Source organism: Rana temporaria, chromosome 2 (genome assembly GCF_905171775.1).
Source record: "Rana temporaria chromosome 2, aRanTem1.1, whole genome shotgun sequence".
NCBI lineage: Eukaryota > Metazoa > Chordata > Amphibia > Anura > Ranidae > Rana > Rana temporaria.
This window is the reverse complement of record NC_053490.1, coordinates 91,967,839-93,062,838: the sequence shown is the minus strand read 5'-3', so window position 1 is coordinate 93,062,838 and position 1,095,000 is coordinate 91,967,839. Positions and strand designations below refer to the sequence as shown.

Genomic DNA, 1,095,000 nt, shown 5'->3' with positions numbered 1-1,095,000 from the left:
CCTGGTCCGGTGACTGGCTCACAGGGATCCGTAGTTGAACAGTGCCTCCTTTACATCATTAGGTTACAAGTTAAAGCCCAACTTCAGGCTATTTTGTTATAGTCCCAACAAGTAGTAAAAAAAAAAAAAATGCAGTTCTCACTACAACAGGGTTTGACAAATTTGCTTGGAATCTAGGAGCCAGCTAACGCACCCCGTCCCGACGAGCTTGCGCGCAGAAGCGAACACATACGTGAGCAGCGCCCGCATATGTAAACAGTGTTTAAACCACACATGTGAGGTGTCGCCGCGATTGGTAGAGCGAGAGCAATAATTCTAGCCCTAGACCTCCTCTAACTCAAAACATGCAACCTGTAGATTTTTTAAACGTCGCCTATGAAGATTTTAAAGGGTAAAAGTTTGTCGGCATTCCACGAGCGGACGCAATTTTGAAGCGTGACATGTTGGGTATGAATTTACTCGGTGTAACATTATCTTTCATAATATAAAAAAAATGGGGATAACCTTACTGTTGTCTTATTTTTTAATTAAAAAAAGTGTAATTTTTTCCCAAAAAAGTGCGCTTGTAAGACCGCTGCGCAAATACGGCGTGACAGAAAGTATTGCAACGATCGCCATTTTATTCTCTAGGGTGTTGGGATAAAAAATATATATAATGTTTGGGGGTTCTAATTAGAGGGAAGAAGATGGCAGTGAAAAATTACATTAGAATTGCCGTTTAAAGCGGTGGTTCACCCTCCTTAACATCATTATAGCATTACATTCGGCATCGTAGCGCGAGCTACAGTATGCCGGTCTTACATTTTTTATCCCCGTACTCACTGTGCTATTGATCATTGAAGATTCCGACTCCCGCGGGGAATGGGCGTCCCTATGGAGAGGGAGGATGATTGACGGCCGGCTCTGGCACGTCACGCTCCCCGAAGACAGCCGGAGTAGGTCTCGGCTCTTCACGGCGCCTGCGCACAGGCTATGCGCAGGCGCCGTGAAGAGCCAAGCCTATTTCGGCTATTTCCGGAGAAGCGTGACGTGCCAGGGCCGGCAATCACCTTCTCTCACCATAGGAACGCCCATTCCCCGGAATCTTCAATGTGGAATAGCACAGTGAGTACGGGGATAAAAAATGTAAGACCGGCATACTGTAGCTCGCGCTACGATGCCGAATGTAATGCTAGAATAATTTTTTTTTTTTTTTTTTAATAGGGTGAACCCCCGCTTTAACTTGTAATGCTTAACTTGTAATACCAACGGCCACCACCAGATGGCGCCAGCTCACACATCTGGTGGTAATAACTTGTAATACCAACGGCTCACCACCAGATGGCGTCAGCTCACCTTCCAAGCCAAGTCGCCAGGACGCCATGGCGACCTGGTGACCGGGATTTGTCGAGCCCTGCACTACAATATTGATCTTCTCTCTGGCACTGTCCCACACAGTAATTCCTTTTCATCACTACATGTGTTTAGACATACCATGAAGGCTCACCCCATGATGCCCTGCACATATAGTGTAACAATGCACATAGTGGTGGTAACAATGACAGAGTCAATGTCTACATCACTGAGGATTACCCACCACTGGATGGGAGGCGAGGAGGTGTTGGGTCCTGTATATCAAGTGTACGGCCAGAAAACATCTGGAAAGAGTTAAAAAAAAAAAAAAAATCCTAGATGGACAAGGCACTTCAGGGGGGAAAGGAGCCTGGAGTTGGGCTTTTCAGCTTAACTGAAGTCTTTCATCTTTTCATCACTTTATGGTCCTGTACCTCTGTATATCATGATTTGTGACTCTTTTTTGCCCCGCACACACGGGCAGAATGTTGGGAGACATATGCCAGTACTTTTACTGACACTCTGCCCATGTGCATATCGGTCTGTCTGTCCGACAGAAGCCGGCCGAGTGTGCATGCTGGAAAACAAGCAGCCGACTGACTCCCGATCAGCGCTCTCAGCCGATGGAAGAAAAAATAAAAAATTCCAAATTTACAACAAACAGATATAGTGAAAATGGTGCAGCTCTATATTCGGTTAAGTCCATAATAACAAAAATCCATATACAAGAGGTGTTTGTTTTAGCAAAAAACATGTGTCATAGGCGAAAGGAAACCATCACCAGCACCCAAACACACTGCCTCTTACTCTCTAATGGGATAAATTGCGCAATGGATATCACTCAAATGATGGCTCCAACAGCAATCCACCTCAGGGATATTCTCCAGCGTTTCCACCATGCCATCCGGAGTCTCAAATAAACATAAAGAGAGACACTCCTCATAGTGCAGACAACCCAACAAAGGTTTATTGCAAAATTCCCAAAGAATAAAAACCTCACATTTCAAGAGATTGAAATTTGCATATCAGAAACGTCCGGTGTTTCTAACTTACAAGATGGGCGCTGCGTCCCAAGGTTGTAGTCGCATCACACGTCTGATTCCTCCCTATGCGTTTCGTTATCAAATGACGTCATCATGGGCATGGCTAGACGGGTGCTGCAGCTCTATATAAACGAGACGGCTTATGCGAAAAGGCAGGCAATAATTGCATTCCAAAAACCGGAAGAGGAACTAAAGATTATTCCAATCAAGGCTAGCCCTAAAAGCACCTATGCGCTCCAAAGAGTGTAAGTACTTGAAATCCATAGCTCCAATCAAGGGACGAACAGTCTTTGTTGTATTTTTTGTTTCAAGATGTGCCAAATGTTGAAAGGCCTGGACAGCAGGCAGGCCAGTTTAGCAACCCGGAATCTTCTACTACAAAGCCATGCTGTTGTCAGATGCAGTATGCCGTTTAGCCTTGTCCTGCTAAAATAGGCAAGGCCTTGCCTATTCATTCTTAACCCCCCCCCCCCCCCATCTGCTTTATAAATCAATATTGTTTTTCGTAATAATCACAAAATTAAACAAATCTTATTAATGACTAGAACAGAGACACAGGGGGTCAAAACTGCAGTGCCACTTTTACAGTAGAAAAATACCCCTTTATTGGTTGTCATTATATTGCCCCCTTACATTGGTGGTCACTGCAGTATACACCTACATTGGCAGTCAGTGCACCATTAATGTCCCTTTATATGGGTGGTTGGTGCAAAAATTACCCCATTGCATTGGTGGTCAGTGAAAGAAGAGCCCCCCTTGCACTGATAGTAGAAGGGCCTTTTCTACTGGTGGCAAGTGAAAGCAATGCCCTGGTTTGGTTGTCGATGGGAAGAATGACCCTTACAATGGTAGTTATGGGAAGAATGACCCTTACAATGGTAGTTATGGGAAGAATGACCCTTATATTGCAGTTCAGTGGAAAGGACACTACTTACATTGGTGGTGATTGTAAAGAATTTCCCTTTCATTAGTAGCCAGTTGGAAGATCTTTATACATTTTCCTGTGGGAGACTAAACAGATCCCTGAAAACAGATGCCACGGCCATTTGCATGTAATCAGACAAGCAGCAGTTACCCCTGGATGATGGGTTCTATACAGTTTGTGTCCTGGCCAATCAGAAACTACATCAGATACACCCCCAGGTCTCCTAACTATACTGGTGCATCCATGAGGCAGAGGACACACTCCATCACATATTCTGGGACTGTCCCAAAGTGCAAAAGTAAAAATTACCACTGAAATCCTGACATGCGTGTGTCTTGCAGACAAACCATTGGCTTACCTACTTCACGATACGACTTGTTGATAAAGAATTACATAGAAGCATATTTGGGGGGGGGGGGGGGACCATACTGAGACACAGTGATACCCCAGATCAATGAAATCCAGCAAATAGAGAAGCTCATCTTATCTTGAGAAATACTTCATACGTGGACCGCCTAGTTCCTTTTAAAAGAATACAACAACCTGAAAATGACCAGAAAACCATAACCAGAACTCCTGAATAGCGACACCTCCAGGCAGTTGGGATGCACTGTAGAGTCTTGAGAGAGGATGGGACCTGGACCCCCCCCCCCCCTTTTGCTCCCAATGTCCCCCTCACGTGACTATCCCATATATTGTCCTCTCGTTCCTTCCTCTATTCCCAGCCATATGTGCATTGATAAACAGCGGCCCTGAACCTCCTCCTATAGGGCCCTCCACCAGCACTCTACTCTCCTCCTCTACTGTGTATGACCCCATAGCAAGTTGCTTGCTGTGAGGACAGACATGTTGGCTTGCTCCCCCTTCTAGGCTGTGTACGTCCATAGACGCACACGGTGTGGCTCCGGCCCAGCCTCTCTCCCATAAAGTCCCATGGTGGCTTCTCCCGTTTTATGTATATATGTTAAATTGTAGGGGATAATGGTACTTCCCATTAGGGGTGAGGGCTTTGCCATATTTAGATATTGAATATAGGGGAATGGACCATTTAATATGCTATAAAATAAACAGTTTTGGCTTTAGACAACAAACATGAACAGGCAGCCAAGTGTGCTCGAGTACGCTTTCACAGAGTTCCCTGATGTCTAGGGAGCCCAGAGTGTGAGGATCTTAGAAATGGTCATGGAACAATCTGTACAAAAGTATTTTGTAACCTGGACTAGAAAATGGAGGTTAGGGTTAGATTGGTTGAAACTGAAAACCCTCCTCAAGGAAACATAGTAAAAATATTAACCACTTCAGGACCGCCTCCTGCACATATATACGTCGGCAGAATGGCACGGCTGGGCACATGTACGTACAGATACGTCCTGTACTAGTACCCAGCCGTGGGCGCGCTCCGGGACCGCGGGTCCCGCGGGCCCGATCGCTGCTGGAGTGCGGCGATCGGTCCCCGGAGCTGAAAAACGGGGAGAGCCGCGTGTAAACACGGCTTCCCCGTGCTTCACTGTGGTGGCTGCATCGATCGAGTGATCCCTTTTATAGGGAGACTCGATCGATGACGTCACACCTACAGCCACACCCCCCTACAGTTGTAAACACACACTAGGTGAAACGAAACTCCTACAGCGCCACCTGTGGTTAACTCCCAAACTGCAACTGTCATTTTCACAATAAACAATGCAATTTAAATGCATTTTTTGCTGTGAAAATGACAATGGTCCCAAAAATGTGTCAAAATTGTCCGCCATAATGTCGCAGTCACGAAAAAAATCGCTGATCGCCGCCATAAGTAGTACATTTTGCGCAAACCAACCGATAAACGCTTATTGTCAATTTTTTTTACCAAAAATAGGTAGAAGAATACGTATCGGCCTAAACTGAGGAAAAAAATTTTTTTTTTATATATTTTTGGGGGATATTTATTATAGCAAAAAGTAAAAAATATTGCATGTTTTTCAAAATTGTCGCTCTATTTTTGTTTATAGCGCAAAAAATAAAAACCGCAGAGGTGATCAAATACCACCAAAAGAAAGCTCTATTTGTGGGGGAAAAAGGACGCCAATTTTGTTTGGGAGCCACATCGCACGACCGCGCAATTGTCTGTTAAAGCGACGCAGTGCCGAATTGTAAAAACCCCTTGGGTCATTTAGCGCTATACGGCGCCTGCGCACAGACATCGGAGCTGACTGCGCAGGCGCCGTGAAGGGCAAACACCTATTTCGGCTATTTCCGTGAAGCGTGACGTGCCATAGCCGGCCGTCAATCACGAGTCCTTTGCATAGGAATGCCCATTCCCTGGAAACTTTACAACCCGATTAAACAGTGAGTACGGCGCTAAAAAAAATATATAAATGCATACTGTAGCTCATGCTACTATGCTGAATGACATTCTAGAAAAAAAAAATTTTTTAGGGAGAACCCCCGCTTTAAGTGGTTAAAGTGATTGTAAACCTCAGACATAAAAAGATATGAACAAAGCAACTCCGTAAATAGTGTGTACTTGATTCAATCTAAAGCATTTCTGTCCGCTGCCTCGTTCCTCTGCTATCAGCTTGAATCACTTCTGACAGGCTTTCCTGACACCAAAAGAAAAATGGTGACAGGGGAGGGAACAGCTTATGACCTACAACAGGGATATGCAATTAGCGGACCTCCAGCTGTTGCAGAACTACAAGTCCCAAGAGGCATAGCAAGACTGATAGCCACAAGCATGACACCCAGAGGCAGAGGCATGATGGGACTTGTAGTTTTGCAACAGCTGGAGGTCTGCTAATTGCATATCCCTGATCTACAACCTCATCTCTGTTCATGTGAGCTGTGTGAAGGGGGAGGGCTCTAACTTCAGCTTCCCCCCCCCTTGCTTTTCAGGGTGGAGAGTTCCTGTGTAAATTCTGCACTTTGAATTAGATTTAAGGGAAACACCCTGCAGATAAACAGGTACAACTTATGTAAGGTTATTTGTCTCCTCTCTATGCATCACCTGAGGGCAGTCACTTTACTTGGTATATATGAGGGTTTACATCCGCTGTAAGCATCCCTGTGAACAACAGAAGCCACAAACATACCCATTTGACTTCACAATTATAGACACTTTCACATTTAAATTGTAATGTATATTGCTTTAATTTGTAACTGTAATTACAATTTGGGTGTGACATTTACTGGTGCATAAGATACTCTAGTGTTTTAATGACTTGGGATCGGTTTCACCAAAAGGAAGATTTAGCACCAATCTAGAGGCAGGGAAGAGGAATCCCGATTGAGAACATGTGTGCCAGGCAGGCAGGGGGCGGAATTCATGCATGTGGAACGCGCTCACAGGAACTCATCATTCTTGCCATTTTTGTCATTCTCTTGTGAGAATGTAAACATTTCATACCTGCTTATTAAAGACAGATTTTCAAGAAATGCTGCGGGTGAAAACGGTTTAACATTTGCTTTACTGCCTGGAAATACAAAACTTGCATTCTGCCTTTTAGTTTCCCCATTTTGGAACTTGCACGCCAGTTCTCAATCATGTATGTAAGCCTTAAATCAGTTTTTCAGTGTCTTTCATGTCTCAAGGTGTATGTTTTTCCTCAATTTTTTGTGAAGAGGTTGAAAAGCTTCTTTCCACGAGAGTCTTCCAGTAAATCCCGTAGCCCATTGGGCTGCCTCTGCAGTCAGCATGTGCAACATAAAAATGATTTGCTTAAAGTCTGGTTCTGGACTACGGATTATCTATGGTAGAAGTATAGCCCCCTTCCCTCACCACCTCATCCCCCCTCCCCCTTCCTTGTGATCCCATGCTGGTTGTACTTTATGGGCCAGATCCACATAGAAATGGATAGGCGCAGCGTATCAGAGATACGCTACACCGCTGTATCTTACCTGGCTTTAAATCAAATCCTGGAAGAATTCGCGCCATAAGTTACGGCGGTGTAGTGCATTTCTGGCAGCGGAATTCAAATCTGCGATTAGGGGGCGTGATTCATTTAAATGAAGCGCGTCCCCGCGCCGAATGAACTGCGCATGCTCCGTTTTGAAATTTCCCGCCGTGCATTGCGAGAAATGACGTCGCAACGACGTCATTTTTTAAACTTAGACGTGACTTACGTCCATCCCGATTCACGGACAACTTACGCAAAAAAAATATTGAAATTTCGACTCGGGAACGACGGCCATACTTAACATGGCAAGTCTATCTTTACGCCGCAAAATACCAGCTTTAACTATACGCCAGAAAAAGCCGACTAGAGACGACGTAAGAGAATGCGATGGCCGCGCGTACTTTCGTGGATCGTCGGAAAAAGCTAATTTGCATACCTGACGCGGAAACGACGCGAACTCCACCCAGCGGACGCCGAAGTATTGCATCTACGATCCGAAGGCGTACAAAGCCGTACGCCTGTCGGATCAAACCCAGACGCCGTTGTATCGGTTTGAGGATTCAAACTAAAGATACGACGCGGGACATTTAAAAGTACGCCGGCGTATCAGTAGATACGCCGGCGTACTCTCTCTCTGGATCTGGCCCTATGTTCTTATACATACCTTTTTACTAAACCTTCAAGTTACAAGATGCTACAGGGTCCTCTTCAGCTTTGTCTCTTCTCTGGGTTGGGTGGGCCTTACTGATGCCCAGGGCAATGACCTAAGCACCACTCACTGCACAAGTACACGGTTTATGATGGGTACTGTGATGATGCCCCCTTCAGTGGCAGGGTTATGATGGCCTGCATTCACAGTAGAGTCTTCTGGGACTCAACCCAACTTGGAAAACTAAGGATATATTGTGGCCAAGATTAGATATAACTCCATCTTCTTATACTTACATTTACCAATTCTTCAGGGTATTCACATGATGCTATAGAGTCCTCTTCAGCTTTGTCTATACTCCAGACTGGATGGTCCTTAGTACTGATACACAGGCCAATGACATAAGCACCACTCACTGCACCAGTACACCGTTTATAAAGGGTGCTGTGGTGAAGCCCCCTCAGGTGGCAGGGCTGTGATGGCCTGCATTCACAGCAGTCTTCAATCTTCTGAGTTAAGTTACCGAGGACTCAACCTAACTTGGAAGACTGAGCATATATTGTGGCCAACAATAGATAAAACTCCATATTCAAGTGAGTTTTGCAGCTACAGTTGGTTTCAGAGTACCCCAGGGTACAACCTAAATGTTAGCAACTTTAACCGATTCTGGACCGCCCTATGTACATATACTGCACCAATGTGGTCCGTCAGTGTGAAATCATGTAATAGAAGAAGGAAAATCACCGCTCAAGGTGGGTCTGCTATAGGGTCATACACAGGTGTAGGATTCCAAGGGTGCTGGCAGTGCACTAGGCAAGCATGGGCGTAAAATGAAGGATGGATGGCCGCACTCCAAACCAAACAGGTTGTCTTTATTTAAACGAACAGCAAAACATACCAGATCACAGCAACAGAAACAGGAGGATAACCGACGTTTCGCACTGACTTAGTGCTTATTCATGGCACATGAATAAGCACTAAGTCAGTGCGAAACGTCGGTTATCCTCCTGTTTCTGTTGCTGTGATCTGGTATGTTTTGCTGTTCGGTGAAATCATGTACCTGTAGGTCTTTTTCCGCTGGCGACCCGCTTTCGCTGTGATTGGACACAGCGGGAGCCGATCAGTGGGTTTACAGACCCGATGTTAGCCAGCACCCAGCGATCATTTCCGAGAGAGGCAGTCTGCCCATGTAAACAAAGCAGATCGCCGTTCTGTCAAGAGGTGAAGATAGAGAGCTTGTGTTTCTGCTAAGCATGGTCACATATCTCTGTCTTCTCCCAGTCAAAGCACCCCCCACACAGCACTTCCAGGAAACACATTTAACCCTTTGATCGCCCCTGTTAACCCCTTTCCTGCCAGTGCCATTAGTACCTTTTTTTATAGCTCCCTCAATAACACAAATTTCTGTCTGCTTTTATCTCATGTGTCAGAGCAGGAGACAGCTATGGGACACAGTGCTTTGAAGAGAGATAAGAAAACACTGCAGATATATGTGCCCAGCTCAAATTTCATGAATCGGGTTTTACATCCACTTGGTGTGGAAATGTTAGCGCTTTTGTACTGTGTGCAAACACCACACTGGAGTAACCTTTAGGCCCCTTTGACACGGTCGGACCGTTCAGGTCCTCCTGTCAGTATTTTTTGGCAGACCTGAACGGCCGCTCCATACAGGTCTATGGAGCATCGGATGTCAGCGGTGACATCCGATCAAATCAGACGGATCGTCACCATCCGTCCATGGCAGATCGGATCGGGTAAGGTCTGATGAAAACGGACATGCTGATCTCTCCATAGGAGACAGCGGCTCTCGACAAACCCCTCCCCGCTCAGTGAGCAGAGAGGGACCCGTCATCCACCGGCTCAGCGGAGATCAACAGAGAGATCTCCCGCTGAGCTGGCGGACCGCTGCAAGCGGATCCCCACAGTGTGGAAGGGGTCTTCAATGCACATCACTTTCAACCTCTTACAGCAATAGTTACAAGAGAATAAGACTTTTTGTAGGAGGTATCAAAGTAAGAGTGACAATCTTGTCATGGACAAATACAGAAACCTATTTGTAAGTTATACTCAACAAAGAGCAGCTAGAACAAAAATAACTCAAATGCTGGAGAACTTCCTGGAAAGAAGCTACGGAATCCTATGGTACACATCCCAATAATTCCATTCTATTTTGTTCTGTCATTAGAAATCCACCTGTTTTTAGTCATTCTAAAAACATCATCTATTAGAAGAGGAATGTCTTTCTTGCAGTTGGGCCTTACAAATTTGCCCAGGTTTAGTTCTCCAGCTATGTGGAGTATGTGACAAATCAGCAACATGTATAACTAATTCTGCAAAAGCATCCAGGAGCAAAAATAATGTGTCTCGCCTGCGTAAAAAATAGGCAGCCCAAGATGATAGATGGCTTAGCAGGCATGTATCAGTGTCAAAGAAAGCTTTGAAAATAAGAGAACAGAGTCCGGACCAGAGCTAAAAAATATACTAGAGCTGCATCAAAATTTCAGGGCGGCCAAAACATAAATCTGTCAAAATTGTGTTTTTTGCCAACAAAGAAAAAAGGTGCCAATAAATGGTGCTGAAAACGCACGCCATTTTGCCAAGATTTTACTGTGCTTAGGGTGTGTTTTTCATAGGTCATGTGACGCAAATACGTAGCATATTGCGTTCTGGCTGCGTTTCAATACATTTCAATGGGGAGGTGCGTCTTTTTTTTTAACTGACCAAAAATACAGCAAGCAAGATTTTTACTACCAAAATGGTAGCGCAACAGACCAGTGTAAAGACATACATCGAATTTAAAGGGATGCATTTTTCTTGCGCTAAAGGTGCCGATAATGGCCAACAATAAATTTATATTCATGATATTATTCAAAAAGTTGAATACAATTATATATAAATAATAAATAGAAGATAACTTGTCAAAACCAGACATTTTCCAGCTGTAGATGCTGCCAGATGTCCACACTGATAGATCATGGAGGAAATAATGATCATACTTAAAGACCTTATAGCAGGCATGTCCAAAGTCCAGCCCACGTTCCAGTTTCGGACGGCCCGCCTGGTGATCTTGACATAATATATATTATCTTTTGTGGCCCCCAACGAAACCCAGAGCACCGGGGCCACAAAATATAGTATGCCAACTGCCTTAGAGGAGAGGGACGAGTCACGTGCATACAGGAAAGTATTTCCTGTTTACACGGCACCTGTGTAAAAGGAAGTCCTGTCTCCTGCCCTGCTATTGGACAACTGTTCTGTCCATCACAGGAGGCGGGACTTTCAATTAAAGAGGCCAGTTGAGAAAACAGGAGTTTCTCCTGTTTGTCTGTTGTCGCTTGTCCCGCCTCCTCCCTGTCTCCTCTGCAGGCTGCACTGACGATAATGGTGAGTCTGCATTCATGGCAATACAATGGGTGCTGCCTTCATGGCAATACAATGGGTGCTGCCTTCATGGCAATACAATGGGTGCTGCCTTCATGGCAATACGATGGGTGCTGCCTTCATGGCAATACGATGGGTGCTGCCTTCATGGCAATACGATGGGTGCTGCCTTCATGGCAATACGATGGGTGCTGCCTTCATGGCAATACGATGGGTGCTGCCTTCATGGCAATACGATGGGTGCTGCCTTCATGGCAATACGATGGGTGCTGCCTTCATGGCAATACGATGGGTGCTGCATTCATGGCAATACAATGGGTGCTGCATTCATGGCAATACAATGGGTGCTGCATTCATGGCAATACAATGGGTGCTGCATTCATGGCAATACAATGGGTGCTGCATTCATGGCAATACAATGGGTGCTGCATTCATGGCAATACAATGGGTGCTGCATTCATGGCAATACAATGGGTGCTGCATTCATGGCAATACAATGGGTGCTGCATTCATGGCAATACAATGGGTGCTGCATTCATGGCAATACAATGGGTGCTGCATTCATGGCAATACAATGGGTGCTGCATTCATGGCAATACAATGGGTGCTGCATTCATGGCAATACAATGGGTGCTGCATTCATGGCAATACAATGGGTGCTGCCTTCATGGCAATACGGAGGGTGCTGCCTTCATGGCAATACGGAGGGTGCTGCCTTCATGGCAATACGGAGGGTGCTGCCTTCATGGCAATACAATGGGTGCTGCATTCATGGCAATACGAAGAGTGCTGCATTCATGGCAATACGAAGGGTGCTGCATTCATGGCAACGGTGAGGCTGCAGATGGGCATTAATTAGGCTGCATTGATGGGCCCTGACCCTTATTTTGCTTCACAGTTCTTTTTTTAAAATGTAAGATTTTTTTTTTCCTGAAATGTCCTTTTTTAAATTGAAGGTGCGTGTTATAAGCCGATAAACACGATATATCCAAATAATACGCCCAAGCTCACCTCTTCACAACACACAGCCACAAAGGCAAGAGAATTCTTGTTGGGCAGTGCATCGGTGCTCGGAGGAACACACTTAGACCGAATTTTAATGGTTTAAAGAACGTCAGGCAAAATGGTCGGCCATCAAGCATGTTCACTTCATTAAATCTGGCCCTCTTTGGAAAAAAGTTTGGACACCCCTGCCTTATAGGAAAGTAGTTCTGTAGGCACCTGTCTGGAAGGACATGACAGGAGGGGCATACCATGGTTCCTCTTCTGTACCTTTTTACAGGCCAATTCAAGTGCGTAAGTAGACGTAAGTGCGCGCACATGTGCACATACAGTGGGTATAAGAAAATAATCACCCCCCTTTAAAATAATCAAATTTAGCTGCTTTGCAGCCTGAAATGAAGACAGAAACTGCTTTTGTTTTATCCAGCTGTATTTATTAGTGTAATTTATAACATCCAAGTGAAATATATAACACCAAGATGTCAGAAAAAATCTAAGAAAATTCAAAAACAGAATCACCAAGTTGGAGAAAAGGGTCACCCCCCTCATGTCAGTATTTTGTTGGACCACCTTTTGCTTTAATTACAGACTTTAGTCTGTTAGGATTTGTCTCTGCTAACTCTGCACATCTAGACTTTGCTATATTTGCCCACTTTTCTTTGCATTAGAGAACTGCTCAAGTCCAGTTACATTTGATTGTGACCGTTTGTGCACTGCAGTCTTCTAGTCATTCCACAGATTTTCAATGGGGTTCAAGTCTGGGCTCTGACTAAGCCATGCAAAGACGTTCTCCTTTTTCTCCTTCAACCACCATTTTTTCTGTGTACTTTGGGTCACTGTCCTGAGGAAAAGGTAAACTTTCTTCTCAATGACAACTTTGTGGCAGAGGGTAGCAGATTTTCCTCAAGCATTTGATGGCATTTTCCCCCATCCATTTCTCTTCTATCCTGACAAGTGCTCCAGTCCCTGTTGCAGACAAACACCCCCATAACAGGATATTGCCTCCTCCATGCTTTGCAGCATTAACACCATTCCTACAGTAAAGTCTAGATGTGCAAAGTTAGTAGAGACGTATTCCAACAGACTAAAGGCTGCAATTAAAGCAAAAGGTGGTCCAACAAAAAGGGGTGATCCTTTTTCCAACTCAGTGATTCCGTTTTTGAATGTTATATTTTTTTCTGACATGTTGGGGTTATATCTTTTAATTGGACGTTATAAGTTGCACTAATAAAAAAAAGCTGGAAAAAAACAAAAACTGTGTGTCTTTATTTCAGGCTGCAAAGCAGCAAAATGTGATTATTTTAAAAGGGGCGATTCTTTTCTATACCCGCATACATGTGCGCATTAGCATGCTCACGTGCACTTGTGACAGATGTTGGGGTCAAATGGGCTATTTAAACTGTGTCAGTGCTGCTTTGTCTTTCAGCCTTCCCTGTATCCTGCGATTCTGTATCCGGATTCCAGTTGGTGACCCGGCTTGTCTGACTGCCCTCTGAACTCCGCCTGCACCGCCCCGGCCTGTACTTCACCTCCGCTTCTGTCTGCTCCATTTGATTCTCTTCCACCAATTGGCTCCTGACCCAGTCTGTACTCAGATCACTTTCTTGCCTGCTCCTTTGGACCAGATCCAACCTGCCAGTGTTTGACCCAGCCTGCCTGACTCTGCTAATCTTCCTGATGCTTCCTGCTGTGTCTGCCATTCTACAGTCTGCTACCAGTGCATGCCTCACCCGCCCATTGTTGCCAGTGCCATGCTGCTTCAGTCTGCCATCCACCAGCCTGGCTGCTTCAATGAAGACTACTGACAACATCTCTGCTACTGGCAAGACCTAAAGGCACTCGTGCCAATCTGCACTTCTGCTCACACTACCAGGTGACCCGAGTCAGAGGTGTAAGAGGTCTTCCTCATCATTTCAGGCTCTGCTACCAAGTACATGACAGTTCCCTTTCTACAGGCTTCATAGTATAGATGTGCACTCAGCTGAGATATGACTGCCCGATTCTGCAGCCACCATATGACTGCTCTTTTCTATATCTATAGCTGACCTAGGTAGTCATTTAGAATATACTGTACACCTAGAAACACAGAATTATTTGTAAAACTTCTCTCCTCAAAGGTTCTAAATTGTCCCTCAAGTTTCCTTATATGCCTGAGATAGTCACATATCGGTAAGGACAAAAAGTGCTCTACCAATTCTATACAAGGCACAATTACCAAAGAAGATCCATTTCAAGATATTAAACTAGAAGCAAGAGAAATATATACAGGGCTGGAAAAAACTCATTATTTGCTGTTGGAACATTACAAAATAAAAAGTTATGTATGGTCAGAGCTAGCGCACTAAAAATTCTATACGCAGGAATGTGTTGCGTAAGCTTTAAATACTGGGCATACTGTTCATACTTATACCAGAGATAACTGTATGCCAAGTATTTCACATGTTCCAGCCACCAACATTGAACTTTACATTGACTAACCATAGCGATGTGTCCTTAGTAGACTCTAATCTTCATACCACTTCTTCCTCACATACATGGACCGTTTATCCACCAAGCTTACTAAGAGACAGACCGTGGCAAATATTCACATTCCACCAATCATTTTTTTTAAAGCAAAATTCTGGACAGGTTCACACACACAATAGCTCTGGTGAAGGTTAAATAGTAGTAAGTCCAGCACATTTTATCATTTGTTTACAGGCGTATAGAACATTGAAAATGCATGCAGTGCTTTGCATACTGTACATTTACACGAGTATCTGAACAGCACATCTTTACAACTGATAACCTTCCTAAAGGGCAAGGTGTTCAGTCATTTCTTAGGAGTATAGCAGTGTGCCTATGGTTTGTGAATGTCTGCTTGTCAGAGAATAATTTTAATGGTTGCATTGTTTAACAAATATGCAAATGTTAAAGTTAAAGTGGAGGTTCACCCTATAAAAAATTTCTAACACTGCATCCAGCACAATCCTGCATATAAAATGTCACTGACCTTTATTTTTTTTCCCCCGTAGATATCTTTTAGCCGTGGAATTCACCGCGGCTTCTAGGTAGGGAATCCCGCGGGAGTGGGCGTTCTTATTGACATGCCAATCAATTGGCATTCTAAACGACGGCGCACACAGCGCGTCACGACTTCCCGAAAGAAGCTTGGGTCGGCTCGGCTCTATTCGGCGCCGGTGCGCAGGCGCCGAATAGAGCCGAGCCGACCCGAGCTTCCTCATACATACATACATACATACAGACACGCACATACATTTTTTATTTATTATGGTCATGGCTAAGAAAAAAAGAAATCGAAGGAAAATCTAAAATACTGCATACAAATTTTTATGCTTTTCCAATTTCTGCCAGCAGGAGGAGCCTAAAGTATATGTAAACCCTCTTCTTGCAAAACATCTCATTTACTTTAAAATAGAAACAAAAGACAAAAAAAATTTGTGTATAAATATTAAACAATTATTATAAATACTTTTTTTCCTTGCTTTATAAATGATCAGATATCCTCTAAGCTCCTTATGCAACGGAGAACAGAGAGTGGGGGGGAGGAGAAACAGCGCAACACTGAACTTCCCAGTGAATGGCAGTGTGGGGGAGGGTGCCAGGATCATTGGTGGAGAGCAGACTGAGTTCCCAGCATAGCTAGAGAACTGACCACAGTGTGTTCTGATAGCGTGGTCAGTTTTTAATAGGAAAGCAGAGGGACTGGCAGGAACATCAGGGATATCACACAAAGGAAGCAATACAAAGAGACCAGGAGACTTTCATACAAGTACATGGCACAGCCGGCACATATCAGGAATATGAAATGTTGGGTTTACTAACTCTTTGCGGTTCCTTATTACGTGTTCTAGTTTCCCCACACCTCCCGCTTCCCCAGTATTACCAGCTTTCCCCGTTTTGGATGATCATTGAAATGGCCTCCACATTACAGGACAAGTCCAGCTGAATGTGACCAACTACTAGCAGCTAGAAGAATAAATAACCTTCACTCTTAGAAATTTGTATTTGTATGAATAAGATCACATTTTTCTATCTTTCCAAGTCCTGCCATTGTCGGGTCTATACTGTGCATGTGAAAAGCAAATTGCAAATTGAAAACATTTAGAATGTGAAATTTGACATGAGCGGGGAAAGTCTGTCTGGATGTGTATACAGTAAGAGATGAAGAGCATGCAGGCTTTTCTGAGGAAGTACTTGTGAAGAAATGTATGAATAAGAAATCTAAACATACTTAACATCAGAATGTACACAGATAGTTGTCATGTAGATAACAAAGACATCCAGCAGGAAGTTAATGCTTTGATACCAGAATGTGTGACAACTCCGGGTTTTTCCCATAAACCCCTGATAATACAGAATTGGCTCACGTTCTCATACTGCCGTTTACAATGAGCTGGATACGCAAACTGTCAAGTTTGATGAAAATATGTTGGCGAAAGTTGTGTACTTATCTAGATTTAATCAGGTCCGTCATGTGTTCCCGCAGCTCCAGCTCTCCTATATCAGGGAGCGGGTGCTACAGGGGAGAGGAGGGAGTGCCAACAACAATTGGCTCATGGAAGCCTTCCCTAAATACTTACCTGAGCCCAATCTCGATCCAGCGGTGTGCCCTGAGAGCAGAGGCTCTCTGTCCCCTCTCTCCTCAGTGGGCATGGAGGCAGCAGCAGCTCTTGGCTCCTGCCGCTGTCAATCACAGCTTGAAAGGAGAGAGCAGGGGGTGGGGCCAAGCCCCACGGTGTGTGTCAATGGACACACAGAGCACAGCTCGGGAGCGAGCTCGCATTAGTGTCTTCATACCAAGTGGGAGCAGTCAGAGGCAAGGGAGGAGCCAGGAGTACCAGCAGGGGACCACAGAAGAGGAGGATGGGGGCTGCTCTGTGCGAGAAAATCAAGTTTGTTATTTTACAATCACTTTGAAGTGACAGATCTTTTATTACACAGGATACATAGGAAGGGGGGAGGAAACCTTTTTATAAAAAGTTAGACTTAAGGGCTGTACACACCGGCCGAATATCAGGCAGCATCGGCTGGTTCAATGGAAACCGGCCAACATTCTGTCAAAGGAAAAAGGTCTGCCGATCAGCCATTGGCTGTGTATCGACGGGTGTGTTCTGGCGGAGGGACCATCCCACTGTCAGAAAACAATAGCTCAGCAGAGGAGATCGCTGTACTAACATTGGATTCTTAGTTACAGCGGCTCCCCCTGAGCTCTTCAGGTTTTTTTTTATTCAGCCCGCTGGGTTAAAAAATTTTTTTAAAAAAACCAACACTTATGCCCTGTACACAGGATCAGTTCATCCGATGAAAACGGTCTGATGGATTTTTTCATCAGACATCCGATGAAGCTGACTTTCATCCGTCGTGCCTACAGACCATCAGTTAAAAAAAATCCGATCGTGTCAGAACGCGGTGACGTAAAACACTATGACGTGCTGAGAAAAATGAAGTTCAATGCTTCCAAGCATGCGTCGACATGATTCTGAGCATGCGTGGATTTTTAACCGATGGATTTCCCCACAGACGATCATTTTTTTCTTTCGTTTTTTTTAACCATCAGATCATTTTAAAACAGGTTCTAAGTTTTTTCACCGATGGGAAAAAAAACGATGGGGCCCACACACGATCGGTTCGTTCGATGAAAACGGTCCCATCAGACGAACCGATCGTGTGTACACAGCATTAGTGTGTATACGGCATTAGTGTGTACCAAGCAAATATCCCACCACTAGACTACCTTCAGTTGTTTTGTCACCAACACATATATTTAGAGTTTTTATTTCAGTGTTCACCTTATGGCTGAACTTTTGACAGATATAAATATAAAATAATCTGTGTATTCAGAACTGCAAAATAAATTGTCATTCTTTTAAAGGCTGAATTGGGGGCGCTTTGCCATAGTTTTTTGAGGCACTTTTAAACCCTGCTAACGGTCGAAAAGGGGTTAAAAACGCCACTGTGGCAGCATTTTGCCGGTTCTTTGGCCGTTGCTCCTCTCCATTCATAAACTGAAGCATCGTAAACACAGGTTACGATGCTCAGTTATGTGAATGGACAGAGTCAGTGATCACTGACTCTGTCTATTCGGAAAAGGTAGGAGCCGGGTTTAGTAGCTCCTACCTCCACTCTCCATCCTGACAAATTAAAGGGGGGAGAGCGGCACGGACAGGGGGGAGAGAAGAGCGGCATGGACAGGGGGGGGGGGGAGAGAAGAGCGGCACGGACGGGGGGGGGGGGAGAGAAGATCGACACGGACGGGGGGGGGGGGGAGAGAAGATCGACACGGACGGGGGGGGGGGGGGAGAAGAGCGGCACGGGCAGGGGGAGAGAAGAGGAAGCGGCAGGGAGCAGGGGGGGAGACTGCACGGAGCATGGGAGGGGAGGGGAGGAAAGACTGCACGGAGCACGGGAGGGGAGGAAAGACTGCACGTAGCACGGGAGGAAAGACTGCACGGAGCATGGGAGGGGAGGAAAGACTGCACGGAGCACGGGAGGGGAGCGGAGGAAAGACTGCACGGAGCACGGGAGGGGAGCGGAGGAAAGACTGCACGGAGCACGGGAGGGGTGGAAAGACTGCACGGAGCACGGGAGGGGTGGAAAGACTGCACGGAGCACTGGAGGGGTGGAAAGACTGCACGGAGCACTGGAGGGGTGGAAAGACTGCACGGAGCACGGGAGGGGTGGAAAGACTGCACGGAGCACGGGAGGGGTGGAAAGACTGCACGGAGCACTGGAGGGGTGGAAAGACTGCACGGAGCACTGGAGGGGTGGAAAGACTGCACGGAGCACGGGAGGGGTGGAAAGACTGCACGGAGCACGGGAGGGGTGGAAAGACTGCACGGAGCACGGGAGGGGTGGAAAGACTGCACGGAGCACTGGAGGGGTGGAAAGACTGCACGGAGCACTGGAGGGGTGGAAAGACTGCACGGAGCACTGGAGGGGTGGAAAGACTGCACGGAGCACTGGAGGGGTGGAAAGACTGCACGGAGCACGGGAGGGGAGGAAAGACTGCACGGAGCACGGGAGGGGAGGAAAGACTGCACAGAGCACGGGAGGGGAGGAAAGACTGCACGGAGCACGGGAGGGGAGGAGAGGAAAGACTGCACGGAGCACGGGAGGGGAGGAGAGGAAAGACTGCACAGAGCACGGGAGGGGAGGAGAGGAAAGACTGCACGGAGCACGGGAGGGGAGGAGAGGAAAGACTGCACGGAGCACGGGAGAGGAGGAAAGACTGCACGGAGCACGGGAGAGGAGGAAAGACTGCACGGAGCACGGGAGAGGAGGAAAGACTGCACGGAGCACGGGAGAGGAGGAAAGACTGCACGGAGCACGGGAGAGGAGGAAAGACTGCACGGAGCACGGGAGAGGAGGAAAGACTGCACGGAGCACGGGAGAGGAGGAAAGACTGCACGGAGCACGGGAGAGGAGGAAAGACTGCACGGAGCACGGGAGAGGAGGAAAGACTGCACGGAGCACGGGAGAGGAGGAAAGACTGCACGGAGCACGGGAGAGGAGGAAAGACTGCACGGAGCACGGGAGAGGAGGAAAGACTGCACGGAGCACGGGAGAGGAGGAAAGACTGCACGGAGCACGGGAGAGGAGGAAAGACTGCACGGAGCACGGGGGAGAAGACTTGCAACTCCCCTGCCTGCCCAGGTATCGGCTGAGGCATCGGAGCATTTCCCCCGAGTACAAGTACTCGGGGAAATGCTCGGTACCGATACCGATACTAGTATCGGTATCGGGACATCCCTAGTGGAAACTTTTAAAGGGGTGTGAATACTTTTTCAGGGCACTGTATAACCTAAAATATAGAGGCATCTATCAAACATGAATACAGCCGTTTTGGCTTTCATGATTGGATGGGTTGCTCATCAGTGCAATCATAAAACTCTGACTGCACTGATGAGCAATGTCATGTAACAGATGTATCGTTCCAAGCTATGGATCTCTAATGTAACAGATGTAACGTACCCAGACGGATACAGAATACAGCAGGATACAGGATCTGGCAGTCCACCCTCCCTTGGATGAACACACTGCACAATCATGTGAGTAAGACTACTTCTTATAGAAATATTCATATTGCTGGCTGAAATGTCTCACTGTAGAAGACAAGGCACAGGCAATATTATGCAAAAACTATTTTACACAGATATCTGCTCCCTCTTCCCCCCTGAAAGATGGCAAATGTGACACCGGGGGGGGGGGGGGGGGGGGGTGTCGATTCCAAAAAGCAGAAGTTCCCTTTTTGGGTGGAACTCCACTTTAATGCGGCATTTCCACGATTCATGTAAACAAGTGTAGAGATGCTCCCTGCTCACAGCTGTCAAAAAACAAACAAAAAAAAAAAAAAACAGCTGGTAGTGTTTATCAACAACATGCACTGAAAGAGATAAAATGAAACATTGTATCCTTTTTTTTTTTAGAGATCAAGGTATGAACTTCGGTCTGCAAATGAAGTCAGTTCAACCACTTAAAGTGGATGTAAACGCTCACATATACCCAGTGAAGTGAACAGCCTCAGATGATACACAGAGATAAAACAAAATCTCCCTACATACGTTTTACGTGTATATCAGCCATCTTCACTTGCTATATTCTTGGGAATTCTATCATGCTGATAACAGAGCAACGAAGCCGCAGAAAGACATGGGACGTAATGCTTTGGAAAGCGATAAGTAAACACTACAGCTATATGTGCCCAGGTCAGATTTCATGAAATCGGTGTACATCCACTTTAAAGACTAATGCCGCATACACGCGATCGGACATTCCGACAACAAATGTTCGATGTGAGCTTGTTGTCGACATTATATATATATATATATATATATATATATATATATATATATATATATATATATATATATATATATATATATATATATATATATATATATATATATATATATATATACACACCATTTTTTTAAAGATGGATATCTCGGTAACAGCAGCAGCTGCTGCCACAACCGAGATGTCCATCTAAACCAGGGGTCTCCAAACTTTCTAAACAAAGGGCCAGTTTATTATCCTTAAGACTTTAGAAGGGCCAGACTGTGGCCATTGGAAGTAGAAAAGGCCCTGACATCAGTGGTAAAAAAAACAATGCCCCATCTTTAGTTTCAGTGGGAGAAATTGTGCCCCATCATTGGGAGAAATTGTGCCCCATCATTGGTGTCATTGGGCCCCATTGTTGGCATCATTGGGGGAAATCGTGACCCTTTATTGGTGTCATTGGGAGGAATTGTGCCTCGAGGGCCAGATAAAAGCAGGCAAAGGGCCACATCTGGCCCCCGGGCCACCGTTTGGAGACCACTGATCTAAACGATAACTAAATGGAGAGTATTAGATATGAAGCATGTCCAACAGTTTGTTCGCAGTGTTGGACATGCTTCATATCTAATACTCTTTATTTCTCCGTTTTGTCGTAAAAATGTTGGAATGCATATGACGGCGTCGCGAATGCGCACTCCAGTGGGTAGCCAAATGTGATGGGTCGCCATATGTGCCGAAACACCCGCAGTGGCCTTTTTGTGTGGGTGGTTGCAGCTGCGGGATAGGTGCGATCCCCCAGCAGCAATCACACGCACAGGTGTGAACCTAACCTTAGTGCGGTCCACATTCCTGTGCGACTCCTGTGTGATTCAGCGCACTGCTACTTTTAAAAAACGCACTACAACCAGGCCTACATTTAGGGGTGTCGTAAGGAACACAGCGACACCGGCAGCAGATCTCACACCCAGTGCGAAAGGGAAACGCACACGGAACCACACTGCATTCAGGCCCTAGATAAACGGAACCCATATGCCCATAAATGCGGGGCCTTACAACAACGCCAAAGAAAATGCGTCTGTTTAGTAAGAAGTCTGACAGCACTTTGTTTTACACCGTCATCGCAGCTTATTAAGCTTCTTGGCCTTCTCATGATATAAAATGAATGAATGAATATCGTCTGATCGGATTAGGAGAGACATGCATTCATTCTAATCTACCCTATCTGAACGTTTCCATACTTTGCCGTTTTCTGTTGCAATGATTTTTTCTAGACAGTTAAAATTTGCTTTGCATGCTTTGTTCTGACGAGCCAATTCAAAGTGAAGGAAGAGACAACGCCCCCCCTGGAAAAAGCCTGGAATGCTGGTAATTAGCCTGACACATTTCCTCTTACAGCTATAGGCTGGAGGAGCTGTAAGGAAATTCAGGCCCCCCCACCCAGGACCACACTTCACCAGAGCGGCAGCGCTGGAATGTGCCACCTCCTTAACTCCTTCCATGCAGAGCACTGCTCCAAATCAACGTATTTATCAACTACAAGGATACCGAGCTGTGATCATTCTGCCAAAAGCAACAAGGAAATTAAACAAATACAGTAGTCGATTGATAAAAGAAAAAAAGAACAAAAAAACGTAGAACCAACGTGCCTCTATGTCATGTACTATTAGCTAGATTCAGAGAGACTTAGGCTGGCGTATCAGTAGATACGCCAGCCTAAATCTGAATTTGCGTTGGCGCCAATTTAAGCGTATTCTGGTAACCAGATACGCTTAAATTAGGCTCAGATACGAGCGGCGCAAGTGTCTTACACCCTCGTATCCTAAAGTGTAATTTTTAGGCTGACCGCTAGGTGGCGCTTCCATTGCGGTCTGCGTAGAATATGTAAATCAGTAGATACGCCTATTCACGAACGTACGCCTGGCCAACGCCGTTTACGTAACGCATTAGCAGGCCTAAAGTTATTCCATCAAATAGATGGAATAGTAATGTTAAGTATGGCCGCCGTCCCCGCATCGAAATTGGAAAATTTTATGTCGTTTGCGTAAGTCGTCCGTGAATAGGGATTTACGTCATTTATGTCCACGTCGAAATCAATAGGCCCGTGCGGCGTACGTTGCCGCAATGCACACTGGGAAATGTAGGCGGACGGCGCATGCGCCGTTCAAAAAAAACGTCAATCACGTCAGGTCAAGCCCCATTACCATAAAGCACGCCCCCTCAGCTAAATTTGAATTAGGCGCCATTACGCCCGCCCGAATTACGCTACGCCGCCGTAACTTAGCAGGCAAGTACTTTGAGAATCATGTACTTGCCTCGCTAACTTACGGCGGCGTAGTGTAAACAAGCTACGCTACGCCGCCGCAAAGTTAGGGCGGGCTATGTGAATCTAGCTATATATGTCCAAATCTGAACTACAGGCACAAATTCATGCTGGTATGTGTTCATTGAAACATTAGCCAGTGTAAATATCTGATTTTGACTTGCAATACCCTATACAGCAGAGCCTAAACTGGGAGAAGGAAGGGCAGCACTAGAGTAAAAAAATCTGTCAATCCAAGCAAAAATGGCAGCTAAATGCATAGTACACACGTGTGTTTTTTCCGTTGGATAAAAATCTGACGGTTTTCCCGACAGAATTCCTCTCAGGCTGCGTTGCATACACACGCTCAGACAAAAGTCCGCCCGTCCAAAGCGCGGTGACGTACAACACGTACGACGGCACTATAAAGGGGAAGTTTAATTCAAACGGCGCCACCCATTGGGCTGCTTTTGCTGATCCTCGCGTTAGTAAAAGTTTGGCGAGAGACGATTAACGCTTTTCAGTCTGTTACAGCGTGACGAATGTGCTATCTCTATTACGAACGCTAATTTTACCAGAAAGAGCGCTCCCGTCTCATAACTTGCTTCTGAGCATGCACAGTTTTCTGCCCGTCGGAAAACCATACAGACGGACGGACGGATTTCCCGCTCAGATTTTTGGCCTGACAGGGAAATAAAAAAAAAAAAAAAGGAGATCCTGATCTTTTTTTTGTCCAGCAGTTTTCCCGTCGGAAAAAACTGCGATGGAGCATACACACGGCCGAGATTCCCGACCAAAAGCGCTCATAGCAGTTTTCCTGTCGGAAAAAACGTCTGTGTGTACAAGGCATCAGGGTTTTGAAAAACCATTAAACACTGGCAGGGGGCGCTCATTAGGGTCACCTTTCATTAAAATTTATTAAAAGGATATGCAAAGGTTTGTTTAAAATAATAAAAAATAAAAAAAAACACACTACATACAGTTTACACCGCACATCCAGCGGCCTCGCGTGTTGCCAAGGGACAAAGTGCGTTTGTGACAAGCTGTCCTAACAAACTATGTAAAGCACAGGTGTCAAACACAAGGCCCGCGGGCCGAATCCGGCCCTCCAGGCCATTTCATGTGGCCCTCGCACCTCCAGTCCTCCTCCAGACTCTTACTTTCTGCTTTCAAGAAATGCATCCAGCTTGGTCCCAGCAGCAGCATAAGGAAATGGGGTACACAAGCTTAATGTATTCTAGTAAAGTTAGTCTGTAAACTAAGGTCCGTTTTGTTAGGTTGTTACAGCATTTAGACACTTTATAAAATAGAAATTGACTGGGGCCATCTCAAGTGTGGGCATCATGAAGCCAGACTGTATGACTTCCTGGATTTCAGCCTTGCAGATCTCGCACATGCTCAGTGCTGCACAAGCAGTGTAATAGGTTTCAGATCAGGTGTCCAAGTCACATGATTCTTTGAGACTGGGGAGTGCACAGACTCCTGGAAAGTTACACCCACTACATTCCCAGGAGTCTGTGCGGTGTAGGTTAGGAAGCATTAAGCACCTAGGTGCAGGAAGATTAACTATTCTGCCTAGCAACAACACTTTGAAGGCATCTAAAAAAAAAATGTTTTTTTCGTAAAAGGACTAATGACATTTTTTTTAAAACTACTGATGTAATGTTATATTTATGGGTGGAACTCCACTTGATGCTGATGCGGCCCACAATGAAATTGAGTTTGACACCCCTGATGTAAAGTATATCAAAAGCTGGAGTTTAGCTTTAAATATGCAAGTTTATCGAACCCCCCCTCCCCCCAGACTGACAATGCTGCTGTCCAAAAGGTGCCCCCTGTGCCCCTTCATCCAGAGTGGGAGCACTCCAATACAGGGGGTGTGTGACTGGCCAGAGCACCAGATGAAAAAAAAAGCAAAAGAAAAAACGAATGCAGCCACTACATCTATTGATTGGTAAAGTGCAATATATAACATTTTTGGTTTGGTTTAAAGGCTTTTCAAAGTATATGTTTTCGAATAGTAGCACTGGATCTGTAAACCTCTATGGGACTCCGCTTATATTGCACAATATTCAGAGAATAAAAGTCATCAATACGGACAGTTTGGAATGTTGAGCGAGTGAAGAATTTTCTGAAACGAAGAGGTTTTATACGGAGACAATCCCACAGAGGAACTGGTCCACCCTTACCCTATTGTGAGTGCGTTTCCTGTGACGCCGCACACATTGCTGAAACTTTTGTCATCAGCATTCAACTACACTTCATCCATCACAATGGGATCTTTTACTGAATTCCACTAACTTCACAAGGCTGTACTGCCATGGGTACTGACCTTCAGTGGCCGGTAAAAAAACGGAAAGTTAGGAGGGCAAATGTAACAATTAGAATGAAAATTAACCACTTAAGACCCGAACCAATATGCAGGTTAAGGACCTTGTCCCTTTTTTTGCGTTCTTACTGTGGGGGGGCGTGGCTGTGCGTGTGACGTCACCGATCGTCGTTCCTTAACACAGACCATCACTGACAGCCGCACTAGGAAGAACGGGGAAGGTTTGTTTAGACTCACTCACCTCTCCCCGTTCTTCCTCTCTGTTACACGATCGGGGGACACCGGCGGCGATTGGGTCCACGGATCCCACGGTCACGGAGGACAGGACCGGGCACTTGCGCCCACACGGCTGGCGCACCTTAAAAGGGGACGTACCTGTACGTCCATGTGCCCAGCCGTGCCATTCTGCCGACGTAAATAGTCATGAGGCGGTCCTTAAAAAGGGGTTTTCCACCTTTTTTTTAAGTTTATTAAAAGTCAGCAGCTACAAAAAGTGTAGCTGCTGGCTTTTAATAAACTGACACTTACCTGCTCCACGGCTCCAGCGACGCGCCGGCCAGGGCTCTGCTCCTCGCCCACCGGCGTCTTCGTTCTTAGTGTGGGCACCTGGCAGCGACAGCTTTCGGCTTCACGGCCGGGCACCCACTGCGCATGCGCGAGCGGCAGTGCGCATGCGCGAGCAGCGTGGCGCCGTTCGATTGGACAGGCGCTCGCCTACAGGGAGGGGCTGTGAAAAGGCGATTAAGCTAATCGCCTTTCCAGCCCCTCGGCGGAAGGAGGAAGTGGGACAGGAAGTCCCCTTCTCCTGAAGCCCCCACTCCCCCCCAAAAAAAATTACATGCCAAATGTGGCATGTAAGGGGGCGAGGAGTGGGTTAAGAGGAAGTTCCATTTTTAGGTGGAACTCCTCTTTAAGCGGTTAAAAAGCACAAAGCATGGCAAAAAAAAATACAAAAATACCTTATATGTAGAGACTGGTCTAGCACTGGGGAGGATCGGGTAAGTAAATCTGCCTTTTCTCTGTGCCCTGGACCTAAATGGGCAATTAAACCTTGTAGTACAGAAACAGCCAAGGAGAATTTTATAGTTTCTAGAAGTTGGGCTTCAAAGCTAGATTTTGCTTTAGGTCTTCATCACATGCCCTATTTTATACCCAGTGATATCATCACATTGTGCTTTTCTATTCAAAGCAAGCAGCTCATATACCTCCGTATTCGATTGCTGCAAGTGGGCTGGTTATGCAAATATCAAAAAGCCCTAAAAAAGATGCCTGGGTTTGTTTTTTTAGATTCATACTTAACTAGGTGGATGCAGCATCGGTCTGATACTGAACTGTCCCCGCCGGCTCTAACACTGAGCAAAGCAGGAACAAAGATTTCTCTGGAAAGCCGCACTCTGAACAAATTGTAGCCTTTTATTAAAAGGACAGCACTACAAGTCACAGCAAAATAAAATAAAACCTGACAGCTGACGCATTTCGCACTGAAACTAGTGCTTAGTCGACTAATCACTAGTTTCAGTGCGAAACGCGTCAGGGGTCAGGGTTTATTTTATTTTGCTGCGACTACTGAAAAGTAGTGCTGTCCTTCTTTTAATAAAAGGCTACAATTTGTTCAGAGTGCGGCTGTCCAGAGACAATCTTTGTTCCTGCTTTGCCAAGTGCATTGCCTGCACCTGAGAGCTGAGTGATCAAACATCGCAGATCACTCAGTTCTAACAGCTCCCGAACAGAGAGCTGGTGACTGTCAGCCAGCAGCTCTCTGCTCTGTCCCCTCCTCGCTCCCTGGAGCGCTGGGCTGTGGAGGGGGCAGAAGCAGCAGGCTCAGGCTCCCAGCAGCTCGCTGAGAGGCTGAGCCGGTTCCAACTCCATTATCGCAATCTTGCGGATCCCGACTCCAAAGGCGTAATCTTGCCCAAGCCTGGACCAGCTCTGTGATGTCAGCAGTCAGCAGAGTTCAGCCCGTTGTCTGCTAATATTGGGTCACAGGAGTGCATAATAAACTGCATCCCTGTGATCTACATCAGAAATATAGCCAAGCGAGCTTTAGCTGTCTTTAATGGGTAGATGTCAGTCTAAAGGAGTGCACGTTCCTAGGCAGGCTAAACTTGCATGCAGACTGCCCTAGGTAAAACCCAAATGTGATACCAAGTTTCCATAATACTTGAAAAAAACTGAAATCCAATTAATAAAAGGGGAGGGACAGACACAGGAAATCTGGGGAGGAAGGGGCTAGATCAGGGATATGCAATTAGCGGACCTCCAGCTGTTGCAAATCTACAAGTCCCATCATGCTTCTGCCTGTGGGTGTCATGCTTGTGGCTGTCAGTCTTGCTATACCTCATGGGACTTGTAGTTCTGCAACAGCCGAGGTCTACCAATTGCATATCCCTGGGCTAGATGATGATAGACTGACATCCCCCCTAAGTTTAGTACTTCTCCTGCGGTCTGTTCTGCTAGGAAACGAGGCTCTAAGGCTGCTTTCACATTGCAGCGTGGAGCCGCGGTGACGGTATAGCCGCGCTATTTGTAGCGCGGCTATACCGTCGTATTTACCGCGATATTCGGGCACTAGCGGTGAGGTTTTAACCCCGGCTAGCGGCCGAAAAAGGGTTAATACCGCGCTTTCCCATTGGGAAGGCGCGGTATAGGAGCGCTGAACACACCGCTCCTATACCGCGGTAAAGATGCGGCTAGCAGGACTTTTGGTGCGCTCCTGCTAGCGCACCGCTTCAATGTGAAAGCCTTCAGGCTTTCACATTGAACACTGCAGGGCATGATTTTTCATGCGGTATAGCAGCGCTATTTTTAGCGCTGTACCGCATGAAAAACGCCCCAGTGTGCAAGGGGCCTAAATGACTTGCTACAGCTTCTAATGTATGAGAAGCTCACAATGTGCATTGAATCAGAGTAAGAAATTTCACTACAACAAGGAGAGCCTACACAGCTGTGAAAGGCTGGAAATGTATTATTATTATGTAGCCTGGACACAGATATTGTGGGTGCCGAGTAACCTCATGAGGATCCAATTGGACTACGCAAGTAACTGAATGGTCTGTATACTCCAGACTACTTTGGGGTTTACTAATTAACTCAGAAATGCATTTGGAGACTCCAACCAAGTGAAAAACCTCTAAAAATGTAACCCATGATGCAAGGATCAAAGGGAACATGGAATGCAATCAATAAAAATAAAGATAAGCCAATACTTGAATTCCGAGACCAACATGTAATGCACATGACAAGATCTACTAGGTGAAGAGCAGCTTAGCATGAAAACATCTCGTCTATTCCCAAAGCAGCTTGAAGACAAGTGTGGAGACCTCAGACTTGAAATCCACTGAACTCAGGAATGCAGAGGATTAGCCTGGCTAGGAGGGAGACCAATGTATCTTTAGAAGAGAATCTGTACAATCCAGTAAATATGTATTTATACTCTCACAAGCTGAATTTAGCAGTTAGTTAGCGACAGTTTTATTGGAAACCATTGCCCTGTGACCTGCAGTCTGCTCCTATGTTCTGGGCTCTTGTTTCAAGTCCTGTGTGGTGTCTGGGTGATCTTATCACATGGACTTTGTCACTGCAAACTATGTACATCAGGGGTTGACAAATTTGCTTGGAATCTAGGAGCCAGGTAAAAAAGTTAGGAGCCAGAAAACGCACCCCGTCCCGACGAGCTTGCGCGCAGAAAGCGAACACATACATGAGCAGCGCCCGCATATGTAAACGGTGTTCAAACCACACATGTGAGGTATCGCCGCGATTGGTAGAGTGAGAGCAATAATTCTAGCCCTAGACCTCCTCTGTAACTCAAAACATGCAACCTGTAGATTTTTTTTAAACGTTGCCTATGAAGATTTTAAAGGGTAAAAGTTTGTCTGCATTCCACGAGCGGACGCAATTTTGAAGCGTGACATGTTGGGTATGAATTTACTCGGCGTAACATTATCTTTCATAATATTAAAAAAAAAATGGGGATAACTTTACTATGGTCTTATTTTTTAATTCAAAAAAGTGTAATTTTTTCACCAAAAAAGTGCGCTTGTAAGACCGCTGCGCAAATACGGCATGACAGAAAGTATTGCAACATTTGCCATTTTATTCTCTAGGGTGTTAGGATAAAAAATATATATAATGTTTGGGGGTTCTAATTAGAGGGAAGAAGATGGCAGTGAAAATAGTGAAAAATGACATTAGAATTGCTGTTTAACTTGTAATGCTTAACTTGTAATACCAACGGCCACCACCAGATGGCGCCAGCTCACATCTGGTGGTAATAACTTGTAATACCAACGGCTCACCACCAGATGGCCCCAGCTCAAAAAAAAAAAAAAAAAAAAAATTTTTTTTTTTTTTTTTTTTTTGCCCCCCCTTCCAAGCCAAGTCGCCAGGGCCCCATTTCTAGTCGCCATGGCGACCTGGCGCCCGGGATTTGTCGAGCCCTGATGTACATCACCAAGGTGCTTCCCGACAAGCGCACGGACTTGGACCTACACCTAAGTGTTAGCGTGGTGCATTGCAGTCACTTTTAGTGGCACCAAATCAGGGCTCAAGTCCTGCGGGAACGCGTGGGAACGGAGTTCCTGCACTTTTTTCACAGCAGGAACTCCGTTCCCTTTGCAGGACTAAAGCAGCAGAGCCGAGCCGCCCGAGCCAATCCTTCACTAAGCGGCAATGCCCAGCTCGAGTCACTGTCAGGGGCAGGCAAACCTTAGTCATCCTTTATGTTACTGGCCGCTTCCTGTATATGGATTAATCGGGTAGTGTGCGGGTATTCCGTCACTTCCTCGATGCCGCAATGTCTCCTGGGAGCTTTTGTCATTGTTCCCAGGAGACATTGCGGAGGTCTGCAGCGAGTTATCGCGGGATTTAGAACTTGCGGCATCGAGGAAGTGACGGAATACCCGCACACTACCCGATGAATCCATATACAGGAAGCGGCCAGTAACATAAAGGATTACTAAAGTACAGTGGATTGAAAAAAAAAAACATGCGGTTTAGTAATTATGCATAGGAGTGTATCATTTTTTTTTTTTTTTTCGTGGGGGAGTGGATCTTGGGTGGGAGTTCCCACAATTTTTCCCCAGGACTTGACCCCTGCACCAAATGTACTAAAAGCCTTACCGTATATGCTTTTCAGTTTATGGCACCATACTACCATGTGTTGGGGTGCATTGCACTGCTAAAAAAAGTTTATCTTTATCATCATGGCTCATTTTAACCACTGCATGCCAAATCACGTACCTGTATGTCATTTGGTTGAAGTGGTTGTACCAGGGCTTCACCCCCGGTACCGTTTTCTAGAGCTAGCGGTTGGCTCTCTCATGATAACACCCAATGTGGCTAAATTAGCCATTATAAGCAGCAGGAGTGGACATCCCTCCCGCCGCTTCAGTCCGGGTCTCCCGTCCCACCAGGAGACCATCCGGCGCATCCACCGGCTTTGTGGAGACCCGAACCAAGCCGGAATCAGCTTTGATCGGGTCTCCAATGTAAAAAACACAGAAGCAACGTCACAAAGTCACTTCAGGTTTAACTTGGCTGCCAATGGCTTTGATTTAAATAAATAAATATCAGTATTCCAAAGCACAGATTTGAACACTTTGAAGTATAAAGGAGTGATTTGGAGTCTTTTAGACCACGTTCCCTTCATAAAGGGTACTTGTCACTGCCTATTACTGTCACAAGGGATGTTTACATTCCTTGTGACAGCAATAAAAAGGGATCAGATTTTTTGTTTTTTAAAGCGGGGTTCACCCAAAAAAATAATTCTAAACATTACATTGAGCTCACTACCGACATTGACAGTATGCAGATTTTATTTATTTATTTTTTGTCGTACAAACTGTTTTTTTTTTCGTTATTTTCCCCCCGGCTTCCGGGTAGTGAATCCCGCGGGAGTGGGCGTTCCTATGCACAGGCTAAGTGATTGACGTATGACAAAAGCTTCCCCTCGGCGCATACGGCCGCGTCACGAGTTGCCGAAAGAAGCCGGACTGCGAGTCGGCTCTATACAGCGCCTGCGCACCAACGTTCGGCTTCTATCGGCAACTCGTGACGTGCCCGTATGCGTCGAGGGGAAGCTTTTGTCATACGTCAATACGTCAATCACTTAGCCTGTGAATAGGAATGCCCACTCCCGCGGGATTCACTACCCAGAAGTCGGGGGGAAAATAATGAAAAAAACGGTATGTACGGCAAAAAAATATAAAAAAATCTGCATACTGTCAATGTCGGTAGTGAGCTCAATGTAATGTTAGAATTTTTTTTAGGGTGAACCCCCGCTTTAAAAAAAAAAGAAGGGAGTGTTAAATGAACAAATAAAAAAAAAAATATTTTTTAAAGCGCCCCGTCCACAGGCACCAAAGAAAATCCATACACAAGTCGCGCCCGCAAATGTAAACGGTGTTTAAATCACACACGTGTGGTATCGCCACGATCCTCAGAGCGAGAGAAATAATTCTAGCACTAGATCGCCTCTGTAACTCTAAACAGGTAACTGTTAAACATTTTTAAACGTCGCCTTTGGATATTTTTAAGTACCGTAGTTTGTCGCCATTCCACAAGTGTGCCTAATTTTAAAGTGTAACACGTTAGGGGTCTATTTACTCGGCGTAACATCATCTTTCACAATATGCAAAAAATTGGGCTAACTTTACAGTTTTCTTATTAAAAAAAGTTTTTTTTTCTTCCCCCCCAAAAAAATTGCGTTTGAAAGATCGCTGTGGAAATACCGTGTGACATAAAATATTGCAACAACTGCCATTTGTTATTCTCTAGGGTGTTTGCTAATACCGATTTTAACTTGTAAGCAACGAGTGTCAGAAATAGGCTTGGTCCAGAAGTGGTTAAACTGATAAGTGGCAGTTAGAACTGCAGTTAGGTCACCCGTAGCTTACTATCAGCAAGAAAACAGAAGCTTGTGTAAGAATACTGGGGTGGGGGTGAGTAACAGTCACAATTTTTTTTGCTGAACTTGTCGTATTCAACCTACCTGATCACAGCCCACTTTCACCAGGTCCTGCAACATTTGCCGGTTCACTTCTACTGCAGCCACATTGCCAGATTCATTGGCGAAAGGCAGCAAGGAGTAACGGATCTCCCGTAATGCTTTTTGATAAGGGCCAAATTTGGGAGGGTGTCGTAGCTGCTGCTGCTGCTGTTGCTGCTGTCTTGCTGCGTCTTTGCTATGCAGAACCTGCAGAGAATCATTGCTGTGCCCAACAGATAAACCCTGAGCCACCGGCTTTGGTGGCTGCTTCAAGCCTTCCCGGATCTCCTGCAGTCTCTGCCTGCTGTTTCCAGAATAGGTGGTGGCAGGAAAAGTTTTTGGCCTCATGGTTAATCCAGGTTAATATGCTCAGCATACAATCGCTCTATTCCACCAGGTCACCATAGGCTGTTCAGTCGTGTTTATCAATCACACATTGTCCAGGTACAGGATCCAGGGTTGTGTAAGAATAGCTCCTATACCATCCAAATAAGGAGGAGTTCCACATTCTCAACCTGAAGAAAAAGAAAATAAAAAAATAATTATATCATAGTGCTATAAGCCATACATTTCACCTAAACATTTTATTGGATACATATGATTTACTTTAAGAGTAACTCCACTTTTGTTGAGAAAGAAACACTCCCCTCTGGGTGATCTATGTACATTACAAGGATTTTACCAAACGTTACTGTAGATTTCTACCTTTTGTTTTTCTGAAGAAGTCCCTGTGTGTTTGTCTGTGTCCATGTGCACAAGTGAGTCTAATGGGAGTGGTTTCAGAATTATCAATCAGCTGTGCACTTGCAGGGCTCTAGTGAGAAAAATTGCAGGGTCTGCATCACTTTACACGTGATTTCCTATTGGGAGTATCTCACTAAAATGACATTTTTGTTGCAGGGGATGCCTGAAATTTGACTTGTATCTGACTAGTGCAGACTTCTGGGAAAACCAGGAAGCCACTTACACAAGAAATTATGGCCCAGATTCACAAAAGAGATACGACGGCGTATCTCCTGATACGCCGTCGTATCTCTGTTTTAGGGTCTTCCTAACTACGCGACTGATTCATACTTTCATAGAATCAGTTACGCATAGTTAGCCCTAAGATCCGACAGGTGTAATTGAATTACACTGTCGGATCTTAGGATGCAATACCTCGGTCGCCGCTGGGGGGAGTTTGCGCCGTAAACCAGCGTCGGGTATGCAAATTAGTAGTTACGTCGATCCACAACGGTTTTTCGCGTTCGCTACGTCGCTGCTAGTCTAGTTTCCTGTCGCAAAGTTAGACATCGTTTTAGCTGCCCTAACTTTACACAGTCCACGTATGTGCTGTATAAAGTATGGCCGTCGTTCCCGCGTCAAAATTTAAAAATGTTTTGTTCTTGCGTAAAACGTCCGGGAATACGAAAGTACGCTACGCACGTCGCCCTTTGAAAAAATTACGTCACTTCGCGCAAAGCACGGCGGGAATTTCAAAACGGAGCATGCGCAGTAGGTCCGGCGCGGGAGCGCGCCTAATTTAAATGGCACGCGCCCCTTTGAATTACGCGGGCTTACGCCGGAGGCCGCCGGCGTAAGTTTTCATGCAAGTGCTTGGCCCTTGCGATGAAAACTTGCGGTGGTGTAACGTATCTACGATACGTTACGCCGCCGCAGTTCTATGTGAATCTGGGCCTATGTTTCTGGGGACATTCCATATACATTCTGTGTACAGAACACCTCCAGGTAGCCATATTGCATTGCAGGCGCACTGAGAATGGCAGTTTTCTCAATGGCTAATGCCGGCTCCCGCATGCATGCGAGGAGTGGCGTCATCGCCGCTCCGGCCAATCACAGCGCTAGAGCGGCGATACCCGGAAGTAACCTTTCCGGAGAGATGTCTGCGGCCGGAGGGGGAGACGAGGGCGGCTTTGATCTGAGGAAGTAATTCATAATGAGCTAGTATGCTAGTCATACTAGCTCATTATGCCTTTGTATTGCATTTTTTTTTTTTTATTATTATTATTTATGGGTTTACAGCCGCTTTAATGCATTTAACATATTTCCAATCTCCCATTGCAAAAGAGGAGGATAGCGTTCGATCCTTCATCACTGCAGGGCAATAGACAGAATACTCAGGGAAATTCCCCCATTGTATACGGTAGAAAACAAGCATTCTAACATTCCACAATCTGTTTGCACTACAGAGACAGATCATTGTTAGTCACTGTACAAAGGGAATTCATTACCAAAAGGTAACGAACACATCATCGCCTGCCAGACACTTTATTACACAGTTCTACAATAGATGTGTGACTTTTATTGTTACAGGAGGAGAAATAGCGATCCTTATGTTACAAAGAGGGAACTATCAGCTTCCCCACCTCGTTAGCTGAAAGAAAATGAAAGCTGGAGTCGTGTTGCTTGCTGCAGATTATAGACAACTCTTCAGCCAGGTAAACTAATGCCGGCCATACACGCTTCGAATTTCGAAAGAATTTTCTTTCGAAAATCGTTTAAGAATTCTTGTGTGAATTTCGCACCATTAGTGGGCTGCAGCAACGGCCGATTTTTGTGCGACAATCAAATTTGAGGAATCGGGACATGTTGGATTTTTTTTTAAAAACTAACGATTTTCTAATTAAAGCGGAGGTTCACCCTCAGAGAGCACATTTTCCCCTTAGCTTCATGCTCGTTTTGTCTAGGGGAATCGGCTAGTTGTTCTAAAATATGATCCGTACTTACCCGTTTACGAGATGCATCCTCTCCGTCGCTTCCGGGTATGGGCTGCGGGAATGGGCGTTCCTTCTTGATTGACAGTCTTCCGAGAGGCTTCCGACGGTCGCATCCATCACGTCACGATTTTCCGAAAGAAGCCGAACGTCGGTGCGCAGGCGCAGTATAGAGCCGCACCGACGTTCGGCTTCTTTCGGCTACTAGTGACGCGATGGATGCGACAGTCGGAAGCCTCTCGGAAGACTGTCAATCAAGAAGGAACGCCCGCTCCCGAAGACCCATACCCGGAAGCGACGGAAGAAGATGCATCTCGAAAACGGGTAAGTACTGCTCATATTTTAAAACAAATAGCCGATTCCCCTAGACACAACGAGCAGGAATATAAGGGGAAAAGAGGAAAAATTAAATAAATGGGTGAACTCCCGCTTTAATGATGGGAGAATCGGGCGAAAAATGTAATAGAAAAAAAAAAATGTGCATGTGCAAGAAGAGAAAAGAAGATTACCGGCCACAATTTTTTTTTTCTGTAGCAACATGATGGCCTGCTTAAAAAATGAGCGTTCTGCATCCATTACTTTAAAGGAGTTGTAAAAGGAAAATGTTTTTTCACCTTAATGCAATCTAAGCATCAAGGTGAAAAAAACATCTGCTGCTGCTGCCGGCCAACTCCCCCCCCCCCCCCCCCCCCGAGCCCCCGTTATACTTACCCGACCCCTTGAAAGTCCTGCGCGGTCCCGATATCCTCTTCGCCGCTCAGCCTGGCTGCCGATTGGCTAGAGCGGATGGATTGAGAGCAGCGCAGCCATTGGCAGGTGCTGCTGTCAATCACATCCAGTGACGCAGCGCGCCGAGGGACGGGGCCGAGTGATACAGTGAGTGGCTATGGCCGCTCGCTGTATCACAGGAGCGCGCCCGCAGTTAGTGACCACCATGCGAGCTCTCGCATGACTGTGGTGACTAATTGCGGGGAGGACCAGAGACAGCCGCCGATGGACCCCAGAAGACGTGGATCGGGGGCACTCTGTGCAAAACAAACTGCAAAGTGGAGGTACGGTAAGTATAACATGTTTGTTATTTAAAAAAAAAAAAAAAAAAAAAAAAAAAAAAAAATACTTTAGTAACCCTTTAATCCTATTGGTGGTTAAGAGTCATTACTTCCAGCAATTGGAATATATTTACATTTAGGGCTTATTCACACTAGGCGGTGTGTCCGAGGTTTTCTGTGTGTTCCTGCGCATCACATTATAGAACAGCCCCTTATATTTCAATGGGCTGCCCAAGAAAATAGCAAAAAATTGGTTGTCACCAGTTTTAAAATCCAGCCGCACCCAAAACACATGGAATTGTGGTACCAGCCGTTATGATGGGCACATACTCACACGTTAGCTAAAAATGAATTATTTTCATAAATCGATTAGTTTGCCGATTATTGTTTCAATTAAATCGGATAATAACCTTTAAAAAAAAAACTAACTGCGGTGTATAATTTAGTTAATATATAAAGTAAAAAAAAAGGCAATTTATTCTTAAATATCTATATGCAATGGTAAATAAAAATAACCAACTATATGAGAGCAAAATCTTTTATCCAATCTGAGAATAAGAGACAGAAGTGCATAGCTATACATTGCGTGCTTAAAGACAACTAGGAGACACGCTCGCGCCCGCAGAGCCGATGCGTGTGCCCGTACGACCACGATGTCTGCCGGGTACCCACGCTCGCTCCTGAAAGATACTGAACTGTTTACATTGACAGATCTCCGTTCTGTCAGGGGTGAGGAGACTGATCTGTTGTTCATAATAAGTATGAACAGCGATTGGTCTCCTCCTTCAGGCAGTCCCCCCCCCAGCTAGAATCACTCCCTAGGACACACATTTACCCCTTAAATGTCCTCTAGTGTTAACCCCTTCCCTGACAGTGACATTTATATAGTAATCAGCGGCTATTTTTAGCTCTGATTGCTGTATTTTTTCCAAAATCTTTTATTCATTTTTTTTATACAAAACAGTACAATTAATACAACATAAAATCAATATACAGACTAACATATATGGTCTCCAAATGTACCCTTTCCAATGAAAATTGAAAATATATTAAAGGCTCTATCTTCTTCTACCGATATTATGTACTACTCCTGGATTTCTCCATCCTTCCGCCCCAGTGCCTATCCCTCCATTTCCACTCTTCAAGGGAGATACCCAGGGATAGGACCCCACTACCTATACCTACAGTAAGTGGATGGGGGGAGGACGTATATAAAAAGAATAAAAAAGGGAGATATGAGAGCGAGAGAAAGAGAGGGTAGGAGGGAGATATGGAGAGAGAAAGAGAGAGAGAGAAAAAAAAAAAAAAAAAAAAAAAACACCACGTCCTACTAGAATATAGTGAAAAGTATCGGGGTTATTCCCCTTATTGTGTATTTACATAAGTGTAGAAAACCACAAAGAAGTTGAATAAAAAAAAAAAAAAAAAAAAAAACACACTGAATCCAACTAGGATATAGTGAGAGGTATAGGGGTTAACCCCCTTATTGTATATTTACATGAGTGTGCAAAAAAAAAAGAAGGAAGAAGAATAACTCTAAGTCTCTCTAAAATACAGTGGAAAATATAGGGGTTAATTCCCCTAATTGTGTATTTACTTAAGTATAATAACAAAAAAGAAAGACACTACATCCTACTAGAATGTAGTGAGTATTGTGTATTTACATAAGTGTACAACACCAGACAGGAGTTGTAATTAAAAAAAAAAAAAAAAAAAAAAAAAAAAAGAAAAGGACACTAAGTCCTACTAGAATATAGTGAAAGGTATCGGGGTAATTCCCCTTATTGTGTATTTACATAAGTGTACAAAACCACAAAGAAGTTGAAAAAAAAAAGAGAGAAAAAAAAAAAAAAAAAATTATATAAAAAGAAGAGAGACACTACGTCCCTCTAAAATATCGTGAAAAATCTAGGGGCTAATTCCCCTTATTGTGTATTTACTTAAATATACAAAGAGCTAGAAAGAGTTGTAAAAAGAAGAAGGAAAAAAAAAAAACAGAGGAAAAACCACAAAAAAGAAAAGAAGGACTCTAAGTCCGTCTAGAATATAGTGAAGGGTGTAGGGGTTGATTCCCTTATTGTGTATTCACATTAAGTGTCAAAGGTAGGAGGGCAGAGGAAAAAAAAAAAAAAAAACGAGACGCGAGGGAAGGAGGGGGCCCCATAATGGTTCCCCCCCACGGTCTCTCTATTCCCCTCCACTCTCTCCCCCCCCACAACCCCCCTCCCTCCCCCTAGCCCTAAAATCCCTCCATCCCTTCCAAGTCCTTTCATATCTTGGCCCAGACTCTACCTGAAAGGACCATAACTCCTCCATCACTTGCATTTTATCAATTTCTTGGAGCCATTCCCCTATCGAGGGTACTCTTTTTTCCCTCCAGTTCCTAGGTATTAGTGCCTTGGCTCCGTTCAGTAGGAACGGGACCAAGGAGCCTCTGTATTTTTTCCTGGACATACTTGTAGTGTGGAACAAACATTCCCATGGGTCATATCTTATCTCATATCCACTGATTTTTTTAATCAGACCTAGTATCTCCCGCCAATATACCTGGATGAGGGGGCATTGCCACCATATGTGGGCATGAGTTCCCTCCATCCCACACTCCCTCCAGCATAGGGGGGACGCCTCACTGTTAATTCTGTGCAGTTTAGTTGGTACATAGTACCATTTAGTAAGTAACTTATAGTTGGTTTCTTTTACTTTTGCATCCATCGTTGTGGCCTGCACGTATTCTAGCACCTGCCTCTTCTTCTTATTGGATATAGTTTGATTAAGTTCTATTTCCCATCTTTCTATCATTTTCAATTTTCCTACCTCTATCTTGGTTGTTAACATCTTGTAGAGACTTGATATTCCCCTTTTCCCAGGTTCCTCTTGGGTCATAAGTTTTTCCCATTGATTTAGTTCATTCGTAGTTCGCAGGGGCTTCGACAAAGTGCCGACAAAATGTTGGACTTGTCTGTGTCTCCACCTATCTCCTGGGTACTGACCGTATTTCTCTTGAAGTTCCCCCACCGGGCGCACTTCATTTCCTTTTATTATATCCTTTAATCTTGGAGTGTCTGAAGTTGCCCACTTCCGGAATAATCCCCCCTCCTTGCCAGGAGGAAAGAAATCCGTACCTGTAAGCGGCAACAGCGGGCTATTATAGGGCAATTTATTTTTCTTATAGACCTTATCCCATATTCTAAAAGTTTCTTTTGTTATTACTGGAGTGTCCAGGGGTAGTCCTCTATATTGCCTCGGTACCCATATTATATTTCCCAGCTCTTTCTTACTTAAACTTTCTTCGACTTCTACCCACTTTTTTTTACTTCCCCCCTCCCCCTGCGCCCAATCTGTAATCCTCCTCAGTACTGCCGCCTCATAGTACCTTCTGAAGTCTGGCAGCTGTATTCCTCCTTCCTCATCAGAGTCTCCACTGCTATACGCGGCTTTTTCCCCCTCCATATGAAACCTCCTATTATCCTATCCAGGATTTTAAAATATATTTCTGGGATTTTTATCGGGAGTGTTTGAAAAATATAAAGAATTTTAGGCAAAATCATCATTTTTATAGTATTCACCCTTCCCCACCATGATACTCTATCTATCCTATATCCTTTTAAGTCTGATTTTACCTTATTCAGTAGTAGTATATAATTGTCTTCATAGAAGCACTTTTCCTTGCAGGACAAGTATATACCTAAATATTTCACCCTCCTTTGCTTCCATTTAAATGGATAGAGCCCCTCCAATTCCCTACGATCCTTTGGACTTAATGATATACTTAGTATCTCCGTTTTGTCTCTATTAATTTTGAGATTCGAGATCTCCCCATACTGTTCATATTCCGCCATTATTTTAGGCAGTGTCTCCCTAGGGTTAGATACAAATAGCATCATGTCATCCGCAAAGGCGGATATCTTGTGCTCTCTTCTCTCTAGTTTTATCCCTTCTATGTCCTGATTCTTCCGTATTGTTTCCAATAAAGGCTCCAATGACAGGACGAATAGGATAGGCGAAAGCGGGCAACCTTGCCGGGTTCCATTACAAAGTGAAAAGCTATCAGAAAGGGTGCCATTCACCCTCACCCTAGCCGAGGGATCCGAATACAGAGCCCCTATCCACCTCAGCATACTTGGACCAAATCCTATATGGGATAAGTTTGCAAGCATAAATTCCCATTCTAGCCTGTCAAATGCCTTTTCGGCGTCTAGAGACAGGAATACTACTGGTTCTTTGTTCTTTTTAGCTTTTTGCAACAGAAATATTACTCTTAAGATGTTTTCTCTCGTTTCTCTCCCGGGTACAAACCCTGCTTGATCGTTATCTATCAGGCCTGTCAAGAGCGGCCTAATTCTCTCGGCAAGAATTTTAGAATAAATTTTTATGTCCACATTTATTAAAGATATCGGCCTATAGCTGGCACACAAGGAGGGGTCCTTATCTTCCTTCCCTATCAAAGTTATGTGAGCGTTCAGAGATTCCTTACGTATTGCCAAGCCCCCCCCTATTGAGTTCATGTACTTCTGAAAAAAAAGGCACTAGTATCTCCCCAAACCTTTTATAATATAGTGACGTAAACCCATCGGGGCCGGGACTTTTCCCCATTTTGATGCTCCTAATCACTTGACTTATTTCTTCTTTTGTTATTTCTTTCTCTAAGTCACTTATTACTTCCTCTGCTAGGCCTGGGGTCTTCACCTTTTCTAAGTATTGTTTAATTTTTTCCCTTCTATTCTGAATTTCTATTTCCCCTTGCCCCTTGTTGACATTATATAGGTTTTGGTAGTAATCACAAAATGTTTTAGTTATCTCACTAGTGGAGTGTCTCATTTCCCCGTTTCTATCTTTTATTTTCAGAATAGAGTTCAGTGTGTTTCTTGGTTTTAGGGTCCTTGCTAGCAGACTCCCTGGTTTATTACCTAGAGCATAGAATTTATTATTCACATTATTAAAGATCCATTTCGTTTCCTGCTCCAGGAGGTCCCGGAGCTCTTCTCTCTTGCTAGTTAGGGCCCTTAGAACCTGCTCTGCCTGTATTTTTTTATGCTTCCATTCGAGGACCTGGATTTCTTCTAATAATGTTTGTTTCCGTACCTGTCTAATCTTCCTCCTCTTGACTTTCTCTGCTATCAACCGCCCTCTCACATATGCCTTGTGTGTTTCCCAGAGCGTGGCTGGATCGATGTTTTCTATATCATTTTCTTTGAAGAATGTACTCATATCCCTACCTAGATCATCGGCTGTCTTGGTGTTATTTATTAGGGACTCGTCTAATCTCCACACTGGACACCCATCCGGGATCTCCCCTACGTCTAAGGATAGTACCACTGGGGCATGATCTGACAGTGTTATAGACTTTATTTCTATCCTTGTCAGTCCTTCAAGCAGCCGATGATCTAGGAGGACATGGTCTATTCTTGAATAAGACCCATGGACCCCTGAAAAATATGTGTAGTCCTTATCTTTTGGATGGAAGATTCTCCAGGCGTCCACCATTTGCATCTGATATAATTTATGTTTAACCATTCTGAGATATTTCCCCTCCGATCTCAATGAGATCGGTTGAGTGTCTAATAGAGGATCAAATACAAAGTTTAGGTCGCCTGCCAGAATCACCATACCTTCTCTGAAACCTTCTAATTTATTTAAAATCTTTCTCAGATAGACGGCTGGCCTTACATTAGGACAATACACATTTACCAATGTGTACCTCCTATTCATAATTGTACCCTTGGCAAACAGGTATCTTCCATCGGGATCAACCTCTGTGGCTTCTAGAGAGAACCCTGTGTTTCTATCGAGCCCTATTGCGACTCCCTTTGCCCTTTTATTCGGGGAATAGCTATGAATCCAAATGGGGAAATCCTTTGAATTTAATCTAGTTTTTGATGTTATTTTTAGGTGGGTTTCCTGAAGGAACACTATTTTGGCCGAGAGTCTCTTCATCTCCTGTAGTATTTGATACCGCTTACTTGGGCTGTTTAACCCTCGTACATTGTACGTGACAATCTTTAATGCCGCCATTTATTATATTTCTCCCTTTTATTTTTTCCACCCTTTTTTCCAAATAGGAAGCACCTATTGTTCCCCCACAGGATATGAGAGACTCCACGCCCTTTCTCAATATATAAGACACCTAGGCCATACTCCTTACTCAACATCACACTAATAGCCTTCAAAAAAAGAGTCTTAATCAAAATATCTTGAGACCACATACACAACATATACCCCCCTCCCTCTCCCAACCCACCCCCAACGCATTGTACTTCAATGCTAAAACTCACTTGGTCTGTGCCCCTCCAGGCCCCTTGCCAAGTGAGCTTTTCCTCGGGATGTCTACTATGACCCCCCATTTCCCAGGCCCCGTCACCTAAAAAAAAAAGGGACGGCCCCTGGTCCAAGGACGGCACAGCAGCTCCATGTTTTCCCCCTTCCCCAGTGACTTCCGTTTATTCTTCCTCTGGGCGCTACACTTACTGAGATCTTTTAACACACCAGAAAGAAATAAGGGAATGGGAGATGAGGAGGAGAGATGCGGGAGTTAGTCCCCACAGATACCGGGAGACCCAAAAACCCGCCCTCTCTGTCCTCAGTCATCCCACCCCCCCTTCCCCACACCCCCAGAGAGAGCCCCCCTCATAAAAAAAAAATTAGGCTTGATAGTCTATGCCCTATTCCAGTCCTGTTCTCTCCATCTTCTCCAGGCCGGGGGTCTCTTTTCCCAATTCTCTATCTGCATATGCTGGATATTCAGCCTGTTACAAAATTCTTTTATATCTTCAGGAAAGCGGATAACCGCTGATACCCCCTGGCTCTTAACCGACAGACAGGCTGGGAACCCCCATCTATACGGAATGTCCTTTGTCTGCAGGTAACTGGTTAATGGCTTCAATGCCCTTTTCCGTACTAATGTCTCTTGGGACAGATCCGAAAACACAAGTAGTTTAACCCCTTTGTATTCCATAGCAGCAGAGTTCCTTGTACTTTGAGATACCAGTTCTTTTTGGTTATATTCTAGAAATCTTACAATAGTATCCCTTGGTAGGTCCCTATGCGTATTGTATGATTTTTGTATTCTGTGGACCCGTTCGAAATGCATAGGGGCTGTCTCCTCCCTTTTTAAGGCTGTATTAAATATCCCTCGGAGCACCTCCCCCAGTTCTTTGTCTTTAACTTCTTCTGAGAGGCCTCTTATCCGTAAATTTTTTCTTCTACTGCGGTTCTCTTGGTCCTCTAGTTTATATCGGATATTTCTTATTTCTACCCAGTCCATATCAGCTCTATCTCTCAATTCTGTTATCGCATTTTTTTGTTCCTCCAGTTGTTCCTCTATCCCTTCCACTCTCTGTAACACACTCTGTATATCTTTTCTAGTTGCTCCCATTTCCCCCTTAATGGTTCTTTCTAAACGTAATATCATTTCTGTCATGTCCATCATGTCCTGTTTAGTTGGTGGGGCTTGAGTATCTTCAGGGGAGGTATCAAAAAATAAACTGGGTTGTTTTACACTCTCGGGGGTCTTTGGGACTTTACTCTGGTCTTTTACTCCTGTAGATTGATCTTTATCTTTATTTTTCTCCTTTTTCCCTAGGACCTCACCTTCAGTATGTCCTTTACTCTTTGTAGGTGTCCCCGCTATGCCCTTCTCCCCGTCTCCTTTAGGGCTCTCCGGTGTCTGGTCCAGTCCTTCAGACACGAGATATGACCTTATTGTGCTGCGGCCTGGGCCCCCTCCCTGTGTGTTTTTTGGGGCCTTTCGCACCATCTTTACCCTTTTATCCAACCCCTAAGTATAGGGCCTAATAAAAGACGTGTACTAATGGGTTGTCTACCCCTCACACAGCGATAGGGTGTGTGACAGAGACTGACAGAGACAGATACTGACGTAAGCTGGCAGAGTGTGTGTCAGAGGTGTCAAAAAGCTTTATGCGATTGTAGCAATTCAAGCCAACCTTTTTCCTTTAGCGCGGTGGCAGCCAGATATCCCTTCAGTACTACATTTCTATACAATCATGACCTGCATTTTCCTGTAATGAAGTAGCAGTACGATATCAGTTGAATAATACGATTCTATGCGATTATAGCCAGCATTTTTTTTTTTTTTTTCCCTACAACAAGATATCCGTTTACAGATGCAATTCTATGTGATTAAAGCCACCATTTTTCCTTTAAATAGGTAAAAGCAGGATATAAGTTCAAAACTGAGTACTGGCTGCAATGCAATACCCCGATAGCAGTCTCATTCAGTAATACGAAACTATGCAATTTCAGCCAACTTTTTTCCTTTCGCCAGGTAACAGCAAGATATAACTTCAGGAATATGTTTCTATGCGTTTATAACCAGCACTTTTCCCTCAGCAGGATAACTGCCAGATCTCACTTCAATAATACAGTCTTATGTGATTGTACCCAACATTTTTCCTCTAGTAAGGTAACAGAGATGATCGAAGCTTTATGCAGTTGTAAAAATTCTATGCGATTATAGCCAACATTTTTCCTTTAATAGGATAACAGCAGAATATCACTTCAGAAATGCAGAAATGCAGTTCTATGTGATTATACCCAGCTTGTTTTCTCTTAGCAAAATAACAGCAGGGTATCAATTCAGTAATGCAATTCTATGCCGTTGTAGCCACAAAGCAAAGAAACGAGGTAACAGCAGGATATCAGTTCACCAATACTATTCTTATGCGATTATACCCAGCATTTTTCCTTTAACAGGAGACCGCAAGACATCAGTTCAATAGTGCAGTTTTATGTAGTTATAGCCAGCATTTTCCTTCAACCTGAGAGCAGCCAGATGCCCCTTCAGTAAAGCAGTTCTATGCGATTATACCCAGCGTTTTTCCTTTAACCGAGTGACAGAGGTGAAATAGGCTTTATGCGGTTATAACAATTCTATGAGATTGTATCCATCATTATTCTTTTGGCAGGATAATAGTAAAATATCACTCCAGTAATACAATTCTATGTGGTTATAACCGGCATTTCTCCTTTGGCAAAATAACAGCAGGACATCAGTTTTCTATGCAATTGTAGCCAGCGTTTTTCCCTTTACCAAGGTAGGACAAAGTATCAGTTCAATGCCATAGCCAAAAGACAGTCTCATTCCCCTTACTACCCCCACACTTTCAACTTTCCAGGACAGACCTAGTAAGGACGGACTTTTGTGGAGACAGATGGGGCTTGGATACAGTTCGCTCACTTGGTCTAGCTGGCCCTTTTCTATGGCCCCGGGTGCCTCACCCCCCACAGTGTCTCGTCTGAGGCAAGGTCGAGGCCAGCGTCGGCGTCTGGAGCGGCACCCACCGAGACCTCGTGTGGTGCTTGCGGACTCCCAGCGGCTCCCTCCTCCTCCTCCGTCACTCCCCCCGATAGCCGATCACCTCACCTCATCAGCTGGCACTACACCCGAGGACATCCAGGGGTCCGGATACCGACCACCGCACACCAGAGGCACGGACACACCCCCTAGCGCGGCGCACGCTCTCCGTAGACCTCCCCGGCCAAACTCCGACACTTTGCACGGATGGTGCCCGAAGCACCTCTCCCCCTTCAGCCGAACTCCTCGCCGCCAAACATCCAGGCACACCAAGCAGACCAGCAGGCAGTAACAGGGCAGGAATCCAGCAGCAGATCGGGGTAAGTTTCGCTTCAAAATCCTTTTATCAAGTCACTCAGCGGGAGCATGGAGCTGCTGCTGCTGCCGTCCTAACTGCTCACGGCGCCATGTTGTTCTGCGCACGTGGGACCAGCTCTGATTGCTGTATAAATGTCAATGGTCCCAAAAAAGTGTCAAGAGTCCGACCTGTCTGCAATGTCGCAGTCCCAATAAAATAAATAATCGCAGATCACTGCCATTACTAGTAAAAAAAAAAATTATAGAAAAAAAAAAAATGCCATAAATACGTCCCCTATTTTCTAGATGCTATAACTTTTGTGTAAACCAATCAATATATACGCCTATTGTGATTTTTACCAAAAATATGTAGAAGAATACACGTAGGCCTAAGCTGAGGAACAAATGTTTTTTTTTTAATATTTCTTAGGGGGGATATTTATTATAGCAAAAAAAAAAAAAAAGAAAAAAAAAATATATATATATATATATATATATATATATATATATATATATATATATATATATATATATATATATATATATATATATATACACACACACACACACACACACACACACACACACACACACACACACACACACACACACACACACACACACACACACACACACACACACACACACAATTTATTTTGTTTATAGCAAGAAGATAAAAACCGCAGGAGGTGATCAAATACCATCAAAAAAAAGCTCTATTTGTGCGGGGGAAAAAAAAGGATGTACATTTTGGGTACAGGATTGCACGACCGTGCAATTGTCAGATAGAGCGACGCAGTGTCGCAGCGGCAAAAAATGGCATGGTCATTAAGGGGGCAAATCCTTTCGGGGCTTAAGTGATTAATTCACTTGTGGTTGTAAACCCACTCTGACAACTTGCACCTACAGGTAAGCCTAGATTAAGGCTTACCTGTAGGTGCAAGAAATATCTCCATAACCTACACGGTTAAGGAGATATTTGCAGAAAACACTGCACCGATGTCTATGGCGCAGGCGCACTGAGCGTTTTCTGAATGGAAAAATGCCAGGACAGCGTACATGCGTGGGAGTGACGTCATCGCCGCTCCGGCCGGAGTGGCGATACACAGAAGACAATCGGAGGGGAACGAGGAGCACTTCGGGGGCTTCGATCTCAGGTAGTATGCTATGCATACTAGCTCATTATGCTTTTCTCTTACAGGGTTTTTTTCTTTCCAGGAAAAATAAAAAAGAGGGTTTACCTCCTCTTTAAATATTCAAACCAGACTCCCCCATCCATCCAGGTCTCCATGTTTTATTTTGTTGAGAAATCACTTTGAAAAACAACCCCCTAGCATTTCTGGCTGTGGCCATCTTGGGTAAGGGCAGATGATTGATGTAGCATTTACTTCCTAGAATCCATCTGCACTTAGCGCAGGTATGAAGGCAGGAGGCTGTGCTCAGCTAAGAAAGCTCCTCCTGGGATGTATGACGTAATGTGACTAGGCATGGAAGCCAGGAAATAACTGAATAAAACGTAAACAAAATAAATATGATATACTTTCCTATGTATTTACCAATGTTAGCAGAATGAGGCTTAGAAATGGTCAAAGTTGATTGAGACAGTAAAGTTCCTCTTTAACTGTACGTTTAGGTTTGTCCTCATATTACACTAAAGCCCGGGAATCTCGTCAAGAAAAAAACGTCAGTTTTCCTGACGGGATTCCTGGCAAGCTTGCCGTGCATACAGACAGCCATTCAAAAAAAAGTTCTTTTGAATGGCAAGAACGCGGTGACATCATCGACTACGACGAGCCGGCACCCGTCACATTCAAGGCCGTCGCCGCCATCTTGCTACACCCTACACTTCCCTTGTATGCTACCGTGCATGCTTCGAAGTGTCATCAAGCATGCGCGGGTTTACCTGGGGACAGGTAAGCATACTGACGAACCCGTTTTAATCGGCAGGAAACACTCTGCCGAGAATCCCAACGAGAAATTAGAGGAGCAGGCTCTCTATTTTTCTCGTCGGGATTTCTGGCAGTTTTTTTGACGAGAAAGCATACACATGCACGGTTTTCACTGCAAAAGGCTCTGCCAGCAGCTTTCTTGCCGAGAAAACCGGTCGTGTGTACGGAGCTTAATTCATGAGGATGGAGGAATCTCCCCATCTGACAGCCTGCACCCATGCAGTGATTCGACGCATGCGTGGAAGCATTGACCTTCCAGGGCCGCGTCATCGTCGCGGCGCGGCCACGTCACCGCGTATCCTGTCCGCGGGGAATTTGGGCTGATGGTGTGTACAGCCATCAGACCAAATGATCCCAGCGGACATGTCCGATGAAAACTGTCTGGCAGACCGTTTTCATCGGACCGTCCGACCGTGTGTACAAGGCCTAAGGGAGAATGTGCAATATCTGATGTTGGGTCAGCAGACCAGCTACAACACAAAGCCGCTATACACTGGGTATAGGGTCATTCCAGTATATTTGATCTTCACCCGATATCACCTACTGAGTGTGGACTGCACCTCTCCTATAATACAGCACTGACCCATAGAAAACCCTCAGACATTCTTTCCATATTGTTTACTGTAAATAATAAAAGAACTTCCAAAGCGCGCGCCAGTTTAACCAGATGCTTCTCTGCCAGGAAGCATTTAATTGATGTTTGGATATGAAATATCAAGAACGTATGCTGGCGAATGCCTAGCGTTACAGAACGCTGCAGATAAGCCTCAGGCACATCTTCTTCCAATTACCTCCATACAAGGCTTTTTATAAAGGTCACAGAGACAGGTTAAAAGCACATCTGGGCAAGAAAATGATGTAAACTGGATTACATCCCCCGCAGCGTACCACAACCATCAGAAAGGAACCGTCCTGCTTGTAGGCCGTGTGATCTCCACCAATCAAAAGGATTAATCAGATCTGCAGCGTCCAGCAGGGTCAGGCGCAGTCCACATACCTGTGGTTGTGCTGGGATCGCCACACTCCTAATAGATGGGTGATTAAAGTCTTACTGCTGTGAGTCAGAGGGTACAGTAAGCTTTTTTCAGCAAAATTAAAAAAAATAAAAAATTAAATCTGTCTTATGTATAAAAAATTAAATCTGTCTTATGTATAAAAAATTAAATCTGTCTTATGTATGGAAAAAAATAATTTGAATACGCTACCAAAGCTGTTCATTTATTCTTAGAATCGCATATCCTGCCAACTCTAAACTTACTGTTCCTTACAGTGCTGTACATGCGAGATGAAGATTACCTGGGTGTGCTAATCACCAAAAATATGGAAGTTAGACATTGAGAGGCAAGGCAGTGAAACAACCAAATGGTATTTCTTTCTACTTCTACTATAGCTGTGCAAGCTCTTGAAGTATCCATTCTGTCCATAGAATGAGGCAATTGCTGCCATAGCAAATCCAATGAACCCTCTGCAGCGATTGTCTACAGAATGGCAGCGTACGCAGCGTTCCTTGCGTTTTTCCTTTCCCAGTGGCTGTCAGCAAATTTGTATTTTATATTGGCCAAAATGGGCAGGATATAAGTCTGTAATAGGAAAATGGGGTAAAACAGGTAATACATACAGAATGTATTGTTGTGCTTCCCTGTCAATCGCGGTCCACCTGACGACTTCCGGCAGGTGGTCCACTAACAGGTTCCTGCGCCGCCGACCCCCGCCTTCTATGTGTCGTCCTCGTCTCCCCTTTCAGCCTCCCACCTTCTCTGCGGCTGCGCCATCTATGTCCCAGTGTCTCTCCCCTCCCGCCTCCATCCTCCCCCGCCGCTGCGATCAGTGGAGATCAGTGTTCTGTCAGTTTCTCCAACCCATCAGAAACTCCAACCACATCACTTCCGGTTTATGTAAACCCTTAGTAATTGGAGATTTTGATAAACTGGTGTTTGACCACAACACCGACAACTGAATAGAGTCCGGTACAGGAAGATTGAGACGTTTTGACAGCACAGTGGCTAACGGAGGACAAAGTTGTCGCCGCTTCAGAGGCAGACTTTTTGGCTAGTATCGGAGCGGAGTAAGAATCTCCACTTATAATATTCTGTACCGGACTCTATTCGGTTGCCGGTGTTGTGTCCAACCACCAATTCGTCACAAACTCCAATTACTGCTGGTTTAAAAAAACAGGAATTACATGTTTGGAGTTTCTGATGGGTTGGAGAATTTGACAGAACACTGGGATGAAGTACAGCTCAGGTGGAGGAGCTGGCCAAACAATCTTTTTATGTTAAATCGCTGGCGATTGGTTGCTGGCACACAGGGTGGTCCTAAGCAACCAATCACCAGCTTGCTAATACGAAAATTCACTCTGCCAGCTCCTGTCCCTCTGTCCAGAACTATGCTGCCTCCCGGTCCCTGCTGTAGAAACAGGCAAGACACTGTGCTATGGGAGAGGAGAGAAGGGGTTATTGCTATGGGGGGGCAGAAGAAACCAATGTGTGTGATGTGAAGGGGGCAGAGGACATGGTTATGGGCAGGGTCACCCCTATAGCAGTGTCCTTTACCACCCTTCACATCACACCCCATCCCTGCATTCTAAACGTAATGCCCTGGTGAGCCCTGGTGAACCCTGCATTCTGAGCGTAATGCCCTGGTGAACCCTGCATTCTGAGCGTAATGCACTGGTGAACCCTGCATTCTCTGCATAACGCACTCCTAAACCCTGCACTCTCTTATAATACTTTCTTTCCAGGAAAAAAAAAGTCGGTCGGTCTTACTGACAAGTTTTCCTGACACCAAGAGAAAAATGGTGACAGAAAAGGGCACATCCTGTGACTGACAGTCTCAGCTCTTTTCCTGTGTGCTGTGTAAAGGAGGGTGTGTGCCTTCCCTCCAATCAGCTCTCAGAGCTCTCCTTCCAGCTGTAACTTCAGCTCTCTGCCCCCTGCTTTTCAGAGCTTGTGTATATTCTGCACTTTGAATGGATTTAAAGGGAAATACCGCAGCAGATGAACAGGTACGACTTATGCAATAGGATTTGTTTTATCTCTGTGTCTCACCTGAGGCCAGCCACTTCACTGAGTATATGTGGGGGTGTACAACCACTTTAACGTAACAATAAACTCAATGCAACTACTACTACACCATATTTACCATAAGCCAATACTGTAATAACTATATAACCAGCAGTGTATAGATAGATAAAAATGTATAATTGCCACATACATCATGTGCCTCTTCATACTGTGATCCTGTGACAAAGTTGTACTTGCTCTGCCCTGCATGGTGATATTGATGGTCAGAGTAGGCAGGAGATGTCTGGCGAAAAACTGCGTCCCTGCAGCAACAGGATCGCCTGCTATCCCAGAGGCGATTCAGTTTGCATGTGTTGCGCTATATACGTTTTTCACTCACTCATAGCGTTGTCACCGACAATAGGGAAGTGCACTAAATCAGCAAGATTAGATTGTAAGCTCTAGAGAGCAGGGCGCTCTGATTCCTACTGTAACGGTACTGTCTGCCCTTATGTTGTAAAACGCTCCGTAAAGTGTTGGCGCTGTATAAATCCTGTATAATAAAATTAAACCAGGTAAATAATAAAAACCCAAATCATGGAAAGGTTAGGCACCCATAGAGAGGTCATACTTTGAAACAAAATGACACAAAAGAAATGGGGGGTTTATTTTCTCTTTAATCCCTTGTGTTCCAAGAGGCTTGGCACACGACTGTAAAATGACATGACCAGCCTTAACCACTTAACGACCGCCTCCTGCATATATACGTCAGCAGAATGGCACGGCTGGGCAGATCCACGTACAGGTACGTCCTGTACATCTACCTAGCCGTGGGTCGCGGGCGCGCGCCCCGGTCCGAAGCTCCAGGACCGCGGACCCGATCGCCGCTGGGGTCCCGCGATCGGTCCCTGGAGCTGAAGAACGGGGAGAGCCGCGTGTAAACACGGCTTCCCCGCGCTTCACTGTGGCAGCTGGATCGATGGTGTCATGCTCTTTATAGGGAGACACAATCAATGACATCACTCCTACAGCCACACCCCCCTACAGTTGTAAACACACACTAGGTGAAACATAACTCCTCCAGCGCCCCCTGTGGTTAACTCCCAAACTGCAACTGTCATTTCCACAATAAACAATGCATTTTAAATGCATTTTTTGCTTTGAAAATGACAATGGTCCCAAAAATGTGTCAAAATTGTCCGAAGTGTTCGCCATAATGTCGCAGTCACGAAATAAATAAATAAAATCGCTGATCGCCGCCATTAGTAGTAAAAAAAAATGGGGATCCCGCTAGGAAAGGGACAAATAGTATTATTTCAAAGAAGGTGTTATCAGATCAAAGAACGGCCCTCAAATAACAGATAGAGGGGAAGGGAATTAGGATAAGATAAGAATACCTAAAATGTATGGCGATTGTTTTCTTCCTTGTGTATTCATGGGAATGATATGTTGGGGAAATGTTTCTTTGAGTTCTATTTTTTTTGTTTTGACGAATTGTATGTTGATATCCCTGACTTATGTAAATGAGAGGGTTAAACCAGAGGAATGCCTCTCGGGTCTTTGTGAATTTCTGTTTTTCGCTGTTTAAAATCAAATAAAAGATGATTAAAAGAAAAAAAAAAAAGGGGAAAAAAAAAATAAAAAAAAAATAAAACATTTTTTTAATAAAAATGCAATAAAACGATCCCCTATTTTGTAAACTCTATAAATTTTGCGCAAACCAACCGATAAACGCTTATTGCGATTTTTTTTAACAAAAATATGTAGAAGAATACGTATCGGCCTAAACTGAGGAAAAAAACTATTTTTTTATATATTTTTGGGGGATATTTATTATGGCAAAAAGTAAAAAATATTGAATTTTTTTCAAAATTGTCGCTCTATTTTTGTTTATAGCGCAAAAAATAAAAACCGCAGAAGTGATCAAATACCACCAAAAGAAAGCGCTATTTGTGGGGAAAAAAAGGACGCCAATTTTGTTTGGGAGCCACATCGCACAACCGCGCAATTGTCAGTTAAAGCGACGCAGTGCCGAAATGCAAAAAGGGGCCTGGTCCTTTACCTTAATTTTGGTCCGGGGCTTAAGTGGTTAAAGGGGTTGTAAAGGTAAAAAACAAATTCCCCTAAATAGCTTCCTTTACCTTAGTGCAGTCCTCCTTCACTTACCTCATCCTTCCATTTTGCTTTCAAATGTCATTTCTTCTGAGAAATCCTCACTTCCTGTTCTTCTGTCTGTAACTCACCACTGTAATGCAAGGCTTTCTCCCTGGTGTGGAGAAAGCCTCTTGAGGGGGCGAGCAGGAGTGTCAGGACGCCCACTAACACACAGCTACTTTCTCTATCTGCAAAGTAGAGAGTGTCCTGACACTCCTGCTCGCCCCCTCAAGAGGCTTTCTTAACACCAGGGAGAAAGCCTTGCATTACGGTGTGTAGTTACAGACAGAAGAACAGGAAGTGAGGATTTCTCAGAAGAAATAAGGACATTTAAAAGCAAAATGGAAGGATGAGGTAAGTGAAGGAAGACTGCACTAAGGTAAAGGGAGCTATTTAGGGAAAAAAATTACTTTACAACCCCTTTAAACTCCTCCAACATGTTTACTTTCCACCTAATAAAAGTGGCCTCATGACACTCCTCTGTTAAAGAGCCTGGAGGACATGTCCAGCAAGTTGGCAACTTGGTTTCAAACACAACTCCAAACAATCATCAACACAAGAGAGAGCAAACTGCCCTGTACGTTACCTTGGCGAGTGTCCCAGTCCTGGCAGTGCCACCTTTCAGTTAATCGCATAGTAGTTTCCTTTACAGAGGCACGGAGTTTAATGTAACAGAAGGGGGGGGAAAAAAATCCAAGGAATAGGACGTCTCCTTTCTCTTTGGGAAGTTGCTGAAAGTTCCTCCTTCACCTCCTCCTCTTTCCTTTTGGCGTCAACTCCTCAGCAGTCACAGAGGCACATTCCAAGCTGGGGAGAATTTACAGTCCGATCAGCATACAGAGAAAAAGAAAGAGCGAGAGAGAGAGGGAAAAAAATCCCCATGTGCCTCTCATGCAACAGGAATGCTCTAGGCAAGGCCAGCCCAGCTCCTTGCTACTTTGCTTTATAGGCATGCTGTGCACAGATGACAACGGGGCAAATATGTCAATAGAAATATCTCACCAACAGATCTCAAGAGCCTTGTCTAAATTAGTGGGGAAGAGAATGTTAATAGGCCACATGTGAACTTATTGATTTGATGGGGGTACAAGCCATCACTAATATTATTCTACAGGATTTCTATAGTGCCAACACTTTACACATGAGGGCAGGCAGTACAATTACAATTCAATACAGGAGGAACCAGGGGGCGTTAGATATTTATTGACTCAAAAATAACAGATATAGAAAATCAGCACAAGTCTTATTTACGCAGAATTTAACCCCTACATGTGGTCCAGCATTAGCGTCAAATAATTGTTCTAAGTGGTATCAATTCCGTCCTTCTCCAAATAGGAATTCTGATATGTGTAATCTAATAATAAATGTCAGTAGTAGTAATTCTAGCTGTATTGCCAACGTGAATTGTCTTCACAGAAGCTATACAGTTACATTCAGGACAGTATGACCTACAGCATGGGTGCGCAACCTGTGGACAGAACTACAAGTCCCATAATGCATTGAAAGGCTGACAGTTCCAAACATGACTCCCAAAGGCAGAGGCATGATGGGATTTGTTGTTTCCAACAGCTTGGGGGCCACACGTTGAGCACCCATGACCTACAGTTTACCTGGATGCCCTCAGTAAAGCATGCCACCTGCATCATGTTCACATACATACATACAACATCTAGTGGCCTTACCTCCCTAAACAGAACAGAATGTCTTCTCTACGCTCCTCACTGCATTATCATATACCAGCCTCGTCAGAGGTATCACTTCAGAAAGTCGTGTCCATTCCATAAGTGGTAACTGTCCACTTTTCAGGGCACTATGCTGCCTCTACATTGCCACAATACACTGGATCACTTTATACCACCCCTAGATACAGGGCATGCCCTTTTCCAGGTGTAGCTACCACCCCCTAGATACAGGGCATGCCCTTTTCCAGATGTAGCTACCACCCCTAAATACAGTGCATGCCCTTTTCCAGATGTAGCTACCACCCCTAGATACAGGACATGCCCTTTTCCAGATGTAGCTACCACCCCTAGATACAGGACATGCCCTTTTCCAGATGTAGCTACCACCCCTAGATACAGTACATGCGCTTTTCCAGATGTAGCTACCACCCCTAGATACAGGGCATGCCCTTTTCCAGGTGTAGCTACCACCCCTAGATACAGGGCATCCCACTTTTACAGAACTATATACCACCCCTACATTACAGTACATCCCACTTTTCCAAAAGTACTGTGCCTTTCAACACTGCATGCCACCTCTTTGGAACTGTGTATCCACTACAGAGTGTCCTGTCTAGAACTACAGGTCTTCTTCTCATGGTAGAATGGCACACACCCTGTCCACAAAACCCACAGTCCGGCTACATTGTCACACTGCATTCCAGACCTACCTACAACCAATCAACAACTCCCATTCACCACTACATAGCGCCACTACAGTGTCCAGTACAACGCTATTCTAGAGATCCATGCCACCACTACCATAATGGGTATGCTGAATACCATGCTTCAAGGGCTCCATTCCTCCTATCTCTCTAGAACACCTTGTCCTCCTTTCAGCACTGCATGGCATCAATAGATCTACAAGCCCATCTCTTCACATACCCACTCTAGTACCACATGCCATCTCTCTAGAACTACTTGTGGTTTTCCAGTGCTGCATGCCCCCTCCCTAGAACTCCAAGCCTTCTCTTTAATGACACATGCCACCGCTCTAGAACTTTGTGCCTTTTTGGCTAGTGCCACATGCAACTTCTCTAGAACTCTATTCCCTCTCTATCCAGCACCATATGCCATTTCACTTGAAAATAATGCCATCTTTCCAGTGCCACATGCCACTTCTCTAGAACTTCCTCTATATCTACATGCCCACTCTCTAGAATTCCATTGCCCCTTTCTGGAACTCCATACTTGAACTCTGGTGCCATATGCCACCTTCCTAGAAAAACCGGGCCACATGTCATATCCCCAGAACATGCTCACTCTCTAGTGCCACATACCAACTCTTTAAAACTACATGCCTACTTCTGGGTACCATATGCCCCTCTCTAGATCTACATACCCCCTCCCTAAATCCTACATGACTCCTTTCTCCTCTCTAGATCCTACATGGCCCCCCTCTCTATAGATCCTACATGCCCCCCCTCTCTATAGATCCTACATGGCCCCTTCTCTATAAATCCTACATGCCCCCTCCTCTCTATAGATCCTACATGCCCCCTCCTCTCTATAGATCCTACATGGACCCCCTCTCTATAGATCCTACATGGCCCCCTCTCTATAGATCCTACATGGCCCCCCTCTCTATAGATCCTACATGGCCCCCCTCTCTATAGATCCTACATGGCCCCCCTCTCTATAGATCCTACATGGCCCCCCTCTCTATAGATCCTACATGGCCCCCCTCTCTATAGATCCTACATGGCCCCTTCTCTATAAATCCTACATGCCCCCTCCTCTCTATAGATCCTACATGCCCCCTCCTCTCTATAGATCCTACATGGACCCCCTCTCTATAGATCCTACATGGCCCCCCTCTCTATAGATCCTACATGGCCCCCCTCTCTATAGATCCTACATGGCCCCCCTCTCTATAGATCCTACATGGCCCCCCTCTCTATAGATCCTACATGGCCCCCCTCTCTATAGATCCTACATGGCCCCCCTCTCTATAGATCCTACATGGCCCCCCTCTCTATAGATCCTACATGGCCCCCCTCTCTATAGATCCTACATGGCCCCCCTCTCTATAGATCCTACATGGCCCCCCTCTCTATAGATCCTACATGGCCCCCCTCTCTATAGATTCTACATGGCCCCCCTCTCTATAGATCCTACATGGCCCCCCTCTCTATAGATCCTACATGGCCCCCCTCTCTATAGATCCTGTATGTCCCCCCTCTCTATAGATCCTACATGGCCCCCCTCTCTATAGATCCTACATGTCCCCCCTCTCTATAGATCCTACATGGCCCCCCTCTCTATAGATCCTACATAGCCCCCCTCTCTATAGATCCTACATGGCCCCCCTCTCTATAGATCCTACATGTCCCCCCTCTCTATAGATCCTACATGGCCCCCCTCTCTATAGATCCTACATGGCCCCCCTCTCTATAGATCCTACATGGCCCCCCTCTCTATAGATCCTACATGGCCCCCCTCTCTATAGATCCTACATGGACCCTCTCTCTATAGATCCTACATGGCCCCCCTCTCTATAGATCCTACATGGCCCCCCTCTCTATAGATCCTACATGGCCCCCGTCTCTATAGATCCTACACGGCCCCCCTCTCTATAGATCCTACACGGCCCCCCTCTCTATAGATCCTACACGGCCCCCCTCTCTATAGATCCTACACGGCCCCCCTCTCTATAGATCCTACATGGCCCCCCTCTCTATAGATCCTACATGGCCCCCCTCTCTATAGATCCTACATGGCCCCCCTCTCTATAGATCCTACATGGCCCCCCTCTCTATAGATCCTACATGGACCCTCCCTATATACACATACCTCCTTTCAGCATTCCCATGCCCCCCCCTCTAGTACTTTATACCCAGTGCCCAGCTTGCATTCCGTCCTCCCGGATCCCCCCGGTGTACAGTAGTACTCTGTCCCCCCAGAATGCCCCGGACAAGCCGTACAGCGGAGCTCCTGTGCCCGGTATGGGGCGCTCTATGTGTGCACACGTGTGCCCGGGGAGAGGGGGAAGGGAAGCGCCATTACCTGTGTACGGCCTTGTCTCTGCTCAGCTCTCGGGCCAGGCTCGGCTCCCCCGGTCTCCGCTCTCCCCCACAAGCGGTACATACAGCAGGACGGACTTGGACGTTCACCACATTGTTTGCATTCCATTGTGGTCACGTGTTCCGGGCTGCCTGCGTCATCTCTACGCCAGTCAACAATTGGATGGGGCTGCCGGGGGGCGTGACTAAAGGAGAGCTGAGTTTGTTCTCGTTCTGAGCATCACGGAAACCAGAGACTGGGCATACAGGGCGAGATATTGTACTGGGAGAGAGACTGTACTGGGAGGGAGACTATACTGGGAGGGAGACTATACTGGGAGGGAGACTGTACTGGGAGAGAGACTATACTGGGAGAGAGACTGTACTGGGAGAGAGACTATACTGGGAGAGAGACTGTACTGGGAGAGAGACTGTACTGGGAGAGAGGCTGTACTGGGGGAGACTGTACTGGGAGAGAGACTGTACTGGGAGAGAGACTATACTGGGAGGAGGGAGGCTGTACTGGGAGAGAGACTATACTGGGAGAGAGGCTGTACTGGGAGAGAGGCTGTACTGGGAGAGAGACTGTACTGGGAGAGAGGCTGTACTGGGAGAGAGACTGTACTGGGAGAGAGACTGTACTGGGAGAGAGACTATACTGGGAGAGAGACTATACTGGGAGAGAGACTGTACTGGGAGAGATATTGTACTGGGAGAGAGACTATACTGGGAGAGAGACTGTACTGGGAGAGAGACTGTACTGGGAGAGAGCCTGTACTGGGAGAGATATTGTACTGGGAGAGAGACTATACTGGGAGAGAGACTATACTGGGAGAGAGACCGTACTGGGAGGGAGGCCGTACTGGGAGAGAGACTGTACTGGGAGAGAGACTGTACTGGGAGAGAGACTGTACTGGGAGGGAGGCTGTACTGGGAGAGAGACTATACTGGGAGAGAGACTGTACTGGGAGGGAGACTGTACTGGGAGAGAGACTGTACTGGGAGAGAGACTGTACTGGGAGAGAGACTGTACTGGGAGGGAGGCTGTACTGGGAGAGAGACTATACTGGGAGAGAGACTGTACTGGGAGGGAGACTGTACTGGGAGAGAGACTGTACTGGGAGAGAGACTGTACTGGGAGAGAGACTATACTGGGAGAGAGACTATACTGGGAGAGAGGCTGTACTGGGAGAGAGACTGTACTGTCTTTTGCCTGAGGAAGAGGTCCTGCGTGACCTCGAAACGTTGCTTTTTGGATCGCTATTATGCATTAAATTTTTGGACGTTTTTTCAATGATCCTTGGTGTGCTGGCGAATATGTATACATGATTTGCTTTCCGGTTCCCAGCTGGTGATCGTTTCAGCACCCTTTTACTTATTGGCCATTTTCCTGGAAGGTGTGCAGTTGGAATATTTTGTGACTGTGTACATGTACTGGGAGAGAGGCTGTAGTGGGAGGGAGGCTGTACTGGGAGAGAGACTGTACCGGGAGGGTGGCTGTACCGGGAGGGAGGCTGTACCGGGAGGGTGGCTGTACCGGGAGGGTGGCTGTACCGGGAGAGAGGCTGTACCGGGAGGGTGGCTGTACCGGGAGGGTGGCTGTACCGGGAGAGAGGCTGTACCGGGAGGGTGGCTGTACCGGGAGAGAGGCTGTACCGGGAGGGTGGCTGTACCGGGAGAGAGGCTGTACCGGGAGGGTGGCTGTACCGGGAGGGTGGCTGTACCGAGAGGGAGGCTGTACCGGGAGGGTGGCTGTACCGGGAGGGAGGCTGTGCCGGGAGGGTGGCTGTGCCGGGAGGGTGGCTGTACCGGGAGGGAGGCTGTGCCGGGAGGGAGGCTGTGCCGGGAGAGTGGTTGTCCCGGGAGGGAGGCTGTGCCGGGAGGGAGGCTGTACCGGGAGGGTGGCTGTACCGAGAGGGAGGCTGTACCGAGAGGGAGGCTGTACCGGGAGGGTGGCTGTACCGGGAAGGTGGCTGTACCGGGAGGGAGGCTGTACCGGGAGGGTGGCTGTACCGGGAGGGAGGCTGTACCGGGAGAGTGGTTGTCCCGGGAGGGAGGCTGTGCCGGGAGGGTGGCTGTGCCGGGAGGGTGGCTGTGCCGGGAGGGTGGCTGTCAGGCCAGAGGGGTATTACCTTTGTTGGGGTGTGGAAGAGTTAATGCTGCCCAAATCACTTCATAAGAGAGCCCATCGCCTGGTGAACAAATATAAACTTTGCTTTCTACCCGCCGCTGGTTGTAAACAAAGTTGGTAGACAAGTGTTCCAGCTCAACAATACATTTGAGGTGTGCTTTGTTTTTTACTCACTGCTGCAATTCAGACAAGTTTTATTATTATTATTATTATTATTTGCTCTCTGAGCTCCGCCCAGATACAGTGCAGACATCATGCCTTTCTTCCTGTGCCTAAAATGAAGGCTGAATGGCCTCTAATGCGCTTTACACATCCACTACTGGCCCTGTAATGATATTTTTTATGAACATATTATATTACAATGATTTTCTGCTTCTTTGTATAATCCTCCTTGAGCTCCCAAACCTCTCATTTTCCCTCACAGTTCTGTTTATGTGGAACAAGCAGTGCGCATTAGTTTTGGTCACATGCACTGCATACCTCCCAACTTTCGGGGATGAGACAAAGGGACACTTTTTAGCACAATGATGTTAGACAATGGACACCCCAATGCCATGCCCCCAATTATGCAGACCATTACGATTGTATATCCCAAAAATAAATGGTTATAACCAGATACACTATATATACACACGCACGTGAAGTTTAATGGCATCCCAGTCTTAGTCCATAGGGTTCAATATTGGGTTGGCCCACCCTTTGCCGCTAGAACAGCTTCAAGTCTTCTAGGAAGGCTGTCCTCAAGGTTTAGGAGTGTGTCTATGGGAATGTTTGACCATTCTTCCAGAAGCACATTTGTGAGCGCAGGCACTGATGTGGACGAGAAGGCCTGTCTCACAGTCTCCACTTTAATTCATCCCAAAGGTGTTATATCATCTTGAGGTCAGGACTCTGTGCATGCCAGTCAAGTTTCTCCACCCCAAACTCACTCATCCGTGTCTTTATGGACCTTGCTTTGTGTGCACTGGTGCGCAGTCATGTTGGAACAGGAAGGGGTCGTCCCCAAACTGTTCCCACAAAGTTGGGAGCATGAAATTGTCCAAAATGTCTTGGTATGCTGACGCCTTCACTGGAACTAAGAGGCCATCCCAACCCCTGTAAAAAAAAAAAAAACCCACACCATAATCCCCCCTCCACCAAATGATTTGGACCCGTGCACAAAGCAAGGTCCATAAAGACATGGATGAGCGAGTATGGGATTGGAGGAACTTGACTGCCTGCACAGAGTCCTGACCGCAACCCGATAGAACACCTTTGGGATGAATTAGAGTGGAGACTGTGAGCCAGGCCTTCTAACATCAGTGGCTGACCTCACAAATGTGCTTCTGGAAGAATGGTCAAACATTCCCACAGACACACTCCTAAACCTTGTGGACAGCCTTCCCAGAAGATTTTTATAGCTGCAAAGGGTGAGCCAACTTAATATTGAACCCTACAGACTAAGATCGGGAAGCCATTAAAGTTCATGTGCGTGTAAAGCAGGGGTGCCCAACCTTTTGAAGAGCGAGGGCCACTGAAGCGTCTTGGTAACCGGCCGTGGGCCAAAATGAGTGGAATGGGCAGATGACAGGTCTGTGTCCACCCTGCATATGCTGAACAGACACGGACACAGCCCACTCTACACTATGGGCCCTTCAATTCAATCAGCAAAGGACAGAATGGGACGGATCCCCTTCTGTTTTTGTTTTTAGCGGATCAGTTTGGAGGTAAGTGGGGGTAAATGGACATAGAGGTGAATGGAGGGTCTGATTGGGTTCTAAGGCTGCTTTCACACTCATGCAGCTGTGACTTTCCGGCAAATTAGCTGCAATTTGCCATAGACTTCTATTATATCCTGCATGTGTGGTGCATTGTCTGAAAGCCCACCAAACCCACAGGTAACAGAAGTCTATGGCTCAGTGCAGGTAACCTTCAGGTCCACTGTGCTTCAGAAAGAAGCCCAGTAACCACTGCAAAACAGATCTACCCAGATTCAGAAAGCAATTGCGCCCATGTAACCATAGGTTACACGGCGCAATTGCTGACTTGCTCCGGTGTAACGAGTGCTCCTGATTCAGGAACCTCGTTACACCGGCTGCAGCCTAAAATCTGCGCGGCATAAGGCTCTTATGCCTCGCAGATTTTAGGCTGCATTCTTGCGGGGGCCGCTAGGGGGCGCTCCCATTGTGTATCAGCGTGTAGTATGCAAATTGCATACTACCACTGATTCACAAGCTTGCGCGGGCCCCGCGCAAGCCAGGTACGGAGTTTCCGTACGGGTACTTTAGCGCAGAGCTGCCCCTTCTAATAGTAGGGGCAGCCAATGCTAAAGTATAGCCGGCGCTCCCGCGCCGTGAAATTTGAATTTCACGGCGTTTGCGTAAGTGCTTCGTGAATGGCGCTGGACGCCATTCACGTTCACTTTGAAGCAAATGACGTCCTTGCGACGTCATTTGCCGCAATGCACGTCGGGAAAGTTTCCCGACGGAGCATGCGCTGTACGCTCGGCGCGGGCGCGCGCCTAATTTAAATTTTTCCCGCCCCCGGCGGGATCATTTAACTTGCGCGCGCTTACGCCGGGCAAATTTGCCGGCGCGCCCTCGCAGTTCACGGAGCTACTGCTCCGTGAATCGAGGGCAGCGCAAAATATTTGCGTGGGCGCAGGGCAAAATCGTTGCCCTGTGCCCACGCAAATAAAGCGCAAGCTATGCTGAATCTGGGCCACTGTGATTTCCGTAAGGCCCCGGCTGTTGCGGTCCCAGGCAGAGTGCATTTGGTAATGATTGTGACAGAAGTTGGCGCTATACAGGAAGCATTGGCTTATGTGGCTCTGCAGCTGCTTGCTTTCTCTACCCCCGGCTTCATTCACAACACTGAAGCTCTGGGATGACGGGTCAGCAACCTGCGATCTGGGCTTGTCAAACCACCACCCCAGAGCAGGAGGTCGCGGGCCACATCAGAGGGCTCCGTGGGCCACTAATTGGGCACCCTTGGTGTAAAGAAAGGTGTCCCAATACTTTTGACAACATAGTGTATATTTTTTTCCACCATTACTTTTCTCTTATACAGCCTTTCAAAATAGCAGGATAATGAAGAGATAGGGTTTAGTGCAGAATAACACTTTTAGTAGTTGAATAGTACATTTTCATAGCTATCAGAACAAATAGAGGGACAACTGAGGCTGTACGAGGGATTTTGTTCTTAAAGAATGGCAGTTCCTTCAAATGGGTAACAGTTGGGAGATATGGCACCATGGGCATCCGCTCCATAGGGCAAGGGGGGTCGTTTGCCCCCCTGAAATTGCCAGGGAGAGCCAGGAGCAGGGCCGAACTGGCCCTGGGGACGATTTAAGCGGTGACTGCAACGCTCCGCCCTCTAATTAGGAGTGCCTGTCCTCTTTTAGACCTGAAATAAATATACTGTCAATATAGTTTAGTGTTTCAGTCAAGGGAAAGAGGTGCTGTGTAATGTGAAGGGGTCCAGTGATGCAGGGTGCTGTGTAATGTGAAGGGGTCCAGTGATGCAGGGTGCTGTGTAATGTAAAGGGGTCCAGTGATGCAGGGTGCTGTGTAATGTAAAGGGGACAAGAGCTGTGGGGTGCTGTGTAATGTGAAGGGGTCCAGTGATGCAGGGTGCTGTGTAATGTAAAGGGGTCCAGTGATGCAGGGTGCTGTGTAATGTAAAGGGGACAAGAGCTGTGGGGTGCTGTGTAATGTAAAGGGGTCCAGAGCTGTGGGGTGCTGTGTAATGTGAAGGGGTCCAGAGCTGTGGGGTGCTGTGTAATGTAAAGGGGTCCAGAGGTGCAGTTGTGGAGAGGGTACATAGTAGTGACAAAGAGATATTGAAAGATGCAGGGGGCACAGTGGGGAGTTTTTACATTTTACCGTGGGGGGGGGTACGCTTTTAACCCCCGCTAGCGGTCGAAGAAAGGGTAAAATGCGACTGTATCGCCGCTGCCGAAGCGCCCCCCTCTGAAAAAATTTCAGCAGATGCCCATGTATGGCACTGCTCTAGGCACACTACAAATCTCATAGTTCCAAGTCCACCTTGGGAGCGAGCAAAAGAGGGTGACAACGTTCCTGCATACAATGGAACCACGGAGGACGAATGTAGCCACCCTCTAACAGGGAGTCAGATCACAGCAGCAAACAAAGGAATCTGAAGGAGGATGATGGCAATAGAATGTGCTTTTTGAAATGAAAGTGGAGTTCCACTCGGTTTTGTGTTTATTAAGTCAGCAGCTACAAAAAGTGTAGCTGCTGACTTTTAATAAACACACGCTCACCTGTCCCAGGATCCAACAATATGGCCGCCCTAACCCCCGGTTCCCCCCCTCAGTTCTCTTTGGAGCCGGCATCACAAGTGTGGGCACCCGACTGTGACAGTGTGCTCTGCATGAGTCACGCTGCGCCTTCTCAATGGCCGGGCAATCTTCTGGGACCTACCAAAAGATTGCAGGGAGGGAGGAGGAGAGGAGAACTTCCGCTTGAGTCGTCTAGGTGGCTCGAGCGGAAGTGGGAGCTGGGTACCTGTCAAAAATAGGTACCCCCCCCCCCAAAAAAATGACATGCCAAATTTGGCATGTCAGGGGGTTAGGAGTCCTTAAAGCAGAAGTTCCACTTCTGGGTGCCACTCTGCTTTAACCACTTCCGGACCACTGCATGTACATTTACGTCGGCAGAATGGCACGGACAGGCACATGTACGTACCTGTACGTGCTCTGCTTGACGTGGGTCGGGGGTCCGATCAGGACCCCCCCCCCCAGTACATGCGGCGGTTCCCGTGGCTTCAGGAGCAATCCGGGACGAGGGCGTGGCTATTCGTTTCTAGCCGCCCCCTCGCGATCGCTCCCCGGAGCTAAAGAACGGGGAGAGCCATATGTAAACACGGCTTCCCCGTGCTTCACTGTGGCGGCTGCATCGATCGAGTGATCCCTTTTTATAGGGAGACTCGATTGATGACGTCAGACCTACAGCCACACCCCCCTACAGTTGTAAACACACACTAGGTGAACCCTAACTCCTACAGCGCCCCCTGTGGTTAACTCCCAAACTGCAACTGTCATTTTCACAATAAACAATGCAATTTAAATGCATTTTTTGCTGTGAAAAAGTGTCCGAAGTGTCCGCCATAATGTCGCAGTCACGAAAAAAATCGCTGATCGCCGCCATTAGTAGTAAAAAAAAAAATAATAATAAAACTATCCCCTATTTTGTAAACGCTATAAATTTTGCGCAAACCAATCGATAAACGATTATTGCGATTTTTTTTTTACCAAAAATAGGTAGAAGAATACGTATCGGCCTAAACTGAGGGAAAAAAAATTGTATATATGTTTTTGGGGGATATTTATTATAGCAAAAAGTAAAAAATATTGCATTTTTTTCAAAATTGTCGCTCTATTTTTGTTTATAGCGCAAAAAATAAAAACCGCAGAGGTGATCAATTACCACCAAAAGAAAGCTCTATTTGTGGGGAAAAAAGGACGCCAATTTTGTTTGGGAGCCACGTCGCACGACCGCGCAATTGTCTGTTAAAGCGACGCAGTGCCGAATTGTAAAAACCCCTTGGGTCATTTAGCAACATATTGGTCCGGTCCTTAAGTGGTTAAGAATACCTACCTGATTCGCTTTTTATTAAACCAGAGTTCAGTATCACTTAATATTATGTAAGTGACTGGGTTTAGCGCCCTGGATTGTCATTAGTCTGTTTTTCACTTCTAGCTAAGCCGTTACGATCGCCCACAGAGCAGGTTCCATTATTTGTATTTTGTTACTAACGGCCAGCACCACTGTTACCTCATTCCGAGGAACAAAAATCCAAAAGCGCCAAGGCATTTCAGTTCTCAATTTAAGTCATTTTACAGATCTTTTTAAGCTGGAGAAGAAGGATTTGCCAAAGTCAGAAAATATTTATGAAACACCAGTGTTTTATAGTCCTATGAGTTCTCGTGCAAATTTCTGAGTAATGTTTCAGTCATGCAAATTACTTTGACATGGTTTATCATAATGATTTTTCTGGTTGAAAAGTTATGCTCATCCATAGGGATATTTATAAAGCTAATTGACACTATCAAGCAAGAAAATTGTAAACAGCTGTTTCAATCGTTTTTATTAATTAAAAAAAAAAGTAACAAAGAGTCCTGGTAGAAGACAGACTTATGCCCCATACACACGATCGGAATTTCCGATGGAAAAAGTCAGATGGAATTTTTTCATCTGATATTCCGATCATGTGTGTGCCCCATCTGAGTTATTCCTTCGAAAATTCCAATGGAATTAGAAAGAGAATATGTTCTCTTTTTTTTATGACGAAAACAATTTCTATTGGAAATTCCGTTCATCTTTATGGAACTCCGACGGAGAAAAAAAACACGCATGCTCGGAATCAAGTCGACGCATGCTCGGAAGCATTGAACTTAATTTTTCTCGGCTCGTCGTAGTGTTGTACGTCACCGCGTTCTTGACAGTCGGAATTTGGTGTGACAGTGTGTATAGCAGGCAAAGTCAAGCTACAGCAAGCAAAGCCAGCAGACTATTGGCTTGTGTAAAAAGGGGAATTTACTTCAGGGATAAAATGATTTATTGCCACTTTATATATCTCTGGTCCAGGCATATCTGGAGTATTCCATCCAGTTCTGGTCACCAGTCCTCAGGAGGGACATGGTGGAGCTGGAGAGAGTCCAGAGAAGGTCAACTAAATTGGTAGGCAGATTGGAGGACCTCAATTACGAGGAACGACTTCAAGAACTGAATGTGTTCTCCCTGGAGAAGAAACGCTTGAGAGGAGATATGATAGCAGTATACAGATACCTCAATGGGGATCCCAGAGTTGGTGGTGTCAGTGGGGAGTATGGATATTTTTAAAAGACTCTAGGACGTACATCTTAGTGAACACAATATACAGGGATATGGGAAATGATTATCAACATTGACTAGAGCCAGGGGAGGGCTGGTAGCCATTGGCCTGGGGGGCAAGTCCAGTCAAGTGGCCCATTGAACCGCTGAATCAGCTCACCGTCCATTGGCCATCTCGTTTTTTTATGCAGCCTCATCAGTGCCCATTAGGGCAGCCAACTCCAGTGCCCATCAATGCAGCCTGATCTCTGGGGAAGGTTACATGGGGTGTATGGGGGGGAGATGGGGTGTCATCTAGGGGTGTCAGGGTCTCTCACCACAGTGATCTCAGCTCAGCAGGTCCTTGCACGCCACGGCCTCCTGGGGGGGGGTAACGCTTCTGGTCCTGGGGTCAAGTTGCAGCGAGCACCCAGCCCTGCAGCCCTGTGTCCCGACTCCCTGGCATGGCCTGCCTCTGCCTACTTCCAAGAATGCAGTCCCAGGGAGTTGTAGTTTCCTCTGCCCTGCTCTATTTTCCACCCACCGGGAGCTTGAGGACTACAACTCCCTGGAATGCAACAGCTAGTGGTCGGCCCGACTTCCAAGACCAGAATAAAAAATAAAATGGTAGCGGGCATTTTAAACAAAAGTTAGGTCGGCCTGGGAGGCAATTGCCACCCTGCCCCCTGGCCCAGCCCTCCCCTGACTAGAGCTGCACGATTCTGGCTAAAATGAGAATCACAATTTTTTTGCTTCGAAGATAGATCACGATTCTCTCATGATTCTCGCGGCGTAACATCATCTTTCACATTAAAACAAAAACATTTTGCTAACTTTACTGTTTTTTTTTTTTTTTCATTGAAGTGTATTTTTCCCCACAATATTGCATTTGAAAGACCGCTGGGCAAATACAATGTGACATAAAATATTGCAGCTATTGCCATTTTATTCCCTAGGGTCTCTGCTAAAATATATATAATGTTTGGGGGTTCCAAGTAATTTTCTAGCAAAAAAAAATTAAATGGCGGCTGCAGCTTTTCGTGGCTGCCCACGCAGCCACTGATTACCTGCAGTCTTAGCCTGGAAATCATTCACTTTTTCTGAGGTTTAATCATCAGATCAAAAAGAGGGATACATTAAATTAACACTAAACAATATCCTTATTCTCCAAAAATTACACATCCACTACTTAATGGCCCTGTAAATTTTTTTTAATGAAATCATTTTTAACTGTGTTTTTCTGTCTCCATGTAATATCCTCCAGCCTCTGAAGTCTGAACCTTTCCTTTTGCCCCCTCACTTCCACTTTTTTGGAATGAGCAGTGTACATCAATTGCAGTCATGTGCACTGCTCTATGTACAATACAAATCCCACGGTCCATAGCCCATTTTGGGTGCGAACAAGAGAGGGCCATCACATCCCTACCTACAGTCAGCAGTTTGGAAAAAAAATTACATAGATTTCTCCATTCACTCAAACGAGGTGGAGGGAAGAATCCCTGTAGCTAGATTCATAAAGAGTTAGGCTGGCGTATCAGTAGATACGCCGACCAAACTCGGAATCTGCGCCGAGTTTAAGTGTATTCTCAAACTGAGATACACTTAAACCTATCCAAGATACGATGGCTTGCGCCGTCGTATCTTAGGGTGCAATATTTAGGCTGGCCGCTAGGTGGCGCTTCCATTGCGTTCGGCGTAGAATATGTAAATCACTAGATACGCCTATTCACGAACGTACCTGCGCCCTTCGCAGTAAAGGTATTTTCAGGCGTAAAGTTATTCCATCAAATAGCTGGACTAGTAATGTTAAGTATGGCCATCGTTCCCGCGTCGAAATTTGAAAATTTTACTTTGTTTGCGTAAGTCGTCCGTGAATAGGGCTGGACGTAATTTACGTCCACGTCGAAACCAATACGTCCTTGCAGCGTACTTTGCCGCAATGCACACTGGGATATGTACACGGACGTCGCATGCGCCGTTCGTAAAAAACGTCAATCACGTCAGGTCACAGTTAATCTACATAAAACACGCCCCCACATCCTCATTTGAATTCGGCACGCTTACGCCGGCCTATTCACGCTACGCCGCCGTAACTTAGCAGGCAAGTACTTTGTGAATACAGTACTTGCCTAGCTAACTTACGGCGGCGTAGTGTAAATACGATACGCTACGCCGCCGCAAAGATGCGGCGGTCTATTTGAATCCAGCTACTGGTGTTGTATTCTGACAGCAGTACCCACAGCTGTCAGACTCAGAATGCACCGATTGAGAAAAGTTTTCCCAACATGTCCCTTTGACTAAAGTTGATCAAACAATTGACTTCTGTTGACCTGAGATGGCCACACGTTGATGGAAGTTCGGCCAGTCCCAATCGAACTGGCCAGATATCGATCCATCTATGGCCAGCTTTACACTGTTACAGCACTGTCATTCCACAATTCCAGTATAATTGTGAGAAGTTGAAAAACTCCTCCCAAGCTATTGCAAAATAACCGCGTTGTACCGTAACCTACTTGGACCAATAGATCATATCTGCATGATTGTAATTATTGTATAATTACCCATTGCATTCCTGTGAAAGACAAACACAAAGCACAATGAGCAGAGCAATTGGGTAATATACTGGGAAGGTTAAAATCATTTCCTGGGATGATAAGACGGCCATATAACATAGCTCCAATTTATTTTTCAAAGAAAAACACCTGTGAAAAAAGAATTGAGATATATATATTTACACAGTGTTTATAAACTAATCTGGGCAAAAAAAATAATAATTCAAGTTTGTGCTTGTTTTGTCCAGGGGAGAGGAGAAGGCTGTATACAGGCAGTCCCTTGGTTACGAACAAGACAGGGGCCCGGATTCAGATACAAGATACGACGGCGTATCCCCAGATACGCCGTTGTATCTCTGAGTGCGGGCCGTCGTATCTATGCGCCTGATTCAGAGAATCAGTTACGCATAGATTTCCCTAACTCGAAAAGTTCTGAGGACATAGTTGACTGGCTAACACAGGACACCCAATCTTCTACAGCTTCTGCTCATAACCTTGACACACCATCCTCCTCCAGCTCAGCTTCGGGCACCTCTCAAGTTTTGCATAGAAAAAACATTAATTTTCTTTGTGATAAGGTGATCATTAAAGCCTACTAGGCCAACAATGGGCCCACACTGCAGAATCATTGTTTTCTGGGTCACTTAATTGTCACTGAACGACCATAGGCTTTGAAAACCCCCCATCACCTGCAATCTCCAAAACGTTCATTGACGTCAGTGAGGACAAGGAAGGGGACATGGCTAGCTTGGTATCCAACCTTGTGTAAATGGGGAGTTTGCGGTTGTGCAAATGGACTGTTTGCATGTGTTTGCGGTGCGTTAAACAGGGAGTTTGATCTGTCAGAGTTTGGTCTGTCACTGTGAACCCTAACCCTATTACAGACAGGGTTAGGTTTAGGGTAGGGTTAGAGTTACAGATAGGGTTAGGGTTACAGATAGGGTTAGGGTTAACCCTAACCCTATCTGTTACCCTAACCCTATCTGTTACCCTAACCCTATCTGTAACCCTAACCCTAACCCTTACACTACCTGATCGATATAACATCATACTTGATGTTTTAAAGCACGTTATTCCAAACAATTTATGAATGTTAGGTGATTTATGCCCTTTATGGATTAAAAACGGACTCTGCGACAACTACATAATTTTCCATGGGAGTTTTGCCATGGATCCCCCTCCGGCATGCCACAGTCCAGGTGTTAGTCCCCTTGAAACAACTTTTCCATCATTATTGTGGCCGGAAAGAGTCCCTGTGGGTTTTAAAATTCGCCTGCCCATTGAAGTCTATGGCGGTTCGCCTGGTTCGCGCATTCGCGAACATATGCGCAAGTTCGCAATCGCCGTTCGCGAACGCAAAATTTTAGGTTCGCGACATCACTAACTGTCACATGAGATTTAAAAAAAGTTTCGGTAATCGGTATCGGCGAGTACTTGATAAAAAGTATCGTTACTTGTCCTAAAAAAGTGGTATCGGGGCAACCCTACTTTTAACATTTGATTTTAGAAAGGATTTTATCAAATGAAAACTACATCCGCTGTTAGAAATTAGTTTGAGAAAAAGCTTCCAAGCTGCTCCTTTCGAAGGCTATCATGACTGCGATTGAAAACGAACATCAATTTGAACCAATAATGAAAAATTTACATAATTTCTTAACTTTTTTTTCCTAAGGTTTTTTGTTCGAAATTCTGCCCATCTATGGGCAGCTTTAATGGCTGATCTCTGCTTACTATGCATACTGCTTTTTTTTTTTGTGTTTAGCAAGATGTAAGTCTTAACTAGTGTACTAAGGCTTAGCCAGCCAAGTGATCATCAACAAAAGGAATTGTAATAGTGGAATCTCCTTTCTTATACATGCTCTGACTACCAACCAGCCGCCACCCCATCTCTCCATTTCTGACTCTTTAATTTGGCATTTGTTTTTTTTAAAGGATTAAAGTAAACTACAGTAACCCATTGAGGTCTGGAGGGACCCACAGTGCATTTCAAGGAATGTAGAGAATGTGAGCCGCTTACATTCCAGAAGAGAACAGCACCTTAGGCAATTATGCTCATCCAGTATTAACAATTCGGGGATTTGTTTCCTCTTGGTTAGAGGCTATCTAACATTCTTACCCACTATTGATACAGCTATTCATTAAAGTTCATACAAAAAGAGCCCTTATCCTAGCCATACACTTGTAGATTTCTCTCGTACAGCCCAGCGGGCTAAACAAGAGATGTTACTCAATTCCCTCATCCAAGCAAAAAAGCGTAAATCAGTCTCAACCTTTTTACCCCAGAGGAACCCTTGAAATATTTTCCAGGTCTCGGGGAGCCCAAACTAAAACAAATTAATCAGGCAGTTGATAGAATTGGTAGTCAGTGAAATGAATGCTCCCCTTCGGATGTCACGCTTACAGGGAGCTAAAAAGATCACTGGTGTCATGCTGCTGACTCTGCAGAGGGGCGGTGAACTCAGAATTATGTAGGCGCTATCAGGTCAGAGGCCAATCGGCCACAGCTCAAAGAATCCCTAGTAACCTCTGGGGGAACCCAACTTGAGAATGGCTGGTATAGATGGACGAGTCTATAGTGCTGGCTGTTGTATTCACACATCTGCAGCATCTGCAGAATATCCAGACAGTTGCTGCACCTGAATGGATGCTGTCACTTTTCTGCGGATACTATTTCACCTATTTTCGCCTTTTTTTGTATTTAAAGTAATACTAAAGTCTTGTTTTTTTCTATTATTAAAAATAACAGACATGTTATACTTACCTGCTCGGTGCAGTGGTTTTGCACAGAGCCTTTCAGATCCTCCTCTTCTCGGGTCCCTCGCTGACACTCCCTCCTGTTGAGTGTCACCACTGCATGCAGCTTGCTATGGGTCACCTGAGCCAAGCCGCAGCTCTGTGGATCCATTCAGACACGGAGCCGTGGCCCCCTCTCTCTCCTGATTGGCTCACTGACTTTGACAGCAGCGGGAGCCAATGGTGCTTCACTGCTATCTCAGCCAATGAGGAGGGAGAGTCCTCGGTAGCCGAGTCTCTCATCCAACTGCGCTGGATCGAGATGGGACTCAGGTAAGTATTAGGGGGGCTGATGCACACAGAAGGCTTTTTATCTTAATGCATAGAATGCATTAAGATAAAAAACCTTCTGACTTTACAACCACATTAAGTTTGTACCAGTTGGTGACAATAGGGCCATCCAAGCACACATTTTGGACAATTCCTGCTTAATCGGCTGAAGTTTTAGCGATGTATAGATAGCGTTAAAGTCTAAATAGGCCACTGCTCTATTTTCTCTTGTTCAGCCCACAGGAATGAATGTTAAAAACATACCCAAGCATTTATGGCTTCATGGCTAATAACTCAATCACCATGGAATGTTTGAAGGCAGGGGTTGATTGTAAGAAAAACAAGTGGGAAGTGTAAAAGTGCCATGTAGTCTGGGACATGTGATAATTGTTGAAGTTACATGGCTGAAGGTGTGAATTGTTGGGAGATCATCAGGGTAGGGATATTAAAGCAGGTGACAGATGATGTTGAAGGCCTTACCCCTGTATAGGGATGAATGTTCCAGTTTAACATAGATGCTCTCTTTCATATACTGTATCTTGTGATCCAATTTATTTCTCTATCCAAAATGTGTGCCTTGTTGACTTAAATGTCTTAGAATGTCCATTTTACATTAGTTGTGGGAAGACTACTGAATTCTGACCTACAGAGTTTACCCTCCTTTATAGGACTATGAGTTTGTGTGATAGCTTCTTGTTTCCCCACCATCCATGGCCTATTTATCACAAACTCCTTAAACCTACTTAAACTACTCTACAGAGACCTGGCTTCAAGGATCTGACTTTCCTTCTCCTGCTGCCCTCACCCATGGTGGCTTCCTTTGGACTTACTCCCAGGCCTAGTGGATGGAAAGGAGGTGGTGTTGGAATTCCCCTGTCCCTTTAAAGCACTTTTCAGGTTCTTCATCCACCCCCTCTCTGTCACTCTCCTCATTTGAAGCTCAATTTATTTGTCTATTTTTTTCCAGTTTCGTTGAAAATTGCTGTGATCTATCGACCTCCTGGACCGGTATCACGCTTCCTTGATGACCTCTCTGCCTGGTTACCCTACTTACTCTATTCCAAAATTCCAACAATTATTCTTGGTGACAAAATTTCTGAACCTTACCTCCTCTTTTGACCTAAAACAATGAACACATGCGTCTACTTACTCTGATGGCAACTGCCTTGACCTATCTATGCACTACGCGTAACCTCTCCAACACTCCTTTTCCTCTCTCTGATCACCACCTTATTGGTTTCACTCTCTCCTCGTCTTCCTCCTCCTTGCCTTCCAACTACCAGACAATTACCCATAGAAACCTTTGCCATCTTAACCCTTCTTTTCTTTTTTCTGGTACAGATTGTCTCTACAACAAAATCTCATCCTTTTCCTGTTCCAACTTGGCCACTTCTATCTACAACAGTTTACTGTCATCCACTCTGGATACCTTGGCACCCCTCACTACACACAAAATCTGACCCCAACAGCTACAACCCTGGCAGACAGACAATACCAGAAGCCTCAAAAAACAAGCCGCACTCTTGAGCATCTGTGGCATAAGACTAAATCACAGCAAGATTTCAGCTAATATAAATCTGCCCTCCAAAAATACCAATCCTGCCTCCACACTGCCAAACAGACCTATTTTATCACTCTTATTAACACCCTCACACGCAATCAACTCTTTTCTTCAACGCTTTATTTCGTCCTCCATTACCTCCACCCACTAACTTACTCACTGCCCAGGAGATTGCTAATCACTTCAAAAATAAGATTGATACAATTCATCTCGAGATCCCCGCTCTACAGATATCTCCCTCACTTTACACTCTTTGTCCTCCTGCACAATCAATACTCTTGTTTAACATAGCTACTATAGAGGAAGTCACTAAACTCTTTTCTAACGCCCACCTAACTTACTGCCCCTGGACCCTGTTCCTTCTCAATTAATTTGGTTACCCTCTGTCTCTATTCTACACTCTTTAACTCATATCTTCAACCTCTCCCTCTCTACTGGCATCTTCCCCAACCTTCCAAAAAATGCCTCGCTGGACCCCACCAATTTTTTCTATTGAAAAGCCTATGGCGTGCAAAACACACCCAAAAACTCCACCCGGTGAAAAAATAAAATTGTGCACAACATCAAGAGGTGCGACAAAAAACGTGCAGACGGGTGCTTACGTCAATTGGTCCTCCATAAAGAAGGACCCAACCCTGATCCCCCGGGGCGTTAGGCTCCTGACAGGGACTAAGGTACTCACATGGTCCGTCCAGCCGAAGCCGACACAGACCCCATTCCTTGGAGGGTCTGCCGAAACAGAACCCTTCCAGTACTGGGTGGGGCTCCCCCGAAGGGAGACCCCATGAGAGCAGGCAAACTAAGCCAGAAGGCCATGTCCACCCACTCCCAAGACTTTCAGGGCTGGCCCGAGGACCGGCACCCTTACATCACACTGTGACAGACGTGACACCAAACAAAAATAAAACATAAAAGTGACAAACAGAGGGTAAAAATAAAAAATTAAATGGGGGAGAAGGAAGATGAGGAGAGTGAAAAAGTTACCATTGTGTAATACAATGGCCGGCCCTCTGGCCAGGAATCAAAAATTCCTCTGGTCCTAGTCAAAAGGCCCGGCCCTAGAGGCAGGTGTTAAAAAGTGTGACATGGTGACGTGACCAAGGTGCCAAAAACCAAATGTGCCGGTAAAACACAAGTGCGATTACGGCACCCCTGGACTGCCACTCCAGGGGCACATGACCATAGGCTTTTCAACAGACCCTGACCCCCGGTCCAAACCGGCACAGCCCACCCCAGTCAGGAAGGTATCAGAACAAGTAGGAACCAATGGAGAGGGTAAAATGGCAAGCCTCAACAGCTCCCATTGCTCCCACCTAATTACATTTGGCGGTACCGGCCAATTCCCCTCAATAACAACGAAAAGGGGCAGGCTTTCCCAACCGAAAAACTGAAAGGGGCGTATACTGCACCAATCCAGAGGCCAGGGGCCCAGCCCTCCAGCTTCGACCGCATGCCTCTCTCCGTCCAAATCAGAAGGCCTCCGCCTCCACGCCAGCAGGCTTAGCATCTGCCGACCGCCATCCCTTTCCACCTCGCTGTGTACTCAGGACAGTCAGCAGAGCACCACCTACTGGCAACTGATAAGAACAGTTACTACACTTGATCTTAGCCAAAAGGCCGAGAAGCGATCGCTGGACCCCACCAATCCTAGTAATAACCTAAGACCCATCTACTTACTCCCTTTTGCCTCCAAATTCCTTGAACGTTTAGTCTACAGCCAACTGAGTGACCACCTCACTGAGAATAACCTTCTTGATCCCCTTCAGTCTAGATTTCATCCACAGCACTCCAGAGAAGCTGCTCTCCTAAAACTCACAAATGACTTACTTTTTTTTCCCCCACTTCAGACTTCGCCAACAAAGGACCTCGCCAACAGAGGACAAGGAGACTTGCTCACGGTACAACCGCCCATAGCATCTCTTTTATGGCTTTGCATCATATGTGGTTATTTCTTCGTAAAAAAAAAAAAATCTCTCTCTTTGATATATTTATGTTCTTTCCTGGTGCAAATACAATGTTTATCATTTTTTTTTCCGCAGGCATTTATGATCGTACACTTCTTCCCCTCGGGGAGATATAAGCTTAATATAGTTACTAGCCTCGTCTTATTTTTTTATTTTTATTTTTATTCCCGCCCCTCCCTCCTACCCGGATCTGTGTGCCTTATTACTGTTATTGTTTCTTTTTATTTTCTCGCCTGTCAATATCTGTCATACCTTGAACAATTTTTTCAGATGATTTAAAAACTTTCCATTTCTCCCACAAATGACTTACTAACAGCTAAAACCAAAAGTCATTATTCAGTACTCTTACTCTTGAACCTCTACGCTGCCTTTGATACAGTTGATCACCCCCTCTTTCTCAAAAAACTAAATTAGCTTGGTCTCCATGGCTGTGCTCTCCGTTGGTTTGAATCTTACAAAAATTGGAGGTAATATTATCTGTTTTTGTAAGCCAACATCCCTATATATGGAACCAATGTTTCCCCCTTGAGAAATGGGACTTTAAAGGCACAGAAACATAGACAAAAATTATAAGATTTTTAAGTTTAATTGTATCAAAATTAAACAATTGAAAAAAACTCAAAAGGAGTTGGGATTTTAAAGGCAACAAATAGTAAAATTTACCAAAAATATACAAATTTATTACAAAAAAAATATATTACAAAATTCACAATACAGAATAGAAATTATAAATGATATAAGATTAGACAAGAAATGTGACATAGATACTGTCCGTCATGGAATACCATCACCAGAAGACTGATGGCATATGGGGGTGGATAAACATTTCTTGTCTAATCTTATATCATTTATAATTTTTCATCTATTCTGTATTGTGAATTTTGGAATATTTATATATTTTTTTTGTAATAAATTTGTATATTTTTTGTACATTTTTGAGTTAACTATTTGTTGCCTTTAAAATCCCAACTCCTTTTGAGTTTTTTTCAATTGTTTAGTAATTAAGGGATGATGGTACCCACATGCCGCCCTGCAGGAGTTGATTCTTTTCTACAATTGTATCAAAATTTGCATAAAAATTTCAAATATATATACGATAAAGATATATAAAATAGAATATAGGGCTTCAAGGAATAAAGTACAAATTACCACACCATGTTAAACATAGCATAACAGCATTGTAAATAGAGTTACATGAAAAATTGCATTGACAGTACCAACGTGTTTCGCAGTAGCCTTGACTCCTTCTTCAGGAATAGTCCTTTTTGCAATCAATGTAAGTACAATCTGTGAGGTAAAGAGCCAATTACAAACATATTCTTCAAGTTACATTGCAATTAGTTGCGACAGTGAATGGAATGGTTGATGTAATAATCACAATGCCATGAACCCATGACTCAACATCAGTCAGCCCATAAAAAAAAAAGAATGATGTAGGATACCACCAAGCAGTAAACAGACAAAAGCACTGAAGTGATGAAAGTAAGGAAATAAGAAGGTCTCTGGATGCCAGACGAGGAGCTGGAGTTGTATGTGCTGGGATCCAATGGCGTCACTAGGGGGAGCGTGAAAGAATTAACCCAGTGTATATATGATACATCCAAAGTGTGGGTAAAAATCCACTCAAGCCACATTAAGCAGCCATACAGACACATACCTAGAATGTGTTGGATGATAACAAAGAGCCCAGCTCTATATTGAATAGAACGTTAAATAATGATCTGTAGCTGATCATTGTTGGTGAGTCGCATAACAGCCAGCTGAGGCGTGCAACAAGGTCCATGGTGAGTACAGAGAGTATTAGAAAAAATATGTATTAGATCATTTGATCTCCATATCATGGTTCTGCAATAGCATTATATCAACAGATGCTAACATAACCACCTACCTAGATGATCTAAGTCCCAGGTATAGTCATAGGCACACAACAAGAATGCAAGATGGTCTGGTAGATTCACAGTGCTGCTAGAGCAGTGGATCTCAGAGTAGCTAAAATTGGAGTAAAAGGACAATATGTCAATATCGCTCACAGGATAGTAAAGTAGGCCATGTATATGATAGGGCTCAAGTTCAAAGAAGCACCCAAACAGAACATACGTGACTGGGTCAGTTTTCAAAGACAGTATGTCGTCTCAGTATGTAGAGGGGCTGGTGGCCACAAGTGCTGATATCTTCTCTCCTGTATGAGGTGCAAAAGCGTGGATGCAAAAGCTCTGGACTAGACATTGTCTGCTGGTGACAGGATGGGGAGCAAAGGTGATTGGAGAAAAACTCCAAGTCCATCCCAACCATAGGGGACCAGCACAAATGGGGTGCCGATTAGCCGAAGATCTAGGTGCAGATGGAGGGCACCAGCTACCCCGGGACCAAGGGCCAAACGTGCAAGGTGCACACATCATCAAGCCCCCACCGGAAAAGTGGCTCCAGAGAGAAGGTGCAGAAGATAAAAAGGAAAAATATTAATTGCACAATTACCAAGATTACTGGCCGGTGGGAACACGGGGTACAGACATTGCAATCGGACACACAAATGGACACAAGAGCTAAAGCTAGGGTTCGAATCAGTTTGAATCTTACCTATCTCAGCGCACCTTCAGTATCACTTACAACTCCACTTCCTCCTCTCAATGTTGGGGCCCCCCCCCCAAGGTTCTGTCCCTGGACCTCAACTATTCTCGATCTACATGTTCTTCCTGGGTCAGCTGATAGCCTCCCATGGCTTCCGCTACCATTTATTTGCCGATGACACCCCAATCTATCTCTCTACCCCTCAGCTCACCCCATCAGTCTCCTCACACATCACTGATTTACTAACAGACATATCAGCCTGGATGTCACGCCACTTCCTCAAACTGAATCTATCTAAAACCAAGCTCATAATACTTCCTCCCCCACAAGCCTCTTTCCCTGACTTCTCAGTCAAGATGTTAGCGAACTAACCTAGCTGGACGCTGAATACCGCACATGCGCGGTAGAACAGTGCTGCGCTGCACGGGCGCGCACGCACGCTGTCATCCCGGAACCAATCAGAGGCCTGACCGGCCTATTTAAACCAGCTCCTGTCCTTTGACAGGTTGCTGGTTTGTCATCAGCTCCTGTTATGATTCCTGTTGCTGTACCTGCCTTGTTTGACTCAGATTTCCTCACGACTCTGCTCTCTCTCCTGAACCTGACCCCTGGCTTACGTCCCTGGATTGCTGCTGTCTCCTGCCCCTGACCTCTGGCCTGCATCTTTGGATTCTCTGACCTTCGGCTTGCACCCCGGACCTGCCTCCTGTCTTTGTCCCTGGCTTCCTGCTCTCTGCACCCGGACTGTTGTTGCCTGATCCACTGTTGACTCCAGTGAACAACCGTCAGCTCAAACTACTGAACATATCCAATCTTCAGCTTCACTGACAGTACCGGTGCCTCCTTGCGCCTTCCCCCCTCTGTCCCAACTCCAGGGGGCGGATTGCGCCAGGTCGCAAAGGTGAGCCGCCCTCAGCATCTCGGCCTCGGTAAGTACACCCGTGACACAAGATCATTAGCACAACTATCTGTCCATCCCCAAATGCCAGGATGCTAGGGGTAACCCTAGACTCTGAACTGTCCTTTCAGGCTCACAGCAAATCATGCCGCCTTAGCCTCTGCAACATCTCTAGAATATTCCCCTTTTTAACCAATAACACCACCAAGCTTCTAATTCTCTCCCTGGTTATCTCTCGCCTCGACCACTGCAGCTCCCTACTCATTGAATTACTCTTACATACACTACCCCCACTGCAGTCCATAATAAGTGCTGCTGCAAGACTCATCCACCTTACCATCTGTTCAATGTCCTCCACCAATCCCTCCACTGGCTTCCACTCACCCAACAAATAAAATTCAAAGTACTAACAATAATTTACAAAGCCATTCACAACACTGCCCCAGCTACATCACTAACCCAGTCTCAAAATACCAACCAAGCCGCCCTCTTAGGTCCTTCCAAGACCTCCTGCTCTCTAGCTCCCTTGTCACCTCCTCCCATGCTCGACTCCAGGATTCCCCCACATCTTTTCCCATCCTTTGGAACTCCCTACCTAATCTGTCCAACTGTCCCCTAATCTATCCATCTTTAGAAGATTCCTGAAAACTCTTCTCTTTAAAGATGCCTATACTGCTTCTAACTAATACACTGTTTTACTTTCTCCATCAGCTCATCCCCCACAGCTATTACCTTTTGTATCAATTGACCCTCCCTCTTAGATTGTAAGCTCTAACGAGCAGGCCCTTCTCATTCCCCTCGTACCAAATTGTAACCTAACTGTAATGTCTGCCTTTTCTTAAGCCCTGCGCAAACTGTTGGCGCTTTATAAATCCTATTATTATAATAATAATAATATTAATAATAATGTACATATTTTTGCATTCCTCAGGAAACTGAACTGCATAAAATGTTACTTTTCTTGTGTTTGGGTCTTTTGTATTATTTTATCTCTGATGCAAGTCTATTTTAAATCATTACCTGTACTGAGGCAACTGTCCCTGTGGGATTTCTAACAAGGTTTTTTTCTTGCCACTGAGTAGAGAAAGCCAAGCTTTATACTAGCTGACTCTGATTAGCTATGCAGAGAAGGAGTGGACAGGCACAAGAGCAAGGGTCAAATTGCTGCTCATATTTCCTTCAGTTAGGCCTGGTTCATAACTATGCATATTTTAGTGCGTTTTCAGTTTGGCAGAAACACACTACAGTCCATTTAACATGGTTTTCTATGGGTCACGTTCACTTCTGTGCATTTTATGGAAAGGGCCAGGGACCAGAAGATTGTATTCAACAGATTAAAAACGTGTATTGAAAAGCGCAAAAATGCACCTGGAATATGCATTACCTGTAACCTGCATAGGTGTGAACCAGGCCTTAGGGCTCGTACAGATGACCGGACAGTCCACTGAAAACGGTCCGCCGGACCGTTTTCAGCAGACATGTCCGGCCGGAGATTTCTGTATAATGGTTGTACACACCATCATACAGAAATCCGCGCGTACACGATACGCGGGGACGAGGCCGCGCCGTCGCCGCGATGATGACTCAGCGACGTGCGCGGCCCTGGAAGTTCAATGCTTCCACGCATGCGTCAAAGTGATTCGACGCATGCGAGGGATGGCGGCCGCTCGGACATGTACGGTGAGTCTGTACAGACGACCGAACATGTCCGACGGACAGGATTCCAGCGGACATGTTTCTTAGCATGCTAAGAAACATTTGTCCGCTGCAAAACGGTCGGCTGGACAAATGTCCGCTGGAAACCTGTCCGCTCGGCTGTACACACGACCGAACATGTCTGCTGAAACTGGTCCGCGGACCAGTTTCAGCAGACATGTTCGGTCGTGTGTACAAGGCCTTAGGGTACAAGTAGTGGGCCATTTAAGAGGCAATCTAAGTCCTGTTTCTATTAGGCTGTTCTCACTGAGCACAATGCAAAATACAGTGGAACCTTGGTTTAAGAGTAACTTGGTTTGAGAGCGTTTTGATTTGCGAGCAACTTTTTTTTCTAAATTTTGACTTGGTTTGCGAGTGTTGACTCGCAAGACGAGCAGAATTCAAGCTAAATAGGCCTGCAGTACCTCATTTGACCTGAGGTATGGGGCGCAGGAAACTAGTCAAAGTGTCTTTTGGGCCTTTTCAGACGTTTTCGACGCTCTCTGGCACCCCTCCACCTTTGGCCGCATTTGGTATTGCATCCCATTGAAGTCAATGCGGAACAAATTATTTTAGTTTCCATTGACTTCAATGAGAAAACTCGCTTTGATATGCGAGTACTTTGGATTATGAGCATACTCCTGGAACGGATTATGCTCATAATCCGAGGTTCAACTGTATCTCAAAAGGAACATACAGTATATTGTTTAGCTGGTTTCCACCATTCTTTAAAAAAAGCTGAGTTCAAGAAGCTACAACTGAGGCTCAGATGGTCTTCTAAAGAAATCCTGTCACCAGACCAATAATTTCAACAAATATCTTCTCATATTATATGTGAAGTATTATATACTCACCTTGGTGGATGCAGCATTGAACCAATGCTATATCTGTCCCCCACCTCCTCTAATTCTGAGAACTGAGAAAAACTAACTGTGCTCAGAGGTGATTTATGGCATTATGTGCTAGCATGCACCGCATATTAGCACAATATGAAAGACTTACATATCATAATGGGGTTTATTCACTAAAGCCGGAGAGTGCAAAATCATGCCAGCAGCTTCAGCAGACTCAAAACTGTTACTTAACCCCTGTAGTATTCTCCTATACTTCTTCCCTGACAGCTACATAAAAGGTTGTATATGGAGGTGAAAAGGATGGATGGAGGAGCTGGGCCATCATAGAGAATAATTAGACACTTCCAGAGGAGAAGAAGACTATGATGTGCAACGAGGAAGAAGGCTGAGGAGGAGAAGACTATGATGTGCAAGGAGGGAGAAGGCTGAGAGGAAGAAGACTATGATGTGCAAGGAGGGAGAAGGCTGAGGAGCAGAAGATTATGATGTGCAAGGAGGGATGAGGCTGAGGAGGAGAAGACTATGATGTGCAAGGAGGGATGAGGCTGAGGAGGAGAAGACTATAATGTGCAAGGAGGGGGGAGGCTGGAGAGGAGATGACTATGATGTGCAAGGAGGGAGAAGGCTGAGGAACAGAAGATTATGATTTGCAAGGAGGGATGTGGCTGAGGAGGAGAAGACTATGATGTACAAGGAGGGATGAGGCTGAGGAGGAGAAGACTATGATGTGCAAGGAGAGAGGAGGCTGAGGAGGAGAAGACTATGATGTGCAAGGAGGGGGGAGGCTGGAGAGGAGATGACTATGATGTGCAAGGAGGGAGAAGCCTGAGGAGCAGAAGACTATGATGTGCAAGGAGAGAGGAGGCTGGAGATGAGAAGACTATGATGTGCAAGGAGGGAGGAGGATGGAGATGAGAAGACTATGATGTGCAAGGAGAGAGGAGGCTGGAGAGGAGAAGACTATGATGTGCAAGGAGGGAGGAGGCTGGAGAGAAGAAGACTATGATGTGCAAGGAGGGAGGAGGCTGAGGAGGAGAAGACTATGATGTGCAAGGAGGGAGAAGGCTGAGGAACAGAAGAATATGATGTGCAAGAAGAGAGAAGGCTGAGGCGCAGAAGATTATGATTTGCAAGGAGGGATGTGGCTGAGGAGGAGAAGACTATGATGTACAAGGATGGATGAGGCTGAGGAGGAGAAGACTATAATGTGCAAGGAGGGGGAGGCTGGAGAGGAGATGACTATGATGTGCAAGGAGGGAGAAGCCTGAGGAGCAGAAGACTATGATGTGCAAGGAGGGAGGAGGCTGGAGAGGAGAAGACTATGCTGTGCAAGGAGGGAGGAGGCTGAGGAGGAGAAGACTATGATGTGCAAGGAGGGAGGAGGCTGAGGAGGAGAAGACTATGATGTGCAAGGAGGGAGGAGGCTGAGGAGGAGAAGACTATGATGTGCAAGGAGGCTGAGGAGGAGAAGACTATGATGTGCAAGGAGGGATGAGGCTGAGGAGGAGAAGACTATGATGTGCAAGGAGGGATGAGGCTGATGTTTAAGGAGGGAGGAGACTGAGGAGGAGAAAACTGTGATGCAAGGAGGGAGGAGGCAGTGCTAAGAAATTCACTGGTCAGATTTTCTAGCATTTCGAAGGGCACATTGCATTGCATTAATGAACAATGCAATCCCTAAACACTGCCAAGTATGTATGTAAAATACTTTACGCTTTTACCTGAAATTTAAAGGGAATGAAAATAGCAACAATTTAAAAAATCTTGTTTTCAAAGGATTCTAGATGCTTGAAATTACTTTGAGATACAAATAGTGCTTAGATAATCTCTTCTTTAAAAGAGAAAAAAAAGAAAGAATTGTGCTTGTAAACCTTGGTATGCAAAGCTACAATGATTTGTGGATGTCTCATTACATAAGAGCCTTGAAACAGAATGTACTGCAGAGCATGTGATAATTAGCTGTTATCTCACTATTTAACAACGGCTAACACATGGAATGTAGTATGCAGTCACTAAAGAGATGGCAGTTGGCAGCCAGGTTGGGATAAGATTATCAATGCTCTATAGAATGTAATTAAAATGAAAGGAAACTGAGCTTGATAAGGGATATTATTGGCAGATACAGTGCAGTAAAAACTGCTCAATAACTAATAAAGTTTGATAAGAGTTAGTCAATAGATCATAAAGTACCATGAAACACATGTCATTTTATTAGAGTGAGTGTAAAGGCAAAAAAAGTACAGAAACAAAAGTGTATATCTGTCAGAAATCCAGCGTGTGTCTAACTTACTGTCTGAGCTGATAACACAATGGGGTTGATTTATTAAAGGCAAATAAACTGTGCATTTTGCAAAGTGCAGTTGCTACAGAGCTTAGTAAATAAGGTAAAACTTTACTTTGCAAAGAGTACCCAGACATGTGCAAGGAAAATAAAAAAAACTGCAATTCAAATAAAAGCTGTTATAGGGGGCAATCCCCGCTCTGTGATATGCCTGTCCGTTTTCCTCTTCCTCCACTCTCTCTTCCTCTGCACAGGCCATGCTGCATTGGTGAGCACAGGTGAGTTGCATTGGTGGGCACAGGTGAGTTGCATTGATGGACACAGGTCATGCTGCATTGGTGGGCACAGGTGAGTTGCATTGATGGGCACAGGTGGGTTGCATTGGTGGGCACAGGTCATGCTGCATTGGTGGGCACAGGTGAGTTGCATTGGTGGGCACAGGTCATGCTGCATTGGTGGGCACAGGTGAGTTGCATTGGTGAGCACAGGTCATGCTACATTGGTGGGCACATGTGAGTTGCATTGATGGGCACAGGTCATGCTGCATTGGTGGGCACAGGTCAGTTGCATTGCTGGGTACAGGTCATGCTGTATTTCTGGGCACAGGTCATGCCTCTTCTTCATCGTGCACTTAGCAGGCTGGGGATAGGGAGTAGGTGGGAATCAGTCCTTCCCATCCCATTAAACAATAGCTTGCCTAGTAGGTCTACAAATTTACAGAATCTGCCCCATAGACTTCAATTGCAATTTACCTTACTTTACCTTACCTTAAGTTCAGATTCTCTGAATTTGAAGCAGGATAGGCCAACCCCCCTCTGAATCAAACCCGGGCAAGTTCACTTATCACTAGCCTAGAGAAAACAATACTGTGGGTGAGATTTACTAAAACTGGAGTGTGCAAGCCAATGTGAGCTTCCAGGTTTTAGCCCTGGTTCACACTGGTGCGTTTTGACATGCGATTTGACATGTCAAATCGCATGTCAAAACTGCGGCATTTGCCGAAAATGGCACCGTCCGAATCGGTGCGTCGCCGCACCAATTTTAAAAAGTAGTTTCTGTACTACTGTTTGCGGTTTCGGTCCGCGATTTACATTGATATCTGTGCAGAAACCTGTACAGATGTCTCTGTAATCGCGGCCGAAATCGGGACTGACAGGCGGAAGTGAAATCGTGTGAGTTCAGCTGAACTCGCACAACTTCACTTCCGCAGCCCAGTGTGAACCTGGGCTCTTCTTGTCAAAGCTTAAAGGGGTTGTAAAGGTAAACGTTTTTTCACCTTAATGCATTCTATGCATTAAGGTGAAAACTTCCGGCATAACCGGGCCTCCCCAGCCCCCCGTTTATTTACCTGACCCCTCGAAAGTCCCGTGCCATGAACGCGCTGGCATCTTGGCCGGCTTCCCGGCTCATTCATTGGTCGATTGAAGCAGCGCAGCCATAGGCTCGCGCTGCTGTCAATCACACCCAACGATGCAGTGCCCCGGGGGGGGGGGCGGGGACGAGTGATACAGTCGGTGGCTATGGCCGTCGGCTGTATCATGGGAGCGCGCCCGCAAAGGAATCCACACAATGAGAGCTCCCTCGCATTAATGTGTGGAGTTCTTGCGGGGAGGACCAGAGACAGCCGCCGAGGGACCCCAGAAGATGTGGATCGGGGCCACTCGAACATTTGCCCAATGAAAATTCGAAAAACAATTGTCCAATGAAGCATACACGCGGTTGGATTGTACGATCAAACACGTCCGTCAGACCGCTGTTGTCAAAAAGTCTGATGGGCCTTAAATCTGAGGACTGGATGGACAGAAGGACAAATGCTTTGGCAGGTAAAACAGCTCCCTTTTATATACCGTATTTATCGGGGTATAGCGCGCTCCCGCGTATAGCGCGCACCCCTAAAGTTGCCCCGAATTCCTGTGGAAAAAAGTTTTTTTGTACTTACAGTTTTGGTGTCTTGCGCGGTGTCCATCGGCGGCCTCGTCGGGTCCGGCGTCTGTCTGCGGCTTCGGGTGTCCTCTTCGTCGGGTCCGGCGTCCTTCTGCGGCGTCCTCCCCGCTCGTTTCCCGCGCCGAGTTTAAATACTGCGCCGACATATACAGAGCGCAGTACACTCGTGTATCGTCGGGCAGGCTCGGCAACTCTCGCGCTGACGTCCTGTACGTCCAGGACGTCAGCGCGAGAGTACCCGAGACTGCCCGACAATACACGAGTGTACTGCGCTCGGTATATGTCGGCGCAGTATTCAAACTCGACGCGGGAAAGCGGGTATCGCCGTATACCGCGCACCCACGATTTTGCCCCGATTTTCAGGGCAAAAAAGTGCGCGGTATACGCCGATAAATACGGTATTTCATTTGCTTAGTTAGATATTTGCCGAAAGTTCACCTTTTAATAGATTTAAAAGAGATTATGCTATATGACTATTAAAGCCCCCCCACCCCCCCCCCCTTTATTTTAAGGACAAGTTGTATAAACTTTCCCTATTTGTGCCTTTAAAAATGTGAGATAATTCTTACATAATAGCAATGTGTTGAGATTTCACAACATTTATTACCTATTCCCCAACAGAAGTTTTGAGCGATGATTCCACTTCTCTGGTTAAGCAGAATTTTCCTGGCTCTCATGCAGGCAGCTTGGAAAGAATAATGTAAGAAGGGGACATAATGAGTTTCAGGCCTGTTTTCTGGCATGTCTTCTCGGTTTCTCTGAACTGGCTACTTCTTGGGGATGCAATCAAATGGTATTTCAGCAGTCAGGAACACATGACGGTAATACTGTATAGTTCAGCTCATCTTATCAAATGTTTGCTAGCTAGAAATCAAGTGCGGCTGTGTAGAGGCACGCCTGTTACACCGTGACCAATTAATTCATATTTTTCCCGCTGCAAGTATTGTTTGAAGAGCAGTATGGCAGACATATGAATGGAATGCATTTCAAGGTTTCGGCATGAAGACATATACTATATTACCAAAAGTATTGGGACGCCTGCCTTCTTTACACCAACATGAACTTTAATGACATACCAGTCTTAAGGCCCGTACACACGGTCGGACTTTTTGCCAACAAACTTCAAAATCTGCACGTTTTCAAATTTGTCCGATCGTGTGTACGCTCCATCGGACCAACGTTTTCGGGTTTCATTGGACAAAAAGTTCGGTCTGCAAACGGACAAACTTTTTGTCAACAAAAGTCCGATGGTGCCTAGTCCAACTGTGTGTACAGCAAGCAATCGGACTTTTGTACAAAGTACAAACGCGAAAAAAAGGAGAAAAAAAAACGGAAAATTGTATCATACTTACCAGTAATTTTCCTTTCCTGGTGCCTATCCATGGCAGCATACTTGTGATAGAGCTCCGCCTCGACTCCTCCTTCAGGGCTAGTGAATAGAATAAATTAAAGGCATAGCCCCTCCCCCAACATTCTCCGTAATATAGAATACCGAGGGTGGGAGCGTATGCTGCCATGGATAGGCACCAGGAAAGGAAAATTACTGGTAAGTATGATACAATTTTCTGTTTTCCTGGTGCCTCCATGGCAGCATACTTGTGATAAATAACTAGCTGATATGGGTGGGATAATGCTTAACAATAAACGTTTAATTAGAAGAAGACATAGCAGCCTGAACTGCCCTTCTTCCAAACTCAACAGTCGTGAGAGCTCCTAGACCAATACGGTAGTGTCTGAGGAACGTAAGGTGAGAAGAACAGGTGGCGGCCCTGCACACCGTCTTCAACAAAACATTAGCCCTTGCTGCCCAGGAAGCCGAGACTGCCCTTGTAGAATGAGCATTTACTCAGGATGAAGAATATTCTTTACCCTGTAAGCCTTCTGGATTAACTTTACAACCCAAGATGCCAGAGTTCTGATGGAAGCTTCTTTGCCCCTGTATTTACTGAACAGTACAATGAAAAGTCTCTCAGAGTTTTTGAAGGGGTCGTGGCTGCTAGGTAGGCCCTGAGCACTCTGGATACATCCAGCTCACGACAAGACCTGTGTCTGTAAACACTGGTAGTGCCCAGGTTCCAACAGGTGGTTTGGAGTAGCGACCTTAGGTGTGAACCCTCGAAGGGGCGAAGTTCCACCCTGTTCGGGAAGAAGGAGATGTGGCCGTCACCCATCCCTAAGGTGTGAAGTTCCGAGATCCTTCTGCCAGATGTAATGGCTAGCAGGAAAGCCGTCTTTAGTGTCAGGTTCCATCTTGCTACTTGTTCCACTGGAGCAAAGGGATGGTCAGATAGAATTTCAAGGACCAGGGACAATCCCACTTAGGAAATGATCGTCTGACAGGTGTCGCCGAATCTTCAATACTCCTCTGAGGAAAGTGACTACCAAGAGATCCTCCACCCATCTCTTACTTGTTGCGGCAGAGACTGCTTCTACCTGCACTTTGAGGGAGCTCAGACCAAGCCCCAGATCAAGTCCTGTCTGAATGAAACCTAAAATATTGGACGTAGAGGGAAGGATTGGATCAAATCCATTTCCGGTAGCAGATGACAAGAACTTGTCCCAGATTTTTGATTATATGGCATTAGTTGCTGGTTTTTCTGGCTTTTAGAAGGGTTGTTATGACTCCTGGGGAACACCCTAGGGACTCGAACCCTCGCCTCTCAACCTCCAGATTTGAAGATTCAACTTCTGGAGGGTTTGGATGAACTAGACTGCCCTGCGACAGAAGTTGAGGGACAGGAGGGATCCTGATTGGAGAGCTCACACTGAGGCGCATGGCTAGAGGGAACCAGGGTCTCTTCAGCCAATACGGAAGTACTGCCACCACCTGGACTGACTCCCTGAGGAGCCTCAGGAGGAATTTGAATATTAATGGCCTGGGAGGAAAGGCATATGCTGTGGTGAACCTTCAGGGGCATGACAGGGCATCCACTGCCTCGGCTTGTGGATGCTGCATTCGAGAGAAGAATCTGTCCAGCTTGGTATCCTTTGGGGAGACGAACAGGTCTACCTGAGGGGGATCCCACATGCTGGCAATCTGATGGAAGACGAGGGGGTGGAAAGCCCATTCGTTGTTGTCCAGGAAGTTTCTGGGCAACGTGTCTGCTTCCGTGTTCAACCTGCCCGGCAGATACATTGCTCTGGGGTCCAGGAGGTTCTTCTCTGCCCAGAGTGTGATCAGCATCACCACCTTGAGGAACGACCTGCTGCGAGTGCCTCCTTGCTTCTGCAGATAAGCGACAGCTGCCATGTTGTCTAGATGTAGAAGTATTCTCTGGCCTCTGATTTGGGACGCCAAAGTTAGTGCCAAGAAGGCTGTCCTCATCTCCAAGATGTTGGATACCACTCCCTGGGTAGAACATGACCATCTACCCTGTATTCTGGTTTCCCCGGAATGGGCTCCCCAGCCCTGTCCGCTTGCATCGGACATAATTGTGATCCAAGGATGGGGGACCAGGTGACTAGGTTTGGAGAGGTTTTCTGGAACTGTCCACCAGTGAAGATTCCTGTGCATTACTCCCGTCAGCAGTATCGTCTGGGATAGTCGTCGTTTCTTCCACTGCGCCAAGAAACCTGTCTGGAACTACCTTAAGTGCCAATGGGCCCAAGGAACCATGGGTATACAAGGAGACACTGTGCAAATGAGGCTCAGACATTGTGAAGCTGTCAGATACGGGCTCCGGATGACCTTGATCATTCTCTGGGTGACAATCCTTGCCTTTGGCGGTGGTAATGACACTGTCCCCTCCTGAGTGTTGAACATTGCACCCAGGTAGATTATCTGCTGTGTGGGTGCTACTTGACTCCTTTCAGAATTTATTAGCCACCCTAGCTCTTTTAGGGACTGTAGAAGAATTCCCGGTGACATACCAACTGATCCGGATTGCTTGCTAGGAGGAGGATGTCGTCCGAGTAGTGGAATATCCTCAAGCCCCTTTCCCGCAGGGGAACCAAAGCGGATATTAGTATCTTGGTGAACACCCTGGGAGAGGTGCACAGACCGAAAGGCAGGGCTTGAAACTGTAGGTGGGTCCATCCCACTGCAAATCTCAGACATTTTTGAAATGCAGATAGAATTAGAACGTGTAGGTACGCATCCTGCAGAAATCATCCAATCTTATGGCTGGACTGCCTGAATAATCCTTTGCAGGGACTCCATTTTGAAGCTTTTGGGGCAGATATACCGGCTGAGCCTCTGAAGGCCTGTCACAGGCCTCCACCCACCTGTCCTCTTTGGGACCAGAAATAGGGTGGAGTAGACGCCTGCGAAGCGCTCTGCCAAGGGAACCAGAACAGCCGCCCCCTGAGGCTGAAGTGACGTTAGGAAGTTTTACAGAGCTTGAGCCCTTGGCGGAGAGGATGGAATCTGTTCCTTTGAAAGAATCCCGAGGTGGGGGGATGAGAGAAATTCCAAAGGTGCCCCCATTGAATTGTAGACAGAACCCAGGGGTCATGACAGCATGTGGTCCAGACTGGGACAAAGAACTTTAGCCTGGCTCCCACCGGGAGTGCCTGGGCTACTCTGGCGTCAAAAAGACTGCTTCTGCTCCTGTGGAGCCGGAAAGGTCCTTCCTCTTCCTGTTCAAAAGAATGTCTGAGTACCTTTCAAAGGTCTTTTGTTGTCTCTGGGCTGTCTTGACTGCCTAAATCTATTGGATTTGTCTGGCGGAATCTAGAGGACCTGCCTCTGAATCTTCGCATCCTTCTGTCCTGGGGAAGCACACCGGACTTCCCTCCTGACAGCCTGGAGATGGCTTTAACCGTTTTGTCTCTGAATAGTGCTTTTCCACTGAATGGGATTTTGCACCAATTTTGTTTGGAGAATAAGTCAGCCAGCCAATCTTCCAGCCAGAAGACCCTCTTCACCATTACTGAATGCAACATGGATCTTGCAGAGCATCTGATCCTGTCAATGGCCGCCACCCTGACAAAGTCTGGTGACAATCTAAGTTCTTCCAAGGCTTTAATTATATCCTCCTTGGGGACATCCTGACGCAAAGCCGTCTCAATATTATATGTCCAAGATCTTATGGCATTTGATATCGATGTGAGGGCGATAGCTGGCTTACATGCTGCTCCCGCGGCTAAATAGCTCCTCTTCAGCTCCAGGTTGGTTCGCATGCCTAGAGGGTCTTTTAAAGGAAGCGGAATCCTCCATTGGTAAAGCGCGCTCTTTTTTTTTTTTTTTTTACGAGTCGCACCACCGATGCGTCTACCACTGGCATGGATTCTGTTAATGGGTATAGTTTATTGAACCAGCCCCATGAAAGTTTTCCATCAGTCTTTGCCCATTCATTCTGAATGACCTGGCTAATGTCGCCTCAACAAGAAGAGAACCTGCCTCCCTTTGAGGATGGGAAGGAACTCGTAGACTCTTGGGGAGGCTCTTCTGCGTCTTTTCAGGGGACTGCAGTTTTGACTGCCTGGAAGAACAGCTTTACCAAGGAGAGACTGAAGCCAGAAGGTTGACTCCTCTGAAGAGTCTACAGGTGGTGAATCTCTAGCTGGTCAGCCTGACAGTGGCAGAGGTGTACTGACTGCTGCAGGACCAGGGAGATTAGGTTCTGTATCCTGAACCTGGGACAACTGCTGAAGTGGTTGAGCGGGGACCCAAGTCGCAAGCTTGGAGAAGGAGTCCTTCATTGTTCACTTGAGCAGGTCTACAGCGTGCTGATTTTCTAGCTCGCAGCCGGACTCATAGTCCATAAAACAGTCCTTACAGACCACTCTGTCTGGTAGTGGTGTGGCCCCACCTGTCCAGCATTTCTTCTTTGTATAGGTCCTAGGAGAGGGGGAAGGATCTTGTCCTCTGGATCTTGATCTCTCTGATCTATGACGTGAAGAATGAGACCTGCGGTCTGATCTGTCGTCATCACGTTGTCTTGAAGATTTTCTGGACCTCTTGGAGTGGGCAGGGCCACGGTGTAAGGAACTCACATTAGACAGTGAGCGCACTTTTTTTTCTTTTTTTCAATACTCACATATAGTTGGTCACATACCTAATAGGGGTGCGAGGATCTTTGTTTGCAAGATAAATGACTAATTGCGAAGTTAGGCAAAAGGATCAGCTGCAGAAATTTAGTAAGAAAGGAAAAAAAAAAAAAAGAAACTATGGAGTTTCTTTTTTTTTTTTTTTTTTTAATAACATACATTTATTTTAATTATTTTATCTAGCACCATTTTTTTTTTTTTGAGAATAAACACAAAAAGGTAGCTACCACAGAGCAGCATCAGTGAAACCTAGCAGGGCACAGCTGAGGAGACTCTGACAGCTAACCCTGAATCTGAACTTAACTAGGCTCAGGTGGATGGGCTAATAATCCCATAAACCACCATTGCAAAGTGACTCTGGAAGAAAAAGGGCAAATCTGGCCCCTCTTCCAGAATCCAAGATGGCCGCAGTGATGTCGAGTGATATACAAAACAAAAACTGTAGCCCACCTCTGATTTCGGGGGAAACAATCAACAACTGCAAGCCTGTCAGGATAAAAGGCACCTGCCCCATCAAACTGACCGGACTTAAAGGGAGCATCACAAAAAATAAAACAACAAGCACACCCTTTTTTTTTTTTTTTTTAAAGGAAGGAAGGGATGGGAGAGGGGAGAGACAAAAAAAAACAACAATATATGCCTAAAAATAAAATGGAAACCACCAGCCTGGAAAGATGTGAGCTGATCCTTTTGCGACTCCACTGCATTCATCATGGATGCGATAGCAGACTTCGTTCCTAAGCGGAAACTCTGCGAAATGACCCCAACAGATCCACAGAGGGGTCTCCCAGACTTATTAGCGCTAAGAGCGGCCCAAGAACAGGGACTGCGCACGGGAAAGGCTAAACCCGGCGGACGCTGCCGACTGCAGAGGTATGGACATACATCTACTCTTCACCAGCACAAGAAGGTATGAGGGAAAAAAGGAGAATGTTGGGGGAGGGGCTATGCCTTTAATTTATTCTATTCACTAGCCCTGAAGGAGGAGTTGAGGCGGAGCTCTATCACAAGTATGCTGCCATGGAGGCACCAGGAAAGCTGTGCTAATAAAACAACGGACAAACCCGAAAGTCAAACGGGTACAAAGGTGATTGCTAGTGAAGCAAATTGTGAAGCTGCAACTTACTGTGTAACATTAAACAGTGGTAGAAATTTAGGAAGAAAACAAGTTGCGCTAAACATTATAAACAACTGATGTGAACAAATATAAAAAACGTGAATTATAATAATCAATTGAAACGTATCAATCACTTTTTATACATGGACTCTTGCTGAAGGTTTTATGTACCGTATTTATCGGCGTATACCGCGCACTTTTTTGCCCTGAAAATCAGGACGTGAGCGCGAGAGGAGCCAAACCTGCCCGACTATACACGAGTGTACTGCGCCGGCATATACCGAGCGCAGTACATTTGTGTATAGTCGGGCAGGCTCGGCTCCTCTCGCGCTCATGTCCTGGACGTACAGGACATGAGCGCGAGAGTAGCCGAGCCTGCCCGACTATACACGAGTGTACTGCGCTCGGTATATGCCGGCGCAGTATTCAAACTCGGCGCGGGAAAGCGGGAAACAAATGGGGAGGACACGTTTATGCTTCACCTGTGGTGTTTATATTGGTCCATCAGTGCACCAACACCTTTGCAGCCATTGTGCTACATGCTGGGTGCTTGGTGTGCTCTTGTACCTTTAAAGGAGGGGTGGCTTCCCTTCAGTTCACCTGCCCCTGTCTATCCATTAAAATGCATGTGCCTCCACTGTGGGGACGCTCATTGTTTAGTGTTAGGACCACAGATATTGCAGGGTGCCTTGGCGCGGCTCTGTGGCTCACGCATGCGTTTGCAAATGCGTGCGGACCGAACCCCTGTTTTTAACGCATACTGTAGACAGGTTAATTGGTTTTCTGCAAGCTGGTCGGTAAGTAGGCTTGGTTTTTCCCTGGGCATTCCCCAGGTTTTTGTTGTTATGTGCTTTAGCCTTCCAATGCTACTTACTGTTATGGCTAACTCTCAATTAGCAGAAGGAGCCCAAAGGGTGACGCCGGAGAATTGAACTTCCTCTTTTAAACTCTCGTCAGTACGTTAAAATGTCACTACGTTCGTGTTTGTTGACGAAAAAGTCCTAGCGTGTGTATGCTATGGGTGTGACTGGACAACTCCCTTCGGACAAAAATCCAAGGGAAAGTTTGTTGGATGTCCGACCGTGTGTACGAGGCTTTAGTCGTCAGTTTCAATAGTGAGTTGGCCCACCCTTTGCAGCTATAACAGCTTCAACTCTTCTGGGAAGGCTGTCCTCAAGGTTTAGGAGTGTGTCTATGGGAATGTTTGACCATTCTTCCAGAAGCGCATTTGTGAGGTCAGTCATGTTCCTCCACCCCAAACTCGCTCATCCTTGTCTTTATGGACCTTGCTTTGTGCACTAGTCCAAATCATTTTGTGGAGGGGGGATTATGGTGTGGGGTCTGAGTAAACCTAGCCTGAGGCTAAGTTCACACTGCTTCAAATTCAAAATCACGCAATTTTGCAGCGAATTTGCCGTGATTCGCGGCCGCGATTTCAGGGAATGCCAGTCTATAGAGCTGAATTTGCATCACACACAGATCAAACTCGCACAGGACCCGTTTTTCCGCAGCTTAGATTCGCATCGCACTGATGTGAACTGCACTAATGGAAAACAATGTTATTTTAATGGCTTGCAATTGACAATCGACAAATCAGCTGTTGTGCTGTGACGTACAGTGCATGTGGGGGCACTTCTCGACAGAACACCAGCAGTGATTGCACAAAAACAAACAAACAGGCTGGTCACACCGAGGTTGATCGATAGATCAACTTCACAACAAGCCTGCCGAAAGGTGGATAGATATTAAGCTGGTTGCTGCTAAACAGGATTCATTTCGATCTGTGTATGGCCGGCCTTAGTAAAACATTTTTTTGCTTTTGTTTATAAAAACTGGTTGAGTGAGGCACTGGTGATGTAACCAGTGTCTCACATATGCAACCTGGGAAGGCTACATCAGCATTGCCGTCCCCCTCAGATGATATACACTGTCGCTTGTTCCAGGAGGCAGAGCCAGAGTTCCAGAAAGTAAAGGAAGATGGCTCCATCTGCTAAAAATGGCAAACCTGAAAAGAAAAATAAGATATGCAAAGCAAAAAAAAGCCTGCAAGTAATGGCAAAAGATTGCCATTACTAAATATCTGTAAAGGTGACATTGTTTTATTTATTTTTAATTAAGGGTGACGTTTCTTTATATATCTTTATACATTTCTATTTTACTAAGTGCAGGGAGATTGGTGACACGACAGGGATCCATCGATTATTTTCCCTTTCTGCTGTATACTTAAATAAACCCTTACACAGCTTAAATGAAATATACATTTGTTGTCAATGAATATTTCCTTGCTGTGACTGTCAGTATGATATAAAACTGTGCTTGAGCTGCATGCTCACTCACATGCAGTAACAATGTAAATAATAAAGTGGGGGGTAGCTGGGCTGAACATTGACAGGCAGATATCTCAATGAGATTGACAAGCAGTGAGATATCAGTTTTTGCTTGTATCACCAGGGCAGCGGGACTCAATGTAATTATCTCCATGGCTAAGATGATGTGTCTGTGCTGCACACACAGCAAAATCTTTGAATGCATTTTATATGGCCTGGTTCACTCTGGTTTCTGGTTCACTCTGGTTTCACATCTGATTCATCAAGGTGTGGTTTCACATCTGATTCATCAAGGTGCCCCATCGCACATTTTCTGTCGGAATTTCCGAAAACAAAAATTTGAGAGCTGGTTCTTAAATTTTCCGACAACAAAATCCGTTCTCGTAAATTCCAATTTACGAGATTATTCCGATGCACAAAATTCCACGCATGCTCTGAATCAAGTACGAGACGGAAGTGCTCGGTCTGGTAAAACTAGCGTTCGTAATGGAGATAGCACATTCGTCACGCTGTAACGGACTGAAAAGCACAAGGCTGAAAAGCACGAATCGTCTCTCACCAAACTTCTACTAACATGACTGGTATTGAACTTCCCTTTAATAGTGCCGTCGTACATGTTGTACGTCACTGCGTTCTTGGCGAATTGGAATTTCCAACAACATTTGTGTGACCGTTTGTATGCAAGACAAGTTTGAGCAAACATCCGTCGGAAAAAAAATCCACGGTTTTGTTGTCGGAATGTCCCACTGTCTGTACGCGGCATTAGACTTGTTCCCTTGTGTGTTACATTACTACTTGAGCTACAGTAACTTTTTTCAGCTTGAGGTGAGAAAAAATATAAAAAAATATGAACCTAAGGCTTCCATTGCTGCCTTGATTTGAGCATACTAAATAATTTAATGTAATATTAGAGTTTCCTGAAAGTAAAAAAAAAAAAAATATATATATATATATATATATATATATATATACACACATAATACATACATATATATACATTCACAGCCATATATATATATATACATAAGTGTGAGCAGACTATTGCATTAGGGTGTGCACCCCAAAGCTGAAAAACACCCTACTGATCACTCTTAGGCCCGGATTCAGAGACGAGTTACGACGGCGTATCTCCGGATACGCCGTCGTAACTCTGAGTGTGCGGGGTCGTATCTATGCGCCTGATTCTTAGAATCAGTTACGCATAGATTTCCCTAAGATCCGACCGGCGTAAGTCTCTTACGCCGTCGTATCTTAGTTGCATATTTACGCTGGACGCTAGGTGGCGCTTCCGTAGATTTACAAGAGGAATATGCAAATTAGGTAGATATGCCGATTCAGAAATGTACGTCCGCCCGGCGCATTTTTTTACGTTGTTTACGTAAGGCTTTTTCCGCCGTAAAGTTACCCCTCATAAAGCAGGGGTAAGTCATGTTAGGTATGGACGTCGGAAACGAACGAACAGCGTCGTATTTTACGTTGTTTGCGTAAGTCGTTTGCGAATAGGGCTGTACGTAAGTTACGTTCACGTCGAAAGCATTGACAGTTTGCGGCGTAATTTGGAGCATGCGCACTTGGAAACGTTCACGGACGGCGCATGCGCCGTTCGTAAGAAACGTCAATTACGTGGGATCACAATTAATTTAAATAAAACACGCCCACGTCATCCAAATTTGAATTAGGCAGGCTTACGCCGACACATTTACACTACGCCGCCGTAACTTAGGGCGCAAGTTCTTTCTGAATACGGAACTTGTGCCCTAAGTTACGGCGGCGTAGTGTATCTGAGATACGCTACGCCCGCCGATAGATACGATAATGTATCTGAATCCGGGCCTTAATGTTTATTTAGAAAGGAAAGGGACCAGTAAATTACATATTTAATGGCCCTTTCCCCTATTCACCCTAAAACATCCCGGCAGCTACAGCCAGCAGGAAAGGAGAAGAGGGAAGCCATCAGTGCTGTGGGGGGAGCCAAGTCCATAGGGCGAATCTGTGCTGCACAGGGTGATTAGGGTGTGCTTGGGCACACCTGGCACACTCTGTGCGCACGCCTATGTGTGTGTATATATATATATATATATATACAGGGCTCAAAATTTCAAGTCCTGAGCTACTAGCCAGGCCTCAAGAGTTACTCGCCACCAGTTGCCCCACCTAATTCATACACTGCCCTGCGCCTAATTGCACCCGTAAACACGCCCTCATAGATTATCTCATGGAATGACAATGTTTTATGCAGAATCAAGTTACAAAATTAAATATTACCAACAACAACTTTAACAAAATGGTACAGGGCACTGGGGGCAGACCAGAGGGACAGGGCACTGGGGGCAGACCAGAGGGACAGGGCACTGGGGGCAGACCAGAGGGACAGGGCGCTGGGGGCAGACCAGAGGGACAGGGCACTAGAACTGTGTCTCTTCCCCATTCTCTTGCTGTCTCCTCTGCAACTCCCATCCATCCTCTCTCTCTCTCCCATTCATCTCATCATCAGCTTGCATGTCCCCACTTCCCCCTTTTATTCAGGCTGGCAGAGAGGAGAGGAGCTGCAGCACAGCGGGAGGGAGTACAATCCAGCGCTGAGATCCACACAACTGCACAGCCATTGACACCATAGCACAGCGCACACTGACAGCGCACAGCACACATTGAGACCAGTCTGTTCACAGTGCTCAGGCTAAACTGTTGGACACTTACATAGAGCACAAGGAGAAGAAAACTGCACAAACTAGAAGGCTGCCGCTCTCATGTCAGGGCAACTTTCAGTGAGCGCTGCACCGGAGTGGTAATTTTTGCAATCCTCCACCTCACTCATTACTTTCTGCTCTCCAGCTACATTGGTCGGGGCCCGGGGGAGGGGGGCAGGCTCAGAGAGGTCATACTGTTAGGTCCCATGGCTTAATGAGAATTGTAAGGAGAGCACCTGTGTACTGCTCTGCCTGTGCGCGGCTCACCAGACTACTTTTCCCGAACATGCACCTTTCCTCTTCGGCCGCCAATCTCATCGGGACTCTAAGTGTAGGCACAGATTGGAGGGAGATTGGTCATGCAGCCCTGTCATCACTCGCCCCCAGCTTAAATCCACTCGCCAAATGCTAGTAGGCGAGTGGAAATTTTGAGGGCTGTATATATATAATTTATAGTTTGTAACTACCATATGAGCATGGAGCAGTCATACTGTTCATTATATACAGGCTCTCCTGGATGTGCTTTCCTAGTCATCTTATCACACTGCAAAGTCTACAAGACTGTGTCTATGGGCTGTAAGTAATAAACTCCCTGCAGCCTCTAACGATATAAAAAAAAAAAAAAGAAGAAAATGTATTCTTCAGCTCTTTTAACCCGATACATAAAATAAATGCAGAGTGCCTGGTATTCAGAGAGTTAAAAGCACAAGATATGTATTGCATTCCCCTTTGCTGCATTGCGTGGCTTCTAAAGTATGCAGTAGCCATTAAAACCAAATCCTAATGGGGCACACTTTTACCTACAGCCCGACTGTAAATATCCGTATTTACTATAACATTTTTAGCTCTCCCCAATGGAAAGAAATAAAAAAAAAAAAGTATACCTTGGTATGTATGTCTGTCAGTTCTCATATTACTCATAATCTGAAACAATGTAACCTCCAAGACATGGAAGTATTTCTTCTGTGAGTGTGGGGCATAACTACGATTCATGGGTCCTTGTAGCAACATTTTGATGTTCAACAATAAAGTAACTAATCTTAAAGTGTGCAGCCAAACAAAACTTTTTTTCTCCGTTTTGAAGAGTGGGAAAGGATTAGAACCCCTGTCTGCTTTTTTTACTGCTATCTTGGGCTTCACTGGGGAGATTTCCCCTCAATTCCTGTCTTGCTGACCAGACAAGAAATTAGAGAAACTCTCCAACAACAACATAGACAGAAATAATAATAATATAAAAAAAATTCTTTAATAGGGTAGGGGAAGGCAAGAACCAGGATCAGATTTTTATTTCCAAAAATGTTTTATTTTTAAATGGTGGGGAACAGAGGGCCAGATTCACGTAGATCCGCGTATCTTAGCGCGGGCGTAACGTATCCGATTTACGTTACGCCTCCGCAACTTAGAAGGGCAAGTGCTGTATTCTCAAAGCACTTGCTCCGTAAGTTGCGGCGGCGTAGCGTAAATCAGACGGCGTAAGCCCGCCTAATTCAAATTTGGAACAGGGGGGGCGTGTTTTATGTTAATAACTTGTGACCCGACGTGATTGACGTTTTTCACGAACGGCGCATGCGCCGTCCGTGGAAATCTCCCAGTGTGCATTGCTCCTAATACGCCACAAGGACGTATTGGTTTTGACGTGAACGTAAATTACGTCCAGCCCCATTCACGGACGAGTTATGCAAAAGACGTAAAAAATTAAAAATTCAACGCGGGAACGACGGCCATACTTAACATTGGTACGCCGCACTTACGCCACCATATAGCAGGGGTAACTTTACGCCGGGAAAAGCCTAACGTAAACGGCATATCTGTACTGCGATGGCCTGCGCGTACGTTCGTGAATTCGCGTATCTAGCTGATTTACATATTTCGATAAGTAAATCAGCGTACACGCCCCTAGCGGCCAGCGTAAATATGCAGTTACGATCTGACGGCGTAAGAGACTTACGCCAGTCGGATCTAAGGGAAATCTATGCGTAACTGATTCTAAGAATCAGGCGCATAGATACGACCGGCCAGACTCAGAGATACGACGGCGTATCTGGAGATACGCCGTCGTATCTCTTTTGAGAATATGGCCCAGAGTGTACAAACATTACAGAATTCCAGAAGAGATATAAAATAATGAATGAATGAAATAAATGAATGACTGACTTGTATAGCGCTAAACATGCAAACTGAATCACCTTTAGGCGCTTTTTGAAAATAGACCAGACATTTCTAAAAATTGTATACAGAAGCATAGCAAGCATTCCCGAGATACGGTTGTACAAAGGTAGTATATAACGACTCCAGTTGGGTGGCATTATGTTAAATGTGCATGGGTGGGCAGGGTGGCATAGGTGGTCAGGCTAAGGCTAGTACCAGAGGGTGAGGAGGGAAAACAGTAGCCATTTCATGGGCAAGGAGTGGCTCAGTGAATGATTAGCAAGAGCTTGGTTGCCAAGGAATGATTGATTCTGTTGGAGATGGGTTTGCTAGTAGCAAATAGCAATATAAAGGGATGCATGATTTGGGTTCATGGGGTTAGGGGGGTAGCAGGAAAGGGTAGGTGAAGGGAAGAGAAAGGTGGGAGCGGGGTCACTGGAAAATGTCCACCAAGGGACCCAGAGAGCAAAAATTCTCTGTAATTGCAAATCATGTAGGAGGGCATTAGGAGCTATGTTCATTGGCAGAGTGAGGCTCCTCAAGCCCATGACTGACATTCAGGGAGGGGGATGGGGGTTTGCAGTCTTAGTTGAGTACATCGTGTGTTTACAGGCGTTGTCCACCCTGCATATGTAGAGGAATCATATTGACATTGCTAAAATGCTACTTATTCTATACATCAAAACCAATCTTTTCCCACTAGGCGTGTTTCCAAAGCCTTGGGATGATATTTATTGTGGTGTTAAATAGATGGATCGCTGTGACCTATCACGGCATCACAAAATGTATAAAGTGACTGCGCTCAGAAGCCTTAAGGAGTGACGACATGACACAATGGATGATCCAAAGAATTAAAGTGGCTGTAAACCCTTACAATCCACTTTTTGCTACATGTAAGCCTATAATAAAGCTTACCTGTAGATACCCCGGATATCTCCCAAACCTGCATGTATAGGAGATATCCCCTGTATCTGCATGTGCCTACGTCATCGGCACATGCGCACTGAAGCAACGGCACGTATGTGCCGTTGCTTCAGTAAGTGTACCGTTACTGGCGGCTCCTTCGCGCATGCGTGGGAGTGACGTCATCGCGGCTCTGGCCAATCACAGCCCCGGAGCCCGCGTTACCTGGAAGTTACATAGTTAGTCAAGTTGAAAAAAGACACAAGTCCATCCAGTTCAACCATAAAAAAAAAAATATATATATATCGTCCAATCCAATATACCCAATTCTATAATCACAGTTGATCCAGAGGAAGGCAACAAAAAAAACACAGCAGAGCATGATCCAATTTGCTACAGCAGGGAAAAAAAATCCTTCCTGATCCCCCGAGAGGCAATCAAATTTTTCCCGGATCAACTTTACTTATAAATGTCAGTACTCAGTTATATTATGTACATTTAGGAAAGAATCCAGGCCTTTCTTAAAGCCATCTACTGAGCTGACCAGAACCACCTCTGGAGGGAGTCTGTTCCACATTTTCACAGCTCTTACTGTGAAGAAACCTTTCCGTATTTGGAGATGAAATCTCTTTTCCTCTAGACGTAAAGAGTGCCCCCTTGTCCTCAGTGATGACCGTAAAGTGAATAACTCAACACCAAGTTCACTGTATGGACCTCTTATATATTTGTACATGTTGATCATATCCCCGCTTATTCTTCTCTTCTCAAGAGTGAATAAATGTAGTTCCTCTAATCTTTCCTCATAGCTGAGCTCCTCCATGCCTCTTATCAGTTTGGTTGCCCTTCTCTGCACTTTCTCCAGTTCCTGATGTCCTTTTTGAGAACTGGAGCCCAAAACTGAACTGCATATTCCAGATGAGGTCTTACTAATGATTTGTACAGGGGCAAAATTATATCTCTGTCTCTGGAGTCCATACCTCTCTTAATACAAGAAAGGACTTTGCTCGCTTTGGAAACCGCAGCTTGGCATTGCATGCCATTATTGAGCTTATGATCTACCAAAACCCCCAGATCCTTCTCCACTACACATCGCCCCAGTTGTACTCCCCCTAGTATGTATGATGCATGCATATTCTTAGCCCCCAAGTGCGATGTCGCTGGCCGGTTCTGTGTATGAGCACTGCAGTGGGGACTTCAATTTTAGGTGAGTATTACATAATGGGCTAGTATGCTATGCATGCTAGCTCATTATGCCTTTGTCTTGCAGTTCTATTTTTTTTTCTATGTGGGTTTACAACCACTTTAACTCCGGACAAATGGGAGAAAAGTATTGTTTTTAGTTTTGTTACATCCTTTTGTCTATAATAGATTGCATACAAAAGCAAATAATTTTGGCAAGGCATTATAATTTTATAAAATACTTATTTGTCCCCTTCCAAAAAAAACTAAAAAACATACAGTATATGTGTTAATTTGTCTTTCTTCTAAACCTCCAAGCCTGGTCACACTTTTTCTGTAACTTGGGTAATCTCTCTGAAACTCTATGCACTCTCTATGTAATGGGCACATATTGGCACCCACCCAACAAGTAGCTCAAACCATAGAAATCTAGAAAGGAGCACTAGGCATTTTCTTGAATTGTGAATCTGTCATTGTGACAGTTCTCTTTTGCAAATCAGTAGCATGCTCTCTTTAGGCACGCATCAGTGCCATCTAGTGTCTTAAACTGAGAATTTAAAAGAGTAATGTTTGATGATACAGGAACAGCGTGATTCCTGCTGATAGCAGAGGAAGAAAGCAGCAGACAGAAACGACACTTATCACTCTTAATTTTGATAGGCACACACTTTAGAGGGATATGTATTGTTTATATTTCATGTCTGAGGTATACATCCACTTTAGCTCCTCCCCTGCCCCCCTCAAATACTGAAATAACCACCATTATATTTTCTAGGGCCTTTGATTTGGGGTTCTAAGTAATTTTCTAGTAAAAATGCAGATTTTAACCACTTCAGCCCCCGAAGGATTTACCCCTTTAATGACCAGGCCATTTTTGCGATGCGGCACTGCGTCAATTTAACTGACAATTGCGTAGTCACGCGACATTATACTCATGTTCTTTTTTTTCCCCACAAATGGAGCTTTTTTGATCACATCTGTGGTTTTTAATTTTTGCGCTATAAAGAAACAAAAAAAAAATAGCGACAATTTTGAAAAAAAAATTTTTTTACTATAATAAATACAAAAAAAAAATACAAAAAAAAAATGTACACCATTACTCCTTCTAAGGACTTTGGGCCAGATCCAGAGAGAGAGTACGCCGGCATATCTACTGATACGCCGGCGTACTTTCAAATTTTCCGCGTCGTATCTTTAGTTTGAATCCTCAAACCAAGATACAACGGTATCTGGGTTCGATCCGACAGGCATACGGCTTTGTACGCCTTCGGATCGTAGAAGAAGTTTTGAGCACAAACAATGGTCCAAGATGCACAAACCCCTCCTTCAGCACAGACGGACCCCCCCCCATCTTATTTATTCCCTTAGATCAGCCATCAGCACGGCATGGGCACAGCAGGTTCCCTGTGTACAGAAACACTGGAGGGAGAGGTGGCTTCACTCTGTGCTCGCTGTGTCTGTGTGACATCCGACCCGGGAATGCTCAGACAGCCCACAGCCGTGAGACTCTTCAACACCTTCTCGATTTTTCAGGGGGGGTCAAATGCCCCCCCTTGCCCTATGGAGCGGATGCCCATGCAACCAGGTATATCATAAAGTAAGAACATGCATGGACGTAAGTCACTGGAGAAATGGTGAAAGTCTAACATCAAAAAGTTGGATACTATTAAAGTTGAACTATAGCCAAAATGGGAAGTGAGAAAATCTCTGCAAATAAAGGGAATTCCTTGAGGACCTCCAGATCACCAGAACTAGTGTCCCCATTGGAAAATTTCCCTTCTATTACTTTTCTGGGGAAAAAAAACGAATTTGGTGTTTCTTTTACTTTCACTTTCAATGATAATGGTAAACAGAAAAAAGGTGGAATCTCCCTAACAGGAGCACAGAAAGTAATAAAAACCTAAAACAAAAAAAAAAAGTTTTGCCTTTAGTTATACTTTACATCAGGGGTGCCCAACCTTTTGAAGAGCAAGGGCCACCTAAGCGACATGGTAACCGGTCGCGGGCCACAATGAGCGGAGCGGGTGGATGGCAGCCCACTCTACTCTATAGAGCCCACGCTATTTTATTTTTAATTGTTTTTGCTGATCGAATTGGAGGTAGGCGTTTGTAAACGGACACAAGTCCATTTACATCTGCTACTCCTTAGAGGTGAATAGAGGGTCCAATTAGGTCGGACTGGCTGTGTCAAAGGGGCCCAAGGCTCAGTGCAGGTAATCTGCAGGTGCAATGCTCTGCACCTGTGGATCAGTTTGACAGCAGCCCAGTAACCACTGCAAAACAGATATGCCCACATATACACTGTGATTTTAGTAATAAACGTACCTTTAACAGTATTCCATAGGTCGCGTGCCACATCAGAGGGCTCATCGGGCCACATGTGGCCACCCCTGCTTTACATGTAAGTTTGATCTTAAGTGGATAAAGGGTTCAGCAGAAAGGACGATGGAGAAGAATGACTCAGTTTACAACTATGGAAAGGAAAATTTGGAATGAAGGAACAAGTCAGCAGCAAACTTTAGCCTTCTGTCCCTAAATCCCATCATCAGCAGGAAATACGTCAATATGTTAAAAAAATACAATAAAAAAATAAAATAAAAAGGAACTGCAGAAGAATGGAAAAAACTGTGGAAAAAGAAGCAGAGTAAGAACAAAATTTTACAAAGATCCCTTTGAATTGTAAAAAGCATTTTCACAAGAGAGAACAGGGACTTCTTGAAACACCCTAGAACACACTGAGGAGCAAGAAGAAGATACTTCTCATTCCTCCCAAGTTGTGTGAGGTGAAATACCTGTAAGTAGTGAAGAAGGCAAGACTGTCATTAGATTGGGTTCTAATCCTTTTATATATTGTGTATACAAAAATGCCCCAATGTCTTGCAATTACTCTGGAAAAGCACAAGGGTTGTATGGTCTATGATTAAGCACTAATTTATAGTGCGAAACGCGTCAGCTGTTTTACTCCTGTGTAGCGTGCTGTGACTTGTAGTGCATTTTTCCTTTTTTAAATAAAGACAACCATCAAGGTTTTTTGGAGTGCGGCTGTCCATATTTTCTTTTTCCATGTGTTACTCTGGAGAAGCACGAGGGTTGTATTGCAAAAGAAAGTAATAAATAAACCCTTTGCATACAGCAGGTAAGGTCTTTTTTCAGTGTGTTGGTACAAAGACTGACAGTATCTGAAACAAAATCTTTTTAATGATACATCAGTCAGTCTAAGAGACTGGCATAGCAGACGCCTCAGGTTTCAATATAGCAATAAAGTTGAATTAAAAAAAAAGTGGTCACGCGCAAATGCAAACATACAGGTAGGTCCTGCACTCATATGTAAACGGTGATTGCACTACACATGTGGGGTATTGCTATCAGCAACAGAGTAAAGGCAATAATTCTAACACCAGTGCTCACGTTTAATTCCAAGCTGGTAACCTGCAAGGCTCCTAAAGATTTGCCTATGGATAATACTACTGTAGTCTGTATGTTTTGTATCTACTGGGGTGGATTCAGTAAGCAATTGCGTCTGCGTATCCATAGATACGCAGCGTAATTGCTTAGTTGCGCCGGCGTATCGACTTTTCTGTATTTAGAAAGCTCGATACGCCGACTGCAGCCTAAGATATGACTGGCATAAGGCTCCTGTGCCGTCGTATCGTAGGTTGCATTCTTACAATGGCCGCTAGGTGGCGTTCCCGTAGTGGTCAGCGTAGATTATGCAAATTGCATACTCACGCCGATTCACAACCGTACGCGCGCCCGGCGTTCGCATTTTACGTCGTTTGCGTTCGTCGGTTTCTGCGTAAGGCTGCTCATGCTATTAGCAGGAGCAGCCAATGCTAAGTATACCCGTCGTTCCCGCGTCGCGATGTTTGAAAATTACGTTGTTTGCGTAAATGAATCGTGAATGGCGCTGGACGCCATTTACGTTCACATTAAAGCAAATGACGTCCTTGCGACGTCATTTGCCGCAATGCACGTCGGGAAAGTTTCCCGACGGAGCATGCGCACTACGTTCGGCGCGGGAACGCGCCTAATTTAAATGATCCACGCCCCCTACGGGATCATTAAAATTACGCGCGCTTACGCCGGACAGTTTTACGGAGCGCCCCCACAAATTACGGGGCTACTGCTTCGTGAATGAAGCGTAGCGCACGTAATTTACGGAGGCGTAGCGTAAAAACGGTATGCTGCGCCTCCGTAAGAGGGCGCAAATGTACCTGAATCTAGGCCACTGTATTTACTTGACACAACCCCATCTTTGATATTTTACAAAAAATGCGTATTATATATATTTTGCACTAAAACTCATACTGATGTAGCACCCTGCTATTTAGGCAGGGTTGCTATCAAATTTAGTTGCCTTGGCCAATTGTTAGGAGATCCATTGACTCCTCTCTAAATCTAGACTTGTTGCACCCTATCTCTTCTGTCACTGGGTGGCACTATGCTAATGACATTAGATAAGACAGGGGCTTTGCAGGCTCAGACATGAATGGATGGGGTGTCCCAGCCAATGGGCAGGGATTTCCTTGGCCTGCTGGGAGAACCTATTTATTGGGGTGGAGTCAGGTGATCAGGGTTTCTGTGCCACCTGGACGGCTGTCTGGATGGACGTTTGTTATGCTACCCCAGGCTGCTAGGCCGGAAGCCTGAGGCCTATCCTGGGGACACCTGGCTGCTAGGCTGCCTGTGGTCTATCCAGGAGCAGGAGAAGCACTGTAGGGTTGGGACTACTGGCTTGTAGTTCAACCAGAAGTAGCGGTTCAGCCAGACGGGGAATCAGCTGTGGTCGGAGGTAGAAGGGGAAGCTGTCGCAACTAAGGCACCATCCACCTTGTTACCAGAGACCACTATGAGTAAGCTGAAGCCAGTACCAGAGCAGTCTTCTCACCAGCCGGGGATGGTGAAGAGTGGGAAAACTTCAACAAGTGCCAATCCAAGGACCCAGCGGGACAGCAGAGGTGACGCTTGCGGAGCATCAATGGGTGCCAAGCCATGGACCTAGCGGGTCAGCAGGGGTGATGCTTGAAGAGTATCTGTGAGTGCTAAGCCAGGGACCCAGCAGGGAAGCGGGGGTGATGCTTGAGGAAGATACTGAGTGTCTATTGGATCCGAAATCTAGTGAAAGAATGGGCGTTTATTGAGTGTAGATCCACAGTGAGTGATTGTGGAGTGAGCGGAGAACTGTTTGTGTTGCCAATATTTGAATACAACCACTGTTACTGTTAGTAACTGCTACAAGATTGTTGCCATAGGAGACAGTGGTCCTAGCTATACAGAAGTGGTGTCCGGCTGGAGGCCTTCACCTGTGTAGCTGTCTTTCTATAGAATTCTCGGAGTCTGACAATTATCATTGCATCTACTTAAGGGTGTCCTGGCCCTAACCCTTTCTCCCACAGTTCTGTTCAAGAGACAATAAATCTTTTTGCATTCAAAAAGTGTCTGGCGTCCACCATTTCATCTTGCATTACACCCACCTTGCAACCCACACTACACAGAAGGATGTTATCTGTGCCTAACTCTGGAGGTCACCATTAGGCCTCAGGGGACCCGGGACCTTGCTACACTAGTATATTTTATTCCTGAAAATATGCATTTCATAAACAGTTGCATGCATATCATGAAAAAAATTAATTGCAACTACTATCTTTTTTTCCACTACAAGGCCTCTGCTTCATAAAATGAATATTATTCTGGGGGTTTATGTAATTTTATAAGCAAAAAGTACAGATTTTAACCAACAAGTGCTGCCCGATGTCCCGGGTGCGAAGCTAATCCCGGAAGGTCCCCTGGTTCACTGCCAGGGATGATCAGTGCAGCAGGAGGGACAGCTGTGAACACCGATCTCCCTGTATAGCTGACATCAGCTTCTCCTTCTTTTCCTCCCGCGGCTTTCGGCTAAAAAGCTATACAGGGAGATCACAGCTGTCCCTCCTGCTGCACCGATCACCCCCTGGCTGTTCTCTGTATCCTCCTCCTCCAGTCCCCCTCAGTGTCCTTCTCCTCCGTTCTTCTACGCCTCCCCTCCGTGTCCTTCTCCCCCATTCCTCTACGGCTCCCCTCCGTGTCCTTCTCCCCCATTCCTCTACGGCTCCCCTCCGTGTCCTTCTCCCCCATTCCTCTATGGTTCCCCTCCGTGTCCTTCTCCCCCATTCCTCTACGGCTCCCCTCCGTGTCCTTCTCCCCATTCCTCTACGGCTCCCCTCCGTGTCCTTCTCCCCATTCCTCTACGGCTCCCCTCCGTGTCCTTCTCCCCATTCCTCTACGGCTCCCCTCCGTGTCCTTCTCCCCATTCCTCTACGGCTCCCCTCCGTGTCCTTCTCCCCATTCCTCTACGGCTCCCCTCCGTGTCCTTCTCCCCATTCCTCTACGGCTCCCCTCCGTGTCCTTCTCCCCCATTCCTCTACGGCTCCCCTCCGTGTCCTTCTCCCCCATTCCTCTACGGCTCCCCTCCGTGTCCTTCTAACCATTCCTCTACGGCTCCCCTCCGTGTCCTTCTCCCCCATTCCTCTATGGCTCCACTCCGTGTCCTTCTCCCCCATTCCTCTACGGCTCCCCTCCGTGTCCTTCTCCCCCATTCCTCTACAGGTCCCCTCTGTGTCCTTCTCCCCATTCCTCTATGGCTCCCCTCCGTGTCCTTCTCCCCCATTCCTCTACGGCTCCCCTCCGTGTCCTTCTCCCCCATTCCTCTACGGCTCCCCTCCGTGTCCTTCTCCCCATTCCTCTACGGCTCCCCTCCGTGTCCTTCTCCCCCATTCCTCTACGGCTCCCCTCCGTGTCCTTCTCCCCCATTCCTCTACGGCTCCCCTTTGTGTCCTTCTCCCCATTCCTCTATGGCTCCCCTCCGTGTCCTTCTCTCCATTCCTCTATGGCTCCCCTCCGTGTCCTTCTCCCCATTCCTCTACGGCTCCCCTCCGTGTCCTTCTCCCCCATTCCTCTACGGCTCCCCTCCGTGTCCTTCTCCCCCATTCCTCTACGGCTCCCCTCCGTGTCCTTCTCCCCCATTCCTCTACGGCTCCCCTCCGTGTCCTTCTCCCCCATTCCTCTACGGCTCCCCTCCGTGTCCTTCTCCCCCATTCCTCTACGGCTCCCCTCCGTGTCCTTCTCCCCCATTCCTCTACGGCTCCCCTCCGTGTCCTTCTCCCCATTCCTCTACGGCTCCCCTCTGTGTCCTTCTCCCCCATTCCTCTACGGCTCCCCTCCGTGTCCTTCTCCCCCATTCCTCTACGGCTCCCCTTTGTGTCCTTCTCCCCATTCCTCTATGGCTCCCCTCCGTGTCCTTCTCCCCATTCCTCTATGGCTCCCCTCCGTGTCCTTCTCCCCATTCCTCTATGGCTCCCCTCTGTGTCCTTCTCCCCATTCCTCTATGGCTCCCCTCCGTGTCCTTCTCTCCATTCCTCTATGGCTCCCCTCCGTGTCCTTCTCCCCATTCCTCTACGGCTCCCCTCCGTGTCCTTCTCCCCCATTCCTCTACGGCTCCCCTCCGTGTCCTTCTCCCCCATTCCTCTACGGCTCCCCTCCGTGTCCTTCTCCCCCATTCCTCTACGGCTCCCCTCTGTGTCCTTCTCCCCCATTCCTCTACGGCTCCCCTCCGTGTCCTTCTCCCCCATTCCTCTACGGCTCCCCTCCGTGTCCTTCTCCCCCATTGCTCTACGGCTCCCCTCCGTGTCCTTCTCCCCCATTCCTCTACGGTTCCCCTCCGTGTCCTTCTCCCCCATTCCTCTACGGCTCCCCTCCGTGTCCTTCTCCCCATTCCTCTACGGCTCCCCTCCGTGTCCTTCTCCCCCATTCCTCTACGGCTCCCCTCCGTGTCCTTCTCCCCCATTCCTCTACGGCTCCCCTTTGTGTCCTTCTCCCCATTCCTCTATGGCTCCCCTCCGTGTCCTTCTCCCCATTCCTCTATGGCTCCCCTCCGTGTCCTTCTCCCCATTCCTCTATGGCTCCCCTCTGTGTCCTTCTCCCCATTCCTCTACGGCTCCCCTCCGTGTCCTTCTCCCCCATTCCTCTACGGCTCCCGACGTGGCCTTCTCCCCCATTCCTCTACGGCTCCCCTCCGTGTCCTTCACCCCCCCTAAAAAAAAATCACCCTTTATAAAAAAATATATAAAATACAAAACTATTGCCGCCACCTACCTGCCCTACCAACACTATCCACTGCCCCTACTCCCCTTCCCCTCCCCCCAAAAAGCATTGTGAAAAAAAAAAAAAAAAAAACAATATGTAAAAATAAAAACTACTGACACCATCCACTGCCCTGCTGACACCATCACCGCCACATACTGTCCACCTCTTCCCCAGAAGCACTGTGAAAAAAAATATAAAAAAAAAAATATTTAAAGAAAACAATAAACAGCAACATTTTAAAAAATAGAGAAAATAATAAAAACAAAAAACTACTGCTCTACTGACACAGCTTTTGCAGGTTGGGATGTCTGGGGGTCGGTCCGGCTGATTCAGCAGGGAAGGAGGGGGTGGGCAGAGGCAGAGAGAAGACTGTGATCTGCAGGCTGTAGCAATTAAAAGAAAAAAAAAACTTTCCCCTGTCAAGCGGTCTCTTTCTCCACTTTCGGGTGCCACTGCGCAGTGATCTCCTGTGGGACAAGTACATGACAGTCCTGGTCTGCCCTGCGGATTGATATAGAAGAGACCAGATCTGTCATGTACTTGTAGCCCAGGAGATCACTGGACAGTGTCACCCAAAAGTGGAGAAAAAGTCCGCTTGACGGGTAAAAAAATGTTTTCTTCTAATTGCTACAGCCTGCAGATCACAGTCTTCTTTCTGCCTCAGCCCACCCCTTTCCTTCTGGGGAATTCTCTGACTGGGATGGCTCACCAGCCCCATTGCAGCCAGACCCCAGGACCAGCAGCCCAGCTCCAGCAGCTGGACCCTTGGCCACAACCCCAGCAGCAAGGGCCTAGCAGCCACACCCTTGGCCCCAGTAGACAGACTCCAGGACCAGCAGCCAGACTCCAGGACCAGCAGCCAGACTCCAGCTCCAGCAGGCAGACCATTGGCCCCAGCAGCCAGACTCCAGGACCAGCTACAGCAGCCATACATCTGGCCCCAGCAGCCAGACCCTTGGCCCCAGCAGCCAGATTCCAGGGCCAGCAGCCCAGCTCCAGCAGCCAGACCCTTGGCCCCAGCAGCCAGACTCCAAGGCCAGCAGCCCAGTTCCAGCAGCCAGACCATTGGCCCCAGCAGCCAGACTCCAGGACCAGCAGCCCAGCTCCAGCAGCCAGATTCCAGGACCAGCAGCCAGACACTTGGCCCTAGCAGCCGGACCCCAGGACCAGCAGCCAGACCCTTGGCCCCAGCAGCCAGATTCCAGGGCCAGCAGCCCAGCTCCAGCAGCCAGACCCTTGGCCCCAGCAGCCAGACTCCAAGGCCAGCAGCCAAGCTCCAGCAGCCAGACCATTGGCCCCAGCAGCCAGACTCCAGGACCAGCAGCCCAGCTCCAGCAGCCAGACTCCAGGACCAGCAGCCAGACCCTTGGCCCCAGTAGCTAGATTCCAGGACCTGCAGCCCAGCTCCAGCAGCCAGACTACTGGACCCAGCAGCCAGACTCCAGGACCAGCAGTCCAGCTCCAGCAGCCAGACCCTTGGTGCCAGCTGCCAGATTCTAGGGCCAGCAGCCCGGCTCCAGCAGCCAGACCCTTGGCCCCAGTAGCTAGACTCCAGGGTCAGCAGCCCAGCTCCAGTAGCCAGACCCTTGGCCCCAGCAGCCAGACATCAGCGCCAGCAGCCCAGCAGTAAGACCCTCGGCCCCAGCAGCCAGACCCCAGGACCAGCAGCCCAGCTCCAGCAGCCGGACCCTTGGCCCCAGCCCTAGCAGCAAGGGCCTAGCAGCCAGACCCCTGGCCCCAGCAGCCAGACTCCAGGACCAGCAGCCCAGCTCCAGCAGCCAGACCCTTGGCCCCAGCAGCCAGACATCAGCGCCAGCAGCCCAGCAGTAAGACCCTCGGCCCCAGCAGCCAGACCCCAGGACCAGCAGCCCAGCTCCAGCAGCCGGACCCTTGGCCCCAGCCCTAGCAGCAAGGGCCTAGCAGCCAGACCCCTGGCCCCAGCAGCCAGACTCCAGGACCAGCAGCCCAGCTCCAGCAGCCAGACCCTTGGCCCCAGCAGCCAGACATCAGCGCCAGCAGCCCAGCAGTTAGACCCTCGCCCCAGCAGCCAGACCCCAGGACCAGCAGCCCAGCTCCAGCAGCCAGACACTTGGCCCTAGCAGCCGGACCCCAGGACCAGCAGCCGGACCCTTGGCCCCAGCCCCAGCAGCATAGGCCTAGCAGCCAAAACCCTGGCTCCAGCAGCCAAACTCCAGGACAAGCAGCCCAGCTCCAGCACCAGCAGCCAGACCCCAGGACCAGTAGCCCAGCCCCAGCATCTGTGTGATCAGGCCACATTTCATTGGGCACTGGTATAGCTGCATTTAATTGGTGTATTGTCACATTCTGCTGCCTATCGTACAATGCTGCGGAAGTCACGTGGCGGCCAACTGTGCATGCGCGATGCGTTCCAAACACAAGTGCGATGCGTTCCAATGGATTCACAACAGTACACACCAGTGAAACCTCGGTCGGCATCCAGGCTCTTTCCTTAACATCCCCGTGGATTGGAGGATGTTAAAAAAAGAGCCAGGAGGCCGAGCGAGCGGAGCGAGCCGTCCGAGTGAAGCGAGGACGTGAGGCCGACTGGCCACTTTCCTCTAAATCCACGTTGTCCTGAATGCCTGGTTTGCTGGTGTGTACTGTCGTAAATCTAATGGAACGCATCGCACTTGCGTTTGGAACGCATTGCGCATGCGCAGTTGACCACCACGTGACTTCCGCAGCATTCTACGATAGGCAGCAGACTGTGACACTACATTGGCACTGATCAGGCTGCATTTAATTGCCACTGGTAAGGCTGCATTTTATTGGGGGGGGGGGGGGGGGGCGGAGCAAGGCGTCGCTTTCTTGAAATGAGTTTGGAACATCCCTAACATGAGTTTTTGCAGGTTGGAATGTCTGTGTAATTCAGATTTTTTTTTTTTTTAACTCTGCACTGACTGTCTTTAAAATTGTCCGGGCCCCTGTTCAGATGCAATCTGGGGACAGAACCGGGGACAGATTTGGTCTGGGGACAGTGTCCTCAGTCCGGGGTCTGTGCCCCAGAAACTGGTGATGTCTGGTCACCCGGGCCTATCCTAAGGGCAATAAACTGGCCCTCTGAAAAGTTTGGAGACCCCTGTTCTAGAGCAGAGCTGGTTCCAGTGATGTAGGAAGAAGGACTGGACAGAGAGTTGAGAAACGAATGGATATAACAGAACAAATCCATGTAATGGATACAGTAATAACACAACGTCGGTCTTGTGGCGTTTCCAGCCACTAGGGGTGCTGTTGTAGAGTTTTGCCGCTTTCAATGTAAACCTACATCAGTTACACACAGGACACCTAGCTAATACGCATGCGCGTTATCCCTCGACAAGGCGGCTCGCCTTACATGACGTCGCAACACGCCCCACGTGGTCAGACGTACATCGTTGGGTTGAGAAGGCGCGTAGCGTGCACCGTGAAGACGTAGAGGGAAGCGGGTCGGTGCGAACGGTTTTCTTGCTTAGGGTGGTCTCTGTTTAGTTTAGAAACTGGAGAAAATGGCGGTAGAGTCGCGGGTGACGCAGGAGGAGATTAAGAAAGAACCGGAGAAGCCGATAGACCGGGAGAAGGTGAGGAGGGGGTTGTGTGCTGCAGCCGGGAGAAGAGCCGGACATGGAGGCCCGGGCGGGCCGTGTGTGGAGCGCCTATGAAGTGAGGCACAGGGCGGTCCTCCTATGGGAGGGGAGCTAGTAGTATAGACATGTATTGATAGTTCCATCTATATACCTCTGACTGACAAAGGAGCTTCACCCCAAAAATACCCCCCCCCCTCACATTTGTCCTTGTCTCATGAAGTCATTTCCCCACATGAAGCTCGGTACAGACATGCTCTGGATGTAGGAGGCCTGGCAGAGATCCCACATCATGTGTGTGAGCTTCCCCCGTCTACCTAAACACTCCCCGGTGTCCCCATACACAAGATCTCACCTACTTCCTTCTGGGGTGACTACGTCACTCTGTTGGAGGCATGTGGGGTCTCGGCTGAGGGACACCCTTGGTGTGGAGGTCAGTGATGTCCTCTCCAAGGTGAGGTTTTTTAATCTTTCCAATGTACATATTAATGTGGCCTCTCAGTGGAAGGCCTTTAACGCTGGGAGGCCACAAATGTTTCTGTTCTGAGTGTGTGCCCTGCTCACTCCCCGCACAGTCACTGGCGGGGACCGGAAAGCATGCATACTTGCAATTGGGTGCTTTCTGATCATGTGATAGCCTTTCATGGTGGTCACATGACCCGAATGCTCATCCCCCCCCATCTAGGTGGGGAAGGGGTTAAAATGTTGCTTCAACAGGTTTCAAATTAAAGCAGTTGTAAAGGCAAAGTACTTTTTGTTTTTATCTTGCTGCGATCTACAGATAACCTTGTGTGTGTAGCAGACTCCCCAGCATCCCCTAATTACCTACCTGAGCCCCATCTCTCTGTAGTGGTGTCTTAGCTGGCTGGGACACTCCTGATTGGTTGACACAGCGGCGCCATTGACCCCTTTAAGTGTGTGTTTGGGCAAAAAATGCCATACATGTCCCTGTGTTTTTCCTTTCTCCAGGGAGAGGTAAAATCCTCCCATGTGGTGGGACTGCCTGCACTGTAAGGCCCCTTGCACACTGGGGTGTTTTTCATGCGGTACAGCGCTAAAAATAGCGCTGCTATACCGCATGAAAAATCATGCCCTGTAGTGTTCAATGTGAAAGCCCGAAGGCTTTCACATTGAAGCGGTGCGCTAGCAGGAGCGCACCAAAAGTCCTGCTAGCCGCATCTTTACCGCGGTATAGGAGCGGTGTGTTCACCGCTCCTATACCGCGCCTTCCCATTGAAATCAATGGGAAAGCGCGGTAATACTGCCCGCAACGCGGACGGTATTAACCCTTTTTCGGCCGCTAGCGGGGGTAAAACCTCACCGCTAGCGCCCGAAAATCGCGATAAATACGACGGTATAGCCGCGCTACAAATAGCGCGGCTATACCGTCACCGTGGCTGCACGCCTCAGTGTGAAAGCAGCCTAAGGGTTAATTGTTCTTTAAGATCTAGGGTGGTGGTCAACTTTGTTGGTAATGGGGCCCTCAAGTGTGACCCATAACATCACCAAAGGGCCCCACATACAATTCAGTATCAGACAGCTTAATGACATGATGCAAGAGACGCCTGGCGTGCTGCTGAGAATTGTCCCCCGGTGGATTTTGCCCGCTCTGTCCTGCGCATGCGTAGCGGACCTCCGAAAATACCTGAAGCTCAACACAGCTGTGAATCACCTGGACACGGCTCATGCGCAATGAGCCCAATATTGTACCACACGCTGACGCATGCTCACGATGCTCGCTCCACTCTGCAAGGGGCGTGTATATTACTATTATATCGTCAACAGGGGGAGCGTGGCGTGTATTACTATATGGCCTGCAAGGGGGGCGGGAGTATGAAAAGGGCGAGTTTTGCACTGTTAATGGGCGAGTTTGCCATCCGCCCCCTTACACGATATAGTAATACATTTGCCCCCTTGCAGAATGGAGCGTGCGGCAAAGACTGTCACAATGTGCAGTCTACAGCTCATGCACAGCTTTCATCTTCGTAAATTTTCAGAGATAAAGCGCTGCGCCTGCACAGTCCAGGGCGGGCATTATCCGCCAGGGGGACACAACTCGGCAGAACACCGGCCAGGGGCTGCGGGTGGGCTGAGAGAGACGGATAGCCGGGGGCAGGGTGTGAGACAATGGGTGTGTTCCATGGGCTGCAGGTCCTCTGATATCATCTAGTACTATGCAGAGCTCATAGCCCTGCACTGGAGGTAAGTACACTGAGGGACAGTATTGCTGGAGTAATGGAGAGCACCATCTGCCAGGGGCGCAGAGAATAGAGCTTTAGGTCTCGTTCACACCATGGTGCAGACATGTCAGTTGTGGTTTGCACAGGGCACACAAGATGTGCATGAAAACTGATGTCCAATCATGTGTCTGCAGGTAAAATCTGCGCTGTTTTTTCCATCAGTTTTTATGCAAGTATGGTGTGAACACCCTTGAGCCCAAGTTTGCACTTCTGCGATGAAGCACAGAAATCGCACCATATTCCTGTGCAAATTACATACAATGTCTGTGTGATTTGAGCCATTTATTTTGTACCAAAATGGCGCAGGACCCCCCCCCCCCCCCCCACCAGAATCCGATTGGATTGGTGTGAACATTCCCATTCAGGCAACCGCAGTGTTTTGCGAGCTGTTTTGGTGTGTTAACTTAACATTGACACCAGCAGCAGATCCCATGAATGCCGTGCAATTTCAATGCGGTGCAGGAAACGCACAGGATTCCCTGCACCGCACATGTGAACCGAGGCTGAAGGGTAGGTTCATCTTTGGGAACATGTTACTCGACGCTCGCTGTCGCCATTTAAAAAATATGCTGTTGTGCGGGGCATGCATCAAGCATTCAAAAACGCTGATCTTGGTGTTTTGAATGCTTTTAAGGGCAGAGGAGGGATTTGGGGTTTTATAGACCCCAGATCTCTCAAAGTGTACCTGTCACAAGGATGTTTTACTTTTATTGTGACAAAAACGAAGAAAAAAAAACAAACCGTGTAAAAATTCATAATTCAAGTAAATTGCCTCCACCTGGAGTAGCGGTGCCTACTTGAGTGATTATCCACCTTCCAGGGGCATTGGCCAGGCTTTATATACATATTTACGTTGGTCCAGGCTACATCAATGTATCAATATATAATTCTCTAAGCAGCTGCTCTGGTTTATGGCAGCAGTGGTCCTCTTCATTGTCACACCTATGGCTTTCCATATGAAAGGAAGTATTGATTACATATTGGAGATCTGCAGCTCTGACTCTATGGGGTTGTGTGGGGCACGCATACTGTTTACCTTAAATGTTTCCTATGTTGGGACACTACTATAGCTAATCTTTTACCTGTTGCATGTCTTTCCAGACGTGTCCCCTACTTCTAAGGGTGTTCACTACAACCAATGGGAGGCACCACAGACCGGATGAGTTCGCACGAGGAAATGTCCCATCCAGCGAATTGCAGATTTATACATGGTAGGCTTATCTTCATTTCAGTATAGATGAGCTGCACACAATGTTTTTTTTTTAAGTGGTTGCAAACATTTAGTGTTTTCTATATTCTTTACAAGCAGTGAAAGAGCTTTAACCACCTGCCGACCGCTCACAGTAAATATGCTGCGAGAGGGTGGCAGGCACAGTCATATGTAACCGGCCTTTGTCTGGATTTGGGGTACAATTTCACCCACTGCTGACCCATGCTGTGCTTGGACACTGCATGAGTTTGACAGCAGATCTCAGCTAGGCCAGAAAGATGAAGCAGCACATATTATACATTGTTGGGCACACAGTTAACCCATTGATTGCCCCTACATGTTAACCTCTTCCCAGCCAATGTATAGCTTTACTAATCAGTTGCTTATAACTGCCATTACAGTATACCTTTTTTTTTTATAGCTGTATAATTTCCAGATAGTGCAAAAAAAATAAAAATAAACCTTGAAAGCTCTTTATTAGTGGGGAGCTAAGATATAAATTTCATTTCCCTACATTTTATTTTTAAAGGTAAGTTTCATTTCCCTACATTGATGAATGATTGTGCAATTGCCGGTTAAAGTAGAGACGTTTTGAATAGCAAAAAATGCTCTGGTCATGAAGGGGGTCAAACCTTCCGGAGGTCAAGTGGTTAAAACAAGCCATCGTTGACTTGTATGTACTGTAAAGTAATTCATCCTTTAGGATTACAGCAGACACTCTAAAGTTAGACTTCCTGCACCCCATATTTACATTGGCAGGGAGCCAAGATTCTGCTCTCATTAGACAGTAGTCTGTGATTTTAGTGCCACTTGTGACTTTTGAAAATTTATTTCTCACCAATTCCCATAGCCACAGAGGTGGATGAGAGCTTAGTGTCTAATGCTTAATCCCTTTCTGCCCGTTTGTTGTGGCATTTGACTGGGTATTAAAAGCAGTGCTTGCAGGATGGGCTTCTGACCACTGTGATTGGATGTGGCATTTGATTGGAAGCCTGTTCCACAGGTTCCCGATCATAACTAGTAGCAGAAATCTGTGTGTGACAGCTCAATCACTGTGCTCGGAGGGTTCAGTGAGTGTGTGCTTGGCACAGAGTCAACTTTAATGTGCAAAGTTGGGGTACAGGTTCACTTTAATGCCCTTACAATTACTAAACACTTCCTCACCAAGGTAACAATAGTGTAGGAATGCTTGCCGTCAAGTGCTTAGTGTTATAGGCACCTTAACACAAACAGTGACCAACTTTGCAGGATCGATCCAACTGCTGGATTGTGGTTGTGCAGACATGCAAGGTGGTTACATCATGTAATTTAGTATTCAGATACTCGTTCTGATTAGGTGGTGGTTGCTCCAAGATTAGACAATTTCTTTGCCTAAACGTCACATCATTTATGCCTGAATTTGGGTACTGGTAACAGTTGCAACCTAAAGTATGTATCCTGTTGGATGACATTTTTCTTGTCTTTGTTTTCAATAGGATGGATGCTACTTTGAAAGAGTTAACCAGTTTAGTAAAAGAAGTTTACGGAGATGCCCGTAAGAAAGGCACACATTTCAGCTTTGCTATTGTTTATCCAGATCTGAAGCGACCCAGCTACAGGTATGTGTGGATTTTCTGTTTGTGAAACACATGTTTAAGTTTGTTATTGAATACATCATATCTGAATTAGAAATCTCAATATTTGTAATGCAGAATGTAAAGATGGGGAGGGGACAATTGATCATGAGGGCTTTTGTTACATGATTCAAATCGAAATGCAAGTGATAAGTTGGCTATCCATATTCCATAGAAAGAAGGACCTGTTGGTCCTCTGTTCCCAGTGACTGCTGCATAAGATAGTCAGTGTTGTATAATCTCTTCTTTATTACATTTTTTTTCTTTACATATAACATTTAACATGCCTTGACACTTAAAAGGCAGCTCGATACTACCTTCCTTTACTATATGGTGGTTTCTCCGAATCCCCCCCCCCCCCCCAAAAAAAAAAGGGGGGGGGGGAAGAACGTAGAAAAGTGTTCTACATTTTCGTAGAAAGCGACTGCTTTCTACAGCTAACACTAGTGGTGTTTTTATAACATCTAGTGTGCATGAGGCCTTATGTCAAGGGAGAACAGACTCGCCTTACACCCTGCTCCAGCACTCTCCTCCGCCTGAAGCTCCGGTCTTTTTTCATGAAATTGTGCTCTAAGTTTTTGTATTTTACAACATATTCAAAAAGTTGGCTACTGCCCCACCTATAACTGGCCTTTACAGCAAGGAGCATTGGAGGACAAAATATGTAAAAAAAAAAAAAAGCCAAGGAAAATTCCAAGCTCAATTTACCGACCAGCCTGCGAACAGACAAATTGACCTGTCTAACAGTATGCGTTAAAAACGGGTTTAGTTGGCACACATTTGCAAATACATGCATATGCTATATGCTCCGTCAAGGCACCCTATTACCTGTTGTCCCTACCGCCTGACTTTTAAGAGGATCTGCAGTGGAAGCACATGCATTCTACTGGAAGGAGCCCACCCCTCCTTAAACGTACAGGGGCACACCGAACACCCAGCACAGCCCTATGGGCGCAAAGGTGTCAGTGCGTTGCTTGTCCATTATGTCAACAGTAGAAATAGTTAACCACTGGCCTTTGCAGCAAAGAGCATTGGAGGGCAACATATGTAAAAAAAAAATGTTACTATATTGGTCGGGCAACCATGTGCTAGAAGATGGTCAACAGATTTTATGAACACCTGACCATCCTACCCATATGGCCAAAAGTTTGTTACCCCCCTATATGAATTGGGTTCAGACTTTTGCAATAAAGGGTACTGCTAACTCAGGTATGGGGGGGGGGGGGGGGGTAAATGTCTGTGCTGGTCACTAGGCAGCTGCCTCTTTGCCATTGAAAGCCTGACATTGCAGATCACTGGGAGGAGTAGCCTTGAGAATAAAGTAATGGATCTTCCACTAGGAACAACCCTAAATTCCTGTCATGTCATTGGCTGCATATAATGAAATTAATAGAATATTGTGGCTGGAAGAAAGGAACAATATAACCTCAGGAAATCATTTCTAGTTGGTGCAGGTGGGATCTCTTCCAGTCTCTGCCTTTTTTAAAATGCTTCACCCTTCCTGTTGTACTTATGTGAAATCCGTATAAAATAATCGGTCTACCTGCTGCTTGTACTGTACTGATGTATTTTCTGTTTCTAGGATAAAGGAGATTGGAAGCACAATTTCTGGAAGGAAGGGATCAGAGGATTCACTCTCATTACATTCACAGAGGTTCCAGATTGGAGATTATTTAGACATTGCAATAACGCCTCCCAACAGAGTCCCACCCCAAGCTGGGCGTATGAGACCATACTGATCTAAAATTGTGGGATTGTTTTTATGGACTTTTTCCCTTTTTATTACATTTCCCATTGTTTTGTTAGTTAATTTGCTGCTGAATAGCAGCTCTGTAAAAAAAATTATTTTCCCCCTTTATAAAGTTTTTTTGTTAATAACAAACAGTACCTTGTTTCTGTTGTCGCATCATACTGGTACATGTTGACACATCATAATCCCAGGTATTGAGCAAGCAGGGCTGCTAAGGCAGAACAGCCAGCCCTTTTGTACTGGACCCAGGCCCCATCAGTTCAAAAGGGGGGGCCCGGGCACCTACTGAGCAGGTGGGCCGGCTGTACTGTCTTATTGCAGTCACGAATCCACTCCTGCTTCCCCCCTGCAGCGCTGCCAGCTTATTTCTCCCTCTGACTGCACTGCAGGGCAATTTTTGGTCCTAGCACATGGCCCCCCACAGCTTTTTGGCTTTCCCTCTTGCCGGCAGTTGTATGTCTAAAAGGAGTCTGTCCCAAAAGATGCATCACCAACCACTGCCAAGAAGCATAGCCGGTAAATGGGGAGGGGAGGGTATAGGGAAAAGTGGAGCTTACATTCAACAGGGGGATAGTAAAAGGGGACAATGAGACTGTGTACCCAATGATACATACAAAGTTTCAAACAGAAATGGATGGTACTCCTGTTGAACACAGGAACCACTCCAATTACATTTAGGCCCCTTTCACGTGTGGTCGGCGGTAAAGCGCCGCCATTTTTTTTAGTTAATTTCGTGGCCGTTAGGTCGCTTTTACCCCCACTAGCGGCCGAGAAGCGCTCTGCTGGCTGTATAGCCATGGTGCCCATTGATTTCAATAGGCAGGAGCGGTATACACACTGCTCCATCACAGCTCTAAATATGCTGCTAGCAGGACTTTTTTTTTTCTTCGTCCTGCTAGCGCACCGCTCCAGTGTAAAAGCCCTCGGGCTTTCACACTGGAGAGACATTGATGGGTCCCTTGTGGTAGAACATTGGTAGCCTTATGTGGTACATAATGGCTAGAGGTGAGTTGTTTCCTTAACGTGCTTGCTTGTCTGAAAATGAGTTCCAGGGTAGGTCTAATGTATTTGCAATCAATGTATGTAGGTGTGATTCATGAGAGGAAAACCTTGTGACCAAGCCAATGGTTTTGGTGTTCACGTTTTTGGGGGGTATTATAGAGTAAGGCACCTCTGGTATTCCATGTTTTTTATTGAAATGTTTTAGGAGAGTGCGTGAATACCCCTGTGCAAGAAGTCTCGCACGCAGAGAATCTGCCTGTTTCCTGAAGTCTACATCTAAAGTACAGTTTCCCTGGAGGCAGAGATGTTGGGCATATGGTATGCTGCGTATCAAGGAGTCTGGATGTAAACTTTTAGCGCGGAGTAAGGTATTTCCAGTGCTAGGTTTACCATAGACACGCCTTTATTTTATTTTTTTGACACCCAAAGAATAAAATGGTGGTAGTTGCAATTCTTTACGGTCTTACAAACGCAATATTTTTTTGGGGACAACTTTTTTTAATAAAAAGAAAAAAAAGCCCAGTTCATTTTTTTTTTTTTTTTTGTGAAAGATATTGTTACGCTGAGTAAAGTGATACCCAACATATGCTACAAATTGTGCCCGCTCATGGAATGGCGACAAACTTTGACACAAAATCTCCATAGGTGACGTTTAACAATTTCAATAACAAGTTACCAGTTTTGAGTTTGAGGTCCTTTGCTGAAAATATTGCTCTCACTCTAATGATCGCAGCAAAACTTCACGTGTGGTTTGAACATAGTTTACATATGTGGGCGTGACTTGCGTATGCATTCGCTTTTGCACGTGAGCATGGAGGGATGGGGCGCTTAAAAAAAAAAAAAAAGGATTTTATTTTTACACCGTGCTTTAAAAAAATAAAAAAAAATTGGATCACTTTTATTCCTATTACAAGGAATGTAAACATCCCTTGTAATAAAGCAAAAGCATGACAGGACCTCTTTAATGTGAGATCTGGGGTCAAATTTAAATGCAATAAAAAAAAATTGTCTGTTGGGCGGAAGTGATTGTTTGTTTGTCGCTCATGGCATAGTTGAGGCCATCATTCCCTCACTCGACTTCTTACCTCTCAGGGGACAGCATCGGACCGGGAGGGGGGTGGGCACCTCACCTGCCACCAATAAAAAAAGTGATCTTGTGGCGAATCTGCCGCAGAGACCACTTTTATCTTAAAGCAGACCACCCGCTGTTGAAGAAAATGAAAGCGATCTGCTGCCATAACAATGGTGTTTACTGTCAAAGTAGCGATTTAAATACACAGTGGGGGGTCTGGAAGTGGTTAATATAGCATTACAATATTTACTAACAAGGAAGTAATGTGTACAGTGCTATTAGGCAATCACATTTTATCCTTATTTTTTTTATTAGTCAAGTCAATGAAATATGGCGCAACCTTGTCTCTTAACTTTTACCCACAAAATTGTGTAATCTATTGCGTATATTTGTGCTCTTAAAAATTCACTTTTTGTTTTTAACAGAAATTGTTTCCCAAACCCATGCAATAATATCATGTTACAAAAAATTGGAACTATTGCTGTTTTATTGTATACGATCTCTGCTTTCAGAAAATATGTTTGGGGGCTTTTTATAATTGGCAGGCGTAAAATTACTTTTTCAAAAAACTGCTTTGACTCTAAAAGGGTTAAAGAATAAGTTCACTTTTGGGAACAAGTTTGGTCCATGCATATTTGGACATGGGCACAATTTTTATGCTTTTGGCTGTGTATGCCACAAATAAAATGAAACAATCCAAATGAATTTGAAGTGCAGACTTTCAGCTTTAATTCAAGGGGTTGGACATAAAAATCAAGTACAGATTTTAGGAACGGCAACTATTTTTATACACAGTCCCCCCCCCCTTATTTTCAGGGGCTCAACTGTAATTGGACAAATCTAATCATAAAATGCTAATTTCTTTCTCGTACATCACGGGACACAGAGCGGCATATTCATTACTATACGGGTTATATGGAGTACCTTTAGGTGATGGCAATCTCAAACAGGAAGTCCCCTCCCTATATAACCCCCTCCCATAGAGGGAGTACCTCAGTTTTTTTGCCAGTGTCTTAGGTGTTGGCCATGGAATAGCTTTGCCTCCACATCCTTGGGATCAAGGCAGGCTAACCGGATCTGTCCAAGGTGCCTCAGAGCCAAAGTGGACAGTACCCGGGCCCCAAACCGTGGGGTTTTGCCTATAATGCTTCTCTTTTTAGAGGGCTGGGCCCAGGACTTGGAGCCTTTTTTTAGAGCCAAAAGAAGCCTGTTTGCCAGGGTGCTGTATAGGTCCAGGACAGAGGGTTCCTTCCAGGACCCCAGGGCCTGAAGGTCTAGTACGCTACCCACGGAGATGGGGGAAGATTGGACCACTTGCTATGCAAACGTCCTGCGGCATGGAGCAGGTAAGAGGGGAGCCTGCGGGACTTGGTTCGACAGCAGGCTCTCCAGGGGAAATCTTTGGGGAGTTAGCCTGAGTATGCTCCTGCATTGGCAGCCTTGGTCCACTATGTCTGTGTAAGACAGGATGGTCTATTTTTTCTTCCCCAGCACTAGATCTCCCTGGTCAATTCTTGTTTTGCTGCTATCTATTTTGCTTCGCGCAGGTTGGGAAGGGGCTTGTTGTCTAGATCCTGTCCCAGAACTAAGAGGTTCCTTAGGGGCCTAAAAGATGTTCTTACCTGGCCGGGGGCCGTGCAGGATGTGCTGCTCTGTGTCCCATGGAGCTGCAGCATGTCTCCTCGGCGTGTGTTCCCCTCCCTGCGTGCACGTTATATGGCAAATAGATTCGCGCCGGGCGGGGAGTGTCACGCAGGGTCGGGAGGAAGGGGCGTTGCTTCCTCATCGCTAGACCTAGCTCAGTCTGAAGCTGAGCTGTGAGGAGAAGGACACAGAGCGGCGGCAACAGCTGTTTACAGTGGCGCAAGGGAGTATTGCAATTCTGGAGCTAGCTCCAAACTAGCTATTTTTCAAGCCTAAATCCCCTTTGCAGCAGGTGGATACTGGCAAAAATTGGTGGGGCAGTATTGTTAAAAAAAAAACATATAAACCTACTGTTTTTTTTTTTTCTCCCCACCGGTTTTGGACATTAGTAGTACTTTTGTTCCCTAAACCCTATATTGTATCTCCTGGCTACAACAGTCAGTTGTTGTATGCGGAGTGCCTCGGTATTGTATCATGGCTCCCAAAGGCTTGGGATCAAAGGGTGCAAAAAATGCCAAGAAACAAAAGGGGTTCCCCCTCGGATTCTGAGGATATTGGTCAGGCTATGCCAGTACTCTCCTCACCTATTAATCCAGTGGTGGTCGCCTTGGATGAGCCATTAGGGGGGTCTGGTGCTGAGGCTGGCCCAGATCCGCCCAACCCTGTTTGTCACAGAGGAGATGCTAGCTGTCACTCTAGGGGGGGGCGCTAGAAAAAAAGATTAGCAGCTATGATCGCTAATTCTATTCCAGGCAAGAAGCGGACTAGATCCCCATTGCCTAAGTATGTATCCTCGGATGCTGAGATTCTCTCTCCGGAGGAAGTAGAGTTTCAGGAGGATCGGTTGGACCAGAACCTAGAGGGTTCAGAGATTGAAGAATCTACTATTGAGGAACCGTTCTCCGCCTCCCAAGCGGAGAGTCTGTGGGTCCAGTCTTTGACAGACATGGTCCGCTCGGCATTTAAGTTGCCCTTACCAGAGCCTCAGGTTCCTGCTGTATCCTCTTTGGGCTCTTTGAAAGCGCCTTTGAGTAACACAGTTTTTCCGGTCCATCCTCTGTTAGAGGATTTGATCTTCCAGGATTGGGTACGACCGGACAGAATTTTTCTGCCGCCTAAGAGATTTTCTGTTATCTACCCTATGGAAGAGAAATTTTCAAAGAAGTGGGTGCTCCCAGCTGTGGACGCAGCCATCTCCTGTGTAAATAAGTCATTAACTTGCCCGGTGGAAAACATACAAATGTTTAAGGACCCGGTTGATAAATGTTTAGAGACACTTTTAAAGGCATCTTTTTCTACGGCAGGAGCAGTGGTGCAGCCAGCAGTAGCTGCAATTGGTGTTTGTCAGGCGTTAAAAGACCAGACAAAACAAATGCTTAAGGAAATTCCCGCCTAGCAGGCAGAGGACTTAGCCGACATACCCAGAGCTCTGTGTTTTGCGGTGATGCTATAAAGCAGTGATATGCAATTAGCGGACCTCCAGATGTTGCAGAACTACAAATCCCATGAGGCATAGCAAGACTCTGACAGCCACAAGCATAACACTCAGAGGCAGAAGCATGATGGGACTTGTAGTTTTGCAACAGCTGGAGGTCCGCTAATTGCATATCCCTGCAAAGGATTCCATCCAACAGGCGTCTCGTTTGTCACTATTTTTAGTGCATATGAGAAGGCTCTTATGGTTGAAGAACTGGTCCCCCGACAAATGGGTCCGGTCCTCTGTGGCCACAGGCTACAGATTAGAATTTCAGGAGTTTCCCCTTCCTCATTTTCAGGAATCGAAGGTACCAAACGATCCGATAAAAAGGGCCTCGTTGCTGGCGGCTTTAGATCATCTGCTTTGCAAGGGCTTGATAGTAGAGGTACCCGCCCAAGAGCAAGGGCTAGGTTTCTACTCCAATCTGTTTATCATACCAAAACCCAACGGCGATGTCAGACCAATTTTGGACCTAAAGGGTTTAAACGTTTACCTAAAGGTTCACTCGTTCCGGATGGAATCCGTTCGGTCAGCATCCGCCGCCCTCCAGAAGAACGATTTTCTGGCCTCTATAGACATAAAGGATGCTTACCTTCATGTACCGAACTTTCAGCTACATCAAAGATTTTTGCGCTTCGCGGTGGCTCAGCGTCACTTCCAATTTGTAGCTCTCCCTTTCGGGCTAGCTACAGCCCCCCATGTCCACGAAGGTCCTAGCTCCAGTTCTAGCCAATCTAAGGATCCAAGGGGTCACTGTCCTAGCATACTTGGACGACCTCTTAATCATAGATCACTCGCCTCCTTGCCTGGAGCGGGCAGTAGCCTTCACGGTTCAGTACCTCGAAGATTCGGCTGGGTCCTAAACCGAGAAAAATCGGCATTTCAACCCACAAAGCAGTTGGAATATCTCGGCATGAGGTTGGATACGGAACGGCAAAAGGTGTTCCTGCCCCTGGTAATGGTCGAGGCGATCAAAGAATTGATTCATGTGGTTCTAAGAAAAAGAGAACCAACTATTCGCCTATGTATGCGACTACTAGGCAAGTTAGTGGCCACGTTCGAGGCGGTACCATACGCACAGAGCCACACTCGCATCCTACAGGCAGCCATTCTGGCAGCTTGGAGCAGGAGAGCACAGGCCTTGGATTTTCCTTTGACACTGTCATCAAAGGTCCGGCAGAGTCTGTGCTGGTGGTTAAACCCTCAGAATCTTCTGAAGGGAAAGTCTTTCAGCCCCGTAGCCTGGAAGGTAGTGACCACAGACGCCAGTCTGAAAGGCTGGGGCGCGGTCTTGGATGGGTACACTCGCCAGGGAACTTGGGCAGAGGAGGAGAGACAGCTGCCCATCAATGTCTTGGAGATCAGAGCTGCTCGGCTAGCCCTCCTGGCATGGACATCCAAATTGCAGGGGTCCCCGGTGAGAATACAGTCAGACAATGCCACAGCGGTGGCATATATAAACCACCAAGGGGGAACCAAGAGTCAAGCCGCTCAGAGAGGTGAGCTTGATTTTTCTATGGGCAGAGGCTCATGTACCCTGCATATCGGCAATATTTATTCCCGGAGTGGACAACCTGCAGGCAGACTTCCTAAGTCGCCAAACTCTGTCGCCAGGGGAATGGTCTCTACATCCCCAAGTTTTTCAGACAATCTGCCAGAGGTGGGGAGTTCCAGACGTGGACGTCATGGCATCGAGATTCAACAAGAAGCTAGACAGGTTCATGTCCCGGACAAGGGACCCGATGGCCTGCGGAACCGATGCGTTGGTTTGCCCTTGGCATCAGTTCAAACTTCTATATGCCTTTACCCCGCTACAATTACTACCCCGCCTGTTGCGCAGGATCAGAGTGGAGCACAGGCCAGTCATCTTGGTAGCTCCAGCTTGGCCCCGGAGGTCATGGTACTCACTAGTCATAAAGATGGCAGCGGGGGACCCTTGGACTCTTCCTCTATGACCAGACCTACTCTCGCAAGGCCCGATCCTCCACCCTGCATTACGGCGTCTAAATTTGACGACCTGGCGGCTGAATCCCTGATTCTCAGGGGTAGAGGTCGGTCTAGTCAGGTAATCTCTACCCTGATTAAGGCTAGAAAGCCAGTCTCCAGAGTAATTTATTACAGGGTTTGGAGGGCCTACGTAGGCTGGTGTGAGTCCAAAAAATGGCACTCCCGCAAGTATACCATTGATAGAGTGTTAATTTTTCTCCAGCTAGGAGTGGATAAAAACCTGGCATTAAGCACAATCAAATGACAGATTTCAGCTTTGTCAGTTTGGTTTCAAAGGCCGCTGGCCACCCACTCTCTGGTTAAAACCTTCATGCAGGGGGTCTTACGTATTAATCCCCCGGTTAAGTCACCACTTTGTCCGTGGGACTTAAATCTTGTTCTGTCAACTCTACAGAAACAGCCCTTTGAGCCGTTGGCTGAAATTCTTTTGGTTTTACTGACAAGGAAGTTGGTATTTCTGGTCGCCATGGTCTCTGCTAGAAGAGTGTCAGAGTTGGCAGCCTTATCTTGTAAGGAACCATATCTCATTCTGCATAAAGACAGGGTGGTTCTCCGTCCTCACCCATCCTTCCTACCAAAGGTTATATCCAGTTTTCACCTAAACCAGGATTTGGTACTACCATCCTTCTTTTCGAAACCCACTTCTAGAAAGGAAGGGTTGCTGCATACCTTGGATATTGTCAGGGCCTTGAAGGCCTATCTCAAAGCTACAGAGAAGATTCGGAAAACAGATGTGTTGTTCATTTTACCGGATGGGCCCAAGAAGGGACAGGCAGCCGCAAAATCCACCATCTCGAGATGGATTAAACAGTTAATCACTCAGGCCTACGGCTTGAAGAGGTTGCCTCCTCCTTTTGTCAATAAAGGCTCATTCTACCAGGGCCATGGGCGCCTCCTGGGCAGCACACCATCAGATCTCTATGGCTCAAGTATGCAAGGTGGCAACCTGGTCGTCAGTCCACACGTTTACAACATTTTACCAGTTGGACGTGAGAAGGAGTGCAGATGCAGCCTTTGGGCAGGCAGTACTACAGGCTGCGATTCAAGACCCTCGGGACCAGGGGCACCCTTGATTTGAATTTAAATTTATTTTCTTGACTAAGTTGGATTTATTATTATTTGAGTTTACCTCTGAATTAAATCCTTTTGTCTGGTGGAGATGTCTCCCTCCCCTCAATAAAGCATTGCTTTCGGACATCCCGTATTGTAATGAATATGCCGCTCTGTGTCCCGTGATGTACGAGAAAGAAAAAGGGATTTTTAATACAGCTTACCTGTAAAATCCTTTTCTTGGAGTACATCACGGGACACAGAGCTCCCACCCCTCTTATGGGGAACATTTTGGGAGGCATACTGCTTGCTACAAAACTGAGGTACTCCCTTTATGAGAGGGGGTTATATAGGTAGGGGATTGCCTGTTTGAGATTGCCAGTGTCCATCACCTGAAGGTACTCCATATAACCCGTATAGTAATGAATATGCCGCTCTGTGTCCCGTGATGTACTCCAAGAAAAGGATTTTACAGGTAAGCTGTATTAAAAATCCCTTTATTTTGCTGAGAATTCTTTACTGGCAATGACTGCCTCAAGTCTGGAACCCATGGACATTACCAAAGACTGGGTTTCCTCCTTTCTGATGCTTTGCCAGGCTCTAACTGCAGCTGTCTTCAGTTGTTCTTTGTGGGTCGTTATGCCTTCAGCAATTGCAGAATAATTCAATTATTTTCCTTCAAAACCTCCTGGGTTGCTTTTGCAGTGTTTTAGATCATTGTCCATCTGTATTGTGAAGCGCCATCCAATCAACTTCGCTGCATTTGGCTAAATCTGGGCTGAGAGCAGTGGCGGCTGGTGCTCAAAATTTTTGGGGGGGCGCAAAGGAAAAAAAAAATTGCAGTCTCACTGTGCCCAAACGCAGCCACTGTTACATGCCATCAAATGCAGCCACTGTGCCATCAATTCACACCACTGTGCCATGCCATTAAACGCAGTCACTGTGCCATGCCATTGTCACCACTGTGCCATGCCATTAAACGCAGCCACTGTGCCATCCATTGTCACCACTGTGCCATCCATTGTCACCACTGTGCCATGCCATTAAACGCAGCCACTGTGCCATACATTGTCACCACTGTGCCATGCCAATAAACGCAGCCACTGTGCCCTTTAATGGTCGCCGCTGTGCCAATTGTCCCCACTGTGCCCTGTAAATTGCGTTATCTCCCCCCCCGGCACTTACCTTTACTGGAGTCAGGCATCCACGTCCCACGATGTCTTCTCCCGCCCTCGATGACTGACAGGCGTCTCAGCCAATCAGGTTACAGGTAGCCAGAACCGGCCAACGTGATTGGCTGAGACGCCTGTCATCTTATTCAAGGGGCGTACAGTCTGTGCGCTCCGAGAATAAGCTTCCGGGACCCGAGGGCTGTATTGGGAAAGCCTATCAGAGCCGTTGGCTTTGATAGACATTTCCCTACAGCCAACCAGCTGGCGTTATTCAGATGGCCGGACATTGAGCGCCGACCATCTGAATAACAGCGGCAGCGGCGAAAATAACATAGATTCGTGCAATGCATGAATCTGTTATTTCACTCAGTGGCGGTGAGAGCCAGAGGGGGCGGCGCTCCAGCGCCCTCTATGGACGAACCGCCACTGGCTGAGAGTATATCTCTAAACACCAATGACCCAGTGCCACTGGAAGCCATGCATGCCCATGTCATCACACTGTATCCACAATGTTTTACAGGTGAGGTGTGCTTTGGATCATGAGCTGTTCCAAGCCTTCTCTACACTTGTTTTCTTTCTGCCATTCTGGTACAGATTAATCTTAGTTTCATCCGTCCAAAGAATGCTTTTCCAGAACTGGTCTGGCTTTTTTAGATGTTTATTTTTTTTTGTTGCAAAGTCTAATCTGGCTTTTCTATTCTTCAGGCTTATGAATGGTTTGCACCTTGTGGCAAACCCTTTGTATTTGCTCTTTTGAAGTCTTCTCTTGATTGTAGACTGACAATGATACTCCCACCTCTAGAGGTCGACCGATATGGGTTTTTCTCTGGCCGATGCCGATATTTAGTTGTTTTTTTTAAACTCGCCCACTCCACTCCCCCCTGCTTGCTCCTGTCACTCTACCACACACTTGATGTCCTCAGTACAGGTGGCACTGATTAGTACTGGCAGGTGTGAAACTAACAACTGAATGTAGAGCGAGGAGCTGTCAAATGTTGGGGGTGGGTGGGACCCAGCAGCTATCAAACTCCAGCCAATTATTGGGCTGCTTAAGAAAGTGGGCTGGGCCACATACACATAGCAGCCTGCCCAGATCCCATCCCATTGGCTGTTGCTTGACAGGTGCGGTCCCACCCACCCCTGACATCAATGCTCAATTTTGACAGCTCCACTCTCTGCATTCAGTTAGGTGTCAGTTTCACACACTCAGTGGCTCTGGCAGCGTCAAGCGCCGCTCTGCCAACGGAGTGTGGAGAAGAGAGGAACACTTGTGGGCACGGTGTTAAGATATCGGCATGATCTGTATAATAATCAGCCGATGCCGATTTATCAAAAATGGCCAAATATCGGTCGACTTCTACCCACCTCCTGGAGAGTGTCCTTCACTTGTCTGGTTGCTGTGAATGGGGTTTTCTTTACCATAGAGAGGATTCTGTGATCATCCACCACTGTCTTCCGTGGATGTCAGGCCACCCCCCCCCCCCCCCAGAATGTACCAAACAGTTTTGGCCACTCCTAATGTTGCTGCTATCTGACGGATTGCTTTAATTTTTGCATGGACAGCTCCTTTGAATGCATGATGTACCTTGTTTCCCCCTGAAAATAACCCTGAGTCTTATATTAATGTTGGCAACAAAAGACCCAGTAGGGCTTATTTTTTGGGGTAGGTTTTAACATATTCTTCCCTGCCTGTCGGGAATCCCTAGTTTGAACAAACTTAAAATGCCAAAAATCTAATTTGCATTACGAGCTATCAGTACCAGCTTTTACTACTGTGCTGGGAGTGCGCACTCAGAACATGAAAGTGTTTACTTAGGGATGCCTATATGTGCCAGGAAAAGGTTAAACTCAGGCCCAGGTGTGGACAGCACTACATCCCTGGACTGGTAAGTGAATGTTTATTAACTACTTAACCCCCGGACCATATTGCTGCCCAAAGACCAGAGTACTTTTTGCGATTCGGGACTGCGTCGCTTTAACAGACAATTGTGCGGTCGTGCGACGTGGCTCCCAAACAAAATTGGCGTGCTTTTTTCCCCCACAAATAGAGCTTTCTTTTGGTGGTATTTGATCACCTCTGCGGTTTTTAGTTTTTGGCTATAAACAAAAATAGAGCGACAATTTTGAAAAAAATTTATATTTTTTACATTTTGCTATAATAAATATCCCCCAAAAATATATAAAAAAACATTTTTTCCCCCTTTTTTTTTTTTACTAGTAATGGCGGCGATCAGCGATTTTTTTTTCGGTATTGCAACATTATGGCGGACACATTTTTGGGACCATTGGCATTTTTATAGCGATCAGTGCTATAAAAATGCATTGGATTACTATAAAAATGCCACTGGCAGTGAAGGGGTTAACACTAGGGGGCGGGGAAGGGGTTAAGTATGTCCCTGGGTGTGTTCTTACTGTGGGGGGGGGGGGGGGGCCTCACTAGGGGAAAACACTGATCCTCGGTTCATACATTGTATGAACCGAAGATCAGCATTTCCCCTGCTGACAGGACCGGGAGCTGTGTGTTTGTAGTATTTGTAGCTAGGATTGTGTCTAGGAACTGGCCACAAGGATGCTAGCAATACTAAGTGTGCAGGACTAAAGTTTGTTGTCTTCTAGTATTCCTGTAGGTGGCAGTATAACACACTTGGTTTTCACAATCCTGTGTCCCCACCAATGAAGAGGCGCTGTATTCCTGCTGCCCCACACCAGGGAGAGCTGGATTACACAGCAGGACAAGATTATCAGTGAACATTAGAAATGTCACTTCCAGCCCAGAAACCCTTTCATACATTGCCTTGGTAGCTTCATCTCGCCACTTTTTTTTTTTGCTTTTCATGGACAAGACACCATCTTGATAAACGTCAGCATGTTAAATATTTATTAAATACAAAAGTACAATTATTATTTTATTAATTAAATCTTCTAAAACTTTACATTCAGCACTATAATAAGGTATCTGAGGAGGAATCAAACAAAAATGAATATGGTATACAGTATTATGTCAGTGTTTATAGGAACAGAAAATAATGAAAAGAACCAATAGATGGAAGCAGGGCTCTGTTCTCTCCATTTGGAAGGGCCATGGACATAGGGCAGCCCTTTAGCCGTTGAGGAAGCAGAACTGCATTCATAAAACAGTTACTCTTTTGGTCCTCTTGAATTCCTAAGGACGGTGTGTTTATATCAAAGTCATAAAATGGTTTTGGTCAAGACATGCAAGATGGGATAAATCTTCAGAAGGTTCATAGCTTCTCCACTGCAGGATATCCAAACTCATGGTCTACAAAACAAGTCAAAGAATCACATTGTATGTGCTCTCCATAAAATAATTCCAGTGTCTCCATCAACTTTCATACACTTCCTTCCGCCTTGCACATATGCTACAGGCACATATATAAATTTAATTATGTTTTATAAGGCAAATACACAGATAAAATACATAAAAGGAACAAAGGTGCTTTTACCTGCCAAAAGGATTTGTATTACTGTCCAAACAATGCTGAGATTTACACAGCGTTGCAATACAGAACAACCCTATCAGCAGTAGACTCAGAATTCTCTCTGCTGTAGTTGAGCAACACACACACACACACACACACTGGTCTTGTTGTAGACCCCGCCCTACTGTAAAAATATATGTAACCTGTAAAACCTTGTGTAGACATCCAAAAGCATATCATAGTCACCATGTATTTCCTCCTTAAAGTGGTTCTAAAGCATTAAAGGGTTTGTAAACCCTTGTTTAAAAAAAAAAATGTCATACTTGCCTTCACTGTGCAATTAGTTTTGCACAGAGTGGCCCCGATATTCCTCTTCTGGGGTCCCTCAGCGGCGCTGGTGGCTCCTCCCTGCACCGAGTGTCCACGTTGGAGAAGCGATCTCCTTGGTGGAAACCCGTGAGGGCGCACTCCCGAGTCCCGCATCTGTGTCCATTTATAGAGAATGCAGGACTTGGCCCCGCTCCCTGGCGCTATGTCATTGGATTTGATTGACAGCAGCGGGAGCCAATGGCTGCGCTGCTATCAATCTATCCAATCAGGACATGAGACACCAGCTACAGATGGTGTGCTCATCCTCGGACGGAGGATTACAGCGACTAGGTAAGTACTAAGAAAGCTTTTCCCATGAGGGTTTACAACCCCTTTAAGTTTTCTTACCCTAATGCATTCAAGAGCCTGATTTTGGTCCAGCGCTGTGAATGAGATCAGTGTCTCTCTCTCCTCCCATGGCAGACTGATAGCAGCGTGAGCCATTGGCTTCTGCTGCTGTCAATCAAATCCTGTGATGAGGGAGTTGGGGGCAGGACACTGTGCCTATGAATGCAGACAGGGCTCAGGAGCAAGCCTGCACGAGTACCCCCCCCCCCCCCTTAAAGGTTTAGAATCACTTTCATTTTCCACCTTCACTGGTCCAGACAATATTGGCGAAAACTCATAGCATAGCAAGATTGTAGAAAATCACTTTATTCTAAAAAGAATTCTGCTTCATGCAGCTTCAATGTACAGTGCCTAGAAAAAGTATTCATACCCCTTGACATTTTCCACGTTTTGTCATGTTTCAACCAAAAATGTAAATGTATTTTATTGGGATTTTATGTGATAGACCAACACAAAGTGGCACGTAATTGTGAAGTGGAAGGAAAATGATAAAGGGTTTCCAATTTAATTTTTTTTTTTTTTTACAAAAAAAAATCTAAAAAGGGTGGTGTGCATTTGTATTCAGCCCCCTTTACTCTGATACCCCCAACTAAAATCTAATGGAACCAATTGTCTTCAGAAGTCACCCAATTAGTAAATAGAGCCCATCTGTGTGTAATATAAAGCTGCCTTCATGAGGCATGTGTCAGAACCTGGTCGGCCATGCTGCATAAAAGCAGATGTAATTTTCTTTATCTTTAATAAATGTTATACTTCTAGGTTATTTGTACGATTTCTCTTTGCACATATTGAATACAACTCCAGAAAAAAATAAAAAGTAAAACTATCACGTGAGCGCGATACAACAGTGGTGCGCGTTTTTACCCATCAGCCAAGAAAGGAAAGTCTGCAAAGGTTATTTGTACTATGCTAGTAGGTTCCAGGAGAAGAGGTCTTAGTAGTTGGCTGTTCTTGGTGAGAAATCCGATGATCTCTCATTTCTGATTGATGGCATCTCACAGGATCCATATCTATAGCATGAGCCCCAATCTCACCTGTTCTCTTTATTCCCTGCATCTCTTGGATCTCTGTTCCTAGTATACATGCCTTGTGGATCTTGCCATGATGGTTTGGTTTTATTTTCACAATAGCGAGATAATAGCTGCAACAGAAAAAATAAATACAATTATAAAATTAAAGTCCCCTAAAGCAGTACCAGCTTCAGCAATAGATTTTATAATAAGCAGGAACCTGTGAAATGTCCTCAGTTATACAGGTTGTCATCTCAGGTTTTGTGGGTGTCCAGAGCAGATTCTCGTACCCGGAGACCTTGGGAGGAGACGCTGGTTTTATACTGTTCTGTGGAGAAAGAGCACATTTATCACTGCCCGAGGAGCTCACTACTAGCACAATGTGAACTGGATGCGAGTGCCAGGATCAAACCCCGCGACACCTAAAACTCAAGGCATAAAAAAAGTGTGCAGTATTTTTAATGGCGTTTTAACCAGTTGAATTTGTCCTTTCACTAAAAGGCATTACCGCACTGTGAACTTGCAGCACATACTGTACATTCGTTTATAAATTTGAGGTGTCGTGACTGTAAATCCACACACATTATTGCTCTAATTATTAGGGCTTTCACAATTGTAGTGCAATGCATTGGTTAGCTTGGACAAAGAAAAGGTCCCCAGCTTGATTTAAAAAAACAAAAAAGCAGTTTTAAACACTAATTCACCAATACCGAGTGTCATTTACCCAATTCCTGTGAGCCCCGAGGGTCAAGGCTCCTCCCCCACCCTGAACTCACAGGAGAATGATGCAGAGAACAGTACCACGTTAGTACATGACACAGCTCTATGTAGCATTAAAGATGCGTCCTACACTGGAGGAAAAAGAGATTGAGGCAGACCTCACGCTACCGAACCAAGGACACTGGAGAAGCAAAATTATGTGTAAACAGTTTTTTTATTTAATTAAAAAGGGTCAGTGACTCCTCCTATGGAGGTAGGGTGGCTGGCAAGCCTGGAACTTGACTTTAACTGCTTGCCGATCGCCGCACGAACATTTACGTTAGCAGAATGGCACGGTTGTGCAAAGGGACATACCTGTACGTCCCTTTGAATTTGCCGCCGTGTCACGAAGCTGCAGGATGCCTGTGACAGGACACTGATCGACTGCTCCCCATCATCGGGAGCAGCGGTCAATGTTGTGTCACTGGTAGCCCAGCCCCCACACAGTTAGAATCACTCCTTAGGACACGCTTAACCCCTTCCTCGCCCCCTAGTGGATAACCCTTTTTCTGCCAGTGTAATTTACACAGTAATCAGTGCATTTTTATAGCCCCAATTGTTGTATAAATGACAATGGTTCCAAAATGGCATAAAAAAAATGCCCGATGTGTCCGACATAATGTCGCAGTCACGATGAAAAAAAAATTAAAAATAAAGTAGATCGCCACCAATTCTAATAAAAATTCCATAAATCTATCCCCTATTTCGGGTGGGAGCTATAACTTTTGCGCAAACCAATCAACATACGCTTATTTTTTTTTATTTTTTTACCAAAAATATGTAGACCACCACATATCGGCCTAAACTGAGAAAAAACTTTTATACACACACACACACACACACACACACACATATATATATATATAATAGATATTTATAGCAAAAGGCATCTTCAAAATTGTCACTTTTTTTGTTCATAGCACAAAAAATAAAAACCACAGAGGTGATCAAAAGAAAGCTCTATTTGTGGGGGTAAAAAAGGACGTAAATTTTGTTGAGGGGCCACGTCGCACAATTGTCCGTTAAAGCGACGCAGTGCCGTCTCGCCAAAAATGGCACGGTCATTGGGCAGCCAAATCCTCTGGGGGCTGAAGTGATTAAAAGATCACTAAATAAAACCAAATGTGCCCAAGCAGCTCAATGAGTAAATCTGAAAGTCAAGATAAATTGGTAACATGGTTGAAATAAGTTTGCTAATCCCCACTAATCAATAGTTCTAAATATTGCTAGGATCAGGATTTAAAAACTGATTTTCAGTTGGGAAAACTTAATTTTCAGTTGGGTGTTTATTGGCAAAAAGGAGAAAATAGGATAGATTTGAGGTGGAAATACCATATCATTTTTTAGCCTTTAAAGCAGATAAAAAAAATAAATAAAGGACCTTTTTACTGGGTAACCTCTGGGGTTGAAAGTAAAAAATAGTGAATATGTCCAAATCTGTGTTCTCTCTTGCTGTATCCATACACCATCTTGTAGAGTCTGTTCAGTTATAGCCCCTCAGCATTAATTAAGATGCTGCTACAATCTGAAGGAACACATCCACTTTCTTTTTTTCTTCCACCCAAATCCTCCCCCTTGCCCAGTCTCATTAGTCACTTTTTACTTGTTTTACTAAATGTTGCCGTCTATCAAAAGAGAAGGCAGGACACAGGACAGGACTTGGAGGGGCCACACTGTTGCTGCCACTTATGCAAACGTAGGAGAGAGAACAATGATATACTAGGAGGAAGGTGTGGAACACCCATGACATTTGGGCTGTGCAGCTTGCAGAGCTTACATCAAGACAAACACACATTTGGGAGCATGCATGCAACATTTCTATTTAAACTTAAAGGATAAAGTTAAACTTTGGAAACATGTTACATGTCCCACCTGTCCTCTTTAGGGTGAAACATGTTCAAAATGCTGCAGTCACTGCCTGCTGCTCCTCCCAGTGGCAGCAGTACTGTGTGTGAGAATGAACTACAAGCCCCAGCATCCTTTGCAGTTGTCAGCTTTTAGTTCTCAATGAACTACCATGGCACTGTGGTAGTTCATCGATTTCTTCCGGTCAGTGTATCTGGCTACCCATATGGGATGCACGGTACACAGATATACTGACAGATCTAAAGGAGACCTGCATGGCACCATTGTTCTGCTGATCACTGGTGCAATGCTTTACAGGCTCAAAAATAAATGCACATTTTTTTACCTGCAAAAAAAAAAAAAAAATTAATTTATTTATTTTTTCCTAAAAAGGTGAAACTTATCCTTTAACATTTTAGGAGAAAATTGCAAGAGATAAAAACTAGTGGAATTAGGAGAACTTGTTCATAATGAATAGAACCTATACCAAGTAAGAATCTTATTACATCTATTAAAGTGGAACGTCAGTCATTTTTTCAACTTTCCATCTATTAAATCTTCTGCCCTTGTTGTTTTAACTTTGGATAGCAAAACCTTTTTTTCTGCCAGTAAATACCTTATGCAGCCCACTTCCTGTTTCTTGCCTGGTAAAAAGCTTATGACATCATTCACAGTTCTCTCTCACTCTTGTGAAAATTTGCCAGGAGTGGGGGAAGTCATAAGAGGGCCAATGAGAGCTGGAGGTGTGCCTCTGGGTGTCTGTGTAAATCCAGGAAGTGAACAGACAGAAGCTTCAGCTGCCCACAGTTAAAATGTTGGCAGCCAGACTCGGTGGAGGGAGATTTCTGCAGCATATTTGGCCAGTACAGAATTACAGTGTATATATATATAAAACAATATGCAAAGTGGTTGGAGGGAAACTTGAGAATGGCAAAGATGTTTTATTACAAATTATGTGAGCAGACTGCAGTTCCTCTTTAACAAGCAACAGAGACTACATTACACATAGCACATCCTTACAGCTCTACAACTTTACATCCCAAAGAATAGTGAAGTGGTTCATTTGGAAAATGAAAAAGTTAGTACAGCATGGACTTGCATATAAAATAATAAAAACCTTAAAGAGACATTAAGTGCCATGACACTGAGGTATACTCACCGAGGTCCGAGGTCTGCTCCCTCACCACTGCTCTGCTGTATAAGCCCACCCTGACAGTTCAAAAAAGGCAGAAGCATCAAAGCTCAGAGTTTTTTTTTAATGTTATAATTCCCCTTTAATTTGGGCAACTGGAGATGTGGTTGCCTGAGCACATAAAGCCATCCAAGAAGTATTGTCAGTCAGTACGCATGTTTCGTGTGGACACAAGGAAGGATAAATAAATAGAACACATTAAATAGAGATGAATAAAGTGGTACCTTGAATACATCCTCAGTTAAACGTGCAGCCAGCTCTGGTCTTGGAGGTGTTCCTATAGTGAAATCTCTCATCTTGGGTGGAGACATTGGCTTAGCTGGGTTTCCATATTTATCAGAGTTTATTCCCAATGGTGCAGCCTGCTCCAAGTATACAGTATGAGACATCTCTGGCCTCGGGATTGGCCCTGTGATGTCATGTGAACTTGTCTATTAAAAGAGAGTCAAAGTGGTTTTTAGGAGTGCAAGGATTTCCTTATAGAAAATAAGAATGATTGAAAGAATTACACTTAGTGTGGGATGTATGAAAATGGGATAAAATCAGGTGCGTCTATTACCAGAACAACCAGTTGATTTCACCTTTTTATTCCTAGTTGCATATCAGCACTGCACTTCCTGCAGCCCCTTTGCAAATTGGTCCTTTAAAGCCTCGTACACACGGTCGGACATCAAACAAACTTTCCCTTGGATTTTTGTCCGAAGGGAGTCGTCGAGTCACACCCATAGCATACACACGCTCAGACTTTTCTGCAAACTTTTCTAAAACTTTCCCAACATCATGTGGTTTTTCTGCTCTTTACCGCCACCCTTTGGTTAACTTCTGCTATTGTTGGTTGATTTTAACATTGGTTCTGAGCATGCGTATTTGCACTTTGTACAAAAGTCCGATGGCTTGCTGTACACACGGTCGGACTAGGCACCATCAGACTTTTGTTGACGTAAAGTTTGTCCGTTTGCAGACCAAACTTTTTGTCCGATGAAACCCGAAAAAGTTGGTCCGATGGAGCGTACAACGATCGGACAAATCTGAAAACTTGCAGATTTTGAAGTTTGTTGGCAAAAAGTCTGACCGTGTGTACGGGCCTTAAGAAGCCTATTTCAGCCAGTGTCATGGTGCCCCTCTCCCACTAACCACCAAAGTAAGGGTGCCCTTCTCGATTGAACACCAATCGGCAGGACCAAGCTGTATTGTGTGTGCGTCAATGGACACACACAAGCCCAAATGTCTGCCCCCATAGCAAGCTGTTTGTTATGGAGGAAGACACAGAAAAGGAAAAGCCAAGATTGTCGGCAGGGGACCCCCAGAAGAAGAGGCAAGGAGCAGCTCTGTGCACCACCATTGCACAGAGCAGGCAAGTATAACATTTTACTATTTTTATAAAAACAAAGAAAATAGACTTTACAATCACTTTAGGGGAACCCCTACATATTAGGATATTGACCAAAGGGTTATATTGTCACCTGTAGGTGGTAGATAGATAGATAGATAGATAGATAGATAGATAGAACATTTAAAATTAAAAGTCAGCAGCTGCAAATACTGTACAGTGAAGGCACTACACATGTGAGGTATAGTCGCAAACGTCAGAGTGAGAATAATAATTCTAGTGCCAGTGCATTTCTAAACTGGTAGCCTGTAAAGGCTTTTAAGTGTCACCGTTGGAGATTTTTAGGTACCATAGTTTGTCACTGTTCCACGGGCGTATGCAGTTTTAAAGCGTTACATGTTCGGTATCTATTTACTCGTGCAACATCTTTTATATTTTAACAAACAAATTGGGTATTGTGTTTATGTGCACTAACATTTATTAAAGTGGACTCTTTTCCTGAAAATCTGCATTTGATAAACTGCACTAATAGTGTGACATAAAAATGTCAACGTCCACGATTTTATTCTCCAGGGACTTGGCTTTCAGAAAATATTTATTGTTTGGGGGTTCCAAGTACGGTAATTTTCTAGCAAAAAAAAATAAAAAATGCAGATTTTAAAATGTGAGAAATATCAGAAAATCCTCCGGAAAAGAGAAATAGCTCTCTTTATGATGTCAGAAATAAAAATTCCAGTCTGGAAAAATGCTACTCCTACACACATGGACTCAATAATTATAGTTTGGAAAAAAAAAAAAAAACAACAACTGTTGACACTTGAGATCCTGTATTCAAAAAACCTCATTGTTCGGCTTTGGAACTGTAAAAAGGTTTAAGCACAACCTTGAAACCTTTGTTTTCTAGACTTGGTCTGATTGCTCCCTGAAAAGGAGTTATTAAGCCTGTAACAGCATATTCATAGAACCATTAGAAAGTATGAAAACGCAGAGGGCACCCCGAGGCTCTGGCAGAAATCCACTTTAGTGAATTCCTTCCCTCATAGGGTATTGCAGTTTTAACCCACTTGATGGAACAAGACTGGGGATCTAATGGCAACCGCTATCTTCTGAGGTAACCCCTAATGTAGAGCTTCGATCATTGAGCCAACTTCAGCGAGAAAAAATATTTCGAAGGTCTTCCGAGTCAAACTCAGATCCTGGGTACCAAGCATAGGAGTTCACCAAAGAGGATTATTCCACCTCCTATCAAGCCCACCATCAGCTTCTCCACCAAATCTTCCTCCGCTAATAAGAAGGGGGATGCCTCTGGTTGAGATCAAACCATGCAGATGCAGATATCAGAAAGAACCGTTATTTGTATACCCGCTAAGCAGATGACAAATCCTCCTTGCCCCATAGGAGAACCGGAGGCAGGTGTGCATGAGGTGGCCACAATACTGGATAAGGTGAAAAAAAAAAAAAGGATCAGAGTTACTTAGGCTCTGAGCATCTGATAGCATTTGTGCAGCACAACCCATCAGTTACCTTCAGACACTGGGTCACAAACTGAGGCAATTCCTGCGAGGGAGGTTTTATATTGGGGAGATCTTCCTGCCTTTGACAGTTGTGTTTCCGTCTTTTGTAGGAGGTGCATAACCCATCAAGTAAGGATTAAAATGGCTGCTCTGTGTCCTATTTGTTCTACTGTTCATTGATTAATACCACTAGATCTTAAAGCAGTGGACCCCCCCCCCCCCCAAAAAAAAGGGATTTTTAAATACAGCTTACCTGTAAAATCCTTTTCTTGGAGTACATCACGGGACACAGAGCGGCATATTCATTACTATGTGGGTTATATGGAGTACCTTCAGGTGATGGACACTGGCAATCTCAAGCAGGAAGTCCCCTCCCTATATAACCCCCTCCCATAGGAGGAGTACCTCAGTTTTGTAGCAAGCAGTATGCCTCCCAAAATGGTCCCCATAAGAGGGGTGGGAGCTCTGTGTCCCGTGATGTACTCCAAGAAAAGGATTTTACAGGTAAGCTGTATTTAAAAATCCCTTTTTCTTTATCGTACATCACGGGACACAGAGCGGCATATATATTACTATGTGGGATGTCCCAAAGCAATGCTTTAATGAGGGGAGGGAGACATCTTCCCAAGGATTTAATTCTGAGATAACTCAAATAATAATAATAAATCCAACTTAGTCGAGAAATAAAATTTAAATTTTTTAACTCAAGGGTGCCCCCGATTCTGAGGGTCTTAAAAATGCAGCCTGCAGCAGTTCTTGCCAAAACGGCTGTATCAGTATTCCTTCTTACGTCCAACCGGTCTGATTTAGAACACTTGTGGACTCAAGACCAGGTTGCCGCCTTGCATATTTGAGCCCCAGGGAACTGATGGTGTGCTGTCCAAGGAGGCGCCCATGGCTCTGGCAGAAAGAGCCCTTACTGGCAACGGAAGAGGCAGTCTTTCAAGCTGTAGGCCTGAGTAAATAATAGCTTCCTCTCTCACGAGAGGATGGCTTTTGCAGCTGCCTGCCCCTTCTTGGCTCATCTGGAAAAAATGAACAACACATCTGTTTTCCGGAACTTCTCTGTAGCTCTAAGATAGGCCTTTATGGCCGTGACCATACCCAAGGTATGTAGCAACCCTTCCTTTTGGAAGTAGGTTTCGGAGAAGGATGATAGTACCAAATCCTGGTTAGGAAAGAACTGGATATAACCTTTGGTAGGCAGGGAGGATGAGGATGGAGAACCACCTCGTCCTTGTGAGAAAATTTAAGATATAGCTTCTTATAAGATAAGGCTGCTATTTCTGCTCTCTTTGGCCAAACTATGGCAACCAGAAATCCCAGCTTCCTTGATAGCCAATCACAGGAATTTCAGCCAACGACTCACAAGGTTGTTCCTGTAGAGTTGACCGAGTCCCACGGCAAGTGGGGACATACCCGGAGGATTAATGCGCAAGACCCTCTGTAAGAAGGTGTCAACCGCGAGTGGGAGTCCACCACTCCTAGCTGGAGAAACTTAACATTTGATCAATGTATACTTGCGGCAAACTATTCCTTCGACACATACCAGTCTACATAGGCTTCCCGGACCCTGTAACAAATCACCCTGGAGACCGGCCCTCTAATCCTGATCAGGGTAGAGATTATCTGCCTAAAACGGCCTCTACTACTGAGAATCAGGGATTCAGCCGCCAGGCCGTCAAATTTAGACGCCGTAATGCAGGGTGTAGGATCGGGCCTTGTGAGAGTAGGTCTGGCCGTAGAGGAAGTGCCCAAGGTTCTCCCACTGCCATCCTCAGGATTAGTGAGTACCATGCCCTCCTGGGCCATGCTGGAGCTACCAGGATGACTGGTTTGTGCTCCACCCTGATCCTGCGTAACAGGCGGGGTAGCAACTGTAGCGGGGGAAAGGCATATAGCAGTTTGAACTGATGCCACGGACAAACCAATGCATCGGTTCCGCAGGCCATAGGGTCCCGAGTACGGGACATGAACCTGTCTAGTTTCTTGTTGAATCTTGATGCCATGACGTCCACGTCCGGTATTCCCCACCTCTGGCAGATTAACTGAAAAACTTTAGGGTGCAGAGACCACTCCCCTGGCGACAGAGACTGACGACTCAAGAAGTCCGCTTGCACGTTGTCCACCCCGGGAATGAAAATTGCCGATATACAGGGCACATGAGCCTCTGCCCACAGGAAAATCAAGCTCACTTCTCTCTGAGCTGATTGACTTTTGGTTCCCCCTTGGTGATTTATATATGCTACAGCCGTTGCATTATCCGACTGAATCCTCACCGGGAACCCCTGTAATTTGGATGTCCAAGCCTCGAGGGCCAGCCGAGCAGCTCTAAGCTCCAAGATGTTGATGGGCAACTGCCTCTCCGCATGTGCCCAAGTGCCTTGGCGAGTGCAACCATCCAAGACCGCTCCCCAGCCCTTTAGGCTGGCATCTGTGGTTACTATCTTCCAGGCTATGGGGCTGAACGATTTTCCCTTTAGCAGGTTCTGAGGGTTTAACCACCAACACAGACTTTGCCGGACTCTTGCTGACAGAGGCAACGGAAACTCCAAGGCCTGCGCCTTCTTGCTCCAAGCTGCCAGAATGGCTGCCTGTAGGATGCGAGTGTGGCTCTGAGCGTAAGGTACCGCCTCGAACGTGGCCACTAGCTTGCCTAGTAAACGCATACATAGGCGAATAGTTGGTTCTCTTTTACTCAGAACCAGCTGAATCAATTCTTTGATAGCCCTGACCTTTACCAGGGGTAGAAAAACCTTTTGCTGAGCTGTGTCTAACCTCATGCCGAGATAATCCAACTGTTTTGCGGGTTGGAATACTGATTTTTCTCGGTTTATGACCCAGCCGAACCTCTCGAGGATCTGAACCGTGAGGGCAACCGCTCGCTCCAAACAAGGAGAGGAGTGGTCTATGATCAAGAGGTCGTCCAAATATGCCAGGACCGTGACACCCTGGATTCTTAGACTGGCTAATATTGGAGCTAGAACCTTCGTGAACACCCGGGGGGCCGTAGCCAGCCCGAAAGGAAGCGCCACAAATTGGAAGTGACGCTGAGCCACTGAGAAACGTAAAAATCTCTGATGTGGCTGAAAGATCGGTATATGAAGGTAAGCATCCTTTATGTCTATGGAGGCCAGAAAATCGTCCTTCTGGAGCACGGCGGCTGCTGACCGAACAGACTCCATCCGGAATGACTGAACCTTTAGATAAATGTTTAAATTTTTTAGGTCCAAAATTGGCCTGACCTCGCCGTTGGGCTTTGGCACGACAAATAGATTGGAGTAGAAACCTAGCCCTTGTTCTTGGACTGGTACCTCTACTATCACGCCTTGATAAATCAGACGATCCAATGCCGCCAAAAAGGAGGACCTCTTTGCTGGATCGTTTGGAATTCTTGATTCCTGATAATGAGGAGGAGGAAACTTTAAAAACTCTAATCTGTAGCCTGTGGCCACAGAAGATCGGACCCATCTGTCGGGGATGTTGGCTTCCCAGATCTTTGAAAAGAAACGAAGCCTTCCCCCTATCCTCGTGGTTGGGGGCATCTCTTCATAAGGCAGACTTAGGGGCAGGCTTTGCTGGCTTGCGATACCAAGGCTTTTTGCCTCCCCGGGCCTGTCCCTGCGATTTAAAATTTGATCGCGCAGGAGGCCGTCGTCGATACTGCCTGGCATTAGAGGGCCCTGGCACAGGGGAAAGTTGCCTCTTAAATGTAGGACCCCGAGATCTCTTCTTGACTGGCAAAAGGGTACTCTTGCCACTTGAGATAGTCTGAATGTATTTATCCAGATCTTCTCCGAAGAGTCGACCTCCATGGAAAGGGAAACCTGCCAAAAGCTTTTTGCATGGGGGCTCGGCCGCCCAGTTCTTTAACCATAAGAGCCTTCTCATATGCACTAAAAATAGAGATAAGCGAGATGCCTGCTGAATGGAATCTTTTATAGCATCCACCGCAAAGCAAAGAGCTCTGGGTATATCGGACAGCTCTTCTGCCTGTTGGGCAGGGATGTCCTTAAGCATCTGTTTAGTCTGGTCCTTTAAAGCCTGACAGACTCCTATAGCAGCCACCGCTGGCTGTACCACTGCCCCTGCCGTGGAAAAAGAAGCTTTTAAGAGAGTTTCCAACCGTTTATCAACCGGGTCCTTAAACATCTGAATGTTTTCTACCGGGCAAGTTAGTGATTTATTTACACAAGAGATGGCAGCATCCACAGCTGGGAGCGCCCATTTTTTGGCAAACTTCTCCTCTAACGGGTAGATAACAGAAAATTTTTTAGGCGGCAAAAAAATTCTGTCTGGTCGTACCCAATCTTGGAAAATTAGCTCCTCTAATAACGGATGGACTGGAAAAACTGCGTTATTCAGGGGCGCCTTTAAGGAGCCCAAAGAGGAAACTGCCGGACTCCGGAGCTCCGGTAAAGGCAGGTTAAATGCTGAGTGTACCATGTCCGTCAAAGACTGGACCCACAGGCTCTCTGCTTGGGAGGCTGAGAATGGTTCCTCAATAGTAGATTCCTCAATTTCTGAACCCTCTGGGTTCTCGTCCAATAGATCCTCCTGAAATTCTGATTCCTCCAGTGAAATCACTTCAGCATCCGAGGATACACATTTTGGCGAAGGGGACCTAGCCCGCTTTTTGCCTGGAAAAGATTTAGTGATCATAGCTGCCAATCTTTTCTCTAGCCCTTCTAATGCGGTAGCTAGCTTTTCCTCTGTGACGAACACAGGGTTGGGTGGATCTGGGCCAGCCACTGCACCAGATCCCCCTATTGGCTCAACCAAGGCGGCCACAACTGGGTCAGGTGGGGAGAGTACCGGCATAGCCTGACTCGTATCCTCAGAATCCGAGGGGGAACCCTTTTGCTTTTTTACATTTTTAGACCCCCTTGATCCTGAGCCTTTGGGTGCCATGGTACAAAACCGAGGTTCTTAGCCTGCAACAACTAACTGTACGCAGCTAGGAAATAATTTTGAAAGGTTTAGGGAGCAATAGGATTACTAGTGTCCAAAAACCCTGGTGAGGCCGTAATCAAATATAAAGGAAAATTTTTTTTTTTTTTTTTTAATATGCTATTATGTTCCTTTAAATTTAGGAGTAATTATATTTACTTTCCTTTTTTTTTTTTTTTTTTTTTACGGCCCCACCAATATCTTTTTTCCAGCCCTTCAACCTGCTGACAAAGGGGAATTTTGGCTTAATAAGAAAAAATAGGCCAAGCCTATGATGTACTACCCCTTTCTTGCCACCGGGGGTCGCAGGAGTGCCGCTCTGTGTCCTCTCTCCTCCAGATCAGCTTCAGACTGATCTATGCGCGCAGCCTGTCACTCTTAACAGAGGCGGGACACGCCTCTTCCTGCGTGCTCCCGCCCTCCCCCTCCTCCCGATGGCGCGAAATTCATCTATTTCCTGCGTGCCCGTGCGCGCGCGCGCGACAGGGAGAGGAGAGAGAGACACATGGAGACGCCAGACGCCGACAGAGCTGGGAGAAAGGACGCGCTGCAGGGCGGCAAATTTGAATCCCCCGGACAGGTAGGCTGCAATAGAGACTCTAAGGAATCAGTTGCTTAGCCCAAGGGTCTCTTCCTAGTAGGGGTGCGCATCTTCAGTGGCCTCACGATTCGATTCGATTACGATTATCATGTCAGCGATTCGATTCGATTCGATTCCGCGATGCATCACGATGCATCACGATTAGAAAGATGGAGGAGTCTGGAGATAGGGAAGAATGAATTCAAGAATAGGAAAAGAAGGATGGAGTAGTCCGGAGTTGGGAACTAAAGGATGGAAGAGTCCAGGGATAGAACTGAAGGATTGAGGGGTCAAGGGATAAGAACTGAAAGATGGTGAAATCCATGGAGATAGAATGGAAGAATCCGGTGATAGGGAAATAGGAATCCATGAATAAGGAAAAAAGGATGGAAGAATCAGAGGATAGGAATGGAAGGCTGGAAGAGTCCAAGAATATTATTAGATGAAAGAGTCTGGGGGGGGGGGGGGGGGGGGGGGTGATAGGAACTGAAGGATGGAGGGGTAGGTCCAGAGATCATTTTGTTATTATAGAATTATTGTTTAGGGTTTAGGGTGTGGGTTGGAGCCTGTGAATGGAGGTGAGTTGGGTGAGGGCTATGCGGTGGCCATTGGTTTGAATAGGGAGGTGGAGGAGGAATGGGCTGGGAGCCATATCCGTCTGATGTGTAGTTTGAGTGATCAGGAGTAGTTTGTGACATATATAAAAGGTGGGGGGGGGGGGAAGTTGGGTGAAAGATAGTGGGACCTGCGGGGGGAGGAAGGGGCTGTGAAGGACATAAGGCAGTTTGGCAGCCAGCTAGGGAACATGCTGTCATATCTGCATTAAAGACAAAATAAAGTTGCCGCTGTATGATTAGTTGGCAGCTAGCACAAGGTAGTGAATATACAACTTTAAATAGACCATAAAACAAAAAAAGTGTGCAGTGCTTTGCGGTGATAAATGTACAAAAGAGTCTTATTAAGTAGTGAACAAATATAGTCCTGAAATATATTTATATATAAATCTGATCTGATTGAAAGAAATCTTCTGTGTATTCAAAGTAATTCCAGTGCTGAGTGTGCTCTGCTGTGTTTAAATCATTCCTGATTTCTGGTGAATGATTTAAACACAGCAGAGCACACTCAGCACTGGATTTACTTTGAATACACAGAAGATTTCTTTCAATCAGATCAGATTTATATATAAATATATTTCAGGACTATATTTGTTCACTACTTAATAAGACTCTTTTGTACATTTATCACCGCAAAGCACTGCTCACTTTTTGTTTGTATTGCCCTATCTACATTATGGATGCAGTCTGCCTCCCCTCTTACCATGTCAGTCCTTTCAGTGTCCTCCTCACGGCCCCCTCACCTGGCTCTACTGCTGTTCTGGCTCTACCACTGTTCTGGCTCTCCTGCAGCTCCGCTTCATCCTCCTCCATCACACCTCCGGCTGGATACGCCGCGACCGGGACCAAAAGCACTGATGGCTCGGCTCGGCTCCACTCTCCTCCTCGGAGCTCCGTGCTCCATAAGCTGGCCGCCGGCACTCTTGTCAGCAGCAGGGACAGCTCCAGCCACAGCACTCCATGTTCCAGCCAACCTGCACACCGCGTGGGCTCCTCACTTCCGCATTACGCTGCCTGGAATCACTTGCTATTGGCTGATGAGAGGAGAGGGAAGGGGATTGATAGAAGGCCTCCTCTCCTCGCAGCACAGGGGGATAACGTCATCGGGAGGCGGGAAAAAACGGCATGTAACCTTCGGCTCCGCAGGGCATGGTGCGGCTGCACGGCGCGAGGATGACGTCATCCTCCATAATCAATTACTTAGTGACAGCATCGATGCAGCATCGTGGCCCATCTAATCTCGATGCATCGATGCAACGATTAAATTCAACACCCCTACTTCCTAGACCCTGTATACCCAGCAGAACAGCAGGTAGCCAGAAGAAGATTGTTTGGACAGGGGGCCAGAAAATGGGGAGGAACAAAACAAATCATCCTGTCCACTAACGGACATAGTGACCCTGGTGCCCATGCAGAGCATACTTAGGCTGCCCCCCCTTGTGGTCCCCCTTGGGAAGCTCGCAGTCGAACCAAGTTCCGCAGGCTCCCCACTTACCTGCTCCATGCTGCAGGACATTTGTAACAAACACAGTCCAATCTTCTCCCATCTCCGTGGGAAGTGTAGTAGACCTTCAGGCACTGGGGTCCTAAAAGGAACCGCTGTCCTGGACCTATACAGCACCTCTGGCAAACAGGGAACTCTTGGCTTAGAAAAGCTGTGAGCCCTGGGCCCAGGGTCCAGCCCTCCAGAGAGGGCATTATAGGCAAAAACCCCCTGGATTTGGGGGCCCGGGTACTGTCCACTTCGGCACTGAGGCACTCTGGACAGATCCGGTTAGCCCGCCTTGATCCCAAGGATATGGAGGCAAGCTATTCCGTGACCAACACCTAAGACACTGGCGAAAAAACTGAGGTACTCCTCCTATGGGAGGGGGTTATATAGGGAGGGGACTTCCTGTTTGAGATTGCCAGTGTCCATCACCTGAAGGTACTCCATATAACCCACATAGTAATGAATATGCCGCTCTGTGTCCCGTGATGTACGATAAAGAAAAAGAGCCCCTGCAGGATTATGTCAAAATATGATAGTATGCGCCGCAAACTAGCACCTTATAGCAGACTTGCCTTAAAATGTCACCGCTGCCATCTTCCTTCTGGGTTTGCAGGCTTCGGATGTTCGAATGTCAATGACATCACTCTCACTCATGTGCACCGAAGTCAAGGCTGCGGCACAGCCCTCTCAGTGGATAGCACCGGTAACGTCACCGGCTGCAACTAAATATCTCCTAACTGGTACATGTTTAGTAGATATTTGCTGTACCTACAGGTAAGCCTTATTATAGACTTACCTGTAGGTATAACCAAAAATCCAGACTTTACTACCACTTTAAGATCTTGACCAACGTGATGTCCCCAAGTGTTGGCAAAAGAGGGGTGGACACAAAAAAAAAAAAAAAAAAAAAATTAATTCAACAGGAACAAAAAAATAAAAAATAACATCTAGGTCCTATCTACGCGAACAAAAACTGTTTGTGCAGATAGGGGTTCTGGTCACCAGCAGAGGCTGCTCTCTTGGGCTTTTGTTTTATTTATACCTAGTGTCCTACCCCTTGCAGGTGGCAAAATAACCCATCAATAAAGATCGCAAGATCTAGCTGTATTCTTCAATGATTGGAGGAGAAATGCATTCGTTTATTGCCAGACTAGAATAGACATGAAGAGGTCTACTGACATAATCCCATTTCAGGGTGACAGAGGGAAGAGATGGCCAAACATCTGGTGCTTACTTTTTATTCATATATTATGAAAAAAGTGGCCACTGAGCCATTGCTTGGAATGCTGGAAAAAGAAAACAGCAGTACCCATTTCTGGTAATGTAGAGATCACATACAGCGCTATATTATCGGTGTAAGCCACTTACCGTGTCAGTCTTCAGCCATCTTGTCTCAAAACTTGGGATTGGTGGAGTGTCCAGATTCCCAATTACATTCACCTCTTTATACTCTACAGGTTTCTCAACTCCATACATTATTTCTTTCTTCTGGGCCTTCAGACCAGGTGTACAGAATGTAGGGACTTGAGGAGAATTCACACCATTTCTATCTGAAGACACAACACCTCCATTACGCACTGTTACAAAGCTCAGATGTCAATACAGCTTTGCTAAAAGTACATTAAAGAACACATAGCTCAATTTAAAAGTAGACTGACTTCCAAAATGAAGATTTGCTATATTGGGTGCAATTACATTTCTAAATGTTCCCCTAAGTAGCCAGTGCTTCCCATTGTTCTCCTTACTGAGAGCTGTACCATGAGGAAGCACAATCTGTTTTACCTACATGGCTAGTGTCTAATATGCCGCTGGGGTGCAGTGCCTTGTGTTTTTACAATGCAAAGCACCATTTACCCCTTTTTTTAATTTTCTTTTGAAACATTTCATGCGGTGCGAGAACGAATGGCGACATGAGGTGAGCTTCAGTGTGTTGCGGAAAAATGCAATACATACATCTCTCAATAATATATACATATATCCAATTGTACTGGCCCTCCCATAAAAGGGAGGGTCTTAAATTACATGGGACAATTCCGTGACCGTGGTCATCCTATAAAGACCATCTACCTGCATTCCAAACCCAGCTCTGAAGAAGAGGGGATACCCCTTGAAACGTGTCAAATTTCTTTGGACTCCACATCCCACAACTGTTACTGGCCAGCAGACCTTGCTGGATGGGACAAATGGTAGACTTTATAGTGGTTTGATTTTATCACTAGTTTGCGAGTAGATTTTTAAACCTATAAAGAGATAAAGATTGCCGCTCCAGGCAGGTGTTGTTGGGTGCAATCTTCTTCTCAGGAACTGAGGGTGCTAGCAATGCACATGGCAAATAAGAAAAAAAGATGATCAGGACAGCCGCACTCCAATCCAACGTAACTAATGTAAAAAACTGGAAACAGGCACTACAAGTCACAGCAACGGAACCTAGGACAGCTGACGCGTTTCACACTAACTTCAATGTTTACTCATAGCTGATAAACACTGAAGTTAGTGTGAAACGCGTCAGCTGTCCTAGGTTCCGTTGCTGTGACTTGTAGTGCCTGTTTCCAGTTTTTTTTACATTAAAGTTACGTTGGATTGGAGTGCGGCTGTCCTGATCATCTTTTGTTCTTAGATTTTTAAACCTGTTACAGCATTAAAGTGTCGCAAAGGTAATGCGCGAGGCTGGTGTACCCTCTTTTCCCTTTTCTTTTTTTTAGAGTTTGCCCTGACATTTTGAGTGGCAGCACAGCTGATATGGAGGCTTGATTAGCGAAGATTCACGCCTTCAATCAGCCGCACAGTAATCTCTTGCGCGCAGGAGCATTTGTTTTCTTTTATGTAAAACACAATTTAGCCACTCCTACATGCCTCCTCATAAGGGCCCATTCACACAGCAATGGACAGCTGCTGCACACTAAACTGCAGCGGTTCAGTGTCCGTCAGCCGTCAGTTCTGGCTGTAGTGAACCGTGGTAGGAGGTGGTGTGGTGCGTGTTTTAGCACATCACGCAGCACCCTTTTGTTGTGCTTCTGTACAGTGACATGGTAATGAGGAACTCGCAATTCACCCAAATTTGCAATATATGATAATATACAGGATAATAGAATACACTTGACATGCGTAAGCATCATTTACTAGCTGATGGGGGGGAAACATACAGAGATATGCAGAGAGACAGGAAAATAATGCATTATATTCTTCTGTATCTCAGAGACTGCTGGAGCCATGCGGACCAAAAAAATATGTTTTTATAGAGGGGGATGTTTAAATTAATATGGGATTTATTTAAGAAATAGCTTAGATATAAGAAGTAGTGCTTCCTGTTTAATTTCATAAAATAAAAAAAGTACAAGTCTAAGTCTATATACACACAATTGTATATACTGGTTAGCCTCAGATGTGCCTCTGTTCTAACCATGGTACCATTATTTTAATAATGTGAGGTGCAACAATAGGACCATACCTCTCTCCAGTGCTTGGACTGAATGCACGGCTTGTGAAGAGCTACATTCTTCAGAACTGTCCGAGCCACTAAAAAAACAAAAACAAAAAAAACCCACACACCACAATTTATTGAGTGCAATACACAAACATAGGCATTATATTACAGATTAACAAGTGTTAGCAATACAATAAATGTGGGCTTCTGTTTGGGTCCTACCCATTTCGGTGCCAACCACTAGCATTATGTCAGTCTAAAAAAGAATGAAAAGATTTTTATATTGCCAATGATCAGGGACACCAAATGACAGCCTGATCACCAGGTTCTAAAATGGTCCTTGGAAAAAGTCATGTTTTCTGGCACTATTTTTATACTGTCATAGGGCAACAAGGTTTTAATAATGAAAAACACTCACCCTCTTATACTTTCAGGTTGGTTCGAGTCAAAAGTCTCTTTCTTGTGAACTTTTAGTCCAGGGGTGCAGAACATTGGGGGCAAGGGAGAGTCCGAGTAGAAATCTAATAAAAAATAAAATAAAAAAATATCAGTGTTACATAGCAATGCAGTTTAAGCAATATTTACTACTTGGATTTTAGAAATGTTAAGGTTTAGGGGTTAAGTTTAAAGTGTTACCCCAAAATGTCCCTGTAGATGTTTGAAAATGCAGCCTGCTTTCTCTTTATCCAATCATTTGCTTAAAACACCTGGTGATTTTGTCAGTCCCCCTCCTTTGCTGTTGCAATGCGACTGTGCCAATCACAGAAGCAGGTCTCTGGCAGCTGGCATGGTCAGCGAGCGGATCAGTGAATCCTTTTTAGATACCGACACTGCTGATGTATGGCATGCCAGTATCTCTAGTAGTTTATTTAGCTGCCATATCCACCACCAGTTGATTGTAGCCACTCAGTACAGCAGCAAAGTTGCCTGCAAATACACAACCTGACCACACAAACATAACTCTCCAGCCGTGGCGAAGAGGACTATAAATAAGGATGTGGATTCAACTTTACATATACCGTATTTATCGCGGTATAACGCGCTCCCGCGTATACCGCGCACCCCTAATGTTGCCCCGAATCCTGTGGAGAAAAAAAAAGTTGTTTTGGTGTCTTGCGCGGCGGCCTCGTCGTGTCCGTCTGCGGCTTCGGGTGTCCTCTTCGTCGGGTACGGGTCCTTCTACGGCTTCGGGTGTGCTCTTCGTCGGGTCCGGCGTCCTTCTGCGCCGTCCTCCCCGCTCGTTTCCCGCGCAGAGTTTGAATACTGCGCCGACATATACCGAGCGCAGTACACTCGTGTATCGTCGGGCAGGCTCGGCAACTCTCGCGCTGACGTCCTGTATGCTCAGGACGTCAGCGCGAGAAGTGCCGAGACTGCCCGAAGATACACGAGTGTACTGCGCTCGGTATATGCCGGCGCAGTATTCCACGATTTTCAGGGCAAAATAGTGCGCGGTATACGCCGATAAATACGGTACTTTATGAGGAAGCTGAAGTTTAGTGACTTATCCCTTATTCTGCTGCAGATCATTAAAAGTACATTAAACTGATGCTGTATGCCCAAAACTTTATTATCAAAATTCAGGTTTAATTTGAGGCAAATAGTTACACTGAGGCTGATTGACCAAAAGGGAGCTGAGAATGTTCACGCAAAGTAAGAATTTTAATTTGGTTTTCTTCAATTATCGAATCATTAAAAAAAAAATAAAAAAAATCCTGTTTAACTTATTCCACCTACACAGTATTGAAAGTGAAAAGGAATTTGATTTTTTACATAATAAATTGAGTGAATAATCACTTTACTCATCTAGTCGAGTGAAGGGTTTAATTTTTTTTTTAGCAAATCAGCCTTACTGTGTTAAAACACAGTTATCTAACCATAATCACAGTACTGCATAGCATACTAGCTCATTATGTGAGCACTTACCTGAAATTGAAGCCCCCGAAGTCCTCCTCGCTCCCCGCCGCCATGTCCCCTTGCATCTTCTTCCTGTTATCGCCGCTCAGGCGCTGTGATTGGCTGGAGCGGCAATGACGTCACTCCGGCGCATGTGCGGAATACGGCATTAACCCCAATAATGCCATTCACAAAAACGGCACGCTCAGTGCGCCTATTATTGTAAATATCTCCTGAACCGTACAGGTTTAGGAGATATTTCTTGCACCTACAGGTAAGCCTTAGGCCTCGTACACACGATAGGTTAAACAGAGGACAAAGCAAACTTGCTCTAAATTTAACCGATAGGCCAAAACCGATCGTTAGTAGGCACGGCCATCGGTTAAAAATCCACACATGCTCAGAATCAAGACGACGCATGCTTGGAAGCATTGAACTTCATGTTTTTCAGCACGTCGTTGTGTTTTACATCACCGCGTTCTGACACGATCGGTTATTTAACTGATGTGTGTGTAGGCACGACGGACCATCAGTCAGCTTCATCGGTTAACCGATGACAACGGTCCATCAGACCGTTCTCATCGGATGGACTGATCGTGTGTACGCGGCTTTAATCTAGGCTTACCTGTAGGTGCAAGTTGTGTGGTTGGGTTTACAACCACTTTAAATGTACTGGCAGCCAGATTCTAAGACCAGTATATCTAACCCTGCAAAGCTAAAATTGCTATACATACCTTTTCTGCAGCTGATCCATTCTGGTCCCACGCTGAGCTGTCAGCAGTCATTTCTCTGCATAGGCGTGTTCAGGAGAGGCAGTCAACAACGGAAGCCCCATAGTAAATCTGCTGTAGAAGCGCCATGTACAGCGTTTTTTGCTTTACAGGTTTAGACAGATTAGTCTTAGAATGTGGCTGTCGCAGATTTAGAGTTAGTTTTAGGCTGAACTTCTACTTTAAATAATAAAAGGTAATTTTTTTTGAGAAAATTAGCCCATAGTTGTATATTGTGTCACAAAAGGAATATATTCAGCAGTTACTGAAAAGTCCACTTTAAAAGCGGTTGTATAGTCATTTTTTGGACTTTTGCCCTACAGGTAAGCCTTAATATAAAAAGACTGGCCCAGATTCAGAGAGCATTTGCGTCTGCGTAACCATAGTTATATATCAGACAGGAGGCTCATATCTTTGCATTAACTTTCTTTATTTAAATGCCCATAGCAGAATATTTACTTTACAATTATCAAAAAACCTTTTTCCTCTAAAATGGTGGAAAAAGGAAACTACATTTCCCAGCAGTCCCAGCGGCCCTGGTAGCCACGCCTCCAGACGGCCTGTATATATATGCCCTCTTCAGTGTACCTCCTCCTCTTTCTTTCTGCTCGTGGCAGAGATAAGTATTGATCTATATTTTCTTACTGTATTTCTGACTAGAGCAGCGCTGCAGTTTTAACTCTACTGCAGCGCTGAATTACAGGATTTTATGTGATTGTTTTCTTATGCTAATATTGCTTTAATATTGTTTGATTTTATTTATCAACAGCGCTGCAGTTAATTCCTCTGCAGCGCTGTTCCTTTGGTATTCCTGTACTCGTTTTCTCATTAGTAGTGTTTCCCTCCGTCGGATCGTTCCCTGCTATTGGGCTTTCCTCCCCCCTCTCTTCTGTCACTGTCTCCCCTCACAGCGCGGATTCGCGCCTTCTCTGTGGAGGAGGGGGCGTGTCGAGAGGCGCGTCCTCCCCTCCTTCCTCTGCAGTCATCTCTCGGCCAATCGCGAGTCTCCCTCGAGATCTCGCGAGATTTCGGCTGCCTGTCACAGCCAAATCTCTCTCCTCCTCACCGCATCGCCACTCGGCTGTGGAGCGGTGAGGAAGGAGGGTGATTGTGCTTGATAGCTAGAGGGAGATACTTTTCATAGCTATTTTCATAGATTTAATTTATTAAATCCATTCTTACAGATTGCTAGATAAACGGAGCACTCATTGGTAGAGTGGTCCGTTTTCTCTCTTCTAGGTGAGCTGACTGATATTGTCTGTGTAGCTCACAGGGGGAGATTATTGATCTTTTTTGTCAGCATTATTGCCAGTGCTTGTTGAAACAAGGGGGAAGATTGCCAGTTTGTCTGACAATAACTTTGAGATGGCAGGAGAACCTGGTTCCTCATATAAAGCTCTAACAGGTCCAAGATTAACCCCTGAGACACCGCAACTCCTATCTGTCACCCAGATTCAGGAGCTCATTAGCAGCTCTATCCAGGCTGCTTTGGCATCTGCCACTAACCCCCCCACAACCTATCCTGAGGTGATTAAGATAGGCAAAGCCACTTGTAAAAGAAAAAACATGTGACTGTTCATCACGACTCCCCGGCAGGGGAAGTACAATTAATGCACGAGGCAGGACCATCCTCGGCCTGCCGACCCAGCCATCCCGATAAGGAGCGACCCTTGGTAATCATGGAGTTTCCACGGAAAAAATGTATAACCGCCCGCAGATCCAAGCCTGATTCATTTAACGATGACTCTGGGAAGGAATCATCGGAGGGATCGCTGTTGTCAGCATCCGAGGACTCCGAGGCGGAAATAGAGGAGGCTGGGCAGATGGCTAATGATAACATAGCCAACGCGGATTTGCCATCAGAAGCAATCCTGGATTCCCTAGGGGAACCATTCTTTAACCCCGAGACTATATCTCACCCCAGATCCGGGGATTGGGCACCCCTTCCACAAGTGTCCCAATACGTGGAGCACTGGACGAGAAAGATACTGGATAGGACCAATCGAAATAAATTGAGAGCCGAATGCCCCAGACCGTCCATCCCAAAGAAGGTGGCAACAACACCTGAGATCGACCCGGTTCTTCTCAAATACCTGACTAAATCGGGCAAATACGCAAAGAAGGGAATAGAACGTTCCTTCAAGGACGATCCAGGATCGTGTCTTAGACCTCTTAGGTCCTCTGACAAAAATCTTGAACCTGTCGGAACAGGCTGCCTCCTCTGAGGAACCGGTAGACCTGATGCAACTGAGAGGATGGGCACAACGTGCCATCTGTCTATTGGGCTCAGCTAATACGACCTGCGCCATTGAAAGACGCAGGTCGATTCTGATGAGATTAGACCCGCAATTATCTCACTTGGCGGAGTCAGAGCCAGGCCCATCTGCCGAGGGCCTCCTATTTGGGGAAGACCTCATGAAGAACATTAATAGGTTTGTAGGCCTATTCAATAGCCTGGACAAAGCCCAACACTCCCTCAAAAGATCGGGTTCCGGGACTAAGGTTTTTAATAGGGCCGGCAGAGGAAGAGGCCGATCTGCCGGCCGTAGTAACTACTTCAGGGCCTACCCTAGGGCACCCGCTCCACACTACGCTCCAATACAACAGCTATACCATGCCCCGGTGGCACAACCTGCGCCATTCTTCCCGACTAGAGGACGCCCATGGAGAGGGCGAGGCGGCAGAGGCTTCCCGAGATCCAGACCGCCCACCGGTGAGTACGCCAACAAATTTCCTTCCTCATATACCGGTAGGGGGCAGACTGAAACATTTTACCCACGTCTGGTGCACGATTACAGCAGACGTTTGGATATTGTCCGCAAAATAGCGGGCTACAACATAGAATTCACATCACAACCGGTCATGCTTTTTCCGCCACACCCCATACACTTTTCACAACAAAACATTCGTCTTATAGACGTGGAGCTTCAAGGGCTCATTTCGAAACAGGCGGTAGTAGAGGTAGATCCGTTAGCCCCCGGCTTTGTACACAACCTCTTCTTGGTAAAGAAGAAAGAAGAGGGATTCCGACCGGTGATAAATTTGAGAGATCTGAATCAATACGTGACTTACCGTCACTTCAAGATGGAGGGAATTCATCTTCTGAGAGATCTTCTAACCCAGGGAGATTGGCTGGTCAAAATAGACCTCAAGGATGCCTACCTAATGGTCCCGATGCATCATTCCTCCCAGACATTTCTAAAATTTCAATGGCGGGCCGTACATGGCAGTTTACTTGCCTGCCTTTCGGCCTGTCATCAGCCCCATGGTGTTTCACCAAAATAATGAAACCCGTCGTGGCTGCACTTCGCCGCAGGGGAGTACGTCTGATAATCTATCTGGACGATCTCCTAATTATGGCCCGCTCGAAAGCTCAAGCCGATCTGCACAAACACTGGACCGTGTCGCTCTTAGAGGAACTAGGTTTCCTCATCAATCACAAGAAGTCTGTTCTATCTCCCGTTCAAGAACTGGAGTTTTTAGGATTCTCTGTGGACACCAAACAAGCAATATTACGCTTACCCAAGTCCAAATTGTCCCTGATCAGGAAGGAGATCAGAGTGGTTTTGCGCAAACGTCAAATCTCACTCAGGGTTCTTTCACGCATTGTCGGACTTCTGTCTGCATCCATTCAGGCGATCTTCCCAGCCCCACTACACTATCGGGCCTTACAGCGACTGAAGACGCTGCACCTCCGACGAGGTCTCCGCTATTCGGACAAAGTGGAACTATGTCCGGATTTGGAGGAGGAATTGCGATGGTGGCTGCATCATGCCGTCGAGTGGAACGGCAGGACAATATTCAATTCACACCCGGACCTCATCCTAGAATCGGATGCGAGCCGACGAGGCTGGGGGGCCCGTTGCGGCCAAGACTCCACAGGAGGGTCGTGGTCCGTACACGAGACCTCCCTCCACATCAACGCGTTGGAACTAATGGTGACGCTTTTCGCCGTCAAGAGTTTCCTCTTGCAGAGGTCCAACTGTTGCGTTCTCTTACGCATGGACAACGTGGCGGCGTTTCAATATATCAACCGGCTGGGGGGCACGAGATCCAAAATGCTAGCGGACATTGCGTCCGAATTCTGGGAATTTTGTCTTTCCCGCGACATTACCCCGGTAGCAGAATACATCCCAGGGGTGTCCAACTGGGTTGCAGACTGGAACTCACGGTACCTGACCGACTCCAGCGATTGGACGTTGGACAGATCGGTTTTCCTAGCGATACAAGCCCTTTGGGGTCCGCTTCACACGCACCTTTTCGCCTCAAGGCTCAACCGGCAACTACACAGCTTTTACAGCTGGAGACCGGATCCAGAAGCCACGGCGGTGGACGCATTCCTCCAAACATGGCCCGAGGGGTTGCACTACGCCTTCCCTCCCTTCACAATGATCACCAGACTACTCCTCCACATAGTCAATCAGAGGGCGAGTGTTGTGCTGATCACCCCCTGGTGGCCGTCACAACCATGGTTTCCTCTGGCCCTGGGAATGTCGATCGACTACCCCAGACTTCTTCCCCACTCGACGCACCTGTTGACCAACCCGTCCAAGGGTCTACACCCATTGCTCAGGGAGAGCAAACTGCCTCTCCTCGCATGGCTGGTCTCGGGACGCCAGGATCTGGTTCTGGACTTTCACAATCAGCTAGAGACCTCATCGCCTTGGCCTGGGCCCCAGGGACTAGATCGGCATATAGATCTGCCTGGGGGTCATGGGTTCGTTGGTGTGATCCACAACAGATTAGTCCCATTCAGGCTCCTGTCGCTTCAGTGGTAAACTACCTAGCGGACGCTTACAGCAAGGGAAAATCATATAGTTCCCTTAATGTTTATAGATCGGCCATCTCGGCCTATCACGGCCCGGTAGATTCTTTACCCATCGGCAAACATCCACTGGTTTGTCGCTTACTCCGGGGCGTTAGATTTAACCGTCCTCCGCGTCCTCGATATCACTCGACCTGGGACGTCTCCAAGGTCCTTCAGTTGTTCTCGTCTTGGGAGGACAACGAACACCTATCTCTGAAGATCCTATCCCTGAAACTCACTACACTGTTATGCTTGGTTTCCATAAAAAGGGTCTCAGATGTGAGAGCCCTGGATATTTCCAGGCGACAATTTTCACCTGATGGGGTTAGATTCTCTATAGTGCGCAGAACCAAGACACAACTGCACTCGGTTTTCTACCCTTTCTTCCTCTCTCACCCGCGACTTTGCGTCGTCCGCTGTTTACAGGCTTATGAATCTCGCACAATGACCCTTCGTTCCCAAAGTCTCTCACAACTGCTGGTATCTTATGTACAACCGCATCTCCCTGTGTCGTCAGCCACCTTGGCGAGATGGGTGAGACTGGTGATGGACATGGCCGGCATAGACGTATCCCTTTTTGGCGCACATTCGACCAGGGGGGCGATGGCCACGAAGGTGGTTACTTCAGGGGGTTCTCTTCTGGACCTCTTACTAGCTGCCGACTGGTCCTCGGAAACGACTTTTCGCCAGTTTTTACTTCAGACCTGAGAACCATGTCTCTTTCTCCGTTTTTAACTCTTAATCGTTAAGCTCTGTATGTTTTGTTAGACCAAGTATTATGCACTTGTATGACAGGAAACTGTTTAGATGTTAAGATAAGCTTTGAACGTGCAAAGATATGAGCCTCCTGTCTGATATATAAATCAAGATTTTCCTAGTGTGTGACGGAAAATATTAGTTATATGAAGACAGGAGGCGAGTATCTTCCCACCCTGCCCACCCTATCACGGTTGTTTATTTTCTTTTTTTCCAGGATACTGAACGTCCACGCCAGATGGCTGTTGGTGCCTAACCAGTTCACTTTGTGGTCCCCTGTTGGGACGAATTTTCCATTTACTCCCGGTTGGAGTTTCCGACAGCAGGTTTGCAGTCCGTTGGTCGCCTTGAGACAACTTCAAGTCAGGATTGTCCGGATGGCCGAGAAGCCCAGTTGGAGTTCTGCCTACGGTTACCAGTTTACTTCACTCGCTTCAAGAAAGAGGAGGAGGTACACTGAAGAGGGCATATATATACAGGCCGTCTGGAGGCGTGGCTACCAGGGCCGCTGGGACTGCTGGGAAATGTAGTTTCCTTTTTCCACCATTTTAGAGGAAAAAGGTTTTTTGATAATTGTAAAGTAAATATTCTGCTATGGGCATTAAATAAAGAAAGTTAATGCAAAGATACTCGCCTCCTGTCTTCATATAACTAATATTTTCCGTCACACACTAGGAAAATCTTGATTTACGCAGCGCAATTGCTTACTTGCGCCAGCGTATCGAGTGCTCCTGATTCAGGAACCTCGATACGCCGACTGCAGCCTAAGATATGCCTGGCATAAGGCTCTTATGCCGTCATATCTTAGGCTGCATTCTTACGCAGGCCGCTAGGTGGCGTTCCCGTAGTGGTCAGCGTAGAGTATGCAAATTGCATACTAACGCCAATTCACAACCGTACGCGCGCCCTGCGTACGCAGTTTACGTCGTTTGCGTACGTCGTTTGCGTACGTCGGTTTTTGCGTAAGGCTGCCCCTGCTATTAGCAGGGGCAGCCAATGCTACGTATAACCGTCGTTCCCGCGTTGCGTTTTTGAAAAATTACGTCGTTTGCGTAAGTGAATCGTGAATGGCGCTGGACGCCATTCACGTTCACTTTGAAGCAAATGACGTCCTTGCGACGTCATTTACCGCAATGCACGTCGAGAAAGTTTCCAGACGGAGCATGCGCACTACGTTCGGCACGGGAACGCGCCTAATTTAAATGATCCACGCCCCCTATGGGATCATTTAAATTGCGCGCTCTTACGCCGGACATTTTTCAGGAGCGCCCACGCAATTTACGGAGCTACTGCTCCGTGAATCAAGCGTAGCGCAGGTAATTTACGGAGGCGCAGCGGCAAAACGGTACGCTGCGCCTCCGTAAAAAAAGCGCAAAGCTACCTGAATCTGGCCCAATATCTCCTAAACCTGTATGGTTTAGGAGATATTGCCCTTGTAATGCGCCGCTGACTGCAGCAGCGCATTGGGGATTCTCGGCTGAAAGCCCGGCAGACAGTGGACCTTGCCGGAAAGAAGTCCCCCGCACGCATGTGCGGGAGTGATGATATCGCGAGCTCCTGACACTCACAGCACTGGAGCCACGATACCCGGAAGACACGCGAGGCAAAATGTCATCTCCCTCGGCGTGGACCGGGTGGGATACCAACACCTCATTCTAAAGCAAGTATTTCATAATGAGCTAGTATGCGGTGCAGCGGGTGATGTTAAAGTGGATGTAAACCCCCACATATACTCAGTGAAGTGGACAGCCTCAGATGATACACAGATGAAACAAATTTCCCTACATACGTTTTACATGCATATCTGCTGTCTTCAGCTTTCTAGACTCTTTAGAAAGTGCACATCCTGTTCGAAAATGTTCTTCCTGTTTCAGCATTGGGACAGGAGTCTGGGCATACACTGTGTGTGAGCTGATTGGAGGAAAGGCACACACCCCTCCCTCCACATAGACAGAGGAACAAAGAAACTTGCAGAGCTGTGCTTGAATAGACAAGCTCTCTGGTTATCTGCCTCCAAGTTCTCTCCCCGACACAAATTTTCAGCTGCTTTTATCTCATGTGTCGGAGAACTTGTCAGAAGTTATCATACTGATAACAGAGGAACGAAGCAGCAGAAAGACACAGGGCTCAGTGCTTTGAAGAGAGATAAGTAAACACTAGATATATGTGCCCAGGTCAGATTTCATGAATGAGGTTTACAACCACTTTCAATTTCAGTGCTAGGGGAAGTAAAAATGGTTAGGTTAAGTTTTAGAACTGGAGGGAATGGAACTAGTTGCGTTTTCTATAGCGTGTTGTAACTAGTTTGTTTTCATCTTCTCTGACCCTAGTTACATAGTTAGTCAGGTTGAAAAAAGACAAGTCCATCAAGTTCAACCATAAGAAATAAAATAGTACTAATAATAATAATAATAATAATATACAATCACATATACCCAATTCTATACCCACAGTTGATCCAGAAAAGTCTGCTAGAGATTGTAAGTGCCTGTAATTGGACGGACATTTTTTATTTTTCCAGTGCAATTATCTAACTATGTAGCCTTGTTAGATTTTCTGAGTGTTGGTTTAGAGCGGGGATATGCAATTAGCGGACCTCCAGATGTTGCAGAACTACAATTCCCATGAGGCATAGCAAGACTCTGACAGCCACAAGCATGAACCCAGAGGCAGAGGCATGATGGGACTTGTAGTTTTGCAACAGCTGGAGGTCCGCTAATTGCTTATCCCTGGTTTAGAGAGTAAGATCTTGCTGGTTCCTATGGACAACATCCTTATTGTTTTTTCTCACATTTACATATATCATTCCTAAAGTTTGTGTTTTATTTTCCATTACATTTCTTTATTAACCTCTTGGGATCTGCGCTATAGTCAAATGACAACTACAGCGCGGATCCGAAAATCCAAGTGGACGTCAATTGACGTCCGCCCCTTTGCGCGCTCCAGAGCGCGCAGCGGGGAAACTCTGTGTTGACCGTTTGCGATGCGATCTGTGCGGCCAATGAGAGATGATCTCATATGTAAACATATGAGATCATCTCTCATTGCCGTTTTACACAGAGACAGCGATGCTGTCTCTGGAGAGGAGACCGATCTGTGTCCCTTGTACATAGGGACATCGATCGGTCACCCCCCCAGTCACCCCCTCCACCTACAGTTAGAACACAATGCAGGGAATACATTTAACCCCTTCCTCACCCCCTAGTGTTAACCCCTTCAATGCCAGTCACATTTATACTGTAATTAGTGCATATTTATAGCACTGATCGCAGTATAAATGTGAATGGCGCCAAAAATGTGTCAAAAGTGTCCGATGTGTCCGCCATAACGTCGCAGTCCCAATAAAAAAAAAAAAAAATCGCAGATCGCCGCCATTTCTAGTAAAAACAATAATAAAAAATAATAATTCTGTCCCCCATTTTGTAGGCGCTATAACTTTTGCGCAAACCAGTCGCTTATTGCGATTTTTTTTTTTACCAAAAATATGTAGAAGAATACGTATCGGCCTAAACTGAGAAAAAAAAATTGTTTTTGTTTTTTTAAATTGGGATATTTATTATAGCAACAAGTAAAAAATATTGTATTTTTTTCAAAATTGTCGCTCTTTTTTGTTTATAGCGCAAAAAATAAAAACCGCATAGGCGATCAAATACCACCAAAAGAAAGCTCTACTTGTGGGGAAAAAAGGACGTCAATTTTGTTTGGGAGTCACGTCGCAAGACCGCGCAATTGTTAGTTAAAGCGACGCAGTGCCGAAAGCTGAAATTTCAGCTGGGCAGGAGGGGGGTATATTTGCCCAGTAAGCAAGTGGTTAAACCGATAATAAACCCTCTGTGTGAAGTACTTATAGCAGATGATTTAATCACTTACTGAGTATGCAGCTTGCAGTCTCTATATTTTAATCCTTACCTATGCTTCAATTTAGGCTGGTGCCACGATTGCTGCTCCCGGTTCTCCCTTTCGGTAAATTTTTCTTGTAGCATCTTATGAAGCCACCATTTAATGCAGGGAATAGAGTAATGCCTCCCCACACTGTGTACATTGTATTTAAAAAAAAAAAAAAAAAAAAGCACACAGCCCCCATATAGCCTAGGATGGCAAAGCACTCCCCTGCTCCTTCCTCCTGTATTCTCCAGAGACTGACTCTAGACTGCACTGTTAACACTTTCCTGTGAAGACTGAAAGTTTTCTTGTAAGCAGCATTAGAAGAGAGCCAGCAGCACTGAAAGTTTTAAACTGCAAATGCATGGATAAGAATTTTAACAGTTTACTGTGCTCAATATGTGAAGCTTAAAAAAAAAAATTAATAAATAAAACTGGGGGCTTAATACATTAACCACATCAATACCAGGCAATTTTACCCCCCTCCTGCTCAGGACAAATTTTCAGCTTTCAGCGCTGTTGCACTTTGAATGACAATTATACGGCCATGCAACCCATATGAACCCATTTTGTGCCAAATAAATTTTAAAAAAAGGACAAAAATTTAGAGAATAAAACAAGTGTTTTCTACGTAACGTTTATAAAATTTTGCAAATAAATTATTCTTTATAAATTCAGGCCAAAATATATTCTGCTACATTTCTTTGTTTAAAATAAACCAAATCAGTGTGTATTATTTAGTCTGTAGGAAAGTTATAGAGTCCACAAACTATGTTATATATCTGAAGAAAAAATAAATAAAAAGGGAAGAAGATCAGTCCTGATGTACTAACGGCCTATCTCATTTCTAGAGATCCGAAAACACCAGGACAGTACAAAAACCCCCTAAATTACCTTTGTGGAAAGTAGACAGTCTGAAGGAATTTAGTAATAGGCATGGCACATTTTTTGAAGTTTTAATTTGTCACAATTTTTGGGAAAATTAAGAAAAAATTATACATATTATATAGTGTTAGCAACACAATTGTATACAATGAATGGCATGAAAGGAAGCCATTCATTGTCTACAACGGTCATGTGATTGGTCACAGCGATCATATGGTATTGGCAGCAGGCCAGTACATTGATTAGTCATCCCCTGTGTTCGTGTGACAGATCGCGCTGGAGCATGTCCCGGAGTGGATGCAGGTTCTCGGGAGAACGCCATATGAGGTCTTCCCAGAACACGTTTTACAATGACATGGGCGTGAAGCAGTTAAATAAATGTTTAAATGCAACTTACCATTTTTGTATTTCTGGTGAGCAGGTGTAGTTAACATACTTTTCAGGTTTTGTGATGTTTCCTTAGTACAATAATCAGCAACACTGTGTAATGGGAAAAAGTTATAGGACAATTAAATTATCTGGAGGGCCATGCTAAGCTTTACTGAACCCCCCCCCAAAAAAAACAAACAAACAGATATGCATATAAAAATAAAAGCATGGGGGGGGGGGGGGGGGGGGGAAATAAATATAAAAGAAAGAATACTATATTAACCAATCAGATCTCAGTTTACTGAAGTCAAATAATGCTATGTTTCCACTGAGCGGATCGGTTCGGTACGGTACGCTATTTTGGGTGTTTCCATTATGAAAGCGTGCCATAAAACCGAACCGTACCGCACCATTCAGGGTCCTGCTTCTCATGTGGGTCCATAGAAAATGGAACGGTACGGTTAGGGCGGAGCTACTGGCGTCACACAGTACTTTCCACTGATTGGTGGTCAGAAAACATCAATGCTGACGTCAAAGCAAAGCGCCAAACAATCACCACGTCGCCTTATTAGTCCATATAAAGGAGAAGGATGCCAGCAAACAACAGCAGGGTCTGGTTATCTGAGGAACTATCTACGTTCTTAGCAATCATCGGCGATGGCGTTATTCAGAGTGAGCTTGATGGATCAGTGAGAAATGAAAAGGTCTATAAAGATATTTCTCAGCGGATGGCAGCCGAGGGATTTGAACGGACGTCGGGCCAGTGTAGGGCAAAGCTTAAAAAGCTTAAAGCACAATATAAAAAAATTAAGGACGCCAACAGCCGTAGTGGAAACTGTCCAACTGCTTGGAGGTGGTACGACGCCATGGACGCCATTTACGGTCATCGGCCAGCAAACCAAGGCAGGGAGGGAGGTCTGGACTCTGCAACTGTAATTCTCGAATCTATGGTAGACCCCTTTGGTAAGTTTTTTTTTTAAAAAACTTGGCATAGGATATCGCTCTGCTTACCATTTAAAATATAATATCTAACCATATGTTTATTTTCAGAAACAGTTGATGGACTCTCCACTGATGCATCAAACTTATCAGAAGATGGACCTTCAATGTCTTTCAGCAGCAACAGCAGCAGTATTTCCTCAAGCCAACCACAGAGTAGCCAACCACAGAGTAGCCAACTACAGAGTACTCCCAATGCACCAAGGCACAATGGTAAGACATGATGATAATAAAGTAATTTTTAACTGCATTTTCTTAAACTAAAACAGCAGTGGGGCAGATGTGCAGGAGGTACAGTGTTGGAATAGATAAGAAGGGGGAGATCGGCTGTGGGGGAGATGTGCAGGAGGTACAGTGTTGGAATAGATAAGAAGGGGGAGATCAGCTGTGGGGGAGATGTGCATGAGGTACAGTGGTTGAATAGATGAGGAGGGGGAGATCAGCTGTGGGGGAGATGTGCAGGAGGTACAGTGGTGGAAGAGATGAGAAGGGGGTTCAGCAGTGGGCAGATGAGCAGTGCTGTGTATTGGTGTAGCAGATGAGCGGGGGGAACAGAGGTGTGGCAGTGAATCAGTGTGGTACAGTCTAGTGGGGCAGATGAGAAAGGAGCTTACAGTATTGGTTTGGCAGATGTTACCAAAAGCAATATTTAGGTCTTTTGTATATTACAGGTGAAAGGAGAAGGTTCCAGTTGGATCTGCGCACAGTCATGGAGGATATGCGGGCAGCAGAAGAAAGGCAGCTGGAAAGAATGGATAACCTTTCTGAGAGGCGGTTTCAAGCACTACGTCAGGATGCACAGGAAGCTATGCGCCAGGAGGCAGAAATTGCCCGGCAGCAGATGGAGCAGTTGGCTACCTTCAACCAGGCCTTCCTCGGTGTCCTTGGTCAGCTTGTTCAAGTGATTGGAGCCAATCGTCAACCCAGGTCACCACCCAGACAGTAGTGCCTTTCATGCAGCACAGGACCTGTACCCATGTTTACGTTTAAAAATATATAATTAGAGTGGGTTTTAAAGGTTAGATTTTTTTTTTTAATAGGCTCCTTTGAGCCATCAGCGATCACACAAGATTGGACACATTTGCTCCTTGCTGCACATGGCTTTCTTTGTGCTGCTGCTCTGATTCCCTTCTGCCTCCTTTGCGTTATCACCCCCCTTGGACGGTGGAGCCTGGATTTCAACAAAGGGCACCCCCGATCGCTTAATTTCTTCTCATTTTTGCATTGTAGATGTAATTGCGAATATACTTGGCATTTTTGGTTTACCTTTTCCTTTAATTTCCTTTTTAGATGTTTTTTTTCTTGGTCTGAATTTCTCACTTCCTGTTCCTTCTCAGTAAACCTGACACCTGACACCTGACAACATCATCTGAGCTGTGTTTAGTCAGTCAGCACAGCTTATTGAACAGCTTACTAAGGAGGAACAGGAAGTGAGAAATTCATACAAAGAAAACAAAAAAAAAAACATTTATTGGAAGTGAAATTGAAGAAAAAAACTACAATGCAATAGCTTAGGGATATGCAATTAGTGGATATCCAACTGTTTCAGAACTACAATTCCCATGTGGCATAGCAAGACTCTGACAGTCACAAGCATGACACCCAGAGGCAAAAGCATGATGGGACTTGTAGTTCTGCAAAACAGCTGGATTTCCGCTAATTGCGTATCCCTGCACTAGCTTAATAAAAAACAAACCTTTACAAGCTCTTTATTGTAAACAATGTTTCTACATTTTTTTTTCTTGGTCTGAATTTCTCACTTCCTGTTCCTTCTCAGTAAACCTGACAACATCATCTGAGCTGTGTTTAGTCAGTCAGCACAGCTTATTGAACAGCTTACTAAGGAGGAACAGGAAGTGAGAAATTCATACAAAGAAAACAAAAAAAAAACATTTATTGGAAGTGAAATTGAAGAAAAAAACTACAATGCAATAGCTTAGGGATATGCAATTAGTGGATATCCAACTGTTTCAGAACTACAATTCCCATGTGGCATAGCAAGACTCTGACAGTCACAAGCATGACACCCAGAGGCAAAAGCATGATGGGACTTGTAGTTCTGCAAAACAGCTGGATTTCCGCTAATTGCGTATCCCTGCACTAGCTTAATAAAAAACAAACCTTTACAAGCTCTTTATTGTAAACAATGTTTCTACATTATCAAAATTTTGCCTTTACAAAATATGTATGAAGATGATTTTTTTTGTGGAATAAAAAACAAGAACGACTTCTCTGAGTATGTCTGATTTTATTTAGCATTTAGCAAAAAGTAATTAAAGATTTTAATTATTCACGGTAACAACGTTAACGTTAAGGTGCCTCATCAGAGCCTGACGTATTTCACTGCACTCTTCTTCCATATCCTGTGCTGCTATTACTGGTACTGGCTCTTCTGGAGATGTATTCCAATCCTGGTCAAAGTCTTCTCCATGGCTTTCACAAAGATTGTGAAGAGTACAGCACGTTAGGACCATGGATTTTGTAAGTTGAATGTCACTGTCATTCCTCTTCATAAGACACCTCCATCTACCCTTTAGTCTTCCAAACGCATTTTCCACTACAACACGTGCCCTGGATGTTTTCTTGTTGTAGATTTGCTGCTGTTGTTAGGCGCCCATTGTCAGGAAATGGTTTCAGGAGCCAATTTTGTAAAGGATAGGCAGAGTCCCCAAGCACATAATAGCCAACATTCACCCCACAAATGTTCTTAGTGCTAACAGGATACAGGCCTCCCTGGCCAACCCAATCCCAAAATGTTGACAATCGGAGAACCCGAGCATCATGCAAACTCCCAGGCTTTCCTACATTCACATTCCAGAATAGTCCCTTGCCATCCACTACTCCCTGGAGGATGATGGAATGCCAGCCTTTTCGGTTGAAGTAGTCAGTGTGGTATTCTTGTGGTGCTATTATTGGTATGTGTGAGCCATCAATAGCACCAACACACTGTGGAAGGCCCCACCTGTTCTCAAAGTACTCAGCCATGTCTTTGAGCTTTTCCCTGTTAGGAAAATGAACAATTTCAGGAGCTAGCAATGTGCACACAGCCTTACAGAAGTCCTGCACACACCGGCACACTGATGATTTGCTGACACCAAAAAGATGACCTATACTCCTGTATTCACTGTTGGTAGCCAGCTTCCACAGTGCAATGGCAATTCTTTTCCTTACAGGCAAACAGGCTCTGAAGTTGGTGCTTTTCTTTTCCATCACTGGACGTAGCTTTGCACAAAGGAATGAGAAGGTTTCCTCTGACATCCTTAAATTCTGCACCCACTGTCTGTGGGTGAATCCTGGGACGGTCACATTCCACCACTCATTGGCACGAGGGAAAGCCCAAATCACTGGTCGGCGGCGCTGCTTTGCCAAAAGGAGAAGCATCTGTAAAAAATGCAGTGTGTCAGTGTGTATAGGTCAGTGTGTGTGTCAGTGTGTGTATAGGTCAGGGTGTGTGGGTCAGTGAGTGTGTCAGTGTGTGTATAGGTCAGGGTGTGTGGGTCAGTGAGTGTGTCAGTGTGTGTATAGGTCAGGGTGTGTGGGTCAGTGTGTGTGTCAGTGTGTGTATAGGTCAGTGTGTGTGTCTGTGTGTGTATAGGTCAGTGTGTGTCAGTGTGTGTGTGTATAGGTCAGTGTGTGTCAGTGTGTGTGTGTCAGTGTGTGTATAGGTCAGGGTTTGTCAGTGTGTGTGTGTCAGTGTGTGTATAGGTCAGTGTGTGTCAGTGTGTGTATAGGTCAGTGTGTGTGTGTGTGTCAGTGTGTGTATAGGTCAGTGTGTGTGTCTGTGTGTCAGTGTGTGTATAGGTCAGTGTGTGTCAGTGTGTGTGTGTATAGGTCAGTGTGTGTCAGTGTGTGTGTGTCAGTGTGTGTATAGGTCAGTGTGTGTGTGTGTGTGTCAGTGTGTGTATAGGTCAGTGTGTGTGTCTGTGTGTCAGTGTGTGTATAGGTCAGTGTGTGTGTGTCAGTGTGTGTGTGTGTGTAGGTCAGTGTGTGTTTCAGTGTGTCAGTGTATGTGTGTGTGTGTGTTTCAGGTAAGTCAGTCAGTTGTGCTTACCCTATAGCGCTGCCGTCTTTGTCTTAGCAGCACAAATGTATACTTCTCCTCCCGGCTACACATCCAAGCTAAAAGTTTTCTTCTCTTTTCGGCTGTGTTTCTCATTGCCGCTCGCAACCTTCTCTCATACAGTGCGGTATGAATTTTGCCTATAAAGAACCAAAAGGCTAGCAGAGAAAAGACGAGCTGCTGAATGACCTCCATTGTTGTTGTTGTTGTTTGGCTGATGCTGAGTGACGCTGCATCACGTTTCTCGTCGCACTAGTGTGACATCATGAGAGGCATTTTTTCTAAAACCTGTATGGCCCTGGCGGTCCGATTTGCAGTGGAAACGCTCACCAGAATAGACCGGACCATTCAAACCCGTTCCATTCTAAACGACCCGAACCGATCCGCTCAGTGGAAACGTAGCATAAGTGAAGGTACAGGAAGCCTTTAACCTTCAGGTTGTACTGCCACCTACAGGGAGGCGGAAGTATAGACCAGCCCAGGATAACACCCTCCTACTTCCAGCATGCTTAATTTTTTGTAGAAAATTGTGAAAAACAGAGGGGGTGGACTTAAAGTAGGGCCGAAACAACTAATCAATTAATCGACAACTAATCAATTATGAAAATAGTTGTCAACTATTGTCATAATCGATTAATCGGCCAGTTGATTAGTTGGCCTGCATATAGTATGCATTGTTTACATATCAGGAAATACAGTGCAGCACACATACAGCTCCGTACACATGCATGTCACTAAGTGCCTGAGAATTTGTGAATGTGAAAGTGTGAGGAGCAATGCCTCATGGGACATGTAGTCCTGGGCAGGAAGTGAGTGGTTCTAAAGGCAACATTTTTTTTTACCTTGCTATAGCAGGCGCTCTATACTATACTTTGCAGCTTGCTATTGAGGCACTCTGAAGGCAGGAGGAGCCAGAAGAATCGGTGAGGGACCCCAGAAGTGGAGGATCTGGGCTGCAATGTGCAAAACTATTACACAGAGCAGGCAAGTATAACAAGTTTGTTGAAAAAAAAAAAATCACTTTAAAAGACACTGTGCAGGGAAGATCAGCATCTGACACCCAGAGAAAGTGGAGGTGATAGAAGGCATTACAATTACTGTAGTTGGTTATTTATATTTACTACTGCGTATGGATATTTAAGAATAATTTGCCCTTTTTTTAATTTACATATTAACTAAATTGTACACCACACTTTTTTTTTAAGATTATCCGATTAGTCGATTAATCGAAACAATAATTGGCCAACTAATCGATCATGAAAATAATCGTTAGTTGCAGCCCTAACTCAAAGAATTTTTTTGTATGATAAATACAAAAATCCAAATTTTTTTTCTCATCCACTGAGGGACACGCAACGTAATTTACCTTCAGAACATCTAGAAACAGTCCAGCTGTAGGGTGAACAACAGCAAACAGGCTCAACATGAACAGTATTAAAACTGGAGCATAGTCCAACTGGATCCAGATAAGCTGGCCTGGCAACGGGATAAAGAAAAAACTTCCCCCAACCTCAGAACTTGAAAACCAGCTCACCAGGCCACAAACTACACTGCTCAAGAAAATTAAAGGAACATTTTGAAAACATATCAGAATGGGGAAAAAAAATTCATGCTGGATATCTATACTGATATGGACTGGGTAATGTGTTAGGAATGAAAGGATGGCACATCATTTGATGGAAATGAAAATTATCCACCTACAGGGCTGAATTCAAAGACACCCCGAAAATCAAAGTGAAAAAATTATGCAGCAAGCTAGTCCATTTTGAAGAAATTTCATTGCAAAAACTCAAAATGGTCCTCATTAGTTTGTATGGTCCCCAAGTGCTTGTATGCATGCCTGACAACATCAGGACATGAGAGATAATACCGCTCTAAAAAATTCTGATCACTTGGCTTAGCTTCCGTCCCACTAAACCGAAAGGGTGCTGGCTATGCACAGGTGCATTGGATAGAAGATCCTGGGACTGCCGCACTCCTTAAAAAACGATGACTTTGTTGTACAAATTAAATCCAAAAAACAACCAAAGCAATACAGTCAAAATAAGAATAAAGTGGATGATGAGCGCAAAAAATTAATGAATGGTGCACATAGAAAAAATAAATAAATATATATGTGAAACGTCCACTGTGAAAAAGATCTCTTATATAAAGAGAAAAATACACCAAGGTGATGCATTCATCAATACCACTGTGAAAAAATTACAGTGGCTGATGAGCGCAATGAATACATAAGCAGTCCAGTGTGTAAACAAAATCTGAAAATAAAGTATGGAGACAGGAGGAGTGTGATTGTACAGACTGTGTACAGTGCTGTGTCTGTACAATCACACTCCTCCTGTCTCCATACTAGGTCATCTCGAGTGCTTTTGCACACGGAGCCTCCATTTTTGTGAAGACCGTAGCCGCATATACAGTGAGAAGGACGCTGTTTCTGAAATCTACAGGACCGCAGCTGTTGACATAGCAGGGAGAAAGTTGAGGAGGAATTGTTTCCCGGGACATACCCCATCTAAGGAGATACCATGCTGTTTTTACATGTTGGTGAGGTAAGCGCTCTGTGAGCTCAGCTGCATATGAGGATTGCCCCATCACTTATACACGGACACCTAGTCACCATTTGGGATATTTCATCACTCCTTTTCCATTTGACATAGGAATTGTCACATATGAACTTTTGTCACAACTGTTTTGTATATATTGTTTATTTTCAGATTTTGTTTACACACTGGACTGCTTATGTATTCATTGCGCTCATCAGCCACTGTAATTTTTTCACAGTGGTATTGATGAATGCATCACCTTGGTGTATTTTTCTCTTTATATAAGAGATCTTTTTCACAGTGGACGTTTCACATATATATTTATTTATTTTTTCTATGTGCACCATTCATTAATTTTTTGCGCTCATCATCCACTTTATTCTTATCATTTATTTGTCGTTATTGCAATTTAGATTTGAGCAGCATTAATATTTCATTCTAATTTTATTGTTTAATTTTCCACCCCTCACTTTGGAGTATTGGCTAACGCTTCAGTTTCCCACTTTATATTAATACAGTCAAAATGTAGTGGTTGTTTTTTGGATTTTATTTGTACAATAAAGACATCGTTTTAAGGAGAGCGGCAGTCCAGGATCTTCTTCTATCCAAAACATCAGGGCATGCTCCTAATGAGACGACGGATGGTGTCCTGGTGTATTTCCTCCCAGATCTGGACCAGAGCATCACTGAGCTCCTGAACAGACTGAGGTGCAAACTGGCAGTGGCGGATGGACCGAAACAATGTCCCAGAGGTGTTCTTTTGGATTTAGGTCAGGTGAGCGTGGGGGCCATTCAATGGTATCAATTTCTTCATCCTCCAGGAACTGGCTGCACGCTCTCGCCATGTGGCGAGAGCATGGTCATGCACCAGGAGAAACCCAGGACCCACTGCACCAGCGTAGGGTGTGACAATGGGTCCAAGGATTTCATCCCAATACCTAATGGCAGTCAGGGTGCCATTGTGTAGCCTGTAGAGATATGTGCGTCCCTCCATGGATATGCCTCTCCAGACCATCAATTACCCACCACCAAACCGGTCATGCTGAACGATGTTACAGGCAGCATAAAGTTCTCCGCGGCTTCTCCAGACCCTTTCACGTCTGTCACATACGCTCAGGGTGAACCTGCTCTCATCTGAAAAGCATGGGGCACCAGTGGCAGACCTGCCAATTCTGGTGTTCAATGGAAAATGCCAATTGAGCTCCACAGTGTCCGGCAGTGTGCACAGAGCACACTAGAGGACGTCGGGCCCTCAGGCCACCCTCATGAAGTCTGTTTATGATTGTTTGGTCAGACATTCAAACCAGTGGCCTGCTGGAGGTCATTTTGTAGGGCTCTGGCAGTGCTTATCCTGTTCCTCCTTGCACAAAGGAGCAGATACCGGTCCTGCTGATGGGTTAAGGACCTTCTACGGCTCTGTCCAGCTCTCCTAGGGTAACTGCCTGTCTCCTGGAATCTCCTCCATGCTCTTGAGACTGTGTTGGGAGACACGGCAAACCTTCTGGCAATGACTCGTATTGATGTGCCATCCTGGAGGAGTTGGACTGCCTGCGCAACCTTTATAGGGTCCAAGTATCGCCTCGTTCTACCAATAGTGACACTGACCCTAGCCAAATGCAAAACTAGTGAAAAACAGTCAGAAAAGATGAGTAGGGAAAAAAAAAATGTCTGACGCCTCCACCTGAAAAACCATTCCTGTTTTGGAGGTCGTCTCATTGTTGCCCATCTAGTGCACCTGTTGTTAATTTCAATTATAATATATATTATAATAAGCAGCTGAAACTGATTAACAACTCCCTCTGTATACACTCCTCCCTCTCTGCTACTTAACTGACCAGATCAATATCCTAGTAGTTCCAATTCAAAAGTGTTCCTTTAATTTTTTTGAGCAGTGTATATGGGCAGACAACTTGGGTCTGCTCAAAAACTCGACCACCTTGCCCATAACAGAGGGAAGAGCCGAGACAGTCTGGGAACAGAATGTAGAAAAGTGGGTGCCTTGAAAAGGGTCACAAACCAACACATGACTCTCCTGCAACAGAGAGATTTGAAAAAAGTTTAGGCACCGATTTCTGATGACACAGGAGCCAACTGAAATGTGGAAACATATGTACAATCAGGGTCCCACCACAGGAGGTTGTCCAAGTATCCCACAATGAGGATGCCACAAGATGGCACTAAAGCTAAAACCTGGGTCAGCACCCTGGCAAGAGGCAAGACTGAAAAGTCTGAGGATCTAATCAGTGACCGCTTGGTCCGGGAGACTCCAAAAGAGAAAGAAGTTGGCTACTCTGTACAGTAAAACACAGTAAGGTTGAGGTTGATGAGGGCGCAAATCAGTCTCTAATCCTGACAAATCACTCTATACCTAAATGTATGAAGGGAAAAATTCTCCCGAATGTATAATGTGGAAGCGCACCTTCACAATGATAAATGCTTCTCTAAGAGATTAGCAGGCTTCTTACCCCAGATCTTGCGGGTGGCCAGAGAAACAAGTTAGAGAGGCCTATACATGCATTTTTCAGGAGTAGCGGAAAAAGACAGCAGACTTAGTAGACCTGTCTTTAGACTTTTTAGCTGGGGCAGGTGGGTGGTCTGGTCTCCAGTGAAAACCGAAATTAGATGAACTGGCCCATAAAGTCTTGCATGAAGGTAGTAGACCTCAATGAGGAGTTCTATAACCCTATAATCATAGGATAGGATTCCAGACATTAGCACCTTCAGAAGGCATGGAACAAAGGTCCCTGAACAATTAGAGGAGCTGAGCTGGGTCACCTGTTGCAGCAGGATTGTCCTCTTGGTCAAGAAACAAATGTTTCACCACATTGTGTAAACCAGTTAAGGCTCAGAGTAAAAGGCAAGGCCTTTAGGTACTGGTAGCCGGGTGGATGGCCATAGCAGAGCAAAGTTACTATAAGTGCGTAAAAGAAATGGATAGGAGATGAGCGTAGCTTGTTGAGTTGCAGAGGCAGCAGTGGGAAGATGATTACTCAATGCTGATGGGTAGGAGCAAGAGCATGGACAGCACAACACCCAGCAAATAATGTCAGTTCCTAAGCGTTATCCCCTTATTGTGGTAGAAACTGAAATTATGAAACTGCCCCTTGATTCAAATGAATCCCGGTGACTCCCAGTGCTTTGCCTGATCGGCCTACTCACTAAGTTAATCATACAACATAGGGAAAGTGCTAAGGCAATGCCAATGGCTCTGGAAAGCTAGCTTTTTACCAGAATGGGGTTCAAAAAGAGCCTTACAACAATAAACCCAGCTCCCGAAAGTAACTTCCAAGATAGCCCCACAATGTTCAGTCCAGTCAAAGCACTCCAAAAGCCAGCCTTTTAATAGTCTATGTCAGATAGCTACAATGGTATAAACCAGCTCTAGTATTTGTGAAGGGTCTTGTATTAGGAGGAGGAGTTATTCTGGACTAGCCTTGTTTTTTTGCCAGTATCCAGTCCTCCTGTCGGTGGCAGTACAACCCAAAAGGTTTAAGACTTCCTATGTCCTACAATGAAACGAGAAAGAAAAGCATATTTATTTCATTTGTCTGTGTTGCTGTTAAAAGAGCTGCCATCACTTCCTGTCTGGTAAAACATTAGCAGAAGCACAGAAAGTGAAATTAGGGATGCGCCAATATATTGGGCAAAAATAGGGTTATCAGAGTATTTTTAAATTGGGGGTACATAGAGGCGCTTGCCAATTAAAATACATATGTCTTCTGGTGCGTGAGCACTATTTTAGTAGTGGCTGCTGCTTTTATATAGTTTAGTTGATATTTTTAATTATTTACAGTTAGGCTGGTTTTGCGCATTGGTTCCCCCATACACATTATCAGAGTATTGCCAATATATATTCAGTTGCCGATAATGGCATGCTGCGTCTTATGGACTTCAATGCAAAAATCACGTCCCGTTAACTTCAATGCATAAATCGCCAGTAACATTAATTATGTTTAAAAACATATATATTATTTTCAATTTCGGTGCACCACTAAGTGAAATTAAAAAATTCCTCTAATGGGGCCCCAGATAGCATTAAAAATACTAAAAGAGGTTCTAAGCATTTATGTAAAGTGGACCTATACACAAATATTAAAGATATGTTAAAAATAAAGAAAAATAATAGAGCATATATAATTGTTACACAAGCCGAGTTGTAATTTAACCACTTAAGGACCAAGCCTGTTTTTCAGATTTGGCGTTTACAAGATTAAAACATATTTTTTTTTGCTAGAAAATTACTTAAAACCCCCAAACATTATATATATATTTTTTCTAACACCCTAGGGAATAAAATGGCGGTCATTGCAATACTTTTTGTCACACCGTATTTGGCAGCGGTCTTACAAGCGCACTTTTTATGGAAAAAATTCACTTTTTTGTATTAAAAAATAAAACAGTAAAGTTAGCCCAATTTTTTTTATATATTGTGAAAGATAATGTTACGCCGAGTAAAATGATACCCAACATATCGTGGAATGGCGTCAAACTTTTATCCTTAAAAATCTCCATAGGCGATCTCTATAGGTTGCATCTTTTGAGTTAGAGGAATTCTAAGGCTAGAATTATTGCTCTCGCTTTAACAATCGCGGCGATACCTCACTTGTGTGGTTTGAACACCGTTTTCATATGCGGGCGCTACTCACGTATGCATTCGCTTCTACGCGCAAAATCGTCGGGGATGGGGCGCTTTAAAAAAAAAAAATGTTTTTGTTTTCTTATTTATTTTATTAATTTTTACAAAAAAAAATGGATCACTTTTATTCCTATTACAAGGAATGTAAACATCACTTGTTATAGAAAAAAGCATGACAGGTCCTCTTAAATATGAGATGTGGGGTCAAAAAGACCTTGGATCTCATATTTAGACTAAAATGCAAAAAATAAAATAAAAAATTTGTCATTTGAAAAAAATGACAAGAAAATATTGCTTTAAGAAGCATGGGCGGAAGCGACGTTTTGACATCACTTCCGCCCTGCTATGCTATGGGGATGGGTGGGGGCCATCTTGCCCTCACTCGTATCCCAGCCGAGCAGGGGAGAGGACCCAATCGCCTCCGCCGACGGCTCCGGTAACCGGCGGAGGGAGGCCCTCTTCCGCCGCCGATAACGGTGATCTCGCTGCAAATCCGCCACGGAAACCACGGTCATCGTTGACAGGACCGCTCACTGAAGAGATGGATATCTCGGTTGTGGCAGCAGCTGGTCCTTAGGTGGTAAATTTTCAATCTGTAACCGCTATAATTTTCTGTAAAATTCAATACAATATGGCAACCTGGAGGCACTTTTGCACACAGTTGGTGTACGGAACACAGGAATTAAATTTCCTGCTTGCGTGACACACTCACCGATTTTCCCAGAAGTCTGAACCCACTGCAATAGGAATTTCAGTTTTGGCAAGATATTCCTCATGGGTTAAATTCTTCTAAAGGGATGCAGACAAAGCAGCTTTTCTCATTAGAACAAATGAAATGTATCAGCTGATTATAATGAACCAGTCCCACCCATTGAGAATCGGTATCCCAAGGACTCAATGAAACACAGAGCAACAAAAAGTAAAAATAGTCTATTAAGCGTGTTCAAATTCCTGAAATATTCATTGATCACCCAGAGGGGATTGTCTCCCCCCCACCACCATCAAAATCAGTGTTATCCAACTAAATTGAATGGATAAACAAAGAAACCTAGTACTCTTCCTGGGGAAAATCCAAGACCCCTCTCTATACTGGTCATGTGACTGAAAGCCTGTGCATTTAGTTATGTGATAGAGAGAAAGAGACATTCTGAGCCGCCCTGCCCTCACTTTCAGCAGAGATCAGGTGACTAAAAGGGAGGGCATGGTAACGAATTCTGAGGAACACTCCTAGATTTAGCAATTACTTCCCCAAAACAGAGTATACCTACCTTCCCTTTTTCTTGTTGAAAAGTGCAATGGTGTAATCATCGTTCAGATTGTTGCTATAGTCACTGATTCCAAAGTGCTGTATTTGTGAAAAGTCTTCCTCCCTTGTCAGGGCACATTTAGGGGTTTTAGCCACATTTAGTGTACGAATATCTTTATATAAGGGCTTGGGCTTTTCTTCTGGCACTTTATCATGCCACTTATCATTCTTTGGTTCCCGCACTATGGGCAGCGGGTAATAAGACAGACCGAAGTCTGATAACTGAGGAGCTCGCAGATCCGATATGGTCAGCTTCTGCATTGCTGGAAGATCAGGAGGAAGGTCTGCTGGACCTGTGCTGTGGTTGTTCTCAGCAGCACCATCAGGTTTGGAATCTTCATTAAATATCTCATTTTCTGGAGGAAAGAAAAAAGGAAGCAACAAACCTTGTATTAGAATAGTATTAAAAAAATAAGTATTTTTGAAAGTTTTTAGCGCTCATTGGGGGGCCCAATGAAGAGTGAAAACCAAGTTTTACGACTGCCTATAGAAGAAATGGACATTGGCAAGCAAACAAGTTGCAGGCCAACCCAGAATAACCGACCCTATTACCAGCGTGCTTTAATTTTGTAAAAACACAGGGACATGACCCTGTGTTACTAACCAGAGCCTTAAGATCTGGTTAGTAAAAATCCTATATACTACAGTTGTAACTTGGAATATTCAGTATCGTCTCAGAGCTTGCAATCATGTATTCTTGTTATATTTCCTAATATCGGTCATTACTTTTATTAAATTTTATACTTATAAGTATTTTGTGTGATCTCTTTTTGCACATATCGAATACATTTCCAAAAAACAAACTATCACGGATCTAGGGCTGTGATGAACGATTATTTTCATAATCGAAAAGCTGTCTGATTATTGTTTTGATTAATTGGATACAAAAATAAAATATATAAGTTGGTGTATAAAAAGTTAATATGTAAAGTAACAAAAAAAAAAAAAAAAAAACACGGCAATTTATTTTTAAATATCACTATGCAGTGCTAAATATCTGCCAATAATAACCAGCTATGTGGATGGGGAACAAAAACTCTAATCCACTCTGAGAATAACAGAAGAGATATATACAGTATACACCATTAGGGGTTGAATCAGGTACAAATCATCAGGCACCAAGATCAAAATGTTTATTTTAAAAGACCTAAAGCGCTGTTTTGCAGACAATATTACAATATTATGCAGACACTCTTGTCATAGACAGGTAGCTTGATACAACCTGCGCCTGCCGTTACTTATGCCGACCACACAAACATTTTTTTCCTTAGAAAATCTTAAATTTTAGAACATTTGCTTGATTATCTAATCATTAGTGGGGTCAAATCGACATTCGTTTTTAATCACAGTGATGGGAGAATTCAAAGGAGCAGAAAACAGACAGTGCATGTGGTTTTCGTTCAGAAATTACATTCATTTAAAAATTCAACGTTACAAGCATGTGAAATTTTCGAATGTACAAAGAATATTCGTACAAATATTCTTGTCTGGAAATCGATATGTGTATGGCCAGCAAAAGACGTTTAGTAGCGGCAGCATGCTTTTTTATTGCAAAAAGTCCATGATAAAAGAAAAACACCCCTTATACACGATCGGAAATTCCGACAGCAAAAGTCCGATGTGAGCTTTTGAACGGAAATTCCGTGTGTAGGCTCCATCTGACTTTTGCTGTCGGAATTTCCTCCAACAAAAGATTGAGAGCTGATTCTCAAATTTTCCTCCGGAAAAAAAATCCTATCGGAAAATCCGATCGCCCGTAGCAATTCCGACGCGCAAAATTCCGATGCATGTGCGGAAAAAATTCAACGCATGCTCGGAAGCATTGAACTTCATTTTCTCGGCTCGTCATAGTGTTGTACGTCACCGCATTCTTGACGGTCAAAAGTTCTGAGAACTTGTGTGACCGTGTGTATGCAAACCAAGCTTGACCGGAATTGCGTTTGAAAAACCATCTAAAAGTTTTTCCGACAGAAAATCCGATCGTGTGTACGCGGCATTAGAAGAAATCTGACAAAATATCTATTCTCTGCGTCAAAGGGCTGCTTTCTACTTGCAGTACTTTCCTGTTCGATTCTGTAACTTACAGCACAGCAATCTAACAGTTCTGTTAATGATAAATAACCGTTCAAAGATTACCTGATGTGTCAAGTTCAGAGGGTTTATATCCGTACTTCTGAAATGTATCTTTAATCTGATGGATATCTGAACAGTTTCTTGCCTGCAGCACTCTGCAAATCTTTAAAAATGCATTCAGTTCATCGCCTCTCTCGACGTTTCTGTTAATGGTACCTTGAATATCAGTCTGTTAGATATAAAGGAAGCAATATTAAAAATACAGAAAATAAACTAATAGTTAATCAATCATATCAGCACTGGATAATAAGGACTATTCCTAGGAATGGTGAAAGGCTTCCTTGCTGTGTGCACATCAAACTACATATAGTAAAGTGTGTCTGCACCGAAGATGCAATGTGAAAATTGATATTTTGTAGCAAAGGGAATTTTGAGGCATTTACAGGCCACAGTCTCCATCACTTCAAGCTACTGATCTGCACAATTTGGATATGTGTCTAATAAACGTTTGTCAGAAAACAGAGACAGTCTTATCTGGCTGAAACAAAAACTTGACTATGTATGGGCTTCTACTGTCAGAGCAGTTTAGAGCTCCAAAAGTGTCGGCTGTTTCTGAATCTAGAAGAGCTGCTGCAACACAAAACAGCTGATCTACTAAACTAGGCACCAAAAATCTGTGGCCATCATAAAAGGTGTATGGAATCCATAATATATATATATATATATATATATATTTTTTTTTTTATGGGAGTAGTAGAATTATTAGGACCCTTTTAAGGTTTTGGATTTCCTATCATTTTCAATCACAGTGTCATGGTCAACTTGTTCCAAAGACATAGTTGTCCATCAAGTAAGAAGATAATCCAATGTGGCTTCACAGCCATCAGTCAGATTTGTATTTCAAGTGCTTGAATCCGATTGGTGGATTCCGGACAAAACAAGGCTTCTTAATTCAGCAATAAGTGAGGCCTAATACTTGAACATATTCCCTTCGATTATTTTTTCCTTGCCATTTGTTGAGAACATCACCTAACCTTAAGTCCTATGATTTCTGAGCGTAGATCATGCAGCACTCTCATGGGAGATTCATCTTCATAGTCTGCACAAAGGAGAAAATTGCTGTTACAAACAGAAACTTGACTTGATTTTTCATCGTAAATGGTTTGCAAAAGTATACATTAACATTTGCGCTTCAAGACAATAGTAAACAACTAAATCAAAAGTAGAAGCCATGATGATCCTTAGGTTAAGTAGAGTGGACATTTTAGAATGCTACAAATTATGTCTTGAAGACCATCAGGCATTGAACAGGCATTTAGTAAGAATTTACTAAACATCGCCAGAGCTTGTCCAGTAGTTTCCCAGTTCTTGCTAAATTTCATAAGTGTGCTGTAGAGCAGGCCCAAAATGAAATAATCCCTTTTTCCTATACTCATGCACACGCAGCACACCGCAGTGTCTCAGTGCTCCTTCATAACGGAATCGCACAGAAACACACTGTTTCTGTACGATGCAATTTTCAGCCCATTCATTTGATCCCGTGCAGGCAAACACTGCATATGGGGTGTTAGGATTACATTGACACCCGCAGCAGATCACACACACCCAGGGTGTTTTGAATACGGTGTGGAACATTTGCACGAAATGCGGGTTCCCGCACCACATTCTGGTGTGAACGGGCCCTTAAAGTGGAAGTAAACGCTCTTATCGTTTTCATCCATTGAAGCTGCCATCTTGGCCTCTGATCTTCAACTGCCATTGTGCTGCACATGTGATCAGTTATGACACCAGCCATTGGATGGTTTGACAGTTCGGTTGAGAGCACAACCAATGTGACAATTACATTTCCAGCATGTGTGGGAATGTAACTTTTGTGAAACTTAAATCAATAGGTTTAATTTCGCTTTAAAGTAAACTTGTACTTTGCTTATACAGGGAACCCAGCAGGCACCCTCTGTAGAGTACTTCAAGTTGAACTCTGGCAATTACTCAAAGGACGTAAAGCTGAAATAATGATTTTTTCCCCTTTATATTGCAAACCCTCCCTTAAAAACTGCAAGTTAAAAATCATGCATGTACCTAAAAAAAAAAAAAAAAAAATCACAAATCCGTATACACTTTTGCATACTATACATATGCCATCTGACCTAGCCTTTTCATCAGCATTAGTGGGAGGTGATGAAGGGGTGATACTATCTGGAGGGAAAGAGTGAAATTATTCCCTCACCACAGGTTCTCTGTAGAACAATTATTTTATTCTTTGCCAGAAATTGGACATGTAACAGGGCAGTTCCATGCCCACCCAAATGTTTGTTTTTAAAAAAATATGGGACGATCGATATGCCGACAAAATTTGAAGTTTCCCTTTCAAAAAATAGATAACAACTTAACTGTATATCTGCAATTCAGTCTCACCTCTCCCTCTGGGCACCCAATACTATCCTGCAGTAACCTCCTCCTATCCTCAACCATCTTCTTTCCATTTCCTTTCCTTTTTATGTTCATTGCTCTTCTTCGTTTCCCTTTTGCGCTCTCTCTGTTTCTTACTTTCAGTTCAGCCTGTCGCTTTGATGAGATGACAGCACTACTGTATCTACCTCAATGCCCTTTCCTTCAACATAGATTGTTAAAATACAGTCCTGATCAAAAGTTTAAGACCACTTGAAAACTGGCAAAAAAAAAAAAAATCATATTTTACATTGTTGGATCTTAACAAGGTTCCAAGTAGAGCTTCAACATGCAACAAGAAGAAATGAGTGAGACAAAACATTTTTTGAGCATCCAATTAATTGAAAATAATGAATAAACTGAAACAGGCTGTTTTTCAGCTGATCAAAAGTTTAGGACCACACCTCCAAAAAAAAAACTAAACCCCCCCAAAACAGAAATCCAACTTTCAAACATGAACTCAGTAATGAGTAGCTCCGCCGTTATTGTTGATCACTTCAAAAATTGGTTTCGGCATGCTTGATGCAAGCGTTTCCATGAGGTGAGTGGGAACATTTCTCCAAGTGGTGAAGACAGCTGCACAACGGCCATCTACTGTCTGGAACTGTTGTCCATTTTTGTAAACTTCCCTTGCCATCCATCCCCAAAGGTTCTCAATTGGATTTAGATGAGGGGAACACGCAAGATGGGCCAAAAGAGTGATGTTATTCTCCTGGAAGAAGTCCCTTGTCCTGCGGGCATTGTGTACTGTAGCGTTGTCCTGTTGAAAAACCCAGTCGTTACCACACAGACGAGGGCCCTCAGTCATGAGGAATGCTCTCTGCAACATCTGGACATAGCCAGCAGCCGTTTGACACCCCTGCACTTCCTGAAGCTCCATTGTTCCACTGAAGGAAAAAGCACCACAGACCATTATAGCGCCCCCTCCACTGTGGCGCGTAGAAAACATCTCAGGTGGGATCTGCTTGTCATGCCAGTAACGTTGGAAACCATCAGGACCATCAAGGTAAAAAAAAAACTCATCAGAGAATAAAACTTTCTTCCACCTTTGAATGTCCCATGTTTGGTGCTCTCTTGCAAAGTCCAAACGAGCAGTTCTGTGGCGTTCAAGGAGACAAGGTTTTTGAAGAAGTTTTTTGTTTTTGAAGCCCTTCAGTCTCAGATGCCGTCTGATGGTTATGGGGCTGCAGTCAGCACCAGTAAGGGCCTTAAAGCGGAGTTCCGGCCACAATTTCACTTTTTAAATATAAATACCCCTGTAATACACAAGCTTAATGTATTCTAGTAAAGTTAGTCTGTAAACTAAGGTCTGTTTTGTTAGGTTGTTACAGCATTTAGACACTTTATAAAATAGAAATTGACTGGGGCCATCTTAAGTGTGGGCATCATGAAGCCAGACTGTATGACTTCCTGGATCTCGCACATGCTCAGTGCTGCACAAGCAGTGTCAGATCAGGTTTCAGTACCTGTGCTGTCCAAGTCACATGATTCTTTGAGACTGGGGAGTGCACAGACTCCTGGAAAGTTACACCCACTACATTCCCAGGAGTCTGTGCGGTGTAGGTTAGGAAGCATTAAGCACCTAGGTGCAGGAAGTGGGAAGATTAACTATTCTGCCTAGCAACAACACTTTGAAGGCATCTAAAAAAATAAAAAAAATTTGTAAAGGACTAATGACATTTTTTTAAAACTACTGATGTAATGTTATATTTATGGGTGGAACTCCACTTTAATTTGGGTCGAGGATCGTCCAGTGTCTTGATGAGAGACCCTGCTTATGCAGTTCAGCAACCCGACCACGTTCAAAAAGGGAGAGTTTTTTTTGCCTTTGCCATCACAACGTGTGACTACCTGACAGAGAACGACAATGAATCCACATCTTTGCACAGATTTGGCCTTTTAAAGGCATGTGGTCCTAAACTTTTGATCAGCTGAAAAACAGCCTGTTTCAGTTTAATCGTTATTTTCAATTAATTGAATGCTCAAAAAATGTTTTGTCTCACTCTCATTTCTTCTTGTTGCCTGTTGAAGCTCTACTTGGAACCTTGTTAAGATCCAACATTGTAAAATAAGATTTTTTGCCATTTTTCAAGTGGTCTTAAACTTTTGATTAGGACTGTATAAGGCACAGACAAAAGACATTTCACGGATACTTTCAGCATGTTATTGTAATTTTCTACCTTTCGCTTGTGTATCAAATAGGAACTGTGTCTCTCTCTTTCTAATGGCTGTTGCTGTATCCCATTTTATTTTACCCAATAAACCTATTTGTACTTTAAAAGATGCAACAAATGAGATAGGAGAACGCAGGGCAGGACTGGAAGGAGCCACACTGTTCTGTGGTCTGAAGGACTCTGCTTCCTATGGAAATTTGGGAACAAAAGAGGTGTGGAAAGCCTATGACCTCTTAGCTGTTCAGCTAGCAAAACAACGTAATGCTACACAGGGGCAGTGAAATGTATTGGGAGACAGATTTAAAACAAGGTGACAGCCCAAGTCATCAATTCCTCTTTTGTCTGCTCGAAAGACCACACAATTGTGGCTGCATTGAACTTACCCTGATCACTGCCTATTTATGCATCTACCTGGAGTCAAAACCTTTTTAATCTATTTTCAAACTTCGCAAACTGTTGCCCATGGCTGCCCGGGAATACAGAGACACAAACCTGTCGGATTTTGCTGAAGGCAAACAAAATCACTAAATTTCTACATAAGCTTTAACATATTAGTGTGTTTTTAAAACATGTTTTCAGTCTTTTACAATTTGTACTTTTTGTTAAAATACCTGGTGACCCTGCCATAAAAGTCTTTCTTCAGACATGTCTTGTTATGAGGTGAGAATTCCCTCCCAGCTATGCTTGTGCTTTTTCACTCTGTCAGACAAGCTTAGGATGGAGGCTATAAGCCTCCCGTGTCATTTATTAACAGAATATTAAATTATTCATAATTATGATGCTGGTGCAGGGTAGTGATACAGCAGGCCACTTACAGCTCTTACACCCCACCCCTTGACACCCTCAATGTAATCCAGTAAATAGAAGTGGGAGGGGTATGCCCATTAAACTCGTGGAAGGCTGGAAGAACAGTGGGCCTGGGCACTGTCATATGTCAGGACCTGACCTGCTACTCCTAATCAGAAATTATATGCTAAAAGCTATATATTTTTTTAATAGTTTACTGATGGCTTTGTCTCATTAAAGCAGAGGTCCGCCTAAAAAATATATAGAATTATAAAATTATATCTATAAAAAGCCAACAGCTACAAACACTGCAGCTGCTGACTTTTAATAAATGGACACTTACCTGTCCAGGGTTCCCGCGATGTTGGCAGCCGAAGGCGCGGGGGGAAAGGGGCGAAAGTCTATGGAGGCAGCCAAAGGCGCGGGGGGAAAGGGGCGCGAGTCTATGAAGGTATCTGCACTGCCAACCCCCTCCCCCTGAATGGAGCCAAATGTGACACCGGAAGGGGGGGGGGAGTGAATGTTCCGAAACAAGCGGAGGTTCACTTTTTGTGTGCACCTTCTGCTTTAACCACTGGAAGATTTACTCCTCTGACCAGGTAATGTTTTGCAATACTACACTGCGTTACTTTAACTGATAATTGCGCGGTTGTGCGACGCTGTACCAAAATACAATTTATGTTCTTTTTTTTCCCCCCACAAACATGGCTTTCTTTTGGTGGTATTTGATCACCTCTGCAGTTTTTATTATTTTTTGTGATAGAGATATATAGATAGATGGAGAGAGAAAGAGAGATATATAGATAGATGGAGAGAGAGAGAGAGATATATAGATAGATGGAGAGAGAAAGAAAGAAAGAAAGAGACAGAGATATTATCTCTCTCTATCTGCTATAAAACAGCCACACCAAATTCAAAAACCAGATTCAAAAACCAGCAGGAGCTTGCGGGACTGGGAAACCCCAAGATTCAGTAAGGAAGGGGTTGCTGTGGATTCTGACCACATTTCATGTCACACCCTAAAAATGGGTGTAATAAGAAACATGACCAGGAAGGAGGCCGTCAATTTTAAAGCGGAGTTCCGGCCACAATTTCACTTTTTAAATATAAATACCCCTGTAATACACAAGCTTAATGTATTCTAGTAAAGTTAGTCTGTAAACTAAGGTCCGTTTTGTTAGGTTGTTACAGCATTTAGACACTTTATAAAATAGAAATTGACAGGGGCCATCTTAAGTGTAGGCATCATGAAGCCAGACTGTATGACTTCCTGGATTTCAGCCTTGCAAATCTCGCACATGCTCAGTGCTGCACAAGCAGTGTCAGATCAGGTTTCAGCACCTGTGCTGTCCAAGTCACATGATTCTTTGAGACTGGGGAGTGCACAGACTTCTGGAAAGTTACACCCACTACATTCCCAGGAGTCTGTGCGGTGTAGGTTAGGAAGCATTAAGCACCTAGGTGCAGGAAGTGGGAAGATTAACTATTCTGTCTAGCAACAACACTTTGAAGGCATCTAAAAAAAAAAAAAAAAAATTCGTAAAGGACTAATGACATTTTTTTAAAACAACTGATGTAATGTTATATTTATGGGTGGAACTCCACTTTAAGTATAGTTGTTACACACAGTTGAGACCTCCGATTTAAAAAAAATAAAAAATAAATAGATGATTAAATATCAGTTAAAATGATGTCCCCTTTGCCATTTATTTTACAAACTTTGAGACAGAATCTAATTACCACTCTCTTCTTGATTGAATACTTGGTCTAGATGAGTCGTCTCCTTCTCCAAAGTGATTGCCAAGGACCTCAGTTTACAAAAGAAGTTCCCAGTCACAGACATGGCTGCACTGATCGTTTGCTTTAGCTTTTGTCACTTTTTGCTGGACAGCTTGGTCTACATGTAAATGTGAAGAAAAAAAATAAGGGATTGTGAAATAAACAAGAATTAAATATACTGAATGCCATCATTACATGTTTTAAATGCATACATTCATCAGTATTTACTGCACATATTTGTCAAGATAGTTGTAATTGAACGTAAAGAGGAACTTCCCCAAACCTGCGTTCAACCACCTCTTATTTTGGGTTGTGCCCAATTAACATACTCGCTGACTGCAAATCTTGAGCTGTCCTGCAGCATGCTGAAATGCACTAGAACGCGTTCTCGAAAATGGTTAGGTGCGGTTTGGACTGCGCTGGGTACCTAATAAGCTTATTTACCATATTTTGTGGCGCATAAGACAACTTTTTGCATCTAAAATCATGCCCCAAAAGTCAGGGGTCGTCTTATACGCCGGGTACCTGTCTGTCAGGCGGCGGCCATCCATTATTCAAAAGCCGCACCTCCTCCTCTAACTGTTCTGTGATAGGCAGAACACTAATTTTCCCAGCAGAGCCTCTGTTCAGTGTTCCGCCTATCACGGATGCCTTCTCATCCTCCGCCTCGGGCGAGAGGACATCCGTGATAGGCGGAACACTGAACAGAGGCTCTGCTGGGAAAATTAGTGTTCCGCCTATCACGGAGCAGCCTGAGGAGGAGGCACGGCTTTTGAATAATGGATGGCCGCCGTCTGACTGACTCTGCAAACAGGAGAAGGTAGGGAGATCATCGAGGCAGGGAATGGAATGGCACAGTGAGGCATGTATAGATGGCACAGTGAGGCATGTATAGATGGCACAGTGAGGCATGTATAGATGGCACAGTGAGGCATGTATAGATGGCACAGTGAGGGGTCGTCTTATACAGTGAGTATATCCCAAAACCAACATTTTAGCTGGAAAATTAGTGGGTCGTCTTATACGCTGGCAAATACGGTAAACTTAATGGTCTTATCATAATGTACGATGATGCACCAGAGAAGTGTGAACAAGACCATAAAAGTTGTTTTCAGTCTTCAATAAATACCTGGTGATCCTGCCAAGAAATCCTTGTTCAACACTTCCTGTTAGAGGGTAACCAGCAGTTTATTATGGGATAAAATGGTAACTGCTTACAAAAGCACACTGCTTCAACAAACTAAGGCCAGATTTACATCTTTGCAAGGTGCGGTGTCATTTATTTTGAATGGCACCCTAACAAATTATTGCAGTATTAGGTAGCAACCTGCAATGTAGACCACAACATACATGAAATGATGCACTATATTAGAAAAAAAGGGCCAGTTATCTCTTCTAGTGATCATATAATCGCTCCCTCTTTTCCAAGATGTTAAATCTGCAAAGATGTTGGTGGAGCTTCTTATCAGTGCTTCTGCTGATACAACACCACGCCACAAAACAGGACACAGCAGCCATTATGGTTGGACTTGGCGCGGGAGGGGGTACAACGGGGGGGCGCGGAGGGAGGGGGCAGTGGCGGTGCGTCCATTAAGGCCACCCCCTCTGTGTAGAATGGATAGATTCATTGCATGATTCATTAAATACCTGGTTACCTGGTGATCCTGCCAAGAAGTCCTTGGATAGATTCAAAAGCACGCTGCCTTCTTTCTGCAGTGTGGAATCTATCCATGGCCGTTGTAGCAACTCCCTATTCAGGCGTCCGGCCCCTTTTCAGACACCAGGCGCCTGAACTCCAGTGGCTTGGGTGTCCTTTTGAAGCACCTGATTCGAGGTAGACTTGGAGGGCAGAGCATTTCGCTCGCAGTCTACAGGTGTGTTGGAAAATAAAATGAAAATTTGCTTTACCAACACTGAACCGCCTCTCAGCCAATCAGGAAGCATGGGTCTAATACCCGTCACCTGATTGGCTGAAAGCACAGGCACTCCGATTGGATGCCTAATGGAAAGGAAGAATAGACGCACAAAGGATGCAGGAGCTGTCGCCTAACCCACTGCATGTCCCACAGCTCGCATGGAGAAAGTGGCGGTCAGGGGGGTTCACAGAGGCTGCATATTACGACCAAAGTGAGGCTGCAATTGATGTTTTTTTTTTTCAGTTTGTTTGCGCCCCCTAAAAAAAAAAAAAAAAAAAAATTGAGCACCACCCGCCACCACTGGGAGGGGGTACAGGGGATGCGGAAATAGGGAGTAGAAGGGGGATGGGGGACAGAGAAGGGGGACAGAAGAGCGAGGGGGGTACAGAGGGCTCAGAACAGAGAATCCAATGACAGTCCTGTGTGGTATAATGTACAGTGAGGAGAATACAATGTAGGGTGGTCAGATCACACACAGGGAGGAATGGAAGGCACAGACAGGAGAAGAGGGACGGCAGGGGTACAAGGGACAGCAGAGAGAAGGGGGGGACAGCAGATACAGGGGACAGCAGAGAGAAGGGGTACAGGGGGAGCAGATACAGTGGACAACAGAGAGGGGGTACAGAGGACAGCAGAGAGAAGGGGGACAGGGGACAGCAGAGAGAAGGGGGACAGCAAAGAGAGGGGGGACAGCAGAGAGAGGGGGGACAGCAGGTGGAGCAGAGTGGGGGTACAGGGAGCACAGAACAGAGAATCCGATGGCAGTCCTGTGTGTGTGGTATATGTTCAGTGAGGAAAATACAGTGTAGGGTAGTCAGATCACACACAGGGAGGAATGGACGTCACAGACAGGAGAAGAGGGCGCCAGTCAGAGTCTAGTCTGCTAGATTCAGACACATTGTCGGGGGAAGGTGGCAGTACAGAAGACAGGGAAAGCAGATACAGGGGACAGCAGAGAGCGGGGGGGACAGAGAGAGGGGGTACAGGGGACAGCAGAGAGAAGGGGGTACAGGGGGAGCAGATACAGAGGACAGCAGAGAGAGGGGGTACAGGGGACAGCAGAGAGAGGGGGGACAGCAGAGAGAGGGGGGACAGGAGGTGGAGCAGAGAGGGGGTACAGGGGGCGCAGAACAGAGAATCCGATGACAGTCCTGTGTGTGTGTGTGTGTGTGTGTGTGTGTGGGGTATATGTACAGTGAGGAGAATACAGTGTAGAGTGGTCAGATCACACACAGGGAGGAATGGACGTCACAGACAGGAGAAGAGGGCGCCAGTCAGAGTCTAGTCTGCTAGATTCAGACACATTGTCGGGGGAAGGTGGCAGTACAGGAGACAGGGAAAGCAGATACAGGGGACAGCAGAGAGCGGGGGGACAGAGAGAGGGGGTACAGGGGACAGCAGAGAGAAGGGGGTACAGGGGGAGCAGATACAGAGGACAGCAGAGAGAGGGGGTACAGGGGACAGCAGGGAGAGGGGGTACAGGGGACAGCAGGGAGAGGGGGTACAGGGGACAGCAGAGAGAAGGGGTACAGGGGCAGCAGAGAGAGGGGGAGCAGACGGAGGGGGTACAGGGGGCGCAGAACAGAGAATCCGATGACAGTCCTGTGTGTGTGGTATATGTATAGTGAGGAGAATACAATGTAGGGTGGCCAGATCAAACACAGGGAGGAATGGACGGCACAGACAGGAGAAGGAGGGACAGCAGGGGTTCAAGGGACAGCAGAGAGAAGGGGTACAGGTGACAGCAGAGAGAAGGGGTACAGGGGACAGCAGAGAGAAGGGGTACAGGTGACAGCAGAGAGAAGGGGTACAGGTGACAGCAGAGAGAAGGGGTACAGGGGACAGCAGAGAGAAGGGGTACAGGGGACAGCAGAGAGAAGGGGTACAGGGGACAGCAGAGAGAAGGGGTACAGGGGACAGCAGAGAGAGGGGGTACAGGGGGCACAGAACAGAGAATCTGATGGCAGTCCTGTGTGTGTGGTATATGTACAGTGAGGAGAATACAGTGTAGGGTAGTCAGATCACACACAGGGAGGAATGGACGGCACAGACAGGAGAAGAGGGCGCCAGTCAGAGTCTAGTCTGCTAGAAGACACATTGTCGGGGGAAGGTGGCAGTACAGGGGACAGCAGAGAGAAGGGGTACAGGGAAAGCAGATACAGGGGACAGCAGAGAGAGGGGGGACAGGGGACAGCAGAGAGAGGGGGGACAGGGGACAGCAGAGAGAAGGGGTACAGAGGCGAGCAGATACAGAGGACAGCAGAGAGAGGGGGTACAGGGGATAGCAGGGGGAGCAGGGAGAGGGTGTACAGGGGACAGCAGAGAGAAGGGGAGCATAGAGAGGGGGTACAGGGGACAGCAGGTGGAGCAGAGAGAGGGGGTAAAGGGGGGCAGAGAGAGGGGGTACAGGAGGCGCAGAACAGAGAATCCGATGGCAGTCCTGTGTGTGTGGTATATGTACAGTGAGGAGAATACAGTGTAGGGTAGTCAGATCACACACAGGGAGGAATGGACGGCACAGACAGGAGAAGAGGGCGCCAGTCAGAGTCTAGTCTGCTAGAAGACACATTGTCGGGGAAAGGTGGCAGTACGCCGATACACCGGGCCCTGTGGACGGGGGAGGGGAGCCCCGGGAACCCACCTGTCACGTACACCGATCTCTCCTCCGCCCCGCTGCCGCCAACAACTTGAAATTTTTTCCTCTCAATATTCCACCTCAAACTTTATTGACTACTTTGTTCGCATGCAAAATTAGAGGAGAGACGCTTTGGTAACAGCCTGCCACCTTGTGGTTGGCTGCAGATCTACCGCATCGAGCTATTTTCCTTTCAACTCTATGCTACATACATGGACAGTTTGAAAATGCAGAAAGCCAGCAGTGTGTGAGGGAGAGCTGTGCTTAGTGACCGCACTGGGCTTGTAGTGTGCTGCATAGCTCTCTAGTGTCCCTGATTTCGAGCAATGTCCCTCCGTCCCTCATTCCTCCTCATTTGTCCCTCATTTTGGTCTGATCTATATAGTTGTATATAAAATTCACCTTTTCTCTATCAAAAAGTGTTTTCCAGTGCTAAACCTTTCATCTGATTTCTAAATCGCTGCATTTTCAAAGTCCAGAAGCCAATATAAAGAAATAGTAGTGGTTAAAAAAGTCCCTTGTGGATTTAATTAACCTTTTTTTGGGGGTCAATTCTCCTTTAAGGGTGTGTGACAGGGGGCGTGTCCTATGCTTACATACATTTGCTAGTAGGTGTCCTTCATTTCCCTCTCAAAATGTTGGGAGGTATGGGAAGAGATCAAAGATCATCCAACTAGATTTAGACTGGACGGGATCTGGACTGTCTGGCTGGCAGCATTCCTATTAGAGCAGTGCCGGCATCAGGAGTGCCGCAGAGTGCCGGCATCAGGAGTGCCGCAGAGTGCCGGCATCAGGAGTGCCGCAGAGTGCCGGCATCAGGAGTGCCGCAGAGTGCCGGCATCAGGAGTGCCGCAGAGTGCCGGCATCAGGAGTGCCGCAGAGTGCCGGCATCAGGAGTGCCGCAGAGTGCCGGCATCAGGAGTGCCGCAGAGTGCCGGCATCAGGAGTGCCGCAGAGTGCCGGCATCAGGAGTGCCGCAGAGTGCCGGCATCAGGAGTACCGCAGAGTGCCGGCATCAGGAGTACCGCAGAGTGCCGGCATCAGGAGTACCGCAGAGTGCCGGCATCAGGAGTACCGCAGAGTGCCGGCATCAGGAGTACCGCAGAGTGCCGGAATCAGGAGTAACGCAGAGTGCAGGGATCAGGAGTAACGCAGAGTGCAGGGATCAGGAGTAACGCAGAGTGCAGGGATCAGGAGTAACGCAGAGTGCAGGGATCAGGAGTAACGCAGAGTGCAGGGAACAGGAGTAACGCAGAGTGCAGGGAACAGGAGTACCGCAGAGTGCAGGGATCAGGAGTAACGCAGAGTGCCGGGATCAGGCGTAACGCAGAGTGCAGGGAACAGGAGTAACGCAGAGTGCAGGGATCAGGAGTAACGCAGAGTGCAGGGATCAGGAGTAACGCAGAGTGCAGGGAACAGGAGTACCGCAGAGTGCAGGGATCAGGAGTAACGCAGAGTGCCGGGATCAGGAGTAACGCAGAGTGCAGGGATCAGGAGTAACGCAGAGTGCCGGGATCAGGAGTAACGCAGAGTGCAGGGAACAGGAGTAACGCAGAGTGCAGGGAACAGGAGTAACGCAGAGTGCAGGGAACAGGAGTAACGCAGAGTGCAGGGAACAGGAGTAACGCAGAGTGCAGGGAACAGGAGTACCGCAGAGTGCAGGGAACAGGAGTACCGCAGAGTGCAGGGATCAGGAGTAACGCAGAGTGCAGGGAACAGGAGTAACGCAGAGTGCAGGGAACAGGAGTAACGCAGAGTGCAGGGATCAGGAGTAATGCAGAGTGCCGGGATCAGGAGTAGGGAAGGGCAAACAGATGGGCCCGCGCATGAGTTCGGGCCAAACATTTGCTGTTCGCAAGTTCGACAAACACCCAAATTATCGGGTGCCGTGCACTGTTAAAGTCCTGATTGGGTGAAGCAATGATAGTTTTGCCCAATCAGGGCACAGAGCACTTTTAGAGCCATGATTGAACGCTGTCATCATGAATTATGACTCATTTCTCTTAGTCCCGCCCCACACTATAAAAGTATTCTTTCAATAGCAGCCATTTTTAGTGTGATATCAGCATGGAGGGAGATAGAACAGGGATCTGTTCAGTGCTACTAGACAGTGTTCTTTTCTGATTCTATTGTCAGTGTAGATAATGTGGTCACGACGCAACTTGGGTGCCAGATAGAGCAGAGGAGGAAAGTGAGGATGAGGCACAACCCCAACATAGAAGAGTAGAGAGCAACCACCCTATTCCATCACAATGTGGAGCTGTTATCTCCCGGCCCACTTCCCACAGCTCAGACAGCTTTTTTTTAGCACATGTGCAGCCGATCGCACTGTTGCAATTTGCAAACTTTGTCTCAAGCATAACAAAAAACACCAGCCATTTGGGTACCACATGCTTGACAAGGCATTTAACCTCCCACCACTCAGTCCGTTGGCAAGAGCACCTGAAAGCCACACAAAAGGGGCGCAATTCTGTTCCTCCTCCTTACTCACCTCAGTCTGCCCTGACTATACCTCATGACCTTTCTGCAGCCTCCACTGACAGGGGTGATGGTATAGCGCAGGGTGTCCCAGGTCCTTGCAGCACACCACCTGCTGTTTACTATAGCTGGCAAATTTCTCTTTACCATCTGCTGCAGCAAAAAAAAAAATACAGTCACTGCCACCCACTGCCCAGCATCTACTGTAAATGCAAGCTTGTCAAAGCTGCTTACTCTACAACTTCTGCCTTTCCGTATGGTGGATTCTGCCCCCTTCCATGAATTTGCAGAATGTGCTCTGCCACAATGGCAGGTTCTCAGTCGCCATTTCTTTTCACGCAAGGCCATTCCAGCTCTGTACCATCACGTGGTATGCAATGTTGTGGCATCGTTGGGCAAGGCATTTAGTCGCAAGGTCCACATTACTGCTGACACGTCCAGCAAGCATGGTCAGGGGCAATATATTTTGTTCACAGCACATTGGGTAACTCTGCTTGCAACTAGGAAAGATGCAGGACAGGGCTCTGTGTTGCATCTTGTTGTGCCCCCATGTCTCCATACAAGCTAGTGGTGATGATACCAGATTTGTCAGCTCTACGCCCTCCTCCGCTGAACTTTCCTATGAATCACAGGTACCCCATAAGCATTCAAGGGGCTATTCAATGAGTTAGGCTAAAAGGTGCCATGCAGTGCTTCAGCTGGTATGTCTAGGGGACAGGAACCCTCACCGGAGCAGAGATTCTTGCAGCTCTGCAGGGGCAGGCCCAAAGGTGGTTTACGCTATGCCAGATGGAGCCTGGAATGGTGGTGTGCGTTAATGGCACAAACTTCCTGTCCAACCTTAGACAGGGAAAGTTGACACGTGCCATCCCTGGCACATGTCCTTAATTTGTTGGTGCAACTTTTCCTAAATAGGTACCCAGGATTGGAAGATCTGCTAAAGTAGGCCAGAAGAGTCTGTAGCCATTTCAGGCAGTCATAATGAATGATTATCTAGGGGGGTGAAAACAGAGATAGAGAGCTTTCCAGTCGAAGATCCACTGGCTTACTGGGTCATGAGAATAGACAACTGGCCAGAACTTGGCCAGTATACCATTGTGCTCCTGGGCTGCCCTGCATCCAGCGTGCTTTCAGAATGGGGATTCAGTCCTGCTGCAGGTTTTTACAGACTCGGTCAACCGTCTGACATTTATCAATATGAATCAATTCTGGATTACCAGCAGCTATGAAGCCCCTGATGCCAATGTCGCTGATTAAAGTTTATGGGATGTGGAGCAGAGCTATGTGCACCAACATCTCCCCTTGTGCCAAGCTCCCTTGTATATAGCATGCCCTCTCTATACGGAGTCGGTTTTCTATTATTATGTCCCTCTTCTTCCTCACCCTTATGCAGAATGACACAGGGAATAAGCAGCAAGATATTACAGCACCGGGCCCCCATGGATCCACCTCTCGCACCCATCCCAGGCACTTACATGTGACATCACATACAAGCATCTGGAATGGATATGAAAGGAGGATGGTGGGGACCAGAGGGACAGAAAAGATAGGTGCGTCCTGCTGCCACTTCTCTGCCCCACTCTGCATATGGAAGTAAAGCACTTTACAACTCTACAAGTTGTCCAGAACACGGCAGCCAGACTGGTAACAGGTAAAAAGCCGTGGGAATCAGTCTCCCCAGTCTTGAGGTCCCTCCACTGGCTGTCCGTACAGGACCGGGTGACATTCAAGACGCTCTGCCTCACCCACAAATGTACACAGGGAAAAGCTCCTCAATACTTATGCGAGAAAATAAAACCGTACGTCACCAAGCGCATGCTCCGGTCTACCAACCAAAACCTTCTCCAAATTCCTAAATCCCGCTACAAATCGAAAGGAGAACGAAGATTCTCGGTCCAAGGACCACGGCTCTGGAATGCTCTACCCACGACCATCCGCTTGGAAGAAAACCATCGGGCATTCAGGAAAAAGCTAAAAACCCACCTCTTCTGAAAAATCTGTACTACTCTGGATGTCAAGCGCCTTGAGGCGATTAAGTTCGCATTTGCTGCGCTATACAAGTTACTCACTCACTCACTCACTTCTGACAGAGGGTCGGCATGACAGGGACATGATTTACCTATCACATGGTCATGATCAACCTGTTGCTGACCCTCGTTTAAAAGTAATGATGTAATTTCTGGACACCATTTTTTGGGCATGGAGTTCACCAGAGCTTCACAGGTTACCACTGGAGTCCTCTTCCGCTCCTCCATCACGGAGCTGGTGGATGTTAGAGACCTTGCACTTCTCCACCTTCCTATTGAGGATGCCCCACAGATGCTCAATAGGGTTTAGGTCAGGAGACATGCTTGGCCAGTCCATCACCTTTACGCTCAGCTTCTTTTGCAGCCCAGTCTCTAAAGGTAGGGGATCATGCTCTGCTTCAGTATGTCACAGTACATGTTGTCATTCATGGTTTCCCCCCCCCTTAATGAACTGTAGCTCCCCAGTGCCGTCAGCACTCATGCAAACCCAGACCATGACACTACTACCACCATCTTGTAGGCAAGACACACTCGTCTTTGTACTCCTCACCTGGTTGCCATCACACACAGTTGACACCATCTGAACCAAATACGTTTATCTTGGTCTCATCAGACCACAGGGCATGCTTCTAGTAATCCATGTCCTTAATCTGCTTGTCTTCAGCAAACTGTTTGCAGGATTTCTCGTGCATCATGTTTAGAAGAGGCTTCCTTCTGGGACGACAGCCATGCAGACCAATTTTATGCATTGTGCGGCATATGGTCTGAGCACTGACAGGCTGACCCACCCCCCCACCCCTTCCCATCAACTTCTGCAGCAATCCTAGCAGCACTCATACGTCTATTTCCCAAAGACAACCTCTGGCTATGACACAGAGCATGTGTACTCAACTTCTTTGGTCTACCATGGTGAGGCCTGTTCTGAGTGGAACCTATCCTGTTAAACTGCTGTATGGTCTTGGCCACAGTGCTGCAGCTCAGTTTCAGGGTCTTGGCAATCTTCTTATAGCTTAGGCCAGTGATGGCGAACTTTGGCACCTCTGCAGTGTAGTTGAGCATCATGGGAAATGAAGTTCCAAAACATCTGGGGTGCCAAGGTTTGCCATCACTGGCCTAGGCCATCTTAATGAAGAAAACAAAAATGCAATATAGCGCCAAAGATTCCTAAACAGAAAGTTATAGTGATTAACAACTTATGGATCGCAGCTGCTCTAATTAATGTCAGGACCAAAAACTAGTATTAGGGGTTGTAAACCTTTGTGTTTTTTCACCTTAACCACTTCACCCCCGGAGGATTTGGCTGCCAAATGACTGGGCCACTTTTTGCGATTCGGTACTGCGTCGCTTTAACTGACAATTGCGCGGTCATGCGTTGTGGCCTCCAAACAAAATTGACCTTTTGTCAGACCCGACACTAGGGATTACAATATAAAAAGAGTGATGAGTGCAGTCTCAAACACACCTGATGTGCATATATATATACTAGCTGAATACCCGGCGTTGCCCGGTCTTCCTATCTTAACCTTTTGGGGAGGAAAATCATAGTAATAAAAAACCCCGACCCTCACAAATGGGGGTAGTTAAGGGATAAATTAACTATCCTATAGTTTAAGTGGACATATAAGTAACATGTGACCAAGTGTTATCGAAATATCTACAGCCGTTGTATTTCCCATAGAGTTGAATGGGACTTTAAAGAAAAACCCCGACCATGGCAAATTGGGGTGGGTAAGGGTTAAACCACCTATCCTATGTTTGTTGCTGACATATAAGTAACATGTGTGCCAAGTTTCATGTTAATATCTTTAGCCGTTTGGACGTGATGCCGGAACATACATACATACATACACACACACGTTGAGTTTATATATATATATATATATATATATATATATATATATATATATATATATATATATATATATATTATACACACACACACACACACACACCTAATATGTATACATAATAACACTGCTGCGGTGAGCAGTGTGTGCACCTATTAACGTGTCTCAAACAACAATGCAGGTGATAAGTACAAGGATATGGAGCTAAACCAGAAAACAGCTCTCAACCAATAATACAAAGTGCAATTGCAAGAGTATGGAGCTAATCAGAAAACAGCTCCGGGCAGCAATAACTTTGTGATAAAAAGTGCAAAAGGAAAAAACAAAGTCAATAATCAAAAAACTATAGAAGTCCAAAATGAAAAGTGCAATAGATGCAAAATCTTCATATGTATAAAAGAGGCTCCTGCGCTATCGGGAAAGGTGGCTAGGGGGCACTGCTGCAAACACCTGGTAGTCTGTCCTTGCCAGAAAAAAGTGTGAGTAAAAAAAAAAGGGGGGTGGTGTCTGCGCTGTGGATGGATGTGAATGGGGATGGTGCAGAAAATTAATAAACTGGACCAAGGGGTGAGGATGGATGGGTATGGGGGGCAGGTATGTACAATAGACCAATATGAACTGTGCTAGAAAAATGTTTAAGGCAGGCACGTGATAAATTGAACCTATACTGTGAACCGCCAAAAGATATAGAGATGGCAAAAAAATGTCAAATGACCATAAACAACCAAACATGTAAAAGTGCTGCAAAAAATAAATATATATATATATATATATATATATATATATATGAAATAAATGGTACACAATCTATATGACAGTGTATATAAATATAAATAAAGTCTTAAAGTGTATATAGAGTCTCTAGACGGTGATCCCAGAAAATGAGCACTATGTAGAGACTCTATATACACTTTAAGACTTTATATATATTTATATACACTGTCATATAGATTGTGTACCATTTATTTCACTTTTATATATATAGACATATATATTTTTTTGCAGCACTTTTACGTGTTTGGTTGTTTATGGTCATTTGACATTTTTTTGCCATCTCTATATCTTTTGATGGTTCACAGTATAGGTTCAATTTATCACGTGCCTGCCTTGAGCAGTTTTCTAGCACAGTTCATATTGGTCTGTTGTACACCTGCCCCCCCATACCCATCCATCCTCACCCCTTGGTCCAGTTACTCACTCTGTGAATTTTCTGCACCATCCCCATTCACATCCATCCACAGCGCAGACACCACCCCCCTTCTTTTTTACTCAAAATCTTCATATGCTTCAGCCCACAGTATATAAAGCAGTGGTCTCAAAGTACCGGCCCGCGGACCAGTTATAAATGGCCCGCAGGCAGGGCGGAAGTGGGGGGAGCAAAGAGGGGAATTTTGTTTTTTTTTTGTGAGCTGGCGCTATCTGGTGGTGAGCCGTTGGTATTACAAGTTATTACCACCAGATGTGAGCTAGCAGTCTGGTGGTGGCCGTTGGTATTACAAGTTAAGCATTACTAGTTAAACAGCAATTCTAATGTCATTTTACACTATTTTCACTGCCATCTTCTTCCCTCTAATTAGAACCCCAAACATTATATATATTTTTTATCCTAACACCCTAGAGAATAAAATGGCGATCGTTGCAATATTTTCTGTTACGCCGTATTTGCGCAGCGGTCTTACAAGCGCACTTTTTTGGGAAAAAATGACACTTTTTTTAATTAAAAAATAAAACAGTAAAGTTATCCCCATTGTTTTTAATATTATGAAAGATAATGTTACGCCAAGTAAATTCATACCCAACATGTCACGCTTCAAAATTGCGTCCGCTTGTGGAATGCCAACAAACTTTTTTACCCTTTAAAATCTTCATAGGCGACGTTTAAAAAAATCTACAGGTTGCATGTTTTAAGTTACAGAGGAGGTCTAGTGCTAGAATTATTGCTCTAGCTCTACCAATCGCGGCGATACCTCACATGTGTGGTTTGAACACCGTTTACATATGCGGGCGCTGCTCGCGTATGTATTCGCTTCTGCGCGCAAGCTCGTCGGGACGGGGTGTGTTTTCTGGCTCCTAACTTTTTTAGCTGGCTCCTAGATTCCAAGCAAATTTGGCAAACCCTGACTTACACCAGTGCTGGTGGTAATAATGCGCTTGCTGACACCAGTGCTGGGGGTTAATAATGTGTTCGCTGACACCAGTACTGTTGTTTTTGAAGTTTGAAAGTTTGCATGCGGCCCCCCGCGGCATATGAAAACTTGTCTTGTGGCCCTCAGGTAATTTGAGTTTGAGACCCCTGATATAAAGTGCTTCAGATGCAGGTCTTCCTGATAAATGAGCTCACAGAGCGCTTACCTCAATGAATGAATCAATGGGCATTGAATGGTTATGCACCAGCTGCCTGAGCAGATGGTATCCTCAATGTGCGTCTTCCTGATACTGACAATATCTGTGATGGTCTTCAAGAAAATGGAGGCCATAAAATTGTCAGTTAAAGCGACGCAGTGCCGAATCGCAAAAAGTGGCCCGATCATTTGGCAGCCAAATCCTCCGGGGCTGAAGTGGTTAAGGTGAAAAAACACAAACGTTTACAACCCCATATACTAGTTTTTGGTCCTGACATTAATTAGAGCAGCTGTGATCCATAAGTTGTTAATCACTATAACTTTGTTTAGGAATCTTTGGCGCTATATTGCATTTTTGTTTTTTACATTAAGATGGCAAACCTTGGCACCCCAGATGTTTTGGAAGCCAACAGCCAACAAAAGATGAAAGAAAAGAATCCAGACAATGAGTAAGTAAAAGCTATTTATACATAAAAACATACAGCATGGATATGATACATAGAACACAGCATGATGTACAATATACAAGAACCGAAGAGGAATGTTACAGTATTGCACCTGGTCAGAGTAAAATAATTTGTTGCGGACTGCAGCACTGGCTGTAAAACCACCATACTGTCATAGCCCAGAACATTACCTTATATTATATGACACTTTTTCTGGTGTGACATATTGTCAGTGGATGTAAAAAGAACATGTATGATCATAGTGGCTGACCCATGCTTGAACTGGTCTTAGACTTCTTTTCAGAATAAAAGAAATTCTACTGGAATGAGGTGTACAATTTTTTTTTTACGAAGTGTAGTTGTAAATATTTAGTAGACTAAGTTGGCATACACATGGTTGGTGGCAGCTTCACTCCTGTACCCAGCTACATCATTAACACGTTTCCTGTTCCAGCAGGTGCCGCCACACAAGTAAGAATACTGATGGGGCAGATAAAAAAAAAAGAAACTGAGCAAAGTACATTTTGCTTATTCATACAAGAACCAGTGTTCTAAAAATCCCACTTGAGACTGGATGGTTCACCAACACTAGTGGAGGTCCATGATGGATATCCTTAAAAACGGTGCATTAAAAAGGTGTCTCTTAAACCCATTTTCAATTCAACAAGGGGGCATAGTTGCCAACGTAATATTTTTCTTCATTCCATCTGTCCCATTATTTTGGGATGCCAAATAATGCTGCCAAACAAATCAATCAGAACGTGATAATTAGAGGACCCCAAAACATTTTTATAGGATCCCATTTGGTGTTCTGATCCACAAGTTACACACCCCTGCCCTTAAAGTGGTTGTAAACCCTTGCATATACCCAGTGAAGTGACTGGCCTCAGGGGATAAACATAGAGGAAACACATCCTCCTACATAGGTTGTACCTGTCCATCTGCAGCCCTTTCTTCTCTACATCCATTCAAAGTGCTGAATGTTAAAGCTTGTCTGAGAGTTCAGAAAAAAAGGGGGGTAGAGAGCTGAAGTTACACTCTGCAGAGATTAGTAAGGAGAGCTCCAACAGCTGATTGGAAGCAAGGGACACACCTCCTTCACACAGCTCACAGGAACAGAGCTGAGGCTGTTAAATCAGCTGGAGGTCCCTCCTCGGTCACCATTTTTCTCTTGGTGTCAGGGAAACTTGTCAGAAGTGACTCATGCTGATAGCAGAGGAACAAAGCAGCAGTCAGAAATGACACTTTGTTCTTTAATTGAAACAAGTACACACTATAGAGGGATATGCTTTTATCCTGAGGTCACAACCACTTTAACGCAAAACCTCCAGTTGCTATAAAAGCATCCACTTAATTAGAAAGAGTATAATTGTGTGCGTGCGCATATGTATATATATATATATATATATATATATATATATATATATACATATACATACATACACATATACATATATATATATACACACACATACACACACACACACACACATTTAAAGCGGAGTTCCACCCAAAAAGGCTTCACTTCCTCATGCCCTTACCAAAGATGGCGGCGGCAGCCGAGAAACAGATCGGCTTTGGGTGCCGACATCGCAGGCGCCCAGGACAGGTGAGTGTCCATATATTAAAAGTCAGCTGCTGCTGTATTCGTAGCTGCTGGCTCTTAATATAAAAAAATTTCGGCGGAACTCTGCTTTAAATACACCACACACATATTGGTATTAGACAAGACCTCCTTACCTAAAGAGCAAGCTACATTCTTGTGAGTAGCCAACAAACAGCAGCTCCAAAGCAAGAACCTCCTCCATAATAGATAAAAAAACAAAACACAAAAGCAACAATGTACTTCTTTTTCCAGATTTAGCAATCAAGGTCTCTGACCTTTCTACTACCGGTAGCATCCCAGGATTGGAAATAAGAGACGCCTTTGCACTCAGTTGTTCTCAAAGTTGTATATAAAGGTTTACAGTCTCATCAATATCTTAGTAAAGGATTACCATATTTTGCTCCTTGGTGAACAAATTGCACCTTTTATTAAATGGCAAATACAAACAGGGATTACTCAGTCTTGGATGAACATTGATGAGATTGTTTTGTAGCCAATGTTTTGTAGTAAACCGCAGTTGAAAAAATAAAATTCCCTGCAAGGCAATGTCATAATGTGCTAGTATGCATAGCATACTAGCACATTATGCAAGACTTATGCAAGATTTACCTTAGAACGAAGCCCTCCAGTACTCCGCTGAGATGGCTAACATGTTCTTCTGGGTTTGCGTCCTCTGGCAACATAAATGGCCGGGGGCGCAATGACGTCACTCCCACGCATGCGTGCGGGAGCCGCCGTTTACTGCTCTTGAGGTCTGGCACTGTATATGCTGAACTTTCAGAGCGCATGCGTCGTTAATGTGCAAGTTTAGAAGATATTAGCACCTACAGGTTAGCCTTACCATAGGCTTGCCTGTAGCTACAAGTGGTAGAACTGAGGTTAATACCACTTTAAGCTTTAAAAAAGAAGCTGGTTATTTGCCAGGAACAGCTGTGCCAGAATATGTCTGCTCCAGTTTGAAAAATTCCTAGACATTGCTATCGAGTAAAGTTTACCACACTGGGGCTAAGCAAAGAAATTTGGAGGGGACCACTCTGGATCCTTAATATCCCAAACCATGAAATGGTGTATTTTCTGCACGATTTGATTTGTATCATTTACTGTAAACCACCTTAGATCCAGTTGTAAAATAAAGTGGTTGTTAAAAATCTGAAGTTCTAGTATAAAGCCATAGTTTATACTATACACCATAATACACCATATAATGGTAGTGATTTTGCCCACAGCAACATGGCTTGTCATTTTTATAAACCTAAAACTTGTTAGGCAGGCCATACATTACCCAATTCTCTTTACTTCAGCCATGGTCTGAAGGGAAGAAAATTGCTAGATTCCCTGATCAACACTGAATGCGTTGATCAGGGAATCCCTCCCGCGGAGCTATTGTATTCTGACAGTGGGATGTTTCCCAGCTTTTAGAATACAATGATCACTACTGGCTGATAAAAGCATTTGCAGAGATCGTATGAAAACAGGCTGACAGGCTGGTTGTACTGAAGGCAATCAATGCATCAAATTCATTGACGGATCGAAATTAGTCCGGTTCAGCGAGAACTTTGATCCGCCTATGGCTGCCTTTAGTCCTCCTAAAACAGTCAATGTGTGGGTGCCAGTGGGCTTATTCAACACCCATAGTTACATACTTGTTTGTAATAATTTCTTCACACATATTTATATTTCTACAGGGCACCAAGTCAATCTCCCCACCATAGCTCACAGTATTACTCCTATCCATACACACGAACCCCAGAGTCTAATTTCTCCTGCTACATTTATATTAATGTTAAAAACGTTATTAAAAATTAGGAAGAGACTCATTTGTAATAGCCACAGGTAGATCACTCTTTGAAGCTATGTATAAAGATCTTTCTATATAGTAACTGCTGGAAATAACCCAAAACAAAGATGATATCTGGTAAAACTAATATTTAAAACATCAAAATAAGATCGGGAGATGAGGATTATCATCAACAGCCAACCTCATTCAAGACGGCAAAGTGCAGCAGTCCCTAGTTACAGGTCGAAACTGAACTTTGTATGGGCGGAATACAATAAACTGAAATGTGATTGGTATCCAACGGCTCCCGTACTTTACACACCACCACTGCCTTTATTATATGCTCTATAGAGAGTTGACCAGCATGGTTTCCTATGACAAAGATAGACTCTGTAATCCAGTGACCTATAAACTATTCTGCATCAACACATTAAGAGCCCTTTAGACCCCTTTCACACAGGGTCGATTTGCAGGCACTATAACGCTAAAAATAGCGCCTGCAAAGCGATCTGAAACAGCCGCTGGTGTCTCTCCAGGGTGAAAGCCCCAAGGGCTTTCACACTGGAGCGGTGCGCTAGCAGGACGGTAAAAAAGTCCTTCTAGCAGCATCTTTGGAGCGGTGTGTATACCGCTCCTCCCCATTAAAATCAATGGGGCACCACGGCTATACAGCTGGCACAGCGCCTCTGCAGTGGTGCTTTGCGGTGGTCTTAACCCTTTCTCGGCCACTAGCCGTGGGTAAAAGCGATCCGTTAACAGCCAAATAGTGCCGCAAAATTAACGGTAAAGCACCGCTTTACCGCCCCCCCCCCCCCCCCCCTGTGTAAAAGGGGCCTTAGAGTTTTATAAACTTCAGGTTTCTTCCTCATTTAAATGATTAACACTTGGACATCAAATTGATTACGTTCTAAACACCAGAAACAGTTATAAAAATGTAAAAGTATAATGGAAAACTGCTCGTAAAAAATGTAATGCTTTGTTGGACTAATTATGTAAAATCTTGTGGCATAATACAATTTATAAAACAATATAAAAAGCAGTATAAATAAGCGCTGCCGATAAAAAATACTTATGAGGATCTGTGCATTTTCCCTTGTTTGGAAATAATTAGATTGACCTGCAGTCATTTATATCAAGATTTAACCAGTCTTTGAATGGTATACTGTATGGCGTGTGCTTTTCCTATGTATACACACTTTTCAGTGGACTGTGGCAACAGACATATAAACGTATAACATTTATTGTTGCAAGGAGTTGTGCCATAACTCACTTGGCACCAGTGACAGCCGGTCCACCCCCCTAGTTTGCATAATCGATTCATAGAACGATTTTTAAATAACCGATAATATGACTAACATTTTTTAACATCTTGAAGTTAAAAAATGTTAGTCATATTATCATTTATTTTAAAATAAATTGTTCCATCTGTGTAGCTGTGCGGTGCGCGCCAGACTAATAGGTTTCTATTAGGTCTGTTATTTAGTTTGTCCCAAACCCTCCCACTTGTGATGTTAGCAAATCAATATTCGCCATCAGTTTACAGCTTCTGGTCCCGGCCAATCAGAACAGGAGGCCGAAGAATTGGAACCCAGAAAGAAGACACAGAAACGCAGAAGCTGTGGCACCGGGAATTGGGGAGGGCTCAGCTTGTAGGGCGAGTGCCACCTGGAGAAGCTTCTTTGCAGCCCCCCAATTTTTTTTAGCACCAGTTGCCACTTTAAAGGATCACTACATACAGAGTTTCTAATAACATTCACAAATAAGAACATTTTGGCAGACGCACATCTAAAAAGCCAGAGAGCCCTGGGGCTAAAGCTGGACCTGATACAATCTTACTTCATATAAAAGTCTTTTAGTCTGGATTCACACCTATGTGTTGCAGTAATGTGTGATCAGTGTTAGTTTCGTCTACGAAAGGATTTGTCAATTTTCATCAGCGTCATGTTTTTAGCTACACAATAAACCCGAAAAAAACAATTGAATTTGGTCAATTGACGAAAACTGAAAGAAAATGCAAGGGAGGGACGTTTACCCACCTTAAAAAAATCAGTTTTCCTCAGAGCTCCCCTATCTGTTAAAGCCCCAGTCCCCTGACTATCAGCAAGCTGGATTGGCTGAGAGACACAGGCTTCCATCAATCTTTTCCATTTTCTATGCAGTTCCACAAAATACACTCATTCACAGCTCTTTGGCGCCCTCTACTGGCCTTTTATAAACAGCAGAACCCCTAGTCTAAATTAATAGCACATTAAAGTTTAAACATGTATTGCACTTCTGCACTACCACATAAGAAGAAATAGGGGGCATCTTACAAAGCTGCTGAAAGAAAACATAAAAATAAAAATGTTTTTTTTTTTCTTTCTTGATATTTAATGTTGGTGACAATATGTGCAATGGCATTCCAGCCAATATAGTTTATAGTTTTTTTCTTTTATATTTTAAAGTTGCATTTCTGTTTGTCAAAAAGCAATATTTTTTGGTTATGAAACTTGTTTTATATATAAAGACGTTAAATATCACAACAGCTGAATCTGTGTCTGTAGTGCACGTTAAAGGGTCACTAACGGAATTTAGCTAGCTTCCTTTACCTTACTGCAGTCCTGGTTTCATGTCCCCATTGTTCGTTTTTGCTTTGATGTTGCTGTAATTCCTCTCTGTTCTGGATACTTCCTGGTTGTCTGTTTCCTGATCACCACAGTACTGGGAGATTTCTCACTGTGGTGACTAATCAAGGAGGTGCAATTACTGTGTGTCAGCACCAATCCAGTTTCGTTTTACAAAGCATCACTGCCCTCTATTGGCTCTTTGTCTCTGTACATCAGAGAACCAGGAAACAACAGCAAAAACAAAACTAAACTGCAGGTACATTATATGATTGTTTTTTTTTATCTATTTTTAATCATTTTTAAAAGGAATCAGTTAACTATTATGTCTCTATACCCTGTAAACCGTAATTTCAGCAAAAATTATTTCTTCCTTTAGTGACCCTTTAACACCATAAATGACATGTTATTAGATTTTTTTACTCCAGGAGTATATAAGAAGTTTGGCAATTCTAGAGAAATGATTAAATATTGCATTACAATTTAACTTAACTAAGTTTTAGTCAACTATAATATACTGGAGATTTTTGTCAACTGAAATATGAATAAAACAATTCAGATGACTACAATACGACTAAAACTAAATTGAAATTTTACATAAAAATTAGAAGTGTGTGTGATAAAATGCGTTTTATTGCATGTTACCACAATGTGCAGCATTTGTGAGATGTAACGCCATACCATTCATTTACAGTGGGAGTCTAATGCAGAAGTACATGCACCCATGCTTCAGTGCAACACAATGCACGCACCACGTGTTGTATTAACACAATGCTGCAGTGGCTTGTCATTTATCTATTACCATGCATTTGGCAGCCCATCCTCAACTATTGGGCTGCCCCAATACAATGCATATTAACGTGCATGCCGAAAAAATACTGTTCCATTTTACAAAGCTGATAGGGGACAGAGCCATTATGTTTGGGCGTTTTTTTCCCCCACAAATGTAGATAAATTCTAGTATTTGAGGAAGTTCCTGCCCCCTTATCATAAGTGTATCAGACAGCTATACCACATACCACCAATTCACACACAAGCAAAAAGGGTATGGACAGATGTTCCTCCACACAGAATGGAGGAAAAACAGTTCACACATGACCCCCACTTAGTTTGGCACACAACTGCACCAGGAGACCAGTGTATTACTGAGCTACTACTCCCTAAGGGGGTTCTAAAAGCCAAGACTTTTTTTTACCTTAATGCATTCCTTGCATTAGAGTAACAAAGTGTTTTAGTAGCCGTATTGCCCCTCCTCCCTAAATACTAAAGTCCTCACTCGATCCAGTGCTATGCCCGTCTGTAGCTGCTCTCTCAGGTTTTGGCCAAGGCAGCAGAAGCTTTTGGCTTATGCTGCTGTAAATCAAATTCCAAGCTGCTGAAAAGTGGAGGGCAGGGACGGTGCTGAGCGGTGTCCATCTATGGACACACACAGCCCAGCTGAGGGGCTAGCCCACACGACTGGCCCTTATTGTAAGCGGCTTGCTGTGGTGGCAGACACAGAAGAGGATGAGCCAAGAGTGCCAGTGTGGGACCCTAGAAGAAGAGGGTTTGAGCAGGTGAATCTAACATGGCCTTTATAACGGCTTTAATCTGAAATGGGTAATCATCTGATGTCCAAGGGAAAGAGTGGAAGGGTGCATGTCAAGTGCACAGGAAAATGTCTAAAGACCTGATTTATTTTTTTTTATTCTAAAATAAGTATGCGGTGAGCTTTAAAGGGGATCCTTCATTACTGCCGTTACCCTCCACAGACAAGGCTCCCAGTTATTGCTGGAGGGTACTGAAACCTAAATACAGAAGGGGTGCTGGGACAGACAAGTCACCGCACACAAGGCGGCTCAGGAGCTGGGTAATTGGAGCCTCCAGCGCTAGAACCTCGTCTGCGACAGACAACTGACAGGTTCTCTTTAAAATGAAGGTGGAATATAGCAGAATAATTGACTTCCTCACCACAAATAGTCAATGTTAGGCCTCATTTACTCTAAAATGGCAGTGGATTTAGAGCAATAAGCTGTACAGCAAAACTACAGAAATGTCCAACATCTAATTTCCTGTGCAGATATAATTACGTAAACGTGTACATAGATGTTATTAGCAACTCATTTATATAAACATTTTAATAATACTGGCCCTTTAAAGGGGTTTTTCAATTAGTCTAACAGATATGGTTCTGCTTATCCTGCTGCTGGTTTTATTTTTTTGGTGACACAATCCAACCCTGGTCTCAGGAATCCATTTGTTTTTAAAGAATTTCCAATGCAAGGCTTTGAAACGCACAGAAAAGCCTATCAATTCCAAGCGTAGCTATGGTCTGAGCTAATTAGAGATTCAGGGAGATTCTATTGGTCATTGTCATGGGTTTTCCCAAAACGCTGCAACCTTGTATAGGTCTGTATAGGTAATGGTTCCTCAGCCAAACTGCAACAAAACATATTACAACTTCTGCCGAAGCATTTAGCGCACACATTACAAAATGTTTACAGAAACATAAAATCATGCAGAAAAATAGAGGCACTGCCTGTACCAGCAGCTTTCTAGATAGCATTTTTCTAACCCAAACCTACAGAAAACGTCTGATCAGCTGCTACAGGCAACACCCCGTCACTACAGTTTTATAAATAGCCCTCCCAGGACGTCATGTAGTAAAGAGAAATGCTATGTGTTGTCCGTAGCAACCAGACTCTCCATTTCCTAACCTGGACTAAAACCTTAAAAAGAAAATATCTGGCCACTAAAGCAACTTTTTCTTCGTTATGAACTTGTAAAAGTTAGGCCCACCATGAGGCGATACCGATCATGTCAATGGTTCTGTAGGAAGCAAGGACAGCATAGTCCTAAATACTGGTCGAGTCCACAAAATGAATGTCTTAACTTCATGCATATGAACTTTGTACCAGTTATCCACTTGCAAGGCTGTCAGGACCTTTCAGAACTAGCACAGGTTAGCGATATCCTTTGGGTTCTGACCAGTGATGGTGCTGGTACAAAAGCCAGGCCTCGGCATAGCCCCATGCAGCCTGGTCTCCCGTATAACAAAGTCTTGGCAATAACTGCTTCAAACAGGACGATGTAGACATACCATACTTGGAAAGGGGGTTATTGCATTGTAAAAGTTGGATGCAGACTAAAACACTGAAGTCGATAGGACAAAATAAGGTTAAAGTAAAAAATTGCTATGCAATAAAAGTCATTGTGTAAAAGGGTGATTATGTTGCATTAATGCACTATGAGGATATTAAGGCAACAGTTATCTTTTGATGGTGCTTCTGAGGCAATCTCAGCAGTGCTGGGAAACACTGCTCTCTGGACGTTTTGCATGAAGGTTTCGTGGCACCAGGATACATGGTATTCCAGCACATTGTGTGCAGCTGGCTGCCTGTATGGAGGAAGGAAAGGGCAGTTTAAGTTCAAGAAATCAAAGTGTATCTAAGAGACATGTTTTCTACTACTAGAGTGGAAGAAGTGTTAAATCCCCTCTCAGGTTTTTATTGCTCTCCGCATCACAGAATGACCCCCTCAATTGGTCCTTTGAACACTTTCATCTGGATGGAAAGTTATGTAAAATCCAAAATTCTACTATAGTCAGTGCTCATATCCATTTTATTTGTACATACAATTGCTTGCCTGGAGGTCAGCTTTAAAAATGTGTATTACAGTTACTGAGAGGTTAAGCAGAGTGGGAAAGGCAGGTGTGATTGGGACAGCCACAAAAACCTGACAGATACCCAGAAAAAAAGGGATTTTTAAATACAGCTTACCTGTAAAATCCTTTTCTTGGAGTACATCACGGGACACAGAGCGGCATATTCATTACTATGTGTGTGGGTTATATGGAGTACCTTCAGGTGATGGACACTGGCAATCTCAAACAGGAAGTCCCCTCCCTATATAACCCCCTCCCATAGGAGGAGTACCTCAGTTTTGTAGCAAGCAGTATGCCTCCCAAAATGGTCCCCATAAGAGGGGTGGGAGCTCTGTGTCCCGTGATGTACTCCAAGAAAAGGATTTTACAGGTAAGCTGTATTTAAAAATCCCTTTTTCTTTATCGTACATCACGGGACACAGAGCGGCATATTCATTACTATGTGGGATGTCCCAAAGCAATGCTTTAATGAGGGGAGGGAGACATCTTCCCAAGGATTTAATTCTGAGATAACTCAAATAATAATAATAAATCCAACTTAGTCGAGAAATAAAATTTAAATTTTTTAACTCAAGGGTGCCCCCGATTCTGAGGGTCTTAAAAATGCGGCCTGCAGCAGTTCCTGCCAAAACGGCTGTATCAGTATTCCTTCTTACGTCCAACCGGTCTGATTTAGAACACTTGCGGACTCAGGACCAGGTTGCCGCCTTGCATATTTGAGCCCCAGGGAACTGATGGTGTGCTGTCCAAGGAGGCGCCCATGGCTCTGGCAGAAAGAGCCCTTACTGGCAACGGAAGAGGCAGTCCTTCAAGCTGTAGGCCTGAGTAAATAATAGCTTCCTCTCTCACGAGAGGATGGCTTTTGCAGCTGCCTGCCCCTTCTTGGCTCATCTGGAAAAAATGAACAACACATCTGTTTTCCGGAACTTCTCTGTAGCTCTAAGATAGGCCTTTATGGCCTTGACCATACCCAAGGTATATAGCAACCCTTCCTTTTGGAAGTAGGTTTCGGAGAAGGATGATAGTACCAAATCCTGGTTAGGAAAGAACTGGATATAACCTTTGGTGGGCAGGGAGGATGCGGATGGAGAACCACCTCGTCCTTGTGAGAAAAATTAAGATATAACTTCTTATAAGATAAGGCTGCTATTTCTGCTCTCTTTGGCCAAACTATGGCAACCAGAAATCCCAGCTTCCTTGATAGCCAATCACAGGAATTTCAGCCAACGACTCACAAGGTTGTTCCTGTAGAGTTGACCGAGTCCCACGGCAAGTGGGGACATACCCGGAGGATTAATGCGCAAGACCCTCTGAAAGAAGGTGTCAACCGCGAGTGGGAGTCCACCACTCCTAACTGGAGAAACTTAACATTTGATCAATGTATACTTGCGGCAAACTATTCCTTCGACACATACCAGTCTACATAGGCTTCCCGGACCCTGTAACAAATCACCCTGGAGACCGGCCCTCTAATCCTGATCAGGGTAGAGATTATCTGCCTAAAACGGCCTCTACTACTGAGAATCAGGGATTCAGCCGCCAGGCCGTCAAATTTAGACGCCGTAATGCAGGGTGTAGGATCGGGCCTTGTGAGAGTAGGTCTGGCCGTAGAGGAAGTGCCCAAGGTTCTCCCACTGCCATCCTCAGGATTAGTGAGTACCATGCCCTCCTGGGCCATGCTGGAGCTACCAGGATGACTGGTTTGTGCTCCACCCTGATCCTGCGTAACAGGCGGGGTAGCAACTGTAGCGGGGGAAAGGCATATAGCAGTTTGAACTGATGCCACGGACAAACCAATGCATCGGTTCCGCAGGCCATAGGGTCCCGAGTACGGGACATGAACCTGTCTAGTTTCTTGTTGAATCTAGATGCCATGACGTCCACGTCCGGTATTCCCCACCTCTGGCAGATTAACTGAAAAACTTTAGGGTGCAGAGACCACTCCCCTGGCGACAGAGACTGACGACTCAAGAAGTCCGCTTGCACGTTGTCCACCCCGGGAATGAAAATTGCCGATATACAGGGCACATGAGCCTCTGCCCACAGGAAAATCAAGCTCACTTCTCTCTGAGCTGATTGACTTTTGGTTCCCCCTTGGTGATTTATATATGCTACAGCCGTTGCATTATCCGACTGAATCCTCACCGGGAACCCCTGTAATTTGGATGTCCAAGCCTCGAGGGCCAGCCGAGCAGCTCTAAGCTCCAAGATGTTGATGGGCAACTGCCTCTCCGCATGTGCCCAAGTGCCTTGGCGAGTGCAACCATCCAAGACCGCTCCCCAGCCCTTTAGGCTGGCATCTGTGGTTACTATCTTCCAGGCTATGGGGCTGAACGATTTTCCCTTTAGCAGGTTCTGAGGGTTTAACCACCAACACAGACTTTGCCGGACTCTTGCTGACAGAGGCAACGGAAACTCCAAGGCCTGCGCCTTCTTGCTCCAAGCTGCCAGAATGGCTGCCTGTAGGATGCGAGTGTGGCTCTGAGCGTAAGGTACCGCCTCGAACGTGGCCACCAGCTTGCCTAGTAAACGCATACATAGGCGAATAGTTGGTTCTCTTTTACTCAGAACCAGCTGAATCAATTCTTTGATAGCCCTGACCTTTACCAGGGGTAGAAAAACCTTTTGCTGAGCTGTGTCTAACCTCATGCCGAGATAATCCAACTGTTTTGCGGGTTGGAATACTGATTTTTCTCGGTTTATGACCCAGCCGAACCTCTCGAGGATCTGAACCGTGAGGGCAACCGCTCGCTCCAAACAAGGAGAGGAGTGGTCTATGATCAAGAGGTCGTCCAAATATGCCAGGACCGTGACACCCTGGATTCTTAGACTGGCTAATATTGGAGCTAGAACCTTCGTGAACACCCGGGGGGCCGTAGCCAGCCCGAAAGGAAGCGCCACAAATTGGAAGTGACGCTGAGCCACTGAGAAACGTAAAAATCTCTGATGTGGCTGAAAGATCGGTATATGAAGGTAAGCATCCTTTATGTCTATGGAGGCCAGAAAATCGTCCTTCTGGAGCACGGCGGCTGCTGACCGAACAGACTCCATCCGGAATGACTGAACCTTTAGATAAATGTTTAAATTTTTTAGGTCCAAAATTGGCCTGACCTCGCCGTTGGGCTTTGGCACGACAAATAGATTGGAGTAGAAACCTAGCCCTTGTTCTTGGACTGGTACCTCTACTATCACGCCTTGATAAATCAGACGATCCAATGCCGCCAAAAAGGGGGACCTCTTTGCTGGATCGTTTGGAATTCTTGATTCCTGATAATGAGGAGGAGGAAACTTTAAAAACTCTAATCTGTAGCCTGTGGCCACAGAAGATCGGACCCATCTGTCGGGGATGTTGGCTTCCCAGATCTTTGAAAAGAAACGAAGCCTTCCCCCTATCCTCGTGGGTGGGGGCATCTCTTCATAAGGCAGACTTAGGGGCAGGCTTTGCTGGCTTGCGATACCAAGGCTTTTTGCCTCCCGGGGCCTGTCCCTGCGATTTAAAATTTGATCGCGCAGGAGGCCGTCGATACTGCCTGGCATTAGAGGGCCCTGGCACAGGGGAAAGTTGCCTCTTAAATGTAGGACCCCGAGATCTCTTCTTGACTGGCAAAAGGGTACTCTTGCCACTTGAGATAGTCTGAATGTATTTATCCAGATCTTCTCCGAAGAGTCGACCTCCATGGAAAGGGAAACCTGCCAAAAGCTTTTTGCATGGGGGCTCGGCCGCCCAGTTCTTTAACCATAAGAGCCTTCTCATATGCACTAAAAATAGAGATAAGCGAGATGCCTGCTGAATGGAATCTTTTATAGCATCCACCGCAAAGCAAAGAGCTCTGGGTATATCGGACAGCTCTTCTGCCTGTTGGGCAGGGATGTCCTTAAGCATCTGTTTAGTCTGGTCCTTTAAAGCCTGACAGACTCCTATAGCAGCCACCGCTGGCTGTACCACTGCCCCTGCCGTGGAAAAAGAAGCTTTTAAGAGAGTTTCCAACCGTTTATCAACCGGGTCCTTAAACATCTGAATGTTTTCTACCGGACAAGTTAGTGATTTATTTACACAAGAGATGGCAGCATCCACAGCTGGGAGCGCCCATTTTTTGGCAAACTTCTCCTCTAACGGGTAGATAACAGAAAATTTTTTAGGCGGCAAAAAAATTCTGTCTGGTCGTACCCAATCTTGGAAAATTAGCTCCTCTAATAACGGATGGACTGGAAAAACTGCGTTATTCAGGGGCGCCTTTAAGGAGCCCAAAGAGGAAACTGCCGGACTCCGGAGCTCCGGTAAAGGCAGGTTAAATGCTGAGTGTACCATGTCCGTCAAAGACTGGACCCACAGGCTCTCTGCTTGGGAGGCTGAGAATGGTTCCTCAATAGTAGATTCCTCAATTTCTGAACCCTCTGGGTTCTCGTCCAATAGATCCTCCTGAAATTCTGATTCCTCCAGTGAAATCACTTCAGCATCCGAGGATACACACTTTGGCGAAGGGGACCTAGCCCGCTTTTTGCCTGGAAAAGATTTAGTGAGCATAGCTGCCAATCTTTTCTCTAGCCCTTCTAATGCGGTAGCTAGCTTTTCCTCTGTGACGAACACAGGGTTGGGTGGATCTGGGCCAGCCACTGCACCAGATCCCCCTATTGGCTCAACCAAGGCGGCCACAACTGGGTCAGGTGGGGAGAGTACCGGCATAGCCTGACTCGTATCCTCAGAATCCGAGGGGGAACCCTTTTGCTTTTTTACATTTTTAGACCCCCTTGATCCTGAGCCTTTGGGTGCCATGGTACAAAACCGAGGTTCTTAGCCTGCAACAACTAACTGTACGCAGCTAGGAAATAATTTTGAAAGGTTTAGGGAGCAATAGGATTACTAGTGTCCAAAAACCCTGGTGAGGCCGAAATCAAATATAAAGGAAAAAAAATTTTTTTTTTTTTTTTTTAATATGCTATTATGTTCCTTTAACCACTTCCCGCCCGGCCTATGGCCGATTTACGTCCGGGAAGTGGTTATGAAATCCTGACAGGACGTTCCAGAACGTCCTGCAGGATTTCATGCCGCGCGCGCCCGTGGGGGCGCGCATCGCGGCGATCGGTGATGCGGGGTGTCAGTCTGACACCCTGCATCTCCGATCTCGGTAAAGAGCCTCCGGCGGAGACTCTTTACCACGTGATCAGCCGTGTCCAACCACGGCTGATCACGATGTAAACAGGAAGAGCCGCCGATGGCTCTTCCTCCTCGCGTCTGACAGACGCGAGTAGAGGATAGCCGATCGGCGGCTCTCCTGACAGGGGGGGTTCGCGCTGATTGGTTATCAGCGCAGCCCCCCCTCGGATCGCCACCCTGGACCACCAGGGATGCCCACCCTGGACCACCAGGGTGGGCAAAAAAAAAAAAAACAGAAAAAAAAAAAAGTTAAAAAAAAAAAAAAAAAAAAAGCATAAAGAAAAAAGATGCCAGTCAGTGCCCACAAATGGGCACTGACTGGCAACAATCAGTGCTGCCACCCCAGTGTCCATCAGCGCCACCCCAGTGTCCATCAGCGCCACCCCAGTGTCCATCAGCGCCACCCCAGTGTCCATCAGCGCCACCCCACAGTGCCCATCCATGCCCAGTGCCCACCTAGCAGTGCCCATCTGTGCCACCCATAAGTATACATCAGTGCCGCCCATGAGTGCCCATCTGTGCCGCCTATGTGTGCCCATCAGTGCCGCCTATGTGTGCCCATCAGTGCTGCCTATGTGTGCCCATCAGTGCCGCCTATGTGTGCCCATCAGTGCCGCCTGTGTGCCCATCAGTGCCGCCTATGTGTGCCCATCAGTGCCGCCTATGTGTGCCCATCAGTGTCGCATACCAGCGCCGCCAATCAGTGCCACCTCATCTGTGCCCGTCAGTACTACCTCATCGATGTCCATCAGTGCCATCTCATCGGTGCCCATTAGTGCCGCCATATCAGTGCCCGTAATTGAAAGAGAAAACTTATTTACAAAAAAATTAACAGAAAAAAATAAAAACGTATTTTTTTTTCCAAATTTTCAGCCTTTTTTTAGTTGTTGCGCAAAAAAAAAAAATCGCAGAGGTGATCAAATACCACCAAAAGAAAGCTCTATTTGTGGAAAAAAAAGGACGCCAATTTTGTTTGGGTACAGTGTAGCATGACCGCGCAATTGCCATTCAAAGTGCGACAGTGCTGAAAGCTGAAAATTGGCTTGGGCGGGAAGCTGCGTAAGTACCTGGTATGGAAGTGGTTAAATTAGAAGTAATTATATTTACTTTCCTTTTTTTTTTTTTTTTTACGGCCCCACCAATATCTTTTTTCCAGCCCTTCAACCTGCTGACAAAGGGGAATTTTTGGCTAAATAAGAAAAAATAGGCCAAGCCTATGATGTACTACCCCTTTCTTGCCACCGGGGGTCGCAGGAGTGCCGCTCTGTGTCCTCTCTCCTCCAGATCAGCTTCAGACTGATCTATGCGCGCAGCCTGTCACTCTTAACAGAGGCGGGACACGCCTCTTCCTGCGTGCTCCCGCCCTCCCCCCTCTCCCGATGGCGCGAAATTCATCTATTTCCTGCGTGCCCGCGCGCGCGCGCGTGACAGGGAGAGGAGAGAGAGACACATGGAGACGCCAGACGCCGACAGAGCTGGGAGAAAGGACGCGCTGCAGGGCGGCAAATTTGAATCCCCCGGACAGGTAGGCTGCAATAGAGACTCTAAGGAATCAGTTGCTTAGCCCCAAGGGTCTCTCCCTAGACCCTGTATACCCAGCAGAACAGCAGGTAGCCAGAAGAAGATTGTTTGGACAGGGGGCCAGAGAATGGGGAGGAACAAAACAAATCATCCTGTCCACTAACGGACATAGTGACCTTGGTGCCCATGCAGAGCATACTTAGGCTGCCCCCCCTTGTGGTCCCCCTTGGGAAGCTCGCAGTCGAACCAAGTTCCGCAGGCTCCCCACTTACCTGCTCCATGCCGCAGGACATTTGTAACAAACACAGTCCAATCTTCTCCCATCTCCGTGGGAAGTGTAGTAGACCTTCAGGCACTGGGGTCCTAAAAGGAACCGCTGTCCTGGACCTATACAGCACCTCTGGCAAACAGGGAACTCCTGGCTTAGAAAAGCTGTGAGCCCTGGGCCCAGGGTCCAGCCCTCCAGAGAGGGCATTATAGGCAAAAACCCCCTGGATTTGGGGGCCCGGGTACTGTCCACTTCGGCACTGAGGCACTCTGGACAGATCCGGTTAGCCCGCCTTGATCCCAAGGATATGGAGGCAAGCTATTCCGTGACCAACACCTAAGACACTGGCGAAAAAACTGAGGTACTCCTCCTATGGGAGGGGGTTATATAGGGAGGGGACTTCCTGTTTGAGATTGCCAGTGTCCATCACCTGAAGGTACTCCATATAACCCACACACATAGTAATGAATATGCCGCTCTGTGTCCCGTGATGTACGATAAAGAAACAAACACACTCTCATGCTTAAAAAATGGTTTTGGCAGGAGGTGAGCTTTAACAAACCAAAAAAATAAAAAGATACCGGCCATAACCTGACCAGATTTATTTTTGTAAGCAACCCAAAAAAGCTTTAACAGATTTAGTAAAGTGTCATATTATAAAACCATATAACCAATTCTTGCATCCATGGCTAGAGGACTATCCCTATAGGGTTTATTTACTAAAGCTAGAGGGCCAGATTCTCAAAAGAGTTACGCCGGTGTATCTACTGATACACTGGCGTAATTCGAAATTCCCGCCGGCGTATCATTGTTTTGTATTCGCAAAACAAGATACGCCGGAATTAGGCTAGGATCAGACTGGTGTAAGTCACTTACACCGTCGGATCCTAAATGCAATACAACGCTTACCGCTAGGTGGCGTTTACGTTCAGGTCTCATTTGACTATGCAAATGAGCCTGATACGCCGATTCCCGAACGAATTTGCATCGCGTACTCGTCATTTACGTTGTTTCCATAAGCGTAAGGTTACCCCTGCTATATGAGGGGTAACCTTACGCCAGTCCGCCGTATGCCATGTTAAGTATGGCGTCGGGTCCGTGTCGTCTTTTTCCGTCGTTTTCCCAAGTCGTTCTTGAATACGACTTTACGTCAATGACGCTCACGTCGGCGTCATTGACATTTTCCGTCGTGAGCTGGAGCATGCGCACTGGGCTATTTTTCAGCCCGGCGCATGCGCAGTTCAATCGGCGCGGGAGCGTGCTTAATTTGAATACAAGCCGCCCCCTTTGAATTACGCGGCCATACGCCGGGCCATTTACACTACGCCGCCGCAAATTACGGAGCAAGTGCTTGGAGAATACGGCACTTGCTCCAGTAAGTTGCGGTGGCGTAGTGTAAATGACTTACACTACGCCAACGCGGGATCTTGGAGAATCTGGCCCAGAGAGAGTGCAAAATCAGGCTCACTTCTAACCTCAGCTTGTTCAATTAAGCCTTGGCATTAAAAGCTGAAAGGATTGTCAGACCTCGTTTCATTTTCGTTGACTAAAACATTTTAGTAGACTAAAACAATTGAGATGACTAAAATACGACTAAAACTAAAATATCATTTTAGTCAAAAGACTAAAATGGGACTAAAATGCCATTTTAGTCAAAAGACTAAAACTAAATTGAAATTTGACTTCAAAATTAACACTGGTCTGTATTGCATGTTCATACCTCAATACCATAAATAATAACATTAGATTTTTCACTCCAGCAGTATATAACGAGTTTGGAAATGGTAGAGAAAGGTTAACTAATGCATTACAATTTAATTACACCCATTCGATTTTAGTAGACTAAAATGTACTGAAGATTTTAGTCGACCGAAACGTAGGACATTTTAGTCAACTAAAATGTACTGGAGATTTAGTCGACTAAATACGAATAAAACAATTGCAGAAGACTAAAAAGGGACTAAAACTAAAATGCCATTTTAGTCCTGAAACTAAATCGAAATTTGCTCTCAAAATTAACACTGCCCACAAGTCAACAATATCCTGCTATTCCCAAGAAAAGAATTACAAGATTCTGTCCCGGTGGTAAAGGCATCCCTCACATTACACACATTTTTCCCATCCACTTCAACCTCCTGTTGGCGCATTTTTCTACAGGGACCGATCTACATGTCTGGTGGGAATGTGAGAGGATCCGCCCCTTGTGGACTCGGGTATTTGAATGTTATAATAACATTTATGAAGAAACGCCATCGCCTTCCCCAAAGACTGCCCTCCGCTCGATACTCCCTGGGTCTATAACGTCGCAGAAACTGAACCTCCTCAATTTTTTTCTCTCTCATCCCGGACACAACCTGTCCCAACTTGTTGTAGAACTTAGAATTTAGTATATCTACCTGCAGAGTTCCCCCTGACACTATTCTATATCTGGAATATGCACTGGCAATAGAGAAAGCACTTATGGTGCTGTCCCAGACAGAATGTGGTTCACCTTCCTGAGCTGCATGACTCCTGGTGCCGCCCTGCTGGTTGATATGTACCCCCCTGCAGAGGAATTTCCGGATTGGACCTACAACTGGTTTGTCCCATAATCCAGAGCAAGGTGTACTGCCAAAAGTTTTAAGATATTGATGGGCAGTATTCTCTCCTGTGCAGACCAAGTCAACTGAACTGTAGCCACCTTCAAACCAACTGGAGGTCATCTTCCAAACCCTTGAAGAATTTCACCTTTTCTAGATTCCGAACCATCAACCACCAATTTTAGCTCTGCAATACCCTGGGAATAGAACCCTCCCGGCAATCCAATGCCTGGATCTTCAAGTTTCAGAGAGAGAATGATCCTTTACAAAAGACCTGGAGTAGGACTATACATAGGGAATGTGCTTCGACCTAGATACAACTTCCTCTTGCAGAAATGTATCAAAGGAAAGCCTGGAATCAGCTGCTTCCTGAGCAAAGATTATGGAGGTATTCTGAGATTGACACCCCCTGTATCTTCAGCAAGTCCAGCACCGGGGCCAAGAGCTTATGAACCTATAGGAGCTGTGGCCAGCCCGAAGGGCAGATTCACAAAAAAAAAAAACGACTTTCCACTGCAATTGCAGAAATCTTCGATAAGCCTGGAAACAAGCTGGCACATGCGTTTACTGATGATTATGGACCCCTAAATCTACCTCTTGCAAAGAGTTCATCTCTGAACAGATCGATCCCTATCTGAAACAGAAGGATGCCCAGCTGCTTGGGATCTTAAGATAGACCCAATTTTCACAATTGGTTTTGGAATCACTTGATTGTTTTACAATAATGAGCCCATAACTTCTGCTCCAGAAGCCAATGCAAGGCTGTGGCAGACCCAGACAGTCCCAAGAGGTGTACTTAACCTACCAGGTTTCTGTCAGCTAAAAGATGGAGCGAACTAGAGGTCGACTGATATATCGGCCGATATCTGGCCTTTTTTAAGAAATTAGCATTGGCCGATTATTATGCAAATTTGTCCGATTACTGACCCAACTGTGCCCTTTTGACCCACGAGTGTTCCTCCTCCCTTCCCCACACTCCATTGGCAGAGCGGCGCTTGATGCTTGCCAGAGCCACTCAGTGTGTGAAACTGACGTATTTAACTGTATGCAGAGAGGGAGAGGAGCTGTCAGAATTCAGCGTTGATGTCGGTGGAGGGCGGGACCCAGCAGATATCAAACACCAGCCAATAGCATGGGTTCTGGGTGGGCCGCTACATGTGGCCCGCCCCTTTCTCAGGCAGCCCAATCATTGGCTGGTGTTTGATAGCTGCAGGGCCCCCCCAGGTTCCGCCCACATCCAACATCAATGCTGAATTATGACAGGTCCTCTCTCTGCATTCAGTTACATACATCAGCTTCACACAGTTATACTATATGGGCTCAGTGTGAAACCTGCCAGTGCCAACTGCCAGTGCTATCCAGTGCCACCTGCCAGAAAAAAAATCGGCTTAAAATATCGGTCACAAAAAATCGGCATCAAATATCTGCCATTGGACGGCCCGATTTCTAAATATCGGCATCGGCCAGAGAAAAACCCAAAACGGTGGACCTCTAGAGCGACCACCTCAGAGACTGCCTTAAAATCTTCTGGTCTGAGATACTCTCAAAAGGAGCCTCAGGTGCCTTCCTCACTTAGGAAGAGGAAAAGCTTACAGCCCCTGGGTATTCCTGGGCAGTCTCCCATCAAAGTACTAACCAGGTTTGATCCAAGATAAGGGGCCACAGTGGCTCAGATACTGATGCCATTGCTCCAAAAGGAGACGTAAACAACCTCTGAGGGCGGTGTACCTGCCTCACCCGACCGCCTCTCCCTTCTGGAGTCATTTAGCTGGTCTAACAGGTAAATAATGTACCGACTATATTAGCCAAAAACTAATATGCAGTTCCCCAAGGATTCAGGCCTAAAACAATGTTGGTCTACTGCTATACAACCTAGTAGGTATGCAAGCATGCCGTTACCCAGGTATGCCGTTATGTAGGTACCTAGGTATGCAAACATGCAGGTATATAAGTATTCTTGCTGTTCATGCATTTATTTATGGCGTTTAATGCAAATAAGCACATATTTATGCAGTTCAATGCAAAAAATAAAAACACATATGTACGGAGTTCAAGTTATGTAAACATGAGTTTGTAGAATATGCATTTATGCAATCATGTGCTCATGCAAACATGTTTATGCTAGTAAGCATGCATGCATATGTTTATTCAACAAGTGTTTATGCAAGTAAGCAAGCATGAGTTTATCTTAAAACATGCGTCTATGCAAACATGCAACATGCGTCTATGCAAACATGCAACATGCATCTATGCAACACGCAACATGCATCTATGCAACACGCAACATGCATCTATGCAACACGCAACATGCATCTATGCAACACGCAACATGCATCTATGCAACACGCAACATGCATCTATGCAACACACAACATGTATCTATGCAACACGCACCTATGCAAACCGCCAACACGCACCTATGCAACATGCACCTATGCAAACATCACGTCATCGTCACTCCGGCCAGTCACAGAGCCAGAGCGGCGATACAAGGAAGACGCTCTGAGGGGATATGGTGCCAGCGGCGGAGGGGAACAAGGAGCGCTTCGATCTCAGGTAAGTGCCACATAATGAGCTAGTATGCTATGCATGCTAGCTCATTATGCCTTTTTCTTGCAGGGTTTATTTTTTACAGGAATTTTTTTGGGGGGTTTACTTCCTCTTTAAGCCAGTTTGCAAGCATGCACCTGCCCAACTGCACCAGGCCCCATACTAGTTTTGCAGGATTAGCCAAGCACATATGCATTTAAATGCGGCCTCTATGCTGATTCAGAACAGCAAAAAAAATAAATAAATAAGCCCCTGCAGATCAAACACACATGATACTGGACACACAACTCTTTAAAGTGCACTGATGCTCTTACAGGGGTGCATTGTATTGACAAACATGCCCCCCGGATTAAGCAGTAAGTATACAAGAATATCTTTATGCAGTCTATAATTATGACTTATCTGGTCACATAGCTCTCCCATAGGAAGTACTCATTATGTAGCCATGGGCTGAGGTCATGTCTCAGAGGCCTTGCTGATCCTTCAGCCCACATGATCCACCAAAAAATGGCCGCCCTTCTACTTCCTGTTTATACAGAAGTAGGCCATATTAAGCGGACCTGTGCCCTTTAGTGGCTGGAGGAGAAACTGCAGCCTAATACTCCTGAGAAGTACACAGAGCATGACCAACAGCACGCTGCCCCCCAGTGGCCACCGGGAGAAAAAACAGACAGTCAGATCTTTCTTTTTTACAAGGAACTGCAACATGCAGACACCATTGTTGCCGCAGGACTCTAACAGGAGTGCAACCGTCATCCATCATGACGGCCTCTGTCATAAAAGACCTTCAGGGACTGGGTCCCCTTTAATCTGGGGGCCACTCCCCTAGACCTGTAAAGCACCCTGCAGGAGAACACCTTGGTGAGAACAAACACTGAACAGGGTTCCATTACGCAGGGTCCAGCACCTTAAGCCTGCATTACATGCAAACCTCTAGGAATCTTCTCTCCTATCCAATTAGGCTTGGGTACCATCCATTTTATCTGACAGCTCTTTCGAATGGATCTGAATGAAGTCCATGATTCTAAATAGAACCGTCCAGACCTTCGAGTATGCTCCCAGAGCACATGTATCACATCAGTGATCACCACCTTACAGACACTGGCAAAAATACGAGGTACGTTCTGTGTAGGAGGGGTTATATAGGGGAGGACTTCCGGTTTGAGTGTTCTGATTGATTTACAAGTGTCCATTCACCTATAGTTGGCGTATAACCCAAATAGTTATAGTCCTAATAACCAGCTCTGTGTCCTGTGATGTACGATAAAGAAAGAGGATTTACCCAGATCTAAACCATGCTGATACTTCCGCTGTATTGAATAGCTAGCTACACAGATCTCAAACTGGAACCTTTACTTTTTTTTGTTCCTATGACATTTTTTTTTCTCTCTTAACCACTATTATATCTAGTAGTTTACCATTTCTAATTGTAATAATCCTATACCAATAAGCACCACTTCATCTATGAAACTGTAACTTTGTAAATTTAACAGGTCTTAGACATTGGGATTGTTGAATCCCCTAATACATACAGGATTTGTAATATTCTTTATTTTTTACTATAATAAAAATGTAAAATTAAAAAAAAAATCTGTTACCTCTTACCCAGTTTGAGGACTGGCTGCAGCAACGATCAGCTCTCCACACACACGGATACATGGCTCCTAGTTTCTTCTAAAGAACAGACACAGGAAAACATTTAAAAAAAAATCACCAATACACTACAGAAACCAGACACTCGCTGCAATTATGTATGAATTATATTACAAAACAGTATGTCACCATTGTCAGACCCTAACAAAATCCTGGGAAGGCATCATACACATATCAACTATATTTTGCCTTCCTTAGGATTCTGGGAAATAAATTTGTGAGAAAGAAGATATGGATGAATCTTCCTACCAATCTACCACCTATTAATAATTGTAGCTTTCAAGCAATTCTGAACTTTAACTGAATTTATTGTAAAGAATATCAGATTTGTTAAATGCATTTCTGTGGTTTTAGGAAATTATGTCTGATTCAGTGTGAAGGGTCGTACCAGCGCTTGTTGTCAACCATTGGTACCACTGTCCTCCAGTCCAGGTCCCAATACCTGGATACTTTAATATAGGGGAAACTGTCAAAACAAATCCTGTGCAGTAATTAGGCAATACATAACACGGGCCATGTATGAAGTCTGGAGAAAGACAAAGCACTTATGTAATAAAAGCAGAGCACATGTGAAGAGTACAGCCTGGAACCTTGATCAGTTTTCAGTAATCTCACTTTAGTAAACTGAAATCTGGTTATAGGATATTACATTTTGTACTGGTTGTTAAGTAGGGCTCGTGGTGTTTGTCTAGCTTATATTAACTAGATTTAAAGTGTTATTTTGAAGTAGAAAATTACAGGAATGTTTTTCATTCCTCCAGCCTATATGCACAAATCCTATTATTGTCTTTCAGTAAATCCAATTAATCTGGCACAGCCAGCATGCCTATATTTAAAGGGAATCTCTCATCATGTTAAAGTGACTGTAAAGTCTTGTTTTTTTTCTTTTAAAATAACAAGCATGTTATACTTACCTGCTCAGTGCAGTGGATTTGCACAGAGCAGCCCGGATCCTCCTCCTCTTGGGTCCCTCCTCTGTGCTCTTGGCCCCCTCCCTCTGGTCAAGTGCCCCCACAGCAAGCAGCTTGCTATGGGGGCACCCGAGCCCAGTCACAGCTCCCTGTGTCCATTCAGACATGGAGCCATGACCTGGCCCTGCCCCCTCTCTCTCCTAAGTGGCTAACTGACTTTGATTGACAGCAGCGGGAGCCAATGGCACCACTGCTGTGTCTCAGCCAGTCAGGAAGGAGAGTCTTGGACGCCAGAGGCACTCATTGACATCAATGGACAGAGATGGGAATCAGATAAGTATTAGGTGGTGCTGGGGTGGCTGCTGCCAGGGCGATCCACCCTATAGGCTCACTATGCAAGCCGCTTAGGGCCCCCGTAAAGCTGCAGGGGGCCCCCCAAATTACTAGAGGTCCTGCCTGGTGAGAAGTCATTTTCTGCCCCTCACCCCGCTTCTCAACTCGCTGGCTGCATGGGAGAAGAGGTAAGAAGTCAGCACCCCCACCTTCTCACTTTAATGTAAGATGTCAGTTCCGATAGCAGAACACCCCCTCCCCCTGCTTCTCAACTTTAATATTTAATGTGACATGTCACTGTCGGCAGTGCCCCCCCCCCCCCCCACTTCTCAACAACTTTTAATGTGACATGTCATTTTCGGGCAGCCCCCCCCCCCTCCGTGTCATTTTGCTTAGGGCCCCAGGGAGGTCAGGATCGGCACTGGCTGCTGCACACGGAAGGCTTTTCATCTTAATGCATACATAGAATGCATTAAGAATAAAAAAAAATTCTGACGTAACAACCACTGGAAAAGCCATTTGAACAGTCTTTGATGGAAGTAGCAATTGCACTACTATGGAACTAAACAGTCTAGTTCTGGGCAGTGAAGCAGTTCTTCAACTATGCTGGAGAGCTGACTGCCTTGGAACCAGTATACAGCACTCAAAGGTAACCAGTCATGGAAAAATAGACCTGGACTGTCACTGCCAACCTACATGCTGATGCTCTGGCTAAACTATTTAGAGTGTGGCCAATAATAAGTATGGAAACAGAGTTCTGATTTCAATGAAAGAATAAGAACTTATGGCTGAATCACACCAGCTTCTGCACTGCAGCTCAGTGGTATGCAGTGCGACCCTCCTGAGATCAACACAGTGATGATACACTGAGTTTGATGAATCACACCACCCCCCCCCCTTTTTCTTTTAAGAACTTTATTGAGATGCCACACAGACATCTTATAAAGTTCAACTTAAGGTTAGCAGTGTGAGACAGTGAATTTCCTGCATGCAGTGTTTTCTTTCAGCCCATTATGCCCACACACCACTGCAATGCGGTGCATTTTGCATTGTCCATGTGGTGGGACTACACTTGACTAGCTGCCCAAAATTGGTGGGACTGCGCTGAAATAGCCGCACAACGCAGTCGCACCGCATCTGGTGGGAAGTAGCCCTTAGGCTGAAGGTTCAAAAGGAGAACCAGACAACACTAATGTGCGTTTAAAAAAAAAGAAAAAAACAACTCTGGTTGAACTGGAAGTAACCAGCAGATGCTTTTCTTCCTGAGTTGAACGTCTCGTGTCTAACATGAACTGCTGGTAACGCTGATCTTTGTATATTTGTACACTTACATCAATTCCAAACCTGGAACCTTGGATATTGTTACTTTAAGAAGTTGGAAATTTCAATAAAAGGTAAACGGAATTACGCTATGTGGAGTTTATTTACCATTAATCCGAGTACCTGCAGAGGAGTAATGCGGTTGTGATCAACTCAGAATGTGGATGACGTTTATCTAACCATTTCAAGGCTTGAATTATGCTTATATCTGTTGAGTGAGAACCCCTGAGGGGAGTGTGATACACGGTTTGAGGATCTTGGTGTGAGGTCATTCACCCTTTTCTCACCCTTTTCTCATGTGCTTAAAATCATGGTCATATTAGGAGACGACAGTAGCGCTGCTTTAGTATTTATAGGTGCTTATACAAGTGCCTGTGGACTTTATACCACCTGTTTATACAATTTTATTATTATAAGCAGTTGCTGATTAATGAACTGTATGTGATTTATATTTATGTGGATTATCAACATTTAAGCTCCATAGTGCCGAGATAGTGGAAGCAGGCTCGTTTTTCACTGTTTTTATATATACATGTAACAAATATAATTTGTTAAAAAAAATATCCGTTTTGAGATATGTTGACTGATTATTATCGAACATCCCCCAAATTAAAAAACTGGCTTCCCAGTTCACCTTTTTGTGTGTGATCTTCTCCAGCGCTCCCGTCAGCCCAATGAGTGTCACTTCCCAAGAGCCTGTTCTGCGACTCACTCAGCGGCCTGGCTGGAAAAGGTTGACTTGGCCCTGCACTGCAAATTAAACAGAAAATATATGTAGATTTAGATTCATAAAACAATTAAACATACGTCAATGCAATGGTAAAGTCCATATAAGGCTCAATTCATGCCCATACGACATTTGTTGGCATTAAGGACAAACTCTGAGTCTAACACCAAAACGTTTCACTTCAGGAGTTGATCATCGGAAACATTTCCAACATGTCCCTTCAACAGAAGGTGATTAAATAATCGACTTCTACCGAGCACATGAGGCCACACACTGATTAAATTTTATCTGGTCTCTGCTGGACTGGTTGAATTTTATTCTGTGTATGGCCAGCTTAAAGCAGAATGTCACCAAAAACAGCAAGTTACACTAGTTTTGATAGATACCCATTCCCACTTTCACTTGGATTGCCTTCTCTGCCCATGGCCCTTTGGGAGACATCACAGGTCCCAGAATGCTGTGGGACCATTCACAAACTGCAGCGCGGCTTGAGCATATAATAGTGAGCAGCAGGCTGTGAAGCTGCAAGGAGTCACAGCCGGCTGGTCACAGTTAAAATGCTGGCATCAGTGACCAAAGACCAGTGAAGAAACCTGCTTGGGTGAGCACATCGCTGGATCCCTGGGCGGGTGAGTGTCTTTTGATTAAAAGTCAGCAGATACCATTTTTGTAGCTGCAGACTTTTACATTTTGACATACCTGACTCTTCTTTAAGTCTAGGGGGTAGAGGAAAAAGCTGTATTACCTACCTTACTTCTCACTCCAGCAGGTGTTGGCGCTTATAAATTATATACGTTCCAATTTAGATAGCATAATTTAGAAAGAAATACATTTCTGCTCATCTTTTTACTTACAATCCTACCTAGCTTTCCCCTTCAATGCAATGGTAATAGTATCATTGCAATGGTAAGGAGGAAACTGATGAGTTATGTTTACCATAACTGACCCTGTCTTTACTGTGCTGGCAGATCTTCTCTATTAGCTGTAAACTAGATGCCTGTCCTAACAAACAACAATCTTAAGGCTTGGGTGGCACATTGTATGTAAATGTACATAAAAAAAAAAAAAGAGATTTTTAATACAGCTTACCTGTAAAATCTTTTTCTTGGAGTACATCACGGGACACAGAGCGGCATTCATTACTATATGGGTTATATGGAGTACCTTCAGGTGTAGACACTGGCAATCTCAAACAGGAAATGCCCCTCCCTATATAACCCCCTCCCATAGGAGGAGTACCTCAGTTTTGTAGCAAGCAGTATGCCTCCCAAAATGGTCCTCAAAAAAGAGGGGTGGGAGCTCTGTGTCCCGTGATGTACTCCAAGAAAAAGATTTTACAGGTAAGCTGTATTAAAAATCTCTTTTTCTTTATCGTTACATCACGGGACACAGAGCGGCATTCATTACTATATGGGATGTCCCAAAGCAATGCTTACAATGAGGGGAGGGAGAACATCTCCAAGACAAAAGGATTTAATTTAGAGATATACTCAAATCATAATAAATCCAACTTAGTTGAGAAAAATAAAATTTTTAAATTTAACTCGAACAAGAGGAGCCCCCGGAATCCGAGGGTCTCAAACTGCAGCCTGCAGCACTGCCTGCCCGAAGGCAGTATCAGTATTCCTTCTTACGTCCAACTTGTAGAATTTTGTAAACGTGTGGACAGAAGACCAGGTTGCCGCCTTGCAAACTTGAGCCATAGAGATCTGGTGGTGTGCTGCCCAGGAGGCGCCCATGGCTCTAGTAGAATGAGCCTTTAATGATACTGGAGGAGGCAACCCTTTCAAGCCGTAGGCCTGAGTGATTAATTGCTTAATCCACCTAGAAATGGTGGACTTTGCAGCTGCCTGCCCCTTCTTGGGCCCATCCGGTAGAATGAACAGCACATCTGTCTTCCGGATCTTCTTTGTAGCTTTAAGATAGGCCTTCATGGCCCTAACAATATCCAAGGTATGCAGCAACCCTTCCTTTCTGGAAGTAGGTTTAGGGAAGAAGGATGGTAATACCAAATCCTGGTTCAAATGAAAACTGGATATGACCTTCGGAAGGAAGGAAGGATGAGGGCGGAGAACGACCCTGTCCTTATGAAAAACAAGATATGGTTCCTTACAGGATAAGGCTGCCAGCTCCGAAACTCTTCTTGCGGAAACTATGGCAACCAAAAATACTAACTTCCTTGTCAGTAGAACCAAAGGAATATCAGCCAACGGCTCAAACGGTTGTTTCTGTAAACTTGACAGAACAAGATTTAAATCCCACGGACAAAGCGGGGATTTAACTGGAGGTCTAATACGTAAGACCCCTTGAAGGAAGGTCTTAACCAGCGAGTGGGTGGCCAGCGGCCGCTGAAACCACACTGACAGAGCAGAAATCTGTCCTTTGATTGTGCTTAATGCCAATCCTTTATCCACTCCTAGCTGGAGAAAACTTAATACTCTATCGATGGTAAATTTGCGAGAAAGCCATCGCTTGGACTCACACCAGCCTACATAGGCCTTCCAGACCCTGTAATAAATCACCCTAGAGACCGGTTTCCTGGCTCTGATTAGGGTAGAGATTACTTTCTGAGACAGACCTCTACCCCTGAGAATCAGGGATTCAGCTTCCAGGCCGTCAAATTTAGATGCCGTAAGGCAGGGTGGAGGATCGGACCTTGCGATAGCAGGTCTGGCCGTAGAGGAAGAGTCCAAGGGTCTCCCACTACCATCCTTAAGATTAGTGAGTACCATGCCCTTCTGGGCCATGCTGGAGCTACCAGGATGACTGGTATGTGCTCCACCCGGATCCTGCGCAGCAGGCGGGGTAGTAACTGGAGCGGGGGAAACGCATAAAGAAGTTTGAACTGATGCCAAGGGCAAACCAACGCATCGGTTCCGCAGGCCATCGGATCCCTTGAGCGGGACATGAACCTGTCTAGTTTCTTGTTGAGTCTCGATGCCATGATATCCACGTCCGGCACTCCCCATCTTTGGCAGAGTGCTTGAAAGACTAGTGGATGCAGAGACCATTCCCCCGGCCATAGAGTCTGGCGGCTTAAGAAGTCCGCCTGAAAGTTGTCCACTCCTGGAATGAATATTGCCGATATGCAGGGCACATGAGCCTCTGCCCATAGAAGAATCAAGCTCACCTCTCTCTGAGCGGCTTGACTCCTGGTTCCCCCTTGGTGATTTATGTGTGCCACGGCCGTGGCATTGTCTGATTGAATTCTCACCGGGAACCCCTGCAATTTTGACGTCCAAGCCCTGAGGGCTAGTCGAGCAGCTCTGAGCTCCAAGATGTTGATGGGCAACTGCTTCTCTGGCTTTGCCCAAGTACCTTGGCGAGTGCAACCATCCAAAATTGCTCCCCAGCCCGTCAGGCTGGCGTCTGTGGTCACTATCTTCCAAGCCACTGGGCTGAAAGACCTCCCCTTCAGTAGATTCTGAGGGTCTAACCACCAACACAGACTTTGTCGGACTCTTGATGAGAGCGGCAACGGGATATCCAAGGCCTGTGGCCTTCTGCTCCATGCTGACAGGATGGCTGCCTGTAGGATGCGAGTGTGGCTCTGGGCGTATGGTACCGCCTCGAATGTGGCCACCATCTTGCCTAGTAACCTCATACATAGGCGAATAGTCGGTTCTTTCTTGCTTAGAACCAGTAGGATTAATTCCTTGATGGCTTTTACCTTCCTCAGAGGTAGGAACACTCCTTGTTGTTCTGTGTCTAATCTCATGCCGAGATATTCCAACTGCTTTGTGGGCTGGAAAGCTGACTTTTCTCGATTTAGGACCCAGCCGAACCTCTCGAGGTATTGGACCGTGAGGGCCACTGCTCGCTCCAAGCCGGGAGACGAGTGATCTATGACTAGGAGGTCGTCCAGGTATGCTAGGATCGTGACCCCTTGGATCCTTAGTTTGGCTAGGATTGGAGCTAGGACCTTCGTGAACACCCGGGGGGCCGTAGCCAACCCGAAGGGAAGCGCCACGAATTGGAAGTGACGCGAAGCCACCATGAAGCGTAGATATCTTTGATGTGGCTGATAAATTGGAACATGAAGGTAGGCATCCTTTATGTCTATGGACGCCATGAAGTCGTCCTTCTGGAGTGTGGCAGCTGCTGACCGCACGGATTCCATCCGAAATGAGCGGATCTTTAGATATGCATTTACCATCTTTAGGTCCAAAATTGGCCTGACATCTCCATTGGATTTTGGGATGATGAATAGGTTGGAGTAGAAACCCAGCCCCTGTTCCAGGACTGGTACCTCTACTATTACTTCCTGGGAAAGTAGATGATCTAATGCCGATCTTAATGCGGCTCCCTTTTCCGGATCGTTTGGAATCCTCGACTTCTGGAAATGAGGAGGAGGAAACCTTAGGAAATCTAATTTGTAGCCTGTGGCCACGGAAGACCGTACCCACTCGTCGGGAATGCTGGCTTCCCAAATCTCTGAAAAGAGTCGCAGCCTTCCCCCCACCTTCGTGGGTGGGGGCGCCCCTTCATAAGGTTGGCTTGGGGGCTGGTTTTGCTGGTTTGCGAAACCACTGCCTTTTGCCTCTAACAGCCTGTCCTTGTGATCTGCTGTTGAAGCCGAAGTTTGCTTTTGCAGGAGGCCGTCGATACTGCTTGGCATTAGAGGGCCCCTGCCCAGGGGAATACTGTCGTTTAAACGCAGGTCCCTGAACCTTCTTCTTAGTTGGCAAGAGAGTACTCTTGCCGTTTGAAATGGTCTGAATGTATTTATCTAGGTCTTCTCCGAAGAGTCGTCCTCCATGGAAGGGGAACCCTACCAGGAGCTTCTTGCATGGGGGCTCAGCCTCCCAGCTTTTTAACCATAAGAGTCTTCTCATATGGATAAGGGATAACGATAAACGTGACGCTTGCTGGATAGAATCCTTGATTGCGTCTACCGTAAAACATATGGCCTTAGGGACATCCGAAAATTTTTCTGCCTGCTGGGCCGGAATAAGTTTAAGCATCTGCTTAAATTGATCCGATAATGCTTGAGCGACCCCAATCGCAGCCACAGCTGGCTGTACTACTGCCCCTGCAGTAGTGAAGGAGTTCTTAAGTAGTGCTTCCAAGCGCTTATCAACTGGATCCTTGAACACCTGTATGTTTTCTACAGGGCATGTTAACGATCTGTTAACACATGAGATGGCTGCGTCCACTGCAGGAGTAGCCCATCTTTTGGAAAAATTTTCTTCCATAGGATATAGGACAGAGAACCTTTTAGGTGGTAAGAAGATCTTATCTGGCTTGTTCCAATCTTGGAACAAAATTCCCTCTAATAGAGGATGGATCGGAAACACAGCATTGCTTTGAGGCGCCCTCAGTGAGCCCAAAGCTGAAACCGTCGATACCTGGAGATCTGGTACTGGCAAGTTGAATGTCCTATGGACCAAGTCCGACAATCCTTGAATCCACCAGCTCTCCCTCAGGGAGACTGCCCCAGACTCCTCTGTATCCGGGTCTTCGATCCCTGAACCTACTTGGTCCGTGTCCAAGAGGTCGTCCAATTCCCCTGAGGAAAGGACCTCCTCTTCTGAGGGTCCGCGCTCGGGCGACGGAGATCTATTCCGCTTACTGCCCCGCATAGCTGCGGATATCATTTTTCCCATGCTTTTCTGCATCTCTTTTAAAGAGGTGAGTAATACCTCCTCCGTGACCATCTTAGGGTTGGACTGACCCGCGTCAGCTCCAGCCCCAGATCCCGATGGCCCCAAGGCTCCCTGTAGGGAAAACAGCGGCATACCATGGTACAATACCGAGGTACACCTGCTACCTATTGGTATTTGGAACTATAAAAGTTAATTGTCCAAACACCTGTTTGGGGGATAAAAAAATGCTTCCTCTCCCCTAGATGACTTTTTTTTTTTTTTTTTTTTTTTTTCGTTTTTGTTTCAAATCCAGGAAAGAAAAAACATTCTGTCCCCCTGAGTAGTATTGCAAAGAAAAACTATGAGATGGAAAAGAAACAGCCTATTTCTAGGCTTGACAAAACAGTCCTCTGAAGACTGCAATATCCTTTCTGGCCACTGTGTGTCCTCGGCGCCCCGTGCTGCCGCTCTGGTCTTTCTCCTCAGTTCCAAAGTATTGATGGAACAAACAAGGAAGGGCCGCCCCTTCCTTTAAGCCACTGACCCGCCCTTCCCCCCCAGCAACCTCAAACAGGAAATGCCCCTCCCGACAGGGGGAGGGGGGGGGGGATTTTGGGAGGAAGGGACCTCTCTGTTCCAGCAAACTGCAGCCTGCAACCATGAGGAGGTCAGCGTTTTGCCTGCTTGCAGGCTCTGAGGAGGAAGACTGAATGGAGCATCGCCTGGAGGCCTGCAGGTAAGCAAAGCTCTCTGACACACACATATATTTTTATATAACACAGGCCCCACTCAATGCTTTTCCAACACTACAAGGGAGGTCACATCTTATGGGGAATAATACATAGAGAGCCATCCTATCTTTATGATATGTGACTAGTTTGCCAGATGCAGTGCATAACTTTAGGCATGTCCCCTGTGACCCCCCAGAAAAAAACCTGCTAAGAACCAAGTTCCGCAAGTTTTCCCCTCACTTACCTGCTCCATGCCGCAGGACTTTGCCAAGCAAGAGGCCCAATCTTCCCCCATCTCCGTGGGGATGTCTAGACCTTCAGGCCCTGGGTTCCTATGAAGGATCCACTGTCCTGGGCCCATATAGCACCCTGGCAACAGAAAACTTTAGGTACCCAAAGGTTTCTAAGTTCTGGGCCCAGGGTCCAGCTCTCTAAAAAGAAAAGCATTATGGGCTATACCCCAAGGGTTTGGGGTCCGGTTACTGACCACTTTAGCGCTGAGGCTTTTTTGGACAGAACCGGTAGCTCACCTAATCCCAAGGATGCGGAGGCAAGCTAAACCATGACTAACACCTAAGACACTGGCGTAAAAACTGAGGTACTCCTCCTATGGGAGGGGGTTATATAGGGAGGGGCATTTCCTGTTTGAGATTGCCAGTGTCTACACCTGAAGGTACTCCATATAACCCATATAGTAATGAATGCCGCTCTGTGTCCCGTGATGTAACGATCAAGAAAGTGGCTAGAAGGAAGTTACCCATGACATGTATAATATGTTTTATTCACTGTGCTGCTGGTATTCGTTATATGTCCAGTTTGCATCATTGCCTGCTTTTGACTATGAAAAAATGAACTTTTGATTTTGGCTATGGAAGCTGATCTGCTCTAGAACTGATGTGTTTTAGTGGGATTTATTAAATACGATTGCAAAAGGTGGAAATATATTTTAAAGCAGCCCATGCACTAAAAGGTATTCTCATTACATCAGGCCTCCTATTCCTATATTGCATAGCTATTGAGAAAAGTTAAACATGTACAAATCTTACATCTACTTCCACTCTGTTGAGGGTGACTCTACGATCCTTCAATCAAGAACCTGGGAACACTGAAAATCCCAAATCTCATGAAAATATCTTCCTGTGTTGTACAAAGGAATCATCTCACTAAATTTGGGACCCTGCATTAAACCTGTCCATTGTTGTGTACAAAAAGGTGGGAAGACTTTATACTGTATATATGTGCCAGAGTGCCATTTAGAATCACAGCCATTTCCCCAACAAGAACAGTGAGCATAGTAGTAACATCTCTAAATTCAAATCTTGCAAGACTAAGTCAGAAAAAGCAGTAACTTGGATTATTTCACATTGCAGATTTACCACTATTGGGCTCAAGCCATAGAAGTGCCTAGACACAAAACATGCACATGAAGTTCGAGCCTCAAGACTTTACGGGGAAGCCGGACCTCTCTGTTTCTGTGGTGTTCATCACCGTCTAAGTGTGTAGAAACATGTTGAGAACCCAAGAATTGGCATATTGAGCATTCCACATCTGACATTTCCTATCAATCAACCTTGACCACTGGGGTCCTGGAGTTCCCCCCGCGCATAAGGAGACTTATTATGCACATTTGACCATACTGTATGATGGTCCATATGAACCGGTAAGAGGCCTGAGCACTTGGTGTCAACCTGGTGGTGGAAGCATAGTGAATTCATGGATGTGGGGATAACCTGTCCTCCCCCTTCTTTTGAACTTTTTGTGGTGTATATATATATATATATATATATATATATATATATATATATATATATATATACACACACACACACACACACACACACACACACACACACACACACACACACACACACACACACTCTATATATTTTTACCTAGCTCTTTTCTCTATGGGGTTTGATGGACTTTTGGACTATATATATATATATATATATATATATATATATATATATACACACACACACACACACACACACACACACACACACACACACACACTCTATATATTTTTACCTAGCTCTTTTCTCTATGGGGTTTGATGGACTTTTGGTTTATTCAGTGAAGTTTTTTAACTCACTTTTTCACTTTATAAGTTTGATAATATGTTTATTGACTTATGCAAAATGTTATCTATGTTTTCACAACACTGATTTTTATTTATTAGCGCTGCTTTATACATTTATTAGAAAACATGCACTGCTGTTTCAATTGGGGTTTAAGACAAAATTAAGCTTTTTCAGTGTATTGTATTAGGCACAATTAACATTTCTACATGTCATCTATATGAGAGCAAATCCTGAGTTTAGGTCAGCTAAAGTGGCTACTCCATCAATATTATAATGTCAACTTAGTATGCCTTATGCACCATTGCAGCGTATTGAAATATTAGACAACACACTCTCAGATCCATATCATTGTTACCCATTTTTCTTTCCTCTATCTTTTATATCCTGCATAGCCAACATTTTTAAATGATAAAGTAGCAAATAAAAATGTTACTTGTTAAAAAAATGGTAAAGTATCAGAAAATACCTACTGCTTAGCAATGTCAGCTTGAACTGCTGCAACATTTTGCTCTGGGTCTCCAAACACAAGGCGTGTGGGGAAAGAACATCCATCTCCCAGGCTGGAAGGAGAGACAGAAGACAGACTAAAAAAACAGTAGTAGTATACTCCTGGACATATCACATTGTCTATTTCAAATCACATTATTTTATTTTTACTGCTTATATTTTTTTTTGATGAATGTTACATCGTCACCAGTTTGTAGCCTCATCGGAGTGGCTTACCTTGTAAATACAGGCAGTAGCCAGTATTTCTTTTCATCCCCAAACACTTCTCTCAAATTCTTGCTGAAGCCGAGAGAAAAGCCATCTTTTTCTGGTCCTGTTCGGAAAAATGGAGCACGGAAAGCCTCTGCAACAGAAGAAAATGGAAACACATTAGGGACAAAAAAAATTGTACTAGAATCCAATAATATTTTTTTAAAAGTGTTAAAAACATTCCGGAATATAATCACAGTATAAACTTTTTTTCAGTCTGAATATCTTGTTGCATGTCCTTATGTTTGGCGTATGTTTGGCATTTTCTTTGCTTAAAGAACTGAGGGGAGGTGTTTACACCCAGCTCTACAAAAAATTAAGTCAGCAAAGCATTTAAAGGCGATCTCTACCAAGTCTGAACTGAACAACATACTCAGGGGTTTCCCAAGACTAAGCCCCATAGGCAGGGCGAAACATGTTGAAAGTGTAACCGGAGGCTGCTTCCACTATTTACATACAGTGATGAAAATAAGTATTTGAACACCCTGCTATTTTGCAAGTTCTCCCACTTGGAAATCATGGAGGGGTCTGAAATTGTTATCGTAGGTGCATGTCCACTGTGAGAGACATAATCAAAAAAAAAAATCCAGAAATCACAATGTATGATTTTTTTAACTATTTATTTGTATGATACAGCTGCAAATAAGTATTTGAACACCTGAGAAAATCAATGTTAATATTTGGTACAGTAGCCTTTGTTTGCAATTACAGAGGTCAAACGTTTCTTGTAGTTTTTCACCAGGTTTGCACACACTGGAGGAGGGATTTTGGCCCACTCCTCCACACAGATCTTCTCTAGATCAGTCAGGTTTCTGGGCTGTCGCTGAGAAACACAGAGTTTGAGCTCCCTCCAAAGATTCTCTATTGGGTTTAGATCTGGAGACTGGCTAGGCCACGCCAGAACCTTGATATGCTTCTTACAGAGCCACTCCTTGGTTATCCTGGCTGTGTGCTTCGGGTCATTGTCATGTTGGAAGACCCAGCCTCGACCCATCTTCAAAGCTCTAACTGAGGGAAGGAGGTTGTTGCCCAAAATCTCGCAATACATGGCCCCGGTCATCCTCTCCTTAATACAGTGCAGTCGCCCTGTCCCATGTGCAGAAAAACACCCCCAAAGCATGATGCTACCACCCCCATGCTTCACAGTAGGGATGGTGTTCTTGGGATGGTACTCATCATTCTTCTTCCTCCAAACACGGTTAGTGGAATTATGACCAAAAAGTTCTATTTTGGTCTCATCTGACCACATGACTTTCTCCCATGACTCCTCTGGATCATCCAAATGGTCATTGGCAAACTTAAGACGGGCCTTGACATGTGCTGGTTTAAGCAGGGGAACCTTCCGTGCCATGCATGATTTCAAACCATGACGTCTTAGTGTATTACCAACAGTAACCTTGGAAACGGTGGTCCCAGCTCTTTTCAGGTCATTGACCAGCTCCTCCCGTGTAGTCCTGGGCTGATTTCTCACCTTTCTTAGGATCATTGAGACCCCACGAGGTGAGATTTTGCATGGAGCCCCAGTCCGAGGGAGATTGACAGTCATGTTTAGCTTCTTCCATTTTCTAATGATTGCTCCAACAGTGGACCTTTTTTCACCAAGCTGCTTGGCAATTTCCCCGTAGCCCTTTCCAGCCTTGTGGAGGTGTACAATTTTGTCTCTAGTATCTTTGGACAGCTCTTTGGTCTTGGCCATGTTAGTAGTTGGATTCTTACTGATTGTATGGGGTGGACAGGTGTCTTTATGCAGCTAATGACCTCAAACAGGTGCATCTAATTTAGGATAATAAATGGAGTGGAGGTGGACATTTTAAAGGCAGACTAACAGGTCTTTGAGGGTCAGAATTCTAGCTGATAGACAGGTGTTCAAATACTTATTTGCAGCTGTATCATACAAATAAATAGTTAAAAAATCATAAATTGTGATTTCTGGAAAAAAAAAATTGATTATGTCTCTCACAGTGGACATGCACCTACGATGACAATTTCAGACCCCTCCATGATTTCCAAGTGGGAGAACTTGCAAAATAGCAGGGTGTTCAAATACTTATTTTCCTCACTGTAAGGGTTTTGTGTGATGTGTGCCTCCAGAGACTTTTCCTTCCTCATTAACATACTCAGGGGCACATGCAGAGATACATTTAGCATAATGCCACCCACAAGCCAGTGCATAGGGCAGCAGTGTTAGTACCAAGCTTCAATATTTGCATTTTATCCCATTTTAGCAACTGAACTGTAGGGGAAAAGGGTACAGGGGAGGTTAATAAGAGTAATGTTAAAGTACTGACTGGTGTGCAAGAGGTATAGGATATTATAGGTATATATTAAAAAAACAGTGTTGGCACTAGCTACTATGTTTACTCTAATAAGAGAAATGTTTATGAACCAAGTCCAAAAAAATGTAAAATGAAAAGTCTGATGTGATCAATAGGAGTGAAAAGCAATTATTTTAGTATCAGTTCCTGGTTAAAGCTTGTAAGAGGATTTGTTATACTGCACTGGGCTTTCCTATCAGGATCCAGGACCCCTGATCCTGTCTGTACAGTGCTGATATGTGCTGATCACATGCACTCTCCCAGTAAAAAGAAAAAAACTCTCTAGAAATACACACCAAACTGAGCATGTGCAGCCTGACTCCAGTAACACGGTCTTATCCAGACCTGTTCTGGAGTTAGTGGAAGAATACATATGGGATTAAACAGCCTTTTTACACAATGCAGAGTATTAACCCCTTGGGTTCCACCGCGAGTATAACAAACATGCTTTACTGCATATACATACAGATTTCACTGTTGTGGGTTTAGTAACACTTTAGCTTGCTCTCTTCCTTACTTCTATGGCTCCTGCACACTCTCCTTCCAGTTTCCTGCCCATAACTTCGTACGAGTGTTTTATGTAGAAAACTGGAAGAAGTGTGAATAGACTACGAGTGCGCTCATCAGCACACTCATAATTAGCGACACACAGAAATTTCGGCTGAAACATATCGGCCGAAAAAAGTGTTATCAGCATTTTTCCATAACAGAAAAAGGTGCCGATAATAGCACCAAAAACACACACTATTTTTCCGTGATTTTACTTTTCCTTTTGATGTGTTTATCATAGGTCATGCAACTCGAAAACCGCATTAAACTGAACATAATCAGCAAGATTATTAACACCACAACGGAAGCGTAACGGACCAGTGTGAAGACATACATAGAATTTAAAGTGATACCTTTTTCTTGCGCTAAAGGTGCAGATAATGGCTGACAAATTCATATTCATTCATTTAACGTCATGATATTATTTATGAAGTCAAATATAATACAATTATATATAAAAACACACACACACACACACACTTATATATATATATATATATATATATATATACACACACACACACACACACACATTTCTCCATTCGTTGCACCTCTACTTGTAATAGATTGAGAAGAACCTCACCCACTGATATTGTGGGGAAGGGAACGGCTCCGGGGGTGAGGAAGGGGTGTTGCTACATGTTGCATCCTATTATCATGCGATTGTTTACCAATAGTGGCTTGTCGCAAATACTGAGTAAGGCTGGGTTCACACTGCTCCGACATGAAAGTTTTACAACTTCTAATCTGAATTTACCCTGCAACATCAGTCAGACTTTAATGAACAGGGTCTGACTTGAGATGGTCCGCTATAGATTAGTTTTTTTTTTTTAATACATTTGCAGTGCTAACATTGCCTCTGATCACAAGTTGCATGTCACAAGTCGAATCAGTTAAGAATGCGGATCCAACGTATACGATTTCAATGATATTTAATGGGCTGAAATCGGAGTAAAGTCGGACCAAAGTAGTGCAGGACCCTTTTCGCAAGTCGGACCAGTTAAGTTGGTCAAAAAAATCACGGATGTGCTCTCAAAGTTGGAGCGTATGTCACACCAGTGTGAACCGGGCCTAACTGTGCTATCCCTCAGATATTGCATAAATAACAAATTATTAAAAATAATAATAATATAGAGCATTAAACGCATTACCTATAGTTGACCTGTTTTTTGATACCAGCCAGCAGTGATAGCTGAACAAGGACAGTATGCTGATGAAGAACATAGCCGATACGAAGAACAGGAAAAGGACGTGGAACTTTGCACGCGTGTCTGGTAACTCATTCTATAAAAAAAGAAGGTAGAATTATTAAAAAAGCCATACTGAGTTTGCTCAGTATGGCTTTCACACACACACTATATATATATATAATATAATATAATATAATATATATAATATATAATACTTTAAAGGGGCAGTTTTTTACATGTACACAATCATATTCCTTAATCTGCTTCCTTTAAAATGTAATAGCTCACAAACAACAAATCGTGACCCAAGAAGATAAGCACCCATTTGGATACATTCATTTTTTGCCAGATTGCTAAAGTGGGGTATGAGTAAAAATATTTAGGAATTTACATTTCTAATTTCTTAAAAATGTACCACTTAAGACAAACTCTGGTTTATAGGGGAAACAAAACCTGTTAAAATAATGAAATATAACAATATATTACAGTGTATGCATTTTCGCAGGAAAGGGGAAAATTTAGTGCAAATTTATCAGACATCCTGAAAATGTATGAGTGTCGTCCTCTCCACTATATCAGTGCAGTGTCACCAATGTAAAACTGGAGAAAGCTACTTTTTCTTGCCTTGCGCAAACCTGCTTAACCTGACAAGTTCATGCTTCAAACCTGCTCAAGCTGCGGAGAAGGCAAGAGCTCATAGAGGTCCTGTATTTTCCCACATATCTCTCTAATGGGCCCACTCAGACCTTTTGGATTTTATTATACAGTCCCTGACAAAAGTCTTGTCGCTTGTGTACAAATTGACCTGAAGTGCCGCTAAAATATATTCCTAATCAAGATTTTGGTACAAGAAATGGGTCATTTTAATCCCAACAGCTTTTGTAATAATGTTTCAGTGCAAAACGAAACTGACAAAACGTATTCTAATATTCACAGCTTGGTAAAGCCCATTGAGTCAATTATCAGTTATATGAGCTTAACCTGTGACTAATAATGGATCAATTAGGTCTCAGTTGTGTATAAAAAGAACACCAGTACACTAGACCACCTCAACTGCAACTAGACCTCTGCAAACATGCCTAAGATTCACCCGGAGACTAAAGTGTTGATAATAAAGAGGCTGAAGACCAGATCCACTGCTGATGTGGCAGACACCTTCAATGTGTCTCAGCGTCAAGTTCAGAGGATAAAAAAAAGATTTGAAGAGACTGGAGACGTTTTGGACAAGGCCAGGTCAGGCCGTCCCCGCAAGACAACTGCTCGAGAGGACCGTTTGTTGGCTTGAAAATCCAAGGCCAGCCCATTTTCCACTGCAGCAGAGCTCCACGAGACCTGGTCACCTGAAGTCCCTGTGTCAACCAGAACAGTTTGCCGGATTCTGTCCTGAAATGGCCTCCATGGTCAAATCAGTCCCCATAAGCCAGCACTAAACAAAAGATAATTGAAAAACCGTGTGGCATTTGCCAAGGGCCACAGCCTGCTAAAAGGATGGACTCTGGAAAAGTGGCAAAAGGTGGATTTTTCAGATGAATCTTCTGGTGAATTACACAACAGTCGCCGCAAATATTGCAAGAGACCTACTGGAACCCGCATGGAGCCGAGATTTACCCAGAAAACAGTGAAGTTTGGTGGAGGCAAAATCATTGTCTGGGGTTACATCCAGAATGGGGGTGTGCGAGGGATCTGCAGGGTGGAAGGCAACATCAATAGTCTAAAATACCAAGACATCTTAGCTACCTCTTATATTCCCAACCATAAAAAAGGCCAAATTTTGCAGGATGGTGCTCCATCGCATCCTTCCATCTCCACATCAAAGTTCCTTAAGGCAAAGAAGATCAAGATGCTCCAAGATTGGCCAGCCCAGTCACCAGACATGAACATCATTGAGCATATGTGGTGTAGGTTGAAAGAGGAAGCATGGAAGACGAAACCAAAGAATATTGATGAACTCTGGGAGGCATACAAGACTGTTTTCGTTGCTATTCCTGATGACCTCATCAATAAATTGTATGAATCCTTGCCAAACCGCATGGATGCTGTCCTTCAAGCTCATGGAAGTCATACAAGATATTAAATTTGCATCTCACAGCACCACTACATAATTTGCTGACATATTTTTGGATTTTCAGTAAAGTTGTTCAATTTCTGTATAGGCGACAAAACTTTTGTCTTGCCAAAATTTGACCTGTCTTGATTAAATGATAAATCTTTTTTCAGTGAAACTAATTTATTTCAGTGCATTAAACATCACTTAGGAGGGCTTTAGCTTTTCATATTAGGTTTTTCTAACACCAATTGATTAATTAAAAGTCAGGTTAATAGCAGGAAAAAAAAAAAAAAACATGTACAATTGTTTTTTTTTTACAGTATTAAAAAATAATTACACAATAAAAGCAACTATATGACTTTGTAACCAATGGTATATATCTTAATGAACAATGCACAGAATATTATGGTTAATCCATATCCTCTCCATCACATTGAAAAGGCCTCTAAAGGGCCCAGTGAGCAGAGGCGTATCCAACATATTTCAGACTTTTTCTTTCTTCAGTTGTGTAGTGCGGAAAAGCATAAAGAGCATATTCGTGGAAACCATATGTAAAGCCGAAACACATGAAGAATATAATAGATGGTGTCACTTGGCAGGTTAGCTGGGTATAGAAACCTATGCCAGAGGGTCATGAAGGACAGGACAACAATCGTGCCCAGCTCCAAACAGAGGAAAAATTACAACAAAATGCCTGAAATAACTAGTTTATAGAAAAAAAAACACAAGTCTAGCTCCTCTAAAAAAAAATTATCACTAAATGGGAATCAAAGTATAAAAGCAAGGAGGAAACAAAGATCTCCCCAACTGGAGCCTATAGCATAAAAATGCCAACTGCAGCTGCTTCTGACTTCACTCTGACTTTCTAATCTACATGCTCTTTTCTGGTTAGTGTCTAAAGCTGGTCATACATATCATAACAACCTCACGGGCAGAATCAGACAAATCACTTAATTTCTCCCTCCACTATAAACAGCATGGATGGACGAATATGCGGTGACGGTTATTGTATTCTGCCGACAACCACATCCGTCAGAATACCCAAACAATGACTGTATCCAATTTGAGATGTTAAATGGAGAATTTTTGGTCTGGCTCATTTGAGTCATATGGTGCAGACAAGACCATCCATGGAATTAATTTTGGCCAATTCAGCAGGAAACCAGAGACGGCCAAGGCAAATCGTATTTTTAGAATAGTCTTTGCAATGGCAACTTTTGTATTTCTAGCACTTTAAACTTCTTCATGAATTGGTCTGAATAAGTATGATAAAAGGACTCTATTCTAATTCACCAGATCACTGACCCTTTAAATGGACAATTTGACATGTAAAACATTGATTATAAATGCATTGTCATTGTCATATGGGTTACACTCCTTGCATTGGAATAGCTGCCTGTGTGCAGTCTTGTGAAACACCACAGTACAAAATGCTCTTTAGAATGCTATGGTTCAAGTACAAGCACCTTTCCCCTGAGTATAAGAGATCAATCACAAATTTAGGAGACGTATGTATGTGTTGAACCTTGAGTTTGGCTTAGGTTAACAAAAACCATGGCTAATCATATGCTTTCTTCAAAAAAGTCGGATATTTGCTTGCCAACATACTTCGGGTACTTCAAAAACGTACTTCAATTATAATTTCCAACATTATGTCACAGTGGTGCAGCTTTTGTACCCAGTCTGACAATTTGAGGAAAGAGGAATGGCCTGCTCGATGATAAAATGTTACTACTATGTGTTTCATATGTGCACAAGTATTAAATGTTATTACATGTACCAGGGGATTGCTATTGTAAGGCTGGAATGAGTACATATGGAAACATCCAATTCCAAGTTAGTGTAGAAGTTTAAGCAGTAGGACCCAATTTCCTTTTTTGAGTGACACTTGTCAAATAGACAGGAAATAAGGAGCCATGGGGAAAAACAAAAATTTGACAGAGGTTCAAATACTTTCTTTTCATGTCCAGGAAAATATAAATAAAATGTTGACTTAAGTTTAATTCTGAAAGATACAAATTATGTATATGCAAAAATATATAGATATATTTGGTCTACAAACTGCAGACACAGGAGGAACCCCCAGATACAGTGAGGAAAATAAGTATTTGAACACCCTGCTATTTTGCAAGTTCTCCCACTTGGAAATCATGGAGGGGTCTGAAATTGTCATCGTAGGTGCATGTCCACTGTGAGAGACATAATCAAAAAAAAAAAATCCTGAAATCACAATTTATGATTTTTTAACTATTTATTTGTATGATACAGCTGCAAATAAGTATTTGAACACCTGTCTATCAGCTAGAATTCTGACCCTCAAAGACCTGTTAGTCTGCCTTTAAAATGTCCACCTCCACTCCATTTATTATCCTAAATTAGATGCACCTGTTTGAGATCATTAGCTGCATAAAGACACCTGTCCACCCCATACAATCAGTAAGAATCCAACTACTAACATGGCCAAGACCAAAGAGCTGTCCAAAGACACTAGAGACAAAATTGTACACCTCCACAAGGCTGGAAAGGGCTACGGGGAAATTGCCAAGCAGCTTGGTGAAAAAAGGTCCACTGTTGGAGCAATCATTAGAAAATGGAAGAAGCTAAACATGACTGTCAATCTCTCTCGGACTGGGGCTCCATGCAAAATCTCACCTCGTGGGGTCTCAATGATCCTAAGAAAGGTGAGAAATCAGCCCAGGACTACACGGGAGGAGCTGGTCAATGACCTAAAAAGAGCTGGGACCACCGTTTCCAAGGTTACTGTTGGTAATACACTAAGACGTCATGGTTTGAAATCATGCATGGCACGGAAGGTTCCCCTGCTTAAACCAGCACATGTCAAGGCCCGTCTTAAGTTTGCCAATGACCATTTGGATGATCCAGAGGAGTCATGGGAGAAAGTCATGTGGTCAGATGAGACCAAAATAGAACTTTTTGGTCATAATTCCACTAACCGTGTTTGGAGGAAGAAGAATGATGAGTACTATCCCAAGAACACCATCCATACTGTGAAGCATGGGGGTGGTAGCATCATGCTTTGGGGGTGTTTTTCTGCACATGGGACAGGGCGACTGCACTGTATTAAGGAGAGGATGACCGGGGCCATGTATTGCAAGATTTTGGGCAACAACCTCCTTCCCTCAGTTAGAGCTTTGAAGATGGGTCGAGGCTGGGTCTTCCAACATGACAATGACCTGAAGCACACAGCCAGGATAACCAAGGAGTGGCTCTGTAAGAAGCATATCAAGGTTCTGGCGTGGCCTAGCCAGTCTCCAGACCTAAACCCAATAGAGAATCTTTGGAGGGAGCTCAAACTCCGTGTTTCTCAGCGACAGCCCAGAAACCTGACTGATGTAGAGAAGATCTGTGTGGAGAAGTGGGCCAAAATCCCTCCTCCAGTGTGTGCAAACCTGGTGAAAAACTACAAGAAACGTTTGACCTCTGTAATTGCAAACAAAGGCTACTGTACCAAATATTAACATTGATTTTCTCAGGTGTTCAAATACTTATTTGCAGCTGTATCATACAAATAAATAGTTAAAAAAATCATACATTGTGATTTCTGGATTTTTTTTTTTGATTATGTCTCTCACAGTGGACATGCACCTACGATAACAATTTCAGACCCCTCCATGATTTCCAAGTGGGAGAACTTGCAAAATAGCAGGGTGTTCAAATACTTATTTTCATCACTGTATATGCACAATGCCCATCAATGCTGCAAATTGCAGTTTATCACATCGACTATATATTCACATAAACTTATCAAGTGCATAGAACAAATTCTATGACAACTTCCCGTTTTCAAATACCCCCCAAGTTGTCTGCTTGATACTCCCAAAAAGAGGGAATAGCCTTTGAAGTAGCTTGACTAACTCAAGTGAATAAAGATGGTACACTGTCTGTGGGGGTATTTGAGAAAGGAATTCATGGATCCAGCTAGGCAGAGTATCATCCATCAGCATTGAATTGAGTAACTCCAAAAAAACGACAGAATGTTATGGAAAGGTTTTTAACCACTTGCCGCCCGCCCTATTACAAATTGACAGCGGCAAAGTGGTTTCAATATCCTGACTGGATGTCATATGACGTCCTCAGGATATTAGGGCGCGCATCGTGGCTATCGTTGTTGCAGGGTGTCAGTCTGACACCCCGCAACACCGATCTAGGTAAAGAGTCTCTAACGGAGACTCTTTACCACGTGATCAGCCGTGTCCAATCACGGCTGATCACGATGTAAACAAGGAAAGTCGGTTATTGGCTTTTCCTCACTCGCGTCTGTCAGATCGGCTGCTCCTCTGACAGGGGGGGGTTGTGCTGATCGATTATCAGCACAGCCCCCCCGAGGATGCCCCACACTAGACCACCAGGGATGCCACCAGACCACCACCAGGGATGCCACCAGACCACCACCAGGGATGCCACCAGACCACCAGGGATGCCCACCACCATGCCAATCAGTGCCCACAATGGATGCCAATCAATGCCCACAATGGGCATCACTGATTGGCAGGCATTGTTTGGCATTGATTGGCATCCATAAGTAAAATATAATACAGTACATCCGTGCCACCTATCAGTGCCCATCCATGCCCATCCGTGCCACCTATCGTTGCCCATCCATGCCGCCTATCTGTTCCCATCCGCGCCGCCTATCAGTGCCCATCCGCGCCGCCTATCGGTGCCCATCCACGCCGCCTATCGGTGCCCATCCGCGCCGCCTATCGGTGCCCATCCGCGCCGCCTATCGGTGCCCATCCGCGCCGCCTATCGGTGCCCATCCGCGCCGCCTATCGGTGCCCATCAGCGCCGCCCATCGGTGCCCGTCAGTGCCGCCCCATCGGTGCCCGTCAGTGCAGCCCCATCGGTGCCCGTCAGTGCAGCCCCATCGGTGCCCGTCAGTGAAAGAGAAAATGTACTTATTTACAAAGTTTTGTAGCGGAAACAAAAAAAAAGCATTTGTTTTTCAAAATTTTCAGTCTTTTTAAAAAAAAATTGCAGAAAAATACCAAATACCATATCAAATACCACCAAAAGAAAGCTCTATTTGTGGGAACAAAATGATACAAATTTCGTTAGGGTAAAATGTAGCATGACATCGCAATTGTCATTCAAAGTGCAACAGCGCTGAAAGCTGAAAATTGGTCTGGGCAGGTGTATAAGTGCCCTGTATGAAAGTGGTTAAAGGGAATTGCTGCCCAAATACAGTGGCAGCTATTAAGTAGTCTGAGCCATCAATACAGTTTGCACATTATCACTGTTTTTTAGACTGTCCCATTTATAAAGACATTTAGTAAGACAATAAATGACAATAGCTTCTACTTAACTTACAAATGTATTCAGCCCCAAAATGGCCTGCCACCACAGCAAATGAGTATGGCTGCCCATACATTATACACTTTTCTTTAGATTCACCAAAAAGCATATAATATGAGGTCAAACCTAAACACTTTAAATTTGTATGCAGCCAGCAGTGCCTTGCACTACATGGTTGAAGGTAAAAGTAAAGGGAATGGAATAAGAAAATTGTATAATGTATGGCCACCTTAAAGTAGAACTGTAGGCAAAACCTTTTTTTTAATTTTGGATAGCACAAGGGAAGGTCAGTTTTTTTTTCTGTCATGTGGCCAATTTTGGAGATTTTGCTTCACTCCCTGCCCATAGGCAAACAGGAAGTGGAAAAAAATCCCTGCAAATTAAGGGGACCCCCCCCCCCCAGAACTAGTGTCCCCATTGGAAGATTAACCCTCTATAACTTTTCCGGTGACAGCACAAAATGTGGTATTTTACAATAAAAACTGACAGGTGTCCTAGCTTCTCTGTATTCTACCCAAAAACGAAGAAAAAAAAAAGTTTTGCCTTTAGTTATACTTTAACATATACACTTTAAGAACTACTTGTAGGATCTTGGATGGACATTCATAAATCACTGGCTGAATATTTTACCTGGGGACAAGACTCTTCAGATTTGCTGCGGCAAAGCTTTACGCAAACAGAGAGAATTCATTAGACATTTTAATGGTTTGATCAGCAGATGGCAGTATGATGATGTATGAGAGACGTAAATGTGATACAAGATTTAATTCCACATCTGCTGCTAGGGGCTTCCAGCACACGTTGCAGATGCAGCCATTAGAATTCCCCACTATCCTAAAAGTAGGGAATAATTCCTTTATTTTTTGGATTTGCGAAGGAAGGACATATTGGGATGAACACAATTTCCAAATCCCTGTTTTTCCAGTTGAATAAAATTGTGAAAAAAATGGAAAGATCACAAGGAAACCAACAAAGCTGATATAGGTCACTATGCAATTCTTTTCTATAAGATTAAGCTGAATTATGACTGGCCATTTTTTTTTAAGCAACTTGGTTCTGTTAAAATGAGCTGTGCCATGTTATACAGAGTGGTTCATCTATTGTGCCCGGCAGGAAAATATACATCTGTAAGGTCAGATAGGCGATGAGAGATGGTGTGAAAGCACAAAACATCAGCCTTTACTAAAATACACAACACGTAAAAGACAAAGCATGATATATAGAATTATAAGCAAGTTATTATTAATCAAAATAGGTGAAAACAAATGTAGCGTCAATCTACAAATTCACAGTAGCGCAATGATAAAATGTGTATAGACATAAAAATACCAATAGTGTCCATATTCAAAAAATGAATAAATCAAAAGTCCATTGTGAAAAACTGTTGCAAATTTAAACTACCAAGAATCACCATAAATCCTTCACCAAAGTGATCAAGTGCCATTTCCACACCCTTATAGAATGAAGCTAACCAGATTGTATAGATTTAAATCACATATGCAATGAATCTTGCTTAAACAGATGACAGTCCAAAGCTCCGCTCAGATCTTTCCGGAATGAAAACAGATGATAGCTCCCTCCACATATAGAGATAAAATCAATACAGAGCCTCCAATAGTGAAAAAACCTCTAAGGTAACAATTTTAATTAAAAAAGTAATGATCTTACATCATAGTTAAAAATAATTAGCTTTTTGTTACATGCCGGGTGCCTAGGTGCTGCATCTAACGTCTCCTTGCCCGCACTCGCAGATCACACTCTCAGTGTAAAGATCCAGTTGCCGTGTAGCCACGTCTCCAACGTGATTTCTCACTTCCGACTTCCTCACAGGGGGTCAAGTCCGAAGTGACAAAAAACGTTGGAGACGTGGCTACATAGCAACTGGATCTTTACGATGAGAGTGCGATATTGAGTGTGGGCAAGGAGAAGTTTGAGATGCAGCACCTAGGCACCCGGCATTTAATAAAAAGCTATTTTTTTTAAACTGTGATGCAAGATCATTACTTTTTTTCATTATAATTGTTATCTTAGCGGTTTTTACACTATTGGAGGCTCTGTGTTGATTTTATCTCCACATGTGGAGAGAGCCATTTTCAGTCTGGAAAGATCTGAGCGGGCTGTCATCTGTTTAAGCAAGATTCATTGCATATGCGATTGAAATCTATACAATCTGGTGAGCCTCATTCTATAAGGGTGTGGAACTGGCACTTGATCACTTTGGTCAAGGATTTATGGTGATTCTTAGTAGTTTAAATTTGCAACAGTTTTTCACAATGGATTTTTGATTTATTCATTTTTTTGATGTGGACATTTTTTGAATATGGACACTATTTTATTTATTGATATTTTTATGTCTATACACATTTTTTCATTGCACTACTGTGAATTTGTAGACTGACACTACATTTGTTTTTACCTATTTTGCATATTATTTTATTTTAAGTAGCAGCACTTTATATTGTATTGATTTTTATTGTTCTTTATTGTGCAGTGCTTATTTGATATGTTATTATTATAATAGTAACGGTATGCCTTATTTAAAAAAAAAAAAAAAAGATCCCTCTTTAGATGGAGAGTAATAGCAATGGAATTCCATCCCTTAAAGCCCGAAACAGAGCGCTATTCACTTTTCTGCAACTAGGAAAATACAACTCCAATTCCAAAAAAGATTGAAAGGTGTGTAAAATCTACATACAGAAATAGAAGGGACAATGTAAATTAAACAGTGTGGGTTTAGTATCACTTTAAATATATCATCTTCGACAGTGGGGAAAATTATTTGATCCCCTGCAGATTTTAGAAGTTTGCCCAGTTACAAAGAAATGGAGGGTCTATCATTTATATCATAGGTGTATTTTAAATGATAGAGACAGAATATTATGATATGAATGTTATAAATTGAGTTTTAGTTCAGTGAGTAATATAAGTAATTGATCCCCAAGCAAAACATGACATAGTACTTGGTGGAGAAAGCAAGCACAGAGGTAAAACGTTTCTTGTAGTTGGTGACCAGGTTTTCACACATCTCAGGAGCGATTTTGGTCCTCTCTTCTTTACAGATCTTCTCTAAATCGTTAGGGTTCTTAGGTGTCCCTTGACAATTCAAATTTTCAACTTCCTCCATACATTTTCTATAGGAAACTGGCGAGGTCACTGCATGATCTTAATGTGCTCTTCTTGAGCCACTTTGTTGCCTTGGTGGTATGTTTTGGGTCATTGTCATGCTGGAAAACCCATTCACGACCCATCTTCAGTGTTTTGGCTGAGGGAAGAAGGTTCCCATTCAAGATTTTACAATATATGGCCCTGTATATTGGCCTTAATGTCAAGGAGCTCAATTATGGTCTCATCTGGCCACAGCACTTTCTCTCAATCATATAGACAGCCCTCAAAATTTCCACTCGCCTACTAGCATTTGGCGAGTGGATTTAAGCTGGGGGCGAGTGATGACAGGGCTGCATGACCAATCTCCCTCCAATCTGTGCCTACACTTAGAGCCCCGATGAGATTGGCGGCCGAAGAGGAAAGGTGCATGCTTGGGAAAAGTAGTCTGGTGAGCCGTGCACAGCAGAGCAGTACACAGGTGCTCTCCTTACAATTCTCATTAAGCCATGGGACCTAACAGTATGACCTCTCTGAGCCTGCCCCCCTCCCCCAGACCCCGACCAATGTAGCTGGAGAGCAGAAAGTAATGAGTGAGGTGGAGGATTGCAAAAATTACCACTCCGGTGCAGCGCTCACTGAAAGTTGCCCTGACATGAGAGCGGCAGCCGTCCTGTTTGTGCAGTTTTCTTCTCCTTGTGCTCTATGTAAGTGTCCAACAGTTTAGCCTGAGCACTGTGAGCAGACTGGTCTCAATGTGTTCTGTGCGCTGTCAGTGTGCGCTGTGCTATGGTGTCAATGGATGTGCAGTTGTGTGGATCTCAGCGCTGGATTGTACTCCCTCCCGCTGTGCTGCAGCTCCTCTCCTCTCTGCCAGCCTGAATAAAAGGGGGAAGTGGGGACATGCAAACGTGGAGCCGCACACACAGGCTCCTGATGATGAGATGAATGGGAGAGAGAGAGAGGATGGATGGGAGTTGCAGAGGAGACAGCAAGACAATGGGGAAGAGACCCAGTTCTAGTGCCCTGTCCTTCTGGTCTGCCCCCAGTGCCCTGTCCCTCTGGTCTGCCCCCAGTGCCCTGTCCCTCTGGTCTGCCTCCAGTGCCCTGTCCCATTTTGTTAAAGTTGTTGTTGGTAATATTTAATTTTGTAACTTGATTCTGCATAAAACATTGTCATTCCATGAGATAATCTACGAGGGCGCGTTTACGGGTGCAATTGGGCGCAGGGCAGTGTATGAATTAGGTGGGGCAACTGGTGGCGAGTAACTCTTGAGGCCTGGCTAGTAGCTCAGGACTTGAAATTTTGAGCCCTGATATAGATGTTCATTGGCAAACATCAGACGGCCTATACATGTGGCTTCTTGAGGGGGGACCATGCAGGCACTGCAAGATTTCAATCCATGGCAGGGTATTGTGTTACCAGAGGTTTGTATGGTAACTGTTGTCCCGACTGACGTGAGATCATTCACAAGCTCCTTCCGTGTAGTTCTGGGCTAAACCCTCATTTTTCTCATGATCATCCTTACCCCATAAGGCAAAATCTTGCTTGGAGCTCCAGGACAAAGGTGATTGATGGCTATTTTGTATTTCTTCCATTTGCAAATAATCGCTCCAACAGTTGTCTCCTTCTCACTAAGCTTCTTGCTGATGGTCTTGTATCCCATTTCAGCCTTGTGTAGGTCTACAATCTTGTTCCTAATGTCCTTGGACAGCTCTGTTGTCTTGTCCATGATGGTTAGGTTTAATTGGGAGAAAGATTCTGTGGCCAAGTTTCTTTTATACACATAATGAGTTTTCGTTTGGAACACCTTCTTAAAATTGATAGGACTTATCTGTGTACCACATGAGCACATACTGTAGCCAGTCTGTGGGAGCCAGAATAATTGTTGGCTGGTAGGGGACCAAATATTTATTTTTACTCACGGAACTGCAACTCAATTTTTAACATTTATATCTTATTTTTTTATTTTTTAAGAATTTTGTCTTTATTATTTAAAATACACCTATGATAAAAAAAATTATAGAACCTTAATTTCTTTAAAAGTGGGCAAATTTACCAAATCTGCAGGGGATTAAAAAAAAATCCTCACTGTACAGCACAGAATATCATCAAAAGATTCAGAGAATCTGGAGAATTTGTTGTGCGCAAGGGACAAAACTGAAACACAATATTGAATACCCGTGATCTTTGGGCCCTCAGATGACACTGCATTAAAACCAGGCATGCTTCTGTGATGGACATTATACTAAATGGGCTCAGGAATACTTCCAAAATTCACTGTATCATAAGCTCAGGCGAGAATGGAACAAAAGTCCTCCCCAAAACTGCAGCAACTGGTCTCTTTAGTTCCCAGACAATTACAGAGTGTTATTAAAAGAAGAACGGATGCTATGCTGTGGTAAACATGGCCCCGTTCCAACTTTATAGGAATTGGGGTTCTACGGACAGCTTTTTCTTGCCCTGTTCCAACTCTTTTGAAACTTGTTGCTGCCATCAATTTCAAAATTACATATTTTTTCTCAAAATTGTACATCTTCTCAGTTTAAACATTTAATATGTTTTCTATTTTCAATTATGAATAAAATATAGGTTTATGAGATTTGCAAATCAGTGTTTTTGGTTTTTATGTAGATTTTACACAGCGTTCTAACATTTTGGAATTGGGGTTGTACAAAAGATTTCAAAGCAAAAGCAATTCTCTTTTTTCTGTCAGTGAATATTCATGAAAATTCCCTGGAACATTAAGCAACATTGGGAGTTAACCCCTTACCGTCCAAAAGCGAATGAAATACTGCAGCACTGTGGCAGCAATAAATAAGCAGTAGAACAAGGAGTACATGAGAAACAGCAGGAAGAATTTGTAATTCGAAAATCCCACACAGGTATTCACCCTGCATTAAAAAAAAGAACAAGTAAAACCAGTGCACAGCATATAAAGCACACATAAAAAAAAGTAAATCGACTGTACCTACCAAGGGCAATGATGATCCATCTTCAGCACACACCTGAAAGACACATTTCAAAGTAAGATACCAGAGACAAAATGCATGCCTTCCCTGATAATAAACTTTGTGATGGAACATTTTGTTGTTTAGGAACTAAAAGCTACTGAAGAAGTGAAAAGGAAAAAAAAAGTTCTGTATTATCTAGGCTTATTGTTAAAGTGGAGGTTTTTCAGAGTATGTGTGGCTTGTATAAGATTTTTGGGTTGTGGGATAACCGCAGGTACAGACAAATAACACTGGACTCTACCGGCTGCTGAACCGATATCAGACTTCCATAAAACCCGTTGTCAAGGCTCACAACTAGTTCATGTCCTGTGGATATCTGCCAGGGCAGCAATGCTGAGACACCAAATTATTTCACCTGCACATATGTGAGGTTACCTGCAATACATGTACTGTTTTTCAAGGGGCTTCAAGGGGTCCAACTCCCCTTTTACCCGAATTTTGGGATTATCCTCAAAACACACTCCCACATGTCCAATGAACCCAGTGTTGCCCTTCTGTAAACCGCCATTGCACGTTGGGTCTGGTGCCACCTTCTTTTTTGCCGACGCTATGGGGAGCCAGCTGTCTCTTTCAGGTTCCTGCATTTGGTCCCCTGATGATGTACAAAATATGAGCAGGGTGTTTATAGCTCAGAAGCTTCCTGGAATACATAAAGTGAGTATCCCAGGAGGCTTTGGGCAGCTACGACATCCTTATTGCCTAAAGGATAAAACTGGAAGCGTGGTCTGAGTACTGCAAAAAAGGCATTTCCACCCCCACCTCCACAAAAAAAAATTAATCTGCAATTTATTTTAATGAAGGGGAAAAATACATATTTTTGACAGACAAAAACGGTCAAAACGGACAATGATCTATCTTAATGTCCCCTTCAGTCCCGCGTATTTTCCAGTCAATTCTGTCAGTCCTTCTGTTGCGACGTCATTTACTGTACTGGCCCAGCAACACCACAGCTTCTGCGTGGTTGTGGCCCTCGGATTTGTTTCTTCCCATTCAGTTTAGGGATTAGGTGATTACTGCATGCCTCATAATACAGGGACACACAGGATTTCCCTTTTGTGTCTCCCAACCTAGATATAATCCCACACCTTAGATACATGACAACGCGGCATAGGAATGTCTTTAGAGCCCACCCACTGTCGGGACAGGATATAGAGCTTGTAAGGGAATGACAGCCACATGACCCAAAATAACAATAACATTGAAACAATGTGATTACAGACTTGCCTTATTCTTTAAAGCCAGGTTAAAAAACAGTGACGTAGAAAGCACAGACACCCTGACAGAGCTAATGAAAGAAATTATAACGGCTTGAAATCCTTTTACTTTAAGGGCTCTTTCACACAGAGCGGACCGTTTCTGGGTCCGCTCTGTGTGTCTGTTGGCTCAGCGGGGATCCCCGCTGAGCTGTCGGCGGATAGGGCGGTCCCCGCACACAGTGCAGAGACCGCCCTGTCTCAGCTCCGCTCTGCCCTATGGGGAACCGGATGCAGACGGAGCGTCTGTCCGTCTGCATCAGTTCCGTTCCGCCGGACGGAAGAAAAATAGGGTTTTCTTCCGTCCGAAAACCGGATCCCCGACGGACGCGGACGTTAGCGGATGCTCCATCCGCTAACGGACGCGATCCCATAGGGATGTATTACAAGTCCGTTAACGGACTTGTAATAACGGACAGGCGGAGCGGACGTCTGAAAGGGGCCTTACTTAACAAGCAGTAGATTTGACTGCTCAATCACACCATGTATAGAGACCTGGGTTTTCTGCACCTGTAACATGCAGGTCTCAGCACTGCACTGCTCCTTCACTGCCCAGCAAAACCGACAACGGCCCGCACATGAAAAAGGGGTGTTTTAGCGTGTGGACAGGGTAAACGGGCCCCTAAAGCCTTGTACACACAAGAAAATCGGATGACAAATACAACTTTCAGATCGAACATAGAATAATCTGATTGCTGGTACACAGCTTTCGAGAGCCAAAATTATCCGAAGGGACAAACACGAACATGTTTCTAGTACAATATCAAAACTAATGATTTTCATTTATTCAGTACAATATTCGTCAGAGGAAAAAAAAATTTAGTGAACAAGACTGCTCGAAAATTAAAAAATACATTAAAATACAACACAACACATTACATCACTTCTGAAATTGCTTTCTAACAAGAATTTTCGTAACTTTAGTATCCTCTTCATTTTCGATATGAGACTAGCATGCAAAATAAAATAAAAAAGATCATTTGGCCGATATTCTCATTGAGTGTAAGAGGCTTAAAATCCATCTTTATATCAGAGGTCCTTAGCATCCCTGCTGAACAACTGCTGATATGAAATCAAAACTATGAGACAAGCCACACAGAAACTGTATTGTTTTTTTCAGCAGACTGATAAAGTGTACTGAAGGACAGCAACAGTAAGACCCCTTTTCACACTAAGGCGCTAGAAAACTGCCCATAAAACGCCAGGCGCTTTTGCAGCGTGTGTTTTTTTCTTTAAGGTCATGTGACTCAAAAGAACCATTTTGAGGCAATTTTGAATCGCTTCCTAATTGTTTCAATGGAGAGGGGGGGGCGATTTTGAGGCGCTTTAAGCGCTGCAAACATGCTTGCAGGACTTTTTTTTACCTATCCGCCAGCGTACCGCCCCAGTGTGAAAGAATCCATTGAAATTAATTGGAAGCAATTTTCAGGAGCTTTTCAGGTGCTTTTTGTAGCGCAAAAACGCCTCAGTGTGAAAGGGGTCTAAGAACCACTATGCAACACTGCAATGAGGGAAGAGTCATCTGAATAAGTAACCAGCAAACATAACTAAAGCCCCTTTCACACTGGGGTGGTGGGCATGTTGGCCGCTAGCGGGGCGCTTTTACAACCCGCTAGCGGCCAAGAAAGGGTTAAAACCACCACAAAGCGCCGCTGCAGTGGTGCTTTACCGGCGGTATAGCCGCGGTGCCCATTCATTTCAATAGGCAGGAGTGGTGGAGGAACGGTATATACACACCGCTCCAAAGATGCTGCTATCAGGACTTTCTTTTAATATCCTGCTAGCACACCGCTCCAGTGTGAAAGCCCTCGGAGCTTTCACACTGGAGAGACAGCAGCGGCTCTTTCAGGGCGCTTTTCAGGCGCCATTTTTAGCGTTATAGCACCTGCAAAGTGCCTCAGTGTGAAAGGGATCTAACCCCACTATGTACATATAGTGTGTGTGTATATACACACACACACACACACACACACACACACACTGTATGTGTATATGTATATAATTTTTTGTAACCTATTAACTGCTTGCCGACCAGCCGCCGCAGTTTTAAGGCGGCAGGTCGGTTCTGCTGGTAGCTATACGTCACCTCGCCCAGCAGCCAATAGAGGCGTGCGCGCCCCCGCTCGTCCCTGACTCCCGTGCGCGTGACCGGCGGTTGCGATTGCGCATTACAGAGCGAGGACCAGGAGCCGTGTGTGTAAACACACAGCTCCTGGTCCTGTCAGGGGAGAAGTGCCTGACCAAGTGCAATGTATGAACAGCGATCAGTCATTTCCCCTAGTGAGGCCATCCCCCTACAGTTAGAACACACCCAGGGAACATACTTAACCCCTTCCCTGCCAGTGGCATTTTTATAGTAATCAATACATTTTTATAGCACTGATCGCTATAAAAATGCCAATGGTCTCAAAAATGTGTCAAAAGTGTCCGCCATAATGTCGCAGTACCGGGGAAAAAAAAAAATCGCTGATCGCCGCCATTACTAGTAAAAAAATATATATTAATAAAAATGCCATAAAACTACCCCCTATTTTGTAAACGCTATAACTTTTGGGCAAACCAACCAATAAACGCTTATTGCAAATTTTTTTACAAAAAATATGTAGAAGAATACTTATCGGCCTAAACTGAGGAAAACATTTTTTTTTATATATTTTTGGGAGGATATTTATTATGATAAAAAGTAAAAAACCGTCTGCGTGTAGCACCTACTTTGTTAAAATCCACTATAGCAAGTGCAGGCTCAGCTTGTTCTCTCAATTGCCCCAGTGAAACAACGTCACTTCCTGTAGCTCTGCCTTTACGTACTTTTTGTTATGGCATCATCAGGGGGTGTACATCGAGGCATAGCTACTGGAAAACCCACACTGTATGTATGTATGTATGTATGTATGTATGTATATATATATATATATATATATATATATATATATATATATATATATATATACACACACATACACATACACACACACACATTTTTTATACATAAATTGCTTTTAGAATACAATTGTGCTTGATAATAATTTACTTTAAAACAAATTGCATCACATATGCATGAATATAAAAAATAAAAAAAAAGGAAAATCTCAGCAAGAATTATTTTACTGAGCTAACATTTGACAGCGAAATGTAGACAAGATCAAAAACAATTGCACAGAAAAGTGATCTTTCAGTATTTTATGATGTACTCTATACTGCCCTCAATAGTTATCAACAAATTAGCAATTGCAAAGATAAAAGTGCAGAAGAGGCGGCCGTATCATAGACAACAGTGTAACATACGTGCATCTAAAGCCAAAACCTAATAGATAAACTATCTAAGAGGAGATATCCATCACTTTCAGAAAATTTTCTCTACATAAAACACAGTTGACAAAAAGCAAAAACAGTTTTAAACATTTTGTAATCCATCCAAAAAATAAGAATAATTGAATCTCTTTGTCTAACAACTTCATCAGTTGCTACATGTGTATTTTGAGAGAATATTTGAAAAGTATAAATACTTACACATCGCAGGTTGAACAATGGTGGCATCGGTCAGGTTTAATCAGTTGACATCTGTCGCAATACCTGATTGCTATATGAAAAGAAAACAGTAATTCATTAATATACATCTGGGTATCAAGATAACCTTGATTGCTTTCTATGAGCCGATTATTAAATTGAACTTGTGGGGGAAGTGATCAAGTGAACTAGCGGCTTTAGAAGAGTTGTATTATGGTTCCCTCCCCTTTTACCTGAAAGCGCCTATGCTAATGTTAACTTTCTCATATGTGGAATTTTGACTGCCAATCCACCATGCAGCAATGACCACATTTGTCCACAAGTCGCTAAGGCCAGGCATTGCATTTGTGCCGAGGGGATGGGGGACAGGTATCGATGTCCAATACCTTAGAAAGCTATTGCCAGACCTGGGCATTACTACATTCCATTGTAGAGGTGCTTAAATTGTAGAAAAATTAAAATTAAAACGGCTGTGTACCCATTAATACATCATTAATTGCATTTTGAAATGGAAGCAGTGCAAGTACCTCAATTTGATCTGGCATCAGTCTCATGTAGTCTCTGCATAGGAGGGTAGCAGTGCAAGTGGAAGAATCAGCACAAGGAACCAATCAGTTCATGTGCTGACAGGGAGCATGGTGACAGGAAGAGAATCCAGAGTGACAGAGACATGAGCTGTATTTCTTTTCACTGTCCAGTCACCGGCTTGAAAATTCAAGGACAACCTGGGCTCAGATGCAATAGGTTGAACGATGCTGGCCATCAGACTGAAGGCAAATGCTTGCAGAATAAAAGTACTGCAGGGGGAAACTTTGGAATGAAGTGAATATTGCAGCAATTGCTTGTTGTGTTATTTTATTTTTTGAAGGGTGGACACATAAGGCAAAAGGTAGAACAACATAGGTTGAAAGCTAAAGCTGCTAGCTTACTCCCCCCCCCCCCATTACTGTGCCATAATAAACAAGTATTTATTGTACATTCTAATCACACAGGAAAATATTTTAGATAAATTAATTCCTATCATTTGGGCAGCTTCCATCATGTAATTTATCTTAAAAAAAATAAAAATCACCCATGAACAGGCCCCGAGACCAGCCTGCAAAACTACATTCCAGTGTACATCTGGTTCCGTGTTGACTACACGTCAAAGCTGTGCCGACATACATTGATTCACAAGGAAAAAGCCAGAGTCATACGGCGATTAGGGATAAATACTAGTCATGAGAAGACCCTGGAGGCTATAAAACTCCACACACTTACTCAATTGTAAAATACAGTCCAAAAACAAATGGAAAATGAGGGTAAGGAAAAGTGATGTTCAGCAATGGACTCCAAGAAAACGATTTTTTATGATAAGTACAAAACCCCTTCAACCTAATCTAGCATCTGCCAATACAGACACATTAAAGCGGAGTTCCACCCAGAAATGGAACTTCCGCTTATCCGGTTCCTCCCCCTGTCTGGTGTCACAATTGCCACCTTGCAGGGGGAGTCTTTGACAGGTATCCTTTCCCACTTCCGGGAGTCCGGGCTACGGACCGTGACATCAGCGCGGGGCTGCCTCCTCCTCCTCCCGTCCCCGGGCCAGTAGGAGAGAGGAGTGGGCCTCGCGAATGCGCAGTAGGGTTCCCGGCGTGAAGCCGAAAGGCTACACTGCCGGGTACACTTACCCAAAATTTGTAGTGCAGGGGCCTGCCTGATTGCATACAAATTAAAAGTGTTTAGGCTTGACATCATATTATATGGTTTTGATAAAACTAAAAGAAAATTGTACAAGCAGATTGAATAATGTACGGCCAGCCTTATTGAACATATCCACAGAAGACCAGGTTGCAGATTTGAAAGACTGAGGAGATTTGATTACGGACATCCAAAGAAGCACTTAAAGGGGTTGTAAAGTCTCACGGTTTTTCACCTTAACGCATTCTATGCATTAAGGTGGAAAACCTTCTGTGCTGCAGTTGCATGCCCAGCGTACCCCTTTTTCTTACCTCAGCCAATCCGTTCCAACGCTGTGCACGAGCCTAGCAACTCCAGCTGCTGTCTCGGTCCTCATTGGATAGATTGATAGCAGCAGGAGCCTTTGGCTCCAGCTTATGTCAATTAAATCCAGTGACACAGGGGCAGGTCTGACACGGGAGCGCGCCCACACGGGTGCCCCCAAGGAAAGTGGCTCTTCGTGGGGGCACTCAATGAAGAGGAGTCAGGAGAGCCACCGGGGTACACCAGAAGAGGAGGATTGTGGTGCTCTGTGCAAACCCTTGCACAGAGCAGGCAAGTATAACATGTTTGTTATTTAAAAAAAAAAAAAAAAAACACAAAAAACTTTTACAATCACTTTAAACAAGAAAAGGAAACACAATCTCACAATTCATAGGCCCACACAGCAGCAATTTGAATCCACTTTGAAATTGTTTATCTGTAAGATACAGAGCATCTACTGGGACCTTATAGAATAGAACAGACAGAGAATACCTCTAATTTAAAGGAACAGTGGGGAAAAGGGTAAACTTATTACATCGTGGCAATGTATATAGATCCCACCCGAGTCAACTAGTGTCAGACACATGGAACATAACCCCTTATATTCACAAAGGTGGGAAGCAGAGACAACTTGGGTGAAAAAGAAAGTCCTTGGTCTCACAAGAACCTTGCCTTATGTATGGTCAACAGGACAACAGTGATAAATCTTCTGACAGAAGTGATGATCACAAGGAAGTTTATCTTGTAAAAGTAACTGTTTGCGGGCGTTCTTGTGCATCATCTTTAGAAGAGGCTTCCTTCTGGGACGACAACCATGCAGACCAATTTGATGCAGTGTGCGGAGTATGGTCTGAGCACTGACAGGCTGACCCCCCACCCTTTCAACCTCTGCAGCAATGCTGGCAGCACTCATACGTCCATTTCCCAAAGATAAGCTCAGGATATGACACTGAGCGCGTGCACTTAACTTCTTTGGTCGACCATGGGGAGGCCTGTTCCGAGGGGAACCTGTCCTGTTAAATGGCTGTATTGTCTTGGCTGCCGCGACTGTGACATTGCGGCGGACAGATTGGACACTTTTGACACTATTTTGGGACCACTGACATTTATACAGCGATCTGTGCTATAAATATGCACCGATTACTGTATAAATGTCACTGGCAGGGAAGGAGTTAACACTAGGGGGCGATCAAGTGGTTAAATGTGTTACCTAGGGAGTGATTCTAACTGTGTGGGGGGGGGGGAGGGGACAAGCCTTTTTACTAGTGATTTTTCCCCCTCGGAAGTATAATACTGGCAATTTATGTAACCAGCAAATGTCATGTTTCCTTCACAATAAATGATACAAAAATAAGAAAAAACAATGAATGCATATATGTATAGCCACCACCTGGAAATGTTCACCTGATGGTCACAGCATGCCGTCTACATCCACCTTTTGTAGCATTTGTCAAATAGTTAACCCTGATGCCTGGCATATATAACACTATAATTTTACCTTTCTATATATCAAATAAATATTAATAGCACAGACAGCGAGGCAGTCAGACAATGCTTGATAGACGGCACAGAAATATAAATGGTTGTGTGTGTTTATGAGGTCAGTGACATCACAAAGTGTCATGAACCTCCAAACTGCAGCTGTGATCCTGGCACAGTCATCTCTCTGTTCTGCTCTCACTTGATGTGATGCCATATTCTCCAGCCTGCTCAGCTCTACAGCGAACAGTATATGTCTGCCAGTCTCTGTTAATTATATGGATAAAACTAAAAATCACAAAGTCAGCATCCATAAATCAGAAACAAAGCAGCTAATCATCATTAACAGACCACTAAAGCCAAAAAACAAAAGTCCATTTATGTATTACTACTAGCACTCATACAATATTATCAAAAAGTATTGGGATGCCTGCCTTTATACACACACACATTATATATATATATATATATATATATATATATATATATATATATATATATATATATATATATATATATATATATATATATATATATATATATATATATATGAACTCTAGTGGTTACTACAGGTAAGCCTATATTAAGGCCAACCTGTAGCTACCCCGGATATCTCCTAAACCTGCACATGCGTAGTGAAGCAATGGGGCGTGTGTGCCGTTACCAGCGGCGTCATCGCGGCTCTGGCTGATCACACTGCCAGGGCCCCGCGATACCTGGAAGTAACTCCGGGAGACATGTTGCAGGCCAAAGCAGTGTGCTGGGACTGCTGCGGGGGCTTCAAGCTAAGGTAAGTATATCATAATGAGCTAGTATGCTATGCATACTAGCTCGTTATGCATTTGTCTTGCAGGTTTTTTTTTTTGTTTGTTTGTTTTTCTGCCTGGGTTCACAACCACTTTAATGGCATCCCAGTCTTAGTCCGTAGGGTTCAATATTGAGTTGGCCCATCCTTTGCAGCTATCATTTTCTGGAGGGGGGATTATGGTGTGGGGTTGGGCTTGGCCCCTTATTTCCAGTAAAGGGAACTCCAAGACATTTGGACAATTTGATGCTTTCAACTTTTCGGGAACAGTTTGGGGATGGCCCCTTCGTGTTCAAACATGACTGCGCACCAGTGCACAAACAAGTTCCATAAAGACATGGATGAGCGAGTTTGGGGTGGAGGAACTTGACTGGCCTGCCTCAACCATACAGAACACTTTTGGGATGAGCCAGACCTTCTCTTCCACACCAGTGCCTGACCTCACAAATTAGCTTATGGAAGAATGGTCAAACATTCCCATAGACACACTCTTAAACCTTATGGACAGCCTTCCTAGAAGAGTTGAAGCCGTTGATAGCTGCAAAGGGTGGATCAACTCAATATTGAACCCTACAGACTAAGACTGGGATGCCATTAAAGTTTATGTGCATGTTAAGGCAGGTGTCCCAATACTTTTGGTAATATAGTGTATATTTAACTAAAAGGTTACAACATGTAAAAAAAAGGGATTAAAATATTTGATTTTACTGTGTTATCTACTGCTCTAGGTACAGGTGGATATAGGCACAGGTATCTGTGTCTGCAGCCAGGTCCCCCCCAAAGAAGATTAATCACCTAGGGCAAACATTTGCGCTTAATCTACAAAAAGAGGCTGGGAAGGCATGCTGTATAGTGGTCTTTTGAAGTTAGAGAAACAATACAATGCCTAATAACATACTATATTTATTTTAAAAAGGCACAGACATCATTTTATACATGCAATCAAGACACTACAACCCAGACCTTCCTCCTACATCCCTCAAACTGGACAGCTAATTCTCAATACCATCTCCTCTACTTTACAGCTAGCCTTTGCTTTCTCCACTGTATGGTTATTTTCATACATCCCATGATGTACAGCCAAAACAATGTCAAAACGCCTCAACTATAGAGCACCCATATACCTCCCATCTTTTATTGTGTAGCCAGGACCCTACTACCACCTTTACTGGGCAGTCAAAACCTTCCTACCTTCTCTACTTTGCAGTTAGGCCCAACCTACCTTCCCCATTGTAACACTCAATCTGTCTACTCTACTGTACAGTTAGACTCCACTTACCCCCCATGATCATTGTACAGATTGACCCATGCAAAGGAAGAAACGTATATGGACAGCCGCACTCCAGTAAGTCTAAAAAAGACGTGCCCTTTATTGGTTAAAAAGAAAATGCACTACAAAAATGTTTCATTTATAGCTATGACTAAGAATTGAGGTTCAATGTGAAACGCGTCAGCTGTTTATTTCCCACTGTATGCTGTTTTTTGTAAGGGAATTTTTTTTTTACCCAAAAAAGGGCACGTCTTTTTTAGACTTACTGGAGTGCGGCTGTCCATATACGTTTCTTCCTTTGCATGCTCTGTGCATTGCCAGCACCCGTTGGTTCCTGAGTGGACAGTGATTGCCTTAGATGCGCTCACCTGGAGCGGCAGTTTTCCCTATCTTACAGATTGACCCATCTATAAGTAAAACCGTGCCCATCCACCTTCTCTATTATACAATTGATCCTATGCACCACCTCTAGTGTACAGCTTAATCTTACCTACCTTCTATACTCTACGGCCAGGTCCCAACTACCTCCTTCACAGTACAGCTCGTCATACCTCCTACTTCCACTATAAAGTAAGGTCCCCACCCTTCATTCTCTAGTGCACAGCTTAGCACTACCTACCACCTTTACTGTAAATCTTGGCCCCAGCTATCTCTTCCTGTTGTGTTGCCCGTGTTCTGTCAAAAGAGCCAACTCGTCAAAATCTCCAATTACATCACTTCCTGTGATGCTCCAGCAGCAGTAATTGCAGATTTCGACAACTTGGCTGTTTTCACAGTACCCCAGCAGTGTATACACTATATAATGAAAGAACATTGTTAGTTTGCCCGCTACTAATGAACAACATGGCCACCTCCGAGGCGACAACTTCTTTACTCCTTAGCTGCTGTTCTGTCAGCACAGACAAGTCGTTGTGTACCATAGTGTATATGCTGCCGGTGTTCTGTGAAAAGAGCCATTGAAATCTGCAGGCGACACCTACCTCTTCTGTACCACCAGACCACACCTACTTCCTCAACTGTACCACCAGACTCCAGCTACTGCATCTACTGTGCCAACGACCTTCTTTACTGTACAGCTAGACCACAACCACTGCATAAAAGGACAGACAGTCCCCACTAACTTCTTCCTTTACACCCCTCCTACGTCTTACATGTTGCTAAATACCATACTGCACAACATGATCATCCGACCTACTTTTCCCACTCTGCCCAACCACACACCTCTTGGATATATATATCCTCCTCCTTCCTTTACTATAAAACCATAACCACCTTTCTAAATCACCCACACTAAGCAGCTCAGTTCCTTATTCTACTATCCCCATTACTATAAAGCCAAGATGATTGCTTATGTGATTTACTATACTGACAGACCCCTCCACTCTACTGCCCGCCCCCCTTGCATCATTCTACCTCCTATACTGTACAGCCAATACCGTCTCTTATAAATGTACAAGCAACGCCATTCTACTACATTGAAAGGCTAGATTTGCCCTACATTCAATATTATACAGACAAATTCATCTCATCTTCCCCAATACAGTGCTATGAACTCGTCTTACTGCAGCACAAAATCTTACAATGCAGCCTGCAAAGCATATGACCTTTACTGCAGTGCTATAACCAACCTACTGTAGACTCCCAATGCTGCTCCATTAAACGCAGCTGCAGATTTCCGAGTAACTGGTTTATTTATGTAAGGCCCTGCTCCACCCTGCACATGGTTACTGGCCAAATAGGATGACGTATTTGGCTAGAGGGGAATCCACAGATAGTAGAGCGCAGGGTCCGCGTAAAACATTTTTAGAGCCTGACAGATCGCACTCAGCGGTTATTACTGTCAGTGTATTGAATCTGGCTGAGGAGTTAGAGTTTAATGACTGTAATTAGCACACACATCGTCAGGCCTCACTGCTTGATGTCAGTTCCATTCATAGGCCTTCACGTACGGTGTAAGAACTATGCTCATCAGACTAGGATGTTTAGGAAACCCTGACAGACTTTGTCTTTTCTCAACCCATGCAGCTGAGGAATGCAAACAAACCTGCACCACCACGCCTGCCAAGTATATATTAGGCTTCTACGGTATTTTCTACCTATAGCTTATTTACGTCACATTTATAGTCCTTTTATATATTGTGTCAACTCCATGCTGAATATTACTTAGAAAATTGCAAACATAGGGCGCTGATCAACAAATTATCCAAATAAAAGTCATCAGATGTAATAAACAGAAAATTGATGCACTATATTATAATCCAACACAATAATTCCTCTATTATTACAGTGAAGAAAATTAAATACCGTTATTCAAACTAGTGAAAATAACACCAAAATAGGGAAAGTCCACAACATAAATGGCGATAAAAATCTTAATGAACATCGAATAAAATGATTCTCTATCGAGTGTGAGACTCTTGCCGAATGGACATGACCCCTAAAGTCATGCGCACTTGTACAACAACGAGTCATCATATACGTGATGGTAAGCAACCTTTACAACAATCTATCAAAATGAGTAATAAAGTATGTGGATATGCCATAAATTGGACCTTACAAGAGGTAGAAAAGGGACTCCACAGTGTAAATCCGCGAAGTAATATAAATGTATTATTAAAAGGTTACTCAAGCACAGAAAAGGATCCGAGCATGAAAAGCATTACAATCGTGCCACTCGCTCCAGCGGACGTGAGGACATCAGTTTTAAACAAATCACCAGGTTTCTTGTCAAATAGTTTGCTTAGACCAAGCTGGTCCAAACAAACTATTTCCTCCACTGAGTGCTCCATTGGCTCCAAGTGCTGTATGAACTAAATGTAGCTTCAGCTATTTACATTACACAGTGGTGGGTTCCAGCTGTGAGACAGACTCCCCGTCTCACACCTGTAACAAAACAAATCGGTCTGAGCGGCGCTCAGCCATTCATAGGCAGCTTTGTGATTCTGTGAATAAATTCAAAGCTTCCTCAGATTGGCCGAGTTACAGATCGTGACGTCATCAAACTGCCTCAGCCAATCAGAGGAAGCTTTGTATTTATTCACAAAATACAAGGCAGAGTTTTAAGTCAGCAGTGGCAGCCTCCATATTCACAAGAGAGACTAACAGCAATCTTGTAGTGAGGTGGGAGTGGGGAGCATGGTCGAACCCCACTGTGTGCATATATGGACGCACACACAACCTGGCTTAGAGGTGCAGCAGCACGGGTGCCCCCTCATTACCATGCTTCTGAGGGGGCATGTGGAAGAGAAAGGACAGCGTCGGCAGGGGACTCCAGTGGCAGTAGAAGAATCACTTTAAGTTTCTGTTAATAACCATTATGATTCCCCCCCCCCCCCTACTGCTTCATCCCCACACAGGAGCAGTAGGACGCACCTTTTGTAGCTGTTGAGGTATAGACTGGTAAATCTTTAGCAGCTTTTCTGAGGATCTCCTGTTGGATTTCCTGCCTCTCTTCCCTCTCATACAGCTCCTTGTCAGATTTGGATAAGCAGAACTGAAATAAAGACATGGGATAACATTAGGTTGGCCTCTGTAGAAAGCAAACATTATACTGTGTGACTAACACAGATTAAATAAAGTCAATAGTGATAAGTCAACACCTGCTCACAAGGGGTACATCAAGGTAGACGCAATCATCTACTGACCAGGAAGCAGGCACAGCTAGTAAGCACGGTCTTCTTAAAGAATGTATTGCCCTGTATGATATGTCATCAGAGAACACTACCTAGTGTTACATGTCACACATGAATGCTTTACCCAGGGAAAGGGTGTTGACAGCAGTCTTATGGTTGCTTTTCAGGCTTTCAGATGATTAGCTGAACGTTCTACCTTTGTAATTGCTGATCAAAAGTGTTTAGCTAAAATGTGTTTAGCCCCATCCATCACCTAAAAAAACCTGGCTGATCCTGCCTGGCTAAACCCTCCTCCCTGTAAACTGACCACGGCTTATCATGGCTGCTGAGCCCTGACACCGTTGTCAGTTTACGTGACTCCATCATCCGCAGCTCTCCTCTCTTCCCCCCTGCTCGTGTCAGTGCCAGCCCCCCTCCCCTCCTGCTCTTATAACTAAAACAAAATCCTCCCATCCCCTCTGTAACATAACAATATGTGTCCCTGTGCTATATAAAAAACCAAAAAGTTGATCTATACATATATATCAGAGCAGCTCTCACGTGACTCCTCGTCTCTCCCTCTTTCTCCCCCGGCTGACGTCATTGGAAGTGCTTGCCCCCCCCCATCACAGCTGTCAGATGTGCAGAGGAGAGAGCCGAGGAGTTACGTGACCGATGGGAGCCGCTCTCATATAGGTACAAATCGGCATATTTATATTTATATATATATATATATATATTTATATTTATATATATATATATATATATATATATATATATATATATATATATATATATATATATATATATATATATATATATATATATATATATATATATATATATATATATATATAAAAACACAGGGACACATTATGTTACAGGGGGGATGGGAGGTTTTTATAGTAGCGGCTTAAAGAAGAAGTAAACTCCAATGGGGTTTACTTCCTCTTTTTGCTTGCCGCAAAGCCTGCAAATGAAAAGCATAATGGGCTAGTATGCATTGCATACTAGCCCATTATGTGACACTTACCTGCAAAAGAACCCAACGATGTCCCCTGTGTACGCAGTATCCATCTTCTGGCCCCTCTTCCTTCTGAGCCGCGGACTCTGACTCTGTGATTCGCTGGAGCCGTGTGACATCACTCCCACGCATGCGCACGGGAGCCGCCATTAACAGGACAGGCTAGGGAAGAAACGGCACGCAGTTTCGTTTCTTCCCCGCGCATGAGCCGTTAGCATTTTCGGTTGATATGTCATGACACCTGAAGGTTAGGGAATAAGGCGCTCTGAGAGACTAAAGCGTAAATATTCCTTTATCCTTTTACAAAAATACAGCGGTGTCAACTTCCGGCCCACTGACTAGTTAATAACAGCAAAACACAGATAAGTCATCGCCTCTTTTCAAATGATATCAGAATCTGATAATTAAATTTACTGTATTACATACAAGTAACGTAAGTAAGTCATTCATCCCTGCATTATATGGCGTTTTAATTTCTACCTGGTGTTACGCTTTAAGAGTTATAGAGAGGTATTGATATCAAGTGTGTTAAAGTTGCCATACACATTACAAGATATTTGTTTCCTATATAACATACCATTCGTAATTTATGTAATATACAGTATCTCACAAAAGTGAGTACACCCCTCACATTTTTGTAAATCTTTTCATGTGACAACACTGAAGAAATTACACTTTGCTACAATGTAAAGTAGTGAGTGTACAGCTTGTATAACAGTGTAAATTTGCTGTCTAAACTGCTGGCAACAAAAATGAGTACACGCCTAAGTAAAAATGTCCCAATTAGCAAAGGTGTGTTAAATTTGGTGTCCCTCGCTCTCACTCTCTCATATTGGTCACTTGAAGTTCACCATGGAAATTGATGGCAAAGAACTCTCTGAGGATCTGAAAAAAAAAAAGAATTGTTGCTCTACATAAAGATGGCCTAGGCTATAAGAAGATTTCCAAGACCCTGAAATTGAGCTGCAGCACGGTGGCGAAGATCATACACAGCGGTTTAACAAGACAGGTTCCACTCATAACAGGCCTCACCATGGTCGACCAAAGAAGTTCAGTGCACGTGCTCAGCGTCATGTCCAGAGGTTGTCTTTGGGAAATACACGTATATTGCTCGCCAGAATTTCTGCAGAAGTTGAAGATAGGGGGGGGGGGGGGTCAGACTGTCAGTGCTCAGACAATACGCGCAATACGTGCATCAAATTGGTCTGCATAGCTGTTGTCCCAGAAGGAAGCCTCTTCTAAAGATGATGCACAAGAAAGCCTGCAAACAGTTTGCTGAAGACAAGCAGACTAAAGACATGGATTACTGGAACCATGTCCTGTGGTCTGATGAGACCAAGATAAACTTATTTGGTTCAGATGGTGTCAAATGTGTGTGTGATGGCAACCAGGTGAGAAGTACAAATACAAGTGTGTCTTGCCTACAGTCAAGCATGGTGGTGAGAGTGTCATGGTCTGGGGCTGCATGAGTGATGCCGGCACTGGGGAGCTAAAGTTCATTGAGGGAACCATGAATGCCAACATGTACTGTGACATACTGAAGCCGAGCATGATCCCCTCCCTTCGGAGACTGGGCCGCAGGGCAGTATTGCAGCATAACGACCCCAAACACACCTTCAAGACCAATGACTTGCTAAAGAAGCTGAGGGTAAAAGGTGATGGACTGGCCAAGCATGTCTCCAGACCTAACCCCTATTGAGCATCTGTGGGACATCCTCTATCTAACGGAAGGTGAAGGAGTGCAAGGTCTCTAACATCCACCAGCTCTGTGATGTTGTCATGTAGGAGTGGAAGAGTACTCCAGTAGCAACCTGTGAAGCTCTGGTGAACTCCATGCCCAAGAGGATTAAGGCAGTGCTGAAAAATAATGATGGCCACACAAAATAATGACACTTTGGGCCCAATTTGGACATTTTCACTTAGGGGTGTACTCACATTTGTTGCCAGCGTGTGTTGAGTTATTTTAAGAGGACAGCAAATTGACTCTGTTATAATAATAATAATGTTAACACTTATATAGCGCCAATTACAGCGGTGCCGCTGTGTCTAAGCGCTGATAATGGTTGTCATTATTACCCAACTCAATGGTACTCATTTTACCGACCTTGGAAGGATGAAAGGCTGAGTGGACCCCGCCGTGATCGAACCTGCAACCCTTGGGACACAGGCAATCACAGACTGCTGCAAAGGAGCATTAGCACCCTGCGCTGTCTTACCAGCTATACAAGCTGTACACTTACTACTTTGAATTGTAGTAAACTGTAATTTCTTCAGTGTTGTCACATGAAACTGATATAATAAAATATTAACAAAAATGTGAGGGGTGTACGCACTTCTGTGAGATACTTTAAATAATCCCACTGAATGACCCCTGGAGACTGGCAACACAGGAACTTTTTTTTAGTGTTTAATTCATCTGATAAACCAGAGGCTCTTTAGTACTAAATAGTAGATGGTGAGCGAAGAATGCGCCAAGTACCTGATTGGTCTTTACCAAATGATCAGATCAGTTTATGTATGACAAACGTTATGGCTTTACTACATAGATAAATTCTCAACTGGCCTATTGCTTGAACTGACATTTATTATTTTGTGACATATCACAGGTTTTGTAGCCGGAAGAGTATGTGACAGTTACTCTCAAAAATGTTGATATGCCAGCATCAAGTTACACATGTATTGTCTGTTTGCTAATAATAATAATTGTGTCCCTACCTCACTCCGTAGCTAGAGGACGCACTATGTTGTTAGTCCCACCCTTATTTTATGATCTGCACAAGTTTTTGGATTAAAGCTTTCTATGCTCTGCAAGGTGTAATTTAGTTTGAGTCACTGTCTGTCAATCTACTGAGAAAGTAAGCTAAAGCTATCTCACCACAACCGAATCATACAGAGATCACATTTTCAGTACTTGGAGGGCAGAAGCAGAACAGTCGGGTCAAATTAACTTTTTTTTTTTTTTCCCCAGTGCACTTACCTCTTTTTTTTTTATTGTTTTTATTAAGTTTATGAACAATACATCGACATGACAGAAGACAGTACATACACACACAGCTCATATGCATCTAACACGAATCAAAATATATGTCATCATACGTTGTTACATAGTGCTTCCTGAGAGGTGAAAATTTACAGATATGAACAGACATGAACATGGACAGGGGGGGGGCTGAGGTGCCCCCCCCCCCTCAGCAGCGTGCTCCCTCGGCGCGCCGGCCAACCAATCAAAAAAAAGATTATTCTCTACGCCCTCGCGGCCAAACATGTCATCTACTGCAAGTGTTCAGCCAGCAGTTTCAGCTTCAGCTAGCCAAGCTCGCCATATTTTGTCGTATTTCTGCGGGCACCCCCGATTTACGTATGTATCCTTATACAGGGGAAGGCTGGCGTTCACCAAGCCCCTCCACTGCATCAGGGAGGGGGAAGTAGGCTTCTTCCAATGCATGGCAATGTTCTTGCGTGCATAGAAGAGTAGTAGACTCACTAATGTACGTTTGGCAGAGGATCGGACTACATTCTCAACAACACCCAGGACACACACCTCCATCGCCAGTGGCAGCTGGACTGCCGCAATTTTGTTAACCATTTCCAATACCTCTTCCCAATATTGTTTTATCACAGGGCACCTCCAAAAAGTGTGGGAGAAGTCGCCCGGGGAGGCACTACACCTCCAACACTCGGGGGAATGCGCCAGGTTCATCTTGTGGAGTCTATGTGGGGTAAAGTATGCCCTGTGGACAATTTTAAACTGCACCAACCTGTCTCGAATGGAGACCAAAGTGCGGAAGGGAAGATCCCACACATCATCCCAGTCATCAACATCTAACGTAGGGATGTCGCGCTGCCATCGGGACCGCAGCCCATCCAGAGGAGGAAGAGACACAAAAATCAGATAGGAGTACAAATGTGAGGTAGGCTTTGTCTCGCAGCAAAACCGAAGTGTTCTCTCCAACTCCGACTGGGCCACGATACAGGACGACAGCGGGAACTGCGCCGAAAATGCATGTGCCACCTGGTGGTATCTAAAGAGGTAGTGCCGGGGCAAATTAAACGTGGACTCAAGCTCGTCAAAGGATAGTAGCTTATTTTGCGAGACTAAATGTGAAATCAATTTAACGGCGCACTTCGACCACGCCACCGGATCCGGGAGCCTGTAGAAGTGCGCTAGGGTTGGGTTTCCCCAGATAGGGGCATTAGGGGAGATTTCGATGGGCTTGCACTTTTCAATGGCCAGTCCCGTCCTCCATGCCCGCATAGTGGTGAGCATGGAAGGAGTCAAGGGGTACGGTGTGCGGGGGCCACGGAACAGCAAAAGCTGGAGTGCCTCCAGCGAACCGACCACCGAGGCCTCTAGGGCTGTGGCGGTGTTGGTCCCGTCCGGCCGCAACCACCAGGCCGCAGTCACCAATTGTGTTGCAAGGAAGTACTTGTGACAGTCGGGGAACGCCATTCCCCCTTGTGTTCGCGGCCTCATCAGAGTCGCGAGTTTGTACCTGGGCGGGGATGGGCCCCAAATAAAGGAAGAGAAAATCTGGTTCAGTTTGTTGAAAAATGACTTAAGTATCCACTGTGGGGAATGGCGGAAGAGGTAAATCAGCTTGGGGACTATCTTCATTTTAATAAGGTTTACCCTCCCCCACACAGACAGCGGGAGATTACTCCATGCCTTGAGCTTGGACTGAGTGTCTAGCAGGACCGGGGTCACATTTAATAGGATAAATTCAGAAGCTAATGCAGAGACCTGTACACCCAGATATTTAAATGAGGTAACCCAGCATAGCGGGCTATCAGGTTGGGAGGTAGATCTGGCCGCCTGGTCTATCGTGAAAAGCAGCGATTTGGACCAATTTACCCTGAGTCCAGTGACCGAGGCAAATGTGTCCAAGACTGTCAGTGCACCCTGCAAAGAAGGACCCGCATCATTCAGGAACAGTAGCATATCGTCCGCGTACAGGGCCACCCTCTCCTCCAGCAAGCCCACTCGAAGACCTCTAATAAGCGCTGTGGAGCGTAAAGCCTCCGCCACCGGTTCAATGGCAAGGGCAAACAGGGCTGGAGAAAGAGGACAACCCTGCCGCGTTCCCCGGAAGAGCCTGAAGGGGGCGGAGAGGCCCCCACCCAAGCGCACCGAGGAAGTAGGGGACTTATAGATCACCTGAAGCCATTTGATGAACAGCAGCGGAAAGCCCATCCGACGCAGTGTTTCCCACAGAAAAGGCCACTCGACTGTGTCGAAGGCCTTTTCAACGTCTAATGAGGCCACCGTCCTCGTCCCTACATTGTTGTGTTTGGCGTGTATGTTGGTGAAGAGTCTCCTGAGGTTAACGTCCGTAGACCTACGGGGCATGAAACCGGTCTGGTCTGAGTCGATCACCGTGGGCAGCATGGGATACAACCTAAGGGCAAGCAATTTAGTCAAGATCTTGAAGTCAGTATTGAGCAGGGCAATAGGTCTGTAAGAGGCACAGGAGGTTGGGTCCTTGGGAGGCTTATATATCAGCGTTAAGTGGGCATGGTACATGGAAGCGGGGAGACTGCCGTCCGTCAGGGAAGATGTATAAAGCTGGGCCAACAGGGGGGCCAAGAGGCCCACGTGTGCACGGTAGAAATCAAGCGAGAGTCCATCCGGCCCAGGCGCTTTGCCCGGTGGGAAGGACTGGATAGCCCTTTGCACCTCTAGAGCTGTAAACGGTTGAGTCAATGCCTCTCTTTCTCCGTCGGATAGCCAGCCTAGCGCCAAGGAATCCATCAAAGTGGTTAGAGTCTCAGGTCGGAAGTCTGCGGGGAGTCCCGAGGAATATAGCGTCCTATAAAAGTCACTAAAGGTCTGCAGGATCTCCTGGGGAGAGGATACCGTATCACCCCCAGCCGTTCGAAGAAGAGAAATCGTGGTGAGAGGATGATCATGTTGGGCCATCATGGCCAACAGGCGGCCATTCCGGTCCCCCTGCTCAAAGGCACGTTGTCTGCTCTTGTGAATCTCTAGGCGAGTCGCCTCTGCCATGTGGAGATGTAGGTCCCGTTGGGCTGCCATCATACGATCAAAATGATCCGAGGTGGGGTCTAAATTGTACCTGTCCGTGTTGTCAATAATCAGTTGTTCTAATTCCCGGGTCTGGGCTGAATGTTTTTTCTTAACACTAGCTATGGAGGAGATGTATTGCCCTCTAGAGTAAGCCTTAAACGCGTCCCATACAACCTCCGGGGAGGCAGTACCCACATTCCGTTCCCAAAATTCAGTCAGTAAGGGGGTTATAGTGTCCAGTATGTCAGGGTGAGTGACCCATTGCGCGCCCAACCGCCAAAGCGCAGCGCTGCGCAGTGCCGGAGAGCGAAGCTTCACCACCAAGGGGCTGTGATCCGAGAGACCGCTCGGGAGATAGTCCGCCCCCAACACATCCGCTAACAGTGCGGGGTTGGAGAAGGCCAAATCAATCCGAGATGCGGTCTTGTGGGAAGATGAGAAGCATGAGTATGCCCTCACCCCCGGATGCTTCCACCTCCAGACCTCTTCAAGACCTACCGCCTGAGCCCAGGCAGGTAGGTCCATGCATCTATGTTTAGGAAGCGTTGGTCTGTCCAGGTCATGGGACAGGATGGCATTGAAATCCCCCATTATGATCACCTTCCCGGGGCAGAAGGGCGTAATTTTGTCTACAACCGCATATAACAAGTCTGGCGAAAAGGGAGGGGGAATGTATAAGTTCACAATAATGTACCTCTGAGCCCAGAGCGTAAAGACCAGTATCACATATTTACCCTGGGGGTCTAACCTGACCTCCTCAATTACACAGGGGAAGTTTTTATGAATAAGGATCGACACTCCTCTGGCATACGTGGAATACGTGGCATGCAGTGCCCTCTGTATCCAAGGTTTCTTGAGAGTCAGGATCTGTGCACTTACCTCTTTGGTTGGGTTAGCTGGACTTGCAAATATTGTCTTCCAATACGACCACACAAACATTATAAAAAACAGGTGAAAGAACACCAGGTATAGAGCTAGAATAATGCAAAAAAAAAAAAAATTCTGTTAAAAAGGCAACATGTTAAATTTGTATCTTGAACTGTAAACAATCAAACTTTAAACTCATGTTATACATGGGCCTTTAAGAGCATTTGGTTCCCATGTGTCGCCTGCAGTTGTGTGCACATCGCAGGTTGAGTAGCCCATTCATTTCGATGGACTGTCCTACCCAGGAGTAACGCAAAGAAAGAAGTCGCCAAACTCTTTTTTTAAATGCCACGGCACAATGTGAATTGATATGCATGAAAACATGCCGCAGGTGACAAATGCCTTGAGGTGCCATAATGAATTCATGGCACCCCCACACATCTGCGAAAGTGCAGAATGCTTTTCCGTGTTCCTGACATGCAGAGATGTGAACCTAGCCTTAAAGGAATTTTCAAAAACCCTGGGGGTAGTTGAGGGAACTATTTTGGGCCAAGTATTCTGCTAAACCCAAATGACTTCCCATCAAATAATCTTACCTAACAATAGCCATTTCTCTCCTGAGATGATTCACATAATTAAGCTGCATTCAGGTACAGAGACAGTGCAAAAAGCTACAGAAAAGAGGAAATTCCAATCGTTGTGAAACATTACTCAACAAGAAACATTACCATTATAAGTAAGAGGCAAAAAAGGTTTATCCCAAATCAATATTAAATGTAGAAACTTTTTTTTAACTGCTTGCCGACCAGCCGCCGCAGTTATACGGTGGCAGGTCGGCTCTGCTGGGCGAGATCACTTAGCTATACGTCATCTCTCCCAGCAGCCAATAGGGGCGCGCGTGCGCCATCCGCTCGCTCCTGTAAACACACAGCTCCCGGTCCTGTCAGGGGAGAAATGTCTGACCGTCTGTTCATACAATGTATGAACAGCGATCAGACATTTCCCTCAGTCAGTCCACCCCCCGCTTTAGTTAGAACACACCCAGGGAACATACTTAACCCCTTCTCCGCCCCCTAGTGTTAACCCCTTCCCTGCCAGTGGCATTTTTATAGAAATCAATGCATTTTTATAGCACTGATCGCTATAAAAATGCCAATGGTCCCAAAAATGTGTCAAAAGTGTCCGAAGTATCCGCCATAATGTCGCAGTACTGAAAAAAATCGCTGATCGCCGCCATTACTAGTAAAAAAAATATTAATAAAAATGCCATAAAACTATGCCCTATTTTGTAGACGCTACAACTTTTGCGCTAACCAAACGCTTATTGCGATTATTTTTTTTACGGAAAATATGTCGAAGAATACGTATCGGCCTTAACTGGAGGAAAATATTTTTTTAAATATTTTTGGGGGATATTTATTATAGCAAAAAATATTCCTTTTTTTTTTAATTGTCGCTTTATTTTTGTTTATAGCGCAAAAAATAAAAAAATCGCAGAGGTGATCAAATACCACCAAAAGAAAGCTCTATTTGTGGGAATAAAGGACGCCAATTTTGTTTGGGAGCCACGTCGCACGACCGCGCAATTGTCAGTTAAAGCGACGCAGTGCCGAATCGCAAAAAGGGGCCCGGTCATTGAGCAGCAATATGGTCCGGGGCTGAAGTGGTTAAATATTGTACCTGCTGGGTGTCTATAGTATGCCTGTGAAAACGTCTTCGAGAACCCGGGGAACATGTATCAATGGAAAAAAAGTTTTAAAAACAGTTGTTTTTTCAGGAGCAGTGATTTTAATGATGCTTAAATAAAAAAAATAAAAAAAAATGAAAAATTCCTTTAACCACTTAAGCCCCGGACCTTTAGGCAGCTAAATGCCCAGGCCAGGTTTTGCGATTCGGCACTGCGTCGCTTTAACAGACAATTGCGCGGTCGTGCGACGTGGCTCCCAAACAAAATTGGTGTCCTTTTTTCCCCACAAATAGAGCTTTCTTTTGGTGGTATTTGATCACCTCTGCGGTTTTTATTTTTTGCGCTATAAACAAAAATAGAGCGACAATTTTGAAAAAAAAAAACAATATTTTTTACTTTTTGCTATAATAAATATCCCCCAAAAACATATATAAAATGTTTTTTTTTCCTCAGTTTAGGCCGATACGTATTTTTCTACCTATTTTTGGTAAAAAAAATTGCAATAGGCGTTTATCGATTGGTTTGCGCAAAATTTATAGCGTTTACAAAATAGGGGATAGTTTTATTGCATTTTTATAAAAAAAATTTTTTTTACTACTAATGGCGGCGATCAGCGATTTTTTTCATGACTGCGACATTATGGCGGACACTTCGGACAACTGTAGGGGGGTGTGGCTGTAGGTCTGACGTCATCGATCGAGTCTCCCTATATAAGGGATCACTCGATCGATGCAGCGCCATAGTGAAGCACGGGGAAGCCGTGTTTACATACGGCTCTCCCCGTTCTTCAGCTCCGGGGAGCGGCTATAAACGAATAGCCGCGCCGTCGTCCCGGATCGCTCCCCGTGGGAATCCGACCGCCGCATGTAGCGGGGGGGTCCCGATCGGACCCCCCACCCGCTAGAAGGCAAGGACGTACATGTACGCCCATTTGCCTGTACGTGAAATTCTGTGGACGTACATTTACATGTGGCAGTCGGGAAGTGGTTAAATATTGTACCTGCTGGGTGTCTATAGTATGCCTGTGAGGTGGCACGTGTTTAGAACTGTCCCTGCACAAAATGAGATTACTATAAGAAAAAAGTAATTTAAAACTGCTTGCTTTAATGTAATGTCTGGTCCTTGCAATATGGATGAAAATCATTGAGAAAAATAGCACAGACACAGACAGTACACACACCACGTAGCTTTAGTTGCACACTGCAGAGGACACGGGCAGTACACATTAGGTAGCTTTTAGTGCAATCTGCAGAGGACACGGGCAGTACACATACCAAGTAGCTTTAGGTGCACACTGCAGAGGACAAAGGCAGTACAAACACTACGTAGCTTTAGGTGAAAATTGCAGAGGACAAAGGCAGTACACACACCACGTAGCTTTATGGTGCACACTGCAGAGAACACAAGCAACACACCACGTGAGAATACTGCAGCTAGCACAATCACCTGCCTGCCAGTAAATTAGGAAGAGCTGATCTAGCTAAACTGTACAGTGTATAAATATATATACACAACACATGGGATGCATATATACAGTGTTTCTCTCCACACACTGTAACTTTAACTGACTAGCCTGCCTGCTCTATCTACCTGCAAAAAATGACACTCTCTCTGTTCTCTCTTAACCACCGCAACACAATACACAAGGCCGACCTGCAAGCTGCCTTTTATAGTGTGGGGCGTGTACTAAACCCCCTGAGCCAAAACTTTGTAATTCGACGAACGATCGAACATGAGTTTGACTCGAATACAAAGCTCATCCCTAGTAGAAACAGGTTCAGAGTTTGCAAACCAGAAAGGATAACATATTATTAGGCCTCTTGCACACAATACTCCTGTTTGAGCAGCTACTTTTTCAGACTTTTTCTATTTATGTATTTGCGCATATGTTTGGATTTTTTGCATAAAACTTATGCTAATGTTTTTGTTCTGTAGTATGTAAATGGCAATTTCTGCACATTTGTGCACAATAGCACATTTTTGCATGCATGAGGCGTAAATTACTCACCAAAAAGCAGCATAAAACAATAAAAACAGCAGTCTATCAGCGGTGTAATGACTGAGTAAGAAGATGGGACGCGGGTGATGTCACGTAAGGTAACTCCTCCCCTGTACGCACATTACATCCAGTACGGACTTCGTCAGCAGACTTCACCCACCGCTGACTAAGTCCGTACTGGACGCAACGTGCGTACGGGGGAGGAGTTACCTTGTGTGACGTCACCCGCATCATCTGCTTACTTGCGGTCATTACACAGCTGATACACTGATGTTTTTATTGTTTTATGCTGCTTTTTACCAGGCCATGGTGCCTTCTTTGGATTGCACCCCCCTCCTTTTTTGGTCTACCCTTAGATTGTGTTTTGCTTTTTATTCCTCACATGGTCTATTTTTGATTGATGCCCGTTTGCCACCTCGTTGGACTCCATAAAACACCATTTGTTCACTGAATGGTCCACCTCATCCGGTAAGGGTGCTCATTTCTAATGGTGGAGGATTTGTCACTTTGAACAATCATTTTTCGTTTGAAGATTTCCACAACACTGGGTGTTGTCTTCATTTTTTCACCATTTATATTATACTCAGTACAAGGCCTCTATTAATTACATATTTTGCGCTGCACTATTTATTTTCTCGTATTTATTATTGAGTTTTTTTGTGTGATTAACCATTTTTGTGTTCAGCTTGCATATTTTTTCCATTTTATTATTGTGTGTATGCTGATTGTCCTTTAGATCACATTAAAATGAATTGGCTGTATTTTACCTCAGTAAAAAATAAAATTTTTAATTTAATAAAATAAATAAAAACATGTACTGAGCTTTTTCAAGCTGCAGTGTACAAGAGGCCTTATTACATGTCAGCTCTTTTAATATATCCAGATATAGCAAGCAACTTTTAAACTCTTTAATCTGCCTTTTTCCCAATTGTGCTTTCATGAGCTGCCATCACTGGCCAACACTAGTGTAATCATTGCTCTGTTTACTATCAGCTTTTACGTATCTGCACTATTACTGCAGACAACGAGTGAGAACAAAGAATCATCTGCTATGCATGCTGCCAATTTATTTATTATAGGTACTTATATAGCGCTGCCAATTTACGCAGCGCTTTACATACATATTTTACATTCACAATCAGTCTCTGCCCTAAAGGAGCTTACAATCTAAGGTCCCTAAAATTCATATATACACATACTAGGGCTAATTTAGACAGGATGTAATTAACCTGTGTGTACCAGGCATAAAGAAAACATGGGCACAAAGCTAGTGGAAGACTGCTGATCACAGGTGTAATGCTGTGCAGGCTCCAGCGAATAAAAACAAAAACATTTATGATTGCACATTCTTTTTATCTGCATAAATATGTGCATTCGTTATTTTTGTTTTGAAAAGTGAAATTAGCCTTTAAAAATTGAAAAAGTCTATTATGCAAGGGTTTATATTTACAATGCAATAACGTTATTGCAACCATTACACAATAGTCTTAGTGATATCATGTGGAAGCCCTTAAAGTGATTGTGAAGTCTTGTGTTTTTTCCCTATAAAAAATAAACATGTCATACTTACCTGCTCTATTGCAGTGGATTTGCTCAGAGCAGCCCAGATCCTCCTCATTTCAGGTCCCTCTTCTGTGCTCCTGGCCCCTTCCTCCTGTCGAGTTCCCCCACAGCAAGCAGCCCGCTATGGGGGCACCTGAGCCGAGTCACAGCTCCTTGTGTCCATTCAGACACAGAGCCCTGACCCGGTCCCACCCCCTCTCCCCTCTGATTGACTATCTGACTTTGATTGACAGCAGCGGGAGCCAATGTCGCCTCTGCTGTGTCTCAGCCAAACAGGAAGGAGAATCTCGGATGGCTGAGACACTTGTGGACATCGCTGGATAAAGATGGGCTCAGGTAAGTGTGAGGGGGCTACTGAACACAGAAGGCTTATCATCTTAATGTATAGAATGCATCAAGATAAAAAACCTTCTGCCTTTACAATCCTTTTAAGCCCTGTACACAGAGGCAGAATGTCGGGAGACATTTCCAGGTACAAAAAATACCAGCTGACTTTCTGCCTGTGTGTATGTCGGTCTGTTCGGCCAGCTTCTGTCGGACGTGCATGCTGGAAAACCAGTAGCCGCCCGACTACCGATCAGCGCTCTCAGCCAATGGCAGAGAGTACTGATTGGAGTGTTCTGACCGTGGGGGGGGGGGGGATCACTCTGTCAGAGCACAACAGCTCAGTGTGGGAGATCGCTGTATTAACCTTTTTAAGGGTTAGTACAGCATATCCGAGGGGACCAGACAGGTTTTTTTCGTAAAATCAACTGGGGTTCACAAAATAAAAAATAAAAAGAATAGCGTGTACCCAGCTTTAGAAGAAGTGAGGGTTGTCTGCATTTTGTTATATCGCATGTTTGTAGACTGCATTAGGTTGTAAAAAAAGAGATTTTTAATACAGCTTACCTGTAAAATCTTTTTCTTGGAGTACATCACGGGACACAGAGCGACATTCATTACTATATGGGTTATATGGAGTACCTTCAGGTGATGGACACTGGCAATCTCAAACAGGAAATGCCCCTCCCTATATAACCCCCTCCCATAGGAGGAGTACCTCAGTTTTGTAGCAAGCAGTATGTCTCCCAAAATGGTCCCCATAAGAGGGGTGGGAGCTCTGTGTCCCGTGATGTACTCCAAGAAAAAGATTTTACAGGTAAGCTGTATTAAAAATCTCTTTTTCTTTATCGTTACATCACGGGACACAGAGCGACATTCATTACTATATGGGATGTCCCAAAGCAATGCTTACAATGAGGGGAGGGAGAACATCTCCAAGACAAAAGGATTTAATTTAGAGAATACTCAAATCATAATAAATCCAACTTAGTTGAGAAAAATAATCTTAAATTTTAAATTTAACTCAAAAAAGAGGAGCCCCCGGAATCCGAGGGTCTCAAACTGCAGCCTGCAGCACTGCCTGCCCAAAGGCTGTATCAGAATTCCTTCTTACGTCCAACTGGTAGAATTTTGTAAACGTGTGGACAGAAGACCAGGTTGCCGCCTTGCAAACCTGAGCCATAGAGATCCGGTGGTGTGCTGCCCAGGAGGCGCCCATGGCCCTAGTAGAATGAGCCTTTAATGATACTGGAGGAGGCAACCCTTTCAAGCCGTAGGCCCGAGTGATTAATTGCTTAATCCACCTAGAAATGGTGGACTTTGCAGCTGCCTGCCCCTTCTTGGGCCCATCCGGTAATATGAACAGCACATCTGTTTTCCGGATCTTCTTTGTAGCTTTAAGATAGGCCTTCATGGCCCTGACGATATCCAAGGTATGCAGCAACCCTTCCTTTCTGGAAGTAGGTTTAGGGAAGAAGGATGGTAATACCAAATCCTGGTTCAAATGAAAACTGGATATAACCTTCGGTAGGAAGGAAGGATGAGGGCGGAGAACGACCCTGTCCTTATGAAAAATAAGATATGGTTCCTTACAGGATAAGGCCGCCAGTTCCGATACTCTTCTTGCGGAAACTATGGCGACCAAAAATACTAACTTCCTTGTCAGTAAAACCAAAGGAATTTCAGCCAACGGCTCAAACGGTTGTTTCTGTAAACTTGACAGAACAAGGTTTAAATCCCACGGGCAAAGTGGGGATTTAACTGGAGGTTTAATACGTAAGACCCCTTGAAGGAAGGTCTTAACCAGCGAGTGGGTGGCCAGCGGCCGCTGAAACCACACTGACAGAGCAGAAATCTGTCCCTTGATTGTGCTTAATGCCAATCCTTTATCCACTCCTAGCTGGAGAAAACTTAAAACTCTATCAATGGTGAATTTGCGAGGAAGCCATAGCTTGGACTCACACCAACCTACATAGGCCTTCCAGACCCTGTGATAAATCACCCTAGAGACCGGTTTCCTGGCTCTGATTAGGGTAGAGATTACTTTCTGAGACAGACCTCTACCCCTGAGAATCAGGGATTCAGCTTCCAGGCCGTCAAATTTAGATGCCGTAAGGCAGGGTGGAGGATCGGACCTTGCGATAGCAGGTCTGGCCGTAGAGGAAGAGTCCAAGGGTCTCCCACTACCATCCTTAAGATTAGTGAGTACCATGCCCTTCTGGGCCATGCTGGAGCTACCAGGATGACTGGTATGTGCTCCACCCTGATCCTGCGCAGCAGGCGGGGTAGTAACTGAAGCGGGGGAAACGCATAAAGAAGTTTGAACTGATGCCAAGGGCAAACCAGCGCATCGGTTCCGCAGGCCATCGGATCCCTTGAGCGGGACATGAACCTGTCTAGCTTCTTGTTGAGTCTCGATGCCATGACATCCACGTCCGGCACTCCCCATCTTTGGCAGAGTGCTTGAAAGATTTGTGGATGCAGAGACCATTCCCCCGGCCATAGAGTCTGGCGGCTTAAGAAGTCCGCCTGAAAGTTGTCCACTCCGGGAATGAATATTGCCGATATGCAGGGCACATGAGCCTCTGCCCATAGGAGAATCAAGCTCACCTCTCTCTGAGCGGCTTGACACCTGGTTCCCCCTTGGTGATTTATGTATGCAACAGCCGTGGCATTGTCTGATTGAATTCTCACCGGGAACCCCTGCAATTTTGACGTCCAAGCCCTGAGGGCTAGTCGAGCAGCTCTGAGCTCCAAGATGTTGATGGGCAACTGCTCCTCTAGCTTTGCCCAAGTACCTTGGCGAGTGCAACCATCCAAAATTGCTCCCCAGCCTGTCAGGCTGGCGTCTGTGGTCACTATCTTCCAAGCCACTGGGCTGAAAGATCTCCCCTTCAGTAGGTTCTGAGGGTCTAACCACCAACACAGACTTTGTCGGACTCTTGATGAGAGCGGCAACGGGATATCCAAGGCCTGTGGCCTTCTGCTCCATGCTGACAGGATGGCTGCCTGCAGGATGCGAGTGTGACTCTGGGCGTATGGTACCGCCTCGAATGTGGCCACCATCTTGCCTAGTAACCTCATACATAGGCGAATAGTCGGTTCCTTTTTGCTTAAAACCAGTAGGATTAATTCCTTGATGGCTTTGACCTTCCTCAGAGGTAGAAACACTTTGTTGTTCTGTGTCTAATCTCATGCCGAGATATTCCAACTGCCTTGTGGGCAGGAAAGCTGACTTTTCTCGATTTAGGACCCAGCCGAACTTCTCGAGGTATTGGACCGTGAGGGCCACTGCTCGCTCCAAGCCGGGAGACGAGTGATCTATGACTAGGAGGTCGTCCAGGTATGCTAGGATCGTGACCCCTTGGATCCTTAGTTTGGCTAGGATTGGAGCTAGGACCTTCGTGAACACCCGGGGGGCCGTAGCCAACCCGAAGGGAAGCGCCACGAATTGGAAGTGACGCGAAGCCACCATGAAGCGTAGATATTTTTGATGTGGCTGATAAATTGGAACATGAAGGTAGGCATCCTTTATGTCTATGGACGCCATGAAGTCGTCCTTTTGGAGTGTGGCAGCTGCTGACCGCACGGATTCCATCCGAAATGAGCGGATCTTTAGGTATGCATTTACCATCTTTAGGTCCAAAATTGGCCTGACATCTCCATTGGACTTCGGGATGATGAATAGGTTGGAGTAGAAACCTAGTCCCTGTTCCAGGACTGGTACCTCTACTATTACTTCCTGGGAAAGTAGATGATTTAATGCCGACATTAATGCGGCTCCTTTCTCCGGATCGTTTGGAATCCTCGACTCCTGGAAATGAGGAGGAGGAAACTTTAGGAAATCTAATTTGTAGCCCGTGGCCACGGAAGACCGTACCCACTCGTCGGGAATGCTGGCTTCCCAAACCTCTGAAAAGAGTCGCAGCCTTCCCCCCACCTTCGTGGGTGGGGGCGCCCCTTCATAAGGTTGGCTTGGGTGCTGGTTTTGCTGGTTTGCGAAACCACTGCTTTCTGCCTCTAGCAGCCTGTCCTTGAGACTTGCTGTTGAAGCCGAAGTTTGCTTTCGCAGGAGGCCGTCGATACTGTTCGGCATTAAAGGGCCCCTGCCCAGGGGAGTACTGTCGTTTAAACGCAGGCCCCTGAAACTTCTTAGTTGGCAAGAGAGTACTTTTGCCGTTTGAAATGGTCTGAATGTATTTATCTAGGTCTTCTCCGAAGAGTCGTCCTCCATAGAAGGGAAACCCTACCAGGAGCTTCTTGCATGGGGGCTCGGCCTCCCAGCTCTTTAACCATAAGAGTCTTCTCATATGGATAAGGGATAACGATAAACGTGACGCTTGCTGGATAGAATCCTTAATTGCGTCTACCGTAAAACATATGGCCCTAGGGACATCCGAAAATTCTTCTGCCTGCTGGGCAGGAATAAGTTTAAGCATCTGCTTAATTTGATCCGATAATGCTTGAGCAACCCCAATCGCAGCCACAGCTGGCTGTACTACTGCCCCTGCAGTAGTGAAGGAGTTCTTAAGTAGTGCTTCCAAGCGTTTATCAACTGGATCCTTGAATACCTGTATGTTTTCTACAGGGCATGTTAACGACTTGTTAACACATGAGATGGCTGCGTCCACTACAGGAGTAGCCCATTTCTTGGAAAATTTATCTTCCATAGGATATAGGGCAGAGAATCTTTTAGGTGGTAAGAAGATTTTATCTGGCTTGTTCCAATCTTGGAACAAAACTCCCTCTAATAGAGGGTGGATCGGAAACACTGCATTGCTTTGAGGCGCCCTCAGTGAGCCCAAAGCTGAAACCGTCGATACCTGGAGATCTGGTACTGGCAAGTTGAATGCATTATGGACCAAGTCCGTTAAGGCTTGAATCCACCAGCCCTCCCCTTGGGAGACTGCTCCAGACTCCACTGTATCCGGATCTTCGATCCCTGAACCTACTTGGTCCTTGTCCAAGAGATCGTCCAATTCCCCTGAGGAAAGGACCTCCTCTTCTGAGGGTCCACGCTCGGGCGACGGAGATCTAATCCGTTTACTGCCCCGCATAGCTGTGGCTATCATTTTTCCCATTCTTTTCTCCATCTCTCTTAAAGAGGTGAGTAATACCTCGTCCGTGACCATCTTAGGGTTGGACTGACCCGCGCCAGCTCCAGCCCCAGATCCCGATGGCCCCAAGGCTCCCTGTGGGGAAAGCAGCGGCATAGCTTTGTCCGAGACCTCAGACTCTCTGGGGGAATCCCCACCTCTTGTACAGTCTGACCCGGATGCCATGGTACAATACCGAGGTACACCTGCTACTTATTTGTACTTGGAACTATAAAAGTTAATTGCCCAAACACCTGTTTGGGGGATAAAAAAAATGCTTCCTCTCCCCTAGATGACTTTTTTTTTTTTTTTTTTTGTTTTTGTTTCAAATCCAGGAAAGAAAAAACATTCTGTCCCCCTGAGTAGTATTGCAAGAAAAACTATGAGATGGAAAGAAACAGCCTATTTCTAGGCTTGAAAACAGTCTTCTGAAGACTGCAATATTCTTTTTGGCCACTGTGTGTCCTCGGCGCCCCGTGCTGCCGCTCTGGTCTTTCCTCCCCAGTTCCAATGTATCGAATGAGCTGTTTGGAACGAAAAGGAAGGGCCGCCCCTTCCTTAAACCACTGACCCGCCCTTCCCCCCTCAGCTAAACGGCGCGAATAGCGCCTATAACACGTGAACGCGCGCGCGCCCGCCGATAGGGGGGGGGTGGGGGGAAGGGAGCCTCTCTGCTCCAGCTGGAACCACGAGGAGGTCAGCGTTTTGCCTGAGGAGGAAGACTGATGGAGCATCGCCTGGAGGCTTGCAGGTAAGCATAGCTCTCTGACACACACATACACTTTATATTACACAGGCCCTACTCAAATGCTTTTCCAACACTACAAGGGAGGTCACTTCTTATGGGGAAAAAATACACATAGAGCCATCCTATCATTAAGATATGTGACTAGCTTGCCAGATGCAGCGCATAACTTTAGGCATGTCCCCTGTGACCCCCCAGAAAAAACCTGCTAAGAACCAAGTTCCGCAAGTTTTCCCCTCACTTACCTGCTCCATGCCGCAGGACTTTGCCAAGCAAGAGGCCCAATCTTCCCCCATCTCCGTGGGGATGTCTAGACCTTCAGGCCCTGGGTTCCTATGAAGGATCCACTGTCCTGGGCCCATATAGCACTCTGGCAACAGAAACATTAGGCACCCAAAGGTTTCTAAGTTCTGGGCCCAGGGTCCAGCTCTCTAAAAAGAAAAGCATTATGGGCTATACCCCAAGGGTTTGGGGTCCGGTTACTGACCACTTTAGCGCTGAGGCCTTTGGACAGAACCGGTTAGCTCACCTAATCCCAAGGATGCGGAGGCAAGCTAAACCATGACCAACACCTAAGACACTGGCGTAAAAACTGAGGTACTCCTCCTATGGGAGGGGGTTATATAGGGAGGGGCATTTCCTGTTTGAGATTGCCAGTGTCCATCACCTGAAGGTACTCCATATAACCCATATAGTAATGAATGCCGCTCTGTGTCCCGTGATGTAACGATAAAGAAATATCCATTTTAAATGCCATCTGCTGAATAACTGCACTCAAGTGAATCCTTAATTCATAGGTACCATTTTAACGATGAGTGCTATGCAAATAACTTAAGAGGAGCTGCAGTCTGCTCACATGCAATAAAAACATCTTTGCCATTCTGAAGCTTCCCTCCAACCACTTTGCATATTATTTTATATATACTTTGATTCTGTACTTGCCAAATATGCTGCAGAAATCTCCCTCTACCAAGTCTGGCTGCAGCCATTTTAAATGTGGGCAGCTGAAGCTGCTGCCTGTTCACTTCCTGGATTTACACAGAGGCACACCTCATTTGCCCTCTTATGATTCATCCCCCCTCCCTTCCTGGCAAACTCTCACAAGAGTGAGAGAGATCTGTGCATGATGTCATAAGCCTAGGCTTTTTACCAGACAAGAAACAGGAAGTGGGCTGTATAAGGTATTTACTGGCAGCAAAAAAAATGTTTTACTATCCAAAGTTAAAAACAAGGGCAGAAGATTTAATAGATGGAAAGATGAAAAATGACTGAAGGTATACTTTAAAATAGATGCAGCTTAAAGGAAATAAAATGCACTTACCCTTTTCAGTGTCTGACTTTATTGTAACTAAAGGAGAAAGAAAACAAAAAATAATTAGATTTGTCTTGCCAATATTGGGGTAAAACATTGAAATTTCAACCAAATAATCCAACAGCTGTAATAGTCAATTACACACTGCCAGCTCATATCCTTTGTGTCACAGTGATGAGAATCCCCTGCCCACCATGCACAGACGGGATCCTGAATAACAAATCAGCAAAACCTTGGCAGTGCCAAGGGAAATGGCAGGAAGCACAGTAAATGCAACTCTGAAAGCCTCAGTTGATATTTGCAAAACTCTTCTAGGCTGTGCTACAGTAAAATGGCCAGATTTTTTAAATGAAATCCGGACATATTTTTTTTTTTTTACTAGTAATTGCGCCAATCAGTGACTCTCTGCCTGGTCACCTGCCTCACAGCCTGTTAAGTCATACTCTCCAGGCCCCGGCTACTACTGGGTGGGGAGCGGAGGAAGATCACTCCGTCAGGGAAGGCAAGGAGATAAGCAGGCAGGCAGCTTGGCCTGGGACTTGAGTTAAGGCAGAACATCATGCAAGCAGAGCTGAATGGGCATGCAACCGAAACTGAAGAAATAGTCCCTCCGCTCCGACCAGCACATGATCATCAGAAAGGGGCACAGATAATGGAAACAAATAAACCCCCTACGCTAGTAGGAGCGGCGGAGCGTAATTCAGAATGTATTTTTAATTCTGCACTGACTGTCTTTGAAATTGTCCTAGCCCTTGTTCAAATCCAATCTGGGGACAAAACCGGGGACAGACTTGGTCCGGGGACAGTGTCCTCAATCCGGAGACTGTCCCCGGAAACCGGGGCTGTCTGGTCCCCCTATGCTACAGTGACACAAAGAAGTATGACCAACAGCTTCCAGTTATCTGCTACATAATCCATAGCTTGATCAGATTTTTTTCACAAGTTCACTTAAATTTTCAAACATACACTTACACTTACTAAAGACTAGAGAAAAGCATGCAGGTTAACGTACACAAGCATACATGTGCATTACACTGGGGGCACTTTAATGCCTATGCCAATCCTATACAATATGCAGTGTGACAGGAAGTCAGGTAAATCTGTGGGTGTTGTCACAAACGGGACATACATTTCTGCCTTGCTTAGACAATACACTAATCATTATTAGGCGTCGGCCGCGAGACGAGCCAGACAAGATCTAAGGGCGTTGAAAGACTCCAGCTGTTCAGAGTGAGGCAATTAAGGCCTCTATAAGAAGTCCAGAGAGTTACCACTAATTGGCTTCATCACTCCTAAAGCTGTGTGAGTAGGAGAGCAGTGCCAGAAAGTCTCCTGATGAGGTGAGGAGACCATTGACTTTTTCCTGTGTTATAAATATCAAAGGACTACTGTTTGTGCTGTATGTCCAGCATTGTCTGCCCAACGCTAGGCTGAGCCAGACTCCTTAGATAGGTTCCTGTGTGGAAGGTAGACGCCCAGAGTGGCTAGGATTTATTTTATGTTTGATTTTGTTTATGCTGTTTGGATGCTTGCAATTATTTTCCAGCAAGATGGAAAAATAAACCAAAAACTTTATTTTTCAACTGTCTTCGACTGCCAGTCTGTATAAAATCAGTGTGTGGTGAACCCAAGCAAGGGGTCACACACCCTGCTACCGAGCTAACCCCTCACAGCAGTTAATAAAACACCTCCACACTGAACATGTTCAAGTTTGATTTATATACTCAATGTGCTGCTACATAAGAGCCTCTGGGAGGTCTGCACTGGTTTTTAGCAAGTCTAGTCAGTTCACGGGTCAAATCACCTTCTTGGAGGGTGGGGTAATGTTCTAGTAAGTGCTTAGTGTGTATACTAAATATACATGCACTGTATATAGGTCTAGGTTTCCATATTCACAGGCTTGTAGGAAGTGGTGTACAGCTTTAATGACATATTTTGGCTAACCTTCAAAGCTGAATGATATACTTGTCATAGAGGATAATACTATGGGAAATCCCCATGTACACCAAACACTGCCAGATTCCCACCCGCTGCATACACTATGTAAGAAGTAGCAAAATTTACTTCTGTCTGCTGCTCAGTAAGATTAAGTCAGGCCATTCATATGAAATGTTTTTCACAGAGTACTACAGTAAATATAGGATTTGCAGTCCAAATACAATAGGCAATTACAGCTGCAGGAAGACCAGCCCCGCAGTCGGGTTGGCTGTGCACAGAGGAGATGGAGGAACATCCGTTCCCCCATCCCCTCTTTGTAGAACGAGGCTGCAAGCGTAAAGGATTTTGTCACTTTCAGTTTTGGCATGTGCTTCCTTGGCTGGTACCGGAGGAGGGATCAGGGGTGCAACAGACCCATGATCTCTTAGAAAAGAGTATCTGATTCTGCACACAGTTATCACAAGGGATTTTGTTCATCCCTTGTAAAAGCAATAAAGATGAATGAAAAAAAAAAAAAAAAAAAAAAAAAAAGGTAAAAAAATGTGTTAAAAATGTAAATTAAGTAAATAAAACGTTTTTTATAAAGCACCTGTTCTCAAGTGAAAATGAATACATGCACATAGGACCCACACGCATGTGAGGTATCACCGTATAGGTCAGATTGAGAGTAATGAATCTAGCGCCAGAGCTCACGTTGAACACGAAACTAATAACCTATAAAGGCTTTTAAAGCATTACCCAAGGACAATTTTAGGCAACGCAGCTTGTCGAAAAGTTCCGAAATTCAAACGTGCGTTCAAATTTTGATCTTGACACTTTTGGTATCCATTTCCTTGATGCAACAGCATCTTTTATATTATACCAAATAACTGGGTATTGTATACAGTAGTGTTTGTGTGCACAAAATTAAAGTGTATTTTTTTCTTAAAATTTTAATTTGATAAATAGCTGTGCAAATATCGTGCATGTACCAAATCGCCATTTTCGCCACAACACCACCATTTTATTCTCCAGAGCCTTTGCTTTCAGAAAATATATAATGGTTGGAGGTTCAGAGTAATTTTGTAGCAAAAAATTGCCGATTATATCATACATATGCAAAATCTATCAGCAAGCGGTTAAGGTTTTTTAAAGTGGTTGTAAAGGCACAGGTCTTACCTTCCTGTATTTTATGCAAGAAGGAAAAAACCCTGTGTGCAGCAGCCCACCTCAGGCCCGCCCCCCCAATACATACCTTTGCCCCATCTCTATCCAGCAATTTTGCAGGAGTATCTCAGCTGTCCAGGACTTCCCTCCTCATTGGCCGAGACGGCAGCATGGCGCCAATGGCTACCACTGCTGTCAGAGTCAGTCAGCCAGCCAATGAGAAGAGAAAGGGGGCTGGGCTGCAGCCCTGTGTCTGAATGGACACAGGGAGCTGTGGCTCAGCTCAGCTGCCCCCATAGCAAGCTGCTTGCTGTGGGGGCACTTAACAGGAGGGAGGGGCCAGCAGCACCAAAGAGGAGGATCTGAGCTGCTTTGTGGGAAACCACTACACAGAAGCAGGCAAGTAAGGCTTGTTATTTTTAACAAAAAAACAGATGAGACTTTCCAATCACTTTTATTAAAGCTGGATTGAACATAAGTGACAACATATTTCTGCGGGTTTGTGTATACACTGTAGAAACGGAAAGTCATCTTCACTAAATGACTTGCACAATACTTAGTTTCTACCAATATGCTACACTAACAGCAGTTAGCTGTGAAGCTCTCCAGTACTTCGTAACTTCCTGAGCACAGTTATAAATCACAAGCCCACAGTAGCAAGACCTATTGTTTGCAATTCATAAAGCTAATGCAATAAGCCATTATAATGTATTTTAAGATACTTATGTTAAATCTGAGGTTTAGTATCGAAAGAAAAAAACAAAACAGCACAAGGGACATTACTTATCATGAATGAAGAGTGCCCCACAAGTTGGTTGTCCCAGTACTAGGTAAAAATCTAAAGTCCTCGATCCCCTGGATACCCCAACAGTGCTGATCTTAAATAGTATGAGCGGCTGCAGCTGTCATAGACAAGTGTCCAATGGCGACTATGCCCATCCCTTTAAGTCCGCCCAACCCCTTGGCTCCATCCATAGAAGCCATTAAAGCACTCTATGGAGGACAGGTGGATGAATGAAAGGTCTGCCTCCTCCATACAGTGATTATTTTTGTGGGAAGAGACAGTACGGCTTCTGTGCATAGGTGTGCGCACAGGGTGTGCCAGGGCACACCCTAATCACCCTGTGTGGCACATATTCCCCCTGTTTAAACCCCCGATGGTTTAGCAAAGCCCCCTAATGTGGCTTCTAAAAAAACGTTTAAAACTAAAAAAATTCTAAGAAATAATAAAAAACAAAATAAAAATAAAACTGACGTCACCATCCACTGCTCTACTGACACCAATGTATATACACATGCATGTGTTTGAGCTTAAAAGGTGCACACCCTAATGTAATGGGTCAGGGCTCGACAAAATCCGGGCGCCCAATCGCAATTGCGACAATAAATAGTGACCTGGCGCCCATGAAAGCTCAGGCCTGTAGAAGGCCGCAAAGCCGCGGGCCCGCACGGAGACACAGGATCCTTCTGTGATCTTGTGGTGCGCCATCTTGTGGTGGCCGTTGGCATTACAAGTAAAACAGCAATCCAGCAATTCTAATGTGTTTTTCACTGTTTTCACTGCCATCTCCTTCCCTCTAATTAGAGCCCCCAAACATTATATATATTTTTTTATTCTAACACCCTAGAGGATAAAATGGCGGTCGTTGCAATACTTTGTCACACCATATTTGCGCAGCGGCCTTACAATCGCACTTTTTTGGGGGGAAAAGAATATTTTTTTTTAATTAAAAAATAAGACACCTGTAAAGTCAGCCCAATTTTTTTTATATTGTGAAAGATAATGTTACGCCAAGTAAATTGATACCCAACATGTCACGCTTCAAAATTGCGTCCGCTCGTGGAATGGCGACAAACTTTTACCCTTTAAAATCTCCATAGGCAACGTTTAGAAAATTCTACAGGTTGCATGTTTTGAGTTACAGAGAAGGTCTAGGGCTAGAATTATTGCTCTCGCTCTATCGATTGCGGCCATACCTTACATGTGTGGTTTGAATACCGTTTACATAAGCAGGCGCTACTCACGAATGCGTTCTCTTCTGCGTGCGAGCTCGGCGGGACGGGGCGCGTTTTCTGGCTCCTAACTTTTTTAGCTGGCTCCTAGATTCCAAGCAAATTTGTCAAACCCTATAATAGGCTGTGCACACCTATGGTTCTGTGAATGGAGCACGGGGGTGGAAAGGGTGGGTATAGTCAGCACTTGACATCATCATTGCCACCAGGTCCTACTAGGTACCGGTATAAACTAAAAATAGGTCAATAGGACTTGGTTTACCTTTTTTTTTTCCACAAGAAAAGACTTGGTTTACCTTTACATGTTATATAGATAGGTAGGATGCGAACAGCTGAAACCATATGTATTTGATCATATTTAAATATCTAAAAAAGGCAAAATCACAAATACAAGCTACCTACAACTACAGAGATTGTTGCAGCTTTTGTGCAATCAGAACAAAGAATCAAGGTAGTGATACTGCCAAGGTTACTTGTGTGCTCTATTTGAATGTGATTTCAGGTTCAATAATGGAAAAATCTGGTTTACTTTTTTAATCATCTTAGTCTCATACCCCAATAATCTAGTTCCCTTTCCCCCATGTGGTGACAATATTTCTTGTTATTGTTTTGCTATACCGCTGTATGCACTTGTCATTGAAACATGTTATGTATTGTATTATCTGAATCCCCTACCTTGTAATATCTGTTACTTTGTATAGCACCACAGGAGATTACAGTGCTATGGAAATCAATAATAATAATTATAATGTTCTGAGAAGAAGGAAAAGGTGCTTCCTGGCCAAACGCTTTCGGCATGATAGCAGCATCAATCTTCACCAGATCATTAGTGTGTATACAGACATCATCCTGCATCTTCCTGACTTCCTGTGTCAGCAGATCTGACAGTTCTTTCTACTTGACTCCTGGCTGAGACACCTGTCACCCGTCCGAACGCATCACTTTCACATCAGCGCCTTTTCCTATTAGAGATCATGTTCGACATCCTCAAAGATGAAAGAATGAGATCGCTAATCAAGAGGAACATATACCGATTTGACAACAATATCAGCATTCAGTACATTATCATTAGTCATCAATACCTGCTAATACCACTAATCTGACTCACTGAGCCTTAGAATGAAATGAAAAAATGCCATTGATGCAAGAGAGAAGTTATTTTGCATTTCAGTGCAAAATGTACATAACAGGTGGTTAGGTGCAGATTGTTCCCAGTTAACTGTGTGTATATAATAATAAAAAATAATAATAATAATAATAATAATAATAATGTGTCTATGCCAGTATCGTTTTTTTTTTTTTTATATAAATGTTATTATATTGTATTTCCACTTTCTCTTATACTTCCTCCAAGTTGTCCTTAAGGTAATAAAGCCCTGGAAGCCGACAGGCCTGAAAATTTCATCCTGGGGGAACATGGTACCCCTGTGCTCGGAAGCTCCGGGTATTTTCAATGGATGAATGGAGCTGCAGGGGAGTGCAAACAAAGGCAAGTATCAATGGGTGAAGGTGGGCTTTCAAGAGAGCCTGTCACTCTGCCTAAAATGGGAGAAGTGTCACATGCCCTTTAACCACTTAAGGACCGGACCAATATGCTGCCCAAAGACCCAAGGGGTTTTTACAGTTCGGGACTGCGTCGCTTTAACAGACAATTGCGTGGTCGTGCGACGTGGCTCCCAAACAAAATTGGCGTCCTTTTTTCCCCACAAATAGAGCTTTCTTTTGATGGTATTTGATCACCTCTGCGGTTTTTATTTTTTGCGCTATAAACAAAAATAGAGCGACAATTTTGAAAAAAATGCAATATTTTTTACTTTTTGCTATAATAAATATCCCCCAAACACATATATAATTTTTTTTTTCCTCAGTTTAGGCCGATACGTATTCTTCTACCTATTTTTGGTAAAAAAAAAAAATCGCAATAATCGTTTATCGGTTGGTTTGCGCAAAATTTATAGTGTTTACACATTAGGGGATAGTTTTATTGCATTTTTTTTTTTTTACTACTAATGGCGGCGATCAACATTTTTTTTTTCGTGACTGCGACATTATGGCGGACACTTCGGACAATTTTGACACATTTTTGGGACCATTGTCATTTTCACAGCAAAAAATGCATTTAAATTGCATTCTTTATTGTGAAAATGACAGTTGCAGTTTGGGAGTTAAACACAGGGGGCGCTGTAACATTTAGGGTTCACTTTGTGTGTGTTTACAACTGTAGGGGGGTGTGGCTGTAGGACTGACATCATCGATCGAGTCTCCCTAATAAAAGGGATCACTCGATCGATGCGCCGCCATAGTGAAGCACGGGGAAGCTGTGTTTACATACGGCTCTCCCCGTTCTTCAGCTCTCCCCGATCGGACCCCCGACCCACGTCAAGCAGAGGACGTACCGGTACGTACATGTGCCTGTCCATGCCATTCTGCTGACGTATATGTACATGAGGAGGTCGGCAAGTGGTTAAAAACCAAAGCAGCTATTGGGGCTTCTTCGTTTTCCATAAGGGTAAAGGGGTTGTAAAGGTAAAAAAAAATCTCCCTAAATAGCTTTCTTTACCTTAGTGCAGTCCTCCTTCACTTACCTAATTTTTCCATTTTGCTTTTAAATGTCCTTATTTCTTCTGAGAAATCCTCTGTGGCAAAGTCGCTTGGTTTTTAGCAGAAATAGCGAAAAATGCAGCGCAGCAAAGTCACCAAAATAGCAATAAATACGTCTTTATTGCATCCAAAAATACATACAAACAAAAAGGCCTACTCCAGCTTAGGAGGCGAACTAAACAGTAGTGTCCCTCACTACGGGTTACTGGAGCGGCTATTCCGGCCTCCAGTATAAACAAACAAAATGATAGTTCGATATAAACAATAAGTTCTGACAGACCTTGTTCCTCAGATATACAGACAACCTCCAGTCTGTCCATCCAGCGCAGCCTGGATCTCACACTGAGCTCTCCCTCTCTCCAGTCTCTATCAGGTGCAGGCTAATTAAAGCGGTTGTAAACCCGCATCAAAATTTTTATTTATTTTTTCTCCTGCAAGGCAAAAGTCAAATGAGCTAGTATGCACCGCATATTAGCTCATTATGAAATACTTACCTCGGAACGAGGTGTGTAGAACTTACCTGGTCCACGCCGAGCGAGATGTCCTCTTGCCTGGCGTGTTTTTTCCGGGTATCGCCGCTCCAGCGCTGTGATTGGCTGGAGCGGCGATGAAGTCACTCCTGCGCGTGCGCGCGGGAGATTTAAATTCGGCAAGGTCCGGCGGCTGCCGGTCCTTTCGCCGTAGATCGCCACGGCGCATTGCGAGGGGAATATCTCCTAAACCGTGCAGGTTTAGGAGATATTCTCCTTACCTACAGGTAAGCCTTATTATAGGCTTACCTGTAGGTAAAAGTAAAAAAAGTGGGTTTACAACCACTTTAATAGGGAGAGAGAGGAGGTTTACCTGTTGGGCCAGGCTTAACCCTCTCCAAGACAGGGAAAGCTGACCTTTCCAACCTCTCACTGACATACCTAGAATCATGTACCCTGTCACAGCTCACTTCCTGTTCTTCTGTCTAACTCCACACAGTAGTGCAAGGCTTTCTCCCTGGTGTGGAGTGCTGTGCTCGCCCCCTCCCTTGGACTACAGGAGAGTTAGGACGCTCTCTACGTTGCAGATAGAGAAAGGAGCTGTGTGTTAGTGGGCGTCCTGACTAGGGTTGCCAACTCATCCCTTTAAAAACAGAACACATATTAATTACACAGGTTCTGAGGCTAATTTAATGCAAATAAGGCACCAAGTGAGTTTAATTACCTCCTTAATCAGCCACAGAACCTGTGTAATTAAAATGTGTTCTGTTGTAAAGGGATGAGTTGGCAACCCTAGTCCTGACTCTCCTGTAGTCCAAGGGAGGGGGCGAGCATGACACTCCACACCAGGGAGAAAGCCTCACATTACTGTGTGTAGTTACAGACAGAAGAGCAGGAAGTGAGGATTTCTCAGAAGAAATAAGGACATTTAAAAGCAAAATGGAAGGATGAGGTAAGTGAAGGGGGACTGCACTAGGGTAAAGGAAGCTATTTCGGGAATTTTTTTTTTACCTTTACAACCCCTTTAACAAAGAAATAAAAAAATACTTCTATATAAATTTAGTACACAATATTTCAGGTAGACATAAAATGGGTTTCCATCTGATAAGGTCTGATGTCTCCCTATCCCTGAGCCGCATCAGACAAGGGTGGGGGAAAGACAACTGCTGCTAAAAACAGTCTGCTCTTCAGTATGACTATGTGAGAGAAGAATAATTTAAAATTAAAAAGTAACTTACAATGCAGAACAATCCCTATTAAACAATGACTTACAGTGGACAACAATCTCCATTTCACCATTAAAGAATAACTTACAACGTAGAATTACCATTAGAGAATAGCATATCAATATTAACTAAATAACAACTTAATAGTGTGAATCCTTTAATGACATAAATTCTGAAATGTGTGGGTTTGGAAGTCCACAAGCTATATCCACCAGTTCAGCTGCCAAATTCCTTTCCTGAACAGGAATCTGCTCCCACCCTCCAGTAGGGGGCGAAGGCAAAAGATGGGTCAGGGGTTTTACGATGGGTTGCATGGGCAGCCTGTCTTTTAGGATACACTGGAAGTAGGCGTCTGTTCAAGCAAGGACGTTGGAAGCCCAATAGAAGATGAAGGCTATAGTCTCAAAGTCTCTCAGACCCCCACAGGGAAGGAACATAATGCTGGAACAGGTGCATTTGAGCCACTACCTCCTGTGTAATGCCTGGTAAGCCTCAAGATAACGGCACGCAGCCTGGGAAGTCTCTGCAAACGCCATGTATAATCCATGCGAAAAAGAGAGAAAGGCTGGTGCCATGGAAGTTGGCTAAAACATTGTTTTGTTATTGCAGGTGAACAACAGTCAAAAAATCCAACGTGTTTCGGCCATCAGGCCTTAATCAGGCCATGATCCACCTGCGATGACAAAACAATGTTTTAGCTGACTTCCATGGCACCAGCCTTTCTCTCTTTTTTGCAAGGAACATCATGTTACTTGCTACTGAAAGCATCTGCACTTTTCTCTAGTTAAATAAAATCAGCTGTCAGATAACTCATCTGATATAATCCTAACAGTATATAAATTATAATGTGGTATCTAAATTGTAAATGATTCTTTATTGGTGTAAAAAAAATAAAAAAAAAAAAAAGGTGGATACCCTGTGCTGCCAATAATAAGTGAATGGGAGCTGCCAACATGGCTCATTTGAAGAAAAAGCAAAAAGTAAAAGGAAAATAAATGTGTAGCGCTCAAACTGACTGTCAATAATGAAAATCAATTACCAAAAAATGTGAAACACATAGCAATTATAAACAGAATGTGCATCAACAACATACAAGTCCCATATTGCAGGAAGTAAATATTGTGACGCTGGGCACGTGGTGCAGTTTGAACTGTTGCGCCTATGATTCTTTAATGGTGAAATGGAGATTGTTGTCCACTGTAAGGTATTATATATAATCCAAACAGTCCCAATCAAGGGAATTTAGGGAAAGCCAACTGGAGGGCTAGAGCTTGTGTCTTCTATGCATAAAAAACGTAATGATACGCAACTAGTGCTTGGAAGCAAGTAAACCCATAAATACCCTAAAAGGTTAGAAAAGTAGAAAGAACATCAATATAGAGAGGCATGAAAATGCCAGAGTACCTTGTTCTGAGAAGAAAAAAGAAAAAGCAAAGCATGGAAGGTTGTGCGTAGAAGAGAACAGTAATTAAGAAGGATTTTATTAACCTGCCGGATCAATGTTGGCACAGACGTGTCAGCTGAAAGCAGTGTGGCTGACCCCGCAGACATGAAATCATTGGCTAACCCAGGAAAAAATATAATATTGGGCAACTCTCATCTCACATGTATGAGAAGCATTACTCTGAACTGATCCAAGTGTGCCTTTCCATGGTCTCTAAACCTCAGTAGAACAGCTGGGCAGCTTTATTTCCAATGAACGGCCCCCCTGAGTGGGAGGGTATCAGCACAATGTTACTCCAACATACTGATGAGTCCGTGACACTGAGAGCAAAGCTTATTTCTATCAATGTTCTACCAAACTTTTTTATTTATTAACACTGAGATGTGCAGGAATGCAAAGTATAATATTTTTCGCAGATCAAAAATTCACTTCTTCATACAGAAACAGAAAAGGTCTTCTAAGACCTTCAAGACATCATCCGTTGCAAGTTACACACAATGTAATTGAAAGAAAAACACTCACAAAACACATTTATCAGCTCTTTTGCCACATCCTTGGATACTAAGCAACATCAAAATGTAACAACCTCTTATCTCTCTGCCTTTTCTTTCCCTGTGCTCTGACAGCTGTCATCACGTTTCCAAACCAAAGTCAACATTGCTTTCTCCATGTTAAAGCCGTCTATGCCGGCACGGTAAATAACGACAATGACTACGTACAATGAAGAAAACTGCTTTGTAGAGTTTTTGGGAGCATTTTTCTGGCAAGGCTTTTTTCAAGTGCTTTCTTTTTCCTTTCTTCGTGTAATGTAAAAACACTAATCAAATGCCAACGTTCCTAAACTGTACTAAAATGCTAATAGAAGCCGGCACAAAAACACGATCAACATTTTTCATCTAGTGTTTTTTTCTTTATTGAGCTTAAAAAACAGTGTGTATGGAGCCTTAAGTTGTTAGCTTGCTAACTAAATAAACCAGTGTGTCATAACTGCTTAAGGACCGCCGCATGACTATTTACGTTGGCAGATTGGCACGGCTGGGCATCTTAAAGGTACATGGATGTACCTGTACATCCATGTGCCCAGCCGTGCCAATCTGCTGAGGTAAATAGTCATGCGGCGGCGCGCGACCCGGTCCTGTCCTCCAGGACGGCGCGACCCGATCACCGCCGGTGTCCCGCGTTCGGGTCACAGAGGAAGAACGGGGAGAGGCGAGTGTAAACAAACCTTCCCTGTTCTTCCTAGTGTGGCTGTCCGTGATCATCTGTTCCCTGTGTTAGGGAACGACGATCAGTGACGTCACACGCACAGCCACGCCCCCCCCACAATAAGAACACTCCCTTAGAACACACTTAACCCCTACAGCGCCCCCTCCTGGTTAACCCCTTCACTGCCAGTGTCATTTTCACAGTAATCAGATGTGTCCGCCATAATGTCGCAGTCAAAAAAAAAAAAAAAAAAAAAATCGCTGATCGCCGCCATTAGTAGTACAAATAAAAAAAAATTAATAAAAATGCCATAAAACTATCCCCTATTTTGTAAACACTATAAATTTTGCGCAAACCAATCAATAAACGCTTATAGGTAGAAGAATACGTCAGTCTAAACAGAGGGGAAAAAAAGTTTTTTATATATTGTTTGGGGATATTTATTATAGCAAAAAGTAAAAGATATTGAATATTTTTTTAAATTGATGCTCTATTTTTGTTTATAGCGCAAAAAAAAAAAACACCAAAAGAAAGCTCTATTTGTGGGAAAAAAAGGACGCTAATTTTGTTTGGGAGCCACGTGGCACGACTGCGCAATTGTCAGTTAAAGCGACGCAGTGCCGAATCGCAAAAAGGGGCCAGGTCCTTTACCTGCATATTGGTCCGGGTCTTAAGTGGTTAAATAACAAATGCATGAACTCGGCAAAAACATTGCTCTAGCGAGGATAGGTTCCAGCCTTGACAGCTTAGGAAGACCCTAGTGCAGTGGTTCTCAACCTGGGGTCGGGACCCTCTCGGGGGTCAAATGATGATTTGCCAGGGGTCACTGGATCTTGGGCTGTTCTTGAAACTTGCACCGCCATCCTTTTTGCGGCCACCCAGCAGGGCTTTCCCTGGAGCCTGTGCCACCCACTCAGCCTCTTTGCAGCCGCCGGCCCATTCAGTTCACAGCATGGCTGGGGGCAGAGACTAGAGGTCAGCTGACTGGTGAGGAATCTGAAGTGGGAGGGGCTGGAGGAGACCCTATCCCCTGATTTTGGAATAGGTGTCACCACAAAGTCGGAGACACAGTTATTAACATGAGTAACGTGATTATAGTTGCCATTAAAAGTCCCTACTACAGTTCTCAGATCAGCAGATGACCTTCATCAAGAGCACCCAAGTTGGCCGATCAGAACTCCCCCTCTGCATTGCCACTTATCCCACCCCCCAGCACTGCCACTCATCCCATTCCCCCCACCCACCATGGAGTAAGAGAAGGAATAAAAATAGAGAATACATGGATTGGCGAGGAAAAGAAGGGAAGGAACAAAGAAAAAGGGAGAGAAAGAACAAAAAAGACGGCTAGAGAGGGGGATGGGGGGAAAAAAAACAAGAAATTAGGATAGAGAGGGATAAAAGGGAAAGAAAGGAGAACAAAGAGAAAGATACATCCTAAAATGTACCATAAGGGGTTAGAATATTGTGCAAGTGGAAGGGACTAGGGCAGCGCTAAATGTCTACGGGTTAGGGGGCACAAATTACTGGTCTTGGGTGCTGACACTGTTAGGGGTCCCTACAACTTTTCAAGGGGTCACGGCACTAAAAGGTTGAGAACCCCTGCCCTAGTGACCTCTGCATCATATAACTATTGTGTTAGGCCTCCTGTACACTGCTGCTGGTAAACGGGCGTTTAGGAGCAGTTGGGCATTTTTTTCAACTGCCCCTGAACTCTCCTCTATGTTATCTTATCAGTACATGTACACAGGGTCGTTTATAGTCGTATAGTTGAGTTTAGAAGCATTTTTTTGGAAAGCAAAAACATGCGTTCAACACGGAGTCATTTAAACGGCAAATGCCTGTAACAGCTTGTAAACGCGGTAACTTTTTTCCTAATGGTCAAAAATTAAAAACGCTTCTAAAATGCAAGTTTGGCTAAACATGGCGTTTAAACGCGGCAAAACTGACATTTTTAAACGTCGGTTACTATCTGTCAATTTAAAACGTTCAGTAGAGGTTGTAAAACATCCCGTGTACATTAAGCCTTACCGTTACTGCAAAGCTTGTGCAGCAGATGTAAAGAAAGAATGGCCAAGAGTTCTTGTATTTGAACATACAATTGCAGTATTTCTACACTGCTAGTTATTGCTAGTGTAACTGTTAGAAAATTAAGACTATAAGACCATGTCATGAGAAATTATATATATATATATATATATATATATATATATATATATATACACATACATATATACATACATATACATATATATATATATATATATATATATACACACACACACACACACACACACACACACACATATATACACACAAATGGCAGAAATAAATTGCACTGTATTGCTAGAATATATTTGCGTTTTTTTTTTTTTTTTTGTAAGCTGCAAAAGGTGAAAGAAAAAATGATTTGAAAGCTGCAACTTGTATTTTAGGTTTAGCGTTCTTTTGATCACTAATTAAATGAGCAGCCGCAGTGTTTATCCTCCAATAAATCCTCTATTCCACCCACTTGCAGCCATCCCTTGGCTTCCCTTCAAACACTGCAGACCCACAAAGCTGATCCCACATGCTCCCCGCCACACATGCCCTGTTATAACACCCCAGCGTCTGACTCTCAGAACCTGATCCAAGCAAAAAGTCTGTACTCTACCAAGTGATCTCTCCCAGTCTCCAGTGACAACATATGCTCCCTGCATTTTAAGATTTAAAGAGCCTGAGGTTTAAAAAAAGATTTCATTTTGTAAATGTTAAGAGAAACCTCTGTAATTATATTCTTTTTATATACAGCCCACAGGAATTGGGTAAACTGGTTAACCACCCAATGACCAGAGTGATGCCGATCAGAAGAATGTAACTGACTCTTTTCCTATTTGTTTCTCAGCTACAACATGCTTGGGCACAGTGTAGCACTCGGTCCCTCTCTGCCCCTTGAGAGTGCCCATGGTCATAGAAGTGTGTGCTTCTGAGGGTAAACATGCATATACAGCCTGTGCTACATACTATCTCAGAAACTCAACACCAGATAAGCCATTGATCTATGCCAGCTGGTCATTGCAGGGTTAATAACCCAATACATTTTATAGTCAGGACTGCTTACACATTAAGTGAGTTTCCTTGAAAAGGCTGCTGTGTGCTTGTGCATTCCCCAGCGGTCGTTTCTAATCAGGACTGTTCTCCAGAGGCAATTGCTGAATACTCTCTCTGGAGCCCTCCACTGGTGCAGAATGCTTTCTCTGTAGTAAAATCATATTCATGGGCATATTTCAAGGAAAAGTGCAAACAATTATGGTGTGGATTCTAAAAAAAAATAACCCATAGCAACTTCTGCAAGCGGATAATAATCCCAATCCGCCCAATGACTGTGTAGATTTAGTTCAACACTTTTTGCTTTGCCTCCCTGTACCAGGGAAACAAGTGTCACAAGCCTTGGGGGCATCAACACACAAGTTCCCAGCATTGTTGGTCTGCAGGGTGCAAACATGAGCTGCCGCTATCCCCCTCCCCCCCAAAAAAATAATAAAATCATACCACAGTCCTAATATCCCAGATGCAGGGACACAAGCACGATTTGGCTCCCATATTGGGACCAGTGGCTGCCTCCATGCCGATGCTACATCTCAACAGATATGAATGGGACTGCATGCACACAGATGTATGCAACTCCTTTGCAGACTAAGACGGCCTTTTGCATGGGAATACGCATGATAACATTATATATATATATATATATATATATATATATATATATATATATATATATATATATATATATATATATATATATATAGTGACAGTAGGAGCTGCTGTCACCGTAAAATGGACAGTTTGCTGGACACAGGGTATGCACATTTGCAAGGTGCAAGACTACAGAGCGTAGATGTGGACTGGAGAAGACTGCTTTTGCAGCTTTCTCTGGGTTTTGGTAATTTGACATGAGGCTCTGTAGTTTGGAGATTCCACAGTGTCTGGGGTGGGACGGAATCTCCAACCCTGTATCCAGATTTTGTGAATGATCAGCAGGGTGTGTGTTCAGGTGAGCACAGCCTTTATAATGAGAGTGTGGGAAGACCTCATGGCTCCCAGTTGGAGACAGCTCCACCCTCCCGAGGAGTCCAGGCTTGGAAGGGAGAACCCAGAGAGTGCAGGTGTGCACTGAAGTAGCTAGAGAAGCTGGAGAGTGCAGGCTGCACTGTGAAACCCAGAGACCTAAATCTGAGGATGCTGACAGGAGGCAGGAGGGCTTCATGCGGGAGCCTGAGCAGTGGTGCTGCTGCTGAAGAGAGCCAGGTGGCTCGGTATTTTATTTTGCATGTGTGAGCCAGGAGGATGAAGTTATTATTTTGGTTGGACTTTTATTTTTGCCTTTTTAATAAAAATGGGCTACCATGCCCTTAATTATAGTTCCTGACTGGCGTGAATCACTTAAAAACGCATATACCACGAGAGCCATCAACCACCAACTTTACAATATATATATATTAGTCTTTTTTTATATCTATACACAAATGTTTTGCCTTTCATTTCTATTTTAAGCTGAATAGATTGTTTTACAAGGTGATCGTTTACAATCACTAACTTCCAAAGGAAGAGTGGTAACGTCCATCCAAGTTAGTGATGATTTCCAAAGTGTAGGAGGTCTGTACATTTTAAACAGAGCGGACAACTTTATTTCCTAAACTTACAGAGTCAGACAACATGCTACAATTAGGCCAAAAAACCCAGTGGTGAATCAAATGTTATGTTATAGAGCATACTAATCTCAGAAACATCCACTTAATATAACAATGAATAGCGCTGCAAGCTCGGATAAGGGTCTGGAATGGATTTTTATTTTGTTTTTTGGAGTGGGGTCCCCATCCCCGCCGTCAAATACATACCAGGCCCTTTGAGTCTGGTATCGATCTTGAAGAGGAACCCCATGCCAAGACCATACCAGACCCTTTTGGACCATACCAGGTCTCATACCCTCAACATGGGGGGTGGGTGCTTTGGTGCAGGGGGACTCTGCGCCCCCCCCACCCCAAAGCACCTTGTCCCCATGGTGATGCAGCAAGGGCCTCTACCTGACAACCCTGTGCAGTGGTTGTGTGGTCTGTGGGCAGGGGGCTTATCGAAATCTGGATGCCCCCTTTAATAAGGGGTCCCCCAGATCCCAACCCCCCATGTGAGAATGGGGTACATTGTACCGCTAATAATGAAAAAAGGAAGTGTAGTGTGTACTAACACTGTGACGTCACACAAGCGGGCAGGGTCTCCTTGTGATGTCATTAGATGGCCACGCCCCATAGCTATGTAAAAACTGTCCGACAACAGAGCTGACAATGGCGGGAGCCAGCGTGGGAGGAAGGCTGGTTTTATTTTTAGCGGGGAGGCAGAAGACATCTGCGGGGGGAGAAGACCGGAGGAAGAAGACATCGGTGTTGGAACCAGAGTAAGAAGACACGTTGGAGCTACAATGGGGGACATTCTTCATTTTTAAGAAAGGACTTGTCTAAAACCGTCTCTTGTCTTTTGTAATACTACACTTTTTTTGGTGAATGGGTAGGGATACAATGTACCTAATTCTCATTCACATAGGGTGTGGGGGGGGCGGAATCTAGGGGGCTTCCAGATTTAAAAAAGCCCCCTGCCTGCAGACCCCCACAACTACAGCCCATGATTGATGGGAGGCGGCCCCTGTCCCCATCCACATAGGGAAAAGGTGCTTTAAAGTGGGGGGCACAGAACCCCCCCGCTCCACTGCACCCACCGCCATGTTGAGGGGGCATGTGGCCTGTATGGTCCAAGAAAGGGGGGGGGACTCGCTTGTCCCCTCCCCTTACCTAACAGGCTGCATGCTTGGATAAAAATCTGATATGGATTTTAAGGGGGGTGGGGGCATTTTAATTTTTTGTTTGGAATGGGGTTTTCCCTTAAATATCATACCACACCAAAGGGTCTGGTATGGGTCTAATATGGTCCTAGGGGGAGGGCACACTGTTTTTTTTTAAATTTTGGCATTGGGGTTACCCTTTAAGATCCATACCAAGACTTAAAGGGCCTGGGATGTATCTGTGGGGACCACAACCCAATTTTTTTTAGTTATGGCGTAGGGCTTCCCTTCAAGATCTTTAGAGCACAAGTCACATGCGACAAGTCAGATCAGTTAAGACGATGATCCGACTTGCATGCAAATCAATTGGTTGAAATCATGCCCAAGTCGGACCAAAGTAATGCAGGAACCTTTTCAAAGTTGGGCTAACACAAGTCGGACCAGTTGAGACGGCTCCCATAGGTAACCATTGATTTTGACATGCCATGAAACTTGTGCTCTCAAATTCAGAACGCATGTCAGACCAGTGTGAACTAGCCCTCAAAGTTAGGCAGCCCATAGACGATTTTGTTTTTTCATTCAACAAGAGGGTTGGGTCAAAAAACTGACCCCATTTCCTGTCCACACAATCGAGGTGGATAGAGGAATCCTTCCTGCTGAACAATTGTGATCTTAAAGGGGAGTTCCAGCCAATATTTATGTTTATTAAAAGTCAGCAGCTACAAAAAGTGTAGCTGCTGGCTTTTAATAAACAAGACACTTACCTGCTCCAGCGTTCCAGCGACGCGCCGGCCGGGGCTCCGCTCCTCTCCCACCCTCCCCGGCCGGCGTCTTCATTGTCACTGTGGGCACCCGGCCATGACAGCTTTCGGCTTCACGGCCGGGCACCCACTGCGCATGCGCGAGCGGCACTGCGCATGCGCACGCTGCGCTGTTTGATTGGACAGGCGATTGCCTAGGACCTGTCACGTGTCCTAGGCGATCGCCTACAGGGAGGGGCTGCCAAAAGGCGATTAAGCTTAATCGCCTTTGCAGCCCCTCGATGGAAGGAGGAAGTGGGACTGGAAGTCCCCTTCTCCTGAAGCCCCCACTCCCCCCCCAAAAAATGATGTGGCATGTAAGGGGGTGAGGAGTGGGATAAGCGGAAGTTCCATTTTTGGGTGGAACTCCGCTTTAAGGCAAGAAGACCTCCCTGCAGTCAGAATACACTGATCAGTGCTGCCGGCTGACCAAAACGGCATTTACTCAACAGACTGATTGTACAAAAGTTGATCTGTAGATTGACTTCTGTACAACCACTTTCTTTAAACATGGATCCAAATTAGGCCGATGCCTGCTGGATCAGCTGAATTCCAGTCAGTGGCTTGCGCATGAAAGCCACACAAAATAATTACAGTGCCATCATCCACATACAGAAAGTGAAGGGACGATGTAAAAATAAACAAACAGTGTGTGTTTATTATTACTTTAATAAGACTAGGACAGAAAACTTGTAGAGTAACCAGTCCCAGTTGAAAAATTCCACCCTTGTAGGTGTGCCTGTCACTGCAACAGAGATCACCTTTGACATTGTGCTTCCTATACACAACACAAACAAAACATTGTGCACCAGGATTCAGATGGCCTAAATTCTGTACTGTATATGCACAAATGACAAGGATATTCACTCTGTCCCCATCCTGAATATAGACAGTGTGTGCAACTGTGCATAGAGCCATACATCTTCCATTTACAGCAGGAGGCCCAGGAGTCTTGAGAACGACAGCTTCCATCAGAGGCTTCTTAAAGGGGTATTTTGCATCAAAGAGATTCCTTTGAAGTGAATCTGTGTGAGACCTAAATCAGTTAAACTACTCCTCACATTTTATTATAGGCAATATAATGTCTTCCCTTTATTACACATTTTGTGTCCACTTTAAAAGGGGAAGTAAAGGGTTTTAGTTAACAAGCACATTGTTGTTAATTTAGTATATACTTAAAAGCTGGAATCCAGGCAGATATGAAAATAAAAAAGTGTAATTGCAAAAAAAAAAATAGTTTTGGATACGGTGGGAATGGTTAGAAATGGTCATGTTTTATAGCTGCCGAGTCCTCAATGAAGATTTCCCTGAACTTCCTTTACCCAGAGATACAAGATACAACAGACATTAAAACAAAAATGTAATATAATGCAGCTTATCAATTCCTTAATATGGCGTCTATATTTTTAGGGTCCTTTCACACCAGCGGACCGTTCGTCCGTTCATTACAAGTCCGTAAATCTGCATTGTTGGGGCTCATTCACAAAAGAGGGTTCTCAGTCGGTCTTTAGCACTGCTACACACAATGTAAGGCTTTGTTTTGACACTATTAAATAAGAGCCTTAAAATGACGACACATGTCAGTCTGATCATTTCAATAACCCACTGAAGAAATCCCAGCACAGAACAATGCTGCAGCACAGCTTGAAGGCTGACAGCTGTATAAATCCTAATCCTTTAGTATTAATCTTACTAGGATTGGAATCATCACTAGACTTCTTAGTTACAAGGACAACCATCAGTATCACTTGCATTAAGAAAACTGTAAATGGACCAGAGCTTTTTTTCTCAGAAAATAGGTGCAGGAACTCAACCACGACCCCGTTCAGATTTCACAAACAGTAGAAGGGTCTTAAAGGGGCATTAAATACCAGGATTGAATTTCATACAGAGTGCAGAGTTCAGGGGGTTACACACAGAGTGCAGAGGTGTTGCTTGTAAACACAGAAACCAGACTTCTGTGTTTACAAGTGATTGTGGTGAGCAGGCACCAAAGGGTCTGAGCCAGAGGTTGTGGAACTGAGTTCCCCCAAGTTCCCCCTGAAAAAAAGCCCTGAAATGGACATATACCCAGGGACTAACTAAGCTTCATTCAATGCACTTTTTTTGTGCTAGAGAAGCCACTGCTTAAAAATATGTAACAGCCCATACTGAAAATATGAGCATTGAGACACATGTAGAGGACAGACTACCTGCTTAGTAACAAAGTCTTCCATTCAGCCACAGCTGCAAAGGACTAGTCCACCACACACCAAAGAAAGAGAATCTGAGAACACATGCTAGAGATGAGCTGGAGAAAAGAGATGAACTCGGGTGTCCTCTGAACTTGTGCTCTTTGTTTACTCCAAGGAGCTGTAGGCCAGGTCATTCCAGCCTCCTTGTTTATGTGAATTACGGTGGAAAGCTTTAGCGAGGAGGAGCCGAGACAGCCGTCGAGGGACCCCAGAAGACAGGGTTAGGGGACACTGTGCAAAACGAGCTGCACAGTAGAGGTAAGTATAACATGTTTGTTATTAAAAAAAAAAAAAAAAAAAACCTTTGCCTTTAGTGTTTCTTTAACCACTTCCATACCAGGTACTTACGCAGCTTCCCGCCCAAGCCAATTTTCAGCTTTCAGCACTGTCGCACTTTGAATGGCAATTGCGCGGTCATGCTACACTGTACCCAAACAAAATTGGCGTCCTTTTTTTCCCACAAATAGAGCTTTCTTTTGGTGGTATTTGATCACCTCTGCGATTTTTTTTTTTTGCGCAACAACTAAAAAAAGGCTGAAAATTTGGAAAAAAAAATACGTTTTTATTTTTTTCTGTTAATTTTTTTGTAAATAAGTTTTCTCTTTCAATTACGGGCACTGATATGGCGGCACTAATGGGCACCGATGAGATGGCACTGATGGACATCGATGAGGTAGTACTGACGGGCACAGATGAGGTGGCACTGATTGGCGGCGCTGGTATGCGACACTGATGGGCACACATAGGCGGCACTGATGGGCACACATAGGCGGCACTGATGGGCACACAGGCGGCACTGATGGGCACACATAGGCGGCACTGATGGGCACACATAGGCAGCACTGATGGGCACACATAGGCGGCACTGATGGGCACACATAGGCGGCACAGATGGGCACTCATGGGCGGCACTGATGTATACTTATGGGTGGCACAGATGGGCACTGCTAGGTGGGCACTGGGCATGGATGGGCACTGTGGGGTGGCGCTGATGGACACTGGGGTGGCGCTGATGGACACTGGGGTGGCGCTGATGGACACTGGGGTGGCAGCACTGATTGTTGCCAGTCAGTGCCCATTTGTGGGCACTGACTGGCATCTTTTTTCTTTATGCTTTTTTTTTTTTTTTTTTTTTAACTTTTTTTTTTTTCTGTTTTTTTTTTTTTTTTTTTGCCCACCCTGGTGGTCCAGGGTGGGCATCCCTGGTGGTCCAGGGTGGCGATCCGAGGGGGGGCTGCGCTGATAACCAATCAGCGCGAACCCCCCCTGTCAGGAGAGCCGCCGATCGGCTATCCTCTACTCGCGTCTGTCAGACGCGAGGAGGAAGAGCCATCGGCGGCTCTTCCTGTTTACATCGTGATCAGCCGTGGTTGGACACGGCTGATCACGTGGTAAAGAGTCTCCGCCGGAGGCTCTTTACCGAGATCGGAGATGCAGGGTGTCAGACTGACACCCCGCATCACCGATCGCCGCGATGCGCGCCCCCACGGGCGCGCGCGGCATGAAATCCTGCAGGACGTTCTGGAACGTCCTGTCAGGATTTCATAACCACTTCCCGGACGTAAATCGGCCATAGGCCGGGCGGGAAGTGGTTAAGAATGGGGCAGAGGTTCACCTTCCAGCAGGTCAACGACCCAAAACATGCAGTCAGAGCTACAATGGAATGGTTTAGATCAAAGCATATTCATGCGTTAGAATGGCCCAGTCACAGTCCAGACCTAAATCCAATTGAGAATCTGTGGCAAGACTTGAAAATTGCTGTTCACAGATGCTCCCCATCCAATCTGACAGAGCTTGAGCTATTTTGCATAGAAAATGGGCAAAAATATCACCATCTAGATGTGCAAAACTGGTAAAGACATCCCCAAAAAGACTTGCAGCTGTAATTGCAGTGAAAGAAGGTTCTACAAAGTATTGACTCAGAGGGGCCGATTACAAATGCACACCACACTTTTCACATATTTATTTGTAAAACAAATTGAAAATATTATTTATTATTTTCCTTCCACTTCACAATTATGTGCCACTTTGTGCTGGTCTACTGCAGGGATCCTCAAACTACGGCCCCCCAGCTGTTGCGGAACCACACATCCCATGAGGCATTGTAAAACTCTGACATTCACAGACATGATTAGGCATGATGGGGAATTGTAGTTCCTGAACAACTGGAGGGTCATAGTTTGAAGACCCATGGTCTACTCTATAACATAAGATCCCAATAAAATACATTTACATTTTTGGTTGTAACATGACAAAAATTTGAAAAATGTCAAGGGGTATGAATACTTTTTCAAGGCACTGTATATACGATATTTTTTTTGTATTGACTATTTTTTTCCATGACAGTGGAATTACCCTAATGTTTGTAGTAGACATTTAGCTTTTTATTTATCAGTGTTAGAGTATTTTTCAGCCATTTGCTATGATCAACCAATTGCATGTGACTTAGGGAAAGTTCAGTGACAAGTATAGGTATTGAACATCTACAGTAATAGGCAAGCAACATCACTCCTCTAAGCACTAGACATTTATTACAAGAGACAGACAAAGCAAGAATCAGCTTATTACATTTAGGGCAGAGTTCATTCAGAACAAAGTGACAGAATCTCCTGTTAGTCTGATGCCGCCTACACGCAATCGTTTTTCGGGTTCTAAAATATGACGTTTTTTTTCTAATGTCATTAAAAGCGATCGTTTTTCGGGTTCTAAAAAATGGGCAAAAAAAAAAATTCGAACATGCTCTATTTTTTCACAACGTTTTTAAGGTTGTAAAAAATGGTCGTGTGTGGGCTTTAATGACGTGAAAAATCCGCGCATGCTCAGAAGCAAGTTTTGAGATGGGAGCGCTCGCTCTGGTAAAACTACCGTTCATAATGGAGTAAGCACATTCATCACGCTGTAACAGACCGAAAAGCGGGAATCGTCTTTTACACGGAAAAAAAACACGAAATCAGCTAAAGCAGCCCAAAGGGTGGCGTCATCCGCATGGAACTTCCCCTTTATAGTGCCGTTGTACGTGTTGCACGTCACTGCGCTTTGCTAGAGCATTTTTTTCTTTCACGATCGTGTGTAGGCAAGACCGTTTTAATGATCGGGTTGAAAAAAACATACTTTTTTCTAGACCATTAAAAACTTCATTTTTTAGAACCCGAAAAACGATCGTGTGTACGCGGCATTAGCCTCACTAACTGATCTTTACCTTTGCTGCGCTCCTCTAGCACTTTGAGTTGAAAATGCCTAGTACTTCCAGGTATGGGGACCAGGTGACGGTCTCCCGCTACGCACAGGATGCAGTACTCAGACCTGAGCACCTAAGCCTGCATTCACACCTACGCAGAGCGTATTTGCTGATTTTGAAGCATCTTTTTCAGGTGTTTTTGCACAAGTATCGAGCTTCCTGGGCTGGGCAAGGAGAGAAGTGTGGTTCTATAGGAGGCAAGATTTAGGCTCCATTCACACCTAGGCAGACAAATTCGCGGCGTTTTGTCGCCGCAAATCGCGGTACAAATAGCAGCGTTTTGTACCGCGATTTGCGGCGACAAAATGCCGGTATTGTCCGCCTAGATGTGCCCCAGATTGACCCCCTCTATAGAGATGCTTCCCATCTCCTAGCCGAACGCCGAAAGCCGCCTGAAAAAAAGGTCCGGGACCTTTTTTCAGGCGGCAGGCGTTCAGCGTGGAGATGTGAACCATCTCCATAGAGGGACATGTGTTTTCATCCCTCTGGCGGCAGCGGCGTAGCACTACAGGCGTAAAAACGCCTAGATGTGAATGGGGGCTTATTCTAAAATGACAGATTTCGGGCAAAGTGACAGATTTTCTTAAAGTGGAGGTCCACCCAAAAAAAAAAATTGATAAAAAGGCTGTTACTAGGCAGATCGTCCTAATTTGACTCTTCCGCTGTGAGGTTCTGTGTTCTCCTCTTCGCCGTTGCCTCCTGGGAAATTGAGGTGCGCTTCTTTCTGGGACACACAGGACAGGGTTCCCATTCACAAAGTGCTGCGCGACTCGCAGATGCGCAGTAGGAAAGGGCAGTAAAGCCGTAAGGCCTGCCTGTTTCCCTTAGTGAGGATGGCGGCACCGGGACCCATTTCGAGGGATGGATCTGCCTCGGGTGACCGACATCACGGACAACCTGGACAGGTAAGTGTGCTTATTAAAAAAGTCAGCAGCTACAGTGTTTGTAGCTGCTGACTTTTATTTTTATTTTTTTGTACCGCCGGACCTCCGCTTTAACCATTTCCCGCCCTCGCTATGGCCAAAAGACGGCTACAGCACGGGCTTACTTTGCTGAGAGGGTGTCCATGGGCCCCTTCCCTGTGATCCTTTAGATACAGCTGATCACAGATTAAGGTAAAGGGCCAATCACAGTAGCCCTTTACCATGTGATAAGCGGTGTCCAATAACAGCTGATCATGATGTAAACACCCAACCTTTTATCGGCATTCCTTTTCTCACGCTTACAGTGTGATGAAAGGAGAGACAATAACTGGCTTGTGTAAAATAGACATCTACACTGATAATCAGGGCACGAAGTGCCCTAAATATCAGTGCAGTCCCAACAGTGCCCACCAGTTCTGCCAATCAGTGCAGCTCAGTGTTAAGTGCGGCTCAATGCAGGCATTCTGTTCAAATCAACAAGAACAAACCTGCATTTACAAGCACACCCAGAAGTGTACATCCCTGCGGGTCCGATGCACGGATCAGAACGCAGTCTGAAAACGAAGACCTACAGTATGTCTGCCTTGACCCCGCAACCTTCCCCAACCCTGGAGAACGGGGTTCTCCAACAGTCAAATCATGACAGCTGAGAATTTTTTTTAATGAAAATACTAGACAGGAAGCTTGGTGTGTCACTAAACTCCCATCATAGAAACCGATCAATAAATGGTGTATTACATGCTGTTCATACTCATTCAGTCCCTATAAGATTAGTTTTCTTTAGTCCGGGAAAAAAAAAAAAAAAAAATGTTAATCCTGTTGTTCTCTATCTTCATCCTCTGTCCAAATCCCCAATGCAGTTGGGAATTTTGCAGAGCAGTGTTGGAAGCTCTGCACATGCTCAGTTTTCAGTCTATTTTGTAGCCTAAACATTTCCTCCTCATCACATCTGAACAGCCTATGTGACTATAGAGTCTTCCTGTTTTCTCCATGCCCACCAACTAGTGAAACACAATGGGGGTGGAATACTACATGTAGATTGTTGGAGGCTTCACCTCCTTATTCTAAGACATGGGCTGGAGGGGCGGGACAGCCTGTGGATGGCAGAAATGAGCCCACACCATGTTATTAGCAAGTATATATCTGTACAACAATTTAAAACAGTTTATTGATATTATTTATTTTTACTCTCTATTCCAAAAGAGAACTATAATCTCCCCCAGCTTATGTTTCCCTGCAGCCAGGCTGAGGAAGAGCTGGGTCATGTGACAGTTGTATATCAGTTAGCAAAAAGGTGCTTCTGTTTTTTTATATTAAAATAATTACAGGCCATCATCCATATACAAAAATAGAAGGGATAATGCAAATAAACCACTTTGCGCCCAGGCCAATTCTGACACTTCGTTCCTACATGTAAAAATCATATTTTTTTGCTAGAAAATTACTTGGAACCCCCAAACACTATATATGTTTTTTTAGCAGAGACCCTAGAGAATACAATGGCGGTCATTGCAACTTTTTATCTTGCACGGTATTTGCGCAGCAATTTGTCAAACGCGTTTTTTTGGGGGGGGGAAAAAGTTTCATGCTTTAATTAAAAAAACCTGTAAAGTTAGCCCAATTTTATTGCATAATGCGAAAGATGAAAGTTACGCAGAGTAAAAAGATACCCAACATGTCACACTTCAAAATTGCACACGCTCATGGAATGGTTCCAAACTTTGGTACTTCAAAATCCCCATAGGCGACGCTTTAATTTTTTTTTTACTGGTTACATGTTTTGAGTTACAGAGGAGGTCTAGGGCTAGAATTATTGCTCTCGCTCCAACGTTCGTGGCGACACCTCACGTGTGTTGGATAAAGAGAAATCCTGGACTGCCGCACCCCGTAAAATGACATCTTTATTGAGTGAATGATATCCAAATACAACCACAACGATAGTCAAAATGAAGTGAACAACAGGAAAAAAATAGCTGACATGTTTCACATTGTGTGATGCTTACTCAGCTATGAGTAAGCATCACACAATGTGAAACATGTCAGCTATTTTTTTCCTGTTGTTCACTTCATTTTGACTGTATTGTTTTGGATTCTGGATTTCATTCACTCAATAAAGACGTTGTTTTACGGAGTGCGGCAGTCCAAGATTTCTCTTTATCGAATGCACCTGTGCATAGCCAGCACCTTTTTGTTCAGTGGGACGGAAGCCAAGTCAGTGGATTAGCAGTTTTTGGAGCGGTATCATCTCTCACCTCACATGTGTGGTTTGAACACCATTATATATGTGGGTGGGACTTACGTATGCAGTCGCTTCTGAGTGAGAGCACACAGGGACAGGGGCACTTTAAAAAAAAAAGAAAAAATGTATTGTAAAATTAAAAAATATATATATATTTTGAAACTTTAAAAAAAAAAAAATTAATCACTTTTATTCCTATTACAAGGAATGTAAACATCCCTTGTAATAGAAATATGACATGACAGGACCTCTTTACAGTGAGATATGAGGTCAATAAGACCCCACATCTCACCACTAGGCTGGAAATACAAAAAAAAAATAATACAAAAAAAAAAAGATCATCGCTTCCCAGCCAAAGTGGTGCAGTTTTTTTTTTAATGCAGAGGCCGGGCGTGGTGTCATAACATCGCGCCCAGCCTCCGACGATCCAAGAGAGTCCGGCGACCATCTTGTCCGCTGGAAATCTCTACGATCAGCATCTGGGGCCGGCGGATTCGTTCTCCGACTCACCGATCGCAGCGGTGAGTCGGTAGAAGCACCGGAGGGCGGCTTTCGCCTTTCGTAAGAACTATCAAGCCGCAGAACAGCCGATATGATCATTCTTATGGTGTAGGGAATCGCCGGCTGAAAATGCTGATATCTGAATGATGCCTGTAGCTGCAGGCATCATTCAGATATACCACCACAAAGCCCAGGACGTCATATGATGGCTTCTGGGCACGAAGTGGTTAAACAGTGTGTGTTTAGAATCACTTTAACCATTTGCCAACCAGCCACTGTATATATACGGCGGCAGGTCAGCTCGATAGTGCATGGCAGTACGTGCATGCAACAAAGCGGGTGTGCGCACGCTGCAGGAGTGTGGACTTGATGTCCGCCAGCGACCCGCGATCACGCTACACAGAGGCAGCATGGGAATCTGCCTATGTAAATAAGGCAGATCCTCCCCGTTCTGACAGGAGACATCACGGAGATCCGCTGTTCCCAGTGATCAGGAACAGCGATCTCTGTGGTGTTCCAGTGAGCCCAGCCCCCACACAGTTAGAACACACCCAGGGAACACAGTTGAGGGCATGCAGCCTGGTATGGTTCAGGAGTGCTAGCTCGTCCCCTCCCTTTCCTGACCTGCTGGGCTGCATGCTCGAATAAGGGTCTGGTGTGGATTTTGAATCCATACTAGACCCAAAGGGCCTGGTATGGACCTGGAGGGACCCCACGCCGTTTTTTTCACGTTTTTTTGTTGTTGTTGGCTGACAGTTGATTACTCATCGGTTGTTAAAGGAAGCGACGGACGGTTTTCGGGCCCCCTCCTTAGCAACCAGCTATATACAGTGTGCTTAATGAGGGGAAAAAAAGGGTTTAAAAATGGATGTAAGCGGACCAATATAGAGGAGTGCATTTCTCCCATGGTTCAGAGAAGCAGGATTTTCCATTCTATGGATAGCTTAAGACCCACCGATATTGTGGTACTTTGACGTAGTAGTGGGCTTAGCACTATATGGCCATATGGTGTAACCAAATCCCCATATTTCCTGAATATGCTCAGGTGTTTTTAAATAGCCTTGCAGGAGTTAAATGTCATTTTTTTATGTGTGTGCTGTAATCTTTTTTTCCCGCTATCCCATAGAGATACATGCATGTCTGTTTTTCATTAATCAATGGATGGATGAATAACGGACATACGGGACAGCCGAAAGGTGTCTAACAGCAATTGTTTAAACTGTCATGAATGGCTTTAATTCATGACCCATTGCTTACTATTGTGATGCTGTGCTTGGCCACAGCCATCACATGGTACAGGGTGCTGACTGGCCCAGGCACTGTGTTATCACTGGTGACAAATCACAGATCACACACAGTAGTAAACAATTATGGATTTCATTCATGACTGTTGCTTACTAGGTGACACGTGATCACACAGCAATCACGTGGTATCTGGGCCAATCACAGCAGTCTGATACTGAGCACTGTAATCTCCAGTGAAGATTGTGGGGCACGCACAGTGCGCATGAGCGGGCCAAAGCACTGGTATGTTGTGAGGCCTGCTCAAGCCGCTGTAAAATTACAGTTGACCAGTCAGCAAGTGATTACTTCTTTCCAGAATTTACAGAAAGTTGCCATGTTGCTATAGTCCAATTGACTTTATGGCTCTGCCACACGGGCTAAAAAATAAATAAATAAAAATGGAAATGGAGCATTTGTATAGCTTCTTTTTTTTCTGGATCTAACTACAGGTATATTGTTATAGGACAATGCATACAGTAGTGTAAAGATCCATAATGCAGTGATGTAGTCAATGCCGCAAACATAAAAAAAATGTATGCATATATACAAGTACATACTAGTGTATCTACGTAAATTGCAAGATATTTAAGAAACATAACGTGCGTTTTTTACCTGCAAGATCCTGCATATAAACATCAGTAAATTATGTCCATGTGCAAAAGGCCTATTGACCAACCACATCCCAACATTTATATTTCTAGTTTAGCTCTCAAAAGCAACATTCCAACGGGCTGCTTGTTAGCAACATCTGTAAACTTCATTCCTCCAGGATCCAGCAGTAGGTAGAGAAACAACAAAACCCATTACTATGAGCATACTCCATGTGGATGCCAGTGTAGCCGGATGCATACATCTTCTCTATGCTCTCAGAGATGTTTATGACTATTGGCAAAGTCTACTATGTAATATCAAGTACCGTTACAACATGACAGGAAGTGTGCACTTCTGAAGGTCTAATAAACACAGGCAACAACAAAAGCAAATTACAAGTTTGCAATAATAAAGTACAAGTACCTGCTTATACTAACATAAAAGGTTTCTATGTCCAAATGGTTGTAAAACATGTAAATTAAAGCAGGTACCTAGGTTTGACGGGTACCCAGCTCCCACTTCTGCTTGACCCACCTAGGCGACTCGAGCGGAAGTTTTTGTCTCCCCCTCCCTCCCTGCAATCTCCTGGGACACGTCACAAGTCCCAAAAGATTGCCCGGCCATTCGGGAGGCGCAGCGCGAATCGTGCAAGCTGTCACAGCCGGGTGCCCACACTTGTGATGCCGGCACCGGGAAGAGCCGGGGGAGATAACCGAGGCTGTACCGTAGAACAGGCGAGAGTGTGTTTATTAAAGTCAGCAGCTACACTTTTTGTAGCCTAATTAAAGGGTCACTAATGGATTTTTTTTTTTTAGCTAAATATAGCTAAATATTCCTTTACCTTACTGCAGTACTGGTTTCATGTCCTCATTGCTCGTTTTTGCTTTGATGTAGCTGTAAAACTGCTGTGATCTCCACACTTCCTGGTTGCCTGTTTCCTTATAACCACAGTACTGGGAGCTTTTCACGGTGGTCTAAGCTGTCATTACTGTGTGTCTAAAACTTAACAGAACCAATCAGATTCATTTTAAAAACAAAACACTGCCCTGGATTTGTTTGTTTTTGTTCTGTGTGTCTCTTTACTTCACATAAACATGAAACCAGTTTAAAAACGAAAGTGAAACTACAGGCACATTATATGGTTGATTTTTATCTATTTTTAAAAGGAATCAGTTAACTTTTATGTCTCTATACCCTGTAAACAGTCATTTCAGCAAAAAAAAAAAAAAAAATTCCTTTAGTGATCCTTTAATAAACACAGAAATGGCTGGAACTCTGCTTTAAGCTGGGTGTACAGAACGTACATTTTTGCTCAGCCTTTGGCCTGAACAAAAATAATCAAACGCATATCTACATCCACGCACGCGTGGGAGAATCTCCATGCAGCTATTGTATTACAACAACCACAGCCAGTGCCTGTCAGAACACCAGGACAAGGGCTGCATCCTATTGGATGCAGCCACTGTTCAGCTAACAATTTTCTGCCCTACTCCTTCAATTCTGAATTTAAGGGATGTCAGGCGGGAGGTGGCCGAAGGGTAACACCCACATAGCAAATTTAGGCTGGTTGCTCAGGAACCGGACAAAATTAGCATAGTGCACACACAGTTTTATTCCTCAAAAATAACCCATACACATCCACTATAGAGCTGCACGATTCTAGCTAAAATGAGAATACAAATGTTTGGCTTAGAATAAAGATCACGATTCTCGCGGTGTTATCTTTTTTTCCAAATCTTTCACATTACAGAAAAAATAATTGGGCTAACTTTACTGTACATTTTTTAATTAACCACTTGAGACCCGGACCTTTAGGCAGGTAAAGGACCTGGCCAGTTTTTGCGATTCGGCACTGCGTCGCTTTAACTGACAATTGTGCGGTCGTGCGAAGTGGCTCCCAAACAAAATTGGCGTCCTTTTTTCCCCACAAATAGAGCTTTCTTTTGGTGGTATTTGATCACCTCTGCAGGTTTTATTTTACGACTGGGCACTTTAAGAGGATGTACAGGTACGTGCTTGTGCCCAGCCGCGCCATTCTGCCAACGTATATCTGCAGGAGGCGGTCCTTAAGTGGTTAAAGTAAATTTTTTTAATTAATAAAAACGCTGTGCAAATACGGTGTGACATAAAATATAAACAACCACCATTTTATTCTCTAGGGTCTGTCCAAGGTGTGTCCAAACTTTTGGTCTGTACTGTACATACACACACTTACACTGTAAGACCCCTTTTCAAACTGAGGAAGAACTGCCAGTAAAACACTGAGCGCTTTTGAAGAGTTTTTGAGGCTGTTTTGAAAAGCTTTTCAGGCTTTTGAGGTGCTTTTTTAAACTCTCCAAACATGCTCTTAGGCCACTTTCACACTTAGGCCACTTTCACACTGGGCATTTTTCAGGCGATTTAGCGTTAAAAAAAGCGCCTGAAAGAAGCTGCATCTGCAATCCCAATGTGAAAGCCCGAGCGCTTTCCCACCGAGGCGCGGCGCTGGCAGGGAGTAAAAAAAAGTCCTGCAAGCAGCTTCTTTGCAGCGCTTTAGGAGCGTTGAATACACCACTCCTAAAGCCCCCTTTCCATTGAGGGAGATTTTTTTTTTTTTTTACACCAAAGCGCCTGAAAAACTCCAGTGTGAAAGGGGTCTTGGCTGCGCTTTACCAGCGTTTTTCAGGCGCTGGCAGTGTGAAAGGGCTCTGAAAGCACTCAGGCTTTCACATTGAGATTGCAGATGAGGCTTCTTTCAGGCGCTTTACCGGCTTTTTTTTTATGCCAAAGCACCTGAAAAACGCCCGGAAATGCCCCAGTGTGAAAGGGGCCTAAGGCACCTTACAGGCATTTTAGCAATAAAAATAGCGTCTGCAAAGCGCCTCTCCTGTCACTCCATTGTGAAAGCCTGAATGCTTACACACTGGAGCCATGGTGCTTGCAGGACACTAGACAAAGTCCTACAAAAAGCACGCATTGTGCATTTTTCCGATACTGTAACGCCCCTCCCACCCCCCGCGCTGTCTTCTGGGAAACACACAGGTCCCAGAAGACAGCAGGGACCAGTTAGGACGCGCAGTACGACTTGCGCATGCGCAGTAGGGAACCGGGAAGTGAAGCCGCAACGTTTCACTTCCCGATTCCCTCACCGAGGATGATGGCGGGGGGCAGCCGAGAGACGAGAGATTGATCGGCATCGGCTGCCAACATCGCAGGCACCCTGGACAGGTAAGTGTCCGTTAATTAAAAGTCAGAAGCTGCAGTATTTGTAGCTGCTGGCTTTTAATTTATTTTTTTAGGCGGACCTTCGCTTTAACTCTTCCGAGACCTCCAGAATCCCTCCTGTCCGCTGAACTCACTAGTTGCCTCCGCACTCTGAGTTCTGTAGACATGCTCAGCTGTCCCAACTCTTCCAGTCCTACGAGTGGGTGGTCAATCTCTGCAATATGGATCACCTCTCCAAACAAGGGCACACACCTATCTCCACCCTGAGCTATGGCCGGCTCCCGCCTTATAACGAATATGCACACTTGTGCACCCACATGCAGTGCAGGTCTCTAGTAAGACCTGGACACAGAATTGGAGACTTTTCAAATTTCTTCCAAGTCCAGGCTCTGATTTGGGATTAGAAAACCTGGAGAAAGCTGTAAACAGTTTTCTCTGCTCACAATAAACACTCCAGAGCCATGGAACTTCGCATAGATGTGAATCCTGTGTGCCTTTTTCCTAAACGCAGTCCGTGGATATATACAAACACACACAGAATACACACTCTATATATTTAACAGACATAGTAACATCAACAAAGTTATAAAAATAATAAATAGTAGCAGAGAATGGGCTCAATTCACAAAGCAAACACACCAGGCTAAATCATCCTATTTTCAAAACATGTTCAATTAAAGGGTAACTGTACTTTTGTAGGAAAAAAAATCTGCAGCTCTATCATTGTCTGTAAAATGCAATGCAAAAATTTCATTTTTAGTGAGATTTTAAAAATAGGAATTCATGTCTAAAGGGGTGCAGACCCTGCATTTTTCCTCAGAGCCCTGCAGGTGCAGCAGCTGGTTAATACTTATGAAAAAACTCCCATTAGATTCACTTACCAATGGACACAAACACACAGGTATTGTGTGTTTTTTATTTTTTGCGGCAGGTCGGCACAATCCCGTGAACCGTCGTAGCTGTATGTTGGTCCCTTTAAGCGGGATAGCAGGCAAGTCACGGGGGTGCCAATGCTCGGGACCAGCGGTCACGATGAATGCCGGCCGTGAGCGATCGCGGGCACAAGAGGCAGAACAGGGACGTGTGTGTGTGTAAACACACAAATCCCTGTTCTGTTAAGGAGGGACATATTGTGAGTTCTTAATAGTTGGAATCATGATCTGTCATTTCCTCTAGGTCAGTCCCCTCCCCCCACAGTTAGAAACACACTAGGGAACACAATTAACCCCTTGATCATCCCCCAGTGTTAACCTCTGCCCCGCCAGTGAAATTTTTACAGTAATCAGTGCATGTTTTTGGACTGATCGCTGTATAAATGCCACTGGTTCCAAAAATGTGTCAAAAGTGTCCGATATGGCCGCCATAATGTCGTAGTCCCGGTAAAAATCGCAGATCGCCGCCATTACTAGTAAAACAACAATAAATTTCTATAAATCTATCCCCTATACTGTAGACGCTATAACTTTTGGGCAAACCAATCAATAGACGCTCATTGCGATTTTTATTACCAAAAATATGCAGAAAACATATCGTCATAAACTGAGAAAAATAAATAATCGGTTTAAAAAAAAAAAAAAAATGGAGATATAGCAAAAGTACAAAATATTGCATTTTTTTTCAAAATTTACGCTCTTCGTTTATAGCACACAAAATTTAAATCGCAGAGATGATCAAATACCACCAAAAGAAAGCTCTATTTGTGGGGGGGGGGGTGGTGGTCAATTGTGTTTGGGTACAGCATTGTATAATTGTCAGTTAAAGCGAGGCAGTGCAGAATAGCAAATAATGGCCCAATTCTTCCGGGGCTGAAGTGGTTAATTGACAGTTATTTATTTTAGGCCCAATGAGATTGGAAAAATTACAGTCACATGGCTAAGAGAGCCTTACCCTCAGGCTAAAGCTTTGTTCATAACTTTCCAGCACTTCGCCACTAGTCTGCTGTTTCAGCACCCTGAGAAGCCAATACAAATACCTTCTGACAGCCAGTCTCTGCATACAGCTGGACAAGCAAATATATATGTGTATGTAAAACAAAGATGTGAATTAGAAATAAACTGACTTTTTAATTTATTAAATACTACTATTCCAGGTTAATTGCATAGTAGACACTAGAAGCTCTCTGTACTTGCCTTGAAAAAGGAAAAAAAGCATGAAAGGACCTCTTAAATATGAGATCTGGGGCCAAAAAGACCTCCGATCTCATATTTATTATTATTTACAGTAAGATGCAATAATAAAAATTAAATAAAAAATTAAATGCCATTTAAAAATTAAAAAAAAAGTTACTTTAAGAGCTGTAGGCGGAAGTGACATTTTGACGTTGCTTCAGCCCTGCAATGGTATGGAGACGGGTGGGGGCCATCTTCCCCTCACTTAGCTCCATACCTAACAGAGGACGCAATCGCCTCCGGTAAGACCACTTTAATCTGAAAGTGGACCGCCCGCTGAAGAAGTGGATACCGGGGGTTATGGTAGCTAGCAGCTGCCATAACAACGATATCCCTATTCAAAGTAGCGACGTACGGCGACGGCGGGCGGTCCGTAAGTGGTTAACCACTTGAAGACCAGACCTTTTCTGGTAGTTTTTTGTTTGCATGAAACAATGTTTTTTTTTTTGCTAGAAAACCCCCAAACATACACACACACTATATATATATATACACACACATACACATACATTATATATATATATACACACACATACACACACTATATATATATATACACACACATACACATACATTATATATATATATATATATATATATATATATATATATATAATTTATTTAAAGCAGAGGCCCTAGAGAGCAGTGTTTCTCAACTCCAGTCCTCAAGGCGCCCCAACAGGTCATGCTTTCAGGATTTCCCTCAGATGAAACGGCTGTGGTAATTACCAAGGCAGTAAAACTGATCAAATCAACTGTGCAAAATAATGGAAAGCCTGAAAACATGACCCGTTAGGGTGCCTTGAGGATTGGAGTTGATGACGACTGCCCTAGAGAATATATTGATGGGTTTTCTCAATTTTTTTTTATGTCGCATTTTTCAAACGCAACTTTTGGGGTGGGAAAATACACTTTTTTGAATTTTAATGCCAAAAAAACTAATACATAACCCAATTTCTTAGTAAAACATAAACGATGATATAACGCCGAGTGAACAGATCCCAAACACGTCACGCTTTAAAAATTCCACACACCCGTGCACCGGCGACAAACGACTTCCATTTTACTATCCATAGGCGACACTTTAAAATTATCACTTTAGATACCCAGAGGAGGTCTAGGGCTAGAATTACTGCCCATGACCTGACGTTAGAGGCGATGCCTCACATGTGTTGGGTGACCCTTGTTTTTTTTAATCACTGTTATTGCTGTCACAAGGAATGTAAACATCCCCCCCCCCCCCACTATCTTCACTCTCTGTTTTTCCAGTTGCTCTTTCCTTCCCCCGAGGGTGGAAAACCTGAGCTCTGCTCCTGGTCCCCTCCCTATATCTTTTATTGTATGATCACTGATCTTCTTTGCAGGTTGTGTGGAGCACTAGGTTTGTTGGTTATAATTTCTGTATAACCTGTTTATCACATGCTGACATTTATGGTTGTAAACATGTGTGTCGCAGGTGTTTTCGGTTCTTAAATGTTTTTTTTTTTTTGCGAAATTCAATACACTTTACTGTTAAAAAATAAAAAAAACACAAAAAATAAAAAAACACAACACATCCCTTATGACAGCAATAGGCACATGACGGGCACTCTTTATGAGGGATCTTAAGGCCCCTTTCACACTGGGGCGTTATTCGAGCGAAGCCCCATCTGCAATCCCAATGTACTGGTAAAGCACCTCTAAGACCCTAATGTTTTAGGGAGTTTTTGCAGTGCCTCAGTGTGAAAGGGTAAGGCATTTTTGCAGCGCTTTCAATTAATTTCAATGGAGAGGGGCGTTTTCGGAGCGTTTTTTTCAGCACCCAAAAGCTGCTCCAAAGATGCTGCTTGCAGGACTCAGTGTGAAAGGGTCCACTGAGATGCATGGAGAGCGTTTTATGAGCGATATTTTTAACGCTAAAATGCTGTAAAAACACTTCAGTGTGAAAGGGGTCTAAGTCAATTAGACCCCAAATCTCTCCTCTGCTCTTAAAAGCATGAAAAAAAAAAAAAAAAAAAAAAACAAGATCGGATTGTTGAATGTATTTCATTATTTGAAACATCCGGGTAAAGCGGAAGTGATGTCATGTCATTGCTTCCAGGTTACTATTATGGACAGCCCATCAAAGCCGATCTGGCTCTGTTGGGCTGTCCGGTGGATGTGCCGGCTGGTCGTTTGAGCCTCCCAGTGGGACGGGAGAGCCTGAGAGCACCACGGAAGGTGGCGGGAGGGGGAACGTCCCCTCCTGCTGCTTGTGATAGCAATCAAACAGCTAGTTAGTTGCTCCAATTGCTATTACAAGAGGGCCGACCGTCAGCTCTAAAGAACAAACTGTACTGGGGTGATGCTTGCAGCTGCACTTGAAGTCAATGATGTACGAGGTATATGATTTGGTGGCAAGTGGTTAACCTAAATATATCTTGTTTTTTTCTATGTGTGTGTTCACATATGTGTATTTTATAAATCATAGTCTATCATTTTCATGTACTTCTCCATCTGAAGTTCTAAACTGACCACACAAAGCACAAACCTGATCTGTTCTTGCATGGTCAGTTTTCATCCTGCCATTCAGAGGTACAGGACACTGCAGACACACAGCATGCCTTTATTGGGCAGACTTTTCAATTGCCATGCCCCCCAACCAATCACAGCCTGTCTCTTGAACACATCCCTTGCCCAAGCACAGGCTACATCTTGCAGCAAGAGGAACAGACTATGGAATACAGTAGAGCTGCACGATTTTGGCTAAAATGAGAATCACAATTTTTTTGCTTAGAAGACAGATCACGATTCTCGCGGCGTAACATCATCTTTCACATTAAAACAAAAAAATGACCAGTTACACTTACCGGTAGCTGGATTTCTACGATGTCTTACAGGACGGCACGCTGAGAGTAGACTGGCCACCTGACAGGAAACACAATCAAAAAAGAGGTTAAAAGGCCCCACCCTTCCCATGTGCCTCAGTTTGTAGATAAGTAACCGCTATTAGAACACGGTCCTAGGACCTAATAAAAAAATAACTCCGAATAGCAGTAAATAACAGGGAGGGAAGTAGGCCTGCCGTCCTGTAAGACATCGTAGAAATCCAGCTACCGGTAAGTGTAACTGGTCATTTCTCCCTCGTCTTCCAGGACGGCACGCTGAGAGAAAAGCAAGCAATCTTTGGGCCTACCTTAGGGCGGGACCACCGTCTGTAGGACCTTCCTACCAAACATCAGATCTTGCGGTGACAGCAGTTCGACTCTGTAATGTCTGACGAACGTATTCTGGCTTGACCAGGTCGCCGCTTTACATATTTGTTCTATGGAAGCTCCTGCTCTTTCTGCCCAGGAGGCTGCCAGTGATCGGGTGGAATGGGCCTTGATAACAGGAACTGGTCTACCCGCTAAGGTGTAGGATAAAGAAATAGCCTGCCTGATCCATCTGGATATAGAAGCCTTTGTTGCCTGCTGACCCTTTTTCTGACCAGAAAAATTAACCAAAAGATGAGGGGAATTCCTAAACTCACTTACCCTCTCTAAATAAATCAAAAGACAACGTCTTACGTCCAAGCAATGAAAAGTAGCCTCCTTCTCATTCTTGGGATCTGCGCAAAACGAAGGGAGGACTACCTCCTGGGATCTGTGGAATTTAGTTGCCACTTTGGGCAGGTACAGAGGATCCTGACTCAGTACCACCCTGTCTTCAAAAACCCGAAGAAAGGGTTCCTTAATGGAAAAAGCATGCATGTCTCCAACTCTTTTGGCAGACGTGATAGCCAACAAAAAAGTAAATTTAAAGGAAAGTAATTTAATTGGAATACTATCTATAGGTTCGAATGGTGCCTTAGATAGCTGATTTAAGACTAGGGAGAGGTCCCAAGGGGGAACTCTAGAGACTTTTATAGGGGAAAGTCTGTCCCTGGCTGTCAGAAACCTCCTAATAAGAGGATCCCCAGAAAGGCTCCTGTCCAAAAAATAGGACAAGGCCGTAACTTGGACTCTCAAGGTCTTAGTGGCTAAGCCTAGTTCCACCCCATCCTGGAGGAAATCCAGGATGACGGGGATGTCAGGGTAGGAGATCTGTTTCGCGGAGCACCAGCGCGAAAAGACCCCCCAGATTCTTGCATAGATGAGTCTGGTGACTTTCTTGCGACTAGCCAACAGGGTTCCTATCACCTTTTCCGAACAGCCTCTCTGCTGCAGGTTCCACCTCTCAAGAGCCATGCCGTCAGGCTGAAGAATTCTGGGTTCGGATGAGAGACCGGCCCCTGCCGCAGAAGACCCGCCCGGGGAGGGAGAGGAAGCGGGGGAGCTAGAGCCCAATGTTTCAGGGTGGGGAACCAGGACCTCTTGGGCCACCAAGGAGCGATTAAAATCAGGTTGGTGTCTGAGGCGTTCAATTTTTGCAGAACCCTTGGGATGAGATTCAAGGGAGGAAAGGCGTAGGCCAACCGGAATCTCCAGGGTTGAGCCAACGCATCCACCCCCAGTGAACCCTGCTCTCGGGAGAGGGAAAAGAACCTGCTCACCTTTTTGTTCCCCTTGCACGCAAAGAGGTCTACTTCTGGGCGACCGAGCTGTTGGCAAATCCAGCTGAAGGTCTCCGGGCATAATTCCCATTCCCCCTGAAGGATGGGCTGGCGGCTCAGAAAATCGGCCTCCAGATTGAGGGACCCTCTTATATGGACCGCTAGAAGAGAGGGCACCCTCTGTTCTACCCAAGTTAGGATCCTCAGGGAGAGGGCTAGGAGAGAGTGTGACCCGGTGCCCCCCTGCCGGTTGAGAAAGGCGATCGTAGTCGCGTTGTCGGAGAGGACTAGGACCTCTCGGCCCTGAATTCTCTCCTCGAAGGCTTCCAGAGCCTCCCCAACCGCCAATAACTCCCGGTAGTTGGAAGAAGCCCGCCTTTGCTGGGGATTCCAAGAACCCTGGGCTCGAAGTTCCTCCGTATGGGCTCCCCACCCCCAGCTGCTGGCATCTGTGGTGACTTTGATCGGGTTGACCTGACTCCACAGACGACCCTTTAAAAGGTTCTGGGGCAATAGCCACCATTGTAAGGTGTCTTTTACTGGAACCGGGATACTGACCCTGGTATCCAACGTCTCTTCCGTTCCCCCCCAAGATGAGAGAAGGAAGGCCTGCAGGGGCCTTGAGTGGAGTTGTGCCCAGGGAACTGCCGGGATGCATGAAGTCATCCGTCCCAACAACCTCATGATTTCTCTGAACGAGGAATCTACAGCCGCCACTAGGGACCTGACCGCTGTCATAAGACCCTGTGCTTTGTCTTGGGATAAGACAAGCTTCCTTTCTAGGGAGTCTATAAGAAAACCTAGGTACATCTTCCTTTGTTCTGGAAGGAGAGAAGACTTCTCCTTGTTCACGATCCAACCAAGGGTTTCCAGGGTGGTTATGACAGAGGCCAGGTCCAGAAGGAGCTGATCCCGACTCAGGTTGAAGAGCAAAAGGTCGTCCAAGTAAGGGACGAGGGAGATCCCCTTTAAATGTAGAAAAGCCATCACCTCTGCCAGGACCTTCGTAAACACCCTCGGACTGGAAGCCAGTCCGAAGGGGAGGGCCGAGAACTGCCAGTGCTGAACTCCTTGGGCAGAGGTGAGGGCGAATCTGAGGAATCTCTGGTGATCCGGACAAATAGGAACGTGAAGGTAAGCATCCCTCAAGTCTATTGTCACCATGAACACGCCTTCTAACAAGAGGCCCCTGAGACTGTACACATTCTCCATACGAAATTTCTTGTATTGAAGATGAACATTTAGGGGTCTGAGATTGATGATCAATCTGAATTTCCCGAGTGGTTTGGGAACGACAAAAATATGGGAGTATACTCCCTGGCCCTCTTGATTTGGAGGGACTGGGACTATGACTCCCTGTTCGGCCAGGCTGGCAACGTTCTGGGAAAGTCCAGCGGCTTTGCGAGGATCGCTTGGTAGGTGTGTGAGGAGAAAAATGGGGGGAGGAAACTGGCGGAATTCTAGCCTGTAACCTTCCCTGATGATCTGAAGGACGTGAGGACTCCTGGTTATTTCCTCCCAAGCGGGAAGGAACCTGGAGAGCCTGCCCCCTACCCTCTCGTCACTTGGGATCCTTTTCACCAGGCTTGGGGCTGGAAAAAAGAATCCCACTCTTTGGCTTATCCTTTCCAAACCCCCAGCGCCTGCCGGGTGCCGATTTCTTCCCTGGGGGGGGGGTTTTTCTCTGGTTGGGACGAAAAAACTTCCCCCTATTTGCTCTAGGTTTGGAGGGAAATTTATTTCCTTTTTCAGAGGATCTCGCTAGGGCCTGATCTAATGCGGTGCCGAACAAGAGGGAACCCTCAAACGGAATCGCACACAAGCGGTTTTTTTTTTTTTTTTTTTTTTTTTTTGACGCAAGGTCGCCCCTCCAAGTTTTCAGCCAGACAGCTCTCCTAGAAGCATTAATAAGTGCTCCAGTCTTGGCTGAAGCGCGAACCGTCTCAATAGCTGCGTCTGCCAAATAGGCTACCGCACTGCCGATCACCTGGAGGGACTCTTGAGTTTCTCTAGACTTGGAAGAACTTGCTAGATGATCTAACAGCCTGGAAGTCCAAGCGGCAGTGTTCCTTGCGACGCATGCTGAAGCTAACGCAGGACCCAAAGCGGCTGCATTGGCTTCCCAGGCTCTACGGAGGGAGGTATCCGCACGCCTATCCATGGCATCCCTTAAACTCCCAGCATCCTCAAAAGAGAGATCGGATTGTCTAGAGACCTGAGCTAAAGATGCGTCAAGACGAGGAACTTTAAAAAAGGTATCCTCCACCTCATCTTTAAAGGGGCAGCGGCGTTTCCAGGTTTTAAACTTGGGAAGTTTCTTTTCTGGCTCAGCCCATTCCCTCCGGATAATATCCTTGAGGGATTGATGCACTGGGATAGTCTTAGACTGAGGCTTAATTAAACCCAAATACATCCTGTCCTGGGCTGAAACCTGCTCTGCTGGATGTTGGATCTGCTCAGAGGCGTAAATGGCTGCGAGAAGACCCTCCATATCATCTGCGGAAAATATATATTTCCCAGACCTGGCATCCTCGTCCTCTTCCTCCGCCTGGCTTTCCACCAGGCCCTCTTCTTGGAGAGTGACCTCAGAATCCTCGGAGTCAGAGGAAGGAGCCTTCCTAGTTCGCTGGCGGGAACTCAGCCGCGCAGAAGTGGATCCCTCCTGAGACGAAGGACCAGGTACAGGGGGATCAGACTCCCTACTTTTCAAGGAAGATTTAAAATCCTTGAGAGTGGCGAGCATTTCTGACTGCACAGAGAGAAAATCCTTCATGATTTGCGAGGTCTCTTTCCCAGCTAGTTTAAGGATACACTTGGAGCAAAAGGGTTTGTTATAGTCTGTCGGGAGCTTATCATTACAATTCCCACATTTCTTAATTTTTTTAAGGGGTTTAGTGGATCTACTGGCTTCCCCCTGGGCAGAAGGGTCCTCTCCTAAAACACAATGTAAAATGGAAAGGCCCATTAGCAACATACTCTCACAGCTGAGGTTCTACAACAAGAGGGGGGGGGTAGTGCAGCCATTCCCCCCCCCGAACACAAGGAGGACTCACCCCGGGTGGACTCCTCAGCAGCCATGTCTGTCAGACGGTCCTCCATGATGAGGGCGCCCGGCCCTTCTCTCTCCCCGGCTGCGCGTTGCTCTGCCTCTGCTGTGCTCTGCAGCGAAATGTGGCATCCGTCGGTGGAGGCCGCCATCTTGTAGGGGCGGAGTGACGTCACGCCGTCGGACGGCGTGCGCGTCATCAATACGTGCCCAGCAAGTGACGGCGCCGCTCGGAGCGGCGCCCAGCCCAGCCGACACCACGCTGCAGAGGGGAAGTCTCCCTGTAAGGTAGGAGGGAAGACGGGGGGGGGAGAGAGGTACGGCCGCCTCAGAGCACTAGGGAAGCCCTGCTAGCTAGGAGGCTCTGGCGTCCAGGGAGGCACTCTTCTTAGATAGCTTTCAGCCTCCCTAGACCATAAAGAAGGGATACCCCCCCGGGAAAGTGCAAGCACCTTGACCGGACCCAAAAGCACCCAGTACCTGAGGTCTAGACTCCGGGGGGGGGACCACCAGCCCCAGGCCTTAGGTCAGCTTGAAAATAAAAAACTGTTTCGCTGTAGGGGAAACACAATCAGAAACTGAGGCACATGGGAAGGGTGGGGCCTTTTAACCTCTTTTTTGATTGTGTTTCCTGTCAGGTGGCCAGTCTACTCTCAGCGTGCCGTCCTGGAAGACGAGGGAGAAAATTGGGCTAACTTTACTGTTTTTTTTTTTTTATTATTCATTGAAGTGTATTTTTCCACAAAAAAATGCATTTGAAAGACCGCTGGGCAAATACAGTGCGACATAAAATATTGCAGCAATTGTCATTTTATTCCCTAGGGCAGTGATGCCGAACCTTGGCACCCCAGATGTTTTAGAACTACATTTCCCATGATGCTCATGCACTTTGCAGTATAGGTGAGCATCATGGGAAATGTAGTTCCAAAACATCTGGGGTCCCAAGGTTCGCCATCACTGCCCTAGGGACTCTGCTAAAATATATATAATGTTTGGGGGTTCCAAGTAATTATCTAGAAAATAATATTGATTTTAACTTAAGAGACAAGTGTCAGAAAAAGATTTGGACTTTATGTGGTTAAACTTCCTGCATTTACACACAGACTTTGCAATAAGAAGGAAGTTAGGTACAATGTTTCATGTTGTTACAAACTTGGCAGACTGCCCAGATTTTTTCTTTACACAACACAGAAGTTTATCCCTTTGATCTAAGAAGGAAGCATTAGTTACAATGTTTCCTGTTAAGAACTTGGCAGACTGCCCAGATTTTTTCTTTACACACACACAGAAGTTTATCCCTTTGATCTAAGAAGGAAGTTACAATGTTTCCTGTTAAGAACTTGGGTTCGAATCGAGATGACGATTTTTTAACGATTAATTGTGCAGCTCTAGAATACAGGCACCCCGGGTGTCTGCACGGTCTCCTGTGAACCCCCATATCAGGAAGAAGAGATAAATGGTCACGTGACAGAGCTCTTTGACCTTGTAAAATAGGTAAGGAAGATCATTTCTGAAGCTAAGCAAAAGCATTTGTGGTGCCTGCTGCGTTATGACCTTATTAGAAAGTGTCTAACATTGGATGTTCACAGCTACTATAAAGCCTCCCTCAGCTCCATTCTGGGAGTACTCAGTACAGATCTTACCGGGGGTGCTGGATGTAACTTTAACCACTTGCCACCCACCCATCGTCAAATGACGGAGCAGCTCTTGTTCTGGGTGGACATCATGTGACGACGTACCCAAACGGGCGCGCAACGCGACCGTGCCGTATTGCTAGGTCACAACGCGACCCCCATCTCTTTTAACCATCTGATCACAGTCCAATCACAGCCGGTCACATGTAAATTCAGGAAGTGCTGATAATAAGCTCTCATCGCCTCACACTGACAGAGTGTGAGGAGAGCCAATCAGCGGCATCTCCTCACAGGGGACAGCAAAACAGGTAATCAGGGCACTGATCATAAGTGCCCTAAATACAATAAAGTGCCAGACATCAGTGCCCATTAGTGATGCCAGTCAATGCTGGCTTTCAGTGCCCACCAGTGCCACCTAATCAGTGGAGAAAAATTACATATTTATTAAATTTACTGACAGAAACTAAGAAAACATTTTTTTTTTTTTTTTTTTTGCTAGTAAAAAATAAAAAAAACACAGCAGTGAATAAATCACCAAAAGAAAGCTCTATTGGCGTGAAGAAAATTGTCAAAGTGTGACAGCGCTGAAAGCTGAACAATGGCCTGGGCAGGAAGGGGGTGACAGTGCCTGGCATTGAAGTGGTTAAACAAGTTTATCAAAAGCAAACTAAAGCCCATCAGAGAGAGGAAACCAATATGGAATTTGTCAGGATGTGAATGTGCCACCCACACTGCCCATTGTTTTGGAAGGTGCACAGTGAGGGGATGTCCTTATCCTTCATTATGGGGGATCCCAGCACTGTGTACACAACACAGATCCCAGTAACTTCCTGTACACTCTGAGTCATGTGCACACGGCTGGATAACTGAAGAGAACATTTACAGATTTGGTGTGAAGAATCTCAACTCCTTTATCCTAAGGCCACATTCACATCTGGCGTTTCGTGATCTCGGGCAGAATCGCAGCAAGGATCCCAAATCGCACTGCAATAATGGCAAAATGCACCACACGTTCCCGTGCCATTCATTTTCAATGGCACCTAAATGTGATGCAGCTCCGCCGCAAAAAATTGTGCCGCAATCGCCACAAGACGCAACACGCGAAGCTGGTCACCCAAAAAGGAGCTTCTGTTACACGCGGTGCACTTTGTCTGGATTGCAGAGATTCGGCCCAAGATCACAAAACGCTGGATGGGAACGGGATCTTAATGTAAGTATTTGTAACAGACAGAGATAGAGAGACAACATCACCAGGCTGAGCAGTCACATGAAATCCACACAACATCCTCACCCACAAATCTCAGAGGAAGCATTGTGTGCACACACAGGACGTGACACTACGCATTACACACACCACTCTACTGTACACACACACACACGCACCACTCTACTGTACACACACCACTCTACTGTACACACACCACTCTACTGTACACACACACACACACACCACTCTACTGTACACACACCACTCTACTGTACACACACACACACACCACTCTACTGTACACACACACACACCACTCTACTGTACACACACCACTCTACTGTACACACACCACTCTACTGTACACACACACACACCACTCTACTGTACACACACACACACCACTCTACTGTACACACACACACGCCACTCTACTGTACACACACACACGCCACTCTACTGTACACACACACGCCACTCTACTGTACACACACACACGCCACTCTACTGTACACACACACACGCCACTCTACTGTACACACACACACGCCACTCTACTGTACACACACACACGCCACTCTACTGTACACACACACACACCACTCTACTGTACACACACACACCACTCTACTGTACACACACACACCACTCTACTGTACACACACACACCACTCTACTGTACACACACACACCACTCTACTGTACACACACACACACACCACTCTACTGTACACACACACACACACCACTCTACTGTACACACACACACGCCACTCTACTGTACACACACACACGCCACTCTACTGTACACACACACACGCCACTCTACTGTACACACACACACGCCACTCTACTGTACACACACGCCACTCTACTGTACACACACGCCACTCTACTGTACACACACGCCACTCTACTGTACACACACACACGCCACTCTACTGTACACACACACACGCCACTCTACTGTACACACACACACGCCACTCTACTGTACACACACACGCCACTCTACTGTACACACACACACACCACTCTACTGTACACACACACACCACTCTACTGTACACACACACACGCCACTCTACTGTACACACACACACACACCACTCTACTGTACACACACACACCACTCTACTGTACACACACACACACACACCACTCTACTGTACACACACACACGCCACTCTACTGTACACACACACACCACTCTACTGTACACACACACACACACACACACCACTACTGTACACACACCACTCTACTGTACACACACACACACCACTCTACTGTACACACACACACACACCACTCTACTGTACACACACACACACACACCACTCTACTGTACACACACACCACTCTACTGTACACACACACCACTCTACTGTACACACACACACACCACTCTACTGTACACACACACACACACACCACTCTACTGTACACACACACACCACTCTACTGTACACACACACACACACCACTCTACTGTACACACACACACACCACTCTACTGTACACACACACACACCACTCTACTGTACACACACACACCACTCTACTGTACACACACACACACACCACTCTACTGTACACACACACACCACTCTACTGTACACACACACACACACACCACTCTACTGTACACACACACACACACCACTCTACTGTACACACACACCACTCTACTGTACACACACACACACCACTCTACTGTACACACACACACCACTCTACTGTACACACACACACCACTCTACTGTACACACACACACACCACTCTACTGTACACACACACACACACCACTCTACTGTACACACACACACCACTCTACTGTACACACACACACACACCACTCTACTGTACACACACACACACACCACTCTACTGTACACACACACCACTCTACTGTACACACACACCACTCTACTGTACACACACGCCACTCTACTGTACACACACACACACACCACTCTACTGTACACACACACACACCACTCTACTGTACACACACACACACCACTCTACTGTACACACACACACACACCACTCTACTGTACACACACACACACCACTCTACTGTACACACACACACACACCACTCTACTGTACACACACACACCACTCTACTGTACACACACACACCACTCTACTGTACACACACACACCACTCTACTGTACACACACACACACACCACTCTACTGTACACACACACACACACCACTCTACTGTACACACACACACACACCACTCTACTGTACACACACACACACCACTCTACTGTACACACACACACACACCACTCTACTGTACACACACACACACACCCCACTCTACTGTACACACACACACCACTCTACTGTACACACACCACTCTACTGTACACACACCACTCTACTGTACACACACACACACCACTCTACTGTACACACACCACTCTACTGTACACACACCACTCTACTGTACACACACCACTCTACTGCACACACACCACTCTACTGCACACACACACACTCTACTGTACACACACACACACACACTCTACTGTACACACACACACACACTCTACTGTACACACACACACGCCACTCTACTGTACACACACACACGCCACTCTACTGTACACACACGCCACTCTACTGTACACACACGCCACTCTACTGTACACACACGCCACTCTACTGTACACACACGCCACTCTACTGTACACACACGCCACTCTACTGTACACACACACCACTCTACTGTACACACACACCACTCTACTGTACACACACACAGCACTCACAGGGTCCGCACCGCGCACACACACACACACCGGACCCTCATAGGGGGCGCTCCGCACACACACACCGGACCCTCAGAGGGGGAGCACCGCACGCACGCACACACACCGGACCCTCACCGGACCCTCAGAGGGGGCGCTCCGCACGCACACCGGACCCTCAGAGGGGGCAAACCGCGCACACACACACCTGACCCTTAGAGGCGTTTACCACACACCGGACCCTCAGAGGGGGCGCATCGCACACACACACCGGACTCTTAGAGGGGGCAAACCGCGCACACGCACCGGACCCTTAGAGGGAGCAAACTGCGCACACACACACCGGACTCTTAGAGGGGGCAAACCGCGCACACACACCGGACCCTTAGAGGGAGCAAACTGCGCACACACACACCGGACTCTTAGAGGGGGCAAACCGCGCACACACACCGGACTCTTAGAGGGGGCAAACCGCGCACACACCGGACTCTTAGAGGGGGCAAACCGCGCACACACCGGACTCTTAGAGGGGGCAAACCGCGCACACACACCGGACTCTTAGAGGGGGCAAACCGCGCACACACACACCGGACTCTTAGAGGGGGCAAACCGCGCACACACACCGGACTCTTAGAGGGGGCAAACCGCGCACACACACCGGACCCTTAGAGGGGGCAAACCGCGCACACACCGGACTCTTAGAGGCGTTTACCACACACACCGGACCCTTAGAGGGGGAGCACCGTACACACCGGACCCTTAGAGGCGTTTACCACACACATATATATATAAAAGCAGATGTGTATTGTACACAGAGGAGGACTCATACACTGTATACACAGGACACTTGGTATACAGACACATAGAGCGGTGTGTACTCACATATACACAGCTCCAGCACGTAGGCGTAGTAGGACCAGCACACCACCAGCGTGATGAACAGCACCGGGATCCAACCGACCACTCGCTGGCAACAGCGCAGGACGTGAGACGGAGCCATGACCTCCCGCCGCTGCCGGTGCCGAGCAGCTACTGTCACTGGAGGGGGCGGGGCCCGGGAATAAGTGATTTCCCGGACCACTCCCGCCGGGCGACGTCACTGCCCACGCCACGTCACGGGGGAAGTGGGCGTGTGGAGGAGGTCAGGCTGGCCGGGCTATCCTCCTGTGTAGAGGGAGGAGGGGTCATTGTAGGATGAGGGGCGGGGCTCTTTTCTCATGCTGTAAGAAGTTCTGGATAATGTACAGAGTGTGTATGTAAGGAGCTCTACGGGGAGGAGGGGCGTCAGGTGTTCCCTGCTCCTGAGGACACCGCAGAGAAATGTTTTCATACCTTTACCTTCATTCTCCTTATGTGCCTCATGTCAGCTCCTCCCTTCCACCCCTGTAAGACACACCCTCACTGGATGATAAATTGGGAGCGCTCCATGAGGAATAGGGAGCATTCCACCATGTAGAATACAGAATAGGAAGCCTTCTGTGTACAAGGGTTCCATGACAGAATAGGGAGCCCTCTGTGCAGAAGGGTTCTATGACAGAATAGGGAGCCCTCTGTGCAGAAGGGTTCTATGACAGAATAGGGAGCCCTCTGTGTAGAAGGGTTCCATGACAGAATAGGGAGCCCTCTGTGCAGAAGGGTTCTATGACAGAATAGGGAGCCCTCTGTGTAGAAGGGTTCCATGACAGAATAGGGAGCCCTCTGTGTAGAAGGGTTCCATGACAGAATAGGGAGCTCTCTGCGTAGAAGGGTTCCATGACAGAATAGGGAGCCCTCTATGTAGAAGGGTTCCATGACAGAATAGGGAGCCCTCTGTGTATAAGGGTTCCATGACAGAATAGGGAGCCCTCTGTGTAGAGGGGTTCTATGACAGAATAGGGAGCCCTCTGTGTAGAAGGGTTCCATGACAGAATAGGGAGCCCTCTGTGTAGAAGGGTTCCATGACAGAATAGGGAGCCCTCTATGTAGAAGGGTTCCATGACAGAATAGGGAGCCCTCTGTGTAGAAGGGTTCCATGACAGAATAGGGAGCCCTCTGTGTAGAAGGGTTCTATGACAGAATAGGGAGCCCTCTGTGTATAAGGGTTCCATGACAGAATAGGGAGCCCTCTGTGTAGAGGGGTTCTATGACAGAATAGGGAGCCCTCTGTGTAGAAGGGTTCCATGACAGAATAGGGAGCCCTCTGTGTAGAAGGGTTCCATGACAGAATAGGGAGCCCTCTGTGCAAAAGGGTTCCATGACAGAATAGGGAGCCCTCTGTGCAGAAGGGTTCCATGACAGAATAGGGAGCCCTCTGTGTAGAAGGGTTCCATGACAGAATAGGGAGCCCTCTGTGTATAAGGGTTCCATGACAGAATAGGGAGCCCTCTGTGTAGAGGGGTTCTATGACAGAATAGGGAGCCCTCTGTGTAGAAGGGTTCCATGACAGAATAGGGAGCCCTCTGTGTAGAAGGGTTCTATGACAGAATAGGGAGCCCTCTGTGTAGAAGGGTTCCATGACAGAATAGGGAGCCCTCTGTGTAGAAGGGTTCTATGACAGAATAGGGAGCCCTCTGTGTAGAAGGGTTCCATGACAGAATAGGGAGCCCTCTGTGCAGAAGGGTTCCATGACAGAATAGGGAGCCCTCTGTGCAGAAGGGTTCCATGACAGAATAGGGAGCCCTCTGTGTAGAAGGGTTCCATGACAGAATAGGGAGCCCTCTGTGTATAAGGGTTCCATGACAGAATAGGGAGCCCTCTGTGTAGAGGGGTTCTATGACAGAATAGGGAGCCCTCTGTGTAGAAGGGTTCCATGACAGAATAGGGAGCCCTCTGTGTAGAAGGGTTCCATGACAGAATAGGGAGCCCTCTGTGTAGAAGGGTTCCATGACAGAATAGGGAGCCCTCTGTGTATAAGGGTTCCATGACAGAATAGGGAGCCCTCTGTGTAGAGGGGTTCTATGACAGAATAGGGAGCCCTCTGTGTAGAAGGGTTCCATGACAGAATAGGGAGCCCTCTGTGTAGAAGGGTTCCATGACAGAATAGGGAGCCCTCTATGTAGAAGGGTTCTATGACAGAATAGGGAGCCCTCTGTGCAGAAGGGTTCTATGACAGAATAGGGAGCTCTCTATGTAGAAGGGTTCCATGACAGAATAGGGAGCCCTCTGTGCAGAAGGGTTCTATGACAGAATAGGGAGCTCTCTATGTAGAAGGGTTCCATGACAGAATAGGGAGCACTGAAGAAGAAGGTAGATCTTTCATCATATAGATATGTTGTATACTGTAGTTTTGGCAACCCATGAGGCGGTAACTCTTGTGGATGCTGTCATGGCCTGGTATCAGGCACGGAGGCCAGTGGCTGTGGCAGTAGAGAGATTAATGCAGTAGTTAGCTGGATAAATACATAAGCATATACCCCTAGCGGATGATGCAGGTCTATCCGAGGTGCTGCGTCTAAGCGCTAACCAATCTTCACCAGAGCTCCTGCTAGTGGAGATGGGTTTCACTGCATGCTAATGCCAGGTCATGGCCCTGTGGATTGCCCCAGTAAAAAGAGAGTAAGCATGGGTCAGAACGTGGATGAAGCAGATTCGAAACAAGAAGAAGTTTAGTTGATGAACAAGCCAAAAGGTCAGTAACGAGTAGTAGCTGCATAGGTGTGCACAGCCTATTGCATTAGGGTGTATACCCCAAAGCTCAAACACATATGCGTTCGTGTGCATGTATATATACTGACGGTGTAAGTAGAGTAGAGATTGGTGGCAGTAGAGCAGTGGACGATGTTAGTATTTTTTCATTTTTATTATTTTGTTTTTTATTATTTTATAGCCTCATTAAGGGACTTTGGTGAAATATCATGGGTTCAAACAGAGGGATAAAGAGATAGAGATTGCCGCTCCAGGCAGGTCTTGTTGGGTGCAATCTTCTGCTCAGGAACTGAGGGTGCTAGCAATGCACATGGCAAATAAGAACAAAAGATGATCAGGACAGCCGCACTCCAATCCAACGTAACTTTAATGTAAAAAGCTGGAAACAGGCACTACAAATCACAGAAACGGAACCTAGGACAGCTGACGTGTTTCACACTAACTTCAGTGTTTACTCTACGCGTCAGCTGTCCTAGGTTTCATCGCTGTGATTTGTAGTGCCTGTTTCCATTTTTTTACATTAAAGTTACGTTGGATTGGAGTGCGGCTGTCCTGATCATCTTTTGATCAAACAGAGGGAATCTGTGCCACACAGGGTGATTAGGGTGTGCCTAGGCACACCTGGCACACCCTGTGAGCACACCTATGAGTAGCTGGATGGGATTAGGCGCAAGTGTGCTTGATGAACAAGCCAAGGGTCGATAACAAGTGATATCGAACATAAGGACAGCAGCAGGTATGGAAAGGAGCAGGATATTGACTGGAGAGAGCACAATAATCTGGCAAACGGGAAGTGCATATACATAATTTAAATAGGAACTTCATGGGAGGCGCAACGAGTTCAAGGTTCACCAAAAACAAGATTCAAAGTAAGGTTATGCAAGGAATTAGGGAGAAAGCTGTCCAGCATCTCAAATGGCACAATGAGAAAAGCTGCAGCCAGACACAGCAGAGGTCCCAGGTTCAGATCCAGATCCTGGGAGATGCAGAGTAACTCATCCTTTGGTAGAATGCACAAACTCTCTGACTGATGGAATTGCTATATTCTCAGAATGGAAGTCTGTCATAAAACCTTCAAGTCCAGATTGTTCCAACACGGCCCTTCTACTACCAAAGTCAAGGGGGGAGACATTGTAGAAAAGGTTCTACACCTGAGAAAACCCCTAAATCTGAGACTCGCCTTGCCAATAGTACAGCCGTGAGAAACATAGTGAGATTCTGGATGTAACATTCCGTGTCAAGAGAGACAGGAGGATGTAATCTCATGCAGATGTAATATACGTGCCCAGAGTGTCTCAGTGCTGCCAATCAGCACTGAGCACCAGACAACCTGGGGCCCTAAGCAAAAAGCGGGGGGGGGGGGCTTTGGGGGGGCCGTCAAAAATGACATGTCAGATTAAGGTTGAGAAGCAGGTGGGGGGTGTTCTGCTGTCGGAAATGACATCTTACATTAAAGTGAGAAGCAAGGGGTGCTGACTTCTTACCTCTTCTCCCATGCAGCCAGCGACTTGAGGAGCGGGGTGAGGGGCCTAAAATGACCACCAGACGGGGTCTCTAGTAATTTGGGTGGCCCTCCGCAGCTTTGCGGGGCCCTAAGTGGCTTGCATAGTGAGCCTATAGGACGGATCGGCCCTGCTGCCAATCAATGCAAACAATAAATAATCTTCCACCCTCAGTGAAGGAAATAGCTTGTTTGAGCCAACTTAACTATTTAAAGTGATAGCAAAGCCAGAGTTGGGATTTAAGGAGGCAATTGGGGGGTCCCCCCCCCCTCAAGTGAAAGTCTAAATGAGCTCTTAGAGACCCTCAATTCTTAGTGGAATGTTGGTATACCCCGAGCCTGATGAACATGGACCCCCTATAGTCATACCTTGTGTGACATGTGTTCAGGTAATACCAGAAACATACACATGGTTCCACTACTATTCAGATTTACACCATACTCCCTCTATTATTACACAACAAGTCGTGTGAAGGTGGACAAATGCACACATAGGGGCAGATTCACAGAAGAAATACGCTGGAGTATCTACTGATACTCCGGCGTATTTTCAAATTTGCCGCGTTGTATCTTTAGTTTGAATCCTCAAACCAAGATACGACGGCTTTTGGCTAGGATCCAACAGGCGTACGGCTTTGTACGCCTTCGGATCCTAGGTTTAATACTTCGGCGCCCGCTGGGTGGAGTTTGCGTCGTTTTCCGCGTCGGGTATGCTAATTCGCTGTTTACGGCGATCCACGAAGGTACGCGCGTTTGTCGCATTCTCTTACGTCGTCGCTAGTCGGCTTTTTCCGGCGTAAAGTTAAAGCTGCTATTTGTTGGCCTATCTTTAGACGTCCCATGTTAAAGTATGGCCATCGTTTTTGTGTAAGTCGTCCGGGAATACGAAAGGACGTAACGCACGTCGCCGTTCAAAAAACACGTTGGGGCGCCGTAATTTTGCGCAAAGCACGGTGGGAAATTTCCAAACGGAGCATGCGCAGAACGTTCGGCGCGGGAACGCGCCTAATTTAAATGATACACGCCCCATTTGAATTAGGCGGGCTTGCGATTTACGATACGCCGCCGCAAGTTTACAGGCAAGTGCTTTGTGAATCAAGCACTTGCCCGTAAAACTTGCGGCGGTGTAACGTAAATGAGATACAATACGTTACGCCGCCGCAGATCTACGTGAATTTGCCCCATACTGTCTGGGAACCTTCTTACAAATACAGTATATTTGTCTCTATACTTGTGATGTGTTTACACCTGTCTTTCTTCTTTTTTTTGTGTGCTCTGTCATTTTGTTTTTTAAAAGCTAATAATTAAAAATAAATAACTTTACCACGTGTTGTACCCGAAATATAATGTTAGTGCCTTTATAAAAGTGACAAATCACAGAATAAAATTGTCACTTGTTAATGAGTTTTAATCAGCCTTGGTTCCCAGATGGAAGAAGAAATTGTGGTTATAATAAAAACCTAGCTCTGTTTTCTCATAGTCATTATAAATAAATTGCACTGGCTTTACCACATTGAAAGCCCCTCCACCCATCTATTCCCAGAAAGGCAGCAGCTCGATGGCTGGGATTTCTGTGCCGGCCTGATCACCATGATGTTCAAGTATGATCTGTCTCAGATTGCGTAAAATGGGTTCGCTTCACTTGAAATAAAATCACTCCAAAGTAAGGGAATATTTGATTGTCACCAGGATCAGCAGAACGAGTGTCCCCATTGTTCCCTCTCTCTACTCTACAAAAACTATATGCCTTTAGTTTTACTTTAAATCAGCTCTCCAGACTCTCCATCTTCCCATTTTTTTAAAATCCCCCGCCCAGGGATCCAGATGTGTTTTGCAGAATCCTGCCCTTGCTTTGTCCTGTGCTGCCATCTTGCCGTGTGACATCCTCCAGAGGCCCCTCGGCTCTTCCAGGTTTAGCCGACGGGCCCGGGATGATGCACCGTTAAGCCTGCTCCTTCCTCCTTTCTCTAAGAAGCAATATGCCCCCTGGGATATGTGACCTGCATAATCCAGGAGCCATAGCAGGCATAATACCCTTCTTTTGCCTAGGCAAATGATGGGCATTAGGGGGCGAGACAGAACTTTTTTATGAAAAATAAATTGAGCAAACAAAAAAAAGATTATGCATTACATGGGGAGGTGGGGTGGAGAGGGGGAAACATCACAATAAGGGTGAAGAATAACTTTAACCGCTTGCCGACCACCTCCTGCAGAATGGCACAGGTACGTTGCTTTGAATTTGCCGCCATAAGGGCGGCACGCGCGCGCCCCTGCTGCAAACTTTGTGACCGCGCCCGCGGGACCCGTGAACTTGATGTCCGCTGATGTCCCGTGCTTGTGTCACAGAGCTGCAGAACAGGGAAATGCCTGTGTAAACAAGGCATTTCCCTGTTCTGCCTTGTGACAGGACACTGATCTTCTGCTCCCTGTCATCAAAAGCAGTGATCAATGCCGTGTCACTGGTAGCCTAGCCCCCACACAGTTAGAATCACTCCCTAGGACACACTTAACCCCTTCCCCACCCCCTAGTATTTAACCCCTTCCCTGCCAGTGTAATTTACACAGTAATCAGTGCATTTTTATAGCACTGATCGCTATATAAATGATAATGGTCCCAAAATAGCATCAAAAGTGTTCGATGTGTCCGCCATAATGTCGCAGTCACGATAAAAATCGCTGATCGCCGCCATTACCAGTAAAAAAAAATATATAATAAAAATGCCATAAAACTATCCCCTATTTTGTATACGTTTTGCGCAGACCAATCAATATACGCTTATTGTGATTTTTTTTTTACCAAAAATATGTAGAATACATATCAGCCTAAACTGAGAAATATATATTTTTTTATATATATATTTTATGGGGATAGTTGTTATAACAAAAAGTAAAAAATATTTTTTTTTACAAAATTGTCGCTCTTTTTTTATTTATAGCACAAAAAATAAAAACCGCAGAGGTGATCAAATACCACCAAAAGAAAGCTCTATTTGTGGAAAAAAAAAGGGCGTCAATTTTGTTTGGGAACCATGTCGCACTACCGCGCAATTGTCAGTTAAAGTGACGCAGTGCCGAATCGCAAAAAATGGCCCGGTCATTGGGCAGCCAAATCCTCCGGGGCTGAAGTGGTTAAGTTGCAGTTGTCACTCTGATCCTGAAATGACTACCTAATAAGTCAATATTGCGGAATAAGCGTGTAGCCAGTGTGGTCCTATGTGCAGTTATACCTATACTGAGTATAATCGCACGTAAGACTGCAAGTGTGGAAGGCACGCTGATCTGGAGGAGACACAGAACTGCGCCCTGAGGTGATGAGCCCCCCGGAGATTCGGCTCATGCAGGGAAAGCGGCCACACTGATGGCTTATTTTTGGAGCAAGAAAACCATGAGATATGTGTGGAGGTGTCATTAACCATTTCAGCTCTCCATGCCGATCGTCATAGATGTTGAGGCATTGAGTTTTGGCGAGTCATTGAATTCACATTGAGGGCGTGGTGGTCACGAGCACTGCATGAAGAAGGAAATGATTTGAATGTATGTGGACACTATGAGTGATTCGTAATACTGTTGTGTAAGATTCTATGGGACTTTCATTTGCTTCTACTTGTTACGCTCTTATAAAAGGTTGTTAATTGGGTATAGTTTGATTCAGTTTTATATGTATTTATATTGGAGGGATGAGGATTTGCAGCGCCACCTAATGTCTGTTTATTGGACTTTTTTTCCAGACACTGATTTGATTTGTTTGATATTTAAAGGGGCAGCAGCACTATGCGCTATTTTTGTTTAATATTGATTTTTGTGTGACTAATATTTACACATAGTAAGTTTTTTTTCTTGTAAACATGATATTTTTACAAATTTAAGTGCTTAGTCTGTGGTGTGGTGTAAGTGTGATTTATATATATATATATATATATATATATATATATATATATATGTAGGCACATTTGCGCAGTGCAGGTGTTGTTCACACTTATAATATTATAGTACAAGTTATATTAAGGCTCGTTTCATGGCACCTAAGCCTGGTGCCAGAGCAACAAGGGTCTGCTAGCTATGTGAACAGAGTCAGAAAATGGTCTGTGGAAAACAGACGATGGCCTAAGCAGAACTGCTGTATGTGTAATGCAGGAGACTGAGGGCCAGATTCAGGTACATCTGCGGCGGCGTAACGTATCGCATTTACATTACACCGCCGCAAGTTTTACGGGCAAGTGCTTGATTCACAAAGCACTTGCCTGTAAAGTTGCGGCGGTGTAGCGTAAATCCCTCCGGCGCAAGCCCGCCTAATTCAAATGATCCGGGTAGGGGGCGTGGATCATTTAAATTAGGCGCGTTCCCGCGCCGAACGTACTGTGCATGCTCCGTTTTGAATTTTCCCGCCGTGCTTTGCGCGAAATTACGTCGCACCAACGTCATTTTTTGAACTTCGACGTGCGTTACGTCCTTTCCTATTCACGGACGACTTACGCTGGCGTACTTCTTCTGTGAATCTGGCCCTGAATATCAATTTCTGTGCTAAAGTGAGCCAGGAGGCTGAATATTTCATTTATTTGGTAATGGTGGAATCTCCTGTGTGGAAAATCTACATTGTATGGACTTTTTTCTTTCTCTTTAAAAAAAGTGGGCCAACAAGCATTTAAACGGCAGAACAGGTGTGGACTCTACTCATGGGTGAGCTCTACACCTAAAGGGGTTGTAAACCCTCACGGTTTTCATTCTATGCATAAAGGTGAAAAACCTTTTGTGCTGCAGCTCCCCCACAAACCCCCATTTTTTTTACCTGAACCTGATCTTTCCAGCAACGGGGACGAGCACACCAGCTCCAGCCGCCATCTCTGGTCCTCATTGGATAGATTGATAGCAGTAGGAGCTATTGGCTCCAGCTGCTGTCAATCAAATCCAGTGACATGGTAGCCACGGGTGGGGCCGAGTCCTGCTGTCTGTGTCAATGGATGCAGCAGCAGGACTCGGAAGTGAGCTTGCATGGGGGCGTTCGAAATAAGGAGGAGCCATGAGGGACCCCAAAAGAGGAGGATCGGGCCCCGCTCTGTGGAAAAAACCCTTGCACAGAAGAGGTAAGTATGACATGTTTTTTATTAAAAAGAAGAAGCATAACAATCACTTTAAGCTTAACAACCCCCAACATTAAACTGTATACATTACTTTTTTACAGTGATGGACACTGGGGAGGTACACTAACTGGAAAGAATTTATTTAAAAAATAGTGCATACATCACCATAAAGCACATAAGTAAAAACAAAGAATGAAAATGGTTCAATTGATAATATTTCTCCTGTTATCTTTACGACGCATTTCAGGATCTCGCAGGAAACCCTTTTTCTTTTTGCACCTGAAGAATGGATTCCTGCGAGATCCTGAAATGCGTTGGGTGAGATAACAGGAGAAATAGTATCAATTGATTTGCACTTTGTTTTTACTTATGTGCTTTATGGTGATGCATGCACCATTTTTTTTAACATTTGCAAATAAATTTGTTCTACTTTATTACATATATTTATTATTTAAGATAGTTGCACCTAAAGTCCCCTGTGAACTCTATCGGGGGGCACCTCTTCTTTTTTGGCTTCTTCTCTGAAGAGGACAAGACATTGCCAGTGCTCCTTCCACACATCTGTCATTTCAGTTTCATGTTATTGCTTATTTATTACTCATCAAGCCTGTAAACAAAGGTGTCAAAATGGAGCACTTGGCACACTTCCCTAATTCCCCCAGAAGCATGGCACTTAAAGGATCAATGCCACTGAGAATACGGCAGAAGCCACTACTGTCTAAGGCAGTGTAAGCTATGCAAGCTGAGCCACTGCACAGCACCAACAATCTGCTGCTGCTAATTTGTAGAAGCTGTAGGCTTGCCAAATGTCTCTTATTTTAAAAAATAAACGTAATTTCCTGATTTTTTTTTTTCTATCTGAACCTGGAAAAAAAAAAAAATCAGGAATGGAGTGTTTTTTTCTTTTATATCCAAACCCCACCTGTCCCTTCACTCTATACCGCCTACATTTCTTCCTATCGGATCCTGGGAGGTCTGGTGACATCAGGGATTATTACTCAGTGGTGGCAAAGACTAGTACTTCCTCCTGGACAGCCTGGCCCTCACATACTGTGACTACTGAGAGCCCAGGCCTATGTAATGATGTATCCCAGAGGTTGTGTCCATAATGACCTGGACTGACAGGAAGTGGATTGAATGATGCTGTCATTTAACCCATTTAATATAATGGAAAATTATGTACTTGTGTCAAACATCTACTCCACCTCACATCTCAAGCTCCCGATCTGTGTCGACTTGATAATTTGCAGAACAGGAGCTTGAGATGTGAGGTGTGAGTAGAGGTTAGACCCAAGTACATCATCATGTGCCATGGATGGATAAGTAGGGGGATATACTGGAGTGGAGCACATCTGGCACCCGGGGCTGGTAAATGGCACCCCCCCCCAAGAAAAATGTTGGCAATATAGGGGCGCTGGGCCAAAACTGTGGGTGTGTTCAGATTACATCAACAGTGGGAGGGGCTTAAAGGGCCATATGCTTTATTGACTGTGCACTAAGCGAGTATGTAACAGTACAAACCTCAGTAAACTCATAAAAATAAATAAAATTGTTCTATTGCTTATCCTTTACTACAAGCAGCTAACAAAGTGATATTAAAGTTTTTTTTTTTTTTAACAAACATGTTATTCTTCCAAGCAGGCACACTCCCAAGCCGCTGCTCTGTGTGTCCATGATTGGCTCACTGGCTGTGATTGGCAGCAGTGGGAACCAATGGCTTCTGCGGCTGCCAAAAGAAAATCCGGAGTGCGAGTCCCCAGAGAGCCAAGGCTCCCGTGGACATCACTGGATCAAGAGGGGACTCAGGTAAGTGTTGGGCTGCACGCAAAAGCTTTTTTACCTTCATGCATAGAATATAACCTTGTGCCTTTGCAACCACTTAAAAAAAAGCACGTGCTGTACTGAGAATGCAGTAGTCAGGATCAGGGAAATGCGGTGAGGTCCATGGCTGGTGAGGCACTGGCTAGTATCAGAGTCAGATACACACAGGTTACATACACCGCGAACGTTAGAGCGACAGCAGTAATTCTAGCACTAGACCTCCTCTGTAACTTTAAACATGTAGCCTATAAAAAAATGTAAAGCGTTGCCCAAGAGTTTTTTTAAATACTGAAATTTGGCGCCATTCCACAAGTGTTAGGTATCTATTTACTCAGTGTAACATCATGTTTCATAGTATACAAAAAAAGGGCTAACTTTAGAGTTTTTTTTTCATGAAACAGATACTTTAAAAAAAAAAAACACATTTGAAAAATTGCAATGACTACCATTTTATTCCATAGGGCGTCTGCTAAAACAAGATATATAACGTTTGCGGGTTCAAAATTATGATTTTTACATGTAGAAGTATACAAATTGGCCTGGGTGGCAAGGGGTTAATTACCATAAGTAATATACAAATTATTATATATTGTTTCTAAGGTAATTTACTATATTTTCAAAATCTGTACTCAAGCAGGTGGCTTAACGGACAAATTACTGAAGTCTGAAGTTATAACTTCTAACCAGTGATTTCACAGTAAATAGATAAATAATAAATTATGTTATAACATATAGCATACTAATTTATGATTTAGCTTGATTAAAGCAATACCTTTTCAGAAGTAGAAGATTCTCATTCTCCCTCTTAACCGTGTCAATGACAACATGGGATTATGGGTAAATCTTACACCCATAAACCCATGCTTTTTACTTGTAGTTAAGAGGGCTGGGCTGGTAGGGAGTGTGTGTCTTTTAGACACCTTCCCCATTCTATGACACTGCAGTGAGAGGAGAGCCTCCACTGCAGAATTGTTATTGGACAGCTGGGGCCAATGGTACTTTACCATTGGTCCAAGGCTCCAAGCTGTCCATTGAGCTCAGTGTCTCTGACAAGAAACGAGAGGCACTGTGAGCTCAACCTCTCAGTCTGCTGCAAACAGAGTGTGCCAGCTTGTATTTAAACAGACTCGTCCGTCTGTAGCTTCTGACAGGTTACTCAAGGAGCCCCATATCTCCAGAACCATAGGTCCCAGTAGCCCCAAATGACCAGTGGTGGGGTAAGACTTTGGGTACCTACCCCCCAAATTTGGGGTCTCTGTGACCCCAGGTCGCCGAGCTACAACCCTCGAAGTTCAATCGTTTAAAAAATAAATGTATGTTCATGGCAGGTGAGGCTCTGCCTCACCTGCCTCTCCTGACTGCACGTCACTCACTGGTCAGGAGTAAGACATGTAAAACACAGTGAGGGAAATTTATCAAAACTGGTGCAGTCAGAATCTGGAACAGCGGCACATGGCAACCAACCACCTTATATCTTCAGCTTTTTTAGCTTTTAAAATGAAAGCTTTGAGCCGATTGGTTGCCATGCACAGCTGCCCCAGATTCTGTCTGCTCTAGCTTTGATAAGTTTCACTCTGGGCTTATTCAGACAGGCGCTGATACAGGTCCTATATTAAGGTGACCAGATTTTTAAAATGAAATCCAGGGACATATTTTTTATTTTTTTTTACTAGTAATGGCAGCAATCAGCGACTCTCTGCCCATCGCCCGCCCGCCTCACAGCCTGTCAAGTCTTACTTTCTGGGCTCATGGCTACTACTGGGTGGGGAGCAGAGGAAGATCATTCCACCAGGGAAGGCAAGGAGATAAGCAGGCAGGCGGCTAGCCGGGACTTGAGCCAAGGCAGAAGAACGTGAGAGCGGAGCTGAATGGGCATGCACCCAAAAAAAAAAATACACCTCCTAAGCTAGTAGGAGTGGCGAAACGGGGGAGTGTAATTCAGATTTCTTTTTTTTTATTCTGCACTGACTGTCTTTGAAATTGCCCCAGCCCCTGTTAAAATCCAATCTGGGGACAAAACTGGGGACAGACTTGGCCCGGGGACAGTGTCCTCAATCCGGGGACTGTCCCCAGAAACTGGGGATGTCTGGTCACCCTATCCTATATGTTAAGTCACTTTTTGCTGCATCTGAATTCACCAGAGAGCTTCACCTATAGAAGTGGGTGAATTTAAAATGTTGACAGTCGACTATGTCCATGCAGCTGCTGTGTCCCAATTGACTTTTACTGCACTGGAATGCACAGAACTCAGAACACCATGCATCCCCATGCGGTACACGGCCATCACACTAGGCATGGATGCATATGCTCCATGTGAATAAGCCCTAATTGTCATGTGGGCCAGATAGCAGGAAAGAAGAGATGTTGGGTAATTAAAAGAGAAGTATGGGAATTTTTTTTAAAGCGCCGTTCTACCTAAAAGTGAAACTTCCGCTCATTTGTCCCCTCTCCTTCCAGTGCCACAATTGGCACCTTTTGGGACGGGACGACGACAGGATACCTGTCTTTAACAGGTATCCTGTTCCTACTTCCGGGAGTCAGCGCCATGGTCCATGACATCACCGCGGGGTTCCCTCCTCCACCCCTTCACTGGGCCAGTAGGAGAGAGGAGCAGGGCCTCACGCATGCGCAGTAGGGTTTCCTGCATGAAGCCATAATACTACACTGCCGGGTTCCCTTATCCGCAATGGCGACGGCATCAGCTGCGGTGCTGACATTGCTGGACTCCAGGGCAGTTAAGTGTCCTTTTATTATCCACATCCATACCAGCCCCTTGTAAAATGACGTCCACAAAGGACCTCTAACGATCCGGGTGGACGTCATATGACGTCCTGGGCTTTGTGGGTGGATATCTGAATGATACCTGCAGCTAGAGGCATCATTCAGATATCCTTCTCTTCTGCCGGCGATTCTGCACAACGTAAGAATGATCATAGCGGCGGTTCCGCCGCTAGATCATTCTTACAGGCGGCGGGAGGGGACATCCCCCCCTCCTGCCGCCATTCGGTGCTTCTCCGGGCTCTCCCGTGCCATCGGGGCCCGGAGAACGAATCGTCCGGCGCTCGCAGGAAGCATAGAGATGACTGGTGACCAGATGGTCACCAGTCATCTCTATGACCGTCGGAGGACCCGGGCGCAATGTGATGACGTCACACCCGGGTCCCCGTAAGTAAACAAAGCCGCAATTGCGGCTGCTAAGCAACACTGATCACCGATTTCATGCTTTCCAGCCTGGAGGAGAGATGTGGGGTCTTATTGACCCTGCATCTCTCCATAAAGAGTACCTGTCACACACATTCAAGGGATGTTTTTTTTTTTCAAAATTTTTATTTGTGAAGAAGCAGAAGGGTCGGCTCAGGCCGGTCCACAGCATATCCATACATTCCAGCAGAGTCAACAATATCACTACATAGATATGAACATGTACATAAACAGAGGTTGATAACAGGGGGACACGCCTGTCAGGTGTCGTATTTGGTGTTCATCAGCAAATGGTCTCTGTCAGGCTCACGTCCCCTAACAAGGGACCAGGGGCCTAAACCTGAGGGCCGTCATAGGTCTCCTATATTCCATTTGGGCTAAGCCCTTCAGGTCTCTGCTGTCTTTCACTGTCCAGTGGATGTGGCTACACATCTATGAATGTGGAGCAAGAATCAGGGCCCAGGGGAGCCGACTCCCTCCTCCATTTTCCGCTTTTTAATCAAGAGAGTGGGGTAGGTACCCAGTAGGTATAGAGGGGGAAAGAGAGAGAGAGTTAGGGGGGATGGGGGGGGGGAGGGAGGGGGGGGATGCTGCGCAGGCATGGGCATCCCAAGGCGCCCTTCACGGGCGTTAGTTATCTCGTGAGTGCCCGAGGTTCGATGTTTCATCAGTGTTTCTAGTTTGACCGAGGTCAGACCGTCCCTCTGAGGGACTGTCCTTCCTCCGAATATTTAAATACATTCCAAATCTGCCAGGTCTTGGTGTAAGCTTCCTGTCTCTGTTGGCCAGTAAGGACCAGGTCCTCCATGTAACTGATCTCGTCCACCTTCTTAAGCCAAAGCGCCATCGTTGGCGGATGAGTGGATTTCCAGTGGAGGGGTACGCACGCCCTTGCCGCATCCAGGAGATGGCGAATAATTGATTTTTTATATGCTCCGGCTGGCATGTCCGTCGCATGGAGCAAAAAGTAAGCCGGGTCATCCGGTACTGTGCTCTCTGTGAATTTCTGGATTATGCGGCGCACCCCTTCCCAGAACTCCCTAATCCGTGGACAGGACCAGAAGACATGAAGGATGGTACCCCTGTCTTGTTTGCATCTCCAACAGGTGGGGTCAGAGGTTGGGAAAATTTTACTCAGTAGGTCTGGGGTTTTATACCACCGCATGAGGATCTTATAATTCGTCTCCTGTGTTCTGGAGCAGATGGAGGATTTGTGGGTGAATCTGAGTATGTTTTGTTTTTTGGGAGGTGAGAATTGAACATTTAGATCTCTTTCCCACTTAGCGAGGGCTGGGACCTGGTAGCCATCAGGGGGGGTGTTTAGCAGGGAGTATAGCAAAGACAGAGTGTGTGGGAGCGGTCCAGTCTCAGTGCAAAGGTCTTCTAGGACCGTTTGGGTGGCCTGTGAGTCTTCGCGAGGGGAGGTAAGGCTGCCTAAGAAATGGTTCAGTTGATTCGCTCTTAGAAAGTCAAGTTTAAACTGCCCGACGGGGTCTGCGAGCTCTACCGCCGTCTTCCATTTTCCCCGATCACTGAAGTGTGACGCCTGGAAGAGTCCGGTTTTGCTAAGGTCTAGAAATTTACGGTCTCGAAGACCCGGATCAAACTTGGGATGTCCGATCACCGGGCGCAGAGGGGAGTCTTGGCTGGATAGGGAGAATTGTGTGAAGAGACGTGCACATGTACTAGTCGTATGCCCTATCAACGGGTGTTTAGTGAGTTGTGAGGGCAGGTCTGCCATGCACCAAGGGGCTCTGCGTAGCGGTATCACGGATTGTTCCTGTTCCACCTGGACCCATAGTTTGGAGCTCTCGTGTCGGCACCAGTCCAGGAGACGCACCAACCGTGTGGCTTGGTAGTAAGTCCTTACGTCCGGGAGTGCCAGCCCACCATGGATTTTCGGCAGGGAGAGTATTTTCCTCTGTATGCGTGGCTTCCCTCCCGCCCACAAGTAGTGAGTGAATGCCGCGTGTATTTGTTTAAAGTAGCTCCCCGGTATAAAAATCGGGAGTGCTTGCAGCAGGTATAAGAACTTGGGTAGCACGGTCATTTTGAGTATATTGCACCGTCCCACCCAGGAGTGAAGGCCACCCGACCATTGTTGAAGTAGCTTTTGGACTCCCCTCAGGAGGGGGGGGAAGTTTAGCCTGTACACCTGGGGGAGGGAGGGTGGAATGAGCGTTCCCAAGTATTTCAGCGCTACTGCTGTCCAGCTAAAGTGAAAGTTGTCTTTAAGGTGTGACAGCGATCTCTGCGGGATCCCTACCCCCATGGCTTCAGACTTGGTTAGATTTATTTTTAGGTTAGATAGGCGGCCGTAGGTTTCAAATTCTTTCATTAGGTTTGGGAGGGAAATGTCAGGTTTAGTGAGGGTGAACAACAAGTCATCCGCGTATGCGGAGACTTTGTACTGAGCGTCTTTAATTCGTATGCCCGTGATGTCCGGGTTCAGGCGTATATGGCATAGAAAGGGTTCTAAAGTGAGTGCGAATAGCAGGGGGGATAGCGGGCACCCTTGTCTCGTCCCGTTGTTGATGTTGAATGGTTCGGAAGTCACCCCATTGGCCCTCACCGTCGCTGTTGGGTTCCTGTAGATGGCCGAGACCCAGTTCTGTATTCTCTCCCCAGCCCCTACATAGTGCAGCGTTGACCGCATAAATTGCCAATCCACGCGGTCAAACGCCTTCTCAGCGTCAGTCCCCAAAAATAGAGAGGGAGTTCCTCTATTATTCACCACGTGCAGCAAGTTAAGGACCTTCGTCGTGTTGTCTCGGGCTTCCCTGGAAGGCACGAACCCCACCTGGTCCAAATGTATCAGGTGTGGGAGGTGTTGTTGTAACCTACTCGCCAGTATCTTCGTGAACAACTTCAAGTCTGTGTTCAAAAGAGAGATCGGGCGGTAGCTCCCGCAAAGGGACGGGTCCTTGCCCTCCTTGGGAATCACCGAGATTTGGGCCTGGAGTGTGGTGGCGTGGAATGACCCTCCTGAGCCTATTTCATTAAATAATTTCACCATGTGATGGCCCAAGGAAGGCAGCAGGGTCCTCAAGGGATGTTTACATTCCTTGTAATAGGAATAAAAGTGATAATAAAAGAAATAAAATTTAAAAAAAAGTGTAAAAAAAGAAATAAATATGTAAAAAAAAAAAAAAAAAAAGAAGGGTATGGAAGGCAATGACGCTACCACTGAGCTATAAGCTCTATGGATAAAAAAAAAAAAAAAAAAAAAAAAAAAAGTTTTTAACGCCCCTGTCCCCAGTAGCTCGCGCGCAGAAGCGAACGCACATGCAAGTCCCGCCGACATATGTAAACGCTGTTTAAACCACATATGTGAGGTATCACCACGTGCGTTAGAGTGCCAGCAACAATGCACTAGATCTCCTCTGTAAATCTAAACTGGTAACCTGTAAAAGATTTCAAAGCGTTGCCTATGGAGATTTTTAAGTACCGAAGTTTGGCGCCATTCCATGAGTGTGCGCAATTTTAAAGCGTGACATGTTAGGTATCTATTTACTCGGTGTAACATCATCTTTCATATTTAAAAAAAATATTGGGCTAACTTTACTGTTTTGTTATTTTTTTAATTCATGAAACAATTTTTTTCCCAAAAAAAGGCGTTTGAAAAATTATTGCGCAAATACCGTGCAAGATAAAACGTTTCAATGACCGTCGTTTTATTCCCTAGGGTGTCTGCTAAAAAAACATATATAATGTTTGGGGGTTCTGCGTAATTTTCTAGCAAAAAAATTATGATTTGTACATGTAGGAGAGAAGTGCCAGAATAGGCCCGGTATGGAGGTGGGTAAAAAGCCCTGTATTGAAGTGGTTAAAAGCCAGCATCTGCAGTATATGTAGCTGCTGGCTTTTCATTTTCTTTTTTTTGGGGGGCAGACCTCCGCTTTAAATCATACTTGTCTAGATGGATGCTGCAATTGTTCTCCGCCGGCTCCAAGGCCACTGATCACTCAGTTGTCAGTGCCCCCTGAGCAGAGAGATAGTGACTGTCAGTCTCTTGCTCTCTGCTTTGCCCCTCCCCCGCGCTCACTGAAACACTAGGCTGTGGAGGGGCCCGGAGCGGCCGGTTTAGGCTCTCAGCGGCTCGCTGAGATCTTGAGCTTGGTGCTGGTCCAGGCATGTGGGCGTATCCCGACCATATGGTTGTGATCTTTCCCCAGCCTGGACTGGCTCGCTGTCAGCTGAAAATGTCAAGTCAGAACTCTTGGTGCATACCTGATCTGGCTCAGTAACTAAGCATTGAAGCCAGTGGATTGCCATAACAGCTAGGTAACTAGCATTTTCTCAAGGCTTTTCTTTAAAAGCGGCCTGAGGTAAGTTTTCTATATGCACTGTCTTGCTGTGTGTTAAAATTCATAAACCTTCCTTTAAATGCTGAACTTTCCAACACAGAATGTCATACTAGTAAAGGGCACCCTCTAGTGGTGCATATGGACTATGACATGTAGAGTGTTTTATGATGAAATTATAATTCAGGGCATTTGGGTCAGGAACAGGGGGCGGACTGACAACTCATGGGGCCCCTGGGCAATAGGAGATTATGGGGCCCCCGGGCAATAGGAGATTATGGGGCCCCCGGGCAATAGATTATGGTGCCACACAGTATACACACACACAGTAGATTATCTCTTCTCAGTGCAGTCTGCCAGTCCTGAAGGCTGTACTGACATCAGCATGGTGGGGAACCACATACATTGCCTTGTCCACTATAAAAGGGCTGATTATGTGTTGTCTCCACAGACAAGTATAGTTTTTTTTTCCATTGTAAAGTGTATTAACTTGTCACATTAAAGAATATCTAGTGTAAAAATGTAAAATCATATCTGCTGCCCTCTACTGTCTGTAATTGTGAATACCTGTGCTTTTAACATTCACAGCTAAAACAGTATTACACCCAAATGCAAACATTTATGATATTGCAGCTTACCAATTCTCAGAGGGTATGACTGCATCATTTTCTTTTTTAGGCCTTTTTTCTTTTCTGTATTTTCATCTGGTAATGCAGACAGTAAGTCTGTTGTGTTTTCAACAGAACAATCTACAAGTGTAACAGTTGGAGAGTTGAGACAAACCATTTACCACTGACAGGGGTGCTTACAATAGTCCGATTTTATTTATATAAAACATTTATTTCCCCACCCCACCCAAAAACAAAAAAACTGTACATTTTGGTAAATAGACCTAAAGGCACAGCTAACCATAAACTTAAAGAGGAAGTAAACCCTCTCTTAAAATAAATAAATACACCCTTCAATTCAAAGGCATAATGAGCTAGTATGCTATGCATACTAGCTCATTATGAATTACTTACCTGAGATCGAAGCCCCCGCAGCAGCCTTTGTTCACCTCCTCCGACGCCATCTCTCCCGGAGTGACTTTCGGGTATCAGGGGACCGGCGATGTGACTGGCGGGAGCCACGATGACGTCACTCCCGCGCATGTGGCATGATCGCCATTAGAAACAGCACGCTCAGTGCGCATGCACCATAGACATTGGTGCCGCTATTTCTGCAAATATCTCCTAAACCTTTTAGGTTTGGGAGTTATTTCTTGCACCTACAGGTAAGCCTTAATCTAGGCTTACCTGTAGGTTAAAGTGGTTGTAATGGGGTTACAACCACTTTAATGGGATTAGGTATCTCATGACAGCTAAAGGAGTGGAACTGGGCTGCTGCGAGTAACAGCCAGAGGTAGTGATAAAAGTAGTGGCAGGCATGGACTCCAAAAGAACATTCTTGTAGAACTGGGGTGGAAGAGAGGGTAAAGTAGGAGAAGGGTAAGCAGGAGATCCTGGGTGGAGCAGCTACCCATTTAATGGGATATTTATTCAGGGTTCCAGGAGATACTTGTCAAAACCTGGGGGGTAGGAAACGGGGTATCCATGAATGCCATAATTTTGTATATTTGGGTCGCGGCCTGTTATCCAATTTTTGGTGTCTGCTAGACAAAGCTTTGGGGTCTTCCAGGCCTTTATGACTGTTTGTTTAGCAGCCATGATAATCTGCAAGAGTAGGTTTAATTGTGGTTTTTGTTGAAGAGTGCTACAGTAGGGCCAAACAGTATTGACAGCATCCCAAGCACTTCTGACCAATACGTTTCAATTTACTTCACCAGTTGTGAAAAAAGGCTGAGCAATGAGGTCCAAATTTGGATATATGAGCTGGAACTAAGCACCAGACATGACTTTAAATGAGGTCTCCAATCAGGGCTCAAGTCCTGCGGGAACGCGTGGGAACGGAGTCCCTGCACTTTTTTCACAGCAGGAACGCAGTTCCCTTTTCAGGACTAGAGCAGCCTCGAGCAGCCCGAGCCAATCCTTCTACTAAGCGGCGATGCCCAGCTCGAGTCACTGTCAGGGAGACCTTATAGAAAGAACTAAATCCCGCGATAACTCGTGGCAGACCTCCGCAATGTCTCCTGGGAACAATGACAAAAGCTCCCAGGAGACATTGCGGCATCGAGGAAGTGACGGAATACCCGCACACTACCTGATGAATCCATATACAGGTAACGGCCAGTAACAAAGGATTACTAAGGTACAGTGGATCGAAAAAAAAAAACTAAAAACATGCGGTTTAGTAATTATGCATATGAGCGTATCATTTTGATTTTTTTGGTGGTGTAGTGGATCTTGGGTGGGAGTTCCCACACTTTTTTCCCCAATGCTATGTTCTGCAGTTCTATCATGACACTGGGGGGGTCAGATGGCCACTTGTGCGTGGAGGGTGTGGCAATGTGGCTGGTAACAGTATAAATAGGAAATAAGGGCCATCAAATTAAATTTTTTGTCACACATGCATTTCTACGTGGTCATTTGGTCTAAGGAAGACCTTATGTTGATGCATAAAAAGGTTTAACATGCAGATATCTGAAAACCTTCATTCTGGGGAGGTGGGAGGACTCGTTCAGCATAGTAAAGATTAAAAAACCCTTTGGGATCTGAGAGGTGAAGATGTGTAAGGCAAGGGTTAACCAGGCTACCAGGGATTATGGAGAGACCTTGGCTGGGTATAAGTGTAGCACCATCCTAGTTCAGAATAGGCTGCTAGGTAAGTTTAGTTAGCTCCTCTGTAAGTAGTGGAGCAGGGGTTGATTATTTAGTTGTGTGTCTCACAGGCTGCTGTTCTGCTACTTCCCCTTCTTCTAGAAGTATAGTGGGAAGGAGAGCAGAACAAGCAGTCTAAATATTTATGGAGCTCTGGCCAATCCTTGGGGAGGTGTGCCCAGAAGTCGGAGGGAGGGCCCACAAATATTCTGAGGCCTGACAACAGGGTCCAGAGCTTTAGAAAGGGGCTCTGCCCCTGGCACAGATAGAGAGAGAGACAGGAAGGAAGCTGTGGAGTCTTAGAAGACATTGAGGTCCTAGCTATGCGTAGCTGGGGATCTACCAAAGAGGGTCTAGGATAGAGTCTGAGAAAAGCCAGAAGAGAGTTGGTGGAAGGGAGTCAAACCATTCTGGGACTGAGTGAGTAGTGATGCCGCTATACAGAGGAAATGTGACTATGAGGTAGTTTGATTTCACAAGCCAGTGCAGCCAAGAGCTCTTCAAGACAGCCAGGAGCATGAAATACTACTGAAAGTGTGCTCAGTACAGCCAGGCATGGGCGTAGCATAAGGGGTTGCAGGGGTCACAATCGCAACCCCACCCCTAGCTCCAGGGGGCCCCTGCAGCCTCCCTGTTAAATTATCATATCCTCCACAAAGTCCAGGTCTAAACTGCCATAGGGCCCCAAAGCCACGCTCCAGTACTGGGCTTCCACAATCCACACCCCTCCGTTCTCATTAGCTGGGAGGAAGCTGTGAGCCATTTCCTGAATGGAGAGGAGCACAGGGTGAGAACCGCCCAGGATGGGGAAGTCTCTGTGCTGTGTGCTGGCAACATAGAATGGTGACCGAGTCCTGTAGCCACAATGGAACCGATGTCACTAGTGAGGTAACACACCGCTCAGTGACTCCTAGTCACCAGCTGGAGTTTTCTGTACCCCCCACCCGGAGATGTCTGCTTACCCCACTCGCCCTTACAACTGGGGAAAAGACACACACCTCTGGAGGTGACCCCCCCCCCCCAACCAAAACTGACAGAAACGTTCAGAAATTGCTAAAACTAATACTCTAACACCTCCTGAGGGGCTTTATTCTCCAGATTTTGTGTGACATGGTCTTGCCCCCCCAGATCAAAGTTGTGCCCCCCTCCCAAAGCCCCCTGACCGACACCCTCTGCCCGGTTGCTGAGCTTCTTTCCCATTACAGAACTCTATACTGCTCCTTCCTTTACAACACAGTCAGTCACGATCTGCACAGGGTGTATCTGCCTACTGCAACTACACAGCCATTCCGACCAGAGGATTTCACAGGTCAGAGCGGCAACATACAAGCTGACAGACTGTGTGTAAAGGAATGTAATTTGAGCTATGTGTAGTGTGTGTGTGGGGGGGGCATGCAATTTGACATGTCAAATCGGAGCCTATTGCCGGCAACGGCCGAATCAGTGTGATGTCCACTTTGCGGTGCCGCACCAATTCCCAAAAGTAGTTTCTGCACTACTTTTGGAGACTTCAGGGGTGATTTCAATAGACATCTGTGCAGGAACCTGCACAGATGTTCGTCACATCGTCCCCGAAGTGGGACTGAAATCGTGCAAGTTCAGCTGAATTTGCACGATTTCAAACCCACCCTTGGTGTGAACATGGGCTAAAAGAAGAATACAACAACAAAAGTGGAGAGCCTTGCTGTTGCTCATCAGAACTCATAAATTAAAATTCTGGTTATTCTTATATCTCCAGTTCCGTTTTTATTAAAGCATGCTTCATCCCGATACCGGTTTTGGGTCAGTGTCTTGTAAAGTCTTGAAACCAAAGCACCAGCATGACATCAAAGCAACCAGCATTTTTTTTAATGACAGTCCAGCAATAGTAGCTTAAAAATAGGTCTTTTCCAAAAGTGTGCAACAGTTTGGTATCACTGAATGTGAAAATCAACAGTATATGGTGAGGGGAAAAAAATATTTGATTCCCTGCTGATTTTGTACATTTGCCCACTGACAAAGAAATGATCAGTCTATAATTTTAATGGTTGGTTTATTTTAACAGTGAGAAACAGAATACCAAAAAAAATCCAGAAAAATGCATTTAAAAAAAGGTATAAATTGATTTGCATTTTAATGAGTGAAAGAAGTAGAAGCAATATAAGCAAATATACAAAATCAGCAGGGGATCAAATACTTTTTTTCCCTCACCAAGAAGCCAAGGGTTTAGCATTTATGAGTGGTACCTCTTAGCGAAAAAATACCCCGACTCTAGTGACAGTCACCGAAGAGAGTATGCCGATTCTAAAATGTCAACGTTGATAAAGATGCAAGAATATTTTCATATAAGAGGCAACTAGAAATAATGTAAGAAAATATAATGACCTATGACCATCAGGCCTGGAATGCAGTGGTGCAGTTCTTCCAACAGCTGCCAAAGGTGCCTTTAATTGGAATGTCACTCTGTGTGTGTATATTATACACATATACATATATATACATATATACACACACACACACACACACACACATTTTCAGGCCTATTGCATTCAAGCCCTGGTGAAGTGGGATTTCAGAACCTCCAAAATGCATTGGCAATATTTATTGAAGGAAATAAAGTAAATTTATCTGGACACACACCAGTGGGTTGACGTTCCCATCCTTTAACTCTTCTGGGTTTCTAGAGAGCAGACTGTGGAATTATGCCCAACATGCAAATATATCCTGTTAGTTGGGACTCCGATTGCACTTAGAAGTCCAGTGCTTTTATTCACCTTTATAATATAATGAAAATAAAATACAGATTTGAAATTTTATCTTTATTTTAATTTATGAAAATAGTTTCAAGTAGATACATTAACATGATTATATTTTCCAGTTGCATCCAATACCTTTGATTTATATAAAATAAAAACACCAAACATCACCACAGAATTCCATTTCTAAACAGTTTAAATATAAATGTATTTTTTTTTTTTTATATAAAAAAAAGAATGAGTATGAAAAAAACTATTTTGGTAAACTATTTTACCTGTAAATCCAAACAAGTAAAAAAAACATATATGTAAAAATGGCCTTCTCCACTTTATTTCCCCAGTCCACTATAATATAATAATAAAATATAATCATTCTTAAGTATTTGGCACAATCATATTGCTCGTCAGTGATTGACAGTAATGTATTACTATCAAACATATGAATGCTTGGACCACAGAATAACAATGAATACAACCTTAGAAGTTATAGTGTAAACAATTTATGGAAACAATGGGACAAAATTTGAAAAATGCTGAAAAGCACAAAAGCATATGCAATTCTATATATTTTTTTCTATTAAAGCCCAGAAAATGTAGGCCCTTTTACACTATTAGGCATATTTGTGAAGCAGTGAATGTTACATCCACCAAACATTCACTGCAGATAAATTAAAACTCATGCGCCAGAAAGATTTACCTGCAGTAAATATTTGGTGAATGTTACGTTCACTGCTCTACAAATATACTGTACCCCTTTGGGTTGTGTTACTCAGCACATTTTCATGGATCAAGGCATGTTGTCTTGAGGTAGCACATTCATTTTCAATGCATCCAGGTGTACTCCCAGCCTATTTACAAAGACAAATACCAAATTTTCATCAAACCAGTGCACTACAATGAACGCCATTGTGTATTGTGGTGCCCTGTACTGCAGGCGAGTTTGCAGCTTGTGCTTTGGGGAACAATTCTAAATGAATGGCATTACAATGCACATGGTAGAATGGGCCTTTAACTAATTGCATAGGTTATTGAGTACTTGGGGTATATGAACAGCCACACACATTAGCATAGACAGAAGGGCAAGAATTTTTTCTAAAATGTAATAATGGACAGCTCAGGATTTCATAGCCATTTGTTTTTACCCACAGCTTTGTCCTGGTTTTGTAATAAAGTTGTGTCTGAGTAAAACCATGGACAGAGATATTGGTATGTCTGTACCCTTTCACCACGCTTGCTTACCCACTAGCATTCTTGGTGTCTCATTCCATACTCATAGAATACCATAAAACAACCTGCATATAGTGAAAGTAGTTGGATGAATCCGCGCAACAGAACCAGGAATATAAATATATGTCCAGCGAAAAATATGTATATAGAAACAGAGATAGAAATCCTGTGTGTATATATATATATATATATATATATATATATATATATATATATATATATATATATATATATATATATATATATATATATATATATATATATATAGTTCAATTGTGAGTGAATAAGTTAAAGGAATAGGAAGTGTGTAGGTACAGCAGTCTGTTTGCTCGACCGGTTTCGTCATCCGACGTCATCTGGAGCGCTCCAGATGACGAAACCGGTCGAGCAAGCAGACGGCTGTCACTACACACTTCCGCAAAACGATCGTTTATATCGCTTGTTTAAACTGCCTAAAATGTGAGTACCTAGTTTTATCAATAAAGGCAAAACGTTTGTTAAATGGTATCATACTATTGGGATTCCTCTCTTTTGTATAAGAGCTAACATTGGAAACCTCAACAGAAAGTAGGGGGACGAGAAATTGCCAGAGTGGCGCATAGGGCATACACTGTGAAAGTGTTTCACCCCAAGAGGGGGTGGAGGATCTGGTGAGTGCGGGCCACATAAGAGCACAGCAGGAGGGGTCACTGTGTGGAACACATAAACAGCGTTTAATTTGGCACAAAGCACTTTTACTATGCAAACTCCAGCACTTCTTTAAAGAGAACACAGTTGCACATGGAATGTTTTTATTTATAGCACAATTCACGTGCACTTTTTGTATTTAATTTTATTTAATTTTTCATTACTTTTTATTTATATTCATACATTTTTCCATATTTATGGTTATTTTAGAGTATGTATTTGGTAAGCACACTCACACTATAAGAATGTATTAGGCTGATGCCAACTCTACTAGCTTTTTCAATTCCAATTTGCATATAATAAATGCTCTAACTACAAAACTACCCAGCAGCAAAATAGTAAAAGCTGGGAAATCGAGGGTTCCTGTAGTCAGAGTCAGCAGTTAACTGCCTCTTATTATTGCCATTATTATTCCTGCACGTATTCTCACTGCTGCCCCATTTTCTGCTCCCTCTCAGGTAAGAGCAATTATCAGTGATGTGTTTGAGAATAAACTGGCCTTTCTGGTGAGGCGTTATCAAGTAAGAGTTCTATGTGCTGGGAAGGTTGTAATCTTGAGTGATTGTTTAAATACATACTTAAACGTCTTATATTTGCTCTCTACTGGTCTGTTAAATATACTACTGAAAAGCATTTTGTTATAATCGGCTTTATTAGTACATAAAAAGCCATCAGAAATTCAGGACGGCTTTGTGCGGTCTGCCTGTGTTATCCTGTGTACAGGGACATCTGCCCCAATGCAAAAATTCCATGTTTGGGGCATACAGCCCTGAACACGAGTGCTCCATGATGGAATGCTGCTAGAAAAGCAAAAACATCTACAGACTATGGGCCAGATCCACAACCAGCAGGCTTAAATTAAATGTTCCGATTTAAGTTACACCGCCGCAAAATTTCTACCTAAGTGCCTGATCCACAAAGCACTTACCTAGAAATTTGCAGCTGTGTAACTTAAATCTGTCCGGCGCAAGGCGGGCCCAATCTAATGGGGCGAGTCCCATTTAAATTAGGCGCGCTCCCGCGCCGGACATACTGCGCATGCTCCCGACGCTATTTTCCCGACGTGCTTTGCGTTGCGCCTTGTTTTGTGAATCGCGACGGGTAAAAAAGAGATGCGGCGGGAAAAAAAACATTTAAAAAAAAAAATTGACAGCGACGCGGGAAAGAAGGGTATACTTTTACATGGTGTACTAAGTTTACACTTTGTAAAAGCAGCCCTAATTTTGCGATGGCAAACTAACACTTACGGAGAATTAACGAAGGGAAAAACCTTTGTGGATCTCCGTAAGTGCTAATTTGCATACCCGACACGGAATTTCGACGAGAAATGCCCCCAGCGGCGGCCGCGGTACTGCATCCTAAGATCCGACAGTGTAAAACTATTACACCTGCCAGATCTTAGGAATATCTATTATCTATGCGTAACTGATTCTATGAATCAGCCGCATAGATAGAAACAGGGATACGACGGCGTATCAGTAGATACGCCTGCGTATCCCTTTTGTGGATCTGGCCCTATATACCTTTACAGAAGGAACCAAGTTTCTGGATTGTATGCATGAATAAATGCGTGTCCCAAGAGTACATTCACACTTTATATATAAAAAAAAGTCTGTGGTTTTCAAATTCAATTTAAAAACAAAGAATGGTGTGGTATGAGGTCTAAAGTTGCACCAAATGCATGCAACGGTTTATCATTGCACAGCCAAGGGCACCAAAGTTCCTGTATTGCAATGAGAATTTACTGCACGGTTGACATTGACCAGGAGTGCAACAACACAGGAAACGTTAGCTGTAAATTTGCACACATTGGAGACATTACATTCTGTGAAATTCAGCTCTATATGGTCATTGTACTGCTTTGTATTATTGTACAACTGGAAGTACGGTACCGGCATAAATTATTGAGAGCAGAGGCGTGAACACTCTGTGGTGCCGAGCACAACAAATCCCTTAAATAATTTGTGTGTGAGTGTTCTGATTTAAAACATAAATATATTTCTAAATGTGCAAAATGCTTTCAGATAATTATTTCCTCTGCCTTAAACCTAATCCAGGATAAGGATGAGCTCTGGCGTGTTCGCACAGTCCATGTGCAGAGCCCACCAGGAAGTCGGCACCGCGCTGCGCTAATCACAGGCAGGGAGACATTTCCCGATGCTTGGCTGCAGAGATCAGGAAATGTCTCCCTGCCTGTGATTAGCGCAGCACCGTGCCAACTTCCTGGTGGTCTCTGCACATGGACTGTGCGAACACGCCAGAGCTCATCCTTATTCCTGGACACCATAAGATGGTAACATCTAGGTAGTGTTCCCCACTGAAAGACCTGCTGACTAAGTAGGTAACTGCCCTACCACATGCCAGGGTTCTATGCCCAAGCAATTTATCACTAGACCGAGCATTGAGAATGTGAGGTTGTGCTTTAGTCTATGCAAATATTGACTTTCAGCCAGTATTGCATTGGTGTACAGTATACATGGGAACACTTTACCTAAAGATACCTACTGCAATCTTGCAGGAGGGGTTACCATAGATAGGGTTCACTTTAGAAGGACGGTTTTAGAAATATGAACATAAAATGTGAATGTCAAAAAGAACAACTATTGGAGTTCCTAATTTATTTCTCCCATCTGCATTCTTTTAGTTGTCATCTTTCTAAATTGACCCACGTATTCGTATACTTTTATATAATGAATCAAATGAGTCCACTTACAACAAACACTTGCTGTTTACCAGATATAAGCAACGTCATATTTCAGCTTATGCTATACATATAAAATAATTGATGGATGAAAATGTATTGAAACAATTCCCAGCAGAGAATGACTTCAGTGTCTTAGTGAACTCCATTAGTAGTGTGTCCATTATGGAGAGTATCATTTAGTGTAGGACAATATGGCTGAGTCTATTGTGTGTAAAACACAAAACAAAAAACCAACTTTGGCTCCCCAAGGTGCATTTCAATGTAAGCTCTTGACCCGAAAAAATGTATCTGACCACCTTTTATAAATAATTTCCAGTGCGGTTAGGACATGCTGTCCTCTGACTCATCCAAAACACATTAGACTCTGGAACAGCAATAGGTTGTCATGCTGCTGACACTTATCTCACTGCCTAGAACATTGTCAACTTTTGTCACAAAAAAAAAGTATGCTTTGTTCGGGAAAAATGCATGGTTACACAAATAAAAGACTGCACACACAGAGGTTTAAAAAGGAAGCTGAAGGTGCCGTAAGTAACCCATGCCATCTAATGAGAAAATAAGATTTTTATACTCAAGTAAAAGTGTTTTCTTGGAGTCAACTGAGGGACACAGTAGTTCAGAAACAGCTAGATTATACTGTTGCCTACAAGACATCTGGGCACTGGCAAACATAAAAGTCATAAACCAGCCTCTGTATAACCCCTTCTCTTGTCAGCATGTAAACAAGCAGTACCAAAAGGCAAGGCAGAAAGCCCAATAGACTCAATTTTTTTTTTTTTACTGTAAATCTTTTCTTTATTGTCTATTGTGGGATACTAGAATTCAGATACAACCGAGACATCCAAAAGCAGTCCAACTGAGAGATGGGCAACACTCACTGACAATTTCTTGGAACGGAATAATCAACACCCGAATCTGAACTAGATGAGATGAAGTGTCCTGAAAGTCCCCTGACACAACCCCTGTAAACCTGAGGCGATGGCAGGAGACTGCAGTGCCTGAAACACAGTGTCTTCAGAAATAGACTGCTGGGCTTTGAATCAGAGAGGGTAACAAGTGTAAGGAATCTGAAGTGCCATGGGGGTCAATGGAAAATTGCTAAGGTTTGCGATTTGCAACAGCTATATTGATTTGGATTGGTTGATTTGTAATAGCATATCATTGCTTTTTATTGCAGACTATATATGTATGACTGTATATATTGATGTCCAGCCAATTTGGTATGGAATAGAACGTGCTAAAAAATACTATGCCAGTCTTTGGTCAAAACATTGATGCAGTGGCATTTAGCCTATACGGTAATTTAGCTTAGTACAGATAAATATATCAACATAGGAGCGCTTATGACTTCAGTATTCCATTCTCTGCAGGCCTAAGAGAGCTCAATTCCCCTCAGGTACATGTGTACTTTGTGGGTTAGTGTACATATACATTAGGAGCCAGGTTGTGTACAGCACCTGGATTTCTCCCTGGAGGTTCTTCATGTGCATCTGTGGAGAAGTTTGTTCAACTTCGTAGCGAGTGGAGTACAGGTACATAGGAAGCAAATAAGAGACAGTCACCGAGAACACAAATAAGGATACCCCACTGGAACAATGAATGAAGAAGGCACAGTTTAAATACATGGCACATTGCTGTATACAAGTAAATAAACCAAACAAAAAAGAAATCATTTCATCAGGACACAGAAACACAAATGCTTTAAAAAGGGCTTTTTCCAGTTTGTTTCCAGGCTTCATTAGCTCCTTTAATGCTCTCTCGCTTGACACATTTCAAGTAACCCTGAAAGCCTTGTTGTTGGGGGGCATGCTGTAGAAACAAGAAACATAGTGTAAACTGAGTGACATCCAATACTTAACCACTTCAATACCGGGCATTTTCACCCCCTTCCTGCCCAGCCCAATATTCAGCGCTGTCATGCAACACTGTACCCAAACAAATTTTTTTATAATTTTTTTTTCCACACAAATAGAACTTTCTTTTGGTGGTATTTTATCACCACTGGGAGTATTTTTTTTGCGATAAGTGAAAAAAAAGAGCAAAATTTTTGAAAAAAAAAATCACTTAAGTTTCTATTATAAAATGTAATTTTTGTTCATTAATTTGGGCAAACATTTATACTGCTACATATCTTTGGTAAAACCAAACACACAGCTCCTTTCTCTATCTGAAAAGTAGAGAGAGTGTCCTGACTTGCCTGCTTGCCCCCCCCCCCCCCCCTCTCAAGAGGCAGTCACTTTAAAGCATAACTCTGGACAAGCCTGCAGATATATGTGATTTGATTAACCTGCCAAAGCGTGTGTAGTTCTGCTCAGTCAATGTTCTGATCCAGACATCCATGGCAGACAACACAGCCAGTTCCATGACTTTCTTGCACTGCAAAAAGGCAATGCAGCCTACTTGGGGACCTGACCCAGCCTGAGACTGAACAATGAGCACCATATCAAGCCTGAGACTGGACAATGAGCTACCAAATGATCAACTTGGGTACATTCGGCCTTCCCATACATGGTCTGAATTAGGGATGCGCCAATGCCATTTTTTAACACCGAGTACGAGTACCGATACTTTTTTGCAGGTACTCGCCGATACCAATACCTATCGCTAGGAAGAAGGGTGGTTTGGGAGGTGGCAGGGGGTTGTTGTTCGGGAGTTGGGTGACAGCAGAGAGGAAGAGGAGGGGTAAGTGAGGGCAAGGTTAGTTAAGCGTGGGGTGAAATAGGGATTGTAGGGTGGGAGCGGTGGGATGGAAAAGGCTGTGGTTGCTGGGGGAAAGAGCATGGGGATAGGAGAGTTATAGGAGAGGCAACATGCAGAAGTGACTGCAGGCATGGTACAGAGACAGCCAGAGGCTGCAGGCATGGTGCAGGGAGACAACCAGAGACTGCAGGCATGGTGCAGGGAGACAACCCGAGACTGCAGGCATGGTACAGGGAGAGAGCCCGAGACTGCAGGCATGGTACAGAGAGAGAGAGACAGAGACTGCAGGCATGGTACAGGGAGAGAGCCAGAGACTGCAGGCATGGTACAGGAAGAGAGCCAGAGACTGCAGGCATGGTACAGGGAGAGAGCCAGAGACTGCAGGCATGGTACAGGGAGAGAGCCAGAGACTGCAGGCATGGTACAGGGAGAGAGCCAGAGACTGCAGGCATGGTACAGGGAGAGAGACAGAGACTGCAGGAATGGTACAGGGAGAGAGCCAGAGACTGCAGGAATGGTACAGGGAGAGAGCCAGAGACTGCAGGAATGGTACAGGGAGAGAGCCAGAGACTGCAGGAATGGTACAGGGAGAGAGCCAGAGACTGCAGGAATGGTACAGGGAGAGCGCCAGAGACTGCAGGCATGGTACAGGGGGAGAGACTGAGACTGCAGAAATAGTACAGGGAGAGAGCCCAGATCCAGTGCTTTGCGTGGATGGTCAGAGCTGGAGGAAGGAGGAGTGCAGCGAGGAGACAGGGCTTGCGGGTTGTTAAGCTGGGCGGGCCTGCACCTTGCAATGCCACTGGGAGGAGGCCGGGATGGCACTGTATGGAGGGGAGGAGGAGGTGGTCCTCTTTCAAGTGAAGTCACTTCCGGTATCGGTTTCCGGAATCTGAGAATTTTCGCGAGTACCGATACTCGGCGCCGATACGATATATCGGTATATCCCTAGTTTGAATCATCTCTGCTGAACCGGCCGAGATTCTAACTGTCTATGGCTGGCTTTAGACTGACTGCACTGTGCAAAGCAGTAGAGCTTTGACTGTCTCAGCATGCTGTCCTTACCTTTACTAATCAGAGTGCTGCTGTGCAGGGGATTACAAGAGATGGATATCGAGAAAAATTCTGGGACTTTGGTACATTTAAAACATTTTTAATGAATTACTAACTGGATTAAATGGTGTTTTAACATCTACCCAGAGCGAAGCCTTACATTTTATATTATCGTCTCAAAATGTGATATAGGCACTTCATAATTGTACGTTCCTTTCATTCCCTCCAAATGAGTAAATGCACAAAACCTATATGATTCTCTTACCTTTAAGCCTCTGTGGAGCCTGTTCTTCAGAACACCCAGGAATTCTCCGTGGCTCAAGCAGTTGTCCCCATCCAGGTCAAAGATCTTAAAAACGGTGTCTAGCACATTTTCTGATAGTTCCTGGCCTGTTGCCACTTTAACAGCTCTCTTGAATTCAGCTAGTAAAAATAAATGATAATTATTTTGTATTACAAAATGTCAAGAAACACAGGTAGTAATGTCAATAATAAAAAAAAATCCAGATTGCCCCCCACCCCCGGAGAAGTACAGTGTCCCTAGCTGAACAAGCAGCCTACTATTTCTACTGAATACAGATGTTGGGTGTTGAAGAGCTGCTGTGAACCAGAAGGAAGTATCCAGGAAGGGGCGAACTCTAGCCCCTCTGTACCGCAGCGGACCACATGGAAGTGACCAGAGTGGGCAGGGCAACACGTTTTGAGGCGGAGAACCCCTATAATCCATCAATTTAATCCCCCGACACCAACAGCCTAGAATATAATTCACTAATATACATTTTCCCCCCTCTTTTTGTTATATGAATGCACTGCCCAAAACGCATCAACTTATTGTCGTTGTCCCTTCCCCCCTAATTTAGTTTTATGTATGCACTGACTTTATGTTATTACATGCAATACTATCTGACACTGTAATTATTAGTATTATGCACATCAAATCTCTGTTGCTATTGGTATCTATTTATTCCAGCACTTCCTGGTGTTGGGCAGCCTTAAGAAGTGTTGCCACGCCCATACTTCAGTGTATGACATCACGGTAGCCCAGACCTTCCATGATGCTTCCTTGAGGTTTACAGCGGCTCCCAAACAACAGAGCAGCTTTAACATCTTAACAAACCACCCAAATGCGGGAAGGCTGCCATCTAATGGAATTGTGTATATGCTTTCATCACAAACATCATTTATCTTTTATGGTTATTTAATATAAAGAACATTCAAATAAGATTCCATCATGGTTCGTGTGGATGCAAAATATCAGGAGAAGATATTATCTCCTCATTATAGAATCTTATAAGGAGGTTAATGACTGACAAAGCCAGTTGCATCCACCAGACAATTAATTATCAGTTATGTGCTGACTGTAGCTAGCCATGCACTAAATTCTCAAATTTCACAATCTGACTCAAGAGGAGACCACACATGAATTTGGCAGTGTAAGTATTTGACTCTGTTGTCCAATTTATTTACTGGTATAGGTGGAATTCTGGCATATAGACTGTGGTGATGAGCACCCTTGTGTAGGTAGGCTTAGCCTTTTGAAACAGCATCCTGCAGTGAAGTGTGTTGTGTAACATAGATGTAAACTCCAGCTGAAGGATATTTTGTTTGCTAAAACATGGCGTACCATCTGCTTTTTTTTAAATGAGTACTTTTATCTTCCCTTGTTTCAGTGTTGCAGATCTCCTGCAGTCTCTTTGCTGCCGTCTGCCTACTGTAAATCCAGCAAGGGCTGCATGTTATTCCTCAGGGAGGGTTTCCTGATAGTGTCAACAGTGGACTATGAGGTTGATATACTAAAACTGGAGTGTGCAAAATTTGGTGTAGGTCTGCATAGAAACCAATCCGCTTCCAGGTTTTATTGTCAAAGCTTAATTGAACAAGCTGAAGCTAGAAACTGATTGTTTACCATGAACAGCGGCAGCGGATTTTACACTCTCCAGTTTTAGTAAATCAACCCCATGTCTACATAGTGTGCATTGAAACAGTCGTTTGTAGTCTTCAGCAGAAGATGTGACAGGGTGAAAATACAGCCGCACAATTGGGAGAAACTGTCACCTTATAAAATAAGTGCTTAAACAATCTTCATAGCAGAATCACCAGTTATTATTTCAATTAAAGCTAAAGATTTAAAAATTTAAATTTCTTTTGAAATTACATCAACACGTTAGTAATTAGGTTTGCATCCATTTTAATATGTTTCTATTGTATACATTTGTAAATAAATGAATACTACATCCACATAATAGAAAAAAAAGAAAAGAAAAGACACCTTAAAACATGTTTAATTGCATTGTAATGGGCAGTTTTGGCATGATACAGTGTTTTTGATGTTCTCACCTAATTTCACCGCCCGGTTGGCCACACTAAACATCTTCACCGTGATGGAGAAATCCTCCAAGTTGTTCATAAAATGATAAAAGCTCTTAAATTCCTCCAAGCTGATGTTCTGGAATTGCAAAGTGTTACAATCAGTATAAAAAGCACAATTTATGCATTGAGTATTTTCTGAGTGCGCAAAGAGAGGCTGTATAACTTTATATGTATGTTACAACAGCACGGTGATACCAACATGCAAGACAAAAAATGATGGCCAGTCCAAAGCAAAGCCCATCCACTTGACTACAGCTTGCATACTGCCAGACACTAGAGGTAAGGCAACACAGAGCATAACAGTATTGTAATAAAAGGTAGTCATTTATAAAGCATGTGTGCTAGAGAACTGCCCATCTAAAATTCTAATTAAGGGCAAGTTCACACCAGATGCAGTTCCGTGTGCATTTTTTCTGCACTAAAAATGCATGCACAGTGTTTTCCATGTATTCCAATGGCTCTAGTTGGCTCTGGTTCACACCATGCAGTCAGTTTCCGATCAGTTTTCGGTGCAGAAACTGACGGCATGGTGTGAAATAAAGCCAACTAGAGCCATTGGAATACATGAAAAACATTGTGCATGCATTTTGTGCAGAAAAAAAAGCACACAGAACTGCGTCTGGTGTGAACTGGCCCTTAAAACACAACCAAACTTTCAGAGTAGAATTGCTAAATACATTACAGGCACATGAAAAACAAAAAGGTTTTCAAAGTCTTATAGTATTTTTTCTATTTTAGAAAACAGCCACAGTCTAAGACAGGGGTCTCCAAACTTTACAAACAAAGGGCCACTTTATTGCCCTTCAGACTTTAGGAGACCCGGATTGGGGCCAGCAAGGGAAGAAAAAGTCACGGCCCGGCATCAGTGAGAACATATATGGCCTCAGGGTTGGTGGTCAATAGGAAGAGGAGTATTCCCCCTATTAGTAGGAGGAATAGTATGCCATCATTGGTATGAGTGGATAATATAGTGCCCCATTGTTTGTGTCAGTGGGAGGAATTGTGCCTCAAAGCCCGGATAAAGGCTAGCAAAGGCCTCGGGCCGCAGTTTGGAGACCTCTGGTCTAAGAAATACAGCCCCGCCAGCATGCTGTAGAGAAGAACCCTTGCTTTCTGTGTGAAAGCAGTAGGTTCTCTTAGAGGTCTGATGTGCCCCCTGCCAAGTCAGAGCCAGAAGAATACAGTTGTTCATTAACATTTTCCACACCAAAGCTGCCATTTCTACCACACATGGCCCATATTGTTGTGCAGAATTATTTTCTAGAGCTGCCACATTTGATTATGCTCCTAAAGCAGAGAAATCATGGCGGTCACACAGTCACGAGCCCTGCCCGCCTCCCAGAATGCCAAACCCCTTAAATTGCTAGCAGGAGTCGGCGCCAAGGGGTTAAATAATCAAATGCATTGTATTTAGGAAAGGCTGTGGTCATAGAAAAGTCACCTGTAATGGTTAAATACCAGAACATGTCCTTTGGATCAACAGTGGGTATTGGATTGTGTATATGGAAGTTTTCTGTGTTTTTTTTTCTATTGGTTGAACTAGATGGACTTGTGTCTTTTTTCAACATATGTAACTATGTCCACGTTGTAAAGTATGCATTAAAGAAAAAAAAAAAATCTTAACTTGCAGAGCTTATAGTTATTATGGTAACGACAGCATGAGTGAGACACCTGGCAGAAAACAGAATGCTAGGAGGGTGATCAGAGGCAAACATTGCAATGTTATTTTTATTGGCTCTCATAGTAATAGTTGCTGAACACACTTCGCCTGGAGGAATCCTGGATTTCACATTCTGCCAGTAGATGTCATTGTTCTCCTCGTCAGTGAAGAAAAGCAGCCACTCTGCAAAATCCTCCTTTCTCATGAAGTTCAATCCCTTTGAGAACTGGGCAAACTCCATTTCTTGAACTTCTGTCTGTAAATTCTCCATAAATCTAAAATAATAAAGGATACAGACATATTAAGAAAACAAAATATATCCCTCAATCACTGGTACATATAAGCCAGAACAGGCAAAAACAGAGCCCTTGTAATACATGTACAAAGAGTGATCTCATTAAAGTGCATCTGTAGCCTTGAAGCAATCCGTATGCTGTAAAGAAGGTGGGGTATGGGAGGTAGGCACTAGATGTGTTTTCCTTAAAGTGAATGCAAACTCACATATACCCAGTGAATTGAACAGCCTCAGATGATACACAGACATAAAAAAATCATTAGACTTACCGGTAACTCTGTTTCCAGGACAGCCCTTGAGAGATGGAGCTCCTCCCTGGACAGGAAACACATCACCTCCAGCTATTTAAAAAGGCAGTCCCTCAGGCATCTGGTCAGTTTTTAATCCAAGAACCGAAGGACGGAGCTGAAATACAGTTAATACCGTACATGCAATTTATTTCATCTATGTACATATACCTACTTAACAAATAGGTTGGGAACGTGCTGTCCTGGAAGACTCCTGGAAACAGAGTTACTGGTAAGTCTAACTCTGATTTTCCCAAGGCGTCTTCCAGGACAGCCCTTGTGAGGATGAGCAAGTACTCACCAGTTTAGGGTGGGACAACTGCTTGGAGGACTTTCCTCCCAAAGGCTTGATCTTGATAACTTAAGACGTCCAATCGATAGTGTCGAATGAACGTGGACATGCTTGACCATGTGGCGGCCTTGCATATCTGCTCCGGGGGAGCGCCGGCTCTTTCTGCCCAGGACGTTGCCAACGCCCTTGTAGAGTGTGCCTTCAAGCCTTATGGAGGGTCCAAGTGCAGAGTTTTGTACCCTTCCATGATGGGCATCTTAATCCACCTGGCTATTGTTCCTTTGGAAGCCTGTTTTCCCTTCCGATTTCCTAAAAAAAGAACAAACAGGGCCTCCGATATTCTAAATTTTTTAGTTGCTTCCAGATAGACTAGGAGGCATCTTCTGACGTCTAGCCACAGAAGTTGTTCCTCTTTGCTATTTGCAGGTTTATTGCAAAAGGAAGGTAGTATGATGTTCTGATTCTTGTGAAAGGAAGAAGCAACTTTTCGAATAAATGACTGGTCAGTCTTTAAAATAATTCTATCCTCCAGTATTTGCATATAAGGTTCTCCGATTGACAGAGCTTGGAGTTTGCTGACTCTGCGAGCAGAAGTCACAGCGACTAAAAAGACTGTTTTTAAAGTAATCAGTTTTAAGGATGCCTCTGATATTGTCTCAAAGGTATCCCTAAAGACTGCTTTTAAAATAATAGACAGGTCCCATGCCGGAACTTTACAGCATAGGGCCGGGCGTTGCTTTGCAACTGCTTTGCAAAACCTATTAATAAGCAGGTCCTGCTGTAAGGATCGCTGTACATAGACCGATAGCGCAGCGATTTGTACTTTAATTGTGTTTAAAGATAACTTTGTCAATACCCTCTTGTAGAAACTCCAATATTGTTGGAGAATCGTATTCTCTTTTGCCATTTTCTGTTAGCCAGAGATAAAATTTCTTCCAGTGTTTAAAGCGGAGGTTCACCCTCAAAATGAACTTTCCAGCATCCTTAAAGCGGAAGTAAACCCATCAATTTAACAGTTTGAAACAGCAGTTACATTCCTGGCATGCCGGGAATGCTAACTGTCACATTGGTTGTGCTCTCAACCAAACTGTCAAACCATCCAATGGCTGGTGTCATAACTGATCACATATGCAGCACATGGCAGTTGAAGATTAAACAGAGAATAAGACGCACCTTAGCAGCCGTCAATCAACTCCTCTTCGCTTAGAAACGCCCATTCCCCGCAGGATTCCCCGCTCGGAGCCGGAAAACAAGGGCTCATATAACGATAAGTACAAGTAAAAAAAAAAAAAACAGCATACTGCAGATGTTGGCAGTATGCTACAGCTAATGTCAAAAAGTGGATTTTTGGGTGAACCTCCGCTTTAAGATAAATTGCTCTGGTATTTGGTTTGTGACTTTATTACAGAGTTTTAATCACTCGGTCCGATAGACCCTTGGATTTCAGGATGTCTATTTCAGATACCAGGCTGCTAGTTTTAGCATGGCTGGATTGGGGTGCCGTACTGGACCTTGAGATAGCAGGTCCTGACTGCACGGTAACATCCAAGGTGGTCGTTCTACTAATGATAGCAAAAGCAAAAACCACGCCCTTTTCGGCCAAAAAGGGGCTATTAGGATAAGAGAAGTCTTCTCCATCCTGAACTTGGAGAGGACTCTTGGTAAAAGATGTAGAGGGGGGAAGGCATAAGTTAGGGTGAACGTCCATGCGTTCTGGAGGGCATCGACTGCCACTGGTTGATCCCTGGTAGTTTCTTCTCTAGGCGACTCCATGTGCCCTGTGCCCACTGTCCATCCAGATGGGCTCCCCATCCTTAACTGCTGGTGTTCGTAGTCAGGACGTGCATAGTCAGGGGGTTCCATAGCAGACCTTTTTGTAGGTTGTTTTGGTTTCTCCACCACCAGATGGCCTGTTTTGTTTTCTCGGGTAGGTACACCTTGTCTTCCAAGTCCTTTCCTGCCAAATTTTGTAGGAGGAATGACTGGAGTGGTCTTTGGTGGAACCTGGCCCATTTGACTGCTGCAATGGAGGCTGTCATGAGGCCTAAGGCTGACATTATTTCCCTTATTGTGACAGGGAGATTTGTCTGTATTTGCGCTACCCGCTGACTCAGATGATCAATTTTGTCTTGTGGGAGAATGTTTTTTGTTCTGTTGAACTGATTATGTAGCCCAAGAACAGGATCTCCTGTGAGGGAATGAGGTTTGATTTTTCCCTGTTGACGATCCAGTCCAACGGAGTCAACCACTGTTGGGCGACCACTAGAAAAAAACTTTGTGGGAAATTACTTTTTCTTTTCTGGAAAAGTCTTCTTTTTATCCGCTGTATGTTCTAATGCCCTGTACACACGGTCGTTTTTCCAACTTCATCATTAAAAACGATGTTGCCCACACGCCATCGTTTTTGAAAAATTATGAACAAAGCACGGCGACGTACAACACGTACGACGGCAATCTGCTTTTAGCCGATTTCTTGTTAGTAAAAGATGATTCACGCTTTTTTGTCTGTTACAGCGTGATGAATGTGCTTACTCCATTATGAATGGTAGTTTTACCAGAACGAGCGCTCCCGTCTCATAACTTGCTTCAGGGCATGCGCGGGTTTAAAACGTCATTTTTGCCCACACACGATAATTTTTTAAAACACGAAAAACGACATTTTGAAAGAAGCCGAAAAACGATGTGAAGCCCACACACGATCATTTTAAATGACGTTTTAAAGAATGTTTTTTTCATGCCGAAAAACGGCCGTGTATGCGGCATAACGCTTCGTCTAGCGGGGTGCCAAACAAGAATTTACCTGAAAATGGAACGCTACATAAGCGCAATTTAGAGGCGGTATCCCCCGGCCAGATTTTGAGCCAAAGAGTTCTCCTGGCTGCTACCGACAGTGAAGCCGCCCTGGCTGAAAGTTTTACAGATTCAGTCGCGGCATCTGCGATAAAACCTACTGCTTTAAAAAGCATGGGAAAGGATTCTAGTAACTCTGCTCTAGGGGTACCTGCCGTCAGGTGTTCCTGTAATTGTTTAAGCCAAAATTCAAAATTACGGGCTACACTCGTAGTTGCTAGGGCAGGTTTAAGGTTGGCCATAGCCGTGTCCCAGGATGTTTTGAGGATCACATCCCCTCTTTTATCCATGGGATCTCCTAAGTGTCCCATGTCATGGAAAACTAAGTCCGAGTGTTTTGACACTGGGGCATCCAGTTTTGGAGACTGGTTCCAAACTGCACTGGGGTCCTCGTCAAAGGGAAATCTTCTTTTCAATCCCCCTGAAAAGATTGGCCTTTTATCGGGTTCTTCCCATTCCCCAAGTACCAAATCTGACATCAGTTTATGTACTGGGAATACTTAAGGTTTTCTTTTCTCTAAACCCTGATACATTTTATCATGTCGTGAGAGTGAGGTTTTTTCTTCCTTCAACTCCAACTCCAACGTTTCATGAATAGCCCCTACCAATTCGTCTACTTCCTCTTGGGAGAGTTTGAATCGGATGGGTGTGCGGGAGTCATCCTGACCCTTCTCCTGCCCAGAATCTGACTGGGAGGAATCCGGGTCAGTATTTCTAAGGGAAATCTCCTCATTCTCCACAGGTTCACCTGATCCTGATGCTACCGGAGTAGGAGAGGTGGGCACCTCTGGTTGTCTAACCGTTAAAGGAATTTGCGTATCTGCAATAAGTTTCCTGAAGGACTGAAAGGTGGACTGCATCTCATCCTTGAAAGATCCTAAAAATTTGGTAAGAGGGGAATCCTCCTTACTGTTTAGTACTGCTGTAGTGCAAGGGGCACATAGGGTTTTAGTGAAGGTAGATGACAGATTTGTATTGCATGTGGGGCACTTTCTCTTGTATCTGGAAGTGGACCTTGTGCCAAGTTCTTTTGGGTCCTTCTGAGCAGTGTAAACAAAAAAGATAGAGAGAGCTTTAGTGCCTATGCAGTAAACCTCCCCCATTCTAAGGTGCCCACAGAGCTCTAGGTAGTTCCCTGATCTCTCTGAGAGAAGTCAGAGTGGATGCATCTTTGCAGAAGGCAGATGTCATGAAGGACTGGAGGAAGCAAGGTTTGAGCTTGACTCCAGGAAACTGTTCCGAGGGACAGAAATTGCGCAGCAAGACGCTAACAGAAGAAGCTAGGTGTGTGCTTACCATTGAGAAATGGGTAGTTCTGCGGAACTAAACTTGGGCCTAAGCTAAAGGCCTGAAATAGCCGGATGGCAGGAATAAGCTAGGTGTGTGCTTAAAGTGAGATTTGGAAGATACAGAAATGGTGGAACCCCCCTGCGAGGGCTGCTATTTGTATTTGTGAACTTTTAAATAAAAGTGGACTACCAGGCCATTAAAAACTCAGTTCTGGATTGGCGTACTCACTGGAAAACGCATCTATCACTGGAGTCTAATAACCCCAATCTTACAGTATATATATATATATATATATATATATATATATATATATATATATATATATATATATATATATATATATATATATACACACACATTTTCTTTTTTAAGAGGTGGTACTTGGGTCCACAACACATTAAAAAGACTCACTAGAGGGACAAACTGCTGCAGGCATCCAGTGCAAGTTGTTCTAACAGGTGAAGCTTCAGCGAACTGCTAAAGTTATACAGAAAATATTGCAACAGTGCTAAAATGGGGTTATTCACTAAAGTTTGGTATAAATGTACAGAACATCGGCAGGTTCAGCAGAATGACTGGCTTCTGTCTAACAGTCCAGCGCTTGATCAGTGTATGCAGCTAATGGCTGCAGTGCTGATCTGTGTTCTGTTTCAGAATGTTGGTTGAATAAAAAAAAAAAAAGTGTATATCATGCTGAAGTTTAGATTTACCTGCTCACTCTTGATACATGACATAATATATTCAGTCTTCCAAGCCTTGGCTTTAACTGGGGGCTATGAGAAACTTTTTAGGGCAGACCATATGATTTACCAGGTTTTTGGGAAAGTCAATTAATAGCCAGGAGAATGCTTCACCACTGGGTGGCTCTGTGGACACTGGGCCACGTCCCATCAAGATCCAGAGAGAAATTTACAAGGAGAAAATTTACAAATCAGGTACAAGCATTTAGATCAATAAATGGGTACATTTTTATTTGGGAAATGAATATAAAAAGACAACATTTAAAACTGAGTCATATTACAGTGCATATACACTGTTTCTTTACAAAGATATACCAATTTAACACATAGGGTTGGCTTGATTTCCTGATACAGAATATGGTACTATGTCATGTGACACCTATAGACAATCTGTATGGTGACAATTACTCGGGCACTGCTGTAACCATGGCTAATTGCTTCCTACTCAACAAGTTTTGCGCTAAAAAGCACTTTCTCAGGAGTTTAAGCGGATGTACAAGTTGATATAGAAGTGTAAAAAGTAGGTAAGTGGAAGTGAAAATCTTAGACACGGACATGGACCAAAAAGCATATATGGGGGCAACAAGGTGCATAAAGTTATTTGTCCTTCCTGAGATCACTCTGGTAAACTCCCTTGTTCTCATTGGGTTGGACACCATATCCATCTGGGCAGAGTGGCATTTAAAGGCTTACCATATTAATTAGATTGCCGATACCCTGGCTATATCTGTGGCCCCCACATTTGATTCTGTGGGACACTATACTACATTCTCTAGCACCAACGTGGGTGGTTTAGAGAAACTTGATAATGCAACATATGCTGTATGGGGGAATCCAGCCAACCTATTGGTTAAATTGGTATAGCTTTGTAAAGAAACAGTGTATATGCAATTTGATGGCTCCATTTTAAATAATGTCTTTATACATGTATTTTCAAATACATTTTTGTGTCTGAAAAATCTATTTTATCCTTGCAAATTTGCTTTTTGGGATATATAGGAGGTTGTAGTGGGTGTACTCAGGGATATCTCTCTTACAATAAACATAAGGTAACAGTGTTCCCAGATCAATGCTTAAATCAATACAGTAAAACCTTGGTTTGCAAGCATAATTCGTTCCAGAAACATGCTTGTAATCCAAAGCACTTGTATATCAAAGCATTTTTTTTACAGGATATAAAGGAGAAGAGAGGCACCTCTAAGTGTAGCAATACGTTGCTAAATGTTGTACCTTCATTAAATGTAACCATATTGCTACACTTAGAGGCTCCTCTCTTCTTTTTTTTAAACTCTGTTGTGACAGGACGCTACTCTTATATAAAGACATTGCTTGTATATCAAGGCAAAATTTATTAAAACATTTTGCTTGTCTTGCAAAACGCTCTCAAACCAAGGTTTTACTGTACATGCCAGAGAGATGGACTGTGCTATAAAATAAAAACGCCTAAATGACATATCCATATCCTGGGCAGATAAACCGTGTTCCTTTCATATAATTTAAGGCTTAATTCCGCCCCCCCCAGTTCCAAGTTAAAAATAGGATTTAATGGTCCAAATAAGAACACAGGGTACACATTATTTGGTTGTTTAGAGGAACATAATGTTTTGGAAGTTGAACTGAAATTTGTTACGGAGAAATGCACAATTGAATGATTACTTTTATTCCAGGATTACTTAACCACTGTGCCTCCCATACCTGTTCACCCCTATGGACCAGAGCAATTTCTGCATTTCTGCTAGGGACCTATTTATTCAGCGATATCTTTATCATTACTAAAGATAACAGGATATTGTTTTTTGTTTTGTTTTTTTTAAGGAGAAAGCTTTTTTTTCATCATATTGTCTTGCAAATCACCCCCTATCCTTAGACAATAAAAAACACAACAAACCACACTTTTTTTTGCAGGTTTCGTTTAAAAGTAAATAGGTGTTACTGCATATAAACATTCACATTTTTTGCACATTTAATTGGGAATTTGTTCCCTTTTAAAATAAGGCAAAAATTATGATTCTGGTACAAAATATTGCAAAGTTATTTACAAATGAAATAGTGTTTTTTTCTTCTTAAATTTTGCGCTTTTTTTAAATGGGAAATGTTTCAATATATCGGTATGTTAAATATGTAAAAATATTAAACAAAACAAAAAAAAAAAAGTTAAAATATTAATGGTTAAAAAAATGGAAACAAAAAGGAGATGGAGAATGAGGATTTAATTAGGGCCTGATTAGAGTTTATTAAGGGGTTAGAATTAGGAACTTTCTTTAAAATGCCATGTTGCTTTTTTTTGTACCGACTTCTGCAGAGAAGTTCATTCCTTTGATCTGCGGATGAATGAACAAAAGCATACAAAAAGTATGACGTTACTTTGCATCTTTCCATATCTGAAGTAGTGTGGTTTATATACACCGATTCAAACTGCTTTTTTGACACCTTATATACAGTGATCCTGGCTTTGATTTATCAATCACAGCTGAGAATTGCTGTATATTGGGAGAGGGAGTCCCAGCAGCAAGCCAGACACTGGACATGCTACACACATCCTGTGTACAATGATGACTTTTTTTGGGTGTGTCTGTGTCCATTTTCCCATGCAGGTACAGCATTTGCTGGTTGTATGCCCCACGTATGCACACTATTACGTCTGCTGACATGCATGGGGTGCCACTGCCTGTGCAATGTTGCTGGCAATGTGATAGTGAGATCCAATGTATGCGTGGTAGTGACTGGTCTTCAAGGTATTTACTAAACACATAGGCATGCACACAGGTGTGCGGCTTTCTGCCTCGCCGCCGGCTTCTCTTCGCTCCCACCAGTTGCTGTGGGGGATGTTTCAGTGAGTGATTGGTACAGATAACTTATTGTGTTCATTCATAACTGAGACTTGGTAAACTGTGTTTTTGCATGAACAGGAAGCCGCTTAGAATTTCCCATTCATTCACTGTCCAGTGCAGCAGAGGCTTCAGTTAAAAGGACTGGGGAATCTCTATCCTCTGTTCCCTTCTCTGTCTCCCTTTTTTTTTTACAATTTACAATTTTTCCTTTTGTTTTTTTAGGAGCTCCATTGGGGGAGCGCCACTGACTGACACCACCCACTGTCCTACTAGCACCAATCTCTGCTCTACCTACACCGTCCAGGTTATAATACATTTTAAAATGTTTGTTTACATTTATTCATAAAAGAGTGTGTGTGTGAGAATATACATACTGTACATACAAACACAGATGTGTTTGAGCTTTGGGATGCACACCCTAATGAAATAGACTGCGCACACCCATGAATGCACATGTAGCTGGCGGCAGTCAAATGGCAGTGATGATCTGTACATTCGCAGTAGCAACATGAAAGGCTGCTTGCTATTGCACATGCATGGGTTACTGCCACCATAATTTACTGACTACACACTGCTGTGCATGCAGTAATGGTCACTGCGATGAATTCCTGAAAAATTTGATCTGCAGAACATTACATGAGGAGAGAGCTCAGGATTATCATACAGGCTGCAGTTGAAGGGCTTCAGTATGATTTGGCTCGCCGTGCACCTCTCTGTGGTGGTACATTCCTATAGATAGGTCACATGCCATCTAATTGCATCTGCCTCACCCCTGCTCCATGTGCTTCCCAGAGGGCCATACTACCGCTGCTCTATGTGCTCCCCCTCCTGGCCACTTGACCCTGCTTCATGCCACTGCACCAACCTGAAAATCCCAACTGTCTCCACTGCCATTATGCACAATAACCCACTCATTGTCACGCAAAAATGTACTGACAGTCACTGCATTAATGTGCAATACCCCACTCTATGCCACTGCACCAAAAAGCAATATAGCACTTACAGCCCTTGCACCAACGTGCACATCTGTACTTGCCATCACTGCACCAACATTCACGCTCCACTCACTGCCTAATGTTTACTTGCCAACCTCTGCAGTTGCCACAACAGAAATGTGTATCTTTGCACTTGTGGCTACTGCACCATCACGCTCTTCTGCACTTGCAGCCGTTGTGCCGACAGAGCTCTGCACTTGCATTCACCGTTTTAACCCACACACACACTCGCCACAACATTTGACTCTCATCTTCTCCCCCTCAACCTTACCACCTCTTCTGCACACCCCCACTTTACTGCACTGACACACAACTCAGCACTTGCTACCATTCTGCCAATGTTCCCATTTATATTCATATGGGTGGCATGGGGTCGACAGCGTCTGCTGGAGTCTGACATTGCACCTGTGATTCACTGATCGAGGGTGCAATGCTTTGCATACTGCAGTGTAAAAAAAAAAAAAAATGCTATTTTTTGCATGCAAAAACATGTGTAATTTTTTTTTTTTAGCCTTTACATTTTCTCCTGAGACAGTTTTACGAATAAAACCCACTGTACTTATGCCATCTAGAAAAAAGTCTTGGATCTATTTAACAAAATTACCACTAGGGTGTGCTGCTGTTCAATTTAAACATAAGATATTTTCACACTTTACTGCACTGACACGCAACTCAGCACTTGCTGCCACTCTGCCAATGTTCCCATGCATATTCAACATGTTTGAGAAAATGGCACATTTTTGCTAGTTCTATACACAAGGATATTTTTTTTATGTATTTACATTTTAAATTTTTAGTACATTTTTGTTGTGTAAGCATCCCCCTCACCCCTCGTCCCATGACAGCGGGCAGTGGTTCTTCACATTTTTCATCTTAAATGTGCACCCTCACAGGGTGACACTGTGGATGCACTAGTATGCATGTGCCAACGTCCCGATATATTTGAAATGGACACCAATTTGAACTAGGAGATTGGACTTTAACCACTTGCTTACTGGGCACATAAACCCCCTTCGTTCCCAGGCGAAATTTCAGCTTCCGGCACTGCGTCGCTTTAACTGACATTTACGCGTTCGTGCGACGTGGCTCCCAAACAAAATTGACGTCTTTTTTTTCCCCCACAAATAAAGCTTTATTTTGGTGGTATTTGATCACCTCTGTGGTTTTTATTTTTTGCGCTATAAACAAAAAAAGAGCGACAATTTAAAAAAAATAATCGCAAAAAGCGACTGGTTTGTGCAAAAGTTATAGCGCCTACAAAATGGGGAACAGAATTATGATTTTTTTTTTTTTTTTACCAAGAATGGCGGCGATCTGCGATTTTTATTGGGACTGCGATATTGCAGCGGACGTATCGGACACTTTTGACACAAATTTCGGACCACATTTATACAGCGATCAGTGCTATAAAAATGCACAAGTTACTGTATAAACGTGACTGGCAGTGAAGGGGTTAACACTAGGGGGTGAGGAAGGGGGTAAATGTGTATCCTGGGTGTGTTCTAACTGTGTGGGGGGAGGGGGGTGACTGGGGGAGGTGACCGATGCTGTGTCCCTATGTACAAGGGACACAGATCGGTCTCCTCTCCTCTGACAGCACGTGGAGCTCTGTGTTTACACACAGAGCTCCACGTCCCTGCTGTATTACCGACGATCGCGTGTACCCGGCGGACATCGCGGCCGCCAGGTACACGCATCGGCTTCCCAGCGATGCGCCGGGACAGTGTTTACCCGCTGCGTGCCCCCCAGAAGCGCGCGCGGGTAATGCACTTTAAAAGACGTCCAAAGACGTCCACTTGGCACCTGAGAGCCGCGCTGTTGACGTCTTTTGTCAATAGCGCGGGTCTCAAGTGGTTAAATGGCACACAGGTAGTCAATGTAAAAATATAAGGGTTTTTAATTTAGAAATCTATATAAAAGTACATTCATAGGTAACAGTATAGTACTCATCGATATATGGCCCAGAGTAATGCTATATCATCACTTCCAAAGGGTTACAATTATATAAGTAAACTTAAATTGTAGGAGGTACATATCCAACAAACAATAATGGTATATGAAGTGTATAGCCTTAATCATGGGTCCAGTATGCTAATTTTTTCCTTGCTCTGCTCTACATGTTTTGCGTGTCGAAACGCTTCTTCAGGAGCATGATGGTAAACAGGTCATATTGAGTAGAATAACACGAACCTGGATACCAACACACTGGCCTATATCTAAACCAGATAGCCAGTTGGGTTTGTATAAATCATAATAAAAGACAGCAGGGTATTGAACAAAACACAGTCTGCTGATAAGCAGAAAAAAAAGAGGATTCCTTCCAGGTATATTCAACTCTGAACGCCACAGGTAATACACTGATATGAATCTGGTGTGTGGGCTGGGCAGGGATAATCTGTCCAAAAGACTAGCCCAAAGAAAGTAACGTAGCCAGGCTCTAGAGGTCTGGCGAAGTTGGCGTGGTGGAGAATCCTGTACATCTGTGCAGTGCTCCACTGCGGCAGATGGCGTGCTGTTCTCAATAAACTACGAGAGTGCTGATGAGCACCTTTGCAGATCGACTCTTCCTGTACTTAGTACAGTAACTGTCTGCCCATATGGGCGGGATGGGGTAGACAGCTGTATCGAGTGTCTGCAGGAGTCTGACATTGCACCTGTGATTCACTGATCGAGGGTGCAATGCTTTTCAGACTGCAGCATAAAAAAAGTACAATTCTAATTTTTTACATGCAAAATCATGTGCATGTTTTGTCTTTTTTTTTTTACAAAAGGTGAACTTGGCCTTTTCCCCTGAGACAGTTTTACAAATAAAACACACTGTAATTATGCCATGTAGGAAAAATTCTTGGATCCATTTAACAAAATTACCACTAGGGTGTGCTGCTGTTCCATTTAAACATGAGACATTTTCACAGAGTACACACGGCATTAGTAGCTGTAGATATCTGCTTTCCTGCAGTAAAACATGCATTTTACAGCAGGAGAATGCATTTTAGGTAAAAATCCTATTCAGTAGTATGTATCTAGTTCACATTGATACACTGCATCTTAGTGCGTTTTTAAAATATATGCAATGCTGAAAGTTGTTTTTACAGTTTTCAATGCTTTTATCTTCAAACTGTATTTCATACAGAGATTTGCAAATTCTCCATGTAGAGACTAGATGAATATCAAGGATTATAATCCGCATCCTCACTGTCAGTTAGCTATATAAAGGAACTGTAAAGTACAAACACTGTGCAGTAATACAAAGCAAGAAGCACTGTCTTTAATAACTAAATGTATAGCAAAAATGTGTTCCATGTATTTTCTGACATCAGATATCAGGATTGTGAATGGTGTGTGTGTTTACCCTAGATTTCTCGCATACACATAGTAAGGGGTTCCAGGGTATATAGCCAATTTGTAGAAAACAAATGTATGGTTTTCTCTGAATCGGAATAAGTTCCGTTCTTGGTCCCGGAGTCCAGAGGCTTTGTAGAGATTTGGGTGGGATGAAGCCTGCATTCCTTGGTCTACATCTTACTTGGTAGCCAGACCTCGTTATTAGTCTCAGCTGTCCACAAGCCTTTTTATACAGTAGGTGAGTTGACTGATGCTTGTGGCTCGCTTGCTCGCTAGGATGTGGCTCTCTGCTTTGGGAGCCTGCTGCTGGGTGAAACCCTGAGTGCTGACAGAATGCTAAATAGGTATAAGTTCTGCCTGTTTCTTTTGAGGAACCACCTTAGGTGGCACCCGGTTAGTTAGAAACCGATGAGATGTTTTGTTTTTATGCAATGGACTTGCTGTACAAAGCCCTCCTGCATTGAAACTATTTGTTTGCAGTCTTGTTGAAAAAATACAAATTGCAAGACAAACCAACTTGGACTGTTCCTTGGTGTGTCGGTGTCATGCATGGTTTACCGCTGACACTACCATTTGAACCAGTCGCCTTACACTATGTGTATACAGTATATTTGCAGACTATACAAAAAGGATTTTAAAAACAAACGCTCCTTGATTAACTTATTTACCATGAGATTTTGTAAAGATTCCCTATTCATCTTTCTAAAACACTCTTCAAACTAACATGTTCTTTACAAATGTACATAAAGGAAAAGTGCTGAAGCTGCCTGTAACAGCCAACTACAGTTACTTCTGTAGCAAAAGCACATGCATAGCCTCAGCATCAAACAGAGGAAGTCTTGTGGTTGTAAACCTTTACATATTTATCCAGTTAAGTGGCTTTGAGTGATACACAGGGATGAAACAAATTCTGCAGTCTTCTCTAAATCTGTTCAAAGTCCGGAAAAAAAGGGGGCAGAGAGCCGACTTTACACTCTGCAGAGCTCAGAGAATAGCTCTGAGGGCTGATTGGAGGGAAGGGACACACCCCCTTTCACACAACACACAAGAACAGAGCTGTGTCTGTCAATCAGCTGGAGGTCCCTCCCCTGTCATCTTTTTACTCTTGGTGTCAGAAAAACATCTCAGAAGTGATTCATGCTGATGGAGGAACAAAGCAGCAGACTGAAATCACACTTAGTGCTCTAAATTGAGACAAGTACACACTATAGAGGGATATGCTTTGTTCATATTCCATATCTGAGGTTTACAACCACCTTAACCTAACAGAAGCATGCTAGGACACTTACAACAGAATGTTGCAGAAATCGGGACTGGAAAACTGCCTCAGCTCTGAACCAATAACTTTACAGGGAATCCCCCGACCTGAATAGTAGAGTCCTGTGTAAACTGAAACAGACAGGTAGTTACACCTGACTACTAGAGGTGCGCATCTTCACTGGTCTCACGATTCGATTTTGATTATCTGGTCAACAATTCGATTCTGCGATGCATCACGATTACGGACACGCTCCCACTTCCTCTTGGGCCGCTTAGACGGCCCTTCCTCCCTGAAATTTTCTGGGACACATCACAGGTCCCAGAAGATTGCCCGAGTATACAGGACAGCGCAGTGAGAAATGCGCACCCGGCTGTGAAGCTGCAACCAATAGGTGGTAACAGGTACTCTTTATGGGGGGGGTCTAAAAGACCCCAAATCCCTTCTTTGCACTTCAAAGTATTCAGATTGCCAAAAGCGGCGATTCTGAATACTGAATATTTTTATAAAACTGGAGCCATTGGCAGCAGAGTAAACTGGAAGTGATGTTGCTTCCGTGTTTACATACAGGAGATTGAAACTAAGCCGTTTCAGACTTTGTGCCAGTCTGTGGCTAGATGCCGGAACAGGCAGATGGAGGATAGGGTTTCCTGGTGGGATGGGAGGCCTGGTAAGAGCGGAAGAAGGGGGGGGGGGAATGGCTCCTCCGGGATAACAACCACAAGAAAAGCACTTGTATATCTAAGCGAACTCCCCATAAGAAATAATGGAAACTCAAATGATTTGTTCCACAACCATTTATTCATACGTCCTTAAGTATATAGTCCATATAAAAAGATTATAGCAATGTGATAGGTTGTGTAACCATAAAATATCCATCCAGAGATGGAAGCCTCCACAAGGGGCTTAGAAGGAAAATCCAGCAGGAGCTACAGAGTATAAAAGAGAAGAAAGGCGCCCAAGTGTAGCAATATGTTGCACCTTCATTAAATGTAACCATATTGCTACACTCAGGCCTCGTACAGACGAGCGGACCGTTTTCATCGGACATGTCTGCTAGCAGATTTTGGTCTGATGGTTGTACACACCATCAAACTAAAATCCCCGCGGACAGAATACGCGGTGACGTGACGGCGACGTGGCGACATTCGCGAACCCGGAAGTTCAATGCTTCCACGCATGCGTCGAATCACTTCGACGTCATGCGCGGGTTCTCGGGCCAGCGGACATGTCCGATGAGTCGTACTGACCATCGGACATGTCCGGCGGACAGGCTTCCAGCGGACATGTTTCTTAGCATGCTAAGAAACATTTGTCCGCTGGAAACCTGTCCGGTCGGCCCGAAAATTGTCCGATCAGCCCTACACACGACCGAACATGTCTGCTGAAACTGGTCCGACGAACCAGTTTCAGCGGACATGTTCGGTCATGTGTACGAGGCCTCAGAGTCGCCTCTCTTCTCTTTTATACTCGTTAGACAGGGTCAGTCTGGGATTTTTTCAGGCTAGCTGGTAAGTGTGCTGGAAATTTTGTATTTGTTTGTGTGTCCCATGCCTTCCTACCCCCGCCCCCCACACTTTTTTTGTCATACATTTTTAATGGTGTGAAAGATCAATACAAATTATTATTAAAAGTTAATCACACTCTACTAGACTTGTTCTGTAAGAAGCCTTGCAGCGTATCCAAGCCTTTTCTGGAGTTCAAAACTTTCATAACTTTCTCATCCTGTTCTTGGACAATCAACATCTACCTTGACACACTCCATTGTAATTAAATTAGGGTGATCAAGTTAACCATCTGGGAATAAATGCTGAGGAAATATTTGTGACACTCATTTTACCTGAAGAAGCAGTTTTGAAGAACAAGTCTGAATACATTAGGAAATGTCCTTCATTTTTTATTCCTGTGACAACATGATAAGAAATGAAGGCAGGTGTCTACAAAATAAGAAGGTACCTCACAGAGCCATAGAAGGCAAATAATGTTCTTCAAAGCATCACTATCTGACTGCACAGTAATTTAACCCAGTAAAATAGCAAATGTAAATACTTTTGGATAAACCAAATGCATGTATAGCTTGGACAACTCTATAAAGAATATTTACCCTTTAAAAAAAACGCCACAAAAGCAAAGTATTCTGTAGATCTAGAGCAGTGGTTCTCAACCTTTTAGTACCGTAAACCCCTTGATAAAATTTTCCAAGTTGTGGGGACCCCTAACAGTAAAATTCTTTTCGTAGCATGGGTTGTCAGCACCCAAGGCAAGACAAGTAATTTGTGCCCCTAACCCATTTAGCGCTCCCTGAGTACCCTCCACTCGTACAGTATTAAAACCTCATATGGTACATTTTAGGATGTACCACTCACTCTTTGTTCTCTTTTCCCTTTTATCTCTATCTATCCTAATTTCTTATTTTTTCCCCCATCCCTCTCTCTAGCCGTCTTTCTTGTTTTTTCTTATTCTTTCTCTCCCTTTTTCTTTCTTCCTCCCCCTCTTTTCCTCTCCCTTCCATGTATTCTCTATTTTTATTCCTTCTCTTACTCCTTGGTGGGGGGAATGGGATGAGTGCTGGGGGGAGTTCTGATCAGCCAACTTAGGTGCTCTTGATCAAGGTCATCTGCTGATCTGAGAACTGTAGTGGGGACTTTTAAAGGCAACTATAATCGCAGGTAGTGTTACCCACTGTCTCCCCGACTTTGTGGTGTCTCGTAGCAGTGACACCTATGCTGAAATCAAGAGCTGGGGTCTCCTCCAACCCCTCCCACCTCACAATCCTCAGAAGTCAGCTGACCTTTAGTCTCTTCCCCCCAGAAATGCCGTGAACTGAATTGGCAGCTGCGAAAAGGCTGAGTGGGCGGCCATTGTCTTTAGGAACAGCCCAGCTGGGTGGCCACAGGCATCAGAGACAGCCCTGTTGGGTAGCCGCAAATAGTCTGGAAGAGTGGTGAGGGCTTCAGGAACAGCCCAGGATTTAATGACCCCTGGCAAATCATTATTTGACCCCGGAGGGGGTCCTGACCCTAGGTTGAGAACTACTGATCTAGAGGAACTGACTTTAAGATGCAGGGTATGCAAGCGGTCCCTTTATGCTATGGAGCCTCTTCACACAGTGTGCATTTTGTACAGACAATAACAAAAACCTGAGAGAGGTTCTAAACTTAGTGTGTTCTGTGTGTTAGTGTCCTGTGGTCTGCAGTACGTAGGCAGGACCAAACGCCCCCTCCATGTGCGGCTAAATGAACATATTGCGAATATCAGGAGTGGCTTTACGGAACATTCTGTGTCTAAGCACTACCTGATTGCTCACGATCGAAACCCCAAGGGCACAGTGTTTTTGGGGATCGACAAGTTCACCGCACATTGGAGGGGGAGTGATTTGGTGAGGAGTATTTCCAGGACCGAGATGTCCTGGATACATAAAATGAAATGTTACACCCCCTTCGGGTTGAACATTGAGGTAGACCTGAACTGTTTTTTAGATAACTCATAACGGGTCAGTGTTACATGTGATTTGTTTGATCATTTTGTCTGAATAGAAGGTCTCAACCCCTTTTTGAAATGAGGGGCGGATACCAAGGAGGTTTCATATACTGTCAATATGTATTGCTAATGTCTCTTATGCCAAATGTGTTCTTTCACTTTGAGGGAGATGATTGTTAATATTGTGTATTTATGTCACTATGTGGATTTATGACTGGGAATGACCCGGGATGGATCCAGTCAGCCGCAGCTTTTTTAGTTTTGTATTTTTACCTTTAAATATTGATCAATGATTTTGGATAATTTTAAGGATTACACTGTCCCGTCGCATTTAAATATGCTGCAGGACTGAGACTGTTGGATCGAGGTTCTGTTATTCTCCCTCGCTCCGTTTTTTAGGCTTTACTTTCACCGGCTGTTTAAATACAGATGCCGTGTCTAGGTAAGCTGAGCTAGACCGTCTAGCAATTTCTTAATGTCCTGTGTTTCCCTTACCCCGTTCAGTGATTACTATGGGTGTTTACTGCGGGTTTCCAGGAACTAAGATGGAGGCTGTGTGGCTATCATTGGATCCTTCCTGAGGTTAGCCCCGCCTCTTTTCTATATTACGCTGTGATTCAGAGCGTCTCCTTACCCCGTGACCAAGTCCCTGTTGAGGCAAAACGTCGGGAGGAGTCGCTCTGACGTCACGAGTTTGCACGTGTAAGGACCCGGAAGTCCGGGACGCACGCTTCTATACAGGCCGGCCGGCTGTGTGTTTTTATGCTCGATACATGCTCATTTTTATAGGATTGATGTAAGTACGCAATCTGCTGTTTTTTTTTACAATAAACCTACATACAGTATTACGCTATTGTGCTCTCCTTGGTTTCTTCATATGTTTTGGAGATCTACATCGGGCTACTACTGAGTGGGGATATACATCATTGAGGCTTCATTATGAGATGAAAGGATCGAATTTGGCCCTGCAGTGGAAATTGGATATCTTTGTCATGCTGATTTTAATTTGACTTGCGGTAAGAGTCAGTGTTACCCATGGGTGGAGGTCTCCTGTCTGTACTGATCACTACGCTGTGGACGTATTTTGCACCTTGGGATCTACTGCTGTTTTCATCACTATATTTTGGGACTGTGTTCAAATCTTTTTGCGCCGTTTTTTTTTTTTTTCTATTTTTTCTTCATTGCACTATGGATAACCATGTCATATTGATATGGTCATGAACATGTATGTTATCACATAATCTCACTGAATAATTGCCATTTATTCCATTGCCACCTATCCAGTGTCTTTTCACATCTTTAGAAGCGCGACTCCCTTTTGTTCCAGGTTCTAAACTTAACTTGCTGTGCCGAAACAAGTGTTTTGTTGCCATCTCAGTACACACAAGATATATTTTCTATCCGTTCTTGTCCCTCTGGTCCCAATCCCCAGCATGGGAAGGGAAGGAAAAGCCAAAAGGATGGTCTAATGCTTCCACAAAAAAAAAACACCACACAACTTGCACCTACAGGTAAGCCTAGATTAAGGCTTACCTATAGGTGCAAGAAATATCTCCTAAACCTGCACGGTTTAGGAGATATTTACAATAATGACAGGCGGTGATGTCAATGGCGCAAGCGTGCTGTTTTTGTAAATGGCATTATTGGGGTTAATGCCGTATTTCTGCACATGCGTGGGGTCCCGCGTGCATGAGTGGGAGTGACGTCATCGCCGCTCCGGAGCGGCGATAGCAGGAAGAAGATGCGAGGGGATATGGCGGCGGAGAGGAACGAGGACATTGATCTCAGGTAAGTGCAACATAATGAGCTAGTATGCTATGCATACTAGCTCATTATGCCTTTCTCTTGCAGGTTCCCCCCCCCCATTTTCCAGGGGGGGGGAGGTGTTTACTTCCTCTTTAAAGGGGTTGTAAAGGTTTGTTTTTTATTTTCTAAATAGGTTCCTTTAAGCTAGTGCATTGTTGGTTCACTTAACTTTTCCTTTAAATTCCCTTCTAAATGTTTTTTTTCTTTGTCTGAATTTCTCACTTCCTGTTCCTCCTCAGTAAGCTGTTCTGGCTGACTAACCCGCAGCCAGAACAGCTCGGATGATGGGGGCAAGTTTACTGAGGAGAAACAGGAAGTGAGAAATTCAGACAAAGAAAAAAACATTTAGAAGGGAAATTGAAGGAAAAGGTAAGTGAACCAACAATGCACTAGCTTAAAGAAACCTATTTAGAAAAAAAAAAAAAAAAAAACTTTACAACCCCTTTAACTCATGGGTCACATCCAATCTCCATAGTAGTACAGCTGAACCTTTTTTCAGATTTGCTGTGAATTCACGTTCCCAGACCCATTATACAACTCAGAAGTCAAAGGTATAATTTCCATCATAGGTGTCTGGTGTAGATATTCTGCTTTGTGTAGCTACTTAAAAAAGAAAAAGAAAAGTAAAACTTTGTTTGAGGGCGCTTTGCTTCACTCATGACAACAAGTGCGTTACCTAACTAGAACAGACTCTGCAATAATAGAAAGGGAATGCAGTGTAATATAATATAACACCAGAGGAATTAGAGGCTCTTTTGTCAAGAATGCTGGGTAATGACTGCTGACATTTTATAAATAATGAGAAATGACAAGAGTCAAATATTTATTGAATATGACTAAAACTGGCCTGCACGCATAGCAATATTGGCCTGAAATAGCTGATTAAATGAATTATTCATAGGCGCGCCACAAGCTCGGCTGATAAACTCCATGCTCACAGCTTGTGATGTATGAGGTCCTGCGCCCTGCAGGCAGCTGTGTGCCAACACCCTCACAAGTCAAAAGGAGTTCTGCAGGAACAAAGAACCCCAATCTGTCAGAGAGATGCAATTAAATATTTCTCGGGTCCGCAGCTTTTTGGTATTAACTAAACTATGCCTAGCATTTAAGGCCCAACTTCTGGACCTGATCAGGATAAGTGAACGTTAGCTGGAAACTGGAAAATGCTAATTTCTCTTTTTGAAGAGCAAATCCAAGCAACAAGTATAATCAGCCAGAAATTATTTAAACCACTGTCACTAGGATACTTTTAAAAGTTTCATTTATTTATTATTATATACACTCACCGGACACTTTATTAGGTACACCTGTTCAATTGCTTGGTAACACAAATTGCTAATCGGCCAATCACATGGCAGCATAGGGATATTTCCTTGGCACACTATGGGGCCCCTTAGTACCAACTGAGCATAGTTTCAATGCCACGGCCTATCTGAGTATTGTTGCTGACCATGTCCATCCCTTTTTGACTGCAGTGTACCCATCTTCTGATGACTACTTCAGCAGGATAATGATCCATGTCACAAAGCTCAAATCATCTCACCACTGGTCAAGGCTGGACTGGGACAAAGATTTGGCCCTGGACTTCATCCAGACAGGCCTAACTTGACAGGTCTCTCCTATGGCGGCCGGACAACTCGCGCTGCCCCCCCCCCCCCAAGCCCCCTCTCCCCCTTTACTAGCCGTTCTACTTTATTAGAGTAGAACGGCTGGTACTGGTACTTTTATAGGCAGTACCAGTGGGGAAGCTAGACATTATTTGAACTGAAAGAATCAGTTCGGTGCCCCCCCTTATGGGACAAGATTAGGCAGAAGTGAGAAACCCCCAGGCCATAGCTGTTGAGTCAGCTGTCGTCCCCCCTGCTTTTCTGTTCTCGCCAGGTGAGCGCTGTGGGAAGGCAGAGGAGAGGAGGGGGCGGCGGTCTGCTGTCACTGAAGCCGGCCCACTGAGCCATCGGCCCACCGGGAAACTCCCTGTAGTCCCAATGGCCAGTCCATCCCTGCCACTGGTTTCTTGAACATGACAACGAGGTCACTGTACTCCAATGGCCTCCACAGTCACCAGATCTCATCCAATAGAACACCATTGGGATGTGATGGAACGGGGGAGATTCACATCGTGGATGTGCAGCCAACAAATCTGCAGCAACTGTGTGAGGCTATTATGTCAATATGGACCAAAATCTCGAAGGAATGTTTCCAACACCTTGATGAATCTATGACATGAAGATTAAGGGAAGTTCTGAAGGCAAAAGGGGTCCAACCCGGTACTAGCAATGTATATCTAATAAAGTGGTCTGGTGAGTCTATAATCCAATGCTGCCACCATTTATCAGCCTTCTCACACAACTTCTAGCTGGAACTATGGCCTCTTTCTACATAATTCTGTGTAGTATGACCTCCCTCCCATGATCTAAGTGTGGTCAAAGCGGCAGTGGGTTCATTTGTATAAACATAATAATATTGTTAGGAATGTAATCTTGGCAATGGAATGATACCACCAGGTTATATATCCCTTCCAACATCAGACATTGAGAAAGGGGGAGAAGCTGTAAAAATCCAGATAAAACATGTGGCACACTCATTGGCGATAAGTGGGAGTGGCTGCAATATGCTGGAAATTGGGAGTGGCCTTAAGAGTTAAATATAATCTAAGCCAATTGTTGTTTCATGTTGTAGTCATTACTGTTCTTATTGTGTTACACATTGGTAGGAGTCCCGCTGTGGGCGATAGCCATTTGTTTGTTTCATTTGTTAAAATACCAATAAACATATTTTCAACTCTAAATATAATCTAAGCCTACTCACTGTACACATATGCCACAGACCTTGAACCTAAAAAATACTCCTAAACCACAAGAGTTTTACAGCCACACATAAACCTAAAGGATGGTCTTAAAAAAAATAAAAACAATAATATATATATATGTCTGTGTACAAGGGTCAGCATGGACGCCCTTATTGGGAGGCGACTATACAGCCTCATACGCAACAAACTGCATGCCCTTTTTTTTTCACTTGCTGTCTGAAATATCCCACTAAATTTGAAATGCCATTGTAACGAGATAATCAATTGTTATTCACTTAACCCGTCAGTGGTCATAAAGTTATGGCTTATGGGTGTATATACTGTGGTCTTTTAGGCTGAAATCATACTAGAGCACCGCGCGGCTCACAGCATCACCATTCACCGTTTCAGGTCCGATTTCATCCCAAATTTTTGGCCGAATTCAGACCTGAAATCGACCAGAAGACGCACAGTGCTCCTGTGCAATTTGCACCGGAGCCGCCGCGGAGATATGTGAACCGGGTCCATAGAGAGCTGGTCACAATGTCCTGTCATGCAAATTAGATTTGGGAAAACCCAATTTGCACTAGTGTGAACTCAGCCTTAAAGTTTTAAGTGGTGGTGTGGTGTAACCCTTAGACATGAAATATAAAAAAAGCATATCCCTCTAGAGTGTGTACCTGTTTCAATTAAGAGCACCAAGTGTAATTTCTGTCTGTTGCCATCTGCATGAATCGCTTCTGATAATTTTTCCAGACACCAAGAAAAAAATGGCCACAGGAGAAGGACCTCAGTTCTGTTCCTGCGAGCTGTGGGGAAGGGTGTGTGCCCTTTCCCTCCAATCAGCTGTCAAAACTTTCCTCATTAAGCTCTGAAGAGTGTAATTTCAGCTCCCTGCCCCTTTTCCGAACGCTCAGACAACCTTGATAAATTCTGACTTTTGAACAGAAGTAGAGGAAAGAAGACTGCAAATAAACAGGCACAACTTATGTAGGAGGATTGTTTCATCTCTATCACCTGAGGCCAATCACTTTAGTGGGTATATATGCAAGGGTTTATAACCACTTTAAAGAGTCACTAAAGGAAAAAAATTTTTTTTAAAATAACAAACATGTTATACTTGCCTCCACTGTGCAGTTCGTTTTGCACAGAGTGGCCCTGATCAATGTCTTCTGGGGTCCCTCGGCAGCTGTCTCTGGTCCTCCCCGCACAAACTACACACGTTCATGCGAGAGAGCTTGCATTGTGTGTAGTCCTTGCATACGCGCTCCCGTGATACAGCGAGCGGCCATAGCCGCTCACTATCACTTGGCCCCCGCCCCTCGGGGCGCCGCGTCACTGGATGTGATTGACAGCAGCGCCAGCCAATGGCTGCACTGCTTTCGATCCATCTGCTCTAGCCAATCAGCGGCCAGGCTGAGCAACGAAGAGGATCTCAGGACCGAGCGCGGGACTTTCGAGGGATCAGGCAAGTATAACGGGGGGCCGGGGCGGTATACTCTGAAGTTTTTTTCACCCTAATGCATAGAATGCATTAAGGTGAAAAAACTTTTTCCCTTACAACTCCTTTAAGTCTTGGAAACCCATATAGACATGGAAGAAAGATACACAGGCTGTGCAAATAAGTTCTGGTGGGATTTAAAATCAACTGGTGCTTCAGGCTCATCATATAGATTCATCAGCTGAGTATGCCTGGCACTGGGTAGAGAGATTATAGTGTACAGGCCGAAAAAGTTGGGACGTTGTGTAAAATGTAGATAAAAACTGATTAATGGTTATAATTCTTAAAGTGTTCTGCAATTTCTGTAAGTAAAATGTCTTCTCTAAATAGTACAAATGAAGGAAATGATGGCCTTCATGTATAAAGGTATTTGCCAAGTGTCTGAAAGGAAAGTGGTCCTCCCTTAGCAGCCAGATACCTGGAATCTGATTGGCTGCTACAGACTCTTAGATGAGGCCATCTGTCTAACAGATTAAAGCAAATAGGAAAGAACTACCTTACCTAAACCTGGCCAGTCTTTCCTCACAAAGTGTGTGCTATGTCTGACAGGTGTCTCCTTCATGTGTAAAGAGGTTTTCCCTGTACAGCAGACAGGTGTCATCTGACTGTGTATAGAGCTCTCCAGACCTGTCAGCGTATGTTATCTCAACTGGTAAGAGCTCTCATGTGGGTCCACTCAAACAGCTCTATAAAAATGACAGCTCCATCTAAAAGCAAACAGATATCAGTCCAAGAGTGTTCTCGATCTTTACAGAACAGAGAAGACTTCTGAGTAAACACATGTGACAGATCTGGATGACTTCTGTCTTTCCCACCAAGGTAGAGATTTCTTTTTGTGAAATAATGTGTGCCTCTAAAAATCCAATCCATCATCTCCAGCACAAACAGCGGGGAGGGGCAGATCAAACACCCACACCGATTCTGTGTGAGGCGCGGGATGGCGGCTGGAAAGCTCTCTTTGAGAGATCCAGATGTACATGTATGAGATGGGACACGCTGGCTTTCCACTCCTAGGAAATCCATGAATAGAGTCCTCTTCACTGCATGGCTACGCCATCTCTGATCTGTCCTTCATGGAAAACTCCTCTGTCAGCCTGCAGTATAGGCAAAGACAGAAAGCCCTTTACAGTTCATGAGGGAGGCAATATTAGTGTCACATTAGACATGAAACAGAACTTATGCCGCGTACACACGACCGTTTTTCATGAAGAGAAAAATGCAATTTTTTAAATTGGTCATGAAAAACGACCGTGTGTAGGCTCTAGAGCATTTTTCTTAAAGTGAAAAATGGGCATAAAAAATTTAGACCATGCTCTATTTTTTCTCGTCGTTTTTCACGTCGTGAAAAATGGTCGTGTGTTGGCTTTAACAATGGGGAAAAAAACGTGCATGCTCAGAAGCAAGTTATGAGAAGGGAAATTTGCATAATCAGCCCAAAGGGTGGCATCAATCGAATTTAACTTCTCCTTTATAGTGCCGTTGTACGTCACCGCGCTTTGCTCGAACATTTTTTTTCACGATCGTGTGTATGCGCAAGGCAGGCTTAACAAGAATCATGTCGAGAAAAACTTGTTTTTCCATGACATTAAAAACGGTCGTGTGTACGCAGCATTACACTTTAGCCAGCAAATATGGGAGAGATCTGTGAAAGTGATGCAGTACGAGCACTGCGCTCTTTCATAACATACTGTATTTGTTATGTTACCTTTGGTCACTTAGAGAAGGCTTCCAGTTACATTGTGGCTTCTTAACCACTTGACCACTGGGCACTTAAACCCCCTTCCTAACCAGACCAATTTTCAGCTTTCGGTGCTCTCACAATTTGAATGACAATTACTCATACATACAGTCATACAACATTGTACCCGTATGAAATTTTTGTCCTTTTTTTCACACAAATAGAGCTTTCTTTTGGTGGTATTTGATTACCTCTGGGTTTTTAATTTTTTGCGCTATAAAAGAAAAAAAGACTGAAAATTCTGTAAAAATAAAAAAATGATTTTCGTTTGTCATATTAGCAGGTTATTTCTCACACACAGCATATGCATACCACAAATTACACCCCAAAACACATTCTGCTATTCCTCCTGAGTATGGCAATACCACATGTGTGAGACTTTTACACAGCGTGGCCACATACAGAGGCCCAACATGCAAGGAGCACCATCAAGCGTTCTGGAGCACCCAAGCCAATTCTGACATTCCTCTCCTACATGTAAAAATCATCATTTATTTGCTAGAAAATTACATAGAAACCCAAAACATTATATATGCTTCTTTAGCAAAGACCCTAGAGAATACAATGGCGGCCATTACAACTTTTTATCTTGCACGGTATTTTCGCAGCAATTTTTTGAACATGTGTTTTTTTTTTAAAAAACAGTTTGGTGCTTAAAAAAAAAAACAGTAAAGTTAGCCCAATGTTTTTGCATAATATGAAAGATGAAGTTACGCCGAGTAAATAGATATCCAACATGTCACCCTTCAAAATTGCACACGCTCGTGGAATGGCGCCAAACTTTGCTACTAAAAATCCCCATAGGTGACGTTTTAATTATTTTTATTAGTTACGGAGGAGGTCTAGGGCCAAGATGATTGGTCTCGCTCTAACATTCGCAGCGATACCTCAAATGTGTAGCTTGAACACCGGTTTCATATGTGGGCGGGACTACGTGTGCGTTCGCTTCTGTGTGCGAGCACACAGGGACAGGGGCGCTTTAAAAAAAAATATATATTTTATTTTACTTTATTTATTTTAGTTTGACACTTTTTTCCCCAAAAATAATTTTTTTGAGCACTTTTATTCCTATTATAAGGAATGTAAACATCCCTTGTAATAGGAATATAACATGACAGGTCCTCTTTACAGTGATATATGGGGTCAATAAGACCCCACATCTCACCTCTAGGCTGGGAAGCCTGAAATAAAAAATAAAATATCCTGGCTTCGATCGTAGCGGTGAGTGGTGAGTATTGGCAAGGTATTGGAGAATTGCAGGGTATTGCAGAGTATTGGAGTATTGCAGAGTATTGTGCAGGGTATTGCAGAGTATTGTGCAGGGTATTGCAGAGTATTATGCAGGGTATTGTAGAGTATTATGCAGGGTATTGCAGAGTATTATGCAGGGTATCGCAGAGTATTGTGCAGGGTATTGCAGAGTATTGTGCAGGTAATTGCAGAGTATTGCCCAGGGAATTGCAGGGTACTGCAGAGTATTGCGCAGGGATGGATGGCTGGATCTGTGACTGCAATTGTCACAGATCCAGCCCACAGTGCTGCTGCTGCCACTCGCTCTCCCCCCTCTCCTTTCACACTGTACCGATCGGTACAGAGAGGAGAGGGAGGAACTGGCGGTGTGGGGCGCGCGAGAGCAGGATTCTGGGAGGACATCCCAGGGACGTCCTCCCAGAATAACTCGACCGCCCTGTAGACGTCTTTTGTCTATAGCGCGGTCGGCAATAGGTTAAGTCGGCTTCACAACATTCTTTTTTTAATCAAAAAGGTGATTATTGAGCAAGTAAATAAACAACAATTTCCAATGTACAAGTACAAAAAATAACTGTTCAACTACACATTATTGTTATGAAGACATTTGCCTCTCAAGCATCACATAACCACGTCAGATATCACTCAAACCCCACACTGACACCGAGCGAATCATTCTAGGTAGAGATATGGTACACATTACATTACCTCTTATATACATTGCAAAATTCAGGACATCACAAGCTTTTTCGGGCTTAGACCAGGCGTATCCAGCCATCTTGACCATATACGTTCAAACCTGCCCGGGCACCCCATGTGCTGGTAAATATATTTTTCCATAATAAGGGTGTTCCCCATATGAGTTATCCATTAAGAGTGAGTGGGTGGTGAGGAGGACTTAAAAGCAATTTCCTGGCTTGAAACAGCGCCCTAGAGATTGCCACCCAGATCAATTCCTCCGGTATCACATCCTCCAGAACCCCCAATATACAACACATAGGGTCAATAGGAACTTTAGTCTGAAACACCAGATTGAGTGTGCCTACCACCTCACTCCAGTTTCTGAGTAACTTCGGGCAGCGCCACAGAAGATGTACAAGATCCCCGTCATGCCGCTGACATCTGCAGCATACCGGATCTGCCACTCTACCCATCCTATGAAGTTTTACTGGAGTGTAATGTACTTCACAACAATCTTAAACATTTTTTTTTGTTTTAGATACCAAAATTTAAATCCCCATTAGTTTATTGTTTGTGAAGAGCTGGGTGGCACCAATACTGTTCATCCAAATCCAATTGTAATCAATCAGAAAAATTTGTTGTATGCAAAAACCTTACAAAATAAAATACATATGGGCCCAAAAACCATAAAGCAGTGGTTCTCAACCTGGGGGTCGGGACCCCCTCAGGGGTCAAATGATGATTTGCCAGGGGTCACCAAATCCTGGGCTGTTCCTGAAGCCCGCACCACTCTCCCAGCCTTTTGCAACCGCCCAGCAGGGCTGTCCCTGGAGCCTGTGACTGCCCAGCCGGCTGTTCCTGGAGCCTGTGGCATGGCTGGAGGGCAGAGACTAGAGGTCAGCTGACTGGTGAGGAATATGAAGTGGGAGAGGCTGGAGGAGACCCTATCTCCTGATTTCGGCATGCTACAAGACACCACAAAGTCAGAGACACGGTGTAGCCAGAGATACAGTGAGTAACACTACCTGTGATTATTTTTGCCATTAGAAGTCCCCACTACAATTCTCAGATCAGAAGATGACTTTGACAAGAGCACTTAAGTTGGCTGATCAGGACTCCCCCCAGCATTGCCACTTATCCCAACTCCCCGCCAGCACTGACACTCATCCCATTCCCCCCACCAAGGAGTAAGAGAAGGAATAACATTTGAGAATACATGGAAGGGAGAGGAAAAGAGGGGGAGGAACCAAGAAAAAGGGAGAAAAAGAATATGAGAAATAACAAAGACGGCTAGAGAGAAGGATGGGGAAAGAAAACAAGAAATTAGGATAGAGAGAGAGATCCAAGGGAAAGAAAGGAGAACAAAGAAAGAGTGGTACATCCTAAAATGTACCATAAGGGGTTTTAACACTGTACAGTACGAGTGGAAGGGACTCAGGGATCGCTAAATGTCCATGGGTTAGGGGTGCAAATTACTTGTCTTGGGTGCTGACAACCCACGCTATGAAAATAATTTTACTGTTAGGGGTCCCCACAACTTGGAAACTTTTATCAAGGGGTCAGGGCACTAGAAGGATTGAGAACCCCTGCCATAAAGGCTTAATATTTGCACACAGGATGACGATAAATATCAAAAAGACATAAACTAGAGCACTTATGATCCCCTCTGTAGACTCGCAGAATATAAAAGCATTTAAAATAACACAGACTAGCATCTAGAGAAAGTGAGCAACAAATCAAAACCAAAGCAAAAAAGTCAGAAACCATAAAAGGAATTCCATCATAGGACTTCATTCAAGAATTTTACATTTAAAGTTGAAGTTTCAGATCACTTTTTATAGAGCCAAAGCAGTCACCATGTTATATAATGATGACATCTCTCCAAAAACAGTCATTAGTTTATTTTTGTCTGTGGCCCATTAGTGAGATTTCCATTCACTTCTTGTCCATCAATGAGGAGCTCCGGCTTGTACGAACCTAATTCGAACCCACCTCAGCTGTCTTGCCAGGAAGCAGTCACTGAACAGCACCAATCATAGGCATTCACATGCATATTTACACTATATTACCAAAAGTATTGGGCCACCTGCCTTTACAACTTTAATGGCATTGTAAATCACATAAGTGCAGTAATCTTTGATTGAACTTTAATGGCAACCCAGTCTTCGTCCGTAGGGTTCAATATTGCATTGGCTCACCCTTTAACAGCTTCGGCTCTTCTGGGAAGAGTTCACGAGTTTAGGAGTGTGTCTATGGGAATGTTTGACCATTCTTCCAGAAGCGTATTTGTGAGGTCAGGCACTGATGTGGACGGGAAGGCCTGGTTCTAAGTCTCCACTCTAATTCATCCTAAAGGTGTTCTATCGGGTTGAGGTCAGGACTCTGTGCAGGCCAATCGTGTTCCTCCACTACAAACTGGCTCATCCATGCCTTTATAGAACTTGCTTTGTGCACTGGTGCACAGTCATGTTGGAACAGGAAGGGGCCATCCCCAAATTGTTCCCACAAAGTTGGGAGCATTAAATTGTCCAAAATTTCTTAGTGTGCTGATGCCTTAAGAGTTCCCTGATGATTTGGACCAGTGCACACAGCAAGGGCCATAAAGACATGGATGAGCGAGTTTAAGGTGGAGGAACTTGACTGGTCTGCAGAGAGTTCTGACCTCAACCCGATAGAACATCTCTGAAATTAATTAGAGCCGAGACTACGAGCCAGGCCTTCTCATCCACATCAATGCCTGACATTACAAATGCGCTTCTGGAAGAATGGTCAAACATTCCCATACACACTCTTAATCCTTGTGGATAGCCTTTCCAGAAAAGGGTGGGCCAACTTAATATTGAACCCTACAGATTAAGACTGGGATGCCATAAAAGTTCATGTGTGTATAAAGGCAGGAGTCCCAATACTTTTGGTAATAATTGTTTATAAACACACCCTTTGTATACAAGCAGCTGCAGGGCAGGGAATACCTCAGCTGCTTATGATTGGCAGTGTGAAGTGACAGCCTCCTGGCGGGATAACGGAGGTATGTGTAAAAAAGGATCTGAACGTGCCTGAGCTCATTCCTACTGTCCACAAGCCAACAGGAAGGGAGTAGGAATCTCTACACGAGACAATTTTTGTTGTCATTTGAACACATTGGAAGAACTCTTCTCACCTCTTGCTTCTGTTTCAACTCTAAATTTTTGGATTTGCCATTATTCTCTTTCTCTGCAACATTTGTCACGCTCCTCACATGCCCGCTGTATTGAATTGGTGGATGGTGCCACCATGTAAATCATAAGAAAATAAGGTCTTCACCAACACACCTGGATACAGTTATAATCTGGTCTTTTATTCACATAAAGCAAAAGGCATCACAGGCCGATGATTTAGGATCTCTTTTTCAAGGCACAAAAAGAGATCCGGCAAGGTCCCAAAACATTGGCCCCAGATGCCTGTTGCTTTGTTTAAATAAAGAATAGCATAAACAACATGGCTGTGGTTCTAATCTTCCCCTACTTTTTGTGAAACTAAAACAAAATGTTTGGGCATTACATATAATTTGATTAGGTAGCTAACTGCAGAATTTATTTCATGAAAGCAATCTACGAAAACCTTGTTTTACAATTTATTTCTGATCTCCGACAACCACTCAAGGCCCACATTGATAAATAGAGTATTAATGTTTAAAAGGAGAAGTCCAGCCTGAGCTTTTTTGGCTGGGCTTCTCCTCTGGGTCACAGAAGTGCAATTTTGTTTTGGACTCCTATGACCTGTTTTCAGCGGAGAGCGGTCTGAAGTCCGCTCTCCGCTGACGTCACTGCCATCAGTCGAGGCAGCGCATCATCCCGACTTCCAAGTCTGGATCCGCCAGCTGCCTTGATTGATGGCAGTCTCAGCGAGCTGCTGAGACGGACGCTCCCTGCCCCTCCAAAGCTTAGCGCTCTAATGAGCGCAGAGAAGAAAAGCAGAAGCGATGCTGACAGTTCTGCTCAGGGAGGAGTGAGAACCGAGCCATTGGCGGTGTTCAGTGGCTCAGTTCTTAGTGCAGAGGCGCCGGGGGACAGATTCAACATCGGTCTGATGCTGCATCCATCGAGGTAAGAATGAATAGAAAAAAAAAAAAAAAAAAACCAGACTTCTCTTTTAATTCTCTTCTATTCCTGTATCTCACCTCTCCATCTTTAAATCTAATTGAGCATACAGTAAGTCCACTACATGAACGAGTTCCGTTCCAGGAGTTAATTCATAAGTCCAACTTGCAAAGATCAGTGCTTGCAGACAGAGGCTGAGAGTGCTGATAAGTGTGTTTTGGCGGTGGGCGTCCCCCTGTTAGAATACAAAGACACAGCATGGGAGATCGCTGCACCAACATTGTTTTTGTTGGTATGGCATTTTTTTTTGTTCAGCCCACTAAGTTGAACGAAAGGGAACTGTGTGTGTGTGTGTGTACACCCATCCTAACAGGATTGGACACATGAACACGTTTTCATTTTTTTAAATTCGGAAATTGAATGTTCACATGTAGGGAACTTCCTGCACTGTGATTTAGCCTTGGATTGCATGTACAATCATACCAGCAAATACAAACAATAATGTAAACTGTCAGCGCAAAAGACTAGTGCATAAGACATATAAATAAATATGGACAGAGGATAGATCTAAAAAACAGTCACAATTCTTTAGTCCATATTCTAATATGTAGTGATAACCAATCTTTTAAAAAAAAAAAAAGGGGAGGAAGGGGATGAGGATGATGAGAGGATGGTAGGCGGCAGCTGTCCTCAGAGAAAGCCGGCTCTGCAGGGGGAAGACAGGGAAACAAAACAGGAAGCGCCACCTAAGTGCAATATATTAGACACATTTTATTGAGTTTAAAAGGAAAAGCACTTACAAACATTAAGTCTGTCTCCAGCCTACCTGTGAGCCTGGATGCACCTGAGACCGGACCACACCGCGATTACACACAGACGAGCCCATTTTTTTATACATGTTTGTAAGTGCATTTCCTTTAAAACTCAATAAATTGTGACTAATATATTGCACTTAGGTGGCGCTTCCTGTTTTGTTTCCCTACAATCATACCAGCGATCTGGGTTGACCCTCATCTTCCCCCTTATTATTGGTCTTTCTCCCTGCACTGTGCAAATTTTGTGGACTTTCTTTATGAACTCATTGAATGTCACAGTTTTACCACAGTAACAATGGTGGAACATGGCAGCATACTGTGTGTTGGCATGGCTTCTTGTGATTCAACTTGGGTGTTTGCAGTAAGGGGGAACTACACCACAGATGGGGAATTGTGCCTGAAAATATACTGCTCATTTTTCCCAAACATACACGTTAAGGGGCTTATTTAGCACTGAATGCGACTCTCAAGCATTCACTGTTAGTGAATTGATCACACTCATTTAAAAACACATGCACCAAGCATATTCCCATGTGGTAAATTTTGGTTGAATCTGGAATTCAATGCTTTATAAATATGCCCATAGGGCTTGTACACACATAGCATGGCGACTGGTGTTTTTTCCGCACTGGATAATGGCCAGTCACCACTAGGGCACATGGAAAAATGGTTTTCCATTATCACTGTTCACACTGCAATGCAGCTCAGAGGTATGGTGCAGTACGCTGCTCTGAACTACAGACATGTAGCATTTTAACACAATGCCCAGGAAGGCACCGCAGTGTCATAACACCACAAAACACACTCTCCTAACGTGTAGAGACGTGAATGAAAAGTCACTTTGTGCACTTCAAATAAAGGTTAAAAAAAACTGAAAAAAAATAATTAAACAGTGTCATGCTGTGAAATGCACATCAAACTGCCCCCTCACCGTGACTCGCCGCCGCCAAAATCGTGCAGGTGCCAGCACATTAAAACAGAGTACTTTAGTGTGCGGGCAGTGTAAATGAGCCTCTAGGTGTTTATGGATTACATACAATTTAACCACTTCCATACTGGGCACTTACGCCCCTTCCTGCCCAAGCCAATTTTCAGCTTTCAGCACTGTCGCACTTTGAATGACAATTGCGCGGTCGTGCTACACTGTACCCAAACAATTTTTTTATCATTTTGTTCCCACAAATAGAGCTTTCTTTTGGTGGTATTTGATCACCTCTGCGGTTTTTATTTTTTGCGCTATAAACAAAAGAAGAGTGACAATTTAAAAAAAAAACACTATTTTTTACTTTTTTATTTAATAAATATCACAATTTAAAAAAAAAAAAACATTTTTTTTCCTCAGTTTAGGCCGATATGTATTCTTCTACATATTTTTGGTAAAAAAAAATCGCAATGATCATATATTGATTGGTTTGCGCAAAAGTTATAGCGTTTACAAAATAGCTGATAGATTTATGGCATTTTTATTTTATTAATTTTTTTACTAGTATTGGCGGCGATTTGCGATTTTTTTACTGTCACCGTGTCATTGCGGCGAACACATCGGACACTTTTGACACGTTTTTGGCGCCATTCACATTTATACAGCGATTAATGCGATAAATATGCACTAATTACTGTATAAATGTGACTGGCATTCAAGGGGTTAACACTAGGGGGTGAGGGAGGGGTTAATATGTATCCCTAAATTGTGTTCTAACTGTGGGGAAAGGGGGGTGACTGGGGGAGGTGACCGATGCTGTGTCCCTATGTACAAGGGACACAGATCGGTCTCCTCTCTCCCCTGACAGGACGTGGAGCTCTGTGTTTACACACAGAGCTCCACGTCTTGTCCCTGTAGCCGCCGATTCCGAGTGCCTGGCGGACATCGCGACCGCCAGGCACGCGCATCGGCATCTCGGGGACGCGCCGGACGCGCGCGCGCGCCCCCCAGTGGCCGCAAGAATACAGGACGCCAAATGACGTCCTGTTGAATTTTCAGAGTAACCGTGGAGCCGTCATTTGACGATGGCCCGGTACTCTAGTGGTTAAAGTAATTGTAAAGGCTTTTTTTTTTTTAAAGATAAAAAAATAACAAACATGCTATACTTACCTCCTCTGTGCAGTTGGTTTTGCACAGAGCAGCCCGGCTCCTCCTCTTCTCTGGTACCTCTTTGCTGCTCTTGGCCCCTCCCTCCTATAGCATGCCCCCACAGTCAGCAGCTTCCTATGGGGGCACTGTACCCAAGTCACAGCCTTGTGTGCCCATTCAGACACGGGCCCCTGACCCGGCTCTGCCCCTCTCTCCCCTGATCATCTGACTGTCTTTGATTGACAACTGTGGGAGCCAATGTCACTGCTGCTGTGTCTCAGACTATCAGGAGTGTCCCGGATGGCTCAGACATTTGTGGACATCGCTGGAGAGAGATGGGGCTCAGGTAATTAATTAGGGGGTGCTGGGGAGGCTGCTACACACATAAGGCTTTGTATCTTAATGCATACAATTTAAAACTCCTTTAAATGATTATATCCATAGCAGGAAAAATAATTGATGGCCAGGTTTTCTGCCAAATAAGACTATATATCACAGTTCCATTCGTCTTCCAGCTTATCTCCTGTGCCTTATAACTCTAAAACCTAAAACGTGTTCCGCAGTTGTTTGGATTAAAGACAATAAAAAAACTGCTCACTGTAACGAAGTATATTAAACTTTGAAATCAACATACCTGTAGAAATTTGAATATTGCATTTTGTCCCGTCCTCCTCGTCCAAAGAAATGAACTAGTAATGTAGTATTGATATCATCATCATCTGACAAGGTCTCCTACAAAGAACAACATAACTTTGGCATAAATAATCTTCTAACATTTTATAGGACGGATATTTTCAGTCATTAAAACATGGTTATAGCTGGGGCCTACAACATTTTGAGAGCCACATCCAGCCTATGGGATGCTTGTTGGACATCACTACAATACATCACTTTCTGGCTTGTCCTTGTCACTCAGTATATGTATACACTAATTTTAGCCTTTTTCAAAAGTGTAGTCCTTTCTTAGACCCTACAGGTGTCAATCTTGCAGCACTAGCTGGCAAATAGGATGTATATGTAGTTTCCTAACCCTTTTACCCCCGAGGAACCTATGGTTCTTGGAGAACCCTTGCTAAAAAAAGATTCTAAGATTCTACCTACAGCTCACAGTACACTGGCATGATCAAACTGAAGAATGTTCTAAATCAAAAAAGTAATGTAGAGTAATGTGGCGTACCTCTTTAAAATTATTCTTCTGTGCTGTCTGGATCACAAACAGAATTTCAAAGTATTTACAAAGTAAACCAGCTAGATGACTATGGTCTGTGACTACAGAACATGCCTGTGTAATGTGAGGCAGCATAACACTTCTAGTCTCCACCAGAAATGAACGTGACAGGGTGCCAAAGTAGGGGAGCAACCGGGAGACAAAGGAAGAGAGTTGTCACCCTATAACAGAAAAATGCCTAAACAAGAACCTTTATGACAGTATAATCGGGTATATTTTGGGAAATGCTATAGGTTTAAAAAGACCGAACATCACTTTTGAAATAATATTAACATGTAAAAGCTTACTTGCGATCTAACTGATTGCGTTTACATACAATTTCAGTATTTGTAAACCAAAACAATGAACTTCTATCTGCTCCTTTTTGGCCAGTTCCTCTTCAAGATCAGGCCAATTCTAACTTGTCTCACATACATGTAAAATCTTTATTAATTAGAACCTTTAAACAGTAAATATTTAACGAAGAGAGTTAAATTGGTGATTGTTGCAATTTTTGAGGTCACACGATATTTGTGCCGCGGTTCATTAAAACATGAATTTTCAGGAAAAAAATGCACCTTAACAACTTCCTGGGCACTTTTACCCTCTTTCTGCCCAGACCAATTTTCAGCTTTCAGTGCTGTTGTACTTTGAAAGACAATTGCACGGTCATGCAACACTGTGAATATATTAATTATTTTTTTTAGACAAATAGAGCTTTCTTTTGGTGGTATTTAATCACCACTGGGTTTTTATTTTTAGCTAAACAAATGGAAATAAGACAAAACATTTTGCAAATAAGTAATTTTTCTCCTTCACTGATATGCGCTGATGAAGCTACACTGACTGGCACTGATGAGGCAGCACTGACTGGCAGTGATGGGGCCATACTGATAATCAGGGCACTGATGATCAGTGCCTTGATTATCTGTGTAAATGTCCTCCGTCACACTTGCTGGTTACTGGCTCTCCTTACGCTGTAATAACGCGCAAGGTAATTAATGCCTTTAACAGGCAAGTGCGTTCACATGTGATCAGCTGTGATTGGATACAGCTGATCACAGAGTAAAGGGCAGCTGCGATTGGCCCTTTAACATGATTTGTGATCAGTTGTTTCTGAAGGACACATCGATCACAGAGTGCGTCCCAGGGGGTGAACAGGGAGCGTGGTTCTGGAAGGATGTGCATGGACGTCTTCCCTGAACAAGAGTGTCACCCTGCAGCTGTCTTTCGGCTATAACATGGGTCTGAGGTGGTTAATGACCTTTAGTGCACACAAACGCAATATGATACCCAATGTTTGGTAAAATATAAAAGATAATGTTAATGTTTCAGTGAGTAAATAGATAACCAACATGTCATCCTTTACAATTACACACGCCAGTGGAATTGGTAACAAACTGAGGTACATTAAAATTATCCATAGGCAACATCAAATATCTCCTTACTCCGTGTTGCAAATCAAAATACATTTATATACATTTCCCGAATACAACGTGTAAATATGAATCATAAATGCATAGATATATAAAAAAAAAAAAGGCAATAATAAAAAAAATAGAAAATATCACTGCTGCTGCTGCTTTAACAATTCCACAAAATATATCAAAAAGTATGGAATCACAAAGTGCAGTACCATACATATACCATAATCTAAAAAGTGAAAACATACACTGTGTTCACCTGCAGCTCTGTGATAAAGAAATAAATCAAAAATAAAAGTGTCCAACTGTGAATCCTCAATGAATCCAAAGTATCTTCATAGCCAAATAAACTGTGCCTCACTATCTTGCACCGATACACCAGTGCACCCAGTGATTATCCTCTCCCAGTGGCTAGAAAACTCACCATATATATATATGCTTTTGTAATTAACAGACAAGCTTTAAGCCAAGATTCCCAATGAATGTGGGTTTGAAATTTCAAATTGACCCAATGTGAACGTAGTCTAAATGCAGGTTATGAGATAACGCCGGCCACCAAAACGTTTATAGTCCTCCTTTCCTCACTCACGCTTTAGGCTCTGATTTTAACATAAAAGATGTGCATAAATAATCCAATATGTAGTTCAAACCAGGTAATTTTAATAAAAAAATGCTAAAAAAATGCTACTTACAAAGGGTCATCAATCATGAAACATATTGCAACGGGTAGACTAAGGGTTCATGCACATCGCAGCTCAAAGAATTGGCTCCTACAGGCTTTTGAGCGGTTATTTTTTTCTGCCTGGAAACTCCCTTCCATGTTAGCTAATGTGTCCAGGTAAACCATGGAGTTTTCAAACATATGCTCCTACAAGCAGAACCCAACCAAACTTGTGTTTTTGAGAGGAGCTAATGCCCCCCGAAGAGCTCAAAGTAGCTCCAAAATGTTCAAAAAAATTTACAATTTAGTATCTAGAATAGTTTGTGAGAAAAAAAAATTCAATCTAGGATGGTCTGTGAAAAAAAAAATGCTTAGGGCTCATGCACACTGCAGCTCAAAAGAAAAGCTGCTTTTACAGGCATTTAAACTTTTTATTTATTGTGCATGTTTTTATTAAGCTTCTTCAAGCTCCTTTGAGCTTTTTGAGCATAGGCATTTTTTTTCCACAGACCCTCCCCTAGATAATATTTTCTTAACCACTGTATAAGTAAAACAAAAAGCTGGAACAAAGGTTTTTGTGCATTTTAAATCAACTTCACTGATATCATGGGAATGAAAAACATCCATTGCAAAATAAGCAGTGACCATTAGAACTCAGATCTCTCCTCTGCCCTTAAAAGCATTTGATCAAACAGATTGGTTTGATCAGATGCTTTACAAGCCGGTAATAGCTTGTAAACAACAAATGGAAACCAGAAGTGGCAAAATTCTCGTGGCTTCCGACTTCATTCATTAAAATAGGTGGGAAACCCTTACTGTCTGTAAACGGCCACACATGATGCAACAGTCCTGGGCTACCATATCACACCAGCGAGCCCAGGAACGGCAGCGAGAGGGGGGCCTGCTTCCGTGTCCTGTAAAAATGATCAGACGGCTATAGAACAACTCAATCACTTTTACAGGAAAGCCCATCGCCAGTTTAAAATTTCAATACCAAGATCATGGCTGCAACTGCAGCCATGATCCTGGTATCATCCCTTCCCGATGAGGAGGTATATATTCATACGGTGGTCAGGAACCATACAATTGAAATCATTTTTTGTATATCTGTTTAATAAGCTTCCTAGCTGCTGTTTTCAGCACTGCCTAATTCACATCGAAACTACACAAAACCTCCTCCCCATAATATGAAGAGGTGGGAGTGTTCTGTAGTACCAACACACTTCATATGCTAAGCTGGCAAAGCTGCTCCTCTCTTCATTAGCAAAGAACAATGAGCAAGTGTTGTCATCCTAGCACAGGACAGGGTCTGAGGTCAAAATCAAGAGAAACAATAGCCTGAGAAAAAAAAAAAACTACCATCACATATAAGTACTGGTAAGATGTTAATTTTGTTAGAAGGTTTGGATCCATTTTAAGGCTGGTCATATATTAGTAGAATATTGTTTGAACGTTTCTACAGACAGTCTGAAGAATCCTTTGTTAGCGCATTTGACCTGGTCATCACTACGTAAACCAATTTTGCCCCGAAAAAAATTGTCAAGACCGGCTACTTGAATGGAATACCAGTTTGTATTTTCTGCCTAGAACATGTGCTTCACAATATGTACAATTTTCCCAAACACAAACCACATTCGCTGTTAGAATTTGGTTAATTTGAGGGAAAAAAAATTCTGTCCTCCTTTGGTTGATTTGACCCAAACAACAATCAGAAAATGGAACAAACGATACAAAAAATTCTAACACTGTTTTACTTGTGTACAGCCAGCATTAGTCTACAGGGAGAGTAGAAAACTCCTTTGATTTGGTAAATTTAGTGATCTGAGCAGCTCCCGGTTTTAAAATAATATCCTGTTTTTAAATGAGGTCTTTGATTTGTGTTCTGCTCATTTTCTGGGGAGAGAGTTTATGTAACTGAACACCTAGTCACACTAGACAGAGCTGCTGATGGGCAGAACATATTACAGTCTGAGGTGAGGTCTGCGGACAGATTGCATGTCAGGCTTCTTAGAGAGCAGAAGAGTCATGGTAAAGGAATGTTAAAGCAGAAGCCTTCCTGAATGACTTCACAGGACTCTGCAGTTTGGAAACAACGACAGGGTCTAAGTGCGCTCTCTCTGCGGATGCATACTTGTGTTTATTCTGCTTGAGCGTAGAAGATGAGTCCGTGCAGACACCTTTGTAGTAGAATTTGCACCATCAAAAAGATTTGGAATAAGTCTAGTGGGTTGGAAAATGTCTGTGACCAAATACAGGCATGAGTGAGTGCTATACATGCCGTACATTGCTTCAGACTCTTCAGCCATAATAAGCAATATGTAATGCTTGAAGTGCACATATGAAGACCAATCGTACAACACCATCCAGCACTTAAAATAGGTCAGTTGAACAAAGACTTCTATTTCAGTAATGTGTGATCACTGATAGAGTAACCAAAAAACATAAGCCATTGGGTGACTTTAACAGGTGAGTTCTCAGCTTCATCCACATGCTCAAGCCATTCAATGAGAATCTCTTTCGCACTGCTGGAGCTTTACTTTATATTAGAGAAAAGAGACATCATCAGTCACAGTGTTAGAATTGCAAATCCATGAAGTAGAGAAAGCTCAGGCTGGCAGCTTAGAAAATAAGCTGCAACTGCTTATCAACAAAAAGTTTTCTACACTATATTACAAAAAGTATTGAGACACCTGCCTTTACATGCACATAAACTTTAATGGCATCCCAGTCTTAGTCCGTAGGGTTCAGTATTGAGTTGGCCCATCCTTTGCAGCTATAACAGCTTAAAGGGGTTGTAAACCTTCTTGTTATTTCACCTTAATGCATTAAGGTGAAAAAAACGTCCGATACTTACAGGCCCCCCAGCCCCCCGGTTTACTTACCTGAGCCCTCGAAAGTCCCGCATCGAGAACATGCTGGCTTCTTGGCTCGGACTTCTCGGCTCTTCATTGGATAGATTGATGGCAGCGCAGCCATTCGCACGCTCTGCTGTCAATCAACTTCAATGACGTGGGCGCCGGGGCAGAGTCCTGTATTTAGCGTCTATGTACGCCAAAATACAGCACCCGAGAGCGCGCCTGCAAGGTAACACCCTTGGGAGAGTGCTTCCCAGATGGTGTTATCAGAAGCGGGGAGGAGGCAAGACAGCCGCCATTGGAACCCGGAAGAGGATGTTCGGGGCCACTCTGTGCAAAACGAGCTGCACCGTGGAGGCAAGTATGACATGTTTTTTTTTATATTTGAACCTTTAATACCACTTTAAACTCTTCTGAGAAGGCTGTCCAGAAGGTTTAGAAGTGTGTCTATCGGAATGTTTGACCATTCTTCCAGAAGCGCATTTGTGAAATCAGGCACTGACGTGGACGAGAAGCCTCTGTTCTACTTCATCCCAAAGTTGTTCTATTGGGTTGTGCAAGCCAGTCACATGCCTTCACCCCAAACTGGCTCATCCATGTTTTATGGACCTTGTTTTGTGCTCTGGTGAACGGTCATGTTGAAATAGAAAGGGGCCGTTCCAAAACTTTTCCCACAAAGTTGGCAGCATGAAATTGTCCAAAATGTCTTGGTATGCTGACGCCTTAACAGTTCCCCTCACTGGATTTAAGGGGCCCAGCCCAACCCCTGAAATGCAACCCTGCCTCCAGCTAACAACCAAATCCTCTACTCCCCTCAACGGTTCATCCCTACCTTTCGTTGCATCAGCTCCTCCCTCTTCGACTGCAAGCTCACAGGAGCAGGGCTCCTCTAACCCTCTTGTTTTGAATTACATGGTTAGTGTAGTGTCCCCCTTTACATTGTAAAGCACTGAACAAACTGTTGGTGCTATATAAATCCACATGCATGTACATTGTGTTAAGAAAGCACATTCATTTAAATAGCGCACCAATGAAATGCATGCACCATTTATACCAATGCAACACACACCACAATGCATGTTAGTGTGTTACTGTTCACAGCTGGGAACTGAGAATCTCACTGAGAATGCGCAGTGGGGTTGCTATTCAGAATGAATGGCACCACAGCTTATAACATACAATGTGGTAATGCAATGCAACCAAGTGAATCCAATCTAAACGTTTAAATTATTTAAAGCTGAACTGCAGGAATTAGCCTTAAGAATACCTTGTATTGAAGGGGCGTGGCCTGACACAGCATGGAGTAGGACGTGTGCACCCTAGGCTCAGTCCATTACTCCTGTTCTATCGTTAATCCTGGACTCTGCTGATCCTCCCATCCACATCTGCCACCTGCCTGGGGTCCCCCTTCACACCTTGCCTGGCTTCTCCTGCCCTCCAGCCATCCGGCGGCCCGAGCGGAGCAGCGACCCTCCCGCACGGTGGCCGCATCTAGGAAAGTCCGCGGCGTCGGCCTATTGATGGAGGTCCGCGGCCATCTTGGCACTCCTCCTCCCGGACCCAGCGCTAGGCCCCGTCCCTGCTACCGGACAAAAGACAGTCCTCCCACCATACCAGGCCTCCGCTGACCATCAGCAACCCAGTGATCCGACCGGAGCGGCACCCCCCCCCCCGTGCGGCGGCTGCATCTAGGCAAGACCGCGGCTTCGGCCTACACACGGTCCGCGGCCATCTTGGTACTCCTACTCTCTCCCTTAGCACTAGGCCCCACCCCTGTTGCCGGCCTTAAGGCCCTCCTCCAGCCATCCAGTGGCCCGAACAGAGCGGCGATCCTCCCGCAGGCTGCTTTCGCCTATACTCGGAGGTCCGTGGCCATCTTGGTACTCCTAATCCTGCACTGGGCCTTGTCCCTTTTACTGGCCTGGAGGCCTTCTTCCCGTCCTTCCTAGCCTACTGAACCTGATAGTTTCACCTATCACACCCGCTATCATGACCCCCCCCCAAAAAGCCAAAAATCGACAACGGCAAAGCTTGCACAGTACCGTCGAAACGAGGAAGAGGAGACTGAGGAAGATGGCGGCGCTGAGAAGACTGAGGAGGTGAGCGTGGGCAGGGAGACACGGATAAACTGCTGAAGGCGATTACTCTCTGCAGGACCTCCTTCACTGCCCAGATTGAAGAGGTCAAGGTAGACATTTAGTAAAGAAAAAATATTGCGCTTATTTGAAGTGAAAAAAGCAGCGATCAAAAGTGTAATACCAAATCTCAAAAATATTCCGATTGCACACCTTCCGGAAAAATGGCCAAGCAGTAAAAGGGTGCTGAAACGATCACCGGCTGGGAACCGGAAAGCAAATCACATATATATATACACTCGCCAGCACACCAGGGATCATAACGTCCAAAGATTTAATGCATATCTATTATTTCAAAAAGAGCAACGTTTCGAGGCCACGCAGGACCTCTTCGTCAGGCAAAAAGATACAAATACAATAAAGCAAACAAATATATAAGAAGCTGTCACCAATGAAAATCTTTGAAAAATAAAACCCACCCACCCCAAACACCTCCTCCCTCTACCCACCCATCCAATCAGGAGTCTACATCAGGTATGTTATGCAAGCACCTATTAGTGATCAGTTAATCACAAACAGGCATGAGCATTAAATCTTTGGACGTTATGATCCCTGGTGTGCTGGCGAGTATATATATATGTGATTTGCTTTCCGGTTCCCAGCCGGTGATCGTTTCAGCACCCTTTTACTGCTTGGCCATTTTTCCGGAAGGTGTGCAATCGGAATATTTTTGAGATTACTTATTTGGGTTTCCTTTTTGCACCCCCGGATGCCGCCCATTGATTGGGTTTATTCATTTCCGTGCCCTTGCATGTTGGGACACGGTGTCACCAATTGAATCTGATTGGGGTGTATCATTCGAATATCAATGGCATTTGATGAGACAACAGCTTCCCAGTTCAACAGAGCTCCAGGTTGTATCTACAATCAAGAGGAGATTGACGCCATCTTGTTTCCTGCTAGTGAAAGCAGAGCGTTTGGGAGCGATACTGTTACCGACATACATCGCGAGATTAAACGATTGAAGAGAAAACGTGTGGATCTTGAATTACATGGACAGACTCTCTCTGAGTATTATAGGACAAAGAAAATTCCAAGAGGTTTTCGTATCAGGAACCAACCCACGATTGGACGCCACAAACGTGAGTTTTGTGAAAAGTGGTGTGAGGTTTCCACGCAGAATTCACTTAATTACATGTTGATTGTGATAGAGGAAGTAAAGGTGCAACTGTGCCAAGTCAACAGGGAATTATCATCGTTTGAAATTACCACTCTTGATGATGATACACAAACAAATGCACTGCAGACCATTGACAATGAAATTTTAGCATATTCTGATAAACAGAAACAGGCTAAACGTGACAAGTTGAGATTGGTTAATCAAGACTATCAGGAGGGACGGGTTTACCCTTGGATATCAGGTGTCACTCGTGCTAGGAGGCGACTCCGCACACGTGGTGGTGGCACACGCAAATTTGGCCAACCACCAACATCTGAGAGTGACCGACCCACCGAGAATCCATCGAGCGACAGTGAGGCCGGAACCACTGCAGGCAACAAACACACGGGAAACGCCAGTAACGGAAACCTTTTTCCGGTTGCCGGCGGAAACGCAGATCCAGGAGGGGCATCAAGAAATCCGGTCCCCCCTTTACCTCGCATGAACACGAGACGGGGAACCGGGCGTGCCCGGTGATTAACCTCTCTTCAAGACCAATCACTGAGGGTGAATCCAAATTGTTGTCCAAGGGTCTGTCATTTTGCCCCGCTAACAGATTAAATTTATTTGACTTTGAAGTAGAGATGTTCAAGTTTGAACGTACCTTGAAAATTAAACAATTCTTTCACAATCAACCTATGTCATTATCTAAAGTACCGTCTCCATTTAGACTAAAAAGTAAGTTTATTCCTCCAGGACAATTTCATTCGATCGAAAGCTACATCAGAACGATCAAACATGATGTCGTTCATAAAGCCTCTAAAAACGCACAGACCAATTTGGGACCTATGGACTTTTCAGCATTGAAATCCCTCAAGAATGACAGAAACATCATAATTAAGCCCGCCGATAAAGGCGGGGGGGTGGTTATCATGGACTACAGTGATTACAGGGAGGGAATGCTTTCCATGTTGGCTGACACGTCTAGTTATTTATTATTGGGGAGTGATCCCCTATTGAGTACCAAGAATGGTTTGGCGAGACTGATCGGTATCGGTCGGACCAATGGCTGGTTGACAGACGAGGTTGCTGATTTTTTGTACAACGAATTTCCTCGTACGCCTGTCATATATGGACTGCCTAAGATCCATAAGGGCATCACGCCCCTTAAATTTCGGCCTATAGTTTCCGGCACTGGTTCTGTCACCCAGCCATTGGCCCAGGTTGTAGACTATTATCTACAACCGGTAGTCAAGGATTTACCAGCATACATCCGTGATACGGGTGATTTCCTTGACAAACTTGGTCCCTCCTCCACATTTGATGACGGTTGGAAGCTTGCCACAATGGACATTTCCTCACTATACACCTGCATACCCAATGAGGCTGGTCTTCAGGCTGTTGATCATTTCTTGTCTAAACGAGGTTCCCTTGAGTTACCAAGGGCTTTTGTTATTGAATGTCTTGAATTTATTTTGGTGAACAATCATTTCAGATTTGAAGGAACGATGTATACACAGATTAGAGGGACAGCTATGGGGAGCTCCGCAGCTCCCTCTTTTGCTAACCTGTTTGTAGGCTATCTGGAAGAGGTGTATATCTATCCATCTCCTTTGTTTCATCAATATGTAAAAAAATGGATGAGATATATAGACGACGTCTTTTTTATATGGACGGGGAGTGAGACGGACTTTGTGAAATTTGTGGAGTATATTAACAGCATTTTCCCAGGGATCGTGTTTAACCCAGAGATTTCGGGTGAATGTATTCCATTCCTCGATGTACTTATCACCATCACTGGTGGTAGTATGACCACATCCCTATATACTAAACCCACCGATAGAAACACTCTGCTACACTTTCAGAGTGCACATCCAACGCATTTACGCCACAATTTGCCGATCTCACAGTTTGTACGGGTCTTACGGATCTGCTCAGATGAGCAAGATAAAAAGAAAGAACTTGATATCATGTACCAGAAATTTCTCGAACGTGGTTATCCCAGACCAATTCTGGATCAAGCTCTAGATAAGGCATTAACTGGTAGCAGCAAAAGTTCTAGGGCTAGTTCGTGCCCTATGCTAGTTCACACGTACAACCAAGAGTCAGGCACAATCAAATGCGCCACGGAACGCAATTTGAAAATATTGCAGTCAGATAGATCTTTGAGTCCTACAATCAAGACCAAACCAATGATGGCGTACAAACGCGGAAAAACGCTACGAGACCATCTAGTACAGGCTGACCCACGACACAAGTACGCGAAGACGGCAACTAAGATATCCCTCAAAACCGGATGTTTTAGATGCTATAACTAATGTATGCAACTCCCTTATTTGTGGTGAATATTTTTCACATCCACATATGGGAGGTCGCTATCCTATACGCGAATATTTAAACTGCAACACCGACTTCTGTGTCTATATTCTAAAATGTCCCTGTACATTGGTATATGTTGGTAAGACTATAGGCCCATTTAAGAAGCGTTTCCAAAAACATAGGAGCGACATTAGGGTAGCCCTAACTAAAACCGCCAAGGGGGAACAGGTAGACTTCAACAAACCTGTGGCTTTACATTTCGTGACAGTCAAACACCAGATCCACGAACTCCGGGGTATGGTTATTGAACATGTTAAAGCACCCTATAGGGGTGGTGATCGGAATCGAGCACTACTTTGCCGCGAGGCCTATTGGATACACACATTAGGGACAGTGCAACCTGGTGGGTTGAACGCGAATTTGTCTCTGACGTGCTTTATAGATGATCGCTGATTGATCGCTGCGACTTCCATTAAGCTCCCCTATGCAATGCCTTATGGCCTTTGATTGGGCTTATCTATTTAGTGTTCTTCTTCAATCACATATTATTCTTGCGCCATCGCATTTATTTAAAGTTATTCTCTGATCTTATCTTGCCATTGTATATTAGGAATGACATCCCATATGGTATTTTTTATACCATCGTTTTTTTTCAAGCCCCCGTGGGCTTCTTTTAACTGTATTTTGTTTTTTCATGGTTGACAATGTAGACATTTGTACATTTGACTATGTATGGACGATGACCCCATCAACTTAGACCTTTAGGCAGGTTTGATATAGGATGTACATCGATATGGCTCGTTTTTGAGTGACCATTTGTCTGTTGGTGTTCTCACCCGGACCGTTAGCCCTTTGTATTGTGTCTACATGTCATATCTTACACTTTTTTAATAGTCTGTTCACCCTGGTGCTTTCTTATCTTTTTGTTTTTTGGTATTTTCTTTTGCTTTTTCTTTTCTTCTGTTTCAGTAATTTCACTTTGTTTTGTTTTTTGATTTCTGCCTTGTTTTGTTTTATTTTTATTTTTATTATTTTGTTTCATTTTTGTTTTGTTTTATTTTTATTTATCTTTATTTTTATTTGTATTTTTCTATTTTTATTTTTATTTGTATTTATTTATTTTTATTTTTATATTTATTTTCATTTTTAGATTTATTTTTATTTTTATTTATTTTTATATTTATTTTAATTTTTTTAGATTTATTTTTATTTTTATTTTTTTTCTATTTATATTTATTTATGTTAATTTACATTTATTTTTATTTTCATTTATATTCTTTTTTTTACATTTTTTCTAGTTGTTTATTATTGTTTAATTTTATCTTTTTTTCCTTTTTTTCTGTATTCTTTTTCTCCTTTTTTTCTTCTCTTTTGTCTATCTATGTAGGTGTTTGGTTCTGTATTGGTGCTTATCATTAGTCATTTTTTTTTTTTTTTTTTTTTAAAAAGATAAAAAGTTTCTTCTTTTCTTCACTTATTATCTTATCCTGGGTGAATATAGCACGCTTCCTCTCTAGTACCTCCCCTTGAACCATATCACAGCGGCTTGTTTTACAAGTCGCGCTGTCACACTAGCCTGAATTGTCAGGCTGCGCTCTCCTTGACCCCTGCTACCATGCGACTGGGGCTTGCTTTTCAAGCCTCGCTGTCACATAGACCTGAACTGTCAAACTGCGCTCTCGTTGGCCCCTTGTAACATGTGACGTAGGCTTGCTTTCCAAGCCTCACTGTCACATTGGTTGAAACTGATTGGCTGAGCCGACGTATGACGCGCCGACGTCATTGTCTCTATGGCGACGGCGGCCGCACAACGACGCTGACTGCAATTTTGCAGACTGACACTGGCTGAGGGATACCACAGGACAGCACACGTGGTATCAGCTGTGCGATCGGGATTACGATCGATGACACAGCGGAGGGGTACATGGATAGCTCCTTTTGCAGGTAGGGGATTTATACATTTTTTCAACTGAGCAGCTATGCGATCACTGTTTTGACCGTGAACACAGCTGGGGGTATGTACCCCATGTGACTCTTTGCTCATGCCTGTTTGTGATTAACTGATCACTAATAGGTGCTTGCATAACATACCTGATGTAGACTCCTGATTGGATGGGTGGGTAGAGGGAGGAGGTGTTTGGGGTGGGTGGGTTTTATTTTTCAAAGATTTTCATTGGTGACAGCTTCTTATATATTGGTTTGCTTTATTGTATTTGTATCTTTTTGCCTGACGAAGAGGTCCTGCGTGGCCTCGAAACGTTGCTCTTTTTGAAATAATAGATATGCATTAAATCTTTGGACGCAAAAGTGTAATACCACACAAACAATATACAAAGGAAAAGTGATCGCGCTAAATAAAAAAATATTGAATGAATAAAAACACGTGAATGTTCATATTAGTGCAAGGTAGACATTTCTTTGATTAGACAGGATTTTCAGAAACTTTGCGACCGGGTTACAGAAACTCGCATAAGCACGGTGGAGGACGTCCTGCCACCATTACAGGCCGGATCTGACAATATGCAGAGGCAGATTAATCAGTTGATCGCCAAGCAATATGACATGGAGAATCGCCTCAGAAGGTGCAACCTCCGATTCATTGGTCTCCCGGAGGGAACGAAGGGGAAGGACCCGACGTCGTTCCTGGAACAGCTCCTGGTAACCACATATGGCCGGGAGGCCTTCACCCCATGCTGGCGGTAGAGAGGGCTCATAGGATGCCTGCCAAACCTCCCCCTCAGGGGGCTTCCCCCCATACCTTTATTGCAAAACATGTAAACTATAAAGACCCGGATGCTGCGCTGAGGCTGGTGAGAGAGAAGGGCAACATCCCAGTAGGAAACATCAAAGTGGCAACATTCCCTGACTTCTCGGTCGAGATACAGAAACGCCAGCAGAGCTTCACGGAGGCCAAACGCAAGCTGCGCAGCCATCACCTGAAGTATTCTATGCTTTTCCCTGCACGCCTGAGGGTGGAACATGATGGATGCGTATCGTTCTTTGAGGATCCTGAGGAGGTTATCTCCTGCCTGGAAACGCGGGCCTGTACATGGAGGAGCTGACTGACCGCTCATCAGGTGAGCCACAAGGCGAGATACTTTTGTTTCTTGTTTTTACCGCTACTTGACCTGCCTTAAACCATCCTTATTGCATTGATATCCTGACCTGTGTCACACATTGGCGGTTCCATGTTGATATACCTTGACCAGACCAGGGGGGCAGATAGAATCCTCTACCTCTGCTATACACGCTGCCAAGATCACTGTTATGTCACTCAGAGGACTGGCCTATTTCCCCCTTTTTTTCTCCCCCGCCCTGGTGTTTATTTTTTATTTTTCTTCTTCCTCGCTGTATATCTTGAGTCGTCTTACTACATTTCATCACCCCCCTCCCCATGGGGGTCTTTTTCATACCCCTGAACTTATTTGTCACATGGAGCTACGGGGGCACGTTGGTCCTACAAGCTGCATGCACAGTGCAGCGAATTTACGCCCCACTAACCACTGGGAACCTGGACTATGTTGATGAACAGAGAAACTGGGTCTTCCTGCTTTTTTCTCATGCTAACTTGCTGGGGCACACAACAAGACCTATCCTCATCATTCTTTATGGTGGCTGGCTTGGAACCACTATTTGACCCAGTTGCGAAGACTGTTCCTTATTTTCTCCTTACATGTGAAGCTACTGTTTTTCCCAGATGGCGGTACAGAGTTGTTAAGGGATCATGCCTACACAAGTTGGGGTGGGTGTAAGGTGGGGAGGGGATTGTTAAACAGTTATTTTTCCAATCTTTTGGTGTGCATACAGTGTCTCAGAAACTGATCAGGGAAGAATATATATATGTTGAATGGTTTCCACATACAGTGTTTAATTCATTTCAGATCTGTTACATACTATATTTTCCACTAGACCTTAGGATACGTGTCTTACTGAGGCGAAGTTATAATCCATGTCTATCACTATGGCAACTATAAAATTCCTCACGTGGAATGTACGGGGCCTGCGCGAGAAAATGATACGCTTGGCTGCCCTTGCTTTCCTTAAAAATGAACGCGCAGACGTGGTAGTGCTGGTTGAGACGCACGTCGAGGGCAGACTCCAAATGGCCCTTCGCCGTCCTTGGGTTGGGTGGACGTATCACTCCACTCACACGGCTCATGCTAGGGGTGTTTCTGTACTAATCGACAAATCAGTACATTTTGAACTTTGCGAGCTCCTCACTGACCCCAACGGCAGATATGCATTTCTCCATGCCAAGTTATACGGTGAACCGCTCCTTCTCATGGCTTTCTACATACCTCCTCCCTTTAGCCCAACAGTGGTTCTGGAGGGCTTTACCTTTATGTCTCGTAACCCCTCAGTACAGGCAATATGAATGAATGAATGAAGCGCGGCACATGCAAACTAAATTGCCTCTGGGCGCTTGGTGTTCCTGTCTCCTTTGATATCAAAAGAGAAGAATTTTGATCTTTCTCCTGAATGCTAAGTGGTTCTCCTCCAACCGAATGCTGGTTGGTAAAGCGTTCCATAGTCTGGGACCCTGGACCGCGAATCTTCTATCTCCTTTGGATTTGTGGTTGGCTTTCGGTATCTGGAGTAGATTTTGATTGGTGGATCGCAATACGCGATTGGGATTATGAGCTTTTATTTTTTGGCATAGATAATGGGGAGCATTCCTATGGATACATCCATGGGTTAGACAGAGTGCTTTAAAAGCAATTCTGTCTTTTACTGGCAACAAATGAAGGGCTCTCAGTGAAGGCGAGATTGATTCCCAGGGTTTTTTCCCAGTCACAAGTCTGGCGGCCGTATTTTGAACGACTTGCAGACGAGCGATTTGGTACTTTGGGAGTCCGAGATAAAGGGCATTTGCATAATCCAGTCTGGAGTTTACAATTGCTCCCACCACGACTGCTATGTCTTCTTTGGGAATGAAAGGAGTAAGTCTGCGTAATAGGCGCAGAAGATGGTGAGATCCGCTGACTACTGACCCTATTTGTGCGTCCATTGTCATGTAGGAGTCGAAAATGACCCAGAGACTTTTGACTTTGGCGCTAGGGGTGATGATTTTGCCCACAATGGGCAGGGGGGGTCCAAGTTGTTGCAGGTTGCTTCATACGCTTAGCGTGAAACAGGAGAAGTTCTGTTTTCGCTCCGTTGAGTTTAAGATAACTCTTTGTCATCCAGTTCTCTATCAAAGAGAGGCATGTCTCTAGATTGAGGTGGTGATCCTTTTTATTGCAAATGCGGAAATACAGTTGTGTGTCATCTGCATATGAATGATAAAGCAGTTTTTGGCTGCTGATGATTTCAAAAAGCGGACGAAGATAGATGTTGAATAGCACCGGCGACAGAGGCGATCCTTGAGGGACTCCGCACGATAATGTGTTTCTCAGAAGTGAAAGGTCCTAACTTCACTATTTGCGATCGGTTGTCCAAAAAAAGAGGAGAACCAAAATAAATCGCCTTCTGCGACTTTGGCTACTTCAGCTAGCCGAGTCAAAAGAAGCTTGTGGTCTACGGTTTCGAAGGCTGCGCTTAGGTCCAGCAGAACCAAAAGACAAGATTCTCCTTCGGCTGCGGCCTCGAGAGTGTCGTCCCATATTTTGAGCAATGCTGTTTCCGTCCCGTGTCCAGGACGGAAGCCCGATTGAAGTGGATGAAGTAGGTTGTGGGTATCTAGATGCTGTTGCAGCTGTTGTACCACTACTTTTTCCATTACCTTTGAGAGAACGTTTAGGCCTGTTATGGGACGGCGGTGAATTGGGTCCTTGGGGTCTAGGGTGGGTTTCTTTAAGATAGGTCGGATTATGCCCTATGGTTGGGCGATTTCAACACTACACTATGTCCGGCCCTTGACAGACTCCAAACAACACAGGCATCGGGCGGTAGTGCTGATGCGACTAAATTCTCTAAACTCATCTCCACCTTTCACCTTATAGACACATGGAGACAACTTCCCACATACTCGAGCCTACTCCTGCTTCTCCCCTGCTCACAACTCCATGTCCCGCATAGATTTTATTCTTGTGTCTCACACCCTAGCACCGCAGATCCTGGAAACGGCATTTTGCCCCAGGTTACGGTCTGACCACAGTCCATATTGGACTACCCTTAGTATCCCTATTGAGAAGCCGCAAAGGCCATGGCGGCTGAACCCGTTCTGGCTCACGCTGCTGCCGGATGACGATGAGCTCATCGCCCAATGGACGCAATATTTTTGGGAAAATTGCCACATAGCCTCTGTTGCTGCAGTCTGAGATTCATTTAAAATGTACGCCCGTACTACCCTGATATCTCGCATAAACAAAATAAAAACGGACTCCGCTGGTGCGTTTGACAGGGCGGTGACGGAGCTAGACTCTACTGAAAGAGAACACATTACTAATTCCACCGCGGCAGCCCAGCTTAAAATGCAGACTAGAGTGGTAACCCAACTACAGTTTACGAAGGCTCGTCAAAAGCTATTTTTTAATAAACAGAAACTCTTTGAATATGGGGAAAAGGCAGGCAAGCTCCTAGCATACCTTGTGCATAGCGAGGACAGGCCCCCAGTTGTCATCACACTTCAAGGCCCCGGGGGAAGACAGATTACAGACCCAAGTAGTGTAACCTCTAAAATCAGGGACTTTTTTGCGGACCTATATAAAACGACAGTGACTGACCCGACGGAATTACAGACTGCTTTTCTTCGCAGCATCACCTTTCCCCAACTGACAAAGGATCAGGTAGACTCACTTGAGGGACCCCTTACCCCGAAAGAAATAGATACGGCGATCGCCAGTTTCGCTAGATCCAAATCCCCGGGCCCCGACAGTCTCCCTGTGGAATTTTGTTCTCAATTTAGTGAACTAACTCCCAAACTGCTTGCACTATTTAATCACCTATTTGAAACCTTTACCCTGCCCCCCTCTATGCGGGAAACGACGATAGTCCTTATCCTCAAACCTGGGAAGGACACGGTCTACCCAGAGTCCTACCGCCCCATTTCTGTACTGCAAGTTGATATAAAAATACTGGCCAAAGTGCTGTCCCTTAGACTAAACCAAGTCATTCTGTCCCTTATACACGCAGATCAAGCAGGCTTCATGCCGGGCCGTAACACTTCCTTTAATCTACGCAAACTGTACATAAACTTGCAAGCTACACACACTGAAGTTGGGTCACGGGTGGTGGTGACATTAGATACAGCAAAGGCGTTTGATTCGGTGGAGTGGAGGTATCTCTGGGGCTGCTTGGAGGGATATGGCTTTGGACCCCGTTTCGTCAAGTGGGTCCAACTGCTGTATCAGGCGCCCACGGCCAGGGTGGTGGCCAATGGCTGGCTGCCTGGAATGTTTGACCACAGCAGAGGCACAAGACAGGACTGCCCTCTTTCACCACTACTATACGCCTTGGCCGCGGAACCCTTAGCCATGTCCATCTGAGCTAACCCGGAGATCAGGGGACCGAGTTCTGGCACTCTGACTGAAAAGATCAGCATGTATGCGGATGACACACTATTATACCTGGCGGATTCGGGCCCCTCTCTACACGCGGCTCTCCAGACAATCGAACAGTTTGGGACTTTTTCTGGGCTAAAAATCAACTGGGACAGCTTCCCACCAACTGAATTTCAGGACAGTTTGCCATTACAACGAGTAAGTACCATCAAATATTTAGGAATCTGCATATCCAGAACACCGGCAGGTTATATAAATTTAAATCTAGACCCCCCTAGTTTCCCATGTTAATCCAAACTACGGACCTGGGCCCGTCTGCCTTTAGGGGTCTGGGGGCCGGGTGAAACTCATTAAAATGGTCCTCCTGCCCAAGATACTCTATGTTCTCTGGCCCTCCCCGGTGTACTTACCCCTGAAACATTTTAAATCCCTTGAGGCCGTTCTCAAACCTTTTGTATGGGGAAACAGCAGACACAAATTGGCTTGGCAGGTGCTTAAAAACCCCACAGACCTGGGGGGCACCGCCCTCCCTGATTTTAATCTCTACTATATCGCCTCACAATTATCCCAACTGTACCATATGGACAAGACAGACAAGGAGCAGTTTCTCCAGCTGCTCTGCTCGAGATGGGCACAACGTACTGGAGGACTCAATCTACGCGCTGGCTATGGGCTCCAGTGGTGCGGGACTGGGGGAGGACAGACAAAGCCTGCTGTACCATTACAGACGCATATGGGACTTCGCTTCTGCCAAGCTAGGGATACCAATCTACAATGATTATACTCCTTTATGGCACAATAAAACTAATTGAAAAAAATTGGATGGTCTAAATAAAGCGCTCTCTTAGCCGTCCACCGTTGCGCTTATAGGAAAAGTGAAGTAAGCCTAGCTGCTGTTTACAGAAAATTGATAATAACAGTGAATAAATGATAATACTCCCTCAAGGGTGTTTAACAAAGAAAACAGCGCTCAATGAATATGTGTATATTCTACTAAATATGAACAGTGTCACAAATCATATAATATAAGAGTGAACAAATATTGGTGAAAATTTGTAACTGATTACACAAAAAAAACCCGCGATATTAAAGAAACGTGCATGAGGAGCACAACAAGTGCATAAAAAGTCTATGTGGGAAAAAAATGTATTAAAAAAGAGTTCATATAACAAAGGATGCGATCTTCAAGAACTTCCACCACACCAGACAGTGCTCAGTGATTCCTTCCCCATCAAAATGGACACTCACCAGACAAATATGCCTCACACTCGCGTGTTTGGCAAATAAGCTTATAGATCTTTCCAGATGGTAAAGATAAATTCTTGGTATAGACTCCAACAATACCCCACATAAATGGTAGAAAGAGACAAAGAAGTGCAAAATAGTGTGATACCATAAAAATAGGTTTAATGACACACCACGATTAAAACTTCAAAGGTTACACTCACAAACAAATCTGTAAAAACCAGCATTGCATCACATCAAGTAACTCTTCCTCTAAAATCATCAACTGGTGAACAATGGTCACGGCTGACCCCCGGTCGGCATGAAAAAAAATCTTCCTACTCATGGTGCCGTGGATCGCTGCCAGATGAAAACAAATGTCCAATTTTCCTCACAAAAGTCTGCATCCAAACATGTCACGTTACTTGCAATAACAGACTGTGTGGCCACGTCCCGACATGTTTCGTTATTCCAACTTCCTCATGGGATTGGCCACACAGTCACTGGGCACCTCCTTATATGCTCCTGTAATGGGTAAACAGCCCTATCCCAAGTGAGTGACTCGCGTCCCCAACCATCATTACGGGCGGAAGTGACGCGCGTGAGTGACTCACTATGGGCAAGAAGCCTCCACGCGTAGTCATACGTTGACATACACTTCAATCAGCTAGCACGTCCCGTCCGACCGGATGTGACGCGCGCACGGCTTACTAAGGGCAAGCGAAAGCGCATGGAGGCACACGCTGTCCAGTACACCAATCAGCTGTCAAGCGCCCACTGATCTCATCTTGACAGCGGATTGGTGTACTGGACAGCGTGTGCCTCCACGCGCTTTCGCTCGCTTTAATAACATGTTTTTTTTGTGTAATCAGTTAAAAATTTTCACAAATATTTGTTCACTCTTATATTATATGATTTGTGACACTGTTCATATTTAGTAGAATATAAACAATAAAACTCTGTCTGAATTTCTGCAACTACCTGATACAGACTGCTGGTCTAATCATGGTATTCTCTACATGCACCAACTGTTCGCCGATGGAACTCTCAAACCTTTCACCACGCTTAGCGAAGAATTTTCACTTCCCAGATACATTCTCTTTCAATTCTTGCAGGCGAGACACGCGGTCCGGACTCAGTTTCCGGGGTCCACCCCACAGTCTGCCCCTAATCCACTTCATAAATAATCAAAAGTACTGACCCCCGCAAATTAACATCGGCCTTCTACGGTATGCTCATTGCCCCAGTTTCAACCAAATTGGCGTATAAACTCAAACCTCGCTGGGAGAGAGTGTTGGGCCCTCTGGAGGATGAGGAATGGGAAGAGGCTTTAGATTCCTGCAAGGCTGTCTCACCCAAGCTCTCCGACAGATTGACTCAAATCTATATTATCCATCAGGCATATCTCATCCCCCTTCCGGTTGCCAGATATAGAAGCACCCAATCTACACTCTGTCAGATGTGTGGGAGGGAGGTGGGTACGTTCTTTCACTTAATATGGTCATGTCCCAAAGTACAGGGCCTGTGGGCACAAGCTGTAACATTTCTGCATGATCACATGAGCTTTCCGGTCACGCTGGACACGAAACGGTACCTACTTGGGGTGTTTCCGGATACTATAGACAAATATACGAAGACGTTCCTGCATGAGACCTTGTTCTTGGTGCGGAAGGTTATTGCCCAGAATTGGATGCGACCTGTACCCCCCAAGCTTGTGGAGTGGAAGGTGGAGGTCAATAATAATCTACCATACAAAAAGATTATGTACATTAACAGGGAATGCCCGACCAAATAAGACAAAATTTGAGACCGTTGGCTACAAGACTCTGATACTTGTACGTAAAGTGCCATGGGTCTGTGTTGCCAGATGGGTGGCCAACACCTGGCTGGACACACTGTAGCGGGTCTGGAGGACCTGCATGGTCGGCACCAGATACTGCTCTTTTTTTCTTCTGTTACCGTATTTATCGGGGTATACCGCGCGCCAGCGTATAACAAGCACCCCAAGCTGAGAAGGGAAGTTTTGGAAAAAAAATTACTTTTTGGATGCTCAGCCTCGTCGGTGTCCATCTGCTGTCAGCGTCCATCGGCGGCCTTGTCCGGCGTCCGTCTGCGGCCCTTGCGCAAGGTGCGTCCAGCCTTGTCTGTGTCCGTCGCGTCCGTCTGCCGGTCCGTCGCATCCGTCTGCCGGGGGTTGCAGCGTTGAATTTGGCGCCTCGTTTGAGCTGTGCAGAGCCGGATTTCCGGTGTGTTCGGCTCCTCTCGCGTGGCTGCGGGCGGAGCCGAGTGCGCAGTACACTCGGCTCGGTCTTTGTCGGGCTTTGTTGGCGGCGCTCAGAGACAGCGAGGATCGGCTGTCTCTGAGGAGGATCGGCGTATATCGCGCACCCACTATTTTCCCCTGATTTTAAGAGGAAAAAAGTGTGCGGTATACGCCGATAAATAAGGTAATTAAAAATGATCTGTTTGTTGGTCATGACACCGCTTTTGAACTATCGGTATTCTGATTACTGTACACCCTCATGTTATCAGACACTTTAGATATATGTAATGACATGTATGCACTTTTTGTTACAATAAAGTTGTTTGGGAAGGGGAAAAAAAAAAAGAGAAGGAGAAAAGGGGGGGAAAAAAAACTCCACTGAAACCAGCTATACTAAATGTTACATTTTCCATGGTAAAATTCATGTACAAATGCTAGTATGATTGTACAACTGTTAATTTTGATTACAAATAAAACTTTTTTTTTCTTTTAAACAAAGAATACCTTGTATTCATTGAACGAAATAAAAGACCCTCCCCTTGGAACAAGATTATCTCGATAAAGCCTGGGCCATCCAGTCCAACACTTCTAGACAAAAGGAAATCTGTACTAAATCTGAACCTACTTCTTGTAGACCAGGTGGGAAAAAACTATTAGGCGCAGGAAATGTACCTTCTAGCTTAAAATAACAAACAGGACTCCCTGCTGGAGTCAAGACCAAGAAACCTTGAATTTAAGTGCAAGCCCAATTGCCTCAGAGTCAGCAAACACGGCTACATGAGCAGCCTGCTCCAAAATATTTTGGCTCGTCAACATTTAGCAGCTCTCTATATCTCTAGCAGAGGACCTCTTCTCGACTAACTCTCCCCTTCATGGCAGCTGCTTTGCCTCAGATTCTAGACTTTCCTGGTTTAGATGAAGGGGTTACGCTAGCCATCAAACCCATCAAAAAACCAGACCCACATGGATTCTCAGTCTCCTATTACAAATGTTTCTCAGACATTTTGGTGCCTCTCTTACACCTTTAACAACATTCGCAACTGGCTATCTTTTCACCCAGAATCCCTCCTGGCTTTCATCTCTTAGCTCCCCAAACCTAAACCAAACTTACTCTCCTGGTTGAGGGCTCCAAGAGAAAAAATATATTCCTCGGGCTCCTCTCATTTGACACAAGGAAAGTGTTTAATACTGTATCCTGGCCTTAACTGTTTTACATCTTAAAAAAGTGGGGCTTCGGCCCAATATTCTCCTTTGGATTTGGATAAACTACTCTCCTATAACATACGTGAAGTATGCAGGCCTACTCTTTCCCCTTTCCTGTCATGCAAGGCGCTAGAGAGTACTGCCCACTGTCCCTGCTTTTACATACTTTAAGTATTGAGCTACTTGCACAATTCAGGAATCCCCAAACGTGTCTGAATTAACAATAGCTGCCTGCCACTTCAAATTTAGCCTCCTTTCAGATGAAGACATTTTGACTAATAAATCCATTTATTTTCGACGTCCAACCTCCCCAAAATTTTGGGTCTTGCAGGTTAGCGCTAAAAAATCTAGGGCTTTAAACATTTCTCTTCCTTCTCCCTTGTTCCATACCCTCCAACAAAAGCTTCAATATCATTGGGCGCATCATAAAATCCCATATCTGGGCGTGCACTTGATAAATAATTATTCTACTCTTTTGAGGCCATTATCCCCCCTCTCGTTTGCAAAATCAAACTTCTATTACATAACTGGGATAATTATAATTTGCACTGGCTGGGCTGCATTGCAGCTGTGAAAATTACATACTTGCCTAAATTATTATATTTATTTTGTGTTTTGCCAGTTCTGATATCTGCGTTCACCATGCGTCTAAAGTACGTAGCAGACCAGACCAAACAAATGGGTGTCCTAAATTTCTTGAGACCTTACCATGCTGCACAGATCGCTCATTTGACTAAATATCAGGTTAGTCAGGAAACCAAGTGTTGGGTTAGGTCAGAAGCTATTGATTGCACGCCCCTATCCATCCATAACTTATTGTAGTTACACCTTTGATATAGGAAATCTCTTTTAAATCCTATCACATAGCATTAGCTGCAGCTCTGGGATAGCCTCAAGTGCTCAGGAATCCCCAGTGGATATCTGCATAGGGCATATTGGTAATTACATCTACCCAAGCTGGTCCAATGTAAGTTTTAAAAAAAAGATAATACATGGAGTTAAATTTTGATTACGTTTTTTGTACTGAGTGAATGTTGGGAAAGTTTTTATTGTTCAGTGAACTTTGAGTTACTCAGTCATCAAAATATGCAGACTTTATATCATTAGTGAATGCTTTCAAGTCAGCCCTTTCTTGGCAGAATGTGGTATTGGTTAAAAAATGGCTGTCTTATCAACACTTTTTTTAAGCTTCAAGGTGTAAGAAGAGACATTCATGCCAACGGTAGTTCGGCATTCAGACAGATTTTCTTCTAAGACAGTTTATGATTTGTTACTTATGTTAGGCATAGAATGCTCATTAGATAATGCAGTTATGCCTGAGTGGGCTTTCCACCCAGCACGCGGGATATGTGCGCTTCTGTTTGAATTTGTAGGCTTTATCTAGACACACACTTTGTAATCCGTGGGACTGTGGCATGTTGACTAGATTACAGCTATCACGAGATACCATTTTTGAGTTGATCTCACTTGCAAAGAACGGTTTTTGGGTTTTGATGCGTGCCATATGCCAAGCAAATGCATAGTTCACTGTACATGGCACCTGCTATCTGCTGCTAATTAGGTGAGCTCCCAGTTACTGCTAGATATTAGGAGTACGCGCTCCCGTTTCTCAATGGATGGAGAGCTTGTTCTACTCCTCCGCGACCTGAGAGCCTCCAGTACTGAGAAATGCAAGTGTTTTTCAGAATTTCCTTTTAAACTGCATTTGATCTAAAGACAACTATATTAAGCAGTTTAGAACATTATGACTATTCTTACTTTATGTTTGTAAAAAAAAACTCTAATCACATTTTCTGCCTATAACATTTGTTGGGTGGTCTTTACCGATTCAATTATATTTAATCACCTTTCCCACTTGCCCTTTGCAGTGTCACTAAAGTCCCACTGAACATTTCTCTTGGCTGATCCATCAACATCCATCTTATTTAATAAAAAATAAATGATTCAGTGAACCTTTCTATTCAGTCTGTTTTATAAAGCTGCAATAGCAATAAAAAGCAGGTACTTTTAGGTGCCACCTACCCCCCCACCCCCTAAAATACAGGTGCTCTGATGTACACAGGGATTGAATTACTAAAACTGGACATTGCAAAATCTGTAGCTTCCAGTTTTTTTTTTTTGTCAAAGCCCATTTGATGCGACGTTATTAGATGACTGCTCAGTTGCACCAGATTTTAGTAAACAGTGTGACTGGCCTGCACCCCTTGATCCTGAACCCTTCCATTACCAATAGCTAGGCACAGAAAGTGAGAATGAGCAGACCATCCAACACATTTATTAAGAAAAGTTGATCCATGCATATTGGGTTTTGCAGCTGCCCAGGGAGTTTGCATTTTGGTAGTAATGTGCAGGCACTTCAGGGTGCCTCTAAGTACAAACACCATTCCAAGACTGTTTGCATTAACACGTCATTCCCACAAAAGTGAAGACAACCCAGCACAGACCGCAAAAAGTATAAACCAACATTACTGGTTATGTGCTGTCGCAGTGTAGTGTCTGGAAATACTAGTACTCATCTTTATCAGTATCTTTGTGTCTGCGATCCTAGGTCCAGAGCTTTAAATGTTTGAAATAAGCCCAACCCATCCCAGGTCAATTATATTCCAGAGCCTCTATTGCCAACTGGGGATTTTATTATTTCCCTGGCTCTAACTAATGACCAATTACAACACAATATTATAAAGGGTAGAGTGTCCATTTAGGGTGGGTGACAGAATGAATGTTATAGTACTGGTTACCTATATACCTTTTTATTTTAATCTTTAAAAATTTCAGTGGAGTACCTAATAAATTGATTGGCAAAGTAGAAAAAGCTTTATGAAACTGCTCAGTGGATAATGGCGATTGAGATGCTTAAACCTCATAAAGGCCCAGATGGTTATACAACTGCATACTATAGGGCATTTGCTTCATGTTTAGCTCCTAGATTTATTAAGGCATTTAATTCAATTTTGGAAGAACGGCCTATACCAATAGACACCCTAAGGTCACACATTACTGTGATTCCCAAGGAAGGTAAGGACCATGCTCATTGTATGAACTATCGACCTGTCTCCCTACTAAATGTAGACTTAAAATTTTTTACACGTATATTAGCGTCAAGATTACAATCTCACCCTCAGGATATCATCCACCCTGATCAGGCCGGGTTTGTACCAACGAAGGAGGCAAAGGATAACACTACTAGAGTCTTAAATATCATTTATTTAGCTCATCTGCATAAAATACCATTGTGTTTGTTATCCTCTGATGCAGAAAAGGCCTTTGACAGGGTGGATTGGACATTCCTGAAGGAGACGTTAATCCATATCGGGGTGGGGGAGGGGTTTAGTAAATGGATAGAGGCTATATACTCGGCTCAATCTGCAGCTGTTAGAATCAATGAGATAACCTCCTCATACTTAAATTTGAGGAATGGCAAAACGGATCATCAAGCTGCGGCTTTTGCAGATGATATACTGTTTTTTATTACATCCCAAGAAACCACGTTGCCAAACTTATTAAAAGAGTTTAACCGATACTCTGCCATGTCAAATTTCAAAATTAATATTCAAAAATCGGAACTGCTCAATATTACGCTGTCTCCTGCGCGTATTAAAGCTCTTCGAGCTTCATTCTCTTTTCCGACATATCTAGGGGTCAAATTGACTCCCTTAGTAGACAAAATATTCGCAGCTAATTTTCCACCGATAATGTGGGATTTGTCGGCTGACCTGGAGAGATGGAATAAGGGTCCCTATACATGAATGGGTAGAAATTTCCAAAAATGAACATTTTGCCCAGGTTATTGTGTTTCAGACTTTACCGATAGCTATTCCAGGGCCATTTCTGAAATCACTGCATAGTATTTTTATCAGATTTATCTAGGCAAAAAAGCACCCACGTCTATCCTACAACCTCCTGGCCGGGCCTAAAACCCAGGGTGGTATGGCATTCCCAGACCCAAACCGATACTATCAGGCAGCACACCTTGCCAGGGTTATGGCGTGGTGCAGAGATGGGGGATATAAAACATGGGTAGCAATTAAACAATCATGCACCAAGATTCCACTTCAATGTGTGTCATGGTTAAGGCCAAATGCACTTGGCATATTGAGGAACCATCCTTTGATAGGGGCAACTCTGCGAGTAGTACAACAAAGCCATTTTTTCGCCAAAGAAGGAGAAATATCCCGGATGTATCCAATATTGGGAAACCCAGCATTTCCCCCTGGATATACAGATAGCCGTTTCAGACAAACAGTGAGATAGGGTAAATTTCATCTAGGTGATTATCTTGAAGAATCCACCACTGGATCCATGGCGGATGCAGCAACTTACTCACTTTCTCAGTTCAATTCTTCGTAAGGAGTGGTCAGGTCGTCCCAATATGTCCGTGGAAAATGTATGCTTGGTAAAAGCTCCCTTAGCATATGGGCTTGATAAATAGGAAGGAAGATGAAGATTATCTATACCGTCAGTATATTTAGAAAAGAAAAATGTTTGGAACTGAAATGTTCTGTAAATTCCTTTAGTGTAGAATCGATTTGTGATATGTTATATATGTGACACTTATGCAATTGAAATATGTTTGTTTGTATAAAATGGATTAAAAAACAATAAAATATAGAAAAAAATAAAAAAAGATAATGGTGATGGCTAGATCCATAATATTACCAAAATAATATAACCATTACACTCAAGAATGGATCACATCCTGTTTTTTGTTTTGTTTTACTTTAATTCACCTTTATTTTCAAAGTCATTACATTTTAAGTGAACAATCTTTCCATATAGAGATGTTAGTGGCATTAATAACTACCAAAAGCGTGTCTAAAACAAATTATATGCACATAATTACTAACAAATTATGTGTACATTGTCAGAATATGAGGTAAGAGAGATCATGTAGTAATAAATCTCATCCTATTATAACATATATTCATAAACATATGTTAAGCACATACAAGGAACCCCTTAAATTCTTCAAACACTAGAAACTAGATCTGAAATGTTAGCACAACATGCAACATTTCGTCAAAAGACAAACCATTTGGAAGAGAGCTACAACTTTTCCAGTTATCTGTAGGTGTCAAATTTTCCACAGTGCAAAAAAAAACAAAAAAGGAATTTAGTGATGTGGGTGCATTCCAGTTGCTTCCAAACTAATTACACCGATGTCCATTTTGTTTACCATCTCCAAACTTGATTTTATTAACTCCCAAAATGCAAAACGTAATGCTCATTCTCTGGATTGGTCTGTGGTCTACCTGGGTATCTTGTTAAACACACATTTCATCTTTTATGCCATCCTCATTATGGGGACTACCACAGACTTAAACTCTTAATACATACTGTTGTCCAGAGAAAAAAATTTGTTGAGGCAGATTCTGATGATAGCTCTGCCAGACATAAGGAGATCCATCCATGTGTAATTTTCAGGAAATATTATGAATGCTCTATACAGGTGGACCATTTATAAACCACTTTGATGGCATGAGTGACTGAATGGTGTATAGATATAAACAGTGACAGTGAGAAGCCCTGTCACTGTGAGAGTATAGTAACATGTGACACAGGATTTACATGTATGGTAAATGCAAAGTTCCAGACTAGTGTTTCTGGGCAGAGAAAGCCATGTATTTTTCTCTCTCTGGATTCTGTAGTTCTGGATCGGGACTTTCAAATCTGTGTCCGGGTTTTGCTAGACGCCTGCAACCTGGCTGAGTACACAGGTGTGCAGGGTCCTTATATACTCAGGCCTGAGGATAGCTCAGAGCTTCCAGTTGTGAGACCGCCCCCAGGGTGCAAGACGAAAGGTCTCGCCCCCCCGTGGTCAGGGGGTCCCAGACAGAATCCAGGAGACAGAAGGTCTTGTTCCAGTAGTCAGATCGGCTCCTATGAGGGAGTCATGAGAACACAAATCCAATGGCCAAAGGTGGGCCGTGTAGCAGGGCACTGTGACTAAAGTCTAGAGAGCCAAGTATCCAGGAGAGCTGGACAACACAGTCAAAGACTGGTAAGAGGTGTAGCGTGGTACTGCAGTTGAAGTTGAGAAGGCTTATGAACCAGGTGGATTTGCATTTTCCAGTGTTTGTATTCTGCTGAAGCTGGAGAAGATCCCGTGTGGTAAACTTTATGTTGGACGGCTTTGCTTTCTGCCATTTTAATAAAAGTGAGCTACCAGGCCCTTAAATATAGTTCCTGTCTGCCGTGGACTTGCTATATAAAACACATCTACCATGAGAGCTAACATATATTGTAAATGGCCACACAATTCCAAGGCAAATTAGTCCCTTAAAGTGGATGTAAAGGCAGAAGGTTTTTTATCTCAATGCATGCTATGCATTAAGATAAAAAGCCTTTTGTGTGCAGCAGCCCCCCTAACACTTACCAGAGGACCCTCCCTGTCCAGCAATGTCCACAAGTGTCTCAGCCATCTTAGATTCTCCCTCCTGATTGGCTGAGATACAGCAGTGGCGCTATTGGCTGCCACTGCTGTCAATCAAAATCAGCTAGCCAATTAGGGGAGAGAGGGGGCGGGGCCATGTCGGGCCGTGTGTCTGAATGAACACAGGGAGCTGTGTCTTGGCTGCCCCCAAAGCAAGCTGCTTGCTGTGGGGCACTCAACAGGAGGGAGGGGCCAGGATCACAGGAGAGGGACCCGAGAAGAGGAGGATCTGGGCTGCTCTGTGCAAATCCACTGCAACACAGCAGGTAAGTATAACATGTTTGTTATTCTTATAGGAAAGAAAACAAGACTTTACAATTACTTTAAAGGTTTTGTTCAGGGTGCATGCAGCAGGACCAGCACAGCAGTCCAACATATGGCAAATACACCAAGGCCGCCGCACTCCACAACTTCAATTTTTTCTCTTTATTTTCAAACAATGGGCATTACAATACCATAACAGCTCTGGAAGATTTTACCCCCTTCATGACCAGGCCATTTTTTTTGCTATATGGCACTGCAATACATTAACTGGTAATTGCGCGCTCATGTAAAGCTGTACATAAACATAACATTTTCACACAAATAGACATTACTTTTTGTGCCATTTGACCACCAATGTATTTTTAATTTTTATCGATATAAAGGAAAAAAAGACTGAAAAAAATCTACTTTTGGCTATAAAAATTCCCAAAAATTAAAGAAAGAAGTCTTCATAAATGTAGGCCAAAATTTATTCTGCTACATGTCTGGTAAAAAACAAAGTAAGTGTATATTGACTGGTTTGCGTGAAAGGTATACAAACTATGGTGTAGATACTAGTTTTTTTTTTTATACTAGCAATGGTGGTTATCAGTGACTTCTAGAGGGACTGTGATAGTGCGGCGGGCAATCTGACTAATGCTGCATACACACGACCGTTTTTTGGGTCATTAAAAACGATCGTGTGTGGGCTCCAGAGCATTTTTCACGATGTAAAAAATGGCCATTAAAAATTTAGAACATGCTCTAATTTTTCACTATGTTTTTAACATTGTTGTTTTTAACGTCGTGAAAAATGGTCGTGTGTGGGCTTTAACTACGTAAAAAAACGCGCATGCTCAGAAGCAAGTTATGAGACGGGAGCGCTCGTTCTGGTAAAACTAGCATTCGTAATGGAGATAGCACATTCATCACACTGTAACAGACTAAAAAGCGCAAATCGTCTTTTACTAACACGAAATCAGCAAAAGCAGCCCAAAGGGTGGCGCATCGGAATGGAACTTCGCCTTTATAGAGCATTTTTTTTCACGATCATGTGTAGGCAAGGCCGTTTTAACGAACAGGTTGAAAAAAAACTTAGTTTTTTTTCTAGACCATTAAAAATGTAATTTTTTACAACCCGAAAAACGGTTGTGTATGCGGCATGACACTTTGTGGGAACTGACTAACTGCCAGTGACAATCTCAAGTAACACCAATACAGTGATCAGTGCTATTAATATACACTGTTACTGTACTAATGGCACTAGTTGGGAAAGGGATAACAGCTAGGGCAATCAACCAGAGAAAGCAAAGGTTTAGGGTCAACAGGAGTGTAGTCAACCTCCCTAGACATGGCTGCAATGAGAAAATCAACCCCAGATTGAATAGTAGGAAAATATGAATAGTAGTTTAAAAACCAGGGAAAACTTCCAAAGCGATATAAGCTGAACTTCAAGAACAAGGTGCATCAGTGTCTGATCACACCATCTGTTACTATTTGAGCAACAGTGGCCTTAAAGTGGAGTTCCACCCAAAAATTGAACTTTCGCTTTTCAGAATCCCCCCCCTCCGGTGTCACATTTGGCACCTTTCAGGGGGAGGAGGGAGCAGATACCTGTGTAATCCAGATATTTGCTCCCACTTCCGGGCACAGGTTGCTTCGGCGACCTACGCCACGTCCGGCCCCTCCTCCACCACACCCCCCCGCTGTCCTCTGGGAGACACACAGGTCCCAGAAGACAGCAGGGACCAGTAGGATCGCACAGTTCGGCTCGCGCATGCGCAGTAGGGAACCAGGAAGTGAAGCCGCAAGGCTTCACTTCCTGATTCCCTTACCAAAGATGGCGGCACCTCCATCCGAGAGCTGAGGGACAGATTGGCTTTGGGTGCTTTGCTGCATCTAGCAAGAGGTGTCCTGAATCTGTGCAGGGCACAGTAAAATCTCAAGACTATCAAGGAATGCTAAAGCAAAATGTACTGCCCAGTATCGGGAAGCTTTTTCTCAGTTGTTGGTCATGGGTACTCCAACAGGATAATAATTGAAGACACACAGCTAAAAGCACAGCATAATTGAAAGAATAAAACAATGGGCTATGCAGAAGTGGCCTACTATTAACCCTCATCTGACTCCTATTGGACATTTATGGAAAGAGCTGAAACCCCAGAGAGCATCTAAGAACCCCAGGAAGGGGTCATTGTGGGTTCCTCTTTTTTCATGAAAAGGTTCCAACAAATGGGTCCATGCTTGCAAGCGAATAGTATATAGGGATGGCGAGGACTGGTCTTCCGTGGATACATTGTTATAAAAGGATCATTATGATTGTGTGGAATAGACAATGATGAACGACAATCACCTTGTTCAATTCCAAGTTATTTCAGAAAAAATTGTCTGAAAATGTATCTAAAACCCAAGACAAAAATATATTATACTGCAGTTTACCAATCATTAGATGTGATGGATACTATAGTTTTTTCTTATTCAAGCTTTTTTTTATCTGGCGATTATGAGAATTACATACCACACTTACACCTCCCTATATCTACGAAGAGAGCCATGGCTGCCACCCAGGCTGGATCTCACACATTTCATCTATTGTTCTATTACATAAAGGCGGGGAGAGCAGTCATTTACAGAAGCAAGATAACATTGTTTTTGCTTTCAGTTCATTTATCACAAAGGACTTAACAAGGGTACTGCATTCCTGGCAAGATAAACAAGTATTTTCTCTCCTTACTGAAATGTTCTTCGCTTGAAAAAAAAAGAAAACAAATGCAGCCACCCCATTTAAAATCTGGTAACACTGCAATATATTTCATTTTTGTTCTTGGGTTTAGTTAAAGCGGTTGTAAACCCGCATGAAATATTTTTTTTTTTCCTCCTGTAAGGGAAAAGTCATAATGAGCTAATATGCGCCGCATATTAGCTCATTATGAAATACTTACCTCGGAACGAGGTGTGTAGTCACTTACATGGTTCACGCAGAGCGAGAAGCTTGATCACCAAGCTTTATCACCAATCCTTGTTTCCACAACAATCAAAACATTTCAAAATCCAATTGTCATTGGGACAGAAAGTGAGGTGAAATCTTCTGAACAGGGGCACAGACAGCAAAAAAAAACTTACAGGGGTGTTAACCCTTCACTATGCTTTCCAAAAAAAAGTAAACATTTTTTTTTGTCTGAGTTACACTTGTTATCCTATACTAAGGCTGAAACAGTTACTAAAACGGTTTAGAATCATCACTCAAATTGTTTCAATTATCCAAACCTGTGAAAAGCAAAATTTTCAACTCATTAAAGTTAATCAACCTTATTAAACTAATGCAAGAATGATTCTCATGATTGAAAAAATTATTCATAATAAAAGGTGAATTTCTCTTGCCTTTACATGCTGTATCTATGTGAGTATTTTATATATAAAAAAAAGTGCAATTCATCCTAAATCTCTGAAAGCCTACAGTCACACAACATGCCCAGGACCCAGCTTTTACTCTGTCACCACTTGCATCATAGCATCCTTTGAACCCAACAAAAATACTACCCAACATAAAGAGACATTTTTGTTTTGGAGAGAAAAGGGGGAGGGTTATGAGATTTCAACAGAACTATTCTTATGACATCTAAATAGCCCCTGTGTCTCTTATCCTTCTGAAGAGGTAAGATGAAAGATGAGCATTTTTCATGAGACTTAATACTAATGGCTATTTAGCTTTCAGCATATCTTAAGTAACCAAACCCATTAGTTCAGTGTAGGTCTTCATGCTTATTGCATATGTGACATTTCAAATATTTTATAGCCTGGCCTCTTCCAGTAGCAGGGCGGAATTAAGTGCTCACATTTTACATGAGGTTATCGCTTAAACAGTGCTAATACGATAATGCATGCAAACTGTATTGCTTTTCTGAAGTCAACTGACACTCTCTAACCCTTTCCTTGCTAAAGGTGGCTATATTACACCACCAAAGAGCCAAAAGGAGGAGGAAGCCTGCTGCGGCTTGCACGGATTAATTCTGGATAACTTTTTAGAATATAGATCAGGAAGGAGGTAAAGAATTTAAAGTTGTAAGAGCGTGTCTGAGGTATTAAACGTATATTTGTTGATGCGGCTCCATACGTGAGTCAAGCTCTTTTGTGTTGTTCGGAAATCTTGGCTGATTAGCAGAACATTCTTGTAATAACACCTCTGAGCTGGGGCACAAGGAAGCCTCTCAGAGCTCTCCAAAACATTGATGGGAAGGAGACACATATAAACAATACATATCGCGGCTTATCTGCAATGACAAAGCCTATCCCTGCTTTTATAATAAATATGCACTGACTTGTTTGCGAGTCACTTTATCAGCTGGGATTCCAAGGTGGGATTGGAAAGGCGCCAAGTACAATGTTAGAGGGAGTAGCAGACCAGATTTAAACTCTACAAAATATAGCCATCTTTAAAACAAGAAAGGAAAAGGGGGGAAAGACACAAGAAGGCTGCTGGGAGGGTTGCATATAACCTTAAATGAACGCACAATCCTTCTTAATGTTCTAGTTTAGCTCATTTACCTGAAATTTGCTCAGTGCCAGCCTTGCTTGGTAAGGTCACTGATCAAAATTCCTAGACGTGTTGGTGGTTACAGAGTCAGGGTGGCTTCAAGGCGTCTTGAGGATGTTTTAGATACCCATAGCAAAAACATAATTGCTACATCTATAGGCTTGCTACTGAGAATCTAAAATAAGAATATTTTCTGGATTTCAGGTAGCACTCTACAAGCAAACACACCATTTTGAAAACATGACAATTTTTGGCACATATTTGTCATATAATGTCAATGGCCAACTTCAAGCCACCAGTAACGATGAGCACAGCATCACAAGTTTTTTCATAAATATTGTTTTTTTTTTCTTCCCACAGATTCAAGAGAATGGGGCTTTTAAAATATGCAGTACCTTTTCAATATAGCAAGGCAAATTAAACAGGTTGTATGTACACTAAAACCTTGGAGTGTGAGCATAATTTGTGCCGGAAGCATGCTTGTAATCCAAAGCACATGTACTGTATTTGCTGGCGTAGAAGACTACCTTTTACACTTAAAAAAACTGGCCAAAAAGCAGGGGTTGTCTTATACGCCGGGTCAGCTGCTCGGATGCTTGCTGGATGTGCGGTAATACTGTATGAAGCTTGGGCTACATACAGAATGTACCGCTTAGCCAATCCTAGTAAGCGATGTATTCAAATGAAAACAGAGCCTGCTCGGATTGGAGTAACAACCTCTGCCAATCCAAGCAGGCTACATACAGCGTCTTATAAGCCCGGTCGCCTTATCCACCAGCAAATACGCGTATATCAAAGCAAATTTTCCCATAAGGAATAATGAAAACTCAAATGATTTGTTCCACAACCATTTATTCATAAGTCCTTCAGTCTATGGTCTATATAAAAAGATCATAGCAATGTGATAAGTTGTGTAACCATAAAATGTCCATCCACAAATGGAAGTCTCCAGAAGGGGATTAGAAGAAAAATTCAGCAGGAGCTACAGAGTATAAAACAGAAGAGAGGCGCCTCCTCTAAGTGTAGCAATATGGCTACATTTAATGAAGGTACAACATTTAGCAACTCACATAGTTGATTAAATAGGAAACATCCAAGTATGCAGGCATCCAGGGTAAAGAGATTCACATAGACCATCTTTCTCACCGCCGGCTCACCACTGTCAGTCTGCAATCGTGACCGGGAAGACTACCTTGCAGTATAGCGATCTGAAAGCGAGGCTTGAAGTGGAAGGGACGGCGTTAATAGTGGTAAGGATGGTCTATGTGGACATCTTTACCCCGGATGCCTGCATACTTAGATGTGCCTGTTTTAATCAACCATGTGAGTTTCTAAATGTTGTACCTTCATTAAATGTAACCATATTGCTACACTTAGAAGCGCCTCTCTTCTCTTTTATACTCAGTTGTGACATGACGCTACTTTTATATCAAGACTTCGCTTGTATATCAAGTTACAACTTATAAAAAAAAAATGAGCTTGTCTTGCAAAATGCTCTCAAACCAAGGTTTTGCTGTATTGTGTTTTCATTGTCTTAGCCCATATAAATCTCCTTTGGCCTCATGCACATTTCTTTCCAGCCCTTAAACCACTTACACATGGACAGAATGTCGGGAGACATTTGTCGGTACAAAAAATACAGGTCGATATTCTTCCCTTGTGTAGGTCGATCTGTCTGACAGAAGCTGGCTGTTCTGCTGGCTTCTGTCTGACGTGCATGCTGGAAAACCAGCAGCCGACTGACTCCCGATCGGCGTTCTCAGCCCCAATGGCAGAGATTGCTGATTAGAGTGTTCTGGCGGGGGGCTGTCCCCCTGTCAGAGCACAACAACTCAGCAGGGGAGATCGCTGGACTAACCTTGCATGGTTAGTACAGCATCTCTGACCAGAGCTGACAGTTTTTTTCGTGCAAGCAGGGTTGCGTGAAAACCCCCCCCCAAAAAAAACTAATAGTGTGTACCCAGCTTTATATATATATACCCAGTGAAGTGACTGGCCTCAAGTGATACACAGAGATAAAAAAAAATCCTCCTACATAAGTTGCACACTGGTTTATTTGCAGTCTTCTCTACAGACATTCAAAATGCAGAATCAAAAACGTTTGTCTGAACTGTCAGGGGGAAAAAAAAGGGAGGAGGAGAGCTTAAGTCACATTCTGCAGAGCCAAGTGTGGAGAGTTTTGAGAGCTGATTGGAGGAAAGGGACACACCCCCTTCACACAGGAACAGAGCCACGGCTGTTAATCAGATGGAGCTCCCTCTCCTGTCACCTTTTTTTCTCTTGGTGTCAGAAAAACTTGTCAGAAAAAATTCATGCTGTTAGCAGAGGAGTGAAGCAGCAGACATAAATGACACTTAATGCTCTTAATCTAGACAAGTACACAATATAGAAGGATATGGTTTCATTATATGTCATGCACATTGCTGTATCGAGATGGGGCTCAGGTAAGTAAAGGGGGGCTGAGGGGAGAGCTGCACCTAGGTGTTTTTTTTTTACCTTCATTTACAGAATGCACCAAGGTAAAAAGCCTGTCTTTAGATTCACCAAGTTTATCTTCATCAATCTTACAAACATGAATTAAAACAGGTAGAGAGTAATAGCAGATAAAGCATATTCACATCCACTTGGATGCCAATGAGCCTGAAAGCTCTCCCACAACTGGAGGTCACATGATTGCGAAGCTAAAATAAACTGTTTTTTTGTAGCCTACTGTACCTTCTCTGTGTTTTTCTGAACAAATGCATGCTTCCTGACGCTGTACTGAAGGCAAGACCTGCTTGGAAATAATTTCATGGCTTTTATGACACTGAATCTAGCAGTTATGAAGAGCATTACTCTTTTAAAGCTGCAACCCCACTACATTACTATTGGCATAATTGGCACACCTGGCATTGCCTGATCGCTCCCAGGCATCTACTGCAAATGAAGATCCTTGGTCGTTTTGGTGTTACTGTATTAGAGTCTCAGACATCAAAGGAAGGCACAGACTAAAAGTTACTTAACAATAAAGCTAATTCAATATTCTGATATTTATTTTATGGATAAAATGTAAAACTAATACATATCAGCTGTCCCTCACCAGTGGTTTAGAATACACATGTGCCTCCCAGCAGCCTCTTAGGTCATTACATTACTGTCTCAACACCTGTTGCATTATTAATTTTCATTAGCACAAAGCCAAACACAGGCCTTAATCATACCATTAAATTCAAATGTTTAATTTTATTACTGAACAAAGTTTTTTTAGTATCCTTGTTTCATATGCTTTCTTCATAAATACCTTCTCATTAAAGTAACCAGTCTCCCACCCAGATATCATTCTCGATCCAAGATTATGACATTAAAAGAACTCAAAGCAGATGCAGAAGAAATACAAGTCCAGAGAACTGTTAAATATAAACCGATAATGATTTGCCGTCTGGGTCTGTGCAACAATAGCACACAAAGAATATCCTGTGCACGATCAGTCTTTATTATAAACTGCCCAGTTGGGTGAGAATCTTGGGCGGCAAAAGATTTTCCCTTTCCTTTTTCCTGAATTAAAACGTCTTGACTTCTGCCACATCGACACATCCTAGAAACACCTGTCTATGACCTACAGGGGCCTCCTGAAGGAACCTAGACCTCTGTCTGGAGTGGACTCCAGCCAGGGTCATATAAGGGTAAAATCGCATACACCACTGAAAGACAGCCAGAATCTACTCTTGTGGATTGGCTATTTGTTCAGCAGAGAGAAGTGGTGAAAAGTGCAAGCTGGGACCTTTTCTTAGAAACGTGTGTAACGAGGGACAAAGCAACACACAAAAAAAAAAAACATCCTGCAGAAAATGAAGACTGGATACCACTGCTATAAAGACACGGCAGTGTGTTTCCAGCCCCTGGACTCTGTACCAGACTACAGATCTTTTAGCACATTTTACTTTGATTACAAAGTTGAGCAAGTAGTTACGGTAAATATACTGTTCTACATGCCAAGTGAAATGGCATGGTTTTAGGCAAGGTCTGTTTTAAAGTGTACCTGTGTCCAGACTATGCATAGTAATTTACATAATTTTAACAGACATTAAAAGCAATTTTAAATCAAGCCCTTGCTCGCCTCCGCAGCTATATGCACTGTAGAGAAAATGATCTTTAAATTCACAACAGAGGCACTTAAATCACAACTCCTTTTCCCTTTATTTTGCAAGGAAGAATCATTTTGGCAGCCTTTTAATGTAAGCAAACCCCAGGTATTTCTAAAGCCAGCCATGGATTGATTGAATTTTGGTCGGTTCAACAGGGACTGGTCAAGATTCTATCCACCTATGGGCAGGCTGATTGTACCCAGCTCTATCCATCGATTAGCTTGGGGACAACCAGCATGTCAGATTTTTGGCATGCGATTATTGCCAGCGGCTAGAGCCCCTAGCAGTTATAACTCGGTTCTCCTGGCTAAGAAGGCCTTCCGTGCCCTTCCACAAGGAGAACACAATAGCTCTGCGGGAGGGCAACGACCGTGGTTGCAGGGAAATTGCATTAATCTATGGCCTGCTTTAATTGTTAGGGTCAATGTACACTAGGTGGCTGAAAAAATGTTTATGTGCATCTATTGGCCTTTATAAGCATTTTTTCCCCAAAACATTCCCCTCTGCTCATTTTCCCACTATAATTAATGTACATGTATAAACGGCAAACGCTCCTAAATGTGTTAGGCATGTTATTGTTTTTTTTCTGCCTGAAATCTTTCAAAAAACACACCTGTGATTTTTCTAAGCCTTAAAATGCTCCTCTGCAAATATGCCTGTAAGTCCCAAAATGTGCATGGACAAATAAGCTACAAAGCTACAAGCTAAAATACAATACATCACGGTCCCGACTTCGGAGGCGATTTCAGAGACTCATGAACCCGCACAGATGTCTGTCAAATTGCCCCCGAAGTCAGACTGCATTGCCGGGTTGAAATCTTGCGAGGTCAGCTTATACCCAGGCTTATACCTCAGTGCCAGTTCCCGATTTGTGGAAGAGGACTTAATTGCATGGAACCCCATCTGTCTACAGTATATAGAACAGCAATAACCATCTGTCCTCATGGACAGCACAGTGAAAGTGGTCTATGGAACATTTGACCAAAATACAGCTCAAGGTGCAAATGCTCCCCATTCCATCTTCATAGTTCTGTCTGGATTTCAACACTTTTGTGACACTACATACATTTAAAATATTTTCAGGATTTTTCTCTTATATGCTACATGCATAAATATAGTCATTATGGCATACTTGTACCTGTGTAGAAGCGGTCATGAATTCATCTTTTGTGCCCATAATTTTCTGTAACTAAAAAAAAGCAAAAAAGGCGTTAATTACCGTGCATTTTACGTTCAGGGTGTTCCGTACTTATAAAAAAGCATGGCAACTTTTACATGTATGAATTCAATTTACAGTTTTGTTCCATTACTGAAATCTCTTTGTAGTTTTCAAAGAAAATTTATTACGGCAATATTGAACCAAACCTGATTAAGACTGTATTATACACTCAAATTACAGTCGTTCTGGAAGATCTGGACTATTGACCAATGCCCGAAGGAAGGGCTCCTATTTTAACCATGGACCTTGGATTCTCAAGAACAGAAACTCCCATCCCCGGATTCAGACTCCTACTACCACAATCATCTAAAATGCAGTAAAACGTGCAGAATTTGTATAGGGCTACAGTGTGAATCACGCCCAACGACTAGATTACATATGCTCGTCTCCAAAACTCACTCTAGAATAGAATGCAATGTAGTTGATTACAAAAAGAGCAGAGCCAGTACAGAAGGGCATCATCATTAACATGTCCAGTGCAGTACATCCTCCAAATGTGGCCCTGGCCGTAGCAAGCGCAGAAGTAAATCCTGCATATACATTTCAATGTATATGAATCTATGTATAGAAAGACAGGACTCTTTGCATAATACATGTTTATAACAGCTACCCCCCGAGCAGATTTTTCTGTATTATCTTTTTGGTACTACCACAAATCATACTTATTTACAGTCCCTAAAGAAGCCTAAAGTAAAGTGGGCATCCACTGTAACAATTTCTTGTTCAAATATTTTATTGACATGAAGATGGGTGAAAGACGAAAAACATGTCACAAAGACAATTTGTGGCTTAAAACAATCGGTACAATCATCCAGTTTTGTATTGAGAATGAGAACAATCTAAGCATCAGTAGAACACAAAACAATCACATTAAAGAGGGGGTTCAGCCTATAAACATTTTTCTTTTTTCTAGCATTAAATTAAGCATAGTAGCGTGAGCTACAGTATGCCTTTATTTATTTTTTTTGCCCCGTACTCACTGTTTAATCCTATAGTGAAGATTCAGACTCCCTGCGGGGAATGGGCGTTCCTATCCAGAGGGAAGATGATTGACGGCCGGCTCTGGCGCGTCACGCTTCTCTGGAAATTGCCGAAATAGGACTTGGCTCTTCACAGCGCCTGCGCCTAGTCTGTGCGCAGGCGCCGTATAGCGCCGTGAAGAGCCGAGACCTATTCCGGCTATCTTCGGGGAGCGTGACGTGCCATAGCCGGCCGTTAATCATCTTCCCTCTGGATAGGAACACCCATTCCCCGCGGGGAGTCTGAATCTTCACTATAGGATTAAACAGTGAGTACGGGGCAAAAATAAATAAATAAAGGCATACTGTAGCTTGCGCTACTATGCTTAATTTAATGCTAGAATGTTGTTATTGAGGGTGAACCACCGCTTTAAGGATAGTTAGTTGAAAATGAGTTAATGATGCCCAAATACTGAAGTAAGTCGAGGTAATACTTAAACATAACTGGGAGAACAGTGGGTTGCCTGTGCCAGAGTGTGTGGGCTTAACGTGGATGTCCCAATTCCTAATTATCAAGAAGGGCAAAGAATTGTGTGGTAAATGTCAACCTGGGGAATGATTAGGTTTGAGATGTGTAATGGCTTGAGTAAACCATAAGAGGAGGAGGAGACATGGTAAGAAGCATTGAGTCCACTGGAACAATTTAAAAACAGCATGGCTGTGTGGGGCTCCTCCAACACAGCCACTTTATTCATTCACAGAGCTCTGTGAATGAATGAATTACATCTACCACCTTCCATTGTGGCAGACAGCTCTTGTGAGCGCCCTTGTAGCTCATTGACCGTCCTGCTCTTCAGTAACTCTGCTCATACAAGAGGTATGGCCAGAAAGATAAACAGAGTTTGAAGGAGCCTGCCATTGCACTGTGATCTACTGATCATGGGTGTAATGCTTTCCAAGCCCCTGTGTGAAAAAATAATAAATGCATTTATTTTCTGCAGAAATATGTGCATGATTTTTTTCCCTAAAGGGGAACTTGGCCTTTAAACTTAAAACCAAACTTGTAATATATTGCAACTTCAGCTTACCAATCATTAGATGTGGTGGCTGCATTCGTTTTTTTATTTTCTTAAGCAGTTACAGCAAACAGTTTTTTGGGAATAAAGGTTTTACATGATTATTTAAAAAACGATCATTGTAAGCACCCCTGTCAGTGATCATTTGTCTGTAACTGCTATATAATAAATGTTTGCTTATGGGTATAATGGCACTTTAATCAATGGGTAATGTGAAGCGTACTAATGTGCCTGCTTGTATCTCATTTTAAAAGGATAATACATTTGCTCTGTCAGCTCTAGGAGATCTTGTGCATAAACGATTGAGTGAACTGTATTCTTTGCTAGTGATAGAACCATATGGTTAGAGTCATCACTTGCTGAAGTCTGGAATCCTGTCTGGCAGACAAGTACCAACTGGTTGAAAGTATAAACTTGTTGAACCCTGATACATGAATGGACTTGGGAGACCATGGAGAATATTTGGTTTTATAGCAACAGGAGCTCACTACGGCAGAACGTTCTAGGGAGTAGGACGTGTGTGTTTTAGCTCCAGGCAGGCTCCCAGCATCCAGTATCCAGCTACACTGATATTCTCGGATGCGTCCAGTCTATGGTCCCCTCTCCCAGCCCTCCCTTACCCTAAACAGCAGCCGACTGCAGCCACATGTCTGCCACTATTTCCACCTGAGTGGCTAACTTAAGCATAGGCAAATCGGACAGAGCGTGGCTGCGGCCTACATTTATCCAGCCTCCCTCTTCTTCCTCCTTTCTCCCGCAGGTTTCGCCAGTCATCAAGGTCCACAGACCTGCCACCGAACCGGCAATAGGCCCCGGAGCGCACTGAGAGGTAATCGCCCACTCCCCGCGGCAGGCCACGGCTTCCTTAGGAAGGTCCGCAGCTGCGGCCTAGCGGCATGCCGCCCCCGGCCATCCACGATCCCAGCCGCTTCCTCCAGCCCACAAATCCACTCTCTCCAGACCGCCTTCAGCAGCCTCAGTGGTCCCCCCCATTCCCCGGAGCCCCCCCGAGCCAACGGCCTTCTTCCCCAGCAGGAAAGTCTGCGGCTCGGGCCTAGCTCCGTCGGGCGGCCATCTTGGTACACCGAAGGAACGTGGTTCACCTTATCCTCACCCCCCCTCAGATTCCACAACTGGGGTAAGATCACACGGGAACCAGGGCTCACCTGTGACCCCCCCCCCTTGGGCCTCCGACTATAGAGAAGCCTGAAGGAAGAAGGACAGGCCGGTAACTACCAGCCACAGTGCTACACCCTAGCACTCTCACCCTCACCCCATGCTCTCTTTTTTTCTCTCCATTACCTACACCCCTCACCTGTCGTGCCTACACCAGAGGACTGTCAGCCGCATGACGTGGGACAAATAGGTCTTCGACCGTCAACTTTAAACAGGTAAGGACCCAGGCCTCGACCACCATAGCAAGTTGATCCAGGGTTCACCCGATCGCCTCTGAGGGATCAGGAAGGGATTTTTCTCCCCTGCTGTATCCTATTGGCCTCACTCGGCAGTTTTTTTTTCGCCTTCCTCTGGATCAACTAGGGGTTAGATTGGGGGTCCACACTATCGCCACCCATCATCATCATTAGCATTGTCCACCAGATAGTTACCACCATTGTTATCACCAGCGCCTATTACAACTAACCATCTCATCACCTTTGGCGCTTTTGGTATCATGGTTAACATGAAATATTCAGCAAAACCATTTGTGGTCTAAGGACTACTGCCTCAACATTACTGGATGGCACCAAACAAATATTATAGAAAGAACAACTGCTAAGAATTGATCGACGATCGACTGTCAAAAATAGGATGCCACCATCTCAGCTACAACATTTATCATGCGCCTTGATCAACACAAGATCCGCAGTAAAGCACAGACAGGAAATCCACGACTTCATCATTCAACACAACATAGCCAGCTTTCTGTGATGAAGAGGCAGTCTAACAGAATTTATTTCGACCTACACCTTAAATACCAAACATCTCCTGTTACTTGGGGACTTCAACCTCTGGGCCAACTCCTCACAGGATCCCGTCGCCGATGCTTGCATTGACCAATCGGAAGGATTAGGTCTGCAGCAACTGATATGCGTGCCCACGCATGTTTCAGGTCACACCCTCGAACTTATCTTCAAACAGGATATGGATATCAACATAATGGAGAATGGGTCCTTTCCCTGGACAGATCACCACGCAATCAAATTCAAAATCACTACTAACGCCCTCTTAAAAAAAACGACAAACCCGTTAACAACACACTGGACAAGATCCCAGAAGAAGCTCCACTTGGAACTCTTCAAAACTACACTATTAAATAAAATAAAAACAATAGAACAACGTCAAACAGCAGTGGAAACACTCAACTCCATCAACAAAGCTCTACTACAGACAGCAGACATAGTCGCTCCAAAACGCGGAACGCTCATCCGGAAAAACAACTCTGGTTGGTTCAATGATGCTCTCACGTTATTGAAGCAAGAACGCAGAAGAGCGAAAGCCGCCTGGAGAAGAAACTCAACAAAGGAAAATCCCACAATTTACAAACTAATTACTAAGAAATATCACAAAGAAATCTTTAAAGCAAAAATAATAATTTTTTTCTAATATCCTCGCAAAAGCCTGTAACCGTCTCCGCGAACTCTTCAACTTAGTCGCTCAGACCATGAATCCAGCCTGCCTAGAGGCTCCGAATCATGAAACACAAGATTTTTGCAATGAATTATAGGATTATTTCATTAACAAAAAACTTAAAAAATCCGTGAAACAATTCAGCAAAATAAAACTACCAGCCCCACCCCTTTAAATCAAAAAGGCAATATTAACAAAAATATGCCTCAATCAGCAAAATTGACACTAAAGTCACTTTCCATCGACACCACTAAAAATATCATCGGAACCCTGCGAGACAGTACATCGACTAATGACATCATTCCCACAAAACTGAGGAAAGAAAGAATGTGCCGATATTTTGGAACCAGCGATCACGCACCTTATAAACCAATTATTTAAGTAAGGTACGGTACCGACCTCACTGAAACAAGGCATAATTAAACCCATTCTAAAAAAAATAAAAAACAACCTCGACCCCAAAGACCCAAACCACGTCGACCCATAACAGGCCTAACAGTCTTCTCTAAGGTAATGGAGAAAGCAGTAGTCCAACAGCTACAGCACCATTTAGACAACCACAAACTACTGGACCCACATCAAATCGGGTTTCCGTCCAGGTCACGGGACGGAAACAGCACTCCTCAAAATATGGGATGACGCTCTCGAAGCAGCAGACGAAGGAGAATCTGGTCTTCTGTTACTGTTGGACCTGAGTGCGGCTTTTGATACAGTAGACCACAAAATGTTGATAACTTGCCTAGCAGAAGTAGCTAGAGTTGCAGACTCAGATCTACCCTGGTTCTTCTCCTTTCTGGAAAACCAATCCCAGATAGTGAAACTAGGTCCTTTCACTTCAGAAAAACGCACCGTGTCATGCGGAGTCCCTCAAGGGTCGCCTGTACTATTCAATATTTATCTCCGCCCTCTCCTCAAAATCATCAGTAATCAGGATTTACTCTACCATTCCTATGCCGACGACACACAACTTTACTTTCGTATTAGCAGCAAAAAGGACCATTTACTGGGCTAGAAAAATGCCTCACTCTGATAGAGAGCTGGATGACAGAGAGTTACCTTAAACTCAATGGATCAAAAACAGAACTTATTCTGCTCCATGCAAACCGAAAGAGACTTGCTATGACAACATGGACGCCCCCGCCCATTTTGGGACAAACCATCACCCCTAGCACCAAAGTTAAAAGCCTCGGAGTCACATTTGACTCCGACATGACAATGGATGCACAAATAGGTTCAGTAGTCAGCGGATCTCACCATCTGCTGCGCCTGCTACGTACACTCGTTCCCTTCATCCCAAAAGAAGACACAGCAGTAGTGGTGGGAACAATAATCAACTCCAGGCTCGACTATGCAAACGCCCTTTACCTCGGATTACCAAAATACCAGGTTGCTCATCTACAAGTCATCCAGAATACGGCGGCACGACTTGTAACAGGAAAAAAAAACTGGGAATCAATCACTCCCTCCCTCAGGTCCCTCCACTGGTTGCCCGTAAAAGACCGGATCACATTTAAGGCCCTCCGCCTGACGCACAAATGTGTACAAATGAAGCGCGCCCCAATATTTATGTGATAAAATAAAATGCCACAAACCCGATTGCGTTCTCCGATCTACCAACCAAAATCTACTTCAAATACCCAAGGCAAGCTACAAGACCAAAGGAGAACGAAGATTTGCAGTCCAAGGACCTCGACTGTGGAAAGCATTACCAACCAATATCCGAACGGAAGAGAATCACCAGGCTTTCAGAAAAAAACTCAAGACCCACCTATTCTGAAGACAAAAAATAGTAGGAAATGGATACCTTGCCTTGAGGCGATTCAGTTCACATTTGTAGCGCTATACAAGTTTTTCACTCGCTCACTCATCTTTTTCATGTGAACTTGGTTGCTGTGGGTTGCCACTGAAGTCATGGACTACTGCTGTTAAATTAAGTGTTTGCTTTCCTGGAACTTAACTTAATTTCACCATTTGTTTGTATCTGTGTTTTTGACATAATTATAACCTCACTAAAATTTGAATTATGGATGTGCATGTTTATTCTTACAGTCCAATTTATTACTTCTACCTGGAAAGGTAAAGTAGAACTAAAGGCATTTTTTTTTCACTTTGGATAGCGTAACCTTGTCAGCCATTTATGTCCCATTAGGGAGATTTCCCTTTACTTTTCTGTTCCATACCAAAACAGGAAGTGAGAGGAAATCCCTCCAAAAATAGGGAATACCTGGCTGTCACCAAGGTCATCAAAACTAGTGTCCCCATTGGAAGATTTATCAGACTCTATTACTGTTCTGATGTTAACCCAAAATGTGGGATTTTCTTTTACTTCCACTTGCAGTGATTACAGTAAACATGATAAATGTGTGCGAATCTCCGTAATGGGGCACAGACAGCAATAAAAACCTGCCAGGCGACACATAAGACATGGGAGAGTGCGTATTTTCATAAATGCCAGAGTTGGCTTTGAAGGATGCTTGGGAGGGAGAGTGGCCAATAAGAATCCTAATGTTTCAGCCTGCTCGGGCGGTTAGGCTCCATGCACACTGTATGTAATGTAATGGCGTATGCGCAGTGACTCAGGCCTCGTACACACGGGCCAGAATCTCGGGAGGAAAAAAAGTTGTTTTTCCTGACGAGATTCTTGGCAAGAAACTTTCCGCCCGAGTGTACACACAGTCCTTTCAAAAGAACCGCGGTTCTCTTGAAAGGCAAGAACACAGTGACGTCATCGCGCGCTCGTCACATTCGATGCCATCTTGCTTCACCCTACCTATGCCGAGGAAGCTACCGTGCATGCGTCAGTCATTTCAAGCATGCGCGGGTTTCCACGGCGACAGGTAAGTATACACACTCTCGGGTTTCTCGTCGGGAAACAGGCCGACAAGAATCGACAAGCAGGATCTCCATTTTTCTGAAAGCCTCGTACACACGCTCGGTTTACTCGGCACTCTTGCCGAGAAAACCGAGTGTGTGTACGAGGCTTTATATTGGCATGGGGCGTGGTAACCGGGTGATGCCGTCCGGTGACACCGCCCCTTAAGATGTCACCACCCAGGGCACGATGGGACAGTGATGTCATAAGGGGTAGGGTCACCAGACGACATCACGCAGTGACCACACCCCATGCCAATATAAGTCGTTGCGCACTGTGCACACAGCATTACAGTGGGAGACAGCGTCACATCAACATCGGAAGAAGAGCAGAGGGAAGAAGATGATGGAGAAGACCGGACAAGAGCTAGCAAAAGAGCGGAAGATATCGGAAGAGCCCAGCAGAAGACACCGGACAGCGGAAGAAGAAAAAGAGCGGAGAAGAAATCGGAAGAGACCACCGGAGCTGCCTAATAAATTACTTTAAAAACCTGTGTAGTGTGTTTTATTTTTGACACTTTTTTTTCCAGGTGAATGGGTAGTGGTACATTGTACCCCATACTCATTCACATAGGATGGGAGTCGGGATCTGGGGCCCCCTTATTAAAAGGGGCTTCCAGATTCCGATAAGCCCCCCGCAGACCTTGACAATCAACGGCCAGTGTTGTCTGGAAGAGGCCCTTGTCCTCATCAACATGGGGACAAGGTGCTTTGGGGTGGGAGGGCACAGGGCCCCCCCTGCCCCAAAGCACCTACCCCCCCAAGCTGAGGGCATGCGGCCTGGTACGGCTCAGGAGGGGGGCACTCACACGTCCCCACCCCCTTTCCTGGCCGGCCGGGATGTGTGCTCGGATAAGGGTCTGGTATAAATTTTGGGAGAACCCCCACGCTGTTTTTTTTTGGCGTAGGGGGTTCCATTTAAATCCATACCAGACCGGGGGGCTTGGTATCGTCCAAGGGGCGAACCCCACGCCAATTTTTTTTTTCATTTTGGCGGGGTTCCTCTTCATCCTAAGCATACAAGTCACACCGCAAGTTGGATCATGATGATCTGACTTCAGGTGCGACTTCTATTCAAATCAATGGGTTCCCATAGGAAACAATTGATTTTGAATAGAGGCAGAGAAACGCGGCTAAAAGCTAGAGCTGATAATGTGCATTGTCGGCAATGCAAAACTCTGATAAAATCACGTTTTTACAGCAGTGTTTTCCTGCCAGCAATCCGGCGTTCAGAACGACTTTGTGCATGGAGCCTTAGAGCCTACCAACTTTTATAGTTTAGAGTGCCTTGATTTTAGCTGGGTTGTTTTTACTGTGTTTTTTTATTGTGCTTTTGTTTCTGTTTGTTGTTTTTTTGCTATGCAATCGAGCCTGGGTATGCCCAATGTTATGTACTGTCAATTTCGAAACCTGCAATAATAAAAAAAAAAAAACCTTTCACTCTTTCCAAAACTAGATTTTTTTTTGCCTCTATCTATACTGTAAAACTTGGTTTGTTTAACTCAACGATGGATGCATTTTTCCAGAGAGTCCACAGAAGTCAGTCATCAGGTTTAAGGGCATGGCAGCCCATTTTCATTAAAAGGAACAAAATAAAAGTTTTTACACAGGATTGCCCACACAGGGGTTCTGCTCCAACAAATGCAACAACTGAGAGAAATACCAGGCCACCTGGCACCTAGGCTTACTTTGCCTTGACTTGCAGTTCCTTGCTGAACTGACCTACTCCTGGCCTTAACAGCGTTCTCCAGCCCACTGGGTTTGCTCACTGTACCCAAAACTTTAGGACTTCCTCCAGCCCTCTTGGACTTGCTAGTCGCCTCAGCCCTCCCAGACACTCTTCTGGTCTCCTAGGCCCTAATAGCCATCCCAACCTTCTCAGTCCTTCAGACAAGATGTCCCCCCTCACGTTCTTCAATGCTCATGTTATATGAAAGTTTGACTAGTATCCTCAACAATGCTGCCAGGTTTGCTGACCGTAATGCTGGGTACACACAGGCTGAAAACAGTCTGTTCGGCAGGAAGCGGCTGACTTTTGGCCTGTGTGTACAGCACCCTGTCCGACTGAAGCCAGTCTCACAGCTGGCTTCTGTCAAAGGAAAATGCTGGAAAACCAGCATCTGATCAGCGTGTTGTGCGGGGGGGGGGGGGGAATTCCCCCTGTCAGAACACAATTGTTCAGCAGGGGGGCCGCTGCATTAACATTGCATGTGTTACACCAGTGATCTGTACAGTTTTTCTTTTCATTCAGTCCGCTTGGTTGAATGAAATTTTTTTTAGCCAGTACCCAGCTTAAAATGGTTAACCCAACCAATGGCCCCCTGCGACTATGCTTTATAAAAATAATGCTGTATATACCTTTTTTTTTTACAGGGAGCTGATCTGTGCTCTTTGACCTGCCTCCTATCTCCTCTCTCTTGGCCAACAGATACAGTGGGCAGGGCCTGGGATCGCCCGCTGACATCAGTCAGGAGGGGAGGAGGAGAGAGGCTGGTCAATAAATGCAGATCAGCGCTCTGTAAACAAGGTATATACAGCATTTTTTCATAAAGCACAGTCACAGTCTACATTAAAAAAACAGAGGATATTAAAAAGAAAATTTGAGCAGCAGGATGAGAGGGGGCACCATGGACACGGAGCAGACAGGGGAGGAGGGAGGGGGAGGAGGGAGAGGATGGAGGAGCGGACACAGGTGACAGATGAGAGCTTTGGCTGACAGCGGCACGTACGCTTACAATGGGCTCAGCAGCCCTGATATATTGGTGTCAGCATACAGGGGGGGGGGGAGTGAGAAACTAGCAGGATCAGCCAGGTGATACAGGGGGCCAAATGACAGCACAAGCACTGTGCTGAATAACATGCTTTAAAGGAGCAGGATTTTTATTTTTTATTTTACAAATGCTTTAAGCCATCTACAGACCTCCACAAACACAAAAGTAATTATATCAAAGAAAGCATCCCCAGCATCCCTCACCCTCTGATGGATAGAGTCTCAAATTCCTACAGGGAGGAGCAAACTGCAAGCACCTTTAAAGAGATTCCATGGATACCCTCATTAAATACAAGCTGTCTGCCAGTCCTTTCCTTCTCAGCAATGGTTCCACCTGTTTTAAGTATCCAGCTGCCATCAACAGCTGTTTCTCAGGAATTTCTGAACTGAAGCAATTATGATTTTAAGACTGTAAATACTTGGAATGGCTGACTAGGGTAAAAAGTGATATAACAGTTACTGTTTACAATGAAAGTGCATTTATTCTTTAAAGTGGCACTCCAAAAGATTAATTTCTGTTTGCGATTGAACAGGAAATGGTTTGTCAGATTAGAAACTCAAAAACACCCAGAAAAGTTAAGCCCTGGACACCCAATTTAAAGCAGAGAAACATTACGAGTGGAGTTCTGCTTTAATTTTCTTAAAGTGATCTTACAATGTAGAGCAAACACAAGTATTTTTTAAAACAGTCACATTTCCACATAAAAACAGATCACATACCTTCTGTGTTCATCTCATTCCTCAAATGCCAGCAAGAATAAAAAATTGTCTTGAATTAAAACGTATTATATAAACACTTGTATTATGCTCCCAGAATAAGTTTCTATTAAAATGGGGTGGATATATTTGCGTTAAATATAGAGCCCCCCCCTCTCATATCTGGAATACCCATTGCTTCATTAAAGTACTATAAAGTGCTAGTACAGGTAGTTTTGAAGTAAGCGCGTGAATTTCAGAATTTATTTTTAGGGCACCATTACCACAAAATAATTATTTTAATCCTTCTTTGAGCAAGCAATATGCTAGAAAAAGCCTCAAAAGGAGTACATTTTGGTTAAGTTAAATGGAGAAAAAAACATTCAACATGTATGATGAAGTCTGTGGTATAGTCAAAGGGTCTAATCTTTTCTTTGCATTTTCTTTATGCAGTTTTATTGTCTAGAAAGGCAAAAATCTAATGTTTGTAGTCTCACAGACATTTAAACTTAAGCAAAACACCTTTTCCTCAAGTGTCAAAAGAAAGCCCCAGACACAAATCATAATCTTAGGGTCACAACTATATGCCCAACATACATGTTCAATCCTACTCTTCTAGCAACAAGCATACTTTATATGCACAGTTCAACACTAAAGCTCCTCTTCCCAGATTTTTCCCATTCAGTGAATGGATCACGAAGCTCCGTCTCTGTCCCTCTGTTCTTTTGAAGTTCACTATACTTGTCTTTTTTTCCAGGTTGTCTGAGAACTGCAGATGACTTCTCTGCATGACTACCCTACTTTCTCTCCTCTGAAGTTCCCACCAACATCTTCAGTGACGTTAATGTGAACGCTTCAGACACTTTTCAACTACTCAACCTAACCTCCTCTTTTAACATAAGGCAGTGGACACAAATTGCCACTCACTCCAATAGCAACACCATCAATCTTGTATTCTTCCACCTCTGACCTCCCTGCAGCCCAACACCCCTTTTCCTCACTCCTACTACAACCTTAACAGTTCCACACTTTCCCCTGTCTCCAACCTTCTTATGCCTCCAACCAGTAAACTGTTACCTGTAGAAACCTTCACCACCTCAACTCTGCCCTTCTTTACTCTGCTACTGACTGCCTTTATGACATAAAACCGCAACCCTGTCTTGAGTGTGGTGTAAAAATAAATCCCTGCAAGTCTTCACCCTCTACAAATCAGGCCCATCTCAAATACAACTCCTTCCTCCGCACTGCTAACAAAAAAACCCTACTACGACTCTCTCATCAAAACCCTCTCCTATAATCCTCATCATTTCTTTCTACCCTTAATTACCTACTTCACCCTCCACTACCTCCACCCACTGACTTATTTACTGCCCAGGAGATTGCCAATCATTTCAACGAAAGATCAATACAATTTGTGGTGAGATCTTCAATGTCCTGCTTTCTCCCCCAACACCACACTAATGTACTAAAACTTACCAATGACCTACTAACTCCATTACTTGTACTCTGAGCTTTCTGCTGCTTTTGACAATCGGCCACCTACTCCTCCTCAAACTCCACTTCTCCCTGGTTCTCCTGCTATCCATCTAAGCACATCTTCAGTGTCACATACAACTATCTCCTCCGCACCTTTTCCTCTTTCTGTTGGAGCACCCCAAGGCTCTTTCCTTGAGTCCCTCCTATTATACTTTCACACCTCTTCCCTGGGCCAGTGGTTAACCACAGCTTCCAATACCACCTCTACGCAGTCAACACCTAGATCTATCTTTCTACTCCCCATTTTACCTCTCAATCCCTTCACATATGACAAATTTACTGAAAGACAAATGAGTATGTATGTCACAGCATTTCCTCAAACTCAATTGGGGGGATTTTTATAAAACTGGTGCACTCAGAATCTGGTGTACCTGTGCATTTTAGCCATTCCGCTTATAACCTCAGCTTGTTCAACTGAGCTTTGGCACTAAAACCTGGAAGCTGGTTTTGGGTGCAGAAGTGCACCTGGTTTTGCACTCTCCAGCTTTAGTAAATGAACCCGAATCTGTCTAAAACTGAGCTTGTAATATTTGCTCATTCCCAATCCCCCCTCGTGACTTTACCAATATTAGGTCTCGCCACACATGCCAGGGTGCTAGGTGTAATCCTAGACTTGACCTCTCATTTGGGCCCCATATCCAATCACTGGCTAAATCTCGCTAGCTTAACCTCTGCAACAGTTACAGAATTTGCCCCTCCTTAACCACTTCAGTCCCAAAAGAACTCCTTTCTGACCAGAGCACTTTTTGCGATTCGGCACTGCTCCTAAAATTGACGTCCCTTTTCCCCCCCACAAATAGAGCTTTATTTGGTGGCATTTGATCACCTTTGCAGTTTTTATTTTTTGCGCTAGGAACAAAAAAAAAAAACACCAAAAAGATAGAATTTTTTTTCTCAGTTTAGGCCGATATGTATTATTCTACATATTTTTTTTTTTTTTAACAGGGAAATTCTACATATTTTTAGTTAGAAAAAAAAATAAAAATCGCAAGACGCTAAAGGTATAGCGTCAATAAAATAGGGGATAGTTGTATGGTATTTTCATTATTCATTTTTTTTTTTTACTAGTAATGGCAGCGATCTGCGACATTATGGCAAACACATGGGATACTTGACGCTATTGTTGGGACCATTGTCATTTATACAGTGATCAGTGCTATAAAAATGCACCGATTACTGTGTAAATGACACTGGCAGGGAAGGAGTTAACCACTAGGGGGCGAGGAAGGAGTTAGGTGTGTCCTAGGGAGTGATTCTAACTGTGTGGGGGCTGGGCTACCAGTGAGACAATGATAACTGTTCCCGATGACAGGGAGCAGTAGATCAGTGTCCTGTCACAAGGCAGAACAGGGAAATGTTTACATAAGAATCTCCCTGTTCTGCAGCTTCGTGACACAATTGCCAGGACCTAGACTCCATGGGTCCCACAGCCACTTTCACGGAGCTTGCGGTAGGTACATTCCTTTGCGCAGCTGTGTCATCCTGCCGACGTAAATGATCGTGCAGTGGTCGACAAGTGGTTACTGAACGACACCATAAAACAACTTATTCACTTCCTGTTATCTCCTGCCTTGACTACTGCAACTCCCTCCTTACTATCCTACCTTTACATAGGCTATCCCCCTTTAGTCCATCCCCCTTTAGTCCATCATGAATGCTGTTGCTAGACTTATACACTTTACTAAACGATCCATGGCTGCTGCCCCTGCCAATCCCTTCACTGGCTTCTCCTAACCCAAAATACTAACCACAACATATAAAGCCATCCACAACACTGCTCCCAGCTAACTCTCCAGTGGCGGCCCACCCCGCACTCTACATTTGAGTGAAACACCCCAAATATCATAACAACAGCAGCAAAACGTGAACATCTGATTTTCAGCACAGAAGGGTACTGAAAAAGCCTTTATAGGCATAAAGAATAAATAGTAAATCCTACTGAAAAGGCAATTATTTTGTTACTCTGCCTTAAAGGGATCATGTCAGGATATAAATAATAGAAATATAGGAGCAGTTATTACACTGCAAAACAAGTCAGCAATAGTGACTTACATATTTCTATCCCAAATGCAATCAAGAAGGGGATTTCAACAATATTTCACGATCAGGGTTAGAAAAACAGATACTTGGCAATGTGCAAAGTGCACATAGTAACCAATCTCAGTTTAAGTTTACTGCATTTAAATCAGTGAAGACATAACTCAAATAGCCATAGTAAGGTCAGAGAAGGATTGCAGGGGCTCAGAAATATTGGAGAGGTACTGGCATAAAAGTAAATGCTTACCTTGAAAAACTCCCTCTTTTCCACCTGTTCATTGCCATCAGTATCCAGCATTTGGAATGCAATATCGAACCCGGCCTTTGGTTCTGAAACAGGAAAAATACTCTTAATGACTACATAAATACCCTTGCTGAATTAGACTGTAAAGTGAAAAGCCCATCATGTGATGCCTATGCTTTAAAGGAAATGTAATCTAATCTTTTCTTACATCAAAACTGTTAACACAAAAGTTAAAAAGTTGACTGAACTAGATGAACTTGTGTCTTATCAACTTAACAAAGTAACACAATGCTCAGCTTTAGGTCTCTGCTTAGAAATGTACTACACGTGTGGTATAAACACAGGTTCATACATACCACCCACATAAGAAAAAAATAAAATAAAATATTACAAGATGAAATTCACATCCACCTGCATGAGTTCCTCCATCCAGGCATGTACTGGCCATTGGGACTACAGGGAGTTTCCCGTTGGGCCGATGGCTCAGTGGGCCGGTTTCAGAGACAGCCTGTCAAAGTAATGGCTGTGCAGCTCGCCCTCCACTTCATGCAGTGATGTGGGAAGGATGATAAAAATACATAGGAGAATAAGTGAAATAATAAAAAAGAGGTGCGTGAGGACTCCTTATGTTAAGCTACTTTTTGCACAATTGCGTATAGTTTATATACTGTTTTTATGCGTGTTTGCAAAATTAAAGTGGGCCTGTCTGGATGAAGTCCAGGGCCAAATTTTTGTCTCAGTCCAGCCCTGCCTCCATCTGACAAATTTTGCCCCTGCTTGGGCTAGTCCTATATTAAAAAAGAGCCATGGGGGAGAGGGTTAAACACAAAATTACTGCTACTCCTCCAGTGGTAGGGGAAGGTATCAACACAGGATCTTAAAGTGAACCGACTAGCAAGCCTGCATGAAAAAATTACCAACATATACAGTAAACGTGTAATTTATTATTAAAAAGCAATCCTTGAGTTCCAGTAAAACACCTTGCCAAGCCAGAAGAAAGGAATCTGGGAAACTAATGTAATCAGTCTTCTCCACGCAGCATTTCCTCACTCGCGTCTCCCACAGTGATCAGACTGCAACATAGTAACTTTGTAGGAATCATGCAAAACAATAGCCCAAGGCACTCTTAGGGAAGGCATTTAAACATACACCAAAGTCTACACCACTGGTCCCACTTTGATCATCAGTGTTTCTCAAATTGTTCCGTATATAGATCACATTTTCCAGACTTCCAGCTATGAGCACAGAAGTATTAATTGGCAAAAGTTTAATGGAAACACACTTATGAAACGCAAGTCTGTGAACAGAGACATACCGTAACTAAAAGCAACCTGGCTCCAATGAAATGTGGGTTCCCACACATGTAATGGACAAACTCAGATTATCCTTTTGACCTTTTATTAAGATGGGACCGTGGTGTTTTTGTTTCTATATTTAAATGTTTGTTGTATTTTCAATAAGGATAGTTTTACTAAAGTTTCCAGATTCTGGCCTGGCCTTAATAGCAAAATATCGTGCATAGGATAGCAGGTTGCCAAAACAGAAGTACTGTATACTGCGAGTTATAAAAAAAAAAACAGTAAGACTTTTGCCTGCTAAGGGCTCAAAAATCAGATATCCTAAAAGTCAGATATCCTTGCGATGGCAAGAAAATATATTTTATTCAGTACAGTATATGACTGCAATTATGCTTGAATACCATGGCATTACGTGCCCAGGATCCATTGCAAGCTTGGTAGTAAAGGCCCCAGTTTGTGAAGATGGCTTTACAACTTTACAACTACAGTATAAGGTTTGCAGTTTGTCAGTCTTCAACCACAAACCCTACAGCCTGAGAGAGGATGAAGCAAATATCTTTCTTTAAACACCTAAACTACACGTAAACCACTTATTAACCACAAAGCCTACACAGCCAACACCAACTTAACCACAACAAAGCCAGCTGCTCAGCAGTTTTGCATATTATCCACACTTGATTTTAATAATGAATAATACAATTATTTTTCCTTCATAATGAATTCTACACAACGGCCCAATAATAAAATAATCTAAAGTTTTGGCAGAAAAGATTTGTTTAGCATTCCGAAGTTAGAGAATCAAAAAATTACATAACTCCGTTATGCCAAAATAGAATTGATATACTGTATTTGAATTTACATATCCTATTAAACAAAACAAGGACCTTGATTCCTATTAAAAAAAAAAAAAAAGTAGAATATCTGCAGCCCATTATTACCAATGAAGAATCTAGAACATTTCTGAAAATTTACACAATGGATCAATTCATTAAATTTGTTATTTCTGCCCTGTTCACTGTTTTTCAATACAATTATCTGTTAACATTCACAAAATGGAAATATTGTTTAGGAGCAGATTTTTTTATTTTTTGCCACATGAAACTACAATTTAAAGAGGACCCTGGTAGCTGGCCTCAAAAGGGAGCAGGCAGGTTCCTAATTTTCGTAGTATTAGCCAAGTTCCATAGTCCGTTTAACGTTTGCACTCCTCAATTTGCTCTTCTGATACAACCGCTATAAATTCTAAAATCAAGATGTAGGCCTTGCATTCTTCAGGACTGTGGCCCTCAACAAATTCTAGGGCAACAGACTATCACAACGCTTACATATTAAATCCCCTGGACATACTTTCTATTAACATGTATAATAATATATGGGAGTTCACCGCTCTAAGGGCCCTTTCACACTGGTGTGCTTTTGCCGCGTTTTTGCAGTAGAAATAGCGCTATTAAAACGCCCATAAAACGCTCCCCATGCCCCCTCCATTGAAATTAATTAAAAACCGCTGTAAAAACACGGTAAAAACCGAGCGTTAAAATCACGGTAAACCAGTGGTTTTGCCACAATTTTACCGCGTTTTTAATTCATTTCAATGGAGAGGGGCATGGGGAGCGTTTTAATAACGCTATTTTTACAGCGAAAACGCGGCAAAAGCGCACCAGTGTGAAAGGGCCCTAAGACAATTGCCCCTCCTAGGATCAGCTGTCTCCACAACGGAATGGGTGCCCGGCTCTGTTTGCAACAGAGATATAGAAACAAAGATACGCTGGATCCATAATTCACCTTTTTATTGTGTAAAAATAAATGAAACACGTATATCATCTTGGCTGGATGTTTATGTTAAACACTTACTTCAGCTGTGGCTGAGGAATTGTACCTTCTGTGTATATTTTATATACCTGTCTGTATCGGTGTCCTAAATAAGGAAAAAAAAAAAAAAAAAAAAGGCCAGGCAGAGGGCAAAGTCTATCCACCGATATTGCTTGTGGCCTCCATGCAGCTAATCTTAACACTATTATTATGATCTCTCTGTATGGCAGCCATCTTGGTAGAGCAAGGGCTTTGCTTTCTTAGTTTAGAAAGCCTGCAGTGAGGAAAACAGTACAGTACTGAGATTGAGGTTATCCTGAGACTAGCAGTCAGATACCAGTCTTAGATTTTCCCCTGCAGATAAAAATTCTGTAGGCACAGGAATGATTAGACATACTCTCACACACTAGAAAGCACACTGCAATGCTCCAGGAGGATTTCCTGGACTATTTCTAGATGTTTTCAAAAACATAGGGCCAGATCCACGAGGATCGCCGCATCTTTGAGCGGGCGTAACGTATATATTTATGTTACGCCTCCGCAACTTAGATGGGCAAGTGCAGAATTCTCAAAGCACTTGCTCCGTAAGTTGCGGCGTAGCGTAAATAGGCTGGCGTAAGCCCGCCTAATTCAAATGTGGAACAGAGGGGCGTGTTTTATGTAAATGTTATGTGACCCGACGTGATTGACGTTTTTCTTGAACGGCGCATGCGCCGTCCGTGGGGGAATCCTAGTGCGCATGCTCGAAATTAACCCGCAACAAGCCAATGTTTACAACGTGAACGTCATTCTACGCAAAGCCCTATTCGCGAACGACTTACGCAAACAACGTAAAATTTAAAAAATTCGACGCGGGAACGACATCCATACTTAATATAGGATACGCCTCATATAGCAGGGGTAACTATACGCCGAAAAAAGCCTTACGGAAACGACAGAAAAAAATGCGCCGGCCGGACGTACGTTCGTAGATCGCCGATGGAAACGCCACCTAGCGGCCAGCGTAAATATGCAGTTAAGATACGACGGCGTAGGAGACTTACGCCGGCCGTATCTTAACATTTAAGCGTATCTCAGCTTGAGAATACGCTTAGAGTTGCGACGGTGGGGATTCGGACTTACAACGGCGTATCTACCGATACGCCCATTGTAAGTCTTTGTGGATCTGGCCCATAATCTTTACCGAGTTCAGGTCCACGATAAACTGTAAAACGCCTTTTCTCAAATGGCTATGGTATAAATTTTCCAGATTGCTCTTTTTCCATCTCACACTTATTGTTGAATACAAGTTAGAATACTTTAACCAGAGCCTATAGGACGTGAATCCATTGACCTTTAAAAAACTAAGGTTTGCTTTGCACACACACAGCCACAATGTGTAAGCAAAAAAGAATAAATAAAATTGCTTGGCCCAGCTTTCAAGGCTTCTGTGAGGCAAGGGTATCACCATGGACCCCCAGGAAAACTGAATACTTAAATCCCAGTATAATGCAAATTTGCATAAGCTTTGCTTTTGCCGTTTTTAAACCTCTGTATTTGTGGGAGGGGGGTTGTGAGTAAAGTAGACTTTTCATGAGCTCCTGGACATCTCTTGTGACAAAACGTGTGGGTGGAGCTTAGTGCTGACGGCATTGCACCCACTCAGTCAAGCAGAACATTGTTACATGCTTCTCCCTCTGTTATATTTTTGTGACTACCTGTCTGTTTTTAGAATAATCATTTTTTTGACTGCACTGTAGCGTATTTGTGATTCTCTTCTTATGTTTAATGCAGTGTGCCATCTGTGTCCGAGATTTGTTTGGGCAGTCCCAGCTTGCATTTCACAGTGCCCTGAGCAGATTCATAATATGCAGTTAGACTTCTTATCATTCAAAGTCTAAAAATCTGGTAAGCTGCTTGTTTGGCTTTCATGGTGGTGGAGTGGATGCACAAAATAAAAAATTTATTTAGACGTACACCACCGCTTCCAGCTGGCCAGACATTCCTTCTACTGCTAAAAGCTCATGGTCACCATGAGATTAAAGCAAAACTATCCAGCAGTCTCTGCCGAACAAACCATGAGCCGATTAGCAGATGACAATCCGCTGATCAGAGCTATTCATCTATAATGTGACAACCACCCCCCCACACCCACCTGCCGCTTCACTGTAATTTTTCCCCTTGTTTACCCCCTTACTACAGTCAGCTAAAATGCAGCCCCCCCTGTCACTATTATTCCCCCCTTCCACACCAATCTCACAGCACCATTCTCTCTACCCCCCACACTGATCCTGCCCACAACACTGATTCACTGACTTCCCTGCAGCTACCGGCTTCCCTCCACTGCCCACCCACCGGCTTTTGGTACTGCAGGGGAGTTACAAAGAAAAACAAAATCATAACATCCTCCCTGTTGTTCCAAGCCCGTCTGTAGTGGACCCTCCCTCACCAATCATCTGGAATTCCTCCCCACAGTGCTGTTGGTCAGCTTTCCCTCCCCCCGCCAGGTGCAGCTGCTGCATCAATGTGGGAGATCGGTTTTAGAGTGGAGGGCTAATAAACATGTGCTTACCAGCCCCCGTTTTCATTTCTGAACACAGTGAGCAATCACTCCTGTGTTCATTCATCAATGAAGCTATTGAACTCTGTCTACTATGCTTCAATGTATAAATTAATAGGAGCTTCTAACAGACTTTTATTTATTCCTATGCAGATGTGTAGTGAAGATTTCTCTACACACAGTTTACATTTGGACTTCTGCATTCTGCACCAATTGCATATTGTGTACATCTTTTTCTAGGAGGTCTATACACCTTGTATGACAGCAATCTACATTTGAGGTTATGAAAGCATCAATAATGGTTATCAGATCTTATGGGCCTATGTACACAACATTTTATAGATGTTTCAGTTATGGTTGACAGATCTTCTGGAGTGGATATGACCACTACCAAAGCAAATCAACTTGTGTTTTCTTTTTTTAATTCAAAATGCCACAAAATACCCAAATCTCAATGGTGCTCTTTTCAGTATCTGGAGGGCAGGATGGATAAATCTGGGTACAGGACCATAAAATATATTCAAACTCCCTCAGCCCAGTTATTCAGAAAAGAGGTCTTGAAATGATTTTGATGCATATATTACACACAATAATACATATGTAACTGAGGGAAGAGCTTTTCTACAGGTGACATACAGTCATGTGAAAAAGTATGTATGGAAATGTACTTTTTCAATGTATTTGAACAAACATTAGATCTTGATTCAAATAGTACTTCTAGGTAAAGGTGATATAGTTGCACAAATGCCACATTAACGTGATGTGGTGTATTCATTTTCATGAACTAAATCTACAAAAATGCCAATTTGTCACATAGAAAAAGTAAGCACACCCAGATTTGACACTATTCAAATACATGAAAATAGAATCAGGTGTTCCAATGGGGGATAGGATAAGAACCTTATTTTGGCAGTATGCAGAGGGAAGTTATCTTATTTAAACCTCGACTACCTATATGGTCTGGTGTTCTCTTTGCTACTGATGTACACAGCATCATCATGCTAAGATCAAAAGAGCTCTCGAAGTTCCTCAGAGAGCAAGTTGTGGATGTCCATGAGCCTGGCAAGGGATTTGAAAAAAAAAAACCAAATGATTTAAAAATCAATCAAGTAAGTAAGAAAAATAATCTACAAGTGGCATAGCTTTCAAATCTGCTAATTTGTATAGACTTGCCTGGCCCATCAAATTTAACCCAAGAGCTATTTAATGCTTAAAGGGGTTGTAAACCTTTGTGTTTTTTCACCTTAATGCATCCTATGCCCCGAATTTCCTTCTCAGCTCTTCATTGAATGCTATCAATCAATTCCAATAACGCAGGCGCCAGGGGGCGGGGCCGAGTCATACACTGGATGCCGAGTGTATGACACGGGAGTGCGCCCGCAAGGTAAACCCCTTGGGAGAGAGCTTCCCAGAGGGGGACCCCAGAACAGGAGGATCGGGCCACTCTGTGCAAAACGAACTGCACAGTAGAGGCAAGTATGGCATGGTTGTTATTTTATTTTTATTTTTAAACGGGAACCTTTACAACCACTTCAGCCCCAGAAGGATTTACCCCCTTCCTGACCAGGCCATTTTTTGTGATATGGCACTGCGTTACTTTAACTGACAATTGCGCGGTAGTGCAATGTTGTACGCAAACAAAATTTATGTTTTTTTCCCACAAATAGAACATTTTGGGAAAAAAACACAATATTCTTCACAATACGCTTCAATCAGGTTTGCGCAAAAGTTAAAGCGCCTACAAAATAGGTTGATTTATGGCATTTTTTTTTTTTTTTTTAAACTAGTAATGGCGGTGATCTGCGATTTATATCGGGACTGCAACATTACGGCGGACAGATGGGACACTTTTGAAACCATTGACATTTATACAGCGATGAGTGGTATAAATAGCCACAGATTACTGTATACATGTCTCTGGCAATGAAGGGGTTAACACTAGGGGGCGATCAAGGTGTTAACTGTGCTCCCTCAGTGTGTGTTCTAACTGTGAAGGGAGGTGACTGACTGGGGGAGCAGACCGATGAGTGTTTCTATATATTAGGAACACACGATCTGTCTCCTCTCCCCTGACAGAATGTGGATTTGTGTGCTTAAACAGACAGACCCCCATTCCTGCTCTATCAGGAGCGATCGCCGGTGCCTGGCAACGGCTCCTCAGTGACGTGGCGGGCACGTGCCCACTATACCCTTTAAAGGTGGCCGCAGTACAGCTACGGCAATTTGTGCAGGGGAGCCATTCTGCCGGCAGGCAGTCAGCATGTGGTTAAAGAACGCTCTTTCAACAGTTGGAATCAATGTGCATGCATGTATAATCAGAAAGAGATTGCATCAATTTAACCTGCATGAGAGGTGTTTTAAGAAAAGGGCACTGCTGTCCAAAGAGAATAGAGCAAATCTACAGTTTGTCACTGAACATACAGGCAAAGACTGGGCCTTTTGGAACAATGTGCTGAACAGTGATCAAAGACATGCTTCCCTGCAAACCAAGGACATGACTTTAGGAGCAGAACCATGACTTACTCTGCACCATGGGAAAGGAAACTGCAAAGTTTGGGGTGCTTCATACTTGACTTGAGCTCATAGTTCTCAAGTCAACTATATAGTCTGCATCATATCAGTGTGTGCGTGATATGAGAGTGAGGTAACCGATAAAGCTTAAACTGAACCGGAAATTAGTCTAACACAATAATAATCCATAGCACACAAGCAAATCCACCAAGGAATGTCTCACAAAAATAAGGGGGTTATGGACTGCCCTAGTCAAAGCCCTGATAGGGGATTTTTGGAATGGGTAGCTTGTGGAATTTTGCATGATGTAGAATAGAGAAAAATCTGACTGGTGGGCAGTTATACAAAATGCCTACAAGAAGTCAATTGAAAAGGCACTTTTCTCTTGTGTTTTAATTCAAGTATATAACCTTTATCTGTAGACAATATTTGAATGTTTGCCTGTTCAAATATGCCGAAAAAGTCCACGGTTTCCATGTGATTTTACAGTAAAATTTTTACTTGACTGTATACAACGCAAAATTGCACAGGGCAGCAGAAGCCTCTCCCAAAAATGTGCAACACCGCCACAACAAAAGAGAACAGCAAGCACATCATCCATTTATGGTTAATTTTAGGATAATTCATTGTAAATTACCTAAAGCACACCATTAATACCTACTGCCTTATCAGACCTACACATTAACTTTAAAAATAGTATTTCCAGGAATCTTACACAAATGTTGTTTTGAAACTTATGGTATCCTCTTGAGTTGGATTATGGCACTTTTAAATTATGTCACGTTGAAAACATTTAATCCTCAAAATAGTTATTCTGCAAGAAAAAAATAAAATAGAAACCAGCTAAATTTTAAATCGCATACCATTTTAGCTTATCTGGTGTGAAAGGCCAGTTTGCAGCCTTTAAAATTGTCCTCAGACACCTAATGTTCGTCAAGCAATCTTCAGAAGAAGTGTGTCCTCCATAAAACCAACCACAAGTAAGAGCCAGAAATTAAGAGCTGCTGGAACATCCAATGTAAAGAATATTCTCTCTCAAAAATGATTTTTTCCTTCTTGATGGAATGTTGTTCTAAGATTTCTTAGATATTGGTTGTATTCTGATGCCTCCTGAGCTAAGTGAAGTGGATCGGTATGAAATATAATTCCCAGGCACAGACAGAAGATGTTTGTTTCTAACAAGGGTCTTGCAATCTGTTACAAAGGCATGAATAGAAGCAAGTACAATGTGTCTCACAAGTAAAGGCCACTGGGTTTACAGGGGGCCCATCATAGGAAAATGATGGTTAGCATGTGGTAAGGATATCCTATGCTCCGTAAATTATTCTTTGGGTTCAATTGACAGCAGTAAAAAAAAAAAAAAAAACTTTTGGATTATGCGGACAGCATTTCTAGGTAACCATGGGTTTTAATTATCTTTCAGAGGTGTACAACTAAAGAATGGGACTCAAAGTCTTTCAATCTTAAAGACAAAGTTTACCTTTCGAGAACATGTTACACGTTCAACCCATTTTATCCCTGTGAATAAATGAACTACAAGTGCGGACACAGCCTTTGCGACCATCAGCTTGTAGTTTTCAATAAAACTCCCAGGGTGTTGAGCACTCGAGTAGTTCATCGAGTCTCCCTGTCTTTGTGAAACTGCCTGCCCATATGCAAACAGCTTATACCGAATGTCAGAAGGAGTCCTGCATGGCACAGATCGCGGGAGAAATTCTTTCCAGGCTCCTACAATAACTGTAAACGCACATTTTTTTACCTGGAAAAAATGTGGCTTTATTTATTCGACCCTCAGGTTAAGAACCACTGCTTTAAAGTGAACGTATCCTTTAAAAGCAGTGGTTCTCAACCTGAGGGTCGAATGATTGTCAGGGGTCACTGAATCCTGGGCTGTTTCCAGTGGTGGCTGGTGCTCAAACGAAAAAAAAAATAAAAAAAAATTGCAGCCCATCAAATGCAGCCACTGGGCCCATCAATTGTCATCACTGTGCCATGCCATCAATCGCAGCCACTGTGCCCATTGTCGCCACTGTGCCAATTGTCGCCGCTGTGCCCTGTAAAATGCCCCTCCCCCGCCCGGCACTTACCTTTCTGGGGGTCAGCCATCCTCCTTCCACGTCCCTCGATGTCTTCTCCCGCCCTCGAGGACGCTTCAGCCAATCAGGTTACCGGTAACCAGAACCGGTGAACCTGATTTGCTGAGACGCCTGTCAGTCCTATCTAAGGAACGCACCCCCCGTACGTCCCTTAGATAAGTTTCCAGAAGCCAACTACAGCCTGAGGGCTGTACTCGGACCGCTGGCTCTGATAGGCACTTCCACACAGTCAACCAGCTGCCGTTATTTAGGTGGCCGGCGCTCACTATCCGGCCATCTGAACAGTCGGCGGCAGCAATAACATAGATTCATGCAATCTATGTTATTATAATCAGTGGCAGTGTGAGAGCCAGAGGGGGTGGCGCTCCGGCGCCCTCTATAGACGCACCGCCACTGGCTGTTCCCAAAGCCTGCACCGTTCTCCTAGCCTTTTTGCGGCCGCCCAACTGGGCTGTTCCTGGAGCCTGCGCCCGCCCACTCAGCCTCTTCACAGCCGCCCATTCAGTTCACAGAATGGCTGGGGTGCAGAGACTAGAGGTCAGCTGATTGGTGAGTAATAAGCAGTGGGAGGGGCTGGAGGAGACCCGATCTCCTAATTCCGGCATAGGTGTCACTGCTACGAGACACCACAAAGTTGGAGACACAGCGAAGCCCGAGACACAGCGAGTAACACTACCTGTGATTATAGTTGCCATTAAAAGTCCCCACTACAGTTCTCAGATCAGCAGATGACCTTGATCAAGAGCACCCAAGTTGGCTGATCAGAACTCCCTGCCAGTACTGCCACTCATCCCATTCCCCACAACCAAGGAGTAAGAGAAGGAAAAAAAATAGAGAATACATGGAAGGGAGAGAAAAAGAGGTGGAGGAAGAAAAAGGAAGAGAAAGAACAAGAAAAAAAAAAACAAGAAAGGTGGCTAGAGAGAGAGGAGAAGGAAAAAAAAAGAAGAAAAGAAATTGGGATAGAGAGATAAAACAGAAAGAAAGGGGAACAAAAAAAAGTGTTGTACATCATAAAATGTACCATAAGAGATATTAACCACTTGCCGCACGCCAATGACAAATTGACGTCGGCAGAGTGGTTTCAATATCCTGAGTGGACATCATATGACGTCCTCAGGATATTGAGCCGCTGCGCGCCCCGGGGGGCGCGCATCGCGGCGATCGTTGTTGCAGGGTGTCAGTCTGACACCCGCAACACCGATCTAGGTAAAGGGTCTCTCACGGAGACTCTTTACCATGTGATCAGCCGTGTCCAATCACGGCTGATCACGATGTAAACAGGAAAAGCCGGTAATCGGCTTTTCATCACTCACGTCTGTCAGACGCGAGTAGAGGAGAGCCGATCGGCTGCTCCTGTGACAGTGGGGGTTGGTGCTGATCGATTATCAGCACAGCCCCCCCAAGGATGCCCACTTGACCACCAGGGATGCCCACTGGACCACCAGGGATGCCCACTGGACCACCAGGGATGCAAGAATAAAAAACACAGGTATGCCACCCTAGACCACCAGGGATGACAATGACAAAAAATGGATGCCAATCAGTGCCCGCAATGGATGCCAATCAGTGCCCACAATGGGCATCACTGAATGGCAGGCAGTGTTTGGCACCGATTGGCAGCTATTAGTACAACTCATACAATAGTGCCACTTATCAGTGCCCATCTATGCCCATCCGTGCCACCTATCAGTGCCCATTCATGCCGCCTATCAGTGCCCCTCCATGGCGCCTATCCGTGCCCATCCATGCTGCCTATCCGTGCCGCCTATCCGTGCCCATCCAATGCCGCCTATCTGTGCCGCCCATCAGTGCCGCATATTAGTGCCCATCAATGCCACCACATCAGTGCCACCTCATTGGTGCCCATAAGTGCCACCTTATCAGTGCCTGTCAGTGCCCATCAGTGAAGGAGAAAAAGTACTTATTTACAATGTTTTATAACAAACAAAAAAAAATGTTTTCAAAATTTTCGGTATATTTTTTTTTTGCAGAAAATAAAAATCCCAGAGGTGATCAAATACCACCAAAAGAAAGCACCATTTGTGGGTATAAAATTATAAAAAAAATTGTTTGGGTACAGTGTAGCATGACCGCGCAATTGTCATTCAAACTGCAACAGCGCTGAAAGCTAAAAATTGGTCTGGGCGGGAAGGTGTATAAGTGCCCTGTATGGAAGTGGTTAATACTGTACAAGTGGAAGGGAGTCAGGGAGCACTAAATGTCAATGGGTTAGGAGCTCAAATTACTGGTCTTGTCTTGGGTGCGGACAACCCATACTACGAAAATAATTTTACTGTTAGGGGTCCCCACAACTTGGGAAATTTTATCAAGGGTTCACGACACTAGAAAGGTTGAGAATCACAGCTTTAAAGTGTCAAAGTGAGAATGGCATGTGTAGCTTAGCCAAGATTTTACCTTGACATAAATCACAGGAGGATGAAGGCGGGTGGGACAGCTGAGCAATACAGACCATACTTGTGTTCTGAAACTGATAAACGAGGTCCAACATTTATTATATTATTTTTTGAGGGAAAGGGGTGACCCATTTGTTTGTGTCATGAGCCAAATAAAAGAAGAAAAAAAAAGCAAAGAATACAAACCCTCTAGTGGACTGAATGAGAGTGAAAGGTACATGCATGGGTGGTCCTGGTCAGGAGATTTGGACGAGTGGCTGTGCAACCTCATTAGCCAATCTCAGGGACAGAATAATACAAGATTGACAGAGGGGCTGGTGAAAAAAATGGGGGGGGGGGGGTTATTCTGAAAAAGGCAAAGTATGAGGATCAGATTTGACATTTATGGTGCCCTTTTAAAGTGACACTATCAAGAAATTTCATAAAACACACATATATATATACACAAGATAAAATTGTAAATTTTTGACACTCATTTAGACACAGCCATGAATCTAGCAAATTTGGAAGGAGGGATGCAGTGACAGTGCCCATACTTTTAAGTCATGAGTGGTATTGGTATACACTGGCTCCCCCCCCCATTTCTCATTTCTAGATGAATACTTTAAAATACACAGTTAAATGATGTAGCACACTTTAATAAGTATAACCAATAGATGGCGACAGGGATTTTCAACACAGTTAAAACAGATATCTACTAAGAATCGAATCGGTTATAGCAGGAAAAAAAAGGGATTTTTAATACAGCTTACCTGTAAAATCCTTTTCTTGGAGTACATCACGGGACACAGAGCAGCATATTCATTACTATGTGGGTTATATGGAGTACCTTCAGGTGTTGACACTGGCAATCTCAAACAGGAAATGCCCCTCCCTATATAACCCCCTCCCATAGGAGGAGTACCTCAGTTTTGTAGCAAGCAGTATGCCTCCCAAAATGGTCCCCAAAAAGAGGGGTGGGAGCTCTGTGTCCCGTGATGTACTCCAAGAAAAGGATTTTACAGGTAAGCTGTATTAAAAATCCCTTTTTCTTTATCGTACATCACGGGACACAGAGCAGCATATTCATTACTATGTGGGATGTCCCAAAGCAATGCTCACAATGAGGGGAGGGAGAACATCTCCAAGACAAAAGGATTTAATTTAGAGAAATACTCAAATCATAATAAATCCAACTTAGTTGAGAAAAATAATCTTAAATTTTAAATTTAACTCAAAAAAGAGGAGCCCCCGGAATCCGAGGGTCTCAAACTGCAGCCTGCAGCACTGCCTGCCCAAAGGCTGTATCAGTATTCCTTCTTACGTCCAACTGGTAGAATTTTGTAAACGTGTGGACAGAAGACCAGGTTGCCGCCTTGCAAACTTGAGCCATAGAGATCTGGTGATGTGCTGCCCAGGAGGCGCCCATGGCCCTAGTAGAATGAGCCTTTAATGATACTGGAGGAGGCAACCCTTTCAAGCCGTAGGCCTGAGTGATTAATTGCTTAATCCACCTAGAAATGGTGGACTTTGCAGCTGCCTGCCCCTTCTTGGGCCCATCCGGTAATATGAACAGCACATCTGTTTTCCGGATCTTCTTTGTAGCTTTAAGATAGGCCTTCATGGCCCTGACGATATCCAAGGTATGCAGCAACCCTTCCTTTCTGGAAGTAGGTTTAGGGAAGAAGGATGGTAATACCAAATCCTGGTTCAAATGAAAACTGGATATAACCTTCGGTAGGAAGGAAGGATGAGGGCGGAGAACGACCCTGTCCTTGTGAAAAATAAGATATGGTTCCTTACAGGATAAGGCCGCCAGTTCCGATACTCTTCTTGCGGAAACTATGGCGACCAAAAATACTAACTTCCTTGTCAGTAAAACCAAAGGAATTTCAGCCAACGGCTCAAACGGTTGTTTCTGTAAACTTGACAGAACAAGGTTTAAATCCCACGGGCAAAGCGGGGATTTAACTGGAGGTTTAATACGTAAGACCCCTTGAAGGAAGGTCTTAACCAGCGAGTGGGTGGCCAGCGGCCGCTGAAACCACACTGACAGAGCAGAAATCTGTCCTTTGATTGTGCTTAATGCCAATCCTTTATCCACTCCTAGCTGGAGAAAACTTAAAACTCTATCAATGGTGAATTTGCGAGAAAGCCATCGCTTGGACTCACACCAGCCTACATAGGCCTTCCAGACCCTGTAATAAATCACCCTAGAGACCGGTTTCCTGGCTCTGATTAGGGTAGAGATTACTTTCTGAGACAGACCTCTACCCCTGAGAATCAGGGATTCAGCTTCCAGGCCGTCAAATTTAGATGCCGTAAGGCAGGGTGGAGGATCGGACCTTGCGATAGCAGGTCTGGTCGTAGAGGAAGAGTCCAAGGGTCTCCCACTACCATCCTTAAGATTAGTGAGTACCATGCCCTTCTGGGCCATGCTGGAGCTACCAGGATGACTGGTATGTGCTCCACCCGGATCCTGCGCAGCAGGCGGGGTAGTAACTGGAGCGGGGGAAACGCATAAAGAAGTTTGAACTGATGCCAAGGGCAAACCAGAGCATCGGTTCCGCAGGCCATCGGATCCCTTGAGCGGGACATGAACCTGTCTAGCTTCTTGTTGAGTCTCGATGCCATGATATCCACGTCCGGCACTCCCCATTTTTGGCAGAGTGCTTGAAAGGTTTGTGGATGCAGAGACCATTCCCCCGGCAATAGAGTCTGGCGGCTTAAGAAGTCCGCCTGAAAGTTGTCCACTCCGGGAATGAATATTGCCGATATGCAGGGCACATGAGCCTCTGCCCCTAGGAGAATCAAGCTCACTTCTCTCTGAGTGGCCTGACTCCTGGTTCCCCCTTGGTGATTTATGTATGCCACTGCCGTGGCATTGTCTGATTGAACTCTCACCGGGAACCCCTGCAATTTCGACGTCCAAGCCCTGAGGGCTAGTCGAACCGCTCTGAGCTCCAAGATGTTGATGGGTAAAAGCTTCTCTGGCCTTGCCCAAATACCTTGGCGAGTGGAACCATCCACAATCGCTCCCCAGCCCGTCAGGCTGGCGTCTGTGGTCACTATCTTCCAAGCCACTGGGTTGAAAGACTTTCCCTTCAGTAGATTCTGAGGGTCTAACCACCAACACAGACTTTGCCGGACTCTTGATGAGAGTGGCAACGGGATATCCAAGGCCTGTGGCCTTCTGCTCCATGCTGACAGGATGGCTGCCTGCAGGATGCGAGTGTGGCTCTGGGCGTATGGCACCGCCTCGAATGTAGCCCCCATCTTGCCTAGTAGTCTCATACATAGGCGAATAGTCGGTTCCTTCTTGCTTAGAACCAGTAGGATTAATTCCTTGATGGCTTTGACCTTCCTCAGAGGTAGGAACACCCTTTGTTGTTCTGTGTCTAATCTCATGCCGAGATATTCCAACTGCCTTGTGGGCTGGAATGCTGACCTTTCTCGATTTAGGACCCAGCCGAACCTCTCGAGGTATTGGACCGTGAGGGCCACTGCTCGCTCCAAGCCGGGAGACGAGTGGTCTATGACTAGGAGGTCGTCCAGGTATGCTAGGATCGTGACCCCTTGGATCCTTAGCTTGGCTAGGATTGGAGCTAGAACCTTCGTGAACACCCGGGGGGCCGTAGCCTCCATTAGGTTGGAGTAGAAACCCAGCCCCTGTTCCAGGACTGGTACCTCTACTATTACTCCCTGGGAAAGTAGATGATCTAGAGCCGATCTTAATGCGGCTCCTTTCTCCAGATCGTTTGGAATCCTCGACTCCTGGAAATGAGGAGGAGGAAACCTTAGGAACTCTAGCTTGTAGCCTGTGGCCACGGAAGACCGTACCCACTCGTCGGGAATGCTGGCTTCCCAAATCTCCGAAAAGAGTCGCAGCCTTCCCCCCACCTTCGTGGGTGGGGGCGCCCCTTCATGAGGTAGACTTGGGGGCTGGTTTTGCTGGCTTGCGAAACCACTGCCTCTTGCCTCTAACAGCCTGTCCTTCTGATCTGCTGTTGAAGCCGAAGTTTGCTCTTGCAGGAGGCCGTCGATACTGCTTGGCATTAGAGGGCCCCTGCCCAGGGGAGGACTGTCGTTTAAACGCAGGCCCCTGAACCTTCTTCTTAGTTGGCAAGAGTGTACTCTTGCCGCTTGAAATGGTCTGAATGTATTTATCTAGGTCCTCTCCGAAGAGCCGTCCTCCATGGAAGGGGAACCCTACCAGGAGCTTCTTGCATGGGGGCTCAGCCTCCCAGCTTTTCAACCATAAGAGTCTTCTCATATGGATAAGGGATAACGATAAACGTGACGCTTGCTGGATGGAATCCTTGATTGCGTCTACCGTAAAACATATGGCCTTAGGGACATCCGAAAATTCTTCTGCCTGCTCGGCAGGAATAAGTTCAAGCATTTGCTTAAATTGATCCGATAAAGCTTGAGCGACTCCAATCGCAGCCACGGCTGGCTGTACTACTGCCCCTGCAGAAGTGAAGGAGTTCTTAAGTAGTGCTTCCAAGCGCTTATCAACTGGATCTTTGAAAACCTGTACGTTCTCTACAGGGCATGTTAACGATTTGTTAACACATGAGATGGCTGCGTCTACTGCAGGAGAAGCCCATCTCTTGGAAAACTTTTCTTCCATAGGATATAAGACAGAAAATTTCTTAGGTGGTAAGAACACCTTGTCTGGTTTGTTCCACTCTTGGAACAAGACTCCCTCCAATAGAGGATGGATCGGAAACACAGCACTGCTTTGAGGCGCCCTCAGTGAGCCCAAAGCTGAAATCGTCGATACCTGGAGATCTGGTACAGGCAGGTTGAATGCCTTATGGACCAAGTCCGTCAAGCCTTGAATCCACCAGCTCTCCCTCAGGGAGACTGCCCCAGACTCCTCTGTATCCGGATCTTCGATCCCTGAACCTACTTGGTCTTTGTCCAAGAGGTCGTCCAATTCCCCAGAGGAAAGGACCTCCTCTTCCGAGGGTCCGCGCACGGGTGACGGAGATCTATTCCGCTTACTACCCCGCATAGCTGCGGCTATCATTTCTCCCATGCTTCTCCGCATCTCTTTTAAAGAGGTGAGCAACACCTCCTCCGTGACCATCTTAGGGTTGGGTTGACTCGCGTCAGCTCCAGCCCCAGATCCCGATGGCCCAAAGGCTCCCTGTGGGGAAGGCAGCGGCATAGCTCTGTCCGAGACCTCAGACTCTGTGGGGGAATCCCCACCTTTTGTACCCTCTGGCTTGTTCTTTGATGCCATGGTACAATACCGAGGCACACCTGCTACTTATTGGTACCTGGGACTTATAAATAGTTAAATGCCCAAACACCTGTTTGGGGAATAAAAAATGTTTCCTCTACCCCAGATGACACTTTTTTTTTTTTTTTTTTCAAAAGAAAAAAACTTTTCTTCTTTTTTTTTTTTTTTTTTTTCAATCTAGGCAAGAAAAAACATTCTATCCCCCTGAGTAGTATTGCCAAAGAAAAGACTATGAGATGGAAAAGAAAAAACAGCCTATTCCTAGGCTAAACCACAATCTTCTGAAGACTGTAGTATTCTTTCTGGCCACTGTGTGTCCTCAGCGCCCCGTGCTTCACTCCAGTCCTTCCTCCCTCAAGCCAAAGTATTGAATGAGCTGTGGCACTAAGGAAGGGCCGCCCCTTCCTTAAACCACTGACCCGCCCTTCCCCCCCAGCTAAAACGGCGCCAAATGCGCCTATAACACGTGCACGCGCACCGCGCTCGCGCCCGCCGACGGGGGGGGGTTGGGAGGAAGGGCCTCTCTGTTCCTGCAGCCGCAGGCCTGGAACACACGAGGAGGTCAGCGTTTTTTGCCTGCCTTGCAGGCATGAGGAAGAGGACTGGATAGAGCATCGCCTGGAGGCTTGCAGGTAAGCATAGCTCTCTGACACACACATACATTTGTACACAAAAGGCCCCACTCACAGCTTTTCCAACACTACCAGGGAGGTCACTTTTTATGGGGAATGATAACATATAGAGCCATCCTATCTTCATGATATGTGACTGGTTTGCCAGATGCAATGCATAACCTTAGGCATGTCCCCTGTGACCTCCCAGAAAAAACTTGCTAAGAGCCAAGTTCCGCAAGTTTTTCCCCTTACTTACCTGCTCCATGCCGCAGGACTTTGCCAAGCAAGAGGCCCAATCTTCCCCCATCTCCGTGGGGATGTCTAGACCTTCAGGCCCTGGGAACCTTCTTCTTCCATGAAGGATCCACTGTCCTGGACCCATACAGCACCCTGGCAAACAGAAAACATTAGGCGCCCAAAGGTTTTCTAAGTTCTGGGCCCAGGGTCCAGCTCTCTTAAAAAGAAAGCATTATGGGCTATACCCCAAGGGTTTGGGGTCCGGTTACTGACCACTTTAGCGCTCAGGCTTTTTTGGACAGAACCGGTAGCTCACCTAATCCCAAGGATGCGGAGGCAAGCTAAACCATGACTAACACCTAAGACACTGGCGTAAAAACTGAGGTACTCCTCCTATGGGAGGGGGTTATATAGGGAGGGGCATTTCCTGTTTGAGATTGCCAGTGTCAACACCTGAAGGTACTCCATATAACCCACATAGTAATGAATATGCTGCTCTGTGTCCCGTGATGTACGATAAAGAAAAATCTATGTACTGTACTTAACATACAGACCATTTAGACTCTTTGCTTAGAGCCTAGAATGCCAACGACATGCCAAAACTAGTGCTGAAGCCTATAATACAATTAAAATACAGCACAGTAATAAATGTGGAGACCACAAAACCTATAATGAGCATATACATTATAAAATATTGATTAAAAAATGTAAAACCATCAAATCGAAATAAAAAATAAATAAAAATAAAATAATCGGTGAGGCCCTGCCAAAGAGCAAAGGCCTTAATTTTGCAGCAAAACATTTACTGTATATATTCTGTTAGGCACAGACCCAAATGGATATTTAATGGCTTCTGGTGGAATGAATCCCTTGGCTAGTAATTTCTTCAACATTTTAAGCCTGATGCCCTGCCCATCATACCACAAATTTGTTTAAATGGGTTAGGTCAAGCAACCTAGCAGGCCATTCCACTGTCTCAGTTGTATCCCATGCCTATCTAGCGATGTTGGGTATAAAACTATGCTCTTGCATACCTCCCAACTTTTTGAAATGGGAGCAAGGGACACCTATTAGCAAAATGTATGTAGGCATAGAAAACAACCCCTGCTTTATTTTTACCACTACTATTCCTTTATATTGGCTTTTGAAGTTTACAAATGCAGCAATTTAGTAATTTGATGAAAGATTTAGCTCTGGGAAACACATTTTGAAAAATAAAAAGTGCATTTTATATACAATCTATAAATCAGACCAAAATGAGGGAAAAATGAGGAGGAATGAAGGGCAGAGGGACATTGTTCCAAATCAGGGAAGTCCCTCGAAATCAGGGACAGTTGGTGAAAAAAGCATTTTCAGGGTTTACGGTCATGTGTTTTGATGGTCTAGCCATCAAAACACATTGGTCTACAATCAACAAGGACCAAGCATTATGACCCTCCCAAAACATCACTCTAGGAGAAGCTGTTATAGCACAGCTTTCACAAATGGGTCAGCCTTTGCTCGTGCTCCGTTTTGGATCTGCATCTTTAGTCAGATTGACATGACATCTGCACCTGGAGTTTATTTAAAAATTGATATATTGATATCAGCAAAAGCACCAGAGTTTCAGCTCCTTCACAGCTGAATGCTTCTTCCCCATTACATCAGTTTGTTGTTAAGGGTAAAGTGGTAAAATAGTGAGTTGGGACCTACATAAGCCTGATATTTTCAGAGAGGATATGATTCCTGTTAGACCCCTTTCACACGTGGGCACATTTCAGGTGTTTGCGTGCTAAAAATAGCACCTATAAAGCACCTCTCAAGCCACTCTAGTGTGAAAGCCCGAGGGCTTTCACACTGGGGCGGTGTGCTTGCAGGACGTGGGGGAAATAAAAAGTCCTGCAAGCCGCATCTTTGGGGCAGTGCGGGAGCAGTGTATACACTGCTCCCAAAATGCTCTGCCCATTGAAATGAATAGGCAGAGCTGCCAAAGTGCCCGCAAAGCGCTTTGGCAGCGCCGCAACATGGGTGATAATCACCCTTTCTTCGGTCGCTAGCGGAAGATAAAGGAAACCCTATAGTGCCGTCTAACCTAATTTAGCCACAAGAAAAGGTGGCAGAGATAAGTTGGTCATCTGCTATCGGCATGCAAAGACTCTAAGCCAACACAACAGCCTTGAGGGAGACAGTTTACCCCCCTTCAGCACACAGAAAGCAACTCATAGGCTCAGCTCTGTATGTTTTTCTATGAGCCTGTTAGAGGGGAGTGTGTCCCCTCCCTCCATTCAGCTATCAGGGAACTCTCTTCTCTATGCTCTGCAGTGTGCGTAACGTGGGATCCCCGCCTCCTGATTTCTAGAGCCAAGTATAATCATTTGATCTGTGTGTTTTATAACAATCTACAGGAAAAAATGCTGCTTATAAACCGGTACAACTTATATAGGAGGACTCGTTTCATCTCTGTGTATCAAATGCAGAGCTGCTGAATAGGAGGTACCATCAGCCCGGCTTTGCCACCCAAGCATGGGGGGCCCAGAGGTAGTGCAAGGCCTCTCAAATTCTGTGCACCAATGTAGTAATCTGCTTCCCCACAGCAGAAACCATACTATTTAACCACTTTCCGGTTTAGGCAAAGTAATCTGCAGCAGTATGCCTGACAATTACATCGAAGCCCGCTCTTTTGTAGCAATACACCGAGACCATCCAGGTCTTAATTGTCAAGAGCACTGCTGTAGATTACTTTTCCTAAACCGGAAAGTAGTTAATAGTATGGTTTCTGCCCCCTGCCCCAACTGATTACAGGGGGCCAGAGAACATTTTTTCCAAAAATAGCTGCAGAGCAGGGGGGATTACCACATTGGTGCACTGAATTTGAATGTCACTGCTCTACCTCTGGGCACCTCCTACGGAGTTCCCACCAGCTCCAGTTGCCCAGAAGAAATGGATGCTAGCAGTACTCTGCTCCTGGCTGGTCCCAGGCTTCCAGCTTCAGAGGATCCACCTGCAGGAGAAGCACTGCATCAGGCGCCAGGTAGCAGAAGCTGGCCAAACCAGGTGCTGGGGGGATGGGGGAAGACCGACAATGCTGCATTTGAACTCTTGATCAATCACCCAGCCTGCTTGCAGTTACACATCTTATGGGATGGGCATTATTGCTGTGGATTAGTGTATACTAGTGTCACCCTCTGTAGAATAATCCACAGTGGATCACTTTTTAGACGGTGTTTGACAGGGAGCAAGGAAGCATTCTATTGCTTCCTCAACATCTGATTTCGTCCCTAAAAACCTACACCACCTAAGCTGCATCTGCATTTATAGTACATGGTTGTGAGGTGTCCCCATTCAGTGCAATGGGTTGCATTTGGCCACTGAATGTGACAGGGACGGGGGGCTGGATTATTTGTATACCCCCATTTGCTGACCTTGCCGTTACCCCCTCCTAACCACTGCACTCTGCACATTACATATTCCAGACCCATTCCTGACCCCTGAACTACGTACAATACCCACTCCTGACCTCTGCACTCTGTATATGAAACACTCCTGCAAGCGGCTTGCTATGGGAACACACGAAGAAGGGGAGGGAGCCCGGATCGTTGGTAGACCCAAGAAGATGAGGATCAGGGCCGCTCTGTTCAATACCACTGCATAGAGCTCGTGCGTATAACATGTTTGTTATTTTAATGAAAACAATTAATAAAATAACTTCACTTTAGTAACACTTTAAAGTGGAGCTACACCCAAAAGAGGAAGCTCCACTTGTCTGCCTCCTCCCCCTCTCCACTGCTACATTTGGCACCTTTTGGGGGGGGAGCAAATACCCGGTTTTGAAAAGGTACCTGCTCCCACTTTGGGCTCAGTTTGCGTGGCGAAGCGAGGCAGAAGTTCGGCCCCTTCTTTCCCCCCTCCCTACAACTGGCCCATTGAAAAAGCACAGTAGGAAACCGGCTGTGAAGCATTAGCCAAGGTGGCAGCGGCAGCACCCAAGAGCAGATTTAAGAATCGGCTCAGGTGAGGACACCGCTGGATGTCTGGACAAGCAAGTACCCTAATAGTAATAGTCAGCAGCTACAGTATTTGTAATTTTATGGGGGGAAGCCGGAACTCCTTTTTAAGGCACAATTCTTACCCAAACGGGACAAAAACTGTCTGATGGCAGCAATTCTTAACTATTTTAGATAACTCTGTATGGTGTGCAAATTAAGCAAACGCTTGACCAGACTATTCGCAGGTTATTGCTTGTGCGTGTACAACTGTATGCATGTAATCCTGAAAGACATATTTAGAGAGAATGAGGTCAAATGAGAGAAGATCACACGTACGAATATTGTGCGGTTTGTTGTGAAAAGCAAAGATGGCCACTTTTACATTGCAGCATCCAAGTAGCGCTCAACAATGTGTATGTAATTATATATAAAACCAACAATTACAGAGCAGTCTCTCCCCTTCCCAGAAAAAGGTACCATTTGCTAATCCAATGGTTTAAAAAAAGTTTCCTAGTAACAGGTGTTGGAATTCTACAATGCCTTGCCTATGTATTAACATACAGTACACAGAATAAATAATATAAATGGCAGGTTTCTACATTTCCAGCGGTCAGTGATTAATGGCGTCTTCAGAACAGTAAGCAGTGATGTAATTTGCATGAGTAAATCAGATTAGGTACGCCCTCTGTGTATGCGTCTTCTCGCATTCCTTAACAATACTCCCTTCACCTCCTTTAAACATCCAGACTGTCAGTACTGCATAGCTGTATTTCTTATTGGTTTGCCCTGACTTCTTATATTTGACAAAATTTACCTCCCATGTGCTGTGTTTAGATTTTCTGAAAATTTGTATAGTGATAACCTCCTCTGTATTTAAGTAGAAATATTTACAACAACAAGCAATCTGGGCAGGAGAAGCAAGTCTACATATGCCAAAAGTTCTGTGGTTTTAAAGGGATGCAAATAAATGTAAAATACAAGCTGTTTCGCACAAAGTAGTTTTACAGCTCAACTGCAAACAGTCTGTGTATTCCTTGCCAAGAAAATTGTAATTCTATCCTGACAGTCTTGTGATCCAAGCACCCCTGCCAGAGAGTGTAGTCAGGACCAGACCCCAATTGTTTTCTGCTATAGATAAGCAGTGCACCTTATTCCGGGGCCTACTCTCATCTCTAGAATAAACAATAAAAGAGCAGGAACAATTCAATCATGCTGAAAACAAAAAATTGCAAACAGGCAGGTTCCTTATTGCATTGCTCTTCTGCAATACAATGCACTTGCTCGCCTGTTCACAATCCTCTGCAAAATGAACACAGCATTGCAGCTCCATTTACATTTTCGCAACAGTGCCATTGTGCCGGGATGAATGATAGGCATAACTGTTTGCTATGGGGGTCGCTCAACAGGGGGAGGAGCCAGGAACACAAAGCAGGCAAGTATGACATGTTATTTAAAAAAAATAAAAGTTTTTCTTTTACAAACACTCAAATCAGATCAACTGTTGAACCTATTTTTAGATTCCAGTCACAACTATTTGATCTATTTTTAGGCCTTATTCACAAGGGTGTATCTAATTGTACACCTGTGTGAAGGGCCAGCTTCACGTGCATGAAATGCACAGGTGTTCCATGCATCCTGTGCAGGCAGCCCAATTTCCATATGGGCACAATCACTGTCTGCGTTTGGGGGCAAGTACCCAAAATGGGACCAGGGGCTAGGTCTGTACGAGAGAGACTTCCTGCATGTGGCTAGGTCTGTATGAGAGAGACTTCCTGCATGTGGCTAGGTCTGTATAAGAGAGACTTCCTGCATGCAACACCTGTGCATACTGTGCAGGATTGTGGGTACTCTGCACGGGTGTACGCACAGATACATGTGAATGAGGTCTTAAATCCTGGGTTCAACTGCTCAATCTATTTTTTGATTCTGGGCTAAACTGCTCAATCTATTCTTAGATCCCTGGGCTCCACTGCTCAATCTATTCTTAGATCCCTGGGCTCCACTGCTCAATCTATTCTTAGATCCCTGGGCTCCACTGCTCAATCTATTCTTAGATCCCTGGGCTCCACTGCTCAATCTATTCTTAGATCCCTGGGCTCCACTGCTCAATCTATTCTTAGATCCCTGGGCTCCACTGCTCAATCTATTCTTAGATCCCTGGGCTCCACTGCTCAATCTATTCTTAGATCCCTGGGCTCCACTGCTCAATCTATTCTTAGATCCCTGGGCTCCACTGCTCAATCTATTCTTAGATCCTGGCAGTTTAATCTATTTTTTGATTCTGGGCTCAATTATTCATTCTATTTTTAGATCCTTTATTATCCGGTGTTTAAAAAACGAAATAACCAAAACACACTCCTTATCACAAATGCAAAGGCAATTATACGGCATAGCGTTTTGCATTTAGGCCAAAAAGTTTAATTTTGGTCTCATCTGACCAGAGCACCTTCTTCTACATGTCTGCTGTGTTCCCCACATGGCTTCTTGCAAACTGCAAACGGGACTTCTTCTGGCTTTCTTACAACAATGGATTTCTTCTTGCCACTCTTCCATAAAAGGCCAGATTTGTCGAGTGTACGACTGATGCCCTGTACACATGATCACTTTTTGTGATGAAATAAAATGACATTTTTAAAAATGTCATTTAAAATGACCGTGTGTGGGCAAAATGTCATTTTATGTCTTCTGAAAAATTACAAAAAAAAAATTCGAACATGCTTGAATTTTTTATGTCATTTTTTAAAATGTCATTTTTTGTGTCATAAAAAATGATCGTGTGTGGGCAAAAATTACGTTTTAAACCCGCACATGCCCAGAGGCAAATTTTGAGATGGGAGGTAAAACTACCATTCATAATGGAGTAAGCACATTCATCACGCTGTAACAGACAAAAAAGCACGAATCGTCTTTTACTAACAAGTAACCAGCTAAAAGCAGCCTCAAGGCGAACAGAAATTCCCCTTTAGAGTGCCGTCACTTTGTTCATCATTTTTCAAAAACGATGGTGTGTGGGCAACATAATTTTTAATGATGAAGTTGGAAAAATGTCATTTTTTTTCCATGATAAAAAGTGATCGTGTGTACAGGGCATACGAGTTGTCCTCCAGAGTTACCATGGGACTCTTGGCTGCTTCTCTGATTAATGCTCTCCCTGCCCTGCTTTAAACTTCTCCACAACACCTGTCTGGTGTGTTCATTGGCCTTCATGATACTGTTTGTTCACCAAGTTCTCTAACAAACCTCTGAGGGGTTCACAGAACAGCTGTATTTATACTGAGATTAAATTACACACGGATGGACTTTATTTAATAATTAGGTGACTTCTGAAGGGAATTTGTTCCATTAGATTTTAGTTAGGGGTATCAGAGTCAAGGGGGCTGAATACAAATGCACGACACACTTAAGATATTTGTAAATTGGTCTATTACATAAAATCTCATTTACATTTTTGGTTTTAACATAACAAAATGTGGACATTTTCAAGGGGTGTGAATACTTTTTCAAGGCACTGTACTTACACTCACGTGACATATTAAAGTGGATGTAAACCCGATTCATAAAATTTGAGCTGGACTTTTTTTTTTTTATCTCTTCAAAGCACTAAGTCCCGTAGGTTTGTCCTGCTCCGTTCTTCTGTTAACGGCCTGATAACTTTTGCCAAGCTCTTCGAGACGGGAGCCTAAAGTATGTGTCAGAGGAGGTTGCTATAAATAGATTAGCACACAGCTAAACTATTCACAGGCAAACTCTGCATGTGTGTGAAGGGGGAGTGTGTGCCTTTCCTCCAATAAGCTGTCACACAGTGTATAGCAATAAACCACTCCTACAGATGAATCAGTTAGAAAAAATTCAAACAGGACGTGCACTTTCTAAACAATATATAAAAGGAGAAGGCAGCAGATATACATGTAAAACTTATGTAGGGAGATTTGTTTCATGTCTGTGTATATCTGAGGCTGTTCAAATCACTGGGTATATGTGAGGGTTTACATTCACTTTAAGTAAAACCCATGGAAATTGTTGACTTTTTCAACAAATTTGAACAGGCAAGAATTAGATCCTTATTTTAAACGTTTCTACAGATAAAGGAGTTAGCTATTGATCTTACAATAAGACAATAAAAACTTGCCTTTTCATTAATTTATTCAACAAAAATATCAATTGATGCAATGGTGTAGTGAGGGAAAAATAAGTACACCTTTTACATCAAAAGTTGTCATTTTCCGCTGAAACAGAAACAACTTCTAGTAGGCGTTTTGTATAACTGTTATACACAGAAAAAATAAAACTCCTGCACACGGGTGGATTGTCCAACAGTTATTCAATATTCCACATGGAACACACCAACAGTGACAAAAATGTCAAAAACAGTAACAATGGCCTTGCTGCCCTTCATGGACGGGGAATGTCCTAGTAGAAAACGACCAAAGAAAAGAAAGAAAGGCGCACCAGCCTAGTGTGTTACCGTTGACAGTCTGCTGTGCTCTGATGAAGAGGTCCTTGTCGCCTCGAAACGCGTCAGCTGGCAGTGAAACACCTCTATCCCCCCTATTCTGGAGTGTGGTTCGAGGGGTATCTACCATATCTTTGTTGACAAGCCTGTCATGTCATTTCGCTTGTGAGTAGTTTTCAATTACCGTTTTGTATAACTGCCCCTAGTCTCTGAGATTAACTTTGTAACATTTTTGACCACTTCTCCATGTAAAATTCCTTCAGCTGCAAGAAGTTTGAGGGTTTATTTGCATGAAATGCCCATTTTAACCCCCTCCTACAAAATGTTAATGGGAATGAAATTAAGGTTTTAACTAGGCCAATCCAAAACCCTTTGTTTCTTTTATTTGTATCCATACCTTGGTAGATTTGCCAGTGTGCTTTAGATCATTTTGTTGAAAGACTAATTTCAATTCCAACTTTAGCTTTTAAATTGATGGAGTCCCATTCTAATCAAGCACACTTTGATGTGATGTAGAATGTATAGTTGACTTGAAGACTGCAACCCCAAAGAATACAATTTCTACCACCATTCTTCACAATTATGAGGTTCTTCTCCTTAAATATTCTTCAGTTTATGACAAACATATCTACCGTTACCAAAAAATTCTTGCACTTTGCATTGCTACAATCTTTTACTAAATTATAGATCCATACACTTAACTTTACCCCCGTTATGACAAAAGTTACCTGAACACTCCCACCCAATGACATTTTGGGGTTCTTGGAGACTCTGCATCAAATGGTCAGCTCTTGGGCTAAATTTGGTAGGGTGGCCAGTATTGGACAAATAAGCAGTTTGAAATCTAGGCCTCTGCCAGAGCCATATAACTTTCTAAGAGAGCTCTACCGATCTTGGCATGTTGAAACGACACATCAATAACAAAGAAAACACCAGACCCTAGATATCTGAGGTTTAAATAAAGCAGGTATTATCTGCATAATCATTAAAGTGGAACGCTAGGTTCCAGAATGAAAATAGGTGGGCAGGCAGGATTTTTACTGCAGAAGAGTCATGCTTTGTCTCTTCTGCATTAACCTCTTGACCACTGGGCACTTAAACCCCCTTCCTCACCAGACCAATTTTCAGCTTTCGGTGCTCTCACAATTTGAATGACAATAACTCAGTCATACAACATTGTGCCCATCTGAAATGTTTGTCCTTTTTTTCCCACAAATAGAGCTTTCTTTTGGTGGTATTTGATCACCTCTGGGTTTTTTATTTTTTGCGCTATAAAAGAAAAAAACACTGAAAATTCTGCAAAAATAAAAAAAAAATCTTGTTTCTGTCATATTAGCAGGTATTGCGGAGTATGGGGGGGTATTGCAGAGTATGGGGGGGTATTGCAGAGTATGGGGGGGTATTGCAGAGTATGGGGGGGTATTGCAGAGTATGGGGGGGTATTGCAGAGTATGGGGGGGTATTGCAGAGTATGGGGGGTATTGCAGAGTATGGGGGGTATTGCAGAGTGTGGGGGGTATTGCAGAGTGTGGGGGGTATTGCAGAGTGTGGGGGGTATTGCAGAGTGTGGGGGGTATTGCAGAGTGTGGGGGGTATTGCAGAGTGTGGGGGGTATTGCAGAGTGTGGGGGGTATTGCAGAGTGTGGGGGGTATTGCAGAGTGTGGGGGGTATTGCAGAGTGTGGGGGGGTATTGCAGAGTGTGGGGGGGTATTGCAGAGTGTGGGGGGGTATTGCAGAGTGTGGGGGGGTATTGCAGAGTGTGGGGGGTATTGCAGAGTGTGGGGGGTATTGCAGAGTGTGGGGGGTATTGCAGAGTGTGGGGGGTATTGCAGAGTATTGATGGTACTGCAGAGTATTGCACAGGGAGGGATGGATGGATCTGTGACTGCATTTGTCACAGATCCATCCCACAGCAGCTGCTGACACCCCGCGCTCCCCCCCCTCCTCTCACACTGTACCGATCGGTACAGAGAGGAGAGGGAGGAACCGGCGTCATTACATGACGCCGGTTTGTTTACAAGTTATCGCTCCGTCATTTGACGGAGCGATCACGTGGTAAACCGCCGCTATCAGCGGCGATTTACCGCGATCTGTGATGCGCCGGGTCTTCTAGACCCGGCGCTCACAGATGATTCCGGGAGCGCGCCGCAGGGGGCGCGCGAGTGAAGGATTCTGGGAGGACGTCCCAGGGACGTCCTCCCGGAATAACTCAACCGCTCTGTAGACGTCTTTTGTCTATGGAGCGGTTGGGAAGAGGTTAAAGCTACTTACCTGCCTGTCCGCACTGACGTCATCTAGGTCTGGCAGCCAGCCACCTGAAGATGTCAGAGGCTGGCGATGAGTTTTGGGGATTGTGCATCGCTGTAGTATAGTTCCGCTTTAACCACTTCAGCCCCGGACCATAAAAAATGAATATTTTTCACTTTTTGCTATAATAAATATCCCCAAAAACATATATATAAAAAAAATTAAAAAAAATGTTTTTCCTCAGTTTAGGCCGATATGTATTCTTCTACATATTTTTCGTAAAAAAATAAATTGCAATAAGCGTTTATCGATTGGTTTGCGCAAAAGTTATAGCGTCTAACAAAATAGGGCATAGTTTAATGGCATTTTTAGTAATATTTTTTTTTTTACTAGTAATGGCGGCGATCAGCAAATTTTTATCAGTACTGGCGGACACTTCGGACACTTTTGACACATTTTTGGGACCATTGGCATTTTTATAGCGATCGGTTATATAAAAATGCATTAATTACTATAAAAATGCCACTGGCAGGGAAGGGGTTAACACTAAGGGGGCGAGGAAGGGGTTAATTATGTTCCCTGTGTGTGTTCTAACTCAAGAGGGGGTGGGACTGACTTGGGGAAATGTTCATACATTGTATGAACAGACGATCAGGCATGTCTCCCCCTGACAGGACCGGTGGCTGTGTGTTTACATACACAGCTCCCGGTTCTCGCTCTGTAACGAGCGATCGCGGGTGCCCGGCGGTGATCGCGCCCACCAGGCACGCGCTTCGGGACCAGGGGCGAGCGCAAACGCCCCTATTGGCTGAATCGCGAAATTATGTATAGCTACGTGATCTCGCGCAGCCGACCTGCCGCCGTATACGGCGGTTGGTCGGCAAGCAGTTCATGGAAGCCAAACTGGATGTGTACATGCTTTTTCCATATGCCAAATCCGTATTTTTGTTCATTTAGATCATATAAATGACTACACCATGTCAGTCTTATGTGCCAATTGTTTAAAGCGGGGGTTCACCCTATCGACGGGAACATTTTTTTTTTTTTTTATTTTACCTTAAAATCAGGCATTGTAGCGCGAGCTACAGTATGCCTGTCCCGAATTTTTTACCCCCGTACTCACCTTGTAGTCGTCCATCAAAGATACCGGGGAATGGGCGTGCCTATGGAGACGGAGGATGATTGACGGCCGGCTCTGGCGCGTCACGCTTCTCCGGAAATAGCCGAAATAGGCTTGGTCTTCATGACGCGTGCGCATAGCCTGTGCGCAGGCGCCGTGAAGAGCCGAGACCTACTCCGGCTGTCTTCGGGGAGAGTGACGTGCCAGGGCCGGCCGTCAATCATCCTCCCTCTCCATAGGCACGCCCATTCCCCGCGGGAGCCAAAATCTACGATGGACGACTACAAGGTGAGTACGGGGTTAAAAAAATCGGGACAGGCATACTGTAGCTCGCGCTACAATGCCTGTCTCGATGGTAAAATGTGTCGGGGGGGGGGTGAACTACCGCTTTAAGTAAATCACTTTGATCTGTAAGCACTATTTGAATCAAGATCTAATGTTTGCCTGTTCAAATACAATCGGTTAAAGAAAAAAAAAAAAAAAAACTTGTGTACTTTTTTAGGACTATAAAAATTGATAGATAAAAATCGATAGACAGACAATGCATGTAACCATTTAAGTACTACATAAAATACATACTTGTAAGGATTGTCAGCAGGAATAAATACTCTGTGTAGGAGATGAGGCCTGTAGGACAGAAAAGACAGAGGATCAGACAACAGCGTTCCTTCTCGGTAATCAGAGTCACACGACACACACCGCAGGCATTACAGCTCATTTTTATTAGTGACATTGCAGTTTATATTACCATGTCACATTTACACAAATAAAAGCAAGGCAGATAGGTTTCACATTTTTCATTGTTATCATTAACACTCCCAACCAAGCAAAACAAGTTCTTATGTTTGTATAGCACAGAAAGTGATGCAACGAGAGCATGTGTTTTTTTACATTTTGAACGCAATAAAAGTAATATTATTTAACAATAAAAATATTTCTATTTATCACTTAATGTACTGTTTACACCAAGTATTTGGTTCAATCATTTTTAAAGCCTTTTAACTCCTCACACAAAATAGTTTATGTCGTATTTGGCAGTCCTTAAAATGGTACCTAAAAAAGATCTAATTGTTCAAAGTTAACTTGCAAAATTGTATGTTCATCGGTTAAAGTACAGTTATGATGCTCTACTTGCCTCTCCTTCCACTTTTATGGCCATCATAATGAGAACTCCAACTGACACCACTGTGGACTTGTTTGTATGCTTCTGCTCTTTTACATGGAGCTTTGTTTTATGACTTTTGTATGTTAACTGATGAAAACTTTAAATAAAGATTTAAAATAAAAAAATAAAACAGCAAAATTGTAGTGCTGCATAGAAGACACGCTTGCTGCCAATACTGCACCCTTTTACTTGTGATCGCCCTGTGTAACCATTGCTGGATGCTTACCATTATCTACCTTTTATTTATTTATTGTTGTTGTTGTTTGGTTCCTGTTTTTTTTTTTTTTTTTATAATTCAAATTTTTATTGAGTGGTATACAGCAGATACAACAACATGGTAACTTCGCCAAAACATATAATCAGTAGACAACATCATTAGCATTACTAATACATCGGGGTATACTTTGGGAGGGCAGGGCACAAACACACGATAACAAAAATAAAATAAGAAACAAACAATGCTAAGAAAAGAGTGCCACTACCCCTCCAACCGGTCTACGTTAAAGACAGTCTCTCCCCTCTAAAGGAAAAGAGAGATCAGCCAGATCATTGGGGGAAGTCTATAACTGAGTATTACTAGGTTCTACGCACACCACTCTGTTATTTTTTCCTAGAGAGAGAGAGAGAGAGAGAGAGAGAGAGAGAGAGAGAGAGAGAGAGAGAGAGAGAGAGGTGGGGGAGGGGTTCTTCAGGGCGGGAGGTGGGGTTACAGGGAGGCGGGAGCTGTTTCATCTCACGGGAGGAGCCAGGGTCGTCAGGACCGATCAGACAGTAGGACTCGCTGGCAGCAGCCCCCGACTAGGCATATTTGAGGAACTCATCGGAGAGGCGGAATTGGACCCAATAAAACCATCTGCTCTTGTGTTCCTCCGTCTTATCTTGCAGAACCGAGGTCAAGTCTTCCATTTGTTCTATATCTTTCACCCTTGCGAACCATTGCGCCACCGTCGGCGCAGATTGTTTCCACAGGGGCGGGATGCACGCCCATGCAGCATTAAGAAGGTGTTTGAGAAGGGATTTATGATAGCGTTTCCTGGATAAAGGGGTAAGGTTTAGTAGGATTGCGGCCAGGTCGCCCTGTAGGGCAATGTCGGTGAATTTATGTATGAGTTTGAGGACAGAAAGTTTTGAGCACAGGGCATTCCCAGAAGATGTGCAAGATGGTTCCCTGGTGAGAGCCACAGCGCCAGCAGTTATCCGTTTGTCCGGGGAACATCTTTGCCAAGACTGATGGGGTCCTATACCAGCGTGTAATTATTTTATATGTGGTCTCCTGATATTTGCTGCACAAAGAAGACTTCTGTGCAAAGAAGAGTATGCGATCTTTTTGTGGCTCAGAGAATGTAACTCCCAGGTCCCTCTCCCATTTTGACAGGTAAGGGTGATCCTTAGCAGCGTAGAGTTCCAACAAAGATTTGTAGGAGGTAGAAAGAGAACCCCAAATTGGGCCTTCTCCCAAAGTTCCTCAAAAGAATGAAGTTTACGGACAAAAAGCGCAGGCTTAGGCAATGAGCCAAGAAAATGCGAGAACTGAATAGTCCTCCAGTAATCCAACTCTAGGGGGGCTTGCCCAGAGAGCACAGTCTCTGCAGGGAACCAGCCAGAGGATTGCAAAAAACTGGGAAGCCCTCAGGAGTCCCCGTGGGGCTTGCGTATGGAAAGTGGGATCCGTGAGGCCGGGTGTGAACACTGGATGCCCAACGAGGGGTGTCATTGGGGAGGGAAAATTGCACAGTGAAGATAGACGAGAAAACCTGGCTATGTCCGCAAGAGTAGGGCCAATCACCGGATGAGCAGACAGATGAGTAGTGGTACCTGTTTTTAATAAACCCCTTTTGGTCAATCTGATCTATGCCATGTGGAGGCTTTTTCGCTTTCTTGCATGCCTTTTATACTCCCGGAAGCGGTGGAGTAACTTTTGTTACCTCAGTACACACCAACGAGCTGCTGGAAGTCTACAACTGTGGAGGATTCCATCCAGATCTGCGATTGGAGGAGCTACTAAGCACCAAGGGAGACGCTGACGGGAGAGCTGGTTGCATCAACACTCTTACCTCTGCTCGATTGACTCAGACCGAAAGGTACTTGGGTCCACGCCACATGGTAAGAGTATCCAACTTATCTATCTAGGATTGTCTTCATATCTATGTCTCCCCTTATTCCAATCAATTTCAAGATCTGCTAATACCCACCACATGGTTGAATAGACTATCCATTTGATATTGTGTGCAGTCTTTCAGTGGACTTCCGTGATCAGCTGATGTTCATTTTGGGCTAACATTAGTCATTCCCATCTGGGTGCTCACGCATTCAGTAATTCATGTCACTTTTAAAGTAGTCATCTTTTTCTCTATACAGTCTTTCAATAGACTCCTATGATCATCTTAGGTCTACTTTGGACTAATATTGGTTATTCTCACCTGGTTGCTCACGCACTCAGTATTTTTGCTAATTTCAAGTAGTCATTGTGTGATACCATGGTTTACTTGCCTATATTTTGATCTCCTTTTACAAAACCTATTTACTAGATTTTGTCCTCTCTATTAGCGCTGCACATATCCCACTTCCAATCTGCAGGTGCTTGCCTTTACCTTCCCAGGGCTTCCCATTGGTACTCTCCAAGTAGGCCCTGTGACCAACTTAAAAAAATAGCAGGGAAAAGCACAGAAAATAAAGTATTTCAAATCCTTACTTGTGGTAAAAACCTACTAGAAAATGTACTTGCTTCAAAAACAGTTAATTTGGGAGCAAAGCCCCTCCCTCTATATATCAGGCAGTGCTATCATCGCTTTTTGCTAAATTACTGTTGAGAACATAAACTACAGCACAAGCCACCTAAGGCCTATTGCTTTAACTAGAAGTACATTAAATGAGCTTTGCAAGACTGCCTGTTCCCCACTTAATCCTACAGAATTCCGGAAGGAACCCTTTTTAATAATCAATCTCTATAGCAGAGAACAGTGTGGACACAAAGTATCAACAAATGGTTCTGTGCTAGGACACTGCCAATATTAAAAATGCATGCACCCAAGATACATATGTAATGTTTTAAAATTGGAATTTTAGATAAAAGTAAACCCCAACAGCCTCTTGCAGCCACTTTCCATCTACATGCACTCCAGCGATGACTGAATGTCATTTCTTAGGGCAGGTTCCCCGATTGTGACAATACAGAAGAATTGGACAGTGCTTTGTCATCCTATAACATACAATTCTTAAACAAGGCCTTAAAGCAGAACTCTGGGGAAAAAATTATATATAAATACAAAATTTTCCATAGCAGTCAATTAATTGTCAGTGGTATTGTATTTAGTCCTGTTGTCAGTGAGAAATCAAGCATTCTTTACTCTATGAAAGACTCTCTATCCCTTTAATATCCCATTTACAAAACTGGTGGCCGATATGTCCTTTTTCCTCCCAGTCACCGGTCTTGTACATTCCCTCATTGCCCAGCCTGATCTGCCTCTGCCCCGCCTCTTATGATAGAGTGTACAGCGAAGTGTGTGGGGCAGTGTCAGTGTCTTATTTGTAGAAAACGACTGATCTGCCGCATATACACCCATAGTCTCGCCCACTCGAGACTAAAATCCCAGAGGATGATGGGAATTTTAATTTCAGTGAGTGACATTGGCACTTCTGAGATCCCTCTTCCCAGAGCTGGTGGATTTGAGAGGAAGCTGGGCAAAAAATTACATCACCGCTTTTTTAAACAGTGAGTTTTCTACAAAGTTCACAATTCATATTTAAAAAAAAATACTTTAGCGGCTTTGCTTAAAAAAGGCAACTCCACTTTCATGGGGAGAAAAAATGGCAAATAAAAAATAATAATATAGCATATACAACTGGGACACAAGCCATATTGTAAATAAATGTCATTAAATATTACCTTTCCTTGTCAATCTGCAGCGCTGTAATTTTCTGTGAGATGCAATGCAATAATGGCTACCTGAAGGTGTTCTGTACACAGAATGTATACAGAACGCTCCCCAGAAACATAATTTCCTGCTTTTGTGATTGGCTCACTGATTTTTCTACACTAAGATACAAGTCAGATTTCAGGGATCCCCTGCAACAAAAATTTCATTTTTGGTGTGATACTCCCATCAAGAGATGCAGACCGTACCACTTTCCTCATTAGAGCCCTGCAGGTGCATTAAGAAACCACTCCCATTAGACTCACTTCTGAACAGAGGCACAGACAAACACACAGGGATTTTTTCAGAACAAGAACATGTAGTAATCTGCAATAAACTTTTTTGAGATGTGTTGCTGTCATCCATTTCAAAATGACCTTCTATTTTTCTAAAAATTGAAATTTTTTTCAGTTTAAACATTTGATATGTTTTCCATTGTGAATAAAATTTGGGTATATGAGAATTGAAAATCATTGCATGTCATGTGTTCTCCATCGAAGTCTTAGACGGAGAACACATGACATGCAATGATTTTCAATTCTCATTTCTAAGAGGTACTTACATGGGAGTTTTTGGACGATGCCAGTTCTTAGTGATTTTTATCAGACCCCAGAGACATTGGAATTTCACTTTTTCTGTGCGCATACGCTAGCTGTATTCTGCGCATGCACCAAACCGGCGGCATGGTGATTGGATTTCTTGTACTGTTACAACTGATGAGTGGGCAGTGAGCTGGGTGGGGTTGCTGGGCAGCAATAATGTCATTGCCAAATTCATGGCTTACCTTGCCACACGCATGGCATTTTTCAGGTTTTGAGGTATATTTTACACTTTGTATATACCAAATCTTTAAATGAAGCATTGAAGCGTTTTTTTTTTTTTTAGATGGAATTATGTCATTATGACATTACTGGGGATGGGTATTTGGTTCTGTATTTTCACTTATATACATGCTTTATTGCATTACGAGCTGTCACTGTGTCACCTTGAGGAAGGGATCATGCACGGCCACAAAATGTTGGCTTACTTGACTTATGTGACATTGCAGTAATAAAGTAATTTATAGATTTTCAACAGAACGCAGGCAATGTCTCATTGTTTTACTGTGTTTCTGCATGACAAATACAGTTTGATCAAGTTGAAGAAACTAGCAAAGCTGTATGCATGACAATTCAGAAGTCTGTTTGACCTGCTTTGTGTTGCGCCACGTCTCTTTGGACAAAGCACATCCTATTAAGGTGTGTTTAAACTACAGACAGAGTAGGAAAATCAGCCTCTCCTTGTCAAACACTGTGCATTTGAATTTATATACCTTTAAAGCCTATATAATGTGACTATATAAAATCAGAGCTTATGTATATGTTTGCTAAACATGTTTTACAAACATATACATAAGCTCTGATTTTATATAGTCCCATTATATAAGCTTTAAAGGTATATAAAGTCTATTTAAAATATAGTTCTATCTACTGATGTCAACAAATCAGTATTGATTGTGGACACTACAGCCCTCCTGGTCCCCTTGTCCATTCTGGTATGTCTCTTGGGCTTAGTGGAGGGTCCATCCAATACAGTGGTGTATAGGACATTGTTGAGCGTTCTCCTATTTTATGCTCATAAAGCAATTTTGTTACATTGAAAAAATCCTGTGCCTCCCCTTCGCTGCAGTTTTTGAAAGGTTTGGTGAATGCAGCATTACCTTTTTTCATAAAGCTACATATCCAAATCGAGGTTGTCCATGAAATTTTTAAAAAGTTTGGGGTAACTGGATGTCAATGGAGGCTACAAATGGATAGACCTTCCTTCGATCTTTTTCATTACCTTTGTTTTTTTGCTCTTTTCACACGGATCTTTATTATCTGAGATCATGAAGCAATGTGACCACGTTATTGAATTTCCCTTAAGGATCCTATCTGAATAATCTACGCCTTTTCTGAATAGAAGAACAGTGCTTATTAGTTAGGCATATTTTCAACTCAGTAAGCCATACAGTGCATTTCATGTAAGACATGCTTTTACTATCCTGTTAACTTGGTCGGGGAGTTGCACAGAGAGGCGGGCTGGGGTTGGGGGTGGATTTTTGCAGAAGGAGGAGTTGGCACTATGCTATTATGTATGTTTGTTCTTTAGGTGGTCCTACCGGACCAAACTCGCGGTACGCTGTGGCCATTTCTCTTTTGTATTTTTTTTTTATTGTATTTGTATTGTTTTATTTACTAGAGGTCAACCAATACATCGGCCTATTTTTGGCATTTTTTAATTACTCAGCATTGGCCGATTGTGCTGCAAATTAGGCCTATACTTGCAAATGACTTCTGTAATAGAAGTCAATGCAAGTTGCCTGGAGTGTCCCCGTTGGAGTGACTTGAGTCGCTCCTATCTGGGCAGCCTGCCAAGTCTGAGAACAAAGAAGCAAAGAGATACAATGTTTCTACTTATCAAAGGAATGAACTCCAGTATGCAGAAGATCTCAGTTTAACCATTAAGACTAACTCTTTTCTGACACGTGTTGCTTACAAGTAAAAATCCAGTATTTTCTGCTACAAAATCACTTAGAACCCCCAAACATTTATATATATATATATTTTAGCAGAGATCCTAGAGAATAAAATGGCAGTTGTTACAATATTTTAGGTCACATGGTATTTGCGCAGAAGTCTTTCAAATGCAATTTTAAAAAAAATTATTACACTATAATGAATAAAAAATAAACAGTAAAGTTAGCCGATTTTTTTCGTCCAAAAGTTGATTATCTGTTTTTGTGTATTTAATATTTAAGATACATGGTTTTCTTTTATCTAAATTATACATACAAGTGCACTGATTGGAGGCTGGTTGTGTTTAATAAATGTTTAATTTAAGAAATTGTCTGCCTCACTTCTCATTACTTAAATGTTAGATTTTATGAGATGAAGGAAAAGAAAAAAAAATTGGCCTAACATATCGGTCCAAAATAAATCGGCATCATATAATCGGCCATTGTGATTTCGAAATATCGGCATCTGCCAGAGAAATGTCCATATCGGTCGACCTGTAGTATTTACCCTAAAAACTTTTAACAGAGTTTTCAAAAATATAGTCTACAAACAGGAAGGGCAATGAAAACACACAAGACTGCCACGTTACCTTACTGTAATAATAGGACTGCAGGTCCAGCACAAAATAGAAAATTTTCTCCCTCTGTTGCATGATAAAATAATTTTTTCAAGCTAAATACCTTTCAAATGACAACTGAATTAAAAATGGAGCTAGGTAATGCACAGGTGTCATTCCCATAGAAAGCACTGACTTTTATTCCAGTCTTAAATAAACAGCCCTGTATTCACTGTATCCAGAGTGTAAAGTAAGGGGCTGGGAAAGGCAGGCCTCATCCCCGGTCTGTCAGGGCATAGAGACACATTTCAAAGCCTCACAGGCACTAGTGGGATTAATCACTCAACTGAAGCTTATATAGTACAGAAGACTTTTCCGTGTGGCACAGTTTATGGAAAAGTAAACATAATTTACCAACGTTTACATTGAGCCAAATTAATAGACACAAAAATGGCAATGGCTTCTGACAGCAAAATAAAGTATGCATTTTTAATTAGGGAGTAGCAATAACAATTATAATGTCATAAGAAAAGTTAACTCAGATCTTACAAAAATGCATCCCTAATATTTCATATTAAGGGTCTCCCGATAATTTTTTTTTTTTTATTGTGGAATGGCATTAGTTAGGGTTTCTCATAAACTGTAGTCGATTGTTCCTGCGGGTGGAATTGCAGTAGGCATGGGAGATTGTTACACACAATAAAATATGGCTAATGTGATTTCACTTACTTTCCAAAATCTTTTGCCAATTGACACTTAATTTGCTAAATCAATGTCAATCATTTATTTTTTTAGGTAAATACTTGTTCTTAAAAAAAAATAAAAAAAAAAATCATCCCATCTACAATATGCATGCACTCCAGTAATAGCTGCATGGCATTTTCAGGGCAAGTGAGCAACAGTGGTCCATGTTGGCATAAAAGTCTGTTTAAATAGCCACTTGTATTCTCCTTTGCAATCCCTGGGGTACACAGGAGTACAATTGGTAGACAGGGACAGGGCATTGTCACTTTATAGCAAGAAGTGTCTGAACAAGACCTTCATGTCAGCCTCACCAGAGATTATTTTAATGAAAGTTGCAGACTGAAAAATATGGAAGAGTACTTTTGTACCAAGTTACAGCTTACATATGGTTTTTGTTTTAGACTGGGTTTACATATCCATCCATAGAATGCAGGTATAAAACCTTCTTCCTTTGGAATCAAAGTACTTCAGCACATTTTTTATTTTTTTAAATGAGGGCCATAGTTTTCTTTAACTTGCGTTACTACACCGCAACGATAGGAACCCAGCCGAAGAGTTCAGGGATCTCTTGTACTGCCTCTTGTTCTTGAAAGCATAATTGCCCATCTTATGGGAACATATGCTGCACCGCTGCATAAATGTGAAACCAAGTGTATATTCTGAACTGTACAGACATGGGTAGAAAAATGTGGTAACACCACCACCCCTTTGATGTGAATGAATGTGAAGAGAGATGTCAGCACAGGACAATCTTCCGCAGGAATGTGTGTTTGCAGAGCACAAAGATTTAGTGAGAAGGCTGCTGATCATGTACTATGGTAATACACATACAGTATAATGGAAGCACCTGACAAAGTCTCTGGCAAAGCGAGACTATTCGGAAACAAATGTGAAACAACTTCCAGTGTTTCTAAACACCTGTTCTGTTCAGAATACAATAGCAGCTAGGACTTGACAGGAACTGGTGAGCCGAGCATGAGGGGGGCTGAGCAACATGTTTATAGTTTTGCTCATTTTCTGTACAATTCGGAGACCTAGATGCAATATATAAAGCAGAACTCCAGAGGGGCGTGGCCGGACGAGGATGGTGATGGACGCTTTCTGGACGAGCTCTGTCTAGCAGATTGTAATCTGGAGCCATCGGTTACCGGTAATACCGTTTTAATTACAAAAACACCCCATCCTGTATCAGCGACTTTACCTGATCTATAAAATACCTTTCTTGAGGAGTTTCGATACGAACTCATCCATTGCTGTGACCCGGGGCCTCCTCTTCATACAGTGGCGTCATCGCCATTGAGGCCTACAGATTATCGGACAGCCCCGGACTCGAGTACGGATCGCTGAGCCCATTAAGCTGCATCCACCCCTCCGTCCACCCGGGATACACTGCTATAGGCGTCGGAAGTGACAGGCGACACTCCCTCACCTCCCTCAGTCACTCAAGGCCCGTGGTCTCGGCCTACCTCCGGAGGCCTGGCGGCCATCTTGCTTCACCCACTGCCTCAACTCTCATATACCCCTTTCTCCTCAGGGCTCAATACTGCTTCCCCTACATCCTTCAAGGTGGATAGGCCATTTCTTTATTTTATGGCATAATACCCTTTGATGGTTATATGTAACAGTTGAAAGGGTGTCAGAGGCCAGGACGGGAGGTATATGGATATGCTCTGAGGAGGCTATGTGACATCCCTCTTTTGTAGACTCTGCACGGACAAGAGATAATTATATGTTATATAATAGGAATCCGAAACCATTTTAGGATCTCCAAGTGCTAGAAATACATAAACTGAGGTGATAATTAATGTACTTGACCGCTGTCCTCATAATTTACCTCAGGAGACTGCAGCTCAGTGTGGGGACAGAGGCTCATAATCCAGCAATATATTTACAAGGGCCTGATAGTTTCTTGAAACACCTTCTCCTCAGAAGTCTCATGTAACTGTTTGCAATTTATGTGATTCATGTTAACACACTACAGTGCAGGATTTAAGACCCGGTCTATTATTGATATTATCAATATTTGATACCTAACGGGTAATCTTTCCCTTACTGAACTGCTTTATTACTATCTAGCTACCTGAATGCAGGAATTGCCTGGTTGTGATGCACTGTGAAACTCTTCCATTGAGGTAACAACGCCATCTTGTGGTATACACGTTTATTACAGCATAAAACCATTACCCAGCTATTCGCTTACAGGGCACTGACAGTATCTTATTAAATCTAGTTGTCTGGACACCATAACATTTCACTATACAAATGGACCATAATACCTCGGTTTTGTGAAGATTAAAGGAACAGGACTGTCAATGTCAATATGAATTTCTGACAACTTTATAGTGTTTTTTTTTTTCTCTTATATATATATATTTTTTTTTAATATTTTGTGCTATTATTTCTTTCTAAACTGGATTATTTATTCATATGCCCTGACCACCTGACTGCACTAGGAAACTGTCCGCTGATATCAAAGTCAGGCTACCGACTGGATACAGTTCTCAGTGGCTGTCATATACACCGTCGGATTATACTATGATTATCCCTGTAATGGGAATTCACTGAGGTATTCTTACACACCGTCCGAAGTCTGTCGACAAAAGAAGCAGATTTGACTCTCTATACATTAATAGGATATCTGAATGGTATGAAATTTATGGCATTCCCATAAAGATGGTCTTTTCCTTTACTTATGTACTCTAAGCTGGGTTTAGGCTGTTCGCAAGATTAACTTCTGCTGACTGATAATTGTGGTAAGAGAGTTCTACCTAAGGGAGCTGGTATAGGAGTACACTGCAGATTTCGCAATACATTGATATTTGAATACTGTTGTCAGATATTTATTTTAACACTTCATGTAGGGGGAAACAAAGTAAAAAAAACAAAAATAGAATCATCAAAGAGTCTCTTTATGATATAGACTCCCCTCCTTCTACAAGCCCTCAGACATCTGTTGGAGATACTGAGTTCGACGGACAAGTCTCGTCACTTCTACTTCCCACCTCATCACCTCCTTCTCTGGGTTCAGCAAAGCTTCTAAATTTATATCCTTCTACAATTGGGGGAGCTCTCACAACTACAATGGCTGACCACATGATTCCTATTGAGTCCGTCTCTCAGGATCCTAAACAGGTAACTGCAAATACTGAACATGTTCCGGAAGCTTCTTTCAATGTTGCTGAACTGTATACCAAAATATCTGAAATGATGGAAAGGGGTTTAGCTCTTACTGCCGAGAAAATCACTAACGATATCAGGGCTGACTTTCATTGTCTTGGCAACAGGATTGATTCTATAGAACATAAGTTAGATGCTAACGTTTCGAAAACTGAACAACATGATAGCCATATGCATTTCTTGCAAGATCAACTGGAGGCTGCTCAGGATAAGATTGATGATTTAGAAAACAGGTCAAGAAGGGAGAATTTTAGGGTCAGGGGTCTTCCTGAATCCATTGTGGATGTCCACTCAGCAATACAGGACATTATAAAAATCCTTCTACCATCTATACCTACTCCAAAAATGGAATTAGACAGGGCTCATAGATAATTGGGTCCACTAAGAAGAGATGGTTTACCCAGAGATGTGGTGGTCAAGCCTCATTATTTCTCCACCAAGGAGGACGTTATGAAAAGATCTAGACAACAGGAGAATCTCCAATACCATGGTGCTACAATACAAATATTTTCTGACATTTCTCCTTACACCATCCAGAGAAGAAGAGCGATGAAACCGTTATTGTCGGCCCTCATGGACAATGACATCAAATACAAATGGGCCTTTCCCTTCGCCTTAAAGTTCAATCACAATGGCAGACACCATGTGATACATAATCTCCGCAAGGGTGAAAAACTTCTAATTGATCTAAAAATTATCTCTCTTAAACCAGCTATGGACACTACTTCACCTCAACTACCATCAGGCAAGAGGACCACACCTACTAGTCCAAATCTGAATCCTTGGAACAAGGTCAAATACAGAAAAGTTGGAAAAGACTCCATCACCTGAATATTGAATAGTCTTACCCAGGAAGTATCTCTCAGGATTTGTTTTATGTCACACAGTGTCCGAGATGATTTTTTTTTATTTTTTTTAGGAGAGAGGGAAAAGGGAGAAGGGAATTTTTTTTTTTTTTTCCCCTCTTATTTTTACTATTTAATACGGAGGAGGTTACTTCTTCATTTCTGAAATATATAATATAATACATATATAGTATGGTTTTCCCCCTTTCTTTTTTTACCCCTCTCTCCTTATTTATTTTTTATTTTTTATGGTCCCTATTAATTGAATGCCATTGTTCTTGAAAAAGTTTTTATGATGTAAAGTTTAATCTGTCGACGACTGACGACGGTGAGGTATTGGACCTCAACTTACCTCTTGGAGCGACACTTTGTCGACCCAATGGGTAAGAATATAGTCCATTTAAGGGACTATGCTAATGTTTTTCGTTTGAATGAGGGAAGGAGACTCTTTCTCTTCCCCCATTCTGGGTCACGATTTGACCTTGCACGATTTAGTGACTTGTTGTGCAGTATGTTTTTTTATTCTTGTCTTTTTGCCTCTTCTTTCTGTTTCCCTTTTTTCCTTCTCGCCCTCTTCTTCTCTTTAGCCTGCCTGCCATTGCTCGTAATAACGGTGTTACAGATGATATCCTTGCGGTCCTGCCTAACCATAGTAGTAGACAAGACTTATGGCTGGATCAAATGATGTATCTAAACCCCTTAGTGTTGTCACTCACAACACTCAGGGGTTGAATTCTCCTATTAAGAGACGCAAAGCTCTTCAAGTTTACAAATCTCTTCATGTAGATGTGGTTTTCCTTCAAGAAACCCACTTCCCTAAACGATACAACCCCACTTTTATGCATGCTCACTATCCATTATTTTTTCTAGCTAAAGCGGAAAACAAAACTAAAGGTGTGGCCGTTTTGTTCTCTAGATACTGTAATTTTAACTTGATCAAGGAATATGGAGACCCGGAAGGTAGGTTTATCTTGATAAAAGGTACTCTTGACGAAAAAATGTACACATTCGTTTCTTATTATGCTCCTAACAGAGGTCAAAAGCGGTTTTTCACTCAGATGCTTGATACCCTCCGTCCATTTATGGAGGGAATTATTGTTATGGGAGGAGACTCTAACCTGGCTTTCGACATTGGATTGGACAAATCCAAATCTAAAGCCGATAAGGTCATCAGACCGACTAAAATTAGTTTACAAGTAGCACGTATTTTACATCAAAACAGACTGACTGATATCTGGAGGGAATTAAACCCAAGAACTAAAGACTATACTCACTATTCTAACCCCCACCAGTCTTACTCTCGTATAGATCATATATTGATATCAAACCATCACGTCCCGGCAGCCATTAAATCTAATATAGTTGATGTTTCCTGGTCGGATCACTCAATGGTTCTTTTGTCACTAAGGAGAGAGGATACTTTTCCTAAAGTATCTCATTGGACACTTAATAGATCTATTTTGAAAAATCCTGTCCTAATGAAGGATATTGAGCAATCCCTTCTAGAATATTTTGAACACAATGATACAGATGATATATCCCCTGAAACTTTGTGGGCTGCTCACAAGGCTTCTATCAGGGGCAAAATAATACAATTGGCCGCTAACCTCAAAAAACAGAAGAACCTAGAAATAAAAAGACTGGAAATCAACTATTTAGACCTGTGTAGAAAACATAAAACTGATCCTCATAACTTTCCTACTCAGGCACTTGATGCGGCCAGATCTGCTCTGAACCTGGTACTTACGACTAAGGCGGGGGAAGATATAAAATGGACTGGAGCTAATTTCTATAAATTTAAAGATAAAATAGGTCCAATGCTAGCACATAAATTGTCACCTAGATTTCAATCAAGAACTCTCCCTAAAATAAAGATGATTGACGGTTCATTCTCCCTAAACCCTAGGAGAATAATGGAGGCCTTCCATGACTTTTATTCTAAGCTTTATACCTCTACTGAGGATTCTTCTTCAGAGAGGATAGATGATTTTCTTAGCAATCTGAATCTTCCGAAATTGTCTGAAATACATACAGAGGTGATGGAGGCTCCCATTTCAATTGAGGAAGTATCGACAGTGATTAAACACCTAAAATTAGATAAAGCCCCGGGACCTGATGGATTTTCGAGTTCATATTACAAAACATTTTCAAGCATTTTAACGCCCTATTTGGTGAGATTTTTCAACCACATGACCGAGGGAGATCCTATAGAAAGACAACTCAATTTGGCTTATATATCGGTGATCCCTAAGCCGGAAAAGGATCATAGCCTGGTGGAGAACTATAGACCGATATCTCTCATCAATAACGATCTTAAGATACTTACTAAAATAATGGCCAATAGGTTATCTTCTTCCATTGGTCAATATGTTAGTAAAGATCAAGTTGGCTTCATTACTGGGAGGCAAGGTCCAGATCAGGTTAGGAGAGCTATTGATCTGATTTCTATACTGAACTCAGGATGGTCTGGTGATACTGGTCAGAAGGGTATGCTTCTTTCCATAGATCTTCAGAAAGCATTTGACTCAGTGTCTTGGCCTTTTATGTTCAAGGTGATGAACCATTGGGGGTTTGGCGCTAAATTTCTGGGTATCCTGTCTGCACTTTACTATTCCCCTGAAGCTAAAGTACGCTTTCAAGGTATTTTTTCAGAATCTATCGAGATCCGTAGAGGTACAAGGCAGGGATGCCCTTTATCTCCCATGATATTTGCAATTGTGATTGAATCCCTGGCTATAGCTATTCGTGAAAATGCAAATATCAGGGGTGTTCGATGTGCCAAAAAGGAACATAAGTGCGCCTTATTTGCAGACGACCTTTTACTTTTTTTGACTGCACCAGAAACATCCCTGCCCGAAGTATACTCTCTTATGGACGAATTTTCTCTGGTTTCAGGTCTTGCTGTAAACATAGCCAAATCCAGGGCCCTCAATGTTTCACTTACTGAGTCCACTGTTTCTCTACTGAAAGAACGTTATAGATTCAAATGGGACGCCTCTTATATTAAATACCTAGGCATTAATTTGACCCCCAATATTCAGAATTTATATCTAGCCAACTATCCCCCTATGTATAGAAAACTTGAGAAGGATCTGAAAGACTGGGGTACTCAGAATATAGGTTGGATTGGTAGAATTAATTCGATCAAGATGACTCTTCTCCCTAGGCTTTTGTATCTCTTTCGATCATTACCTATACCGATAATCAAAAGTCAACTAAAATCCTTTCAAGGCAAAATTACCAAGTTTATATGGAACAACAAGGGTCCACGCCTTCCATCTCGCACTCTCTATAACTTATCTGAACAAGGCGGTCTAGGTGTGCCTAATTTGATATGGTACTACCAATCAGCGAGATTAGCGCAATTATCAGAAATTTTTCTTAAAAATGAACGTCCTGATTGGATAGACATCGAAGAACAGGCGATTCCGAATCTAACGATAGAGGATTTAATGTGGAGTCATACCAAGAAAAGGCCTTCTATATTATCTCCGACTCTATCTCAAACTTTAGTTTTATGGGATTCACTTAAAAACAATCCCTCTCTAATCTCTAAAGGTAGGCCTTTATCGAATATTTTCATAGACCCATTCTTTACTTCTAAAATTCATAAAGATTCCTTTAAATGGTGGCATGATAAGGGGTTGTATCGTATAGGACGCTTCTTTTCTCGTTCGGGTCCCCTCCCCGAGCAACTTTTTATTGACAAGCTAGACCTTCCTGTTTCAGAAAAACTAAGATTTTCTCAACTACATGACTACGCTCAAAGCCTATGGGATAACGACTCGATATCTGGACTTTTGACACCCTATGAAAGTAAATGTGATCAGGGTTTGTCCAGGAAGGGGAATATTTCAATTATATATAATTCACTTGCTACTAATGACACCAAATTGCCGCATATGCTGGCATGGGAAAAGGAACTTAATAATGAATGGGATTTGTCGGACTGGTATAAGAATTATACCAGATCCATTAAAGGTTATGTGAATGTCTCTCTTATAGAAGCGAACATAAAAATTTATACTAGATGGTATTTAGTTCCCGTCAAACTGACCTCTATGTATCCGACAACTTCTCCCCTATGTTTCAGAGGCTGCCATGGATTGGGGTCTATGATACATATTTGGTGGGAATGTCCCAAAATTCGGGGTTACTGGAATAAGGTGTTCAATATAATCAGACGAGTCACAGGCTGTAACCTGCATCAATCTCCTACTATTGCTTTACTTAACGGAATGTTACCTCTAACTTCTAAGGTTACCAGAAAACTCATCTTATATATTATGACGGGTGCCAGGATTACACTCGCAGCTGCATGGAAAAAGACTAATGTTTCCATCCTATATATGAAAAGAAAGGTCACATGGATTATGGAACAAGAGAAAAGGGTCTGCTCCATGTTGGATAAGTCTACTCTTTTCTATGAAATCTGGGAACCTTGGTTGGAATACATGGGGATAACTTATACTCCGTGAAGGTTTTGATGACATCAGTGTCTTTTGGACGATGCTGGTAGATGGCAGGCAGGCTAATTTTCTATCTCTCCTGATTTTCTTCTGGCTTTCTTTTTTCACTTCCTCTCTTGTCTTTTGTCACTCTTTCTTTTTTTCTTCTGATTCTTCTTAGGTTTTATCTCATTATTTTATCTCTGGGGATAGAATCCTTAAGATTTTTGGTCCTCAGTTTGTTTTATTTTGAAAAGATAAGTTTATGTTTAAGTAATTGAAGGATTCTACCAAACCTTTGAAATAATTAGATTTGATGGGGGTTCCGAATTTTTTTTTTCGGTTATCGGAGAGTTCCAGTAATAGTTATTGGAGGGAGGGAGGGAGGATTGGAGGTTTTGCTCAACCTCTTGGACACAGAAAGTTCCCGTTAGGGGTGTCGGAGAGGTTGATGCACTCCGGATATCTTATCCTTTAATTATTCTAAGTAATTTAATCTGGTACACTCAATTAGTTTTATCCCTTATATAACTTATTGTGTGATAACGCTAGACCTAGGAATTCCTTGATATAAGAAAATATTCTGTTTCTCTTTCAAGTTTAAAGTATTACTTTGAAATAGTCTTTTAATTTAGCTTATGTGAACTGCCTTACTTTCACCACATGGTGTAGAGCATATAGGATGGATAGATATAAGTGGCAGTTAATAAGACAGGAATGATTATTATGAATTGAAATGTATTTAAATTATTATATTTCTGCGTGCTATTGACTTATTTCTTGCTAATTTAATACAAATGTATGTATTTATTTTATTGAAAATAAACTTAAATTTGAATGAAAAAAAAAAAGCAGAACTCCAGCTCAAAAAAATAAAAATAAATCAAGACTAACAGCAAGATTGTAGGTTTAAGATAACGTACACCCCTATTTCATGAAAGATTTGTGCTCTTGTATTTGTTTCTAATTTTTAGACACTCTTTAACCACTTGCCTACTAGACACTTACACCCCCTTCCTGCCCAAGCCATTTTTTAGCTTTCAGCGCTGTAGCACTTTTAATGACAATTGCACGGCCACGTAACACTGTACCCCAAAAAAAAATTTTTTTAATTCCTTAACACAAATAGAGCTTTCTTTTGGTGGTATTTAATCACTGCTGGGGTTTTTTAGATATAAAAAAAATAAAATGTACTTTTGAAGAAAATGTTTTCTATTTGGTTACAAAATTTACTGACAGAAACTAAGTAATTTTTTGCCTTCACTGATGTGCGCTGATGAGGTGGCACTGATAGGCTGAGCTGGTGGGCACTGATGAGGAGGCACCAATATGCTGCACTTATGGGCACTAATAGGCGGCATTGACGAGCACTGATAGGCAGCACTGATGAGCACTGATAGGCAGCACTGGTGGGCACTGAGGGGGGACACTGATGGGCATTGATTGACAGCAGTGCTGGGATTGATGGGGAGCACTAATAGGCGTCACTGATAGACAGCACTGACTGGCATTGCTAATGGTCACAGATTGGTGGCACTTGTGGGCAGTGATGGGCACCGATTGGTGCCACTGGTGGGCACTGATTTGTGACACCTAATTTATATACTGTAATCAGGACACTTATGATCAGTGCCCTGATTACATTCCTACATGTCCCCCTGTGAGGAGATGCCGCTGATCGGCTCTCCTCACACTATCAGTGTGAGGCGAGGAGAGCCGAATTACTGGCATCTTCATGTTTACATATGACTGGCTGTGATTGGACACAGCCGATCACATGCTGAAAGATCTGGGCCACGCCGTGTCCTAGCAACCCGGCCGTGACCGATGCGCGCCCCCGCGGGTGCGCAAGAGCAGCTGTTCTGGAGCGCTGTCATATGTCGTCATCCCAGAACGAGAGCTGCACCACTCTGCTGTCATTTGACAGCGGGCGGCAAGCAGTTAATAACTGGTTTGGTAACACTGGATGGGAGCAAGGGAAACGTGCTGTCTATATTTACCAAGTACATAAGCTTAACAAATAACTATATTTGCTGAGAAAAAAAAAATTGTGGGGATTTCAACAATTTTTTTGGCCGATTCTTACTTTTTGTTGCTTTGAAGAAATAGCCGTTTTATTGTCAATGTACAAAGTGAATCTGAATGGGAGTGACCATTTCATTATCGATTATCTGAACTTGCAGTGTTCTAATGAGGAAAATGACAGTACCTGAATCCCTTTAGTTATTAATCCTTTTGCCCTGTACACATGATCGGATATCTGATGGAATCTAATCCGATGGATTTTTTCATCGGATATCCGATGAAGCCGACTTTCATCAGTCTTGCCTACACACCATCGGTTAAAAATCCGATCGTGTCCAACGCAGTGACCTAAAACACGACGTGCTGAGAAAAATGAAGTTCAAAGCTTCCGAGCATGCGTCAACTTGATTCTGAGAATGCGTGAATTTTTGGCCAATGGATTTCCCCACATTTTTTTCAATCGTTTTTTTAACCATAAGAAAAATTTAAAACAGGTTCTATTTTTTTTTCACTGATGGATAAAAAACGATGGGGCCCACACACGATCGGTTCGTCCAATGAAATCGGTCCGTTTTCATCAGACGAACCGATCGTGTGTACAGGGCTTTTGGGAGTATCTCACCAAAAAAAAGGGAATTTTTAAATAACATTCATAACAATATGGCTTGTGAAGCAATTTCATATGCCCCCAAATGAAAGTGGAGTTACCCTTTAACCCCTATAATCAAGAAGATAATTAAGAGTTTATAATAAAGACCATATAGAAGAGTTTTTGCTAGAAAAAAATAAGTTGTCTATTTATAAAGAAGAAAACAAAAACAGACAAAAGTATTTGATACAGTTTCCCAAAGATTATGTTGGGCAAGTCAACCCCTCCCTGCCACTGGGAGCAAATCCTTTAATACAATTTAAACACAAGAGGTGTTTCTTTGGCTTCCCAGTTATGAGATCACTGTGACTGGCCGTCACTGGGATCATGCGATCAGGAGCCTACGGCCTCTTTAGTGTGATCAGGACTTGTCAGCCTTAAAGCCCACCACCGTGCTGCCATATGCAGTATATGCTTGTGGCTGGCAGCAAGAGGATAAAGACTATAATTTGCAAAGGGATAGAAAACTGGCTAAAAGTCCCTATTCAGATACCAGTGAATAATAATTCACACTCTGAATGGTCCAGGGGTTATCAGTGGTCATCAGCGGTGTACCCAAACTGTAGTTGGGCCCTGAATTCTTAACCCATTTAACAAGGATATAGAGGTTGGGTATCAGTTTCAGTGTTTCAGATGGACCCAAGGTATGTAGTGAAAAGGTCCTTACAGAATATCTCCATTTTACAAGCAGACCTCAATGGACTACTTGATAGTGCAATTATATGGAAATGAGGTTTACTATTTATATATGTAAATGTATGTACTTGGGGGCTAAAATATGAATGTTATATACAGGTGGAGTAAAACTGGGAAATGAGAAAAAAATGTTTAGAATCTTATAGGTAGATTCAGGTAGGGGCGCGCTAATTTGCGGCGGCGTAGCCTAGCGTGTTTACACTACGCCGCCTTAAGTAAGAGAGGCAAGTACATGATTCTCAAAGCACTTACCTCCTTACTTAGGGCTACGTAGTGTAAACGAGGCAGGCGTAAGGGCGCCTAATTCAAATGGGTTGGAGGGGGGCGTGTTTAATGGTAATGAGGCTTGACCTCATGTTTTTGATGTTTTTTGGCAACTGCGCATGCGCCGGGCGCCTACATTTCCCAGTGCGCATTGCGGCCAAGTACGCCATAGGGGCCTATTGATTTCGACGTGGGCGTAAACGCCATAAATCCCGATTCGCGGATGACTTACGCAAACAACGTAAAAATTTTGAATTTCGCGGCGGGAACGGCGGCCATACTTGACATTACTTTTCCACTAGGGCCTAGCTCTAACTTTACGCGGCCTATCTCTTACGTAAACGGCGTAAAAGTACTGCGTCGTCCTGGCGTACGTTCGTGAATCGGCGTATCCCCTCATTTACATATTCTACGCCGACCGCAATGGAAGCGCCACCTAGCGGCCATCCAAAATATTGCAATCTAAGATAGGACGGCGCAAGCCGTCCTATCTTAGATATGTTTAAGCGTATCTCTGTTTGAGCATGCGCTTAAACATAGGTCGGCTTAGATTCTGAGTTAGGTCGGCTTATCTACTGATAAGCTGGCCTAACTCTTTGTGAATCTACCTATTAGTCTCCTGGTAGATTATGGACTTAGAAAAGCCACGGTGCAGTTTCTAAAGCAAGCAGAATACTTTCTTGAAATAAAAGAGTTCTAGACTCCAAGAGGCACAGAGTTATTATCTTGCCCATGTGTAAAGCATTAGTAAGACCTCCTCTGAAACGTGCAGTTCAATTTTAAGAACTAGTTCACAAAAAGGAAGTTGGGGAACTGGGGAGCAGAGACGAGCAACTAGATTGAGAAGAGGCATGGAGGACTACACTAAAGCACTACATAAATATGTTGTTTATTATACTCCTGACCCATGCAGTGTATAAATTATGTTCTAACCCTGACCCCTGCACTGTACAAATGTTTTAGGCAAGTGTGAAAAAAATGCTGTAAAGTAAGAATGGCATCAAAATCTAAATCAATTTTAGATGTAGTGGTGCGACTATCCTTTCGCTTCCAACCATCATCAAATCTTACTCACACTTTTGTACACTTGCAAAAAGTCAGGAATATTGTAGAATTAGAGTCAGGTGTATTATTAACCGCTTCAGCCCCGGAAGAATTGGCTGCTCAATGACCAGCCCATTTTTTGCGATACGGCACTGCGTCGCTTTAACTGACAATTGCACGGTCGTGCGATGTACCCAAACAAAATGTACGTCCTTTTTTCCCCACAAATAAAGCTTTCTTTTGGTGGTATTTGATCACCTCTGCGGTTTTTATTTTTTGCACTATAAACAAAAAAAATAGCGCCAATTTTTTTTTTAAAAAAAACACAATTTTGCTATAGTAAATATTCCAATAAAAAAAAAAAAAAAATGAATCAGTTTAGGCCGATATGTATTCTTCTACATATTTTTTGGTAAAAAAAATAAAAATAAAAAAATCGCAATAAGTGTATATTGATTGGTTTGCAGAAACGTTATAGCGTCTACAAACATTTATATGACGTTTTTTTTTTCTTTACTAGTAATGGTGGTGATCTGCAATTGTTTGCAGTATTGCAACGTTGCGGTGGGCGCTTTTGACACATTTTGGGACCATTGACATTTACAGAGTGATCAGTGCTATAAATATGCACTGATTACAATGCAAATGTCACCAGCAGGGAAGGGGTTAACACTAGGGGGGTGATCAAGAGGTTAACTTTGTTCCCTATTGTGTGTTTCAACTGTGGGGGGGATGGGACCAACTAGGAGATTTGACAGATCGTGGTTTCTATTTTGTAGAAACACATGCTCTGTCATCTCTGCTCAGACAGCATGGGGATTATACACACACGTTCTGCCGATCGCACCTGCCGGCCATACGCAGCAGGTGCGTGCCTCAGGTGGTGCTCGTGTGCCCTCTGGTGGCTCTCCTGGGCGAAGCCGTATACATACAGGATTTTGCCTAGGAGAGCCATTCTGCCACAGTATATCTGCGTGAGCCGGTCAGCAACCAGTTAACCAATCTTATCAAGTAGGTGATATGATGATCCATTTGAGGCACAGTCATTAACTAAAACAGAAACAGCTGTGCAGGAGGCTTAAAACTGGGTGAGGTACAGGCAAATTCTGCTACTAAGGTGAGGTTGTGGAAGACTGATTCATGTCACAGGTCATACACCATGGTCAGATTGAGCACAGCAACAAGACTTAAAGTTGTTATACTGCATCAGCTAGGTCTCTCCCAGGGAAAGATTTCAAAGCAGACTGGGGTTTCAAGATACTATTCAAGCTCTTTTGAAGAAGCCCAAAGAAACAGGTAATGCTGTGGAATGTAGACGCAGTGGTCAACCAAAGAAACTTAATGCAGCAGATGAAAGACATATCATGTTTATTTCCCTTCAACATCGGAAGATGTCCAGCACAGAATTAGCGGAAACCAGTGGGACCCAGAAGTCTGACCAGAAGCGGTCTTCATAAAAGATCGGCGGCCAAAAAGCCATACTGCCGACGTGGAAACAAGGTTAAGAAACACTACTATGTATAAAAACATAGGCACTGGGGTGTAGAAAAACTTCAACAGGTGCTCTGGACTGATATGTCAAAATTTGAAATATTTGGCTATAGCAGGAGGCAGTTTGTTCGCCAAAGGGCTGGAAAGCGGTACAATAATTGACAGCAGCAGGAGCCAACGGCTCACAATGCTACCTCTATGCCCAGTGAGAGAGGTGAGAGAGCTGCTGCAGAGCTGGATCAAGTGAGGGCTCAGGTACGTTTCAAGGGGGTAAGGAGGCAATACAAATACTGGAAATGTTTTTACCCCAATTCAGTGACTGCACAAAGTTAAGAAAAAAAAAAAATTCAAAATATGCAGTTTGTTTATACCAGAGAAAAAAAAATTCTGTGACAGATAATTGCTTGCAGCTTGCCTGGGCTCTCCCATCCTACCAGAAGGCCCAAGTGACCAGCCTGCACATCTTCCGGCTGGCCGGAGACCCAAACAAAGCCAGAATCGGCTTTGAACGGGTCTCGGATTTGGTAACCCAGAAGCGATGTCTTGACATCACTTCCGGTTTACAGAAGACTTAGGCCCCTTTCACACTGGGGCGGGAGGCGCAGAGGCGGTATAGCGCTGCTAAAAATAGCGGCGCTATACCGTCGGAATTCCTGCGGGATTCGGCCGCTAGCAGTATGGTATTAACCCCCGCTGGCGGCCGATAAAGGGTTAATACCACCCGCAATGCGCCTCTGCAGAGGCGCATTGCGGGCGGTATTACTGCGTTTTTTTTCCATTGTTTTAAATGGGAAGGAGCGGTATATACACAACGCTCCTCTCACCGTTTCAAAGATGCTGCTTGCAGGAGATTTTTTTCTCTCCTGCCAGCGCATCGCCTCGGGCTTTCACATTGAGAAGGCTGGGCAGGAGTTTTTCAGGCGGTATTTAGGCGCTATTTTTAGCGCTGTACCGCCTGAAAAACTCCTCAGTGTGAAAGGGGCCTTAAAGGCACCAAATAAAAAATGTCAGTATTCAAAACAGCCAAACTTAGCGTTTTGAATGCTATAAGTGCAAAGGAGGAATTTGGGGTCTTATAGACCCCAGATCCCTCTATAAAAAGTATCTGTCACTGCCTATTACTGTCACAAGGGATTTTTACTTCCCCCTATGCCCGTGCGCAGAACACATACGTAAGTTGCGACCGCAAATGTAAACCGTGTTCAAACCACACATGTATTGGCTAGATCGTTTGAGTGAGAGCAATAATTCTAGCAAAAGACCTTCTCTGCAACTCTAAAACAGGTAACCTATAGACATTTTTAAAATATATGATTTTTAAGTACCGTAGCTTTTTGTCATTCCACAAATATGCGCAATTTTAAAGCATGACATGTTGGGTATCTATTTACTCAGCGTGACATAATCTTTCACATTATGCAAAAGAATTGAGACAACTTTACTGTTTTTTTCTTTTTCTTTTTTTATTCATGAAAGTGTATTTTTTCCCAAAGAATTGCGTTTGAAAGACCACTGCGCAAATACTGTGCGACATAAAATATTGAAATGATTGCCATTTTACTCTCTAGGGTCTCTGCTAACAAAATATATATAATGTTTGGGGGTTCCAAGTAATTGTCTAGCAAAAAATACGGATTTTAACTTGTAAGCAACAAATGACAGAAAAAGGCTTTAACGAAGAGGTTAAAGCGGAGTTCCGGCCACAATTTCACTTTTTAAACATAAATACCCCTGTAATACACAAGCTTAATGTATTCTAGTAAAGTTAGTCTGTAAACTAAGGTCTGTTTTGTTAGGTTGTTACAGCATTTAGACACTTTATAAAATAGAAATTGACTGGGGCCATCTTAAGTGTGGGCATCATGAAGCCAGACTGTATGACTTCCTGGATTTCAGCCTTGCAGATCTCGCACATGCTCAGTGCTGCACAAGCAGTGTAATAGGTTTCAGATCCTGTACTGTCCAAGTCACACGATTCTTCGAGACTGGGGAATGCACAGACTCCTGCAAAGTTACACCCACTACATTCCCAGGAGTCTGTGCGGTGTAGGTTAGGAAGCTTAAGCACCTAGGTGCAGGAAGAGGGAAGATTAACTATTCTGCCTAGCAACAACACTTTGAATGCATTTAAAAAAAAAATGTTTTCCTTAAAGGACTAATGACATTTTTTTTAAAACTACTGATATAATGTTATATTTATGGGTGGAACTCCACTTTAATTACAGAACATCAATTACTCCCGTAATGTATGTACATTCTAAAGTACATAGGAATTTTACTTGTTCGCCTAGTAAGCTTTCAAAGAAATGATCATCATACTGTAACATCTATGGAAAGACTTGAAACATGCAGTCTGGAGAAGTTTTCTCAAGAAGAGAGGACCAAACTTCCTGTTGGCAGGTGCAGAAGTCTCAATGAGAGCTCCAAAAACCACTTGGTTTGCAGTAGTTGCATGTAAAGGTTAAGTTAAGGGTTGAACCATTTTTGCTCATGCCTTTAAATTGGTATTCAATTATAAAAAAAAAAAAAATGCCAAATTGTGGAATCTGTTTTCATGGAAGGGTAACAACAGATTTGTCAATGTCTGTTTGTATCCCTGACAGACTCGCTGAGAACTGTTTTGTACTTTTGTAAGGCCTCTTGCAGAACATTGTGCCCAGAAACAATCTGTACGCCATCACCTGCCAGAATTTTAGAGGTCTCCAGAGCACTACTATAGGGGCCAGGCCCAAGCACTTTCGCATATTGAGCTGTGGACAAGGGGAAGAGGGAGAAGGCCCCCTATAAGAGACTACCTGTTTTGTACCAGCTAGCAAATAAAGGAGGATTCATTGTGTACCCACCTCTGTCACAGCTCAATATGCGAAAGTGCTTGGGCCTGGCCCCTTAGTAGTGCTCTGGAGACCTCTAAAATTCTGGCAGGTGATGGCCAGGGGAAGATGTTTGTGGGGAGGAGAGCTTCCCCTGTGTGTAACCTATGTGCCCAGGGAGCTGCCTCAGGGCTGAAGCACAGGCCTAGAGCATATGATCCTTTGTCCAGGCTCTGTGTCTGGAGGTCATTTGGCGATTAAGAGTCCTGTTGAGTCAAAGTGCTTGAACAAAGTAAGGCTAACCATACACACATACAAACAATCCTCTATCTACACTAAACATGACTGGCTGGCTCCCTTGAAGGTGATTGTATTCAGTCAGCCAGTACCTATGACTGTCTGATCATCTGAACAGTGACAGCATCTGATTGGATGCAGTCACTGCTTGATCGACAATTTTCCACCCGTCTCCACTGAGTCTTCCTTTGAAGTTTGTCAAACCAGGTGGTACCAATTAGGCCACCCACAGCCCAATTTTACATTCATTTTCACCCATGTTGCTCTGCACAGTAATCCAGCGGATAGGCTTTTTGGCAGCTGATAATAATCACAAACTATGTCAGTCACCACTATGTGATGCTCACTGGGCAGTTCATATAAAGTAAATGCTTGTACTGCGTTATAGCAAAAAAAAAAATATTGTGATTCCAAACTACCCAACGTTGAGCAAGGGCAGAATAACTGCAGGCTAGCCATGTCTACAGTAGACAATATACTTCAACACTCCAGCTTTTAAAAGATACTTTCCAAGAGAAAGGGTGTTTTCTCGCTGGGAAATAAATTGCCCATCAGATATATTTTATAATTACAGGATTAGTCGCCTGTAAACTGAAACCACACTTATCTATAGAATGCTGACTAATTTGTGACCTTTCCGAGTGTGAAATTTAAATATGCACAGATGTACGCAGAAAGGGGGAACAAAAGATAACCTTTCAGAAAAAATGAAAGACTATTCTGTTACATGGCCATTTACAGCCATTTGCACTTTAACCGTTTCTTTTCAGGATAAGACACTGCTCATTTTTAAAGGAGAGAAATCATAACTTGTTTGTATTAGTAATCCAATGGCACTTCATTAGCAGGGAGTAGGAGTGCAGAATTCCAGAGAGAGCAGCCATCTTAAAGACCACAAAATTATTCTGACAACAGAGAAGACAAAGAAAAAAAAGAATTTAATGGCAGGCAGCTGGAACACTGCAGGTGTATCGGTATTCTGACTGTCCAGTCTTGCTTAGTCCTGCCACAGGGCAACTGCACTAGAATCATCAGGGAACCACCAGGGGCTAAAGGGTAAAAAACTGCGTTACCGAAAAAAATATACCATCAAATTAAGTGGATGAACCAGTCCAAAAGCAGCAATTAAACGAGCAGGTGGCTATAATCCAGCCCAGGTCTTTTAATCTTGCAGGAAGACACAAACTGCTATGTGGTTGTTGCAAGCTTCCCATCTCTGATTTAGCGTTGACTCCACAGGCAGTGATTAATATAAAACCAAAGGGAGAGATGCATATACCATAGCGTAATATTGTCAAATTATTCCAATATACAGTATATACAATTGCACTCACAATGTAAGGGACAAAAAAAGCGTGAACAACTAACACCCAGTGGGTTAATCGCATCGAGTGAACCGCCACCACACAGAGAGCCTCCTTATCAGATGGCAAAACAAAAATGCGGGTGTCTCTAGGTCAATAGATCCTCTGCTGGACACAAGCATGGAACCAGTGGGTGGATGGAGACAAACTCCCACCAGAAAACCATGCATTTCGTATATTCTGTAGGTATTGGTTGATATTAGCCCAAAGAGAAGATACAACAGACCATAGCATGATAACGTCTGAACTTGGTTTTAATAAATAAAAAAGGTTGCACTTACAAACAGAAGATAAAATCTTGCATGGGGCAACCAAGGGCTGCCAGGTATGGGGCACACACTGCCAGGTACTGCCAGGTATAGGGCACACACGCACCTCCAACCTGCCTCCCTAGTGGGCACCATACGTGGCCTCCTCTTACCTTGTACATTACTGCCAACAGCCTGATCCACCCTGCTATTGCCAGGTTCGGGCAAACATGGACCTTTCAACTTCCCTCTTAAAATGCTGTGGCTGTTGTCTGAGCAAGCAATTTGGCAAGCCCAAGCACTGTCACATGGGTGAAATAACGAGATGCAAGCAAATCCTGTCTTTCAGAAAGCTTTATTGGGGGCTGTAGCAATTGATTATTTTTCTATACTGTATTGCCATGAAAGAAATAGCGGTTACATGTGATAAGATCAGCTTTTTAAACACACAGTTTAATTTACATTGGACCTTCTATTTCTGTATACTGTATGTGGATGATGGCACTGTAATTATTTTAATAAAAAAATCTAAGTACCTTTTTCCCAATATACAGCGGTCACGTGACCCAGCTCTTCCCCAGCCTGTCTGCAGGGAAACATAAGCAGGAAGAGCGTCTAGACCTCTGCTGCTGGTCACACAATCATAATAAAAATAAAATTTAAAACGGCCTTTGGAATACAGATTATTATTTTGGCAATTACGTGGTGTGGGTGGATTTCTGCCTGTCACATCCTGTCTCTTAAGCCTCGTACACACAATCTAATTTTCCGACAACAAATGTGTTTTGGCAGGGTTTTGTCGGAAAATCCGACATTTGTACGCTCCATCGGACAATTGTGTATTTTATAGCATGCTTTAAAACTGTCCGACAACAAATGTGTGCCGTCGCATTATTCTGATCGCGTGTACACAAGTCTGTCGGAAAATAATCCAAAGTACAAACACGCATTCTCCAAACTAATGCTAACCATAAAGACAACATTAGCAGAACTTGCCCAAAGGGTGGCACTAAAGAGCTGGAAAAACACGTAGTACATCACTACGTTCGTGTTTGTTGGCTGACTTCGTTTTGCCGTCTGTGTATGCAGAACAAGTTCATGGCCAACGCCCTTCGCACAAAATTCCACGTATTTGTCCGATGGAAATCCGATCATGTGTACGAGGCTTTAAAATAACAGGGAAGATGTAAAATCTAATTGTGTTTAGCTGGTTAGTGGGCATGGAGGAGGAGGAAGGGAGGGAGTGGGCTGTCATTTACCACTGTTTATACGCCCACATGTGTGACTCTATAGTCACATGGGCTGCTCGGATGTGATAGGGAAGAAATGCTCAATGAACACTGAGCATGTGCAGAGTTGTCACCACAGTTGCAATATTCCTAGATGAATTGAGGACATGAACACAAGGGTGAGATAGAGAACAGCAGGATCAACCAGTTTTTTTTTCAGAATACAGGAAATTAATTCCATAGAGACTGAGTGAGTACGCTCAGTGTACTGAGTAATATGTAATATAGAATTTATCGATGGCTTTTATGATGTGGGTTTAGTGATGCTTTAAGCTTCTACAAACAGGTGAGAGGAAACGGTCTGCACGTGTATACTGAATGGAAGGGATGGAAACTCCAGTTATGTGTTAATTACATCAGCCTATGAGTCTCTGAGAATGATCTGCTCCAGTTTTCTAGCAGATATACAGTATGTACAATCACAGGTTACTTTCATTTAAATGTAACATTTTACTTCCTTTATAAATGTATTTATTATCACTCCAACTGACTGGTAAAGCTCAGGGTGGAAGCACAGACATTTTGTTTTAAAAAACAAATGTCGGACAGACGACCTAACAGGTTGTCCAATGACTATAAATCTTGTATACCCAGATTGTAAACTAGCAGACCTTTATAGGCATGATCATTCCTGTATTGAATTGTACTGTAACTAAATGTCTTCCCTGATGTTGTAAAGCGCTGCGTAAACTGTTGGCGCTATATAAATCCTGTATAATAATAATAATAATGTGGGTTTAGTGATGCTTTAAGCTTCTACAAACAGGTGAGAGGAAACGGTCTGCACGTGTATACTGAATGGAAGGGATGGAAACTCCAGTTATGTGTTAATTACATCAGCCTATGAGTCTCTGAGAATGATCTGCTCCAGTTTTCTAGCAGATATACAGTATGTACAATCACAGGTTACTTTCATTTAAATGTCCACCTTACAATGCTTTATCATCTCCCTTGACTTACCCAAAATCGCGGCCCATTAATTTTATTGCCCTCTTGCTGATCTGTTTTTGAACCAAGAATTCTGCCCTGTTGATCAGCATACATTTATTACCTCCTGATTAGATAATTGAAATGCACCCACCCCCTATCTCTGTCAGTATAAATGTAAGCATCCTTTTGGGGGAAGCATTAGCAGGGGGCTCATTGTGCCTGGGGCTCTTCTTCAAGTGGGGCTATTCTATAAGTGGAAACACTTCTGCCTATGCACTTCAGCGATTGCACAAAGCAAAACAAACTTTTAGTTTGCTGTTCATGATCCAGGTATATATATATTTTTTTTTTTTAAGTTTAATTCACATTCTTCCCCTTCGAAAATGCACTCTCTACCACTCCTTCTGACAGTTGTGTCTTCTATCCTCAAACTTTCTTCCAGTCACCCCTCTGGTCCACCCTACACCCTCTATATATCGCCCTCACTTCTGTCCTCTCCTTATTACTGCACTCACCAACTCATGCTAATTCTAAAGTCAAACGCCCAATGCTCCAAATCACTGGGGCATGTCCCCTCATATAAATCGCATTCCCACATTACCTCCCTCACCCTCCTGCTTCTCCTATCCTCTGGTGATATCTCCCCAAACCCTGGGCCTCCTTCATCCAACTGTGCTCAACGCACCCATTACCCTACACCCTCTGGGTGCAGCCGCAATGCACACAATCTAGTTCCCATTTCTCTTCTCCCCATGACCAGACTCCCTTTCTCCTGTGCCATTTTGAACGCTCGCTCCGTCTGTAACAAACTCACGTCCCTCCACGATCTCTTTATCGCAAACTCATTTCATCTACTCGCCATCACTGAAACCTGGCTTCACGAATCCGACACTGCGTCTTCTGCTGCTCTATCCCACGGTGGTCTTCTTTGGACTCACTCCCCCAGACCCAGTGGACGCAAAGGAGGGGGTGTTGGAATCCTTTTAGCCCCACATAGCACCTTTCAGGTACTTCACCCACCTCCCTCTCTGTCACTCTCCTCATTTGAGGCGCATTGCATTCGTCTCTTCTCCCCAGTTTCTCTAAGGATAGCTGTAATCTACCGCCCCCCCGGTCCAGTATCCTCCTTTCTTGATGACTTCTCTGCCTGGCTACCCTACTTTCTCTCTTCTGAAATCCCCACAATTATTCTTGGCGACTTCAACATCCCTACTAATGCTAACACTCCAGCAACTTCCAAACTTCTCAGTCTAACCTCCTCTTTTGACCTGAAGCAATGGATACATGCTCCTACTCACTCTGAAGGCAATACTCTTGACCTTGTCTTTTCCCACCTATGCACTCCATGCAACCTCTCCATCGATCCTTACCCCCTCTCTGATCACCACCTTATTAATTTCACGCTCTCCCTCTCCTCCGTCTCCTCTTCCTCCAAATACCTAACAGTCACTCGTAGAAACCTGCAGCAGATCAACCCTTCTCTTCTACACTCTGTGACTGACCACCTCTATGACAAAATTGCACCCCTGTCCTGCACCGACCTAGCCACTTCTGTCTACAACACTTCACTTCTAGCATCACTGGACAGACTGGCCCCCCTCACCACACGCAGAATAAGGCCCCGCCCCCTTCAACCCTGGCAAACTGATGATACTAGAAGTCTGAAAAAACACAACCGTGCTCTCGAGCGCCAGTGGCGCAAGACTAAGTCCCAGGAAGACTTCGTCCAGTATAAATCTGCCCTCCAAAAATACAATTCCAGCCTCCTCGCTGCCAAGCAGACCTACTTCATCACCCTCATTAAAAACCTATCATCCCGTCCCCGTCAACTCTTCTCTACCTTCAACTCTCTCCTTCATCCTCCACTGCCTCCACCCACTAACTCAATCAACGCCCAGGAGATTGCCAATCACTTCCAACAGAAGATTGATACTATTCGCAAGGAGATCTCTACTGTTCAGACATCCTCCACACCTCACACCTCATGCACACAGGTACAGTCACTACTTCCCTCGTTCAACCCCACCACTACAGAGGAGGTCGCTAAATTACTAACCAATGTCCATCTTACCACCTGCGCTCTGGATCCTGTTCCCTCACAAATGCTACGTTCACCCTCTTACTCTATTCTACACTCTCTTACCCACATCTTCAATCTCTCCCTCTCTTCTGGCATCTTCCCTAACTCTTTGAAACATGCACTAGTCAGCCCCATACTTAAAAAGCCCTCACTGGACCCATCCAATCTTGACAACCTACGCCCCATCTCCTTGCTCCCCTTTTTATCCAAACTCCTTGAACGTCTAGTCTACAACCGACTGAGCGTCCACCTTGCTGACAATAACCTTCTTGATCCCCTTCAGTCTGGATTTCGTCCTCAACATTCCACTGAAACTGCTCTCCTAAAACTAACAAACGATATACTAACGGCCAAAACTAAAGGACACTATTCTGTGCTCCTACTCCTGGACCTCTCTGCCGCCTTCGATACGGTTGACCACCCACTCCTCCTCAAAAAACTCCACACCTTTGGTCTCTGTGACTTTACTCTTCGCTGGTTCTCTACCTACTTATCCAACCGCACCTTCAGCGTTACTTACAACTCTACTTCCTCCTCTCCTCTACCATTCTCTGTTGGGGTCCCCCAAGGTTCTGTTCTTGGACCCCTCCTATTTTCAATCTACACCTCCTCCCTGGGTCAGCTGATAGCCTCCCATGGCTTCCAATACCACCTCTACGCTGATGACACTCAAATCTATTTCTCTACCCCTCAACTCACTCCTTCATTTTCCTCACGTATCACTAATTTACTATCAGATATATCACTTTGGATGTCACGTCATTTCCTTAAACTCAACCTATCCAAAACCGAACTTATCATTTTCCCTCCCCCACGTGCCTCTTCCCCTGATCTCTCTGTCAATATTGATGGCACAACTATCAGCCCATCCCCACATGCCAAGGTCCTAGGTGTAGTCCTGGACTCTGAACTCTCCTTTAAGCCTCACGTTCAATCACTGTCCAAATCTTGCCGCCTCAACCTCCGCAACATCTCCAAAATACGCCCCTTTCTAACCAATGATGCCACAAAGCTCTTAATTCACTCCCTGGTCATCTCTCGCCTTGATTACTGCAATTCCCTTCTCATTGGCTTACCTCTACATACTCTATCCCCCCTTCAATCCATCATGAATGCCGCGGCCAGACTTATCCACCTTACCAACCGCTCTGTCTCTGCTACTCCTCTCTGTCAATCCCTCCACTGGCTTCCGCTCGCCCAACGAATTAAATTCAAAATACTAACTACAACCTACAAAGCCATCCACAATTCTGCCCCCTGCTACATCACTGGCCTTGTCTCCAAATACCAACCTAATCGCTCTCTTCGTTCTTCTCAAGACCTCCTGCTCTCTAGCTCTCTCATCACCTCTTCCCATGCTCGTCTACAGGACTTTTCCAGAGCCTCTCCAAGCCTATGGAACTCCTTACCCCAAACTATCCGTCTATCTCCTTCTCTTTCAGCTTTTCGAGGATCCCTGAAAACCCTCCTCTTCAGAGAAGCCTATCCTACCCACATCTAACAACTGTATTTTAACTTTGCCCACCTGATCACCCCCCACATCTACTACCCTCTGTTCCACCTCACCCTCCCTTCTAGATTGTAAGCTCTAACGAGCAGGGCCCTCTGATCATTCCTGTATTGAATTGTACTGTAACTAAATGTCTTCCCTGATGTTGTAAAGCGCTGCGTAAACTGTTGGCGCTATATAAATCCTGTATAATAATAATAATAATGTGGGTTTAGTGATGCTTTAAGCTTCTACAAACAGGTGAGAGGAAACGGTCTGCACGTGTATACTGAATGGAAGGGATGGAAACTCCAGTTATGTGTTAATTACATCAGCCTATGAGTCTCTGAGAATGATCTGCTCCAGTTTTCTAGCAGATATACAGTATGTACAATCACAGGTTACTTTCATTTAAATGTAACATTTTACTTCCTTTATAAATGTATTTATTATCACTCCAACTGACTGGTAAAGCTCAGGGTGGAAGCACAGACATTTTGTTTTAAAAAACAAATGTCGGACAGACGACCTAACAGGTTGTCCAATGACTATAAATCTTGTATACCCAGATTGTAAACTAGCAGACCTTTATAGGCATGTTGGTTTCTTTAACCACTTGGTTACTGGGCACTTAAACCCCCCTCCTGCCCAGACCAATTTTCAGCGCCGACGCATTTTAAATGACAACACTGTACCCAAATGAAATTGTTATCATTGTTTTCACACAAATGGAGCTTTCTTTTGGTGGCATTTGATAGAAAAAATGTTAAAGACCGAATTAAATTTTTTTTTTATATATTTTTATATTTTGCTATAACATTTTGCAAACGGGTAATTTTTCTCCTTTATTGATGTACGCTGATGAGGCTGCACTGATGGGCACCAATAAGGTGGCACCAATAAGGCGGCACATTGATAGGTGGCACTGATAGCTGGCAGTAATGGGCGGCAGTAATGGGCGGCACTGGTGAGCATTGATAGGTGGCACTAGCAGGGGTTACTTGCAGCACAGCGGAGACAGATGTGCCTCCATCCTCTTCGGGACCGATGTCCCTTTCACATAAGCTGGTGATTGTTTTTTTTTTCTCGCGCTGACAGCGTGAGGAGAAAAAAAAGCCAAACGATTACCGGCTTTTGTTTACATCACGTGATCAGCCGTCATTGGCTGAAAGCTGATCACGTAGTTAGGGGCTGGGACCGCCCCTTACTCGGATCTGTGATCACCCGAGTCTCAGTGACTCAGGTGATCACAGCGCGCGCCCTGCAGGGGCGCGCGAAGGGGAGGACGTCTATTGACGGCCTCCCGGCATTTAGGGTCCGCGCTGTAGCCGTCACCCGGCTATAGCGCGGACGCCAAGTGGTTAAAGCAGAACAAAAAACTGTAGCACCACAAACTGAAAATGCTATTTGATTTGTTTTTCATATCGAAAGCAAAGTCAACCATCCATCCACCACTCCATGATTTCTTTTGTTGAGGAATCGCATTGAAAAACACCCTAAGCATTTCTAGCCATGACCATCTTAAAGTGGATGGAAACCCAATTCATAAAATTTGAGCTGGACACATCTATCTGCAGTATTTAGTTTTCTCTCTTTAAAGAGCCAAGTAGCCATCTTGGCTGTATGCATGTTAAACAGAAAGAGAACATTTCCTAACACAATCTGAACTTTCTAAACAGTATATAAATGTAAAGACAGCAGATATGCATGCAAAACTTATGTAGGGAGATTTGGTCCATCCCTGTGTATCATCTGAGGCTGTTCACTTCACTGGCTGTATGGAGGATTTACATGCACTTTAACTAAGGGTGGATGATTTATGTAGCATTTACTTCCTGGAATCAATCTGCCCTTGGCTCAAGCAAGGAGGAGGCTTTGCTTAGCCTCTCCTCCAGAATAAAGAAAAAAATGATTCTCATGAAAACTCCTGGGCAGTGGTGGCTGGTGCTCAATATTTGGGGGGGGGGGGCGCAAACTGAAAAATTCTGAAAAACAATCATCAATTGCAGCCTCACTGTGCCCATCAAACGCAGCCACCGTGCCCCATCAAATGCAGCCACCGCGCCCCAAACGCAGCCACCGCGCCCCATCAAACGCAGCCACCGCGCCCCATTAAACGCAGCCACCGCGCCCCAAACGCAGTCACCGCGCCCCATCAAACGCAGTCACCGCGCCCCATCAAACGCAGCCACCGTGCCCCAAACGCAGCCACCGTGCCCCATCAAAAGCAGCCACCGTGCCCCATCAAACGCAGCCACCGTGCCCCATCAAAAGCAGCCATTGCGTCGGAGGCCGGGCGTGATGTTATGACGTTAAGCCTGGCCTCTGCATTCAAAAAAACAGCACCGCCTCGGCTGGGAAGCAGTGATTTTTTTTATTATTATTTTAGGCTTCCCTGCCTAGTGGTGAGATGTTGACCCCAAATCTCACTGAGGACCTGTCATGCATATTCCTATTACAAGGGATGTTTACATTCCTTGTAATCGGAATACAAATTATTAAAAAAATTTAAAGTGTGAAAATAAAATCTAAGTAAAATGAACAATAATTTTTTTGCCCTTGTCCCCGTGTTCGCACACGCAGAAGCGAACACATACGCAAGTCCCGCCAACATATGAAAACAGTGTTCAAACCACACATGTGAGGTGTTGCCACAAACATTAGAGCGAGAGAAATAATTCTAGCCCTAGACCTCCTCTGTAACTCAAAACATGTAACCAGTAAAAATCTTTAAAGCATCACCTATGCAGATTTTTAAGTACCGAAGTTTGGCGCCATTCCACGAGCATGTACAATTTTGAAGCGTGACATGTTAGGTATCTATTTACTTGGCGTAACTTCATATTTAACATTATGCAAAAAAAACGTGCAAGATAAAAAGTTGCAATGACCGCCATTGTATTCTCTAGGGTCTCTGCTAAAAAAAACATTATTATACAGTTGTATTCAAAATTAATCAACCCCCACTGAAATTGATTGTTTTGGCCAGTTTGACATTGATTTTGATCATCAGTCATCCTGCTTACAATTAAATCAAAGAGGCACGTGTAGGTCAGACAAACATAACATAACATTTATAATGAAATAACCACAAATGTCTTTTCTGTGCTCACATTATCAGTTTTATTCAACCCCCAAGTGACATTCAATCTTAGTACAACATCCTTTTACAGTTATAACAGCTTTTAAACGTGAAGCATAGCTTGACACAAGTGTCTTGCAGTGATCTACGGGTATCTTCGCCCATTCGTCATGGGCAAAAGCCTCCAGTTCAGTCACATTCTTAGGCTTGCGCACTGCAACTGCTTTCTTTAAGTCCCACCAGAGGTTCTCAATCGGATTTAAGTCTGGTGACTGCGATGGCCACTCCAAAATGTTCCAGCCTTTAATCTGCAACCATGCTCTACTGGACTTGGAGGTATGCTTGGGATCATTGTCCCGATGAAAGGTTCAACGTCTCCCAAGCCTCAGGTTTGTGACGAACTGCATCACATTGTCATCCAATATCTCCTGGTACTGAAGAGAATTCATGGTACCTTGCACACGCTGAAGCTTCCCTGTACCTGCAGAAGCAAAACAGCCCCAAAGCATGATTGACCCCCCGCCATGCTTCACAGTAGGCAAGGTGTTCTTTTCATCATAGGCCTTGTTCTTCCTCCTCCAAACATAGCGTTGATCCATGGGCCAAAACAGTTCTAATTTTGTTTCATCAGTCCACATAACACAATGTGTGGTTTGCCCACATGACTTTTGGCATACTGCAGTCGACTACTCTTATTCTTTGGAGACAGCAAGGGGGTGCGCCTGGGAGTTCTGGCATGAAGGCCTTCATTACGCAGCGTGCGCCGTATTGTCTGAGCAGAAACTTCAGTACCCACATCTGACAAATCTTTTCTCAGTTCCTCAGCAGTCACACAGGGACTTTTCTCCACTCTACGCTTCAGGTAGCGCACAGCAGTTGAAGTCAGCACCTTCTTTCTGCCACGACCAGGTAGCGTTTCAACAGTGCCCTTTGCCTTGAATTTGCGAATGATGCTTCCTATGGTGTCTCTTGGTATGTTTAACATCTTTGCAATCTTCTTATAGCCATTGCCCTTCCAGTGAAGAGTAATCACCTCTTCTGTTGTCTTCCTGGACCATTCTCTTGACTTCACCATGTTTGTAACCACACCAGTAAATGTCTAGAAGGAGCTGAGTATCACAGTCATTTTAAAGCTGCCTAATTGGTGCTTATTAGGCTTTATTGCTGCTCCCTGACATCCACAGGTGTTTTCAATACCTGATTGAAAACACTTCAATGAACCTCTGTTCTTCAGAGTGGTAGTCTTTAAGGGGTTGAATAATTGTGTAAATGAAGAATTCACAAAATAAACATTTACTACTGTATTACAAAACCAATTGATGTCATTTTAGTTGCATATGGTTCTTTAAGAAGTCCTTGTAGGATTTCATTCTGAATACAATTACAAATGTACACTAAATTCCCTAAAACCCTTTACAGCATTGGGGGGTTGAATAATTTTGAACAAAACTGTATATGTTTGGTGTTATATGTAATTTTCTAGCATGTAGGAGCGAGGTGTCAGAATTGGCCTGGGCCTGAAGTGGATAATGTTTGAGAAAGTTTGATGTATGTTAGTCTTCAATCCTTTAGTTTTCCTCAAAAAAAAAAAAAAAAAAAAAAAAAAAAATTATTAGGTACAACAGAAAAGCTGGAATTGAGAAGAGCAACACATCCAAGGTGCCAAAGTGGGAAACTTCAAAAAGTCACAGCAAAGACTAAACACATGCAAGTAATCATGAATGCAAGATACCGGTAACCATCCATGTACATTTTTAGAAAGAAAAGAAATAAGGAAAATACAAAATGAATACAAGCATGCTGCAGCACCGAATGCAAGACCTCTTTTCAGCAGAATCAGTTCTCTGTAAATTAAAAAAATCTGTCCAACTCATCTCAGGCCTTGCCCAATATTGGCCCCCACCCCGCTGGGAGCACCACTATCACTGTAAATAAAAATCTCTATACACAACCTTTGTCGTGTAATGTTCACATCACAGGTCATCTTCTTCTGGTAGGAGGCAAATACTAAGGGCTGGATTCACACCTATGCATTTTTTGAGCTTTTTGCAATTTGCACTACAGAACGTGTTCCATAGGAAATCATGGTAAATGGACTGTAGTACAAATCTGAAAAATGCAAAAAGCACTAAAAATGCATAGGTGTGAATCCAGCCTAAATGATGCAGAGAGCAGCACCATGTGATAAGTCCAGGTCATGCAGAGTCCTAATTTCCTGTCTGGCAGAACAGGAAGTGAGGACAAATGGCTATAATAGACACCTGAACATAAGTAACACCCAACAGGAACTCTTAACCTTTCCCACTAAATCCCCCCCCCCCCAAAAAAAATATATTTTTGGCCGAGCAAAAAACTTTCATGTGATATTATAGCCTTACTTTCAAGCAGCTGATTTAATCACTTGCTTATATGCAGCTTCTTTATTTTTTAATCCTTAAATTTATTAAGTTTAAGATGACATGATGACTAATTCCCAAGGTTTCCTATTTTAGGGCGGGTCCTTTCTCTTGCAGTATCCTACTAAGTAACCCTTGCATCCAAGGGAGTAGTGCTGTGCCCTCCTACATTGTATACAGCAATAGAAACACACAGCCCTAAAGCCTAGAAAGGCAAGGCACTCCCCTGATCCTCCCATCTTCCAGATTGGATCAAGTCTGCACTTTCCACGGTTAACTCTTTTTAATGCAGACCAGACATTCAGAGAAGCAGCACTGAGGAAGCAGAAGCCTGCAGCACTAAAAATTGTAAACTGCTGGTGTAAGAATTTTAATACTACTTTTTGTTAACTTAAAAAAAAAAAAAAAATGGATCCTGTCCCCCTTAAAGCATTTTATACTGCACAGTGCTTGTCCTTTGGATGCCCGTAACACCTAAAAAAAACTGCCTTATCCTGCCAGTTTCTGCCCTCCCCATTGTAAACTGACCACAGTGCTTTATGCCTGCCGAGCCCTGACACTGTGGTCAGTTTACGTGCCCCCATCAGCCGCAGCTCTCCTGTCCTTTTCACAGCTCACGTGACCCACCCCCTCTCTCCTCCTCCCCTCCAGACTGACATCAGCAGAGGAATCTCTGCCTCGCCCTGCTGCATTTGTCATATGGGGAGAGGAGAGAGGTGGTGGGTCACGTGAGCGCCGACTGACGCTCTGAAATGAGGTATAATCATCATTTTTTTGTAAAACACAGACACAGGAACACCTATCCTTAAGAGACAATGAGGATTGTATAAAGTCCTTACAGTGGGGTGGTGGGTCACGTAAACCTTACAGTGGGTTAACAACTGCCTTATTAAAAAAAAGTTTTAATAAGGCAGTTTATTAAAGGGGTTGTAAAGGTAAATTTTTTCCCCCTAAATAGCTTCCTTTACCTTAGTGCAGTCCTCCTTCACTTACCTCATCCTTCCATTTTGCTTTTAAATGTCCTTATTTCTTCTGAGAATTCCTCACTTCCTGTTCTTCTGTCTGTAACTCCACACAGTAATGCAAGGCTTTCTCCCTGGTGTGGAGAAAGCCTCTTGAGGGGGGAGGGGGCGAGCAGGCAAGCCAGGACACTACTTTTCAGATAGAAAAAGGAGCTGTGTGTTAGTGGGCATCCTGACACTCCTGCTCGCCCCCTCCCCCTCAAGAGGCTTTCTCCACACCAGGAAGAAAGCCTTGCATTACTGCATGTAGTTACAGACAGAAGAACAGGAAGTGAGGATTTCTCAGAAGAAATAAGGACATTTAAAAGCAAAATCGAAGGATGAGGTAAGTGAAGGAGGACTGCACTAAGGTAAAGGAAGCTATAAACATTTTTTCACCTTTACAACCCCTTTAAGCTATTTGGGCATGCCCCTCTTTGGTCTGTTTTTTTGTATAGATTGTGCACAGTTCTTGCTTTGGCAATTCAAGGGATGGCTGCAAAGAACGTAATACAGTGAAGGCTGCAGCACTCGTGTGGTGCTTTTTTTTTTTTGTCTGAGCACAAACATAGAATAAATGGAGATCTGGTTAATAAAAAAATGGGATAATTTTTATGACTGTGATTCAACATCCAACAGGGATTGGTCCCACATAAAATGATCCTAATTGTTTAAAATCTTCATTGTGCTATTCAAAATAAAAAAAATTAAATTCTGAACCATTTAATTTCATTGGGCCCACGACCGGTTACTAAATCACCTATGTGGCCCACACTCTTCAAAAGGTTTAGCACTCCTGACTTAAAACATTACTACAGATAATGAATTACAGTTTTTTTCTGCCTCGTCTCTCAAGAAAAGCACCCTGGGAGAAGGACATTACCTAGTAGGTTGCATTTTCTCAGCAATTCCTCCCAGAATGATCACTCTGTTCAGTGTAGTATGCTAGCAATCAGGGAGGGGGAATATTCTGAGAGACAATGGCCGGGTGGACTGACCTATGTGAGTGTTATTAATTTTTACACTAGTTAGTCACTGAGAGGCAGCAACATGGCGCTAGGCTTATTAGAACATACTATATACCGTACATACACAGGCAAGAAGTCAACCAATCTTGTTCTAGAAGTAGTCAATGAGCCAGGGGGATACCTGGACAAAGATGGCGTTGCCATTGTGAGCTCTGTTAAAGAGCCCACAGCATTTATTTAAGAAATAAACCAACACTCGATAAATGACATAAGAAAATAAAATCTCACCTTTATCACCCAAGTCTCTGAAAAATGCTGGACCTGGTTTCGCTTTAGCTGCCTGGGTAAGCAAGGCATCAAATTCCTTTGAAAACAAGTGAATTTAAAATTAAAGAGCATATAATAACCAATTTACATGTTTTTTCCTTATGCAATATAATCAATTAATGTTTTTTTAGGCATTTTTCTTTTATTTTGCTTGGAAACCTGGCCAGTATTTCCAGTCTTGGGGTGTCTCCACTTTGGATCGAGGAGCCACGGAGACAACTAAGGAGAGGGTCGTGTTAGGCCTGGTTCACACCTAAGCATTTTTATGAGCGTTTTAGAACACATGCGTCAGAAAAATACATTGAACTTAATAAGATCGTTCACATCCGCTTCTTCTTGCCTTTCAATGCTTCAGTAAAAAATGAAGCATGCCTATGCAATTTTATGTACTGTGATGCCAAATAGAAAAAGAACATGAGTAAAATGCACAAGAACACAAATAAAAAAATGCAAAAAAAAAAAAAAAACAGGCAAAAGAACTTGGCCTTAGATGCACCAGCACTATCTGTAAGCATTTACAGCAACACTTTTCCCCTTTCAGGATAAAGGTTTTACATTCACGAATAAGGCTTTAGGTAAACGCATAAAAAGGCGACCATTGTTATGCCCCGACAGCTGCCCCACACTAAGCCGCAGTGGTTCTTTTTTTTTTTTTTACTCAACTTTATTTGAAGTGTACAAAGTGACACTTCATTCATGTCACTGTATGACAGTGATATAGAATCAATTCCTGTACGCAGTGTTTTATCTTCCTGCAAGTTTGCCTTTTAGCACAGCTCCGAGCTGTGGGAATAGGACAAATCCTAGCGGCAGGAGTGCCAACCTCCCGCAACTTTTTTTACTGCCAGAACATGGAAAAGACAGAATTCCTTTTGGAAACTAAAACAGTATAAACACAATACCCATAACAGGTAAGGTACAGCTTTCCTTTGAATTTACCAAAACCAAATAAAATCAGGTCAAACCTAAACACTTTCAATTTGGATGCAATCAGGCAGACCCTTGCACTACAAGGTTGATGGTGAATCTAAAGAAAATTGAATAAGAAAATTGTATGATGTACGGCTGCTTAATTTGCCTTGTTTACATTTAATACGTCAAAACAAAATAACAAGTTATCAGTCACCCTGCTAGGATACAGTTGAAAAAAGTTCCGTTATGCATTCCAAAGAGCAATAGATATGACCAGATTGTCCAATAGTGGGAGTGGCCTAAAAGAGGATGAGTAAACAATGACCATCCCTACCTCTAAATGAACATAGCAGCTGCTTGAGAGTGAATGAATGAATGAAAGACTTATATAGCGCGGCACATGCGAACTGAATCGCCTCTGGCACATGCCCTTGATGCTTAGCTTCATAGTGCAGACATTTTAACTCGATATGTCAGCATTGCCTGTCAAACTTGCCTGTTGAGCTCAGTGCCAAATGCTTGACTTGCAGTTGCTACAGGATTTCAATGCAAAATTCCCCATACAGATGCGTAGAGAGTGCAGGATTTGGGCTTGTGCTGCTTGCGGGGTTCACTGTGCACTGTGTATACACAGTGCAGAGTGCAGGGTTCAGGTTCGCCCCGCATACAGAGTGCAGATCAGGGGTGCACAGTGTACAGAGTGCAGGGTTCAGGTTCGCCCCGCGTACAGAGTGCAGATCAGGGGTGTACAGAGTGCAGTAATACACCCTTTTACCACAAATCGTCCCCTCCCCCAGTACAGTGCTCTTCTTCCACACCAAATCCCCCTCTTTGACAGTGTCTGAAAAAAAAAATTGCGGCTACAGAAGAGCAGGATAGGTTACTCAGGAGGAGAGTGTAGTGTAGCTGTGGGTCATGTGGGGCCATGGGCACAGGCTTCAGAAACTGTTGCTGCCTGACAAGCACCGGGTTTCAACTACCTATCTAGGCAGACAGGCGCCAGGCAGAGGACAGTTGAGATCACTTTGCAGCCAGGACTAGGAGTATAAATCGGAAAATGCGGCTGCCTGCTCCTTCTGTTGCCAACTCCAGCCTAGCTGAGCCAAAACTAACCTGCCTGAAAAAAAAAAGAGAAATTTTATGTCAGGATAAAATCGGTCCAACGGACATTTACGGACAGCTCTAACAAAATCCCTGATCTTTAAAAACTGTCAGTAAATCTGACAGTTGGCAACCTTTCCTAGCGGTAACCGGCATTCCTACCATGAGGAAAAATGCTGGTTGTCAAAACTAGCCATAAGCACCCCTGTCAGTGATAATTGGTTTGTCTCAATCCACTAAAGCTTGTTTGGCTGGACTTCTCCTATGGGTCACAGGAGTGCAATGAAGTGACTTGAATGAGCTAGGAAATGCAGAACAAGTCCAGGTGAATGTCTAATACTAGCTATACCATGACTTGCATAAAGGAGAACCTTCACAGTGTTCCTAATATTTAGAACATGCTGAAAATTATACAGCTAGATTTTTTTCCCTAGTATAAACCTCACTTCATAAACCTTAGACTACACTAAAATGGAACATATTTAAAGAATTTTAGGCCATGATGAAATTCGGTATTAGTCATATAAAACGTCATAGGAAATATGACATTCTTCTCATGTTTTACTGTTTAGTCAACTTCTGTTTACCAGGGCGGTATGGAAGGAGCATCCTGTATTTCCTTCCTCTTATCTGATTTGTGAGATGACATGGTGAGTATTATAAATATTTATGGTAAAGGTAGTAAGGTAAAAGCCTATTAGCACACAGCATCCTTTGTAGATTCAATTGTTCATACCTTTTTCGTCAAGATTCTACTGCCCGTCCTGCCTGAAAATAATAAAATAAAAAATCTATTAGATATGCATAACACACAAACTTATTTTGATTAAAGACTATAACAATAATCGCAATCATCACATTGTTCATCTACTAATTACAGCAGATCTGATTATAGTTTATTTTAATAAATCCCCTACACCTTTGCCTTCCCAGGCAAAAACTGCAACAAAAGGCAGGGCATACTTCCGTTTCTTGGATCCCCATAGTGGGTGGTTATGTGACCAAATGTCTAGGTATATAGAAACGTGATCCCTTCTACAGGGGTTGATTTGCCAGTATGAACCTCATATTTTCTATGCAGTTTAAAGCACTCCTGGCCATTGCACTCTGTTAGTTAAAACTGGCCATACATTATAACATTTTCCTGTAAAAAATTTTTTAGATTGACCAAAATCATATGAGGTCAAACCTAAACACTTTAAAATTGTATGCAATTGGGCAGGCCCTTGCACTACATAGCTGAAGGAAAATTGAATAAAATTGTATAACGTATGGCCAGTATGGACTCTTGTCCCCTGCACCTTGTGCATCACTCACCTCTTACCCCTGTACTCTGTGCATTACATACTTCTTCACTGTGTGGTTTGCACACCTCATACCCAAACTCTGCATTATGCATACGTGACCTAGAGCACATGATTGGTGGTGGAAGCCTATGCTGGTATGCTTGAAGTGGCCTCTGGAGGATACATTGGGGGCTCTTTATATGCAGTATCCAACTACTTGGACATTTACGCGTTACTAATTTAGAGCTGTCCGGGAATTGTATACATTTTTTAATATTCAATGTTATAGATATTATAGATTGTCCGAGTGATGTTTGATGCGATACAGATGGACTTGTATATGGGGACTATGCTGCTTGTGGTGTTCTCATGCTCTGGATACTCTTCAAATTATTTTCCTTGGGACCATCTCAAATGAGGTGTATTACCATTTTTGGACCCTTCCAAGTTTTTTTTCGCTCACCAATATCTGCTGCCAAATCCCTTTCACCTCAGAATAACATTCAGACTACTCATCGCTATTACCAAGAATACAAGGTCCCGATTGCAAAATGCGTCGACCTTTGTTTGATCCCTTGGTGTTAATGTGGACACAATAATTGTTAAGCAGTTATTTTCTGGTTAACATTGCCGGTTCCAATGGGATCGAACAGTGGTATTTTATTCTATATTTGTAATAAATTTTAGGTATATTCATACACTGACCCACTTTCACCCCGGGGAACATCTGAGCCTGGCCATTGAGTATATTCACATGCTTACTTTGATTCACCAAATGTGAGTTACCAATTTGTGCTTTTAAGAAATCAAAGTGTTTTTATTGCTGCACTTAGTCTGGTGTCCCCTTTGTCTTTTCTTGGTATCTACAGAGTTGCTTCACTCTAAGGGTGCTGCCGTAGGTGGTCCGATCCACCAACCATCCTTCCACTTTTTAAGATCCCATATGAACTTTTATGAACTTTATACAGAGACTTGGTTCAAATAGCCCTCCAGCGCCATTTGCATTGTGTTTGCCCTCTTTTGTACCAGTAGAGTCCATATTCAAAACTGTTCTAGATATGACCTAGAGTAGAATAGGCCAAGGTTCTCTTTAACCATGCCCCTTTAAGACTCTCCCACTGTTACTACAGTTGGGTCATATCCACAATTCACATTAGTGCACCGCATCATTTTTGTACGCATGGTTTCTGAGGTATTTTGTATTTATAACTTGAATGTCTCATTCCCAAATTCTGTGACAAACGGTTTCAGGGTGTGCTAAAATTGGGGTGTGATTTTATAGCTATGGCTACAAATAGGTAGGTGAGTTAGGGTGTTATACATTGGTATGGTCAGTAGGGTGTCCCCAGATTTCAAACTGATGGGTCAGACATTTATTTATAAAAAGCAGAAAGTTGCAGGTTTAGAAAATTTGAGCATGACTTGGGATTACATTTAAGAACTACTCCAGGTACTTGCTTTAAGTGGGCCGGAACACGGCGGTACTCAGTACCGCCACTTCCAAAAATGGCCCTGGAGAGTACCAGCACCTCTCCGTGCGCCCAGTACGTGGGTTTCCGGTACCAGAACGCAGCGGAGAGCTAGCTACAGCATTGTAGTCAGGGGCGTCTCCAGGGTGGGGCCTGAGCGGGCCACGTCCCCCCCAATTTTACTGTGTGTCCCCCCAAGTAATGTTGTCTGTTTGTATTGCAGACAGACCGCGAAACAATAGTCGCCGCGGCTGTCCGCGATCCGTCTGCGGCGCTGAATGACGGAATCATGACTGTTATTGTCATGTGACGTCGCCACAGTGCCGCTAATTATCATGGGAGTTGTAGTCTCCGCGCCCGTGCGGGCGGCGTTGGCTACGTGCTTGAGTCAAGCTCAGCCTGCTACCGGGGGGTGGAGACAAGCCAGTCAGTTACTGTGAGAGCAGCGGAGCCAGGCCCCGTGCTAGACCAGACCTCCCATTTGCCCGCCGACTTCAGTGCCTGCCTCGCTCTGCTGCCACAAGGTAGGTCAGGAAAAAACTTAATTTGATGGCAATTGGAAATACCATTTTATTGGTGGTGATGGACAATTTTCATTTCTGTTAGCTCCCTCCCTCCATGTTACCTCCATGAGAGCTCATTATATATATATATATATCAGTATTGGGGGGGGGGGAGCACCGGCGCCTAATAGAGTACCGGCACCTCTTTTGGCCCACTTAAAGCACTGGATATATGTTCATTGGTTACATTGGTCCAGATTGCAAAGCAATTTCGGACTGGACTAGGTGGAGAGGGTGACATCACTGTATTCTTTTTCCACCCTGCAATCATTGAACTCTTTGCATTTATTGAGAAAATTTAAATAAATCTCAGAATGGAGCCATTGCCTATTGGGCAACCTCCTGTGCTCACAATGCAACAGGACAAGAATGATGTAAAGTGATAATGCAAGCCCAATATCACACTTATATTAAAAGAAGCCGACAGTCTTCACTTACAACTGAAAATTACTTTTAGGTGCAGTAAGCATTAAACCACTTATGTCAGGACATGCCAACCAAAAAAAAATAAATAAAATAATTTGCCCCTAGTTTAACCAATCTTGACCGAATCTGTTTCAGCCTAGAGATCATTAGGTTTCATATTGTCACTATGGCTCATCTCAAATAGTTTCCCCAGAGATTGTTAACCTAAATTTCCCTATCCCAGTTAAGGCTTTTAACTATAAGAATAAAATGGTGGTTTCAGAGTGAGTACACTAGCTTAATTTGACCTATTGCCTTTCCAAGCTCTGATGTCAGCCCAAATTTTCCCCACACTGTTCCCCATATTTGTGTTAAAGCATGATGGATCATGGAAAAACATTTCCAGCCTCACAATTAGGTCTGACGTGAAACCACTTCTGCCCGTGGCAAATCACAGCTGAATCAGCTGCACTCTGTAATGTTTTTTTAGTTACGCTTATCAACTAATTTTTCCCAATCTAGCCGCAGGATAAGTATTTTCTGAAGCTATCTGAACATCATATTATTCTAGAGAAGCTCGGCTGGTGTGGAGATGTGGCCCTCTGCCTGTAACATGAAGTGCTTGTAGCTGGTAGCTGGTTTGCGCCTTCTCAGCCTTATAAACAGAGCATGGAATATTTCAGATAGGTGGAGGCACGCTGAGGAAAAAAATGTACTAAATGGTGGAAGCCAAAATTCCATCAAAGGTTTTGAGATCTACTGAAAAATAAGTGTTTTTTGATCTTTAAGACTTCTAATAAAAGCAGAGCCAGGTTTTCTTAAGCTCTACACTTCAGCAAGTAGCACGAAAAGAGCATAAAAAATTGCTTCTAATTTAACCCAGTGTGGACTGAACACAAGACTCAATATACAAAGGGGAATAAAAATCAACCACCGCATAAAGTGTGTATTTGAACATTGCTGTGATGCTCTATAGTTTTATTAACATCACAAGTTGCAAAGCATTTAACTTTTTGAGTACCACAGGTTTTATAGCCAAGTCCTGAGAAATTTCCACGGTCAGTGCACTCATTTTGAGCTTCTTGCAATATCAAAGTGAATATTACCATAATATCCAAACCTAGACAGGACTTGGTTTTGATGTTCTCTTTATCTTTGCAATCTTTCAAAGTTTCTAAAAACTTAACCCAAGTCCAACCCCGAGAGCCCTTTTGTACTGCCAGCGTGACCGCATAAGCGTTAAAGCGCCGCTGCGTCTAGCGGCACTTTGCCGGTTATAGCAGCACTTTTTGGCCGCTAGCAGGTGCTTTTAACCCTGCTAGCGGCCAAGGAAAGGTCTAAAACCACCCCCACAATGCGCGGCTGCTTAATCGCTTTGCAGGCGCCTCGGCTGCACTGCCCATTGATTTCAATGGCAGGGGTGGTTTAGGAGCGGTGTATACAGCGCTCCCGCACTGCCCCAAGGACGCTGCTTGCAGGACTTTTTTTTTGGTCCTGCAAGCGCAACCCCCCAGTGTGAAAGCACTCAGGCTTTTACACTGGGGAGGCTTGAGAGGCACTTTTAATGTGCTATTTTAGCGCTAAAAAGCCTGAAAAGCACCTTCAGTGTGAAAGAGGTCTTCCACTATTTAAAATTCTAGTCTAAACAAAAAAGCGTATGTGCAGCCAAGCAAAAAAATTAAGTGATACGTGGAAAAAACAAATAAAAAAAATCATACGTTGTACTTACCTTACCTGTAATAGTTTTGCACAAAGCAGCCCTGATCCTCATTTTCTCAGGTCCCCAGCTGGCACTCCTGGCTCCTTCCCCTTGACCAGTGCCTCTAATAACCAGCCGCTTACTCTGAGGGGAATGGTGTGTGTTCGCTCCCAAGCCCGGCCCTCCGCCCTCTCTTTACTGGCAGTGATTGACAGCAGTGGGAGCCAATGGTTCCCACTGCTGTGTCTCAGCCAATGAGGAGAGAGAGATCCAGGACAGCTGAGGCTCACGTGCACATCACGTGAGCATCAGATCGAGAGGGGGCTCCAGTGAGTATTAGGAGGGGCTGTAGGGGGAGCAACACACAGCATTTTTTTTTTACCTTCATGCACGAAGGTAAAAAACCTTCAGCCCTTCCAACCATTTTAATTGATGGGGGATTTAACAATTTATTATTTTTTTCAAAATTAAAAACTTATACATAGGTATTACACCCAGCATTAAAGAAGAACTCTCATAAGCATTACAATTGAATACAGGTTCATACATTCCTATATAAACATCCTTAATAGCGTATCCAACAAAACAGTTTTAAAATGTGAAGGAAATCCCGTCTTTATGACTTGCTTTTGAGCTTCAATGCCTCAGCCCTGATAGAAGATAAATTTGTTACAGCTCCGCATAAAAAGTGTTTAAAGTAAAAAATAGATGAATATAAAACTCACATTTCAAGTAGCAGGACGTTTCCAAACAAAAATGAGCGACGAGCTCGTATCCCTCCCGTCGTCGCTCGTTTTGTTTGGAAACGTCCTGCTATTTGAAATGTGAGTTTTATATTTATCTATTTTTTACATTAAACACTTTTTATGCGGAGCTGTACTATTTGCCTTCCTCTCCTCTTGTCCATATATACCCCTTGAGCACTCTTCATGCCAGTATCAAGTGGATGTCAAAGTGGTAACTTAAGAGAGTGGACTACTGTATAAATCAAGATCACTGATTGGATCGCACAAACTCGCCGTTCGTTGGAGATAGGCCCACTGCTCACGGCCTCCATGTGAGTGCATGCGCATGTGATTTATTATTTCTTAAAACCATCTTTACAGTATTATGCCATGTTTGCCTTTTGTCCTTTACCTTCTAACATGATCATCTAACGTGGAGACCACATCTAACCACAAACCCTGCTGAGCCATTGAACACACAGCGTTAAAGTGGTATCTAGGCTGTCCGTGCTATGGCCTTCGAGGTGAGCATTCTATACCACTAGAGGTGTGTGCACCGAAGCTTGCCTTCCTTTCAACACTGGAGTTTTGGTTCTTCACTATATTATCGTTCACAGCGCACAAAAGACTGTACTCTTTTAACATTTTTTTCTTTTTGAACGTGAGACTACATTTGGACTTTGTTTTATTGGATTTTGCACTGTAATTTATGGTACCACATTTAACTTGGTTTTATGGTACCAATTTCTGGACTTACACACACTTATTATGTATCCATAGTATTGTGTTTTTTATTTCTTTTTGCATACTGTCACTATTTCACAGGCCACTCACCCCCATTGTTTAGGTTGGATATTGCCGTTTAGGTATCACCCCGCCCAATTGGTGGGATTTTTTACCCTGCTTTGATTCTCATTTTGTTATTACCCCTCCCCCACACAGCGCAGTCACCATCACTCATTTCATCCACCTCTCTCTGCCTTTTAATTTGTTAATAGGACACAGGCGGCCCATACTACCCAATGTCCTTGGTTGCTGTGTTAGCCTATGTGTCCATGCACCTTTTGGCGTTTACAGGCCTATTTGTAGAGAAAAGTTTACAGGCTGAAAAATAAAAAACCATCACAAGTGCGTTTTTGAGAGGAGCTTTCGGGCAGAAACATTTCCTGTAGTGTTTTTGGGGAAAACCACTTATAAAAACATATATGCACTTAAAGCAGAGTTCCACCCAAAAGTGGAACTTCCGCTTAATCCACTCCTCACCCCCTTACATGCCACATTTGGCATGTAATTTTTTTTGGGGGGGGAGTGGGGGCTTCAGGAGGAGTGGGACTTCCTGTCACACTTCCTCCTTCCGCCGAGGGGCTGCTAAGGCGAATAGTCTAATCGCCTTTTGGCAGCCCCTCCCTGTAGGCGATCGCCTGGGACACGTGACAGATCCCAGGCGATCGCCTGTCCAATCTGATGGCGCAGCGCCGCTCACGCATGCGCAGTGGGTGCCCGGCTGTGACTAGCCATGACTAAGCACTGACGCCAGTGCGAAACGTTGGCCATACTGATTTTTGTGGGCTTGCAGTGACTGTATGCACAGTTGAAAATAAAGACATCTCTTTTAAAGAAAATTTTGGAGTGCGGCTGTCCAGCTTTTGTTCTTTTGTTTTTTGCCATGCCCGGCTGTGAAGCCGAAATCTGTCACAGCCGGGTGCCCACACTTAGAATGAAGACGCCGGCCGAAGAGGGGGGGAGAGGAGCGGGACCCCCGGCCAGCGTGTCGCTGGAACGTAGAGCAGGTGAGTGTATGTTTATTAAAAGCCAGCAGCTACACTTTTTGTAGCTGCTGACTTTTAATAAACATTAAAAATGACTGGAACACCCCTTTAAAGGCAGATACAATATGCTCAATAGGAGCGTTTTTTCTGCCAGCAGTTCTGGCATTTTTTTTTCTGCTGCCTAGTGTGCATGAACCCATAAAAGTGGAAGTAGAAAATGATTAATGAACAATTGCAGGTTATCATTTAGTGGACAGGGTTTGGTAGAACAACAATCCAGAATTATCCCGGTTACCACCTGCAGCAGTTAAAATTCCACTACCAATCACTTGGTATTGTTTGGCTTTAATCATATTCAGGTTTGCTTTGATAACAGACATGGGACTAACAGTAGGGCCTCATGCACACTGGACATTAGAATAACCTTATAAAAACGCCAGTAGCCTTGTAGTGAGTTTTTCCAACGTTTTTGCAATAGTGTTTTTTAGTGTTAGTGCTTTTTTTCAATGGGTATAAAAACGTTAAATACAGGTGAGCTGCATTTTTGAGCGTTTATTAACGTTTTTTGATTTTAGAGCATTTTTACAGCCAAAAACTGTTAACTACTTTATCCACTTTAAGACAAACCTGCAAATTCATAATTTTCAGAGAAGCCTATCTGGTCCCCACCTAACAACTGTACATTTAATTTCTCCATCAGCACACCCCCACAGTTATTACCTCTTGACCTTCCCTCTTAGATTGTAAGCTCTAAGGAGCAGGGCCCTTTGATTCCTACTACATTAAAGTGTATTGTATTTGTACTGTCTACCTTCAAGTTGTAAAGAGCTGCGTAAACTGTTGGCGCTATATAAATCCTGTATAATAGATAATATAATAACAGCCTATGTGTGCATGGACACAGGATAACATGCTGGAGAGTTTATTGACTGTAGAAAAAAACGTCTGAAGCCAAAAACAGCAGCTGTAAAAACGTCCAAAAACATCCAGTGTACTTAAGGCCTAAATTATCCAAATATGGTTTCCTTGGTATATACATATATTGGGAGGAAGAATGCTGAGGTCCAGGAGCCATTCACAAATAAACTAAGACAGTAGGGTTTGTGTACATTGGAACACGAATCAGTAGCAGGTCAATGGCAGAAGTATAAAAACATGATTTTGAGCTAAATGGATTGCCTGGGATGCATTCAAAGTATCCAAGATGTGTTTACTTCACAATGTATCTCCTGTGTCTTAAACAATGGAAAATGACTACAAAAATTTGAAATATAACACATTGATAAGAGATAACCATATAAAGTACATTTTTAAATTTCAAAAAGGTGGCTTTGACTCCCAGGGACCCATTTACTTGTATGCAGTGCATTAACACACCATTTCTAGAAAAGCAGCGCACCACAAATGTGGTAAATTGTATCACAACTGATGGATGTTACTACTTCCTATTCAATAAGTAACTTCACAGATCAGGTTTTTAACAAAGATGAGAGCAATAAACTGTTAATAGGTGCACAGACTGGCAATGAGGTGGGAGGATACCCTGTGCCAGGAGGCAGATTACTGGTATTTACACAAGTAATAAACAGAGGCTGGTAATCACATGAAGCATCAAGACTGTTCACTTGGCACCTGACCTCTCTTGCATTTCAGTTCATGGCATTGACTGTATAGGAGAAAAGCTTTCAATGTGATAAAAGTTAAAAGAGGCAATTAAATCAAGGCAAACCATGTGCATAAAATAAGAAAAAAGAAATATGAATGCCGTAAAAGCTATTTGCCTGTCAAAAAAAATAGCAAAGTGCATTAACATAACTAAGGAGAGCCCATACATAGCCCTGTATTTGGAAAGGATATGACTGATTAGAACGCTACATACCACAGGTCGCGAAGAGGTAAATCTCGAGACTAAAAGCACTTGTGAGTGCTACTGCTATGAATATAAAATGCTTGTAAATTAATTTAGACACTGTGCGTGATGGCAATGGGGATCGAATACTGGTACCTTCAGACATGGTAAAAGCTTTAAATACTTATCAAGTTGTAGTACCTTCGGCTGGTTTTGTGCTCAATAGCTTTGGGCCCAAGTTTCATTCATGTATTAAAGCTAAATGTTAGCTTAAATGAGATGTATAGCCAAAGCTCTTGTGGCCATACATCCTCCTGTGGATCACAGGAGTGCACTTAATTCTGCACTCTTGTGATCCAGAGTCAACTGACGGCGAGCTAAAGCTCACGGTTGGCTGACATTATAGAGGCGGTCCAGACTCTGTAGGGATCTCAACATTAAAGCGGGGGTTCACCCTGTTAAAAAAAAAAAGTTTTTTTTTATTAGACCATTACATTCGGCATCGTAGCGCGAGCTACGGTATGCCGGTCTTACATTTTTTATCCCCGTACTCACTGTGCTATCGATGATTGAAGAATCCGGGGAATGGGCGTTCCTATGGTGAGAGAAGGTGATTGACGGCCGGCCCTGGCACGTCACGCTTCTCCGGAAATAGCCGAAATAGGCTTGGCTATTCACGGCGCCTGCGCATAGCCTGTGCGCAGGCGCCGTGAATAGCGGGGACCTATTCCGGCTGTCTTCGGGGAGCGTGACGTGCCAGAGCCGGCCGTCAATCATCCTCCCTCTCCATAGGCACGCCCATTCCCCGCGGGAGTCGGATTCTTCAATCATCGATAGCACAGTGAGTACGGGGATTAAAAATTTAAGACCGGCATACCGTAGCTCGCGCTACGATGCCGAATGTAATGGTCTAATGATGGAAAGGAGGGTGAACTACCGCTTTAATGTTGGGATCGACCCAGATGCCTGGCTCAGTCTTTCACTGCACTGCTGAGAGCTCAGCTGCTCTCACCCCCTCCACAGTCTGACACTTCGGTGAGCACTAGATGAGCAAAGCACAGAGCCGTGACTGACAGTCACTGTTCTGTGCTCAGAGCGATCCTAAGAACTGAGGGCCATATCCTCAAAAGAGATACGACGGCGTATCTACTGATACGCCGTCGTATCCCTGTTTCTATCTTTGGAACTGATCCACAGAATCAGTTTCCAAGAGATAGACAGAAGATCCGACATGTGTAATTGAATTACACTGTCGGATCTTAAGGATGCAATTCTAGGCCTGCTGCTAGGTGGCGAGGCCATTGCGGCCGGCGTAGAATATGCAAATGAACACTTACGGCGATCCACGAACGCTCCGACGGGCCCGTCGCTCTAAATCTACATCGTTTACGACGAGTTACGCCGTGTTTACGTAGACTAAGCCCTATTAAGTATGGCCGTCGTTCCCGCATCGAAAATTCAAACTCTACGTCGTTTCCGTAAGACGTCCGTGAATGGCGCTGGACGCCATTTACGTTACCATCTAAGAAAATGACGTCGGAGCGACGTCTGTTAGCGCAATGCACGTCGGGTAAGTTACCCGACGGAGCATACGCAGTATGTCCGGCGCGGGAGCGCGCCTAATTTAAATGGGACTCGCCCCATTAGATTCGGCACGCCTTGCGCCGGACACATTTAAGTTACACCGCCGCAAATTTCAAGGTAAGTGCTTTGTGGATCGGGCACTAACTTGGCCAATTTGCGGCAGTGTAACTTAAATGGGAAAAGTTAAGTTACGCCCGATATTTGTGGATCTGGCCCTGAGCGTTCAGTGGTCGTTGATCGCTTGATGTAGAGCCAGCAGGGGATAGCTTCAGCATTGGATCGATGCTACAGCCATCTGGACGAGTATGATTTTTTTCCTCTGCTAAATGATATAGCTTTGGTGAGATAACTTACCCAAGTACCTACCACCTACTGACTCTTAGGGCATGTATTCTATCAGCACACAGATTCAAACTGGGAAAACCAAAAAACAAAGGGTGTAACAAAAAAAGTTTGAATGGCTATTTGTCCAGAGAAAGAAATTTGTTCTATGCGAATGGAGTAACTATTTCCTCTACTGGTCAAATGCTATAGAAAAAAAAAATTGTGTAGTTTGGAAAAATACTACATTACGGCCATTAGATGGCACTGAAGATCATAGGAAATAACTATAATCCTCAGCTCTATCTAGTGGCAATAAAGCTGTATTTTTGAGAAGACCCTATTTTTAATAAATTAATAATATTCCACCTGTAGCAGCAATATAAGGAGAACATTGTATTTTGCTCCATTCACACAGAAGTAATATTTTCTGGAATAGTAGCTATGCAAACTTTTTTTTTTTTTTTTTAACATCCTTTAGTGTGCTACTGCTACAGGGCCTTTTAATCATCTATGATGGACATGCATTTTCTGCATTATTATTGGGAACAACTTTTAAGGTCCTTTACCATTTTCTAATGAGTGCGCTCATACATTTGGCCGAAAATGGCGGATTGTAAAGTCAGAAGTTTTTTTTATCTTAAGGCATTCAATGCCTTAAGATAAAAAGTATTGTGTGCAGCAGCCCCCCTCACACTTACCTGAGGTCCCTCTCTGACCAGTGATGTCCACGTGTGTCTCAGTCATCCTGTCAAAGTCAGCTATTAAAAACAAAAAAAAGAGAGAGGGGGCGCGGGGTCATGAGAATGAGGGTCAGGGCAGGGCGCAGGGTCAGGGCAGGGCTCGGTGTCTGAATGGACATAGGAAGCTGTGACTCAGCTTGGGTGCCCCCATAGCAGGCTGCTTTCTGTGGGGGGGACTGAACAGGGGGGAGGGGCCAGGATAACAGAAGAGGGACCCGATAAGAAAAGGATCAGGGCTGCTCTGTGCAAATCCACTGCAACAGAGCAGGCAAGTATAACAGGTTTGTTATTTTTATAGGAAAAAAAGTGAGACTTAACAATCACTTTAAAGCGGTAATAAAAGCAAAAATATAAATATATTGCAGCTTACCAATCATTAGATGTGGTGGCTGCATTAGTTTATTTGTTTTTTTCCCCCTCTGTTTTCACCAAGATCTGGCCAGTGACAACTCCTGTATATGCAAAGTGGGGAAGGATTTTTGGGGGGTTTATAGCGGTGCCAGGCAAGATACAGAACAATATGGAGCCAAAATTAAAAGAAGACAAAAATGTATTAATTGCAATCAATCAACGATAGACAGCAGAACATGCTAGGGAATATATATTAAGAGGATGAATGTAGCACAATTTCCCGACATGTTTCACCAAATCTTTGGCTTCTTCAGGGGAGTGTAATTCATATAATATAATGCATTCTACAGAAAAAAGAAATATACATGTAATTAAACATAACAATTTAATAAGAGAACAGCTGGAGAACAGAGAATGACCAAAATAAGTGAGGGTCCAAAATATGGAGAACTCAGAGATGAATGATATGCACATACAATTCAACATACCCACAGAGCAAGGATCGAGCCTGAAAAGATGCCCACAGGTCACGGCAAAGGGACACCAACCCTAATGTAACTGCAGGGGACTATTACTCGAATACTGGAAGGCAAAAACAAATTACGATAAGTAGGGGTTAATCGCCATGAAAAAAAGTCAGGACCAATAATTATCCCTAACAAATGGGGCTAAACATAGCCTCCATACCTACCTAATTAAAATATTAATGAGTATCAAAATGATGGGGCGCACAAAGAACTGCCAGGATACATAGATCGTTCGTAAACGGCAGATAATGAAAAATCTGAAAGTATAATTATATAGAATGTAAGAAAAATACAGGGGAAAAAAAAAGGGGGGGGGACACATAAGTTAGTAGAGTAAAACTCACCAATCAGTATAGACAGGCCACTGAGGCTGATTGGTGAGTTTTACTCTAACTTATGTGTCCCCCTTTTCTTTTTATTATTTTTTTTCCGTATTTTTCTTACATTCTATATAATTATGCTTTCAGATTTTTCATTATCTGCCGTTTACGAACAATCTATGTATCCTGGCAGTTCTTTGTGCGCCCCACCATTTTGATATTCAATATTTTTATTAGGTAGGTATGGAGGCTATGTTTAGCCCCATTTGTAAGGGATAATTATTGGCCCTGACTTTTTTCATGGTGATTAACCCCTACTTATCGTAATTTGTTTTTGCCTTCCAGTATTCGAGTAATTGTCCCCTGCAGTTACATTAGGGTTGGTGTCCCTTTGCCGTGACCTGTGGGCATCTTTTCAGGCTCGATCCTTGCTCTGTGGGTATGTTGAATTGTATGTGCATATCATTCATCTCTGAGTTCTCCATATTTTGGACCCTCACTTATTTCGGTCATTCTCTGTTCTCCAGCTGTTCTCTGATTAAATTGTTAGGTTTAATTACATTTATATTTCTTTTTTCTGTAGAATGCATTATATTATATGAATTAAACTCCACTGAAGAAGCCAAAGAAAGAATCGGGAAATTGTGCTACATTCATCCTCTTAATATATATTTCCTATCATGTTCTGCTGTCTATCGTTGATTGATTGCAATTAATAAATGTTTGTCTTCTTTTAATTTTGTCTCGATATTGTTCTGTATCTTGCCTGGCACCGCTACAATCCCCTCAAAAATCCTTCCCCACTTTGCAACTACTGTACGGGATGAGGTGCCGTAATAGAGGACACACCAAACACTTCCACCACAGCTCCTGTATAAAGCCTCGTACACACGATCGGATTTTCCGATGGGAATTGTGTGTTGACAGACTGTATCTTAGATGGCAGGCTTTAAAATTTTCCACGGACAACAGTCTGTTGTCAGATTTTCTGATCGTGTGTACACAAGTCAGACTAAAGTCCAAAGTACAAACACGCATTGCTCGGAATCAATGCTCACCAAACAAATTAGCAGAAGGTTCCCAAAGGATGGTGCGCAAGAGCTGAAAAACCAAGTAGTACGTCACTACGTTCGTTTGTTGGCTGACAATTGTGTGCCATTTGTATGCAAGACAAAATCCAAGCACACACCCGTCAGACAAAAGTCAGAGGATTTGTCTGCGGAAAATCCGATCATGCGTACAAGGCTTTAGACTGCCTCCACACTGGATAAAGAAGCACAGAGACACCTTTGAACAGCAGCATAGTTAATTTGGGGGGAGGGGAGTGATAGATGGACTAAACTTCAGCTCACACTGCAGTTACACAAACTGTCACAGCAACAGTTTTTCCTGTTCTTTTCTGATAAAGGTTTTACATAAAAGTTGGCCATTGTAGTCACCCCTGTCAGTGGTAAATTATTTGTCTCAACACTTAAAGGAAAAGTTCACCTTTGACACATGTTCCATCAAAATTTTAGGTTCTCCCTTCACCCTTCTTATTCAGAGCTGCCAATCACTACTGGAGATCAGACACATGCATAGATAAGCTGCGAGTCTCTGCCAGGTCTACAGGATCTAGTGCATGCACTAGATCACCGCACATATGCACACACGCGGCAGGATCTTTGCCAGTACTCTGGCAGACCCCTCTGAACATGTCCGCACATCAACATCCCACAAACAGCTTTTTGGATGCAATGTTACTTTGCTGTGTGTAAAAAGCTGACACATAACTTCCTTTCTGTAACATTGCTCAATTGGATTCTTATTTTTGAAGTTTGATTTTTCTCCAGAAAACTGTTGTGACAGGGCTACTACAAAAATGTATAACCAAGATATCGATGGTGTTAGCCATTTTTCTGTTTGGCATTGTAATGATGGTGCTGTGTGTGATGTAATGTCTTTTTACCCTTCTTATTACTGTCAATGTTGTCAACTTAAAAATAAAAAGTTGAAAGCTGGACTTTAGGCAGATATAAAATACACAAAATCAACCACTTGCCTACTGGGCACTTTCACCCCCTTCCTGCCCAGGCCAATTTTCAGCTCTGAATGACAATTGGGCGGTCATACAACACTGTACCCATATGAAATTGTTATAATTTACAGAGACCGATGGAGCTTAATTTTGGTGGCATTTAATCACCACTGGCCTTTTTATTTTTTGCTAAACAAACTAAAAAAGAAGACCAAAATGTAGTTTGCTATATAATTTTGTAAATCAGTAATTTTTCTCCTTCATGAATGTGCGCCAATAGGCTGCACTGATGGGGCGACAATGATGGGCATCACTGGTAAGCAATGACAGGCAGCACTGATGGACACTGCTGGGGGTGCACTGATAATCAGTGCCTCGATTATCAGTGCCCTTATTATCAGTGTAGATGTCCCCTGTGTGGATTGCCGCTTATCGGTTCTCCTCACATGTTCTCAGCGTGGGGAGAGAACTGTCGATAACCGGGGAAACCCCGTTTATGCTGTCATCAGCTGTGATTGGACACAGCTGGTCACATGGTAAAGAGCCACTGTGCTTGGCTCTTTAACCTGATCTCTGATCAGCTGTGTCTGAAGGACATAGCGATCACAGATCCCTGCCAATGGGTAACTCAGGGGGTGCCGGAAGTGCGATCATTGAGGGACAGCAATAGACACCCTCCCAGAAATGTGAGACTGTGCTGTAGCCGTCATTCAACTATAGTGTGGTCGGGAAGAGGTTAAAGGTGAAGTGTGGGAATCAGTTTCTAGATTTTATTTTTATAGCTTAACTGAACAACCTAAAGTTAGATGTTGATTGGTTACTATTCACAGCTGCTTCAGATTCTGTCTGCTACAGTTTTGATAAATTCCAACCAGTATTTGTTCTCTCCAAATCTCTAGCATCTAGCAACCCCCTCCCCCGACCATTTTAGAGGGTCTGATTATAAGTGTATAGACCCTCAAAGCCTGCTTTTTCCAAATGACAGAAATGTGTGCAGAACACTTGTCTGATACAGCACAGATGTGTAGTGTGGATCAAGTGGATACTCTTCCCCATAGACAAAAGTACTAAAGTTATGAACCAGATGCCAGAGCACATAGCCCACACTGTTTATAGCAAGTCAGTACGCCATGCTGAGTGTTTTATGTGGGTATGAAATTTCATTCTTTCCACAAAATAAGAGAGACTCACTTTTAGCTTAAGTTTTGCGGTGCTGTGGTGCATTAATTCATTCAAGCTACATCTAAAAGACCTAGAAACAGTTGTAAAGCATGTCTGATTACCGTCTTAAAATAAACCTTTCCTTTTCTAAACTAGCGTAAAGTAGCCACTAGAATACAATGCAGTCACTCTCACCAAAGGTGTTTAGATATGCCAAATTCTAAATCAAGAGTTGACACCCCCCCCCCCCCCCCAAACACTGAGGCTGCTCATCATCTGCACAACCAATGGATGCAAGTATAGCAGGATTTAAGAGGGATAGAATAGACCTAAAGCTATTGGACAAAAGTTTAACAAATCAAATTCCTTGAGTTTAGAAATTCCTGGGGCCCCCAAGATGCAGAAGTAAGGTAAGTACAGGCAAGTTGAAGGTGCCTACGCTGCATTCTGCATGTTACTTTACACAGATTTAGAAAAGGAAAGGACCTAAACCGTGGAAGCTGTGCCCACATAACAAAGGCAGATCTTTTTTCCATGTGTTGCTTCATACTTTGCTATGCGTGGGCAGCCATCTAATTAGAGGAGCTGCAGTGCCTCTTACACTGCAGATATACAGCTATGAAAATGTAAGCAAAGGTGTTCCCTAGGCAAATTAAAATAAAAGATGCAAGAATAGTGCTTATGCACAGTTAACTTTCCCTATAAAATTCCATCTGTACATGATCTTTTTATCTCCCATTCCTTTAACATACTTGTCATTACTGAAACCTGGCTTCAAGAATCTGACTTCGCCTGCTGCCCTCTCCCATGGTGGCCGCCACCAGATTTACCCACCCAGGCCCAGTGGGCAGAAAAAGAGGGGGCGTTGAATTCCTTCTCTCTCCCACTGAGCACCTTTCAAGTCCTTTCACACCTCTCCCTCTCTATCCCTCTTCTCTTCTTTACGAAACTGGCATTTTATGAGGAGGGGGAGAAGACGGGCCGCCTGCTTGCCAAAATTGCTCGCTCCCAACAACAGTCACCGGCTATTGGTGTCATTCGCGCATCTAATGGTAAAATTATTAACTCTTCCGACGCCATTATATCCGAGCTGGCCGCTTTCTATGAGAACCTGTATGGGTCGAGAGAGGCCTACTCGGATGACGATTTGGCGACCTATATGTCCCATATTGATCTACCTTCGCTGTTCGCTGAGGCACGAAGGCAACTAGATGCTCCAATTACTTTAGAGGAGCTTCGGGGGGTGGCCTGTTCTTTTCCCACATGTAAGGCTCCTGGTGGTGGAGGTGTTTACTCAATACAGAGAGCAATTACTGCCAGAACTACTAACAGTTTTTAATGCCTCACTGGAGGAGGGGGTCCTCCCTGATTCCTTGAATAGAGCCAACGTGATCCTACGGTTAAAGCCGGGGAAGGACCCGGTGGACCCTAGCTCTTATAGGCCTATCTCATTGCTTCAGGGTGATGTGAAGATCCTGGCTAAGGTCCTGGCGCTTCGGGTCAATGGGATTGTGTCCTCAATTACTCACCAAGATCATGCTGGTTTTATGCCGCAAAAGTCCACGGCTACTAATCTACGCAGGCTGTACTTAAACATGCAAGCTCAGGCAGATAATGGGGGTCGTAGGGCTCTGCTGTCGCGAGATGCTAATAAGGCATTTGACAGTGTTAGTTGGAGGTACCTATGGGCAGTGCTGGTCAGGTTTGGCTTTGGGGATCGCTTTGTGGCATGGAACTTAAAAGCTACTGTATGCGTCCCCTCGGGCGACCATTAGGATGGCGGATAAAATGTTGCCTGCTTTTGCTCTGGGTAGGGGAACGCGGCAGGGATGCGCGCTGTCTCCCCTGCTCTTTGCGATTGCTATAGAACCACTGGCGGCCCTGATACGGTCGAGTGCCCTGATTGATTGTTTTGGTATTGTAGCCTTCATGAGAAAATTATGCTATACGCTGATGACATGCTACTCTTTTTGGGAGACCCTACCCTGTCACTGCCGGGGGTTATGTCAGTCATAACGCAGTTTGGTCACTTCTCAGGCCTGACCATTAACTGGTCCAAATCCGCCCTGTTGATGAGGACCGGGAGGTGGTCCTCCCGGCCTCTTGTCCCATCCCGGTGGTTAATAGCTTAAAATACCTTGGTGTACAAATATCACCCAAACTCTGAGTACTGTTCGCTTAATGTGTACCTCTTGTTGTCCCGCTTTAGGGATAAGATCAATACTTGGAATAACCTTAAAATGTCACTGGCAGGCAAAGCTAACTTAATTAAAATTATTCTAATGCCCCAGCTATTGTATTTTCTACACAATTACCTGGTGGTTATACACTTGAAAGTTTTCAGAGTGGTGAACACCCTTTTTCAGGGATTGCTGTGGAACGGTAAGGCCCCCAGGATCAGGCTGGAGCAGCTTCAACATGCTAAGGATAGCGGAGGGTTGGCGGTCCCCAACCCTTGGCTGTACTACATTGCTGCCCAGTTGCAGCATTTGGTATGGCTCGGGATCCGGTGGGCTCGGCGGCACGGCTGACGCGGTTTGCGTCAGCGGAGACCATCCCCCTGGGCTTGGAGGCACAAATGTTTCTTAGGTCTAATAAACAGAACCCGACGATGACGTTAACTCAAAAAATATGGAACAAGGGTAGGCAGCTCCAGTGGGTGCGGGGGTTCACAGATCATAGCCCAATGTAAGACAACTGTTCATATGTTGCGTTGGCTAAATTGAAACAGGGGCCCTGCTGGAGGGCCCATGGGGTGACATTGCTAGCTCATATATTCCACAACGGTAGGCTGTTATTTTCTGAACTGCAGGCTCGCTTTGACCTGCCGGTCACTATGTGGTTCCCGTATCTTCAGCTGTTGCGGCGCAGGGAGATGCGGGGGAGTGGACATTGTCGCCCACTCCGATATTCCACGTGCTGCACTCCACCTCTGAGACCAAGGGGATTATATCCAATGCTACCAGATGTTACTGTCCGAACACTTGAGGGCGTACCCATGTAAGGCACTTTCTTCTTGGCAATGGGACCTCAGCCAGATTACAGGTGACCAATGGGAGGAGGCTCTTCAGTCCCTAACTACTTGCTCTCTGAATGTGGCACAAAAAGTCTCACAATTGTATACACTATAATGCCGCGTACACACGATCACTTTTTGTGATGAAAAAAAATGTAATTTTTCATCATGAAAATTTTTCCAACTTCATCATTAAAAATGATGTTGCCCACACACCATCGTTTTTGAAAAATGATAAACAAAGCGACGGCACTCTAAAGGGGAAGTTCTATTTGCCTTGGGGCTGCTTTTAGCTGGTTACTTGTTAGTAAAAGACGATTCGCGCTTTTTTGTCTGTTACAGCGTGATGAATGTGCTTACTCCATTATGAATGGTAGTTTTACCTCCCGTCTCATAACTTGCTTCTGGGCATTTAAAACGTTGTTTTTGCCCACACACGATCATTTTTTATGACAAAAAATTACATTTTAAAAAATGACATAAAAAATTGAAGCATGGTCGAATTTTTTTTTGTCGTTTTTCAGAAGACAAAAAATGATGTGAAGCCCACACACGATCATTTTAAATGACGTTTTTAAAAATTTATTTTTTTATCACAAAAAGTGATCGTGTGTACGGGGCATTAAGAGCCCACTACACTCCGGTGAGACTGCATAGGATGAGTAGACTGGCGGACCCGTTGTGCTGCCGCTGTCAGCAGCACGATGGGGACCTTATACATCATCTGTGGCGATGCCCGGAGCTACACAGGTATTGGAATGGGGTGGTGGGGACAATTAACTCTGTATTCCAGACCAAGATCCCTGTCGACCCTCTGTGCTGTCTATTGGGGGTGCTGGAAGATGTGGTTCCTGAGGAATTGACTAGGGTAGCAATTTATAGAGCGCTGTTCCAAGCTAGGAAACTACTTTTAATGGGATGGAAGTCCGCCTCTCCGCCCGCCCATTCCTCCTGGATTACTCATGTGGGGAATACTCTAGTTATGGAAAAATACATATACCAGCATCGGGGTGTCCGGGCAGGTTTGAGCGGATATAGTCAATGTGGCTGGATACGCCCGGTTTGAGCCCCAGGGAACTTGTCATGACTAGACTTTTACAATGTGTATAGGTGGGTGTAGAATTGGTGCCGTGATGGAACATGAGCTGAATTGACTTGTATGGTGGCAGGTTGGTATAGTGGGGAGGTTGATGGTTGTGGGAGGAGTGAAGGGCAACTGTCTATACATGTATGCTGTACATTTCAATGGGTCCATTATTTGTCCGTGCATTGGAAAGAATTGCTGTTTTTATTTCTATATGTTCAATAAACACCTTTTTAAAAAAAAAAACTAAATCCCTGCAAGACTTCACCTCATAGAAATCTGCCCTGCTAAAATACAATTCCTGCTACCTACTTTGTCCCTTTAGGATTACCTTGTCATCCAGTCCTCATTGGCTCTTCTGTACCCTTTAACTCTCTACTTTGTTCCCCGCCAACTCCACCTACTGACTCACTCACTGGCCAAGAATTTGTCAATCACTTCAAAAAAGAAAATTGATGCAATTTGTAAGGGCATCTCCACTGTACAGAGATCTTCCCCACTTAAAGCGTAGTAAAGTAGTAAGGCTACTTTCACACTTGTGCGACTTGTCCTGCGACTTGGGACTACAAAGTCACATGACAAGTCATACCCCATGATATCCAATGAGTACCATTCACATCTGTGCGACTTCAAGTCACATTGACTACAACGTAGTCCCTGTACTACTTTGGTCCGATTTTGATGCACATAAACCTCAAGTTTACACAGGCATTCCCTGAAATTGCGGCAAAAATCGCACAATTTTGAAGTCGGGGTAGTGTAAAAGGGGCCTTAACTGCACATAATTTTTTTTTAACACTGCAAGGAAAAGGCATAATGTGCTAGTAGCTACTAGCAAATGATGAAATACTTCCTTTAGAACTAAGCCCTCCAGCGCTGTGCTGTCAACGCTGACAGGCGTTTCCATCTTTACCTGGTCTTCCTTCCGGGTTAGTGTCCTCTGGCCAGCTGATTGGGCACCGCGAGGACGTGTGGGAGTCGCGGACCACGGTACTGAGCTCTGACGGGACAGCAAGGGTATACCGTCTCTTCAGAGTGCAAGCGCCAGTGACATCGCCGACTGCATGCAGTGTGAATATCTCCTAAACCGTGCAGGAGATATTTTTATAGGCTTACCTGTGGGTACAACTTCAAACAAAGGGTTTACTTCCACTTTACTTACTCTTGCCAGCACATTCAAAACATTCCACTTTTGACCAAGCTACAACTGAAGAGGTTACCAAACTTCTCTCAGAATGCCCATCTAACAAAATTGTCACCCGGGTTCTTGATCCCTCGCAACTATTACAGTCACCCTCTTCTTTTATCCTCCATTCAGAGTTGTTTTTGTTGATTTTCTTCCTCTTGGGTCTAAACACTACCACCATTGTATTTAAGAGGAGGGTTTTTCCAAATCACAAATTTCTAATCCCTGTACTGCTGGAGCTTCTGCAGGGGTGCTCACAGCTCAACGACCCCAGAGGTAAGCACACCTAAGACTGGGAATGCGAAAGGGGGGGGGGCATGGTTTGGTGAGGGTGTTTGGTGTTAGTTCTACCTCTGCAGAAAAAAAATGTAAAGGGTAAAGAAAGCCTTCAAATCAGGTCACATGATCCCATTGCCCAGCATTCTATTCCACAATTTCTAGCCACGGTTCCATGACACCAGAAGATTTGCTGCTGTACTGTTTTTTTATTTTTATAGATAGGCAATTCCTATCCTCGTATTGATTAGTGGTTCCAAATGATTAATAACTACTGCAGTATGGAACAGACACAAAAATAAAAACTCAGCATCTTTCCAAAATAACTGTTCTGTTTTATTTGACGCAATTAAAGGTTTTTATACACAAGATTACGTAGGTATCACCTTAAAGGGGTGTTCCAGACATTTTTAATGTTTATTAAAAGTCAGCAGCTACAAAAAGTGTAGCTGCTGGCTTTAAAAAACATACACTCACCTGCTCCATGTTCCAGCTCCTCTCCGCTCTTCTACCCCCCTCTCGGGCCGGCATCTTCATTCTAAGTGTGGGCGACCGGCCGTGACAGCTTTCAGCTTCACGGCCGGGCACCCACTGTGCATGTGCGAGCGGCGCTGCGCCATTCGATTGGACAGGCGATCGCCTGGGACCTGTCACGTGTCCCAAACGATCGCCTACAGGGAGGGGCTGCCAAAAGGCGATTAGACTATTCGCCTTAGCAGCCCCTCGGCGGAAGGAGGAAGTGGGAAAAGAAGTCCCACTCCTCCTGAAGCACCCACTCCCCCCCCAAAAAAATACATGCCAAATGTGGGATGTAAGGGGGCGAGGAGTGGATTAAGCGGAAGTTCCACTTTTGGGTGGAACTCCACTTTAATATTACAATTGTACTTTTATGGTAACAAGGGGCGTAAAATAGGCAGGCTAATTCTAATCAGGACTCGAAAGAATGCAAACATGCAATGAAAACATTATTAGTGCTGTGTGCACAATACATAGTAAAACCATACACAATAGAATACAATGTTATACAGAATTTACAATTTCCTTAACACTATATAAAATACATTAGGCATGCATGATGCAAGAAGTATGTTGCTGTCGGTTAAAATGTGTAACACTGACCCCTGCAGTAATAAATAATGAGGATTATATAGTACATACAGTATTTATCACAAATTAAATAGGTCGCACATGGAAATTGAACAAATTCTGGTGGTAGAAGTGTCAGAATCATGGCTATTTTATTGCGGTGTCACGCATGCAGCTTATAGTAAGAATTTCCAGAGGTTGTGCCTGATATATCAAAGATCACTGGTTGCACTGCAATAATGTAAAAATAAGGAGCAAGAAAGGCTAGAGATAGAAACCTATATTTGCTTAGACTTCTACTTTATGAGTATGTGGAAGGGACTTTATGACTGACATGTTTTTAATGCACATTTTGTGACATTTAAATACACAGCATGCTAAAGTGTAAAAGAATGAATGTATGCGACACACTAAAGTGCAACACTTTAGCCTATCCAGTTATATAATCTTCTAGATTGTAAGCTCTAACGAGCAGGGCCCTCTGATCCCTCCTGTATTGAATTGTATTGTGACTGTACTGTCTTCCCTGATGTAAAGCGCTGCGCAAACTGTTGGTGCTATATAAATCCTGTAAAATAATAATGATAATATAAGCTACTGCAGTTCTAAGCAAATATGGACTATTTCTGTAAATTGTAAACTTGGCCTTCCCCTTCCACTTGTCCGTTAAGTCAACATGACTGCCCATTACATCAAATGACCAATAGGAAGGATAAACAAGTGGAAGGAGGAGCAGGGTCAAGCTAGACTTACAAGAGAAGTCAAGATAGTTACCCATATATAACCTTTAGCTGCCTGTATCTCTGGATCCAAAGTTCCTCTTGAAATGTGTTTTTGTCGAAGGTAAGCATCATTATATGCTTGGTTTGAATTGCTGAGGCATATTCCAAAGCTAGTACAGTTTAAAGCTTACTTTGCCCATTCACATGGCACTTCCATGTATGTTCCACAGCTGTGACAGAGCAAGAGAGCAGAAAAGAAGCAGGGAAGGGAAGCATACATGGTGGCTGGTCAGTAAGGGAATCTGTCACTTGGCCCTTCTTGCGAAAATTATCAACTTTTCTAATGCCCTAAGCAAACACATTAAAGATTTTTTTAGTACGATTTGTTTCAATTGTCTAAGAAGATAACAAAAACTAAGCAGAGAAAGGGATTTATTTTACTTTAAGAGAATTAAAAACAGCGACTCCTTCATGGCATGAAGTCCTTTTAATGAATATGATTTTCTTTACGCTGGATGTAAACTGCATGGCTGGATATCATGTACTGGAACATAGTTGTACACAGCCGCCCCTCCAGCGCTGACTGAGGATTATGGCATTCCTTCGTAGCAATAACATTGCTGGTCAAAGGGCTTTCAGACTGACATACATATCAGCAGCAGAGATGCGTACATGAAATGCCATTACAACAAGAATGGCTGTGTAATTGCTTGGGATGAATAAATACATATTGATGAGGTCCTCTGGGCATCTTACCACATATTCCAGATCTCTGGCTTTACTTCATAAAAGTCCACCTGGGCTGGTGAGCCTCAAAACAAGCTGGTGACACAGTGCTGCGAGGCCCACAGCTGGATACTGTTCTTTTCAAGCCAGGATGCAGATGCTAAGCATCTGCATCTTTGTGTTATAACCATTATCGGTCATTCCTCAGTATCATAGTAAAAAGGTGCCTGGCTCATACATTTTGACCTAAGATGGAGTACTCTGTGCTCTCCATCAACCAACAGAATAATGAACTGCACAGTGATAATCCAGCTGCCCACACAAGCCACCAAAATGTCTCTGATGCCCCCACACACCTCTAATTCATCCAATCTGAACTGCTGCATCGGACAGAGGAAGTTTCTGCTGGGTATTCAACATGCATTGTCAGAGCTGCTTCACTGCCTTAAGTAGAACTCCAGGCACATAGGGCGGGGCCAGGATCTGGGGGCACCCCAAAGCACCCTCCCCATGTTGAGGGCAAGCGGCCTAGTATGAGTCAGGAGGGGGCGCTCGCATGTCCCCTTCTTTTCCTGGCCTACTAGGCTGCATGCTCGGATAAGGGTCTGGTATGGATTTTGGGGGAGACACCACGCCTCTTTGTAAACTTTTTGCCGTTGAGTTCCCCTTAAAATCTATACCAGACCCAAAGGGCCTGGAATGGATTTTTGGGGGATCCACACAGTATTTTCTTAAATTTTGGTGTGGAGTTCCCCTTAAAATCTATACCAGACCCAAAGTCGAACGTACCGCGAGCACCCCATATGTTCATTTGTTCTACGAACACACACCCAATGTTCAAGTCAAACTTATGTTTGACTGAAACATCGGGACCATCCCTACATGCTATGATCCATGCATGTGATTAGGACTTGTATGTCAGTTGTGTATTCTCACCACCTTTTGAGGCTTAAAGCGGGGGTCAGCTACCAGTAGATTGCGGCCAGGTAACTGGTACAATGCAGAGGGACTACTTGTAAAGTTGGAGCGGATTCCTCCTTTGTATTGCTGGCTCCTGTCCCGTGTGAGAGTTCTCTTGAATGGAGACGGGCCCACTGAACAGCTGGGATCTAGGATGTAAGGAGGCCTAGCGTTGATATGGCTGCCCGAATCGTAATGGGAAAGCTTTTCTGGACTTTCTTCACTGCGTTCTGAACCTTTAGGCTGGGTTCACACTGCTGTGAATTCTTTTGTGAATTTGAGTCGTTGCGATCGCTCAAATTCACAAGTCATTAAAATAACATTGTTTTCCATTAGTGCAGTTCACATCAGTGCGGTGTGAATCTAAGCTGCAGGAAAAAAGCACCGTGTGCGAGTTTGATCCATGTGCGATGCGGATTCAGCTCTATAGACTGACATTCACTGAAATGGCAGGCTCGAATCGCGGTAAAATCGTGCAATTTTGAGTTTGCAGCAGTGTGAACCTAGCCTTATTATTTTCTCAACTGGGAGAAATATTTTTTTCTTGTACTGAATCAACGGTATAACCCAAGAAACGTATTATCTGATAAGGGACCAGGTTAAACTTCTCCATGTTCAGAAGCCAGCCCAGACTCTACATGTGATTCTCTATCCTCTTCAGATCCTTCCACAAAAGATCCTTTGTGTTGGTTGGCAAACACAAGGATATCATCCAGGTAAGGTACAATCGAGATTTCCCCCATCCTGGTGCCAAAGCTTCCACCATCATTTTTGTGAAGATTCTTGGAGAAGTGGACAGCCCGAAAGGAAGGGCTCTGAACTGAACATGCAATATTACACCCCCCAGCTTGACTCTCAAGCGCAAGTACCTCTGATGCTGGTGCTATGGGGACATGTAGATATGCATCCTTGAGGTCTATGGATGCTAGAAAGCATCCTCCGGTAAGAAGTCTCCTCACTGAAAAAATCATATCCATTCGGAACTTCTTGTACTGAATAGACTTGTTTAACACTTTTAGATTCAGAATCAAATCTAAACTTCCCTGATGGCTTTTTTACTAGGAACACATGTGAATAGCACCCTAGTCCTTCCTATTCCCGTGGAACTGGGATGATTACTTTCTGTTGTAGAAGTTCCCATAGTAGAACTGTCATTGACAGAGATTTTTCCTGATCTCGGTGAACCAAGCCCGGTGAACGAATCGCCTTGGCGGGGCCTCTGAAAAATCTAGCCTGTAGCCCTTTGGTATAACCCCATGGACAAATGGACTGGAAGTTGTCGTCTTCCACGGTGGGAAAAAAGACCTCCCACACTGGTTTTTGGCGGGTTGACTAGGTCAGAACAATACCCCTGTTCTGCCCCGCCCTCTTTGAGACATCCAGGGTCTCTTGTGTCCTATCTCCTTAGAATTATGGCTTTGATGAAAAGAACGAAAATCATTTTTAACATGTAGAGTGACTTTACTTTTGGCTGGAAAGGCGTCAAGATCCAGGCCAAACAAGATCTTCGAACGGAAGACCACACAGCTTCACTTTTGAGGCTGAATCTCCTGCCCATGTTTCCCTATGTAACCCACAAATCCCTATGTACCGAGTTGACCAGGGCCGAAGATCTTGCGGACATTCTCAGATTCTGCAGAGGTGTTTGCCATGTATCCAACTGCCTTCTGTAAGACTGGCAAAGTATCCAGCAGATCTTTGCGGGAGGTTCGTGCCTCAATATGGCTTTGCAACTGCTCTAACCAATGCCCCAGATTCCTAGCTACAACAGGTGATGCCATTGCCAGCTTGAGGTTAGCTAGCATGGAGTCCAAGGCCTTCTTTAACAGGGAATCAGCTCTCTCATCCATGGTGTCCTTCAGTACCCCCAGGCCCTCAAACGCTAAATCAGTATTCCTATTCTGTGAGACCTGGAAGAAGGCTGCATCAAGCTTGAGTCTTTTGTTCCAGTTTAGAGTGCTATCCTCATCAAATCGGAATCTTCTTTAAGTGATCTTCAGAAAAAGGGGGCCCTTCAAGATCTTTCCATTCCCTTTTTACTGCCTCGGACAGGACTTTGTGCACCCGAAACACCCGATGCTTGACCTCTCCATGCCCTTAAACATTTCATCATGCAGGGTTAACTAATCTTTCTTGATTTCCAGGGTGGTAGGGATGGTCTTCAATATGCCGACAACCTCCTCTAGGGACTGCCTGTAATAGGAAGAAGATGCTTATTTTTCACAACCCCCCCCTCTGATTCTGGGGAATCACTCAACCCCCCTCCTCCGAATCACTGACCTCTCTAGGTGAAAAAGTTGACAGGTGAGGGCCAGATGAGGAATTACCCCTACTCCTAGGCTATGCAACTGGACGTTTGTCCAGATAAGATCGGAATGACTGAAAAGTGTCCGCCAACTCTTTCCAGAAGGAAGTGAGCAACTCATTGGGCTAGGTAGAGCAAGCGGCTGACGGTTCCTCTTTGACTAAATCCGCTATACAGGCCCTACATAAAGCCTTGGTTCATGTATCCCAGACCCTACAGGAGGGGCATGCTTTGTCTTTTGCCTGGCCTTTGCTGGAAATACACCAAGCCATCACATACCACTATAAATATAACAAAACATGACACACCCCCCCCTTCAGCCTAACCAAGCACAGATAGTGAATCAAAACCCCACAACATACGGTAACTATCCTGATCACTGTTCCTAGTGTAGTCACCTCTGGACAGTGATGCAGGCCCCCCTCATCCCCCTGGGGAGGAAGAGAGGGAATCCACATGGCTCAAGTGTTAAGAGGCTTGAGGGCCTCTGCCCCTGCTCACCTGGACCTGGCTGGTGTTAGTGGTTCCAGCTCCCACCACCGGCTACTCTGGATCCATCTCTGCAGAGGAACCGCTGACATCCATCTGACTTTATTTGAAAAAGTTCTTGGTCCTTGCTGCTGCGAGGACTTGAAACACCAGCTGGAGCCGTTGCCTCCTCCTGTGCTCCAGCAGCGGGAACCGGAAGCCACTGTGCATCGCCGGATGTTCCGCCCCAGAAGGGACGTCACCCGCTATGAGTAAAGCATGGGACGCCAGAGATGCAGTCACCTCCCTTCAGCGCTCGCCATCTCACACCTTGTCCACACCCTCCAGTGGAACCCCCTGGCAGCCGCTACCCTCACCGGGCTCAAAGATGAGGGGACTCTGGAACACCCCCCTCCTGTCAAGAGGGGGTGCTGGGATGGCCGGAAAACATCAAAACTGCACCAAGGTATGCCCTGTACCCCCCCTGCAGGACTTCCACCATGATGGAGGATACACAACAACTGAGGCCATGGTGGAAGTGTCTGGAGTTTAAAGTGGTGACTGCAGTGTTTCCTGGGAAAATGGGTGGACCTACGCTCTCTCCAGTGTCCGTCCTGAAAGATGGTTTGAGAAAATGCACCACTCCAACCCTCCATATGCTGGAATTAGGTGCTTGCTTTGAGTCTGTCACTCCACACATAGCTCAATATAGTTCAAAGGAAAGAATGCGCACTGATGATGGCTTTGCAGGCAAACCGCTAATCAGCTGACAAGCTTCAGAACATGGTCCTACCCCTAGGACCATCTCCAATGGGCTTACTCCTAATCCATCAACTCTTACAGAGCAGTATCCCTCCTGAACATCTGTATTTGTCACCAGAAGGCCAGTGCCTATTATATTCCAGAATTATGTCAGCAGATACTTCTTAGACAGATACTGGCTCATAGAAAACAGTCTCCTGCTGCAAGCCCTCACATTGTGAATTGCTACATTGCTAGAACTAGAATGATGCTTTTTCAATCACTGGGGGAATGGAGATTAGGCAAATGCTTCCCATTGCCTGTAGCAGACTGATGACATTTTTGCCAAGATAATTCATTAAAGTGGTTTTGAACCCACTTATTGTTACTACAATCCCCTCTGTTATAATAAATGCTGTGCCCCACTTTAAAAAAAAATCCAATACCTTATTTTATAGCACTAATCAGTGGTCATGACCGGCCATCTCTCTCCTCTCTAGGTCTGACAGCAAAGTGGGTGGAGCCAAGAAACCCCCGCTGACGTTAGCCGGGAGGAGGAGAGAAGCAGAAGAGAGATAAGGTATTTATTGGTGGATTTTTTAGAAAACACAGTGGGACGCAACATTTTATTATAACAGAGGGCATTGTAGTAACACCAATAAGTTATACCAGCAAGAAGGGGGGGGGGGGTGGTGGCACTGCTATAAGGCAACTGCTTGTTTCTTTGCTTTGATTGGTTAGGGTCATCTCATCTTGGGGCTGGGGTGACACTGCTTTTTATTGTCACAATGGCAGACCTGTAACATGTCGATAATTATTTGCTTTAGGTGTATGACATACCTTTTCTCTAAGAATTTGTACTTTACTGAAAAGTTTTTACAACGATAAAAAAACAAAACAAAAAAATAAAAAAACACTGCATTTCTGGCAAGATCAACATGCATTTTCTGTACTTGCGGATTTTAGCTTCATTAAAATAAAACAGCAGCCATTAAATATATAGATTAGTATCCTGCAATACATGACATTTTTGATTTTGGGTTTAGTTATGTGTTAGAGAGGAACGTTAGTCAGAAAATGAAGTTCTGCTATACGACTTCATGCTGGCCCCTTTTGCAGGTTTAGCTATAAAAAAACATTAAAAATAAGTGTCTATATGGTTAAAAATCCAGTAATACACAGTCTCTTCCTGCTCTGCACATGCTCAGTTGCTCTCCTTTTTAGGCATTTTTAGGCAATGCCGAGTTTGAAGTTTGTAGAGGCCAATCTGCTGCCAAGGAAGCTGCTTCTGTTTGATATGCAACTGCAATGATGCTGCACATTTGATGGTTTGACAGTTTGGTTGAGGAGACAAGCAAAATGTGACAGTTAGCAATCCTGGCATTCCCGGAATGTCCCTATTTTTTGAAACCATTGGGTTTAGTTCCGCCTTATGATTTACTGCTGTTCAGGGGCTTTGAGTTTTAGCAAGATGGCAGCCTCCAGCAAGAAGAAACCAGAGCAATTCTGGAGGCAATTTACAGCACACACTTAATAATTATTAATATGAAATGTATGTTCCTTGATAAAGAACATCATTTTTATGAAGTTGTTATAGGTAAAGTTTCCGCTTTAGCTAGCAAGACACAAATAGTGGTTGGCTTGCTGAAACTAAACCATAGACCAGTTCATAACTGAAAACTCTCCCAAAACTTGCCAGTGAATTTGCACGATGGGAATGTCTCTCATGGTCTTTCATGCTACCCAAGATATTTCCCAAGCGTCAGCAACAAAATTAACGTTGTATTGACCAGAACTGTAAAAAATTTAAGTATAAAGATTGGACAATTGAGGGGGAAAAAAGTGTCTAATCTTTGGTTTGTAGAGACAATGCAAGTACCACATTACACCTAAAAGACACATAAGGGCACATGTAATGTATATATGCTGTCTCCTTGTGCCAATGTCCTCCTGTGTTCAGAGCAGTCTTCTCTTGGAGGAAATTAGGAGAGCTTTTGTATACTCTTGGGAAGATGCCAAGCCTGGCTCAGATCCATAACACAGGGAGCTTTGCGTCACCATCCAACCATGCCCATCTCACTGCCAGCAGGCAAACAGGAGCTGTACCGCAGGATACTGCAGAGAAATCCTGTCAGCTTAATAACCACTTAGTACTCCAAGAACAGTTCACACTGCAACATGCTGCAAGAAATGTGATCATCAGTATGCAGAGTATGACATATGTAAATTCAAGTGTTACTAAACCCAGGGCCCTGCATTCACTATATCTGGTCTCCCACAGTACACAGAAAATGGAAATGCAATAGTTTTAGTAAATATAAACTGCTAAATACCTTTTCTCATCAGAAGTATATAGCAGTCTTGTGACTTGTAGCAGTGTCTGGTTAAAGCTTGTAGGAGGAGTTGTCCTTCTCCTCTCTGACTGTCCTATGAGGCTGCAGAACCCCTGACCCAACACATGCCCCCTCCCAAGAAAGACAAAAAGCTCTCTAGCAATGAACACAAAACTGAGCATGTGCAGCTTATCCCCTACCCTCAGTTCCATCAGTAAATAGAACATGGACAGTGGAAGAAGGGGAGGGGCAGGGAAGACAGGATCAAACATCTTTTTTACACAATTCAGAGTATTAACCCCTTAGGTTCCACAGTGAGTATAACCAGCATGCTTTACTGCATATACAGACTGATTTTACTGTTGTGGGTTGAGTAACACTTTAATAATGAGATATTAAGCCAACATTGCTTTTAAAAATATAAATTCCCTTGCTCTCTGGGTGCAATATTTTTAGGTACCGACATAGAACAAGCATGCAGCAAGGGAAGTCAAAGTAAAGTTAGAAATCCTGATATGCATACTTGTGTTCTTGGTCAGTGACAACCAGGCAACTGGAATTTTTAGAGGGAAAGTTCACCAATTTCTCCCAGTACAGGTACGTTAAAACCGATGAGCACATGAAACCGGTGTCTAGGCAAAAACATGCGTGTGGGAGCCGTCAGTCACGGCACTTGCTAGTGAAGAAAGGGCACGGAGGGACGTTTCTTCAGAGCGCATGCGCCAATGACCTCATCAGTGCACTACAAGGTAAATATCTCAAAACGGTGCACGTTTAGGAGATATTTACAGTACCTATAGGTAAGCCTTATAGGCTTATCTATAGGTACAACTTTTGCATTGGGGTATCAACAACCAATTTAAAAGCGTCCTTCATTCTCGACTTCAAGAGTTGGGAGAATAGTTTAGACCCGGTTCACACTGGCACTGCATCAAAATGGCACCCTGTTCATGCTAACCGCTGTGGGTGTGTATGTCACCACCCCAAAATCGCTCGCAAAATGCAGTGCGATTTGCAGAATCGAATCACATGGGTGTGAACACCCATGTGATCCGATACTGTTGTGGCAAAAGTGTCCTGCATTATTTTTCCATTTAAGCCATACAAAATCAATGTCTCAAATCCCACTGCTGCAGAATCGCATGGGATTTGAGCGGGACTGTGGTGCGATCCCTGTCCGAATCACGTGCGGTTCTTGCACTGCACCAGTGTAAACTGTGCCTTTAATGTTTTTTAAAAATGAAGCATGAGAATCTGCCTGCTGACATCCGACCTGCTCCGACCCGCTAAAGTGTGACGGATGGAAACCCTATTTTCCATCCATCTGGCGGATTGGATGAAAAACAGACTCTACGGTCCGTCTTCATCCAAACCCCCATTGGGGAGAGCAGTGCTCTGACAGACCTGTCACCTGCCTGCTCAGTGGGGATTGATGCAACGATCCCTGCTGCAAAAAGCGGAGCCCGTACACGGACACGTCTGTGTGAAAGGACCCCAACAGCACAGTCCGGATCACAAGACCAGCTGGACAATTACAAATCTCTTTACAGGTAAGAAAGACTATGTATTTCATCTCTGTTAGCACCTCGAGTTCAGCTTTAAGTTAAGGATTTGCTATGTTGTGTGCTATATACCATGCACTTTTTGCAAGTCATTAGGCATTGCATATATTCCTCTTAGAAACGTGTTAGGTTCTTGGCATAATGCTTATTGTGACATATTTCGGTCCCAAGTCCCTAATTTACCGGTACTTTAGGCCCCAGAGTCTAGTTGAGACTACACAGGTACATACAACTAATAAAATGTTCACATCCTGTACTCCTTACATTTACAGAACTGTGAGTTACTGAACAAAACTGTTTGTATAAGTCACCTATAGATAAATTACCGGAAAACATGGAAATATTTTCATTTCAGCAATGACACTACAGGGAGGGAAAAAATAAATAAAAATCAGAATAACTGTGTAATGTTCAGTGCAAGCCTTGATCAATCTGCAAGGCTCTCCTTGCTGCAGTAGTACGGATTGTCTCATGTGTCGGCTGACCTTGTCTGAGGACAGCAAATCTGCTCAGATCAAAGTCACAATCTGACGTCTGCAAATTGAGATTGGAAGATAGGTTTGATAAAACACCAACGTCTGTCTTATCACATGTGTGAAGCTTGCAAGGCTTCACAATATTTGTTCTGTTACATTTAATGTTCTCGCCTGGTCATCCGCTAGTCATCCGCTAGTAATTTAATGGACAATAAAATACACAATCTAAAGAGCTCGAAAGATATATACAGATTAGTTAGATATTAGGAACTGCAACTGCGTTACTGCACAGTATACTACGCTGACACGTGTAGAGATAACCAATGTGTGACATGTACAGTAAAACCTTGGATTGCGAGCATAATTCGTTCTGGAAGCATGCTTGTAATCCAAAGCACTTGTATATCAAAGCAAATTTTCCCATAAGAAATGCTATCAATTCAGGAATCAGTGTGACAGAAAGTACCCATACACACAGGCTTTTCAAAATGTCAGCAATATGTTTCCCTTACACTAAGTGGTAGGTCCTGGCAGTGTGAAATCAAGCCAAGACAGTAGATCTCCCATAGACTCTATGCAAACTGCTAAAACCCTCTAACATTTTCAGCAAACATCTTAAGGCCTGATTCACACCTATGCATTTTCAGTGTTTTTTTTGCAGATTTGCACTACAGTCCATTCAACATAGTTTCCTATGGAACGCGTTCTGTAGTGCAAATCTGCAAAAAGCACTACAAATGCATAGGTGTGAATCAGGCCTAAAAAAAGGGAATTCTTGGTTTGCATATTCTGCAATCCATTGTCAATCTGGCAAACCACATCAAATGGATTCCTCCCCTCTACCAGCAAAATCTCAAATACTTTCACTCCTCTAGATGTGAAATAGTTGGGACAAGGCACAGCAAGGCATGCCTCCCATCCTCTTGTTCCCATAAGCTCAAAGCAGTATTAAATCCAAAAGCAAAAATATAATTCAAAGCAGCTTACCAATCATTAACCGTTTTCCGACAAGCCTATTGTACAATGACGGCTGGGCAGGACCGCTCTTGTTCAGGGAGGACGTCATATGACCTCCTCCCATTCTAAGCATGCAACACAGCGATCAGTGGTGAGCAGTTTCCCTCAAGTACAGTGCACCACTATTTAGGGTAAAGAACCAATGATGTTGGCTCTTTACCACATAATTAGCTGTGTCCAATAACAGATGATCACATGTACACAAATGCCAGTTATCAGAATTTGCTTTACTCAACGCGGTCAACGTCTGAAGAAAGGAAAGCCGATAACTGCCTTTCCTGTGACAGGGAACATTTACACTGATAATCCGATCAGTGCCCAAATAATCAGTGCAGCTTATTAGTGAAGCCCATCAGCGCAGCAGAAAAAATACTTGTATGCAAAATGTTATACTAGAAATTAAGAAAAGGGGTTCATTTCAAAAGATTTTGGTCTTTTTTTTTGCTAAACAAAAAAAAAAAAAAAACAGTGGCGATTAAATAGCATCAAAAAGAAAGCTCTGTCTCAGCCTTGACAGAAAGGGGGTAAAAGTGTCCGGTATTGAGGTAGTTAAAAGGGAACTATGGGCAAAGCTTTTGGCCACAATTCTCTTGTGAGTCACTAAAGTGCACCTGATTGACAATCATCGCTCTCAACTATGAGCGGACCTAGAACAGAGCAATCAGCTGCTATGTGACCACCCAGTTCTCACGCTTAGGCCAGCTGCAGCATCAGACCGATACTGCAGCAGAGGTGAGGTGGTGTGCTTTTTCTATTCCCACACTTCTCCTTTAAATGTGGTGGGTGCACAAGTCTTTTTTTATTTTATTTTTTATTAAGCCTCTTTATCCTTTATTTTCACCAGGTGACCTGGCCAGTAACAGTTCCCGTCTTATGGAGAAGGTTGTCTTTATGGAGAAGCAGCAGAGCCACCTGGACTTCAGCATAGTCCTCCTGGGTAGAGGTTAGTGTTGGATGCACTCAGACTTGGATAAACTTGATAACAAATTAAAGCCAAACTCCAGCTAACACTTTTTAAGCAGTTAGAGCAACAGTTTTTTTTTTTCCTTTTGGGATAAAGGTTTCACAAAAATGAATTAAAACTGATCACACCCGTCAGTGTTGAAATGGAACTAAACCCACCAATTTACACAATTACTTTCAAGGCGTGCTGTGAATGAAAAGTCAGAGTTGCTTGTGCTCTCAACTGAACTGGTAATAAGAGAGACAACCTCAGCCTGGGCTTCCACCAGGCCACGCCTCCAACGTAGTTCGCTCCAACTCTGGGTGCTTGTTCATGGGGATGATCCCATAGCTAGATGCTAGGACACAGAATGGCTTCTGGCATCTGCATCTTAGCAGCATAGGATAGCAATACTGCCACTAAACAGGCAGTCAGTTATCAGGTTCGCTCTTACAATTGGAGGAGACATGTTGGCTTGTGTGTAATTTGATTGGCTCGACCATTCACATTCATAAGCAAAAATAGCTTCCCCCCTGGTATGTCACGAGTGGACCTGATGGGGAACTGCAATGCTGTATAACTTAGACAATCAAATTTTACATAGGCAGAATCAGTACTTCCTACCAGCTGTCAGAGTGGACCTGATGCGATATGTCAAGGGCAGAATGAGAATAGTTTTAGATGGATGCATTAGGTCCACTCCAGATGGCTGGTGGGAGAAGCCAATTCAATATGTGTAAAATGTGATTGGCAGAGCTGTCAGAGCAGACCTGATGGGGAATAACACAAGCCAGATAGCCACTAGCTCCACCCCCACCATGACCAATGAATGAATGACGCATTCATTTAGCTGACATGTGAAGAAGTTTTTAGTGTATAATCTGCACCACTGATTACACATTGTTGCCATGTATAGGGCCGCTGTATGATTGTACACATGTAAGTGTTTCATATACGGTTACATTCATGTATCACTAAAGCGGAACTAAACCCATCTATTTAACAGTTTCAAAAAACAGTTACATTCCAGGCAGGAATGTACGGTAACTATTAGATTGGTTGGGCTTTCAAACAAACCGACAAACCATCAGATGGCTGGTGTCATAACTGATCACATGTGCAGCACCATGGCAGTGGAAGATAAAACAGAGACCAAGATGGCAGCTTCCTTGGCTGAAAACAATAGGAAGGTTTAGTTCAGTTTTAAATTAGAGTTGAATATACAGCTCAGGATGCACTTGTATTTCCCCCTTTTTTTTACGCTGCCAAAAGCTGCACAATTTATGCTGGAAGATAGAGCTGTGTGTATGGACCCATAGGCTTCAGAAAAGCTGCGTTCAAAGGAATACAACGCTGTATGCATCTGAAGGCAGCTTCTTCTATGTTTATGTGAAAGAGCCTTGAAGAGTTCAGAACAAGGTGTCTTCCTAGGCTTCTGAGAAGAATTTATGTGCAAAGGGGCTGTCCTTTTTGCCATGCGGAATACGGGGCAATTGTTTTGGGAGAGATTTAACCTATTTGTTACCAGACAAAAGGCACAGCTCAATCAAAAATGATGGTATTGGACACATCAAGTTTATTTTATGTGCCCTGCTGTTGAGCTTTATCTTCACTCACTGCCCTGGAGACGCCAAAGAAAAATAGAACACCTCTCATCAAAGTAAGGGGAATTCCCACCTTAGTTGTCACTGGAACACCTTACCCCATGGGAGATCAGCCTCACCTCTTGCTTTGGGCATAGCTCTAAAAATGTTGGATTTCCTCTCAATACAGCAACTGTTAAAATGGTAATTAGGACAAATAAACAAGTGAATCTCACCGGCAAGGACACAGACAGGAAAATAATATTGCCTTTAAAACACACTTTAAATGCAATATTCTCATATCGAACAGCAGTAACAGCTGTACACCTGTACATTGCTATTAGAAAGCACTTTCAACAGCATCCAAGCAAGCTTCTCCTTCGCAGCAGACCGAACGCCAGCTTTGTCCTGCAGCAAGAACGTGCCAGAGAATAAGCCAAGAGTCTGTAGGGCTGGCAGGTCAGTGCAACCATATGCAACTCCTGGAAAAACACATTCCTGAGATTGCCTTCTGAGATCAATAGCCACTAGAGAACACCCCAAAAACAATCAGTCATGTTGTTTTTAAAGCTTCAGAAAGTAAAAAAATAGGGGGATTGCCTGCTACAAGGAATTCCTAGACAAGGATTTATGTGCTGGGAAACTATTTACTAATGTTCTCCTGATTTGGCTTAACCCATTGCTTCACATACTTCCAGGTCTGTCTTCACATGATCCCATTACAGCTCAGTTATTCTAAACACTGTACTGGCATTGGGGAAACTGCCAGCTATGAGAACAATTACAAGAGAGATTCCTCAGCGGTGCAGACACAACTGTATACACATCACTGGGCCCACAAAATGGATACAACCTAAAGCTAGCCATGAAGGTGGGTAAGTGCCTGATCATCAACAGTGTACATTTTCCTGATATGTGTGTGCAGGAATAGTGCAGAGGCTTACTGAATCTTCCCCAACTACAGAAAATGCAGAAAATGCACAGCGACAATTCCTTTAACCACTTCAATACCGGGCATTTCCTGCTCAGACGAATGTTCAGCTTTCAGCGCTCTCACACTTTGAATGCCAATTACTCAGTCATGCAACACTGTACCCAAAGAACATTTTTATATATTGCTTTCCTACAAATGGAGCTCTTTTGGTGGTATTTAATCACCACTGAGTTTTTTATTTTCTGCGACATAAGTGGAAAAATAGCGAACATTTGGGGGGGGAAAAAAACACTTTTTTTTAGTTTCTATGATAACGTTTTGCAAATAAGTTATTTTTGGTTCATAAATTTATAGTTTATAAATAACCCAATTCAGTGTGTATTATTTGGTCTGTGTGAAAGTTAGAGAGTCTACAAGCTATGGTGCAAACCATTGAAAATTGATCATACCTGACGTCTCATTTCTTGAGGCCCTGAAATGTCAGGAAAGTACAAATAACCCAAAATGGCCCCTTTCTGAAAAGAACAGTCCAAGGTTTTTAGTAAGGGGCATTGTAAGTTTTTTGAAGTTGTAATTTTTTCCCACAATTCTTGGGAAAATTAAGACTTTATTATTTTTTTTACAAAATTGTCATAACAAGTTATTCCTCAAACACAGCATATGCATACTTCCAATTACACCCCAAAATACATTCTGCTACTCCTCCAGAGTATGGCGATATCACGTGTGTGACTTTTACACAGCCTGGCCACATACAGAGATCCAACAAGCAGGGAGCACCGTCAGGCGTGCTAGGAGCATAAAATACACCTCTAATTTCCTAATGACCTATTACACCTTTGTAGGCCGTGGCACATTAGGACAATGAAATTTCCCCATTACGGAAAGCAGACACCCCAATGTATATTCTATGAAGCATTATGAATCCTTTGAACGGTTAATTTTTTTCCATAAGTCTTTGGAAAACCTGGAAAGAAAATTAAAACCAATTTTTTTTTTACACAAAGTTGTCAATTTATAAGATATTTCTAACTCCTAGCATGTACATAGCAAAAATTACACCCCAAAATATATTCTGCTACTCGTCCTGAGTATGGCAATACCACATGAGACTTTGACACAGCCAGTCCACATACAGAGATCCAACAAGCAGGGAGCACCTTCAGGCGTGCTAGGAGCATAAAATTACACATTTCATTCCTACCTATTACACCTTTAAAGGTCCTGGAGCACCAGGACAGTGGAATTACCCACAAAATGACCCCATTTTGAAAAGCAAATATCCTCTATGAGGCATGGGCCGCAGATAGGTACTCAGATGGACTTTGACAGGTACTCATATGGGCTGGTGACAGGTCCTCTTTATTAGGGGGTGGGGGCAATCAGTGCGATTGGTGTACACTGTAAGCAGTAACAAGCTGTTAATGCGATCTCCTCACACACGATTGGTGTGTGAGGAGGAGAACCCTGGAACATCTCGTCACCGCGATTTGTTGACATTCTGTGACCAGCTGTGATTGGACACAGCCGGTCACGTAGTAAAAAAGAGATTTTTAATACAGCTTACCTGTAAAATCTTTTTCTTGGAGTACATCACACCATTCATTACTATATGGGTTATATGGAGTACCTTCAGGTGATGGACACTGGCAATCTCAAACAGGAAATGCCCCTCCCTATATAACCCCCTCCCATAGGAGGAGTACCTCAGTTTTGTAGCAAGCAGTATGCCTCCCAAAATGGTCCCCAAAAGAGGGGTGGGAGCTCTGTGTCCCGTGATGTACTCCAAGAAAAAGATTTTACAGGTAAGCTGTATTAAAAATCTCTTTTTCTTTATCGTTACATCACGGGACACAGAGCGGCATTCATTACTATATGGGATGTCCCAAAGCAATGCTTACAATGAGGGGAGGGAGAACATCTCCAAGACAAAAGGATTTAATTTAGAGATATACTCAAATCATAATAAATCCAACTTAGTTGAGAAAAATAATCTTACATTTTAAATTTAACTCAAAAAAGAGGAGCCCCCGGAATCCGAGGGTCTCAAACTGCAGCCTGCAGCACTGCCTGCCCAAAGGCTGTATCAGTATTCCTTCTTACGTCCAACTGGTAGAATTTTGTAAACGTGTGGACAGAAGACCAGGTTGCCGCCTTGCAAACTTGAGCCATAGAGATCTGGTGGTGTGCTGCCCAGGAGGCGCCCATGGCCCTAGTAGAATGAGCCCTTAATGATACTGGAGGAGGCAACCCTTTCAAGCCGTAGGCCTGAGTGATTAATTGCTTAATCCACCTAGAAATGGTGGATTTTGCAGCTGCCTGCCCCTTCTTGGGCCCATCCGGTAAAATGAACAGCACATCCGTTTTCCGGATCTTCTTTGTAGCTTTAAGATAGGCCTTCATGGCCCTGACAATATCCAAGGTATGCAGCAACCCTTCCTTTCTGGAAGTAGGTTTAGGGAAGAAGGATGGTAATACCAAATCCTGGTTCAAATGAAAACTGGATATAACCTTCGGTAGGAAGGAAGGATGAGGGCGGAGAACGACCCTGTCCTTATGAAAAATAAGATATGGTTCCTTACAGGATAAGGCCGCCAGTTCCGATACTCTTCTTGCGGAAACTATGGCGACCAAAAATACTAACTTCCTTGTCAGTAAAACCAAAGGAATTTCAGCCAACGGCTCAAACGGTTGTTTCTGTAAACTTGACAGAACAAGATTTAAATCCCACGGACAAAGCGGGGATTTAACTGGAGGTTTAATACGTAAGACCCCTTGAAGGAAGGTTTTAACCAGCGAGTGGGTGGCCAGCGGCCGCTGAAACCACACTGACAGTGCCGAAATCTGTCCTTTGATTGTGCTTAATGCCAATCCTTTATCCACTCCTAGCTGGAGAAAACTTAAAACTCTATTGATGGTGAACTTGCGAGGAAGCCATAGCTTGGACTCACACCAGCCTACATAGGCCTTCCAGACCCTGTGATAAATCACCCTAGAGACCGGTTTCCTGGCTCTGATTAGGGTAGAGATTACTCTCTGAGACAGACCTCTACCCCTGAGAATCAGGGATTCAGCTTCCAGGCCGTCAAATTTAGATGACGTAAGGCAGGGTGGAGGATCGGACCTTGCGATAGCAGGTCTGGCCGTAGAGGAAGAGTCCAAGGGTCTCCCACTACCATCCTTAAGATTAGTGAGTACCATGCCCTTCTGGGCCATGCTGGAGCTACCAGGATGACTGGTATGTGCTCCACCCGGATCCTGCGCAGCAGGCGGGGTAGTAACTGGAGCGGGGGAAACGCATAAAGAAGTTTGAACTGATGCCAAGGGCAAACCAACGCATCGGTTCCGCAGGCCATCGGATCCCTTGAGCGGGACATGAACCTGTCTAGCTTCTTGTTGAGTCTTGATGCCATGATATCCACGTCCGGCACTCCCCATCTTTGGCAGAGTGCTTGAAAGATTTGTGGATGCAGAGACCATTCCCCCGGCAATAGAGTCTGGCGGCTTAAGAAGTCCGCCTGAAAGTTGTCCACTCCTGGAATGAATATTGCCGATATGCAGGGCACATGAGCCTCTGCCCATAGGAGAATCAAGCTCACCTCTCTCTGAGCGGCTTGACTCCTGGTTCCCCCTTGGTGATTTATGTATGCCACGGCCGTGGCATTGTCTGATTGAATTCTCACCGGGAACCCCTGCAATTTTGACGTCCAAGCCCTGAGGGCTAGTCGAGCAGCTCTGAGCTCCAAGATGTTGATGGGCAACTGCTTCTCTGGCTTTGCCCAAGTACCTTGGCGAGTGCAACCATCCAAAATTGCTCCCCAGCCCGTCAGGCTGGCGTCTGTGGTCACTATCTTCCAAGCCACTGGGCTGAAAGACTTCCCCTTCAGTAGATTCTGAGGGACTAACCACCAACACAGACTTTGTCGGACTCTTGATGAGAGCGGCAACGGGATATCCAAGGCCTGTGGCCTTCTGCTCCATGCTGACAGGATGGCTGCCTGCAGGATGCGAGTGTGGCTCTGGGCGTATGGGTAGAAACACTCTTTGTTGTTCTGTGTCTAATCTCATGCCGAGATATTCCAACTGCCTTGTGGGCAGGAAAGCTGACTTTTCTCGATTTAGGACCCAGCCGAACTTCGAGGTATTGGACCGTGAGGGCCACTGCTCGCTCCAAGCCGGGAGACGAGTGATCTATGACTAGGAGGTCGTCCAGGTATGCTAGGATCGTGACCCCTTGGATCCTTAGCTTGGCTAGGACTGGAGCTAGGACCTTCGTGAACACCCGGGGGGCCGTAGCCAACCCGAAGGGAAGCACCACGAATTGGAAATGACGCGAAGCCACCATGAAGCGTAGATATCTTTGATGTGGCTGATAAATTGGAACATGAAGGTAGGCATCCTTTATGTCTATGGACGCCATGAAGTCGTCCTTTTGGAGTGTGGCAGCTGCTGACCGCACGGATTCCATCCGAAATGAGCGGACTTTTAGGAATGCGTTTACCATCTTTAGGTCCAAAATTGGCCTGACATCTCCATTGGACTTTGGGATGATGAATAGGTTGGAGTATAAACCCAGCCCCTGTTCCAGGACTGGTACCTATACTATTACTTCCTGGGAAAGTAGATGATTTAATGCCGACATTAATGCGGCTCCCTTCTCCGGATCATTTGGAATCCTCGACGCCTGAAAATGAGGAGGAGGAAACTTTAGGAAATCTAATTTGTAGCCCGTGGCCACGGAAGACCGTACCCACTCGTCGGGAATGCTGGCTTCCCAGACCTCTGAAAAGAGTCGCAGCCTTCCCCCCACCTTCGTGGGTGGGGGCGCCCCTTCATAAGGTCGGCTTGGGGGCTGGTTTTGCTGGTTTGCGAAACCACTGCTTTCTGCCTCTAGCAGCCTGTCCTTGTGACTTGCTGTTGAAGCCGAAGTTTGCTTTCGCAGGAGGCCGTCGATACTGTTTGGCATTAGAGGGCCCCTGCCCAGGGGAGTACTGTCGTTTAAACGCAGGCCCCTGAAACTTCTTCTTAGTTGGCAAGAGAGTACTTTTGCCGTTTGAAATAGTCTGAATGTATTTATCTAGGTCTTCTCCGAAGAGTCGTCCTCCATGGAAGGGGAACCCTACCAGGAGTTTCTTGCATGGGGGCTCGGCCTCCCAGCTTTTTAACCATAAGAGTCTTCTCATATGGATAAGGGATAACGATAAACGTTAAGGATAGAATCCTTAATTGCGTCTACCGTAAAACATACCGTAAAACATATGGCCTTAGGGACATCCGAAAATTCTTCTGCCTGCTGGGCAGGAATAAGTTTAAGCATCTGCTTAACTTGATCCGATAATGCTTGAGCAACCCCAATCGCAGCCACTACCTGCAGTAGTGAAGGAGTTCTTAAGTAGTGCTTCCAAGCGTTTATCCACTGGATCCTTGAATACCTGTATGTTTTCTACAGGGCATGTTAATGATTTGTTAATACATGAGATGGCTGCGTCCACTGCAGGAGTAGCCCATTTCTTGGAAAATTTATCTTCCATAGGATATAGGGCAGAGAATCTTTTAGGTGGTAAGTAGGGTTGTCCCGATACCACTTTTTTAGGACCGGGTACAAGTACCGATACTTTTTTTCATGTAGTCGCCGATACCGAATACCGATACTTTTTTTAAATGTCATGTGACAGTTTTCAAATCACAATACAGACTAAGGATATTTTCTTTAGAATTATGAAGAACTCTAACTCAAGACATTATAAAAGAATAAAAATGAGTAAAAATGAATAAAAATGTTTTATTTGCTTGTCACGCAGTAGTAAAAAACTCAAAGAATTTTCATAGAACATGTTGATAAATACAAAAAAAGTATTCTATTTAGGTATCGGGAGCATTTGCGCGAGTACGAGTACTCCCGCAAATACTCGGTATCGGTCCCGATACCGATACTAGTATCGGTATCTGGACAACCCTAGTGGTAAGATTTTATCTGGCTTGTTCCAATCTTGGAACAAAACTCCCTCTAGTAGAGGGTGGATCGGAAACACTGCATTGCTTTGAGGCGCCCTCAGTGAGCCCAAAGCTGAAACCGTCGATACCTGGAGATCTGGTACTGGCAAGTTGAATGCATTATGGACCAAGTCCGTTAAGGCTTGAATCCACCAGCTCTCCCCTTGGGAGACTGCTCCAGACTCCTCTGTATCCGGATCTTCGATCCCTGAACCTACTTGGTCCTTGTCCAAGAGGTCGTCCAATTCCCCTGAGGAAAGGACCCCCTCTTCTGTGGGTCCGCGCTCGGGCGACGGAGATCTAATCCGTTTACTGCCCCGCATAGCTGTGGCTATCATTTTTCCCATTCTTTTCTCCATCTCCTTTAAAGAGGTGAGTAATACCTCGTCCGTGACTATCTTAGGGTTGGACTGACCCGCGCCAGCTCCAGCCCCAGATCCCGATGGCCCCAAGGCTCCCTGTGGGGAAAGCAGCGGCATAACTTTGTCCGAGACCTCAGACTCTCTGGGGGAATCCCCACCTCTTGTACCCTCTGACCCGGATGCCATGGTACAATACCGAGGTACACCTGCTAGCTTATTGGTACTTGGAACTATAAATAGTTAATTGCCCAAACACCTGTTTGGGGGATAAAAAATGCTTCCTCTCCCCTAGATGACTTTTTTTTTTTTTTTTTCAAATCCAGGAAAGAAAAAACATTCTGTCCCCCTGAGTAGTATTGCAAAGAAAAACTATGAGATGGAAAAGAAACAGCCTATTTCTAGGCTTGAAAACAGTCTTCTGAAGACTGCAATATCCTTTCTGGCCACTGTGTGTCCTCGGCGCCCCGTGCTGCCGCTCTGGTCTTTCCTCCCCAGTTCCAATGTATCGAATGAGCTGTTTGGAACGAAAAAAGGAAGGGCCGCCCCTTCCTTAAGCCACTGACCCGCCCTTCCCCCCTCAGCTAAACGGCGCGAATTGCGCCTATAACACGTGAACGCGCGCGCGCGCCGATAGGGGGGGGGTTGGGGGGAAGGGAGCCTCTCTGCTCCAGCTGGAACCACGAGGAGGTCAGCGTTATGCCTGCTTTGCAGGCTCAGAGGAGGAAGACTGATGGAGCATCGCCTGGAGGCTTGCAGGTAAGCACAGCTCTCTGACACACACATACACATTATATCACACAGGCCCCACTCAATGCTTTTCCAACACTACAAGGGAGGTCACTTCTTATGGGGAATAATACACATAGAGCCATCCTATCATTAAGATATGTGACTAGTTTGCCAGATGCAGCGCATAACTTTAGGCATGACCCCTGTGACCCCCCAGAAAAAAACCTGCTAAGAACCAAGTTCCGCAAGTTTTCCCCTCACTTACCTGCTCCATGCCGCAGGACTTTGCCAAGCAAGAGGCCCAATCTTCCCCCATCTCCGTGGGGATGTCTAGAACTTCAGGCCCTGGGTTCCTATGAAGGATCCACTGTCCTGGGCCCATATAGCACCCTGGCAACAGAAACATTAGGCCCCCAAAGGTTTCTAAGTTCTGGGCCCAGGGTCCAGCTCTCTAAAAGGAAAAGCATTATGGGCTATACCCCAAGGGTTTGGGGCCCGGTTACTGACCACTTTAGCGCTGAGGCCTTTGGACAGAACCGGTTAGCTCACCTAATCCCAAGGATGCGGAGGCAAGCTAAACCATGACCAACACCTAAGACACTGGCGTAAAAACTGAGGTACTCCTCCTATGGGAGGGGGTTATATAGGGAGGGGCATTTCCTGTTTGAGATTGCCAGTGTCCATCACCTGAAGGTACTCCATATAACCCATATAGTAATGAATGCCGCTCTGTGTCCCGTGATGTAACGATAAAGAAAAGCCTATTTCATTGGCTCTTTACCGCAATCGGGTTGGGCTGTGTCTGCGTGTGCCCTAGGGACACACATGAGTGCCGTGCAGGTGGACAGTGCATGTGACCGGTTGTGATTGGACACAGCCGGTCACGTGGTAAAGAGCCAACACCAGCAGACATGAAAAATTTGGAAAATTTTGCATTTCATTTGGAAATCAAGGTCCCAGAGTCTGGAGGAGAAGTGGAGAGACACATAATCCAAGTTGCATGAGGTCCAGTGTGAAGTTTCTACCGTCAGTGATGATTTGGGGAGCCATGTTATCTGTTGGTATTAGTTCACTGTGTTTTATCAAGTCCAAAGTCAGAGCAGCCCTCTACCAGGAAATTCTAGAGCACTTCATGCTTCCCTCTGCTGATCAGCTTTAAGGAGAAGCGGATTTCATTTTCCAGCAGGACTCTGCACCTGCCCACACTGCCAAAAGTACCAATAACCAGTTTAGAGATCATGGTATTACTGTGCTCGATTGGCCAGCAAACTCGCCTGACCTAAACCCCCATAAAGAATTTGTGTCAAGAAGAAGAGGAGACGCACCAGATTCAAACAATGCCGACAATCTAAAGGCCGCTATCAAAAGCAACCTGGGTTTCCATAACACCTCAGCAGTTCCACAGGCTGATCACCCCCATTGCACGCCGCATTGATGCAGTAATTCATGCAAAATGAGCCCCGAGTGCCCGTCATTGTACATGATCATACTTTTCAGTAAGCCAACATTTCTGTATTTATCCTTTTTTTGTCTTATGTAATATTACAATTTTATGAGATACTGAAATTTGGGTTTTCACTAGCCATAATCATCAAGATTAAAGAAAAATGCTTGAAATATATCACTCTGTGTGTAATGAATCTATATATAATATACGAGTTTCACTTTTTGAATTGAATTACTGAAATAAATTAACTTTTTGATGATGGTCTAATTTTATGAGATGCTCATGTATATTATTTATTTTGTCTGGCACTTAAAAACACAGCTTTCTATGGAACTTAACCGAATCTGAGCACCACAAACTGAAAACACTATTTAAGACTGAGTTCACACATGTGCGAATTGAAGCTCCGCTTTCTCAGCTAATTGACAAAGTATTTGTTCAGCGTTTCAGGTCAGTTTTTGATCAGGATCGGTTCAGGTTTGCATCAGTATCAGGTCATGATTTTATCCTGTTCACAACTGAATGACATGTGCGATTCAGTAATTTTCCCACAGAAGTCAATGGGCCTGAATTCACACCTGAGCAGGACTGCACTGTTCAGAAAACTGACAGTACTCTTTTTCAATTCGCACTGAATCCACACTCCGCCTGCACCGGACATAGGTGAAAAGGGCACAATAGAAAGAAATGTTCTTTCATGTCATGAAAATTGGATGCGATTCAAAACGCATCCAATTTTCATATGTGTGAACCTAGCCCAAGACATAATTTAAAGCAAATTGACCCACCCATCCATGCCTTCATGCTTTATTTTGTTTAGAAAACCACCCCCCTAGCATTTCTATCCACAGCCATCTTGAGTAAAGGCAGATGACCCATGTCACATTTATTTTCTGGTATCCAGCTGCCCTTAGCTTGGGCATGCAGGCAGGTGGGCATGCTTAGCCGAGAAAGTCCCTCCTCCAGAAGAAAGAGAAAAAATGCCCATGAAGACTCATGGGATGTATGACGTGTCAGCATATGCCAGATACCAGGATGCAACTGAAAAAAAAGGTTTAAACGTGTATATTGTGACATTATGGAAGGCGAGGTGATTGATGGCCGTTATGTGTCACCTCGCATGCATTCATTTGCTGAGATCCAAGGTGGAATCCGGTCGGGGTTTTACCAGCCACCTTGACAGGGTTACTCTCACACTCCTCTGTCTCTCCAGAGCTCTTCTCTGGACAGGTCATTGGTGCTGACAGTGAACCTATTCGACAGGACATCGGCACCAGGAGCTAGTAGGAGAAGGAGGGGGTTGGGGCATGTTCTCCTGCATACACTTTACCGACCCCATTCTCCTATCGCTCCGATCCCTCTCCAAACACCTGCTGACATTCAGGTGTCCTGCAAACTCACTGCTGTCCTCCCTCATACTCCCCATTGATCCCACACTGCATCGACAGGAAGGAGGAGGGGGTGAGAGAACACAGCTGGCGCCTTCTCACTGCTTTCTCCTCCTCCCTCCCAGCGCTGGGCTGACAGGTGTAGTGATGATGTTTTGTCTACTACAAATCAGCCGTGTCGCCACTCCCTCCAAAAACGTTAAACGGGCATAAACGCTGATAAACGCTCAATAACGTGGCTCTTCAGCATTTAACTTTTTGATTCATTGAAAAAAAAAAAAAAACGCTCACTGCAAAGCTCCTGGTGATTTTATAATGTAATTTTAACGTCCAGTGTGCATGGAGCCTTAGGATCTGTATATGTTTAGTTAGTGCCTGGATAGCAAGGATTTATTTTCCATTTTGTTTGTTTTTTATTTCCGTGCAACCTTTAAATAAAACTGACTGCCAGTCAGCTTTTAACCACTTCAGCCCCGGAAGATTTGGCTGCTCAATGACTGGGCCATTTTTTGGGATACGGCACTGGGTCGTTTTAACTGACAATTGCACGCTCGTGCAATGTTGTACCCAAACAAAATTGACATGCTTTTTCCCCCACAAATAGAGCTTTCTTTTGGTGGTATTTGATCACCTCTACGGTTTTTATTTTTTGCACTATAAACAAAAGAGCGATAATTAAAAAAAAAAAAAAAAAAACACAATATCTTTTACTTTTTGCTATAGTAAATATCCCAAGAAAAAAATTGTATATATTACACACACACATTTTTTACCTCTGTTTAGGCCGATATGTATTCTTCTACATATTTTAGGTAAAAATAAATAAAAAAAAACATAAAAAAAAACGCAATAAGTGTATATTGATTGGTTTGCGCAAAAGTTATAGCATCTACAAACTATGGGAAAGATTTATGGCATTTATATGGCGTTTTTATTATTATTATTTTTTTACTAGTAATGGCGGTGATCTGCGAATTTTAGAGGTGTTGCGGCACACAGGTCGGGCACTTTTGACATATTTTTGGGACCACTGACATTTACAGAGCGATCAGTGCTATAAAAATTCACAGATTACCATGTAAATGTCATTGGCAGGGAAGGAGTTAACACTAGTGGCGATCAAGGGGTTAATTGCATTCCCTATTGTGTTTTCTAACTGTGGGGGGATGGGACTAACTAGGAGAGCTGACAGATTGTGGTTTCTACTTTGTAGAAATACACAATCTGTCTTCTCTCCTCTTACAGCACGGGGATTTGTGTGTTTACACACACACACAAACACCCGTGCTGCCGCTTGTGCACACGTTTGCGCATAGCCGGAAGCGATTGAGCCCAGGCGCATCAGGTTCCCCACTGTGGTGACTCTTCTGAGCCATTCTGCCACAGTAAATATGCGCAAGTCGGTCGGTAATCGGTTTAGAAAAAGCTGCTGTTTGTATGGCCTCTTTTTCCCCAGGGAAGGTGATCCCCACTTGAGCGAACCCCTGACAATATATATATATATATATATATATATATATATATATATATATACATACATATATATACACACATATATATATATATATATATATATATATATATATATACACACACACACATATACATACACATACACACATATACACACACACACACATTTCCAACTTTCTGATTATAGTCAGCATACCGCCTTACCAAAAAAGAGCCACCTGACCTTTTTTTATTTTTAAGTCGTCAACCAGACCGTACAATCTTAAAAACAACGTAAATGTCACGGACCGGATGGGTTTTCAGGGGCTTTTTTTAAGCAGTTCTGCGACACCCTTGGTCCTGTTCTTTGCAGCCTTTATAACAAAGTTAAGCCGGATTGCCCATTTACCAAGCAAACACAGGAGGCACAAATTCCTAATCAATGCTCTAGTTATAGGCACATTTCTTCGATAAATGTGGACCTAAAAATATTTGCCAAAATTATAGCAATGCGTTTACAAACTGTGATCCCTTCTTTAACCACTTCCAGACCGCCGCATGTACATTTACGTCGGCAGAATGGCACGGACAGGCACATCAACGTACCTGTACGTGCCTGCCTAGACATGGGTCGGGGGTCCGATCAGGACCCCCCCGTACATGCGGCAGTTCCCGTGGCTTCAGGAGCGATCCGGGATGAGGGCGCGGCTATTCGTTTATAGCCGCCCCCTCGCGATCGCTCCCCGGAGCTGAAGAACGGGGAGGGCCGTATGTAAACACGGCTTCCCCATGCTTCACTGTGGCGGCTGCATCGATCAAATGATCCCTTTTATAGGGAGACTCGATCGATGACGTCAGACCTACAGCCACACCCCACTACAGTTGTAAACACACACTAGGTGAACCCTAACTCCTACAGCGCCCCCTGTGGTAACTCCCAAACTGCAACTGTCATTTTCACAATAAACAATGCAATTTAAATGCATTTTTTGCTGTGAAAATGACAATGGTCCCAAAAATGTGTCAAAATTGTCCGAAGTGTCCACCATAATGTCACAGTCATGAAAAAAATTGCTGATCGCCGCCATTAGTAGTAAAAAAAATAAAAATAATAAAACTATCCCCTATTTTGTAAATGCTATAAATTTTGAGCAAACCAATCGATAAACGCTTATTGCGATTTTTTTTACTAAAAATAGGTAGAAGAATACGTATCGGCCTAAACTGAGGAAAAAAAAATGTTTATATATGTTTTTGGGGGATATTTATTATAGCAAAAAGTAAAAAATATTGCATTTTTTTCAAAATTGCCGCAGAGGTGATCAAATACCACCAAAAGAAAGCTCTATTTGTGGTGAAAAAAGGACGCCAATTTTGTCTGGGAGCCACGTCGCATGACCGCGCAATTGTCTGTTAAAGCGACGCAGTGCCGAATTGTAAAAACCCCTTGGGTCATTTAGCAGCATATTGGTCCGGTCCTTAAGTGGTTAATAGTCTTAGATCAGGTGGGGTGGGTCCCAAATAGGGAAGCTCATGACAATATCTTAAAGACAAGCTTACTGATACAATATGCTTTAAAAACCAAGATGCCCCTCTGTCTTTTTTCATTAGATGCGGAGAAGGCCTTCAATCGCTTGGATGTCTATGAAAGCATATTTGAAACAAGTAGGTCTCCCAATGGAATTCATACAAAAAGAATGGCCATATGTAGCGCTCCATCCGTAAGGATAAGGATTAACGGAATACTCCCCTGATCCATTAATATCTCTAACGAGACACGCCAGGGCTGCCCGCCATCACCATACCTATACATTTTGGCTATGGAACATCTGGCGATAGCTCTACGGTCTAAGGCTAGGTTCACACCACGATTTTACCATCCGATAAACGGACCGTTAAATCGGATGGAATCGTATGTGACAAAATCGGATGTAATCGTATGTCAAAATTTTCACTAAAAAATCGGATCCTGATTTTAAATAATGTCTGGGAAAAAGAAGATTTTTGAAGTTATGGATATTCAGGGGAACCCCGCCGGCAATTTAAAACAAAAATGACGTGCGGTTCCCGGTAAATATCCATAACCAGACCCTTCAGGTCTGGTATGGATATTCAGGGGAACCCCGCCGTCAATTTAAAACAAAAATGACGTGCGGTTCCCCCTAAATATCCATAACCAGACACGTTATCCGAGCACGTTGACCTGGCCGGCCGCAGAAAAGGGGGGACAGAGTGCGGCCCCCCCTCTCTCCTGAACCGCACCAGGCCACATGCCCTCAACATGGGGAGGATGTCCCCATGTTGATGGGGACAAGGGTCTCATCCCCACAACCGTTGCCCGGTGGTTGTGGGGGTATGCGGGCGGGAGGTTTATCAGAATCTGGAAGACCCCTTTAACAAAGGGGACCCCCAGATCCTGACCCCCCCCCTGTGTGAAATGGTAATGGGGTACACTGTACCTCTACCATTTCACGAAGGAAGTAAAAAGTATTGTAAAAAAACACACTGACACAAAAGAATAAAGTCCTTTATTAAAAAAAAAAAAAAAACTCCAGCGCTGAAAAATCCACTCGTTCCCGGCTTCCAGCGTTGTCCTGATCCTGCGACGGGTGCGGGTGATCTCCCGCGATGAGAAGATCCAGCGTCGGGTGATCTCCGCTCCGGCGATGTGAAGATCCATCCATCTGGCAGCAGCATCCCGGACCTCCTCTCACCGCTGGGCACAGCCCAGCGAATGAGCGGCTGAAGCGGTGACATTTCTTATATAGAGGAGGCAGAGCCACCCGTCACGTGACCCTGCCCCCTCTGACGTACCTCTGCTACGTCACTGGGGAAGACCATGAAGAGGAAAGACCTTTCCTCTTCATGGTCTTCCCCAGTGACGTAGCAGAGGTACGTCAGAGGGGGCAGGGTCACGTGACGGGTGGCTCTGCCTCCTCTATATAAGAAATGTCACCGCTTCAGCCGCTCATTCGCTGGGCTGTGCCCAGCGGTGAGAGGAGGTCCGGGATGCTGCTGCCAGATGGATGGATCTTCACATCGCCGGAGCGGAGATCACCCGACGCTGGATCTTCTCATCGCGGGAGATCACCCGCACCCGTCGCAGGATCAGGACAACGCTGGAAGCCGGGAACGAGTGGATTTTTCAGCGCTGGAGGTTTTTTTTTTTTTTTAATAAAGGACTTTATTCTTTTGTGTCAGTGTGTTTTTTTACAATACTTTTTACTTCCTTCGTGAAATGGTAGAGGTACAGTGTACCCCATTACCATTTCACACAAGGGGGGGGTCAGGATCTGGGGGTCCCCTTTGTTAAAGGGGTCTTCCAGATTCTGATAAACCTCCCGCCCGCATACCCCCACAACCACCGGGCAACGGTTGTGGGGATGAGACCCTTGTCCCCATCAACATGGGGACATCCTCCCCATGTTGAGGGCATGTGGCCTGGTGCGGTTCAGGAGAGAGGGGGGGCCGCACTCTGTCCCCCCCTCTTTTCTGCGGCCGGCCAGGTCAACGTGCTCGGATAACGGGTCTGGTTATGGATATTTAGGGGGAACCGCACGTCATTTTTGTTTTAAATTGACGGCGGGGTTCCCCTGAATATCCATACCAGACCTGAAGGGTCTGGTTATGGATATTTACCGGGAACCGCACGTAATTTTTGTTTTAAATTGACGGCGGGGTTCCCCTGAATATCCATACCAGACCTAAAGGGTCTGGTTATTGAATTTGCGGGGACCTCCGTTCGGGTTCCCTCAACCCTAGTAATAAAAAATCGGGTACATTTATCGCACAGTCATCCGATTTAGTACGATTTACATTGACCACAATATAAAAAAAAAACGGACACGATTGTAATACGATTTCAAATCAGGACCAAAAATCGTGGGCAGACACGTTTTTTGATACGATTTTAAATCGTATTAAATCGTATGCGGATCAAATCGGATGCACTTGGGGACCTAAATTAATGAATGGCAGTGAATGGATCCGTTTTGCCATACAGATTTGTACGATTTTAAAGCTAAAATCGTGAGTAAAAAACGGATGACAAAATCGTGGTGTGAATGCACCCTAATTCGTCTATCTACAGAGCTCAGATGGGCAATAGTTATTATAAACTAAGCATTTTTGTGGATGATCTACTTATATATATCCAACCCAAGAACAGATTTCCCAAGCACCTTGCATGAATTAGAACAATTTGGATTCCACAGTACAGTAATTTTAAAGTAAATGTAACAAAATCCACGTGTCTCAAATCACATTACCGCTAACCGAGAAAGAAACTTTGGAAACCAATTTCCCATTATAGTGGGAACTCCATTCTCCCCAGAATTACAACTTTTTGGGAGTCTGCGTTTCAAATTTGTGCTATTGCTACTGGTATGCCATATCAGAAATCTCCAGAAATGGCCCTATTGTTTATCTATCCAGGCTCTAACAGAAAGACTAAAAAGGGGCTGCTTCACTTTCTTCTCTCTGAAGCACGAATACTCATACCTAGACACTGGAATACCGATGTTGCTCTTACTATTAACAAGTGGATAATTGAGCTGAATCATTTAAAGGAGAATGGAAGAATAAAAAGCAAACATACATGCATGTTACCCTAAGCATAGGGCGATATGATCTCCCTTGGATTGAGTTTTTGGGTTCTGATATTCTGAGATCTTTCTTATAAATAGTTTTTACTTCATGACGTGACTGACTTAAAATGGCAGCTCCCCAGATAGATTGTCAAAGAAATGGATTGATTTGCTTGTGAAATTATCCCCCCTTTTTTCCCTTTATCCATGTCCTATTTTTCTACTTTCTTTTTATTGTCTGTTTTGACTTTGGCTAAATTATTGCCCAAGTGAAAAAATGGTTACTTAAAGTGGGGGTTTACCCTAAAAACGATTTTCTAACATTACATTGAGCTCACTCTCGACATTGACAGAATGCCGTTTTTTTTTTTTGCTGTACATACCTCGTATAGCTATTTTCTTACCCGGCTTCCGGGTAGTGAATCCCACGGGAGTGGGTGTTCCTATGCAGCAGTTAGTGATTGACGCGATGACAAAAACTACCCCCCCACCCCGTCGCATAAGGAGCGTCACGAGTTGCCGAAAGAAGCCGAACGTCGGTGCGCAGGCGCCGTATGGTGCCGATTTGACGTTCGGCTTCTTTCGGCAACTCGTGACGCTCCTAATGCGACGGGGGGGGGGTAGTTTTTGTCATCAAGTCAATCACTAACTGCTGCATAGGAATGCCCACTCCCGCGGGATTCACTACCCGGAAGCCGGGTAAGAAAATAGCTATACGAGGTATGTACAGCAAAAAAAAAGTGAGCTCAATGTAATGTTAGAAATTGTTTTTAGGGTGAACCCCCCGCTTTAAGTATAGTTGTTTGTTGAACAGGTGATAAGATATATTTGTATTGATGTTTGAAATATTAGAAAGGATCGTCTTTCTAAAATTTCGCTAATGTGATATATAGGATCAAGGCTATCCAGACTATGGGCTTTTTGAATGTAACCCTGCAAACTATTGAATAAGAATCAATATTTTAAAAATAAATGTCTATTCATAAATTGCCTCCGGTAGTAAGCGCAACATTCTCATAAAAAAGGGTTGGTTCAGCTAATGTACAGAAAGAAGCGGAATACTCCCCTGATCCATTAATATCTCTAACGAATAACTTTTTAGTTGGCTTGTCAATAAATACCTAAAAATATCCCCTCTATCTGAAATAATGAATACACAACTGGAGATGTGGTATGAACGTGTCTTTCCTCCATGTCAAAAACCATACTTTTCATATGCAAAATTAACACATAACCACTCCTCATACCCTATAAAGGCTCGTACACGCGATAAGAAAATCGCCTCAAAATGTATGTATGAGGCATGATTGGTCCATTTTCTGATCGTTAATATGGTGCTTTCGACAGTTCGGACCACAAAAAACATAGGTGCAAGCTAGAAAATTGTTATCACATGTGAACACAACATCTAATTTTTGTTTAATTAGTACAGTTTTGTCCAGAAAAAAAAAAAATCAGAAGAGCAAGACTACGCAAGCACGGAAACAAAAGAATACATTCCAATTCAACACATTACTTCCGAAATTGTATTCTGTTGCACGAGAATTTTTTTAAGTTTAATATATAAAAAAAAAGGGGGGAAAATTGCGCTAATATACAAAAAAAACTGTGCTACCACAGAAAAAACAAAATTGCTGGTAAAAAAATAAATAAATGAAAGCTGCGACTAACTGTGCAACATAAAACAGTGTTAAATATAGAAAAAGGGATAAAGTTGCGCTAAATACTGGAAGAAGTGATCTCTCACAAAACTAGTAGGGCGGAACGAGCAGCGCAATGACGTCACCATCCCCTGACTGCTCGAATTCTTCTAATCGGACGGGTCCGTCTGCTTGTGTCCGGCCAGCACAAGCAGACTTAAGGCGAATCGGTTCTGCTAATTTGTAAGTGCAATGTTTGTACTTCTTTTATACATTAAATCTTAAGGTATTTTTACACTATGCGAGGCATTTTTTGGCTTATTACATATCCTCATACTGTCATGCTGATTCATGCCGTTATGGAGTGTGGAGAGGATTACTAACACAGTCCTTGGAGTATCAGAGCCCAGCAGCCTTGTTTATCTACACGCTACCTGGGGTCCCCTGTAATTAAGGGACCACCGGGATCTGGTAAGCAGATCAGTGTGCTTTTTGGTGGAGGATCTTACTGGATTGGCTGTGCTTTTTTACTTTCTGGCACAATTGGACGACAATATTTAAGGATTCTTTTCACATAAGTGGTGGATTACTCTCATTTGGCTAAGGATGAGAACTTAATTGTTTACTCACTTGTCATAGACATTCACAATCTTTGGACTTTATTTTCATATTTATGTTTATCCCGATCTCCTAATTGGTGTATGGGGATTAATGTTTTTTCACCTCATAATTTATTCACAATTATTATTCAATGATCATTTTTTGGATTGTATTTGGAATATGCACTTGTTTGTTCCAATTCATTTATTTGAGTTGTAAGTTTAGTAACCTCTTCACTTTTGATATGAGACTTGCATGAAAAACAAAATGGACGATCATTCGTCCGATATTCACATTGTGTGTATGAGGCTTAAGTCTCATAGCTGAGCAGATCTGAATGAAACCAAATAAAGAGGGAAGACTCCCATGGACCATTTTCCCTGCTTTGATCTTGCACGAGCCATCCTGACAACTTATGGTCCCATGCCAAAATACCCACATAGATGCACGGTTTTCATCACAGGCCTTACAGTGATAACAGACCTAGAAGAGGATGAAACAAGTTTCGCCCCAAATGGGCTACTTGGATTTGATCAAAGAAAAAAAAAATGTCTTCTGGCAAAAGTCTTCTCACAGCTGTTTAAAATGAAAAACGATATGGGCCCATGGGAGGATGAAAGGTTATGTTGGTAAGTGGACTATGGTCACTCCATCGCCTATTCTTCCCCCCAGGTGTTCTGAACTGTTTAAAGAAGTGCCAGGGTGGGTAAAAAGGAGGTAAGGCACACACATTACAGCTGAAACCAATCGTTGACCAATGACTTTAATTTCAGACCTGTCTATCCATTTATCCCAGTACAAAAATCAACCACGTAGGTAGAACAAGTACATGAAACAAGCTCATATTTTCAACTATGCTTTCAGATTTTGAAATACATAAATTTAATTTTTAAACATGACTTGATTCCAGCAATTTTCCAAAATATAATGATTTTTTTCCCTTTCTTTTGCTCTGGCACAACATAAAAGGCTTGGAAGGGTGGCTGGCTGATGCCATTTCATAGACTAGTCATGTTTCTTAAGAAGAAATCTTCAGCTGGAAGCACATCAAATTTATGTTAACAATTACTGCTAAGCAATATGAATTGACTGGGTTAAGTTGCTGAATACTTGCACATATTTAAAAATTATTTTTAGCTTGTTGATGAATGACAGTATTCTTTTTGTTATTTGGGACTGTTCCTTCAAAAGCACAAAAGAATACATTTAAACTAAAAATGTTCTAATGCTGTAACATTATATTATGTACACAAAATAAGAAAAATCTTCACTACTTAAAGGAAGCCTCTACTGAGCGAAATATGTCAGCTTTCATTGCTCGCCACACCTCCTGAAAAATGCTAATTGCGTGTCTGTCCAGACAAGTGAACTGTGGCTTGAACACTTCCTGGGTCACTGAACCATAATAGTATGCACATCAAATGCTCTGACTTGTTGCATTGCTTGTTCTGGTCCTTGGTTACCACCTCAGAGAGGTCTATTAAAAAGACCATTTGTATTCATTCACTAGCCATTCATCCAGTGAATCTACATGTACATTTGTTCTTATGGCCACTCGATGGAGCAGAAGAACACAGAAATTATACACTTTGTAACAAGCAATACAATGTAACAATTCTGGAGAATGTTGGAGGGAATTTGCCAATAGCTAATGGTTTGTCTGAACAGCCACTGCATTATTTACTTCAACTGGACTAATTTCACGACATGTCATTTTTTGTCTACACTTGTCATTTGCCTACTATGTGAACATAAAGCCAGAAGCTTAACTACTTGTCTGGAGCATTTTGTTTTTTGCTAGAAAATACTTTGAATCCCGAAACATTATATACAGTGAGGGAAAAAAGTATTTGATCCCTTGCTGATTTTGTACGTTTGCCCACTGACAAAGAAATGATCAGTCTATAATTTTAATGGTAGATTTTAATAGTGAGAGACAGAACAAAAATATCCAGACAAATGCATTTAAAAAAAGTTATATATTGTTTTGCATTTTAATGAGCAAAACACGCATTTCATCCCACATCAATCAGCAAGATTTCTGGCTCCCAGGTGTCTTCTATACAGGTAATGAGCTGAGATTAGGAGCACTCTCTTAAAGGGAGTGCTCCTAATCTCAGTTTGTTACCTGTATAAAAAGACATCTGTCCACAGAAGCAATCAGATTCCAATCTCTCCATCATGGCCAAGACCAAAGAGCTGTCCTAAGATGTCAGGGACAAGATTGTAGACCTACACAAGGCTGGAATGGGCTACAAGACCATTGCCAAGCAGCTTGGTGAGAGGGCGACAATAGTTGGTGCGATTATTCTCAAATGGAAAAAAAAAACAACAACTATCAATCTGGGGTTCAATGCAAGATGTCACCTCGTGGAGTTGCAATGATCATGAGAACAGTGAGGAATCAGCCCAGAACTACATGGGATAATCTGGCAGTTGGGACCATAGTCACCAACAAAAACAATTGGTTACACTCGGTGAAGGACTGAAATCCTGCAGCACCCACAAGGCCCCCCTGCTAAAGAAAGCACATGTACAGGCCCGTCTGAAGTTTGCTAAATGAACATCTGAAGGATTCAGAGAAGAACTGGATGAAAGTGTTGCGGTCAGAGACCAAAATCAAGTTTTTTGGCATCAACTCAACTCACTGTGTTTGGAGGAGAAGGAATGCTGCCTATGACCCCAAGAACACCATCCTCACTGTCAAACATGGAGGTGGAAACATTTTCCTTTGGGAGTGTTTTTCTGCTAAGGGGACAGGACAACTTCACCAAATCAAAGTGCCATGTACCATCAAATCTTGGGTGAGAACCTCCTTCCCTCAGCCAGGGCATTGAAAATGGGTCGTGGATGTGTATTCCAGCATGATAATGACCCAAAACACATGGCCAAGGCAACAAAGAAAGCACATGTACAGGCCCGTCTGAAGTTTGCTAAATGAACATCTGAAGGATTCAGAGAAGAACTGGATGAAAGTGTTGCGGTCAGAGACCAAAATCAAGTTTTTTGGCATCAACTCAACTCACTGTGTTTGGAGGAGAAGGAATGCTGCCTATGACCCCAAGAACACCATCCTCACTGTCAAACATGGAGGTGGAAACATTTTCCTTTGGGAGTGTTTTTCTGCTAAGGGGACAGGACAACTTCACCAAATCAAAGTGCCATGTACCATCAAATCTTGGGTGAGAACCTCCTTCCCTCAGCCAGGGCATTGAAAATGGGTCGTGGATGTGTATTCCAGCATGATAATGACCCAAAACACATGGCCAAGGCAACAAAGGAGTGGCTCAAAAAGAAGCACAGTAAGGTCCTGGAGTGGCCTAGCCAGTCTCCAGACCTTAATCCCATAGAAAATATGTTGAGGGAGCTGAAGGCTCGAGTTACCAAAACTCAGCCTCGAAATCTTAATGACTTGGAGATGATCTGCAAAGAGTGGGACAAAATCCCTCCCTAGATGTGTGAAAACCTGGTGGCCACCTACAAAAAACGTCTGACCTCCGATTGCCAACAGGGGTTTTGCCCCCAAGTACCTAGTCATATTTTGCAAAGGCGTCAAATACTTATTTCACTAATTAAAATGCAAATCAATTTATAGCTTATTTAAAATGCCTTTTTCGGGATTTTTTTGTTGTTATTCTGTCTCTCATGGTTAAAATAAACCTACCATTAAAATTATAGACTAATCATTTCTTTGTCAGTGAGAAAACATACAAAATCAGCAGGGGATCAAATACTTTCCCCCCTCACTATATTTTATGAAAGCAAAGGCCCAGGAGCAAAAAAACGGCGACAGATGCAATTTTTTGTGTCACATGATATTTATGCAGGCATATCAAACGCAAATTGTCAAAAAAAAAACAAAAAAAACGTAAAAGCAAACACAATATAAACACATGATGTTGCGTTAACGGATACCAAACATGTCATAATGTTTGGTGTCCATAGCGCATGCCTGTGAAATGGTGACAAACTATGGTACCTTAAATTATCCATAGGCAACCTTTTTAAAAGCCTTTACTAGTTACTACGTAACAGTTAAACCTGGGCTCTGGCATTAGCATTATTACTCATACTCTGCTGTTTGTAGCAATACCTTATGTGTGGCATAATCACAGTGTAACTATATGTGCAGAACCCTAAATGCATGTTTTGCAAGCACAGGGGCCCAGGGTGCTTCATTGTTGTCATAAGAGGTGAAGACCACGTGAGTAGTGACAGGTAAGCCTTACTGAGCAATCAGGGGTCTATTGGACCCCCGATCCTTCCTCTGCGCTCCAAGGTAGCCATTTAAATTGAGATCTGTTTGTTCGGTTGCTGCCCTAGCTGTACCGGCCAGGGAAACCGCAGACTGGAAATGATGAAATCATCATCTTTTCTGGCTTCATTCACCACAGAGGAGATGGAGGAACATCCGTTCCCCTATCTCCTCTGTGGGCAGCTGGCTCGACCACTTACAGTGCTATGGGCAGCCCAGTGAAATGGGAGAGCCTGGGAATGGCGGCGGGTGGCCTCCTTCCAACATATATATATATATATATATATATGTTTGGCAATATGGCACAGTATTGGTTTATAAAGGCACAGGGTAGGAGGGGTTGTGGGTCCCCATACTCACCACTGAGCTTGACCATGGCTACAGGTGTGCGGCCCCAAGGCGGTGGCAGCAGGTGCCTCACCCGGGAGTGTGCCATATTGTGTGTCCGTGTCCGATACTACATTTATGTACCAATATTTTTTGTTTATGTATCTTTTTATTGCCAACTGTTGGTGTTATCTATGCATGTAAAAAATGTTACTTGAATAAATTATACTGTAATAACTATTGTTATTCTTACTGGCGGTAACGATACCTACTTCATTTAAAGTCCCGGGGCGAATCCTTTTGTTTGACTATATGTTATAGGGATGGAAGTGTGTTACTGGTGACACCAGACCTTTCCTCTTTCTGTATATTGAATCCGGGTGGAAGACACCCATTAGCCCAAACCTGGTCTGTTGTCACCCCCGCCAGCATTTTCATGTATTAAACTATCATCACACTTTGTTACTTTACTAGCTACTTATCCTCCAACATAATTTTTTATTCCAATATTGCTGTATACCCTGGCTCTCTGTGCGATTCCCTTGGTCGGTGCCAGCGTTTTCCTGTCTCGCATTGGGAGCTGCGATGTGTATAAAGGGAGGCTTTTCCATGTCTCCTGCTGTCCCCATCTGCTTTTGGGCGGATGGGGACACCTACACATCGGCGCCATGTTCAGGCGCCAGAAGCGTGGCGTCTGCGAATCCGCGGACGTCAGCGCAGCTGGATGCAATTTACCATCCGATGTCATGGAGGTGCATTCGCACCCTATGCCTCCCTATGACAGTGGGCGCCTCCTGCGCTCACATGTCAGCCATCCACACATGGTGTTGGGGGCGGAGCCTTCTGGGCTCTTCCGGGGTTAAATAGGAGGTCAGGCATGGCTTGGATTTCATTTCACTCCTCACTGAGAACACACACAGCTGTAGAGATTGCCTGCTGTGTCTCATTACTTTTATACTTGGGATATTCACCATACTCAGGTACCTACTATATCCACCTTGCTATATTTAGGCACACCTGCATTCCTTACACACAGCTCATTTCTTGAGAACTCATTACTCATTTATTTATATATTTTTGTTTTTTGATATCACACATTCCTCCACATAACCAAGTTCACCCCTTTTTCCTCTCTCTCTTCAACTTGTCACTTGCTAGTACCCCTTTGCTATCCTATGTTTTCCATCATTTCCAGGTCCCTACCATCTTTGACCCAGGCCCTTTATTGAGATGTATACATCTTTATGCTAATACTCATTGATTTTACTTTACTATTGCAGATACATGATAAACATATTTATAGCTTATACTCTTTATGGAAAAACAAGGTTTCTAGGGATACATCACTATACACACAGTCACAGTTTACCTTTTTCCTATCTTGTCATCTGCTAGTATCCCTCTGTTATCCCACGTTTCTAACCATATCCATGTCCCTACCATCTTTGGCCCAGGCCCTTCATTCATACATATTCTTCTGCTTATACTCATTTACTCTACTTTACTACTTTAGACGCCTGACAAACATACTTATGTTTACAGCCTATACTTTTTATGGACTAACGAGGTCTCTATGGATACATCACTATACCTATGCCATGCCTGCTCTCAGTTTGGCCCCTCGTGGGGTCCCTTTCTGACACCACCCCCTCAGCTCCCGGGTGAGGCACCTGCTGCCGCCATCTTGGGACTGCACACCTGTGGCCATGGTCAAGCTCAGTGGTGAGTATGGGGACCCACAACCCCTCCTACCCTGTGCCCATATAAACCAATAGTGTGCCATATTGCCAAACATATATGTATATTTTTTCATCCTAGATACAGTGTTACACACCCCTGAAGAGCGAGCTGGAACTTGCGAAACTAGTCGGGTAGTATGATGCCCGTGTACTCTGACCGATACTACATTTATATACCAATAACTTTTGCTTATGTATCTTTTATTGGCAACTGTCTGTGTTATCTATGCATGTAAAGAATTTTACTTGAATAACTTATATACTGTAATAACTATTGTTATTCTTACTGGCGGTAACGATACCCACTTCATTTAAAGTCCCGGGGCGAATCCTTTTGTTTGACTACAAACTAAGACAGGGATAAAAGTTAAAGTTTAAGTACAGGTATGTGTAAAGGCAGGCATCCCAATATTTTTGGTAATATAGTGTGTGTATATGTACAATATACAGGTATATACATACATACACATATACATACATATACATCTCCCAGGGTCATTCATAAGACCTAGTTCTGTATTCATTCCGGGAACATGAAGAGGAGTTTTTCCCCTGAAGATTAAATTGTCTCAGATGGCGGTTTACTGTAAGAAGAAAACCAAAACTGTGTGTGTGTACAAAACTATATATTTAAAAAATATAAAAACGAAAAAAAAATAATAATAATAACAATAATAAAAGTGACAAATTACCGCACCCCAATTTTAAGAGGGGAGTGCAAGAAAAAAATGTTTTCACAGCCCTCTTTACAGTACACAGCCCCCCCATTCATTATACGTCCCCCCACCCATCCATTATACAGCCCCCACTCCCCAGTATACAGCTCCCGTCCATTATACATTCCCCCATGCAGTACACATCCCCCTATCCAGTGCTCAGCCCCCCATCCATTATACATCCCCCCCCATCCAGTACACCGCCCCCATCCATTATACACCCCCCATCCACTATACAGCCCCCCCTCCACAGTATACAGCCCACATCCATTATACATCCCTCCCATCCAGTACACATCCCCTCTGCACTCCCAGAAGACCCCCCAGTCTCCTGGGACAGTGCTGCCAGCCTTCTCTACAGTTAAATAAAACAAAATCACTGTCAGCCCCTTCCACACTGCTCCTCTTGTGTCACTCCCATTGCACAACGAAGCTTCCATCTACCTCAATAGCTCAGTTTTTTTTCACTGACCTGGTCACATGACTGCTCTCCTCTGATATTACACAGATGGTCATGTGACTACTCTCCTTCTCCAATCAAAGCTACACTCAGAGGAGGAGGAGAGCAGCCAGAAAAAAACGGAGCTAGAGAGATATTTACAAGCTTCGTTTTACAATGACACTGACACAGGAGGAGCGGTGTAGAAGGGGCTGGCAAGTGACTTTTTCTTCTCAACTTTAGATTATGCAGGGAGCGCTGTTCTAGGGCCATGGGGGGCGGACCACCTGATCCCCGCCCCCTATTGGTAAAACATGATATCGGCGTATAACACGCAGTCACTGTTTACCCTCTGTTTTCAGAGGAAACAAGTGCCTGTTATACACCGATAAATACGGAAAATGTCTCCTTAAAAAATTTCAATTATGCCCCCTTGTTGGTTTTCTTCTTGCAGTAAAACTCAATCTGAGATAATTTATTCTTCTGGGGAAAAATCACTCCTCTTGATGTTCCCTGAATTAATACACAACTAGGTAATGACACTGGGATTTTGTAATCAAATTTTGCCAACAACAACAAACATGGTTACACTGTATAAAAAATTGGATCCCACATTAAGGCTTCATTTCCATGGACGTTTTTACAGACACTTTTTTTAGCCTTTTTTACAGCTTAAAAACGCCTGTCCATGTTTTTTTTTAGCTGGAGCTCAAAAACGCAGCGGTAGCGTTTTTGCGCATTCTTTTAGCATTTTTGAGCGTTTGAGCTTTTTTAACGTCTGGCGTTTTTACAGCTCTAAGGCTGGAGCTTCAGAACGCACTGGTCCTAGGTTTTTTTTGCAGCTTAAAAACGGCTCAGCCATCTACAGCTCAAAAACGTCATGGTGGGCATGAGGCCATAGACTAACATAGAGAGCCGTTTTTAAGCTGCAAAAAAAGCTCAGAAAAGTTTCTGTAAAAATGTCCAAAAACGTCCATGGAAATGAAGCCAAAATGTTATAGTTTGGTTTCATTGTATTCCACCAGTTATATTAAGACATACTGTAAAAGTGCACATTCAAGAGATGTAGTTGATTTGAACACTATTTCAGTTATTTTATAAAAATAATGTCAGGTACCATCTCAGTATGAGATGCAGCATATGGCGACAAAGGTCTCAGTCACCTCTATTAATAAAGAACATATGGCCTGGTGGATGAACTGCACACAATGAGAGCGACGATGTAGATCTGGTTGTGCCTGGTACCAGTTTGACGGAATGTTTGTATTTGGAGGAAGGGTGCAAATGCTCTTGGGAATTTCCACTTGCTCCGTACCCATTAAGGTCAGCTTTTTAAAAGGAAAATATCATAATCTTATCTGAGAAGCTGTTAAATTGAGTGAAGACTTAATTTGATGCTGCTCATTTGTAAATATAAACACAGCTACAGGTCCCATCAATCAGGAACAACTCAATAGTCCCCCAGACACTGAACAGAGGATAATTAAGCTTGGTAACACATTCTGTGTGACTGAGGCGCTAATGCAAACACTCTACAGAAGCCTGGCAATATTGGTGCCTGATGCAAAGCGCCACTCACCGAAGGGCAAGAACAAACAACCAGCCAAGAAAGGAACACGTGTCTGGGCTTTTTAAAGTAAATGCTTCCGTCAAGGCTTTGTCGATTGCACCATATGGGTGCTTCTATCTACGTCTGTGCCATTGTCATAAGGATATCCTGCTCAAGATAAACTCATCCAATGGCTTTATTAAAAGGTATCCAAGCTCATGAGGTTATTGAGAAGAATTTTAATTCTAGATAGTTTGAACAAGATCCATCTACGTAAAAAACATTATCGCTCAGTTTAAAATTGTATTCCTGGTAACTATGTTAAACAGTTTTCAGATATGATAAAAAGATACCTGTACTAAAAAGAGTAACTAATTAAAATATAATAATAAAGCTGTACACAAGCCTTACCTTCACCTCCACCCTCTTTTATTAATTACATTTCAGTTCTTCAAAAATTGGGACTTGGCATCACACGTGGGTGTTACCTAGGGTGGCACAGCGCTGTTACAGATGAAGATGGTGGCACAGGAGCCGACTTCTACACCTTAAGTCTAGAAAAGCTAGTACTGAGCACTTTACAGAAACTGTCTTGTGCTCTGATGATACTAGAGCCCATCTTGGAATCTTTGACAATCACTGAATGTAAATAACCAACCACAGGTGCAATGGGCTGATGGACTAGCACTTTTATTTTAACAGAGGAGCCACAAAAGGCTCTTTTGACTCACAACTATAAGATGCCAAAGAATATGCTACATTCGGTGGTACAAATCCTTGCCAGGCTTGGGATTACCATGAATGTTTGCGTACAGCACGTGTTTGTATCGGAATATGTTCCTGGGAAGCCCACGAGGTCCCAAATGTATAATTTTTCCACCTTACAAACAATTGATTTAACCCAAAGGTGCGAAACCCTGCTCAGATTGTGGAACTCACATTACATTGGAGTACTGCTTGTTTAGACACAATGGAACATTAGGCATACAAAGCCCAAGAGTGTTTGCTGGTGTCCTTTGAGAAGCAGCATACTGCTACCAAGGACTATATTCAGGACCTGCTTCCAAGTCAGCAACCGCTGGAAACAGGAAAACGTCAACTTTTTGTAAGACTTTCCCTTTTATCAATGGGGTAAACAGGCTTCTAAGGAGGGGGTTGACAGCCATGTGTGCTCGATATGAACAGCCCCCTAGCCTAAAATAGAGACATGGCATATTATGTGCCAAGGACTGGGACATGTGGATGCTAAACTCCCCATAATACATGAGACTATGAAATGTGACCCGAGGAGGTGCATGTCGCTATTTGCCAAGTCTGTTCTGCCAGCACACAGTAACTGAGACTGGAAGGTAAACATGTCCTATTGCAATAGAACAAACCATTAAGAATCCCATTATTAGACAGACTTTGGAAGCCTTGTCACATTGGTTCATGCCAAGCTGGAGAACAATACAAAGCTTGGCAGACAAAACAAGTGTACTTTGTATACATGGTGGTGACAGAGACAACTTTAATGTGGTGCTCTCAGTGGAGAGACTTCTTAAAGTGGAGGTTCCCCCTAAAAAAAAATTCTAACAATACATTCAGAAGACTGATTACACTGCGGGTATGTTGGGTTTTTTTTTTTGTACATACCTCGTTATCGCCGTTTCATCCCTCGGCTTCCGGGTATGATTCTTTCGGGTCTGGGCGTTCCTAGTTGATTGACGTTCCTCCGACCGACGCATACTTGACGTTGCAATTTTCCGAAAGAAGCCGAACGTCGATGCGCAGGCGCCGTATAGAGACGACTCTATACGGCGCCTGCGCAATGACGTTCGGCTTCTGTCGGAAAGTCGTGACGCGCAGTATGCGCCGGTCAGAGAAACGTCAATCAACTAGGAACGCCCAGTCCAGCAAGAATCATACCCGGAAGCCGAGGGATGAAACTGCGATAACGAGGTATGTACGGAAAAAAAAAACCCCCAGCATACACGCAGTGTAATCAGTCTTCTGAATGTATTGTTAGAATTTTTTTTTAGGGGGAACCTCCACTTTAAAACTGTAAAGCAAATTATAGGTATGATTAAAAACTTGCTACACAGTGTAATAATGGCCTGTGTGTTTTATCTCTTTTAGGAATTGTGGGGATTAAAAAAAAAAAAAAAAAAAAAGCAGTGGGTCTACATAACTTAAAAATTTAACATATACCGTACATACATTGATAAAAAATATACGAGACAAAATACAACGTTGAATAATAAAAAGTCATTATTTCTTGTGCCCGTAATTATTTAAAACGTCAGACTATTCCTTGTGACCGTAGAACAATATTCCATATGTGATCAGGTGTCCTTATACTATGACAATGATTCAATCCTCCTCCACATGGCACAACCAACGTGACTCACCACTGATCCACCCCTTCCTGGACACCGCAGGTGATTATGGTACAAAAGTGCTCACTCTTTAATCCTAAAGATCTCATTATATGGAATTTGATTTTTATTACTAATATATATTTTCCAAATTATGATCAGATTAAGACAGGAATACTGGAGGCACTGGGAAAAAAAACGAAGGAACAGTAATTATTGAAGGAGACTTCCATTTTGTAATGGACCCAAAATTGGATACAACTGCAACTCGATCATAAAATTAGTAGCCAAATAAAAGTACTTAAACAGTTACTGAAGTATCGGATGGTGGATTTATGGAGGGTTCAACATCCATTAGAAAAAAAATGATCCATAGTATGCAACTATACATATCATAGAATAGACCTCTCAGTCAAATGGGGCTGATGATGACTACCTCTGCTTGAAATTGGTGGTTTCCTGTGGTCGGATCATGCACTGGTATTTATAGAAGTGGGGGTGACGGACTATAGGAAACCTTAATGGTCCTGGAGACTGAATGATAACCTGCTTAGAGATGTGTAAAGCGGATATTCGTCAAGAGATTAAAGGCATTCTTGCAGATTCATAAAACTGATAATACAGCAATTCCCTTAATGATTCCCTACAATTTCCCTACAATGAGAAAAATTAAAAGGCGTACTGTGACGATTGTTCATTAAACATGGAGCAAGACTGAAATTGGATAAATCACATAAAATATCTAAATTATTAAAAGAAATATCAGCATTCAAAAATATACATAAACAAAATCTTAATCCAGAAGATAGATTATGGTTAAATGATAAACGTTTCGATTTACAAACTATTGAATGAACAATCCTTTGCGAATTAAGAATAAAAATAGAGCCTTGCTCTATCAAAACGGGAATAAACCCCGCAAAATTACTAGCAAGAACCCTACAGCAATGACAACCCTTGACCTTTATAATTAAAATCCAAAAGGCTTCTGGGGAAAGAACGCATAATCCTATGGAAATATCTAAAACATTCCATATATATCATTCTAAATTATATAACATACCAACACAATTGAGAGACAGAGATTGGGAAAAGAGTCAAGAGGAAACAAATATATTAGGGAAACCGCACTGCCCACTCTTCCTAAGGAAACAAGGGAAGAATTTGAAAAAAAAATTCCTTGCAAGAAATACAACAGGCTATATATCCTCACTGGCTCTGGGCAAAAGCCCGGGCATGGATGGATAGACCTCTTGATTTTATAAGGTATTTCAAGAGATAATTGCCCCAATCCTCAGAAAGACTTAACTCTATATCTTGTTTCTTGCTGTTTTGATCGCTTCTATGCATTAAAGAATTTTTGGACGTTTTTCTAAATGATCCTTGGTGTGCTGGCGAATATGTCTACATTAACTCTATATCTGCCTCTCAATCATTCAATCATACACTTATCCCTAAACCTGAAAAAAAAAAAAACTCATACATTATGTGGCAATTATCGACCAATCTCCCTTACAAATATAGACTTTTTTTATACTCCAAAATTATTGTGAACAGACCGACACCCATTCTACCCACATATTTTAATTTAGATAAAGTTGGTTTCACATTAGGTCGCCAGGCAAAAGAAAATACAATAAAAACATGTACATTAGTGGAATATGCCCAAAGGAATGCCATCCCATCATGCCTTTTGTCAGTTGATTCAGTATTGGATCCCAGATGTTGCAAAGAATTATGGCTCTATATTCCAGCCCTAGATAAAATACGTACAAATTGGATACTTTCCGATTATGTAAAAACATCAAACTGTACCCGACAGGGATGCTCCTCGTCTCCCACATTATATGTGATAGTAATGGAACATCTTACTACAGCTATATTTCACTACCCATATGAAAAACAAACAAACAACATCTTCTCCGAAAAACGCTTCCCTTTTAAATGTCAGGAAAGAGACAATAAATATTTAGGGGTATATAATCCGAGGGACATGGCTAAGTTGCAGGAATTGAGCTATTCTCCAATAGTTCGTAAAATTATAAAATCACTTCAAAAATACGATAAAATGGTCTCTTCCTGGATGGGGAGAATTAATATAGTGAAAATGGATATAATGTCAAAATTACAATATGAATTTCAAGCTATTCCTTTGATTCCTCTGGTTAACTTAATGACACAGCTACTTAAAGACATAGGAAGTTTTACCTGGGCTTAGAAAACACCACATATAAAACAAAAAGTCCTATTGCTCTACTGGACTTTAAAAATTATTTGCGAGCAGCTTCTTCAATTAGGATTATAGATTGGTTTCACAATGCAAAATATAAATACGGCCAAGAAATCAAATTCTGCCAGGGTATGTAAACTTATGAGCAAAACTGTACATAAAATAAATGTAAACAACTGGAAGCATGGAGATGTCTTAAAGAAAAAGGAACAATAATACACATATGGTATAAATGCCCAATGGTGAAGGACTTCTGGTTCAAAATATTTGGAATCTATCAGTTGGTACCAGGATCAGAGTTCCAACCAAGTAGTGATAGTGCAATTTTATTGATTATCCCAGGATCCATGAAATCAATTGGGGCAGATATCGTTTGCCATATGATAAAAGATGCCAGGACAATAATAGCCTGAAATTGTCAAAAAGTAAAAAATGTCCTACAATAGAGGAATGGGCATGTGAGATACAATCTATGGAGGAAGGGATTGGGGTTCGAGGAGAACTTAAGTAAATCAACCTAAAAAAATTTGGCAACAATGGGTAGAGTTTCGTATCTCAAAAAGGTTATTATAGTATCTATAAGGATTACTGTATACTTTTTTTTCCCTGCTCGTTAAAGTGTAAATGTTTTTGGATGGATAGAGAATGTAAGAGGTTATATGTAAACATTACCAGATAATTGAATATAAAATCAGTATATAGAAAATCCTTTGCGATATGATAAACCCGTACTAAAGATACAGGATTATGCCTGATTTTATAACATGAATAATGTGTATATTTGTATAATTGTTTTAATTGTTTAAATTGTTTTAAAAAATGAATAAAAAATAAAAATAAAAAGACAGATTGAAGACAAAAGTGCTCACTCACCAAATGACTATGATCTCTTTTATAAAATAAGCAAGTCAAAAAGAAGGTTTATAAAGAAGAAAATCCTCACCACCACCATCCAGGATGCCTGGGAAAATATGCTCCTTTTCTCTCAGCAGCACAACAAGCCAAACAAAAATCAATAGAAAAGCTTCATTGCGCAGAGTTTATTAAGTATATAAAACTGCATAAACATAAAAATTGCCCACTCACATAAAATGTGCCTTGATTGGCACCAGATATAACCAGCCTATCAGGCCATTATTGTCCTGGCAGCTGTTATATCACGTGTTTAAGAATGTTGCTAGAGCCAATATGCATTCTAAATACAGGATAGGACATCATCAGAAGTGACCAACTGGAAATTACTCATCTACGCATTTTATCACTTGACATCTTCAGGAAATGAACCAGTAGCCATATTTATTGAGTTTATATACCCTATGCTGCATTCATTGGTCGTCATAACACAAAGGGGCTGGTTATATTATCAACAAAAAAAAATACAAACTTTATACAAAACAAATGTTTATGCTGGTATGCAGAAGTGCAATTAATTCAATCTCAAATATAAACAAATACTTAACATATCGAACCCACCATTCCTTAATGACTTAATGCCTAATATTTTTTCTTATTATACAAGAATAAATAATAGACATCAAGTCAGTAAGGGATGGCAGTTTTGATATGTCATTTTAAGTATTTGTTTATATTTTAGATTGCATAATTCCACTTCTGCATACCATTATGACCATTCGTATTGAATAAAGTTTGATACCAACATAACCAGACCCATTGTGTTTTTGACGATTGGCAAGTATTTTATCAACATATGGAATATTGTGTGGGCACAAGGAAAATTCTGACTTTTTAGTATTTAACACTGTGTTTTGTTAATCTTTTTTAATTTAAGGTATGTAGTGCCACTCTGTATATAAGAGTTCTGAAAATGTGTCTGAAGTGAATGATGTTACCATTTTGCTTAAACTTAAAGGGGATGTCGACTCCCCTTTGTCAGACAAACAACTTCTCAGCAGCGATCATGGTTGGGGAGCCAGAAGAAACTTTCCCATTGCCAAAAACCTACGTTAGACTTACCGGTAACGGTATTTCTACGAACCTTCCAGGACGGCACCTGAGAGATGATGGCTCCTCCCTGCAGGAAACACAATCACATGACAGATTAAAAAGCCCCACCCATCCCCTTGTTCCCCAGTATGTATTAGAGTAATCCTGAACTGGTTCACAGGGGACGTAGTTCCTTATAGGTACTTACCTTTTCCCTCCACTTATGGCAGGAAGTAGGCCTGCCGTCCTGGAAGGTTCGTAGAAATACCGTTACCGGTAAGTCTAACGTAGGTTTTCTCCCATCACCTTCCAGGACGGCACCTGAGAAGATGATCAAGGAAACACAGGCCTACCTTCAGGGTGGGACCACAGCTTGTAGAACCTTTCGACCAAAGGCTAAGTCTTGCTGTGACAACATTTCCACACGATAGTGCTTCAGGAATGTATGATGGCTGGACCAGGTGGCCGCACAGCGGATTTGTTCCCAGGAGGCCCCTGCTCTCTCAGCCCAGGAAGTTGCTAAGGATCTAGTAGAATGAGCCTTGATATTAGTAGGGGCTGCCACTACCGTGCATACATAAGCCCCTGCGATAGCTTCTCTTATCCATCTTGAGACTGAGGCTTTTGATGCCTGCAGTCCCTTCCTGGGCCCAGCATGTAGAACTAATAGATGATTGGACCTCCTAACGTTCTTAGTTCTCTCCAGATAAGTGAGAAAACACCTTCTTAGACAGTGAAATTTTATTTTTTCATTCTTTGGTTCAGAACAAAAAGACGGCAATATTATGTCTTGCGTCCTATGAAATAAGGATGCCACTTTAGGTAGATACAGGGGGTCTGGTCTAAGAGCGATCCTATCTGCCTGTACCCTCAGGAAGGGTTCTTTCATGGTTAGCGCCTGCAAATCCCCTACCCTTCTGGCCAAAATAATGGCTAACAAAAAAGTCAACTTTAGGGTTAGAAATTTAAGTGAAACCTCTTCAATAGGTTCTAATGGGTGTATAGATAGCGCTTCTAACACCCTCGTTAAGTCCCAAGGCGGACAACTATATTTTTGGATTGGAGAAACTCTCTCTCTCGCTAACGAAAAACATTTAATGAGGTCCTCTTTAGCCAATCGAGATAGACTGAGAGGGCTGCTACCTGGACCCGCAGGGTACTAACTTTCAACCCCAGGTCTACCCCCTCCTGGAGGAAGTCCAGGATAACTGGGATAGAAGTTGAAATGACCTGTCTATCCTTAACCCAGGAATAAAAGGTCTACTAAATTCTTGAATACATTTTTCTAGTTACTAGTTTTCTGCTCAGGAGAAGCGTACTAATGACCTTCTCTGAGCAGCCTTTACGCTTCAAGATCTGGCGCTCACTAACCAAGCTGCCAGCTGAAAGAATTCCGGCTTTGGGTGAAGTACTGGGCCCTGCCTGAGGAGATCTGCCCTGTACGGAAGCTTTAGCGGTTCTACTACCGCCATGGACCTTAGGTTTGCAAACCAAGTTCTTCTTGGCCACCACTGGGCTATCAGAAGAATCTGCCCAGGAGACCTGCTGAGCTTCTGAAGGACTCGCGGAATAAGCGTCACAGTCGGGAAGGCGTAAGCCAGCCTGAAATGCCAGGTCTGGGATAGCGCATCCAGACCCTCTGACTGTAGTTCCTGGGAAATCGAGAAATACCTCTTTACCTTCCTGTTTTGCTGGTTGGCAAACAAGTCTATTTCTGGATTTCCGAAGCACTGTACCAGGGTTTGAAATGCCTCCGGGTTCAGTTCCCATTCCTCCTGCTTCAACTGCTGACAGCTGAGGAAGTCTGCTTCTATATTGCTTGTCCCTTTTATGTGTATGGCTGAGATGGAGAGAACTCTCCCTTCTGCCCACTCCAAGATTTCCTTGGATAGTTCTAGTAGAGGACTGGACCTGGTCCCTCCCTGGTGACCCAAGTATGCTACCGTGGTAGCATTGTCAGAGCTTACTTGGACTTCTCTGCCCTTGATGTCTTCCTGGAAGGTTATTAGGGCTTCCCCCACCGCTCTGAGCTCCCTGTAATTGGATGACCTGCGAGCTAGTGAGCTGTCCCATTGCCCCTGGGCTTTTTTCTTTTCTAGGTGGGCACCCCACCCCCAAGAGCTGGCATCCGTGGTAATCTTTACTGGATTCCACTGAGCCCATGGTCGCCCTTCTTTCAGGTTTTGGTGAAAAGTCCACCACTCCAGGGAAGCCAGGACCTGGGGGGTGAGCATAATTTTTTGGTCCAGGGACTCTGTCTGTCCCAAGAAGACAGGAAAAAGAAATGAAGTGTCCTGGCATGAAGTTGGGCCCAGATTACCGCTGGTATGCTTGCAGACATGAGACCTAAAACTCTCAGAACATCTCTTCTGGAGAGCCATGGATTTTTTATTAGGTCCCCTGCTGCTGAGGCCAGTTTTGCCACTTTGTCTTCTGGCAAGAAGAGCCTCTGCTGTCTGGTGTCCACTATGTATCCCAGAAAGGCCTTGACCTGTTCTGGTTGGGGGGAGCATTTTTCTGTGTTTATTATCCATCCTAGATTTTTCAGGACTGACACTGCTTTGTTGGCATCCTTCGTGACCTGGATGGCCGACTGACCTGAGATCAGCAAATCGTCCAGATAGGGTATAAGAGATATACCCTGAAGGTGCAGAAAAGCCACTGCTTTCGCTAGGATTTTTGTAAATATCCTTGGGCTGGAAGTTAGCCTGAACGGGAGCGCCCTGAACTGCCAATGGAGGGTTTCCCCTTCCATCACTATAGCAAACCTTAGGAAAACCCGATGATCTACGTGAATCGGCACATGAAGGTAGGCATCTTTGAGATCTAGAGTCACCAAGAAGGCCTCTTTCATGAGGTTCTTCCTTACCGAATAGATACTTTCCATAGTAAACTTTTTGTATGTCAGAAACTTGTTCAGGTTTCTTAAGTTTACTATTAGACAGTATTTTCCAGACGGCTTGCGGACTACAAACACGTGGGAATAAAATCCCTGGTACTGTTGATCTTTCGGTACTGGTACTATCACTAGCTGTTCAGCTAGCTCCTGTATCCCTTTCAAAAGAGCAGATCTTTTTAGGGTATCCCTGGGAAGATTTGTGAGGGTGATCATAGAGGGGGGTGTTGCCAAGAATTCTAGATGGTAGCCCTCTTGAACAATTTGGCAAATGTAAGGGCTGTTCGACAGCTTTACCCACTGAGGTAAGAACTGGGACAGCCGACCCCCCACTCTGATCTTGGCGTCACTTAGACTGTTTGTCGCTGACTTTAGGAGAAGGGAAAAGCAATTTGTTCTTTTTATTCCCTTTACCAAAGTTCCAACGCCTGAAGGGTTCCTTTTTGCTTTTCTGTTTAGCTTGCCCCTGGGGGCCTCGAAAAGTCTTCCTGAAACCTTCTTTTTTAGGTTTAACCGGAAACTTTTTGCCTTTTTCTGATGACCTCGCCAGGACATCATCTAGGCCCTTTCCAAACAGAAGAGGACCCTGAAAGGGGATGCCACACAGTTTTCCTTTAGATGTCACATCCCCCTCCCAGGCCTTGATCCAGATAGCTCTCCTAGGTGAGTTAACCAAGGCAGCTGTTTTTGCTGATGCTTTTGCAGATTCAATTGCTGCATCCGCTAGGTAGGCAATAGCCTTCCTGATGACTGTTAGGGACTCTACCACCTCCTCAGCGTCCGAGTTCTGAGCCAGATGCTCGGTGAGTGTTTCCACCCAGAAATCAGTGTTCCTGGCTACACATGTTGCTGCTAAGGCTGGACTTAGGGCTGCTGAATTAGCTTCCCAAGCCTTCCTAAGGAGAGATTCTGCTTTGCGGTCCATCAAGTCTTTGATACTTCCTGCATCCTCAAAGGAGAGATAAGACAATTTTGTGACTTGCGACAAAGCCGCATTAAGTCTAGGAAGCTTAAAAAAAAAGACTTCCTCGTCCTCCTGGGAAAAGGGAAACCTTCTTTTCCAGGTTTTTTGTTTGACAATTCTCCTTTCAGGATCTCTCCATTCCTGTAGGACTAATTTCGTAAGGGACTGGTGTAGAGGGAATACCCTAGACTGGGTGTCGCCTAAACCCCTATAAACTTTATCCTGTACCGAGGTTGGTTTAGGGGTCTCAGGAATTTCCTCTGTGGCATAAATGGCCTGGAGGAGACTCTCAAGGTCTTCTACAGCAAAGAGGTGTCTCCTAAGACGCAAGTCTTCCTGAGACTGACTAACTGAGTCTCTGTCTGCCTCCCCTGAGCTGTGTCTAGACCTGGTCAGACTCACTATGTCACTTTCTTCATCCTCTGCCTGACCCCGAGGGGGTATAGGCGCAAGTGTGAAGAAGGCACTTGGAGTCTTAGCGAATAAACTTTCTTGGGAAGAAGTGCCCTCCCTGGGGGTAAGTTCCTCTGTATCAGTTTGTACTGACTGTCCAGCTGCCTCTCGGAAAGCTTTAACTGTTGCTAGCATTTCCGATTGCATAGATGCAAGAAAACTCTTCATCATAGTTGCAGCCTCCTTTCCTGCCAAATTATTTATACATTTGTAGCAGAGGGGTTTAGTATAGGATTTAGGGAGTTTTTCCTTACAATTCCCACACTTCTTAGAGGAACTATGCCCTGTAGCAGCAGGAGACTGACCAGAGGCCTCCTGGGCTCCTCTGGGGGATTCTGAAAAGACATGAAATGCACAACCATTACTCTGTCTTCCCCCTAAGACTGCTGGTTTGTACTGGGGAGGAAGGAAGCAGGCAAGAGGGGGGCCAGATCCTGCTCTGGCCGTTCCCTAGAAGTCTGGAACTCTCGCTGCCAACTTCCTCCCTTTCCAGGGGGATAAGTACTCACCGACCCTCGACCTGGATCTGCCAGCAGTCGCGTCCGTCTTCCCATCCTCTTCCATGATGGGGGTTGACTGGGCCTTGGCTGCCGGAACCTCCGAACAGGCTTTCCTTAAGCCGACCCTCCGCCGCCAACGCAGCTCTCCACGCTGCCTCAGATGCTTCCGGGTTGCGCTGCCGGGAACCGCCCCTTCCTGTGACGCGGTTCCTGCTTCTTCTCAGAGCGAGGCTTGGAGCGCAGCGTTCTGCCCGGGAAAGAGAGCGATTGTAAATGGCGGCGGTTTACAGCAATCAGCGATGGCTTGCCTCCCCGCAGCACAGAGCGCTGATGCTCACCTGGGGCGACCTGCGAGTTGGACAAAAAGGTCTACAGGTTAGTTCAGCCCTCCCCGGCCTCCCTAGAACCTGTCTCACAGGGGTACCTTCGACCCTCCCCGGTCTCTAGGTTTTTGGAAAAAAACAAACATGTCGCTGTGTTGGAGAAACACAATCAATACTGGGGAACAAGGGGATGGGTGGGGCTTTTTAATCTGTCATGTGATTGTGTTTCCTGCAGGGAGGAGCCATCATCTCAGGTGCCGTCCTGGAAGGTGATGGGAGAAAATAACACTTATGCCAGTAGCCAGGGAAAATTTTGGGGCCTTTGGCAAAGGCATAGAAAAATGTAAAAGTGATTAACAGGGTACCTTAGGAACCAGAAGAAAGTCTGGTATGACCTAATTTTCAGTTGTTTTCTTTCCCAGTCTCGCACAAGGATGATATTGGATCCGACCCAGTCTCATGTCTTGGGTTGTCATTTAGGGGTAGCATAAACATAATGGGATTAAGCAGCTCTAGTTCTTATTACGTGATGTGACGATACGTAGGGATTGGAGCACCGGGTACAGACAGTCTGAAGTTTAAATACGAGTTTGGTGCTCGTAGATGTTTTACTCTACTTCACTACCTTAATGTGAATTTTATATCTGTTTTTTATTAAATGTATCAATTATATGGAGTCACGCTATGGTCTCTCTTTCGCTCTTCTTAATGCTCCCATGATACATTGAGCCTTGCCATTTGGACATATGAGGATCAGATGACACTCTCACCTGTACAGCTGACACTCTGAGGGGATTTATGCCCACTGTCCTTTTATTCATGCGAGTGCATTTTCTCCAATTCTTACCAGTTTGAGGTAACCCCACAGTGTCACGCTATATGGATTGCATATATCTTCTCTTTTCCATGACACACAGTGGCCGCTGAGAGCTGTCTTAGGAGTCAAGAAGAGGTGTTTTTTATCAGCCCACTCAATCCAGCTGCGTTCAGTATCTCTGTTAGCTGTTTTTGGACAAACAGTCGTGAGGTGGGCTGCTAGCACATCAGAGGTGTCATCACTGAAGATTCCTTTTCCTGCACATTGCATTTTTTGGTGGAGGTGTTTTATCTAGACACTGTTCCATGGAGGAATTATTGGACTTTTAGATCTGATCTTTATTAATGGACAGGACTTTATCACTTGAGTGATTTTTTGGATAGTTTTGCACCTTTTTTATATATTTTTTTTACTTATTTTATGCCAGTTTTTGTGTTTGTATATGTAGTAGAAATTTTACTATGTATTTTCACTGCTAAACAGTCACAGGATTATAGGCGTTTGTTCACCTTCATCTGTATTGTTTATTTTAGTATCATCAGATATATTTTTTTTTCACTGCTGATTTCAACCGCAATCCCTCCCACCTTTCACTTCCCCTTTTCCATTCCCTTCCCCACAGCGCAGCTACCATACTTTACATTAAGTGGTTAAGGTATCCTTAGTAAAATGACAATGTCAATGTCAGATACCCTGTATGCGATCCAGAAAGATAGTGTCTTGCAGGAAAAAAAATTTGAGGTGTTTTTAGAGTTACTAGGCCAAACTTAAGTAATTTACAATGACACTGTGATAGAGCCTAATGTCAAAGTAAATTAGGACCTTTTTGAATACCATAAGCTCAGAGAATAGCCATTGCAGAAGAGATACAGATAATGTTAGCTCTAGGAGTAATAGAAAAATGTAACATTAAGTGGTCAAGTGCCATTGTGCTCATTCCTAAGCAGCCTGAGGTTCTACAATGACTTCTGGAAACTAAATGAAATATCCACATTTCATGCTAATCCAATGCCCAAGGTGGATGAGGGGATATAAATATTGGGACTTGCCTGGTACATTACCACCCTTCCAAATGTTATAAACACGTACATATACCCAGTGAAGTGACTAGCCTCAGATGATGCACAGAGTTGAAGCAAATCCTCCTATGTAAGTTGTACTGGTATATTTGCAGCCCTCTCTCCTCTAAATCCATTATAAGTACAGAATTTACATAGCATTTCTGAGCTTCAGAAAGCAGGGGGCGGGAAGCTAAAGTTACTCTGCAGAGCTCAGTAAGAGCCGATTGGAGGGAAGGAACACATGCCGTTCATACAGCACACAGGAATAGAGCTGAAGCGGTCAATCACACATTGTGTGCGGAGGTCTCTCCTCCATCACCTTTTTACCTCTTGTTATCAGGAAAATTTGTCAGAAGAGACTCATGCAGATAGAGGAACAAGGCAACAGACAGAAATTGCACTTTGTGCTCTGGGTTGAGACAAATATACACAATAAACTAATATGCTTTGTTTATATTTCGGGTCAGAGATTTACAACCACTTTAATCTTATTAAATGGTAGTGATAGGTTCCCTTAAAAGACAGGTAAAATGTAAAGACTTTTGCAACAACAGATGGGCTACACGAGTATGTGGACCCTTTGGGCTTACATGGAGCACCAGCCTCATTCCTATGAATGATGGACCACATTCTTAACGCCACAAAGCATAAACTTGGGCAAATCTAGATTCTGCTGACAGTTTCAGTCTTGGCTTGGATTTCTACCTACAATGCGAATTCTGATGGTTGTTAGAAGCGTCTTGTTTCAATAGTATTTTTTAAGGCTAGAACAAAAGAACAATTTACAAACGCAGTACAGAAATAATTTTGTAATTGATCATAAACTCAATCAAAATGAATATTAGTTACATTTGGATTTGAAAACTTTAGCCATAGGATTCCAGACATCTTCCAATTTATCATTTATAACAACTGAGAAAATTTCACTGACTATTATCCAGTTTAATTTTGAGAAATCCATTAAAAATTGATTTAATGGAGAGTTCACCATCTAACATTTGGCTGTGAGAAAGATGTAAGGAATTTTCCAGCATGTCTTGGAATGTTGGAAACGGCTGTTAAGGAAAAATACAAAATGAGATTTAAGTAGGGAAGTTTATTAATCTGTATATTTTGATACAAAATGTGTGGACTTTCGAACAAGTACACATGGAAAACTGTTCTAGGATGGTTGCATCCTCTAAAACAGGGGTCCTCAAACTTGAGCCCAACAGTTTAAGAACTACAATTCCCATCATGCCTAGTCATGTCCGTAAATGTCAGAGTTTTACAATGCCTCACGAGACGTGTAGTTCCGCAACAGCTGGAGAGCCGTAGTTTGGAGCTGCCTGCTCTAAAACATAAAAAAAGGAATGCATTTGGCTAATAGTTTTAGTAATATATACCACCAGGATCACTTGATGTAGTTAGCCACAACATTTGTTGCAATACTGGATATTGAAGGTGTTCTTGTATATTGCTAATCAGCAAGATGTACAGTTTCTCCTAGATCTAATTTCCAATTAAACAGAATAATTTATCATTAAAGGATGAGTAAAGAAGTTGGTAAAGGGAATAAATGTGTCCCAATGGTCTATGAAAATGCCTGCATAATTCTTCAAAAGGGGATGTTGTCACCTTTTACCAGAAGATTTTGAAAGTGTGGTAATGAAATTAAGGATTTGATTTCTCAAGGGAGTTTGCATTTTTTGCACAAAGTGTCCATAGATAGAATATATTGAGCTGTGTAGAAGACTGCCATTCTCAATAGACCCTTGTTTATCCACAATTTGAACACATATCCCCACATTTAAACAATTAGCTGAACAGATAATACCATTCAGAAAAGAGAAAGTATTTTGGATCCATCAGTTAGTGACTTTATCTCTTGCTGGATTAAATTATGTTGTTTTATATTTGTTCTTATGAATGAGTTTACATATTTTTTTATGGCCTTGGTGATCACATTTTGTGATCATCAGTTATTTTCTTCTGTTACATCTGCTGAACAACATATTACATATGTTTAAATTTCTGAATAGCAACCCTTAAAGGGTTAATATACCTCTCCTGTTACATTGCAACTTGAAGTTAATGCTTTTAAGGACAGTCCCAATGCATAGACAAGGCAATTTGCATTATGTCCATGCTTCAGTTCACACAATGCACTGCCAATGTTTATATTGTTTTTCTATTTGTTCTGACTTGAGAAAGGTCAGAAACACCCAGAGCTGTTGTCAGTTAACCAACAAAGTCATTACCTTTGTGCGAAACCCCAACCTTTATCTATATATGGAGTGGTTTTAAGGGTTTTGGCACATCTGTGTGGTGGGATGTGCTATAACACAAGTGAATTTTGGCATGTTGCGTGAGCTGTGTTGGGGTGCCACTCAATATCATTGGACCTGCAAATAATCAAATATTGTCTCATGCACTGCAGTAATGTGCCGAGATACAGAAATGCCTGTGGCATAAATTAGGCCCCAACACAATGCATAGTGTGAATGGGCCCTAGTTCACATTCTCATTTATCCAGCGCTGGAGTATATATACCCTAGGTTTACCTAAGGGCTATTCACAGACCTAAAGTTGGGGTCTTATGCAATTTAGACTTGAATGCCTGAGAAAAGACAAGTCCTTTTTTTTTTCTTAGTCAATCGGCCATTGCAATAAATAAAAAGTGATTCAGCGCTGGAAGATAAATACAAATTAAACTAAATTGCAAGCCAGCACTGCAGATATAACTCAAAAAATATCTCAAAGTGAATAAATAGAAAATTAGTGCAGCGCAAATAAAACATTAAATATAGCAATAAATCAATAAATCAATTTTAGTAAAGTCCATAAAGTGCAAAGTGATAAGGTGCTCCAAAAAACAATGGTGATATAAAGTGCAGAAATCTTCAACAGATCCGTGACCCACAGGACAGGGTTATCCTCCACCAAGACTAAAGGGTGGCCCTCTCACCTCAATAATTCGACCTGTGGTTAGGTCAAAAGGCAAGAGCAAAACCTCCAAAGATAGGTAATCAGCTTTACATGGGCTCAACTCCAAAGAATCCACCAGATGGAACCAGCGGGCAATAAGCAAGGCAACACCTCGGAACTCTCCTCCTCCTCGATCCCTAAAAACAAGCCGCAGACTCCGCCCACACACAACACGTCCGTCCCCTCTCGGCTCTCCCCTCCTCTAAGATAAGAGCCGAGAGGGGACGGACGTGTTGTGTGTGGGCGGAGTCTGCGGCTTGTTTTTAGGGATCGAGGAGGAGGAGAGTTCCGAGTGTTGCCTTGCTTATTGCCCGCTGGTTCCATCTGGTGGATTCTTTGGAGTTGAGCCCATGTAAAGCTGATTACCTATCTTTGGAGGTATTGCTTCTTGCCTTTTGACCTAACCACAGGTCGAATTATTGAGGTGAGAGGCCACCCTTTAGTCTTGGTGGAGGATAACCCTGTCCCTGTGGGTCACGGATCTGTTGAAGAAATCGGCCATTGCAACAGACCCACATCTCTGTCACACATCAATTTCAGGATCTGACCTCTATTTGGGTACTGCAATACAGCTTTAGTCAGGACACCTCTTAGGCTGTGACTGTGCAGTGAAGAAGCAGCAACACCACACTGATAATGTACCCCTGTGTTTTTGCTTTCTAACAGCTGGCTAACTGGGTATTGTGCACCAGTTTAAACTTGACTGGTTTGCAATAATGTCCAATTAAATGTACAATTTAAGCTTTAAAACCCAAAATCAAAAATATAACCTCACACTGGGGCAACTTGTCAGGCGACTTAGTCATCTGACAAGTCACACTCTATTAAGTGCAATAGAACCCTTCTAAATCGGAGCGACTCAAGTCATCCAGCTAAGGCCCCGTACACACGACCAAACATGTATGGTGAAACTGGTCCACGGGCCAGTTTCAGCATACATGTTCGGTCGTGTGGGGGCGCGAGCGGGCCGAATTCCAGCAAACATTTGCCCGCTGGGCCTTTTCCCAGCAGACAAATATTCCTGGACGTGTTTATAAAACCGTCCGCTGGAATCCTGCCCGCTCGGACATGTACGGTCGTCAGTACAGACCTACCGTACATGTCCAGGCGCCCGCCGTCCCTCGCATGCGTCGAATGACTTCGACGCATGCGTGGAAGCCTTTAAATGGCAGGCCCGCCCACGTCTCCGCGTCTCGCCGCGTCGTCGCGCGGACACGCCCCGCGTATTGTTTACGCGCGGACTTCTGTACGATGGTGTGTACAACCATCGTACAGAAGCCCTCTGGCAGACATGTACGGTGAAAACGGTCCGACGGACCGCTTTCACCGTACATGTTTGTTCGTGTGTACCCGGCCTTAGAGAAAGGTTCCTGCACTAATTTGAAGCAACTTCAGAGCGGCTTGCATTGACTTCTATTAAAGAAGTTGTTTGCAAGCTGTGCTGATGTCGCACTATGTGAGACGGCTTCAAAGTCAGGCAACTCTGAAGCCTCCCAGTGTGAACCGAGCCTTAGAGTGCCTACACTCTGGATGAAGAAGCAATAGACACACCTTTGGACAGCATCATTGTAAAAGTGGATGTAAACCCGATTCATGAAATTGGATCTAGGGACATATATCGGTAGTGTTTACTGATCTCTCTCCAAAGCCCTAGGTCCCGTGTCTTTCTGCTGTTTCGTTCCCCTGTTATCAGCTTAATAACTTCTTATAAGTTCTCAGGGGATAAAAGCAGGCTGAAATGCCGGGGTGGGTGCTATGAATACATTAGCAGAGAGCTTGTCTTGTCATAGCACAGCTCTGAAAGTATCTTTATTCTTCTGCCTATGTTGCGTGGGGGTGTGTGCCTTTCCTCCAATCAGCTGTCACACAGTTCATACTAAGACTACACTCTGCTGAACGCAGAAGTAGAAAATTCAAACACAGTGTTCGAAAACTAAAGAATATAGCAGCTGAAGACCGCAGATATACATGCAAAACTCTTATGTAGGGAGATTTGTTTAATCTCTGTTTAACATCTGAGGCTGTGTATAGGAGATAACCACTTCACAGGGTATAGTAGAGCGTTTATATCCACTTTAACCCGAGGGGGGGGGGGGGTGGTGGTGTATTTAATCTAATAGCAGATTAAGATGCACTAAGAAACTAAAGCCTTTCCCCGCATTCAATCTGCATAGCAGGAGATTGTGACTGGCTCTCTATGGAGTATTAGTGCCCCTGGAAGAAGTAATATTTTACGAAACGGATGTAGGGCGGCGCGCTGTCGTCACCCAAGAGCTCCAAACGTTCCCCCAGTGGACGGATGTCTGAGAATTTGTGTACCGGCCGGCACATCGGATTCGAGGCATTTTTTTACTGCATGTTTGTAAGTGCAATACAACTTTTAATACATTTTTTTACTCATTAAATGCGCTATGTGGAGCGGTTATTGTTTTTTACATGGTGGGCATTGATGTTGGTGAAGTTTAATGACTTGTGGATGAGACCCAATGTTAAGGATTGTATCTGTCTGAACTGCAAGACTGGGAGTGACTACCTATTATATGCTGTTCATGATCCCCTGTCATAAGGGATCATGGCGATTTGGTAAGGAGCCAATCTATAGTTTGGTGGAGGATACACCACTTTTCTTTGGACACGTTTTCAACTAATTTTGGAACTTGGCACAGAGCACGGGTGTTTCTCATTTCATGTGTTAAACATTTATGCACTTTATTGCTACAATATTTGTTTTATTTATATGTCTATATATATTTTTATTTGGTTAATATTTATTGATCTAATCCAAAAAAAATTGATGTTCATTTATCACTGTTATTGAGGGACTTGAGAGTGCTATATAATGCCTTCTAGTGGCTATCAACCTCTGTTTTTTGGTATATTAGTGATTTATATATACCATCATCTACCACATAGTTTATGATTTATATCAATATATATCACATAGTTTTGTGTGTTTTGTGATTCAAACATTTGTAGAGGTAGCGCGATTTATATTTTTCTCGCTGTTTGTTTTTTGTATCTATTTTTTACGTGGTAATCGCAGCTCTTGGATTGAATAGACTGTGATTTCATTGTAGTTTTTCTTTCTTTCATGTTTGTTTAGCATTTAGCGCAGTTTCTTTCCAATTTTCTACACTCTAGGGCAGTGTTTCCCAACTCCAGTCCTCAAGGCACACCAACAGGTCATGTTTTCAGGCTTTCCATTATTTTGCACAGGTGATTTGATCAGTTTCACTGCCTTAGTAATTACCACAGCCGTTTCATCTAAGGGAAATCCTGAAAACATGACCTGTTGGTGTGCCTTGAGGACTGGAGTTGGGAAACACTGCTCTAGGGAGCCGATTTACACATCCCCACAGTGGCTCCGGTGTGAATTGCACAGGAGCCATGTGCGTCTTTTGATCAGTTTCCGGTCCGAATGCAGCTCAAAATTCAGGCCGAAATCCGACCGGAAACGTTGAACGGAGATGCACCGGACTTCTGCTGTGAGCCACTGCGATCTCTAGTGTGAACCCAGCCTTAAGTAGTTACAGCAACAGTTTTTCTTTTTCTTTTGGGCTAAAGGTTTTACACAAGTTTATTTAACCACTTAAGGACCGGACCAATATGCTGCTAAATGACCCAAGGGGTTTTTACAATTCGGCACTGCGTCGCTTTAACAGACAATTGCGCGGCCGTGCAAAGTTTTTTTCCAAACAAAATTGGCGTCCTTTTTTCCCCACAAATAGAGCTTTCTTTTGGTGGCATTTGATCACCTCTGCGGTTTTTATTTTTTGCGCTATAAACAAAAATATAGCGAAAATTTTGGAAAAAATGCAATATTTTTTACTTTTTGCTATAATAAATATCCCCCAAAAACATATATATAAATATTTTTCCTCAGTTTAGGCCGACATGCATTCTTCTACCTATTTTTGGTAAAAAAAAAAAAATCGCAATAAGCGTTTATCGAATGGTTTGCGCAAAATTTATAGCGTTTACAAAATAGGGGATAGTTTTATTTTTTTTACTACTAATGGCGGCGATCAGCGATTTTTTTCGTGATTGCGACATATGGCGGACACTTCGGACAATTTTGACACATTTTTGGCACCCATTGTCATTTCACAGCAAAAAATGCTTTTAAATTGCATTGTTCATTGTGAAAATTACAGTTGCAGTTTGGGAGTTAACCACAGGGGGCGCTGTAGGAGTTAGGGTTCACCTAGTGTGTGTTTACAACTGTAGGGGGGTGTGGCTGTAGGTCTGACGTCATTGATCGAATCTCCCTATAAAAAGGGATCACTCGATCGATGCAGCCGCCACAGTGAAGCACGGGGAAGCCGTGTTTACATACGGCTCTCCCCGTTCTTCAGCTCCGGGGAGCGATCGCGACGGAGCGGCTATAAACGAATAGCCGCGCCGTCGTCCCGGATCGCTCCCGCGGGAATCCGACCGCCGCATGTAGCGGGGGGGGTCCCGATCGGACCCCCGACCCACGTCTAGGCAGGGATGTACAGGTACGCCAATGTGCCTGTACGTGCCATTCTGCCGACGTATATGTACATGCGGCGGTCGGGAAGTGGTTAAGGTACTTGTATAGCGCCGTCAAATTACGCAACGCTTTACATTGTACATTTACATTAGTCCCTACCCTCAAGGAGCTTACAATCTAATGTCCCAAACTCACATTCGTATACTAGGGCCAATTTAGGCACTACTGCTAGGCAAGAGTGCTACCCACTACACCACTGTGCCACTCTCAAATGAAAAATGTGCTAAATGATTTCAAATCAGCCCACCGGCTGAACGAAAATAACAACTGTGCGTGGCCATATTTATTCTGCCAATCGAAATAATTTTTTATACATATGCCTTAAAGGAGGTTGTAAACCTCCCTGTGTAAATTGTACCTATAGGTAAGCCTATAATAAGTCTTGCCTATAGGTACCGTAAATATCTCTTAAATGTGTGTCGTTTAGGAGACCTTTACTGTATACTGCGCCAATGATGGAACAGCTGCTGTACCGTTTCTTCAGGAGCGTGTGCCGTGACCAGCGGCTCCAGAGTGCATGCGCAGAAGTGACGTCGATGTGGCTCCAACCACTCATACAGCTGGAGTTCGCGCCCCCGAAAGGAAGACAGGCAAAGACGGATGTGGTCTGCAGCGTGGACGCAGCGGGCTTAGTTTTCATGCGTCACATAATGCTAGCACATTATGCCTTTACTTTACAAGGAAGAAAATCCTACCAGGGTTTACTCCTCTAACACATACTGGCCAAGGCAAAAAAAAATGTCTAAAATATAGGCACAAAGTGCTTCCTTGTATTGAGTTCTTACACAACAGCCTTACTGCATAATGACCGCTATAAAAAAAAATGTAGGTACACAGCTGACCTTTCTACTACAAAGCTAACTGGCATAAAACACAATTCTCCACATTCCTCAGACGCCAATCCTCTTGTGACATCACAAGAGGGAGCTGTGTCCAGCAGAAGAACTGGTAAGCACATAAGCAAAAGCGTGTACACCTATTGCAACTGAATAATCTGCACGTGAAACTCAACGACTGGACAATTCCTGCACGTCACAATCTCTAATGATCAACTAACTACAGTCCACTGTAATTCTATCTTATCTACATTAACACAGATAGGTTATGAAAATAGAAATGGTAATGGACGTGTAAAGATTACTATCTTTACCAAGCAAGACTGAGAAGATATGAAGCAATTGGCTTATTGTTTTACAGCATGGAGTGATGCGTGGCGTGATACGTCAGATGCGGAATGAAAGCCCAACAATCCCTCCTAAACTACATCTACTGTTTGTATACAAGTTACTTATGGCACAGTGAAGGTTATTCAGTAACCATGACAGAATTGGAAAGTAAAATATGGGTTAATGATGCTCCCATGGCATTTACAAAGCCTGTTTAAAGTAGAACACAAACAGACTGACAAATATATTACTTTTTTTTTTTTATTAAAACAAATAAAATAAAAGATCAAATCAAATTCACCTTCAAAATTGCGGAAACTTTTATAGAGCACTTACTCTAAGGGGCTATTCACAACTGAGCGTTTTTAGCTCATAAAACGCTTATCGCAAAATGCCCAACAAGCAAAATCTCATTCATTTGAAAGGCCCCTGTTCACATCCGAGTGTTCTTTCCCCTGAAGCTCAAAAAAGTACATGAGCTTATTTTTAGGCAGATTACAGGCGTTTTTCTGCTTTTTACACTGGTGACCTTTTGACCTGTACAAAATCGTGTCAAAACGATACGCTCAGGTGTGAATGCAGCCTCACTCCATACTTTATAATAAGTTACATTCCCAGAATAATCCTACCCTGCAACATTTGTATTACCTGCACAGCCCACAGGCCTGGGCAAAATACAAGATTAGGTCCATTTCACATATAGTTGATAATGGGATAGTAATTCCTTTAATTCCTTTTTGCTTCAAATCTAATGTCCCTCCAACACTACTTTTGACATCTGCAGCTTTCTCATGCCTTCCGTAAACAGTTTTCTCATCAATCATACAGCTTAAAGCGGTTGTATGGTTAATATAAAAAAAAAAAATGTTGTGCCACCTGGAGCTCATTATGAAATACTTACCTTAGAACGAGGCGTCGGTATCTCTGCCGGTCAACGCCGAGGGAGATGACATTTTCCCTCGGCGTGTCTTTCGGATACCGTGGCTCCCAGCACTGTGAGTGGCCGGAGCCGCAATGTCGTCACTCCCGCACATGCGTGTGGGAGATTTCCTTCCGGCAACGTCTGGCATCTGCCGGGCCTTCAGCCGAGAATCCCCTGTGCGCATGCGCCGGTGCAGTCAGAGGCTCATTGCAAGAGGAATTACTCCTAAACCGTAAAGGTTTAGGAGATTTTTTTTTACCTACAGGTAAGCCTTATTATAGGCTTACCTGTAGGTAAAAGTAAAAATTTTTACTACACAGCCACTTTAAAGCGGACCTTCAGTAATTTTTTCCAACTTTCTATCTATTAAAGCGGATTCCCGCCAAAAAAATAAAAGCCAGCAGCTACAAAAGGTGTAGCTGCTGACTTAATAATCATAAACGTACCTGTCCCACGGTACAGCGATTTGGGTGTACGAAGCCCCGCTCCTCTCTCCCTGCTCTCCGCGGCACCGGCTTTCTTACTGTGGGAGCCCAGCTGTGGCTTCACAGCCAGGCACGTGTCGCGCTGCGAACGGCCGGGCAATGTTTTGGAACCTGTGATGTGTCCCAGAAGGTTGCAGGGAGGGAGGGTGTAAAGGTGAACTTTCTTCTGGCACCGTGGAACCTCGGGATGAAATGGGAGCTGGATGCTTCTAAAAAGAAAGTATCCCCACACAAAAAAATGTCATGCCAAATGTGGCATGTCAGGGGGTCACCTTCACTTAAAGCGGAAGTTTCATTTTTGGGTTACACTGTCTTGTGTAGCAAATTGTATATGATATATTTTTTTTTATTATTTTATTTTTTACAAATGGCCTCCACAGATGGTTTATGTTGATTTTTTTCTAATCACAAAAAGGAAACAGGAGCTGGGGAAAAAAATGTACAGGCTCCCAAATCTTGCAAATATTACCCATACTACTTCAATCAACACTAGGACTCAGGATAAATAACAGTGTCTGGTGGGACTGCTCACTGAGACATTAAAATTCAAATCAAAGCCATTCTTTATGAGCATTTCTCAGACCACCCCCATCTTACACTATCTAACCTCTCCCTCACTCCCCACCTTCCTTTTTATTCTCGCTCTGGGCTGGTGTCTCCCATTGTGGCAAAGTTTAGGAAATACATCAGCAATATAATGGCACGACTTGGTTGTATTAAATCGCACAAATTAACTTTGTGAGTTTTGTACAATCTTGTTCTCTTCTGTTCATGTCCATGCATGTACTGTTCCACATTGCAACATAAAAACCCAAGAAATAAATAAAAAATCAGGTGAACGCAATTTGTATAAATAGTTAAGTATGAATCTGTGCTATAAACCAGCTTTTTCAGATGTACAGCTTGCTACGGGAAAGAAACGTTTTTTTACACATTTTTACTGGCAAATATATTTTAAAACATATATACAATGTTTGGCTTGTAAGAAAATCATACAGGAAAAACAGTAATAATGCTGCCTTATATTGGAAAATACAGGAAATAACAAAATGCAAAACAGTATGAAAATTAGGCAAAATAATACAAATTATGGAGTTTGTACTAAACCACAGATTCTGAAAAGATCCATTTACATTCCAAATAGTTCCTGGTCCAGGATCAAGCTTATCTGAAAATAGTGACTGCTGTTCATAAACAGTGAGACATTTTATCTTTATGGTTGTATGCCATTTTGCAGGTCATGTGAGCAGGTGTGGGTTCAGATGAGAGTAGATTTAGTGATGAATAGTGGAGGTGGCTGTGAATTTATGAACAGCAATTGTGAGAGTAGCAGTGTACTGGAGGACAGTGAACACAAATTTAAAAAATACTCTTTTCAAGCAAATTCTATACATTGAAAGGATTTTAGCAAATGTAGCCCTTGAAAGGCTGGTAAACAAAGAAAGCCAATCAGTAGCTCTTCCTGAAAACAGTTCCTGCTCATATATATGACCACATACTCCCCTGTCATACTTCTTAACCCACACCAGCAGGAGGAAGGAGCTAGGGGAAGGTGGTAGGCAAGTACAAGTACTACTAGGAGACTGGATGATGCTACACCTGAGTAAAATTGAAGAGGAAGGTACATTTATATTTAAAGGAGAAGATGTCAGGGACAAGATTGTAGACCTACACAAGGCTGGAATGGGCTACAAGGCCATCACCAAGCAGCTTGGTGAGAGGGTGACAACGGATGGTGCGATTATTCCCAAATGGAAGAAACTCAAAATAACGTCAAGAAGCGTCTGACCTCTGTGACTTCAGGGTTTTGCCACAAAGTACGAAGTCATGTTTTTACGAAGGGGTCAAATACTTATTTCACTCATTAACCACTTCAGCCCCGGACTATTTGGCTGACCAAAGACTAGGGCACTTTTTGCGATTCGGCACAGCATCACTTTAACTGGCAATTGCGCGGTCGTGCGACGTGGCTCCCAAACAAAATTGACGTCCTTTTTTCCCCACGAATAGAGCTTTCTTTTGGTGGCATTTGATCACCTCCACATTTTTTGTGCTATAAACAAAAATAGAGTGACAATTTTGAAAAAAAAAGCAACATTTTTACTTCTTGCTATAATAAATATCCCCCAAAAAATATAAAAAGAAAAAAAAAGTTTTTTTTCCTCCGTTTAGGCTGATACGTATTCTACATATTTTTGGTAAAAAAAAAAAAACTCAAGCGTTTGATTGGTTTGCGCAAAAGTTATAGCGTCTACAAAATAGGGGATAGTTTTATGGCATTTTTTTTTTTTTTTTTTACTAGTAATGGTGGCGATCAGCGATTTTTATTGTGACTGACATAATTATGGCGGACACATCGGACACTTCTGGCGCAATTTTGAGAGCATTGTCATTTATACAGTGATCAGTGCTATAAAATTGCACTGATTACTGTGTAAATGTGACTGGCAGTGAAGGGGTTGACCAGTAGGGGGCGTGGAAGGGGTCAAGTGTGTTCCAACTGTAGGGGGGGGTGGGCTATGCGTGACACGACACTGATCACCGCTTCGATCACAGGACCTGTGGTCAGACTCACGGAGCTAAAGGCGGGCGCACGCCCACAATGCCGAGTCTTAAAGGCGATGTAAATATACGTCAATCTGCCCAGCAGTACCATTCTGCCGACGTATATAGTTGTGCAGCGGTCAGCAAGGGGTTGAAATGCAAATCAATTTATAAAACTTTTTGAAATGTGTTTGACTGGATATTTTTGTTCTTCTGTCTCTCACTGTTAAAATAAACCTACCATTTAAATTATATACTGATCATTTCTTTGTCGGTGGGCAAACGTACAAATTCAGCAGGGGATCAATAAAGGTTTTCCCCTCACTGATACACATATTCAAGTGTGATAAATTCATTTGAGGGTGAGATAATTGTATAATGTAATTAAAATACATTTGGCAAATTTTATGGTACCAGAACTGCCATACCAAGAACTAAGCTAAATTTCATACAGCCAGTCACTATGGCAAGAAGATTTAAACCAATAAGATAAAAAGTTTGCTTATCCCACTGGGCGACACCTATAACTAAAATATCACTTCTACCGAACTTTCTTTTTTTTTTTTTTTATGATTTTTGCAATTTTGAACCGTGCCGAGGTCAATTCTAAGAAGCAAAATCACTTACACGGGGAAATTCCGTAGGCAAAAAGAGGCCAAAGTACAATATCTTTGTCCTTACAAGATTCACGTGATCAAAAGCATTCAGAGACCTTCCCCTTTTATTTGCCAAGTCAATACAGAGGGAATAGGCCTCAAAGCTTATTATCAGCTCATCCAGTTCAACTGATAGGACTGTAAATATTTTTCTAGGTTATCGCAAAGGTAGTAAATATCTTTGCAGGTGTGATTCAGTTGATTGAAGCATCAGCAGTCTACTAATTTCTCTCTCAATAAAATGCTGATGTGTCAGGAGGAAGGGTGCATGGGAATGTCATAAATTTGAAGCCAATGGAAGGCAGGTTCAAGATCATTCAACATGCAAGTGCCTAAGACCTAGGTTTTAGTGTCTTGCGTGTATTTGAAGTGCGGTTATGTCTAAATCTAGACATATAGGCTTATATCTAGGGGTAGAACACAATTCATCACTGATTGCATAATGGTGAAAGGAGTGGTCGGGAATTTATTTCACCGAGGACTTGTGAGCTTCAGCTGAACATTCTGATGGCTTTGACATACTGTATAACAGTTGGCCGCCTTCCAACCTAAACAAAAGCCTCACAGAACTGATCAACAGATTGGAATATCACTTTTGCTTTTGATTGTGTCATCAACGTTCCAACTTCAAGAGATTCTATTGTGAATAATCATGTATTATACATGATGGAGCAATGAAGTTTATTGTAATATGCTGCCCAAAAAAAAGCACTAGGTTTAAACAAAGCCAGCTGACCTTTAGAAGGCCAGGTCCCCTACCCAAGGCAAAGGTTGTGGACCTTACAGTACACCTCCTGTCCAGTGTGGTTGCCAACACTATGTACAAATCCCAGCCACTTGAGGATGCCATTGCATAACTTCCAGTGTGCCGTTATTCTTAGGGTCACGGTTATAAATTCATATCTCAGGCAGTACAAAGCAGAGCAACAGCATTTACTGTGAACATTTCACAATGACATGTAATACAACGGGTTCAGCTACCCAACAACTAAACTTGTTATCAGCACTGTTTGTTCCATAGTTAGTCAGGCTACGGATTTCCTCATCCTTTTTGTTCCACAGCTAATCAGGTACCCAGAAATTCAACAGGAAAAATGAAAGTCAACAGATTGGTAACAATAAAAAATATTTTATCAAGAATGTATTTGGAATGCAATGGATTTCTATTATAGTAAACAGAAATGTGGAGCGCCAGCGAATATGCTTTCTTTCCTCTTTCCTTTTCAAACAAACATGGGTGCAGCTGATTAAGGATAAAGGAGAGACACGCTGTGCAATGTTTACAATCTGTCAGAAAAAGTCTTTCCAGTGTAATGCATTCCATGTTATTCAACACGAAATGATGATGATGATAATGATAATAATGCATTAAGCAGTGCACAGTGTATTTTGCACATTAATAGACCCTTATAGCGAACAGACCAAACACAAGAAGCAGACTGGATGATGGAGGTGTGAGAGGCATCACACAATTGAAACATCTGCTGTCCCTTATAACCAACCGTTGATCGGTTCTGCAATACTTCACTTGTTGATACACCATCACCACAAAGCATAAGTAGCCATCCAGCAGGTACCGTCAGTAAAGGCCTTTCAGTGACTGCTGTGCACTAGGCTATGTTACATAGATAGTCAAGTTGAAAAAAGACACAAGTCCATCCAGTTCAACCATAAAAAATAAAATAAAATAAATATCATCCAATCCAATATACCCAATTCTATACCCACAGTTGATCCAGAGGAAGGCAAAAAAAACAAAAAAAAAAACAACAGCAGAGCATGATCCAATTTGCTACAGCAGGGGAAAAATTCCTTCCTGATCCCCCGAGAGGCAATCGGATTTACCCTGGATCAACTTTACCTATAAAGGTCAGTGCTCAGTTATATTATGTACATTTAGGAAAGAATCCAGGCCTTTCTTAAAGCAATCTACTGAGCTGACCAGAACCACCTCTGGAGGGAGTCTGTTCCACATTTTCACAGCTCTTACTGTAAAGAAACCTTTCCGTATTTGGAGGTGAAATCTCTTTTCCACTGGATGTAAAGAGTGCCCCCTTGTCTTTTGTGTTGACCGTAAAGTGAACAACACCAAGTTCACTATATGGACCCCTTATATATTTGTTCATGTTGATCATATCCCCCCTTAATCTCCTCTTCTCAACAGAGAATAAATTCAGTTCCTCTAATCTTTCTTCATAGCCGAGTTCCTCCATGCCTCCCATCAGTTTGGCTGCCCTTCTCTGCACTTTCTCCAGTTCCCCAATATCCTTTTTGAGAACTGGTGCCCAAAACTGGACTGCATATTCCAGATGAGGTCTTACTAATGATTTGTACAAGGGCAAAATGATCTCTCTCTCTCTGGAGTCTATACCTCTATTGATACAAGAAAGGACTTTGCTTGCTTTAGAAACCGCAGCTTGGCATTGCATGTTATTATTGAGCCTACCAAAACCCCCAGATCCTTCTCCACTACGGACTCCAAAGTCATAGACCATCACTCCATCTAAAAAAAATTCACATGAAGGCCTTATTCACACAGGTTTGGCTTGTGTTCAGTATGTGCAGACAGCTTTTGCAAAACAGCTGCAAGACATTCTCAAATTTTCAGCAGCTTTTTAAAGCTTCCAAACTACTCAGTTTCAGAATGGGGATTTTAAGCACAGATCCAAATAGAAGTGCTGCATGTCCATTTAAACATGGTGCCAACTGGCTTCAGTAAGCCTCTGCACCTCCTAATCTTCCTGAAGGCCTGTTGGCTGCTTATTTTCAGGACATGTACAAAAGTCAAGGCAAGCTCCCCGCTCCCCTCAGTTCAGCCCATACTTACCTCGGTCCCCTTTCCAGCAAGCTTTGTTTCCCGGCTCTGCACAGAGCCACATAGCTTTTCTTCTGAAAGAGTCCCCACAAGGATTTCTTCTTCCTCACGACAGCACTATTCATCTAAATAGGCTGTATTTAGGAAGAAAGGGGCATGCCTTAAAGAAGAACTTGTACATAATGTACAGCTGTCATTAAAAAGTGACAGTCACCACAATCATGTTAAAACACCCCCATACTGGAACTAAATGGTGCTTCAGATGTTTTAAAGTGGTATTAAAGGCAATTAAAAAACAAACATGTTATACCCTCCTGCTTTGTGCAAAAGTTTTGCGCAAAGCAGTCCAGATTCTCCTCTTTTAGGGTCCCCCGCCGGTGCTCCTGGCCCTTCCCCTCCTGCCAAATGTCTCCAGAGCAAGCAGCTTGCTATGGGGGCTCCCAAGCTGCTGCTCTGCGTGTCCATTCACATGCAGAGCTGTGGCTCTGTCATGCCCCCTATCTCTCCTCTTTGGCTCACCAGCTGCTGCTGCTGCTGTCTAAGCCAATGAGGAAGAGTCCCCAGAGAGCCAAAGTTCTCGTGAACATCGCTTGAACGCAATAGGGCTCTGGTAAGTATTGAGTGTGGAGCGGCGCTGCTGCACACAGGTTGTTTACCTTCATGCAGGTAATGAAGGTAAAAAACCCTTAAGCCTTTACAATTTTGAGACACTTTAAGAAAACTGCTCTAAGAGTGGTGAAAGCTTTACACATGCTTTGCTAAAGTCTCTTGAAAACACTGCTCTACTACAAGCTGAAGTGTGAGCATACGTGAGTGGTTTAGAGCAGCCTTTTTCAACCAGGGTGTCTTCAGGTTTCTTCAGGGGTGCCTTGGCAAAATGCCTAAAAATTGTATACAAGCCAGTAGGTGGATCAAGCCTGCCTTTTAGTTACACAAAGCCACAGGTTTTTTTATTGTGCATCATTACAACATTCTAGCCACCGGCATCCTAACAATCAATGATGTATTCGCTAAATGTCATCTGCACAGCATCCTTTTTTTGCCTCTCCCCTGCCTCTTTCCATCAACACTGGGGTCACATTAGCTGAGTGATAAGATAAAATGATAGAGAAGAAAAAAACTGGAATACTAGTCAGTACCAGTGTGCAAAGGTGTATTTGCGTTGGAAGAAAAAATCACCTCTAATGTTGGGTGTACGATTTTTACAGATGTTGCTGCATTATGTACAGTAAATCTATACATTTTGTTTTTTTAGTTAAGAATGGGGTGCCTCAAGTGCACAGTTTAAAAGGGTACCTTGACTGAAAAAAGGTTGAGAAACACTGGTTAACCATACTGTTCTTCATTCTAGTGGATATGCCCAGGTATGCAATCGAAGGTCAGACCTCGGGAGCAATGTTCTGACATCCAAGTTGAGAACATCTGTTGTAATATAATGAAATGCTACATTACCGAACTAGAGTGTAATGGCAGAAGACAGCGGATCAACCGAATCCCAGTTTTACAGTGACTATGTTTTCCCAGTATTCCTTCTTGATGCTGGCCAGTGGTGGGTCCCTCCACCTTACTGCTGGTCAGAAATATGCCACCCATGCATCGCCTATTCCATTGGTGGATATTGGGAGCAGTGTGGTCTTTCTGCTACTCCCGCTCCACACGACAGGTGGAGCTTACTTTGCACCTGAAGTGCCACTGCCTATTGTCGCTTAGCATCGGGCTCAGTGACACATCATTTACAAATAAAAGCCAACTTTAAGGCTGTGTGGGCACCCCCTGAAGGTCGGTAATATGTTATGCCATCCCACCCAGTAATGCCAACAGCTGCATTATAATTTTTTTTTTTTCATTTAGACTTTTATACCAAACTATTTAACCATTAGAAACCAACTATTTATTCCTAAATATTTCCCTGGTGATCTGACCAGTAACACACTTCCTGACTACAGTCTATGGAGGTGCAACAAAGCCAATCTTGGAAAGCAGCATGGTCATACTGATGAGAAGGTAGTGTTAGGCTCCATGTACGCGGGACGTTTTTACAACTGCTCCTGAACGATTTCACTTGACAGATAGTAACCCACGTTTAAAACTTCAGTTTTTCCGCGTTTGCATTTAGAAGAGTTTAAAAAAATATATATATATTTTCTTTTTTTAGATGGGTAAAAACGAAAAACGCCTATAAACAAAGCGCTGCTAAACCCGGGTTACTGCGTTTGGCATCTGAAACTTGGAAATCTTTGGCATCTGAACAAATTTTTTTGCTTTCAAAGAAACGCTGTTAACCACTTCCAGACCTGCGCACGACGATGTACGTCCATTTTTTAAAGATTGATATCTCGGTAACGGCAGCAGCTGCTGCACAACCGAGGTATCAATCTTTGTGTGCGCGGTCTGGTAAACGATAACGGCGGTCTCCGCGGCGGATTCCCCCCCCTCCCACCGCTCTCCCGCGCCCTCCGCCGCTTACCGTAGCCGTCGGTAGCGGGGGAGGCGATCGGGACCGTTCGGCAGCTGAGCGGGGACGAGACCTGAAGGAAAAATCTCCTTCGCCCATACCCATAGCTCGCTGGGCGGAAGTGACGTCAAAACGTCAGTCCCGCCCCAGCCTCTTAAAGAGAATTTTTTTTTTGTCATTTGAAAAAATTACATTTCCACATTTTTTTTTTTTTTTTTGCATTTAAGCCAAATATGAGATCTGAGGTCTTTTTGACCCCAGATCTCATATTTAAGAGGACCTGTCATGCTTTTTTCTATTACAAGGGATGTTTACATTCCTTGTAATAGGAATAAAAGTGATCAATTTTTTATTTTTATTTTTTTCAGTGTAAAAAGTAATAAAATAAATAAAAATAAATAAGAAAACAAAAAAAATTTTTTAAAGTGACCCGTCCCGACGAGCTCGCGTGCAGAAGCGAACGCATACGCGAGTAGCGCCCGCATATGAAAACGGTGTTCAAATCACACAAGTGAGGTATTGCCGCGATCGTTAGAGCGAGAGCAATAATTCTAGCCCTAGAGCTACTCTGTAGCTCAAAAAATGCAACCTCTAGAATTTTTAAACATCGCCTATCGAGATTTTTAAGGGTAAAAGTTTGACGCCATGCCACGAGCGGGCGCAATTTTTAAGCGTGACATGTTGGGTATCATTTTACTCGGCGTAACATTATCTTTCACAATATATAAAAAAATTGGGCCAAATTTATTGTTGTCTTATTTTTTAATTAAAAAAAGTGATTTTTTTCCCAAAAAAAAGTGCGCTTGTAAGACCGCTGCGCAAATACGGTGTGACAAAAAGTATTGCAAAGACCGCCATTTTATTCCCTAGGGTGTTAGAAAAAAAAATATATAATGTTTGGGGTTTTAAGTAATTTTCTAGCAGAAAAAACTGTTTTAGTCTTGCAAACACCAAATCTGAAAAACACCTAAGGTCTGGAAGTGGTTAAATCGCAACCGAGCTTAAAACGGAAATAAACGAGACTGTGTACATGGTCACATAGGATAACATTAATCGAGTTCAGGGGCAGTTGAAAAAAGTGTCCAACTGCCTCTGAACGTCCGTTTAGCAGCAGCAGTGGACATGGGGCCCCAAGATACACTAGCAACATTTAGATAGCTGGAGTTCTAATTTAATTTTGTTAGTCAAGCCAAAGGGGGCCCTTTCACACCTGCGGACTGTATTTCCATATTCCATCCATCCTTTTCGGATGCAATATGGACATAAATGTATCCCTATGGGATTGTGGATGTACATGCACTGACATCCAATCTCATCGATCCCCGCTATGGTCCGTTTCTGCAGACAGAGGAAAATCCTATCTTTCCATCCGATCCCCCCATAGAGGAGAGTGGAGATCTGACAGGGCGGTCCCTGGCACAGTGTGCAGCGACCGCCCTGTCATCTACCGGCTCAGCGGGGATCAACAAAGAGATCCCCGCTGAGCAAGCGGATGATTAAGTATGGATCCTCAGGGATCCGTACATGTGAAAGGGCCTTAAACACTTTTTTCAGCAGTTAGAGTAACCATTTTTTCCTTATAGAATAAGGATTTTACATGAATAGAATCAGACCATTGTAAGCACCCTTGTCTGTCTTGGTCTTTTAAAGAAAGGTAAAAAATAACACGAATGCAGCCCCCACATTTAAAGGTGAAGTTTGGTATCATAAAAAAAATAAAAACACAGCATACATACTCGCCTCCAAGCTGCAGCATTGATTGATGCTGCAGCTGTCCCACACCAATTCGAAGCCTGAGAACTGAGCATTCACATGACTGCTGATTGATCACTTCTCCGTCATCTCTACACTGAGAGCTGTGACTGTCAGTCACCACTCTGTGCTCTGCCCCTCCAGCTCTCACTGAAGCACTGGGATGGGAGGAAGATAAAGCAGCTAGCTCAGGCTCTCAGTGGCATGGCTAGCTGTTGATCAGGCATCTGGGCAGATCGGGATTGGAGTTGGCTCTGATCTGTAGTGGATCTGTGATGTCAGCTGACTTTAGCTGATTCTAGGTCACAGTAGAGCACAAGTGAATGCGCTACTGTGACCCACAAGAAAAGTATGGCCAAAAAGCTGTGGCCATACTTTTCTTTTAATGCTAGGTAAGCTGAAATATATATTTAAAGCAGAACTAAACCTATCAGTTTAAATGTTTCCCAAAACAGTTCAATTCAAATCATGCCGTGAGATGATAACAGTCCCATTTTCTTTTTCTCCTCAACCAAAGGGTCAAGTCATCAAATTGCTGTCATAACTGATCACATATACAACAAAATGGCAGCTAGGGCAGATCAGACAGACACTAAATGACAGCTTATTTTGCTTTAAAGTATAGACTGCTTGCTTTTGGGGTTTAGGCACACTTTAGCCACAGCCTTGAATTGACCGAAGGCTCCATACCCCATATTCTGCTATCAGTTGGTGGCTAGTAACATTGCTGCCACTGATAAAATTGCTGGCTGTGACAGTCAGTAACTAAAAGATGTATATATTTGTGTTAAGCAACATTACGGTTTCTGAACAGCAAGTCAAACTACAGCTTGTGCTCAGGATGTCTCAACACATGTTATTATAATACAGTAGAGTAGGTACACAACTGTCCCGAGTGGTCGATTAAATGCTGAGTATAACACCACCTGCATCGTTTGACTAGTAAAGCAAATCCTAAAAAAAAAAAAGTAACATTTATTCTACAGCCCCACCCAATCTTAAAATGATGAATACTGTGGCCTGTCATATTTTTGTAATACTGGTTCCAGTACATCATTTTGTACCTTAGAGATCTTTAACTCACAAAAGCATAAAACAAAAACAAAAAAAGCTGCGCATGCAAATAAACATACTGTACATACAATAAAACTTGTAAAATTGACAGGGCTTAGGTTTATTATTCCTACCAGAGGTACTTGCATGCATTATTCCTTACATCATAGAGACACAGCTAATGTAATCATACTTTGGTGTTTTTGCTGTATGAGTTATTGTGAAAACATCTCCAGTACAATACATGCACGGGAAAAAAAAAACAAATAAATCAAATGCGTAAGAAATGTGCTTGGGGAAATTCCTTCAATTAATGCCAATATATAACGTCACACAGAGATTACTAAACAAACACATGAAACATTTTGTTTATAGAATTAATGAGAGTTTAAACAATGCTGGACCAAATGGGCTTTTTGCAGGTGAATGCCCTAAACCAGCCAACACAATTAATAAAGATATCTACACACATTCAAAGGCAGTGAGATGTGTAGGCACAATCCAAACAAATGAAAATCTTAGACCACTCTATCCAAAATGGTAATAACAAGTTTTGCCTAAACTTTCTAAGTGGATGTACACTCTCTCCTATACCCAGTGAAGTGAATAGCCTCACATGATACACAGGAATCAACAAATCTCCCTACCTGGCTATGAGCTCCGGCGGTTCGCACAGTCCACGTGCAGAGCCCACAGGAAGTCTGCACGGCGCTGCGCCCAATTCCAGGCAGTGAGAACATATTCCCAATGCTCGGCTGCCAGAGATCGGGAAATGTCTCCCTGCCTGTGGTTAGCGCAGCACCGTGCAGACTTCCTGGCGGGCTCTGCACGTGGACTGTTGTGAACTAGCTGGAGCTCATCCCTACTCCTACATATGTTTTCCCTGTATATGGGCTGTATTTCTCTTTACTACACTTTGAAAAAGCACATTGTGTTAGAAATCTTTCTTCCTCTTTCAACAGAGGGAGGGGAGTCTGGGCTTACACTATGTGCGAGCTGATTGGAGGAGAGGCGCATCCCCCCCCCCCCCCAAGGCTGAAAAGCATGAACTGTTTTCATTTGCGTTTGTTTAATGTGGCTTGTCAATATTTTTTTTTTTTTAAAGAGAAACAACCGGAGTGCAGATCCTTTTTTCCTACACCCCCCCTCCACAGAGTAACGAAAAACATGCAGAGCTGTAGTCTGAATAAACAAGTTCACTGCTAATCTTCCTAGAAGCTCCCTCCCCAAAACAAAATTGGCAGCTGCTGTTATGTCGTATTGGAGAATGTGTCAGAAGTGACTCTGCTGATAACAAAGGAACGGAGCACCCAAGAGAAAGTGCAATTAGAGCTTTGGAGAGAGATAAGCAAACACTACAGATATACAGCATCTCACAAAAGTGAGTACATCCCTCACATTTTTGTAAATATTTTATTATATCTTTTCATGGGACAACACTGAAGAAATAAACATTTTCTACAATGCAAGTAGTGAGTGTACAGCTTGAATAACAGTGTAAATTTGCTGTCCCCTCAAAATACTCAACACACAGCCATTAATGTCTAAACCACTGGCAACCAGTGTGAGTACACCCCTAAGTGAAAATGTCCAAATTGGCCAGTTACCCTTCCCGGTGTCATATGAATTGTTAGTATTACAAGGTCTGAGGTATGAATGGGGAACAGGTGTGTTTACATTTATTGTCATCACTCTCAGGCGGGTACTCACGAGCAAACATGTACGGTGAAACCGGTCCGTCGGACCGTTTTCACCGTACATGCCTGCCAGAGGGCTTCTGTACGATGGTTGTACTAACCATCGTACAGAAGTCCGCGCGTAAACACTACGCGGGGCGTGTCTGCATCGTCGACGCGGCGACGTGGGCGGGCCTGCCATTTAAAGGCTTCCACGCATGCGTCAAAGTCATTCGACGCATGCGAGGGACGGCGGGCGCTCGGACATGTACGGTAGGTCTGTACTGACGACCGTACATGTCCGAGCGGGCAGGATTCCAGCGGACGGTTTTAAAACACGTCCAGGAATATTTGCCCGCTGGGAAAAGGCCCGGCAGGCAAATGTTTGCTGGAATTCGGCCCGCTCGCGCCTACACACGACCGAACATGTATGCTGAAACTGGCCCGCGGACCAGTTTCAGCATACATGTTTGGTCGTGTGTACAGGGCCTCACTCTCTCATACTGGTCACTGGAAGTTCAAAATGGCACCTCATGGCAAAGAACTCAGGATCTGAAAAAAAAAAAAATTGTTGCTCTACATAAAGATGGCCTTGGCACCCCAGAGGTTTTGGAACTACATTTTCCATTATGCTTATGCACTCTGCAGTGTAGCTGAGGCATCATGGGAAATATAGTTCCAAAACATCTGGGGTGCCAAGATTGCCATCACTGGCCTAGGCTATAATAAGATTGCCAAGTTCCTGAAACTGAGCTGCAGCACAGTGGCCAAGACCATACAGTTTCCAACTCAGAACAGGCCTCGCCATGGTCGACTAAAGAAGTTGAGTACACATGCTTAGCGTCATATTCAGAGATTGTCTTTGGGAAATAGATGTATGAGTGCTGCCAGCATTGCTGCAGAGGTTAAAGGGGTGGGGGGGGTCAGCCGTCAGTCCATACGCCGCACACTGAATAAAATTGGTCTGCGTCGCTGTCTTCCCAGAAGGAAGCCTCTTCTAAAGATGATGCACAACAAAGCCCACACACAGTTTGCTTTAGACAAGCAGACTAAGGACATAGATTAATGGAACCATGCCGTGTGGACTGATGAGACCAAGATTATTTGGTTCAGATGGTGTCAAGTGTGTGGCGGCAACCAGGTGAGGAGTACAAAGGACAAGTGTGTCTTGCCTAGTCAAGCATGGTGGTGGGAATGTCATGGTCTGGAGCTGCATAGTGCTGCTGGCACTGGGAAGCTACAGTTCATTAAGGGAACCATGAATGCCAACATGTACTGTGATACACTGAAGCAGAACGTGATCCAGTCCTTCGGAGACTGGGCCGCATTCCAACATAACGACCCCAAACACACCTCCAAGACTAACACTGTCTTGCTAAAGAAGCAGAGGATAAAGGTGATGGACTGGCCAGCATGTCTCCAGACCTAAACCCTATTGAGCATCTGTGGGTCAGCAAGTTGGAGGAGTGATGTCATCATGGAGGAGTGGAAGAGGACTCCAGTGGCAACCTGTGAAGCTCTGGTGAATTCCATGCCCAGGAGGGTTAAAGCAGGGCAGTGCTGGAAAATAATGGTGGCCACACAAAATATTGACACTTTGGACCCAATTTGGAAATTTTTACTTAGAGGTGTACTCACTTTTGTTGCCAGCGGTTTAGACATGAGGCTGTGTGTTGCGTTATTTTGAGTGGACAGCTAATTTACACTGTTATACAAGCTGTACACTCACTACTATTCATTGTAGCAAAGTGTAATTCCTTCAGTGTTGTCACATGAAAAAAAATATTTACAAAAATGTGAGGGGTGTACTCACTTTTGTGAGATACTGGATGTACTTAGGTCAAAGTTCATGAATGGGGTTTACAACACTTTAACGTTATGTAGCCTCAGCTATATACAGTATATAACACCAAGTTTTGGCAGTGGGGCGAGCCGACTGCTGCTCAGCCATTTAGAGGAAGCTTTGTATGCTATGAATACAAAGCTTCTTTTGATTGACTGAGGAGAGGCAGGTGGATGACATCACAAACTCCACCTTAGTCAAACAGAAGAAATATTTTATTCCATTCATGAATACAAAGCTTCCCATGAATGGCTAAGCAGTGCTAAGCCCAACTATTTGGTTCTGGGAGTGGGATGGGAAGTTCTCATCCCACTGCCCAGATACAGCATTGTATACCATATGTAGCAGGGCTGATACAACACACCCAGTAGAGCACCTGTTAGTGCAGCAAATAATTTGTTTGGGCCAGCTTGGCCCAAACAAATGTCTTTTAAAGAAAAACACAAAATCTGGCCACAGATGGATTGAAATTCATCCAGTTCAGTAGGGACCAGCTGAATTTCAACCCATCTATGGCCGGGGCCTGCTGGAAAACCTTGGGCCTCATGCACACTGGATGTTTTTACAGCTGCCCTTAGGGGCATCTGGGGTTTTCTTTTTTTTATGCCTCTAAACTACCTTGCATGTTAGTCTCTGTCCATGCACACATAGGCTTTTAGCCTCCTTCAGGAGAGTTTAGAGGCTGGGAAAAACAAAAACACTGCCAGTGCGCCCAGTAGCAGCAGAGTTTGGGCAGGAAATATGCTTGACGCTACTAATAACTGCTAAAACGCACCTAAATATGCCTTTACACGCACATGAACCTTAATGGCATCCCAGCCTTAGTCCGTTATGGTTCAATATTGAGTTGGCCCACCATATGCAGCTATAACAGCTTCAACTCTTCTGGAAGGTCGTCCACAAGGTTTAGGAGTGTGTCTATGGGAATGTTTTATGGACCTTGCTTTGTGCACAGTCATGTCGGAACAGTTTGGGGTGGCCCCTTCCTGTTCCCACAAAGTTGACATCATCTAAAATGTCTTGTTATGCCATGCCATTCCTTTCACTGGTACTAAGGGGCCAAGCCCAACCCCTGAAAAACCCCAAACCATAATTCCCCCCCCTCCAAAATGATTTTGACCGATGCACAAAGAAAGGTCCAAAAAGACATGGATGCGCGAGTTTTGGGGTGGAGAACACTTGAATGGCCTGCACAGAGTCCTGACCTCAACCCGATAGAACACCTTTTGGTATGATGAATTAGAGCGGAGACTGCGAGCCGGGCCTTCTCCTCCACATCAGTGCCTAACTTCACAAATGTGCTTCTGGCAGAATGGTCAAATATTCCCATAGACACACTTCTAGACCTTGTGGACAGCCTTGCCTGAAGAGTTGAAGCAGTTAAATGCTGCAAAGGGTGGGCCAAAGTGTGTATGTATGTGTAATATATATATATATATATATATATATATATATATATATATTATATATATATATATATACATACATATATATATATATACATATATTATATATATATATATATATATATATATATATACACACACACACACACACACACACACACACACACTTATTTTTTTACAAAAAGGATAAAAGGGTTACCACCAGTTTTCTGGACATATTGTGTCTCGAGGTGCTGGCAGCTTATGAATGGGAACTTAGGCAAGACTGCAAAAAATGTTTGCCCCCTTTATTATCCATCTTCAGATCTGCAGTTAGTATCCTATCTTTAATAAACACTTTACACAAATTTTACCCAAGAGTCATATTTTTCCAATTGAAAAAAAAAAAAAAAAAAAAAAAAGGAGTATGAATCTTGGGTAAAAAACATTTTAAGTACCGTATAATATAACTTACGTTGAACGCTCTCAAACATGACAGAAAAAAAGAAAGTCCCGTGGTGTCATGTAAAACTCTCCATCGTACTCCAGTGAAGCAAACTGCAAGAAACGTAACTTTCGGAGCGACTGCTTTTCTTGCTTTTCATCTGCAACTTCTCTTTCTGGGAAAAAAATATATATGAATTTAGAGCAACAAACAAAAGAGACAGGAACATACGCTAACATAAATGCATAGATTACACACATACACAGATTTTGACAATCATTGGCAGTTGCAGAATCCTTAAACGATCTTTTGAGCATTGAGATTACCTAAATTTTACTAGGGTAGCCTCCAGACCTGTATATATGTATACACAGTAGGGAAAATAATTATTTGATCCCCTGCAGATTTTGTACGTTTGACCACTTAAAAAGAAATTAAGTATCTATAATTTTTATAAAAGGTGTATTTTCAATCATAGCGACACAATATCAACCATGTAATCCAGAAAAAAAAACACAATACAAATGTTATAAATTGAGCTGCAGTTCAGCGCGTTAAATAGGTATTTGATCCCTACTAACCAACAATTAACTCTGGCTCCCACAGACTACAGTATGTGCTCAAGTGGTACACAGATTAACGACATATGCCCCAGAAGAATTTAAGCCCTAAAATGATCGGGCCATTTTTTGCGACACGGCACTGCGTCATTTTAACTGAAAATTTCAGTCATACAACCTTGTACACAAACAAAATGTAATGTCCTTTTTCCCCACAGATAGAGCTTTTCTTTTGGTCGTATTTGATCACCTCTTCCTTTTTTTTTTTGGCGCTATAAAAAAATAAAAAAAAGTGACCATTTAGAAAAAATTAAAAACACACACACACACACACTTTTTTTCTATAATAGATATCCCCAAAATAAATATATTATATATATATAATATATATATATATATATATATATATATATATATATATATATTATATATATATATATATATATATATATATATATAATATATATATATACACATACATCGGGGAACAAGATTGTAGACCTGCACAAGGCCAGACCATCAGCAAGAAGCTTGGTTAGGAGACAACTCTTCACAAATCGTAGAAATACAAAATAACAATTGTGTTCAGTCTGGAGCTCCATGCACGGATTTTGCCTCATGGGGCAAGGATGATCATGAGAGAAAGTGAGCAATCAACCCAGACTATACGGGAGGAGCTTGTGAATGAGCAAGACAGTTGGGACGACAGGACACCAAACAAATCATTGGTAACACAATATGCTGCCATGGATTGAAATCATGCTGTGCCCACCAAGGTCCACCTCCTCAAGGCAGCACATGTACATGTATAGGCGGTTGGCCAGTGTTGCCAACCGCCTATAGATCTACCGTGCAGCCCTTAAAAACAGGGCACTTTTACTCCTGCCCCTAAATGCCTGTAGGAGCTGAACAGTGCCAGTAAAAATGGCTGCGACAGGCTCGGGGTGAAAACTGAGCATGCGCAGTTCCGGAAATCCTGAGATGATCTGATCCCGAGTCACACCGCCTAGCCTGCCCACTGATGTAATGCTGCAAGCCGCATTTCCCACCAGCCAATAAAATGTAAAAAATGCCAGGGGCCGAGCGTGCTGGAGGAGGATCTGAGGCCTTATGGGGACAGTGCAGTGGAGACGGAGGGCTGGCGGCAGCATCACAGTGAGAAAGAAAGACAGCGCAGACCCCCTCCCCTCTGCAGCCCGCACAGACACACAAGGCCCTGACCAGTGCCACTGGCCAGCACTGAGCACACCCTGCCCTGGCTGCAGCCCCCTGGTGAGTGAGTGGAGTGCATGCATACAAGCCAACTTGAACTTCTTGACCACCACCTATCCTGTCCGCATCCTTGGACCACCACCTGTATCCTGTGCGCATCCTCTGACCACCTCCTTTACATCAGAGCCTGCAGAATACCTCCTTACATGAATTTATGTGTAATAAAATAAAATGACACAGGAAAAAAAGTAAAGTATTGAACACATGAAGAAAGGGAGGTGCAAAAAGCCATGGAAGGCACGACACCAGCTGAAATCCATCAGTATTAGAAAGCAAGTAAGTGCAAATTAATATCAATTGATTCAGTCTCAACTGATGGCCAATAAAAAAGGTGTCTCATTACCAAGGTGTCACACAAGCAACATCTCATTATGGGTTTAAAGCAAATAACTCTCTCAAGACCCTCACAACCTTATTGTTGCAAAACATACTGATGGCATTGTTACATAAGGATTTCTAAACCTCTGAATGTTCCAGTGAGCACTGTTGATGCCATAATCTGGGAGTGAAAAGAACAGAATTTCACCATAAACCAGCCACGATCAGGCGTTCCTTGCAAGATTTCTGACAGGAGTGAAAAGAATCATCAGAAGAGTTGTCCAAGAGCCAAGGACCACTTGTGGAGAGCTTCAAAAATACCTGGAATTAGCAGGTACAAATGTTTCAAATAAAACAATAAGTAATGCACTCAACGGCCATGGCCGGTCACCACACAAAAGTTAGCTGCACAACATTTAGACAAGCCTGTGAAATACTGGGAGAATATAGTCTGGTTAGATGAGACCAAAATTGAACTTTTGGATGAGCATACGGTACTGGCAAACTTTATATGGTTAAAGCAGGTGGTTCTCAACCTGGGGGTCGGAACCCCCTCAGGGGTCGAATGATGATTTTCCAGGGGGTCACCAAATCCTGGGCGGTTTTTTGAGCCCGCACTGCTCTCCCAGCCTTTTTTGCAGCTGCCCAGCAGGGCTGTCCCTGGAGCCTGTGGTTGCCCACTCAGCCTCTTTGCAGCTGTCCATTCAGTTCACGGAACCGATTTCGGCATAGGTGTCACTGCTACAGTAGATGACTTTGATCAAGAGCACCTAAGTTGGCTGATCTTAACTCCCCCCCAGCATTGCCACCTCATCCCATTCCCCCCGCCAAGGAGTAAGAGTAGGAATAAAAATAGAGATCATGTAAGGGAGAGGAAAAAAAGGGGAAAGAAAGATTAAGAGAAAGAATAAGAAAGACGGGTAGAGAGAGGGATGAAAAAATAGATAGAGAGAGATAAAAGGGAAAGAAAAAAACAAACAGAAAGCGTGGAACATCCTAAAATGTACCATAAGAGTCGGTTCACACTAGGGCGACACGACTTCCAGCACGACTTTCAGAAGCAACTCCAACACGACTTGAGCATGAAACCACAGGGCGATCTGGGGAGATTACAACACGACTTGAAGTCGTCTCCAGGACAGGAGACATTCCAGTGGCCAATAAAACAACCATCAGCTCTGGGGGAGGGAGGGGGAGGGAGAGGTTTGCCTGAGAAATGTATGTTATCTTCCCTGGAAAGTAGCTTCAGATAAGACAGTGATCCGACTTCTGAGGCGACTTCCATTGAAATCAATGGGTACAAATCGCCTACAAGTCGGATTGAAGTAGTACAGGAACCTTTTCTGAAGTCGGATCGCCTTGAGTCGTGTGTATTAACACCGCTCCCATTCACTTCCATTGTTTTTCTCTACAGCGCGACTTGGGACGACTTGAGGCGACATGAAGTCGGATCGCAAGTCGCCCCAGTGTGAACCGGCTCTAAGGGTTTTAATACTGTATGAGTGGAAGCGACTCAGGGACTGCTAATGTCTGTGGGTTAGGGGAGCAAATTACTTGTCTTGCCTTGGGTGCGGACAACCCACGCTACGAAAATAATTTTACTGTTAGGGTCCCCACAACTTGGGAAATTTTATCACGGGGTCATGACACTAGAAGGTTGAGAACCCCTGGGTTAAAGGAGGATACATTTTTTATTTAATTTTTTACCAAAACATTCTTGCTAAAAATCAAACAAACAAAACAAAACAAAAGGGTGGACATTTTAGCAAGAAAATGATCCCAAACACAAAGCCAAGGAAACGCTCAATTGGGGCAGATCCACAAAGAGAGTACGCCGTACTTTTTAAATTTCCCGCGCCGTATCTTTGTTTTGAATCTCAAAACAAGATACGGACGGCAATCTGGGTTAGATCCGACAGGCGTACGTCTTCGGATCTCAGATGCAATTCTTCGGCGTCCGCTGGGTGGCGTTCCCGTCGTATTCTGCGTCGAGTATGCAAATTAGCTATTTCCGACGATCCACGAACGTACGAGCGGCCGTCGCATTCTTTTACGTCATTTCCGTTCGGCATATAGTTAAAGCTGCTATTTGGTGGTGTACGCAATGTTAAGTATGGCCGTCGTTCCTGCGTCGAATCTGAAAATATTTTATTTTGGTTTGCGCAAGTCGTCCGTGAATGGGGCTGGACGTAATTTACGTCCACGTCAAAACAAGGACGTCCTTGCGACGTCATTTAGCGCAATGTACGGCAGGAAATTTAGGGACGGCGCATGCGCAGTTTCGTTCGGCGCGGGGACGCGTTTCATTTAAATGAAAACGCCCCCTACTCGCCGATTTGAATTACGCTCTGTTACGCCGCGAGAGATACACTACGCCGCCGTAACTTACGGCGCAAATTCTTTGTGGATTCAAAGATTAAAAAAGTAAGTTACAGCGGCGTAGCGTATCTCACATATGCTGCGCCCATGCAATTGTACAAGGATCTGCCCCAATTGGCTTTAACCACTTAAGAACTGTAAGGATTTACCCCCTTAATGACCAGGCACTGACAATTGCGCGGTCGTGCGACTCTGTACCGAAATAAAATTGATGTCCCTTTCCCCCCACAAAATAGAGCTTTCTTTTGGTGGTATTTGATCAACTCTGCGTTTTTAATTTTTTGCGCTATAAACAAAAAAAGAGCAATTTTTTTTTATAAAAAGCTATTTTTTTTTACTTTTTGGTATAATAAATATCCCCAACATTTTTTATTATTCGCTGAACTGCAACTCCATTTATAACATTTGTATCATGTGTTTTTTCTGTATTTTTGGTTGATATTCTGCCTTTATCATTTAAATTACACCTATGATAAAAATGATAGACCCTTTATTTCTTTGTAAGTGAGCAAACTTACAAAATCTAGAAGGGATCAAATAAGTATTTTCCCCATCAAGTACATTGCTGCTATCCTTGCAGATTACAGTAGGTTCACACTTAGAGATGTGGTGTGTGGCTTCAACATATATCTGCATTTTTTTTATCAAAATTTACCATACACAAAGAAGTAAAACATTTTCCCTTCCAATAGGAATACACATTAACAAATTTTATTTCCAAACCTTTTTCTACCCTTACTCTCCTTCTCCACCCCATTCTTAGACCCTTCTTTCTCATCTTCTCTAAATAATCTTAATCTCACTAAAGTTCTTTGATAATTTAAACTTTTTCCACTTTTGCCATCTCTTAATGAATCCCTCTCTAGTATCCTCATGGCTAGGTCGTAGATATTCCATGTTATATATCTCTTCTATTTTGTCAAACCACTCTCTAATTTTTGAGCTCTCTACTTCCTTCCATTTTCTCGGTATAAAGCTTTTTGCAGCGTTCATCATATGGACAATCATTGAGTTTCTATATTCTTTTGTCGGAATATCTGCATTTCTTGAAGCAGAGTTCGACCCAAAACTGGAACCTCCATTTGTCTCCGCCCCCCTCCGGTGTCACATTTGGCTCCTTTCGGGGGGGGGGGGGCGCACGGATAGCTGTCTTGATTCCACTTCCGGGAGGCCGCGGCGAATTATATCAGGGGCTCAGTTCCCTCCCCCTGCCGACGGGCCAGTAGGAGAGCGCATCGGTGCCTCGCTCAAGCGCAGTAGGGACCCAGCGTTAAGTCGTAATGCTGCACTGCTGGGTTCCCTTTATTGGCAAAGGTGGTAGCTGCACCCAGCAGCTGATGAAAACATCAGCTGCGGTGCCGACATCACTGGACCCCAGGACAGGCAAGTGTCTTATTATTTAAAGTATGTGTAGCTGCTGGCTTTTAAGTTTTGCAGGGGTGGAAGGACCTCCGCTTTAAACTGAAGAGGTTGTGGATATCCCATTTATTGTAAAATGTGTAATTCATATGCACATGTTTAAATATAGAATATATAGCTGCTTTACTTCTGCTAGCCAGGAGACCTCTGAAGCAAAGCACAAAGTTCAACTTCCCACATTTTATTTACCCGGACCAAAATGCAGCTAAAGGACCTTGCCCCTTTTTGCGATTCGGCACTGCGTCGCTTTAACCGACAATTGCACAGTCGTGCGACGTGGCTCCCAAACAAAATTGGCGTCCTTTTTTTCCCCACAAATAGAGCTTTCTTTTGATGGTATTTGATCACCTCTGCGGTTTTTATTTTTTGTGCTATAAACAAAAATAGAACGGAAATTTAGAAAAAATAATATTTTTTACTTTTTGCTATAATAAATATCCCCCAAAAATATATAAAAAATATATATTTTTCCTCAGTTTAGGCTGATACATATTCTTCTGCATTTTTTACGCAAAAAAAAATACGCAATAAGCGTTTGATTGGTTTGCGCAAAAGTTATAGCGTCTACAAAATAGGGGATAGTTTTATGGAATTTTTATTAATATTTTTTTTACTATTAATGGCGGCGATCAGCGATTTTTTTTATCGGTACTGCAACCTTATAGCGGACACTTCGGTCACTTTGGACACATTTTTGGGACCATTGGCATTTTTTATAGCGATCAGTGCTATAAAATGCATTGGTTACTGTAAAAATTTCACTGGCAGAGAAGGGGTTAACACTAGGGGGCGAGGAAGGGGTTAATTAAGTTCCCTAGGTGTGTCCCAACTGAAGGGGGGATGGCACTGACTAGGGAAATGACAGATCATGGTTCATACATTGTATGAACAGACGAACAGTCATTTCCCCCCCAGACAGGAGCAGGAGCTGTGTGTTTACACACACAGCTCCCGTTTCACGCTCTGTAACGAGTGATCGCGGGTGCCCGGCAATTGATCGCGCGCGGCACCAGGGTCGGGCAGGGGCCCCCGGTGGCTGAAATGCAAAATCACGTAATATTACGTGATTTTGCGCAGCCGAGCCGAAGGCTGGTCGGCAAGCGGTTAAAGGCGCCCAAGGCGGAATCACATCTCCCCGGTGCTTAAGAATCTACACTGGCTCCCGATAGCAAAACGGGTTGAGTTCAAGGCACTCTGTCTGGTGTTTCGGGCCTATTGGCAACTAGGTCCGATGTACTTATCGAATATGACACAACACTACTGTCCACCCAGAGAGCTTCGCTCGACTGACGCCCTGTTAGCAATTATTCAATCTAGTCGATCAGCTTCAAACACTGGGGAACTCTCTTTGGAACCAGCTCCCTCATCAGCTCCGAGCATCCTCCTCCTTGATGGCCTTCCGTAAGGGCTTGAAAACACTTCTTTTTTCACAAGACTACAGATAGAGACTTGGCCTTCCAAGCCCTTAGCAGGACGCTGCCCTAATCCCAGGCTGCGGTCCATGGTCAGGGAGTAGGGATAGGCTTTTTGTGTCCCGACACCCCCCCTTCTTTTTATATTTCTGTTTATTTCTTGTCTGTTCCCCTATTTTACTTAGATGTCCTAGTTTCTTCTTTTTGCTCTTGGGAACTGGATACCCCCAGCTTGTTGGTAAGCGCTTAGATGCAAGTTTCACAACTCGCATTCGGCGCTCTATAAGTATTTATTCCAATCCAATCCAAAGGGTAAAAGTTTGTCGCTATTCCACTAGCGGATGCAATTTTGAAGCGTGACATGTTGGGTATCAATTTACTCAGCGTAACATTATCTTTCACAATATGAAAAAAAATTGGGCTAACTTCACTGTTGTCTTATTTTTTAATTTTTTAATTAAAAAAAGTGTATTTTTCCCAAAAAAAGTGCGCTTGCAAGACCGCTGCGCAAATACATTGTGACAGAAAGTATTGCAACGACTGCCATTTTATTCTCTAATGTTTGGGGGTTCTAATTGGAGGGAAGGAGATGGAAGTGAAAACAGTGAAAAAACACATTAGAACTGCAGTTTTACTTGTAATGCCAACGGCGGCCACATGATGGCGCCAGATCTGCAGAAGGCCGCAAAGCCGCGGCCTCAATTACTGGCGGGCGCGGGCCGGTAATTGAGGTGGGGGCGCACGGAGACACAGGATCCTGTGTCTCCGTGCGCCCCCAGCTTCCCCGCCGCGTGATCGCGGCGGGCCTGCGCCCACCGGTAATTGAGGGAGCGGCTTTGCGGCCTTCTGCAGGCCTAAGCTTCCCCGGGCGCCAGGTCACAATTTCTTGTCGCAACTGCGAATCGGGCACCCGGATTTTGTCGAGGCCTGCTTTAACCACTTGCCGACTGCCTCACGTACATATACGTTGTCAGAATGGCACAGGCAGGCAAAGAAACCTGTATGTTGCTTTGAATCTGCCACCAGCGATGCGCGCGCCTACCGCAAGCTCCATGACCGTGCCCATGGGCTAGATGTTCGCCGGTGTCCTGCGATCGTGTCACGGAGCTGCAGAATGGGGAGATGGCCATGGAAACAAGGCATTTCCCTGTTCTGCCTAGTGACAGGACAGTATTCTATGGCTCCCCGTCATCGGGAGCAGCGATTACTGTCACGTCACTTGTAGCCCAGCCCCCTCACAGTTAGAATCGCTCCCTAGGACACACTTAACCCCTTCATCGCCCCCTGGTGTTTAACCCCTTGCCTGACAGTATCATTTACACAGTAATCAGTGCATTTTTATAGCACTAATCGCTGTATAAATGACAATGGTTCGAAAATAGCGTCAGAAGTGTCCGCCGCAATATCGCAGTCATGATAAAAAAAAAATCGCAGATCACCGCCATTACTAGTAAAAAAATAAAAAAATAATAGGGCTGTTACTGATTACAATTTTCATGATTTTTTTTTATCGATTAATTTCGATTAATTATAATGCACATACAGATCCAACTACTTTTAGCTGATCTCCTTGCATTGCAACTCATTAGTCAGTGGAAAATTCGGTATACACTATATACAATCACCCGACACTAGTAAGTTTCCACAATCCATGACTTAACTTCACAGTTCACAGAAATACGTTTTAAATTCAAACTGTAGCACTGACGCAAGTAATTCTTTCTTATTAAACTTTAAGAAAAACGTAGAAAGTTAGTTTAACTTTAATTATAAAACGTATCTAGTATATTGACTGTCACTTTATAATAGGCAAGTAGGCATCACTTTAGCCAGTCACGCAGACATACCAGAGTGTTTACATTTTCTGGAAGCAGACATGATCGCATTTTATTGGCAATATACCCTGAAGAACTGAACAGTCTTTCGCACGGAACAGATGTTGCCGATACACAAATAATGGTCTGCACAAAACTGCTTAGGACAAGAAAACAATGGTTATTCTTGCCCCTTTCCCCTGATGGAGCCCGACGCATCCTCCTGCTCCACAGATGCAAAGGTACCTCAATCCAATGGGTGCAGTTTGCTCGCATCCAGCAGGGTAAGTCTCACTGTCCAGCCTGTCCGGTGATGTCAAGAATTTTGATCGATCGAAAAAATTAAAAGATTAAATCGTGGAATTAATCTTTAATTTCCCCAGCCCTGAATAATAATAAAAATGCCATAAAACGATCCCATATTTTGTAGACGCTATAACTTTTGCGCAAACAAAATATACGCTTATTGCGATTTTTTACCAAAACTATGTAGAATAGATATCGGACTAAACTGAGGAAAACTTTTTTTTTTTATATATATATTTTGGGGGATATTTACTATAGCAAAAAAAAAAAAAAATCGCTCTTTTTTGGTTTATAGCGCAAAAAAAAAAAAAAAAAAAAAAAAGAAAAAAGCAGAGGTGATCAAATACCACCAAAAGAAAGCTCTATTTGTGGGGAAAAAGGACATCAATTTTGTTTGGGGGCAATGTCGCACAATTGCCAGTTAAAGCAACACAGTGCCGAATCGCTAAAAATGGCCCGGTCATTGGGCAGCCAATTCTTCCGGAGCTGAAGTGGTTACATCAAAGCTGAACCTGAAAATGTCTGCTTTTAAGTCTTCTTCCCCCACCCACCATTCACACTAAAAAAATAAAAAAAATTGGTTCTTCTCATGGCACTGCCTTTAATTCTTTCAAGGTTCTCCAGCTGACCTACAAGAAATTCCAATATAGCAAAACATTAACAAATGTAAAAGCTGGAGTTCTAGATAAGATAGATGAAGCAGATCTTGTTTCCATTTTCATAGATGCTGAAAGATGAGCAAGTTTTGCACCATATCTTGCCTGAAGTAGTGTAACTTCAGATGGTTAGAATGCCCATCACCAAACTACTCCACCTGCTTTAAATGGACCAATTTATCTTACTTTATCAGCATCTTCTCTCAGCATAAAGATCAGTCTTACTTCTCTATACCCTCCAGAGCAAAACCAGAAATCACAACATGTCCTGAAAAAGACCCCCAAAAACTCATCTCATTTAACTCTTGGTGCTGTCATTCTTGAAATCAATGATGACAAATTGTTTTCTTTTAGAAAGCAATGTTCTTCTGATGTAAACGATTTTAAAAGTCAGAGATAAAAACCCCAAAAGAAAGTTGGGAGATTAGAAAAGGCAAGTATTTTACTAAATAGACACCAATGCTAGTGATCAGTTCGCCTACATGGATGCGTTGATTTAATTATTTAATTTCATGAAATCTCCTAGAAAGTTTTAAATCACAAACTCAAATCTCACTTAAGCCCTGTACACATGATCAGAAAATCGTACAAAAACACAAAACACGAAAATTTCTTGTACGATAACAGATCATATGATTTTTGTTTAATCAGTACAGTTTTGGTCTGAAAATAAAATACAAATACATTACATCACTTCCAAATTTTTATGCTGTCGAACGGAAATTTTCACACTTTAGTAACCCATCTGTTTTCGATATGGAGACTAACATACAAAAAAAAGGGACGATCATACGTCCGATAATCTCATTGTGTGCACTAGTCTTTAGATGTGACATTAGCAATATTTCTCCTGAATTAGGTTTTAACTACAACATTAATAACAAAATACCAAATGCGTTAGGGTTTAATACAATATTTGAGCTGGCCCCATTGGGAGAAATAAGTTGTTCCTTTTTTAGAACGTTTTATTTGAAAGTAATTTTCTTACTTGGTTCTACAGAAGCAAAGAAAGATATAACCAAGTACGGTGGTCTTATTATTATACGCTATAGCAGCCTAGTTGTAAGATTGTGTTAAAAGGAGAACAAAAAAGTAAAAAAACTTAGATCTGAATAATAATCAACACGTTTATATAGTTATATAGATACATGCATACAGTATATAAACTTGCAAAAAAATGTATATACAAAAACAAAAAAGTGGGAAAAACTGACAGGCGGCTACAAAAGTTTAACCGTAAAATCGACAGCCTCCGATACATGGATTTAAAATTCGGCCATTCTCTGCTGAACCGTCCGAATTTCAAACCATGTATGGCTGCCCTTCGTTACCAAGCACAAAGCGCTACAACACAGTTTGGAAATTTAAAACTTACTGTAGCTGCTGACTTTTAATATAAGGATACTTACTTGTCCAGGGCTGCCCTCACCCAAGCCGGCTCTTCAAATCGGCTTTAGATACCAACATCTTACTGAAGGGAAACCGGCAGTAAAGCCTCGCAGCTTCACAGCCAGCTTCTCATCTCCCATGCGTGAGCCACGCTGCACTTTGTGAATGATCTCGCAGTCTTTTGGGACCTGCGATGTGTCTCAAAATGCTGGGGGGAATGAGGGGGGGGGGCAAACTTCTGCTCCGATTGCTGCGGCAATCTATCCGTAGTAAGTGGGAACCTGTCGGGGGGGGGGGGGGAGGATGCAAACAAGTGGAAATTCCTCTTTTGGGTGAAGTTTTGCTTTCAGTGTGCATGATCTCTGTAGACAAGAAAATAATATCTCCAAAGTAGTGAAGGGCAATTGTCCCAACACACTTTATCAACCTTTGCTTATGCTGGAATTTGGCTGCCAAGAGCATTTTTGTTTTAAGCACCAGGGTGTCTTCATTTATTAAGGACAACTAAAATTGTCCTGCTGATCCAGACCTTAAAGCAGATTTAAACACTTTTATACTAAAGGCCTCATGCTTATGAAAAATGAGCAGCATTTTTTACTGCCATAATATGTCTACTGCCTATAATATAAATGTATTCAGGCCTTTGGAACACATTCATGCCAATGCACATTTGAATATGCTAAAGAGTTTCTCTCAGAATGTGCCTTTGGTGGATGTTTTGTCTGCCTTTAAACGCTCTTCCAATACTCCTGTAAACGCTTTTGAGTGCATGACTATATAATCTAACACAGAGGTGTTTTTACAGGCATTAAACAAAAAAAATGCTTTACGCCTACATAAGCTGTGTATTTTAAGTTCCATATGCACGAGGCCCTTTATCCAAGAAGGCTACAATCTTAGCCTCTCTTTGATCTGAAGCTTTCCACGGTGCTGTACATGTGATCAGTTGCGACACCGATTATTTAATAGCTTGACAGTTTGGTTGAAGAAATAAGCAATTGTGACAGTCATCATTTAAAGAACCAGTTTCAGAAAATGGTTAAATCAATATGTTTTAGTTCCACTTTAACAGACCAGGATGCATATCTGTTAGTAGGACGATTCACATAAAGCGGTATCAACCTCAAAAACAAAAGGTATTCTTTGTAGGTATTTTTCTGCTTTACATTTAAATGATGATCCGGTCAGTAAGTCTGATATTTTTCAACTTGCCTTAAGAGACCAAACTGTCCAGTAAAAATAGCTGTTAGAGGGTTGAGGCAAACCATTTAACACTAATAGGAGTACTTACAATGGTCAAAATAAAAAGTCATAGTATTGCCTAGGAGTGAGCTTCCTGTATTTGCACCAGGCAGAGTAAGCCTTCCAATTCTTAACGATAAATCTTATGGACATTGGAGTTTCTTGCTCTGGGTAAGGTTGGAATAGCAAAGTCAGAAATACTTATATTGTTTAGAGTTTCAACAGTCATGCTGTTAAAGCCCTTGACTGAGAAGGAGGCTTGCATAAAGGGGCCTTGGGCCAGTAGGCGTGGTTTGTTTGGAAGGGGTAAGAGCATGTTCGGCAAAAGCCTGGGTATATCTGTGTACGGGGGGGGGTATAAACCAGCTTGGATTGAGCCCAAGGAATCACCAGAGCATCCACTGCAAAGGCTAGAGGAAAAAACGTGTTCAGCTTGTTGTTGAACCTGAAAAGCCAGGGTGTCCATATCTGGTTCACCCTACATTTGACAGAAAATGTGAACGATATCTGGGAGACCACAACCCCAGAAGTAGGCATTAGCAATTGGCTTTGGAAGTCCACCTACAATTTTTCCACTCCAGGGATGTGGATAGCCAACAGCTGGAATGTGAATATTCCCCCAGTAGAGTGTGTCAGACTTGTTTCTTTTAGGGCAGGCTGACTTCTGGTACCCTTCAAAAATTTGAAGGCCACCGCTTTGGCATTGTTTGGCTGTACCCTGAGTGACCCTGTAGAGGAGAGTTTCAGTGTTGTAGAAACAATCTGATTGTTTTCTGTTGATTGGAAGTTTCAACTCCTGTGGGGACCAGGTCCCTTGAACAGTCACAGAGTTGTAAACTCTGCCTCAGGCTGTAATGGTGGCCATACATGCTTCAATAAAACAATGGATTTATTTTCTAACCGGTCTCTTGGATTGGAATAACCCATACAATATATATGCCACAAGCATATAATTTGATTGATTAAGAAATTATTTTAATTTTTGATTGCAAGTTATTGATTGCATCTCTGTTTCCACCAAGTAATCGTATTATCTGATCGATCGAAAAGGGATTGCATTTATGAACAAAGTACCTCTGTTGCAAAACAATCAAAATCTTCCTTGGCTAATCGACTCAGTGATTGAATCTTACTGAAATGGAGTTTAAATCTATCAAAACAAAAGTTAGTGCTATTTGACGGTTCGTGGATTCAATCATTTTGATCAAATCACACGTTGGAAAAAAAAAAAAAAGTGTATGGTCAACATTAGGCTGGCATCTGTTATTACTTCCCAGGGTGTGTGAGGAACAGATTTCCCCAAGTCAAGAAGCAGGATTGGATATGTCCATAGGAACTTGTTTTGGCTGTAAAAAGTCGGGTGCCTTTAGGCAAAGACTAGTGCACATTAGCATGTCCACAGAAGGCGGCTTTTGGCATAAAGACACAGTTTGTAAAAAGGGTGGGACCTATACAGAGCAGAATGCCAGGAGTAAAAAAAAAAAAAAAAAACAACATATATAGTTCATGCGTAAAACATATATTGAACCAGACAAAACTGCTCCTCATTAGTTAACCTATATAAGTTCATGAGAGTATGCAATGTTCCATGTTCATAGGTGTAATATTAGGATGCTGTAACTCTTATAAGAAAGTTGACAAAGCCGTAGCACATGAGGTGAATATCTTCACACAGCACCCAGGGATGTGTATCAAACGCTAAGTTGATGTACCATTGTACGAAACATGTTGGGCACATAGCCTGCTGAGCTTTATACACTACGCTTTATGGATTTTTGTAATCACTTATGCAATACTCTCATGAACTTATATAGGTTAACTAATGAGGAGCAGTTTTGTCTGGTTCAATATATGTTTTACGCATGAACTATATATGTTGCTTTTTTTTTTTTACTCCTGGCGTCCTGCTCTCTATAGAGTAGAAATGTATTTGCAGGATCACATCCTGGCTGTTCGCATTTAAGTACTGAGAACTTGCATTCGGTTTATTTCACAATTTTTAAAGCACATACTATTTATGTTTCATATTGCACTGTATGTACATTAATCCTTGAGGGATCTCTGGGGTTGTTGTAATTTTTTGTGTGTGTATATATATATATATATATATATATATATATATATATATATATATATATATATATATATAATCATTTGTTTCACTAGTATCGCAACTTTTTTCACATATATTTCAAAGAGTTGTGGTTTACTTAAAAGGTAAAATTCAGAAAAACTGCTAAATACACAGATGAATTTGAGTAAATGCACTTGCATATCAAGGAATTTGTATTTGTTTCCATCCAGTCCTGTGGTTTTTACACAGCCAATTCAAATTTCACAAGCTGTTGGATGACACCACTGAACGTAAATGAATATCCCTGGAAATGGCAAAAAGGCTGATACCAAAAAAAAAAAAAAAAAAAAATCAGCTTCTTATTGTACTTGCATTTAAAAAAAATGTACAGATGTATTAATAAATTCAGAGTTGCCTTAATCTGTGTCTTCAATATGCCGTAAGCAAAGTGTACCAGCTTTAATTCCACATAATGCATTCAACAAAAAGCAAAAACACTGGAAAACAGCTTTTCAAACTGCATTAGCATAAATTACATTTTCCTGTAGCTCTCCTTTAGGTTCACTGTTAAGATAACTACCGGTATATCCAATATCCATACAGGTTGACTATATAAGCGGTGAAAGCAGATAAGAAGAAGACCATGCACTTGTACAATAACTGCTACCTAACCGTAAAACTATGTGAAAAATGTCTTTGATGTCAGACAAATGTAAATATAATAAAGACATTAAGACATACAATCAACCCACAGAGATAAAAAATACCCTTCTGACAGCATAAAAGTTATCTGTGTTAACACTGCAAAAAGTATTTCTTTAGGGGAATACAAAACCCAGAAACTTGAGATCAGATCAAGATCAACTGCCGTAATTATTTACATATTAAAAGAAAATGACATCTTTATTTACTGAACATTTTTCCAGAGTACATGTCTAGTAACATAAGAATTGCTGACTTTTTTCCTCTTAAATCACTCATAATGAGTCATTGAAAGCGTTTAAGATATGATGTCTTCTAAAAAGGAGAAACATTTACTCATAGTCCACATTTCAAAAGATAAATAATTGCCAGAATATTCTATTAGAAGTCAGAAAGAAAGGAGATCAAGCCTCAGGGTGTGTATGCCCTAAAAAGATAAATCAACATTTGTCATGTTTGCAGCATTTGATGTTCATTCACTCTTCTATCCTTAAGTTTGACAATATTTCGGCGCTTCTTTAATTATTATTTTGCAACAAACTCTATCTGCCATAGAAAAATGCTACAGCTGTCAGTCCCACAAAAAAGGAGGCAGCTAATTAAGATAAAGGCTTTGTATCTTGTGGCGTGAGAAGCACACCTGTCTTTAGGTATGCAAACTGAAATGCAGACCTGTAGAGTGGCATCCAATGCGTACCCATCAGTGCTCCATAGGTGGCAACTCCTTACCTAAAGCCACATCAGACTAGATCAACGTTATAGGTGCGAGAAGGGCATGGCTATTTACTGTAGAAGTAATATTTGATAAATAATTGTGTTTGTGCCTAATTTGTATAAATTTATCATTTCAAAAACTGAGGGTTGCAACAAAGCTGAATTTAAATTAGAATAGACACTTTCGAAGATTAGCAGGTGCTTCTATACATTTTAGCTACTCAATCAAAATTGCCATCGATCGTGCACCTCCATTAGAATGCAGGCGAGGCAATGGAAGAAAGCTTATGAATAATTTTAGTTGTGTAGTCACAGTAGCCTAATAAGTCCAAACTATCTCTATCTCTCACATCAGTCCCTGCTTTAAAAGAGCTTACAATCTAAAGTCCCTAACTCACATTCAAATATACACATATTAGGGTCAATTTAGACAGGAGCCATCCATTAACCTACAAGCATGTGTTTGGAGTGTGGGAGGAAACCGGAGAAAACCCATGTAGGCACATGGAAAATATGCAGACTTCAGGCAGTTAGGAATCACATGTTTTTTAGCCAATTGTTTTTTAATAGGAATAAGTAATCAAACTGTTTGAGGTCTTAATGTCAATGGCAAATTTAGCAGAGTAAACCGAACAAAAGTTCTTGGTAATTTGGTTTTCGCAGCATTAGCGTACCAGCTGCGACATGCGATTTCCATGCCTCAATAGAAAGTGCATGATCCAACATGTTGGATTTTGTTTAGAAAAACTAAACAAATGGTGGCACAATCATATGCGCAGCTAATTCGCCATATTCTTTTTTTGATCAGATTTCTCTGAACATTCAGTTTTTCACTAGTCTATGGCTGGTCTTAGTATTAGGCTCCTTAGTATTAGGCTCCTTTCACACAGGAAAGGAGCAGTGTGCAGATACCTGATCGGAGCCAAAGCAGGACAGATGTCACATCCTTGCCCATACAGTTTTTACCCAGCGGACGGGTGTAAATTGACTCGATACGATACGGTCCACAGAAACTGAAAAGGACGCAGTTCTTTTACGTTTATTTCTCTGACCTGGACAGACCCGGAAGTAGGTGGGTGTAAACTGACCAGCTTGTTTTCATCAGCCTGTCCATAGGGCTCAATGGACCTTTCGTCCGCCTGAAAAACTGACAGGTAGGCCTGATCAGAATGCCCATGTAAAAGGGGCTCAAGTTTACTTGCTCATCATTCTGACTACCTAAAGTATTTCTACATTACATTTTAAAGACTTATAAGGCTTTGGTTTGGTACACTAAAATGACCTGCTTTGTTTTGCTCATTATAGGCTGACACAGACAAAATTGTAAAATAAACATACATAAATATCTTCTTTATTTTATCTTACAATTGTGTGAGCTGCTAGCTGTCAATGTTAGTAGCCGAATAATGGGTGCAATCTCCTGGGAATTAGAAGGTAACAATTTACTGTAGCTTAAGATAGCAAGTCCAAGCAAAACTGATATTTCCATTATGGATGGACAGGGTGCTCCATACCTGAATAACCAGCGTTGCACTTTCTTGCAATACAGTTCTACTTCCCAAGCTGCATTCCATATATCATCAGCTACATGAAAAAAAGGAGGCTGCACAAAAGACAAGTGATGGAGGATACAGCCACTGCCAGGGTCAGTGCAAAAAATCTGTTGAATCTACCTGAAAAGAAAGTTATATGTACAACTTTCTACGGTGTACAATCAGTGGACTCCAGTCTAAATTCTGCACAGTTGCAATGATCATAAACAGCATTATCCATTCGTTGATTTTACTTGCTGCCTGTAGTTACTCTTCAATTATGTGAGCCGTGGCAAGCTGAACTTTTATAAAAAAAAATAAAAAATTTACAACAATGATCAATAAAGCAGACATGCATTGATCAAATAGGACGACACATATAAATCAATTTCTATAGTTGCAATATAGAACGCTTTATTTCAGACGTGATCAAAGTGAAGGGATGTAAAATTAAAGAACAGCGTGCTGCTTTTTCGCTTTTGCCTTCTGGAGACATACCAATGTGTAATCATTTAATCATTTTCATAACACGGTGCTACCAAGTAGGTTGTGTTCCACCTTTAACAGTGCAAAGGGGTTTTATGACCACTGAAACAAAAAATGCTTAGAAGTGCACACATCAAAAGATCAACACACAAACATGTCGGAGCACACACAAAACACCTTGACGTAGGGACCATGTCCAGACAGAGCTAGGTTAATGTCAAATGCTACCTCCTCCATCGCTTTATAAGTCTTAAGATTTAGGAAAGTCATGAAAACTTGTTAAAAGAAAATTATGTATTTTTAGTGAAACAATTTTTTGAGTTATTAGGCCTCATGCACACAGGGCATTTGAATTTCTCCTCTGAATGCCTTCTATTCCTGGCAGAATAAAGCAGCTTTAAAAAACTTGGCAAAAGCCACATATTGCACATGCTTTTAGGTGCATTTAGGCATGAATGTTCAAGAGCTAAACACGTCTAGTGTTTCAACACGTTTACCCACGTCAAGCAGTTTTTTCTGCCCAAACGCTCATCTCCTGAGTGCGCGAATGATGGGTTCTTTTTTTACGCCTGAAAAGCTCCTCCTCTAATATGGCTCTAAACGCAAATGTGTGCATGGAGAGATGAGCTAACATACAGGTGCTTTTGCAGGCTGAAAAAACCTCAAACACCAGTAAAAGAATAGTTTAAGCCCTGTGTGCACAAGTCCAAGAATGAAGTTTGCTAGAACAGTTTTTTGACAATGATTAATGCAGGGTTTGACAAATTTGCTTGGAATCTAGGAGCCAGACAAAAAAAAGTTAGGAGCCAGGAAACGTGCCCGTCTCGCCAAGCTTGCGCGCAGAAGCGAACGCATACATGAGTAGCACCCGCATATGTAAACGGTATTCAAACCACACATGTGAGGTATCGCCGTGATCGTTAGAGCAAGAGCAATAATTCTAGCCCAAGACCTCCTCTGTAACTCAAAACATGCAACCTGTAGAATTTTTTAAATGTCGCCAATGGAGATTTTAAAGGGTAAAAGTTTGTCGCCATTCCACGAGCGGATGCAATTTTGAAGCGTGACATGTTGGGTATCAATTTACTTGGCGTAATATTATCTTTCACAATATTAAAAAAAAATTGGGCTAACTTTATGGTTGTCTTATTTTTTTATTTAAAAAAAGTGTATTTTCTCCCCAAAAAAGTGCGTTTGCAAGACTGCTGCGCAAATATGGTGTGACAAAGTATTGCAACGACCGCCATTTTATTCTCTATGTTTGGCATCCAATTTGCTGCTCGTCACAAGTTTTCTTAAACAAAAGACACCTTAATATAGCTGCTACTTGAGAAACAACTGAGCCATTTTCCTCTTATACCATGTTCTCTGACAGACTAATAGCATTCTTATAAGGCAAATTAAATAATCCATTTTCCTCTAAGGCAGCGGACATTCTAATTCCATCAATCCTGCCCTTCTGTGGCCAAGAGCAAGGTTTTGAGATCTTGAAAATAATTTGTAGTTGTCATTGGGCCCCCCCCACCAAAAAAAAATCTGTGATTTAAAAAAAAAAAAAAAAAACTCGATTCACATCAAGTTTTTTTTTCCTGGTGGACACCGCGCCTAAAACTTAGTACCGGCGCTTTGCGAACTAGGCCGAAGCCGCAGCCTTGACTAAAACATCCTGCCCGCAGCTCGCGCTTTTCTAAGGATCGCGGCGAGCAGGATGTTTTAGGCGGGGCCGCAGCTTCGGCCTAGTCCTCGGAGTGCCGGTCCTAAGTTTTAGGCGAGCCCGCGGCTTCAGCCTAGTCCGCCACGATCCTGGGAAAAGGCCACGGACTAGGCCGAAGCCGCGGCCTTGCCTAAAAACGTTGTCCTATGGAACAAAAAATAAATAAACATCAGTGACTGCCGTGCTGCCCTCTTACTGCTCCATCCCCGCTGACGCCGCTAATCGCATTTCAAAATGGCAGTGACGGGCAGTACGAGGACCATGCCATGTCCATCATCCCAGCCAAAACCCCACTCACCAGGATGCCATTTCTAGTCGCCATGGCGACATGGCGATCAGGATTTGTTGAGCCCTGGATTAAAGCAAAACAACTGCCAAAAAAAAAAAAAAATTTGAAGAGACTATTAAATGATAGAATAATAAAAACTAGCTTTTGCTGCAATACTCACTTTCAAACAAGAGATTTCCCCCACAGTACTTTTCTTCTCCTGCGATATGTCCTCGGTAAGGATGAGCTCCAGCGTGTTCATACAGCCCATGTGCAGCGCCCGCCAGGAAGTCGGCACTGCGCCAATCACAGGCAGTGAGACATTTCCCGATCCCTGCAGCCGCGCATCGGGACAATGTCTCACTACCTGTGATTAGCGCAGCACAGTGCCGACTTCCTGGCAGGCTCTGCACGTGGGCTGTGCATACACACCAGAGCTCATCCTTAGTCCTCAGTTTGATGACCATCATCATGCAACCCACTTCCTACAAACGAAGTTCGCCCTGGACCCACCCTAACCTGTAACTAGACAGCGAAAGGAGAAGCAGCACACTGATGAAACTAGACTCCGTCACCCTGCCTTCTCTTCCCATCAGCAAGTCTCCTTGTGCGGTTCATTCCTCTCAAACGCCAGTACTGCTTTATATTAACTGCAAGAGACTAATGCCAGGTGAAATTCAGGTATTTGTACTGCTTGCATTAAGAAGAATTTATTTTTTTCATGCTGTAAAAATGATTGGACAGCTGCAATAATGTGTCTTTTCTACCTATCTAGGGTTGAACTTTAAGGCCCCATGCACACTTGATGTCTTTTGACATTTTTACAGCAGCCGTTTTTGGCTGTAGATGTTTTTTTTCTACAGTCATTAAACTCTCCATCATGTTACCCTGTGTGTCCATGCACACACAGGTTATCAGCAAATTTTGGGCAGTGGCGTTTTTGAGCAGTAAAAAAAAAAGCCCAAACTAGTGGGTTCTGAGAGATGTTTTTCAGCTGTAAAAAAACACTATAATGCTGATAACGTTAATAAACGTTGATAAAAACGCCAAGCCAAAGAAACGCTAGTAAACGCAAAAAAAAAAACCTGTTGTTGCAAAAACGTTGAAAAACCCACTGTAAAGCTACTGCCGTTTTTATAACATTATTTTAACGTCCATTGTGCATGAGGCCTAAAGGTCTATGTTCCAGCTGTGTCATATTTTTAAGACATTTAATTAATTTTCACCTTCAAATTTTTCATCATGTTGAAATGCCTAAGCACAGAATGATGAGCACTTTTAAAGCGGTTTGTTCTGGAACACTAGTAAACCAAACTTGACTTGATTAGAAGTGGTGATCAAATTGGTCTCCTCACTAGCAAGATTTGTGCATGGCTGGTCACAAACCACATTTTAAATCCTTCTTGGGATCCTGACCAACAAGATTTGGGATTGTTATACCAGGGGTTGACAAATTTGCTTGGAATCTAGGAGCCAGCTAAAAAAGTTAGGAGCCAGAAAACGCACCCCGTCCCGACGAGCTTGCGCGCAGAAGCGAACACATACGTGAGCAGCGCCCGCATATGTAAACAGTGTTCAAACCACACATGTGAGGTATCGCCGCGATTGGTAGACTGAGAGCAATAATTCTAGCCCTAGACCTCCTCTGTAATTCAAAACATGCAACCTGTAGATTTTTTAAACGTCGCCTATGGAGATTTTAAAGGGTAAAAGTTTGTCGGCATTCAGGGAGCGGACGCAATTTTGAAGCGTGACATGTTGGGTATGAATTTACTCGGCGTAACATTATCTTTCATAATATTAAAAAAAAATGGGGATAACTTTACTGTTGTCTTATTTTTTAATTAAAAAAAAGTGTAATTTTTCCCTTAAAGTGCGCTTGTAAGACCGCTGCGCAAATACGGCGTGACAGAAAGTATTGCAACGATCGCCATTTTATTCTCTAGGGTGTTAGGATAAAAAATATATATAATGTTTGGGGGTTCTAATTAGAGGGAAGAAGATGGCAGTGAAAATAGTGAAAAATCACATTAGAATTGCTGTTTAACTTGTAATGCTTAACTTGTAATACCAACGGCCACCACCAGATGGCGCCAGCTCACAACTGGTGGTAATAACTTGTAATACCAACGGCTCACCACCAGATGGCACCAGCTCACAAAAAAAAAAAAAAAAAATTTTTTTTTTCTTTTTTTTTTTGCCCACCTTCCAAGCCAAGTCGCCAGGGCACTATTTCTAGTCGCCATGGCGACCTGGCGCCCGGGATTTGTCGATCCCTGGTTATACCATTTGATTGACTAAAAGCATAGCATACAGTATTGTTTTGTTTATTGAAACAATGAAATAATGTATTCAAAAAGATATCTGCAGCTGGGTTTAGCTTGGAAAAGGAGCCTGCGAGCCATTAATATGGTAAAGACAACTCAACATTTCAACTCTGAATACAATATTGACAAATTACTAAAGATGACGTAAACGTGTCACAAAGTTGGACAATATGATGAAAAACAGAGAGACTACCTTCAACTAAAAATCATACTTAACATCAATCAGTAGATCCAGAGATATGGGCAGATAAAGTTACAATATATGCAACTATTAGCTCTTCCTGCAAAAACTCACTCGAGTGCACTACGGTCTACTTTAGCGCCTTTAGCGCCTCTGAAGGCCAATAACTAAGCACATACAGCAAAAGGTCTTGAGTGGACACAGAGGTTCCTGTGGATATAGAAGATGACTCTGCCTCACCTGACAGGGAAGAGACTTGGAATAGGACAACCCTATAACAAAAGAGGTCTCAGGTTCTAGACTACAAATGCCAGTAGCTTCAAAGAGTACCAAGTAAATGTGCAAGAACTTGTAGACACTTGCAGCAGGTTCTGGGGACAGAATTTAAAGCTGGGCTGAGGAAATGCTTTTCCGAATAGTTGCTATATAAAGACCAGCACATGCATCAGTGTAGCAAGGAATCTTGAAGTCATGGAGGAAAAAAAGGCTAGCAAAAAGTAGTTTGAGGCATGCTGAGCAGAGGAGGCAATATAAGGGGGCTTACTTACAATTTTTGGAGACAGCAGTATAACCCAACCATATATATAGCCTATACGCTACCTGCCAACCACGCTGCATTATTTCTTTCTATGTGATCACCTGTATTGGTCTCTCCAAAGACTTGTACCTTTTTATCAAATTTCGTTTTTGGTCGTTTTTACTGTTTTTATCCATGCCTAATAAAGGCACTTTTTATTGGGAATAACTACACCATGTGGAGCTGTTTTCCTTTCCTTTAGATAATTTTCTATGATTGAACATGCATACTTGCCACCATCTATGAAGATTCCTTCAGGGATTTATCCCATATTGGATACATTCGGCTTCTGACGGTGATTGTCTGCGGTTCCATCGGCTGTTCCACTGCTTTTATCGCTTTGAGGAGCTCGTGCATGCTTGATTGACACACCGTCGCTGACGAGTGTGTCCACCTTATCTGGTAAGAGTATCCATCTTTTACATTTACCATTCGGATGTTTTGGCTGATCCTGTGAGAGCGATACCTTGATGGGACCTCTATCATCTGCCTAAATCAATATTGGATTATACTACTACGGATCATACATTTGATTCCTGCTCTGAGAAGACTCTCCTCACATGTTTTTGTAACTTGGTCTACCTTAATGCTGGTCCCTTTGTTTTTTACTTGGACTTTCTGCAACAGGAATAGTTCCTTTTATTAATTTTGGACTCTTTTTATTTATATTTCTCTTGTGGTATTCATTGGTATTGCATACATCATTATCTTTGTCACATACCTCCAGGGATCTATATTTGTTTACCCTCGTGGGTTTTATCCATTCTCACTTGATTGTGAGCACCCTTGTGGTATTCATTGGTATCACACATATTATATATTTTTTGTCACATACCTCCAGGTATTTAGATTTGTTCACCTAAGTAGATTTTTTTTACTCTCACTTGATTGTGAGCACTTTGTTGTTACAGCATAACACTGTATATATATGGTTTCATACCATATATAATTTAGCGCTGCACTTTTTCTTTTTTATGGAGGAAAAAAAGGCTAGCAAAAAGAAGTTTGAGGCATGCTGAGCAGAGGAGGCAATATAAGGGGGCTTACTTACAATTTTTGTAGACAGCAGTATAACCCAACCATATATTTATTTCAGTGTCCCACGGTGGACAAGTGAGAAATTAATTTCAGGTGTGGTGGAGGCCAGTAAGATCACACTTCCATAGCTGCCTCCCTTGTAGGTTTAAGTCAGCCTGGACATGAAAACTGCTATTTGTTACCTGTGGTTTTTATACTTCAAAATTTGCCCTCGCTCTCCTTTCATCCTGGTCTTTGTCCCTCATCCTCCTCGCATCTTAAATGCATGTCAAGTACATTCTGTTCTCATTTTCCAGAAAGCTGAAACTTGTATTTGTGAATGTTGTCGGCAGCTGTTTTATATAAGCCATTGGGGACTTTTAACTCAGAATGTTATATCAATTCTCTCTATACAGAACAGTATATTCCTGCAAATGCAATAAATCAAATACATTAGTAGATCTTGTTCTACATAAAATGTATATTAAAGAGGTTATGCATTCTGGCAGTGAGTACAGTCTTCAGTAGATCGACTTGTGTAGCGCAGGGTTTGACTTAAGTGAAAACAGAGCACAGTGTTTTGTTCATTTATAGCATATGGAGAAGCCAATTAATACAAGGATTATTTTAGCAATCCATGTGTGACATTTTAACTCATCATTACACTATGGTGATCCAAACCCCAAAACATGTCATACAGAGTCAGAATATTATAAAACAATATTGATTATCATATTAAATTAGGACAACTTTAGAAAACACTTTAAAACCATACTCTTGGCTTCTTTTTTTGTTTGTTTTTAATGTCCCCTAGGCCCGGTTTAAAAAAAAAACAAAAAAACACAAAAAACTTGAACAAAAAGTTGCAATTCTTTCCGATAGAAGGAAAAAGGATCTCACACCAAATAAATATGATTTAAATGTGACTATGAATAAATTAATCAAAACAGCTGCTCCCCAAAATTTCCAGCTAGCTGGAGATATGTACAAAATAGCAAGGCAGGGGGCGCTATACTAATAGTGAATACATAACATAAGTAATAAACAGTTATAATAAATACCAACAATGCAAAAGTAGCTAATCACCACCTGTACAGTAAATGGTTGCCTATAAATATATCACAACGGAACAAGCATAAACCAAAACATATATGAGTCCGTTACAGTATAACAGTGAAAAGAGTCCATAAAAAGTGCATAGTAGTGCTCAGATATTCTTCAATATGTGTTGAACGAATAGAAAAATGGTTTCCACCTTCACCACTTAAGGTACACCACAATTGTGCTAATAAGGATGGCACCTTACCAGATGTCGTTGACCTTATTCGCTAGAAAAAGGTCAATTTGGGCTTTGTTGTCACTACAGGACAAGCTATGGCAAATGATCTCTTTTTTCCTTGGCTGCAGCTTGGCTTAGGACATCAATAAGCGTGGCAAAAAAGAAAGAAAGAAGAGGCCGCCATGGCATAATATCGTTTATTTAAAAAACTTTAAAAGTAACACAGTGCCGAGTCGTCATCAGACGCTTCCTGATGACGACATAGACGACACGTACGTCGAGGCGGTACCTGGGCACACACAGCATCAACTTCCGGTCTGCTGGTTCTCTGACGCCAGAGGTGGAACGCACGCCAGCTTCCCCAGCAAGGACCCATCTTTCTCTATTCGAAGTAAAGCCGTACAGCCTCAGTGCCGAGACGTGGGCACTTTCAAAAGTACTGTTACTTTTAAAGTTTTTTAAATAAACAATATTATGGCGGCCTCTACTTTCTTTCCTTTTTGCCACGCTTAATGACGTCCTAAGCCAAGCTGCAGCCAAGGAAAAAAGATCATTTGCCATAGCTTGTCCTGTAGTGACAACAAAGCCCAAATTGACCTTTTTCTAGCGAATAAGGTCAACGACATCTGGTAAGGTGCCATCCTTATTAGCACAATTGTGGTGTACCTTAAGTGGTGAAGGTGGAAACCATTTTTCTATTTGTTTAACACATATTGAAGAATATCTGAGCACTACTATGCACTTTTTATGGACTCTTTTCACTGTTATACTGTAACAGACTCATATGTTTTGGTTTATGCTTGTTCCGTTGTGATATATTTATAGGCAACCACTCACTGTACAGGTGGTGATTAGCTACTTTTGCATTGTTGGTATTTATTCTAATTCTTTTCGATGCAGACCTTCACAGTACCCCCATTCCTACGTTATTTAACCTAGAAAAAAGGAGGACATACTATGAGTGCATGGCATCATTAACCCACCCTCTGAAATGGTATCAGCACAGTGCCTTGCACCCAGTGCAGCACTGACATCACCACATGTCTAGGAAAAAATCTAACAAGTTTGAAAAATGACTTTTTAGCTTTTCTTTCTCCTCCTGTCACCTAAAGGTTATATTACAACATAATAATGTCCTGCCAGTTAGAATTTTCTTCTATTTCTCAGAGTAATCCTCAAACACAGGGCTCACTACTGTAAGAAATCATCCTTTCGGGATGTTTTGTCCCATCTCTGGCTTATCCTAAGCTTTTTCTTTTCATAGACAAACTTTCCTCTTTTTTCATCTGCTATTTAAGCCTTGCAATGGTAACAGCAGTTAGGGGGTGCAGCATTTTTTTTTGTAGAGACCAGTAAGAAATGGTCACCCCTCTGAGTTATTAGACTGTGCCCCCCCCCCCCCCCATAAATCTATTTTCTAAGAATTTCCCTTACATGATTTTCATATATACTACAACCATAATCAAGTTCAAAATAAGTTAAATCCAAGTATAGTTGTCTACTTATGAGCTTGTTTTGTAATATTTCCTTCTGAGAGAGGGGAAAATGCATTATAAACAGGTGGTTTAGGAGCAGAGCAAATAGCAATGGCTTTCCTACTATTATAAAAGTGCAGACAGCTTGAGAACTCTGGGTTGCTCCAGCTGCTGTGATACATAATGATAGATGAATAAATGATTTCAGGCTTCACCCACCAGCTTACTTTATACCAACTGATTTTCCTGGGTTGATTAACTCAATCTACCAGCCAAAACATATGAAGAACGCAGTTCCGTGCCTGGTTGTCCATCTCTCTCTTCATACCAGTCAAAATGCTGCTCAAGATCAAATGAATCCCGAGGGATTTTGCAGATGTTAAATCAAAAAATAAATTTTCTTACATACATTTACACTTTGCATGCAAGTGAGGTAGATGTTAGATGAACACTAGCCCTAATAGAACAAAATTAAGCTACAAATCAAGAGGGACTCTTCTCGGGTCCCTCTTCGGCTCTCCTGGCTCCTCCCTCCTGTTGAGTGCCCCCACAACAAGCAGCTTGCTATGGGGGGCACCCGCGCCGAGTATCCACTCCATGTTTCCATTCAGACACAGAGCTACTGCCTGGCTCTGCCCCCTCTCTCTCTCCTGATTGGCTGACTGACTGATTGACAGAAGTGGGAGCCAATGGCACCACTGCTGTGTCTCAGTCAATCAGAAGGAAGATTCCCGGATGGCCAAAAACCTTGTGGACATTGCTGGACAGAGATGGGGCTCAGGTAAGTATTAGGGGATGCTGGGGCGGCTGCTGTACATAGACTGCATTAAGATAAAAAACTTCTGACTTTAGAACTCCTTTAAATGGTTCATTCCCCTTTACAAAAAAAATGTCTATGCAGACAAACTATGCAGCTTTGACTAAACTTGAATAATGGCCTTGCTATAGGTGTAGGCCATTTACATACCTCATGGAGCCTGAATGGAAAACTTCTAGGATGTTGACAGGAGACACCTAGCTGTTACTTGTTCACCATCACAGGGGTGAACTCCCAAACGTTGAGCTGAGAACTACTGCATGAGGGGAGAGAAAGTGCAAATGAGGGGGTTTGAGAAGAGCAGCTAGCTTTACAATCACTTTAAAATTGACCCGAATATCTATCCCTCAATATATCAAAATGTAAGGAATAGGTAAAATATGTAATACATTAAATGCATACCATGCAAAACCTCTACAAAATACATGCAGGGTTCACCACTTGGCAGAGTCAGCAGCATGACAGCATAGATTGTTTTAGCTGTTTGAAAGAGTGCCATTCTTCCCTGATAACCAGCATAAGGGGGATTTTTATTCTCACCGATGCCCAATAGATATTAGAAGGGGTTCTCCAAGTACATGTAAGGGTTTCTCTGGAATAAATAAAAGTTGAAAAAGGCTGCTCTGAAAAGTATGGGTTGATTATGATCTATCTGGATTTTGACACTTCACATTGCTCATATTTTAGGGTACCAGAAATTGGCTATAGATATGAAAGTGTAATAACAGTGCTACTCTCTAAAAACAGTCCCATTTCAACCCCCCTTCCTCTTAATTTTTTTACTTTCTCCTCTCTCAATATTTCTTATTGTCTTTTGGACAAATATAACAGTTCCCATGAACACATTTGGTTTGCCAATTAACACAGATCATCAGTAATCAAAATACTAACAGCACTTAGCTTGAAAAACACAATTTTCAAGGGATGATATGCTACCATATCCTGAAAAAAATTGAATATAAAATGTACCCACTTTGCCTAAAAACTGGGCTTAATTGTATTCCTTAGGTAAAATCCAAAAAATTAAAATTAATCAAAACTGGATGAAAAAAAGCAATGCAGCAATGCGATCATGTGAAGAAAACAAGGGGAAGCTCCATATAGCGTAATCGTGATTGGGCGACACGAGTCAATCACAAAACGCGTCAGAGCGTGACCACACGACTCATCGGTTCATTCAGGCGTACGTCTTCCCGGAACTCACGGCAGCATTTGGGACACCGTTTGCTTGGTACAAGTGAGAGAAAAGACGTATGCTTTTATGCGACAAGTTTTATGACTGCTTTCAAATTGTAAGCAAATTATGTACGGGGGGGGGGGGGGCTTTATACATTAAACTGAATTACGCTATATGGAGCTTCCACCTTGTTTTCTTCACATGATCGAATTGCTGCATGCACTAACCCACTCAACATCTAAAACACACCCGTGAGGGACAGAAGGCTGGAAACAGAGAGATCGTATCAGGCTGAATACAAGTTGCTGTTTGGTGAGTAGACCACCGCGGGGAGACCATTGAGTGGGATCTGTGACAAAAGTGTATTTACATCATCCAGCATCCTTAGCCACTGGGTTTCATTTAAAGCGGATGTGCCATGGGAACAAAATATTAAAAGCCAGCAGCTACAAATACTGCAGCTGCTGACTTTTAATATTAGGACACTTACCTGTCCTGGAGTCCAGCGCCGATCGCAGCAGAGCACGAGCGATCGCTCGTCACTCTGCTGCTCCCCCCGCCATCCACGCTGAGGGAACCAGGAAGTGAAGCGCTGCGGCTTCACTGCCCGGTTCCCTACGGCGCATGCGCGAGCCGCGCTGCGCCCGCCGATTGGCTCACACGCTGTGTGCTGGGAGCCGAGTGTTCCCAGCACACAACGGGCGACAGACGGGATGTGACGGAATGCCCGTCTTTCGCCCGTAGCGTGTGGCCGGAAGTGGGTGCAAATACCTGTCTTTAGACAGGTGTCTGCACCCCCCTCCCCCCTGAAAGGTGTCAAATGTGACACCGGAGGGGGGGAGGGTTCCGATCAGCGGGACTCCACTTTAGGGTGGAGAACCGCTTTAAACATCCTGCTTGGTCTTATCTTATAAGAACTGCCTTGGTGAAACTAGAACAGTGAACTGTGAATGCGGAACTGACCACACTCTGAATGATAGAGTAGTGGGTTTTTTTTATCCAGTTTTCATTAATTAAAATTTTTACCGTTTGGATTTTACCTAAGGAATACAATTAAGCCCAGTTTCTAGGCAAAGTGGGTGAATTTTATATTCTATTTTTTACAGCATTTCATCCATTGAAAGTGGTGTTTTTCAAGCTAAGCGCTGTTAGCATTTTATTTGATTAGTGATTATCACTGTTGGGTGGAATATATTTTTTATATACAACGGCTGCTGTACTGTAAGTTTATTATTTCTGTGCCATAGGGTGCTGGGATCAGGTGTTACATCTGATATTTTTACTATTAACACAGATCATCACTTGCTGGTAAAGCCTGGCTCAGACTTTGCTCATGTTTGCATTGACTGCCATATTTGTGCAATGTTGCGCATCTTGTTTTGATGTGCTGCACAGCGATTGGTTTTAAAGTATAAATAAAAAGGGCAAAACCTTTTTTGGGGTTTTTGAAAGAAAGATTGGAGAGGCATTAGAACATTGCTCAGATTTTATTGCTGTCTGTGCCCCTATTATGAGGACTCACCCTCTCAATTTGTCCTGTTTACCATTATCATTCAAAGTGAAAGTAAAAAAAAATCCTACATTTTAAGTTGTTCCCAGAAAAGTAATAGAGGAGAAATCTTCCCATGGGGATACTATTTCTGGTTATCTGAGGGTCCCCAAGCAATTCCCCTAACTTGCAGGCATTTCCTCTCAACTACCTGTTTTGTCTATCGGAAAGGAAGTGAAGGGAAATCTCCACAATGGAACACAAATGGCAAAAAAAAAAGAAAAGAAAAAGAAAACCCTGACAGGGATTATAAACCTTCCTTTATCTATCCAAAATGAAAAAATAAAGTTTAGCCTATAGTTCTAGGCAATGAGTGTAGATAGATAAGTGTATGCCTAGACAAAAAAAAAAAAACTGTTGAGTTTAGAAATATACTGTGTCCCCAACTTCCTGTTTGGGTTGACAGCACAATGCCTTTTTTTGCACTGAAGTTCCAACCAGCATGGTCAGCCCTGTCTACTTGAGTAATGGTCAGGTGAACTTCAAATGGTTCTTCCCAAATACACATTTTACAGTTTCCTTTCTGACTAGGAGCTTAAAAGCGCCCAAAAAAATAAATAAATCTGCTCCTGGTGCATTCACAAATCATTCAGAAAATATCACCAGCATATTATCCATCTTCAAGAAATACCTTTGTGGGAAACAGCACTAGGTATGTTAAGTCAATGACCCATCTAAATTGGCCCGTGTTAATGGCCCACGCTGAAAATAGAGAAGTGATTTAACAAGCACTGTGGTATTGCTTTGATCATTGAACATCATTACCTCCAGCTACTAAATCTCTTTAAGTTATGCAGCACTTTATCTATTAGTTTCTGCAGGAGATAAAATTGTCCCGTGTTATACACCCTTACAATACTCTACCAGCCTTTACAACTGCCAGCAAATGAGCTTGGACAGTATTTTTTAAAACATCAAGGCAACAGAGGCAAAGCACAAGTGAGGCCACACAGCTGGGCCGCTTCCTCCTATATATATATATATATTTTTTTTTACGGAAGAGGAAAAACAAGCTGGTGCATTGCCTCTACAATTTATCTGATTACTAACGGTTCCCCTGACTTTACTAGCTGATGGCAACTCACTGGCCTTCACAGGAAGCCAGTTTAATTGTTCTGACATTTATTGCAGAGTATAACTTCAGGAGAGGGGGGCAAGGATATAGACATCTTACCCTAGTTTATCAAACATCAAAGAATTCGATCTATTAACATCTGTTACCAGCATCAAATGGATAAAAGTTAATAGCCTGTCTCTTTCAATTGACAGCTCTATTTGCTGGAGAAAGAAGTGCGGTAATGAAGGGGGAAATTAAAGATTGCACAGGAAGACAGCTCATTATGTGGCGAGATGGTCAGTGCAGCCATCTCAGGCGTAAAACACACAAGAGCAAAAGTGATGTCTCAAATTTTATAATGAAACCGAGATGAGAATAATGCTACTATACAAAGACAGCGAATAACCATAAAACATTGACTTGCGTCATACGTGCTATTTACTTTATGTAATTAAATTTGTATTTGGAAAGGGGAAAATAATATTAACAAAATCTTTGTTAAAGTGACAGACAGGACTGCTTCTGTCCAAGAAGCAGTGCTGAGACAACAACCTTTGGGTACTGAAAGTAGAGCCGTATCCATGCATCAAGAACCATTAGGTGAAATTAAAAACAAAAAATCTTAATTTCCCAAATTAAAATTCAACTCCATTCAACCCTTTTATTCCTTAGTAGAATATGGAACCAACATTTATCAGGGTTTTACTTCTTTATTAATTTTTTTGCAGTCTAAAGGTGGCTGGCCATACATGGTTTACATTTTAGCCAACTCTGTGGGAATCATGAGCTGTGGATGGTCCTGTCGGCAAGTTGATCTTTCCATCGACTTTTGCCAAAGAAGATGATCAGAATTCTTTTGGCTGAACAGCACCAGGCACTGTCAAGAGATTCAACAGCTAGCAAAGGGGAATTCCTCTATCCATGCTCTTTAGCACAGATGGAAGTATCAATCTACAGTAACACAGTCCATATTCCCATTGCACACTTTTCTGGAATAAAGCTCTTTAGACTGCTGGGTGCTGTAGCGATCACAAGCTGGATATTGGAACCCATACAATTCGTAGATATTCACCAGCACACCAAGGATCATCAATTTCATCCAAACGGCTAGACCACGCCCCCCAAACGTGTTTTTATTCAAGAAACATCACATCACAAAGCAGTAAAGTGCACTACACTGCTTTGTGATGTGTTCTTTCTTGAATAAAAAAAAACATTTGGACGAAATTGTTGATCCTTGGTGTGCTGGCGAATATCTACGTATTCAATCTACAGCAAGGATCCTTTCACAGGAGCGGCCTGATTGGGTATTTTAGGCCGACCTGATTAGACCATCCATCGCCTTCTATGCAGCAGTGGATATCAATGGACATGTGTCAGTTAACACCCGATCCGATCCACTAAAAACAGACAGGGGATCTGTTCCCCGCCCGCCTGGCAGATTGGAAGACAGTTGAAGGGAAACAGACAAGTGGTCCGTTTTCATCCAACGACTGTGCGGGCTGTGTCCATGTTTTCTCTGCATAAGCGGAGTGGAAACTGACCTGTCATCTGCCTGCTCAGCAGTGATCAGATTGAACAGGCAGATTCACTGGTGGCCAGCTTAGGATTTCCCCTATTTCATGAATGAGGAAAAATCCTCTAGCAGAGGCATGGTAAAAAATATCCGACAAAGATCTTAAAACGTTTACAACCTTTAACAAAAGACGCGTGCCGTGATCTTCCTTCATTTTACGTTCCATAGACAGACCAGAAGTTACAGCAGTACCATGAGCAGGCTCCAGTGTCCATGGTCCCATATAACTGCATGAGGGCTCTGCGAACAGGTGTGGCCAGTGCCAACAAAGACCTTCTGCCAAAGCGGAATAGATAATGTAGCAGGATATTGCTTTTACAGAGTTAAATTTAAAAAAAAACGGAGATAGGAGTCTTGACGTTGGTAAGTTTAAGAGGGGTAGAGTGGTGAATTATGTTCGTTATAAAAATAAAAACAATTTCTGGACTGCCACTCCCCTCTCAATATAGTGCACCATGCTGGCATAAAAGGCCACAACAATCACAGACGTTCTTAAACACACTTACACTGCTGGGAAAGGGGGAGGGGTGTTTCTGACTGGTCAGTTAGTCCTTTGAATAGGAATGGATGGTACTTTTTGGCACAACTCAGCCAGGATAGCAGGAGACAACTTTGAAAGGATAATTGTACTAAAATAAAAAGGTCCAGTTAGCCCTTAAATGCTAAAAAAAAAGGCTGGATCCCCTCTCCCCTTTTCCTCCAATTCAGAACTGTAACAAATAACATGCCAAGGAGGATGAGCGCCACACACCGAACAAAGCTCCAAATATTCACCTCATTCCCATTTTGGCAAAAGGAGAACCACTCTAGAAAGCACACTTTTGTCCTATAAAAGGGATTCCAAACTAACCTACATTTCAGAATGAGGACTTTGTGCAATCCCTTCTTGTAAGCACATTCCTACTGTGCATCCGCACTGTCTTCTGGGACCTGTGTGTCTCCCAGAAGACAGCAGGGGAGGACAGAGTAGGCGCCAGAAGTGGCGTAGGTCACCGTGGTGATCTATGCCAGGAAGTGTGAGCAAACACCTGTATTACACAGGTATCTGCTCCCTCCTCACCCCTGATAGGTGCCAAATGTGACACCGGAGGGGGGATTCCAAAAAGTGGACGTTCCATTTTTGGGTGGAACTCCACTTTAATATTTTTCTAGCGTCAGCATTATTATGCAATGTGGGTCTTTAAAGCCCAAGTCTAGGCTCAGCCCCTTGCTTTCAAACCCCCCACACCTGAAAGCACCATTGCAGTATGTTTTGCATTCTTATTTTATTTTATTATACCGTACTTACTTTCTTCAGAAATCTTCATGTCTGTCTTGTGAAATGGTTTGTCCACTTGACTTCTCCCAGCATTAGATCAATACATTGTTAAAAAAGGCTCTTTGGTGAACCCACCTTCAGAGGGCGGTTTACGGCACCCTGAATTCTAAGTATGTTATCTGTCTTCTGGGTTTATTGAAACTGGGCGCAGCTAAAAAGAAGTATTGTGGGAGTGGGCTCCAGATCGAAGGCGAGTATTGCTTTTGAGCTGATGCTGGGGAACTTTTTTTGTTGCCAATTGTGCACAGAGATGGGCTTTAACATAGAATTAGTGCTGAGAAGAATCACATTTTTTAAATAATATCAAAAGATATGATGTTGGGAGATCTAAACACAAAAAACAAGTAAAGAAACTGCAATTTCAAAAATGTTGGATATCTTTTACTACAGGATGACTATTACTGACAGTCGTGTAAACGTCTTAGTCTATTTACAGTCTAGGTGCATGCACATTTTCCATTTTATCTGCACTCTTACGAAATCTGTACATCCTGTGGGATATTTAAAACTACATTTTACAGCTGTTTATCACAGGCCTAAAAGCTTCGAGTTTGAAATTCTTTTAATAGGTGAGCGGAAAAATGGTAATTTTGGTTCATTTGCCCCCACACAGGCAGACACATAAGAAATAAAATACTTGACAGTGTAGGAGTGCCGGGAATCATCCAGTGAATAACAAATTAAGCAGCAAAAATGTGAAATACTTTTTATCGTCACAACCAGGTATTTTTTGGATGTCGTATGGGAAAATGCTGTCACTTTCATCAACGATGCATTACTGGATATACTACACTGCAATGTAGTATTCAATATATTACTGTTTTAATATAACAAAACAAAAAACATAGCAAAACAATTGTGTGATTTTGCTGCAGAAATGTTTTTCAAAAAAGTTTTTCAAGCTTCAAGTGACATGATGCTCAGGTGTGAATGGGCACCATTGGATACAATAGGAAACCTTTTGTTGAGCATTGAAGTGCTTCTAGTAAAGCTCTTCAAATCATGCAATAGATAAAGATAAAAAACCTTCTGTGTGCAGCAGCCCCCCTCATACTTGCCTGAAGCACATCTCGATCCAGCGATGTTGCATGAGAGTCTCGGCTGTCTGGGACTCTCGCCCTTCATTGACTGAGACGGCAGCGGGGCGCCATTGGCTCCCACTGCTGTCAAAGTCAGTGAGCCAATAAAGAGAGAGGGGGGGCAAGCTGTGGGGCTCTGTGTCTGAATGGCTCAAGTGCCCCCATAGCAATTTCATAAAACTAAAAGTAGATAAAAAGGAGAGAAAAAAGGCTCCCCATTCATGTAGAGAACCAGAGGAGAGGTGGAACGGAGGGATAAAAGTTTTGGAGGGTGACGAAAGATCCACTTTAAATAATAAAGCACCACTGCACATACATGCACATGCAAGCCCAGGGAAGGCCCACAAAAACAAAAGCCCAATTATGACCCATTTATTACTAGCAATGGTCTAAATTAGAGCACTAATAGTATAAATATTTTTTATATTCTTCCTTTGAAAAAGTGACATGGACAGTCACGATACGCGTGAGGACAGATCGCCGTGGTGACATCTCTTCTGGGTGCGGCCTTCCTGCACACGGTACTGTCAGTATATGCTGAATTACCACTGCTTAAATATGAGTGTTTAATGTTTAACCATTAATAAAAAGTTTGTTTTTCATGTTAAATACTACACTATGGAGTACCCTTACTTTCCTGTATGTGTCTGTCTGAAAATTTAACCAGGAGGTGTGACCATAAAGAGAGAGTAAGCAGGGATCGTTTTTTTTTAGGAGACATACAACAGAAAGGTTTATTATTTAGCCTCTTAAGGTGAGAGGGTGGGGGAAACGTTCGGCACGTAGCACTGGATGAAAGCACCTGCACTTTATTGGATATCACTGCAATTAGGAGACAATTGTTTTGCATCTGCACTTTTTGGATTTATTTGAACATTGCTGTGGAGCGTGGCTTAGAGATTTTCCAGCACAAGGACTTGCATTTTTTTGCATGTTCTTTTGGAACATTTTTTCTGCACTAAAGACTGTTTATTGCACAATTTTATACAGCGTTTATATTTTTTACACATGTCATTTCTGCACTGGAATGTTGCACTTTTTTATTAATTTTTTCACAGTGTTATTTTATTATTTTCACCTCTATGAAGAGTCATTTATGGAGATGTTTTGCAATTATCACCCATGAATTATTTGGTGTTTTATGCACGCCATTTCATATAGTTTAAAATATTTTTTTATAGTAAGCGCCCCCTCACCCCCCCCCCCCCTTTTATTGTTATACTAGTATAAATGTTATGTACGGCTGCAATCTGACCAAAGATATAATCAACATTGAATGTCTCATGCTCCAGTGATGTCAGAGTTGCTAAATATACGATTGGCAACTGACTGTTTCAGGTAACAAAATGGATGCCTTGTTCACACAGCTGTATGGCCATAGGTAGCACGTGATAATACTCATAATACTGTTTGGGAAATTAGATTAGTCTTTAATTTCATTCTTCCAGGATTACAACCATTTTCAAATAGAAGTTTAAACTTTTTTTGCCAATCAGTTTTGGGTCATGTTTTGGGTGAGCAGTTGCAGCCAATTCTGGTATTTTCTTCCTTTACAAAACATGTTTGGACACAAGCTCCTTTCTTCTCCTCCTGACAGGTACTTCTAAGTGCAGCTCACCCAGATAAAAGAATTGTCAAAGTTTTCCTCAATTTAAGAGATTTGTTCCTCTTGCTGATTCATTTTCTCAACATCTCAACTTTCACATAGTAATTATTACTGTCACACAACTCCACGAAGAAACTGGAAAATCTTTATTATTTTCACTGTTGTTCCTGTATTGTCATACTGCACTATTTCTCCTTCGTAGTTTAGATATAACCAAAGAATATATGAAGTCTAACATGAGACATGTGACAAAAACCTTCCTAAAGGGGATTTTACCACTATTATCTCAAATAAATTCTAAAAGAATACATGCATTAAACAATTCCTAAGTCACCCACAATTATGAAAATATGGGCACTAATCACCAAATGACACTTAACAGAAAACAAGTTTACAGAGCCTCTACAGAGTAAAATTAAAGCCAATCTCCAGGCAAAGTTAACCCCACCACCCCCCATCCCAATTTTCCATTTCTGGGATGGAATGTGACGTTCTACCCATACAAAAAAAAATCCAGTTATTTTTTGAGCTGGGAGACCCTGGTTCCTCCTTTGTGGTTGATATAAGCCACCAGGTACAAGGTATTGTATGACTGAATCCTGGTCAATAAACTTACAGACGAGAGGTGCAGCATTAGAGGCCAATTCTCGGTACGGTGACCAGCATTTTACTGCATTGTAAGAAGGCCAGTAACTGCAAGGATACAAATAAAAACAATTGCTTTCTGCGTGTCCCATTCACACTGCAACACAACCCGGAGTTGCGATAAAATGCAGATTGCAGCTGCTGTACAGAATTGCATGTCACTATACAGCAGCGCAGCACATCACATTGCTGTACAGTGACATGAATAAAGTGTAAAGCACCCTGCGGATCAGCACATTATACTAAAGGTAACTGAAAGCATCCTTAAAGTGGATGGAAACCCAAATTGTATTTTTTCATGGACACATAGGATAACATGATGGAGAGTTGAATGACTAGAAAAAAACGTCTACTGCCAAAAACAGTTGCTATGAAAACATCCAGTGTGCATGAGGCCTAATAGTAAAAAGTACAATTGGCAGTAAAGAAGTGCCAGGTTGATCCTGATCCAAGAGAGTTAAAGCGGTTGAATACCCTTTTTTTTAACCGTTACCTACAGGTAAGCCTATAATAAGGCTTACCTTCAGGTAAAAAGAATATATCTCCCAAACCTGTACAATTTAGGAGATATTCCCCTTGCGTGCAGGCGCTGACATCAGCGGCACATGCGCTCCGAATTTCTCTGCTGAAAGGTCCGGCAGACACCAGACCTTGCCGGAAAGAAGTCTCCTGCGCGCATGTGGCTCCAGCCACTTACAGTGCCTGTGCAATACCCGGAAAAAAAGACACGCTGAGGGAAAATATCCGCACCCTCGGCATGGACCGAGATCACCTGTGATGTCTCGTTCTAAGGCAAGTATTTATGCGGTGCTTACTAGCTCATTATGCTTTTGCCTTGCGGGTTTAAAAAAAAATGCGGGTTTACTACCACTTTAAGCATCTGGGAAGTAAAGACTACCTTCATTTTTAAATGCAGCATCAAGGGGGACCAGTAGACCTAAAGTCAAGTTTTGAACTTACCAGAGTAACAAAGTGTCGCCTATGTTTCCAAAAAGGACTAACAAGCTTGGCCAAAAATATTTTCCACTTAACAGAGCAATACAAAATATTTTTGGCCGTACAAAACACAGAAAGTTGAAATGGTTTATTTTCTAAAGCAGGAGGTAGGCTATTAGTGCATTAAAAAACTATTAATGTGACAGATGGCACCCTAAATGCACATGGTAAAGAAGTTTGTGAGTTAAAGTGTTTCAGAAATTGCAGGGATTACCATGAAAAACAGAAACTAATAAAAAATGAGCCTTGACTATGTGCTAGTCATCCTATTGCCAAGTTTCCAAAGTATTTTTATGTCTGCCAGACTGTCAGTGGCAGGTGACTTCTCCCATCAGAAAATGCTGTTACTCTGCATTTATAAGAAACTACCCACCCATTGCTGTAAACCACTCCCAGTTCCACCTAATCCCAGACAGAGTCCTGATTACTGTGTAAATGATTCTCAGAAGAGTCTGTCCTCCCAGCATTTGGAAGTTTCCTGCAGGTGCTCCAAGTATTGCTCACAGTCCACACACATAGCGGGTAGGTTATCTGACTCCTGTGGGAAGCGTCTCTGCCATGCCTGTGAATGATACCAGACAAACACTTTCCTATATCGGCCATATTTAATATTGTTCAGTTGCTAAACAGTAAAAGTATGGCAAAAACAATGTTGATTCCTATTCAGTTTGTCCTCTGCTAATGCAGACCTGCCAATCCCAAAATATAACAGAACCACAAATGATGAATGTAATACATCATATTAAAAATGATTCCAGTATTAAAATCACCAGTAAATTACATGGTCACGTTACGAGCAGTGCCTGAAATGGAAGTTATACATTTTGTGCCAAATGGTTACTGCAGGACATTGTCTGAGGCACGATTCATTTCTTATGCAGGACTAAATATTTAAAGTAGAAGTTTGCAGCCACAATCTAAAGCTGTGGTTCTCAACGTTTCTAGTGGCGTGACCCCTTGATAAATAATTTTAAGTTGTGGGGACCCCCAACAGTAAAATTTGCGTAGTTTGGATTGTCGGCACCCAAGGCAAGTAAATTGCACTTCTAAACCATGGACATTTAGTGCTCCCCTAGCCCCTTCCACTCGTAGAGTATTAAAACCCCTTATGGTACTGTTTAGAATGTACCACTCTGTTCTTTCTTTCCCTTTCATCTCGCTCTATCCTAATTTCTTGCCCCACCCCAAATCCATGTCTCTAGCCTTCTGTCTTGTTCTCTTATTCTTTCCTTTTTTGTTCCCCCCCCCCCCCCTCTCTTCCCTATTCCTTTAATGTATTCTCTTTTTATTCCTTCTCTTACTCCTTGGTGGGGGTAAATGGGTTGAGTGGTAGTGCTTTGGGGTGGGGGAGTTCTGATCAGCCAACTCTTGATGAAGGTTATCTGCTGATCTGAGAACTGTAGTGGGGACTTCTAATGGAAACTATAATCACAGGTAGTGTTACTCATTGTGTCTCCAGCTCTGTGGTGTCTCGTAGCAGTGACACCTATGCCAAAATCAGGAGATAGGGTCTCCTCCAGCCCCTCCCACCTCACATTCCTCACCAGTCAACTGACCTCTAGTCTCTGTCCCCCCAGCCATGCCATGAACTGAATGGGTGGCTGAGGGTTACAGGAACAGCCCAGAATTTGGTGACCCCTGGCAAATAGTCATTTGACCCCCAGAGGGGTCCCGACCCCAGGTTGAGAACCACTGATCTAAAGTCTTGTACACACGATCCAACTTTATGGCCATAATTGTCTAACGGAAGTGTTGTGTCAGATAATCGGACCGTGTGTTTGCTCCGTCAGACAATTATTTGGCGGAATTAATGACAAAAGTTGGCTCACCAACTGTTGGGCAATAAATCTGTTACTATGGTATATCCGATCGTGTGTAAATAAGTCCGTCCAATTAAAATCCAAAGTACAAACAGAACCAATGCTAAACATCAGACAACAATAGCAGAAGTTGCCCAAAGGGTGGCGGTAAAGAGCTGAAAAACCACGTGATTTGGTAAATGTTGGCTGAAAATGTTGTGCCCTGTGTATGCATACCAAGTCCCCGGCCAACACTCTTCGGACCAAAATCTACGGAAAAGTTGGTTGGAAGTCCGATCATGTGTACAAGGTTTTTAGACTTGAGCCTCGTACACATGATAGGATTTTCCGACAGGAATTGTGTGTTGACAGACTGTTGGCTGAAAATCCAACCATTTGTACTCTCCATTGGACAATTGTTGTCGGATTTTCCGCAAAAAAAATTTGGATGGTAGGCTTTAAAAGTTTCCGCAGACAACGGTCTGTTGTCAGATTTTCCGATCGCGTGAACACAAGTCCGCCAGATAAAAGTTTGAAGTACAAACACGCATGCTCGGAATCAATGCTCCCCAAACACGACATTAGCAGAAGGTGCCCAAAGGGTGGCGCTCAAGGGCTGAAAAACCATGCAGTACGTCTAGTACATCACTACATTCATGTTTGCTGGCCGACAATTTTGTGCAGTTTGTATGCAAGACAAAGTTCAGGCACACGCCCTTCGGACAAAAAGTCAGACGCTTTGTCTGCGGAAAACCCGATAGTGTGTACGAGGCTTAAGACTACAGTAATCTATCAAGCCCTGCAAAGCAAAAATCGCTATACATGCCTTTGCTGAAGGCACTCCGGTCAGGTTCCACGCTGAGCTGTCGGCGGCAGCGTCTGTGTAGGTGGGTGCAAAAGAGGCAGCCGACAATGGAAACCCCATAGTAACTATGGGTGACATCACTTCCCAGCCATGCTCAGCTATCTCCTGCACACAGCTTCCGCCACTGGGGCCTAGACCAGAGCGGCTTCAGAAAAGGTGTGTATAGCTAGATAGGTCAGTCTTAAGCCTCGTACACAGGGTTCGATTGTTGGCAGGGGATTGTTGGGTGACAGGCTAGTAAATTTTTTGGCGGACAATGGCTGCATGTCCGATTTTCGTATGGTCAGTACACAAATCCGTTACACAAAAGTAGAAAGTACGAACACGCTTGCTGGGAATCAATGCTCACCAAACGAAATTAGCCAAAGGGTGGCGCTAAATAGCTGGAATTCCTTGTAGTACGTCACTATGTTCACGTTGGTGGCACGACAATTATGTACCGTTGGTATGCAAGACAAGATCCTGGCACACACCCTTTTGACAAAAATCATATGCTCGGTTGGCCAACACTCGTATCGTGTGTACGAGGCTTTAGATTGTAGCTGCCAGTGTATTGAGATTTAAGAAAGTTTATTGATGGAACTGAAATTAATACGAACAAATCTGGGGAAATTTCCTCCCCCCACACTTTCATTTACTAGGTTAATTTGTCAAAATCATCTGATCCACCACTTGTGATCTTCATCAACCTCCTACATATACAGTCCCCTTCAAAGAGGAGAAGCCAGGTCAAGGAGTCTCCGGCTAAGAGGGAGAGTGTGTAGCCCACCATGGAATGATGAGTGGGGAAATGAGATTAACCATGCAGAGATGTAGGCACTTGACGGTTTGTTTATTCTAGTTTTTCTTCTTTTTCAAGTTATTACCCATTACTGTTAAAAACACGCCAATAGCAAGGGCAAGTTTATGTAAGAAAAATATTTTGCTATAGATTTTTGATACTATTTTTAGCAATCTCGCATCCATATCCATTCTGTAGGTGACGTATTTGACATCAAATATGTCACGTAAACTGTTTTATGCTCCTGATGATATGCCAGTAGTGCGTTTTCTTGTAACTGACATTTTTTTGTTCCTTAAAAAACATGTCATTTTATTTCACGAAAGAATAGATTTATAACTGCAGTATAAAAATTATGTATTGAAGTTAAAGTTAATAAACGATCAGGTCAGTCTCCTGCTGTGTATGACAAAGACCATAAAGCCGGGATTGCAAAATAAAACCTTTCAATGGTACACTAAAACAGCAAATAAGCTTTTAAAATACTGAAAATCATAAAATACAAATGATAGCAACAGTCATATTTTTTTTTTTGCAAAGTGTTGCTATGGGCTTTTACACACCAGAGAGACACAGACCTGAGCAGTCATGTACAGAGAGCAAAACAGTTTGCAATGGCCGCCTACATATTTTTCAAGTACAGGTTACTGTTAAAAGCGGTCAAGATAAAAATATTATGTCACCTCAGATTTCAGACAAGGGTCCAATCAGGGCAGAAAGAAAATAATCCATCATCTGCATCTATGGCTTGTTTAGCGATAACTACTGGGTTGCAGGGTGCTGTGAATTCCGGCGGCCACTGGGCAACTGTAGTAGTGACATAATTTGCATTAATTCAGTTACATTGTGGCTGAAGTGATAAGTAGGTACTGGACAGAAAACACAGAAAAGGGGTAGGTGCTTTCCCCTTTTCTAGTATCTCAATCTAGTCAGCAGGGATGTGCGTGGCTAGAGCAAGATGAACCAGAAGCGTGAATTAAAAGGTAAAAGTAAGGTTGGGGGGGGGGGGTTTGCAGCTGGCTGGGGATACACATCTGGTAAATTTGGCTCCACATGATGCTTAGGTCTAGATCAGGGTTTGACAAATTTGCTTGGAATCTAGGAGCCAGCTAAAAAAGTTAAGAGCCAAAAAACGCACCCTGTCCCGCCAAGCTCGCGCGCAGAAGCGAACGCATATGTGAGTAGCGCCCGCATATGTAAACGGTATTCAAACCACACATGTGAGGTATCGCCGTGATTGGTAGAGCGAGAGCAATAATTCTAGCCCTTTAACTCAAAGCATGCAACCTGTAGAATTTTTTTTAACGTCGCCTATGGCGATTTTAAAGGGTAAAAGTTTGTCACCATTCCACGAGCGGACGCAATTTTGAAGCGTGACATGTTGGGTATCAATTTACTCGGCCTAACATCTTTCGCGATATAAAAAAAAAATTAGGCTAACTTTACTGTTGTCTTATCTTTTATTTAAAAAAAGTGTATTTTCCCCCCCAAAAAAGTGCGCTTGTAAGACCGCTGCGCAAATACGGTGTGACAGAAAGTATCTCTAGGAATAATCTAGAATAAAAAACATATATCATTGTTGGGGGTTCTAATTAGAGGGAAGGAGATGAAAAACACATTAGAACTGCTGTTTTGCTACTTGTAATGTAACTACTTGTAATGCCAACGGCCACCACAAGATGGCGCCAGCTCACAGAAGGAAGCTTAGGCCTACAGAGGGCCGCAAAGCCGTGGCCTCAATTACCGGCCGGCAATTGAGGCCGCGTTTTTGCGGCCTTCTGCAGGCCTAAGCTTTCTTCTGTGAAGGCCGCAAAGCCGCGGCCTCAATTACCGGGCGATCGCGGTGGGCCCACGCCGGACGGTAACTGAGGCTGCAGCTTTGCACCCTTCTGCAGGCCTAAGCTTCCCCGGGCGTCAGGTCACAATTTGTCGCAATTGCGACTGGGCGCCCGGATTTTGTCGAGCCCTGGCCTAGATCACATACGTCAAATACAAGGCCCACAGGACCGAATGCAGCCCACCAGACCATTTCATGTGGCCCACACCTCTCCTGCAGCACCCTACTCATCTCTGCCCCCATCTTGTTTTAGTAGTCGGCAGCAGAGAGGACAACAGAACTCCTCCACCAGATCCTGCACTTCTCTGCAGCAGCCCCCTGGTCTCAACATTCAGCAGACTCCAGCAGCTGGTCTTCCTCTACACTCTGCTCCAGCTGCTTTCCAGCTCTGCCCCAGCCTGTTCTCAATAGCAGCACAAGGCAAGAGGAGTGCATTGTGATGTAAGGGATGAGAGGGCTCTTGACATCTAATGTAAGGGGGAGCGGAGTGCTATGGACATCTAGTCTTACAGATACAACTGGCCCTTAAAGGGCAATCATAATGCTAATGTGGTCTGCAATGAAATTGAGTTTGACACCCTAGGACTAGATACTGGCTGCTTGGTCTGAGTCCTGTTGCAGGGAAAGAGGTCCCATGCAGCTGGAAGGGTTGGGTCTTGCAGCTGGCTGCAGAGAAGAACACACTGTCAATGCTGGTATAAACAAGGCCAGGGTAGAGCTTTGCAGAGGCACTGTGACTTTGCCCTGCATGGACAAGGTGGTCGTGTCTCAAAGAAACCGTTGCTTATGCCGAAATTTAGTTTTCTGCAGAGCTCAGTGACAGGTTTAGTTAAAAGAATGCATGAGGGAACCTTCATTTTGGTGATTGCGATTGTGTGCGACTAGCATTAGTTCTAGAGATACCTGCATATATTTATCATGGCTTTCACTCTTCCTGACTTAAATTAAACCCGAGCTATCCTTAGTGAGTGAAACTCTGACAAAGCTTGCCTGCTCCTCCTCCTCCTCCACTCTCATACATCATTCCAATATTTTTTTTAGCATGAACTGCCTCACTGGCCAATAGGAGTTTATAAGATATGGGAAGAGGACAGGCAGGCTTCAATGCCAACAGAATTTGTGTCAGGTGCTCTAAATAAAAGTAAATGATATTAACCACTTGACAACCGGCCCATTGCCAAAGTACGTCCTGTTTTTAAAGATGGATATCTCGGTAACGGCAGCAGCTGCTGCCACAACCGAGGTATCCATCTTTAGTGCCAACGGTCCTGTAAACGATAACGGCGGTCTCCGCGGCGGATTCGCCGTTATCGGTGTCGGGAGAGGGCCCCCGTCGCTCTCCCGCGCCCTCCGCCGCTTACCGGAGCCGTCGGTAGCGGCGGAGGCAATCGGGACCGTTCGGCTGCTGACTGGGGACGAGACTGAAGGAAAAATCGCTCTGCTGGGCGGAAGTGACGTCAAAACGTCAGTCCCGCCCAGCCTCTTAAAGCAACATTTTTTTTTTTTGTCATTTGAAAAAATGACATTTTCAAATTTTTTTTTTTTTTTTTTTTGCATTTAAGCCTAAATATGAGATCTGAGGTCTTTTTGACCCCAGATCTCATATTTAAGAGGACCTGTCATGCTTTTTTCTATTACAAGGGATGTTTACATTCCTTGTAATAGGAATAAAAGTGATAATTTTTTTATTATTATTATTTCAGTGTAAAAAATTATAAAAATAAATAAAAATAAATAAGAAAACAAAAAATTATTTTTTTTAAAACGCCCCGTCCCGACGAGCTCGCCCACAGAAGCGAACGCATACGCGAGTAGCGCCCGCATATGAAAACGGTGTTCAAACCACACAAGTGAGGTATCGCCGCGATCGTTCGAGCTAGAGCAATAAATCTAGCCCTAGACCTACTCTGTCACTCAAAAAATGCAACCTGTAGAATTTTTTAAACGTCGCCTATCGAGATTTTTAAGGGTAAAAGTTTGACGCCATGCCACGAGCGGGCGCAATTTTTAACCGTGTCATGTTGGGTATCATTTTACTCGGTGTAACATTATCTTTCACAATATATAAAAAAATTGGGCAAAAATTATTGTCTTATTTTTTAATTAAAAAAAGTGATTTTTTCCTCAAAAAAGTGCACTTGTAAGACCGCTGCGCAAATACGGTGTGACAAAAAGTATTGTAATGACTGCCATTTTATTCCCTAGGATGTCTTCTAAAAAAAATATATAATGTTTGGGGGTTCTGATTAATTTTCTAGCAAAAAAATTTAGATTTTTACATGAAGGAGAGAAGTGCCAAAATAGGCCTGGTGATTAAGTGGTTAACAGGCACATGCAAGTTTATAGGGATGGTTTAGGAACTTCAAAATGGGTGAGGGCTTGGTTTACGCTTGAAGCGGATTTCAAGAATTTTTAGGTCCAAAACAAAAGAACTATACTTACAGTGGAACTATAAACACTTTTCCATTTTAAATAGTGTAAAGGAGGGTTATATTCCCTGTCTAAATTTTTCCAGCATCCGTGTGATCTCCTTAGAGGAAAACAGACAATAAAAACCGAGTTTTCCCCTTATATCAATGCCCCCTTACATCTGTGTCTTAGAATACATCAGTTGCCAGAATGTGCCTCAGGGAACTTATCAAAATGATTCTGCCATAGTCAGCACTGACAGAGCAAGCCAAAACACAGAGAGGGAGCAGCTGGCTGCAGCTCACTTATAGGTAAACCCACAAATTGGGCTTCTGGCTGGGGTGGGGCTACAGCCAGTACATACAAAATAAAAACATAGAACTTACTACACAACAGGGAAAAATATCAAAATGGCACCAAAGGCTACATATTTTTTGAATGTGGTAATACTTCTTTAAATCAGAACTGGAATAAGACACATTTTTAAGAGCATGCATGCTAGGTGTATGCACTGCCAACATTTGTTTGGACTTCATCCAGGGTTAGAAGCTACTTCCTGGACTAAGCAGCGGGCCCAAAGAGAACAACCATAATGTCTCAGCGTCTGAAGTTTAGGGCTGCAACTAACGATTATTTTCATAATCGATTAGTTGGCCGATTATTGTTTAGATTAATCAATTAATCGGATAATAGCCTTAAAAAAAAAAAAATTGCACATTTTTTTTTTTTTGGGCCAATTTGCTGTTGGGCAGATTACAAAACACAAATTGCTGCAAAAACACATTACATGCTTTTCTGCAGCTTCTCCATTGACGTATATTGAACCTAAAAAAACAAAATGGCACCGTTTTCCATTAAAAAGTCCTTGCCCTTTTTAAATACGCAGCAGCTGAAAAAAAATCATGGACGTGAACGTGTCCCATAGGAAAACATGTAAATGAACTGTAGTGTGTTTCTGCAAAAAGCACCAAAAAACAGAGGTGGAAAACCCAGACCTGAGATGTTTAGTAACATAATGGGGTTAAAAAAACAAAAATAAGTACAAAAAGAGCAAATAATCGCTATTGTAAGGGGTTCATTTTTTACTGTGGGACAGTGAAAGTAATATTTACAGTAGAGATTTGCTTTTTTGTACTATAAAGTGATAATTTTAGTTGTTTTAACCCCATTATGTTACTGGCCGATTAATCGATTATTTCATAATTAGTTGTCAATCGATTAGTTGTTTCGGCCCTACTGAAGTTCTTGACTCGGTTCACATGTATCATATACAGATGAGTTCCCTTCCACCAACATTAACCTCTTTACTTAAAATGTTAGTCTGAGTGATCAGTGGAGTTCGCCGAGTTGCTTGACTGAAGCTCCACCACATTCTTTTTCCTCTGCACACATTGCTTACTGCCATATACTCCAGCAACCCTTTCCTGTATATACTTCCCAGTGCCATACACTAGTAATCCTCTTCCTTACATACTGCCAGTCAAACTTCAGTACCTCTCTCCTGCACATACTTCCCAAAGTTATGGACTCCGGCATTCCTCTCCTGCACTGTCACACAATATGGCAACTCCTCTCCTGCACATACCATCCAGTCATACGCTCCAGCACTCAAATCCTGCGCAAATGGCCCCCCTTATACCCTCTACTCTCTTCTCCTGCACACACTTCCCTGTCATACACTCTGGCATGCCTTTCTTCCATATACTGCCATCTATCATACACCCTTTCCTGCACATATTACCCACTGTTGGACCCCCCCCCCCTTCCACACACACTCCTCTCCTGCATATATTGCCAATTCTCATACACTTCAGCATTCCCCCTGCTCCACATAATGTCCACTGTCATATACTTTGGCACTCCTTCCTTGCACATACAGCCCACTGTCATATACTTCACACTCTTCTGCAGATACTGCCCTCTTTAAAAAACGCCAGTACTACTTTCCTGCACTTCAACACTGCAGTATTCAGAATCCGAACCTTGCCTGTTCTGGAATGGACACATTTTTCCTAGTTTTAATCTAACAGTATCTGTTTCTTTGAAGAAAATATCGTATTTTGACTTTAGAATAATGTAATGACACATAATGCATCCAAATATCAATCACCTGATTTCTGCAGAACTGCAGCTGTTTAAGCAATGGTTAATCAACAAAAAAAACGATGTATTGTTTGTAGCAGTAGGAAATTTATACCATGGAAAAAACTGATCAGGCCATGAATTAAAGAATGTCGACAGCAGGATATCTTTGTTTGATACACATATTCTGACCTGATTTTAAATGGTTTAATCAGTAGAGCCTATTGTGTTGTGTACAAAGTGATAATAGAATAGTTTATTAACCTCCTGGGCGGTGTTCCCGAGTCTGACTCGGGGTGAGATTTTTGGGCTAGGATCGGTAACCCCGAGTCAGACTCGGGCTCGCCTCGCTGGATGTACAGGGAGTTTTACTTACCTTGTCCCTGGATCCAGCGATGCCACCGCGCTGTGTGAGCGAGCAGGACCTCGCTCGATTCACACAGTGCCTCCGTGTGACGCCGATCTCCGTTCCCTGCGACGTTACGACGCACGGGGACGGAGAACGGCGCCAAATTCAAAAAAGTAAACAAACACTATACATACAGTATACTGTAATCTTATAGATTACAGTACTGTATGTAAAAAAAACACACCCCCCTTGTCCCTAGTGGTCTGTCCTGTGTCATGCATGTCATTTTATATAATAAAAACGTTTCTTTCTCCCTGCAAACTGTAGATTGTCCATAGCAACCAAAAGTGTCCCTTTATGTCAAAAATAGTTTTAGATCAGCTAAAAAACAGCGATAATAAATTATAATCACTTGCAGAATTGTGCGATAGCGATTTGTGGGGAAATTCGTCATAAAAAAATAAAAATAATGACAGCAACAATTCTGCAACTGAGCAAATTTCAGTGATTTTGATTTGATTACATTATTGAATAATTTTTATTATAATTATATTATTATTTGTTATAATTATTTATAATTATTTATTATATTATAATTTATAATTTTGTTTTTAAAAAAATGTCATACCCGGGATGCCTATTAGAAGCTTGTTTGGTCAGATTTAAGTGAGTTATTTCTAAAAATGACAGACCTACAATATAAAACGCCAAATTTCCTTGCAAATAATGGTACCGCTTTCAGCATGTTTTTTCTGAAAGAATCATACCGCCAGGGAGGTTAAAGGTATAAAGCAGATTCAATGACGCAAAAGGAAAATGTATTTAGGTTACCTCTACAAATTCAATTAAATATCATTCTGCTTTCACATGGACATGTGTAAGACTGCACACACACTGGGACTGTTTGAAGAGTACCGTGCCAGGGTCCACTGGTTTGTACTCACATTGGATTGCAAGGAATTGGCCCTCGGAAACATTTACAAGTGTTTCTGGGCACACTCCCCTGCTAGCCAGACCAACAATCCCCATTTCATTACACAGTTCTCTATGGAGAAAACCGTAACCTGCCATGGTTTGCACACACACACTGCAACAAACTGTACTGGATCAGAAGTGAACCATGTCCAGGATCACCTAGCCCCAGGCACCGTTCAAAGCAGCTACACAAGTGAACCGTGCCCAGGATCAGTTCAGGATTCTAGCGTAACCTAAGAAATCATCACTCACTCGATGCAAACCTTCACTATCTTTTAGGCCGGCCATACATGGGTCAAATTCTGAAAATTTTATTCAAGAATTTTTGTTTCAATTTCGCACCATTAGTGGGCCAGTAGCAATGGCCGATTTTCGTGCAGCCATTAAATTTGAGTGATCGGGCGTGTTGGAATTTTAGTTTTTTTAAACAAACGATTTTCTAACCAGAGATGGGAAACGTGTGAGAAATATAAAAATCGAAAAAAGAAAATGTGTATGAGCGTAAAAAAATTCCTAGAAAGAAAATTTTTTTTCTGTGGCCACATGAGGTGAAATTGAAGGCTTGGTTGGTCGAATTTCAAAATCAATGGTGGCATTATCTGATCACAAAAGGCACAAAATGTCAGATCTTTGAAAGAAAATTCATTCAGAATTCGACCCATGTATGGCCTTTATTAGACAAGTTGAGAGAATTTAAAGTGCAAATCAAATCTAAGCACCCTAGTAAAAGGTACTGTATAAGCGTAAAAATAAATAAATAACTAAAATGGCATTTTTATTTTAGTATTGCAATCCACTGCAATCTAGCCTGCTTCTATTTTTTGCAGCGATCGACTCTCTCAGCAGTTGATTGCTGTTCTCTCAGCGGTCCCCTTTGTTGCTCCCACAAAGTGTGGCATAACCAAGTTTACCACTGCGCCAAATCCACATCTTTCAGCACTGTGCTGGATGAGCTTGTGACGACGTGTTAGGCTCCATTCACACCTGAGCATAGGCGTTTTCAGGCAATAAGTCACGATTTTGCGGCGTTTTTTTACCACGTTTTTGTACAGGTCAAAAGGTCACCAATGTAAAAAGCAGAAAAACACCAAAATCTGCCTAAAAAAAAAATCCAAGAACTTGTTTGAGCTTCAGGGGTTTTAGAGCTTATGGCTTTAGGCGTTTTGGAGTGAACCATCTCCATAGAGAATAATTGATTTTATCCCCTCCAGCGTTTTTTTCGCTTTAGGTTAAAGCTACAAAACGCTCAGGTGTGAATGGGGTCATAGCATTGAGAAATATGGGGAGGAAGCAGTGTTCAAATTGGTTATGTAATTTTCGTGGAAGCGGCTATGGGTGCTGCCAAGACTGCATCAATAAACTGCAGACTGCAAATTGACTGCTGCAGAGTAAAAAAGGGCCAGTTTATGGAGGTCTGACTATATACATGGAAAGTCTTTTATTCAGCTTGGGGCTGATCAAAAAAAACAAAAAAAAAAAAAAAACAGATCTTTCCATCCACATTAACAGCATCCAGGCAATTGTATTCTGACAGCTGACATCAGCCTCTGTCTGAACACCCAAAAGAGTGGCTGATCCTGATTGGCTACAAACACTGTTCAGCCAACATATTTTAAGTCCAGCTCTTTTAATTTTCCAATTGAACCAATTTCGACAAAAAGGTGGCTGACAGGATGACCCCCAAAGCAATCTGCACAGTGTATAGCCAGCTTAAACCTGAACTCCAGGAAAAGTGCTCACCTGCAGTGGGGTTGTGCCTGCACTGCAAGGATTAAATGAAAATTTAGGTGTGGGGGACTTGGAAAAGCAGACTTACTTAATCCACCCCCCAAGCAGGCTCCTCTCCCCTGTGCTCTGACAGTCTAAGGTCCTCTGAGATCATCAAGCCCATAGCCTTGCACTGGACATAAAGACGTTGATTAACAGTCCACCACTGGAGCATGGAACATATTCTGGGGGAGTAGAGGCTTAGGTGTATAAAAGGTGCTTAACCCCCACACTGCAAGGCAATTTTAAATGGTATATTTTGACAGTAAGCTTTTACTTTTCCTGAAGTTGAGCTCCAAGACGGAAATGAAAATGGCATAAAAAACGCGTAGGTCGAGCCAGGACGCGGGACATCATCACGTACTGGAACGGACAGTGGCCATCTTGTTGGTTTGAAAAAGCACCGTATTGATATGCTGGTCTCTTTTCATTCTATGCAAGTGCAATACAGTGGAACCTCGGATTACGAGCATAATCCGTTCCAGGAGAAAGCTTGTAATCCAAAGTACTCACATATCAAAGTGGGTTTCCCCATAGAAGTGCATAGAAACTAAAATAATTTGTTCCGCATGCAATACAGCATGTGGCCAGAGGTGGGGGGTGCCAGAGAGCCTTGTAAACACTCAGAAAGGCCAGAGGACAGCTCGGCTGAACTCAGAAAACCTCGAAAAGGCTCGGGAATGGAGTGTTTCCAAGCATTTCCAAATGGCTCCACTACGGTGCCTCCCACCTCAGGCCAAAACGTGGTACTGCACACTACTGTGGCTTGAATCCTGCTCGTTTTTCAAGAAAAAACTCGCAAACCGAGTCAGGATTTTTAAAAATACAGTGTTCGTATTGCGAAACGCTCGTTAACCGTGTGACTCGCAATCCGAGGTTCCACTGTACTTTAAATACAGTTTATTTCAAGTTTACTACACTATGATATGGTCCTGCTTTCTCTAGAATCTCTAGTTTTTTTTAAGCGTATTTGGTTTCTCTCATTGGGAGACTTAACCACTTAAAGGACCGCCGCACGCCGATATAAGTCGGCAGAATGGCACGGCTGGGCACAGGGACGTGTATGTATATGTCCCCTTTAAGAGCCCAGCCAAAATTGTCCGATGTGTCCGCCATAATGTCGCAGTCACAAAACAAACAAAAAAACGCTGATCGCCGCCATTAGTAGTAAAAAAAAAAAAAATTAAAAAAAAAGCCATAAAACTATCACCTATTTTGTAAATGCTATAAATTTAGCGCAAACCAATCGATACTCTTATTGCCAATTTTTTTGACCAAAAATAGGTAAAAATACGTATCGGCCTAAACTGAGGAAAAAAAATGATTTTTTTATATCTTTTTTGGGGACATTATTGCAAAAAGTAAAAAATATTGAATTTTCAAAATTGTTGCTCTATTTTTGTAATCCCAATATATACTGTGGCCGGTAGGGATGCGGTTAAAGTGGATCTTCACTCTCCCAAACAACATCTTTAATCCTCATGCTGCTAGCTTTAGTAAATTGAGAAATTATATCAGATTTACTCTTTTTAAACTTTATTTTTTTTACATTTCTTAAAGCGGAGTTCCGGCCAAAAGAAAAAAAGCAAAACATTTACCTCACGCAAAGCCAACCCTTCCCTCGGCTCCCAGGTGCAGGCGACGGCATCTTGCAGCTTCACAGCCTGGATCCCTACTGAGCATCCTCGAGTCGTACTGCACAGTCTGAGTGGTCCCTCCTGTCTTCTGGGACCTGTGAGTCTCCCAGAAGACAGCGAGGACGACGACAAAGGAGGGTCCGGACAATGGCGTCTATCGCGGCGGATTCTGTGGGGATCTTTTGCTGGAAGTGGGAGCAAATACCTGTATTAGACAAGAATCTGCTCCCCTTCAAAGGTGCCAAATGCGGGGCGGGGGAGGAATCTGAAAAGCGGAAGTTCAATTTTGGGGCGGAACTACGCTTTAAATTACTTCCTGGATTATTTCAAAGTGATTTCTTAACACATGGATGGGGGAGATTGCTTTCAATATTACAAATGACTTGCAGTAAATGTTTTTTTTTTGATTTGTGGTGCTCAGATGCAGTGAAGAGCCGCTTTAAAATCTGTCAAAATTCAACAGCTTTGCTGACTTACTGCACTGAAAGATCAACTTTCCCATTCTAATTAACTGGACTGTGCTGTCCTTGTGACAGCTGTCCCTGCACTTTATCAGAAGCTCCTGAGTGCAGAGGACATCTTTCACATAGCCAGCAGAGCCCCATTGATTACACTGGGAGAGTCAATTCCCCACTGTAATCCCAAATACTATGCTGTCAATGTGAAAACTTCGCTCTTCTCTTCATGACGGATAGCTACAGTTGTAGTAATTATCCATAAATTAGTGTTCTGTGTAAATTGTAAACCTGTATAAAAAAAATGTATATATATATATATTTTTGGAATGCGGTGGCGGTCACGTTAATTCTGTGGGTAGCCTGTCGCCTGCCCCAAGACCCTCTTATTTTCTTACTGGGTATGACTGACAATATGGTATATGCCCGTAAAAGGTAAAAAAGAGGTTTATATTTTATTCGGCATTCTATGCAAGGCGGACCCTTCCACTCTACTATATTGGAGTGGAAGGCGGCTATTAATGTGGTTCTCCCGCTCTATAAATTGACCTATACTAGTTGCAACTGCACAAGAAAATTTGACAAAAATCGGATCCAATTGGATAGATGCCAAAAGTAATCACGGTTTGATAATAACCATTCCTAGCACACCACTGGACCTTAGGGGACATGGCTTGGAAAAGATTGTATTCCTCCAGGCAATTACTGCCGATTGCTGGGTGTTGTCTTTCACTTTCTAACCCCCCCCCCCCCCTCCCTTTTTTGTACTTAATTTTTCTTGGATTCTATTGCAGTTGCCTTTTGTGAATGTGGACAGAACTTCTGTGACCAACTGTATTTCCTTATTTATTGATACCGCTGTGCCTTGTTCAATGAATTCTATTACAATATGCAACTACTGTATATACTATATGCAATATATCAAATATTCTTACAGAGAAAAAAAATCTAAAATCATTTAACCTCCCTGTTAACCCCAATTACATTTTATTAACTCCATAATCTTCTTTGCTTGGTTTTATTAAACATTTTTACCATTCATATGAAAATCTAAAAAACATTTGTTGTAGTTTTCTGCATAATAACATCTAATAAAAGGACAAAGGATGAAATAAAATTGTACTTTGGATAAAGAAGAAGATGCATTAGTTCCTAGATAGAACAGATTTTGGTTATTATGTTAATAAAATTCAGGTTCTTTTTCCCCATATTTATTACAACTAAATCACAATTATTAAACTATGTAGCAACACATCTCTGCCCTTCCTGCTTGCTTTGTCATGGTAATCTTGGGCTGGCATCTCAGCTCTGGCCCAGCCAATATACTGTACCACATGCAAAATTGTGCTGGATAATCAATAGCAATCTGTCCTACTAAGATTAATTTAAAAGGTTATATCAGCTATGCTGTGTGAATGAGTGCCAATATATAATGGCTCCTCAGTAAATGATCTTATGAATTAAAGTGGAAAAAACGGCTACACTACCAATATCCAATGTTATTCCACACCCCCATTTTCCATTGGAAATTTAATTTTTTTGAATTATTATATGATTATTATTTTTTCTTTCCCAATAACTTTAAAATCTATCCAAGTGTCAATTCAGACCATTTTAGAATTACAGGTAGGAATGAATCCAGTGTTTTTAGCCCGATAATATATAAATCCACTGCGCATGCTCCCTATTACTAATCAAATATTCAGCACGTGTATTGCGGCCTTTAGATCTAAAAATATCTTCTCTATGTTACAAATATAACTCAAGGGAACTATAAAAGAATAAAACCTATACCATAAATGACAAGGATATTCGTGTATAAAGTCAGCATAGTGCTATGATATTACAATGAAAGCTGTGTACTTGACAAGGCAGATAAGCCGGACATAAATCGCAGGAGGTCGGTGTCAGGATGACAGTTACTGAGACGCTTGTCAGCACTTTGGAAACTTCCATCTAGGACTGGTAGTGATCTCTGAAGTTCAGTTTTTACCAACCAAACAATATCATGCACAATATCACTTTGCATTGTTTAGTCTAAGTTCAACAATCATCTTGTGCATGCTGGGGAGGGTGTCTGGGGATTGTCACAAACGCTTCTCATTTCACCATTATCCTTCATGCTTCAAGAGGCAGATTCCTTCAACTCCTCCACAGAAAAGATATTTTATTACCGCATTTTATTATTTTCTAAGAGTGCTAGCAACAAGTGAGAACTGCATAGCCTGTTGGTGTCCATTTACATTCTGTTTCAGAGGAATTCAGCACCAGTGTCTAATTTAGTGGCATCCATCTGGTGGCCTGTGGCTGTGTGGTCACTGCCGTGATACTCTGGTGGCCCTCATGTGGTATGTCTTTTTAAGACTGGCATAATGGCTTTGGGCCAGGGAATCTCATTACTAGAAATATTTCCAGAATCCCTTATGTAAAAATTCTTCATTATTAGGATTTTGGCCTTAAATCCTTTATATCATGCATTTATCAAATTAAAAAAATAATGATCACAACTTGGAAGTTAACACAATGCTGCCATAAATAAAATAAATTCGGTCAGGTTTCTACTTCCCTTTGTGATCTCACGAGAATATTTTTTTCTCACTTTCAGTCCCTGTGACACCAATATGAAATGTTCCTGGTCTTACAGGAAGTATGGGGAAATTCCCCACCTCCCACAGACAAAAAAAAAAAAGCAGACCAAGGATCTAAACATTTTTCTGCTCTCTATGCAAGTTTTGGCTGGAGCTGGCCTTTAAACCAATTTGAATAGATACATAGGTTCTATGTATAGTGACTAATATACTAAGGTGCTGCCCAAACATAGAATGAGATCATTTCACCATGGTACTGCTGGCCCTCAATCAGGAGCCTTTATGGTAAAACTGGACAGGAAGTCAGCTCCCGTTTCCCCCGCCCCATTCTCAATATTTTTTTTATTGAAAATACTGTCGCTTTAGATAATTCAATGTTCTGAAACAACTGCTTAATAATTGGATTGAATGTGAAGAATTGCTTTTATATAAAATACAGGGAACTGGTTTAAATAAAAAAAAATAAAAAATAGACTAACAAAATAGAAAAGCTTTATTCTAATCCTGCAATTGAAATAAAAATACTAATTATAAATGCATCCCTCCATTACATAAAAGCTTTCAACAGCACGGCATAGAGTGATCACTTTAGAGTATGGGCCTGTTTTGTTCAGACCTCTGTATCCATTTTATACAAAGGGAAAAGTAGTCGTCAACATTGAAAAGAAAAATGTAAAACTCTCCATGTTTCCTGGTTAAGGCATGCAATACCCAAAAAAAAAAATTTTTTTTTTAAAGATTGGGTTCCAGGGTTTCTAAAATTATTGTTGCGAATTTAGACACAAATTTAGATAGTGCTCAGCAGACTACTTCTCTAAAAATAAAAACCAATGTGTAATTGTCACGAATGCTTGTCATTTTAAGAATATCCTTCACGCTTTGCACCAAGAACGAGCAACAGATTCCTTCAACCCTCCAGGGAAAAGTTATTTTGTTACAATATTTTTATTATTTTTTAAGAGCGCTGGCAACAAATGTGAACTGTATATCCCTGTTTGTATCAATTTACGTTCTGCTTCACAGGAATTCAGCACTAGCGTCTAAATGAATTGCAGACAGCCATTCGGTGCAGTGCGTTTAATTGGATGTACACAACAACTGCACCATTACAAAGAGATGTAAAAAGGGGTTAAGGCCCTTAATCCTCTTCTGACAAGAGGAATGGAGTAACCCAGCAGCTGAGCTCTGCTCCCAATGCTCCTTGGTTGGGGCACGGAGACATGAAGTCCAGACACTTGTACTTGGAGTCTGAACGTGGTGTCCCTACTAGAAGTGAAACTGAAGACTACTTGCAACCAGTTAAACTTTTGAAATTAGTCATATAAAAGAAGGGGCACGCTTTATAAGAAAACACATTACTAGATAACAGACTTACGGGCTGACTTATGGAAAGAACACAGGTTTATGCACTTTGTCACTGTGCCACACATATAATACACATTAAGTCATTTAATACCTCTATACTTGAAGCACTTCTGTCTGGTGATTCAACACTGAAATCGGTGACTCTCTTAAACCACATTTAAAGTGTATGTAAATCCTAACAAACTTCTTAGTTGCCTCCTTGTGGTCTGTTAAGCATCAAAATTATTGTGTTGCATCTGTTTGAGAAGTGCCAAAGAAAATGCCAGTTGGTCCTGCCAGAAATCCAGCAATCTGATCATTTTCTGTGCTCTCTGCTGCTGTTCCCAAATTTTGCTCCGAGGACAACAGAACACATATGTTATGGAGGTGAGGAAGGATTCTATCACACTTCTTGCCCTAGGGTGAACCACTGTTTCTTCATAGATGCAGTACAGCATGTGAAAAAGTGGTGTCACTAAACGACAGGATGTGTTTTACTAGCAGGACCACCAGATAAAAACCAGAGGAAGGAAAACCTGGAAAACTAAAAACGAATGCAGCCAACACGTCTACAGACTGGTAAGCTGCAATAGATTACATCTTTGTACCTGGGTTTGGCTATGAGATATATATATATATATATATATATATACATACACATATATACACACACACACACACACACACACACATATATACATACACACACACACACAGTTGGGTCCATATAAAATTTGGACACAAGCACAATTGGACATGCTTTTTGGCACTGCATGCCACCAGAATAAAATTAAAACGAAACAATCCAAAAGAATTTGAAGTGCAGACTTTCAGCTTTAAGTCAAGGGGTTGAACATAAATATAAAGTACAAATTTTAGGAACTGCAACCATTTGTATACACAGTCCCCTCCATTTTCAGGGGCTCAAAATGTAAAATCAGACAAATGAATATAATCATAAATAAAAATGTTATTTTTAATATTTTGTTGAGAATCCTTTAACTGGCAATGACTGCCTGAAGTCTGGAACCCATGGACATTACCAAAGACTGGGTTTCCTCCTTTCTGATGCTTTTCCAGGCTCTAACTGCAGCTGTCTTTAGTTGTTCTTGGTTTGTGGGTCTTTCTGTTTTTAGTTTTGCCTTCAGCAAGTGAAATGCATGCTCAATTGGGTTAAGATTAACCACTTCACCCCCGGACCATATTGCTGCCCAAAGACCAGAGTACTTTTTGCGATTCGGGACTGCGTCGCTTTAACAGACAATTGCGCGGTCGTGCGACGTGGCTCCCAAACAAAATTGGCGTCCTTTTTTCCCCACAAATAGAGCTTTCTTTTGGTGCTATTTGATCACCTCTGCGGTTTTTATTTTTTGCGCTATAAACAAAAATAGAGCGACAATTTTGAAAAAAATGAATATTTTTTACTTTTTGCCATAATAAATATCCCCCAAAAATATATAAAAAAAAAATGTTTTCCCTCAGTTTAGGCCGATACGTATTCTTCTACCTATTTTTCGTAAAAAAAAAAAAATCGCAATAAGCGTTTGATTGGTTTGCGCAAAAGTTATAGCGTTTACAAAATAGGGGGTATTTTTATGTCATTTTTATTAATATTTTTTTTTTACTAGTAATGGCGGCGATCAGCGATTTTTTTTCGGTATTGCGACATTATGGCGGACACTTCGGACACTTCTGACACATTTTTGGGACCATTGGCATTTTTATAGCGATCAGTGCTATAAAAATGCATTGGATTACTATAAAAATGCCACTGGCAGTGAAGGGGTTAACACTAGGAGGCGGGGAAGGGGTTAAGTATGCCTGGGTGTGTTCTTACTGTGGGGGGGGGGTGGCCTCACTAGGGGAAACACTGATCCTCTGTTCATACATTGTATGAACAGAATATCAGCATTTCCCCTGCTGACAGGACCGGGAGCTGTGTGTTTACACACACAGCTCCCGGTCCCCGCTCTGTAACGAGCGATCGCGTGTGCCCGGCGGCGATCGCGCCCGCCGGGCACACGCACGGGAGTCGGGGCGAGCAGGGCGGGGGCGCGCGCCCCTAGTGGCGGCTGAAAGAGCCGACGTAGAATGACGTGCTCTCGACCAGGAGAGCCAGCTTGCCGACGTAGAACGGCGGTGCGCGGTCGGCAAGCAGTTAAGTGATTGACTCGGCCATTGCAAAATATTTCACTTCTTTCCCTTCAAAAGCTCCTGGGTTGCTTTTGCAGTGTGTTTTAGATCATTGTCCATCTGTATTGTGAAGAGCCGTCCAATCAACTTTGCTGCATTTGGCTGAATCTGGGCAGACAGTATATATCTCTAAACACTGCAGAATAAATGGCTGCTTCTGACACATCATCAATAAACATCAATGGCCCAGTGCCACTGGAAGCCATGCATGCCCATGCCATCACACTGTATCCACCATGTCATTCTGGTACAGATTAATCTTCGTTTCATCCGTCCAAAGAATGCTTTTCTAGAACTGGTCTCTTTTTTAGATTTTAGATTTTTTTTTTTGGGCAAAGTCTAATTTGGTTTTAATATTCTTCAGGTTTATGAATGGTTTGCACCTTGTAGTGAACCCTCTGTATTTGCTCCCATGAAGTCTTCTCTTGATTGTAGACTTTGACAATAATATGCCCAAATGCAGAGTGTCCTTCACTTATCTGGATGTTGTGAATGGGTTTTTCTTTACCATAGAGAGGCCCCTGCGATCATCCATCACTGTCGTCTCCTGTGGACGTCCAGGCCTTTTTATATTGCAGAGTTCACCAGTGCGTTCTTCTTTCTTCAGAATGTACCAACCTGTTGAATTGGCCACTCCTAACGTTGCTGCTATCTCTATGATGGATTTGTTTAATTTCTTCAGCCTACAATGGCCGGCTTCACTTGCATGGACAGCTCCTTTGAACACATGATGTAGGTTCACAGCAATAGATTCCAAATGTGTATACTGTACCACACTTAGAATAAATTCCAGACCTTTAACCTGCTTAATTAATGAAGAAATAGCTAAGGAGTAGCCAACACCTGGCCATGAAACAGCTTTTGATTTAATTATCCAATTACTTTTGGTCCCTTGAAAAAAAGGGGGGATGGCCATTCTTAGGAACTGTAATTCCTAAACCCTTTTCCTCCGATTTGGTTGTACATACCCTCAAATTAAACCTGATAGTGTGCACTTTCAGCCCAAATCCATTATAGAACTATAGCTTGAATATGTTTTGCTAAATACCTGGAAAAAATGAAAATTGTGCCTGTGCCTAAATATATATGGACCTAACTTTATATACACACACATTTTTTCTTTTTAAAAGGTGTTGGGAAGAACATCTCTGAAGTGTATGTTGATCTGAGCATCTCTATTTCTCCTGGTGACCAATGTCACTGTGACAAAGGGATATCCCAAAAAACACAAAAATATTACTGTTATCACCAGAAGAGCATTACAGAGAACAGTTTCCGGTTTGCATTCCCCTTTTCTTGGTAGATATTTCCCAACACTTCCTGTGGCGTCTTTGGGACAGACAAAAAAGGGATATCTCCTCAAAAGGCACAGACTACAAAAACTAAACTGACAACTTTTAAACTCTCCCTAGCAAAATTCGAACTAAAAGTTATGGCTATACACATACAACCTAACTTTATATTGTTAGACAATATTTAAAACAACTCAAAAAAATCATCATCCCATCCCCAACCCCCCTTTTATCCTAGTGATCAGCACGTCTCTTCATCTGAAGTCATTCTTGACATTGTCTGCACAAAGAAAAAAAAAAAAGAAGAAGGTTTGACCTGGTTCTGTGCTAAAAGCCAACCTAAAGCTCAGTACCCAGTATTTCTCAACTCCAGTCCTCAAGGTGACCCAACAGGTCATGTTTTTAGGATTTCCTTCAGATGAAACAGCTGTGGCAATTACTAAGGCAGTGAAACTGATCAAATCACCTGTGCAAAACAATGGAATGCATGAAAACATGACCTGTTGGGTTGTCTTGAGGAATGGAGTTGAACAACACTGGCGTAGTATACATGACCCGAATGTTGGGCAGCATCGGCCAGTTTCTGTTGAAAAAAAAAAAAACTAATACTGATGTGTACTAGGGTTAGAGCTGCACGATTCTGGCCAAAATGAGAATCACGATTTTTTGCTTAGAATGAAGATCACGATTCTCTCACGATTCACATGGCGTAAAATCTTTTACATTTATTAAAAAAAAAAAAAAAAAAGGGCTAACTTTACTGGCTAGTTTTTGTTTTTTTCCAAAAAAAAAATGCATTTAAAAAGACTGCTGCGCAAATACAGTGCAACATAAAATATTGCAACAACCGCCATTTTATTCTCTAAGGTCTCTACTAAAAAATTGTATAATGTTTGGGGGTTCTAAGTAATTTTCTAGCAAAAAAAAATAATGATTTTAACTTGAAAAGAGCTGTCAGAAAAAAGTTTGGTGTTTAAGTGGTTAAACGTTCCTAATTTACATACAGAAGTCAATGTGATTCAATGTTTAGACTTAACTTTCCACTGATAAAGAATGTTTTCAAAACTTGGCAGATTGCCCAGACTTTGACTTTTGGCTGAGAGCAGACAGGAAATTCTTTGCATACCAAAGTGCAGAGAGAAAATTATTTTCATGTCAAAGATCATGAAACCCTGTGTCAAGAATCGCAATGGAAAGAAATCGCGATAACGATTCTTGGCGATTAATCGTGCAGCTCTAACTAGGGTGCACCAAAAAGCTGGCCATATCACCCCAGACATTGGTGAGTCGGAGAAATGATCCGCCGGCCCCAGATGCGGCAGATAGAGATTTTCGGTGGACCAGATGGTCCCCGGAGTCTCTATGCTCGTTTGGAGGTCGGGCACAATGTTATGACGTCACGCGGCCTCTGCATTCGAAAAAATGACGTCACCTCGGCTGGGAAGCCGAGATTGTTTTTTTTTTATTATTTCAGGCTTTCCAGCCTAGAGGTGAGATGTGAGGTCTTATTAACCCCAGATCTCACTGTAAAGAGGACTTGTCATGCTTATTCATATTACAAGGGATGTTTACATTCCTTGTAATAGAAATAAAAGCAATAAAAAAAAAAAAAAAAAAAAAAGGGTTTACAACCCCTTTATTTTTTTTCTGGGGCCATAGTCTGCTTTAGAACCTTTTCCTTTAGGCGTGGTTCACACTAGTGCGATGCCAGATGTCGCATGTGATTCGCACCGCATTGCTGTTCAGATCACATGCGATGTCTGTGCAATGCGATTTCAGCCATACAAACTGTATGGCTGAAATCGCATCATATCAAAATGGTGCAGGACCCTTTTTTGGTCCGCACTGAAATCGGATCGCATGGGTGTTCACACTTATGCAATCCAATTCCTGCACCATTTCACAGTTAGCACTGCGATCTGCTGACCAATCTGGGGGTGTCGTTAACTTTACATTGACACCCGCAGTGGTGTGCAAATCTCAGCGTGAACCACTGTGCGATTCAGGTGCGATGCGGGAACCTGCACTGGATTCACAGGGTTCTTGCATCGCAGCAGTGTGAACCGACACTTAAGCTCAGAGTGCGTGATACATGCTACAGTGAATTCAATGCACAACGCGGCGGAGCCCAATTAGCTCAAAACAGATGACTGTGTCATTGCCAGTCTGAAAGCTTGTGCACAGGGGTTTAACCCTGGGTTCACACTTTGCGGGATTGTGTTGCGGGAATCAGCGCCGGTTCCCACATCACTTCTCTCCCGCAGACAGTTTACACTGCCTTGTGCAAACTGCTGCGGGTGTCATTAACAAAGTTAATGACAGCAACAGTTTAGTTCACAGTTCGCAGTGTGAACTGTGAACTCACACAGGTGAAAACACTCATGCGATCCGATTCTAGTGTGGGGGAAAACAAGTCCCTGCACTAGTTTCAAATCCAATGCGAGTTCAGCCATACAACTGTATAGCTGAACTCGCATTGCTCAGAGATCGCATGCGATTGGCACGTGCGGGTGTGAATCACATGTGATCTCTGAGATTGCACTGGTGCGATTTAAAGGGGTTGTAAAGGTACAATTTTTGTTTTCCTAAATAGCTTCCTTTACCTTAGTGCAGTCCTCCACTGACCTCATCCTTCGATTTTGCTTTAAAAAGTCCTTATTTCGTCTGAGAAATCCTCACTTCCTGTTCGGTCTAACTTCACACAGTAATGCAAGGCTTTCTCCCTAGTGTGGAGTGTCGTGCTCGCCCCCTCCCTTGGACTACAGGAGAGTCAGGACGCTCTCTACGTTGCAGATAGAGAAAGGAGCTGTGTGTTAGTGGGGAGGGGTCCAAGTGTGGGGGCGAGCACGACACTCCACACCAGGGAGAAAGCCTTGCATTACTGTGTGGAGTTACAGACAGAAGAACAGGAAGTGAGGATTTCTCAAATGAAATAATGACATTTAAAAGCAAAATAGAAGGATGAGGTAAGTGAAGGAGGACTGCACTAAGGTAAAGGAAGCTATTTAGGGAAAAAAAAAAAATTGTACCTTTACAACCCCTTTAAGGCTTAGGGACGTTATTCCTCCTGTATTGATTTGTATTGTAACTGTACTGTTTGCCCTCATGTTGTGAAGCGCTGCACAAACTGTTGGCACTATATAAATCCTGTACAATAATAATTAAAAAGATTTTTGGTAACTGTGCTATCAGTGTTTCCAAATACACTTCACAATTTTGAAGACATGCATAGCTGAACCCATAAATTAGATCTGTAAATATATTAGGCTTAAACTAAACATTCATATAGCTATGTTGACCACCCAGTGCATTCTGCCATGTCAGGCACTCTCTATACAAACGTAATATAACTGCCGGGAAAGCTTGACAGTATGCAGCAGCTTGATGCCGCCACTGGGTGTCAGAAGATTGATGCTTTTCACTGATGGAATTAAGGCAATGACAGGTCTATAGATATAGCAGTAAGCATTACCAAAGCAAGCAAGAGAATTCCCCACACAAATGCTCTTCATTGTACGTAAGAGCAGCAATCTTTAACACTGTACATCAGCCTTGGTTTATACAAGTTTGTCCAGTGGTGTCTAGGACAAATTATAGATACTACTACTCTGGCTATGCAAGTCCAATTATTAAGACCCATTGGAATGAGGAGCATGTCTATCTCTACTAACAAGCACATTATGCTGCCCCATAAGGGTATAGCAACATGGTATGCTAAACCTACCTTCCGCCAATCCGGTCTTTCAGTGTCGCAACCGCTGACTCATCATAGGGAACCAGGAAGAGTTCACACTGTGCATGTGCAGGCTGATAAAACAGCACTAGGGGGCGCTGGTGCCAACTTCTGCTCTGTTCTTCCAGGAACGCAGGATGGAGCCAACACAGGCTGTAGAATGATTTTAGGAAGGCTTTTTTTACATGTGGTTTTGGCCTACATTATGAACTGAAAGAGGTTCAGCGCATTCCATTGCTATAGCCATAGAGGACAACGTATATTTTTTGTAGAGGGGAAATCATTTATTCTTTTAGCGTATGCCACCAAAGCTATACTATACTATCTGTTCTATGTGTGTAGGACCAATGGAAAGATGTCATAAAACACTAGCCATTTTCCCAGGGACAAGTGATCATAAATGTATTACGGCAAAAAAATAACAATATTAGGAAGACCAGGAACCATATGCATCTTCAGTGTCAGAATACAGACTTATCTATAATCACTTGACCTCTGGAAGATTTTCCCTTACACCCCCCCCCCCCCCCCCCCCATGACCAGGCCATCATTTGCTCTACAGCACTGTTCTACTTGAACTGACAATTGGGCAATCATACAAACTATGGGATACATACTGGAATTTGTATTTAGTGTTATACTGGTAATGGCGGCAATCAGCGACTTATAGCAGACAATCTGACACTAACTTATGACACTTTGTGGAAACCAGTACTAATGACACAGTCTGGGAAGGGGTTAAACATCTAGGACGATCAAAGGGTTAAATGTGATGCATGCCTAACTAGAATTTTAGCGTACTGAGTGTTTTTGCTAAGGGATGTGATGGATTGTGTGGGAGAAAAAAAACCATCACATCCCCGCTGTCAGGACGTAGCTCTGCATTGTTTACATATGCAGAGCTCTGTCCAGCCTCTCTTCTCGACAATTGGCGGGTGCCAGCGGACATCCATTGGCCGACACCCTCTGATCGACTCCCCCTATGCAGGGTATATCTGCTATGGGGCGGTCTTTTTTTTGGGGATTTGGAAAGAAGGGAGAGGGATTGGATTATCTTTCAGTTTCTCACTGCTGTCTGTGTTTGTTAGGAGGATTCACGCTATTTGTCTTGGGTATCAATATCACCTTAAGTAAATGTAAAAAAAAAAAAAAGCCAAATTTTGGGGTGTTACCAGAACAGGAATAGGAGGGGGAAACCCTCAAATGAGAACACTAGATCTGTTGACAATCACGGATTCACTCACTTTACATTTCAATCACTTCTTTATCACCGCACGAGTGTCCTCCCTCGGGACACTCGTGCGGGCGCGCTCCCGTGTCCTGCTGCTGCGTCTATTAACCACTAGCCGACCATGCACCGCCGTTCTACGTCGGCAGGTCGGCTCGGCTGGGCGAGAGCACGTAGTATAACGTCCTCTCTCTCAGCCGCCACTAGGGGCGGGCGCGCGCCCCCCGCTCTCCCCCGACTCCCGTGTGTGTGCCCGGCGGGACGCTATCGCCGCCGGGCACACGCGATCGCTCGGTACAGAGCGGGGACCGGGAGCTGTGTGTGTAAACACACAGCTCTCGGTCCTGTCAGCAGGGGAAATGCTGATCTTCTGTTCATACAATGTATGAACAGAGGATCAGTGTTTCCCCCAGTGAGTCCACCCCCCCCCCCCACAGTAAGAACACACCCAGGCATACTTAACCCCTTCCCCGCCCCCTAGTGTTAACCCCTTCACTGCCAGTGGCATTTTTATAGTAATCCAATGCATTTTTATAGCACTGATCGCTATAAAAATGCCAATGGTCCCAAAAATGTGTCAAAAGTGTCCGAAGTGTCCGCCATAATGTCGCAATACCGAAAAAAAATCGATGATCGCCGCCATTACTAGTAAAAAATATATATTAATAAAAATGACATAAAAATACCCCCTATTTTGTAAAAGTTATAACTTTTGCGCAAACCAATCAATAAACGCTTATTGCGATTTTTTTTACGAAAAATATGTAGAAGAATACGTATCGGCCTAAACTGAGGAAAAAAAAAGTTTTTTTTATATATTTTTGGGGGATATTTATCATGGCAAAAAGTAAAAAATATTCATTTTTTTCAAAATTGTCGCTCTATTTTTGTTTATAGCGCAAAAAATAAAAAACACAGAGGTGATCAAATACCACCAAAAGAAAGCTCTATTTGTGGGAAAAAAAGGACGCCAATTTTGTTTGGGAGCCACGTCGCACGACCGCGCAATTGTCTGTTAAAGCGACGCAGTCCTGAATCGCAAAAAGTACTCTGGTCTTTGGGCAGCAATATGGTCCGGGGGGTAAGTGGTTAACAGACAGCAGGACTCTGCCCCACCCCTGGCTCCCGTGTCATTGGATTTGATTGACAGCAGCGAGAGCCAATGGCTGCGCTGCTATCAATCTATCCAATCAGGACCTGAGACACCGGCTGGAGCATGTGTGCTCGTTCCCGTTGCTGGAAAGACTGGGTTCAGGTAAGTAAAAGGGGGGCTCTGGGGGCAGCTGCATCACAGGAGGTTTTTCACCTTAATTTATAAACTGCATTAAGATGAAAAACCACAAGGGCTTACAACACCTTTAACAGTATAAAAGCAAGGTCTTAGATATTCGAGATAATTAAGTACATGAGTCATCCACAGTACCTATAATGGGTTCAAACATCAACTTAAACAGGTAGAACATATATACCAGTGGATTTGAGAACTTCCTTGCTTTAAAAGGGATTTCCTGACACTTCCTGTTTTGGCTATGGGGAAGCAAGTGAAGAAAAATCTCTTAAACGACAAAAAAAAATAAAAAAAAATTGGGGGTTATAGACCCATCTTACTCTATCCAAATAAAAAAAAAGCTTTGCCTTTAGTTCTACTTTAAAACAGGATTTTTTTTAAAAAACATGTTAATTATAAGATGAGGCTTTATATCTGTATTTTTAATATACACACACACATTCCTTGTTTTGCGAACATGACAAAGGTTTCCCAGAGCACAATCAGTTTTCCAAGGAGAGCACATCAGAACCTACCATAAACCCAATTCATTAAAACATATGCAACACTTTAGGCTCAGAGAGACCCCTTCAATAAATTCCTAAATGCACTACTTTTACATTGTGTCTCAAATTCTACAAAATCACTTGTGTCACATTCAATGCTACACATTCAAAATTAAATACGGATAGTTAGTATCTTACAAATTCATGTACAAGTTCTATAGGGGTACATTAATTTGGCGCATTACTTGAGGAACACGACTAAACTCTATTAGCTATAATGGAATAGCTTATTATTCTTTAAGGTTTCAGCTGAGCACCATCTATAAACGTACAATTTTATTACAAAGGCAACACTTCTTACTGTTGGTATACTTGGTAATTGGAGAGCAATGTTTCAGTCTGGCTACATTCACACCTCTTTAAAGAAATGCATTAAAAATACCAGTACTTTTTGTTGTGCAGTATCCAGCAAAGCATATCCCTTGCACACGGATACATGGTAACTGCAAGGTAAAAAGAAAAATGCTATTGCAGACCCGTTTGTCTACACTAGGTGTTGCTCCAGGACAGTCATTTCTGTCCTTGCCCCACTTACCCGAAACAGTATGCAGCAAGTCAAATGTCCTGACACCTCATTATCTAGGGTTGGGAATTATGTAGTGAAAAAAAGATCAGGAAGAGCTTTCCAGTTCCAGTAACAGCAACTTGCAATGTTTTATCCCCACAGGTCCAGATTTCAGATTAAGAAATGTCACCATTACTGCAATGTAATAAAAAATACTTTCCCTTAAATATGAAGCAATAATATGAGAGTGGCAATAGGGGGTAGTCCTAAAGTTGGCAAGACAAACTGAAAACCAAGTGCCGATTGCAGTAATTAAAATAGCAGGTGGCTGCAATAAAGCCGATAATTTTCATTCTTCAGCTGGGTATACACATTGTTTTTTTCATTCAACCAGAGGGTTAAACAAAACACTATATATTTGGCTTTTTTCAGCTGGAACTCGAGGGAATGTAGAGGTAAGGGTTGCTAAAGTGTCCATTGATGGTGACTGCTAGGGGATATATAGTTGCTGGAGGGAGATCTATTATTGCTGGGGTGGGTCTTATGTTGCAAAAGGGTTAATCAATGCTGGGAGGGATCTACTGTTGAGGGAAGGGTCTATTGTTGCTGGCTGTTGGGAATCTATTGTTGCTGGGAGGTACATTGTTGCTGGGAGGGATCTATTGTTGCAAGCTACAGGGGATCCATTTTACTGCTTTTTGTGTCCTCATTAACAAATTCCATACACATTACGATACATGGTTCTGCACCTATTCTCTGAGAGAGAAAAAAAAAAAGTTGTGCGTGTGCATATTGCTATATATATATATATATATATATATATATATATATATATATATATATATATATATATATATATATATATATATATATATATATATATATATATATATATATATATATATATATATATATATATATATATATATATATATGTGTTTAAAAAGACAGCGCTGCGCATGCGTCTATGCATATATTTGTGATATTCGTTTGTGGGCATCAGTAGTAGAGGCTGTCAGTTTTTTTAATATTTTAGATAAAAGTGGGGTAAGCCTGTAACTCTTAAGTACACAATGGGGTTTATTTACTAAAGCCGGAAAGCACAAAATCAGGCTCACTTCTGCATAGAAACCAATGAGCTTCTAACCCCAGCTTGTTCAATTAAAGGGTCACTAAAGGAAAAAAATGTTTTTGCTGAAATGACTGTTTATTGGGTATAGAGACATAAAAGTTAACGGATTTCTTTTAAAAATGATTAAAAATTGAATTTAATCTATCATATAATGTGCCTCTAGTTTCACTTTCGGTTTTAAAGGTACATACATGAAGTTCTGGGTGAGAGGTGAGTCGGGAAGACTCACAGAACAAAAACAAACAAATCCAGGGCAGTGTTTTGTTTTTAAAATGAATCTGATTGGTTCTGAGGAGTTTTAGACACACAGCAATGACAGCTTAGACCACCGTGAAAATCTCCCAGTACCATGGTTATAAGGAAACAGGCAAGCAGGAAGTGTGGAGATCAGAGCAGAATTACAGCTACTTCAAAGCAAAAACGAACAATGAGGACATGAAACCAGGACTGCAGTAAGGTAAAGGAAGCTATTTAGCTAAAAAAAAAAAAAATCCTTTAGTGACCCTTTAAGGCTGGTAATGAAACCTGGAAGCTCATTGGTTTCTGTGCAGAAGTGAGAGGGATTTTACGCTTTCCAGCTTTAGTAAATAAACCCCATTGTGTACTTAAAGGGTTTGTAAAGGTTTGTTTATTTATAAATAGGTTCCTTTAAGCTAGTGCATTGTTGGTTCACTTAAATTTTTCTTCGATTTCCCTTCTAAATGTTTTTTTTCTTTGTCTGAATTTCTCACTTCCTGTTCTTCCTCAGTAAGCTGTTCTGGTTGACTAACCACCAGGGGGTGATGGGGGCAAGCTTACAGGAAGTGAGAAATTCAGACAAAGAAAAAAAACATTTAGAAGGGAAATGGAAGGAAAAGGTAAGTGAACCAACAATGCACTAGCTTAAAGGAACCTAGTGGGGTATGTGTGCATTAGCACGGGGCACTTTGGTTTTGAGAAGACGACATATAATCACCTCTCAAGCAGCCAGTGTCTCCTACCTTCCCTTCATTCCAGTGCAGCAGTCTCTCTGCTTTTCAGCATTCATGTATATGGTTTCTTCCTCTGACCCCCATCTTCATTGCCAATTCCTGCAGTGACACTAGGTGAAGCAACAACCACGCACAGTGGGGAAACAAAGACACACAACATTTTCTGAGGAAACTTAGGATACACGGGCCACTGGAAAGGAGAGTATGCTGCCTATTGCACTGCAGGGGAGTGCAGTTTTGAGTTTAGAGAGCCGACATGATCTCTTAAAGCAGGGGTTCACCCAAAAAAAAATTAACATTACATTCAGGCGAGTTGACATAATGACATTAGGCTGTTTTTTTTTTTTTTTTAAATCCTTGTCGTACATACCGTATTATCTATATTTTCACCCCGGCTTCCGGGTATGTAATCTGCGGGACTGGGCATTCCTAATTGATTGACATGCTTCGGACCGGCGCATACAGCGCGTCACGAGTTGCCAAAGGAAGCCGAATGTCGGTGCGCAGGCGCCGTATAGAGCCGACTCGCAGTCCGGCTTCTTTCGGCTACTCGTGACGTGCTGTATGCGCCGGTCGAAAGCATGTCAATTAGGAACGCCCAGCCCCGCAGATTACATACCCGGAAGCCGCCGTGAAAATGTAGATGAAACGGTATGTACGGCAAGGATTTAAAAAAAAAAAAACAGCCTAATGTCATTATGTCAACTCGCCTGAATGTAATGTTAAAAACATTTTTTTGGGTGAACCCCCGCTTTAAGGAGGAAAGCAAACCTGTGCTGAAAGCCTTACATAGAATTTAAAAAAAAAAAAGTAAAAAAAGGATACAGATCAGGAAATCGGACTTCATTTGCCACATACCTGTTATCACAAATTCTGAAAAAAAGGAAGTCGCTGGCTTAGCACAACAGCCAGGGATCTATGCATGGAGAGGTTGGCAACCAGAGCCTGCATATTTCTCTGCACAGGCTTCTTGAACAAGTAGGTTCTCATGAGTGAGGCTCTACTTAAGGAATTGTATTTAACGGTCTCCCTTTATAATGTAAAGCCCTGCACAAACTGCTGGGAGTTCTATAAATCCTCAATGATAATATAATAAAAACAACATTAATATATAATGCGAGTTTAAAGTTTACATGTGTAGGTCTATGAAAATAGGATGTTGGTGTATATTTTGGGCAACATTTGCCAATTCTAGGATCTCAAGAGTCAGCTTTATCCCAATAGTTTCTTCGTGTAGTAGCACAAAATTTCTCAGAAGTTATCAGTACAGAGAGGTAAACCATAACATATAGAAAAAGCAGTAATTATATTGCAAATGACACGACTAATCTGTGACCTCTGGACCTTTAGCAATGTTATTGTACAGTCAGCTCCTGCGCTGCTACTAGACAAACTACTATGCTGGATAAAAAGAAAAGGCTCAATCAGGCAACATGGAATCTCATGGCTAGGAAATTTGTTCTGAAAAACAAAAAGGATGGGTACAAAGCAGGAAAGAACCATGCTGCCTAAATGAGAGGTAAGAGGTGGCAAGGTGCCGATATCGCTGGAGGGTTTCTGCACACTAAGGGGCAGATCCTCAAAGAAATTACGCCGGCGTATCTGTTGATACGCCGCGTAATTTCAAATTTTGCGCGTCGTATCTTTGTTTTGGTATCCACCAAACAAGATACGACGGCATCTGTGTTAGATTCGACAAGCGTACGCCTTAGTACGCCGTCGGATCTAAGATGCAATTTTCCGGCGGCCGCTGGGTGGCGTTCACGTCGTAATCCGCATCGAGTATGCAAATTAGCTTTTTCCGACGATCCACGAACGTACGAGCGGCCGTCGCATTCTTTTACGTCGTTTCCATTCTGCTTTTTCCGGCGTATAGTTAAAGCTGCTATCTGGTGGCGTACTCAATGTTAAGTATGGCCATTCCCGTTGCCGTTCCCGCAAGTCGTCCGTGAATGGGGCTGGACGCCATTTACGTTCACGACGAAAACAATGACGTCCTTGCGACGTCATTTGGAGCAATGCACCCTGGGAGTTTTGACGGACGGGGCATGCGCAGTTCGTTCGGCGCGGGGACGCGCTTCATTTAAATGAAACACGCCCCCTACTCGCCGCATTTGAATTCCGCACACTTACGCCGCGAGAAATACACTACACCACCGTAACTTACGGCGCAAATTCTTTCAGGATTCAAACATTTGCAAAGTAAGTTACAGCGACGTAGTGTATCTCACATACGCTGCGCCCATGCAAATGTATGAGGATCTGCCCCTAAGTATTGGCACACAAGTGGTATAATAGCTTCCTTTTTTAATGAACAATCAACTGGTTGAGGGAGCTTTACTAAATTTGCAGAACCCCGATGGCCAGCTAACCGTGGGGCTGGTGAAGCCAATAGTCCCGTTTTGCTGCCTACTCAAGCCAATAAATAAAAACACTCTTTAGACTGGCATCTAGTAGGAAACTGGTTTGGTTTATTCCTTTTACTAGATCTTATTTTTATCTCTGCTGTCAGTCCCTTTTCTCTTTTTATGCTTTGCCTCTAAACTTGCAAAAATGCAGAATGAATTATCAGAAGTTGCACAAGTAAATTTCAGGGGGCTGTAGGGAGCACAAACGCAGAAGTAGGGATGAGCTGCAGCATGTTTGCACAGTCTACGTGGAGAGCCCGCCAGGAAGTCTGCACAGCGCTGCGCTAACCACAGGCAGGGAGACATTTCCCGATCTCTGCAGCCACACATCGGGACAATGTCTCTCTGCCTGTGATTAGCGCAGCACCATGCAGACTTCCTGGCGGGCTCTGCACGTAGACTGTGTGAACACGCCGGAGCTCATCCCTAGGTGGAAACATTCATTTGTAAGGAGGCTGCAATAGTAGTGGTCATATAATCTGCCTCTAGTCTGACTCTTCTGGAGCATGTCCTTGGTGTTCAACTCCTAAATCAGGTTTACAGTGTCCGACAAACTCTTGGTGTATACCTGTAGAACCTAAAGCGCTCTTGTGGCAGGTCTGTAGTCTATGGCCATCTCCTTTTCTATGCCTGCATTCTCTAACAGCTTTCTATAACAACACATTCACTGATTATTAGGTGGGGCCCTTTTATGATGCTACACTTGGTGCCCCTTGACCATTACTGTTGTGTATCATGGCAAGGGGTATGTTAGTGTGTTGTACAGGGACCACTGCTCTCAAACAGAGCATAGTGGGGCAGATTCGGGTAGCTTTTATGGCGGCGTATCTCCAGATACGCCACCGTAATTTGAAATCTGCGCCGCCGTATCGTTACGCCGATTTTCAAAGGCAGATACGCTTAAAAAATAGGCTTCCTCCGCCGACGTAACTTGAATGCGGCGGCGTATAATTGTGTGCAATATTACGTTGACTGCTAGGGGCGCTTTCGTTGTTTTCGGCGTAGAATATGCAAATTACCTAGTTACGTCGATTCACGAACGTACGTGCGCCCGGCGGTAGTTTTTTACGTCGTTTGCGTAAGGCTTTTTCGGCCTAACGTTGCTCCTGCTATTAGGAGGCGCAGGCCAATGTTAAATATGGACGTCATTCCTGCTTCGAAATTAAAAAATTTTACGTCGTTTGCGCAAGTCGTTCGCGAATAGGGCTGGACGTAATTTACGTTCACGTCGAAACCAATACGTCGTTGCGGCATACTTGAGAGCAATGCACACTGGGATATGTACACGGACGGCGCATGCGCCGTTCGTAAAACACGTCAGGTCATCACACATTAGCATAAAACATGCCCCCCCTTCATCACACATTAGCATAAAACACACCCCCCTTCCACATTTGAATTACGCAGGCTTACGCCGGCCCCATTTACGCTACGCCGTCGCAACTTACGGAGCAAGTGCTTTGTGAATACTGCACTTGCTCCTGTAAGTTGCGTCGGCGTAGCGTAAATACAATACGCTGCACCGCCGTAACTAGGCGCGCAGGTACCTGAATCTGCCCCAGTGTTTTTTAGATGCACACTGCTGCCGGCCTTTGGGAGTTATCTGCTGTGGTTAGGTAAACATTTCCCATAAAAAAAAAAAAAAATAAGGCAATTAGATCCAACCTGACCAAATCCCTTATTGCCTGTACCGGGCTTGATTGCGGAAGTCCCTGCACTTGAATTCTCATCTCCCTAAAGATGAATTAGCCATTTAACTTTCCTGTATATAATATTCCTATTATATTACAATATGCAGAATACAGCAAGGGAAGCAAGACCACCTGAAAGATGAAAAGCGAGACTCCAAAAAGTATCCAGTATTTTATCATGGAGTCCCTGAAAGATATACAAGTTTTTGGTGGACTGACCACTAGAGGATTCATTTTTTTATGTCTTTAGCCAAGAGTCTGCAAAAGGACGACAACTTAAATGTGGCGAAGCTCATTCCATTAATATATTTATTCAGCTACCAGAAGGGTTTTTCTTTATTTTAAGGCCAGAACTACTGTAAACATTTAGTCTGGGGCTGAAGGGTTAAACCAGCTGTCTAAGCGATATCTATATTTGTAACTGCATTCTTATAATATAACCAGTGAAATTTTCCAAGCCACACTGTCCTCTGAGGTCTAGCAGCCTATCAGCTTGTATAGTAACAGGAATCTTTCACCGATGCATAGATCTGAGAGACCTCAGAGGACAGCAACATGGCAAATCTCAAAAGTATCTGAGACACATTTACATTTCATTTATATCGGAATCAAGCAACTTAACAGGAAATTATCACAGAAAAGACTGGTCAAGGTAGAGAGAATCTACTTTCCTCCAAGCAGCCAGGTCATCCATGTTTATAATCCAGGGATCTAAGGGCACCTATACCATGAGAGAACAGCTGCCTAGTCCATTTGCTTTAAAAAAAATATGAACTTTTGTGATTAAAGACATGTGCCAGGGTTTGACAAATTTGCTTGGAATCTAGGAGCCAGCTAAAAAAGTTAGGAGCCAGAAAACGCGCCCCGTCCCGACGAGCTCGCACGCAGAAGCGAACACATACGTGAGCAGCGCCCGCATATGTAAACGGTGTTCAAACCACACATGTGAGGTATCGCCGCGATTGGTAGAGCGAGAGCAATAATTCTAGCCCTAGTCCTCCTCTGTAACTCAAAACATGCAACCTGTAGATTTTTTTTAAACATCACCTATGAAGATTTTAAAGGGTAAAAGTTTGTCGGCATTCCACGAGCGGACGCAATTTTGAAGCGTGACATGTTGAGTATGAATTTACTCGGCGCAACATTATCTTCCATAATATTAAAAAAAATTGGGATAACTTTACTGTTGTCTTATTTTTTAAAAAAAAATGTAATTTTTTCCCAAAAAAGTGCGCTTGTAAGACCGCTGCGCAAATACGGCGTGAGAGAAAGTATTGCAACGATCGCCATTTTATTGTCTAGGGTGTTAGGATAAAAAATATATATAATTTTTGGGGGTTCTAATTAGAGGGAAGAAGATGGCAGTGAAAAAATACATTAGAATTGCTGTTTAATTACCACTTAAGCCCCGGACCAATATGCTGGCTAAAGACCCAAGGTGTTTTTACAGTTCGGGACTGCATCGCTTTAACAGACAATTGCGCGGTCGTGCGACGTGGCTCCCAAACAAAATTGGCGTCCTTTTTTCCCCACAAATAGAGCTTTCTTTTGGTGGTATTTGATCACATCTGCGGTTTTTAGTTTTTGCGCTATAAACAAAAATAGAGCGACAATTTTGAAAAAATGCAATATTTTTTACTTTTTGCTATAATAAATATCCCCAAAAACATATATAAATTTTTTTTCCTCAGTTTAGGCCGATACGTATTCTTCTACCTATTTTTGGTAAAAATAAAATAAAAATCGCAATAATCGTTTATCGGTTGGTTTGCGCAAAATTTATAGCGTTTACAAAATAGGGGATAGTTTTATTGCATTTTTATTTTTTTTACTACTAATGGCGGCGATCAGCGATTTTTTTCATGACTGCGACATTATGGCGGACACTTCGGACAATTTTGACACATTTTTGGGACCATTGTCATTTTCACAGCAAAAAATGCATTTAAATTGCATTATTTTTTGTGAAAATGACAGTTGCAGTTTGGGAGTTAACCACAGGGGGCGCTGTAGGAGTTGTAAACACTCACAAAGTGAACCCTAACTGTAGGGGGGTGTGGCTGTAGGTGTGACGTCATCGATCGTGTCTCCCCTATAAAGGGAATGACGCGATCGATACGCCGCCACAGTGATGCACTCGAGCGGCGATCGGGTCCGCGGGACCCGCGGTCCGGAGCTTCGGACCGGGTCGCGGGAGCGCGCCCCACGGCTGGGTACAAGTACAGGACGTATATATACGTGCTTGTGCCCACCTGTGCCATTCTGTCGACGTATATGTGCAGGAGGCGGTCCGGAAGTGGTTAATTTGTAATGCTTAACTTGTAATAGCAACGGCCACCACCAGATGGCGCCAGCTTACACATCTGGTGGTAATAACTTGTAATACCAACGGCTCACCACCAGATGGCGCCCTTCCAAGCCGAGTCGCCAGGACCCTATTTCTAGTCGCCATGGCGACCTGGCGACCGGGATTTGTTGAGCCCTGCATGTGACAATTATAGTACCAATTAAACTAATAGGCAAAACATTCTGATTGCTTGGACATGCTTGTGTGTAGCAACCAGCGTAAACTTGATCACAATACAAATTCTCTTTTGACGAGATACCGAACATTGGAAATGAAAAAGGAGGTGGTGCGAGAACTAAATTTTTTCCACAATGGCCTTCACAATTTCTTTACATAAGATCTAGGGATATTTACATAGACTTTAATCGCTATGGTTGACAGATGGTCAGTTCCTATGGACAGACGCAGTAATGGACACCATGCACTAGGGCAGCCCTCAAAATTTACACTCGCCTCTCGCATTTTGCGAGTAAATTTTGAGGGCTGGCGAGTGTCTGGTTGGCTGCTTGGGAGCGGAGGGGAAAGGGGGACTCTGGCTGCAATGTGGGTGAGGGGACTCTGGCTGCAATGTGGGTGAGGGGACTCTGGCTGCAATGTGGGTGAGGGGACTCTGGCTGCAATGTGGGTGAGGGGACTCTGGCTGCAATGTGGGTGAGGGGACTCTGGCTGCAATGTGGGTGAGGGGACTCTGGCTGCAATGTGGGTGAGGGGACTCTGGCTGCAATGTGGGTGAGGGGACTCTGGCTGCAATGTGGGTGAGGGGACTCTGGCTGCAATGTGGGTGAGGGGACTCTGGCTGCAATGTGGGTGAGGGGACTCTGGCTGCAATGTGGGTGAGGGGACTCTGGCTGGAAAATGGGGACATTTTGCTGCATTGGTAGACATGGGCAGGCTGCATTTTTGGGCACGGATTAAGTTGTTGTTAATATTTATTACTTAATTCTACATAAAACATTTAAGTGTAATTTCATGAGATTTATGAGGGCGTGTCTAGGGGCGGGATTAGGGGCGGGACATGGTAGGGGTTGGGCGGGCCAACTGGTGGCGAGTATGCCTTGAGGCCTGGCTAGTAGCTCAGGACTTGAAATTTTGAGCCCTGCACTAGGGTATATAGGGTCTCTCATAGGGTATACGATTCCAACAAAAGTCCATTTTATAATGCTCATTTTACTAGGTCGGTCTTTAAATCATTTTATCTGATTATTACAACCTTGCAGAAAGCAATGAACTGAAAACTTTCCAGATACTTAAAAAGGTACACACAAATGTGGCATGCTCTTTCAAATTTTCTTGTAGTCATTTACAAGGACCTGGATGTAGTCAAATATATATAAGGCCTCTTGCACACAGTACCAACGTTGGTGCATCAATGTTTCTGGACGTAATTTCAGGCATTTGTGTTTATACGTATTTGTGCATTTGTGAATACAAAATGTCATTCTTTATAAAAAAAGATCTATGAAATATGCATGGGCATATATGCATTTTTGCCCAAAATACTTTAAACAATGAGCTACATTTTAGATCACTAAATAAAAAAAATCTGCATTTTGCCTCTGTGATCCCCACATTGGGTTAAAAGAAAGTAAGCGGTTACCGTAGGCTGGGTACACTCTCCCCGCATCCAATTTGCATGACAGGAGACTGACAGGTTCTCAATGGAGCCGGTTCACACCACCCTGGGGCAGCAGCGGTCCGCACTGGAAAAGGATTTTGTGTGTCTTTGGCTCTGTTTCAGGTGCAAATTCAGGCAGAAATTCCAACCCGATTAGCACCTGAAATAGAGAACAGGTACGCGCCGAGATCCCCTGCAGTGTGCCGCGGCCGCAGCTGGTGTGTAAATGTAAATAGCTGTGGCCAGAAGTGTGGCTCACATTTATATTGAACAGTAATGGCCAGATTGTATCTAAAAATATCTAAATTGGTCTGTCTGCAAAGTAAAGGACAGCACAAAATATTTAAATTCAATGCACACCTTTTGATTTGTAATTGGCTCTTCTCAGTATAATTGCAACGTAAATTGGAATACATTGTCTGCTGCCTCCAAGGCTCTGATATAGTTGTGTTACAAGGTGTAACTAAAAAAGTCTGACATGAGAATCACAAGACAAACTTTGTGACTTTTTCGCAAAGACAAATTATCGGGCAAAAAGCGGGCATTCTTGCAGCACCTGATCCTGATAATCTGATGTCCGAACGTACATTGCCCTACTGTTTTTACAAACATGAGCAAACACAGAAGAGCCTTAAGAAGCAAAGGTTGTACACTTATTTCTTTTATAACCTTTGAACTTTCACACACATACAAACACACGCTGGTGCAATGACCTCACAAGGGTGTGCTTCGGAAAAGACAAAGTAATACAAAACCCAGCCAAGGTGAAGGAAATAAGATATTTAGGCAAAGAGTAAAATACACCAACCCAACAGAACATGGGACCCCAGCTGAGATACCAACACTTCCTAGTGAGCACTATTGAAATGTTTGCGTTTCAGCTTCTACTGTCTCAGCTACTGTTCTACACTGTATCATCTTATGCAGACATCCTGAACACCACCGATTCCAAATAGAAGGTAAAGAAACTATGATTTACATACTGACCGACAGCTTCACAACACACACTGCAATATAAAACAGACCCAGTGAATATTTAATGCTAAACTCTCAGGAAAGCGCCACAAAGTATAAAGTTCAAATACATTTAAGATTTGTATATCTACTTCTCCAGTCCTGAAATGAACATAGCTCTATCAGATAGCACAGTCAAATTGGTGATATGGGAAAGCCACCACTTCCAGCCAGTGTTGGCGATGTGACTTTTCTATGGAATATCTATAAACAGCACAGTAGCTAAATGTCAATCATTACATACAGGACAGAATAAGTGGCATGTCAGCTGGCAACATTCAAGGCTGACAATGAGACTAAGGGATTGCCATTCATGAACAATGCAGCCTGTTCCCTCCAGGTAGGGAGTGCGTATATCAGTTAACGGTCCCAAAGCATTTTAAGCCCTTGGTTAGTGTACTCTAGACCAGCGGTCGCCAACCAGTGGTCCACGGCCCACCGATGGTCCACAAGAACATTTTGGTGGTCTCCGGGGGATCTGCCGCAAATCAAAATTGTGGGGGATGCATACCACCCAATGTTTCCAGTGTTCTCAATGCGCACTGGCAGTCAATACACGCATCGACAGCCGATGCCTTCACTGTAGTTCCGGCTCCTGAGAATTCTGAGGGAGGCGCAAGTAGAAGTGCAGAGAGCAGGAGGTAGGGACTTCCAACGGCAGCGCTGATCACAGACAGAGGGAGCATGGAGCTCAAGCACATGGCTGGATAAGAAGGCTAGATCCGATGAGTCTGTGAAAGGCAGCAGTCGGATGCAGAGTACCAGGAAGGGGGGGGGGGGGTTGGGCAGAGTGCCAACATTTTGTGTATTTTTGTCAGAGTAGTGTCATTGAGGGGAGGGGGCAGAGTGCCGGAATATTGGGTGTATAAGGCATATAAAATTCATGCGAGTGGTTTGCTGGATTCAAAATTGTGAATTTAGTGGTCTGTGATGTGCGAAAGGTTGGCACCCACTGGCAGACACCACATAGAAGTGCTGCATAGTGGAAGATACTGGCAGAATCAACAGGTCTTTACAAACTGCTGACAATGCAAGCAATTCAGATGGCTTGGATTACAATATGTATGCATTAAGGTTTATATGTACTTTAAAGTGAAGTTCCACCCAAAAGTGGAACTTCTGTCTATCCGATTCCCCCTCCCTCCAGTGCCACATTTGGCACCTCTCAGGGGGAGGGGTGAGCGGATACCAGTTTTGTACATGTACCCCCCAGTTTCGGGAGACTGGGCCATGGCAAACTATGTCAGCAGCTCGTTTCCCCCCCCCCTCCTTCTCCCTCCCCTTCAGCCGGGCCAGTGAGGAAACACAGCATGCTTTGCGCATTCGCAGTAGGGACCCGGTTGTGAAGCCGAAAGGCTACACTGCCGGGTTCTCTTACCCACAATGGTGGGGGCAGCACCCGACCAGCCAATGGAAACATCAGCTGTGGTACCAACATCACTGGATTCCAGGACAGGTAAGTGTCCTAGTGTTAAAAGTCAGGAGCTACAGTAATGTATAGCTGCTGATTTTTAAAGGGGCGGGCGGAACTCCGCTTTAAATGGCACAGTTTAGTCAGGACCATGTTTCTAGTCTTTGATTGGACAACAAAGAAGCAGCAGCATATTCATGAGATCATCTCTCTGCTCTCCCCTTATTGTCCATTAATCTGTTTGCTGTAGAGCTTGATTGGCCTGCTCTCCTTCCACCAGCCTGAGTACTACTGTATAGGTCATGATAAGAAGATATCAAGCTTCTGATATTTACACTAAGTGCATTTAAAATTAAATTGATAGTTTTTAATTAAAACATAACGGCATTAAAAAATAATGTTTTTTTAAATTTACTAGGGGTTTAGCTTTCTATCTGTGGGGAGTCTAGTGCTTCTCTATAGGACTTCTGCATAAATGTAACTGTTAAGCCTAGTTCACTCTTGCGGTTGAGAGGTGATAGTGTGCAGAAGAGCCACATGTTTACCATTCCCTAAGTGCTCCCCTTAAGTGGGGGTGGGGGATGTACATATGCCACCGTCACGCTGCAAAAGAATTGTCAAAAATTATCCCTGTAGTCATGTTCAATGGGCAGTATTGCATGCTGAATGCAAGACATTCAACCATATGGGGTACTCCACAACCATGGGCAAGGAACATGGTTCGGGCACACTTGTGTGGGGGTTTATGGAGTTAAAACAGTGAGGAGGTATCCAACACAGATTGTTCTTCAGAGTGCAACACAAGTGTAAACTAGGCTTTACATAGCAGTCCTGAAATACATGTCCAACTCACTGCTCAATTTCCTTCAACTCATGTACAGTCTTAAAGCACTTGTTACCCCAACACTTCATATTCCTGATGTGTGCCTGCTGCACCATGTACTTGTATGAGAAAGTCTCCTGTTCTCTTTGCATGGTTTCCTTTGTGTGAAATCCCTGGTGTTCCTGTCAGTCCCTCTGCTATTCTATTAAAAACTGACCACGCTAAACAGGAGAACACACTGTGGTCAGTTCTCTAGCTATGCTGGGAACTGTTGGCTGTATTCAGTAAGGAGATACAACGGCGTATCTCCGGATACGCCGTTGTATCTCTGAGTGTGCGGGGTCGTATATATGCGCCTGATTCATAGAATCAGTTACGCATAGATTTCCATAAGATCCGACCGGCGTAAGTGTCTTACACTGTCGTATCTTAGGCTGCATTTTTACGCTGGCCGCTAGGTGGCGCTTCCGTATAGTTACGCGAGGAATAAGCCAATTAGGTATATACTCCGCTTGAGAAACGTACGTCCGGCGCATTTTTTTTCGGCGTATAGTTACCCCTGCTATATGAGGCGTATCCTATGTTAAAGCGGGGGTTCACCCTGTTAAAAAAAAAAAAAAAATGTTTTTTTTTATTAGACCATTACATTCGGCATTGTAGCGCGAGCTACGGTATGCCGGTCTTACATTTTTTATCCCCGTACTCACTGTGCTATGGCTCATTGAAGATTCCGGGGAATGGGCGTTCCTATGGTGAGAGAAGGTGATTGACGGCCGGCCCTGGCACGTCACGCTTCTCCGGAAATAGCCGAAATAGGCTTGGCTATTCACGGCGCCTGCGCATAGCCTGTGCGCAGGCGCCGTGAAGAACCGAGACCTACTCCGGCTGTCTTCGGGGAGCGTGACGTGCCAGAGCCGGCCGTCAATCATCCTCCCTCTCCATAGGCACGCCCATTCCCCGCGGGAGTCGGATTCTTCAATGAGCGATAGCACAGTGAGTACGGGGATTAAAAATTTAAGACCGGCATACCGTAGCTCGCGCTACGATGCCGAATGTAATGGTCTAATGATGTGAAGGAGGGTGAACCACCGCTTTAAGTACGGCCGTCGTTCCCGCGTCGAGTTTTGAAAATTTTACGTTGTTTGCGTAAGTCGTTCGCGAATAGGGCTGGACGTAATTTACGTTCCCGTAGAAAGCAATGACGATTTGCGGTGGAATTTCGAGCATGCGCACTGGGATTTTTTCACGAGCGGCGCATGCGCCGTTCGTAAAAAAACTTCAAATACGTGGGGTCACAGTTAATATACATAAAACACGCCCACATCATCCACATTTGAATTAGACAGGCTTACGCCGACACACATACGTTACGCCGCCGTAACTAAGGGCGCAAGTTGTTTCTGAATACAGAATTTGCGCCCTAAATTACGGCGGCGTAACATATCTGAGATACGTTACGCCGGGCAGATAGATACACCATTGTATCTGAATCCAGCCCTCTGTGTAATCTGCTCCAAATGATCAGCCTTGTCCTGACACGCCCCCCGCTGCACATCCATTCACTGAGAAGATCAGTTTGCTGCTGCTTCTCCTCCCCCAGCTCTTATGCAGTTGAGAACAGAGGGAATGTGATCACTTTATATCTATACTAGAATGTTTTGCCTTTAATTTTGATCATAAACGGAATGGGTTGTTTTAAGGTGATCGTTTACACTTTAATGAAGACAACTTGTTCCTCGTCTCTAAAAACTTGTTTCAAGCCAATGCATCATCGCCATCACAGCCAGGTAGTTAGCATAGCAATTAGAATTTTATTTTATTTTTTTCATTAGAATATTCCCTGTAACATAGAAAATCTGCACTTTGAGTTCAGGTCTACTTTCAGCCAGCAATGTAACAATGGAATAGTGTACAGAATAAAGAGCAAATGCATTGGTGGCACCCTCCATTACTTATGGCACATCAGACTTCAATAGCATCTGTTGCGAAGTCATATAAGGTTGCACTGTGTTTCCCAGGCGTCCTTATCGTCTGTGGCCATGTGTCTGAATCTCTCTCCACAGCAAGAACACTTAAACAATGAGAATTTGACTTCTGGCTATGGTGAGGTTTTCTTGAGTAGAGAATACAAATTTGGCAGGCACTAATAATCAAATACCACCTAATACACATCTGCAGTATATGTATGGAAAAAATAAAAGTCCAAAATAAGAGCTGGTACCGACAAGGCCGGCATTAATCAGAAACACTGAAGGCTTCCAATGCACATAAGCCTCGGAGCTGTCTTATGAATGCAGGTCAGACAATACCTCACTAAGCAGATCCGGTTTCCTTTTGACTAAATGAGAAAGAATGCTAATAATTAGCCACCCAAGTGGCAGAAATTTCACAAGATTTTTTTTTTCATACTCCATGGCTTCAATTGTTGTGGGATTTAGAATGACTTTTTCAAAACAGATTTGAAATGTTGGCTGAAGCTCACTAGTAGATTGATGTGTTTTTATAAAATAATATCATGGGTTTCATTTTTAAAATGAGCAAAGATAAGGCGAGTTAACAGCTAGGAATCCTTTTTCCGTCATTGGGGTAGAAATTCCATTAGCCTAGTCCATGAGGACCTGTCAAGTAATTAGTCTGTATAACTGGGTCAAACACTAATTCAGAAATATTAAATTTACACTGTGAGGTCCACAGAGTGTTAGCAGCCACTACCATGCCAGCTAGGTTAGCTGGCAAACACACAGATAGTATCTGTCAAGGTCTCTGTGGTAAGGTCTTGGCTTGACTGCCTTTGATCATTTTCACACATGAAACGTTGCATTAAGCGCGGCAGTCATACACATAAAAGGTGCGTTTATCTAAATACACTAAACGAGAAAGAACTGGCAAAAAGTGAGCCCCTGCTCTTAGCGGTCAAGCCGATTACATGCTTAAACTCCAAAATGAAATTTAAATAGTGCATCAATTATCTTCCTCATCAGTCTTGGTTTCAATCAACTCTTCCTAAACCATTCTACAGTGTAATGGATCAAAGTCAGGGTCCTTTAGGACACAGGTGTCAAACACGCGGGCCGAAAGCATCCCTCCAGGCCATTTCATGTGGCCCTTGCACGTCTCCTGCAGCTGCAGGAAAGCTCCAGCCCTCCTCCAGAGCCCTACTTTCTGCTTTCAAGCAATGCATCCAGCTTTTTCCCAGCAGCAGCATAAGGAAAGGGGGGTGCACTGTGATGTAAGGGAAAGTAGGGGACTCAACTTCTGATGGTGGGGTGGCTCTTGACATCTAATGTAAGGGGAGAGGATGCACTGGACATCTAATCTTATAGATACAGCCGGCCCTTTTGAGGGCAATCATAATGTTGATGCGGCCCACAATGAAATGGAGTTCGACACCCCTGCTTTAGGACATTGATGGTGAACATTGGCACCCTAGAGGTTTAGGAAATACATTTCCCATGATGCACATGCACATGCACATGCAGAGTAGTCGAGCATCATGGGAAATGTACTTCCAAAACATCTATGGTACCAAAGTTCACTATCACTGCTCTAGGATTAAAGCCAACGTTCTGCCCTGGGGATCGGGCACGCTTTCCCTCATCGCCCATCTGCCTCTGCAGCCTATGAGGACCTGACCCCCGATAGGAGAAATCTGCATCACACAGGCAGTGATGTGGACACCAAAATAAAAGGACTCCGAGGAAGTAAACATACGTTTAGTTGAGCTTTAAACACAAGAATAGGTCCTAAGCAGGGATTGGACACATTTTGATCCATGTATTGGCAGGGAGGATGTATAGAAGATGATTTACGGTCATATTTATTCCACTCAATCAGTGCTGCCGGTTATAGCCTGCAATGCTGATGGCAGGGAAGTCTCTCCACTGTCAAAACACAATATCTCAGGAGAAGATTCCCCCATCTGCATCAAGTGTGTGGATGAAAGAATCGGGTCAGGGTTTTTTTTTTTTCAACCCCATCGTTGAACATGGAGTAATCTATGGGCTGCCTAAAGCTTCATTCAAACCTGAAAGTGGAAACTTTTGTTGCAGTAAGTGGGCTTAGCACTATATGACCATAGAGTGTGACCAAACCCCTGTATTTTTTTGAATATGTTAAAAACACCTGAACTAGCCTTGCAGGATAAATGTCATTCTTAAATGTGTGCGCTATAATCTGTTGTGTACTGATCGTGGGTGGAATCACTGAAATTCCGCCAATGATTTCAAATTACTGCAAAACACTGGACGCGTTTTCAATGCCATTGCTTCTAATGGTACCCCAATCATGCTGTCATTGTCGCGTGGCAAATTGCCCAAAAAAAAGCTCATGTGCCTTTTTGAGCGACAAGCGCAGTGCGTTGCGATCGCAGCGCGACCATTGTGGCAAAATCACAGCTTGGGGTGCCATTAAAAAGTAAAAGGCACCACAAACGTGCCCCTGTGTTTTGCAGCAATTTGAAATCACGGGCAGAATTATGGCGATTTTGCCTGTGAACAGGTGTTAATGGAGCCCAAGGCAACCCATAGATAAGTCCATATTTTGGTGTGCAAATGGAGCTTAAAGAATGTATTTTTTCCTGCCAACATTTAACAGGAACAGACACAATATTTATCTTATATCAACACATTGATACCTAAACAGAGGACTGCTCTCGGCTGTCCCCTGAGACCGAATATTTTCCCCACAGGCACCAACACCTTGCCTCTTGCACAGCATAGAGAAGGTCAAGCCAACATCTGTATATCAGATTGCTTAGTCCATATTTTGGGACAAGAAGGCCGTGTAATACAGCTGATGGCGTGATTTTGAATCATCATAGAAATAAACTTTTTTTCCCTGTTCAGATCTATAACATTCTAAGAAAAGACAATGGCCACGCTCATCAACTAACCTTCCCCTCCCTGCATGTATGGAGGGCAGTTAGAGACAAAGAGACATCATAATTTTCCTTCTAATGTGATAATCAGGTTATGCTGGGTTTAAAAAACAAATATTACTTACCAAAGTTCCTTGAGAACTCACTTTTACACAGAGAACAAATAGCTACCCCAAAAGCACAAATTACTTCTAATTACAGGGTACGCCTCTGTCATCTTCCCTTTTATAACTTCACCGTTTACACACTTTGATTTTTGTACTTCCATTTAGGTTTATTAACATCAAAGCTTTTGTTATCACTTATGTTTCAGCAGGTTTTTTTTCCCTTTTTTTTTTTAAATCCAAAGGTGATAAATTAAAGCTTCTTCACATTCCTTCTGTTCCAATGCATAGTGACATGGTTCGCATTCTCCTTATGATGTTAAATGCTTAATAAACTTTTCTAAGCTGCTGTAAATCTTTATGGTCCATAATAACTGGTGTAAATGGATAAAAATGAAAACTTATGTCCCTTGCATGCACGATGATTCAGGAATGTGAAAAAAAAATTGTTTCTACGATCACCAACATTATACAACGCTCTGCATAAGTACTTACCCCCTTCCAGCCAAACACACTCTATTCTGCAGTGTTGCATCCTCTAGTTGTGTCTTGACAGCATAAGTATTCACTCCTATTGCTTTCAAACTCCCAAATAAGCTCAGTTTTAACCAGCTGCCTTCAGATTCAACATGAGTTAAATGGAGTCCTATGTAAAATTAAAGGGTCATATGAACTCAAATTAAATGGCCCCAGGGGATGTATCCAAACAAGATTATGAAAACCAGAGTTACTGAATGAAAGTTGGTATCAAGTACTGAAGAAGTACCAATCAAAAGGGTGTTAAAAAAACATCCCAGACTTTGTATTTCCATCGCTGCACCTTCAAAAGCTTGTTTGCACCATAACGCATGTTACCACAAGAAAAGAGGGTTGTACCGTGACTCCTCCACCAAATCTAAGTGATCAGGTAAGAAGGGCTTTAACACTTGACCTCTGTAAGACTTAGCCCCCTACATGACCAGACCTTTTTTTTTTTTACTATACGCCACTGTTATTTTAACTGACAGTTGTGCGGTCATGCAAAACTGTACCCAAAGATAATGTCATTTTTTCCCCACTTTCCTTTGGTGGCATTTGAACACCACTTTTTTTTGCGCTTTAAACAAAAAAATTAAAAATAAAAATAAAAGACAATGAAAAAACAAAACACTATAATAATGGTTTTACATTCTGCTATAAAACATATCCAATAAAAAAAAAAAAAAAATTATAAAAATGTCTTCATCAATTTAGGCACTATGTATTCTGCTACATGTTTTTGGTAACAAAAAATCCTAATAAGCATATATTTATTGGTTTACGTGAACATTATAGCGTCTACAAAACAAGAAAGGAGAGAATTATGGGAATTGGGTGGTGTATTTAACCTGCCAACATCCTACATAGCATCATAGAAAGAACAAAGAACATGCATCAAAGTGCATTGGGGGATGACCCCTTGGACTTTATATGGCAGGAAAAATAAGTAATAATAAGAGTAGATAAAAAAAGAAAAAGCCACAAAGTTAAAAGTGTATTGTGTATAAACACAATCTTACTTGGGTATATATTAGAACAGTGCACCAATGAAACAGCATAAACAAGACATATGAGAGTCGGTTCACACTGGGGCGACCTGGGATCCGACGTCACGTTGCCCCAAGTTGCGCGGTCGAGAAAATTAATGGAAGTGAATGGGAGCCGTCTTAATACACACTACTGAAGTCGTTCCGACTTCAGAAAAGGTTCCTGTACTACTTCAATCCGACTTCTAGTCATTGCTTTAAATGAGTCGCCTCAGATGTCGGATCACTGTCTTAACTGAAACAATAGGACGATAACATACATTTCTCAGGCAAACCCCTCCCCCTCCCACAGAGCTGATTGTTGTTTGATTGGCCACTGGAAAGCCTACTGTCCTGGAGGCAACTTACAGTTGCCTTGTAAGTTGCCCGATGATTCATACTCAAGTCGTGTCCAAGTTGCCTCCCAAAGTTGTGCTAGAAGTCGTGTTGCCCCTGTGTGAATGGGCTCTTATAATAGCCCAAACTAATGATCCAAAACACTGCTGAAAACATATGGAGATCAGCTCGTTGGATTCACATACATATATCCGACATCTTTCCAAACATGTCGGGTATATGTATGTGAATCCAACGAGCTGATCTCAATTTGTTTTCAGCAGTATTTTGGATCATTAGTTTGGGCTATTATTACCGTATTTATCGCGGTATAACGCGCTCCCGCGTATACCGCGCACCCCTAAAGTTGCCCCCAATCCTGTGGAAAAAAAAGTTTTTTTTGTACTTACAGTTTTGGTGTCTTGCGCGGCGTCCATCGGCGGCCTCGTCGGGTCCGACGTTAGGCTGCGGCTTCGGGTGTCCTCTTCGACGGGTCCGGCGTCCTTCTGCGGCGTCCTCGCCGCTCGTTTCCCGCGCCGAGTTTTGAATACTGCGCCGACATATACAGAGCGCAGTACACTCGTGTATTGTCGGCAATGCTCGGCTACCCGCGCTGACGTCCTGTACGTCCAGGACGTGAGCGCGGAAGGAGCCGAGACTGCCAGACTATACCCGAGTGTACTTCGCTCGGTATATGTCGGCGCAGTATTCAAAACTCGGCGCGGGAAAAAAGGTATCGGCGTAAATCCGCGCACCCACGATTTTGCCCTGATTTTCAGGGCAAAAAAGTGCGCGGTATACGCCGATAAATACGGTATATGTCTTGTTTATGCTGTTTCATTGGTGTACTGTTCTTATACCCAAGATTGTGTTTATACACAATACACTTTTTACTTTTTGTACACTAATAAAGATGGCACTTTGTGCCTTTATCTACTCTGATTCTTACTTCTTTTTCCTGCCATATAAAGTCCACGGGGTAATCCCCAATGCACTTTGATGCATGTTCTTTCTGGGTAGCGTCTACAAACTATGGGATATGTTTATATTTATTTACTAGTAAAGGCGGCGATCAGCGACTTATAGCAGGACTGCGATATTGCGGCAGACTTTCTGACACTTTGTGGGAAACTGCTACTTACTATTCACTGCTCACAAAAAAGCCACAAGCCGATATGTCAGAGCCACGGTGTCAGAGCCACGGTGTCCGTGACCGGAGCGAGAACTGTGAAGTTATCTTGTTGCGGCGCTAGTAGTTCAGAATTAATGTTCTGGTTTGGCTTGTAACAATCACTTAGCAATAAAGATACAGCCAAACTGAAGATTCATGTGGCCATAATGTCTCCAGAAGAAAAATGTCTGAGCCTTCATTTAATCTCTTTATAGGTTTTTATACTTCAATGTTCTAAGTGGTTAAACAATGTAAGGCACAGCACATGTAATATATTCCATCTGACAATCTCTAGAAAGGGTATCTTATGCTTAGATTTAAAGCTGCATTTGGGAAACATTAAATCACATTAAAAATACAAGATGGTATTGTAAAAAATGACAACAAAATGACGTACTGTATTTTTCACGCTGCCTTCAAATTACTGGCATAAAGCAACAAAAGTGTTGGGAGGTCAAACCCAGAAATTCGTTTTGGAAACTGAAAAGAATCCTATATTGTGTAGAATTTAGGTATACATGTGCAATAAGGTCTTGATTACATAAGCTATGCCCTCTGAAGAGAGATCGTGGTGGTTCAATCTTTTGACAAGCAGGGAGGAGGCGTTATGCCAACTCCCCACCGCCTGTTTTAACCCCTAGAAATCAAGAGCATGTGTACATCTCTGTCCACTGCCTCTGCAGCTTAAGGGGGAGTGGTTGGGAGGGCAGCAAAAACACGGTTCAATCGCATATTTTTATTATGCACCTCCCCAGCTGCAAGTGTAAACCTAGCCTTAAAGTGATTGTAAAGGTAGAAGAATGTGTATCTTAATGCTTTAAGATACAAATAAACCTCTGTGTGCAGAAACCACCCCCCCCCCTCCTCATATTTACCTGAGCCCATCTCTATCCAGTGATGTTGTAGGAGAGACTTGGCTGCCCGGGACTTCCCCCTCCTGATTGGCTGAGACAGTAGCGGAGCGCCATTGGCTCCTGCTGCTGTCAAAGTCAGTGAGCCAATGAGAAAAGAGGGGGGTGGAGCCTAGCTGGGGCTCAGTGTCCGAATGGACACGCAGAGCTGCGGCTCCGCTCAGGTGCTCCCATAGTAAGCCGCTTGCTAAAGCACTCATCGGGGGGGGGGGGAGCGAACAGGGACCCGAGAAGAGGAAATCCACTGCACAGAGCAGGCAAGTACGACATGTTTGTTATTTTTGGGCAAAAAATTATAATTAGACTTTAGTATCACTTTAATGACACATGCCATAAGAGAAATCTGTAGGCTGCCATTGCTGACCTTTATGGAAATGCCACTTTCCTGGCTGTAATGCAGATTTTTTAGCATCAATACTGGGCCACCCACCTGAAACAAACTTAAAGAGTAATAATTCTTTACTTTTCTCTGACTTACATTTAATACAGGCTTGTTTTCGGGTTTGTGACTCAAAGTAAGGAGCTGTTAAAAGACCAGTGACTCTTTAACCATTCATAAACCCAACCACTAAAATCTCATAGAACCTTTAATGCAATTTCAGAAGTTATTTTCCATAATTTCTAAATGTGTAGTTTTCACTAAAGTGGTTGTAACCCTCAGACATGAAATATCTATAGTGTCTCAATTAGGAGCACAAAGTGTCATTTCGGTCTGCCGCTTTGTTCCTCTTCAATAAGGATGAATCACTTCCAACACGTTTTCCGGACACAGAGAAAAATGGTGGCAGGGGAGGTACCTCCAGCTTATTGATTACACAGCACACAGGAACAGAGCTGAGGTTAAGGAGGGTATGCCCCGTCCATCCAATCAGCTCTCTCCCCACTGAGCTCTGTAGAAAGAAACTTCAGCTCTCCCACACTTTTTTTTCTGAATGATTAGACTTTCTAAATTCTGGACTTTGAACGGATGTAGAGAAGACTGCAGATAAACAGGTACAATTATGTTGGAGGATTAGTTTCATCTCTGTCTATCACCTAAGGCCAGTCACTTCCATTGGGTATATAAGGGTTTACAACCACTTTAAAATAACAACTGATAACCATGTTATGAAAGTCCTTGTTCAGGAACTCCCTGTTAAAGGGTGGCAACACTGCCCTTTGTACCCCATTTGTCAATTTGTTACACAGGTATCCGATGGAGACTACAGGTGACTGTTTTAACACGCAATATGTAGGAATAATCCACCGCTAGCAAAATCAGGAACCCTGCCTCAAGAAACCTAAGAAATGCCATACAGCAATTGCTTAAGAGCCAGCATGGAATAATAGAAAGAAAAAAAAAGAAGGGATAACTAGTTAATTCGTTAAAAAAAAAGTGCTAATAATATATAGGGGCTGATTTACTAAAGGCAGACAGTGCACTTTAAGTGGTGCTGTCCTCTCCAAGGGCAGTTGCTCTGGAGCTTAGCAAATGCAGCAATACTTCACTTTGCAAAGAATACCCAATCACATGCATGAAAAAAGAAAAAAATGAATTTTTGATGATTGGATGGTGGAAGCCAGGAGATCTTCCTTGCATTTACTTATCTCTGGAGCAAATGCACTTGCTTCTTACTCCTCTCCATAAAAATTATCAGAAGTTTGTGCTTCAAGTAGAACTATATGCAACATTTTATTTTCTTTTCCATTTTGGATAGAGTAAGGGAGGGTTAAAGCCCCTGTCAGTTTATTTTTTACCATCCCTGTCCCATTGCAGAGATTTCCCTTCACTTCCTGCCCCATAGCCAAACAGGCTAAAGGACCGGGCCACTTTTCGCGATTCTGCACTGTGTCGCTTTAACTGACAATTACGCGGTCGTGCGACGTGGTTCCCAAACAAAAGTGTCCATTTTTTTCCCCAAATATAGAGCTTTCTTTTGGTGGTATTTGATCACCTCTGCGGTTTTTATTTTTTGCGCTATAAACAAAAATAGAGCGACAATTTCGAAAAAAAAATCAATATTTTTTACCTTTTCCTATAATAAATATCCCCCCCAAAAAAAAAAAAATATATATATATATATATATTTTTTTTTATATTATATATATATATATATATATATATATATATATATATATATATATATATATATATATATATATATATATATATATATATATATATATATATATATATATATAAACAAACACGTTTTTTCCCCTCAGTTTAGTCCAATACGTATTTTTCTACATATTTTTGGTAAAAAAAAAAAAAAATCACAATAAGCGTTTATTGATTGGTTTGCGCAAAAGTTATAGCGTCTACAAAATAGGGGATAGTTTTATGGCATTTTTATTATTTTATTTTTTTACTAGTAATGGCAGCGATCAGCGATTTTTATCGTGACTGCGACATTATGGTGGACACATTACAATTACTGTGAAAATGACACTGGCAGTGAAGGGGTAAACCTGTAGGGGGCGCTGAAGGGGTTAAGAGTTTCTACGGGGAGCGATTACTACGGTGTGGAGGAGTGGCTTGGCGTGTGACGTCACTGAACAGACGAACAGACGATCAGTGTCACTCACACAAGGAAAAACGGGAGAAGGTTTGTTTACACCTAACACTCCTCGGTCATCAGCTCTGTGACCCCCCCCCCCACCCCCAAGGCCCTCAGAACTAGTGTCCCCACTCGAATGGCGATTTCCTATTGGTAAAATTGGTATTGGTAAAATTTATAGCGTTTACAAAATAGGGGATAGTTTTATTGCATTTTTATTCATTTTTTTTTTTACTACTAATGGCGGCGATCAGCGATTTTTTTCATGACTGCGACATTATGGCGGACACTTCGAACAATTTTGACACATTTTTGGGACCATTGTCATTTTCACAGCAAAAAAAGCATTTAAAATGCATTGTTTACTGTGAAAATGATATATGCAGTTTGGGAGTTAACCACAAGGGGGCGCTGAAGGAGTTATGTATGACCGCATCTGTGTTTCTAACTGTAGGGGGGTGTGGCTGTAGGTGTGACGTCATTGATTGTGGTTCCCTATATAAGGGAACACACGATCGATGACGGCGCCACAGTGAAGAACGGGGAAGCTGTGTTTACACACGGCTCTCCCCGTTCTTCAGCACAGGCGATCGGGTCCGCGGGTCACGGAGCTTCGGACCGGGTCGCGGGAGCACGCCCGCGACCCACTGCTGGGCACTTAAAGAGGACGTACCTGTACGTGCTTGTGCCCAGCCGTGCCATTCTGCCGACGTATATGTGCAGGAGGCGGTCCTTAAAGGGTCACTAAAGGAATTTTTTTTTTTAGCTAAATAGCTTCCTTTACCTTACTGCAGTCCTGGTTTCATGTCCTCAGTGTTCGTTTTTGCTTTGATGTTGCTGTAAATCCTCTCTGTTCTGGACACTTCCTGGTTGTCTGTTTCCTGATAACCACAGTACTGGGAGATTTCTCTCTGTGGTCACTAATCAAGGAGGTGTGATTACTGTGTGTAAAACGAAACTGGATTGGTGCTGAGGAGTTTTAGACAAAGTATCACTGCTCTCTATTGGCTGACTGCCCTCTAGTGGCTCTCTGTACATCAGAGAACCAGGAAACAACAGCAAAAACAAAACTACACTGCAGGCACATTATATGATTGTTTTTTAATCTTTTTTTAATCATTTTTAAAAGGAATCAGTTAACTATTATGTCTCTATGCCCTGTAAACAGTCATTTCAGCTAAAAAATTGTTTTCCTTTAGTGACCCTTTAAGTGGTTAAAGGGGTTGTAAAAGTAAAAAAAAAAATCCCCTAAATAGCTTCCTTTACCTTAGTGCAGTCCTCCTTCACTTACCTCATCCTTCCATTTTGCTTTTAAAATGTCCTTATTTCTTCTGAGAAATCCTCACTTCCTGTTCTTCTGTCTGTAACTCCACACAGTAATGCAAGGCTTTCTCCCTGGTGTGGAGAGTCGTGCGCACCACGTCCCTTGAGGGGGGAGAGGGTGAGCAGGAGAGTCAGGAAGCCCACCAACACACAGCTCCTTTCTCTATCTGCAACGTAGAGCGTGTCCCGACTCGCCTGCTCGCCTCCTCCCCCCTCAAGGGAGGGGGCGAGCATGACACTCCACACCAGGGAGAAAGCAAAATTGAAAGATGAGGCAAGTGAAGGAGGACTGCATTAAGTAAAGGAAGCTATTTAGGGAAAACAATTTTTACCTTTACAACCCCTTTAAAGCGGAGTTCCACCCAAATTTGGAACTTCCTCTTAACCCACTCCTCTCCCCCTTACATGCCACATTTGGCATGTAATTTTTTTGGGGGGGAGTGGGGGCTTCAGGAGGAGTGGGACTTCCTGTCCCACTTCCTCCTTCCGGGTAGACGATTAAGCCTAATCGCCTAGGCGATTAAGCTTAATCACCTACAGGAAGGGGCTGCTGTAGGCGATCGCCCAGGACACGTGACAGGTCCTCGGCGATCGCCTGTCCAATCAGACGGCGCCTCGCCGGGCCGCTCGCGCATGTGCAGTGGGTGCCCGGCCGTGAAGCCGAAAGCTGTCACGGCCGGGTGCCCACACCGAGCATGAAGACGCTGGCCGGCGAGGGGGGGGGAGAGGAGCGGAGCCCGTCCGGCGCGTCGCTGGAGCCGTGGAGCAGGCAAGTGTCGGTTTATTAAAAGCCAGCAGCTACACTTTTTGTAGCTGCTGACTTTTAATAAACTTACAAAATGGGTGGAAAACCCCTTTAAGGCCTCTTGTACACTGCAGCCTGAAAAAAATAGTATAGGTTTTTTTTTTTTTTACTCATCTAAAATTAAGCCCATCGTTTACAGTGTGCCTGTACAAATAGGCAGGTAAACAAGTAATGTGTATTCATGAAGAAGAATTTTTTTTTTTTAATATATATATAGTTCCTGGTCAGTATTTTTCACTGATATGCACAAATAAGCGTGCATACGCAAGTATGGGCATTATTACTACAACCTCCTGGGAGCTAGAACCCGAGAATATGATTATGTGCAAGCATACATGCAACTAGGTGCAAATATGTCGAACATGATGGCCTGAAAAGTCCAAAAATGCAGATGATTAAAAATATGTACCGTGTGCAAGAGGTCTAACTAGGTGACCGTTTTAGGCTGTGGGCAAGGATGCTAAAATGAAGCACACTTTTACAAGATTCTTTATTACTCCATACAGAGGCTAACAATGCCCAGTCATGAGGGAAATAATACTTTGTTATAAGGTCAGTGACAGAATTCAATAGGATCCGCTACTGACCTTCTCCCCGCCATCTGCACAGTGCTTTGATTAGAACTTGCAGCCAATTGATTTGTAACCTTCAGCAGAAGTACTAAGCTGTCAGAATGATAAAAGAAGATCTGTGTACATATACATAGAATCTGATATTTTGGAAGGTTGCTGCTTTAGTAGAGACTGGGTGTGCTAAGGAGCATTGTGACACCGAGTTGTGCTCCTACACAATCTCACACCATGACATGAACCCACGGAGCACTGACATACAATCTACAGCTGGGGAACTAATGAAAATCATGTCTTCACCTAAAGCAACAGACCACCAATTAACAACTGGCAGCAGTGTAATTTGTGCCATTAGAGCTGAACAAAAGATTGGCAACACTTAATTTGTGTTATTAGCGTGGTGTGCTATGTGTGTGCATGACAAGTATGTCGTACCAGGTCAGGAATTCAGTCTCCAAGTCATAACAAAATGGAACAAAAGGAGAACATCAGGTAAACTATTCCGTTTTCCCCCAAAGCCAATTCTGTACATTAAGAAACGTGCCTATCTTTAGCTTCCATATGGGACTGGTTCTGAGCTTGATCACAAAACAGAGATAACAATTTGATTCATTAAACTCCAAAGTGACTTTTGCCAGATACGCTTCCAAATGGCATTACTGTTAGACCACCAGAGTTCAAGCCTCAATCAACTTGTGTCTAAAGAATGTTGTCATAGGCCAATAATGCCAAACACAAACAATTGTTAAATGAAGAAAACAATTAAATTAAAATTCACTGTGGTTTATGGTGAAAACAAAAAGGAAGGGGTGGGGGCTTAGTTTGAAGAGCTCCAATATCTTACTCATACAATCAAGTTACACAAATATTTTACATTCAACTGCTCTACGGAGACAACATACTTGCTGACTGCTTGTAAAGTAAGTACTGTATGTATACAAAGTCACTTAACCGCTTAAGGACCGCGGCACGTCTAAATACGTCGGCAGAATAGCACGGCTGGGCACATGGACGTACAGGTACGTCCCCTTTAACCCCTTCCTTACTGAGCCATTATAAAATGACGCAGTGGACGTCATATGACATCCTTTCTTCCCGGCAATCTAGGGCGCATGCTCCTGTGGCACCGCACGTGGCCAGGTGCGCATGCCCGGCGGCCGCAATGTCCCCTGGGCACACGCGATTGCCAGCGATCGCGGCAGGAGTGTGGATCTGTGTGTGTAAACACACAGATCCACCTCCTGTCAGAGGTGAGGAGACCGATGCTGTGTTCCCAGTACAGAGGAACACACATCGGTCTCCTCCCCTTGTGAGTCCCCCTCCCCCTACAGTTAGAATCACTTCCAGGGAACATATTAACCCCTTCAGCGCCCCCTAGTGGTTAACCCCTTCCCTGCCAGTCACATTTACAGTAATCAGTGCAGTTTTATAGCACCAATTGCTGTATAAATGTGAAAGGTCCCAAAAACATGTCAAAAGTGTCAGATATGCCCGCGCAATGTCACGGTCCCAATAAAAAAAAATAGCAGATCGCCGCCATTACTAGTAAAAAAAATAAAAAATAAAAATGCCATAAATCTATCCCCTATTTTGTAGACGCTATAACTTTTGTGAAAACCAATCAATATACTCTTATTGCGATTTTATTTTACCAAAAATATGTAGAAGAATACGTATCGACTAAACTGAGGGAAAAAAAAACAAAACTTTTTTTATATATATTTTTGGGGGATATTTATTATAGGAAAAAAGTAAATATTGTATTTTTTAAAATTGTCGCTCTATTTTTATTTATAGCGCAAAAAAAAACGCAGAGGTGATCAAATACCACCGAAAGAAAGCTCTATTTGTGTGAAAAAAAGGAAATACATATTGTTTGAAAGCCACGCCACACAATTGTCAGTTAAAGCGACGCAGTGCCGAATCGCAAAAAGGGGCCTGGTCCTTTAGCTGCATAATGGTCCGGGGCTTAAGTGGTTAAACCACATATAGGCTTTAGCACATTAATATTCTGTAAAGTAATTTTTAAGATTGTAAATCTGCAGCTTTCATTAACCACTTGATCTCCGGATGGTTTAATTTTGCAAACAGCAGTTCAACAAAATGCTGACACAAGGGGGTGAGCTTTTTTCCCAACTCAGTGATTGTTTGTTTTTTTCCTGACACAATGGTGTTAATTCTTTTACTTTTTGGAAAGGTCTGAGGTATTTAGTAAGAGACATGGAGTTTTTTGCAGATGTCATTTTTTGTCACAACTTTTAGAAAAATTAAGAAATTAAATAAAACATTTTTTTTCACAATTTGTTTTTACATAATGCCACTAGCACAGTAACAGCATCATCATACAGTATGACTGGTGTGGCAGTACGTTACATATTTGTTTTTAATTCAATACTATTTTTATTCAATGCTGGGGTTGTGATCAGGGATTTTGTTTTACACTTTGATTGCGGTTACTGTGATGATTCACTGTAACAGAAAATGTTTTTAACTGTCATGAATGGGTTACATTTATAACAACTGTAATTTACCATTCTGTGCTGTGGTTGGCACACAGTTATCACATGGTACAGGGTGCTGTGATTAGCCCAGGTCCCATGTGATAACTGTGGGTCAATCACAGCATCACTATAGGAATCACAGGTGTTATGAATGAAAATCATTCATAACAGCTTTGTTGACATTATGATTATGTGATTACTGTGTTTTCAGAAGACCCTCCAGCCATTCAAAGTGGCTGGGTACCTGGAGCCGTAATCCGCTATGTCTCACTATTGTGGGAGCAGCGTGCTGCACACCACTAACCCAGAAGAGGCAGGATGATGCACATGTACGACATTCTGCCTGTCCATGTCACCCTGTTCTAGTTAATGTATCATGGCCAGGGCAAGCAGTTAAAATCTGGAGATCAGAGGCCTCCAACGAAGTCCAGGTGTTGAAACGCGCCAGTGAAAGCACTTGAATATACATTGGTACATGTCCGATACAGAGTGCGTTAAAGATTAGGATTGTGGCTGTAATTTGTTCCTAGCTATGTATACACATGAAATTATCTGATAGTGCTGCATGCACTTATGTTAGGTTAATCTTGCTTTTTCCAATTAACCTATTATGAGAAACCGCTTTTCTCTTTGAGCAGCATTGCACCCTTACATGCTGGTACAAGAACATGCTTTTTTGTCAGCAGAACACCCATCAATACAGAGTTTAACACCCCAGAAGGAATCAAGCTTGATGCCATGGAGAGGAGAATATGAAGCACTATTTGATCAATTTTTAAACAGGTGGCAAATTCTAGTTCAGAGGTGGTGGGTTACACCTGGAGTACAGTGTGGTACTATGTATGTATATGCCAGTGGATTTATTGAATATTCAAAAAATATTCAAAATATAATAAAAAAAAAAAAAAAAAAGGACTATTGTACAGGTTTAATTTTATTTATATATATTTTATTTTCCACAAGTTATTTTGTGAGCTCTCCAATTCGTTTTTTTTTTTCATAATAAACTGACAGTAACGTAGATCTATGTAGCTAGTTTATCTATACAAAGACATCTGTCCACTGTAGGCTGAAGGAGGTGGCAGCTACATATTATATTTACCAATGACACAAGAGAAACCCAGAGAGACTTCCCAGCAAATGGTAGATCCACCTGCCAGGGGACAAGTGAGGCACATGTTACACAGGATAACCTTACATCTCTTTGTCAGAGAAATAATTACAATGTATACTACAGAACTGGCCAAAAACCCTTTCTTCTGAGAACATATGGGAACTTTTTGTTTTGCATAAGTGAAAACATGCTCTTTGTACTTTTTCCCCCAGCAGGCATATCATGTAATTTTTTGCATCTGGCTCTACAAGGCTTTCTGTAAATCCTGCATTAGCAGCTTTCCCATTCAGTAGATACACTTCAGATTAAAGGGGTTTGTTGGGTTCAGAGCCAATAAAGAGCAACTCCAGGTAACAAGTACATCCACGGAACTGCTAATGCTATCCAGAAAACTTCACAAATGTGCTAAACTCCGAACAAAGTTACCATTTTCATTAATCTGCTGCATCAGATCTTGCCGGACTATGAGAGTGCCTCTGGACAGAACCTCCGTCTGCTGCCAATAATACTGTGCAAACTCCCTCTGTCAGACCCTCATTCTCCGTTAATACTACCTATAGGAGTGCATTGGGAGTGAATTAAGAGTTTATGTATTTAATATTATTGCATAGTTTGACAGGCCCTCCTGCACGCTTCCTTTCTGCACCCAAGTGTAGCCAATCTTTATCTCTTGATTTCTGTAGACTGCTGACCTGAACTTTTAGGGCTCATTCACACCATATGTGCATGAAAACTGATGGGAAAACTGCGCAGATTTACTTGTAGAGACATCAGTATACCTCTGTTTTTATGCACGTTGACATGAGTTTTCATGCGTGTCAGTTATGTGCCCCGTTCACACCAATGTTGATGTCATGAGTTTTTTCCCCCCCGTACAAAAAACGGACACACACATTGCAGATTCCTGCGCTGAAAAAAAATCTGCATGTTGTGGTGTGAACAGGGCACAGAGAACCATTGATTTATTTGAGCCCTTGCAGAATGCATGCAAAAAAACGGACTTCTCTGCAACATGGTGTGAAGGAGGCCTTATACTTTTCTTGCAGTTGCACGATTCAACCATTTGTATGTAACAGTTCTCTAGAAGCTTCATTAGCTCCCTGTATGTGACGCAAATAAACCAAGCAATAAAAATTATTGCTCTTACATTTGCAGTAAAACCTCATGTGTGGCGTCATTACCATTTATATTATTCACAATTTTTTATTGCCTTTCATTGCAGCGACAGTGACAGATACTCATTATTAAAACATGGGGGGGGGGGGGGCTGTCTATTAGACTTCTGTTGTCTCCCCTGCCCTTCAAAGCATTTGATCAAGCACAGGTTGTGTTTGCTCAGATGCTTCCCTGGCTGTACTGGCAAAGGAATGACAGCACTGAGACCAGAAGTGATAAAATCATCGGTATTTGGGGGATGAGGCTCTTTATATTATCAGATGGTAAGCTGCTCATTCCTCTTGGCAAAAGCCTCCAGTTCCTGTAAATTCTTGGGCGGTCTTGCATGAACGGCACATTTGAGATCTCCTCAGAGTGGCTCAATGATATGGGAGGTCAGGAGAATGAGATGGCCAATTCAGAACCTTCACTTCATTCTGCTGAAGCCAATGACAGATCGACTTGGCCTTGTGTTTTGGATCATTGTCATGTTGGAATGTCAAAGTACGTCCCATGCACTTCCTGGTTGATGAATGCAAATGTTCCTCCAGTATTTTTTGATAACATACTGCATTCATCTGGTCATCAATTTTGACCAAATTTCTTGTGCCTTTGTAGCTCACACATCCCCAAAACATCAGCAACCCACCTCCGTGTTTCACAGTAGGAATGGTGTACCTCTCATCATCGGCCTTGTTGACTCTCTCCATTTATGGCTGTGGCCAAAAAGCTCAATTATAGTCTCATCACTCCAAATGACTTTGTGCCAGAAAGTTTGAGGCTTGTCTCTGTGCGGTTTGGCGTATTGTAAGCGTGATACTTTGTGGCATTTGCGTAGTAATGGCTTTATTCTGGCAACTCGACCATGCAGCCCATCTTTCTTCAAGTGCCTCCTTATTGTGCATCTTGAAACAGCCACAGCACATTTTCAGAGAGTCCTGTATTTCACCTGAAGTCATTTGTGGATTTTTGTTTGCATCCTGTAACAATTTTCCTGGCAGTTGTGGCTGAAATTTTAGTTAGTCTACCTGACCGTGGTTTGGTTTCAACAGTATCCCTCCTCATTTTCCACTTCTTGATTAGAGTTTGAACACTGCCGATTGGCATTTCTTAATTCCTTGGATATCTTTTTATATCCCTTTCCTGTTTTATATTGTTCAACTACCTTTTGCCGCAGATCCTTTGACAATTATTTTGCTTTCCCCATGACTCAGAATCCAGAAACGTCAGTGCAGCACTGGGCGAAAGATGCAAGGGTCTGTCAGGAGTCAAGAAACTCATTGACATTTTATACACGTGTAGCATTACCCCCGGAGGAGCTGCTGGATTTTTGGGCGGCGTGTTACCTCGTGGCTCCTCCGAAATTCCTAGGGGTGAATGATGCGTATTGCATGTAGTAGAAGTAAAAGGAATGTCCAGACAGGTGCTCTTTGCTGTGCTCTTAATTACCCAGCCAGGTAAAAACCGTAAACTTGTGGTGAGGAAAGTAGCAGATTCAGGCGTAATGATAGGAAACAGTCCTGCTCCCAAAACGTAACACTTCTCTTCACCATTCCCACCGGAGTGGATTCAGTGTACCCGGACAGGCCTCTCTCACTAACCTGGCAGCCGGAAGCATCACTCGGACAATTTTAGGAATAAATCTCTGTCACAGACCCTCCTTGGTGAACTTGAACTTGGCAGAAAGTGTCTGCCACAGACCCCTCTCAATGAGCGTCAGAAGATACCTCTGCCACAGGTCCCCTCTGGGTTGGATTATTGGAGATATGCCTCCTTACTTGATTTACGTCTAGATCTTCTTCAACTTGCCGCCCAGGTCCTGACCGACAGGTGATCAATCCCTCAGTGTCCGGCTACCTTGATCCCCGGTGGTTTGTCCAGGCCCTTTTGGATCGCCAGCCTCTCAATGGCGCTTCTCAGACTGACTCCCCACCAAACAGCAGTACAGCTTGGGATCTTCAGATTGGGAACCCAGTCACTCACTGGGTCCCCGCCACTGTTCAGATGCTCCGTGTCAGCATGGCCCTGGAACCAGGAACACCGTATGGCACGCACGCCCTGGCCAGGTAGGCCATAATGCCGGGGCGTTGTGATGTGGCCACCCTAAAGGTGGGTGCCACACTGGACGAAAAAAACCCAGAACCAATGCGCTTCATAAACAAATTGTAATAAATAAATAAAATAAATACCCCTCCCAGCATGCACAGCGAAGACAAACCCTCGTGATTGGCTGCTGGGAAGAGCACCCAAACCTCGACTCCACTGCTGCCACCTGCAGTACTGGGGTTGGATAAACACCCCAGCACAGCAGAATGGGCTCACAGCACAGCCAAGCTGAGACAGAAACTGCAATTTGATACTAACAATCTGAATCTGATCTGCCCTTAAATTTCACTAGCACCAGTACTGTAAGGTACATAGGCGCTACACACGCACACTAATTACAAGCAAACAGATCACAGGTGAGGATGATTACCTTTAATAGCCATTCAAACCCCTTTGTGTCAACTTATCGGGCCAAAATCACCAGGATATGTAAACTTTTGATGAGGGTCATTTGGGTAGTTTCTGTTTTTTATTATGATTTAAAAAGAGTAAACACAGTTGATTGATATTAAGGCTGCATTCACACCTTAGCGCGGCGTTTTGTACCGCGATAAATTGCAGCGTTTACCGCGATTTGAAGCGACAAAAACGCGGCGTTTACCGCGGTTTTCGCTGGAGGGGTGATTTACACATTGTCGGCTATGCCGAATGCCGAATCCGCCTGAAAAAAAAAAAAAGAGTCAGGGACTTGTTTTGAGCTTCAGGAACCATCTCCATAGAGAACAATGTTAAATCAGCCCTCCAGCGTATTTCAGGCTGCAATAGCGTCGGGCTTCAGGCGTTAAAACGCAGAGGTGTGAGTGAAGCCTTAATGGCGTCAGCCAAACACTTACAATGAGTGAGAAAACAAAATTGTGTTATCATTCATAGTCTCTGAAAAATGGCCAAGAAATCAAATTCTGCCAGGGGATGTAAACTTTTGAGCACAACTGTACGTACACTGGGCAGCAAGCAGTTAAAGCATTTCTATAGGCATTAAAAAGGTGGTTCACTTGCTGCAATCCAGGTAAGGTGATCTTTAAAATACACAGTTGCAGATCTTCAGAAGTCTCCCTTGTCTCAACTGCCCAAAAATAGGGGTTGTGAACTTCTTTCACACCACACACCTTAAAATAGGAGTGAAATTGGTGATGTTCCACCAACTATAAAACTGCATGCCGCCACATAGTCCCGTTCCTTATCTGGCTCTGCAAGGACTGGAACAAGTGATCAGAAATTACAGAAAAGAATTTCTTTTTTGGCTTACTAATGCTTGCTTTTATTCCATTCCAAATGAAGCAATCTGTGGGGAAACTGAGTGACATATCAGATCCAGCAGAATACCTAGAGATAAATAAATAGATAGCGCAACTTCAATGGGCTCTACACATGTTCTACTTTCATGACTTGCAGATGGCTGAATTGACAACTGAAGCCACATGAAAGAAAATTATACATTTTCTTATTAAGGAAACTTTCCTTTGTTGCAATATTTAACATTTTTCCTACAGATTTCAAATAAACCTTGCTATTGTTAATATGTATTCCCCCCATTAGCTCATCTTTCCAGCTCGAGTCTGCTTGTGCATTTCATGCGATCATCTTCAGATCAAACAAGAAGTGGAACCTGCCTCCTCCTCATCGCTTGAGTGAACGCAGCTTGGCAGAGGATATCTTAACTAGGATTCCTTGGAGAAGACTCAAAAAGAAAATTTTCCAGACAAATATGGAATTTTTTCATCACAAGCCGACATATAAAAGGAGACACACCTTTGACCCTCACTACTCACCTTAACATTACTGCTGATTGGAGCACCATGCAGGGGGCATGTCAGACTGCTGGAGACCCAGACCACTGCACTCTGTGTTGAGCAGAGGTCCAGATCTTCAGCGTGCTGCTAGCACAGGAAATTTTACCCCGTCTGCAGCACAATAATAATAAAAACTACTATTTAAGTAGCCTAACTGCATTACAGGTAATACAATAACAATGCTTAAATGTTGCTTTACATGTTCAAAGGGTGCGAAAACCTGCTTTAACCATTTCCCTGTCACGGCCAGGTTTACATTTTTAGCACACGTTTAAAAAAAATTTAGGCTTGAAGATTACATAAAACCCCTAAAACATATTTTCTGAAAGGAAACACCTTAGAGAAAAAAATAGTGGGAGTTTACAATTTTTTTATGTCACTTAATATTATCACAAAGGCATAGAGAACCTAACATTTTTGTTTAACCACTTCAATACCGGGCCTATTTTGGCACTTCTCTCCTACATGCATAAATCATAATTTTTTTGTTAGAAAATTACTCAGAACCCCCTAACATTATATATGTTTTTTTAGCAGACACCCTAGGGAATAAAATGCCGGCCATTGCAACTTTTTATCTCGCACAGTATTTGCGCAATCATTTTTAAAACGCCTTTTTTTTGGGAAAAAAACGGTTTTGTGAATTAAAAAAACAAAACAGTAAAGTTAGCCCAATTTTTTTGTATAATGTGAAAGATTAAGTTACGCCGAGTAAATAAATACCCAACATGTCACGCTTTAAAATTGCGCACACTCATGGAATGTCGCCAAACGTCAGTACTTAAAAATCTCCATAGGCATCGCTTATTTTTTTTTTACAAGTTACAATTTTAGAGTTACAGAGGAGGTCCAGTGCTAGAATTGTTGCTGGCGCTCTAACGCACGCGGCGATACCTCACATGTGTGGTCTGAACGGCGTTTACATATGTGGGCGGGACTTACGTATGTGTTCACTTCTGAGCGCGAGCTACCGGGGACAGGGGCGTTTAAAAATTTATTTTTATAATTTTTTTATTTATTTTACTCAATTTCTTTTATTTTAACACTTTTTTTTACATTTTTTTTTTGATCACTTTTATTCCTATTACAAGGAATGTAAACATCCCTTGTAATAGGAATGTCTCGTGACAGGTATTCTTTATGGAGAGATGCGGGGTCAATAGGACCCCACATCTCTCCTCCAGGCTGGAAAGCATTAGATCGTGAAAAAAAAATTCACAGATCTAATGCTTTCAGCCGCGATTGCGGCTGTGTTTACATTCCAGGACCCAGGAGTGACGTCATAACATCGCGCCCGGGCCTCCGACGATCATAGAGATGACTGGTGACCATCTGGTCACCAGTCTACTCTATGGTTTCCATCCGACGCCGGCGGATCATTTCTCCGGGTCTCCGATGGCAAAGGAGAGCCCGGAGAAGCACCGGATGGTGGCGGGAGGGGGGGGCGTCCCCTCCCGTCGCCTATAAGAACGATCAAGCGGCGAAACCGCCGCTATGATCATTCTTATGGTGCACAGAATCGCCGGCTGAAGAGATGGATATCTGAATGATGCCTGTGGCTGCAGGCATCATTCAGATATCCCCAATCAAACCCAGGACGTCATTTCACAATAGGTGGGTATTGAAGTGGTTAAAAAAACACACTAAAGTGAATTGTTGGGCAAACAAAACGCAATAAACACCGAGTATATAGATACAATAATATTAAAACGTGTGTGCGCCCGTGAAATGGTGACAAACTTCAGTAACCTATATATGTTTTAATGTAAAAAAATGTAAAATAATGCATTTGGTTGGCAAAAATATGAATGCAATCTATACACTGGGGGAGAATCTCTGGGGGAATCTAGGATGGAAAAGGACCTGGGGGTCCTATTAGATGACAGGCTCAAGAATGGCATGCAATGCCACGCTGCTGCTAACAAAGCAAAACAGAATATTGGCATACATTAAAAGGGGAATTAACTATAATAATAATTCTGCTCTACAAGACTCTGGTCCGGCCCCACCTGGAGGAGTATGCTGTCCAGTCCTGGGCACCAGTGCTCAGGAAGAAAGTACTGGAAATAGAGTGAGTACAAAGAAGGGCAAAGCTAATAAAGGGTCTGGAGGATATAAGTTATGAGGAAAGGTTGCGTGCACTGAACTTATTCTCTCTGGAGAAGAGACACTTGAGAAGGAATATGATTTAAAATTTACAAATACCGTAACTGGTGACCCCACAATAGGGATAAAACTTTTTTGCGGAAGAGAGTTTAACAAGACACGTGGCCACTCATTAGAATAAGAAAAGAGGTTTAACCTTAAACTACGTAGAGGATTCTTTACTGCATGAGCGGCAAGGATGTGGAATTCCCTTCCATAGGCGGTGGTCTCAGTGGGGGGCATCGATAGTTTCAAAAAATTATTACATAAGCACCTGAATGACCACAACATAAAAAGGGATATATAATGTAATACTGACATAGTACCTTTAAGTTCCTACATGTGTATATGTGGGGGTGCCTCAAATATTTTTTTTTTTTGGGGGGGGGGGGGGGGGGTATGCATTTTTTTTTTTTTTTTTTCAAAAAAGGTTACAAAAAGGAAGAGGTTTTGCTTAAAAAGGTAACTCCACTTTTTTGTGGGGGGAAAAAACAATAGCAAATAAAAAAAAAAAAATATAGGCCCAGATTCTCAAAGAACGTACGACGGCGCAGCGACATGTACGCCGTCGTAAGTCCTATTATAATCTGACCCGTCGTATCTATGCGACCGATTCTTAGAATCAGTTGCGCATAGATATCCATTAGATCAGACAGGCGCAAGTCTCTTACGCCATCGGATCTAAACTGCATTTTTTGCACGGATGTACCAGAATCTGGCCCATAGCGTATACAATTGCAACACAAGTCATATTGTAATTGAATGTCATCAAAAATTGACGTTCCTTTTTAATCTGCAGCCACTGCAATTTCCTGAGAATGCTTTGCAATATAGCTAGCTGGATTTGTTCTGTACACAGTTTCTGCTTCAGATTGCCAGAAGTCCAAGGGCCCTATCACACTACCGCGACTTCAAAAGGCCGCAATTTGGACCCAATTTCAGGGAGACTTGAGGTCTATGAACCTGAACTCGCATCAAAGTCAGACCAAAGTAGTGAAGGTACTACTTTGAAGTCAGCATGACTTCAAGTTGTACCAATATGAATGGTTGTCATTGGAAATCATGGGGAACGACTTGTAATGCGACTTTTAGGTCTCAAGTCGTAGGATTTCAGGAATCCCCTGCAACAAAAATGTCATTTTTGGTGACACGCTCCCAGCAGGAACAGATCTAAAAGGGATGCAGGCTCAGCAGATTTCCTCATTAGTGCCCTGCAGGTGCACACCTGATAGATAATTATAAAACCACTCCCATTAGACTCACTCATCACTGAGGCTCAGAGGAACATACAGGTATTGCGTCAGAATAACAAAAAGGCAGGAATCTGAAATGTACCTTGAAATGTACATGGATTACCCAGAGGGGAATGATATTATTTCTCAAAAGTGGAGTTACTCCTTAACTTTTTTTTCCCCCCAATCACATAGGGGACAAAAATGTGATGATTTTTAGGTGACAGGTTCTCTTTGAGACATGAAGGATCTAAAAGACCTAAACCCTGCATGTCTCTCCTCTGAGCTCCACTAAATGTATAGCAAAACATCACGGGGAGGCCATACATGGCGCTTTCCGGGTTAGCGACAAGGAGGGGAGGAGAGCAGACGTGTGTCTGCTATTCTCCCTCCCCTCCACCCACCATGTCGGTCCTGGGCCTGTAGATGAGCAAGAGCCCGGAATACAAGCGGGGGCATGCACATGGGGGGGGGGGGGGGTTGGCTGGATTGTGTGTGAAACCCGACTGTCAGGTCTGTAAGGCATATTGACCTGGCAGCAAAAGGGTTAACGTTGAAGATAAATTCACAACATGTTTTCTAGTCCAGGAGCAATCTAAATGTGCATAGTGCCAAAAGTTAGCCACAAACTATGCGATTTTGACGTGCACAAATTTCATCAGCATTTCCTTTTAGTGTAATGCTAGTCAGTCATACACGGCTTGAATGATACCTGCTAGATCAGCTGTGGTTGGCCCTGCTGGTAAACTTGCCTAAAATTTTATCTGAAAGTTGAGAGAGCTGGGTAGAAAATTCTCTGCCAGAAAGCAACTGCAGCCAATGAGATGCAGTCACTGTTTGGGTATTATGACAGCCACAGGAGCAGCGGCTGTTGAAATACAATACACTGCAGGGGAGATTCCTCCCATCCACCCTATTTAGCATGGAAATGGGAAATCTTGATTTCTCGTGTTCAACCAGCAGGTTCAAAGAGAGAAAACTTAAAGTGGTTGTAAACCCTTTACAACTACTTTATGCCACAGGTAAGCCTATATTAAGGCTTACCTGTAGCTACCCAGAATATCTCCTAAACCTACACGGTTTGGGAAATATCCCCTGCATGTGCTGAGGTTATCGGCACATGCGCCCTGGGGCAAACTGAAGCAATGGCACGTAAATGACGTTGCTTCAGTCTGTGTGCAGAGCTGCGATACCCAGAAGTAACCCCCAGGAGTGATGTTGACCGCTGGAGCGTGTACGAAAATGGCTGCGGGGGCTTCGATCTCAGGCAAGTAATTCATAATGAGATAGTATGCTATGCATACTAGCTCATTATGCCTTTGTCTTGCAGGGTTTTTTTTCCGGGTTTACAAGCACTTTAACGTGTATGGCTAGCCCAGTGTTTCTCAATTCCAGTCCTCAGGCCCCCCCAACAGGTCAGGTTTTCAGGATTTCCATTATTTTGCACAGGTGATTTGATCAGTTTCACTGCCTTAGTAATCACCACAGCCTTTTCATCTGAGGGAAATCCTGAAAACCTGACCTGTTGGGGGGACCTGAGGACTGGAATTGAGAAACACTGGGCTAGCCCAAGGGTCTACCCAAGCTATATTCTATGTGCAGAAATAGTGTTGCACTGCACAGAAGCATTAATAAATTAGAAGAAATTAAGGTACTTCCAACAGCAATCAATCAGATTTCCACTGTAATTCAGCAGGTTTAAAAAACAGAATATATATTTTTTTGTGTGCGTCAGGGTTTAATCGCAAAGATTTATAGCATCTTTATTTAGCAGCAGAGGTATGCACACACAAACTACGGTAGTTTGAATATTACAGGCACATAAGCAGCAAGTGTTTGAAATAAGCCTGCTAAGGAATATGCCTTTGGTTGCCAACATTTGCCCATTCCACTTTTTTCAGCTTTACAGATCTTGTAATTAGTTCTTTAATATGCTTGGCTTCTAGAAGTGATTATTATGTGCTAAGAAGTCAGCAAACCTGCTTCCACAAACACATTTCCTATGTGGCCTGACATGTCATACACCAGTTGTGCTGACATGGGTTCAACTCAACAAAACAGACACATTCAGACGTGTTGCCATCAGTCTGGTTTACACTGGCTAAAAATAAAATTGCAGGTGATCTTTTCCAAAACACCAAAAAACTCTACAGTCGTTTGCTTGAAAAAACTATTATTGAAGGCATCATATGCACTGCCTGAAATAGTTACAGGATATCCAAAGCCAAACTTTAATTCGTTTTGTACAGAGAAGGTAAAGTTTATTACCCTTGACACTTTTATATACTTTTTTCCCTCCCTATACGTCCCATTAGGGAGATTTTCCTTAATTTCCATTTACGGGACAAAAAAAAGCAAGAGGAGATCTCTTCAAAATGAGACTCTGGTCCGGGTATCCCAGTGGGACAGGAGGCCTGGGAGCAGCAGTGGAAGGCGGCTTGACATCCCCTCTTGCGCCTTCAGGACAGGCTTTTAGCCGCATCGGTTGTTATCCCTGAAGGGTCAACCCACTCTAAAAAACAGTACCGGGATGATGCCTGCAGCTGCATAACCCCCTTAAAGCCAAGGCCGCATATATGCATATGGACGGCGCTAAGGGGTTAAAGGGGGGAACACGCACCAAGAATATCGGGTGAACGATAATACGATTTTTGCCCGGTTTTCTTTATAGGGTGTACGAGCCTTAACCACTAGCCGACCAGCCACCGTCATACGGCGGCAGGTCGGCTCTCCTGGGCGAGAGCCCGTAGCTATACGTCCGCTCTTCGAGCGGGCACTAGGGGCGCGTGCGCTCGCCCCCGACTACGCTGCGTGTGCCTGGCGGGTTCGATCGCCGCCGGGCACCCGCGATTGCTCGTTACAGAGCGGGGACCGGGAGCTGTGTGTGTGTAAACACACAGCTCTCGGTCCTGTCAGCGGGGGAAATGCTGATCTTCTGTTCATACAATGTATGAACAGAGGATCAGTGTTTCCCCTAGTGAGGCCACCCCCCCACAGTAAGAAAACACACAGGGACATACTTAACCCCTTCCCCGCCCCTAGTGTTAACCCCTTCACTGCCAGTGGCATTTTTATAGTAATCCAATGCATTTTTATAGCACTGATCGCTATAAAAATGCCAATGGTCCCAAAAATGTGTCAAAAGTGTCCGAAGTGTCCGCCATAATGTCGCAGTACCGGAAAAAAAAAAAAAAAAAAAAAAAAAAAAATCGCTGATCGCCGCCATTACTAGTAAAAAAAATATATTAATAAAAATGCCATAAAAATACCCCCTATTTTGTAAACGCTATAACTTTTGCGCAAACCAATCAATAAACGCTTATTGCGATTTTTTTTTTACGAAAAATATGTAGAAGAATACGTATCGGCCTAAACTAAGGAAAAAAAAGTTTTTTATATATATTTTTGGGGGATATTTATTACAGCAAAAAGTAAAAAAAAATCATTTTTTTTTAATTGTCGCTCTATTTTTGTTTATAGCGCAAAAAATAAAAACCGCAGAGGTGATCAAATACCACCAAAAGAAAGCTCTATTTGTGGGAAAAAAAGGACGCCAATTTTGTTTGGGAGCCACGTCGCACGACCGCGCAATTGTCAGTTAAATCGTCGCAGTCCCGAATTGCAAAAAGTGCTCTGGTCTTTGACCAGCAATATGGTCCGGGGGTTAAGTGGTTAAGGTGTATGTAAACCCAATTCATGAAATTTGAGCTGGGCACTTATATCTGCAGTGTTTGATCTCTCTTCAAAGCACTATGTCCCGTAGCCGTCTCCTGCGCAGTTCTTCTGTTATCAGTTTGACAACTCTCCACAAGTTCTCCATCACATGTGATAAAAGCGGCGTTTTGTTTTGGGGAGGATGCAATAGATTAGCAAAGCCCTGAACTATTCAACAGACAGAGCTGAAAGTCTCTACCTATGAGGAGAGGGACGGTGTGCTTTTTCTCCAATCAGCGGTCTTGGCTGTAAGCCCAGGCTTCACTGCTGTGCTAACCAGGAAGAGAAAATCGGGGGAATATGTACAACTTTGAATGAGACGCAACAGGGAATATTGCGTCTCCATCCCTGGTTGCTATGCAAAAAAGAGGGGAGAGAGTGGGACTTCAGTTGAGGTGTGTGGAGTAGAGCCAGACAAAACCATATACATATGTAAAAAATTATATTCTTTATTAGACCAACAATAGGGCATGGATCAACCCCTTTAAAATGCATAATAGCACATTGGCATATAAAATACAAAGTAACAACATACATATTACATAGGAAGAGAAAATCTAACACAATCTGAACTTTCTAAACAGTATATAAAGCTGAAGACAGCAGCTATACATGTAAAACTTATGTAGGGAGATTTGTTTCATCTCTGTATCATCTGAGGCTGTTCACTTCACTGGGTATAGGAGAGGGTTTACATTCACTTTGTCATAATGTGCTATAGAGCTGCACGATTATGGATAATAATAAAAAAAAAAATTATGCTTGGAATAAAGATCACGATTCTCAGCGCAACATCTTTCACATTATACAAAAAAATTGGGCTAACTTTACCGTTTAGTATTTTTCATTGAAGTGTATTTTTTCCCAAAAAATGCATTTGAAAGACTGCAAGCAACAAGTTTTAGAAAAAGGCTTAGGTTTCAAGTGGTTAAACGGACCTCATTTTGGGCCTCATGTACACTGCTGCTGGTAAACGGATGCTTAGGAGCAGTTGGGCATTTTTTGCCCCTCAACTCTCCTCTGTGTAATCTTATCAGTACATGTACACAGAGTTGTTTATAGTAGTTTCTAGGCAGTTGAGTTTAGAAGCATTTTTCGGAACGCAAAAAAAAGAAAAAAGAAAAAGCGTTCAGGACGGATGTTCAGAGGCATTTGAAACGCCAAATGCCTTGCAACAGCTTGTAAATACTGCTAAATGCGGTAACTCGCATTTAGCAGAGTTTTTTTTACAATGCCAGATTAAAATTGTGAGGGGGATTTAATCGAGATTTTAAATTTTTTAAGGAATAATCGTGCAGCTCTAATGTGCTAGTATGCATCGCATACTAGTACATTATGGCAGACTTACCTGATAAGGAAACACTCCAGTGCACATTTAGGAGATATTTACTGTACCTATAGTTAAAAGAGAAGTATGTTTTTTTTCTAGTCATACTTACCTCGGTGGATGCAGCATCAGACCGATGCTGCATCTGTCCCCCACCATCTCTTCACTGAGAACCGAGCCACTGAACACTGCCGAAGGCTCGATTCTCACTCCTCCCAGAGCAGAGCGATGCTGTCAGTCAGCATCGCTTCTGCTCTACTTCTCCACGCTCATTGGAGCGCTGAGCTGTGGAGGGGCGGGTAGCAGCTGTCTCATCGGCTCACTGAGACTGCCATCAATCAAAGCAGCTGGCGGATCCAGACTTGGAAGTCGGGATGAGGCGCTGCCCCGACTGATGACAGCGACGTCAGCAGAGAGTGGACATCAGACCGCTTTCCGCTGAAAACGAGTCGAAGGGGTGCAAAACTAAATTGCACACCTGTGACCCAGAGGAGAAGCCCAGCCCAAAAAGCTCAGGCTGGGCTTCTCCTTTAAGCCTCATTATAGGCTTACCTATAGGTAAAAATCATACAAAAGGAGTTTACTCCCACTATAAGTGGGCAAGTAAAATATAAACTCCATAAGGGGTTATAAAGGGTGAGCACAAAAACACTCCACGATTTCTAGTTGTCAAGAAATAAAAAACTTATAGGAGTAGATTTACAAAATTTGGTGACCACAGATACATAATTAAAAAAAATAAAAAATTCTTCCACAAAATCTCCGTGCATGCCCCCCAGAATCCTGTGCCTTGCACGGAAGTGATGTCATGGCAGCTCCAGCCAGTCACAAAGCTGGACACTGATAGAAGACGGGTGAAGATGGAAGCAGCCTCCAGCGATGACATTGCATTGCTGGAAGGCTTTGTTTTCAGGCAAGTTTCACATAATGTGCGAGTATGCGATGCATACTAGCAAATTATGGCTTTACCTTGCAGGTCAGAAAAAAAAACTGCTGATAAAACAGTCTTTAGATGTGGTAGCTGCATTTGTTTTTTTGTTTTTTTTTATTATTTCATTTTTCCCCCCCCTTCAGTTTTACATGGTGATATGCCAGTAACACGCTCCCTGTCATTGATTGTCACCCTAGGACAGGATTACAGAACATTCTACCCTCTCCTCTTCACCATAACACAAAGGAGAAGTGATCTGTAGTTTACAGAGGAGAACTAGTTAGGGCAAATAACAATATACTCATTGGTTTAGCGCTACATACTCCCCCCTTCAATTCATTATGAATGCTGCGGCCAGACTCATCCACCTTACCAACTGCTCAGTCTCTGCTACTCCTCTCTCTCAATCCCTCCACTGGCTTCCCCTCACCCAACAAATTAAATTAAAAAAATACTAACTACCTACAAAGCCATCCATAACTATGCCCCCAGCTACATCACTGACCTAGTCTCAAAATACCAGACTAATCATTGTCTTCGTTCTTCCCAAGACATCCTGCTCTCTAGCGCTCATCAACTTCTCTCAAGCTCATCTCCAGGACTTTTCCAGAGCCTCTCCAAGCCTATGGAACTCCTTAGCCCAACCTGTCCGTCTATCTCCTCCTCTATTAGCTTTTAGACGATCCCTGCAAAACCCTTCTTTTATGATAAGCCTATCCTACCCACATCTAACAACTGTATTTTCATTTTGTCCATCTGATCATCCCCCACAGCTACTATCCTTTGTTCCACTTAACCTCCCTTTCCAGATTGTAAGCTCTAAAGTGCAGGGATCTCTGATCCCTCCTGTATTGTAATTGTACTGTCTTCACCGATGTTGTAAAGCACTGCACAAACTGTTGGCGCTAAATAAATCCTGTATGATAGAATAATATAGAGTACTGAGGACAGCACTAGATTTTGGCAGGATCAACAGGTATTTATTTGCACTAATAGAACAGAAACGAAAAAAAACACTCTTCTCAATGGTATAAAGGGCATCTTTAACAGCAAATAAGAGCAATTTAATTGTTCGAATGTACATATACTTGACGTTAGCAGGTGGCCCTTGCACATGCTCAAAAACTGCTTGCAAGAACTGACAGTGTAAAGTAGGCCTTCATGGGCTCTATAGAAGTGGAAAAAATACGACATGCCAATTAGTATATACGGTGAAAAGATGGTGGTTAGCACTCGCTTATCACAGGTTCTAGAGGCTACTTTCACAGACGTGTTACAATCCGAGGAATTTCTATTGCATGCAAAATCAAAGAACCTTTCCAGTCATATTTTGTGTCACAGGCATATAAGGCTATTTGCAATTACTGTCCTGAACAAGATAACCGGTTTCAACTGAGCTTACATATTCTTCATCAGGATTCCACTTAAGATCACTACGTGATTTATACTCTTGTAACGGCTTAATCACAGATCATGGGAACAAGTTGTGTGATGTATTAATTCCCATCTACCTATTAAAGGCAGTTGCCTTCGGCCAGAAAGACAGAAGTGTTCCTGTATGTGATGTCAACAGAATCTGAAAGTGATTGAAGTACTTTGTCTGAAATACCTTTCAAGCTATAAGCTTACATGCTTCCTGTCGGCCACAAACCCAGAGGAGTGCAGTCCCAGGTAAAAGCACCAAACGTGCACTAGCTGTGGTAGTTCCATTACAAATGCCACCTTCTTTATAAACACGTGGATTATTTGAAGTTTTTTTTTGCTTAAAAGCGGAACTCCACATGGCAAAAATAAATCGCATTGGGTCCCAACGCCAAACACACATAATGCTTGCTTAGTCTACAGGGGCTCCAATAAAATATAATGCTTATCTTATTCCATGGTCCTGCAGGCTTCCTCTGTGCTTAAAAGGATATGTAAAAGGCATGTTTTTATAAAACTAAAAAAAAAAAACACATCATACTTACCTCCTCTGTGCAGTTGGTTTTGCACAGAGTGGCCCGATCCTCCTCTTCTGGCATCAGTCAGCGATGCTCTTGGGTCCTCCTCTTCGAGTGCCCCATTGGAGAGCCCTCAGGACACTCGTGCGGGCGCGCTTCTGTGTCCAGCATCCATTGACACGGACAGCAGGACTTGGCCTGCGTCATTGGATTTGATTGACAGCAGCAAGAGCCAATGGCTGCGCTGCTATAAATCTATCCAAAGCAGAACACGAGATACCTGTTGAAGCTGGTGTGCTCGTCCCCGTCGTTGAAAAGACTGTGTTCAGGTAAGTAAAAAGGGAGGTCTGGGGGGCTGCATCACAGGAGGTCTTTCACCTTCATGCATAGAAAGCATGAAGCTGAAAAACCTTGAGGGTTTACAACCCCTTTAATTAATGGCCCCCTGAAGCAGCTCCTTGTCGTCAGTCCCTCTATCTGGGCCAGGAGAAGAAAAAACGAAAGAACCTAACAAAAAGACTGGAGTTCCCTCTGCCACAGTTGCACAATTCTGGATAAAATGAGAATCACAATTTTTTTTCTTAGACTAAAAGATCACGATTCTCGGCATAACATCATCTTTCAAATTATACAAAAACAAGTTTGGCTAACTTTACCGTTTCGTTTATTTTTAATTAATTGAAGTCTATTTTTCCCCAAAAATGGCTTTTAAAAGACCGCTGTGCAAATACAAACTTCTCAACAAATGTCAGAAAAATGCTTAGGCAAGTGGTTTAAAGTGGAACTGCGGTCTGGCTGCATCCATTTTAACTGTGGGCAGCTGAAACCTCTGCCTGTTCACTTCATGGATTTACACAGAGGCACACCTCCTGCTTTGCAGCTCTCATTGGCCCTCTTATGACTCACCCCCACCCCCGAGAGAGAGAGAGAGAGCGCGCTAGCTGTGCATGAGGTCATAAGCCAATGCTTATTACCAAACAGGAAGTGGGCTGTATAAAAAGGTATTTACTGGCAGAAAAAAAATGTTTTACTATCCAAAGTTAAACCAATAAGGGCATAAGATTTAATAGATGGAAAGATAAAAAAAAAATGACTGAAGGTCCGCTTTAACTGACCTCATTTGCAGACCGTTTGCATCCCTTTGATCTAAAAGAACCAAACTGATACAAATAGCTCTATTTATCTCTCAGCACTGAGCAATGTTGCGATTAAACTTTGCCGGGCTTCTTTTTTTTTTTTTTTTTTTGATAGCTGTGAGCATAGAATGGCTTAATCTGGCGTGGAAATGCCAGATCAAGATCATGAGGGGATTGGATCGAGATTGCGATTTTTTTACGATTAATCTTGCAGCTCTAATCTCTTCTATAATTTACTAGGCTAAAATTAACATTATGGGTGGTGGGGGGTCAATTATTTTTCACGAAACCCAAATATTGTTTTTAAATACGTTGATTTCGAGCGAGAGCAAAGAACTAGAAAACAGGGAACATAATGCAACTTAAAAAAGAAGCTTTAAATGTAAAATAATACCTGGCAATCCTGCCATGAAGGTACTGGTTTGGGCATCTACTTTTTATGGATGACAACTGTCCCTCGGCTGTGAAGACGAATGGTGGCTGCGCCGAAAAAACACACTGCACAAGCATGGTCCACACAATATCCAACAATGCAGACCCTCAAACTATATAGTTGCTGAGTCAACATTATGGCTGCAGCTTGCAAAAGGTTGACAGGTGTGCTAATCAAGGTATATTCTGAAGAGTTGGGAAATGTTTAAGATCCTGTAAAGGCTGAATGACCCCTGACCCTCTGTTTGGACAGTGCTGATTGGCCCTGTGCACCCTCTCAAAAAAAAAAAAAAAATCCTCTAACAATACACACCAAACTGAGCATGTGCAGAGTGCCTCCTAAGGCTCTGTTCTATCAGCAGATGGATTGAGGACAGTAAAAGGAGAGGATCAGAGAAGACAAGATCAAACAGCCTTTTTATATAATGCAGAGAATAAACTCCTTAGGTTGCAAAGTGAGTAGAACAAGCATGCTTTACGGCATACACAGACTGATTGTAGTGTTGTTGATTTGGTAACACGTTAAGGTTTTTTTTTTTTCAATAAAATAAACAGGTCATACTTGCCTGCTCTGTGCTACGAGTTTGCACAGAGCAGCCCTGATCTGCCTCTTCTGGGGCCCCCCACAAAGTTTCCCCCATAGGAAACCACTTCCTAGGGGGACACTCGTGTGCTGGATCCAGAGCTATTCAAACAGCCTGGCTTGGGCTTGGCCCTGCCCACCCCTGTGCTCTGCTCCCAGGCTTAGCCAAAAGTATCGGCGCCAGCGAACCCAGAAGAAAGACCAGGTGAAGATGGAAGCCCTGTCAGCGGTGACAGCGTGCCACTGAAGGACTTGGTTTCAATTTAAGTCTTTCATAATGTGCTAGTGCGATGCATACTAGCACATTATGACTTTACCTTGCAGGGAGAAGATTTTTATAGATAACATTACTTCCGCTTTAAAGTAACCACAAGATCACATTTTAAGCAATTATTACATTTACTAACAGATGTATTCCTTTCTGGGACAATAAATCATCTTCACTCCAGGTTCACTGTCCTACAAAGAGGCAGGCGACAAAAAATACTGCAATATTGTAACAGAAAATAATTCAACTTCAAACTACTAAAGTATGGTCACACTTTAAAGGTAGGTCTTCAGCTCAAATTCTGTCGTCGTCGTCACCCCCCCCCCCCCCCCCAAAAAAAAATAATAATGATAGGGCAGGATACCTTGCCATTGCCTATGTATGTGTGCATTTTTGTTTACAAACACTTGTTCAGGGAGACCCAAGGAGACAGACAGACATGAAAAGACACAACACTCCTAATTGTAACACCCTTCTTTGAAGTTTCATAATTTGATGAAGCTTTTTAAAGTTAGACATGGATAACTTTCTAAACCTAGGCATAAATAGCTTTCCAAATTTAGGACTGAACACTATATGCCAAAGGGCCGATAATTAATATACTACCAGGATCAAGCATCGCTCACTTTATTTTACAGTGCAGGGTTTGATTAGGATCAGAACTGGAACACAATCCATGCTAATGCCAGGTTATATAATGTAAAGATTGGCACACAAAAAAGGAAAAAAAAAAAAAAACACACACACACACACACACACACACACACACACACACACACACACACGCGCACACGCACACAAACACACACTAAAATCTGCAGTTATCCCCATAGTATATGGCAGGAGACATTTGCTCAAACTAAGGCAATATGGTTATGATACAAGAACAAATGGGAAAAGAGGGCATGGCTGTGCGTCACAAACCATTTACAGATGGATGGCAGTGGGGTGGTACTGGGCTAATGGTTGCACATTGTGTGTTCTGTATAGGGGCTCTTTAATGTGGTTAACAGTTAACACGAGTTGCTACTGAAATCACTAAATCCACCCGATTATCAGTTTAACCTTTTTCCTTGCAGGGGGAAGAGAGGCCAATAATACTCCGAGCTCGACATAATAGGAATGACCATACAATGTACAGAAACCCCAGGTTTAGCCCTCAACTATGACATTCTGTTGAGCGGGCATTAATTGTGCATTATGCTTAAGACCCTATTCACACTGAAGAGTTTTTACAGCGTTTTAGCGTTAAAAATCACGCTCTTAAAACGCTCATAAAACACTCTCCATGCATCTCAATGGACCCTTTCACACTGAGTCCTGCAAGCAGCATCTTTGGAGCAGCTTTTGCGCGCTGAAAAAAAAACGCTCCAAAAACGCCCCTCTCCATTGAAATGAATTGAAAGCGCTGTAAAAATGCCTTACCCTTTCACACTGAGGCGTTGCACTGGCAGGGCGTGGAGAAAAGTCCTGCAAGCAGCATCTTTGGAGCAGCTTTTGGGCGCTGAAAAAAACGCTCCAAAAACGCCCCTCTCCATTGAAATGAATTGAAAAACGCAGTAAAAATGCCTTACCCTTTCACACTGAGGCACTGCAAAAACGCCCTAAAACTTTAGGGTCTTAGCGGTGCTTTACCAGCACATTGGGATTGCAGATGAGGCTTCGCTCGAATAACACTGTAATAACGCTGTAATAACGCTCGAAAAAAACTGTAATAACACTGTAATAACGCTCGAAAAACACTTGAATAACGCTCGAATAACGCCCCAGTGTGAAAGGGGTCTAATTGTTAGCCAAATGGGTGTCACAAAGATTCAGGGTAGTGATGATAAATTATAAAAACAAAAAAAATGTGTCCATGTATTGATGAAAAAAAAAAAATCTATATGCGGGGGTTATTTTCAGCAAAATAAGAAACCGGCTAAAAAACGTGCGGCCAGCTTAAAACTGGGCTGAAAATAGTGCAAAAAGCAGTAAAACTGCGCTGATATATTTTTTTTTTTACACCCAAAAAAAAAAGCCAAAAACTGCCATAACTTTGCCTAAGGTTGAATCAGTTACAGAAAATGACTTATTTATAACATATCAAGTTAGCTCAGGTCTCCTTCAGACTTGGCATGAACTAGGTCAGGCTTGAAAATTGGGAACAAAATACGTTTAATGTTACTTTCAATCTACAAAATTTTTGTGGTTCAGAAACAAGTCATCAATTCTGGTAGATAAAATAACACACACACACAGAGACCTGGGCTCTCCAAAACTAGTAATGTAATCTCCTTTAAGCACATAAAATATGTATATTTCAGATCTTAAGTCTACTGCTTCTATTGATGGCCAAGATCATTTGTATTTTATCAACAAGTACTCTGACCACCTTTGCCTAGTATTTGGAATTCGGAATGTGGAACATAGAATTTGGAATTCACAATTCGGAACCTGGAACTAGTGACATATAATTCGGAATTGGGAACTCAGAATTAAAATAATTTGTATTGCTACTCAGTCAGCTTGAGTCTATGTTCCCGACCCCAAAGCACCTTCCCCATGTTGAGGGCAAGCAGCCTGCCAGGCTGCTTGCTTGGATAAGGGTCTGGTATGGTTTTTTGGGGGGGAGGGGGGTCACGCTGTCTTTTTTTGGGGCTTGGAGTGCCCCTTAAATATTATACCAGACCCAGAGTGGCTGGTATGGACCTGGGGGGAGGACTCGCGCCAATTTTTCCCTTGATTTTTCAGCGATATTACATAACAGCCACAAGCAAGTTTAAAATTATTTTCTTTCCTTTAGAAATGTAATTTTGATGCGCCACTTTACAGGTAGACTAAGAGGACCCCATGCACAATATTTAAAGGAAGATTTCATTTTTTTTGTTTCACTTTAAGCATTATTAAAATTACTGCTTTTGAAAAAACGGTCACTTTAAAAACTTTTTTTTTTGCATCGATACATGTCCTCTGGGGCAGTACCCGGGTCACCAAACACTTTTTATGGTACCAACTTGCATATAAGCCTTTTAAAATAGGCACTTTAGATTTTACATGTGTGTGTCCCATAGACTTTAATTGTGTGAGCATGTTCGCTCAAACTTTTTGCCTGTTTGCATGTTTTGGTGCAAACCGAACCAGGGGAATGTTCGGCTCATCCCTAATTGTCACCATTATTTTTTTTATTTTATTTTTTAAGTAAGAAATAAAAAAAAAATATTATTATTATTTATTTATTTTTTTACACACATACTGTCACCAGTGCAGTAGTGTCATCATATGACTGGATGTGTTGGTGATCAGGGACACTACCTGGTGCCAGTATGTGAAAAATAAATTAAAAAGAAAAAAGCTTTTGACTGGCATGAATGGGATCACAGTTGTGATCAAGAGTGATCTGTGATTAACTACAGCTAATCACATGACACAGGATGACGTGATTGGCCCAGGTACCATGTGATAGCTGTGGGTCAATCACAGCATAGGAAACATAGCTGTTATGAATGAATAAAATTCATTCATAACAGCTTTGATGACATTGTGTACAATAAATGGGCCGAGAGAACTGGGATCCACAATCTGCTGCATTTACCGGACCGCTGTGTTGTAAGGTCGGAGCGCAGCATGCCCCTAAACTAGTATGTATGCAATTTTATTTGCACAAGCCGTACGCCACAGTATATGCACAGTGGCAGGTTGGCAAGTGGTTAAAGCAAGTTTAGCCGCATTTAGTTGTTTAGAGTGTCTAATCAAATCTTGGATGCACAGAATTCCATTTTCCTTCAACACAACACAGAAAAAAAGTAAGGAGGACCAGCTCACACCATAGAAATGCAGTCAAGATGCGTTTCAAATGCTTTTTTGCATGTACATTTTTGATGCGTTCCAGTGCATTTTTTCCCCCTCTTTTCTCAACCTTAAGGACATGTGCGTTCCGATGCATTTTACAGAGTCCCAGTACAGTCCAGTGCAGGAAAAATGCAGCCTGTTCTTTTTTTTTTAGAACTGGAACTGACTGCACTGGTGTGAACTATGCCATTGAAAATGATATAACCTACTTTCTTGTGTTTTTGATGCAGAAAAAAAAGCACTGGACTGCATGTGGTGTTAACTGACCCTAATGGCCAGTTCACACCAAAGAAAAGCAGTCCGGATGCATTCTCGATGCCTTTATGCATGTGCGTTTTTGAGGCATTCCAGTGCGTTTTTGGTGCAATTTTGATGCAGTCCATTGCATCCCCCCCCCCTTTTTTTTTAACCTAAAATTAGGGCATGTGTGTTCCAGTGCATTTTTTATGCATTTTACTGTGTTCCATTACAGTCCCGTGCAAAATAAAATGCAGCAATTTCTACTTTTTTTTTTTCTGAAACTGACTGCACTGGTGTGAAGCCATTGATATACGCTACTATTCATGTATTCATTGATATACGCTACTGGTCTGCATGTAAGGTTACTCAGCAATATTCAGTGAAATATTGCGACAATTAGAACATTCATGCAATTTACAATAATCTGTAATCCTTTGCATAAAGAATTCATATAGCGCTCTATAGATTTGGATAGGTTTCCTAAAGTCTGTGCTGTATAACTAGCTCTGTCTGTTTGCCGCATCAGCAGTTGGATTAAAACCTGCAAGATTGCTAAAACTTAAATCAGGAGGACACATATAACTTCCTAATGCTTACACTGGGATCCAACTGCATTCTGTATTTAAAATAAGCAAGGAACCTACGATGGGTGTTTTTTGGAATATCCCTCATGCATTACAAACAGGTAAACATAAGTAATTCACAGAAGTAATGTCAAAAGGGGAGTGGGTTGGACTGGTGCACTATAACTAGGCTTGGGTAAATTTGAAGCCCTGAGCAGGTAGGTGGCATTCCCCAATGTATACAAGGGCTGCATTTTGGATGCACTTTAAAAAACAGAGGGGGGGGGGGGTTGTATACTTTTTCATAATCATTTTTTTGCTCAGTAACGAACACTTATAATAACTAGAAGTGGTAGCAAGAGAGGAGGAGAGGTTAAGCCAGTGAAGCTCAGCAATATAAGTAAAAAGGGTGACAAAAGAAAGAAAATGCAGTGAAGAGTGGTGTGAGAACACCCTGCTGAGCTCCAATAAAAAGGTAGCAGTCTACCTTTCCAGCTACACAGGAGACAAGCAGCAAACAGCTGTCAACAAGCCTATGCATGACTGCAGTCAAATTACAAATAGTAAGGGGATAGGGTTTTTTGAACTCGGTGCCAGAAAAATATCGTGTATCTAATCCATGAAGGAATTACAGACCTCTAGACTGCTATTATTTTATTAGCCATACCACTTACATTTTGATCTCTCCTGGTTATTCTTTTTGAACTTACCTGACAATGATACCTTATGGGACCAATTAGAACACACAGTTCACTTGCCTTTTGAGGACCCGTTCAGCTGCAAACACATAGATTAAGGATTTCTAGACCTGAGAAGAGGCTGAACTCCTGGCACTTAATTTGCATCATGAAGAGGCAGGATAATTAAAGATAAAATACAACAAACACATATGATTTAGGTTCTATGAAAAAGGGGGGGGGGGGACCTTAAATTTCTAGCATTAAATAGATAGGAAAGAATATCATACTTGCTAGTTATAACCCACAGTGGAACCTCGGTTTAAGAGTAACTTGGTTTGAGAGCGTTTTGATTTTCAAGCAACTTTTTTTTTTTTTATTCTGACTCGGTTTGCGAGTGTTGACTCGCAAGACAAGCAGAATTAAAGCTAAATAGGCCTGCAGTACCTCATTTGGCCTGAGGACGGGGCGCAGAAGCCAAGCAGAGCCGAAAATAGGCCTGTAGCACCTAATTTGGCCCGAGATACGGTGGTGCAGGAAACAAGCCAAAGTGTCCTCGGGCCTTTTCGGACGTTTTCGGCACTCTATGGCGCCCCCCCCACCTCTTGCCGCATTCGGTATTGCATCCCATTGAGTCAATGCGGAACAAATTATTTTCCTTTTCCATTGACTTCCATGGGAAAACTTGCTTTGATATGCGAGTACTTTGGATTACGAGCATACTCCTGGAACGGAATATGCTCATAATCCGAGGTTCAACTGTAGGTTTGCATTTCTAGGCCTAGGCAAATTATGTCATACGTCCCAGGAATCGTCATGAGGGGTTGCCTACATGCCTCAGCTAAGGGCAGAATACAGGAAGTAAATGCTACATGAATCATCTGCCCTTACCAAAGATGGCCACAGCCAAAAATGTGGTGTTTTTCAACAGGGGGTGCTGAAACTGATTTTTGTTTAAATTAAAAACAAGGAGACTTGGACGGATGGGGAAGTTTGCTTTGAATATTAGAAATGAATTACAGCACCCAAAAACTAAACTTCCGCTTTTCGAAATCCCCCCCCCCCCCCCCCCTGGTGTCACATTTGGCATAGCAGATACCTGTCCAATACAGGTATTAGAATTTTTCTTTTTGCAAGGACTAAAAATAGACATATAAGAGATGTTCAACAATTCTGGTCAGCTAAGGGAGCCTTGGGATGTCTACTGGCCATATCCAATCCTCCCTGACCAAGGCCTACTCTGGCTGAAAGTCAATTAGCTGGGATTACATTTTTCTGGCACATTTTTCCCCTTCAACTTACTGTCCTGGGGGAGGGAGAGATTGGGCCTACACACAATCAGTTTGGTCTGATGAAAACGGTCCATCAGACCTTTCTCATCGGATTGACCGATCGTGTGTACGCGGCATTAAGGGTGATGGTTGCATTATTTAATATATATTTATTTATTTTCCCAATAGAAAAGGCTCTCCTGCAAATGTATCAGTTAAAGCATTTGTTAACCCCCCAAAAAAGAAATTCAGAGATACTTTTTCTTTAAAGCATGTTATACAGCACAGTGCTTGTGCTGTGTAATTTGGCCCCCTGTATACTCTAAAAAAAATGGTCTGATCCTGCCTGGCTTTACCCTCCCTCTTGCTAACAGACCACTATAATCATGGCTGCTAAGCCCCTTATACCATGGCCTGTTTGCGTGATCCCGTCAGCCGCAGCTCTCCCTGTGTCTGTGTCCTCCTCCCCCCTCCCTGCTCGTACCAGCGAGGTTCTGCTCCTCTCTATCTGCTATAAAATAATTGTTTCCCCTCTGTACCTTAGTAATATGTGTCCCTGTTTAATCCACCGATCTGTACCTTTTATGAGCGCGGCTCCAGGCGCTCAGCTGATTGTCGGCTCTCCGTTTCTTCTCTCCCCCTCCTCCCTGCTGATGTCAGCAGGACGGCTCGGCCCTACCCACTGAAGGTGTGAGCCAGCTTATATCAGTACAGATCGGCAATTTTTTTACAGAAGGCACAGGGACACATCTTATTAAAAAGGTACAGAGGGGAGAAGATGATTTTATAGAAGTGGGTCAACAACCACTTCAGTGTTGAGACAAACCATTTACCACTGACAGAACTACTTGCAGTGGCCAGCTTTATTTTCTTCATGTAAAACCTATATCCCAAAAGAAAAAAAACTGTTGCAACTGAGGATTGTGAGATGGAGTTTGGCTTCAATTTGTTAGTGTATCTAAATCTGCTAGACCATCCAAGGGCTCATGTCCAGTACAGTACTCAAGTTTAGGAGCATGTGCTGCTTTTTTTTCCAAAGCTCCTAAACTCAATTCTATAAAAGCCTATGTGTCCATGTACACATAGGCTTTTACAAGAGTTTAGAAGCTGCTGCGTTTAGGGGAGGTTTAACCTCCCTCTTCTGAGCGTGGAAGAATCACATACAGGATGGGAACGTTTTGACTATCGGCTGCAATTTTGCCAGGTTTTGTGTTTTCCCACAGCCGGCGGTCAAGTCTGTGTGTACATGAGCCTTAAGGCCCCATGCACACGAGAAGCAAATGCAAACACATGTAAACTCAAGTTTTCAAAGGCAAAAACCGGTGTTTAAAACGCCCGTTTTTGCCGCGAATTTCGTGGCGTTTTGCAGCGTTTAGCTGCGTTTTACCGCGTTTGCGGCTATCAGCTTTCATAACAAAGACATTGTAGACCCTCCCAAAGCTTTGAAATGCAAAAACGTTTGCGTCTGTACCCAAAATTTTGCTTCTGAAAAAACGAGCCTAAACCCAACTGCTTTAAAACGCAAAAAAACGTGAATGTGTGCATGGACACATAGGATAACATTAGATGTGTTAAAAAAATGCCCAAATGCCTCTGAACTCGAGTTTACCAGCGTCTCGTGTGCATGGGGCCTAATACTCCCCTCCAGCCAGACTGACAATGCTGCTGTCTCCCTGTGCTTCTTCATTCAGAGTGGGTGCACGGTAATACATGTGGTAGAGAGGAGAAAAAAAGCCTAAATAAAGAAAATGAATGCAGCCATCACATCCAAGGATGGCAAGCTGCAACATATTAGCATTTATAGTTTTGGGTTTAATACCACTTTAACAGGACATTCTTTCTGTAACCAACAACTTGGCTAGTAAGCAATAAGGAATAAGAAAAATGCAATGCCGTTACACACTGCCATGCATAATAGTGTTATCTTGGTGTTGACTTAACTCACCTGGCATACTTCAGCACAAAACAGCAATCAACTTCCTACCCACTAATTCAATCATTTTCCTCCAGACAATCTTCCACATATTTTCCGGGTCGTGTTCACATCACAAGATCAAACAGGGAAGATTAGACGCTGTTGTGACGCCCCTCCCATCATATCAGCTAGTAATGTTCATTTTTTAGAGAGATTTCAAAGTCCAGGAAGAACCTTTCTAATCAGAGTAATTACAAAGTTGGAAAAGCCCCAGCTTTCAGTGAGCCCTGTCTGCAATGTGCAGACCCACTTGAACCTTCTAGCCTACTCCACAAAAGAAATAGAACAATTTGTTTTCAGTGGCACAAAGAGGGTTTTCCTTCTGACTAACTGCAATGCATAAACAGCAGTTGGTTGTCATTTGTGTTAAAAGGACTAAGACCCCTTTCACACTGAGGCAGTTTTCAGGTGTTTTAGCACAAAAAATAGTGCCTGAAAACTGCCTCTCATGCCACCCCAGTGTGAAAGTCCTAGGGCTTTAACACTAGGGCAGTGCGCTTGCAGGGCGGGAAAATAAGTCCTGCGAGGAGCATCTTTTGGGTAGTGTGGGAGCAGTGTATACACCGCCCCTGCCCATTGGAATGAATGGCCACCGCTTCCGAAGCGCCTGAAAAGCGATTTGGAAACGCTGAATCGAGGGCGATTTTAACCCCTTTTTAACCCCTTCTTGGGGGTTGAAAGCGCCCTGCTAAATGCTAAAAGTCCCGACAGTTTTTAACCAATTAAGGACCCCTTCACGCCGATATAAGTCGGCAGAATGGCACGGCTGGGCACAAGCACGTACCTGTACATCCTCTTTAAGAGCCCAGCGCTTACGACCCGGTCCGAAGCTCCATGAACGCGCCCTGCGGGATCCGATCGCCGCCGCTGTCCCGTGATCAGTCACATGAGCTGAAGAACGGGAAGAGGTGTGTGTAAACACACCTTCCCCGTTCTTCATTGTGGCAATGTCAGTGATCGTCTGTTCCCCGATATAGTGGTTAACTCCTAAACTGCAATTGTCATTTTCACAGTAATCAGTGCATTTTTATAGCACTTTTCACTGTGAAAATGACAATGGTCCCAAAAATGTGTCAAAATTGTCCGATGTGTCCGCCATAATGTCGCAGTCACGTTAAAAAAAAAAAAAGCCATAAAACTATGCCCTATTTTGTAAACACTATAAATTTTGCGCAAACCAATCGATACACGCTTATTGCGATATCTTTTTTGGGGGATATTTATTATAGCAAAAAGTAAAAAATATTGCATTTTTTTTCAAAATGTTCGCTCTATTTTTGTTTATAGCGCAAAAAATAAAAACCGCAGAGGTGATCAAAAACCACCAAAAGAAAGCTCTATTTGTGGGGGGGGGGGGGGGGGGGGGGGGGGGAGGACGCCAATTTTGTTTGGGAGCCACGTTGCACGACCGCGCAATTCTCAGTTAAAGCTACGCAGTGCCGAATCTCAAAAAAGGGGCAAGGTCCTTAACCTGCATAATGGTTCGGGTCTTAAGTGGTTAATGATGTGGATTTGACGACACTAAGTTGGCCACAGGACATCATTTCAGTGCATTGTTATAAGGAACACTCTGGGAAAATGTATTCTATCTGTATTTGCTTGGATGATAAAATGCTGCTTCAAATGCACAGAAGTGCAATAGGCACATACACCAAGGTCCAAGTTGATATTGTTAGACTTCTGTAGCCTCACACACACACGCACGTAATGGAATGCCTTTGGCTTGTGTGGCATGTGTTCTATTGATTCAAGACAGCAGGAGGGGAGGTGAAAGTCACTAAAAAGCAGATTTTCTTATCCATGTGCAAAGAAGGTCTCCAAAATGGATAAAAAAAACAAAACAAATTAGGATCTCGTCATAACACCTTCTCCGACCTGACCCAAGAAAAACAGCTTCTGTGAGACAATAGGCACGCCATTTATATTATGCAAGCTGATTTTTGTGTAAGTAATACAAGATTTTTAAGCATGCCAAACAGTGTCTAGTATATCATCTGTTCTTCCCAAGTCAAAGGAGAGTACAAAATGTTAAAAACAATTTTCAAACAGTTACTGTTTAAATTTAGAATTTTGGACAGCTGTTCATTTTAGGCGTTTCTCAAGTGTGGTCCTCAAAATTATACCCATCGGGACTTAATTTCAGGATTTCCCTCATCTCGTGTTATAATGACCTATGAAACATACAGTATCTAGCATTTCCACCCAGTTAAAACACTAAAAGATGACCCATTGTGGGTACCTGTGAACAAGTATTCATAGATTCTATTTTGACCCTTTTTTTATGCAATCTTTTCTTTTGACAGTGGGGAGTTGATGAATAGTCATCTATGGCAGCCAGTCATAAATCAATGCTGATAGGTGGCGATTTCTGATAGGTTACCATTTGTTACGGCACCCAATTACTTGCTAAAACCATTAGAACTTTGTCTGAGAACAACGGTCTCTTAAAAGGGGTTGTATGGCTTCGGTTTAAAAAAATAAAAATAAATTAACATGTCATACTTACCTCCACTGTGCAGTTCGTTTTGCACAGAGTGGCCCAGATCCTGGTCTTGGCGGCTGTCTCAGATCCTCCCCGCAAGCGCTAACCCCCTTCACGGGAAGCTCTCTCTCAAGGGGGTTAGCTAGTATGCGCGCTCCCATGATACAGTCGGCGGCTATAGCCGCCAGCTGTATCACTCGGCCCCTCCCCCGCATCATTGGATGTGATTGACAGCAGCATGAGCCAATGGCTGCGCTGCTATCAATCTCCAATGAGGAGCCGACTCTAGCAGGGGGAAACCATTGCGGGAACGAGCCCAGGAGTTTTGTGGCTTAAGTAAGTAAAACAGGGGGGGGGGGGGGCGAGATTGCAAAGTGTTTTTTCACCTTAAATGCATAGGATGCATTAAGGTGAAAAAACACAAAGCTTTACAACCCCTTTAAAGTGGTTGTAAAGGCAGAAGGTGTTTTATCTTAATGCATTCTATGCATTAAAGTGAATGTAAAGTCTTGTGGGTTTTTTTTCCTCAATAAAAATAACATGTCATACTTACCTGCCCTGTGCAGTGGATTTGCATAAGGCAGCCAAGATCCTCCTCTTTTCGGGTGCCTCTTCTGTGCTCATGGCCCCTCCCTCCTGTCAAGTGCCCCCACGGCAAGCAGCTTACTATGGGGGCCCCTGAGCCGAGTCACAGCTCCCTGTGTCCATTCAGCCACAGAGCTGGGGCCTGGCCCTGACCCCTCTCTCCTGATTGACTGGCTTTGATTGACAGCAGCAGGAGCCAATGGAGAGGTCTCGGACGGCCGACACACCCATGGACATGGCTGAACAAAGATGAAGCTCTGTTAACCACTTGACAACTGGGCACTTAAACACCCTTAATAACCAGACCAATTTTCAGCTTTCGGTGCTCTCACATTTTGAATGACAATAACTCAGTCATACAACACTGTAACCAAAATGAAATTTTTGTCCTTTTTTTCCCACAAATAGAGCTTTCTTTTGGTGGTATTTGATCACCTCTGCGGTTTTTATTTTTTCCGCTAATAATGAAAAAAGAACGAAAATTTTGTAAAAAAATGAATTTTTTTTCATTTCTATTATAAAATTTTGCAAAAAATGAATTTTTCTTCATAAATTTGGCCTAAAATGTATACTGCTACATATCTTTGGTTAAAAAAAAAAAAAATTGGGTTATTATTTAGTCTGGGTGAAAGTTATAGGGTCTACAAGCTATGGTACCAATTACTGAAAATTTATCAATTTGATCACATCTGAAGTACTGACGGCCTTTCTCATTTCTTGAGACCCTAACATGCCAGAAAAGTACAAATACCCCCTAAATGACCCCTTTTTGGAAAGAAGACATTCCAAGGTATTTAGAAAGAGGCATGGTGAGTTTTTTGAAGTTGTAATTTTTTCCCACAATTCTTTGCAAAATCAAGGTTTTTTTTTTTTTTTTTTTTCCCACAAAAGTTTCATATTAGCAGGTTATTTCTCGCACACAGCATATTCATACCACAAAATACACCCCAAAACACATTCTGCTATTCCTCCCGAGTATGGCGATACCACATGTGTGAGACTTTTACACAGCATGGCCACATACAGAGGCCCAACATGCAGGGAGCACCATCAGGCGTTCTGGAGCACCCAGACCAGTTCTGACATTTCTCTCCTACATGGAAAAATCATCATTTATTTGCTAGAAAATTACATAGAACCCCAAAACATTATATATGCTTTTTTAGCAAAGACCCTAGAGAATACAATGGCGGTCGTTGCAACTTTTTATCGCGCATGGTATTTGCACAGCAATTTTTCGAACGCATTTTTTTGGGAAATAAAACAGTTTTGTGCTTTTTAAAAAAAAAAACATTAAAGTTAGCCCAATGTTTTTGCATAATATGAAAGATGAAGTTACGCCGAGTAAATAGATACCCAACATGTCACCCTTCAATATTGCACACGCTTGTGGAATGGCGCCAAACTTCGCTACTTAAAAATACCCATAGGCGACGTTTTAAATGTTTTTACTGGTTACATGTTTTTAGTTACAGAGGAGGTCTGGGGCCAAAATGATTGCTCTCGCTCTAACGTTCGCAGCGATACCCCACATGTGTGGTTTGAACACCGTTTTCATATGTGGGCGGGACTTACGTACACATTCGCTTCTGTATACGAGCACGCGGGAACAGGGGCGCTTTAAATATTTATTTTTTATTTTTATTGTTCATTTTACTTTATTTATTTTAGTTTGACACGTTTTTCCCCAAAAATAAATGTTTTGATCACTTTTATTCCAATTACAAGGAATGGAAACATCCCTTGTAATAGGAATATAGCATGACAGGTCCTCTTTACAGTGAGATGTGGGGTCAATAAGACCCCACATCTCACCTCTAGGCTGGGAAGCCTGAAAAAAACAAAAAAAAAAAAAATGATCCTGGCTTCGATCGCAGCGGTGAGTCAGAAGAAGCACCGGAGGGCGAAGGGAGTGGGGACGTCCACTTTTGCCTCCCGTAAGAACGATCAAGAGGCGGAACAGCCGCCATGATCGTTCTTATGGTGTAGAGAATCGCCGGCTGAAAAAAATGATATCTGAATGATGCCTGTAGCTGCAGGCATCATTTAGATATCCCTGCACAAAGTCAAGGACCTCATATGACGTGGGCGGGAAGTGGTTAAAACACATTTTTTTCCCCAGAGTATTTTCTGGGTATTGCAGAGTATTGGCCGGGGTATTGCAGAGTATTGGTGCGGGGGTATTGCAAAGTATTGGTGCGGGGGTATTGCAAAGTATTGGTGTTGGGGCATTGCAGAGTATTGGCCGGGATATTGCAAAGTATTGGCCGGGGTATTGCAAAGTATTGGTGCGGGGGTATTGCAGAGTATTGTGTGGGGGGTATTGCAGAGTATTGTGTGGGGGGGTATTGCAGAGTATTGGTGCGGGGGTATTGCAGAGTATTGTGTGGGGGGTATTGCAGAGTATTGTGTGGGGGGTATTGCAGAGTATTGTGTGGGGGGTATTGCAGAGTATTGTGTGGGGGGTATTGCAGAGTATTGTGTGGAGGGTATTGCAGAGTATGGTGCGGAGGGTATTGCAGAGTATGGTGCGGGGGTATTGCAGAGTATTGTGCGGGAGGTATTGCAGAGTATTGTGCGGGGGGTATTGCAAAGTATTGTGTGGGGGGTATTGCAGAGTATTGCGCGGGGGGTATTGCAGAGTATTGCGCGGGGGGTATTGCAGAGTATTGCGCGGGGGTACTGCAGAGTATTGGGCAGGGGGTACTGCAGAGTATTGCGCGGGGGGTATTGCAGAGTATTGCGCGGGGGGTATTTCAGAGTATTGCGCAAGGGGTACTGCAGAGTACTGGCAGGGGGTACTGCAGAGTATTGCGCGGGGGCATTGCAGAGTATTGCGCGGGGGCATTGCAGAGTATTGCGCGGGGGCATTGCAGAGTATTGCGCGGGGGCATTGCAGAGTATGGCGCGGGGGCATTGCAGAGTATGGCGCGGGGGCATTGCAGAGTATGGCGCGGGGGCATTGCAGAGTATGGCGCGGGGGCATTGCAGAGTATGGCGCGGGGGCATTGCAGAGTATGGCGCGGGGGCATTGCAGAGTATGGCGCGGGGGCATTGCAGAGTATGGCGCGGGGGCATTGCAGAGTATGGCGCGGGGGCATTGCAGAGTATGGCGCGGGGGGTATTGCAGAGTATGGCGCGGGGGGTATTGCAGAGTATGGCGCGGGGGGTATTGCAGATTATCGCGCGGGGGGTATTGCAGATTATCGCGCGGGGGGTATTGCAGATTATCGCGCGGGGGGTATTGCAGATTATCGCGCGGGGGGTATTGCAGATTATCGCGCGGGGGGTATTGCAGATTATCGCGCGGGGGGTATTGCAGATTATCGCGCGGGGGGTATTGCAGATTATCGCGCGGGGGGTATTGCAGATTATCGCGCGGGGGGTATTGCAGATTATCGCGCGGGGGGTATTGCAGAGTAATTGCGCAGGGAAGGCAGAGTATTGCAGGGGTTAATGCAGAGTATTGCACAGGGAAGGCAGAGTATTGCAGGGGTTAATGCAGAGTATTGCACAGGGAAGCCAGAGTATTGCAGGGGTTAATGCAGAGTATTGCACAGGGAAGCCAGAGTATTGCAGGGGTTAATGCAGAGTATTGCACAGGGAAGCCAGAGTATTGCAGGGGTTAATGCAGGGATGGATGGATCTGTGACTGCAATAGTCACAGATCCATCCACAGCGCTGCTGACACCCCGCGCTCCCCCCTCTCACACTGTATCGATCGGTACAGCGAGAGGAGGGAGGAACCGGCGTCATCAAATGACGCCGGTTTGTTTACCTGTGATCGCGCCGTCATTGGACGGCGCGATCACATGGTAAAAGACCGCGGTTGTCGGTCAATTACCGAGATCTGTGTAGCGCCGGGTCTCATAGACCCGGCGCGCACAGAATTTTCAGTGTGCGCGCCCGAGGCGGCGCGCATTACTGCTTCTGGTGGGCGCCGTTAAATAACGGCGACCCCCAGTTAAGCAACCACCTTGCCGCCGTTATATGACGGCGGCTGGTGGTTAAGTGGTTAATTATTAGTGCCTGCTGCACACAGAAGGCCTTTTATTTAAATGCATCAAGATAAAAAAAAAAAAATTCTGACTTTACAATCCCTTTAAGATAAAAAAAAAAAAAAAACTGTGTGCAGCAGACTCCCTTATGCTTACCCGAGAACCCATCTCGATCCAGTGAGGTGTACAAGAGACTTGGCCGTTAAGGACTCTCCCTTTTTACTGGCTGAGACACAGCAACTGCGCCATTGGCTCCAGCTGCTGTCAAAGTCAGTTAGCCAATCAGGAGAAAGAGGGGGCGGGGCCAGGCCGCGGTTCAGTGTCTGAGTAGACCGCCGGTGGAGGACACGAGAAGAGGAGAATCTGGGCTGCCCTGTGCAAAAGCAACAACCAACCAAAAATAACAAACAAGACTTTATCATCACTTAAGCCTAGTACACACAAGTACACAATTAGTACACAATTAGAATATCGGACGAATGATTGTCTTTTGTGGAGGGGGGTTTGCATGCTAGTGTCATATGGAAATGGGTTTACTAAACTTACGAAAATTCTCGTACGAAAGAATACAACTTTGGAAATTATGTGATGTATTGTGTTGCAATGTATTTTTTTTCCATTTCTAAACTGCTAGTTCTTTTATCGTACGAGAAAAAGTTTCATGCTTGTCCCTTCAAGCAAATTTGCATGATGGTTTCAGGATCGGCTATCGAAAGCTGTGTACTAATGATCAGATTATCGGAATATTGCTACGAAAGCGGTATTTTTCATCCAATTGTCTCATTATGTGTACTAGGCTTTATGCATTACCAGTTGAAGGTCGCTGTCCCCAGAGACTGTATACTGTACATGACAGCAACACAAGATGGAAGCGGTTTTGAAACCGATACCAACAACAGCTCAATATGGACCCTACAAAACGCTGACTCTAAATAAATGAATACAATAGGAATTTCTCCCCAGTGAGGTGACTTCATGTCCTCGCTAGGCCGTTCACATTTAACAATACGTGGATGTTTAGGACGGTCTCCTGTGCTCCAACTGAATAGCAGTATAAGAGCTACACATACCCTTCACTTTTGAATTTTCTTTCTTTCTAATTAGATTTAAAGAGATGAGGAGAAAAAAAAAAAAAAAAAACACAGATCCCCATATGTTTTCTGATTAGTTCTCAAATGAGAACAGAGGCGGCCTGTAATCCTGACAATTATGTGTCAAGCATCGTGACATGTCATCAATCACAGAATCTGCAACCAGTGTCAAAATACTTGCCATGTAATTGCTTTTTAATGGAGATGTCATGCATGTTTGGCAGATCTTGTGTGAAAGTAAAACAATGACTATCAGCAGCATTCAGTGAGCTATTAAATAATAATGCTAATCACAATACAACTGACATATTTAAAGTGCTATATAAACCAGATGACAGTGCAAATATATTTTCGATTATCCTTGAAGGTTTAAGAAAGACCCTTTTGACTTGCTCATTATTGAAAAGATAAGGAAACAATTTCTACAGTATCCAAGTTCTCACAGGCTTTAGCTTGTAGAAGAGCAGCATGAACAGCAAGCTTTTATGAAGCTTTCATCCAGCTTTTAGAAAGCTTTTGGGAAGCTTCTAGGTCCTATATCCAAATGTTAAAACACAGATCCCAAGGGCTGATTCACACTAGCGTTATTCTCCAAGGAGGCATTGTATCGACTCCTCGCTGCCTGCTTTAACCCCTTGAAACTTGCATGTAGCTGCAGGGCAGTTGCATTATGGCTGCAGTCACTTGAACGGGTCATGCGTGGTGGGTGGTAGCGCCTGCCAAAAGTGTCAGGGGGTATCATTCCAGCCAAAGCCACGGAGCAAAGTATTGAACTTGCTGCATGTCTACACCCCCCTGGCCCCTGCAGCTAAAGGGGGAGGTGATAAAATATGGCATTACTGCCCACCAACATGAACGAGCCCTTCTAGGAGTGCCGATTAACACTTCAAAGCAAGCTCCTAGCAGACTTCATCAGGCTTTTTAACAAGCTGTAAGTGGTACTGAAGCCTGCTAGCAGCTTCAATAACCACCTCCCACCCGCTGTATAGACAAATGGCGATGGGTGGAATGCTCTCGTTCTGAACCGGCAATATATGATGTCGCCCAGTCTCGCCACAATCTTGCTGTGTCCCTGGGACATGGCACAACCCCGATCTCCACCAAGAGCTGATGACTTGGCCTTTACCCATGTGATCAGCTGTGTCCAATCACAGCTGATCACATGTAAACAAGGAAGTGCCAGTAATCATCTCTTCACCTCACACTGACAGACTGAGTAGAGGAGAGCCGATCAACGGCATCCCCTCACAGGGGAGACTGTACAGGTAATCAGTGCCCTGATTATCAGTGCAGCCCTAACAGTGCCCGGCAGTGATTCCAGTCTGTGGCCAATGAGGTCAATCTGTGCCCATAGAATGCATCAAGATAAAAAAAATTCTTCTGCCTTTACAACCAAAGATCCGTTTAACATTCCCAAATAGGAGGTAACTGGTACTTTTAAAGAATTGACAAAGCTTGCTGAAAGCTCTGTAAATGCTTTGTAAAAGCTTGTTCACACTGCTCTTATACAAGCTGATGCCTGAGTGAACTAGACTCAAAAGGAGCTTCAAAGCGCCTAACGGGCTAATGCTGGTGGTGGACACTTGCGGTGTAAACTATGGTGCAGTGTTACACTTGACAGGTGGTGAGGAGACCTCTTCACCACCTGTTTTACCCCCTAAATGCTGGATTACTAACCAAAAAAAATGCACATGGGTGCAGCATGGGTTGCAGTGCAGTCCAATTCACCTAAATGCCTGCTGAACACGACAGGGCATTTATATATTAAAACACCACAGCCGTGGCATGTGTACATCTCGAGCCATTGCCTTTACAGCTAAAGAACCACTAGTGTAAATGAGCCCAAGGAACAAAGCAAAAAAAAGAAAAAAAAGAAAAAAAAAAAAAAGTACTTCCACCAAACGGTGAAAGCATCACCAATCCTCTGCAACCCCCCCTCACCCCATCCCCCAACACATATGTATTTTGTTTTAAGGTAATATTTTCACAGGTAGTCTCTCACTTCAAGTTTTGTTTAGGGAAGAATGACACTATTGCATCCCTCCTTCAATACGCAACAAGTCCCAGAAGGCTGCAGGTTTCCCACTGCACTGGCCTGCCATGCGCAATGGGAAGTGGGCTGCGAGACATTAAAGTCACAGTGAGTTCCAAAATCCAAGATGGCGGTGACCGAGAATAGAAGCCAGGCACAGAATTGACTGGTCTGGCAAGGGTCTCCTCCTTAAAAGTCAGCAACTAGCATAATTGTAACTGCAGACTTATTTTTTAGAGTAGGGTGAGGTTTCCCTTTATGCAGCTGGTAAGCAGCAACAAAACACAGCACATTGTTCTGTTGGGAGATCTCGTAGATCAATAATTATTGTGTGTGAATCTCTTTTGTAAGGCAAGCGATGCGCTGTGCTGTGCTCAAGTACTGCCAGGATGAAAAACAAATGCCCCCTTCGGGCGGAACTTGAGTGCACCATTAAAGTCAATAAGACCACTTAAAGGGATGTTTCTCTAAATACACTTCCCTGGCAGGAATAAAAGAACAGTGGGGCCCAGCACCCGTTGCCTGAGCAATATAAACTAGCAAATTGTAGAATGAGATTCAGAAGGGAGTAGTATTTACACAACACATCTCATCACAAAATAGCATGAACTGTAGGGTCCATGTTATAAGTGGCAAATCTTTTGGTCAATATAACAACTTAGATCCGTGTAGAAACAAACAAAAGCAAACAGTTGAGCTCAAAGGGCTTGACATTCCAAACCTTTTGATAACTTGGCACTCTTGATTTTGGGAATGGTGTAGTGACAAGAGGGAGGCTTGGTATGTCACCCTGCTTTCACTTTTGATTGCAGAGCCCCCAGAGCTGCAGAAAGCGGCAGGTTGGAGTTAAAAGGGGTTGTAAAAGGTTAACAAAAAAAAATAAAAAATCTCCTAAATATCTTCCTTTACCTTAGTGCAGTCCTCCTTCACTTACCTCATCTTTCGATTTCACTTTAAAATGTCCTTATTTCTTCTGAGGAATCCTCACTTCCTGTTCTGTCAAACTACACACAGTAATGCAAGGCTTTCTCCCTGGTGTGGAGTGTCATGCTCGCACCCTCCCTTGAGGGGGCGAGCAGGAGAGTCAGGACGCTCTCTACGTTGCAGATAGAGAAAGAGGTGTGTGTTAGTGGGCGTCCTGACTCTCCTGCTCGCCCCCTCCCCCCTCAAGGGAGGGGGTGAGCACAACACTCCACACCAGGGAGAAAGCCTCACATTACTGTGTGAAGTTACAGACAAAAGAACAGGAAGTGAGTTCTCAGAAGAAATAAGGACATTTAAAAGGGAAATGGAAGCATGAGGTAAGTGAAAGAGGACTGCACCAAGGTAAAAAGGAAGCGATTTAGGGAATTTTTTTTTTACCTTTTTTTTACCCTTTAAGGGCTTTGATACTTCTAGTTTCGGACCAAGGGAAAATATCGTCATAGGGTTAAGGAGTACAAGCTGGTGACAGGGTTTCTTTGAGACTATAAGAAGCCGGATACTGTATATCTGAACATATGTCAATAGCCTGCAAGAGGATCCCAAAGATCGCAACAAATTTCTCAGTTGGTTAACATGGACTCATAATATTCCCACATGATGATTTATCTTTCTAGATCTTACCTTTGTAATAACATACATAAAAATGTCTCCACTGCTATGATAGAAAGTGCTCAAAATAGGTTTTGAATAAATTATCTTGGGTCTCTTGCACTAATAATCATTATGCTCGGAGCTCCTGGCACAAGTAAAAAAATGTGCTGCGCTAGAGGAGTGAAGACAGCCTGGTGAACAGGGTGTATGAAGGCGATATAAATCAATATAAACACAATAAGGAAAATGTCATAATAATAGGAACATTGGCAAAAAATCAAGTGCATATTAACAGAAAATTAATTGCTGTATATACGAACACCTCAGCATAAGTGACCAATGTTAGTCCAAACATCAATGAAATAAAATGATAAAAGATAAAATGTCAATGCGACAATGAGGCTGCTATAAGGAAATCTTCCAGCTGATTAGGAGGTGAGGTGTGGAGCTTGACGGTGGACTGGGAGATAAACAAGGAGACAATCCTATATAGATAAGTTGGATACCCTTTCCGTGTGGAGTGGACCCATATACCTTGCGGCCTGGATCAATCAAGTAGAGGCAAGAGTGATGTTGCAACAGGCTCTTCCCATCAACGTCTCCGTCAGTGTTTTGTAGCCTCTCCCGTCACAAATCCTGATGAAATCCTCCACGTTCATGAACTCCCGGAAGCTTGCTGGTATATGCTGAAGCAGTAGTGCTACTCCAAAGCTTGAGGGTATGTAAAAAAACATGGAAGAAAGCAAAAAAAAAGCCTCCACATGGTGTAGATCAGAATACCAAAAAAAGGGGTTTTGAATCCACCAGCACTTCTCAACAGTATCAAATGAAATGCTTTGTGACATGTTCCACACAGTATATTGTTTATTTGAGAACATGTCCGTGTAAGAAACAATACGTTGGACGCACCATTAGAACTTTCTCTATAAGAGTTAATGAACATATCGCAGCCATAAAGAAGGGAAAACCTAATCATAGTGTACCTAGACATTTTTTAGAGTGCCATCAAAAAAAAAACCCTTGGTCCCAAGTTTCAAGTCATTGACCGATTCATCCCTCATTGGAGGGGCGAGTCAAAAATTAGGGTAGTTTCAAGGCTTGAAACTTTCTGGATCCATCAATTAAAAACGTACACGCCTCACGGAATGAATGTGGAATGGGACGTCAACGCTTTCATAAATCAATCGTGATGTCCCCGCCCCCATTCTATTCCTTTTGTTCTGTCACCTCTCTCCATACTATTCAGCTTTCCATCTGAATTTCCATTCTGCCATTACCCAACTTGGTCTGCTATTTCATTATTAGGTTGTAGATTGCATTTTATATTTTATTATCCCCGTTTAATGCAAGAGATACTTTTATTAATAGAGTAATGTTTCATGGCAAACCAATGATTGGTACGATGGTATCTGTACTTTTCTTGGTTCCTTGGCATTAGTCCCGGTCAATACAGGGAATGCCCGTCAGTGCCTTCTCCCTCACGGTAACAATGATAAATGAGGGCTCTCATGCTGAACATTATTTTGATTTAAACGACATGTACTAACTCGTTGGTGTCATCACATCCTCGGTGTGAGTTTGACCCTCTCGAGTGGCTTGATAGGACTAGGTCCGTCTCTCCAGACACCTCACCACACCTTGAGTGGTGCGCTTCCTATTATCTGATTAGGTGTCTGTAGTAAGACACAGCACCTAATTTTCCTGCTGTGTAGGTCAGCAATGGCTTAGTTACCGGTCCGCCCCTTTGTTGAACTACCTTAATTATCACTTCGGAGGCTTCAATGCCTATCCGCCCCCTTCCCCTAGCCACACCTTCTGTCACGCCCGCTATACGATCTACATAGTCATTTATGCTCCACCCTGACCGTTACGTTGGTCAGACACTTAACCCCTATCCCCTGCCTCGCATCACAGCGAGGCTTGGATACTTATCCTCTGTTAAACCACACCCCCTACGTCGGCGCGACGACGCAATTAGTGTTTCTTGCACTAGGTCACCTACGAGGCTTGGTTGTTTCACCCGCCTCTATGTCTGACATCACTTTCCGTCACGCCCCGCAGACGTCCTATATAGTTAGTTGTGCTCCACCCAGGTTGTCATGACACCGTGGAAGCTTTTCTTCTTTGTGATATGATTGGCTTTCCAATTGGAGGCTTGAGGTGCAAGCCAACCCCGCCTACCAGGAAGTGGAACGTCCTCTCAGTTATTCAATCAAGTCCATAATACTATATAAGCGCAGAGGTGGCTGGCTAGTGTATACCCCTGTAGAAGTCCTATAGGACGAAATGCATAGGGTTCTACGCCTGCTGCCTACACTGCGCTTTTTTTTTTTTATCTGTGATCACTTTGTGTAACCATTGCCGGATGTTTACTACTTTGTATCTGCCATTTTTATATTTTTGTTTGGTTCCTGTGTTTTAATAAACCCCTTTTTGGTTATTCTGATCTACGCCATGTGGAGGCTTTTTTTGCTTTTTTCCATGTTTTTTACATACCCCCCAAGCTTTGGAGGAGTAGCACTACTGCTTCAGTATATACCAGCAAGCTGCCGGGGGTTCATGAACGTGGAGGATTTCATCAGGATTCGTGACGGGAGAGGCTACAAAACACTGACGGAGACGTTGATGGGAAGAGCCTGTTGTAACATTTATACTTACCTCCGCTTGATTGATCCAGACCGCAAGGTATATGGGTCCACGCCACACGGTAAGAGTATCCAACTTATCTATATAGGATTGTCTCCTTGTTCATCTCCCAGTCCACCGTCAAGCTCCACACCCCACCTTCTAATCAGCTGGAAGATTTCTTAATAGCAGCCTCATTGTCGCATTGACATTTTATCTGTTGCTGTGTGCAGTTTTTCACTAGACTTTCTTTTATAAGATCAGCTTACGTTCAGTTCTTTTCATATTTCATTGATGTTTGGACTAACATTAGTCACTTATGCTGAGGTGTTCGTATATACAGAAATTCATTTTCTGTTAATACTCACTTGATTTTTTGCCACACTACGATTAGGTTTTCCCTTCTTTATTGCTTGCGATATGTTCATTAACTCTTATAGAGAAAGTTCTAATGGTGCGTCCAACGTATTGTTTCTTACACGGACATGTTCTCAAATAAACAATATACTGTGTGGAACATGTCACAAAGCATTTCATTTGATACTGTTGAGAAGTGCTGGTGGATTCAAAACCCCCTTTTTTTGGTATTCTGATCTACGCCATGTGGAGGCTTTTTTTTTTTTTTTGCTTTCTTCCATGTTTTTTTACATACCCTCAAGCTTTGGAGGAGTAGCACTACTGCTTCAGCATATACCAGCAAGCTGCGGGGAGTTCATGAACGTGTAGGATATCATCAGGATTTGTGACGGGAGAGGCTACAAAACACTGACGGAGACGTTGATGGGAAGAGCCTGTTGCAATATCACTTTTGCCTCTGCTTGATTGATCCAGACCGCAAGGTATATGGGTCCACGCCACATGTAAAGGGTATCCAACTAATCTATATAGGATTGTCTCCTTGTTTATCTCCCAGTCTACCGTCAAGCTCCACACCCCACCTCCTAATCAGCTGGAAGATTTCTTAATACCAGCCTCATTGTCGCATTGACATTTTATCTTTTATCATTTTATTTCATTGATGTTTGGACTAACATTAGTCACTTATGCTGAGGTGTTCGTATATACAGCAATTAATTTTCTGTTAATACGCACTTGATTTTTTGCCAATGTTCCTATTATGACATTTTCCTTATTGTGTTTATATTGATTTATATCACCTTCATACACCCTGTTCACCAGGGTGTCTTCACTCCTCTAGCGCAGCACATTTTTTACTTTTACCTTTTGCACATATTTTTCTATAGGTTTTGGTGCTAGCAGCTGCCCCACTCTCACTTAGCAGTGCGGTATTTCTCCCTTCATTTACAGAGCTCCTGGCACAGCCCAGGTGTCATACAAACACGTTTTGACATATGTCCATTTTAAAGCTGGCCTTAAAAAGGGGTTGTAAAGGTACATGTTTTTTCACCTTAATGCATTCTATGCATTAAGGTGAAAAAACACATCTCACAATTAGCGCCCGCCCCCCCATTTACTTACCTGAGCCTTCGAAAAGTCCTGCGTCGTGAACACACTGGCGTCTCGGCTTATTCATTGGATGATTGATAGCAGCGCAGCCGGGGGCAGGGGCCGAGTGATAAAGTCGGCGGCTATGGCCGCCGACTGTATCATAGGAGAGCGCCCCCGTAAGTAAACCCCCTTGGGAGAGCGCTTCCCAGAAGGGGGCAAGCTCTTGCGGGGTAGGAGCCGAGACAACTGCCGAGGGACCCCAGAAAACAGAGAATCGAGGCCACTCTGTGTAAAACGAGCTGCACAGTGGAGGTTAGTATATGCTTATTTTATTTATAAAAAAAAAAAAAAAAAAAGGAACATTTACAACCCCTTTAACTCAAAAGTGAAAGTACTGTTCATCCTCCTCCCCTGTCTCTAACACACTTGCAGTTTTCTTTTATTTTTTGGAGAAGCGGGTACCCATTGTTTACAAGTACCTGCTCCCACTTTCTCAATTCTCACCTAGGGGGTAACCTGTCTCCGTGCGCACACACATAAATTCTACAGGTTGCATGTTTTGCTCTAGCTCTACCAATCATGGTGATACCTCACGTGTGGTTTGAACACCGCTTTCATATGCGGGCGCTACTCACGTATGCATTCGCTTGCGCGCGAGCTTGACGGGGCGCGTTCCTGGCTCCTAACTTTTTTAGCTGGCTCCTAGATTCCAAGCAAATTTGTCAAGCCCTGCCTTAGATTGTAAGCTCCTTGTGAAATGAACAATATTTATGTAAAACGCTGCATAAATTAATGGCACTATACAAGTACCTGTAATAAATAAGAGGCCATAGTTCTACTTTAAGAACGTGAAGACCAGGGCATTTCTGGCACTTTGTTTTTATGTAACAATCTGTATTTTGTGCCAGAAAATTTCTCAGAACCCTCCAACATTATATATTCATATATTTTGTTTAAAAGCAGAGAATTGGTGGGTTATGCATTTTTTTTTTTAATACACTTTTTTGAATTCTATAATGCAAATAAATAAAATAAAAAACACACAATACATAATCCAATTTTTGTTAAATATAAAAGATGTTAAGCAAAGTAAATAGATTGCGCAACAGTAACAAACAACATAACACTTTAAAAGCCTTTACACGTTACTACTTTAGATTTACACAGGAGATGTGGTGCTAGAATAACTACCCATGATCAAATGTTCACGATGATGCCTCACGTGTGCAACGATCGCCGTTTCCGTGCGTGTGAGACAGACAAGTGCGCATTTGTGTGCACTTTACATTTATTTTTACACTGTTGCTTTAAATTTGTTTGTTTTTTTAATCACTTTTATTGCTTGTCACAAGAAATTTAAACATCCTTTGCGACAGCAATAGTCAGTGACCGGTACTCTTTATGGAGAGATCTTGGGTCTCTAAGAACCCCGATTCCTCCTCTGCCTTTAAAAGCATCGGCTCTAAAAAAATAAAAAAAACAAACACACACACACACACACACACACACACACACACCACACACACCAGAGCAATGCCTGCAGCTGCAGGCATCATCTCTGTATAAACTACTGAACGTCCACTGACATTCCAGGTATGCGACTGGTCGGCAAGTGGTTAAAATATAAAACGTAAACTGTCCCATTGGCAAGATGTCCCTTCAATTCTTGTCCCAGAGCCAAAGGAGAAAGAGGAAATCCTCTCACCAGAAATATGATCTACCCTTTATTACCATTTTGGTGGTAAACCAAAATTGACCATTTTCACTCACTTTCCCTCTCAGTGAGAATGGTCACCGGGATAAATAGGAGAGAGAAAATCGCACCAACAGGGACACAATTTAAAAAAAAAAAAAAAAAAAAACTTAAAATGTTTTCTAATACCTCTCCACCCCCATCCAAATTTAGAACTAAAAAAAAAAAAAAAAAAAAAAAACACACACGCAGAAGATGCTGCAGACAGAAATGAGATACAATGTACATCATTTCAAAAGCGATGCATATAAATATATCCAGGCCTCACACAATTCTGAAATGTAGATCATATTTTTAATGTTGTGAAACAAATGCAGACCAACCAGTGCTATCCGAGGCTATATTAACTCTGTCGTCACTTGGAGGATTCCAGGCTAACTATATCATAATCTATTCTAGGTGCTGACACGATGGTGTCTGTATGTCAATAATGCCGACTTGTGATCCATTTAATAACGGGTATTGGTAGAGGCAGCAATGAATGACACTTGATACATGCATGTCTTCTTTCTTTGTTCAGTGGTAGCCTTGTCTACAAACAATGGACAAAGTCATTAACCTGGGTACCTTAGAACGTAGCCTATTGCTCTGGAAAGGTATGGTTACATGTCACTGGTTCCAACAGAAAAAGAAAAACGTCCATCCAGACTTCCCACGCAGGGGGTTTCATTGCTACAGCAATAAAGTAATCAACCGAAAATGCAGAGCCACCTGGCTCTCTTCAGAAAATACTGCTGCTTAGGCTTTACACTTCAGCCCTCTTGGCCATATACCAAAGTTCCTGTACAAATCGCTGTACCTTCTCTCAGCTTCTGTGCTGCTCAGCCCACAGCTTTGGGCTCTCCGTCTATACCATGGGTCTTCAAACTATGGCCCTCCAGTTGTTCAGGAACTACGATTCCCATCATGCCTAATCATGTCTGTAAATGTCAGAGTTTTACAATGCCTCATGGGATGTGTAGTTCCGCAACAGCTGGAGGGCCGTAGTTTGAGGATCCCTGGTTTATACCATGCAGACATGCATGCTTCTCCCTTGCTTGCCTGGACTCCTTGGGAGGATGGAGCCCAGAACACTGGTCATGACTCTACTATAAGCCCGGGACCCACCTGCTCAATCAACCAGCCAGACTCCTGGCGGTTTCCAAAACCCAGTCCCAGGATTGGAGATTCCATCCCACCCATATCACTGTGGAATCTCCAGGTCCCCAAGTGGATTTTACAAACTTTGGCGGAACCTGATCAAACAGATTCCTCCTCATTAAACAACCCTGGAGCCCCTCAACCTGCCTATTTGAGAATCCTGGGCGACCATGTGATGTCCTCGCCTTGCAGAGCCACTAGGGGGGGGGGGCGCGCAACCGCCGCATTACTAGGAACCCGATGCGCATGACTGGCGGCCGCAATGGCCGCCGACACCCGCGATTGCCCAGTAACTGAGCAGGACCGTGGATCTCTGTGGATCCCTGTCAGGGAGAGGAGACCGATGCTGTGTCCCTTGTACATAGGGACACAGATCGGTAACTTCCCCCAGTCAGTCCCCTCCCTACAGTTAGAATCACTCACTAGGGTACACGTTTAACCCCTTGATCGCCCCCTAGTGTTAACCCCTTCCCTGCCAGTCACATTTACACAGTAATCAGTGCATATTCATAGCACTGTTCGTTGTATAAATGTGAATGGTCCCAAAATAGTGTCAAAAGTGTCCGCTGCAATATCACAGTCACGATAAAAAAAAAAAAAAAAGCTACTTTTCTGCAAACCAATCAATATACGCTTATTGCGATTTTTTTAACAAAAATATGTAGAAGAATATGTATGAGGAATAAAATTGTTTATATATATTTTTGGGGATATTTATTATAGCAAAAAGTTAAAAATATAGCCTTTTTTTTTTATTAATTGTCGCTCTGGTTTATAGCGGAAAAAAAAAAAACCCAGAGGTGATCAAATACCACCAAAAGAAAGCTCTATTTGTGGGGGAAAAAATCTTAAAATTTTATTTGGGTAAAGTGTAGCATGACCGCGCAATTGTCAAAGTGTCACAGCGCTGAAAAATGGCTTGGGCAGGAAGGGGGTGAAAGTGCCCGGTATTGAGGTGGTTAATGGGACGGCTGGTGATGCGGCAGGGACACAACAAGGTGAGGGATGTGGCTGCAGCAGTGAGTGGATGCCCGCTAACAGGCACTGCCATGATGGATCTGAAATGGCAGGTGCTCTTTAAATGTAAGGACTTATTCTTGCTGGCAGTTAGACTCTTTAATATTTGCAAAATTAAGGTTTCCCATTTACAACAAGCTGTCAGGTTAGCAAAACAGCGATATCAGAACCGATTCATACAGTTTGTCGTGTACATAGATTTGCAAAACAATGGGATAAAAGGAATATTCAGGAATATTGAGTGATGTGCATGAGGGTGGACCAGATTTGCACAGCAGAGGGGAGGAGGGTTGAGGGTGATTGTCAGCTTTAAGGAATTTGCCACTGACATGGTACCAGAAAGTAAAAGAACCACCTGAACTTGTGACCAGCATCAGAAATAGTAAGAAACCAGTTGCATGGCTTTAATGAATTTGGCACAGGAATTTCTTGAATGTGCAGATCGTCACAAAAGTGTTGGAAATGCTTTACTGAATTGCCTCTGTGTTCTAAAAACTTTGCCTTAATGTAATATAATTTTATTTGATAGATAGATAGATAGATAGATAGATAGATAGATAGATACACACAAACATATACTGTGACATTATGAAAGGTGAGGCGATTATGGACGCCATGCATCACCTTGCATGTGTTTATATGCAGGGAACTGGAGGTGGCATTCAGGCAAGGTTGGCAGTGCTGGTTCCAGACCAGATTTTGCACTCCACTAGTGACCACCGGTCAGGTGGTATAAATAAGGACTGGAGCAAGAGGTTGCTCTTGGCCTGGGACTCAGGAAGCCAAACCTGAGAGAGCTAGCAACAGTGGAGATTGCTTTTTGATAGAAAGAAAAAGGTTTGCATGGTGTTGGTTTTGTTTGTGACTGGGAGAAGCCCTTCCCCTCACCTGTGAGGTAGGTACCTAAAGTGTCTAGTTAGTGCCTGGCTGGCATGGATTTATTTTCGGTTTTGTTTGTTTGATTTTCATGCAACCCTTTAAATAAAACTGGCTAGTCAAATTTTTAAGAAAGACTTGCCGTCTGGACGGCCTTTTTTTTTCCCAGGAAAGGTGATCCCCATTCGAGCTAACCCCCACAATACACACAAATACATGGGCAAAGCCACATTTCCTCATTGAATAAGCAGGCTCTTCTTCCGCCTTAGCAGTGCTGTAAAAGGATCATGCTTTGATGTTCCTCTCAGTGCAAGACATCTGCTTAAGACCAAGAACAATACACATTCGAAGTTTTTGGCCAGTTACTGATTTTATCTCACAAGCTGTTCAGCAGGAAGGCTGGCTATATGCCTGAAATACAGACAGCCATGTTGCTACACAAACAAACAATCTACAAATGTATGCGAAACATCACCATGAAAATGAGGAAACAGGCTGTAAACTGCAAATTCTGTATCAAAATGTGCAGTCAAATTATAGACCCCCAATATTGGCCCCCCAATAGAAAACTACTCTCTTCTGCAGCAAAACCTCCTTATCCTCTACAGCCAAGGAAGCTGCCATCTTGCCCTCTGTTTGATTTTCAGTTGCCATGGTACTGCACATGTGATTAGTTATTAAAGTTATGGCACCAGTTATTTGATGGTTTGACAATTTGGTTGAAAGTAGAAGCAGCTGTGACAGTTGTCATTCACGGGATGCCTTTAATATAACTATTTAATCAATAAATGGATGTGTTTAGTTCCACTTTAAGAAGAAAGCAGAGTCTGCAGATGTAATGAGCATGTTTTCCCTCCTTTTTGTAAGCAGTGGTAGTTTGTGGCAGCTTTCTCTTCCTCTCTCTACAGACCTCCTAGGTCAGTTGCTGTGACAGAGATAACTTCTATACTTGTGAACCCTCATCTTACTGCAACTTGAGCCATTTCACTACCTCTTTCATAAGCCATCACAGAGCTGGAGGTCAAAATACAGGCAGACTAATGCATGGGATAGGACACTCCCTGGAAGGTCCCCAAGTAGACTCTCCCAACTTTGTCTTCAACACCGCTTGTCTAAAAAGGATGCTGGGTATATGGCGTTTATTTCAGCAATGACTGATCACATGATCAAGGGAGCCACACAGTACCAATTTTGAAGGATCTCAACAAATGAACTTGATTGGATAGTGAAGTTTGAATTTAGTTCAGTCACATCAGGCAAATGCATCCTAGCTCTCATTATCATTAGATGTGCTTTCACGGTGACATAATCAGGTTGAAAAATTAAACACGTCAATCTAGTTCAACCAATAGAGAAGAAAAATAAAAAAACTCCATATACACTACACTAGCCTATACACACACACACACACACACACACACACACACACCTGATCCAGAGGAAGGCAAAAAAATACTAATAAAATTACGATCCAATAAGATCCAGTGTGGGGAAAAAAAAAAAAATACTTTCCCGATTCCCCAAAAAGGCAATCAAATATTTCCTGGATCAACTACCCCTTGTGTTATTAGCTACAAATGTTAGTATCCATGAAAATGTTGTGCATTTAGAAATGCATCCAGTTCTTCTTTAAAATCTACTAAGCAGGTCAGAGCTAGTTCTTGAAGGAGTCTATTCCACAATTTCACAGCTTTAACTGTGGAGAAGCCTTTTCCTTTTCGAAGGATAAATCTGTTTTCCTCTAGACAGAATGCTCCCTGTAAATGACCTGAAAGTGTATAACTCTACGGCAAGTTGGTTATATGGACCAATTACAGTATGTATGTATACACCATGATCACAATTCCCTTAATTGCCTCTTTTCAAGAGAATAAATTCACTTCCTCTAAACTTTTATCCTAGCGGAGCTCCTCCATGCCTCTTATCAGTTTGGTTTCCATTCTCTGCACTTGCTCCAGTTCCCCAATATCCTTATTGTGAACTGGTGCCCAAAACTGAACTACATATTGAGGATGAGGTCTTGGTAATAATTGTACAGTATCTCACATTTTCGTAAATCTTTTATTCCATCTTTTCATGTGGCAACAGTGAAGAAATCACGTAGAAGAAAGAAAGTCACCGCTCCAGGTGGGTCTACTATATGGTCATGCACTGGTACAGGATTCCAAGGGTGCTGGCGGTGCACTAGGCAAGCATAAAGGTTGAATGAAGGATGGATGGCCGCACTCCAAAAACCGTACAGGTTGTCTTTTATTAAAGCGGGGGTTCACCCTGTTAAAAAAAAAAAATTTTTTTTTTTATTAGACCATTACATTCGGCATCGTAGCGCGAGCTACGGTATGCCGGTCTTACATTTTTTATCCCCGTACTCACTGTGCTATCGATGATTGAAGAATCCGGGGAATGGGCGTTCCTATGGTGAGAGAAGGTGATTGACGGCCGGCCCTGGCACGTCACGCTTCTCCGGAAATAGCCGAAATAGGCTTGGCTATTCACGGCGCCTGCGCATAGCCTGTGCGCAGGCGCCGTGAATAGCCGAGACCTACTCCGGCTGTCTTCGGGGAGCGTGACGTGCCAGAGCCGGCCGTCAATCATCCTCCCTCTCCATAGGCACGCCCATTCCCCGCGGGAGTCGGATTCTTCAATCATCGATAGCACAGTGAGTACGGGGATTAAAAATTTAAGACCGGCATACCGTAGCTCGCGCTACGATGCCGAATGTAATGGTCTAATGATGTGAAGGAGGGTGAACCACCGCTTTAAATGAACAGCAAAAGCATTACCAGATCACAGCAACAGAAACAGGGGACAGCCGACGTTTCGCACAAAATCAGTGCTTATTCATGGCTGAAGAAATTACACTTTGCTACAATGTAAAGTAGTGAGTGTACAGCTTGTATAACAGTGTAAATTTGCTGTACACTCAAACTAACAACACACAGCCATTAATGTCTAAACCGAGCAGGGAGGGGCTTGTGCAGCGCCTCTGTCTCCTATGGAGAGATCTGATGAAAATGGACAGCATGTCTGTTTTCAAAAGATCTCACCCAATCCGATATGGACGGATGGAGACGTATTGCCATCCGTCTGATTTTAGTGGGTCGGGCCGGATGTCAGCAGACATGTCTCTGCTGACATCCGACGCTCCATAGAGATGTATGGAGCGGCCGTTCAGGTCCACCGACAAAACTGACAAGCGGACCTGAACGGTGCGACCGTGTGAAAGGGGCCTAACAGTGTCAATTTGCTGCCCCCTCAAAATTACTCACAGCCAACACAATTCTTTGCCATGTATGAGAGTGAGAGCAATAACACAAAATTTAACACACCTGCTCCCCATTCACACCCGAGATCGTGGAACGCCAACGAGTCGCCCAATTTGGACATTTTCACTTAGGGGTGTCCTCACTTTTGTAGCCAGCGGTTTAGACATTAATGGCTGTGTGTTCAGTTATTTTGAGGGGACAGAAAATTTACACTGTTATACAAGCTGTACACTCACTATTTTACAATGCAGCAAAGTGTCATTTCCTCAGTGTTGTCACATGAAAAGATAATAAAATATTTACACTTTTGCGAGATACTGTACATAGGAAAATTATGTCTCTCTCACTGGAGACTATATCTCTTTTAGTACAAGAAAATATTTTGCCAGCTTTAGAAACTGCAGCTTGGTATTATATGCGAATATCAAATCCATGATCTACCCGAATACCCAGATCCTTCTCCACCATTGACTCGCCCAGCTGTTCTAGTATGTATGATGCATGCATATTCTTAGCCCCCAAGTGCATAACTTTATGTATATCAATAGTAAAAGGGTTACTGAACCCACAACAGTAAAATCTGTCTGTATATGCAGTAAAGCATGCTTGTTATACTGTGGAACCCAAGGGTTAATCCTCTGCATTGTGTATAAAGGCTGTGTGATCCTGTCTTCTCTGATCCTCTTCTTTAATCGACTCCAATCCATCTTGTGGTAGAACAGAGCATTAGGAGTCAGGCATCCACACAAAATAGACACTCAAAGATCCTGCCTAACTTATCTTTTGCCATTTAAGTTACACTGCCTTAAAATTTCTACCTAAGTGCCCGATCCACAAAGCACTTACCTAGAAATTTCAGGCTGTGTAACTTAAAATCTCCCGGCGCAAGGCAGTCATCTTCTCCAGGGGGCGATGACAATTTAAATGAGGCGCGCTCCTGCGCCGGCCGTACTGCGCATGCTCGTGACGTCATTTTCCCGACGGGCAGCGCGCAAAATTACGCTACGCCAGGCTTTGTGGATTGCGACGGGACAATAAAGTTGCGTCGGGTAAAAAAAAAGTTACGCGCCGAAAAAAAAATTCAAAATTTAAAAAAAATTGCGGCGATCGAAAAAAAAGGTCTGTTTTTACAAGGTGTAACTAGTTTACACTTTGTAAAAGCAGAACTAATTTTACGTATGCAAACGTAAACTTATGCAGAAAACACAAAGCTGAAAAGCTTTGTGGATCTCCGCAAGTCCTCATTCGCATACGCTAGGCGGCATTTGACACGGAATGCCCCCAGCGGCGGATGCGGTACTGCATCCTAAGATCCGACAGTGTAAGTCTCTTACAGATGTCGGATCTTCTGCCTATCTTTGGAAAACTGCTTCTGAGGATCAGTTCCAAAGATAGGCACAGGGATACGCAGGCTGAACAGCAGTTCCGCCTGCGTATCCCTTTTGAGGATTTGGCCCTTTGGGCCTAATTTGGACATTTTCACTTAGGGGTGTACTCACTTTTGTTGCCAGCAGTTTGGACATTAATGGCTGTGTGTTGAGTTATTTTTAGGGGACATTAACTTTACACTGTTATACAAGCTGTACACTCACTACTTTACATTGCAGCAAAATGTCACATGAAAACATAATAAAATATTTACAAAAATGTGAGGGTATACTCACTTTTGTGAAATACTATAACATTATATTCATACCATATTACATGAAGACCTTAAAGTCTTTAAATTATTGCAAGTTCTCTCAGCTGAAGAAAAGCAAATCCTGAAATACAATTCGAGTAACACAATTTCTCAAACAAGACAAATATGCATTTCTGCCACTAGGGGGCACTGCAGGGGAAAGGCTCTAGTTTAGTTTGCTTTTGGACTTTACCTTGCACTTCCTACAGTTGGGCGATTGTTGAGAGACAGTAGTTTCCGTCCTCTCGCCTTAAAGTGTTACTAAACCCACAACAGTAAAACCTGTCTGTACATGCAGAATAGCATGCTTGTTATATTCATTGTGGAACTTTAGGGGTTAATCCTCTGCATTGTGTAAAAAGGCTGTTTTATCCTGTATGCATAGATCCTCCCCCTCATTCAATGTCTACCTTGGAAAGAACAGGCAAGGTAACCCAACCTAAACCTGCACATGCTCAGTTGTGTCTTATGCTGGAGAGAACAGTTTCTTGTTCTCAGCGATAGCCAGGTCACATGATATTGACCTCACACAAGGTATATAGTGGTAATATTTAAAAAGAAGATTTATAAGCTGTGGGCACTGTGGCAGAGTGGATGAACGGAATGACCCGGGACACCCAGAGACTTTGTGAGGATGGGGGATACGCCTGTGTCAGCGTCACTGATAACTCTTGGGTCTGAGTCCACCCTGTGACCTTTGGGCATGGGGTGGCAAGTGAATCATAATTCATGTATTACATGAGATGGGACATCACTGATATTGCAGGATTTTGAGATACTGCAAGATGTTGGCCCAACCAGTCAATAGTGACTCATTTTATGATTAGCCCGGACTAGTGACATGCTAATTGAGTCAGGGCCTGGAAGACATTTCATTGTCCTTGTGTAAAGGTGTTGTAACTGACAGGTGTTAATCCAGGTCTGCCCCCAGACCTCTAATTATGTATGCTAAATACTGTTTTGTGTGTGGAATGGAACTTGTCAACCGGTCTGTCGGAGACAGAACGTCTGCCTAACAATGTGGATTGGAGAGAGCATTATGTGATGGTGTTTTGTTTGTTATGCTGTTAATGAAGGAATGTGCAGTGATGAGATCATGATAATTATATGCCGGCACGTCTAGAATGTTTAGTAATTAGCCTTAGTGTGTGATTAGGGGGGTGGAGATCTCATTGTCCCTTTGAATACTGTCACATGATTGTAACTGCATAAAAAGCTGAGAAGAAACCATTAAAATTGTCTTCATTTGAAACAAATACAGAGCTGCGTGTCTCGTCTTGATTCTGGGGAAATGGGATGGATCGGATGCCTGCTGGTTTGTCTGTGTGTCAGATGAGCTGTCGTAGTTGATGGAAGGTCGTAAACGGTGGTGACCGTTACAACGTCCTTTTTTCCCCCCCCCCACAAATGGAGCTTTCTTTTGCTGGTATTTGATAACCTCTGCAGTTTTTAATTTTTTGCGCGATAAACAAAAATACAGTGACAATTTTGAAAAAAAATGCAATATTTTTTGCTATAATAAATATCCCCCAAAAAAAATCTATACATTTTATACGTATTCTTTTACATATATTTGGTAAAAAAATTGCAATAAGCATTTGATTGGTTTGCACAAAAGTTATAGCGTCTATTTCTATTTTTATTTTATTTTTTTAAAAGTAATGACGACGATCAGCGATTTTTATCGTGACTGCGACATTAAGGCGGACACATGACAAGTTTTTTTGCTATAAAAATGCACGGATTACTGTGAAAATGACACCGGTAGTGAAGGGGTTAACCACTAGGTGGCGCTGTAGGGGTTAAGTGTGCCCTAGTGAGTGTTTCTTACTGTAGGTAGGATGGGCTGTGTGTGACATGACACTGATCTCCGCTCTGTGTCACGGTCACTAGGCAGAGCGGGGAGATGCTTGTTTACATTAGCATCTCCCTGCTCAATCTCTCCGTGAGACGATCGTAGGTATCCCGGCGGCGATAGAGTCCGCGGGAACCGCGTTCGGGTTCATGGAACTCGCGGCGCGCATGTGCACAATGGCGCTTCCTTAAAGAGGACGTATAGATACGTCCTTCTGCCCAGGAGTGCCATTGTGTCGACGTATATGTCCGTACAGCGGTCAGGAAGCGGTTAAGGACCTGAAGATTTGCCCCCTTAATGACCAGACCGTTTTTTGCGATACGCCACTGCGTCACTTTAACCGACAATTGCGCAGTCGTGCAATGCTGTACCCAAAACAAAATTTACTCTTTTCTCCCCCCACAAATGGAGCTTTCTTTTGGTGGCAATTGATCACCTCTAAGGTTATTATTTTATAAACAAACTATAAACAAAAAAAGACCAACAACTTTGAAAAATAATATATTGGTTTAGCTTTTTGCCATCATAAATATGCCCCCCCCCCCCAAAAAAAGTCTTAATTAGTTTAGGCCAATATGTAATCTGCTCATGTATGCAGCAGTAAGTTTAAGACCGAAAATCTTATGCCTCATTTCCACTGAGCAGAACGGTTCGGGTCGGTACAGTTTGGAACAGTTAAAATGGTCCGGTCTATTCTGGTGAGCGTTTCCACTGTAAATCGGACCTTCAGGGACCATACAGGGTTTATAAAAAATGCCTAGCGTGTCCACCAATCAGTGGAATGTATTGTAGCTCCGCCCTAACCGAACCTTTCTATTTTCTATGGCCCCAGAAGCAGGACCCAGAATGGTGCGGTACGGTTCGGTTTTATGGCACACTTTCATAATGGAAACACCCAAAATAGCGTACCGAACCGATCCGCTCAGTGGAAACGAGGCATTAGTGACTAGGAAAAACCCAAGGGTGCCATCTACCTTTCCCTACTTGTCCCACTCGCTTTGCAGCTTATAATTTGTCATAATTTGTCAAAGCACTAGAAGTGCACTTTATCAAATAATCAAGTATACTGCAGTCGGGATGGAGGAATCTAAAATCAGACAATACTTAGGAGGTGCAATATAACAAAAATCTGTAAAAAGGCCGCTGGTCAACTATCTTGATATAGTGGTCCTCAAATGTGGCCTCCGATATCATTAAAGGGCAGATAGAAAATTAAAGGAAATGCAATGCTACAGAACACTGATAGACACTTTTGACATGGAACAGGAAATGGTCAAACACTGCAGGTATGCTATAGGAGAAGTTGAATGTGGACAGGACTCAATCCCTGTACACACAGGCAAGAATCTCGTCAGGAAAAAAACGTTGTTTTCCCCGACGAGATTCTTGGCAAGAATCTCTGTCTGCCCAAGTGTACAGACTCTTTCAAAAGAACTGCAGTTCTCTTGAAAGGAAAACGTGGTGACGTCATCGCGTGCGACAAGCATGCGCTCGTCACATTCGATGCCGTTGCCACCATCTTGTTGCACCCTACCTATGCCTAGGAAGCTACCGCGCATGCGTCAAAGTCATTTCGAGCATGCATGGGTTTCCACGGCGACCAAGTATACACACTCAAGGCTTTCTCGACAAGAAAACTGCAGAGAATCTCACGACGAGAAAATAGAGAACATGTTCTCTATTTTTCTCATCTAGATTCTGGGCAGTTTTCTTGTCGAGAAACCCGAGAGTGTGTATACTTACCTGGTCGCCGTGGAAACCTGTGCATGCTCGGAATGACTGACGCATGCGCGGTAGTTTCCTAGGCATAGGTAGGGTGCAACAAGATGGTGGCGACGGCATCGAATGTGACGAGCGCATGCCTCGTACACACGCTCTGTATACTCGGCAAGAAAGCTCTGCCAGCAGTCAGACTTGAGACACATTACATGATACCTTTAAAAGGTCATACATACAAATCCATGCTTCCATGTTTATCCCCCTGTTACGATTACTTGTACCTCAGTTGAGATTTCTCTCAGCAATTTCTATTCTAAAATAGTAAAATAAATCTAAAACTACTAGAACCCAGTCTAAAGAAAATGTTTCCTTCACAGGCATGACGAAGCACCTAGGCCAGAAAAACAGACGACAATCTGCGAGGGATGCACAGCAAGTGCCAGAGAGACACTTTTTGGCCACCAGGGGTCAAGGTCCATTTGTCCTTTTTCCGAATCCAAGCTGAGATAAAAAGTTAACACATCTATAATTCCCTAGTAACTAAAAATACGATTACATTAAAATTCCACCTTTTCTATAAGCATAACAAGTTGCCTGCTTTAAATCAAATAACATAATATGAATGACAAGAGTGGCGTGGTGAGGCAGACGACATGCATAATCTGCAATGTATCATACCTATCCACTGATCCTTATAGGCACACAGATGGGAGGCATTAGAGGATTGCCATTAGAAACAGTCTGTGCTCAAACATATCCGATTGCACAAAACATGTGTTTTTGTTAAAGGAATTAAATCAGAGTATGAGGACACAAATTAAGCATATTTGACAAATGTGGAAATGAAATAGGTGAGCTCATACATACTAATATATCAATTGTTTCAAAATGTAGAAGAATGCAATTATGTACTTTCACTGGCCCAAACTGCTGATACTGTAAATTTATTGAAAAGACCAGAGGGGTCATTCAGAGTGAGGACAAGTATGGAAATGAAAAGAGGTACTATTGGGCTTCTTCTGTAGCTCATACCCATAGTTGCAAATAATCATTACTGTGCTGTAGTTCAGCGTTTCTCAACACCTGTGCTCAAGGCGCCCCAACAGGTCATGTTTTCAGGATTTCCCTCAAAGGAAATGGCTGTGGTAATTACTAAGGTTGTGAAACTGATCAAATCACCTGTGCAAAATAATGGCAAGCCTGAAAACATGACCTGTTGGAGCACCTTGAGGACTGGAGTTACTGCTGTAGATCACTTAATCGTGATCATCCTTTTTTTTTTTTTTTACCAAAACCATTTTTGTCATTTATATTAAAAAAATCCAACCAGCAGAACTTTTTTGGGGGGGGGGGGGGGGGAGTCCGGCGTATAACACTGGCGTATAACACTGTGTTGTCTGTACAGACAACACAGTGCCGGAAGACCCGGCTTACTTTCTACTACACGCATCCCATGTACCTGCAAGGGTATACAAAAAGTCAGTGGTTCGCCACCTCTTGGATGCTGCCAAATCTTGTGTTACGCTTAATTGGAAGTCCCTGAACCCACTGACCATTGCCCAATGGCTCCGTAGAGTCAACGACATTAGCCAATTGGAGGATTTGATTCACACTAGTCAACAAAGGCAGAAGGTGTACTCCAGGAAGTGGCAGCTATGGAATATGTTTAAATATTCTGATGAAGGACAAACCCTTAGGGCATAGGTGGCTAACACAAGGCCCGCGGGCCGAATGCGGCACTCCAGGCCATTTCATGTGGCCCTCTCACCTCTCCTGCAGCTGCAGCCCTCCTCTGGTCCTCCTCAACCCTTACTTTCTGCTTTTGAGCAATACATCCAGCTTCTTCCCAGCAGCAGCATAAGGAAAGGGGGGTGCACTGTGATGTAAGGGACTCAACTTATGATGGTGGGTTAGCTCTTGGCACCTAATGTAAGGAGAGGGGATGCGCTGGACATCTAATCTTACAGATACAACCGGCCCTTTTGAGGGCAATCATAATGCTGATGTGGCCCACGATGAAATTGAGTTTGACACCCCTGCCTTAGGGGAACCGATTTGAATACCTGATAACTGGCGACACCCCCCTTCTCTCCTACTAAGTGACCCTGGACTCTTGGTTGCCGAGAGGCTCTGCTGAGATAATAAGCTCTCAATGGAGGTCACCCAAATTCAAGTCTGGTACACCTGTCCCTCACACCGCCTCGCCCCCCCTTTTTCCTCCTCCGCTATTCTTCCCCCATCTCTGCTGCTTGGGATCTCTCCCGACTCTTATTCTCTGGGGTACTATGCCTCCCCTTTTTAGATCTTCTTTATGATAAAAGAAAAACTAGAGGAGAGGCTGAATCCACAGGTCTAAGGATCTTGGCTTGTTTACACCCCCCAGATACTATACCATATGAACGTTAAGTTGGGACTACCGCAGACCCAAAACGAGGCACACTCTCACGTGGACACCTACACATCTGTCCCACTTAACTGTCCTATTTCACTGGGGAACATATGTTTCTATGTCAGTATCTGTATCAATGTTGATGTTACCTTGCTGCTGTTGTGGTCCATGTGGACCAGTTTCTCTGTTATAAATAAACAAAAAAAAAAACACAACCAAAGAGCACCCAGTAAACAAAGAAGCTAGATACTTATTTTTGGAAAACTGCAAGTAAAATCTTCACTTTCTTGCAGAGCTAGGAGAACCACTGCTACTCAACGTTTTGGGTGGGTTGGATAGCATGTCTTGTTGTGGTTCCTCCCACACTTTTGTTGCAAAAAAAATAAAAAATTCTATTAGGCCCGTTTCATATGGGGTGGACTCCACCTGCTCAGCTTGTCCATGTCCGCTTCAGTTATGCAAAGTGGACACAGACAAAGCCCGCTCTCCTCTATAAGTGGTCGGTTGGAGACGAAACAGTCTATCCGTTTACACCCGACTACCATCCAATCCTCATCCCTCTGTTTTTAGCAGACTGGATTGGATGTCCACAGGTGTAAACTAACAAGTCTGTCAATGGCTGAGCTCAGAAAATATCTGGCTTTTATGCCGACCCCATCTTTATACTTTAACCACTTAAGACCCAGACCATTATGCAGGTTAAGGACCTTGCCCCTTTTTGCGATTCGGCACTGCGGCGCTTTTACTGACAATTGCGCGGTCGTGCCATGTGGCTCCCAAACAAAATTGGCATCCTTTTTTTCCCACAAATAGAGATTTATTTAGGTGGTATTTGATCACCTCTGCGGTTTTTATTTTTTGCGCTATAAACAAAAATGGAGCGATCATTTTGAAAAGAAATTCAATGTTTTTTACTTTTTGCTGTAATAAATATCCCCCGAAAATATATAAAAAAAAAAAGTTATTTTTCCTCAGTTTAGGGCGATACGTATTCTTCTACATATTTTTCGTTAAAAAAACGCAATAAGCGTTTATCGATTGGTTTGCGCAAAAGTTATAGCGTCTACAAAATAGGGGGTAGTTTTAGGTCATTTTTATTATTCATTTTTTTTACTACTAATGGCGGCGATCATCGATTTTTTTTCGTGACTGCGACATTATGGCGGACACATCGGACAATTTTGACACATTTTTGGGATCATTGTTATTTTCACAGCAAAAAGTCCTATAAAAATGCATTGTTTACTGTGAAAATGACAATTGCAGTTTAGGAGTTAACCACTAGGGGGCACTGTAGGGGTTAAGTGTGACCTTATATGTGTTTCTAGCTGTAGGGGGGCGGGGCATGTGACGTCATGGTTTGTCTTTCCCTATATCAGGGAACAGACGATCAATGACACTGCCACTGTGAAGAACAGGGAAGGTGTGTTTACACACACACACACACACACACACACACACACACACACACCTCTCCCCGTTCTCAGCTCCGGTGACCGATCGCGGGTCACCATCGGCGATCGGGTCCCGCAGCTTAGGACCGGCGGCGGCGCGCTCGCGACTCCTCGGCTGGGCTTAAAGAGACACGTACAGGTACGTGATTGTGCCCAGTCGTGCCATTCTGCCGATGTATATCGGCGTGAATGGGTCCTTAAGTGGTTAAAGCCAATTAAACTTCCAAAGTTAAAATCAGCTAAATACATTCCAGGTGCATCTAAACAAAAATGTTTTTCAAAATCTTACATTTCATTTCTTTAGAAAGCAGTCACATCCTGAGTACAAATACCCTCTCTCTGTGTGAAAGCAGTGGTCTCTCCGGAGCGCTCTGACAGACTTCCTGCCAAGTCAGACCTACAGCTCTGCAAATCGTCAAAACACACTTTTCTTGCAGATTGGAAACCACTAGCTCTGTCTTAGCAGGAGGCATGGTAGAACTCTGCAGAGAGACCACTGCTTCCATACAGAGAGCAAAGATCAATATCTGCAATATTATTAGATCTCAGATCCTGAACAAACATCCAGCCAATGGGAGAAAAAAAAATTGAGCCCTACTCTTTATGGGTCAGTGCCTTATTAACAGCAGAAGCCAAAGCATCTTCATGACCAGCCAGGCACTAGCATTTTCAGGATGAGGTTGACCACAGCCCCCTCCATATTTCCCTCATAATCAGTTTCCTATAATTTGCCTGCACCCACCAAGAATGGAAGGTTAGTTTTAGGTGGACTGACATTTCAAATAAGGATGTTACATAGCTCATGTCTGCAAACAGAATCGACTTCTTGAAACATATCCCAATATGATAGGATAGAAAACCAAATGAAAGTCATGAAATGAAAAGCATTCTGAGTGGAGCTAGTCATGAATTTGTGTGAACTGCTGAGAACACTTATTACCTCTTCTCATCTAATAGGCGCACTGATGACTTGGCATTTCCACGTTAATACAGATCCTTTTCATTTTGCGCTGCAGTCCAACACATAAGAGAACCCAAAAGCTGCAATTAATTTGCATCGCTACATAAAACCTTTAATCACTGTGTTTCAGGATTCATATATGCTTTCTATTTCCCAGATTGAGTATTTTATTGTTTACAGTTCAGCCTTGCTGGTCCGATTTCTGTAACACTTTAAATCAAAGATTGGCTGGACCAGCAAGTCTACAGCAGTATCACAAACACAATTAGAGAGAGGAAAGAAACGCTGCTGATTACTGCCTGCAAGGCCTTTTATTATCAGTTTTACATCAGAGGGAGCAAAATGCTAGAAAATTCACATAATAATCCCTACTTGGTGACTGGGTGTTCTCATTTAGCTACATAGGTTGGCACTGGATTTCATTAACCATCACTATTATTCTACTGCCCAGCATAAGCAGCCATGCTGGTGATGAGCCAGCTGTCATTAAAGAAATATTTAAGTCAAACATGGAAATTTTGCATTTAAACTGCCCAGAGGTCACACCCTACCAACTGCACGACTCCAGATTTTAATCGTGTTCAGCTGGCTGGCTTGTAAGTAAAAGGAATATCTAAACCTCAGAACAATAAAATGGAACACGTTGCAACTCACCAGTCCTTAGACGTGGTGGCTGCATTCGTTTTCTTTCAGGCTTAGAACATTTTCAGCAAGAAATGACTTGTTGATCTTACCCGAAATGCAGTGTCCCGATCACCTTCCTGTAAGCACAAAAGTGTATCTCCCTCTGTAAGTTTCCAATTTCGCCATTCCCCGCGTAATGGAGGTAAAGATAGAACATTTTGCCACTCCAATTCAAGGTGACAAACATGGCCCCCTTTATAGATATAGTGGGGAAGCGAGTGTAGCCACCCAAATACATGAAGTGTGTTATTCATGAATTACCATGTAAAAGTAAAGGGAAAATGCCTAAAAAACTAATGGAGCCACCACATCTTGGGACTGGCAAGTCCTTCCAAAAATCAGGCAGGGCAGGAAATAATGGCGACATCGAGACGCTCGTGAGAGTGCTAGGTGTATTTCCTAATGCCTGTGATTACAATTTAGTTGCAAGTATTATTTTAATAAATTGCCCATTTTTAATCTGGACTTTGCACAATGAGTTTTTTCATATGATCAACGGTTGGATCGCCTTCTGTGGATATCTTGTGACTATTACCCGCGTCTCGCTTTCATCAACGGTTCCCCACGAGGAGGCTGGATAAGCCAAGATGTGATTATAGACCTCGATAAGTATTTGGATCTGCAAGAAGATATTTGTGCCCCTTATCCAAGCATTGGGTGTTGCACGGAATGCAAGGACTTTGCACGTTCTCACTTTATGGGCTTTGGTTTTTCAGATTTTGTATTATATGTATTTTGTTTAACTGGTTCCCGACCAGCGCACGACTATTTACGTCGACAGAATGGCACGGCTGCGCATGTGGGCGTATATATACGTCCCCTTTAAGATGTGAGCCGTGTGGTCGCCCGCGACCCTGTCGCAAGCTCCGTGGTTTTCCAGGGCTCAGGTAAGTAAACAGGGGGGTCGCTAATCCTTGGATGTTTTTCACCTTAATGCTTAGAAGAATGCAGTAACCACTTAAGACCCGGACCAATATGCAGGTAAAGGACCAGGCCCCTTTTTGCGATTCGGCACTGCGTCGCTTTAACTGATAATTGCGCGGTCGTGCGACGTGGCTCACAAACAAAATTGACTTCCTTTTTTTCCCACAAATAGAGCTTTGTTTTGGTGGTATTTGATCACCTCTGCGCTTTTTATTTTTTGCGCTATAAACAAAAATAGAGCGACAATTTTGAAAAAAAAATGCAATATTTTTTACTTTTTGCTATAATAAAATATCCCCCAAAAATATAAAAAAAAAGTATTTTTTCTTCAGTTTAGGCCGATACGTATTCTTCTACCTATTTTTGGTAAAAAAAAAAAAAAAACGCAATAAGCGTTTATCGATTGGTTTGCGCAAAATTTATAGCGTTTACAAAATGGGGATAGTTTTATTGCATTTTTATTAATAATTTTTGTTTATTACTAATGGCGGCGATCAGCGATTTTTTTCGCGACTGCGACATTATGGCGGACACATTGGGCAATTTTGACACATTTTTGGGACCACTGTCATTTTCACAGCAAAAAATGCTATAAAAGTGCATCGTTTACTGTGAAAATGACAATTGCAGTTTGTGAGTTAACCACTAGGGGGCGCTGAAGGGGTTGAGTGTGACCTCATAGGTGTTTCTAACTGTAGGGGGGCGGAGCTGGACGTGTGACGTCATTGTCTGTTCCCTGATATAGGGAAAGGCGATCAATCAATGACAGCGCCACTGTGAAGAACGGGGAAGGTGTGTTTACACACACACACCTCTCCCCGTTCTTCAGCTCCTGTGACCGATCACAGGACTCCGGCGGTGATCGGGTCCACTGGTGCCGCAGCCACAAAGCTTGGTGTGCCATTCTGCCGACGTATATCGGCATTAGGCGGTCCTTAAGTGGTTAAGGTGTAAAAAAAACATGTACCTTTACAACCCTTTTAAACCCTTTTTGTTACTCAGTTCGTCATCTTTTGCAATTCTACGTACTTGGTTTCTTCTGTTGCCCCCAGCCCACCCTGCAGGTCTTATCCCTAATGCGCACGTTTAGCGATTATACGCATTTACAAAAAATGCAAAATGCTTTTCTAGGAGCATAAGGGCCCATTCACACTGGTGCATTTTTGCCGCGTTTTTGCGGTAAAAATAGCGCTATTAAAACGCTCCCCATGCCCCTCTCCATTGAAATTAATTAAAAACGCGGTAAAATCGCGGTGTTTTACCGCGATTTTAACGCTCCATTTTTACCGCGTTTTGACAGCGGTTTTTAATTCATTTCAATGGAGGGGGCATAGGGATTGTTTTATGGGCGTTTTAATAGCGCTATTTTTACCGCGAAAACGCAGCAAAAACGCGGGAAAAACGTACCAGTGTGAAAGGGCCCTAAGTTGGGGACATTGCAGAGTGTAAATACATGCAATGCCTGCATGTAATAGGACACATTAGCCAACATGTAGCTTTCATATAAAAATAAACAAAATGCCAGGTCTACAATCTTGTCCCTGACATACTATGACAGCTCTTTGGTTTTGCCCGTGATGAGGAGGTTTGAATGAAAGAAAGATTCTGTGGACAGGTGTCTTATACACATAATGAGTTAGGAGCACTTTTTTTTTTTTAAATGGACAGGACTAATGTGTGTAGCACATGAGCACATACTGTAGCCAGTCTGTGGGAGCCAGAAACATTATTGGTTGGTAGGGGATTAAATAGTTTACTCACTGAACTGCAACTCAAATTTATAAAATTTGTATCATGTTTTCTTCTGGATTTTTGGTTGATATTCTGTCTCTATCATTGAAAACACACCTATGCTAAAAATTATACTCTTCATTTCTTCGTAAGTGGGAAAACCTACAAAACCAGCAGGGGGATCAAATAATTGTTTTCTCCACTGTAGGTGACAACGAACACCCTTGTCGGGTACCCTTCTATAAAGACAGAAGGCATTCAAAATCCAGTCAGTGCACATACTGGCATTGGGAGCTTGATAAAACATGTGTACTGTATTTATCGGGGTATTGCGCGCTCTGGCGTATAGCGCGAACCCCTAATGTGGACCCGCATTCCTGTGGAAAAAATATTTTTGTACTTACAGTTTTGGTGTCTTGCGCGGCGTGCCTCGTCTGGTCCGTCTGCGGCTTCGGGTGTCCTCTTTGTCGGGTCCGGCGTCCTCCCCGCTCGTTTCCCGCGCCGAGTTTGAATACTGCGCCGGCATATACTGAGCGCAGTACACTCGTATATAGGCAGGCTCGGCTACTCTCGCGCATCCAGGACGTAAGCGCGAGAGGAGCCGAGACTGCCCGACTATACACGAGTGTACTGCGCTCTGTATATGCCAGCGCAGCATTCAAACTCGGTGCAGGAAAGCGGGTATCGGCGTATACCGCGCACCCACGATTTTGCCCTGATTTTCAGGGCAAAAAAGTGCGCGGTATACGCCGATAAATACGGTATTTAAAATAGGAACCTAGGCCCAAACCCAAATCTTTGCAACACCTCCCAGAAAAATAAAAACCCCACTCAACCAAGTCACAAAACCTTCTTGGTATCCAGTGAGGCAATAACCCTTGTAAACTTAATTATCATGAGTAATAAAATAAAAAAAAAAAAACGGTGCATAGAACATACATGAAGCTGCTTTCAGTCCTCCTGTTCTGGTCAAACGTCTTAACACTTTCAAGTTGTTTTGAAGTTTGCCCACAAACTACTGTAATGCTATATGACAGGGTTGTATAAATCCCAGGACTGGAGGGACAAAAAGAGCTCTCCCCCTTTCATACATTCTAAATGTTGGCCTGCCCCAGAACTAAAAACATAACAGCTGTAATAAATAAAAAAAATAAAAAATAAAAGAAGAAGGATGGCATGTTGATTTTCTAGCCCAATTTGTTCCACCCCCTTTACAACTGCGTTTAATCAATCCATGGACCATATTAATAACCCTAAAAATACTACAGCAGTTGTGAGCTCAAAATTGACAATGTAATGTATCCCATCGCAGCCTAGGGCACACCTCCTACAATTATTTCACAACTATGTAATCAGTATCTGCAATAATAATAGCACATGTACCCAGGCTCCAGAGAAAGCAATGCCCTTACCAAAGATGGCGACTAAACCACAAGACTGAAGGCATAAAAAATACAGAGCTCAAGGCATAGAGCTAAATACAAGAATTAAAATACATCCATTAAATTCCGAGGTTTACACAGCTCTGCTACACCACACAGCCGTCTGGCAGACTTTCCTTTACTGCTCTTCAGCAACACTTAAATATCTCCTTTGCAAACCTACCTTGGGACTGGGCATTAAGAAAAGAAGCAGAAGACCAATGAGCTCATTTCTCTCACTTTGCTCTCTCCTGCTATTAGCATGCACCTTGCTGGAGCAGCCTCAATTATTCTCTTCTTGGGTCCCTGTCCCTTCCCCCCTAAGTGCCTCCAAAAGTAAGCTGGTTGTTATGGTTCACTCATACATGCTCGATCCGAGCCACCTCTATGTGTCTATGAGACACACACGGAGCATGGCTCAGCCCTGCCCCGTCTCACTGCCTTGTGGCCAATGGCTCCCACTGTTTCTCAGCCAATGAAGAAGCAGAAACCCAGGAGAGCTTCTGCTCATCTGCAGATCACTGAAACGGGAGAGTATATAATATATATTCAATAACATACATTCAATGAAAATAAAAGACCTTCAGCCTTTAGAGACACTTTAACATTAAAAGTGGTTGTAAAGTCAGAAGGTTTTTATCATAATGCATTCTATGCATTATGATAAAAAGCCTTCTGTGTACAGAAGTCCCTCCTCAGTCCCTCCCTTACCTGAGCCCCCTCCCTATCCAGCAATATTTAATGACTCCTCATTGGCTGAAACAGCAGCCGGGTGCCATTGGCTCCCACTGCTGTCAAATTCAGTCAGTCAATGAGGAGAGAAGGGGCAGGACCAGGCAGAAGCTCTGTGTCTGAACGGATACGTGGAGTTGCACTAGTCAGGAGGGAGGGGCCAGGAGAGCCAAAGAGGGACCTCAGAAGAAGAGGATCCAGGCTTCTCTGTACAAACCCATTCCACAGAGCAGATAACTACAACATTTTTGTTAAAAAATAAACGACTTTAAAATCACTTTAACCACTTAAGGACCAGGCCATCTTTCCGAGATTTGGTGTTTACAAGTTAAAATCAGTTTTTTTGCCAACAAATTCCTTTTTTTTTTTTATTTTTTTTTTTAACGCCCCAAGAGAATAAAATGGCAGTCTTTGTCACACCGTATTTGCGCAGCAGTCTTACAAGCAAACTTTTTTAAGTAAAAAATAAAAAACAGTAAAGGAAGTCCAATTTTTTTTATTGTGAAAGATGATATCACACTGAATAAATTGATACCCAACATGTCTTGCTTCAAAATTGCGCCCGCTCGTGGAATGGCGACAAACTTTTACCCTTAAAAATCTCCATAGGCGAGGTTTAAAAAAAAAAAAAAAAAAAAAAAATAAAAAAATTCTACAAGATCGCTTGGCGGGGGTGCACGGAGACACAGGATACACCAGCTGTGCCACGCCAGGTTGCTAATTCTAGTAGCAATGGCGACATGGCGCCTGGGGTGTGTCGAACCCTGGTTTAGGGATAGAATTATTGCTTTCGCTCTACCGACCGCAGCAATATCTCACGTGTGGTTTGAACACCGCTTTCATATGTGTTCACTTCTGCATGTGAGCTCGGCGGGACGCGTTGCTTTTTTTTTTCTATTACAAGTGATGTTTACATTCTTTGAAATAGGAATAAAAGTGACAGTGTAAAGATATAAAAAGTAAAATAAAATAAAAAGTATGACAGGACATCTCAAATATGGGGTCTAAAAAGACATATGGGGGTCAAAAAAGACCCCCTGAACTCATATTTACACTAAAGGGCAATAGAAAAAAAATGAAATTTGAAAAAAAAAAAAAAAATATTCCCTTTATGAGCGGAAGTGATGTTTTGACGTCGCTTCGACACTGCAATGTTATGGAGCCGGGTGGGGGTCCATCTTCCTCTCACTCAGCTCCATGTCAAGCAGGATGAAGGATCCAATCGCCTCTGCCGCCGGCTCCAGTAAGCGGCGGAGGGCACCGGAGCGCTGCAGGAGGGGGCTCTCTCCTGCCATCGATAAAAGGGATCTTGTGGCGAATATGGGGCAGAGACCACTTTTATCCAAAACTGGACCGCTCACTGAAGAAGAGGACACCGGGGTTATGATAGCTAAATGCTGCCATAACAACGATATCCCTCTTCAAAGAGCCAACGTATATCGACATGAGCAGGCCTGGAAGTGGTTAACGTAGCATAACTTAAAGCCGTAGTACACCGCAAAAAATAATAAAAATCAGGCACCCAGGTAGTTTAAGTCATAATGTGCTAGTATGCATCACACTTACCTCTAAACAAAGCCGAAAACAAAGAAACAGGTGGATCAGGGCAGCAACGTTTTTTTAAATCCTTGCAGTATACATTACCCAGAGGAATTTTTTTTCAATAAAAGTTGTGTTACTCTAACCACCTAACCTCTGGAAGGTTTTACCCCCTTCGTGACCAGGGCACTTTTTTTGCTATTCAGCACTGTGCTACTTTACCTGGCAATTGCATAGTCAAGTAACCCTGTACACTAAGTAAACAGTGATGAATGAAAACCATTCATGGTGGTTTTGTTTACAATACATCATAATAACGTGATCGTTATGACCAAATCATAGAGAACACATGATGAGCAGCCAGGTGCCGGTAACATTAATCCATTATGTCTGAAGGACACAGCGGTTGCAGGCGCAGCCTGATGTCAAGTGCATGTCATGTCACGGACTGTACCTGTACCTGCTGCCTTTTCACAGTATAATTACTGTGAGCGGTCGGCCTGTGGTTAAGGCCGCTTTACAACATAACGCAGTTCTGGAAGCCCACATTCTGTGTGCGTTTCCCGCACCGCATTCAAAAAGCACTGGGTTTGTGATCTGCTGCAGGTGTCAATCTATTCCTAAATGACACCCTAAACACGGATTGCAAAAGCAGAGCGCAGGCACTGCAATGTACCAATGAACATAATGCGCCAAAGCACAAAATTGTGTTCCAGCCTCTGAGCATACGGCCTATGGGGCAGATGTGAACAAAAGTAGCTTTTAGCAGCGACAGAGGTGTCAGGTGTATTGAGAACGGTTGTTGAGGCCGTGTCTGCAATGTTTTAGAGATTTTCTAAAAACACATTTTATTACAGATTTTCCAACATGCTAAAACTGTGCGAGCTATAGTTTTCTTTTCTATGGAGTTTTGCAGCGGGTAGCATACAAAGGCTGGCAGGTCCAGGTAATCCAGAATGAACATGCAGAATTCTTCCTTTCACAAGACATCTGTCTTTAGCTACCCTTACATTAGAATTCATACACACGACCCTTTTACAGGCCACAACCAAGGGATCATACCATCATATTTGCCATGAATCCAAACTCTGTAAGCCAACACTAATGATCGAACCTGCTTCTTCTGTGTTACACAAGGAATGTCTGGAAATAGCCAGGCGTAACGTACATTATTGTCATACACTGAAATAAATGACGAGTACAAGTTCTCAGACTGACAAAACATGAGTACCCGTCACAAGCGCCCTCATTAAACTGACCACAGCTGTACTCTTAGTGAATGACAAGAGGCACAGTTCGTACAGCTCCGACATGACAAGTGTTGCTGCAAGGGCCAGCGGGACAGAATGGTAAACACCAAGTACAGTGCGAGGATAAGAGGGGAGAAAAAAAAAAAAAAAAGAAGAGAGAGGGGACTTCAACTCAACTATGAAGCTATAAATGTTCCTAAATATTGAATCAAATTGGATTCCTTTACTGCCACTGCAAGACTACCCAATATATAGTTCAGGGCAAAATATCTTCCAAAATTATCATACGGACAGAGCAGAAAAGTTTATAATTACCAACCTATTAAAGACTATAGCAGGCTGAAACACGCAGAGGTCGGGCAGGGCTGGATGCTGTACAGATTGGTTCTCACGTTTAGGGCCCTATGTGTTCAGGGATGGAAGCCCAGAATGCACGTATCCTGCAGGCACACTAAAAAGCCAGGATCTGAATGCATATGGGCTACAAGCCCGCGACTCGGTCACTTATGGTGAGGAGCGATCACACAAAAACGCCAATACTTGAAATCTTTTACATATGCCCGACTGTTATAGGTTAAAGTATATGAATAATATTTTTTTTCCCAGTTTGGGAAAGACTAGGGAAGCTTTACAACACCCATCATTCTATTTTATGTTATCTGGAGATTTCCTTTCACTTCTCATCTTAGAGATGCAACTGGAATTTTTTTCAGTTAAATACGTTTTCCCCACATGGATAAAAGAGCAAAAAATTTTATAAAAAAGGTTAAAACAACCAATCATATGGATAAGCCGTATACGATTAGTTGTTTGACCTTACATCGGAGGGATGGACCGCCATCTCACCCTTCCCTTTATATTATTTAAATTATAACTAAATGAATAGTTTCGTTATTAGTTAGGTGGTAACCCTATGGAAGTACTAGTACAGCCTGGTGTGCTGTTTACTCTTGGGTATGTAAGGGTTAAGTAATTTGTGGATAAATTCCAGCTACCTGGAGTGATGAAATGCGTCAACGCAGGACTGTGCAGTGACTGAACGTGAGGTCAGAAGCCAAACCGGAAGTGACTTCAAACACACGGGATGCACTGGCAAGTGTGGCAGATGGATTGTTTATCTGCTGTACTAATTTGAGCACATCTGGCATTTGATATTGTTGATTGATGGGCACATTTGGAAGCTTTTCTTGTAAATAGGTTTTAATATATATATATATATATATATATATATATATATATATATATATATATATATATATATATATATATATATACATATATAATATTATATATACACACATATATACACACACACACACACACAGGATTACTGATAGACAAGAAGACGAGAGGACGTCTGTGATAGGCGGAACACTGAACACAGTGTTTGCTGGGAAACCGAGTGTTTCGCCTATCACGGAACAGCACAAGGAGGAGCGCGAGTTTTTAACACTGCACGGACTCGGGTACACAGATCAGATTCTGCAATGGGCACGGTGAGGTCAGGCGGCACTATTTTGAGGAATTGTATGCTGTGTTTTGAGGAGTATATTTTATTTTTCCAAGCACATTTCACCTAAGAAGATCAGTGAGTGAAACCAAGAGTTTTTGCTTCAGGGTCATTCTGTCAATGGAGAAATTGGTTAAAAAAAAAAAAAAAAAAAAAAAAAAAATCGGGGAGGGTTTTGGTTGTATTAAAGTATTGTTTTCCTATTCATCTGGCAATCCTGCCAGTGATGCACCACCTGCCCTAGGGTTACAATGAATACTCACTCCACTGTATCTATGGTTTAAGCCATGGTTGTCACACTAGGCTGCTTTCCTTATTTGAACTAAAATAAACGTTTCCTCTCTTTATCCCTATTATCACGGAATAGCACAAGGAGGAGCGCATTGTTGACCCTCTTTTCCGATTACAGAAGCTGCTGCATTATCACCCTCGGCTTATACTCGAGTCAATACGTTTTCCAATTTTTTTGGTGGTAAAACTGGGTCCTCGGCTTATACTCGAGTACATACGGTATATCTAAAATATACACAAATACATCCAAGATAGCATAGTTTATAAAAATAGCTTTTTGGTCTAGATATATCATAAAATATATTGGAACCTGCAAAAAAAAAAAAAAGCACATAAAATAATTTTATTTTAAATTCAAGATTTAAAGATTTGTTTTAAAAGGAGGCTAGGATCCTGCGGTAGAGTTGCATACTTCCTGTGTGGCAGATTACATTAAGGGGATAAGGGCACGCTTTCTTCAGCATTCCATAAAAAAACCAAACTCCCAGAAACACCTAAAGTGCCGCCTCTCAAGTGTCAGAGAGGACTAGAAAAGCAGGAAAGGTTTAGTCCTGAGCTTTATTAGGATGCTAGTGGTGGGATTATGGATTTAAAGAAAATAGCCAGCAGCTGCCACTTCTATGTTTATGACTCGGCAAGTTTGATCCCACAAACCGAGGCTTAGAAACATCAATGAAACAAGCTCGATAATAAACACGATTGACCAGCTGAGAAAGGAAAATAAAAAGATCACAGAGGGGGATGGGAGGGAAGGGAAAATGTCAATGAAGATTTCAATATCAGCTCCTTTAAAATCTCACATATTCATTTATGCATATAAAAAATCTTTTTACACAAATGATGTACAGGAGATAGATAGATAGATAGATGGATAAAAAATAAAAAAAAGGGAGGGCGTATGTTTTTACTATATACGAATGCCACAGGTCTGAGCACCATTACGTTTTCCCAGGTCAAGGCTAGGGTTCCACCTACCTTTGACAAACATTTAGGGGTTGAATTCAGGTTGGTTGTGGAGCACTCAAAAAATGCACAGGCTTCTTAATGCAGCACCTACAAAATGTGCAATAACATGTGTCCCATATTGCGTGCATCAGTGCAATGATGCGATTAGTTCTGCTCAGTTATTTTTTTGGTAAAAGACTCACTAAGGCCGGGTTGACAGCATGGGGTCCCGTGCGTCCCTGTCCGCCGGTTCAGGTGCAAATCCGATCCGAATTTTTGCCTGAATTTGCACCTGAATGGGACCCAAGGACACACAGGACCCTTTTGGACCGTGGCCGGCTGGCCGCCCTGGAGTTGTGTGAACCGACTTCATTGCTGGCCGGACACTCCCTCCCCGATTATGTTTTAGTGTAGAGTATATAGTGATGTCACAATCAGAGGATGGTTGTAGGGAAAAAATAAAAATAAAAATGTCCTCTCTCCTATTTTAGGAGGTAATTGTACCACCTTTTAAACTTTACCACAACGATTCCTGGTCAGCCTCTCATGGGCACAACCTTGTGTGTCAGATAGCTGGTCTACATTGGAGAATTTAAGTGGAGGATTATAAAATGTGTGCACAGTATTTTTTATATTTACGGTATTTCAGTCGTACACAGGTTTCCTACAACAGGACTTGTGGTACTGTGAGGCACTGGCTGTGCAATTGCAGATGATGTATACACCGATCAGCCATAACTTTATGACCAGCCACCTAGTATTAAGTAGGTCCCCTTTTGCAGCCAAACAGTCCTGACCCCTCGAGGCATGCTGTGCTATCTGGCACCAAGCTGTCATAGCAGATCCTACAAGTCCTTTCACTTGCAAGGTGGGGACTCCATGAATCAGACTTGCTGACTTGACGATTTTTCACGGAGTGTATGGCCAGCATAAATCAACTACTGACACTCTGTTTCTCAAACCATTCTTGAACCATTTTTGAAGTGTGAAATGGAACATTATCATGCCGAAAGAGGCCACAGCATCATTGAATATCATTTCCATGAAGGGGTTTACTTGGTCAGCAACAATGTTTAGGCAAGTGGTGCATGTCATGTAACATCCACATGAATGGCCGAACCCAAGGTTTCTCAGCAGAACATTGCCAAAAGCATCACACTGCCTCTGCCGGCTTGCCTTTTTCCCCATACTGCATCTTGCTGCCATCTCTTCTCCAGGTAAGCAACGCACAAGCACCCGGCCATCCACATGCTAAAGGAAAACGTGATTCATCAGACCAGGCCACCCAATTTCATTGCTCTGATGGTCACATTCCCACTATAGGCACTTTTGGCTGTGGACGCGAGTCAGCATGGACATCCTGACAGGTCTGTGGCTACGTAGCCCCATACACAACTCACTGCGATGCAAAGTTTTTTTTTTCCAGCTTCCAAAACACCAAGCTAGCTGCTTGGAGTGTATTTAGTCCCTAGTCAACAACATTTCCCCTTCAGCGTTTTGCCTGATTATGCTTGCCGACTTATCCTGAACCTAGATCCTGCTCCTTCATCTGTACCTTGTACCCTGCTGCCTTGTATTTGCTTCCCTTGTTCCTGATTTCCAGTTGTGGTTCCCCTTTCTAACTGTTTCTTCTACTTCCAGTTTTACTCTGTTGATCTAGGCTTCCCTTTTGTCTGTATAGATCTTTTCGGTAACTTAGTAAGGTTGCGAGTCAGGCATTTTATCACTTGGTTTATGGTTCACTTTATTTTTATGTTTGCTATGTATTCTGTTTCACTGTAAACAAATCTTACTTGAGATCCCTTTCACACTGAGGCGTTTTACAGGCGTTCTAGCACTAAAAATAGCGCTTGATGGCTTTCACACTTGGGCGGTGCGCTGGCAGGACGTCCAAAAAAGTCCTGCAAGCAGCTTCTTTGATGCGCTTTAGGAGCGGTGTATATACCGTTCCTAAAGCGCCCCTGCCCTTTGATGGGCAGCGTCGCTGCAGCAGCACTTTGAGGGCGCTGTTAACCCATTTTCAGCCACTAGCGGGGGGTTAAATGCACCTCGCTAGGGGCTGAAAAGCGCCGCTAAAAATAGCAGCACTTTACCGCCGACGCCCAGGTGCTGACAGTGTAAAAAGGTCTCGGAAGAGTAACTCCGAGCTCCCCCCAATAACATTTAAAGTCAGCAGCTACAAATACTGTAGCTGCTGACTTTTAATATAAAGACATTTACCTGTCCAGGGATCCTGCAATGTCCTCACCCGAGCCGATTCTTCAATCGGCTTCAGGTGGAGGTGCCTGCATCTCGAGATAGGGAAACAGGAAATAAAGCCTTGCAGCTTAATCCTATAGAAAATGTATGTAGGGAGCTAAAACTGAGTTGCCAAGCGACAGCCAAGAAACCTTAAGGATTTAGAAAAGATCTGTACAGAGTGGACCAAAATCCCTCCTGAGATGTGTGCAAACCTGGTCACCAACTACAGGAAACGTCTCACCTCTGTGCTTGCCAACAAGGGTATCTCCACCAAGTACCAAGTCAAATTTTGTTTGGGGATCAAATACTTATTTTACTCACTGAACTGCAAGTCAGTTTATAACATTTGTAATCATGTGTTTTTTTTCTGGATTTTTGGTTGATATTCTGTCTCTATCATTTAAAATACACCTATGCTAAAAATTATAGACCTAAACTTACAAAATTTTCAGGGGATCAAATATATATATATAAGGTTTCTCAACCAAGGGTTCCTTGAGCAATTAGCAATTTCTGCCTCCGAGATGTCAGGTTCCCACTGACACCATTGATCTTTTTAGACATCTATATGGGGGGGGGGGGGGGGAACGACAATTCTACCACAAGTGTAAAGAGCATTGTTCCCAAATAACACCACACTAATGTATCATGAGTTGTAAATAGTATAAATATTAGCAGGGGGGTCCCCAAGACTGAACAGGTAATTTCAAAGGATCCTCTGTGTTAAAAAGGTCAAGAAAGGTTGCTATACATGCAAATATGAATTCTAATAATTAATCTCTAGTGTATCCTCCTTTTTTTTCCTCTGTATCAAGTTGCATTACTTTAAGAAAGAAGATACACTGAGGACTTTCGATCCGTTTTTTTAACTGCTTGCCGACCAGCCGGCGGCAGGTCGGCTCTGCTGGGTGAGATCACGTAGCTATACATCACCTCGCCGAGCAGCCAATAGGGTTCTCTGTAACGAGCGATCGCGGATGCCTGGCGGTGATTGCAACCGCCGGGCACACGCATCGGCGTCAGGGGCCGCGTGTACCCGGCGGTCGCGATCACCGCTGGGCACCCGCGATCGCTCGTTACAGAGCGAGAACTGGGAGCTGTGTGTGTAAACATACAGCTCCCGGTCCTGTCGGGGGGGGGGGGGGGGGGGGGGTGACCTATCGTCTGTTCATACAAATGTATAAACATCGATTTGTCATTTCCCCATGTCAGTCCACTTTAGTTAGAACACACCCAGGGAACATAGTTGACACCTTCCTTGCCCCCTAGTGTTAACCCCTTCACTGCCAGTGGCATTTTTATAGTAATCAATGCATTTTTATAGCACTGATCCCTTTAAAAATGCCAATGGTCCCAAAAATTTGTCAAAAGTGTCCGAAGTTTTGCAGTACTGATAAAAAAAAAATAAAAAAAAAAAAAATAATGATCGCCACCATTACTAGTAAAACAAAAAAAAATTAAGAAAAATTCAATAAAACTATCCCCTATTTTGTAAACGCTATAACTTTTGCGCAAACCAATCAATAAACGCTTATTGCGATTTTTTAACGAAAAATATGTAGACGAATACGTATCGGCCTAAACTGAGGAAAAATTATTATTTTTTTATATTTTTGGGGGATATTTATTATAGCAAAAAGTAAAAAATATTGCATTTTTTTCAAAATTGACGCTCTATTTTTGTTTATAGCGCAAAAACTGCAGAGGTGATCAAATACCACCAAAAGAGTTTTGTAAGCAGTTACCTATGTTAGGTAAGGTGTCAATGTTACGACCATGTTGGTCGCGAGAGACATGGTGTTGTGCCGTGGTACTCTCTTTTTTGTGTTTGTATGTCATGTTGAAAAAATTTCAATAAAAAGAAATAAAAAAAAAAAAATAAAAACACACCAAAAGAAAGCTCTTTTTGTGGGGAAAAAAAAAAAGACACCAATTTTGTTTGGGAGCCACGTCGCATGACAGCGCAATTGTCGGTTAAAGCGACGCAGTGCCGAATCGCAAAAAGTGGCCTGGTCTTTGACCAGCAATATGGTCCGGGGGTTAAGTGGTTAACCATCTTGATAACCATAACTGTTGTGGTATGACTGCATTGCTAAAAATTGTACATGCTTTTTGTGTGCATTTTGGTACATTATGCACCCTATTCAAATGAATGGTCTTGCCTTAATGTAAAAAGAGCGCCAATACTCCACACAAATGAACTACAACATACATGCTATTGCCTTTGTTCACCAGAAAAGCCTCTTTGCAGGTTTGGAACTTGACCAGATTTTGGGGCAACACCCCTTAACTAAGCCTCATTGCTTCACCAATCACTTTCTAAACACACCTAGTTACAAATAAAGATAAAAATAGATACCCCGAATTCTGGCTTACGGCCCCCGCCAAGATTTCCTGGTACCACCAGGTGCCATGGGGGCAGAGCAAACGGTTCATTTTACACCTCCCATCCCCAACTGTCTATACTAAACTTAATTTTTTACCTTGACCTTCCATTTAGCTGCATGTAGCAAGACATTCCCATGTAAGCCACAGTCAGGTGTTTTTAGTTGTAGCTTACACAGGGCTGGGTGTCTTCCAGCCCCCATATGAAAGCGATGGGTAATGCAAAGGGTTGACATTGAATTATTCCACAAATAGTTCAAATTGATCTGCTCTACTGTATCCTTCTGCCACTCTGTTCTTATGTCTAAAATAATCAATGAACAATAATAGCTTCATAAACAAATGGTTTGACATATATTAACAGACTGAAACTTGAGAACAACAACAAAACACAAATATTTACAAGCAGATCTGACTACCCATAAGTGCCTTTTCCCGACATCAAGATTATGTTTCACAATGTGTAGCTCTTAGTAAAATGTGATATCATTATTGTACTCTTGTATATGAAAGCAGGTGAAGTATATTTACCAATGGTGTGAAGACTGTGCAATGTATTTTATTAATAAAAAATGTAAAACGCACAAATAGATGCACACATTGGAATCACATGTATTACATTATTAACCACTTCCTTACTGGGCACTTAAACCCCCTTCCTGCCCAGGGAACTTTTTGTGATTCGGCACTGCGTCGCTTTAACTGACAATTGCGCAGTCGTGCAATGTGGCTCCCAAACAAAATTGACGTCCTTTTTTTCCCCACAAATAGAGCTTTCTTTTGGTGGTATTTGATCACCTCTGCGGTTTTTATTTTTTGCGCTATAAACAAAAATAGAGCGACAATTTTGAAAAAAAAATAAAAATTTTTACTTGTTGCTATAATAAATGACTAAATTAAAAAAAAAAAAAAAAAAAAAAAATTTATCCTCAGTCTAGGCCGATACGTATTCGACATATTTTTTGTAAAAAAAATAAATTAAAAAAAAAAAAAAAAATCACAATAAGCGACTGGTTTGCGCAAAAGTTATAGCGTCTACAAAATAAGGGACAGAATTATTATTTTTTATTATTTTTTTACTAGTAATGGCGGCGATCTGTGATTTATATTGCGACTGCGACATTATGGCGGACACATCGGACACTTTTGACACCATTCACATTTATACTGCAATCAGTGCTATAAATATGCACGAATTACTGTATAAATGTGACTGGCAGGGAAGGGGTTAACACTAGGGGGTGAGGAAGGGGTTAAATGTATTCCCTATATAGTGTTCCAACTGTGGGGGAAGGGGGGTGACTGGGGGAGGTGACCGATCTGTGTCTCTATGTACAAGAGACACAGATCGGTCTCCTCTCTCCCTGACAGCACCGCTGTCTGTGAGAGTCGGCAATGAGAAATGATCTCATATGTAAACATATGAGATCATCTCTCATTGGCCGCACAGATCGCCTAGCAAACGGCCACTCCGATTGGCCGTTCACGGCGATCTGTGATTGGCTGTGTTCAAGGGACACGGCCAGCACAGAAGTTCCCCGCTGCGCGCTCGGGAGCACGCGGAAAGGGACGGACGTCAAATGACGGCGCCCCAGAGAAGTAGAACCACCCTGCGGCCGTATAGTCGTACGGCCGTCGGGAAGTGGTTAAGATTCAGCATTAGGCCTCGTTCTCACAGGCATACCTATGCATACGCCCGTTTGAGGGCCAGGTTTGCCCACATGGAGATATACAGGTGTTCCATGCAGGAAGTCCCATTCAAATCAACTGAGGCACTGTAGCTGCACAAATAAAGTCACTGCAACCAATCTGACATCCATGTGGGTACAGGTGTGGATTTCCAAACCCTCACCATCTGTTTGGGGACCCACATCTACATGGATGTCAAATTGGAAGCAGCGGCCGTGTCCCAGTTCACATGCATTGGACTGCCTGCAGGGATACATGGAACACCTGTGCATCCCCATACAAGGACTCAAAAAGTGGTATTAGTATTGCCGAAATATATTTTTTTAGTTAGAAAATGGTTTGCATATCTTCAGTCCATCCCTGTAGCTGAAGCTTTCTGTCTTTAAGTATTTCCTGCTTTTCCCAACAGCAGGAGGGGTGGTAATAATAAGTCAGCTCCCTGCCGATTGCAAAAGTGAAAGAAAGAACACATTCCTGGGCACCCTTTAGACATGCATTTCCCAGAACACAGCTTTCCATTGGTTGGTAAAGATCCTGGCTATGCAGTCTTCCACAGCTAAAATTTTACCATCCAGTGGTCAGCAGAGAGAAAACGCCAAGGCTCTCTAAAAAACCTCTGAGGGCTTCACAGAACAGCTGTATTTGTACTGAGATTAAATTACATACAGGTGGACCTGATTTACTAATTAGGCGATTTCTAGGGTTCTCCCGATACCGAGCATTTGCACGAGTACTTGTACTCGGGAAAATGCTTCACCCGATACCTGGACAGTGAGGGTGATCAGTGCAGTGGGAGAGTTACAAGCACTGCTGACTGTCCCCGTATCCTCCTCTAGCCCCCCTCCATTCTGCTGCTATCCCCCTCCGTGTTGCCCTCCACCTCTGTCCTCTCGATCTGTCAGGATGAAGAGCAGGAGGTAGGAGCCGGTAAATCCGGCTCCTACCTTTTCTGAATGTACGTGATCACTGACTCTGTCCATTCACATAACTGAAACATCGTAAACTGTGTTTACAATGTTTCAGTTTATGAATGGAGAGGAGCCGCCGTCTTCTCTCCATTCATTTTCAACGCAGCTGAAGCTGCTGAGAAAGGGACTGTGGAACATGTGTTCTTAGTCCCCTTCCCCGACTCAAAGGGGAGTTGTCACAGGTCTGTTAAAGTGGAGGTTCACCCAGAAATATTAATTTTTAACCTTAGATTCATGCTAATTTTATCTAGGGGAATCGGCTAGTTTTTTTTAAAATCGAAGCTGTACTTACTGTTTTAGAGAGCGATCTTCTCCGCCGCTTCCGGGTATGGGCTGCGGGACTGGGCGTTCCTATATTGACAGTCTTCCGACGTTCGCATCCATCGCGTCACGATTTTCCGAAAGTAGCCGAACGTCGGTGCGCAGGCGCCGTATAGAGCCGCACCGACGTTCGGCTACTCGTGGCGCGATGTATGCGACCGTCGGAAGCCTGTCGGAAGATTGTCAATCAAAATAGGAACGCCCAGTCCCGAAGACCATACCCGGAAGCGGCGGAGAAGATCGGAACGGTAAGTACAGCTTCGATTTTAAAAAAACTAGCCGATTCCCCTTGACAAAATGAGCATCACACCCGACACATGTGCCACTGTCACATGAAATAAAAAAAAAGTATCGGTACTTCTACTCGGTCTTAAAAAAAAGTGGTATTGAGTAGGGGTGTAACGGATCGTCACCGATCCGTGATCCGAACGGGCCACCCTGTTCGGATCGGCACACCCCGCGATCCGCAGAGCGCTCCGGAGCCTAGGCCTAGGAAAGTCCCCGGCTTCGGCCTAGCTCCGGAGCGGCGGCCAGTCTGCTTGCCAGAGCCCAGCGTGACACGCCTCCCCGCCTCCCCGGGGAGGCGTGTCACGCTGTGCACTGGGCTCTAGCAAGCTGAATGGGAATGTTAGCAGTGAAGCACTGGTGTGAGAGGAGGGGGGGGGAAAGGGGGAAAAAAGAGCACAATAGCAATTCACAGGGGTGGATTAAAGAGGAAGCAGGTGAGGCTGTTTGGGACTTAAAGTACAATCTTGATGTTTTTACAGATATATATATATATATCTGTAAAAACATCAAGATTGTACTTTAAGTCCCAAACAGCCTCACCTGCTTCCTCTTTAATCCACCCCTGTGAATTGCTATTGTGCTCTTTTTTCGGATCAGCAAAAAAAAAAAAAAAAAAGGTTCCTTTTTTTAATTGGTCCAAAAAAAATATATATTATTTTATTATATATATATATATTATATATATATATATATATATATATATATATATACATACATATACATATACATTTTTTTTTTTGGACCAATGAAAAAACTGACCCTTTTTTTTTTTTGCTGATCCGAAAATGATCCGATCCGTGACTCCTGATCCGAGGATCGATCCGATCCGTGAGTTTTTTGATCCGTTGCACCCCTAGTATTGAGACAACCCTAGTGACTTCTGAAGGCAATTGGTTCCACTAGATTTTAGTACGGGAATCCGAGAAAAGGGGGCTGAATACAAATGCACACCACATTTTTCAAATTTTTATTTGTAAAAAAAATAAAAACACACACAACTTGAAAACCATTTATCATTTTCCTTCCACTTCACAATTATGTGCCACTTTGTGTTGGTCTAGAAACACATTAAAATAAGGTTTTACTTGTTTGGTTGCAACATGACAAAATATGAAAAATGTCATGGGTATGAATACTTTGTCAAGGTACTGTATATTGCATTACACCTCGCCAGATAATATGCATTGTATTACACACAGCCCATACCTCCCAACTTTTTGAGATGGGAATGAGGGACACCTACTAGCAAAAGTATGTAGGCATAGGATACACCCCCCTTAAAGGAGAATTTAAAATTATATATATTTTTTTTAACCACTTTATATTGGCATTTACATTGTACAAATGCAACAATTTAGAATTTGGATAAAAAGGAAAACACTTTTTGAAAGTTAAATAGTGTATTTTATATACACAACTATATAGATCAGACCAAAATGAGGAGGCATGAGGGACATTGCACCAAATCAGGGACAGCTGGGAGCCATGACAGCCAGATAATAGACATTGCATTATACTCAGCCAGATAATAGACATTGCATTATACCCCATGATGCCTCTCACCTGTGCACAGACGGTCATTAGTCCGGCTGTCGGCTCTCCTCTTCCCTTTAGCAGCCACAGTCCTCCACACACCGCTCCGGTCACCGCCACTCCGGCCAAGCGAGCTGCATTCCTCCCGCTCCTCAGCCCGGGGCCCCCGACAGCCCCCAATCTAGGAACCAAAACAGAGAAAACTCTTCTCCAGGCCGCCATCTTCCCGGAAGTGTCAGCTGTCACAGGTCACCTGGCTTCACGTGAGAGGTCAGCGCGGCGTTGTTTGGTCACGTGACGTCCCCGGCCTGTGAGGGCTGAGCGCTCCTCTTAGTACACTGTGCTCTGGTGTGTGTCTATTGGCTGTATCCTGCGGGGTTTATGGCATTCCTGTGAGCCTCACATAGAGGAAGCAGCACTGTGCAGCGACGGCATGTAGCATGTCTCCCCTCAGACCTGCACACACACAGCTTTCCCAGTCAGCTTCCAGCCTAACCCAAATAAACTGACAAATCAATACACACAACATTGCAAGCAGAAAGGATAGAGCATTTAACCTTTGCACTGTCAGAGCCGCTGTTGCATTTTTGTTTGCACACATGCTTAAAAAAAAAGAAAGAAGATTACGTAAAACTTCCTAAAACATGATAATTGTTCCAATTTTTTTTAATGTCACACTATATTAGCGCAAACCGTTCATGAAATAAAGCAACATTTTTAGCAAAGAAATGCACTAGAGTGAATTTTAAGGCACAAAAATGCAATATATCAACTTTAACCACTTGCCCTCCAGAAGGTTAACCCCACCTTCATGACCAAGCCATTTTTTCCAATACAGCCTTGTGTGAGTTTAACCAATTCCATACCAGGCCCTTTCTGGAACTTTTTGTGTACAAGTTTAAAGTGGAGGTTCACCCGAAAAGTAAATTTTTAACATTAGATTGATGCTCATTTTGTCAAGGGGAATCGGGTAGTTTTTTTAAAATCGAAGCAGTACTTACCGTTTTAGAGAGCGATCTTCTCCGCCGCTTCCGGGTATGGGCTGCGGGACTGGGCGTTCCTATTTGATTGACAGGCTTCCGACGGTCGCATACATCGCGTCACGATTTTCCGAAAGTAGCCGAACGTCGGTGCGCAGGGGCCGTATAGAGCCGGACCGACGTTCGGCTTCTTTCGGCTACTCGTGACGCGATGTATGCGACCGTCGGAAGCCTGTCAATTAAATAGGAACGCCCAGTCCCGAAGACCATACCCGGAAGCGGCGGAGAGGATCTATCTCTAAAACGGTAAGTACAGCTTCGTTTTTAAAAAAACTACCGATTCCCCTTGACAAAATGAGCATCAATCTAATGTTAAAACAATTTTTTCGGGTGAACTCCCGCTTTAAATTTGTATTTTTTTGTTAGAAAATTACTTAGAACCCCCAAACATTATATATGTTTTTCTTTAGCAGAGACTCTAGATAATAAAATGGAAAAAAGGAGGAGCACCCCGATGCCCCCTCCAGGGGCTAATAGTGTTTTTACTAATGGATATGGTAGATTTTATTCCCTGCTTTGCAGAACAAAGCTTTGTCTTGTTTACATAGGGAAAGCTCTGTTCTGTCTCCCACCTTGCCAAACAGCGGGTGGCGGTCGACATCCATTGCCTTGTAGCTATGGCTAATCACAGCCGCAGGATCATCCGCGCACCCCCTACCCAGAAGTGGCAGATCACTTACAAGGTGCGTGATCCAGTGCAGGAGAGCCGCTCTGCCGCCGTACTCCTATAAAATTACTTAGAAACCCCAGACATTATGTATATATTTGTTAGCAGAAACCCTAGAGAATAAAATGGCAGTCGTTTTGATTTTTTATGTCACCCAGTAATTGCGCAGGCAACAAATACACTGGGAAGCGCAGATCCATGAAGAAGGAAGCCGATCAGACCTCCCGACTCCCACCGCTGGTCACTCGTGTGGCGGCAATCTTGCCCACTACCTCCTTGCCTCCGGCTTCTGTTGTGGTGCAGATGGACCCTGCAATGGCGGATCTCGGGACACCGGCTCTGGGGGGGCCTCTGCAACATCTCAGGAAGACCCGGAGCTGTTGGGGGAGCAGTCCATTACAGTGATCCTGGCAGCCATCGCTGACAGTAAGTCCTCTGTGGAGGGGAAGATTGACACACTAGCCATAGAATGTGGGCTAATAAGACAGGACATGGACAAATTCAGAGGCCGCCTTACTGAAGCGGAACATCGCATCTCAGCGGTGGAAGATACCTCTGCCTCCACTGTGCAATCCGTGATAGAATTACAGCAGCAGGTCAAGACCCTTATGGCCCGCTCAGAGGACGCAGAAAATCGCCTCAGGTGTAATAATGTGCATGTGGTTGGGCTCCCTGAGGGTGGGGAGGACTCTAATCCTGTTGTGTTTGCAGAGGCTTTTTTCAAGCAACTTGTCATAAGTTTATGTTGTGGAGCATGCACACAGGGTGCCCATCGGTCTGAGGCCTGCTGGCACATGGCCACATGCATTTCTGGTCCGCCTGCTCAATTTCAAAGATAGGGATCTGATCCTGGCTGAGTCCCGCAAGCACCCTGAATTGAAGCATGACAATGCTGTTATACATCTATACCCTTACTTCTCTATGAAATTTCAGAAAAAAAGGCGTTCTTTCACTGATGTCCGCAGGCGCCTGAGGGAGAAGAACCTGGAGTACAGCATGCTGTATCGTTGTCGTCTGAAGGTTAGCCATCATGGGGCCAGCAAATTATTTGATTCTCCTACGGAAGCAACGGACTGGCTTGACTCCATTGCCTAGTGCTGTGAACAAGTTGCATTTTCAGCGTGATTGGTGCCAGTGACCTAGGAACACTGGGCTACTTACTCCTTGCTGGGAGATATGCTGGGATTAGTGGTTCCTGATGCCAAAGTTCTCCGTTAATACCATGTCCTTCTGTCGTGACTGTCTTCTCAGGTGTGGGGATGGCGCCATGTTATCCGGGATCATCTGTCAGTTTACTACACGTCCACCTGCAAGACCCCCCACCACTGAGTGGATGAACTCTCCACTGCTGTTTTTGGGATCAAAGTTTCTCCGGCAGTTTTTTGGTTCAGTTCGCCTGGGGCAAACAGGGCGTTGGGTTCTTAAACTGTTATTTTTTTGACTGTTTTGCTATTTTTCTTTTTTCAATTTTTGTTTTGGGGTTCTTTTTGTGTTCCGTCTCTGCTTCCAAAGCTGGTGCAGATGGGTTGTTACCTTGCCTGGTATGGTACATGATAATTAACTGCTGTCATTTGGTGGTCTGTTGCTCTCTGTGTTCAGCTCCTCCCCTATCTGTTAAATCTCTCTTGTCCCCATGCTGTACCCTATGCAACCTGATGCGAGATCTCACACTTCTCTCATGGAATATCCGTGGGTTAAACTCCAAGTTTAAACAATCACTGGTACTGCAATGTCTAAAATACCTGAAGCCCCACATTATCCTTTTGCAAGAGATGCACCTTATGGGCACCAAGATATTGTCCCTTAGTAGGTACTGGATACAGAAATCCATCCACTCCACTCACTCCTGTTATGCCCGAGGGGGGACTATTTTGATACATAAGAAACTGACCTGTGCTATTGAACATGAAAAAGTAGAGAGTTTGGTCAGGGGGACTTTACATGAGGCCACTCACCATATAGAGTAAGCATGTGGGATAGACAGTATTGCTTAATTGGGTTCCAACACCAAAGGGAGAGTTAGTTAGGGACTTAGAATGAGAGATGTATACCAAAAAGCAGTCTTAGCAAAGAGCATTTTATTATGCTTTGTGAGATCATGGACAACATACTGAATGGCAAAAAATTGCATCCGCAAAATCGCATAAACATGATACAAATTACATATACATATTTACACCATGGTACTTGGCATATCGTGGAGTAAAGACAAGTCCTGCACAACATGAACCACTGGAGGGGCTTGATGATATAATGAAAATCTAGGAGTAATCTAGTCCCCAACTAACTCCCCCTTTGGTGTTGGAACCCAATTAAGCAATACTGTATATCCCACATGCTTACTCTACATGGTGATTGGCCTCATTTAAAGTCCCCCTAACCAAACTCTCTCCTTTTTCTGTTCGAATTTGGGATGGAGGCCAATTACCTATGGTGCCTTGGACCACATCATTCTTTCATGCTATTGAACATGTGGTAACGGATCCTTTTGGACCAGGTTGTAATCAAGTGGAAGAGTAGTCAACCGGGAGCTGTCTAGCATCTCAGGTGGCACACCATAGACTTCTTGAGGTGCAGATTCCCCCTGCTGATATTGCACCAATGCCCCCGAATGGGGCTCCTAAATTAAAAAATAAATAAATAAAAAGATTTAAATAATAAAAATAAAAAGCTACTGACACTGTCCACGTCTCTGACACCAACCTCTGCTCTACTGACACCGTCCATGTTTTAATACATTTGGGTGCACACTTGACTACTCATGTGCTACCTTTACTCTTGTGTTGTTTCCATCAATGCCCTGGGACAAGGCTAAGGCTGCCACGGGGGAACGTACATCATGCACACTTGCACCATAATTGTTCTCCAGTTTACTCTCTGGTCTCTGTGACAATGTACACCTTCTCTGTAACTTGCATTCAGGAAGGACAATCTGAGCCTTGTTTACATTCACCTGTCCAGCTTATTTCACTACCTTTCCCAGTAGCAGAATGGGCCCTGCCGTGCACCTAGCATGGACCCCATGCGTTCACATAACTTTTGAGCTTCCGTACCTCTGTACAGGTTGGGAACCTCTGTGGCGCATATCCACTCCCATTGCTATAGGTGATAGCTGGCAGAAGGAGTTCCGACAACATCTCCCTCTGCTTGAGGCCATTCTACTTGAACAGGTACACGTTATTTACTTCCGTACGTTACTTGCATTACGCCTCTTTAGTAACTGCAGGCCAAATGGGAACAAGGTTTCAAAACTTTACTTGAAAAAGTACCAAAGGCATTACAAAGTCCAACATGCATTTCTTTCCTAAATCCCTAATCTTAACTCCGGCTATGTGCTGCCCGGCATATCTGCAGAGTCCATGTATAATATAAAGCCCATCAGTGGCATACTCCAGCAACTGGTGTCTTTGGGGGCAAACCCCAAGTTCTGATGACCTTTCTGTTATAGCAGTGGTAAGCGACATTCTTCTGCTCCTCACTGGTGCTGTTCTCCATCTTTCTCTCTCTTTATGGACTCTGTCTCCCTTGTGGTTGATCTCTGTACTGGACCAAAGTCCCTCTTTTATAACACAGGATCAGTGGGTCGGACCAAGAGGAAAACCCACCAAAGAACCAGGGAAAGTAATAACTCTTATCCACCAGTCCGAGACATCTAACCGGCTATCTGAAACCCGCTTACAGGCATTAAACTGAAAGATAGCGTGCCATAGTCCTAAAGTTTTCTATTCTTGCACTCAGTGGTACTACCTGTAACAAGTAAAACTCATCAATTATTATATTAACTAGTCCATAGATCAGACCAAATGCATATAACTTCAGCCCCAATGCATGCACCTTCAGACCTCAGATCAGACCCAATGCATGAACTTCAGACCTCAAGTCAGCCCTAATACATGAACTTCAGACATCAGATTAGCCCAATGCATGCACCTTCAGCCCTCAGATCAGCTCTACTGCATGAACTTTAGACCTTAGATCAGCCCCAATGCACGAACATCAACGTATTATTCTAGCTCAGGCTGGATACATTTAGGAAACCATCAACACCTGCCTGTCTCCTCTCTATCATCACTGTACTTCCCCTGCACTGAACACACCCCTCTCAATTCTGCTCTTAAACAGATATTTATATATCATACAGTTTAAAGCGGTGGTTCACCCTCCATAGCAACATTTTAGCATAAAATTAGGCATACAGTAGTAGCGCGAGCTACAGTATGCCTGTCTTGATTTTTTTCGCCCGGTACTCACAGTGCAATCCTCTATAGAAGATTCCGACTCCCCGCGGGGAATGGGCGTTCCTATCCAGACGGAGGATGATTGACGGCTGGCTCTGGCACGTCACGCTCCCCGAAGACAGCCGGAGTAGGTCTTGGCTCTTCACGGCGCTATACGGCGCCTGCGCACAGACTATGCGCAGGCGCCGTGAAGAGCCAAGCCTATTTCGGCTATTTCCGGAGAAGCGTGACGTGCCAGAGCCGGCCGTCAATCATCCCCCGTCTGGATAGGAACGCCCATTCCCCGCTGGGAGTCGGAATCTTCTATAGAGGATTGCACTGTGAGTACCGGGCGAAAAAAATCAAGACAGGCATACTGTAGCTCACGCTACTATGCCTAATTTTATGCTAGAAGAAAAAAAAAATTTTTTTTTGTTTATAGGGTGAACCCCGGCTTTAAGGCTGGATTCACAGCACCTACCTTACAGTTTGTTTTTGAGGGTGAGCTTTTGACGTGTTTCATGATGCCTTGACATGCATTGCCATCTTTTTCAAAACAAAATCCCTTATAATGCGCATTGACTGATGAAATAACAAACATGACCTTGTTTTGGCCAATGCATGTCAAAGTGCTGCTTATATTTGAACTAACACCAATAAAAACAGTAGCAAACATCTCCATATGGGGACATTAAAACCTTTAGCTGTAAATGGGCCCTAAAAAAAAAAAAAAAAAAGCTTTCATTGTTGAAAAAAATCTGATGCGGAGGGGAGGGGAATGTTTGTCGCTCTGGGGGTTTTCATCACAGCTGCTGTCTTATTTAAACATCAGTAAAGCTCCAAGATTAGGATAACTATACAACTTCATAGAAGGCATTATTTCTAATCATACAGAAGTACTTTATACTGTACAGTGAATATTTTCTTTTTAAATCAGCACTTTCATTCTTACAAAATACAAAATGTAATCTCCTTACATAATCATTAATGTAAATATTAGTGTTTCATTTTGAAATTAAATAGGGGTTCATCTACAGCAATGTGGACTTTGTGGTTGAATAATATGGATTTATTTTATTTGTAAAGTATAAAATCTGTTAATGCTAATGTAAAGTATACATTTCTTACTACAATGGAAGATGTAAACTTCTTATGTTCCCTAGCGTTAAGCTGGCCATACACTAGTAGAATTTTGTTAGAAATATTTAATTTAACTAATTTGAATTTCATTGGCAGGAACACATCGATGTTCGTTTTTATCATGACATAACAACTCAGAGGATCAGGATCTAAAAATGTTCTCAAACAATTTTTTCACTGTGAATATGGTTTTCATTCAGGAGAATCTAATCACAAATTCACCCATTCAAAATTGATTGGTAAAAGCAAACTTTTTAGTCACATATTCATCAAGATGTTTGTTTGGTTGAAATACAGTGCCTTGCGAAAGTATTCGGCCCCCTTGAACTTTGCGACCTTTTGCCACATTTCAGGCTTCAAACATAAAGATATAAAACTGTAATTTTTTTTGAAGAATCAACAAGTGGGACACAATCATGAAGTGGAACGAAATTTATTGGATATTTCAAACTTTTTTAACAAATAAAAAACTGAAAAATTGGGCGTGCAAAATTATTCAGCCCCTTAAGTTAATACTTTGTAGCGCCACCTTTTGCTGCGATTACAGCTATAAGGCGCTTGGGGTATGTCTCTATCAGTTTTGCACATCGAGAGACTGAAATTTTTGCCCATTCCTCCTTGCAAAACCGCTCGAGCTCAGTGAGGTTGGATGGAGAGCGTTTGTGAACAGCAGTTTTTAGTTCTTTCCACAGATTCTCGATTGAATTCAGGTCTGGACTTTGACTTGGCCATTCTAACACCTGTGAACCATTCCATTGTAGAATTTGCTTTATGTTTTGGATCATTGTCTTGTTGGAAGACAAATCTCCGTCCCAGTCTCAGGTCTTTTGCAGACTCCATCAGGTTTTCTTCCAGAATGGTCCTGTATTTGGCTCCATCCATCTTCCCATCAATTTTAACCATCTTCCCTGTCCCTGCTGAAGAAAAGCAGGCCCAAACCATGATGCTGCCACCACCATGTTTCACAGTGGGGATGGTGTGTTCAGGGTGATGAGCTGTGTTGCTTTTACGCCAAACATAACGTTTTGCATTGTTGCCAAAAAGTTCGATTTTGGTTTCATCTGACCAGAGCACCTTCTTCCACATGTTTGGTGTGTCTCCCAGGTGGCTTGTGGCAAACTTTAAACGACACTTTTTATGGATATCTTTAAGAAATGGCTTTCTTCTTGCCACTCTTCCATAAAGGCCAGATTTGTGCAGTATACGACTGATTGTTGTCCTATGTACAGAGTCTCCCACCTCAGCTGTAGATCTCTGCAGTTCATCCAGAGTGATCATGGGCCTCTTGGCTGCATCTCTGATCAGTCTTCTCCTTGTATGAGCTGAAAGTTTAGAGGGACGGCCAGGTCTTTGTAGATTTGCAGTGGTCTGATACTCCTTCCATTTCAATATTATTGCTTGCACAGTGCTCCTTGGGATGTTTAAAGCTTGGGAAATCTTTTTGTATCCAATTCCGGCTTTAAACTTCTCCACAACAGTATCTCGGACCTGCCTGGTGTGTTCCTTGTTCTTCATGATGCTCTCTGCGCTTTAAACGGACCTCTGAGGCCTTGTACTCACGACCGGATCTGTGCGCTGGAAACTGTCTGCCGGACAGTTTCCGGCGTACAAGGCTGATTTTTGTTTGGTTCCGCTGGCTTGTACACACCAGCGGACCAAATTACCGTCGTACCGGAACGCGTGCACGTAAACTACGTACGACGTCACTATAAAGGGGAAGACCAAACTTAATGGCGCCGCCCTCTGTTCCTCTTTTGCTAGTTACGGGTTTGCTCGTGTTAGTGAAGGTTTGGTTAGAGCTGATTCGCGCTTCTCGGTCTCCAGGCTTTGACAGCGTGTATTCACGGGTTCAGTGCGTGTGCTTGCGGTAACGTAGTTGTCATTCGGCTATAGGCTAGCAGGTTGTTTCTGCTTTAGCAGTTGCATCCTGTGCGCTCGTATCTGTTTGTCACACGTTCGTCGCAGGTAGTGCTGGATTTGCGAGTGCTTTCTGTTTGAGTGTGTTCTTGACTGACCAGCCGGCCGGTTTGAAGCCATGATGGAGCAGCAGCGTCAATTTTCGCGAGTTGGTGCTGTTTATGGGATGGCTGCTGGATATGTTCATTTTTCCAGTACTTTGGCCAGAAACAGGGGGCGGAGGCGTTTCTGGACCAAGAATTGGTTGCGCCAGCGTGACCAGTTCTCACATATGCCTCTGCTTAGGGAACTCCAGGAGAATAATCCTAATGACTTTAGGAATTTTCTCCGCATGACGGACCCCGTATTCAACAGTCTGCTGGAACTTCTGTCCCCCTATATCACGAGGCAGGACACTGTGATGCGCCAAGCCATCACGGCCGTGCAGAGGCTTATTGCCACGTTGCGGTACCTGGCGACTGGGAGGAGCCTGCAGGACCTCAAGTTCTCGACAGGCATCTCTCCGCAGGCGCTTGGGGTCATCATACCAGACACGTGTGCTGCCATCATCAAAGTTCTGCATGAGGAGTATATTAAGGTAAGTTTCCTGGCTGTAATAATGTTGCCAACTAACTTTATTTTTAATTTCCCAGATATGCTGTGTGTTTAACTAACGTTCCCTTTTCTCCCTATGCATGTTGATATAAGCTTTACATGTTTTATTCTTGGCCTACCTGCATATTTGTCCCTTACCCAATATTAACCTGTCCAGCATGCTATCCTAGGGACAAACCCACCTTGCCATTTTTTAAAACAGGACTTTTTGGTTTTTGTGTCCCCCCCCCCTTCAAACTTTTATTGTCCCCATCAGAGGGCTGTGGAGTCTCTTAATGAAGTGGCCCTATATATTTCATTTCCCAAATTCTCCATGCACATTTTTCTAATGCAATTGTAATACTTTGAAGTGTCACAAGGATGCTTGTAGGATGTTTTTGTTCCAAAGTACTAAATCTCTTTTTTTGTTTGTCCCCACAGCTACCCTCCACACCACAGGAATGGCAGTCTGTGGCTTCCCAATTTGCCCAGCGGTGGGATTTTCCGAACTGCGGTGGAGCAATAGATGGGAAACACGTCCGCATTGTGCCCCCACCCCACTCGGTGTCCTACTATTATAATTACAAGGGTTATCATAGTATTGTGTTGATGGCGGTGGTGTCGGCACAGTATGAGTTTCTATATGTGGACGTGGGGAAGAATGGCCGGATGTCTGATGGGGGAGTGTTCGCACGGACTGATTTCTATGATCGTCTCCAAGCTGGTGGTCTGGCATTGCCACCAGATGAAGAGAATGTGGAAGGACTTCCGTTTGTGTTCCTAGCGGACGAGGCTTTCGGGCTTGGTCCTCACCTCATGCGGCCTTTTCCCCAGAGGACCCTCACCTCAGAGAGGAGTGTGTTTAATTTTCGGTTGGCCAGGGCTCGGAGGGTAGTCGAGAATGCCTTTGGGATACTCACCAACCGGTTCCGCCTGTTCAGGACATCGATACATCTGGCGGAATATAAATTGGACACCGTTGTATTTGCCTGCTGCATTTTGCACAACTTTTTACGCAGGCACTCCCAGACGTACCTACCCGACATCGGTTCTGAGGCAAGACTACCCTCAGATCCCCTTCCCGGGCTGGACACTGGTCGCGCTGGCTTGGCCCCCCAATCAGCTCGTGAGGTACGCGACAAATATGTTGAGTACTTCATGGGTCGGGGGGCCATTGCTATGCCAGATCATATTTCTTTCTAATTCGGCCCCCAAAGAAAGGAATATTCTCACAAAGAATAAATAATTAGACCATTGGACTTTATACAGTTGTTTGTCATTAATGCTTTTTCTCTTTTTATCTGTCTTCCTGGTTCTCTAACTAACTTCTTCAATTTTACTGCATAATTGATTTCTCCACTTTTAGTAAATAACCACATTTAGCACAGTATTCACTCATCTACAAACAGGGTATTGAGTCTAGAAATAAGAAGCAACTCCATTTGTAAATTTTGAGGTCAAGTTTTTTAATTTTTGCTTGTTCATGACCCCAAAAATTATTTTATATTTTTTTCATTACTCCCTGCTTTTGTACTTAGGAGTCTACAAAAATGTTTTTTTTTTTTGTTTTTTTTTCAGGTAATTCAACAAAAAATATTATGAAGATTATACATTTTTTAACAATTTCACAGTTTTGTTTATCAAATATAGTTCGATTTATTGTTTACATATATATATATATATATATAGAATATTTTTGGTGGGGTGTTTACCGCCTTAGTATTTTTTATTCTCGGCATATTTTTTATGCACCAAAACCAATATTTCTTACATTTTTTTTTTTTTTTTGGTGTTTATTCTTTATGGTCTAAACTTTATAGTATCCAAAAATGTCCAACATGGTCAAAAAGTAAAAAAATAAAATTATAAAAATATAAAAACTCACAACAGCAGTCAGTCATGGTGTGCTTTCACACTGGAACACGCCAAAATTTGAAGATACACACATTCAGTGCAAACTCGCCAAATGTCATTGGTTCAACAGACAAATGGCCACATGTGCTATCTGACATCATGGGTGATCAATGTCTGTGTTTTGTGGGAGCAAACCCTTCCTCTCAACTACTTGAGGATGGAGGAGGGGGTTGGACCCACAAAGCTCAGACACTAGATATTCTGTGATGGCAGATAGCACATGTTGGCACACTGTGTGTGTATCTTCAAATTTTGGCGTATTCATTATTAAAACAGTAAAAATGTTTGTGGGGGCGGGGGATGGGCGGGGGGTGTTTCAGTCTTTGACACGGCCCATCATGTCAATAATATTTTTAAAATTAGATTCGATGACCATCATTCTTTGCCGCATATTGTCCATTTCCGTGCTGCATTCCAAAAGGACATTTGTTACATTCTGTTCCATGAGAAACATCCTTTCACGCATATTGTGCATTTCAGTGCTGCACTCCATTACCTGCTGAATAATTATAGCAGCACTTGCACGTGAAAATATTGACACACCATCCTCCTCCCCTAAAAAAAAAAAAAATGGTCATTTCCAAAATTAGTTTTCGATGAGGCCTATCTACATATGTTTTTTTTAATCAAGCTAGGGTGACACTGACCTGATGGGCTTCTCCTTTCCACCTCTTCGACATCTTCTATCACTCCTCCTTCTTCCACCACCTCCCCATCATCTTCTATCACTCCTCCTTCTTCCACCACTTCCCCATCATCTTGGACTCCTCCTTCATCCATCAATCCACCTTCTTTCAATTCGCCAAATTGTTCTTCCGCCACTTGCCCTTCATCTGCTATAAATTCTAAGTCCAAAATTACTTCTTCCTCCTCTCTTCCTTCCTCCTTTCTTCCTTCCTCCTCTCCTTCCACATCCTCTTCTCCTTCCACATCCTCTTCTCCTTCCACATCCTCTTCTCCTTCCACATCCTCTTCTCCTTCCACATCCTCCTCCTCCTCCACATGTTGAGATGGAAGATTTTGGCCTTGTCTGGCCCTCTCTGCCTCCTCCAAATGCTGGCGACTTCTTTCCCCTGAAATAAAAACAAAAAAATGTAGACTCATCAGCACACAGATATTGGAGAGCATAAATCGCATACATTGCTTAGAAGATGCTTTTATTTAGTTACTTTTATCTTTCACCAAACCTACATTTTGGAATTACTTCTATGGCAAGCTCTGATCCTGCCCCTTTTTAGCAAAGTGACACACATGGATGTCCCCCCTAAACTGTATTTCTGGGAGACCCTACCAAAACACATTTTTGATTTGGGGAGACACAGGTGCTCTGCATTGCAGATGTGAAAACATCTGCTTTATTACCACTGTTTTTAGAATGAATCCTGTTTGCCTTTCCCATTCTCCTAATTTTATTTTTTAGAACTAGCTTTTACACAATGTTTACAAACAAAGTTTTTGGCCAGTGAGCCATGTCCAGGTGTGTTGTTCCTGGAATAACCGAGCCTTTCTGAGAAACTATGTGATGTTACGTGGTTTACTAAGAACACTATTTGTAAATATGTAGGTATTTATGTCATAAAAAATAAATGACAACATGTCTTTAAAATTACAAGCAGGCCAAGGTGGCAGATGGTGAAATATACATGGCAACACATTATTGCAGACAATCACCCACCCCCCCCCCCCCAACCCCAATATATATTTACTTACTTTTACGCAGAATTTTAAGTATTTTCTTCATCTGATGTGGCTCCCTCAATTTTAAGTCTGACCAGCGTTTCCTCAGCTGTTCCTTGGACCTGGTGATCCCAAACATCCTCTGCATTCTCCTCGCCACCTTGTCCATAATATGTGCCTTTCGGCGGTTAGGGGTCTTGTATGGCCCTAATTCACCATCATAGTCCTTCTTTCGCATGATGTAAACTAACTCCACCATTTCCTGGAACCGCATATTAGTGGCTTTGTATCTTCTTGGCCTTGATCGGGACGTCCCTGCCTCTGTCCCTTCACTTGTGGCATGAGAGCATCGTGCCCGCTCGTGTGACATCGCCATCTTTCCTTTCCCACAGAGATTATGGGCGTGGAAAAGATGAATTCTTACGCCATGGGCGGAGAAGAGGGCGGCGTTTAATACATACGCGGAGTGTAGAGAATGCAAACAACGTGTTTACGTAGGTTACGCGGAGAATCTTCGATCGCATCCTGAACATACACAGTTAACGCCATATTTCCTAAACTCATTGATTAGGGGCCTAGCAAAGGTGACGAGGGCGGGGTTTAATAAATACGCGGAGTGTTTAAAAGGTGCACGCCGTGATTACGCATCTTACGCGGTAATTAGGCGAGCGTGAGAAACGAGGAGCGAGAGACAGGAAGGTAAGGAAATTAAAAATGGGACCAGCAGAGGCCTGGAAAATGTAGACACATGGGATGGGGGTTTGGGCTGTTGGTTGCACCCTTTTTAAGCTATTCTGTCTATGGGGTACCACAATGTTATTTTGGTATCCAAATGCTTTTGGACAACTCACAAAATAGAGATGTGAACAATGCTGTACCACATTGACAAGTTTTTGAATGGTGTATTCAGATCAGGCAAAGTATTGTTCAAGTGTTGGTTGTACAGAGGTCATTAGGAAGTGTCTTTTATGTCATCCATTGTCAGGGGCATGAGATTTACACATGAAAGAGTGCCTAGATGAATACTGTCATTTGTAATCATTGTTTATTTTTCTATATTAAAAATAGTTACTGCAATGTTAACAATGGCTCTGCATCTAGCAAATCAATGTTTGGTACAACCAATGCGGCCGAGCTGCCAATCATTGTTTAAACAAGATAGACTGTGTTTGTAATTAGATATAGGTAATAAATTTGAAGACACATATTATATCAAGGTCAACGCTGATCCTTTTGAATATTTATTTTTCTTTGGTTTATGTTTTGCGAATCTAGACTCCAAAAGAAATATCATTTTTCAAAAAGTGAAATGGACCTCCTACAAACAAAGGAAGCTATAGAGGCCTTACTCCAAAAATATCAGGAGACGCCCATCCTGTGGAATTCCAAGCACTCGTTATATTGTAATAAAGATGTACGAGCGGCAGCACTAGAAGAGCTAGCAAACTATATGCAAACATGGGTGCCAGGATGCACTGCCAACATGGTGAAGGATAAACTTGCCAACCTCAGAAGCACATACAGGAGAGCATACAAAGCTAATAAAAGCAAAAAATCGGGAGCAGCAGCAACACAAGCAAAGGAACCCAAACTGTGGTATTATAAACAGATGGCTTTTTTGCGGGACGAAATGGAAGGCAGGAAAACGATGTCGAGTCTTTCTTCCAACCTTTCCTCCATGCTACCTTCCAGCGGACATTCCCCAGATGACCACAGCCCTGCAGAGTCGGAGGAAGAGGGCCTGGCTGACAGAGATGCAGATCTGCCACCCTTCGATGAGGAGGTATAGTAGTTTCCTCTATATTTCTGGCGTAAATAATTCTTGGTGGATTAATGATTTGATATTGTAAAAGAAAAGTCAAGCTGGGAAAAAGCCAAAAAAAAAGGTGTACAGACAAATAGGTGTCAGGGATGACAACTGCAGGGGTCAGAAGTAGAGTGTATTCAAGTAATAATGAACAGAAAATACTAAACGAAAAGCATGAAAATGAGTGTGGTTTTATTTTGCGAAATTGTAAAAAATGTCCTTTTTTTGGCACACAGGAAGAAGAGATCAGCCAGGAGGTGGCAGATCCTCACGTGTCTGTCAGCCAGGAGGAGGCCGGGGTCAGTGGCAGCCAGGAGGAGGCCGGGGTCAGTGGCAGCCAGGAGGAGGCCGGGGTCAGTGGCAGCCAGGAGGAGGCTGGGCCCAGTGGCCTGCAGCAGGTCCCCCCGGCCAGGAGAACCACCACCAGCCAGTCTTCTCCCCCCCAGGTGAGGCCATCAGGCCGAAGGAGGCAGTTGAGGCCTGTGGAGGAGGCAAGCCTCCGCATGATACAGGAGGCAAGCGCCATCATGAGGGCCCCCCTCAACCCCACAGAGGCCTTCAGTGCCTCATTGGCCCACGATTTGAATGAAGGGGACGAGGACCAGAGAAGACTGGCAAAGGCCCTGATGAACCAGGTCCTTTGGTGGATGCAGAAGGGCCTGCTGACCCCAGACACTGGGCTATGTGACCCGGCCCGGCTTGCGGAACACCATCCTCCTGCTGCCACATCGACCCCACCTGCAAGACCCCGTGTTAGATCCGCTGGAAGGCTGCCTGGAGGGAAGGCTGGAAAGAGGAGGAAACGTTGATTCTCTGCCTTCCATTTCCTTCCACATAAAGGACATATTGTTTGGACTACCACAGTTTGGGTTCCTTTGTTTCTGTGCTGCTGCTTCATATTTTTGGGTTTGGCTCCTGAGGCTTGGAAGTTTATCCTTCACCATGTTGGAAATGCAAGTTTGCATATAGTTTGCTATCTATTCTAGTGCTGCCGTTCTGTTTTTTTTTTGTGATGACATTTGCCTAAATAAAAGCCTTTTTGCTTTCATTTGAAAACATGTCTATTGTTTGTTATACTGTGGGGATTATTAGGCAGCAAACCTTTAATAAATATACAATGGGTCATTTACAAAGGACACACTCCTTGGGGGGGGGGGACATTTGGTGTGCCAACATGGTTTAATATTCTCAAATGAAACACCAAAAAAAAAAAAAAAAAAATTACAAATAAAAAAACATGTTAAAAAATATTAAACTAAATGGTGACATAACTAGAAACAACAAAAAACAAAAAAAGATGCACATTCCTTTACAAAAATGACTACTATAAATTATGGAGGACCACCAACCAAAACACACGTCTGGCATAGAAAACATTATTAAAGGATTACATCACAAGCAAGAAATGTGACATTTCAGTATGGGACAACTCTATTGAAATTGCATCAGCAAGAGAACGGGGTTATTCTAGCAAGAGAAGAATTAATAAAACGAGGCAAGAAAATGTGGTTTAGTGCGCCTTTTTAAGACATTGTTCTCTTGCTAGAATAAAAGGTTTCTAATGACGAATGTGCCATATCCCAAACAAACGCGAGTTTTACCTGAACGAGCGCTCCCGTCTCCTCATTTGGACTGAGCATGCGCGGGGTTTTTGTACGCTGCTTTTGTGTACAGACGACCGAACATGTCTGACGGACACGATTCCAGCAGACTGTTTTAAAGCAAGACCAGGAAACAGTTGTTCGTTGGAAAACGGTCTGGCCGACGAATGTTTGCTGGAATCCTGTCCGTTACTGCCTACACACGAACGAACATGTCCGCTGAAACTGGTCCGCGGACCAGTTTCAGCAGACATGTTTGGTCGTGAGTATGGGGCCTGAGACTATCACAGTGCAGGTGCATTTATACGGAGACTTGATTACACACAGGTGGATTCTATTTATCATCATTAGTCATTTAGGTCAACATTGGATCATTCAGAGATCCTCACTGAACTTCTGGAGAGAGTTTGCTGCACTGAAAGTAAAGGGGCTGAATAATTTTGCACGCCCAAATTTTCAGTTTTTTATTTGTTAAAAAAGTTTGAAATGTCCAATAAATTTTGTTCCACTTCATGATTGTGTCCCACTTGATTCTTCAAAAACAATTACAGTTTTATATCTTTTTGTTTGAAGCCTGAAATGTGGCAAAAGGTCGCAAAGTTCAAGGGGGCCGAATACTTTCGCAAGGCACTGTACATAGTAGTAAATGATTTCACCTGCCAAAAAATGTATGGTACTTTTTAGTCTTGGATCTAGACAACTTAGCTAGCCAGCATAGGTAGGGGTAAGTCAGTGACATCCCTTTTTTTCCATTGCAGTTAAGCAGTACAGCTTGGTCACCAATCTGTTCCTTGCTTGCTAAGCGGATAAGGAAGAGGAATCAGCAACACGGTGAAGTTATCCCTTTGCTTTCTGCTCCTGTCAGCAAGTTCTTAGTGTAAAGCCTCATACACACGATCAGACTTCCATCTGACTTTTCTGTGGATTGTTTGAAGGGCATTGGCCGTGAACATTTTCGGCCAACTTTCACCAAATCACATGGTTTTTCAGCTCTTTACAGCCACCCTTTGGGCAACTTATGCTATTATTGGCTAATCTTTAGCATTGGTTCTGAGCATGCATGTTTGGACTTTGGACTTTAGTCCGATGGACTTGTGTACACACGATCGAAATATCCTCAATCGAACATTTGTTGCTGAAAAGTTTGAGAGCATTCACACCAAACATTGGTCCAATAAAAAACTAAAAACAGTTGTCCGGTGGAATGTACACACGGTCGGATTGCCCGATCAAACAGGTCCGTCGGACATTTGTTGTCAAAAAGTTTGAACGTGTGTATGGGCCTTAAGACTAAAGACCTCATACACACGATCGGACTTCCATCAGACTTTTCCGTTGATTTTGGTCCTGAATGGGCATTGACCGTGAACTTTTTCAGCCAACTTTCACCAAATCACATGGTTTTTCACCTCTTTACGGCCACCCTTTGGGCAACTTTTGCTAATTTTGGCTGTTGTTTAGCATTGGTTCTGAGCATGCGTGTTTGTATTTTGGACATTTGTTGTCGAAACGTTTGAGAGCATTAACAGTGAACATTTGTCTGATAAAAAACTAAAACAGTTGTCCGATGGAGCATACACATGGCCGGATTGTCCGGACAGGCCATAAAATCAGGAAACTGGAGAATCAGCGTAGTGTAACAGCAAGCAGGATCAGGAACCAGAAGGGATGTCAGCCAAGCAAGTCTTTAACAGGTACACAGGAGAGAGTCTCTGGATGTGTTGACCAAGGTTAAGGCAGAGAGGAACTGAACTGAACAGCTTAAGTAACCAGCAGGACTGACAAACAGGATATCATCATCAGGTGAGTCACTGTGGAAAAGATTGGAGCTGGCAATTAACTGACAGCTGAGCGGCCTGCTCTGAGAAGGAAGGGCTGAACCCAGCCATGACAAGCAGAGAGCAGTGACTATTAGTCACTGCTCTCCGCTCTGCCCCTCCAGTGCTCACTGGAACACCGGGCTGAAAAGGGGGATGGGAGTGGCTCACTTCGACTCCAACTGTCAGTCAAGCAGCAGGGTGAATTCTGACAATATTGGGATGCTTTGTGAGCCTGGTGCTGCTCTGTTATGTCAGCATATAGCAGACAATAGCCCACTATAAGATGACTCTGGGTCACAGGAGGGAAAACTTAGGTGTACTCCTGTGACTTAAAAAACAATTTTGGCTATACTTCTCTTTTAAACAGCCATGAAACACATGTACCTTGATTCCTACTCCTTGAGGTGACCACAGCCTCAACAGATGTAAGTCATCTTTTTTATTTTTTTGTTGCTCTTTAAGTCATTTATCCATTTTGAAGCATTTTGCTATAAGGGCTCTCCTACCTCACTCCTTTCTTTTTCCGGAGAACATCCTAAACTACATCAGGGATCACTAGCCAGCTATTTAGAGCCGAACCCTTCAGGCCAAAGTTTAACTACGGTAACCTAGATTCCATTTCACTATTGCTTTTTGCTTTCTAATAATATAGGCTTGAATGTTAGAAACAAATAGACAATCCTTGGGCTTTTAGAGGCTGTTTGGCAGTAATGCAAAAAATGGACAAATATATCCAAAAAAGAGAAGATTTCTCCATGAATGGCCAGCACAGATCCACACCCATTGGGATTAATGTACAGTGCCATGTACCCACTCCGCTGGCTGGTATGCTCTTGTCATGTATATGCTGGAAATGAAAAGCACAACCTTACAGTATATGTCTCCTTAATAAAAGTAGAAATTATGTGACCCCCGTACAAATGCTGCACTTTCTTGGAGCAGGCTCTGAAGTTTTCATGTCACACCCCTTCCAGATAGAATTCCTTGTGGGTTTCAAGAATGTCAAGTGTTGGGGCATTAAAAGATGAACTTTATAATTAGTTACATCTATTGCTCAATTAAGGTTACTTGTTTATCAAGAGTTGGCATGAGATGGCCAAAGTTGTTTGCAAGTCATCTCAAGCACCTTAAAACCTCAAATACAAGTTTCCTTTATAGTAAAATAAAGGAAAAAATGTATATAATTTGCTAATGATATATGCTTTTTTACATTACATAGGCTAAGAATGTATAATACATAAGACTATGGGCAGTGCTGAAGTCAGCTGTCCATGTATACTGACCAACACTTTTTGGATTCCCTTAATTTGCATAGATTTCCTCTCACTTCCTGTTTGGCTATAGGGCAGGACGTGAAGGGAAATCTGTGCAATGGGACAGGAATGGTAAACAATAAACTGACAGGGGCTATAACCCTCCCCTACTTTATCCAAAATGAAAAAAAAAAGTGTTGCCTATAGTTCTTTAAGCACAAATTTTAATTTTATGGAGAGGACTAAGAAGATGTAACCACGCCAATGGTTTAGCAGAAAACATATAGCACAGTGAGGAAGGTTAGTGGTCCAGGCTGATAGGACAGTCAAAATTAGAAGTAGCTTGCGTTACACTAACAGTGTAGTGCAAGCCGGCGGGGACTCTTCCCATGCTGCCCCCCTGCAAAGTGCTGCCCTAGGTCTGGGCCTTGTTGGCCTAGGCCAGGATACAGCGTTGAATGGGGTTGATTTACTAAAGACTGTTGGCTTTGTATGGGAAGTTGCACTTTGTAAGTGAATGTTCCCGAGAGCTCAGTGAATGCAATAAAGCTCTGCTGATTTTCAGAAAAGCATTTTTCTTCTTTTTTTGCAGGTGATTGGGTATTCTTTGCATAGTGAAACTTTACCACATTTACTAATCTTTGCAAAATGAGCAGCCTATTTGTGTTCAGTAAATCAACACCATTGACATTGTTTCATCTCTAATGTGAGTGGTGCTCACATCAGACTGCATACTATTTATGCACTTGCTCCTTCCCCAGCCCTTCAATGTACCAGTCAATACACCTTTAGGTGTGCTTTCCAGTGCAAAATGGGAGGAAAAAGTCTCCTCTGGTGCAGTTAGTTTATTAAAACATTTAAAACACCATGTACCAACTACCCATGTAAGCAGCCCCCTATTTGCTCCACACACTCAATCCTCCCAGCTGGGGCTCTATAGTAAATGAGTCGTCCTGGAACAAAATTTTAAATTCTTTCCCAGTCCTGGTGCTCGATGCAGACCCCTATGTCTGCCATACAGGTGCACAATGGCATGTCCTAAATCCTCTTTACTCCATCCCCTGATCCACTTCCATGTCAACTCCCCACATGCCTGGAGTACACGCGACAAAGAGCCCTGCAATTTATTGTGTTTGCAAGTTAGGGCTCTTTAGATCTAGCTGAACACCTGAGGCCCATGAGATAAGGGGGTCCAAGCTACCTGGTGCATGATGCATTGAGGGAGAGTTCTACTTTCATTGTCAGCAAGGGTGACCACTTCCCCCAACCCTCACCAGCTCTTAGGCCCCGTACACACGACCAAGTTTCTCGGCAGAATTCAGCCAGAAACTCGATGGGAGACGTATTCTGCCGAGAAAACCTCTCGTCGGGCCAAAAAGAGAACATGTTATCTATTTCCTCGTTAGTCAATGGGAAAATTTGGCTCGCCGAGATCCTCGGCGTCTTCACAAGGAACTCGACGAGCAAAACTATGTGTTTTGCCCGTCAAGTTTCTCGGACGTGTGTACGGGGCCTTAGGTTTGCACTTTACACATTAAAATATTTCTTCAGCTCTGCACTCTACTCACCTTTCCCTCGGCTGTGCATTGCAATTCCCTTTTAAAGACATTACTTGCTAACTTCACTTGCATACATAGTCAATAGTGAGTCATTGTAGTGGCCTTTCATAATCGTATACCAAAACAGTTCACAATCATTTAATTGCATAGTGTGTCACAACTTAGGAATCTGCTCCCACTGGGAGTGGAATAGCAAGCCAGAAACTGATGTAGCAGCTGGACAGATGGGGCTGAAACCCACAGAGTGGATACAGAGGATTGGATGGCTGCTCAGTTAGCAGCAGTGAAAACCCTGAAAAGGGCTAAGGCACAGAATCTGTGCCTTAGCATCCTGCCTGGTTTTCATCAGAGCTTCTAGTGATGGAGATGTTGCGCTGCAGGTGGTATCCAGCTTGCGGTCCTCCAGCTTACTCGAGTGGGCCGTAACCGTAAGAGAGGTTGGAATTGTTTTGCAGCACTGGGGCCCTGGACTTACACCGCAGCAGGGTACATAGGGAAATAGCCAAAGAACACAAGATTACAGAGGGAGAAACCGACTGGGAATGTACCAGTTTAGATAACAAAGCAGGCTGGTTCCACAGGGGAAACAGATTTACATTACCTTGATTCGTATTATTGTGAATTACGTTATCTTGATTGCTCCTGCAGATACTGCTGGGTATACATGTACAGTTTTTTTTCTTTTAACCAATGGGTTGAATAAAAAAAAAACAGATCCCTGCATCAACACAAGTGATGTTGATGCAGGAATCTCTCCCGCTGTTCTATTGTATTCCCGCCAGAATACACAGATTAGTGTTTGGCTGCGAGCGCTGATTGAATGCTGGTTTGCCAGCATGACCATTGGACAGAAGACAGTAGTTAGACCAGAGGGAGCTTGGAACTGGAGCTGAACTGGAGTCTGGAACAGACAAGTGTGACATAGTGTACTGAAGATAACCATGAATTACAGTACCAACGCATGTGGTAGTAACAGTTCCAAACACTGGTAGCACAGAGTCCAAACGGCATTGAATGACTTCCTAAAATATGGCTATATTACCTTATCAAAAGCCTCGTACACACTATCAGACTTCCATCGGACTTTTCCGTGGATTTCTGTCCGAAGGAACTTGGTATGCATACACAGACACCAAACACGAATGTAGTGACGTAATTGACGTACTACGTCGTTTTTATGCTCTTTACCGCCACCCTTTGGGCAACTTGTGCTATTGTTGTTTGATCTTTAGCATTGGTTTTGAGCATGCGTGTTTGTACTTTGGACTTTAGTCCAATGGACTTGTGTACACACCATCGGATTAGCTGATGTAGGACATTTGTTGGCGGAAAGTTTTTCTGTTCTCCCAGCGAACATTTGTCGGACGTCCTTCCTAGGCCTAAGGCCTCCTGGCATTCCCTTCCCCAAAGGGGAAAGTGCTTCCATCTCAGGCCTACATTGTGCTGCTCTCTCTGCACCAGACCAAGAGCAGTGCCTCCTCCTGACCTATAAAGCAACAGGCCCAGGCTACTGAGGAGCAATCACCCAAAAGAAAAGTGATCACACCTCAAAGAGGAATACCTTTCTACACATGTAAATAACATGGGTGATTGAGGGGCTACTTGAAGCATATTGTCTAAAAAAATACATTGTCAAGGGCTCAAAAACCTTTATATGTGGCATCAGAAAACAAACCTGTGCATGATCCTAAAAAGTGATGACTGGTGTGTGGATAAGCAACAGAAGAACCAGCATGCAATGGTCATTTCTATTAGTGGGAAGAATAGTGCCCCAACATTGGTTTTAATGGCAATATTTGTGCCCTATCATTTGTGCCAGTGGCAGGAATAGTGTTTCAGCATTTGTGTCAGTGGGAAGAATAGTACCCTATCATTTGTGTCAGTGGATGCTCTAGTCCCCCATAATTTGTGTTAGTGGGAAGAATAATGCCCCATCACTGGACACTGGGTCCCAGGATTTATTTATCTCACCAGATATTCAAGTGCTCTCTGGTTCTTACCCCATTTAGGTGACAGCTGGTAATATCACTTTATATTATTTAAATCTTTCACCCTCAACTTAAAATGATCACCAATAGTGCCTAGCAGCACCGTATATACTGGGACTGTGGTCCTGGGACCCCTCATTTAATCTCTGTCATGCACCCCACACAGTTGATAGGTCCATCTCCACATCCACCCCCTTGGCCGCTGTGGGAGACATTTTCTTTGGTGGTTTAGGCGTCTGAGATGACGGGATACTTGCTCCTAGAACTTCTCCTGACGAAGCGATGTAATGTCGCGAAACTAGTAGAGATCCCCTGTATCGTGACCCCTACACTCACCAGGATTCCCCCTTCAGGGATTACAGCTTCGGTGACTTGATTGGCTGTCACGATATATGTATTGTTTTAGCTGTCTTTGTTGTTTGATGTTTTTATTATTTTTCTGATATTATATTAATAAATGTATCAAATTTTTGATACATCTACTCTTTTCTGAGTTTATCTACCTACCCTGTACCGAAATAGTCCTCCTTGCCCGTTCTTTCTCTTGGGTCTCTTGGGTTTTGGGGTTCCCTGAGCCCTCTCGCTATCTAATTAGATTTTGGATGATGGTACTATTTTTAATTTAATGATATTTATTCTACTGAAGAGGCTAACAATTAATTCATAGCCCCATCATTTGTGTCAGTGTCAGGAATAGTGTCTCAACATTTATGTTAATGGCAATAATTGTGCCCTATCCTTTGTGTCAGTGGCAGGAATAGTGTATCTACATTTGTGTCAGTGGAAGGAATAGTGTATTGGCATTGGTGTCAGTGGAAAGAATAGTACCCCATCATTTTTGTCAGTGGGAAGAATAATACCTACTCATTTGTGTCAGTGGATGGTCTAGTGTCCCATAATTTGTGTCAGTGGATGGAATAGTGTATTGGCATCGGTGTCAGTGGAAAGAATAGTACCCCATAATTTGTGTCAGTGGATGGCCTAGTGCCCCATAATTTGTCTCAGTGGACAAAATAGTACTGCATCATTTGTACCAGTGAAAGGAATAGTGCAAGAGGAAAGAATAGTGTCCCCCCATTTATGTCAGTGACAGAAATAATGCTATATTGTTTGTGTATTGAAAGAAATAATGTCAACATATGTGTCAGTGGGAAGACTAGTGCTCCCTCTCTGTCAGTGGCAGGAATATTGCCCCATCATTTGCGTAAGTGACTGGAGTAATGACGCATTGTTTGAGTCATTGAAAGAAATAGCATTAAAACTTTTGTCATTGGGAAGAAAAGTAATCTACCATTTATGTCCGTTGAAAGACTAGTGCTTCATCATTTACTGTAGCTCAGAGAAAAGAAGTGTCCCACTCCCAACATTTGTATCAGTGGCAAGAATAGTGCCCCATCATTTATGTCAGTGAGAAGAATAGTGTAACACTCTTGGTGTCAGTGGCAAGAAAAGTGGCAGTGGCACTTTGATTTGTCATGTAAAAGATCTCTGTCACATAATCTGCTTCTATTCCCTTGCCATGAAAATCTCACTTCTTTTGCATCATGCTGATCTAACTGCTACAGTCTAGTCTACACTATCTAAAAAATATATGATACAGTCCAATAGGCAGAGAGATTATTTTTTCTGTTGTTCCTGGGGTGAGGAATTCAAGTTAATAGTACCGTATTTAGGCTGGGTTCGCATATATGAGAATTGTATGTGTTTTTAACCACATTCAATTTGCATAACATGTGAAGGTGGCTGACTTTTAATGGAGCCGGTTCACAGGGGCCTGTGCGTTTTTGGGTCCAGTTAAGGTGCAAATTCAGGGAAGAATTTGCACCTGAGTCACCCCTGAACTGGTGAACAGAAACGCACTGGACTGCAAATCACAGCCACGTATATATGAACCCAGACTTACCCAATACTAAATAATCAAATTAATCCGTTTGGGTGCACTGACTCTAATTAAAGGAGTTGTAAAGGAAAACATTTTTTTTTCTGAAATTACTGTTTACAGGGTATAGAGACATAATAGTTAACTGATTCCTTTTAAAATGGATTAAAAATAGATAAAAATCAATTATATAATGTACCTCTAGTTTCGTTTTTTCATCTAGTTTCGTTTTTGCATGTTATCCCGCCTCTGTGCTATAAAGAGCCATAGAGCAGTGATGGTTTGGAAAATGAAACTAGAATCTCCCAGTACTGTGGTCATCAGGAAACAGACAACCAGGAAGTGTCCAGAACTGCAGTAAGATAGAGGACATGAAACCAGGACTGCAGTAAACCAGTAAGGTAAAGGAAGCTATTTAGCTAAAAAAAAAAAAATCCTTTAGTGACCCTTTAAACCTCTACTGAGAGAACATACAGGCTGCCGACGCTGATTTCTCCATCTGAAAATATTAGTAGTCAGGCAGACATGATTTTCCATTGGTTTAAATACTTAATGAGGAACTGACCTTGAATTCTAACTTCAACCCAACTTTCAAATTTACCTGCTTGTTTCTGCTCTGTAACTAAAATAATACTGAAGGGGGAAACAGCCAGGCAACTCTTCACACTGCCGGAGCGTTCAGGTCCGCCTGTCATATTTGTCGGCGGACCTGAACGGCCGCTCCGTACATCTCTGTGGATCGTCGGATGTCAGCAGAGACATGTCCGCTGACATCCGACCCGATCCGCTAAAATCAGACGGATGGCGATACGTCCCCATCCTTCCATGGCGGATCGGGTGAGATCTGATGAAAACGGACATGCTGTCCGTTTTCATCAGATCGCTCCATAGGAGACAGCGGTGCTGCACAAGCCCCTCCCCACTCAGTGAGCAGAGAGGGACTTGTCATCCATCGGCTCAGCAAAGATCTGCGGAGAGATCTCCCGCTGAGCTGGCGGGAGCTGGCAGACTCCGCTTCGACAGAGTACGCCTAGTGTGAAAGAGCCCTTATTTTAAGAAGCAGGTCTCCTTATGTCTCTAAATACAGGTTTTCTTGAAACCCTACAATGCTACATTCTAAGCCACTCATAAACATTAGAAGACAGTAAGGTGTGCTGGTATAGTCAGAGCACCCTCAGGGCAGCAAATCTGCTGTAGAACACTGCATAAACTTGCAAGGTAAGCTTTGCTGGTCTAACAAGCATGCATCAGTGTTAAAGGTGAGAGTATCGTGTATGTGACTGGCACATGCAAATGGTAGCAGCACCAATTATCTTGGGGGAGAACCAGGGCTTTTTTTCTCAGTGCTGGAACTCAACCACGACCCCCCAAAACCCCTCTACCCACGCACACCCTCCAAATCACATCAAATAGTGGGTATGGTCAGACAAATTTCACAAACTGTAGGAGAGTCTTAAAGGGGCATTAAATATCAAGATTGCATTACATACAAAGTGCAGAGTTTAGGGGCATTACACACAGAGTGCAGAGCTGTCACTTGGAAACACAGAAACTGGACTTCTGTGTTTACAAGTGATTGTGGTGAGCAGCCCCCACCCCCAAGGGTCTGAGCCAGAGCTGGTGGAACTGAGTTTCACCAAGTTCCCCAATTTCCCAGAACAACTGGGAAATACTTTTTTTCTTTTAAACTGCCCATTCAATGTCCTCCCAAAGAGATGATTTTAAGCTTGCACTTTGACTTTGTTTTATAGACACTTCATAGTGACTATATGTCACCCCACGATTTATCACTCCAGTGTTTTTGTGTCACTATAACACTATATATTTGTGTATTTTGTGTAGTTATGAGATCCTTTTAGGGATTATATCTTCCAGTGGTGCCCAATTTCTTTTTTTTTTTTTTTATGTCAAACTGTCCAAAAAATCTTACACAGCTTGAAATACTTGAAAAACACATCACAATTACAACCAAACTCTGGACACACTCATTAGATGGTCAAATTTCTGACACCATCCTTTTACATGTTAACATTTGGTTACAATATTGTACAGTAAATTAATAGAGAGTGGCTAGATTGTCATCAAACTATAGAGAGCTGTGACATACATCATCCCATAAAACATTTACATGTTCAATTGCACACCATGTTTAGATGCAATAAAAACTCTGTGACGTGTTGATATTCAACAATAAAAAGAGTATTTTTATTTCATGCACTTCCTCAGTTTGTTGGCTTATTTTGTTGGCTTTTTTTTACAGGCTGTTTATTAATTTCTGGATAGTTGGCAACCATGCTTTCTGCCCCTATAAAAGTACTGTTGATTAACACTCTGCATGCTACTGTACAATCTAGCACACTTCTAACACATTGTGCATAGAATAAGAGATTCCTTGACCATCTAAATTGCAATATATGTTTAACCCCTTCCCGCCCTCCCTGGGGTCCCTGTAAATAGTTCAGAATGGTGATCACGTGACCACTTTCTTGGTATTCACATGATCTGAAGTCAGTCCCACTGGCTACCAATCTTTGCCCCAGACTGAGAGCTGACTTTGACAGCTCTATCTTTGTTCTGGGAGCAATCAGGGAGCGCGCTCTCAGCACGTAAACATTGGCAACCCAACGATATATATGTGCAATATGTGGGCATTAGTGTTCATCCTTTTGCCACTGCACATAATGTGTTGGGTGGTTGTAAAGGGGTTAGGCTGGCCATCTATAAGAAAAATGATCCCTCTCTGATTAGTCCCTACACACTTCCAGTAAACGATTCATTAAAAATAGGGATTCATAGTTCACCTATTTTGCACCCTAGGTTGCTCTCTTGATGGACTCCAAACATGTCACTCTATCTCCGTTACATAAGGTGCTAGACAATTTGTAGTGTAAAGAAAATAGCTAGGAAGGAAGATAGTCTTTTGTGCTGTATATCTGGCAAGATCAAAAGTATTTTCTGAATTTTCTAAAAATGATCATAGCTTAAAGCAGAGTTCCACCCAAAAGTGTATTTTCTGCTCATGGTACCCCCCTCCGGGGCCACATTTGGGAGACAGGATACCTGTCTTTCACAGGTATGCTGTCCCCACTTCCAGGAGCCTCAGCCGCGAGTATTGATATTACCGCCGGTCTCCCTCCTCCTTCCTCGGTCGCCAGGCCAGTAAGAGAGAGGAGCGGCACCTCGCGCATTCGCTGTAGGGAATGGATGGAAACATCAGCTACGGTGCAGACATTGCTGGACTCCAGGACAGGTAAGTGTCCTTTTATTAAAAGTCAGCAGCTGTATAGTATGTGCAGCTGCTGGCTTTTAATTTTTGCAGCAGTGGGTGGACCTCCGCTTTAAATAAAGAAACTGAGTTAGAAGGTTTGAGACATTTTTGTTCTTGGGTTTAGTTAACCTTTAAAGGTCTACTCCAAGAAATTAGCTATTCATGTTTCATACACCTTGTCCAGACTGCACAGCCAGAATGTCTTGGTGTTAAAGCTACTATTTCATTTGATGAATTTTTTTTATTTTTTTGGTTAAAAGTCTGAAATAATTGTTCCTCTGCTTGAGCACAATGAGGGAAGGTTTTGATCTTGCCTTAACTTTTACAAGATAAAGTTGTATGGCAATGTTTTTCAACTCCAGGTAACAGTGTACACAAAGGGTCATGTTTTCAGGCTATGTTTCACTATATATCTATATAGATATATCTATATATATGTATATGTATATGTATATCTATATCTATCTATATATATATATATATATATATATATATATATATATATATATATATATATATATATATATATATATATATATATATATATATATATATATATATATATACTGTATATAGATATATAAATATATATATATATATATATGAATATGATTACAAATGTATGAAAGTGGAAGTAAAGTCTTAATGTTTACTTGTACCTACAGGTAAGCCTATAATAAGGCTTACCTGTAGGTACTGTGAATATCTCCTAAACTTGCACAATTTAGGAGATATTCAGAGTGCATGCAGCCGATGACATCATTGGCGCATGCGCTCCGAAGCTGCGGCTTTCCGTGCCGAACCTTCAGAGCCTGTGCCATACGCGGCGGCTCACGCGTGAATGCGAAGGATTGATGTCATCATGGCTCCAGCCACTCACAGCGCCCAGAAGAAACACCAGGGAAGATGTCAGCTGTCTCAGTGGTGTGTGGGCGCAGCTGAAGGGCTTCGTTCTAAGATAAGTATTTCATAATAAGCGAGTATGCGATGCATACCAGCTCATTATGCCTTTGTCTTACAGGTTTTTTGTTTTTGTTTTCCCCAGGGTTTAAAACAGCTTTAAGTTGTTTCCACTGACAACATTTCTTAAAATGTGATTATTCATTTTTTGCTGTTTTTTTACTTCCAGAATTGAGAAATACTGATGTAGGAGCCCCAACCTTGCAATGCAAGCAGTTTTTTATTGATGTAGCGATGGTGGACTATAAGTGTAATATTGTGTGCTCTCTCCGTGATTCCTCACCTATAGTTGTATCCCTTTAATGCTGGGCGCCAGTGACTGTCATCATATCTGTGAGCCCAACCCAATGGCTTGTGGGATTAGTAGTCTTTCTGACTGGAGATTTCATTGCATAACCATACATCGGGACTAGAAAATGGAGGGGGTAAGGGGGCGCTACACACATACATCGGGACTATACATCCCAGGGATCCTTGCTACTATTCAAGGAGACTTCTGGCAGAGACTATAAAGGAGCCAGGAGATTGCCTCCCAGTCTCTTCTTCCTGGGCCTGGCATAATGCACATCACTTTGTGATGGGAAGAGAGAGGCCGTGGCCTACCACGCAGTGTTCAAGAGATTCCAGCCTGGCCTTGGAGGGCCTCATCCTGCTTGCTGTTTGTCAGACATCTATATGGCACTAACTCAGCAGATTGACACTACGTTCGTCCACCTTCTGTATCTGTGGGTCATCGCTGGCGGCTTCATTGAAGGATGTCTCCTCCCGGGTCACTGCTTGTAAGGCATCTAGTTCTGTCCAGTCGTGGTGAGAGGGCAATTTCCCATCTTCTACAATCTTTCCCTGGTTACTTTATTGGAACACTGTGTACCTTTACCTTGGGAACACTTTACTGCACTTCTATTTGAACACTGTACATAGACACCTTTAACTACAACCATTTCAAGGAGTACCATTAGCCTGTTTAAGCCAGTCATTCTGTTAATACACCACTGTGCCTTATTGGCTATAACTAATAAGCTCCATCTGCCAGTGAGGACTGAGGCCTGCACCTCGGACATTGCTATTGTTGCTATTTAAAGGGCCATACACTATCCTTATTCTATCTGATCTCTTATTAGGATTTAAAGGTTGAATAGACCTGGAGTTCCCCTTTAGAGTGTGACCACCTGCATTAAACACGTAACCATTCATTGTCCTACAGGTCATGCTTCAGGTGATATTCCATTGTACATGTAAGTGTAGTATAGCTTTATACTGTTAACTGTTCTTAAGCTGTCTTTTGGGAATTCCTCTACTAAGTCTGGGCTGTTATTCAGAACTCAGCTGATCTATTACTCTCTTTTGTGAATTATTACTACCTTGCTTACTCCAGTAAAAGCTGAGATAATAAAAAAATATTGACTTGTAACGTGTAATTTATGGAAAGATGTCTGAACCCAGAGTGTCAGGTGGGTTGGAAGGTTCACAGGGTCATGGTGATGCAGATGAGCAGGTAAATCCAAGCAGTCCTCAAAGGGACCGTGCTACACTACCTTTGAACTGAAGTATCTGTGTTCTGTTTATGAACATCTAAATGTAACCATGGATAAATTAAACACATGGGCACAATGAAACTGTTTACTCATGTTCGTTTTTGCAGGATTTTATAAGAGTTATTGCATAGCTAGTTTTTTGTCAGCCACAGCACCCCAGCAGCATTCAACTTTCATCATTTAAGATCAGTCAGAAGATTGAAAGATGGTATGTGGTTGGTTGCTTAAAGTTACTGCACTTTGCTCTTTGGGCATTGTCTAATTAGATAATAACATCACTGCTGTCTCCATGTAATAAGGTTCAAAGACTCACCAATTCCACAAATACTTTCCCATTAAATATAAAAGTTCATTCTGTCTTTGAAAATAAAATATCTAGTGTGGAAATCCCCTAATTTTCTGGTGGGAGAAAACTTTCTGTATTCTTTTGCCAACTGTTTGAAGACTATCCATCCAACCGGTCTCTGGGTATGTACAATACATTAAATTGTGCTTATACATTTTAGAATTCTTTAACATTGATTAATCTACAAAGCTGCCCTTGAAGCCATTTCATACTGGGATTATCTGTGGAATGTTCAGCATACGTGTAAGGGAAAGCCTGGTTTGTGCAGTGTCCTGTTTACTCTTCCTATGCCAGCTTATGACTATAAAAGATTGTATACCCTGGTGTAAACTGTTGTTTGAAATAAATTGCTCTTCCAGTAAAATCCATGTTATCACTAATCTATATCTGAATTGTTGTAAGGGAGCAGTATGGCATAAAGTCATACATTGTAAATTCTTTGCATTTCATTAGAACTTTGGTAGCAGTAAAATGTTGTTCTCTGTTCTCCGTAGATAGCAGTGGGAAAGTATTAATGTAGGCATAGTTGTCTAAGGAAGAACACTGAGGGGCAGATTCACGTAGAGCCGCGTAAAATTGTGCGGGCGTAACATATCTGATTTACGTTACGCCTCCACAACTTACAAGGGCAAGTGCTGAATTCTCAAAGCACTTGCTCCGTAAGTTGCGGCGGCGTAGCGTAAATCGGCCGGCGTAAGCTCGCCTAATTCTAATTTTGATCAGGGGGGTGTGTTTTATGCAGAACTTCTGTCACCCGATGTGATTGACGTTTGTTCGGAACGGCGCATGCGCCGTCCGTGGAATTTCCCAGTGTGCATTGCTCCAAAGTACGCCGCAAGGACGTCATTGGTTTTGACGTGAACGTAAATGACGTCCAGCCCCATTCACGGACGACTTACGCAAACGACGTAACTTTTTCAAATTTCGACGCGGGAACGACGGCCATACTTAACATTGGCTGCGCCTCATATAGCAGGGGCAACTTTACGCCGGGAAAAGCCTAACGTAAACGTTGTAACTTTACTGCGTCGGCCGCGCGTACATTCGGGAATTCGAATACGACGTAACTTTTTCAAATTTCGACGCGGGAACGACGGCCATACTTAACATTGGCTGCGCCTCATATAGCAGGGGCAACTTTACGCCGGGAAAAGCCTAACGTAAACGTTGTAACTTTACTGCGTCGGCCGCGCGTACATTCGGGAATTCGCGTATCTAGCTAATTTGCATACTCGATGCGGAATTCGACGGAAGCGCCACCTAACGGTCAAAAAAAAAATGCAGTTAAGATCCGACGGCGTAAGAGACTTACGCCTGTCGGATCTAATGGATATCTATGCGTAACTGATTCTAAGAATCAGGCGCATAGATACGACGGCGCAACTCAGAGATATGACGGCGTATCTGGAGATACGCCGTCGTATCTTGGTTGTGAATCTGGGCCTGAGTGTTTTTCAAAGCTTACCTCCTCAACATGCATATATTCAGTTAGCCAACAAAAGGTATCCCCTACATTTATTTTTCTTTTACAAACATATAAGGGTGAAACTGATTTTTGTACCTTTCATAAAAAATTTTAACAATTTTAATTGAATTTGACTTTTTCATCACCATATTATCCAGTGGACCTGGACAGTGGATGCTGTCTCCAGCATTGCCTGTGGCCTTTCTAAAGCTGACCTAGCATTACTTGTTCTGCACTGTCTCTGTGTGGAGGTAGTCACATTGGTAGAGGCACGATTTTGCCTACTTATGTCAGAGTTTCCCCCTGATGCAGCAGGAGAGGTGAAAGAAGCGCAGATTCACAAAATGGATACAGGGAAAGCAGGGAGATCTTTGTACATCAGTTCCTCATGTGTATCTTTCTCTCCAGCAAGGGAAACATTGAGGCTGGGTTCACACTATCTTCGCATGAGGCTTACAGCAGTGGTCCGGTGCGTCCCCCTTCACCGTTTCAGGTCAGAATTCAGCCCAAATTGTTGGCTGAATTTAGACCTGAAACAGATCAAAAGATGCACAGGACCCCTGTGCAAATTTGCAACAGAGCCACAGCGGACATATGTGAACCAGGGCTCCATGGAGAGCCGGTCCCTATAGTGTAGCAAGAAATAGAAAATCTAGGGTGCTAGCTGTCCTACAGATGTACTACTGCTCCCTCTACTGCAGCTGCCCGACCCCACTGCCAATTACATCACCGTCCTCTCCACTGGCTCTGCACCCATCCCAGACTGCATGCTCCCAGTCTTCTCAGGCTTGCCTCCCCTGTCCTCCCGACTGTGTATGTCACTCACCAGCCCTCCTGACTGCAACTGGTGGTTCCCTCCTGAAGACTTGCCTGGCAGTACTAGCTCCTGCTGCCCTCCTGCTCCTCCTGTCCAGAACCTTCACGTTTTCTTGAAATGCTCCATCCTGCACCCGAGCTCCAGGCCCAAGGTCACCCCCCAGATTAAGGAGCTTCCTCAAAGGCCCCAACAGCCTACTACTCCATCTCCAGTTCTTCCACCCGGCAACTCCTCCCCAGCTGGGCTGACCCTGAGTATTTAAGGAGGCCTGCCCCCTGCCAATTCAGGTTGGGGATCGGTCAGGACTCCTTAGAACACCCCAGGCAGCTCCACCTCTCCTGTCCACCTCTCTTTCTGGAATCCTCTAGAAGAAAGAGGGATATCTCAATGATGCTCCTTGTGAGTCACCAGCTGCTACTCTAAGCCACTCCCAGCCTACACAAAGCAAAACAAACAGGCCAGGCTGCCAGTCAGACCTGCCTAAATTTACCTACTCTTCAGAACAAAAAATATATATTCTAGCACCTACCTAAGTAGAGGGTGCTACACTATGAAAATGGAGGTTGGCATCTATTTGTATGACTTGGGTTGGGCTTTAATTGGTATGGGTAGTGGGGTCCTAACATCACCCCTAACAGCCCAAAAACTTCATAACTGGAAAAAATGCTGTTCCTACAGTAGGTGAACCCGATTTTGTGTCAATCGCGCTCTCTTTCTCAGCGAGATTGAGCACCTACGAGCCCCATCGCGGGAGCCAGCGCCGAGCTGGCTTGCCGCGATGGAGACAGAGCCGTCATAGAAGCGACGGGAGATCCGACTTGGATTCCCGCCAATTCTACACGTGTGCGGCGTTTGTTATGAATCCTGAGGGGGAAGTCCCCGCCGGATTTTAAATAAAAATCCGGCATGGGTCCCCCCCTCAGGAGCATACCGGGCCCTTAGGTCTGTTATGGGTTGTAAGGAGAGCCCCCCTACGCCGAAAAAAATGGCGTAGGGGGTCCCCCTACAATCCATACCAGACCCGTATCCAAAGCACGCTACCCGGCCAGCCAGGAAGGGAGTGGGGACGAGCGAGCGCCCCCCCCCCCCCCTCTCCTGAGCCGTACCAGGCTGCATGCCCTCAACATGGGGGGGTTGGGTGCTCTGGGGCAGGGGGGCGCACTGCGGCCCCCCCACCTCAGAGCACCCTGTCCCCATGTTGATGAGGACAGGGCCCCTTCCCGACAACCCTGGCCGTTGGTTGTCGGGGTATGCGGGCGGGAGGCTTATCGGAATCTGGGAGCCCCCTTTAATAAGGGGGCCCCCAGATACCGGCCCCCCACCCTAAGTGAATGAGTATGGGGTACATCGTACCCCTACCCATTCACCTGCAAGAAAAGTGATAAAAACACAAATAAACCACACAGTGTATTAAAATATTTTATTTTTCTGCTCCGGAGGCCTCCCCTGTCTTCTTTATTAGCTCTTTTACCAGGGGAGGCTTCTTCTTTGACGTCTTCGGGTGGGTGGGGGCCGCCGTCTGGTTCTCTTCCACCGCCGGGGGGGGTCGCTTTTAAAAAAGCCCCCACCCCCCGGCGGGTTTCCTCCGGCGTCTTCGGCGGGGCTCTTCTTCTTCCGCTATCCCGACGGGTCTTCTCAACTCTCCGGGGTTCTCCTTCTGTCTTCGCCGCTCTCCGCTCTTGACTCGTCGCACCCCGGTTCTTCGTCTCGCTGTCCGGTGTCTTCTTCCGTGCTTTACGTCTTCTCCTTCCGTGCTGTGATGAGTTCTTCTTCCGTGCTGTGACGTCATGTTCTTCACTTCTCTCCTTCTCCCGATGTTGCCACGCCGGTCCTCCTCGCTGAAATGACGGATGCGCGCCTTGCATCGGACCTATATAGGCCTCACAGTCCCATCATGCTCTGTACCTACCCATGTGATACCTACCCACGTGGTAGGTATCACATGGGTAGGTACAGAGCATGATGGGACTGTGAGGCCTATATAGGTCCGATGCACCCGCGCACCCGTCATTGCAGAGAGGAGCCGGCGACGTGTCAACACCGGGAGAAGGAGAGAAGTGAAGAACATGACGTCACAGCGCGGAAGAAGAACTCATCACAGCACGGAAGGAGAAGACGTAAAGCACGGAAGAAGACACCGGACAGCGAGACGAAGAACCGGGGTGCGACGAGTCAAGAGCGGAGAGCGGCGAAGACAGAAGGAGAACCCCGGAGAGTTGAGAAGACCCGTCGGGATAGCGGAAGAAGAAGAGCCCCGCCGAAGACGCCGGAGGAAACCCGCCGGGGGGTGGGGGCTTTTTTAAAAGCGACCCCCCCCGGCGGTGGAAGAGAACCAGACGGCGGCCCCCACCCACCCGAAGACGTCAAAGAAGAAGCCTCCCCTGGTAAAAGAGCTAATAAAGAAGACAGGGGAGGCCTCCGGAGCAGAAAAATAAAATATTTTAATACACTGTGTGGTTTATTTGTGTTTTTATCACTTTTCTTGCAAGTGAATGGGTAGGGGTACGATGTACCCCATACTCATTCACTTAGGGTGGGGGGCCGGTATCTGGGGGCCCCCTTATTAAAGGGGGCTCCCAGATTCCGATAAGCCTCCCGCCCGCATACCCCGACAACCAACGGCCAGGGTTGTCGGGAAGGGGCCCTGTCCTCATCAACATGGGGACAGGGTGCTCTGAGGTGGGGGGGCCGCAGTGCGCCCCCCTGCCCCAGAGCACCCAACCCCCCCATGTTGAGGGCATGCAGCCTGGTACGGCTCAGGAGAGGGGGGGGGGGACGCTCGCTCGTCCCCACTCCCTTCCTGGCTGGCCGGGTAGCGTGCTTTGGATACGGGTCTGGTATGGATTGTAGGGGGACCCCCTACGCCGTTTTTTTCGGCGTAGGGGGGCTCTCCTTACAACCCATAACAGACCTAAGGGCCCGGTATGCTCCTGAGGGGGGGACCCATGCCGGATTTTTATTTAAAATCCGGCGGGGACTTCCCCCTCAGGATTCATAACAAACGCCGCACACGTGTAGAATTGGCGGGAATCCAAGTCGGATCTCCCGTCGCTTCTATGACGCGCTTGCTGGGATCTGCTGTCACTATTCCAGTGAGTGCGAGGTGTCGGGGAGATCTCGGCACCCTGTCGCCGAGTATCAGCGCGACGCTGTCGTGCTAAAAGCACAATATCACAAACACCTACTGTACCATTCCTACTCTCTCATGAAATCATTTCATTCATAGTACAGTTTATTTTTAATGTTTTTCCTGTGTTTTAGAAGGCCAGATGTTATTTTTGTACAAACTAGTTACAGGTTGACCAGATTTCAAATTTTCACACATTGCTAGCCACACACATACACTTATTTTGCATAGTGTCCTAGCAATTTATACTGCTGCTCATGTTTTAGTCAGGATAAAAATATTTTTTGTCTTTTCAACACATTTACATATATTCCATTTACACCACATTTATTAAACTGTTGAATTGGTAACATTCCACTTCTTTCCATGAATCCATAGATCTTCTGCCAGTGAAAGATGGAGCAGGTTAGTTGTGGTTTATGCTTTCAATAGTACAGGCAACAGCAGAGAGTAATAAACAAAAACACCACAACAGGCTCCCACACTTTCTTCATAAATATTTAGGATTCTTGGGAAAGCATGTTACTCGTCAAATTTGTTTATTATTTTTTAAATATGACATAAATTGACAAATTGAGTACATATAAGGATGGTGGTACAATATTCAAATAGCAATACAGCTAAACATATCGATTTATGAATAGGATGAGTACAGAACAATGTAAACATGTATCGAGTAGAGCAACGAATAAAGTATTACATCAAAATCATTATAAAATTCCATCAGAAGGAAAAAACTAAGCTAGCGACTATTGGTTCATTTTGCAAGAACAGTAATAGGGAGATCAATCTAATACGTATATATTAAAAACTGAAGAGATAACCTGTTTATAAGTATCACACAATAGGAAAAGAAAGGTAGAAAACAAAAAATAGGAGTAGATAGAGAGAAGAGGGGAGAGAAAAGGGGGGAAAGGAATGGGGGGTTTACAAGTGGTGATGCGATCCCAATTAATAGAAAGTATAGTCAAGGCAAATGGAGTAAAATTACCAATGCAATAATAGTATGTCATCAAAGTCTGGAGATAAACAATGCTTAACCCAAGGAAGCCAGAGTTTTTTTAAATTGTCCCATTCGATCTCTTTCGATTGCTCCCATTTTAGCATGAATAAGAAGGTTATTAGTTCTGTGTATGGTTTCAGCTAGAATTAAATATTGAGTTTTCTATGTCTTAGAAATGGTTTGTTTTGTGGCTGTTAGGTGCTGTAAAGGAAGGCAAAATTGGTTCTTTGTGATCCCATCAGGTTTCAGGTTTAATAGGGCTGTAGCAGTATTGGGCTGTATAGGTGTACCAAAGATTTTGGTAGTAAAAAACTGCCTTCCAGCATTTTTGGGCAATCCCACCAAATATAAAGTTGAGTGCCAGACTCTGAACAACTGCAGAAACAATCTCAGAAGCATATTTCGATATTTTAGAGGGGACCAAATACCAACAGGTTAGAACCTTAAAGTTAGTTTCCACAGCAACAACATTAGAAGAAGCAGACCATATTCTAGACAATTCAGTAGCATTAAATGAGCAATTAAGGTCTAGTTCCCATTTGGAGACATATGAGGGGGGCCAGTGTTAGTACTAGCTCAAATTTGCTTATAGAGAAACAAAACAAGTCCTCTAGCATGAGTGGCAGAAATACATATGTGTTCAAAATGTGACATCTGCGATAGTTGGAATTGAGATACAGTAATGTTGGAAAAAAATGTGATTTGCAAATATCGGAACAGTTCCGATTGAGGGAGTCCTAATGTATCACACAAAGTAGGAAAAGAATGTATGGAGGAAGCAGATACCAAATTATATAGACAGGATAAATTAGCTGTATTCCATGCTTTAGGAGCGACCCAGACAGGGTAAAAAGGCGGGATTTTTAACAAAAGAAATGAGGAGATTGAAGGCCAAGAGAAGTTTTGAATCTGTTCCAGATGGATAAAGAATGTTTTGTAATAGGATTGCAAATAAAAGTGCCGCTGTGAATTAAGGTCAGGAGGGTTTGGGTGCTCACGAACAAAAAAAACAAAAAAAAATAATAAAAAAAGGGGGGGGGGGGGTGCCATCCGGGGCCCTGGGGACCACCGGGCCCCTTAGAGGTGGGGGGGGCTTTGGGTGCTGACGAAAAAAGAAAAAGGGAATGCCATCCGGGCCCCTTAGAGGTCGAGGGGCTTTGAGTGCTGACGAACCAAAAAGAAAAAAAAGGGGATGCCATCCGGGCCCCTGGGGACCACTGGGCCCCTTAAGGTGTACTGCCTGTACCCCCCCCCGATGGCGACCCTGACCATAAATAAGATTTTAGATACTGAAATATGGTCACAGTCAATAGACTCAATTGTTACCCATAAAGGAATTTCTTTGATTGCATGGTATTTTGGTAAATGTGCAAGGTGTGCAGCATGATAGTAAGCAAAAATATTTGGGAGACCTATACCTCCGCAGCATTGTTGGAGACAGAAAGTAGATTTAGAGGTTCAAGGTTTTGTTTTACCCAGAAAAAAGATAATTCTATCTATCTATGCTGTATAAGCCATACAAAATTTGATGGGCAAGACTCTAAAAAGATATAAAAACTTGGGCAATATAGCCATCTGAATTACATTAATTTTGCCTAACCAGGATAGAGGGATAGAAGACCATTGTGATAATAACTCAGTAACCTGTTTTAGTAATGGAGGGAAGTTAGCTGAGTATAAGTCAGTTATTTTAGGAGTGAGTTGTATTTCTAGGTATGGAAGTCGATGAGGTGTCCAATAGAAGGGAAGTGAATCTTTAGTAAGCTGAAGGTCTGAAGAAGGCAAGAAAATGTGCAGTGGAGTGCAGTCGATTTTTGATAGTTAACTGCCCGAAATGTATGCAAAACGGTTTAGGACAGAGAGATTAGGTGCTGTGATATGGGGAGATGACATGAAGAGTAAGATGTCATTTGCAAAAAGACATACTTTATGGTGACATCCAGCTAATTCATTACCTTTTTATGTTTGGATCAGATTTAATTAAATTGGCCAAGGGTTCAATGAGGAGTGCTAATAGGGGGAGAGAGGACATCCTTGATGGATGCCTCTTCCAATAGGGAAAGGGTCTGATTTAAAACCACCATATTTGATAAAAACATTTGGGTTGTTATATAAGGATGAAATACACCAAGAAATTAGGTCAAAGCCCCCATCTTTGAAGAATATATTGTAAGTATGGCCATGAGACAGTGTCGAATCCTTTTTTTTATATCGAGCGATAAAAAACATGCAGGTAGATGTCTGGATTTAGCGAGTAAAGAAGCTCTACAAATATTTTTTCACTTGCTTGGCATAAGGGGATTAACTCAAACTTATCTCAATGAACAAGTTTGCCTATTACTTAATTCAAACGGGTTGCAAGTATTTTAGCTGAAAGTTTAATGTCAATATTAAGAAGCAAAATAGGACGGTAATTTGTCCAAAAGATTGTATCAAATTTAAATTTGGGAAGCATGGAAATGATGGCCATTAAGCATTCTGAACGAAAAGAGTGTTCCCTCAACAATGTATTGAAGGTCTCAGTTAGGCTAGGATATAATATATCAGAATTTTTTTATAGCAGGAAGCAGAAAATCTATCTGGGCTGGGACGTTTCTTAAAGCCTTGATAAAACGACTCTCCTGTAGTCCAAGGGAGAGGCTGAGCACGACACTCCACACCAGGGAGAAAGCCTTGCATTACTGTATGGAGTTACAGACAGAAGAACAGGAAGTGAGGATATCTCAGAAGAAGTAAGGACATTTAAAAGCAAAATCGAAGGATGAGGTAAGTGAAGGAGGATTGCACTAAGGTAAAGGAAGCTATTTAGGAAAATAAAATGTACCTTTACAACCCCTTTAATGCACCAATATGAATCCTGGAATCTTGGAATGGGGAGGAGATGGTAGTACAAACTGCACTATGATCGGTCCAAGTAAAGGGCGTAATAACTGATGATAGGATTTTTTGGGCCATGGCAACGCTTGATAGCGATACAGATATGATCAATCCTTGTGTGGATGGGAGTAATATGTAAAGCGTTTATGAGCTGGTTTGAGCTCATGCCAAGAGTCTAACATGTTATGCTTAGAGATAAGTTGCTGAAATGAAAGCTTAGAGAAACAGGAGGAGGGAGAAGGGGGAGATTTATCCAAGAAGGGAAAAATAACTTGGTTCAATCCCCACACAATATCACTGTATCACTGTGAATCAATTACATTACAAAGATGGGAATAAATGATAATGGATGTTTATTAGGAGCATAATATGATACAATGGTTACAACAACATCAGAAATATGCCTGTCAGGGAAATAGGCGCACCCCTGTGCGTAATGGTGCAGGGTTGGCAAACCTGCAAAGACACTGCCAGGGAACCAACAGCAGGAAAAGGGCTTTAGGACCTAGCATCTCTGCCAACACTTATGGCAGGACAAGGACTTTAGGACCCAGTATCTCTGGCAGGAGAAGGACTTTAAAACCCAGTATCTCTACCAGCAGGTCACATGGGCCTATATAAGGAAGTCTGCTAGTGTCTGCATTTGCTGGTTGATCTTCAGCTCCCCCTGTGTTTCTGTATCCTGAATTTCCTATTGATCTGATCTCCTGTGTACCGACCCAGCTTGTTCTGACCCGCTCTTCCTGGTTCTCTGGGCTGGACTCTTGGCTTGCACCTGACCTCCTTCTGCCTGCTCCCTGCATCTGACCCCAGCTTGTCTATTGGACTCTGCTTATCCTGCTCCCTGTACTAAGACTCGGCTCACCCCCTGGTCATTCTGATTATGGACTGTCTTCCTGTGAATGATCCTTGGCCTGGCTCACGGCTCAGCTTCCAGTTGTTCCACTGGTCTTGGTCTCCTGGACCTCGCAAGCACGTCTGTCTTCAGCAACCAGGCACCCGTGCTTCTGTGGGCACCACACCTGCTGTGTCACCTTCAGTGGTGTGCTGCACTCGGCCACAAGGGGAGCCCTCCCAGCATCTCGGCCTCCTACCAAGTTCCTGACAGTGCCCAATAAGAATGAGGTAGCGGCGTTCAGGATCCTTAATTTCAGATGAAAGTACAAATGGGGTCGTACAGTGAATAGCAATAAGAACACCTCATTGTTTAATAGCTGCCAAGGCTGTCTGTGGATAAGAAGAGCTGAAAAACGTAGGAGTAGATTGTTCAGTAAAATGGGTCTCCTGTAGGCAAAAAAATGTGGATTTTAGCTGTGGCAAATAATCGGAATGTTTTAGTGCATTTTTGTGGTATATTAAAACATTTAAGGTCAAAATGTTTAAGGGGGCCATATTGGTAATATAAGGAGTTGCATAATAAAAAGTTCTGACAGTAGTATTGCATGCAATTCAGTATAGGGGGTGGGAAAAAGGAAAGGCTAAAAGAAAAGGAAAGGAATTGGCTCTCGTGGAGTAGATATTACTAAGATTTGTAAAATAATAAAGAGAGCTAATAGCTCAACAGAATGGCGTACTGGAGGAGCGACAAGTGGTCCACCAGAGGCCAAAGAGCTACAGTCAGAAGCCCACATAATAATGGGGATACAAGGGTAACAAACTAGAGGCGCAAAAACACCACCAAAGGGAACACTGCCAACAATAAAAAAGTAATACATAAACAGAAATTATACCATTGTCCCATTGTCCCCAAAAATACTATACCCATCAATGTGTCATGAGGTGTATACAAGTAACAAAAAACATGACAGAAAACATTCAAAAACGAATAATAACTCAAGGCTATGTAAAGAAATATACTCGCTGCTGTCAGTAAAAAAAAAAAAAAAAAAATACCAGCAGAAAAATAAGGAGTTAAAGCGGGAGTTCACCCATTTAAAAAAAAAAAAAAAATCTCCCCTTAGCTTCCTGCTCGTTCAGTCTAGGGGAATCGGCTATTTATATTAAAATATGTGCAGTACTTACCCGTTTTCGAGCTGCATCTTCTTCCGTCGCTTCCGGGTATGGGTCTTCGGGAGCGGGCGTTCCTTCTTGATTGACATTCTTCCGAGAGGCTTCCGACGGTCGCATCCATCGCGTCACTCGTAGCCGAAAGAAGCCGAACGTCGGTGCGGCTCTATACTGCGCCTGCGCACCGACGTTTGGCTTCTTTCGGAAAATCGTGACGCGATGGATGCGACCGTCGGAAGCCTCTCGGAAACCTGTCAATCAAGAAGGAACGCCCATTCCCGAAGCCCATACCCGGAAGCGACGGAGAGGATGCGTCTCGTAAACGGGTAAGTACTGCACATATTTTAAAATAAATAGCCGATTCCCCTAGTAATAACGAGCAGGAATCTAAGGGGGAAAAGTGCCCTCTAAGGGTGAACCCCCGCTTTAAACAATAGAAAAAAGTTCTAAACTGGTATTACAACTTTCTTTGCCCAAACATCTAGTTGGAAGTTAAAGATATAAGACTACCTGACGTCGAGTCAAACAAAAAGAAAAAAGTCAGTCCATAGAGTCCTCAAGAGTTGGCATAGGGGAAGAAAAACGACCATGTTTTGATTGGCCCTGGAGACTTTTATTTCCTTCAGCACCAGCTGATTTTTGCAGGGAATGGGTAACCATTCGATTTCGTGCATTGCTTTGGTTGAGAGGGCATTCTAGAAGCTAAATGTTTTGTAAAGAGGATTGGAGTTCTTCAGCAGAACGGTGAGTGAAGCCAACTTAAAATGTAAAGACCCATTGATAGATGATTTGATGTCACTGTTAGGCTGGATTCACACTTGTGCAGTGCGAATTTCAGCTCTCTTATCTCTGCTGAGTGACGTCTTCACGCACCTTACGGAGACACACAACGACGGAGTCAAGCAGACAAAGGAAGCTTAGAGGAGACGCCGCTTCCCCTTATGTGTCATTGCGCCCAAAGTTCTACCTAACTGTAAGTGCATCCTACCTTCATTAAAAGCAGCCATCATACGGTTTTACACTATGTGGTCCCCTTGTTTTTTCTTTTCATGTGAGCCTGAATGAGGCACTGATTTACTGGAGTGTACATGGTTTGGAATTGTCCCTTGCATCTTCCACATCCAGAGATAGTCCTATTGGGAAGACTCTAAACATCCCTGAGCCTTATTAGACCGCTGCAATAACGGTCAACCCATCTGATAAGGAGACTACATTACACACATTGGGTGTCCTTTCCGGTTTAGGATCTTTGTTTCACTTTTACTTATCAGCACTTCATGAACTTTTTTTTTCATTCATTCGGTCAGATGAGGAATTTGTTTATGGACTATTCTTATTATTATTTTTATTATTTTTCACATATGTCACGGTTATTCATACCAATATTGTTCAACTGAAAATTGGCTGTCATTGTTCACTGAAAAAAAAAACTTCCTGTTTTTTATTGTTTATTTACTTTGGTATCATAAGTATTAGTACTAGCAGCTTTATATACACACACGTGTGTCCTATTTGTTAGCGCAGTGTTTTTTTCTTCCTTTAAGGATAGAAAATCTTTTTTTCATTTTTTGTTTTTTTTTGTTTAATTTGTACCGTTTTCGTCTGAATTTCATACAAGAAAACTCAGAAAGGAAAGACTGTGCATGATCAGAAACAATAAACAACAAAAAAAAGCTTTTGTCGTTCAAGAATATTTATAAGAATGTTCGTACAAATTTTCTTTCGCCGGTTAAGATTTTCTGTGAACGTTCGCCCTATTTTCTTATAGTGTGTACCCCACTCAACTATCTGTTCCCTATTGGTATTAGGCATAGAGGTACATTCTAGTGAAATTTTTTCGTTTAAACTTGCATGTTAACTAACAAACAAGCTAGTGCACAAGTCCAAAAGTCCTACCATGGTTTCCTCTTCCTGCTGTGCCTGGACTTGAGAGTGAGGCCTAGTACACACGACCGAGGAACTCGTCGTAAATGAAACATCGTTTTCCCCGACGAGTTCCTTGTCAGGCTTGTCGAGAATCTTGACAAGCTTTCTTTGCGTACACACTGTCAAACGCGGTGATGTACAACAAGTACGACGGCACTATAAAGGGGAAGTTTGATTCCACTGGCGCCACCCTTGGGGCTACTTTTACTAATCTCATGTTACTGCGTGTTAAGTAAAAGTTTGGTGAGAGACGATTTGTGCTTTTCAGTCTGTTACAGCGTGACGAATGTGCTATCTTCATTACGAACGCTACTTTTACCGAAGGTGCACTCCCGTCTCATACTTTATTCTGAGCATGTGTGGGTTTCTAAGCATACACTGTGATAGTACAGTTCCCTGTCCTGGTAATGGTCGCCCAGGACTCTCAAATAGGTAGGAATCTCCAATCCTGGGACCGGGTTTTGGAAACAGCCAGGAGTCTGGCTGGTTGATTGAGCAGGTGGGTCCTGGGCTTATAGTAGAGTCAAGAACAGTGTTGTGGACTCCACCCTCCTGAGGAGTCCAGGCAAGCAAGGGAGAAGCATGCATGTCTGCATGGTATAGACAAAGGACCCAAAGCTGTGGGCTGAGCAGCACAGAAGCTGAGAGAAGGTACAGTGATTTGTACAGGTACTTTGGTACGTGGCCAAGAGGGCTGAAGTGTAAGCCTAGGGGGCTGTATTTCTGAAGAGAGCCAGGTGGCTTGGCATTTTCGTTTGACCATTTCTTTATTGCTGTAGAAACTTGAAACCCCCTGCGTGGGAAATTCTGGATGGACGTTTTTCTTTTTTTTAATAAAAGTGGGTCAACAAACCCTTAAAAAGCACAACTGGCGTGGACTCTGCTCACTGGTATGCTCTACACAGATGCTAAATAACCTCAACATTACAACACACAAACGTGTTTCTCGTCGTAAACCAGCCCACCGAGAAACACGACGAGGAAATTGAGACTCCAGATGAGGAAAAAGAGAACTTGTTCTCTTTTTTGCTCGTCGAGATCCAAGACAGTTTTCTCGACGAAAAACATACACACGACCGTTTTCCTTGGCAAAAAAGCTCTGCCACCAAGTTTCTTGATGGATTCTGTCGAGGAAAACAGTCGTGTGTACGAGGCCTCATTCTCTCTTTTTTTATTCACCTGAATCAGGCTTGTGGCTGCCTCAGCATAACTGCTCAGGAAAGAGTCCATTCCATATTCAGCAGGCCAACAGAGTCCTGTCCTGTAATGGTACCAGCAGAAACCACAGACTTCCAACAGCATCTGGTGTGCATGTGGGTCCCTGAGCCTCTTGGGTATGGACCCCTGTCTCTTTTAGAATACACAAAACCAGTGGGTCAGACCCAGGAAAGCTTGCCAAAAAAAGAACCGACAAACACAATTTTCACTAACTTTCCTGGATGGGACAGCATTAAACACTACCTGCCTACAAGTCTCTGGATTCTGGGGTCTCTGGATTCGGTAAGAGGCGTATTTTTAGAGGTTGTGGCGGTGAAGGAGTGTCCCTGGTGGTGATTCACTGGGTGTTGGAGAACTTAAGTGGTCACAAGAAGTCAATATTACACAATATATAATTTTAGTAGACTTTTACATAATATTTCACAATCCGTTTGATGGGCTTAAACTGATATTGAGATTGTGCTTGGATTTTGCACTCACTTTGTTTGCACTCACTATTGTATTACTTTCACTATTCTTAAAGGTATAGTGTCACACATCTGTAAGTTCCCTTTGACTGCAGCAGATGATCCCTGACCAAACATTCTCAGGGGAGAGTAGATTGCCTAGGTTGTGTTTGTTTTTGGACCGTTGCTTTGCTTTTTCAATATCTAGCAGAGGTCCTCAAACTTTTTAAACGAAGGACAATATCATTGTACGTCAGACTGTTGGTGGGGGTGGGGGTTGGATGGGAATTGTAGTAGTGGAAAGAAAAGAAAATCAGGACAAAGGTCCGATTACATTGGTGGTCCGTGTGAATGCTCTTGTTGCATTGATGGTAAGTGTAGAATCAGTGTAGAATCACCCCTGCATTGTTGGTGATGTAAAATCCCCTGTTATTTTGGTGGACATTGTAAATAGTACCCTTGTTACATTGGTGATCAGAACAAATGCCCCATTACATTGGTGGCCAGTATGAATGCTTTTATTACAATTGTGGTAAGTGTAGAATCCCCCCTACATTTGTGGCTAGTGTTCAACGTAGGATCACCTTTACATTGGTGGTCAGTATTAATTCCCTCTTACAATTGTGGTCAGTGTAGAATCATTTTTATTTTTACATTGGTGGTCAGTGTATATCCCCCTTTACATTGGTGGTAACTAGTGTACAAATTCCTTCTAACAGTAGTGAAAAAAATGTGATTAACACTGCGCTGCCAATGTGAAAAAATTTGAAATTTGAAAAAAGCAAAAAGACAAAATGGGTGTATATGTGTAGCGCTTAGACAATGCCAATCATAATAAACAACATTGAAAAAAAATTATAAATGCAAATAAATGTGTCCTTCAAATAAACGACAATAGTTCACAGATATGCATTAACTGTGTAACGACTGGCAGAAATGTTATATATATAACAAAGTCCATAAATGATGAAGTTCCACCAAGTGAATGAGTGAAATATCAAAACAGCATTTCGTGTCACAACATTTCGTCTGGGGTCTTCTTACAGTAGTGGTCAGTGTAATTTCCCCATTACAATGGCATGTCTTTATATGGCATTTGTGTTTTGATTATAACTTGTGTTTCCAGACTGGGTACTTTTTATTCTAGAACCCCCAAAAAAATCTAGATGAGGCCGCTTTTGACACGTGCTTAGTTTAAAACAGTATTAAGCGCTACAAATTTGTTTAAGGGCCCCCGGGAGGTTTATGCCATACTGTACTAGTATGAACAGCATATTAGTAAAATGATGACAGACTTACCTGTCATACCAGCCCTCTAGTACTGAGTTGTCACCGTTCCAGCTGATCCCTGGTGCTCACATCTTTGCCCAGTCTTTCTTGCAAATTCGCTCAATCTGGGAATCTGAATGGCCGGGCCACAATTAAATCACTTCCACGTATATGCACAGGAGTCACTTCATCACAGCACAAAGCGGGTGCAATAAATGGTCTGTGTTGCGCATGCATGGCTCAGATTAGATAACCGTTCACAGGCTGGGAGATGTATTATGACAGAAGAGACCACTATGGCCTCTTTTGTCATAAAACATTTTTGACTTCAATACCGCTTTAACCACTTTAGCTCCGGAAGATTTTACCCCCTTAATGACCAGAGCATTTTTTGCGATTCGGCACTGCGTCACTTTAACTGACAATTGTGCAGTCATGCAACGTTGAACCCAAACAAAATTGACGTCCTTTTTTCCCCACAAATAGAGCTTAATTTTGGTGGTATTTGATCATCTCTGTGGTTTTTATTTTTTGCTGAAAATTTTGAAAAATATTGATTGGTTTGCGCAAAAGTTATAGCGTCTAAAAACTATGGGATATATTTTTTTAAAATCTATTAGTAATGGCAGTGATCTGCAATTTTTATCAGGACTGTGACATTGCAGCGGAAAGATTAGACACTTTTGACACTATTTTGGGACCATTGACATTTATACAGCGATCAGAGATAAAAATAGCCACTGATTACTGTGTAAATGTCACTGGCAGGGAAGAGATTAAACACTAGGGGGTGATCAAGGGGTTAAATGTGTTCCCTGACTGTATTCTAACTGTAGGGGGGTGGGCTACCTAGAACATGACATAGATCGATGTTCCCGATGACAGGGAGCAGTAGATTCCTGTCATGTCTCTAGGCAGAACAGGGAAATGTCTTGTTTACATAGGCATTTCCCCGTTCTGCCTCTCCTCATCGCGATTGCGGGCCACTGGTGGACATCGAGTCTTTGGGACTCGCGGGCACGCTCCCGCGGTGCGTGGCGGGCGTGCATGTGCCCGGATTACAAAGGGATGTACGGGTATGAACTTTTGCGAACCGGTGCCATTCTCCCAATGTATATCGGTTTGTGGCAGTCGGGAAGCGGTTAAACAGGAGTCAATCTTTTGTTTTCTCTCTTATGAAAAAACTGTAACACTTAATACCAGTGTTTTTTTTGGGGGGTCAGCAAACAACCCCCCCCCCCCGGTCAGCTGGCGGCACTCCCCAGCGTTTGGTTGATCTTGTGGCTTGTGGCTGCCTCAGCATAACTGCTCAGGAAAGAGTCCATTCCATATTCAGCAGGCCAACAGAGCCCTGTCCTGTAATGGTACCAGCAAAAACCACAGACTTCCAACAGCATCTCGTGTGCATGTGGGTCCCTGAGCCCCTTGGGTATGGACCCCTGTCTCTTTTAGAATACACAAAACCAGTGGGTCAGACCCAGGAAAGCTTGCCAAAAAAAGAACCGACAAACACATTTTTCACTAACCTTCCTGGATGGGACAGCATTAAACACTACCTGCCTACAAGTCTCTGGATTCTGGGGTCTCTGGATTCGGTAAGAGGCGTATTTTTAGAGGTTGTGGCGGTGAAGGAGTGTCCCCGATGGTGATTCACTGGGTGTTGGAGAACTTAAGTGGTCACAAGAAGTCAATATTACAGAATATATAATTTTAGTAGACTTTTACATAATATTTCACAATCAGTTTGATGGGCTTAAACTGATATTGAGATTGTGCTTGGATTTTGCACTCACTTTGTTTGGTTGGTCGGGCACTTACCTCATCTAGGTGGTGGCCCCTGTGTCCTCTCCACCATCATGGAGGCTTTTCGCCTTGCGTCTCCTCCCTCATCCTAGGTATACAATAGGATCGCCTGTCCCTTCAGCCAATTGAGTGATGGGTCTGAAGACCCGCTTCCCGATTGGCTAGGAGGAGGATCAGTGTGGCAATAGCAAATATTAATTTGCTATTGTCACACAACTGGGTGGGCTCAGAGCGCAGTGCTCTGTGCCCCGAGTTCACCCTTTTTTTAAGCCTATTAGAGCCTCAGGCTCTAAACACATGCTTAAAAAAAACATCCCCATGAATCGGATGCAATAGATCGTTTTTTGCTGAACTTTTGCACCTTGTAACAATTTCAGCCTAAGTATATGGCAGACAATAGGTACTTTGTACATTGGCCTTAACAGCCCAGCCTTATATGCTTATATACAGATAATGGTATACTGCTTGGGGTCACACAGTGCCAAGCTTTTTGGTCTCTTGTAGGAAAACAGGGCAATTCTCTAAAGTACACAGTTGTTGATGGCACAATAATTTTTAATGGCACTTTCTTAAAATAGTTTTCTACACTGCATGCAGTGCTCTGGAATGTTCTTTCGGATTATCTAGAAGTGGAAAATACTCTCAGATGCCAATCTTACACCTTTGCAATAATTTTCCAGAGCTCCAAGTAGCTGCAAGACTTCCCTATGTTCGTTAGCATTGTAGGCTCTGTTAGAATCCATAGCTCAGTTTAGGCCCAAGGAAGTGTATACCACATTTAAAGTAGAACTCCTCTGACTTGATAGTTGAGTAAAACTTACCTCTCTCCATGGCATTGCACTTCAGTCCATTTTCCTCCTGCCATGTGTAGCATTACCCCCGGAGGAGCTGCTGGTTGTTTTGGGCGGCACATTTACCTCATGGCTCCCCCGAATTCCTAGGGGTGAATGATGCGTATTGCATTTGGTAGAAGTAAAGGAATGTCCACAACAGGTGCTCTTTGCTGTGCTCTTTATTACCCAGCCGGGTAAAAACAATGAACTTGTGGTGAGGAAAGTAAAGTTGAAGAAGAAAGGAGAACAGCAGATTCAGGCGAGATGATAGGGAACAGTCCTGCTCCCAGGCATAACACTTTTCTGTGCCACTCCTGCATGAGTGGGTTTAGTGTACCCAGACAGGCCTCTCTCACTGACCTGGCAGCCGGAGTATCGCTCAAACATTTGTAGGATAAAGTCTCTGACACAGACCTTCCTTGGTGAACTTGAACTTGAGGAAAAAGTCTCTGCCACAGACCCTCCTTGGTGAACTTCAGGGAGACACCTATGCCACAGGCCCTCTCTGATTTGTAGTTACGGACATAATTCTCCTTAGATGAATTACGCCTGGATCTCTTTCAACTTGTCGCCCAGGTACCGACTGACAGGTGATCAATCCTTCAATGTCTGGCTACCTTGATCCCCGGTGGTTTGTCGAGGCCCTTTTGGATCGCCAGCCTCTCAATAGTGTTCCTCAGATGGACTCCACATCGAACAGCAATACAGCTTGGGATCTTCAAAGGTGGGAACCCAGTCGCTCACTGGGTCCCCGTCGCTGTTCAGATGCTCCGGGGCCAACATGGTCCCGAAACCAGGAACACTGTGTGGCACGCACGCCCAAGCCAGGTAGGCCATAACGCCGGGGCGCCGTGATGTGGTCACCCTAAAGGTGGGTGCCATCCTTGAAGAAGAAGAAGACCCAGAACCGATGGCGTCTGCCCCATAAATACCCCTTCCCAGCATGCACAGTGATTGGCTGCCCGGAAAGGGCACCCAAACCTTGACTCTACTGCTGCCACCTGCAGCACCAGGGTTGGAAGAACACCCCAGGGTAACAGAATGAGCCCACAGCACAGCCAAGCTGAGACAGAGACCCTGTTTTGCACATAACAATTTGGATCAGAGTTTAACTACACTCTGATCTCCATCTAAATCTAACTAGCACGGAATGTAGGTGCCCACTGTGACATGGTCGTGTACAGTGCAGGAACAGTAGGGGCCACTGGTCCTGTATTGTATGTGATAATTACTGTAAGAAGGATAGCAACATGAAAAAGGGGACCTTGTAGGACTGGTTATAACTACTGTCTCAGATCATCCCCTCGACAACACAAACAATATATTCAGCATCAGCTTAAATAGGGAGGGGGAGACACAAAGTTTATAATTTTAAGTTACTCAGAACTTTATTCATTGGTAGCGGATTAAGCTTGCCCCTTCATAAAGTCCGGAATATTCCTGTGTCCTCATAGCTATTTCCCCTTGAGTGTTGTCTAGGGCACCACACCCCAGATATCAAACAATTGTGCTGAAAATTTGAAAATAACTTGCCAAGCTACTGCTAGACTTGCCAGGCTTCACAAGTTTGTTGTACAATTGTACAATTGCAGCATGACTCCAGATCAACTTTCTTTGCAAACATTCTGTAAGTCTGCTGCAAGTTCTGGTTCAGTTATTTTGAACTTGATGTTTTGATCGATATACTATAGATCCACCATTTAACTGTGTCTCCACTTGGTTTGATTGTGATTACTGTACTTGGGCCCTTGGCTTGGTTCAATCACCAGGCCCCTTCCTTCAACTGTTTCCTCCTCTATTGTTTTTTCCCCTTCCCTATTCCACATTTGACTTATCTGCCCATATGATCCCGTGTACACCTTAGGATCCACATAGATTACGTTCGGGTCATTAAGTCCTTTAAAACATTCTATTTATTTAGTCTATATTCATATATGTTCAATGTTTTGTATTCAAATAATTACATTTCTTTATTGATATAATTGTTTTTAGATTTTTGACATTTCTAACTTGTATATTCTATAAACAATGTCTTCACAATTTATTATTATTATTATTATTATTATTATTATCATACAGGATTTATATAGCGCCAACAGTTTGCGCAGCGCTTTACATCAGGGAAGACAGTACATTCACAATACAAATCAATACAGGAGGGATCAGAGGGCCCTGCTCGTTAGAGCTTACAATCTAGTTATTAACATATATTGATAATATTGTTGATATTTAAATAAGCTGTTTTGAATTGATTGGACGATCTGGTATGTGGAGTTTATGCTATGTTTGAAGGAGCCCTGCATGCTCCTCTCTTGTCCAGTCATCTGCCCATGGCTCCCTGCCTATCATATTCATTCCCCCTTTTCCACCTTTCCCCATCCGCTCTGTGCCCCTGGCGGTTGTATGGCATGTATTGGTCTTCTTGGGGTCGGTGATCCAGTCACAGCTCCGCCTACGCCCCAGAACTCCTCCTTACATTTGCCACTTTTGAAATCCTCCTATACAGGGAGGGACTCCATCCTGTCCATCCTACGGGAGGGCCCTATACTAGCCTTGCCAATCTCCAATCAGGCTTCATGGCTCCTGCCATGTGGCGCGATCGTCGCTGCACTCAGAATTATGGCCAATGTAGGCCTTTGGATGCTGAGTGTGCGCAGGCGCGGCGGACGTTTTTCGTCCGCTCCCGGGTGGTGACATCACATGCCAGCCCGGTGGGGGACTATAATAGGATAACATCCCCAGCCTAATTTTGCTGGCGTTCAGGGGCGCTGTCAGTTCGGATCCTCGTGCTAATAGGTGCTAATAGGTATTGTCACATAAGGGGGATTTTCCCTGCTTATTTACCTTCTCTATTCCATCATTGCCTTTTGTCCTTCTTAAACTATATATCTTTTTACCCAGGCTTTCCTTGCTTCAATATTTTTCTAGCATTGGTCACTTTATCTAAGCACTGTTTTATGCTCATATACAACTACTCATTTGAACAGCATATTGAAGCCTACCAGCATAGTATACCTTTCTTAAAGGGTAAGTCAGCAACTAATATGCATTTATATTTATTACTTGCAAGTGTATATTGGTCATTTCACCTTAGATTTGAGTTTAACTTTTCTCTACAATTTAACCTTTTTCTACAATTTAACCTTTTTCTACAATTATCTTTATATTTATTTGGTAGGTATTGAGGCTTTGTAGCCCCATTGATATGATAGAGAGTGTTTCTTTTCAAGTTATCTGTGATTATTTGTTACTTTTTTTTCTTTGTAGCTTTTATTGGTCCCCTCCCCTTTTTTGCCCTCTGCAGCCACACAACAGTAGAGTTGGCTTGGCTTCTCTAAATACCCTCTTGCAGTGACCCTGCCCCGCTGGGAGCATTTAAGTAGGTTAGGTGAATGTTTTTGGGGGTGGTGATATGGCTATTCCCACAATTTAGTGTGAATGGGGGAGGTGCACGGTGAGTTTGGCTGGGCTATAGGGTACCTTCTCGCCCAATCATTCAAAAATGCACACTATGTTTGATATTGCTTATTTGATGTTGTGATTTCTCAAAAAAATAATTTTTTTTGTAGAGCTATAACTATTTTGGGCATGGCCTATTCCCCTGATGAAGCCAGTGTCTTGACGAAACTAGTAGGAAAGACTTGACCTGCTATCTAATGAATTGTAATATGCTAGTTTTTTAATATGAGCTAATATTTGTAAGAATGTTTAAATTAAATGTAATAAAATGTGTTACTTTTTTATGATATCTTGTACTGATTTACTTGGGCACCGCTATAATCCCACTTCCTCTGCTCCTTTTTGAATTTACTCTTTGGGATGAGGTGCCTTATCTAATGAGGACATATCAGCCACTCCCTCTTTACATTTCTGGTTTAGTTATCTTGTGGAATAATCATCCAACCACAGGGGTCACTATGGCTGAATTTCATGCTGTAGAGCTCCTGCTGTAGAGCTCCTGCTGTAGACTTTGCTCTTACTAGAGACTTACCATGCAAATTTGCTACAAATTGGAAAAGTGTCAACTAGAAGTTGTGCTTGCAGAACGTGTGTTCTGCAAGTGTACAAGGTGCCAATGAAAATGTGCAGCAAGTTAACAGACTTACAATTCAACACTGACACAAATGTGTGGCAAGTTATCCTTGCTATCTGGGACCACACTGTGTTGATGAGGGAATCAAGCAATTTTCTTTCCTTCCACACCTGGTGGAAGGAAAGAAAATTGTATAATCTATGGCCTGGTTTAGACCGATTTCTAGAGCAGTAATCGAGTAACTGATCAGCACTGCATAACTAAAACCTGCTCCTTCAAGTGGCCGGTATGTGGTGCACTCTTCCACTCAGGCTTATCACTCATCATCACTTAGGCCCCGTACACACATCCGAGAAACTTGACGGGCAAAACACATCGTTTTGCTCGTCGAGTTCCTTGTGAAGCCGCCGAGGATCTCGGCGAGCCAACTTTCCTCATTGACAACTGAGGAAATAGAGAACATGTTCTCTATTTGGCCCGACGAGATCCTCGTCGGTTTCCTCGGCCAAAAGTATACAGACGACCGGGTTTCTCGGCAGAATACGGCTCTGATCGAGTTTCGGGCTGAATTCTGCCGAGAAACTCGGTCGTGTGTACGGGGCCTGACACTCTCTGTTCTCAGTTCATCTGAAAGCAGAATGAATTGTAGCCACAGGCATAAAGGAAATGGATGCAGACAGGGATCTCTGGAAAGATTCTAAGGTATTTATGGGGACCAAATGTACACAGAATATTAAAGAAACATGATAAAACAATTCAGAAATAAAATTTTAAGCATATCTGTAATTTTTGCTTTTTGATAATTTGGGCTATTGATTTTCATTAACTAAATACAATTCAGAAGGGCACGTGCTGTTTTTCACAACATACAGTGTTACTATTTATGTAAAAAGAAGCGGATAAACTAAGATTACAATAATTCTAATATTTTATATTATTATATTACAGGTACCAGTAAAGTCCTTTTTTTTTTTTACAATTATTCTAACATAATATGTGTCAATTGCACTCAGGGTCATACTTTCATATGTTTTGGGAGACCCCTGTCATTGTATCATATTGGTCCAATATTTTCACAAAGATTAATTTCAGGTTGCAGTTGTCTCTATCTACCTCCCCGGAGGTAGATCTACTAGGTATGCAAGAGGATGATGTTCTCGCCATGCTAAATTACTGAAATCCTATCTTTTGTATTATGCAAATAAAGAAATCTTGTTTAACCACTACCCGACGGCCGTACGACTTTATACTGCCGCAGGGTGGTTATAAATCTCTAACTGGCTGTGTTCTTACGGCCTGCACGCGCAGTCAGCGGCGCGGGCGCGCGCCTGGCGGCGGCGCGCGCATGCACGCCGCATCGCTGAGATTCCGATGCGAGTGCCTGGCGGCCGTGATGTCCGCCAGGCACTCGGGATCGCCGGCTACAGGGACAAGACGTGGAGCTCTGTGTGTAAACACAGAGATCCATGTCCTGTCAGGGGAGAGAGGAGACCGATCTGTGTCCCTTGTACATAGGGACATAGATCGGTCACCTCCCCCAGTCACCCCCCTCCACACACAGTTAGAACACAATTCAGGGTACACATTTAACCCCTTCCTCACCCCCTAGTGTTAACCCCTTCAATGCCAGTCACATTTATACAGTAATTAGTGTATATTTATAGCACTGATCGCTGTATAAATGTGAATGGCGCCAAAAATGTGTCAAAAGTGTCCGATGTGTCCGCCATAATGTCGTAGTCATGAAAAAAATGCTGATCGCCGCTATTAGTAGTAAAAAAAAATAATAAAAAATAATAATAATTCTGTCCCCTATTTTGTAAGCGAAATAACTTTTGTGCAAACCAGACGCTTCTTGCGATTTTTTTTATTTTATTTTTTTTACCAAAAATATGTAGAAGAATACGTATCGCCTAGACTGAGAAAAAAAATGTTTTTTTTAAAAAAATTGGGCTATTTATTACAGCAACAAGTAAAAAATATTGTTTTTATTTTCAAAATTGTCGCTCTATTCTTGTTTATAGCGAAAAAAATAAAAACCGCAGAGGCAATCAAATACCACCAAAAGAAAGCTCTATTTGTGGGAAAAAAAGGACGTCAATTTTGTTTGGGAGCCACGTCGCATGACCGCGCAATTGTCAGTTAAAGTGACGCAGTGCCACAAGCTGAAATTTCACCTGGTCAGGAAGGGATATATGTGCCCAGTAAGGAAGTGGTTAAATAGACCTTGTCGACTCCCCCTGGGGTGTCTTCCTGGGAGACCATGGTGGATGTGGGCCTACCTATGTAAAAGGTTACCTATGTGTACAGGGGTTGTCCTTGGAAATATGATAAAGTGTGGTCCTCCTGGACTTCCAGTTAGTATACCTTCTCAATACTCTCAGCGGGATGTTAAGATGGAGTGCATTGAACAAAGTGATAGTTTTGTGTTTTGCCACTCTCTTCGCTGACCCCCGCTGAGCAGGCGGATGACAGGTCCGTGTTTGCTCCTCTGTGCAGAGCGGACACAACCTGCTGACCTCTATGGGGTGGTAAGATGCTAACCGACTGCCTGTCTGTTTCCATCTGACTGTCATCCGATCCATCAAACAGATGGTAAACGGATCCCCATCCATTTGCTTTTATCGCACCGGATCGGATGCTGGTGGTGCCCGCTGACACGCGCCACTCCTTAGAGAACAATGGGTGGTCCAATCAGGTCCTCCTGAGAAACCAACAGATGGACCCAATCGGTCCCCTGGTGTGAAAGGGGCCCTAAAGTCAAATGCTTTTTGCTTCAACTTTCCCTGACTAGTTAACCGATTGCCGACCGCTGCACAACGATATACTCGGCAGAATGGCACGGGTGCGCAAAGGGGCACTTTAAATTTCGGCATTGTGGGCACCGTGACCGTGCCAGCGGGAGTGAAGAACTCGATGTGGCAGAACGGGGAGATGCCTATGTAAACAAGTAAGATCCCCATTCTGTCTCTGTGAAGCCACAAGGCTTTACTGCCGGTTTCCCTTGGTCAGCATGGTGGCGCCAGCCCCCGCTAGCCAATTGAAGAATCAACTCAGATGAGGACACTGCTGGACGCCTGGACAGGTAAGTAGCCTAATATTAGGTCAGCAGCTACAGTATTGGGGGGGGGGGGGGGGGTTGGAGCTCCTCTGTAATGTCTTTCAAGAACTTAAAGGAAAACCTATGTTGAGAGAACATTAAGCCTGTCATTAACTTCTGTTTCTGAAAATGCTATTTGCCTGGCTATTATGCTAATTCTTTTTTATTCTTTCTTAGTCATTGTGGGCCAGATTCACAGAGCGGATACGACGGCGTATCTCCTGATACGCCGTCGTATCTGTTGTTCGATCTATGCGACTGATTCATAGAATCAGTTATGCATAGATAGCCAGAAGATCCGACAGGTGTAATTGTTTTACACTGTCGGATCTTAGGATGCAATACCGCGGCCGCCGCTGGGGGGAGTTCGCGTCGTAATACAGCGTCGGGTATGCAAATTAGGAGATCCACAAAGATTTTTCCCGTCGTTACGTCGTCGCGAGTGTTAGATTTCCGTCGCAAAGATAGGGCACCTTTAACATTGTGTAAAAGTACTCCACCATGTTAAAGTATGCCCGTCTTTCCCGCGTCGCTTTTGAATTATCTTTTAATTTTTTATTTTTCCCGGCGTAAGTGTTTTGTTGACGTTGCGATTCACAAAACGTTGACACGTCGTAATTTCGCGCAAAGCACGTCGGGAAATTTGCGGGAGCATGCACAGTACGTCCGGCGCGGGAGCGCGCCTAATTTAAATGGTACCCGCCCCATTTGAATTGGACCGCCTTGCGCCGGACGTGTTTACGATACACCGCCGCAAATTTCCAGGTAAGTGCTTTGTGGATCGGGCACTAAATCTGAAAAATTGCGGCGGTGTAACGTAAACGGGTTACGTTACGCTGCACCGCGGCTACGTGAATCTGGCCCTGTGATCTGGAACAAACATGCAGCTTATGAGAATTAATTAATATTATTTTATTTTGGTAACTAGAAAAGCAAGTGTGATCAAATGTGTTATTTTTATTGAGAAAATAATTATTCTTAAAAAAAAAAATACTATTCAGATAAACTGAAGCTTGGCACAGAGCAGCAGATTATACTCCAGAAAAGACAGATATGATATGATTTAAAGAATATATTGCCCAGAAGGTGGACATATGCTTTTAGGACCCAATTCCTTTGATGTGGTTTTAAATCACTTGTGTTTTGCTTCCAGTTTGCATGTGTTGTTCTTCCAGTTTACTTGTGGTTTGCATGTGATTTGTTTCAGGTTTACATGCAGGACAATTGAGAACTCACACACTGGGGTTGATTTACTGCAGGAATAGAGGCTGTTCATTTATCAAAGTGAATATGCACTGTGTTAACTTTTATGCTCAGATTTGTTCTTAATACTATAGGTATAAAATCACAAAAAAATCATAAATGTTAAGACAAACAATCATTAAAGCGTCATTCGATAAATGAAATGATGTAGGAGTTAAGTACTGGTTGCATATAATCTTCATTCAAGTGCCATTAAAGCAGAATTTATCCTTGTAAAAAATAAAATAAGAAAAGTTTCCAAAGCGCTTTAATGTCATAATGTCATAATGTATTAGTATGCACAGTCACCCATCACGTGAAAAAAAAAAAAAAATACACTCTCGGTCTCCGCTCCAACGCTGTCGGTATCCTGCGACGGGTGATCTCCTCTCTGCCGGAGTCCATCGATATGTAGGTTTCTTCATCCAGGTCCGGGATCCAGCGCACGCATCGCCGCCTGTCTCCACCGGAGACAGCCCGGCGAATGACGCGGCTTCAGCCAGTGACAGCTCTTATGTAGTGAGGGCGGGGCCACCCGTCGCGTGACCCCGTCCCCCTCTGATGCAAGGGAGAGCCCAGGCTTCCCCAGTGACGCGACAGGTGCGTCAAAGGGGGGCGGGGTCACGTGACGGGTGGTCCTGCCCTCACTACATAAGAGGGGCGGGGCTGGACGTGTGACGTCAGTGATTGTCTTTCCCTATATTAGGGAACAGACGATCGCTGACATTGCCACAATGAAGAACGGGGAAGGTGTGTTTACACACACCTCTCCCCGTTCTTCAGCTCCGGTGACCGATCGCGGGACACCGGCGGCGATCGGGTCCGCAGGTCCCACGGACACGGTCACGGAGCTTCAGACCCCACGGCTAGGCACTTAAAGAGGATGTACAGGTACGTGCTTGTGCCCAGCCATGCCATTCTGCCGACGTATATCGGCGTGAAGGGGTCCTTAAGTGGTTAATAAAAACAAAAATAAAATAAAATTAGTCTAGTAACACTTTGGTGGGAGACCCTGCAGTTTCAGGTTGAGAAATGCTTCACAAGCATTTTTAAATTGAGTAATTTAACAGTGTGAGGAGTACATCATATATCTTTCTTTAGAAAAAATGTAGTTGCGCTATGATAAATTAAAAAAACTATATAAACTAAAAAAGTGACAAAAAATATTAAATTAAGCAATGACAGCTGTGTTAAGTCCAAAGATAAAACACAATTGAAGTAAATTCTTCAGTGGTTCAAAATATAATTCAAAATGTTGAAAAAATCCACCACCAAAAGTGAAGACACCACAAGAAATGCAGGCTTACCAGATGGCAAGCAAAGATGGCTTGCGGCTGTAAACCCCAGCCCAGGCCTTTAGTCGTGGACAGCAGCACAGACCAGTGAAAATGGATCCTCAAGGCAGGGATGTCACCAGATGCATAGGATACCCAAAAAAATAATGGGACTCACAATAGTGAAATACCGTAGTATAAAGTGTAAAATGTTATGAGATAAAACACTTACAAAAGATCAATCACATTTTAATAAAGCTGGCCGGCTTAAACGAACGCCCGTCCGCTCGGACTGTCACGCAAAACATCAGCACGTCTTTCTTCACTGCTCCTGCACCACTGGACAAGTCCACCACATGCGCAGAAAAGTACCAGGTTTGGAACAGTCTCGGATTCAGTTTGGTGAGAGATCCGAGGTAATGTGGATCAAAAGAATGTGTACTAGGTACTGTCTGATTAGTACATCATTTGTTTCAATTACTTAAATATTTTTGAAACAGAGTGTATTCCAAATTTGGGACCATTCTTCAGGTCCATGTTTGGTTTCTAGGTCAACTTCCTATTTCCGCATATAACTGAAGACTGGTAGCAGGGATTTGCTTAATAAAAGGTAACTGGACAAGGGTCATCTTTGCATCTCTGCTCAAAAAGTATCAAGTGTAATCTGGAAGTAGGAACCTGCACAGTAGTAATGGGCAGGTTTCACCAAAAGGATTATTGTGTCAGATATGATGTCACTGTGACCAAGGCAATGCAAAAAGCTGATTTAATTTTATTAGAAAATTTTAGGAGGAACTCTTTTTCATGTCATAAATACACTTTTTACAATTCCAAAGATGAATAGCTGTTGTTAAAAAAAAACTGTTAAAGGTCAACTTCTCATTAACTGATCACATCAATTTGCTAGATCTGTGTGATGTCTTCTTTTCAAGCTAAGAACCAAAGTTACGTTTCCAAACAGATCATAAACACCAGTACCTCACATTATGTGCAAGCACCAGTTTTATGTTCCATAGAATAATAAAAGGCCGGTTTTATGTTGATTGGCATCATAAAATTCTGAAATCATTTAGCGGCAACACAGATATACTGTAGCAATGGTTTTGTTTAAACAAAAGCCTGGATGATGGACAAAAATGATTCTAGAATGGGAGCCATAACTATGAAATATTTATCACAAGATGGTTGGACTGGCCCGGTCTTAAATTTACAAAATGCTTTGGCAGGAAGGAGCCTAAATTATTTTTGTCACATTTGACCAGGATGACAAAGGAAAAATGCGATGGGCACGCCAATTTCTTGAAATGTGTAATTCAATGCACATTCTATTCTTATTTGTTTATGTCTTGTTATTTGTTTATTGTGTCACAGTACTCACTGCACTGGGTAGACTAAAACATATTTAACATAAACATTTTCCTGTCCTGCCTCAATTGGATATACAGAAGTGCCACCATTGAAAACCCGACAATTAACAGGGTAATAGTTATTGTAGATGACCATTATTCAACACTTATCATACAAGTTTTGAAGAGGAGATTGTGAAGTTTTAAGTGCTTATGTTGAGCACCATCTGGAAGAGATTAAAGTCAACCTTATAAAAAGACGTCATTTTGGCAACAACTTCCCACTGGAGGCCTTTGTACAACGCCTACGAAAACTAATAGCAGGAATCGCCCCCCAAAAATGTTGTCTATGATAAACAATTGCAAATTCTGTTTTTCATTTTTGTACATTCTCATTATGATAGAATTTAATTAGCCTTTTTTTGTGCTTGAAATCAGAAGAAAAATATTTTGAGTGAGAGCTCATTTTAAAAAGAGTTTGTTTTACTATGTACAGTATCTTGTTGCTGTAGTATGAAGCTGGACATACCAGTGAAATTTTGATACATGATACAAATGTTTTTGCCATTTTCATGTTTAAATATCCCTGTGTATGGAGTGCTAACAACTGTGTCATTGAACTTTTCCAGATTGGGATTGAGGTTTGATGGAATAGGATTCTCCCATTATTGTAACAAATGTTTAAGAGGTCTGGTGCCACTAGTCACACACCTCCATCCCTATATCAACATACAAAACAAAAATAGCCCTGGGACTTTAACTGAAAACACGTGTCCACTAAATATGAAATAACCATACTTTTAGGATTTATTGAAGGTAGATAAAATGATCATCATAGTAAGATGCATATACAGAAATGCCAAACCGATTGGTAGTAACTACAATGTATGTTACATGCTTAAGGGTTTCAGATATTGTTACATGATAATAAAAGGCATCTAAATCTTGTCACGTTTCATGAGCTACCGCTCACTTCTTCAGTAGTGGATGCGTATAAAACATATAAATTGGCTGAGCCGGAATACCAGCATTTCTGTCAGGTGGCGGTGAGGTACGTCTGGCCCCTGGAGCTGAAGTGGCAAAACCAGAGGAGACCCACAAGAGAATAAGTAGAGAGTGGATGTTACAGATGTGAGATAGAAATGTATCCATCCATATCATAGATAGTGAGGAAGCTACCAGTCCAAGGATAGCCTTCAAGTGATGAGAGGAAGAAAGGACCCCGCATCTGCCATCCCTGCCATGTTATACTCTAAGTAGGCGTCACCAGTTCCACCCCTAACGTCATGTGAGGGTAGCTGGTGGAGAACAGGCGAACGCGGGAACTGCCATTCGCCACCTCGAAGGGGGACCGCCTTGTGCTATGAGCAGAGGCTCCCGTGGTCATTGCGGCTCTGGTTAGTCACAGAGCCGAAGTCCGCCAACCCAGAAGCAAGAAGGATGAAGATTGAAGCTGTCTTCAGCGATTACATCGCATCGCTGGAAGGCTTCGTTTTTAGGTAAGTTTCACATGATGTGCTAGTATGCTATATGGTGTGGGCTATGTGTTTGTGTCCGATCTTGGTTAACCATTATGGATATGAATGATATATTCTGTACCCTTTTCATTGTTGGTGCTCGATAAAACAATGGTTACTTGAAGGAGTAGTAAAATTGTCTTGCAAAGCCTCCCTGGAAAAAACAGTAGGCTTGAGGCTTGAGTAGCAAGGACATTACTGATAGAGTAGAATGATGATGCCCATACATTGCTGTTCGGAAGGATATGAAAACAACAAAATAGGGTAGAAAATTATTTTTCATCCTTAGCACATAAATATAGAGCTCATAGGCGTGCGCACGGGGTGTGCCGGGTGTGCCCAGGCACACCCTAATCACCATGCACGCATATCGCTCTGTGTGGTGGCGTCGGGCTATTTTTTCAGCCAGAACTACTTTAGGACCCGATCAGCGGCGCAGAGAGAGAGACTGCACTGACACTGACAGACCAGGATACCAGGAGGTGGTGGGTGGAGCCTCTATCCTGCACTCGTTGCTAACGCTGGGGCCGCTTAGCGTCTAGCAACGAGTGACATCAGCGCCAGCCAGGGGACAGGGCGCAAAATCGGCTGCAGCCGTCCGAACGAGACCTCCACCTCCACCTCCACCTCCAGCCGGCCGTTTCCACTATGAGTGCGCCGTGCGGGTGCAGTTCACCCAGGCGCCACAGACATGGTGGCGCTCAAGCGCCAGAGTGCTCCGCTCCCTCCTCCTCTCCTTGTCTGAGGCCGCTCTGAGCTCTCCACTGCCGCGGTACTTTTGAATCCTCCTCCTCCTCACGATCATCATGTTCTCCACCCGGGCGGAGCAGCTGCACACTGTCCTCTCATCTCCAGCTGCTGCCCGGGTGGGGTTTGTCTTGGGGGTGTGGGGGTGTGGTGGCCTCTGTACTAATAGAGGGGGGTGACTGTACTAATGAAGGGTGGTTTGTGGGGGGTCTGTACTAATGGGGGATGATTGTGGGGGGTCTGTACAAATGGAGGGGGTGGTTTGTCCGGGGGGGGGGGGTCTGTACTAATGGAAGGGGGGTCTCCGCTAATGGGGGGGTGGTTTGTCCTGGGGGGGGGGTCTGTACTAATTGAGGCAGGAGGTTTTTCCTGAGAGGGGTCTGTACTAATGGAAGCGGGGTGGTTTGTCCTGGGGGGCAGCAGTGTGTGTGGGCTGTGGGCGGCATTTGAAGGAGTCCAGACCACGCCGCGCTCACCACACAGGCCGGACACACGCCCGCAGAGCCACCGCTGTGACTTACAAGGCTTCAGAAACAGGTAAGGGGGATCTGTTTTAAAGTTTCCTGTTTAAAAAAAAAAAAACACCAAATCCCTGCAATAATATATTAAGCAGCCTGTATAATGTATAATTTCTGGGATTTGTAGTCCTCTGTAACTTCTGGTATTCTGCATTGCATTTTATATAATGTATTATTGCTGGGATTTGTTGTTCCTCTATAGCTGCTGGTATTCTGCATTGCATTTTATATAATGTAGTATTGCTGGGATTTGTAGTTCTCTGTAACTGCTGGTATTCTGCATTGCATTTTATATAATGTATTGCTGGGATTTAGTGTTCCTCTATAGCTGCTGGTATTCTCCATTGTCCTGTATAATGTATTATTGCTGAGATTTGTAGTTCCTCTATAACTGGTCAGTGGTAATCTGCATTGCACAGTATAATCATTATACAGCGCAATGCAGAATACCAACAGTTACAGAGGAACAACAAATCCCAGCAATAATACATTATACAGCGCAATGCAAAATAACGCCATCTATGCTATCTTTCGCTGTAAAAGATAAATAAGTTAAATGATCACTTTAAGCATCATAACCATGACTGCAGGGAGGACTGTGATGGGGGGGCCATGAATGCAGGGAGGACTGTGATGGGGGGGCCATGAATGCAGGGAGGACTGTGATGGGGGGGGGCATGACTGAAGGGAGGACTGTGATGGGGGGGCCATGAATGCAAAAGGGCACTGTGATATAAAGGGGAGTGTAATCCTTACAGTGTAGGCCCCTTTATATTACAGTGCTCCTTTACAGTGCAGGGTGGGTTGTAACACTCCGCAAACCACCCGCCTTCCTTATATGACGTCACCCCCCCCCCCGGTCCCTGAAAAAAGTGGCTACACCAAAAGCGGTCCCCGGTGCCACAAAGGTCGGGGACCACTGGTTTAGAGTACTAGAGAGACTGAGTTTCGTTTCTGCACAGTGCACTACATGTCCAGCAGCGTCCACAGTCAGAGCACCAGCATTCTTCCTTCTGACTGTGTTGGCCCCACCCACCGGCACTTCCTCCCTCCATCTTCTTCACACTACAGGCCTCCGCCATCCCTGAGTTAGTGTTGGTTACACCCACCTCCTCCATCAGAGCAGCGCCGTGAATACAGGAAGAAAAGGACTTATTGAGAAAATTACTGGAACTGGATCCATCTCCACTCCATTGCTCCTGCATGGGAGCCCCTCCCCTCACCAGAGCACCAAAATCATTGACAAAAAGTGAGTAAAATAAAAATGAATGTCATCTATCAATCACAAAATACATGTGTGCCATTTGTGGAAGAAAAAAAATGCCCTTTTAGTCTTGACTTGTTAAATCTTAACCCCTTCATCTCTGAAAAGTTTTATCCCCCCTTATGACCGGGCCATTTTTTTCGATACTGCAACTGGCTGACAATTGTGTGGTGGTGCGACGCTGTACCCTAATAAAATTGATGTCTTTTTTCTCCCCAGAAATTGAGCTTACTTTTGGTGATATTTGATCACCTCTGCGTTTTTTATTTTATGCAATATAAACAGAAAAAGTGCGACAATTTTGAAAAAAAATCTTCCTCAGTTTAGGCCAATATGTATTTTGCTACACATTTTTGGTAAAAAAATCCCAATATTGATTGGTTTGCTCCCATCTCTTTGTCTGCCCCGCCCCGTGTGTGCAGCCAGTGCTGTGTGCCTGAGAAAGGGACTTGTGGGCGGGAGATTGGAACTACAGCAGCTTCAGCTAGATCGTGGCTGCATGAATACTGACAGAGCCTGCAGAGACCAGCCTATGATAAGTGAGCATTTCAGTGAACTCTCCACATCGCCCCCTTTTCCCCATCTGTCTCTCCCCTCCCCCTACCTGTCCCCCCCCTCCTCCCCTGTCTCTCTCCTTCTGACCAAACTGCCCCCCTTCTCCCCTCTCTGTCCCCCCTTCTCCACATCTGTCTCCCCCACTAATCCCCCATCTTTCTCCCCCTTCTCCACATCTGTCTCCCCTCCTCCCCTATCCGTCCCCATCCTCCCCTTTACCCCCATCTGTCTCCCTCCTTCGCCCCCATCTGTCTCCCCAATCTGCCCCCCCTTCTGCCCAATCTACCCCCTTTCCCCCATCTGTCTCCCCCTCCTTCTCCCCATCTGTCTTTCCCCTTTTTCCCCCCTCTTCCCCCCCACATGCCCCCCTTTCTCCCCATCTGTCTCCCCCTCTTCCCTCTCAGCACACCTGAACTCTGCACTCCATAGGCAGCGCACACCTGAACTCTGCACTCCATAGGCAGCGCACACCTGAACTCTGCACGCCATAGGCAGCGCACACCAGAATTCTACACTCTATAGGAACTATGAACAGCGCACGCCTTCTTTCTGCACTCTCGCAGCACACATCTAAACTCTGTATTTTATATGCAGCGTACACCAGACCGCGGCACTCTATAGGTAGCGTACATCTGAACTCTGAACTCACATGTGTGCTTTGGGGTGCACACCCTAATGCAACAGGCTGCGCACGCCTATGATAGAGCTACATTTTTGGATGATTCTGAGATATTCCCAGACCAATCTTCTTGTTCTTGGTCTTTCTCAGGGCCTCCTGCTTGGACCCTAAAACAACTGTAACAATAGCCTGCAGAAAAAGTGTCTATAATGTCAAAACTGCTCTTGTCTATGTGGGGGAATTGAAAGATTATAGACTTGAACTATAGGAAGTTAATTTGAAATGTTGGTGAGGCTGGAATAATTATGTTGTAATTATCAACATAATAAGGCTTATTCAGTAAGACAAAGTCCTATACCCCAAAGCAACTAATCAAAATTGGTTGAAATGGGTCAGTGCACTTCACACTTCAGCTTTGAAGCTTGCACTTGTCTTATATATTGCATCCAACTCCCCAACAAATTTGGGGGGATATGTATTTTTAGAACACATTTTGGGGTGCAGGCTCTGAGTATGATAATCCATAAAAGACATTTTTTGTTGATGCTGCTGCCACGTAGTGATGAAAATGTAGCACAGCATGTGTTTGTTGCCACTAGTGGAGCAAAGCTGAGAGGTCTGGAAGGTAGAGCTAAAACCTGGATGTTCCACAGACTTTCTAAGGATATCCTTCAACAACTTTTGGCTGTTATGGTTGATCCACTGTCACTTTCTATGACATTTCCAAAAACATTTTGACATGGGAAGTATTTACCTTAAGTGAACTATCATTATATAATTTGACAATATTTCTGTCTATAATTGGTTTTAATTATATTCTGTGGAGTTGGATTCCATAAAATACAAATTAAAACATCCAAAAAAGTATTTCTAATCACAACATGGGGTCTTAACTTTTAGCCATCTAATGGTAATTTTTATTGCATTCTGTTAAAAAGCTCTACAATTCTGTGATGTTTCAGTCCTTGTGGTGTTCATGTGTGGTGAGTATTTCTTCAGAGTTGGTACATTCCAGTGGAGGTCACCTCTAATGTTTGCTTGACTTCTTGGAAATGTCAGTGGCCATCAGACTTCTTAAGATGACAAAAACCTGGATCTTATTAAAAGAAGCGCCTGTACAATCCTTACAACTAATTTTGGGATATTCTTAGCCTTAATTAAACCCAACTGCATTATGACTGAGCGGTCATCAGAATATTTCATGAAAAGCACTGAAATCAGCGAGGTGCCATTTGAAAAAAAGCATTTTGTGGTTGTCTCCAGCAGTTTGTGTACTTGGCAGATGCACATACAGACATCTGTCACGCAGAACAAATTAGAGAGCTAGAGCTGGAGATTGTTGGATGTGACTAAAAGTCAAAGAGCCCTAGTGCAAAATTAAAATCGTGGACCCTTGAGATCTCATAAAAAAAAAAAAAAAGTTTGGCTGGTTCATCCTGTTCAGCCCTTGGGGTGGTAATGATTAAAGCAGACCAAGCACCAAATATTATTTTCATGACAAGTGCATGCATGCCAAGTAACCAAGACATGTAAGTTTAACACATATAGGTGTCTGTTACTTCTCACAGAGATCACAGTGCACCCCCTCACAATGCCAATAATTCCTGGAATTGCATATTGCCTCATAGATGACGCAATCATGAAAGTCTTGGTGCCTGTGTATTTATTGTAATATATGACACAAAGCAACCCCTGCTGCACCTTTTACATTGTGACTTGCTACAAAGTTACAATGTTTCAGTCTAATAGCTGGAGAGAGGAGACTAAGGAAATGCTTTGTCCTCCAGCCTGCGGCAGACTGATGACATTATCTAACTATAGTCAAAGTCACTTGAATAGAGCTTAGGGATGTCTCTTTAAGATTAGAAAGTAGAGATTTTTTTTTAACAGTTGTGGACATTAGATGTACTACATTGTTACATAGTTGGTAAAGTTGAATAACAAAACAAATTGGTTCATCCAGCTCAACTTGAGTGTGTGTGTGGGTGTATGCGCATTGTGTGTTTATGTCACTACCATTCTCAATATCCCTGTGCAATGTGTTTGTTTAGAAACACATCTAAAAGTTCTTTTGAGTGGGTGAGTGAGTGAGTAATTTGTATAGCACTACAAATGCAAACTAAATTGCCTCAAGGTGCTTTTTGCATCCAGTGTCATCCTGATCATTCAGAAAAGGTGGGTCTTAAGTTTTTTCCTGAAGGCCCGATGGTTTTCTTCCATGCGGATGTTGGTGGGTAGAGCGTTCCATAGCCGTGGTCCTTGGACTGCAAATCTTCGTCCCCCCTTAGATTTGTAGCATCTACATCTTTGAGGTTTTATTGATCAAAAACTTGACACATACAGTCCAAAGTACCACAATCTTATCCAATATAGCAGACACAGACATGGCCATAAACAGAACAGTAGTATACTTAAACAAAAATCAACATACTGAGAGGTCATATAGACCGCAACCAACCACCACACCACCCCCTGTCCCGCTAGCCCAAGAGTCTGTCCATGACTAGGTCATTCGGGGCAAGCCCCGGCGTTCCCAACCACAAGTCCCATAACTTTTCAAATTTTCCAGAGCATCCCCTATGTTGGTATATAACCTTCTCCATCCTCAACGCATTACCAAGTGCAGTGGTCCATTCCCTGACTGTGGGGGGCACCTCTGATTTACATCTTTGAGTTTATTATAACTCCCTGCTTATACTACCAACTTCCATATCCCTAATGCTCTTACAGTAAAAACCCCTTACACCAGTGGTTCTCAACTCCTGTCCACAGGACCCACTAACAGGCCACATTTTAGGTATTACCTTGGGGAGATGCAGACTAGAATACTGAAATCGCTGAGCAGCAAATTATATCACCTGTGATGTATTTCAGTTATCTTGCAAACCTGGCCTGTTAGTGGGTCCTGATGACTGGAGTTGAGAACCACTGCCTTACACGGTTTAGGATTGAATTGTTTCTCACCTAACTTTATTGTGTGGCAATGTGACTTCTTTAGAGACCTAAAATTGGGTAGTTTTGCCCCAATTTCACAATCACCTTTTAAAGATTTGTATATTGTGATCATATCCCCTCTTAAGCGTCTCTTCTCCAGGGAGAATCAGTTTCATGTTTCTAGACATTCCTCAAAAGTGTGGTCCTTCCACCCCCTTATTATCTTTGTTGGTCTTCTTTGGACTCTCCCACGTTTAAGCACATTCTTCCTTAGGATTGGTGACCAAAACTGGACCACATACTTAAGACGTGGACGAACCAGAGTTTTATGAAGTGGTGGAATTATAGTTTTATGGAGTAAATACCCTTTTTAATGCGTGCTAATAGTTTGCTGGACCTTATTGCTGCATCCTGGCATTTCATGCTATTGCTAATTCTGTCATCTACTAGGACACCCAGATCTTTTTCCATCCTCAAGTCCCCCAGAGGTTCTTCCCCTAGTGAGTAGCTTGTATTCATATTTTTGGACCCCAAGTGTATTACTTTACATTTTCCAGCATTAAACCACATTTTCCATTTGGATGCCCACTCCTCTATTTTAACCAAGTCTTTTTGTAAATTTGCTATATCTTGTTGTGATGTTATTGCTCTTCTTAACTTTGTATCATTAGCAAACACTGACATTGAATTATTTATTCCAAACTCTGTATCAAGTTAAACAGAACTGGTCCCAGGACAGAGTCCTAGGGCACCGCTCACAACTCTAGACCATTCAGAAAATATGCCATTTAATTACCACCCTCTGGATGTGCTCCTGCAATCGGGTTTCTGTCCTGGTACATACGATTTCATTGATTCCAAAAAAACTTAATTTGTAAATTATTCGTTTACCGGGTACTGCATTAAATGCCTTAGAAAAATCTAGATACGCCACATCCACAGGCCTCAGATTATACATTACCTCCTCAAAGAATGTTAAAAGGTTGGTCTGGAAGAACGGTCTTTCTTAAATCCATGTTGGTTATTACTAATAATAATTTTCTCTTCAGCATATTCTTGGATATGGTCCCTTATAATTTCTTCCAATAGTTTACATTGTATTGATGTTAGGCTGACTAGCCTGTAATTCCCAGGTACAGTCATGGCCGAAATTGTTGGCACCCCAGATTTTTTTTCTAGAAAATCAAGTATTTCTCACAGAAAAGTATTGCAGTAACACATGTTTTGCTATACACATGTTTATTCCCTTTGTGTGTATTGGAACAAAACAAAAAAAGGGAAGAAAAAAAGCAAATTGGACATAATGTCACACAAAACTCCAAAAATGTGGATAAATAAGATTGTTTCAAGCATGTGAAGCTCCTTTAAACTCGCCTGGGGCAAGTAACAGATGTGGGCAATATAAAAATCACACCTGAAAGCAGATAAAAAGGAGAGAAGTTCACTTTGTCTTTGTATTGTGTATCTGTGTGTGCCACACTAAGCATGGACAACAGAAAGAGGAGAAGAGAACTGTCTAAGGACTTGAGAACCAAAATTGTGGAAAAATATCCACAATCTCAAGGTTACAAGTCCATCTCCAGAGATCTAGATTTGTCTTTGTCCACAGTGCGCAACATTATCAATAAGTTTCCAACCCATGGCACTGTAGCTAATCTCTCTGTGCGTGGACGGAAGAGAAAAATTGATGAAAGGTTGCAACGCAGGATAGTCCGAATGGTGGATAAGCAGCCCCAAACAATTCAATACAATTGCAATCCTTTTCTGTGAGAAAATACTTGATTTTCTGGAAAAATTTCTGGGGTGCCAAAAATTTCGGCCATGACTGTATATATCCCAGCCCTTTTTGAATATTGGCACCACGTTTGCTTTTCTCCTATTCTATTCAACCAGAGCTTATTTCATTCTAGTCAGCAAGCTTTCCTAAAAAAATAGGAATAGTGGCATTACACACATCCAAAAAAGGTCAATAAAGTACACAGATTATGTGTAGTATATCCTCTACTACTGCTTCTCTGCAGCTGCTATAAAAAAAATGCTGCTGTTAGATAGAGAGATACAAAGTAACATTGTCTGTATCTACTCTGTTTCAATTAATCTGTAAGGGATGAGATTTGATCTGCATATGATGCTAGTTAAAATAACCTGTCAAGTAAAAACAAAATAAAAAAATAATTTTTCTACTTGTTCCTATTAAACTTCTTGTTAACCCTAATCAGCCCTAAGTAACTCTTTCTTAACTTAACTATTATTTTCCTGCTGTTTTTTTTTCTAACTATTAACAATTTAGCTTTTATGTATTTATTTACTTTTTTTTAAAATGTTTTGCACTGAAAAAACAGTTTTATTTCATGTGTAAATGCTTTGTACCAGAATCATAATTTTTTTGTAATTTTAGCGAGGACAATGAACAGAATATCATTTATACTTTTATCTACAGTACATCCATTTTTTTTTTTAAATTAGCACTGATTAAAGTAGTAAGAACGTGCTATTTTTATGTTCTGTTACATTTTTTGTCTATGGATTGCATAGAAAATTAAACAATTTTTGCCTGAAAAATATCACCAAAAGAAAGCCTGTTTGTTTAAAAAAGATTTATGTATTACTATGTTATCTAAGGCAGTGTTTCTCAACTCCAGTCCTCGGGGCGCACCAACAGGTCATGTTTTCAGGATTTCCCTCAGATCAAACTGCTGTGGTAATTACTAAGGCAGTGAAACTGATAAAATCACCTGTGCACAATAATGGAAAGCCTGAAAACAAGACCTGTTGGTGCGCCCCGAGGACTGGAGTTGAGAAACACTGATCTAAGGTATTGATGAAAGTCCATCTTAATAGAACTGAATATGATTTAACTTTTTTAATCTTACCAGAAGGCAGATAAATGAAGAGAAATAAAATAAATGGCAAAAGAAACAAATGAACATTTTTCAGAATCTTATGTGATCACCCATCTGAGAAATCGGAGATTAGGCCAGTCAATATCTGGTGTGTTATCCCCATGAACCCATGAAGAACTTGGTTAGAAGGTTTGAAGCAGTTAATCCCAGCACCAGAAATCTTGGGCTGACATATTTCTGTTCAATAGATAGGTTTCTTGTAACGTACAGTAACATAACACATGAAGGTAACATACTTCAGTAACAAGGAAAATATATTATATAACACGATGTAAACAGGAAAAGCCGGTAATCGACTTTTCCTCACTCGCATCTGTCAGACGCGAGTAGAGGAGAGCTGACCGGCTGCTCCTCTGACAGGGGGAGTTTGTGCTGATCGATTATCAGCACAGCCCCCCCCGAGGATGCCCACACTGGACCACCAGGGATGCCACTAGACCACCAGGGATGCAAAACACAGGGATGCAAAACACACACTAGACCACCAGGGATACAGAAATAATAGATGCCAATCAATGCCCGCAATGGATACCAATCAGTGCCCACAATGGGCATCACTGATTGGCAGGCATTGTTTGGCACTGATTGGCATCCATTAGTACAACACATACGTTAGTGCCACCTATCAGTGCCACCTATCAGTGCCCATCCATGCTGCCTATCAGTGCCCATCCATGCCGCCTATCAGTGCCCACCCATGCCGCCTATCTGTGCCCATCCATGCCGCCTATCTGTGCCCATCCGTGCCGCCTATCTGTGCCGCCTATCCTATGTTTTATAAAAGAAACAAAAACATTTTTTTTTCAAAACTTTCAGTAATTTTTTTTTTTGCAAAAATAAAAATCCCAGAGGTGATTAAATACCACCAAAAGAAAGCTCTATTTGTGGGTACAAAATGATAAAAATTTTGTTTGGGTACAGTGTAGCACGACCGCGCAATTGTGATTCAAAGTGCAACAGCACTGAAAGCTAAAAATTGGTCTGGGCGGGAAGGTGTATAAGTGCCCTGTATGGAAGTGTTTTTTAAGTCAAAGCAATTGTAAGATATCATAAATGTAAATGGGCAAGACACGCAAAGTGCTGGAGGGAATAACTTTTGGTATTGCATATAATACAACCTCAACAAACGTCCCCAAAAGTGTGGAGAAGGAATTGGAAAAATAGATAACTGTAACATTATGGATACCCATTTGTAATAAGTGCACTGAGGCCCTCTGCTGTCACTGCAAACGTGATGAGGTCTGACATTAGATTTGGTTTTGAGAACCAACCACTTCCCCTAGGCTATGCTATTCAGTGGATGAGCATACTGTATATCATATAGTCTCTTTTTATTGGTATTGCAGTGTCTGTAATAAAAAGTATTTCAATAAGGATAAGGGGGCAGGCATAAGTCCAGAATTGCTTTATAACTTAGGCCGGGTACACACGAACAAACATGTATGGTGAAAGCGGTCCGTCGGACCGTTTTCACCATACATGTCTGCCAGAGGGCTTCTGTACGATGGTTGTACACACCATCGTACAGAAGTCCGCGCGTAAACAATACGCGGGGCGTGTCCGCGGTGTCGCCGCGTCGATGACGCGGTGTCGCCGCGACAATGACGCAGCGACGTGGGCGGCCCGCCTTTAAAATGCTTCCACGCATGCGTCGAAGTCATTCGACGCATGCGAGGGACGGCGGGCGCCTGGACATGTACGGTAGGTCTGTACTGACGACCGTACATGTCCGAGCGGGCAGGATTCCAGCGGACTGTTTTAAAACAAGTCCAGGAATATTTGTCTGCTGGGAAAAGGCCCGGCGGGCAAATGTTTGCTGGAATTCGGCCCGCTCGCGCCCACACACGACCGAACATGTCTGCTGAAACTGGCCCGCGGACCAGTTTCAGCAGACATGTTTGGTCGTGAGTATGGGGCCTTAGATTTTGCACTAGGCCAACAGCATCCTATGTACTGTATTTATCGGCGTATACCGCGCACTTTTTTTCCCTGACAATCAGGGCAAAATCGTGGGTGCGCGATATACGCCGATATCCGCTTCCTGCTCCGAGTTTGAACCACTGCGCCAGCATATACCGAGCGCAGTACACTCGGGTATAGTCGGGCAGGCTCGGCTCCTCTCGCGGTCACGTCCTGTACGTCCTTTACGCGAGAGGATTCGGGCCTGCCCGACTATACCCGAGTTTACTGCGCTCGGTATATGCCGGCGCAGTGGTTCAAACTCAGCGCGGGAAGCGGAGATCGAGTGGGCAGGACACCATGATGGCCGGAGGACGCCGGACCCGACGAGGAGGACACCACCGAAGCCGCAGATGGGCTCCTTGCTGAGATCTGGTGTGGAATTTCTGATCAGAAGTGGGATTTTTGAATACAAGTGGAAGAGTTAAAAACCAGGATTTGCTTTTAGCTGCTTTTAACTGTTTCTGCTGCAAGTGTTCAATTGTTTGTCTTTTTTTTCTCTGACACTTTTTAAACAGCTTTTTTTTTTTTTCCTTTCTGCTAATTAAGGGGAATGTTTAATTGTTAACAGGGGAGTGTCTAATTGTTAACAGGTGAGTATATAAGTGTCTGTAAAAACTCCATAAGAGCTGGCTCCTTGCTGAGATCTGGTGTGGAATTTCTGATCAGAAGTGGGATTTTTGAATACAAGTGGAAGAGTTAAAAATCAGGAGTTTAAAACGAGAGTTAAGACAGGAGTCTTCTAAAACTGTAAGTATCATCTTAATCTTCATACAAGTAATTATATTGTAACTGGGAAATGAGTGCTAGCAGGGTTGAAGGTTTTGCTCAGTGCACAGCGTGTCACATGTATGCAAAATTGGTGCAACAGCTCCAAGATGGATACCGCTGTGACAGATGTGAGCAGGTTGCCCTTCCGGAAGCCTGTATTAGAGATCTGGAGGAGCAAGTTGCAACACTGGGTAGAAATGACAACCTTGAAAGGGGTCCTCTGCTCGCTGAGCAAGTGGTCAGTAAGGTTGATGTGGAGGGTGGAGGGGCAAGTCAGGATTATCAGATAGGGAGATGGGTTATTGCAGTTAGAGGGAGTGGAAGGGGCGTGAAGAAAGGGAAGGCCAGTCCTGTATTTGTGCATCAAAACAAATTTGCCAAGTTGGGTGATGATGTGGAGGTGGCAAACACAGAGGTGGCAGCCCTAGATGTTACTGCTACCCCTAACAGCCGGGAGAGCAACCCATCTAGTAGAGGTGGGGAGGGGAGTGCAGGTAGGCCTAGACAGTTGGTGGTAATAGGGGATTCTATAATTAGAAGGACTGATAGAATAATTTGTCGCCAGGATCGATTCAACCGAATGGTTTGCTGTCTCCCTGGTGCCAGGGTTCGGCATGTGGTGGACCGGGTGGATAAATTACTGGGAGGGGCTGGGCATGACCCAGCTGTCTTGGTCCACGTTGGAACCAATGACAGTATACATGGAAGGTGGAGGCTCCTTAAGAATCAATTTAAAGAACTAGGCTGCAAGATGAAGGGAAGGACCTCCAAGGTGATATTCTCTGAAATATTGCCTGTGCCATGCGCAACACAGGAAAGGCAGGGGGAGATTAGAGAGCTGAATGCATGGCTAAAGACCTGGTGTAGGAAGGAGGGATTTGGGTTTCTAGAGCACTGGGCTGACTTTTCATTGGGGTGCAACCTATATGCTAAAGACGGTTTGCACTTGAATAGAAGGGGGTCTGCTGTGCTGGGGGAGAGGTTTATGGGAATGCTGGAGGAGTATTTAAACTAGGATTGAGGGGGAGGGTGAATTAGAATTACATCGAGCAGACAGGTCAGTTAGTGGTCAGACATTAATGGAGAGTGGAATGGGGATAGATGGGGGAAGGGTTATGGCAGGTGACAAGAAAGTTCCCATGTTGCAAACAGCCATTGGAAATAATAGTGCCATTTGTACTACTATAAATTATATGAAAAACACCAGAGAAAAATGTAACAATACATTTAAGTGTTTGTTCACCAATGCCAGAAGTCTGCCAAGCAAAACAGGTGAGCTGGAAGCTCTGGTGCATGAGGAGAGCTATGATGTAATCGGTATTGCTGAAACTTGGCTTCAATCCTCACATGACTGGGCTATTAATATTCCTGGCTATGCTCTCTTTCGGAAAGACAGGGTAAAAAGGAAAGGTGGAGGGGTCTGTCTCTATGTGAGAAGTGACCTCAAAGCAAGTGTGAAAGAGAACCTGGTTGATGGAGAGTGTGATGAGGCTGAAGCATTATGGGTGGAACTGCATACAGATGTGCGTAGTTCAAAATTAATCATTGGAGTTTGTTATAAACCACCCAATGTTAATGAGGAGGTGGAGACTCAGCTCCTTGCACAGATGGAAAGGGCTGCAAGGTCTGGGACGGTGATAATAATGGGGGATTTTAACTACCCAGAAATTGACTGGATTAATGGCACTTCTGGGACAGTTAAAGGACACAAATTTAAAAACCTATTGCAGGACAATTTTATGGTGCAGTTTATTGAGGCCCCAACTAGGAATGATGCCCTGTTGGACCTGATAATCTCAAACCATGCAGAGCTTATTACTAATGTTCAGATAAAGGAACACCTGGGTAGCAGTGATCATAACATGATTTCATTTAATGTTAACTATAAGCAAGAAATACATACAGGAAATATTAAAACACTAAGTTTTAAGAGAGCAAATTTTCCAAGGATGAGGGCTGCTCTCCTATACTTGGACTGGGAGGGACTATTGGCACAGCTGAACACAAAACAGAAATGGGAATTCTTCAAAAAGACTGTGTTGAACCTCACTGCAAAGTATGTTCCCATGGGCAATAAGTTTAAAAGGCTAAAAATAAAACCTATGTGGCTCACGGTCAAAGTTAAAAAAGCTATAAACAATAAGAAAGTAGCTTTTAAAAAATATAAAAATGAAGGAACACTAGTGTTGTTTAAATGTTACAAAGAATATAACAGGATATGCAAAAAGGAAATCAAGGATGCAAAATTTCAAAACGAACGACAGATTGCAAAAGATAGTAGGACAAACCCCAAAAAATTCTTTAAATATATTAATAGTAAAAAGGTGAAGTCTGAGCATGTAGGCCCCTTACAAAATAATCTAGAGTGGGTGACTGGGGACAAAGAGAAGGCAAATTTATTAAATGTTTTCTTCAGCTCTGTGTATACAATGGAGCATGGGGGAGCTCATGTCCAAAATGGGGGTGGGAGTGACAGAGCCTCAAATCCACAATGGCTCAAAAGTGATATGGTCCAGAAATATTTAGACAGAATAAAGGTGGATAAAGCACCTGGACCTGATGGCATCCATCAACGGATCCTAGGTGAGTTGAGCTCTGTCATTTCAAAGCCACTGTATCTAATATTTAGGGACTCATTAAAGACAGGAATAGTACCACTGGATTGGCGCAGGGCCAATGTGGTGCCCATATTTAAAAAGGGAACAAAGTCTTTACCAAGTAACTATAGACCTGTTAGTTTAACTTCTATAGTTGGGAAGATACTGGAACGTTTAATAAAAGACCACATGGATGAGTTCTTGCTGGAAAAAAACTATTTAAGCAGCAGACAACATGGATTCATGAAAGACAGAAGTTGTCAGACAAACCTGATTTCCTTTTATGAAGAGGTAAGTAAAACCCTGGACAGAGGCCTGGCTGTGGACGTGATATATTTGGATTTTGCAAAAGCGTTCGATACAGTTCCGCACACACGGCTCATGTGTAAGGTAAGGTCTACAGGATTGGATATATCAGTTTGTAAATGGATAGAAAACTGGCTGAAAGACAGAAGTCAGAGAGTCATGGTTAATGATTCTTACTCTGAATGGTCCAATGTTATCAGTGGTGTACCCCAAGGTTCAGTGCTGGGACCCTTACTTTTCAATATATTTATAAATGATATTGGGTCTGAGATCAAAAGTAACATTTCTGTCTTTGCAGATGACACCAAGCTATGCAGTGGAATAACGTCCCTGCAGGATGTCTCCAATTTACAAGCCGACCTCAATGCTCTGTCTAATTGGGCGACTAAGTGGCAGATGAGGTTTAATGTAGATAAATGTAAAGTTATGCACTTGGGGGCTAAGAATATGCATGCATCATACATACTAGGGGGAGTACAACTGGGGGGATCTGTAGTGGAGAAGGATCTGGGGGTTTTAGTTGATCATAAGCTCAATAATGGCATGCAATGCCAAGCTGCGGTTTCCAAAGCGAGCAAAGTCCTTTCTTGTATTAAGAGAGGTATGGACTCCAGAGACAGAGATATCATTTTGCCCCTGTACAAATCATTAGTAAGACCTCATCTGGAATATGCAGTTCAGTTTTGGGCCCCAGTTCTCAAAAAGGACATTGGAGAACTGGAGAAAGTGCAGAGAAGGGCAACCAAACTGATAAGAGGCATGGAGGAGCTCAGCTATGAGGAAAGATTAGAGGAACTGAATTTATTCACTCTTGAGAAGAGGAGAATTAGGGGGGATATGATCAACATGTACAAATATATAAGAGGTCCATACAGTGAACTTGGTGTTGAGTTATTCACTTTACGGTCAACACTGAGGACAAGGGGGCACTCTTTACGTCTAGAGGAAAAGAGATTTCACCTCCAAATACGGAAAGGTTTTTTCACAGTAAGAGCTGTGAAAATGTGGAACAGACTCCCTCCAGAGGTGGTTCTGGCCAGCTCAGTAGATTGCTTTAAGAAAGGTCTGGATTCTTTCCTAAATGTACAGAATATAACTGAGTACTAAGATTTGTAGGTAAAGTTGATCCAGGGTAAATCCGATTGCCTCTCGGGGGATCAGGAAGGAATTTTTTCCCCTGCTGTAGCAAATTGGATCATGCTCTGCTGGGGTTTTTTGCCTTCCTCTGGATCAACTGTGGGTATGGAGTTGGGTGTATAGGATTTTACTGTGTTTATTATTTTGTTTTTTTGTGGTTGAACTGGATGGACTTGTGTCTTTTTTCAACCTGACTAACTATGTAACTATGTAACTATGTAACACCGGACCCGACGAGGCTGCCGATGGACGCCGCGCAAGACACCAAAACTGTAAGTACTAAAATGTTTTTTTTACAGGAATGCGGGTCCACATTAGGGGTGCGCGCTATACGCCGGAGCGTGCAATACCCTGATAAATACGGTAGTTTTTCACAAATAATATCAACATGAAAGACCATTGCTATCATCATCAGTAAATCTGTCCTGCAGAATAATATGCAGAATAATATGCAGCCATTGCTAATGCTCATTTACATAAGAGATGGCAACAAAGCCGTTGCAGGAGAACAGGAGTACCAAAATATTACAAAGAATAAAAAAAGCCAAAGATTTATGATGAACAGGGCTTTAGCAAACTACATGTCATTTTAGGCAGATTTACATGTACTTACTGTAAATGTTCTTAATGCCGGCTTTTTCAGTATTCTCAGGTATGGATGTGAGTTTGGGACTAGGGATGAGCCGAACACCCCCCCGTTCGGTTCGCACCAGTACCTTCGAACGGACCAAACGTTCGCGCGAACATTTTGAACCCCATTATCAGGGCACCAATTCCGCCCAGTTCCACAGAGCGGCGCAATCGCAGGCTCGTTCCGTGTCCGGCCAATCAGAGCCCTGAGCGGGCTATTTAAACCAACCCCTTCCTCCTGGCTAGTTGCTGGCTTGTCACAGCGTTTGATGTGTGTACTTCCTGATTGAAGAAACTACTCTTGTTCCTGTTTACCTGACCTTTGGCTCTACTTACCGGATTGCTGTTTTCTCCTGACCTGGACTTTGGCTTGAACACCGGATTGTTGATCTCACCTGCCCTTGACCCTTGGCTTTGAACTCTGGATTATCCTGCTCTCTGAACTCCCCTGACCACGGCTTGTTTTCTGGACTATCTTCTGCTACTTCCTGTTTCCGGTTTTCTGGATTTCCAAGATTATCCTGGTGTGCATCCCAGTGACCTTCACCGGACTGTCTCCTGATTGGTTCCTGTTCTACGCACCCGGCCCCCACCTTCCTGTCGGTACCGGTGCCTCCTGGTGCGTCTTTCCCCACTTCAGGGGGCGGACCGCGCCAGGTCGTAAAGGAAGCCGCCCTCAGCATCTTGGCCTTGGTAAGTGTACTCTTGTTAACCCTTGATAGTACAAGCCGGCCAGATGTCCGAGGCCGACAGGGCGCGCTCGCCTTTTGAGACTCTCTGCCAACAGGTCTCAGCGCTGACCGAAGCCGTACAGAAGCTACAGGAAGGTTACCTGCAAATGGACGGTCGCCTCCAACAAATGAATGTCACACCCGGACCTTCAGCCGCCCCTACAGCACCAGTTACGGGGCCTGCCACCTCCCAGTCTTCTTCTGGACCTCCAGTGGTGGTAACCCATCCAGAACCGCGTGTACCAACTCCAGAGCGATTCGCTGGCGATCGTAAGAAGTTTCGGGCGTTCAAGAATGCCTGTTCACTGTACTTGGTCCTGCAACCCAGAACCTTCTGCTCAGAAGCCGTGAAGGTGGGCTTCGTGATTTCACTCCTGGCTAATGAACCACAGTCTTGGGCTCATAGCCTGATGGAACAAAGAAGTCCAATATTGGACACCATAGACATTTTCTTTGAACATATGTCTAAACTATATAATGATCCTCTACGCTCGGCCACGGCCGAAGCTACCCTTCATCACTTGGGACAGGGAAGGAGACCAGTGGAGGACTATATTGCAGAGTTCCGAAAGTGGTCCGCTGATACAGGGTGGAATGAAGCTGCCCTAAAATATCAATTCCGCCAAGGTCTGACAGAGTCCCTCAAGGACGAATTGGCCAGAAACGATCCACCGGCCACATTGGAAGCTTTAATCCAGTCAGCCACCCAACTCGACAGACGCCTACGGGAACGACGATCAGAACGCTTCCAAGCAACCCGTCCCAATTGGACCCCACCAAGGTTCTCTTCAGCTTCTCCAGCTCTCCCGGTTCCACCCGTCTCTTCGCTTCCAGATCCAGAGCCAATGCAGCTCGGTTTAGTTCGGGCCCCCCTCACTCCTGAGGAGAAGCAACGAAGACGGCAGTCCAACCTCTGCCTGTATTGTGGTGAAGCAGGCCATTTCCTTCGCAGCTGTCCTATAAGACCCAGTAAGTCAAGATCTCCACCTACTCTCAGTTACCACATTTCCAACTTACCACAGACTTATGTTGTTCTTTTTCTTTCCCTACAGCTCCCACAGGGGGCACTCCGGCTACCAGCCATCGTTGACTTCGGGGCCTGCAGCTGCTTCCTGGATTCTGCCCTGGCCCAGAAGCTGCATATCCCCTACCGGCCCAAAGACTTCCATCTGCGAATCCATCTGGCAGACGGTTCGTTACCTCGCTCCGGATTAGTCACCCTGGAAACCTTGCCTATTCAGGCCATCTCTGATACCGGACATCAAGAGCATCTGTCCCTGGACCTTATTCCATCCCCTTTGTTCCCTATCATTTTGGGTCTACCTTGGCTGCAGAAGCACCAACCTTGTATAGACTGGTGTAAGAAGGATATCAAATGTTCCTCTTCCTACTGCTCACAACATTGCCTCCTACCCACCAAAGCTTCCTGCTCCACTCTGATATCTGCACCAATGGACCTTCAACACGTTCCTGCTGCATACTCGGAATTCAGGGACGTTTTTGACAAACAGCAGGCTGACCGTCTTCCTCCACATCGGCCATACGATTGCCCTGTTGACCTCCTACCCGGCTCTAAGATTCCCTTTGGTCGGATCTTCCCTCTTTCCGAGACTGAATTAGTGGCCCTCAAGGCATACATTGACGAAAATTTAGAAAAAAGATTCATCCGCCCTTCTTCTTCCCTAGCCGGGGCTGGAATCTTTTTTGTTGAAGAGAAAGATGGCTCCCTCAGGCCTTGTATTGATTACCGAGAGCTGAATAAAATTACTATCAAGAACAGGTACCCGTTACCCCTCATCACGGAGCTTTTTCAACAATTCCGTTCAGCCCGGGTTTTTTCCAAACTTGATCTCCGGGGGGCCTACAACCTCATCCGGATCAGGCCCAGGGATGAGTGGAAGACCGCCTTCAGATCAAGGTTCGGGCACTTTGAATACTTGGTGATGCCCTTTGGTCTTTGCAACACCCCTGCCACGTTCCAGCATCTAGTGAATGACATCTTCCGTGAATACCTGGATGACTTTTTGGTCGTCTATTTAGATGACATCCTCATCTTTTCAATGTCACTGGAGCTGCACCGCCTTCATGTTAAAAATGTCCTGGCTATTCTCAGACAGCACAAGCTGTATCTTAAAGCAGAAAAATGCGAATTTGAAAGAACTACAGTTCAGTTTTTGGGGTTCATCATCTCCACCGAGGGAATATCCATGGACCCACAAAAGGTTAAAGCAGTACAAGACTGGCCAGCACCAGTTGACAAGAAGGGGGTACAGTGCTTCATTGGCTTCGCCAATTTTTACCGAAGATTCATTGTCGGCTTTTCAACCATTGTGGCTCCTATTACCGAACTAACTCGTCAAGGGCACCGTTTCCATTGGCCTCAAAAAGCACAGGAAGCATTTGAAAAATTGAAGGTCCTGTTCACCTCTGCATCCGTCCTTAAACACCCAGACCCAAGTTTACCTTTTATCCTGTTGGTTTACGCCTCAGAAACTGCCACTGGTGCTATCCTGTCACAAAGACAAGGACCCAAGTCCCTGTTACACCCTGTAGCCTACGCCTCACGGAAATTAAGCCCCACGGAAAAGAACTACGATGTTGGGGACCGGGAACTCCTGGCCATCAAGTTTGCCTTAGAAGAGTGGAGGTATCTCCTAGAAGGGGCTCTTCATCCTATTTTGATCTTCACAGATCATAAAAATTTAGAATATTTACGATCTGCCAAGCGCTTAAGACCAAGACAAGCTCGTTGGGCCTTGTTCTTTGCCCGTTTCAATTTCCACATAACTTTCAGACCTGGATCTAAAAATGGGAAAGCTGACGCTCTCTCTAGAATGTTCACTGAAGCACCCGACCCACCAGAACCTAGTACCATCTTGACCTCCCAGAACTTTTTTTTAGTTTCGCAAGTGGATCTACTTACCGCTCTTAAAAGGGCTTCCAGCCAATCTACCGACCAGTCCTCACTCTCTCTGGAAAAACGAGACGGTCTGCTGTGGTCACGAGGCAAAGTTTTTGTACCTGTAGAGACGAGACAACTAGTGTTAAGCACTTTTCACGATCACAAGCTAGCAGGCCACTTTGGAGCACGGAAGACTTCGGAGCTGATCAGTCGCTCTTTCTGGTGGCCGAAAGTGGAGATCGGACTGTAAGGATTATGTATCTTCTTGTCCCCGGTGTCAGCGTTACAAGGGCCCACACACCAAGTCCTGGGGTTTACTCAGACCTCTTCCTGTTCCACAGCGTCCCTGGGCTGATATTTCGATGGATTTCATCGTAGATTTACCGCCTTCCGGAGGCTTCACTACAGTTCTAGTGGTGGTTGATCGTTTGTCCAAATTTGCTCATTTTGTACCCATGATTCCCACCCCCTCCGCAGCAGAAACTGCCGAAAATTTTTTTAAGGAAATCGTGAGACTCCATGGGGCACCCAAGACTATTGTATCGGATAGAGGTGTGCAATTCACATCTAAGTTCTGGAGGGAGCTCTGCAAGTCACTGGGAATTAAGGCCTGTCTCTCATCTGCCTATCACCCGCAGTCCAACGGGCAGACGGAGAGGACCAATCAAACGTTGAAGCAATATCTCCGTTGCTTCTGTTCATCATCCCAAGATGACTGGTCGTCCTTGCTACCATCCGCAGAATTTGCGTATAATAATTCAGTTCATTCATCCACCAACCAAACTCCATTTTGGGCCAATTATGGTTACCACTCTTCTTTTCTCCCAGACACTATCCCTGAAATACCGGTTCCAGCTGTCCAGGAGCACATAGTCTCTCTGCAACAAAATTTCCAGAAACTCCAGAAGGGCATGCAACAAGCTCAAGAAAATTACAAGAAGTTTTACGACAAGGGGAAGAAGGAATGTCCAGCTTTCAAGGTGGGGGACCAAGTCTGGTTATCAGCCACAAACCTCAGACTGTCAATTCCTTCTCGGAAATTAGGTCCCAGGTTCATTGGGCCATTCAAAATAAAACGAGAAATTAACCCCGTGGCTTTCGAGTTGGCATTACCGGACGCCTACAAGATCCACCCTGTCTTCCATGCATCCCTGCTCAAACCTGTCATACCAGATTCCTTCCCGGGAAGGGAAGAACTTCCACCTCTCCCAGTGGAAATCGAAGGAGAAAAGGAATTCGAGGTGGAGTCCGTTCTAGGTTGTCGAAAGAGAGGGAGGCAACTCCAGTATCTCATCAAGTGGAAGGGCTACCCACCTGAGGACAATTCCTGGGAGCCTTCCAGAAACCTGCACGCTCCTCGATTGATCCGAATTTTCCATCGGGACCACCCAGAGTTGATGGACAGTTTGGGCGTCCGGAGTCCGCCCCTAGGGGGGGCACTATCAGGGCACCAATTCCGCCCAGTTCCACAGAGCGGCGCAATCGCGCCAGTTGGCGCCGCGCGCACGTGCACAGTGTTGGCGTGCGCGTGCACGGTATCGGCGCGCGCGGGCGCGTGCACGGGCGCGCACAGGCTCGTTCCGTGTCCGGCCAATCAGAGCCCTGAGCGGGCTATTTAAACCAACCCCTTCCTCCTGGCTAGTTGCTGGCTTGTCACAGCGTTTGATGTGTGTACTTCCTGATTGAAGAAACTACTCTTGTTCCTGTTTACCTGACCTTTGGCTCTACTTACCGGATTGCTGTTTTCTCCTGACCTGGACTTTGGCTTGAACACCGGATTGTTGATCTCACCTGCCCTTGACCCTTGGCTTTGAACTCTGGATTATCCTGCTCTCTGAACTCCCCTGACCACGGCTTGTTTTCTGGACTATCTTCTGCTACTTCCTGTTTCCGGTTTTCTGGATTTCCAAGATTATCCTGGTGTGCATCCCAGTGACCTTCACCGGACTGTCTCCTGATTGGTTCCTGTTCCACACACCCGGCCCGCCACCTTCCTGTCGGTACCGGTGCCTCCTGGTGCGTCTTTCCCCTGTCCCCACTTCAGGGGGCGGACCGCGCCAGGTCGTAAAGGAAGCCGCCCTCAGCATCTTGGCCTTGGTAAGTGTACTCTTGTTAACCCTTGATACCCATTGACATCAATGGGACTCGAACTTTCGAATTCAAAAGTGCTCATTTTAAAGCCTAATATGCAAGTTATTGTCGGAAAACGGGTTTGAGAACCCGGGTTTTGCCCCAGCGAACATGTATCAATGGAATAAAACGTTTTAAAAACAGTGATTTTAATGATACTTAAAGTGAAAAAAAAATCCTTTAAATATCGTACCTGCTGGGTGTCTATAGTATGCCTGTGAGGTGGCACGTGTTTAGAACTGTCCCTGCACAAAATGAGATTACTATAAGAAAAAAGTCATTTAAAACTGCTTGCAGCTTTAATGTAGTGTCTGGTCCCTGCAATATGGATGAAAATCATTGAGAAAAATAGCATGGGTTTCCCCCCACTCCCCCCCAGGTCATTACAAGCCCCTTTGGCCCTATATACTTTGAACAGCATTATACAGGCGGTGCAAATAAGACAGGCACTGTAGGTTTGTTGTTAAGTAGAATCTGTTTGTAATTTTTTAAAGTGTAGCTCGAGCCATAAAATCTATTTTTAAGCTTTTCTGAAAACATAGAGAAGGGTTATCACCCCTGTAAACATTTGTTTTGCTGTCTGTGTGCATCTGTTCAGAAGATTGCAATTCACTTTCTGTCCCAATGACAAATGATTTTTTGAAAATTTGGGTTTTTTAGTGAAACAAGGATTGGTGATAAAGCATCAGTGGACAGGAGACACCTCTTACAGAAGAGAATTTCCCTTCCTAGGGGTAGATTTCCTCTCACTTCCTGTTTTCTCCTTCCGTTTGCAAGTAGGAGTCATTTGTAAGTTGGATGTTTGAAAGTAGGGGCCTGCCGTATATACTCTGCATACATTTGGGCCCTAGGTGTTGGTGTTGCCACAACACTGTAAGCCCTCAGTTAGTCTTGGTGGGCGCTGGAACGCCCTGCTGTGTGAACTATTATATCAAGAATTGTAATTACATGCCATTGTTGAACAGTGGTAGAAAAATTGGGCCTTTGGTCCTGGCGCTGGTGCCACAACTCTGTAAGCCCTCACAGTTACTCTTGGTGGGCACAGCTATGAAATATTAGATCAAGAATTGTAATTACATGCCCCTGTTGAACAAGGGCTAAAAAATTGGGTCTTTGTTGGTGGTGGTGGTGGTGCTGGTGCCACAACACTGCAACCCCTCACAGAAACTCTAGTTGGAGCGCAGGAATGAGCCTGCTGCAAAGTATTGCATCAAAAATTGTAATTACACGCCCCTGTTAAACAGGGGCAGAAAAATTGGGCCTTAGGGTCTGGTGCTAATGCCACAACACTACAACCCCTCACAGATACTGTAGTTGGAGCGCAGGAATGAGCCTGCTGCAAAGTATTGCATCAAAAATTGTAATTACACGCCCCGGTTAAACAGAGGCAGACAAATTGGGCCTTAGGGACTGGTGCTGGTGTCACAACACTGCAACCCCTCACAGATACTCTAGTTTGAGCGCAGGAATGAGCCCGCTGCAAAGTATTGCATCAAAAATTGTAATTACATGCCCCTGTTAAACAGGGGCAAAAAAATTGGGCCTTAGCCACTGGTTAGCGGTGCCCAGAACCAAAAATGTTCTTACAAGCTATCAGCATGATCATTGAGCACTCAGCATCAGCATAGGCAGTCTTGAAGGGATCTGACATTTCAACAAAAAATTATTTAGTTACATCAGCATCAGGCGCTTGGTAGCTGGTGGTGATCCAAGCCTGATTCATTTTTATGAAGGTCAGTCGATCGACCGAGTTGGTGGAGAGGCGCACCCTGTGATCGGTTACGAAGCCTCCAGCAGCACTGAATGTGCATTCTGAAAGAACGCTGGATGCAGGACATGCCAGTAGCTCAATTGCGTACTGTGCAAGCTCTGGCCAGTGATCCATCCTCAAGACCCAGTAAGCCAGAGGATTTTCGGTGGGAAAGGTGTCCAAGTCTGATCTTGCCCCTAGGTATTCCCACACCATGTAAAACAGACGCTGGCGATTGTTGCTGGAATCGGTCATACCTTGGGGCTGCGGACTAAAAAATTGTCTGAACGCATCGGTCAGACGGCCACCTTCTCCACCGCTCCTTCTGTGACTGACCAAAGCCTCAGCAACACGTTGTCCAGGACCTGGATTTTGTAACACCCCAGTCTCTGGGAACGCGTTGCACAGACCTTTCTGTAAGGCCTCCCGAAGATGTTTCATCTTCTGCTCCCTCTGCGCCGGCAAGACAAGGTCCGCAACCTTATTCTTGTAACGTGGATCAAGGAGAGTTGCCAGCCAGTAATGATCCCTCTCCTTGATAACACGAATACGAAGATCCTTCCGCAGGCTTTACAGGATCAGGGAGGCCATACAATGTAGGCTTGCTGAGGCATTCGGTGCGGAGTCCTCTGGGTCACTGAGGACGACATGATCCGGAGCCACCTCATCCCTTTGGGACTGTAATTGATCCCTTGAAGACTGCTGCTGATGCTGAGTGCTAGGCTCCACCTCCATGCTGACACAATCCTCCTCCTCTTCCTGTGTGAAAGGTGGGCAAGCAGGAACACTGTCTGGATAAAGGGGGCCTTGAGAGGTAAGAAAGTCCTCCTCTTCCTCCCTCTGGTCTGCCTCAAGGGCCCTGTCCATTATTCCATTGCTGACCAAGTCCCTGCCTGCTGCCTGGACCAGTGCTATCCTGCTGTGTAGAACTGCACTATTAAAACCACAGGTAATCTTTTGTTTACGCTTTGCTCAGCATAATGTATTTTGGGGTGTAATTCTTGGTATGTGCATGCTATGTGTCCCTGGAACACCTGACAGTGTTCCTTGCATGTTGGATCTCTGTATGTGGTCAGGCTGTGTAGAAGTCTCCCACATGTGGTATTGTTGTACTCAGGAGAAGTAACAGAATGTATTTTGGGGTGTCTATGTGTTGGAAATATCTTATAAACGGACAACTTTGTGTAAAAAAAATGCGTTTTCATTTTTTTCCACATTTCCCAAAAACTTCTGCCGCGCAGATTATACGCTGGGGTGTTAGCTTTCCAAAATGGGGTCATTTTGTGGGTGTTTCCATTGTCCTGGTGTTCCAGGGCCTTCAAAAGTGTAATAGGTAGTCAACTAGTTAGATGTGCAATTTATGCTCCTAGAACCCCTGATGGCGCTCCCTGCATGTTGGGCCTCTGTATGTGGCCAGGCAGTGAAAAAGTCTCACACATGGGGTATCGATCTACTCAGGAGGAGTAGCAGAATGTATTTTGGGGTGTCATTTGTGGTATGCACATGCCACGTGAGAGAAATAAGCTATTACAATAACAATTTTGAGAAAACATTTAAATACAAAATAGAAATCTTAATTTTGCAAAGTATTGTGGGGAAAAATTACAACTTCAAATTACTCACCATGCCTCTTACTAAATACCTTGGAATGTCTACTTTCCAAAAAAGGGTAATTTGGGGGGCATTTGTACTTTCCTGGCTTGTTAGGGTCTCAAGAAATTAGATAGTCCGCCAGTACATCAGATGTGATACATTTATGATTTGCACTATAGCCTGTAGACTCTTAGGGGCAGATCCTCTTACAATTGCATGGGCGCAGCGTATGTGAGATACACTACGCCGCTGTAACTTACTTTTCCAAGCTTTGAATCCACAAAGAATTTGCGCCGTAAGTTAGGGCGGCGTAGTGTATCTCACGCGGCGTAACGGCGCGTAATTCAAATTGGCGAGTAGGGGGCGTGTTTCATTTAAATGAAGCGCGTCCCCCCGCCGAACGAACTGCGCCGTCCCTGAATTTCCCGCCGTGCATTGCGCTAAATGACGTTGCAAGGACGTCATTGTTTTGACGTGGACGTAAATTACGTCCAGCCCCATTCACGGACGACTTACGCAAACAAAATAAAATATTTTCAAATTCGACGCGGGAACGACGGCCATACTTAACATTGCGTACGCCACCTAAAAGCAGCTTTAACTATAAGCCGAAAAAAGCAGAACGGAGACAACATAAAAGAATGTGACGCCCGCTCGTACGTTCGTGGATCGTCGGAAATAGCTTATTTGCATACTCAATGCGGAATACGACGGGAACGCCACCCAGTGGACGCCGAAGAATTGCATCTAAGATCCGAAGGCGTACGAAGATGTACGCCTGTCGGATCTAACCCAGATGCCGTCGTATCTTGTTTTGAGGATTCAAAACAAAGATACGACACAGGAAATTTGAAAGTACGCCGGCGTATCAGTAGATATGCCGGCATACTTTCTTTGTGGATCTGCCCCTAAAACTTTTACACAGACCAAATAATTTCCACAAATTTGGGGTTATTTTTTACCAAAGATATGTAGCAGTATACATTGTGGAAAAAAATTATGAAAAAAAAGTACTAATTTGCAAAATTTTATCACAGAAATGAAGAAAAATTAGTTTTTTCAAAATGTTCGGTCTTTTTTCATTTATACCCAGAGGTGACCAAATACCACCAAAATAAAGCTCTATTTGTATGAAAAAAAGGACACAAAAATCATCTGGGTACAGTGTTGCATGACTAAGTAATTGTCATTCAAAGTGTGAGAGCACCGAAAGCTGAAAATTGGTCTGGGCAGGAGGGGTGTTTAAGTGCCAGGAGGCAAGTGGTTAATGTCTAAGCAAGGAAAGCTTTTACAGGTAAATAAAATACATTAAAGGGGTTGTAAAGGAATTTTTTCCCTAAATATCTTCCTTTACCTTAGTGCAGTCCTCCTTCACTTACCTCATCCTTCGATTTTGCTTTTAAATGTTCTTATTTCTTCTGAGAAATGCTCACTGCCTGTTCTTCTGTCTGTAACTACTGTAAGGGGTTAGCTCGGTAGCGGGGGTGTGTGACCCCCTGGATGGGTTCACTACACACTGAACGATACAGAGAAACAGCCGAAGACGGTTGAAAACAAAGAATTTGGTTTATTCTTCCATCTTGCTGGAAACAAGTGCAAGCATCCAAACAGCATAAACAAAATCAAACATAAAATAAACCCTGGCCACTTGGGGCGTCTACCTTCACCACACAGGAACCTATCTATGGAGTCTGGCACAGTCTACTGCTGAGCAGACACTGCTAGTCATACAGAAGAAAAACAAATAGTCTTTTTTGATTTTTATTACACAGAAAAATCAACAGCACCTCACCTCTTCAGATGTATTTCTGTTCACTGCTCTCCTTCATTTAAAAAGCCTCAGGATGCAGCAATCAGTAGTAATCCTCTGGATTACTTATATAGGCCTTAATTGCCTCATTCTGAACAGCTGAAGTTTTTCAACGCCCTTAAATCTTTCTGGATGCTTCTGCAGCCGACACCTGATAATAATTGTTATATTGTCTAAACAAGGCAGAAATGTATCTCCCGCCACAGATTTACCTGACTTCCTGTCACACTACACACCGTAATGCGAGGCTTTCTCCCTGGTGTGGAGAAAGCCTCTTGATGGGGAGGGGGCGAGCAGACAAGTCAGGACACTCTCTACTTTGCAGATAGAGAAAGGAGCTGTGTGTTAGTGTGCGTCCTGACACTCCTACCCGCCCCTCCCCCCTCAAGAGGCTTTCTCCACACCAGGAAGTAAGCCTTGCATTACGGTGTGTAGTTACAGACAGAAGAACAGGAAGTGAGGATTTCTCAGAAGAAATAAGGACATTTAAAAGCAAAAATCGAAGGATGAGGTAAGTGAAGGAGGACTGCACTAAGGTAACGGAAGCTATTTAGGGGGAAAAAAAAATTCCTTTACAACCCCTTTAATTATAATTAATGCACTTATAATTATATGGGAATATTTTATGGGGTCTCTTTAATGTCTGGATGTCTCAAAGAAAGTGCATCTCTGCACAAAAATTGTAACAATAGTTAAATTAGAAAAATATTTTTTTAAGAGCATAGGGAATAGTTAATAGTTATCTCTGCCTGTCCCCATTGGGGACATTTCTTCTCACTTTCTGTCCCAATGACCAGACTCCTGAACACAGTTGTAAACATTATCACCACGCTTTACTTTCTAATTTAATTTATGTTCTTGAAAACAGAACAAGTTTTGTTGCCAACACATAACAGACAGAAAATCACAGATGCAATTTCAATGGATGATTTATGACAAAAATACCAGCCATTCAAGTACAGTGTGCTATCTCCTGTACACTGAAAATTCTGAATCAACCCTCTGCACACTGCTATGTACCTCTAAAGCAGTATCAATTCCAAAAGCAAACGTGTATTTAATTGCAGCTTATCAATTCTTAGATGTTATGGCTGCTTATAAAGTATTAGCTGTAGTTCATGTTCAGTGTGTTATCGTATCTAAATCTACTGGTCCATTTGACACTCCATTTGCTCTAGATTAAATTATGAAAGCACCTCATACAGAAAATCCAACATAATTACTAATAGGAGCTTTGGTAATACTATGCAGCCATTTAAAGCTGACTGCCCTCTAAAAACAACAAAAACACCTTACATTTGCCTCCCGATTGACTCCAATTTATTTTGCTACATTTTGGGCAAAAAAATGCTCAATTCCACTCATCTCTAATCACAAAATAAAATAAAAAAAGTAGGAAGAATTAGAAAACATGAAAATAGAATCAGTAAAGAAGCAACAGGTTTAATGGGTTTAACAGTGTTAAATGAATAACAAGGCAAAGTATTATATGCTGAGTCTATGCCAACTACTAGATTACACACAACATGGATAATGACAGCCCTCTAAAAAACTGCACAGTCACATTTTCTGATGCTTATTGTGAAACATCTAACATCAAGGTCTAGCAAGTAATAACACTTCATTACATTTAATTAATGTTACAAGAATGATTGTCTGAATTATTTCACCATAGACAAGGAGAATAGCATCCTCTAGGAAGAGATACTCTATAAGAATAAAATCACACCTGCACTGGCAGTCTGGAAAAACTGGCATTGCCAAAATGATGGTCAGTTTGAGAGTAAAACTAAGCTGTGTTTAAAGTGTATGTAATGCCAAAACTTGTGTTTTTTTGTTTCGGATAGAGAAAGTGTTAAAATCCCTACCCGATTTATTTTGTCTGTGGCCATTTGGGAGAGACAAGCTTCTTTGCTTTTTGGTCTGTTGCAATTGCCCATATCCCCAGACAGATTCCCTTGATGTGCTATTTAAGATGGTATGCTGCCTTGGGGGTCTCTGCGAGCATTCTTATCCCTTTCCCCTTGTGGGTCTCAACACCATGGGACCGCACTGATTGGTTTGCTTTTTAAAGCATTTGTGTAGGCTACCCATGTGCATCTCTCCTTGATTTTCTTGGTTCAATCTATACCCCTAAAGAAGAATGAAACTCAAAAAGTGTCTCGCGTTATAAATTCAATTTGGATGATTGAATATTATCGTAATATATATTTATGCACAGAAGAGTATACATTTTGGATATTTGTTTAGCCTAAACTGAATTTGAACTAATATTGCTTTTAACGTTATGTCAATAAAGATGTATGGAGATTTTGTAGAAATTGTTTTCTATGGAACTGAATGTCTTAAAAGTTCCGCACAATCACAGTTTTAGTTTTGGACACTATTTTATTCAGCAGACTGTTTAAAAAAAAAAAAGAGATATTTATTATCACCCTTGAATAAGGCCGCGTACACACGGTCGTTCCAAACCGATGAGAATGGTCCGACGGGCCATTTCCATCGGTTCACCGCTGAAGTGGCCTGATGGTCTGATGTGCGTACACACCATCGTTCCAAAAACCGATCGGGTCAGAACACGGTGACATCAAACACACAACGTGCTGAATAAAACGAAGTTCAATGCTTCCAAGCATGCGTCGACTTGATTCTGAGCATGCACGGGTTTTGAACCAATGCTTTCTGTACTAACCATCGGTTTGGACCGATCAGGCAGCAGGCCATCGGTTCGATTTTGAAGCATGTTTTAAAATTTTGGACCGAAGGACAACAGACCGATGGACTATACACACGGTTTGGACCGATGAAACTGAACCTCGGTCCATTCTCATCGGTTTTGTCCGACCGTGTGTACGCGGCCTAAGCCGCTTAATATCTTTATATCCGCTTAATATCTTGGGTTCTCTGTTCTGCCCCTCAATTACGATAACTCCCTCAACCGCTTAGGTGCAACCAAACTGAATGGAAATCACTCCAAACACTTAAGAAATTACAAGCAAAGATACCTTTGATATGGTAGCGAGTTAATACCAGGATATAAACACAAGATTATTTAGTGATAAAGGAACTCAATGTATTGGCATGGGTTGGAGTAAATAGCGGTTTGACCACAAATAAACATACAGAAGGTAAGTTTAGACACAGACTGCTGGACAGTGAAGTCACTATGCCAAAGCAACTTAAATGAGAGTTCTGTATCACTAGACTGGAATTAACAGAGAAAGCAGCCATATCAGTAGTAGACAGAGAATATAAACCATAACTGTGTTGTGATTAGGGATATTGCAACTAGTTAGGGTGGGGACATACTAAAACATTTAATGTGAAAATGGATCAATATAGCTTAACCACTTACCCCCCGGACCATATTGCTGCCCAAAGACCAGAGTACTTTTTGCGATTCGGGACTGCGTCGCTTTAACAGACAATTGCGCGGTCGTGCGACATGGCTCCCAAACAAAATTGGCGTCCTTTTTTTCCCACAAATAGAGCTTTCTTTTGGTGGTATTTGATCACCTCTGCGTTTTTTATTTTTTGCGCTATAAACAAAAATAGAACGACAATTTTGAAAAAAATGAATATTTTTTACTTTTTGCTGTAATAAATATCCCCCAAAAATATATAAAAAACATTTTTTTTCCTCAGTTTAGGCCGATACGTATTCTTCTACATATTTTTCGTAAAAAAAAATCGCAATAAGCGTTTATTGATTGGTTTGCGCAAAAGTTATAGCGTTTACAAAATAGGGGGTATTTTTATGGCATTTTTATTAATATTTTTTTTTACTAGTAATGGCGGCGATCAGCGATTTTTTTTTCGGTATTGCGACATTATGGCGGACACTTCGGACATTTTTGACACATTTTTGGGACCATTGGCATTTTTATAGCGATCAGTGCTATAAAAATGCATTAGATTACTATAAAAATGCCACTGGCAGTGAAGGGGTTAACACTAGGGGGCGGGGAAGGGGTTAAGTATGCCTGGGTGTGTTCTTACTGTGGGGGGGGGGGTGGCCTCACTAGGGGAAACACTGATCTTCTGTTCATACATTGTATGAACAGAAAATCAGCATTTCCCCTGCTGACAGGAACGAGAGCTGTGTGTTTACACACACAGCTCCCGTTCCCCGCTCTGTACCGAGCGATCGCATGTGCCCGGCGGCGATCGCGCCCGCCGGGCACACGCACGGGAGGCGGGGGCGAGCGGGCGGCGCGCGTGCGCCCCTAGTGGCGGCTAATAGGCAGGACGTCATATTACGTGCTCTCGCCTAGGAGAGCCACCTTGTGGACGTATTTCGACGGTGCGGCGACGGCAAGTGGTTAACGTGTAAGAAAGTACCTCAATCAATTGCCCTGAAACTTTGCACAGCCTAAGTTGTTAACATTCCAAACCTATCCTAAAAGTTTCACAAGGCAAACTAGGGATATTAAGCTTTTTTTTTATGGGGAGTTTAATGTGGCTTTTTTTGGGAGCTTAATGTGGCCTAACGTAAAAAAAGAGCTTAGCTCTTTATCAATTTCCCTCAAACTTCACACAATATATGTGCTAACATATTCTGAAATTTTTAGCTCATTTGGTAAATCACATCAAAAGTTATTCACATTAAACTATTTTTTTACAATCCTAAAACATTTAAAGTGTAACTCCACTTTTGTTGAGAAAAAAACCTTCCCCTCTGGGTGATCTATGTACATTACAAGGATTATAACAACACTTTGTTGCAGATATCTACCTTTTTGTTCTGAAGTAATCCATGTGTGTTTGTCTGTGCCTCTGTCTTAAGTGGGTCTAATGGTGGTCTAAATAGTGTGGTTTCATAATTAACTGTCAGGTGTGCAGCTGCAAGGTACTAATGAGGAAATCTGCTGGGGGGCATTCCTTTGAGACGTGTTCCTATTAAAAGTATCTCTCTAAAAATTTAATTTTTGTTGCAGGGGATGCCTGAAATCTTAGGCAGACTTCTGGGAAAATTGGTGAGCCAATCACACAAGCAGGAAATTACGTTTCTGTGGAGTGGTCAGTACACACTCTGTGTACAGAACAACTCCATGTAGCCAAATTGCAATGCATTCTCAGAAAATTACAGTGGCTGCAGATTGAAAAGGAAAGGTAATTTTTAATAACAATTATAGTATGATTAGTGTCGCAATTCTATGTGCTATATTATTTTTTCTTTATTTGCTGTTTTTTCCCCCCACAAAAGTGGAGTTAACCTTTAATGTGAACAGCTTAATGTAAAAAGAGCTTAATGTACCATAATGCGCCTAAACCTCAATCAATTTCCATGAAACTTTGCACAGTCAATGGATTTCCAAACCTATCCTAGAAGTTGCATGCACTTTGGTCTTCCACGAGGCAAAATAGGGACATTAAGCTTAAGTTTTTTGGAGAGCTTAATGTTGCTTAACATACAAAAAAGAGCTTAGATATTAACAAATTTCCCCCAAACTTTACACAATAGAAGATTATCTATGCCAACATATTCTGAAAATTTCAGCTCATTTGGTAAATTACACCAAAAATTATTCACATTAAAATATTTTTTTTACAATCCTAAAACATTTAATCTAAAAAGAGGTTAAAATGGTTGTAAAGGTATTTATTTTATTTTTTTAAATAACAAACATACCATACATACAGGGGCGGACTGACCATTCGGAAAATCGGGCACTGCCCGAGGGCCCCATGCCACTAGGGGGCCCCATCAGGGTTGCCAGCCTCAGTAAAACCAGGGACAGTAAGGAAAAATCTGTGTTTTAAAAAAAAATCCCAAGATTAAAGCTGCCCGCCTCTCCAGTACCTTTTTAGTGTGTGTATGTGTATTCTGCGTGTATGTATACTGTGTGTCTGGGTATACTGTTTGGCCCCATAATCTATTGCCCGGGCCCCATAATCTCCTTTTGCCCGGGGGCCCCATGAGTTGTCAGTCCGCCCCTGCATACATACCTCCACTGTGCAGTTCGTTTTGCACAGAGTGGCCCCGATCCTGGTCTTCTGGGGTCCCTCAGCAGCTGTCTTGGCTCCTCCCCCTAACAGCTAACCCCTGTTCTGGGAAGCGCTCTCCCAAGGGGGTTAGGGGCGCACCCCTGTGATACAGCCGGCGGCCATAGCCGCTGACTGTATCACTCGGCCCCTGGCGCGCCGCATTATTGATTTGATTGACAGCAGCAGGAGCCAATGGTTGTGCTGCTATCAATCTCTAATGAAGAGCTGCCTCAAGCTGAGGAAACCATCGCGGGATCGAGCACAAGGTGTTTCGTGGCTCAGGTAAGTAAAACGGGGGGCTGGGGGACCGAGAGTGCAAGGTGATTTTTCACCTTAATGCATAGGATGGATTAAGGTGAAAAAACACAAAGCTTTACAACCCCTTTAATATACCATAATGTGCATAAACCTCAATCAATTGCCTTGAAAATTTGCACAACCCAAGTTCTCAACTTCCTAAACATATTCTGGGTTTTGGCCTCTCACAAGGCAAACTAGCACTGGTGGTGCATCCATAAGGGCGCTGGAGTGCCGCCCCCCTCTCCTGTCACTCTCTAATCCCTATAGATTCATGCATTGCATGAATCTATCTATGGTCGCTGCTGACACTCCCTATTCAGGTGTCCGGCAGTGGCGTCTCCAGCTTTCATATTTAGGGGGGGCACACGGGGGGACAGGGACAAAAGTAGGGGGGCCAACTATAAAATGCAATTATATATATATATATCCTGGGGCCTTTCACATGTTCTGCAGTGAGCTCCCTTCCTACTATACTGGGGCCCCCCAGGGTGGCAGAAAACAAGAGATATATGTCACCAGCACACCAAGAAAATATAAGGGTCCAAAGCAGTGGGAGAACTATCATTGTTGCAAAGGTTGTCTTGCCACCGGGCCCTGGTGTTCTGCCACAGTGGGGATCCCTAGCTGTCCTGTCCCTGCTATTTACAGCGCTGGTCTGGCATCTGTCTCCTTGGCAGCGGCGGCAGTCTATTAGGACCTAGTGCTGGTCACATTATGGGTGCATGCAGGGGAAGGCTGGCACTATTGGTTATAGAGAGCCGAGCCCCCAGCTGGTCACCTAGCAGCAGTAATGCTGTATAACCTTCTCTGTTGACATGCTGATCGGCATGTGATCCAGGTGATGCTCCCAGTCAGATCTAATAAACACAGTATTTATTAGCATCAAGAGTACAACCACATAAATATAATCAACCGTATGATCAGCAGCCATGTGGGCTCTATGCCTGTAAAGTGTGGGCTTTGATCAATAAAATCACTGATATTTATGACTAGGATTTGACTAAGAGCATCACCTGTATTGCATCCCGATCAGCATGTCAGAGAAGGGTCCACTGCTGCTAAGCAACCTGCAGGAAGCTCAACTGTCTACAACCAATAGAGATGAGCTTGGGTGTGTTTGAAATCCCACATGCCCGATCACGCCAGGAAGCCGACACTCCACAGTGCTAATCAATGTATGGGCTGCCTAAGAGCTAAGACCAGCCATAGACAGTTTAAATCTCAGCTGGTTCAGCAGAAACTGGCTGAGATTTGAACCATTAATGAGCAGATTCTCTTATAATTATCACTAGTGGTTGCTGTATAGCCACTGGTGATAATCACTGTTTGTCGGGAGAATATAATTGCTGGGCAGGAGGGATATTCCCCTGTCACCACTGTCTGTTGATGGGGGAATCATGCAAGTTTCTTTCCTGCAATCTGTGGATGCAGGAAATAAATTTGCACCGTATATTATCTGCCTAACTGAAAGTGAAAGTAAATTGTGAATGTTTTGAAAGAACAGGAGAGGGGGAGGGAGACAGATGGGGGGGGGGAGAGAAGGGATGGAGATAATGTAGTTCAGTGATTACAGTGTACTGCAGTCTGCAGTGCACACACTTAAACACAGTCCAGGCTAGAATATCTGGTTGTGTGAGCGCTCGCATTATGCAGTGTCGGCGAGCAGAGGGAGGGGGAGGAATCCCCCGCAGAGCTGACTGGGGACGCTCTCCCTCTCGGGGAGCAAAATACAAAAATTGCAAAAAAATAATATTTTTTTTTGGGGGGGGCACATGGTGGGGCACAGCATGATGTTGGGGGGTCAGGGCCCCGTCTGGTCCCCCCCTAGGAACGCCTCTGGTGTCCGGACCCTTTTCGGTCACCGGGCACCTGAGTTACAGCCGTGGGGGTGTTTTTTTAAAGCACCTGATTAGAGCCTTTGGCTCTAATAGGCGTCCAAAAAAGTGAGAAGCGGGCGCAACTCAGCTCAATGTTAGCAAAGCCGAATGCATTTGCTTTGCTAACATTGACCCGCCTCTCAGCCAATCAGGTTGCAGGGTCTGTTACAGGTCGCCTGATTGGCTTAAACATCAGGCGCTGTAATTGGACGCCTATAAGGCAGAGAGGAAAACGGGAGAAGACACATGGAGTGGAGAATACGCATGGAAGACACCGCTCGGGTAAGGGCCGGGCATATGGCAAGCGGGCGGGGGGATCACAGTTGCAGCATTTGATGGCACAGTGGCAGCATTGCCAGCATTTGATGACACAATGGCAGCATTGGATGGCACAGTGGGAGCTTTGGATGGCACAGTGGCAGCATTGGGAGCATTTGATAGCACAGTGGCAGCATTTGGAGCATTTGATGGCACAGTGGCAGCATTGGATGGCACAGTGGCAGTATTGGATGGCACAGTGGCAGTATTGGGAGCATTGGATGGCACAATGGGAGCATTTGATGGCACAGTGACAGCATTGGATGGCACAGTGGCAGCATTTGATGGCACAGTGACAGCATTGCATGGCACAGTGGCTGCAATTGATGAATACAGTGGCTGCAATTTATGAGCACAGTGGCGGTATTTGATGGCACAGTGGCTGCGTTTAATGGCACAGTGAGGCTGCAATTGATGTTTTTTTTTTTTCAATTTGTTTGCGCCCCCAAAAATTTTGAGCACCAGCCGCCACTGCAAACTAGGGACATTAAGCTTGTTTTTTGGGTTTAAGTTTTTTTGTAGCTGCTGACTTTTAATAAACATTAAAAATGACTGGAACACCCCTTTAAGCCAAATTAGGCTAACCCAAAAACAAGCTTAATGTCTCCAAAACCCATGAAACTTCTAGGATAGGTTTGGAAAGTTGTGAACTTGAGCTGTGGAAAGTTTTATGACAATTTATTGAGGTTTAGGCACATTATGGTACGTTAAGCTCTTTTTACATTAAGCTGTTCACATTAAATGTTTTAGGATTGTAAAAAAATTGTTTAATGTGAATAACTTTTATTATGATTTATCAAATGATTTGAATGACTAGTCAAAACGAACTAATCAAATTTGGTAGCAGGTTCAATTACACATTGCAAGTGAATAAAAATTAATTTATAGAAAGGAAAAACACTGCAAGCAAGCATTTAAAATACTTGATTTTTCTGTGATTTTACCTGCAACTTTTTAAGTTAGTGACAGGTCTTTTAGCCCCATTTACACTGATGCGGCTTTGAAATTGCGCTATTTTAGTGCGATTTCAAAGCCGCACATCAGTGCGATTTCAAAGCCGATTTCATTGCGGCTTGCGACTTCATAAAACTGAAGTCTATGCAATTCGCAATGAAATCGGCAAAAAGTAGTGCAGGAACCTTTTTCAAAGTCACTGCGACATGAGTCACAGCTATTTGAATGGATCTATTGACAATGGTGTGCAACTTGTCATGCAATTTGGAACTTTAAAATGGCATGACAAATTGCATCGGCGTGAATGGGGGGCTTAAGGTAGAACATTTTTGAAATCACAATTGCAGTATTATTAAATCTAAAGACATACTTATTTATTGCAGGTAATTCCTCTGTGGTGTTTAGATGCTCCTATGTGGCAAATGTCCTATTACCTGCATAGCAGGTTTACAAACATCCTTATTGATTGTGGAAATTGTTTCTGGACTTTTACCATTCTTGACATTCTAGTCAGATGAGCCCTCACCTCAGGAAACTGGCATGCAATCTTTATATCTTTTAGGGCTGGTTTAAACTTGTGGTGTCAGAACCTGGATCACCTGCTGGTGGTTTTCTAGGTGGAGTGTTGTAGCGCCAGTGTCCACCAGCGGTTGTCGCCCAACAGCCAGCAGATCCCTGTAATCAGTCTCTACATGGTGCTGGCTGCTGGGAGGGTATTTAGGTCCTCCTCTACTGTTCCTTAGTGATTCAGTGTTTTGTCCTGCTAGCCAGACACTGCTTGCTCTTTGATCCTGAACCCGATTCCTGTCAGGACCTGTCTGTCTTGCACCAGTACCTTGTATCCTGCCCCCTCATATCAGCTCCCATTGTTTATGATCCCAGTCCTGGTTCCCCTCTTTCCTTACACCTCCAGTTGTACCCTGTTTTCTGCATTGTCCATTTTGTATATATTGTATTGTAGTTAGGTTGTTAGTTATTTTGTATCTTGGTTCATGGTTCATTTATATCTTCATTTATATCTTCACGTTTTCTGTGTTTTCTGTTTGCTGAACTTTGAATGTGCATTATTTCACTCTTAATAGAGTGTAGTCTGGTGTGTAGTCTGGTTTTAAATTCCCTAAGTGTAGCTATGCAGATCCGGCCATTCCTGCAGTTGGTATCCCTGACAAGTGTAATTCTTGACTCGGTCATAGCTTTGCAACATGTGGTGTGTGTATGTCCATGGCTGCTGCCTCAGCTAAAGGGGGTAGCAGTTGGGGGTGGGGGAGGTAAAAGAGTGGCTCAACCGAGGAGTTTTACCTCCCCCAACTTGAAGTGTAACCAAGTATTTATGGATACAGGAGCAAGCAGGGCTTAGTCTTACCAGTTTCATAAGAAAACATTAAACTCCATCAGGGATGGTCTACTTCCTTGATTAATGAGCTTTACTCTAAAAGCTGAGAGGGCAAAATTTGAGAAGACTTGAATGTACAAGCATTATTTTATTTTTTTACAGAAAACAAAATATGTAATAAATATTGTGTAGTGCACTCCTAGCAAAGGATGCTGGGTAACTTTCATTTTTGTATCCTTCCTTCTTTTGTCAATTTAAAAGAGCAGCAATTTTCTTGATTGTCTCCTCCCTGCCTCTGAAAGGAGCTTAGGGTGGGAAATTCAAATCAACCAGCCTAAGTATTTATCACAATCCAGCCAATCTGGGAGAGTGTCCAGTAGGGGACTGGAATGGAAATAAATAGTCTAAGATACTGAAGAGCAGGGTTCCTTCTCCCCAGGAGGGTTCCAGAGGTGCAGGGCTGCTGCTGTCAAACAGCCCATGGACCATGCAGCTGTTCTAGCAGGTCTCAAAAGCTTCAGGAGTAAATGAACTGTACTTAGAAACTGACTTCAGAACCACACCACCGGGGATCCTGTCCTGAGTGGTGCCATCTCACTCAATGAGTTGTCAGGAACTGGCGACAAGTCAGGAGCAGAATCCAAGATCAAGTCACGAGCAAGCCAGGTCATAGTTACATAGTTACATAGTAAGTCTGGTTGAAAAAAGACACTAGTCCATCTAGTTTAACCAATAAAAAGGAAGAAAAAAAATCATACAACCCTATATACATACAGTAATCCTATTGTGTATATGGGGTGTGTTCCTTGGCCATCGTGATGCTGTTGGTTCACTAAGGTTCTCTAACAAACCTCTGAGGGCTTCACAGAACAGCTGCATTTATACTAAGATTAAATTACACACAGGTGGACTTTTTTTTTTCAATATGGTGACTTCTGAAGTCAATTGGTTCCACTAGATTTTAGTTAGGGGTATCAGAGTAAAGGCTGAATATGCACGCCACACATTTCACATATTTATTTGTAAAAAAAATGAAAACCATTTATTATTTTCCTTCCACTTCACAATTACCATGTGCTACTTTGTGTTGGTCTATCACATAAAATCCCAATAAAATACATTTATATTTTTGGTTGTAACATGACAAAATGTTGAAACTTTCAAGGGGTATGAATACCTTTTCAAGGCACTGTATACTGTTGCTTTGCCTGAGCCTGAATGGCTCAGAACAGATATAATTGAATTTACAGCATGCTAATTCCAGGTCTATTATTCAAAAGTGCTTAACCACTTCCTTACTGGGCACTTAAACACCCTTCCTGCCCAGACCAATTTTCAGCGCTGACGCAATTTGAATGACAATTGCGCGGTCATACAAACTGTACCCAAATTATATTTGTATCATTTTTTTTCCACAAATAAAGCTTTCTTTTTGGGTTATGATCACCTTTGCGGTTTTTTTTTGCGCTATAAACAAAAAAAGACAGAAAATTTTGAAAAAAACACAATATTTTTTTACTGTTCGTTATAATAATATCCCAATTTTTTTAAACAAAAACTATTTTTTTTTCAGTTTAGGCCGATACGTATTCTTCTACATATTTTTGGTAAAAAAAAAATCACAATAAGTGTATATTGATTGGTTTGCGTAAAAGTTATAGTGCCTACAAAATAGGGGATAGATTTATGATTTTTTTAAAACATTTTTTACTAGTAATGGCGGCGATCTGCGACTTTTGTCAGGCCTGCGATATTGCGGCGGACGTATCGGACACTTTTGACACTATTTTGGGACCATTTACATTTATACAGTGAACAGTGCTATAAATACGCACCGATTACTGTATAAATGTGACTGACAGGGAAGGGATTAACACTAGGGGGTGAGGAAGGGGTTAAATGTATTTCCTTAGAGTGATTCTTACTGTGGGGGGAGGGGACTGACTGGGGGAGGTGACCGAGCTGTGTCCCTATGTACAAGGGACACAGCATCGGTCTCCTCTCTCCCTGACAGGACGTGGGGCTCTGTGTTTACACACAGAGCTCCACGTCTCTGCTCTGTCACTGCCAATCGCGGGTACCTGGCGGACATTGCGGCTGCCAGGCACGCGCATCGGCATCACGTGACATGCCGGGCACAGTTTTTCCCGGCTGCGTGCCCGCGGTGGGAATGTAAACAGCAGGATGTCCAGGGACGTCCACCCGGCAGGTGAGAGCCGCGCTGTCGACCTCTTTCGTCTATAGCGCGGCTCTCAAGTGGTTAAAGTGGTAATAAACAATATTATTTTCCAAATATAATCCTTACACATCCACTACTTAATGGTCATGTAAACTATTTTTCATGAAATCATTTCTTATGCCGCGTACAGACGGTCGTTTTATGCGATGTAATTTTTTTTTTAAACTTAAATTTTCAAAAACAACGTTGCCTACACACCATTGTTTTTTTCACAATGCTCTAGCAAAGCGAGGTTACGTTCACCACTTTTTTCCATTGAAGCTCGCTTCATAACTAGCTTCTGGGCATGCGCGGGTTCAAAAACGTCGTTTTAAACGTCGTTTTTTGCTACACACGGTCAATTTCTGTGACACAAAAAACGATGTTTTGAAAAACGACACATAATATTGAAGCATGCTTCAATTTGTTTTTGTCGTTTTTTTACAAGACATAAAACAACGTTTTCCCCCACACACGGTCAATGAAATTGACGTTTTTAAAAACGTTGTTTTTTTACATTGCATAAAACGACCGTCTGTACGCGGCATTACTGTGTTTTTGTGCCTTATTGTAATGTCCTCCGTAAGCTCCAGAACCTTTTTTCCTCCTTACTTTCATTTGTTTCAAAACAGAAAATTTGCCCTGGGACTTTGAGTGAGGTGAGCACAGTTTAGCCAATATGCGTAGCAGCAGTAAATACAGTATAAACGTTTATTCAAGCAGAAATAATGCATACATTGATATCACCAACAAATGTCAATTTAAAAGCGATACATATAAATGAGATATTGGTATATATATGTAATAGCAATCATATAATACATGGGCATCTAATGTATTCAACGTGTTTCGCAAGAGACCCAGCTCGCTCTTCAGGGGTGGATGCGTGTAAAAATGTACCTGGAATAGAAGAATATAAATTGGATTTATAGCGTAATATTGGTTATATAAGCACGGCGTAAGAGGGGCCCGTGATAAAAGACCCCATACTCACCACTGAACAAGACCAAAACAGCAGGTGTACAGCTCCCAGAAGGCGGCAGCAGGTGTCTCACCGGGGAGCTGAGGAGGCGGAGCCAGACAAGACCCCACCAAGGGCCAAACGGAGGGCAGGCACGGCACAAGTGAAAATGTGTATCCCTAGAGTTCTCGCTTTGTCCATAGAAGATATTGGCTGTAGATATACGGTAAATCTGTTTGTCAGGCAATCTGAAGTAATAAAGAAAAGTATGTAATGACATATATGTGTCTATGTATAAGTAAGAGGCTTGAGCCAAAGATAGTAGGAACATGGAGAATGTAGGGGGGGAAAATGGTAAAGGGATGCCAACAGCTGACAGAAGTGAAGGAAGAAAAAAACGGGAGATGAAATACAAGTGTGTAATGAAACCTGTGATGTCAGAAGACAAACTTGAAGTGAATTCTCAGAGTGAGTCATGTGGAAAAAAAAGCGAGTATACCTAAATGCAGTGAGTATATGGATGCGAGAGTGGTAAGTCACAGCAAGCGACTTCCGCAGGTATGTGTATCCTCAGTGAGAAGAACAGAAAGATCCATGCCAAAACTCAAATTTATACCCCCTGAAGAGTCTGTGAGGGTCCGCTCCCAACACCATGTGTGGATGGCTGACACGTGAGCGCAGGAGGTGCCCACCGTCATCGGGAGGTGCGCAGACGCGGACACTCCCCTAAACCATTCAGATGACACAGTACTTCCAGCCACGCTGACACCGTGATATTGCGAACATCACACGACTAGGGAATTGACATGGCGCCAATGTGTAGGTGTCCCCACCTGCTCAAAAAGCCAGTGGGGACAGCGGGAGATGAGAAACCTTGTTTTATACACATTGCAACTCCCAAAGCAAAACAAATAACACCGCCACCAACATAGAACCGCACACCAGATGGGCCCGGGTATATGCCAATACTAAGATGCAAGGATGGAGGTGTGTCACTGGCGACACCAGACCTTTTTCTTTTTTTCTACTTTCATTTGTTTAGAATCAGAAGTGCATATTTTTTGTGGTCATGTACACTGCTCTATGCACCCTACAAATCCGACAGTCTATAGTCCCTAGTCCATCTAGGGAGCAAGCAAGAGTGGGTGGCTATGTTCCTACATACAATGCCTTGAAAAAGTATTCACACCCCTTGAAATTTTCCAAATTTTGTCATGTTACTTACAACCAAAAATGTAAATGTATTTTATTGGGATTTTATGTGATAGACCAACACAAAGTGGCACATAATTGTGAAGTGGAAGGAAAATGGTTTTCAAAATGTTTTAAAAAATAAATATCTGAAAAGTGTGGTGTGCATTTTTATTCAGCTCTCTTTACTCTACCTCTAACTAAAATCACACCAGACAAGTCAGGGATAAAGTTGTGTGGAAGTTTAATGTAGGGTTAGGTTATAAAAAAATATCCCAAGCTTTGAACATCTCAGGGAGCACTGTTCAATCCATCAACTGAAAAAAGAAAGAGTATGGCACAACTGCGGATCACCCGCACTTATCCCATCTAGTATCCCCTTCACGGCTTCACAGTGGCTTCTCCTGCGTCTTCTCCTACTCCTCGGCGCTAATAGTATTGCTTCTCCTCTCAGTCAATCAGGTCTCATCACCTACTTCCTGATTGGCCAGGAGGAGAATCAGGAAGACAATAGCGAATAATAATTTGCTATTGTCACACAACTAGGCGGGCTCAGGGCACAGGTGCTCTGTGAACCGAGCCTACCCTATTTTTTTTTTAACATAGTCACCCTCTAACAGAAAGTGAGAAGCACATCGTCAAAAAAAAAAAAGGAATTTGGAGAAGGCTGAGAACAATAAATGGTATATTTTTTTAGTTAAATGTATAGAATTTTTATTTTTTTTCCTAATTACCGGTAAATGTTTTGATTTCACAAAAAAAAGTGTACAATTTTCCAATGCACAAACATTTTAGAATTTTATTTTTTAAAACTAGAGTTTAGTTCTGTGGAGTAGAGACAGCTTCGAGACCTCAGAGGCGACTTATAGCCTTTATTTTTATGTCAGCAAAAATTCCAATTGCGAAATTCTGGAAGCCGGCTGTTTTTCCATTAGAACAGCTCAAGCTTAAACTTTCCTGGATTATGATTAATGAGCGTATGTCAGCGATCTTGAATGATAAAATGAAGATGTTTTAGAAAATGTGGGACCCATGGATCAAGTATCTAACTGGTAAACCTAGATCTATACCTGATTAAGGTGGTTTGAGGACAGCGGGTTTCAGAGTGTGAGGTCTAATCTTCTCCCCCTTTTATGCCCCCCCCTTTCTCTTCACTTCTTTATTTTATAAGCTACAACTTTGTCTAGGTCTTCTTGACTGTTCTTTTTAAATTTAGATATGGCTCTGCTAACTTAGGGAGAAGGCTTACTTCTTGGTGATGAACGATGCGGCTTTCCCACCGTTGAGGTATAGGCCCTTTATAAAGAATGTATACAGATTGTATCGGGTGTATCTCCTAGCCATCGTGGCCTACATACAGGCCATCTTTAACCTCCCTGGCGGTATGATTCTTTCAGAAAAAAGATGCTGAAAGCGGTACCATTATTTGCAAGGAAATTTAGCGTTTTATACTGTAGGCCTGTAATTCTTAGGAATAACTCACTTAAATCTGACCAAACCAGAGTCTAATGGGCATCCCGGGTATGACATTTTTTTAAAAACAAAATTATAAATTATAATATAATAAATAATTATAAATAATTATAACAAATAATAATATAATTCTTATAAAAATTATTCAATAATGTAATCAACTCAAAATCATTGAAATTTGCTCAGTTGCAGAATTGTTGCTGTCATTATTATTTTTTTTTTTATGACGAATTTCCCCACAAATCGCTATCGCACAATTCTGCAAGTGATTATAATTTATTATCGCTGTTTTCTAGATGATCTAAAACCATTTTTGACATAAAGGGACACTTTTGGTTGCTATGGACAATATACAGTTTGCAGGGAGAAAGAATCGTTTTTATTATATAAAAGTACATGTAGGGCACTGGACAGACCACTAGGGACAAGGGGGGTGTGTATTTTATACATACAGTACTGTAATCTAAAGGATTACAGTATACTGTATGTATTGTGTTTGTTTACGTTTTTGAATCTGGCACCGTTCTCCGCTCACGTGCGTCGTAACGTCGCAGGGAACGGAGATCGGCGGCACAGGAGGACGCTATGTGAATCGAGCGAGGTCCCGCTCGCTCACACAGCGCAGTGGCATCGCTGGATCCAGGGACAAGGTAAGTAACTTTGTCTGCTGCTGCAGCGAGGCATGCCCGAGTCTGACTCGGGGTTACCACTTTTGGTATGAAAATCTCACCCCGAGTCAGACTCGGGAATACCGCTAGGAGGGTTAAGGCAGGGCAAAAGGGGAAGCTGCCCTGGGCCCTGTCATTGTTGTGCGGCCCACAGCAGCTGCCTCATACTTGCCAACTATACCAATTTAAATTCCTTTGTCCCTTAAAGTTTCAGTCCTATGCTGTGTCGTGATATCTAATGTGAAGTGCTGCTACTAATGCTGCCCAGCTCTGCCCTATTGTTGTGTACAGATGACTCACTTGCAGACCCTATGTTTACATGTAAATAACCGTCATTCATATGTAAATAACGGGAACATTCATATGTAAATAGCAGCAGCATTCATATGTAAATAGCTGAGGTCGGCAGCATTCATATGTAAATAAAGGCGACATTCATATGTATATCATGCCCCTCTGCAGTGAAGAGATGATGTGCTGTAACCTCTAGCAACCAATCAGTGAGCAGTATTACTGTACAGTAATCTCTAGCAACCAATCAACAAGAAAAAATCATGTGCTGTAACCTCTAGCAACTAATCAGTGAGCCGTAATTTGTGCTGTAACCTCTAGCAACCAGTCAGTAAGTGTTAATGATATGCTGTAACCTCTGGCAACCAATCGCAATCACTGCCTGATCTGATACAGTAAACTGATTTTAATGGCCCGTACACACGATCCGAATATCGTACGATGGATCGTACGACTTTTTTCGCTTAATAGTTGCAAGTAAAGTGAAATAGGTTATTAAAGTCACGAAAATTCTCGTACGACCGAAAAAAATAATCGGAAGTGATGTCATGTGCTGTAATGTATTTGTATTGTATTGTCGGACGACAACTGTACTGACTAAACGAAAATCGTACGATCTTACATCGTACGAGGAAAATTTTCGTGCATGTCCGATCGAAAAATATCGGATGCACGGTCGTGATCGGCACTTGAAAGTAGTTTACACACGATCCGAAAATCGTACGATTCTTCATCGGACGATCGTTTTCGTCCGATATTCGGGTCGTGTGTAAGGGCCATAAGTCTAGCTGATATTAATTGTATGTCTCAAAGCAGGTGGAGCAAAAAATTGCATGGGGGGGGCAAGAAAAATTGTGCCCAGGATCCAATTAACATTAAAGACGGCCCTGTCTACATACGGGACTTCAGATCAGAAGTATAATATGCAGTTAGATTATCTCTTCAGATGTTATTGAGATACGGCCCCTGGTATACAGCGGGTCCAATGGGTTCCAAGTTAACGTACATTATAGTGTTTTTTGACACCCTTCTTCTCCCCCATGTACATGTAATTTATACTGTTAGTGCAGCTTATTGGACCACACCTTTTATATACTCTTTTAGTTTGCAATTTTTGGATTAATATGTATTTTTTATGTATTTTGCATGGTGGAAGATCCCTATCTATTTTCATGACTTCAGTATTTTCTTTTGTGAACATATTTCAATAAAAATCATTGAAATGAAACTAGTGTTAGGTCTGACACAGCCAGGCAATGTTTTCAAAAGAAGGACAACATCGGAAGCTCTTATACCTCTCTCCGGACAGGGTCACTTTAACTAAAACCAACAAAAACTAAAAATAATATTCTGTGAAAATAGCAAGTAATTTAAAAAAACATTAAAAATCACCAGTGAAAAGTGAAAAAATTTACCAATACACAATGACAATACATTATTATTGTTCACCTAGGTCACATGTACTAAAGTCAACATAGAATGTATTGATTCCTCTGTAAGTTTCGTGGAAGAAATAACTAAGTGTGTGGGAAATTCCACATTATTAATTTTTTTTCCACAAATGGGAAATTCCACATTATTGTCCTCTTATCTAGGTGATTCAGTTACCTTACTAAAATACATGGTATTACAGCATACAGTGCTGCAATTTTAGTAATGTTATGTAGGGATGGGTTTCCCAACCCCTCTTGCTTGAGGTATTTACATTTTCAGGTCATTTTTTGAACATGGAGTAGTGGGCTTCCTGTATTTGCATTTACCTGCCAGTCAGTCAGTGAGAGGCACCAGAGTCCTGTGTCAACTGTCAAGAGTACGGTGCAGGACATCTTGCCTGTCTTGTCAGCTAACTAACCCCTGAGTTTGTCACTGCAAAGCTGGACCGGCTTTGACAAAACAGATGAGCTCTGTTCTAGAAGGTTCCTTCAGGTTTTTCCCTTTTAGGGAGAAAGGCCCTTGTTTAATTTTCCCTCCTTGGGAGATGATGTTTGAAGAATACACTGAGCGAATTGTGGCTGATTCCTGATGAACTGGTCAGAAATTCATCGGGGGTGGCCCTGTAGACACCACGCCGTTCAACATCCTTCCATTGAAAAATTAAAAGAGGGGTGGAAATTTTTTGGCCACACAGTGTGTTACATGAGGGCACTGCATGCTGTTTGTATTGCACTGTGAAGCCCCGTACACACGATCGGAATTTCCGATGGAAAAAGTCTGACTAACTTTTTCTATCGGAAATTCTGACCGTGTGTATGCCCCATCGGAGTAATTCAATTGGAAATTCCGATGAATTGCATCAGAGTTTACATAGAGAACATGTTCTCATTTCCTCCGATAGATTTCTGTCGGAATTCCGATGTGAATTCCGATGTGAATTTGGTCGGACAAAAGTCCGATCGTGTGTACAGGGCATTACTCCTTTGGGTTAAGCACCCTCTCATTACTTTACCGGGCCCCACATACAGCAGGTTAATGTCCTTTACACCTACCAAAGACACCTGTCCCAGCACCGACTACAAAGACATTTTATGAGATACAGCATTGAGGGCTGATTCTCTCCATCTTTTCTCACACTGTACACTTGACTATGTTTAATCCTAAGGCAAAGAGGAGAATCTCTGCACTTACTTGCCCCGCAAGTGGGCCCTACTATAGGGGTTCAACCGCTTGGTGGGGTACATAATGTGCCAGGCCACCCTGTCTATGAAACCTCTATTACCAGGCCATTTTTTTTGTTATTTGTTACTGTGCTACTTTAACTGGAAATTGCGTGGTCATGCAGCACTGTACCCAAATAGAACTTATATAATTTTTTCACAGAAATAGAGCTTTCTTTTGCTGGTATTTTATCACCACTGGGGTTTTTTTTTGTGATATAAACAAAAAAGACAGAAAATTTAAAAAATATATATATATATATATATATATATATATATATATATATATATATATATATATATATATATATATATATATATATATATTTACTTTCTGCTATAAAACATATCAAATAAAAAAAATGTAATCAAATGTCTTCATACATTTTGGCCAAAATGTATTTTGCTACATGTCTTTGATAAAAAATCCCAATTAATTTATATTGATAGGCTTGCATGAAAGTTATATTGTCTACAAACTATGGTATATATTAGAATAAAAAAAAATGTATATATACTAGTAATGGTAGTGATAAGCGACTTATAAAGGGACTGCGATAGTGTGGCAGGCAATCTGACACTAACTCATAGGCTTGCGCATGGGGTGTGCCAGGTGTGCCTGGGCACACACTAATCACTACGTGCAGTGCCGTATCCTCCTACTGCTCAGGCTTCCACCCGTGTTGCCCTCCCACCCCTCAGTTCTGCTGGCTTCCCTTCTCTTCTCTTTCCCTGGCTGCTGCAGGGGTATATTTCAGGATGGAGAGTGGGGGAGGGGCCAGTATATATGTAATTTACCAGCCCCTTCCTTTTCTAAATGAACACAGTGAATACACTCGGTCACTGTGTCCATTCATAACAGAAGCATAGTAAGCTGTGTTTACTATGCTTCAGTTTGTGAATGAACAGGAAGACACTCTGAAGCTTCAGATCTCAGGGGAGTCTGACGTGTACTACATATCGTTTGGCATTAGGTCCAGTGGCTTTTTTACTGCTGATGTGGGGATTCCCTGCCTATTAGGCATTAATGTGACCCCTCTAGACCATACCAGGATATACATATCTGGGCTATCCTTTACTACCTTAATACAAACTCTTTTGGCGCTCGTGTGGTTTGGTCATAATTTTTTGATAATCACTTAATGATTACTCTCAGGATCCCGCTGCAAGTATTCTACATTTTAGCAAGTCCTTAAAATCCTCCTCATTGCATATGAACGACCGTGTGCCTTCACGCCCTTGTGCGTGTATTATTTTTTTGTGTCTTTTATACGGTACCCCCTGTTATCTACCGTCTTTGCGGCTTAAACATTATATCTTTACATACGGTATCAAGGCTTTTGAAGAAGCTTAATGATGTCAAGCCTTTGCAGTTCTCGCTCCAACACTTATACATTAAGTATAGCGGTCAACCAACCCTTCAAGGCTACCTTTATATACGAACAACTTCATGTTTGTTCGCTTTTGTAGGGTTTTGTTTATGGTTTGCTCCGTCACCTTTTTGTTGCTTGTATGGTGTTAGAATACTGATCAAGTATGTTTTAGCAAGTTCTTTGTAAACTTCCTTTCTATGTCCAATGTATCAACAATTAATACATTTTTATACTTTTTTGAAACAATTGTTTTTGTTCACTACTGTGCCCATAAAGTCCATGAATAGTCCCTAGTATTCTTTTCTCTTCTCTCTCAGGGCTACAATTATACTATAACTGCAGGAAAATAATGAGCCGGCCTAGGAGATACCCCCTGCCCCCTGCATGTGCCGGTCTCACGTACGTGCTGTTGTTTCAGTGAGTATGCCATTACTGGCGGCTCCTGCCGACATCACAGCGCCGGAGCCCGCGATACCCGGAAGTAACACTGGAAGTGATGTCGCCGGCCGGAGGGGGGGATGAGGACCTTCTGCAGGGGCTTCAATGTAAGGTAAGTAATTCATAATGAGCTAGTATGCATAGCATACAAGCTCATTATGCCTTTGTCTTGCAGGTTGTTGTTGTTTTTTTTACGGTTTACAACCACTTTACATCTTTTTTAAATCTAGCAGGTAGGGTTTTTTTTGGGCAGAAAAGATGTTGCATGTCATTCCTCCCTCAAGAAATACAATGCAGCCATCTCTGGAGTATACACATGTAGACAGGAGGAAGCTGCAAAGAGATCATCAGCGCTGAGATGCATCAAATGATAAAAAAGGTATTTATTTAATAAAAAGCAATTAGTTATGATACCCAGTCATTATCTACAGAAAGTATGGGCAAAATGTAAAAAACTACATGCTGTGTATAGTGTAGTCTTGCATTGACAAAGCAGTTTTTGTTTTTCTGAATTCCCTCCTGTTACTGCAATTACATGCTGTGAACAGACCCTAAAATTTTGGATTCCCCATCACTTTCTATCACTGTATCAATGATTACCAAAACAAGCACGAGGGGGGAACCCCCCCAGCGGGGACACAGGCAATACAAACTTGGCAGCAGGGTTCCTTATACTCCGTGACTCTATCCAAACCTACAATAAAATAAAATAAATGACTATACATACGCTATAATGTTAGGGAGAGACTGCAGAATATACGCTACTTTTTTTATTTTGCTCTCTACAGTATGTAATGGTAAACAGAGTGAACATTTGTAATGTTTTCTTAATACCATTAAAAGTTCACTTTAGCTGATCTTATCTAAGCCATTATACATACTATGCAGAATTTACATGCCAAGGAAATCGATGACCCGCTTTACAGTCTAATTTTTCATACTGAGAAGATAAAGTAATGTGACCAGGGTCACTAAGCTCACAGTTGGTGTCATAGTTCACATTGCTACCAAATCAGCTCGTACTTGTCTCTCACTTGATGGAAGTAAACTTTATACAAACCTGAGACAGAGGTCACTCAACAACATTTTGATTTGGTGACCTGTTAAACAGAAGGAAGAAAGAACTTTGGTTATAATATGATGTGATTGTAGCCGTATTAGTGCAATTGTGACAGAGAAAATTGAGTACTGTCCGTGATACTTTTTTTATTTGCACTAACATACAATTTTTCAGGACAAGCTTTCGGGGTGTTACCCCTTCTTCAAGGTCCATGTTTGTTGTAGCCCAACTCTAGGCTGCTGTTACATTAACCTGTGCTGTTGGTAGTCTGCCTCTTGCTCTTCCCCGATTACTTACCTTTCTGGAGTGCTGCATGGAGACACAGACCGGTGCTGCCCATCCTTGCTGGGACTTTATAAACTTCTACTTGCTGGGAGTCTCTTTTCAGTGCAAAAGGACACCTGTGACCAAAGGAAGGAGAAGGAAGAGGAGAGAGCATAGCCCGCATGTTCTCCCAACTCTACCCTCCTCCCCATTGGGTTGTTGCTCCAGCTGATATATATATACAGTAAAACCTTGGATTGCGAGCATAATTTGTTCCAGAAACATAAAAAAGCATGCCCCTTGAAAATGTAACTACACGAAACGTACATCAGCGGCGGTACCTGGTCACGTGTACTATGTCCTACGTCACTTCTGGATCGTCTGGATAGTGTCAGCAGCTGGTGGAATGCACGCCGCCATGGAGGTGGGAGAGCCAGTGTTTTTTTATCAAAGCTTGCAGCCCCAGTGCCGGGAGAAGGGCTTTTTTTATGTGACAACAATAACAATTGGCTGTTGTTTTTATTCCACTTTAATAAAATAGTGTTGCACTATGGAAGCTCTCTGTTTGTAATCCGTGTTCTAAAATCTCAACATTCCGAGGGTGAGGTATCGTACATGCTCCAGTCCATTTATATGTCTGCAGGCATTATCCTGCTTAAGCGCATCTGACCGTCTTTTTCACTAGAGGTCAACCAGGTCTGGTAAGCACAATTTACTACTTGTGCATATTGGGTGTCGTACTAATTATCCAGGTGGTGGAAGATCAATAAGTTTGCACGACCGGAGACGGTTTTTGTATCACAGCAAGAAATATATCTAGAGGATATTCGAGCATTGATGTTGTATCTTTGTTTGCACAAATGGGACTTTATTATTTATTATTGATTTATCGCGTACAACAGGACACATTTTTATTAATATACTTGCTGTTGCATATTATAGGATTAGTTGTGTAATTACATATTACTCTATAGCGCCCCCAGTACACTTTTTAGCATGTTCCAGAAACATGCCTGTAATCCAAAGCACTTGTATATCAAAGCAAATTTCCCCATAAGAAATAATAGAAACTCAAATGATTCGTTCCACAACCATTTATTCATAGGTCCTTCAGTTTCTAGTCCCTATAAAAAAGATTATAGCAATGTGACCAGGTTGTGTAACCATAAAATGTCCATCCACAAGGGGATTAGAAGCAAAATCCAGCAGCAGCTACAGAGTATAAAAGAGAAGAGGCGCCTCTAAGTGTAGAAATGTAGTGCAAAATGTTGTTCCTTCATTAAATGTAACCATATTGCTACACTTACACTTACTTTATGTGATGAAAAAAACCGAAGTTTTTAAAAACGTCAATTTAAATGACCGTGTGTGGGAGAAAACGTTGTTGTATGTCTTGTGAAAAACGACAAAAAAAAAATTGAAGCATACTTCAATTTTTTGTGTCGTTTTTCAAAACGTCGTTTTTTTGTTTCACAAAAAATCACCGTGTGTAGCAAAAACGACGTTTAAAACGACGTTTTTAAACCCGCGCATGCTCAGAGGCTAGTTATGAAGCAAGCTTCAATGGAAAAAAGTGCTGAACGTAACCGCGCTTTGCTAGAGCATTGTAAAAAAACGATGGTGTCGTTTTTTACTTCACAAAAAATTTCGTTTTTTTTCATCACATAAAGTGATGGTGTGTACGCAGCATAATATCAAGACATCGCTTGTATATCAAGTCAAAACGTATTAAAAAAAATGTGCTTGTCTTGCAAAACGCTCTCAAACCAAGTTACTCTCAAACCAAGGTTTTACTGTATAATATAGAAAAAGTCACGTCATAAAAAGTAGTCCATCAAGTTTTTTTTGGTTGTTTCTTTCTCTTTTTTTTTTTACTTTGTTGTCTGACTGTAGCTCTTTGTTTGTCCCAATCAGGTTTGAATTCATTTACTGTTGACTGTCTGCAGGTAGTTAAAGCGGAGGTTCACCCTAAAAACATGTATTTAACATTCCATTAAGCATAATTCCAACATTTACACTATGCTGTTTTGTTTGCTGTACATACCGTCTTATTGTTTTTTTTATCACCCGGCTTCCGGGTTCTCACTCCCGCGGGAGTAGGCGTTCCTATGCTAGATAATTGACGCCTTGTGAAAAACTTTCCCGGCGCATAAGGTGCGTCACCAGTTTTCCAAAAGTTGCCGGCTCTATACGGCACCTGCGCAGCTCTACACGACAAGCGCAGGCGCCGTATAGCGCCGTATAGAGCCGACGAGCAATTCGGCTACTTTCGGAAAACTGGTGACGCGCCTTACGCACCGGGGGAAAGTTTTTCACAAGGCGTCAATCATCTAGCCTCAGCATAGGAACGCCTACGCCCGCGGGAGTGAGAACCCGGAAGCCGGGTGGAAAATAACAATAAGACGGTATGTACAGCAAAGTACATAGTGTAAATGTTGGAATTATGCTGAATGGAATGTTAAATACATGTTTTTAGGGTGAACCTCCGCTTTAATTCCAAGCATCAACTCCCCTTTTAGAAAAATAGTACTCTCTAAGTCAAAGATTTGTTTTGAACTTCCCTCCAGTTAGTATGAGGTCATGTCCCCGGGTTCTTGATTTTGGTTTCATATTGAAAAAACTGCCTTCCTGAACCTTGTTCACCCCCTTGATATTTAAAGGTTTCAATAATGTCTCCCCAGTCCCTTCTTTCCTCCAGACAATGCATATTAAGTTCCAGAAGTCGATCTCGATATGTTTTATACCCCAGACCTTTCACCATTTTTGTTACCCGTCTCTGGACTTGTTCTATCCTTGTACAGGAGTAATCGCACTGCTGTCACTACCCCCCATCAGCCTAATAGTGGAGGAGCTGGAAGGAGCTGAAAGCCCTGAGACACAGATGCGCATGCACTGATGGGCTCCCCCCCCCACCATCTGTGCAAAGTCACAAACATTCCTATCAGAAAATCACCTGCGCGTGGCCAGATGTGCCAACAGGTTCTGCCAATACCGAAGGTTGGGAAGAGCCTGTCGGAACATCTGCACATGTGGCATAATGGCTATGCCGTAATGCACACATCAATATTAAAATATGGCAGCTAGTATGCAGGGTCTTGCTGGCAGGAAGATTTGTGTAAAAAGTGCTTTTGCACACAAATATTCTTTTAGCAATGTTTCTATTGGTCACAACATTTGCTCAGAACCAACGATCGATAGAAGCTATTTAGTGTCCTTCTGCCTCTAGGATGCAGATTACTTTTACTACTAAGCATGCTTCTGTTGCTAGGATGGAAGTGGCATCTAACACCTATCACCCTTTGTTTCTAGGATGCAGCCAGCTATTTTTGCTGGGTTGCAGGCAGGGGCGGACTGACCATTGAGTCACTCGGGCACTGCCCGAGGGCCCCATGCCACTAGGGGGCCCCATCCGGGTTGCCAGGCTCAGTAAAACCAGGGACAGTATGTAAAAATCTGTGTTTTTTTTAGATCTGTCCCCGATATGTCCGAAAATGACATGCTTTTAATGTGAATATCCCAAGATTTTAGCTGCCCGCCTCTGCACTACCTCCTGGCGTGGTGGCCATCTGTAAGCCAGAGGGGCCCCATCCTCTTCTATTGCCCGGGGGCCCCATGAGTTGTCAGTCCGCCCCTGGTTGCAGGTAGCTTCTGCTGCTTAGCATCCTTCTGTTGCTAGGAATCAGGCGGATCCTGCCGCTTTGTGATCTTCTATCACTAAAACACAGGCAACTTCTTCAGTCTTCCATCTTTCTGTTGCTAGAACAAAGGCAGATTCTGCCACCTAGTGTCCTTGCTAGGAGTCTTATGCCACGTACACATGACCGTTTTTCGGGTTTTAAAAAAATGACTTTTTTTTTTAAATGTCATTAAAAACGATTGTGTGTGGGCTCCAGAGCATTTTTCACGATGTAAAAAATGGCCATTAAAAATTTCGAACATGCTCTAATTTTTCACGTTGTTTTTACTATTGTCGCTTTTTTTTACATTCATCACGCTGTAACAGACTGAAAAACGCGAATCATCTTTTACTAACACTAAATCAGCAAAAGCAGCCCAAAGGGTCGTGCCATCCGCATGGAACTTCGCCCCTTTATAGTTCCGTTGTACGTGTTGTACGTCACCGCGCTTTGCTAGAGCATTTTTTTTTTCACGATCGTGTGTAGGCAAGGCCGTTTTAATGATCGGGTTGAAAAAAAAACATTGTTTTTTCGAGACCCTTAAAAACTAAATTTTTTACAACCCGAAAAACGGTCGTGTGTATGCGGCATTAGTTACAGCAAACAAATACTCCTGCGCATAAGTGTAATAGCCGGGCAATCAATGACTCAAGGGATAGTGCCTTTGGTCTTGCTGCCCTCCTGGATAGGGGGTATCCTAATAGTACACAGGGGAGACATTGTTAGAAGTAGCAGCAGAAGAGCTTTGACGAGAACATCCATCATCCGTGACTATCTGTTGGATCGATTCCAGCCAGATTTTCCCTGCACATCTTTGGAGTCCAAGGAATTGGTCATTACAAACCTATTTGACTCACTGCTGTCGGCATGTGTGTCCATTCTGTCCGGTAAGAGTACCCATCCTTATCAGTTGGTTGTGGATACGTTATCGCCACGGGTGTTTCAATGGTTCATCACATTCCAGTTACATTATCCCTAGCTTTTGGTCTTGGGTGGACTTTGTTCTTTCACACCTATGAACATTCAATTTCACTATTTTTTTTTGTGGTTGCATGATTTCATTATTTAAGCAATCCTACCCTCGCTAATTGAAAACTATACTTTTTTGTATATTTTGTTTATTTTATTATTGTCACTCTTTATATGGATGTACACTTCATACTTCTATTGAATTGTAGCACTACATTAAGTATTTGGATATTCTTTTGACTGTTTAAATGTTAGCAGCTTCACATATTGTTATTGGCTTAGAGCAGTAATTTCCCCTGTAGCGCCCCTTTACCTTCAGAAAGGACGCTATGTTAAATTTAGTGGGAGAATGAGAGAGTTATGTTGCTCTCATTCTTGATTTTGGTAAATTTGTCTGTCGCCAAATCCTGGACTGTCCTGTGGGTCGGTCTGTGCGTCCAGAGATACGGTTTCATCTCTGGACGGCAGATGGCGCCAGAGGGATCCAGACGGAGCGGTTTCTTCCCATCAGCCAATGAGAGGATTTGGGCCTCGCTGTGCATGCTGGGGAGGGGTATTTCTGTGGCGGAGGCCGTTGTTCTGGGTTCTTTCCGGGTTCCTGGTTCCAGGTGCGGTACCCACCTTTAGGGTGTGCCACCACTATGGCCCACCTGGCCTGGGGTCGCGCGCTACGCGAAGTTCCAGACTCTGGGCCCTCCTGGCCTGGAGCGACTGATGCTGCCAAGGGGCCCCAGTGACTTACTAGGTCCCCACTTCTACTGAGGAGATCCCAGGCTGTATGCTGTTCGGTGGGGGATCGGCTTGCGGAGAGCCCGGAGGCAGATTACCCAAAAGGGCTTGAACGAACCATCGGGGATCTGGTGACCGGAACATTGACAGGTACACTTGCACTGTCAACCGGTGACCCTAACGTAATTTACTGGGAGGATTCGCTCTGCTGTTCAACTTAAATCTTGCACTAGGCCTGTGGCAGAGGCCTCAACATTCAATCAGGGCCAAGTCTGTAGCAACCAGCAACCTTAAGAGGCACTCCAGGCTGCCAGGCCTGTGGCAGGGGTCTGTCTAGAGGCACTTCACCCACTCTGGCTGGAGTGGCGACGCATTGATACAACTACAGAATAGCAGGATTGCTTTTCTCTATCCAAAGCCTGATACTGTAGAGTTTCTTTATTTCATCAACCTTTCCTGTCTACCTCAAGTTGATGTGTTGGTCATGTTGGACCAAGAAATAAAGCATTCAGAAAACTTCACCTGCAGACTGGACATTCAATTACTGCTCTACTCACTACCTTCACCCCTAGACATCACATAGAGATAACTTAATATGCCGATCCCAAATCAATCAGCGGCTCCTGAGGGGGTAGCGCTACACCCCCATTCTTACATATCCTAATAGTCACAAAAAAGATAAAAAGAAGAGGGCGCACCAGCCTTGTGCATTATCCCAAGATAATTTATTGATAAAAAAATTTAAATACAACTCACAAACATGTGATGAATAAAAGCCTGAATCAGTCCTGGAACCGACCTCCTCCAGACAGCAGAGAAGAAGGCCTCAGAACCACTGCTGGCTGATGCGTTTCCAAGGAGTACCTTCTTCCTCAGAGCCTAAAAAACATTGTTGGCCCGGAAAGTTGGGACCCTTTAAGAAAACACAACAGTTTCCAGCAACAACATATTAACTTGTACAATGTTAGTTTCTTACCAGCAGGGCATCCTCTTCTAGGTCTCTGGACATGTTCTCTCAGTCAGTTCAAGGCCTCTCTTTCAATCCTGCTGAAACAGCCCCTCTTTTCTTTCCTTACAAGTGGTAGGAGTGCTCTGTAGTGCAGTCTGATCTCCTCAGACATCGAAATCACACCTCACACTTTCCCAAGGAGAAAGTTCCCATTTCTAAAGGCAAGGTCCTGTGCGATAAGCAGTCTCTCTGAGGTCTCACCCGATTGTGGTCAGCTATGGCAGGGTTCCGTTCAGCCGGTTTCTTTTTCTCACCCCATCTCCTTTAAGACTGTCCTCTCTCTTCCTCTCAGCAGCCTGCAGATCCTCCTCCCCTTGATTTGTTGCAGCAGCCACTTATTTTCCAGAATCGACCAAGACCCAGCCAAGATGGCTGCTCTGCACTGGAGACACTCCATGGACGAGCATTGTCTATTGGTCTCCTTAAAGATGGCTGCTGCACTTTTGCATTAATGAATATTCAGTTTAGCTCTTGTCACATTGCTGAAGGAAAATACAGAAGCAACAAAATAAGAAGTTCTGCAGCAATTACAGTATGAACTACAGTCCAGGTTACATATGCAAGGAAGAAGTTGAGAAGGGTTCCATATATGAATGACAGTTGGACCTCAGAGATCTTCTAGTGACAAGTCATTAGTTCCAGGTGTACTGATGCAGAATAGGCAAACTGTCGTTTTCAACCTTTCCTTGCCTTGTGTGATACAAGTATAATACTAATAAATGCAACAAAAACAATTGTGTCTACAGCTGCATCATTCGCCAGAATACCAGATGATATCAGATATACACAAGAAATAAATGCGTATACAAACACAAACATCACTTAAAGCGGAGGTTCACCCAAAAATCCACTTTTTGACATTAGCTGTAGCATACTGCTAACATCTGCAGTATGCTGTTTTTTTTTTTTTTTTACTTGTACTTATCGTTATATGAGCCCTTGTTTTCCGGCTCTGAGCGGGGAATCCTGCGGGGAATGGGCGTTTCTAAACGAAGAGGAGTTGATTGACGGCTGCTAAGGCGCGTCTTGGCCTCTGTTTAATCTTCAACTGCCTGATGCTGCACATGTGATCAGTTATGACACCAGCCATTGGATGGTTTGACAGTTTGGTTGAGAGCACAACCAATGTGACAGTTAGCATTCCCGGCATGCCAGGAATGTAACTGCTTTTTCAAACTGTTAAATTGATGGGTTTACTTCCCCTTTAAGGATGCTGGAAAGTTCATTTTGAGGGTGAACCTCCGCTTTAAAACAGGTCCAGTGACTCCCAAAGGTTGTGGTAAAAATCAAAGTGGAAAAAGTCTATTCAGACAAAGGTAAGTTAGAAATTCCAGACTTCCACCAGTAGGATGCTCGATTTTCAAAATGCACACGTGCCCTTCACCACATGAATGAGCCTCTTACCAGATTGCGTTGATCCCCAATTATAGAGATCAACAAACATATAAACATTAGGATGATTTCAGGCATTCAATAGCAGATTATCAGCATTAAACAACATTCATGGTGTCCCCATACACTTCCAATATCGACTGGCTCAGCCAGTTGGCCATATACACACCATATGCAGAATGTTATGCAGAGGAACAAAGGCCGTAGTTAGTGTACCTCTGTATTACACGTTTATTATATTAAAAATGTACAGACAGGTACTCAATATTTAGTAGGCATAAAACAGCATAAAATGATTAACCGCCACGCCAGGCGTGATGACGTCACAAGTGGAGTCCCTTCCAACATACTTTGCATCAATACGCATCGTCAGGGATACAGGAACAAACACAAGAGAAGTCACAGACATTATTTATAGTCTCAGCCATTTCCAAATCTTTCTTGTAAATGCATTCCAACAGGTTTTTAGTAATGTTTGTGTCTGTGTGCGCATTCTTTTCTTGTGTATATAATATTAATAGAGCACCTAGATTACTGAAATTGGGAGAAGGATGTCACAAGACAGCTGGCCTAGGGGTGCAGAAAGAATAAATATGGCCCTGGTGACATCTCTGTATCTGGTAAGTGTAGAAGAGTAGGAAAAAAATCGATATTACCCCTCCTCCACACTTTATTTTAATTAAGCAGCTCTGAACCAGGAAAAACATTTTAGGAATATCATAGACACTTTTTTAGAATTCCTTTGTACTTCTGCAAAGGTTGGTGTATGTGACAGATTTGTGTACGTATTTGGAACAGGTACATCCATATTTGGGTAATTTTGTAAGTTGGTATCCCTGCTCCCTTTATATACATTCAGCTCTCGGTCAGGAAATCTACCGATCTGCAGCTAGAAGGAGCTGTAGTCATTGGTGGCTAAGAAGCCAGTAGCCCCCAGTATTCTAGCAACTACCGAGCCCTGTCCAAGAAGTGGTTACATTCATGACAGCTTCCCAGCATAAAATGGCCAACTCTGAGGCCCCATTCACACCTGAGCATAGCGTTTTCAGGCAGAAAGTCGCACAATTTTACCGCTATTTTGCCCTCAATTTTTGCAATTTTTTACCGCATTTTTTTACCGCGTTTTTGCCGTGATTTTGTACAGGCCAAAAGGTCACCAATGTAAAAAGCAGAAAGATGCCCAAATCTGCCTAAAAAAAGTCCCAGAACTTGTTTGAGCTTCAGGCGTTTTGGAACTTCTGGCTTCAGGCGTTTTGGAGTGGAGATGTGAACCATCTCCATAGAGAATAATAGATTTTTTCCCCTCCAGCGTTTTGTAGCTTGAGGCTTCAAACTACAAAACGCTCAGGTGTGAATGGGGTCTGAGCACTTGCATCGTGTTGTACGCCACCACGGAATCATCTTAAAGGCGAAGTATAGGAAAAGCTTTTTTGGCCATACTCCTCTTATGGATCACAGGAGGGCATTCTGTGCTCCTGTGACCGGTTTTTAGCTGACAGCAGACTGAAATTTCGCTGTCTGCTGACATCACAGAGCCGGTCCAGGCTCTCAAAAGATCCCAACCATATGGTCGATATCCACTTAGAAGTTTGGATTGGCACCTGGCTCAGCCTCTCAGTGATCCGCTGAGAGCCTGAGCCATTCCCTCCTGTCCCCTCCACAGCCCAGCATTCCAGTGATTAAGGTGTTTGATCGATCATTTCTTATGTAGCAAACCCCTGAGGGTGCGGCTTTTGTTTTTTCAGTCCGTTACTCTGCCTTTCAAACCCAATGAACTGTCCCAGCCCCTCTGGCACACCTAGCAATGTTATTAATGGAATAACACCACAGTAATACACAACACAGTTCTGTTTGTAGTTTACTTAAAGAAAAGAAAAGTTCAGGTTAACATTTGTCAGCCAAGACCTGTACCCAGTACTTGGCTGAAACAGTTTAAAGAAACAATCAGCAACACTATGCAACCAATGAAAGCAATAAGTACCAATATGCATAGATTAGACAGACTCCCCAACAACTTGTGGCGTATGTGGGATGCTGTGGCTAAAGGGGAACCCCAGGCCAGCCTACAATACCTCTAGTACACACCCAGTAAAATAATCTCAATACCTGTGGTGTGTCCCCTTTAAGAGCAACCGCGGCAATGTCCTGGAAGCAAGTCTTAGCGTTTTATTATCTTCACCGGCAATGTAGGAGCTCTGTGGAAAATATTTGGATGTGGTATTCTATGAAAAGCATTAAAGGTTCCTGGGCAAAGCCCCCTCACCAAATTCTGTACACAGTCAGCGGTCCTCCCCTGAGCGATCAATCTTAGATGCAGGTGTGTCGCAGTGGCATTCAGTCCTTGAGCTGTTGCAGGGTGTCCTTCTTTAGCATGGACAGTCTGTTCCTCTGGGCTGGAGCTGCATGAACAATCTGTTCCTCTGGACTGGAGCTGCAGGCTGTGTGTCCCTTAGTAGGCCGCGATTCCACACACACATAGAGTGCAGGAGATGCTCTCCTGATGGGGTCCATGCACACAAAGGCTCTGGCCTAGTTTCTCTGTCTTTTTATCTCCTCCCCCACAGTTCTTTGCTGCTGCCTGATGATTGGCTCAGGATCTTCCAATAGGGAGTTTACAGGCAACTTCCAATAGGGAGTTTGCAAACAAGCAGTTCTGAAAGTCTGTGTATGAAGAGAGAAAGGGGGAGGGTGGAAAAGCCCACACTGCTGTAGCAGACAGCTCTCCCTAATAGGTTAGATCAGTCTGGAGAACTATATGCTACACTTACCTACCTACAGAGGTGGTAGGGGACAGATGCAGCATCGGATCGACGTTGCATCCACTTAGATGAGTGTAAACTACTTCAGACCTGGGCGTATGTAAAAAGACAGCCTCAAGGTGGCTCTATAAATCCGGGAGGCCGTGTTTTTACGGCCTCGGGACCTCCGGCCACTGGGGGGTGCGTGCGCCCGGCGCGTCACCGCAAGGCCGATGCGCGTGCCTGGCGGCCGCGATGTCCGCCAGGTACCCGCAATCGGCAGTTTTAGAGCAGGGACGTGGAGCTCCTGTTAGGGAGAGGAGACTGATGCTGTGTCCCTTGTACATAGGGACACAGCATCGGTCACCTCCCCCAGTCAGTCCCTTCCCCCCACACTAAGAATCACTCCCAGGATCTACATTTAACCCCCCCAGTGTTAACCCCTTCCCTGCCAGTCACATTTATACAGTAATCAGTGTGTTTTTATAGCGCTGTTCACTGTATTAGAGTGAATGGTCCCAAAAATGTGTCAAAAGAGTCCGATGTGTCCGCCAAAATATCGCAGTCCTGACAAAATTCGCAGATCGCCATATTACTAGTAAAAAAAAAAAAGTCAGAATTCTATCCCCTATTTTGTAGCCACTATAACTTTTGCGCAAACCAATCACTATACGCCTTTTGCAATTTTTTTTATTTTTTTTTTTTAAATATTGTGTTTTTTTTTCAAAATTGTCGCTCTTTTTTTGTTTATAGCGCAAAAAATAAAAACCGCAGAGGTGATCAAATACCACCAAAAGAAAGCTCTATTTGTGGGAAAAAAAGGACGTCAATTTTGTTTGGGTGGCACGTCGCACGACCGCGCAATTTTAACCTAAACAGACGCAGTGCTGAAAGCTGACATTTCGCCTGGGCAGGAAGAGGGTATTTGTGCCCAGTAAGCAAGTGGTTAAACCCTTAAATTCTCTTTTAAATACAGTTTCCTTAACTTTGAACTGGTAGTGATTATTTTTGAATCTGTCAGTTTCTTAAAGTGGCAGTAGTATGATCTGCTTGAATTTGCTGCACTTGTCAGTACTGTTACTGAAATCTTTGCTAACGCTTGCCCAAATTGAGCAAAGATAATTTTAAAGGGAACTACCACCAGAAAAGTGTCATAAATGCGTTAATAAATCTCCCAGCTTGTTTCCATGATGCAGTAAAATGCACTTTTGTTTTATTCTACATAAATTGTAATGTCAATAATCCTTATAAATGGAGGAGGTGAACATATATAATTTTTCTGGAAATGAACTCCATATCAGCTCCTCTCTAACTGCAAGGAAAGAAGGTAAAAATGGGAATTGGTTGCGTTAAATGATTCCGGTAGCTCCTCCTATGGAAACAATTTCTGAGTTTCCCAAAGCCTGTAGTTGTTCACTAATGTAGCATGTACACAGCCTTTTATTGCACAGGGAATTAAAGCCATACGAGCCTTAAGGACAATCATCATCCACACAGCTTAACAGTATTACAGGCATAAATCTCTTAGCATGCACCCCTAGGCTCTTTACTTCTAAGAAGCCGAGAATCGGCCTTCCTAAGAAGCGTTAGAGCACCAAGTGCTAATTTACTGTGACAATAGGTTTAAGAAAATAAAGCCTAGAAAAAAGGCACCGCTGCAAATCCTAAATGGCCTCGGCAATGTACAAGCCCCAGAAAAGGTGTGACAGATTATCTTATGTCATAGAAAACATAGCACCCAGGTCTTAATTGCAGGACAATGTTAACATGCAGGAACCTGCAAATCTCCTAAGCAAGGTTGTTTGGTTAAAAAGAATAGCTGTGCAATGTAAAATCAGTCGAAAATCCTGAGGGATGGACTTCTTATCTCAGGTCGGCTTTGAATTGCAGTTAACCCCAGATGGGGAAGGTTGCTGTTGACAGCAGACAGATTAAATTTTGATAGGCCTTCTTGAAATGCTGGTGGCTTGACTTGACCTCTGAAGACTGTGGAATCTCTGCCCTCTGTAGTCTGCCACTGAACAGTTAGCTAAACAGTGAGATAGAGGATTCCCAAGCTGTGCTTTTCACACCTCCTGGATGTTAACACTTTCCTGCCTGGAAACCCAGGCTACTTTTCGTCTGTCACTTGTGTGGTTCACCTTAACTGACTCCTTCCCAGCATCTGCTAATCTTCCAGATTTCGCAATATTGTCTTTTCAGACCTGCAGTGCCTCATTCCGCTGGTGCCTTTTATGTAGATTTCTCATGAATTGCCAACCCATAGAGAAAGATGATACAAATGTGTTTGAAACATAAGAAATAGATACTTTATAAAGGGAACATGTCACAAACGTACAATACAAAAATGTTTCACAAAAGTATCATGTTATTAAAGTAGAACTATAGGCAAAACTTTTTTATTTTTATTGTGGATAGAGCAAGGGAGGGTTATAACCCCGGTTAGATTTTTTTTCACCATCTGTGTTCCATTGCAGGGATTTCCCTTCACTTCCTGTCCCATAGCCAAACGAGAAGTGAGAGGAAATCCCTGCGAATTAGGGGGTTTCCTTGGGGACCCCCAACTCACCAGAACTAGTGCCCCCTTTGGAAGATTTTCCATCTTTTACCTTCCTGGGGACAACCCACAATATGGGATTTTCTGTTACTTTCACTTTTGATGATAATAGTAACAAGACAAATAGAGAGGGTAATTCTCCCTAACAGGGGCACAGACAGCAATAAAAACTAGGGCTGTGGAAATTAAAGATGAATTCCTCGATTAATCGTTAATTTTTTTGATTAAAAAAAATCGGTACTAGTGGTGCAATAGATTGTAAATGATCCGTGATCCGAACGGGTCACCATATGCGGATCGGCACACCACGTGGAGCCGTAGAGCTCTGCTGCTGCCTCGGCTATAGGAAAGGCAGTGGCTTCGGCCTAGCTTCCGGAGCGGTGGCCATCTTGGTCCACCCGGTGGCAGCCTAGGTGAGCCTAGAGCGGCGGGCTGACGTCATCACCCGGCCTCAACTGCTCGTGTTCGGCCAGCTTCTCTGGTAAGACTAAGCAAGCACTAATCTTCCTTTACAGTGGGGAAGATGTGGACCATATTACAGTGGGGGAGATGACTGTGGATATTACAGTGGGGGAGATGTCTGTGGATATTACAGTGGGGGAGATGTCTGTGGATATTAAAGTGAGGAAGATGTCTGTGGATATTACAGTAGGGAGATGTCTGTGGATATTAAAGTGGGGGAGATGTCTGTGGATTTTACAGTGGGGAGATGTCTGTGGATATAACAGTGGGGGAGATGTCTGTGGATATTACAGTGGGGAGATGTCTGTGGATATTACAGTGGGGACCAGGGATGGACTGGCCATTGGGACTACAGGGAGTTTCCCGGTGGGCCGATGGCTCAGTGGGCCGGCTTCAGTGACAGCGGACCTCCGCTCCTCTGTCTCTCCCTTCCCGCAGCGCTCACCTCCTCTCCCTCCCCACAGCGCTCACCTGGGGGGAACAGAGAAGCAGGGGGAGGACCAGAGGAGCAGGGGGGATGACAGAGGAGCATGGGGGAGGGGACAGACAGCTGACTCAACAGCTATGGCCTGGGAGTTTCTCACTTCTGCATAATCTTGTCCCATAAGGGGGGGCACCAAACTGATTCTTTGCCCCGGGTGAAATAATGTCTAGCTTCCCCACTGGTACTGCCTATAAGAGTATCAGTACCAGCCGTTTTACTCTAACAAAGTAAAACAGCTAGTGGCTAGTGAAGGGGGAGAGGGGGCTTGGGTGGCCAGGGGGGGGGGCGGGAGGCTGTGTGTCCCTTAGTAGGCCGCGATTCCACACACACATAGAGTGCAGGAGATGCTCTCCTGATGGGGTCCATGCACACAAAGGCTCTGGCCTAGTTTCTCTGTCTTTTTATCTCCTCCCCCACAGTTCTTTGCTGCTGCCTGATGATTGGCTCAGGATCTTCCAATAGGGAGTTTACAGGCAACTTCCAATAGGGAGTTTGCAAACAAGCAGTTCTGAAAGTCTGTGTATGAAGAGAGAAAGGGGGAGGGTGGAAAAGCCCACACTGCTGTAGCAGACAGCTCTCCCTAATAGGTTAGATCAGTCTGGAGAACTATATGCTACACTTACCTACCTACAGAGGTGGTAGGGGACAGATGCAGCATCGGATCGACGTTGCATCCATATTGTCTTTTCAGACCTGCAGTGCCTCATTCCGCTGGTGCCTTTTATGTAGATTTCTCATGAATTGCCAACCCATAGAGAAAGATGATACAAATGTGTTTGAAACATAAGAAATAGATACTTTATAAAGGGAACATGTCACAAACGTACAATACAAAAATGTTTCACAAAAGTATCATGTTATTAAAGTAGAACTATAGGCAAAACTTTTTTATTTTTATTGTGGATAGAGCAAGGGAGGGTTATAACCCCGGTTAGATTTTTTTTCACCATCTGTGTTCCATTGCAGGGATTTCCCTTCACTTCCTGTCCCATAGCCAAACGAGAAGTGAGAGGAAATCCCTGCGAATTAGGGGGTTTCCTTGGGGACCCCCAACTCACCAGAACTAGTGCCCCCTTTGGAAGATTTTCCATCTTTTACCTTCCTGGGGACAACCCACAATATGGGATTTTCTGTTACTTTCACTTTTGATGATAATAGTAACAAGACAAATAGAGAGGGTAATTCTCCCTAACAGGGGCACAGACAGCAATAAAAACTAGGGCTGTGGAAATTAAAGATGAATTCCTCGATTAATCGTTAATTTTTTTGATTAAAAAAAATCGGTACTAGTGGTGCAATAGATTGTAAATGATCCGTGATCCGAACGGGTCACCATATGCGGATCGGCACACCACGTGGAGCCGTAGAGCTCTGCTGCTGCCTCGGCTATAGGAAAGGCAGTGGCTTCGGCCTAGCTTCCGGAGCGGTGGCCATCTTGGTCCACCCGGTGGCAGCCTAGGTGAGCCTAGAGCGGCGGGCTGACGTCATCACCCGGCCTCAACTGCTCGTGTTCGGCCAGCTTCTCTGGTAAGACTAAGCAAGCACTAATCTTCCTTTACAGTGGGGAAGATGTGGACCATATTACAGTGGGGGAGATGACTGTGGATATTACAGTGGGGGAGATGTCTGTGGATATTACAGTGGGGGAGATGTCTGTGGATATTAAAGTGAGGAAGATGTCTGTGGATATTACAGTAGGGAGATGTCTGTGGATATTAAAGTGGGGGAGATGTCTGTGGATTTTACAGTGGGGAGATGTCTGTGGATATAACAGTGGGGGAGATGTCTGTGGATATTACAGTGGGGAGATGTCTGTGGATATTACAGTGGGGACCAGGGATGGACTGGCCATTGGGACTACAGGGAGTTTCCCGGTGGGCCGATGGCTCAGTGGGCCGGCTTCAGTGACAGCGGACCTCCGCTCCTCTGTCTCTCCCTTCCCGCAGCGCTCACCTCCTCTCCCTCCCCACAGCGCTCACCTGGGGGGAACAGAGAAGCAGGGGGAGGACCAGAGGAGCAGGGGGGATGACAGAGGAGCATGGGGGAGGGGACAGACAGCTGACTCAACAGCTATGGCCTGGGAGTTTCTCACTTCTGCATAATCTTGTCCCATAAGGGGGGGCACCAAACTGATTCTTTGCCCCGGGTGAAATAATGTCTAGCTTCCCCACTGGTACTGCCTATAAGAGTATCAGTACCAGCCGTTTTACTCTAACAAAGTAAAACAGCTAGTGGCTAGTGAAGGGGGAGAGGGGGCTTGGGTGGCCAGGGGGGGGGGGGGGAGTTGCCCGGCCGCTGTGGGAGAGACCTGTCAAAGTGGGCCAGTCTGGATGAAGTCCAGGGCCAAATTTTTGTCCCAGTCCAGCTCTGGTGGGGACTATATATGGTCGTAATCCGAAAAATGTATGTGCATTATAATTAATCGAAATTAGTCGATTAATCGATTAAAAAAAATAGATTAATCGAACATGAACATTTTAATCAGTAACAGCTCCAATAAAAACTGACAGGTTTTCGAATTCCTCTCCACTTTATACAAAACGAAAAAAAAGTTTTGCCTTTAGTTATACTCTTATGCCGCGTATACCCGATCATTTTTCAGCATGAAAAAAAACGTTGTTTTTCAGCATGTCGAAAAAACAACGTTTTCCCAACTTCATCATTAAAACGATGTTGCCTACACACCATCGTTTTAAGTCTTATGCTCTGTACACACGAGCAGAATTCCCGTCTGAAAAAACTTGGATGGTTTTTCCGACGCAATTCCGCTCAAGCCTGCCTTGCATACACACAGTCACACAAAACTTTGATGACGTTTTGACTGCCAAGAACGCGGTGACGTAAAAGACTACGACGAGCCGAGAAAATTAAGTTCTATGCTTTCGAGCATGCGTCGATTTGTTTCCGAGCATGCGTCGGAATTTAGCACGTCGGAATTTGTACACACGATTGGAAATTCCGATCTGATTTTTTCCCAACGGGAAAATAGAGAACTTGCTCTCTATCTTTTTCTGGCAGTTTTTCCATTGGAAAAAGTCCAATGGAGCATACACATGGTCGGGATTTCTGACCAAAAGCTCTCATCTGATTTTTTCCGATGGGAAAACCGATCGTGTATACGGGGCATAACTTAAAGTCAGCATTGTTCATTTTGGAATCTCATATGCTACACTGGTCATGTTATAGTCCCAAACCAAGTCCCATATTCATAGTCTTACATTTCTCCTGCGGCCCATTTATTCTCCTTGTATAAATCTTAAATTCTAACTTTACCACTTTAACCTCTTGACCACTGGGCACTTAAACCCCCTTCCTGACCAGACCAATTTTCAGCTTTCGGTGCTCTCACAATTTGAATGACAATTACTCAGTCATACAACATTGTACCATTTTGAAATTTTTGTCCTTTTTTTCACACAAATAGAGCTTTCTTTTGGTGGTATTTGATCACCTCTGGGTTTTTTATTTTTTGCGCTATAAAAGAAAAACGACTGAAAATTCTGTAAAGAAAAATAAAAAAAAATCTAGTTTGTCATATTAGCAGGTTATTTCTCACACACAGCATATGCATACCACAAATTACACCCCAAAACACATTCTGCTATTCCTCCCGAGTATGGCGATACCACATGTGTGAGACTTTTACATAGCGTGGCCACATACAGAGGCCCAACATGCAGGGAGCACCATCAGGCGTTCTGGAGCACCCAGACCAATTCTGACATTTCTCTCCTACATGTAAAAATCATCATTTATTTGCTAGAAAATTACATAGAACCCCAAAACATTATATATGCTTTTTTAGCAAAGACCCTAGAGAATACAATGGCGGCCGTTACAACTTTTTATCTTGCATGGTATTTTTGCAGAAATTTTTTGAACGCGTGTTTTAAAAAAAAAAAAAAAAAAGTAAAGTTAGCCCAATTTTTTTTCATAATGTGAAAGATGAAGTTACGCCGAGTAAATAGATACCCAACATGTCACACTTCAAAATTGCGCACACTCATGGAATGGCGCCAAACTTCGCTACTTAAAAATCCCCATAGGCGACGCTTTAATTACTTTTATTGGTTACATGTTTTTAGTTACAGAGGAGGTCTATGGCCAAAATGATTGCTCTCGCTCTAACGTTCGCAGAGATACCTCACATGTGTAGCTTGAACACCGTTTTCATATGTGGGCGGGACTTACGTATGCGTTCGCTTCTGCATGCGAGCACACGGGGACAGGGGCGCTTTAAAAAAATGGGTATTGCAGAGTATTTGGGTATTGCAGAGTATTGGGGTATTGCAGAGTATCGCGCAGGGTATTGCAGAGTATTGGGGTATTGCAGAGTATTGGGGTATTGCAGAGTATCGCGCAGGGTATTGCAGAGTATTGGGGTATTGCAGAGTATTGGGGTATTGCAGAGTATCGCGCAGGGTATTGCAGAGTATCGCGCAGGGTATTGGGGTATTGCAGAGTATCGCGCAGGGTATTGCAGAGTATTGGGGTATTGCAGAGTATCGCGCAGGGTATTGCAGAGTATCGCGCAGGGTATTGCAGAGTATTGAGGTATTGCAGAGTATCGTGCAGAGTATTGGGGTATTGCAGAGTATTGGGGTATTGCAGAATATTGGGGTATTGCAGAGTATTGCGCAGGGTATTGCAGAGTATTGGGGTATTGCAGAGTATTGGGGTATTGCAGAGTATTGCGCAGGGATAGCTGAGCTGGGATGGATGGCTGGATCTGTGACTGCAGTTGTCACAGATCCAGCCCTCAGTGCTGCTGGCCTGCTGCTGACACCCGCTCCCCCCCCTCCTTTCACACTGTACCGAATGGTACAGAGAGGAGAGGGAGGAACCGGCGTCATCAAATGACGCCGGTTTGTTTACAAGTGATCGCTCCGTCATTTGACGGAGCGATAACGTGGTAAACGGCCGCTATCAGCGGCAAATTTACCGCGATCCGTGATGCGCCGGGTCTTCTAGACCCGGCGATCACGGATGATTCCAGGAGCGCGCCCCAGTGGAGGACGTCCTCCCAGAATAACTCAACCGCGCTGTAGCAGTAAAATGTCTATGGCGCGGTGGGCAAGTGGTTAAAGCCAGCCATACACCACAAGAATTCTTTCATTTAACCCTGCCGCGTGAAGAAGAGGATTCTAGGGATTCACAATCCATTCTAAACTTCATAGATGAAGGAATTTCCCATGCCGACTCCCAGGACATGCAGCTGCTAGAATAGCGGAACAGTGGCTGCATCTGATTGGATGCAGTGGCAATTTGGCCAATGTTCAGCCCCACTACTTTGATTTTCAGATCGGGTGACAGGGTGACCCACACCTCAAATTTCAGCTGATTTGTGAGGAACTAGGCAAGATTTGCTCTGTGTATGGCCAGTTATAGGGCAGGTTCTTGTAATAATATGCAAGTATCTAAGATTATTTATAGTTCCCTGACAGGTGCAGTCCACCTACAGATGATTAATATGCAAGTACAGTGTACACAGCATACATGTTGGCGGACTTAGGGCTTTTGTCATTAGGCTCTGAGCTTGTATCGATGGCATTTGTTTGACATCAATTTAGGACTCTTCTAAGATCATTTATAATTCTCTGACAGGTGCATTTGACCTGCAGTTGAACACATGAAGTGAATTTTACATTCTTCTGGACTTCTATAGGAGTACAAATCCGATCTGACATCAACAGAAGTCCATCAATACAGGACCCCACTTTCTCGTATGCAGGGCCGTCTTAATAGCATCATGGGTCCCTGGGCAAAGTAATGCTCTGGGGCCCCTACAATGATGACAGTGCAGGTAAACTGACATCAAGTAGGTAGAAGGCAGACTGCCTTCCCTGTGTATCTATCACTCTCAGTGCCATCATGGGGGAAAGGACTAGCTGCTTCGGGGAAAGTGCAGGGGCCCCCAATGCAGCTAGGGCCCCTGGGCAGTGCCCAGGTGTGCCCTCTCATTAAGACAGCCCTGCTCGTATGCCCTCCTGCCATGATGCAATATATGTGCTCTGACTGGTTGCTCCATTGCGGTCACTGGCATCTTCTGCTGATCTTCTACTGGGTCCGCCTTTTTCCAGCTTTGTCATTAGACAGCTATTGATGAATCAGGAAAGCACTTGAGGCATTGTACACACAAAAAAAACTTTCTAGAAGAAGGAAGAAGTTTTTTGTCCAAAGAGCCTTTATAACATTGTCAGAATGATGATACTCCTCAAGAGGAACAATGGGAAGTCTGATATTTAACCAACACAATTGAAGTCCATTAAAAACATAGGGCCAGATTCACAGAAAAAGTACGCCGGAGTATCTGCTGATACTCCGGCGTACTTTCAAATTTGCTGCGTCGTATCTTTATTTTGAATTCTCAAACAAAGATACAACGGCATTTGGCTAGGATCCGACAGGCGTACGGCTTTGTACGCCTTCGGATCTTAGGATGCAATACTTTGGCGCCCGCTGGGTGGAGTTTGCGTAGTTTTCCACGTCGGGTATGCTAATTAGCTGTTTACGGCGATCCACGAAGGTACGCGCGTTCGTCGCATTCTCTTACGTTGTCGCTAGTCGGCTTTTCCCGTCGTAAAGTTGCGATTGCTATTTAGGTGGTGTAAAAATAGACAGCCCATGTTAAAGTATGGCCGTCGTTCCCGCGTCAAATTTTTAATTTTTTTTTTTTTTTGCGTAAGACGTCCGGGAATAGGAAAGGACGTAACGCACGTCGCCGTTCAAAAAATTACGTTGGTGCGACGTCATTTCGCGCAAAGCACGGCGGGAAATTTCAAAACGGAGCATGCGCAGTACGTTTGGCGCGGGAACGTGCCTAATTTAAATGATACATGCCCCATTTGAATTAGGCGGGCTTGCGCCGGACGGCTTTACGCTACGCAGCCGCAAGTTTACAGGCAAGTGCTTTGTGAATCAAGCACTTGCGCTGAAAACTTGCGGCGGTGTAACGTAAATGACATACGTTACACCGCCGCAAATGTATGTGAATCTGGCCCATAATTTTTATGAAAATCCTGTTTTCATTGAGATATGTATGTGAGAAGTTTTCGTTAAGGTAAGTATAATGAAAGCGTAAGTATAAGTTAAGGTAAGTATACCTTTCTTCTAAATCAGGGGTCTCCAAACTTTCTAAACAAAGGGCCAGCTTACTGTCCTTCAGACTTTAGAGGGCCAGAATGGCCATTGGGAGTAAAAAAGTCAGTGGGATGAACGGCTCCCCATTGTTGGTGTCATTGGGAGGAATGGTGCCCCATCGTTGGTGTCAGTAGAGGGAATTATGCCCCATTGTTGGTATCAGTGGATGAGAAAGTACCACAAGGATCAATTAAAAGCAAAAACAAGGGCCTCATCTGGTCCATGGGCCACAGTTTGGAGACCACTATTTTAAATGAACCTATGACACATGAAGCAATGTTTTAGCGCTGTAGAGCAGATTGAAATAGAATAAAAATGTATTTTATTTTTTTCAGCATGAAAGTGAATTTTTCATTGTTTTGCTAGATTGTTTCATCCCTGTCATAATATGGCAAAACATATTTGTGAAAATTGCATCTAGTCACATTACACAAGCAAAAAAATTACAGCATTTATATTTTCCTGAAAAATAAGATAATCAACTTCAATGTTTTAGAAGTACGACTACACAGCTTTTTGTCAGGTTTGAAGCTTGTAACAATGCTTTCAACTGTATTATTTCATTCTTTACAATTGTTTTTTTTTTTCCCCTTAAAGCTGAACTCCAAGCAAGCAGCTAAATACACAGATGGAACTAAATATATGAGAGCTGTTTTATCTGCCCAAGGATTTGTAAGTCTGTCCATCCAGCCCTGAGATATATACAGGTCTGCTACACAATACAGTCCTGCCTGGAAAGGGAGGAAACCTGATCTTTGCTCCAGTTTCACTTGCACTTACAGGTCTGCTCCCCTTTCATGCCCTCTGACTGGACAGTAAAATGAAAAGCATCAGCTTGATGAACCCATTTCTCTGTCACTTTGCTCCCTCCTCTTGCCAGCATTCGCCACTGCAAGATACCCAATGGACTTGCTGCTCCCTCCCCCTCTGAGCACAGCACCAGCACCCTCTGAACCTCTACACCAATATCTGACACCAAGTCAAATTCAGGTACTTACACTGCTTCTAATAAAAACAAAAACACATTTATTTCTGCGTACACACAATCGGTTCGCCTGATGAAAACGGTCTGGTGCCATCAGTCCCATCAGTGAAAAAACTTAGAACCTGTTTTAAAATTATCTGATGGTTAAAAAAACGATAGAAAAAAAACGATCGTCTGTGGGGAAATCCATCGGTTAAAAATCAACGCATGCTCAGAATCAAGTCGACGCATGCTCGGAAAGCATTGAACTTCATTTTTTCTCAGCACGTCGTTGTGTTTTAAGTCACCGCGTTCTGACACGATCGTTTTTTTAACTGATGGTGTGTAGGCAAGACTGATGAAAGTCAGCTTCATCGGATATCTGATGAAAAAATCCATCAGACCATTTTCATCGGATGAACCGATCGTGTGTACAGGGCATTAGAGTTGTGTAGGCAGGTGCAGTCTACTTTCCCCATGACAGGTTGTGCTCTCCTGCAGTGGCACTGTTGTTGGAGAAGGAAGTCAAGAGGAACAGGGTTCATCTATGGTTTTCTTAGGTCACTGGGGAAGCCATCCTCTTGGATGCTGCCGCCCCATGTCACTCTTGCAAACATCTTGGATCAGGCAGAGCCTATTTAAGGCCCTGGCTGCCAGGTTTGGTGTCCTTTAAGAGAGTGGGTAGCATAGGGAGAGGTACCCTGCATGTCAGGGACAGTACTAGTGGTAGGGAAAGGTTCCTGCTGAGTAGGGAAAGCATAGGATCGAGGATTACTCTGGACATCTTCCCGATTGGGCATGAGATGGCCAGACCGCATTCTGCTCTCTTTACAGACACTGTCAAGCCGGCAGAGCACAACCACTTTATTGCACCCTTCTGTGTGAATTATTGTCGTTGCACCACACTGCACCCCTCCTACACTTGGCAGCAGTTGGCAGCATATGTCCCTTACAGTTGGTGCAGATTCTCCACTAGGATCAGCCTTAGCCCTACTGAAGTTCAATGGCTCTAACGTTCCTCTGGCAGAGTGGAAGGAGAGACTGGAGCGTGCCATGTTCCTGTACTAGGTGCAAGAAAGGCTAGTGGCGGAGCTGGCTAATAATGCCTTAGAGGCCGATGCCTGCCATGTGTTGATTGCTTTTCCAGAACACAAGCAGTCTTCTTTAAAACAAATTGTATCACACTTGAAAGGGTTGTTTGGGGTGAAGCTATCACTGCCAGAACTGTGGTGAAGATTCTTCCTAAGGAAGCAGCAGGAGGATGAGAGCCTTATCTACTATGTGGTGGCCATGCAGAACCACTGGATGTGCCTGGAAAAGAGGGATGTCTGCAGATGTACTAACATCACTGATTCAGATCACATACTGAGAGACCAATTGATTAATGGGTTGAAGGCAGGCCCGGTGCTGAGAGCCCTACAGGGGAAGGTTAAGGCACAACTTACCACTTCCTTCCTCAATGAAGCGGTGGATACAACAGTGGCAGTCACCAAGAAGTTTGAGCCTGCATACCACAAGGAGGAGGCTCTGGCACCTTCACCCCTGTCAGCCAAGTATACAGCGCTGACAAAGCTGGCTCAAGATCTGGCTGCTCTTAAACAGGAAGTGGCCTCCATAAAAATGACTCACCCCATCCCCCTTGGGGCCAGAACCCCCTGCACAGGGACCCTGAAGAAGACCAAAAATGTTGGCGGTGTAATTGCTATGGACACATATTCAAGAACTGTGGGCGGTCTGGATCCAGGAACCTATCCAGGCCTTTGTTAAACTACTAACTCCTGGGGCAGAGTGACAGCCCCTGGGACAGACAAGCCAGAGTCCCAACAGGTCTGAAGGTATGGTCACTCCAGTGGTATCTGCCCTAGTCAACAGGCATGTTTAATTGACACTGGAGCAGAGATAACTGTCATTAAATATGACTAAGGTTCGGAGCCTGGGAACAGCCTGACCCCTGAGTGGCCAATAATCTACTTATCCTGGTTGAAGGCATTACATGAAAAAGGATCCAAATCAAGGACCACGTGGTAGAACGGGTTGGATTAGTTGTGACCCGTGGCCCAGTCAACCCTGCAGTACCCTTAGTGCTGGGCATGAACGTTTTGAAAGATCTGGATTTGCCATGCCTACTGGCCAAATATGAGCATTTGTGTCATAGTGCCTGCACTGCGGCCTATGAGCCGTCTGCCTCAGAGTACTTCAATCTTACAATACCCAGTGCAGGGTAACAAACAGGCAAATGGAACAAGTGGGGATGGTCCGTACACCCCTAAAGCAGAAGCTAATCTTGGTGGGCCGTACATTATCCAAGGTCCACCGCAGAAGGGTGCTGGTACAACTCATCAATATGGGAACAATGCCAATTTTGCTGCCTAGACATCCCACGTTGGCTGACATATACACTGTACCTTATTACTGCATCCCTGAGACCCAGCCAGGGGTGGAAGTGTTATGCATCCCCTTTCAGGCAGCCATGGCTCAGTGGAAAAAAAAACAGTACAAGACCCTGTTGGAGCAGCTGGAGGTTGCCATTAAAGACTTCTCCCTACCTCAGCAGAGACTGCTCTATCAGCTATTAGAGAAGCACTTACTGGTGTTTGCCACTATCCCTGAGGACTGTAGGTTCACTGAGGCCATTGATCACCCTATTAAGATGGTGGACACACTGCCCATCCAGGAGCGGTACCATCAAATTCTCCCCTGCATTGTGCCAAGAGGTCAAGGACTTGCTTTGCATATATGCTAAATAGTGGGGTGATCGAGGAAAGCATCGGTCCATGGGCCACTCCCATTGTACTGGTGCACAAGAAAGACCGTAGTCTATGGTTCTGTGTGAATTATCACAAACTTAAGGTACGTACCCACATGAACGCTTACCCCCTTCCTTGGGTTGAGGAATCCCTAATGGCCCTTGGACAAGCCAAGTTCTTCTTTACACTGGACCTGGCCAGTGGCTCCTGGCAAGTACCAATAAGACCGCCTTTTTTACACCTCTGGGTTGTTTAAGTTTACTTGCATGCCCGTTGGCCTTAGTAATTCTCCCAGCACCTTCCAGCACCTAATGAATTGATGTCTTTTAATTTACCTCAATGATATTATCATCTTCTTCAAGACATTCGAGAAGCACGTGAAACATCTGGACCAGGTGTTAATCAAGGTCACCCCCCCCCCCCCCAGAGGAAGCAAGCTGGAGCCCAAGTTTGAATGCACACCGTACTGGGTGGTGGGGAAGAAGAAGAAGAAGGAGGAGGAGGAGGAGGAGGAGGAGGAGGAGAAGAAGAAGGAGGATGAGGAGAAGGAGAAGGAGAAGGAAACTATTTTCTTCTTTATACATGTATCGAGCCATGACAGGTTCTCTTTATACTCCTTTATACATGTATAGAGCCATGATGGGTCCCCTTTAGTTATCATGATATAAAATAATGAATGTGGGGGCCTTTTGGTTGGCGTGATTTTTTTTTGGGGGGGGGGCAGCATTTCATTCTTGGTCCCAGGCAGCGCAATGTCTTGGGCAGGCACTGGCGCCGATGTACGTGGATCTACCCCTTAATGTCTACTTATATTTTTAAACCCAGGAATGCAGGTTGACACATTGCTGTACCTGTATTTTTTAGTGTAATAGTGGGTTTAAAGGATGACATCATACAGCTGTGTAGCTGGGTTAGCTGTGTGAAAATACACATCCTGAATTATACAACAGAAACATATTGATTTATCTGAGCCTTCTTGCCAGTGATTGATACTATTCAATTGTCCTTGAATTGTACCATCTCACAGGATGAATAGAGACAAAGGCTTGTTACCTTCTACTTCAAAGCAAACTAGCTTTTCATTATTCTCAAAACATGCTGATTGACATTTTCACAGGCATACTATAGACACCCAGCAGGTACAATATTTAACCACTTAACCACCAGCCGCCGTCAAATAACGGCGGCAAGGTGGTTGCTTAACTCTGGGAGGACGTTATATAACGTCCTCCCAGAATCGCGCTCCCGGGAATGTCTGTGACCATCACGGATTGCGGTAAATTGCCGCTGATAGCGGCCGTTTACCACGTGATCGCTCCGTCCAATGACGGAGCGATCACATGTAAACAAACCGGCGTCATTTGATGACGCTGGTTCCTCCCTCCTCTCTCTGTACCGATCTGTACAGTGTGAGAGGAGAGCGCGGATGGCAGCAGCACTGTGGGATGGATCTGTGACTATTGCAGTCACAGATCAATCCATCCCTGCTCAGCCATCCCTGCATTAACCCCTGCAATACTCTTCCTTCCCTGCGCAATACTCTGCAATACCCCATGCGCAATACTCTGCAATACCCCCTGCGCAATACTCTGCAATACCCCCTGCGCAATACTCTGCAATACCCTCTGCGCAATACTCTGCAATACCCCTTGCGCAATACTTTGCAGTACCCCTTGCGCAATACTCTGCAGTACCCCTTGCGCAATACTCTGCAGTACCCCTTGCGCAATACTCTGCAATACCCCCGCACAATACTCTGCAATACCCCCGCACAATACTCTACAATACCCCCGCACAATACTCTGCAATACCCCCCGCACAATACTCTGCAATACTCCCCGCACAATACTCTGCAATACCCCCGCACAATACTCTGCAATACCCCCCACACAATACTCTGCAATACCCCCCGCACAATACTCTGCAATACCCGACCAATACTTTGCAATACCCCAGCCAATACTTTGCAATACCCCGGCCAATACTCTGCAATACCCAGAAAATACTCTGGGGGAAAAAATGCGTTTTAACCACTTCCCGCCCACGTCATATGAGGTCCATGACTTTGTACAGGGATATCTAAATGATGCCTGCAGCTACAGGCATCATTCAGATATCATTTTTTTCAGCCGGCGATTCTCTACACCATAAGAATGATCATGGCGGCTGTTCCGCCTCTTGATCGTTCTTACGGGAGGCAAAAGGGGACGTCCCCACTCCCTTCGCCCTCCGGTGCTTCTTCCGACTCACCACTGCGATCAAAGCCAGGATCGTTTTTTTTTCCAGGCTTCCCAGCCTAGAGGTGAGATGTGGGGTCTTATTGACCCCATATCTCACTGTAAAGAGGACCTGTCATGCTATATTCCTATTACAAGGGATGTTTACATTCCTTGTAATAGGAATAAAAGTAATCAAAACATTTATTTTTGGGGAAAAACGTGTCAAACTAAAATAAATAAAGTAAAATGAACAATAATAAAAAAAAAATAACATTTAAAGCGCCCCTGTTCCCGCGTGCTCGTATACAGAAGCGAACGTGCATGTAAGTCCCGCCCACATATGAAAACGGTGTTCAAACCACACATGTGAGGTACCGCTGCGAACGTTAGAGCGAGAGCAATAATTTTGGCCCTAGACCTCTTCTCCAACTAAAAAGATGTAACCAGTAAAAACATTTAAAGCGTCACCTATGGGGATTTTTAAGTAGCGAAGTTTGGCCCCATTCCACAAGCATGTGCAATTTTGAAGGGTGACATGTTGGCTATCTATTTACTCTGCGTAACTTCATCTTTCATATTATGCAAAAACATTGGGCTAACTTTAATGTTTTTATTTTTTTAAAAAGCACAAAACTGTTTTATTTCCAAAAGAAATGCGTTGAAAAATTGCTGTGCAAATACCATGTGCGATAAAAAGTTGCAACAACCGCCATTGTATTCTCTAGGGTCTTTGCTAAAAAAGCATATATAATGTTTTGGGGTTCTATGTAATTTTCTAGCAAATAAATGATGATTTTTCTGTGTAGGAGAGAAATGTTAGAATTGGTCTGGGTGCTCCAGAACGCCTGAAGGTGCTCCCTGCATGTTGGGCCTCTGTATGTGGCCACGCTGTGTAAAAGTCTCACACATGTGGTATCGCCATACTCGGGAAGAATAGCAGAATGTGTTTTGGGGTGTAATTTGTGGTATGCATATGCTGTGTGTGAGAAATAACCTGCTAATATGAAACTTTTGTGGAAAAAAAATAAAAATAAAAAATACCTTGATTTTGCAAAGAATTGTGGGAAAAAACGACAACTTCAAAAAACTCACAATGCCTCTTTCTAAATACCTTGGAATGTCTTCTTTCCAAAAAAGGGTCATTTGGGGGGTATTTGTACTTTTCTGGCATGTTAGGGTCTCAAGAAATTAGAGAGGCTGTCAGTACATCAGATGTGATCAAATTGATACATTTTCAGTAATTGGTACCATAGCTTGTAGACCCTATAACTTTCACCCAGACTAAATTATATCCACATTTTTTTTTGTTTTATTACCAAAGATATGTAGCAGTATACATTTAAGGCCATATTTCTAAAGAAAAATTACTTTTCTGCAAAATGTTAATATAGAAATTAAGAAAAATTCATTTTTTTACAAAATTTTCATTTTTTTCATTTATAGCGAAAAAAATAAAAACCGCAGAGGTGATCAAATACCACCAAAAGAAAACTCTATTTGTGGGAAAAAAAGGCCAAAAATTTCATTTGGTTACAGTGTTGTATGACTGAGTTATTGTCATTCAAAATGTGAGAGCACCGAAAGCTGAAAATTGGTCTGGATATTAACCACTTAAGCCAGATAAATGCCCAGGCCAGGTTTTGCGATTCGGCACTGCGTCGCTTTAACAGACAATTGCGCGGTCGTGCGACGTGGCTCCTAAACAAAATTGGCGTCCTTATTTCCCCACAAATAGAGCTTTCTTTTGGTGGTATTTGATCACCTATGCCGTTTTTATTTTTTGCGCTATAAACAAAAATAGAGCGACAATTTTGAAAAAAATTCAATATTTTTTACTTTTTGCTGTAATAAATATCCCCCAAAAACATATATAACATTTTTTTTCCCTCAGTTTAGGCCGATACGTATTCTTCTACCTATTTTTGGTAAAAAAAATCGCAATAAGCGTTTATCGATTGGTTTGCGCAAAATTTATAGCGTTTACAAAATAGGGGATATTTTTATTGCATTTTTGTTAATTTTTTTTTTTTTACTACTAATGCCGGCGATCAGCGATTTTTTTCGTGACTGCGACATTATGGCGGACACTTCGGACAATTTTGACACATTTTTGGGACCATTGTCATTTTTACAGTAAAAAATGCATTTAAATTGCATTCTTTATTGTGAAAATGACAGTTGCAGTTTGGGAGTTAACCACAGGGGGCGCTGAACGTGTTAGGCTTCACCTAGTGTATGTTTACAACAGTAGGGGGGTGTGGCTGTAGGTCTGATGTCATCGATTGTGTCTCCCCTATAAAGGGGATGACACGATCGATGCGCCGCCACAGTGAAGCACGGGGAAGCCGTGTTTACATACGGCTCTCCCCGTTCTTCAAGTCCGGGGAGCGATCGCGACGGAGCGGCTATAAACGAATAGCCGCGCCGTCGTCCCGGATCGCTCCCCAAGGTAAGACGCCCGCCGCACGCAGCGGGGGGGGGTCCCGATCGGACCCCCGACCCGCGGAAAGGCAAGGACGTATATATACGCCCATCTGCCTGTCCGTGCCATTTTGCGGACGTAAATAGTCGTGCGGCGGGCGTTAAGTGGTTAAGGGTGTTTAAGTGCCCAGTGGTCAAGTGGTTAAAGGAATTTTTCATTTTTTTCATTAAAATCACTGCTCCTGAAAAAACGACCGTTTTTAAAACTTTTTTTCCATTGATACATGTTCCCTGGGGCAAGACCCGGGTTTTCAAAGACGTTTTACGTCAATAACTTGCAAATTAGGCATTAAAATGAGCACTTTTGAATTCGAACGTTCGAGTCCCATAGTCGTCAATGGGGTTCTAAATGTTCGTGCGAACGTTCGGTCCGTTCGAAGGTTATGATGCGAACCGAACAGGGGGGGGGGGGGGGTTGGGGGTGTTCGGCTCATCCCTACCAACAACACTATTCAATGTTTTTCTGATTGCGGTGAAATCTCCCTATTATCTGACTATTGGATGAGAGCAGGGCCGTCTTTACCACAGGGCAAACGGGGAAGCTGCCCAGGGCCCTGTCACTGTTGGGGGCCCAAAGTAACCCCCTTTGAAAAAAAAAAAAATTGTTGTAAAGGGGGACTCTGATTGGGACACCTGATGTATAGGGGGCTCTGATGAGGACACCTTAAAGCGGGAGTTCACCCATTTATAAAAAAATTTCCCTTTTCCCCTTAGATTCCTGCTCGTTCGGTCTAGGGCAGACCTGGGCAAACTACGGCCCGGCGGACCTTTTAATCCGGCCCACCCCCGCCGCCGAAACCGCCGCCGCTGCCACGTTAATCACCGCGGCGGGGAACATTAGACAGCGTTCGTTTGAACAGCTGTTTTCCCCGCCGCGCATAGACACTCCCCCTTGGACGGATCTGTCCAATCGCGAGCAAGGGGGAGTCACATAGACACTCCCCCTTGCTCGCGATTGGACAGATCTGTCCAAGGGGGAGTGTCTATGGCATAGACACTCCCCCTTGGACGGATCTGTCCAATCGCGAGCAAGGGGGAGTCACATAGACACTCCCCCTTGCTCGCGATTGGACAGATCCGTCCAAGGGGGAGTGTCTATGCGCAGCGGGGAAAACAGCTGTTCAAACGAACGCTGTCTAATGTTCCCCGCCGCGGTGATAACAGTAGGCAGGGCCGGGAGGGGTCACACGCAGCCACTTGTGCCAACACACGCAGCCACTTGTGCCAACACACGCAGCCACTTGTGCCAACACATGCAGCCACTTGTGCCAACACACGCAGCCACTGTGCCACCATAAATTGTCGCCACTGTGCCAATCACACGCAGCCACTGTTCCCAAACACAGCCACTGTGCCAATCACACGCAGCCACTGTGCCAATCACACGCAGCCACTGTGCCAATCACACGCAGCCACTGTGCCACCATAAATTGTCGCCACTGTGCCAATCACACGCAGCCACTGTTCCCAAACACAGCCACTGTGCCAATCACACGCAGCCACTGTGCCAATCACACGCAGCCACTGTGCCAATCACACGCAGCCACTGTTCCCATCAAACGCAGCCACTGTGCCAATCACACGCAGCCACTGTGCAATCAATTGTTGCCACTGTTCCCAAACACAGCCACTGTGCCAATCACATGCAGCCACTGTGCCAATCACACGCAGCCACTGTGCCAATCACACGCAGCCACTGTGCCAATCACACGCAGCCACTGTTCCCATCAAACACAGCCACTGTGCCCATCACACGCAGCCACTGTGCAATCAATTGTTGCCACTGTTCCCAAACACAGCCACTGTGCCAATCACATGCAGCCACTGTGCCAATCACATGCAGCCACTGTGCCAATCACACGCAGCCACTGTGCCAATCACACGCAGCCACTGTGCCAATCACACGCAGCCACTGTGCCCATCACATGCAGCCACTGTGCCCATCACATGCAGCCACTGTGCCCATCACACGCAGCCACTGTGCCCATCACACGCAGCCAATGTGCCAATAACACGCAGCCACTCTGCCCATCAAATGCAGCCACTGTGCCAATCACACGCAGCCACTGTGCCCATCAAACGCAGCCACTGTGCCATCACATGCAGCCACTGTGCCAACACACGCAGCCACTGTGCCAACACACGCAGTCACTGTGCCATCAATTGTTGCCACTGTGCCCATAACACGCAGCCACTGTGCCATCAATTGTCGCCACTGTGCCCATCAAACGCAACCACTGTGCCATCACACGCAGCCACTGTGCCATCACATGCAGCCACTGTTTAATCAATTGTTATTGATTAAACAGTGGTTGCCTGTCCCCAGCCTCTGTCCCCCTCCTGTGTCATGTCCCCAGCGTCTGTCCCCCTCCTGTGTCATGTCCCCAGCGTCTGTCCCCCTCCTGTGTCATGTCCCCAGCGTCTGTCCCCCTCCTGTGTCATGTCCCCAGCGTCTGTCCCCCTCCTGTGTCATGTCCCCAGCGTCTGTCCCCCTCCTGTGTCATGTCCCCAGCGTCTGTCCCCCTCCTGTGTCATGTCCCCAGCGTCTTTCCCCCTCCTGTGTCATGTCCCCAGCGTCTTTCCCCCTCCTGTGTCATGTCCCCAGCGTCTGTCCCCCTCCTGTGTCATGTCCCCAGCGTCTGTCCCCCTCCTGTGTCATGTCCCCAGCGTCTGTCCCCCTCCTGTGTCATGTCCCCAGCCTCTGTCCCCCTCTTGTGTCATGTCCCCAGCCTCTGTCCCCCTCTTGTGTCATGTCCCCAGCCTCTGTCCCCCTCCTGTGTCATGTCCCCAGCCTCTGTCCCCCTCCTGTGCCATGTCCCCAGCCTCTGTCCCCCTCCTGTGTCATGTCCCCAGCCTCTGTCCCCCTCCTGTGCCATGTCCCCAGCCTCTGTCCCCCTCCTGTGTCATGTCCCCAGCCTCTGTTCCCCTCTTGTGTCATGTCCCCAGCCTCTGTCCCCCTCCTGTGTCATGTCCCCAGCCTCTGTCCCCCTCCTGTGTCATGTCCCCAGCCTCTGTCCCCCTCCTGTGCCATGTCCCCAGCCTCTGTCCCCCTCCTGTGTCATGTCCCCAGCCTCTGTCCCCCTCCTGTGCCATGTCCCCAGCCTCTGTCCCCCTCCTGTGTCATGTCCCCAGCCTCTGTCCCCCTCCTGTGTCATGTCCCCAGCCTCTGTCCCCCTCCTGTGTCATGTCCCCAGCCTCTGTCCCCCTCCTGTGTCATGTCCCCAGCCTCTGTCCCCCTCCTGTGTCATGTCCCCAGCCTCTGTCCCCCTCCTGTGTCATGTCCCCAGCCTCTGTCCCCCTCCTGTGCCATGTCCCCAGCCTCTGTCCCCCTCCTGTGCCATGTCCCCAGCCTCTGTCCCCCTCCTGTGCCATGTCCCCAGCCTCTGTCCCCCTCCTGTGCCATGTCTATAACAAGTACTCGTACGAGTTTTCCAACAATGATATTTACTGCTTTTTATAAAGAAATAAAAATGATTTTATGCAGTATTGAGTTTAACCTTTTGGCCCGGCCCTCCAAAATATTTTTAGTTTCTCATGTGGCCCCATCGAAAAAATAATTGCCCACCCCTGGTCTAGGGGAATCGGCTATTTGTATTAAAATATGATCCGTACTTACCCGTTTTCGAGATGCATCTTCTTCCGTCGCTTCCGGATATGGGTCTTCGGGAGCGGGCGTTCCTTCTTGATTGACAGTCTTCCGAGAGGCTTCCGACGGTCGCATCCATCGCGTCACTCGTAGCCGAAAGAAGCCGAACGTCGGTGCGGCTCTATACTGCGCCTGCGCACCGACGTTCGGCTTCTTTCGGAAAATCGTGACGCGATGGATGCGGCCGTCGGAAGCCTCTCGGAAGACTGTCAATCAAGAAGGAACGCCCATTCCCGCAGCCCATACCCGGAAGCGACGGAGAGGATGCATCTCGTAAACGGGTAAGTACTGCTCATATTTAAAAACAAATAGCCGATTCCCCTAGACAAAACGAGCAGGAATCTAAGGCTAAAAAGTGCCCTCTAAGGGTGAACCACCGCTTTAAGTTAAATGGTTTTATTTTATTTTACTTAAAATTTGGATGTGATTGGCCTACTGTGATGGGCACAGTGAGGCTGAAATTGATGGGCACAGTGAGGCTGCATAAGATGTGCATAGTTTTATCTAGCAGTAATGATACACAATCACCTGACAAATGACTTTTTACAGTCCTACATTACTAACAGTTTAATTTTTCAGTTTGTTAGCGCCCCCCACATATTTTGAGCACCAGCTGACACTGGTGTCTATAGATATCTAACTTTTAGTGTGCAGAACACGGGATGGCATAAACTGCAAGGAAAGTGATAAACTGATAACAGGTTGTATTTAATGACAGAAGTTCTATATCAGTCTGCGGTCTGGCAAATATCATCAGACAGAAATTATGTGCAACTATTAGAGGATGGTCTATCGCCTCTCTAGCACACTAACCGTGTCATAAGTGTTTCTTGCAGGAGTGTTCTTGTGTTGTGTATTTATTGCACTATAAAGATTCTTCTTTAGACATATGCAGCAATGAGCTATTTCCTTGTGTAATAATAACCTTTATACATCTCTAGTAGCAGTAGAAGGGCTAAGAGCACAGGTCACTTCCCTGTCACCTTGAGTTATCAGCCTTACATCTTCTGGCTTGATAAGAGGCAATATACCTTGAAAACTGAGATTTCCCAAGAATAATAAATCACTGCTGTTCCTGGTGGACAGCAAAGAGTAGAAGAAACAACACATGAGATGTCAACAGAAGCGTGATCTCTTTCAGAGCACTGTGTCCCATCTGGGATGAAGCTTCCTATTAATGTCACAGGGGACCAACTAAGTGGCAGAAACAAAATATGGAGAAAGACTGGTTCAAAGGCTTGGCAGGGGGCAGATCGGGTAACTAGTGACCTAACAAAATGCTGCATCTGGGGGGTCATCAAGATAATATAGTTATCTCGCAAGAAAAGGTTGTCAATTAACCCTTATGTTCCCTGTTATATGTTTTTTTTTTTTTTATTAAAGTGGACTTATCAACAAAGGATACCCTGCTCCTCTTTCCACCCTTTCCCCTAAGGCCCCTTTCACACTACTCCAGTGCGGTTTCCCCCAAGCCTGGTGAACTTGCGTATTTTGCACAGGTTACTCATGCTTTCCCACAGACTTTGGGCGATTTTGGTGCATTTTTTAGCAAAGATGCAGCATGTGGGACTTTTGCTGCACTTTTAAAAAAATGCAACCAAAATCTATTAGAAGTCTATGGGAAAGCGTAAGTACACTGCGATGTACACTGCAGAGAAATGACACCAGAGTAGCGTGAAAGCGCCCTTGAAGTTTTTTTCCACTTTTGCAGCCAATTTGGGATAACACCTACAATACTTGATATACTGTATGTTACATGTTCATAACCTAACCACTTGCCGACCGCAGCACGACTATGTACGTCGACAACATTGCACGGGCAGGCAGATTGGCATACAGGTACGTCACTTTAAATTTGCCGCCCAGCGGGTGTGCGCGCCCCTACTGGGGGTCGCTCGCCTGCCCGCCACGTGCCTCGTGAGTGTGCCCGCGGGTTCCGGAATTTCGATGTTCCCGGGAGGTTCGCGATTGCAGTCGACAACGGCAGAACAGGGGAAAACCTTTGTAAACAAGGCATTAACCTATTCTGCCTAGTGACACTGTCACTGATGACCGTTCCCCGTGATCACGTGTAGCCACGCCCCCTAACAGTTAGGCCGCGTACACACGGTCTTTCCAAACCGATGAGAACGGTCCGATGGGCCATTTCCATCGGTTCACCGCTGAAGTGGCCTGATGGTCTGATGTGCGTACACACCATCGTTCCAAAAACCGATCGGGTCAGAACGCGGTGACGTCAAACACACAACGTGCTGAAAAAAAGGAAGTTCAATGCTTCCAAGCATGCGTCGACTTGATTCTGAGCAGGCGCGGGTTTTGAACTAATGCTTTCTGTACTAACCATCTGTTTGGACCGATCAGGCAGCGGGCCATCGGTTCGATTTTGAAGCATGTTTTAAAATTTTGGACCGAAGGACAACAGACCGATGGGCTATACACACGGTCGGTTTGGACCGATGAAACTAAACCTCGGTCCATTCTCATCGGTTTTGTCCGACCGTGTGTACGGGGCCTAAGAATCACTCCCTAGGGAACACGTAACCCCTGCAGCGCCACCTAGTGGTTAACCCCATTCACTGCCAGTGTCATTTTTACAGTAATCAGTGCATTTTTTATAGCACTGATTGCTGTAAAAATGTCAATGGTCCTAAAATGGTGTCAAAAGTGTCTGTTGTGTCTTCCATAATGTCGCAGTCACGATACAAAATCGCTGAAAAAAAAGATTTATAAAAATGCCATAAAACAGTCCCCTATTTTGTAGACGCTATAACTTTTGCGCAAACCAATCAATAAACGCTTATTGCGTTTTTTTTTTTGCCAAAAATATGTAGAAGAATACGTATCGGCCTAAACTGTGGAAAAAAAATGTTTTTTTATATATATATTTTGGGGATATTTATTAAGTAAAAAATATTACATTTTTTTTCGAAATTGTCGCTTTTTTTTGTTTATAGCGCAAAAAATAAAAATTGCAGAGGTGATCAAATACCACCAAAAGAAAGCTCTATTTGTGGGGGAAAAAAAGACATCAATTTTGTTTAGTAGCCACGTCGCACGTTCATGCAATTGTCAGTTAAAGCAACAAAGTGCCTAATCGCAAAAAGTGGCCTGGTCTTTGACCAACAAAATGGTCCGGGGCGGAAGCGGTTAGAAATTATTTTAATAATTGCTGCTTACTGCTTTACTTGCTCTTTTCGGAAAATTCCAAAACTGAAGTTTCCCCCTTCTATGTATTGTTAAGCAGGGGGCTGGGGAGTAATTTACCAAAGCAACCTTGTCTGTATTGTGCTGACATCTTCATTAACAGTTATAAACTGAATGTGTACACTGTCTGTCCTAATAAAGGGTTAATATCTCAGGGCTTGGGTGGTACATTGCATGTGAATGCAATTTTAATCTCTTTGCGACCGCACTTTGCTGTGAGGCCATCATATGACGGCACGCATCGGCAGTAATCACAGATCAGGGTAAAGAGCCAATAACAGGGGCTCTTTACCACATGATCAGATGTGTCCAATCACAGCTGATCACAATGAAAACAGGATTCAATGGTTATCAGCCATTCTCTCCTTACGCTGACAGCGCATGAGGAGAGGAGAGCCAATAACTGTCAAATCCACACAGGGGACATCTACATTGATAATTAGTGCACTGTCCTGATTATAACTGCAGCCTCAACAATGCCCACAAATGCTGCCAATCAGTGCCCACCAGTAATGCCAATCAGTGCCCTCAGTGCCCACCAGTGCTGCCAATCAGTGCCCACCAGTGCTGCCGACCAGTGCCCATCAGTGATGCTTATCAGTGCCACCTATCATTGCCTCCTATCAGTGCCCACCAGTACTGCCAATCAGTGCCCTCAGTGCCCAACAGTGCTGCCAATCAGTGCCCACCAGTGCTGCCGACCAGTGCCCATCAGTGATGCTTATCAGTGCCACCTATCATTGCCTCCTATCAGTGCCCACCAGTACTGCCAATCAGTGCCCTCAGTGCCCACCAGTGCTGCCAATCAGTGCCCACCAGTGCTGCCGACCAGTGCCCATCAGTGATGCTTATCAGTGCCACCTATCATTGCCTCCTATCAGTGCCCACCAGTACTGCCAATCAGTGCCCTTAGTGCCCACCAGTGCTGCCAATCAGTGCCCACCAGTGCTGCCAATCAGTACCTATCCGTGATGCCTATCATTCACCCCTATCAGTGCCCATCAGTGTCTGCTCATCAGTGCCCATCAGTGGCGCCTCATCAGTACCCATCAGTGCACCCTATCAGTGCCCATCAGTGCAGCCTCATCAGGGCACATCAGTGAAGAAGAAAAATTACAAATTTACAACATTTTATGGCAGAAACTAATGCCGCGTACACACGATCATTTTTCGGCATGTAAAAAAACAACGTTTTAAAAAAATGTAATTTAAAATGATCGTGTGTGGGCTTCACATAATTTTTCGGGTTCTGAAAAACGACAAAAAAAAATTTGAACATGCTGCATTTTTTAACGACGTTTTAAACAATGTCGTTTTTCGGGTTGTAAAAAATGATTGTGTGTGGGCTTAAATGACGTTAAAAACCAGCGCATGCTCAGAAGCAAGTTATGAGACGGGAGCGCTCGTTCTGGTAAAACTAGCGTTCGTAATGGAGTAAGCACATTCATCACGCTGTAACAGACAGAAAAGCGCGAATCGTCTTTTACTAACACGGAATCAGCTAATGCAGCCCAAAGGGTGACGCCGTTTGAATGGAACTTCCCCTTTATAGTGCCGTCGTACGTGTTGTACGTCACCGCGCTTTGCTAGAGCATTTTTTTTTTAACGACCGTGTGTGGGGAACGTCATTTTAATGATGAAGTTGGAAAAAATCTTTTTTTCTAGAGGCTGAAAAACGTAGTTTTTTACAAGCCGAAAAATTATCGTGTGTACGCGGCATAAGAAAACATTTTCTTTTTTGAAAGTTTCTTTTTCATTTGTCTAGCAAAAAAATTAAAACCCCAGTGGTCATTAAATACCGCCAATTTCTTTGTGTACAGTGTTGCATGACCGCGCAATTGTCATTTAACCACTTCAGCCCGGACCATTTTGCTGGTCAATGATCGGGCCACTTTTTGCGATTCGGCACTGCGTCGATTTAACTGACAATTGCGCGGTCGTGCGACGTGGCTCCCAAACAAAATTGACGTCCTTTTTTCCCCACAAATAGAGCTTCCTTTTGGTGGTCTTTGTTCTACATATTTTTCGTTAAAAAAATCGCAATAAGCGTTTATTGATTGGTTTGCGCAAAAGTTATAGTGTCTACAAAATAGGGGGTCGTTTTATGGCATTTTTTATTAATATATTTTTTTACTGGTAATGGCGGCGATCTGCGATTTTTATCGGTACTGCGACCTTATGGCGGACACATCGGACACTTTTGACACATTTTTGGGACCATTGTCATTTTTATAGCGATTGGTGCTATAAAAATGCATTGATTACTGTAAAAATGTCACTGGCAGGGAAGGGGTTAACACTAGGGGGCGATCAAGGGGTTAATTATGTTCCCTGTGTGTGTTCTAACTGAAGGGGGGGGTGGGACTGACTAGAGAAAATGACAGATCACTGTTCATACATTGTATGAACAGACGATCAGTCATTTCTCCCCCTGAAACACACAGCTCCTGGTTCTCGCTTTGTCACGAGCGATTGCAGGTGCCCAGGGGTGATCGCGCCCGCCGGGCACTCGAAGCAGCACCAGGGGCGCACGCACCCCAAGTAGCTGCAATGCAAAATTACGTTATATTATGTGATTTTGCGCAGCCGAGCCGAGCTGCTGCTGTAACACTACGGTGGGCGGTCGGCAAGCGGTTAAAGTGCGACAGCACTGAAAGATGAAAATTGGCCTGAGCAGGAAAGGGGCTGAAAGTGCCCAGTAAACAAGTGGTTAAACCAATCTGTCCCTAAACATGTCCCTTGCAAGTTATTCTGAATAATACAAGTTGCCTATAGAGTCCTATGCTCTGCTCCCTAGAAACAATGAGAAAGGTAAGGCTTTTAAAAATATATATATTCAGGTATACTGTATGAATAGCCTCACATAACAAACACATAGTGGGGGTTTGGCAAATTTGGCTGCAAAGGTGGAAATACCTTCCTCTGACTGAGGTGGAGAGGCAGGTGGATATACTGAAGCAGAGCATGATCCCCTCCCTTCGGGGGACTGGGCTGCAGGGCAGTATTCCAACATGATAATGACCCCAAACATACCTCCAAGACGACCACTGCCTTGCTAAAGAAGCTGAGGGTAAAGGTGATGGACTGGCCAAGCATGTCTCCAGACCTAAACTCCTATTGAGCATCTGTGGGACATCCTCAAATGGAAGGTGGAGGAGCGCAAGGTCTCTAACAGCCACCAGCTCCGTGATGTCATCATGGAGGAGTGGAAGAGGACTTTAGTGGTAACCTGTGAAGCTCTGGTGAACTCCATGCTCAGTGCTGGAAAATAATGGTGGCCACACAAAATATTGACACTTTGGACCCAAATTGGACATTTTCACTTAGGGGTGCACTCACTTTTGTTGCCAGCAGTTTAGACATTAAAGCGGAGGTTCACCCTCAAAATTTACTTTTTAGCTAACCTATCTGTAGCCTTACGTTGTCATTTTTTTTTTGTCTACACTTACCTGTCTTCAGCCGCACTTCCGGGTCTTCTTCCTTGCGGGGAGTGGGCGCGTCGCTCCTTTTCCCCGACGGGGAGCTCTGCATAGATGATTGACGTGCGCTTCATCCGACGGGGACTCGGCTCTTTACGGCGCTATACGGCGCCTGCGCCTGCCGTGTAGAGCCGACTGCGCAGGCGCCGTAAAGTGCCGAGTCCCACTCGGATATTTTCGGAAAGGCGATGACACGCACGTCAATCATCTATGCAGAGCTTAGGAAAGCCTACCCCCCGGGGGAGCGAGAACCCGGAACCTGGGTGAAAACGACAGAAAACCATAAGTACAGACCGAAAAAAAAAAAAAAAAAATCCAGCATACTGTTGATGTCAGCAGTATGCTGGATATAACAGTCTATATTTTTTTTTTAGGGTGAACCCCCACTTTAATGGCTGTGTGTTGAGTTATTTTGAGGGGACATTAAATTTACTCTGTTATACAAGCTGTACACTCACTACTTTACATTGTAGCAAATTGTCATTTCTTCAGTTTTGTCACATGAAAAGATATAATAAAATATTTACAAAAATGGGAGGGGTGTACTCACTTTTGTGAGATACTGTGTGTGTGTGTATATATATATATATATATATATATATATATATATATATATACACACACACACACACACTGTATACACACACATACAGAGAAATAGATTAAATACCTTCAGAATCCTACTGACTAACGATCACTTTTATCTATATACTATAAATTCCAGATATATCAGGATACAATGCGGCATTTCCTGTTTCTTTTCTGATATTGATAATAAAAAAACTCTTATAACACTAGTCAGTAAATTCCTGACATATCTCAGAATTGTGGGGTATTTCCTGTTTGTTTTCTGACTCTTAAGGGAATAATCTGTGTTATGGAATGTCATATTTATTATATATGTTACCAGCGCAAAGTTCAGTTTTCTGTTTTATTTGAAAATGGTGAAATATTGCTTTACAGTTTCATCAGAAATGAGCTCATTTTTTAGTTGTCCTCATGCTTCCTATATCTGTGCCTTGGCTGCTGATCTGTATTGTAATCCAGTATGTGATTATAAATTGGGCTCAGTCATTCATAGGTGATACAAGCTTTAGCTTGTTCTCCAGCTTCCTTCCAATGCTCCATACAGCTTTCTTTTGTACTATTACATGCACAACAATTATTTTTCCAGACGCCGTTTACATTGGCCCAGATTCAAGAAGCACTTGCGCCCGCGCAACCATAGGTTGCGCGGCGCAAGTGCTTACTTGCTCCGGTGTAACGAGTGCTCCTAATTCAGGAACCTCGTTACACCGACTGCAGCCTAGGATCTGACAGACATAAGCCTCCTTATGCCTTCACATCCCAGGCTGCATTCTTGCGTTGGCCGCTAGGGGGCGCGGCCATTGTGATCGGCGTATAGTATGCAAATTGCATACTACCACCGATTCACAAAAGTTGCGCGGGCCCTGCGCACGCAAGGTACGGAGTTTCCGTACGGCGACTTTAGCGCAAGGTTGCTCCTGCTAATAGCAGGGGCAGCCAATGCTAAAGTATAGCTGCGCTTCCCGCTCGTGAAATTTAAATTTCACGCCGTTTACGTAAGTGATTCGTGAATGGCGCTGGACGCCATTCACGTTCACTTAGAAGCAAATGACGTCCTTGCGACGTCATTTGCCGCAATGCACGTCGGGAAAGTTTCCCGACGGAGCATGCGCTGTTCGCTTGGTGCGGGAGCGCGCCTAATTTAAATGATTCCCGCCCCCGGCGGGATCATTTACATTAGGCGCCCTTACGCAGGGCTAATTAGCATAGCGCCCGCGCAATTTACGGAGCTACTGCTCCGTGAATCGCTGGGCAAATCGAAATATTTGCGTGGGCGCAGAGAAAAATCATGTTTGATAGACATAATTTATTTTGTTGTTGGGTGGTCAGCTAAAGTTTTTATTATGTTGGGCGTTACAACAGTAAATATAAACTAAGCTAGTGTTTCTATTTCAGATATTACATACACTCTATTGTCAAAAGTATTGGGACACCTGCGTTTACACGCACATAAACTTTAATGGCATCCCAGTCTTAATCCGTAGCGTTCAATATTGAGTTGGCCCACTCTTTGCCACTACAACAGCTTCAACTCTTCTAGGAAGGCTGTCCACAAGTTTTAAGAGTGAGTCTATGGGAATGTTTGACCATTCTTCCAGAAGCCTATTTGTGAGGTCAGGCACTGATGTTAGAAGGCATGGCTCGCAGTCTCCCCTCTAATTCATCCCAAAGGTGTTCTATCAGGTAGAGGTCAGGACTCTGTGCAGGCCAGTCAAGTTCCTCCACCCCAAACTCGCTCATTTATGTCTTTATGGACCTTGCTTTGTGCACTTGTGCACAGGCTTGTTGAAACAGGAAGGGGCCATCCCCAAACTGTTCCCACAAAGTTGGGAGCATTAAATTGTCCAAAATGTCTTGGAATGCTGATGCCTTAAGAGTTCCCTTCACTGGAACTAAGGGGGCAAGCCCAACCCCTGAAAAACAACCCCACACCATAAGCTAGCAGGAAGAGGCCAGTTGGTAATGGCTAAGACCTTCCCAGGATCCATTCGAAGACCCAAGCTTGAGACAAAGCATCCTAGAAATAGGACCTCAGAACATTCAAAGGAACATTTCTCCAGCTTGGCATAGAGATTATTCTCTCTAAGGCGCTGGAGTACAGTGCGGACATGGTTTCTGTGGACACGCAGATTTTCCGAAAAGATAAGAATGTCATCCAGATAGATGACAACAAACTGGTACAGCAGGTCCCTGAAGATTTCATTGACAAAGTTTTGAAACACGGCTGGGGCATTACATAACCCAAAAGGCATGACCAGGTATTCATAATGGCCGTCACGAGTGTTAAACGCAGTCTTCCATTTATCACCTTCTCGTATTTGAATGAGGTTGTATGCCCCTCTGAGATCCAACTTAGTGAAAATGGAGGCCCCCTTCAACCTATCGAATAGCTCAGATATTAAGGGTAAGGGGTAACTATTTTTAATAGTAACAGCGTTTAAGCCTCGATAATCAATGCAGGGTCTCAAGGTACCACCCTTCTTGGCAACAAAAAAAAACCCTGCTTCTGCAGGCGATGAGGATTTCTGGATGAAACCTCTCTCAAGATTTTCTGCGACATACTCAGACATGGCCTGGGTCTCTGGGTTGGACAAAGGGTAGGTACGACCCCTGGGCAGAGTTGCTCCGGGAACAAGGTCAATGGCACAGTCAAAAGACCTGTGGGGAGGAAGCACCTCAGCAGATTTCTTACAGAACACATCCCGGTAATCGCTGTATGCAGTGGGAAGATCAGAAGATACCGATGTGGTAGCAACCGGAAGTCTCTCCTTGGGGGTCACCTTGGAAGGACATGATTAGAAACATGAAGGACCCCAGGCCAGGATTTGCCCAGAGACCCAGTCCACATGGGGAGAGTGGAGCTGTAGCCAAGGAAGGCCCAATACAATGGAGGTAGAGGCTTTCGGTAGGATGAGGAAGGATATCCACTCCTGGTGGAGAATCCCTACCGACATCCTAATGGGTAGTGTCGGGAAGTGAATGGAAGCGACTAGGGCCTCCTGGAAGAACAGTGCCATCAATTGCCGAGACTACCAACGACGTAGAGAGGGGTGAAAGTGTGAGCTTCATAGAAGAAGCAGTTCTCCAGTCCATAAAGTTGCCGGCAGCCGCGGAATCCAAATATGCAAGGGTCGATTGGGGAGAAGTGCTTACATGAAGGGACACCGAAGAAGAAGATGGGAAGGTGATGTTTCTGGGTCCAATACTCCACCTTCTAAATGTATTAGACCCGAGCGTTTCCCAGACGGAGCAAGCAGGAGTCACGAAAGTGGCCCTTGCCTCCACAATAGAGGCACAAGCCCAGAGTTCTGCGCTTAGCACGTTCCGTGGGGGTTAGTCTGGTCCGGCCCAGCTGCATAGGTTCCTCAGCAGGCAGAGGATGCTCCACGGGACGAAGTGAGGGGAGCTCAGACAGGCTAGGGCCTAGGGAGTGTGGGCGTCTTCTTTCTATGGACCTCTCCTGAAAACGAATATCAATCTGGTTGCATAATGAGATGAGATCGTCCAGACCGACGGGGATGGTTCTTCCAGCTAATTCGTCTTTCACTCGGTCAGAGAGGCCATGTAAAAAGGTAACGACCAGGGCCTCATTGTTCCAGCTCAATTCAGCTGAGACGATACGGAACTAGAGAGCAAATTGTCCCACTGAACGGGATTCTTGGCGGAGACGTAAAAGAGCACTAGCCACTGAAGAAACCCGAGCCGGCTCCTCGAAGATGTTACGAAAGAGCTTCAAGAAGTCGGACAGACTGTAAACTACCAGATCATTCTTCTCCCACAGGGGGGCAGCCCAGGCTAGAGCTTCACCGGAAAGGAGGGAAATAATATAGGCTACCTTTGCCTGATCAGACAGGAATTTTTTAGGCTGAAACTCAAAATGGATGGTGCACTGGTTAAGAAACCCCCTGCAGGCCTTGGAGTCCCCAGAAAAATGGATTGGAGGTGGTAGTTTCAGTGAATGCGATTCTGCGACTGGTGCGACAGGCGCAGCCATTGGCTGTACTTGGGGTTGCGGATTCGGGGTTCCCAACGAGGTCTGAAGCTGTTCAAAGCTGGAAGCCAAATCCTGTAGGAAACGCATCACCTGAGTCTGATTAGCTTCTTGCGTCTTGAGTCTGCGAACTATGCCCTGTAATAGATCGTCTGCGGGGAGCGGCACGTCAGCTGGGTTTATGGCTGTTCAAACTGTCAGGTCACCTGTGGCCAGGTGACAAATGCATCCCGATGGAGACAGGGGTGCACCGCAAGGTAGTGAACCCAATAGCAGACTGCTGCGGATGGACAGGAAACGTGAACCCAAGATTCCCCAGGGCGCAGAGTCTAAGGTCCAGCAGGTGTTCACCAGAGCCTCTAGTGGTGAGGATGGCCTTCGCTGCAACTGAACACAGGTTGCGGCCCCCGGGGTCCCCCATGTCACGCTCCGTAGGGAGAGAGGGGAAGTAGTCACTGAGGACACAAGGGATGGTGATGGGTAAGCCGAGGTCGGGGCAACAGGCAGACAGGGGTAACCAAGGGACAGACCAAAATGTCAGGGTCACAGGCAAACAGGAGTAGTCAGAGACGAGCCAAAATCGGTACACAGAAAGGTAAACGTAGCACACGGCAGACAGGAACAAGCTAACAAACAAAGCTGAACAGCAAAGCAGACCTGCAGTGCAACAGTTAATATACACTTCCTGGGATGGCCTGGGGTGGGGCCATACAGGGAGGAGAGATGATAAAAAGGCAGCCAGAAGAGAGTCAGGCCTCTAATGAACACATGAGAAGAAGGTAAGCTGCAAGACATTATTGCATGTCCATGACAAGTTTGTTTGCCAAAGGACTGGAGAGTGGTACATTAATGAGTGTCTGCAGGCAACAGTGAAGTATGGTGGAGATTCTTTGCAAGTTTGGGGCAACATTTCTGTAAATGGAGTTTGAGATTTGGTCAGGATCAATGTTGTCCTCAATGCCGAGAAATACAGGCAGTTACTTATCCATCATGATGTACCATCAGAGAGGTGTGTGATTGGCCCAAATTTCATTTTGCATTAGGACAATGGCCCCAAACATACAGCCAATGTCATTAAGAACTATCTTCAATGTAAAGAAGAACAAGGAGTCCTGGAAGTAATGGTCTGGCCTCCTTAGAGCCCAGAGGGGGGCCAACATCATTGAGTCTGTCTGGGATCACATGAAGAGACAGAACGATTTGAGGCAGTCTACATCCATAGAAGTACAGAAATTTGGAACTGTTAGCGCAAACACTGGTACTACCGAACACTTAAAAAGCGGGCAATGTATATGTCTAGAAAACAGTCACAGTTTTATAATCCATATAGTGGTACAAAATGACAGTCCTAAAAAGGAATGAGATGGGAAGGTGGGAAGATGGTGAGCGGCAGCTGTCCTTTAGAGAAAAGCCAACTCTGTTAGGGGAAGATAAGGAAACAAAAAAGGGAAGTGCCACCTAAGTGCAATATGTCAGATACTATGTTTAATCTCAAAAGAAATGCACTTACAATACTCAATTGCAAAACAGGCTCATCAGGTTCTCATGATCCGCAGTGCGGTCCAGTCTCAGGTCCATCTGGATCCATGGATCTGCAGGCAGGAAGAGAAGTTCATCCTGTGGCCACCAGGAAAAAGCCAGGTTCAGCGTGGAGGTGCAGATGACGTTACCAGAGAGCGGGACCAGGGAGAGCACTGGAAGGAACGTGAGACTAGAAACAACAGGCTACGCGCTCGGAGACAAGCTCCTTCTACAGGCCTACTGGGATACTGCAGGTGTGATGGTGTTTATATACTGTGGCCACCCAGAGAACAGAAAACCACAGCACACCAGCAGCATATTAAGACATCTATACACTATAACAAAGGTCTGATCATGAATGGGCCAATGCTTGTTAGATATAGTGAAAAGACTAAATATAATTAAATAGCTGTTAAGAAAATAGGACCCCGCAAAAAAGCATAAAAACACATTGATAAAAACAGGGATCTACATCCATAGAAGATCTGTGGTTAGTTTTCCAAGATGTTTGGACCACGCTACCTGCCGAGTTCCTTCAAAATCTGTGTCTCAGTGTACCTAGAAGAATTAATACTGTTTTGAAGGCAAAGGGTAGTCTCACCAAATATGGAGTTGATTTGGATATCTTTTCCGTTCATCTACTTTCCATTTTGTTAATTGATCAAAATAAACTACATTTGTATTCAGTGGAACCAATTGACTTCAGAAGTCACATAATTAGTAATAATAGTCCACCTGTGTGTAATTTATTCTTAGTATAAATACAGCTGTACTGTGAAGCCCTCCAAGGTTTGTTAGAGGACCTTGGTGAACAAACAACATCATGAATGCCAAGGAACATACCAGATAGGTCAGGGGTAACGTTGTGGAGAAGTTTAAAGCAGGGTTGGGTTATAAAAGAACATCCCAAGCTTTGAACATCTCACGGAGCACTGTTCAATCCATCATCCGAAAATGGAGTATGGTACAATTGAAAACCTACCAAGACATGGCCATTCACCCATGGTAACTCTGGAGGAGCTGCAGAGATCCAAAGCTCAGGTGGGAGACTCTGTCCACAGGACAACTATTAGTGGTGCACTCTACAAATCTGGCCTTTATGGAAGAGTGGCATGAAGAAAGCCATTGTTGAAATAAAGCCATAAGAAGTCCCGTTTGCAGTTTGCAAAAGCCATGTGGGGGACACAGAAAACATGTGGAAGAAGATGCTCTGGTCAGATAAGAATACAATTTAACTTCTTGGCCTAAGAGAAAAATGCTATGTGTGGCGTAAAACTATCACTGCACATCACCCTGAACACACCAGGGACAGGGAAGCTGGTCAGAGTTGATGGGAAGATGGATGGAGCCAAATACAGGGCAATTTTGGAAGAAAACCTGTTAGGCCTCGTACACACGACCGAACATGTCTGCTGAAACTGGTCCGCGGACCAGTTTCCACGGACATGTTCGGTCGTGTGTAGGGCCGACCGGACCGGATTCCCGGCCTAGCGGACAGGTTTCCAGCGGACAAATGTTTCTTAGCATGCTAAGAAACATGTCTGCTGGAACCATGTCCATCGGACATGTCCGATGGTCAGTACGACTCATCGGACATGTCCGCTCGGCCGAAATCCCTCGCATGCGTCAAAGTGATTTGACGCATGCGTGGAAGCATTGAACTTCCGGGGGCACGTACATTGCCGCGTCATCTTTGCTGCAACGTCACCGCCACGTCACCGCGTATCCTGTCCGCGGGGAATTTGGTCTGATGGTGTGTACAGCCATCAGACCAAATGATCCCAGCGGACATGTCCGATGAAAACGGTCCGCGGACCGTTTTCATCGGACAGGTCCGGTCGTCTGTACGAGGCCTTAGGCCCCGTACACACGAGAGGATTATCCGCTGGAAACGGTCCTCCGGACCGTTCCAGCGGATAAATCCTCTGGCGGATTTTGATCTGATGGTTGTACTAACCATCAGATCAAAATCCACGCGGAATCCATCCGTGGTGACGTGTCACGCCGTCGCCGCGATGATCACGCGGCGACATGCGCGACGCTGGAAGATAAAGACTTCCACGCATGCGTCGAATCATTACGACGCATGCGAGGGAGAGGAGCGGACGGATTGATCCGGTGAGTCTGTACAGACCACCGGATCAATCCGCTGGACAGGATTCCAGCGGATAGATTTCTTAGCATGCAAAGAAATTTTTATCCGCTGGAAATCCGTCGGCTGGAATTTTTTCTGCCGATCAATGTCCGCTCGGACGTACACACCACCGGATCTATCCGCTGGAACTGATCTGCGGATAAATCCCAGCGGATAGATCCGGTCGTGTGTACGAGGCCTTAGAGTCTGCAAAAGACTTGAGACTAGGGCGGTGGTTCACCTTCCAGCAGGAAAACGACCCGAAACATACAGCCAAAGCTACAATGAAATGGTTTAGATCAAAGCATATTTATGTGTTAGAATGGCCCAGTTAAAGTCCAGACCTAAATCCAATTGAGAATCTGTGGCAAGACTTGAAAATTGCTGTTCACAGACGCTCTCCATCCAATCTGACAGAGCTTGAGCTATTTTGCAAAGATGAATGGGCAAAAATGTCACTCTCTAGATGTCCAAAGCTGGTAGAGACATACCCAAAAATACTTGAAGCTGTAATCGCAGCAAAAAGTGGTTTTACAAATTATTGACTCAGGGGTGCTGAATACAAATGCACACCACACTTTTCACATATTTCTAAAAAAAATATGAAAACCATTTATCATTTTACATCCACTTCACAAATATGTGCCACTTTCTGTTGGTCTATCACTTAAAATCCCAATAAAATACATTTAAGTTTTTGGTTGTAACATCACAAAATGTGAAAAATGTCAAAGGGATATGAATACGTTTTCAAGGTACTGTAGCAGCGTATCCCCCTCTCAGGCAACTCCGGTATTTGCATGTGGTCTCCAGGAGAGGATATATCCAGGAGAAGAGGAAAAGGATGATTTACAGTACTTAGTGATTGGATCACATGGGACTTTATTCACTCGATGGATTATTAATAAAAACACTTTATTTGTATTCCTTTTTTTTCCGCTTATGGGAATCGACTATTTTGGATATTTCTGGTGGACACTACACAGTTCTTACAGTGGGTAAAATTATTATTTGATCCCCTGCGGAAATTAAGGGTCTATCATTTTTATTATAGGTGTATTTTAAATGATAAGAGACAGAATATCAACCAAAAATCCAGAAATAACACATGAAACAAAAGTTAAAAAATTGAGTTGAAGCTCAGCGAGTAAAATAAGTATTTGATTCCCAAGCAAAACATCACTTAGTACTTGGTGGAGAAACCCTTGTTGGCAAGCACAGAGTTACAAAATTTCTTGTAGTTGGTCACCAGGTTTGCACATATCTCAGGAGGTATTTTGGTCCACTCTACAGATCTTCTCTAAATCCTTAAGGTTTCTTGGCTGTTGCTTGGCAACTCGAAGTTTCAGCTCCCTCCATAAATTTTCTATAGGATTAAGTTCTGGAGACTAGCTAGGCCACTCTATGACCTTAATGTGCTTCTTCTTGAGCCACTCCTTTGTTGCCTTGGTGGTATGTTTTGGGTCATGCTGAAAGACCCATCCACGACCCATCTTCAGTGTTCTGGTTGAGGGAAGAAGGTTCTCATCCAAGATTTTACAATATATGGCCCCGTCCTTTGGCTCCTCGATGCGGCAAAGTTTAACAGAGAAATAGCCTCAAAACATAATGTTTCCACCTCCGTACTTGACTGTAGGGATGGTGTTCTTAGGGTCATAGTCAGCACTTTTCTTCCTCCAAACCCTGAAAGTCGAGTTAATGCCAAAGAGCTAAATTTTGGTCTCATCTGACCACAGTGCTTTCTCCCAATCCATCTCTAAATCATTTAGATATTCATTGGCAAACTTTTGACAGGCCTGTATATCTGCCTTCTTGAGGAGGGGGATGTGGGCACTGCAGGATTTTAATTGTTTGGTGACTGTGGTCCCAACTGCCTTGAGATCAATCACAAGCTCATCCCGTGTAGTCCTAGGCTGATCCCTAACTTTTCTCATGATTATCTTTACCCCATGAGGTGAAATCCTGCATGGAGCTCCAGACTGAGGGCGATTGATGGTTATTTTGTATTTCTTCCATTTGTGAATAACCACTCCAACAGTTGTCTCCTTGTAACAGCATTGGTGAACGGAGTGAACCACATCTACGGTAGCAAGGACTTCAATGCTCTTCTTTATGTGAGAATTCAGTATTAAGCCCCAGGCGTCACTCGACACAAACAGGAGTTTGGGGGTTCTCTACATCATCTCTCTCTCACATAAAGAAAGGCGTTGAGCTACTGAGCTTGGACGCATTACAACATGCGACCAAAGCTTAGCGTTTAAAATTATAGTATACACGTTAAGATTCCAATGCACAACAGTATGCAAGCGATTATCAGTATTACATAGCGTCGTGCATTAGGCCACTAAGGGAAAAGGCATGAAATACGTCAACCCTTAGCATAGAAAAGTTTAGGTGAACATGTTCCGCAACTTAGGACAAGGCCCATAGGTACTTTATACTTATGTCAAGCACGTAGTAAATAGGAGTTGTAGAGACAACTAATAGTTGCATATGACGGGCAATATAGCTCATAGTCAATAGGAGTTGTAGAGACAACTAATAGTTGCATATGACAGACAATATAGCTCAGGTACTTTGAGAGTACACGTAGTAAATAGGAGTTGTTACGTCAAACTAATAATTGCATATAAGAGGCAAGTATAGCTCAGGTAATTTGAGTGTAGATGTTCCTTTAAGATATTCCTTAGCAAACAATCATAAGCACAACAGCCTCTCCCAAGTAGTATGTTATTAGCCACAAGTCACATTGAATCATAGCAATTGTTTTAGATGGAAATTATGCAGATCTTTCTATAGCACTACAAGTGCCACAATGGCTACTTATCCGTTTGCAGGGCTTCAGTGTAGAAAATCGGGATTCCGAGGTGTTGGGTGTTCAGCAAGGAAGGCCTCAAAGGATGTCCCCAGCAATCACTCTCTGTTGCAGTAGATGTAAAGAGCACTAAAGTAGTAGTTGAGTAGTAGTTGAAGGCTGGAACAATGTTGTAGCATGGGGAGCAATGGCACCAATATGAGTAGTGTGGCCGAGCTACAGCTGACAATAATAGAACAAAGTTTCTATCTCCATTGAATGCCTTTATAGGCAGGAGACAGGTGTGCCGAATCCAGTGCAGCCGTGATGTGCGGCGCACTTCCGCATTCCAAGCTGGAACTCACCACAGCGCCGGGCGATGTAGTCTTCGTGCGAGCGCCGTATGCGTTCCAGCACGGAACGCATTACTGCGCTGAAAGCGCCTGCTACACAGGGAACAGGCGGCGCGACGGCGCCTGTTACACTCCTTCTCACAAAGCTTCTTGGTGAGAATGGTCTTGCAGCCAATTCCAGCCTCATGCAGGTCTGCAATCTTCCCCCTGATGTCCTTTGACAGCTCTTTGGTCTTGTCTAAGATGGTGAGGTTTGAATGTAAGAAAGAAAATTCTGTGGGCGGTGGTCTTTTATACACATAACAAAATGTCGTTAGGAGTGCCTTCTTAAATTGATAAGACTAATCTGTGTACCACATGAGCACATACTGTAAATCAGCCTGTGGGAGTCAGAATTATTGATGGTTGGTAGGGGATCAAATACCTATTTTGCTCACTGAACTGCAACTCAATTTATACTACAGCATCATGTGTTTATCTTAATTATTGGCTGATATTCTGTCTCTATAATTTAAAATACATGATAACAATTATAGAGCCTTAATTTCTTTGTAAGTGGGCAAACTTACAAAATCTGCAGGGGATCAAATAATTATTTTCCCCACTGTGTTTGTGAATTGTATGATGAATATATAATGCACATGATTTTAGATCGAATTATTGATGTTTATACACAATAGTTTTTGAGGGTAGTACTGCACCATTTTTGTTAATATTTAACAAAAGCAAACAGACTTTTTTCTTGCCTTTTGTATAAATTGCCACATTCAGATTTCAGCAGTTTTATGGGTTACAAGAAGAAGCAGCCTTCCACGTGTTCTCTACTAATAACCTTCTGTTTGAATGTTTAACTTATGTCTCCTGATTGCCTTCTGGCCCTTTGTTATTTTTGACATTCACTACCATGTCATGTGTAGCTGCAATGTTTCTAATTACCCCAATACAGCCTTCCAGTATCACTGTCTGCAATTTAGCAATAACAATGATGGGCTCATGTTGCCTACAGGTATATGTATTGATCACTGAATAGTGCAGTTTGATTGATGAGTGACCCACTGACCTCTGTCCCTCTGGCTTGGAGTGACAATTGGGGACATGCAGGAAATGTTCAGGGAGGAAGGGTGACATAGACTCATACAAAGTACAATGAAAGGTAAAATTGAACCTGGATGTGAGAGGCTGTAAAGACTTGCAAGGTTTTGAATTTGTACATGAAGATCATTAAGTACCACATATAAATGCTTAAAATTATTTACCTTTACCCTGTTAGTGTTTTGTATTTTATCCTGTTTAAAGCTTAGTGCACCCAAAAAATTAGATATCAGTTTTGCACACAGGAGCATTAGATACCAAATCGTTTCTTGGAGTGACAATATTCAGGCAAAGGTCTTGATGATGGGAACTAAAACATATGTTCATTCTCAAAATTGCTGTTCTTCTGTCATTTTCTAAAATAACACTGAAGTCAAATCAGCTGCATAATTTCACAGTTTTTCTAACCTACAATATAATGCAAAAGTAAGCTGTTGCTTTATAAAGCTTACCACAATGTGGTATGCCACAACTAAATTCTCAAATTGAAATCCTGATTAGGGAAGAAGTTCCAGTTTGATGCTGCCATGAGTTTGAGGTGAATCCTGCCGTTTTGAAAAGAATTGTTGTGTAGACTTGTACAGAAGTATATTTTTTAAATCATAATGCATTGCATGGCCTTTGAGCTATATGTTGCAGGCTTAGAAGGGCCAATAAGGCGGCTTTTGGGTAGGTCATCTTTCTCACTAGAAAAGGAGCTGAGGACAGTAATAATATACAGTAGGCGTATTAGAAGCTGCTATATGAAAAGGACAGGGAAAACTGGCAAACTACATGGGAAGGATTTGATAAGAAACTGTACTTTAATTATGATTGAAAACTCTGAGGCCCCGTACACACGGTCGGACCGAACCGATGAGAATGAACCGAAGTTCAGTTTCATCGGACCAAACCGACCGTGTGTATAGGCCATCGGTCTGTTTTCCTTCGGTCCAAAATGTTAAAACTGGCTTCAAAACCGAACCGATGGACCGCTGCCCCATCGGACCAAACCGATGGTTAGTACAGAAAAGCATCGGTTCAAAACCCGCGCATGCTCAGAATCAAGTCGACGCATGCTTGGAAGCATTGAACTTCGTTTTATTCAGCACGTCATGTGTTTGACGTCACTGTGTTCTGACCCGATCGGATTTTGGACTGAGGGTGTGTACACATATCAGGCCGTACGGCCACTTCAGAGGTGAACCGATGAAAACGGTCCAACGGACCAGTCACATCGGTTTGTCCGACCGTGTGTACAAGGCCTTAGGGTCATCAACCTCTTTGCTGCCTTTTTGTTCCTATTATTTGGGGCCCTGTGGTCTATATATTTTAATTGATTTGAGGTCAGCGCCAAATTAAATCCCCTCCACAGCAAACCTTTTTTGTCCTGAAAATACTGTATATATAGTATATTGTTTCAGAGTGTATTATTTTGTTTTTTTCTTTAATTAATTTGTGGGGTATTTTAATGTGTATAGCTGTTGTAGCTGTTATAAGCGTTATAGCTGTTAATAGGTTAAGGTTAATGCGAACTGAATCGCCTCTGGGCGCTTGTTTGACCATTTCTCCATTGATCTCAGAAGAGATGGGTTTTGATCTTTCTCCTAAAGGCCAAGTGATTCTCCTCCAACCGAATAGAGGTTGGTAAAGTGTTCCAAAGTCGAGGGCCTCGGACCGCAAATCTCCTTTCTCCTTTGGACTTGTATCTTGTTTTAGGGATTTGGAGTAGATTTTGGTTGGAGGATCGCAGAGTGCGACTGGGGTTGTATGCCTTTCATTTTTCGCACAAATACTTGGGTGCATTACCCAAGATACATTTGTGCGTCAGGCAGAGTGCTTTAAAGGTGATTCTGTCTTTCACTGTTATTGGTGTTAATAGGGCATCTTTAGGTTAAACTGTTTTTTTCTTCTATTTTAGGGGTAGTATTATGTTTTGTATTTTTAGTTTTAGGTGTTGACAGTGCAACGTTCACTTTTTATTGACCATCTGTTCTTGGAACTGCTTATTGTTCACAACACATTGTGACATCATTGGAAGTTTTCATTGCATCCCATATATATAGCCAGATTCAGGTAGACATGCCTAACTTTAGGCAGGCGTAGCGTATCTCATATACGACACGCCGCCGTAAGTTAGAGAGGCAAGTACGGTAGTCACAAACAACTTGCGTCCTAAGTTACGGCGGCGTAGTGTAAATGTGCCGGCGTAAGCGCGCCTAATTCAAATGTGGAAGAGGTGGGCGTGTTTTATAGAAATTAAGCATGACCCCACGTAAATGACATTTTGAACGAACGGCGCATGCCCTGCCCGTTGACGTAACCCAGTGCGCATGCTCCAAATTACGCCGCAAAGACTCATTGATTTCGACATGAACGTAAACTACGGCCAGCCCCATTCACGGACGACTTACGCAAACGACGTAAAACGTGAAAAATTAGACGCGGTTCCGACGTCCATACTTAACATTGGCTGTGCCATCTTTTTGGTGGTTTATCTTTACGCCTGAAAACACCTTACGTAAACAGCGTATCTTTACTGCGACGGGCAAGCGTACGTTCGTGAATAGGCGTATCTCACTGATTTACGTATTCTAGGCGTAAATCAGCGTACACGCCCCTAGCGGCCAGCGTAAATAGACAGCTAAGATACGACGGCGCCTGCGGTAGTATCTTAGCAATATTTAAGCGTATCTCAATTTGAGAATACGCTTAAATTTACAACGGCGCAGATTTGGAGTGACGACCGCGTATCTACTGATACGCCGTCGTATCTCTGCCTGAATCAGGCTACTAGACAATAAAAGTTAGGCATACACCAGTTAGCCCTATTGTTCCTGCATAAAACTGCCTTGGTGCTTGCCAATTTTTTCACTGCTATACCCTCTGCAGTCTCAAAATACTTGTAGTACAAAACCTGCTTGTACTCTTTGTCTCTAGTACATTTCTCACTTAACCCCAACTGGATGATATTAGTTTGCTAAAGCCACGTGTATTATAAACAGTGGTTATTTTAGAAGGTTCTTTTTTTTTCACATCTCAGTGCTCCTGATATCCCCAGCCTTATTTAGCCCATTTCTGTCTACCTGCAAGGGCTCCAGTACTAACTTCTTGATGAAAACAATGGTAGACTATGCTGATTGAAGTCTCAAATAGAGGCTCATGTGACACTATAGTAAAATTGGGAAATAGCACTTACCCAAGTGTCTGAATAAGGCTCTTTATGGCAAGATCAACATATATTGGTTTAATGAAAGCTGTATATTAAAAAAAGGTTGAAAATAATGCTTTAACATGTTAAAGCTTACCGGTATATACAATTTTAGTGATTATGTTTATGTGTTATCTAGTTCCATTATTCCATGCAAAAAAATGTTGCCTATGAATTGCTGTCAGTACCCACACAAAAGAGGGAGCCAAAGTAATTTTAAAATGATTCCAAAATGCCCTGAACAATCTCCAAAACAACAAGACCCATGACTATTTTAAAGTTAAACAGCCAACATCTACCTTATCGTTAGTGCTGCTTGCTGGATACTTGAAGTACTTATGAGAGGCCATATACCACATGCACAAGCTGTGATCCAATGCCACAATGGAAACAACCATTTCTAGGGATTTCATTGGATGTAACACTTATTTGCTCGACTGTATTCACAGCTGAGCAATGTAACATTAATGTGTTTAGCGGGCTTTTGGCATGACAGCCCATTGATTTGAATGGGCTTCCCGTCATGCAACAAACAAATGCACCAAAAAAGCTCAAGTACCATTTTCTGGCACTGAGCCAAGCGCGTTTGGCAATGCGTGTTATTTGCACAGAAGAATGGGCAAAAAGAAAGCATGACTGCTACCCATATTAGGTATGCCATTGAGAAATAATGGCATCGCAAACACAATGCGTGTTTTTCATTGGTTTCCATGTCGCTCAGGTGTGAAAGCAGTCTAAAGTCTGTGTGGCCTTATACAATTATCTGACAGTTTATTTTGCCCGTAGTAACAACAATTTTTTACTGCTGCACCTTTCCACACCAGGCTTGGAAATAAAAGGAAAATGTCATTGATTAATCCAATGTACTGCACAATTGTGTTGTATACTCTGTTACTTACAAGGGCCACATATAATATCAGCCAATACAATATCAGCAATCTTCAAAAATCTAATGTTTAGTAAAAGCCAATGTTTGATTGGTCAAAGCTGCTAGTAGCTAGCATCCCATATGCAAAAGCCTGATGATGGCATACAGTCAAATACAGCAGCAATATTGCATGGCAAAGGCCACACCTAACCTTGGCACATCTGTCTGAATTTCAAATGTGTCACATTTATACCACTACAGTAGAGATAAAATAGGGGTAATGCTAGTAGTAGCAGTCATGTTAGCTGTCATAAATGAATAAATAGTGCAATCAGATTAGCGGCTATGGGCCACTTCTCTACTTTTTGTTCCAACTTTTATAAGTAATGTTGGCCACTATTTACAGTAAATTTTCTATTAAAGTGGAGTTCCACCCATAAATATAACATTACATCAGTAGTTTTAAAAAAATGTCATTAGTCCTTTAAGAATTTTTTTTTTTTTTTAGATGCCTTCAAAGTGTTGTTGCTAGGCAGAATAGTTAATCTTCCCTCTTCCTGCACCTAGGTGCTTAAGCTTCCTAACCTACACCGCACAGACTCCTGGGAATGTAGTGGGTGTAACTTTCCAGGAGTCTGTGCACTCCCCAGAATCATGTGACTTGGACAGTACAGGTGCTGAAACCTGATCTGAAACCTATTACACTCACTGCCTGTGCAGCACTGAGCATGTGCGAGATCTGCAAGGCTGAAATCCAGGAAGTCATACAGTCTGGCTTCATGATGCCCACACTTAAGATGGCCCCAGTCAATTTCTATTTTATAAAGTGTCTAAATGCTGTAACAACCTAACAAAACGGACCTTAGTTTACAGACTAACTTTACTAGAATACATTAAGCTTGTGTATTACAGGGGTATTTATATTTAAAAAGTGAAATTGTGGCCGGAACTCCGCTTTAAGACGGTTCATTATCTCATTGTGATACTGTCACACACATCTTTTTTTTTTTTAAACAAAATTTGTGTAAAAAAAGTAAAATCCCTCGATTGCTGTGGATTCTCTCAAAGAAAATGTATTTATTGCTTGCATATTGTTAACGCATATTAAAAACAAGCATATATGCACCCCAAATGCTCTACAGCTTGGTTGAAACAGTTGGATTGTAATCTATTAGGTAGATTCAGATAGACTTAGGCTGGCGTATCAGTAGATACGCCAGCCTAAGTCTGAATCTGCACCAACGCCAATTTAAATGTATTCTGGTAACCAGATACGCTTAATTTAGACTCAGATACGAGCGGCGTAAGTGTCTTACACCAGGCTGACCTCTAGGTCGGCCTAGAATATGTAAATGAGTAGATACGCCGATTCACGAACGTACGCTTGCCCGACGCAGTAAAGATACGCCGTTTACGTAACACGCTCTTTCAGGCCTAAAGTTATTCCATCAAATAGCTGGAATAGTAATGTTAAGTATGGCCGTCGTTCCCACGTCAAAATGTGAAAATTTTACGTTGTTTTCGTAAGTCGTCCGTGAATAGGGCTGGACGTAATTTACGTCCACATTGAAACCAATAGGACCGTGCGGCGAACTTTGCCGCAATGCACACTGGGATATGTACATGGACGGCGCATGCGCCGTTTGTAAAATACGTCAATCACGTCAGGTCACCCCCAATTAGCATACAACACGCCCCCTCAGCCGAATTTGAATTATGCACGCTTACGCCCGCCTGATTTACGATACGCCGCCGTAACTTAGCAGGCAAGTACTTTGTGAATCATGTACTTGCCTCGCTAACTTACGGCGGCGTAGTGTAAATGCCATACGCTATGCCGCCGCAACTATGCGCCCGCCTACCTGAATCCACCTATATGTGTGCAAGTCCAATTCCAGCTTTACTGTTTTTTTAATTATATTGTTCAATATTTTGTAAAAATATATTCACCTCATCTACTGCACATCTACTGCACATCCCACCACAGACTTACTGCACCTCTATTCCCAGTGTCAGTCAACTCAGACCCGTGAGTCTACAGTTTCAAAAGTGCGAGTGAGTCATCAAACGGCTTGATATCGCTTTCCAGATAGCAAGGATAACTTGCTACAAATTTGTGGCAGTGTTGAATTGGAAAGTTGTACACTTGCAGAGCACTTGAAGAACAAATTCTAGTTTACACGTTTCCAATTTGTAGCAAATTTGTGTGGCAAATCTCTAGCAAGTCTGCAGCATGAATATTTAGCAACAGTGACCCCCTGTGGTGGGATGACTATTGCACAACATAACTGAACCAGAACTTGCAGCATACTTGCAGAATGTTTACAAAGAAAGTTGATCTGGAGATATGCAATGTGGACTTTCTGCAATTGTTCAACAAACTTGTGAAGCCTGGCAAGTCTAGCAATAGCTTAGCAAGTCATTTTGAAACTTGCAGCACAAATGCTTGCTATCTGCGTTTGTGTATTCAGAATCACCCACTGACAGATATGGGATGAGGAGGAAAAGGTTTCTGCTTGCCACAACACTGTATCAAAGGCACCTTAAAAATAGTGGCCCAGATTCTCAAAGACTTACGACGGCGTATCTCCAGATACGCCGTCGTAAGACCGAATGGCCGCCATCGTATCTATGCGCCTGATTCATAGAATCAGTTACGCATAGATTTGGCCAAGATACGAGCTGCGTAAGTCTTCTACGCCGTCGTATCTTGGGGTGCATATTTACGCTGGCCGCTAGGTGGCGCTTCCGTTGATTTCCGCGTTGAATATGTAAATGAGCAAGATAAGCCGATTCACGAACGTACGTACGCCCGTCGCAATTAGTTACGCCGTCTAAGTAAGACATACGCCGGCGTAAAGATAAAGCTGGTCTCTAGGTGGCGCAGCCCATGCAAGGTATGGACGTCGGGAAACAGGCGTATCTTTTTACGTCATTTACGTAAGTCGTACGCGAATAGGGCTGTGCGTAAGTTACGTTCACGTCGTAGGCAGTGTTCGACGTATCTTAGGCTTTCTATCCGACGCATGCGCACAGGGATATGTCAACAGATGGCGCATGCGCCATTTGTTCGAAGCGTCATTTACGTGGGGTCATGCTTAATTTACATAAAACCCGCCCACCTCTTCCACATTTGAATTAGGCGCGCTTATGCCGGCATATTTACGCTACGCCGCCGTAACTTAGGACGCAAGTGCTTTGTGAAAACTGCACTTGCCTCTCTAAGTTGCGGCGGCGTAGCGTAAATAACATAGGCTACGCCCGCACATCGTTACGCCGCCCTACGAGAATCTGGGCCAGTGTGTATAAAGACAAATTGAAGAAATTATAATAAAAAAATGCTGGAAGTTCTTGCTGAAGTTTTTGCTAGTCCCGCAGTTTTCTGTACATGCATAACATACAATTTTCACTTGATGGTGTTGAGAGCTTGCCTTCCCATTTCATGCAATACTGTTCTCCAGTAAGAATGCCTACTATATTGATGGGCCAGTGTGGGAGGCAAAAAGCATCTTTTGGATGTTGAAGAATGTATTTACTGTCACAGTTAAGGGCTTTCTTTGTAATGCTAAAGCCGTTGTTAGTACCTTTACTTTAACAGGGGTGTGGTGTTTTTTTCTTTTTCAGATTCCTACTTACCTATGTGGATGCAGCATCAGTTCGATGCTGCATCTGTGCCCCATCAACTCTAAGGCCTTGTACACACGACCGGATCTGTCCGCTGGGATTGATCCGCGGATCAGTTCCAGCGGATAGATCCGGTTGTGTGTAGGCCCGAGCGGACAATTGTCGGCGGATAAAAATCCAGCCGACGGATTCCCAGCGGATAAAAATTTTGTAGCATGCTACAAAATCTATCCGCTGGGATCCAGTCCAGCGGACTGATCCGGTCGTCTGTACAGACTCACCGGATCAGTCCGTCCGCTCCCATCCCTTGCATGCGTCGTAATGATTCGACGCATGCGTGGAAGTGTTTACCTTCCAGCGTCGCGCACGATGACGCGGCGATGGCGCGACACGTAACCGCGGATGTTTTCCGCGCGGATTTTGATCCGATGGTGTGTACAAGCCATCGGATCAAAATCCGGAGGAGGAATGTCCGCTGGAAACGGTCCGGCGGACCGTTTCCAGCGGATAACCCCTCGTCTGTACGAGGCCTAACACTGAGGACTAAATGATCAAACACCGCCGATTACTGGGTTCTCAGGGCTCAGAACTGGTGACTGTCTGCCCACTATCAGCTGAAAATGGGTCACAGGAGTGTAGAAAAAAACTGTACTCCTGTGATCCACAGGAGAAGTACAGCCAAACAAGCTTTGTCTGTACTTCTCCTTTAACCTATAAACTAAGATGTCATTGGCTCTGCCCTACATTTAATCCAATGAACACTATGGAGGGTCAGAGGACGATAAAAGCTGTCATTCTGCAAGGATTCCATGTAACACACCCAGCAGTGGTATCTACTACCAAATTGTCATTGCTGACCTACACAGAAAATATTAGGTCCTTTACACTCATGTTGACAGAAAAGTTGGTTTTACTGTCTGAGTCGGTCTCCCTGTCGGTCTCCCTGTGGACAGCAACACAGACAGAGCTGCCAGAACCAGAGCTTTCCTATGGAGTGATTTTTGCTCCCGGCATCTCAAACAGCTTCTGCATCCCACACTGCCCCAGGGCAGGGAGAATAATATATAGAGGAGGGGACGGTCTCTCTCATCCCCTTCCTCTTCCCTGATTTACAAACATCTCTCGGAAGTTGGTCACAGTGTACGGAGATACCTTGTGAACAACCTGTGCTTTTAATGACCCAGGACACATTCTTTCTCTAACCGACCTAGCAATCTTCACGATCTCCATTGGAGACATATTTACCATCCAGTTACCGACGGTACTGCGACACTTTTGCACCGCCCTCGCCCTGATGAAGAGGCGACACTTTGCCTAAAAGCCTCGAAACGTTGGCATCCCTATCTACACCCATGAGACAGTTTTTTAGAGGGCTTTCTCTGCTTTCATTGTCGCTTGTACACGTATATAATTTTGAATGTGTGTCTCATCATGAATGATGTAAGGTATCGTGGTTAGTTGTCCGCCCTAGGTCGTGCCCTCTTTCTCACAATTGGTCATTTGGGGGTTTTATATCTAATGCTGTTAACGAATTTTTGTTTTGACATGTTGTCTATGAACAACACTATTTAAACTAAATAAAATTTGATACTTTTGATACATACTCGTTGACTAATTTGGTACTTTAACCTATCTCCCACGTTTAAAATCCCACTGAGGAAACACACCCCTTCGGGGGTACAGCAATTGGCTTATTTAGGGATGTGGTGAGATCTGGGTTTTTGTGTACACACGTGAGGGACACCTATATTTTTCTTTACTGTCTGAGTCACTGACCTGGAACAAGTATTTTGATTAGGAGTTCTGTCTCTCCTGATCTGCATTGGTTGTTCAAGATCTTTGACAACATAGTAAAACCAGACAGTCAGGCAATTAGACTTTTCAAAGGGAGGCCAGCAATGGCATTAATGATTTATCATGCCTTTTCTGTGTGGAAGTAGACATCTTGGTAAAAGCAGGACTTTAATTCTTCATGTCAGAGGTGACTGTTGATTTGACAACTATTAATCTAATGACTGGTGATCTAATGCTTGGTGGGGTAATGATGAAAAAGCAGCAGGAAAGGCAGAGGAAGCACAGGTCCACTTCATTAATGAGGTGGCAACACAGTGATCCTTGTACTTCAGGTCCTTGGGTACAGATTCCTCTCAAGTACGAGAAACAGTGAGCAGCACTGTTGTGGCATCACCAAATTTCACTTTAAATCTTGTGAGACTAGCAGTCAGAGCACAATGCGTTAGATCAGTGGTCCCCAAACGGGCTCAGGATGCAGCCCATTGCTTGCCTTTGTCAGGTCCTTGGAGCACTATTCCTCCCACCGATACAAGACACTATTCTGCCATCTGACATAAACAATGGGGCACCATTTATCCCACTGACACCAATAATCTGGCACTATTCCTCCCCCTAATACCAATAATCGGGCACTATTCCTCCCAATGATACCAACAATGGGGCACTATTCCTCCCCCTAATACCAAAATGTGGCCATGTTTACTCCCACTGATGCTGGGAAAATTTCCATTCCCACTAGACCCCCTAAAGTATTAAGTACAATAAACTAGCCCTTTGTTTAGAAAGCTTTTAGACCCCTGATTTAGAGGATCTCACACTGCAGATTTTAGACTGTAAGCTCTAACGAGCAGGGCCCTCTGATTCCTCCTGTATTGAAACTGTACTATTTGCCCAAACATTGTAAAGCGCCGTGCAAACTGTTGGCACTATATAAACACTATATAATAATAATAATAATAATAATAATAATAATAATAATAATAACAATGAGCTAACGGGCTAAAGGCACAAGAGTGCCTAGACACAAGTACACTGATATTTTTTAGGAGGAATTCAAGACAAATAAACAATATTAGCCTCTTGTTCTGGGTGGACGTCATATGACGTTGCGCCTTCTCGAGCCACTAGGGAGTCCCTGCCAGTCATATTTATACAGCAATCAATGCATTTTTATAGCACTGCTTGCTGTATAAATGTGAATGGTCCCAAAAAATTGTCAAATGTGTCCGCCGCAATATCACAGTCATGATAAAAATCCGCCACCATTACTAGTAAAAAAAAAAAAATATGCTATAAATCTATCCCCTATTTTGTAGACGCTATAACTTTTGTGCAAATAAATAAACGATTGTGATTTTTTTACCAAAAATATGTAGAATAATACATATCGGCCAAAACTGAGGAAAAAAATAGTTTTTTAAAAAAAATTGGATATTTATTATAGCAAAAAGTAAAAAAGATTGTGTTTCTTTTCAAACTTGTCCCTCTTCTTTTGTTTATAGCGCAATAAATAAAATCCGCAGAGGTGATCAAATACCACCAAAAGAAAGCTCTATTTGTGGGGAAAAATTATAAACATTTCATTTGGGTACAGCGTTGCATGATTGCGCAATTGTCATTTAAAACTGTGACAGCACTGAAAGCTGAAAAATGGCTTGGGGTGGAAGGGGGTGAAAGTGCCCTGTTATTGAAGTAGTTAAACAAATCAGGATATGACTCTAGGCTCTCTTTTATCCAATGACAGCGACTCATGGAAAACCCCCTTGTTTTCTCTCCTAAAACCTGTAACTGTTCAATTATGGGTCAAAAAGCTGAGGAAACTCAGCAAACGGATAGACCTGTTATTGAAAAAGAGAAAAAATAAAGCACACTTATGGTGGGTATTAAAAAAGAGCAAAACACAACTTGTACATGTAATCAGCAAATATGACTATCCCCATGTGCATATATCACTGCAAGCTATACATTAGACTGAGCAAGTTTTAAACAGTAATATGCATTAATGAGATTAATTCAATTGTGCTGATGTTACTTACATATAAAGTTTAAAAAAAATACATAGGTTCCCTTTAATAATTGACTGTTTGAAATAAATGAATTGCTTTAGATTACTGCAATTATCTATTCATAAAAAGGCTATTCTCATGTGCTGTAATTTTCTTCTATTACATTGCTAAAGATCTTGTGCTGCAGGATGTCAGTGATTTCCAGGATAGAAAGTCAATTCCCATGCACTCATAATGTCAGTCATTGAAGCAATAGATAATTGGTCTCACACAGGAAATGAACGGCACATTTGCTTACACCTGCAGTGTCTATTGAGATGCTGGTAGGTGCATACAAGCGAAATGGTGATGTCATTCATTGGAATAAAGATGTCTTTACAAACAGTACAGTTAAAAAAAAAAAAACAGTTATACTGTAGTGCAGCTCAGTTTTAAATTAATATTACTATGGGGGTTTTCTTATAAAACATTTAAAGTGTATCTAACCCAAGAACAAAAATATGATATAATGCAGCTTCCAGTCTTTAGAAGTGGCTGCATTCGTTTTCTTTATTCAGGCTTTTTTATATATGCTATAGATAGAAGCTAGTAAGCATTGTCATCCAGCCTCAGACAAGAAGTCTGATATTGCCAGGATCACAAAAAGCTTGAAAAGGAAGAAACTTAATGCATCCACCACATCTAAGGGCAGATATGCTGCAATAGATTGAATTGATTGTACTTTGGTTTAGATCCACTTTACTCCTGTCAATCAATTGTCTGCTTCTGAAAGTATCTTACAGTATCAAATAAGAAATTGGAAAAACTTCACATTATGACATGTACAACATATACAGTGGGGCAAAAAAATATTTAGTCAGCCACCAATTGTGCAAGTTCTCCTACTTAAAAAGATGAGAGAGGCCTGTAATTGTCATCATAGGTATACCTCAACCAGGAGAGACAAAACGTGGAAACAAATCCAGACAATCACATTGTCTGATTTGGAAAGAATTTATTTGCAAATTATGGTGGAAAATAAGTATTTGGTCTCCTCTACAAATAAGCAAGATTTCTGGCTCTCACAGACCTGTATCTTCTTCTTTAAGAGGCTCCTCTGTCCTCCACTCATTACCTGTATTAATGGCACCTGTTTGAACTTGTTATCAGTATAAAAGACACCTGTCCACAACCTCAAACAGTCACACTCCAAACTCCACAACGTAACAAAGGCTACCATCAGTAACACACTACGCCGCCAGAGACTCAGATCTTGCAGTGCCAGATGTGTCCCCCTGCTTAAGTCAGTACATGTCCGAGCCCGTCTGAGGTTTGCTAGAGAGCATTTGGATGATCCAGAAGAGGATTCGGAGAATGTCATATGGTCAGATGAAACCAAAGTAGAACTGTTTGGTAGAAGCACAACTCGTCGTTATTGGAGGAGAGAGAATGCTGAGTTGCAACCAAAGAACACCATATCTACTGTGAAGCATGGGGGTGGCAACATCATGCTTTGGGGCTGTTTCTTGGGGCCATGTATCTTGAGATTTTGAGTGCAAACCTCCTCCCATCAGAAAGGGCATTGAAGATTAAACGTGGCTGGGTCTTTCAGCATGACAATGATCCCAAACACACTGCCCTGGCAACAAAGAAGTGGCTTCATAAGAAGCATTTCAAGGTCCTGGAGTGGCCTAGTCAGTCTCCAGATCTCAACCCCATAGAGAACTTATGGAGGGAGTTGAAAGTCTGTGTTGCCCAGCGACAGCCCCAAAACATCACTGCTCTAGAGGAGATCTGCATGGAGGAATGGGCCAACATACCAGCAACAGTGTGTAACAACCTTGTGAACACTTACAGAAAATTTTTGAACTCTGTCATTGCCAACAAAGGGTATATAACAAAGTATTGAGATGAACTTTTGATATTGACCAAATACTTATTTTCAACCATAATTTGCAAATAAATTCTTTCCAAATCAGCCAATGTGATTGTCTGGATTTGTTTCCACATTTTGTCTCTAATAGTTGAGGTATACCTATGGTGACAATTACAGGCCTCTCTCATCTCATCTTTAAGTGGGAGAACTTGCACAATTGGTGTCTGACTAAATACTTTTTTGCCCCATTGTAAATAATATACAACGTGTACATGTTCCCCTTTCAATTCTGTCGGAATACAGAATTTCCTCAGAAATTTGCTTGTGTGATTGGCTCACTGCTTTTCTCAGATGCCTGTGCTAAGTCATATTTCAGCCCCCCGCAAAAAAAACAATTTGTTGAGATACTCTATAATGCCGCGTACTTTCCAACAGGACAAACTCCCTATCTAAGTCCGTCGGAAATTCCGGCAGAAAAAGTCTGATGAAAAGCTCCCATCGGACCGTGTGTATGCGGCATAAGGTTTTCCCACTTCTAAAGGGTTTCCCACTTCTAAAGGGATGCAGAAAGACACTGCAGCTTTTTTCACTACAACATTGAGATTGCACTAGGCACTTATAATGAAAGATGACCCTCCTGTGCTGGAGTCAGTTTGAGAAAGGACATGGCTAAACCAGCTAAAGTATATAGGAAATGATAAAAAATCATTGTTAGCTTTGCAAGCTTTGCTTCATATAAGTGTATATATATATATTTATAATACTTAAATAATACTTACCGTAAATAAGAAGTCAGTCCAAACAAAAAAGGGTGCATGCTAGTGATGTGACTCTCCATAACTTCTCTTGAAGACTCCGGTGGTGAGATTTCCTTGTTAGAGTTCCTGGCTCTGCCCACATCATGTGAGTGAGTAACTTGTATAGCGCTACAAATGCAAACTAAATCGCCTCAAGGCGATGTATCCAATGTCGTCGTCCAGCCATGCTTCAGTATAGATGGGTCTTAAGTTTTTTTCTGAAGGCCCGATGGTTTTCCTCCATCCGAATGTCTGTAGGTAGAGCGTTCCATAATCGTGGTCCACATCATCTTACGCTTTTTGCTACATTTTTTATAATAAAAAGTATATTCAAGAAATAAAAGGAAAAAAGGAAAATGCGGTAACAGCTTTCAAAGGTGCTCAAACTCAGAGACCTAGCTCCCACACACATCTTTCCACTATGTTGTAATGCATTACTATTTGCACAATAATATACAATATTTCACATGTTGATGTGTGTTGCAGTAAGGTAGCCTGTTCATTTTAAATGGGGGCATTTTTTCTCCACAGCACACCCCAATGCATAGCTGTCTCACATTTTGTGCATTGTGGTTTGCTCAAATGCACGTCATTCAGGTATTTTTCAATAGTCAAGTCATACTCATAGGACCCTTTTATCAACTACTCAGAGTAGACCACAATTGTCTTGCATGGTTTAAATCTTTTTCAATACCACTTGCCCATATTCTTCTCACATTGTATGTTACCTGAAAAAAAAAAAAATCTTCAGGAAAGCTTTCTTGGAAATTATGTTTTCATTGTCCTCTTCACTGATGACTAGGGATGAGCTCCTGGTTTAGTCTGAATGCAGATCTGGACTGATATTTGCTTGTTCGGGAATAAAGTCCGAATGCTGGACTTTCAGGCCATTTGGCAGCAGCCGAACATCATATATAGTAGATTTATAGCACTTCTTCTGCTGTCAAGGTTGTGAAGCAATTGATGGGTTACAGCACCTGTCATGTCTTTGGCAAGGAGTAATGTCATCGGCCCCCATTCATTTACTGTGCATGTAAACAAAGTGGCTGATTTTGTTAAAATAAATAAAAAACAAACTGTAAAAAATGGGGTCCCGTTTTCCGAGCATGCATACTGGAAGGCCTGGGAAAAGAAGGGACAAGCAAGGAGTCCCCCTTTTAAACCCTACCAGGCCACATGCCCTCAACATGGGGGTCCTCCCTGACAAAGAACATCATCTTGTCCCCATGTTAATTAGGGCAAGGGCCTCTTCCCTACAATCGTTATGGGAATCTGGAAACCCTTTTAACACCCAGATACCACCACCTATTATTTACACAGTACCTCTACTCATTTACAAAAAAAGTAAACAGTAAGTAAAGATTTTGATAAGCCCCCCCACCCATAGACCCCCCACGTCTTTCCTTTTTTATCTCTTTTTGTGTAGGGATTTCCTTGACATCCATACCAGACCCCCAGGAAGGATATTGTTCTGGTTCGTATTTTTTAGGAGGAACTCCACACCATTGTTTTTTGAATGGGCCCCTTATTATTTTCTATACCAGACCTTAAACTAGGATAAGGGTCTGGTATACAATAATAAAAATCTAATAATACAAACCGAAGCCACGAAAACTGTCCCTTGTCGGAAATTTCAATTCCATTTTTTCCTTTGTAAATTGCAGTTTTGCTGAAGTAGGTTGTATACATCATCCGGATGAGCCACTTTACAGGGCATCCCGCAACATTATTAAAATCTGATGCTCTCAGCAAAGCTGAATGTTAAAAAATATATATATATTTTGCTTTGGTACATGTGCCCAGGGCAGTGCACATCCCCCGTGCCATTTGTTTGACAATCCCTTGCCCATTAGCCTAGATCTAATTTAAAACATTTGGCTCACAGTGACTACACAGGGTTTGCATTTGGCATCTGAACATCAGAAATGGTCACCAAACCTGTCTACGACTGAACCATCTCTGCTGATGACTAGGGATCAGCCGAACAACCCCCCGTTCGGTTCGCACCAGAACCTGCGAACAGACCAAAAGTTTGTGTGAACTTTAGAACCCAGTTAAAGTCTATGGGACTCGAACGTTTGAAATCTAAAGTGTTATTTTTAGAGGCTAATATGCAAGTTATTGTCCTAAAAAGTGTTTTCGGACCTGGATCCTGCCCCAGGGGACATGAATCAATGCAAAAAAAGTTTTAAAAAATAAAAGTGAAATATTCCTTTATATTTTGTACCTAGGGGGGGGGTGTATAGTATGCCTGTGAAGTATCGCTTGTTTCCCGTGCTTAGAACTGTCCCTGCACAAAGTGTAATTTCTGACGGAAAAAAAGTCATTTAAAAATCACTCGCGGCTATAATGGTCTGGTATGGCTATTAAGGGGAACCCTGCGTCAAATTAAAAAAAAAATTAACGTGGCGTTCCCCCCAAATATCAATTCCAGACCCTTCAGGTCTGGTGTGGATTTTAAGGGGAACTCCACCCCAATTTTTTTTTAAATGGCGTGGAGTTCCCCTTAATATCCATACCAGACCTGAAGGTCTGGTATAGACTTTTCTCTGAATTGCCGGGAGCCGACAATTCATTATAGCCGCAAGTGATTTTAAATGACTTTTTTTCCTTCAGAAATTACACTTTGTGCAGGGACAGTTCTAAGCACGGGAAACAAGCACTACTTCACAGGCATACTATACACCGCCCTAGGTATGACATTTAAAGGAATATTTCACGTTAATTGTTTCACTTTAATCATTATTAAAATCACTGCTCCCGAAAAAAGGTCAGTTTTTAAAACTTTGTTTTGCATTGATACAAGTCTCCTGGGGCAGGACCCAGGTCCCCAAACACTTTTTAGGACAATAACTTGCATATTAGCCTTTAAAATTAGCACTGTAGATTTCTCCCATAGACTTTTACAGGGTTTTCCACGGATTTTCGAATTTGCCTCAAACACCCCAAATTGTTCAGCGAACAGGCAATGTTCGAGTTGAACATGAGTTTGACTCAAACTCGAAGCTCATCCCTACTGATGACTTGGCATCCCATTAAAGTGTATTTCTAGCAATAACTTAGACCAAATACTATTCAAAGGAGTTGTAAGCATATCTAATTAGGACATTTAGGATTGATCAGATCCAAATTACAACTTTACTTTATTGTTTTTATTGTTAGCATCATATAAATCTTTGTTCTTTGGAACCAGAAGGTTCTACAAGGTACGGTGCCTGAAAAAGTATTCATATCCCTTGAAATTTTTCACATTTTGTCATGTTACAATCAAAAACATAAATGTTGGTGATAAACCAACACAAAGTGGCACATAATTGTGAAGTGGAAGGAAAATTATAAATGATTTTGCAAATTTTTTTCAAATAAATATGTGAAAAGTGTGGGGTGCATTTGTATTCAGCCCCTCTGAGTCAATACTTTGTAGAACCCCCTTTCGCTACAATTATAGCTGCAAGTCTTTTTGGGGATGTCTCTACCAGCATTGCACATCTAGAGAGTGACATTTCTGACCATTCTGCTTTGCAAAATAGCTTAAGCTCTGTCAGATTGGATGGAGAGCGTCTGCGAACAGCAATTTTCAAGTCTTGCCACAGATTCTCAAATTGATTTAGGTCTGGACTTTGACTGGGCCATTCTAACCCATAAATATGCTTTGACCTAAACCGTTACATTGTAGCTCTGGCTGTATGTTTAGGTTCATTATCCTGCTGGAAGATAAACCTCTACCACAGTCTCAAGTCTTTTGCAGACTCCAATAGGTTTTCTTCTAAGATTGCCCTGTATTTGGCTCCATCCATCTTCCCATTAACTCTGACCAGCTTCCCTGTATTACTGAAGAAAATGATCCCCACAACATGATGCTGCCACCACCATGTTTCACAGTAGGGATGGTGTGTTCAGGGTGATGGACAGTGTTAGTTTTCTAACAAATATTTTAATGGCTTTCTTCTTGCCACTCTTCCATAAAGGCCAGATTTGTGGAGTGCATGAGTAATAGTTGTCCTGTGGATATATTTTTTCACCGACCTCTGTAGCTCCTCTGGAGATACCATGGGCCTCTTGGCTGCTTCTCTGATTAATACTCTCGATGCCCGGCCTGTCAGTTTAGGTGGACCGCCATGTCTTGGTAGGTTTGCAGTTGTGCCATTCTATGTTCGGATGATGGATTGAACAGTGTTCCATGAGATGTTCAAAGCTTGGGATATTTTCTTATAACCTATCCTGCTTTAAACTTCTCCACAACTTTAACCCTGACCTGTCTGGTGTGATCTTTGTCCTTCATGATGCTGTTTGTTCACTAAGGCTCTCTAACAAACCTCTGAGGGCTTCACAGAACAATTGTATTTATACTGAGATTAACGTACACACAGATTGACTCTATTCACTAATTAGGTGACTTCAGAATGCAATTGGCTCTACTAGATTTTAATTAGAGGTATCAGAATAAAAGGGGGCTGAATGCACGCCACATTTTTCAGATTCAAATTGAAAAACATTTATCATTTTCCTTTCACTTCACAATTATGTGCCACTTTGTGTTGGTCTATCACATAAAATCCCAAAAAATACGTTTATGTTCTTGGTTGTAACATGACAAAATGTGGAAAATTATAAGGGGTATGAATACTTTTTCAAGACACTGTAAACCCTTAACTGACCTATATCCACAACATACTCAGTTTTTTAGTGAGCTCTAGTTTCCTTCTGTTCAGAAAAACAGTTGTTCTCAACTGTAACTACCCTTCTCTGCAATCCAATTAATGTTAAAGTTGTCTTAGCTATTTAGGGCACATATTTTACATGTCTTAGGACACATATTTTACATTTATTTTTAAAAGAGATCTACATCTAAAACTGGAAAATTCAATTTTAGATAGCTCCTCTGAGTGGGATCTTAGACATGGGGGTGGGGGTTTAATGTTTTCCGATATGCACAATTATGCCCAGGGCACATCTGGTCTGTCATGCCAATTCCTAAATGGTAATGGTGATAAAGGGACATATATTTAGGTGCATGTGTTATTACTACCTGTCCTCTCTACTAATAGCACAAGGGATGAGCTGAACACCAGAACCTACGAACGGATCGAAAGTTCTCGCAAACTTTAGAATCCCATTAAAGTCTATGGGACTCGAATGTTTGAAATCAAAAGTGCTAATTTTAATTTCTAATATGCAAGTTATTGTCCTAAAAAGGGTTTGGGGACCCGGGTCTTGCCCCAGAAAACATGTATCAATGCAAAAAAAGTTTTAAAAACTGCAGTTTTTTTGGGAGCAGTGATTTTAATTAGGGTTGTCCCGATACCACTTTTTTAGGACCGAGTACAAGTACCGATACTTTTTTTCAAGTAGTCGCCGATACCGAATACCGATACTTTTTTAAAATGTGTCCCCAAATGCAGCCATGTCCCCCCCATATGCAGCCATGTCCCCCACATATGCAGCCATGTCCCTCTAGCCATGTCCCTCACATATGCAGCCATGTCCCTCACATATGCAGCCATGTCCCTCTAGCCATGTCCCTCACATATGCAGCCATGTCCCTCTAGCCATGTCCCTCACATATGCAGCCATGTCCCTCACATATGCAGCCATGTCCCTCTAGCCATGTCCCTCACATATGCAGCAATGTCCCTCTAGCCATGTCCCTCACATATGCAGCAATGTCCCTCTAGCCATGTCCCTCACATATGCAGCCATGTCCCTCTAGCCATGTCCCTCACATATGCAGCCATGTCCCTCACATATGCAGCAATGTCCCTCTAGCCATGTCCCTCACATATGCAGCAATGTCCCTCTAGCCATGTCCCTCGATGCGGCGGCGCGATGCGGCGGCAGCGGCGGGGGGGGGAAAGGGGGGGGAAGTATTCTATTTAGGTATCAGGGGTATTTGCGCGAGTACGAGTACTCCCGCAAATACTCGGTATCTGTCCCGATACCGATACTGGTATCGGTATCTGGACAACCCTAATTTTAATGATGGTTAAAATGAAAAAAAAAAGTGAAATATCCCTTTACATATCGCACCTGCTGGGTGTGTATGCCTGTGAAGTGGCACATGTTTCCTGTGTTTAGAACTGTCTCTGCACAAAATGAATTTATATAGGAAAAAATCAATTAAAACTGCTTGCGACTTTAATGTAATGTCTGGTCCTGTGCAAAGGACACTAAATCAAAATACTGCAGGTGCATGCCTGTATTTGTATGAGAACACCAGCAATTGTATTCAGGTAAGCTTTAGGTGCACACTGTGCAAAGGATACTAAATCAAAATACTGCAGGTCCCTGCCTGTATTTGTATAAGAACACCAGCAATTGTATTCAGGTAAGCTTTAGGTGCACACTGTGCAAAGGACACAGTACACTAAGTGAAAATACTGCAGCTAGCACAATCACCTGCCTGCCTGTCAGTATATTAGGAAGAGCATGCAGGAACTGATCTAGCTAAACTGAATACAGTGTATAAATATATATACAACACCTGGGGTGCATATATATCCTCTACACACTGTAAATGAAGCCAATTATGGATCTCCGTTTTTTCTGCGCTGTGATTGGCCAAAGCATGCGGGTCATAGTGCATGCTTGGCCAATCATCAGCCAGCAACGCACTGCGATGCCGCAGTGAATTATGGGCCATGACGTGCCACTCGAATTTGGCGCGAACGGCCCATAATGCTCGAAATTCGCCGAACAGTCGAAAAGCCGATGTTCAGGTCGAACATGGGTTCGACTCGAACTCAAAGCTCGTCCCTAAATAGCACATATCCCCACTGCAAGATTTCCACTCGCCTCCTGTTATGATGAGTCAGCGTTGGTTCAGATGACCAGGAAGAAGGAGAAAACCACAAGATATCCTTCTAAAGGTAGTATTCAGTTGTACGTATGTGAAAAGTATGGCAAAAAGTGTAGAAAATGTATACTCACATTCATAAGGTTGCTGAATACCCAGTCCTGGGGTTTAACAACCTAGTTTAGCACATGTGGAGAATATGATTGTCTCCACACAGAGTGTGGGTGGTTGCACTCAATGCTCATCAAAGCAGAGGTCCACACTAAAAAGAAAAAAAATTGCCAAAAAGGCAGAAGTGGCTGTTACTAGGCATATCGTCCTAATCTGCCACTTCCTTGTCCGTGGTGGTCCTCTTTCTCCTCCTCCTTGCGCTGCCTCCTGGGAAATGGGGAGCGGTGTCTTCTGGGACCTTGTGTGTGTCCCAGGAGACATCTGCCCATTCACATAGCGCTGCGCGACTTGTGCATGCGCAGTAGGGAACCGGGAAATGAAGCTGCAACGATTCACTTCCTGATTCCCTCAAAGAGGATGGTGGCGGGGCAGCCGAGACCAGAGCGATTGCTTGGCTTCAGCTGTCGACATCGCGGGCACCCTGGACAGGTAAGTGTCCTTAATAAAAGTCAGCAGCTACAGTGTTTGTAGCTGCTGACTTTTAATTATTATTTTTTTTTTAAAAAGGACAAAGCCCCAAAATGGAACCAATGTGTGGCCAGTAGAGGCTCCCATCAATAAAAGTTGCTTCCAAGTGGATTCTTTAGGAAGGTTGGTATTTATTGTTCATAAAGCCATCAATACATTTTGTACAATCTGGGTACAAGCTGTCCATTATGCTCAGATTCACATTATGTATAATAGAAAGTAAAATATATTACAGCAGAATTTGAGTATTCACCTCCAGTCTGGAGTGGCAGAGCCTAAGCCCCAGATCACACTAGAACACGGTGCAGGAAACGCACAATCCATGTACTTTCAAAACGCACTGCCCTTGCAATCTATAGCCGGTGTCAGCGACGCCCAAAATGCAGGTTGCACATGCAGTGCATTTGCTTGCCCTGGATCGCATAGTACATAATGACCATGTGATTTGGTTGTAGTGGGTTTCTAAAATTGGTGCATGCACTACTGTGGTGCAATGCAGTGCGATTTGAGCCCATTTAAAATGAATGAGCTCAAATCGCACTGCACTGAATTGCATGTGAATTACACAGGAATGTGGTGCAATTCCTGTGCTATTCATAGTGTTAACCAGGGCTTATACAGGAAAAGCTGGATGACTGGTTCTTTTTTCAGAGGTGCTTTATTTAAATGTTGTGATCTTATCTAATGTGTTTCTATGTTTTTGTATGTCCCTTTCATCAGGACTTAAAATTCTGGGTTTAATTATTGGCGTAAAGTGCAAAGGCCATACTTCTTAGCATGTGAATTGGAGTAAAGTGCAATCTTCATAATATTTGGCATTAAAACTCTGTAGTGGTTCTGTGTGACCAACTCAGTAAAACGGCTTTGCACTTGTACACAAAGCAGCACCAAAGGTTTAAGTGTGGCCATACATGGATCAAAATTTGGCTGGTTCAGAAAGAACTGTCTGAATTTCGATTCATGAATGAACAGGCTGGTTGCACAGAAGTCGATCCACTGAACTAAGTCTCCCGTCATCAGAATACAATAGTACAGTGGGAGCGATTCCCCTATCCACATCCAGTGTGTGAATGGGAGAATTGGATCACTTTTTTCGTTCAAACCGCTGGTTGAAAAAAAAAAAAAGAGAAAAGATTAATGTATAGCTAGCTTTAAGAGGAACTGCAGTCTGCTCACCTAGTCTGTAATAAAAACATCTTTGCCATTCTGAAGCTTCCCTCCAACCACTTTGTATATCATGTTAAATATACTGTGATTCTGTACTTGCCAAATATGCTAAAGAAATCTCCCTCCACTAAGTCTGCCTGCATCCATTTTAACTGTGGTCAGCTGAAGCTCCTGCCTGTTCACTTCCTGTACTTACACAGGCACATAGAGGCACCCCTCCAGCTCTGCAGCTCACATTGGCCCTCTTATGACTCATGCCCCCTCCCTTACTGGCAAACTCTCACGAGAGTGAGAGAGAAAGATGTGCATGATGTCATAAGCCTAGGCTAATGACCAGACAAGAAACGGTATTTACTGGCAAAAAAAAAACATTTTACTATCCAAAGTTAAAACAACAAGGACAGAAGATTTAATAGATGTAAAGATGAAAAAATTACTGAAGGTCCGCTTTAAGGGGACGTTTTTTTACTTACTTACTTACAGGTGGATTTCCTGTTGTGTCCCTGAGACAGGAAAATTAATCTTTTGAATTGGACCCCACACCGAACAGAGGTCAAAGGTTCTGTAAGTCTTCGCAAGGTTGTCACACACTGTTGCCGTTATGTTTGCCCATTCCCCCATGCAGATCTCCTCTAGAGCAGTGATGTTTTGGGGCTTTCGCTGGGCAACACAGACTTTCAACTCCAAAGGTTTTCTATGGGGTTGAGATCTGGAGACTAGCTAGGCCACTCCAGGACCTTGAATTGCTTCTTACGAAGCCACTCCTTTGTTGCCCAGGCGGTGTGTTTGGGATCATTGTCATGCTGAAAGACCTAGCCACGTTTCATCTTCAATGCCCTTGCTAATGGACGGAGGTTTGCACTCAAAATCTCACGATACATGGCCCCATTCATTCTTTCATGTACACCAGTGGTCATCAACCCTGTCCTGCAGGGCCCACTAACAGGCCAGGTTTGCAAGATAACTGAAATACATCACAGCTGATATCATTTGCTGCTCAGTGATTGCAGTATTCTAGACTGCATCTCCCCCAAGGTAATACATAAAACCTGGCCTCTTAGTGGGCCCTGCAGGACAGGGTTGATGACCACTGATGTACACGGATCAGTCATCCTGTTCCCTTTGCAGAGAAACAGCCCCAAAGCATGATGTTGCCACCCCCATGCTTCACAGTAGGTATGGTGTTCTTTGGTTGCAACTCGGCATTCTCTCTCCTCCAAACACGACGAGTTGTGTTTCTACCAAACAGTTCTACTTTGGTTTCATTTGACCATATGACATTCTCCCAATCCTCTTCTGGATCATCCAAATGCTCTCTAGCAAACCTGAGACGGGCCCGGACTGTACTGGCTTAAGCAGGGTAACACATCTGGCACTGCAGGATCTGAGTCCCTGGCGGCGTAGTGTGTTACTGATGGTAGCCTTTGTTACGTTGGTCCCAGCTCTCTGCAGGTCATTCACTAGGTCCCCCTGTGTGGTTCTGGGATTTTTGCTCACCGTTCTTGTGATCATTTTGACCCCACGGGGTGAGATCTTGCGTGGAGCCCCAGATCAAGGGAGATTATCAGTGGTCTTGTATGTCTTCCATTTTCTAATTATTGCTCCCACAGTTGACTTCTTCACACCAAGCTGCTTGCCTATTGCAGATTCAGTTTTCCCAGCCTGGTGCAGGTCTACAATTTTGTTTCTGGTGTCCTTCGACAGCTCTTTGGTCTTCACCATAGTGGAGTTTGGAGTGTGACTGTTTGAGGTTGTGGACAGGTGTCTTTTATACTGATAACAAGTTTAAACAGGTGCCATTAATACAGGTAATGAGTGGAGAACAGAGGAGCCTCTTAAAGAAGAAGATACAGGTCTGTGAGAGCCAGAAATCTTGCTTTTTTGTAGAGGAGACCAAATACTTATTTTCCACCATAATTTACAAATAAATTCTTTCCAAATCAGACAATGTGATTGTCTGGATTTGTTTCCACATTTTGTCTCTCATAGTAGAGGTAACCTATGATGACAATAACAGGCCTCTCTCATCTTTTTAGGTGGGAGAACTTGCACAATTGGTGGCTGACTAAATACTTTTTTGCCCCACTGTACATGCACACTATATACCTACAGATAAAATGTCAAAGGATCCAGTCAATTCCAAGTTCACAAAGGAAGACAAGCAAAGAGTGTAATAAATACAGTAAATGGGCTCTAAACCTAATGCCTTGTACACATGATCGGAATTTCCATCGGGATAAACTCCGACTGATTTTTCCAACAGGATTCTGTTCAAGCTGTCTAGCATACACACTGTCACACCAAATTCCGACTGTCAAGAACGCGGTGACGTACAACACTACGACGAGCTGAGAAAAATTAAGTTCAATGCTTCCGAGCATGCGTCAACTGGATTTTGAGCATGCATGTTTTTTTCTCCGTTTTTCTCCATGCAGACGAAAGAAAATTTCGAAGGAAAAACTCTGATGGGGAACACACACAGTCGGAATATCTGATGAAAAAATTCCGCCTGACTTTTTTCATCGGAAATATTGATCGTGTGTATGCGGCATAACAATACATTTAAGATATTCAGAAAGTCCATTTCGAATTTCAGTCAGGACACTTTCTAATGCAGGGAACTCTTTTTCATATTTCATGCTACATTCCACTTAAGCCATTTCGTGCTGTACAGTAAAATACACAGATAATCCTCTGCTATATTGTCCTCTACAACTGAACCCTTTAAACTTTTCACTGACATTTTTTCACAACTGCACTCTCTAAGCCTAATGCCGACACGAATATTACCAAAGTATTTCATATCTTGTGCAGTCATAATTCATCTTCTTGGGATGCTTTCTAACATTGCCTGCATTAATACGATTACCATAAGCACACAGCATGGGTTGCTGGACCTTCAAAAAAAGAAGGAAAAATGTTTGTAGAAAAGCCAGTGACATGGATATAGATATCAATTTAATTGTGATATGGTTACAAAGGGATCAGATTATAGACAATGTTGCCAAGCTGACCAGAGGAATGCATTAAATGATTAATAGTACTAACGCAGACTATAGTCATGATTACTGTATAGTGTCTGGGGCTCTGGTATAAGTAATAGACAGTATATACAGCCATATGGGGAGGGATTTCTGGGAACGTATTGTTTAATCATGACAGTAAGTCTATGACTCACAAATAAATGCAGTTCACAAGCATATTACTTCATATAGTGCAAAATGTAAAATTTGCTCCCCAGCCAAAAAAGAAAGTTAGGCTGTAGAGTGCATACAGGAGACGCAACCTACCCACACGGGGTTTATGAATTTTATTTTGGGTGTGTTCTACCAGACACGGCTGCCAGACATTTGTTGTTTCTGAAACTTTTCCCTGCTCTTGATTTAGGCATTGTACATAAAGGCTTCAGCTTTTAATGTGTGATGTGTACACCGAGCTGTTTTGATGCATTTGCAAAGTTGTCAGTAGCTATTATCAGCTATTCAAGATACAATAAAGATGCCGTTAATGGTGTGCGGCCGTCCAGGACTGTTCTTTTTCTCCTTGTCAGTACCTTTATTAAAGCCTTAATGGCACCCTTACATTCCAGTTTAGGGGTATTCAAGAGAGGTAATAATGGGAGTGCTGTCACTTTAATAAATAACCTGCTATGAGGCCTTAAAGCATTGGTGCCCAACCTTTTGAAGAGCAATGGCCACTTAAAGTGGTTGTAAACCCTTTACAACTACTTTAACCTACAGGTAAGCCTAGATTAAGGCCTCGTACACACAACCGTTTTTCTCGACAAAATCCATCAAGAAGATTGGTGGCAGAGCTTTTTTGCAGAGGAAAACGTTTGTCTGTATGTTTTTCGTCGAGAAAACTGTCATGGATCTCGACGAGAAAAAAAGAGAACATGTTTTCTTTTTTCTCGTCGGGAGTCTCAATTTCCTCGTCGTGTTTCTCGTTGGGCTGGTTTACGACGAGAAACACATTTGTGTGTATGCTTAGAGACCCGCGCATGCTCAGAATAAAGTATGAAATGGGAGCGCACCTTCGGTAAAAGTAGCATTCGTAATGGAGATAGCACATTCGTCACGCTGTAACAGACTGAAAAGCACAAATCGTCTCTCACAAAACTTTTACTTAACACGCAGTAACATGAGATTAGCAAAAGCAGCCCCAAGGGTGGCGCCAGTGGAATCAAACTTCCCCTTTATAGTGCCGTCGTACGTGTTGTACGTCACCGCTTTTGAGAACGACAAGATTTTGTCTTGACAGTGTGTACGCAAAGAAAGCTTGACAAGATTTTCGACAAGCCTGACAAGAAACTCGTCGAGGAAAACGATGTTTCATTTACAACGAGATTCTCGTCGTGTGTATCTGTAGGTGCTTGAAATATCTCCCAGACCTGCATGGTCTAGGAGACATTTTCAAATCGCCGTACGGCAATTTCTTCTGCACATGTGCCGGAGTTAGAAAGGGCACGCTGTGCCGTTTCTAGCTCGGGTCATACCGCTAAAACCGGCTCCCGCGCGTGACGTCACATAACTCCGGTCAGTCACAGAGCCAGAGTTTGCGGCCTCGGAAGGAATAGGGGTGAAGAATGGATGCTTGCTACTAGCGAGGAAGACGGGGACATCGGGGGCTTCTCTTGCAGGTAAGTGTCACATAATGGGCTACTATGCGATGCATAGTAGCCCATTATGCTTTACCTTTGCAGGGAAACAAAGAGGAAGTAACACCCATCAGGGTTTACTTCCTCTTTAAGCGACTTGGTAACCGGCCGAGGGCCACAATGAGTGGAGTGGGTGGATGGCAGCACAGTCAGCTCTATAGAGCCCACTCTACTGTCATGGAAGGCGTTCCAGCATCAGTGACAATGGCAGGAGAATCCAATCCCGGAGCGTGCACGTGGTGCGGGAGCGCGGGCGGTGACAGCGTTTGGCGCCAAAGCTCCCTATTTAAACAGCCTGACCCCTCACCAACTTGCTGTCCAGTCTACAGCGTATCCCTGGAGAATCTTGCACCTGTATTCCTGTTTGTATCCCGATTACCTGACCCGGCTTCCTCTGACCTCTCCTGCCTGCAACCTGCCTCTGACCCCGGCTACGTCTGACCACCGCACCTGCTCTGCCCCTGGCTCTGTTCTCTGCCCGCCTGTTATACTGACCCGACCTGAACTTTGACTACCCCTTTGGACTTTGCTACGGCTTCTGATCTGCCCGCCTGTGTTTGACCCGGTCTGCCTCACCTGCTTGATTCCTGTCCCACAAGTGCCGCACCTCTAATTCAGCTTGCCGCTAGCATCCTGCCAGGACCTTGGTGCACCTTCCTGCTGCCGCATCCGGCCGCTACTCAGCTTACTACCAGGCGCTTGTGCCCCTCTGTCTACTCTACCAGGGGCTCCTGAGTCAGAGGCTTATGAGAGGCCGCTCCCTGCACGTTGGGCTCCACTACCAGGTACGTGACATCTACTCATAAGCACACCAAACTCGCAGGTAATATAAGTCTATGGCTCAGTGCAGGTTACCCACAGGTGCACTTCTCTGTACCTGTGGATCAGTTTGAAAGCAACTCAGTAACCCCTGCAGAACAGATATGCCCATATATAGGAAAAAATGCGAAAAAATGCGAAACTGCGCTACCTAACTAGACATTAAAAAAATATTACAAAAGCTGCAACAAAAATTGTGATATACACACAATAAATAGACAGAAAAAAAGATTAAGTTGCGCTAACAATATGTGATAATAAGTTATTAAGTGAATAATAATAGATAAATATAATTGATATAAATCGTGTCCAAAATCCAACGGACAAAAGAGTTCATACAAAAACGTGATGAAAGTTCAACTCAGGTGAATAAAATGATGAGTGACTGGCAAACACAAATCCTCCACCAGTGTGATAGATGAATATGATTATGCGCTTACCAGAAAGGCAAGCAGACAGGGCTTGCAGCTGGAACCCCCAGCTAGGGTCTTTATCCGGAGCTGTTTACCAATGATCTGGATGGTATTCCTCCAATAAATAGATAGGATCAAGGTCCAGGATACATGAAAGAAAATATGTCTCATATGGTGATGTACCGCAAATGAATCCAATAAAGGCACACCAAGGGAAAGCCACCACCAATAAATATCACCAAGTAAGGGGGGACTCTTACCAGATGTATAAAAACAGAGCGCTTGTGGCCAAACCCAGCCAGGGCCTTTAAAGGATTATCTCCAATTCACCAGCTAAGGAAAGGGTACTCTCACAAGCAGCCACAGCAGAGTGTGTCACCAAAAGAAAATAAAGATCCACATAGTGATGTACCGTAGATAAAATGTTTAATAAAGCAAAAAATGCACTTACATAAAAGTCGATCAATATCAGCATAAAAGTTTTGAGCCGGCCGGCTACTACGAACGCCCGTCCTTCGGGACCTAGACGCAGCACGTCAAAGCGTCTCCTCCTCCCGACGTACGTTTCGTCAGTATGTGACGTCGTCTGGGGAACGGGCGACGCAATGACGTGCTGCGTCTAGGTCCCGAAGGACGGGCGTTCGTAGTAGCCGGCCGGCTCAAAACTTTTATGCTGATATTGATCGACTTTTATGTAAGTGCATTTTTTGCTTTATTAAACATTTTATCTACGGTACATCACTATGTGGATCTTTATTTTCTTTTGGTGACACACTCTGCTGTGGCTGCTTGTGAGAGTACCCTTTCCTTAGCTGGTGAATTGGAGATAATCCTTTAAAGGCCCTGGCTGGGTTTGGCCACAAGCGCTCTGTTTTTATACATCTGGTAAGAGTCCCCCCTTACTTGGTGATATTTATTGGTGGTGGCTTTCCCTTGGTGTGCCTTTATTGGATTCATTTGCGGTACATCACCATATGAGACATATTTTCTTTCATGTATCCTGGACCTTGATCCTATCTATTTATTGGAGGAATACCATCCAGATCATTGGTAAACAGCTCCGGATAAAGACCCTAGCTGGGGGTTCCAGCTGCAAGCCCTGTCTGCTTGCCTTTCTGGTAAGCGCATAATCATATTCATCTATCACACTGGTGGAGGATTTGTGTTTGCCAGTCACTCATCATTTTATTCACCTGAGTTGAACTTTCATCACGTTTTTGTATGAACTCTTTTGTCCGTTGGATTTTGGACACGATTTATATCAATTATATTTATCTATTATTATTCACTTAATAACTTATTATCACATATTGTTAGCGCAACTTAATCTTTTTTTTATGCCCATATATACACACACTGTGATTTTAGTAATAAAAACTTACCTTTAATAACAGTATTCTATTCTATTTTATTCCATCCCAGAGTAGGAGGTTGTGGGCCACATCAGAGGGCTCTGCGGGCCACATGTGGCCCCTGGGCCACTGATTGGGCACACCTGCCTTAAAGGATAGCAGTAGCTTTTATATAAACCACACTAACCCACCTTCCCAAGCCCTATTAAATTATGGTCCATTCATATTATTCCATTGTAGTAATGAGGGTTTTTTTTGCGCTTCACCACAATGCACAGTAATGCATCAAAATTGTTTGAATTAACCCCTTAATCTACACACACAAAAAACAAACAAAAAAAACACCCCAGTTGCTTATAACCTTAGTAGGATAGCCACGTTTTGCACCCCATTTCCATCCTCTCCAGGTTGAAGTGCTCTTCACTACCAGCCCTCGAAGGGCTGTATAGGGCCGAATGCTGAGACTTGGAGCTGTCATATGACAGTAAGTAAGAAGCAGGGGTGACAGCTTTATTATTGATTAGATCAGGGGGTTATAGGTGGGGTAGAGGGTTATAAAGTTTACGCTATATTAAAATATACAGATTTATTTTGACTCCGAATGCTACTTGAAAGATTTTGAAAGTCTGCTAGCAGCTTATTTAAAATGACAGTCAGCAATTCCATTATGAAGAAAGTTTGATATCCCCAAACTGAAGCTGAAGAGATGCTTTAGGCCTCATGCACAGGAGCATTAAAAATGCCAGCTTTGCTTTAATACCCAAAACACAGAGCAGCGTTTAGATGCAAAAAAAAAAAAAAGCCCCAAAGCTGCTTCGAAAAGAAGCTTATGAGCAGAAATGATGCGCCTAAATCTGTGTAAACAAACCTAAAAGCCATGTCAATTAATTCCAGTGGCTAGAACAAATGAGTTTTCTAGCCAGTAGAATAAGTTCACGGTCCTACACTTCTAAATTACATATGCCGTGTAATTACACCATAAATACGGGTAATTTTGCACCAACACAGGCATTTTGTTATACTTGAGTTTTCTGTTATCTCTTGGCAGAAAGATCCCTTGTGGATTGGAGTATTTAAATTCACCCATGTGCATGAAGCAAAGTCCCTAAAAAAAGTTGCATGAAGCTGCTAAAAGCTTTGCAAATGTACAAAGTTTGTGTGTATAAGGCTTAAACTGTGTGGTAGGTGAGTGAGTGAGTGAGTAACTTGTATAGCGCAACAAATGCGAACTAAATCGCCTCAAGGCGCCTCCCGTCCAGAGTCATTCCGGTCCTTCAGAAGAGGTGGGTCTTTAGTTTTTTCCTAAAGGCCTGATGGTTTTCTTCCAAGCGGATTGTAGAGGGTAGAGCATTCCAGAGCCGTGGTCCTTGGACCGAAAATCTACGTTCTCCCTTCGATTTGTAGCGGGATTTAGGAATTTGGAGAAGGTTTTGGTCGGTTGACCGGAGAACGCGCTTGGTGACGTAGGGTTTTATTTTCTCGCTTAAGTATTGGGGAGCGTTCCCCTGTATAGATTTGTGGGTGAGGCAGAGTGTCTTGAATGTCACCCGGTCCTGTACGGGCAGCCAGTGGAGGGATCTCAAGGCTGAGGAGACTGATTCCCACGGCTTTTTACCTGTTACCAGTCTGGCTGCCGTGTTCTGGACGACTTGTAGACGTGAAATCTGGTATTTTGGTAGTCCTAAATAGAGGGAATTTGCGTAGTCGAGTCGTGAGTTGATGATCGTTCCCACAACTACTGCCGTGTCCTTTTCTGGGATGAAGGGGATGAGTCTACGTAGCATTCGGAGCAGATGATGAGAACCGCTGACAACTGATCCTATTTGTGCATCCAACGTCATGTCAGAGTCAAAGGTGACTCCGAGGCTTTTGGCTTTATTGCTTGGTGCGATGGTTTGTCCGAGGATGGTGGGTGGTGTCCCGGTGGTCCTAGAAATGGATTTCCTATTTGCGTGAAGGGTGAGTAGTTCTGTTTTGGATCCGTTAAGTTTGAGGGAGTTTTCTGTCATCCAATTGTCAATCAGCGTAAGGCACTTTCCAAGTTCATGAAATTGGTCTTTTTTGTTGGTGATTCGAAGGTAAAGCTGCGTGTCGTCCGCATAGGAGTGGTAGTGCAGGTCCTGTTTGCTGATGATTTTGAGGAGCGGGCGGATGTAGATGTTGAAGAGTACAGGTGAAAGGGGCGATCCTTGCGGGACTCCGCATGTAGTGGTCCGTGATTCTGATGTAAACCCTCCAAGTTTCACGGTCTGAGTGCGATTTTCGAGGAAAGATGCGAACCACGGTAGGGCCGCGTCAGAGACTCCTGCTACTTCTTTGAGTCGTGCGATCAGTATGTTGTGGTCTACCGTGTCGAAGGCTGCACTGAGGTCCAGCAGCACTAGGAGACAGGATTCTCCGTCATCAGCTGCTTCGAGGGCGTCATCCCATATCTTAAGAAGAGCCGTTTCTGTGCCGTGGCCTGGGCGAAAAACCTGATTGTAGAGGATCTAGGAGTCTGTGCTCGTCCAGGTGGGGCTGAAGCTGTTGTACTACTGCTTTCTCCATGATCTTGGAGATCGTGTTGAGGCTTGTTATCGGTCTGCGCTGGTTTGGGTCTTTCGGGTCGAGGTTGGGTTTCTTTAAAAGGGGTTTTATTATGCCTTGCTTGAGGTTGTTCCCTTCCTTGAATGATTGGTTTATGATGTGCGTTATGATGGGTGCCAAGATGTCCATGCATTCTTTTAAAAGTTTTGTAGGAATGATGTCATTGGGTGATGTGTTGTCTTGGAGGCTTCTGATGATGTTTTTTGTGGTGTCGATTGTGGTGTCGATGGTAATTGGGACCAGCTCGAAATTCGTCGATCGTACATTCTTTGTGTTGATTGCTTCTTCTTGCTGTATCTGGGTGGGGTTGGTGTTTTTTTTCTGTTGAACTGATGCCCGAATCTTTTCGATTTTGTCGATAAAAAAGTCAGATAGTTCATTACAGAATTCCTGTGTCTCACTTGCAGGGGGCTCCAAGCAGGAGGGGTTCATGGCCTTAGCGACTAGTTTAAAAAGTTCCTGTAGACGGTTTAGGGCTTTGGCGATGGTGTTTGCGAAATGGTCTTTTCTTCATCCCACCACCCACCTACATGATAATACCCCAATGACAGAATGCTACTACTATATTACTCATAAACTGTTACAATCAGCTAATTACATATTCTCATAGCTCCCAACAGTCAATCATTTGGAACCAAAGCCCTCTGCACCCCTTTTATCCTCATTGTTCCTCTTTTTGGTCAGATGTACAGATCTATAAAATAAAAAAAGCTATCATAAATAAGTGTTTTACTGCATGAAATATTTAATCCAACGTCCAAATTACTGCAGTTATTATTTTAAATCACACAAATAAAAAAAAACGTTTTATTATACTGTAAGTAATCAATGGGTATATGAAAATGGGATCACTTGCCAAGATTTAGGGCAGATGCCGTTACACAAAGCAATACCTATGCTAAAAGTAAAGGCATGGTGAAACATAGACAATGCCAAACATGAACCACATTAAAATACTAATATTATTCATATACAAAATGTAGTCATATATTAACCACTTAAAGTGGAGGTTCACCCAAAAACTTAATTTTTAACATTAGATTGAGGCTCATTTTGTCAAGGGAAATCGGGTGTTTTTTTTTAAATCGAAGCAGTACTTACCGTTTTAGAGATAGATTTTCTCCGCCGCTTCCGGGTATGGGCTGCGGGAATGGGCGTTCCTATTTGATTGACAGGCTTCCGACGGTCGCATACATCGCGTCACGATTTTCCGAAAGTAGCCAAACGTCGGTGCGCAGGCGCCATATAGAGTCGCACCGACGTTCGGCTTCTTTCGGCTACTCGTGATGCGATGTATGCGACCGTCGGAAGCCTGTCAATCAAATAGGAACGCCCAGTCCCGAAGACCATACCCGGAAGCGGCGGAGAAGATCTATCTCTAAAACGGTAAGTACGGCTTCGATTTAAAAAAAAACACCCGATTCCCCTTGACAAAATGAGCCTCCATCTAATGTTAAAAATTGTTTTTCGGGTGAACTCCCGCTTTAAGACCCGGACCATTATGCAGGTAAAGGACCTGGCCCCTTTTTGCGATTCGGCACTGTGTCACTTTAACTGACAATTGCACGGCTGATATGTATTCTTCTACATATTTTTGGTAAAAAATTGCAATAAGCGTTTATTGATTGGTTTGCGCAAAAGTTATAGCGTTTACAAAATAGGGGATAGTTTTATGGCATTTTTATTAATATTTTTTTTTACTAGTAATGGCCGCGATCAGTGATTTATTTTGTTACTGCAACATTATGGCGGACACATCGGATACTTTTGACACATTTTTGGGACCATTGTCATTTTCACAGCGAAAAGTGCTATAAAAATGCACTGTTTACTGTGAAAATGACACTGGCAGTGAATGGGGTTAACCAGGAGAGGGCGCTGTAGGGGTTAAGTGTGCCCTAAGGGAGTGTTCTTACTGTGGGGGGTGTGGCTGTGTGTGTGACGTCACCGATCATCGTTCCCTTACACAGGGAACAGACGATCAGTGACAGTCACACTAGGAAGAACGGGGAAAGGTTTGTTTACACTCACCTCTCCGTTCTTCAGCTCTGTGACCCGATCAAGGGACACCGGCGGCGATCGGGTCCGCGGGTCCCGCGGGAGCGGTCACAGAGAACAGGGCCAGGTCGCAAGCGCGCCGCCTAGCGGTGTGCTCGCGACCCACGGCTGGTCTCTTAAAGGCGACGTACAGGTACGTGCTTGTGCCCACCCGTGCCCTTCTGCCGACGTATATCGGCGTGAAGGGGTCCTTAAGCGATTAAAGGCATAGAAAAGAATTAGATGGAAGGTTGGCGTGTCAAATTTTAAACACATTGATTTATAGGTAGGAACTGGATGTTAGAGCAGTTTATAACATCGTTATATATTAAAGTTTTGCACTGAAGCTTTTTTCACAGCAATTGTTGAATACACTTTTGGATATCAAGGGAGATATCTGGTGTTGCCGGGACATTGTTTTGAAGAGCGTAGGTGAATATAATTTATATAAAAGAGAATCACACTCTCCCCCAACCCATGTAAAAACTAAAAAATACCTTCAGCACCCAGTTATTATGGGTTTGATTTACTAAAACTGGAGAGTGCAAAATCTGCTGCAGCTTTGCTTAGAAACCAATCAACTTCCAATTTTTTTGTCAAAGCCTAATTAAGCAAGCTGAAGTTAGAAGCTGATTGGCCACCATGCAGAGCTGCACCAGATTTTGCACTCCCAGTTTTTGAAAAATTAACCCATATGTGTCTCGGTATTCTTATAATGAAAGAATAAGGATTAAAAACATACTGAAAGGCTCATTGGCTTATATTTAAAATACCTAAAATTAGTGTGAGCATGTAGACTGTGGTGGGGTGGGGACATTGAATTGAGAGCCCCTTAGGAGTAGTGGCTTTGGTGAATGACTTAACACTCTCTGTTATGTGCTTAATTTTTATATGCAAAATAAAGCTATAGCTAAAAATTGAATAATATACGACATCTAAAAATATACCCATTAAGTAGGGTGTTCCTGGCTGGAGGTCCCAATTTGCCCCTAGTCATCACTTACTATAGACAAAGACATACTTTCCTCTGTCCTAGCCTCAAGAGCCAGTTTATACATATCCTTTTATCTAGGAATGTGCAGTCAGGGATGGCACATAAATAAATACAAAACAATCGACTTTGAAGGTCGTAGCTCAGCGACCAGGGGCCACAGAGACCCCAAACGAAGTCCTACCCCACCACCACCACCACCGGAGATATGGGGCTCCTTGCGCAGCCTGTCAGAAGCTAAATACAGAGCAGCCAGTTTAAATGCAAGCTGGAACACTCTGTTTGCAGCAGACTAAGGCCGCGTACACACGATCAGTCCATCCGTTCTCATCGGTTAACCGATGAAGCTGACTGATGGTCTGATGTGCCTACACACCATCAGTTAAAAAACCGATCGAGTCCAACGCGGTGACGTAAAACACAGCGACGTGCTGAGAAAAATGAAGTTCAATGCTTCCAAGCATGCATCGACTTGATTCTGAGCATGCGCTGGTTTTTAACCGATGCTTTTGCATACTAACCATCGGTTTTGACCCATCGGTTAGGCGTCCATCGGTTCAATTGTAAAGCAAGTTTTAACATTTTTGACCAAAGGATAACTGACCGATGGGGCCCACACACCATCGGTTTGGACCGATGAAACGGTCCTTCAGTCCGTTTCCATCGGTTTTGACCGACCGTGTGTACGCGGCCTGAGAGGTTGAGCTCACAGTGCCTCTTCTCACTTCTTGTCAGAGGCACTGAGCTCGATGGACAGCTTGGAGCCTTGGACCAATGGTAAAGTACCATTGACCCAAGCTGTCCAATAAAAATTCTGCAGTGGAGGCACACCTCTCACTGCGGTGTCATAGAAGGGGGGATTTGTCTAAAAAACAAATGCTCAGTTCCAGCTCAGCCCTCTTAAAGCGGAGGTTCACACAAAAAGTGAACCTCTGCTTTTTGGATACCTCCCCCCCCCCCCTCCGGTGTCACATTTGGCACCTTTCGGGGGGGGGGGGGGGGAGATACCTGTCTGAGACAGGTATTTGCACCACTTCCGGGTTCTGACTCCTGCGGGAGTCCAGCTTTGTGACGTCACCCACCCCCCCTGCTGTCTTCTGGGAAACACTGTTCCCAGGAGAGAGCGGGGACCAATGACGGCGCGTGGCGATCCTCGCACATGCGCAGTAGGGAATCAGGCAGTGAAGCCGCAAGGCTTCACTGCCTGATTCCCTCACTGAGGATGACGGCGGAAGCAGCCCAGGACCGAGCGATTGCTCAGCCTCGGCTGCTGACATCGCGGGCGCGCTGGACAGGTAAGTGTCCATTTTTTAAAAGTCAGCATCTGCAGTATTTGTAGCTGCAGGCTTTTAAAAAAAAAAAAAAACAGGTGGACCTCCGCTTTAACTAGAAAAAACATGTGTTTATGTGTATAAGATTTACCCACAGTCCCATGTTTTTCTCCCGTTAGACCCCTTTCACACTGAGGAGTTTTTCAGGCGGTACAGCGCTAAAAATAGCGCTGCTTTACTGCCTGAAAAACTCCTTCACTGCCTACTCAATGTGAAAGCCAGAGGGCTTTCACACTGAGGCGATGCGCTTGCGGGAGACAAAAAAATCTCCTCTCAGCAGCATCTTCGGAGCTGTGAGAGGAGCGGCATGTATACCGCTCCTTCACCGCTCCTTCCCATTGAAAACAATGGGAAACCGCGGCAATACCGCCCGCAATGCGCCTCTATAGAGGCGCATTGAGGGCGGTATTAACCCTTTATCGGTCGCTAGCGGGGGTTAATACCGCACCGCTAGCAGCCGATTCCCGCGGCAATCCCGGCGGTATAACGCCGCTATTTTTAGCGGCGCTATACCGCCACCGCGGCTCCCGCCCCAGTCTGAAAGGGGCCTTAAGAGAGAGAATGAGAATCTGCTGCTGTTGCTGAAAAGGTACAAGCTAAATCATATATTATTATGCTATATAAGACGATAATTTATTATTTATCTATTTACTGTGAAAATACTGGTTAGAAGTTATAACTTCAAACTTCAGTAATTTGTCCGTTAGGCCACCTGCTTGAGTACAGATTTTGAAAATAGAGTAAATTACCTTAAAAACAATATATAATAATTATTTGTATATTACTTATGGTAATTAAAGCGGTTCTCCGCCCTAAAGTGGAGTCCCGCTGATCATAACCCTCCCCCCCTCCGGTGTCACATTTGACACCTTTCAGGGGGGAGGGGGGTGCTGATACCTGTCTAAAGACAGGTATTTGCACCCACTTCCGGCCCGGCATTCACGGGCAAAAGACGGGCATTCCGTCACATCCCGTCACTCCCCCGTTGTGTGCTGGGAACACTCGGCTCCCAGCACACAGCGGGAGCCAATCGGCGGGCGCGGCGCGACTCGCGCATGCGCCGTAGGGAACCGGGCAGTGAAGCCGCAGCGCTTCACTTCCTGGTTCCCTCAGCGTGGATGGCGGGGGGAGCAGCAGAGAGACGAGCGATCGCTCGTCCTCTGCTGCGATCGGCGCTGGACTCCAGGACAGGTAAGTGTCCTAATATTAAAAGTCAGCAGCTGCAGTATTTGTAGCTGCTGGCTTTTAATATTATTTTCCCGTGGCACATCCGCTTTAACCCCTTGCCACCCAGTCCAGTTCTGACACTTCTTTCCTACATGTAAATATCATATTTTTTTTTTGCTCGAAAATTACTCAGAACTCCCAAACATTATATATATTGTTTTAGCAGACACCCTAGGTAATAAAATGGTGGTCAATGCAACTTTATATGTTACACGGTATTTGCGCAGCAATTTATAAAATGCATTTTTTTTAAGAAACTGTTTCGTGAGTAAAAAAAAAACACTAAAGTTAGCCTAAGTATTTTTTGTAATGCTGAGTAAATAGATACCTAACATGTCACACTTAAAAATTCCGCACACTCGTGGAATGGTGCCAAACTTCAGTACTTAAAAATCTCCAAAGGTGATGCTTTAAATTTGTATGGGTTACATGTTTAGAGTTACAGAGGAGGTCTAGTGCTAGAATTATTGTTCTCGCTCTAACGTTCATGGTGTATGTAACCTGGGTGTATCTGGCTCTGATACTAACCAGTGCCTCATCACCCACTGACCTCACCGCACGTCCCTGCTTTTATCGGCTGGTAAGAGGCCCTCCCATTGTCACTGATTTGTAATGTGGATGTAGAATAATGCCTGGCTCTAATGTTTTTTTCCTGTCCTTTAGTGGTTTTAGCTCAGCATGCTTAATGGCTTCTCCAAAACCCCATTCACACCGGAGTGTTTTGTAGCTCCAAGCTTAAAGCTCAACATCAAAGATCTCATAGTTTTCAATTGTGAATGTGTGGTGTCAGAAGCATGAACAAAATACACAAGCTTCTTTTGCATTACAAGCTTCAAACATTTTTGGCCCACAGTAGACTTCGGAACACCTGAAAAAGCAGACGCACGGCATGTTTTCTTTCCCTTAGTACCTAGGTCTCCATTAGGTAAAAATATTTAAAATAAGAAACGCTCAAGAAACACCTGCAAAAATGCTGAGAAATGCCTGTACATGTGCACAAAAAAAAGCCTGTAAAAACAATAAAAGATGCTCAGCTCAAGTGTGAACGCTGCCTAGAAAGGTACCAGTGGATGTGTGCAGATAATAGTTACATCAAACCCTTCAAGAAAGTTTGTGAAAGGAGAGCCCAGGGAGCTGTCAGGGCACACTGCAGTTCTACAGCAGTTGGAGATCATAGGTTCCTATTACCTGGCTGTTATGGTGTGTCAGATCCCTTAAAGAGGACCTGTCATAATGTAACTATGATTAGGGATGAGCTTCGAGTTCGAGTCGAACTCATGTTCGACTCGAACATTGCCTGTTCGCCTGTTCGGCGAACAACGAACAATTAGGGGTGTTCGCGGCAAATTCGAAAAGCCGCGGAACACCCTGTTAAAGTCTATGGGGGAAATCTAAAGTGTTAATTTTAAAGGCTAATATGCAAGTTATTGTCCTAAAAAGTGTTTGGGGACCCGGGTCCTGTCCCAGGAAACATGTATCAATGCAAAAAAAAAGTTTTAAAAACGGACGTTTTTTCAGGAGCAGTGAATTTAATAATGCTAAAAGTGAAACAATAAAAGTGTAATATTACTTTAAATTTCGTACCTAGTCAGCGTGTAAAGTCAGCATGTGAAAAAGCGCATGTTTCCCGTACATAGAACTGTCCCTGCACAAAGTGTCATTTCTGAAAGAAAAAAAGGCATTTAAAATCGGCTTTGTGGCTCTAATGAATTGTCGGCTCTGGCAATTCAGAGATGATTCATTCATAAAAAAAAAAAATAAAAAAAAAAGCGTGGGGGTCCCCCCAAATTCCATTAACAGGCCCTTCAGGTCTGATATGGATATTAAGGGGAACCCTGCCATCAATTTAAAAAAGAAATGGCGTGGAGTTCCCCCTAAAATCCACACCAGACCCTTATCCGAGCACGTTAACCTGGCCGGCCGCAGAAAAGAGGGGGGGGGGAGAGTGCGGCCCCCCCTCTCCTGAACCGCACCAGGCCACATGCCCTCAACATGGTGAGGATGTCCCCATGTTGATGGGGACAAGGGCCTCATCCCCACAACCCTTGCCCGGTGGTTGTGGGGGTCTGCGGGCGGGGGGCTTATCAGAATCTGGAAGACCCCTTTAACAAAGGGGACCCCCAGATCCTGGCCCCCCCTATGTGAATTGGTAATGGGGTACACTGTACCTCTACCATTTCACGAAGGAAGTGTAAATAGTTAAAAAAAACACACAGACACCGTAGAAAAAAATCCTTTATTAATAAAAAAAATAAAAAAAAATCCAGCGGTGTTAATCCACTCTTGATGTGGCTCCCTGCTCCAACGTTGTCTTCTATCCAGCGACGGATGATCTCTCCAGCGACGGGTGATCAGCATTCTGGTCCAGCGATGAGAAGATCCATCCATCCAGAGCGCAGCAGGCGAGCTCCTCTCTCCACTGGACACAGCCCAGCGGAATGACGCGCTGGAGCTTTGACATTTCTTATATTAGGGAAGCGGCCACCCGTCACGTGACCCCGCCCCCTCTGACGCACCCTCCTACGTCACTGGGAAAGCCCGGTCTTTCCCAGTGACGTAGGAGGGTGCGTCAGAGGGGGCGGGGTCACGTGACGGGTGGCCGCTTCCCCTATATAAGAAATGCCAAAGCTCCAGCGGAGAGAGGAGCTCGCTTGCTGCGCTCTGGACGAAACCACAGCACAGAGAAAGTATAACATGTTTGTTGTTTAAAATATAAAAATAAAAAAAAACTAAGCTTTAACCGCTTGCCGACCAGCCGCCGGTCGGCTCTGCTGGGCGAGATCACGTATATCTACGTCATCTCGCCGAGCAGCCAATAGGGGCACGCACAATTGCCCCTGACTCCGACGCGCGTGCCCGCGATCGCTCGTTACAGAGCGAGAACCGGGAGCTGTGTGTGTAAACACACAGCTCCCGTTCCTGTCAGGGGGAGAAATGCCTGACCGTCTGTTCATACAATGTATGAACAGCGATCAGTCATTTCCCCAAGTCAGTCCACCCCCCCTTCAGTTAGAACACACCCAGGGAACATACTTAACCCCTTCCTCGCGCCCTAGTGTTAACCCCTTCCCTGCCAGTGGCATTTTTATAGTAATCAATGCATTTTTATAGCACTGATCGCTATAAAAATGCCAATGGTCCCAAAAATGTGTCTAAAGTGTCCGTCATAATGTAGCAGTACCGATAAAAATCGCCGACATTCCTAGTAAAAAAAAAATATTAATAAAAATGCCATATAACTATCCCCTATTTTGGAAACGCTAGAACTTTTGCGCAAACCAATCAATAAACGCTTATTGCGATTTTTTTTTTACGAAAAATATGTAGAAGAATATGTATCGGCCTAAACTAAGGAAAAAAAAATTTTTTTTATATCTTTTTGGGGGATATTTATTATAGCAAAAAGTAAAAAATATAATTTTTTTTCAAAATTGTCACTCTATTTTTGTTTATAGCACAAAAACTAAAAACCGCAGAGGTGATCAAATACCACCAAAAGAAAGCTCTATTTGTGGGGAAAAAAGGACGCCAATTTTGTTTGGAAGCCACGTCGCACGACCGCGCAATTGTCAGTTAAAGCGACGCAGTGCCGAATCGCAAAAAGTGGCCTGGTCTTTGACCAGCAATATGGTCCAGGGCTGAAGTGGTTAATGCCACTTTAACCACTTGCCGATCAGTCGCCGTCATTATATTGCGGCAGGTCGGCACCTCCCCCAGTGAGTCCCATCCCCCCACAGTTAGAAACACTTATGAGGGAGCACGTTTAACCCCTTGATCGCCCCCTAGTGTTAACCCCTTTATTGCCAGTGACTCTGTATAAATGTCAATGGCCCTAAAAAATTGTCAAAAGTGTCCGATCTGTCCGCCGCTATGTTGCAGTCCCGCTAAAAATCGCTGATCGCTGCTATTACTAGTAAAAACATTTTTATAAAAATGGCATAAATCTATCCCCTATTTTGTATTTTTTATAAAGTTTGCACAAACCAATCAATATACGCTTATTGCGTTTTTTCTACCAAAATTATGTAGAAGAATATATATATATATATATATATATATATATATATATATATATATATATATATATATATATATATATATATATATATATATATATATATATATATCAGCCTAAACTGATGAAGACATTTTTTTTTTATTGGGATATTTATTATAACAAAAAGTAAAATCTTCCTGTTTCACCCTCCTCTCCCCCCCCCCCCCCCCAGTCCTGCTGACCTGCATGATGGCAATTTTCTGTATAGCCCCCTCACGGCTCTGGCACTTAGAAATCCCCTCAGCTTTCTCTGTTCTTCTTCCCCACTGAAAAGACGGGCTACGCCCAATTAGAATGCTCCTAAATGTCCCTCCTGACGGGGAACGTTTAGGAGATTAAGCTCTGGGGATTTCTAAGCCCCGGAGCCATGAGGCGGCTATCCTGGGGGGCTCAGTACTGGAGATTTCCACCATGCAGGTCAGCAGGACTGTAGGGGGGGGGGGGGGGATACTGTATAAGTGCACCTTACAGATTTTTCTGTAAAGGTGAACTTACCCTTTAAACACATTTATGTGAGTGGTTTTACATGCTAAAGGACATGTATCCTGTCCATCGTTCTGATATTCACATAGCTCTGCCCCATAGCACAGCCCTGTCTAGCATGGGAGGGGAATCTGATCCTTCTCTTCTGCAGTTTCACTTTCACTTACATGTGACCTGGTTCTGGTGGACTTTTTGTACCTGATCCTGGACATTGTATTAATCAATTTGCCCTTTATGGTATATGAACTAATTAGCAGGAGGCTAAGATCAGGTTTATCTTACCACGGCTGCACTTTCTCTGTGCTTTGTGGATGGACTTTGGGTTGCCTGTTTCATTTTTATAGTTTGTGGTAAAATCTGCTTTTCGCTTATGCTACCTATGCTAAGGGTTTTTAACATGTGACCTATTTTAATAGGCGGTTTATCATTTACGGCACCTATATTTATTTTGCACATTCTATCTTGCATTCATTATATGGGCCACTTCAGACACTTAGTAGTGTCCTTATACTTTATATTAATGGCCCAAATTGCACCTAGATTTGCATATATTATTAGGTGTTTTTGACACCTATCAGTGTTCACACACTTGTTACAGCTGACCCTCTCAATTGGGAGGCCAGCTGACATTTATATACACATTGGGATAGATTCAGATAGAATGGTCTATCTGTCCGCCCGGCGTAACGTATCTCAGATACGTTACGCCGCCGTAATTTAGGGCGCAAGTTCTGTATTCAGATACAACTTGCGCCCTTAGTTACGGCGGCATAACGTATCTGTGTCGGCGTAAGCCCGCCTAATTCAAATGTGGATGATGTGGGCGTGTTTTATGTATATTAACTGTGACCCCGCGTACTTGACATTTTTTACGAACGGCGCATTAAAAAATCCCAGTGCGCATGCTCGAAATTCCGCCGCAAATCGTCATTGCTTTCGACGTGAATGTAAATTACGTCCAGCCCTATTCGCGAACGACTTACGCAAACGACGTAAAATTTTCAAAACTTGACGCGGGAACGACGGCCATACTTAACATAGGATCCGCCTCATATAGCAGGGGTAACTATACGCCGAAAAAAGCCTAACGTAAACAACGTAAAAAAATGCGCCGGACGTACGTTTCTGAATCGGCGTATCTAGTTTATTTGCATATTCCTCGCTTAAATATACGGAAGCGACACCTAGCGGCCATCGTAAATATGCAGCCTAAGATACGACGGTGTAAAACACTTACGCCAGTCGGATCTTATGGAAATCTATGCGTAACTGATTCTATGAATCAGGCGTTGTATCTTGTCTCTGAATCTACCCCATACACTTCTCACAGGTGTGAGTCTTGGTGTTTGGTATCTAGTCTCAGTTTATACACACACTTATTTATTGTTGAGTTTATTTTAGGTAGCGCCACTTCCCTGTTCATTTTTATCGTACTTTCACTTACATGTTCCCTCCCTATCCCACCTTGTGACTGGACATTGAAAGGAGAACCATCACAATGATGAGCTCATCTTTCTGTCCCCTCCTGTCAGCATAACTTGCCTGACAGGTGCTGCCTCCCCCCATCCTCGAGTTCTATAATACAGATTGTAAAGTAAACGAAAAAAATGATGATGCCAAATAAAATTCTGCTACTGAGACTACTTGAATTTAAAAGAATATATTTAATGATGTATTCCTGATTATGGAGCTGCCTTTGTTTGTGCATTTTACTGTATATCTGCTTGGAGGTAAACTTTAATCCTTGCCCCCCCCACTCCTAACCCCCACCAGTTGCTGTATTGGTTAAAAAAACATTAAGCTAAAAGCCCCACATACTTACCTTAATCAATCAGGTGATGTGCCACATCCTGTATTCTATATTGTTCCTTGCAGAGGGGGTTGGGGGCTATTTGGGTGTCCATGTCACACCCTGGGTAATGGGGACATTTCTGGTCAGGTGACAGGATCCTCTCAGCAGGGTAATGGGGACATTTCTGGTCAGGTGACAGGATCCTCTCAGCATACAGAATACTGTTGGTTGGAGTGTAATAACGTCAGGGAAAGTATGGGTAAGGACCCCTGTGCTAAATCTACTGCTTGTCATTCACTGAAGTTAGACTGTAAAAGAGCTTAAGGGGTTAATTCAACTTCACAAAAAAAGATTAAATGGTGCAGGAAAGGGCTGATTGTAGATAAAAGCAAACTGTGCAGCTCTGACTAAAGTTGAATTTAGGCCCCTTTCACACTGGGGCTTCCGCGGTGTTGGCGCTTTACTGTTGCATTTGCGGGGGTATTCGGCTGCTAGCGGAGCACTAGAGGCCGAAAAAGGGCTAAAACCACCCACCCGCAAAGCGCCACTGCAGCAGCGCCTTGCCGACGGAATAGCCGTGGTGCCCATTCATTTCAATGGGCAGGAGCGGTATACACACCGCTCCAAAGATGCTGCTAGCAGGACTTTTTTTTACCATCCTGCTAGCACACTGGAGAAACAGCAGCGGCTTTTTGAGGGTGCTTTGCAGGTGCTATTTTTTGCATTATAGCGCTTGCAAAGCACCACAGTGTGAAAGGGGTCTTAGGTGACTGAAATGCTCCCAGGACCTCACTAAGCGAGGCCTAGTCCTTACTGCTCACCTTCTCCATTGCAAGAGCGAGCTCTGCCTCTGATTCAGACTCCCTCACATTTGCTCTTTCTTTCATGAGGTACATAAAGGGCCTACACCTATAGCAAAAGCATTATTCAACTTTAGTCAGCGCTACCCCCTTTGTTTTTATCTACAGACACCCCTTATCTGCATAGGCAGTTTTTTGGTAAAGGTGAACTTAACCTTTAAGGCAGGAGTCTCAAACTGGCGGCCTTCAGCTGTTGCAAAACTACCAGTCCCATGAAGCATTGCAAGGCTGACAGTTACAAGCACGACTCACACAGGGAAAGGCATGATGGGACTTGTAGTTTTGCAATAGCTGGAGGGCCGCCAGTTTGAGACCCCTGCTTTAAGGTACTTTGTTTTTCAAACTGCTGAATGGTTGAGTGGGAGAGGGGCTTTAGGTTAAAGGGCAAGGAAAAGTTATGTGTTTAAAGAGGAACTAAATCCTACTATCCTTTACAGCTAAAGACAGCGCCATCTTAGCCTCTGTTTACATCTGCATTTGGCAAGGAACTGCACACGTGACCTGTGATTACTTTTTATTGAATTCCTCTAACTGTGTCAGAGCTGAGCAGGAGATAAACAGGGAATGAAAAACCAACATTTAGTCCCTTCCAGATAAATGTCTGATGATGCACTGCGACTAAGAAGTACACCGATTTCTAAGCAGTATTATTATTTATAAGTGTTGTGCATACTAGCTCATTATGAAATACTTACCTTAGAACGAGGCGTCGGTAACTCACCTGTTCCACGCCGAGGTAGCTGACATGTTGCCTCGACGTGTCTTCCAGGTATCGCGGCTCCAGCCCTCTGAGTGGCTGTAGCCGCGATGTCGTCAGCGTCTGCCGGGCTTTTAGCCGAGAATCCCCTGTGCGCATGAGCCGCTGCAGTCAGCGGCTCATTGCGAGGGGAATATCTCTTAAACCACACGGGTTTAGGAGATATTTTTTTTACCTACAGGTAAGCCTTATTATAGGCTTACCTGTAGGTAAAAGTTAAAAAGTGACTATAGAACCACTTTAAGCAGTTGGAAGGTGGTTCTTGAGTGTCCAGAAACTGCTTAATCACGGTTCCTTTATTTTTTCCTGTTTTCTGGGTGTTTTATCGACATCCTAATAGCCTCAGCTGGCCAAATCGGACACACCGTAGCAGTTACCAAATTCACAGTGTGAATGTATCAGTATTTGCACAGCTTTTATGAATATAACTACAGTCAGGTTTGAAATAAGACATCCAATAATGTGTCTAGTATGATTATTTTCTAAACTATTCTGCTCCATCTAGTGGCCATAATGTGGCATTTTACTGATTGAAGAATTTTAAATAATATTGCATTATGGCCACTAGATGGAGCTGGTAATCCCAGGAAATAAACATATTGGCCCAGATTCACAAAGCACTTACGCAGACGTATCTCGAGATACGCCGCGTAAGTGTAAATATGCGCGTCGTATCTATGCGCCGTGCCCATAAACTGAGATACACCTGAAAATAGGCTTCATCCCACCGACGTAACTTTCCTACGCCGGCGTATCGTGGGCGCATATTTACGCTGGCTGCAAGTGGCGCTCCCATTGATTTCCTATTCAAATATGGAAATGAGGGAGATACGTCGATTCACGAACGTACTTGTGCCCGGCGCATAATATACGCGGTTTGCGTAAGTCGTACGTCCGGGTGTAAAGTTATTCCCCATATATGAGGCACAACTCATGCTAAGGTATGGACCAGGGAACACAGCCGTCGTATTTTACGTCGTTTACGTAGTACGTGAATAGGGCTAGGCGTAGGGTACGTTCACGTCGTAGACAGTGATCCGTCGTATCTTAGGGAGTAGTTCTGACGTGATTCTGAGCATGCGCACTGGGATACATCCACGGTGCCGTTCGTTTTAAGTACTTGTATGGCACTTGGCCCATCATTTGCATGGGGTCACGCCTCATTAGCATGGCTCACGCCCACTTCCACCTACGACGGCTTACACCGAGGGAACCAAGCGCAGTTTGGGAGGCAAGTGCTTAGTGAATTCGGTGCTTGCCTCTCTGTGCTACGTCGGCGTAGCGTATATTAGATACGCTACGCCAACATAAATATGCGCCAATGTATGTGAATCCGGGGCATTAGACACATTTTGGTTGACTTTCTTGCTATGGGGGCCTCAATGGCAGCCTTTGACATCACTAGAGGGCCACACAAAAAAATTCAGTGCCAGAGACAGCAGACGCACAGCAGCATATAGTAAAAGTCTATAGGCATGATACAATAGATTCTCAAAGACAATGGACCTGGTACAGGAGACTGTGGACATAATACTGTACAGAAGGTTGTCTAAGACTGTGGACATGATACAAGAGATGGTCAAAGACTGTGGAGATGGTACACCAGATGGTCAGAGACTGCGGAGTGCGGACATGATACAAGAGATGGTCAAAGACTGCAGACATGGAACAAGAGATGGTCAGAGACTGTGGACACGATACAAGTGATGGACAGAAACTGCAAACACGGTAGAGGACATGGTCAAAGGCTGCGGACATGATACAAGAGATAGTCTTCAGAGACCGCAAACATGATACAAGAGAAGGTCAGAGACTGTGGATATGGTACAGGAGATGGTCAGAGACTGTGGACATGGTGCAGGAGATGGTCAGAGACTGTGGACATGGTACAGGAGATGGTCAGAGACTGTGGATATGGTACAGGAACCTTTCAGAGACTGTGAACATGCTATAGGAGTTGTTGGAGACTGTGGACATGTTTCGGGGACAGTGATAGACTGGATACATATTACATGCGACTGCTATAAAGTATTGCTATAACATGGCAATAGGGAAACACATTAGTGTCTGCAGGGGCCCAGAAGGCAGCACAGAAAGTGCCATAAGGGTGTAGATTGGGCACCAGGGTATTACAGGGAGTATTTATGACAGTTGTGCCAATAGTGATACATTCACACAGCACTTTTTTATGAATAGACCCCAATGTGCTTGTTAGAAATTAAATAAAAGTACATCTAAACCCTAAAGCAGTGGTGTATTTAGGTTTTGTGCTGCCCTGGGCCTGACTAAACTTGTGCACCCCCTAATTTAAATATGAGCCACCCCGTCCTGTAAAGGCCATGCCCCTTTATGTTTAAGACCCGTCCTGAAATTTTTGAGTGGGGACACTAGTTCTTAGGGCCTGGGGGGGGGGGGGGGGATGGATTCCCTTAATTTGCATAGATTTCCTCTCACTTCCTGTTTGGCTATGGGGCAGGAAATGGAGGGAAATCTCTGCAATGGGACGGAGATGGTAAAAAATAAACTGACAGGGGCTATAACCCTCCCTTACTCTATCCAAAATGAAAAAAAAAAGTGTTGCCTATAGTTCTACTTTAAGCACACATTTCTGATAATTTTGTGAAGAGGACTAACAAGATATAGCCATGGCAATGGTACAGCAGAAAACATATAGCACAGTGAGGAAGGTTTGTGGTCCAGGATAATAGGACAGTCAAAATTAGGCCGCGTACACACGGTCGGACAAAACCGATGAGAATGGACCGAGGTTCAGTTTCATCGGTCCAAACCGACCGTGTGTATAGCCCATCGGTCTGTTTTAAAACATGCTTCAAAACCGAACCGATGGACCGCTGCCCGATCGGTCCAAACCGATGGTTAGTACAGAAAGCATCGGTTCAAAACCCGCGCATGCTCAGAATCAAGTCGACGCATGCTTGGAAGCATTGAACTTCGTTTTATTCAGCATGTCGTGTGTTTGACGTCACTGTGTTCTGACCCGATCGGTTTTTGGAACAATGGTGTGTACGCACATCAGACCATCAGGCCACTTCAGCGGTGAACCGATGAAAACGGTCCGTCGGACCATTCTCATCGGTTTGGTCCGACCGTGTGTACAAGGCCTTAGAAGCAGCTTGTGTTACAGTGTAGCGCAAGCCGGAAGGGACTCTTTCCATGCTGCCCCCCTGCAAAGTGCTGCCATAGGCCTGGGCCTTGTTGGCCTAGAACAGGATACAGCGTTGTCCTAAAGTATAACTAAAGGTAAAACTTTTTTTTTTTTTTTTTTAGCTTTGGATAGAGTGGAGAGGGATTCGAACACCTGTCAGTTTTTATTGCCGTCTGCCCCCAGAAGGATGATAGTTTTGGTGACATGGGGGTCCCCAAGGAAGTCCCTTAATTTGCAGGGATCCCCTCTCACTTCCTGTTTGGATATGGAACAGGAAGTCAAAGGAAATCTCCAAAATGGACACAGATAGCAAAAAAAAAATCTGACGTGTTGTAACCCTCACTTGGTCTATCCAAAATGAAAAAAAAAAAAATGTTGTATACTTTAACTATATTACATTGCTAAGTCACTGTGCTTCATGTTTCTTTTTTCCATGCTTTGTTGCATCTTAGAGATGTTGATCACTTGCAGTCTCTTACTAGCTACTTCCTGTCTGCACTTCATCAATAGATGCATGGCATTTCTTGGGACGATCTACTGATGGCATTTCTTGGGACGAATTACTGATGGTGTCAACAGTGGACCATGCCTGCAAAATGTGTTGAAAAAGCCATTCCTAATCTCCTTTGGAAGCACGTATGACAGCATGACAATGCAAAAGCACAATTGATGGACAGAAACCCTAAAAGAGAAGGTACCCAAACCAGGACTGTCATAGCTGGATCACCAGGTATTATTTTAAAGCGGGGGTTCACCCTATCGACGGGAAAAAAAATTTTTTTTTTCTTTTACCTTAAAATCAGGCATTGTAGCGCGAGCTACAGTATGCCTGTCCCGTTTTTTTTAGCCCCATACTCACCTTGTAGTCCTCCATCGAAGATACCGGGGAATGGGCATGCCTATGGAGACGGAGGATGATTGACGGCCGGCTCTGGCGCGTCACGCTTCTCCGGAAATAGCCGAAATAGGCTTGGTCTTCACGACGCGTGCGCATAGCCTGTGCGCAGGCGCCGTGAAGAGCCGAGACCTACTCCGGCTGTCTTCGGAGAGAGTGACGTGCCAGGGCCGGCCGTCAATCATCCTCCCTCTCCATAGGCACGCCCATTCCCCGCGGGAGCCGAAATCTACGATGGACGACTACAAGGTGAGTACGGGGTTAAAAAAATCGGGACAGGCATACTGTAGCTCGCGCTACAATGCCTGTCTCGATGGTAAAATGTGTCGGGGGGGGTGAACTACCGCTTTAATTAAAGCTGCAGATTTAAAAAAAAGTATTGGAAATGATCTTTGAAATTACATTAATAGTTGAATGCTGCATACACACAGCTAGACTGCAGTATTCAGATGCAGCTAAACTCTGCATCTGAACTCAACAGTACTCTTATGTGCTATGGCCATATACAAATTGGGTGATTAGCGGTGTACAGTTTATGTGCAGCAAGAACTTCCAACCTTGGATGCAAACTGTCTGCGTCCAGGGATGGTCAGAGCTATCACATGTAACTGCTCGGATGAATGTACAATGTTCAAATCTGGCTTCACCGCTGCTGGCCATGGCTGTTCGCACGCAATGGGGGTTGATTTATTAACCACTTCAACTCCGGAAGGTTTTACCCACTTCCTGACCAGGCCATTTTTTGCGATACGGCACTGCATTACTTTTACTGACAATTGCGTGGTCGCGCAACGATGTACCCAAATAAAATTGATGTCCTTTTTTTTTCAAAATAGAGCTTTCTTTTGATCACCTTGTTGTGCTATAAACAAAAAAGACAGACAATTTTGAATAAAAAAAACTATAATTTTTACTTTCTGCTATAAAATGTTCCCATTAAAAAATGTAAAAAAATCTAATTTCTTCATCAGTTTAGGCCAATTAAGTATTCTGCTACATATTTTTGGTAAAAAATCCCAATAAGCGTATATTGATTGGTTTGCGCAAAAGTTATCGCGTCTACAAACTATGGATAGATTTATGGCATTTTTATGTTTTTTACTAGTAATGGCGGCGATCAGTGATTTTTAGCAGGACTGCGACATTGCGGTGGACAAATTGTAGACTGAGTGACACTTTTTGGAGACCAATCACACCAATACAGTTCTCAGTGCGGTATTCGAGCTGAAATTGGGGTGTCATTAACAATGTATGACAGTCCCCAGCAGTTTGCATCTGGCAGTGTGAACTGCCGTGCTAGTCGGATGCAGTGGATTCGCAGGGTTCCTGCATCCCACTAGTGTGTACCCAGCCTTAAAGTGGTTGTAAAGCTTTAATTTTTTTTAAAATAACAAACAGGTCATACTTACCGCCACTGTGCAGCTCGTTTTGCACAGAGTGGCCCCGATCCTTGTCTTCTGGGTTCCCTCAGCGGCTATCTCGGCTTTTCCCCACTTCTGGTGACCCCCTGGGAAGCTCTCTCCCAAGGTGGTTACCTTGCGGGCGTGCTCCCGAGTCCTGTATTCGGCATCCATAGCCGTCAACTACAGGAATCGCCCCCGCCCCCAGCCCTTGCATCCTTGGAGTTAATTGACAGCAATGAATGAAGAGCCGAGAAGACCGGGCCGAGATCAAACGCGTTCTCGACGCAGGACTTTCGAGGGCTCAGGTAAGTAAACCGGTCGACTGGGGGGCTGGAAAACATCAGATGTTTTTTCACCTTAATGCATCGGATGCATTAAGGTGAAAAAACATGAACCTTTACAACCCCTTTAAGGTGCCATAGGTACAGTTATATTGTTCATGTGATCTTCCTTCTTGTTGTTTATTTGATATTTTTTTTATTATCTGCAACATTGTTTTTCATCATCCACTAGATATTTTCCGGTGTATGTTTGATTTGTATTAACGCTTCTAAAAGGCTTCTCTGGTTGATACAATGAAACCATAACGACTGTATTTTCCACTTCTGGAAAGTCAGTACCAGGTGTCTCTGAATAACAGGCTCATTGCTCTGTTTGTCCACACGGAGCGCTGTGTAGCCTCCTTCTTACAGTACTTAGAACTCCAGCTACTGTATGGATCCCATTACCTGGCTTCACATGTACCTACCACAGCACAGACTTGCCATCAGAACACTTTACGTCACAGAATTTGAATTTTGTTTGGTGTTACGATTGTCATGACTAGAATAAAGGAAATATCTGCAAAGTAAATTTATTAAACATTAAACAGAAAAATGAATGGGACTGCTGTCACTGATAACCAGTTTTTATACATATTCAAACCTGATTGGTTGCTTTAGACAAAAGTTCTATTCTGCATACATGTATAGGGTGTATTGTATTACTAAAAAAACATTAACAGGGATACATGGTGCGCTGCGGTAAGGCAGCCCATTCATTTAACCACTTAAGGTCCTTGTCTGTTTTTCAGATTTGGTGTTTACAAGATTAAAACCATTTTTTTTGCTAGAAAATTACTTAAAACCCCCAAACATTATATATATATTTTTTTCTAACACCCTAGAGAATAAAATGGCAGTCATTGCAATAATTTTTGTCACACCGTATTTGCTTAGCGGTCTTACAAGCGCACTTATTTTGGAAAAAAAAAATCACTTTTTTTAATTAAAAAATAAGACAACAGTAAAGTTAGCCCAATTTTTTTTTATATTGTGAAAGATAATGTTACGCTGAGTAAATTGATACCCAACATGTCATGCTTCAAAATTGCGCCCGCTCGTGGAATGGCGTCAAACTTTAACCTTTACAAATCACCATAGGCGACGTTTAAAAAATTCTATAGGTTGCATCTTTTGAGTTACAGAGGAGGTCTAGGGCTAGAATTATTGCTCTCGCTCAAACGATAGCGGTGATACCTCACGTGTGTGGTTTGAACACCGTTTTCATATGCGGGCGCTACTCACGTATGCGTTCGCTTCTGCGCGCAAGCTCGTCGGGACGCCGCGCTTTAAAAAAATGATCTTTTTGTTTTCTTATTTATTTTCTTATTTTTTACAATAGAAAAAAGCATGACAGATCCTCAGGGCCAGATTCACAGTGAGAGTACGCCGGCGTATCTACTGATACACCGGCGTACTTTCAAATTTGCCGCGTCGTATCTTTAGTTTGAATCCTCAAACCAAGATACGACGGCTTCTGGCTTTGATCCGACAGGCGTACGGCTTTGTACGCCTTCGGATCGTAGGTGCAATACTTCGCCGCCCGCTGGGTGGAGTTTGCGTTGTTTTCTGCGTCGGGTATGCTAATTAGCTTTTTCCGTCGATCCATGAAGGTACGCGCGGCCATCGCATTCTCTTACGTCGTCGCTAGTCGGCTTTTCCCGGCGTATAGTTAAAGCTGCTATATCGTGGCGTATAGATAGACTTGCAATGTTAAAGTATGGCCGTCGTTCCCGCGTCGAATTTTACATTTTTATTTTTTGCGTAAGTCGTCCGTGAATAGTAAAGGACGTAACTCACGTCTACGTTCAAAAAATGACGTCGGTGCGACGTCATTTCGCGCAAAGCACGGCGGGAAATTTGGAAACGGAGCATGCGCATTTCAATCGGCGCAGGGACGCACTTTATTTAAATGAATCACGCCCCCTACCCGCCCAATTTGCCCAATCTTCCTGGATTCGAAATTCCGCCAGGTAAGATACGGCGGCGTAGCGTATCTCTGATACGCTGCGCCAGGGCAATTCTTTGTGAATCTGGCCCTCAGATCCCATATTTAGACTAAAATGCAAAAAAAATTAAAATTTGAAAAAATTACAAGAAAATGTCCCTTTAAGAAGCACAGGCGGAAGTGACGTTTTGACATCGCTTCCGCCCTGCAATGCTATGTAGACGGGTGAGGGCCATCTTGCCCTTACTCGTATCCCAGCCAAGCAGGACACGATCGCCGCTGCCGACAGCTCTGGTAAGCGGCGGAGTGCGCGGGAGAGGGGCAGGAGGGGGCGGGGGCCTCTCCCACCGCCGATAACAGTGATCTTGCGGCGAATCCACCGCAGAGACCACCGTTATCGTTTACAGGACCGCTCACTGAAAAGATGGATATCTTGGTTGTGGCAGCAGCTGCTGCCGTTACGAGATATCCATCTTTAAAAAAAATACGTATATATACAGTGAGGGGGTCGATGGCCTGCCGCTGCACAGCAATAGAAGAAAACTTAAACGTCCTTTTTTTTTAATGTAGTGCACCAAAGTGCACAACATGCGCATTGTGGGGAATGGCACTCAATGTTTGTTGCCATTGAATAACCACAATTCTCTCAGTTCCCTTTAACCTTTTGCTGACCACATAATGTAGATGTGCAGTGGCAAGGAGGATGAACTTTAATGCCCATTAGCGGCACATATGCATCCATGATGGCTGAGGTTTCTGTGCTGGTTATGACCAAGACTTGTCAGGATGGGCTCCTGATCCTGTGACTACTGTGATAGCCAATCACAGTAGTACATTTTTTAATTGTCATGTCTACTTCAGTGATTTCCAGCTTCCAGAGAGCCCAGCCAGGTACGATGTGTGTGTATATATATACTGTATATAGTTACTTTGGTCCCAGCTGGATCTATTTAACTATGTATAAAATATCCACACCTGGAATTCTTGTGAAAACAAGTTTGAAATGAGTGTGCGCAATTTTAAAGCACGATATGTTGGGTATCTATTTACTCTGTGTAACATCATCTTTCACATTATACAAAAAAATTGGGCTAACTTTACTGTTTTTTTATTTTGTAATTCACGAAACAGTATTTTTGAAAAATTGTTGCGCAAATACTGTGCGAGATAAAAATTTGCAATGACCGCCATTTTATTCCCTAGGGTGTCTGCTAAAAAAAAAAAAAACGATATATAATGTTTGGGGGTTCTGAGTAATTTTATAGCAAAAGAATTAGGATTTTTACATGTAGGAGAGGAGTGCCAGAATAGGCCCGGTATGGAATTGGTTAAATAAAGGTAATTGTTGATTAAACAGCATAAATGGGTGACTTTCTTATATTTCAGTGCTGCTGCTCCCCTCAGTGTGGTCCATGGGAGTAAAATGCAGCTGGTAAATACTTGCCTAAAGCTGCGTTTTGCATACTTGTTTGCGCTTTTGGTGTTACTATATTCTATAGGCCACCGTGCTGCAGCTCAGTTTTAGGTTCTGGCAATCTTCTTATAGCCTAGGCCATCTTTATGTAGAGCAACAATTCTTTTTTTTCAGATCCTCAGAGAGTTCTTTGCCATGAGGTGCCATATTATACTTCCAGTGACCAGTATGAGAGAGTGAGAGCGATAATACTAAATTTAACACACCTGCTCCCCATTCACACCTGAGATCTTGTAACACTAATGAGTTACATGACACTGGGGAGTGAAAATAGCTAATTGGCCAAATTTTACCATTTTTACTTAGGGGTGTACTCACTTTTGTTGCCAGCAGTTTTGACATTAATAGCTGTGTGTTTGCTTTATTTTGAGGGGACAGCAAATATTTACACTGTTATACAATCTGTACAAAGTGTCATTTCTTCAGTGTTGTCACATGAAAAGATATATTAAAATATTTACAAAAATGTGAGGGGTGTACTCACTTTTGTGAGATACTATATATATATATATATATATATATATATATATATATATATATATATATATATATAATATATCTTGTTTTTTTCTGCCCATACATACACTTTAACTTGATTTTTAAATGTGATTTTTTTTAAATTGTTCTCTCACGTGTTAAATTAACAGTTTGATATCTGATCAGATATTAACTACTAGCCGACCAGCCACCGTCATTATACGGCGGCCGGTCGGCTCTCCTGGGCGAGAGCCCGTAGCTATACGTCCGCTCCCCGCTCGCCCCCGACTCCCGTGCGTGTGCCCGGCGGGCTCGATCGCTGCCGGGCACACGCGATCGCTCGGTACAGAGCGGGGAACGGGAGCTGTGTGTGTAAACACACAGCTCTCGGTCCTGTCAGCAGGGGAAATGCTGATCTTCTGTTCATACAATGTATGAACAGAGGATCAATGTTTCCCCTAGTGAGGCCACCCCCCCCCCCCCAGTAAGAACACACCCAGGGACATACTTAACCCCTTCCCCACCCCCTAGTGTTAACCCCTTCACTGCCAGTGGCATTTTTATAGTAATCCAATGCATTTTTATAGCACTGATCGCTATAAAAATGCCAATGGTCCCAAAAATGTGTCAAAAGTGTCCGAAGTGTCCGCCATAATGTCGCAGTACCGAAAAAAAATCGCTGATCGCCGCCATTACTAGTAAAAAAAATATATTAATAAAAATGCCATAAAAATACCCCCTATTTTGTAAACGCTATAACTTTTGCGCAAACCAATCATTAAACGCTTATTGCGATATTTTTTTACGAAAAATATGTAGAAGAATAAGTATCGGCCTAAACGGAGGAAAAAAAAAGTTTTTTTTATATATTTTTGGGGGATATTTATTACAGCAAAAAGTAAAAAATATAATTTTTTTTAAAAATTGTCGCTCTATTTTTGTTTATAGCGCAAAAAATAAAAAAACAGCAGAGGTGATCAAATACCACCAAAAGAAAGATCTATTTGTGGGAAAAAAAGGATGCCAATTTTGTTTGGGAGCCACGTCGCACGACCGCGCAATTGTCAGTTAAAGCGGCGCAGTCCCGAATCGCAAAAAGTGCTCTGGTCTTTGGGCAGCAATATGGTCCGGGGGTTAAGTGGTTGACATGTGTTAGAAGAGTAAAAAACTACATTTAAATATCAACTTAAAAGGGATGTAAAAGGTTTATTTTCTAAATAGGTTCCTTTAAGTTAGTGCATTGTTGGTTCACTTACCTTTTCATTCGATTTCCCTTCTAAATGTTTTTTTTCTTTGTTTTCTTTGTCTGAATTTCTCACTTCCTGTTCCTCCTCAGTAAGCTTTTCAGTAAGCTGTTCTGGCTGACTAACCCCAGCCAGAACGGTTCGGATAATGGGGGCAAGCTTACTGAGGAGAAACAGGAAGTGAGAAATTCAGACAAAGAAAAAAAAACATTTAGAAGGGAAATCGAAGGAAAAGGTAAGGCCCCTTTCACATTGAGGAGTTTTTCAGGCGGTAAAGCGCTAAAAATAGCGCTGCTATCCCGCCTGAAAAACTCCTGCACTGCAGACTCAATGTGAAAGCCTGAGGGCTTTCACACTGAGGCGATGCGCTGGCGGGAGACAAAAAAATCTCCTGCAAGCAGCATCTTTGGAGCGGTGAGAGGAGCGGCGTGTATACCGCTCCTTCACCGCTCCTTCCCATTGAAAACAATGGGAACCGCGGCAATACCGCCCGCAATGCGCCTCTATAGAGGCGCATTGCGGGCGATATTAACTCTTTATCGGCCGCTAGCGGGGGTTAATACCGCACCGCTAGCGGCTGATACCCGCGGCAATTCCGGCGGTATAGCGCCACTATTTTTAGCGGCGTTATACCGCCACCGCAGCTCCTGCCTCAGTCTGAAAGGGGCCTTAGTGAACCAACAATGCACTAGCTTAAAGGAACCAATTTAGAAAATAAAAAAGTGAATATATATATATATATATATATATATATATATATATATACTGTATATACACACACACAGGCGCATGTGTGTTTGAGCTTTGGTTTGGGGTGCACACCCTAACGCAATAGGCTTCACACACCTATGACACCATGTCATTCTGAGGTCACACATGTCCACACACACACAGTCATAGTGTAGTCCCCAGTTTTGCAGATGACGGCTTGAAAAAATATTACTTCCCAATAAAAGAAAGTACGTATTTTTTTACAATTGTTATATTATCTTGGTATTATTAATTTAATATTATTTTGTATCTAATTTTTTTATATTGTTTTATATAATCTTTGAATAGAGGGCAGTGGCGGCTGGTGGTATATTTGGGGGGGTCGGTCATTTGAGTAGGGTCACCAGCCACCCCCCGGTCAGTCGAGCCCCACACTTACCCCCAGGCAGCACTTCCCTCGGGTGGCGGCTTCGTCCCCTGTGTCTCCTCCGGTGGCCTCCACATATCCTCCCCGCGATGGTCCAATAGGATCACTTGTCGTTTTGGCCAATCGGGAAAGGGGTTCATATTCATTCGCTATTGTCACACAACTGGGTGGGCTCGGGACACAGTGCTTGCACCCCAAGCCAACCCTTTTTTGAAGCCTATTAGAGCCTCTGGCTCTAATCACATGCGTCTAAAAAAAAAAAAAACCCCATTGGAATCCATGCGTCTGACACCCTGAATGTAGATTAGAGGACTGGAAACATGGACCTAATGGACTGGCTGCCCCTGATAGAGGGGGGCCCCTTTTGCCCCCTTATAAATCTGGCTCTCCACAGCAAGCAGCAGCATTGTCAGTCAGTGGGGAGGGTAGTGTTAAATGTATTACCAGATTTAGATACACTAACAAATTAAAGGCAAACTCCAGCTCGCACTTTATAAACAGTTAGACCCCTTTCACACTGACACGTTTTTCTGCAGGCTTCAATGTGAAAGCCCCAAGGCCGCTCCAAAAGTCCTGCTAGCCGCATCTTTGGAGCGGTATAGGAGTGGGGAGCGTGGTGTTTACCGCTCCTATACCGCTCCTTCCCATTGAAATCAATGGGAAACCGCGGTAATATCGCCCGCAATGCGCCTCTACAGAGGCACATCGCGGGCGCTATCAACCCTTTTTCGGCCGCTAGCGGGGGTTAAAACCGCACCGCTAGCGGCCGAATATTGCGGTAAATACGACGGTATAGCGGCGCTAAAAATCGCACCGCTATACCGTCACCACACCTCCACTGCCCCGTGTGAAAGAGGCCTTACAGCAAACTGTTTTTTTTTTCCCTTTTTGGTTAAAGGTTTTGTATAAATAAAAAAATACTGATCATTTTAATCACCCCTGCCAGTGTTAAATGGTTTGTATCATCCATAAACTGATACATTCTGCTGGAGAGCTTGTAATTCAGAAAAGAAAAAAGAAAACAAATGCAGCTATCACATCTAACAATTGGTAAGCTGCAATATAATAAATGTTGCTTTTGGGTTTAACCAATTAACCCCCGGACCATATTGCTGGTCAAAGACCAGAGCACTTTTTGCGATTCGGCACTGTGTCGCTTTAACTGACAATTGCGCGGTCATGCGACGTGGCTCCCACACAAAATTGGCGTCCCTTTTTTTCCCACAAATAGAGCTTTCTTTTGGTGGTATTTGATCAGCTCTGCAGTTTTTAGTTTTTGCGCTATAAACAAAAATAGAGTGACAATTTTGAAAAAAATATATATTTTTTACTTTTTGCTATAATAAATTCCCCCAAAAATATATAAAAAAAATTTTTTTTCCTCAGTTTAGGCCGATACGTATTCTTCTACATATTTTTCGTTAAAAAAAAATGAAATAAGCGTTTATTGATTGGTTTGCGCAAAAGTTATAGTGTTTACAAAATAGGGGGTATTTTTATGGCATTTTTATTAATTCTTTTTTTTTACTAGTAATGGCGGCGATCATCGATTTTTTTTTTTGGTACTGCGACATTATGGCGGACACTTCGGACACTTTTGACACATTTTTGGGACCATTGGCATTTTTATAGCGATCAGTGCTATAAAAATTAATTGGATTACTATAAAAATGCCACTGGCAGTGGAGGGGTTAAAACTAGGGGGCGGGGAAGGGGTTAAGTATGTTCCCTGGGTGTGTTCTAACTGTAGGGGGGGGTGGCCTCACTAGGGGAAATTACCGATCTTCTGTTCATACATTGTATGAACAGAAGATCAGCATTTCTCCCCTGACAGGATCGGGAGCTGTGTGTTTACACATACAGCTCCCGTTCCCCGCTCTGTAACGAGCAATCGAGGGTGCCCGGCGGCGATCGCGCCCGCCGGGCACGCGCACGGGGGTCGGGGGCGAGCGGGGGGCCCTAGTGGCCTGCTCGAGAGCTGACGTTATATTACGTGCTCTCGCGCAGGGGAGCCGACCTGCTGCCGTAAAACGACGGCGGCTGGTCGGCAAGTGGTTAAAGTATAACTAAAGGCAAAACATTCTTTTGTTTTGGACAGAATGGAGATGGATTAGAACACCTGTCAGTTTTTATTGCTGTCTGTGCCTCCATTAGGCCCCTTTCACATTGGAGCGGGAGCCGCGGTGGCGGTATAGCGCCACTAAAAATAGCGGCGCTATACCACTGGGATTGCCGCGGGAATCGACCGCTATCGGTGCGGTATTAACCCCCGCTCCTGGCGGATAAAGGATTAATATCGCCCGCAATGCACCTCTGCAGAGGCGCATTGCGGGCGGTATTGCCGCGATGATTTCCCCCTGCTTGAGGCGGCTAGTCATTGGAGATTGATAGCAGCGCAGCCATTGGCTAACGCTGCTGTCAATCACATCGAATGACGCAGCATGCCGGGGGCGGGGCCGAGTGATACAGTCGGCGACTATAGCCGCCTGTTGTATCATGGGAGCGCGCCCGCAAGCTAACCCCCTTGGGAGAGAACTTCCCATGAAGGGGTTAGCACTTGCCAGGAGGAGCCTAGACAGCCGCCGAGGGACCCCAGAAGACGTGGATCGGGTCCACTCTCTGTAAAACAAACTTTTTTTTTATTTTATTTTTAAACTGAAGCCATACGGACACTTTTAACCCTTTCTTTGGCCACTAGCGGGGGGGGGGGGGGTTAAAGTGGAGTTTCACCCATTCAAAAGTCAGCAGCTACAAAAAGTGTAGCTGCTGACTTTTAATAATCAGACACTTACCTGTCCCACGGTCCAGCGATGTGGGTACAGGAAGCCTCGCTCTCCTCCTCCTCTCTGTGGCACGCACTGTGCATGCACGAGCCACGCTGCGTGCTGTGAATTGTCGGGCAATCTTCACGGACCTGTGACGTGTCCCAGAAGATTGCAGGGAGGGAGAGGTGAACTTCCTCCCGGCACCACGGTGCCAGGGGAGGAAGTGGGAGCTGGGTGCCTGTAAAAACAGGGTACCCCCTCCCCCCTCCCCCCAAAAAAAATACATGCCTAATGTGGCATGTCAGGGGATCACCAGCATTTAAAGCGGAAGTTCCATTTTTTGGGTGGAACTCTTTAAAAGCGCCCCACCCGGCTAAAATGACATTAAAGCGCCGCTTAAACTTTACCGCTGACGCCTGGCGCTTTCAGTGTGAAAGTAGCCTTATAGCGCAAAGAATATTAAAAAACGCAGAGGTGATCAAATACCACCAAAAGAAATCTCTATTTGTGGTAAAAAAGGACATCAATTTTATTTGGGTACAGCATTGTGTAGCGACCGCGCAATTGTCAGTTAAAGTAACACAGTGCAGTATCTCAAAAAATGGCCTGGTCAGGAAGGGGGTAAAACTTTCCTGGAGCTAAAGTGGTTACCTGGTTTGTCTCATCTGATACATTCTGCTGGAGAGCTGGAGCTTGTGAAAAAAACAGACTTGCTGGCTTGATCACCGCCAGATGAAAATAGAAAAAGGAAAGCCTAAAAATAAAAAAACTAACGCAGCCATCACATCTAAGAATCGGTAAGCTGCAATATAATAAAAGTTTGCTTTTGAGTTTAATCATACACACTTAACCACTTGAGACCCGCGCTATAGACAAAAGACGTCCACAGCGCGGCTCTCAAGTGCCGAGTGGACGTCTTTAGACGTCCTTTTATGTGCATTACCCGCGCGCGCCACTGGGGGGCGCGCAGCAGGTAAACACTGTCCCGGTGCATCGCCGAAGAGCCGATGCGCTACCTGGCGGCCGCGATGTTCGCCGTGTACACGCGATCGTCGGTAACACAGCAGGGACGTGGAGCTCTGTGTGTAAACACAGAGCTCCACGTGCTGTCAGAGGAGAGGAGACCGATCTGTGTCTCTTGTACATAGGGACACAGCATCGGTCACCTCCCCCAGTCACCCCCCTCCCCCCACACAGTTAGAACACACCCAGGATACACACTTAACCCCTTCCTTACCCCCTAGTGGTAACCCCTTCCCTGGCAGTCACATTTATACAGTAATTAGTGCATTTTTATAGCACTGATCGCTGTATAAATGTGAATGGTCCCAAATTTGTGTCAAAAGTGTCCGATACGTCCGCCGCAATATCGCAGTCTCAATAAAAATCGCAGATCGCCGCCATTACTAGTAAAACAAATAATAATAAAAAAAATCATAATTCTGTTCCCCATTTTGTAGGCGCTATAACTTTTGCGCAAACCAGTCGCTTATTGCGTTTTTTTTTTACAAAAATACGTATCGGCCTTAACTGAGAAAAAAAATCTTTTTTTTTTTTTTTTTAAATTGGGAATTTTATTATAGCAACAAGTAAAAAATATATATATATTTTTTAAATTGTCGCTCTTTTTTTGTTTATAGCGCAAAAAATAAAAACCGCAGAGGTGATCAAATACCACCAAAAGAAAGCTCTATTTATGGGGAAACAAGGACGTCAATTTTGTTTGGGAGCCACGTCCCACGACCGCGCAAATGTTAGTTAAAGCGACGCAGTGCCGGAAGCTGAAATTTCGCCTGGGCACGAAAGGGGTTTATGTGCCCAGTAAGCAAGTGGTTAAATGTACTTATTTTATTTCTTTTTTGTGTAGTTTAAATGTATTTTTAAAATTGTCATCAAGCAAAGATAAATAGAGAACTAATTTGTAAAAAAAAAAAAAAAATGTAGCTGTGCAAAAAAAGCAACTTTTTGTTGGTGTGAGGCAGCGGTAGGTGCCCCTGTACCGCAGTGCACACGGTGACCGGGGCTGCCTCGTCCTGCCGCAGAGCCGTCGGTCCTGGCACAAGGCAGGCAGAGGGGCTGTAGGACCCGGGAGGACGCGGCTTGGCAGGCAGGCAGGCAGGCAGCACAGGCTACCTTAAACCCAGCCCAATTCCTGCTGCTGCACCACTCTGCGAGCTGGATGGAGAGCCAGAGGCAGGAGCCGCAGCCTCAGAGCTGGAGGAGATCTAGACTGGCGAGTGATCTGAGCGTAGCGCCGCAGCTGTACATAGCGCTGTACACACCTGTTCCCCCTGTACTGCCATCCCCGGCTCTGCCCTGAAAACTTTCCTCCCCGCCTCAATGACATGATTCTCTTCTCCGGGATTCATGCTGATCTATGCAGTCTGCTGTTATAAAGCCAAAACAGCGCATGTCTTCCTGGAGTCAGGATCCATACATTCTGACGTAGCCTGTACATCCTAAAAAAACCAAGCCATCCTCCGGGCTGCCACCACCGCCCCGGTGGGCTACTCACCTTGGCCATTGCTTTTTTTTAATTTATTTTTTTGTGTGAAGTTGACATGAGCCCTGGTGATCTCCCACCCAATGGAGAAACTCCGGATTGTGCCCCTGGCTGCCCTTGGATGGGCTGATGAAGAGCTGCCTGCCTGCTGAGATGTCAGTGGGTGAGCTGGAGCTTCTCTAGACTCATCAGAGCTTTGACCTTGAACCTCCAAAGCTATCGAGCCACCTTTATTAGTTTTTATTGATGCACTCCATGGATTGAAGATCGAGTCATCACCACCATCATCATCATCACCACCATCATCATCATCCTCCCCCTTCAGTGAGGAGAGGGTATATATACCTTGACCTGCCCAGCTTCCTCCACCATCCTGATGGCTCCCTTGGCTGAAGTTGGGAACTATTTCGGTGTCCAGGATGCTGTGTCTTTTGGGAATGTGCCCGTGTTGCCTGTGGATAACCCTGTCCTGTTAAGTGACCACCTGAGCCAGTCGGAGGCTGGGGGGCTACCCAGGGGGTCTGCGGTCACTGACTTGGAACACTTAAAGGGGATCCTCAGAAGGAGGCAGTTGTACTGCAGGACTGGATACCATTTAGAGATCTTTCCTAATGGCACTATCCAGGGGACGAGGCAAGACCACAACAGATTTGGTAGGTATTTCACTTCTAGGCTGGCATGTTTTTATTTTTCTGTCCATGGGGTTACTGATGGGCATGCTCCTGAGCTGTGCAATCTTCACAAAGTTTGATTTCTGTAGCTAACAGGAAAGCTGGTGTCCCCCCCCCCCCTTTGCTTTGACAGCTGAGACTCCCTCCCTATTGATCAGTGGCTTCACTTTTTTAGCAAGAGTTCTATTTTAGAGAGGGGTGATAATGGGCGAAAAACAGATGTGTGCCATTTGCTACCCCCCCAAATTCCACATTGGAGGTCCCATCTGCTGGATGCATGGGATAAAATCCATAGACGGGACTGATTTTAAATAAAGAGCATACCAATGCCTTTTTATTTCTATAGGATGCTATTTGTGACTCAGCATTAAGAGCCACAGACTGGAGGGCGCATGGCACCCCCCACCCCCCTCTTCTCCCTTTACTATTTAACCCTTAAGGTGCTGCCGGGACATTTTTCTGCATTGCTGCAAGTGGAAGTCCCAGCATGACCGGTGATAGTATAGGAAGACTCAGGGCTGCATTGGATCAGTTGCAGGCTGGGGAAGGGTTAATGACACTACCATAACCTACCTACTGGAAATGAGTTTAGGGTGGAGCAGGTTTGTAGAATGCATGATCCCCAGATGCTGAGTGACATGTGACAGCTCTGATGGTGCTAATCCTCTAGATTTCTTTATATGAGCAGGGAACACTATGCCTGCCCTTCAGAAGGAGCAAGAGGGGGTGTATGATTGCAGGTTATCAGGTATGTGTATGGGAGGGTATCAGGAGGCACCACTCCAAGGTATGGAGGGGAGGCTCAGGATGGCAGGAATGGGCATGAAGTAAGGGGAGCTGATGAGGCAGCCTGCCTGGGATTGTAGATACCCACTCCTGCCTTATACTGCAGTGATTATGGAAAGTACTGGGGAGGATATACATCTATACTGCAGTGCTTGTAGAAAGTACTGGGGTGTATCTACATATCCAGCCCTGACAGTGTAGGATCTCAGGTTTGCAGTGATTATGGAAAGTACTGTATATTCCTATACATACCATGGCTGAATATATTCTTAGTGGTGACCTATACTGCAGTGTTGGATCTCAGGTTTGCAGTGATTGTGGGAAGTACTGGTAGACTATATACATGTTCAGTCCTGGAGAGTATATACAGACTCGGTTCTGACTTCTGCTGCAGTTCAGATTTGCAGTGATTATTTTTTTATTTTATTGTTTTTCCTTTATATCCTTCCTGACCCATGCTGCAGTTCAGGATCTCAGGTTTGCAGTGATTTATTATTTTTTTGGGGAAAGTCTTGGTGAGTATTTCCATACGTATGGGGTTTATCCTGACCCATGCTGCAGTGTTGGATCTCAGTGATTGTGGAAAGTAATGACTATATACATGTTCAGTCCTGGAGAGTATATTCATTATTAGTCCTGGTGTGTGTATATAAAATAGCCCTTGCACATGCTGCAGTGTGGGATCTCAGGATTGCAGTGATTGTAGAAAGTCGTGTGTGTGTGTGTGTGTGTGTGTGTGTGTGTGTGTGTGTGTGTGTATATATAGACTAATCAGACCTGCCATATAATGTAGGGCCTCATGCATGCATATACGTATATATATAGGACTCTCAGTCCTGCCATTTCCTGTAGGATGTTAGTATTGCAGAAGTTCTGGAGAGTATATACATTATTAGTCCTTGCACATGCTGCAGTGTGGGATCTCAGAATTGCAATGATTGCAGAAAGTCATGGAGAGTGTATATAGACTTCTCAGACCTGTCATATAATGTAGGACCTCAGATATGTATATAGACTAATCAGACCTGCCATATAATGTAGGACCTCAGATATGTATATAGGACCCTTAGACCTGCCATATAATGTTGGACCGCTGATATGTATGTATATAGGATCCTCAGTCCTGCCATAGGACCTCAGATATGTATATAGGACCCTCAGTCCTGCCATATAATGTAGGACCTCAGATATGTATATAGGACCCTCAGTCCTGGCATATAATGTAGGACCTCGGACATGTATATAGGACCCTCAGTCCTGGCATATAATGTAGGACCTCGGACATGTATATAGGACCCTAAGTCCTACCATATAATGTAGAACCTCAGGTGTGTATGTGTGTGTGTATTAATATTATATAGGACCCTCAGTCCTGCCATTTCCTGTAGGATGTTAGTATTGCAGAAGTCCTGATGAGTATGCACAGCCTTTGCTGGTTGTAAATACAGATTTACTATAATGATTGCTTAGCTAAGAATAAATTGTCATCAGAGATGGTGATGGATCTGGCCATGGTGCCTGTATGATAAATAGGAGGTGTATGAAGAGCTCGGCATTCTTAGTATAGGGGATCCTTGGAGGGAAACTTTCGATCTTTGTATATTTGATGTTGATAAACAAAGTAACTTTTTGTATCAGTGTGTCTACAAACATTGTTGCTGATGGAAATCCCAGCCCTGCATGTCAGTGAGCAGCACTTGGCAGCTCCCCCCGGGCTCTGGGGACACTCGGAGAAGGTGGGGATCGGCGGGGATCTCCTGTAGCATCCTATGTGGAGTCCCCGCCGGCCGCAGCCAGATCTCCAAGGAGGAGAGGGGTGATCGCTCCGCAGACCGTGTGCGGTCGATCGGGCAGAGCATGGGCTGCATTGCTCCCTGAGCTCTATCATGTGCTGCTGATCTCCCAGCCCGGCTCCACGCCTCCAGCAGGTGTCTAGTGTATGTATGAGAGCGCGCCCCCGCCGCTCGGTCCTACTGCACGCCGGCTTCACTCACAGGCGGCGAGCGAGGAGCTTGCTGGTGCGGCGCTATTAGAGGTATTACGGCAATCGTTCTAGCACCCCCCCTCCTTGGAATTGACATGACATCTGTTAACACGTTCGCTGCCGAGGGCATCCGCACCACAGCCTAGTGTGGGGTAGGGAGAGAACTGCTACTATCTTCTATCCCTTCTAGAGATCACAGACTGGTAGAGATCCCAGGGACTAGTCTAACTACTTAGGTTTTCCATAGATCAGTGTTTCTCAACTCAAGGCGTCCCAACAGGTCATGTTTTCAGGATTTCCCTCAGATGAAATGGCTGTGGTAATTACTAAGGCAGTGAAACTGATCAAATCACCTGTGCAAAATAATGGAAAGCCTGAAAACATGACCTGTTGGGGCACCTTGAGGACTGGAGTTGAGAAACCCTGCCATAGATCACAGGGACAGGTATTAACTCTGAGAACTGGCATAACTACAAAGGATTTCCATAGATCCCAAGGACTGGTATAGATGAGGACTGGCATATATCACAGGGACAGGTATAACTACAAGGACTAGTAAGATCACAGGGACTGGTAGAGAGAATAAGGACCAGGTATAACGACTAAGGATTTCCATAGATCAGAGACAGGTTTAACTACTAAGGACTGGAATAGATCCCAGGGACAGGTAGAGATAAGGACTTCCCTAGAGACTGGTATAGACACTAAGAACTTTGGGGTTGATATTGCATATATTAGCATGGCCTACAATATTGCCAATGAGCTGGCATCCTCTACAGCTCTAATATATATAATTTTGCAACTTGGCAATGAAGAATTGTACACCTGTATACGCTTACATGCGTTTACGCATGGTCTTCACGAAACCGTTAACTCGGAATGTTTTTTGTCAACATGATCCTGAGTAAAAACATCAGTAAATTCTTGCGTCCGTGTGCAACTGGCCTAAATTGGCCCCCGTATGTGGCATGTCTACAAATCCTAATTGCAGCCTCCTTGGCAGACCGCCCCCAGTAACTCTCCCACAAGTGCCTGGATACGACTTTGGTAGTCATTTCAGACCTGGAGACACAGAAAATGTTGGACTCCAAGGTTTGAGGAGCACCGAAAGGTCACCATGCATTAAAAGGATGGCAGTGACCTCAAATACTCTATTGGCAGTCCATGCACAGAATATTGATTAAGTCTAGGCTAAAGGGCATAAGTATCAACACCATAGATGATCTAGAAGGATATTTTAGTTACAGGTGGAGTTGGGTGGGCTCTGGCATTTGTTTTTAGGCCCCAAGAGGCAGCAGCGGCTTGGTAGTTGGCACCTCTGATTTACAGCTCTAAGGTCCTCAGTTCTAATGTCATTCAGGAGGATATTACCTGTATGGAGTTTGCATGTCTTTTGTGTGGGTTTCTTCTGAGAGTTCAAATTTCCTCCCACACTCCAAAGGCATGCTTGGAAGTTATTGACTCCTGTCTAAATTGGCCCTAGTATGTGTATGTGTGATCGGGACCTTGGATTGCAAGCTCTTGAGGGCAGAGATTGATAATATTTAAAATTGATTGTTATGCTGTAACACCACCTTGTTGCATTCTTCCTAATTAGAAATAAACATACAACTGAGAGAATGGGTATTTGGTAGACTTGGTTTCAATTTAAATTGATAGCCAATTTATATTTAATATTCTATAAAATGGCTTCTGTAGGTTTTAGTGAGAGATGTTCATTTCCTACCATAGTCGTATATTGTGCTTGGTATATGGGGTGACTGGTTGATAAGACTGTATAATGTGATCCAGTTGTTGTGGGGTGTTTTTTTTTTTTTTTTAATAAAAATTTTTTTTTATATATATATATATATATATATATATATATATATATATATATATATATATATATATATATATATATATATATATATATATATATATATATATATATATATATATATATATATATATATATATATATATAATTAGACCCCATAGCACTTTGACACTTGGAGAGATTTACTAAAACTGGTGCAGCTGTGCGTGGAAGATAATCGTCTTTTAACTTCAACTTGTTCAATTAAGCTTTGACAATAAAAGCTGATTGGTTACTATACAGAGCTAAACCAAATTCTTTGTGTACTAGTTTTAGTAAATCCCCCCCCCCTCAGTTTCAATTCGGCGCAACAGTAGGTTTGCCAATGTTTCTTCAAGCCAAACCCCCAATTTTTTTTTTAACTAACTATACACTATAGAAGGGATATGCAATTAGCGGACCTCCAGCTGTTGCGGAACTACAAGTCCCATGAGGCCTAGCAAGACTCTAACAGCCACAAGCATGACACCCAAAGGCAGAGGCATGCTGGGATTTGTAGTTTTGCAACAGCTGGAGGTCCGCTAATTGCATATCCCTGCATAGGCTAACAGACCTGTGACACATTTGGACACTCCAAAGAGAGCAGTAATGCATTGCGCATAGTGCCCCCTCACCCTCCTGTCAGGGCCTGTTCCGAGCTGCATTCATGTTTTCAATGTTCAGGGGGACTGAAACCCGGACACATGATTCAGAACCTGGACTGTCTGGGTGAATCCCAGACAGGTGGCAACCGTACGAGGCGGTTGAAGAATCCCATTACACTCAATGGGCATATTCATGCTAAAATGTCTCTTGTTCCTTGAAAAAGTACACATGCAGAATCATGTGTTTTTGGCCCCATAGACTTTAATGGGGGATCTTGAAAAATATGGCATGTTCATTTTGCAGACCTTTCTGTCTAAGTCTATGGAGCCAAATACATGATTCTCTTTTTTTTTTTTTTTTGTATAAATATGTGCAAAAAAAAAAGCCTTTAAAGTGGAGGTTCACCCGGAAATGACAATTTTTAAGATTAGATTCATGCTCATTTTTGTCTAGGGGAATCGGGTAGTTTTTTTTTTTTTTTTTATCGAAGCCGTACTTACCGTTTTAGAGATGCATCTTCTCCGCCGCTTCCGGGTATGGGCTGCGGGACTGGGCGTTCCTTCTTGATTGACAGTCTTCCGACAGGCTTCCGACGGTCGCATCTATCGCGTCACGAGTAGCCGAAAGTCGGTGCGCAGGCGCCGTATAGAGCCGCACCGAAGTTCGGCTAATCGTGACGCGATAGATGCGACTGTCGGAAGACTGTCAATTAAGAAGGAACGCCCAGTCCCTAAGACCATACCCGGAAGCGGCGGAGAAGATCGCTCTCTAAAACGGTAAGTACTGCTTTTGTTTTTAAAAAAAAAATAGCCGATTCCCCTAAAATGAGCATGATTCTAATCTTAATTTTTTTTTTTTTTCGGGTGAACTCCCGCTTTAAAATGGCCTTTAATATTGTGTCCCAGTTGTCATTGTAGTTTCATAATTCTTTGGAAGTTTAGCATGGTTTGCCGGCTAAAAAAAAAATTCCAATGCCTCCATATAGAGCCCCATCCCTCTTTTCTAGCAGACTAAGCCTACTCCCTTTCACCTGTCCCGGCAGTAATGAGTTAACTTTTGAGCACACATTATAAAAGTTCCAGTCTTCTCCATAATGCAAGAATGTCATATTGTGACCGGCAGTGACAATTTCCTCATTCCCCTGGCCTGTCTTTCAGTTTGGTTAATATGTACTTGCAGCAGCCATACAATGGCGAGGATCTGTGTGTGAAGTTTTATTCTCCAGCGTTTTGCATCCCTGTGACTTTGTGCCCTGCAGCACTGGAAAATCTGCATTTTTAACTGGGAAGATAAGTACTGATCTCTCCTTGTTTAACACGTGTATTGCTGCTAATTGGTTTAAGTAATTGTCGCTGTGAATATTCCACAGGCCTCGTGTCACAACTGATTAATAACACAGATAATCATTTCTGCCTGGTCTGTGGTTGATGCAAATGAATATTTTATACAGTGTAAGTGGTCTGTGTTCATATAGAGCGGTGAGAGAGAAAATAGCATTCCATAACCTTACTTTTTTTTTTTTTTACTTCACCCCAAAACTGATATTTAATTTGTGAGTGAATGAAAATGAGACGAGTCATCCAATGCGTTCTTTGTGTTTCTTGGAGAGTTCAATGCTGGGATCTCACTTTCTATAACTGCACTGTCTTGGCCATAGGTGTGCACAGCCTATTGCATTAGGGTGTGCACCCCAAAGCTCCAACATGCATGCCTGTGTCTAAATATAAATAGGGCAGCAGGGCCATGGACCGTGTCAGTGGGGCAGAGGTTGGTGTCAGTAGTGTGTGTGTTTTGTTTTTTTTTTTTTTTTTTTTTTTTTACAATTTTATTTTTATAATGAATTATTATTTTTTATTCATTTATTTTATTTTATTTCTGAGCCCCACTGGGGGGGCTTTGGTGAAATATCAGGAGTCTAAACAGGCCCATGATGTCTCACTTTGGAGAAAAAGAAAAGGACTGAGGACAGAGATTCTCCAGTCCCTTTTCCTTGCAGCCAAGCAGCAGGGGAAATCTGCGCAGCACAGGGTGATTAGGGTGTGCCCAGGCACACCTGGCACTCCGTGTGCACGCCTTTGGTCTAGGCAAGGCTTAAAGGTGTTTTTTGCCTGATCTGTCTTTCTGGACAGTTAATGGGATATGCGCAGGTCTTTCCTGATACCTTTTCCATTCTTCCTTGATCAAACGGGTAACATACAGAGAATTTTGGCAGGGTGGGTGGCCTAATTGGCCTTTTCCACATCCTCCCATCCAACATTTTTCCCGCAGATTATCAGCCATTTGCAGAGCCACTCACCCATTTCTTCTTGCTTTTTATATATATTTTCCTATAATAGATTCAAGAAAAAAATACATATTTGGTCCTTACATTTTTATGTTGACCTTCTATTCTGGCAGAAGTGTCCATCTAGGCTGTTTTATTGTGGTGGATGAGTCGAATGTCTGTCTTCTCCCATTTGTGTATGGTTAGCTTGCGGATGGATTGCCCACTGATTATTTTCCATCATCAGACTGGCACCTGAAGATTCTTTCCAAGCCCCTCCCCAACATCCATAGACATAGGCAGGTCTGTACAACCATTATTTGTAGCAACAATGATTCAGCATCTTGTTTGTACATGAATAGTCAGCTGCTGTCTAATGTCTGTAGCCACTTTAAAAGAGAAGTATGGACTTCTCTATTATGCTCCCCTAGGTGGATGCAGCATCATTCTGATGCTGCATCTGCCCCCCTAAGTGCGTGTGTGTTTGGTGTTTTTTATAAAAAAAAAAAAAAAAAAACTTGTGCAGCAATAGGATGACTGGATTCTTTTCCATAGCTTTTGGCCAGTAGTCGACATCCTTTGGATTATAATTACATTGTATGATCAAAGATTTTGTGTGCAGAATCATTTTCTGATTCTGTCTTCCTCTTTCTACCTAGAATATTTATTGAATATTAACATTCATCAAAAATTGCCCATATATGCAGTGTAGGATTACTAAATAGGTGCAGGCTTATAAGGCCCCATACCATTAATGGGGCCGTGTGGCAACGGATCAAAATAATAATTTTGGTCTTTGAAAGAAAATTTTAAATGAAGCTTTCTTTAAATTGTTTAGAAAGGATAGAAAACGTGAATCTACTAAAAAATGAAAACTTTAGATTAATAACGTAATGTATCCAATAACTGAAAGTACATAAACCACAGTCATCAGGTTCACATTAGTTTCTCCTAAAACCTTCTTTCAGATGTCCATTTTGTAAATGTTGGTGCATCCGATATTCGTATGATATTGATGGTCATTTCCATCTAGCAGATGATGTGAACACTACTTAGTTCAATGTTATCTCATTGGAGCACGAGCATAAGAAGCCTCCAGTAACCTGCAACGCTGAAGGGTGGACAGTTTAGAGCGGGGTATGCAATTAGTGGACCTCCAGCTGTTGCAGAACTACAAGTCCCATCATGCCTCTGCCTCTGGGTGTCTTCCTTGTGGCTGTCAGTCTTTCTTCTCCTCATGGGACTTGTAGTTCTTGAACAGCTTGAGGTCCGCTAATTGCAAATCCCTGGCTTAGGGGCTTCCACAGAATTGAATCCCTCACCGCATGTACGGTATGTCTAAACCCAGTCACTCAAAACCTTAATTCAAAAATAAATATGTGGTGATACTTCTCTGTAAGAACTTGCACAGACTCTTCCAGCTATAGGGTGACAATGCTCTGCCTGTGTCTCTCAATTTTTTATTTCTGAATGGGCGCCCTTTTACAGGCTTTTTTCCATAAAGTGGCCATGCGGATGAACATTACCCAGTCTTGCTTCTCTCTTGTTACTATCAGGAAACCCACCCTGGGAAAAGGCATGCAGCCGTCTCTGCAGGAGGTAGGTAGCAATGGTACGCAACATAGGATGAAGAAAAGTGATCACTGTATTTTACTAAGAAAAATGTCAATTGATGTGAAGGAAATGGCAACAGGTATTCTAGCCTGCCCAGGCAATTGGTTTTTCATGGGGTGGGCAAGCTAGTTGGAGTGGGGGCAGGGATGGACTGGCCATTGGGACTACAGGGAGTTTCCCGGTGGGCCAATTTCAGTGACAGCTCCTCTGTCTCTGCCTTCCCACAGCGCTCACCTCCTCTCCCTCCCCGCAGCGCTTACCTGGGGGGAACAGAGAAGCAGGGGGAGGGGACAGACAGCTGACTCAACAGCTATGGCCTGGGAGTTTCTCACTTCTGCCTAATCTAGTCCCATAAGGGGGAGCACCGAACTGATTCTTTGCCCCGGGTGAAATAATGTCTAGCTTTCCCACTGGTGTACTGCCTATAAGAGTACCAGTACCAGCCGTTCTACTCTAATAAAGTAGAATGACTAGTGAAGGGGGCTTGGGTGGCCGGGGGTGCGGGAGTTGTCCGGCCGCCATGGGAAAGCATGTCAAAGTGGGCCAGTCTGGATGAAGTCCAGGGCCAAATTTTTTTCCCAGTCCAGCCCCGAGTGGGGGAGCTACACGTAGACGGAGTTGCCTCCAGTCCAGCTGAAATCGGTAATCTCAGGTTGCCCTTTCAGCTCTATTGGTGCCATTAGTCTCACCTCCACTTTTGGATTCTCTAAGTGGTGTAACTATTGGATGTGTTTCTAGGATCTTTATGGGATGGCAAGGACAGGCTTTGTGACTGTAATGTTAATAGTATAAGGTACCTATTGTCAATATGTCTTCCAGGTGGGTGACTTCTGTCCCTGTAATACTGTTCCCAGATGGTGCTTCATAGACCAATGACCTGTCTGACATTTGTGACTCTATTTTCACTGCATGCGCAGTAGGGAACGGGGCATTGAAGCCGCAACGCTTCACTTCCTGATTCCCTCACTGAGGATGTCGGCAGGTGCAAGCGATTGCTCGACCTCGGTTGCCAACATTGCGGGCGTGCTGGACAGGCAAGTGTCCATATTTTAAAAGTCGGCAGCTGCAGTATTTGTAGCTGTTGGCTTTTAAGAAAAATTCAATTTTGGCGGAACCTCCACTTTAACCTCTTGCCGCTGACAGTACACATATATGTGGCCTCTCTTCAGGTGGGCCTTACCGCTTGGCTGTTGCATATATGTGGCCCTATGTAAGCAACTTGCCATACTCCCAGCATGGTAGCTGGCAGAGATTGGTAAGCTCCCAATGCATACTTCCAATCGGAAGCTTTCCGATCATGTGACTGCTATAACAGCCAATCACGGCGGTCTCCATTGAGAACTGGTCACAATCTCCTGACATGCAAATTGGATGTGGAGAAAGCCGCATCCAATTCGCAATGGTGTGAACCCAGACTAAAGGGGTAAAAGCAGGCGGTTAGGAGGCGACACACAATGCCTCTTCATTGCTGATCAAATGTTCTGAATGCAAATTGCTCTTAAGAGATTAAAGCTTGTGTAAACGAGCCTTGCTGAATATAGCCGAGACCAGAGAGTCCAGGCACATTGCTGCCCCTCCCGTAAGTGCCGCCTAAGGCTCCCGGCTCGTTTTGTCCCATGGTAGTAATGCCCCTGCCTTTATGCATGTTTAGAAGCATTCAGAGTATCTAATCTGACCTTGGATGCATATAATTCTATTTTTCTCTAAAACGTGTCTAAACTGAACTGATTAAACAAAGGTGAATGCAGAGTATGAATTTTACAAGTGCAAACTACTACATGCATTAAGAGGTGCATATAATAACAGGTGTGAATGAGGCCTAACAGTAAGGGTCTTTAACTTGCTATATAACCATATTGTTTTTTTATTTAGTCTAATGTAACAAAATTCAGCCATTTAGGAGAGCTGTGTCATACCTGTCCAGGTTCTTGTATTGGTGTATGCCTTTTAGATTTTTTTTTTTTTTTTAAATGCTGTAAACCAAAAAGCCCCCCCCCCCCCCCCCCCTTTACCTGTGTCTTGTAGGGCACATAGTCTTAATTTTCTTGATTTGGCAGCTCCTTTATATTATAGGCGTACAGCTTACATCAGCAGTTCTTTTGCTTGCACAATGTTGGGGGGGGGGGGGGGGGGGGAAAGCTAAGAGTGTGCAGAATGGCAAAGTCATGAGTGGAGGTGACCTCCATAGCTTGACGCAGGGCAAAGCATATATTGAAATGCTGCATTTTGTATTCTCGGGCAGAAATGTGCTTGCACAGCCTGGCATGGGGCAGGGCTGCCCTCCTTTATGCCACATTGCTTTATACTGCAGAGCCTGCAGGCTGACTCAGAACGCACATGCAGCCACGTCAGAAGGGACATTTTCTTTCTTCTGCAATGTCCCCAATGCCCTCTAGTGCCAGTCAGATTTGGACAAGCCACCTGCCAGTAGCAACAAAAGATGTGATAATTGTCTCATGACGATTGCAGAACATCCAACATGACCCACTCCATGAGCTCTAAAGTAATAAACCTCTGATTTTTAAAGTACACCTGACTTTTAAAGGCAACCTGTAATGTGTTTTTAATTATTGTACATGAGCTTGAAGGTAATAATAAATGTTGCTTTCAGACTTATATGCATACCATCCTTATTGTAATAACTAAATTATGTACAGGTGTGTAGCTTCTGCTTCTAGTAGATGACTACTACATATTGGGATGTGTGTGGTGAGCATCTCTGCAAAACTGCTGAGATAAAATAAGTGGGGTACACATTCTTTTTCCATACATATGATTTAGGATTGACTTGCAGTGTAGAGCAGTAAAGCAGACGCTGTGCTTGCATAGGTTTACCTTTAAGGGCTCCTGATATGACTGATAGGACTGAGAGGCTGCCATTTTGGACCTTCTAAAATGTGTATGTAGCGCCCTTCTCCTGATGATTTAATGGGTGTCTGAGCTGTTATTTGGTTCAGACCAGAGTGATTAAGGGCAATTTAGCCTCTGTTCTAGCCATGGCTGTGCTAGGAGTGATCCACCATTGATCGCCTGTTACTACCACCCCAGGCCAAGGGTGGCAGCAGTCAGGTCATGGTTGAGTGGCCCCCTCGGCAACGAATTGGTGGGAGTCGTTACCCCGTTGTGCTTGCTGGTAAGGTGTACTTAAGGGACAGACGCCATTGGTGCAGGGTCTGTTCGCGCCTTGTGGCCCGCCTGGCCGGGGGTGCATGTTGTGAATCCTAGTTCCGAGAAAAGGTCTGTCGCTGAGACTGTACTATATTTCGGGCTGCGATCCCGGCTGCTAGGCCAGTGAGAGGGACCTATCCGGATGAGCAATACCCACGCACAAAGCCATTAAACGCACAAGTGTTTTTACTGCTTTATTCTATCCTATTTCTGTCTTTCTTGACATATTTGGGTAAATCCAACCAAAATAAATTTTGAGGAAAAGGGGACTGGGGGTTGTTGTATAATTTTATAGTATGATAGCCAGCCACCTAGCACTTCTAGTAGAGGTAATCGGTGGCTGCTTCCATACCCCTGAAGAATGTTTTTCCTTTTCCTTTTTTAGCTATTTTGATTGGTCTAAAATGCCTCTTTAAACCATTTTTGTTTTGGAATCTTATTATTATGGAATTTATTTTATTCCAATAAATCAGATAGGAAGAGGCTGATGTCAGGCTCTACAGGTACAGCTTGTGTCACTGCTGCTAATTAGAGACACCAGTGCATCACCCTGTATGAGCTGTGCCTCACCTTGTGTATTATGTGCCAAAGCTGTGTATCCAGATGGCAGAAATTGGCAAACACTTGGGTTTCTAGCCTTTTATGTTTCACTGTTGATTATACATGTGTCAATATGTATGGAGGGGGGAGTTTACATAAAACATGTTGTAACTATTGTGTTTAAAGCTGGCCAGGTATGGGACAATCTCACTTTTTTTTTTTTTTTTTTTAACAGTAGATTTATAAAATGCTATATGATGTATAGACCTACCCAAATCTATGACATCATAATAAAGTCAGGCACTTGCTATAGATATGAAAGGATTGCACAATCGGATGGTACATTTTGGGCAGCCAAGTGATCACATAAAAATGTTAACGAGTGATCACTATTTTTCCTTAGGCCTCGTTTTTATTTGCAATGGGTTTACCACCCTTTCCACAGTGTGGAGGTGTTTACCCCCCCCCTTTTTTTTCTATTCTAATCCCATGGGATTTTCTGCATTTCAATACATTTTGCATGCCGTTATGGTGCCATTCCATTGATTTCAATGGGTACCTGTTTGGTAAGTGGCACCACCTGCCTAATGCGGCATGGCAAGTTTAAATTTGCTGCACCGGCACACTTCACAGCTGTGACAAAGTGAACGCGCTTGAGTAACTGCCATGCTATTTAGTGGGTTGTTGGAGGGCAGTGAAAACATGACCTGATTTTACCACCCTATGCTGCCTATGTGAACTAAGCCATAGAAGGCTGCAAAATCCTGTCCCCCCAACCTGCATGCTGCAATACAGGACCCTTACCCTGTGTGGAAGCAATGGTCTCTCTGCAGAAGGTCCAGCATGTTCCCTGCTTAGTCAGAGCCAGTTCTCCCCAATTGGTGTTGGCTATTCCAGCAAGGACAATGCATGGGCAGTTCTTTAGTAAAGTTCAGATACCAATCCATTTTTCAGGCTGCCTTGGAAAGATGAATTCTGACTGTTTACTGCACTTTGACTCACTATAAATCTTGCTACTTTTCTTCTTTAAATGGCATTGCAATAAACTGAGCCAATGCATAAAGTTAAGCTACAAGATCTCTCTCAGGGTCTTAATTTATGCTATCCGCTTGATGGCTTGGGAATGGATCATTACAATGAATTGCCTGCTGTGCAGTTTTAGAGTAAATACAGAGTATTGCATCAGGGCATTGCAGCCAGTGATCAGTCCTATTCTCAGTGTTGTGGCTAGCCTGCCTGGCTGTCTCTAATGTGTCTGACCATTGTGGAGGGCCGGTGACTCACAGGATGCTGTGGTGATTTTATTTGCTTAATATTGTTTCCCATAAACACATACTGAGCTTGCACTTTTTCATGTATGTAATACAGAAATGCTCTAGGGAGGAATGTCCATTTTCATGTGTAATAAAACTGGGTAAGATTTATAGAAAAATCAAACCAAGCATGAAAATAGCTGGTTCATCATTTCCCACATTGTATCGAAGTAAGTCTTTGCCAGACTTTCCTGTGTTCTTCTTTTATTTTTTGGGGGGTGTGAATTATGATTCAATGTTTCCATTTGTTTTTAGAATAGGTAATTATTTTGGCTTTCATTTAGTTACAATGTTCACCATATGTAGCTTGCCACCTAAATAGTAAAAAAAAACCTCTCTAAATCGGGCATACTCTACAAAACTCTGGTTCGGCCGCATCTGGAGTGTTCCGTCCAGTTTTGGTAATTTCTCTGGAGGGTCTCCTGAAACAGATCCACCCAAGTACTAGGTGGGGGATCCCCTGAAGGGAGATCCCATGAGAAGGCAAACTAAACCAGAAGGCCATGTCCACCCCCTCCCAAGACTTTCAGGGCAGACCCGAGGACCTACACCCTACCAGTCACACGTGCAAATCAGCGTACAAACCTAAAAATACCAAAAAAGTGACCAACATAAAAAGGGCTTAAATAAAATAAATTGGGGAGAAGAAAGTTGGGAGAGTAGGAGTGAAAAGTGACCAATGTGTGGTACAATGGCCAGCCCTCCGGCCAGGAATCAAAAATTCCTCTGATGCCAGCCAAAAGGCCCAGCCCAGGAGGCAGATAAAAAAAAAATATATATATATATATATATATATATATATATATATATATATATATATATATATATATATATATATATATATATATATATATATATATATATATATATATATATATATATATATATATATATATATATATACTTGGTGCCGAAACACAGTGACCTTCCCTTCACTCACTGTGCATTTACAACACCCCAGGGGCACATACACCACAGGCTTCTTTTCAGACCTGACCCTCAACCGGACCAGTGCATCCCTGCCAGGTTCTCGGGGAGCGCTGTGGACGCCAAACACAGTCTCCACCGATAATAACCTTCCCCAGGCCCCCCCCATCATGGTCCAGTGGATTTGCATGGCAACATCCTGATCTCGTGGTGAGGGTGACAGCGCCTTCACCGGACACTGACAGGAACAGTAACCACACCAATCCTAGCCGGAAAGGCCAGGATAACCTCTATGGAGCAGCGGATGTCAGCAGTGACATGCCCGCTGACATCTGACCCGCTCCGATCCACCACAGTGTGACGGAGGAAAAACCTACTTTTCCATCCTTCTATCTGATCGGGTGAACACGGACAGACGGTCCGTGTTCATCCGATCTCCCCCCCCTCCCATAGAGGAGAGCGGAGAAAAGACAGGGCGGTCCCTGCACAGTGTGTGAGGACCGCCCTGTCATCCGCCGGCTCAGCGGGGATCAACGGAGCTATCCCCGCTGAGCAAGCGGAGGTTCACGGGGCGGATCATTACTGATCCGCCCCGTGTGAAAGGGGCCTAAGAGTTGCTGTCTGTCTCCATTCGAGCTTTCCCCTCACTTGCCTTTTTGAAAATGTCACCTGAGCACCTTGTTTCACTGATGGAACTTCACTTTGTGTCCCATAGGAGTCTGGTTACTTTTAATACAATCTGAAAACATCATAGCAAAGCTGCCTGACTGTAGGTTGGGTTATAAACCTCCTTCTGGATAATGCAATCCAATAGCATGCATAGTGTTCTATCCACCTTGACCCTGCTGGGAGATAAACTGTGATTTTTCACTTGGAGGGCATCAAAAAGCCAATGAAATCTTGTTTCTTACTTTCAGTCTTGGAACGGGATAAAGGGCTTGATGATAGCATGACTAATTATTCAGATATCAATGAACATGTGGTATAAAGTGGATATGTGTGTGTAACACTAGCTGTTATGGAGTTTGGATGTATGTTTGTTTGAATATTAGATTTCAAAACCGAGAGCTTAAAGGCTTAGAGGATATTAATGTTTGGAGGCAGAAAGAAAGTTCTCGAGAAAAAAAGTGCTGGAGAACTGAATGCGTGAGAAGTGGGAAGTCGAGGCTAAAATTACATATAAAGATTTGATGGAGGGAGGTGCAACATAGCGTTTTTAGAGTAAAGATGGCGCTAAGAGCAATGTTCCCATGCATCCAGCCAAATCGTCTCATTTAAAAGGAGTTGGTTGTCTCTTGACGGCCACTTTTGTTAGGTTATCCTTTTTTTGTTTGTGGTTAGCCACTAAGACAAATCATTCTAAGAGGGTAATGTGATTTTATCTTTTAAATCTAATTTTATATTGTAAACGTGATGGTGTGTGTTTTTTTTTTTTTTTTTTTTTTTTAGAATAGACCACTTTCCAGGAGACTAAAGATCTCCAGGGAATTGGAGAAATCCTTTTTTAAAGTGCATCTCCATCTTTTAGACAAGAGTAGGACTTCCATGATTTATAATTGTCCCCAAAGTTTCATGCTTGTAAAGCTGCCCTCTTTTTTTTTTGCCAGATTTCAAAGAGAATACAACACGGCAAAAGTAATTTTTTAGCAGTTGACACCCCTTGAAATTGTTGCTGAATAATATATGCCATCCCGAACTGGGGATAAGCAATTTTTTAAAAGTGCTAATAAATATTTATTTTTATTTTTTAGGTTCTTCAACAGGTTTTAAAACTCTATTAAATATAAAAAGGTGCAGAAACTTTTTTTGAAGTGTGTGTACTGCATATGCATATTTATTTTTGGATGGACTGGTAATCAAAACAAGTGTTCAATGCTTTTGTCTCTAATACAACGTTTTTATTCTTCGGTGCAGTAATCCATAGCAGCCATGGCAAATTTTACTCTCCTGAAATAATGGCTTTTGATTGGTTGCTATTGGTCATTACCCTTATGAACTGGGACTTAAACTAACTAGATGTACCCTGAATGAGGAGTTGCTAAGGCACTGTAATAACTGCATTTTGTTTCTTTTAGACAATATGTATACATTGTCGTCATAACTTTCCTTTTTTTTTTGGTTTCTCCTTTTGTCTTTTGGACATTTATGGCTAACTGTTAATTCAGCGAAAGCCCTGTAAGGTTCATGGGAGGAGTCAGAAGGCTCTTTACAGCTCAGGAAACCTGAAACCATCCATTGTTTCCCATGTTGGGTGATCTTTACAATTCTGAAATATGATTATTGAGGGCAGCATGCAATTTACCATAACCTATTGTAGCTGGTTGTTAATAAAAATTACACAGCCCAAGGGCCGGAGCATGCGCGAAAGTGCAGCATCAATCAGATTGGCAGGTTGGCATGATATCTAAATGCAGCCCTGTTTTATGATAAAGTGTGTGTGTGTGTGTGTGTGTGTGTGTGTGTGTGTGTGTGTGTGTGTGTGTGTGTATATATGTATGTATGTATGTATATATATGTATATGTATATATATGTATATATATGTATATATATGTATATGTATATGTATATGTATATATATATATATATATATATATATATATATATATATATATATATATATATATATATATATATATATATATATATATATATATATATATATATATATATATATATATATATATATATATATATAAATATATAAATTTTGTGGGCTTCCAACCCTGCAGCAACGGTTTGGGGAAGTCTGCTTTTGTGTTGGCAATAATGTGCACAAAGCCAACCCTACAAAAACTGGTTTGATATAGTTGGGGGAAGTCAAGTGGCCTGCAGAGTCCAGACCTCAACCCTACTGAACACCTTTTGGGATGTGGATTGCTTGCCCAGTGTTTTTGTCTAATATCGGTATCTGAACTCTTCTCGTGGTCGAAGCTCTAAAGAGAAGAAATGGGAGGGGGTGGCAACTGTATATTACTGCCTGTAGTTTTAGAAATGGCTGTTTAACAAGTTCAAAAGGTGTGATGGTCGGGTGTCTCCAAACTTGTCATATGCAAGTACCTCCTGTGTGAGCTGCAAAATGAAGTTATGTGACATGGCTTTTGCTTAAACTAAATGCTATGCTGAGAAGCACAAGGAAAGTTGGTTTCCGATAGGCTAAAGCAACCAAAAAGACCCCATAATCACTGCATCGCCTTCTTTAAAACATTGAATGCCATTAAGATGGCAGTACAGTGTTTTTTTTGTTTGTTTTCAAAGCGCAGGGGGGGTGGATGGATGGATGTAAGTGATTCAAAAATGGGAGGAATCCATAAATGGCGAAAGTGGGGGGGAGCATGTGTTTATAAGAACAAATGTGATTTTTAACTTGGCGCTGTCTATAGAAGATTATAGGATTTCTGTTCTTGATCACACATTTTGTCCTGTACATGTTCCATTGTTTCATTGTGACTGTAATATCTGCCCTCCTGATTGGTCTTCGTATTTCTTTAAAGATTTACCGTAACTTGTGCTAACCTGTTCCAAAGCGCCTCCCCTTGGCTTAGCATTCCTAACTTTGTTGACTTCAAGCTGTCTAAGCATTCTGTGCCATTAAAAGAAAATTAAGAAAAAAAAAAAGAAAATTGTGTTTTCACAAGATAAATAAGGGGAACAGTGAAAATGTCAAGAATGGAAAAATACACTGGATTACTTTTATTTTTTTGTAATCTCCACCTAGAGGGTATAAATTCCTTTCTTCTAAAGCCTCGAGGGTTAGGATTATTTGATTGTCTATTTTTTGCCTTAAGGTATGGTCATATGTAGAATGCAGATTAGGTACTTTGTATTGTGTTTGTTTTTTTTGTTTTTTTGCTTTTCAGTTCATTTTAGCAGATCATGCATTTTTACAACTTTTTGTTTTGTGTCGAACTACTAGTATTTATGTGCTTAACTGGTTTTTAAATATAAGGTGAAATAAACAAATTAAACAAAATCTAGCAATTGCATCAAACGAAGAAAACTTCAGCACTACAGCGTGTCCAAAATCAAAATATCTTGCATTATAGCAGTACTGGGGAGATGTACTATGGGAATATTTTTTTAACACTGGCCAAGCAGTAAAATTATGTATTTAACCACTTAAGACCCGGACCAAAATGCAGCTAAAGGACTCGGCCAGTTTTTGCGATTCGGCAATGCGTTGCTTTAACTGACAGTTGTGTGACGTGGCTTCCAAACAAAATTGGCATCCTTTTTTCCCCACAAATAGAGCTTTCTTTTGGTGGTATTTGATCACCTCTGCGGTTTTTATTTTTTGCGCTATAAACAAAAATAGAGCGACAATTTTGAAAAAAATGCAATATTTTTTACTTTTTGCTATAATAAATATCCCCCAAAAATATATAAAAACATTTTTTTTCCCTCAGTTTAGGCCAATACGTATTCTTCTACCTATTTTTGGTAAAAAAAAAACGCAATAAGCGTTTATCGGTTGGTTTGCACAAAATTTATAGCGTTTATAAAAGGGGGGTAGTTTTATTGCATTTTTATTAATAATTGTTTTTTTACTACTAATGGCGGCGATTAGCTTTTTTTTTTTTTTTTCCCATGACTGCGACATTATGGCGGACAATTTTGACACGTTTTTGGGACCATTGTCATTTTCACAGCAAAAATGCATTTAAAATGCATTGTTTACTGTGAAAATAACAGTTGCAGTTTGGGAGTTAACCACAGGGGGCGCTGAAGGGGTTATGTATGACCTCATCTGTGTTTCTAACTGTAGGGGGGTGTGGTTGTAGGTGTGATGTCATCGATTGTGTGTCCCTATATTGGGGAACACACGATCGATGACAGCGCCATAGTGAAGAACGGGGAAGCTGTGTTTACATACAGCTCTCCCCATTCTTCAGCTCCGGGGACAGATCGCGGGACTCCAGTGGCGATCGGTGCCGCGGCCAAGGAGCTTCGGACCGGGTCGCGGGAGCCCAGCCGTGCCATTCTGCCGATGTATACTCCTTTGCTAAAATCTCAATCTGCAATTTAAATTAATTTCAAATATAACCTTTTTGACGCTTTAAATTTTTATTGCACCATATATTGAATCAAAACCGGGTGATCCCACCATGGAGGTCCTAGTTGAAGCACATCACTTCATCTTTGTCTCTCAATTGTACTGTGCCTGCTCTGTCAAACAAGAGCAAGCATCACGTTGAGCATGCTGGCGCACATTGCACAAGCGTGTTCTGTTGTCACCATCAGGAAGTTCCTCCGGTATAAGGGCAGACAGCAGTAGCTGGAGTGCATGCATATAGACTGGAAGAAGCTGCAGGAGATCTGTAGCGCAGACGTATAATATTGTGAAAATGGTATTTTATATAAAAAAAATATATATATATGCAATGGTCCATGATACAGTGATTTTTAGCGAAGTAATTTCTCAGTTAAAGATGAACTGCAGTCTAATTGGTAAAAATCCAAAATTAAAACAAGGAAAGGGGATTTAATTGTGGGGGGGGGGGGTGGGTGTGTTACTGAAGTTCTGCTTTAAAGGGGTTGTAAAGGTAAATACCCCCCCCCCCCCCCCCCAAGAGCATTCTTTACCTTAGTGCAGTCCTTCTTCACTTACCTCATCCTTTTGATTTTTGCTTTTAAGATGTCCTTATTTCTTTTGAGAAATCCTCACTTCCTGTTCTTCTGCCTGTAACTGTGGAGTGTCATGCTCGCCCCCTCCCTTGAGGGGGCGAGCAGGAGTCAGGACGCTCTCTACGTTGCAGATAGAGAGAGGAGCTGTGTGGGTGTCCTGACTCTCCTGCTCGCCCCCTCAAGGGAGGGGGCAAGCACGACACTCTACACCAGGGAGAAAACCTTGGTGTGGAGTTGGACAGAAGAACAGGAAGTGAGGATTTCTCAGAAGAAATAAGGACATTTGAAAGCAAAATGGAAGGATGAGGTAAGTGAAGGAGGACTGCACTAAGGTAAAGGAAGCTATTTAGGGATTTTTTTCATTTTTTTTTTTTAACCTTTTACAACCCCCTTTTAAACCTCACTTACACTTTTTCATTTCTGAGAATTGATTTTCTTTTTCTTTAATTCTTCTTAAAGGGTCACTACGGCAGGTGGAATGGGAACTCAGGAGCAGAGCTTTAGCTGCTGGAATCCTATGAAGCCAAAAAATGTTTGAACACAGTGGCATCTCCTCAGAACAGAACAATCTGTTTTGGATAGACTGTTACTTTAAGTTGGTAGCAAAGCGTAAGCATGGTGTAACAATTTATTCCTTTAGTAAATGATCTCCATATTTAGTATCAGGTGTGTTTGTCTACTATTGAATTCTTTGAAATCTCGTAAGTTGTAAAAATACCGTGATATGCAGTAAACATGTTTTCTTATGGTTTTTCTTAACATGCTGTCTGGTAACTATTCAGGCCAGTCTATTTTTTTTTTTACAACTGTAGAGATGCTACTTGTAGCTCAGTGGTTATTTTCTTACTAACTGAAACGCTCAATGAAGCGTCATGCTGCTTATTTATGCTTCTGGGTTTTAATCTTTATAAGAACACACTACCACAGTACATGTTGTCCCTGTACAGTACTTGACTGGGTGTATTTAGAAGATCAAAAATGTACTGATATCTTTACTGGATCAAGTATATGTGACTTTGGTGGAAAGGTAAGGTGCACCTAAAGCTTGTGTGCCGTATTATAAAGTAAAGTGACTGCAGAAAAGACAGAGTAGTCCATCGAGTCAGCAGTAGGGAAGGTTAAAACCCTTGCCTGTGTGTGTGTGTGTGTGTGTGTGTGTGTGTGTGTGTGTGTGTGTGTGTGTATCTGGTATTGTATTTTTTTTTTTTTTTTTTTATTAATTAGATTGACTTTACATGTGATAAGAAATGTCAAATTAATTTTGATATGTTCCAATTAATATCTCATTGAAAACAGGAATATACTAAAACTGTGTGTGTGTGTGTGTGTGTGTGTGTGTGTGTGTGTGTGTGTGTATATATATATATATATATATATATATATATATATATATATATATATATATATATATATATATATATATATATATATATATATATATACATTTTTTTTTTCAGTTAACTTGATAAAATTCAATCCAAATAAATTTAATCATTCAAAGTATAACTAAAGGTGGTGATTTATTTGGATTACCAGTCAGTTTTTCTTGCTGCCTCTGCACCCTCACTATGTGTCCTTCTTCTTTTTTTTTTTACCATTATCAAAAGTGTCCCTCAAAGAAAATGTCAAATAGTAAGATAGGGCAAATTTATCAATAGGGACACTAGTTCTGGTCACCTGGGGGTTGCTGTGACCAGGACCAGGCCAAGGGGTTCTCTTTGCAGTGATATATACTGTGGTTTTGGTAGTGAAGGTAAATCTCCCCAGTGGGACACAGATGGCGCACAAAAACCTGACATGGGTTTATAGCCCTCCCTTAAAAAATCTCCTTCATATTTTGGAGAGTCTATTTTATTTGTTGCCTATAGTTCTACTTCAAATATATTGCAAAATCTAATTGTATATATTTACACTTTTTATTAGCACTTTTTGGGAGGAAGAGTTACAAATTTGTTAGATCTGATAGGAAATCGATACACTACTTGAATTGATATACTACCGTACTTGGATGCGTATGATAGAAATATTTTTTTATTTGTAAATAATATATAAAATATTCCCTGTTGACGTGCAATTGTATTGAGCTCCTTAATGCTGTTAAATGCGTTTTTATGCACTTTTTTTTTTTTTTTTCTTCACACCCTTGCTAGAGATAATTGTAAATATTCTTTTTGCCTGGTGGGCTTGGAGAGCTGCAATGCAGGTGAATACAGGTCCATAGTCTGGTGCATTTTGATGCTTAATGGTTTTCACATGAATGCAACTCTTTAGTGGAAACGCTACCTTAGAATGCAGCTTTATAGCCTTCAAAATCGAAGTACAGGCTATGTATTCCACGGTGAAGCTTAGAAAGTGCTTTTTATGTCTCCATTTAATTTAAGAAGCCTAACACCATTAATACTGATATGCATCTTAATAACGGGATTTCATGACTGTCTTTAGCAAGTAGAAGTTTTTCAAACCAAAACAAACCTGTTGCAACACTACTTGTAGTCAAAAGGATTATACAAACTGTTCCAAATAATAAGGCTGCTTGGGGCATACAGACATGAAGGTGTTGGCAATATCAAGAAGCAGAATGGGCTTTGAATTGTATATCTGTCTTGACAAACAGTCCACATTCACCAAAAAAAAAGGCATAACAACTTGTGCATGGGGCTGTGTAGCCGCAGACCAGTCGGGATGTCCATGCTGACCCGTTTCCACAGCTAAAATTGCCTTCAATGGACACATGAGAATTGAAACTGGACAATAAGGAAATTGAAGAAGATGGCCTGATCTGATGAATTACCGTACGTTTTTTCTTTTATATCATGTGGATGTCTGGGGGTGTGTGCAGCGCTTACCAGGGGAAGATATGGTACCCTGGAGCAGTATGGGGAGAAGGGCAAGCCAGCAGAGGCAGTGTGATGATTTGAACAATATTCTGCTGGGCAACCTTGGGTCCTGCCATTCAAGTGGATATTGACATGTGCCATCTACCTAAACATTGCTGACCAAGTACTCTCCTTCATGGAAATGGTATTCCTGATGTCAGTGGTTTCTTTAGTAGGATAATGCGACACACTGCAAAAATGGTTCAAGTATTGTTTGAGGAACACAACCGTGAGTTTAGGATGTTGACATGGCTTCCAGATTGTCCAGATCCCAATCCAATTGAATATCTATGATATTTTAAAAGATAATTGTCACTAAGCTGGCTCTGCCATGTGGCTTTGGCCCTGGAAATAGCCACAGCTCAAGGAACACCTAACATCTGGAGGAACCCTAGTTGAAAAAATGGCTAATTTATGGAAATGTTTTATTCAATTGAGAATATGGAAGAGTACCCCATTAATTATTCCTACCTTGAACACCTGTTGTACTCTTAAGGCGGCAAAGCACAAAAGCCACATGGTATGGATCAAGTAATCATTTGGTGTGTCTCTGGTCACGTGTTATGTTTTTAGGGCCTATATATGGCATTGTTCATATTGTGCTATTGTTGTACACTGGTAGCATTTTCACAATGTACCCTGTTATTTTACAGGGTGCATTTTTATTATTTTGAGAGATCATTTTAGGAAGCAGCCAATGCACTGCTACTTCCTGCCTGATGAAAAATGGGAAGTCCTTATCAGGTCTGATTAAAGCGGGGGTTCACCCTAAAAAAATTCTAACATTACATCCAGCTCACTACCGACATTGTCAGTATGCCGATTTTTTTTTTTTTTTTTTTTTTGCTTTACAGGGCATTTTCTTAGCCGGCTTCCGGGTAGTGCCTCCCGCGGGAATGGGCGTTCCTATGCCGCAGTTAGTGATTGACATGATGACAAACACTACCCCCCCCCCCCCCCATCGCATAAGGAGCGCCACGAGTTGCTGAAAGAAGCCGAACGTCGAGTCGGCGCTATACGGCGCCTGCGCACCGACGTTCGGCTTCTTTCGGCAACTCGTGATGCTCCTTATGCAACGCGGGGGGGTGGGGGAGGGGGGTAGTGTTTCATCATGTCAATCACTAACTGCTGCATAGGAACGCCCACTCCCGCGGGATTCACTACCCGGAAGCCGGCTAAGAAAAAAGCTTTACAGCAAAAAAACGGCATACTGACAATGTCGGTAGTGGGCTGGATGTAATGTTAGAAATTTGTTTTTAGGGTGAACCCCCGCTTTAGTTTCTATTACTAGGAGATTCTTGAGCTGTTGGACTTTTGCAGGAAGTTTGAGACTCCAGGGTGCAGGGAGCATGCCAGGAATTGGGATACCTTGCCTCTCAGAGGTTAGAATGGAGGTGTTGTGTTTTTTTTTTATTATTATTATAAGATGACAGTCCCAGAACTTTTGTCATAATGCCTTTTTTTATGATACAGTGTCAACAATTCAGGTTTATCTACATGCAGCGCTTCTCTTCTAAGGTTCTTGTATTAGTGCAGGTTGCTCATTGCAACTATTGTGAATTAATTGGGTGGAGTCAAAGTGATCTAGAAAAGTAAAAATACCGATTGGATAAAGATGGTTATGACTTCTAATGCACATAATGCATGCTTATTTACACATAGATTGTAGTTCAGACATCAGGTGTGTGTGTGTGTGTGTGTGTGTGTGTGTGTGTGTGTGTGTGTGTGTGTGTGTGTGTGTGTGTATCATATATTTTATCACATTAGCACTCCTACATTTTGTAATGTGACAGAATGGATGGCATTGGGTGCTGTATGACCAGGAACCGGAAGTTGCCAAATGGGGACAATTTAGGTGAATGAATACGCAGACATATGGGATTGATCAGCCATGACATTTAAAACCTCAACATGTGAGCCCATCATTGCCAGGTAGAGCAAACAAACAGCACAGGGAATATAACTTTGAATACCTAGTTAAAACGGCAAAAAGCATTTGAGAAAGGTGTACAATACTCTTTTTAAAAAAAATGTGCAATTGTATGAGCAAACCTGGGTTGGACTAAACCTGAGGTTCCAACTCTTGCTTTTTAGCAAGGATCTGTAAAGCCTAGATCGTTTTGTGAGCCAAAGCGGAAGCCACTGCAAACTTGGATATGAAATGAGGTCATAAAAATATCCTGCATGAACCTTGTATGAAATTTGCATATTGTGTACAGATTACTATGTCAAACTGTAATTATTGTTATACAGTTTCCATTTAAGATGTGCGGAATTTGTTTCTTGATTTTAGTACCTGGCATCTTTAAAATGGATAGAACAAACATAGTGAAATATACAGTGGTGTGAAGGAGGGAGGGGGCATAACCATCCCATAATGCGATGTCTAATTGTCCTTGGACTTGAAATTCTACTGTTCAGTTGTTAGATCATTTACCGATTAACAGTAGTAGATAAGGCACCCAAGTTGTGTGAAAGGTAACAGAAGTTAGAATGATAGGAACAATTATGTAATGGGATGAGTAGTCTTTATCATGTTATACATGGGAAATTATTTTGTTTGCTCTTTTGTAGGAGCCCCAAAGTTTAGGGTGTTGTACCTGGCTCAGTAAACTTTGTGAGGGGAACACTTCAGACATCAGCTGGGACGGACAGGGCTCTCTTGGAGATGTAGTGATTCCCCAAGGCATTAGAAAATCACTTTACAACCAATTAGCCACTTATGTTCCTCTTTAAGTGAAGAAAAAGGAATGACGCGTTAAAACTGAACCCTGGGGTTGAAACATCTTTACCTCCTGCAGTGGGTCCACCTCCCCACCGCAAGGGCTTACCTGCTTATTTTTGCCCAGGGGTGATGAACCTGGTATACTTGCCTTATTCTTTGTTAATCTCGCCCCTGGGAGCTGCTTTCTGGTGATCTGAAGTGTCGATGGGGGGCTTCTGTTCCCTTGCTTACAGTTCAGGACTTTCTTGTCCTGCATTGTATGGGGTGATGTCAGACAGCTGTGACTTTCCAGGCAACCGATCCCCCTAAAGCCTCCTCCCTTTGCTGCCTGGCAAGGAGGAGACCTGAGGAGTAACATCTTGATTTACCATCCCCGAGAAATGGTCTGTGTAAAGCCAATCAGTTTTTTTGAGAGTGTGTGTGGCGTTTGAGAGATTTCTCATCCTTTTTTTATTTTGTCCCAGAGAAAGTGAGAAAAAAATTGAGGACTTTGGCCTGCCAGACTTTTTTTTTTTTTTATAGAATTGAATAATTGTCTCCACTGGAAGACTTCCCCCTTGTCTCCTGTTCTGGGGATGTCGCAATAAAAACCTGACTCTAATTTGTTTGCTCGTGCCAAAAATTGGATGATGTTGTTCGGGACATGTGGACACAGTTACACCTTTAGAGTCAAATTGTTTCACAATCCAAATGTCAATAGTACATGGAACAATCTGACTGTATGGACAAAGAATGCCCATACAAGAACTTGAGCTTTCAATGGATGAATGAGGTGTTGGTGTGTGGAATTTATTTTGACTGAGTACAAGTAGAACCTCTTAATTTGTGTTGCTTTATTACCCAATATACACTCCTGCAGTGGCTGTGAAGGCTGAATAAATTTTTTATTTTTTTTTATTTTTTTGCAAATCTGGTGGTCTGAAGTTCTTCTGTATGGTACTATTCAATGGAAGCCCACTGCAAGCCAGATTTTGTAATTTTCGAGTTGAGAAATTGGAACCTCCTGACAGGCTTTTATTGCGATCTGTGTCCAAGCTGGGGGAGACTTCTATTTAATCCTGTCTGTAACACGTGGAAAAATTTCTCTAGAATGGGACATAAGCAATAAAAACCAGAGAACTTAAAGGACAAATAAAGGTTTGTGTGTGGGTTTATTTAACAATCCTACGTGCCTCCTCTGTGCAGTTGGTTTTGCACAGAATGGCCCAATAATCTCCTTCCCCTTTCCTCATTCTCCTCGGCACTCCTGGCTTCTCCTGTTCTCAAGTGCCCCGTTGGCGAGCCGCTCTCCCTCAGGGCACTTATGTGGGTGCGCTCCTGTGTCCTGCTGCATCTATTGACAGACAGGACTTGGCCCCGCTCCCGCGTAATTGGTTTTGATTGATAGCAGTGGGAGCCAATGGCTGTGCTGCTATCAATCTATATATTCGGCACCTGAGACACCGGCTGGAGCTGATGTGCTTGTCCCTGTTGCTGGAAAGACCGGGTTCAGGTAAGTAAAAGGGGGGGGGGGGGCTACAACCCATTTTAATGTAATTTTGTAAATGATCACCTTGTAAAACGCCCCATTCAGTTTTAAAATCTGAATACATTTTTGTATAGATTTCTATAAGTGATCACATTCCCTCTGTTCTCAGCTGCATAAGAGCTGAGGGGGAGGAGAAGTGGTAGTACACTGAGCTTCCCAGTGAAATGGCTGTGCAGTGGGGGCATGTCAGGACAAGTCCGCTCACTGAAGAAGAGTACAGCGATTTCCACACATAGCTAGAGAACTGACCACGGTGTGCTCTCTGCTTAGCCTGCTTAGTGTGATCAGAGGGACTGATGGGAACACCAGTAATTTCACATACAGGAAGCAATACAAAGAGAATGGGATATGTTTTCTCATACAAGTACATGGTATAGCTGCCACACAAACGGAATATGAAGTGTTGTGGTAACAAACCGTTTAACTCCTCCCCATGCTACTAGAACTGCAAATGTATTCTGTGTTTTATACTGGAGAGCTGATATTGCCCTAATACCGATGAGATTTTTTTATTTATTTTTCTGTGCCGGTTTGAATCAAAGTTCCTGTAGGACAGACTGGTGGTCAACATTTATGGGGACACAATTCTTATCGGTTGGATATTATTTTTGTTCCTAAATACCCTGTGGGGTGGTGGTGGTGTTGGGATTTTGTTATCCCTAATTTACATGAGTCTGTCAACACAAGAAGCCGATCTGATTACTAAACTCTTTAATATGTAAACTGATTGTGATTTAAGCGGCTTGCTGTGTTTTTTCGGTCTGTTTGCACATATGTATTTACCTGTGTTTTTGCTACTGTCTGCAGGGTGGGTGCCTTTTGTAAGAAGTACCTAATATATTTGGCATGTATATTCCCACGTCCCATTTTTTTTTTTTTTTTCAGTGTAAATTTGTCACAAATCTGGCCAACTCAAACTTGCCTACAATGAAAGGCATAAGGAGAAGGTTAATTTAGTGAATTCTGCTTGTCAGCATGATCAACTGGATCAGGATATAAAAGCGACCTACCGCTTACGTTTTACAATCCCTTTCCTGTTGGTCATCGTTCCTTTTTGTCACATTTTAAATTAATAAAAGGGTGGCCGAGTATGTAAGAGTGTTTCCTTATGATTTCATACCAATCATCTTATGCTTTTAGTAGATTGTATCATGTGTGGCTGTTGGTAGGGTTGCACTGATACCGAGCATATGCACAAGTACTTGTTCAAATGCTCCCATACCTCGCGTGAGGAAGTTGGAGGCGTCGCACGCTCATTTCTGGAAGTCAGTGGGTGGAGAAGACAAAGGGAGTTGGGAGTTTGAACACAGCGACGGCCATCTTGGTACACCCAGCACTTGCCCTCAGTAAGGCTTGTTGGTTACAGCCAAATTAGTGCTGCCTATCGGTGCCCATCAGTGCAGCCTCATCGGCGCACATCAGTGAAGGAGAAAAATTACTTATTTACAAATTGTACTTTTGAAAACTGTCACATGACCTTAAAGAATCGTCATCGACGAGTACTTGGAGGGGGGGGGGGTTTAATTGGTATTTGTACTCCTGTTTTTAAAGTGGTATTGGTGCAAGCCTAGCTGTTGGCATTGTTGGGTTAATATTTGCTTGTGATATCTTTGGACAGCTAGGAAACTGAACAATTCAATGTTTATGTATAGCTAGTGTAATACTGGATGCACATTGAGCAATTCTTTAAACTTCTGTACATGTTAAGCTTATGTGCATGTATCTATCACCTTTTTATTAATCCAAAGTAATAAAAAGAGCAGTCTTTCCAAACATGACCTTTTTAATTATTGGTGGAGCCTAAGGGTCTGAAGCTGCTTACTACTTTTTTTGTTTTGGGCCCGCAGCAGTGAGATCTTCCTATAATAATAATGCACCTTGAAGAAAGGGAGTCCCTGATAAGGCTACAGTGGGTATGCAAACCCAGGAACTCGAGTGCAAAGATCTCAAGAGTAGGAGCTATAACAAACTGTCTATAGACAGACAGTGGGGCTGGGCCCTGCCCCCCCACTTCCTTGTCACAGGATTTGACTGACAGCAGTGAGAGCCAATGGCTCCCGCTGCTTTCAGCAAAGCCTGTAATGCCACGTACACACGGTCAGAATTTTCGACAAAAGTTTGAGCTTTTGGTCGGAAATCCCGACCATGTGTAGGCCCCATCGGACTTTTTTTCTTTCGGAATTTCCGACAGCAAAAATTTTAAGAGCTGGTTCTCAAATTTTCAGATCGGAAAAGTTCTTGTTGGAAATTTCGATTTATCTGTCTGTGTGAAATTCCGACGCGCAATAAAAATGCATGCTCGGAATCATTGTACTTCTTTTTTCTCGGCTTATTATAGTGTTGTACGTCACCGCATTCTTGACGGTCAGAATTTTGTGTGTATGCAACACAAGTTTGCGCCAAAATTCCGTTGGGAAAAAAAATCCACGGTTTTCTTGTCGGAATTTCATATTGTGTGTACGTGGCATAAGAGTTGGGAGAAGGAAAGAGCTGCTATTGATGGGCACAGCGCTGGATTGAGATTGGACTTGGATAAGTATAAGGGACCATCTGCCAAAAAAATTATGACTGACCTTTTAGGATCTGTTTACCCCCAATGCACTGCAGTAGTGTTCATTGAGAAAGTGAAGTAGTATTTTGTGTGTGTGTGTTTTTTTTTTTTTTTCTCCATGCCGTATGCCATCGCACTCTGACTTTCAAATGCAGCTTTGTGATGACTCAATAAAATTTCAAATAAAAGAAACCGTGCAATGTGCTGGGAATGGCGCATTGACTCTCTTCTTCCTAGTATGCACCAGTGGCTGTGCGTTTAGCGAATGAGCCCACATGTATACAATCTTGCATCATCATTATCTTGTAACAAAGTGTTGATAAAAATCACAACATGTCTGCATAATTATTACGCTGTCCTTGAAAAGCTTTTACAACCTGATGGCTGTAAGTGACAGATGTGGATGATGACTAAGCAATATTATGACATTACCTTGTTTTTATTTTCTTAAATAAGTAACAATTTATTTCTTTGTTTTATGTGTATGACCTGAATGCAAGGCTGCTTTCACCATTACTAACGGGAGAATTGCTCTGACTATATATAGCAGACCAAATGTGGGCTTTTAACTTGCAGATTGCATAAATGACAGCTGTAAAATGACTAGATGCCACCAGTTTTATATAGGTGGCTTAATCTTTTTACAATTTACTCAAGATGATGTCTGCATACATTTTATACAGATGCATGGACTTTACTGTTGGGATGAGTTTTGAAAAGTGGAACTGTTAAAGCAACCCAACTTAATTTTTGAGCTGTAGAAGGCAATCTGAATGAAATCGCCAGGGCTTATGATGGCACTGGTGGGCCAGTACCTGGGGGGGGGGGGGGGCAAGGCACACCAAGATTCAGTATATACATACTGTAAACTTTTTCCTCATCTTGGTTCCATTTTCTGGCTACCTCTGGACATTTGTGGCCAAATTCAATAAAGGCTTGTGTTGTGTTTTTTGTTTGCATCAGGATTTGCTTCTTTTGCCATATATCTATGGGAATACAAAAGCAGCACAACAGTTTGGTGTAGCTTAGGAGGTCAAATCTATTGGTCTATGAACTGTGAATTATCTCAGAAGCAGATCAGACTGATCTCAAATGCAAGCAAGTACACCTAGAAGCATTCTGCATTTGCCCATTGATACAAACCAAAGCCCATTGGCATATCCCCCTATATACCGGAAAGGAAAGTAGGTGTATGAGATGTTGAGATGAATCTTAAAACTTTATAGTTCATGAAATGTGAAATCTCCCCTTTCCTTTTTTGTCTGGTGGTCTGTATAGTCAAAAAGTTGTACTCCATGTAAAATGGACTGCATGTTGCCACCAATCGCGCGTTCCAACAGTGTATTTCTTCTAAAATAATCGCATAACACTTGGGACACAAGTGATGCATGAAGTTAAAGACGTCATTAATTAAATTTTCCTTTAATGCAGGGAAAATGTTGTGTAAACATGGCTCTGGCAATGGACACAAAGGGATCGATTTACTAAAACTGGAGAGTGCAAAATCTGTGCATGGTAGCCAATCGGTTTCCAACTTAAGTTTGTTCAGTTAAGCTTTGACAATGGAAGCTGATTGGTTTCTGTGCAGAGCTGCACCAGATTGGAATTGATTTACTATAACTGGAGAATGCACAAATTGTTAAAACAATTTAAAAAAATCATTGAGGCCAGTCATGCAGTTTCTAGTCATGCAATAGCATGGGTAAGTCTATTGAGATAGACTGCCATATTAACATTAATTTCTGCAAAAGCCTTTACAAAATATATGCAATTGTCACTGAGCATCACTCTCTCGTTTCCACAAAGCTGAAGTTTTGTCTTGTAGCAATGCCCTCTATAGTGTCCTTTTTAATGGGAGAAAGATTAATCACTCGTCAATCTCTCGTTCATAGGATTTTTTTTTTCTGCCTCTACTCCTGTGAGAATTATTCTCCTAACACTGATCTCTTGCCAACTGCCCAACTATGTCCCACAGTCTCATGAAGCAGGTATTTCTTTTCACTTGGAGATTTTTAGAATCTCTGAGATTAAAAATCGCTAGTGTAGCCCTTGCTTAGGTATGTGCATTCAACCCTTGGTAAACCAGGCTGACATACAATACTGGGCGCAGCTGTTGCTATATCGTGTCCAGAGGTTTGTACTACTAATCCAGTGTTTGTGATGCCATCACAGGGGCTTTGAGGGCTTTTGAGAATGTATTATACATCTAATTACTTTTATTGGCAGTATTAAAGGTTGGCGCCTAATGTGTCAAAATGATCAGTATCCCCCGTAGTCTGAAAGCCAACAGTTGTGACAATGCTGCGATGAAAACGCGGCACGTATTTGAAAATAGAGCTGGAATAAATCTCTAAAATGGATCTATAATTGTGGCTGTTTTTTGATATAGTTAACTTTTTTTTTTTTAAATGGGAAACCTAGAGCTAGTATGTTGGTGAGGAAAATTGGAGAAAAGACAGAAGTCCTGATATATCCATACTTGTTCTGGATCAGTGACTTAACCTATAGAGGCAGCCAGACAGTAATTGCAGCTGCCATGTTTTCCTAAAGTGTGTGTGTGTGTGTGTGTGTGTGTGTGTGTGTGTTTTCCCAGTGAGGGGGGGACATATTATTATTATTTTTTTTTTTTTTATTGAGGGATTTCCCTTACTCCGTTTCTTTTGACAGTAGTCGTAGGACTGCTGATCCGGCATTGTATATTTTGAGGTCATAAAACTGCAACTAGCTAGGCAGAAAAGTGAAGCAGCTTCAGGGAACTGGTCACACAGAGAAGACATTTTCCATAATGTGCATGTCATTTGCACTGATGACGCCCTTTTTTTTTTTTTTTTCCCCCCACACTTGCCTTTCCTTTTCTCTCCTTCTGCAGACCCTGTGAGGTGGTCTGTGAATTTTAAGGCTACAGTAGGTTATTTACATCTAAATTGGATGGACTTGCATTAATTACTGAATGGCATTGGCTTACTGATTTTTATTTTTTCCTTACCTGGAATTGTTTTGTAAGGAAAAAGTAACCTCATAATGTGCACTTGCCATTTAAATGGTATTAAATGTAAATTGTAAAGGATCTTGAATGGTTGTACAGTTCAAATGCTGACTGCAGCTCTCTTCCATGACATATAGTTCAGCTGCCGAATTTGCATCCAGGAATCATCGATCACTTTACTGCTTCATGCTGATGTGTAGATTGGAACTGAACTCATTAATGCCGACTCTTCAGATGTAAATGGCTTTCCAATATGCATGAATTGGCACATTTGGCCCTGATATTGGAAAGAGGACAAAAGCTGCATCTAAACGTCTAACGCAAAGTCGCAAATATTTTTACAACTTTTCTTAGAGAGCTGTTAAAAGGGAAGCCTAATTTACATGGGTCACTTTTAGAGGTGTCTATACCTGATGACTGGCTGAAAGAGTGGACCTTACCCGCTTGTACGGCTTCTCTTTTCTGAGATTTATATGACCTGCTCTGTTACTCTTGTATGATTGGAACTTTTAGGATTTGGATGATTTCAGCAGTCAGTGGGCCATAAAGGCTCTGTGTCCACAGATCACCTGAGCCAATTGGTAAAATTTATAATCAACAAATATGTTGCAGGTAAAAACAATGACATGAACTTGTGCATCCAAAATGTTATGACTACTTGAGTATTGTGAGTGGCGTGAGGAAATCCTGAAGAATTTAATCTAGGATGTCTTTGCTCTGAAGATCAATAGTGGATCAAAGTTTACATATCCTAATCAAATTATAGTTTGTATTGGACCTAAACGAAGTTTTAAAGTATATGTTTTAATCAAAATGTTTTTAATGGGGCAAGAAAGTGTTTTTAAAACCTAATTTCTTTTTTTGGTATGTTTCTTTTTGGGAAGATTTTTTTTTTCATCACTTCCTGTTCTCTCAAGCTCACGCTTGCACCTCCAGAAGATTTTTTTTCAAGGAAACTATCAGCGCAAGGGTCCTGATAGATAGATAGATAGATAGATAGATAGATAGATAGATAGATATGGCCTATTTTGTCTAGTGACAACTGGAAAAATGTTGGCTTTCCTATTTAGCTTGTGTCTTGGTGACTATAGTCCCTGGGACAAATGGAGGACTAATCTCACTACTAATGACACGGACCACAATAAAAAAGAGGTTTAACCCTTCCCTCCCCAAAACTAAAGGTTGTGTCTTTTTTTTGTTTTACTTTTTTAGTAGAGAAAATGACATTCATGGTGTCAGATTAAAGCCCCAAATTTACTTATGAAGTGGGGTTTCCTCCTGCACTGCATGGGTCAAATGCTTGTTTGGCTAAGGTGGAAAGGAATAATTGGTAATACCTACTTGTATTCCTAATTTTCCCAGGCTTCGTCTTCTGTGACTAGTCCCCTGAAGCTGCTTCACTTTTCTGCCTAGCTAGATGCAGCTTTTAAGACCTCAAAATATACAATGCAGGACCAGCAGTCCTTCAATGTACAGGACAACATTGAGGGCCTGCCCATATTCTGGAGCCCCAGACTGAAGGTGCGGGGGAATAAGGTAAGTATTTATACTTTATGGAGGTTTCTTTTTAGAGGGTTCCAGCTCCCACTTCCTCCCAGGGCTCTGTGGCGCCGGAAGGAAGTTCACCTCTCTTAAACCCCCCCCCCCCCTCGCCCCCCCCCCTCGCAATCGTTTGGGACAAGTCACAGGTCCCAGATGATTGCCCGGCCAATCACGACATGTGGCCCGGCTGTGAAGCCACAGTCGGCCGCCCACAGTCACGATGCAGGCGCCGCAGAGAGGAGAGGGAGACAAGCGGAGCTTTTTTTATGCCTGCATCGCTGGAACCTGGTATAGGGGAGTGTCTGATTTTTTTAATAAGTCAGCAGCTACACTTTTTGTAGCCGCTGACTTTTTTATATGGGCGGAACTCTGCTTTAAGAAAGTAAAACTGCTTTGGCTTTAGAAAATACTTTTAAAGTGGTTGTACTTCCTTTTTTTTTTTTTTTTTTTTTTTTTCTTTTAATACAATTTTTAAATGTATTTTTTTATTTTTCTTATATACTTGCCTACTCCTGTGCAGTGGTATTGCACAAAGTGGTCCTTTACCTCCTGTTCTGGATTTCCCTCTGCCGCTGTACGCAATTTTCATTTTATTCTAAAAACTTGAATTTCATGACTTTTGGTGTGTGTGTGTGTGTGTGTGTGTGTGTGTGTGTGTTTTTCTTTTTACTAGCTGTCACAGTAATTGCCTGATCAGGGGCTACACCGCTTGTGCCTTACAGATGCTGTAGGTGACACAAAGGTGCCATCTTGGAAGGGGAGGTTTATATAAATATGCTTTTAAAATAAGTGAAGTGACATGCAATTGGCTCATACAACCAATCGGAATATAGTTAACTGTAGGCAAATCGGTGAATAATTCATTAGAATTGGCTGCTATGGGTTACTGCAGTTTGCTCATTTAATTGTAACCTATTGATTTATCTTCTGTGTATAGTTGTGTTGTTGGCTGTGGCTTTTTAGCAGGTCAGATATAGGTTTGAGGAGGTTCAAAAGAAAGCTGAAAATGACATGCAGTGTTACCTAAGGATAACATATTGAAGATATCTGCATGAGCGAGCCATGCTAAGCAGCAATGCATTCTACTCTATGCCTCTCTCCGTATGGATTCCATTATTTGAGAGACATTTGGAGAGCAGTGTGTGGTCCACAGGCAGCACAAACTAAAGAACAAAAGGACAACGGGAGGCAATGGAAAGGCCAGAAAATCGGTTACATGTGAAACTGTGTAAAATTATACAGAGAATTTTGTATGCCGTGCACCATGATCAATCTGCTTAAATAACGCTTATTTAGTTATTAAGTTGTTTTAGTATTCTAGTTTTTGAATGCATTTTCGCTGTCCTGAGAAATATATTTTAAATGATTGATTTTTTTTTTTATTATTTTTTTTTCCCCAAGTTTATCTGTAATTTTGGAAGTACACATTTTCATTTTGTTTCCCAACTGTAAATTTTATTTTAGAATTTATGCACACATGGTTTATATATGAAAGCACCGCAATTGAGCACCTTATGCATTAAAAAATAAGCATCTGGTTACTGTCACATTGGCCATCATCCCTGCCTGTTGTATGTATTCACAAACACCGGATATCTATACTGTATATTTCTGTAGTTGTAGTGAACTTCTACACTTCTCAACATAATCATTAAAAACTGGCTAACCTAGATACTGTAAATTTGTTCACCTTTTAGGAGAATGTTACACAGCAGTGTAATTCAGTTTCCTGTGAATAAATTACTGTATTTATTGGCTTATAACACTCACTTTTTTACCCTGAAAATAGAGGATAAACTGTGCAGGCGACTGTGTAAAAGTGTTTTTTTTTTTTTTTCTGAAACTTCCCTCTTAAAGTTGGGGTGCGTGTTGTATACCTGTGCATGTTGTATGCCGATAAATACAGTAACTAAAAGTACCATGTTCTACTGCAGCAGATGGCTTGCAGTTCTCAATGAACTGAACTGCCAGGATGCTGGTGAGCACTCTCTCATAGTTGTTTCTTCTTGCTATTTTTTTTTTTTGTGATTGATTGATTTTTTTTTTATTTTTTTCCTTTTTTAACCTGTCAGTGGTTCATCGGTGTAAATATTTATGGTTCTGTCTCTTTTTTACTTATTGATTTGCTATGATGCATATTTGGAGCTTGATTGAATTGCACTCTACT

The 1,095,000-nt window shown here is 43.5% G+C and overlaps 6 protein-coding genes and 1 pseudogene across 10 annotated transcripts in view; 2 read left to right on the top strand and 5 right to left on the bottom strand.

Moving 5' to 3' along the window:
* LATS2 (large tumor suppressor kinase 2) overlaps positions 1 to 57,934 on the bottom strand; it is an 82,196-nt gene extending 24,262 nt beyond the window's left edge. The window contains exons 1-3 of one of the 2 annotated variants that reach the window (XM_040340530.1): positions 57,804 to 57,934; positions 53,663 to 53,883; positions 32,605 to 33,116 (exon numbers count right to left, since the gene is read on the bottom strand). In XM_040340530.1, the coding sequence (XP_040196464.1) occupies positions 32,605 to 32,949 (345 nt within the window). In that variant the 5' untranslated portion in view covers positions 32,950 to 33,116; positions 53,663 to 53,883; positions 57,804 to 57,934. The remainder of the gene's footprint in view (positions 1 to 32,604; positions 33,117 to 53,662; positions 53,884 to 57,803) is intronic. The other variant, XM_040340531.1, reaches the window with a different exon arrangement.
* Positions 57,935 to 75,421: 17,487 nt separating this feature from the next.
* On the bottom strand, positions 75,422 to 75,550 carry LOC120929973 (annotated as a pseudogene).
* Positions 75,551 to 113,942: 38,392 nt separating this feature from the next.
* SAP18 (Sin3A associated protein 18) lies at positions 113,943 to 121,126 on the top strand. The gene is made up of 4 exons (XM_040340529.1): positions 113,943 to 114,176; positions 117,521 to 117,630; positions 119,105 to 119,227; positions 120,825 to 121,126. The coding sequence occupies exons 1-4, from the start codon at positions 114,105 to 114,107 to the stop codon at positions 120,979 to 120,981; spliced, it is 462 nt and encodes a 153-aa protein (XP_040196463.1). The 5' UTR covers positions 113,943 to 114,104; the 3' UTR covers positions 120,982 to 121,126.
* Positions 121,127 to 133,267: 12,141 nt separating this feature from the next.
* SKA3 (spindle and kinetochore associated complex subunit 3) lies at positions 133,268 to 194,113 on the bottom strand. Of its 2 annotated transcripts, none has more exons than XM_040340526.1 (13): positions 194,010 to 194,113; positions 189,414 to 189,570; positions 183,300 to 183,364; positions 182,329 to 182,494; positions 180,155 to 180,548; positions 166,677 to 166,759; positions 153,702 to 153,804; positions 153,308 to 153,375; positions 151,228 to 151,409; positions 139,604 to 139,810; positions 135,804 to 135,911; positions 135,608 to 135,714; positions 133,268 to 133,696 (listed from the first exon to the last, which is right to left on the bottom strand). In XM_040340526.1, exons 2-13 carry the CDS (start codon positions 189,514 to 189,516, stop codon positions 133,690 to 133,692), a joined length of 1,593 nt encoding a protein of 530 aa, XP_040196460.1. In that variant the 5' UTR covers positions 189,517 to 189,570; positions 194,010 to 194,113; the 3' UTR covers positions 133,268 to 133,689. The 2 variants fall into 2 exon arrangements, with proteins under 2 accessions (XP_040196460.1, XP_040196461.1); XM_040340527.1 differs by having other exon boundaries at positions 194,021 to 194,062.
* Positions 194,114 to 209,919: 15,806 nt separating this feature from the next.
* Positions 209,920 to 340,314, bottom strand: ZDHHC20 (zinc finger DHHC-type palmitoyltransferase 20). 3 transcript variants are annotated; one of them, XM_040340523.1, is made up of 14 exons: positions 340,101 to 340,314; positions 291,039 to 291,065; positions 278,316 to 278,410; positions 270,149 to 270,269; positions 261,243 to 261,312; positions 256,441 to 256,473; positions 256,239 to 256,359; positions 250,993 to 251,028; positions 242,961 to 243,093; positions 238,913 to 239,039; positions 238,660 to 238,749; positions 229,697 to 229,812; positions 226,444 to 226,519; positions 209,920 to 212,505 (listed from the first exon to the last, which is right to left on the bottom strand). In XM_040340523.1, exons 1-13 carry the CDS (start codon positions 340,216 to 340,218, stop codon positions 226,479 to 226,481), a joined length of 1,128 nt encoding a protein of 375 aa, XP_040196457.1. In that variant the 5' UTR covers positions 340,219 to 340,314; the 3' UTR covers positions 209,920 to 212,505; positions 226,444 to 226,478. The 3 variants fall into 3 exon arrangements, with proteins under 3 accessions (XP_040196457.1, XP_040196458.1, XP_040196459.1); XM_040340524.1 differs by having other exon boundaries at positions 226,451 to 226,519; XM_040340525.1 differs by lacking the exon at positions 250,993 to 251,028 and having other exon boundaries at positions 340,101 to 340,311.
* Positions 340,315 to 369,622: 29,308 nt separating this feature from the next.
* Positions 369,623 to 907,901, bottom strand: MICU2 (mitochondrial calcium uptake 2). Its single transcript, XM_040339327.1, is given in 14 exon segments — positions 369,623 to 370,665; positions 372,875 to 373,032; positions 374,947 to 375,055; positions 376,743 to 376,914; positions 411,664 to 411,761; positions 451,331 to 451,381; positions 466,232 to 466,314; positions 497,345 to 497,392; positions 538,563 to 538,638; positions 541,351 to 541,382; positions 646,318 to 646,345; positions 646,347 to 646,462; positions 827,845 to 827,995; positions 907,614 to 907,901. Coding segments are annotated over 14 exon segments (1,518 nt in total). The 3' UTR covers positions 369,623 to 370,557.
* A 149,054-nt stretch (positions 907,902 to 1,056,955) lies between these two features.
* Positions 1,056,956 to 1,095,000, top strand: part of FGF9 (fibroblast growth factor 9) — a 62,697-nt gene continuing 24,652 nt past the window's right edge. The window contains exon 1 of the mRNA XM_040340522.1: positions 1,056,956 to 1,057,946. Coding sequence (XP_040196456.1) covers positions 1,057,670 to 1,057,946 — 277 coding nt within the window. The 5' untranslated portion in view covers positions 1,056,956 to 1,057,669. The remainder of the gene's footprint in view (positions 1,057,947 to 1,095,000) is intronic.

Excerpts from the sequence above, each read along its gene's own strand:
- SKA3 (XM_040340526.1), bottom strand. The coding sequence starts at position 189,516 with ATGTCTGTGACTGGGAACTTCTTTTGTAAACTGAGGTCCTTGGCAATC. Across the intron at positions 166,760-180,154 it reads TTCAACAAGAAAAAGGGAAG|TGTTGCTGATTATTGTACTA; the intron begins GTAGGTATACTC and ends CCCATTACACAG. Across the intron at positions 135,715-135,803 it reads TAACTGAGGACATTTCACAG|CTATTATCTCGCTATTGTGA; the intron begins GTTCCTGCTTAT and ends TTTCTGTTGCAG.
- ZDHHC20 (XM_040340523.1), bottom strand. The coding sequence starts at position 340,218 with ATGGCTCCGTCTCACGTCCTGCGCTGTTGCCAGCGAGTGGTCGGTTGG. Across the intron at positions 291,066-340,100 it reads CGTGCTGGAGCTGTGTATAT|TTACAATAAAGTCAGACACT; the intron begins GTGAGTACACAC and ends TTTCTCCTTTAG. Across the intron at positions 243,094-250,992 it reads CTGAAGAGTCTTGTCCCCAG|AATGAGTTACCAGACACGCG; the intron begins GTAAAATATTCA and ends CTTTTTTTATAG.
- SAP18 (XM_040340529.1), top strand. The coding sequence starts at position 114,105 with ATGGCGGTAGAGTCGCGGGTGACGCAGGAGGAGATTAAGAAAGAACCG. Across the intron at positions 114,177-117,520 it reads AGCCGATAGACCGGGAGAAG|ACGTGTCCCCTACTTCTAAG; the intron begins GTGAGGAGGGGG and ends ATGTCTTTCCAG. Across the intron at positions 119,228-120,824 it reads CTGAAGCGACCCAGCTACAG|GATAAAGGAGATTGGAAGCA; the intron begins GTATGTGTGGAT and ends TTCTGTTTCTAG.